Source organism: Pelobates fuscus, chromosome 1, assembly GCF_036172605.1.
Source record: "Pelobates fuscus isolate aPelFus1 chromosome 1, aPelFus1.pri, whole genome shotgun sequence".
Taxonomy (NCBI): domain Eukaryota; kingdom Metazoa; phylum Chordata; class Amphibia; order Anura; family Pelobatidae; genus Pelobates; species Pelobates fuscus.
In genome coordinates, this window is record NC_086317.1 from 462923511 (window position 1) to 463910433 (window position 986923).

The 986923-nt window shown below is 41.8% G+C and overlaps 11 protein-coding genes across 26 annotated transcripts in view; 4 read left to right on the forward strand and 7 right to left on the reverse strand.

The window, feature by feature from the left end:
• Positions 1-202666: 202666 nt before the first annotated feature.
• PRSS23 (serine protease 23) lies at positions 202667-230813 on the reverse strand. Its single transcript, XM_063444954.1, has 2 exons — positions 230561-230813; positions 202667-204523 (listed from the first exon to the last, which is right to left on the reverse strand). Exon 2 carries the CDS (start codon positions 204511-204513, stop codon positions 203380-203382), a length of 1134 nt encoding a protein of 377 aa, XP_063301024.1. The 5' UTR covers positions 204514-204523; positions 230561-230813; the 3' UTR covers positions 202667-203379.
• A 186723-nt stretch (positions 230814-417536) lies between these two features.
• ME3 (malic enzyme 3) lies at positions 417537-552828 on the forward strand. Of its 4 annotated transcripts, XM_063431108.1 has the most exons (16): positions 417537-417632; positions 422301-422344; positions 438287-438503; positions 468418-468551; positions 470266-470415; positions 494796-494871; positions 501890-502051; positions 502532-502635; positions 516054-516163; positions 530759-530856; positions 532263-532376; positions 538314-538419; positions 550309-550451; positions 550698-550871; positions 551044-551142; positions 551414-552828. In XM_063431108.1, the coding sequence occupies exons 3-16, from the start codon at positions 438294-438296 to the stop codon at positions 551573-551575; spliced, it is 1842 nt and encodes a 613-aa protein (XP_063287178.1). In that variant the 5' UTR covers positions 417537-417632; positions 422301-422344; positions 438287-438293; the 3' UTR covers positions 551576-552828. The 4 variants fall into 4 exon arrangements, with proteins under 4 accessions (XP_063287178.1, XP_063287159.1, XP_063287185.1 ...); XM_063431089.1 differs by lacking the exon at positions 422301-422344 and having other exon boundaries at positions 417540-417632; XM_063431115.1 differs by lacking the exons at positions 417537-417632; positions 422301-422344 and adding an exon at positions 417672-417689.
• Positions 552829-553843: 1015 nt separating this feature from the next.
• Positions 553844-921154, reverse strand: CCDC81 (coiled-coil domain containing 81). 4 transcript variants are annotated; one of them, XM_063431077.1, is made up of 16 exons: positions 921143-921154; positions 617130-617220; positions 605802-605863; positions 603980-604139; positions 602736-602992; positions 595454-595539; positions 589494-589639; positions 585302-585419; positions 578133-578256; positions 574124-574270; positions 571947-572054; positions 567513-567682; positions 559077-559155; positions 558166-558392; positions 554815-554940; positions 553844-554198 (listed from the first exon to the last, which is right to left on the reverse strand). In XM_063431077.1, the coding sequence occupies exons 2-16, from the start codon at positions 617194-617196 to the stop codon at positions 554060-554062; spliced, it is 2016 nt and encodes a 671-aa protein (XP_063287147.1). In that variant the 5' UTR covers positions 617197-617220; positions 921143-921154; the 3' UTR covers positions 553844-554059. The 4 variants fall into 4 exon arrangements, with proteins under 4 accessions (XP_063287147.1, XP_063287130.1, XP_063287138.1 ...); XM_063431060.1 differs by lacking the exon at positions 921143-921154 and adding an exon at positions 626360-626505; XM_063431068.1 differs by lacking the exon at positions 921143-921154 and adding an exon at positions 620374-620393.
• On the reverse strand, positions 626665-641282 carry HIKESHI (heat shock protein nuclear import factor hikeshi). Its single transcript, XM_063444955.1, has 5 exons — positions 641176-641282; positions 638543-638780; positions 636758-636909; positions 634960-635078; positions 626665-627045 (listed from the first exon to the last, which is right to left on the reverse strand). Exons 1-5 carry the CDS (start codon positions 641203-641205, stop codon positions 626991-626993), a joined length of 594 nt encoding a protein of 197 aa, XP_063301025.1. The 5' UTR covers positions 641206-641282; the 3' UTR covers positions 626665-626990.
• On the forward strand, positions 645147-646686 carry MOCS3 (molybdenum cofactor synthesis 3). Its single transcript, XM_063444956.1, has one exon. It carries the CDS (start codon positions 645156-645158, stop codon positions 646590-646592), a length of 1437 nt encoding a protein of 478 aa, XP_063301026.1. The 5' UTR covers positions 645147-645155; the 3' UTR covers positions 646593-646686.
• On the reverse strand, positions 650714-678894 carry EED (embryonic ectoderm development). The gene is made up of 12 exons (XM_063444957.1): positions 678733-678894; positions 670043-670195; positions 667798-667890; positions 667146-667211; positions 665657-665782; positions 664592-664673; positions 663476-663567; positions 662199-662332; positions 660734-660839; positions 660305-660463; positions 659356-659429; positions 650714-651310 (listed from the first exon to the last, which is right to left on the reverse strand). The coding sequence occupies exons 1-12, from the start codon at positions 678835-678837 to the stop codon at positions 651184-651186; spliced, it is 1317 nt and encodes a 438-aa protein (XP_063301027.1). The 5' UTR covers positions 678838-678894; the 3' UTR covers positions 650714-651183.
• On the forward strand, positions 797214-904427 carry PICALM (phosphatidylinositol binding clathrin assembly protein). Of its 9 annotated transcripts, none has more exons than XM_063430989.1 (23): positions 797214-797490; positions 838757-838899; positions 857697-857772; positions 861269-861371; positions 862791-862884; positions 863398-863509; positions 863764-863870; positions 865049-865090; positions 868447-868532; positions 872545-872668; positions 873113-873249; positions 873961-874058; positions 875236-875382; positions 877934-878014; positions 883806-883916; positions 884374-884505; positions 884847-884877; positions 886370-886469; positions 888459-888482; positions 893029-893088; positions 893690-893794; positions 902435-902537; positions 903980-904427. In XM_063430989.1, exons 1-22 carry the CDS (start codon positions 797361-797363, stop codon positions 902525-902527), a joined length of 2136 nt encoding a protein of 711 aa, XP_063287059.1. In that variant the 5' UTR covers positions 797214-797360; the 3' UTR covers positions 902528-902537; positions 903980-904427. The 9 variants fall into 9 exon arrangements, with proteins under 9 accessions (XP_063287059.1, XP_063287051.1, XP_063287064.1 ...); XM_063430981.1 differs by having other exon boundaries at positions 873958-874058; positions 903980-904426; XM_063430994.1 differs by lacking the exon at positions 888459-888482 and having other exon boundaries at positions 797215-797490; positions 873958-874058; positions 903980-904426.
• On the reverse strand, positions 809554-812856 carry LOC134600993 (uncharacterized; the record flags this gene model as incomplete). The annotated part of the gene is made up of 2 exons (XM_063445406.1): positions 809554-811581; positions 812392-812856. Coding segments are annotated over 2 exons (2493 nt in total), but the record flags the coding sequence as incomplete, so codon positions are not given.
• CCDC83 (coiled-coil domain containing 83) lies at positions 911561-940353 on the reverse strand. The gene is made up of 11 exons (XM_063431130.1): positions 940285-940353; positions 935810-935939; positions 930558-930642; positions 927332-927500; positions 924695-924862; positions 922842-922933; positions 921424-921492; positions 920539-920660; positions 915878-915960; positions 915130-915254; positions 911561-911745 (listed from the first exon to the last, which is right to left on the reverse strand). The coding sequence occupies exons 2-11, from the start codon at positions 935917-935919 to the stop codon at positions 911578-911580; spliced, it is 1191 nt and encodes a 396-aa protein (XP_063287200.1). The 5' UTR covers positions 935920-935939; positions 940285-940353; the 3' UTR covers positions 911561-911577.
• A 20509-nt stretch (positions 940354-960862) lies between these two features.
• On the forward strand, positions 960863-966610 carry AQP11 (aquaporin 11). Its single transcript, XM_063431142.1, has 4 exons — positions 960863-960992; positions 961092-962005; positions 963757-963873; positions 965391-966610. Exons 2-4 carry the CDS (start codon positions 961423-961425, stop codon positions 965477-965479), a joined length of 789 nt encoding a protein of 262 aa, XP_063287212.1. The 5' UTR covers positions 960863-960992; positions 961092-961422; the 3' UTR covers positions 965480-966610.
• A 13190-nt stretch (positions 966611-979800) lies between these two features.
• The window catches only part of CLNS1A (chloride nucleotide-sensitive channel 1A), a 15355-nt gene continuing 8232 nt past the window's right edge, over positions 979801-986923 (reverse strand). For both annotated transcript variants that reach the window (XM_063430960.1, XM_063430961.1), the window contains exons 3-7: positions 985170-985280; positions 984761-984871; positions 983861-984034; positions 982377-982461; positions 979801-981083 (exon numbers count right to left, since the gene is read on the reverse strand). In XM_063430960.1, coding sequence (XP_063287030.1) covers positions 982394-982461; positions 983861-984034; positions 984761-984871; positions 985170-985280 — 464 coding nt within the window. In that variant the 3' untranslated portion in view covers positions 979801-981083; positions 982377-982393. The remainder of the gene's footprint in view (positions 981084-982376; positions 982462-983860; positions 984035-984760; positions 984872-985169; positions 985281-986923) is intronic.

Consider the following 986923-nt stretch of genomic DNA (forward strand, 5'->3'; position numbering starts at 1 on the left):
AATAAATAAATGCATAGACAACAAAACATGTGCAATGTATATTTGTATACTAAGTGAGGCTAGCTAAGTTAAGGGCATCAGAAAAACAGCTATAGGATTCAACAAAATAAGGTTCTCTGTACTCAGATAGTGAAATGTTGTGCGCCTCTTCTTTTTTTAATGATAGATTTTTATTAACAAGGGAGATAAGCAAGGAGTATACAGTACGACATACAGGTCCTCATAGGTGTTATCATTGGTATCGGTTACAAGTACAATGATTGTATGAACAATAACTTATAACTGGCTGACAGTAGGGATGCACCGAAATTTCGGCCAAAAATGGTTCAAACTGGCCGAAATTAAAAAAAAAAAAATCTTTCATAATTTTTTTTTCTAGTGCATAGTTAGTAATGATCACATGAAAGTCAAGAATACTGCACTTGGGACGGGGGGGGGGGGGGGAGAACACTATGGGACAGGGGGGGGAGGGTGGGAAGAACACTATGGGACAGGGAATGGTTCTTATCTGCCGTCACATTCTATGTTTCTATGAGTACAGATTCATATGTATCAGCAAACAATCTAGGCACAATTCTATACCATTACAAACAGGGAGAGCTTTCCTTATAACGCATTACTTTAAACAACTTAGGTGTTACATTGGATTATACCGAACAACCCAGACATCATTTTGTACAAGTGCAAATAAGGAGACCTTACAGCACGAATACAGATTTAAATGCTTATGAGGATAATTGTGATACTATCACTACCTAGGAAACATTATTAATAGTATACCGATACATTTGTATATAGACTCGTATATAAATTCCGTTTTTTAACTTCACCTTTCTCTTTATTTATTTTATTTGCATTACTAATACAAGTTAAGTTTTATATTTATTGGGACACTCAACTCTTGCTTATTCATTAAAAGAGCGTAATAAAACGCGTTTACCTTTTGATAACCCGCTCTCTAGATTAATTTAAATTAGCGTTATAACTAAATAGTTTCTTTTAAATGAAAGCAGCACTGTCATGACAACATATTTTTAAACCCCTCTTGCAACTTTTATACACTTTATTGTTTCCCCAGTCACCCCCAAATGCCCCCTCTATTTCAGCTTGTTTTTATTGCCCATTTTATGTGCTGGCATGTTTGTGTTCACGGATGACATTTACCGCATCGCCTTCCTCTGCCCACACTAGCTTGTGCTGTGAAGCTCCTGCACATGCCCACTTGTAGACTTTGGTATTTGCGTTTCTCCAAATTACGGTTATTTGTCCATTAATCCAGAAAGACCAATGAACAAATAGAAATTACATAGAATAAAACAAAAAACGAATTGCATATATACTAAAAAGTCTACTAAACAGTGAGCTGCCAATGAACAAAAAGACTGGCTAATCCAAAAAGGGGGACCTGGCACATGGCCCCATGGTAGGGTGATTATTTTAATAGGTGCCCTACCATGGGGCCATGTGCCAGGTCCCCCTTTTTGGATTAGCCAGTCTTTTTGTACATTGGCAGCTCACTATTTAGTAGACTTTTTAGTATATATGCAATTTGTTTTTTGTTTCATTCTATGTAATTTCTATTTGTTCATTGGTGTACCCCTCCAGCCCCCCCATGCCCCGCTACTGAATTCCATTAAACTTAAGGGGGAATTTAGTGTCACCCACCCACTAGTGACAGGTGGGGGCCCAAAATTATAATGTGGGGGACCTATTGTTGTTCCCAGCTCCCCCCAGCCCTCACCCATTACAATTAGCCCTCAGCCCCTACCCACTGTCAGATGTGAGTTAGTTGTAAAAATAATTCCCTTACCTTCCACAGTAAACCAAAAAAAAAAAACACAATTGCAAAATACTAAACAGTGAAAATAAAAATCCAGACAGGAAAAAAACATGGTCTCTCCGCAGACCAATCTTGCAGCCACTGGCTGCTAATTGTTTAGTAGACATGCACCTACTCGTGACACAGCAGTTGGGGCAGGAGGGATAATTTAATCTCACTTATTTACTAATAAGTATTTTTTACTTAGTAATATGGCAATCCCCCAAGGATGCCATTTTAGGAAGTTATCTACTAAATGTCTGCAAGATGCAGCCGCGACTTGGGTCAGCATTCCAATCTTCCAAAACAATAATTTCTGTGGCGCCCTAGTCTATATGACACGACATGCAGCAGGTGCGAAACGAGGCAATGCGAGACTACGGAGGAAAGGTGAGAATTATGGGAAAACCTTCCGAGACACAGGAAGTGCAGCTCCTAAGAAAGTCAGGTATAGGAAAAATACATAAGACAAAGTATTGACTACTTTTGTTTTTAGCTAGAAATAGCTTGAAAAATAAAAAAATAAAGACAGAGTAGGAAAAAGGAAGAGAAGAGAAAGGAATTGAGAAAAGGTAAGTACGGCATAACAGTCCTGCCTTAATTGCCTTTGAGTATATCTGAAACATTTCAGGGAATTTTCAGAATGTTCTAAGATAGATAACAGTTCATAAAGCAGTATGTATATATGTTCACAATATTTATTTCATTCACAAGCTATTAATCACATTACCTCCAGCACGACAGAGTGATCTGAGTTTGTCCTGTTGAGGCTCAGCACCATGTGAGTGGGTCCATATACTTCTACTATAGTATCACTCACTTAAAACATATTACCCCATTCTCTTCTATTTTATTTCATCCCTACCTCCAGGTTATTCACAAGCCTGGGGGGGTGGGGAGAGTGAGTTATTCAATTCTGAGCGCTCCACCTTACCGACTGGTGTTGGTCTCTTTACCACACAGTCACCCATTATACAAAAGTCTTTGGATGTTTGCGTCCATTCACCTTGTGCATAAAGCATGGCATTAAACATATAAAATATCTTCAGACACATGGAAAGACTGGTGGTAGTCTGTCACTTGGTGTTCAGTGTGACTGAAAAGACGGCAGCATTTAGGTGAATTCTGTAGGTTTATTATACCATTATTTTAAATTTTATAGTATATAATTAACTGTGTCTAATCTCCATCATTAAAATAAAGTGTGAGACCTAGAGACTAATTATCACGTCTCTCGGGAGAATGGAAATACGGCGATGTTTCAGTAGAATGATTGCTCCATTTAGCGTTGATTGCTAATTATACCTCTATCTCTTTTTCTAGTTAATTTGAAAAACATCCGCACTCTGGGATTTACACTACAAAGTTAGAGAGAGATTACTCTAATGCCATAGAAATATATGGGGGGAGGGGAGGGGAGGAGTGATATTCATTCTACAGTGTATTGTATCTTCATAAACAGTCACATGATTCTGTGGTTACATGACAACTAAAACATTGCATTATCGTTATTTTATTAAAGGTAAAAGCACAATAGACAAATTCCTATACATACCAATTTTGAATGGTGCAGTTGGGTACAAGTGTGCTAGGTTAAAGAAGTCTCTTTTTTTAAATGTACACTATTGAATAAAATATTGAAAATTACCCCTAAATTCTGTTATTCTTGTTTTCTAGGTGAGGTTCTGTTGTCATTTACATTTATATTAAAGATTTAACAAATTACATCATTATCAAGTTTTATGCAGGCACAGCAAATACAGATATTGCATTGGCAAACGAACAACAGAAACAGTTTCAATGTATTTCTTATCCATTTCCTTTCTCTATGCTGGCTGTCAGATAAAAAGTTATAACAATGACTGACAGGGAGTTAGGCTGGAGGCCAACGGCAGCAGGATAACGATCTTTGGATGTCAACGTTTAATTTTATTTTCACAACTAACAAATGTATATTTGTTAAATACAGGGATAAGTAATGATTGGCGGCTGCTGACGTTTTAAAAATTGTGAATTCTACTCCTCCCTTTACAGTACAGAGATACTCATAGAATACAAAGAGCTGAGCATACAGTAATACAGAGATGCACATACAGATGGGCACTGTAGCGGAGCTCCCTGTACCCTGACTTGGTACCTCCACCAAGGATCACTTCCTACCCGGAACCGGCGAAAAGCTCAGTGCTTCTGTCCCAGTCGCCGTGGCTTGACTGGGGTCCTCCTAGAGCCTCTCAGTCCTGGAAAAGAGTGGGGAACTAGCTCTATTCCTTTCCAGGGACTGAACGACACACAGTCTTGGGAGCTATAGTCTTTACAAGGATTTTCCCTGCTGAATCCTCCACGAGCTGGAACAAGATGCTGAGCCATAACCCTTTCCCCTCCCAGTAACTAGACGACACATAGTTCTGGAAGTACAACTGATTTTAATGAGCCAAACTTAGCCTTTTTTGCACAGACCCAAGCAGGGGGTCTCCATACAATACAATAGTCCCTCCTAGGCATCTCTGTGCCTGGGAGATAATTGAGTGAAAAACCGGTAAGTTAATTATCTCCAAGGAACAGAGAGACAATTATAAAAACACCAAAGTACCCAAAAACATTATAAAAACATACAATAACCCCACATGTCCAACAGCCCTGATCTGAGTGCCCAAGTTGTCCAAATAGCGCTCAGAGCCATGCAGTGTAGGGGAAGTTCTGACTGGTTGCACACATGGTCCTATGCCCAAAATAGTTCCAGAGCAACTTGGGTTTTGCTGGTCAACTTTCGGGAGCTCCTGCCTCTGAAATACTGGCTCTTAGTTCCTCTTAGTCTCAGGCACCTTCCCTCCAAAAAGCGATTGGAGGGAAGTGGTTCAAAACACTGGACCAAGTTGTCCAGGAACCGCAAGGTTACATAGCCAAAAATGGTTCCATACCAATTGTAGCTAAGTACCGCTGAGGACCGTTTGTCGGTTTATTAATGCAAACAGGAGGGAGCTAGTGTTCATTCAATTTGTTAAAGGGAAAGTGCGGAACCAGGGGCACCAGGGAAAGCTGCTAAGGGCGGATGGACAGGGTAACTCCTGAACAAGGTCTAAGACATGGACCATAGTCAATTGGCAGGAGGCCAGCTACCCCACTCATCCAGGCGTTCATGGCAAACGATCGGGGAAAGGAGCATTTGTCACAGGCACAACATAACGATATCTATAAAATACGGAGAGCTGAATACAGTACAGAGATAACCATACCACAAACAGAGCTGAGAAGCATTAGAGATATAATACACAGAGCTGGGCACAATACAAAAATACCCATACATCACACAGAACTGGGTAGACTACATGGATACCTATATACAAAGTGCTGGTAGATGACAGAGAAACCCATAGAACAGGCAAAACTGAGTAAAATACATATAAATAACACACAGAACTGGGCACAATGATGAGATAAAATAACTATCCCACACAACCAGGATCACTGTGACTGATTACACAGAGCTGCAATACAGAGATACCCACACAGTACATGTTTCTGTATAATGCTCCAGCTAGCTCTCTATCTTTCTAGCCCTCTCTCAGCTCGCCCTCTCATGATCTCATCTTCATTAACTCGGGTGAACCTGCTCCCTTTCCGAACTGGTTTGACACTTTGGGGGCAGGACCGACAGAGTTATTCAAAGGTAGTGGTTTTCAGAGCCAACTCATAACAAACTCTAAAACATGAAAAAAGTGAGACATACAGGTGTAAATATATATCGTTATGTATAGTTTTTTATGCACCTTTAAATCCATGCTAGCTGAGACTATGCAGAACTCCAAAATGCTTTATAGAGACAGTAACACTAAAAAATATATTGGTAATTTGGTAAGGGAACATTGCTTTTAGCCCAGAAGCCTTTTTTTTTGCATATTTTCATTTTTATATAGTATTTTCAAAAAAAAAATAATTACATTTCAGATTTCTAAATCTTAACTCCGTTTCCTCTGTAAAACATCCCCATGCTCAATTACGTCCTTCTTGTTTGTTACCTGTGACTGATACTTGAAGTGAAAGCTCCCCTTGCAGCCAGTGGTGACTCAAAGAACAATACAAGGGGGAGGGGCAAAAAACACAAACAATTTTACTGTCAAAATCCATAATTTCCACCACTAAATCCTATTAGTAGTGGTTGTGGGGGTGAGGGGATGATTGGGGCTGTACTGGGTGCAGCGGGTAATTTAGGCTGTAGAGTTTAAGGGAGGTATCAGGGGCTTTAGTGTAGTGGGGAATTTATGTGAGGTAGGGATAAAGGCTGTCGTGGATGCAGGGTAGGGATAGGGTCTGTAGTGATTGCATGGAGTATAGGGCTGTAGTGTATAAATGGGGCTTTAGTGGGTACAGGGGTTAGAGGCTGTAGTTGGTATAGGGAATAATAGGGGCTGTAGTGGGTGTAGGGGAAAAAGGTGCTGTAGTGGTGACAGGGGCAATAGGGACTGTAGTAGGTGCATAGGGTAATCTCTATTATCACCTCCTCAGTGGGTGGTAATAGAGATTTTACATTGTAAAGGGGGTTGGGGAAAGGGGCTGTGGTAGGGGATTGAGACAGACATTGGGGTAGGAGTGCAGACTGCTCCTTCTGGCCGGCGCTGAGGAATGTATTAGGGCTTAAAATTGCAGGTCCTAAATGAGATGGTAATTAAAATTGTTTCCAATCCTTCCATTGGGTGGCAATATGTCAAATAATCTGTTAAATGTTTTTTTTTTTTGTGGGAAATGTTAAGTTGATGTACATTGTCAAAGTATCTTGGGATCACTACCCCTAAATTTAATGTGGTTATTAGACCACTAAATGGAACTTGTGAATGCTGCTTAGGTTGTGAACTAGGGCCTGAAGCTGAGGATTAAGATCAGTTTATGTGGTAGCCTAGGATGGAGCCAAAAAGTGTAATTCTGTGCATTAAAATAGGAAGGTATTTGTTAGAGTCAAATATAGATGTCTAATGGAAGAAAGAAAAGAATAGGGGGCAAAAGACATCTGTGTCGAACCCGTTGTTCCACAAGGACTGCGAGTGAGTTTAGGTCAGTAGTCATACAGGGTGGTTGAGGGTGAGTTATACAGGACTTGGGGAAATTTGAAAAATTTGAAAAATTAGATATCGAATGATTCACAACATATGGAACCAGGAAACCTGGTCAAATACCATAAGGTCATCTAGACTCAGAGGAAGAGTGCCATAAGATACAGGTAGATTTATTGTTACTATCATTGCTGATATGACTGCCTGAACACCTTTGATGGAATGTTTAATCCTAATAAAGCCTAATTACTGCAGTTATAATATACCTGAAAGACAGGTTTGTAATCTTTGGGCAATCATTTTGGAAAGACGTTTCAGAGCTTGATGAAGTAATATGACAAAACGATAAGAGTTGACCTACTCTCTGTTTTAAACCGGCCATTGGGAGCAGTATAGTACTGGCTTGAGACAATTCATCCATTAGAGTCTGGTATATGTAGATTGGATTTAAGAGTGATTAATGTGACGGAAGCATGTGATGGTTTAACATTTTAAAGTATTGAGTGCGGAGGCCATCCATGCCAGGGGTCTTCCCAGATCCAGTCAAAGAAATAGTCCAATTGATTGGCAAGAAATCTATGATAGTCTGAAGATAAGCTTGCTAAAAGGTGGCACTTACATTCTAATGATTTTTTACATGTCCAGGAGTCATGTAAAGGCTGTGTTGTGAGCAGAAAGTATGTAAGCGGCATTAAAGGACCACTCTAGTGCCAGGAAAGCATACTCGTTTTCCTGGCACTAGAGTGCCCTGAGGGTGCCCCCACCCTCAGGGACCCCCTCCCGCCCGGCTCTGGAAAGGGGAAAGGGGTAAAAACTTACCTTTTTCCAGCGCTGGGCGGAGAGATCTCCTCCTGCTCTCCTCCTCTGATCCTCCTCTTCTCCTCCCCGTCGGCTGAATGCGCACGCGCGGCAAGAGCTGCGCGCGCATTCAGCCGGTCACATAGGAAAGCATTCACAATGCTTTCCTATGGACGCTGGCGTGCTCTCACTGTGAAAATCACAGTGAGAAGCACGCAAGCGCCTCTAGCGGCTGTCAATGAGACAGCCACTAGAGGACATAGGGGGAAGGCTTAACCCATTCATAAACATAGCAGTTTCTCTGAAACTGCTATGTTTCTGAAAAAATGGGTTAACCCTAGAAGGACCTGGCACCCAGACCACTTCATTAAGCTGAAGTGGTCTGGGTGCCTAGAGTGGTCCTTTAATAATTCTGGTGCTTTGATTTTAATTACTGGTTACTTACTCTCTGGTCAATCAGTAATGTTTACCTTCAGAGCTATGCCCCTGCAGATAATTAGACCTTTATGTTAGTGACCTGCCATCAAATGAGTCACCTTTTTGAGAAATATATTTATATATGATATATAAAGGTATCATTGCATTCTGCAATACTCTGGTATTTTGACACCTTATTTATATATATCTATATATATATATAAATAATTTTAATTATTTATATTTATTTATATATATATATATATATATATATATATATATATATATATATATATATATATATATATATATACAATAACTTGTAGGGTGCGGAGTGGTCATTTAACAGGTTAAAAGATTTCAAGATCACAGGACAATTGTCACCTCAAAACTATTTTTTATAAAGTCACGATTAAGTGTTGAAAAATAAATAGATTTTTATTTTAGATGAGTTATATGTAAAAAAAATAAAAAAAAAATGGGGAAAAACTCTTTCAGCACTCTATATGAACTTGGGTCAGACAGTATTTGATGGCAGTTAGTCTCTATGGTCTTCACTGCTTTTGTGTGGGGAGTGACGCAGGAAAGTTAATAGAGATGAATTGTTTTTCAAATCATGTCTGACCAAAAGTGCATGGTATATGATAAAAGTAGGGATGAGGTTTTTTTTTGTTTTTGTTTTGTTTTGTTCTTACATATACTTCAATAAGAAAATCTATTTCATTTCAAAACCGGATGAAAGCATTATTATATTACATTTTGTTTTGAGCTGACTGTTGTTCTTTAACACAAGATAATGACAGTGTTAACAAGCTCTATGATTTGTGCAGAGGTGCTGTCTGATGACAGAACCAAGGAAATTGTAGTATACATATATAGTATTATGCAGCTCAAATATATATTTATGAAAATAATCTAATCGTATTTCAAATGTATTCTAATTATTCTGAATATATTTAGAATCAAAAAGTCTATAAAATGATGAATTGATGTCAATTTCAGAGTTCACATCTGTTAATGATTCTGATCTTTTACTTCATAAATCATCATGTTACATGTCTAAAAACTTGTTTTTATGAATTTTCAAAGCTTTAGTAAATATGTTTAATTCATCAAATGATTGTGAGTGCAATTTATAATAATTTAGTAATTGTGAAGAGTATTGTGTGTAATGCATTACAACGTTTGAGCATCCCATCTCGTATTCGAGGCCACAAAGTCGCCACCTAATGTTCTAACTGAGATTGCAAATAATTGCACCTTGTTTTAAGAGATATTGAGGCTGAAAGACAAAGTGTTCCTGTTAGAAAGAACATTTGCAATTATCACAAACATTTATAGTAGACGAAGATTCCTAAACTGTTAGAAATTTAGAGATAAAAAGTATTTTTTTTCCCTTTTTTATTTTCAGTTGAAGAATACAGAGGGGGGAATCACAGGAAATGTTTTTTAATATTAGAATTGCATCCTTTGGATTTAAGAAATATGTGTTTCTGAAGTCTGGAACATAAAATTAAATTTAGAATTCCACCTCTATCCGGAAAGTGAGTGCGTCTATTTTTGCTCCCAGTCAATCATTGTTGTAAACTCTGCTGATTGCAACTGTCAGCCAACTTAGAGTGGCGTGGCAAACCCTTAACGATCTGGCCCTCTCTCCAGTTTGGAAACTTACCCGGCACTGCGATCGCAATCAGGGGACATGCCTGACAATCCAGGAAGTCCTCCTGCAGCCAATTCATCCAATCCGAGTCATGTGATTGTGGTGACATTGTGTTTTTTTTTTGGGGTGACAAGTGTATTTTATTCCAAAATATATCGTTTGTTCCAAATACAATATAATATAATTTTTGTTTTCGTTCAGAACTTTTGCCTCCGTCATTAAGGGGTTAATGTACATTTAACCCCTTAAGGACCAAACTTCTGGAATGAAAGGGAATCATGACATGTCACACATGTCATGTGTCCTTAAGGGGTTAAAAGAAAACAGAGAATCACATGAACAAAACGTTAACGCTTTATTATGTGAATTTTAATGGTTTATTAAATGTCGCAATTTGCAGAAGTGTCTGTACTTTTTTAAACTTTGTAAATCCTCTACCCCGACCAAAAAAAAAATTCTGACAAATTAGGACATGTATGTCTCAGTGCTGCCCTAAAATTATCGAACCTATCACTAACCCAAACCCTACTATTATCCATAACCCCAACTCTAAACCAACTAAATATATAGGTAATATAAAAGATTCATAACATGAAAACATGCATTGGAGAACATAAATGCCATCAAGTGGCTTTAGAGTTCATGATAACACGATTGGAAGGTGGCGTGGATTATAAAAAATCCATTCCTGATTGATAGGCAGAAGAATGATAAAACAGAAGTATTTTAAGCTACTTATTACGTTCTCCGAATCTATCCTCGTTCTTTGTAACTCCATGTTACAATGACACACTGCTCTCAAACATTAACGGGTCACTGCAGGCTCTACAACAAATTAAGATCATAGCCAAGGTTATAATGCAGAGAGGTCCCTGTTCTATTTCTCCCCATCAAAAGTGGCTGATAACTGCAGATATATTTAAAAAAAAATGCTACAGCTATAAAACTTGCCCCATAATTAGGTGACATCAAAAAAATAAATGTACTTTTTCCTTTGCAGTCCAACGTCATATGTTTTTATACCTTCTACAATTTAAAATCAGCTACAGTCTACATCTGGAATGTCCTGCCCCTAGAATCAAGCTAAATTCACATTCATTACAAAGACAAACAAAAACAATATATATTTGAGGATTTGATATATCAAACATTTTAATGGATTTATCAACTATCGATATACCTTTATACATCTTTGTCCGTCAGTCTCCTGTTTCTCTATCTAAACACTGATTAATAGAGATGTCGCGAACATAAAATTTTCCTTACGCAAATGTTCGCGAACGGGCGAACCGCCATAGACTTCAATAGGCAGGCGAATTTTAAAACCCACAGGGACTTTTTCTGGCCACAATAGTGATGGAAAAGTTGCTTGAAGGGGACTAACACCTGGACTGTGGCATGCCGGAGGGGGATCCATGGCAAAACTCCTATGGAAAATTACATAGTTGATGCAGAGTCTGGTTTTAATCCATAAAGGGCATAAATCACCTAACATTCCTAAATTGTTTGGAATAACGTGCTTTAAAACATCAGGTATGATGTTGTATCGATCAGGTAGTGTAAGGGTTACGCCCGCTTCACAGTGACAGACCAAACTCAACGTTTAACGCACCGCAAACAACCGCAAACAGTCCATTTGCACAACCGCAAACTCCCCTTACACACAAGGTTGGATACCAAGCTAGCCATGTCCCATTCCTGGTCCTCACTGATGTCATTGAAGGTCTCTTCCTCCACCCAGCCACGTACAACACCAAGGGTCCCCGAAAGGTGACAGCAAGCCCCCTGGGACGCCTGCTGTGTTTGGTCTTCCACCTCCTCAAAGCCACCTTCCTCCTCTAAATCTTCTTCTTCAGACTCCTCTCTCTGCGTTGCCTCTTTCTGCGTTATTATAAGGTGTGTTAAGTAGTACTATTCCTATCAGTTTAATCCCTGTTACGTCCCCTATCAGGGGACGTGTATATGGCATCGATTTTAGGAACTGGGAGATGGAAAAAGATGCTTGGTCGGCCCTCCTACTTAAAATTTTGGGCACTGCGCGTGCAATCTAATGTGCCACCAGATAGGAGTGGTGTGTTAAGTAGTACTATTCTTATCAGTTTAATCCCTGTTACGTCCCCCTCATCAGGCCTTTTTTAGTCGAATGTATCGCCCACTGTCAGTTCCTTCGGGATCCATCCCTCATTCATCTTAATAAAGGGGAGGTAATCTAGACTTTTTTGATCTAGGTGACTTATCTTCTCAGTGACAATACCTCCTGCTGCACTGAAGGTCCTTTCTGACAGGACACTTTAAGCGGGGCAGGCCAGAAGATCTATCGCAAATTGGGATAGCTCAGGCCACAGGTCAAGCCTGCACACCCAGTAGTCAAGGGGTTCATCGCTCCTCAGAGTGTCGATATCTGCAGTTAAGGTGAGGTAGTCTGCTACCTGTTGGTCGAGTCGTTCTCTGAGGGTGGACGCATGAGCCTACAGGCATTGCGCATGAGCGTCCAGTAACGTGGCAAAAAAATTCCCAGCTCCACAGAGGCTGTCCTAGCACCCCGGTCATACAAATAGTCGTTAACGGCTTTTTCTTGTTGGAGCAGGCGGTTGAACATTAGGAGTGTTGAATTCCAACGTGTCGGGCTGTCGCAAATCAAGCGCCTCACTGGCAAGTTGTTTCGCCACTGGATATCTGAAAAGTGAGCCATGGCCGTGTAGGAACGCCTGAAATGGCCACACACCTTCCTGGCATGCTTCAGGACGTCCTGTAAGCCTGGGTACTTATGCACAAAGCGTTGTACAATCAGATTACACACATGTGCCATGCACGGCGCATGTGTCAACTTGCCCAAATTCAATGCCGCCAACAAATTTCTTCCATTGTCACAAACCACTTGGCCGATCTCCAGTTGGTGCGGAGTCAGCCACTGATCCACCTGTGTGTTCAGGGTGGACAGGAGTGCTGGTCCGGTGTGACTCTCTGCTTTCAGGCAAGTCAACCCCAAGACGGCGTGACACTGCCGTATCCGGGATGTGGAATAGTACCTGGGGAGCTGGGGGGGTGCCGTTGATGTGGAGCAAGATGCAGCAGCAGAAGAGGACTCAGCCGAGGAGGTTATGGAAGAGGATGGAGTAGGAGTAGTAGAGGAGGTGGCAGCAGGCCTGCCTGCAAGTCGTGGCGGTGTCACCAACTCCTCTGCAGAGCCACGCATTCCATGCTTGGCAGCCGTCAGCAGGTTTACCCAATGCGCAGTGTAGGTGATATACCTGCCCTGACCATGCTTTGCAGACCAGGTATCAGTGGTCAGATGGACCCTTGCCCCAACACTGTGTGCCAGACATGCCATTTCTTCCTTTTGCACAATCGAGTACAGGTTGGGGATTGCCTTTTGTGCAAAGAAATTTCGGCCAGGTACCTTCCACTGCGGTGTCCCAATAGCTAAAAATTTTTGGAATGCCTCAGACTCCACCAGCTTGTATGGTAAAAGCTGGCAGGCTAAGAGTTCAGACAAGCCAGCTGTCAGATGCCGGGCAAGGGGGTGACTTTGTGACATTGGTTTCTTACGCTCAAACATGTCCTTGACAGACACCTGACTGTGGGCAGAAAAGCAGCTAAGCTGGAGGAGGATGGTGCGTCAAGGTTCCGAGCAGAAGCTGTAGAAGATTGGGTGTCCTGTGTTAGCCAGTCAACTATGTCCTCAGAACTTTTCGAGTTCAGGGTACGTGGCCTCTGAACACTGGGCATTATTCTAGGACCAAAGGGAATCACAGCACCACGACCACGACGGCCAGTGGCCTGCCTCTGCCTGTAATTTTTTTTCCGATTAGTGGTACTATGCGTGCTAGCTACTGTGACAACAGATATGAGTTTCATTGTGCACTGGCAGAAGTTGGCAGAGTAGACACTGTAGGCCTGACACACACGCTTGCAGACAACTAACTGCTATTTAATCTATTGCAGTCAATTTTTTTTTTTTTTTAAATGTACACTACTGTTACACCAGATATGAGTTGCACTGGTGTGACACTGTGCCCTGGCAGGCCCTGAAACGCACACGTGTGAAGGAAACTGCTATTATTTCATAGTCAAATTTCTATATTTTTTTTTGAATGTACACTACTGTTACACCAGATATGAGTTGCACTGGTGTGACACTGTGCCCTGGCAGGCCCTGAAACGCACACGTGTGAAGGAAACTGAGTGCTATTATTTCACAGTCAAATTTCTAGTTTTTTTTTTTTTTTGAATGTACACTACTGTTACACCAGATATGAGTTGCACTGGTTTGACACTGTGCCCTGGCAGGCCCTGAAATGCACACGCGTGAAGGAAACTGACCCCTATTATTTCACAGTCAAAAAAGTTGTTTTTCTTTAAATGTCACTACTGTTACACCATATATGAGTTGCACTGGTGTGACACTGTGCCCTGGCAGGCCCTGAAACGCACACGTGTGAAGGAAACTGACCCCTATTATTTCACAGTCAAAAAAGTTTTTTTTTTTTTAAATGTACACTACTGTTACACTATATATGAGTTGCACTGGTGTGACACTGTGCCCTGGCAGGCCCTGAAATGCACACGCGTGAAGGAAACTGCCTGCTATTATTTCACAGTCCAAAAAGTTTTTTGTTTTTTTTTAAATGTACACTACTGTTACACCATATATGAGTTGCACTGGTGTGACACTGTGCCCTGGCAGGCCCTGAAATGCACACGCGTGAAGGAAACTGCCTGCTATTATTTCACAGTCAAAAAAGTTTTTTTGTTTTTTTTTAAATGTACACTACTGTTACACCATATATGAGTTGCACTGGTGTGACACTGTGCCCTGGCAGGCCCTGAAACGCACACGTGTGAAGGAAACTGACTGCTATTATTTCACAGTCAAATTTCCAGTTTTTTTTTTTTTTTTTTTTGAATGTACACTACTGTTACACCAGATATGAGTTGCACTGGTTTGACACTGTGCCCTGGCAGGCCCTGAAATGCACACGCGTGAAGGAAACTGCCTGCTATTATTTCACAGTCAAAAAAGTTGTTTTTCTTTAAATGTCACTACTGTTACACCATATATGAGTTGCACTGGTGTGACACTGTGCCCTGGCAGGCCCTGAAATGCACACGCGTGAAGGAAACTGCCTGCTATTATTTCACAGTCAAAAAAGTGTTTTTTTTTTTTTTTAAATGTACACTACTGTTACACCATATATGAGTTGCACTGGTGTGACACTGTGCCCTGGCAGGCCCTGAAACGCACACGTGTGAAGGAAACTGACTATTATATTACAGTCAAAAAAGTTGTTTTTTTTTTTTAATGCAAGCTATTGTGACACCAGATATGAGTGGTGGCACTGGGCAAGTGGGCACAGCATACACTGTGAGCCTGACACACACGCTGGCAGGCAGGCAACTGCAATTAGATTACACAAGAAAAAAAAAAAGCAGACTGATGTTCTAGCCCTAAAAAGGGCTTTTTGGGGTGCTGTCCTTACAGCAGAGATCAGATGAGTCCTTCAGGACTGTAGTGGACACTGAATACACTAGCCTAGCTATCAATTTCCCTATTAAATCAGCAGCAGCTACACTGCCCCTCCTCTAACTAAGAATGCAGCTTCCGGGGGGGGGAGGGGGCGGGGCCTTGCCAGCATGGCGGACGGACGTGCATGAAGTGAGCTCCCTGCATACAGCCTGCAAAGTGAGACCCACAGAGGGAATAATACCTTTGGAGGTTGCTCACAGAACACTTACCTGTTCCTGAACACCAGGGAGCTTACCCGATCAAGTTTGTAGCAGTCTATGACTACGCACTGTCCTGCAGCCTATCTGCTCTGGGGGTTCTGTGGCAGGGAGAAGCGGCCAATCTCCCGGTCTGGAGCTCTCATTGTGTCTGCACCTCATAACTACAGCCCTGTTCCCTCCCCCCCCCACCTCTGGACCGGTGGGGGTTATCCCGGTCCCCACCAGGGAAAGGCTAAAGTAACCCACAAGGCTAAATGGCCACTACTCACCCTGACAAAATGAGCCATCGTGTCACAGCTAAGATGGCCGCCACTCTGACAGAGCAATCAAGCCCACACTGGGAAGTTAAGTTCCATTCAGTCTTTGATGCTCTCTGTGTAGCCTTCTGGAATCGGATTGAATCACGGCAGAGGGCTTTGCTACTCACCTCACCTAGGATGGAAGAGATCTCCAGAGGTGCCCCAGCATTGTGCTCTCCTTCGGAACAGAGAGCCAGGGGGATGGCACGCCAACCAGCCGCCCACGACTGAACAGGACCGATCCCAGAACCTCACAGGTTACTTATACTGAAGCTGGAGGGCTGGGGGGCGACCAGGCATCTTCTTCCACAGTGGACTGGGCTCGGGGAGCAAGGGTACTGATGCGCCGACCTGCTGACCCTCGTGGTCTAAGCGATCCTCTGGTGCACCCGGCAGGCGGTGGAAGCACTACTAAGCGGCACATGGATGCGAGTAGAGACGACCACTCTCTGAAGCATGTCAGAGGAATTGGCTAAAACATCTCTGCTGCTGAGAATCTAAAATGCCCTTGTTATGAGGTGTAGTCAGTTGTCTAGCATTTAACAGCATTCACTAAGAGGTTATTTAGCCTACTTATTTCTAGTTTTGATATTCTGATTCACACATGTTGATCTATAACTGGTGGTGTTAATCCCCTTACCCCTCTTCAGTTCAAGCATGTGTATTCAAACTTACGAACACTCTCAACATGTCTGACGATTTCCCTATGCCATGCTTCTCACTTATATCAAGACAAGTTTACCTAGCATGATTGTTTTATATTTTAAAAATGTGTAGTTCCTCTTGACATTTTGTTTCATAACTCTAAGTCTGTATTCCAATATTTTGCATTGCACCATATGTCATTGTCACTACGTGTATGTTCACTGCACATCAAAAATAAAGAATTAAAAAAAAAAAAGAATGCAGCTTCCAAATGAATCTAAAATGGATGCTGTCCAGGAGGTGGGAGGGTCTGGGAGGGAGGGTCTGCTGCTGATTGGCTGGAATGTGTCTGCTGACTGTGAGGTACAGGGTCAAAGTTTACTCAATGATGATGAATAGGGGGCGGACCGAACATCGCATATGTTCGCCCGCCGTGGCGAACGCGAACAAGCTATGTTCGCCAGGAACTATTCGCCAGCGAACTATTCGGGACATCTCTACTGATTAATCTTCTATATGCCTGTTTCTCTCTCTAAACACTGATATAACTTTTACAACCTAGAAATGTCAAAGGAAACTTGTTCTATTTGAAAAGCCTTTGTAACTCAAGACATGTTCCATACTAGGCATGTTTTTAAATGGTTCTAGTTAATGCTAAATGTATATTAGGAATAAGAGAATGATATTATGCATGCAAATGTCAAGCGTTTTACACCTTCAAAGCCCACATTGTCACAGTGTATATTTCCGAGAAAAGTGACATTATTACAAATTAACCTCTCACGAATACAGGATTCAATGTTTCAAGATATATTTGAAACTATATTTGGCTATATAATGTTGAACAATAGCATTAATAATAATAATAATAGAGGTTTTTTTTTCCCTTGTTCGAAGTGTCATTCAGTTTAAATTTCTACATTTAGAGAGTTATTGTGTTTATTTCCAAAATATATGTCTTGGCAATGGAGCTCCTACGCAACACATGAAAAGCTGGGACCACACTGAGCTCATATATTAATTATAATTGCACAGTTTAATATACCAGTAACTGTATATTTTGACTTGGTTAAAATGCATCCAGACTCTTATACTTCATCTCTTGAGTTTAACAGCATGTCTCCAGATAGTAAATTTCCTAACTTTTAAATATTGTTTATATGTTTTTCTCATTTTTCCTTTATAACTTTTTCTACTGCTGTAGGTGAAATCTCCTTAAGCTCAGTCAATGTTCTTTTGTTTTTTGTAACTTATTATAATTGCAGATAATAGCATTTTTTATTAATGCAACTATTCTGAACCCCTTGATAATTTTGTAACTTAACTCATAATGTCCATTTTGAGAACCTCTACTTTAAATAACACTATATATTCAAGGTGCAATCTTACAATTGATTTATGAAGAGGGGATATGTTATTATTATATCATATTAATACTTTTTTACACATAACAAATAATGCCTAAATAGGGATATTTCTTTATTTACATTATGCACATTATCTAAATTATTTAGTTGACGCTATTTCCTTGATATCACAATTATGTCACACTATTCCATCTTTCTACGTGAAATCTCTTTTATTTTCATAATAATATTTATTATGAAATTGATATCTGTGCTGACATCAATATTGTTTTCCTGATATTAATATTATTTATTTGATATTAATACTATTTTCTTCATATTAATAAAGATTTCATATAGGAACTCCTTCCCTGATAGTAATACTATTTCCTTGATACCTGTATTATTGAAACCCTATTTCCATTAAATCAATATTGATGCTGTTTCCCTCATATCAATATTATTTCCATGATATTTGGGCTATTTCCCTGATATTGTTCTTATTTCCTCAATATTTGATCTCCTTTTGATAAAGCTTTGTTGCTGAAACGCGTTGTGGATATTTTATACTGTTGTAGATATTTTATACTGTTTATTAATAAAGGTATTTTGGCTACTTCTAGCTGTGAGTGTGCCATTGTACTTTTTTATCTGTTACTATTTTATTTTTTTATTTTCTACCTGACATCCGTTCTTACTGTTCCAGTGAGGGCTACTCCAAAAAAAATCCAAGGTGGGGATTATACCACTTACGCCTTACACAGTGAGCAGTCTGTCTGCTCTACTAAATGTGAGTAACCAATCATTATTTTATACAGTGAACACTATTGTCGTTTCTTGTAACATTTTATGGTCTTCATATGTGACGAAACACCTGCCCAACAACAATTTAACACATATCTAATAAGAGGGGATTATACCACTGTGTGCTATTCATACAAGAGCTGGTTATAAGCTCTAAAAAATGTGAGTAGGACTATATAAGACTTTTTTACTGTTACTATTACTCGCTGGGATATATTGCAGTATTAGTCTTTGCTCTCTGTTTATATATGGATTTAAAGAATACCTTGAATACGGATTTGAAGAATACCCTAATCTGACACTTTTTTAGAAGACTTTTCCTAACAAAACTGAGGCTATATCTTCTGCAAGTTTCACTTTATATTAGACACTTTATTATTATTAATTTTATTGCAGTATTCCTTTACTGGTTTTTAAACTTTTATGTTATTTCTACCCACATATTGTCTAAATTCTCTTGGCACAATCTCCCCCCCCCCCCCTTTGTTTTGTTTCACTAGTGCAATTTATCTGATATTGATATTATTTCCTTGAAATTGTTTTATTTGTGTTTATTTTATTTGTTTGATATAAACACTATTATCTTGATATTGATGACAGTAGTTCTCAATATTTAGACACTGGGATATCTGTTCTCTTCCTCCTTATCAAATATTTATTTTACTTAAATGTAATTTCCTCCATGTGACCCTATTAACCCAATTATGGTATGGTAGTTATGGTATGGTAGTTTTTAACATGATATAAAACGGAGTATTAGGTGCATAGATTTCATTTCAGTGAAACGGATTGTCTTGCGGATTGTCTTGCTTCATACAAAAAGTGATATATTTTTTTTTTAACATGATCTTTCTTTGAAATGATTGAACATTTCCAGGTAAACTGCTATTATTTCATACAGATACATTGTATCCTATGATTGATATGAGTGTTCTTTACTTCTGCAATTTGCTGGGTTGCCCAGACAATCTCTTTCTCTCACAGGTGCACTTTATTGCATATACCATATCAATCCTCCTTTAATATGGGTAAATTGGGCTTCTATTACAGCTTACGATTGCAAAACTCAATACAGTCCCTGTTTCTCTATATCATTTATTTCTACAGACACACTTATTACTCTAATAATATACATTCTTTGTTGCCTTTTGACACTTTTAACCCCACGTGTCAGAGGATGTAAGAGACGCCATAACCTTTCAGTGGACCTCATCGACCATTTTTGGAGTTATATAGTAATATAGGATGAATGTAGACTCCAGTACTTCAGATTCAGGCTTTGAAACATTTTTGTATCTGCCGTTCCTGGCACATTTTTTTTAGAATGTGAACTCTGAAGAACAGAGTATCTTTGCATGCTCCTAAATATTAATTGCAGGTTTATTGCATGCTTCCAAAGCCACGTGGAATTTGCTTTCAATCAGAAACAGTATAAACTTTCTAATGCAAAACGTGCGTATGCAGTTTGTATAACTCTATATTTCAAAATCCACTATCCAGGTGAATATATGCTGGGAGTTAATTATTGACTGTTAATTTATTGTATTTTGTCACGTTATTACAGATGCCACCATGTGGCCACTTCTAAAACTGCACTACTAACATCTTCCAGAATCTGGTCAGAATCCAGATTGTTTGCCAGAAGTACTCAATTTGCTCATGAATTTAAAGAAACACTTCAAGCATTATAACAAGCTATACTCCTTGCATAGGAGGTCCCTCCTGTTTCTCACTAACAGTAGACTGCAACTCTGCAGCAATAAACTCACACCCTTCTTGTCTGTCCAAAGATGACTGTGGAATGTGCAGGACATACAAATCCCCACCACTCCTGACCGACTCCTTAACAGCTTGCTGTGACAGAACTAAAGCCAAATACATGTAAATAGAACTCTCAGCGAGGTGATAGTCACATTGTAACTAATATCATATTAGATAGCAGTCACATTCATGTAATCTGCTGAATATAACTGCAGCCATCTATTTAAATAACTACTGGACTAAAGGACCACTATAGACACCCAGACCACTTCAGCTCAATGAAGTGGTCTGGGTGCCAGGTCTATCTAGGGTTAACCCTGCAGCTGTAGAAACTGCTATGTTCACATATGGGTTAATCCAGCCTCTAGTGGCTGTCTCATTGACAGCTGCTAGTGGTGCTTCCGCGCTTCTCACTGTGATTTTCACAGTGAGAAGACGCTTGCGTCCATAGGAAAGCATTGAGAATGCTTTCCTATGGGCTGGCTGAATGCGCACATGGCTCTTGCCATGCATGCATTCGGCGGAAGAGGGAGGAGAGTCCCCAGTGCAGAGGGAGCCCGGCGCTGGAGAAAGGTAAGCCTTTAACCCCTTCCTCCCCCTAGAGCCTGGCAGGAGGGGTGCCATGAGGATGGGGGGGACATATTAACACTATAGTGCCAGGAAAACAAGTTTGTTTTCCTGGCACTATAGTGTCCTTTAAATAAAATATGTCCCAGGATCCTACTTGTAATATGTAGATGATGCACAAAAGTTTTTTTTTTTTTATTTGGATAAATCTGTGGAGAGTTTCATCATGTTGGATCTCACCATAACTTATATAAAATTTAAATATATGCTGGCTGAAAGCCTTCACAATATATGCCACTAGGGATTTTGAAAAAGCCCTAGTGGTGAAACGCATAAATGGGATTTTGAAAAAGCCCTAGTGGCGAAACGCGTAAATGGTTTTATTAACCCCTTAAGACCGGAGGGCGTACAATTACGTCCTTTTTTAAGCGGCTCTAAATGCCGCCGGGCGTAATTGTATGCCCTCCGTTTTTTTTTTACTTACCTGGTCGCGGTTGGGGGGACTCTCAGGGAGCCCCCCGCGGCACGTCCGCCCTCCAGCAGCCCCCCCCCCCGGCCATGTGAGAGTGAGGTCCTTGCGAGGACCTCACAATCACATGGCCGGTATAGCTGGCTCAGGCATTGCCAGCAGGGGGACTAACTGTAATGACAGTTAGTCCCCCTGCTGGCTGAAATCAAATTAAAAAAAAGTTAAATAAGTGTAAAAAAAAAAATATATATATATATATATATATATATATACTTAGATCATATATATATATATATATATATATATATGATCTAAGTATATATATATATATATATATATATATATATATATATATATATATACACATATACATACACACACACATAAACTGTCTAGGTGTATTTTACTATTATTATATATATAATTATATATATATATATATATATTAATATCAAATTACACGTAGACTGATACTGATTAAATATATATATAATTATTGTTATATATATATATATAATATAAAAAAATATGTAAATACGTAAAAAAATAAAATTAAATAATTTAAAAAAATAATTAAAAAATATATAGATGTGTTTTATTTTGTTCTAACTGTATTGTGATATTAATATATATATATTTATATCAAAATACACGTAGAACGAAATAATATATATATATATATATATATATATATATATATATCTATATACATAAATATATATGTATACATCACTATATATATACCTATATATAAATAAAAATATTTAAAAAAATTATATATATATATATATATACATACACGTATATATATACACATATGTATATATATATATACATATATTCATTCTACACATATATTTATGTAATATTTTTACATAATTAGGTATCCTAATTAATTACAATTAGCGGGACCTGCCTGACAACCCATGCCGAAAGTATAGGGAATTTAATTTGCTAGCACTATATTTAACCCTATAACTTTCCAAGACACCATAAAACCTGTACATGGGGGGTACTGTTTTACTCAGGAGACTTTGCTGAACACAAATATTAGTGTTTCAAAACAGTAAAATGTATTACAACGATGATATCGCCAGTAAAAGTGAAGTTTTTTGCATTTTTCACGCACAAACAGCACTTACACGGACAATATTATTGCTGCAATACTTTTTACTGTTTTGAAACACAAATATTTGTGTTCAGCGAAGTCTCCTGAGTACAACAGTACCCCTCATGTACAGGTTTTATGGTGTTTTCAAAAGTTACAGCGTCAAATATAAGGCTTGTGTTTCATTTTTTTCACATTAAAATTCGCCAGATTGCTTACGTTGCCTTTGTGACCCTATGGTAGCCCAAGAATGAAAATTACCCCTATGATGGCATACCATTTGCAATAGTAGACAACCCAAGGTATTGCAAATGGGGTATGTCCAGTCTTTTTTTAGTAGCCACTTAGTCACTAACACTGGCCAAAATTGGTGTTTTTTGCATTTTTCACACACAAACAAATACTAATGCTAACTTTGGCCAGTGTTTGTGACCAAATGGCTACTTAAAAAGACTGGACATACCCCATTTGCAATACCTTGGGTTGTCTACTATTGCAAATGGTATGCCATTATGGGTGTAAATTTAATTCCTGGGCTACTATACAGTCTCAAAGGCAACGTAACCAATCTGGCGAATTTCAATTTCAAATGTAACACGCTATACAGGGAGTGCAGAATTATTAAGCAAGTTGTATTTTTGAGGATTAATTTTATTATTGAACAACAACCATGTTCTCAATGAACCCCAAAAACTCATTAATATCAAAGCTGAATATTTTTGGAAGTAGTTTTTAGTTTGTTTTTAGTTTTAGCTATTTTAGGGGGATATCTGTGTGTGCAAGTGACTATTACTGTGCATAATTATTAGGCAACTTAACAAAAAACAAATATATACCCATTTCAATTATTTATTTTTACCAGTGAAACCAATATAACATCTCAACATTCACAAATATACATTTCTGACATTCAAAAACAAAACAAAAACAAATCAGTGACCAATATAGCCACCTTTCTTTGCAAGGACACTCAAAATCCTGCCATCCATAGATTCTGTCAGTGTTTTGATCTGTTCACCATCAACATTGCGTGCAGAAGCAACCACAGCCTCCCAAACACTGTTCAGAGAGGTGTACGGTTTTCCCTCCTTGTAAATCTCACATTTGATGATGGACCACAAGTTCTCAATGGGGTTCAGATCAGGTGAACAAGGAGGCGATGTCATTAGATTTTCTTCTTTTATACCCTTTCTTGCCAGCCACGCTGTGGAGTACTTGGATGCGTGTGATGGAGCATTGTCCTGCATGAAAATCATGTTTTTCTTGAAGGATGCAGACTTCTTCCTGTACCACTGCTTGAAGAAGGTGTCTTACAGAAACTGGCAGTAGGACTGGGAGTTGAGCTTGACTCCATCCTCAACCCGAAAAGGCCCCACAAGCTCATCTTTGATGATACCAGCCCAAACCAGTACTCCACCTCCACCTTGCTGGCGTCTGAGTCGGACTGGAGCTCTCTGCCCTTTACCAATCCAGCCACGGGCCCATCCATCTGGCCCATCAAGACTCACTCTCATTTCATCAGTCCATAAAACCTTAGAAAAATCAGTCTTGAGATATTTCTTGGCCCAGTCTTGACGTTTCAGCTTGTGTGTCTTGTTCAGTGGTGGTCGACTTTCAGCCTTTCTTACCTTGGCCATGTCTCTGAGTATTGCACACCTTGTGCTTTTGGGCACTCCAGTGATGTTGCAGGTCTGAAATATGGCCAAACTGGTGGCAAGTGGCATCTTGGCAGCTGCACGCTTGACTTTTCTCAGTTCATGGGCAGTTATTTTGCGCCTTGGTTTTTCCACACGCTTCTTGCGACCCTGTTGACTATTTTGAATGAAACGCTTGATTGTTCGATGATCACGCTTCAGAAGCTTTGCAATTTTAAGAGCGCTGCATCCCTCTGCAAGATAGCTCACTATTTTTGACTTTTCTGAGCCTGTCAAGTCCTTCTTTTGACCCATTTTGCCAAAGGAACGGAAGTTGCCTAATAATTATGCACACCTGATATAGGGTGTTGATGTCATTAGACCACACCCCTTCTCATTACAGAGATGCACATCACCTAATATGCTTAATTGGTAGTAGGCTTTCGAGCCTATACAGCTTGGAGTAAGACAACATGCATAAAGAGGATGATGTGGTCAAAATACTAATTTGCCTAATAATTCTGCACTCCCTGTATTTGACCCTGTAACTTCCCAAAACACCATAAAACCTGTACATAGGGGGTACTGTTTTACACGTGAGACTTTGCTAAATACAAATATGTGTATTTTATTGCAGTAAAAGCAAACAGTATTATGACATTGACAGTTAAAATGTCACGTAGAACTAAAAAAATAACAACATTTCTTATTTTCTCCCATTTTTTTTCATATTAAATTATGTTTCATAGCTAAATATTTGATATTAAACGAAAGCCCTGTTTCCCCTGAATAAAATGATATATATAATAAGGGGGATTGCATTTAATATAAAAGAGGTGAATTACGGTTGGACAGACATATAGCGCAAATGTTTTGTTTACGTTTTGTTCTGTTCACAACTTGTACATTTGGCTCAGTCCTTAAGGAGTTACTTGTGTATTTTATAGAATTAAAGATTTATTGGTTGCTATCTGTGCTAACTATGTTTCTATAATTTTTTTTACTTCTACCTGGCATCTTATCAATTTTATCACATACTTACAAGCTTGTCCTAGGTGGGGATGATACCACCAACGCTGTTACCATAGTGCAGTCGGCCTGCACTATACTTGTAAGTACATTTTTATTCCTTTAACAAACGTTTATACCTTGTTAAACAGTGAGCACTATTAGCTGTTTTTATATATCCCTTTCCTGAGAGTTGGACATCATTCCCTCCAGAGGACAATCATCCATATATCCCACAAGCGGGGATCATACCGCTGGACGCCCGTTATACCTGAACTGGCTAAAGCTCATTCAAATATGAGTGGAATATATATATATATATATATATATATATATATATATATCTTTTTCTCACATATATTGACCCCTACACTCTATACGATTGGTCTCTTATCTTATGTCTTTCATATAACGAGAGAAATCAGACTACTTTACTACTTTAAACAGAGAAAAGACCCCTTTATCAAAAGCACCTTAAAATACATTTATTGCCATAGTGCAACCTCTAAACCTCTTTGGACTATTTTATATATTTTATACATAACACCAACTATCTTGTTTGCACTTTTTGTATCTGCCTCATTTATATGATTTTTACTGTTTGTAGTCCACAGTGATTTATTTTGGCGCAGCCTTGCATTACTGTTGTTGTTGTTCTCTGCGATGTCTGTTTGTGCTCATTTGCATGACAAGCTAGAATTGTGGGGGAGAATTGTGGGGACTTGATTTCTCAGAATAGTTATGCACAAGGAAAACATTTCCCTAGGTCCTATTTGAGACACAAAGAAGATGCACGACAGTGATTTTGTTTTAATATCTGTCTGTAAAGCAGTTCCTCTAAACTGGAATGTTTTACCACTGCATGCACATACCTTGATATGCTCTGCAACACCTACCACAGTCTATGTGTAAGGTTGTAATGGACGATGAGGAAGTGAGGTTGCAATGCATCTAGTCTACCACACCAACTATAGCTTTTTGTGAATTCTCCTCTTGTGCCAGTGATTAGGGAAGTAGTTAATTCCTAGGGCAGGACCCACAATAGGGTCCCCATGCTATTTTAGTTGGATTATTAAAGAAGGAATATCATAGTCATCAAGGTCCTAACAACGTACAATAGGCAGTCCCCCAATAAGTAGATCCCTTTAACAATGGAAAAAGTCAATACAGGTGTTTTTTAGAATTCATTTTTTATGGTATTGACGTGTAAGAATGATTACCCAAGCTAATTTTGCGATTGAAGAAATGTTTTAATCTGTAGGTCTCCAATCAACTGGGATGTATATGATATGGGTCTATTTTTTTAGAAAATTGCTGAAAACCTATCATGTTGACTCTGTAAAGTTCAAAGAGAAACAATACGGACACAGTGAATTCTTTAATTATTCTGTTTTTAAAATGGACCAATCCACTCATTTAAGTGTATGATTAGATAGAGTTTAGGATACCAAATAAGGCCTTTAGGGATAAATATTAAGGGATAAAAAAACAAAAAAACATTACTAGGCCTTTTCAAGTTTTGATAAAATACACAAAATCTAAAGTGCTCCCTAAGAACTTTTTTTTATTTCCTACAGAATTGACCAATTACAATCTCCAAAATATATAAACATTTCCAGAAGTTGATATAATGGAACACAAAAAAAAAGGAGAGCCTAATGTATTACGGTAGTATTCAGGCAAACCTATTGGCATTTATCAGAGGTACCAGAGTGCCTATTGGCTAGCAGGGGCCAGTTTCCCAGGATGCTTGGCTGTATTTTGGTGAGCAGAGGTCATTTTCTCTGGGTTGCCTGGATACCTATTGACTAGCAGGGCCATTTTACAGGGGTGCCAGGGAGCCAATTGATGAATAGGGATCATTTTCCATTGGTGCCTCGGAGCAGATTGGTGAGGATGGGCCATTTCCACGTGGAGCATAGGCATCTATTGGCAAGCAGGAGCTACTTTCATGGAGCACCTTGGGCATTTATTGTCAAGCAAGGGCCACCTTGCGAGTAGGGGACATTTTCCTTGGGCTGATTCCCAGGTAGTTATCCGCAAGTAAGGGGCCACTTTCCGAAGATGCCTGGGTGTTTATTGCTGAGCACGGGCCATTTTCAGGAGTTGCTATTGGTGAGAATGGGCTACTTTCCAAGTTTGCCTAAGTACCTGTATCTTCAAAATCTGTCAAAGAAAAAAACAAGAACTAAGAAATGTGCATAACTATTTGTCTGAATACTAGTTAAGCAAAATGCTTTTGCATAGGTACATTGTGTTTTCAAGCTAAAATAACAGTTTGAATAGGCAAATGTTTTTTGCTTGAAATTACTATTTGCCTCCCTCTTATAAACAACATGTAAGGATATGTTAAAGTAGATCTCAATTGAGACTCGCAGGCCTCGTTATGGAAAGTATACAGTATTAACTTGGTAAGGTTCACAATAAGTTAAAGGACCACTATAGGCACCCAGGCCACTTCAGCTTAATGAAGGGGTCTGGGTGCCTGGTCCAGCTAGGATTAACCCTTTTTTCTATAAACATAGCAGTTTCAGAGAAACTGCTAAGTTTATATTAGGGTTAATCCAGCCTCTAGTGGCTGTCTCATTGACAGTCGCTAGAGGCGCTTGCGTGCTTCTCACTGTGATTTTCACAGTGAGAAAACGCCAGCGTCCATAGGAAAGTATTATGAATGCTTTCCTATGACACTGGCTGAATGCGCGCGCGGCTCTTGCCCGTTACTCAGTACCCTCCACTAGCAGTACATTTCTACTCCTGTGGGCTACCTGTGTCCTCCACTCTCTCCCCACCCCAGTCTCCATCCATTCACTGTCTACCTTGAGACCTGCAAGGCTCTCTCCATGGCTATGCTTGTCATGAGTAGCTGGAACAAAACATTTCTCTATGTTGGGACCTGCTCATCTCTCTTTTTCCATATGAAAGAAATCGGGACCTGCGGGTCCCAGGGCGTTTTATTTATTTTTTGACATTCTTTATTTAGTTTTATGTTTAGGTAACAGTGCAAACATTTTTTTTGACATAACAATGGTTTGCTAAAGACCCCATCTAGTATACCCTTCCCCCATATCATTCCCTCCGTTGAGTTACTGGCCTATTGTTGGGGCTCCGCAGGTGATTGAGTCCGTGTGGGTTGGTGGAGTCGGCCCCTGGAGGTCAACTAAGGATGTCACTATTCCCAATGCCCACCCCACGGCCCCCACACCCACCCCGTGGTCTTGGGGGGGTGGCAGACCGGGGGGTGCATTTCGATGTGCGGTTGGGTTGTGGTTCCTCGGTTCGAGGTGTGGGTCGTGCCCGTTCCCCTAGGGGGAGGGTGGTAGGTGGAATTGCCCTGTGGAGCGTCAGTTTCCCTAGGGTCGCGGCCTCGTCGGCCTGATGTACGGGCAGTGTCTCCCACCATCTGTGTCTTGGGGATGGGTGTCGTAGCGTCCCTGAGCCGTCCTGGGTGGAGAGAGCCACCTTTGGGCTGCCTGCGTCGCTTATGTCTTGGCCGGGGGTAAGGGGTCCCTGTACGGGTCACCCCCCTGAGTGATCCTATCAGTACTATGGTGGGGCCCACTGGTCTCGTCCGATGTCCGTCTAGTTTTAGAGCCCGGCTATGTCCTATCGCTTGTCTAGTTGTGTGCAGCGAGTGTGTCTCTCCCCGCTCTGTCTCCCACCCGCTTATGTCCGCCTATGGAGTCTGGTGTCGCTATGCTACTCGCGCGGGCCTATCGGTCCCTCTCGTGGCTGCGCTCAGGCCTCGGGAGGCTAGTCTTGTGTGGGTGGGGGCCCTTAACGTACATTCCGAGTCCTATTGGTTGGGGGGGGTGTCAGTCGAGTCCTGTTGGTCGGGGGGGGTCAGTCGAGTCTTGGGCACGAGGCAAGGGTAGGGGGTGGAGGGGAAGGGGGGGGAGAAGGGAGAAGAAGAAGAAGAAGGAAGGGAAAAAAAAAAGGGAAGGGGGGGGTCTGCGTCCCTGTGTCTCACGTTCCCCCCTATGCATCCCCAGCTCCTCCCCCAGGTCCCTGGCGGGCCCGCCCCGGCGCGTCCCGCCCCCGGTCCGCCATGTAGATGATCCAAGGGGTCCACAGTTGGGTGCAGCGCTCCTGAGTCCCCCGTAGCTCAGCCGTGAGGGTCTCCATCGTGTATGTTTCGTCCACCTTATCTATCCATTGTGATATCGTGGGGACATCCGCCGACTTCCATCTGGCTGGGACCAGGCTCTTGGCCGCATTGAGGAAGTGCCTAATTAGAGATTTTTTGTAGCGTGGTATCGGCATCTGCGTGTGGTTGAGCAACATAGGCATGGGTTCCATGGGTATGTCTTCGTCTAGGATTTCCACGAGTTTGTCATGGATCTGTTGCCAGTAGCCTGTGATCCGGGGGCATGCCCACCACACGTGTAGGTCTGTTCCCTCGGCGGCGTTGCATCGCCAGCATGTGCCATCTGATGTCAGCCCCATGGATCTCAGTTTGGATGGGGTCCTGTACCAGCAGGTCAGGACTTTATAGTTAAGTTCCTGCATTTTGGTGCTCAGTATCCCTTGGTGCGCTAGGATATGTATCTTCCCCCATTGCTGGGTCAGGGCGACCCCCGTAGCCTGTTCCCACTTAGAGTGGAAATGTGCCGGCGTCCCTTGGTCAGCTGACCCGAGCATTGCATAGAGTGTCGATATTCCACGAGTCAGATGTTCTCCATTGGAGCAGAATGCCTCGAATTGTGTGGGGTCTCTGTGTAGTAACTGTTTCCCTTGGAGAGTGGCGTAGTAATGTTTAACCTGGTGGTATCGGAATTGGTGTAGGCCCGTGGGCCTGGTATGTGTTGTCATGGCGGCACATGTTTTCATTTCTGTCCTGGTACACCACGCCCGGAGGTGTTGGGCCCCCCTCCCTCCAAAACCTTCTATGTCCCGCATTCGCAGGCCGTCAGCCAGTTCCGGGTTGTGTATTACCGGTGTCATGGGCGCGGGGTAGGTCGTGAACTGCAGCTTGTAGCGGATGGTCGACCATATCCTCAGTGTCGCCCCAATAAAGGGGTGGTTCCTGAGTTCCTGATCTCGCATCGGGGTTCGTGTCCACACCACCAGTGGGATCCGTCCCCCCGCCCACGTCCGCTCCAGGTGGACCCATTGTTTGTCCGTGTCCGTCACATGCCAGTCGATGATGCGGGAGAGATGGGAGGCTTGGTAGTATCCCGGTATAGATGGCAGTCCCGTGCCTCCACGATGTTTCGGGAGGGTAAGTTGAGCCCTCCTCACTCTCGGTGGGCCCGACGACCACACAAATTTCAGTATCGCAGAGCCCAGGGACTTGAAGAAGGCTTGTGGGAGAGCTATTGGAATGGTCTGGAACAGATACAGCAGGCGTGGTAGCAAGTTCATCTTCACTGCATTTATCCGTCCAAACCATGATACACATAGCTTCCCCCAACGCATCAGGTCCGTTTGGAGTGTGCGGAGGATGGGGAGAAAGTTCTCCTGGTAGAGCCGGTCCAGGTCCCTCGTCAGCCAGATTCCGAGGTATTTTAGTCGTTGCGGGCACCACCGAAAGGGAAAGCGTGCCTCCAGTTGTTCCACCTGCCCGTGAGTCAGGGATATGGGGAGAGCTTCCGACTTTGTCGCGTTAAGTTTCAAGTTTGAGAGTGCTCCATACGCGTCGAAAGCCGAGAGTAGGTTAGGTAACGAGACCAGTGGTGTTCTTATAAAGAAGAGGAGGTCATCCGCGTAGGCTGCCACTTTGTGTTCTCGGTCGCCCTGGGTGATCCCCGTAATACCCCCATCCCGTCTGACCGCCTCCAGAAATGGTTCCAGAGAGAGGGCAAACAGGAGGGGGGACAGGGGACACCCCTGCCGGGTCCCGTTTGTTATCTCAAATGTCGGGGAGAGAACCCCGTTGATCCGGAGCTGGGCCCTCGGGGTCTCGTAAAGCGCCGCGATCCATCGCAGTATGTTGGGACCGAAACCCATCCTCCGTAGCGTGGTTTGTAGGAACTGCCAGTCCACCCTATCAAAAGCCTTCTCGGCGTCGGTGGAAAGGAGAAGGCTACCCCGGTCGGAGTGCTGTTGTGAGTGCATGATGTTAAGTGCCCGGACCGTGTTGTCCTTGGCCTCTCTCCCCGGGATGAAGCCCGTTTGATCCGGGTGGATTAGAGTGGAGACCAGTCGGCCTATGCGGGTCGCTAGGATCTTTGTGAATAGCTTAAGGTCCGAGTTTAGCAGCGATATCGGCCTGTAACTGGAGCATGCGGCCGGGTCCTTGCCCTCCTTGGGTATGACCGTTATGGTTGCCAGAAGGGTGTCCCCCTGAAACCGTCCATCCTCCAGAAGCGAGTTCAGGCCCGGCAGCAGCTCTGGCAGCAGTATCTCTCCGAAGGCCTTAAGGTAGCGTGGGGGTAGCCCGTCTGGTCCCGGGGCCTTGTTGAGCGGAGTGTTTTTTAGGGCCCCCTGTAGCTCCTCGATCGTAATGGGGGATTCAAGTTCCTCGCTTTGTTCTTGTGTGAGAGTCCGAGTAACGTGCTGATCTAGGTATGCTTGTATCTGCGTTTGTCTCCTGTGTGTCTCAATGTCTGTTCTGTCAGGTGTAATGTTGTAGAGTTTGGTGTAATATTCCCGGAATTCTCCTATTATTTTGTCGGGGACTTGCGTGAGGGGACCACTGCGCGTCTTGATTTTGGTAATGTGGCTCTGGCGGCGTTTCTGTTGAAGCATTCTGGCGAGCAGGCGGCCACACTTATTGGAGAACTCATAGAAGTGGCGGTTGGACCTCCTCAACGAGTGTGCCAGTTGCTTTGACAGTTGGCGTTGTAGGGCCCGTCGGGCTTCCAATAGCGCTTGGTATGCTTCTTCTGAGTTTGTGGTTTTGTGCTCTTGGTCTAGCTGGGCGACCCGCGTATGGAGATCCGTTAGGAGCCTGTGTAGTTCCTTCTTTCGCGCTGTGCCGACCTTGATAAAGTGTCCCCTGATTACGCACTTATGTGCTTCCCAGCGGGTCAGGTGCGATGTCTCCATGGGGTCGTTTTCATCGAAGTATTGGCGAAGCACTGTTTTAGCGTCCGCAAGGGCTATCGTGTCGGTCAGCAGTTGGTCGTTCAGTTTCCAGTGCCGGCGCGTGGGCTTATGGAGGGGGGACGCCATGACGGCCAGGACTGGTGAGTGATCGGACCAGTTAGCAGGGAGGATCTCACACGAGTGTAGCAAGTGAAGGTACTCCTGTGAGATAAAGATGTAATCAAGCCTACTGTGTCCACAGTGTACTGGGGAGTAGTAGGAATAATCCCTCACCTCCGGGTGAAGGACCCGCCATCCATCCGCCAGCCCTGCTGTTCGAAGTGCCGTCTGAGTGGCCCGGAGGCAGGTTCCCGACAATGAGCTAGTGCCCCTCGAGGTGTCCATTCGGGGGTCCATTGGGACGTTAATGTCGCCTGCGAGGATCAGGAGCCCCTCCCGAAAGCTTTCCAATAACCGTAAGGTATTAGCGAGGAAGCGGTGTTGTCTGGCATTGGGGGCGTATACAGAGGCGAAGGTGAAGCGCCGGTCCGCTATTGTGCCTTTAAGGAACAAGTAGCGCCCATTCGGGTCCGCCTTTTCTTCTATGCAGTGAAATGGCACAGTGCTAGCGAAGAGGATGGCCACTCCTGCTTTCTTGGAGTCTCCGTGGTTGGCGAAGTATCCCAAGGGGTACCTCCAATCCCGAAGTGCCGGGGCGCTACCCCCCTGGAAGTGGGTTTCCTGGAGGAATGCCACCGACGCCCTGTCTGCCCACATTGTTCTCAGCAGGTGCGACCTCCGTTCCGGTGTATTCAGACCCCTAACATTGTTGGACCAGAGGCGCAGGGGCGCCGGGGCGAACCCCCCAGCCCCCGGGGAGGGCATGAGGGCAGGGACGGTGACGCAGGGAGGGGGAGGAGAAGGGGTCGGGAGGGGGGGAGTCCGGGTGTGTCTGTCTGGTGTGGTAGGCTCGCGTATAGTCGGTATCCTCAAGTCGCGGTGTCGCGGTGGGGTGGTTGCGTCTGTGATCGCGGGGTGAGTGGGTCAAAAGAGGTAAACAAACACAACAATGAAACTATGTACAAAGGTTGACTTGACTGTCTAGGTGGCGGATCCGGTCTGGGCGTTCCGTGTCTTAAGTTAACAACCCTTCCGTTCCCCAGTCCTAGTGTGATTTACAGTCCGTCTGTGGGTGTGCGTGCGGCCTGCAATGTGGGCAGGTGTGGAGGATGGGTGTGTCCCCAGATAAGAACTACCTGTCCTGTATATATGTGGTTCCATCGTGACCTCCCCCCTGGCCCTCGGCGTCTGTCTGGGCCAGCCATTACTAAGTTGCGGTCTGGTTTGAGAATATACTGGTCAGGTTCCCGTTCTGATGCTATCATGGTGTGGGGCAGTGTCGGGCGGGCTGCTCCGGCGGGTCTCTCTCGGTCCAGTCTCCCACAACCCAGGGGACTTAAAGGTCTGGGGCGAGGGCAGGCGGTCGCCGCTAGTCGGTCTCCGCTGGTGGCCCCGGGACAGATCCCCCCCCCCACCAGCCCCCCAAGCTTGATCCCCCCCGCAGCCCCTCCCCCCCCCGCAGCCCCAGACCAAATTGACCCCCATCCCGAGTCTCCCCGGGTGCTGTCCAGGCACAGAGCGTACAGTTCACTTCCCCGAGTCCCACTCCCCGTCCCCACTCCAAGTGCCCTCACAGCCCACCCAAAACCCCGGGCAGGGGCTACCGCTTCCGGTCCCTATTCTAACTCGGGGGGTCGCTGGTGTGTGTAGAGTGCCACTCAGTGATTTGTGGTTGGCTCCCGTTCGTGGCCTTACTTGCTTATATGCGACTGCTGTCTAAGTATAACAAAGTGCCATGTGGGATGTGTGTTATGTGTCCACAATGAGCGTTACCAGCTTTCTTGGGGGTTGTGTGCTCAGGCCAGTGGTTGCATGAGCTGCCCATCCATTATCTGCTCAAACGCGCTGTGTGCTATCCTCACAATATGGACCTTGAGAGGCCTCTTGTTCGTGTGAAATGCTCCTCTGAATGGGCGGCCGCGGCATCACGCACAGCCCAATATTGGCAATAGGCCTATGCTTCTGGGATAGGGCCAGTGAGCTTCGCAGTTAGCACTGTTGCAGTTCAGTTATCGCAATCTAGGGGACTAGGATCAATGGGTTCAGGAGGGACTGACGTCTAGGGTTATCCTCCGCTGGGGGGGGGGGGGGGGGGAGGGGGGCACAACGAGTACTACAGTCACGGTTACATGGGGCACCGCGGGGCAGGGAGCCAGGGACGTCCTGCCCGGCAGAGGAGGCGGCTCCGTTGATGTTCATGGGGTTGCTTCGTCCTCCCACCCCACCTATGCTAAACTATCCCGCTAGGGGTCTGCTGCTCCCCAGCTCCCAGGACCACCCCAGTACCTCGCGGTCCGGTCGGTACCGGACCGCTCATGCTCCCTGTTCCAGGGTCACTCCTCCGCTCCGCCCGGTCCACCCCACATCCTGGGTGTCTGGGCATCTTCTCTCCTTGTCGCGGGCGGGTGGTCCTCCATGCCCGGGTCCTGTCTGGGTGCCAGTGGGGTGTCTAGGAGCCAATTGCGGACCCGGATGCTCGGCAGTCTGAGGGTCCTCAGTGCCCTGGGGATATCGTCGGGCCAGCGCACCTGGATCCACGTGTTGCCGTGCTTGATTTGAAGGCTGAAGGGGAAGCCCCATCGGTAAGGGATCCCCCTATCTCGCAGGGTGGTCGTGAGGGGTCGGAGGGCACGTCTGGCATCCAATGTGAGGCTGGAGAGGTCCTGATAGAGGGTTACTTCTGAGCCTCGGAACTGGATGCTCTCTGTGTCCCTGGCAGCTGCCATTAGTTTGTCCTTAAGACTGTACGCGTGGAGGCAGCAAAGGACATCGCGAGGCCTGCTGTCTGGGCGCTGGGGCCCCAGTGCCCTGTGCACGCGGTCAAACTGGATCTCCCTGGGGCACTCCTGGCCCAGGATCTGTTGGAAGAGGGCCCGCAGGGTGTCAGGCAGAGGAGCTGTATCGGGCTCTGGGAGTCCCCGGATCCGAATATTCTGCCGCCGACTCCTGTTTTCCAGGTCTTCAACCTGGCGTCGGAGGGATAGCAGCATGTTCCCTTGTCTCGTGGTCGCCAGTTCCGCGGCCCGGTGTTGCGTGCGGCTGGCCTGCGCCTCAGTCTCCAGGGCCTCCACTCTCACCTCAACCGCCGTCAAATCAGTCCGCAAGGCCGTGATCTCCTCCCTGATAGCCGTCCGGAGTTCCTTCAGGAGGCCGCCCGAGTCAGCTTTGGTAAGCATTTGGGTTGAGATCCTGGCCAGCTCCTGCCTGATCTGGGTCAGCGTGTCGTCTGGGAGGGAATCCCCCATGCTATCTTGGCTCGGGGATCCGGGCGCCATTTTGTCCGGCGGTCCGGAGCTGCCCTGTGTGCTCGGTGTGCAGATGAAGCTGTCCATCGTGCCCGTGTGGCGGCGTGGGGAGCCACCCTGGGCCTGGGATTTTTTGTTTCGGACCATTTTGGATTATTTTGGATCGTTTGGGCCGCTATTTATTTGCTATTTGTTAGCCAGGGGGTGAGGAGCTCGGTCCCTACACGTCCTGCTGCATGCTCAGCTCGGCCACGCCCCCCCCAGGGCGTTTTATTGACAAATAAAAAAAAAAAAAGTATATTATCAATAAAAAAAAAAATGACAAAAAAAAAAAAAAGAGCAGATCAGACATGATTTTGTTTCCTAGTCTGTTTTTGTAATGTATTCCTTTTTAATGCTTTTGGCATGTATTCCATTGAATGCATTATAAAGCATTGATAAGTACTTGTCACTTCATGTATACTATGTGTCTTTAGGTTATATGTTCTTTGTGCCATTTGTATTTCTAAGGAAGACTATATTTTTTCATCATTATAATTAACTGATACTTCGCTTGATAAAAAAATCATCTTCTAGTTCATTCATATTTACTACAGCAAGAGAAAGCAATTTTTTCATTTTTTTCTGTTTTTTGCTTAATATGTTCTTGAGATTATTAAACACAGCACTCTGACTTTGAATGATATTGAAAAATTATATATGACCGGTTCTTTGGTTGTGAGCTTCATTACATGAAAATAATTATTTTTCTCCTGTCTCTATATGGGAGACTCCATAAGAAATCAGTAGAAGTGAGATTAATCTACCACATATCTTCTCCACTGCTGGTGGTCCCGATTCCAATATCCAGAGCAACATAGGACCTACTTCCTGGCCCTGCTGTTTTAATCAGGGAGAATAATACAGAGTAATTTTAGGGCACTTCAGTGGAAAGTAGAATTGTATCCTTTAATAACATTAATTTGATTGGTCTTTACAAATGAATAGTTAGATAATTCAAGGTGAATGCATTCATCCCCTTTGTTACTAATAAATTGAAAGAACCTGGGTCTGATGACATTGCAAACTATGTGTTCAACTTATTTAAAATGTGGCAATGCATTTTTTGCTCAACAAATGGGGGCAAACTGTACATAGAGAAAAAAAAATACATTAAAATTAGCTAGAGTTCCAAAAAAATAGTTTTTTCCCCTCAATGTGCAGAAATATTGGGGATGTAAAGTATAAGTGATTAAAATGTGTATTTTGACTTGCAATCTTGCATAAACAATCTGGACTGATTGATAGAATCAAACATATTATTTTTTAGGACAGGCAGTAAGTTTTACAGTAAAGAAAAGTATAGATACCTTTAGACTCCTACCATTCCAGTACACACAGGGTTGGCTGAGCAGGGGTAAAAGGATTATTGTATAAATACCTTTCAGGATCACAGGGCAAAATCGCTGTCGTATAAAACAGGTTTCTATGGAAGATTCTGCAATACTACAGCATTCTTGGGGTCATATTGCAAATCAATAATAAGATGCTAAAGGATTCTACTGTGCATCACATTAGACAAGGCCCTCAAGTGACAGCTGATGACAAACAAAGAGATTGGCTTGGGAAGAAGTCAATTCAGGCTCTGCATATTGCAACATTATGCCAAAATTAGCTACAAAAAGGATGTTTTTTATTTGCCTTACTTCATTGAAAATACAACTCGGTCTATGTGTCTTTTTCATAAAGAATCTATCTATGTTTAAATATCTATATTTGAAAAACTAAAAAAGTAACAGCAAAACACAGCTTAACACGACATGGCCATATGGTGGACCTGAATCCCCACATTAGTTTGCTAAGATCTTTTTTTTTTTTTTTATGTTTTTTTGTTTGTGTGCTGTCCCTTAATCTGTATTTTGTATAAATTTTGGCCATTATGGCAGCACTACTTATGAGAAATGGATGTTATGGGTATACTCACAATTCCATTTTTTCTGTGTATATCTTGAATCCAGACCAAATTCATTTTGGGTCAACAACCCCACCCCTCCCCTCCACCTTTGAAATGATGACCATAGGAAAGCATGCATTTGTCTCCCATGCTAAAATTAGTGAAGGAACCAGCAATATTGGTGTACTGTAATGTAGTGGTGGGCTTTGCACAAAATGACCATGTGGTGGAACTGAATCCCCATATTTGTTTGCTAAGGTAGGTAAAATGTGAACCCCTTCCCGACCTCGGACATATTAATTACGTATGCCAAAAAATGGTCGTTACCAACCTTGGATGCACCTGGAACGTCCGATAGCAAATTTCCACTTGATCGCTGGTGATCCCCTGCCGGCGATCGTGATGTGGGGACTTGCCTGGCATCCCATTCAGTCCCCCTGCATCTGATCCGGGCCATGTGATCGCAGGGTCATCGCGATCACATGGCCGGAATAGCTGGCTTGTGCAGTGCTTGCAGGGGGCGTAATTTTTACGTAATTTTTAATCAACTTTAATAAAAATTGGAATTTTTAAGTCCGGAGAGCAGCCTATTTCATTTGGATTATTTATCATTTTGGAGCTTTAGTCTGGCGCCCGGCATTGGCTTATGGTACACGTGAGTGCTGGGGATTTCAAATAATTTTTATATATATATATATATATATATATATATATATATATATATATATATATATATATATATATAAAACATGGGGGATGGTTGCACTCACCTGAACATGCTTAAATGGGGTGCCGCTGGGGGCCATATTATACAATAAACAATACACAAGATCCAGCGCACTCTCCCATCTACTAAACAGCAACTTCAATGTTGACAGATTTTATTAGTTTTTAAAAGTTTTTTTAAAAACACCTAATCTAGGCAAAAATAATAATAATGGGGATTTAGTTACATTATATGATCATACATTGCATAAGCCTGCCACAATGTCAATGTACCCCATCTTTGGCAGGTCCTACTCTCACAGTCTAATGTCTGCTCTTATGAGATTAACCCACTTACTTGGGAAAAAATTCCATCTGAGGCTCTCTGCAGTACAAGGCTAAATAGGGACCTGAGATGAGTCACCAGTAACAGGGAGGGGTGTAAAACCAAGGAGTTGGCTAGACTCCCAAATATATATATATGAAACATGGGGGATGGTTGCACTCACCTGAACATGCTTAAATGGGGTGCCGCTGGGGGCCATATTATACAATAAACAATACACAAGATCCAGCGCACTCTCCCATCTACTAAACAGCAACTTCAATGTTGACAGATTTTATTAGTTTTTAAAAGTTTATATATATATATATATATATATATATATATATATATATATATATATATACACAATCTCGTACTTTTATATACACATACATACATCATTATTAAAAGTGTATTTTAATATTACTCTATATAATTATATATATATATATATATATATATATATATTAATTAATATACTTAGAATAATGGTTATTTTATATATATATATATATATATATATATATAATAAAAAAAATTAATTTAAAAAATACAATAAAAGAAAAAAATTCAATAATTTTTCTTTTAATTATATACCGGTTTAAATTTGTTCTAACTGTATTTTGATATTAATATACATATATATTTAAATCAAAATACATTTAGAGTGACGTTATAAATACATTTAAACAATGTATTTTTTTGGGTGTACGCTGGTTCTTAATATGTATTTTGTATACATTTTTATCTTTATGTCAGCACCACTACTCAAAAATGCATGTTCTGAGTGTGCCCTTAATTATTTTTCAGTGAAAAAGTTAAAAACCAGACCAGTTTGTACGTCAATAGGCAATATTATCCTATAATGCAGCGAAGTAGAGTGTTCAATCCAAGTTGGCTAATATTGACTAGTTGGAAAGTCTTTTTTAGTAGCCATTTGGTCACAAACACTGGCCAAAATTGGCGTTTTTTGAATTTTTCACACACAAACAAATACTAACGCTAACTTTGGCCAGTGTTTGTGACCAAATGGCTACTAAAAAAGGACTGGACATACCCCATTTGCAATACCTTGGGTTGTCTACTATTGCGAATGGTATGCCATTATGGGTGTAAATTTAATTCCTGGGCTACTATACAGTCTCAAAGGCAACGTAACCAATCTGGCGAATTTCAATTTCAAATGTAACGTGCTATATTTGAACCTGTAACTTCCCAAAACACCATAAAACCTGTAAATATGGGGTACTGTTTTACACGTGAGACTTTGCTGAATACAAATATGTGTATTTTATTGCAGTAAAAGCAAACAGTATTATGACATTGACAGTTAAAATTAAATGATGTTTCATAGCTAAATATTTGATATTAAATGAAAGCCCTGTTTCCCCTGAATAAAATGATATATAATAAGGGGGGTGCATTTAATTTGAAAGAGGTGAATTACGGTTGGACAGACATATAGCGCAAATTCCAGGTTTTGTTTACATTTTGTTTTGTTCACAGCGTGTACATTTGGCTCAGTCCTTAAGGGGTTAAGACTGAAGACATTTTACATTTGTTCAACACAGCTGATAACCTTGGGAATGTTATACCAGTTAATTAGCATTTTCATTTTCATTTTTATTGTTTTTCTTGTTTCTTAAAGTGTGCATGAGTTAATGTCCATTTCGAAAAACAACCTGTTTTATCTTTCATCCACTTCTGCTTTTAATGTGGATTTAGATCTCAGTTGACTTCATCTTCCATTGATATCATTTTCTAAGACTAAATAACAGTAATAAATTGTCCTTGGTTGATTATCTGTGGTGCTTATCACAACAACAGCTGAAGAATCACTGTCTTGCCAGCCTACCAAGGAGATAATGAACAGAGAAAGTAATAGACATTGCTGTACATTATTATTCATAGGATATTTTCTGCAATTTTACTTTCAGGTTCTTTGGAACTTCAACAAGACTCTAGGCTGACCTATCAGGACTTAGCGTCTAATGAAATTCCTATGCCAGTATCAGTAATTTAATGGAGTATTTGGTTTGAAATCCATTACAAAGTTCAAGTTGTACAGTGGATTTATTATCTTAATTGGATTATGCTACTTCTCATCATAAAAAATAAAGATATATATGGGTCACTTGTAATAGAATACATGAAGAGATTATAATTAAATGGATACTCATAGTAATGGAATATTAGCTTAATGATGCTCAGTAAAGAAAACTCTACGGAACTCTTCAGATTACCTCAAGTAGCAGTTCTGAAAGGTTAAGGTCAAAGTGAATGATGTACTTATTTGTTATTACAATAATAAAATAAATAAATATCTAAAACAAATGTTAAATTTATACATTTCAATTTCTGCTTTTCTGAATCAAGCATGATACATTGTCAGTTCACATATAATTCAAATAATAAGCAAAATACCTGTATCATTGGTGTAATCATGTAAGTTGAAATCAGATACATAGAAACATAGAATGTGACGGCAGATAAGAACCATTCGGCCCATCTAGTCTGCCCAGTTTTCTAAATACTTTCATTAGTTCCTGGCATTATCTTATAGCTAGGATAGCCTTATGCCTATCCCACGTATGCTTAAACTCCCTCATTGTGTTACCTCTACCACTTCAGCTGGAAGGCTATTCCATGCATCCACTACCCTCTTAGTAAAGTAATACTTCCTGATACTATTTTAAACCTTTGCACCTCTAATTTAAGACTATGTCCTCTTGTTGTGGTAGTTTTTCTTCTTTTAAATATAGTCTCCTCCTTTACTGTGATCATTACCTTTATGCATTTAAATGTCATATCCCTCCTATAACAACCAGTATTTAAAAAATTGTCACAATGTATAAAACTAGAAAAGCTACAATTTCTGGGGAAATTGTGTGAAGTGTTCTTGCCTCCACCAGTAGTCTACAACTGGAGTGGGCGGAGTAAATGTTATTATTTATTTATATAGCACATTTAATTGCAACGTTGTTGCCCAAAGTGCTTCACAGTTACATTAAAACATACAGTTATAAAAACATTAGCAGGTGCAAAAGGCCCTGTCTATGACATCACTTTCTGCTGCAGCCTGGCACAGGTCAGAGTATTTTTGTGGTTGCCATCTTCAAACGGTTTTATTTTAAAAACTATAAATCCTACCGTGAAGAGCTTTATATTGTGAGAATCACAAGACCCAGACCTACATTTTGATGTATAGTATGTCTCTGATTAATGTATGTCTTCATTAACAATGAAGGCACAGTCGCAGTTTAGAAATTGTCCTTCAAATGTGAGCTTTGCAGAGTGGAGTTTCAATGAATGTCAATGGACTGCGTGAGTTGCAAACAAATGGTCATATTGTGAAACCAATCAGGACTATGGCTTAGCCGTGGACATTTCTAGTGGCAGCAGGGATAGCTGAACGTTTTGATATAAGATTTGTGTAGGTGGGCCTGAAAATGAGGGAGTGGTGGCAGTTTAGAAATCATGTCCTGATTTTTCAGCTTTTGCCAGCTCCCACTCTAGCTTTGCCATTCATTCCTATGGGACAAATTTCGCCACAAGAACGACGATATTCCGAGAACCATTCGGCGAAACGTTCCACAAAGTAATAGCAATCCGATCGGGAACAATCTGCACGTTTTGATATATTTTTGTCTATGTAGTGTAAAAACTGTAGGAGGAGTTAGGGTGGTAAATTTGGCTATAATAAGAATAATAATAACTAGAAAAGCTACAATTTCTGGGGAAATTGTGAAGTGTTCTTGCCTCCACCAGTAGTCTACAACTGGAGTGGGCGGAGTAACTGTTATTATTTATTTATATAGCACATTTAATTGCAATGTTGTTGCCCAAAGTGCTTCACAGTTACATTAAAACATACAGTTATAAAAAATTAGCAGGTGTAAAACGCTTTGTCTATGACATCACTTGCTGCTGCAGCCTTGCACAGGTCAGAGTATTTTGGCGGTTGCCATCTTCAAACGGCCGTATTTTAAAAACTATAAATCCTACAGTGAAGAGCTTTATATTGTGAGAATCACAAGACCCAGACCTACAATTTGATGCATAGTATGTCTCTGAGATATAAACAATGAAGGCACAGTCGCAGTTTAGAAATTGCCCTTCAAATGTGAGCTTTGCAGAGTGGAGTTTCAATGAATGTCAATGGAAGGCGTGAGTTGCAAACAAATGGTCATATTGTGAAAACTATCAGGACTATGGCTTAGTCGTGGACATTTCTAGTGGCAGCAGGGATAGCTGAACGTTTTGATATAAGATTTGTGTAGGTGGGCCTGAAAATGAGGGAGTGGTGGCAGTTTAGAAATCATGTCCTGATTTTTCAGCTTTTGCCAGCTCCCACTCTAGCTTTGCCATTCATTCCTATGGGACAAATTTCGCCACAAGAACGATGATATTCCGTGAACCATTCGGCGAAACGTTCCACAAAGTAATAGCAATCCGATCGGGAACAATCTGCACGTTTTGGTATATTTTTGTCTATGTAGTGTAAAAACTGTGGGAGGAGTTAGGGTGGCAAATTTGGCTATAATAAGAATAATAATAATAACTAGAAAAGCTACAATTTCTGGGGAAATTGTGTGAAGTGTTCTTGCCTCCATCAGTAGTCTACAACTAGAGTGGGCGGAGTAACTGTTAGTATTTATTTATATAGCACATTTAATTGCAATGTTGTTGCCCAAAGTGCTTCACAGTTACATTAAAACATACAGTTATAAAAAATTAGCAGGTGTAAAAGGCTTTGTCTATGACATCACTTGCTGCTGCAGCCTTGCACAGGTCAAAGTATTTTGGCGGTTGCCATCTTCAAACGGTCGTATTTTAAAAACTATAAATCCTACAGTGAAGAGCTTTATATTGTGAGAATCACAAGACCCAGACCTACATTTTGATGTATAGTATGTCTCTGAGATATTAACAATGAAGGCACAGTCGCAGTTTAGAAATTGCCCTTCAAATGTGAGCTTTGCAGAGTGGAGTTTCAATGAATGTCAATGGAAGGCGTGAGTTGCAAACAAATGGTCATATTGTGAAAACTATCAGGACTATGGCTTAGCCGTGGACATTTCTAGTGGCAGCAGGGATAGCTGAACGTTTTGATATTAGATTTGTGTAGGTGGGCCTGAAAATGAGGGAGTGGTGGCAGTTTAGAAATCATGTCCTGATTTTTCAGCTTTTGCCAGCTCCCACTCTAGCTTTGCCATTCATTCCTATGGGACAAATTTCGCCACAAGAACGACGATATTCCGTGAACCATTCGGCGAAACGTTCCACAAAGTAATAGCAATCCGATCGGGAACAATCTGCACGTTTTGGTATATTTTTGTCTATGTAGTGTAAAAACTGTGGGAGGAGTTAGGGTGGCAAATTTGGCTATAATAAGAATAATAAGAATAACTAGAAAAGCTACAATTTCTGGGGAAATTGTGAAGTGTTCTTGCCTCCACCAGTAGTATACAACTGGAGTGGGCGGAGTAACTGTTATTTATTTATATAGCACATTTAATTGCAACGTTGTTGCACAGTTACATTAAAACATACAGTTATAAAAACATTAGCAGGTGCAAATGGCCCTGTCTATGACATCACTTGCTGCTGCAGCCTTGCACAGGTCAGAGTATTTTTGCGGTTGCCATCTTCAAACGGTCGTATTTTAAAAACTATAAATCCTACAGTGAAGAGCTTTATATTGTGAGAATCACAAGACCCAGACCTACATTTTGATGTATAGTATGTCTCTGAGATATTAACAAGGAAGGGACAGTCGCAGTTTAGAAATTGCCCTTCAAATGTGAGCTTTGCAGAGTGGCGTTTCAATGAATGTCAATGGACTGCGTGAGTTGCAAACAAATGGTCATATTGCGAAAACAATCAGGACTATGGCTTAGCCGTGGACATTTTTAGTGGCAGCAGGGATAGCTGAACGTTTTGATATAAGATTTGTGTAGGTGGGCTTGAAAATGAGGGAGTAGTGGCAGTTTAGAAATCATGTCCTGATTTTTCAGCTTTTGCCAGCTCCCACTCTAGCTTTGCCATTCATTCCTATGGGACAAATTTCGCCACAAGAACGACGATATTCCGAGAACCATTCAGCAAAATGTTCCACAAAGTAATAGCAACGCGATCGGGAACAATCTGCACGTTTTGGTAAATTTTTGTCTATGTAGTGTAAAAACTGTGGGAGGAGTTAGGGTGGCAAATTTGGCTATAATAAGAATAATAAGAATAACTAGAAAAGCTACAATTTCTGGGGAAATTGTGAAGTGTTCTTGCCTCCACCAGTAGTCTACAACTGGAGTGGGCGGAGTAACTGTTATTATTTATTTATATAGCACATTTAATTGCAATGTTGTTGCCCAAAGTGCTTCACAGTTACATTAAAACATACAGTTATAAAAAAATGAGCAGGTGTAAAATGCTTTGTCTATGACATCACTTGCTGCTGCAGCCTGGCACAGGTCAGAGTATTTTTGCGGTTGCCATCTTCAAACGGTCATATTTCTAAAACTATAAATCCTACAGTGAAGAGCTTTATATTGTGAGAATCACAAGACCCAGACCTACATTTTGATGTATAGTATGTCTCTGAGATATTAACAATGAAGGCACAGTCGCAGTTTAGAAATTGCCCTTCAAATGTGAGCTTTGCAGAGTGGAGTTTCAATGAATGTCAATGGAAGGCGTGAGTTGCAAACAAATGGTCATATTGTGAAAACTATCAGGACTATGGCTTAGCCGTGGACATTTCTAGTGGCAGCAGGGATAGCTGAACGTTTTGATATTAGATTTGTGTAGGTGGGCCTGAAAATGAGGGAGTGGTGGCAGTTTAGAAATCATGTCCTGATTTTTCAGCTTTTGCCAGCTCCCACTCTAGCTTTGCCATTCATTCCTATGGGACAAATTTCGCCACAAGAACGACGATATTCCGTGAACCATTCGGCGAAACGTTCCACAAAGTAATAGCAATCCGATCGGGAACAATCTGCACGTTTTGGTATATTTTTGTCTATGTAGTGTAAAAACTGTGGGAGGAGTTAGGGTGGCAAATTTGGCTATAATAAGAATAATAAGAATAACTAGAAAAGCTACAATTTCTGGGGAAATTGTGAAGTGTTCTTGCCTCCACCAGTAGTATACAACTGGAGTGGGCGGAGTAACTGTTATTTATTTATATAGCACATTTAATTGCAACGTTGTTGCACAGTTACATTAAAACATACAGTTATAAAAACATTAGCAGGTGCAAATGGCCCTGTCTATGACATCACTTGCTGCTGCAGCCTTGCACAGGTCAGAGTATTTTTGCGGTTGCCATCTTCAAACGGTCGTATTTTAAAAACTATAAATCCTACAGTGAAGAGCTTTATATTGTGAGAATCACAAGACCCAGACCTACATTTTGATGTATAGTATGTCTCTGAGATATTAACAAGGAAGGGACAGTCGCAGTTTAGAAATTGCCCTTCAAATGTGAGCTTTGCAGAGTGGCGTTTCAATGAATGTCAATGGACTGCGTGAGTTGCAAACAAATGGTCATATTGCGAAAACAATCAGGACTATGGCTTAGCCGTGGACATTTTTAGTGGCAGCAGGGATAGCTGAACGTTTTGATATAAGATTTGTGTAGGTGGGCGTGAAAATGAGGGAGTAGTGGCAGTTTAGAAATCATGTCCTGATTTTTCAGCTTTTGCCAGCTCCCACTCTAGCTTTGCCATTCATTCCTATGGGACAAATTTCGCCACAAGAACGACGATATTCCGAGAACCATTCAGCAAAATGTTCCACAAAGTAATAGCAACGCGATCGGGAACAATCTGCACGTTTTAATAAATTTTTGTCTATGTAGTGATAAAACTGTGGGAGGAGTTAGGGTGGCAAATTTGGCTATAATAAGAATAATAATAATAACTAGAAAAGCTACAATTTCTGGGGAAATTGTGTGAAGTGTTCTTGCCTCCACCAGTAGTCTACAACTGGAGTGGGCGGAACAACTGTTATCATTTATATAGCACATTTAATTGCAACGTTGTTGCCCAAAGTCCTTCACAGTTACATTAAAACATACAGTTATACAAACCATTAGCAGGTGCAAAAGGCCCTGTCTATGACATCACTTGCTGCTGCAGCCTTGCACAGATCAGAGTATTTTTGCGGTTGCCATCTTGAAACGGTCGTATTTTAAAAACTATAAATCCTACAGCGAAGAGCTTTATATTGTGAGAATCACAAGACCCACACCTACATTTTGTTGTATAGTATGTCTCTGAGATATTAACAATGAAGGCACAGTCGCAGTTTAGAAATTGCCCTTCAAATGTGAGCTTTGCAGAGTGGAGTTTCAATGAATGTCAATGGACTGCGTGAGTTGCAAACAAATGGTCATATTGTGAAAACTATAAGGACTATGGCTTAGCTGTGGACATTTTTAGTGGCAGCTGGGATAGCTGAACGTTTTGATATAATATTTGTGTAGGTGGTCCTGAAAATGAGGGAGTGGTGGCAGTTTAGAAATTATTTCCTGATTTTTCAGCTTTTGCCAGCTCCCACTCTAGCTTTGCCATTCATTCCTATGGGACAAATTTCGCCACAAGAATGACGATATTCCATGAACCATTCGGCGAAACGTTCCACAAAGTAATAGCAATCCGATCGGGAACAATCTGCACGTTTTGGTAAATTTTTGTCTATGTAGTGTAAAAACTGTGGGAGGAGTTAGGGTGGCAAATTTGGCTATAATAATAATAATAATAATATATATGTGAGATAACAGTAAGTGGTCTTGCTATGCAAGAACACTTAATAATAATAATAATATATATGTGAGATAACATTAAGTGGTCTTGCTTTGCAAGAACACTTAATAATATATATGTGAGATAACATTAAGTGGTCTTGCTTTGCAAGAACACTTAATAACTAGAAAAGCTACAATTTCTGGTGAAATTGTGTGAAGTGTTCTTGCCTCCACCAGTAGTGTACAACTGGAGTGGGCGGAGTAACTGTTATTTTTTATTTATACAGCACATTTAATTGCAACATTGTTGCCCAAAGTGCTTCACAGTTACATTAAAAATACATTCATAAAAACATTAGCAGGTGCAAAAGGCCCTGTCTATGACATCACTTGCTGCTGCAGCCTGGCACAGTTCAGAGTATTTTTGTGGTTGCCATCTTCAAACGGTCGTATTTTAAAAACTATAAATCCTACAGCGAAGAGCTTTATATTGTGAGAATCACAAGACCCAGACCTACATTTTGATGTATAGTATGTCTCTGAGATATTAACAATGAAGGCACAGTCTCAGTTTAGAAATTGCCCTTCAAATGTGAGCTTTGCAGAGTGGAGTTTCAATGAATGTCAATGGACTGCGTGAGTTGCAAACAAATGGTCAGATTGTGAAAACTATAAGGACTATGGCTTAGCTGTGGCTATTTTTAGTGGCAGCAGGCATAGCTGAACGTTTTGATATAATATTTGTGTAGGTGGGCCTGAAAATGAGGGAGTGGTGGCAGTTTAGAAATTATTTCCTGATTTTTCAGCTTTTGCCAGCTCCCACTCTAGCTTTGCCATTCATTCCTATGGGACAAATTTCGCCACAAGAACGACGATATTCCATGAACCATTCGGCGAAACGTTCCACAAAGTAATAGCAATCCGATCGGGAACAATCTGCACGTTTTGGTAAATTTTTGTCTATGTAGTGTAAAAACTGTGGGAGGAGTTAGGGTGGCAAATTTGGCTATAATAATAATAATAATATATATGTGAGATAACAGTAAGTGGTCTTGCTATGCAAGAACACTTAATAACTACAAAAGCTACAATTTCTGGGGAAATTGTGTGAAGTGTTCTTGCATCCACCAGTAGTCTACAACTGGAGTGGGCGGAGTAACTGTTATCATTTATATAGCACATTTAATTGCAACGTTGTTGCCCAAAGTGCTTCACAGTTACATTAAAACATACAGTTATAAAAACATTAGCAGGTGCAAAAGTCCCTGTCTATGACATCACGTGCTGCTGCAGCCTTGCACAGGTCAGAGTATTTTTGCGGTTGCCATCTTCAAACGGTCGTATTTTAAAAACTATAAATCCTACAGTGAAGAGCTTTATATTGTGAGAATCACAAGACCTTGTCCTACATTTTGATGTATAGTATGTCTCTGCAATGTTAAAAATGAAGGCACAGTCGCAGTTTAGAAATTGCCCTTCAAATGTGAGCTTTGCAGAGTGGAGTTTCAATGAATGTCAATGGGTGGCGCAAGTTGCAAACAAATGGTCATATTGTAAAAACTATCAGGACTATGGCTTAGCCGTGGATATTTTTAGTGGCAGCAGGGATAGCTGAACGTTTTGATATAAGATTTGTGTAGGTGGGCTTGAAAATGAGGGAGTGGTGGCAGTTTAGAAATCATGTCCTGATTTTTCAGCTTTTGCCAGCTCCCACTCTAGCTTTGCCATTCATTCCTATGGGACAAATTTCGCCACAAGAACGACGATATTCCGAGAACCATTCGGCGAAACGTTCCACAAAGTAATAGCAATCCGATCGGGAACAATCTGCACGTTTTGGTAAATTTTTGTCTATGTAGTGTAAAAACTGTGGGAGGAGTTAGGGTGGCAAATTTGGCTATAATAATAATAATAATATATATGTGAGATAACAGTAAGTGGTCTTGCTATGCAAGAACACTTAATAACTAGAAAAGGTACAATTTCTGGGGAAATTGTGTGAAGTGTTCTTGCCTCCACCAGTAGTCTACAACTGGAGTGGGCGGAGTAACTGTTATCATTTATATAGCACATTTAATTGCAACGTTGTTGAACAGTTACATTAAACCATACATTTATAAAAACTCTAGCAGGTGTACAAAAGGCTTTGTCTGGGGAAATTGTGTGAAGTGTTCTTGCCTCCACCAGTAGTCTACAACTGGAGTGGGCGCAGTAACTGTTATCATTTATATAGCACATTTAATTGCATCTTTGTTGCACAGTTACATTAAACCATACATTTATAAAAACTCTAGCAGGTGTACAAAAGGCTTTGTCTATGACATCACTTGCTGCTGCAGCCATGCACAGGTCAGAGTATTTTGGCGGTTGCCATCTTCAAACGGTCGTATTTTAAAAACTATAAATCCTACAGTGAAGAGCTTTATATTGTGAGAATCACAAGACCCAGACCTACATTTTGATGCATAGTATGTCTCTGAGATATTAACAATGAAGGCACAGTCGCAGTTTAGAAATTGCCCTTCAAATGTGAGCTTTGCAGAGTGGAGTTTCAATGAATGTCAATGGAAGGCGTGAGTTGCAAACAAATGGTCATATTGTGAAAACTATCAGGACTATGGCTTAGCCGTGGACATTTCTAGTGGCAGCAGGGATAGCTGAACGTTTTGATATAAGATTTGTGTAGGTGGGCCTGAAAATGAGGGAGTGGTGGCAGTTTAGAAATCATGTCCTGATTTTTCAGCTTTTGCCAGCTCCCACTATAGCTTTGCCATTCATTCCTATGGGAAAAATTTTGCCACAAGAACGACGATATTCCGAGAACCATTCGGCGAAACGTTCCACAAAGTAATAGCAATCCGATCGGGAACAATCTGCACGTTTTGGTATATTTTTGTCTATGTAGTGTAAAAACTGTGGGAGGAGTTAGGGTGGCAAATTTGGCTATAATAATAATAATAATAATAATATATATGTGAGATAACATTAAGTGGTCTTGCTATGCAAGAACACTTAATAATAATATATATGTGAGATAACATTAAGTGGTCTTGCTATGCAAGAACACTTAATAATAATAATATATATGTGAGATAACATTAAGTGGTCTTGCTATGCAAGAACACTTAATAATAATATATATGTGAGATAACATTAAGTGGTCTTGCTATGCAAGAACACTTAACTAGAAAAGCTACAATTTCTGGGGAAATTGTGTGAAGTGTTCTTGCCTCCACCAGTAGTCTACAACTGGAGTGGGCAGAGTAACTGTTATTATTTATTTATATAGCACATTTAATTGCAACGTTGTTGCCCAAAGTGCTTCACAGTTACATAAAAACATACAGTTATAAAAACATTAGCAGGTGCAAAAGGCCCTGTCTATGACATCACTTGCTGCTGCAGCCTGGCACAGGTCAGAGTATTTTTGCGGTTGCCATCTTCAAACGGTCGTATTTTAAAAACTATAAATCCTACAGTGAAGAGCTTTATATTCTGAGAATCACAAGACCCAGACCTACATATTGATGTATAGTATGTCTCTGAGATATTAACAATGAAGGCACAGTCGCAGTTTAGAAATACCCTTCAAATGTGAGCTTTGCAGAGTGGAGTTTCAATGAATGTCAATGGACGGCGTGAGTTGCAAACAAATGGTCATATTCTTATTATAGCAAATCTATCAGGACTATGGCTTAGCTGTGGACATTTTTAGTGGCAGCAGGGATAGCTGAACGTTTTGATATAAGATTTGTGTAGGTGGGCCTGAAAATGAGGGAGTGGTGGCAGTTTAGAAATCATGTCCTGATTTTTCAGCTTTTGCCAGCTCCCACTCTAGCTTTGCCATTCATTCCTATGGGACAAATTTCGCCACAAGAACGACGATATTCCGAGAACCATTCGGCGAAACGTTCCACAAAGTAATAGCAATCCGATCGGGAACAATCTGCACGTTTTGGTATATTTTTGTTAATGTAGTGATAAAACTGTGGGAGGAGTTAGGGTGGCAAATTTGGCTATAATAAGAATAATAATAATAACTAGAAAAGCTACAATTTCTGGGGAAATTGTGTGAAGTGTTCTTGCCTCCACCAGTAGTCTACAACTGGGGTGGGCGGAACAACTGTTATCATTTATATAGCACATTTAACTGCAACGTTGTTGCCCAAAGTCCTTCACAGTTACATTAAAACATACAGTTATACAAACCATTAGCAGGTGCAAAAGGCCCTGTCTATGACATCACTTGCTGCTGCAGCCTTGCACAGATCAGAGTATTTTTGCGGTTGCCATCTTGAAACGGTCGTATTTTAAAAACTATAAATCCTACAGCGAAGAGCTTTATATTGTGAGAATCACAAGACCCACACCTACATTTTGTTGTATAGTATGTCTCTGAGATATTAACAATGAAGGCACAGTCGCAGTTTAGAAATTGCCCTTCAAATGTGAGCTTTGCAGAGTGGAGTTTCAATGAATGTCAATGGACTGCGTGAGTTGCAAACAAATGGTCATATTGTGAAAACTATAAGGACTATGGCTTAGCTGTGGACATTTTTAGTGGCAGCTGGGATAGCTGAACGTTTTGATATAATATTTGTGTAGGTGGTCCTGAAAATGAGGGAGTGGTGGCAGTTTAGAAATTATTTCCTGATTTTTCAGCTTTTGCCAGCTCCCACTCTAGCTTTGCCATTCATTCCTATGGGACAAATTTCGCCACAAGAATGACGATATTCCATGAACCATTCGGCGAAACGTTCCACAAAGTAATAGCAATCCGATCGGGAACAATCTGCACGTTTTGGTAAATTTTTGTCTATGTAGTGTAAAAACTGTGGGAGGAGTTAGGGTGGCAAATTTGGCTATAATAATAATAATAATAATATATATGTGAGATAACAGTAAGTGGTCTTGCTATGCAAAAACACTTAATAATAATAATAATATATATGTGAGATAACATTAAGTGGTCTTGCTTTGCAAGAACACTTAATAATATATATGTGAGATAACATTAAGTGGTCTTGCTTTGCAAGAACACTTAATAACTAGAAAAGCTACAATTTCTGGTGAAATTGTGTGAAGTGTTCTTGCCTCCACCAGTAGTGTACAACTGGAGTGGGCGGAGTAACTGTTATTTTTTATTTATACAGCACATTTAATTGCAACATTGTTGCCCAAAGTGCTTCACAGTTACATTAAAAATACATTTATAAAAACATTAGCAGGTGCAAAAGGCCCTGTCTATGACATCACTTGCTGCTGCAGCCTGGCACAGTTCAGAGTATTTTTGTGGTTGCCATCTTCAAACGGTCGTATTTTAAAAACTATAAATCCTACAGCGAAGAGCTTTATATTGTGAGAATCACAAGACCCAGACCTACATTTTGATGTATAGTATGTCTCTGAGATATTAACAATGAAGGCACAGTCTCAGTTTAGAAATTGCCCTTCAAATGTGAGCTTTGCAGAGTGGAGTTTCAATGAATGTCAATGGACTGCGTGAGTTGCAAACAAATGGTCAGATTGTGAAAACTATAAGGACTATGGCTTAGCTGTGGCTATTTTTAGTGGCAGCAGGCATAGCTGAACGTTTTGATATAATATTTGTGTAGGTGGGCCTGAAAATGAGGGAGTGGTGGCAGTTTAGAAATTATTTCCTGATTTTTCAGCTTTTGCCAGCTCCCACTCTAGCTTTGCCATTCATTCCTATGGGACAAATTTCGCCACAAGAACGACGATATTCCATGAACCATTCGGCGAAACGTTCCACAAAGTAATAGCAATCCGATCGGGAACAATCTGCACGTTTTGGTAAATTTTTGTCTATGTAGTGTAAAAACTGTGGGAGGAGTTAGGGTGGCAAATTTGGCTATAATAATAATAATAATATATATGTGAGATAACAGTAAGTGGTCTTGCTATGCAAGAACACTTAATAACTACAAAAGCTACAATTTCTGGGGAAATTGTGTGAAGTGTTCTTGCATCCACCAGTAGTCTACAACTGGAGTGGGCGGAGTAACTGTTATCATTTATATAGCACATTTAATTGCAACGTTGTTGCCCAAAGTGCTTCACAGTTACATTAAAACATACAGTTATAAAAACATTAGCAGGTGCAAAAGTCCCTGTCTATGACATCACGTGCTGCTGCAGCCTTGCACAGGTCAGAGTATTTTTGCGGTTGCCATCTTCAAACGGTCGTATTTTAAAAACTATAAATCCTACAGTGAAGAGCTTTATATTGTGAGAATCACAAGACCTTGTCCTACATTTTGATGTATAGTATGTCTCTGCAATGTTAAAAATGAAGGCACAGTCGCAGTTTAGAAATTGCCCTTCAAATGTGAGCTTTGCAGAGTGGAGTTTCAATGAATGTCAATGGGTGGCGCAAGTTGCAAACAAATGGTCATATTGTAAAAACTATCAGGACTATGGCTTAGCCGTGGATATTTTTAGTGGCAGCAGGGATAGCTGAACGTTTTGATATAAGATTTGTGTAGGTGGGCTTGAAAATGAGGGAGTGGTGGCAGTTTAGAAATCATGTCCTGATTTTTCAGCTTTTGCCAGCTCCCACTCTAGCTTTGCCATTCATTCCTATGGGACAAATTTCGCCACAAGAACGACGATATTCCGAGAACCATTCGGCGAAACGTTCCACAAAGTAATAGCAATCCGATCGGGAACAATCTGCACGTTTTGGTAAATTTTTGTCTATGTAGTGTAAAAACTGTGGGAGGAGTTAGGGTGGCAAATTTGGCTATAATAATAATAATAATATATATGTGAGATAACAGTAAGTGGTCTTGCTATGCAAGAACACTTAATAACTAGAAAAGGTACAATTTCTGGGGAAATTGTGTGAAGTGTTCTTGCCTCCACCAGTAGTCTACAACTGGAGTGGGCGGAGTAACTGTTATCATTTATATAGCACATTTAATTGCAACGTTGTTGAACAGTTACATTAAACCATACATTTATAAAAACTCTAGCAGGTGTACAAAAGGCTTTGTCTGGGGAAATTGTGTGAAGTGTTCTTGCCTCCACCAGTAGTCTACAACTGGAGTGGGCGCAGTAACTGTTATCATTTATATAGCACATTTAATTGCATCTTTGTTGCACAGTTACATTAAACCATACATTTATAAAAACTCTAGCAGGTGTACAAAAGGCTTTGTCTATGACATCACTTGCTGCTGCAGCCATGCACAGGTCAGAGTATTTTGGCGGTTGCCATCTTCAAACGGTCGTATTTTAAAAACTATAAATCCTACAGTGAAGAGCTTTATATTGTGAGAATCACAAGACCCAGACCTACATTTTGATGCATAGTATGTCTCTGAGATATTAACAATGAAGGCACAGTCGCAGTTTAGAAATTGCCCTTCAAATGTGAGCTTTGCAGAGTGGAGTTTCAATGAATGTCAATGGAAGGCGTGAGTTGCAAACAAATGGTCATATTGTGAAAACTATCAGGACTATGGCTTAGCCGTGGACATTTCTAGTGGCAGCAGGGATAGCTGAACGTTTTGATATAAGATTTGTGTAGGTGGGCCTGAAAATGAGGGAGTGGTGGCAGTTTAGAAATCATGTCCTGATTTTTCAGCTTTTGCCAGCTCCCACTATAGCTTTGCCATTCATTCCTATGGGAAAAATTTTGCCACAAGAACGACGATATTCCGAGAACCATTCGGCGAAACGTTCCACAAAGTAATAGCAATCCGATCGGGAACAATCTGCACGTTTTGGTATATTTTTGTCTATGTAGTGTAAAAACTGTGGGAGGAGTTAGGGTGGCAAATTTGGCTATAATAATAATAATAATAATAATATATATGTGAGATAACATTAAGTGGTCTTGCTATGCAAGAACACTTAATAATAATAATAATATATATGTGAGATAACATTAAGTGGTCTTGCTATGCAAGAACACTTAATAATAATATATATGTGAGATAACATTAAGTGGTCTTGCTATGCAAGAACACTTAATAATAATAATATATATGTGAGATAACATTAAGTGGTCTTGCTATGCAAGAACACTTAATAATAATATATATGTGAGATAACATTAAGTGGTCTTGCTATGCAAGAACACTTAACTAGAAAAGCTACAATTTCTGGGGAAATTGTGTGAAGTGTTCTTGCCTCCACCAGTAGTCTACAACTGGAGTGGGCAGAGTAACTGTTATTATTTATTTATATAGCACATTTAATTGCAACGTTGTTGCCCAAAGTGCTTCACAGTTACATAAAAACATACAGTTATAAAAACATTAGCAGGTGCAAAAGGCCCTGTCTATGACATCACTTGCTGCTGCAGCCTGGCACAGGTCAGAGTATTTTTGCGGTTGCCATCTTCAAACGGTCGTATTTTAAAAACTATAAATCCTACAGTGAAGAGCTTTATATTCTGAGAATCACAAGACCCAGACCTACATATTGATGTATAGTATGTCTCTGAGATATTAACAATGAAGGCACAGTCGCAGTTTAGAAATACCCTTCAAATGTGAGCTTTGCAGAGTGGAGTTTCAATGAATGTCAATGGACGGCGTGAGTTGCAAACAAATGGTCATATTCTTATTATAGCAAATCTATCAGGACTATGGCTTAGCTGTGGACATTTTTAGTGGCAGCAGGGATAGCTGAACGTTTTGATATAAGATTTGTGTAGGTGGGCCTGAAAATGAGGGAGTGGTGGCAGTTTAGAAATCATGTCCTGATTTTTCAGCTTTTGCCAGCTCCCACTCTAGCTTTGCCATTCATTCCTATGGGACAAATTTCGCCACAAGAACGACGATATTCCGAGAACCATTCGGCGAAACGTTCCACAAAGTAATAGCAATCCGATCGGGAACAATCTGCACGTTTTGGTATATTTTTGTTAATGTAGTGATAAAACTGTGGGAGGAGTTAGGGTGGCAAATTTGGCTATAATAAGAATAATAATAATAACTAGAAAAGCTACAATTTCTGGGGAAATTGTGTGAAGTGTTCTTGCCTCCACCAGTAGTCTACAACTGGGGTGGGCGGAACAACTGTTATCATTTATATAGCACATTTAACTGCAACGTTGTTGCCCAAAGTCCTTCACAGTTACATTAAAACATACAGTTATACAAACCATTAGCAGGTGCAAAAGGCCCTGTCTATGACATCACTTGCTGCTGCAGCCTTGCACAGATCAGAGTATTTTTGCGGTTGCCATCTTGAAACGGTCGTATTTTAAAAACTATAAATCCTACAGCGAAGAGCTTTATATTGTGAGAATCACAAGACCCACACCTACATTTTGTTGTATAGTATGTCTCTGAGATATTAACAATGAAGGCACAGTCGCAGTTTAGAAATTGCCCTTCAAATGTGAGCTTTGCAGAGTGGAGTTTCAATGAATGTCAATGGACTGCGTGAGTTGCAAACAAATGGTCATATTGTGAAAACTATAAGGACTATGGCTTAGCTGTGGACATTTTTAGTGGCAGCTGGGATAGCTGAACGTTTTGATATAATATTTGTGTAGGTGGTCCTGAAAATGAGGGAGTGGTGGCAGTTTAGAAATTATTTCCTGATTTTTCAGCTTTTGCCAGCTCCCACTCTAGCTTTGCCATTCATTCCTATGGGACAAATTTCGCCACAAGAATGACGATATTCCATGAACCATTCGGCGAAACGTTCCACAAAGTAATAGCAATCCGATCGGGAACAATCTGCACGTTTTGGTAAATTTTTGTCTATGTAGTGTAAAAACTGTGGGAGGAGTTAGGGTGGCAAATTTGGCTATAATAATAATAATAATAATATATATGTGAGATAACAGTAAGTGGTCTTGCTATGCAAGAACACTTAATAATAATAATAATATATATGTGAGATAACATTAAGTGGTCTTGCTTTGCAAGAACACTTAATAATATATATGTGAGATAACATTAAGTGGTCTTGCTTTGCAAGAACACTTAATAACTAGAAAAGCTACAATTTCTGGTGAAATTGTGTGAAGTGTTCTTGCCTCCACCAGTAGTGTACAACTGGAGTGGGCGGAGTAACTGTTATTTTTTATTTATACAGCACATTTAATTGCAACATTGTTGACCAAAGTGCTTCACAGTTACATTAAAAATACATTTATAAAAACATTAGCAGGTGCAAAAGGCCCTGTCTATGACATCACTTGCTGCTGCAGCCTGGCACAGTTCAGAGTATTTTTGTGGTTGCCATCTTCAAACGGTCGTATTTTAAAAACTATAAATCCTACAGCGAAGAGCTTTATATTGTGAGAATCACAAGACCCAGACCTACATTTTGATGTATAGTATGTCTCTGAGATATTAACAATGAAGGCACAGTCTCAGTTTAGAAATTGCCCTTCAAATGTGAGCTTTGCAGAGTGGAGTTTCAATGAATGTCAATGGACTGCGTGAGTTGCAAACAAATGGTCAGATTGTGAAAACTATAAGGACTATGGCTTAGCTGTGGCTATTTTTAGTGGCAGCAGGCATAGCTGAACGTTTTGATATAATATTTGTGTAGGTGGGCCTGAAAATGAGGGAGTGGTGGCAGTTTAGAAATTATTTCCTGATTTTTCAGCTTTTGCCAGCTCCCACTCTAGCTTTGCCATTCATTCCTATGGGACAAATTTCGCCACAAGAACGACGATATTCCATGAACCATTCGGCGAAACGTTCCACAAAGTAATAGCAATCCGATCGGGAACAATCTGCACGTTTTGGTAAATTTTTGTCTATGTAGTGTAAAAACTGTGGGAGGAGTTAGGGTGGCAAATTTGGCTATAATAATAATAATAATATATATGTGAGATAACAGTAAGTGGTCTTGCTATGCAAGAACACTTAATAACTACAAAAGCTACAATTTCTGGGGAAATTGTGTGAAGTGTTCTTGCATCCACCAGTAGTCTACAACTGGAGTGGGCGGAGTAACTGTTATCATTTATATAGCACATTTAATTGCAACGTTGTTGCCCAAAGTGCTTCACAGTTACATTAAAACATACAGTTATAAAAACATTAGCAGGTGCAAAAGTCCCTGTCTATGACATCACGTGCTGCTGCAGCCTTGCACAGGTCAGAGTATTTTTGCAGTTGCCATCTTCAAACGGTCGTATTTTAAAAACTATAAATCCTACAGTGAAGAGCTTTATATTGTGAGAATCACAAGACCTTGTCCTACATTTTGATGTATAGTATGTCTCTGCAATGTTAAAAATGAAGGCACAGTCGCAGTTTAGAAATTGCCCTTCAAATGTGAGCTTTGCAGAGTGGAGTTTCAATGAATGTCAATGGGTGGCGCAAGTTGCAAACAAATGGTCATATTGTAAAAACTATCAGGACTATGGCTTAGCCGTGGATATTTTTAGTGGCAGCAGGGATAGCTGAACGTTTTGATATAAGATTTGTGTAGGTGGGCTTGAAAATGAGGGAGTGGTGGCAGTTTAGAAATCATGTCCTGATTTTTCAGCTTTTGCCAGCTCCCACTCTAGCTTTGCCATTCATTCCTATGGGACAAATTTCGCCACAAGAACGACGATATTCCGAGAACCATTCGGCGAAACGTTCCACAAAGTAATAGCAATCCGATCGGGAACAATCTGCACGTTTTGGTAAATTTTTGTCTATGTAGTGTAAAAACTGTGGGAGGAGTTAGGGTGGCAAATTTGGCTATAATAATAATAATAATATATATGTGAGATAACAGTAAGTGGTCTTGCTATGCAAGAACACTTAATAACTAGAAAAGGTACAATTTCTGGGGAAATTGTGTGAAGTGTTCTTGCCTCCACCAGTAGTCTACAACTGGAGTGGGCGGAGTAACTGTTATCATTTATATAGCACATTTAATTGCAACGTTGTTGCAAAGTTACATTAAACCATACATTTATAAAAACTCTAGCAGGTGTACAAAAGGCTTTGTCTGGGGAAATTGTGTGAAGTGTTCTTGCCTCCACCAGTAGTCTACAACTGGAGTGGGCGCAGTAACTGTTATCATTTATATAGCACATTTAATTGCATCTTTGTTGCACAGTTACATTAAACCATACATTTATAAAAACTCTAGCAGGTGTACAAAAGGCTTTGTCTATGACATCACTTGCTGCTGCAGCCTTGCACAGGTCAGAGTATTTTGGCGGTTGCCATCTTCAAACGGTCGTATTTTAAAAACTATAAATCCTACAGTGAAGAGCTTTATATTGTGAGAATCACAAGACCCAGACCTACATTTTGATGCATAGTATGTCTCTGAGATATTAACAATGAAGGCACAGTCGCAGTTTAGAAATTGCCCTTCAAATGTGAGCTTTGCAGAGTGGAGTTTCAATGAATGTCAATGGAAGGCGTGAGTTGCAAACAAATGGTCATATTGTGAAAACTATCAGGACTATGGCTTAGCCGTGGACATTTCTAGTGGCAGCAGGGATAGCTGAACGTTTTGATATAAGATTTGTGTAGGTGGGCCTGAAAATGAGGGAGTGGTGGCAGTTTAGAAATCATGTCCTGATTTTTCAGCTTTTGACAGCTCCCACTCTAGCTTTGCCATTCATTCCTATGGGACAAATTTCGCCAGAAGAACGACGATATTCCGTGAACCATTCGGCGAAACGTTCCACAAAGTAATAGCAATCCGATCGGGAACAATCTGCACGTTTTGGTATATTTTTGTCTATGTAGTGTAAAAACTGTGGGAGGAGTTAGGGTGGCAAATTTGGCTATAATAAGAATAATAATAATAATAATAATAATAATATATATGTGAGATAACATTAAGTGGTCTTGCTATGCAAGAACACTTAATAATAATAACTAGAAAAGCTACAATTTCTGGGGAAATTGTGTGAAGTGTTCTTGCCTCCACCATTAGTCTACAACTGGAGTGGGCGGAGTAACTGTTATTATTTATTTATATAGCACATTTAATTGCAACATTGTTGCCCAAAGTGCTTCACAGTAACATTAAAACATACAGTTATAAAAACATTAGCAGGTGTAAAAGGCTTTGTCTATGACATCACTTGCTGCTGCAGCCATGCACAGGTCAGAGTATTTTGGCGGTTGTCATCTTCAAACGGTCGTATTTTAAAAACTATAAATCCTACAGTGAAGAGCTTTATATTGTGAGAATCACAAGACCCAGACCTACATTTTGATGTATAGTATGTCTCTGAGATATTAACAATGAAGGCACAGTCGCAGTTTAGAAATTGCCCTTCAAATGTGAGCTTTGCAGAGTGGCGTTTCAATGAATGTCAATGGAAGGCGTGAGTTGCAAACAAATGGTCATATTGTGAAAACTATCAGGACTATGGCTTAGCCGTGGACATTTCTAGTGGCAGCAGGGATAGCTGAACGTTTTGATATTAGATTTGTGTAGGTGGGCCTGAAAATGAAGGAGTGGTGGCAGTTTAGAAATCATGTCCTGATTTTTCAGCTTTTGCCAGCTCCCACTCTAGCTTTGCCATTCATTCCTATGGGACAAATTTCGCCACAAGAACGACGATATTCCGTGAACCATTCGGCGAAACGTTCCACAAAGTAATAGCAATCCGATCGGGAACAATCTGCACGTTTTGGTATATTTTTGTCTATGTAGTGTAAAAACTGTGGGAGGAGTTAGGGTGGCAAATTTGGCTATAATAAGAATAATAATAATATATATGTGAGATAACATTAAGTGGTCTTGCTATGCAAGAACACTTAATAATAATAATATATAACTAGAAAAGCTACAATTTCTGGGGAAATTGTGTGAAGTGTTCTTGCCTCCATCAGTAGTCTACAACTAGAGTGGGCGGAGTAACTGTTAGTATTTATTTATATAGCACATTTAATTGCAATGTTGTTGCCCAAAGTGCTTCACAGTTACATTAAAACATACAGTTATAAAAAATTAGCAGGTGTAAAAGGCTTTGTCTATGACATCACTTGCTGCTGCAGCCTTGCACAGGTCAAAGTATTTTGGCGGTTGCCATCTTCAAACGGTCGTATTTTAAAAACTATAAATCCTACAGTGAAGAGCTTTATATTGTGAGAATCACAAGACCCAGACCTACATTTTGATGTATAGTATGTCTCTGAGATATTAACAATGAAGGCACAGTCGCAGTTTAGAAATTGCCCTTCAAATGTGAGCTTTGCAGAGTGGAGTTTCAATGAATGTCAATGGAAGGCGTGAGTTGCAAACAAATGGTCATATTGTGAAAACTATCAGGACTATGGCTTAGCCGTGGACATTTCTAGTGGCAGCAGGGATAGCTGAACGTTTTGATATTAGATTTGTGTAGGTGGGCCTGAAAATGAGGGAGTGGTGGCAGTTTAGAAATCATGTCCTGATTTTTCAGCTTTTGCCAGCTCCCACTCTAGCTTTGCCATTCATTCCTATGGGACAAATTTCGCCACAAGAACGACGATATTCCGTGAACCATTCGGCGAAACGTTCCACAAAGTAATAGCAATCCGATCGGGAACAATCTGCACGTTTTGGTATATTTTTGTCTATGTAGTGTAAAAACTGTGGGAGGAGTTAGGGTGGCAAATTTGGCTATAATAAGAATAATAAGAACTAGAAAAGCTACAATTTCTGGGGAAATTGTGTGGTGTTCTTGCCTCCATCAGTAGTCTACAACTGGAGTGGGCGGAGTAACTGTTATTATTTATTTATATAGCACATTTAATTGCAACGTTGTTGCACAGTTACATTAAAACATACAGTTAAAAAACATTAGCAGGTGCAAATGGCCCTGTCTATGACATCACTTGCTGCTGCAGCCTTGCACAGGTCAGAGTATTTTTGCGGTTGCCATCTTCAAACGGTCGTATTTTAAAAACTATAAATCCTACAGTGAAGAGCTTTATATTGTGAGAATCACAAGACCCAGACCTACATTTTGATGTATAGTATGTCTCTGAGATATTAACAAGGAAGGCACAGTCGCAGTTTAGAAATTGCCCTTCAAATGTGAGCTTTGCAGAGTGGCGTTTCAATGAATGTCAATGGACTGCGTGAGTTGCAAACAAATGGTCATATTGCGAAAACAATCAGGACTATGGCTTAGCCGTGGACATTTTTAGTGGCAGCAGGGATAGCTGAACGTTTTGATATAAGATTTGTGTAGGTGGGCTTGAAAATGAGGGAGTAGTAGCAGTTTAGAAATCATGTCCTGATTTTTCAGCTTTTGCCAGCTCCCACTCTAGCTTTCGCCAGCTCCCACTCTAGCTTTCCCATTCATTCCTATGGGACAAATTTCGCCACAAGAACGACGATATTCCGAGAACCATTCAGCGAAACGTTCCACAAAGTAATAGCAACGCGATCGGGAACAATCTGCACATTTGGTAAATTTTTGTCTATGTAGTGTAAAAACTGTGGGAGGAGTTAGGGTGGCAAATTTGGCTATAATAAGAATAATAATAATAACTAGAAAACCTACAATTTCTGGAGAAATTGTGTGAAGTGTTCTTGCCTCCACCAGTAGTCTACAATTGGAGTGGGCGGAGTAACTGTTAATTATTTATATAGCACATTTAATTGCAACGTTGTTGCCCAAAGTGCTTCACAGTTTCATTAAAACATACAGTTATAAAAACATTAGCAGGTGCAAAAGGCCCTGTCTATGACATCACTTGCTGCTTCAGCCTGGCACATTTCAGAGTATTTCGGCGGTTGCCATCTTCAAACGGTCGTATTTTAAAAACTATACATCCTACAGCGAAGAGCTTTATATTGTGAGAATCACAAGACCCAGACCTACATTTTGATGTATAGTATGTCTCTGAGATATTAACAAGGAAGGCACAGTCGCAGTTTAGAAATTGCCCTTCAAATGTGAGCTTTGCAGAGTGGCGTTTCAATGAATGTCAATGGACTGCGTGAGTTGCAAACAAATGGTCATATTGCGAAAACAATCAGGACTATGGCTTAGCCGTGGACATTTTTAGTGGCAGCAGGGATAGCTGAACGTTTTGATATAAGATTTGTGTAGGTGGGCTTGAAAATGAGGGAGTAGTGGCAGTTTAGAAATCATGTCCTGATTTTTCAGCTTTTGCCAGCTCCCACTCTAGCTTTGCCATTCATTCCTATGGGACAAATTTCGCCACAAGAACGACGATATTCCGAGAACCATCCAGCGAAACGTTCCACAAAGTAATAGCAACGCGATCGGGAACAATCTGCACGTTTTGGTAAATTTTTGTCTATGTAGTGTAAAAACTGTGGGAGGAGTTAGGGTGGCAAATTTGGCTATAATAATAATAATAAGAACTAGAAAAGCTACAATTTCTGGGGAAATTGTGTGGTGTTCTTGCCTCCATCAGTAGTCTACAACTAGAGTGGGCGGAGTAACTGTTATCATTTATATAGCACATTTAATTGCAACGTTGTTGCACAGTTACATTAAACCATACATTTATAAAAACTCTAGCAGGTGTACAAAAGGCTTTGTCTGGGGAAATTGTGTGAAGTGTTCTTGCCTCCACCAGTAGTCTACAACTGGAGTGGGCGCAGTAACTGTTATCATTTATATAGCACATTTAATTGCATCTTTGTTGCACAGTTACATTAAACCATACATTTATAAAAACTCTAGCAGGTGTACAAAAGGCTTTGTCTATGACATCACTTGCTGCTGCAGCCTTGCACAGGTCAGAGTATTTTGGCGGTTGCCATCTTCAAACGGTCGTATTTTAAAAACTATAAATCCTACAGTGAAGAGCTTTATATTGTGAGAATCACAAGACCCAGACCTACATTTTGATGTATAGTATGTCTCTGAGATATTAACAATGAAGGCACAGTCGCAGTTTAGAAATTGCCCTTCAAATGTGAGCTTTGCAGAGTGGAGTTTCAATGAATGTCAATGGAAGGCGTGAGTTGCAAACAAATGGTCATATTGTGAAAACTATCAGGACTATGGCTTAGCCGTGGACATTTCTAGTGGCAGCAGGGATAGCTGAACGTTTTGATATTAGATTTGTGTAGGTGGGCCTGAAAATGAGGGAGTGGTGGCAGTTTAGAAATCATGTCCTGATTTTTCAGCTTTTGCCAGCTCCCACTCTAGCTTTGCCATTCATTCCTATGGGACAAATTTCGCCACAAGAACGACGATATTCCGTGAACCATTCGGCGAAACGTTCCACAAAGTAATAGCAATCCGATCGGGAACAATCTGCACGTTTTGGTATATTTTTGTCTATGTAGTGTAAAAACTGTGGGAGGAGTTAGGGTGGCAAATTTGGCTATAATAAGAATAATAAGAACTAGAAAAGCTACAATTTCTGGGGAAATTGTGTGGTGTTCTTGCCTCCATCAGTAGTCTACAACTAGAGTGGGCGGAGTAACTGTTATTATTTATTTATATAGCACATTTAATTGCAATGTTGTTGCCCAAAGTGCTTCACAGTTACATTAAAACATACAGTTATAAAAAATGAGCAGGTGCAAAAGGCCCTGTCTATGACATCACTTGCTGCTGCAGCCTTGCACAGGTCAGAGTATTTTGGCGGTTGCCATCTTCAAACGGTCGTATTTTAAAAACTATAAATCCTACAGTGAAGAGCTTTATATTGTGAGAATCACAAGACCCAGACCTACAATTTGATGTATAGTATGTCTCTGAGATATTAACAATGAAGGCACAGTCGCAGTTTAGAAATTGCCCTTCAAATGTGAGCTTTGCAGAGTGGAGTTTCAATGAATGTCAATGGAAGGCGTGAGTTGCAAACAAATGGTCATATTGTGAAAACTATCAGGACTATGGCTTAGCAGTGGACATTTCTAGTGGCAGCAGGGATAGCTGAACGTTTTGATATAAGATTTGTGTAGGTGGGCCTGAAAATGAGGGAGTGGTGGCAGTTTAGAAATCATGTCCTGATTTTTCAGCTTTTGCCAGCTCCCACTCTAGCTTTGCCATTCATTCCTATGGGACAAATTTCGCCAGAAGAACGACGATATTCCGTGAACCATTCGGCGAAACGTTCCACAAAGTAATAGCAATCCGATCGGGAACAATCTGCACGTTTTGGTATATTTTTGTCTATGTAGTGTAAAAACTGTGGGAGGAGTTAGGGTGGCAAATTTGGCTATAATAAGAATAATAATAACTAGAAAAGCTACAATTTCTGGGGAAATTGTGTGAAGTGTTCTTGCCTCCATCAGTAGTCTACAACTAGAGTGGGCGGAGTAACTGTTAGTATTTATTTATATAGCACATTTAATTGCAATGTTGTTGCCCAAAGTGCTTCACAGTTACATTAAAACATACAGTTATAAAAAATTAGCAGGTGTAAAAGGCTTTGTCTATGACATCACTTGCTGCTGCAGCCTTGCACAGGTCAGAGTATTTTGGCGGTTGCCATCTTCAAACGGTCGTATTTTAAAAACTATAATTCCTACAGTGAAGAGCTTTATATTGTGAGAATCACAAGACCCAGACCTACATTTTGATGTATAGTATGTCTCTGAGATATTAACAATGAAGGCACAGTCGCAGTTTAGAAATTGCCCTTCAAATGTGAGCTTTGCAGAGTGGAGTTTCAATGAATGTCAATGGACTGCGTGAGTTGCAAACAAATGGTCATATTGCGAAAACAATCAGGACTATGGCTTAGCCGTGGACATTTTTAGTGGCAGCAGGGATAGCTGAACGTTTTGATATAAGATTTGTGTAGGTGGGCTTGAAAATGAGGGAGTAGTAGCAGTTTAGAAATCATGTCCTGATTTTTCAGCTTTTGCCAGCTCCCACTCTAGCTTTCGCCAGCTCCCACTCTAGCTTTCCCATTCATTCCTATGGGACAAATTTCGCCACAAGAACGACGATATTCCGAGAACCATTCAGCGAAACGTTCCACAAAGTAATAGCAACGCGATCGGGAACAATCTGCACGTTTTGGTAAATTTTTGTCTATGTAGTGTAAAAACTGTGGGAGGAGTTAGGGTGGCAAATTTGGCTATAATAAGAATAATAATAATAATAATATATATGTGAGATAACATTAAGTGGTCTTGCTATGCAAGAACACTTAATAATAATATATATGTGAGATAACATTAAGTGGTCTTGCTATGCAAGAACACTTAATAATAAGAATAATAATATATATGTGAGATAACATTAAGTGGTCTTGCTATGCAAGAACACTTAATAATATATATGTGAGATAACATTAAGTGGTCTTGCTATGCAAGAACACTTAACTACAAAAGCTACAATTTCTGGGGAAATTGTGTGAAGTGTTCTTGCATCCACCAGTAGTCTACAACTGGAGTGGGCGGAGTAACTGTTATCATTTATATAGCACATTTAATTGCAACGTTGTTGCCCAAAGTGCTTCACAGTTACATTAAAACATACAGTTATAAAAACATTAGCAGGTGCAAAAGTCCCTGTCTATGACATCACGTGCTGCTGCAGCCTTGCACAGGTCAGAGTATTTTTGCGGTTGCCATCTTCAAACGGTCGTATTTTAAAAACTATAAATCCTACAGTGAAGAGCTTTATATTGTGAGAATCACAAGACCTTGTCCTACATTTTGATGTATAGTATGTCTCTGCAATATTAAAAATGAAGGCACAGTCGCAGTTTAGAAATTGCCCTTCAAATGTGAGCTTTGCAGAGTGGAGTTTCAATGAATGTCAATGGGTGGCGCAAGTTGCAAACAAATGGTCATATTGTAAAACTATCAGGACTATGGCTTAGCCGTGGATATTTTTAGTGGCAGCAGGGATAGCTGAACGTTTTGATATAAGATTTGTGTAGGTGGGCTTGAAAATGAGGGAGTGGTGGCAGTTTAGAAATCATGTCCTGATTTTTCAGCTTTTGCCAGCTCCCACTCTAGCTTTGCCATTCATTCCTATGGGACAAATTTCGCCACAAGAACGACGATATTCCGAGAACCATTTGCCGAAACGTTCCACAAAGTAATAGCAATCCGATCGGGAACAATCTGCACGTTTTGGTATATTTTTGTCTATGTAGTGTAAAAACTGTGGGAGGAGTTAGGGTGGCAAATTTGGCTATAATAATAACTAGAAAAGCTACAATTTCTGGGGAAATTGTGTGAAGTGTTCTTGCCTCCACCAGTAGTCTACAACTGGAGTGGGCGGAGTAACTGTTATTATTTATTTATATAGCACATTTAATTGCAACGTTGTTGCCCAAAGTGCTTCACAGTTACATTAAAACATACAGTTATAAAAACATTAGCAGGTGCAAAAGGCCCTGTCTATGACATCACTTGCTGCTGCAGCCTGGCACAGGTCAGAGTATTTTTGCCATTGCCATCTTCAAACGGTCGTATTTTAAAAACTATAAATCATACAGTGAAGAGCTTTATATTGTGAGAATCACAAGACCCAGACCTACATTTTGATGTATAGTATGTCTCTGAGATATTAACAATGAAGGCACAGTCGCAGTTTAGAAATTACCCTTCAAATGTGAGCTTTGCAGAGTGGAGTTTCAATGAATGTCAATGGACTGCGTGAGTTGCAAACAAATGGTCATATTGTGAAAACTATAAGGACTATGGCTTAGCTGTGGACATTTTTAGTGGCAGCAGGGATAGCTGAACGTTTTTATATAAGATTTGTGTAGGTGGGCCTGAAAATGAGGGAGTGATGGCAGTTTAGAAATCATGTCCTGATTTTTCAGCTCTTGCCAGTTCCCACTCTAGGTTTGCCATTCATTCCTATGGGACAAATTTCGCCACAAGAACGACGATATTCCGTGAACCATTCGGCGAAACGTTCCACAAAGTAATAGCAATCCGATCGGGAACAATCTGCACGTTTTGGTAAATTTTTGTCTATGTAGTGTAAAAACTGTGGGAGGAGTTAGGGTGGCAAATTTGGCTATAATAAGAATAAGAATAAGAATAATATATATGTGAGATAACATTAAGTGGTCTTGCTATGCAAGAACACTTAATAACTAGAAAAGCTACAATTTCTGGGGAAATTGTGTGAAGTGTTCTTGCCTCCACCAGTAGTCTACAACTGGAGTGGGCGGAGTAACTGTTATCATTTATATAGCACATTTAATTGCAACGTTGTTGCACAGTTACATTAAAACATACATTTATAAAAACATTAGCAGGTGTGAAAAAGGCTTTGTCTATGACATCACTTGCTGCTGCAGCCTGGGACAGGTCAGAGTGTTTTGGCAGTTGCCATCTTCAAACGGTCGTATTTTAAAAACTATGAATCCTACAGTGAAGAGCTTTATATTGTGAGAATCACAAGACCCAGACCTACATTTTGATGTATAGTATGTCTCGGAGATATTAACAATGAAGGCACAGTCGCAGTTTAGAAATTGCCCTTCAAATGTGAGCTTTGCAGAGTGTAGTTTCAATGAATGTCAATGGAAGGCATGAGTTGCAAACAAATGGTCATATTGTGAAAACTATAAGGACTATGGCTTAGCTGTGGACATTTCTAGTGGCAGCAGGGATAGCTGAACGTTTTGATATAAGATTTGTGTAGGTGGGCCTGAAAATGAGGGAGTGGTGGCAGTTTAGAAATCATGTCCTGATTTTTCAGCTTTTGACAGCTCCTACTCTAGCTTTGCCATTCAATCCTATGGGACAAATTTCGCCACAAGAACGACGATATTCCGAGAACCTTTCGCCGAAACGTTCCACAAAGTAATAGCAATCCGATCGGGAACAATCTGCACGTTTTGGTATATTTTTGTCTATGTAGTGTAAAAACTGTGGGAGGAGTTAGGGTGGCAAATTTGGCTATAATAAGAATAATAAGAATAATAATAATAATAATATATATGTGAGATAACATTAAGTGGTCTTGCCAGGGCCGGATTAACATAGGGGCTGATGGAGCTGCAGCTCCAGGCCCAGGCCCATGGAATAGGCCCATTGGTTTAAAAAAAAAAAAAAATTTTTTTTTTTTTTTTTTTACACACTACTCTTAGGGTTGCCAGGTATTTCTCATGTATTTCTTAGGGTTTCCAGGTATTTCTCAGAAGTATTTCTCAGGTATTTGAGGCTGCCTAGCCGGTGCCGGTATTGCAGTAATACCGGCAATACAAATGTCTGTCTCAGTATAAACATAGATTATTCTGCAATACCAGCGCCGGCCAGTAGGGGTTGCTGTTTGTGTGGAGAGAGGCAGTGATAATTAGTTACGGCATCTCCCTCACTGCCTCTCTCTACTCACTGATCCGCGGGGGAGCAGCTCTGCACAGAGAGTCCAGACAGCAGCTCCGAGACATGGGGACGCTGAGACATTGGGACACTGGGGAACATGGGGACCCTGAGCATGGACGTCCGCAGGACGGGGGGGGGGGGGGGGCATAATTGTAATGACATCCATGCTTGGCCCCTTTTTGACAGTGTCATGAAAGGAAAGGAGCATAGTCATTTTCACATAAAGCAAGAATGAATAGCGTTTTCACAACTATGGTGTCAGGAATATATGTTTGTATTCCTGACACTATGGTGTTCCTTTCATCAAATTACAGGAACATTCTGGTCACCATAACAACTTTATCTAAATGAAAATGCTGTGATGCAAGGAGGCCCCTGGGTGCTCTTTCTTTGAAGGGGTGAAACCGCTCTCAAATGGTTTACCCCCAAAGGCTTCCTTCAGCTCCAGATCTCCAGGTCACTCAGTGGTATTCGACTTCTGAAACAGAGTGTCAGGAAGTGCAGATTGACGTTGGGCATGGGTGCCGCTGATTGGCTAGAGTGGTCAGCTGACACTCTAAGCCAATCGCTAGTTCCCGATTCATAAAAATGTTTTACGTTTTTATGAATGGGGAGCTACTGATTGGCTTAGAGTGCTAGCTGACCCATCTAGCCAATCAGCGGCACCCCTACCCAGCGGCACTCTGTGTTTCCTGACACTCAGTAAATAAAAGTGAACACATTAACACTGATATTGTTTGTTTTTACCTGGGGAGATGAGAAGGTCCAAAGTTTCCCTTCTGATTCTTCCTGCCCCTTCCTGCTCCTTGCTGCCCCTTCCTGCTCCTTGCAGACCCTTCCTGCTCCTTGCAGACCCTTCCTGCTTTTTACAGACCCTTCCTACTCCTTTCTGCCCCTTCTTTCTCCTTGCTGCCCCTTCCTACTCCTAGCAGACCCTTACTACTCCTTGCTGACCCCTCCTGCCCCTTGCAGACCCTTTCTACTCCTTGCTGACCCCTCCTGCTCCTTGCTGCCTCTTCCTACTCCATGCTGCACCTTCCTACTCCTTGCTGACCCCTCTTGCTCCTTGCAGACCCCTCCTGCTCCTTGCAGAACCTTCCTGTTCCCTCTTCCTACTCCTTGCTGCCTCTTCCTACTCCTTGCTGCCCCTTCCTGCTCCTTGCTGCCTCTTCCTACTCCTTGCTGTCTCTTCCTACTCCTTGCTGACCCCTCTTGCTCCTTGCAGACCCTTCCTACTCCTTGGTGACCCCTCCTGCTCCTTGCAGACCATCCCTACCCCTTCCTGCTGCCCCTTCCTATTCATTGCTGACCCCTCCTGCCTCTTGCAGACCCTTTCTACTCCTTGCTGACCCCTCCTGCTTCTTGCTGACCCCTCCTGCTCCTTGCTGCTCCTTCTACTTTACCCCCCATCCCTCACTTACCTGCTCTGTAGGCTGCCTCTGTGCTGCTCCCCTGCGGTTTCAGTCATGAGAGAGAGGCAGGGATAAGCTGTAGCTTCCTGCCTTTCTCCATTCACAGTGCCACCTACTGGCCAGCGCTGGTACTGCACTGTATTCTCACACTAAAACGAAAAATAGCAGCACAAGCTCAAAAATCGGGGGGGGGGGGGGGAGGGCGGACACTGGGAGACACTGGGAGACATGGGGATACAAACACTAGGGGACACTGGGCGACATGGGGACACTGAGAGGCATGGAGACACAGGGAGACATGGGGACACTGGGCGACTTTGAGACATAGGAGACATGGCAGTGTCCCCATGTCTCCCAGCCAGTGTCCCTAGTATCTCAGTATCCCCATGTGTCCCTGGTGTCTCTCAGTGTCTGTAGTGTGCCGGTGTCCCTAGTGTCTCAGTGTTCCCTAGACTCCCAAAGTCCCCTAGTCTCCCAATGTCTCTGTGTCCCCATGTCTCCTTGTGTCTCAGTGTCCCCTAGTATAAAAGAAAAAAATCTCAGGCACTCACTGTGATAGATTTAGGCAGCTTTATTGGACACTGCAACGTTTCGACCTTTACCCAGGTCTTTATCAAGTCTCCAATGTCCCCTATGTATCATTGTCCCCTATGTATCAGTGTCTCAGTGCCCCATGTCTCTCAGTGCCCATAGTGTCTCTGTGCCTGTAGTGTCTCTGTGCCCGTAGTGTCTCTGTGTCCCCTAGTATACAATAAAAAAACTCAGGAACTCACTGTGATAGCTTTAAGCAGGTTTATTGGACACCGCAACATTTTGACCTGTACCCAGGTTTTTATCAAGTCTCCAGTGTCCCCTATATATCACAGTGTCTCAGTGCCCCATGTCTCCCCGTGTCCCCTCGTGTCTGTCACCCAGTGTCCCCAAGAGTCTCAGATTTCCTAGGTCTCCCAGTGTTCCCTAGTATCTGTGTCCCCATGTCTCCCAGTGTCCCCATGTCTCTCAATGTCCCAATGTCTCCCAATGTCCCCTAGTGACATGGGGACACTGGGAGACATGAGGACACAAACACTAAGGGACTAGGAGACATAGGGACACAGACATTCCCCCTTTTTGTGTATGTTCGCCCTTTCGGACGTTCTGGTTATGAGATTTGTGTCAGAAGCCCACCCTTTTACCGCATCCATAGACTTCCTGCTTTACTGGACACTGCTGTTAGGGGGTATGGGTTTACTTGAAAGATGAAAGCATGAGATTAGCAAAGGGTATGTGTTTTCTCATAGTTGCATCCTATGAATTTCCCTACAGCATCATCTCCATCAGATACATGACGCTTAGGAGGTAGGACTGTTTTAGTGTTTTTGGTCAATAAGATTTTGTAATTAGGCCCATCATAATTATCAGCACCAGGCCCACTGGGCTCTTAATCCGGCCCTGGGTCTTGCTATGCAAGAACACTTAATAATAATATATATGTGAGATAACATTAAGTGGTCTTGCTATGCAAGAACACTTAATAACTAGAAAAGCTACAATTTCTGGGGAAATTGTGTGAAGTGTTCTTGCCTCCATCAGTAGTCTACAACTAGAGTGGGCGGAGTAACTGTTAGTATTTATTTATATAGCACATTTAATTGCAATGTTGTTGCCCAAAGTGCTTCACAGTTACATTAAAACATACAGTTATAAAAAATTAGCAGGTGTAAATGGCTTTGTCTATGACATCACTTGCTGCTGCAGCCTTGCACAGGTCAGAGTATTTTGGCGGTTGCCATCTTCAAACGGTCGTATTTTAAAAACTATAATTCCTACAGTGAAGAGCTTTATATTGTGAGAATCACAAGACCCAGACCTACATTTTGATGTACAGTATGTCTCTGAGATATTAACAATGAAGGCACAGTCGCAGTTTAGAGATTGCCCTTCAAATGTGAGCTTTGCAGAGTGGAGTTTCAATGAATGTCAATGGAAGGCATGAGTTGCAAACAAATGGTCATATTGTGAAAACTATCAGGACTATGGCTTAGCCGTGGACATTTCTAGTGGCAGCAGGGATAGCTGAACGTTTTGATATAAGATTTGTGTAGGTGGGCCTGAAAATGAGGGAGTGGTGGCAGTTTAGAAATCATGTCCTGATTTTTCAGCTTTTGCCAGCTCCCACTCTAGCTTTGCCATTCATTCCTATGGGACAAATTTCGCCACAAGAACGACGATATTCTGAGAACCATTCGTTGAAACGTTCCACAAAGTAATAGCAATCCGATCGGGAACAATCTGCACGTTTTGGTATATATTTTTGTCTATGTAGTGTAAAAACTGTGGGAGGAGTTAGGGTGGCAAATTTGGCTATAATAAGAATAATAAGAATAATAATAATAATATATATGTGAGATAACATTAAGTGGTCTTGCTATGCAAGAACACTTAATAATAATATATATGTGAGATAACAGTAAGTGGTCTTGCTTTGCAAGAACACTTAATAATATATATGTGAGATAACATTAAGTGGTCTTGCTATGCAAGAACACTTAATAACTAGAAAAGCTACAATTTCTGGGGAAATTGTGTGAAGTGTTCTTGCCTCCATCAGTAGTCTACAACTAGAGTGGGCGGAGTAACTGTTAGTATTTATTTATATAGCACATTTAATTGCAATGTTGTTGCCCAAAGTGCTTCACAATTACATTAAAACATACAGTTATAAAAACTTAGCAGGTGTAAAAGGCTTTGTCTATGACATCACTTGCTGCTGCAGCCTTGCACAGGTCAGAGTATTTTGGCGGTTGCCATCTTCAAACGGTCGTATTTTAAAAACTATAAATCCTACAGTGAAGAGCTTTATATTGTGAGAATCACAAGACCCAGACCTACAATTTGATGTATAGTATGTCTCTGAGATATTAACAATGAAGGCACAGTCGCAGTTTAGAAATTGCCCTTCAAATGTGAGCTTTGCAGAGTGGAGTTTCAATGAATGTCAATGGAAGGCGTGAGTTGCAAACAAATGGTCATATTGTGAAAACTATCAGGACTATGGCTTAGCCGTGGACATTTCTAGTGGCAGCAGGGATAGCTGAACGTTTTGATATTAGATTTGTGTAGGTGGGCCTGAAAATGAGGGAGTGGTGGCAGTTTAGAAATCATGTCCTGATTTGTCAGCTTTTGCCAGCTCCCACTCTAGCTTTGCCATTCATTCCTATGGGACAAATTTCGCCACAAGAACGACGATATTCCGAGAACCATTCGTTGAAACGTTCCACAAAGTAATAGCAATCCGATCGGGAACAATCTGCACGTTTTGGTATATATTTTTGTCTATGTAGTGTAAAAACTGTGGGAGGAGTTAGGGTGGCAAATTTGGCTATAATAAGAATAATAAGAATAATAATAATAATATATATGTGAGATAACATTAAGTGGTCTTGCTATGCAAGAACACTTAATAATAATATATATGTGAGATAACAGTAAGTGGTCTTGCTTTGCAAGAACACTTAATAATATATATGTGAGATAACATTAAGTGGTCTTGCTATGCAAGAACACTTAATAACTAGAAAAGCTACAATTTCTGGGGAAATTGTGTGAAGTGTTCTTGCCTCCATCAGTAGTCTACAACTAGAGTGGGCGGAGTAACTGTTAGTATTTATTTATATAGCACATTTAATTGCAATGTTGTTGCCCAAAGTGCTTCACAATTACATTAAAACATACAGTTATAAAAACTTAGCAGGTGTAAAAGGCTTTGTCTATGACATCACTTGCTGCTGCAGCCTTGCACAGGTCAGAGTATTTTGGCGGTTGCCATCTTCAAACGGTCGTATTTTAAAAACTATAAATCCTACAGTGAAGAGCTTTATATTGTGAGAATCACAAGACCCAGACCTACAATTTGATGTATAGTATGTCTCTGAGATATTAACAATGAAGGCACAGTCGCAGTTTAGAAATTGCCCTTCAAATGTGAGCTTTGCAGAGTGGAGTTTCAATGAATGTCAATGGAAGGCGTGAGTTGCAAACAAATGGTCATATTGTGAAAACTATCAGGACTATGGCTTAGCCGTGGACATTTCTAGTGGCAGCAGGGATAGCTGAACGTTTTGATATTAGATTTGTGTAGGTGGGCCTGAAAATGAGGGAGTGGTGGCAGTTTAGAAATCATGTCCTGATTTGTCAGCTTTTGCCAGCTCCCACTCTAGCTTTGCCATTCATTCCTATGGGACAAATTTCGCCACAAGAACGACGATATTCCGTGAACCATTCGGCGAAACGTTCCACAAAGTAATAGCAATCCGATCGGGAACAATCTGCACGTTTTGGTATATTTTTGTCTATGTAGTGTAAAAACTGTGGGAGGAGTTAGGGTGGCAAATTTGGCTATAATAAGAAAAATAAGAACTAGAAAAGCTACAATTTCTGGGGAAATTGTGTGGTGTTCTTGCCTCCATCAGTAGTCTACAACTAGAGTGGGCGGAGTAACTGTTATTATTTATTTATATAGCACATTTAATTGCAATGTTGTTGCCCAAAGTGCTTCACAGTTACATTAAAACATACAGTTATAAAAAATTAGCAGGTGCAAAAGGCCCTGTCTATGACATCACTTGCTGCTGCAGCCTTGCACAGGTCAGAGTATTTTGGCGGTTGCCATCTTCAAACGGTCGTATTTTAAAAACTATAAATCCTACAGTGAAGAGCTTTATATTGTGAGAATCACAAGACCCAGACCTACAATTTGATGTATAGTATGTCTCTGAGATATTAACAATGAAGGCACAGTCGCAGTTTAGAAATTGCCCTTCAAATGTGAGCTTTGCAGAGTGGAGTTTCAATGAATGTCAATGGAAGGCGTGAGTTGCAAACAAATGGTCATATTGTGAAAACTATCAGGACTATGGCTTAGCCATGGACATTTCTAGTGGCAGCAGGGATAGCTGAATGTTTTGATATAAGATTTGTGTAGGTGGGCCTGAAAATGAGGGAGTGGTGGCAGTTTAGAAATCATGTCCTGATTTTTCAGCTTTTGCCAGCTCCCACTCTAGCTTTGCCATTCATTCCTATGGGACAAATTTCGCCAGAAGAACGACGATATTCCGTGAACCATTCGGCGAAACGTTCCACAAAGTAATAGCAATCCGATCGGGAACAATCTGCACGTTTTGGTATATTTTTGTCTATGTAGTGTAAAAACTGTGGGAGGAGTTAGGGTGGCAAATTTGGCTATAATAAGAATAATAATAACTAGAAAAGCTACAATTTCTGGGGAAATTGTGAAGTGTTCTTGCCTCCACCAGTAGTATACAACTGGAGTGGGCGGAGTAACTGTTATTATTTATTTATATAGCACATTTAATTGCAACGTTGTTGCACAGTTACATTAAAACATACAGTTATAAAAACATTAGCAGGTGCAAATGGCCCTGTCTATGACATCACTTGCTGCTGCAGCCTTGCACAGGTCAGAGTATTTTTGCGGTTGCCATCTTCAAACGGTCGTATTTTAAAAACTATAAATCCTACAGTGAAGAGCTTTATATTGTGAGAATCACAAGACCCAGACCTACATTTTGATGTATAGTATGTCTCTGAGATATTAACAAGGAAGGCACAGTCGCAGTTTAGAAATTGCCCTTCAAATGTGAGCTTTGCAGAGTGGCGTTTCAATGAATGTCAATGGACTGCGTGAGTTGCAAACAAATGGTCATATTGCGAAAACAATCAGGACTATGGCTTAGCCGTGGACATTTTTAGTGGCAGCAGGGATAGCTGAACGTTTTGATATAAGATTTGTGTAGGTGGGCTTGAAAATGAGGGAGTAGTGGCAGTTTAGAAATCATGTCCTGATTTTTCAGCTTTTGCCAGCTCCCACTCTAGCTTTGCCATTCATTCCTATGGGACAAATTTCGCCACAAGAACGACGATATTCCGAGAACCATCCAGCGAAACGTTCCACAAAGTAATAGCAACGCGATCGGGAACAATCTGCACGTTTTGGTAAATTTTTGTCTATGTAGTGTAAAAACTGTGGGAGGAGTTAGGGTGGCAAATTTGGCTATAATAAGAATAATAATAACTAGAAAAGCTACAATTTCTGGGGAAATTGTGAAGTGTTCTTGCCTCCACCAGTAGTATACAACTGGAGTGGGCGGAGTAACTGTTATTTATTTATATAGCACATTTAATTGCAACGTTGTTGCACAGTTACATTAAAACATACAGTTATAAAAACATTAGCAGGTGCAAATGGCCCTGTCTATGACATCACTTGCTGCTGCAGCCTTGCACAGGTCAGAGTATTTTGGCGGTTGCCATCTTCAAACGGTCGTATTTTAAAAACTATAAATCCTACAGTGAAGAGCTTTATATTGTGAGAATCACAAGACCCAGACCTACATTTTGATGTATAGTATGTCTCTGAGATATTAACAAGGAAGGCACAGTCGCAGTTTAGAAATTGCCCTTCAAATGTGAGCTTTGCAGAGTGGCGTTTCAATGAATGTCAATGGACTGCGTGAGTTGCAAACAAATGGTCATATTGCGAAAACAATCAGGACTATGGCTTAGCCGTGGAAATTTTTAGTGGCAGCAGGGATAGCTGAACGTTTTGATATAAGATTTGTGTAGGTGGGCTTGAAAATGAGGGAGTAGTGGCAGTTTAGAAATCATGTCCTGATTTTTCAGCTTTTGCCAGCTCCCACTCTAGCTTTGCCATTCATTCCTATGGGACAAATTTCGCCACAAGAACGACGATATTCCGAGAACCATTCAGCAAAATGTTCCACAAAGTAATAGCAACGCGATCGGGAACAATCTGCACGTTTTGGTAAATTTTTGTCTATGTAGTGTAAAAACTGTGGGAGGAGTTAGGGTGGCAAATTTGGCTCTAATAAGAATAATAATAATAATAATAATATATATGTGAGATAACATTAAGTGGTCTTGCTATGCAAGAACACTTAATAATATATATGTGAGATAACATTAAGTGGTCTTGCTATGCAAGAACACTTAATAACTAGAAAAGCTACAATTTCTGGGGAAATTGTGAAGTGTTCTTGCCTCCACCAGTAGTATACAACTGGAGTGGGCGGAGTAACAGTTATTTATTTATATAGCACATTTAATTGCAACGTTGTTGCACAGTTACATTAAAACATACAGTTATAAAAACATTAGCAGGTGCAAATGGCCCTATCTATGACATCACTTGCTGCTGCAGCCTTGCACAGGTCAGAGTATTTTTGCGGTTGCCATCTTCAAACGGTCGTATTTTAAAAACTATAAATCCTACAGTGAAGAGCTTTATATTGTGAGAATCACAAGACCCAGACCTACATTTTGATGTATAGTATGTCTCTGAGATATTAACAAGGAAGGCACAGTCGCAGTTTAGAAATTGCCCTTCAAATGTGAGCTTTGCAGAGTGGCGTTTCAATGAATGTCAATGGACTGCGTGAGTTGCAAACAAATGGTCATATTGCGAAAACAATCAGGACTATGGCTTAGCCGTGGACATTTTTAGTGGCAGCAGGGATAGCTGAACGTTTTGATATAAGATTTGTGTAGGTGGGCTTGAAAATGAGGGAGTAGTGGCAGTTTAGAAATCATGTCCTGATTTTTCAGCTTTTGCCAGCTCCCACTCTAGCTTTGCCATTCATTCCTATGGGACAAATTTCGCCACAAGAACGACGATATTCCGAGAACCATTCAGCAAAATGTTCCACAAAGTAATAGCAACGCGATCGGGAACAATCTGCACGTTTTGGTACATTTTTGTCTATGTAGTGTAAAAACTGTGGGAGGAGTTAGGGTGGCAAATTTGGCTATAATAAGAATAATAATAATAACTAGAAAAGCTACAATTTCTGGGGAAATTGTGAAGTGTTCTTGCCTCCACCAGTAGTCTACAACTGGAGTGGGCGGAGTAACTGTTATTATTTATTTATATAGCACATTTAATTGCAATGTTGTTGCCCAAAGTGCTTCACAGTTACATTAAAACATACAGTTATAAAAAAATGAGCAGGTGTAAAATGCTTTGTCTATGACATCACTTGCTGCTGCAGCCTGGCACAGGTCAGAGTATTTTTGCGGTTGCCATCTTCAAACGGTCATATTTCTAAAACTATAAATCCTACAGTGAAGAGCTTTATATTGTGAGAATCACAAGACCCAGACCTACATTTTGATGTATAGTAGGGTGGCAAATTTGGCTATAATAAGAATAATAATAATAATATATATGTGAGATAACATTAAGTGGTCTTGCTATGCAAGAACACTTAATAATATATATGTGAGATAACATTAAGTGGTCTTGCTATGCAAGAACACTTAATAATATATATGTGAGATAACATTAAGTGGTCTTGCTATGCAAGAACACTTAATAATATATATGTGAGATAACAGTAAGTGGTCTTGCTATGCAAGATCACTTAATAATAATAATATATATGTGAGATAACATTAAGTGGTCTTGCTATGCAAGAACACTTAATAATAATAATATATATGTGAGATAACATTAAGTGGTCTTGCTATGCAAGAACACTTAATAATAATAATATATATGTGAGATAACATTAAGTGGTCTTGCTATGCAAGAACACTTAATAATAATATATATGTGAGATAACATTAAGTGGTCTTGCTATGCAAGAACACTTAATAATAATAATAATAATAATATATATGTGAGATAACATTAAGTGGTCTTGCTATGCAAGAACACTTAAATATGGATACCTGCAAACCTATGCAGACTAATAGATAAAGGAACATGTTTCAGATGGAAAAGTCACCAATGAAAAAAAAAAATACATCAGTAAATAATTGAAATTAAAAACTAGTTGGTGTTTATTTGTATCTTATTCCCATAAGATACATGCTCTATTCACCACTCCTTCTTAATATATAGGGACCTAGTATAGTTATTGTCACGGCAAGGGTGCATGATTTATTATTACACTGTGGAATATTGCTATTCAATATAACTGGTGTAGTGCATCAATAATTTGACCTCTGGACAGAGGACAAGTGGCAGAGAGAAATTGCTCTTTTGATCGAAAGGGGCTTCTGCAGGTATGAAAATAATTGCCCTTGTGATCTATCAAAGGCCCTGCAGAGGTGAGACATTTTACAGTTGAGCCGCCTGTATGTCTAGTTTCAATTTAAACTAACTGACTTTGACCATATGGCCGGAAACTCTCAAATGATAGTTCAATCCTTGATTATGGTAATGGTATTAGTTTCATGAAGACCCTGGTGTTCCAGTATCATATCCAAGAGAAACATTAATACTTACCCACAGCTTAATAGTTAAGCCTCATTTTGATTATATTTGGAATAGGACAAGCCCAATCTTTCAATTAAGCCTAGACATGAGTTGCACAACTTAAACCATGTGGCAGGAATTGTGATGTCACTCCTAATGGATCGCGGGTAGGGCATGCAACGTGTCTATGGGATGGGAAAATAATAACAAATTCTTAGATGCAATTATTATTTATGTGGCAGGTACATAAGAGTAGATAGAGCCAAATGTTTCCATTTGGATTGACGTTGGTCTGGAACAAAGGAGGTGGTCACTTATTATTTTTATAGCTTCGCCTTAACTCCAACCCTGGGAAAGACTTGATAATCCCCAGGGTATATATCCAATGATTTGGAGGGGTGTGGGTGTACTTGCTTGGAGTCAGAATCTAATTTCTAAATGAGTCACCATCTTTCCTACCAGAGACCCCCTGGGGTAGAAGTGTTACTTTGAAGAGCTGAGTAAGTGATTAGGATTTCTGTCATTTTATCATTTTTTGTTTTTGATCTGTTGTAAATCAAGCATGTCAAACATGCGGCCCACAGTGAGCATATTTGCTGCCTGCTGGCCCTGGGGCCGCTTTCAGCTATGGTTGCGACCAGCAAGACAGGAAAAATATGTTAATACACAAAACAGTATATTAAATTAGGGAGTGGGGGCAGTGTATTAATGGGAGGGAGGGTGCAGTGTATAAATTTCGGGAAGTCAGGGGGCCAATGTATTAAATTGGGGAAGGGGAGGCAGTGTATTTTTTTGAGGGAGGGAGGAGGCCAGTGTAATAGAGTAGTGGGGGGCAGGAGGGCAATGTTTAAAAGTAGAGTGGTGGGAGTGGGGGCAGTTTATTAAATTAGAGTAGAGGGAGGAGGGGCAGTGTATAGATTAAAGGGCATTGTATTAGATTGTGTGAAGGAGAGGGTGTATGGTGGAGTGGATGAGTGGAGTGAGGAGGGGCAGTGTGTTGGATTTGGGGGCAGTGTCTTAGAGTGAGAGGAGGGGCAGTGTGTTAGACTGGGTCTGCATGGAGGAGCTGAATGCTCCCCATGGAGATTCTGTTGGTCGTGCAGCTTTATGCCACGCATGCACAATAGCTTCCATTGCTTTCCTTTGGGAAAGCATTGGATTGGATGAGATCATCAAGTTTGACGATATCAGCCAACGTGAAGAACACATTCACTATTTCAGTCCCATTAACAAACATTTCTTAATATGTCAAGGTAGTTGGACTGAAACGCTGTTTATAAGCAAATGCATTTCTTAAAATAAATTTGCTTTTGTTTATTTTGACGCCCTACGAACGCGAGGACATCCAGTGTCAGTTAGGCAACTTTTTTATACTGTTCTTTTCTAAATAAACCTACGTTTCTATGGAAACTGAAGTTGTTGTTTTTTGCAGCCCACATAAACGTAAACCTTGTTTATTTGGCCCGTCTTACCCATTGAGTTTGACATGCTTGGTTTAAATAATTTGTTTTTCATCTATATGTTTGTATGCACTGTGACTATTTTTTGCTCATAATAAACATTAATTTATTAACTTCTGCCTTTGTCTGGTTAAGAATCACGTTATCTGAAGAGACTAATTAGTATTTTGCAAGTACATAGATATTGTGGTAAGTAATATTTGGTAGGTTTTTATTATTCATTTACCTGGGGGACCAAGGCACCCCATTATAAATTGTCTTGGTAGTAGCAGCGGTAAAATAGTAATAGTTATACTGTTAAGGGGGATTTTGTCATTATTTCCGGTCTAGTGGAGACAAATAGCGAACTTTAACCCTTTCACCACCACAACTACATCACGCACACTCTTGAAGTGAGGTGCGTTCGTGACAGTCATATCAATTATTGTATTTTCTAATGACTCATTCCTTGATGTCCACATGTAAAACACGGCCTCTGTCAGCCCAGAATTGTTTATACATAGAACTGGCTCTAAGTTCTATGGAATTGTATTCTTCTATCTAAGGATATTTAGGGTATACACCATCATACTTGATAGTGGATTTCTGGTTTTCCAACGACAGGCTCAATGTAATATTTTTTTCATACTCGTCCTCTCACTATTGCTCTCAATTAAGAGTTTGAGATTCTTGATTCATCCATCTTCTCATATAGTGAGTTTTTTTATTATGAGTGCAATCCTTGACAGATCTTATTTACTTGCTGTTGTATACCTTCCATGTTAAGATCCTTAAACCTTTCCTGGTAAGTTTTACCCAGCAATCCATGAACTAGTTTGGTAGCCTTTCTCTGAAATCTCTCCAAAGTATTAATATCCTTCTGGAGATACGGTCTGCAGTACTGGGGATGGACCATAAGAAAGTTTTGTCCCAGCCGCATTACAGATCTCATTTCTCTGATGTCTGGCTATATGGGCTTTATTGGAAACAAATAGTTGGGATCAAAGAATGTTACTACAGTATGTAAAAAATCCACACTTCTGTAGCTCTGAATTCCTGCTCATGGTGGTTGAGAGGGAGACAGTAAAGAGATCTGTTCTTTTTCTGGTGCATCTTTCATTGTTTTCCTTCTCAGTTCATGCAAACAATTATTGGGTAGCATTAGGGTACTCTGTCCTGGTGTCCTAATTATTATTGCAGATTACAGAGCAGAGAGAACCATGAGGGATACTTTTATCTTGAATCACATATATCAATGATTATTAATACCTCAGTAACATCAGGTATAAGGTTTGTAAGACTGAAAAAATAAAATATCAAAGGCTTTAAATTGTACCTCCAGTAGGCTCTACGGCTAATAACTACTGGCATAGTTAAACTATATCATCTTCCCTAAAGTGTATTTTAGGGGGCAGAACCTGATAGCCAAGCTGGTCAGATTTGCTTACTCAGAGCTCTGGCAAAACTAAACTTAATTGAGTCTTTTAATGGCCTAATCTTGAATTCTGACGCTCTACACAACTGTGGCTCATTGAGGAATTGAGTGTGGGCCCGTGGACACCGGTTCAGGGTTTCCCCATAGAGATATACAACATTCCACATTCCATATGAGGCCTAGCATGGAAGGCGGCCTTGTGGTCCAGGAAAGGCGGACAGTTTCCCAACACGGGGACCGCTCTGAGCAGCAACACTTGTGAGACCCCACAACCTCCCCCTCTGGATCGTTGGGGGTCATACTGGTCCCCACTGGGGAAACTTACTTACCTGCAACAGATGAATCTTATTCGGGAACGAAGAGCACACAACGAGCTTAAAATGACCGCCAAGCCACAGCTTCCACACTTTCAGGAGGACCTGGCAATCCAATCATGGAGACAGCGCTATGAGTCTCGGTTTGACGTGGATCTGCGAGGCATTCTGGCGGTGCATAGAACACGGACCTCCCCTCCATGCTTTTCCTGCTACACAGGAGAATGCGACTGAATCAGCGGTTCACCGACCCGGTTCTCGGCCGGTTGTCCGTATAGAGGCACATCCATCTTGCCGTCCGGGATGCCTAAAGAATATCAAGCCACCAGAGCATCTTGGGACCCATGTCCATCCCAAACAGAGAGCGAAGACTCTTCAGGGTGGGAGACTGGCTCCCCTCTGGTCCTGCGAGCTGGAGGATGCCACTAATTGGCAGGTCTGTAGCTCTGGTAGCTCTTGGGCGCAATAAACAGCCAAGATCATCCCTGAGCTCACATGGGCCATGAGGAGAATCTTGGAGGGGCAGCAACAAGTTGTTCATGGACACAGCAAGTATTTACCATTGATGCCTGAATCAGGCATAGGCTGACTGTCCTCCCTACATGTAATCCATAGCCCTCATTTTGGGTCCTAAACTATGGCTCACATACTCTCCTTCCCAGTGACCACATGATTAATGCTTATGTTTGTTTTCATTATTTACTTAAATTTTATTCATTCTGATTTTACTATTACTAAAAAGTGTTACAATTCCTGTTATTACTAAGCCTTTACCTGCTTAAGTGTTATAATTTGCACAACAAAAATAAAGAATTATAAAAATAAAATAAAAAATTAAGTGTATTTTGTATTATATTTAGTTTGGTGCCTAGCACAGACCTAATTGTGACACTAGCCAATGAATTATTGGTTTATGTATTGTGAAACATCTAGTGGACAAGTAAAATAAATAAAAATAAAGCCTATGGCATCAATTGGAGAAACAAGAGGCAACATTTAAAAAGTTATGAGTAGACCGAGATGGAGTGAGATAGAAATGAGTTGCAGCAAGGTGGAGCCAATAAGATATACATTTAAATAAATTACACTAAATACATAACATTAGGAGGAGAAAGTACTACATTTTTATATATAGGACACTTTTTTTTACCCAAAACTACCTGCATCTTATATTCTGAAGGTCAACTGGTGCAATATTCGGATGTCCAGTGACTGGTGGGAGTTGGGTTGACAGAGCACCTCCTCCCCCCATTCCTAGTAGTGTGCACTGTCATGGACCACCATAGGTCATTGTCTTTATCCTCCACCTAGTCTAGCAGCAAGCTGCTTGCTGGGAAACAAGTAAGGTGGGGTACAAGTGCCACAAGAGATATAGTTATATAGTTACATAGTTACATAGTTAGATATGAGAATGCAAAAGACATGAGGGGTGCAAGAAACACAAAAGGGTGATGGAAATGAGGGTGCAAGAGACACAAAGTAAGTAATTTACACAAGGGGGTACAAGAGGTACAAATGGGGCCAGAGACATAAGAGGTGGTGCAAAATACACTAAAGGGAGGTAAGACATTCATCGGTTTGCATTATTTTTATTTTTTTAATTTCTAGTTAAAATATATTGTCTTAAAATGTGGTAATTTTTTCCACTCTGAGATAGATTCTAAAATATTCTCTGAACAGAGTATTTGACCATGATCCGGTTTGGCCATGAATGGCTGTCATCAATCATAGCACTAATGCTTTTCAGCCATATAAGCAATAGCTTATTAGCAATAATAAATCACAACTTTCCTGAATAATTGCCTGTTGATTGATAAATGTCTCTACAAACTGAGGCAACTATCACAATAAAACTAGATTTTAGTCATGAAGAATTCTAATGGTTGATGTATATTTTTATGTCTTAATAGGAGATCATCTTGTCAAACTACCCCAATGTCAGACCATTGTTTCCGAGGTCAAATTACTGAATCAAACTGAGAATGGCAAAACCAATTACATTCTTTTTGGGAAATAATCAGAGGGTAAAGATAGGGAGGTCACAATAAATTGAGACATGGAAACAACCAAAGACAAGTAGCACTTTGTTGAGCGTTGACATCCCATCCGATTCTTACAGACTCCACCTGCAAGGGCAAGGGAGGAGGGCTGGGAATTTGTTATATTTTCCTAGGTTAGGGTTAGGCCACAGGTCAAGAGGTGCAAAACAGAAAGAATTCGCTTTTCTGTCTGGAGATGCGATAAAGCATTACTTTCCCTTGGAAGAAGAACAAAAGTGAATTAGTCACAGTCCCTTGTCTTGACAGCGAAGATTCATTGTGACCTTTGTTAATGATAGTCTAAGTTACAAATGGCAGTGAGAAAAATAGTATTGGCATTGAAAATACATACGTATTATAAGCGTATGACCTTTTTTGTCTATTGCTATTAAGTTGGAAAATATTCCATAATTAATTATAAGCTAATCTAATTAGAAGCATTGCAGTATGAAACACTTCCTACAAAAGAATTATAAAGAAACATCTTCTTATCTCAGCTTACCACCTGTTTCTAAGTGAAGCCAGACTTAAAGAGATGTATATGTTTTATGCAGAAATAGTAAAATATTAAACTGTAGTTATTCTTTTGCTTCAACGCCCGTAAACCTTTCTCAGGTTTTCTTTTCACTCACAGAGCTACGTCAGAGTTGCATCTCACATAAAAATATTGGGCTGTGCCCTATCTATTGTAGAAACATAGAAACATAGAATGTGACGGCAGATAAGAACCATTCGGCCCATCTAGTCTGCCCAGTTTTCTAAATACTTTCATTAGTCCCTGGCCTTATCTTATAGTTAGGATAGCCTTATGCCTATCCCACGCATGCTTAAACTCCTTTACTGTGTTAACCTCTACCACTTCAGCTGGAAGGCTATTCCATGCATCCACTACCCTCTCAGTAAAGTAATACTTCCTGATATTATTTTTAAACCTTTGTCCCTCTAATTTAAGACTATGTCCTCTTGTTGTGGTAGTTTTTCTTCTTTTAAATATAGTCTCCTCCTTTACTGTGTTGATTCCCTTTATGTATTTAAATGTTTCTATCATATCCCCCCTGTCTCGTCTTTCCACCAAGCTATACATGTTAAGATCCTTTAACCTTTCCTGGTAAGTTTTATCCTGCAATCCATGAACCAGTTTAGTAGCCCTTCTTTGAACTCTCTCTAAGGTATCAATATCCTTCTGAAGATAGGGTCTCCAGTACTGTGTACAGTACTCCAAGTGAGGTCTCACCAGTGTTCTGTACAATGGCATGAGCACTTCCCTCTTTCTACTGCTAATACCTCTCCCTATACAACCAAGCATTCTGCTAGCATTTCCTGCTGCTCTATTACATTGTCTGCCTACCTTTAAGTCATCTGAAATAATCACCCCTAAATCCCTTTCCTCAGATGTTGAGGTTAGGACTCTATCAAATATTCTGTACTCTGCCCTTCGGTTTTTACGTCCAAGATGCATTATCTTGCACTTATCCACATTAAATGTCAGTTGCCACAACTCTGACCATTTTTCTAGTTTACCTAAATCATTTTCCATTTAGCTTATCCCTCCTGGAACATCAACCCTGTTACATATCTTAGTATCATCCGCAAAAAAAAAAAAAAATTGTAAAATGTGAACATGTTCCGGCAGACATAGCATATGTTAGCAACATGTCATGCTCCACTTTAATTATTTTTCATTTTGCTGTTTTGTAGATGATAACAACACAGAGATGCCACCGCTAACCACACATGGAGGACTTCATTCTATTTTAGAGGACACGGTCTCTCCAGCGTTTGGTGCCACAGTGATTATCATTGTGACAGTTGTCATATCTGGCAGTGCTTATTTATGTTTTCTTAAATACATATGTTCCGGATGTTGTAAAGCCACACAGGTTGTCCCAGTAAGAAGACTCGACCCTTCTAGATCAGAAGAGCAAGTGTAATTCCAGAACTGTGAGAACATTGGCACCAAATATGCTACCTTCTCACAAAATTTGCTAGATTTCTGCATGGAGCAGAACAATGCACATCTACAGGAAGTCTAAGACATTCGTGACCCACTAAATATATGCACTTTGAAAGCTATATTATATTGTTATATAATATTTTACACTGTTTATGGGAACAATCAACTGCTAAGAATTGTCTCATAGACTAAGACTTCATATGCCAAGGTGAAAATGTAAGAAGGGATTTTCACAGAAGTGCAACATCAAGCACAAATAGGCACTAGGATTACGGGGAATATTTTATTTAAGAGAGAGACATTTAATAAATAAGCCAAATCTTAACACGTTATGTAGAACTGTGTTGTAATAATGGTATGGTGCTGTGTGACCATCGGCAGACTTTCTTTATTGCTAGAAAATAAAAGAAGATAAATTGTAAAAAAATGCAGAAAGATAAATGCTATTTTTGGAGATAAAATAAAAAAGTTTATACTATGCACTCTTTCATTTAAAAAGAAAAGGTTTATAGTATGTATTAATTCATTAAAAAGTGTTCAGACTGGAAAGATGTTTGGTAATTAGTTGGTAATCTGTTCAAATGCCACGAACATAAAACAATCAATGTTTTTCATTAAAAAACTAAATGCTTTGGACTGCCAAATCAAAATATGTTTTAACATGACCTGTTTACTCGATCCACGTTAATTTATCATGTGCTGAAATAAAAACATTTTTGTACAGTGCAAATAGAAATGAATAGTTTGATAGTTTGTTGAATTTACGCAATATATTTGTTTTTACTCACAGCCCATAAATGGATGTTTAGGAGACATCTCAAGGTGACAGTTAATAAAAAGGAATATAATGCACATTTATTATACATAATGCATTCATTGAATGTAAAGACATTTATGTCAAGAAAAGAGAAAAATTAAAGCACAGTAAACAACTATGGATTCCTGTTTCAAAGAAGGTTTTCTCAAAGTTAGAGTCCGACAATGACGCTTCCCAGAGAAATGTAGGCACATCCTAGGAGCTCCGGCAAGTACGTTTGATGTAAAATAACAAGAAATGAGGCAATTGTGTCAACAAAAAAACTCACCTGACATGATCAGAGAAGTGCTGCACCAATTTCTCTCTTTTTTATGTTCTGTTTGGCTGAATTGGTGGATTCCTAGCACTGTCTAATTACCGTCAGTAATCAGACTTTTGGAATATTGAGCACTGCGTCTGTGAATAAAAGCATTGCATATACGAAGATACATTGTGTCGCATCCTTGTATGTACATTGATTCCCTATTTAACAAAAAAGAAAATGTTTGCATTCCAATTGGACAGAATGAAAGCCATTGCATATTGGTGCCATATAAGACACATCAGTAAATAATACATATATAGCAGAAGTACATTGATATTTAGTACAGGTATGTAGACAAGCGAATAACTAACAATTTGTACGTGTGTGGTATACCCTGAATGTGGAAACGCTGCCTATAATACCAACTGAATTCTGACCAAGAAGACATAGTTAGGAAATGACTGACGAAAACCAGGGATGTGGAGTAAAGAAGAATAAAAAAAACATTTGTGACTGGCTTGCTCATTAAATGGTATTATTTATATGATTTTGTTTGCTTTCTATAATTTGTTAGATTTCTAATGATTCTTGAAATAGCCAGGAAAATTGCTAAATTTTCAGTCATATAATTTAGTCAATGGTAGTTAGTAGTATTATTTAAATAGCGCCAGGATATTCTGCAACGCTCGTAACAACTGCAGAAATGGGATATTTGACAAGTGAAGAAGGCCCTGCTTATGCAAGCTTCCAATCTATGAGGATTTGAGGTAGGCGAGTATATATATCGTTAGGTGTCTTGTATTGGTATTTTTTTGCTTCATTTAAAAAAACAAAAAAAAGATTAAAGATTAATGTGATCATAATCCAATTCAAACGTGGCAAACATTGTTAATAAGGAGCAAACCTTGGGCAAAATAAAGAGTTTATAACAGTAACTGTCAGGAAGCTGAGATGGAGGCACCCACTTGCAGGGTACAGAGAAGGGGATTTCTATATTTAACTTAATTTTTCACAAATCACAAATACACTTCTGTTAAATATAGGGATATTTAAACCACATATTATAAATCCTGTGAAGTGAGACTTCTTCTATAAATACAAAGGGTTATTTAATAGTCTTATTGGCTATATATTCCGGAATACGATTACGATGTGATTGTTAGTTTACAGAAACTCACTGAATCAAACTCTTGAAGCTTAGTAACTAAACTCTTGTCCAACATTAACATTTATTCATCTCAGAGCTTAAGAGATAAACCCGTGGGAACACGTATTAACTTCCATAAGGTTACTCACCACCACCAACTAGTTGACCACCATGCTTGGGTAATAGAAGGCACAGAAGGATAACTTTTTTTTCAAGGTGGATGCTTCCAAACATCTGTTTAAAAGTCATCAATACAGTTGAAGAGTTGTTAGTGAAACCACTCAAGTGTCTATGTTTCTAAGTGTATATGTCAGAAGTAAGTGTATATGCCAGAATGTTTTTAGAGGCTTCTGACTTTAGTACATAGGCTACAATTATAACACTCATTATTATATTTTTATATAGCCTTTTTTTTTTCTACAACTCAACATACTAATCACACACTGTTGAGTTTAACCGAGTAAGCTGAGTAAGCTGCTTGTCAGGGTTAGGGTAAGAATAAAAAAAGAACAAATCTCAGAACACAACAAGTGAGAAACTATTTGTGTACCCATCCTTATATTGGTCGTCCTGACGGAGACTAAGCGGAGGTCAAAGACAGGAGAAGACAGGAGATATTGAATACAAGCCAAGTCAAGGAGTACAGAGTTCGGGATACACGATAAATAAGCCGAGTGAAATACCAATTGAGCAGAAAAATACAATAAAGCGATATTGTGCTAACAAAAACTACAACAGACAATTATGACTGGGATAGATGAGTGTACATAGGAAGGGCTTGTTTCCTATTGGAGAAAGTCATTTGAGAGTTCCAAATTACTTATGGGCAGTAAACAACCATGTCAGCCCGATCCATAACGTCATCAGAGTCGGTTCGGTGAATGCTACATTCGGAAGCGAATTCGGACGCAAATGCAGGAGTGAATAAAAGGATATATTTAGAGAGTGTGAAGCATCAGGTAGAATTCTGGAAGGAGCAGGTAAGACTCCGACAACTCTGACACTTATAAAATATGTTACCAATAACTATTTTAATGGTGTTCATGTTAATGACCTCAGAATGATGAAAGACTGTCAGAAATCAAACCAGCACCTCTCAGGTTTCATCAAGTGCTATGATTAGTGTATAAACCACCCGACATTTTTCACCAACAGATTTCTTTGTAGATCATTGTACGAATGGGCAAAATATTATTTCATTTGAGAAAATATTATCCTGCGTATTATTTCTTGGTATGATTCTTGCATTACATTTTACTTTACTCCATGGGATAACTATATTCTTCTTTCTTATACTTATATTATTTGTTTTTTATTTTGGAATGTTTATAGGTGTTTTAGCACAAGGGACATGAACTTGCCAGTGAAAACTCCACATGATGCGCTCAAAATAATGTATGTCCAGAATGAATTGTATTACCTGACTAGAATGCAACATGTTTCGGGATATTCATGGTTTTTAAGCAATCAGAAGGGTAGTGATAGCTGGAACCGTATTGTATGATGACTTCCAAATGATGTGCCTTGAGGAAAACTGGTAAAAAAAAAAACAAATAAAAAAAAGATGAGAAATAAAAAGTTTAATATTTCACAAAACTGCCAATTTTTTTTTCTGCCAATCCAAGTAAACGCTAAGTAAATTATGTATTTAGTGGGTAACTAGTGCTGTGGAACTGAGTAAAACACACTACCATCTTAGGGAGACATCACTCCATATTTCTACCTAGTAATGCCATACGAGCATTTGCACTCACCTTTATGGTAATGTGATGGTTAGTCTAATTTACATAGCATGCCTTGTCTGTGCCACTTAGCTAGGTATCCCATGTGAATTAATAAACTTTTAGAAAAATAAAAGCAGAAAATGCGGCTAGCTTTTATAGTACATATTAGTTAGCTAGTGCATTACAGTCCAAAGTCAAAACCTATTTAGAAAAAAAAATAAATCATGGAATATAGGTTTTTGTGATAAATATAGATTAATTTTAAATTGGTATATAAATATGGAGCAAATTTGAAGCCGTATGTAGCGGACATCAAGCAGTATTTATTTTGTCATTCAATTCAGAAGTAGGACATGTCATTTTTTTAAATAAATATGGATTCAGTTTGAAGCAGCAGATGACATTACTTCATATATATGGGACACATTTTAAAGAGTACATTGTATTTTGCGTAAATATAAATAATTGTATAATATAGATTATTCTATTCAATATTATGAGATAAAAAGTGCTGTTGTCTATGAATAGGTTCAGATTCTGACAGGGTTTTTTTAACAGAATCACAAGTGTGTGTACCATTTTTGAGCAGTTTCATACTGAATTAGGGGCCCTGGCTTCCTATAGCCCAGCCCTCAATAGAGGTGTGGCTAAAGCAGAGATTACAGACTTCCTTCGAGCCATACCGATTCATACCTGAATGGGCACTGCAGTAGGCTGAAAGCTGACACTCCCAGGCAATCACAGTTACCTATTGCTGCTCAGGCTAACACTTTCTCATTAGCCTAAAAAAACACAGAGGGGATGAGCTGCTTTGAACTCTTGTATAGCATTAAAACATAAAAAATGGTTTAACACTGAATGGGAGGCCTCCAGACTCTGCAGCTATTTCAATTGCCTACAGTGTCCCTTTAAGAGACACACAAGCAGATAAGAGAATTAGGAAAGACAAACAAGGAAGGTCCAAAAATGCATATGGGTGATATGTACTGCAGAACAACATGCAAAACAATGACAGTTGGGGGGGGGGGGGGGGAGGGGGGGTGCCATTTCATAGTTCGGCCCTAAGTGCCCAGCAACTTTGGTTATAAACACAGTAATTGAGCATTATTGCTGTTACTCAGCTCCGTAAAGCAATCACCAAGTCATTAAAGTATTGACATTTTTATAGAAAATACAAACATTTTCTTTTTACCTATTCTATCAGTGCTATATGGGCTCTTCGTTTTCTTTCCATGTGAAATATATTTAGAGTAAAATTAGCGGACTGCTTTTAAAGTGCCAATTAAAGTCTTGAAATCCTAATTACTATATTATTAATTTAAAAAAGAACCTCTGAAATAAGTCAGTGTTGGTCATTAACCTGCAACTTTGACAAAAAAAAAAATGTAATTTTTCCAAAGGCAATCATTTAGAGTTATTATGGACACCCACTCATGCTCGCAGTCGATCATTATAAAAATCAGACCAAACCTGTTAAAATTGTTCTCTTTGTCCATTTTAAAAATTTAAATCTGACCCAAGCTGTTTCTTTTTGCTCTGTAACATACATGGTAAATTGTCAGCCGAAGAACTTAATTGTTTCCTCCCACCTACTAAATTGGGATAACCTCTGTACCAGCTTACATTATCCATAATGTTTAACACTAACAGACTGTGTATCACAGGACCCAAATTCACTAAACCTCCCTGGAACCCCATAATCAGAGCTGTTTAGGCACTAAAATTAATTTATCATTGTCTAAAAGACTTTCTTTAAAATCCTTCGAGCCAGGTTGCAAAACTGTATGCCTATATAAATATATAAATGTGCAATTATGGTCATAAGGATAAATGTAAAAGAAGCTTGGCATCAACAAATGGTGTCAAGCCATTGGTTGAAGGGGCAATAATAGGGCATAACCCAACAATTATAGAAGTGAACTCCATATAATCCCGATAATTGGGATTATACCAGAATAAAGAAATTACACCGGAATAAAGAAATTGCCTACTTATTAAAATAATTGTATTTAATCATAATGCAATCATAATTATAAGCACAGAAATGAACATAATAAATAAAGACTGGTGCTGGTGATAACATTTTGAAAACAGAACTAATCCTTGTGGAATTGCCATAAGGAAACCAAATAAAGGCGTTATCAACGAGGCAACTCCATAATTTGGTCCCTATATAATGCAATCAAACAAGGGTACCAATTTAATGAGTTATCTGCTAAATGGCTAAACAGTTGCAAGATGCAGCCCGAGCACAGATTGGAATTTCATTTGTCCAAATTAAATTCTGACACGAAAATAATGGCCGAATTTTATCAAAAAATAAATGATCAAATGAACGAAATTAAGTTCAGATGAAGCAAAACATTTTTGCAGCGCCCAAGTCATTAGTCTCCCAAAACAGTGTAGTATATTTATACATTTTGACACAATGAATATTAATGTAACCACCAGCCATAGAAATCAGAAACCATTTTCTCCTAGACTGGAATATTTCACAATGATGATTAGTTCATCCTAAAGTTATGGAGTTAGCAGATCATTTAATAAATGTAACTTTGGTGCTGTCAGGGCAATCTTAGAGGATCACTATAGTGTCAGGAAAACAAACTAGTTTTCCTGACACTATATAACCCTTAGGTCCCCCACACCCTCAGGGTCCCCCTCCCGCTGGGCTGAAGGGGCTAAAACCCCTTCAGCCACTTACCCTTCTCCCTCTTCGCTGGTGATCTCTCCCCCCCGCCGATGTCAGCTCCGGAGTGGAGCGGAATGCGCGCGCATTCAAACAGTCCATAGGCAAGCATTTCTCAATGTTTTCCTATGGACGTTCTGCACGCTGAATGCGATTTTCGCATCCTGCCTCGCAGAAGCGCCTCTAGTGACTGTCAGGAAGACAATGGCTAGAGGTTGGATTAACCCTGCAATGTAAACATAGCAGTTTCTCGGAACTGGGGGACCTGGCACCCAGACCACTTCATTGAGCTGAAGTGGTCTGGGTGACTATAATGTCCCTTTAACATTGATCATTGTTAAGGAGTAAATGTAACGTTTCCTTGAATCTGTGTTTTCGCCAACAGATGTAGATAGGCAAAGGCCACATCACGGGACATAAAGGCACATATACCTTGTACGAAAGGTGGAAAGGTGACCTCCGTTTAAAGTTCCAGTTCCAGTACACATAATTTAAATGTCCATATGACCTCAACACTTGCAAACCACCATACATTTCCTGCACAATGCAAGCAAAACTTTGTAAGGATTCATATTTAATGGAAAAATCTATCAAAATGAAATGTTGCTGAAAATATTAGTAAGTCTCCAAAAAATTCAAAGCCATAAATATAAAACCAGACCATAATTTACTGTAGAGAATGCTTTTAACAACCACTGCCACTCTGCTAGACAGCTAGACAGCTAGACATTGATTTTGGAAATGTAAATGATAGTCCTTATAGTTCCTACACCTCCTGAACTGTCAATAAATCATCATAGTTACATCAGAGATGTATAGGATGGTTTCCACAGATACTGCCTTCCTCACTTAATTTTTCCACATGTCCTCATTAAACAGATTGGTGCTCTGCCTGATCCATCATGGAGACCAACAGATCTCTGCCAGGCCTGCACCCCCTCACTACATTAAGGGAGTGTGTGACCTGCACCTGTGTTGGATGCAGATCACATCCATGTAGTCCCAAGATATCTCCAATGACTCTGTGCACCAGGATTGCAACACAGCTCTTAAATGAATCTGCACCCAACAGACGTGCAGACCACTCTATCACTAGGCATCCATCCCAGAGTGCCCTCCACTTAGTGGCGTAGCAAGGGGAGCTGGGCAAGGTTACTGTTCCCACCTTCTGGGGGAGACCTGGCAGCGATCCTGCTCTGCTGGACAGGTCTCCATGCGGTGCAGAGAGAGAGGGGAAGAGGCGGGGTAACGAGGAAGAACAGTTGTTCCCTACACAGCTCCCCTCCTCACTGCACAGATTCCCTCTCCCCTGCCTCCCTTACATTCTCCCCTCTTTCACTTGCACAGATCCTCTCTCCCCTCCACAGATACCCTCTTCTCTCTCCCTCCCCTGCAAAGATTTCCTTGCCTCCCTGACAGCCCCCTCCCTGCACAGATCCCCTCTCCCGCTTCCTCCCCTGCACAGATCCCCTCTACCTCTGCCTCCACTGCACAGATTCCCCCTCCCTCCCCGACAGCCCCCCTCCCTGTACAGATCCCCTCTCCCCCCTCCCTCCCTTGCACAGATCCCCCGCCTCCCTGACAGCCCCTCTCCCTGCACAGATCCCCTCTCCCCCTCCATCCCCTGCACAGATCCCCTCTCCCCCTCCCTCCCCTGCACAGATCCCACTCTGTCCCTGCACCCTCCACACACACCCTTCCTCCCAAAAAATAAAAGTATATATTTTTTAAATGTGTAAACATTTTAATTCAATAAGCTACGTTTCACTCCTAAGTGTTTCTTTTTACACCAATAAAAAGTTAAATATACTGAAGCTCTTCAGTAACAATAATTATTTAAAGAAACACTCTGCCCAAATGGACAAACCCACCCCCCATATATTTTTCATGCATTTATTTATTGGGTGTATATCTTAAAAAACTTGAAAAGGTTGTAAACTGTGTTGGGCTAGAGGCATTGAGTACTTAAAAGAGGTATGCCTGGTTAAGCCATGGACGTCCGCGACTGCACCGGACATGAAATGGGTCGAGATGGGGGCGGCAAACTCAGGGGCAGCCCCCATCGTCAAAAGCTCTAGCTACACCACTGCCTCCACTGGACCACCAGGAATCATACCTAATCCCATGCCAAAATGGAATTGGGCCTTTTTTGTTTTTTAAAGAATAAGTAAAGATGTGAAAAGAGGCCTCCCACTAAACACACACAAGCAAACACAAGAAAAGCCTCATTACACATCTGCTAGCAATATTGGTTAATTGGTCACTGGGTTGGATAGCAAGCTAATCCCAAGAGATGATACAGGTAATTATATGATCTAAACATGTTTAACATGTATCATACTGCATTATGAGAAGCATACTCTGACCTAAGTATTTAATGCACATTTCCTTGAAACTGAGAACATGCTCTGCCTTATTTTGCAGTATTCACACAACCAATGAGAAATTCTGCTGAACCGCCAAAACTCACTTTAATATGCCATCTCATGCCCTTTGGCATCGGTTCCCAACATTTAATTGGACCAAGGCACACTTCAATGAGAGATACGGAGATACAGCGCACACCTACACTTCTCATTTTAACAGCAGCCTGTAACTATCGCGTTTACTTGAAGCCTTACTGGAGGGATATATTCAGCCATATTGACATTACTTTTTATTTATTTATTAAATGGGAACCCAATATTGATAATGACACTTATTAAAAACATTTTAAGGACTGAATTCAACCTATCACAGCCTTAACGTCAATGTGTTTGACAAACCACTGTCCTATAGGATCAGAGAGCTTTACTCCAACCTTTTTTTTATGCTTCTTGTTTTTAATTAATAATGCACTATTGGGTATTTTGCGTTAGCTCCCCCCTCCCCCCCCCCCCCCCCCCCCTACCAACCCTAAAATGTAAAAAACTAAGCTGCAACTTACGGCAGCCTCGCAAGCTCCGTTCAAAGACTTCTCATACATTCCTCTACCTCTAATTAAGTTCTACCTCTCATACAAAGAAACCTTTGATAGGACCATTTAACCGGCTCAAATCACATGAGCATACTCTGTCCCACTAAGAGGAGAGATGGAGATTTCCAGAGTCCCAGGCAGCCAAGGTCAGCTAGGGGTACAATTGGCTCCCAGGACAAAAGTGAATATATCTCTAAGTGTGATTCCAGCATAATCGCTGTACATACGGATTCCTGCCGCCATGACCGCTTCTAAAAGCGGAAGTAGTCATATTGGTTAGAGTAACCCTATAAGGCTTAGATAGTGTTACCCAAGGTGGTTACAAAGTACTGATGTTTACAGTTAGAATCCATGAAACCTACTCTCCTGGTGTACCTTACAGAAACTAGGCAACAGTCTCTCCTTTGCTGTTACTGATGCTGTAAACTCAATAAAGAACTTTAACTCAAGTTCTAAAAGTTTCAATGAAAGAGAGAAGGCACACAAATCCCTGCCTAGCTCCCACTGTGCAGCACATCAGAGCTACCTAATGTCTACCATCAGCCGCTCCCAACAAGAGATGTTTCATGTCTTCACACATGGCAGCAGGTAGATAAATCGATGTCTCTCATTCTTCCATCAAACTGCATCTATTCACAGATAAACATACATTTTTAAAGCTAAGTAACTGAGCACTGTTAATAATGGCCAGAGAACATAATACATACAAGCGTGTTTGTCCTTTTCATTTCTAGACATTACAGTGCCGTTTGAATGTTTTTTCTCTTTGAAGACCAATATCTATTGAGAGGTTGACAAAACACTATTCTCATAATAAATATTTCCAATCTCTGAAATCAGTGCTGAGTTGACTTTTAAGTCTTCAGGACGTGTCTTCAGGACATGCCATCGTCTTTGTGGTTTCTGAAATCGAAATGAAAAGGACTTCCCTAGTGTTCGATTTAATAGAATTATTTTTGAAAACATTGAGCAACAAAGAGGAACATAATCCGATACACTTGTAAAGAGTTGCAGAACCTTTTTCTGCTGGGCACAGAGTGGGAGCTATGATGCATTTGGTCAAATTGTGATAATAACGTAGACTCCAGTATTCCATGCTCCATTGTCTGCAATTTGAAAGTTTGTATTTTGTCCTTCCCAAATACAAATGCCCAATTACCATTACACTGCCATTACACAGAGTTACATCAAGTTGCCTGATGCCATACTTGTTAACTATCATTTTGTACAGTTTATCAGAAATCGTTGATCTTTTTTCAGCAGTGAAGTTCATTTTGTGCTACTTATGGTGACAAAAGAGTTCTATACAAACAAAGATGGAAATATCCAAACCTCTTCATTGTCAAACTATGTATTTACTGGTTGTGATTAAATTTACAAAATGCATGTGGTGTCTTTTTTTTGTAACTCTTTCTGCTCCACTGCTTAAAGGGACATGTTGTGGTTCGTGGTTTTGGATGAATTCGTTTGCACAATTCAAAGGGTTTCACAATAACTACAGTGCTAAACTTTCAGCAGCGCCAAGATGGCTGCCGACTATGTGCCTCAAAGTGCATCAAGATGTCTACCAGTCATGTGTCCTGGTGTAACCTAGTTACACTAACAATAGAGTTAATGGAAGCCCACATATATGTGCAAGCATTCAAAACTAAACCTTTAATTTTGTACAGCTATTTAGATATTAGCTGCATGAGGTATTTCGGCAGAGATATTTCCCAACATGTAACGACCGAATGACAATCACTCAGAGTGCAGCAAATGATAATGTTTAATAAAAATATGTTAAAGGATATATAACAAATATTAATAAACATGTTCTAGCTAAACACTTGTAATGCTAACTAGACAATTATCCTTTGCATCACTAATCAAATATTTCGCACGATTACAGTTAAAATATTTTGAAAGGCTATACAAGCAATTGAAAATAAACACAAGTATAAAAGCTATAACAAAATTATACTGTGTTATACTTAACGTCCCAGGATCTTAGATAGAATGGAGATAAAGATTTCTGCTGCTCTGGATAGATCAAACGCTATGTCCCAGAATAAAATATATAGAAACATAGAAACATAGAATGTGACGGCAGATAAGAACCATTCGGCCCATCTAGTCTGCCCAGTTTTCTAAATACTTTCATTAGTCCCTGGCCTTATCTTATAGTTAGGATAGCCTTATGCCTATCCCACGCATGCTTAAACTCCTTTACTGTGTTAACCTCTACCACTTCAGCTGGAAGGCTATTCCATGCATCCACTACCCTCTCAGTAAAGTAATACTTCCTGATATTATTTTTAAACCTTTGTCCTTCTAATTTAAGACTATGTCCTCTTGTTGTGGTAGTTTTTCTTCTTTTAAATATAGTCTCCTCCTTTACTGTGTTGATTCCCTTTATGTATTTAAATGTTTCTATCATATCCCCCCTGTCTCGTCTTTCCTCCATGCTATACATGTTAAGATCCTTTAACCTTTCCTGGTAAGTTTTATCCTGCAATCCATGAACCAGTTTAGTAGCCCTTCTTTGAACTCTCTCTAAGGTATCAATATCCTTCTGAAGATAGGGTCTCCAGTACTGTGTACAGTACTCCAAGTGAGGTCTCACCAGTGTTCTGTACAATGGCATGAGCACTTCCCTCTTTCTACTGCTAATACCTCTCCCTATACAACCAAGCATTCTGCTAGCATTTCCTGCTGCTCTATTACATTGTCTGCCTACCTTTAAGTCCTCAGAAATAATCACCCCTAAATCCCTTTCCTCAGATGTTGAGGTTAGGACTCTATCAAATATTCTGTACTCTGCCCTTGGGTTTTTACGTCCAAGATGCATTATCTTGCACTTATCCACATTAAATGTCAGTTGCCACAACTCTGACCATTTTTCTAGTCTACCTAAATCATTTTCCATTTGGCTTATCCCTCCTGGAACATCAACCCTGTTACATATCTTAGTATCATCCGCAAAAAGACACACCTTACCATCAAGACCTTCTGCAATATCACTAATAAAAATATTAAAGAGAATGGGTCCAAGTACAGATCCCTGAGGTACCCCACTGGTGACAAGCCCAAGCTTTGAATATACTCCATTGACTACAACCCTCTGTTGCCTGTCACTCAGCCACTGCCTTACCCATTCAACAATATTGGAATCCAAACTCAAAGATTGTAGTTTGTTGATAAGCCTTCTATGTGCAACAGTGTCAAAAGTCTTACTGAAATCGAGGTAAGCAATGTCTACTGCACCACCCTGATCTATAATTTTAGTTACCCAATCAAAAAAATCAATAAGATTAGTTTGGCATGATCTCCCTGAAGTAAACCCATGTTGTCTCTGATCTTGAAATCCATGTGTTTTTAGATGTTCAACAATCCTATCCTTTAACATGGTTTCCATCACTTTCCCCACTACTGAAGTTAGGCTTACTGGCCTATAGTTGCCCGACTCCTCCCTATTACCTTTCTTGTGAATGGGCACAACATTCGCTAACTTCCAATCTTCTGGGACTACTCCTGTTATCAATGATTGGTTAAATAAATCTGTTAATGGTTTTGCTAGTACACCACTAAGCTCTTTTAATAGCTTTGGGTGTATTCCATCAGGTCCCATTGACTTATTTGTCTTTACTTTTGACAGTTGAAATAGAACCTCTTCCTCTGTAAACTCACGTGTAATAAATGACTCATTTATCCTTTTTCTTAACTGAGGTCCCTTTCCTTCATTTTCATCTGTAAATACCGAACAAAAATATTCATTGAGGCAGTCAGCTAGACCTTTATCCTCATCTACATACCTTATATGGGCCTAAAGTGCATACTTGCAGCCTTAGAAAATTAGTAAGGCTGTTGTAACGGATCCTCTATACTCCGGCTAAGTATATCCGCTGAAGAGTCTCCCTAGTCAGCAGAGTCAAAGTGTGATATAGCTCTTATATCCCCAATGTAAGCCCACCCAGGTGTCTCTGTTTCTGGGAGATAATTGAGTTGATAACTTAATTGATAAACTTATTATATCCCTGATACAGAAGATGCCACACAAAATACCCTGAAAACAACCAGAAAACGACAGTGTACCCCCAGAAGTCATATATCCCCTGTATATATATATATATATATATATATATATATATATATATATATATATATATATATATATATATATATATATATATATTATATATATATATATATATATATATATATATAAAATCCACATGAAATAGGCTGCTCTCCGGGCTTAAAAGATTCAAATTTTATTTAAAGTTGATTAAAATTGCGACCAACGTTTCGGTCCCCGCTCGGGACCTTCTTCAGGGTCAATTTTCAACAGGACAATTGTCCTGTTGAAAATTGACCCTGAAGAAGGTCCCGAGCGGGGACCGAAACGTTGGTCGCAATTTTAATCAACTTTAAATAAAATTTGAATCTTTTAAGCCCGGAGAGCAGCCTATTTCATGTGGATTTTATCTGTTTTGGAGCTTTGGTCTGGCGCCCGGCATTGGCTTAAGATAAACGTGAGTGCTGGGGATTTCAAGTATTTTTTATATATATATATATATATATATATATATATATATATATATATATATATATATATATATATATATATATGTGAAAATAGTGCTCTGACCCATGTGGAATTGTCCAAACGTCACTCAGTTAAACGTTAGACCGGCCGGGGCCATTTCGCGGTCTGTTACCAGGGTTGGGCTGAAAAAGGGGAGCGTCTGTCTTCTCACAGGGAGCAATTGTTCAGGCTGAGGGGAATAACAGAACCTCAAAAGAGTGCCTTCCTAGCTCTTTGGGAAAGGGGTTGAATCAATGTCTCAAACTGACCGGTCCGTAGCTGAGCTGGAGTTCAAGAGAGATTGTCCGTATCTCCCGCTGGCCGAGTAAGACACTCCGGCTGGCTCAAAAGGCTATGAAGGGCCGAAACAAAGGGTTGGCTGGTAGGACAATTCATGGAAGAGTGTGTACCAGGATTGGAATGAGAGGGATGATAGTATTTTAGCAATAGTTTATTACAAGTTTGTTACAGCTTCCTGTGCCCCTGTACCGCTACATCGCTGCTATCCCCAATGAACTCTAAAAATTAACTGTTAAAACTTCCACAAACAGTTTCACAATAACCATAGTAACATGTCCCTCCTTCCAGCCTATTTTTGACCCATCAACCTGCCTCCTAACTCTGAACTGGTTTTAATTAGCCTTTTCGGTGCTTAAAACTGGCATTAATGCAGGCAATATCTGTTAAATGGTTAACTAATAACTTTAGGAGTTATGGGCGTAAAAGCACAAATATTGTGTTAAAATATTAGTAATTTTTCATGTCCATAAAACTATAGGCACCCAGATCAATTCAGCTCATTGAAGTGGTCTGGGTGCAGTGTCCAAGTCCCCTTAACTTTACTTCTAGTGGTGGTCTACCAGCCCCCCAGCACATGTGACTTTAGGTCGCTGATGCTGGATGTCTGCACTCACTGCATGAGAACTTCCAGAGTCATCTAAAACTTGCCGCACATGTGCATTAAGTTCCTCCCACCTGAATGAAATTCGCCTGTGTGAACGCAACTCACTGGAAAATTTTAAATTGTGCCCCTTAAGTCAGGCACTATTGAATCTAATGCACACTGAATTTCAGTAAACATGGTATATTCACAATGTATGTAAGAAGTGGTTTTCAGTGAGCATGAAGGACAAACAGCCTGCAATGTAAGCGTGGACTTCTAAGCGCCATGTGGAAAGTGGATCATCCCAGTGTCCACACTACAGCCTGAGTAAATTCAATATCTGGAATTAAACTGTACAAACTATTGACATTCACATGATAACTGAATCAGGTGGTATGCTCAGTTTATTAATGATTCCCAAGAAATGTATGCTGTTTGCCAAAAAAAAAAAAAAACAGGTGTGTGGTAGGTTGCAAAATACACCTATGGTCATAAATGTTCTTAACAAAACCCAACAGATTTTGACTAAATCAGTAGAAGCTGGGAACTGAACAGAATTAGTCTCTGTTGCAACTGGTCTATAGAGAGCAAAGGGTTACTCGGCTTTCTAAAAGTTGAAAACAAAAGGCTAAAATGGGACAAGGAATAACAAAAATGTGCTGTTTATTTTGTTTGTTTGTGAATGGAAAACATATTTTAATAAAATTCAGAGTGTCATGCTATTTTTTTACAGTTTTTGAAATTGTGCAGCATTGATAAGACAATAAAACACAGAAAAATTGCAGTCTTCACTACACCACATAGCGCTGTGTATAGACAGTATTCCTGATTTTATGAGCCAAAACAAGGGACAGTGAAAAATGAAATAACTTTTATTGAAAAGCATAAATGTGGTCCTGGTTATAAATAAAGGCAATATAATTGCACATTTCAATGTGATGAGGCAATCGTCCAGAATCAGGGTGCCGATAATTCAGGCTATCTCCATAAAAACATCGAACTGTACTAAGTACAAAGTGGAGTCAGTAAGTACTTATCAGTCAAGCGACAGACAGTGTTATAAATACCTGTAAGATTCTATTGTATGGATATACCTCTAAATATTTATGGAATTATGTCTAATACTTGTTTAATGAATGTTGTAATTGCTTTGAACAGATGCTCATTTGACATCATGGTTCAAATAATCGATTACTTACAAAGAGAAATTATTAAGATTGAAAATGACCATGGAGGAATTGAATAAAATGAATGAGGACTTAAACCAACAAATGGAAAAACTGAAACCAGTCCCCACGAGATGCAAAACCAGAAATGAAAGAAAGCCACCACAACCACAACAAGAGACAACCTCGGATAGTACAGACATGGAGAGATCTGACGACCAACATTTTACACAGATACCATTCAGTGTGTCTTTTTTTTATGTCAGGCCAAAGTCAGGACAGGAGAGAAGGATCAGGAAAAGCAAATAGAAACCTAGGGCCTAGGGGCCAGACCCAAGCAGAGATCACTGCCAATGAGGACAAAACAACTCAAAGTATGCGAACATACAACCTCCTCAAGGAGAAGAAGGGAAATGTTTTGAACCTTGATAGAGGGGAGACCCCCAGGTTCAAGACCCTAGCCAACAGGACAAACACTAGGATTAACTTTTTCACTACCTTCAGCCCTTGGTAAGGGTGTTGCCCATATTATTCAGAAACGCAGGGCTATATTGTCTAACCTACTCCCCAGTACCCCAATGCTGGCCTACAAGAGAAAAAGGGTTGTCAGGGACACACTGGTGAAGGCAAATATTGGGACATTCAGTTTTTGACCAAAAAGTTGGTACATTCCCCTGCCTTAACTTTGCCTTCTGCAATAATATAATTGAGGGGGATACATTCTTTAACTGTAGGGCTCGCCACAGATTCAAGATCAAGGGTTACTAAACATGTAATTCTAGGTATGTAGTATACCTATTTAAATGTCCCTGTGGTCTCATATACTTTGGGTTGAAGGACCACCTTGCAAGTCACAAATCTGCGATCCACACCAAGAAAGTTGACCAACCCTTACCTAATCATGCTGTACGTCGTGGCCATGCGATTTTCCAACTGAGGTACCAAATGATTGATTCTGAACCCATTAGGGGTGGTGGCAATCAAGAAAAATTACTACTACAGAAGGAGAATTTATTAACTGGATTGTTTAGAATCTACAGATTTGAACAGAGAATTGTATTTGCATCCTGTGTTTTCATTTGTTTTCCAGTGGCATGAGTTTCTTAGGGCCTTTTGTCTGCACTTGGCATTTTAGGCATGGGCATTTTCTACTCACAGCCCTGCTACTAGAGTCCTTAGGTTTTCCCCACATATTTTTTTCCCCATTGCAATTTTTCAGTTTATGTTACTTGCTACTTTGACCATCATATATCTTTTTGTATATGCATATTGTCTTATGCACCATACATGGCAATTTATATATAGCACTTATTTCCCTTTTTTTTACCATTACACAAACTATGAAGAGACGCCCAAGAGTAGTGGGAGTTTGAACGCAGAACTTGTTTTTGTGTATTTGTATTCACTTTTGCATCACACAGCTATGTTACAATGATGCCACCTGCCCCGTGTGTTCCCTATTAAGGGTTAATAAGCATGTAGGGGTTTATAAAAACCTACTAGCCTTACACGACAATTCAGACTTTATTTTAGCATTTTACTGCATGGTCAGATAAGGTCTTAATTCAGCTAATTAAGCAGGTAACTCCTTCCACATCAGTGCTGACAACCATACCTCCAGGAACATTCTATGAAGACTATGGAGGCCTCAGCTTACTCCAGATATATTCATCAATCTGTTCTTAAATACGCCAAGTCTTCCATAACATGTATATGCAATATATTGTAATATGCTTGATTTGAAGGCTGTATAATTCTGTATGGTATAATATTTTTGCCCTCTTTTATTACAGGCCCACCGCATCGTCGGTTCCGGCAAACCACAACCAACTTTTTCATATTACTATAGGTCTCATATAGGGACCTTACATATCTATTTCTAATATGCTCTCATTACGGCTTTTCCCCTGACCACAAATATATATATATATATATATATATATATATATATATAGTAAACAAACCGATGAAGGGAGCACACTAGGTCTTCAATTCAGTGAAGCAAAAGTATTTAATGTATTATAAAAAATACATGGGCTGTGAGTAACAAAAATCGACGTTTCGACCCTCCTGGGGTCTTTATCAAGATCACAGTGACATATTCAAAACAATAAAAAAAAGAGAGGGAATAGGAAGTGGAAAAATCCACCACCAATGCCCAAAAAGGGTTACAGGAGGTATAAGGGGCTTAACCCCAGGGTCCACTAGCATATAGCAGGTGGGAACTCAAATCCACTAGGCAACACCTCCTAATTAAAGCGTCACATAGATAGGGTAAAAAAAACCTTTATTGGAAAATAATAAATAACACCGGAGTGTTGTGTAGAACAAGTGAGAACTAACACCTAGTAAAAAGCTTGGGAAGAGCCTAATAGATTACCTTAAATTTAATATATATAGTTAGTGGGAGCACGTGAAATAATGGAGTATATAATATACAACTAGAGATAGTCACTGAATGGCATCCCAGAAAAGTAATATATAGTATAAGTATAGAGGTAACCTAAAATGACTCAAAAGAAAAATAGAATGGAAATAAAAATGGAAGTATGGCAGTAGTGATGGTACCATAAATAAATAAGACAGTAGGTAACAAGGTTAGGGGTAGATAGAAACACTAGGTCCTAATAAGCCTAAACAGGCGAGATAAAGGCTATCCTATAATATAACAGACACCCCAATATGAAATAGTAAATAATGGAACTGTATCCCTTAAAATTAGCAAAGTAGAACCAAAATTGGAGTGAAAAAGGATAGCAATGCGTCAATGAAAGCCAGGACCTAGTTAACCCTAAGCTTACTGTCTAGAAAAAAGCCACTACTAACTGCTGCTTCAAGGCAATATCAATATCAATATTGATATATACATAAGTGTATAGTATGCTTACCAATAGAGTGATCGGACAGCCAGCGGACTGAAGAACCCGGAAGTGAAAAAAACCTTGTGGGACCGTGCGTGAGACGTGAGTAACGGAGTTGCTAAGCAACCCAAGGAAAGTATATACACATACCCGGTTGCGAAGGAACCAGGGTATCACTCAATACGCATGCCGGGAACAGCATATGGAGGAGAGAATATGACCCATCTAGCCCGATCTATAAAAGATCTATCTGTTGCAAATCTGTGATAAGTGTACAAATATGTGTGGTGAAGGAAATCGTGCACAACAATCTATAAATAAAGTGTGCCAGTGTGACAAAAAATAAAAGAAAATCTAAATACAGAAAACGGGCTAAAGAGGTGGAAACTTACAGAAACAATGTATACTGTGCAATAATTATTATTCTACTATATATATAACAATGGTATTTAAGCAAAATGGTTGCAAAATATTCTATTAGATAATTGTACTATATAATTTTTTTAACAATGGAGTAGGAGCATATAATACTATTAATAAATGATAGAAGTACATAGGAGTCAGTCCTATCATTACAGCATTTATGACACTGTACGGTCTGGACCTAGGTCCTTAGAGGTAATAATAACCAAAAATACAATAAAGCTCTCTGAGCATATAATACTATGAGTAAACGATGGAAGTACATAGGAGTCAGTCCTACCATTACAGCATTTATGACACTATAAGGTCTGGACCTAAGTCCTTAGAGGTAATAATTATAACCAAAAAAAGCAATAGAGCTCTATCAAAGAGAGTGGAAGAGTGGGCCGGACCAACATAGTCTAGATAAGAATCAGTACTATAAACAAGCCAAAAGATGAAAGTCCAAACATAAGTACCAGGAAGTGTCAAACCTATGGATTTAAAGGAACATCGACAGAACTAAATTCTCATTGAGTCCTTTAGGAGTCACTGTATTTAGATAATGAATCCAATAAGCTTCACGTTGTAGAAGTAATTTGGATCTATCACCTCCCCTCGGTAAAGCAGGGACATGGTCGATAGCTATAAATCGAAGCGTGGGTAAATGATGTTGTGTTGCAAGAAAATGCTTAGCGACCGGCAGGGGCGTACCTAGAGCATTTGGCACCCGGGGTGGATCCTCCTTATGGCACCCCCCCCCCCCCCCCCCCTTAAAATGTAAAAAAACACCCAATTTTTTTTTACAATGAATGTAGCACTGAGCAGTGTTTGTGCATCTAAATGTAAATGTAAATGTAAGCATGGGTTTTTGTATGGAAAATGTGTGAGTGAATGTAGGGGTGTGTAGTGTTGGCGTTTGAATGCAGGCATGCATTTGTGTGTAATGTTGGCAGTATAGGGCAGTGGTGTGGTTATATCAAAAACATGGTGATATTTTAAAGGTGTGTTTGTAGTGTTGTTTGAATGCAGTGGTGTGCTTTTGTGTAGTGTTGGCAAAATGCTAAGATGTATGCACATATACACATACACAAATATATACACACAATCAGACAACACATTTGCATATAATTCATACTAGCCACCCAGATTTCCTGTTCTGCGCTGGCTGACACCTCTAAACTTCGATCTTTGTTTAGCAGATAACTCCTCTATTTGATATCCCTATGTGAGATTGCCATATTTAGATCTAAAGAGCACCCTAATTTAGCATATTTAAATATGGAAATCTCACATAAGAGCATACATTTAGGAAAATATCTACTAAACTGCAAAAAGATCAAAATGTAAAAGCCTTTTACTTAATTTTAATCTTTCAGTTATTTAGTAGATAACTCCCGTATTTGTTATCCTTATGTGGGATTGACATATTTAAGGACACCAAATAAGGGAGCTATCTACTAAACACATACACATTTATATACACACAGACTTGTACATCTGTGGTTGTGTGTGTGTATATAAATACACACACAATCCCAGACATACACCTAATCACAGACACACAATCACAATAAACACACACTTAACGACAGAGATACACACAATCACAGACACACACAAAAATCACATTCTTACACACATTTAGTAATTAAGATATCCACCCAGCTTCCCTACCTTGCTCTTGGATCTTCCCCATGGTGATTAACGGTTGCTGCTGGGCGCTCTTCCTGCACATCTCACTTGTGCTCCCAGTAGTGATGACGATGCCATCTTATCCCAGCTGCCGGTTCACTGCAGGGCGCGCACTAACCTCACTGCCTCCCAGAATATATCTGTCCTTGTCCCTTGTGTAAAAAAATGTGTTTGTGACAGCGTATGTATGTGCATTGTGTGTGACTGCATATGTAATTTGTGAATGTGAGCCTGTGTGTAATGTGTCTATGTGACAGTAGGGGAACAGTTGTATGTGCCTGGGTGGGTCGGAGTAGATTGGGGTCTGGGACTTCGTGTGTGATATTGCATGGGGGAATAGGGCAGGGAGGGTGAGGGTATAATGACACGGAGGGTGGGGGATATAGGGCAGGGGGGTGGGGTTATAATGGCAGGGGGATTATAGGACAGGGGGGTATAGTAGTACCTTACCATTTAGCAGGGTGCAGGATCAGCAGGGTCTGTTTCACCATTTGGTGGCTGCTCTGGGGTTATAATGGCAGTGAGGTGGGGTATAGGGCAGGAGGGGTTGGAGTATAATGGCAGGGGGGTTATAATGGCAGTGAGGTGGGAGTATAGAGCAGGCGGTGTGGGGGTAAAGGGGTGGGAGTATAATGGCGGGGGCTATAGGGAGGTGGGTGTTATAATGGCAGGGAGGTGGGGGTATAGGGCAGGGGGATTATTATGGCAGGGGGGATTATAATGGCAGGGAGGGTGGGGGTATAATGGCCGTGTGGGGTATAGGGCAGGGAGGGTGGTGGTATAATGGCAGGGGGTATAGGGCAGGGGGGGTGGTGATATAATGTCAGGGGGGTATAGGGCGGGGGTGATATAATGGCAGGGGGGTATAGGGCAGGGAGGGTGGTGGTATAATGGCAGGGGGTATAGGGTAGGGGGGTGATATAATGGCAGGGGGGTATAGGGCAGGGAGGGTGGTGGTATAATGGCAGGGGGGTACAGGGCAGGGAGGGGGGTTATAATGGCAGGGGGTGGTGATATAATGGCAGGGGGTATAGGGCAAGGGGGGTGGTGATATAATGGCAGGGGGTGATTTAATGGCAGGGGGGGTATAGGGCAGGTGGGGTGATATAATGGCAGGGGGTATAGGGCAGTGGGGGTGATATAATGGCAGGGGGTACAGGGCAGGGAGGGGGGTTATAATGGCAGGGGGGTGATTTAATGGCAGGGGGTATAGGGCAAGGGGGGTGGTGATATAATGGCAGGGGGTGATTTAATGGCGGGGGGTATAGGGCGGGGTGGTGGTGATATAATGGCGGGGGGGGTGATATAATGGCAGGGGGGTGATATAATGGCAGGGGGGTGGTGATATAATGGCAGGGGGTGGTGATATAATGGCAGGGGGTGGTGATATAATGGCAGGGGGTAATATAATGGCAGGGGGTGATATAATGGCAGGGGGGTGGTGGTATAATGGCAGGGGGGTACAGGGCAGGGAGGGTGGCGGTATAATGGCAGGGGGTATAGGGCAGGGGGGGTGGTGATATAATGGCAGGGGGGTATAGGGCAGGTGGGGTGATATAATGGCAGGGGGTATAGGGCAGTGGGGGTGATATAATGGCAGGGGGTGGTGATATAATGGCAGGGGGGTACAGGGCAGGGAGGGGGGTTATAATGGCAGGGGGTGGTGATATAATGGCAGGGGTACAGGGCAGGGAGGGGGGTTATAATGGCAGGGGGTGATTTAATGGCAGGGGGGGTATAGGGCGGGGTGGTGGTGATATAATGGCAGGGGGGTGATTTAATGGCAGGGGGGTATAGGGCAGGGGGGGTGACATAATGGCAGGGGGGGTGATATAATGGCATGGGGGTGATATAATGGCAGGGGGGTGATTTAATGGCAGGGGGGTGATTTAATGGCAGGGGGGGTATAGGGCAGGGGTGGGGGTGATTTAATGGCAGGGGGGGTATAGGGCAGGGGTGGGGGTGATTTAATGGCAGGGGGGTTATAATGGCAATGGGGTATAGGGCAGGGGGGGTATAATAGTTACTTACCATTTAGAAGGGTGCATGGGCAGCAGCTCCTTCCCAGGCAGGCAGCAGGTGCAGGGGATCTGTACAGAGTGACCGCGGGGGAGCAACCTGGTTCTGCTCCCCCTGCTGGTACACTCCGAAATAGCCTCCCTGCAGCTCAGTGTGAGTCAGAACACAGGCTGGGAATCCCCTCCTTGTGCTCTGACTCACTGACTGAGCGCCGGTCTGCCGGAGCTGCGGGAGAGCAGGAGGTACAGAACCTGGCACCCCCCTGCTGAGTGGCACCCGGGGCGGACTGCCCCCCCGCCCCCCCCTTAGTACGCCACTGGCGACCGGTTTATCAGTTCGTTGGTCTCTAAAGGTAGTTGTAATCCCAGACTGATGTCCCCTAATCCGGTCCCTCAATGTCATGTTGGTCTTCCCGATGTATGAAAGTCCACATGGACAAGTAATCATATATATAACGTGTGTTGTCATACACGTGATATGGTGTTTAATGGCAATTATTTTCCCACTGTGTGGATCCTGTCAGCATATGACTGCATGTTACGCAGCCACTGCATTTATAGCAACCTTTTCTCTTAATGTTAGGCAACTTAGCGTAGCAATGTCGTGGGTCATTCTTTTTTTTTTTTTTTTTTTTAATTCTTTATTTTTATCGTGCAAGTGTGTACAAACAAGCTTCATATGCCACAACAGCATTATCAAGCATAGTGTGATAAACATAGAATATCAGTAACATGGCATTAGTTGGGATTGCACATTTTCTTTTTTTTGCATGAGAACAAACACATAACAATAGTAGTTATAATTGAACGAGGATTAGACGATGGAGAAAAAATAACATTATGAAAAGCAAGCGTTGTCTTAACGATTATAAATGAACAGGTTTAGAGAGCCCCACGCCTATAGTGCATTCCAGGCAATCAAAATTTGCAACTGCAGCGTATGTACAGGCTAACTTGTAACCTGTTGCCTGTTGGCATGCCCTTCCATTAAGATGAAACTGCACCATTATAAAACATGGGTTAATGAGGCTAGCGTTATGGCGTACATATTGCATTGTAAGAGACATAGTGATGGGCCAGGTCATATGTACATGTCTAGTGGTCTGTAGGAGAAAGAGATACAGTCGGGGTTTATACTCTTGTGAGCCTGCCAGGCTTATATATCGCAGCGTCCGGAGGGAGCATATTGAGCACATTGGGCTCGTGGACTTGTAACATAGTGTGATACCGTATGTGTGGGTCTCAGGTTAGCTCTTAGTGACTGCATAGGTGGTCGTGTGGTAACACGTCTGGTTGACATTCAAGCTAAGGTGCCAGGATGGGCCACAGGAAGGCGACAGACCATGGATGTTTGCGCAAGTGAGTGTGTGATTAGCAAAATAGGGTTTGGTAATGGTGTCGTTTAGTGCTGGCACTACAGAGACATGGCTAACAGGTTGCTGAGCTTTGGAATCAGTATATTAAATACTAATTGGCAATGCACATAATGCTAAGCAGCATAGCTGAGGCAGTGATAGGATAGTGCATAGTTTAGTTGACAAGCTCGCAATGACATTTGTAAACAAAATTATACAGTGAGGTTAAGGGCAAGATTGCCGTAAAATGTCAACAGTTCAGCACTTTTTTTTTTTTTTTAAGATAACATGAAGAAACAATGATGAAAACGGTACAGTACCTATAAAAGATATATTAGAACACGGTTTGTGATAGCGATTACATGTCATAGGCACTTATATTATATGCTATTGTTAATAACAAGCTTAGTCAGATATAGGCTAGTAGACACCAGTATTATGCATTGAAACATGCTAACCTAGATATTCGTATATAGCCAAGTTAGTTGCGCTTAAGGTTATAAATGTAAAGCTGCGCAGTAGTAAAAGCTAGGAGCGTGTATACTTTAGGTATCAAAAGTTTTAGGACAAATAGGCCAGAAACATTAAGCAGTCGGCCGCTATCTGGGAGTGACCCTGACAATTTTCTCCCTGGGAGGCAATTACACTGTGATTACACCGCAATGAAAAGGATATGATGAAACCTCATCTATGCCTGGGGTTGTGGCCATATATGATTGGGAAGCATAGTGCCAGTAGGCCAGGCAAGGGTTGGTACATGTCAGTCAGTGGGATTGAGGCAAGACAGTAACTGAAATGTACACCCCAGGTAGTACATTGTTGGGAGTTCACCCTATTCCCCGACTTGGCTTCCGACCTCCTTGGTTAGGGAAAGTCTTGAGCGGGTCACCCAGTGTAGCTTTGGCCCTATTCCGTGAGGGGGCTTTCCCTGGTACCTCCGGCACTGTGGGAGTCCCAGCGGTAGGCAGCTGCGGCATCCTCTTGTGTGTCGTCCCGTGTAGCTTGGTCTGGAAGCCTTTGGGCTGTGAGTGAGCTCTTTTGATCTGTCCGCTTGTTTTGGGGCTCTGTTTGCGGATGCCGGGTCTGGGATAGTCCCCAGGGTAAGCATCATGGTGCCGCAGGGTAGTCTCGCTGTTGCGGTTGCTCCGCCGGGTGGGTGGTCGCGCTCTACTTCTCTGAGTCGGGTGTGTGGGGTGTCCCCGCTTTCTCTTTCTCCGCTGGATCAGCCGGGGCCTGGTCTGGCCTGTTTTCGGAGCCATGGTGGTGATGCTGTCGTGGGGAGAGGCAGACCGCTTTGGCGACGCTTCTATTTCAGCTCCGGTTTCTAGCCTCTCCTGCAATCTCCTCCAAAATTCTGCGAACAGGTGATCAATTCGGGCCGGCAGGCTGTCGCATAGCAGTTGTGGTTCTTTGCAGCTCCCCTGCGCAATTTCCGCGCGGGCAGCCGCCATCTTAGGTGCTGTGGCCCTTTGCCTGCTGCTTGTGTTCCCCTGGGTCTGGAGCTTAAGTGAAGATTCCACCGTGGTGGACCGGGATAACCCCCACCGGTCCGGGGGGGGGGGGGAGGACAACAGTGTGTAGCAAACTCTCAGCAGCTCCGAGAGCTGGGAGAGCGGCCGTCTCTCCTCAGCTCAGCGTGGTGTAGGCCGCAAGCCTCGATCCAGAGAGTCCAGTGTCCGATTAGTTTGTGTGGGGTGTCCCCTGGTGCATCGAAGCCTAATTAGTAGGGTTCTGACTGTTTCGGTCCATATTTTTCGGTTGGCCCCCTGATTATATCACGATTTGTGTGATCTGGTCCAGGAGCTCTTACAGAGTATGTTCGCTCGGCTCCACAGCTAGGCTCCGCCCCCGTCGTGGGTCATTCTTAACCAACAGATCCCTCAGATTGCGATTACGTCTGTAGCTGATAATTGGATTTAGTTTAAATCTATCAGGAAGATTCTGATCCATCTGGAAAATATTCCAATTTTTGCATATGTACTTTTTGACCAATGGAGTAGCTGTATTATACGTAAGTGGGAGGAAGATATTTTTCTTTGAGTTAGAGTTCGCCTTGTTTATTTGGTTAAATTTATTCCAGGCTTTCATTTTTGCATTATCAAGAATCCTAGGGTGGAATCGTCTCGCTAGGAAACAGTCCCAGACTTCTTGCAATTGATGCTCTCGTTTGGCCGGGTTGTTGTTAAATCTTAAGACTCTTAAGAACTGTGAACTGTGATTTACTTTTTGGATATATATATATATATATAGATACATATATGTATTTATAATGTCATTATAAATGTATTTGGAATAAATATATATGTATATTAATATCAAAATACAGTTAGAACAAATTAAAACTTATTTTTATTTTTTTATTTTATTTTTAATTTTTTTTCAATGTATTTATTATTTTTATTTTATATATATATATATATATATATATATATATATGTCTATATATATAATGTACTTCTAAGTGTATTTTATTATATATATATATATATATTATATATATATTAATATTACAATACACTCTTATTAGTAGTTTATGTATGTGTTTGTGCATATAAAATTACTTAGATCATATATATTTTTCTAAATATATAAATATATATATATGATCCAAGTATTTTTATTTACTTTATTAAACTTTTTATTAACTTTTGTTAACTTTTAAAACTTTTTTTGCAGGCTTTAGGGGGACTGCCTGAGAGCTCAGGCAGTCTCCCTGCAGGCACTGCATAAGCTGGCTATTCCGGCCATGTGATCACAAGGACCCTGTGGTCACGTGGCTGGGGGAGGCCGGATCGGGCAGAGGGGGTGTGCCTGAGCTCCCGGGCAGACCCCAGGAACGCAACTGCCGTCGGGGACCCAGTAAGTACAAAGTACTTTCTATACTGCCTGCTGGCGTTTAGGACCGTCCCAAAAAGGACGCCCGCCGTCTTTAAGGGGTTAAAGCACAATATACACCACATGAGATACTCTAGAGTGTCTATTTTCACAAACCATAAGTCTTTGTGCTAATTTAAACAGTTAAACTGCTATACTGTCCCAAAATGAGACAAAATTCTGTAACAACTGAAATGGTCATGTCTCTTATAGGGCACTGTAGCTTCACAGCATTCATTGGTGGTATAGCTGTACTCAGAACATGTAGCTGAACAATATATTGGGTTTTGTTCAGGAGTAGCACACATAAGATTTACAAAAAGCACATTAAATAAACCTTGTTGTATGTGTGTATGTTACAAATTAAAAAGAAAATAGAATTGTACTACAATATTTAGCAGAGATGGGCAGCTAAATGGCTACATAAAAAGTCTCAAAATATTCTTAGGTAAATAGACTGTGATGTCTGCTTTATATAAATATATACTTTTGTCTGGCAATTTTGTTTTCTGTGATTGCTTTTAAGCTTACAAGACAAACATACCAAATTCTAAAATCGCTCCACATAATAATTATTATTATTTTATTATTATTTATATAGTGCCAGCAAATTCCGTAGCGCTGTACAATGGGTGGACTAACATACACATAATTTGTGGACCTGGACGGTAGGGTTATTTCTTACTCATTAAACACCCTGCATTTTTATGGCTGCATGTTGCACGTATTAATACACATCTGTAGAGCGCTATCTATACTTTGGATGTATAGAATGAAAAGCTTTAGACAGTATCAGGAACAAAGCTATATTGATAGCACTATAGTGTTCCTCTGCCCCACTGCCTTTATTGTATTCAAAGGGTTAAATAACCCCTTAAACACTCACCTTATTCCAGTGCCGAGGTCCTTCAGCGCTGGCTTTGTCTCCGCCTCCTCTGACATAATTGCGGCAAAATGCGCATGCGAGCAAAACACCACATGCGCATTAGACCTTACCTATAGGAAAGCATTGAATCAGTGCTTCCTTACAGGGATTTGGAAGAAGCTGAACGTCTTCATGCAAAGCCGAAGGATGTCCAGTGCCGTTTCACAGAGTTAAACTCCGTGATACAGCCGTAAGCACCTCTAGTGGCTTTCTGGTGCCTATAACAGTTAAATATTAGTAAAAAAGCAAAAATACTATTTAAAGTAGGTAAAATACAAATAGGAAAATGGTCAAATAATACCCAAAGAATTATATTATTTTCCTTTGTGACATTCTGAAATTATTGTCTAATGGACCTAATAAGGTACAAGAACAAAAGTTGTATTTTTATAGGTTCATAGGTTTTTCTGCTGCACATAAGAAAGTTTAAAGGGATTTATTTTGTGCTAATAGAACATAAATGGTGGCTATACCTAAAACCTCAATGGCTGAAGAAATTACCATAGAAAATTCTATTCTATCATAAAGATTTGTGTTACATAAAGGAACATTTTCATGAGTTATTTTTTTTTTCTTCTTCAAAACATGTTCTTTTTTGGAGGAAACAAAACAAAGTAAATCTGCTATTAGTATGTCAGCAAGCTTTATATAATAGTGGTCCTGTCAAAGAAATGTATTGTGTTTATACATATATTTAGGAAAGTTATTTTTGCGAATTACAAATATTATACATTAGTTAAAAGATCATGTTTTGTTTTTACAGATGGAAAATTACAATGCATTTATTATAATTTATTTAGTATTCATACATGTTACTCTAACATCCTTAAATAAATAAATAAATATATATATATATATATATATATATATATGTATATATATGTATATATGTATATATATATGTATATATATGTATATATGTATATATATATGTATATATATATATATATATATATATATATATATATATGTGTGTGTGTGGAGACCACGCTTCGATGCATCAGAGCTGTTTTGGAGGCACAAGGGGGATCTACACAATATTAGGTAGGTGGCTTTAACGTTGTAGATGATCTATATATAAAGGAAAATGTATTCCTACTTACCGTTATTTTTTTCCCTGATCATAGGCCATGGCAGCACAACAAAGGGTAGCTCCTTCCTATCCCTAACCAGACAGGTACCTATTAAAAACAGATGGTATAATTAACCCCTCCGACCCCTCCCACCCTCAGTCTTGTTTCCAGCAATATCCCAGGGTGGGATCTTTGTGCTGCCATGGCCTATGACCAGGAAAAGTGGTAAGTGGGAATACGTTTTCCTTTTTCCTGTCCATATTCATGGCAGCACAACAATGGGTAATACCCAAGCAATAACCAAGGGAAGGAAGAAATACACAAGTCTTCCAAAATATGAATGCAAATTGACAACACACACCTCATAAGTACATTGGAAATGAAAAACTGATTGCCCAATATGGACACATTATCAAATTGACCAACTCAAATGTACCAAAAAAAAGTCTGTAAATTTTTGGTTAAGGACCAAGCAGCCATTTACCTATTTGTTCAAGTGAAACTTGGCCACTGACACTCAAGAGGGAGGAATGGCTCTAGTGTAGGGCAAACAGACGTTCAGGTACTGTAACCCCTAGGGCTTAGTAGACTGAAAATAGCCAAGACTATCTGTGACAAACTCACTGTTTCACGTGAGTTTGCAACAAGCTCCTGAGGAGCCTGCTTGCCAGCCTCCTGCCCACAGACTATGGGCCCTATAATATGCCATGTAAAAGTCTCAGTTTGTGTATTTGGGCTATATGGTTCGGGAACTGAACAGCCACATGAATCGGAGACCACCCAGGAGCTTGTTAAGCCTAATTGCTACTTTGTAGCAATTTCCACCTCAGTGTTCTAAGTGTTCATCTGGGTGGCCGCATTTCCTATGAATGACCACGAGGTGACCATCTTGTTCGCACGATCGCAGGCAGCAGTGTTTGGTCATCAAGTTCATGGAACTGAAAATGGACACAAAAACTCCTGAATACCGCTGGACTTCCAGCATCACCTGCGTTCGGTTCTACAACACAAACAAGGGAAGCAAGTTAAAATATGTTGGTCACCCAGATCGAATCTATCAGGGAATGTAACTTTTAGGGGGTTGTTATCTAATTTTTAAGGTACGTTTGGGGTGTTTATGAAATGTGTGTTTTTTGTGCCTGGAGATAATTGAGTTTTGTACAGTTCCTGACTCAATTATCTCCCAGGCATAGGGGAGGGATTATCCTGTTTTCTGTGGGAGTGTCATAGGCATGCTTGTCTGTGTTCCGAAATGTATAAAAGCAGGCCATCTGGCCAGATTAAAGGTATCCCAGCTAGTACTCCCGAACTATGTGTCGTCTGGTTACTGGGAGGGGAAAGGGCTAATCACAAATCACTATTCGAGTGTGCAGGATTCAACTGGTAAAGTCCTTGTAAGGATTAGAGCTCCCAGGACTGAGTGTCGTCCAGTGACTGGAGGTGGACAGAGCGAGTTCCCCATTCGGCTCCAGGAGTGAGCGGTTCCAGGACCCTAGTCAAGCCACGGCGACTATGGACAGAAGCAGGGCCGGATTTTCCCATGGATCTCGCGTGCACTGCCCAATCAGAGCGTTGCCGCGGGTTACCACGGCAATGCTCTGATTGGGTCTCGCAAGATCCATGGTCTGCAGCTCTGCAGAGCTGCAGACCGGAAATGAGGGTCACTGGACCACCAGGGACCCCACCGGACCACCAGGCAGCCCCCAATGGACCACCAGGAATTTAAGGTCATTTTTTTAGTCACCCCCCCTCTCCTCATCACCCCCCTCCCTCTCACAATCACCCCCCTCTCCTCATCACCCCCTCCCTCTCACAATAACCCCCCCTCTCCTCATCACCCCCTCCCTCTCACAATCACCCCCCCTCTCCTCATCTCGACTTTTTTTTAATTTATTATCCGTGCCACATTTTTTTTTATAAAGGTTAGTACCAATCACAACATGTTTCATTTAACATATTGATATATATCACAGTAATGATGTATTTTATTGTCATGTAATTTACAAACTTAAAAATGGGAGGTGAAAGGGCCTCATAAGTGGAATAGCCTAGGGCCTCTTTTCATCTAAATCCGGCCCTGGACAGAAGTACTGTGGTTTGTCCCCTGTTACAGCTTGGAAGCGGTCCTTGGCGGAGGTACCCAGCCAGGGTACAGGGAGCTCCATTACACTATCCATCTGCTGATGGCTTATATAGAGGCGTGAAGACCTTTTCTAGTCCATTAGTAAAGATAAACAGACTGTCAGAAGAAAGCCAGATTAAGGATCTATAGAAATAGATCTTAAGACATGTGCCCATTTGTTTGCAATTGTTCAGCTTATGCTTTTGATACATATTCAGGACAGGAGGAGAAATATTCATTACTGACTCTACTTTATAATCAATAGGCTTTAGATTTATTGTGGAAGGCAGAAAAGGGTTCTATGCAAAATAGTGCTTGAAGATCTGATATCCTTCAGCCCGATGCTAATGTCACCGATTGAGCTAACTTAATATTAACCAGTTGTGGACAGATTGAGTCTCATGGTTAAAATAGGTGACAATTTCAAAGCCCTTAAAAAACAAAACAGGGAAGAATTCCACAGGGAGCAACAGTTAACCATGGGATCATATAAATACAGCCGACAGATATTTAGATACCTCCATATCAAAGCCCTTTCACGAAAACAGAGATCCGAGAGTGCTGAGACATGTACCTCTGAGGTGATGTGGCTAATTCCTAGATGAGTCCTGGATTAAAGAATTTAGGGCCTCCTTGGTAGATTGTAATTGAATGATCACCTAATTAGAAATAGACCAGTTAAAAAGGCATCCTAACTCTGTAAAGGTAGCTGAGGATATACGTTTCCCATGACCTTCAGAAGGGTATTAATTACTGCAGTTGAAAAGCCCTTATATCTAAGCCCTTCTTTACAATATCCAAAACCTTCAGAATGAGGATAATAGCACTGGACCTGATGGAAGAGGGAAGAACTCTTTTGGCTCAACCTTAGAAGATTATTTCAGGCATAAGGACCAGCAGACTCTGGAAATTAAATAATCCACGTGAGCGGATCCTGGAACTATTGAAATAGGCTGAATATCCTCATCTGAATCTGTTGGCGCTATATAAATGGCAATAATAATAATAATAATAATCTGAAGATTCCATATCTCTGAATGTATACATCACCAAGGATTGCTCAGATTATTCATTCTGGGAATTGTTTAGAGGATCCGAGCTTTAACAGCTTCTATGACGTCTTGAGATACCTCCTGTTTAATATTGCATAATATACAGCACAGGGGTAGATTGGCCTGTAGCCACTTTTAGATAGTCTGTGCAGAGACTTTACTTTTACAAGGCTCTCTTATCATACACCTCACAAACGATCCTTTAGGGCGACTTCCCTTGTGTGATCCGGAGGATTTTCTTCCCATAGAGCTATTCCCATGAGGCTTGTCTCACTCCAGGCATTCTCTCATACTTGTGTATGTTAAACAATAGATAATGATCTATAGAGCCCCAAGTCCTGACACATTCCCAAGGTCAAAGCTATCAATCAACTAATTCCATTTTTTTGTTCATAAAAATACAATGACACAATTTATTTGTGCATCCTTCCATTTCTACTACTGAATATACAAAGGTGTGCCAAAAAAGTTAAACCTCAGAAGTCAAAGCTTCTTTCACAGGAAATCACAAAAGCAAGAAATAGGCGAGCCCAGCTTTGTAGAACAGTTGAAAGATTATGCAGAGTTTGCAGCCTTTAAATCAAAGCATCATCCATCTGCTCTAAAATTCCAACATCCATAGCAGGTACCCGCACAGGATCCATTTATTATAAAAACAAAATCCATTCATATTGTAAAAGCTTTAGTTTTATTGGTGATGAAGACATCACAAAAACAATGAAGCAAGCAGTTATCTATTCTCTTCTAAAAAAGCAATTTGTAGATCTAGATTATACTAAAAACTACAAACCAATCTCAAAAGTTCCTTTTCTAGGGACTCACCTGCACCTGTTTGACATAGAATAGCCCCACGTGTTGTATCCATCTCGCCGCCATCAAGTCGCAAAATCAAATCCATCACATTCAGCTTTTTAAATGATTCAATATTTTTGGAAAAACTTTTAAAAATAAATTTTCAAAAATATCAAAATATAAATGTGATATCAATATATAGAAACATACAGAATTATTACAAAATTAAAATATTTTTCATAAACTTAAACTATTTTAAAAGTATTACATTGTGCTGAGCAATATGATAGAGTATACAATTCTTCTCTACGAGAGGATTTTGACATTTTATTAAAAAGATTTCTTTACACGACACATGCACATATAGAGTATCCACATCAATTTAGGACATTTATAAAATGTGTTATATTTCTGAAAGTTAATAATTTTTTTCAAGAAATAGTACTTTTAACAAAAACCCTTGTAAATATTTGTGTAGAACAATAAGGAGCATCAAGAAAATAATTAATATAATTCCAAGTCACATTTGGAATGGGGATGATTATATTTTATCACATTTGCAAAATTGGGTTGGATAAAATGTCTACCTTTTGTTCCAGACACTGTTTCTGTCTAAGTACTGGGTAAAGTGCTGGATTTGTGCATTATGGCATTTTTGTAAGTCAACAATATTTTATTCCTTAATGTTGACATTTTCCTTCCGCCCTCGAACATACTCTCTGACTAAAACTTTTGTGAAATCTTACAAAACAAAATGCTTGGCTTTTCGCAAGGTCGTCAGTAATGGACGAGTTCCCAGTTTCTGCAAATCGGAGCATTGTATCAAGTTATTCTTGAGATTTTTACAATTGGAATTTGTAATGTAGAAACTATGTTGTTACGCTGGTATATGATGAGCATTGTGTTTCTATGATGCATGTTCCCTTAGTGTAACTACCAGAGCATAGGAAAGTAATCTGTCTAGTACAAAAAGTCATAACCTTTTGAGGCTAGGCAAACCCTCAGTTACTGTCTTAATGTCAATTATAAACAAGGAGGTTCAGCTATTATTAATGCTATTTCATTTATAGCAAAATTTAGTGCCATGTTTGCCTTAAATTAATTTAATAAATTAATATAAAATACAGATTAAGGAACTGTGGCCAAATGTGCTGGGCTTAACACGATATGGCCATATCGTGAACTGAACCCCCATACAATGAGGGAAAAAAGTATTTGATCCCCTGCTGATTTTGAACGTTTGCCCACCCACTTACAAAGAAATGATCAGTCTATAATTTTAATGGTAGGTGTATTTTAACAGTGAGAGAAAGAATAACGAAAAAAAATACAGAAAAACGTGTCAAAAAAGTTATAAATTGATTTGCATGTCAATGAGTGAAATAAGCATTTCACCTCTTCGACTTAGTACTTGGTGGCAAAACCCTTGTTGGCAATCACAGAAGTCAGATGTTTCTTGTAGTTGGCCACCAGGTTTGCACACACCTCAGGTGGGATTTCGTCCCACTCCTCTTTGCAGATCCTCTCCAAGTCATTAAGGTTTTGAGGCTCACGTTTAGCAACTCAAACCTTTAGCACCCTCCAGATATTTTCTATGGGATTAAGATCTGGAGACTGGCTGGGCCACTCCTGGACCTTAATGTGCTTCTTCTTGAGCCACTCCTTTGTTGCCTTGGCTGTGTTTTTGGGGTCTTTGTCATGCTGGAATACCCATCCATGACCCATTTTCAATGCCCTGGCTGAGGGAAGGAGGTTTTCACCCAAGATTTGATGGTACATAGCCTCGTCCATCATCCCTTTGATGCGGTGCAGTTGTCCTGTGCCCTTAGCAGAAAAACACCCCCAAAGCATAATGTTTCCACCTCCATGTTTGACGGTGGGGATGGTGTTCTTGGGGTGTTCTTGGGGTCTCATTCAGCATTCCTCCTCCAAACACTGCGAGTTGAGTTGATGCCAAAGAGCTTGATTTTGGTCTCATCTGACCACAACACTTTCACCCAGTTCTCCTCTGAATCATTCAGATGTTCATTGGCAAACTTCAGATGGGCCTGTAAATGTGCTTTCTTGAGCAGGGGGACCTTGCAGGCGCTGAAGGATTTCAGTCCTTCACGGCATAGTGTGTTACCAATTGTTTTCTTGGTGACTATGGTCCCAGCTGCCTTCAGATCATTAACAAGATCCTCCTGTGTAGTTCTGGGCTGATTCCTCATCGTTCTCATGATCATTGAAACTCCAAGAGGTGAGATCTTGCATGGAGCACCAGACCGAGGGAGACTGTTATTTTGTGTTTCTTCCATTTGCGAATAATCGCACCAACTGTTGTCACCTTCTCACCAAGCTGCTTAGCGATGGTCTTGTAGCCCATTCCAGTCTTGTGTAGCTTTACAATCGTGTCCCTGACATCCTTGGACAGCTCTTTGGTCTTGGCCATGGTGGAGAGTTTGGAATCTGATTGATTGCTTCTGTGGACAGGTGTCTATTTTATACAGGTAACAAGCTGAGATTAGGAGCACTCCCTTTAAGAAAGTGCTCTCAGCTTGTTACCTGTATAAAAGACACAGGGGAGCCAGAAATCTTGCTGATTGATAGGGGATCAAATACTTATTTAACTCATTGACATGCAAATCAATGTATAACTTTTTTTTTTATATTCTTTATTTTTGTTGTGCAGGTAGTTACAGTACGTTGTCAAACGCCACAAAGCGTACTTAAATGTCAGACCGGTTTAACATTGGCGAGAAAGCGTGCACACATTCTTTTTAGATATAAACACATTCAATTATAACAAGCGGAACATAACTAATGGGATATTGCTATGAAGATTAAACAAGACGATATCACCATCCCTATCGGTAATTAAGCTCAAGGTTTGTGTAGTTGGCATATATTCCTCATGTGTGTTTAACATGCCTACATTGTACCCTGTGTAAGCCAAGCAGAATAATAGCTTTAACGGTATGATTAAGTTGTGCATGCAAATGGAACGTTGTTAAGGCAATCAGGCTGGGGACATACGTCTAGAGCGAGTAGGTGCAGCTAAATTATTATAACAATGTTACAGGATTTTCTAGGCATATAGGTTGGTAGCATAATGCTACCATAACATTTTATGGTTTCTGAAGTCACTCGAGTGATGTGGGGAGTAGGTGCAGGAGATGCATTAATGATATACGTGCGCTGCCTTATGCGAGATCGACTCTAGCGAAATTACAGGTGGTGTCGCTGGGCATCAATATCATCTGAAGGACAGTGTAGGAAAACGTGGAAAGGTATTGCTGGTGAGTAGGTGGGGCGCAGCGGCCACCGAGGCAACAAAACAAAGCTTAACAGTCAGCCAATTCCTCTCATATGGTGGGCACTGCCCCTGTAGTAGCAAAGGCACAAGTCCCGCACAGCGGAGTCCTGCCGTCCCCAGGTTGTAACACAGTCCATGGCGTCATTCCAAAGGGCTTTCCAGGTACCAGGGTGTCTTCCCTTGTGGGCAGTGGTGATCTTCTGAGGGTGTGGGTTGCGCTTGGTGAGGCGTCCCCTCTTGATCCTCGGTCCAGGAAGGTGGTAGTCCTTAGCAGGGTTAAGCTTCTGTTCCCGCTGCGTCTGTCGGGGCACCAGCCTCTTTGCTGCCATTTTCAGCATTGTGTTTACACTGTGCCCAGCGAGCATATGCTTGGTGTCGGTGTAGGCGAGATCTTGTTGAACTGCTAGCGTGTCTTCCGATCTCCCTGCACGTCGCTTGATCTTGTGCTGTTGCTCCCACAGCCTCTCAAAGGCCTGGGATATTCGTTCCTCCATTGCGTCCCATAGAGTGGCTACAGGAGTGGTAGATGGCTCTCCATCAGCGGGCATCTTGCCGTTCAGATTGCAGGTGGTCAGCTCCACAGTTTCTTCTGGCTCCAGGGCATTTGAGTATGTCGATGCTTCTGTGGGGATCGGGAGAACCCCCACCGATCCAAGGGGGGTGGGGGGGTAGGGGCTCGGCAGGTTCGGTCCATTGCTCATGCAGCGAGGAGAGCGGCCGCCTCTCCCCAGCTCCCATGCCTTTAGGCCGCATGGTGTAGTGCCTGCTCCCTGCATCGAGTAGGGTACCCCCAGAATCGTCAGTTTACTCCCCTGCTGCATGGAGTGCATGTTGGGGTGAGTTCAGACTTGGAGTCTGGGGTTAACTCCGTTTTTGTGGCTGTCACCATGGGAGCTCCCTCGACATGCATCCGTTTAGCTCGGCTGCTAAGCTCCGCCACCAATTTATAACTTTTTTGACTTGCATTTTTCTGGATTTTTGTGGTTTTTTTCTGTTTCTCACTGTTGAAATACACCTACCATTAAAATGATAGACTGATCATTTGTTTGTCAGTGGGCAAACATTCAAAATCAGCAGGGGATCAAATACTTTTTTCCCTCACTGCATTTGTTTGCTAAGATAGGTGATTTTAAGTAAAATGTAAAACTTTTCTGTGTTTGCTGTTACTTAAAGGGATACTCCAGTCACCCAGGCCACTTCTGCCCATTGGAGTGGTCTGAGTGCCAACTCCCACTACCATTAACCCGGCAAGTGTAATTATTGCAGTTTTCATAAACTGCAATATTTACATTGCAGGGTTAAGTCCTCATCTAGTGGCTGTCTACAATACAGCCACTAGAGGGACTTCCGTGTTCATAGAACACAAAAAGTGTTTTAAACGACACTGGACGTCATCAGGCTATGTGAGGACCTCCAGCGTCGCCGAAATCCCCATAGGAAAGCACTATATAATGCTTTCCTATGGGAAGTCATTGCCGCGCATGCGCATTAGGTCTCCCCCGCCGGCTGACGTCGGTGGGGTAGGAAAGTAGGCAGAGCCTGACCCAGCGCCGAGGGACATCGACGCTGGACTCCGGTAAGTCACTGAAGGGGTTTTAACAGCAACAAGCAAATCTAGATAGCCTGGACTGGGCACAGGGCTTCAAAGCCAGATTTGAAAAGTTATGCCGAGATTTTTGGACCCGCATAGCCAGCAGATCCAACACTCCTATCCCACCTGCCCAACTCCAGCGCAGTAAACAGAGATTAGCTACGGCAGCACCGCTCCACCCGTACCTGCAGCATGGCAAAGCTATGACAAAACCCGAGAATCCTGACATTGTGCCAAAGGTGGGTAAGCGGAAGCAAGTGCCTCAAACACTGCCGAGTCACCGAAAGCCCGGAGACAAAGGTGCCATCCTTCCTCCCCAGCGGCCGAGTAAGTTACAGGGAGACAAAGGTGCCGTCCTTCCTCCCCCAGCGGCAGAGTGAGTTACAGGGAGCTGAAGGTGCCGTCCTTCCTCCCCAGCGGCAGTGTGAGTTGCAAGGAGCCGAAGGTGCTGTCCTTCCTCCCCAGCGGCAGTGTGTATTACAGGGAGCTGAAGGATCCGCCCTTCCTCCCCAGCGGCAGTGTGTGTTACAGGGAGCTGAAGGTGTCGTCCTTCCTCCCCAGCGGCAGTGTGAGTCCCAGGGAGCTGAAGGTGCCGTCCTTCCTCCCCAGCGGCAGTGTGAGTTGCAGGGAGCCGAAGGTGCCGTCCTTCCTCCCCAGCGGCAGTGTGTGTTACAGGGAGCTGAAGGTGCCGTCCTTCCTCCCCCAGCGGCAGTGTGTGTCCCAGGGAGCTGAAGGTGCCGTCCTTCCTCCCCAGCGGCAGTGTGAGTTGCAGGGAGCCGAAGGTGCCGTCCTTCCTCCCCAGCGGCAGTGTGTGTTACAGGGAGCTGAAGGTGTCGTCCTTCCTCCCCAGCGGCAGTGTGAGTCCCAGGGAGCTGAAGGTGCCATCCTTCTTCCCCAGTGGCAGTGTATGTTACAGGGAGCTGAAGGTACCGTCCTTCCTCCCCAGCGGCAGTGTGAGTCCCAGGGAGCTGAAGGTGCTGTCCTTCCTCCCCAGCGGCAGTGTGAGGTACAGGGAGCTGAAGGTGTCATCCTTCCTCCCCAGCGGCAGTGCGTGTTACAGGGAGCTGAAGGTGCCGTCCTTCCTCCCCAGCGGCAGAGTGTCCTGCAGGGAGCGAAGACCGTTGGTCTCGCACCCCAGCAGCAGAACAAAAAATTGAAAGGGGAGACAGTCGGTTCCCCCCTTCACCAGCAGAGAGAGTGTCAGGGAGAGGAGCCTGCTACCCCCTCTCCCCAGAGGCTGAAAGTGTTCCAGGGAGAGGAGTCGGTGACCACCTCTCCCCAGCGGCAGCTTATTTCACAAAGGGGAGACCCTATTCTTCCAGATGGGGCAGATGAGGCAGTCGGTCTCACCCCCCAGCAGCAGGACAATATATTGAAAGGGGAGACAGTCGGTCCCTCCCTCAACCAGCAGAGTGGGAGTCAGGGAGAGGAGCTTGTCATCCCCTCTTCCCAGCGACAGAAAGTGTGTAAGGGAGAGGAACTTGTTACCCCTTCTCCCCAGCGGCAGCCTAGCCCACCAAGGGGAGATGGTAAGCCCCACACCAGTGCAGATGGGACCGTGGTCTCTGCACATGCCTCGCAGGGGCTAGGGATGGTCGGTCCTGTCCCCCGGCAGCAGGGATGTTCATCCAAAGGGTAGACAGCCTGTCTTGCCCCCCAGCAGCAGTACTGGGTCCAGAGTGAGGAGCCTACTACGCCATTCCCTCAACTAGGCTCCAACCAGGCTACTCCCGTGGTAGCGCTGGCAGCAGGGCAGAGTACCGCTGGTCTCTGCCCACTCAGCAACCCACCGATCCGGAGCGCTAGTACCCCCCAGAGCTGAGGTGGAGCCCCTGGACCTGGACAAACGACCCACTACCCCAGGTGTAGTAACTCTTTATTGTGGGTGGGCTGTACTGCTGATTGTGTTCTGTGGGTGGGTTGCTGGACTAACCAGGGCACTGACCGACAGGAGGTCCGATACCCTGTTAGTCTGATTGGTAAAGGGGAGAAATGTGGCGGAACCAATCTCGCCACTGGGCACTGGAGGAGCCTGGTTGCTCGCCTGCTCCCTTTAGACTATGGCCAGGCAGTTAAAACCTTTTATATTCCCTGCAGAAAGGCTTTTTTGTGCCTTTCTGCCGGGGTGTTCGGCAAAGTACCGATTGATGGACCACCTGGGAAGTGGAATGTGCCGTCAATTGACCGCTGGGTGGCCTTTGTTAGTTTGCCGAACACGTGGCAGCGGCCATTTTAACTCCCGCACGGCCAGCGGTGTTCAGCGCCCAAACTATGGAACTGAAAACGGACACTTAATTGCGCGAACACCGCTGAGCCGCCAGCCTCCTTACCTTTGCATTCGGTAGTGGAACCGACTGACTGTTCATTCGGTAGTTTAACCGTATGAACAGCATCACCCCAGATAGCCATGCCATGGAGCCTATTCATGTAACAAAAGACTATAGGAAAGACTTTGGCTCCATGGCGATTGAACTGTATGTATGTGATCTGAGCGCCGTTCGGTCATAATGAGCGCTCAGATCTAAGCTCTCTGGGGATATGTAGAATGTGTATGTTTTATGTAATAAATGTAACCATATGTAACTTTATGCCTTTTTACTGAAAATGTGTGTAATGAAGTTTTGCCTCTGTCCTTGGAGATAATTGGATTACTTCCCAATTATCTCCAGGACAGAGAGGAGGGATTGTGATGCATTGTGGGATTGTTGAAATGTGTAAGTCTGTGATTGGTCCTTTTACCCTTTGTGTCCCAGTCTTCCATCTGGTCCCCTAGGGGAGTATCCACTAGGTGGGAGACCTGCATAAAAGCCGTGCAGTTAGCCCCAGTAAACCAGTTCTGCTTGACCTCAAAACGAAGTGTCGTCTCGTTAGTGGGGAATTGGATTGTATGCTGATTGCCAGGAGTGTAAGCTGATTGTATGCTTTTCCTGTTCAGCTGTTTCCAGTGTTCGTGTGTTTCCTGTTCAGGAGTTGGAGGATTCGTGTAGTTTGCAGTTCGGGAGACTGGTGCTTGCAGTAGCTGCCTGTGCATTGGAAAGGGGAATATCGCCTAAACGTTTTTTAACCTCTTGTGTGCAAAACGGTCCGTTACAAATGTCATATTAATCCCTGCAATCCATGTGCTCTGTATGTTAATGTCCGGCCTGATACCCCTTGGTCACTGCAGGAGACAGGATGATGGCATAATCTTGCTACCCCTAGGGTCACTGCAAGTAAATCCATATGCTCTGTATGTGCATGCCCAGCCTGCTACCTCTTGGTCACTGCAGGAATCATTGTGATGGCATGATCTTGCTACCCCTAGGGTCACAGCAAGTTAGAACCCCCGGTCAATAAAGGGGTCTCTCCAGGGGGTCACCTTTGCACAGGGCCGTGTACTGGAGACTGCCCAAGGGAGAGAGGCTGAACTCCCTTGAGAGAGAAGGTAACAACCCTCAGGTAAGCCAAAAAGAAAAAATTCTCTAGTCTTAGAATGACTAAGTCTGTCCTAGGGATAGGACAGGAACAAAAAGACTAAGGGTGGGAGGGGTAGGAGGGGTTACTTATACCTTCTGTTTTAATTAGGTTCCTGTCTGGTTAGGGATAGGGAGGAGCTACCCATTGTTGTGCTGCCATGGATATGGCCAGGAAATTGTGATACTCTACTTTTATTGTATAAGATAGTGGATCTTTAGTATAATATAGATCCTTTTTCCCCCAAATTCTGTTTTTTTTTACTATGTTTTGTTATGAAGTACTGTAAGTCTCTGTGGCTCTGGAGAGACTTGGTGCTATGAGGACTGATGCGAGGTGAAAAATTAGTGCTGATGGCCGGATCTACATTCTGAACGCTGCATTCCAGCGTGTGTTCCACCGTGCCGAACGCGGAAGTGACGTCATCGACAAAGACCGGAAATGACGCGTCGGCATCGCGAAACCGATAACAGATGATTAAGGAAGGGAAACTATATTTAAGGAGACTGTTGGGACTTGGAAACCAGCACTTGAAGAAGGCTGATCGCCGAAACGAGTTTGCTGCTAAAGGTTTTTATTTATATTTGAACTCTGGGTGACTTTTTTATAGGGGTGAGTGGAACTCTGGCTTATATATATATACTTTTATATCTGTTTTCTAATGCTGGGTTCCGCCCCCATGGCACTTTGAGAGTTACTTTATTTTTATTTTTATTTAATAAATTATATTTTTTAACCTATTCCAAGTCCTTTTCTATCTTCATATACTGCTGGAACTGGGACCGCAAGCCTGTATTGGCACCCCTGAGCCTGCTATACAGAGCCTGGTATGGCTCTGGGAAATGTGAGTGGTAGTCCAAAGCAACGGCATTATTTTTGTTTTTAAACGGTTCACACCATGTTGTGTTTTATTTTATAGGTATTATCCTAATATATCTCTACTCATGGTAGTATTATTTTTTGTATTATTTCACATATTTGGAGTTTGCATGTAGACTGGTATATTTTGTTTATCTTTGATTTCTTATGTTTGGTGCCCCTGGGAAGCACTTGTATATCAGTCACATCATCCACCTACACTATTTTTGAAATTCTGATTGTGAAGTGCCACGCACTATTTGCTTGTATTTGTAAATTATTTTTGTAAAGTATTTGTAAAGTGTTTTGTGTCAATTGTATGAATTTTAAATGATCCTTTCAATAAATGAAATCAAACCTTCTGGATGGGTCTCCCATATGATAAGAACATCATCTATGTGGTGTCTTTATAGGACGAGACTGCCACCAAGTGCTTTCCACTCGCCCATCTGTGAAGCTTCCCAGTGGGACACATAGAGATTGACAAAACTCGGGGCAAATCTGGTACCTATGGTGACACCACATAGCTGCAAAAAAACCTTAGAATCAAACCAAAAATAATTTTTGTTAGAACAAAATCAATGCAATTTAACAGAAAATTAATCAGTGTAATATTTAATTGTTTCTTAGAAATCAGAATCTCTCTAATAGACTCCACTCCCTTAGAATGGGGGATACTGGAATATAAAGAGGATACAGCCACTGTGGCCATAATATAAGTTTGTTTCCACTGAATACTTGCTAAATCGTTGATATGTCTAGTGTCTTAAATGTATGACGGGATGGCTTGACCATATGGTTGTTAAAAAAAATCTACATATTCGGAGAGTTTTGATGACAGTTTAAATGCCACTATTTACGCGTTGGATTTACACCCTTCAAGGACTTTGTGTATACCTGTTCTTATTTAGCTTTTATTTAAGTTATATACCTCTTTTGATTGGTCCCATCATCTCTAAGATTAGCACCCACTCTGAAGCTCCACCCATCGATTGAGTGGTATCCAGAGATCTATATATTATGGAGAGATGCTGTGTTTTATACATACAGTGGGTGGAATGTTGCGGTTCAGGATTAAATACAATGGTATTGGGGTCGATGAAGTAACTGTGGAGATATGAATGTACAGAAACCTAGTGCAATATTGTACTGTATAATAAAACTTCAACATACAGTGTATAGTTCAGTACTCACAAGGAGGGAGCCAATTGGAAATGGCTCAGTCCTGACGCCTGTGGGATAGTTAGAAGGGATCCCACTCCCTTCCAAAGTGCAGGTGATGTTCTGTGTCTTTCAAAAAGGAATGTCCACGCCAATATGGAATTGGGGACTAAGTCCTTTTATTAGTAAAGTAAAATTGGATGTACAGCACAGTAAAATGCAATGAAATAAAGATAAAATCGAAACAAACTTGATAAAATCACTAAAATGGTGCTGCAGTAAATAAGTCCACTGTGGGGTAAAAAGAATTACTTGCAAAACGCGTTTCGCCCAAGTCCTGGGCTTCCTCAGTTGCTAAGAGTGTCTTTCAGATGCTTTGTTTATATACCCACTTCGAAGGGTGTTCGTTTCCGGGTTCGCGCCGGTATTTCCACTTCCGGTCGCATATCAATGACGTACTTCCGGTCCGCGGTCCTGTTGTTGGAACGCATGTGCGTTCCAAATCGTCAATAACTTTATTGTTCTTTAGCAAAGTCCCATACACATATTAAATCCGATATCCACTTAGTAAAGTGCATCAAAGAGAAAAAGGGGTTAAACATCTTCATGTACAAACCATCCAAATGACTAGAAGTATATAAATGAAGTTAGTATTGGGAAAATATGATAATAGGGGAAACAGTAAACCTGTTGAAAAGGTGATCTATAAGTGTCATCTTTCATAAGTGAAACGTGCAGCATTTAAAAGTGCATAAAATTAGATACTATGGTAAGTAACTTGTGGTTAGAGCATCAATGGGAGTGTATAATTTTTAAACGAAATTTAAGGCATAATTAATTATAAAACAAATAAAAAATCGATATTAAAAGGTAATAAGCAGGATTAAAATCATTGTCTAAAGTAAAACTTTTAACCATGCATGATTATAAAAAATGGCATATTTCAAAGTCTGCATTGAGGCCGTTAGGTATAAGGGTGTTGAAATTAAAAATGAATTGCATCTCTTCTTTGCCTAGTTTGTTAATATAATTGCCTCCCCTCCAATCCTTTTTAACTAATTTTATTGCGCAAAAGAATAGTCCTGTGGGGTCCTGGTTATGTCGAGTTTTAAAGTGTTGAGAGACAGAGTGCGTTTCCAGACCTTTTTTTATGTTGCGGACATGTTCTGCAATCCGTACATTTAGGGGTCGTATGGTTCTTCCTATATACAGGAGATTGCATGGGCATTTGAGTACGTAAACAATTCCCTTCGAATGGCATGTGAGGTGGTCTTTAATTTTATACGGTCGACCTATTATTGCACTTATATCTATGAGGTGTCTTTTTCTGTTTTTAGTGGCTCTACATGGTAGGCACTCTCCACACCCATAAAATCCTATCAGGTCATTAATAAAGTGCTTAGGTGTTGTGGTTTCTAAATTGCTTCTAACCAGTACATTTCTTAAGTTGCTCGTGCCTCTAAAAATCATTTTTGGTTTGGGAGGTAAAATATCCTTAAGTATGGGGTCGTCCTTCAGGATGTGCCAAACATTGGCACATCCTGAAGGACGACCCCATACTTAAGGATATTTTACCTCCCAAACCAAAAATGATTTTTAGAGGCACGAGCAACTTAAGAAATGTACTGGTTAGAAGCAATTTAGAAACCACAACACCTAAGCACTTTATTAATGACCTGATAGGATTTTATGGGTGTGGAGAGTGCCTACCATGTAGAGCCACTAAAAACAGAAAAAGACACCTCATAGATATAAGTGCAATAATAGGTCGACCGTATAAAATTAAAGACCACCTCACATGCCATTCGAAGGGAATTGTTTACGTACTCAAATGCCCATGCAATCTCCTGTATATAGGAAGAACCATACGACCCCTAAATGTACGGATTGCAGAACATGTCCGCAACATAAAAAAAGGTCTGGAAACGCACTCTGTCTCTTAACACTTTAAAACTCGACATAACCAGGACCCCACAGGACTATTCTTTTGCGCAATAAAATTAGTTAAAAAGGATTGGAGGGGAGGCAATTATATTAACAAACTAGGCAAAGAAGAGATGTGATTCATTTTTAATTTCAACACCCTTATACCTAACGGCCTCAATGCAGACTTTGAAATATGCCATTTTTTATAATCATGCATGGTTAAAAGTTTTACTTTAGACAATGATTTTAATCCTGCTTATTACCTTTTAATATCGATTTTTTATTTGTTTTATAATTAATTATGCCTTAAATTTCGTTTAAAAATTATACACTCCCATTGATGCTCTAACCACAAGTTACTTACCATAGTATCTAATTTTATGCACTTTTAAATGCTGCACGTTTCACTTATGAAAGATGACACTTATAGATCACCTTTTCAACAGGTTTACTGTTTCCCCTATTATCATATTTTCCCAATACTAACTTCATTTATATACTTCTAGTCATTTGGATGGTTTGTACATGAAGATGTTTAACCCTTTTTGTCTTTGATGCACTTTACTAAGTGGATATCGGATTTAATATGTGTATGGGACTTTGCTAAAGAACAATAAAGTTATTGACGATTTGGAACGCACATGCGTTCCAACAACAGGACCGCGGACCGGAAGTACGTCATTGATATGCGACCGGAAGTGGAAATACCGGCGCGAACCCGGAAACGAACACCCTTCGAAGTGGGTATATAAACAAAGCATCTGAAAGACACTCTTAGCAACTGAGGAAGCCCAGGACTTGGGCGAAACGCGTTTTGCAAGTAATTCTTTTTACCCCACAGTGGACTTATTTACTGCAGCACCATTTTAGTGATTTTATCAAGTTTGTTTCGATTTTATCTTTATTTCATTGCATTTTACTGTGCTGTACATCCAATTTTACTTTACTAATAAAAGGACTTAGTCCCCAATTCCATATTGGCGTGGACATTCCTTTTTGAAAGACACAGAACATCACCTGCACTTTGGAAGGGAGTGGGATCCCTTCTAACTATCCCACAGGCGTCAGGACTGAGCCATTTCCAATTGGCTCCCTCCTTGTGAGTACTGAACTATACACTGTATGTTGAAGTTTTATTATACAGTACAATATTGCACTAGGTTTCTGTACATTCATATCTCCACAGTTACTTCATCGACCCCAATACCATTGTATTTAATCCTGAACCGCAACATTCCACCCACTGTATGTATATGATTTGCTGTGATTTTTAGTGTGGATAGAGAGGTTACCACACGGGTGTTTTGAGTGTTTTTGGTATACATTTGGGTAACACGCTGTGACTCTGTATTTTTATTTGTAGATGCTGTGTTTTATCTTCTATCTTGTAAGTGCATTTTTTATAAATCTATTGTGAATATTACCATCTGCACTATCTGCATGTTTTCCTAGCTAATTGGAATATTTATGTCTATCACCTCAATATGGAAGGATGATGAGCCTGAATATTTCTAAACCCTTGTGAGTTTTTAGCATTATCGTTGCGTGTCTACATATTTGTTACGTGATTAAACTATTACCAGTTTGTTCTTCCCTATAGATTCATCTGTCCATTGTCCTAGCGTTGATACCTAGGTGGTATTGCTTTTTTTTATATATTTTCAACACCTACTCTTCTTTATTTGCTTCACTTCTTCTCGATGTACTAGGGACACACCTTTTAGTAGGTTTTGTGGTTTTGCTTATCTAGTGGGGATATTTTGTGTTGTGTTTATTTTACAACTGGAATCCAGACTAGGTTCCTATTGGCCTGAGCACCCACCCATCCACTATAGGTGCCCATTTGAGAAGTGTCTCTGGAAGCAGTTTAAGCAGTGAGTATTGCAGTTAGAATGTTAATCTCCCATGTTAAAATTAGTGTAGGACCCACCGATATTGAGGTACTGTGACATAGACGTAGCCTTAACGCAATATGGCCATGTGGTGTAACTGAATCCACATATTTGTTTTCCAAGATAGGTCATTATAATTAGTCTTGTGAAGTTTAAAACCTAATTTCCTTTGTGTGCGCTGTTCCTTAATGTTTACTTGATATACCTATTTTGTATATATTTTGGGATACGTTGGGTGACATTGGGCAAGCACACGGCTGATCAATCATCACAAGCAGCACACTGTTTGGATTTGAGTTCAGTGTAAAGGTAGGAACCAGTCACACATCTAAATAGAAAGAAAAGAAAATAATAAAAGCTGCTGGCTCCTCTACAATCAGTCTGCATTAAAGAGAAACTGTTGTGCAAGGAATATAAAGCTGAATTCCTGGCACTACCGCTACCCTTGCCTCCCCACACCCTCACACCCTCCCTCCCTGGTAAAGAAAGGGTTAAAACCCTTTATTTACTTACCTTTTCCCAGCCCTGATGTCCCTCAGCACTAGGTCAATGCTCCGCCCTCTCCACCGTCCCGCGACGAGCGGGGTCTAATGCTTTCCTAAGGGGAAAAATCTGACTTTGGAGGCCCTTTTGCAAAGGTTCTTTTCCATTTAGTAAGCCCTCTAGTGGCTTTCTGGTAGACAGCAACTGAGGGAAGACTTAGAGCTGCAATGTAAAAAATGGACATTTCTATGGAACTGCAATGTTTTCCATTGCAGCATGAGTGCAAAAGAGACAGTGAACACAGATCACTTTAAAGATAAGTAGCCACACTTGGGTATGTTGAAATTTAGAAATTTCAGCTGAATCTGGTGAGAGCTGTGAGCTCTGTGGAATGAGGATGTTGCCAGTAACATGAAGACTCATTCACGCTGAACACTTGTAAGTGGGCATGACCGCAATTGTTGTGCATTCAACCGAACCCCCAGCCAAATCTGAGCACATTCCGAGTAAGTAAGACGCTCTGTAGCAGGAGGTATAATAGGTTCTGAACGCTATGATTTCACCATTTCAGAAGCGCTACTCTGGGGTGATGTGACTCCACTGCATCCACTTTCCACCAGAGTGTTAAAAACTTAGGCCTAAATGGTTGATGCTCCAGTCTACCACAGGCACCAGCTATGGAGAAAGGTCTCTGCTTCACTACTTGTTTGAATTGTTGTTTTCCAAATTGTCAACTGTTGTTGTTCCTCCTGCATTGTATCCCTCTTTCTCTGCATCTCATGCACTTTATTATTTAGGTCATCTTTCCACATAGGCAGGGTATTCATTAAAATATACCCCCATAGTGGTTGTTGGGAGTAGGACTGCATGGCTTCACCCTGTAAAGTACAGCAGTTTTTCATTAACTTTGTTGCAGGGACCTGATATAACAGTGACTGTCATTGCTAGTGCCACCTCTCGACTGGGCTCACATTCAAAGGCTGTTGCTGCTGTTCTGAGTGAAAATATCCCCCTTTAAGAGTCGTTGGAAGTTGGGTAGGGTTGCAGTGCTTGACCCTGTAAAGCACTGTTGTGTTATGTTAACTTTGCTGCATTGGTACCTGATTTAACAAACTGACTGGCAGTTTTTCAGTTTGTTCATGTCCAAAGGCAGCTTAAAATATGAATCATCAGACCAGACAAACTTCTTCCATTGCTTCATTGTCCAGTTCTGACACTCACGTCCCAATTGAAGGTACTTTTGCTGGTGGCCAGAGCAGTGGCGTACACACAACCCATGGGGCCCCGGTGCGAAAACGGATCCAGGCCCCCCCCTCCCCCCTCCCACGCGCTTACTCTGCGCAGGCTGGGGCCGCAACACATGGCGGCGGGCACCTGGTCGCAGGGCTGCGACCCGTGCGACCGCGGTATGTATGCCAGTGCATGCATAAACACATACACTTAAAGGACCACTACAGACACCCAGATCACATCAGCTCAATGAAGTGGTCTGGGTGCCAGGTCTCTCTAGTTTTAACCCTGCAGCTGAAAACATAGCAGTTTCAGAGAAACTGCTATGTTTCACTGAGGGTTAATCCAGCCTCTAGTGGCTGTCTCATTGATAGCCGCTAGAGGATTTTCTGCAATTCTCACTGTGAAAATCACAGTGAGAAGACGCTGAACGTCCATAGGAAAGCATTGAGTAATGCTTTCCTATGGGCGGTTTGAATGCGCGCGTGGCTCTTGCCACGCATGTGCATTCAGAGCTGAGAGGAGTATGGGGACGGAGAGATCCCCAGCGTTAAGGGAGTCCGGCGCTGGAGAAAGGTAAGTGCTTAAGACACACACACACACACACACACTCTCATGAACAGACGCGCACATTTACTGACAGACACACACTCAGTGACAGACGCACACAAACATACTCAGTAACAGACACACACACTAACACACACTCACTAACACTAACACACACACTCACTAACACACACACACATGCACTAACACACACTCACTAACACTAACACACTCACTAACACACTCACTAACACACACTCACTAACACACACACTCACTAACACACACACTCTAACACTAACACACTCACTAACACACTCACTAACACACACTCACTAACACACACACTCACTAACACACACACTCACTAACACACACACTCACTAACACACACACACACACACTCACTAACACACACACTCACTAACACACACACTCACTAACACTCTAACACTAACACACACACTCACTAACACACACACTCACTAACACACACACACTCACTAACACACACACTCACTAACACACACACTCACTAACACACACACTCACTAACACTAACACTCTAACACTAACACACACACTCTAACACTAACACACTCTCACTAACACTAACACACTCTCACTAACACTAACACACTCACTAACACACACACTCACTAACACACACACTCACTAACACACACACTCTAACACACACTCACTAACACTAACACACACACTCACTAACACTAACACACACTCACTAACACTAACACACACACTCACTAACACTAACACACTCACTAACACTAACACACACTCACTAACACACACACACTCACTAACACTAACACACACACTCTAACACTAACACACTCACTAACACACACACTCACTAACACACACACTCACTAACACACACACTCACTAACACACACACTCTAACACACACTCACTAACACTAACACACACACTCACTAACACTAACACACACTCACTAACACTAACACACACACTCACTAACACTAACACACTCACTAACACACACACTCACTAACACTAACACACACACTCTAACACTAACACACACACTCACTAACACTAACACACTCACTAACACACACACTCACTAACACACAAACACTCACTAACACACACACTCACTAACACACACACTCACTAACACACAAACACTCACTAACACACACACTCACTAACACACACACTCACTAACACTAACACACACACTCACTAACACTAACACACACACTCTAACACACACACTCACTAACACTAACACACACTCACTAACACTAACACACTCACTAACACACACACACACACTAACACACACACTCACTAACACACACACTCACTAACACACACACTCACTAACACACACACTCACTAACACTAACACACACACTCTAACACTAACACACTCTCACTAACACCAACACACTCTCACTAACACTAACACACTCTCACTAACACTAACACACACACTCACTAACACACACACACACTCACTAACACACACACTCACTAACACACACACTCTAACACACACTCACTAACACTAACACACACACTCTAACACTAACACACACACTCACTAACACGAACACACACACTCACTAACACTAACACACTCACTAACACACACACTCACTAACACTAACACACACACTCACTAACACTAACACACACACTCACTAACACTAACACACTCACTAACACACACTCACTAACACTAACACACACTCACTAACACACACACTCTAACACACACACTCACTAACACTAACACACACTCACTAACACTAACACACACACTCACTAACACTAACACACACACTCACTAACACTAACACACTCACTAACACTAACACACACACTCACTAACACTAACACACTCACTAACACTAACACACACACATTCTCTAACACTAACAAACACACTCTAACACTAACACACACACTCACTAACACACACACACTCTAACACTAACACACACACTCACTAACACTAACACACTCACTAACACACACACTCACTAACACACACACACACTCTAACACTAACACACACACTCACTAACACTAACACACTCCCTAACACACACTCACTAACACACACACACACTCACTAACACTAACACACACTCACTAACACTAACACACTCACTAACACACACACTCACTAACACTAACACACACTCTAACACTAACACACACACTCACTAACACTAACACACTCACTAACACTAACACACACACTCACTAACACTAACACACACACTCACTAACACACACACTCTAACACTAACACACACACTCACTAACACTAACACACTCACTAACACTAGCACACTCACTAACACACACACTCACTAACACACACACTCACTAACACACACTCACTAACACTAACACACACTCACTAACACTAACACACACACTCACTAACACTAACACTAACACACACTCACTAACACTAACACACACACTCACTAACACTAACACACACACACACACACTCTCTAACACTAACACACACACTCACTAACACACACACTCTAACACTAACACACACACTTACTAACACTAACACACTCACTAACACACACACTCACTAACACACACACACTCTAACACTAACACACACACTCACTAACACACACACTCCCTAACACACACACTCACTAACACACACACTCACTAACACACACACACACTAACACTAACACACACTCACTAACACTAACACACTCACGCCAACACACTCACTAACACACACACTAACACACACTCTAACACTAACACACACACTCACTAACACTAACACACTCACTAACACACTCACTAACACACACACTCACCAACACTAACACACTCAAACGTTTTTTTTATTTAATCCCCCCAACCTCCTTACCTGTGGGAGAGCTGGGGGGATTCCCTGGGGTCCAGTGGTGTTGCTGGCCCTGCTGTCACCCGGCTGGCTGTCGGGCGCGCGAGGGAGCACTGTCCCCTGGGTTCTCCCTCTTCAGCTCCCTCGCGCACCGCGTACTGATGCCGGAGCCGTACTGATCTTCCGGCTCCGGTTTCAGTGCGGTGCGCGAGGGAGCTGAAGAGGGAGAACCCAGGGGACAGTGCTCCCTCGCGCGCCCGACAGCCAGCCGGGTGACAGCAGGGCCAGCCTCGGGGGGCCCGGAGGTGGCCGGCTCCTGGGCCCCCAGCAGAAGAGGCTGGCCCTGTGGTTACATACCTGGGTATGTACGCCACTGGGCCAGAGATCATCATGGGCACTCTGGCCAGTGTGCGGAAATTAATCCCCATATGTAGCAAATTGAGATGCACTTTGTGTTCTTATGCCATTCTATGACGGCCGGTGTGGTGTGGTAACTTGTCTTCCTTTCTGGAGCTCCCTAAACAAAGAAACAGGCCGAGGTAGGAGGGCTAAGAGTGTTCCCTTCCCTCCCACAATTTGCCTAAAGGAAGTGATGCATGAATACATTGAAAACCAGGATGTGATGTAAAACACGTCAACTCAATTAAAGGACCACTCTAGGCACCCAGACCACTTCAGCTTAATGAAGTGGTCTGGGTGCCAGGTCCAGCTAGGGTTAACTAATTGTTTTATAAACATAGCAGTTTCAGAGAAACTGCTATGTTTATCAATTAGTTAAGCCTTCCCCCTAATGCTCTAGTGGCTGTCTCAATGACAGCCGCTAGAGGCGCTTGCGTGATTCTCACTGTGAAAATCACAGTGAGAGCACGCAAGCGTCCATAGGAAAGCATTATGAATGCTTTCCTATGTGACCGGCTGAATGCGCGCGCAGCTCTTGCCGCGCGTGCGCATTCAGCCGACGGGGAGGAACGGAGGCGGAGAGGAGGAGGAGAGCTCCCCGCCCAGCGCTGGAAAAAGGTACGTTTTTACCCCTTTTCCCCATTCCAGAGCCGGGCGGGAGGGGGTCACTGACAGTGGGGGCACCCTCAGGGCACTCTAGTGCCAGGAAAACGAGTATGCTTTCCTGGCACTAGAGTGGTCCTTTAAGGGTATTTAAGATATTGCCAGGCAGGAGATCAGTCGGTTGCTTCCTTTTTTTTCCTTGGTGGGTGTCATGTTGAACTTGCAGCAGTGAGCCATTACTAGATGTGAAGGGAGCGAAAAAGAGAGAGATTAAAGGGGTTGTTGCTCTGTGGATCTGGGATGTGTGCTTGTGATACATTTATATTATTGTGTTGTTCCTTTATAATAAATACCTTTTAATGCAGGCAAACCTTGTGATACATATATATATAGTAATACAACACACACCACAGCCAGAATTAAGCTTTCCAGCAATTTAAGCTACAGCAGCTCTTCTGCATGAAGTAAGCCATGGGCGCCTGTCAGGGCTATTTTTATTTCCCTAGAAAACCTAATGGCTGCAGTCTGCAAAGAAAAATAAGGGTATCTATGCCGGAGCATAGCAGAATCAATGGTCAGGTGCATTTGAGGGAGGAGGGACTTAAGTATCAGGTCCAGTGTCTTTGCTCCTTGTTGCCATCTTCTCTCTGTTGGCATTGATCCACACTGGACTATCAGAGGTCAAGACATCCGTTCTGGTCACTGCAACCATTGATGTAGGTGTTCCAAAAGGAGAGTCCAGACACTTTTACTTGAACAGTTGCTTCACTAGGACCACATCTCCTGGCTTGAAAGCACGAGTTCGCTCACCTGTGGGAAAAGGCAGAGAGAGAAACACATCATCGTAGATGCCATTTAATGTGTCTAAAAGCTGGCACACATACTCTTAGGAGCAATTTTTACTTTTTCTTTGTCTGATCAAAGGCCGTCCAGCCATGGGTCTGACCATGCTGTAACCAGAACTCTTCCGGAGGTGCAAAAATTCAGATGGAGGAATATAGATTTGTGTGTCAGGCGTGGTATAAGAATAGAATTGTGAGGGAGGTAGGTAAAGTGGCATGCTTGGCAACAGCAAGACAAAACAATGTATTTTATGTACCAAGGTAGAATCAGTGATGTAACCTGCACAGGCAGCTATAAAACACCACTTGAGAGGCATTACACGAGTCAGTGTAAATAGTGACATCCTTGTCAGCAAACAGCCACCAATTCTGCAGCCTGTGAATTTGCTTATTAGAAATACAGGGCCATGGTAACATTTTTGTGTCAAGCTTGATTTTGTAACCCCAGTGTCTACTAGAAAATCATAGGGGATTCCATTAACATGGGTTGTTCTCTGGTTGTTCTTCCTTGCACCACTTTTAGTAGGTACTAACCACAGCATATCGGGAACACACCACAAGACTTTTGGACATGCCGTAACCCAGTTGTCTAGCCATCACTATCTGGCCGTTGTCAAAGTATGTTTTCGCTTGCTCATTTTTCTTGCTTTCAACAAGTGAAATTCAAAAACTGACTGTTCACGTGCTGCCTATTAATAACCAATCTCTGCACTCTATTTTGTCTACATCATAAGATGCTTTCTATCTGGCTATCTGGCTATATAATACTCCCTTTTGTATTACAGTTGTTGTAAGCAGCCACAATTGCAGATTATGTTAACGTAGTGTACGTATAATCTTAATTTTAATAATGACAGGAGGCGAGTATTTTGCATAACTTTCTTTACTTATGCCTCCTGCAGCACAAGTCAATCAATCAAAAAACTTTAACCAATCCTAGGCCAACATAGCCTGCATATAAGTCTTTGGTGGGCGTGTCTATTCCTCTTTCTTTGATGTGAGAAGTCCTGTAACGTCAGGTTGTGAGGTATCTTTTAAACTGGAACTCTGTAACTTGAACGAACGTAGCTTGGATTGGAGCTTGATGGGTATTGTTGTCCGGCTCCCAAGTCATCTTATGCTGGAAAAAAACAGAAATAGGTGAAAGATGTGGAAGTGAACTATTGTCCGCATGCAACCTAGACCTGATTCAGTTACTAAACATGTCTAAGTAGTAGGTTATAGTATTGACAGTACTATTGAGTAGTTAACTAGTAAATTCTATACTGTTTACGTGAGGTCTATGCTAGGAATGTAACAGTCTGTCATGATGTCACAACTGTCTGTAAAATGCTATAAACAGCGAGTATCAAGGGGGGGAACAATCTCAAGATCTATGGGGGGGAAAATACTCGCCTCCTGTCATTATTAAAATTAAGATTATACGTACACTACGTTAACATAATCTGCAATTTTATTACATGACAGGAGGCTTCCTATTTTGCATTTTTAACGCTGCGGTAACAACGAAAAAGATGCGTGAGATGTCTGTCGAAAGTAGAAAACTCGGAAGGTGTTTTCTCTAGTCCAATCTGCCGAGCGCAGGATGTCCGTGAGTGAAGCTCCCGCCGAGTATGCACGCGAAGCCGCCGTACCGAGTGGGCCCCGAAATTCGGTTCTACCCCTGCAAGGGATAAGAGCCATCGTACCCATCTGGCCAACGTAGTGGTAGTTACTGGTTTGTATGGTTTGGTGTAAGATACCAGAAGTTGTCCTGATCGGTAAAAACGGAGTGGTTCGGTAACTTCTACGTACCGAAGCAAAGTGGTCACGACGCATAGCCGCGGAACCGTCGGAAAAAATGGGTAAGACACGGATGTGGAGTCCGTTTTAGTCCTGCGAGATACCGAGAAGGTAACCCCTACTGGTGTAATAGTGAAACCATCTATGTCAAAAGCCCTAACGTCTGCGACCCTACGAAACGAAACTAAACATAGGAGGAGAGTTAGTTTGGCTGATAGTTGTCTCAGTGACAAGGTCTCGTTGTCAGGCCAGTTCCTAAGGAATCGGATAACTATATCAACGTCCCAAAGAGTGTTATACTTCGGTACCGGAGGTCTGGCTAGTCTGATGCCCCGCAGTAGACGGCATACCAGAGTGTTCTGACCCACTGGTGTACCGTCTATCGGGGTGTGGGCCGCCGAGATGGCGGATCTGGTGATATTAATTGAGCGGAATGCTCTGCCTTCTGCGAACAGGTTTGACAGGAAATTTAGAATGCAGGGAATAGGTGCTGTAAAGGGATCAAGGTCCCTTTCCATGCACCAGCGGTTCCATGTGTTCCATGCGGATAGGTAGCTACGTCTAGTGCCCGGTGCCCAGGAGTCCCATAACAGGTCTCTAGTCGTCTGCGATAGGCCTGAGACGTTCCAGGATCCCCGGAAAGACTCCAGGCTACCAGTTCCAGCCGGTCTTGTGTAATCAACGGATGAGGTTCCCCGTCTGGGTTCACCAGGAGGAATGGGAACATTGGTAAGAGTAGCGGATGGTCCTGTGATAGAGCTAGTAGGTCCGGGAACCATGCTTGGCTCTTCCATAACGGTGTGATCAGAATCAGAGAGGTCCCCGCTCTGCGTAGGTGGTGGAGGACTCTCGCCAGCATCGAGAAAGGTGGGAATGCGTAAGCTCCTGACTGTGGCCATCGTTGCAGGAACGCATCCACTGCTTCGCTTTGAGGGTCCGGGAGCCAACTGTAATATCTCGGTAGTTGAGTGTTCGTCCGTGATGCGAAGAGGTCTATGTGTAGCGGACCTCGTATCTGCCTTATCCTGCGGAAGATGGCGGTGTCCAGGCGCCAGTCGCTGCTGTCTCTCCAGTGTCGAGAGAACCAGTCTGCAGTGAGGTTGTTGACACCCGGTAGATATTCTGCCTTGATCGTGATGTTGCGGGGTAGGCAGAATCGATAGATGTCCCTCGTCGCTTCCGTCAGGGCCCGTGATCTGGCTCCGCCCAGGTGGTTTATGTACTGGACTGCCGAAATGTTGTCCATGCGCAGGAGTATGCAGCAATTGGACATGTTCTTGGCCAAACTCCGGATCGCGAAGGAGCCCGCTATCAACTCCAGGCAGTTGATGTGTAGGAGTTTTTCTTCCTCCGACCATGGCCCTCCGGTGGACGCCTGTGTGCAGTGGGCTCCCCAGCCCCATAGGCTGGCGTCTGACTCCAAGACAAAGTCCGGGTTCGGACCGAATATGGCTCTGCCGTTCCAGGCTTCCATGTGCAGGAGCCACCATCTGAGTTCCGTCCGTATTTCTGCTGACACTGGAATCCAGTGGTCGTATGTCTGACCTTGTCTCAAGTGATATGCCTTCGCCCGTTGCATCGCCCGGTAGTGTAGCGGTCCCGGAAAGATCGCTTGTATGGAGGACAATAACAGGCCTACCATTCGGGCTAGGAGGCGAAGCGGTATTGAGTCTTTTCGAAGTACCCGGCGTATCTCTTTCCGTATTGCCGCAATCTTCGCAGTTTGAGAGTGAAGCCTGGGCGCTGATTCGCAGAAAATCAAAATATCGTCCAGGTATATTAGGCAGCGGATGCCTTTCTCCCTTAGGTAAGCCATTACCGGCTTCATGAGTTTCGTAAAGCACCATGGTGCTGAGCTGAGGCCGAATGGGAGACAGGTGAATTGGTAGGAGAGGTGGTTCCATGTGAAGCGAAAGGACGGCTGACGCAGGCTATCGGTACCGATAGGTAGGCGTCCTTTAAGTCTAGTCGAGTGAACCAGTCGTGTTGCAATAGTAGATCTCTTATAAGGTGGATTCCTTCCATTTTGAAATGCCTGTATGTGACGAAAACGTTCAGTTGTCGTAGGTTGATGACTGGTCTGTAGTCTCCTGTTTTCTTTTGGACTACGAAGATGTTGCTGAAGAAACCCGTATCGTCCGGGGCGACCTCCACCGCCCCTTTGTCGAAGAGGGTTTGAATCTCCTTGTCTATGATTCCAGTGAGTGTTGCCGACGCTCTTATTGGAGGTGGGCGTCGGTCTTGTACCGGGGTGTCTGAGAACTCGATCTCGTAGCCGGTTACCGTATTGAGAATCCAGCTGTCCGAAGATATCTTCTCCCATTCCTGTGAAAAGAGAGACAGTCTGCCTGCAGTCATGTGGGAAAAAAGACAGGGTGTGTTGGGAATGCTCACCTGTATTGAAACGTCCGCGTCCGCGGGTGCGGGTGCCTCTGGAACGGAAAGATCCTCGCTGGAAGTTGGTTCTTGAGGTTGGGAAGAAGGCTTGAGATGACTGGTATCTGGGGCCTGTAGGCCAGAAGCGGCTGGTGGCTCGGCCCCTTTGGCGACCAGCCCTGCCAAAAACTCCACGGCGTGGTGTGGTGGTGCGAAAAACTTGCCTGATGGATGTCTGAGCCTTATTCAGAGTGGTGAAGATGCTTACATGTTTCTTGAGTTCAGTTATGAAAGAGTCACCGAAAAGTTGACCGTTCGCCAGCGGTCCCATTTCTTTTTTACCCAGCTCCATCAGTTTTGGGTCCATCTTGAGTAATGCAGTTCTGCGGCGTTCTGCGCACATTGCCGCGTTGGTGTTACCCAGCATACAGATGGCCCGTTGCGCCCATTCACGTATAGTGTGGGCATCCAGTGTGGTGCCCTGGGATAGGGCTAAGTCGGCCAAATATAGCATTTTTGCTAGAGGGCCCAGGATGTCTAAGAGTTTGTCTTGGGATTCCCTAAGGCCCTTCTCTATCCCTTTTCGCGGGTCCCGACCTGCGCGGGACATGAACAGGGATACGGTAGTATCAAATTCCGGGGTCAGTGCGATTTTATCTGGTAGTGTGGGTCTTGGGCATTCTGCCCGTAGTCTCGCCCTTACTTCTTTGTCCATTGGCTTTCTCAGCCAGAAATGGACGAACTGAGTTAGGTGTTCTGGCAATCCCCATTCCGTTGATCTTGGATGTCGGATCGTGCGGGGGTCGAACATGGTTGCTCCTTGGGGGTCTATGAAGGTGCCCTCTTCCTGAGGGAATTCCTGTTCAAGGTATGTGTCCTGATCATAGTCTCTGTCGTTTCCCTGGAGGTCTAGCCATTCCTCGTCTTCCGAGTGTGAATCTCCCGCCTTCCATTCATCCATGATGTCAAGTGATGGTGGGGGGTTGTGATCATCGTCCTCCGAGGACGGAGAATATGGAGGGGAAGTTCCTCTCTTCATTGCCTGGCGGCTCTTCTTCAGCGGTGTTTTTCCTCTCTTTCCCTGGGTGTTTGATATGGTGCCCTTCCGTTGCCGTTTTGTAGCGTGGTAATCTCCGAGAAGGGCATCGTCAGTAAAAACCGTGGGTTGTTCAATAGCCGTGTCCGGTTTTGGGTTCTGCATAAGCAGTTTGTCGATAGCTTTCTCCACGGAGGCGGCTACCGCCGAGTTAATGAGCGCCTGCCAATCTGATGGTGGTAACTGTGATGAATCACTCATCTTGTGTTGTGTGTTGGGTCTGTCTGTGGAAGACAGGAAAGTGTTAGGAACTGAAATGTGTGGAGTGCCGTATGATACAGTTCATGTATAGAGTCACATATATATATGATAGTATGGCAGGGAACGAGCCTGCAGTTATTGAGTCACTAGATTTAATAGCAGGGGTAAGTCTGCTTGTATCGGTTCAGTTAATATATATATATAGCAGGGGATGAGCCTGCTGTCACTTGTCTGAGGCTGTTTGCAGCTAGGCACTTATATATATATATGTAGCAGGGGATGAGCCTGCTGGCACTATGTCACTTGATTATAGCAGAGGATGAGCCTGCTGGCACTGGCACTTATTTAAAACAGATGATGGTTCTGTTTATATAGTGACTCTTCTGTGTATAACAGGGTATGAGCCTGTTGCACTAGTGACTCTAGATGTAATGCAGGGGATGAGCCTGCTTGAGCTGTGACTTTGAGAAATACAGCAGGGGATGAGCCTGTCTGTACTGTGCCTTTAAAAGTATAGCAGGGGATGAGCCTGCTAAAACTGTGCCTTTAAGATGTACAGCAGGGGATGAGCCTGTCTGTACTGTGCCTTTAAAGTAAAGCAGGGGATGAGCCTGTTTAAACTGTGCCTATCAGATGTACAGCAGGGGATGAGTTTGTCTGTACTGTGCCTTTAAAAGTATAGCAGGGGATGAGCCTGCTTAAACTGTGTCTGTAAGATATGCAGCAGGGGATGAGCCTGCATGCACTGAGCCTTTAATATGTCTTAGCAAGGGGAAGTCTTAGGGTACTGATACCACAAAATATACACAGTGTAGGTAAACCAAATTGACATATTGACATAAACATGTGAGGAGAAAAAAGGACGGGTCGTTTGAATCACGACCGTTAGGAGCGCTAATGGCCGTCGTGGGTCTCGCGGAAGCGAGATCCAAGATGGCCGCCGTTCGCGCCAAAATGACAGTGCGGTCCGCGATCGTGATCGCGGTCCGCTGTCAAGCTTCTAAATGCCGCACAAATAAACGGAAAGCCCCTCCAACCCCACACCCACCTCCCAAAGGGTCCCTAAGCGAGCTCCATACCCCAGAAAAAGCGCGGTCGCGGAAAAAACGCCGCGGGTAGGAGACAGTAAAGGGTGAGAGGAGAGGTAGGGCAGAGGGGAGAGAAAAATAAAGGACTAGTAAAATAAACATATACAAATAAACATTTAGATAATGGAAAACAATGAATATTATCCTAGCAATATGAAATGAATATAAAATAAATAAGCTCTGAAGGTAGTACTCTGACCTGTGCCTTCTGGAAGCAGCAAAGAAAGAGGGATAGACACGCCCACCAAAGACTTATATGCAGGCTATGTTGGCCTAGGATTGGTTAAAGTTTTTTGATTGATTGACTTGTGCTGCTGGAGGCATAAGTAAAGAAAGTTATGCAAAATAGGAAGCCTCCTGTCATGTAATAAAATTAGAGACAAGAATTTGTAATAGTTTGTGCATATCTCACTTTTCCAATCCATATTTAATTGCAATAACTTTCCACTTTGCCCTTTAATTGATTTGTATTCAGTTAAGTATTTGTTTGTATTACATATTAGTTTGCTTAGCTGTTTATTTTAAAAGGGATTAATTGTATCATTTAATCGTGCAGATGGCACATCCTTTTGTAATAGAACAGAAGTGGGTAGAGAGCCTGCTGTAATTACTTTTGCCCTAGTTAGTTGTTGTTGACCTTTATATATAATGCATAATAGCCCACGTTGTTAATAACAGTATCGTTTGTACATGAATTATCAAGAAAGAGAAAAGAGAGAAACAGTGAGGATTTATAAAGCACTAAACATTATTATAAAATGTACTGTCTGAAACAAAAACAAAAATGCAAAACACATTGTGATGATCACAGTATACGAACTCTGTTCATTAAATCAGAGCTGAGCCTGAATAGCAATGATATTGTAAAAATGTTGCTCAAGGACACACAAAAATGAAATCAAGTACATATCCATAAAAATTGCTTATTATTTTACAATCGAGCTAAATGTAATTGAGGGATATTGTATAAGACTCATAAGTCTTTCCTATGAGAGTTTGAAGTTTGGTGAAATGTTGGACTAAGGAGCAATTAAAGTGTTGTAATTAACTAGTACGAAGCAAGTCCTGAGTTAAGTAAGATTTGCATGTCAGTGCACTGTGACAGTACAATCCGTTACTCTGTCAAGTATTCCCTTCTTCCCATAAAAGAAAATCACCCAATATTCCACGAGTAGGAATATCCCTGGAATCGCCGAATAATCCACACATGAGCCAAAGCTTAATGCTGGAACAAGACGGATTTACTGGCACACAGAACTCACAATTTATGCAACATAAAACTCCTCCTCTGGGCCAGGCTAGATAATTGAGTTTTTACAATACACACAGCTCAATTATCTGCTGCTTACAGTTTTTTAACAATTTCAGAAAAGTACTTTTTATACAACATACAAACATAATTTCAACATCCCTGGATAGCTGAGGATACTGGTGGTCATATATCCAAATTTCCATTCGGTAGTTTCCGTGTCGCATCGTGTTGAAGTTTGACCGGCTTGCCATGTGGAGGTATCCGATCTAGAGTTCCATAGAATCAGTAGCAAGAGCCGGTCTCCGTTCGCATCTAACTACACGAAAACCACCGTTCGTATGGTGCAGCTGGTTACATGTGAACGTTCCCCTCATTCGGTAGATTCTATCTACCGAACGCCAGTTTGATTCGTGGAGGGGAACGTATTCATCCAGGACTTCCATGGGGACCGGGCGTTCGCACGGTTGCCGTGCCGAAATTAGTTCTAGGCAATCCCTGCATAAGTCCCGCTGACCGCGTTCGTGAGTTCTAAGATGGCCGCCATCCTTTGTTCTCCCCACGTGTTCGTATGCCGAATGGCGGCCACCTAGTAGCAGTTAAGTTGCGGTTTTCTCTGTGTTCTAATGCTGATTGCTGCCCCAGGGTGTGTGGTCCCCATTCGGTAAACGGATACATTCTTTCATACATATTGAACCGAATGGATACAGGCATTAAAATAGCAGGGAGAAGGTTTAAGGAGAAGGTGGACTGAGGGTCCACAGGCAAATACATGAAAAATCCTTCACATGCACTATGATTGGTTGGCTTACAAGAGAACCAATCAGAACGTTCTAGCTGAAATTGCCTAGCGTGGGAAAGCCTTTATAAGGGTAGTCCCTGCCATGCAAACGCAGTCTATGACGAGCCATTGCAGGGCTCACATGGATTGTTTTTATTGTGTCACTTTTCTTTTTCATCTACCGTATATACTCGAGAATAAGTCGAGGTTTTTGGCACATTTTTTGTGCTGAAAAACCCCAACTCGACTTATACTCGAGTCAATTGTCTGTATTATGGCAATTTACATTGCCATAATACAGACAGGGGGCTGTGAGGGCTGCAGAGAGTTTACTTACCTCTCCTGCAGCTCCTGTCAGCTCCCTCCTCCTCCGCGCCGGTCTGGTCAGCACCTCTGTCAGCTCCCAGTGTAAGTCTCGCGAGAGCCGCGGGGTCATAGTGCGGCCGCGAGACTTACACTGTGAGCTGACAGAGGTGCTGACCAGACCGGCGCGGAGGAGGAGGGAGCTGACAGGAGCTGCAGGAGAGGTCCGTAAGAGCTCTGCCAGCCCCCTCCAACACAGTGCCCATCCACTGGACCACCAGGGAGTGAGAGCCCCCCTCCCTGCCATGTATCAAGCAGGGAAGGGGGACGAAAAAATTACTAAAAATATAAATAATAATAAAAAAAATAAAAAATAAAAATAAGAATAAAAAATAATTTAACAAAAAAAATTTATTATAATAATAATAAAAAAAATATAAAAATGCCCACCCCCCACCAAGGCTCTGCAACACACACACACACACACACACACACACACACACTGCATTCATACACACACACTGCACTCATACACACACACACTGCACTCATACACACACACTGCATTCATACACACTGCATTCATATACACACTGCATTCATACACACACACACTGCACTCATACACACACACTGCACTCATATACACACACTGCATTCATACACACACTGCACTCATATACACACACTGCATTCATTATACACACACACTGTAAATAAATATTCAATTAATATAATTAGGGGCCTCGGCTTATATTCGGGTCGGCTTATACTCGAGTATATACGGTAATTATTTTTATGCAATACAGTTTTCCTTTTTTATTTAATAACAGTGACAGGACTTAAGGTATTTTTATCTGGCCTTTTTGGGACCAAAGAAAACAAGTTGAAAAAGAAAAAAGACATCTAATAATACACACACACACACACACACACACCCCACCCCTCCCTTATATATGTAATTGTAGCCCTCATCTGATGTCCTTGAAGTAAGGAGGGGAAATTAGGTCCCCCACTTAATATTAGAATTCCCACCGAATCCTCAAGGGTAGAAGCTTGAGTAGATATTAGGTCACCATAAATCACTTTGCAAGTGGCTAATCTAGAAATGCTGTGAAGGAGCAGCATACAGTGTTACTCAGGGTTTGAGTATTACTTAAAATTCAGGGAGGAGGGAGAGATATATTAACAGCCGTACCCTGGAAGATGAACCCCAAATATAAATTTTTTGCCGCATTCAAATACTGTAATCTATTGCTCAGTCTCGTTCCTTTTTTCCAACCCACCCTTGATTCTCTTTAAGTTATAAACCACAATTCTTCACCAGTATAAAGTCTAGGATAAAGCATTTGGCCTGGAGCTGCTGTTTGTGCATAAGATTCCTGTATACCAAGCATGTCAAACTCAAAGGCTAACACAGGCCAAATAAACAAGGTTTAAGTTTATGAGGGATGCAAAAAAACAAAAACTTTTCCCACAAAGTCGAACCCTCGTAGGGCTTTTAATGTAAACAGAAGTGCTAATTTATTTTAAGGAGATATGTATTTGCATATAACCAATGTTTCAGTCCAACTACCTTGATATATTGAGAACGGTTTGGTAATGGGACTGAAGTGGTGAATGTATGCTGTTGCACAGCTATAAAAAACAAATACGTTATCTTGTTGCTTTTAAAGTCCTATGAGTGTGTTCTTCACTTTGGCTGAGATTATCAGACTTGATAAGCTAAGTGTCAGGATCGGGACAGGGATCCAACACGCAGAGTACAAAGAGTAGCAGATACGTATACCGGACCTTAGAATGGCCGGACTAACGTAATACTACGTATAGAATGGTCAGGGACAGGCCGAGGTCGAGGGAACGAGAAGACAGGTAAGCGAGAGACAAGCCGGGTCAAGGATAACAGAGAAGACAGGTAAGTAATAACAAAGCCGGGTCAGAACCAAAAGACAAGAGAATACAAGAGCACTGTGTGACTAGGCTGGCTAGAACCACGACAGGGCAATGAGCAATTGCTGAGAGCTCCCTTAAATACCCTGGTTCTAGAGACTAATCACGCCTCCGCCGAGACCTGATTCGTGTCCGGGATTGACTGACAGGTCGGGCTAGAATAGCGTCATGACGTCGACTATAGAGCGTCACGTTACAAAAAGGCTCTCTCTCGCGGCCGGCGTTTACATGCGCGAGGGGACCGCGAGGAACGGGAGAATCATGCCGTCTGGATGGAAAAACGTCTAAGTCTCTACCCGTCTCAGGGGTAGAGACTACAGGTACCCTGACAGTACCCCCCCTCTCAGAAACGCCCACCGGGCGGAAGGAACCGGGACGAGATGGAAAGCGGGAATGAAAAGCCCTGCGAAGACGAGGAGCATGGACATCCTCCTGTGGTACCCAGGTCCTCTCTTCTGGACCATATCCCTTCCAGTCAACCAGGTATTGGATTTTCCCCCGGGAGATTTGAGAATCGATGATGGAGTTGATTTCGCACTCCTCCTGACCCTCAACCTGAACAGAGTGAGGAGAGGAGACCTTGGAGGAGAATCTGTTACAGATCAGGGGTTTTAGCAAGGAAACATGAAAGGAATTAGGAATACGTAAGGCAGAGGGGAGCGCTAGGCGATACGCAACAGGATTAATTCGATTCAGAATCCTATAGGGTCCAATGTAGCGAGGAGCGAATTTCATAGAAGGTACTTTCAAACGAATGTTTCTAGTACTCAACCATACCCTATCACCAGGTACAAAACTAGGAGCCGGCCTTCTGCGTTTGTCAGCGTGTTTTTTATACAGTATAGAATTATGTAGGAGAATTTGTCGAGTCTGATCCCACAACTTCTTCAGATTGGCAACATGAGTATCAACCGACGGTACCCCCTGGGAAGAAGGAACCGAGGGAAGAATGGAAGGATGAAAACCATAATTCATGAAAAAGGGGCTAGAGCGAGTTGAATCGCAAACAAGATTATTGTGTGCGAACTCTGCCCAAGGAATCAGACCGACCCAATCGTCCTGGTGTTCAGAAACAAAACAACGCAGATATTGTTCAATCTTTTGATTGGTACGTTCAGCGGCTCCGTTAGACTGAGGGTGATAAGCAGAAGAAAAATTCAATTTAATGCCTAGTTGAGAACAGAATGATCTCCAGAAACGTGAAACAAACTGGGAACCTCTATCAGAAGTAATCTCGGAAGGTATCCCATGTAAGCGAAAGATCTCTTTAGCAAAAATCTCCGCTAATTCAGGTGAAGTCGGAAGTTTAGGTAAAGGCACGAAATGAGCCATCTTGGTAAACCTATCCACCACTGTGAGGATAACAGTGTGCTTTTTCGAAACAGGCAAATCCACAATAAAATCCATCGCCAAACAGGACCAAGGTTTTTCTGGAACTTCCAGGGGATGTAAGAGACCACAAGGAAGCGAATGAGGCAGTTTAGTCTTAGTACAGACCTCACAGGCTCCGATAAAATCCTTAATATCCCTCCGCAAGGAAGGCCACCAGAAATCCTTAGAGATCAAGGAATATGTTTTGCGAACGCCCAGATGACCAGCCACCTTGCTCTCGTGAAGACACTGTAAGAGCTCCAGTTGGAGTTCAGGAGGAACGAAGTGTCTAGACGCAGGAGTCAGTCTAGGTGCCAGATGCTGCAAGCTCTTGATCTGATCAAGAAGCGGAGAATGGATTTTGAGAGTTGTGTTAGCGATAATATTACACTTAGGTACTATAGAGGATAAAACCGGCTCAGATATGGCAGAAGGTTCATATTGGCGAGACAAGGCATCAGCTTTAGAATTCTTAGAACCAGGCCTATATGTGAGTATGTAATTGAAGTGAGTGAGGAATATAGACCAACGGGCCTGTCTCGATGATAATCGTTTAGCCTCCCCAATATAGGATAAGTTTTTATGATCCGTCAAAATGGTAACAGGATGCAAAGTCCCCTCCAATAGATGTCTCCACTCCTTTAAAGCCATGATAACCGCTAGGAGTTCCCTGTCACCAATGTCATATCTGCTCTCAGTACCCGATAATTTTTTGGAAAAATACCCACATGGATGTAATGGTTTATCCACACCCAACCTTTGGGACAGAATGGCACCTATACCCGTCTCAGAAGCGTCAACTTCGAGTAGGAAAGGCAGAGTAGTATCAGGGTGAACTAAAATTGGTGCGGAAGCAAACAGCTCCTTGAGAGTCTTAAAAGCCAGAAGTGCTTCAGTAGACCAATTCTTAGTGTCAGCCCCTTGTCTGGTCATATTGGTGATAGGAGCAATAATAGAGGAGTAACCCTTAATGAAACGTCTGTAATAATTAGAGAAACCAATAAATCTCTGAATGGCCTTGAGACCCTTAGGTAAAGGCCAATCTAAAATGGATTGGAGTTTCTCCGGATCCATTTCAAACCCCTCTCCAGAAATCACGTAACCAAGAAAGACAGTCTGGGATTGGTCAAAGCTACATTTCTCTAATTTGCAGTACAAGCCATGTTGAAGAAGTTTGTGCAAAACCCTTCTGACCTGTCCGTGGTGAGTCTCAATATCCCTGGAATGTATAAGTATATCATCGAGGTATACAATAACACAGTCATGTTGAAACTCCCTAAGAACTTCATTAATTAGATCCTGAAATACCGCCGGGGCATTACAGAGACCAAAAGGCATTACTGTATACTCATAGTGCCCATAACGAGTATTGAACGCAGTCTTCCACTCGTGTCCCTGCTGAATTCTCACCAAGTTATAAGCACCTCTGAGGTCTAACTTAGTGAAAATCTTGGAACCCTTTAATCGATCAAAAAGCTCGGTGATCAAGGGAATCGGATAGGCATTTCTAATGGTTATCTTGTTCAAACCTCGGTAGTCAATGCAAGGTCTTAAAGAACCATCCTTCTTTTTAACAAAAAAAAATCCAGCCCCAGCAGGGGAGGAGGATCTCCTAATGAACCCTTTGTCTAGGTTTTCACGAATATACTCCTCTAAGACTAAGTTCTCATTCGTAGACAAAGGGTATACATGGCCCCTGGGAGGCATAGTACCAGGAAGTAAATTAATTTTGCAATCAAAAGGCCTGTGTGGTGGTAAGGTATCAGCCTTTCCTTTGTCAAATACCGCCTTTAAATCTAGATACAAGGACGGTATCTGTACTTTAGTAGAGTCGGTAGAGTTATTAAGTGTGTTAACAATACAAAGGGGTGACACTCTCTTTAAACATCTCTCTTGACAACCCTGACCCCACAAGACTATTTCCCCTGATTTCCAATCTACAATGGGGTTATGTCTCTTCAGCCAGGAGTATCCCAGGACTATGGGAACAGAAGGAGATGAAATGAGTAGTAGAGATATCTCCTCCTTGTGTAGAATACCAGTAGTTAAGTTAAGAGGTGTGGTTTCCCGGAAAATCACAGGCTCAACTAAAGGTCTACCATCTATGGCCTCAACAGCCAAGGGTGTCTTCCTTAACTGGGATGGGATAGCGTGTTTGGTGAGAAAAACTTGGTCGATAAAGCTCTCAGCAGCTCCGGAGTCTATCAATGCCATAGTCTCTAAAGTTCCCTTCTCCCAAGTTAAAGAGACGGGTAAAAGAAGTCTGTGTTCTTTGTAGTTATGAGTAGAGGACAAAATAGAAACACCCAAGGCCTGTCCTCTAGAGAAACTTAGGTGCGAGCGTTTCCCGGGCGATTGGGACAATTCAAACGTAAGTGACCTCTGACTCCACAATACATACACAGTCCCTCCCTTCTCCTGTACTGTCTCTCCTGTTCTGAGAGGCGAGTAAGGCCTATCTGCATAGGTTCTGGAAACTGTGGAGTTTTGGTTTCAGGGCTTTGAAATGATGGAGCTAGTCTAAAGGAAGGTCTACCGGTTCTATCTCGAGTGTTCTGCCTCTCTCTTAGACGTTCGTCAATGCAAGAGATAAAGGAAATTAAGTCCTCCAAATTCTCGGGAAGCTCTCTCGTCGCTACCTCGTCAAGTATTACATCGGATAATCCGTTTAAAAATACGTCTATATAAGCCTGTTCATTCCACTTAACCTCTGCCGCCAAAGACCTGAACTCTAGTGCGTAATCCACAATTGTCCGGTTCTCTTGTCTAAGGCGCAACAGTGATCTAGCTGCATTGACCTTTCTGCCAGGGGGGTCAAAAGTTCTTTTAAAAGCAGCTACAAAGGCATTATAGTTATAGACTAATGGATTATCATTCTCCCACAACGGATTAGCCCATCTCAGAGCCTTCTCAATGAGTAAGGTGATAATAAATCCCACCTTTGCCCTATCAGTAGGGTAGGAACGGGGTTGTAGCTCGAAATGGATACTGATCTGGTTCAAAAAGCCACGACACCTTTCAGGAGAACCAGCATAACGTACAGGTGGGGTAACTCGGGAAGAAGCACCTACAGTGGCTACCTCTAGCCCTGAACTCACAGGAGGAATAGAAGTATTACGCATCTCCTCAGGTGGATTATTAGGACGTGATAGTAACGCCTGTAGTGCTAGTGCCATCTGATCCATTCTATGGTCCATGGCGTCAAACCTAGGATCAGGAGAACCAAGCTGACAGTTTGTACCTGCAGGATCCATTGGCCCTGTCGTAATGTCAGGATCGGGACAGGGATCCAACACGCAGAGTACAAAGAGTAGCAGATACGTATACCGGACCTTAGAATGGCCGGACTAACGTAATACTACGTATAGAATGGTCAGGGACAGGCCGAGGTCGAGGGAACGAGAAGACAGGTAAGCGAGAGACAAGCCGGGTCAAGGATAACAGAGAAGACAGGTAAGTAATAACAAAGCCGGGTCAGAACCAAAAGACAAGAGAATACAAGAGCACTGTGTGACTAGGCTGGCTAGAACCACGACAGGGCAATGAGCAATTGCTGAGAGCTCCCTTAAATACCCTGGTTCTAGAGACTAATCATGCCTCCGCCGAGACCTGATTCGTGTCCGGGATTGACTGACAGGTCGGGCTAGAATAGCGTCATGATGTCGACTATAGAGCGTCACGTTACAAAAAGGCATAGCTCTCTCGCGGCCGGCGTTTACATGCGCGAGGGGACCGCGAGGAACGGGAGAATCATGCCGTCTGGATGGAAAAACGTCTCAGGGGTAGAGACTACAGGTACCCTGACACTAAGCCAATCCAATGCTTTCCGATAGGTAAGCATTGGGAGGCTATTGTGCATGTGTGGCAAAAAAGCTGCACGGCCAATCAGCTCCGTGGGGAGCGTTCAGCGCCTCCATGCAGACCCAATCTTATACACTGAACCCTCCCCGCATTCTAATACACTACCCAAAAATCCAATACATCGCCCCTAAATCCAATAAACTTTCCCCATCCCTCCACTCTAATACACTGTCCCCACTACCCAATCTAATCTATCTAATACACTGTGCTTTAATCTAATACACTGCCCCTCCTCCCTCCACTCTAATTAAATACACTGCCCCTCCTCCCAGCACTCAAATTTAATACACTGCCCCCTTCCTCCCCCAAATTAATACACTGCCCTCCTCCCAATTTAACATACTACCCCCACCATTTTAATACCATTCTAATACACTGCCCTCTCCCTCCCCCAAATTAATACACTGCCCTCCCCCTAATTTAACACACCACTCCCACCACTCTAATACACTGCCCTCCATCCCGCCTCCAAATTACTACACTGTCCCCTCCCTCAAATTAATACAATGCCCACCAGGGCCGGACTGGGAAAAAAATTAGGCCCGGGCATTTTTTAATCAGAGCGGCCCCCTAAGAAGGGGGCGTGGCCAGAGAGGGTGTGTTTTGTCATCACTAATGACAAGCACGCCCCCTCTCAAAGTGAGCATGTTAGTTCAACGAGCAGAGTCACGCTGAAGAGCTCTGGCATTAGAAAAAGGCCCTGCATTTGTTCTGCGCAGCGCAAGCAAATTTATTAACATGCTTGCGCTGTGTTTGCTTTTAAATTGTCTCTGGTGTCTCCACAAGTGGGTTACCAGAGGACAAAAGGGCCAGGAAAGTGCATGGTGCATATGTTTGGAGCCTGCTTGTGGGATTGCGTGTGTGTGTGGTACTGTGTAAATAGGTCAATTTAATTTGTGTTTGTGGTGTAATATGTGTGGCTCGGGGCTGTAGAGAGTGTGTGTATAGGGGGTATAGTGTTATAGGGGATGTAGTGAGTGTGTGCATACGGGCGGTAGTGTGTGTGTATAGGTGACTTAGTGTGTGTAGGGGTTGTAGAGAGGGTGTGTTTAGAGAATGTTGTATGTGTTTGCTGACAAGGAATGTAGTGTGTGTGTAGGCGGTGCAGTGTGTGTGAGGAGATCTACTGTGTAAAGGACCCAGAGTGTGTATAGGAGATTGTGTGTGTGTGTGTGTGAAGAGGATTAAGAGTGCATATAGGGTAAGGGATCTAGCGTGTATCTGGAGCGTAATGTGTGTAGTGGTGCAGTGTGAGGGGTGCTGTAGGGGTGCTGTAGGGGTGCTGTAGTGTGTCCCCCAGTTCCAGCTCTGCTCTTCTCTGCTCAAATAGGCCAGACGCTCCTCTGGCACTGCAAGTAAGAGGGAAGGGGGAGTGGCTGGCCTGCAGGAGCACACAATTGGCCGTGGGAGGAAAGGCAAGACTCAAACGGGAAATATCTTTCCTGTCTTGCGGCTGGTCGCAGCCACAGCACAAAGCGGCCCCAGGGCCGACGGGCTATAAATATATCCACTGTGGGCCGCAAGTTTGAAATGCTTGCTGTATATGGACTCATGGTGGGAGTCTGGATATAATGTTGCATGTCAAGTGATACAATATATGAGTATTGTTACATTGCTAAGTGAATTGCATTCAACACAGACAGAGAGCTGCCATTGTGCGTTAACAAGCTGGATTCTGATTTGTAAAAAACAAGCAGCCAATCAGAATTAAGCCTTCAAAATGAGCAGTTCATGTTTTTTTCTCCCATTTGTCCATGTGTCTCCTATGACTTCCTTTGTCTAACACACAGGGCTTCTTGCAAGAATAAAATACAGAGCAAACTAGACCCATATCTTTCTACATACTGCGAGTAAATCACTGCGTATTTAAACCATGTTGGTCTCAAGCAGCTTTTCTTTTTGTTTGTTTGTTTACTGTTTGTTTTTCTTTCTTATTCTAGATGTCTAGATACAGTTACAGAACGCAGATGATGAAACTTGATATTGCAAATGTTTGTGAACTACTTTTCCCACAAAGTCGAGCCAACCATCGGGAACACAAGGTAATAACATTGTCATATTAACCCTTGTGAGTTTGGATGTAATTGGAGACACCTAGGACACAGCAAAAGACAACTACATCCACAGTCAACCACATACTGCCCTGGAACTCCATATCCTGGGCGTTATAATACACATGATACCTGGCCTGATTGAAAATTTTATAGAAACATAGAATGTGACGGCAGATAAGAACCATTCGGCCCATCTAGTCTGCCCAATTTTCCAAATACTTTTATTAGTCCCTGGCCTTATCTTATAGTTAGGATAGCCTTATGCCCATCCCACACATGCTTAAACTCCTTTACTGTGTTAACCTTTACCACTTCAGCTGGAAGGAAACTTACAATCTTAGTCACCAAAGTAGGAATTGACAGGAATTCAAAGTAAATTATTAGTAAATTCCAAATTTTACACGGAATGTTACTGCACGGGTTAAAAGAAACACACAAAAAACACTTGTGCGCGGGGCCTGACAGACAAACAAGCTTGTCGCATGTGGCTGGAGCTCCTTCAAAAATCCAATTATTAAGCCAAATACCTACGGTACTTACTCAGCACAATTTGGATTCAATATGAGCTGACTATTGGGTTCCTGTGGGCATAGACTGTGTTGTACACCTCTGCTAACATACTTGAAGCAGAGGAGGCACTTCTCTGTGAACTTGATTGATTGTGTGTGCGAGTCTAGGAGGTCTTGCGTAACCGCATGCTTAATTGCTTTACTCAGGACCATGCCAAGAACTCTGTATTTCTTCATTTTTGGCTCAAAAAATAGGGGGCGTCAGGGGGCATGGCTGGCTAAGTTCCTGGACAGACGTGCAAACGTGCAGCGCTGGCTCCATAAACTAGAAAAAATACTTTTTACCACAAAATAACCAGAGAAAATTACATATATAGACAACTTGGCAGCCCCAAAGAAAGATGGGGCGAAAACACAAAAAGCTGGTCCGCTCAGAGAGTGCAAATCTCCCCGACATCCGGCAGTCCTTTAACAGACTACTGTCTCAGGTCCACCTCAAAGTGGTGCCTCAGAGACCACAGGATTCAAGCGACTCCGATTACTCTATGGGAGAAGAGAGACCTCACCTACCACATGCCACCGGCGGAGTGTATCTGAGGGCTGACTTTGATGCAGACCCTTCACCTTCCACTAAGGGAGATATCAAAAAACTCCTGGTGGACCTACGAGAGGTCTGGAAGGCATGAGTGCAGGCGGAGATTGGTAGGCAGCAACACTGCCTGGGGGACATTGAGACCAGAGAAGGTGAGTGCGATAGACGACTGACGCATACCCACTCCCAAGTGGACTCCCTGGTGCAGCAGGTCCAGCGTCTCTCCCACACAGTGGCATCGCTCGGGGAAAGACACCGCAGGAAAAATATTAAGATCCGTGGAGCTCCAGAAACAGTGGGCCCAGAAGCCTTGCTGGGCTTCACCCAAAAAGTGACATGGGCACTGGAAGTGAAGGGGGACGGGGAGGCCTCCCCCCATAGTTTTGGCATTCAGGAATAGGAAGGCACCGTCTGCCCCAGCAGATGCACCCAGAGATATAATTGCTGTCACTCACCACAAAATCAGCAATAAAGATTACAGTCTTTGAAGACCTACCTTTCTTTGTCCTGCTAGACCGACACAGGTTCATGCCCATCACTAAGCTCCCAAGAGAGCACAACATCAGGTACAAATGGGGAATCTCTTGGACCCTGGTGGTCACACACGGGTGCATGGTCTCTGTTCTCTCAGTCACATGAGACCCAACATAATTTCTGACAGGCTTTCAGCTGCCACCTTTGCCAGGACCTCCCAGAGAGCAGCAGGGAGCTTTGTTTCGAGATGCTCAAACCTCTGAAGCGACATGAGCAACTAAGCCCCGGACAATAGAAGACACTCAACCCTTGCGACTACAGGAACCTCCGTAGGACTACTGACAGGTACTTTGTTGATGTTATCTGGTCGGGACTAGTATACCTCAACACAGCACATAAAGGGCTCACCCGCTGCACAGCAGCATACTCCACAACTCCCTAAGTCTGAATTATTGTTGTTGATGTAAGTTAAGAATACCTCGTTTGGCTATCCTAGAGTGCCTTCATAGGAAAGTTGTAGAGGGCATAGCACCAACACAGATATTACAATGCTTACAGTTTAAAAGCCCATATCTGTTTTATGTTTTCTGATTATTGTGAAATCTCTTTATATATTTCTTTTTATGTTTCATCTATGCCATGTACAATGCAACTAAAAATTTGTGGTTTCATCCACACCAAAATAAAGTATAAGTAAAAATAAAAAAATTTTAAGAAGGGGGGTGTCTTATACACGGGAAAAATACGTCATTTTTCCTGACAACCAAAGTCATGTTCCATTTTTCCTGTTTTTATTTCTACAATTCCAGTTTTCAACCACTAGTGGCCTCCCAAACCACTAGTCTAATTCACTGTTCCTCTCACCTGCCTAGAAGGATTTTTGAATCTGCTATAAGAGGCCACACTCTGCTAAACAAATCGCCTTTACATTGATTGAAGTTGCTGTTCTGACCCTGGGTCCTACTGAGAAAACCTGCTCTACTCTGACTAGCATTGAACTCATCCTGATTTATCCTACCAACCTGCTACATTTCCAATCTGCTTACTATCAAGAAGCTTGGGGACAAACCTGATCTGCAATAATAACCTGCTTAATTCCATAATGGACTTTAATACCGTATTACTTTATTTCAAATCTACCGAAATCTACGAAACCAGCCTGGATAATACAAACTTTCCTGGTATTTGCAACTATCCTGAATGATCCTGTTACAACTATCTGAAAACTGCAGTACTGCCTCCACACCAAAGAGGCTGATGCCCTAAATGTCTGAATACCTGTATTTCTTTAACCTTTATATTCTGTTTAGTTCTGTTTTATTAGATTTTGTTTACCTGTAACCTATAATCTCACTTATAGGTTTTCCTTCACTGTACTTACCTATAATTTCATTTTATATGTTTTTCTGTCACCTAATAACCTGCCTGGGGCATATTGCCTAACCTTTTTTTATTTCTGTTATCTCTCTTTATATGTTCCTATAATCTCACTTATAGGTTCTCATTCTGCCTATAATCTCGCCTATAGGTTTTCCTGATACTTAATAACCTGTCTGGGGCTTATTTCCTAAGCCCTCTTATATCCCTCAATATACTTGCTTATAATCTCACTTATATGTTCTGCTTTCTCCCTTTTGTCTATATTTCCACTTCCCTTTAAGTCCTGCTACACTTATTATTTTTCTTGACAAACCATGTGAAAGATTTCAAATAAAGAACCTAAAGTTAACCGCGGTATAAGTCTCTTATGTGACCTGATCAGAAACATTACTTTTTGTGTGTGTGTGTGTCTGATCATGTTTGCCTCCCAATCATAGAGAGGTACAAAAACGAATTAAGGGGTGCTTATCCTCCGAGAAGGTTGTCTGCAATCAGAATTGATCCTCTGACTTCCTGCTTCCAGGAATGTTAGAATTCACTGTTGGAAGTGTGTATAATGTGACTAGCTCCACGAGTGACCAGTTCATTTTGAGAATGGAAAGCGATGTGTAGATTATTGTTACTCAAACATCGATCGGCTTTAAAATTCAAAATATACACCACTATAGATGTAAAATATTTATATTTGAGGAGGATTTGTGTTCATCACACTATGCTTCCAGAGCCACAATGAGTGACCCAGTGACAGTGTATCCATTCACAGCATCTCTGTGACCGCAATTAATGTGGAGATATTTAGTTTCTGACTGCTCCTTCCACGTCTGAATGCATGATTTAATTATCCCTGTCTTTGATTTTGCTTGATGCTGTTGTTCTGCGTTTCCACTTTATTATGAATAGTCTTCCTGAAATGCTAACAGCATGTGACACCAGCATGGAAGATGACACACATAGTGGATCACACCACAGGTGGATCGCTGACATTAGCATGGAGGCACAACCAGATGGATCCAACTCAGAATCAGTCTTTATAAAAGCTTAACATTTGCTGGGCTATATGCTGATAACTTAATAATAATAATAATCAGAGCTCAAAATTTCTATTTGCCATTAGAGTGTACAAGTTCAGCCTTGCGGAGTCAAAATTAAATCTTCTGGTAAATTCGCCTTTGGACCCTCCATGCTTGTAGTGTCCAGTAACATTTAGTCGTGTCTTGTAAGGTAGGATTTGACATTTTGAGACCTTATAATAATATTAATACTAATGTGTAATACTTTTTGAACTGTGGGCCTTCTATTGTTACAAACAACTAAAATATCTGCCAAAGAAAAAAATTACATTTATATGGAATACAGTAATGGAACACACCGGATTCACAGGAAGTTAGCAGCAGGCTATTCCCTGGTCATAAAACATCCAACAAGTAGACCGAAGGTAGAAAGGACCGACTTCCACCAGTAGAGAAGATAAACATTTTTATCCTTTAATAATAATGAAATATGGTTAACATAGCAACATCAAGCTGGGACACAGCCACAATTTATTTTATGCTCCCTACCAGTGAAATTTTATTTAGCTTTTTTTTTTTTTTTTTTATTGTGCTTGTAAATCTGGGCTCAAAATTTCCACTCGCCCTCAAGTCATTAGCGAGTGAAATAATACTTACCATTAGCCCATTATTTTATTTTTCTTTAAGTGTTTTGCTTTTTGCAATTAAACATCACCGATATACACATATCTCAATAAATACGCAGTTTTGGCCATGCTGAGATTGTCCTTTCTATTTTGGTGATCTAGTCACAGAAAAACAGCATATTGGCAATGGTGGCTACAATGTGTGTCAAGTAGGACTTCATCTCCAAAGGGTACACTGCCGCATTTAAATGTCACTCTTTTAATTCCCGTCACTGATTCAGCAATTTGGCAAACTACTGGTCTCTTCAAATAAACACGGTTTTGTTTTTGTTTTGATTTTTTGTAGAAATTTGGGTCTCCCGCATGTAGTTAGCTTATGAACAGAAAACATTTTTATTTTTAATTAGACACATTTCCTTCCGGAATCTTGACGTAATTTTTTTTTATCTGTGCAACAAATAAAATCCGGTCTGCAATTACACAAAAAGACCTGCCTGTGTTTCCATTGATGACCTTGTTAAATTGTCCTTATTCTTGTATAGTACTCCATGTGCTTAACATCCTGCTGCTATCAGTGGGTTCATCAGTAACAGCAAAACCCCAAATTCAGATGTTTATTTAGAAAGTACAAAGATTTTCCTGTTATTCCTTTGATAATTAATGTAACCAAATAAAGTTGAATTGTATATGCAAGTCCTGGCTCGACTTGGTGGCAAAGCATTCATTTCCTTTCCTGTTAATAATACATATTTTTTTGTCCTTTTCTTTGTTTGCCTAAGGTCACTGGGTGCGGCAGAACCTCTTAAACATACCGTACAAAGTGTTATTAAAACTGTGTTGAGATCAAAAAGTGTGAAATGCTCCCCAGTGATTTAAGGAAGAACTGCTACTTCAAAGGAAAAATTAATTCTGCTAGCTATTAGCTGTAATTTTATTTAAAAGAAAATTCTCCTTTTTTTGATTAAGATAAGTGTTGAATGCAAGGCTTCTACTGGCACAGCCTGGCACATGATGCAAATTGAAAATGTCTCAATGTTCCGAAAAAACGGGTGGATTAATTATATAATATTTAGTAAGACAACTGAACACTCACACTTTTATGAGCTAAAACACTTAACTCTAGTGGGTACAGCTTGGGGGTCCGTAAAGGTGACCCTTCCCTTCTATATGCTGTAATTCCTCTTGCAGGGTCCTGGATAATAGCTCAAAAGAGATACAGACATAGGGTAGTAGAGTAATATACAGGAATTACAGCATAAAGAAGGGTAGGGTCGCCTTTACGGACCTCCAAGCTGTTCCCACTAGAGCTAAGTGTTTTAGCTCATAAAAGTGTGTTTAAGTGTCTTAAAAAATATATATTATTATTATGTTATTACTTATATAGAGCCAACAAATTCCACAGCGCTTTACAGTGGGTGGACGAACAAACATGTAGTTGTAATGATGTAGGATTATTAAAAATCTTTACCGAACTTGTATTGAATTATTGCACTAACTCCATTTTAAATGCATACTGTGTGACAAATCCTCCATTTTGTCCTCATAACCTGACTTCTTCATTTTAAAACTACATTACATGACAGAATTTCCCAGCACATCTAACACAATGGACAAAGACTGTATTTTCTATAAAGACATGACTAACTCAGGAACTGCTGAATCTCCCCTAACTCGCAACATAGTATAAATTGAAGGCCATGAGAACACGGTAGTAATGAAATGTTCTATTCATAAGAGACCTTGCACCTGACCTGACATCACTGACCGTGTAAAATGACGCTCAAGCCCCCCTTTCCACCGAGTAAGCCTTATGCTAGGGAAGATGGCGCTTGAGCGTCATTTTACACGGTCAGTGATGTCAGGTCCCCCTCAGACAAGTTGGACACACAGGAACAGAGGGGTTGAGGGCCCTGCTCAATGAGCTTACATGCTAGAGGGAGTGGGGTAAAGTGACACGAAAGGTAAGGATAGTATTAGACTAATGACAGTTGCAGAAGAGGAATCAGTTAGGAGCTATTAACAATTTAATTGATACGCTTTTATGTAGAAGTGGGTTTTTTATGATTTTTTGGAAACTGGGCGAGCATCTAAAGGAGGAGGGAAGTGAGTACCAGAATGTGCAAAGCAACGTTTCGGACAGTGTGGTATTTATCATGTTGCTTTGCACATTCTGGTGACAATAAATTGCCTGAAATTGAACCTTTGGAGTGCTCTTTCTTTTGAAGCATTGCTTTATCTGGGGACAAGTATTTTTAATTAACCTAATTATATGTACATACTATCCACTAGTTTAATACATTGAAACCTATGTCAGCAAGATAACAGTGTAAAGGTCATCACCACGCAAATATCGTTGCTTATCTTGTTATTTGCATGATATTATTGGGGTCTGGATAATTCCTTGCAGATTTATTTACATAGGTTCCCCCCCCCTCCTAAAAACCATGTTGGCCGCCTCTGCTGGAAGTCATTTTCATGAATTCGCCATTATTTCTGCAAAAGCTATTTACTATCTTTCTACTATTGCTTACGAGTAAAAAAAGTACATTTGAAATCAAATAAGAGTTAAGCACTTGTGAGTATTGTGAATTGCAATAGCGTATTTTGTTCACTTTGAAAATTTAATTTGCGAAATGTAAAACAAAATTATCTAGAAGAGAAAAAAAAAATCTAACAGAGGTGTAGAATTTTTCGAAATCAGCAATTTTCTCCTACAGGCAAAACAAAGTGTCATATGTTCCAGTGTGTGATTTTGTAATAACAGACGCACACTTACAAAACCTATAAAAGCCCCCAAAAAATAAAAGTTGAACCAAAATATCCCAGTCGCCAATACAACACACACGCACATACACACACGCACATACACAAACGCACATGCACATACATACACGCACATGCACATACATACATACCTTAGTAGTTCCACCTCTTACCATGAATGATTTCAGAGAAGTCGACTTTTTAAAATGTATTTTTCTGTTCTTACGTAGCGCTTTCATCCAGAGTGCTTCACAAATTACGTAAACAAATATAAAGGGACGGGGAGTTGGAATTAGATAATTAGACAAAGGAATAGCAGAATTCGCAAAACAGTGCTATGGAAGACAGGTATAAGCTTATCTCAGATGCAAGGATAATGACAGAGGTTAGTGGGAGTTGAAGTATGGGTATACCAGAATATTTCTGTAATGAAAATTAAAAGCAACACATTTCGCACAGGACTACAAAATAGTAAAAAAAAAAGAAAAGAAAAAAAAGATCTAAATGCATTGTACCTAATTATCATTCATCTATAAATATAGAAAACCGCTGGATGCCAACATGATTCTCCTTTTTCTATGAAATGATTATTTGCATGATTTGGTTCCACTTTATGTAATGCATTATAATCATCCTCTCTGGTAACACAATATCCCCATGTAACAAGAGTGAGCTGAATGTCTGAAATCTCCCTGCCCATCTTGCACTTCTCATTCCAACTGTCTCCTTCACAAAGACGCCCCACAGGTTTGATAGGAATTCCACCAAGCAGGATAAGAAAAGGCAGATTAGACCAAGAATCGAGAAAGAATTCCAAGCATGCTTCACACTTCATGGGGCCATGACAAAGGAGAATGAGCTCACAACCCATCTACACCAAAGACCATTATATTATTGAAGAGCAACTCCAAGGGTCCTGAGTAAAGATATGAAGTTTATATTTACACAAGTCTCTAGTGATAAATAAGTTTCCTTCCACAGATTCCTTTCCATTGCAGAGCCCATGTACGTTTCAAGATAGGGGATGGTAATGGTGAAAAAGTGGGTCTCGGAGATACCTCCTTACTAGAAAGTAAGGTTCTCATTATTTACAAAAGACAAAGTAACAGTATAACAAAACAACAGTGCAGAGAGTACAAAATGCTGTGTGGTTCTACTGTATCTCTTGTGAAGAATCTTTAGAACCCTCATAAAGGAAAATATTCTAAATGGGCTCAAGGTATGACTATAGTAGAGTTGCAGGTCTACATCTTCAGGAGATATTATCCAAATGATTTCAGTTCTGCTCTTTTCACTTCTTTCCTCTAACTTCAAAAACACAGGTCTACTTTTTCTGTAACGTTTCACCAGATTTGGTTAAACTGAGGCCCAAACTGGCCACGGTACATGGACGATACAATTTAACGATATCCCAAAACTTGTCAGAGAGCTGAACGTGGGTTAGACAGAAGACCTATATAGTTGAAAGCATTGTCAGACTAAGCCACATTTTTTTTAAAAGCTCCTGATCTCTCATTAATAAGAAGAATGTTTGAGCAAAATGGAAATCTTTTTGGAGCCACAGGATATCTGATATCACTAAAATGCTATTATTCTGGTCCATTGTCTAACAGGGAACTGCAGAACAATCCGGGGAGAATTCTTTAAACTCCATCAACTGGTGTCAATCTACAGTTAGTAATCCTCATTTCTAAATGTAAATTACACATAATTACTATTATCAAACTAACTGTGCCCACGGCATGAATCCACAGGTTACTTCGGCAACCAAAAAGCTTTAAATTCCTATCTAGACATTTAAATCTATTAATTACTGTAGTTGCAATCATTAAGGTAAAATAGTGTGATATAGGGATTGCACTGACTGTCCACAGTATAAAGAGTTTTATTTAGTGGTGGTTTCCCCACTGAACATAGAGCTTCATAAAGGGAAGAAATCTAATTCTAAATCTTATTGTTACAGTCTCAATGCTAAGATTCTCGTGGTGTCTTTTTATAGTTGCATACATCAAACCACATGACGATACAGAATGGAACATGCAGTAATCAAGCAAAACAATTGTGATCAACATATAACCCCTCTTTAATAAAAAGCATCATCTTCATGCACATTTTTTACCTTTCAGTGATTTGGAGCTTCTACATTTTTTTCAAAGTGACATAAGTCTTTCTCCTCTCCCATGACAATACTCAACAGAAACTGCATAAAGAATCTATCGTAAAGCCTGGATGATATTTACATGAAATCCGATTGCATTCTTACTGAATATGTTATCAGAGGCGGAACCACTGCTCGCTGCACATCGGGTGGACCATGCACCTAGTGATACCCGATGGGCATGTGTCATCAGGAGCCCAGTCATGCCCTGCAGCTTTATAACAGAGTGACCAAGCCCCTTTCATATCAGCAGTGCTGGGAGGTGAGACATTAAGCCGCATGGGAGGGGAAAGTCGAGAGGGGGCACAAACTGTAAGAGCCAGTATCTGACTCTCAACAGCCTTAGCCAGTAGATCCAACAGGAACCCAGGGAAGCCATCTTCCTGCACTCAAAAAATAGGGAGCAGGAGAGTGGCTAAAATGTGTCAATTTTGACCAGTATATGTAACTGCGTGTGTGTCTGTGGGTGTATCTGTGTGTCTGGTCTCTGCATGTATATGTATCAGTGTGTGTGTGTGTGTGTCAGCGTATGTGTATATGTGTGTACATATATAAATATATATAGTTAATACATTGCTAAACACAAATACACACATCAGTCAAGCCATAAGACTTGCTTTACCCCCAGAAATCTCACTTTAACAGTGCTCTCACTGCTGCAAGGGATTCTGGGTAGGCACATGTAAATGAGCTCAACAACAAACCACATTTTTGCCTCATAATTCCACTTTATATATGAATTCCTTGGAGTATGTGTCTGCTGTATACAACAGCTTTGAAACACAACTCAGGAAGAGGAGCAAAGCCGGTGAGTCACTCATGGACAGCTTCTGCGTGGTTAATGCAACTCATCAGCATGAGGTTTGTTACTGGCTTGCTGTGGAGGCTTGGCGTTACTTGTAAAGTACATACCAACAGAGTTAAAAAAAAAAGTGTGGATGAAAACACACCAGTCAAGCCTCTATATACATATATATATACAGTGTTGTAGCTTTCACTCCAAGCAGACGTTTGTAATGCCCGGTGCTGGTTGTGGCAACGTTAGATATGGATGTAGAAACAATCGCACTACTGGGACTTTTAGTAAATAATACAATTTTGCTTTTATTCAATCCATGTAAAATATCGACGTTTTAGCTCCCCTGGGAGCATAGCTGGGAGCTGAAACGTTGATATTTTACATGGATTAAATAAAAGCTAAATTGTATTATTTACTAAAAGTCCCAGGACTGCAATTGTTTCTACATCCATATATATATATATATATATGTAAACGCACACACAAACACACCCCTGGATTCAAAAAACAACACTACACAGAACACTACACATGCATTTGAACACCAAAACAATATACAAACACACCCCTGCATTAAAAAAAACAACACTATATATAGAAACAAACCCTTACATTTAAAGGCAAACACTACACGCAAGTACGCCACTGCATTCAAATGGCAACAGTACATAAAATCACACAACTGCATTGAGTTGCCAACACGACACACAATTACACCCCTACCTTAACACACACATTCACTATACAAAAACACATGCATTCAAACACACAAATGCTGCTCAGCGCTAAATACAACCCTTCCAAGATGGACAAATGGTAGATTCGCCTTCTGACAAAGCATTGTGGGAATTGTATAACAGATGGGGCTCTACCATTTGCCAACCCTTGCAGAGGGGTGGCTGGCAAAATAATGATATCACCAATGCCAGGCCCTCTCTACGTTAGTCTTGCCACTGCATGTTAATTATGCTACACATATGCCCGGCAAAAGTGCCCAACTTGGGGTTGTCAGTGCTCTCAGAAATGTATTGTATTACTCAATGCAGGTCTCCCAATTATGTATTAATGTTTTGCAAATGCAGTACCTACCCACTGACTTAGTAGTAAGTAGTTCGTTACTAAAGCAATACATTATTCATATCTTTGGCACTCAAAGGGTTAAATAATTCACGGACCTCGTATAATATGTCTTAGCTTCATTTCTACTGGTGTGTATCTTAGTAACCTTTGTCCCTGGATCCACCCCTTGTCAATTATTCCCGACTAAGGGTGGACCTGAGGTAGACAAATGGTAAGATAGTCCTTTAAACAGATTCCAGAAAGGTAAGTACCATCACTTGCAGTAACCATTCCTCAAAGATTAGGAAAAATAAATGCCTTCCTGGAGGTGAATCGGGTAGAATGTTATTTTTTAAGGCAAATAGCCCATCAGGAAGAGGAAGAAGACGTGAAGGATTTGTTTGGTCTGTTTGGTCAACAGGTAAGGGGAGCCTAATGTGCATCTGGAATCACTTTTACTGTGACTTTATGCAAACCTTCTTGGTGTACAGCTCTCACTGACTCACACATGGTAGGTTAGTGCACCTGACCACAGACACGACAATCATCAGAAGTTCTTGAGCCTCTTATAATAACACTGACACTGCTCCCCACACATTCTCACACATACACACACTCACGTATATACACACTCACACATACATACTCAAAAGAACACACAAATACACATTGCTAGACACACACACTTGAATAGACACTGTAAAACATAACCAGATACATGGTCACAGGGCTGCCATCAGGAATTTTGGGGCCCCTGACAAAGCACAAATTCTGCCCCCCCCCCCCCCCCCGCCCGCTCCCTCCCGGGCCCACGCACGCCCTACCTAGTCCGCTGGCATTGATGCAGGACTGAATGTGGTGTGTATAGTGGAAGTGAATTAGAATGTGTGTAATGGATGTAGTGTTTGTGTGTATTAGATACTGTTTGTGCAGTGAATGCAGAGTGTGTGTTTGTGTAGCGGATGCAGTGTGCATAGTGAACGCAGAGTGTGTTTGAGTAGTGGATATCGTGTGTGTACAGTGATGTAGTGTGTGTTTGTGTAGTGGATGTAGTGTTTGTATGTACTAGATGAAATGTGTTTAGTGGATGCAGTGTCTGTAGTGGATGTAGTGTGTGTATTAGACGCAGTGTCTGTGTATAGTGAATGCAGAGTGTTTCAATTTGTGGTGGATGTAGTGTGTGTACTGTGAATACAGGATGTTTGTATAGTGGATGCTGTGTGTACAGTTAATGCAGAGTGTGTGTCAGTATAGTGAATCCAGAGTGTGTGCATAGTTTAGTGAATGCAGAGTATGTGCATAGTTTAGTGAATGCAGAGTGTGTGTTAGTGTGTAATGAATGCAGAGTGTGTGTTAGTGTGTAGTGAATGCAGAGTGTGTCAGTGTAGTGAATGCAGAGTGTGTCAGTGTAATTAATGAAGTGTGTGTGTTAGTGCAGTGAATGCAGACTGTGTGTAAATGTGTAGTGAATGCAGAGTGTGTGTTAATGTGTAGTGAATGCAGAGAGTGTGTTAGTGTGTAGTGAATGCAGAGTGTTAATGTGTAGTGAATGCAGAGAGTGTTTGAGTAGTGGATGTAGTGTGTGTACAGTGATGTAGTGTGTGTTTGTGTAGTGGATGTAGTGTTTGTATGTACTAGATGAAATGTGTTTAGCGGATGCAGTGTCTGTAGTGGATGTAGTGTGTGTATTAGACGCAGTGTCTGTGTATAGTGAATGCAGAGTGTTTCAATTTGTGGTGGATGTATTGTGTGTACTGTGAATGCAGGATGTTTGTGTAGTGGATGCTGTGTGTACAGTTAATGCAGAGTGTGTGTGTCAGTATAGTGAATCCAGAGTGTGTGCATAGTTTAGTGAATGCAGAGTGCGTGTTAGTGTGTATTAAATGCAGAGTGTGTGTTAGTATAGTGAATCCAGAGAGTTTGTTAATGTGTAGTGAATGCAGAGTGTGTTAGTGTGTAGCGGATGCAGAGTGTGTGTTAGTGTAGTGAATGCAGAGTGTTAATGTGTAGTGAATGCAGGGTGTGTTAATGTGTAGCGAATGCAGAGTGTGTGTCAGTATAGTGGATGCAGTGAGTGTGTTAGTGTGTAGTGTATGCAGAGTGCATGTTGTATTAGTGAATGCAGTGTGCGTAGTGTATTGTATTAGTGTATTAGTGTATGCAGTGTGTGTTGTATTAGTGCATGCAGTGTGCGTAGTGTATTGTATTAGTGTATTAGTGTATGCAGTGTGTGTTGTATTAGTGCATGCAGTATGTGTGTTGTGTTAGTGTATGCAGTGTGTGTGTTGTGTTAGTGTATGCAGTGTGTGTTGTGTCAGTGTATGCAGTGTGTGTTGTGTCAGTGTATGCAGAGTGTGTTGTGTCAGTGTATGCAGAGTGGGTGTTGTGTCAGTGTATGCAGAGTGTGTGTTGTGTCAGTGTATGCAGTGTGTGTGCTGTGTCAGTGTATGCAGTGTGTGCTGTGTCAGTGTATGCAGAGTGTGTTGTGTCAGTGTATGCAGAGTGTGTGTTGTGTCAGTGTATGGAGTGTGTGTTGTGTCAGTGTATGCAGAGTGTGTTGTGTCAGTGTATGCAGAGTGGGTGTTGTGTCAGTGTATGCATAGTGTGTGTTGTGTCAGTGTATGCAGAGTGTGTGTTGTGTCAGTGTATGCATAGTGTGTGTTGTGTCAGTGTATGCAGAGTGTGTGTTGTGTCAGTGTATGCAGTGTGTGTGCTGTGTCAGTGTATGCAGTGTGTGTGCTGTGTCAGTGTATGCAGTGTGTGCTGTGTCAGTGTATGCAGAGTGTGTTGTGTCAGTGTATGCAGAGTGTGTGTTGTGTCAGTGTATGCAGAGTGTGTGTTGTGTCAGTGTATGCAGAGTGTGTGTTGTGTCAGTGTATGCAGAGTGTGTGTTGTGTCAGTGTATGCAGTGTGTGTTGTGTCAGTGTATGCAGTGTGTGTGCTGTGTCAGTGTATGCAGTGTGTGCTGTGTCAGTGTATGCAGAGTGTGTGTTGTGTCAGTGTATGCAGAGTGTGTGTTGTGTCAGTGTATGCAGAGTGTGTGTTGTGTCAGTGTATGCAGAGTGTGTGTTGTGTCAGTGTATGCAGTGTGTGTTGTGTCAGTGTATGCAGTGTGTGTGCTGTGTCAGTGTATGCAGTGTGTGCTGTGTCAGTGTATGCAGAGTGTGCTGTGTCAGTGTATGCAGAGTGTGTGTTGTGTCAGTGTATGCAGTGTGTGTGGTGTGTTAGTGTATGCAGTGTGTGCTGTGTCAGTGTATGCAGAGTGTGTGTTGTGTCAGTGTATGTGTTGTCAGTGTATGCAGTGTGTGTGTTGTGTCAGTGTATGTAGTGTGTGTGTGTTGTGTCAGTGTATGCAGAGTGTGTTGTGTCAGTGTATGCAGAGTGTGTGTTGTGTCAGTGTATGCAGTGTGTGTTGTGTCAGTGTATGCAGTGTGTGTGTTGTGTCAGTGTATGCAGTGTGTGCTGTGTCAGTGTATGTAGTGTGTGTGTGTTGTGTCAGTGTATGCAGTGTGTGTGTTGTGTCAGTGTATGTAGTGTGTGTGTTTTGTCAGTGTATGCAGTGTGTGTTGTGTCAGTGTATGTAGTGTGTGTGTGTGTTGTGTCAGTGTATGCAGTGTGTGTTGTGTCAGTGTATGTAGTGTGTGTGTGTGTGTGTTGTGTCAGTGTATGCAGTGTGTGTGTAAATGTGCAATCTGGGGGGGAGGGGAGGGGAAGGGGGAGGAAGGGGCATTTTCACATACATTAAAAAAAAAAATTATTTAATTTAATTAAATGGTTTCTCCCCCCTCCCTGCTTACCTTTGTCCAGGGTGGGGGGGGCAGATTCCATGATCCCTGGTGGTCCGGTGGGGGCCCCCCCGGCTCCCTGTTACCGCAGAGGGGGCCCAGGCAGCACACAGCTTCTTCTCTTCTCTCCTCCAATAACTCTTGCGAGACCCGCGGAGCGTTGCCATGGCAACCGGGTCTCGCGAGAGTTATTAGCAGAGAGGAGAAGAGAAGAGGCTGTGTGCTGCCTGGGCCCCCTCTGCGGTAACAGGGAGCCGGGGGCCCGCGGCTGCACACATAGATAGCGATATTCGCTATCTATGTGTGCAGAGAGGGAAAGTGGGGCCCAGGACTGCCAGAGCAGTCCGGGCCCCCCAGGGCCGCCGGGCCCGTGACAACAGTCATGGTTGTCACCCCCTGATGGCGGCCCTGCATGGTCACAGACAGACAAGTATACACACTGTAACGGACCGTTTCAGCATAAAAGGGGAAAAATCAGTTTAGGCGATAATCCCCTTTTCTAGAGACAGGCACAGCTACTGCAGAACATCAGAACTCACGAGTTGGATACGAAATAACACTCCGAACTGGAACAGCTGAACAAGAAAAGCATACAATCGGCTTACACTCTTGGCAGTCAGCTTACAATCCAATCCCCCCCAAGAACGAGACGACACTTCATTTTGAGGGTTAAGCAGGAACTCTAGACTGGGACACCCAGTCTGGCTTTTATTTCCAACTCACACATACAGGCCACACCCAGGGGGAGGCATAAAAGAACCAATGACATAGATGTTACCTCCCACACATCCCCTCCCCTTAGTGTGACACATAATCCCATTATGCATACAGAGTAAAATATACTTTTACACAACTTTCATAACTTTAAAACCATACATCACATTCACATAAAAATACATATCCACAATCAATCCATTCAGGGGAACAACATATTAAAAAATGGCATGAATCCGACCAGGGGTTTAAAAGTTACTAAAAGTATCTTTTGGGCCCTTGCTTGCAGCATGGCACAATCTGGCCCAAACAGAAGTAAAACATCCCCCACAATGCATCCCGGCTTCCTCCCTTCTGCCCTGGAGATAATTGGAGAAGTAATCCAATTATCTAGGACTAGAGTCAGACTCCATTAACCACATGGTTGCAAAAAGACAGTAAAAGACATAAAATTACATACTGATACATTTAACACATAAAACACACATTTCTACATATCCCCAGTTTAACTGAACACAAATACCTACATAATATTTAAGACAGTATTACTGTGATATGTTACAAAGTCTTAAAGGGACATTAGTCCCAAAATGTCCACCGCTGATTTTAAAGGGCCAGTAGCAGCAATATAAATTATACATGCCCAAATATAGTCTTTAAAGTGCAATATGTCCAGGGGCCATAGTCGCAGGGCAGGAGGCTAGCAGCCAGGCTTCTCCAGCCCACAGTGGCGAAGTTGGTTTCGCCACAATTCTCCCCTTTACCAATTAGACTAACAGGGTATCTGACCTCCTGCCGGTCAGTGCCCTGGTTAGTCCAGCAACCCACCCACAGAACAGAAGTAGTAGAGCAGCCCACCCATAATAAACAGTTACTACACCTGGGTGAGGGAGAATTTTGTCCAAGTTCAGGTGTCTCCCCACGGCTGTGGGAGAGACTGATATGCTGTCTTGGTGGGTTGCTGAGGGGGCAGAGACCAGCGGTACTCTGTCCTGTTGCCAGCACTACCACGGGAGTAGTCTGGTGAGAGCCTGGCTGCTGGAGACCGACTGTCTCCCCTTTAGGTATATCGCTCTGTGGCTGGGGGACAGGACCGACCGTCCCTACCCCTGGGGCTGTAAGTGCAGAGACTACGGTCCCATCTGCCCAGATGTGGGGCTTAACATCTCCCCTTGGTGGGTTAGGCTGCCGCTGGAGAGAGGGTGTAACAAGCTCCTCTCTCTGGACGGTAAACTGCCGCTGGGGAGGGGGGTTAGCAGGCTCCTCTCCCTGCCACTCTCTCTGCTGGTGGAAAGGGGGACCAGCTGTCTCCCCTTTCATTCTCTTGTCCGGCTGCTGGGGTGCGAGACTGACTGTCTCTGCTCCCTGCAGGACACACTGCCGCTGGGGAGGATGGACGACACCATCAGCTCCCTGGACACACACGGCTGCTGGGGAGGATGGACGACACCATCAGTTCCCTGGGCCACACATTGCCGCTGGGGAGGGAGGTCTGCAAACCCCCTGGCCCACTCTGATTCCCGCGGCAAGTACTCTCGCACTGCTTTCTTCACACACTGTATTAGCTCCTCTGAGAGGTTGGGTCCGCATATAGCCAGCACCGCGGTGACCTCTCTGTCATACGCCTCTTGAGTGTAGCTGGGTGCCATGCTTGCTCTGCTGCAGTTGGTTCCTTGTAGATAGGGGCGCTGTACGGGTACTGGCGTTGCCCTCACTTTGTAATCCAGGAATGGTGTTGTCTGTAGCTGTCCCTCTGGTTGTAGGAACGATCCCGCCGCTTGCCACCAATTGTAACGGACCGTTTCAGCATAAAAGGGGAAAAATCAGTTTAGGCGATAATCCCCTTTTCTAGAGACAGGCACAGCTACTGCAGAACATCAGAACTCACGAGTTGGATACGAAATAACACTCCGAACTGGAACAGCTGAACAAGAAAAGCATACAATCGGCTTACACTCTTGGCAGTCAGCTTACAATCCAATCCCCCCCAAGAACGAGACGACACTTCATTTTGAGGGTTAAGCAGGAACTCTAGACTGGGACACCCAGTCTGGCTTTTATTTCCAACTCACACATACAGGCCACACCCAGGGGGAGGCATAAAAGAACCAATGACATAGATGTTACCTCCCACACATCCCCTCCCCTTAGTGTGACACATAATCCCATTATGCATACAGAGTAAAATATACTTTTACACAACTTTCATAACTTTAAAACCATACATCACATTCACATAAAAATACATATCCACAATCAATCCATTCAGGGGAACAACATATTAAAAAATGGCATGAATCCGACCAGGGGTTTAAAAGTTACTAAAAGTATCTTTTGGGCCCTTGCTTGCAGCATGGCACAATCTGGCCCAAACAGAAGTAAAACATCCCCCACAATGCATCCCGGCTTCCTCCCTTCTGCCCTGGAGATAATTGGAGAAGTAATCCAATTATCTAGGACTAGAGTCAGACTCCATTAACCACATGGTTGCAAAAAGACAGTAAAAGACATACAATTACATACTGATACATTTAACACATAAAACACACATTTCTACATATCCCCAGTTTAACTGAACACAAATACCTACATAATATTTAAGACAGTATTACTGTGATATGTTACAAAGTCTTAAAGGGACATTAGTCCCAAAATGTCCACCGCTGATTTTAAAGGGCCAGTAGCAGCAATATAAATTATACATGCCCAAATATAGTCTTTAAAGTGCAATATGTCCAGGGGCCATAGTCGCAGGGCAGGAGGCTAGCAGCCAGGCTTCTCCAGCCCACAGTGGCGAAGTTGGTTTCGCCACACACACCATGCTGAAATATTTATATTTTAATAACTAGATCACAAATTGGTGCCCAAACATCTCCCTCCCCCCTCCAATGTGGATGGGCCATTTATCATATTATTGTCTAAAGTAACCTGTATTATGTGCTAATCGCCTGTATTGGTTACTGATCTCATATATACCCATACTGCTCTACAACAGTCTACATTTAGAATCCAGTTCAAAATACTGACACTTACCTAAAAAGCTCTTAACAATTCTACTACTTATTTGGTTCCTTCAACAATTCAAAAACACTCCACTGAGCCCCTCATACAAACAACTTTACCAGTTCCCTGATGTTCTTGGATGTGGGACACCAGGAAAGGAAACCAACCTGGAACGGCATGACAGGCGCACAGTCGGATTTGCCGGCATATGCGCTAACCTTACCCAAACCCCCATTAAAACACAGACACAGGTTATACTGTTGGAAATAATTAGTCCACAGCTTTATTAAATTATTAATAAAATAATTAAGGAATAACAAATGGGGTCATTGCCAACAAATCTTATTAAAGTTAACATCACCCCATATACATAACATACCCCTAGCAATAACCCCACAATAATAACAGTAGATAACAATCTAAATAACATGTTAATACAGAAACTGGCCGCCCAATATGACCACATTTCCACCAGATTAAATTGTAGGGGTGTACCGAGACACCGCTACCCACCATATCGATTGTAGGGGTGTACCAAGACACTGCTACCCACCATATCCATTGTAGGGGTGTACCAAGACACCGCTATCCACCAGTTCCAGTGTAGGATGTACCAAGACACCACCACACCCCCAGGTTCGGAGCCACCGACGGGCTCGAACCTACCAACCACGTGCAACACTGCCCAATCCACACTAAACCTCAGGATGCCCACTTTCTCCTCCATCTACCCTCCGATTTAACCAGGCCATTCCCCGCCGCTGTGAAAAAAATGGGAAATCAACTAACCTACCAAATACAGGGAGGGTGGGAGGGACAACTGACAGGTAAGCTTAGGTTCAGTTAAAATGTCCACTTCATATAATGGCTGGTGTAAATACTCCCCTTATGGCTCCGCCCTACCTAGCATGCTAGCTGCCACTAACTTCCTGTGGCTGCTATGCCTACCTCCTGGCTCTGTCAAGGCCTATTCCTCTTAGCTGCGCTGATCCATGGGCTACATGACAGGCGCACAGTCGGATTTGCCAGCATTTGCGCTAACCTTACCCAAACCCCCATTAAAACACGGACACAGGTTATACTGTTGGAAATAATTAGTCCACAGCTTTATTAAATTATTAATAAAATAATTAAGGAATAACAAATGGGGTCATTGCCAACAAATCTTATTAAAGTTAACACCCCCCCATATGCATAACATACCCCTAGCAATGACCCCACAATAATAACAATAGAGAACAATCTAAATAACATGTTAATACAGAAACTGGCCGCCCAATATGACCACATTTCCACCAGGTTAAATTGTAGGGGTGTACCGAGACACCGCTACCCACCATATCGATTGTAGGGGTGTACCAAGACACCGCAACCCACCATATCCATTGTAGGGGTGTACCAAGACACCGCTACCCACCAGTTCCAGTGTAGGGTGTACCAAGACACCACCACACCCCCAGGTTCGGAGCCACTGACGGGCTCGAACCTACCAACCACGTGCAACACTGCCCAATCCACACTAAACCTCAGGATGCCCACTTTCTCCTCCATCTACCCTCCGATTTAACCAGGCCATTCCCCGCCACAGCTCAGGACTTGACACCTAAAGCTCCTGAGCGACCCCCACCACACCGGAATAAGGCCTGTTGAATGCCTTCCTGAAGGCCCAATTTAAACAGATCACACCTTACATCCGAAAACGTACCCCATCCCCCCTGGAGTACCCAGGGAGCTTGCCTCCCAGTTCATTGTGTCTCACTGTTACACCGCCCCCACATCTGATAAATACCGGCATCAATTTTGTATTAATTCGTCCTCGACACAGAGCCACCGTGACCGGGTACCTAGTATATCTCCAATGTAACCGAGGAACCATCTCGGACCGCACCACCACCACACCTGTGGCCAGCTCCCATAGCAGGTCCACCTCCCTCTGCCTGCACCTGTTCAATTCCTTTTCCGGGACCATGCCGATATCCTTCCCGCCCTTGCGGATTACCAGAATGTCCTGGACAGTACCCCTTGTTACCTTACGGAAAATTTTCTCCACTAATGCCTTGCCACCAAAACCCCCGAAAACCAAAACCACTCCAGCTCCACCAATTCCAAAGGAAAGCCCAGTTGCGCTTGACCCGAACCGCGGCTCCCTTCTGCACCCCTTAGATGTAAGAGTGGCACACCAACCATGTCACCAAACCTGAAACGAAAGTAATTAGTGACAAGGCATAGCCCCAAACACAAACCCATACGTCCATAGCCATTAAACCAAATAGACCGTAAACAGGACTTAAACCGTACTGACTCCCACCTGCCTAAACGTTTCCCCAGGTCCTCACTTAAAACCAGGCGGGACGCCTCTGTCGCTGCCATTATCCGGGGCATGGGTACAAACGTGCCTGAGATCCAAACCCAACATTGTCAAATCCCTCCAAACAAACCCCTGCGGGAATTTAATCGTGACAGCGCCGATCCGTCCCCTTTTACCAGTAAGCTCCAAGTAGCATGATGCGCTTGACGCCGGGAGTACCCCTGACCCCGGCAAGGAATATAGCTTTACCAAACCTCCTTTACCAGACACATCCGTTCTTGTACAACCCTACCGAATCGTTACCTTAACCAACTGGGTTCGACAACCGAGTGTAGAACCCCCTAACACCCGCCTGAAAGGCACTCACCAGCTCCCCAATCCGAATTGCTCCAAGCCCCCGAGAAGGCCACGGCAAACAAACTCACCGCAAAAGTAGAGTAACACACCACCAGTCGTTGCATTACCCAAGGAAACAAGCCGCCCGGTACCGACATTTCATACCTCTCCGTAAGACCCGCGATGCCTGACGGACGTGACAACATTCCGTCACTTCCTCCCAATCGGTCAGTTTGAACCCTAACGCCAATGCCACCATGCTCCTGTTCATTGCCGATGGAGCTAACGCTGAAAGAACAAGCGGCTTAGGAACCAAAGCAAGGTATCCCTTCGCCCCTCCTTTGACTGGGACCCCCCAGTGAAACCAACCGCCTCGTCCCACATATCCCAAACCTTCACATAGGCAGTACCCGTGCCCGGTAACATAGGATTCGTATCAATTCTACAAGCATGGCGTCTCGAGCTGCCACATTTCCTCCAGACCGGCCTGTCCCTCCTCCCGCGCCCCCTGGGGCCGCCATTCGCAGCTTCCGCCAACCAGGCACGTGTCGTGCCTGCACCCGATATTAAACGACCTGCACAGTAATACGAATCGCCGCCATCGGCGTACCTCCTGAACCGAGGACCCGGCTGGATTGTAAACCGCATGAACCCCGCCGTATTGTCCATGAATTACGACTTTTTGTCCCTTAATCCTTCACCTTTTAGAGACACGGCCACTCCCAATGGAAATAACTCAAAAGATGCCAACTTCGAATAAGAGGACTTACCTTTCATGCCTCCCGCCACGGCTCCACACACCACCTGCCTTCCAGGTATGCCCCGGAATCTATGTTCCAGAGGCATCCGTGAACAACTCGATACAACCCGCAATGGCTCCACAAGTAGCCTTCGCCATGAAACGGCTACAGACCCATTCCTCGCGACTAACCTGACATGCAAACTTGAAACTGCCTTATGAACAACTGCGATTTCTCAGCGTGACCTTCTTGGACCTGCGAACCTTCACCCTGAACTCCTGAAGTGCAGTCAACTGATCGCCAGGCAATTGACACTCTCCTACCACCGAAACAATTTCCAGCCTAAGCTAAGACGTGCGGTAGGATTCCCGCGACCATAAGGTATGTCCACAACGGCCCGGCCCAGCCGAGCCCACACAGCAAGCTATCGTACAGATAATGTACTAAGGAACCCCTTCCTGATTCCTCTTTCACCACCCACTCCCAGACGGAACCAACTTCCCAATTACGGTTGTGCACATACAGGACACACCCAGGGGGAGGCATACAATAACCAATCAAGTAACAGTACAACCCACACATCCCCTCCCCTCAGATAAGCAGTTAACATAATTATTACATACAGTAAAAATACAGTTTAACTTTAAAACCATACATCACATTCACATAAAAATACATATCCACAATGAATCCATTCAGGGGAACAACATATTAAAAATTGGCATGAATCAGACCAGGGGTTAAAAAGTTAGTAAAAGTATCTTTTGGGCCCTGGCTGGCAGCATGGCAAAATCTGTCTCACACAGGTTTTACAGAGGCCTCTATCCTGGAGACAATGGGGGGAAGTAATCCAATTATCCAGGGATAGAGGCAGACTCCATTGAGCATGGTTACACAAAGACAGTAAAACGCTTTAAAATACATAGTTACTTTTTATACATTAAACACAGACATGTAACATATCCCCAGATAGCTCAGGTCTGAGTGCACATTATTAGGTGAATGGCACGCAGACCACACAAATACAGTTTAATTGCCATGGAGCCAAAGTCTTTCCCATAGTCTTTCATTATATGAATAGGCTCCATGGCATAGCTATCTGGGTTAACACATTCACATAAAGTCGGGTCCATAGTCCAAAGGCAAGAGGCGGGCAAGCAGCCCCCTCCAAGGACACGTGGCAAGGTCGGTTTCGCCACAGTCGTCAATAATCGAACGCGTCCCGCTCCCCCGAACCAACTCGACGGCAAGGCCGAATGATGCCAAAGATACAGAACAGGTCCGCGTCAATGTCCTCATTTACCGATGCCCCTTTCGGGTGCGATAAGTTTTATATCAGACGGAATTTGCCTGCCCCTTTCTAGGGGACCACCCCCCACGGAGACACCCACAGATCCGCTAACGGCGGGATGTAACAGACCCGCCATCCAACCAATTGGGCTTACTTGCGTGACCACTCGACTTTGAATGGAATAGCGAAACCCCCCCAAAATCCCAGCCATAAAACTAGCGCCTTCATGGGAGGCTTACTGCCTTAGTCACGGCAGCAACGCACTGATCGTCACCGGTGCCGCTCCGCGCTGAATCCCCAGCGAGTACCCTTCCTGCCTTAGGTTTTCCTTTCTTGACGCGTCAGTTGACACCGTGACTCCCACCACCTCCGGAACACCCGTATCCAGGCCTACCTGACGGTCCCCAGTTGCAGTGACCTTTCTTCTGTCCGGCCAGCACCGCACCTCCTGGGGGCGCGCCGGTAGCCCCCGGAAAGAGCGCATTTCCTGCACCATCATTAGGAACCGGGCACCTTACGCCGATTACGCCTACTAGGATACAAAAGCCCTAGGCCAATTCCCAAAGTCTTCAGTATCTTGCGATACTTACGCCTTTCCCCTTCTCTTCTTTTCCGGTCTTCTTCCTATTATCCCCTTTTAAATCAAGGAACTCCTCGAGCGGAAGACAGGAATTTTTTTTTTTTTTTTTAATGTATTTATTTTTTATTTTTTTACAAATCCCCTTAATCAAATCTTATCCTCCGCCTTCAAGTGACCCCCCAATGTCCCGGCGATGGACACATGCCCATTTCGTCACGCCGCGCCTGGAATATTGCCACACATCTAACTGTTCTCCGGCCCCGTCGGATGTCGCCGGTACCGGTACACCGTATTCCCCTTCCCTTCCCAGCACGCCATCACCACCGCCCTAACTTCTGCCTCTCGACCACTGTCCGGTGACCCCACCCTTCCGCACCGCAGGGACGCCCCTTTATTCCTTGATCATGACTCTAAAATGATTTTTGCAATTTAAAAAGTGTGGTTTGTTTATTGACTCACCGCCCAAACCCCTGTTTGCGCTGTCCTTCCATCCACCTTGCCAGGTTCTGGAGTATCCAGTGGACGCCGACTCCTGTCCGCACTGGTCCCGCCTCAAGCCCATAGGAGTAACACTCCTCGACCTGCTGCTCCTCCATCCCTCATCCGACCTCCTGCTGCTGCTGTGCCTGTCATTGTCCCTGCGCTGCTCCCTCCCGTACTCACACCTGCTGCCGCTCCTCCTATGTTCCTGCTCCTGAGAACTCCCCGCAGGGGGCTCCCGCTTGCCTCTGTCCCTTACGTCCATTTCCACCCGTCCTTGTCCTCTCTTCTGCCCTCTGCTTGCAGTACCTGGCCTCTCCCCGGCCGCCTCATCCACTTGTGGCCCCTTTAATTAATCCTGGTTGCTGGCCTCCCCTCCATTGCTGCTCTGCTGCGCCTGTGAAGACTCCGCCTGCTGCTTTCACTATCCCCTTCCTTCACCCCTGACCTGACCCTGGCCCCATCCAGGGCCTCCTCCATCTGTGTGCCACCGACCTGGACCCCCCCCCCCCGCCTGCCCATTGGGGGGGCCGCTTTTACACTGCTGGCCCCTTGCATCATTCCCCCCGTCCCTCAGGTATGCCACCAGGGGCAGACTCACCAGGATGCCTCTTGCCGCTCTTCCTGCCCGGCGGCCATCATGTCATGCTGGATTCCGCTGTCCTTCGTGCTTTCCCCCCGCCTTACGGCAGTGGGCGCTCTTCCTGTGCGGCCTCATCATGACCTGCCCCCTTGCCTGACCGGCGCCGCGTCGAACAGACGGCGCCAGCCGCCCTCCAACTCCCGCCTGCTTTCCGACCTCATTTTCAGCTGTCCTCTTGCCGCCTCCTGACAGGCTCTTGCGCCGCCGAACTGCCGATGTCACTCCCGGGCTGCCGCTGGGACAGGCTCGCTCTCCTTGCCGGCCTCCGTTCCGTCGCCGCGTGGGGGGGGGTAGCAGACGTGCTCGGGGCCCCCCCAGCCACGATTTCTGCCACAACCTTTGTGCCCAGGATGGTGGCTTGCTTGAAGTTCTGTCTGAGGCTGATGGGAGTGAGCATGCAGCAGCAGCTCACTCCAGCCTCTCCTGTTCCTCCATGCTGCCTCCTGCCTCAATACTGCTCTGTTCTTCTATGCTGCCTCCATGCTTCTGCCTTCTCCCTCCAGGGCAGGCAGCTTTCACAACTGACAGGTAAGCTTAGGTTCAGTTAAAATGGCCACTTCATATAATGGCTGGTGTAAATACTCCCCTTATGGCTCCGCCCTACCCAGCATGCTCGCTGTCACTAACTTCCTGCTGCGCTGATCCATGGGCTACATTCAAAGATACACGCACAATATAGATATACACAAATACACTCACAGTCACATATTCACACAGACATACAGATTCATACATCAAAAAGCCACACTCAGAAATTCACCATTACGTATAGTGACAAACTGACACATTCGCAGTTATAGAGATAAACATTCACACACAACTTTTGATCTATGAATGGCACTGCTCAGAGGTTGCTGTCTCACTGCTGCTTATGGCTCCATCGGCACTTCTTCTCAAAACTTCTGTCACAATTACCACGTTCTCTCTTTCCTTTAGCTTAATGATTCTGAATATGGGCAATCTGGTAGAGGACCCGAGAATGAGGAATGAGGGGTGAGAAAATACATTTTTCTATATATTATAAGAAATTGCCCACTTAATTAACTCTGTCAAAATGTTAATTATTTATTTAAATAATATTTTAACAGGAAAGATACATTGAGATTTCTCTCGTTTTCAAGTATGTCCTGGGTCCACAAAACGTTGCATTGATACATTAGGGTGCAATAAAATACAAAAGCAATATTAATACACCATATATACAAAATCTAACACAGAACAGGTAGGAAATATATAATCAACCATGATGGGTGCGTTCTGTTTTGAGGTATGTAGTGAGGGATCTCTTAAAGGACTTTAGGCTTGAGGAAGATATTAAAGTGTGCTGGAGGTCGTTCCACAATTGCGGCGCTCTGTAGGAGGTGGCGGATGGGGCCGCTTTCTTTTTGTATTGAGGTAGACTAAATAAAGTGCTGTTACTGGATCGGAGGTTATAGGAGATGGGAATAGCCGAGGAGAGCATTTTGCTCAGGTAGGGCGGGAGCTTCCCAGAAATGCTCTTAAACACAAGGCTGGAAAGATGAAAGGTGCGTCTGGATTCCAGCGACAGCCAGTTTAGTTATTTTAGCATGTCACAATGGTGGGTCCTGTAACTACATTGTAGCACAAATCGGCAGAACGAGTTATACAATGTATTGAGTTTATTAATGTGGGATTGCGGTGCAGGTGCATATACTACATCCCCATAATCAATGATTGGCATCAGCATTAGCTGTAAAATCTTTGCCTTTACTGTAGAGATTAGGCAGGATTTGTTTCTGTACAGGGCACCTAGTTTTGGATAAAGTTTAGATGCAAGCTTTTCTACGTGGAGGCCAAAAGATAGATTGGGGTCTAACATCATACCCAAGTATTTGAAAGAGTGGACTGCGGTCAGTGTGCTATTTGAAATGGTTTTGATGGATAGGTGGGAATTGTGTAATTTGTGTAATTTAGGTACTGTTCCTAAGATCATTGTGACAGTTTTGTCAGTGTTTAGGAAGAGTTTGTTTTTTTGCAATCCACTTTTCTACCTCTATAAACTGGTCTTGGAGCACAGCCTCAAGCTGCGGTAGATCGGATTTGCTCGAATAGATTACTGTGTCATCTGTGTACATGTGTACATTTGAGGATTTGCAGACATTAGGCAGATCATTTATAAATAATGTAAATAGTAGAGGGCCGAGAATGGAACCTTTGGGAGCACCACACGTGACTGGGAGAGGAAGGGAGTCGCTGTCAGAAATGGACACATATTGCGAGCGATCCGATACATACGATCGATACCAGGTTAGCGAACGATCACCAATACCTGAGTTTGTGCAGTAGAATGTCGTGGTCTACTGTGTCAAAGGCCTTTGCAAAATCAAGGAAAATAGCTCCCGTTATGTCCATGCCAGTTTGGATATTATTGCAAACTTTTAAATGATCGCCACACAATTCATTTTGATTATATTGCAGAAAGGAAACATTCGGAATAAAGAATATTGCATTTTTAGTTTTTTGTCATCAAAAGAAATGTCATGTCACATAAAAAAAGAAAGACAGACATTTATTTGGATTTCATAAGGTTTTCTTTCTGTGTTGTACATTCAAAACAAGTGCTTGGGCAAAAATACGTTTACAACAATTATATTAAGTATTACAAAATGTCAAAGCAGTCGGTAAAATTATCAGTATGACTATTTACACACAACAATTGCACATTCATCTATTGAACAATTATGGATAAACCATTAATTAAGGACATAATAACGTTTTTGTTACTCAGTGAACAACTAGACTAATCATCACTATCACAAAAATACAGAAATATATCATGTCATTTTCAAAAGAAATTATTAATAAGCATCCTTACTGTGATCGGTTTGAAGCATTTCTGTTGAAGTGTGGGATTGAATGAAAAAGATTTGTTGGTTTTTGTTTTGTGTAAACGTTATAGATAAATATTTATTGCTGAAGAAATTGCCCATTACAGATTGGGGAGCAAGGTTTTGGTTTGGTTTCATGTTTGGTATATGCTTTCTTTTTCTACTTATAAAACTAGACGGCTTGGCATTTTGGTGTGTTTTGGCAAATACTGGTTTATTGATTAGAAATCAGCAATATCTGAAGACTATGTGAAGCAAATCATATTGCTGGGTACTTGGACAGCCTTTAGCTTTTTTCGACCACCAAGGCAGGACAATGTCTTAATAAAAATGTAAAATCCAATGAAATAATGATGCCACCTCTGAAAAGTATATAATTTTCCTTAAAAAATCTTCGACTCTCATCAATATAAATGACCTACTTAAGACACTGTGAAAAAATGTCACATATCCAGTCTACCAATAATTCTCTACTGTTAGAACCTTGTTGATACATCCAACCTAATGCCATACATCACAAATAGTGATGTCCCGAACGGTTCGCTGGCGAATAGTTCGTGGCAAACATATGCGATGTTCGGTCCGCCCCCTATTCGTCATCATTGAGTAAACTTTGACCCTGTACCTCACAGTCAGCAGACACATTCCAGCCAATCAGCAGCAGACCCTCCCTCCCAGACCCTCCCACCTCCTAGACAACATACAATTTAGATTAATTCTGAAGCTGCATTCTTTATTTTTTGTTTTATTCTTTTTTTTTGTGTTTGTGTTTATTATACATTATTCTCCATAGCCAGTAACCTGGGTTTATTATACATTATCCCCCCCATAGCCAGTAACCTGTGTTTATTATACATTATCCTCCCCATAGCCAGTAACCTGTGTTTATTATACATTATCCCCATAGCCAGTAACCTCTGTTTATTATACATTATCCCCCATAGCCAGTAACCTGTGTTTATTATACATTATCCTCCCATAGCCAGTAACCTGAGTGTAATATAGAGATACTGTGTGTAATACAGAGATACTGAGTGTAATACAGGGATACGGTGTGTAATATAGAGATACTGAGTGTAATACAGGGATACTGAGTGTAATACAGGGATACAGTGTGTAATACAGAGATACTGAGTGTAATACATGGATAATGTGTGTAATATAGAGATACTGAGTGTAATACATGGATACTGTGTGTAATATAGAGATACTGAGTGTAATACAGGGATACTGTGTATAATATAGAGATACTGAGTGTAATACAGGGATACTGTGTGTAATACAGGGATACTGAGTGTAATATAGAGATACTGTGTGTAATACAGAGATACTGAGTGTAATACAGGGATACAGTGTGTAATACAGGGATACAGTGTGTAATACAGAGATACTGAATGTAATACAGGGATACTGTGTGTAATATAGAGACACTGAGTGTAATACAGGGATACTGTGTGTAATACAGGGATACTGAGCGTAATATAAAGATAGTGTGTGTAATACATAGATACTGAGTGTAATACAGGGATATTGTGTGTAATATAGAGATACAGTGTGTAATATAGAGATACTGAGTGTAATACAGGGATGCAGTGTGTAATACAGGGATACAGTGTGTAATACAGAGAAACTAAGTGTAATACAGGGATACTGTGTGTAATTTAGAGATGCTGTGTGTAATACAGAGATACTGAGTGTAATACAGGGATATTGTGTGTAATATAGAGATACTGAGTGTAATACAGGGATACAGTGTGTAATACAGAGATACTTAGTGTAATACTGTGTGTAATATAGAGATACTGAGTGTAATACAGGGATACTGTGTGTAATACAGGGATACTGAGTGTAATATAGAGATACTGTGTGTAATACAGATATAATGAGTGTAATACAGGGATACTGAGTGTAATATAGAGATACTGTGTGTAATACAGAGATACTTAGTGTAATACATGGATACTGTGTGTAATACAGGGATACTGTGTGTAATATAGAGATACCGAGTGTAATACAGGGATACAGTGTGTAATACAGGGATACAGTGTGTAATACAGAGATACTGAGTGTAATACAGGGATACTGTGTGTAATATAGAGATACTGTGTGTAATACAGAGATACTGAGTGTAATACAGGGATACTGTGTGTAATACAGGGATACAGTGTGTAATACAGGGAAACAGTGTGTAATACAGGGTAATACAGGGATACTGTGTGTAATATAGAGATACTGAGTGTAATACAGGGATACTGTGTGTAATACAGGGATACTGAGTGTAATATAGAGATACTGTGTGTAATACAGAGATACTGAGTGTAATACAGGGATACAGTGTGTAATACAGGGATACAGTGTGTAATACAGAGATACTGAATGTAATACAGGGATACTGTGTGTAATATAGAGACACTGAGTGTAATACAGGGATACTGTGTGTAATACAGGGATACTGAGCGTAATATAAAGATAGTGTGTGTAATACATAGATACTGAGTGTAATACAGGGATACTGTGTGTAATATAGAGATACAGTGTGTAATATAGAGATACTGAGTGTAATACAGGGATACAGTGTGTAATACAGGGATACAGTGTGTAATACAGAGAAACTAAGTGTAATACAGGGATACTGTGTGTAATTTAGAGATGCTGTGTGTAATACAGAGATACTGAGTGTAATACAGGGATATTGTGTGTAATATAGAGATACTGAGTGTAATACAGGGATACAGTGTGTAATACAGAGATACTTAGTGTAATACTGTGTGTAATATAGAGATACTGAGTGTAATACAGGGATACTGTGTGTAATACAGGGATACTGAGTGTAATATAGAGATACTGTGTGTAATACAGATATAATGAGTGTAATACAGGGATACTGTGTGTAATATAGAGATACTGTGTGTAATACAGAGATACTGAGTGTAATACAGGGATACTGTGTGTAATACAGGGATACTGTGTGTAATATAGAGATACCGAGTGTAATACAGGGATACAGTGTGTAATACAGGGATACAGTGTGTAATACAGAGATACTGAGTGTAATACAGGGATACTGTGTGTAATATAGAGATACTGTGTGTAATACAGAGATACTGAGTGTAATACAGGGATACTGTGTGTAATACAGGGATACAGTGTGTAATACAGGGAAACAGTTTGTAATACAGGGATACTGTGTGTAATACAGAGATACAGTGTGTAATACAGAGATAATGTGTGTAATAGAAGGACTATTGGAGAGGGGCAGTAAATGTAATATAATAGAATTATGGGAGGAAGACATGGAGAGGGGGGCAGTAAATGTAGTATAATAGAATTAAGGGAGGAAGACATGGAGAGGGGGCAGTAAATATAATATAATAGAATTAAGGGAGGAAGACATGGAGAGGGGGGCAGTAAATGTAATATAATAGAATTAATGGAGGAAGACATGGAGAGGGGCATGGCACTAAAAGACTGTGTCCATTCCGGGCAGCAGCCAGCTGACCCGTGTGAGTCAGGCTGGGGCTGCCGGGAGTGGACAAGGGGGAGATATGTGGCGGGACATCGCCACTAAGTGCCATGTCCCCTGAGTATTCCGAGGTTTGTTTTTTTATTTTGTGTCTCCAATATCTACTGTGATGGTTTTCCCCTTGTGTATGTCTTGTTATTACTGCATTGCAGAACATTTAAAAGTTGACAGTTGACAGTTGACAGTTAACTCCTGGAGCCGTGAATAAAAATTGTCAGTTGACTCCCAGGCTATGTGTCGTGTGGTCCTTGGGAATGGGAATTATGCTGTGTGTCCTGCCTTCTGTATGATGAATCCTGAGTACCAGCGGAGAGCCCTTGGATTAACCCCAGCCGCTCCGCTACAAGGCTCCCATTGGCCCACGTAATTCCAGCACCCCTACACACGAACGTTTTGGGGGCATAGGCATGACGTGGGCCAATCACTGGTGTAACAGTAGTGTACATTAAAAAAAAAAAAACTAGAAATTTGACTGTGAAATAATAGCAGTCAGTTTCCTTCACACGTGTGCGTTTCGGGGCCTGCCAGGGCACAGTGTCACACCAGTGCAACTCATATCTGGTGTAACAGTAGTGTACATTTAAAAAAAAAAAATACAGGGGGCTTGTTGTCACCTTTTGGGGACCCTTGGTGTTGTACGTGGCTGGGTGGAGGAAGAGACCTTCAATGACATCAGTGAGGACAAGGAACGGGACATGGCTAGCTTGGTATCCAACCTTGTGCAAATGCGGAGTTTGCGGTTGTGAAAATGGACTGTTTGCGGTTGTTTGCGATGCGTTAAACGGGGAGTTTGGTCTGTCACTGTGAAGCGGGCGTAACCCTTACACTACCTGATCGATACAACATTTTTTTTTTTTAAATTCTTTATTTTTGGTGCATAGGATAAACAGTACAAATAATCTGGCAATGCCCCAACAGCTGTTGCCGAGAGATCGTTTAACATAGATCAGTGTTAGTGAGGCATGTGTAACAATGCACATTTTGGTTTTTTTTTAAGTAGTGTGAACATTAGATTGTTAGTACAGGCTATAAAAGTAAACATCAAGAGTGTATTTCTGTATGCTTAAATAAATTTAACCACCAGGGGGCAGCAGAGCGCTAGGTTTTCCACATGGTCTCGCTTCATATTTGCTCTCTATGGGGAATTACAGAAGGAGATTCAGCTGCAGTTTACACTCGGGATTTTTGTAAAGGTAAGGTGCTGAAACACAGGGTTTGCCATAGTCCACAACCTTATACATACATATACACATGGCACATATAATATATAATTAGCCTCCGCTTGATCCTCCCTGCCTCTGTGCTGGATCGGTCAGTGTCCTTGATGTAGTCAGGTCTCTTGCCAGGGAGGGGTTAATCTCTTGTTGTGCTAGCTGCAGCTTCTGGTGTTTGAGAGAGGGAGCTTGTGACACAGCAGGGTTAGAGTCCCGATTGAGTTCCCTCTGATCCTCCGGTGACCATGGTGAGAGATTGCCTCATGTTATGCAGGTGTGAGCCTTCCTTACTTTCTGAGCGTTTCCTCCTTAGAGTTATTTGGTGTGCAGCAAGAGTGTGTCTGTGCCTGTGGGTCTCCTGTTCTGCCGCTGGTGATTGATGCGGCGGCCATTTTGTTTTTCGCCATGCGGTCCCTATTTGCGCCGTTTGTCACTGAGGCTACATAGGAGATTGCTGCTTCCCCGGTGGGGTCCGGGATAACCCCCCCGGCCCACAGGGGGGGGTGAACGGGGCCCTCGTTAAGTGCATGGGAGGTCCCGCCGGACTAAGCACGGGAGACCGGCCGCATCTCCCGCCAGAGCCTCACGACAGGCCACAATCCCAGCCATCCAGCGATCATCCTTGCCGGCAGGACGGGGGTCAGTATTCACCCCTTAAGTTGTGCTCGGGTCCCCCCTCGCCTTCTTGTAGCAGCTGTTCGGGTATTCAGGAGAGATTAGGGTGTTTTGCGCTGGATATTGGGGATTCTTTGAGGAGCAGAGGTGCCCCACGTCCAGCCAGCTCGGCGGTCAGGCCCCGCCCCCCTCGATACAACATTATACCTGATGTTTTAAAGCACATATTTATCGGGTATATCATAAAGTTATCAGAATGTATCCTCAAGTTGAAAGTTGAAGTTACATCAAAATCTTCTGTTATCATCTTGATTCCATACATCATCTGTGCTTCCTGATAGTGTGTTATCTTTAGATGTGCGTACAGGTATATCTCAAAAAGCAAACCGCGTAAACATAAACTCAAAACATTTGCTATGAAAGATTATCATTTTGTCGTAGCTCCGAGGAACATTGAAAGCTAATGAAATTTAATTGCAGAGTTAAAAACAACAACAAAAATAAGCAATTATAAAAATACAATCTCAGAAGAACTGCAGAGATATTAAAAGAAGACTTAACTCCTTAAGGACACATGACGGAAATATTCTGTCAATATTCCGTCATGATTCCCTCACTTGGAGTATTGTAGGCAGTACTGGAGACCGTATCTCCAGAAGGATATTGATACATATTGAGTTCAGAGAAGGGCTACTAAACTGGTTCATGGATTGCAGGATAAAACTTACCAGGAAAGGTTAAAGGATCTTAACATGTATAGCTTGGAGGAAAGACGAGAGAGGGGGGATATGATAGAAACATTTAAATACATAAAGGGAATCAACACAGTAAAGGAGGAGACTATATTTAAAAGAAGAAAAACTACCACAACAAGAGGACATAGTCTTAAATTAGAGGGACAAAGGTTTAAAAATAATATCAGGAAGTATTACTTTACTGAGAGGGTAGTGGATGCATGGAATAGCCTTCCAGCTGAAGTGGTAGAGGTTAACACAGTAAAGGAGTTTAAGCATGCGTGGGATAGGCATAAGGCTATCCTATACTTAAGATAAAGCCAGGGACTAATGAAAGTATTTAGACAATTGGGCAGACTACACTGTGTGCAGAATTATTAGGCAAATGAGTATTTTGACCACATCATCCTCTTTATGCAAGTTGTCTTACTCCAAGCTGTATAGGCTCGAAAGCCTACTACCAATTAAGCATATTAGGTGATGTGCATCTCTGTAATGAGAAGGGGTGTGGTCTAATGACATCAGCACCCTATATCAGGTGTGCATAATTATTAGGCAACTTCCTTTCCTTTGGCAAAATGGGTCAAAAGAAGGACTTGACAGGCTCAGAAAAGTCAAAAATAGTGTGATATCTTGCAGAGGGATGCAGCACTCTTAAAATTGCAAAGCTTCTGAAGCGTGATCATCGAACAATCAAGCGTTTCATTCAAAATAGTCAACAGGGTCGCAAGAAGCGTGTGGAGAAACCAAGGCGCAAAATAACTGCCCATGAACAGAGAAAAGTCAAGCGTGCAGCTGCCAAGATGCCACTTGCCACCAGTTTGGCCATATTTCAGAGCTGTAACATCACTGGAGTGCCCGAAAGCACAAGGTGTGCAATACTCAGAGACATGGCCAAGGTAAGAAAGGCTGAAAGACGACCACCACTGAACAAGACACACAAGCTGAAACGTCAAGACTGGGCCAAGAAATATCTCAAGACTGATTTTTCTAAGGTTTTATGGACTGATGAAATGAGAGTGAGTCTTGATGGGCCAGATGGATGGATTGGTAAAAGGCAGAGAGCTCCAGTCCGACTCAGACGCCAGCAAGGTGGAGGTGGAGTACTGGTTTGGGCTGGTATCATCAAAGATGAGCTTGTGGGACCTTTTCGGGTTGAGGATGGAGTCAAGCTCAACTCCCAGTTTCTGGAAGACACCTTCTTCAAGCAGTGGTACAGGAAGAAGTCTGCATCCTTCAAGAAAAACATGATTTTCATGCAGGACAATGCTCCATCACACGCGTCCAAGTACTCCACAGCGTGGCTGGCAAGAAAGGGTATAAAAGAAGAAAATCTAATGACATGGCCTCCTTGTTCACCTGATCTGAACCCCATTGAGAACCTGTGGTCCATCATCAAATGTGAGATTTACAAGGAGGGAAAACAGTACACCTCTCTGAACAGTGTCTGGGAGGCTGTGGTTGCTGCTGCACGCAATGTTGATGGTGAACAGATCAAAACACTGACAGAATCCATGGATGGCAGGCTTTTGAGTGTCCTTGCAAAGAAAGGTGGCTATATTGGTCACTGATTTGTTTTTGTTTTGTTTTTGAATGTCAGAAATGTATATTTGTGAATGTTGAGATGTTATATTGGTTTCACTGGTAAAAATAAATAATTGAAATGGGTATATATTTGTTTTTTGTTAAGTTGCCTAATAATTATGCACAGTCATAGTCACCTGCACACACAGATATCCCCCTAAAATAGCTATAACTAAAAACAAACTAAAAACGACTTCCAAAAATATTCAGCTTTGATATTAATGAGTTTTTTGGGTTCATTGAGAACATGGTTGTTGTTCAATAATAAAATTAATCCTCAAAAATACAACTTGCCTAATAATTCTGCACTCCCTGTAGATGGGCCGAATGGTTCCTATCTGCCGTCACATTCTAAGTTTCTATGTTTCTATTTTATCCTATTTTTAAAACATAAAAAAGGAGCTGATGTTATTTTGAGTTACTTTAGGGACTCTGAAGAAGGTCCTGTGTTCTGTAAGTGTGCAAGACAACAAATAAGATAAGCCAACTTCCGAACTGCAGTGTCCATTCAGCTGGTCAACTCTATGATCCATCTTTGGAAGTAGAAAGAAGGTACTCAAGAAAAGAAAGTAAGAAGCGGGGGAAGGTGTAGAGAGGGAGGATCATCTCTATAGAGTGAAGTACGTGTATTTCTTAGTTGGAGACAAGTAATGGTAGATGCCATTATCCCAAAACCAGTGTAAAGGTATTTTCATCTCAGGTCTTGCTAATTACCCTCCGAACTTTGAAACCCAGCAAGTTCCCGAGTACATTGTTTACACATAACACATTATTGCTGGAAGAGTACAGTTTTGCTGCTAATTGTGGTGTCTAAATAAAATGTAAAGCCTCTGTAATGGTAATTCTGGTTTTAGAAAGGAAATAATGCTGGTGACTCATGTCAGCAATTTCCATTCCTAGGTAGGTGATGGTGACATTTCTCAAATTCTCAAAATACCTTTTTATTTAAATTAATTTTGATAAAAGACAAAATATTAGCTTTTTGTGGAATTTTATTAAGTAGACTATATAAATTAACTAATACAAAGTTCCTTCTTTCTAATCCACAGTCAGATTTTAGCGCAGTTCCTCTGAAACATAAAATATATTCTATTAATAACCCAGATCTATCAGCTCAATTTAGCAGTCAAAGTTATAACCATCGATTTTGCTTCATTCTTTTTTAACTTAATTTATTCTGTCCGTGCAGTAATTACACAGTGACAAAATCTTTATGACAGTTCACTCCAAAATAGGTGACTCCGAACCTTACAAATTAATTTCATGTGACTGTGACAAGAGAGTAAATTTACAAATGGAGTGACATGACATTTTTGGAACATTTCACCAATAACATCTTGTCATACTGCTACATTAGAGAGAGAGACACGAGGGGTGCTGAGAGGGGGGCATTGTTAGGTTCCAAAATACCCCAGGGCTTGAGCCCTAAACTGAACTACCTTACGGCACATATATGAATGCATATAAATATAAGTGTAAGTATATATAAATATTGAAATATTTTTATGCATCCACATACTTTTTTAGCTCTAAGCATATCACACTCATTTACTGCACACACATACAGATACACATGCACTCACATACACTCAGAGAGATGCACATAGGCAGCCTGCCAATCATCCCAATTTCAGCGGAACAGTCACAATTTTAGGGTCTTGGACAGTCATCCCGAGTTTGTTCCCTGGTGTCCCGCTTTTGGGGATACCAAAAAACTGTCCCCAAAAAGTGTATCACTAAGGGCACTAGGACCTGCATTGTCTGCCCTCAGTGGACTGGCATATGTGATTGGCAGACAGCCTGGTGTGTATTTTTATAAATGCAAACACAAATATAGTCATAAACACAAATACACAGTGATGTGAAGAAAAAAACAAAACATACAAACACACCCATGAACAGATCCACACAGACACATACATACGAGTTCATTCAAACACACAGACACATTAATGCAAGGACACAAAGACAAATTCACAAAGGTACATGCAGAGACTCTAATGCACATAGGCATTCATAGGTAATAAATGGGTAAACATCTGGAATGCGGCACATTAAGCAGAGCATAGCTAGATAAATGCGCACTTTAAAAAAAAATCTGGAGTGGGATAGATAGGCCGAGGCGGCTCTTAAGCTGCTCACGGTAGGAGTAGTCCTTTGAAAGGGTGTGCTGCTGGAATCAAACTAGTTATTACCTTACTCCCGTGGGAGAGCTGCAGCCAGGAGGAAACAACCTCAAAGGCAGTTAAAGAGTTACCTACAGCCATGAGGAGCAGTGGTATATCCTGGTTTTGTGCTGCCCTAGGCACGACAAAACTCAGGCGCCCCCGTCCCGCCTGCGCTACCCCCACCCATTCCTTCCCCCGCCTTCTAAATACACACACACACATTCACTGACAGATACACATACACTATCTAACAGAAACACACACACTAACAGACACACTCACACTAACAGACATACATACACACACACACACTAACAGACATACATACACACACACTAACAGACACACACACACTAACAGACACACACACTAACAGACATACATACACACTAACAGACATACATACACACACACTAACAGACACACACACACTAACAGACACACACTAACAAACAGACACACACACACTAACAGACACACACACACTAACAGACATACACACATACACTAACAGACATACATACACACACACTAACATACATACATACACACACACTAACAGACACACACACACTAACAGACACACACACACTAACAGACACACACTAACAAACAGACATACACACACTAATAGACACACACACACACTGACAGACATACACACACACACTAACAGGCATACATACACACACAGTAACAGACATACATACACACACACTAACAGACACACACACTAACAGACACACAGACACACACTAACAAACAGACACACACACACTAACAGACATACACACACACTAACAGACATACACACACACTCACTCACATATTTAACACATATTTGTTTTTTAAATGTAACCCCCCACCCCCCCAGCCTCTTTACCTTTGGAAATGCTGGGGGGGAGGTCTCTTCCTACCTGGTGGTCCAGTGGCTGCTGGGCGGGCGGCTGGCGAGGGAGCACTTCCCCTGAGCTGTCTGCTCAGCTCCCTCGCGCGTCACAGAGTGAGTCTGGGAGCCGGAATAGGACATCATATTCCGGCTCCGCCTCCCAACCTCACTCTGCGGCGCGCAAAGGAGCTGAGCAGACAGCTCAGGGGAAGTGCTCCCTCGCCAGCCGCCCACCCGCCAATGCCGCCAGCCCGCCCAGCATGTCAGTTAGCCGCAAGGCTAACAAGGCATTTGCCCTGGGCATTTGAGGGCGGCTTTTTTTTGCCGCCCCCTGGAAAATGCCGCCCAAGGCAAATGCCTTGTTTGCCTCACGGCTAAAACGTCCCTGATGAGGAAGCCGTGGTTTATTAATCTGAATGAAAGGTGCAATGTTCCCTAGAAATGCCCATAACTGGCAGAAGTAAGTTAATTTGGAGAAAAGGAGGGATTCTGGAGGAAAGACATTTTCTATGCATGTTTTCCAGGCCTGGACTCCTTTTCGTCCTTTGGCTCTGCAAATTACTCCTTCTCTTCAATGTTAGCGTATTACTTCCACTGTATGTCATGAGTATGGTTCTGTACTGTACTGTAGAATACTGGAGTATGCAGGACTCCCATCCTATGACTGGAGTATGCAGGACTCCCATCCTATGACTGGAGTATGCAGGACTCCCATCCTATGACTGGAGTATGCAGGACTCCCATCCTATGACTGGAGTATGCAGGACTCCCATCCTATGCCCAGACAGATTCTACACACCTCCCTAGCCCTAGTCCCTTTTGTGGTGTTGTAAAATTGTGTGTTTTTATGTACCTGGAGATAATTGAGTTTGGACAGTTCCTAAATCAATTATCTCTCACAGGTGAGGAGTTTACTGTATGTATGAATTCTGAAGCTTTGCCTGCACTAAACAAATCTACTCCCAGCATTAAGTATCGGCTAATGTGTGGGGGGAATGCTATACTGGCTATAGCTACTACTATACAGCTACACTCTCTGTAGGAGAGCTTTGACTACTTGAGTTGGATCCAGGACCCTGGTCGAGGGTTGAAAGAGACGGTTAGACCCCAGCCAAGCTGCGACGGCTAGGGGCTGAAAGTGCTTATAGTTTCCTGGCGATAGCTAGGAAGCGTGTTTGGCAGAGGTACCCAGTCAGGGTACCAGGCGGACCGTCATTGTACACAGTTACATATGCAGCTCATTCTTAAATGTACTTAACATGCTCATGTCTATTCAATAATTGTTTTATCTTTTTATCCTACATCAGGCATAGGCAACTTTTGGCACCCCAGATGTTTTGGACTACACCTCCCATGATGCTTTGCCAGCATCATGAGTGTAAGAGCATTATGGGGGATGTAGCCACAACATCTTGAGTGCCGAAGGTTGCCTGTCCCTGTCCTACATCCTATGTTGCTAAATCTAGATAAAGCTTTTATATGTTTTATGTTCTCTACAATTAACAATAACATGCAACATACACAACAATGTTCTCTACAAGCTATTAAATGGTGAAAAAAATTGGGAGCCCACTTACTTAAATATTGTGAATGTCAAAAAACTATCAAGCTTTTGCATTCTCAATAAAATCTTGCGGAAATTAATGAAATAACAAACAATAGAAATGTATATTAGGGTGCAATAATTCACCCACATAAGCCATACATCCTGAGACTGAAAAGCTTTTTTATTTTGGAAAATGTGATCAGCAGGAAAACTGATCCAATGCTTTAGCAGTAAACACTCAACAGGCAAGCTTTGTATCATTTGTTTTTGTTTTGTTTTTGCTTTTTTACAGAGTAAGAACATGTGGACACTAAATTAGCTAGGAGTCTGTCTTTAACTATACTACATGCCTGCTGCGTGCTGCACAGATTCATAATGGAAATGGGTGTTAAAAGCAGGAGAGGCTATTCTTTTACACACTAAAAGTCAGAACATAATCATTCGTTGGGTGTAACGATGTTAGCTGTGACTTGTAAGGTCAACGTACCAGTAACAGGCTTAATGGTTCAATTTCAAAATACTTATCGCTTTCGCTTGCACTAGCTAGAGCATTGATCATAGAAAAACAAACTGCCTTAATACCAATAAGGCACACAAAAACATTCCCATCAAAGGTACAATCATCATGAAATATGTTAAATAGTTACATTAAGGGTAAATGGTAGAGTTATGGTAATGGTAAATGGTAAAGTTATGGTAATGGTAAATAGTAGAGTTATGGTAATGGTAAATGGTAGAGGTAAATGGTAGAGTTATGGCAATGGTAAATGGTAGAGGTAAATGGTAGAGTTATGGTAATGGTAAATGGTAGAGTTATGGCAATGGTAAATGGTAGAGGTAAATGGTAGAGTTATGGCAATGGTAAATGGTAGAGTTATGGTAATGGTAAATGGTAGAGGTAAATGGTAGAGTTATGGTAATGGTAAATGGTAGAGTTATGGTAATGGTAAATGGTAGAGGTAAATGGTAGAGTTATGGTAATGGGAAATGGTAGAGGTAAATGGTAGAGTTATGGCAATGGTAAATTGTAGAGTTATAGTAATGGTAAATGGTAGAGTTATGGTAATGGTAAATGGTAGAGGTAAATGGTAGAGTTATGGCAATGGTAAATGGTAGAGTTATGGTAATGGTAAATGGTAGAGGTAAATGGTAGAGTTATGGTAATGGTAAATGGTAGAGTTGTGGTAATGGTAAACAGTAGAGGTAAATGGTAGAGTTATGGTAATGGTAAATGGTAGAGTTATGGGTAATGGTAAAGTTATGGTAGTGGAGAATTGTATTTTTTTTTTAATTGTGTTTACTTATCCCATATATTAAACATATGTTAATACAATAAAATGGGTGCACAATGTGGGGGTGATTAGGGACTGATGCTCAAACACCTAAAAAGTGGTATCCCCTACACCACTTAAAAATACATAGCATACATACATAAAAAGGTGGAGCTCAATGCAGCAAATATTCTGAAAAACAAGATAATGCAGCAAAATAGTGTAACACAGTACATGTAAAATTTTGGTTTAAAAATATATAATGGTGTCACTCACAAGCCTGGAGTCATACCGTCATATGACTCCGGTGGTATATGCCTCTGGACCATTCAAGGTTGTCCAAACCCCTTCTGTGTGAAGTGTTTTCCTCTAAAGTGCTGTAGTTCTTCTTTCCAGTGCTTTGGATTCTTTCTCTCACTTTGTTTGCCGGTTTGAAATAATAGATACACCGGGTCCAGGATAGTGAATCCAATAAAGTGCTTTATTACTTTAAAATCAAAGAGTAAAAAAAAAATAAATGAATCTGTGCCAGGTAAATACCTGGATAGACTAAGTAGTCCAATATCCAATCAAACGCGTTTTGGACATTGGATATTGGACTACTTAGTCTATCCAGGTATTTACCTGGCACAGATTCATTTATTTTTTTTTACTCTTTGATTTTAAAGTAATAAAGCACTTTATTGGATTCACTATCCTGGACCCGGTGTATCTATTATTTCAAACCGGCAAACAAAGTGAGAGAAAGAATCCAAAGCACTGGAAAGAAGAACTACAGCACTTTAGAGGAAAACACTTCACACAGAAGGGGTTTGGACAACCTTGAATGGTCCAGAGGCATATACCACCGGAGTCATATGACGGTATGACTCCAGGCTTGTGAGTGACACCATTATATATTTTTAAACCAAAATTTTACATGTACTGTGTTACACTATTTTGCTGCATTATCTTGTTTTTCAGAATATTTGCTGCATTAAACATATGTGTCTGTGAGGTCTGGAAAATAAAATAAAAAATGGAAATCGGCACTGATTTATTTTATATGTAATGTGTTCTCTGGCGTGCTTGGACTGAACTAGATTGTGATATAATTTTCTAAATCTTTATTATAAATTATAAACAAAAGGAGCTTCACATGAAAAAAGGGTTAGCACAAGCCATAATTGTTTTTAATGTTTTATTCAATAGGTGGTTGACAGTTCCACTTTAAAGTAAAGGTCATGATCAGAAATAGAAGCGAAAAGATCAAAATTTGTATCTTGTATCCTAGACTTGGACAAAATCAAAACAAAGTGCATGAAACGTATTGGAAAGTTAACTCTTCTTTTTCTACAATCAATACTTTGCATAGTAAAACATGACCTTTTGGTAACTGAAACCATTGGTAATATCCATTGGAGGTTCCATTTAAAATAATGGTGTAGAGTCTCACAGAGTAAATTATCACTTAGTTGAAAAAACTTCATGCCCCATTTTTGGGCTGTTTTTTTTTTTTTTAAATCATCAACAAGTTGCTGCCCAGCTGTATCTTTCAACATCCATCTGGCTGAATTGGATGGGATTTGTCCATGACATTTGTAGAGTGAAGGTCACAGAAACCAATAACATGTTAGCATTTTTCAACAGTAGCCATCTCAGTTCATTCATATTTCCCGTTATCATTACTGTTAATGAGAGATAAAGGTGTGATTTAACATTCAGTGTTTCAGTTTATATTATCCTTGCATTGTTGTAGCTCTTGTAAGTAAATATATTGGCTTGGTGGTTAAGGTGTGGGATTTAAATAACAAATAGTTCTTCTCCAATGTTTGTTTCTCTTTGACGCACGATATTCCCATGTTTTAAAGTTCGTTCTTTAAGAGAGACAGAAGGAAAGCATTTATCCATCCCTGCAATCTATATAGTTACCTTTAATCCAGAAACATATCTGTGCGTACTTGAGAGGTGTGATACGCACAGCTACATTGTAATCTTGCTTGTCACCGTCCTTGTCTACCCACTGGTGCCCAGAAAATATTCCAATGATTTTTCTCTCCCATTTTTGTTTCTGTCTCTTCCACATCCTTACATACACACCAGATCCACTAGCCCCAGGTTGAGCATCACATTGTTGGTACAGTAGGTCATAGGTCTCTTCCTTGACATCACAGAACCGATACACGAGATTGCCTGGTCGATCATTATCATAACCAGAGAAATGAATCCTACCACTTGGAAATTGCCGGCTGGTGGGACTGACACCTATCATCATGAACTTTCTTTTGTGAGGTTTCTTAAGTTCCAACAGGGCATAGTCATAATCCATACCTATGTCATTGGCATTACCCTTGATCCAACCTTTTGGCACATGTGTCCTTTTCACTCGAATCCACTGGAATTTCATCTTATCAGGAATTTTAGAATTTGTCTGGTTTAGTGCCTTATCACCATCTTTATGCTTGGGTTTTAAGAAACCCACCCTTAGCTTCTGTGCTCCTTTGACATAACTCTTACCATCGTGGATGCAGTGAGCTGCTGTTAGGACATGTTTTTCTGCTACCAATGTGCCAGTGCAGCCGGTGGATAATTTCACTGATGTGGAAAAAGGATAATTTAACAAAAAGTCCTTCCCATATATGCTAAATCTACTATCATGTCCATAGATCTGTCTTTTGGTGCGTGATTTACCACCACTTTGTGCTGACGAAACACTGCTCCCAAGAACATAAATTCCTACTTCGGTCTCAGTGTGGCTTCCATTAGAGTACAAAGTCTCATAAGACATATATTCTTTGAGCTCTTCCAAAGTAGGCAATGAGTAATGTTTGTGACATTCCGGTCCACAAGGTGAGGCCACATCTAGCCTGGGTTCTGCATTAAACTGAGCTTTGCCCAAACTTAATGTGGATTGTGGAAGAACAACTGGAACTTTGTAACTTGGCCACATTGGTTTCCAGTTGGGACTATGTGGCTCCACCTCGGAGGTTACAAACACAAGAAGACACAATGCAGATAGTCTTGTAGGCAACATCATGGTTTTTAAACTGTAAAGAAAACATAAAAATAAAATAGTTAGTGTATATCTATATTAAAATAAATATATATCAGGGCTTCAAAACTTCAGCTCTGACTTATATTACAAAAAACAAACTGCATTAACAATGAATTCATGAGGTAGATCAATACTTCTTGCTACGCATTATGATGTATGGAAGATGTCTCTCCATGATTTCTCTCCCTTTTTTTACAGATTATGTAAGGGCAAAGTTGAAACGTGATGCTTTGTGAAATCCTTTGTAGTCCTGGTAGTTAAGAGATATGTCACCTTAAGAACTAAGAAGGTTCATGTTTAATGTACGTGCCCTTAGGAAATGTCAACATGTTACAGCACAAGCCATCACCAAATACTTTGGGCTAGTGATTAGGGGATTTAGCCATTCCAGTCCTCGATCCGATACAGAAAGAATGTGGAAATGGACATGTTAGGTATAGAGCATGTTGCACATTTGTACGGTTGTCACAATACATCAAATTAACCAGGGGCGGAAAAATCTTCTCTAGAACTATTCACACTCTCGACACCTAGCAATGGATGTGACAATGTTATAAAGGGACAGATAAGGTAGCTTATAGAACCAGATAGATCGAATGGCTACAGTTTTCTGCAAAAATATTTACAATCCACAAATTACCAGTCACTCCTTGAGACTGGCTAGCTAATCATTTCTGATAGCCAGCTATGTAAAACTGCATCCAATATAATTAAAGAAGAGGCACATTTCTCTTGCACATCCTCCTGATTCTTAATGAGTTAGTAACAGAGAAAGTATGTCCCATATATCCTATGTTCTACAGCTCACATAGTAGCAGATTAGCATCAATTTAGATTTTGTGTTTTATGATACTATAGCAAAAGTTATAAAACCATAGCTGAAGAAATTCAACAATTCCAAAATATCCTACTAGTCTTCCGTAAGTCGCTTGCAACCTTGTATGAAATGTAAAATGTGCAGGTATTGAATTCAGACAGCGGAGGGCAGTATTATATGGCATACATTATGAATACTAACATTAACCATTAGCATTTTATTAGTGCAAGCTAAAGGGAAAATGTTAATCAGAAAAATGTGACCCCTTACGATCTGAGTTCTGCTCTACTTGGAAAATCTCTTGCAGTGAAACATTTTTTCCTACTTTGATTGCTTCTGTGGTCATAGAGCAAATGGAAGGTCACGCAGCAGACACTGCATCTGTTTATTGTGTTCGAGCTTCATAAAATTAATTACGCAGGACCTAAACAGTATAAATAAGTTACGTGATACAGTACGATCTGACTACAGTTTGCGAAAAACAAGAAATGCAATATCATTTTACCATACTTTGTTGCATTGGAACATATTCTAAATTATTCTTTACGGAAATACAAATATATATATATTTGTTAAAAAAAAAGTATTGAAAAAAGTCCTATGTCGGACTGAAACGTTGACAGATTCTATTGCACAATAAAGGAATTATATTCATCTACAGAGACCTGTCAGTGCACTTTTCTTATTATATATTTTGGAAAAAGTTAGCACCCAGGTAAGTACAAGACTGGGAGAGTGAGTGCTGTAACCAATGGAGAGATATATAGTTTTTAATTAAAGCCCATATGCAGATGCAGCTACCTATGTTAAACTAAATATTTAGTATTAGCTATAATCACAAAATGATAATGCATTTAACAGCCAAAATTAAACTTGCTTAAGAGATGCAGATAAAGATGCTGAGATTAGAGATGTCGCGAACATAAAATTTTCCGTTCGCGAATGGTGAACGCGAACTTCCGCAAATGTTCGCGAACGGGCGAACCGGGCGAACCGCCATAGACTTCAATAGGCAGGCGAATTTTAAAACCCACAGGGACTTTTTCTGGCCACAATAGTGATGGAAAGGTTGTTTCAAGGGGACTAACACCTGGACTGTGGCATGCCGGAGGGGGATCCATGGCAAAACTCCCATGGAAAATGACATAGTTGATGCAGAGTCTGGTTTTAATCCATAAAGGGCATAAATCACCTAACATTCCTAAATTGTTTGGAATAACGTGCTTTAAAACATCAGGCATGATGTTGTATCGATCAGGTAGTGTAAGGGCTATGCCCGCTTCACAGTGACAGACCAAACTCCCCGTTTAACGCACCGCAAACGCAAACAGTCCATTTGCACAACCGCAAACTCCCCATTTGCACAAGGTTGGATACCAAGCTAGCCATGTCCCGTTCCTTGTCCTCACTGATGTCATTGAAGGTCTCTTCCTCCACCCAGCCACGTACAACACCAAGGGTCCCCGAAAGGTGACAACAAGCCCCCTGGGACGCCTGCTGTGTTTGGTCTTCCACCTCCTCAAAGCCGCCTTCCTCATCTGACTCCTCTTCTTCAGACTCCTCTCTCTGCGTTGCCTCTCTCTGCATTATTATAAGGTGTGTTAAGTAGTACTATTCCTATCAGTTTAATCCCTGTTACGTCCCCTATCGATTTTAGGAACCGGGAGATGGAAAAAGATGCTTGGTCGGTCCTCCTACTTCAAATTTGGGGCACTTCAAATTTTGGAAGCAAATAACAAGCAGGAAGCCCCAACAAGCTCCACCACAGCCCCAACAAGCTCCACCACAGCTAAGCAAAGCAGTCCCCATTAAAATCCACCAACACAAGAGGCGTCAAAGACGGGACCGGAGGCACAAACAGAAATGCAGAGCCTGCCCCACGTCAAGCACTCGCCTCCACCTTAAGCCACCACAATCCCGCACCGGATGTGAAGCACCACCGGGACAGATCCGACCACCCGACAAAACAAGCTTCCACCACCTCAAGCCGCGAACCTGGCACTCAGCCAGAGATTTGCCTTTGTTGTTCCAGGTATCAGGGACTCCCAGGGTCTTCACCTGGCGCCCAGAAGGGATCGGATGAGCACAAGCAGTAAACAGCAGCCTGCCAAGCATGTCCCACTATAGCCGATCCTCACCATGCCTTTGGTCACATGAACTGCTCTCTGCAGATTAACTAATCATAAAGTAGCAAGCGTTTAAACATGTCATTATTTCACTTCCTAAAGAGTTTTTTGTCGTAGTTCCTTACATGCCTTTACCTTAACCATTCATGTATTATGTTATTTACTAGTCTCATCTCATGGGGCGACTCACACTTGATTTATAACTAGTGGTGGAGCTGCTGATATAAATACACAGTTGATAACATGCAAGCTACACCCTAAACATGACAGCCATCTTTCACAACAATGTACTGCTATATACTCATACCCTCAGTGCAACTAGCCATGATATACGCACGTTCAGCCTAGCATGCTCAAATATAACACACTTCTGTCTAAAAAAAAAAAAAAAAAAAAAAGAATGCAGCTTCCAAATGAATCTAAAATGGATGCTGTCCAGGAGGTGGGAGGGAGGGTCTGCTGCTGATGGGTCTGTTGCTGATTGGCTGGAATGTGTCTGCTGACTGTGAGGTACAGGGTCAAAGTTTACTCAATGATGACGAATAGGGGGCGGACCGAACATCGCATATGTTCGCCATCCGTGGTGAACGCGAACAAGCTATGTTCGCCAGGAACTATTTGCCAGCGAACTGTTCGGGACATCTCTAGTTCTACTGTCTAACCTGGAGGCTCGGGATAAAACCTTGCAAGCTCTAGCAGGGGTTGGTAACCTTTGGCACTCCAGATGTTGTGGACTACATCTCCCATTATGCTTTGCTAGCATTATGGCTGTGTGAGGATTATAGGAGGTGTAGTTCACAACATCTCAAGTGCAAATGGTTGCCTACCACTACCAATGCCTAAGGTTGCGAGTGAGTGGGATCACCTGGCCAGTATTTTTACAACAAGCCACTAAAATAAATATCATGAAACAAATAAAAAAATATATATATATATGGCTAACATTTGTTTGTTTTTTTTCATTTAGAAGAGGTTGCAACACCAAATAGAGCTCATCTTACAGAATCTGTTGTTCCCAGAATTCACAATATGGAGAACTAATCTAAAGCTATTTTGTGTTTTCTTAGGAAAGAATTCCATTTTTTGTCTGTTCAGTAAAATAGTTTCCCCTGGAAATTAACATTACCTAAAATATAAGCTAAACTCCTCATGCCTGTAAAAGGATATAAAATTGTTCCTACAGAGGATTTAAAAGCGAACAAAAAAAAAAAAACAGAACTATGAAACAAAATAAAAGTCTTTGTCCCGGGAGGCATTTAATGGACATGACCTTAAAATGAAATATCTGGGAGAACCTTTTCCCCTCTTCAGTATGACTCATTCTCGGAAGCATTCCTGGGACAATATGAGTACATACACAAAACTGAATGGAAATTCCCATGTCATAGATACAAAATATAAAACAATGAATATTTCAGAGGAAAAGAAAATGTAGAATGCAAAACACATACATCTCGTAACATTTTCCATTCTAAATAACCTCTTTAGCTTTACAAGGTTTTTGTTTTTTTATTGCAATAACTTGTAAATTTGTACTTTTTTAGTCCATTAGCATATTCTAATTAATTTGAATTGACTGTATTATACAGATGATTTCTGATATTTAAGTATGATTTATTTTATTTAACCCATTACACTATTACAATTAATATCAAAAGTCCAGACCGGACACTGACTTACCTTGTCATGATTCCCTGGTTTTGCTCATTCTCACATGACTTACATTATTCACATTTGAACCAATTGACTCAATGCACTTTGAGGGCAAAGATGGATCAACACTGGCAACTTTGTAACACGCATGTTGGCAATTTCAATGTAACATCAGATCATAGGAAATTTAAAGGATCACGAGAGGGTCAGGAACTCAAACATGTACTCCTGACCCTATAGTGCTAAACCCACCATTTAGGTGGCTATCCCCCCCCCCCCCCCCCCCCCCCTTAGCCCCGTCAGAATGGGTTAAAACTCACCTTATTTTCAGCTCTCTGCAGGAAAGCATTGGATTGGCTAAAATCGGCAAGGGAGCGGGGCCAAGCACAGTTTTGACCAATCAACACCATCTCATAGAGATGCATTGAATCAATGCATCTCTATGAGGAAAATTTAGCATCTCCATGCAGAGCGTGGGGACGCTGAACGGCAGGGCTGCCTACTGTGCAGCCCTGAGCCAGGAAGCACCTCCAGTGGCCATCTGAGGAGTGGCCACTTGAAGGTGTCCCTAGGGTCAATGTAAACATTGCTTTTTCTCTGAAAAGACAGAGTTTACATGAAAATCTATGAAAGGAGCTATTATACTCACCAGAACAACTACATTAAGCTGTAGTTGTTCTGGTGACTATAGTGTCCCTTTAAGTTGATTTTGCATAAAATGCCTGGCCTGTGCCTTTTTCACAAGCAAGCAGAGATGTCATAGCATATGTTTTAAGTACCTTGATGTTTATTCTGTATTAATGATGACATAACATATTTAGGAATGATATTTTTTAATGCTGTATTAAAATACCAGTTACCTTACCTATAAATATGGCAAGTCTAACCTTCAATTACAGGGACACTATAGACATCAAAACAACGTTAGCTCAATAATCTGCCATTTAAGCATAAAATATCCCTGCCTTTGACTGACACAGCCTGCATGAAAAAGTTTTCATTTTCAAACATATGTTAACTTGCTTTAGATGTTTTCTTCCCTGCTCTGTAATTTGAATTTCACTCACACACAGGAGGCTCATCCAGGGTCTAGCAGGTTATTAACAGAGCAGGAGATAATCAATTCCAAACAGACTGTGCTATACATGAAGTTATATTAGATATATAAACATTAGATCTCTTTTTACAGGAAGTGTTTAGGAAAACTGTACTGTTCTATGCAGGGAGGTGTGACTAAGGCTATATACACAAAGTGATTTAAGTCTTAAATGGCAGAGATTTGAGCAGTAAGACTACAAGGGCATTATCTGTACACTATAACTGCTTCATTAAGCTAAAGTTATCTTGATGCCTATAGTGTCCCATTACGTTTAACTAGCAGTGGCTGTGCTATTTGATTCTGATGTTAGGCATTCATAGTATATTATTACTAGATATTTCAATGGTTCACACATCCACCGGATATTACCTTTGCTTCTTCCCATCTATCCATTACAACAAGTGCCTTTTACACCAGGGGATTAACCAAAATCGAGACAAGAGCTCCTGCTTATGGCCTCTGGCCATAGGTGTACCAAACCAATCCAGAGTCAATTGCAATCAATGTAAATGCTTAGCTATACTGCCCTCACATGCTCCGAATTAGATATAAAGTGGACCACATGAAAACTTAAGAACCAACAGAATGCAGATCCCGTTTGGTTGTTGTAAAAATTTTCTACCCACCAAGTGTTATAATCCAGTTTGATTAAAATAGATTATGAATTAATGATTAGGTCTCTTTAGACAGATACATATATGAGACTAGTGTTTTGTACCCTGAGACTTTGGTTTTAATACATTTTACAATATGAGATTAATATGATGTAGGAGCGGTTCAGCCTATAGTTCCAGTAAAATGTGCAGCCTTGTTCCCTCAATTTGCATTGGTTCCTGACATTTACCCACCATTGGGTTTAGCACAGAGCATGAATGGTTTACTTTCAACAGTTTATGGATTTCTGAATAATATTTATTACATGTTTGAAAGTGTTCACCTAAAACCCGGCCCCAGTTTGCGTGCGTTGTGTAGGTGCTCCTTTACGGAAAATGACAGAAAGGGTATTGGGTTGGGTTGACCTACGCTTATCTTTACCTTTTCTGGTGATAATTGTCGTCTGACGGCTCATGTCCAGGAAAGTCAGATCAAGGTGAAAAGAGGGAGCATTAGATAAGGACTTACACTCTGACAATAAGAGAAATAAAGTGCAGCTACAAGAAGAGAAGGGTTGGTGTGTGCTGTTACTGTAGCACATGATCAGCAACTAGTGATATCAATGAGGCCTTATGTTACTCTATATGTAGTAGTAATGTAGATACCTTGTGATTGGAGTGTTATATAACAAGGGTGTTTAAAGCAAAACTGACATTAAGGAAGAATCACCCAAAAAACAAAGTAGTATAAAAACCAAAACACATACATGGAGCGTTCACTGTTTAAATATATACAAATCATACATTCACTCACCCCTCTATTTATGGGGTATACAGGTTCGACAATAAGATAAAACAGAAGAAAAACAAATACATTGTGCAATAGAGTAAACACTTGAGGAGAAAACACTGAGTTAATGGGCCCTTGCAACATAAGACGGGGCATACAATAATAATCAGAAACTCAGATTGCAATGACTTTGCGAGATTATTCAATATAAAAATACAGTTCTTATATTTTGTCTGTTGCACACACCCTATATCACCCAAAATTCCTTTTTTTGGATATACTTCATATGCCGTTATTTTGTAGGTGTTTATGTTGCATAAAGCAGTGGTGAACAAATTATAGACTCCAGGCTTTGTTTAGTATTTAATCAATGTGACTACTAAATGTGGAGTCTTTTACAATGTCCACAGAACACACAGACTGCTCCTTCATTTCAGAACTCTCAGCTGTGATTATTCCAAGTCATCTCATCATTGGAGACTTAACAAAAAGGCTCACTATTCTCCAAAGCATTCTAGTTCTTTCACATCTGTCTGGCGGGGATTTACAGCTTGGTTTGCCCTATATTCTTCTTCCCCTTTATGATGTTTTCAATATCTCCGAGTTGGATGTACTTTGAGCTCCACCGTGAGAAAACCACTTGAAAATTAACTTTTACTATTAGTAAATCTTGGTCTAAGAAGTTGCGGGCAGTGGCGGAACTACTGCAGTCGCAGGGGTCGCAGCTGCGATCGGGCCCACCACTCAAGGGGGCCGGCCACCCTGCAGACCCCTGCGACCGCTGTGCCCGCCAGCTAAGTAACGCAGCCCCGCTGCCAGGGCCAAGGAAATTCTCCAGGCAGTGAAATCCCTCCCGAAACATAGAGCTCCCTTAAGTCTCCTAACCACATGATCAAGGCATCTAAATGCTTAACCATTAGAAATCGAACTGCAAATTAACCATGCATTGGTACATAACGCAGAAATGCCTACCAGGTGCATCAGCAACTTGCTGGTGGTGTCACAAAAAAAAACTTGCTGGTGGTGTCCTGCATTGTTTTTGGTCCTGTACAATGAACGTATTCAGTCTTTGATAAAAACGTGTTCAGCACTCACATTTCCTCTTCAACCAGAGATTTTCTCCCGCATCTATTCCACAAGAGGTGGAAGGGGATAGATTAAACCTAATGGCCCCTATTTTAGGGGTGGCAAAATCTTGAGTAGCATAGGGCTGGAAGTCACCTGTAGCGCCTACAGTGTCCAAGGTAAAACTTAAATTACAACGAACAAACCTGTACAAACAGAGGTCGTACAGAATGATGGAAAAATTGTACAGGTTTGAATCCATAGAGAGAGATTGGTGACAATAAAACGGTCAGATTACCTTGGGGAAAGGAGAAGGAGGAGACTGAGAAGCCAGTCTGCATAAAGCACTTAGCAGAGTACATCGCTATTGGATGATCCGTGATGGGGTGCTCCAGGGCAAGGAAGATTAAAAAAATAGAAATTTGGTGTACACATAAATGTTTTGCCTACAGGTGGTCCTCGTTTTGCGACCCTACCTGTTTTACGACGGCTTGCACTTACGATCAGCTCTCTCACGTGGTGGTAGGTGCAAGCCATCATGGGAATTAGAGGGTTTCCTCGGTCTGCTGCATTTGTCTATGTTCAGGGACATTTCCCCAAATGCAACAGAGCAGGGAATCTCTCTAATCTATGTTCAGGGAAATTTGCCCGAACATAGACAAGCGCACCAGAGCAGGGAATCCCTTAACTCCTCAACTCCTCGTAGGAACGGAACCCAGTCGATAAGTGAAGAGTGCCTTTACTCATTTACTTTATTGTATTCACCTTTTTAAATTGCATTTTCCTTGTTGTATTTTAATATGGAATTTTGTATTACTGTATAATTGGCAACTGGTGGCATGATGTGAATGCTTACTGTTGACTAAAAACTAAACAAAAATTTAATTTTTTTTTTTTTCAAAAGTTAGTGTAAAAACAGCTAAAAACATCATCGGTGTTGAGTCCATAAACCAAACCACTGCTTATTATGATGTCTCATTGGTCCATTGTTGGATCTATATTCCCTATAGTCCTTGTCTATGGGCCGGGCTTGGTTGAGAAAAAATTAGAAATTAATATGAGGTAATGCGAAAGAGAGATGGGTGTGGAAATCTACAGAGAGATAATACTGGGAAAAACAATATATATTGAAGGCTTTATTGGTCTCAGCATGTATCATTTATTGCATGATAGACAGCAATGATGATCTCTGGGTCAGAACTTAAAATATGTTCAACGGGTTTCTCCCAACTCATGAACATAAAATTTAAAAAGAAACAAGCAAAAATAGCTCATAAAGCACTCATGCATTCAATAATATACAAACAAATGCGGAATAATTGAATTATATCCCATAGACACGGAAAGGTTGTTCCTTCGAGACCACATAAATTAAATGGATGTTTTTGCAGGTGTTTAGAATGGTTCTGAACAGCCAATAATTTGTATATTTCCGCTGTTTGACTCATAGCTTCCACTGATGTACACATTAAGAGTGAAGTGTTTCAGAATGTGGTATGTTACAGAAGCCTCCCGGGGGAAATGATTCTAAGTCTTTAAATGGGAAGCATCATTTTCTTTACAGATATTTGAAGTGTTCTTTAAAGAAGCGAAAAAATAAAAAATGTTATTTTATCATACGTATCTCAGATTAAAGCAGAGTCATTAGTTTGTAGGTGAAATGTAATAATGGCTATAATAACACTGAGTCTTCTATACTTTTGTTTTATTTTTAAGGTTTAGATTTCTTTTTAAATCTATTTCACCACACAAGAAAAAAAAACAACCATATGCTCCTATTTCTATGGACTCTCTTTGCACTCCTGAAAGCCATCCTGAATAGCGCCACCAAGGGGAAGTGATATGACATCACATCATCCTGAGACGAGCCTGAGTACAGCAGTTGGCAATGCAAGGGGGTGGAGAAAGCTGTCTCTGCTACCACAGTGCTGAGAGACAGCTTGCTTCTCCACCAAGATCTATGGACAAATATGATGATTTCCCATCTCTTCTCCTTCTCTACCAATATATATATACATATATACACACAGTATACACATGCACATATACGTACACACACTCACAATGTATGCCTGCATGTGTGTTTTCCTCTGTACTTACAATTCTAAATGCTAGTGATGTTTGTTAAGCCTGATATTGGACACCTGTAACATGGCCTGTAGGACAAGTTAGCTGCAAAACTAATTGTAATTGATTTAGAAGTTTAATATTTTACTTTTCTGGATTTTATGTATTATCGGTCTAAGCCACCCGGATTGGAAAATCCATACAAACAGAAGAGAACTAGATACAGGGCTCTGATTGTACATGCTATTTAAACAGGCATTCTAAGGCACAAAATATCCATTCTTTAAGCACTCAATAGATAATAAATATTATGTGAAAACCACCAACCAAAACAATTAAAGCAAACAACAATACTCCTTTGTTTTAGTGCAAATTCACACACTATGTTAAAAACATAGTTTGTTTTAATTTAATTCTGGTGCGCATGTTTAACTCAACACTAATCAACATCTAATTCTAAGATGTTTAACTTTAACCCTGTAAGGGTTAAAGTGTAAGGCAAGGACGTGACTTTCAGCTCCACTCAAATCGGAAAAAGCAGGCTTTCTCGGACTTCATATATCAGCTTTCCTGTATGAAGGCTGCTAGGTGGATTGCCACTCCCAGAGGCCTTTGCTCTGCCAGTTGATGACATTCACAACTGAATTATTGGACATAAAGGGAGCTAAAGACAAATACAGATTGGGGGTTGCAGAGGACACAGCGTTGAGATGCATAATGCTGTATTACCGGCCCATTTATAAAACAAATGTGGGCATGCAAGAAATATATGTTTTTATTTAAATACTGTACTAATTCCAGGAATGCACCTTTAAAATGAAATGACAGTGGATAATTTATTTATTTTGCATCTATTTTAATTTAATATTTTATAACTCAGATTTAAACTGCATTTTTTTTTCTAGGCTTCAAAGGAACATCTTCTGTTTTTTTTGTTTTTTTTTTGCAATTTGTATTTTACTTTATTTTTCAAAAAGTTTTTAGGGAAGAAAAAAACAAAAAAACAAGGGGGTACAGAAAAAAAAAGGATTGGGGTACAATCAGTAGCGTTAAATCATTTTAGTCATACACTTGTTATACAATATTATTCATTAATCATATTGCCTTTAAATAATATATATAATATATAAATCCTGTCCGCATTCATTATAGTTGCCCTAGTGGATACCGGTATGTCCACTCTGAAATTCCTCTCAGGATATATTAACAACTACTGTTTTTTTAAAATACCTAATTGTGGAAGCAAAGGAAATGAACGAGGTGATGCTTTGCTTGGGCGATTCAAGATCAAAAGCCATGCACACCCCAATCATGGAGAGCAAAGCAGAGCCGCTGGGGGAAATTAGAACGTTTTTAAACACAAGCATATTAGCTCTGGGTCCTGGAGATTTCTAAAGTAAACTGAGAACCAACCCACTGCATATGATTCTGGGAGAGCTCTCCCCGACGATTAAAAGGACACTCCGGACCTCTAAAGCACTTTTCTTGCTGAAATGCTTTATGTAGGTATAGTGCGTGCTCTTTTTTTTTTTCATTTTACAAAAAAGTGCATATTTCAAAAGAAATTTGAAAATTTTATAAAGAAACCTTGTTACACCCCTCTGGCTGTCAATCATGCAACCAGTCCTGTTACTTCCTGGTTGTTTATCTTAGTTCTGATAAATTCATGAAGCTGGCACTGGTCCAGATCACCTGCCGTGCAAAGACTTCTCACTGAGCTGCATTGGTAAGTCTGTAATTGGACAGCCACAAAAAGTCTGGGCTGGGGAAAAGAGGAGGACTGGCCAAGGCAGCAGACAACAAATGCATGCATGTCACCTAAACCCTTTCCCAGACTGATCTTGCAAACTAAATGCAATATGCAAAATGCAATATGCGATAAAATGCAATATGGAATTAGCTCCATGTGAGTCACACACAGACATTCAAATAATAGATCAAATCACTGTCTTCAGTGGAATGTGCTAAACACCAGATGCAACCAAGTAAGCCAGAAAGAAGTTTAGACCTATAATTTCTAGTTATTTGGCGATTCAGTAGTTTGTCTCAAAATATTAGACTCAACTAATGCTGATTAAAAAGATCACCCCAATACCTAAAGGGGAGAGAAATATCATTTTTCCCCGATTATACTAGAGCCGGAAAAATATTAACGCATTTTCTTCTTTAGGACACCCTTGCTAAAAATAAAAAATAAAAACTCAGAACAGAAGACCAATTTCTTGCACGAAGTATGATTTATAAAAGATGCTTGCGAAACCACCCTTGTTTTCTCATTGAGTAACCATGTCTGCTACTATGATCTGGAGGGGTATGTGAACGGAATTCTTCTTCCTATCATCATGCCTAGTCCTGTTACAAAAGAAGTCCTACCAAACAGTGATTACAAAATAAGGAACTCGATTCCAAAAGGGAGTCCATTTCAAGTGCCATCCAAGTGGAGCCGTAGTTGAGATAGTACTTAGTAAGACGGATGGAAACGTTTTTAACCAGGAGGTGGAGAAGGTTATTCAGGTTACGTTCACACATTCTGTGCGAGTGGACCTCTAAAACTAGTAATAAATCTTTATAACAACCACACCCGGCAAACTGCAATGGGGAAATAGTCACATAACCTTAACTGCTGGGTGTGGTTGTTATGAAAATACCTTTATTAGCAGTTTTCATGACAAATAAAACCACGGCAAGAAGGATTCCAAGAGGAGGATATGAGAATTATGGCTTCAACATGATGGGGGTAATACTCAGGCATGAGCAAGATATTCCAAGGTTTAAGGATACTTTTAAAGACACATGGAGTTATTACTAAAGATATTGTGGCGTATGAAACTTACTTTGATTGCATGAAGCTCCCACTAGCAAATAACCACAACAGAGGAAGTGCTTATATACAGCTTCATTCTAAAAGTGTAAATTGTCTTGAATATTAAGTGAATTGAAAGTGGATTTATAATTTGAGCCAAAAAGCCAAGTTGTAAAAATTCCCCAGTAAGTTATGTTTTTATTTTGACTGTATTGGCCTTAAAGGAACACTATAGGGTCAGGAACACAAACATGTACCCCTGACCTTACAGTATTAAAACCACCATCTGCCCCCCCCGGCTCATCTAAGTATAGTAAAATCTTACTTTTGATACAGTCTGCTGCTGATGGCTCTGCCCCTGATCTGCCTGTTTGGTTGACATTATCAGAAGTGTTGTTGTGAGCCAATACAATGCTTTCGCATTGGATTGGCTAAGATTGCCAATGAGGCAGATCGGGGCAGAGCCAGCACAGGTCTAACACTTTATTAATCTTAAAAGCCTGCTACTGTTAAAAAATGCTACCCGATGCCTAAATATACCTAGCAAGGTGATTTCTACTTGTCCCAACACAAGGGAAATACTAATGTAATGCTCCCACAAAAAATTGAACTAGTGATAGTGTTAAATTAAATAGGTAAATGTAATCTTTGTTTTAATAATGATATCCTACAGTTTCCATAGGAATCAAAAACACCTAGTGTAATTTGAAGGGTGTGGTTACTATGACGTTTCCTTTACTATCTGTTTTAATGCTGAGATACTATAAAATACCTGCAGAGCAAGCATTGTTTATCTCAGTTACGTATACAAAGGTTTTCCGGGATATCATTTCATCATGTTGATTGACAGCACATGAAAATACTGCCCTATATTATGGAGAATGTATACGCAGAATTCCGGATTGATTTATCACCTGAAGTCCACATTTTTGGCAAAAGCTGTTGCAATTTTCTTTTTATACTTCAGTCATTTTGCCCTAAAATGCTAACTTTACTTTGACTTCACAGTAATTGACACTTTATTGAATAACCTTGCCAGGCACAACACTGGTAACATTTCTCCTTTGGGAAAGAACACGATATGAGGCTGTGAATTCCACCCAAATTTTTATGTGTTTGGAATGAATAGTCCAAAACCGACATGATAATGATATAATGGAAACGGAGTCACACAAATAGAACTAAGATTGATTGACACAGTATAGACCGAACGCAACCAACTGAATAAATAAAAGAAAAGAACAAAAGACTTCTTCGCCACAAAGGCCAAAACGCCTGAACCTTTTTTTTTCCTTTCTTGGTATCGAAACTGCTGAAGCGCAGCAGAATGAACCTCAGAATAACAGAACAATTGCAACTCTCAAATACAGTCCAAATAAAGTCTTAATGCATGAGTTGCTGAATGAAACTGAAGACGGCCTTGCCAATGGAAATAAAGCGGGCCACATTTAGTAGGACTCATTCAGAGAACCAGATTTAAAAATGGTAGTTTAAACAACATATAGGTAAGGTAGGAAACTGCATTGAACTCTATACACCCCGATATGTACCCCGATTTATAGTTTTTATGTCCCAGTGACAACCATTTAGTTAACTAGCAAGCAAACCTATCTTGTTCGCACAAACGAATTCATAAAATGTGAGATTGATCGGGAGCTCAGTTATATACAGCAAATACTCCTTGAAAGGAAGGGTGTTCTAGATAACAGGACAGAAGGATTTGGGGAAAAAATCTTAAAGAGAACCTCTCAAAAATAGCAATAGCAATGATTTTGGGACTATAGATTCCTTTCTCTCCATTCCCCTTTGCATTTAAAAATTAAGTAAAATAAAGATTACTCACAAAGTTACCAGCAGCGGCCTGCTCTGCCTTTGAAAACGATAACATGCCTGCTGACATCTTTCTTATTTCCTCCAATCATAGAGAAGCAATGGATTGTAGGTAAGCATACTTGGCTAAATGCGAATCAAATTTTGCTATCAACAGAATCTGATTTCCAGACTGAGTTTTCCTCAATATGGGGGAGGAAGAGCCTCTTCGTCATTGAGATGAAGTGGTCTGGATGACTATAGTGCAAGCAGGAACTCTGTACATCAACAACAGAACAGCTTGTGAAACAACAGGCAGGAAAAGGATAAATTCAATTTATCCATAAACGCCATCTCTTTTTGTGCTCTCTGTCATTTCAGCTTGAGAGGCAAAGCTTTGCAACCATAATGAACTGTATTCAGAGACTGCTAGGCACATCGACCAGTAGTCACAGTGAAAGGTGAATTTTTCACTTAAAAGTGTTCCCAAAAAAAACATGAGATCGACATGGTCAGGTATGATATAAATGATAAATATAAAGATATGATCTATAGTGTCTTTTCTGGTGGTGGCAACATCATGGAAGGTCACAAATCATTTATGGGCAGATACGCATGCACGTAATCAGATCTATTCAGATGATGTCATATACACTATGCACGTAATCAGATCCATTCAGATAATGTCACATACACGATGCACGTAATCAGATCCATTCAGATTATGGACACACACACGATGCACATAATCAGATCCATTCGGATTATGTCACACACACACGATGCACATAATTAGATCCATTCTGATGATGTCATACACACAATGCACTTAATTAGGTCTATTCAGATGATGTCATTGAGATGATGTCAAACACACAAGGCACGTAATCAGATCCTTTAAGATGATGTCATACACATTATGCACATAATCAGATCCATTGAGATGATGTCATACACACTATTCATGTAATCCGATCCATTCAGATGATGTCACACACCCGATGCACGGAATCAGATCCATTCAGATGATGTCATACACACGATGCACGTACTCAGATTCATTCAGATGATGTCATACACATGATACAGGTAATCAGATCTATTCAGATGATGTCATACACACGATGCACGTAATCAAATCCATTGAGATCAGTCATACACAATATGCACGTAGTAAGATCCAAACAGATGATGTCATACACACGATGCATGTAATCAAATCAATTTAGATGATGTCATTCAGATGATGGCATACACATGACGCACGTAATCAGATCCATTCAGATGATGTCATACACACAATGCACGAAATCAGATCTGCTCAGATGATGTCAAACACACACAATGCATGTAATCATATCCATTCAGATGAGGTCACACACACGATGCACGTAATCAGATCCATTCAGATGATGTCACACACACGATGCACATAATCAGATCCATTTAAATGATGTCAAACACACACAATGCATGTAATCAGATCCATTCAGATGATGTCACACACACGATGCACGTAATCAGATCCATTCAGATGTCACATACACAATGCACGTAATCAGATCCATTCAGATGATGTAATACACATGATGCAGGTAATCAGATCCATTCAGATGATGTCATACACACGATGCACGTAATCAGATCCATTCAGATGATGCCACACACGATGCACGCTGTAACGGACCGTTTCAGCATATGAGGGGTTAAATCCGTTTAGGCGATAATCCCCTTTTCTAGAGACAGGCACAGCTACTGCAGAACACCAAACTCCCGATCTGGATATGAAATAACACTCCGAACTGGAACAGCTGAACAAGAAAAGCATACAATCCGCTTACACTCTTAGCAGTCAGCTTACAATCCAATTCCCCCCAAGAACTAGACAACACTTCATTTTGAGGGTTAAGCAGGAACTCTGGACTGGCTCATCCAGCCTGGCTTTTATTTCCAACTCACACATACAGGCCACACCCAGGGGGAGGCATAAAAGAACCAATGACATAGATGTTACCTCCCACACATCCCCTCCCCTTAGTGTGACACATAATCCCATTATGCATACAGAGTAAAATATACTTTTACACAACTTTCATAACTTTAAAACCATACATCACATTCACATAAAAATACATATCCACAATCAATCCATTCAGGGGAACAACATATTAAAAAATGGCATGAATCCGACCAGGGGTTTAAAAGTTACTAAAAGTATCTTTTGGGCCCTGGCTTGCAGCATGGCACAATCTGGCTCAAACAGAAGTAAAACATCCCCCACAATGCATCCCGGCTTCCTCCCTTCTGCCCTGGAGATAATTGGAGAAGTAATCCAATTATCTAGGACTAGAGTCAGACTCCATTAACCACATGGTTGCAAAAAGACAGTAAAAGACATAAAATTACATACTGATACATTTAACACATAAAACACACATTTCTACATATCCCCAGTTTAACTGAACACATAAATACCTACATAATATTTAAGACAGTATTACTGTGATATGTTACAAAGTCTTAAAGGGACATTAGTCCCAAAATGTCCATCGCTGATTTTAAAGGGCCAGTAGCAGCAACATAAATTATTACATGCCCAATTATAGTTTTTAAAGTGCAATATGTCCAGGGGCCATAGTCAGCGGGCAGGAGGCTAGCAACCAGGCCTCTCCAGTTCACAGTGGCGAAGTTGGTTTCGCCACAATTCTCCCCTTTTCCAATTAGATTAACAGGGTATCTGACCTCCTGCCGGTCAGTGCCCTGGTTAGTCCAGCAACCCACCCACAAAACAGAAATAGTAGAGCAGCCCACCCACAATAAGTAGTTACTACACCTGGGTGAGGGAGGATCTTGTCCGGGTTCAGGTGCCTCACCACGGCTGTGTGGGGGGCTGGTAGGCTGCCTTGGTGGGTTGCTGAGGGGGCAGAGACCAGCGGTACTCTGTCCTGTTGCCAGCACTACCACGGGAGTAGTCTGGTTGGCGCCTGGTTGCTGGAGACCGACTGTCTCCCCTTTAGATATATCGCTCTGTGGCTGGGGGACAGGACCGACCGTCCCTACCCCTGGTGCTGTAAGTGCAGAGACTACGGTCCCATCTGCACAGATGTGGGGCTTAACATCTCCCCTTGGTGGGTTAGGCTGCCGCTGGAGAGAGGGTGTAACAAGCTCCTCTCTCTGGACGGTAAACTGACGCTGGGGAGGGGGGTTAGCAGGCTCCTCTCCCTGCCACTCTCTCTGCTGGTGGAAAGGGGGACCAGCTGTCTCCCCTTTCATTCTCTTGTCCGGCTGCTGGGGTGCGAGACTGACTGTCTCTGCTCCCTGCAGGACACACTGCATCTGGGGAGGATGGACGACACCATCAGCTCCCTGGGGTACACACTGCCGCTGGGGAGGGAGGACGCTGCTCTCCTCTCCCTTCGCTTCACACTGCCTTCTTGGCATATCACTTTGCTGCTGGGGGGCAGGAACAACAACCTCTGCCCCCTGTAACTCAGCCTGCCGCTGGGGAGGAAGGACTGCACCTTCGGCTCCCTGGGACACACACGGCTGCTGGGGAGGATGGACGACACCATCAGCTCCCTGGGGCACACACTGCCGCTGGGGAGGGAGGACTGCAAACCCCCTGGCCCTCTCTGATTCCCACGGCAAGTACTCTCGCACTGCTTTCTTCACACGCTGTACTAGATCCTCTGAGAGGTTGGGTCCGCATAAAGCCAGCACCGCGGTGACCTCTCTGTCATACGCCTCTTGAGTGTAGCTGGGTGCCATGCTTGCTCTGCTGCAGTTGGTTCCTTGTAGATAGGGGCGCTGTACGGGTACTGGCGTTGCCCTCACTTTGTAATCCAGGAATGGTGTTGTCTGTAGCTGTCCCTCTGGTTGTAGGAACGATCCCGCCGCTTGCCACCAATTGTAACGGACCGTTTCAGCATATGAGGGGTTAAATCCGTTTAGGCGATAATCCCCTTTTCTAGAGACAGGCACAGCTACTGCAGAACACCAAACTCCCGATCTGGATACGAAATAACACTCCGAACTGGAACAGCTGAACAAGAAAAGCATACAATCCGCTTACACTCTTGGCAGTCAGCTTACAATCCAATTCCCCCCAAGAACTAGACAACACTTCATTTTGAGGGTTAAGCAGGAACTCTGGACTGGCTCATCCAGCCTGGCTTTTATTTCCAACTCACACATACAGGCCACACCCAGGGGGAGGCATAAAAGAACCAATGACATAGATGTTACCTCCCACACATCCCCTCCCCTTAGTGTGACACATAATCCCATTATGCATACAGAGTAAAATATACTTTTACACAACTTTCATAACTTTAAAACCATACATCACATTCACATAAAAATACATATCCACAATCAATCCATTCAGGGGAACAACATATTAAAAAATGGCATGAATCCGACCAGGGGTTTAAAAGTTACTAAAAGTATCTTTTGGGCCCTGGCTTGCAGCATGGCACAATCTGGCTCAAACAGAAGTAAAACATCCCCCACAATGCATCCCGGCTTCCTCCCTTCTGCCCTGGAGATAATTGGAGAAGTAATCCAATTATCTAGGACTAGAGTCAGACTCCATTAACCACATGGTTGCAAAAAGACAGTAAAAGACATAAAATTACATACTGATACATTTAACACATAAAACACACATTTCTACATATCCCCAGTTTAACTGAACACATAAATACCTACATAATATTTAAGACAGTATTACTGTGATATGTTACAAAGTCTTAAAGGGACATTAGTCCCAAAATGTCCATCGCTGATTTTAAAGGGCCAGTAGCAGCAACATAAATTATTACATGCCCAATTATAGTTTTTAAAGTGCAATATGTCCAGGGGCCATAGTCAGCGGGCAGGAGGCTAGCAACCAGGCCTCTCCAGTTCACAGTGGCGAAGTTGGTTTCGCCACACACTCTCTCAGATCCATTCACCCATCTCCTGTTGGTATTATTAATACAGACCTGTCACCCTGCCAGTTTTATTAATACAGATGTGCCACCAAACCAGTATTATTGATACGACCTGTCACCCTGACAGTATTATTAATACAGACCTGTCACCCTGCCGGTATTATTAATACAGACCTGTCACCCAGCCTGTATTAGTAATACAGACCTGTCACCCTGCTGGTATAACTGATACAGACCTGTCACCCTGCTGGTATTATTGATACAGACCTGTCACACTGCCAGTATTATTAATACAGACCTGTTACCCTGCTGGTATTATTAATACAGACCTGTCACCCTGCTGGTATTATTAATACAGACCTGTCACCCTGCCGGTATTATTAATACAGACCTGTCACCCTACTGGTATTATTAATACAGACCTGTTACCCTGCTGGTATCATTACTACAGACCTGTCACCCTGCCGGTATTATTAATACAGACCTGTCACCCTGCCTGTATTATTAATACAGACCTGTCACCCTGCAGGTATTATAAATACAGACCTGTCACCCTGCCGGTATTATTAATACAGACCTGTCACCCTGCCGGTATTATAAATACAGACCTGTCACCCTGCCGGTATTATTAATACAGTCCTGTCACCCTGATGGTATTATTAATACAGACCTGTCACCCTGCTGGTATTATTGATACAGACCTGTCACCCTGCCGGTATTATTAATACAGACCTGTCACCCTGCGGGTATTATAAATACAGACCTGTCACCCTGCCGGTATTATTAATACAGTCCTGTCACCCTGATGGTATTATTAATACAGACCTGTCACCCTGCCGGTATTATTAATACAGACCTGTCACCCTGTCTGTATTATTAATACAGACCTGTCACCCTGCCGGTATTATTGATACAGACCTGTCACCCTGCTGGTATTATTGATACAGACCTGTCACCCTGATGGTATTATTAATACAGACCTGTCACCCTGCTGGTATTATTAATACAGACCTGTCACCCTGCTGGTATTATTAATACAGACCTGTCACCCTGTCTGTATTATTAATACAGTCCTGTCACCCTGCCGGTATTATTAATACAGTCCTGTCACCCTGCCGGTATTATTAATACAGACCTGTCACCCTGCTGGTATTATTGATACAGATCTATCACCCTGACGGTATTATTAATACAGACCTGTCACCCTGCCGGTATTATTTATACAGACTGGTCACCCTGCCGGTATTATTAATACAGACCGGTCACCCTGCCGGTATTATTAATACAGACCTGTCACCCTGCTGGTATTATTGATACAGACCTGTCACACTGCCAGTATTATTAATACAGACCTGTCACCCTGCCGGTATTATTAATACAGACCGGTCACCCTGCCGGTATTATTAATACAGACCTGTCACCCTGCTGGTATTATTGATACAGATCTATCACCCTGACGGTATTATTAATACAGACCTGTCACCCTGCCGGTATTATTTATACAGATCTATCACCCTGCCGGTATTATTAATACAGACCGGTCACCCTGCCGGTATTATTAATACAGACCTGTCACCCTGCCGGTATTATTAATACAGACCTGTTACCCTGCTGGTATTATAAATACAGACCGGTCACCCTGCCGGTATTATTAATACAGACCTGTCACCCTGCCGGTATTATTAATACAGACCTGTTACCCTGCTGGTATTATAAATACAGACCTGTCACCCTGCTGGTATTATTAATACAGACCGGTCACCCTGCCGGTATTATTAATACAGACCTGTCACCCTGCTGGTATTATTGATACAGACCTGTCACACTGCCAGTATTATTAATACAGACCTGTCACCCTGCCGGTATTATTAATACAGACCGGTCACCCTGCCGGTATTATTAATACAGACCTGTCACCCTGCCGGTATTATTAATACAGACCTGTCACCCTGCCGGTATTATTAATACAGACCGGTCACCCTGCCGGTATTATTAATACAGACCTGTCACCCTGCTGGTATTATTGATACAGATCTATCACCCTGCCGGTATTATTAATACAGACCGGTCACCCTGCCGGTATTATTAATACAGACCTGTCACCCTGCCGGTATTATTAATACAGACCTGTTACCCTGCTGGTATTATAAATACAGACCTGTCACCCTGCCGGTATTATTAATACAGACCTGTCACCCTGCCGGTATTATTAATACAGACCTGTCACCCTGCCGGTATTATTAATACAGACCGGTCACCCTGCCGGTATTATTAATACAGACCTGTTACCCTGCTGGTATTATTAATACAGACCTGTCACCCTGCCGGTATTATTAATACAGTCCTGTCACCCTCATGGTATTATTAATACAGACCTGTTACCCTGCTGGTATTATTGATACAGACCTGTAACCCTGCCGGTATTATTAATACAGACCTGTCACCCTGCCGGTATTATTAATACAGACCTGTCACCCTGCCGGTATTATTGATACAGACCTGATACCCTGCTGGTATTATTGATACAGATCTATCACCCTGTCTGTATTATTAATACAGACCGGTCACCCTGCCGGTATTATTAATACAGACCTGTCACCCTGCCGGTATTATTGATACAGATCTATCGCCCTGCCGGTATTATTAATACAGACCGGTCACCCTGCCGGTATTATTGATACAGACCGGTCACCCTGCCGGTATTATTAATACAGACCTGTCACCCTGCCGGTATTATTGATACAGATCTATCACCCTGACGGTATTATTAATACAGACCTGTCACCCTGCCGGTATTATTTATACAGATCTATCACCCTGCCGGTATTATTAATACAGACCTGTCACCCTGCCGGTATTATTGATACAGATCTATCACCCTGCCGGTATTATTAATACAGACCGGTCACCCTGCCGGTATTATTAATACAGACTTGTCACCCAGCCTGTATTATTAATACAGACCTGTTACTCTGCCGGTATTATTAATACAGACCTGTCACCCTGCCGGTATTATTAATACAGACCTGTTACCCTGCTGGTATTATTAATACAGACCTGTCACCCTGCCGGTATTATTAATACAGACCTGTCACCCTGCTGGTATTATTAATACAGACCTGTCACCCTGCTGGTATTATTAATACAGACCTGTCACCCTGCCGGTATTATTAATACAGACCTGTCACCCTGCCGGTATTATTAATACAGACCTGTCACCCTGCCGGTATTATTAATACAGACCTGTCACCCTGCCGGTATTATTAATACAGACCTGTTACCCTGCTGGTATTATTGATACAGACCTGTCACCCTGCCAGTATTATTAATACAGACCTGTCACCCTGCCGGTATTATTAATACAGACCTGTCACCCTGCCGGTATTATTAATACAGACCTGTCACCCTGCCGGTATTATTAATACAGACCTGTCACCCTGCCGGTATTATTAATACAGTCCTGTCACCCTGCCGGTATTATTGATACAGACCTGTCACCCTGCCGGTATTATTAATACAGACCTGTCACCCTGCCGGTATTATTAATACAGACCTGTCACCCTGCCGGTATTATTAATACAGGCCTGTCACCCTGCCAGTATTATTAATACAGACCTGTCACCCTGCCGGTATTATTAATACAGACCGGTCACCCTGATGGTATTATTAATACAGACCTGTTACCCTGCTGGTATTATTGATACAGACCTGTCACCCTGCTGCTATTATTGATACAGATCTATCACCCTGCCGGTATTATTAATACAGACCTGTCACCCTGCCGGTATTATTAATACAGACCTGTCACCCTGCCGGTATTATTAATACAGACCTGTCACCCTGCCGGTATTATTAATACAGACCTGTCACCCTGCCGGTATTATTAATACAGACCTGTTACCCTGCTGGTATTATTGATACAGACCTGTCACCCTGCCAGTATTATTAATACAGACCTGTCACCCTGCCGGTATTATTAATACAGATCTATCACCCTGCCGGTATTATTAATACAGACCTGTCACCCTGCTGGTATTATTGATACAGACCTGTCACCCTGCCGGTATTATTGATACAGACCTGTCACCCTGCCGGTATTATTAATACAGACTTGTCACCCTGCCGGTATTATTAATACAGACCTGTCACCCTGCCGGTATTATTAATACAGACCTGTCACCCTGCCGGTATTATTAATACAGACCTGTCACCCTGCCGGTATTATTAATACAGACCGGTCACCCTGCTGGTATTATTAATACAGACCTGTCACCCTGCCGGTATTATTAATACAGACCTGTCACCCTGCCGGTATTATTAATACAGACCTGTCACCCTGCCGGTATTATTGATACAGATCTATCACCCTGCCGGTATTATTAATACAGACCTGTCACCCTGCCGGTATTATTAATACAGACCTGTCACCCTGCCGGTATTATTAATACAGACCTGTCACCCTGCCGGTATTATTAATACAGACCTGTCACCCTGCCGGTATTATTAATACAGACCGGTCACCCCGCCGGTATTATTAATACAGACCTGTCACCCTGCCGGTATTATTAATACAGACCTGTCACCCTGCCGGTATTATTGATACAGATCTATCACCCTGCCGGTATTATTAATACAGACCTGTCACCCTGCCGGTATTATTGATACAGATCTATCAGCCTGCCGGTATTATTAATACAGACCGGTCACCCTGCCGGTATTATTAATACAGACCTGTCACCCTGCCGGTATTATTGATACACACTGCTCTGGTCTCTGCTCCCATAATACATGCAGACAATCTCCCACCACTGACAGTCACATATCTCCTTTTAGTCTTATTGATATGATAGGCTAGGCACCCCCATGTCAGTTTTATTAATAATACACTTCTCTTACCTCTAGACAGTACTGATAAGGTCCCCTGACCCCTGATGAATTAAGGTCTATCTATGGTATAGCAACACCAGCCAGTCTCCTGACAGCATTTCAGAATATCAGTGAATTAACCCATTGATTAACAGACAGAATCCCAATACCAGATTTTACTATGCTGCACAATTAGAACAAAGCATTTCAAATTGGGGAACTCCTTCAAAAACCATCATTGTGCTGAGTGCAGATGTTACAAACTATCACTTACTATATGTAGCAATTCCTGTTACACTTACAGTGAATCACAAACCATATTTTAACAATTCTTGCTGCATTAAGTTTACTTGTTACAGTGTATCACTAATAATAGGTATCAATTCTTATTGCAATGAGTATATTGGTTACAATGTATCACTTGCCATATATAACAATTCTTATTGCAATGAGTGTATTGGTTACAATGTATCACTTGCCATATATAACAATTATTATTATAATGTATCACTTACCATATTTATCAATTCTTATTTCAATGAGTGTATTGGTTACAATGTATCACTAACCATATATATCAATTCTTATTGCAATGAGTGTATTGGTTACAATGTATCACTTGCCATATATAACAATTATTATTATAATGTATCACTTACCATATTTATCAATTCTTATTGCAATGAGTGTATTGGTTACAATGTATCACTAACCATATATATCAATTCTTATTGCAATGAGTGTATTGGTTACAATGTATCACTTGCCATATATATCAATTCTTATTGCAATGAGTGTATTGGTTACAATGTATCACTTGCCATATATAACAATTCTTATTGCAATGAGTATATGGGTTACAATGAATCACCAACCATAAATAACATTCTTATTGCCATGTATCACTTGCCATATATAACAATTATTATTATAATGTATCAATTTTCATATATAACAATTCCTATTGCAATGAGTGTATTGGTTAAAATATATCACTAACCATATATATCAGTTCTTATTACAATGAGTGTATTGGTTACAATGTATCACTTGCCATATATATCACTTCTTATTGCAATGTATCACTTGCCATATATATCAATTCGGATTACAATGAGTGTGTTGGTTACAATGTATCACTAACCTTCTATATCAATTCTTATTGCAATTAGTGTATTAGTTACAATGTATCACTTACCATATATAACCATTATTTGTATAATGTATCATTTACCATATGTAACAATTATTATTGCCATGTATCACTTGTCATATATATAAATTCTTACTGCAATGAGTGTATTGGTTACAATGTATCACTTGCCATATATATCAATTCTTATTGCAATGAATCACTTGCAATATATAACAATTCTTATTGAGTAGTTGTTACAGTGTATCACTTACCAGAGGTAGCAGACAGTAACTGTGTAAGCAGCTCCTCATTAAAGTGCGTTGATGTGGATTTACAGAACAGACTGGATCACAACTCCATAGGTAACCTTTGCCAAGAGAGAGATTTCACAGGTCCCCATGAAACAGCTCAGCCTGTCATCACCCATTGAGTTCTGTGTTCCCAGCTAAGTAGCAGGGAGCCTCCTGTGGCCCCCACACAGTGCAGGTGTCTCTCAGTCTCTGACCCTCTCTGCTGGGCTGTGAAAACTTTCCTAACTGTGCAAGGAAGCAGCCAGCAGCACTCCTGCATCACGTGACCCCTCCCACCCACAGGCTACTGGCCCAGTACAAACAGCTCCAGTGGGAGTTTAGGCTGTGTCCCTGCAAGGGACTGAACTCACATCTGACACTTGTTCTCACATCGAAGTAGGAGAGTGCTTGGATTTAACCCTGGAATGAACTTCTCTTCCCACACTACCCAGAGTCTGCAGAAGGAATTATCCTCAAAGAGGCTTCTCATTCCTAACTAAACTTCCAAGAGTTAATGCAATGCTAACAGAATGTAAAAAAAAAATAATATGCAGCTTCAAATCTGGAATATCTGGAGAACCTCAGGATTTAGTCACATCATATGGTCATTCTGTGTAAAAGTACTCAGCATTGGTGGCTCCTTACCTAAATTAGCACTGGAGATAAGCATGATAGATTGAATCACTTACTGCTTACTGTCAGAATGTTTCATTAACTGAATTGTTGCAACAATCAGAGACTCTTGGAATGTTGTTTGTAACAAATACATGCATGTAAATAAAATGAGTTTGCGTGCAATCACTAATCCTGACATCATACACAAAGCACCGGAGGCGCACCATGGTTACTGTATATGTTCTATCCCCCCCATACCTGGTGTCCCCGCCGCTCTCCCTTTACACCTGTGTGTATTTTAACCCAAGTCGTTACTTTGTGTGGACCACTCACCTCCTTACCTCTTGTGTGTCTTAACCTCCTGTAACCATTTGTACCTCCTAACCCTCTCACCTCTTTTTTCCTGGATATACATACACAGTCACATGCATACATACAGACATGCAGTCACATACAAATATGGACACATGTACAGTCACATACATAGGCGCACAAACACATGCACAGACACACAATCATAGACCGTCACAACATAATCACATAATTATGCACACAGTCACATGCATACCAAGACACACAATCACACGCATGTGCAGTTACTAAGGTTACACACATGCACATACAGTCATACACAGTCGCACCTAGTCACACACACATTCACTCACATACACAAAGCTGCCACATTAAATAATAAATAAATAAATGAAAACCATGTGGGGGTCAATAAGACCTTCATATTATTATGAGAGGTCAAAAGACACTGAATATTAATATTGGGCTCCACCTTCTGTAAATGGGTAGATAACAAATACGTCAGATTGGCTGCCCAGTCACTCGTGTTAAATATTTGGTAGACAGTAGATTTTAAACCTCCATTATAATAGTATGGGCATCTTATTGGCCCCCCTGGGCTTTTTTCAAAATATTTTTTATGTATGTATTTTGTACCTTTTTAATGTGACAGCTGGCTATCAAGGCCTCGCCAGGCACCACATAGGTAACCCTTGCATTACTGAGGGTTATTTAACAATTTGCCTACTGACTGCTTGGTAGAGTAAATGGTGGGAACCGCACTCATTCCCAGCGGCCAAGGGTGCTCCAGAGCAAGACCAGCAATCCCAGAGTAATAGGTAGAGAAGAAAGACTCACAGGCACTCCGAATTCAAGCCGCAGGCAGTTTTATTGTAACAGAATGTAACGCAATGTTTCGACCTTTACGGTACCTTCTCTACTGACTGCTTGGTCTGACAATAGGCAAATACTACTTCAAGGGACACTGTAGGCTGCCAGACCACTTCAGCTCATTGAAGTGGTCTGGGTGACAAACTCCCATAACTCTTTTTATAAACTGTAATAATTACCTACTAGGGTTAACTCCTGCTCTAGTGGCTGTCTACCAGACAGCCACTAGAGGGACGTCATTATCCTTAGACAACTTTTGGTCACCTAAACAAAGCTGGATGTCCTCACGCTATGCATGAGGACTTCTAACGTCACTTCTATTATGGGGAAATGCTAATGCGAGCACATACGCAATAGGTCTCCCCCACCTGTGGACGTCGGCTGTGGGAGGAGCGTGGGCGGAGCTGAGCCAGCTCCGTGGGACATCAGCGTTGTACCCAGGTAAGTGACAGAAGGGGTTATTAACCCCTCTCCACCATGGGGGGGAACGCTTGATGAAGAGGGAAGCTACACTGCCAGGAAAACAAGTTTGTTTTCCTGGCACTATAGTTTCCCTTAAATATTATCATTCAGTTGTTTAAAGGCAAGTGAATGAGAATGTACGAATGTGCTTCCTGCTGGATACATTCAGTCCGGAATGTGATTAAAACCGGTGCTTTGCGAATCTTCTGAATGCTATACTTTCTTACTTTGTATAGCATATAGGGATGTGAAAACACTTCAATCCACAAATTAAATGCATGTAGGCGCTTGCTGGAGATTGGCTTGGGCCGACAGAATTCCAACCGTATTTGATTTTACAAAATGTGAGAATTGTCATTGCAGTCAGAATTTAGTCATTTTCCCTGGATTACGTCCGGATGTATAGTGAATAACCCAGTTTATGTCATAATGTTATATAACCCCGTTTGTCAAAACGTTATGTGTATGTATATACTTTAAACCAAAATTGGCTACAAATATTGCCATTAATTTGATAAATTTAGCTACTTTGCAACTTTTCCTGTTTAGGGAACAAAGCCCTTTACTAACTGGGGAAGCATTATGTCTGGGTGTTTAGAAAGTCCCCAGCGGTAGACTCATTGTGCAGTACCCCTCTGACCTGACAATTTGTCCCAGACTGCGTGTGTTTGTTAGAATGTAAGATTAATTCAATACGCTCTGCCAATTAGTCATTTAATAGGCATTAATTATCACATTTTTCAAAGTCGTTTTAATTATGTTTGTCTTTCTGCTAACAAGTGCAGATCTAGATTTGTTCTGGAGGATTAACTGCAACACAGAGAGGATATTCTGCAAGGTCACATCAGTTCAACGACCCTGGCAGGTTGAAATAAAACCAGGATTTAAACATTATCACTTGCATTTATTCTCTATATCAGAGTATTGAAATGAGGGTCCTAGGACATTCTGAGCACTCACACATTCGCTACCATTTGAAATGAGCAGGTCAGCTTACAGGTAATTATGCTGGGTAAGATTATTAATCATATTTAGTTTAGTTGCTTTGATTTTTAATAATCAGTTTTGATCTGTAAGCCCACCCTTTCTGTCCCTCTCTCCCAACCTCGTATGTTTATTCTTTTACAATAATATCGCTGTATGGAATGTTATCACCCAGTTTCTGGGAGTTGTGGGTTGGTTGTAAAGTTTTATAAAGTAGAAGGCTTTCAATTGAACTACAACTCCCAGAATCCCGTCCCTGGCCAATAGAAGTAAGAAAAATAATACAGTTTATGGGAAATGCTTAATAGTGCTAAAAAATGTATGTGAGCAAAGCCTGGATATTTCCTGCATATGCTTGAATTCCAGTTTTATGTATATCTATTGTTTATTATTATTGATCCTTATTGAATATGTTAAGGGTTTTTGTTTTTTTGTTTTTTTTATCCATAATTCGTTAAAAAAAAAATTAGGAGAGTACAGTACAGTTTGAATGTAATTCGAGCACTTGATGAACATCCTAGATCCGGAGGTTTTGTTTTTGACCTAACTGCATTTCAGTCAAATTTGGGCCAATTAGGTGTTTGACAGAATTCTCAAATTCTGAGTGGAACTATACCTGAATTCCAGACGAGCCGAAATGCAATGCCAAACATATTTGGGGGGATGATTAATGGCTATCTAAAATATTCATTTTATTCACAGATCGAGTGAGAAGTGAGAAAACAGGGGGAGCAATAAAAAATAAATAAATCTATCAATACTGTTCCTGTTCCCACGCTATTGGTTACTTTTTCTCACTGGCAGGCTTATTCACTAAAGAGAGAAAAGATGCAATGGAAAAATTCTTTAATTTTCGGCTATGTTTCCAGATTGGCTATTTTGACGTTACGTTTGAAATTCACTTGGAATTCTTGCTTTAGTAAATAATGCTGTTGATCTGTGTATATATATCGCAGCACACTGAGTGACCCAGCAGGAGTGAAACAGTAGGAATTTGAGTCCAAAACATGTATGCTTAGGAGGTGGTGATTCTTCTGTGTACACATGCAGTCAAAATGACAAAAATCTGGATTCCGAGGTCAAAATCGCATTTAGTTCCAATGGACAATAGGTGAGTGGATGATCAAGTTGGATACATTTTTGATGAGTATAATTTCACCACTACCCAATGATAAGCTGATAAACTCCTTAGTTATAGATGTTACTAACATAATTGTATCACTCTATGAGAATTGTGCTAGAATTTACCGTAGTATAATCAGTTATGTACGATATTGACATTCGTTCTCATGATTCCATAAAGGTAAACACTCACTACATAGCTATACAGGACTTTGGAATTCCAAGGTGACCTAAAAGATTCTTTTAGTGTGAGTTAAAAAAATGTCTAATGAGTAAAGGCACTTAGTAAGGTTAATGCTACCTGAACTCTGATCAGCAACACACATTCCCCACTGAGTTTATTTTCCACTGTTGTATTTTTTTTAACCTTTTGAGTGAAAGAGTGTTAAAATCATTGGATTGTCAGGCTGTCATTAAATTGGCTACAAAAAATAGTTCTACAAGTTGTTTTAACAGACGCTATATCCTCCATAATAACTCAATCTACGTCATGGTTATTCACTGAGACAGAATTTCACCGTGGTATTGCAAATGTCTGTCTGAAATAGCCATATTGAAAAAACACCATTTTTTTCCTGCTGTACTATGTTGGCCTTCGTACTTCCCCCGGGCAATTTCGGAAAATTCCCTGGCAGTCGCTTCTGAGTTAATTCACTAAACTTGCCTTAGTGGAGAACTGAAATGGAATTTCATATGTTACGCTAAAACAGCCAAATTAGAAAAATAATCTTGAAATTGTCGATTTTTGTTTCTGGCAGAATTTTGCCTTGAATTCCCTTGTCCATATTTCTCAGTTTAGCGAATGAACCTTATTGCTTTATTATTTAGGAAAGTAGCATGTTTAAACACATTCAAGCCCATACACTTCCACAGCGCCCAGCATATGGGCAGCACTCATTGGCACACATGACGGGCACGTCATTCCAAGCGCTGGTCCCAACCCCTCCTTTCTCTCCAAGTTTTGGTGCAGCCAGACTTGGAAATTAAGCTGCATTTAGGGCCTTATATGTATATATGTGCATATATTTTAGCAGTTTCTTTTATAAGCATGTGTTGCAGTAGTTTGTTGTTTTAAAAAAAATAGTGATTTTAGACTTTTTGCCAAGATTCAATTGTTTGCACTAAAATATTACCAGTGGAAGCAGAACTAAGTTTGATAAAAATATGTTTTTTTAAGGCTGTATTTGTGTGCTAGCTAGCTCAGTTGTATTGACATATTTTGCAGAGCTGATGTGTAAAAATAAAATAAAATCATACATTATGTATTGTAAAAAATTTTTTTTTTTACCTTAGACAAATTTTTTTTAACTTAACGTGTTATTATGTCCTCAAAGGACATAACCATTTCCCTGTTATAAAATTAATATATAGTTGTGGAAAATGAATGCATTAATAAAGAGCAAAAAACTAAATTCAAAAAGTTCCATATCTGCTTGATGAGTCTGCCATCCCTAGGTTGGTCATGGACCTGATCTCATCCTATGAATTTATGAGATAAGTAGTTTATAGAAACATAGAAACATAGAAACATAGAATGTGACGGCAGATAAGAACCATTCGGCCCATCTAGTCTGCCCAATTTTCTAAATACTTTCATTAGTCCCTGGCCTTATCTTATAGTTAGGATAGCCTTATGCCTATCCCACGCATACTTAAACTCCTTTACTGTGTTAACCTCTACCACTTCAGCTGGAAGGCTATTCCATGCATCCACTACCCTCTCAGTAAAGTGATACTTCCTGATATTATTTTTAAACCTTTGTCCCTCTAATTTAAGACTATGTCCTCTTGTTGTGGTAGTTTTTCTTCTTTTAAATATAGTCTCCTCCTTTACTGTGTTGATTCCCTTTATGTATTTAAATGTTTCTATCATATCCCCCCCTGTCTCGTCTTTCCTCCAAGCTATACATGTTAAGATCCTTTAACCTTTCCTGGTAAGTTTTATCCTGCAATCCATGAACCAGTTTAGTAGCCCTTCTTTGAACTCTCTCTAAGGTATCAATATCCTTCTGAAGATACGGTCTCCAGTACTGCGTACAATACTCCAAGTGAGGTCTCACCAGTGTTCTGTACAATGGCATGAGCACTTCCCTCTTTCTACTGCTAATACCTCTCCCTATACAACCAAGCATTCTGCTAGCATTTCCTGCTGCTCTATTACATTGTCTGCCTACCTTTAAGTCATCAGAAATAATCACCCCTAAATCCCTTTCCTCAGATGTTGCGGTTAGGACTCTATCAAATATTCTGTACTCTGCCCTTGGGTTTTTACGTCCAAGATGCATTATCTTGCACTTATCCACATTCAAAAAATATCCCTTGCGCAATTCAAATGATTAGAATTTAACTCAGAATTTGATAATTTAATAATCAGTTCCCTGTCGCCTTACGTCAGTCTGAAACCAAAAGGGTTAAACAGTTTATCATTTATATGAAACAAATCAATTCCACCAGAGGCAATGACTTATCTTACAGCTGGCAAAGTATCCTGGGAGTGGGATTTGTAGCATTTGGGGAGGCAGCTATCTTTCATCTGTCCAGCCTTGGGCAAAGGGAATAACAAAAAGGTTTTACTTGGTAATACTGTAATTATTGTTTACAGGAGTGCCCTTCCTAGCACTGCTGGGCCTGGCTGTTATGTACTGTCTTTGCCATCATATTCTGCTCTACTCGTTGGCTGGAGGGCCAAGTATGAACAGCTATAGGTCAGCTGGAAGAATTGATTATAAGAAATCTAGAGAGATAACGTGTACAGTGTGTCTGTATTACTCTCCAGTTTTCCAATAAAGTAAACGAAGGTTAACCCATTACGACAGTTCATTGTTAATTGTTGGTTTCGGCCCAGATTGGCCTTTCACCCAGATTTAAATGTGCGCTGTGTTTACCAGTCAAGGAGTTCTATCCAGCCTTGAAGTGCTTTGTGGCTGTGAATGAATCATAATCCCTGGGCCTCTTGTTTGCAGTAAATCAGTGTTTAATCACGAAGGTGAAATGTTGTCTACATTTGGCAGGAAACACCTTCTTGCAAAGCATTGATTGCCTCTGTATGAATGGAAGGCATTTAACAAACATTAGCAGACAATTACACACATTTAAAACACTTCTATGAATAAACGCTCATATCCTTTTTGTCTGATAGTGCACACCTACTTCTCACCAGACAAAATATCAACATTGGAATAAATCGAGAGGTCTACTATAGAATGTTAGACAAGCATGGATACACAATCTACTGGAAAATGTATACGTGACACTCCCGGCTGGAAAAGCTGAATAAATAACTTAAATATAAAAAAAAGAGATACTTACATTTCAAGTCCCTGCAAAAAAAAAAAAAAAACAGGGCTGTTCCACTGAAAGCTGGACAGTTGGGAGCCCTGCTGAAGGCATTACGTGATACATTTTACTACAGCTTACCAAAAATGGCAACAGGACGTGACAAAAATGTCTGTGCTTGGACATAATTCCAACATACATTAAAGAGACACTCCAGGCACCCAGACCACTTCTGCCCATTGGAGTGGTCTGGGTGCCAATTCCCACTACCCTTAACCCTGCAACTGTAATTATTGCAGTTTTCATAAGCACTTCCTGCTTCATAGCACAGGAAATCAGGGATCAGTGTACCTCGCCGGCTGACGTAATGAAGGGGAGGAGCGGAGGTGACCCGAAACCACCGCCGAGGGACATCGGCGGGGGTCTCAGGTAAGTCACTGAAGGGGTTTTCACCACTTCAGCAACCGGGGATGGGTGGTGGGAGGGAGAGGGAACCTGCAGTGCCAGGAAAAACGGATTGTTTTCCTGGCACTGGAGAGTCCCTTTAAATAGAGTGATTTTATAAACATCTAAATTAAAGGAATTTAAAAAGTACTATTGCAATTGTTGATACTCTCTGGAATGCTATTGTTATGCTAACAGTAAAATTGCAGCACTCATTCAGTCCGCCCTTACCTTATTCTTGGAATGGTATCACTCATTGAAACTTCTTTTACTGTTTTAAAGCAGGGATGATCAGACATTTTCAGCACACTTGCAGGCATTAAATACGTGACTAGTGGCTTCTGGCAGATACATTCATTCCTCTACAGGCTGTTAATCATTCCCAAAGAATAAGTGAATGTGAGTGTGGCTTTATGGATTAAAATTTCTTCTGCAATGCAATGTATATAAAAATTAGAACGCTTATACTAGACTCAGTAAGACAAGGGAATAATTAAATGGGGAGGGGAGGGGGTGTATGTGTATGTGTATGTGTACGTGTATTGCTCACATACTTAGAACATTAACCCACCCCTTGCCTTTGACCAAGGCAGCAGGACAAGGTCCATTCGCTATGGATGTTCTCATATTGTGTGCACCACTTTAAAGAATTTTCAAAGGTTGAAACTAAATGCTTTGTTTTAAAATCTCCATTCTGCAAATGAGTGACCGTTACTGCTTGCAGAATATTGTTATTAATTTTTAGCTAAGGCCAAGTCTGGTGTTACTCACTCATCAATGAAGAGACATTGTTAACAAATATTTGTTGGCATATTGTTTATTCACTAAATATTTATTGAGATGAATGGGTGGTGAGCATTTAATCAAATAACCAAATAGATTTATAATTAGTTTGCTGACTGTTCCAGGAACTGGGTAGAATAATTCACATGGGGCTTACAAATTCGAGGCTAAAATATTTACATTTCAATAAATTCACCTACTTTTTGACACACATTTGCATCTTGTTTGTTCACAAATCTTGTTTAAGTTCTCCCTAGGTGTATTATAAACTAGAGAGATCTGTTATCACCTAAATGCAGCCATTTTTTTTAAATTCTTTATTTTAGACGTGCAGTGTTGAATACAAGCTTTGTCAAGATGTGCTGCACTTTTTTTTTTTTTTAAAACAGAAAACCAGCTTTTCGCAGAAAGCTAAAACATAGTGAGGTAATAGTAAACATGCAAGTTGTCGGTGCATTAGACTAGAAGCTTATACAAGTTAACAGTTTAGTCAACACATGAAAGCATTAATATGGCATAATTAAACAGTGCCCGGCTTATATTGTTATTTGTTATAGTGACCTCCAGAGGCACCGTTAGCCTAAATTGAGTCAATTGTACCAGTACCCGAGAGGGTGCATACCGATCCAGTAAAGTGAGTTAAATGTGGGTGTTTATTTCACGACTAGGCATTAAGTGTGTGCTATGTCTTATCGAGAAACAAAAACACAAGTAAAATACACAAATAGTTAAACATGCTGATTCAACTTAGTTGTCTGTAAGGCTTTGCTGACACTGGGTCCTATGTAAAAGGCTATTAGGTAACAGGTTTTCTGATAACCGTCTTAGTGAAAGAGGCTGTCATAGCGTTATAAACTTATAAAGGTACAATACATCCTTCCCCAAATGGGGCACTATTGAGCTTAGGTTGGCGCCTGTGTGTGCTAATCTTGAGTATGCCCTAGCTGACTCTCGCCTTGTGTGAGTAGGTTGGGTTGGTACTATAACTGGTGTTAGTGGGTAGGCCAGTACCGATACTGTTAAGGACAACATTTAAAGTGTACAATCATATATGTTCTGCTGGAAACAAAAACTTGTAAACATGTGTCTATAGCTACGACTATGCGTGTATCAATTAATGGGACTTTGTACAATGCCGCACTCAGCATAGGTATGGGTCGGCTGCAGTTCTGTCAGGCCGTCCTTTTCACCAAAGTCCCTTTAACCCCCTCCAGTCCTCAGGAGCCTGATAGGTGTTTGGCAGCCCTCTGGGCTTTGAATGTTTTGGGAGCTGAGGCTCCGGGGTTGGCCGGTTGAAACGGTTTAACTGTGGTCATATCCCAGACGTGGGGGGTCGTAGGTCTCCGTGCTGGGGTGGTTATTTCTGGTCGCGGTGGCAAGTCTAGAGCCGCTAGCACTGGGATGGGTCAGTTAGGCGGGTCGAGGCTCCCCCGTGAGTGATGACTAAGCTTCTGGGGAGTGTTGGCGGAGTGTTGCTGTTAGGGGTTTGAATAGTCCCCTCCAAGTTAAAGTAGGCTTAGATAGGTCCTGGTAAAAGGATAAGTTGGCCGTGTCAAAGAGGGGAGTAGTTTTCCCCCTCACTGCTGCCATGATGTTACGTTGGGCTGTTTGCGTGTGGAGTTGGAGTATGACATCCCTCGGGGTGCCCGCTGGGGCTTTGGCTGCTCTTGGAATGCGGTACACCGCGTCAATCGTGGCTGCCCCCACTTGTTGTGGTGTAAGTAAGGGGGCGAGGAGTCTCTCAATATAATGTGGGAGGTCAGTCTGTGATACAGTTTCTGGGACGCCTCGCACCTTTATGTTCCGGCTCCTGTGTCAGTCCTCCACCGCGTCTAGGCGGTCTGTAAGAAGGGTCTGGCCGCGCCGGAGTTCTGTGTTGTGAGCTTCCAGTTGTATACATCTGGCGGTAAGGCCTTGCGTGTCCTCCTCCCTGCGCTTAACGCGCCCCTCCAGTGTGTGTAATTCTTCCCGCAGTGTCACTATATCTGCCGCAAACAGCGTGCGAATGTGTCGGAGTAGGGCTTTGATATCGCCCTTAGTGGAGGGTAGGTCGTTTTCTTCGTCTGAGGAGTCGCCGTGTAATCCCCCTATGCTGGGGAACTCGTCCAGGTCATCTAGTACCCGCTCCTCCGAGGAGGCCGAGGTCGTGTCGCCATTGTATTTTGGCGCGAAGGTTTCTGCGGCCTTCGCAGGATGGAGGAGCAGGTCTCCGATGTCACGGGCTCCCGTTGGCTTTGCTGCCTTCTGGTGCATTGATTTCTACCCCATCATGTGGTATCTCAGTGCTGGTGAAGATTAGTAGGCTTTTGGGTGATAAATTTGTTTTTTGCAGGCTTATTGCAGTGGAGCTCTCGTGGTGCACGTCTGCTTCAGTTGGCTGCTAGCTCTGCCAAATGCAGCCATTTTTAGTTTAAAAAAAGATAACATCCCACTGTCATTCTTTGGAATCCTGAGAGAATCAATACAAAAGTTGGCAAATGTTACGACCTGATGAGCCTGCCCCTTATATAACTTGTGTTGTAGATTACACAGATAAGCTGTGTCAGTAAAATAGTTAATGATAAACTATATATGACAGAACAACATCTTGGAAATTTGTAACTGGCACAGTGTTTAGAATGTGTCTTTAACTAGTTTCTTCATAGAAAGTTTTATTTAATGAACTTTCAACCCAAGCATGAAAAATCGTCATAGTTTAAAAAAAAAAAAAAAAAACACACACAAATAAGTTTCCACTGGAAAAATACTAAATACAAATCAAAAACATGTGAATTGACAGCCTGCTAACCCAAGAAGAAATTTGAATGCCACTTTTGGGTCAAAAATTATTTTCGTTTCATATTTTTACACTGTTTTGTAAACCTTCCAATCTATATTAGAGTGTCACAGTTTAAAAGCACAAACGGTGGCACTATGTAATAAAAATATGAATGCAAGTGTCATGTATAACATGTATTGAAGCAATGCATGCCATCTGTGTTTCATTTCATAGCTGTCTGATATATTGTGTAATCTGAACGGATGTTGCAAATTGGAGTCTTTCATTTCATTCATCTGTCCATCTTACACTGGGCTTATTACCTATCTTTACAACCTCTAAATCCCCCAGATTTGATATTTCCTCTATTAAAAACAAATTACGTGATACATTTTACTTCCGTACAGCTAAGTGATGATATTCTCTCTATTAACGAATTGCTTAAAGGCACCTCAGTTAGGATGACATGTGTTAACCTTCTGTGATGAAGATTGTTTTCTCTGAAAACCATTATTAGAATAACTTACAAAATGTTTTGTGTGAGTACCATCCTTTACTCCAGGTTGAATTGTTTTTCTGTTTAAAGTAACTCTCTAAGCACCATAACTACTGCTATTACTACCAACCCATTATAGTCAAACCATGTTGAAACAATTTGACTTCTTACCTGAGGTCCACCGGGCAACACCACTACTTCTGTCAGAGAGCCAGAAACTCCTGTTTAGGAGCTCAAACTAGCTCTCATGAGCAAAGCTGTACTGCCAAGTTTAGCTCAGACAGCTTCCATCCCTTTGTCATAAGTAGTGGAGGAAGGGAGAGGTGCCCAGCAGACCCCAGGTAAGAAGTAAAACTTCTCTAAAATGGTTTGACTTCTAACAGTGTAGTGGAGCTCCAGTGCACTCTTAACACCATAACCACTACAGTGATTCGGCGTTTGTGGTGCTTGGAATGTTCATGGACAGATCCTGAAGCTAAAATCAGTGATCACATGAAAATATTGGAGTCCGTTATTCATACATCCGTTTGATAAATAAAACAGGGACTCCAAGTCAACATTTTAAGGGGTTGCTGATACATTCTGTATTATGTTGGGCAGGGTTTGAAAGTGCTGCAGTATAGAAAATCATGTTCTTGTTATGACAGTAATTAACTATTATAATGACTCATTTAGGATCCTGATCAGGATAAATAGATTTTAAAGCAGGTGTACATGAAATCCTCTAATTGAACACTGTAGCAATAGGAATACAAACCTGGATTGCTAACTCTATAGTGTCCCTAGTGGTACTAAGTTTGTATCCCACCCCACCTTCCAGTTTGCTATTTAAATAAGTAAATCAAATGTCTTACTTACCTTTTTCCAACACCAACGCTCCCTGGGCGCTGCTCACCTATCTGCATCAAGTAATGTGAAGGAGGAGGCATGGCCGATAATGTGATGATCCAATCTGATGGTCCTTCCTTATAGAAAAACAATGGGAACTTAATGCGCATTCTTTGAATCAATGCTTTCCTCAGGGGGTTTCTGCATCACGTGACCAAGTTTTCCTTGGTCAGGGCAATGGAAGCTCTTCTACTGGCTGTCCTACTGACAGCAGGTGGACTTAACTCTGCAATGAAACTTTGCAGTGTCTAAAATTCTGTAATGCTTTATATTGCATAGTTCATAGGACAGGGCCACTGCACCCAGATCACTTAATTGAGATTATGATTTTGTGTGTCCCCTGCTCAATTTAGATAATGGTACTCTTTTTTTAAAGTAAAAAAATAATTAAAAACCTAAACTATAAAACATACCTGTGTTGTTGTACCTCAGCGACCGTGTTGTTGCAACCAATGCTCCATCTTCTGTGAGGCCACCATGACTGATGTTCTCAGTTAAATTCAAGGCTCCTCACAGAGAAGGTTTTCGCTCCTAATGTGCATGTGCACCAAACATTGCAATCCTCTAATCCAATTTGTTTCATAGATAAGAACTGAATCTAATGCCTATGAAGATCAAGACCATCACAAATCTAGAGTCTTAAATGGGAAGAGGTTCTAGATCAGTGGTCCCAATCCAAGTCCTTATGGACCACCACCAACAGTCCAGGATTTATGTATTTCCCTTTTTTATTCAAATGGAGATACTGACAAAACCTGGACTGTTGGTGGTCCATGAGGACTGGGTTGGGGACCACTGCTCTAGTAGATATCTGTCTGATGGTCACTAGAGTTGAAGTTTCAGACAAGTGTAAACATTGCTATTGCTATGGTTATGTTTTACATTGATAGAAGAAAAGAGATAGCATTTGTGCGCACAACAAAACACTATATTAGAGTGTGTCTTTAAAGAGAGACTCCAGGATGAATTCACCATGTTATGAAGGAATTGTGTCAATCCAAAAAATTACATTTAAAGGGACAATAAGCTTAAGTGGTCTGGGTGCAGTGACCCTGTCCCCTTAACCCTGCAATGTTAATTATTGCAGTTTCTGAAAAACTGTAATAATTATATAGTAGGGTTAAAACTGCCTCTAGTGGCTGTCAATCAGACAACCACTAGAGGCACTTCCTGCTTACTGGGCCTCTTTTGATCACCTAACTGAAGCTGGAGATCCTCAGCAATGTTTTCCTATGGAGAGGGCTTAATGAGTTTGCAACATTTGCAACGACCCAGTGCCAACGGACCTCACTATGGTGGGTGGGGGGAGAGGGGGGGGGTTATAGTGCTAGGAATCAAACTGTGTATTCCTAGCACTATAGTGTTCCTTTAAGTTCAGATATTAGGCTTGTAAGGTCTCTCATTTTTTTTATGGGAGAATATTGTATTGCATGATAATATTCAGAGATCTAAACAGTGATAGCTATACTACAAGCAACATAAAGCAACCTAGCGAGGGGAGGAAAATTTTTGTATGATTTTGATAATAGTTGAATTCCTTTTTTATTTGTTTTACATGTGCATATGTTGCCAATTGTTTTCTGAGAATTGAGAATTACCTTGTATAAGTATTGATCACACAGCAGTATTATGTAACATCTACAAAACAAAACCCAGATGTACTAACCATTCTGTTGCTTGAAAACGGCTGTAAAGATAATAAATCAAAGTAAATACAATAATATTAATTAATTTTTTTTATTATAGAATACAAATGTAATGAATATTGATGTATTTTTTGCTTTCTAAATCTCCAGCGTATGTGGTCCTATACAAAGATGTCTGTAGCGTATATATGGGGCCTCCAGGTGTCAACTTATCCTGTTCTCCTTGAGAATGCCTCCTTGGATCAGTAATATTTTACAGCCAAGTGCATAAAACAAAAATGTATATCACGAACAATGTACGAATGATAAATGAATGCGCGTGATGCATATTTGGAATCCCACACATTTTCCAAAGGCAAATGTACACTGTTCTAGACATAAAGGTAATTATAGCTTCGTGCAAAGTCGTTCCCTTTCTACAAAGTTATTTATTTTGCTCTTCTAATAAGGGTGCAAGTAAACACAAAAGGATATGTACAATAAATTAATAAGTACAATAAAATAAATAATAGATTTCAATTACTATTAAAATGCTAAATAGCAATAAGGAACAATTTAGAATTCAACATTTTTCATACCATTTTATTTTTATTTTTTATTCTATTTTTCTTGTTTTTTGCTTTTTTTACTGCATAGGATTTACTAAGGTTACTCCTGGCTCCGAGGGAGGCTTTTGTTTGGCTGTCCAATCACAGACTATTCAGTGATGCTCAATGAGAAGTCTTTGCAAGGCAGGTACTCTGAGCAATTGCTGCCTCTTGAGTTGAGCTCCACTGAACTAATCAAACCAGGAAGTAACAGAACAGGTTGTCTGCTTGAAAGCCAGGGGGTATAACCAAGTTAATAAGTTAATTTATAAAAGTGCCAATTTCTATTGAATTCTGGACTTTTTGTAAAATGAAAAAAAGAGGGCACACTGTTCACACATAAAGTTTTCAGCAAGCTATAATGCTTATGGGGTCGGTGTTCCCATTAAGTAAAAAAAATAAAATCTATATATATATATATGTATATATATCCATATTTCGGTCTGCGTTTTCCAGCGCAAATCTATAATTTTCATATCCCGCTTTAGATCTCATTTTGCAATCCGAGTCTATGACACACCTGGGAAATACCTCTCCTTCTTGTGAAAACCTCACCTTTGCTGAACTCAAAACAAATTTAACAGATGAGGAAAATGTTTAAAGCACATGAAATAAGCAACCAACCAAAAAGAAAACAGGCCATGATATGTTAAACATCCTAACTCCACAATCCTCAACATGTTTAACAGAAAGAAACCGCTGATCTTTTTCAAATAAGTTAAAAAATAAACTAGGGAAGGAAAATAAGTTATTAATAGAACAGAAAATTAATATTTATTTATTATATTTAGATTGGTTGGAATTTGTCTGCCTGGAAGAACTTGTGACATTCGAGTGAGTTTAGGGATTTAATTTTTTTTGGTCTAAATTAAAGCATCATATATATAAAGATGTGTTTTAGGTATATTAAAGGAACACTAGTCACCTAAACAACTTTAGCTTAATGAAGCCGTTTTAGTGTATAGATCATGCCTCTCAGGTTTTACTGATAAATTCACTACCATTTAGGAGTTAAATCACTTTGTTTCTGTTTATGCAGCCCTTGCCACACCTCCCCTGACTCTGATTGACACAGCCTGCATGACAAATCTGGTTTCACTTTCAATCAGATGTAATTTACCTTAAACAATTGTATCTCTTTCTCTGTATATTAAACTGTAATTACATACAGGAGACCCTTGCAGGGTCTAGCAAGCTATTACCATAGCAGGGGATAAGAAAATCTAAATTAAACAGAACTTGCAATAAAAGAAGGATAAACTTTAGATGACCCTTTACAGGAAGTGTTTAGGAAGGCTGTGCAAGTCACATTCAGGGAGGTGAGAAGAGGGTTCATAAATAAAGTGATTTAACTCCTAAATGGCAGAGAATTGAGCAGTGAGACTGCAGGGACATGATCTATACACCAAAATTGCTTCATTAAGCTAAAGTTATTTTGGTGACTATAGTGTCCCTTTAAGATAAAAGTATATCATATTTTCAGCTCTCTGATTACAAATAAACAACAAATAATCAACATAGATTCTGGTGCCAGGTACCAACACATACATGCAGGTACAGGCTATAGACAACAGAACCACTACATTAAGCTATAATGATTCTGGTGAGTATAGTGTCCCTTTACATTTCAAATAAATTATATAGCTGGCTGCAAAGTTATCATTTTTAGTATCATTGAAAATAATTGTATTTTGTAAAGTATATGTAACGCAGCTTCCTTTACCCCGGTCGGGTACATCCGCAGACGGAGGCTCATAGTGCTCACCAAGTACCATCAGCACAGCACCAGACACCGGAAGTACTGCAGACTCCACGAACTGCCGCAGCTTGGTTGGGATCTCGCCGTCTCCAACCCACCCTGGAACCACCTCTGACATCCAGGACCGTGTGGGGAAGACCTCTCCTCCAGGAAAGCGTAAAAGGAACATCTCTTAGAAGAGCTAAGTAATTAGAGCCCAGGGGAATATACAGAGTATAGCAAGCCCCAATGTGATTATAGCAGTTTCCCCCAATAAGAGACAGAACTCAGTATTGAGGGTGAAGTATGTCTGAAGGTTTAATGGGACAGGTTGGCTTTATATACAATTCTTCAGGCCAAAGGCACACACCCCTGGACCTGATGGAGCACCGTATTACAAACTGTACAGATCAATAAGAACAATATAACAATGTCCGACACTCCCACATACAGCACACAATCCCTCCCCTCTGCCTGTCATATAATTAAGGTAGTTAATGCATTAACTTAATTATCCCCAGGCAGAAAAAACACACATTTTTATAAAGTCCAATAATTACCCCAAAACACAACATATCCCCATAACATCGTACATCCCCTGATAGCCCTGATCTGGGTGACCAACATATCCAAAAATCACCCAGCTCAAATCAGGGGTTCAGAAATTCTATGAAAGTCATAGTTTTGCCCATGCGAAAACAGGATTTCATGCCCAAAACAGTTCCAGAGAATTAGGCTGTGCGGCCAGTCTATTTAAAACAGTCTATTTAAAACAGTCGAATTACCGTTCGAATTACCGAACGGAATGGTGAATGGCCATAGTTAAAGTGTGTCTCTTGTTCATGGGCTTCGATTCACCGAACGTCGTTAAACTAGGAGGGGGGGGCAAAAGGGTGATAAAACATCAATCCAATTGTCCCCCAAAACAAGTACAGAAGGTGCCTGTAGCAAGTGTGTTAAAAAATGATAAGCTTAGAGTCATGTCTACAAATGCTCGCAGTTTAGGGAATAAGATCCATGAACTTGTGGCAATAATGGCAACTGATAGTGTAGATTTAGTCGCTGTTACTGAGACATGGTATAATGAGAAAAATGACTGGGACATAGCAATACCAGGGTACTCTTTATATAGAAAAGACAGGGAAGGCAAGAAAGGGGGAGGGGTGGCCCTGTATGTAAAGGATAGCATAAAATCTAGACTAATAAAGGTTAGTGAGGCGAACATAGAGTCCGTTTGGGTTACGTTAGAATTTGGTAATCACACAGTAACTCGTGTAGGTGTGATTTATAGGCCCCCAGGACAAATTGAAGAGTTAGATAATCTACTAGTTGAAGAAATAGCTAAAATGACAATGAAGGGGGAAGTTATCATCATGGGTGACTTTAATCTTCCTGATGTGAATTGGAAAACAAAAATAGCTACTTGTGCCAGGAGCACACATATTCTAAACTCCTACTGGGATTGTCTCTAAAACAAGTCGTTGAGGAGCCAACTCGTAAAGAGGCCATACTAGATTTAGTGTTAACAAATGGAGATTTGGTATCAGATATTACTGTAGGTGAAAGTTTAGGATCCAGTGATCATCAGTCAGTGTGGTTTAATATAAGAACAGTGACTGAGTCACACCACACAAAAACAAAAGTTTTAGACTTTAGAAAAACAGACTTTTCTAAAATTAGAATATGTGTAAAGGAGTCATTATCAGACTGGAGCAATTTAAATGGAGTCCAAAAGAAATGGGATTATTTAAAAGTTGCACTACTGAAGGCAACAGAAAATTGCATTAGGCTTGTCAGTAAAAGCAAAAAATTCAAGAAACCACTGTGGTACTCCGCAGATGTGGCCAAAATAGTAAAAAACAAAAAGTTAGCATTTAGTAATTATAAAAAAACCCAGAGTGAGGAAGACAGAATGACCTATAAGATTAGGCAGAAAGAGGCTAAGCAAGTTATAAGAGCTTCCAAATCACACACAGAAGAGAAAATAGCACAGTCAGTAAAAAAGGGAGACAAACCTTTTTTTAGATACATAAATGAGAAAAGAAAAGTAAAACAAGGATTAGTTAGATTAAAAACAAAATAATGAAGGTATGTAGAGGAGGATAAAGGTCTAGCTGACTGCCTCAATGAATATTTTTGTTCGGTATTTACAGATGAAAATGAAGGAAAGGGACCTCAGTTAAGAAAAAGGATAAATGAGTCATTTATTACACGTGAGTTTACAGAGGAAGAGGTTCTATTTCAACTGTCAAAAGTAAAGACAAATAAGTCAATGGGACCTGATGGAATACACCCAAAGCTATTAAAAGAGCTTAGTGGTGTACTAGCAAAGCCATTAACAGATTTATTTAACCAATCATTGATAACAGGAGTAGTCCCAGAAGATTGGAAGTTAGCGAATGTTGTGCCCATTCACAAGAAAGGTAATAGGGAGGAGTCGGGCAACTATAGGCCAGTAAGCCTTACTTCAGTAGTGGGGAAAGTGATGGAAACCATGTTAAAGGATAGGATTGTTGAACATCTAAAAACACATGGATTTCAAGATCAGAGACAACATGGGTTTACTTCAGGGAGATCATGCCAAACTAATCTTATTGATTTTTTTGATTGGGTAACTAAAATTATAGATCAGGGTGGTGCAGTAGACATTGCTTACCTAGATTTCAGTAAGGCTTTTGACACTGTTGCACATAGAAGGCTTATCAATAAACTACAATCTTTGAGTTTGGATTCCAATATTGTTGAATGGGTAAGGCAGTGGCTGAGTGACAGGCAACAGAGGGTTGTAGTCAATGGAGTATATTCAAAGCTTGGGCTTGTCACCAGTGGGGTACCTCAGGGATCTGTACTTGGACCCATTCTCTTTAATATTTTTATTAGTGATATTGCAGAAGGTCTTGATGGTAAGGTGTGTCTTTTTGCGGATGATACTAAGATATGTAACAGGGTTGATGTTCAAGGAGGGATAAGCCAAATGGAAAATGATTTAGGTAAACTAGAAAAATGGTCAGAGTTGTGGCAACTGACATTTAATGTGGATAAGTGCAAGATAATGCATCTTGGACATAAAAACCCAAGGGCAGAGTACAGAATATTTGATAGAGTCCTAACCTCAACATCCGAGGAAAGGGATTTAGGGGTGATTATTTCTGATGACTTAAAGGTAGGCAGACAATGTAATAGAGCAGCAGGAAATGCTAGCAGAATGCTGGGTTGTATAGGGAGAGGTATTAGCAGTAGAAAGAGGGAAGTGCTCATGCCATTGTACAGAACACTGGTGAGACCTCACTTGGAGTACTGTACACAGTACTGGAGACCCTATCTTCAGAAGGATATTGATACCTTAGAGAGAGTTCAAAGAAGGGCTACTAAACTGGTTCATGGATTGCAGGATAAAACTTACCAGGAAAGGTTAAAGGATCTTAACATGTATAGCTTGGAGGAAAGACGAGACAGGGGGATATGATAGAAACATTTAAATACATAAAGGGAATCAACACAGTAAAGGAGGAGACTATATTTAAGCGAAGAAAAACTACCACAACAAGAGGACATAGTCTTAAATTAGAGGGACAAAGGTTTAAAAATAATATCAGGAAGTATTACTTTACTGAGAGGGTAGTGGATGCATGGAATAGCCTTCCAGCTGAAGTGGTAGAGGTTAACACAGTAAAGGAGTTTAAGCATGCGTGGGATAGGCATAAGGCTATCCTAACTATAAGATAAGGCCAGGGACTAATGAAAGTATTTAGAAAACTGGGCAGACTAGATGGGCCGAATGGATCTTATCTGCCGTCACATTCTATGTTTCTATGTTTCTATGACTATACGAATGAATAGTCGAATTTCTCTGGAAGGCAACTGTTCAGCGGTGTTCGTGCAGTCACGTATCTGATTTGAGTTCCATGAACTCAACGATAAAACACAGCTGAACGTGTTCGACTAAATAAGATGGCCGCCGCCATGTGTTCGACTACTTCGACTATATCCAAAGTGCCATTTTCCAGCAAGTGAATGTAAGAGGTTTTAGGTGAACAAATAGACGAACCAGCAAGGTAATGGCAGAGGTTTTAGGTGAACAAATAGACGAACCAGAGGATAGATTTATAACCCAGAGACAGAGGATCTGTAACAATGCATCCTTTTTGTGGAACACCCGGCAGATCCGGATTACACTTTTCGGGGTAAGGGGGCTGAGTTCTGTTTGTCTGGATAGGGGGTGAGTTCTGTTTGTCTGGATAATCCATCTGCGTTGCCATTTTGTTTCCCGGGTCGATACTGTATTGTAAAACTGTAAGACTGCAAGGCCATAATCACAAGGTAAATGCTGGCAAGTTGCCTTCTCCAAAACCCAGTGGCGACGTGGCTTTCGCCACAGTATACATATCAGGTAATATTTATCTTCAGTGCATATCCCATTTTTTTTCTGTTTCATGGGAGTGGCATCTTTATGTCCTCGTGGGTCGCTAGCACATCTTACCTAACCACATTTTTTAAATTCAGTTTTATTTAAGGCCTGAGATATAATATCAAATGTAAAAATCCGCACTGCTCTATCCTGGAACTCAGCGCTTCAATTTGGCTTTCTGCCATTACGATGACAGTGCCCTAGGCAATGTCATCATAATGCATTCTCACATCCACACTTTCTATCACACTGACACACACACAAGTATAACCAGTTTATATATGGGATCTGTGTGTCTTGCATTGTTATTGTTATTACTGCAAATCTCCTTTCTGTCCTGCGAAACAAATCTTTTCCTGCATTGGGCCTGGACCTGAGTGCCCATTTGTACACATGATGTGGTATGCCTATTCGTATCTGAGTGATAATGAAATAATATGTTCACAAGAAGAGCCAATGATAAACAACAAGTCACATTCACTAGACTAGCGCATACGTAAAATTAGCCACTCAAACATTTATTTTGCCATATACATACTTACAACCACAAACAGCCAAACACCTACACAGATATACATGTGACCAAGCACACATACAGACAGCTAGGAACACACGGGCTACTGCTGCCTTTCCACATCTCTCAAACACACACTATCACAATGGCTCAGTAAATAACTGGGTATTAGCAGTATTTTTCAAACTGATCATACGCTTCTATTTAGGGCTTCACTGAGTACTGAGTCATTCTTGGCTGACACTGTGCGAGGAATAGTAATGAAGACAGTTGAGGTGGGGTAACACTAAAATCACAGTTCATTTAGTGGACCATGACCCCATGGGGACACCCTGCAGACAGTTCTTGTATAAATTGTCTGAGAAGTTCAATACCACTTCAAAGTGGCGTGATGTTTTCGAGAGATCAGAAAAAAGGCCCCAGTAGAATATTTGATGGGGAAGTTTCCAAATTTCAACAGTAATAGCAAATCCCAAGGCCAGGGAATTATACAGTCATTTTGCAGATTGCATGCAATGCCATCAATGAGCTGAGAATGAATCAGCTTAAGCCAGTTTGCAATATACTTGACAACACAATCAATTCAAAATCATATACAAAACCATATAACTGTACTAAGAATTCTTTCTGAAATATGTCCTCGGCTATTGATGCACTGTTATAAAGCACAAGCCAAAGCTTGTTCCTTTCTTCTAAAAATGCCTTAATATTTGTGTGATGCCAAACCTCAGTAACAATGGGCGTACAGTACAGGCAGTCAGCTGTGGTATTGTTCTAACCTGTTTGATTTATTTATAAAAACTGCATAATGGAAGCACTGGATGCAAATACTGTGGCAGACACTAGGTATTATGTAAATCGTATGAAACAAAGTGCAATTTTCCTGCTAAATTAAATTCTCATGGTATACTTTGATACTTTGTGACAGGGAAAATGGTATCATGTATTGACATAGAAAATGGGTTGACGACTGTGGAGGGAAAAAAAACGTAAACAAAAAAATGTCAACCCAATAAAACAACCTAGAAAAAACATAAAGGCAGTGATACAACTAAATCAAAATAATGGTCACAAACAAAAAATATTTTCTATACTGAGGGCGGGCACTCCCATAAGACAAATAAGTTATTCGCCTGGCTGCGCCTGCCTCTGAGGGGGGGCACCCACCGGGAAGTTCCCTGGTGGACTGCTCTGCTGCTGTCTTGGGCTGGTGTGCTGGGCCAGCAGCTCCTTAGCCATCCCCCAGCGCCCATTCATCTTCTGGACTCCTCTCCGCCACTTGCCTGCTCAGTGTTTCCTGTAACCCCAGCACCTGAGCAGAGCACTCTGCTTGCTGCAGGCAGGGAAAGCCAAGACATGTTCTGATATCCCAGCTGCCCACTGCCTGTGAACACCGGAAACTCTCTGATGGTAACAGGAAGAAGGCTGTGCTCACAGTGCACGGCTCTCCTGCTCCCCCAGGAGAAAGAACAACTTCCTGCAGCCTGCATCTCTTCTCTTCACAGCACCCATGTATGGCATAACTGGAAGCTAGGAGGGATTCTTTATTGTATGAATGATTATGAATGTGTGTGTGTGTGTGTGTGTGTGTGTGTGTGTGTGTGTGTGTGGGTGTGTGTTTGTGTGTAAATAAAGTGTGTAAGTGACACTGTATATGTCAGTGAGAGTTATTGAGAGTGTGCAAGTGAATCTGGGTGTGTGTGTGTGTTAGTGAGAGTGTGCAAGTGACACTGTGTTAGTGAGAATGTGTAAGTGACTCTGGGTGTGTGTTGGTGAGAATGTGCAAGTGACAATGTGTGTGTTAATGAGAGAGTGTAAGTGCCATTGTGTGTGTGTCAGTGAGTGTGTGTGTTAGTGAGAGTGTGTCTCTTTCTTTCCCTTAAAGTGTGTTTACTATGTCTCTCTCCTAAAATGTTTCCCATTCTCTGTTTCCTAAATATCTAAACAGTCTCTTTATTTACATTTTTCAGTTTTTTCACATTTAAATTTGCCAGATTGGTTACGTTGTCTTTGAGACCGTATGGTAGCCCAGGAATGAGAATTACCCCCATGATGGCATACCATTTGCAATAGTAGACAACCCACGGTATTGCAAATGGGGTATGTCCAGTCTTTTTTAGTAGCCACTTGGTCACAAACACTGGCCAAAGTTAGTGTTAATATTTGTTTGTGTGTGAAAATTGCAAAAAACGAATTTGAACGCCAATTTTGGCCAGTGTTTATGACCAATTGGCTACTAAAAAAGACTGAACATACCCCATTTGCAATACCTTGGGTTGTCTACTATTGCAAATGGTATGCCATCATGGGGATAATTTTCATTCCTGGGCTACCATACGGTCTCAAAGGCAACGTAACCAATTTGGCGAATTTCAATGTGAAAAATGTGAAATGCAAGCCTTATATTTGACTCAGTAACTTTTGAAACCACCATAAAACCTGTACATGAGGGGTACTATTATACTCGGGAGACTTCGCTGAACACAAACATTCGTGTTTTGTTTCAAAACAGTAAAACGTAAGTTGAAGGCTGAACTTGATGGGCGCAAGTCTCTTTTCAGCTATGTAACTATGTAACTATGTATCAAAACAATTATATTGTCCGTGTAAGTGCCATTTGTGTGTGAAAAATATCACTTTTACTGACAATATCGTTGTAATACATTTTACTGTTTTAAAACACTAATATTTGTGTTAAGCGAAGTCTTCCCAGTAAAACAGTAGCCCCCATGTAGAGGTTTTATGGTGTCTTGGAAAGTTACAGGGTTAAATATAGTGCTAGAAAATTCAATTCCCTGGACTTTTGGCCTGGGTTGTCAGGCAGGTCCCGCAAATTGTAATTAATAAAATGGCCTAATTATGTAAAATTATTACATAAATATATACATATAATTTTTACATATATATATATATATATATATATATATACACACGTGTGTGTGTGTATATATATATATATATATATATATATACGTGTGTGTGTATATATATATATATATATATATATATATATATATATATATATATATTTGTGTAAGGGGCAAATAGCCGTATATGGAGTAAGGATCCAGCATAAGCGTAGGATAGTATAAAGGGAGCAAGTCGGTTGTGGTGTGCCGAGACCGACGATACGGTAGGCCTGTAAATAAAGAGGGCCCACCAAGGAGTAAGAAAGTAAAGTAAATGGAAAGAAAAGAGAAAGTGTTGAAATGAGGAGTGGGTGGGAGGGTCATTCTGATGCTGACCTCAAGCGATATGAGTCAGGTAAGGGGTGTCCCTTATATAGGGGAGTGAATTAATTTAAGCCCCTCCCACAAATACAGGCCAAACGGCCTTAATACTTGTGTAAGGGGCAAATAGCCGTATATGGAGTAAGGATCCAGCATAAGCGTAGGATAGTATAAAGGGAGCAAGTCGGTTGTGGTGTGCCGAGACCGACGATACGGTAGGCCTGTAAATAAAGAGGGCAAAAATGAATAATCAAAGATTTAATACAGTCAACAAATATTTACAAATTAACCAGACATTTCCTTAAATGCATTACAGTATTTAATTCCTGGAAGAATTTTGAAGGTAGGAATCTAGGACCGAAAGTGGACACCATTTGTTGTGGGTAGGATAGTATGTTATCTCTACTGTTGGTCCGTGTTGACTCGTTTCAGAATGTGGTAGAGCCAATAGGTAATGAAATATGTGTTTACGTACGTGGGATCGTTGAAGACAATGATCTGTCTGAGTGGTGGTGATGGTAGTGGATTCTCTGGCCTGAGAAAGACATAAAAGGCAATGTGCATGGCTGGTAATGGCCGACTTGGTAGTATAATTTAATGGTTGTAGATCTAATAGGTCCGATAAGGATGAAAAGTTGGATGGCTATTGGTAATCTCTGAGAGGAACGTGGGGGAATGGATTCCTGAAAACCTCTGAGTATATTCGTGTCTGGTATGATAGCATGAAGTTATGGTAGTTTTGGTCATAGGTTATCCTGTGTTGTTGAATGCCTGTAAAATATATAATTAATGGTGTGTGAGATAGTTTAAGTTTAAGGTGGCAAAAAGAAGCAAAACCTAGGAGAAATGTTATGACACAGGTTGAGCTATGTCGTGTTCCAATGAGATTCTTTAAGCCAGGTGAAAAGCTGTGTTATGTGTTCTACAAGTATGGGACGAAAGTGCTAGGTGGGATAGTGCATGCTTTGCTGCATGAGTATGTCTAATCCATGATTTTGTCTCTGGAACGAAAGCGTGGCCGTGACTGTATGGGCGGCTGTAGGAAGCATATGATGAACATGCCTGGAATATAAATGAGACAATTGTCGGCAGGGATGTATACCCCCGTCTGGTACATGAAAGTGAAATCTGATAAGTGGCCAACCAAGTGAGTTCCACAGAAATATCATGACCTTATGGATGAGTAGTGGCGTTTGTTGATGATATGACATGTGCCTAGTTGTCTGAGTAACAACAGATTGATGACCCTGACCATGATTTACCCCATGCCACAGCAGCTGCTACAATGGGGTAGATCTCCCAAAGGGGCTGAGGTGGTGGAAAAATTTCCAAACCTGGATGCCATGGCCAACAGCTCCAAAGCAATCGTTCCCGGTAGAGGTGTCTAGGGACATCCTCTGATCATCATGTTGGAAGTGTGGAAAAAAGGGGAAAGTACTCTGGATGTGAAAGCGTGGTCTTGTGGTATGATTGGCATGGCAAAATTAAGGAACCTGGTAGGGATTGTAGTTCCTTGCAGTTGTAAGTACTAAGCAGGAGGTAGTGATTGATGTAGTTGAGAATGTTCCCTATTTGTCTTGTGGTAACTTGCGTGTATGGATGCCGACTCAAGGCGTATGCCCAGTAATGTGATGATAGTGTCTGGGCCTTCTGTTTCTAATGGGGTACTGGGACGCCCAAGTGGTCAACCAGACTAAGCTGCCGTGAGGCTTCTAGTGAAAAATATGTTATCTTTGATCAACAAGAAGTCTTCTAGATAGTGTATGACTGTAAGACCTCTGGATATGTTATCATAACCAGCACAGAGTATCTGCGAATATCGATAGTAGGCTAATCTGTAGCTCGAAAGTTGAGCGGGGAAAGGATTGCCCAATTTATGCCATGTAAGTGCCAGTGTGTAGGGTAGATGGTAGCCGTTTACTGCGTTGATGATATTGGTCTTACTTAACCAAGCTTCAACCCATGCTTGAGTGATAGCTGTAAAGGTAGATCAATGGTGTTGTATAGTAAGAAAACTCCTCGGAGGGTATGAGGGAGTTGAGACTTGGGGTAGCGGAGGTGTGTGGTGCCAATAAGTCTATGGTTAGTCTTTGTTTAAGGGAAGATTCCTTGTGACAATACCAATGTGTTTGTGTTTGGTGCCATGCTGTAAATGGTGGAGATTGGAAGACCCCTCTGCAATTCTTGGCTATGAGTGTGTTTACAGCCAATGGTTTTGTTGTGCTGACTGTAAGTGAGGGCCTGCTATATTCCTTGAAGGTGTGTTTATGATACCTGTATGGGAGCCCTTTGAAGCTCCAGAGCTTTAGTAAATCTACTACAAGTCTGGAAGGGTGATGAGTCAGTAGTGTTGAAAATGCATTGGTGTGTACAGATGGTGAGTACGTTATTTGTAAGTTGTATTGGGACACATGGTTTGTCATGTGCCCTGAACCATTTGAACATATATGCAACAGTCTATATGCAATGCAACTACTCATATCAATGGTCTCTGGTAGTTCAGAGGTGCTGGTACCTGGAGCCTGAGAATGCTCGTCCATTTGTTTGGGACAAAATCCCTTCTGTATGGGTACCTGCACAAATAAACATCTCTACATATTCCAAATGCCAACCCAACCAAGGGATGGTCAGTTCCCGATTTACCTGGAATCCCTGGATCTGACCATCACAGATACATCATCATACATATATATGCCTTGCTTCCCCAATGTGCTGACATCATACGTGTCAGGTTAACGTCTTGTGTGTCATAAGAATTGATTGTACCAGGTAACCGAGTTTCGGTTGGTGCTGGTTGTACAGTAGCGTGAGCCCCAGCCCTGTGAGGGCTGTGGTGACCAACTCGAGATTGCCAGTCTGTCAAATGTTTTGGCTCATGAGTTTATGAGTGAGGCTAGCATAGCCTGGGTGTCACCTGAGTTGAAGTAGCTGGGCCTTCCCCTGCCTCCGTGTTGTCCGTTGATGTATGGAGGAGTTTGAATAACTCTGCTTTCCTTGCTGTAGCAGGGTAGGGGATTTGTCACCTCCTTAGGTCGGTGGTAATGGGTGGGATCGTCCAGGATCTGATTGCTGCTGGACTAGCAACATCTCCTCTGCTTGAAGGTGTATCATTTATAGCCGGGGTGCTAGGAAGAGGTGATTCTTCACTATCTTTTTGAGAAATACTTAAATAACAATAAAGATTGCAAATATTATTTGTACCCAGGGTTCTTGTACTGGCTTGCTAGCTAAGCCGTAAGGCGAAACGATTAGGCTTGGTGGTTTTTTTTTTATTTTTTTTTTTATTTTTTTTTTTTTTTGGTGACTGGTGAGGCCCTGCTAGTTGCCAAGTGGCTTGAGAGGCTCTATCTATGCTTGGCGCGAGGGGATTTTGAGTGGCCACCGAACGTTGTGGCAGGAAGTTGGCCTCTCGGTGACAGTAACCAGAAAATAGGAAGGGGAGTGACAGGTGAGGCCCTCTCTATGATACAATGCGAGGCGGCTAGCTCACGAGTGGCCCGAGGGGTGTATGCCTCCGAGTGTGAGGCGGGGTGTTGGCCTCGCGGGACCACTAACTGAAGCATAATGCAGAGAAAAAAGGGGGTAATACCTATTGGGCCCTAGAACCCTAATTGCCAGTATACTATTACTATTCCAGGGAAGGTAAGAGATGAATAACTATGTGAGCAGGTGTATGTACCTGGGAGTATGGTATTGAATCTGACAATCCGTATAGGTTTTTTAGTAGTAACTGTAACCTGAATGGATAAAACGGTATGGCATAAGGAAATATGGCATAGACCAAGCTTATCTTAATAAGTACAGTATATGTGAAAAGTAAAGGGCCGTGATGTGTAAATAATAAACATCGTAGCCATACCGGTTAATTATGTATCAATCTTAACCCATTAAGTGCCGTATGTACAAGTGAAAATGTGTCCCCACCTTGTATGTTGTATGTCCCCTTGCTAGGGGAAAGTCTGTTGCGTGAGCAGCGTGCTGTGAAAAATGTATGAACTATATTACCAGTTACGTATATACAGATGCGTCTGCTATTGTGTAATAATATATGTATTTATACCAGATGTTGATATAGTGCTTGCTATGTGAATTGTTGGATGTCTTATTGAATGGTAGGGGTCAGTGAACATGGTGTTGCAAAATGCAAGTGCACTGGAGATCTGCCGAGTGCCCTATAGGTGGCAGTGTAGTAGGATACTGATTGGTATGTGAGATGTTGTTTGTCTGTTGACCTATAGGTGTCAGTGTTTTGGTGTTTGTAAAACCCCATGAAAATTGTCAATGTACTTGACAGACCTGTAGGTGGCAATGTTGATAGAACCACTGTTGGTCTTGATGTGAAATGTAAATTATTGTGAATTAAACCTGAAGTTGAGCCTGTGCTGGAGTTTAATGTATGGTTTATGGTTATGTTTAAAACAATCTTATGTGTAATTTATATTGGCTGGTAAATTGTATATGACATGTGAAGACAGTTTTGCTGTTGACCAGTAGGGGTCAGAAATGCTGATTGTATGTTAAAATACCCTTTAACCCCTTAAGGACCAAACTTCTGGAATAAAAGGGGATCATTACATGTCACATGTCATGTGTCCTTAAGGGGTTAATCCTACCGTTTGACAGATAGGAGTCAGTATAAAAGCGAAAATGCTGTAGTTAGTTTGTTTGCTTATGAAGTGAAATAAAGTCTGAGAAGCCTATAGTATACCGATTGACCGGTAGGGGTCAGCATGTAGGCGAAAATGCCATGGTTAGTTGGTTTGTACATGAAATGCAATAATGTCTGAGAAGCCTGTAGTACACTGAATGACTGGTAGGGGTCAGTGTGTAGGCGCAAATGCAGTGGTTCGTTGGTTTGTACATGAAATGCAATAATGTCTGAGAAGCCTGTAGTACACTGAATGACTGGTAGGGGTCAGTGTGTAGGTGAAAATGCAGTGGTTTATTGTTTTGTACATGAAAAGCAAAAACGTCTAAGAAGCCTGTAGTACACCGAATGACTGATAGGGTTCAGTGTGTAGGTGAAAAATGCAGTGGTTTGTTGGTTTGTACATGAAATGCAATAATGTCTGAGAAGCCTGTAGTACACCAAAAGACCAGTAGGGGTCAGTGTGTAGGCGAAAATAGAGTTGTTCGTTGATTTGTACATGAAATGTGATAATATCTAAGAAGCCTGTAGTACACCAAAAAAAAAAACTGTAGGGGTCAGTGTGTAGGTGAAAATGCAGTGGTTTATTGGTTTGTACATGAAAATGCAAAAAACGTCTAAGACGCCTGTAGTACATCGAATGACCGATAGGGGTCAGTGTGTAGGTGAAAAATGCGGTGGTTGGTTGTTTTTTACATGAAATGCAATAATGTCTGAGAAGCCTGTAGTATACCGAATGGCCGGTAGGGGTCAGTGTGTAGGCAAAAATGCAGTGGTTCGTTGGTTTGTACATGAAATGCGATAATGTCTAAGAAGCCTGTAGTACACTGAATGACCGGTAGGGGTCAGTGTGTAGGCGAAAATGCGGTGGTTCGTTGGTTTGTACATGAAATGCGATAATGTCTAAGAAGCCTGTAGTACACCCAAAGACCGGTAGGGGGTTTAAACGAATGATATGCATGAACATGCAATGGTTTTAGAACAGACTTAGACAAAATGCAGCCGTAAAGTGAGGACCTGACCCGTGCATGGTGCCGTGGGACTGATGCCTGGTGTAACGGGTAGGTCGACTTACGGTTTGTGAGTCACTTGGGCACCATCCACGGCGATGGATTGAAGAAAGAAGGTGGTAGGCCGGAAAAGCCTGTGGCTGGATTCCTGACACAGCTCTGCTTAGAAAACCTCATGGAGTAATCAGGTAAAATGGCGTCTGGATGACCCGGAAGTGGAAATCATTCTGATGCTGACCTCAAGCGATATGAGTCAGGTAAGGTGTGTCCCTTATATAGGGGAGTGAATTAATTTAAGCCCCTCCCACAAATACAGGCCAAACGGCCTTAATACATACGTGTGTATATATATATATATATATGTATATAATTTTTTTTAATGATTTTTATTTATATATAGGTATGTATATAGTGATATATATGTATATACCGGTACTTATGTATATAGATATATATTATTTCGTTCTACATGTATTTTGATATCTATATATATATATTAATTTTAAAATATAGTTAGAACGAATTTACACATATATATTTTTTTTTAAGATAGATAGGATATTGTAAGTGTGTTCACAGCTAACACAAAAATGTGAGAGTGTAGGATGGTGGTTCCAGATCCACCAGTAAAGGGCTTGTACCCGAAATTAAATGTTAAGAAGTAGAGAATAATAGAGACTCACAAAAGTGAGACTCAGAACTGGTTTTAATACAATATATAGGGAATATTGATACATATTATGACAAAACTATCAGTACTGTGCACTTATTAAGGAAGGAATTATCCATTGATATATAGTATTATTATATTATTATTATATATCTTCCAAGAGGTGCCATGAAAAATAAAAACATATTTATTACAATTCAAAAACAAGGGGCACTCAAATGGAATGTCAAAGGAGGAAAAAAACTGTTACTAATATCAAAAGGATCCCTATGAAGGGAGAGACACAAGTCTTGAGTTTTGTGAGTCTCTATTATTCTCTACTTCTATATATTTTTTTTATTTTTATTTTATTTTATTTTTGAACGTATTTACATATTTATTTGTTTTATATTATATATAAATATATAATAATTATATAAATATATATTAATCAATATCATTCTACGTGTATTTTGATATTAATATACATATATTATATATATATATATATATATATTAATATTAAAATACACTTAGACAGTGTATGTGTATGTATGTATATGTGTGTATATATATATATATATATTTATATATATACACTTAGATCATATATATAATATATATATGATCTAAGTATATATTGTATTTTAAACTGTAACTTTAACATTTATTTTACTATTTACAGGCAGTGGGGGTAGTACCTGTCATTACAGGCACTCCCCCTGCTGGCACTGACATGGACAGCTATGCGATCACATGGCCCAGAGGGGCTGGAAAGGAAGGAGGGGGAATCCCTGGGCTGCCAGGTGAGTCCCCACACCGCGATCGCCGGCATGGGATTGCCGGCAACTGGGTAAGTACATACGACGGCTTGGGCGTTCTATGCCACCCACTGGTGTTTAGAGCCGGGTCTCCAAGGACACCCACCGTCCTTAAGGGGTTAATGTCTACTCAGTGTGTCTCTTTCCCTAAATGTCGCTTCACTGCAATTCAGAATTTAGTGAATAAACCTCTGAGGGAATGTAGTTGAATTTGTGAGGGGGCAGCAAAATGGATTGTTGCGTAGGGCGGCAAGAATTCTTGCACTGGCCCTGTCTATACCCTTCAGACCAATAGCTGAATCCTTTCAAATAAACATCTCTTTGTCAGACAAATACTTATACTGATCAGCTACAACATTAAAACAACGTGTCTAATATTGTGTAGAACCGCTCTGATATGTCACGGCATGGACTCCACAAGAGCTCTGAACATGTCCTGTGATAAATGGCACAAAAACATTAGCAGCAGATCCTTTAAGTTGCAAGGTGGGACCTCCATGGATCGGATTTGCAGTTTGATTGAGATTTGGGGATTTAACCCCTTAAGGACCAAACTTCTGGAATAAAAGGTAATCATGACATGTCACACATGTCATGTGTCCTTAAGGGGTTAAAGGCTAAATCAACACCTTTAACTTTTTGTTATGTTCCTCAAACCATTTCTGAACATTTTTGCAGTGTGGCAGGGTGAATTTCCAGGGAACACCATTGCCATGAAGAGGTGTGATCTGCAGCAATCTCTAGGTAGATAGTACATGTGAAAGTAACGTCCACATAAATGCCAGGACTCAAGGTTTCCCCGCAGAACATTGCCCAGAGCATAATGCTGCCTCCGCCAGCCTGCCTTCTTCACATAGTGTATCATGCTTCCACCTCTCTTCAGGTCAATGACCCACACACACCCAGCCATCCACCTGATCTAAAGATAAGAAAACATGATTCAGAAAACATTCTTCCATTGCTCTATGGTCTAGTTCTGACACTCATGTTCCCACTGAAGGCACTTTTGGCATTGGACAGGGGTCACAATAGACCCTCTTATGTGTCAGCAGCTAGGTGTTCTGACATCTTTTTCTCATGGCCAGAATTATGTTTTTCAGTAATTTTAGCTCCAGGAGCTCTTCTGTGTTATCAGACCAGACAGACTAGCCATCACTATCCCCATGCATCAATGAGACTTTGGCATCTATGATCCTGATGACTGTTCACTGGTTGTCTTTTTTCACCACTTTTGGAAGGTACTAACCATTGCATACCAGGAACACCCCACAAGACTTGCTGTTTTGGAGATGCTTTGACCCAGTCTTCTTGCCATCACCATTTGGCCCTTGTCAAAGTCACTCAGAGCTTTTTGCTTCCAACACATTAAATTAAGAACTGACTGCTCACTCGTTGCCTAATATATCCCATCCCTTGACAGGAGTTATTGTAACGATATAATCAATGTTATTCACTTTACCTGTCAGTGGTTTTAATGATGTGGCTAATCCGTTTATATGGCCCAATAAGAATGAATTTTCAGGCAAGTCTCACTCTGTCTCTAAGTTCCTCTTTAAACATTGTGCACCAATTTGTCCTTATCTAATGCAAGGTGCAATTAAGGCCAGGACTGTCTTTAACACAGGGCAAATGGGGCAGCTGCCCCCGGCTCTGTCATTGCTGGGGGACCCAAGGCAGCTGCCCCAGTTTGCACTCAACAATGTCTTTTGGGGTCGCAGATCCCCCCAAAAAATTGTTGTGGGCAGCAGTCCCGCACACTAAGGGGGCCCATTGGGTGGCCCATGCACTTAGAGCCACCTGGTGGGCCTGTGTCAGCAGGGGCCCAGTCAGGCGCTGTGGCGCTTTAACAGCGCGACCGGGCCCCTTGCTTTTCGGCAGCTGGCTGGGAGGAAGTGACAGCCGCGCGTCACTTCCTCCAACAGAAACAGGAGGAGGAAAGACCAGCTAGTCCTGAGGGGGGCAGGCCGGGAGAGAGTGAGAGCTTAACTCTCAGCCACTCCAGCCAGCCCACTGGACCCCAGTGAAGCCACTCTCCAGGAAAAGGTGAGAAACTGGAGGGTGGTTATCAAATTTTGCATCAGTGTGTGTGTGTCAGTATGTCTGGCTGTCTGTGTGTGTCAATATGTCTATATGTGTGTATGCCTGTCAGTGTCTGTGTGTATGTGTGTTTCAGTATGTCTGTCTGTACGTGTGCCAGTATCTCTGTCTGTGTGTATGTGTGCCAGTATGTCTGTCAGTGTGTCATGTGTGTGTGTGTGTGTCTGTCAGTGTCTGTGTGGTTCAGTATATCTGTGTGTATGTGTGTTTCAGTATGGCTGTCTGTGTGTGTCTCTGTGTCAGTACGTCTGTCAGTATGTGTCTGTGTATTTGCATGTTGTCCGTGTGTGTTTATGTGTCAGTGTGTATATATGTGTGTATCTGTATATAGTCAGTGTGTGTATCTGTATGTGTATGGCAGTATAGTGAGGAGGATGCAGATAGGATACGATGGGCAGCATCCACATCTGAATTGCCTAATACTACGTCCCTGAGGGATATATACTTTGAACTACTAAGACTGAGGAAACGGGAGACTGACCTGGACCTACATGGGCTTTTCTTGTCTGAATACCATCGCAAGCTGCAAATTCCACGAGGCTTTCGTGCCAAAAATATTCCTACTATAGGTAGATTAAAACCGCAGGTCTGCAAGCGTTGGATCTCAGTTTTAAACAAATGTTCATTGGATCTGATGCTTATTATTATTGAGGACGTCAGAGAGGATCTAATTCAGGTGAGGAGAAGGATTTCTGAATTAGAAACAAGACAGGCAGTATTACTATCAGCACCGGAATCTGCAACTACCCTACTAAAACTGGAGGACAATATTAAGAATTACAAGACAGATTTGGTGAGAGTTAAAAGAGAAAAACAGGAGAAGGTGACAGCTGACTATAAGGAGCATCGTGTATATAGATGGCTCAGTGGCAAGACTGATACACCGTATTTCATCAAGAAACGTAGACCTATTCGCAAACCCAGACAGTTCACAATAGATAGAACTTCAGGAGAATCTACCTCTGAGTCTGAACTACCGCACGATTAATTTCCAACACGGAAAACCGGCAGCACATCAAGTACTGCACAACCTTTTTTAGACACAGCATCAACAGAGGAACCTCCTATACGGACACGATATCAGAGCAGACACGGAACATCAGGCGGAGACACATTACTAGACGTGGCCAGAAGGGGCGTATCTTCTGGGGCAAGAGGGAGGCCACCCCGTCAACAGAGATAGCCCCAATTTTCAATCTATCATCTAGAGCCCTGACACCGGAGGAAATTCAAATACTCAGTAAAGGCTTATCTTTTGTCCCTACCTCTGGAGTAAAGCCCCTGGATTGGGAAGTGGAATTATACAAGTTTGGTCGGTCATTAAGACTAAAGGACTTTTTAAGACCAAAACTATGGATACAGCCAACCCCATAAACAAGTTCAAAATGAAGAGTACATTCGATCCCATGCCCAACCAGACATCCATTAAATCCTTTTTACGCTCAGTGCATAAAGAGTCTACTGACCATTTGAAACAGAACTATCCTCATCATTCTAACTGTACGAAGAACGAACGAGCTATCATCAAATCTCTGGCTGCCGATAAAGAAATTATAATTAGACCAGCCGATAAAGGGGGAGGTATTGTCATCCAGAATTATTCTGACTACCGCTCTGAAATCTTATCACAATTGTCGGACCACAATACCTACGGAAAATTATCAAAGGACCCTACAGATCAAGTGATCAACCAGATTGAAGAATGCCTATCAAGAGGGTTACGTTCTAACTACATCTCTATGGAACTATACCAATTTCTTCAAGCTTCTACACCTAGAACCCCCGTGATTTATTCACTACCTAAGGTTCATAAAAACATGGATAAACCTCCAGGTCGCCCCATTGTTTCAGCAATTGGGGGCGTCCTGGAACCCTTAGCCAAATGGCTGGATTTTTTATTCACAGAACCCATTGAACACCTCCCAACCTGTATAAAGGACACTCCGAGCTTTGTGAAAATAATTTCTGAGACGACATTGCCCTCTGGACCGGTAATCCTACTGACGTGTGATGTGTCAAGTTTGTATACCGTGATACCCCACCAAGACGGAATAGATGCAATGAGATTGATACTATCGCAATCTAAGCATTACACAGGACCTCCTATAGAATTCGCATTGGAGCTCTTGGAGATAGTTCTTTCCCAGAATTATTTCAGGTTTGAGACGGAATGGTATAGACAAATTGCTGGGACATCCATGGGGGCAGCCATGGCACCCATGTATGCCAATGGTTATATGTTTGGTTTTGAAACCAGATACATTCTGGAACCCTACCAAGACCGCATTCTGAAGTATGTAAGATATATCGATGACATCTTTATGTTAGTTACTGGGTCCATATCTGAAGCAAAAGAGATGGTCCGATCCATCAATTCAAGTACCGACAATATCAAATTGACGGCGGTGATGGATGAAACATCTGTGTATTTTCTAGATATCAGAGTTTTACGTGAGGGGATGAGCTTGGCTTATACTTTGTATTCAAAACCGACGGACCGCAATACAATACTTCAGGCAAGCAGCTTTCACCCTGGTTCATTGAAAAACTCACTGCCCTACTCGCAATTCTTGCGTGTCCTGAGGAATAACTCTGATCCTAAAAGAGCCCAAGAACAGCTAGGTATGATGTGGGATAAATTTCGACAACGAGGATATACGTGCCAGGTTTTACAGAAAGCACTTGATCGAGGACTGGCTACAATTGACACTCCTGCTCCAAAGACACAGAGCAACAGATTGATTTTTCCTACCACGTTCACTACATCATCTCTTAAATTTAAACAAATTATTGAGGAAAATTGGAGAATACTCAAGAACGATGTGACATTACCTCCAATATTTCAGAACCCTCCCATGTTCTGCTACAAGAGGAATAAAAATCTGAGAGACCTGCTAGTCAACACCGATCCATCTCACTGCTATACTAAGGGAAGCACTCCACAGAATCTGGGATGCTATCGCTGTCTAGGATGTGTGACGTGTGGACACATGATTCCTGGAAAGACGTTCACACATCCTCATACAGGAACAAGTTTCCGCATTCAACACCGATTAACGTGCACCAGTGACTTCGTGATTTATAAGCTGACGTGCCCTTGTGGCTTAACGTATATTGGGAAAACGGATCTACCATTGAAGGAACGTATCCGGAACCATAGGTCCAGCATTAGAACAGCATATAGGGACCACAAGTCGGAGTTACCGGTAGCGAAGCACTTTCTTGAACTAGGTCATACTCTGCCATCTATGAAGCTAATGGCTATCGACCATGTCCCTGTGCCTAGGAGGGGTGGTGACCGCAAAAATATGCTCCTACAACGAGAATTGTTCTGGATAAGGACACTACAAACAGTTCATCCCCATGGACTAAATGAAAAATATTCATTATCTGTTTTTTTGTGATTTGAATTATACATAACCTGACGGATACTGACATAGGAGATGGGGGCTCACCCTTGGGGTTAAGCTACCTCCCTGTATATTCAGTTTTGAGGATGGTTATTCTTTTGCTTTTCTCTTTTTTTGTTTCGGTGGCTACCAGTACAGATAGAACAATGACATGGGTGCCCACTTTTTTGGTGGAATCACCACATGTGTTATCCTCTGTTGTATCCATTACTGTCTCTTAATATGTTGGACTTTAACTAGTGATATGATAAATATACCTCAAGGCCGATGATCAGGTATACTTTGGTGACCGGATGAGATGAATATGGGTTAATGTTGCCCACCCGGAGGGATAGGCACATTCCCTTGACACCTCATAGATGATGGTAAAAAAGTTTTGATCATCCTCGCTAGGTCTGGTATACCTTCCTACTTGCTTACATGTTTGAGTTGTTGTGTTGGGTTGTTACATGATTTAGGGATACCATCGGTGGCTGTATATTTGCTCCTACTTGTGTATTATTCCCAAGGATATATTTACTAATTTCTTTATTGTATTTAACGTTCAACGAATAGTTGATTCCTCATATATTTTGGCACTTATGTGTGCTGCCCCTCAGGAGATATTTCCAATATAGCGTTCTTCACAGTAATGCATTAATAATGTCTAAACTCCTAAATCTCCCTAGTTTATAGGGATAGATGCTACATTGTGGGTTTCCCATATGCAATGTTATTTAATTCTATATTTCTACTGCCTCTTCAGTCATTGGTGTTTTTGTTTTTAGTTGTTACCATGGAGCTTTTCTCCATGGCAACAGCCTCCCCATGATGCTGCCGGACGGGTGGTCACGTGTTGCGGTAATGACGCCGGCGCTACGTAATGACGTAATTTTGACGCACGCACTGACGTCGGCGGAACCCGTGGGAAACCCGGACTGAGCTGACAGGGAGATGCAATTATCTCGGTGGTGGGTAAGTTGATTGCTAATATGTATATTTGTATATATATGTGTTTTTACAGTGTGTGTATTAGTCCTGATGAAAGTCTGTGGTTAACAGACTGAAACGTCGATCTTTTTCAAGCTAATTAAAAGTTAAGTTTTACCTTTTGATTTACAAGTCCTGGGAGTGCTATCTTATTTTTATTTTTTGTATTTTGCTGGACAAGCACTGGGCTAATATACTTTGTGAGTGGAGTGCAGGATTAATTTTCTTGTTGTATGTGTATCAGTGTTTGTATCTGTATCTGTGTGTCTGTATGTGTGTCAGTATGCGTGTCGGTGTATCTATATGTAGTCAGTGTGTGTATCTTTGTATCTGCATGTATGTCAGTGTTTGTATCTGTGTATCTGCATGTGTGATTGTGTATCAGGTTGTGTATCTGTGTGTGTGTCTATGTGTGTCAGCGTGTGTCAGTGTATCTATATGTAGTCTGTGTGTGTCTGTATGTGCTCGTTATGTGTATGTGTGTATCTCTATGCGGTCCATGTGTATCTGCATGTGTGTCAGGTTGTGTATTTGTGTGCCTGTTTGTGTGTATCTATATGTATTCAGTGTATGTATCTTTTTATCTGTGTGTGTATCTGTATGCATTGTATGTATGTGTGTATCTATATGCGGTCAGTGTGTATCTGTGTATCTGCATGTGTCAGTGTGTTTATCTGTGTGTCATTGTTTGTATCTGTTTGTCTGTGTATCTGCATGTGTGTCAGTGATGGTATCTGTGTGTCTGTGTATGTGCATGTGTGTCAGGCTGTGTATCTGTGTATCTGTATGTGTGTCAGTGTGTGTATATCTGTATGTTCTCATTGTGTCTATCACTGTATCTATATGTAGTCAGTGTGTGTATCTTGGTATCGGCATGTGTGTCAGTGTGTGTATCTGTATGTTCTCATTGTGTGTATCTATATGTGATCAGTGTGCATGTGTCAGTGTGCGTGTTTCTGTGTATCATTGTTTGTATCTGTATGTGTGTCAGTGTGTTTCTGTATGTTTTCATTGTGTGTATATGTGTATCTATATGTAGTCAGTGTGTGTATCTGTGTGTCTATGTATCTGCATTTGTGTCACTGTTTGTATCTGTGTGCCTGTGTATCTGCATGTGTCAGTTTGTGTATCTGTCTGTATGTGTGTCAGTGTGTATAAATGTGCATCTATATGTAGTCAGTATGTGTGTATTCTTGTATCTGCATGTGTGTTATTGTGTGTCTGTGTATCTGCATGTGTGTTTCAGGTTGTGTATCTGTGTCAGTGTGTATCTGTATATCTGCATGTGTATCACAGTGTGTGTGACAGTGTATGTGTATATGTGCATACATCTCAGTATTCAAACACATTCCTGCATTGAAACACTAACACTACATACAATCACACATCTGTGTTAAATACACCAAAATTATATATACACCACTGCATACACATAAATGCATGATTGCATTCAAATGCCAGCACCATATACAAACACACCCCTACATTCACACAAACATACTCCATACAAAACATGCTTACATTCAAACACACAAACACTGCTCATTACTAAATACAATCCTGCAAGCATGGGACAATGATTCTGTTGCAGCCGTCGGATGAGCCGCGCTCAGCTCGTGCAGCAGCAGGACCGCGTGCGTCTTGAACAGAGGATCCTGGCCGGCCCCTGGAAAGGGTAAGTAACGCTACAGTACCCCCCCTGAGGACACGCCCTCCGGGCGGAGAGGGCCAGGCTTGGCAGGAAAACGAGAATGGAAAGAACGCACAAGGCGAGGAGCGTGAACAGCGTCAGCGGAAATCCGACTGTGCTCCTCAGGCCCATAGCCCTTCCAATGCACCAGGTACTGAAGTCGACCTCTAAGGAAACGAGAGTCAAGAACGGCAGAAACTTCAAACTCCTCATGACCCTCCACAGAGACAGGAGGGGAGAGGAGGAGTATGCCGGGTATAGCGGTTGCGTACGTAAGGCTTCAACAACGAAGTGTGAAAGACATTAGGAATACGCAGATTCTTAGGAAGACCCAAGGCATACAAAACAGGATTAACTTTATGCAAAACACGATAAGGACCAATAAAGTGGGGTGCCAATTTCATAGAAGGCACCCAGAGGCGAATATTTCGCGTGGAAAGCAAAACCCTGTCCCCCACGACATAAGAAGGAGCCGCCCTGCGATGCTTGTCAGACTGCACCTTCTGGCGAGCAGCGGAATCCACCAAAGAACGCTGAACCTGCTCCCAAGTATTACGCAAACCAGCCAAATGCTCATCCAGAACTGGCATGCCCTGTGAGGAGAAAGCAGCCGGAAGAACAACGGGGTGCTGGCCATAGACAAAGTAAAAAGGACTTTTGCCGGAAGAATCATGAGTAGCGTTATTCCGAGCAAACTCAGCCCAAGGAAGAAGGTCAGCCCAATTGTTCTGATGGAGGGATACGAAACAAAGAAGGTACTGCTCCAGAGATTGATTGGCACGTTCAGCAGCTCCATTAGACTGGGGATGGTAAGTGGAAGAAAATGAGAGGGTAATACCCATTTCCGAACAAAAGGCTTTCCAGAACCTGGAAATAAATTGGCTACCCCTATCGGACACAATAGATACGGGAATGCCATGCAACCGAAACACCTCTCTAGTGAAGATAAGTGCCAGTTCCCTAGACGTGGGCAGCTTGCGAAGAGACACAAAGTGAGCCATCTTAGAAAACCGATCTACTATCATTAGGATAACTGTGTTACCATTCGAAGGGGGTAATTCAACAATAAAATCCATGGACAGGTTAGACCAAGGTCTCTCGGGAATGGGTAACGGATGCAACAGCCCACAAGGAACTCTACGAGAAGATTTAATACAGGCACAAGTAGTACAAGCACCTATATAGTCGGTGACATCTTTGCATAAGGAATCCCACCAAAAATACCGAGAAACAGCTGACACCGTTTTGGAAATACCAGGATGTCCAGCAGTTTTAGTGTCATGATACAACGACAGAATATCCCGTTTCTCGGGAACATCAACGAATAGTTTATCAGTAGGCCTCTCGCTAGGTGCCATGCTTTGTTTCGCTTGTATGGCCTGCAAGAGGGACGAGGAAATAGATAAAATAGTAGTAGCTATTATCCTGTCTGGGGGAATGACAGGAGTAACATCAATCTCCTGTTTGTCAGCAGTTTCGAACTGTCTGGACAGAGCGTCTGCATTAGTGTTGCGATCACCTGGCCTATAGGTGATAATATAATTGAAATGAGACAAAAACAGTGACCACCTAGCCTGCCTGGAAGACAATATTTTAGCCTCACTAAGGTAGGATAGGTTCTTGTGATCTGTAAATATGAGGATGGGATCCTTAGTTCCTTCTAAAAAATGTCTCCATTCTTTAATTTGTTTGGAAAAGAAGCCACAAGGATGCAATGGCTTTTCAGGCGACTCTCTTTGGGATAAGACAGCACCGCGGCGCGCTCTTAGAGTCAGGCGGGACACGTGACCGCTTCTCGCGGTCACTGCCCGCCTTTCTGTTGCAGCCGTCGGATGAGCCGCGCGCGGCTCGTGCAGCAGCAGGACCGCGCACGGCTTGAACAGAGGACCCCGGCCGGCCCCTGGAGGGTAAGTAACGCTACAGATAGATCTCCAGGTGTCAATGCATTGTTGGAGTTGTATGACAGATGGGGATCTACCGTATGGCCACCCTTGCGATAGCGGGGCCCAAAATAAGCATTGCACCAGTACCCTTTCTAGTTTAGTTCCGCCACTACATTGCGGTGGTGGGCGTGACTGCATGCCAGGGAGTGGGGTGGGGTCAGGGGGCCCAAGCAAATGCTTACCCAGGTTCCAATCAGTCCCACTGTCCCACTAATAGGAATATTATTGCTAGACATTACACTCTCATTTATTACAATTATTGACCTTTTTGGAAATAACTCTTCACATCGCTAAAAACACATCCGAAAAAAAAACTCTGATACTTATTATCCATGTAAGTCTATATCACAGGGTTATTTAATAAAGTGAGAATTCAAAGTGTATTTTAATTTTAAGATCATATTTCTGCGTGTTAGTATTAAACTCTCCCAAGTCATCCACTATTTAGAGAGTAAACTTATTGTATGATTTTGTGTATTTGGTACCGGGCAACCATGATTCATTGCCCAAACATTATACACATGCAGCGGCATTCAATTAGACTCTCTTCAGCGTCTTGTTGTCTGAACACCTAATAGGAAGCATGTTAATAGGAACCTTTTGACATCATATATAAAGTAGAAACAAGAGCAAGGAAATCCTTCCGTAACATTAGTCATCACTTATTAAAATCAGTCTGAATGATTCAGACAGTAAGAAAAAAAATATATAACAATATCCGAAGATTAAAAAGATAATGTGTCGAAAACATGACGAAAAAAAGAGTCTTTGACAATGTATCATCACCATTTCTGCACGTCTTTTTTTTCTAAAGCATTTCTAAAATAACACTACGATTTCCTTTGGCTTAGGATTAGTTGAATCTGACAAGTGTAACATGAACCCTAATTGATAAATGGAACATCTAACCAAGGGGTTCTTAAACTGTGAGGTGTGCCTCCCCTAGGTAGGTGCAAAGGTGTTAGGTGCGTTGATTCAGAGCGTGAGGACATCCAGTGTGAGTTAGTGGCCCAAAAGTCCAGGGAGCGCCTCTAGTGGCTGTCTGGTAGACAGTCACTGGAGGCAGAGTTAGTACTGCAATTGTTTCTGGGTGCCTATAGTGTCCCTTTAAAGTTGGCAGGTACAAAAGACATGTGGATAGACACCTGTCAGGATCCAGGTAAATTGTTAACATATACTAAAATGGTTTGAAATCTTACAGTGGGGCAGTGCCAGTGTGCTAAAAGCTCCATACCTTTTACAGCAGACTGTACTGGTTATGGTGCTTAGAATTTTCCTTTAATAATATAGCCGGATGAAATCTTGTAAAATCCGTCAGACTGCTGGAACCAGTGGAGCAATAAATGTTTTATTTACTATTTCTAAAAGATTCTCAGTTCTTAACCCCAGTCGCTGTAAACCAGAAAGTGGCTGTGATATTAAAGCATATGTCAGCCTTCCCATTCTAGTGAATGGAAGAATCACTGTACATTCACAGGCTAACAGTTACAAGCATATGCTCAGTATGGCTGTGAAGGCTCCTATTCATTAATTAAAGCATTGTATTGATCAAATATTTCCAGGCGGTCACTACAGGGACTTTAATGCTTTAGAATTTACCTTCTTTATAGTCTTACTTTTTAATAATCTGGCCATTTTCAAATTGATACAAAGCTTTGTTATATTTTTTATATCTTTAAAACGAATGAACGTTGCCCAGATGCTGTGTTATCCCGTGTTTTGCTCGGGGGACTTTAGATTGGCCACATCATTAAACAAATGGAAATATTTATGAAACTATGTTAATTTCTAAGACAACAACACTAGATTTGATCTAACAATTACATCACCGCGTTATTGTCCTGTCAATGTGATTCTCTGATTGCCGAAGAAATTATTTGCAGATGCCGAAATTACTTTTAATTTCTGGACTATCCATCTGTTAAAGTGAGTGTAAACCTTTATCCTAGCTAATGACCGCAGTACATGTCACTGGACAGCTCCTCCCACTTACAGCTGAGAGAAATTAATTTTAAAAAAAAATTGTAAAACATGAAACGAACACTGCATAATTGTAGATAAAAACAACTTTATTTGTAACTCAGTAATGTTTAAGATTCCTTTTGGAATATTGGGCCTCCAACTCTGCATTGAAAATAGTTACCTTCAATCCAGTGGAAACAGGGTCTCCTCGGCACAGATTTGTTCCACCTACAGCAAGTCATCACCACTGATGATACCAAAGCCAATCAAATGCATCTTCTAGAGAAGCATTGTGACACAGGAAGAACACATGGGACCAATGTTGCTTTATGTGAAGCCCTCACACCGGCTTTCTGTGTCATTTTACCCAAAATTATCAAGCTGGAAAACATGCCTACTGAATTCGAACTCACCTGTCAAGCTTGACAAAGACTCCATTGGGAGTCAAAACATTGCAGTGTTCCACATTTTCCAATAAAGGTGCCTGAACACATCGGAGTGCCTGGACCCTTTTTTATAATACTGGTATCTGTTACTGTGGGGACACATTTTTCAGTTGACAAATGTAATATAATCAGGGCTCAAAATTTGTACTCTGCACCATCCATTGGCGAGTAAACATTAGCCCCGGTGACTGGAAATTTGCACCTGGTGAGTGTGCCAAACACTCAAACTTGCAGTGGCAAGTAACTTCTAATACCTGGCTATAGGTGTAGGACTTAAAGTTTTATGCCCTGATATAATATATACAAAAAACGTAATTAGACTATTTTACTAGTGTTGGAGGGGACTCCACTTCACAGGAGAAGGCAGTGCTCTAAATAATTTATTGTGGCCAGTTGCCTAGGGACCGATGAATAGAATGTGTCTTACCATGCATTGAAGTCTCACTTAATAGTATGACCCATTTTGAAGTGCTGACCCAAAAATCGAGAACCACTGATCTAAACGTATTGTGCATCAAAATGGCTGACTTATTATAATCACATAAGTACCTTGGGTCCAATTAGTGTTTAAAATATATATACCATATGTATCATTCAACTGGATTGAAAAAAAAAATTAGACCTGTACATGGTGTGTAATGCCTTCGTAGAGATGCATGAGTTATTATTATTATTATTATTATTATTTTATTATTTATATAGCGCCAACAAATTCCGTAGCGCTGTACAATGGGTGGACTAACAGACACATAATTGAGATCAAACCACTGGACGTACAGGAACAGAGGAGGTTGAGGGCCCTGCTCAATGAGCTTACATGCTAGAGGGAGTGGGGTATAGTAACACAAAAGGTTAGAGTAGGGGAATTAAATAGTTTGTTAGAGAAGGGTTTATTGAGTGCTTGGTAGGTCATTTTTGACAGTTGCAGGAAAGGAGTCATGGGGTGGGGGATGAGAAGCCTGCTGACAGTTTAATTGATACGCTTTAATGAAGAAGTGAGTTTTCAAAGATTTTTTGAAGGAGTGGAGGCTGGGTGAAAGTCTGATTGAGGAGGGAAGGGAGTTCCACAGAATAGGTGCAGCCCTAGAGGAGTCTTGAAGGCGAGCGTCAGAGGTGGGGATCCGGGCAGAGGATAGGCGTAGGTCTTGGGATGAGCGCAGGGGTCTCGACGGAAATACTTGTGTATGAGGGAGGATAGGTATGTTGGAGCAGCATTATGTAGGGATTTGTAAGCAAGCGCCAGAATTTTGAATTGGGCCCTATATCTAACTGGGCCCAATTCAAAATTCTGGCGCTTGCTTACAAATCCCTACATAATCTAAAAGCCAATGCAGGGACTGACAGAGCGTGGAGGCGTGGGAGGTGCGACCGCACAGGAAAATAAGCCTCGCAGCGCATTCATTATAGATTGCAGTGGTGCAAGCTGGGAACATGTAAGATCGGTGAGAAGGGGATTGCAGTAGTCGAGGTAAGAGAGAACAACAGCATGAACCAGTATCTTAGGCGCGTCTGGCGTTAGATATGGGCGGATGCGCGCTATGTTCTTGAGTTGGAAGCGACAGGATTTGACTATCGATTGGACATGGGGAATTAAAGAGAGGTCAGAATCGAAAAGAACCCCTAGGCAGCGAGCCTGTGAGGTAGAGGTGATAGTAGCGCCGTTGACTTGGATGGAGACAAACACAGGAGTAGCAGCACTTGAGGGAGGAAAAACTGTTCTGTTTTGGACAGGTTGAGTTTAAGGAAGTGAGCAGCCATCCAGTTGGAAATAGCAGAGAGGCAGTCAGAAACACGAGTTAAGGTGGGCAGAGAGAGATCAGGGGAGGACAGGTAGATTTGTGTGTCATCTGCATATAAATGATATTGGAAGCCAAAGTGACCAGCGCGGAATCCAGACTGAAGGGGGTCAAGCAGAGAGTTGGATTCGAGAAAGTCCGCAAATCTGGCGTACACAACTCTCATCTTTAATCCAACTGTCCTACAAACAGTTGGTATGCAATGTACAAAATAGCTAATTTGCTAGATGTTCCTCTTTATCTGAGCTGTCATGAGCAAGCCAACACAAATCTGCTTTCCGTCTTATAGTCACTGATAACAATACTTCAAACTGCCTAATCCTTGTCATTCTCAAATCGAGTTCTTTTGCAGACCTCTCCCTTTCCACATCCATTAATTGAAGCAAGATGCTCGGTTTAGGGAGAAGTTTCTTTTCCATCTGATAGGGGCTATCACAGAGAGAGCCAGAGTTAAATGCCATGTAATTATATGCATCTATATTTGACGTGAGATTATGGTGATGGAAGTGAATTTTTGTATTAATGAAAGGTTATAAATTTAAGGTTGGAGAGTTGCTCTAACATTGGATAGAATTCAAGGAATAAATCCCTTATCCGGTGCATTCCTGTTTTATTTGAAAGGTCATTACTGGAAGGGCAGATTTTATTTTATAATGTTTAAATAATGAACACAGTATTTAGAGTCATATGTACTTTTAAGTTAATAAACTGTATTATATTGGAACATTTTTTGATCATATAAAACGTGCAGTATATTAAATTGGTAATAAGATTCATTTATTCCCATTGTAGGGTATCTGGAGTCTGAGTAATTACTAAGACTATTTAGATGTCTTTATGAGCCAATGTATTTTATTTTTATATAATTGTTTAAGCCATTTAGAACTAGAAACAACTAATTTATTTATTTCTACATTAGTGTGAGCATTATTGCTGTAAAGTGATACAGTGTGCGGTGGTACTTTCATATCCACTTGATATTACTATAAGTTGGATTGATGTGCAGATCGTTGTTGTGCATGTACAAACTGCGCATGAATGTAAGTGTTATTGTAGTGCAGATTTATTATGCCCTCGTACACACTACCCATTAAAGAGACAATATAGGTGCCATAAACACTTTATCTCACTTAAATAGTTATTATAACATCTGGTTAGAGAAGTGGTAACGTCAAACCCAGGTTCGAATACCGGCCAGGCCACCTTAACAGTAAGTGTCCATGGACTCTCATTCAATGCAAAGCCAAAGAAAAACGGGTTCAACACTGAGCCATGTATAGCACCAGTAAATGGTGTCTAGAGTGTTCCTTTAATGAAAATGTTATTGATGTGGACCTTCATAACACTCTCACACATACTGAACAATACATTGAGTTTTATTGCTATGGAACTCTATAAAACACTCCTACACACTGCATATTAATGTGAGCTTTATAGCTGTGGACCTCTATGACACACTCATACACATTATTGTGAGTTTGCAAATCATTGTGAGTCTACTATTGAACTCAGAGATGCACTTCTGTACATATTGCTTTACTGTGAATTTAATTGCTGTGGAACTCTGTGATGCAATCATAAACACCTAACATTACAAGCAGTCATAAAAGAGGGCCTCCCTTCTTGGGAAGAGATAGAGAAAGATTTACATCTTAAAGTGGGACATCTGGGAGGCGTGAAATATACTTCTTATCATTTAGTGCCTGGTAATAACCATTAGACTAATCCATTCAGATAAACACAAGGCTGTCAGATTGACAGTGACTCGGATAACACGTAGAGGGTGGATATAAGTTAATGGCAGAAGAAACACTGATAGCTAAAGGCTTATCTAGTTACATGATCACTGCAGAGGTGACCGCAGATAATACTCAAAACAAATGAATAGGTGCATAAACCACAAATGGGGGTTCTTAGAGGGTCACAAATTCAGAGAGTATTTGAGTGAGAAACTAAAATGTACTGAAATTCCAAAGTAGGTAAAGTATATCATAAAACAAAGTAGGGACTTATAGACAATACCAAGGTGAACAAAAGTAAGCAAAAGGCAGAGCATTAACTCTCAACATTTAACTTTTAACTATTCCTGTCAGTCCGGCCGGGTACAGGAAACATAAGTTCCTGTACCACGGGAGACACGACAAGGGGAGGAACACTTTGGGACAAGGGAAGGGGGGGGGGGGGGAAACACTATGAGACAGGGGAAGGAAAGAACACTAACGGACGGGGGGGAGAAGGAAAAAACACTATCGGACAGGGGAGGGGGAAAAGGAAACAACACTATGGCACGACAGGGGAGAGGGGGAAAGAACACTATGGGACAGGGGAGGGGGGAGAAGGAAAGAACACTATGGCACAGGGGAGGGGGGGAAGAACACTGTGGCAGGGGGTGGAGGGTGAAAGAACACTATGGGACAGTGGGGGGGGTAGAGAACACTATGGGACGGGGTGAGGAACATTAAGGGAGGGCACTAAGGTACAGGGGAGGGAAGGGAAAAGGAACACTGGGGTAGAGGGGGGTCACTAAAAGAGAAGGTAGAGAAACATTAAGGTGAATGGGGGGGGCACTAAGAGACAGGTGGGGGGGGACTTTCTGCCGCACATATTTATACACACACACACACACACTGCATCCACTACCCTCACTGCATCCACTACAACAAACACACACACACTGCATCCACTACACAAACAAACACACTGCATTCACTACCCACACACACTGCATCAACTACACAAACACATTGCATCCCCTACACAAACACACATGTTGCATCCACTATGCAAACACACACACACCAACACTGCATTTATTAATCAAATACTCACTGCATCCACTACACACAAACACAAATATTATTGAGAACATAAAACAAATCTGACTGGCATGTATATTTTGTGCATTTACCACTTAATAAAAAAAATGATTTGCAATAAAAAAAATCAAATAATAATCATGTTCAGTTAACAGTAGATTTGTGTAGAAATTTTCTTTTTTTCAAAACGGTAAATGTTCAGAATATCGGTAAGCTATCGGCTATCGGCCTGAAAGTTCCCAGATTATCGGTATTGGCTCTAAAAAATCAATATCAGTCAATCCCTAAAATTGATTATGATGACTGGGTGGAAGTAATAGATGGGTTAATTTAGAAAGCAGCTCACAAGTTAATACAATACATAAATCTTAGTAAAAGACTGAATAGAATTAAAGAACAACTTCATGATACACTGTATAGTGCTAAAATTGGAAGAAATGCCCCACTATCTGAGACGACTAACGGCCTCACTACTGCCACCGACACAAGCCAAAAAGCTTGCTTTTGATGGCATGTTCCACCTACCAAAATCACCAAGGGCCCCAACAAATGCAGCTAATGACATCATAGTTCGCTGCGCCCAAGCCCAAGACAAACAGGCACTCCTCTCAGCTCTACGAAACCAAACATCTTACACATTTGAGGGTGCCGAACTGTCCTTCTACAAAGACCTATCGAGGTCCACCTTGCAATGGTGCAAAACACTCCTCCCGATTACGAGCTAACTGAGAAACGCAGGAGTAACGTACCAATGGACCACTCCAAGAGCCCTCACGGAGACAAACAATGGGTCTGGCCACAAGTTCACCTCAACTGAAGAGGTGCCTGCACTGCTGCCGGCACTGGGACTATCCGCCCTTGGTGAGGAGTCTAGAGACCGGAGGGGAACACTCACTTGGGACTCAACCACAGCAGTCCCCTTTACTCCATGGGATCGCATGACTACGGGCACTGGGACATGACTGAGTTCAGATCCCAACGAGCAACAGGCAGCAATAGGCTGTACTCATTCTACACTGTTTCACCTTTGTTTCAATAGGTTTCTTTACTTTATGTTGTACATCTGGCTAGCCATGGTTACCGCAACCAAAATATCCTCCTTGTGTAGGAGCTGGAAAATAATGGTCCTTGATATGATGCCTTGCAAGGTTGGGCAATATTCCATAAGATAGGAGTGCAGGGGTAGGTCATGACACCTACCGAGACTCCCCCCTTCCCCCCTGCTGCCCCTTGGTTAGGGGCACTCACAGCTAGAGTCGGCCCAAACTTATTTTGCTGAAAAGCCACTAACATTTATAACCCAAACCCGAAAACGAGGCTGATCAAAAGAATGAGACACTCGCTGACACTCACACTCATATACTTCAGCCCACATCAAGCTACATGACCACCTTTAAAAGCCACCAAAATGCTCACAATCAAGTGATAGTAGCTATTTTTGTATGCTCTAGTTCAGATATGTTAACCTCAGTTCACGTTCATTCCTACCCAGCTAAATGACAGGCTTTAGATAAATATAAGCACAGGTCGTAAGGTGTGTTCCCTAACCTGGACAGAGATACTGTTGTAGCACTCACTAGATTGACACGTAACTCCCTAAAGATGACCTCAGTTCAAGCGGCACTTATGCCTGCTTTCACATACTTTAGCATACTACATCATCACAATGGGTACCCTGCCTGACAAGCAAATCAAACTTTTAATATTGTTATTTTTGTGCAATGTCTGGTTCAAGTCAGGATTTCTGGCCTATTGCTTATAACACAAAAAATGGTGCATCTCTCTCAACATGCTCTGCACATGCAAACTAATTTTCGCCTTATCAATCAATGTCATGTCATTACTTGCATATGCTCTTTTCCATGCATTGCTAAAATAAAGAATTTTAAAAATTAAGAAAAAAGAAACACAGCGCATGCCCTTCGGATAGTCCCCGCTCAGGCCTTAAAAATCTAGAGAAGAATCAGATTACCTATTTTAAAGAGTTAAAAAAAATGAAAATTCCTTGATGAACAGAACTATTTTTTGTTTTGTTTTGTTTGTTTTTATTATTTGCTATGGACAGCTCATGTAGATTTTATTGTTTAGTTTCATTAGGAAAATAAATGCTATTTCACTTTGAAACTTTTGACAGAGTGAATTACAGTAGGCAGTAATAACCGTAAATGCCCTTCCACAACAAGTATAATTGCTGTTTGTCCAACCAATTGTATGTTTAAGGAGTATTAATTCTAGAAGAGAGTAAATATATTCTCCTTAGCCCGAGGGTGTTTTATGAATCCATATAGTGTAATACGTATGGTAAATGATGTCCTGGTTTTAAAACAATAATGTAGCAGAGAATAAACTCCATTTGCTGGGTCCTCAGAACAAATTTCCATCCAAAAACATTCTGCTGAAGCCATATGTACGCCAGGCATGTTCAGATATACAAATGAAATGTAATTCTATTGACATCTACTACAGGAACTCTCCAGGGCTCTTCATAGCTATCAGAGCCCATTGTATGGTGAGTTATGGTGTAAGGAAAACCCTGGTGCGGTTTTCAAAGGGTTTGACATTGACTGCGCACCTGGGTGCTGTCAGAGGCCTTCAGCTGCGTACAGTTTTCTACTGAAAGAGAATCCAGAGTGTTCTATAGCGCTAAGCAGGGCCAGGCAGCTCTCATTGGCTGAGAGTGCAGGGTGCCAATAAGCACGGTCCTACAACGGCCATTCTTTATTTTTACAGTCATCAACTTCACCCTCCAAGAGAAGATCGGAAGCAGCTCAGGCACCAAGTGTGACCCAAGTTGTCAATCCATACTAAAATGGTTTAACTACTTACCTTGGATCGGTGCCAGGGTACTCCGGGCACCATATCCACAAGCCACTCATTTGTTTTAATGGGACCACTGGAAGAACACCGATTATCTAATACATTTTTCCACCTCATCATTGGCATCATCTTCATAGGAATCAACGCTATTTAAAAAAAAATATATGCCGTAGCCTAGATCAGCAGCACGGGTTTAATGCCTCCACCTTATCTAGCTTCTGAGGTCAAACAATTTCACAACAAATCCTGAACTAATCAATGTCTAGAATGGAACGGTAAGATGGTAAGAATGCCAGGTTTTATGGAATTCTTCCAGAGATCCCTTGAGTATAAGTGTCTCTCTAGCCAAATCATACCAAACTTTTGAGTGAATCAGATCAAAATAAAGGGGATGTTCTTCTAATACATATTCATGCAATATCTGCAATAAACAGTTGAAAACGTAGTGGTACCTTTACAGACTATCCCCAATTGGTGGTAGTTTCTAGTAATAAGATGTCTGATCCGATTGTCCTAAGGAATCCTTTGACATATCAAAGAGTTCTGTGTTACAATTTATTTAAATAAAGAAGAACCGAAAACTTCGTTTTTATATATGTTCCAGTGATATAGAGACCCTGACAATTTCAATCGGTTTCGATATACATAGAATGTTCTCTGCTAAACAAAAAAAAAAATGTTTCTTCACTATATGAATAGAAATTGACATTCTTTACTGACAGTAACAGCAAATGTACTGTATCATTCTCCTTGTTGGAAATAATACATATCTGTCCGTTAAATACACTTCAAAAGAGCCTTATAGATGCAGCTCGGGTTTGTTCCTGTTTTGAGAGATCGGTTTCATGTTTCCTATTGTATGATATTCTGTAGACCTACATTCATAGCTTCTGTTCCACAATAAAACATAAAGAACGTTCCACTGCACCTGTGCAGTTATCGTGGCAGTTAATAATTAACGCATGTGATGGGAAATATATCCCAGCCAGGTGTTAATAATGTAAATGCGTATCTTATGTAAAAAAAAATACATTTTAGGATTTAAATCCCTCTGTCCTTTTCAATATCCAGGTGCGCTTTCAATATTTTGATAATTTTGAACTTTAGATATTTTTATAAGACCTATATTATGAGTCCCTGCCAAAGACCAGATGCACAGGGTTATTCACCAAAGTGAGAAATGTTGGGGATTCAATGGGAATTTCATATTTAAGACCAAAGTAGTCAAACTAAACGCACAGCTGATTTGCTGAGTTTGACTATTTTGGCCTTATAACACTGATAGGGCTCTGTTTAATACATGGGAAATAAAGTGTAAATTAACTAAAACATACCTGTTGGTTGTGCATGAATTCTCAGTTTACTTTTTTCTTATAATTACTTATATACTTTGCCAGCTAAGGCAGGGCAGACTATGTTAATGAGTTAACTTTCACAGTGCTGTGAGCGTATGACATTGCTGGAGAAAATTCAGAACAAACATGCTATTGGTTGTATAAATGATATCATTCAAGCAGTGCTGGATGCATGTTAGACATGCAATTCGTGTCGGTCCGAATGCAAATTCAGACGAATTTCGGGCAATTCGGACATTCGGGTACTTCCGAATGTCCTAATAGCTTAATTGCCTAATTGCTGAAGTCCCGAATTGCCAAAGTCCTGAAGTTCCGAATTTCCGAAGTGTCGAATTGGCGTAGTGCCGAAGTTCCGAAGTTGCCTGAAGTTCTGAAGTGTCAAAGTGCCGAAGTTCCGAAGCACAGTATTGCCTAAGTACTAATATACTTACCCAGTGGAAGAATTAAGAATGTTACACTGTATACAAGTTTAAATAAAAAGTTTACAAACATAGCCAGGATTCAGCTGGAAGCATTTGCAACACTTACAACAATTAAGTAACACACATTCATATAAAATGTAAGTTACTTAGCCTGTCAATGACAGGAATGAATAAGTAGATAACTCTCTAATTCACACGGTATTAGGGAGCTATCTACTAAAAGGCTGAAAGACCTAAATTGGTCTTTCAGCCAAATTTACTAATACTAAGTAAAGATTACTTAGTATTAGTAAATTATGCCCCTACTCGCTATACCGCGAGTAGGAGCATGTCTATTAAACAGTGAGCAGCCAGTAAAAAAAAAAAGAAAGTCCCCCCTCCTGAGCCCCCACCCATGCCGCGCGAGTGGGGGCTTCTAACCTGAAGGGGGGACCTCTTGCCCCCACCCCCATGAGTTTGACTCATAACTCTCTGATTGGTTACTTTTAATCCACCAATCAGAGTGCTGTGACAGGTAAATGTAGAGACTTACCTGTCAGTCTCTTCATTTACCTGTCAGAGCACTCTGATTGGATGGCTTAAACCAACCAACCAACCAGAGTGCTCTGAGCCTAATTGCAGGGCTTTATAAGCCCTCCCCCGCCCTGCGGAGCTCAGTGTGCGCGGAGCCCTCCATGGGTGAAGATGGATTTTTTTTGTTTTTTTTTGCTTTCTGTTTTTTTTTGTTTGTTTGTTTTTATTGCGACGGTCATTATGGATTTTCTAATTTAGGGCCCCCACCCACCACTCAGAAGTGGGGCCAGGGGGGAGGACATTAGGTCCCCCCCTTATTAGTATTTAGGGCAGTGGGCCAGGGGAGGACATTAGGTCCCCCCCTTATTGGTATTTAGGGCCCCCACCTACCGCTCAGGGGTGCGGGTCAGGGGGGAGGACAATAGATCCCCCCATTATTTTATTTTAGGGCCCCCACTCGCTGCTCGTGGGTGGGTGCTGGGGGGGAGGACAATAGGTCCCCCTCTTTTTTTTACTTTGGGGCCCCCACCCGCTGCTCAGAGACGGGGGCCGGGGGGGGCAATAGGTCCCTCCTTTAGTTTAAAAGCCCACACTCGCACGGCATGGGTGGGGGCTCTGGAGGGGGGACACTATAGCGAGTAGGGGCAAAATTTACTAATACTAAGTCACTTTGTTTTCTTTTTTCAAAATTGTCAAATTGTCATAGTAACCCCTACTTATAATTTGCAATAATATGCTGCTATAGAATAATGATAATACTATATAATGCTTTTATTTTGTTGAACTCTGTGTGATAACTCTGCAGTCTGGACCCACAGTAGTCCAATTGTTAGCAGCATGTGTCATCATATAATGTTTTATCAGCTGTGACAGCGTCGATATTATTGCTCTGCACATTTTACTGTATTCTGTAAAATAGATTCTTAGGTGACTCAGAGGAAACTATGTCTGTTCTTTTTCCCACTGTGTTTTCCTCATTTTTCCTATTTTCATTTTGGAAGCTGAAGTGGGCGAGACTGAGAGGTTATTATATTTGTGTTCTTAAATGTGGGAACTGCAGAATTCAGCTGTCTGGCTGCGTGCATTGCCATGTAAGGATGTTTATCAAGATCACACCTCGTCATGCCGCTCGGTTACATGCATTTCCACTTTTGGCAATTGGTGACTGCCCTGACTCATGGATAAAGTTTGTTAGTTTCCCATTAAACAAAAAAACACACACATTTGTTACCCATTATCAGGGTTTGTGGTGAAAAGCGATGACTGTGTCTTCTCAGGTAACATATGAAAGCAAGCTATACAGAGGTGTAATTCGGCAAAAGAAATAATAGCTAACAGGAGCAAAAAGCACTACATTGTCTCTGAAAAGCAACACTTTGAATCCTAAAATGTATTGTCCAGCAGACACTATCGAGTAAGCTTTGGATATCCATTTCACAGAGGCTCAAAGTGTAGTTAATATGATATAGAACAATGTCATACTAGCCAAAGATCGTTAACTGCATAAAGAATGAATATATAAATATATATATTGGCTGGTTAGACCGGTGATTATGTTGCTGACTTTGTAATTGTTCGTGAGGAAGACACACATCAAAATATATCTGATATACAATGAGACATCTGTGGTCCCACCAGCACTAGCTCCAAATTAGTTGTAAAAGGGAGATAGTTCATTAATTCAGACACATAATTTATTCATCATGTCCCAGGAAACTGCTCACAATAAATCGTTTACTTTGCATTATCTGCCTTACCAAGTGCAAAATAACCTCCATTAACCAATAGGAATAGTATAAAAAGATGTTTTAAGAGTTTATTCTGTTATATATAATATTACAGATGTAATTCAGTTGTGGCTGAATGAGTAATGCAATGCATGTAATTTGTGTCCATTAAAAAAAGACTTAAAAAGAGATAAATGTTAAACTGTTAAACGATAAAATTAAAGTAAAAGTAATCAAGATAACAAACTTGGAATAAGCAATATAATGTGCACGGTGTAACTAACCTTCATTTACCCATAATCGGTACTCTCAGTTGCTGAGATAGAGTTCGGTTTCATAATAGTGACTTGAAGTGTCACCTGTCTCCTTTCTGTCTCTAACTGATCAGGAGATCAATAGAATACATATAGCCTCAAAACCCAATATTCACTGCCTTGGTGATATTTTCCGTCTTGTTTCACCTTTTCTTCCCACAACCAGACGGCTTACTTTTATTCCCTCCTACATAACTCAGGATGGTACCATGGCACTTGTTACACACATATCATTTGCCTCCTGGAGTACTCTAACTCACTCTTCTTCCTGAATTGCTGTATCACAATCAATAATGAATGCTACTGCCAGGGTCATCTTCCTCCCCTTCTGCTCATTTCACACCTCACTTGCTAAGTCCTTACAAAGTCCTTACATCAAACTACTGACCCTAACATACAAAGTCCTCAATCATTCCTATACATGCCCTCTTAAATTCAAAAATATGCCCCTTCTAAATTTCTTTGCTCTTCTAGTGGCCATCTCTTGTTCTATAACATTTCTAATTCTTATCTGTAGGATATCTCAAGGAATGTACCATTCCTACAAGATGCCCCACCTTATCCTATACGACTTTTCTCCTTTCTGGTCCTTTAAAAATTCAGGTCTCTCAACAGTCCCAATTTACGAGGACAAATGTTCGGTACCAAACCCGCCTTCCTGACTTTTGCCCCCAATGTCTTGCATTTCTTGGACACTAGGGAACCATCAAAAAACTTAGTTAGAGTTAATATACCTCTAGTGACTGTCATCCAGAAAACTTTTAGAGGTGCTTCCACAGCAATAACCAAGTTAAATTTGTTTATGAATCAAATTACTCTCTTAGAGAGCATTTTATTGGCTCAGCGTGGCATATTGCATATAACATGACATATAACATGGGATTGGCTAAGATGATCTCAGCCAAGGAGGCAGATCAGCAGGACTGAAACTGGCATAGGAAGGGCTGAAGGGTAAGTAGAACCCACCATTCAAACCCTGAAATGTGTAGGGGAGAGCATTAGAAATACATGTTTATAATGTTCCTTTAACGTTTAATACATTTTATATTCATTATTGCATACATCATTCTATATCCTCATCTGTCTGGTTTTCAAACGCATACACAAACAGAACCTTGTGTTCTCTCTATAAATATTTATATTACGAATTTCAGTTAGAATAAACTAAATTCAACTAGAGGACAATCTGGTCAGATTTTTATTTTCTAATTGCTGAAATAACAGAAAGAATATGGTTAAAGATAGCCAGTTGGCATAATCCCAGAATGTCAGATTTTGACGGTAGTTTACAGGCATCCCTATTTATTTTTCATGACTCATTGTTTCCTTCCCAACAGAAAAAGCACAGTTATGTAAACAACGCATTGACAATATGAAGCTTAAAAGGAAACTCTTACTTCAGAAATACAAATATGTATTCAAACACTAGAGCTTATTCCAAGTGATTTAGAATTACCCTTTAAGACTAAAAAGGAGTTTTGATCATCTTTCATCCCTCCCTTCTCTGGTCTTGCATTGCCATGACTCTCCCCTGACTGAAAGCATAATCTTATCCAATCCAATGCTTTTATATAAAGAATTCTTAAAAAATATATGCTGTTCTTTCGCCTACCTATCCCTACAACTAAAAAAATAAAGGGACACTGCAGAGAAGTGAGCAGTGACACTACAGGAACATGATCTATACTCCCAAAGTGCTTAAGATAAAAAATGTTGATCCTTATAGTGTCCCTTTAATTTTTTATTTCTCTATCTCCTGTCCTTTTAGCTTTTTCTCTGGGTCTCTCCTCAACAAGTACCATGATTGCTTGTTCTATACATCCTTTCAAAACTATAAAAAAAAGTCAATGACAAAAAAGGTTAACTGTTATAGCCATATATCCCATAATTTGAACAGGCATTTAATGAAATGTGTAAAATAAAGTACTATAAAAGTAGAAATATTTGTATTGTTTTTGACAAGGAATTACTGCTTTAGGTGAAATCTCTTTCTAAAGTCTCGATACCTCTGATGCTTTGTACAGCCCTGTAAATGAACAGGTCACTGTTTTACCTGGACCTGTGCATGTTTGTATAGCGATTTAAAGGGATGCTATAAGCATCAACAGTGCTTGATTTTATTGAGAAACAGCATTTTAAAACTCGCTATCACTAGACTCAATAAAGTTTAATAACCAATGGGTAAATAAAGTATTTCAAATAAAAGTATTCCTGACGGATGTTGCATTGTCAATTAACTGTTCGTAACATAATATGTAATTTCTCATTCCATACTTTAATATTGTAATAATAAAATATTTAACATTAAATGGTTTTACATTAATATTCATAGAATCTTGGGAATTAAGGTAGACATCCAATGAGTGGTTTAATAATTAAAAAGTACAAGTATTACAATTCAGATTTTTATTTCTAATTGAGATATTTCATTGTGAAACAGTAGCTTTGAAATTCCCATCTGATTTAATTATGTAGAAAAGGCATGCAAATAACTGAGTGTATGGATCACAAGGCAAAGTTATTCAGTTTAAACAAGCCAATTATATAAAATGTAAGTGAGATGTATTGTCAGGGCCGCCATCAGGGGGTGACAACCATGACGGTTGTCACGGGCCCGGCGGTCCTGGGGGGCCCGGACTGCACTGGTAATCCTCTGCATGCCCGGGCCCCCAGCCCTTCAATCTGCATATATACATAGCGAGTACCGCTATGTATATATGCCTCTGCGGGCCCTGCTGGCTTCCAAGCAGGGCCCAGGATATACTTACCTCCCCTCCAGCACTCTCGCGAGCCACAGCAGTAAAGCGTTGCCGCGGGTTGTCATGACAACGCTCCGCGGCACGCAATGCATTCTGGGCTCGCATAGAGCAGTGGCTGGCAGGAGGGAGAACGTGGAGGGAGTCTGCTGGGCTCCTCCTTGCTGCCCCAACAAGTGGAGCCACCGGACCACCAGGGAATCCAGTGCCCCCCCTCCCTGGCTACAGGTAAGAGGCAGGGAAGGGGGAATACATTTTTTTATTTTTATTTTTAAAGCTTTAATTACCTTTTTAATGTTAGCAGAAAACTGGATATGTTCATGATTGATAAAGAAGAATTGCATAACATTTTTTCTGTTTTTACCAAACCCAATAATTAAATGTAAATATATAAGTCCATAGGTGATTGCAAGTTTTAACCGGATTGGAGGTGTCAAGCAAGGGGCAAACTGGATATACTGTTTAAAATCGTAGTTTAAATAACTAAATATAGATCTATAGAACTTATTATTAGTGAATGAACAGGAGTTTATATTTGTAATGGGTTTCTGGGTAGTACTACACCTACATCTATGAAATCTAAATGTACATCATTTTGTACTGGAGATAAGCAAAAATAAAAAAATAAACATATGAATAAAATTAAAACAATTAAAGTGAACATGCCTGGCAAGTTCAAAGAAAGTAGAAAGTTAGTGCATGTATGTGAATTAAAAAGGTAAAAGTCAGTGCTTTGCATGGATAAAATAGCCCTTGACTAACAAATATTTTTAAAGGAGCACTCCAAGCACCTTAACCACCAAAGCTTGCTGTAGTGGTTTTGATGCCAGGAGTGCCCTGACATCTGCCCTATTGAATGTTTTGACTTCTTATTTGGGGGGTACTGAATGCTGCTCCCTGATTCCACTACTAATGCCATGGAAGAGGAAGTTCCTAAGCAGAAACTTACATTAGCTCTCCTGACAATGCAGAGCTTAGCTCATGGGCTCAGAGCGATAAGCTAATCATGGTAAGACTTATCTGGTGCATTATAAATGGAGGTGGGGAGAGATAATTGGTCAACCCCAGGTAAATAATCAAATGGTCAAAAATGATTTGACTACTTAGCATTGAAATGTATTTGTAATCACTAAAACAGAAATGTGCAGCAATTGAAAAGGGAATTGCACATTTTTTTATTTTATTTGTATTTTATTGAATTTTCATGAGTAAGACAGAATTTTGCAGTGTTGTATATGGGTAACATAAACATGAGTAAAACACAACTGTGCCATTATTTATAAGGCATTAGTGGTTGATTTGAAAGTCTCTGAACACCGCTGTCGTGGGGGTCTTCAAGTAGGTAATACCGTAACGTTGCTGTAGCTGTAACTGCTGCAGCTGCTGTAACTCAGCGCCAGGATGCAGCCCCCTCTGATGGTTTGGCCAGTTTCTGAGCCTGTCTCTCTACTGCCTGCTTTCTACTGTGTGGCGGGCGTCTACAAATTCTACATTAAAAAAAAAAAAATCCCAGCAGCATTTGTCACACATCCACCACACACACACACACAACAAACAGACAAACTGCATCCACTACACAACCATACACATCATCCACCACATAAACACACAAACTGCATCCACTACACAACCATACACATCATCCACTACATAAACACACAAACTGCATCCACTACACAACCATACACATCATCCACTACATAAACACACAAACTGCATCCACTACACAACCATACACATCATCCACTACATAAACAGACAAACTGCATCCACTACACAACCATACACATCATCCACTACACAACCATACACATCATCCACTACATAAACAGACAAACTGCATCCACTACACAACCATACACATCATCCACTACACAACCATACACATCATCCACTACACAACCATACACATCATCCACTGCACAAATACACACACTGCATCCACTACACAACCACACACATCATCCACCACATAAACACACAAACTGCATCCACTACACAACCATACACATCATCCACCACATAAACACACACACTGCATCCACTACACAACCACACACATCATCCACTACACAACCACACTAACTGCATCCACTACACATCCACTACACAACCATACACATCATCCACTACACAACCACACACATCATCCACTACATAAACTCACAAACTGCATCCACTACACACATCATCCACTACACACACACACACAGCATCCACTACACAAACACACACTGCATTCACTACACACATAATCCACTACACACACACAGCATCTACTACACAAACACACACTGCATTCACTATACACACACTACTTCCACTACACAAACACACACTCTGCATTAACTATACACACACACTACATCCACTACACAAACACACACTCTGCATTCACTATACACACACACACTCTGTCCACTACACAAACATACAATCTGAATCCACTATAAACAGCATATCCACTTTACTCACGCACTTTGTATCCACTACACACATTCTATAGCCACTATACACACACAAACAAAGTCAGTACACACACACTTCACCCTTGTGGGTGGACTTAAGATGGGCCCTGTGGGTGGATTTGGGGGCGGGTCATGTGGGCGGACTTGGGGCGGGTCATGTGGACTGACTTGGGGGTGGGCCCCGGGGGGCCCAGACAGTGGGCTGTGTCAGGGGCCCCAAAATTTCTGGTGGAAGCCCTGTGTATTGTATAAATAGAAGGACTGTCTAAAGCATTAATAAATCCATATATCTAGTGCCTTCAGTCTTTTTTTTTTACCCGATATCTATTCATTTTTAAATGTTGTTGGGCAGTGTGTGTAAAGTGCTGTCCAGCAGAATGAATAGTTCATCTGCTTACAGAGATTAAATAAATGAATCCATAAGGCAGGCTTCCCCAAACTCCGACCCTCCAGATGTTGCTGAACTACAACTCTCATGATTCTATGAATGAAATAGGCTGAAAATCATGGGAATTGTAGTTCAGCAACGTCTGGAGGGTGGGAGTTTGGGGAAGCCTGCCCTAAGGGATTATCATAGGACTCGCCATGATAAACAAGTCAGTTGTCTTCAGAAAGCAAAGGAATTCTATAAAATATACTGAAAATATTACATATATAAGTTAATGACATGCCAAATATGTCCATGGTTGGTGGATGCAATAAATAGTGGGGTATATGATAATATGGTAACTTTTTGGGATCAATTCAAGATTAAGTCTTTGGCCTCACAGCTGTGAAATCTTTACCTCTATCCTTATATTCCCTAACTAAAAATACCAAGTTTCTCTAGAACTGCAATATTTAACATTTCAGCACTAAGTGCAAAAGGGACCCAGCACCTAGATCACTTCAATGAGCTGAAGTGGTCTGGGTGCCTACAGTGTCCCTTTAACCCCTTAAGGACCAAACTTCTGGAATAAAAAGGAATCATGTCATGTCACACGTCATGTGTCCGTAAGGGGTTAATTCACGGTGCATGACTTTTTGCTGTTTATTGAGTCCATGGGCAGGTGCTGTGAATGCTTTATCTATGAACCAATACTGATATTTGTTGTCTACCTTGTTCAGTGCCATACACTATATCAGTGAGGTTTTTAAGCAGTTCCATTTTCTGAATGCTTCCACACAATGTGTTCTGCAAGACTAGACAGTGACCATTGAACTTGGCAGGTAGTTTTTATGTCCCAAATATGTTTCTCAGCTTCTGTATTGTAACATTCGGCTGTGTTTGCTCAGCAGGCGAAAGATGCCAGTGTATCCCCCCCCCCCCCCCCCCCCCCCCCCATTTGGCATTCATGCATTAGTTCTCCACAATGCTATATTACAACAGTTTCAATTACAGGAATGCAAAAGTTACTTAGAAGCGTATAGGAGATTAGCCTCAAGAGTCGTAGGAACTATGTGTCTTGCCAAAAGTAAATGACAAAGGATTAGAGTTACTGGGAATGGCAGAGTTTTCAATTGATGGGAGATAAAGGAGTCAAGTGATGCTGAAATGTGATAAATAGATTAATTCAAACAGTGAGAGTAGGTCACAGTATAAATACAACGTATTCCCAGCTGGATTCATGCGAGAAACAATCTAGCATTAGGAAGAAAGGGATCCAGAGATATTCTAAGCTATCTCTAACAATTTGAGAATCCATTGTACAGCGCTACAGAATTTGTTGGCGCTATATAAATGATAAAATAAAATAATAATAATAATAATAATAAATGCTCAGTTCTTAGAATTGGGCTTGTTTTGCACAATATAATGGTGTATTCACTAAGGTCTAAATTGAATCTTGATTTATACCTTTTCCAAATTATTTAATATTTTGGGATAATCTTTTAAAATTATTTAAAGGGACACTCCACTAACCAAATACAAAACAAAACTAAACAAAAACACTAATTAGTAGATATGTCCCAAATTAAACATGCATGCACTTCATTATGCATTTTTTTCTTTGGGGTATATCTAAAAACAGCTCGTAAAAGCTGCAGTTTCCTGTCTGCAGCCTCTGTAAGCTCCCTCTCTTTTAACCCCGCCCAGACTCTATGACTGTCCAATCACAGACTTACCAATGCAGCTTAATGAGAAGACCTTGCAAGGCAGGTGCTCTGGGTAATTGTTGCCTTTTCAGTTTAGCTCAACTGAGCTAACCAAACCAGGAAGTGACAGGTCCAGGTGTCCACTTGAAAGGCAAGGGATTTCTATTGACAAAATGAAAAAGAGGGTACAATCTGTACATATAAAGCCTTTCAGGAAGCTAAAGTGTCTCAGGGGTCTGGAATGTCCCTTTAATATTATGAAAAATATTTCAATTTAGTTTTGTGTTTAATTTTTTTTATATATTGTTACATTTTATTATATGTGGTATATATTTTGATGCTTTAAAACATTAAAAAAAATAATTTGGAAAGTTTATCCAACAATATTAAATTGAGGCCTAAATCTGACGTTTTTTTTTCCAAGAGGGATTTTTGACTCTGCTCATTTTTATGCATTTCCTGATTTTAATAAGCCAAACCATGTTCATTTTAAATTAAACATTTGTAGATGCTAGAAAACAGTAATTTTTAAAGGTTCTGTGCTTCTTCTTTGTAATAGTGGATGGCGTGTGTTTTTATCATGTAATGTATTGAAGCATGTCTCCAAATCAAAATACAAAAGTTCATCTGGTGTAAAATTCCGTCTGTTGTGAAGAACCTGTACCATATGTAATTTTGTACATGTAGTGCAACATATAGCCACTAGAGGCATCTATACTACAACACTCATTAACTGGCTATTGGGTTTGATCTCTATATAATGGGAATGGTGGGAGATTGCACCATTTCATCGCATAATAGCCACACTGAGAAATATATATTTTTTTCCTGTTTTTTGTATCCTGGTCTAAAAATGTGTTTGTCAATTCTGCATTATTGCTGGCATAGAGAATAAATAATAACATGTTCCTATAATTTGCTATGTACTTGGACTTCAACTCCTCTAAGTGAATATTATTTATTGATTTAGATAGACCATCGTGTGAATTTCTTTGAGCGCCAGAACTATTTTTAGGATGACATGCTTCTAGCCTGTCGGTGCCTCCCTTCTATATCCACACACACCTTAAATACATTTATTCAAGAATGTGTGTTCATCTTTGCACATCACAATACTTTGATTTCAACGATAATTTATTGGTCTATAGGGTAAAGATAATAAAACTAAAGAGGGTATAAAAAATTCTTCAGATATACAATAATCTGTGAGTCAACAATAATCTGTGAGCATCATGTTTGTAATAGGCAACCTTAATACCCAAATAGTGGGATGCTAGCACACTCCATAAGTCTAGATTTTCAAATATAGGTACTTATTGTAGCCCAGAGGCCAATATGTGATAGGTAAGCTAATAGGAAAGATTGTATATGAGGAAAAAACGGTGCTATATTGGGACAAAGTGATTTAATAGAAATCATTATGGGAACCAGTAGACTCAGGGTTATTTGCTAATTTGAGAATTGCAATTTCAAAATTTAGTTTAAAATAGCCAAATTTAAAAACAAACAATTATGTTTTTAGTTTGGCTAATTTGGCATTAAATTTTAAATTAAGTTAGAATTCCCAGCAATTTTCACTATAGTGAATAACTCTGAATGTCTCACATCATTTAGCAATTTGCCCCAGATAGCACCAGTTTTGTCTTGATCAATCTCCCAAAATAAATCTCCTTTAGTGAAGCCATACAATTACCTCTTGTTTTTCAAATCTGGTGCCAAAAAATTAAATTTCTTATTGAAAAAATATGTATTTAACAGGATGTTCATGCAGGCAGATAGGTCATAGAGTATGTCTACGTTGGATAACTGCCCTACATTTCCAGATAGAGTCAACGGGAAATGTCTTCTGAAGCCAACATTGGACGGGATAAAAGGTCTCTTCCTATAATCAAATAAAAAAAAAATATATCTACATTCATTTAAATGTATTAAATACTGTTTTTCACTTGTGTTTCATTATCTCTAATAAAATATTAATAAAGGATGTATTTGTAGACATATTCATTTAATACCTTTATAAATTATTGTTTCCTACGAATTCTCTCTATTGCCGTTTATTAGACTTTCTTTTATTATATCTAAGTCTGGTATTTGCTTTTTTCAGTTTGTTTACTTGATTTCCTATTTTTTGTGAACATGTTACATGCTTGAAGAGGACCGGTCGTTATTCAAAATGCTTACTTTTGGGAACATTTGCACGATTAGCCTTTAATTACCTGTTTGATTTGGGGTATGATAGGGGTAAGGTAGTCTAGTTTAGTGCAGAGGTGTTAAACTCAGGTTTCCCAGCTGTTTTTAGACTACAACTCCCTTGCATACACGAGGCTTGCAGGACATATCAATACACTAACCAACCCCAAATAAAAAAAGTGGAATGTTTAATGAGAAAAGCTTATGATGCAAGTCAATCCAAGAAAGTTCAATTTTAAAGTGATTTCTTTACCATTGGTTACAAAGTTTCAAAATTATATTTTCTTCAACAACAAAAAATACAATACCCCTTAAAGTCATTGACTTCTATTGTGGTTTATTGCCAAGTCATTTTCAAATTATTTTAGCTTTCCTAAAAGTAATACTAATTAAATCATATTTTTTTCTTAAAGCGAATTCTTTTAAGCTAGTTTGACATGATATGACTTTGAACAGCATATAAACTCCTACTAATGAAATTAGAATGTATTGCTTTAAAATTCTTTTTTTAAATCCTATCTCATGACAGCCTAATTTCCTGATCACGGATGCAATTATTAGGCCTGTAGTTTCTGTTTATAGGGTAACCATAATTCTCTACAAATCCCACCATTGAATAAAACGTTATAACTTGTGCTAATCGTTTTTCATGCTCTATTTTTTAAATGTATATTAAAGGTTTATATATATAATTAAGAGGTACAACATCATACTTATCTCCCCTCATGCAATTTATCCTTTTGCATTAATTATGGCATAGCTCTATCTATTTTCCATGATCTTTAGTTTTATAAGCTGTTAGATTCCCTATGTGATAGGTGATCTCACTTTATAACCCCATTCCGCATCCAAGTGGCAAAACATAACTTTCCAATATGTATACACCTTTAAATCAGAGAATACAGATTCGTAATTGTATCTAGTAAAATATTTCTCTTTCTCATATTAGCATTTTTATGATTATTATTTTATTGTTGAGCATTTTTTGTATTCTGTGGAACTATATTGTTGTGAATTAATATTAGCAATTGGAAGAGAGTTATACCTACTTGTATAGTATTCACTGCAAAACATCGGATTGTGAATACCATTTTCAATACATTTATTTTTAAATACATTTACTTTTATACATTTAATTTTTAGTGCACTGGCATTACTCCCTTGGTTAGAAAGCACTAACAATAAAAAGTGTACCGATACATGACTGTATATTGTAGAAATGCCCTGTGAATTATGTCTATATATTGAAAGTTGAAAGAAAGACAGTTACGTTTGAATTTGTATCCAGCGGGAGTAACCATGGCGACACATAGTAACAAAAATGTAACATTGTGAGCACGATCGCAAATAAGAATTTGAAAATATGTGTTAGACTATTCACATTGTATTATTAATGACTGTTATGGAATTCCAGAAGTTTTAAACACCGTTTTTGATTAAGTGTTAAATGAAAATCAGAGTCCGCTATAAAAGCGGCAATTACCTGAAAAGTCCGCATCCATTGATAAAGCCGTTGGAACGGAGAAACGCGTTTGGAGGGACACAACTCACATCACAGAAAGCCAGCGCCTGGGGAGCATTCACCTTCACTGTTACCAGCAAACCAACATCTGAACTGCTGATCTCGGGACGCCGAGAACAGCATAAGGTCTGCACCCAGCACTTTCTGTACTAACTAGTAGGCATACCGTAACGAAGCCTTACTATTATTCATTTAAGATATCTGGAGTTTGTTTTAATTCCAATTTTAATTTATGTGAAGTTTTTTTACATTGATACTTAGCTTCCAGCTAAGATTCAAATAAAGTCAATTTATTAATATCTTTATTTGTACAAAGGATTCCCTTTTTGTAGTGAAATAGTGTATCACTAATTTACCCCTTTTTTTCTCTGCATTTTCATATTTATTTGATCATGGAGTAACACCAGAAAACATCGGGAACAAAGGGACCTGCACAGACTATTATTGGACTTTATTATTTAGTCTGTTGCATTTATTACATGAGTAATTTTATTGACGTTTTATTTGTGTATGTTTCTAGAGGCAAAGGGTATACTTTTCACTTATTTTACATATTAAAGGTTTAGCAGTTGATATAGTTGCATAGTAATCTAGGTTGTAAAAAGACTCAAGTCCATTGAGATCAACCTTTAAAACACATCTTGATACTGTTGACATATAAGAAGGCAAAAAAACAAGGATTTCTCCTTGGATCACCAACCAGTTCCCATATATTTTAATGATATCATTGACTATTCTGTTTTTCAAAAACAAAACACACACAAATGAATCTGAAAAGACAACCTACTTAGATAGAGAACTCCACATCTTTCTTAATGTAAAGAACCCTTTGCCCAGACATATAGTTCTACTAAGATCTTCGTAGAACACAATTAAGTTTGTTGATTCCTGCTAAAAGTATTGTTGTTGAAAATGAACAAATTTTAAAGTGCATCTATTGAATAAAAAATATTTTACTGGAACAGTCCCCCTCTAAGATTTTGCCCTGATTTATGCCGATATGTTGGCACCATGCTAGAAAATAACCTGGGACAAATTATAGTCTAGAATTTATTACACTAAAGGACCACTAATGGCACCCTGTCCACTTTATCTCAATGAAGTGGTCGGAGTGTAGCGGCACTATAGTTTTAACCCTGTAGTGTAAAACATGGCTGGGTTTGCAGAGTTAAATACACTTCTAGTGGCTGTCTTCTTTAAAGCCACTAGAGGCGGTTCCTCTTTAAGAACTGAGTGAAACTCAATCCTAGAATAAAATGCAGCTGATAGAAGCATTTGGTTGGCGGAGCATGGCGATTCTCCAAAAGTGTTTAGTTCCAGTGCACTGCTTCACTACGAGGAGATCATAGGTGACATCAGCTTAGATGCTGACATCACCGGTGGCAGCGCTTGAAACAAGGTAAGTAATGATTATTATTTAAACTTGTTTCATGTGAAAGGTAGGTAGACATAATGACAGCTACAGTCCTGAAATGATTTTGTATATTTATATATATATATATATATATATATATATATATATACACATTTTTCTATATAGTTTTATTTTTTATTTCTCATTTTCTATTTTTATTTTTACTTTCATTTCCATTTTTTATTTTCATTCCTATTTCTATTTTTATTTATTTGTATTTTTTATCTATGTATTTATTTTGTATTTTTTTTTTCATTTTGATTTTATATCTTTTTATTTTATGTTTTATTTTTATTTTTACGATTTATTTATTTTTATTTATTTTTATCATTCTTATTTTTTTATTGTATTTCCACGTTTGATTTTCAGTTTTTGTTTTTTTATCATTTTGGGATTTCTCAAGCGATTTGTTCAGATCCCACTTATAGGATTAGGGGTTATCTTACTATAAGTATATGTATATTCATACCAGTATTAATAGTTTAGTGGTAACACGTTCTACATGTAGATAAACTTGTTCAAATGCTCTTTCACAACTCCAGAGAGCGGAATTAACAACATATGCCCAATCAGACGATCGACACTTCTCCCAGTGACTTGTTTTCTCCTAATATGAATATCCTCATTGGTTCTGATATCCTTACAGACAGTGCATTACCGATCTGATGGTATCTTTTCCCCAAAGTTAGTGATTAACCCCATGGCAGACAGAGTACAGCATTCACTGTATAAACATTTCTCTGTGCGATCTGTCTCCTTTTGATAACAAAGTAAATGATGTTGTATCCATCCCATCTGTATCCTTTCATAATAACTTTCGGCACAATGCATCTTCCTTGTATAATAAGTTTCCAGTGCCTCAAGATACCTTATCTATCTAATTTTTTTAGTCATTCAGATAAGTCATCGGGCGCTTGAAAAATTCAAGCAATGAACATTTTTAAAGTAGTGTACCACGACGGCATTTTATAAGAGTACAATGTATCACACAAATATGTAAAAATGTCACCAGCGATATACTTCAATGATCTGCAGTGATGTATTTCAACAATTATAAGGATCCTAATGGCTTTAATGATTTTTACTGTTTTAAGTATTATATGTACTTTCCTGTCCGTTCTTATGGTGTTATTTTTATATCAACACAACTTTGAAGTAATATACTAATATAAATACATGTTTTTTTATCATACTGTGATGTTTTAATGCAATGGTGTTATATTTAACCCCTTAAGGACACATGACATGTGTGACATGTCATGATTCCATTTTATTCCAGAAGTTTAGTCCTTAAGGGGTTAAATTGTTGTATACAGATTCATGTCGGTTTTATTTTTATGAAGTACGATATTGATATTAGACTGCCAGGTGATATATAGTAAATTGAAAGTATTGACAGTAATGTAAGGGTTAAAAGCCTAATACAAGAAATGACCGGCAGCTATATAATCATACAAAAACCCCTTGATGCTTAGTTCTGATGAAGTGAACAGCATCTCACAAGGCAGGAACAGCGAAGTAGAATGCAAACCGAGTCTGCATCTAACAGCGGCTGCCTACACATTCCAAGGAACACGACCTTCTCCCTAGCCGGCAGTTGGGAGTAATGAGGGGAATCTAATGCGGACTTAGACCACCTTCCTTGCAGGGAACCACTTCTGCAAATATTCCTGTAAGGGCATTTTAATAATAAAATTATTTGCAGAGAGCACTATGTCTGTGTCCTCTAAATTTTAGATCCACAGGATCATCCATCATCACATCACAAGTTATATAACAACATCTACCTATTTTGCATCTGTATATATTATTATTATTATTATTATTATGTTATTATTTATATAGCGCCAACAAATTCCGCAGCGCTTTACAGTGGGTGGACAAACAGACATGTAGTTGTAACAAGACAAGTTGGACACACAGGAACAGAGGGGTTGAGGGCCCTGCTCAATGAGCTTACATGTTAGAGGGAGTGGGGTAAAGTGACACAAAGGGTAAGGATAGTATTAGACTAGTGACAGTTGCAAGAGAGGAATCAGTCGGGAGCTATTAACAGTTTAATTGATACGCTTTTATGAAGAAGTGGATTTTTTATGATTTTTTGAAGGCGTGGAGATTGTGTGAGCCTCTAACGGACGAGGGAAGTGAGTTCCACAGGTACGGTGACGCCTCTTTATTCATCAAAGATACAGTATCATACTATATTATTCTTCAGCTACTTGGAATCTCCTGACTTTTTCTCCATAGCTGGAGTATTCCAAACTGCATTATTGGAAGCTGAGACACTTTGGACTATATAAGGGCAGTACCTTTTATTTCAAATATATGAACTAAAGTTTAGAGACATATATTTGAAGTATATTTATTTAAGCATCTATCACTGCTCCAGATATTCACATTTTTTGTTTTGATTTATTATCTATTTTCCACTGTTTAGTGAATCTACCTGCTATATTCACTTCAACTCCAACCGACTCCTGGTGGAAAGTTTGTGTATTTATGCGCGGCTTTCACTATTTCTATTAGTCCTGAAATAGGGATTGCTTGTTTGGGATTATTGGTTCCACTAAGTTTCTTAAATACCCTCAGGTGTATATCATTTAGCCTTGGGGATTTTTTTGGATTGATTTAACATTTGCCTTGTGTAAACCAAAACATGATTGCTGTGGGGCGTGGCCTGACAGCCAAGATGGCTGGACGTGTTCTCCTGTAGCTCCTGGTTATTGGAGCCTAAAACAAGTTTTTTTACGTGGACTCTTGCAACCTCTGTGCTTATACACTACTCACAGACGACACAGAATCCCAGTACACACATCCAATCTGGAGGCGATAGGCTACTTGTGTGTCACATCCGAGCCAGAGGCCTATTACAGCAGACGCGCCGGTGGTTGGGGAAAACGGATGATTCCCTGACTCTGGGTGCTGACCAGCTGCAACCCCATTATCCCACCCTCTGGACCACTGGTTTACTTGGACTACCTACCTGATGACTCAGGGCTTCCTGCATTAAGTGCCTCGTGGCACGACCAAGATGGCCACCGCAATGGAGCCACAGCAGGGCTACATTGAATTGGAGGACCAAGACTGGAAGACACAATTTGAAGCCAGATTTGTCACACTCCGCCAGGCATTCTGGAACCGCATTGAAAGCAGATTCAATTCGACTCACCTCACTGCACCTGATATCTGTATGCCCGGTGACGCACGCTCGCTCAGCTGCTGGTCCAGACCTTGGAGACCCCGCGTGCCGACGATCCTGCCACCGGGAGTAAGGGGATCCGTGGATACAAGGTACTGGCTCCCAACACGACCCGAAGTCGAGACTGCAAGAGCTTGCAGTACTGCCGACTACCATGTCCTGGGCAGCTACACAGTCAGCACCATCCTGTGTCCCCGGGTGGAAGCAACATCATGCCCTGTCTGGAGATAGACAGTGAAGAGTGTCAAACGCGTGGCATCTCTCATAGCCTTACTAAATGAGAGCATTTGGACATGGAACAATGTCATATCACTGATTTGTACCACAAACCAGAGAAGAGACCGCACTCCATATCCAGGGACGAATGGTGCTGACCGAGCAGAACCAGCAAATCCTTAATGCATAGTAGAAAGTAGAAATGCTTCAGGCACTTCAATTTAGACAGATTTATTTAAAGGAAAAAAAATGCTACCGGGCAACAATTCAACCTTCACCAAGGTCTTTGTCAAATGTATGCAGATTTATTGGAACCTTTGTAAAGTTTGAAACGTTTCACTGTAGCATTTTTTTGTTCCACTAAATCTGCCTAATTTAAACCTTGTGAGTGCCTGAACTTACTACTTTACAATATCACTGTTTTGTCCTCCACACAACCCGGGGCTGGCATGCATAGTGTGATGGAAGCTGCCTATCTCTTTTTACATATGCTCCTATAACTTTGGGTGCCAGTATACTATCAACTGATACCTCAAAATTGGAATTTAACTACTCTACCTGGGCAATTAACCTCATGCACTCCACCCCGACTCAAGCTTTTTAAAAATCTTAAAAATATATTTATTTTAAAAATGCCGATTCAACCTGAGATGATGAGAATCAGAAGACCTATTTTGTCATGATTACCATGTTATCATCATCATTCATATATATCACTTATATGTTCCTCTGTACTTTTACAGCTTATTTTACATCTTCAGCCTGGCAACACATTTAAGTTGGGTTCAAAGACAGATAAATACCTTGCAAAATCTACATCTGTCAAAATGTTAAAAACATGGCAGCCAGAGGGAGGTGAGTCAGTGGCCATTGTGGCCATGGGAGGTCCAAGTTTGCTGACTGTTGCTATTTGACCTAACATCGGCCCTGACTCTACATGGTACTAATTACTCTGCTACGTGATCAAACATCTTACTTTCCACAAATAACTCAACAGAAAAACCACAAAAATTTGCATTATCTAAACAGCATAAACTTGTAAACACAATCTGTAAAATATTATTTTATAATATGAAACAGTCTGGCATTTTAATCCGTTTTTTTTTTTTTTGTTTATGTATTTATTTATATTTTCCCAAATATATTGGACTGAATTCAGGACACTATGAAAAATGCAAGATTTTAAACGAGTATATCCCAGGAGTTTAAATATTAATACATTTACTTATAAATATATATATATTTTTTTAAAAGATGTATGTTTGATGTGTAAAAATTGAATTAAATATATAAATCTGCATCACTTTACAAAGCTGCCAACATTTCAAATGAAGAAAGGGGTGGCACTTTCATTTTAGGGTTAATAGTTGGGGTGTGACCAGGAGCGGACCTGGTCTGAGAAATTTTAGATGACTTATTTATAAGTTGCTGCTTCTAAGTGCTGCTACAAAGTGTACTTGGAGATATTCTGGAGAGTTGTACTGATTTTTCAGCTGTCTAAGAATGTTCTAAGATTTTTCTTTTTACTGTTTCAGTCATCTCTAGGAAAAAGGTTTTTGATAGCAGAAGGTTTGATTTCCTGTTGATAATTGGTAAGGCATTTGGTTTGATTAGTTAGGTGTTTGCTATTGTTTGCAAATAAGCACAGCCCACTCAGGTGTTACATTCCTATGGGTTGGTGCCTCTCGGAGTGTATACAAGGGTTGTAGAAATTAGTTACAGAGTAGACTGCCGTCACATTCTTTGTTTCTACAGTCATTTAGAACAGGAACAATGTGTCTAATGTAAACAGATATTGTAATTATCTAAACACATATTTTGTAGTTTAAAGACACATTACTGGGAGCATTATTGCCGTGGAGCTCTGTTATACACTCAGACACATTACTGGGAGTATTATTACTGTGGAGCTCTGTTATACACTCAGACACATTACTGGGAGCATTATTGCCGCGGAGCTCTGTTATACACTCAGACACATTACTGGGAGTATTATTGCTGTGGAGCTCTGTTATACACTCAGACACATTACTGGGAGTAGTATTGCTGTGGAGCTCTGTTATACACTCAGACACATTACTGGGAGTATTATTGCTGTGGGGCTCTGCTATACACTCAGACACATTACTGGGAGTATTATTGCTGTGGGGCTCTGCTATACACTCAGACACATTACTGGGAGTATTATTGCTGTGGAGCTCTGTTATACACTCAGACACATTACTGGGAGTATTATTGCTGTGGAGCTCTGTTATACATTCAGACACATTACTGGGAGTAGTATTGCTGTGGAGCTCTGTTATACACTCAGACACATTACTGGGAGTATTATTGCTGTGGGGCTCTGCTATACACTCAGACACATTACTGGGAGTATTATTGCTGTGGGGCTCTGCTATACACTCAGACACATTACTGGGAGTATTATTGCTGTGGAGCTCTGTTATACACTCAGACACATTACTGGGAGTATTATTGCTGTGGAGCTCTGTTATACACTCAGACACATTACTGGGAGCATTATTGCCGCGGAGCTCTGTTATACACTCAGACACACCAACAATATGGAACTCCTAGAAAAGAGGAACATTAGGATAGAAAAAAACACAAAGGGGTCTGGGCCCAAAATAGGGACTGTCCGTACTATATAAGGACAATAGGAAAGAATGTCTTATCCTGCAATGGGCACATCAATATTCCTACCTTGCTAATCATTGTTATAAATGGTGTCCTTGCTTGTTCAAGTTCGAGGTAAATGTCATAGCTAGAATTCAATATTTCATTGACTTAACCATTTGAAAGAAATCCATAAGTGTGATTTGAGGACAAGCAAATTGAAGATTAAAATGATGTCAAGATTATAGCAAAAAGCAAAACAAAAAAAAGGCTTTGGGTAGCTATGTAGAGTCTGTAAGGATGCATTAGGCTCTACATATTCTCAAACTGAGCAGAAAATCCGAGGGACACTAATGATTGATGCAGGGACTATATAGAAGCCTTCTGCGTTTAGAGCTTAATTTTTTGTATTTGACATCGTGTAATTTTGGTATCCCGGCTTGTTTCTGACCATGAGTATTTCTGGTATCCTGACCCGGCGTTTTTTCAGTTTTTCCCTATTTTTATATCTCTGACCCTGGCTATTCCTGACTCTGTCTTTATCTGTATTTCCATTAAGCCCGGCCACTTTAAGGCCCCATATTACGTCTGTGGCGAAACCGACCTCGCCATGTGTCCTTGGAGGGGGCTGCTTGCCCGCCTCTTGCCTTTGGACTATGGACCAGACTTTATGTGAATGTGTTAACCCAGATAGCTATACCATGGAGCCTATTCATATAATGAAAGACTATGGGAAAGACTTTAGCTCCATGGCAATTGTACTGTGTGAATAGGATCTGCACGCTATTCAGTAGTTTTGTGCGCTCAGATCCCAGCTATCTGGGGATATGTGAAATGTCTGTGTGTTATAGATAAAAAGTAACTTTCTGTATTTTAAAGTGTTTTATGTCTTTCTGTAACCATGTGGTTAATGGAGTCTGCTTCTAGCCCTGGATAATTGGATTACTTCCCTCTTTGTCTCCAGGATAGAGGCCTATGTAAAACCTGTCTAAACCGGTTTGCCATGCGGCTAGTAAGGGACAAAAGATACTTTTAGTAACTTTTGAACCCCTGGTCGGATTCATGCCATTTTTTTTAATATGTTGTTCCCCTGAATGGATTGATTTTGGATATGTATTTTTATGTGAATGTGATGTATGGTTTTAGAGTTATGAAAGTTGTGTAAAAAGTATATTTTAAACTGTATGCATAATGGGATTATGTGTCACACTAAGGGGAGGGGATGTGTGGGTTGCACCCGTGATACTATTGGTCATTTTATGCCTCCCCCTGGGTGTGGCCTGTATGTGTGAGATGGAAATAAAAGCCAGGCTGGATGAGCCAGTCCAGAGTTCCTGTTTTACCCTCAAAGTGAAGTGTTGTCTCATTATTGGGGGAAGGATTTATTGCATGCTGTTCCAGTTTGACTGCTAGGAGTGCAAACCTATTCGTATGGTTCCTATTCAACTGTCTACAGCATTCAGAGGCTTGAGAGGATTCATATGCTTCTCTGATTTGGTGATTGTGGTGTCGGCTAGAGTGCTTGGAGGCCTCAGGAAGCGCTAGGAGCATCCATTAACGGAGGTACCCAGTCAGGGTGCCAGGCGATCCGTTACAACCAGTGGTGTATCTTGGTTTTGTGCTGCCCTAGGCAGGACAAAACTCAGACACCCCCCCCCCCCCCGCGCGTGCGCGCCACCCACACCTAACCCTTCCCCCCTGCCCCGCCTTCTAAATACACACACATTCACTGACAGATACGCATACACTAGCTAACAGACAAACACAGTCAGACACAGGCATTTGCCTTGGGCATTTGGGGGCGGCGTTTTTTGCCGCCCCCTGGAAAATTCCGCCCAAGGCAAATGCCTTGTTTGCCTCGCGGCTAATACGCCCCTGGTTACAACGTCTATCTAGAACTTCTGTTTGTGGGATTCGCGATTCCTGTCGCAATACGATCCCAGTGACACAGCCAGGGGGTGTAACAAGGTTAAGTTTTAAAAATGCCAAGTTCTATTAAAAAGAAGACAAAACAGAAGACACCATCTTCACCAATAAAGCATTTTAGCAAGCTATAGTGCGTTAGCGGTCCACGGATTCCCTTTAATAATCTTTCTATAAAGGAAAAACATGTATTTTTAAAAAAAATAAGATCTATTATCACACTTGTATGCAAGGAAATATGAAAAAAAAAATATCTATTAAAGGAAAATACATCTGGTATTTAATTGTACAAATCCTAATTTCTGGTATGATATCATTTGCATGACTGATGAAAAGAAACCGGAAAAAGAAAATCTATTTATTGTAGCTTTGTTTCTAATTCCAATTAAAAGTCATGTTATACCCAGCAGGAAATATATAGCTGTAACTATCTTTTTTTTATTAAACTAATTCAGTGATCTAAGTAACATTTTCTCATGCGAGTGATTTAATTGAGTGAAATCCCTGACCTTTACATGTAGCATACATCATTCATTTTCTTTTAACGTGAATGAGATGCTGTTCACTGTGTAAACATATGTGAATGTCACTTCATTCATAATTATAGGAAAATCTCGAACATGATTTTCAAAGAAGAATAGAAACATTTTTCTGGAGCACTTCATTGGGTCTTCTTTAGCACATATCCAGAAAACAGTCTCGAAAGGTATAACAAGATTTCTAGTCAAATATGTTTTACTGAAAGTGTTTAAACATTTTAAATAACAAGCAAACAATACATTTAATTATAAAGAAAATTTAAAAATACGTAAAAATACCAGTTAACAACAACAATGTAGTTATGTTAAACAATAAACAAACACATATAAAGTCTAACAATGTATCAAGACAAATATATAAGTGCTAATAGTGCACAATGTATATTTTATGACATATCAAAATAAGAAAATAACATGGTAGGGAAAGGCAGATTTCTAATAAACATATCGGGAAAAAACTTAAGCTTTTTAATCATAAGTTCTAAACATAAAAATGTATAGTATCTTATACCTTAAATTAATAAATACCTTAAATTAATAAATTAAATGACTTTGAAAGGAGCCCAGACTACTTCATCACAATGAAATGGTCTGGGTGAAGTTACGCTGTAGTTTTAACGTTGCAATTACCATTTTGCACAAACTGCAATATTTATCTTGCTGGGTTAAACACAGCTTTAGTGATGGTCTTCCTGATAGCCCCCAGAGGAATTTCAGACTTTCACTCAATCATGTGACATTCTACGCCTATAAGGACATCAAACGACATCACATTTTTCATTTATGGATTTGATTACTGATATTAAATTATTTACAGTTATTACAGTTAATTACAGTCTTTATATCTCAGAGTCAGCGTTCCTCTTACTCATTTTTTGTGTAAAGTAAATCTGCTAAACTAATACAAATTATAGTTTGCTACGGAATGACATTAACTTGTACAGCGCTACGGAATTTGTTGGCGCTATATAAATAATAAAATAATAATAATAATAATAACTTCTGTTTTTTTGTTTTTTTTCACAAACAAGTGCTGAGTAGGAGCACACCCTGGGGGCTGATCCGTCTGTTCATTTAGAAGAATTCAATGAGCAAAAGGTCATCAGCTGCAGCAGGAATGAGCCAGAATATGTTAGAAAATATGTAAAGGTCTGAGTTTGGCCGCAGCTCAATCTGATGCGGTTTGCTGATCCCACATTTTGTATTGCCAACCAGTAATTGTACTTTTTTAGAATGTTACACATTGTAACACATCACATCTTATACAGTTTTCTTGCAGTCTGATACAGGAATTCATTGGCAATCAAACATGCTGGCATGAATATTCCCTTGTAAATAATATAAAATGTTGAATCACCCTATTATATTCTCATGAAATCTGAATTTAGGAAGCAATTTATGTCCCGAGTGATATAGCTTATTATTAAAATACACTAAACAACTGTATTTAGAGTATAAATGGATTAGATTCCTGTCCTTTTAGAGGTTGTTTGCTGGACAAACTATTGATCAGGGTATTATTGTTTTTAATACAGATATATCCTAAAGCCTTAGATGGACCCCACTTCCTATAACCTCCGATTCAGTACCAACACTTTACTTAGTCTACCTCAATACAAAAAGAAAGCATCCCGATCCTCCTTCTCCTACAGAGCACCGCAATTGTGGAACGGCCTCCCGCACAGTTTATAATCTTCCCCAAGCCTAAAGTCCTTTAAGAGATCCCTCTCTACATACCTCAAAACAGAATGCAACCGTCACGGTTGATTATATATTTCCTACCTGTTCTATGTTCAAATTTGTATATATTGTGTATTAATATTGTTTTTGGTATTTTATTGCACCCTAATGTAACAATGCAATGATTTGTGGACCCAGGACATACTTGAAAAAGAGAGAAATCTCAATGTATCTTTCCTGGTAAAATATTTTATAAATAAATCATCTTTGCCAGTTCTGCCATTGGTTTGTATCAAGGACTGTAAGGAGAGAGAGTCTGCCAGGATGATAAGAGACATGGAGGAACTATAGTGATTGTCCTGGAAGTGGTGTTTTGCTCTTTATACATTTAGAATTGATCTCCCAGCATACTTCTAATTCGCCTTTGTGACCACAATGAACTAACAGAGATCTATACAAGAGGAGCAACGGTGTTCTGGCCATCAGCTACACTACTAAGGTGTGACGTTCTCCTTTCCCTTTTTATCCATGAATCAAGAAATATAGTAAACGGCTAAATGTTCTATATTAATGCAGATATGTTACATACAACCATACCTCAAAACAAAGGAAATGTGGGGGCAATGACCCTGACCCTCCTCCCTTTACTATGACAAGCTTCATCTCAAGTGAAATAGACCAGGTCTAATCCCTAAATTCCGTTGGAAGACCGTTCTCCTACCTGAAGAAAACAGGACAGATCAGAGACAATTAGGTGTTAATCCTTCCTCCTCCAGGGCAAACCTGACAGGTAATCAGGTGTAACGAAAAGGAGGGCATGGCAATGAACTCTGTCAAACATTTGGAGAAAACTGTCTCACAATCAAGGATATAGGATGAACTTCATAGAGAAACATCAGAGGATAGTAACACATCTTTACTGCCTCCAAATTACTTGTCTCTAGAAAAGCCTCTGGCAAAGCTTCAAATGGACCTGCTCGCTCCTCTGCAGGTCTCACTCTTTCAACTAGAAAAACATTCACAGAGGCTGCAGATGTGTCTTATTTATCAACATTTTAGAATGTCTTCTTAGCAATTGTTTGATGAGTCTTTATTTTTCCACAATAATTAAACATATGTAAAAGAAGATCGAACAGAAGACAGACCAACAGAAATGCCTGAAATATTACACAATAAACAGTCATTATTAATAAGGCCTCCATATCCAACAATAGAAGAAGTCGAGTGGTATGAAAGTAAAAAATAAGAATAAAAATGAGTCAGATCAGAAAGGGAAAATGTAACAAAGGAGAATAAACGTGCACGGGACATTATTTCAAGATGCGCATCACATTTGAGACAATATTCTTGCACTTGTAAACCATTGTATGATGTACCGTTGTGTTCACACTGTACAGATTGTTTTGAACTTAAGGAATAAAGCCCATGTCCAGTAAATGTGTCATCTAATGTGTCAGTACTCCATGTTATTTTCTTAGAAGGTTTATATTTCTCTCACCAGAATAGTGCCGTTTAGAACATGAATCGTTTTATTCCTATTCATCGTTGTCTATGTTTGCTATTGTGAAGGAAAACTCGATTGTGGTAGAATTACAGTTTCCCAAAAGATTTGGCTTTAAACCTACAAAAAATATATGAGTGTAGTCATGATTTGGGACTGGTGTCTGGCAGATGCTGTGTGCGAGATATAGCTTCAGGTTAGATGTGTAATAGTTCCATTTTTGACATTCATGTAAATGATAATGGCATCACCTTTACCTGTGTTAACAAAGGATTAAATACTTTTAGAAAAACGTTCTAAATCATTGATCTACAAAAATCCTACAGACGTTAATAGTCAAATCGGTAGAAAAATAATTTGGAAGGTATTCTAACAGTACTGAATTATATGGGAAGCCTATTAAATCAAGGCCTATGGTACCATCCCAAAATAAGGAGTAGAATTTTGAGGGCAATACCATTGTCGTAGGTGGTTTTTGTGGAGGAGTATTAAATATGTGGCTTACTCTACTGGGATCTATGAATTAGTCTTTTGTTTCTCGGGGTAGATGCATAGTTTAAAGAGACACTAGACTGCCTAAATACAAAAAAAGTTAATTTTAAAAAACAGATTTTATGTCTGTAGCCTTTGCAAGCCCTCCCTTTCAGTGGTTGTCCAGTCACATAAATCCCAATGCAGCTCAGTGAGAAGTCTTTGCAAAGCAGGTTCTCTGGGCAGTTTGAGTTTAGCACACAAAGTTTAATTTATAAATGTGCCTACTTCTATTGAAATCTGCACTTTTTGTAAAATGACAAACGAGGACACACTCTTGAAATATAAAGCTGATGTTCTCACGGAGTCTGGATTGTTCCTGTATAGTTCCTGGAAATCAGCATATCTTTCTATACCAAGGTCAACAGAACGCCGAGAACATTAAGTGGATTAGAACACTATATTCATGCGTTTTGGGAAGTTAATTCACTTATAACATGCCCTGCTAGGTGAGCTGGAAATAATTCCCTTTTCTCACATATATAAGTATGTTCAAGTACCAGGGTTAAATAAACACTTCAAGCACATCTACATCTCTGGACATCCCTGGACATAACTAAAAACTAGATTTACTACCTGGTTAAATCATTTGGAGTTATTATTGCCTTGCCTGCCAGGTTTAACATTTTGATCTTTTCATGGTCACTAAAACACTGCTTACTTTTTTTGTTTTTCGCTATTCTTTACCATTGACAGTTCTTAGCAGACTTGGAGATGGATTTTGTGACGAAACCAACCTCGCCACTGAGAACTGGAGAAGCCTGGTTGCTAGCCTCCTGCCCTGCGACTATGGCCCCTGGACATATTGCACTGTAAAAACTATATTTGGGCATGTAATAGTTTATATTACTGCTACTGGGCCTTTAAGGGCCATCCGTGGACCTATTGGGACTTGTGGGATACTGTACCTTTAAGACTGTAGAGCATATTACAGTAATCCTGCCTTTAGTCCTTTAATATCATGTATGCATTCATGTGTTCAGTTAACCTGGGTTATAGGTATGCAGCATTCATCTGATTGTTCGGTAGAATCACTCCATTCAGTATATTGAGTGAAACTACCGAACAACTAGACCACCCAGGAATAAGTGTGCCTCCAATTACCGTTTGCAACAATGTTGCAAACGGGTAATTGGCAATCAGTGTAATGTATTCTTTGTCCTCTGGGTGGCCGCCATTCGGGAAACGAACACGTGGCGGCGGCCATCTTAAACTACCGAACAGCGGTGTTTTGCCGTCGAGTGTCTGGAACTAAAATCGGACACTTGACTAGGCAAACACCGCTGAGACCTCCATACTTTCATATAGAAACTACCGAATGACCCGCCGTTCGGTAGAAAGAACCCCACAAACAAGGGAATTCATTCAAACCCTCTCCAGGCTCTATAACACAGGCAATTCGTCTGTTTTCATTCCCTTGTTTGTGACCGACCGCAGGGCCAAAATGCATGGAACTGTTTTCGGATACTTTACCCATGCGGTCGGTCAAATCTTTGGAACCCCATATCTCCCGAACCGTTCATCCGAATGACTTGAATTTTGAATATGTTGTCCCCCTGAATAAGGGTACATCCATAACTTGGCTGAAAAGGTGTACCGGATAATTGGGTTTAATGTTATCTGAGGGGAGTGGATGTGTGGGCTGAACCATGTATGTGATTGGTTATTTTATGCCTCCCCCTGGGTGTGGCCTGTATGTGTACTCATGTAATAAAAACCAGGCTGGGTGCCCCAGCACCTCAGACCACTGCTTGACCTTCAACACGGAGCCTTGTCTCGTTCTTGGGGGGATTCACTGTATGCTGTTGGAGATTGACTGCTAGGAGTGTAAGCTGATGTCTGCTTTTCCTATTCATCTGCTAGCAGCTATTCGTGAGGTTCCAGCTTGGAGTGCTATCTTATTCCCTGGTATGCAGTTCGGGAGTTTGATGCATTCACCTATATCCAATTCGTGAGTTTTGATGTTCTGCAGTAGCTGTGCCTTTCTGAGAAAAGGGGATTATCGCCTAAACGGATTTTAACCCCTCATATGCTGAAACGGTCCGTTACAGATTTCATTATGAACGGCAATCATCTGAATTTGGGCCAATCGGGTGATTCAAATTCCTGATTTCTGAGCCGTCATGAAACAAGGGACTCACACAACGGACTTGCATGTTCTTTCGATTTGTGATTCAGAGTCTTGAATATGGCGGCAAAAAAAAGATGCTTCATGGCAAAAAAGTGGATTGATGGATAAGGCACAGCCACAAAATGTTGATTTCATTCACCGATCAAGCATCATTTCAGAAGAATAACTCTGAGACTCGGGAAGTCGTTACAAGTTGCACTTTCAGTTGAATCTGGGGAAACCACTTAAAGCATTCATTGTGTTGATATATTTCAACTGCCTTTGTTTGATTTGCTCATTGCACACAGCTGAAAGTTTGTAAATTTTGACAATAAACCTGATTTTCAATAGGGGGTTGAATAATTTTGATTACAACTGTACCTGCACTCTTGACGCATCAGGTGACATATTTCTGGGTAAGCTGCATCAGCAAGACACCAGTCCCAAATCATGACTATCCTGGAGAAGAGTATTGGGAGATATGATTTGGAATTTTAATGCAATTAAATACATTGTTGCATTTAACTACCTACCTTTGCTGAGGTGGTGATGTTGATATCTGCATGTGATTACTATTTAGTTCTTAAGTTTAAATAATAGCATAACATAAGTTACAATACTCTGGTATTAGCTCATATACCATTTTTCTGTTCAATGTATAATTATGTCTTCTAACGAGTCCCACACCCACAGTCAAATAACGGTTCTGGGAAGAATCACATATCCTGTTTTGGTGGATAACAAGAAGACGTTTCCAGAATATTTTTCAAAGTAATAAGCCAAAAATATTTTATTCTAGCTGATGCTATCCAGACAACAGATAAGCACTTAAAGGTTATAAAATTTTATTTTTCAACTCAAGGGAGACCATTATTGTAATATAATACTCTGGAAACAAGCAAGAGGAAATAAAATACAGATGAAGGAAGAAATGCATTATGGGAGTAATTACCAACTGTTTAAGTACGTTTAACGTAATCTTAAACTCTGTGGTGCAATCATAACAAAGATACACTTTTCACAAATGCGTTTCATTTAGTTTATGATTTAAATTTTTACGAAAAAAAAAGATATGTGTTCTAGAGCATGGTTAGGCAACCTTTGGCACTCCAGATGTTGTGGACTACATCTCCCATAATGCACTTACAGCTATAATGCTGGCAAAGCATCATGGGATATGTAGTCAAACACATCAGGAGTGCCAAAGGTTGACTACCCCTGTTCTAGAGTATGATTAGCAATCCTTAGCCTGAGAACGTTACCCTTTTTGCTTGTTTTAAAGGAGAAACTGTCACTTCCCATGAATTTTAATATTGTGGTAACATATCCCTACATGTAACATATAACTATAATAAATATTCATGAAGTGTGAAAAATAAACTTTAAATATAGAAAATGTATGCCTCTTTTGCTGCGAAAAAGTGCCTCCATCTTGACTACAAATGAATTACTGTTATAAACTCTGTCCTTTGCACCTGGCAGTTAGCACAGAGAAAGCATACAGAGGAGATGAGAAATGAAACTATGTTGCTACTACTTCTGCTCATTTGCATAACAGAATGGCACAATCATAAAACAAAACAACAAAGGAAAAAATAAAAAATACCTATTTTTAAAAGTCTGCATTCCCTTAGTTCGTAATACTGGGTATTGCCCCCTTTAGCATCAATGACAGTGTGCAGTCATTTGTAATAGTTGTCAACGAGGCCACTAATTCTTGCAGTTGGTATAGATGTCCATTCGTCTTGGCAAAATGCATCAGGTCATGCAAAGTCTTTGGTTGTCTTGCATGAACCGCACGTTTGAGATCTCCCCAGAGTGGCTCATTGATATTAAGGTCAGGAAACTGTGATGGCCACTCCAGTGCCTTCAGTGGCGTCTCTAGGATTCATTTTTAGGGGGGGCACATGGCGGGCCAGGGACAAAAGTAGGGGGGCACATTTAACCCGCCCTCGCCACAGTTTGACCCCGCCTCTGCCGCATGTTAAGCCCCACCCCCGACACGATGTGTTTTTTTTTTTTTTATATTCCCTGGTGGAGGATTCATTATTTCCCACCAGGGATTATTAAAAAAACAAACATTTCCCTTGATATAGTGCCATAGTTGCCAACATTTGAGACATTGGGACATTCAGCGCTTCCTGTACAGTGCTGCTCTCTGTATAATACATGGCTGTGTGTATAATATCCTGGGACAGTCAGTGCTCCCTGTATAGTGTTGCTCTCTGTATAACAGACAGACACACACACACTCACCCACCCACATTAACACATTTTTTAAAATGTATTTAAACACCCCCCCCAGCCTCCTTACCTTTGGGAATGCTGGGCGGTCGGGCGGCACTGCCTGGCGGACGGGCGGCTGGCGAGGGAGCACTTCCTCTGAGCTGTCTGCTCAGCTCCCTCGCGCGCCTCAGAGTGAGGCTGGGAGCCGGAATATGACATCATATTCCGGCTCCCAGCCTCACTCTGCGGCGTGCGAGGGAGCTGAGCAGACAGCTCAGAGGAAGTACTCCCTCGCCGGCCACCCACCAGCGCCGCCCGACCGGCCAGCAGCCCGCTGCCAGCCCAGCATGTCTGTTAGCCGCGAGGCTAACAAGACATTTGCCTTGGGCATTTGGGGGCGGCTTTTTTTGCCGCCCCCTGGAAAATGCCGCCCAAGGCAAATGCCTTGTTTGCCTCGCGGCTAATACGCCCCTGCTTGTTTCTAGTACTGGATACAATCTTGCTGCAGAGCCTCCCTATTCAGCTCCTGGGAGGTCTGCTTAATTTCCAAGCTCCTAGTTCCTGGTATTAGCTTAAGCTGATTCAGGGTCTTGGTATGTGGCTGCACAAACGCTGGTGCTCAACACCAGGGGGCGTGCGGTTAACCTGCACCAGACCCTGCTAATCCACCTCCACGCTGTGACTCCTACTCTGAACATCAGGCATACTGGGTCCCGGTCCTGCACCACCGCCCGGACAGTGTCTGGGTCCCGGGCACCGGACCGCCACCCTGACACATACAGACACATACAGACACTAGACATACACAGACAGACATACACAGACAGACATACATACATTAGACATACATACACAGACAGACATACATGCATACAGACACACACAGACAGCTCATTTTCCAGCCACCCTCCTGTCTCTTACCTTTTCTTTGCAGGAGGGTGGCTGGGGATGATGGGAGTCGGCGTGGCTCCCTCTTCATTGCGCGCGCACGGAGTGAGCTAGGAGGAAGTAACCACTTCCTCCCAGCAGCACTTGCGACTGCTTTTTTTTTTTTTTAAAGGGGCCCGGTCGCGCTATACCACGGCCACAGCGCTGACCGGGCCCCTGAAGGAGGGGGCCCATCGGGTGGCCCTAAGTGTGTGGGCCACCCGATGGGCCCCACACGTGGGGCCCGGGCGGCCGGGCCCCCCAGGGCCGCCGGGCCCGTGACAACCGTTATGGTTGTCACCCCTGCCTCTCCTATTGATATCTGCTTTCTTTTATTAACGCTTGCCTTCCCTTATTAACTCTTCATTAGCCTAAGGGGCTGCTCTGCTCATCACATACCTGGGGGAGTCTCCGGGGCAAAATAATGATTTTATGTAACTACTATTTGTTTATCTTAGCTAACCTAAAGCTTAGTGATAATCTATGAGCCTTCCTGAGGTTTTCTCTTTCTCTGACTCTTGAAACACATAACCTGTCCAACGTAGGCATGTAAGCATTTTACCATAAAAAGTGCAGATTCTGTGACATAAGTTAAACCTCCTTGAAACTTATTGTGCTGTATCCATATGACATGTCACTTATATAACAAGCATATTGTTTAACATTTAGTGACTTAATCTTGTTTATATAAAAAAGTGCAATGTTTCTGTTACCACACTGCTGTTACCGCATCCGCATCCGCAGCACCAGCTGTTGTGGCAGTGCAAAACTGCTTGCTAACTCTGTGCACAAATAAAATAAAGAATTTGAAAAAATATATATATTTTCAAAGACAATGCCAAAATTTCACAATTTCTGCCAGGGTATGCAACTTTTGTGCACAACTGCAAATTTAAAAGAACATGTAGCATCATATGAAAAAGGGTTAACATAAGGTGATTTTTAACCCCTTAAGGACCAAACTTCTGAAATAAAAGGGAATCATGACATGTCACACATGTCATGTGTCCTTAAGGGGTTAAAGGAACACTATAGTCACCTAAATGACTTTAGCCAAATAAAGCAGTTTTAGTGTATAGATAATTCCCCTGCAATTTCACTGCTCGATTCACTGTCATTTAGGAGTTAAATCACTTTGTTTCTGTTCATGCAGCCCTAGCCACACCTCCCCTGGCTATGACTGACAGAACCTGCATGAAAAAAAAACTGGTTTCACTTTCAAACAGATGTAATTTACCTTAAATAATTGTATCTCAATCTCTAAATTGAACTTGAATCACATACAGGAGGCTCTTGTAGGGCCTAGCAAGCTATTAACATAGCAGGGGATAAGAAAATCTTAATTAAACAGAACTTGCAATAAAGAAAGCCTAAATAGGGCTCTCTTTACAGGAAGTGTTTATGGAAGGCTGTGCAAGACACATCCAGGGAGGTGTGACTAGGGTTCATAAACAAAGGGATTTAACTCCTAAATGGCAGGCGATTGAGCAGTGAGGCTGCAGGGGCATGTTCTATACACCAAAACTGGTTCATTCAGCTAAAGTTGTTCAGGTGACTATAGTGTCCCTTTTAATGTTTTGTTATGTGATCTGATTTCCAGAGAAGTGAAAGTTTGAGAAGTGAAAGTTTTCCTACAAAGCCCTGTATCGCTGGAAAAACTGCATTTAGTTGTGGACAACAACATTACACAACACATACCCTCTGCCAAGGATGGATGGGGGATGTGGAATACCAAACACTGGAGCTATAAAGCCTGCTAGCTACCTTCTGGATGTCTTATTTCATTACTTATATAATGGTGACCTCTGCGTCGTTGATGAGAAAGGAAATTTCTATTGTATAACTTTTTTGGGTCTCCATGGGCATTTTATTAATACGTTGATAAACCTGTTTAGTTCCGTATGAGAAACCAATTCAGCAAATAACGCTATGATCTTCATATTTTGCATCAATAATTATACTTTATATCTTAATAGTATTCCCATTCCCGCCCATCTCCAATGCAGATTTTTTCATGTAATATTCATCAGAGTTAGGGTTCCAAGCATGACAATACTTCCCTGGAAGCCATTTTTAGTTCCTGAAGATAAAGATGTCAGGATTACTGGGGTCTTACCTTGCAGCTCCGGCATTCTTCCAGACCTGCACGCTTGCGGTGCATGTCATTTTATTCGAGACCACATTCGCGTCCTTGTTCACGTCCGAATGACTGATTTGATGGGGCGAATTGGGCACGCTCTGATGACATTACAGATTCAGGTTTTGTATTGACCACACGTCATCTGGAACTGGGAATATGAGGATTTCCAAAAGGAATCATGCCCTACCTATATAAACTCACCTGCCCCCCTCCTTGCTGCCCTGTTATGGTGCCCTTGCTAGCCTAGTAGTGTGTTCCTGATTTCCTTTGTTATTCTGGTATTTGGTATTTGGATCAGTTGATCCTTGGCTTTGTTTATCATTTATCCTGACCTCTGAATACATTGACATGGCTAGTATTTGGATATCCCTGATTGTTCCCTTTTATATATATATATTGTGCTGAAAAAAATAATTTTAAAAGTTTATACAAAATAATCAGACAAAATATTCAAGAATACTTGATTGAGACCTATATGTGATTGGATGCATCATTCAGCTTAATGGTTACATTAGCTTTAAATATATAATAGCAGTTTGATAGAAGAACGGAAGCAGCTCTTCTTTCTTCTCTTCCCACATTCGAATATAAATTTCCTTAAGGCTCTGTTCCAGTAATAAAAGAAAAGACAGGTGATTTGCATGAAAAGTTTACATTCTGTTCCTCATTGTTTCTGTACCAGAACTCATATTTCTGCTCTCTCATATGAGAGTTTAGATGACCTTTCATGCTTTGTTAAACTGTAATCTTAACCATAAACAACTTTACTTTAATGTATTATTTTGGCTGAAATTCTTCCAGTAGAAGAAGGGATCGGCAATATTTTCGGCTTGGAACTATTCTTAGATTTGCCCTGGAGGTATTCAGGTAATAAGAAGAGCAAAAATATTGAAACACGATAGCTTGGAATCTTCCCTGGAAAAATAACATCGATTCCAGGTGTCTTTGCTTCTTGAAACGTGGGCATTAAGGACAAGTCAGTGGACCGTGAATTCAGCATTTTTTGTTGTAATTATTTTTATGCTTATAAAACCTCTATTGCTGGTCTGTGACTAACATGTTTATACACAATAGCTTCTGGTCTCCTTCACATTTATATAAAAGCGATGACTAATTTACAGGAATACGATATTATGCCAGAGATGTACTCAAGTGTAAAAAACTGAGTTTACATTAATCTTACTCTGTTACAGCAAAGGAATCACGATGCTTGCTCAAATACAGTGTGATTGATCTCAGAAGACTAAATTGTGACGATTATAACCAATTTCCCTTTCAATTGTGCCCACATATAAAAACCTCTTTTATTTTTAGTATAAGTAGTTCTGCATACCCCAAGTTAATTAAAATCTGATGTATTTAGAGGTGTTATTCTCAAGGTTTGGAGTTTGCTGCTGAAATGTGAACATTTACATTAGGGATAATTTCCCAAAAGTTCCATAATTTGTCATTTAAGTATTTATGAGACCTGGATATACGTTTTGGGCCGAACTGCAATTTAGCCACATTTTTGCTGATCGGGTGTTCTCCAGTATTTATAAATTCCAAGCTAAAATATAATTAAATTATGGACTAACCAACTGCACAGTGGGGGGGGGGGGGGGGGGGGGGGACAAATTAAAACTAGAAAAGCTAAAATTTCTGGGGAAATTGTGTGAAGTGTTCTTGTCTCCACCAGTAGTCTACAACTGGAGTGGGCGGGGTAACTGTTATTATTTATTTATATAGCACATTTAATTGCAACGTTGTTGCCCAAAGTGCTTCACAGTTACATTAAAACATACATTTATAAAAAACATTAGCCGGTGTACAAAAGGCCTTGTCAATGACATCACTTGCTGCTCCAGCCTGGCACAGGTCAGAGTATTGTGGCGGTTGCCATCTTCAAACGGTCATATTTTAAAAACTATAAATCCTACAGCGAAGAGCTTTATATTGTGAGAATCACAAGACCCAGACCTACATCAGAGAGCCGCCCCCCCCCACACACCTCTCATGATGGCAGTGCACGGGCGCATCACACGATGGCTCCCGCCCCTTGCCCTGTACTCGGGGTCAAGTGGGCAGGAGGATAGTGGATGCAGAGCTAAAAGAGCATCAAGACAGCCAGGTTTGTACTGGGACCCATTGAGAGACTATTTGAAATGAAGGCATGGTGTGTGTTTGTGTCAGCCTGTTTCAGTCAGTATGTTTGTGTGTGCTTGGGTCTGTCTGTGTGTGTGTTAGGGAAGGGAAAGGACCCTCAAAAAACCCTTTGAAATCAAAAAACAAATATCTACTAATGTTGAAGCTCTCAGAAGAACAATAGAAGAGCGTAAGAGAAGTAAATTCCATAGAGATCTAATTGACTACGAAATGGGTAATGTGTACAGATGGCAATCAAAAACACAGAGGAATATACACTCTATGAAAAGAACCCCTAAATATAAGTCATCAAGGGCAAACAAGAAAAGAGTGAGATATACTGATGGTACATCATCAAACACAGATTTGGAAGCAACACAAGAGAGTTCCTCATCTTTTTTAGGGGGAACCCCCCCATCCAGGGGGGACTCAAGCGAAAGAGGCTTAGGAGAAGTAAACACAAGAAGCAAAACCTTACCGTCACTATGGAGACAGAAACAAGTGGTATCCAAACGGAAGAAAATATAGTGATTAATCTCTCCTCTGTTGAACTATCCACTGAAGAAGTGTCTTTACTTTCTAAAGGTTTGACTTTCTGTTCTACCTATACCCCCAATCGATTAGATGTTGATTTAGATCTAACTCGTTTTTTTCGTAATATTAGGTTGAAGGCTTTCTTTTCTAAAAGTGTCCTCCCTGTTTTGATTGAGGAACCTATAAGAAGTACAGATATTAAGCTAAGTGACACTGGGCTCAAGAAAAAGAACTCGTTTAGTCCTCCATGCAATGACCATGCGGTTGAAACATTTGTGAATCTAGTCCAAAGAGATGTTGACTCTCTTTTCCACTCGAGATCTGGCCACAAACACCACCCTTGTCCTTTAAATCTCACTAAAATTGAATTGAGATCTCTCAATTCATTGAGAAACAATAGGGATCTGGTTATTAAACCAGCGGACAAGGGTGGTGCTATTGTGGTCCAGAACAGGTGTGATTATGTACAGGAAGTACTGCGACAATTGTGTGATGTTGAGACATATAAAAAATTGGACTGTGATCCTACTAATATGTTACAAGCTAAAATTGACAAATTACTTAAGTCTGCTTTAGACAAATTAATTATTGATCGAGATACCTATGGGTTTCTGTATGAAAAAACACCGATAGTGCCAGTAATCTATATGTTACCCAAAGTGCACAAGAGCCTAATATGCCCTCCAGGGAGGCCCATTGTAGCAGGGATTGGTTCGGTGCTGTCACCCCTTGCACAATTTTTGGACTGCCTACTAAGACCCTTCCTGTTAAACATTAAGTCATACGTTAAGGATACGACAGAAGTACTGAAAATACTAGAGTCGGTGAGAAATGTTGAGAATTATACCCTGGTTTCCTTTGATGTAACTAGTCTTTACACCTCTATAGAACATGACTTGGGCCTTTCGGCAGCAAAAAATGCATTTGTGACATTAGGATTCGAGGGAGATACTTTACTCTTTCTGGTTCAATTGTTGGAAATGGTGATGAGAGACAATTATTTTCTTTTTCAGGAGGATATTTTTCTTCAGCTTAGAGGAACTTCTATGGGCTCCAATGTGGCACCCACATACGCCGGTATATACATGTCCGAGATTGAAGAAAAATGTATCTATGATAATGTACTATTTAAGAGACATGTGGATAAATGGATCAGATATATCGATGATGTACTGGTGTTGTGGACTGGCACATTGGAGTCCTTAGATGAGTTCTTCTCCTTTCTAAACTCATGCTCTCGGACGATTAAATTTACCATGACACATAGTGACAGTGAACTCCCCTTCTTGGATATACTAATTACCAAGGGGTCTGAGGGTTTTGAGACTAATGTCTTTAGAAAACCGCTTGACAGAAACAGCCTCTTACATTTTAAGAGTTACCATCCCTCTTCTGTATTTAAGGCCTTACCTAAAAGCCAGTTCATGAGAGTTAAAAGGCTGGTCTCAGACACCAATAAAATTGAGACTCAACTAAACAATATGGTTGATAGATTTCTCAAACGGGGTTATCCTAGGGCTCTCTTAAAAGGACAATTAGACGAAGTTCAAAATAAAAGCAGAGAGGAATGTTTACTTCCAAGACGGAAAGATAATAAGAATGCAAGACTGAAGTTTATCTCAAAGTTTGGGAGACGTTCATCCTCTCTCAACAAAATTATCTTTAAACATTGGCATGTGTTGTCGGAGTGTCACCCGGATATTCCTGAATTTAATTTAAAACCCATGATAGCTTACAAGAAGTGTCCTTCATTTAAGGATAGACTGGTGAGAGCAGAACTACCAATGATTAAACCTGAAATGACCAGGAAGGGTAATTTTCCATGCTATAATTGTGTGGCATGCCACTCTATGATACAAGGCCAATGGCTTTATCATCCACACTCTGGAAAAAAGTATGTATTACAACACTTTTTGACATGTAATTCATCATATGTAGTGTATATTCTCAAATGTCCTTGTGGCTTTTTATATGTGGGCCAGACCTCACAAAAGATGAAAGAGAGGTTCTCCAAACATAAATCCACAATTCGTACAAAAATGATTTAACTGCCTATACCACTCCATTTTTCTGAAGCGCATCATAATGTCTCTCAGCTCCATTTTCAAATCATTGATCATGTCCCTGAAACTCTTAGGAGGGGCGATAGAACCAAAAGATTGCTAATGAGGGAAGCGTTCTGGATCAGGGAACTGGATACAATATCCCCTAGAGGGCTGAACCTAGAATATGATCTGTCACTTTTAATTTGAAGATCTCCTCCTTGATTGGTTTGTTTTTATCATTCTTTATACTAAACTATTAATTTTTTGTCTCTACAGGCTTTTCTATGGCCTTGCTCGGTTAGGTTCTTTTCTTTCTTCTCACCCTTTTTGAGAGACCTCCTTCTGATCATCTGTTGGTCGTGAAGAAGTTACACATCTGCTGATCAACCAATTATGTTACTAGGATTCCATTTATATTAAATATCACTTCACGGATAGGTTACTTTATATGTGTTATATTTATCACATTCTTCATAGAAATCAACATAAATGAACTGACCACTTAAAGTATTTTTATTATATATGTTTAGTCACTTTAGGTATGTGATATGTACCACTATTGAATTATGGCATTCTTGCCACTATATATACTTTACTATTTGCCTATGAATTTTTCATTTAATGTATTATATTGACTATTGATACACTTTTGTATGCATTTTTCATTAACTCGTTGCATGTTTTGTGGCACTTTGTTTTGCACTTAGTGGATTGTACTTATGTATACACCTTTAATATATGTATACATCTGTATAACCTTCCTTTTACAGTAATCCGTTGAATATACTTTTTTTGGAATATCTATATGTGATAATGAATCATCTTATTAAGGTTTTGTATATGGACCCTATACAGTCTGATCAGTTTGGATTGTTGTATCTTAGGTCTCCTATTATTTTATATTTTGTATCTTTTATGTCTTGTGATACATATTATGTCCTAGGTTACATGCTAAAAAACCTATGTGTACTTTTCTGAGGACATATACACATATATGTTTTTGCGTGTATACGTATTTATAACTGAGTGTCAGGATATTTATCCCTTTTTTTAGTGGTATATGCTATAATATCTGGCTGATCTGTACTCTTTATTCTATTACTTTTCACTATTGCTTTTTTTGATTCATATTTTTTCTTTTTTGGCTGATTTCTATTATTCTTTATTATTACTGCTTTTTGATTCAATCTTTTCTTCTCTTCTTAATTCTTAATTTTATGTTTTTATTTAACAATTTTTCTTACTCATATTCATTTTCACTATTTTTTATTATTTTTTATTATTATTATTATTATTTCTATTATTATTTTTGTTTTATTTATTTTTATTTTTATTTTTTCTGTATTTCTATTTTTTATTTTTATTTTTATTCATTACTTTATCTTATTTTTATTTTTATCATTATTATTATTTTTATTTATTTTTTATTTATTTTTTTATTTTTATGTTTCCTTATATCCATTTTTTTCTTTCACTTATACTATTAATCTTATCTTTTTACTCCCCTTCTATTATTCTTTTTTTCTTCCCTCCTTCGTTGGTGCTAGTTATCTATGATACCTTATTGCTCGTTTAACCTGGGGATCTGTACCAGTTGCGCACAGGATTCTATGTTATATTGTTTGCTGTTCTATAACATATGATGGTGGTTACGCGCATGCGCGACTGATTCTCGTTTTGCGCACATGCGTCGTGAGCACCTGATGTCGAACATCCTCTGCAGCCACCATACCCTGCTAGTTACGGAGCGAGTGACGCTGCCACGTTGTTACGTGGATTAGGCGTTCCACTCTCTTCCGGTTTGGGCGATTCATTGATTGTCTCCCAGGTATGACTGCATTAATTCTATTATCAATTACATATACTTGATATGCATCAACCTAGCGTTATTTGAGGGACTTGTGTACTAATTACTATGTGTGTGACTATCTCCAAAACCCGGATTTATTTTTGTGATTACTACTACCCTCAACAGCCATTTATTTATCCATTCCAGAACATATTTTTATCTTTCTGTGTATATTAAATTGATTAACTCATTGAATAATTTTTAACATATGTGTGTCCTAAAATTGTCCATAATATTTGTAATTTATCATTTAATCAATTGATTGTTTGTTCAATAATTTGTGTGTGTATATAAACACGATTTTGTCACAGTGGTGTTAGCTTGAAAAAGACCTCATTGAGGTCGAAACGTTGCAATAAACCTGCTTGAAGAACAATCACAGTGAGTGCCTGAAATTCTTTTTATTTTATATATGTCTGTGTGTGTGTGTCTGGATCAGTATTTTGTGTGTGTCTGCTTGGGTCAGTTTTTGTGTCTGCTTGGATCTATGTGTGTCTGGATCAGTGTGTTTGTCTGCTTGGGTCTGTCTGTTTGTGTGCCTTGATCGGTGTGTGTGTGTGTGTGTCTGCTTTTGTTTATGTGTGTATGCGTGTGTGTCTGCTTGGGTTAGTGTGTGTGTGTGTCTGGATCAGTATTTTGTGTGTGTCTGCTTCGGTCAGTGTGTGTGTGTGTCTGCTTCGGTCAGTGTTTGTGTCTGCTTGGGTCTGTCTGTGTGCGTGTTTGGATCAGTGAGTGTGTGTTTGCTTGGATCTGTGTGTGTGTGTGTGTGTGTGTGTCTGGATCAGTATGCGTGTAGGTGTGCTTGGGTCAGTGTGTGTGTTTGGATCTGTGTATGTCTGGAACAGTATGTGTCTGTGTCTGCTTGGGTCAGTGTGTGTGTGTGTGTGTGTCAGTCTGCATGAGTCAGTGTATGCCTGCTTGAGTCAGTGTGTGAATTTGTGTGTGCATTGGTCGCAGATTGTGATTGTGTGGACCATTGAGTGTGAGTGAGTGAGTGTGTGTTTATATGTATGTAATATCAGTGATTGTATTTGGGGAAAAATAACCATATTAATCAAATTTTAAAATCAATAAATCAATACTTTTAAAGGAACACTATAGTGTTAGGAACCCCCCCCAACCAAAAATTATTACTTACATTTATCAAGCACCGACTCCCTCTGCACTGCTTGCCTCCTTACTTCGCTCAATATCACTGATGTGGCAACGCTGGTCCAATCCAATGTTCCTCATACAGGAGCATTGGGGACTTGCTATGCACTGTCAAACTGAACCAACATCCGATACAGTTTTGGGTGTCCCAAAAAATGTTCTATCTTTGGAAAAAGTGATTGGGCAGAACCAAAATTTCTTTCTGTGCACTAGTTTAGTATTCACTAACTGTAAATTTGATTCATTGCATTTCAGTGTCTGCTACAACGTAGCCCAGAAAATTTAGGAAATCCAACTTTCAATTTTCGATCCAAACATGAAATATTAGGGCACTCTAAGCTCCCAAACCACTAAAGCTCATTGTAATGGTTAAGATTCAAATAGTTTGTGAGTGCCCTTCCCTGAATTTCTGTCAAAGTGCTTGCTTTGACAAAAAGCAGATCTTTAATTCCTTTGCAACTGCTCAGGTACAGCAGACGTTCAACCCAGTCGGACAGTTCCAGCAGATTTTCAGAGTTCCAGGTAGAGTGTGCATTTGATTTCAAATGAACTACAATTCGTCTGCATGTTGTGTGATTGGCAGGTCATCTAAACTGCATAACTCCAAATCCTCATATTACCCAATTACGAAACAACCGAATGGATGAACAGTTTTGTTTGATTTGTTGTTCGTAGTTCCACCCATGGCGCCAAAAAAAAAGACATGATTGATTGGAAAAAAGATTGATGACTAAGTGAGAAGTAGCCAAAAGAGAGAAAAAAGGTGGCAAAGTTAATAAAAACTATACTTATCGATTTATATATATATTTAATTAAAATATATACTATATAAATATAGATTATTATTTTTTTATTCCTAATTCTTATTTCTCTCTATTGGTTGCTTCTAATCACTTGATCTGTGAACCAAATCGTGGGAAAATTTACTTAGCAGAGTAATATAAAACATATTCAGAATATTTTGAGTACACTGATGGACAATTATCTCACCATTTGGTTTCTCCAAATCATTTTCCCCAAATCTCTTACATGGATGAAATTTGTCTGTACCGAAATGTCATATGGAGAAATCTCCGACCACCCAAACAATTGTTTTTTTCCAGATGAATTTATTCAGTCAAACTAATTTTTTTTCCCACTGTATACAAGTCTGGTCCCAGCTATCAAGCTCACCTCAAACACTGTAAGTATAGATGGCACCAGATTATGTCATTGTTAATATCTGATGGTATAAAACCTTTCTCAAATATTGTCACATTGACTCATAATTAGGAAGTTTTGAAAACAATGCAGGATGTCTGTCACCAATCCGCAACCCACAATTCACATACAGAGTTTTTAAAAAATTAGGTGAAAGATGTGAGTGGAAGCTCATCAGTTCACTTGCTGAAGTGTCCCTCTTGAAATTCCTCCAAGTAAATGAAATGTTGCTGTTGGCTGCACTCCACGTGCATATACAGCCATTTCTTTGCATCTTTGAAAAATGACTGCACATGTCACATCATTCATACACCATGGTAATTCTTTTTTCATTTGAACATTTTTTATTGAGATTTTATATACATAGAAAAGGGGGGTGTGCAGAAGGAAAAAAATAGGGGAGGGGAGATATGGTAACATTTATATGTTCAGATCTGCACACATTGATACTCAGTATATAATATATATGGAACGAGAAATAATCACTTGTGTCCTAGTCACCAGGCATGACTTTGCATGACCCGAGGGTCTTATATTAGGTCGTAGCTAGGGACTTCCCTCCCCCAGCTAGATTACAGCAAACCCTAGCATTAATCTCTCTCTCATGGGTACCCATTAGGGATAAAGCTATTGTTTGTTAAGCCTAGAAGTATATAAGTCTGCATGGCTTTTGTAATTGTCAGTCCCTTATATTTAAGGGAGTCTTAAATGGGAAAGTAAGACACAGGGCATTTAAGAGGTTGGATGAGAGTCCCACACTTAGTGGCCTGCATTTTGGTAGTATTAAGTGAAAAGTAGGACACAAGTCCATAATCACCAGTTAAGTAGATCGATGTTAGTAAGGAGACCCAAGGTTGGATAATGTACAGTAGGATCTTTTCCTCAAACGCACTGATTTTTATTTCCTTCCCACTCACTTGTACTGTCACGATTCTGGGAACCCAACACGCTAACACACACACAGAAGAGATACCGTACCGGACCTTAGAGTGGCCGGGCTAAGCACACACAGAATAGTCAGGAGACAAGACAGGATAACGAGAAACAAGCCGAGGTCAAAGGGTAGGAGAAAGTCACAAAGTCAGATTAACAAGCCAGAGAGTACGTAACCAGAAAGCACAAGTTCAGTATCAATACTATAAAGCAAAGGAACAGGAAAGGTAAGTATAAATACCCTAGGTTTAATTCTGATTGGATAACTTCCAATCAGAATTAACAATCACACGTGGGAGATATCTACGCCTCCCACTGTGATTGTGGTACTGTTGCTTTAACGCTGGGTCACTCATGTGACCCCGGCGTTTGCATAAATTAACGACCTTCCAGCGTGCAGCGTTATACATGCTGCCGCTGGGAGGCGTGAAGGATGCGAGCGGCGAGGGGCGGAGAGGAGACGCCGCTCGCCGACAGGTAGGAGGAGGAGAGACCGCGGGCGGCGATGGACTAAGGGTGAGTGCTGCAAGTTGCGTGCAGCCTCCCCTCATAGCCGCCCGTGGACCCCTGACATAACCCCCCCATCGAGGACCGCCCAACAGGCGGGAAGCCGAAGGCTTCAAAGGAAACCGCGCATGAAAGGAGCGGATCAAAGAGGACTGCTCCTCAGGGCCGTAACCATTCCAGTCAACCAGATACTGCAAGCAACCCTGAGAAAAACGAGAATCAAGCAGGGCAGCCACTTCGTACACATCACTAGAGACAGCGCGGAGGGAATCCGGACGCCTGAGAGGACCAGAGAATCAATTACAGAGCAGGGGCTTCAAAAGGGAGGTGTGTAAAATGTTAGGTATACGCATGGAAGGAGGCAAGGCCAGGGAGTATGACACAGGATTGACCCTACGCAATACCTTGTAGGGGCCAAGGAACCTGGGCGCGAATTTCATCGAGGGGACCCTGAGACGGAGATTCTTAGAGGACAACCAAACCCTATCACCCGGAAAATAAGAAGGAGCAGCACCTCTGCGACGATCAGCAAATCTCTTCTGAGTAACAGCCACATGAGAGAGTAGCATGGACCTGATCTCACATCTTCCGTAAGGAGGTGAGGTGCTCGTCCAAAGCGGGTATTCCCTTGTCGGAGAATACGCCGGGAAGGACAAAGGGTTGGAACCCATAAGCAACCAGAAAAGGACTTAAGCCAGTGGACGAATGAGTCACAGTGTTCCTGGCGAATTCAGCCCAGGGAAGGAGGTGAGACCAGTTGTCCTGGTGTGCATTTGTGAAGCAGCTTAAATATAACTCCACAGATTGATTCGCCCGTTCGGCAGCTCCATTAGATTGTGGATGATAGGAGGAAGTAAATGACAAGGAAATCCCCGTCTCAGCACAAAAGCCCCTCCAAAACCGAGAGACAAATTGAGGACCCCTGTCGAATATGATATCCTGTGGTATACCATGCAAGCGGAAAACCTCTTTGGTAAATACCCGAGCCAACTGAACCGCAGAAGGTAGTTTTTTTAAGTGGAATAAAGTGTGCCATCTTAGAGAACCTATCAGTCACAGTTAAAATTACTGTCATTCCATCGGATGAAGGAAGATCCACAATAAAGTCCATGGATAAGTGGGTCCATGGCTTCTTGGGTACGGATAGAGGCATTAGGAGGCCCGGGGGTTTAACAGTAGGGGACTTACACTGTGCACAAACACGACAAGCCTGCACATAATCCACTACGTCTTGCTTAAGTGAAGGCCACCAAAACTGTTGAAGGAGACCCTACGCAATACCTTGTAGGGGCCAAGGAACCTGGGCGCGAATTTCATCGAGGGGACCCTGAGACGGAGATTCTTAGAGGACAACCAAACCCTATCACCCGGAACATAAGAAGGAGCAGCACCTCTGCGACGATCAGCAAATCTCTTCTGAGTAACAGCCACATGAGAGAGTAGCATGGACCTGATCTCACATCTTCCGTAAGGAGGTGAGGTGCTCGTCCAAAGCGGGTATTCCCTTGTCGGAGAATACGCCGGGAAGGACAAAGGGTTGGAACCCATAAGCAACCAGAAAAGGACTTAAGCCAGTGGACGAATGAGTCACAGTGTTCCTGGCGAATTCAGCCCAGGGAAGGAGGTGAGACCAGTTGTCCTGGTGTGCATTTGTGAAGCAGCTTAAATATAACTCCACAGATTGATTCGCCCGTTCGGCAGCTCCATTAGATTGTGGATGATAGGAGGAAGTAAATGACAAGGAAATCCCCGTCCCAGCACAAAAGCCCCTCCAAAACCGAGAGACAAATTGAGGACCCCTGTCGAATATGATATCCTGTGGTATACCATGCAAGTGGAAAACCTCTTTGGTAAATACCCGAGCCAACTGAACCGCAGAAGGTAGTTTTTTTAAGTGGAATAAAGTGTGCCATCTTAGAGAACCTATCAGTCACAGTCAAAATTACTGTCATTCCATCGGATGAAGGAAGATCCACAATAAAGTCCATGGATAAGTGGGTCCATGGTTTCTTGGGTACGGATAGAGGCATTAGGAGGCCCGGGGGTTTAACAGTAGGGGACTTACACTGTGCACAAACACGACAAGCCTGCACATAATCCACTACGTCTTGCTTAAGTGAAGGCCACCAAAACTGTTGAAGGAGACCCTTGTATGTTTTGGTAACCCCTGGGTGACCAGCCGTTTTGGCGGTGTGAAATAAAACTAACAATTTCTTTCTATCTTTTTCTTTCACGTATAATCTATCAACAGGTGTCTCAGAGGGTGCTTGGGTTTGGTATGCCTTGATACCATCAAGGAAAAGGGACGAAATAACCAAACGGGTAGCGGCTATTATCTTAGACGTGGGTACAATGGGTTCAGGAGCAGGGGCAATAGACTCCAAAGGTTCGTATTGTCGGGAGATAGCATCAGCCTTGACATTACGGTACCCAGGCCTATATGTGATAATGAACCGAAAGCGTGAAAGAAATAAGGACCATCTGGCTTGACGAGAGGACAACCTTTTAGCATCAGCTATATAGGAGAGATTCTTATGATCAGTTATAACCAGGATTTCGTGTCTGGCTCCTTCTAATAAGTACCTCCACTCTTTAAAAGCCATCACAATAGCTAATAGTTCCCTGTTCCCGACATCGTAATTCTTTTCCGAATGAGAGAGTTTTTTTAGAAAAGTAACAACAGGGATGGAGGGGTTCGTTATAGGATAGTCTTTGTGATAATAGAGCTCCCACACCTGATTCTGAAGCGTCTACTTCCATTACAAAGGGAAGAGAAGGATTGGGATGGTGTAGCACAGGGGCAGTGGCAAATGCCTTTTTGAGAGTCTCAAAGGCTTTAATGGCTTCAGGAGTCCAAACCCTGGGGTGCAAACCCTTTTTAGTCAGTTTAGTGATAGGAGAAATGACTAATGAAAAGTTTTTAATAAACCTACGATAATAATTGGCAAAGCCTATAAATCGCTGTATTGCCTTAAGGCCTTGAGGAAGAGGCCAAGACAACATGGCTTCTAATTTTGAAGGATCCATGCTGAACCCCTGTTCAGAAATGATGTACCCTAGGATTTGTACTGATTTTGGTCAAATAAACATTTCTCCAATTTACAATAAAGACCGTTTTGTAGCAATCTCTTAAGTACCTCCCTCACATGGGCATGATGAGACTCCAGATCAGGAGAAAATACAAGTATATCATCGAGATAGACCACGGCACAGACGTGTAATAAATTTCTAAGGACATCATTTATGAGGTCCTGAAAGACAGCAGGAGCATTACACAGTCCAAAAGGCATAACTAGATACTCGTAATGCCCACTGCGTGTATTGAACGCTGTCTTCCATTCATCGTTTTCTTTTATACGAACCAAGTTATAAGCCCCCCTGAGGTCTAGTTTGGTAAAATATCTAGAACCTTTGACACGGTCAAACAACTCAGTAATGAGAGGGATAGGATAAGCATTTTTAACTGTTATATTATTCAGGCCCCTATAGTCTATACATGGCCTTAAATCACCCTCTTTCTTGGCAACAAAAAAGAAACCAGCACGTGCCAGAGAGGAGGACCTTCTGATAAAACCTTTACGTAAGGATTCCTGTATGTACTCCTCCATGACCTGGTTTTCTTTCTCAGAAAGCGGGTAGACCTTGCCCCTAGGAGGCATCGTTCCAGGTAACAAGTTTATGGCACAATCATAATCCCGGTGTGGGGGTAGTCTATCAGCTTCCCTTTTTGTAAAGACCAATGCGAGGTCTGCATACACAGGAGGGACAGAAACAGAAAGTGGTTTAGCTGTAGGCACATTAAGTAAACAAACGGGACGTAAACGGGCCATACAGTCTTGTTGACAGGATTCCCCCCAGGAGAGTATATCCAAACAACCCCAATCAAGTACCGGGTTATGCTTAACTAACCAGGGGAAGCCCAGTATGATGGAAGCTGTAGGGGAGTCAATTATTTGGAAGGTTATCCTTTCTTTGTGTAAGGCACCCACGGCCATAACCATTTCTTGGATCTCATGGGTCACCAGAGGTTTCTCAAGTGGTCTACCATCTATGGCCTCAACGGCCAAGGGTGTGTCCTTTTGGATCAGATTCAAGGCTGCGGTTTTAGCAAAGTTCTCATCGATAAAGTTATCTGCAGCACCTGAATCGATCAAGGCTTTAGTTGTTACAGTGGTTTGATTGACCAAAAGAGTAACCGTAATGAATGGTCTGGAGATGGACACATGAGGGGAAAAGACCATAACACCCGAGGCCGACCCCTCTCTAGGCCTTAGGTGCTGTAGTTTCCCTGCAAACTAGGACAGTTTCTTCGGAGATGCCCCCTCTTTTCACAATAAAGGCACAAGCCCTCCCTTCTGCGGTACGTTCTTTCAGTTTCAGATAAGCCTACAGTACCTAATTGCATGGGTTCGGGAGGTGGTTGATTAGGGGGAGGTAATGCTAGTAGTGCAGTACTGGGTAAAGCAGGTAACCCCTGTGTATTCATCCTTCTTTGACTATGCCTCTCTCTTATACGGTTGTCAATTAGAATGATATAATCTATTACATCATCCAGAAGAACAGGCAATTCCCTGGATGCTATTTTGTCTAATATGTAAGCGGCCAAACACTCCTGAAAAGCTGTTACGAGAGAGTCGTTATTCCAAACCACTTCAGCTGCCAGAGTGCGGAATTCAATGGTATAATCCGCTACTGATCTATTGTCCTGCCGGATCCTAAGCAGAGCTTTGCCAGCAGAAGCAACCCGGCCGGGCTGATCAAACGTACGTTTAAAAGCTGTTAGAAAGTCTGCAAAGGACATTGGGGACGTATTCTCCCACATGGGGTTGGCCCATGCTAGAGCTTTCCCGGACAAATGGTTGATCAGAAAAGAAATTTCGGTTCTGTCAGTGGGGTAGGAACGCGGATTCATCACCAAATGAATGTCAATTTGGTTGAGGAAACCACGGCACGATGCTGGATCACCGCTATAGCGCTGAGGTGGCATCATGTGAACCATGTGAGCAGGAGCGGGTACTGGATCAGGACTGGGTTCTGGCCCAGCAGCAACAACTTCTTGAACGGCAGGTTGCAAGTGGGCAGTACGAGCCAGTATGGTTTGTAAAGCCTGGGCAAACTGATCCATACGATGGTCTAAACCATCCATTCTAGCCTCTTGATTAACTAGGAGCTGTGGAATGTCAGCAGGTTCCATCATGGCCCTGTTGTAATGTCACGATTCTGGGAACCCAACACGCTAACACACGCACACACAGAAAAGGTACCGTACCGTACATTAGAGTGGCCGGGCTAAGCACACACAGAATAGTCAGGAGACAAGCCGAGTAAGGGGAACCAGAAGACAGGATAACGAGAAACAAGCCGAGGTCAAAGGGTAGGAGAAAGTCACAAAGTCAGATTAACAAGCCAGAGAGTACGTAACCAGAAAGCACAAGTTCAGTATCAATACTATAAAGCAAAGACCACAACAGGGCAGGGAGGAACAGGAAAGGTAAGTATAAATACCCTAGGTTTAATTCTGATTGGATAACTTCCAATCAGAATTAACAATCACACGTGGGAGATATCTACGCCTCCCACTGTGATTGTGGTACTGTTGCTTTAACGCTGGGTCACTCACGTGACCCCGGCGTTTGCATGAAATTAACGACCTTCCAGCGTGCAGCGTTATACATGCTGCCGCTGGGAGGCGTGAAGGATGCGAGCGGCGAGCGGCGGAGAGGAGACGCCGCTCGCCGACAGGTAGGAGGAGGAGAGACCGCGGGCGGCAATGGACTGAGGGTGAGTGCTGCAAGTTGCGTGCAGCCTCCCCTCATAGCCGCCCGCGGACCCCTGACATGTACTCCCCTGATAGTAGGATTATCTCAGTTTGCAGTAGGGGTTATAGTGCAAGTACATAAAGGAGCGGAGACAGGGGGCATCCTTGTCACGTACCGTTAGTGACCGGGAAGGGCAAAGACAGAAAACCAGATTGTTGGACCTGTGCTACTGGGTTTGAGTACAGGGCAAAAATTTGGCAAACCACTATAGGATGAAATCTGTATTTGCCCAATACCCATTTCAGGAACAACCAGCCGAGACTGTCATATGCCTTTTCAACTTCTAGTGCTAGCAGCAGGCCCTCCGACTGGCACCCCAGAGTCTAATAAAATCTAATAAAAGTCTTGCCAGAAGATATGGCTTCAAATATGCCTGGAATAATTCTTGTGAAACAGTGTCAGATCAGGGTATTCATCCATATGTAAAAACAAAAGGAAAAACTAATAGTGATTGTCTAAACCTTGCCTCCCCAGAACAAATCCTGTTTGGTCATCATAGATCAAGGAAGGGAGTAAGGGACCGATCCTTTGGGCCAAGATTTTAGCGTCTGTTTAGTGAAGTTTTTGCAAATATTAGGAGTCTTATTAGGTTTAGTTATAGTGACAATGGTAGCTAAGAGCATGTCTGTCGGTAGAGTTCCTTGCTCTGTCGCCACTCAGAAAACTTTAAGGAGGTGAGGGGCTAGTTCATCACTAAACGTTTTATTATACAGGTTTGTAAGGCCATCTGCACTGAGCAATTTACCGGAAGGCAGTTGTTTAATGGTATCAATCACCTATTGGAGGCTGCAGTAGGGCATGTGGTTAGGAAGGGTTCAGTCGGGGGAAAATGAGTAGAACTAAGGTATTGTCAGGAACGTACAGTGGCCCAACACACAGAATTAAGTCAAACATGGAAAAATAATAAACTAAGGTAAAACGTATATGGAATAACCAGTAACTATCTGTAGTCAGGGATACAGACAGAAGGATAAACGGTAACCAAAAGCCAAAGGGTCAGGAAGCCAAACATACGGATAGTCAGAACAAGCCAAGATAAAAAACAGAATAACAAATACAGAAACGCACTCTTGGATAATCAAACATAATGGAAACCATGATAGGGCAAAGAGACAGGGCTACAAAGGGCTGCGGTATTGCATCTGCCAGAGTCCATAGGAACCCCGTGCTCGCTGGGGAAAGATGTTCCGGCATATCGGGCTGTGATCCGCTGCGTCTCAGGTAAGTTAATGGGCTCATCTGAGTAACCGCACCAATAAGGTGCGGTCATGTGCGGCCACTTGTCAGGAGCCGTGACAGGTATGTATCGATTTCATTTCCTGAGTAGTGGGAGTATGAGTCTGCTGGTCTGACCTTAGTAGAGTTTAAAGTAATTAATTTTGCTGTTTCCGTTTAATTTGGGAGGACTGTTTTATGAACAATCCTCTGACAACAGCTTTATGAGCTGACCATGCAGTAGGATCTGACGTGTATCCACCAGAGTTGCATTGGAAACAATCAGCTAAGGAATTTGGTCATTTTAATAACACCCCATGTGAATTAGGAGATTGGGGATCAGCTATATCTCATGCAGAGCATGGTTTAAGAAAATGTAACAAGTAGAGTTCAAGAGTTTGGGTTTGGTTAAAAGATGAATTTTCAAAGCATAGTATATTTTGTATTTATTTTTTTACCGCATGTTTTAAAAAAAATTGTCTGTGTAAAACTTAAAATAAAAGAAGGTTCCTTCCGTTTTTCTGTATTTTAGAAAAATAAAGCTAATAAAGATTTTTATTGAAACCAGCTTGATGACGTTCGAGATGAACGAGTAAAGGTTATTTACCATGACCTGTATATTGTCCCATCAAATATAATTTAGCCTGCTCTCCAAATGCATTTCAATATTCACTGTGAATCACAGATAATTATGACAGTAATACGGTTTCAGAATGACAATTATATTGTCCCAACAAATCTATCACAATAAAATATATATTATGAATCATAGATAATAGCACAAATACAACTGCTATAATATTCTACACCACTTACATAAATGGATGAAAAATTGTTTCCTCTAAGCCAGAATGCTAAATACTGTTTTCAAAGAGAAATTCACATAGTGCATTACAAAACCAATTATTTTTAAAGCAAAGATATCTTCATGCACTAGAAATTCATGAAGGCAAAATATGTCAAATAAATAATTGTGTTCATTTTTTTATGATTTTGTACCAAGCCATTAAGTTTGTTCTGAAACAAAATAATCAAATGTTCAATTTAAAGCAACTGTCACATTTATATTTGTGGTGGCTTGAATTTTAATTATCCCAATAAATCATATTGTTTTTACTCCAGTTAACACTATCAAACATGGTGTATACGAGTTTCTCAAATAATAAGCAGAACTGTATATAACTGAACCAAGCTAAGCATTACAGGGGAATTGTTTTGCAAGATGTTGCAGAAACATCGGCTGTGCCAAGATCAACCAGTTTTTTGAGACAAGATGATGTGAACTCTATTTCCCATAATGTATATTTTATAAATATATTCATGTAAAATATCTTGAAGGTCAATTCAATGTGAAAAAGGACACAAAAATAAACATAAACCAGAAAAAATAAAAAACAGAAGAGGTTCAAAATCTGTATGCCTAATAATTGAGAAACATGGTTTGAGGATATCAGGATTCCAGTAGATTGTCATATGAAAGCTTTAAGTTGTTATCTCGGTTAATGAACTGGAATTGCATGTTTAATCAGAGTGAAATACAGGGTTATTAACTTAAACAAGTGAATTTAAAATTTAAGGCCAAAGTAGCTGAACTTGAGGCATAACTTGAGGCTTGGAGGTTTTTCCAGTTTAGCTATTTTCACTTTGAATTCCCACTTTACTGAATAACCCTGACAATACCTGGTTAAAATCTGTATTGGGGAGATTTAAAGAAACCTCTGCTAGCAATAGATATCATGATGATGATTTGATTATATCCCCTGGTCTCAGGCTGGGACGATCTTAGGTGGGTGTACGGGGTGCACTGCGCCTAAGCGTCCAAAGGTGGGGGGCGCCGAGATGAGTCTTGTCACGGGGGCCCAGGAGATGGCCATCTGGCCACCTTTGGCACATGGGTGGTAGGTGCCTTCTCTACCAATGTATGCCGGAGGAGAGGAGGCAGACAGCCAGGTGTTCCAGCGGAGAGGGAGTGCAGATCTTGCAGTTCCTCACTTCTCCCTCGCGCGCCGTGATGCCAGGAGTCGGAATATGACATTAGAGCACAGTCCCACACTGGACCCCTGGGAGAGGTAAAGAGGCTGGATGGACCTAAAACAATTAAAATTAATTTTTGAGAGTGTGCAAGAATGTGTGTGTGTTTCTGTCTGTCAGTGTATCTCTCTGTCAGTGTGTGTGTGTGTCTGTCAGTGAGTATGTGTGTCTGTCAGTGAGTTTGTGTGTCTGTCAGTGTGTGAGTGTGTCAGTGAGTGTGTGTCTGTCAGTGTACTAGTATGTCAGTGTGTGTGTCTGTCAGTGAGTGTACGAGTCTTTCAGTGTGTGTGTATGTCAGTTAGTGTGTGTCTGTCAGTGAGTGTTCATGTCTCAGTATGTGTCTGTCGGTTAGTGTATGTGTCTGACACAGAGGGGCTGGGGAAGAGTAAAAGAGACTGATAGAGGCTTTAACTAAACCCATTAGATTTTAGTCGTGTCTACTAAAATCTACTGGAGATTTAGTTGACTAAAACTAAAAAAATTCAGATGACTAAAATATGGCTAAAACTTAAAATGTATTTTTAGTCAAAAGACAGTGACTAAAACTAAATTGAAATTTTCCATCAAAATTAACAGTGCTGTCAGTGAGTATGTTTCCAATTAGTGAAATTTTATGACTTTCAGTGTGTGTGTGTGTGTGTGTGTGTGTGTGTGTGTCAGTGAGTGTGCTTCAAATCAGTGAGATTTTGTGTGTGTCATTGAGAGTGCATGTCTGTCATTGAGGGTCTGTGTCAGTCAGTATGTCTGTCAGTGAGTGTGTGTCTGTCTGTCAGTGAGTGTGTGTGTGTGTGTCTGTGTGTGTCAGTGTGTGTGTGAATGTGTGTTTCAGTGAGTGTGTGTCTGCCAGTGAGTGTGTTTCTGTCAGTGAGTGTGTTTGTCAGTGACTGTTTGCGTGTCTTTCAGTGACAGTGTTTGTCTGTCATTGGGTGTGCATCAAATCAGTGATATTGTGCGTCATTCATTGAGTGTGTGTGTCTGTCATTGCAAGGAAATTTGATTGCAAATGCATTACAGTCAATTAAATATCTTCACGCTTATTAAGCAACATCTGAACAGCTATGCATTTTGCATAACATAAATAAGAAATATATATTTTTTTATCTTTTTAACATAGATTTCATTTTTTTCATAGTTCATCATTTAACTTATTGCTTTATTTTGTAAATGTTGCCTACATCATTCTTTATTCATGTAAAATATATACTAACGTGAAAAAAAACAAGAATATTAACCTTCAAAAATTGTAAACTGTAAGGTTTTATTTCTTGACAAGTTCCTTCCCAGTTTATTAAGGTGACATTATGTTTCAGGAAACAAGCAAACATGTACATAATGGTCTGTTTCTAAAAAAATAATATTTCAGTCTGTCAGTGAGTGTGCCTGTCAGTCTTTCAAATCAGTGAGATTGTGTGTCTTTCAGTGTGTGTGTGTGTGTCTGTGTCTGTCAGTGAGTGACATATATTGTGTATTATATATACCTAATGAAATTTTACACTTGTTATGCATGATTAAGGCTCCATAGAGCTGAAACGTTGCATTGCACCTTTTAATAAATTCACCGTCCATAACCTTGTGTCGTCTGTGCTTTATACTTATTAGTGAGTGTGCTTCGAATCAGTGACATTGTGTGTCTGTCATTCAGAGTGTGTGTCTGTCAGTGAGTGTTTGTGTCTGTCAGTGAGTGTGCTTCAAATCAGTGAGATTTGTGCCTGTCATTGAGAGTGTGTGACTACTAGTGATGTACCGAACTGTTCGCTGGCGAATAGTTCCTGGCGAACAAAGCGTGTTAGCGTTCGCCATGGCGGGCGAACACATGTGCGGTTCGATCCACCCCCTATTCGTCATCATTGAGTAAACTTTGACCCTGTGCCTCATGGTCAGCAGACACATTCAAGCAAATTAGCAGCAGACCCTCCCTTCCAGACCCTCCCACCTCCTGTACAGCATCCATTTTAGATTCATTCTGAAGCTGCATTCTTAGATAGAGGAGGGAAAGTGTAGCTGCTGCTCATTTGATAGGGAAATGGATAGCTAGGCTAGGGTATTCAGTGTCCACTACAGTCCTGAAGTACTCATCTGATCTCTGCTGTAAGGACAGCACCCCAAAAAGCCCTTTTTAGGGCTAGAACATCAGTCTGCTTTTTTTTTTTCACTACAGTCCTGAAGGACTCATCTGATCTCTGCTGTAAGGACAGCACCCCAAAAAGCCCTTTTTAGGGCTAGAACATCAGTCTGCTTTTTTTTTTTTTCTGTGTAATGTAATTGCAGTTGCCTGCCAGCGTCTGTGTAAGGCTCACAGTGGATACTGTGCCCACTTGCCCAGTGCCACCACTCATATCTGGTGTCACAATAGCTTGCATTTAAAAACTATTTTTTTTTCACTGTAATAGATTGAATAGCAGTTAGTTGTCTTCAAGCGGGTGTGTCAGGCCTTCAGCTTGTACTCTGCCAACCTCTGCCAGTGTACTTTGCCACTCATATCTGGTGTCACAATAGCGTGCCTTTAAAAAAAAAGTTTTTCACTGTAAGCTAATAGCAGTCAGTGTCCTTCAAGCGGGTGTCAGGCCTTCAGCGTGTACTTTGCCAACTTCTGCCAGTCCACTTTGCCACTCATATCTGGTGTCACAATAGCGTGCCTTTTAAAACGAAAAAAAGTTTTTCACTGTAAGCTAATAGCAGTCAGTGTCCTTCAAGTTGGTGTCAGGCCTTCAGCGTGTACTCTGCCAACTTCTGCCAGTCCACTTTGCCACTCATATCTGGTGTCACAATAGCGTGCCTTTTAAAACGAAAAAAAGTTTTTCACTGTAAGCTAATAGCAGTCAGTGTCCTTCAAGCAGGTGTCAGGCCTTCAGCGTGTACTCTGCCAACCTCTGCCAGTCCACTTTGCCACTCATATCTGGTGTCACAATAGCGTGCCTTTAAAAATAAAAAACGTTTTTCACTGTAAGCTAATAGCAGTCAGTGTCCTTCAAGCAGGTGTGTCAGGCCTTCAGCGTGTACTCTGCCAACCTCTGCAAGTGCACATTGCCACTCATATCTGGTGTCACAATAGCGTGCATTTAAAACCGAAAAACTTTTTTTCACTGTTATAGATTGAATAGCAGTTAGTTGTCTTCAAGCGGGTGTGTCAGGCCTACAGCGTGTACTCTGACAACCTCTGCAAGTGCACATTGCCACTCATATCTGGTGTCACTATAGCGTGCATTTAAAACCGAAAAACTTTTTTCACTGTTATAGATTGAATAGCAGTTACTTGTCTTCAAGAGTGTGTGTCAGGCCTACAGCGTGTACTCTGCCAACCTCTGCCAGTGAACATTGCCACTCATATCTGGTCTCACAGTAGCTTGCACGCATAGTACCACTAATCCCCCAAAAAATGACAGGCAGAGGCAGGCCACCCCGCAGGCACCATCGTGGTCGTGGTGCTGTGATTCCCTTTGGCCCTAGAATAATGCCCAGTTTTCAGAGGCCACGTACCCTGAACTTGAAAAGTTCTGAGGACATAGTTGACAGGCTAACAAGGACACCCAATCTTCTACAGCTTCAGCTCAGAACCTTGACGCACCATCCTCCTCCAGCTTAGCTTCGGGCACCTCTCAAGATACCACTCACCCGCCTGCCGCCACCACCAACACTAGCACCACAGCCGCTTCACTTGGTATGTCAGAGGAGTTATTTACACATCCGTTTGAAGAAATGAGTGATGCGCAACCATTATTGCCAGAGGATGTAGATAACAGGGATATGTCTCAGGCAGGCAGCATTACACACATGGACGTACGGTGTGATGATGATGATGTTGTACCCGCTGTTGCTTCCTTTGCTGACTTGTCAGATACAAGTGAAGCGGTTGATGATGACGATGCGTCCATGGATGTCGCGTGGGTGCCCGCTCGGCAAGAAGAAGAACAGGGCGAAAATTCAGATGGGGAGACAGAGAGGAGGAGGAGAAGAGTTGGAAGCAGGGGGAGGTCGTCGCAAGGAGCTAGTGGCACAGTCAGACAGCATGCATCGGCACCCAGGGTCAGCCCGACAGCACGCTTATCAACGCATGCTGTGTCTACCACCAGGATGCCGTCATTGCTGAGCTCAGTAGTGGCATTTGTTTTGTGTGTCTGCCTCTGACAACAGCGATGCCATTTGCAACCTGTGCCAAAAGAAACTGAGTCGTGGGAAGTCCAACACCCACCTAGGTTCAACTGCTTTGCGTAGGCACATGATCGCACATCACAAACGCCTATGGGATCAACACATGAGTACAAGCAGCACACAAACTCAAAGCCGCCATCCTCCTCCTGGTCCAGCATCTTCAGCCACGTCAACCACTGATGTCCTCCTTGCCCCCTCTCAACTATCCGCCACTCCGTTTCTCGCCTTGAGGCAATCCCCAACCTGTACTCGATTGTGCAAAAGGAAGTAATGGCATGTCTGGCACACAGTGTTGGGGCATGGGTCCATCTGACCACTGATACCTGGTCTGCAAAGCATGGTCAGGGCAGGTATATCACCCACATTGCGCATTGGGTAAACCTGCTGACGGCTGCCAAGCATGGAATGCGTGGCTCTGCAGAGGAGTTGGTGACACTGCCACGACTTGCAGGCAGGCCTGCTGCCACCTCCTCTACTCCTCCTACTCCATCCTCTTCCATAACCTCCTCGGCTGAGTCCTCTTCTGCTGCTGCGTCTTGCTCCACATCAACAGCACCCCCCCAGCTCCTCTGGTACTATTCCACATCCCGGATACGGCAGTGTCACGCCGTCTTGGGTTTGACTTGCTTGAAAGCAGAGAGTCACACCGGACAAGCACTCCTATCCACCCTGAACGCACAGGTGGAAAAGTGGCTGACTCCGCAGCAACTGGATATCGGCAAAGTGGTTTGTGACAACGGAACAAATTTGTTGGCGGCATTGAAGTTGGGCAAGTTGACACATGTGCCGTGCATGACACATGTGTGTAATCTGATCGTAGAACGCTTTGTGCATAAGTACACAGGCTTACAGGATGTCCTGAAGCAGGCCAGCAAGGTGTGTGGCCATTTCAGGCGTTCCTACACGGCCATGGCGCACTTTGCAGATATCCAGCGGCGAAACAACATGCCAGTGAGGCGCTTGATCAATGCCGCCAACAAATTTGTTCTGTTGTCACAAACCACTTTGCCGATATCCAGTTGCTGCGGAGTCAGCCACTTTTCCACCTGTGCATTCAGGGCGAGTGGTATTTGGAATAGTACCTGGGGAGCTGGGGGGGTGCCGTTGATGTGGAGCAAGACGCAGCAGCAGAAGAGGACTCAGCCGAGGAGGTTATGGAAGTGGATGGAGTAGGAGGAGTAGAGGAGGTGGCAGCAGGCCTGCCAGCAAGTCGTGGCGGTGTCACCAACTCCTCTGCAGAGCCACGCATTCCATGCTTGGCAGCCGTCAGCAGGTTTACCCAATGCGCAATGTAGGTGATATACCTGCCCTGACCATGCTTTTCAGACCAGGTATCAGTGGTCAGATGGACCCATGCCCCAACACTGTGTGCCAGACATGCCATTACTTCCTTTTGCACAATCGAGTACAGGTTGGGGATTGTCTTTTGTGCAAAGAAATTTCGGCCAGGTACCTTCCACTGCGGTATCCCAATAGCCACAATTTTTTTGAATGCCTCAGACTCCACCAGCTTGTATGGTAAAAGCTGGCGGGCTAATAGTTCAGACAAGCCAGCTGTCAGACGCTGGGCAAGGGGGTGACTTTCTGACATTGGCTTCTTACGCTCAAACATGTCCTTGACAGACACCGGACTGTGGGCAGATGAGCGGGAACTGCTCAAGGCGAGAAATGGAGTGGCGGATGGTTGAGAGGGGGCAAGTAGGACATCAGTGGTTGACGTGGCTGAAGATGCTGGACCAGGAGGAGGATGGCGGCTTTGAGTTTGTGTGCTGCTTGTACTCATGTGTTGATCCCATAGGCGTTTGTGATGTGCGATCATGTGCCTACGCAAAGCAGTTGAACCTAGGTGGGTGTTGGACTTCCCACGACTCAGTTTCTTTTGGCACAGGTTGCAAATGGCATCGCTGTTGTCAGAGGCAGACACACAAAACAAATGCCACTACTGAGCTCTGCAATGACGGCATCCTGGTGGTAGACACAGCATGCGTTGATAAGCGTGCTGTCGGGCTGACCTTGGGTGCCGATGCATGCTGTCTGACTGTGCCACTAGCTCCTTGCGACGACCTCCCCCTGCTTCCAACTCTTCTCCTCCTCCTCTCTGTCTCCCCATCTGAATTTTCGCCCTGTTCTTCTTCTTGCCGAGCGGGCACCCACGCGACATCCATGGACGCATCGTCATCATCAACCGCTTCACTTGTATCTGACAAGTCAGCAAAGGAAGCAACAGCGGGTACAACATCATCATCATCACACCGTACGTCCATGTGTGTAATGCTGCCTGCCTGAGACATATCCCTGTTATCTACATCCTCTGGCAATAATGGTTGCGCATCACTCATTTCTTCAAACGGATGTGTAAATAACTCCTCTGACATACCAAGTGAAGCGGCTGTGGTGCTAGTGTTGGTGGTGGCGGCAGGCGGGTGAGTGGTATCTTGAGAGGTGCCCGAAGCTAAGCTGGAGGAGGATGGTGCGTCAAGGTTCCGAGCGACGGCCCCTGCGGGGTGGCCTGCCTCTGCCTGTCATTTTTTTTTGGATTAGTGGTACTATGCGTGCAAGCTACTGTGAGACCAGATATGAGTGGCAATGTTCACTGGCAGAGGTTGGCAGATTACACGCTGTAGGCCTGACACCCGCTTGAAGACAACTAACTGCTATTCAATCTATAACAGTGGAAAAAGTTTTTTGGTTTTAAATTCACGCTATAATGACACCAGATATGAGTGGCAATGTACACTTGCAGAGGTTGGCAGAGCGCACGCTGAATGCCTGACACCCGCTTTAAGGACACTAACTGCTATTAGCTTACAGTGAAAAACTTTTTTTCTTTTTAAATGCACGCTATTATGACACCAGATATGAGTGGCAATGTGCACTTGCAGAGGTTGGCAGAGTACACGCTGAAGGCCTGACACCCGCTTTAAGGACACTGACTGCTATTAGCTTACAGTGAAAAACTTTTTTTCTTTTTAAATGCACGCTATTATGACACCAGATATGAGTGGCAAAGTGCACTTGCAGAGGTTGGCAGAGTACACGCTGAAGGCCTGACACCCGCTTGAAGGACACTGACTGCTATTAGCTTACAGTGAAAAACTTTTTTTCTTTTTAAAGGCACGCTATTGTGACACCAGATATGAGTGGCAAAGTGCACTTGCAGAGGTTGGCAGAGTACACGCTGAAGGCCTGACACCCAGACGCTTGCAGACAACTAACTGCTATTCAATCTATTACAGTGAGAAAAAAAATTTTGTTTTTAAATGCAAGCTTCAGCTATTGTGACACCAGATATGAGTGGTGGCACTGGGCAAGTGGGCACAGTATCCACTGTGAGCCTGACACAGAAGCTGGCAGGCAGGCAACTGCAATTACATTACACAGAAAAAAAAATAAGCAGACTGATGTTCTAGCCCTAAAAAGGGCTTTTTGGGGTGCTGTCCTTACAGCAGAGATCAGATGAGTCCTTCAGGACTGTAGTGGACACTGAATACCCTAGCCTAGCTATCAATTTCCCTATCAAATGAGCAGCAGCTACGCTTTCCCTCCTCTATCTAAGAATGCAGCTTCAGAATGAATCTAAAATGGATGCTGTACAGGAGGTGGGAGGGTCTGGAAGGGAGGGTCTGCTGCAAATTTGCTGGAATGTGTCTGCTGACCGTGAGGCACAGGGTCAAAGTTTACTCAATGATGACGAATAGGGGGCGGATCGAACTGCGCATGTGTTCGCCCACCGTGGCGAACGTGAACACACTATGTTCGCCAGGAACATCATTACTTGTGAGTAGTTATTTTTTCATGCTTTTTTAGATCTTTAATCATGTATTTTCAGGAGACAAAACTGATATTCTGAGAGTGTTATGGATTGTAAGTTCTGCAAGTCTGGTGCCTATGATTTTTCCTGTGGGGCTAAATCTTACTTTCCAAAGTGTTTTGATCTTGGAAAACTAATGTTTAATAAGAGACTATATCATTGTTGATTTTTAGCACCAGACAATAAACAGTGGCATATCTGTTATACTGAGAATGGACCACCAGGCTTAATAGTTTATAGAGAAATAAATCATGGACTAACATGCTATCGAGAAATTCAGTAGACTCATGCAAGGAAGATTTCCCAGTTTATTTCAGGGACCTAGTAAGGTGTTCCAAATTACTATATTTGAGTAAAACCAGTGTGTGTATATATATATATATATTTATATATTAAAAAGGAATACACAATCAACATGGATATGACATATAACAAGAAGCACTTCCCCAATTATTAAGGAGCAGACAGGAAAACATGTCCAGAACGAGAATAGCATTGTGACTTGTCTTAATTAAGAGTGAGTGATTGTCAGAATAACAGGTAAACGCCACTAATTCAGTAACTCATAGTAATAATAATATTTCAGGAGACGAGCTGGGCTAGACAGACTCGTATTGCGCATTCCTCCAACTTCTCTCTCAACGTGACATGTTGGCATGAGGATGTCAGGATTACTCATGAATCAATATGCAGAGCTTAGGAACAAGGCTAGACAAGGATATCTACACAGACTAGACCAGGGTCGATGAATATGCCGGACTGTAGAATGGCCAGGCTACAGTCAACACAACTTAAGAGCATTTGAGTTTGGTCATCATATTTGTAATGCATGTTTCTCCACATTCAAGGCTCTTTAATTTTGATTTTAAAAAAAAGTTTTCTTTTCTGCAGTTAGCATGTTCCCTCTTTTCACAAAGCAACTTCCTTATTAAACGTATTCTGAGTAAATATTTAGCTGAGTAAATATTTAGCTCATATATAGTATTCTGAATAAATATTTAGAGACCATGAGTTTGGAGCAACCTAAAGGGACACAGGAGCATCAACATCTCGCCACAAATTGATGGTCCAACAGCTGGGCAGGAGCTGGAGATGCACGTAGTTAGCAGATTGCTGTGCACTACACGCAAAATGAATCCACTGTTCTCCAACATTATGGGTGCTCTAAAATAACATTAAGAGCTGAATATCTGCCCTTTGTGATTCTGGTTTGTCCAATGCTGTGAGAGAGCAGTGGAGCTGTGTGACCTGCTAAAATAATGTACCCTTTCTTCCTGCCCAGTTGTTCTCCATCTATAAACAGGTGCAAGATATTGCACGCTAAACGACATTGGAATGTGTTTGCAATCTGTTTGAATTCTGCAACACATTGTCTACTGAATAGCTTATCTACATAAAAAAATATTCCATGTCTATACTTTGGGGAATAAGAGTGAGAAGGCCAAGGAGTATTTTGATGCCAGTTTAATTTCAAGAGTGTTTTATAAAAGATGTTAATATTAGTGGTACTTGTCCAATAAAAGGAGATATTAAGGGAACTAGACCGGATAAAGCTGATAATCATGTACTTAGTTAGAAAAGGTAGACAAACATCCCTCTGTGCCAAGACAGATTCTGTAGGGATAATTTCACAAACAGACATTGAGTCACCTGGTTGCTGGCTCGCCAATCCATTTTTTCTCTGTGTAAATCACAAACGCACCGGCAGCTGGGATATGCAATTATTATGTACTTATCTTCCACTTCACTTCTTTCTGTCCTCATATAATTTAATGGGTAAGTACTTATGAGTCAAGATAGAAATAAAAACGTTGATTTCATCAAAGTGCAAAATTTGGACTTGGAAAAACACACAAAACAAGTAAAAAAACATTTTTTTCCTGTATGTGCAGCAGTAGGAATTGGAACTGATTGCCACCTTATTTTTTTAGCATATTTATTTTGGGCTTTTTGCTGTTGTGATTTTATGTTAAGCATCAGAAAATTCTGTCTCAAAAACTGGTCACAGTATATGTGATTTAAGATTTTATTAAAGATAACAGACAGGAGGTGATCAGCGCTTAAGATTATATATACATACGATACAGATGATATTCTTAGTACATGAATCTATAAGTACAAAGCAGGAAACAGATTAGGGTGCAGTACAGTAGATGTTTGTGAAGGGAGTACAAATGGGCTGTCTCAGTGATCCACCTTTGAGAAAACATACTGGAAAAAAATAAAGCGTACTTTAGATATATAATTGTAGATCTGCCTATGGCTGCCCTAATTCTTTGCATTTTTCATTAAATATACTTTTACATTTTTTTAAAGAAATGTGTCTAAAACCTACATTGTGTTTGTTAACGTGTTGTAATTAAAAGAAAAAGAGAAAAAAAAAACTTTAACCACTTTAGCTTTCTGTAGAGACACCTCATATAGTCTCCATATATTCTCATGCATATCTTTAGGATTTACTTGTATACTAGTGAAATAACCATTTTATTGGCCCAATGCATTTAGCCTATAACTTAGTCGGATCAAGTGCCTTAACCACTTCGTGTTCCTGTAAGTCAAACTTGTCTTTTTTTACAATTAATTGTATGTCTAGTCCTCCCATTGTATAGTCAGGTTGCATATAGTTGTGCTTTATAATAATTACATTCAGTATACTCTCAGTGAGGAAATTCTCAGCAGCGAACTATGTTTATCTCTACTGTATTCAGCATTTTAATTCAAGCTATACTTCATGCTCTACACAGAACCCTAATTTTAATTTTACCACATGACAGGAGGCTTCATATTTGCATATCTTTCTTTACTGAAAACTACAGCAGCATAGAAACAGTAACAACCAATCAGAGAAAAGATATGGTGCCCATAAAAGGCCCTGTCTATGACATCACTTCCTCTTTCTTTGCCGCTCCAGCCAACATCAGGTCAGAGTATTTTGCCTCTCTGGCAGTTTTCTTAATGTACTCTGTTCTTTGACTGTCAACCACTGTATATTGCTTTATTTTTTTGTTGATTATTCCTACCTTGGCCCCCTTATCCCTGTCCCTTCTCTGCAGCCCTCTGTTTTTACCCCTTTTTAGTTTACACTTTTCTGCCTGGTACCCGCGAGCGCAACGGCTATCCGTGCCGCGCGCGCCTCGTGGGCCGGCCCCTTCTAATTTCACGGGGGACTGTATGGGGACGGGTGGAGGGAGGCTGGGGCTATCGGGTTTTTTGTGTGTTAATCCCCCTTGTTCGCGCCGCGCGATCTTGGAACGCGGCGCACCTTCACACGCGGGCGGCGGCCATCTGGGATCACGCGGCTCGCGAGATACCGGACGGCCACCTTCCCCGCTCTCTCGGCGGATCGGAAACTCACCCGACCGCCGGGCTCCACATATGTGTGCATGGGTATGCAATGTCTGGCTTAATTAACCATTCACCTACCTCTGATTAAAGCTAATAAAACGAAATCTGTTTAAAATCAGAGATTACAACTTCCCACTTTACGTGTCATACATTTGCCTCTCTTTGTATATCATGCTAGTGACATGCAGTATTTTGACATTTATATGATTAAGTTTGATAATTTACTATGAAATGTTACCCACATGACCCACATGACAGGTGTGCAATGGGAGAGGACATGCAGGACATGACATATTGTATGGTAGCTCAGTGGTTACAGGCTTGCACTGGGAATTTTCCTCCATGAGTTCAACTCCCCTGTACAGCAAGAGTTCAATCTGCTGTGTAATTACACACTGGCTAGAGCAGGGGTAGGCAACCTTTTAGCAGCACTGTGCCGATATAGGAATGTGATGTCCCGTAGCGTGCCGGTCTTATTTTTTTTTTTAATTGTGGTGTGTATGCTGCAGTATTCTGCTTTTGTTATTTTTACTGTAATTGCTTTGTATCGTTGTATTTGTGCGTATATGCAGGGCCGTCTTTAATAGTAACTGGACCCTGGGCAAAGCATTTGCTTGGGGCCCCCTGGACCCTGTACCCCCTCCCCAGGCATGCAATCACGTCCTCCACCTCAACGCAGTGGCGGACCTAAAGTAGAGAGGTGCAAGAATTTTGGGGGGTCTCCCTGTTGCCTGGGTGATTAAAAAGGTAGATCCCATCTGTCGTGCAACTCCAGAAAGGCATTGACAGCTGGGGCTCTATCATTTACCCATGTTTGCAGGTCTGTATTTAGCACTAAGCAGTTTGTGTGTGTTTTAATGTAAACAGGTTTTTGTATGGAATATGTTTGTATGTGCTGTTGGCGTGATTGCAAGCATGTATTTGCGTAGTGTTGGTTTTTGAATGCAGGGGTGTATTTACATATAATTTTGGTGTGTAACACAGACATGTGTTTGTACGTAGTGTTATTATTTGAATGCAGGGGTGTATTTGTGTGTAGTGTTAGTGTGTGAATGCTGAGATGTATGCACATATACACACACACAGAGATATATACACACTGAAATTTGCACATACACAGATACACACACAGACATACTGACACACACACACAGATATACTGACACACACACAGACATGCTGACATACACAAAGATATACTGACACACATACTGATACACACAAATACATACTGACACACAGACATGTGGACACACACACACAGATATACTGACACACAAAGACATACTGACACATACTGACACACAAACATACTGACACACACAGATGACACACACACACTGACAGACATACTGACACAGGCATAAACTTTAAAACCCACCCTCCAGTTTCCTACCTTTCCTGCTGGTGGCTGAAGGTGTTGGGAGTTGGGGTCTAGCGCTCTTGGCCAGCCCCCCTCCAATCTGCCTACTCTTCTTTCCCGCGCGCTCCTCTCTTTGTGGGAGGAAGTGATGCGTGGCCGTCACTTCCTCCCAGCCTGCTGCCGAAAAGCAAAGGGCCTGCTTGCGCTGTTAAAGTGCTTCAGCGTGCAAACGAGCCCCTGCTGACAGAAGCCCACCGGGTGGTCCTTTGTGCATGAGCCACCCGGTGGGCCTCCTTAGTGTGCGGATTACCGGCCAGAGGGTTAGAAATAGTTGAGGCCAGCAGAGCTCACGGAGCAGCTGGACAGTTTGCCCCGCGTTAAAGACGGCCCTGCGTATATGAGCTATTATATTGTATATGTTCATGAGTAGTTTATGGTATTGTGCATGATACATATGAATGTGGGCTGTGTATGGGGGCTGCTTGTGGAATTGTGTGAGTGGGGATGGATATGTCACAGTGTGTGTTTGGTAGTGTGTGGGGGCTGTTTGGGGTATTGCATGTGGGGTTGTGTGCATGTATGTGGATTGTTAGTGGTGTTTCGTTTGTGCGGATTGTGTGTATGTTTGTGTGTGGGCTGTACGTATTATTTGTATGAGGGGAGGGTTATTCTGCATTTCTGTGTATATCTAGCAGTGTGGGTGGCTTCCAGTGGAGACTAGGCCGGCCAGGTACATGTCAAGGACAGGAGCTGCAACAGCAACTGCGAGCTGCTCTACTACAGTGTGGATTCCCATTCACAAGTGCTGGGAGGAGGTGATCTGAGGTCACTTCCTCTATGTGCTGCAATGCATAAACTGAGGATTGTCCTTCACCACCTTTTCGGATTAGCAGATATCTGAAGTTTTACTGGGACTCCTGATAGGCCAGAGCCTGTTTAGCTCTAGCAGCCTTGAGTGCCGTGCAAAGACACCTCGAGTGCCGTGCACGGCACTAGTGCCGTAGGTTGCCTACCCCTGGGCTAGAGGATCATGTGTGCTGATACTTCTTTAGCGTTTCCCTGTTGCGATTTTTTGCCACAGTGCCTGCCAACAGTGTCTGCCAAACAAATACATGCAGGCATTAAAGGAGACACAATGTCTTTTCCTATACCCCACACAGGATCTTTATGTCTTTGTACCTTACTCAGGGTCATTCTATATTACTATACCCTATCCAGGGTCATACTATATTACTATTCCCTACAGGAATCACCCGATCACCGCGCCCTCCATTTGGATTAACCCCTCCAGGGGTTCCCCTCTCTAGGCACATTCATTTATTGATACAATTATAATTTTTTATTCTCATGGATATATCTCTCATGGTGCCTTACACTGGATAATAATATGTTGAGCACGCACACAATCTGTATTATTGTGAAGCCATGCAATATCACAGTTGTTATACAAAACATATACTGTACCTATAACAAGATCAACTATATCACTGTACCCCACAAAGGGCATTTTGTATTACTGTACCCTACAAAGGGCATATTATATTATATTATTGTACCCTACAAAGGGTCATATTATATTACTATACCTGACGGTGCAAATTTATGTGGGTGTCCTCTGGGTATTTTTTCATGGCACTCCACCTGGGGTGACCCCCCAGATATGCATGCAAGGTCATTCATAGACCATTACATTGATGTGGGTGCCCTCTGGGTATTTTTCATGGCACACCACCTGGGGTGATCCCGCAGATATGCATGCAAGGTCATTCATAGACCATTACGTTGATGTGGGTGTCCTCTGGATTACCACGGCACGCCACCCGGGGTGAACCCCGATGGAATGCACGAAGTCCTATGCCTCAACTTTATCACTGATTATTGCATACATATATGGATGTGTTAACACTGCCTGGCAGTTCTACATTAAAGCAACAGTACCACCTTGCTGGATACAATTTGCAGGCAGGATCATGAGTGAACTGAGTGTATTGCGGAGTACCCTTCACAGGGATACATATCTGTACATTTACTGTACCGGGCGTACATATTGAACGTGGGTGTCCTCTGAGTAAATCTTCATGGCACACCACCTGGGGTGACCCCCAGACATGCATGCAATGCTTGTAAGGTGCCAACAATTATAATGTGGGTGTCCTCTGGGTTACCATGGCACACCACCTGGGATGACCCCAGTCGAATACACGTGGGCCCTGCGGCTGCAGACCTTATGGAAACAGGCCCCACGCGCTTCTATAATAAGCCTGTATAGTTACATCCGTGCATACAGCTCTGGCGTGCATTTATGGTGAACCCGGCTAACCGGACCAGCACTACCGGTCAATCGCGCCTACGCCACAGCTCCCAATAGCCAGATTCATTTAATGGAGGTGACCCCTCTACACTTGACACGAGTATTTCATACACTCAGACAATCTGATGCAGGCAATTCAAGCCGCTTTACCTGGGTGATCCCCAGTGCTAACAGGAGTCTAGCACCCCTACGTGCGGACCCTGAAACACTACTCCCACTGACTACCACTATCTCCCAACAGGACGAGAACGGGTCATGGAGAACACTCTCAACCCCCTAGAACTTCTAGGCATTGATAAACGACGCAGTAGCGGCCTCGGTGGAGAAGGTTTTCTTGTTATGAGCTCTGCCCCAAACTGCTTTAGGAGACCTCAGCAGCAAGGTAGCGTGGCCGAGCGGTCTAAGGCGCTGGATTTAGGCTCCAGTCTCTCTGGAGGCGTGGGTTTGAATCCCAGCCCCACGAGCCTTCATGTAAAAACGGCAAGGGAAGGGCTCCAACCCCCCCACCCCCCTTGCCACTTAGGTCTAAGGCAAGTCGCCTATCGAACAGACCAAGTAGACGGAACACCGGGAATCCGCGACCCTGTCCACCACAATCTTCTGACAAAGAAGACTACTATCCACCATGCATGTTGGACATAATAGATCACTCACACGAAGACAACTCGCCAGCTGAGGAAGTGGAACGTAAGAACGACTAGTATTCGGCCCAGAAGCACAAGACCTACTATTTGACGGTGGGTACTTACCCACCACACTAACTTTAGCCCAAACCGCGCTGAAGCAAATCCTCCACACCCTTCGGGGAAAGGTGTTTTGGGAAGACTGGTTGGTACCGAACCACCAACCGCTTCATCTACTAGTGAGTCAACCTATCATCAAGGGAACTCCTACGTGGTATGCAAACGCTTCAGGATAGAGAAAATCAACCTTCTACTAGACCTCCTGAACGATAGCGACTGGTTTACACATCTGGACCCCGAGGACACATACTTGTCAATATCCGCTACCCTAAACTACCTATTTTTCCTCCGATCCCAGTGATGAGGACTAACACGGTAGTTTACCCACAAAGCTACTGAAGCCGGTGAGGGCTCACATCCGCGAATTTGGACGTGCGATGTCTCGTGTACCTGGAAGACTTGCTGACCCTTTGCGAATCCAGGCTACGTTTGCAGTCAAAATTGATGTTCACGTTCTGGACTCCATGGGTTTTTTGGTAGTACGCAGACAAATCGCTCCCCCATCTGTGTCGGGTCAGTTCCTCAGTTTCGACATCGGCTTGGAGAACTACGTTCCGCGTCGGTCCCCGACAAGATCACCCCTATACGGATGGATGTCGGACACGCTCTAAGGTTGGATACGATTCCTCTCAGAATACTCATCGGATGGTGGGATTCCTCTCCTCCTCTCCTCCTCCATACAATCGATATTCCCTGGCCCACTACACTACGGGGCCATGCAACGACTGCTGGCTAGATACATACACGCCGGTCACTCATGCGACCACTGGATCCCACTGTCGGCAGAAGTGAGGACGGAATTTCGATGGTGACTACTTCACTTGCAAACTTGGATCGGCAATCGATCTTTGACTCTTCCTCCGGATGCGTAGTGGTGGATGAACCCATACAAACGGACCCAACCGCTCTCCACAATGGCAAGGGTGCTTCGATACACACGTACACACTGGATATCGCTCCCGCTCATGACACCCCTCGGACAATGCCAACCGTGGTTCCCGGATCGCCTGGGGACGTCTCGCGAAGACCCTCTATCACTTCCTACCTTCCCTCTACTTTTGACGGGACCTCAAGGGGAAGCCCACTCCTTTGTCATGGAAGGACGACTGGCACTAGTGGACTGGACGATTTCAGGGCCTCCTGAAATGTCCACGACCTATTGCATCAACTAAGACCTCTGATGGGACTCAGGCCCCCGGCACCAGGAAATGCTATATTTCTGCCTGACCGGCCTGGAGTGTTTGTTGGGTGGAAAGGGATTCCGATCCCTTTACTGCACCTGCCCCACCGATCCTTAACTATCTGTCACTTCTGGTCTCGTTGGGGCGGTCATATCGATCCCTCAACGTGATCGGATCCGCCATATCGGTGGCGCACGTTCCGGTACAGGGCGGACCAGTAGGTCAAGATCCACTGGTTTGTCGACTAATACGGGGTGCCGAATTATCGAGACCCGGCACCCAAGTATCCACACCTCTGGCAGGTGGATGGGTGCTGTGATTCCTTGGGGGAATAGCAGGACAATCCTTGTTTGTCACGGAAACAACTTTCAGCCAAACTAGCCCTCTTGTTATGCCTCGTCTTATTTAGACGGGTAACGGACGTTAGGGCTGTCGATATGGATGGTTTTCTCTATCACACCAGACGGGATTACCTTTACCATATCGAGACGAACTAAGTCCACTTCATCTTCGGTGTCATACCCATACTTTGTGTCAGACACCAAACTAGGTGTGGTTGGAACGCTAATGGAGTATACCGAAATCATTCCCCCTTCGTATTCATGCAACGGGTCTACTCCTGACTTCTTACGTGGAACCTCATGGAGAGGTGCCTACCGCTACACTGGCCAGATGAAGCCGCTGGCGGCTGGCGGGCGTCGAACCTTGTTTCGGAGCCCACTCGGTCAAGGGAGCGGTGGCCCCACAAGTCCCTTTTCGGCCGACGCTTCCCTAACCGACATTATACGATGCGCGGTTTGAGCGCGAGAGGGTACGTTTAGAACGCTCTATTTCGGCAAACATCTCATACTTCCTTCACACTGGTCAATTCTAAGCTTTAAAAATGCAAACATGAAGCCTCCTGTCATGTGGTAAAATTGAAGATTATACTAGCTTTAGTGTACTAATAATCTTATTTTTTCCCACCCTATAGGATCCCTCCCATGTTTTCACGTGTTGAACAGAATATGCCCTTTATGTTCAGGAAGGTAAGTACGTTATGGTTGTATGTTTGCTACTTAGATATGTGACTTGAGAGACTTATATAGGTTGAATAAGTAGACATGTACCTTGAATCATGTTGTGTTTATAGATTTCTTAAATATCATTGCTTTATAATTAATATATATTGATATGTTACTCATTCTAGTATCCATTGGTATATCAGATTCTTAATGTTTATTGTATGCGGACAAGTTACCACGCCAGAGTCCTTTTACCTTTTTCTTTTTCTTACAGCGTGAAGTCTTCTCATCAAGACAAAGACTCACCTTCCATAACTCTACATCACGGAACTCCTGGAGTTGATTATTCTAATATGTGATGGAACTGTTGACGTAATATGATTATGTTTATTGTTGCTATTTATTGTTTTGCTTCAAAGAAAGAGGAAGTAATGTCATAGACAGGGCCTTTTATGGGCACCATATCTTTTCTCTGATTGGTTGTTACTGTTTCTATGCTGCTGGAGTTTTCAGTAAAGAAAGATATGCAAATATTCGCCTCCTGTCATTACTAAAATTAAGATTATTAGTACACTAAAGCTAGTATAATCGTAAATTATGCACATATACTGATCTTGCAGTTCACGCAGGGTGGGCGCGTCCATTAGGGTGCCCCAGCCCGGGGGCACTAAATGAGAGTAATTAGCAGGAGGTGGGCGCACAGCTCTCCTCCTGCCAGGCACTCTGTGTAGCATGGCCGAGAGGAGCAGTGCGCACCGGGGTACAGGAACTTCTGTTTCCTGTACCCGGCTGGACTGAAAGGTAGTGCTCACTGTGCGGTCTGCTCCGCTCAGCCACGCTACAAAAAAAGGTAGGAGACTTACCGGGGACAAAGGATGGGGGGGGTAGAGAAAGGGTGGAAGGAACACTATTGGACAAGGGAGGGGTTGGTAAGGAACACTATGGGACAGGGGAGGGGGGGGAAAGAACACTATGGGACAGGGGAGGGGGGAAAGAACACTATGGGACAGGGGAGGGTAGAAGAACACTGTGAGGGGGGGAAGTACACTATGAGGTGGGGGGCATTAAGGTACAGGGGAGGGAAGGGAAAAGAAACACAGGTAGAGGGGGGACCTGTAAACGAGAAGGGAAAGGAACATTAAGGGGAATGGGGGAGCACTAAGAGACAGGTAAGGGCGGAGAGGAACAAAAATGGATATGTAGGGGAGGGGAGAGGAACATGGGGGGCTGAGTAGGGAGAAAGATACACAGATGTGCCTGGGGGTGAGAAAGTTCACAGGGGGGCTGGGGGTGAAAGCACCACACAGAAGGGCCTGCCTGGGTGTGGGAATACAAAGGGGCTGGGTTTGAGGAAAAAGAGACACAGAGCGGCTGGTGGTAAAAGAGAAACACAAAAAGGAGCTTGTAAGAGTAAAAGACACAAAGGGGCTGGGAGAGAAGGAGACACACAAAGGGGATGGGGAAGTAAGACACACAAAGGGGGGTTGTAAGAGATACACAAGGAAGGTGTAAGCCACACAATGGGGAATAATAGGGAATAAGATACACTACAGGGGATAAGACTTTTAAAAAAAAAAAAGGGATAAGAAACAAAAGGTGGGTTAAGGGGCACACAGGTGAAGATGCTTGTGGGGGTGGGGGGGCGCCAAAATCATCTTCGTCTGTGTACCCCAAAATCCTTGCACCGGCCCTGAGTTCACGTCACAGTTCTAGGGTAACAAAACCTGCACAAAGTACAAAAAAAGTTTGTTGATATTTTTTGCTGCCAGAGTTCTTTTTTGTTTGAACAGATCCCTATCACCTCTTGTTGCTGTAAATCAGACTTGTTTTTGCCCGTTGTACTGTAGAGTATTTTGGCCCTTGATAACAGTGGTTCTTAACCTTTCTTGACAGTATCCCAAATCATATACATGGAATTATCATGGTGATCCTTGGTAATGCAACACACAGCCATCCACTGGGAACCCTTTAAAACAGCCTGGACCCAGTTTTAGATCCCTAAAAAAGTTTAGGAAACACATGCTCTCTCTGTAGATAATAGTGGAGACTACTATCCCAGAATGGCAGTACCCATTAGAAACCACAAGCAGATATTTGCAGAACGTTAAGGTTACAGGGCCAACACCAGCTCATCACCAGGAGAGATAGAAAAGGAGTTACACTTCAACACATTTGAACTTTTGTAATTATCAATTTGATACTCAAGTTTCAATTGTTATTTAGTTTATCTCACGCCAATATTGCAAAGAAAAAGTGAATCCAGTTTTCAAGTGTTCCATTTCATAATGTCACATGAGTAATTATAATCCATTGTAATCTAACAGCTTGGAATACTAATCATCTAGAAGCAGTTAAATACTCTGAAATTTTCAAACAGTAAATTATCTTGTTTGGCAGGTGAAAGTGTTTTGAGGCTATGCCTGCCACCTTTTGTTATCTGTAGTGCCTCCATGTTTATCTTTTCTGCCTGTCAGACATCTTTGCATCCTTATCAAACGCCATGATCCTATTTATCCAGAACTGAGAACTCAATGATATTTCACAAACGGCTCGAATTTACTGGTAAACACCAGGTCACTAGGCTACCTCTAAGGACAAGAGAAAAAAAGTCAAGTTGTTTAGTCACAATAGACTGCATTTGTGTTGTTCTGTTACTTCTGTGAACTTGTTATTAAATGAAAAAATGAATTACATTTTTTTCAGTATATTCCTCCTTTATTGTGATAGTCAACAGCAGCCGATAGAGTGTCAAATATGAGTCAACGGTTCTTAGAAATGCTATAGAAGGTAAAAACAATTATTTACATTTATAGAGTTATTTGCTCATGGAGATTCAAAGTGCATACTTCACGGTCTCAAACTTAATCAAAGTGCAAGCTCAAAAAATATATGTTAAAGTTACCCAACTCAGTGGTGATCAGATCATTGACCTTGAAGTATGAAATCTTGAATTCACCTTGCCAGGAGTATAACCTATGAAACTGAGATTTGGTCAAGTCCTACAATCGGTGCATTAACCAATTGAGCTACCTCACTGTGACTTTTTTTTATTTTTGTAGCATCAACCCCCATATTAATAAATAAATTATAACAACAATTTCCCTACAGAGAAGAAACGGATAGTTTCACCCCTTTGTTGTAGATGAAAAACATCTAAGAAGCTATAAAAGTTATGTTATGTGTGACACATTCATGTTTTGTTTAAACTTCAAAGCCTTCATCTTCAAATACTTTAAGTCAAAGTGACAGCGCATGGTATGTGACCCTTGGTGTTTCCTTTCACAGTTAATTACTGTACATCACAATAGCTTCAGACACCAGTCTTGCCCAGATATGGACACTAATACATCTGAAGGAAATAGCTATTTTGCCTTGCAGACAAAAAAAAAAGTGATAATATACAGTATCTAAATAAAAAAAAATATTAAATCATAGTTTGTCAAATACAAAATAGGCTAAAACAAATTCTTCAAACTCCTAATATGATGAAAAAAAGTTCCTTGATAGTATTCTTCAAATAAAGTTCTTGAAGTCCTCCATGTCACAGTAAATTCTGAGGTGATATAGCACTAAATTCTTTCTATCACATGTATAATTGTGGTTGGAAACATATTAGTAAGAAGCGTGAATCGTGTTAATGCAAAGTTGGTTGGGGTGTGCCATAACATAGTATGGGTAGGCCTGTAATAAAAAGGAGGGCGCACCAAGAGTAATGGTTTCAATAAATAAAGTATAATGGGTGTGGTGGGTGGAATGACCTGAACGATAGCCCGAGTAAGAGGGTTATTGGGATTTTTATAGGTTAAGGATAAAACATATAAAACCATCATAAGAAACAGTGTAACATGACACAAACACAGAGAAATGTTCCCACACACAGACACACACATACTGAATGTACTCAAAAATATTCTGTATCTCTCTGACCTCAGCTAGGGAGACACTGCCAGGAGCTGCCTTCCTAATTTAGAGAAAGGAAAAAATGGTCATTGTACCCAAACACTGGTAGTAAGGTATAAAACAGAAATATAACTTGAGAAAAGAGAGTAACATAGTTACATAGACTTGTGTTCATCAAGTCACTGACCCTACAGTGTTCCTTTAATGCTGATGATCCTAAAGAAAGCAAAAAAAAACATCTGGAAGAGCTTTTCAATATTTTCAAAAACTAGGATAAAAATCGTTCTCAACCCCAGAATGGCAGTCAGTTCTCTACTCTGGTCAATAAACTGTTACCCCACATATTAAATATTATATGACTGAATATTTTGTTTTTGCAAGAAGTCACCCTGTTGCTGTTTAAAAAAACTGTACAGGGGTGCGGAGCTAAGCCCTATATCGTTACTTACCGCACATTTTTGCGAACTCAAACTACCCTGACGACGGCTCTGGTCAGCGATGGGTCATAAATAAAAAAAAACGAGCCCCGACAAGCCCAGACCGGGCATGAACATAGGATATTGGATATGCTCCGCCAAGCACATAGTGCGTTTGGGCCCAAGATGGCCGATGACCTGGGTGAGGGGTGAGGTTTGAGAGGAAAATCAGTCTGGCGGCAGCATTCATTACAGACTGTAGCGGGGCAATACGGCTTTTGAGAAGACCAATTAGGAGAGGGTTACAATAATCCATTCGGGAAATTGGTAGCATCTTGTGTAAGAAAGGGGCAGATGCGGGCTATGTTTTTAAGATGGAATCTACAGGATTTGGCAACATACTGGATGAGAGGCTCAAAGGTGAGGCCAGAATCAAGTATGATTCGAAGACAGCACGCTTGCAAGGATGGACTTATGTGGAAATCACTAATTTTAAGGGAGAGCGAAACAGGAGGATCAGGATTAGGAGGAGGAAAGACAAGGAGCTCAGTTTTAGAGAGATTGAGTTTCAGAAAGTGGGAGGACATCCAGTCAGAGACGGAAGAAAGGCAAGCAGTGACACGTTGCAGGACGGCAAGGGAGAGGTCCAGGGAGGAGAGGTATATCTGGGTGTCATCAGCGTACAGGTGCTAGTGGAATCCAAAACAGATAAGTTTGCCAAGAGAGGCAGAATAAAGAGAAAATAGAAGGGGACCAAGGACAGAGCTTTGGGGGACTCCAACTGAGACAGGACGAGGGGAGGAGGTATCATTAGAAAAGGAGACGCTGAATGAGCTTTGCGAGAGATAAGAGGAAAACCATGAGAGGACAGAGTTACAGGGACCGAGTGATTGAAGAGTTTGAAGAAAGAGAGCATGATCAACGGTGTCAAAGGCAGCAGAGAGGTTTAAGAAGAATTAGTATGGAGTGGTGGCCTTTGGATTTAGCTGTGATTAGGTCGTTAGTAACTTTAATAAGAGCAGTCTCAGCAGAGTGGAGAGGGTGGGAGCCAGATTGAAGAGGGTCAAGAAGAGAGTTGGAATTGAGGAAGTGAGACATATGGGTAAAACAAGTCTTTCCAGAAGCTTTGAGGAGAAAGGGAGCAGGGATATGGGATGATAGTTAGAGAGGCAGGACGGGTCAAGATATGTTTTTTTCAGGATAGGTACTACAGTGGATTGTTTAAGGTCAACAGGGACAATGCCAGAAGAGAGAGAGCAGTTGAAGATGTGTATTAAGGAAGGCGCAAGACAAGGGGAGAGAGATCTGATAAGTTGAGATGGGATAGGATAGAGTAAGCAAGTGGTGGGGTGAGAGTAAAGTAGAAGTGCAGCCACCTCTTGTTCAGTAGCAGGGGAGAAAGTCTGAAGGGTAGGAAAGGCGTGATCTACGTGTGGTTGAGAAAGAGAAAAGCAGTGTGGGGAGAATTCTTTCCTTAGCTGTTCAATCTTGTCAGTAAAGTAACATGCAAAGTTATCGGCTGTAAGGTTAGTTTGGGGGGTGGCCACAGCAGGGCGAAGAAGAGAATTAAAGGTGTCAAAGAGACGCCTGGAATTGCGGGAGCATGAACTAATGAGAGAAGAAAAGTATGACTGTTTGGTGAGGGCAAAGGCTGCACTGTACGAACACAATATCAATCTAGAATGGAGAAAGTCTGACTGGGTGCGAAACTTCCTCCAGGAGAGTTCAGCACAACGGGAGCATCTTTGCAGGTAGCGTGTTGATTTAGTATGCCACGGTTGTGGACGTGTCCTCCTCGAGGTGCATGTTTGGAGCGGGGTTGCATCATTCAAGGCAGAGGTGATGGTAGTGTTATATGTGAAGATGGCCAGTGTGGGACAGGAGAGGAAAGGGGTGGATAGCAGTTGTGAATCAATATCAGCTGACAGCTGCTGGAGGTCAATAGAATTAAGGTTCCTCCTGAATTGAGGGGGGTTAGGCTGAGGTTGTTGGGTGAGTGGGTACTCGAGAGCAAACGATAAGAGGTTGTAGATATTAGATATTAGATATTAGATACTGTACATGCATAAGAGAAGATGAGGTACATGGGTGGGAGAATTAGTCCACTGCAATATATAGCCTGGATCCTTGTATAAGACTATTAAATACATTGATGGTAAAATATTAGCGAAGTGCTAACTCTAAAATATGTCATTCACCACTATTGCTCTTATACATAAAGGCAAATCATATTTATTAGAAATTCCTGACACATACTGTACCTGGCAATGAATCTAATAAGGAAGATTTGACTAATAGTTCCTCCAAAGCGACTAGCCATTGTTTATATTGTGCTATGATATATGTCATGTTGATATAGCAACCAGACTACAGTTTCTACAACATTGGGAACATAACTTATTCTAAGGAAGAGGCTAATAAATTTAAACAATTGTCCATTTTCCAGGTATTTTAAAAAAAAATTTGTGTAAGTTTATTGTAGAACAAAAGGGATTTATGTGTTGATTGATCTGCTGAGTGACAGCCCATTTAGTAACAAAATATTTCAGGAGATCATTTCAGTATTCGTGAGAAGTTGGTCACGTTTGAATGTCTATACCAAAACTGTTGGAAAAAAAGTATGATTTAAATGGTTCGATAGATTTATTTTTCCATTTGGCAGCACTGTTTCATATTGTGGGATATGAATGTTACCTTGCAACAGTGCTTATGTGCAACTTTTTTTTTGTGGATGGGCTTACATAGCAGAGATGTATAATTTACAGGCCACTGCCCATTACTTGACCTTGCATTTCTCAGGTTTTCACAGACGACTTATGAAAGGTAGGAATCTCTACGGCCGTCAAAATACACAGTATAGTTTTGCAGAGAAGAAAAGAATCCTTGATTGTTATGTTCTAGGTTTAACCACTGCTTTTACACTATATTAAACATCATCTGGAGAAGGATGCAATGGATGCACACTCCCATGAACAGACGCATACATTTACTGACAGACACACACTCAGTGACAGACGCACACAAACATACTCAGTAACCAGGGGCGGACTGAGAACCCTCAGGGCCCCCGGGCAAAATAAATCAAGGGCCCCCTTACAGGCCCCACCCATACTCCGCAGCAAGCACCACCCATGTCCTGCCTCCATGCACCGCCTCCAGCCACACCCTACACAATCTTTAGACACAAGGAACAAAAGTGCAATAATCCCTTTGAGGCCCCAGTAGAGACTACAATTGAGGGCTAATGGGCCATGGAGGGGGGTCTTTCTAGCAGAGGCTATCTCAGTGTCCTTTAGAGGGTGTGTTAGAAAGAATTTCCTCCAGGTCCCATTAGAGACTACAATGGAGTCTAATGGGGCCTGGAGGGGGGTCTCTCCAACACTCTGGTTCCTATTCACAATATAGCAACACAACATAGCTCGCTGATACCTAGGCCAAGTTGGCTCCTCTTACCTTAATTACTGTTGCTGGCTGGCAGTCTGTGGGCTTGCTGGAAGGCTGTGGGCTTACTGGCTGCGGCTGGCAGGCTGTGGGCTTGCTGACAGGCTGTGGGCTTGCTGGCTACTGCCGGCAGGCTGTGGGCTTGCTGGCTGCAGCTGGCAGGCTGTTGGCTACTGCCAGCAGGCTGTGGGCTTGCTGGCTGTGGCTGGCAGGCTGTTGGCTTGCTGGCTGCGGCTGGCAGGCTGTGGCTTGCTTGTTGGCAGGCTGTGGCTTGCTGGCTGCGGTTGGCAGGCTGTGGGCTTGCTGGCTGTAAGCCTAACTGGTGGCCTGTGGGCTGGCTGGCCGGCCTATGGGCTGGCTGGATGGCTGGCCGGCCTGTGGGCTGGCTGGCTTGCTGGCTACTGGGGCACTTGTAGATTATTTAAAGAAATAATCCATGCACAATAACCACTACTGCTCTGTGTAGTCGTTATGGTGCCAGGAGGGCAGAGTAAGTAGTCAAACCATTTAAGAACAGTTTGACAACTTACCTGGGGTCTGCTGGGATATGAGGCTGTAGTAGGGTATAGGAGCAGTGGTGCAATGTGTAAGGGGTGCAGTGTGTGTGAAAGGTTCAGTGTGTGTGAGGGGGTGTAGTGTGTGAATGTGTAGGGTGTGTGGGGCAATGTGTGTATGAGGGGGCTGTGTATGTGTGTGGCAATGTTGGTATGGGGGGCTGTGTGTGTATGGGTGGGCAGTGTATGTGTGTGTGTGTGAGGCAATGTGTGTAAATATGTATGGTGTGTGTATGGGGGGCAGTGTGTGAATGTGTATGGTGTGTGGGGGCAGTGTGTTTATGGGGCTAGAGTTCACTCTCACCACTGCGACCACCAGGAATCCCTGGTGGTCACAGTGTTGAGAGTGAACTCTAGCCCGTAGCTCCAGGGCTAGAGTTTACTCTCGTAAGAGCCGTAACATTGCCGTGGTAACCGCGGCAACGATCTGTGCTCGCGCAAGAAGGACCCAGAGGAGCTGAAGACTGAGCTCCCGGGTCCTCTCTTCCTCCCTCCCCTGCAGGCTGCCCGCACGGTGCCTGCGGACAGAGGAGGGGGCAATTGCCCTCCTCTTACTCCCCCCTCACTCTCTTCTTACCCCCTTTCTTACTCCCCCCTCACTCTCTTCTTACCCCCCTTCTTACTCTCCCCCTCTTCTTACTCCCCCCTCTTCTTACTCCCCCCTCTCCCTCTTCTTACTCCCCCCTTCCTCTTTTTACTCCCCCCTCCCTCTCTTCTCACAGGCTCACGGTGGATACTGTGCCCACTTGCCCAGTGCCACCACTCATGTCTGGTGTAACAATAGCTTAAGGTTGCATTTAAAAACAAAAAAATGTTTTTCACTGTAATAGATTGAATAGCAGTTAGTTGTCTGCAAGCATCTGGGTGTCAGGCCTTCAGCGTGTACTCTGCCAACCTCTGCCAGTGTACTTTGCCACTCATATCTGGTGTCACTATAGCGTGCCTTTAAAAAGAAAAAAAAGGTTTTCACTGAAAGCTAATAGCAGTCAGTGTCCTGAAAGCGGGTGTCAGGCCTTCAGCGTGTACTCTGCCAACTCTGCAAGTGCACTTTGCCACTCATATCTGGTGTCACTATAGCGTGCCTTTAAAAAGAAAAAAAGTGTTTCGCTGTAAGCTAATAGCAGTCAGTGTTCTTAAAGCGGGTGTCAGGCCTTCAGCGTGTACTCTGCCAACCTCTGCAAGTGCACTTTGCCACTCATATCTGGTGTCACTATAGCGTGCCTTTAAAAAGAAAAAAAGTTTTTCACTGTAAGCTAATAGCAGTAAGTGTCCTTAAAGCAGGTGTCAGGCCTTCAGTGTGTGCTCTGCCAACCTCTGCAAGTGCACTTTGCCACTCATATCTGGTGTCACTATAGCGTGCCTTTAAAAAGAAAAAAAGTTTTTCACTGTAAGCTAATAGCAGTAAGTGTCCTTAAAGCAGGTGTCAGGCCTTCAGTGTGTGCTCTGCCAACCTCTGCAAGTGCACTTTGCCACTCATATCTGGTGTCACTATAGCGTGCCTTTAAAAAGAAAAAAAGTATTTCACTGTAAGCTAATAGCAGTCAGTGTCCTTAAAGCGGGTGTCAGGCCTTCAGCGTGTACTCTGCCAACCTCTGCAAGTGCACTTTGCCACTCATATCTGGTGTCACTATAGCGTGCCTTTAAAAAGCAAAGAAGTTTTTCACTGTAAGCTAATAGCAGTCAGTGTCCTTAAAGCCGGTGTCAGGCCTTCAGCGTGTACTCTGCCAACCTCTGCGAGTGCACTTTGCCACTCATATCTGGTGTCACAATAGCATGCCTTTAAAAAGAAAATAAGTTTTTCACTGTAACTGAATTACTCTACTGAATTTCTCGATAGCATGTTAGTCCGTGATTTATTTCTCTATAAACTATTAAGCCTGGGGGTCCATTCTCAGTATAACAGATTTGACACAGTTTTTTGTCTTGTGCTAAAAATCAACAATGATATAGTCTCTTATTAAACATTAGTTTTCTAAGATCAAAACACTTTGGAAAGTAAGATTTAGCCCCAAAGGAAAAATCATAGGCACCAGACTTGCAGAACTTACAATCAATAACACTCTCAGAATATCAGTTTAGTCTCCTGAAAATACATGATTAAAGATCTAAAAAAGCATGAAAAAATAACTACTCACAAGTAGTGATGTCCTGAACGGTTCGGTAGCGAATAGTTCCCGGCGAACATAGCGTGTTCGCGTTCGCCACGGCGTCATCATTGAGTAAACTTTGACCCTGTGCCTCACGGTCAGCAGACACATTACAGCAAATTAGCAGCAGACCCTCCCTTCCAGACCCTCCCACCTCCTGTACAGCATCTATTTTAGATTAATTCTGAAGCTGCATTCTTAGATAGAGGAGGGAAAGTGTAGCTGCTGCTCATTTGATAGGGAAATTGATAGCTAGGCTAGGGTATTCAGTGTCCACTACAGTCCTGAAGGACTCATCTGATCTCTGCTGTAAGGACAGCACCCCAAAAAGCCCTTTTTAGGGCTAGAACATCAGTCTGCTTTTTTTTCTGTGTAATGTAATTGCAGTTGCCTGCCTGCCAGCTTCTGTGTCAGGCTCACAGTGGATACTGTGCCCACTTGCCCAGTGCCACCACTCATGTCTGGTGTCACAATAGCTTAAGGTTGCATTTAAAAACAAAAAAATGTTTTTCACTGTAATAAATTGAATAGCAGTTAGTTGTCTGCAAGCATCTGGGTGTCAGGCCTTCAGCGTGTACTCTGCCAACCTCTGCCAGTGTACTTTGCCACTCATATCTGGTGTCACTATAGGGTGCCTTTAAAAAGAAAAAAAAGTTTTTCACTGTAAGCTAATAGCAGTCAGTGTCCTGAAAGCGGGTGTCAGGCCTTCAGCGTGTACTCTGCCAACTCTGCAAGTGCACTTTGCCACTCATATCTGGTGTCACTATAGCGTGCCTTTAAAAAGAAAAAATGTGTTTCACTGTAAGCTAATAGCAGTCAGTGTTCTTAAAGCGGGTGTCAGGCCTTCAGCGTGTACTCTGCCAACCTCTGCAAGTGCACTTTGCCACTCATATCTGGTGTCACTATAGCGTGCCTTTAAAAAGAAAATAAGTTTTTCACTGTAAGCTAATAGCAGTAAGTGTCCTTAAAGCAGGTGTCAGGCCTTCAGTGTGTGCTCTGCCAACCTCTGCAAGTGCACTTTGCCACTCATATCTGGTGTCACTATAGCGTGCCATTAAAAAGCAAAAAGTTTTTCACTGTAAACTAATAGCAGTCATTGTCCTTAAAGCGGGTGTCAGGCCTTCAGCGTGTACTCTGCCAACCTCTGCAAGTGCACTTTGCCACTCATATCTGGTGTCACTATAGCGTGCCTTTAAAAAGAAAAAATGTGTTTCACTGTAAGCTAATAGCAGTCAGTGTTCTTAAAGCGGGTGTCAGGCCTTCAGCGTGTACTCTGCCAACCTCTGCAAGTGCACTTTGCCACTCATATCTGGTGTCACTATAGCGTGCCTTTAAAAAGCAAAAAGTTTTTCACTGTAAGCTAATAGCAGTCAGTGTACTTCAAGTGGGTGTCAGGCCTTCAGCGTGTACTCTGCCAACCTCTGCAAGTGCACTTTGCCACTCATATCTGGTGTCACTATAGCGTGCCTTTAAAAAGAAAAAATGTGTTTCACTGTAAGCTAATAGCAGTCAGTGTCCTTCAAGCGGGTGTCAGGCCTTCAGCGTGCACTTTGCCACTCATATCTGGTGTCACAATAGCGTGCCTTTAAAAAGCAAAAAAGTTTTTCACTGTAAGCTAATAGCAGTCAGTGTCCTTCAAGTGGGTGTCAGGCCTTCAGCGTGTACTCTGCCAACCTCTGCAAGTGCACTTTGCCACTCATATCTGGTGTCACTATAGCATGCATTTAAAAAGAAAAAAGGTTTTTCACTGTTATAGATTGAATAGCAGTTAGTTGTCTTCAAGCGGGTGTCAGGCCTACAGCGTGTACTCTGCCAACCTCTGCCAGTGCACATTGACACTCACATTTGATCTCACAATAGCTTGCACGCATAGTACTACTAATCAAAAAAAAATGACAGGCAGAGGCAGGCCACCCCACAGGCACCATCGTGGTCGTGGTGCTGTGATTCCCTTTGGCCCTAGAATAATGCCCAGTTTTCAGAGGCCACGTACCCTGAACTTGAAAAGTTCTGAGGACATAGTTGACAGTCTAACAAGGACACCCAATCTTCTACAGCTTCAGCTCAGAACCTTGACGCACCATCCTCCTCCAGCTTAGCTTCGGGCACCTCTCAAGATACCACTCACCCGCCTGCCGCCACCACCAACACCAAATATAAGTAATAAATAATATGTTTCCATATCAATCATAATTAAGAATTGTAGTTAACTGTGAGAACATAAAAACAAAACGATCTTTCGTTGTAAAAAATTATCAATAGAGACAGAAAATAGTACAATATTGTTTGATACAAGTGGACTTATTTGTATTTGGCCAGTGAGTAGAAATAAATTTACATTTTTAAGAGCCTTTTCTATGGATTTAGGCCATTACAAATGTGAGTTTATTTCCACTCACTGACCAAATACAAATAGGTCCACTTGTATTAAACGATATTGTACTATTGTCTGTCTCTTTTTATTTTTCATGTATACCCCCTAAAAGATTCTTAAAGGGGTAAGTGTTCATGTACCTATTCCTGTATAATACACCTTTAAAGGAACACTATAGTCACCTAAATTACTTTAGCTAAATAAAGCAGTTTTAGTGTATAGATCATTCCCCTGCAATGTCACTGCTCAATTCACTGTCATTTAGGAGTTTGTTTCTGTTTATGCAGCCCTAGCCACACCTCCCCTGGCTATGATTGACAGAGCCTGCATGAAAAAAAACTGGTTTCACTTTCAAACAGATGTAATTTACCTTAAATAATTGTATCTCAATCTCTAAATTGAACTTTAATCACATACAGGAGGCTCTTGTAGGTCCTAGCAAGCTATTAACATAGCAGGGGATAAGAAAATCTTAATTAAACAGAACTTGCAATAAAGAAAGCCTAAATAGGGCTCTCTTTACAGGAAGTGTTTATGGAAGGCTGTGCAAGTCACATGCAGGGAGGTGTGACTAGGATTCATAAAAAAAAGGGATTTAACTCCTAAATGGCAGAGGATTGAGCAGTAAGGCTGCAGGGGCATGTTCTATACACCAAAACTGCTTCATTAAGCTAAAGTTGTTCAGGTGACTATAGTGTCCCTTTAAATACACTTGTATAGTGCTGCACTCAAGCTGGGAGCTTGGAAGGTGGCAACACCAACCAGACTCTAAGTTTTGTGTTTTTTTGGTGATTGATATTGTGGTGGGATTCTGGGAGTACCCACAGAGTGTACCCACAGAGCAGCTAAACTAAAATATAAACTAAAGATTTTAAAGCGCCCTTTTTTAGCCACACTGTTTTGTGCTCTACATATAATTACAATATTGGCAATAATCCAAGCCCTTTAAGAGTGGAGACATCTATTAGAAGGGTCCCAATGTCCTGTCCAAGAGACTGTCTTCTAGACAAGCTAGATGGTCCCTGTTTTTATCACGGTTTAACTACATTATTACGTATAGACCAGGTACAGGTATATCAAGACTGATGCCTTATCTAAGCAGTTTGATAAAGAGGAGAAACAAAAACAAGAGATCTATCTTTTGGTACCTTCAGATTGTATCATTGCTTTTATGAACCTTTCTTTGTCTTCTCCTCTCCTTGATGACATACTAGCAGCTCAGGCATCTAATGACAAACTCCAAGAAGCCGTGTTTGTCCCTATTTCTGACAGAAAGGAGATACTGAACATGTTCTATGACAATGTAACTTCTGGTCATCCTGGTAAACATAAAACCGTTTCTGCCATTACCAGACAGTTTTGGTGGCCTTCTCTTAGAGATTATTGAATACATCAGGACATGTAAGACATGTGCTTTTATCAAGGTTCCTCACCAACTACAATGTGGGTTATTACAACCACTTCCAGTCCCGAATTTGCCATGGTCCCATTCATCAATGAACTTCATAGTGAATCTACAGTGAGGGAAAAAGGTATTTGATCCCCTGCTGATTTTGAACGTTTGTCCACGAACAAATAAATTATCAGTCTATAATTTTAATGTTAGGTGTATTTTAACAGCGAGAGACAGAATAACCAAAATAAATACAGAAAAACACACATCAAAAAAGTTATCAATTGATTTGCATGTCAATGAGTGAAATAAGTATTTGATCCCCTATCAATCAGCAAGATTTCTGGCTCCCAGGTGTCTTTTATACAGGTAAAGAGCTGAGATTAGGAGCACTCTCTTATAGGGAGTGCTCCTAATCTCAGCTTGTTGCCTGTATAAAAGACACCTGTCCACAGAAGCAATCAGTCAGATTCCAAACTCTACATGGCCAAGACCAAAGAGCTGTCCAATGATGTCAGGGACAAGATTGTAGACCTACACAAGGCTGGTTTGGGCTACAAGACCAAACCAGCCAAGCAGCTTGGTGAGAAGGTGACAACAGTTGGTGCGATTATTCGCAAATGGAAGAAACACAAAATAACTGTCAGTCTCGTTCGGTCTGGTACTCCGTGCAAGATCTCACCTCGTGGAGTTTCAATGATCATGAGAACGGTGAGGAATCAGCCCAGAACTGCACGGGAGGATCTTGTTTATAACCTCTCGGGGTAGCTGGGACGATAGTCAACAAGAAAACAATTGGTAACATTCTACGCCGTTAAGGACTGAAATCCTGCATCATCCACAAAGTCCCCTTGCTCAAGAAAGCACATGTACAGGCCCGTCTGAAGTTTGCCAATATATATCTGAATGATTCAGAGGAGAACTGGGTGAATGTGTTGTGGTTAGATGAGACCAATATCGAGTTCTTTGGCATCAACTCAACTCGCCATGTGTGGAGGAGGAGGAATGCTACCTCTACCCCCAAGAACACCATCCACACAGTCAAACATGGAGGTGGAAACATTATGCTTTGGGGGTGTTTTTCTGCTAAGGGGACAGGACAACTGCACCGCATCAAAGGGACGATGGATGGGGCCATGTACCGTCAAATCTTGGGTGAGAATCTCCTTCCCTCAGCCAGGGCATTGAAAATGGGTCGTGGATGGGTATTCCAGCATGACAATGACCCAAAACACACAGCCAAGTCAACAAAGAGTGGCTCAAGAAGAAGCACATTAAGGTCCTGGAGTGGCCTAGCCAGTCTCCAGGGGGCATGTGGGAGACCAAAATAGGAGGCTATGGAACATCCTGGTGTGGAGAGGTTTGTCTGTAAGGGCATTTTTTTCCTCCTGGGTTACAGGCACTGGGCATGGCACTTTGACTGTTTAGCACTCTTTGTTTAGCATGTCGTTATAATTTTTGTCTATTTATTTCCTGCTCCTATGTCTATATAGTTAGTTTACCAGGGAGAGAGGCTATTCGATTTTTTACTGCCGGCTCTTTTTTGCTGGTTATTGATTTGTCATCCTCTACCCTCTGTCTACTAGCACCTTGATAGTATCTATCCTCTGAGTATTCATTAGGATACAAGTATATACACTGTGACAACTTGACTTAATATCTGCTATATCCTATTAGTTGATTGATATCCCTAGAGCACACTATAAACTCCTACATTGAGTACTTTCTGAAGGGAGAAAGGATACTAGTCTGTGTATGAAGGTCAATATTAAGACTTATATTCTACAGACAGACCTATAGAACATATCTTATGAGGAGATATTTTAGTATATAACACTAGATATATCATCAGGGAACGTTCTCTTATATTAAGAGTCATATCTAATAAAGCTCACCTATCTATATATTTGCACTATACCTGTATTTAATGACTCTGAACTGTTATATTTTTGTTACATAGGAGCATACCTTATTAGGTGATTATTAAGATTATTTTTATTTCCCATTTATAATTTGTTCACCAGATCTTGTTCATACATTCATCTGGCTGTAGGTATTTTTAACTATGTACAGCTATTATTTCTATAACTACCTGTATCTCCAGGTGATACAGTGATTCCACAACACTTTATGTGCAAGAGGAGTCCCAGGATCATTGCTGTATTATTACCCGGTTTGAAGAAGCCACGTTTGTAGTGGCGAAACGCGTCCCGGTATTTTAAGCACATTGAGGCTTTTTTTATTTATGTATAAAAGTGTATTAATAAAATCTTTTACTGTTTCAACCGATCCTGGTTCCTGACATCGTTACATTGAACGGGGAGTGCAGTCCCCAATCTGCACAACGCTACTAAATTCAGTCAGTTTATTTTGACTCCACACTTACCTCGGAATTATATCGAAAAGAGGGGTGGGTCACCTGTATGGACCCGGAGGCTATCCAAACCAGAGCTTGGTCTATAGCTCTCCGTTTGTGAGTTTGCACATCATATCATAATATTAACTATTTCATACAAGTGTGATCTATACTATATGTGATTATTTTTTGTCGATATTTTCCTGCTGGCTTGTCAGTGAAACTTTGCTCCTTAAAATTCCAAAAGGTGATTAATTTTTTGTACATAAGCGCTGCATTCTTAATTTGTTTTGTATGTTATGTTGAATAGGAATATTTGAATGTTTAGCAGCTATACTAATTGTAACAAGATATATTTATATTTATTTCTTCCGATTACTCATTTAGAGAATGCAGGATTGCACAGAGCGAGAAATGCTAAATAAGTAGGAAATGCTGATCTAGCACAGATTTTGTAGGGACCGGAATGTGATCCTAAAGGTTGGTAAAGGTATTAAACTTTTTTTCAATTTTTTTTAGTTATGTTTTACTTCACGTTATTCATAAAATGCATAAACTATAAGATCATTGTTTACATAGACAAACCCTTCAAAGTTTAATAGTTTTCGACTACACACAAAAGTATTCCATTGTCATTCTTATTAAAGGACCACTCTAGTGCCAGGAAAACATACTCGTTTTCCTGGCACTAGAGTGCCCTGAGGGTGCCCCCACCCTCAGGGACCCCCTCCCGCCCGGCTCTGGAAAGGGGAAAGTGTTTAAAACTTACCTTTTTCCAGCGCTGGGCGGGGAGCTCTCCTCCTCCGATCCTCCTCTTCTCCTCCCCGTCGGCTGAATGCGCACGCGCGGCAAGAGCTGCGCGCGCATTCAGCCGGTCATATAGGAAAGCATTCATAATGCTTTCCTATGGACACTTGCGTGCTCTCACTGTGATTTTCACAGTGAGAATCACGCAAGCGCCTCTAGCGGCTGTCAATGAGACAGCCACTAGAGGAAATAGGGGAAGGCTTAACCCATTCACAAACATAGCAGTTTCTCTGAAACTGCTATGTTTATGAAAAAATGGGTTAACCCTAGAAGGACCTGGCACCCAGACCACTTCATTAAGCTGAAGTGGTCTGGGTGCCTAGAGTGATCCTTTAAAAAGAGAATTTCTGCATATCTTATCTAATAATAAATATGCACATTTCACCAGAGCAGATTATTCAAATTCTTCTGATTTGGTTTTCCTTTTTATCTAACCAGATGTATGAAACACAAAATATTTATTTCAAACTGTACTTTCTTTATTCTGACAGCGTTGTATTCCTCCAAATATTTCCAATGTAGTCCGACCTGAAGCAATATTTCAAACTTCCCCACCCAAGCCTATGGGACAATATTTAACAAGAAACTATTGAATTATTCTGAATTATTCTGGAGAATTTGAGTAGCTGTAACAAATTATGAGTGAGTGTGTGAGTCAGTCAGCATGGGTGTTCCCCATTCCATAAAATTATAACACTCTACTTTTAAAGAATGAATACTTGTAGCAAAGAAGGCTTGTAGCATTAAAGTGTACACTGGGTCGGCCTGTCCATAGGAGCAGGTGGGGCCATGGCCCCAGGTGGCACTTTAACAGGGGCGGCATTTTGCAGGGCCAACCTTAGGGTTTGCAAGCTGTACGGGTGCCCGGTGACCATAATAGCTCGCAACACAGTGGCCACCTGAGTGCTGCTTGGCAGGGGGCCGCAGTGTCCTAGGATATGTATGTCTGTGTGTATGTGTGGCAGTGAGCATGTGTGCATGTATGTCTGTCTGTATGCGTGTCAGGGAGCTTGTGTGTATGTATGTCTGTGTGCATGTGTAACAGTGAGCCTGCATGCATGCATGTCTGTGTGTATGCATGTCTGTGTGTATGTGTGTCAGTGAGCAGGTGTGCATGTATGACTGTGTGTATGTGTGTGTGAGCGTGTGTGCCAGTAAGCTTGTGTGTATGTGTGTCAGTAAACCTGTGTGTGTGTATGTATGTATGTGTGTATGTATGTGTGTCTGTGATCTTGTGTGTAGTAACCTTGTGTGTCAGTGAGCTTGTGTGTAGTAACCATGTGTATGTGTGTCAATGAACTTTTATTTAGTGACCTTGTCTCTGTGTGCTTGAGCTTGTGTCTGTGTGTATGTTTTTCAGTGATCTTGTGTGTAGTGATCTTGTGCATGTGTGTGTGTGTGTTTGTCACTGAGCTTGTGTGTAGTAACCTTGTGTGCCAGTGAGCTTGTGTATAGTAACCTTGAATATGTGTGACAGTTAGCTTGTGTGTAGCAGTGTGTGTGTGTGTGTGTTTGTCACTGAGCTTGTGTGTAGTAACCTTGTGTGCCAGTGAGCTTGTGTATAGTATGTGTGTATGTGTGTCAGTGAGCTTGTGCTTGTGTGTGAGGGCTGGCACCCCCACTGCCTGCCCCCACACACACCCTGTCACCTTCACACCCTGCCCTCACAGCCTTCCTACACACTGTCACCTTCCAACACACTGCACCGCTATACTGTCACCTTCCTACACACTGTCCCCTTCTTCCAGCCCAAAGGTAGGAGGCAGGAGGGGGAGATAAGCCCAATTTAATTTATACTCCTCACCCCCAGCACTTATCCAACACAACACACACTACATGCACAATACAGACACTACTACATATACAGACACTACATTGACTACACAGACACTGCATCCACTACACAAACACTGCATTCACTACACAAACACAGACACTGCCTCCACTATACACACACGGACAATGTATTCAACACACACTGCATACAATGCACATTACATTCACGACACAAAAACAGACACAGCATCCACAACACACAGACATTGCATCAATGACACACAGACACTGCCTCCAGTACACCCACTACACACACACACACACACACACACACAATGCATTTATTACACACATTGCATCCACTATACACACAATGCATTCACTACACACACGCATTCCAATACACATGCTGCATAACATAATGAATGTCGGCGTGCTTTTGGTGGGGGAGTGGGCAGCATTTAATTCTTGGACCCAGGCAGCACAATGTCTTGGGCCGGTACTAAGTATACAGCACCTTTTATGGTACACATTATTATTATTATGGTATTTATATAGCGCCATCAAATTCCGCAGTGCTTTACAATGGGTGAACGAACAGACATGTAGTTGTAACCAGACAAGTTGGACAGAGGGGTTGAGGGCCCTGCTCAATGAGCTTACATGCTAGAGGGAGTGAGGTAAAATTACACAAAAAGGTAAGAATAGTATTAGACTAGTGACAGTTGCAGAAGAGGAATCGGTCAGGAGCTATTAACAGTTTAATTGATACGCTTTTATGAAGAAGTGGGTTTTTAACAATTTTTTTAAGGAGTGGAGACTGGGTGAGCATCTAACGGAGGAGGGAAGCGAGTTCCACAGGAACGATGCAGCCCTCGAGAAATCTTGAAGGTGAGCATCAGAGGTGGGAGTACGAACAGAAGATAGACGTAAGTCTTCAGCAGATCGTAAGGGCCTAGACGGGACATACTTGTGTATAAGGGAGGTAGATAGGTGGGAGCAGCATTATGTAGTGATTTGAAAGCAAGAACCAGAATTTTAAATTGAGCTCTATATTTTATAGGAAGCCAATGTAGGGACTGACAGAAGGGTGAGGCATGAAAGGTGCGGGTGGACAGGAAGATGAGCCTTGCCGCCACATTCATTATGGACTGTAACAGCGCAAGTTGGGAGCACGTAAGACCACTGAGAAGTGGATTACAGTAGTCAAGGCGAGAAAGGACAGTGGAATGGACCAACACCTTAGTCGCATCTGGTGTTAAGTAGGGGTGGATGCGAGCAATGTTTTTTAGATGGAAATGATAGGATTTGGCGATCGATTGAACATGAGGCGTGAAGCAGCGGTCGGAATTAAAGAGAACACCTAGGCAGCGAGCCTGCGTGGTGGAGCTGATGGTAGCACCGTTGACTTGGAGGGAGAGAGACACAGCAGTAACAACACTTGAGGGAGGAAAGACCAGAATTTGGGTTTTGGTCAAGTTTAGTTTAAGGAAGTGGGCAGCCATCCAGTTATAAATAGCAGAGAGCCATAACTTAATAGTAAATAAAAAATTGGTTTAAAATGTATATATTCATTGTGCTAACTAGGGCCTTGATTACATATTTTTGGATAAGCTTTTGCAAACGATTTAAAGGAACACTATACATTTATAGACATACCTGTATTCCTAACGCTATAGTATTCATGTCCCTACTTAGTATGAAAAAAAACTATGAAAAGAAAAACAAATGCTGCCGCAGCCTCCAGGATGAGGTCCAAAGCAATTCTGAGGACTGTAGGTGCATGTGCGGTGCTCGTTGAATTGTGCCTACAATTCTGCCATGGAGAATCATTACATGCTATGATTCTCTATGGAAGACCATGACGGTACTGCACATACATGTGTGATGCCACTGTGTGTTAGGGTATTAGAGCCTGGTGGGTCACCCCTACACCCCTGAGGCGCCCAGCACTGAAACCTCAGTCTTCCTGTTGCAACAAAGTTTAAGTGGAAGTTTAATTTCAACTTCACATTTAATATGTTGTTTTTTTTCAATTATTAAAAAAAATAATAATAATTCAACCTTTTAAGTTCTACGTTTATAAAGCAAAAACCTATTTGTAGGTTTGTAAGAATGGCCTGATTTTAATTTTAAAAAAAATCTAATTATATTCGGAAAGGAAAAAAAAAAAAAGACATTTTACTTGAAAGTCTGACACATTACTGCTGCCTTGGAGTACAATTTTCCTTGCTGACATTATAAATAATTAAATGAGGGGAAAATCTGTTTCTCATAAAGATTTATACTAGGTTGTTTTTTTATCATCTCTAGAGGCCTATATTTAAAGGCTTTGTTGTTTATGTTTTGTCATAAAGCTTTTAATACTTCATCAAATGTTGCTATCGTGATTTAAGTTTAAGAGCAAATTTAAGTTCAGGACTTGTTTATTCTAGTAAAAATGCATTGAATTGCATGATTTACCATTTCATCTCATATCTGATCATCGTAAAAAAAACTTTTTGTAATAGCCCTGAGCCTGATTATCTACCAGCCAATCCCTAATCTTTATATCATTTATATGATGACTATAAGGCAACTCATAAAGAGTCATTTACAGATATGTATGTACTGAATGCAGACCATACCACTATGCTTTGATTGGCCGGCTCAGTCACGAGTAGAATAATTTTTTGTTTGCCAAGTTTATGTTTTTTTACATTCAATACCTCATCTTTACTATGAGAGCAGCCATCTTGGTTTTACAGCAGACTACAGCTAAGGCCATACAGTCACAGAGAGTATGCTGTTGCCTGAACACTGCACATGGTCGTTACGCTGATTGGCATACCATATGAATTTGTACATACTAACAGCGAGAACCTAAACATATACTTTCAAGGTGAACTGCAGCCTGTATTTATTTCCTATTTTTCAGATATTATGGTGTGAATAGAGTCTTTTCTTTATAACACTGCTGCATGTCAGTCTTTAGTTTGATCTGCAGTGACGCCCTCTTGAACCAAGTGATGGCTGAGATTTATCAGCCAATCGTGGTCCATTATGGCTATTTATGGTAGAATTGTACAGCATGGGTAAAGCAGTACATACATGCGCAAACAAATCCACTCTAGGGTGTTATACCCACTGACGGCGTACCCAACCTGTTTTTCTTTTTTTCTTATTTTTATTTTAAAATATAAATGTAAGTTATTTCTCTCTCTTTCTATAAAGGTATCTACTCGCCTGTCTGTCTCTGTAACTTACTATTTATTGATTTTGTAGGACGTGAGCAGACAAAGTCTGGCTACTTAGTCCCTGACCGAGTCATTAATAAGTCCTATCTGTTCTGAAGAACATTTTGAGACTATAGCTGAGATGGAAAAATGTTTTAAAACGGAGCCTGCATTTTACAATTTCGGTTTCAAGTTACTGTTTAATGAATAAAACTCATGTTTGTTTTTGAGAAACACAAATGTCCCACTCTGACATAATGCCTTCATTAATATTTGGCCATCATGAAATAAATACTGTAACAGGGAGTGTAGTCACTGGATGTTGGTTGGCCTGTAAATACCTCATGCACTCTAAACAGTCCTGCCAATACATGACACAGATGGAAGTGGTACCCAGCTGGACTGTCACATTAGCTGGTGATACAGTAACGAGTATTGGAACACAGCTTATTGGAGATTGACTTAGAATGGGTAATGGAAACTCTCCCTGGTGCTTCCATTCTCCTGTTCCGCCTATGATGGTAATGAAATAACAAAACCCTTCAATGTACAATAAACACAGGCAACGAGGAAATGGCATGTTTCACTCTGCAGCTTTGTCGTAATAGTGATCTAACATGATTGATGAGCATCAAGCTGTACTAAAGCCCCACGTCATACCGACTGCTGTGACCCACAAACTAAAATATGTAAATCTGATAAAATGAGAGCTGGGTTATAAAATGCTGAGATTTTCCTGATAACTGGTTGCTTGGGGTCTACCTACCCCATGGCACAGCATAGATAATTCAGACTGCAACCAATACATAGCACACAGTGGAAGTAAATACCTGGTTAAAAAACCACTACAAGAGTTTAATTGAAATCATACTTATTTAATTGTGAAAAAAGCATCCCAAAGCAGAGATATAAAGCATTTCATAGTGTATGTAAATTATTTTCTTTCAATCTCTCTTTGGAACACTAACATGTAACATTCACCAAGTTTCAGCCCTCCATAACATCAAATGCAAACGTATTACATATTTTTTAATTATGTGAAGTACCTATGCCATCTCCACCAGACATAGCCGATGTGTCAGCTTCCAGGGCCCACAGCTGCGACAATCGCTGCCACAAAGCAGGATATTTATATTCTGGCAGACCTGGGGATAATAAAGGCAGACGTGCAGGTGGTGATAGACAGGCTGAAGGCCATGGAGGAAGACATGCTTGACCTTCACCACTTCATCCTTGATCTCCCACACTACATGAAGCAACTCATAGCAGCTGTCCTCTCACCTTATCTTGCCAAGAGATTTGATCTAGATGCACCTACTACAGCCACTCGAGATTCCTATTCCAATGTCAAACATTCAAAAACAAATGATGCATTATGACGCCAGTACAAGGGAAGACACCATATGGCTTTGAAGACAGCGACCTCACCTTCTAACTTGACCTGCCAAGATTGACCCTTCAGTGGAGAAGATCCTTGAATGCCATCACAAAGCAATGACAGGAAGAGGGTATAGACTATCGCTGAGCAGCTCCACAGTCTCTGTCAGTGTCAAGGAATGGAACTAAGGAAGGTTTCTCATGGCTTTGGGTCTGTCCGTGTCATATGCTGGCCCTAGAGGCCTGACCACTAACAATTCGTGGGACTTGAGTAGAGTCGTAGCATTTGGTCTACGCTTGGGAGAAGACTCCTATTCCACGACCTGAATATTCCCCTCCTGCCCCCCCTTCCTCCCCCCCCACCTCCTCCATCTGTTATGTTCAAGCTTTATAACTTTGTTAGTCTTTCAGTAACCATTCTGGAATTGTTCTCCGTATGAAAAAATAGTCCTATGTCTCTCTTTTAAGGCCACTGGTGTCTCAAATTGGTGCTAGTTACATGTATTGTATACAATCCTTATGTTATAAAGTGTAAAACAAATATTGCAGACCTCATGCCATGCCCCTTTTATAGCCGTTTTTGGATAGAAACATGTAATGCTTTTTACGCACTCACCATCAAGGCCATCTTACTGTGTTGATTGTAATTTAGGGGTTCTAGAACTTGTGTTGATTTCACTTTGATTTCACAGACAAATCTGTCTTATCTTAATAGAAAATTGGGTACAGGAAACTGCACATTTGTCCATTTTATGCTGATGTAATGTATGCAAATGCCTTTAGGCTATTTTATTTTACACTTCGAAATAAAGAATTAAAAAAAAAGACGTATAATTGCGAAGACTAACTTTCGTTCATGGATATCATTACCATTTTATTCGCATTGCTTTTATATATTTAGCACAATCTTTGTGGGTTTTTTAAAGATGTCTTTAATTTAAAGAACATCTTCTGCTCAGACAATCTAATTATAGTTTTCATTATTGGCTCCACTTCTTTTTGGAGGAAAAAGGATAATTTTACTAAAGTGAGCACGAAGTTTTAATCTATTAGTAAAAAAGAAAAGCTAAGCCTTGAGACATTTCCTGATAAAATAATAATAGTATTTAGTATAATACATATATAACAAGGATTAGTGGAAATTTTCAGAGCATTCAGTTAATAATGGAAGAAAATGAAGATATGAATAGAACAAAGAAACTGGCAAAAAAAAAATACTTTTAGAACTTAAAGGGAAACTCTAAGAACTTTAAACACTATAACAACACACAGAAATAAGCCCTGTGCTTAATCTAACACTACTCTTGGCGGCAGCAATGGATAAGTCATTCATCAGCTCAAATGCATAAAACCAAACCAAAAATAACATATCTGAAAAGACCGATGGAGAGTTCTGGGTAACAAGAAGGGGCCAAATAGAAAGGTATTTATTAATCAATACTGAGATTTATTATGACATCATGTACAAATGCAGTTAGTAAATAGAGCCATTCCATCAAGAGTTGTTGAAACCAGGTAATAGTTTAACAAAAACATTTAAACTGAGCCCTTGACCCCCGTTCCTTGGCTCGGAGGACAGGAGTAACACTGTAGAGTGTCAGAGTCATAAGGCAAAGAATTGGTGATATATGTACCGTTAAGTTGGGTAAGAATATCCGGACACCTATATACACGTGAAAGTTAATGAAAGCTAAATGTAGCTTTCTTGGCTATATACTATGATGATATAATAATATGGAGAGATTGTGACTAATGTACAAAACTGGCTTCTGTTTGTGCTGGCATTAGAAGCCAGTTTTGCACATTAGTCACCATCTCTCCATATAACTATATCATGGAAACACAACCCCTTCTCCATGCCACCCCTGTTGTCCCCTTATCCCTCCCTTGCATACCTCCCTCCGCCAAGGTAGATTAATATCAGTGGAGGAAGTTTTGGGAGAGTGGAGCAGTATACAAAGGTTTATTTTAACCGAAAACAATTTTTTTTAAAGTTTTAGTTTCTTAATGGATACAAATACATTTCCAGCAAATTTAGCAATTAGACACAATTTTTGCAAATAGACACAATCTTGGTAAAAAAAAAAAAAAAACCAAAGAAAAACAAACAAAACTAATCCCAAAGTGTGTTCCCTTATAAAATGAACTGTGCAGGTCAAAGGCAGACACTTTTTGTAACATGATATATGCATAGTCGCCTTTCCGATGACCAGGAAGCACTCCCTCAGTCGCTGGGGACCCAGATGCAGAAGGCCCACGTGGGACCAGGGCCTCTCCCAGACGCTCCCGGAGCCAGGAAACACCTCTCTGCTGAACAGCAGCAGCAAAGACACCAGCCAGCCAATCCTACATTCTTCCAACAGCAGCACCTACAAGACACACGACAGAGACACCACACAGCCTGCACAAAACAGGTAAGTACGGATTAATTAAGATGACCCCTAACCAAAAATGGCCACTATATATACTCCTCTAATACAGACCCCTCCTCCAGTTATCTAGCCAGTTCCCATATATTAAACCCCTCCTTGGCCTGTCTCCTATCCCTGTCAAGGCCCATTCCCCTTAGCTACACTGCTCGATGAGCTACATTACTGATATCCTATCCATTTATCTGTGTTTTTCTGAAGCTGCATATTTATACCATTTTCTTTTTGAACTTTTCACGTCAATTGTGCTAATGCTTTTATCTAATCCAATGTAAATTGCTGTGTTTATGCTTTTATTCCGCATGTGAATACAAAGTATTTAGCAGTTCGCCGTCAATAAAAAAGACATTAGACAGAGATATCATGTTTTTTATGCACGGCTAATGGCTCCATATTGTTAATAAAACAGCTTTGAGGCAAGTGGGCTTACAGTAAGCAGACATAAGCTGAGCATCGAACGTGAAAATAATTTTAAATACCCCATCCATCTAATTCTCTAAATCACTCAACGGATTTATTTGTCTATTTGGATTCAGTTCTCTATAATAGATGGTGTGGAATGTTGATTGATACAGTGCTGGAAAGTGGGGTTGTGTTCCTCAAAACAGAAGATTCAATTATTTAATGGTTAAAGCATGAAAACAGCTCTCTGATCCAAGGCGATATCTGACGGGCATTTTAGAGTCAAGAAGGACTAATTCCCCAGTTTGTGGTAAAACAGGAAATCACTTCGAATTGAGTTTTTCACCTTCTTTTGGATCGAGAGCCGAATGACAGTTGTATGAAGGGCTGAAATTGGTGGACTTCTTTCTTCTTTATTATATTAATTTCAATTAGTCTGTATTTATGTTGGCAAATAACTATATAACAGTGAGCTGCTGGGAGTGGACAACAAACTTAAAGTGAGATAAAGTTAGAATTCAAAGTCTAAGGCAAAGGAAAGGTTTTTTTTTTACTGTAAGAACAATCAGGATGTGGAATTCTCTGCATGAAGAGGTGGTTTTATCAGAGTCCATACAGATGTTCAAACAGCTACTGGATGCATACTTGCAAAAACAGAATATTCAAGGATATAATCTTTCAATGTAGGGTAATAACTGCTTGATCAAAGGATAAATCTGACTGCCATTCTGGGGTCAAGAAGGAATTTTTTTCCTAGCTTGTTGCAAAATTGTGCTTCAAACTGTTTTTTTTTTGCCTTCTTTTGGATCAACAGCAAAAAACAAATGTGAGGAAGGCTGAACTTGATGGACACAAGTCTCTTTTCAGCTATGTAACTATGTAACTATGTAATATACGAATTTCAAATTCAAGGTAAAAATAGCCTGGCTACATTCTCAAAGCCAATTATGCTTCCAGATTGCCTTAATTGTAAAATTCACTTTAAAGTCATGTTGAATTCACATGAGTGAACTACAAAACAGAAAAAAACAATATAAGTATTTATTTTCTAAACTTATTTAACCCCTTAAGGACCAAACTTCTGGAATAAAAGGGAATCATGACATGTCACACATGTCATGTGTCCTTAAGGGGTTAAAGGGACTCTTGGCATCCAGACATTAGCAGCAATAGTTAGGTTAGATTGCAGTTATTTATGCTCGGTGGTTATTTTATATCAATCATATTTAATTTTCTTTAAAAATAAGTTTTATTGATACTGGAACATAATTATTTGGGAACATTTTTAACCCTAGTTTAATTACTGATTTTTTTACAGGGGCCATGTCTGTTCTTTTACAGATATTTCATTGATGACTTGCTTTTGATCTGGAGTGGTACCTGAAAAAAAAATGTGATGGTTTAAATGAGAACAATTTTAGAATATTCCATTGCATTTTCTTGACATCACTTTAACCCCTTAAGGACCAAACGTCTGGAATAAAAGGGAATCATGACATGTCACACATGTCATGTGTCCTTAAGGGGTTAAGGAGCTTGGAATGGGGGATTAGCACGGAAACATTGTTCCATGCGGTATCTTTGAACTTGTGTCTTCATATAAAAGTGGAACATTTTCAGTCATTGTGCCTTCTCCTTTTTGATGCTACATTCCCACATTAAAATTGTAAAGCACTCTAGTTTATGTTGGTGCCATACCAATGCCAACAGTGATAATAACCTATGTACTCATCAGACTTTAATATGACCTTAAATGGTTTAAAACACGTGATATACAGTATAAAAATAAAACATTTACGATTTAAAGGTGAATCATCTGAACATTACAGCGTTGAATACATAATTGAAAATTACCTATAGCATTTTAAGTGATGTTGATTTTATTTTTAAAGAAATGTATGTTAAAGATGAGTACAGGCAACGGCACTTACAGCACACATTGCACTGGAGAGAAACGGAAATATTTGCCAAAATACAGATTTAATGATTCCTAGTAATTCATGCAAGCTGGCCAGTCTTATATATTGTACCAGAAGGTACTAAAAAGATCAACAATGAAACTCTACACATTGATGAAAGAAAGATCAATACACCCCAAGGAGCTGTAATTGGAACTGTAGTTTAAAGACCAAATTCTTCAGATTAAGTCATAATTCTTCAGATTAAGTCATAGCTGTCCTTCTGGGGAAACTATAGTGCTAGGAATACAAAGTTGTACCCTCTTCCCCCCTCTCCTTCATCCCTCCACCTCACACTGAAAGGGTAAAAACCCTTTTGTCACTTAACTTATCTCAGCACCAATAACCCTCGCGCTGGGTCACTCCTCCTCTGCCAACATCAGCCGGCAGAGGGGACCTAATGCGCATGCGCAGTGATGTCTACAGACAGCCACTAGAGGTGGAGATAACCCTGCAAGGTAATAACTGCAATAATTACAATGGCAGTGTTAAGGGGAAAGGGGCACTGCACACAGACTACTTCAATGAAATGAAGTGGTCTGGGTGCATATAGTGTCCCTTTATAGTGCCCCTTTAAGGCAGAATATGAATTGTATCTTTCCTAAGATTTTCTCCAAATACACTTGACCTCTGTATCAACACACACAATACAGCTGGGCTTAATGATCAAGTTTTATCACATTTTTACAATTAAATTTCATCTAAAAACATGTAACGTTTTAACTCCACTATAAAACTTATCTTTCTTTCTTCCAAATGACCAAATGTTTTGAGTTTATTTCCTGTACATATTAAATCACAGTCAAACTATGCTGGCCTCGGGTTTTTTTCACAGCTCAACAATTTTTGACTTCAAACTAACTTAAACTAACATAACAATTATTCCAGCATACTTTAAACTTGGCGCATGTTCATCAAAATTCTTTCATACTAGATTTTCATTAACCATTCTGTTTGTTTTGAAGCCAAGACAAGATTGTACATTTAAACAAAATTGCAATATGATGACTCATTCTCAGATATTGTTGATCTGTTATGAGAACAGTGTGGGTTTATTTATGGCCATTGCACAAAGATGACTATGAAAGATGCCTCAACTTGGGGGTTATAAATCAAGGGGTGTCCAAACAATACCCTCCAGCTATTGATTACGTAGATATATAATCCCCTGCCAAATTATGTTTAGCTTGAGAATTATGTGATTTTTAGTCCATAAACATTTGAAAGATGAAGGAAACCTACCCAGTGTGGCCTGTGGCTGACAAACATAGCCTTTGGTAATCTTATCAGAATCGATGGGCTAACTTCCTTAAAGGAGCACTATAGGGTCAGGAACACAAACATGTATTCCTGACCCTATAGTGTTAAAACCACCATCTAGCCAGCCTGGGCCCCTCATGCCTCCCTAAAAATAGTAAAATCTTACTTGTATTCAAGCCTGAAGCTGTAGCTTTACATGCGGTTTGTCTCAGACTAGCAAGCTGTCTGCTGACATCATCAGAAGTTGTTGCCTGAGCCAATCACAATGCTTCTACATAGGATTGGCTGAGACTGTCAAGGAGGCAGATCAGGGGCAGAGCCAACATGATTCAAACACAGCCCTGGCCAATCAGCATCTCCTCATAGAGATTAATTGAATCAATGACTCTCTATGAGGAAAGTTCAGTGTCTGCATGCAGAGGGAGGAGACATTGAATGTTTTGATGCATTTTAGGCAGGCATGACCCAGGAAGGATCTCTAACAGCTATCTAAGGAGTGGCCAGTGAAGTTATCACTAGGCTGTAATGTAAACACTGCATTTTCAATGAAAAGATAGGGTTTACAGCAAAAAGCCTGAAGGGAATAATTCTACTCACCAGAACAAATCCAATAAGCTGTTCTGGTGACTATAGTGTCCCTTTAAGCCTCTTTATGATATTTATATATTGTACAACAGGAATTCTCATAAGGGCATGCTGCCAGGCTACCTCCAGATAGGTAATGGGTGTTGTTCTTTCCAGTTACTGCCAGTGCACAGATAGTTGAGTTTGGCAATCTGCATTCCTATTCAAGGCGTGTACGTGCTTGAGATGGCTGGATCTTGGGGATTTTGTAAACGCCAAACATTTGACACACTCACTCTCGCCCACTCTGTCTAGACAAAGGTGCCAACTCAAACAATCCCATAATCTATGACTAAATTATCTGCAGGAAAAATAACTGCAGAAATATTCAGAATTTCCAAATCAAATCCCTGGGTGTAATAGCAATGCCTGATATAAAAATGTCATTTACTTTTAGATTTAAGGCTATAACATTGTATTTTTACTGTTTTTGATTAAAGAGGAAGAAAAACCCATTTAATTTCTAGGAAAACAGAGAATCAAATCACAATATGAATCCATGGCGAATTGTTTTATATTTCTTTGCACTGTTTCCATCGAAATTCTGGCAGAGACGTATGGTACTAAGCCCTTCCTAAAGGTGCGGTTTAACTATTCAAGGATTGGCAAAAGGTAGACACTAGCTGCTGTGGAACATCATCTATCCCAATGGTATTCCAGATTTAAAGGTACACAGTCATTTAATGTGCTGATATAACTTTGTTGATAATAAATTTTAGCCCGTTCTCATTTTATTAGATAAATTATGACACCAACTATACTAATGTTAATGAATGAAAATACTAGTACAAGTCAATTACAACTTGAATATTCAAGAATGAAAGTACTCTCAGCCTTGCATGGGACTTGTTGCTCGGCTAGATTTTTATGACATTACATAGTGTCAACTAAAATGCAGCCATTACCGAACACTCATAGAGCACTAGCTGATGCAGTATTGTTCTCTAATTACATAATGCACAGCTGTACAAATGTGTGTAAAATAGACGGATGAGCAGAGGGAAAGGTTTAACAAAGACTTAACCTGCAAAATAGACCAGAGAGGTACCATGACAAACTATCAGGATTAATTGTGTCATGATGCTATATCATATGCATGGCTGCATCTTGGGTATTGGAAATGTCCATCTTAGGTGGCAGGCCCTGACTGCCATGCTGGACGGACGCATCCTGAGTGATCTCCGGCACTTTACCTACTTTAATGATATTTTGTTGAGGATTGTACCCCCATTGTTGAATCTAGCTTCCTCTGTGGTTCTGATGCCTTTGGTTGTCCATGCTGACAAAAAATTGAGAACTGGCTTTGCGGCCTAGTGCATCCATAGGAATTAGGAAATGGCCACTCTCCGCTCCCAAACTGAGCTGCTGTTTTGTGCCCCATTTCATCCCCCCTTTGGACCAGTGGCAGTGATCCCAGTCTATTCCCTGTAGGCTCTCTTGTTAAGCTGAGGGTGAGTGGCATTACTGCTGTAAATGAAATGCTACTATAAAACACACAAGATGGCGGACATTACATGTTTCTCTGACTCCAGCAGAGAAACTTGTGATGACCTGCACCAAGTGAATATAATTTGCGATGTCTTCTGGGCAAAACTGAATGCTTGTCTGAGACCTGCAACACTGGGTAACCCGACAAGCAACATACCTGTGGCCAGGGACGTTTTAGTTGCGAAGCAAACAAGGCATTTGCCTTGGGCGGCATTTTGAGAGTAATGGATTGCAGGTAGATAACTAGCACAAATCGTGCAGGTCTCTACCATGTAATGTATGTCATTGGACATGCTGGGCCAGAACAGGATCATCCGAGCCCGCATTTTGGTTTTCGGTATACCTTGATGGCCCTCATGCAGACTCTCCAGAATTGTTTTGCGAACTTTCTGAGGAACTACAATCTTTTCACCCAGCAAGAGGAGACCACCCTCCTTGTGCATCAAGTGCTTAAATTGCCAAAATGGCTGCAGACTTGGATGAAGTTGCTTTTTTCTTTGTGGCCTACCATGATATAGAAGGTGTTTAATTTCCGATAAGCATTTATCTTCTGCTGTGGCCTTCTGTAGATAAAATAGCATCTCAGTCCCAATAGTTTCTGATGCTGACGGCGTATAAATGACCTTTTCTTCAGATAACATATCCTTTTCTGGTTCTGGGGGATCCTCAGTGGCCCTGGAAAGGGTGTCCATAATAAGCATGTCACGCCCAGCAGTGTAAGAAATCACGAGGTCATATCATTGCAGTTGTAAGAGCATTCTTTGGAGTCTTGCTGGCACATTTCTTAATGGTTTATTAGGTATTGCTTCAAGGGGCTTGTGGTCAGACTGCACGGTAACGGTTTTGCCAAAATAAACTAGTGGAACTTTTTAGTAGCGTAAAGAATTGCCAATAGTTCTTTTTCTATCTGAGCATAATTCTGGTGGCGAACAGAACCTCACCACAGGCTTTTGGAGGAGCCTGCTTGCCAGCCTCCTGCCCCAGGACTATGGCCCCTATGATAAACCTTGGTTAAAGACACTGTTTGTGCCTTTTGTACTTATATGGTTTGGTATATGGGGCTTACCGAACAGATTAGACTAATGCTGTTCGTATACCAAATCAACTGCCGAAGGAACAGACCACCCAGATCAGTTGTGGACTGCTTATTGACCTCGTTAACTGCCACAATTCTGCTCTGTGGCAGTCATGACTTTAGATGCATATGCTATGGGACAGTTGTCTTGAAGTAAGCAAGCCCCAAGGTCTGATTTAGATGCATCTGCCTGAATCACCACTGCTTTTGTTGGGTCAAAAAATTTCAATATTGGCACCTCAATCAATGGCTGTTTTAAAGACTGTACTTCTTTAGCATGCTGTGAGCCCCACTGCCAAATGACGTCTTTACTCAGTAATTTCCTCATTGGTACAGTAATCTCTGCCTCCCTGGGTATATATTGTGTATATACCGGACCATGCCCAAAAATCTTTGCAGACCTTTTCTTGTCCTTAGGGTCAGGCATTTTGCTAATTGCTGCTTGGACTTTCTCAACATGAGGCTGAACTCCTGCAGGGGTGAAGACATGTCCCATATATCTGACTTCTGATACTTTGAATTTGATTTTGTCAGGATTAAACATGATGTTCTCATTTATTGCTCGGTTCATCACTTGGCTCAGGATCCGATCATGTTCCTCATGTGATGATGCAGCAATGATCATGTCATCAGCTATGATATGCACACCTCGGATGTCCCCAAAAATCTCCATATTCTTCTGCTGAAATACTTCACTGGCTGACTTAATCCTAGATGGCATCCTGCAAAATCCGAAGCGCCCCCACGGGGAGTTGAAAACACACAGTTCTGATGACTCTGTGTCTAATTTGACTTGCCAGTAACCATCCTTTTAATCAAGGATGGTGAATATGGTTTTGCCAGCAAGCTGGCTCTGTACATCCTCAACAATAGGGATATTGAAGTGGTGGTGCTTTATAGCTTTGTTAAGGTCACGGGGGTCCAAGCATACCTTCAGAGGGCCATTCTTCTTTTCTGTGACAACAAGGTTGTTCATCCAGTCGGTGGGCGTGTGTACCCTAGCAATGATCTGATCCTTTTCTAACTGCATGAGAGGCTCTTTAAGTCTTCCCAGTATTGCAAATGGGATTTTCCTGCAGCCATGTATGACTGGAGCAACATGTGGGTCCAAGTAAATGTGGTTAGGTCTTTTAAATCGCCTAATTCCCTGAAATGCATCAGGGTAACATTTTACCAGCTCATCTTTTGTGTGGATGGTTTGTGTGTAGAGACTGTGTGGACCTTACAAAGCAAATCCCGTTCCTGACACGCTGCTTTCCTTGACAATGGAAGTGTGGAGCATTGTGTGATAAAGAATTCTAGCTCTGCTGTGTGTGTGGGAGTGGCTGCGGTTAGGTACACAATGCCTTCTGGGTGGATCCTGGATCCCCCATAGGCCACTAAAGTAGTGTTTGTCTTTCTCATTGACAGCTGTCCAGGAATCCTTTTGAAGAGAGTGAGAGGTAACTTCAAGTTAATAGGTGCACCATTGATTTGCACCTCAGAGAACCATGCAGAATGGTTTAGTTTGTGTTCTTTTCCATGGTTAGAGGTCAAATATCTCAGTATTGCTCCAATAAATAAAGTCTCCACATTTTTACTTTCTCACCCTCCTGGCCCCTGGATTAAAGTAAATGTGATTATTTTTGTTGCACGTGTAACAAACACACCCAAATGCTGGGCATCTTTGAGGTGGGTGAACCCTGCCACAATTAGGGCACACCTTCCCTTGTAGCATAGTGAGGTTTGTTCTTGCTGCCTCTAGTAGCCTCTGCTGGTTTAGAGAGAGTAGAGTTGTACTCCAATGCATGAATAGGCTGGTAAGCGCTTGCTGACATGTTTGCTGCCATAACTTGAACCTGGTCTTTTTTGGCTTCAGCAGCCTAACACATATCTACCGCCTTTTGTAGTGTGAGGTCAGTCTCTCTGAGTAGACACTCTTTAAGTCTGGCATCAGTAAGACAAAAAAACAATTTGTCTCTTAGCATGTCATCAAGTATATTCCCAAACTCTTACGTTCACTCTTAGTTCTGTCATACATCGTTCAATACGTTGCCCCTCCAGATGTGGATTTTTCCAAAATTGGTGTCGTTCAACAAGAACGTTTGTCTTTGGATTACAGTGGTCCCTGAACAATGTCAGCACTAAATTCAATGTTCTTTCAACAGGCAGGGCTGATTCCCCAGGATGTACTTGAAAACCAGAGTAATCTGAATGTGCCTTTCCTGGTTATACTTTGTTATTATTATTATTATTATTATTATTATTATTATTCCAGTGTGTTGTAAGCCTCTTGTCCTTCCCCACCCACAACATGCAAGGCTATGGCAATCTGAGTCTTTTGCTCCTTATTGTAAAGTTCAGCTGCTTCAGCATAATCTAGAATTCTTTGCTCCCATCTCCTCCAGTTTTCACTTACATTTCCTGTGAACTGCAGAGGGTCTGGTGGTTTGAAAAAGTCCATGCTGATGCTGGATAAGCTGTAAACAAAGTCCTTGTAACAATATCCTTACTCGGGCAGGTGACTGTTCAGCACTTTTGACACCATGTAGTGTGTTCTGTGTGTAGTATTTTACATGGAGAGAAGCAGCAAGCACTACTTGATAGTGGTCACACAGAGCACTTCTTTATTCGGCTCAGATGCATACACTAGACAAAAACTGGAGACTGAAATACTAAACTTAAAATAACCACTGACCATAGAATTCCCCAGATTCCAGTCCAGAGTATCCTTTCTTAAAGCAACAGTATACCACAATGTGGAAATAGGAAAAGTGGTAAACCGCGCCAAAAAATAGTGTTACAAAAAAATCAAATAATCGTATCATACATACTTATAGATCTCGGTTAGTACAGCATGGAAAAACCTCAATAGAGATAAGAACAATAAAATAATAGTGCAATATGTATTAAATTATAAATGGTATAATCTGTAAAAAAGAATATTTTTATAGATGAAAGGCAAACTCACACTTTGCAGAGCTGCTAAGAGCGCCTGGACGGTACAATCCCCGTCTTAGGATCTGTAGATGTTAGTGTAAGTTTGCCTTTCATCTATAAAAATATTCTTTTTACAAATTATACTTTTAATAGTGTGAGATCTCAATATTTTCCTATTTCCTATTTCATTTAAAATATTGGTGAATAGCAGTGTTGTGATTTACACATGTGCGTTACTATTTCTGCATGTGTACTGCCATTTATGCTTGTGAAACTTGTGAAAAAGTCAAAAATAAAAAAAATGTCCCTTCTAATCCTTCCTGACAAGGGGTTTGGCAAATCTGAAGGGGCTAATCCTTGTAGACAGCTTATTTTAACATTGCGACTAAAAATCAAATTCATTAAAAAAAAAAAATATTAAAAAAAAAAATCGAGAATCCAGATGCCAGATAGTATTATTTATTTTTATTTTTTTTAAATAAACATACCAAAGAAAAGCAGGGAGAGATTTAGCTTGGGGTGCTATTTAATTAGTGGTCTTAAGAATGACCAGTAGAGGGCAGTAGCAAACAGTGAGTAGTTTTTGGCACGCCACACTATGTTTACCTGTTATTTAAAGGTGACCTTTCCAAACCTTCAGGTTCCTTAAGAGGCCTGTTAATTCTAAAATTAATAAACATGGTAACGTGATGCCCTTGGCTGTCTAGCAATGATTTTCCTGTGAAGATTAGTTAGACCTAAGAATGTCATCAATGAAAAGCATGCCAGTAAGATTTGCTTTGGGTTATAAAAAATGTATACAAGAAGGTTTACATAGGAATCATCTGGTGAATCATTGCTGAAGGGTGGGATTTTATAGGCATTCCCTCTTAATGGAAAAGTCAGGTCATGGTAATTTCAAAGGGAATCCTCTGAAAATGTGAATTCCAAGAGAAATGAATGAATCATTTATTGCAAGATCTTTATCCTATTAAATTGGACCTCGTCAGCCAATGGCTGTATTCACTAAGGCAGTCTAAAATATCCAAACATGTTTCCAATTAAGTTACTTTGATGTATGGTTTGCATATCTCTGTCAATTATGAACAATTCTTGGTTTTAGTGAATAAACCCGTAAAAGTTTATATTATTTATTAGAAATAAAAAAAAAGTACAACAAAGTATGGTATTGTGTTCTTACAATACAGCCAGAACATTAAAAAAAACAGTGAAGGTACAAGTCCATTTTCACTGTACACAATACTAGCTATCATTAATTTAAATTGTTTTATATACCGCCTGCATTCAGGGTACCGTATAAAGATCAGTGATTACACAGACTGGACTCGATAATGAAAATAATAAACATTTGCTGAGATCACAAACCAGGAAGTGCCTCAGGTTTCAAGCTAGAGGCTGTCATGAAGATGCCAGTATTAGACAGAGACACATGTAATATGGCAACCTGATGTGGTAAACAATGCAGTAATAGGTAAATGATGCTCCTCCCTCTGCCACATGATACCTTCTGCTGTGAATATGGTTGTAATTGCAGTGGTGTCGTTATGGGGTCTTTGCCTTGATAGCAGGACCAAGGAATAAATACCTAAAACCATTCCTCCTTTGCACCTCCATCTTCCAGAAACCAGGCCTTCACCAGCTCCTGGCTAATGATGCCACCAGGAGATGCATCTGCGACATAGAACATCCTGCAAGAACATCTACCGCCTGGCAGGGAGATGTCATATGTATCTTCTGTGCATTGCACAAATAGATGCCTGTTGCTAATGGCTTTTGGTGGGGAATGGTAAGACTTGCTGGTAGAAGCTGCTCTAAGCCCTGCCCTTTGCTCCATTTTGCCAAAAGTCAAAGTTGCTCCTGGTTTGCCTTACGATATATCTGTGTGATATTCCCTTATCACAGAGATTTAACGAGACAGCAGAATAGTGCTTGTAATGGGAGTTGTGCTGTTCTGCAGCTGGAGACACAGATGTTGCCTATCCATGACATTAACCAGAGCCCTAAATGTTACATTTGTATAACGTAATAAACAACTCATTGTGTTCAAAGCAGCAATCGGTCAGAAGAAAGAAGGTCCTTGTAAGCAACATGTATTGAATGGCGCAGGAAAAGCTGTATGCTTGCGACAGATTGATGTCATAATTCTTTTTTTCTGACATTGATGTGGATTAATTTAGAAATAAACAAATATGTTTAAATGTCTATCTGTTCCTGTCCAAATCTGAGATGATTAAATTGCGTATACGCAGAAGTAAGCTCACACTGACACATGGAGTTCAGGTTAAAAGCACTTCAGAAAATTTAATGCAATCCGGTTGGAAAAAAGTTATGCAGGCCTTTTTAAATGCAAAATGACATCATCATTGGTTATCAGATAATAACAAATAAACATCATTAATTGGATTAAATGTTATGTGACTATATCAGTGTCCACCCATCAATATTATTAATTGGCTCAGGGGTTTGAGTGACTAGCTGGGTGTCCTCCCACCGGGAGGTGGTATTGTTCTGGACAAGGGTGTGGACAGAAGGCTCAGGCGCCATTTTTCCCAGCATGAGTTTTACTCGGTGGAAAGGGGGGCTTGAGCGTCATTTTACACAGTCAGTGATGTCAATCTTGTGGTCAGGTGCAAAGTTCTTTTATGAATAGAACATTTCATTAGTACAGTGTTCTCATGGCCTTGGCTCTGGCCTTGGTTATACTTTGTTGCATGTTACAGGAGATTCAATAATTCCGGAGTCAGCTATGTCTTTATAGAAAATACAGTCTCTGTTCATTGTATTGAATGTTGCTGGGAAATTCTGTCATGTAATGTAGTTTAAGATGGAGAATCTGTCAGGTAATGAGGACAAAATGGAGGGTTTGTTACAGTGTGAGGTTAAAATGGAGTTAGTACAATAATTCAGTACAAGTTCAATAAAGATTTTTAATAATTCTACATCAGTCCCCCCTATGAAATGTTAATATTCTAAAAGATAAACTTTATTGGTTAGTTCCAGAAGACAGGTTAGCCCAAAGGCACAAAACCCTATGAAGTAACGATTCTTAAAGTCTTCTTAGTTCTTCAGAGGGACATCATGAATAGACAAGCTTACATTACCATATGGACCTGTGTTATCTGGAATATAGGCACAACAAGTCATGGTGACAGGTAAACGTTGTTGGTTGCAATAGATATAATAAATGCAAATCAAAATATTATTATTATTATTAGGTGCCCCCTTGGCACACCTATGGCATCAATATATATATATATATGTGTCAAACTTTCCCTTTAGAGGGGTGCTCCTCTTTATGTTCTGAAGCATGAATGTGGTGTGTCAAGAATACCTTGTCATGTATTATGTGTATGGACATAATAACCTTGGCTAGGGCGCATTTGCTTATGCATTGTAGTATTAAACCTGTCCCACGCTACATCAGCGTAGGTGGACTCGGATCATTTAGTCAATATTAATATCACCACAAACTCAGGATGGGCAAATAATCCTGAGGGAGCTTGGCGTTTGGATCTCTTTAGCTTCACGAGGTCTCCTTTTGGGGTCCTCGGCTTTCCATCGATGGCAGGTGGTCAGGCATTATTATGGCCATCAAACACCTACTTGCTGGTATCTTTTTATTTAACAAGTCATTTTTTCTTTAGAGTCAAAATCAACAAATGTCACTTCTCATGTTGCAGAGAGAGAGAGTCTTGAATCTGGAACAATGAATCCACTGAGTGATCTCTGCAACTTTCACAATGCACTACTGGGTATATGGTCTTGGTTGTCACATTGATGACCGGCTAGGCTTCTGGCCATTCTGACAAAATGTCTATTATAACTAGTGCATATTTGACCCAGTAGCTCTTTGTCACCTGGATTCTTGAAAGGGATATTGAGAGTTAGCTAGGTGCTTAGGAGTATTTAGAGATCAAAGAGTTCATGAGGGTCTTGGATAGGTATAAAGTTCCATGGGCTCACTGCCCAGTACATGTTTTTGGGTAAACAGAGCTTGAGAGTGTTGGAGTACAGCCCGTCTTCAAGGGTTGCCCCTTTCTGTTTTTCCAGCTTTGTATTTCTTCAGGGTCAGCAGCTGTTTGTCATTCTTTCAGAAGTTTAAAATCTGTGGGTAGGATCTACATGGTGAGTATAGAAGTTTCTTTAGCGGACACCCTTCTGTCCACTTCCCTTGGTGCACTTGTGGCTTGGTTGGCAGCTTTTTGGTCAGCTGAGTGGTGCTTCTTATCTTCCAGATTGATCCAAAATAATGTGCTGCACCCAGGGCATATCTTGAGTCAGTGTAGGTATTGGCATGTCTTCCTTCAGGCATTTTGTATGCCACTGAGAAGGCTGTCAATTCAGCGTCTTGAGCAGATGTGAATGAGGAAAGTGAAGATGCTTGACATACCTGATCTTCTGTAGCAACAGCAAATCCAGTATGGTACCTTTCCTCTTTATCCGCAAACAGAGTGGAGTCAGGATCTGGTAAAGCTACTGCATGCTCTGTTGAAAGGTGTCTTGTTTCTTCTTTCATCTGTTCAAAGCAACCATGAGGAGCAGTAGAAGAGGTTTCCTCACCTATTTCTGTGTGAGATTGGGGGGTATTTGTCTTTCTATTCACAGTTCTCTTGCTGACCCCCCTCTGTAGAGATTTGTAAATTGAATGTTCATGTTTTGTTCTAATGAGTCAGGTTCCTTTCATGAGATTTCTGGGGACTTAGTGAAGAAAAAAAAAAAACATGAGGGACAGCCACCTCCCTTACTTCCATGGGAATCTGGGTCAGGGTCGCACTATTTCCTTGAGAGTGCCCAAAACAGTTCTTTCAGTGTGGTATTCCCCCCTGGGAAGTGGCGGAAGAGTGGCCAGAGCAACTTTTCTTCAAAATATAATGTTGTCAGGTAGAGGCAGAGTTGTCTATGAGTGGAGGAAATTGGTAAGGAATAAGAAGGGAGGAAGCATATAAAGGATATAGATATGGTGGTGGGGAGATGGAAGAATGAGTAGTGGATAGAGTGAGAGGGAAGAAGGTGGAGTAGGAGGAGGAGAAGGCGGAGTAGAGGGAGGAGTAGGAGGAGGAGAAGGAGGAATAGAGGAGAAGTAGGAGGAGAGAGGAGAAGGTGGAGTAGAAGGAGAAAGTGGAGTAGAGGGAGGAGTAGGAGGAGGAGAAGGAGAAATAGAGGGAGGAGTAGGAAGAGGAGGGAGGAGTAAGAGCAGGAGGAAGGGGTAGGGGGGGGTAGAGGAGAAGGAGGAGGAAAGAGGAGAAGGTGGAGTAGAGGAAGGAGTAGGAGGAGAAAGTGGAGTAGAGGGAGGAGTAGGAAGAGGAGGGAGGAGTAAGAGCAGGAAGAAGGAGTAGGAGGAGGAGAAGGTGGAGTAGAGGGAGGAGTAGGAGGAGAAAGTGGAGTAGAGGGAGGAGTAGGAGGAGAAAGTGGAGTAGAGGGAGGAGTAGGAAGAGGAGGGAGGAGTAAGAGCAGGAAGAAGGAGTAGGAGGAGGAGAAGGTGGAGTAGAGGAAGGAGTAGGAGGAGAAAGTGGAGTAGAGGGAGGAGTAGGAAGAGGAGGGAGGAGTAAGAGCAGGAAGAAGGAGTAGGAGGAGGAGAAGGTGGAGTAGAGGGAGGGGCAGTAGGGGAAAGTGGGGGACTGTAGATGAAGGGGAGGGATCGGTGGGAGGAATGGATGGATTGGTTAGAGGAATAAGCGGGGGTGGGCAGGTAAGGGAGCAAACAGGTGATGTAGCAATGGAGGATACATCAGAAATCAAGACTAGGTAGAAATGCAATGGAGGCTGCAAATAGCCCATGTACAACAACTATTAACTGGCCCTATGCTTTCCCTAGAGAAAAATAATAAAAGGCTAACATGCTCATCTTGTCTCCACAAGCCTCGAACGTTTCACTCCCATGGGTGGCCCATGATGGCTTGCCCACCACTTCTCCACACGGGGTCTTGTGCCCGCGGAGACAGACGCTATCCCTGACTCTCGTTCTTAATTTAATAATTTATATCTAACATCTCAAAATGTAATTTCTACTTATATCACAAATATACATTATCACAATTTTATGTCTCGTAAATGGGATAAAATTTATTCTACTCTTCACTGATAATGTATTTTTAAAACATACAAAATAGACAAATAACATTGCCTTCTGCAAAATAAATGGAAAAGATAATGGAGATTTTGTTAAGCTTATAAATGGCTATACATTAATTCACATTTCTTGTTCTCCAGTTTCTGGCTGTTGATGACAATGTACAATGTAATAGAGCAGCGGAAAATGCTAGTAGAATGCTTGGTTGCATAGGGAGAGGTATTAGCAGTAGGAAGAGGGAAATGCTCATGCCATTGTACAGAACACTGGTGGGACCTCACTTAGAGTACTGGATACAGTACTGGAGACCATATCTTCAGAAGGATATGGATACCTTAGAGAGAGTTCAAAGAAGGGCTATTAAACTGGTTCATGGATTGCAGGATAAAATTCACCAGGAAAGGTTAAAGGATCTTAACAGGTATAGCTAGGTGAAAGGACGAGACAGGGAAAATATGATAAAAGCATTTTAAATACATAAAGGGGAAACAACACATTAAAAGTGGAGACTATATTTAAAAGAAGGAAAACTACCATAATAAGAGGACATAGTCTCAAAAATAGAGGGACCAAGGTTTAAAAATAATATCAGGAAGTATTACATTACTGAGAGGGTAGTGGATGCATGGAATAGCCTTCCAACTGGAGTGGTAGAGGTTAACTCAGTAGAAGTGTTTTAAGCATGCGTGGGATAGGCACTTGCTGCTAGTAACAGATCTAGAATTAATATACTATAATGCCCAAAGTCTCAATTCCTATGCATATGCAATAATAAAATATCTGGGCTTACAACAAAAATTATGTTAGTCAGTCTTTAAACTTGGCTTATTCATTTGTTCAAGAAATCTTGGTTTATTAGAACTTTCTTTTAGTAAATGTTCTTTAAGATAACCCTTCTTTCAGCATGTTATCAATCTTTGTACACAAAGCTAAAACACACTTGTTACTTATACGTGAAACGATAGACATATATATTCTATCTACAAATTAACCATTACTTGTCACAGACACTTTCCTGATATAGGGAAACTAATAGTAGGATAATTTTAGTAATTGTAACTTTTTTGTTCATAATATATGGGAATTAAGGAAGACAGCATGTCTTTAAGATAGGATGAGCATGACACAATACACGGGCGGATATGACCTCACTGATATGGTAAGGGCAGAGTGAGGGCAGGAGGAGGCGTGGGTACTAAGGACAACCTTCTTTTGTTCTAGGGGCCATTTTCTTTTAGGGCATTTCAGCTGGCAAATGAAAGCATTATACATTTAACAGCCCGTGAAGCTTTGAAATAACATGGTGCAAAAAATAAACTCACGGGATGCAACCAACCTCCCCCATCATTCACCAGCTATTAATCACTCAACACGTCCAAATACATATACAACGCCACGGAACCTGCTGGCGTCGCACAAATGGCAGCAGCAACAACACACAAACCCTAGAAACCTCACTCCTATGTAAGTAGCAAAATACACAATTAGAATATTTTCTAGAGTCTTAACAGTAGCTTCTGAACAACTCTACGTAACACTGAAGAGACAGACCTGAATCGCAAGCATGCCACCCCCCTCCCTCCTCCCCCCCGAACCTCCGCACACAGAGACCAGAAGCAAGAGAGGGAGGGAGGAGGAGGGGGGGGGGAGAGAGGGAGGGGGAGACTACAGGCACAAGAATTTAACCATGTCAGCACTGGAAGGACAGTTATGTTACAGTTATTGCAAAAGCAAATAGACACAAAAAAACAACAAAAAAAAAACAACACAACATTTAATAATACTCTTCAGTGAAACTCAATACAAAACCCCCACCCTCTACCAGGGTAATGGCTAACACAAAATACAAAAACAATTATTATAATATACATACATTCTTAACCCTTTGTGATCTAGTTCTTCCTCAGCCCTACCTTCCTGCTGAATAGCATTGCTACTCTGTACCAGTAAGCTTGCTTTCTTCTCTGTCAGTAATCTACCACATGAAGGCACAGCAATTTTACACACTTTAGCAATCTCTATCTTCAACTAGATCACACGCGCTAGCCAGCCCTTATTGGGCTTTTCTAACCCTGTTCCATTCCCCTCCTATACAGGCGTCCCAGATATAGGGGGAAAAGATTTTAAACAGTGTCTACAATGGTGGACTGACACTCGAGAGGGGTGGGTCCCCCCCCAGTGCGTCTTCCCAAAACGTAGACTAGTCACTAATTGGAGGTGAGAAGTGTGTGACCAATCACTTCTCTCACAATAGAAATAGGAGAGGATAGAATAATAATATAGGAAGTATAGAAAAGGTAAAGAGTAAGGAAAAATCCTTAGGGACAGACACAGGAGTTTAAATGACTCCACATTAAACAAACAAGACAACAGTACAGTTGAAATACAGTGCATGCATCACAGTTCAAATGAAACCAACAGTATTCCTTTCCTTTACTCGTGTGCTTACTCCAAAGTCACCTCCCTCAATCCCGTAGTGTCTCCACTACCTGCAGCCGCGGAAAACAACTGACACCGGTCCGAGTTCCGCCAGCCTCCCTCGACACAGCAGCCCACTAATAGTGTCTGCGCTACCCTCACCCTTGTAGTGCCCCTATAAAAACCCACTTTATAAGTCTCACTACTCCGTGGCGATGAAAACAGCAATGCCTGCCCGAATTCATCCACCACAAATAAAAAATTGGAATGGCTCCAGCTCAGCGCTCAAAGCTGGAGGGTACCACCACTCTGCAAGCAGAGTAACGTGCACAGAGAAGCTAGCTAGGCTATCAAAGTGACACAAGAAGGATCCCCAGGAAACTATGAGTCTACACAATCTCCACAGATCCAACACACCTCTTTTTCCCTACAGCCCCAGCCACGAGGCTCCTAAAAGAGTTAAACAGGAAAAGATGACCCCCAGGAACACATCCACAGGTCAACCCCCCTTTTTCCCTACAACCACAGCACCGTGGTTCCTAAAAGGGGTAAAACAGGCAACAGGAGACCCAGGCAAATCCCCTCAGGTCCACCCCCCTTTATCCCAAAAGGGGTAAAATACAAACAGATAGACAGATATACTGAAGACCCAGGCAAGTCCCCTCAGGTCCACCCCCCTTTATCCCAAAAAGGGGAAAACAAGCAAGACAGAACCCCAGGCAAATCCCCTGCAGGTCCACCCCCCCTTTATCTCAAAATGGGGAAACAGGCAAACAATTCAAACACACCCAGGCAACAGATAGACTAAAATGCAGGTAAACAAGTGAGTAACGAGACACCGGGCAAGATATTACCTGTCTTTGATGTCCTCCCGGGAAGCAGTCACAGACACGTGGACGGGTCAATCAAAGGGGCCGGAACATACCGGTGGCTCTGCAGAAGTCTCTACCGTGTACCTGGAGGTGATCAATCTCCTTTCCTACCCCAAGGATTCCCCCGTCCACCAGCGTCTTCCTTAGGACGGCTCACCGGCCAGAGGCCATAGCCCGATGCCCCACGTTGGAAAGCGCCAAATTGATGTGGATTAATTTAGAAATAAACAAATATGTTTAAATGTCTATCTGTTCCTGTCCAAATCTGAGATGATTAAATTGCGTATACGCAGAAGTAAGCTCACACTGACACATGGAGTTCAGGTTAAAAGCACTTCAGAAAATTTAATGCAATCCGGTTGGAAAAAAGTTATGCAGGCCTTTTTAAATGCAAAATGACATCATCATTGGTTATCAGATAATAACAAATAAACATCATTAATTGGATTAAATGTTATGTGACTATATCAGTGTCCACCCATCAATATTATTAATTGGCTCAGGGGTTTGAGTGACTAGCTGGGTGTCCTCCCACCGGGAGGTGGTATTGTTCTGGACAAGGGTGTGGACAGAAGGCTCAGGCGCCATTTTTCCCAGCATGAGTTTTACTCAGTGGAAAGGGGGGCTTGAGCGTCATTTTACACAGTCAGTGATGTCAATCTTGTGGTCAGGTGCAAAGTTCTTTTATGAATAGAACATTTCATTAGTACAGTGTTCTCATGGCCTTGGCTCTGGCCTTGGTTATACTTTGTTGCATGTTACAGGAGATTCAATAATTCCGGAGTCAGCTATGTCTTTATAGAAAATACAGTCTCTGTTCATTGTATTGAATGTTGCTGGGAAATTCTGTCATGTAATGTAGTTTAAGATGGAGAATCTGTCAGGTAATGAGGACAAAATGGAGGGTTTGTTACAGTGTGAGGTTAAAATGGAGTTAGTACAATAATTCAGTACAAGTTCAATAAAGATTTTTAATAATTCTACATCAACATTCATTCATGGTGTATTACATGTTGTATCATCACTGGCATTGAACGTCTGTAACTATAATGAAACATACTATAATAAAAAATCTACTTAATGTTCTGTCTGTGTCATGTTTCTTTACAAAAAGGTCTGCTTTATGAAAATCAGTGCCCCTCTAGGCTCTTGCGTTGGCTTCTACTACTTCCTGTATGTGTATAACAGCCACATGAATTCATTTTAAAAAATCTTGGGGGGGGGGGGAGAAGGTGGGTTCAGTCCTTTTCATTGTGATTTACCAAAACAACTTTAACTTAAAGGATCACTATAGTGTCAGGAATCATCCTTATGACCCCCCCACCCTCAGGGTCCCCCTCCCTTGGCGCTGAAGGGGTTAAAACCTCTTCAGTTACTTACCTTAATCCAGCGCTGGGCTCCTTCGGCGCTGCTGACCTCTCCTCTCCCGCCGTCGTCAGTTCTCGAGTGGAGCGGAATGCACATGCGCGCATTCGAACAGTCCATAGGAAAGCATTTCTCAATGCTTTCCTATGGACGTTCTGCACGCTGGATGCGATTTTCGCATCCAGAATCGCAGAAGCGCCTCTAGCAGCTGTCAGGAAGACAGTCACTAGAGGCTGGATTAACCCTGCTATGTTTACATCTGAAAGATAAAAACCTGGGTGACCTGGTACCGAGACCACTTCATTGAGCTGAAGTGGTCTGGGTGACTATAGTGTCCCTTTAAAAGGTACGCTATAGTGTCAGAAACACAAACATGTAATCCTGACACTATAGTGTTATGCGAACTACTTTTTAGATTCATAGACTTCTGTGCAGGTCCTTTATGGAACCGGCACATGGGGTTTGCTTGTTTTTTTGTTTTGCTTTTTGCACAGTAAAGCAGCTTGCTGTGGAATACTGGTGATTTGCAGAGGAAATCAACCCACTCAGCAACACCAAGGATAACACAGGATACAGAAACAAGACCTACAAGAATATTAAAGCAGTACTGTCATCATCTGTGGACTTTGCAGAATTTGTAAAGATGGTGATATTGTGCTGGGGATCCGGTGGGGGAGGCAAAGGTGAGTTTGGCTTACCTAAACCTGTTCCTTGCGGGCGCCGCCATCTTCGCCAGGAGCTGATGTAGCTGTCGTACTCTCATGCATGCGCGATACTGCCGCACTGAGGTCTGTGGAGGAACCAGCAAGACCACGGAATCCTCCATAGATAAAGCCAATTCCCTGCAGCCGTGATTGGGGGATTGACACTTCTAGATCGCGGTAGCTCCAGCCCAGTGTCTAGAAGTGTCAGGCGTAGGAAATATACTGAGACAAAGTAGTCACAGACTGCGTTGGAATTTCTATGACAGTCTATATAAGTATTTCATAAAGATTCTATCTTAATGAAACACTCATTTTTAGAGGGGCCTTGGAGGGAGGCGGATCGTAAATGCCGCTTTAATGAACTAGCCAACAAGAAGAGGTGAGTCTAAACTAAATATGGAGGAGATAATTACAAGATAGGGCCAGCTGGCCACAAAGTCAGCTTTCTTCAAAGTCAGCTTTTTGATTCAGGCTACAACAGCGCCCCTGAAAGGTAGTGGCACTGTGAGGTACTGCACAAGACTGAAGAGAGAAACCATAGAATCGCGACCCTAGTTCACCCATTTTCCAATTGTAAACTTGGACCCCAGGATTCACTCCAGTTCTCCAGAAGGTAGGGAGACTGGGTTGAATGTATGTTTTCTCTAAGCCTTTTTTTCCTGTAAGCCCCACTCCCCTCAATACTGTCCCTTCCCCCCCCCCCCCCACAATATTGCCCCTGTCCCATAATACTGTCCCAATCCCCCCACAATACTACCCTTGACCTCCAATACTGTCCTAAACCCCCACCATTTTGCGCCTGCCCCACAACACTGTCCCTATCCTTCCACACAATGCTGCCCTAACCACCCACAATACTGCCCCCCAATAATGTCCCTATCACCCTCACAATGTTGCCCTAACCTACATCAATGCTGCACTAACCACCACACAGTACTGTCCCTGCCCCCCCCAATACTGTTCCTATTCCCCTACCATAGCCCCCGTCCCCCACAATACTGTTACTATTCCCCTACCATAGCCCCAGTCCCCCACAATACTGTTCCTATTCACCCCTCACCACATCCCCAGTCTCCCATAACACTGCCTCTACCTGCCACTAAGCCGCAATCCCCCGAAATACTTCCCCTATCCCCCCATACTAAAGAATCAATCCATCACAATATTGTCCCTGTCCCCATCAAAATAAATCCCCAGCCCCCCCACAATACTGCTGCTTGTCCCCCACTCTACTGCCCCTGCCCCCCAGTAAAACAATGTTGTACAGCACTACAGAATTTGTTGGCGCGATATAAATAATAGTAATAAAGTCCAGACTCCACACAATTCTTCCCCTGTTCCCCCACTCTAAAGCCGCTATCCCCCACAATCCTGTCTCTATTCTCCAATACTATCTCCCAACCCCCGCTAAAGCCCCTGTCCCACACAATATTGCCCTTATTCCCCCCCCCCCCCACACTAAAGCCCTATTGTACAGCGCTACAGAATTTGTTGGCTATATATATAATAATAATAAAGTCTGTATCCCACACAATTCTGCTCTATGCCCCACAGTAAAGCAAAGTGACACAGAAAAGGGCTGGTGGGGAAGTAAGAGACACAAGGGCATGTAAGACACACTAAAGAGGGTGATATAATACACTAAAGGAGCAATAGGGGTAAGATGGGATATGAAACACTAAAGGGGGTAAGGAGTTCAAAAGAGGGGTTACAAGGCACACAGGTGAAGATACTTTTTTGTTGGGGAGGGGGAGTTGGCCTGCAAAATGCATCTTCACCTGTGTAGCCAAAAATCCTTGCACTGGCCCTGACCAACTATGTTGCCACCAAAGACATCCAGCCCGTATTATGTATATTATGAACACTGTCTCGTCTCACCCTTTAATGAGCACTGCCTCATTACATCCTTATCATAGTCTGATCTGGTAGGCCCATATACAGCAGCCCATCAGGAAATACTGCAATGGCCCAGTCTAGGCCCAATGATCAGAGACATTGTGGACCTCCAGTTGCAGAATTTGCTGAAATCGCTTAATTTTTCTGAACTAGCAAATACTGCACAATTCCTGCCTGACGACAGGATAGATCCTGAATCTAGGACTGTCCCACTGAACTCAGGACAGTTGGGACGTATGTATCTACTTCTTTATTCAATATTATTCTATACTCTAACATGTCTAAAAAAAGAAGGAGAGTTATAATCCTAAGTGAATATCACATTTATGGTCAGAGTAGCCAAACTCAAAGCATAGCCGACTTGGATAATTTTTCCCGTTCGGTTATTTTGTCTTTAAATTAGAAGTTTACTTTAGATTCTTATTTTAGTAAATAACCCTTATAATGTCTAAGAACAAATATTGCAGATCAGATAAATACATGTGCAGCAATAGCTGAGATTACAGCATTTTAATGTTTTCTGTACTTTTACAGCATTCATGCTTTTGGTTTCCCCCCTTCAATCTAAACTTTTAATTAAATAAAACAAACAATTTCAGACGTTATGAGTGTTCGTGCGTGTAAAATTTGTGGCTAGTTTTTTTTTCCCTCTCTCATTTTGTCTATGCAGAATCCAAAACAAAACAAATTATAATAATTCAGTTTGTGAGGACATCTGGCCAGCAAGCATCCCTCAGTCATCAAAATGCAACTCCCATGACGCTTTGCCAGCCAGCCAGCCAGCCTACCCTAAAAGATCAAAACTTTCAAGTTGTGAAAAAATATTTCAGAAGGAATATTAAGAAATGCAAATACTACACAATAATCTAAAAAAAAAAAAAAAATGGTCTATCCCAACACCATGCTGGTCAGGATTATAGAGAAATATGTGTATATTGCCATACATACATGATATATTTTATATGGTGGGAAGATACAGCGTATTTATCAAAATCTGCTGCGTAATAGTATTATTAATATAACACCAACATGTTATGTGGCGTTGTACAGTTAGAAAGAGAAAACAGATACATGATGAACAAGCCCCAGTAACCAGTTTCTTACAATTTAAAAGCCTTATTCCCATGGCAAATAAAAGTTATTCTATGAAATTATAAATATTCAGGCTTTACTGGCTAGTGGAATGAGATCAGTCAATATGTGGGAGTAGATAACTTTAATCCATAGTCAGTCAATGATCCAGTAACTTATCAATAGATTATACTTGCAGGTTTATTATACATTATGGGCTTTATCCCTGGTTTTACAGCCTTATCCCAAACGGATATTTCATTTACTATGAAAGCTTGGTTTATTAAATATGATTAAACCTTTTTGATGGCTAGACTTTAGATTATCCTTGAGATTACATATATGATCCAATTTAATGACTGTTAAACTGCTTTTTTCGTTCACAGGAGCTGCTAATACAGACACGTTTTATTACTGAAACAGACGTTGTAATATAATTCACATGGGAATTAGAGATCTCAAGTGCTATTGTGACCTGCAAATGTTTTTCCATAGATAGGTTTAAGACATTAATGGAAATAGAGCAATATACATCTCCACTAACCAAGCTTTAGTTGGAATGGTCGTATGAGGATATCAGTGTTACAGAGTAAAGGCTACCATCTTGGAATTACATCACAAGTTTTCAAACCCGTACTTATAGTGACTGATAAAGAAAAATCAAGGCTGCCAGTTGTTTCACAGGTTTATTACAGTATCAATGCCTGTTTGGTATTACACTATACCTACTTGCCTGCCACATATGCCATTGCCTGGGTACACCCCTCCTGTACACATTCTACCCTGGCTATACACATCTGCTCCCATGCAGTCTGATGTTGACCCCCAGAACTTCTTTCATTGTTCAGTCCAGTTCTGGGAACACAATGTTCTCTGGTACAGAGGAACCCTCTATTAATCCAATCAATTTAGAGGAATCCCACACACTTCTGAATGCCACCATGGCTAATTTTGTGACACACGCATGCCACTCAACTATGGACAGTATTTCCTCCAATATTTCTAATTCAATTTCATCAGCTTTAATGGCTGTTTAACACCACCCATCTGTCAGAACTCCGCTAACCTAAGGTCAATGAGGTCAGTGTCCCCTGCTTCCAAAAAACGCAAAATGGACATGGCAGATCCTATCACTAATGTACAGACCTTGGAAAAGAGCCCTCCACCAGGCAGGGGCGGGTCCAGAACCGAATCTCGGGAGGGGCACCTGGAGATTATTACAGGGACAATCCAGGCACAATAACCACTACAGCTCCAGTGGTTATGGTTTCATGTGTGCCATTTGAGAACAGTTTGACAACTTACCTGGGTTCTGCTGGGATAGGACCTGTAGTAGGGGTATGGGCAATAATGTGTGTGTGTGAGGGGTGCAGTGTGTTTGAAAGGTGAAGTGTGTGTTAGAGGTGCAATGTGTGTAAGCAGTGAAGAGTGTGTATGGGGGCAGTGTGTTTGTGAGGGGTGCAGTGTGTCTGGATCACATAGGTGGTGTGGCAAATCTGCTCTACCACCTGGTATGGGCCCAGTCAGGCGGCCTGTAGCTTGTCATTAAGGACAGGTTTTAAAATTAAAACTTTCTGTCCTACCTTAAAGCTATGGTCCCTGGCTTCCCAAACGTACCACGTGCGCTGGCAGCTCTGTGCCACCTGGTGGTTCATTTGTACGGTTCTAGTCAATTCCTCCAGGCGGTCACGGAACTCCAGCACATATGGTACTATGGGGGTCCCATCCTGGCTGGTATCCCCTTCCCAGTGTTCTCTGAAAAGGACTAGGGGCCCTCTCACCTGCCTCCCGAAGAGTAGCTCGAATGGGGAGAACCCTGTGTATTCCTGGGGCACCTCTTGGTACGCAGACAGGAGGTGGGGCAGTAATCTGACCCAGTCTCAGCTGGTGCCCGCAAATGTTCAAAGCATTTGTTTCAATGTCCCATTGAACTGTTCACAGAGGCCATTAGTTTGGGGGTGGTAAGGCAAGCTCATAATCGGCTTAATGCCGCAGAGCCTCCAGAGTTGATGTGTGAGCTCTGCCGTAAATTGGGAGCCCTGATCCGACACTATCTCCCGGGGAAATTCCATGTGGGAGAAGATTTGCTTCAGGGCCTCCGCGATCATCTCTGCATGAATGCTGGTCAGCGCCATCGCCTCTGGGTATCTGGTCGCGTAGTCCACCACCGCCAAGATATATTTCTTGCCAGATGGGCTAAGCTTAGCTAAGGGGCACACTAGGTCTACCGCTATCCTGTTATACAGTTCCTCAATAATGGGGAGACGGTGGAGTTTGGCCTTGCAGTGATCTCCAAGTATTGCACGTTTAGCAATACCACCTAATGTCCTCTGAGATACCTGGCCAAAAGAAATTTTGGTTGAGCCAATACCTTGTTCGGCTAACCCCTAGATGCCTGGAAAGCGGGATGTCATGAGCTATCCGGAGCAGTTCCTGCCTGTACCTCTGAGGTGGTACTGGTGGAGATTGGTTGTGACCAACCACTACCCTCTCGGACTCACGGTAGAGAAGTCCCTTATCCCACACATTCCTCTCTCCCTCTAACCCAGCCTATCTAGAGGTGACCCGGTTCCTATATACTTGTAAAGTGGGGTGAGTGGTCACCCCTTTCCCAAACTAAGCATCCAAGGGGAAACATTCATGGGGTGGTCTCTTACCTGAGCCTCCAGGTGTGAGCTATAGTCCATGGTGCGGGCCTGTTGCCTGGTGACCACCGGGCATAGTTCCTCCGGCTGCATTGGGGGCTCAAAAGTGGAAGTAAGCTTTCTCAGATCGTTCCCCAACAACACTTATGCAGATAGCTCCTGCATCAGCCCAACCTCTACCATTCCAGACCCCGCTCCCCAATGCAGATGTACCTGGGCAGTGGGCAACCGACACACAGCTCCCCCTGCTATGCAAACTGCCACAAAATTCCCTGTGCCGCTTGACTAGGGTGAGGGTGGTTCCCGTGTCTCGGAGACCATGGACCATCTTGCCCCGTAAGTGCACTGTCTGTCGGTGGTGCTGTCGGTTGTCAGCCGCTGCTTGCAACAGGTCTGCTTCATGCAGGACTTCCCAGTTCTCCTCGGGCGATCCTGGAGTGGCATAACGCGTGATAATAGTGGGCAGCTTCTCTAGTTGCTGCAGGGGATTCTGGACGAATCCATTGTGCCTGGTCTCTGTTCTGGTGTTCTGGGGGCAGTCCCTTCACATGTGCCCATTCTTTTTACACAGATGGCACTGTAACTGGCTCTGCTGTTGGAAGGTACCATACCTGGTTTTCAGTGTTGTGCCACTTATCCCAGAGGGGGTAATGCTGGTCGAGTAAAGACCCTTGGCGGAACAGGTCTTTGCTGTCGGCGGGCATCTAGATATTTGTCTGCCTGCCTCGCTGCTTCTGTGATGGTAGTGAGGTTGCGATCCCTTACCCACTCCTGGATCTCTGAAGCCAGCCCATTAAAAAACTTCTCCAATAATACTAGCTGTAGGAGTTCCTCCATTGTGCTTACTTGGTGGGCTTGTACCCATTCCAAGGCAGGCTCTGTGTAGACGGCATGCCCACTCTGCCTGAGAGTCTTTCTCTGCTTTCCTAAGTTCTCTGAACTGCCTGCGGTATGCCTCTGGAGTAATGGCATACCTGGCCAATATAATGGCTTTGACCTGAAATTAGTCCCGAATTTCCTTGCTTAGGACTGTTCGGTAGGCTTCGGCTAGCCAAAAGTGGGATCCAGTCTTCCAGACTGATCTTATGCAATGTACATTGTCTTTCAAAGTCTTGGAGGAAGGCATCAATATCCTCCTCCGATTCCACAAAGTTTTTAAATGCTCCATGTAGCTTACCCTCTAGCACTATAGTTACTGTCGGTGTCCTTTCAGGAATTTGTCGTTGGCTCATTTTCAGCACGAACTACTGGACTTCCATCATGGTTCATGCAAGAATCTCTGTCGACGGGTTTTCGCCATAGAAATACAAACAAAATTGTAATTCCCTTTGAAATTAGTTTCTTTCTTGTTTGCGTTGATCCGAAGTACCTTCCGTTAGGTATTCTGCCATCAGTTCAGCAATAAGGGTGGCCTTCTTCTTGTTACTTGCCGCTATCCCTCTTGCCTCCAGGTGGTCCTTTAGCGTGGACCGTTTCAGGACAGTGTAGTCAATCTCCATCCACGGTCCATCTGGTACTGCTATTCATCCAATGTGGCTTTTGTTCCACCATAAGCTCTGGATCCCGACGCTGCCAACCAATGTAGCGGAGCCCTAGTCCTGGCAGGGACTTTGCTCCACTGGATCACCAAGAATAGAATCAGGGACAAGAAAATACCAAGTAAATAGCCCACCTCCTCCCCAGCAACTAGACGACACATAGTTCTGGGAGTACAACTGATTGTATTCCTGTGGAATAGAGAAGATGGTAGGAACTAGCACTTTAAAAAAAAAAATATTAAATTAAGTAAATAGAATTTTCCCGGAAAGGTATAAAAAATAACCGTACAACTTTTTCAAAATAACACCAACAAGTAAGTAGATAAAATAAATAGTGTAGCGCTTATTGGACAATAGTATTTACCTTAAATAAAAATTCAGGTACTTTAGATTTTACAATACTCCGAGTGCCTAGAAGTATTAATAATACAACATAGTGCAGATAACGCAAAGCAAAGTAAAAGTGAAGGTATATATATGTAAAAACCACTCACAAACAAGGAGCTATAAAACATGGCTCCGGTATGGATAGCCTCCGGGTCCGTTTGGGTGACCGACCCCTATAGGTTGTAGTTGTCTGTTCCTATAGGGCGCACTTAAAGAGAAGAAATAGAGTAGCACAGTATAACACCACAAGACCATTGCATGTTAGGATTGGAGAGCACATCCGTAATACACAGAAAGGATTTGAAAACCACAGTTACCCAGCCATTTTAAATACAAGCATAATCAAGATCCTAAAGGCTTATTTTTTATGGGTGTGAAAAAAGTAGAAAGAAATTGGAGGGGAGGAGCTATAACCACAGCAGAGAGCTATAACTACAGCAGCCTGGTCCAGGGTGGCAGCACATGTGACTTTGGAAATCTGAAACTCTGTTCCGGAATGCCAAATGTCAATTCTGTGCAAGAATTTTTTTTGTAAACGGTATGTAACTCCTTAAATGCTTGTACCCAAGAAAAAGAAGTTAACAAATGGTCCTCTCTATGATTAGGTAGATAAATGTAATTAACGGCAGACATATAATCTGTAGTTTGCAGATAATAAATGAACTTTAACATTTTCTTTTCAATTATGTATTTCCTTATTCCATTTGAGACACAAATTTATCTTGACTGTTCCAAGAGGTCAGAGTATTTTGCGTTTCCCGATAATGATGCAGGTTTATGAAGTGTTAACCCCATCATGAAAAAGATTGATAAAGACCCTTTACAGAGTGAAAGCCCTGATTTATCAATCATGAGCAGCTACATGTCACATATTACAAGAAGCATATTACTGCTTTTAAAAGAGGACTGTCAATACTCTGGAAGTATAAATAGTGTTAACATTTGTACTGACCCAATAACATCTGCTTGCAAAGTATCCAACCACTCACATATTAGCCACTCACTGTTAAAGCACAGAAACACATGCTGTGTTACTATAGCACAACTCCTTGCCAGTAAAATAATAACCCCTCCCTGAGCATGCATACTTCACAAATGTGATTATCCTTAGCAGACGATAGGAACTATGTATCCAATATAATATGTGTAATACGCGAGATGTGTAATACGTCATAAATGTGAATTAGTTAATTTCTGCTACGTGAATTGTTCACATAATGACACATGCATTTTACATTTTCTTTATTTGGGATTGTCTGTGATAATTTGTGCCTATTCAACCAAAAGACTATGTGTGAGGTTAGGCCAGTGGTGGAACTACAGGACCGGGGCCCACAAGGTAAGGGGGGCCATCGGGTGGCCCATACAGTTAGGGCCACCTGATGAGTATTATTGCTGAACAGGGACCAACTGGGGGGCCGTGGCCCTTACAATGACCCAAGAGAAATATTGGCAGAGCTAGGAGGAAGTTAGAGCAGATCACTTCTTCCCAGGGGGGAGCCCACGTGGGACTGAGAGGAGGCAAAGGAATTGGGAGAAGGAAAGAGAGAGCCAGCAGCAGGATCCCAAGCAAGCTACTCTCCTGCACACAAAAGGTGGCGTATGTGTGTGTGTCTATGTGTCTATCAGTTTGTGTGCATGTGCAAGTTTGTGTATGTGTATTTGTGTATTAAGGTGTGTGCATTTATGTATGTGTCAGGGTGTGTGTATGTGTGTCATGGTGTGTGTTTGTTTGTGTGTGTGCGTGTCATGGTGTGTGTATGTCATGGTGTGTGTATATGGTGTGTCAGGGCGTGTGTGTGTGTGTGTGTGTGTCATGGTTTGTGTGTATGTGTGTCAGGGTGTGTGTGTATGTGTGTCAGGGTGTGTGTGTATGTGTGTCAGGGTGTGTGTATGTGTGTCAGGGTGTGTGTGTATGTGTGTATGTGTGTATGTGTCGGGGTGTGTGTGTATGTGTCAGGGTGTGTTTATATGTGTTGATATGTGTGTATATTAAAGGAGCAATGAAGTTTAACATCCTGTAGGACAAGATGCATTGATAAAGGGTTGTATCCGAAACATTTGTCTATTAAACTGTCCCTTCAATAAATTGCTTTACTGCATTGAACTGTCTATCAATAGAACAAGCCTATATACACCAGTATGCACTAAAGCAAATACTATGGACCCCATCCAACCTCAACCCCCTGTTGAGCTCTGCACTATCTACAACACGATTGGCACTGCAAATATTTTCCTCTTCTTCCATCTCTACAACTCCATACACCTGATGTGGACCTATGAACTGAACTGTGAAGGCAGGTATCAGCTATATAAGAAACATTGTCCAGGGTAATTTAGTAATAGCTTTCATGGAACTAACATATCAATATGAACCCCCCACCCCCTTTCTATGAGATTTTTACCTATATCCGAATAATGCACCTGCTCCTATCACACAGGATTGAACAACCAGATAAGCACCACCTCACTTCCTTCTATAAAATATGTTATGGTCCTCCACATAAGATGAAACTGCTTTCCTCTGTTACAGAGCTCTCGTGCAAGTTTCATCTCACCAAAAACTACCTTTTATAAAACAGTTGGAAGCCAACTTCCGAAGAGTGATCCCTTTAGAATAATAGAAAAGAATGTTAGCGGCTATCAAAGGGGTATCCAAACGCGTGAACCATCGGGAAACAAATTGCAAACTAACTATGGTTCTGTTGCTACCTGACACTGGTGCGTCTAGCCCATATATATTGTAACTCTTCAGACCTATGCTGGATAACTGGCTCAGGTAATATAGCTTTGTGGTGTGATGTTGAAATTTAAAATTTCACTGGAATGTTGGAGGTAAATCAGTCTTGGGGGAAAAATTCCATATAGAGTTCTCTGCAGTACAAGATTAAATAGGGCACTGGTATGAGGCACCTGTGACAGGGAGGGGGGGCACTGTGATATATTGGGAACGTATTCTATATTGTTTTATGCGCTGTACACTGTTTTATACTCCTCATTACCAAGCATGCCTAGGTCTGAATGGAGAGACGTTTTTGTGTTTTACAGTGCCCAAGTAGAGGCAAAGCATACATGCACCAAAACCAATACACTAAGTTGTTGTGGTTTTGGCACTTAGAATATCCCTTTAAGGAGCATTGATACCATTTGAAAAAGCTTGGTCAAATGTTGCTAAAAATGCTAATACTAATAATAATTATATTCGGTTGAACAATTCTTGTCACAATCTGAATTATAAAGTAGACAAATTATTATTTTTGGCTCAAGTTAAGAACAATTCAATTTTCAGTAAAATAAAACAATTATAACTCTCAATTCCCTGTACCTCGTTCTTTTTATTCGGATCTTATAAAAAAAATTTTTTTTAAATTCCAATGAGCCAACGGTATAACAGCTGGGTGCAGTGGTTTCACAATGGAAGTCAATGCTAATGTAAGTATTCTTCATTTCTCCTCAGTGGGAACTAATCAGTAGGAATCATTCCGCTCATGGTTGGAGCTGCAACAGACACACTAAAAATAAAATCCTGGTCCCTCTACTTCTGAACAGAGCAGCAGTCTGGCGATTAGGTAGGGTGCACTGCTATGCAGGTGAGAAATAGGGATAATGAACTTTGTTTTAAAGTTAATTCAAATATTATCCTCGTCTGAGAGACTTGTTACAGAAAGAATTGTGGATTTCGCTTATCAACCTTCTATGTGAAGAATGTAACAACTATAAGGCCAAGCCAGGTAGTGTAGTTTGCATCACCAACTAGAAGGTATTTTTAGCACTATGTGTGAACTGTACGTCTTGTGATGTTTATCAGATAATTCCCATGATACTCAGGAAGTCGCTAGAGAATATCTTTTATTCTGCTTGGCTAAGTCAGTCTTCCTACTATTGTGACTGCAACAGAATCTCTTATCTAGGATGGATTACCAGATCCTATGGGGGTTATGTATACACATTGTCACATTTGATTTCACATTTGTGATTGATTTGTGTTCGGTCTGCTTGGATATAAAACAATGACTCCACCTTTAAACATTGGTGACTTCAATTAACCTTTTCTGAAATACCTTAACATAATTTGTCCTTCTGACACTTTTCATTACATTTCGATTTTTTTTGCCTCTTTTATTTTAATCCTGATAATATTACCACTGATTGCATTCGCAATTTTATTCCTGAAACAAAACAAAAAAAATAAAACGGTGAAAGCTCGTTACACGTTTTAGGAAATCTACCATTCCACCATATTCACCGTGGCGGAACATTGTGTACGGAAAAAAAATAGTAGACTCTTGCACCTCATTTGAGTGTGACACCTTAAACACTGAATAAAGTGGTGGAAGAAAGAGTTTATATTCGCTCAAATAAAGTCATAAAATAGGAAAAGCATCAGAAAAAAATGCCTAAAACTGAGCACGACACTTTTTACCACAAAAGCCCCATAATTTCTTCATACTGATTAGCAGCAAATGAAAAGTGATGCCCTAACTGTGTATACACTACATTAAAATAGCATCATTAAAGGAACACTCCAAACACCGTAACCATTACAGTTGGCTGCAGCGGTTTGTGGTGCCAGGAGTGCACTAGTATCCCCTATTGTAGTAAACCATCCGCCAGGCACTGTTCCCAGCCTCCACTACTCCTTAGGGAGGCAGACGCTCTTGCTGATCAGGAGCAACTGTTGGCTTTAATGAGCTAAGCCCTGACTCCAGACATTCTGATTAGTGTTTGTAGAGTTAAATTATCCTGTAGGGACCCTTGCAAGGGCCTTCTTCTCGAGCCTTATTCCTGGATGCATAAGGGATAGAACTGCCTCCCAATTGTCCCTATTTATTAGCGACAGTCCTTATTTTGAGCCCAATTTAATCTGTCCCTCTTTTTTTTTCTAGGAGCCCCATATTGTTGGTGTGTCTGAGTGTATAACAGAACTTCACAGCAATAATACTCCCAGTAATGTGTCTTTAAACTACAATAAATATGTTGAATAATCAGTCTGTGTATATAAGAAACATTGTTCTTGCTCTAATTCACATTTTAGCTGCAAAAATCATCAACAAGTCACAAAACGTTTTTTGGAATAGCCCCGCTCCTGGCCAGATACCCCACCTCCCTCCACCCCTAAAGTGTCCCTCTTTGTCCATTTGAAATATTGGGATGTATGGAATAATCAACCTTATGAGCACACCCATGCACCTAGAATATCAGGTATGCTGTACTAATATGCTGGAGGAAAGGAAGGAAATCACTTCAATGATCACGGATTCATTTTCGGGAATTAATATTCAAACAAGTCAAGCAATACTCCATTTATTTCCTAGTGACTTGCTGACACTCATGGGTAATAGCCAAGCAAAGTGAATGCAACAATTTAAATACGTGACCTAAATTGAGTTTTTGTTTGTTTGTTTTTGCTTTTTTGTTTGTTTGTTATTTTATTTTTTACAAAATTGTGAATCCTATTTAATTCAAATCTTAATGGAACAGCGAGAAAATAGGCAAACTGAGACAATAGTGTAAATGAAGAATTTTTAAAGATTAGATATTTTAGCCTTAAACATGAAAAATGGATTTTGATTCATTAGAATTCGGAGTTCAGTAAATAGACCCCCATCCGTACAGGAACACATAACAAAGTCATCGTTAGAAAAGAGATTATTGTTTATTAAGATTGGAGTCAATAAGTATGATATTAAATTGGGCTCGTTTTAAAATCAGTCTTTGGATTTATAGTTTATGGGTTGTTTACATTCTCTGTTATAATGTTCTCTGCACACATTTCAATGGATGCTTCATAATCTCCTATTTCTTTGTATATTTATTGTAGTGGGTGAGGAAATGTTACCCCCTTTTTATTCTCTCTCTCTCTTTTTCTTAGTTATTGTCTCTGTTTAAAAAATTGTATTTAAAAATGTTTAATAAAAATAATTTGAAAAGAAACCGTTACAATAAATCTATTAAAGTAACTGTCGCTACAGTGTGTTTTGCAACTTATGTTACCGTGAGGCCTGCATAGTGGAAAACATGTTAACGATGAGTTAAATTAGAAACACTTGTTGGACATTTTTTGTGTGCGGTGCAGCCCTCTGTCTCCTTGCTAGGATTGGACTGGCAGGTGGGAGTGTGGCCTACGGAATGGAAGTGTGGATTCCAGCTGCCTACGTCAGAGACCCGGCTGGCATCAGGGGTGACCATGCAATCTGTCACTCAGAGCCAGACTACTGTTGCATGGGACTCCTCACAGGAGAGACTGCAGAACCCGCTGAATGAAGGATATTTGGCTGACACAGCAGAGGTAACAGATCTGCAACTTAGGAACTCAGAGATACTGCCAGCAGCCCTGGAAATTGCCGTAAATCCCACCTGACTTTCAATATAGAGATATCTTGTGTTGATAGATTCACCTTGTTTTTCTGGACACATGTCCCACGGTTATTCACTAAATCATGAATTGTCAGGAATTCAAAGTGAATTTGATATTTTAGACCGAAATGGAAAATAGGGCAGACCTAGAGAATTTTTCCAATTTATGCACGTGATTTGGTCAAAAATGTTTAAATTAATTTAATTCATTTTGAATTACCACCAATTCAGTCAATAACCCTGAACATATCTACAAGCTTCAGAGCAGTTCTCGAAAAGAGCTACTCAGACACACGTAGGATGCTTATTGAGTAATCAAGTGATCCTACAGAATATATATTTTATATACTGCTGGGCAGCACTTATCATGTTCTTCCCTGAAACATGGTACGGTAATATATATCTAGCAAAGCATGGTGAATCTGAAAGCTATAGAAATTATGCAATATTCTAGAGCATGGAAGCCCAAAAAGGTTAATCCTTTAAACTTAGTCATTCTAAAAGCATTCTAAAAGCATGCAAAGCATCATGGGAATTGTAGTTCTATCTCATTTTGCTAAATTGGAGGGGGAATACTCTCTGGAAGGAATGTACTAGTCAACTGAAAAAATGATTGCAATTTGTATTGTGAATTAACTTGCGCAAAGATGAGATCACGCAAAAAAAAAAAAACATAAATACTTAACATATTTTAAATGTTTAAATGTGACATCAGCCAACATGTTTTGTAGACATATTTGCGCAATTGGAAAAATTACCTAATAATACATTATATAAGGAATAACTACATAACACAAAATGCATTATTAAAGGAAAACTCCAGTGCCAGGAAAACAATCCGTTTTCCTGGCACTGGAGGTACCCTCTCCCTCCCACCCCCCAATCCTCGTCGCTGCTTCCTCCTCCGCACCGCTCCTCCTACTGTCTCCGTCGGCCGGTGGGTGAGACTGATCCCGCCCACCGGCCGAGGAGACCTAATGCGCATGCGCGGCAATGCTGTGCATGCGCATTAGCACTCCCCATAGGAAAGCATTGAAAAAGATTTTCAATGCTTTCCTTTGAGGAAATGAGTGACGCTGGAGGTCCTCACACAGCGTGAGGATGTCCAGCGACGCTCTAGCAAAGATAATCTGTGCGATGAGTCAGGAAGTGACCTCTAGTGGCTGTCTAGTAGACAGCCACTAGAGGTGGAGTTAACCCTGCAAGGTAATTATTGCAGTTAATAAAAAACTGCAATAATTACACTTGCAGGGTTAAGAGTAGTGGGAGTTGGCACCAAGCCCACTCCAATGAGCAGAAGTGGTCTGGGTGCCTGGAGTATCCCTTTAATAATAATAATAATTAATAATTGTATGCAAGTATTAAGGTCTATTTGTCTTGCAAATCATTAGTACACTTGTGAGAGATGAATGGAAGAATGCAATTAACACTCAGTACTTGTTGATTTGGGAATACTTTTAACCCCTTAAGGTCACAGCTTCAGAAATAAAAGGCAATCATGATGAACAATTTTTGGCTTGTGTCCTTAAGGTCTGGGTCCTCAAACTCCGCCCCCCCAGATGTTGCGGAACTACAACTCCCATGATTCTCTGGCTATCTATGTAATTCAAAGAATCATGGGAGTTGTAGTTCAGCAACATCTGGGGGGGGCGGAGTTTGAGGACCCATGCCTTAAGGGGTTAAACACTTTTTTTTTCTATCAGTGATATGTAAACGTCATGACGTGTTTTTTTAAATGAGTCGCTGAGTATTAACCCTTTAATAAGTGTTGCTGAGAGAAAGGAGTTATAAAACTGTGTCAATCATACTCTCTGTGTATATATCGGAAATAAATTCCAGAGAGAAAATGTACTACTACACTATTTTAATAGATTTAAAAAATGTTAGAACACTTATTTGCCCTATGTTTCATATCCATTCTACGTAAGTGGATAAACTTGCAGTGGAATGAATATATATATAATAATTTCTAAGAAAAATTAAGAGACCACTCCATTTTTATTCTTAAAGTAGCATCTCTATATGTATGTCAGCTATTCCGTTCCTTTTGAAGTCCACCACAAGCACACCTCTTTCTACTTATTGAGGTACTGATTAGGTAATCACCTGAACCAAATCTTATTTAATGGGGAAATGTATAAAATTCACTGCAGTATGCAGAATTATCCTGTTGCAATAGGACCAGTTGGATGGCAAAATCTGCCTCCTTGACAGTCTCAGCCAATCCTACGGGGAAGCCTTGTGATTGGCTCATACACCACTTCTGATTATGTCAGCAGACACATGCATTTTCAGAGGCAGACAGGGGCAGAGCCAGCAGCTGCAGACTTGAAAACAAGTAATATTTTACTATATTTAGTTAGGCAAGGGGGGAATGAGGGGGCTAGATGGTCGTTTCAACACTATAGGGTCAGGAATACATGTTTGTGTTCCCTACCCTATAGTGTTTCTTTAATTTCATGTTATTTTGCTCAATCATATACCTATAAATAGTAAAATCAGAGAAACTGATCATTTTTGCAAAGTTCTCTTTTTTCCCCCCAGAGTTGTATATATTATAAACAGATACCTACTTTTTCTAGACAATTAACATATCTCAATGATGTTGGGCAGTACATGAAAAGTGTATAATACATATATGAAATTATAAGCTATGTGCCAAATTATTTGTATTTTAACTTCGCCCTTTTTCTAGACAATAAAAAATAGTTAAATAGAAATAAAAATAGAAAAACAAATCGAACGAATAACATATGGTTCAATCGTGATAAATAAATCTCCACAGTAATTGTGATAGCATGACGTAAATTACTGCAACCTGTTTAAATTCACAGTGAAAGCTGCGGAACGATTAAAAAAACATTATTGCCTCAGGCATTATTGCTAATAAATATTTAAGAACTCCCTGAGTCACAGAAACTGAAAAACAAAAATGTGCAGGTGTTAGTGCTTTGCTAATTTAATCTAAGAAACGATAATGCATTAATATGGTGTAGGTGGTTTGAATGAATTAAAAGTTCTAACACCTGTCAGGTTTGCTGGTTTATGCGAAAGTTCTAAGCAAAGACAAAATGAAAAACTAAGATAAAAACATGACAACCGGAAGATTTACTTCTCCCCTCTTTCTGAAGGAAGACATGAGAAAAGATTTCAGAGTTATTCTGCAAAATTTGCACTTTGTCAGGATTGTATCCTGTAGGAATTTTAACCTAGTATTAGCAATTCCATCTCGTGTTCTTGGCAATTGCCAGTTTGGCCAATACCCCATTAATAGGACCGATGATTTAGATTTAATGGGTAACCATTACAGGACAGAAGACATCGTGAAGCTTTGTCTTTGGTCTTAAACAAAGTGGGATTCTCTACACTCTACAAACTGTACCAGTATGGAACTTCTCTTAACCCCTTAAGGACCAAACTTCTGGAATAAAAGGGAATCATGACATGTCACACATTAAGGGGTTAAGCTTGAAGGGTTACTATCCAAAAAGCAGTATAAAGAGTTATCTATCCTGGCATGATCATTATAATGGAACCTTACCGCATTCCAGTGCTGAGGAAGTTCTTACTGCACCCCAATTCTCCTGTGGTGAGCTCACTGCAGGGAAACAGGTTAAGAGATGACTTGGGCTGAATTGGGTGGGGAGCATGACACCATAGGTACTGACGACAGATGCCAAATATGCACAGAATTTATATTATCCAACCTGGAACTCTCGTTGTGGGCTAGGTAAAGATGCTGTCAGTGGCAAAGTACCACCAAGGACAGCCAAGTGCTTTACTCTGTTACGTACAGTGTTTCTGCACATAGAGACTTCAAGAACCGTGGTCACTTCAAAGCACTGAAGTGGTCATGGTGCTTGGGGTAACCCTTTAAAGTATAACATAATAGTTTTCACCAAAACTCTGTTTACAGGTGGGTCTGTAAAAATAAAATATAATTCTATTTATTATATTCATATTTATCCACTACTGGGACATTTACATTAATTAAGCTGCAGGGGCATTTTGTTATATTTGTTTTTGTGTGTGTGTTTTTATACCATACCCCTTGTGGTTATTTGTTGAATTATGTTAGTAAACTGGTCATATTCTTAAACTATAAACTGAACAGGACCTAGATAGATAAGGACTCCAATTTCCCTCACCCCATTATATGCAAATTAATGGGGTGGCGGTTGATCCTTTTATTGGCCAACTATTTATAATAAATTTGTAAAATAATATACTTTGTGGGCCAAACTCCGCCCCATTATTTGTAAATCTGAAGACTTGTTTAAAAAGCAAAATCTTTATGAAAAAGAAAATCATAAATAATGTGTTGTAATTTCACTGAAACAGTGTTAATTTTGGCAGCAAAATTAAATTTAGGTTTAGTCATAATCTTTTGACTAAAATGCCAATTTAGTTTTAGTTGTATTTTAGTCAACTGAATTTTTTAGTTTTAGTCTAGTTTTTGTCGACTAAATCTCAAAAATTGTAGTCGACTAAGATTTGACTAAAATTGTTAGTCGACAAAATTATCACTGCACTGAAAGATCATTTTCATTTATAAGAAATTTTACTTACAACGTCTGAACTATTTTTGTCTTATGGGCAGGAAGAAAGACAGAGATTCAATCAGTTTCCTGTGCTACATCTCCAGTAAGCCATCTTGAGTAACCTTTTGGACTTCTGTTAAAGAGTCAGGTTAAACCAGTGACAAAGCTCTTGGCATTCAAAGCCACAAGCGGTAAAAAATAGTCTAAACAAGAATCAAGGAAATAGAGATTTGGTTAAGTGCAGCAACCTTCCCCCAGTTACCATCATGTCAACCTACATTTCTCCTTGGTGGGGATTCTCCCAAAAATTCCAAAGCTTCCTCAAGTTCTAGGCCACAATAGTTAAAAAGAAAAAATATATTCAATTCAGCTATTGTTTCATATCGACTAATAAGTCCCAGACCTCCCAAAGGTGGCAAGGATAAGGCAGAAGTTTAATTTTCATGGTAGATGGGCTTTTGGTTAGGAGCTGGAAGACCCCCCATTTTTGTCAAACCATTTAGATAGATGTCCATCTATTTTAAATGGTAGTGAATGTAAAAATAGTGTTGCAGAATGTAAGGTGAAAAAGCCAAAAAGAAATGCTACAATAGTCAAAGCTTAGCCTGGATTTTGCAATCCCCTTCTGAATTCACGGAATATTGAACAATCTCTATGGTTTTTCACTCAATATGGGGAAATGAATTGTCTGTCAACGAATAATCTTTAGTACGAAATATCAAAGCTACAATTTATTGAGTGGGAGGTGTTTTTCCTGTTTGACCATTACTATGTACCCACTAAATGTACCCATTTTAGTGAGAAACTCTGATTAGCTTATATGAGGAACCTTCAGAGACAGGCATGAGGCTGTCAGATGGAATAGGGATGGAACAAGCATGTAATAAATGGAAATGGAACTCGAATGTTACAACATTGGGTGGGATAGAATCTTATTGGGAGCTCTAGAAAGATCAAAAGAAAAGAAGACACATTACAGAGAAACAAGATATTGTAAAACCAATTGACATCAATTCCTTAGGACTGAGAGTTCCTGGATCTTCACCTTTTAGAGACTTGATAGACATCCTGGAATATTCCACTAACAATATCCTGTCCTGAATTGTATTGCCAAACTAATGACATTGTGTCTTGTATGAGATGTTCAACCATATAAAAACCAGAACCCCTACATCTTAATGGTGTATAAATGCTATACATTTATTTCTGAGAAATAGCAATGTTTACATTTATCTGATGCAGCGGGACAGGAGGTGTGGGGTGTAAATAAATGGCCTATTTTATTTATGTATTTATTTATTTTTGCACCAATAACTCATAGAGCTCAATGTGGATAGTCACAGTCATGTGAAACATTTAATATACAATATATGAATATGAAATATAGAAAAATATGAGAAATAGAAGCTTCTAGAGTAGCGAGGTATGACATCACATGTCCTTGCGATCTCCATAACTGACTCATTGGGAGTGACTGAGAATTTAGAGATCTCTGCAAGCATAAATGACACAGGCTTGATTTCGTGTGAATTTATTGTCTCCAATAAAAGTAAAATTGTTGCCATTTGTATACACCTCATTCTAGCAGCATAGTCCACTCCAGACATGTAGCCATTTTAGCTAACTGAATTGGAGTCCCAGGCACTGTCCCTCTATTTAGGGCCGGATTAAAAGCCCATTGGGCCTGGCGCTGACAATTATGATGGGCCTAATTACAGAATCTTATCGACAGAAAACACTAAAACAGTTATACCTCCCAAGTGTCAGGTATCTGGTGGAGGTGGTGCTGGAAGGAAACTCACAGGATATAGCTATAAGAAAACATACCCTGTGCTAATCTCTCGCTTTCATCTTCCAAGTAAATCCATACTCCCTAACAGCAGTGTACGGTGAAGCAGGACGTCAGAGAGCTGGGTAAAAGGGTGAGTCACTGATGTGAATCACATAGCCAGAACCACCCAAAGGGTGCCCAAAAAGGGGGCGTGTCTGCACAAATAATTAGATTGTCAGCCTGGCGGGAATGCACAATCATGCAGGATGAACAACCAAGGGCATGCTTACTACCAGACAGAAGCTCCTGTTATAAAGTCTAAGACAGAGAGAAAGTTTGTAGTGAGTGTAGAAGAAAGGGAATTTGTCACAGTGTTAGAGAGACTGAAGCAGCAAGCGCATTTGCACAGTGCGCAAAGTCAGCTTTACCTTAACTCATTTTATTATCAGCTAGTCCACACCAGTCATGTTCCCCTACATCTCTTTTAAGTTTCCATACTTAAGCAAGAGCAAGAAGAGTAGTAAAAAAATAAATGTTTTTTTTTTGTTTTTTGTTTTTTTAATCAATGGGCCTATTGCATAGGCATGGGCCTGGAGCTGAAGCTCCATTAGCCCCTATGTTAATCCTGCCTTGCCTCCATTCAGTGGAACAATTTAACACTGAAACAGGTTACTTTGCTGCCCACCGTCCAGCCCCCACTGGCTGTGGCTAAGGCAGAGTTTACACACTACCTTCCAGCTATACCAATTCATACCAGTAATGGGCATTGTGATAGGGTGAATGCGGTCAGTTGATAATCTCAGCCAATCACAGCCAACCGTTGTTTTTCAGGCTAGCACTTCCTTCATTAACCCCACCAGCACAGATAAGATGGGCTACTGGGCACTGTCTTTTTTAATTATTTTTTTTAATTATTATTATGATCATCATCATCATCATCATCATCATCGTTATCATTAAAATGGTTTAACACTGAATGAAGGATGGTGCTGTGGGACTCCAGACACTATACCCACTTCAATGAGATGCAACTTCAGCCCCCAGATGTTGCTGAACTACCACGATTCTCTGATCGTCTATTGCACTCAACAAAATGTAGAGTTGTAGGATATTAGCATATGGTGGGCCGGAGCTTGAGATCATTATCCTTCTATCACTTTATTTATTTATTTCATGTTAAATGGATCCTCTACGCTGCAGGTGACTAACTCGTATTTGAATTCCTTATGTAAATAATGCATTCAAATATACCATGTATGCAAAAAACAAACATTCTTGAAAATACTAAAAAAAAGCGAAGCAGTTTCAAACATTTTGAATTCCTGCATAAATCTTCAGGCTTTGCAGCTTCTGCAATGAGCCCTTACATTGCCAGCAAATCAGGTTCCTCTAATCGATTTCTATGAACATGCTAAGCTGATTATAGAAGCACAGCCTTGGTTTATATCAGGGATATTTACTAACCTGGGAATTGAGAGCAATTCACCAGTGACATTTTACATTTTCTGCTACTTAGGTATAATTGGGGGGAAAAAGCTTCATCTAACTATGCTAAATTTCTAGCTCAGTTTTCTTTTTCTTTTGTATTTTGTTTTAGGATTCCCTTGAGAATTCCAAACTCTTTGTTCACTGATGGAACCCTCTATTAGCTGCAGTTGATGGCTTTCTGCTGATGTTGAATAACAAATGAAATACAACTCCCAGAAATCCCTGCTGTGCATCTACCCCCATGTAGTATAAGTACTTGCACAATTGGACAAAGGAAGTCAAACTCCCCCCAGTCATATTTAAATGTGTGTGTGTGTGTGTGTGTGTGTGTGTGTGTGTGTGTGTGTGTAAAGGGACTGGTAGCCTTATAATGGCAATGAAAGTCAAAATCACATTATGAATGTGATGGGTAGGGTTGCCTAATTCAAGTTAGGAAAGCAAGCCACAAATGATTATTAATATTTATATAGTGCCGGCAAATTCCGTAGCGCTGTACAATGTGATCCACGTGGAGTTCTGCAGCAGCTTTATTTTACATGTACTGTACTCTTCATGTACTGGTCATCAGCAAGAAACAATCACTTTTTCTAAAATTCTACTGGGGATCAAGTACCAGGATCTTGTAGCATACAGGGAGCATACATGGCTATGGTGCTTACTACTACTTATAGTGCAGCCTGAAATGTCTGATATTGTCTGCCATGCAATATCCACATAAGGTGCCTCTAGGCAACCTTGGGCACTCCAGATGTTGTAGACTACAGTTCCCCTCGTGCTTTGCTAGCATTATGGCAGTAAGAGCATTATGGGAGATGCAGTCCACAACATCTGGAGTGCCCCTTTTTTATTATTATTTTTATAATTATTGGTATTTATATAGCGCCAACTTATTCTGCAGCGCTTTACAATAAAAGGGGTATTTACCAAATGAGACAATAACAAAATGTAACAGGAACAATAGGTAGTTGAGGACCCTGCTCAAACAAGCTTACAGTCTAGAGGAGGTGGGGTATAAAACACAATAGGAAGGGTATTGAGAGAGACAGCAAATAGACATGGTGAGAAAGTGGCAGAATTGGAGGTGGGAGTGGAGTGTGGCCCTTTAGGAGAGAGCAAGAGGAAAGTTTGAGAGATAGAAGTTACTCAGCGAGGCCATAAGCAATCCTGAAAAGATGGGTTTTGAGGGACTTCTTAAAAGATTGAAGACTAGGGGAGAGTCTGACAGGGGTAGGCAGGCTGTTCCAAAGAAAAGGAGCCGCCCGTGAGAAGTCTTGCAGGCGAGAATGTGCAGTAACAGTGCGAGCAGCAGACAGGAGAAGTGTCATCAGTGTACAGGTGGTAGTGGAATCCAAATGAATTTATGAGTTTGCCAAGAGAGGCAGTATAGAGCGAGAACTGAACCTTGAGGGACTTCGACTGAGACAGGACGAGGAGAGGAGATGCTGTTGGAAATAGAGACACTAAAGGAGCATTGGGAGAGATAGTAGGAGAAACATTAGAGGGCGTGTCACAGAGACCAAGAGTTTGAAGGGTTAGGAGAAGGAAACCATGATCAATAAATGATAAGACCTTGATGTACTTACCTTCTACCAGCGCCGATGTCCCTCAGTTCTGGGTCAACGCTCCGCCCCCTCTTCTGTCCCGCGACGAGCAGGGTCTAATGCACATGTGCGGCAAATGCCGCACGCGCATTAGACCTCCCCATAGAAAAGCATTTTCCTATTGGGAAAAATCTGACACTGGAGGTCCTCAAGCAGAGTGTGAGGACGTCCAGTGTCAGATAACAGACCAAAAGTCAGTTACGATTCCGGAAGAACCCCCAGTGGCTGTTCACTGAGGACAGACTTAGAGCTGCAATGCAAACATTGGAACTGCAATGTTTAACATTGCAGCACTAGGTGCAAAAGGGACACAGCACCCAGACCACTTTAATGAGCTGAAGTGGTCTGGGTGCCTACAGTGTCCTTTTAAAGCAAGTAAGTGTTGCCTATCTACAGTAATTTGTGCAGAGACCAGGAGACCTCTGTCCCAGTCAAACTCCACATAATGATTTCTGTGGGAACTTGCTAATATTTATAGTGGATACATATCTGCAGGTATGGGGAGAGCATGGGACAACATTTGGTCAACATCAGCATGCAATGTGCAACTTGCTGATTCTGTTTTGCACAAAATTCTAAACAAATTAACTGCTTGTAAAAAAAATCACTATTTAAAATATTTTACAAACACTGGGTAATTTATACAGCAGTTTTCATCTTACAAAAATAATGCTTATTTTGTAGTTTTTTTTTTTACCAAAAAAGTGCCTATTTTAGGTAGATCACCATTATTATTATTATTTTTTTTAAAGGCAAACTACTTTTTAGCACTAATCAGATTCACTTCGTGGGGGAGGGGGCACCATTGAGGAATTGTGTGCCCCCCACTGTTCTTTATACCACAATGACAACAGGATGTATACATTAACAAAAGGTTGTGAAACTTGCATATACATGGTCAGGGTTTTATCTCAACTTAGAAACAGGCAATAACCAACATAATTTGTTTCCCACCATTTTGTAATTAAAACTTTAATTCCCCAAACCAAGTCTTGATTTAAAAATAAACCTGTTAGAATAGTAGAGAGGTTGCAACCTAGTAACCATCACAAAATGGTTCTGCCAACTTAGAGGCTATTCCAAATTACAGCAAAAAAAAAAAAGTGCAATATTGTTATCTATTATCCACAAATTCCTGTTAATGCATTACCAAAAACTAACGGGAAAAAATATATATATATATATGTGTAATATATAAAATATCAAATAAAATATGTGTGTGTGTGTGTGTGTGTGTGTGTGTGTGTGTGTGTGTGTGTGTGTGTGTGTGTGTGTGTGTGTGTGTGTGTGTGTGTGTGTGTGTGTGTGTGTGTGTGTGTGTGTATTTTATAGATGTAATGCTACATTGTACATGTTTTGATAGAAAGATGTACACATTTAGCCAAAAACAAAATAAAATACAAGCTCAAACTCTTTCAAATCATTTTATATCTCCTTTACATAATTAACTGTAAGAGAGAGAGAGAAGATTGCCTATAATTACAATACACCAAATAAATACATCCTTCATAAGACAGAGTATTCTATCTACAGACATTCTATCTAGATCACTGATGTGCCTGTGAGAATGTATTATGTGTCTATATGTATTTAAGCTCCAGTGACATTTGTACTGCTTAATAAAGTTGTTGAAGGAAAAAAAAAAAAAAGGAAAGAAAGAAAGAAAGCAAAGCAGTGTCTGGCTGTGTCCTAATAAGAGTGTCTTAGTTCACTTAACTCCTGCCGTGCTGGGTGTGAGCAGCTGCTGGTTCTTGCTGGAAGCCTGGAGGAGGTAATGGAAACAAAGAAGGCAGTAAGCAGCCTCTGCAAAGCCACATTGTGGACGCAGAGTGCTGTGTATCAGTCTTGACACAATGTTGCCTTTTTCTGTGCATTCTGGTTGCTTAGCATTCTGTAGTGTCTGGGATAGCTGTGCATTGTGTATATAGCTGGTCCATGCCACTGATAGCTGGGGATGGATCCAGATCTATACTGAGTTATGATTGATGTCATTTTATGATTCTGCAAATCTCAGCCTTTGTCAGAAGCCAGGAGACTGTGAAAGTGAGTAATTATTATCACTTCTGATGCCATTTAACCCTTACAATCCACATATTCTTGCTATCAGCGCTGTGCCGGTGTAGGGTTTCCTAAAGGAGGGAAATGGATGACTCGGGGTTTGGTAGGAACTTTGATAACCTGTTCTGGTAATATATATTTACCACATCCACCATGTTTTCCTACACCAGGAGTAGTCAGCCTTCGGCGGCGCTCCAGATCTTTCAGACTACATCTCCCCTGATGCTTTGCCATCATTATGGGCCCTCAACACTCTCTGTTCCTGTGTGTCGTGCTTGACTTTTTGTAAATACATGTCTGTTAGTCCACCTATTGTACAGCGCTTCGTAATTTGTTGGCGCTTTATAAATAATAATAATAATAATTATGGCGGAAAGAGCATTATGGGAAATGCAGTGCACAACATCCGGAATGCAGAAAGTTGCCTAGCTCTGTTCTAGACATATAGCGCGCCTTCATGGTGATGGGCAGCACATGCTACATTGTATCATCACTTTCCATGTGTTGCCCATTAGCACGTTGTCACGTTGATAGACTGGACATGAAAAGTTCTGCGCTGTAGTATGTGGTTCAGCACTGGATTTTCCACTAGGCACTGAAGGCCTGTGAAAATTGGGCACCTACCCTAAATTCAAATATATTTTTCTTTTTAGATATATTTACATATAAATTTTAAAATTTGCTAACTGATCATTGTACAAGATGTAAATCCGTTCCTGGTTGCATTTATATATATATATATACAGGGCCGTCTTTAATTTTGATTGGACCCTGGGCAAGCATTTACTTGGGTCCCCCTGACTACATATAGATACACACAAATACACTACCTGACACACATGCAGATACACACAGACACTGACATACACTTAGACACACACACACAGATACAAACACTGACATACATGCAGATACAAAAGGTACACACACTGACTACATATAGATACACCGACACATGCAGACACACAGATATACAACCTGACACACATGCAGATATACAGATACAAACAATGACACATACAGATACACAAATGGACAACATACAGATACAGAGACACATTCTGACAGACGTACTGACACAGACAGCCATACTGAAATACACAAAAACATACAGAACCACACGGACACTGACAGACTCGCACATAGACATTCTGTCACACATATACACAGACAGACATACTGAAACACACATACACACAAACACTGACAGACATACACACATACAGACATTTTGACACTCACAGACAGCCATACTAAAACACACATACACACATACATACTGAACCACACAGACACTGACAGACACACACACACACAGACATACTGGCACACTAACAGAAAAACACACATACATATATACTGACACACACACACACACACACACACTCAGACACTCATTCAAAATGTGATAACCACCCTTCAGTTTCTTACCTTTTCCTGGAGGGTGGCTTCCCTGGGGTCCAGTGGACTGGTTGGGAGTTAAGCTCTCCCGTCCTGGCCCCCTCTTGAACAGCTCCTTCCTCCTGCGCGGCTCCTGTTTCTGTGGGAGGAAGTGACATGCGGCTGTCACTTCCTCCCAGTGCTGCCGAAAAGCAAGGGCCCGGTCGCGCTGTTAAAGAGCCACAGCGCCCGACCGGGCCCCTGCTGACACAGGCCCACCAGGTGCCCCTAAGTGCATGGGCCCCCATAGTTTGCGGGCAGAGGGCAAACGGAGCAGCTGTCTTGGGCCCCCCAGCAGGGACTGGACCCGGGGCAGCTGCCCTGTTTGCCCCGCCTTAAAGACGGCCCTGTGTATATATATATATATATATATATATATATATATATATATATATATATATATATATATATATATATATATATCGTACCTTTAACTAATAATGGCAGTTTCTTTCTCAACCCTCCTTGTTTAATAAATATACATTTCCTATGTCTTTCAGCACCTAGCACTTTTCATGCACTACCCACTGACATGCACAGATTATGTGGGTCTAGAAATTCTAAGGAGATTTAGTAGAGGCACATGCCCTCTTTTCATACAAGAAAGTTTTACTTAGGCCCAATAACTCTGTTGCAAGAAATGTCGAGAGAAATCTGTCTTATTTTCTTTTTGATCTTGAAATGTAAAATGTAACTGTAAAAAATTGCATTAACATCAAAAGACAATCTTATTTGATAAGATTGTACTAAGACATCTGACGCTTAGCCATACATCTTGGCAAATAAGTTGTGTTTCTTCGTATCAAGTTATATTGCAGTTTTAGGGATATGTTGCTAAATTTAAAAAAAAAATCGAATTTAATTTAATTCATATTGCTCTATTGTCACATGGATGTCTGCAGTATAAATTAAATCAAATTACTTTAACAGTCTGTGTTCCAGAGGGAGATGATACATGAATAGAAAAGCCATGGTTTTGCATAAAAATATGGTACAGTGCAGTACAGTTTTACAACTTTACTCCACGGGCTATGTAACGGACCGTTTTGCACACCAGAGGTTAAAAAACGTTTAGGCGATATTCCCTTTTACAGATGCACCGACAGCTACTGTAAGCACCAATCTCCCGAACTGCAAACTACGCGAATTCACCAACTCCCGAACAGGAAATACACAAATACTGGAAACAGCCGAACAGGAAAAGCTTACACTCCTGGCAATCAGCATACAATCCAATTCCCCCAATAACGAGACGACACTTCGTTTTGAGGGTCAAGCAGGAACTCATTTACTGGGGCTACCTGCCCGGCTTTTATGCAGGTCTCCCACCTGGTGGACACTCCCCTAGGGGACCAGATGGGAAACTGGGAAACATATTGGACGTTGACCAATCTCAAGCTTACAATCCCACAATGCATCACAATCCCTCCTCTCTGTCCTGGAGATAATTGGGAAGTAATCCAATTATCTCCAAGGACAGATGCAAAACTCCATTAGCCACATGGCAGACAAAGGACAATAAAAGACATAAAATTACATACTGTTACATTTATCACATAGAACATACACATTCTACCTACCCCCAGATAGCTTAGATCTGAGCGCACATTATTACCGGATGGCGCTCAGATCACATACATACAGTTCAATTGCCATGGAGTCAAAGTCTTTCATACAGTCTTTCAGTATATGGCTGGGCTCCATGGCATAGCTATCTGGGGTAGCATGGCTTTAACGGTCCGCAGAAAGGCACGAACCAGCCTTTCTGCAGGGAAAAAGCACAGGGGCCATAGTCCAGCGGCATGAGGCGGGCGACCAGGCTCCTCCAGTGGACAGTGGCGAGGCTGGTTTCGCCACATTTCTCCCCTTTACCATCCAGACTAACAGGGTATCTGACCTCCTGTCGGTCAGTGCCCTGGTTAGTCCAGCAACCCACCCACAAAACAGAATCCACAGTATAACCCACCCACCAGAATTGGTTACTACACTTGGGGTAGTGGGTAACTTGTCCGTGTCCAGGAGCTCCACCTCGCTTTGGGGGGTACTAGCGTTCCGGATCGTTGGGTTGATGAGTGGGCAGAGACCAGCGGTACTCTGGCCTGCTGCCAGTGCTACCACGGGAGTAGCCTGGTTGGAGCCCAGTTGAGGGAATGGCATAGTAGGCTCCTCACTCTGGGCCTAGTACTGCTGCTGGAGGGCAAGACAGGCTGTCTCCCCTTTGGATGAACATCCCTGCTGCCGGGGGACAGGACCGACTGTCCCTAGCCCATGTGAGGCATGTGCAGAGACCATGGTCCCATCTGCACTGGTGTGGGGCTTATCATCTCCCCTTGGTGGGCTAGGCTGCCGTTGGGGAGAGGGGGTAAAAAGTTCCTCTCCCTTACACACTTTCTGTCGCTGGGGAGAGGGGATGGCAAGCTCCTCTCCCTGACTCTCTCTCTGCTGGTGGAGGGGGGGACCGACTGTCTCCCCTTTCAATATACTGTCCTGCTGCTGGGGGGGCGAGACCGACTGCCTCATCTGCCCCCTCTGGGAGAATAGGGTCTCCCCCTTGTGAAATAAGCTGCCGCTGGGGAGAGGTGGTCACCGACTCCTCTCCCTGGAACACTTTCAGCCGCTGGGGAGAGGGGGCAGCAGGCTCCTCTCCCTGACACTGTTTCTGCTGGTGGAGGGGGGACCGACTGTCTCCCCTTTCAATATTTTGTCCTGCTGCTGGGGTGCGAGACCAACGGTCTCTGCTCCCTGCAGGACACTCTGCCGCTGTGGAGGAAGGACGGCACCTTCAGCTCCCTGTAGCTCACTCTGCCGCTGGGGAGGAAGGACGGCACCTTCAGCTCCCTGTAGCTCACTCTGCCGCTGGGGAGGAAGGACGGCACCTTCAGCTCCCTGTAGCTCACTCTGCCGCTGGGGAGGAAGGACGGCACCTTCAGCTCCCTGTAGCTCACTCTGCCGTTGGGGAGGAAGGACGGCACCTTCAGCTCCCTGTAACACACACTGCCGCTGGGGAGGAAGGACGGCACCTTCAGCTCCCTGTAACACACACTGCCGCTGGGGAGGAAGGACGACACGCTTCTCTCCCTGGAACTTGCTCGGCCACTGGGGGCTCTCCCAACCTGCCAACTCACGTGCCGCTCTGCTCCGACCTGCAGGTACTCTTCTACATGTCTCGTCATGAGCTGCACGCATCTCTCCGGGGGGTTGGGTCCAAAGAAAGCCAGCCGCGAGGTAAACTCTCTGTCAAACTGCTCCTGAGTGTAGCTGGGTGCCATGCTTGCTCTGCTGAAGTTGGTTCTTTTGTAGATAGGGTCGCTGTACGGGCACTAGTGTTGCCCTCAATTTGTAAATCCAGGGAATGGTGTTGTCTTGTAGCTGTCCTTCTGGGCTGTGGGAATGATCCCGTCGCTTGCCACCAATTGTAATGGACCGTTTTGCACACAAGAGGTTAAAAACCGTTTAGGCGATATTCCCCTTTCCAGATGCACTGACAGCTACTGCGATCACCAATCTCCCGAACTGCAAACACATGAATTCACCAATCTCCCGAACTGGAAACACACAAATACTGGAAATCTCCCGAACAGGAAAAGCATATCAGCTTACACTCCTGGCAATCAGCATACAATCCAATTCCCCCAATAACGAGACGACACTTCGTTTTGAGGGTCAAGCAGGAACTCATTTATTGGGGCTACCTGCCCGGCTTTTATGCAGGTCTCCCACCTGGTGGACACTCCCCTAGGGGACCAGATGGGAAACTGGTAAACATATTGGACATTGACCAATCACAAGCTTACAATCCCACAATGCATCACAACCCCTCCTCTCTGTCCTGGAGATAATTGGGAAGTAATCCAATTATCTCCAAGGACAGAGGCAAAACTCCATTAGCCACATGGCAGACAAAGGACAATAAAAGACATAAAATTACATACTGTTACATTTATCACATAGAACATACACATTCTACCTACCCCCAGATAGCTTAGATCTGAGCGCACATTATTACCGGATGGCGCTCAGATCACATACATACAGTTCAATTGCCATGGAGCCAAAGTCTTTCATACAGTCTTTCAGTATACGGCTGGGCTCCATGGCATAGCTATCTGGGGTAGCATGGCTTTAACGGTCCGCAGAAAGGCACGAACCAGCCTTTCTGCAGGGAAAAAGAACAGGGGCCATAGTCCAGCGGCAGGAGGCGGGCGACCAGGCTCCTCCAGTGGACAGTGGCTAGGCTGGTTTCGCCACAGGCTACTTCTAATGAGGCCAGCGAACTAGTGCTAGTTAGAAATAAGGAATTAAGATTATTTGATTGTAAGTGTTAGGGGTACTTGTAAATAAAATGTTTAATATTTTTAGTACTTGGTTGGTATGTACGCCACTAGTGTTACACAGATAAAAAAAAGGGCTTGAGAAAATATAGAATTAAAAAATGTTGACTTGAAAAGTGGGGAGTGACATTACTGCAACATTATAATGGTGCTGTAGTGAGAGGGCAACTCATTATATAAGAGTTTTTTTAATGGCGTACATCATTACAGCACCCTTTGTGCATTATCTCCACATTCTTGGAAGTTGGGAGAGTACAAAGGTTTTATACAGCACCCATTCCAGGTTAGCCCAAACAATGTTCAGAATTTTAAATCCTCTGCTTTAGTGGAGATGTATTCAGTGGATACAATTGGGAAACATGTTAGTACAGCAGTGACGATGGGATAAAAACAAATGTTCGATGAACGTCTGTAATGAGTTGCATTATCCATCAGCATACAGTTACATTGTGTCCATGGTTACACTACAATAAAAATAAATAATTAGTTATATATTTATATAAAGGACTCAAAATATCAAGTCCCACACTACTAGCCAGGCCATGTTACTCGCAGCTGTAAGCCCAGAGGGACTCACTAAGGGTGAATTTTCTACTTGTCTTTGATACATTGCGCTCCCCAATAGCTAGTGCCAACCATAGTATTGCCTCCAGGGATGAATCTCTATTGCCAGGGCTAAATTTTCACTTGCCAATGGAGGTTAGAGAGAGAAAAAAACACACCCTTACCTCTTCAGCACTATGTCCATGATACTATGGGCAGACTCATTGGCATCTGCAGAGATTCTGTTTGAGAATTCCTTAAATATTGCTGTACGCGTGCGAATGGGAGCTTACTTTTATGTTCAGTGGTTGCTCTGGTTGTGCCAGGAAAGCCAGACATTTGGTGTAAATTGAAATTCGAAAACACTTGAGAGTAAAAAAAAAAAAAAAAAAAAACCTAGACCATTTATACAAACATTTATGGTAAGTCTTGTATCGGGAACGTGTACTGACCCACCAGGTAAGTTCTCATGAGCGTAACATCAAGCAAAGTTGTGCCTAATTCAGAACATTTTCTCCCATACACTCTGCACATCTCAAACTCCGGTCCCCAAGGTGTTGCGCAGTTACAACTCCCATGATTGTCTGGCCATCTATTGCATTCAGAGAATTCTGGGAATGAACATTTAGGAGGTCAAAGTCTGAGATATACAAGAATCAGTAGTAATGCGGGTGGTATCATTGGCATGTCTGCATGCCAGCCTCACAACCCTCTTGTTCTAATTTTATACTTCCTAGTGTTGGGACTGCGTGATACCTTTTTATTTCTGTATGACCGGTGTACTCTAAATTACTGTGTTCACATCCACAGTTGTTACTGGAAAGTTATAATGATTAGCATTAATATATGGCCAATTTAATGCAAAGTATTTTACAATTTTAATATGGGGATGGAACATCAACTAAGAGACACGTGATTACAAATATTATCATGTTTACAATCCAGAGATTATTCTTTGTATCAGCCCACCACCTGTTCAGCAAGGAGAGTGTCTGTGGAAGTTGGGTAGATGCATCAGGCCGTGATCAAGGTTGTCATTATTTGGTTTGCAGAGTTATAACGTATCTGATTGTAATTCAGCATTACATTATCCTGCCAGAATGACCAAAGTCAATACTAACTTTATCAGTAATCAAAGTTTAACAAGCTTGTACGGGGTCAAGGTCAACATTTACTGTTTGAGGGTTTTGTTTTTTGCTTGCTTGTTAAATAAATTTGTACTTTAACTACTGTGCTTTCTTTTTCTTTTTTTTTTAGTATTTTTTCTCTTGTTACTTTGTAGAATGACTCTAGCTATATCATGAATTGTATTGTCACATGAGAGCTATGTACCTGATATGTTTTTTTTCCCCTCTCCTCTCAGTTTAGGTTGTTTAGGTTGGCACAGTGCTGTGTTTACCGTATAAACAAATGATATTGTAATGTGCTCTTAAAGGTCCCTCCAAGTGCCATTTCAAAAGATTTCCCAGCTGCTATAAAACTGCTTTTCTTAAAGATTGCAGAAGACATTTATCTTGCTCCTTTGCCATCCAAAGTGATTCTACATACGTAAGTGCACATTTTTGGTAGGTGAATGTTGTGCGAGTCCCTGCCACAACCACCCGACCAGGTGCAGCTTTATACGTTGTGTGGGCTTATAGCTGCAGTGTTTCATTTATTTATTATATGTACAGGGGAAATACATTTAGAACAGGGGTGGGAAATCTTTTATCTGCCAAGGGTCATTTGAATATTTAAAATGTCATTCGCGGGCCATACAAAATTATCAACTTAAAAATGAGCCTGCTGTATTTGGTCAAACATTTAATTAACTCACTCCTAATGTGAAAGCTGGAACTGCTTCTCTTTGGTGTAATGTTAGCTGATTTTTATGATCTTGCTACTTGCAGTGTGTGTGTGTGTGTGTGTGAAGGGTGCAGAGTGTGCGTGTGTTTGAGGGGTGCAGTGTGTCAAACATGTAATTAACTCACTCCTAAGGTAATGGCTGAAATGGCTTCTCTTTGGTGTGATCTTAGCTGGTGTTGATATTGCAACTTTAAGTGTGTGTGTGTGTGTGTGAGAGAGAGAGAGAGAGAGAGGGGTGTAGTGTGTGTGAGGGGTGCAGAGTATGTGGCGTGAAACTGCTTCTCTTTGGTGTGATCTTAGCTGCTGTCGATGTTGCAACTTGAAGTGTGTGTGTGAGAGAAAAGGGTGTAGTGTGTGTGTGTGTGTGTGTGTGTGTGTGTGTGAGAGAGAGAGGGGTGCAGTGTGTTAGTGTGAGTGGTTCTGTGTGTTTGTGTGAGGGATGCTATGTGAGTGTGAGGCATGCTGTGTTTGTGTGAGGGGTCCAAAGTGTGTGTGGTGCAGTATGTGCTTCCCGAAAGCACTGCATTGTCTGAGCTTTGCCATGGTAACGCGAGGCAACGCTCCGACTTGCCTGTTCGCGGGAGGATGGCAGCCTCCTGGGTCCTCATCCTGTCCGCTTAACAAACTGCCTGGAGACTGGTGAGGGAGATCTTTGATCTCCCCACCTGCCCGAAAAAGGCAGACAGCAGGGCCGGCTCTCCACGGACTGGTCCAAATGATTTTGTGGGCCGGACGTTCCACAACCCTGATTTAGAGCTTAGGCTGTTAATGGCACTTGAAGGATCCCTTTAAAGGGACACACAAACTTAAGATATAGGGATAGGTTGATAGATTGATCAGTCTGATTGTGGGCAAATGGTTGTTACTTTGTAGTGTAGTACAAAAAATGTTAAGCAATATGATATTATAAATCACATCAGATTTGTACCTTTTTTTTATAATTTTTTTTTTTATATATATATATTTAGATAGAAAATGAATAACCTACTTGGGAAGCCCCTGATGTCTGTCCGATGCTGTGCTGGGAGATTTGGATCACTGGTTCCCCTTCTCCGAAATCCACATCGAGCGGCATTGGAGTTGACAAGAGTTTGCCATTTGAATACAGGAAACACACTTCCAGAAAAAACCCAATTTATAAAAAAGAGGGGCTATGACATCACCAGGAACCCACATCTCAACAAAGTAAGTATTCACAGCTGGATGCAAATCCAAATTCATAATCTAAATATTAACATATACCTGCATTGTATGTTAGAGTAGGGGAAGGCAGCCATGTGTTCTCTCCGTCGCCATCATTGGACTACAATTCCCATGATCCTCTGTCAGCATACAGGGAGTGCAGAATTATTAGGCAAGTTGTATTTTTGAGGATTCATTTTATTATTGAACAACAACCATGTTCTCAATTAACCCAAAAACTCATTAATATCAAAGCTGAATATTTTTGGAAGTAGTTTTTAGTTTGTTTTTAGTTTTAGCTATTTTAGGGGGATATCTGTGTGTGCAGGTGACTATTACTGTGCATAATTATTAGGCAACTTAACAAAAAACAAATATATACGCATTTCAATTATTTATTTTTACCAGTGAAACCAATATAACATCTCAACATTCACAAATATACATTTCTGACATTCAAAAACAAAACAAAAACAAATCAGTGACCAATATAGCCACCTTTCTTTGCAAGGACACTCAAAAGCCTGCCATCCATGGATTCTGTCAATGTTTTGATCTGTTCACCATCAACATTGCGTGCAGCAGCAACCACAGCCTCCCAGACACTGTTCAGAGAGGTGTACTGTTTTCCCTCCTTGTAAATCTCACATTTGATGATGGACCACAGGTTCTCAATGGGGTTCAGATCAGGTGAACAAGGAGGCCATGTCATTAGATTTTCTTCTTTTATACCCTTTCTTGCCAGCCACGCTGTGGAGTACTTGGACGCGTGTGATGGAGCATTGTCCTGCATGAAAATCATGTTTTTCTTGAAGGATGCAGACTTCTTCCTGTACCACTGCTTGAAGAAGGTGTCTTCCAGAAACTGGCAGTAGGACTGGGAGTTGAGCTTGACTCCATCCTCAACCCGAAAAGGCCCCACTAGCTCATCTTTGATGATACCAGCCCAAACCAGTACTCCACCTCCACCTTGCTGGCGTCTGAGTCGGACTGGAGCTCTCTGCCCTTTACCAATCCATCCATCTGGCCCATCAAGACTCACTCTCATTTCATCAGTCCATAAAACCTTAGAAAAATCAGTCTTGAGATATTTCTTGGCCCAGTCTTGACGTTTCAGCTTGTGTGTCTTGTTCAGTGGTGGTCGTCTTTCAGCCTTTCTTACCTTGGCCATGTCTCTGAGTATTGCACACCTTGTGCTTTTGGGCACTCCAGTGATGTTGCAGCTCTGAAATATGGCCAAACTGGTGGCAAGTGGCATCTTGGCAGCTGCACGATTGACTTTTCTCAGTTCATGGGCAGTTATTTTGCGCCTTGGTTTCTCCACACGCTTCTTGCGACCCTGTTGACTATTTTGAATGAAACGCTTGATTGTTCGATGATCACGCTTCAGAAGCTTTGCAATTTTAAGAGTGCTGCATCCCTCTGCAAAATATCTCACTATTTTTGACTTTTCTGAGCCTGTCAAGTCCTTCTTTTGACCCATTTTGCCAAAGGAAAGGAAGTTGCCTAATAATTATGCACACCTGATATAGGGTGTTGATGTCATTAGACCACACCCCTTCTCATTACAGAGATGCACATCACCTAATATGCTTAATTGGTAGTAGGCTTTCGAGCCTATACCGCTTGGAGTAAGACAACATGCATAAAGAGGATGATGTGGTCAAAATACTAATTTGCCTAATAATTCTGCACTGCCTGTATGTGGTCCCTATAATTCCACAGAAGCATCCCCATATTTACATCAGTGTGAATCATTTTTTATGTAACCTCGATAGAATTTTACCTATTAGAAGGTGGATGTCCTCTGATCCAGTTGGTCATTGGAACTCCTCTTCAAATAACAAATGTATTTTCAGGTTAATATGCTGCTTTTTTTTGTATTGAAAATATACTTATGTTATTTAAATACAATGGTTTATTAACCATTGCAGTGCCAGTTAGTGAAGTAAGAGTAGTACTTTGGGGGAGCAAAAAGTCCCCCAATAACAGTAAGCCTGTATTAATGTCTAACCATCTCTAAAATAACTGAAGGAAAAGAAGTGTGTGTGTATATATACTGAGTACCACTGTTACAAAGTATGTATACTTTGTAACAGTGGTACTCAGTCAGTTGGTCATGGACTACCTGTGATCCTAAGGACAGTTCAAGGTGAATCTCAAGATTGTAGACAATTTAATGATGGTGGTTTTTAGTTAAAATATGTGTTTATAGACAGAGCGTATATAAACTGAGAGAGGCTTGTAATTTACTTTTATAGCCCTATTTAGTGCATTTAACTCTTATAACACAGGTTATATCGTTTTGACTGTCTCTTTAATTGGTCAATTTAGTTGGTAGACAATTTAGTTAGTTGTATTAGGGAGAGTGAAAATAAGCTGTTTCCTGGAGAGTAAATTCCATGCTTTTATCGCCAGTTGTCTGTTACCCTTTCCCTAATCTAAAACCAAGCCTTGCATTCTGTCCTTGAGATTGCATTCCTATAAAAGTGATTTGTTTTGTCCTTGTCTGCTGTAAATGTTTTTTGTTTTTTTTTATTAGTTTTTTTAGTCTACAGTACAACAGTTTTTATTCCAGCCTAAATTGTTAGCATGTTTTATTATTATTATTATTATTATTTTTATTTTAATAAACACTATTTTTGTTTGAGGAATGTATTGGAATACATTATATTTGTCTGGGCTTTAAAATGACACTATAGCCACCAGAACAACTACAGCTTAATGTAGTTGTTCTGGTGAGTATAGTCTGTCCCTGCAGGCATTTTGCTGCAAACACTGTCTTTTACATTACAGCCTAGGAACACCTAGTGGCCACTCCTCAGACGGCCACTAGAGGTGCTTCCTGTTGTGCAGCACTGCCGTTCAGCGACTGCATAGAGCCGCTAAACATTCACCATAGAGATGTATTAAATCAATGCATCTCTATGAGGTGATGCTGATTGGCGTTTTGGTGCACATGCACACTAGCCATTTACAAAACGCCAATCAGCATCACCTCCTTGTCAGGGTACCTGTGGTCTCTACCTCCAAAAGAGGTAGAGACTTAGCTGTTCCACCTTCCAGACGGTCTGATGACTCCCTTCCCCGCGGTCTATCCGGTCATACAAGGCCGGCCGCGAGGGAGTGACTGCCTTTTACACCATCTAGGCAGGAAGTCATCATCAGGACACTCCCCCGGATCGACCTGTTAGTCAATTGCTGCAGGACCAATCAGGACGTCTCGGAGGTGTGGTTACTGCTCTGAACAGGGTATTTAACAGAGCTTCCTTCATTAGCTCATTGCCCTGTCGTGGTTCTAGCTTGCTCTAGTCACTCAGTGCTTGTGTATTCTATTATCCCTTTTGGTTTTGACCCGGCTTGTTTACCTTACTCTGCTTATCTCTGTTACCCTTGATTCGGCTTGTCTCTCGCTTACCTGTCTTCTGTTACCCTTGACCTCGGCTTGTCTTTGACCATTCTATACGGTACTACTTACGTTAGTCCGGCCATTCTAAGGTCCGGTATACGTATCTGGCTACTGTTTGTACTGTGCGTGTTGGATCCCTGTCCCGATCCTGACATTACGACAGGGCCAATGGATCCTGCAAGTACAAACAGTCAGCTGGCTTCTCCTGATCCTAGGTTTGAAGCCATGGATCACAGAATGGATCAGATGGCGCTTGCGCTACAGGCTCTATTATCTCATGCCAATAACCCACCAGAGGAGATACGTAATACCCCTGTTTCTCCTGTCAGTTTAGGTCTAGAGGTAGCCACAGTGGGTGCTTCTTCTCGCATTACCCCCCCAGTACGCTATGGTGGGGCTCCTGAGAAGTGTCGTGGTTTTTTAAACCAAATTAGTATCCACTTTGAATTGCAACCCCGCTCTTATCCTACAGATAGGGCAAAGGTAGGATTTATTATCACCCTACTTATTGAGAAAGCTCTGAGATGGGCCAACCCACTATGGGAGAACGATAACCCATTAGTGTATAACTATAACGCATTTGTAGCTGCTTTTAGAAGAACATTTGATCCTCCAGGTAGAAAGGTTAATGCAGCCAGATTACTGTTGCACCTGAGACAGGAGAACCGAACACTGGTGGATTATGCACTAGAGTTCAGGTCTCTGGCGTCAGAAGTCAAGTGGAATGAGCAGGCGTATATGGATGTATTTTTGAATGGCCTATCTGAAGTAATCCTTGATGAGGTTGCTACCAGAGAACTCCCTGAGAATTTAGAAGATTTAATTTCGTTCATCTCTTGTATAGATGAACGTTTAAGAGAGAGACAGAACACTCGAGAGAGGAACCGGAGACCTTCTTTTAGGTTAGCCCCCGCTTTTCCAAGTCCTGACTCCACGGTATCTTTGCTTCCTGAACCTATGCAGATAGGTTATACCCGCCTCTCTGAGGAGGAAAGACAGTACAGGAGAAGAGAGGGTTTGTGTATGTATTGTGGAGCCAAGGGTCATTTATTCTCGAACTGTCCTAACCGTCCGGGAAACGCTCGCACCTAAGTCTCTCTAGAGGACAAGCCTTGGGTGTTTCTATTTTGTCCTCTACTCCTAATTATAAAGATCACAGGCTTCTGCTACCAGTTTCCTTAACTTGGGAGAAGGAAGTAGTAAGGGCTATGGCATTGATAGATTCCGGTGCTGCTGAGAATTTTATCGACCAAGCCTTTGCTATTAAGAACAATTTCCCATCCCAGCTAAGGGAGACACCCTTGGCCGTTGAGGCCATAGATGGTAGACCACTACTAGACCCTGTTATCTTTCGTGAAACCATACTCATTAGTTTAAATGTTGGTATCCTACACGTGGAGAATTTATCTCTTTTGCTCATTTCATCCCCTTCCGTTCCCATAGTTCTGGGGTACCCATGGTTGAAGAAACATAACCCTATTATCGATTGGGAGTTAGGGGAGATACTCTCGTGGGGCCAGGGTTGCCAGGATAGGTGTTTATGCAAGGTTTCTCCATTAGCTAATGTTAACATACCTGAGACTCCTATTCAGTCCACAGAAAGACAGATACCAGACCTTTACCTAGACTTAAAGGCAGTATTTGACAAGAAGAATGCAGATTCTTTGCCGCCACACAGGCCATTTGATTGTAAAATTAAGCTTCTACCTGGGACTATGCCTCCGAGGGGCCATGTATATCCTTTGTCTGTTCAGGAAAACTTGGTTCTAGAGGAGTATATTCGGGAGAATTTAGAAAAGGGATTCATTAGGAGGTCTTCTTCCCCGGCCGGGGCTGGGTTCTTTTTCGTTAAGAAAAAGGATGGCACGCTGAGACCTTGTATCGATTACAGAGGCTTGAATAAAATAACTGTCAGAAATGCCTATCCTATTCCACTTATTACCGAGTTATTTGATCGTCTTAAGGGCTCCAAAATCTTCACCAAGTTAGATCTCAGAGGGGCATATAATTTGGTGAGAGTCCAGCAGGGACACGAGTGGATGACGGCGTTCAATACTCGGTACGGTCACTATGAATACACAGTTATGCCGTTTGGACTTTGCAATGCTCCTGCAGTATTTCAGGATCTGATTAATGAGGTACTTAGGGAGTTTCAACATGATTGTGTCATTGTCTACCTAGACGACATACTGATACACTCTAGGGAGATTGAAACTCACCATAGACAGGTCAGAGCGGTATTACAGAAACTTCTGCAACATGGTCTATACTGTAAATTGGAAAAATGCAGCTTTGATCAGTCTCAGATAGATTTTCTTGGTTACGTGATTTCTGGGGAAAGTTTTAAGATGGACCCTGACAAACTCCAGTCTATTTTAGATTGGCCATTACCTAAGGGACTCAAGGCTATTCAGAGGTTTATTGGTTTCTCCAATTATTATAGGCGCTTCATTAAGGGTTACTCGTCTATTATTGCGCCCATTACCAATATGACCAAACAGGGGGCAGAAACTAAGACGTGGTCTCCTGAAGCTCTCGCTGCTTTCAAGAGGCTCAAAGAACTTTTTGCTTCTGCTCCAATATTAGTCCATCCTGATACGACTTTGCCGTTTCTACTCGAGGTCGATGCCTCTGAGACAGGAGTAGGTGCGGTTCTGTCACAAAGATTAGCGGTAGATAAACCATTACACCCGTGTGGTTTTTTTTCCAGGAAACTTTCTGGGGCTGAGAGCAGATATGACATCGGAGACAGGGAACTGTTAGCAGTCATTAAAGCCTTAAAGGAGTGGAGACATTTGTTGGAGGGGACCCTACACCCTATTACGATTTTGACAGACCACAAAAACTTGTCATATATTGGGGAGGCTAAGCGCTTATCCTCTAGACAAGCTCGTTGGTCCTTATTCCTGACTCACTTCAATTATGTACTGACTTACAGACCTGGTTCTAAAAACTCTAAAGCCGATGCATTATCTCGCCAATATGAACCTTCTACTGTACCTGAACCAGTTCTTTCTTCTATAGTTCCGAAGTGCAATATCATTGCTAATACGAATCTCAGGATTCATTCTCCATTACTGGCCGAGATCATTAAGTTGCAACATCTCGCACCTAAACAGACCCCTGCGGGTCGTCATTTCGTTCCTCCTGCTTTTCAACTGGAACTTTTACAGTGTTTACATAATAGCAAGATGGCGGGACATCCTGGTATTCGCAAAACTTACGCCTTGATCTCTAAGGACTTCTGGTGGTCTACTTTACGGAGGGATGTTGAGGAGTTCATCGCTGCATGTGAAGTTTGTACTAAAACCAAACAACCCCATACGCTTCCATGTGGACTCCTGCAACCCTTGGAGGTTCCAGAGAAACCATGGTCCTGTTTGGCCATGGACTTTATTGTCGATCTACCTATCTCTAAAAGACAGACTGTTATCCTCACCGTGGTTGACAGGTTTACTAAGATGGCACACTTCATTCCCCTGCCTAAACTTCCGTCTTCTCCCGAATTGGCAGAGATATTCGCCAAGGAGATTTTTCGCCTACATGGGATACCCTCTCAGATTGTATCGGACAGAGGCTCCCAATTTGTTTCCCGCTTTTGGAGGTCCTTCTGCTCTCAACTTGGTATTAAATTAAACTTTTCTTCTGCCTATCATCCTCAGTCTAACGGAGCTGCTGAACGTACCAACCAGAAAATTGAACAATATTTACGATGCTTTGTTTCTGAACACCAGGATGATTGGGTCGGTTTGATTCCTTGGGCGGAGTTTGCACACAACAATCTCGTTTGCGATTCTACTCATTCAAGCCCCTTCTTCATGAATTATGGTTTTCATCCGTCTATTCTTCCTTCGGATTCTCCTTCCCAGGGGGTGCCGTCGGTTGATGTTCATGTTGCCAATTTGAGGAAGTTGTGGGATCAAACTCGACAAATCCTTGTGCACAACTCTATGTTGGTCAAGAAACACGCTGATAAACGTAGAAGGGCGGCTCCGGTCTTTGTTCCAGGTGATAGGGTATGGCTGAGCACGAGGAACATCCGTTTAAAAGTGCCCTCCATGAAGTTCGCTCCTCGTTATATTGGACCCTACAGGGTGCTGACCCGTATCAATCCGGTTGCGTATCGTTTAGCTCTTCCTAATACCTTACGCATTCCGAACTCGTTTCACGTTTCATTGCTGAAACCACTCATATGTAACAGATTTTCCTCCACAATAGCCCCTCCTCGCTCCGTTCAGGTGGAGGGTCAGGAGGAGTATGAGGTCAACTCTATTATTGATTCTCGAATCTCCCGGGGGAGAGTACAATATCTGGTTGATTGGAAGGGATATGGTCCTGAGGAGAGGAGTTGGGTACCTCAGGAGGATGTTCATGCTCCCCGTCTCCGCAGGGCGTATCACTCTCGCTTCCCATCTCGTCCCGGTTCATTCCGCCCGGTGGGCGTATCTGAGAGGGGGGGTACTGTCAGGGTACCTGTGGTCTCTACCTCCAAAAGAGGTAGAGACTTAGCTGTTCCACCTTCCAGACGGTCTGATGACTCCCTTCCCCGCGGTCTATCCGGTCATACAAGGCTGGCCGCGAGGGAGTGACTGCCTTTTACACCATCTAGGCAGGAAGTCATCATCAGGACACTCCCCCGGATCGACCTGTCAGTCAATTGCTGCAGGACCAATCAGGACGTCTCGGAGGTGTGGTTACTGCTCTGAACAGGGTATTTAACAGAGCTTCCTTCATTAGCTCATTGCCCTGTCGTGGTTCTAGCTTGCTCTAGTCACTCAGTGCTTGTGTATTCTATTATCCCTTTTGGTTTTGACCCGGCTTGTTTACCTTACTCTGTTTATCTCTGTTACCCTTGATTCGGCTTGTCTCTCGCTTACCTGTCTTCTGTTACCCTTGACCTCGGCTTGTCTTTGACCATTCTATACGGTACTACTTACGTTAGTCCGGCCATTCTAAGGTCCGGTATACGTATCTGGCTACTGTTTGTACTCTGCGTGTTGGATCCCTGTCCCGATCCTGACACTCCTACGGGAAAGCATTGGATTAGCTGAAATTATCGAATCTGCTACTGTCAGGCAAGGAGGGGGATCGTGAGCCAGGGGTTAGGAGCTCCGCATCATGATGGTAAAAGGTGAGTAAATCACCTTGCTAACCTGAGGTAAGGGGAGCCGACCACCTCCGTTTTAGAACAATAGTGTCAGGAATACACTATCCTGGAACATTTGCATGTCCCTTTAATTGTGGATATGCGTTGGAGCTGACAACAAGCCATCAGACACTTCACTACTTCAGAGTATTAGTCTACTAGTAAATGAGTTATCCACTTTAGTTAAGTGTCATTAGGGGATGGTCAGTTTGGGATTTGGTGGAAATGTAGTTTGCAAGATATATTAGTTGCCAAATGACCTTGCTCTTGGTTACATACAATAAGCCCTACAATTGGTATTCTCCAATCACACGTATGTGTAGCTCTTGCATGTTATAACAGCAATTCTTTGAGCTCGGTAATCTAACTACAATCCTGCTGCGATTTGAATGTGTAGGTAGCTAAGTTTAGCACAGTGAGATTTATTTGTTTTTAGGTAAGCCTGTAATGGACTTTGCTTAACTGATAAGATAGAATGCAGATAATTGATATGACTTTAAAAAAATCATCCTTTACTCAATTCACTCTCTTATCTATTATTTGCAAATTTAACTGTATTGCTCTATTACACATGACCTCTGTTTGCTTTTTATAGGATAGTGCAATACTAACAGATCCCGGTGTTAAACGGGCACTAAACTTTACATAGAACTTTTTTTGGTTTTGTTTTGTAAAAAGCAAAAAGAAGTATTTCAAAAAAAAAGTCCAAAAAGTTGAAATATAAGAAACCCTAAATGACTCTCGATGACTGAATTTTGTGCTTTTTAAAGTGGTACCAAGTCCTATCGGGCATGCTAAATATATGTTGATGCAGAGGAAAAGAAGCAAAACAAATATAAGTACAGGAAATAAACTTGCATGGAGATCAGCAACGAGCAAGGCTTACAGAGTCTAAAAATGCTTATCAGCAATCACGTGTTTGGCACTGGAGACAATCGTTTCATAAACTTTATAGAATGTGCACTTTCTTTGTTCCTCTTTATCAATAAATATGCTTACTTCAGCATCTTCTGCATCGAATATCTAATCCTTGAAAACCACAGTACATGCAGTTCTTGGCGTATGCTTAAAATGGTGAAAATTAATGCCAGGTGTTTTAGGTATCCTTTTCCTGTGAACTTTGTGGTTATGGAGCATCATAAGATTTCACTTTTACAAACATCTGCAGTAGCCAGATTAGAGGTTACTGGTCTAAAAGAACCACAAGGAGCCTTAGCTCATCATGTTATGTGCCCTACTCACACTCATATACTCTATGCTTACTTCATCCCTTTAAGGTAGTATTCCTAGCGTTGAGATAGCTCAGTGGGCTAATGCATCATCAGTAGAATCTGTTCAACCCATGGGGGTTGCAGGTTCAAATCCCTGCAGTGTTTGCTTAGCCCTTCATCCTTCAGAGATAGATAATATTAGTGCTATTAAAGTGGGTAAGAGTAACATCCTCTAGATATTAGGCAAAGGTAACATCCCAAGGATATACTTAGACACCAGAGTAATCTGTAGGTACATTTCCTGGGTAATTACCAGTGGCCCAATGCATTGTATTATTCTTATCCGGGTTTAGTGCCATCCCAATATTGGAAATTATGGAGGTTGAGGGTACATATATTGTGTCATTGCTCTCCCAGAATGATGGCAGTGTGCATGGTGCCAGCAGGGCTCTGGGTCCAAATTTCTGTTGGCAGATTTAATGGATCACAATCCCATTTTAAATCACCATGTATTTATTTTATTAATCTCATAAAGTGAATCTAGTCAGACTATTTAAAAAATGTGTATATATATAAATATCTGAAAAGGCAGTGTTTCCATGAAAATGCCTGAAGAGAGCTATTATACTCACCAGAACAACCACATTAAGCTGTAGTTGTTCTGGTGACTATAGTGTCCCTTTAAGGAGACTGGAAAATATTTATTTTTTTATAATATGAGGAAAGACCTAAACATAGTGTTAAGGTGATGAGAGAGCCTAGGTGAGGTTCATGTGTCAATAGACACAGGAGGTTTAATGTGAGATAGGTAGTTATTGATCCAGAGTTAAGGGTGAGGGATGCTTGAGTAAAAGTGTAGAGTTGGGGCTGGATTTTGCAGCCTTGATGGAGCAATGGTTGCATTTGCCTCTGGGATAAAGCAGGAATAGGTTTTAGTAACACTACCAATGTACACAAAATTGTATATGTGCTCCACTGGATTAGGAATCTAAACCTTTGTTGTACAGGCTGCAGCCAGAGCCCCTTTTAAAGCAACACTGTAGGCACTTTAACAACGTTTCTTGCACAGAGGGGATTTAGCGTTTGGATGGCGGTGATAACAAGAGTGACTTCAAATTTGTACTTTAACCCCTTAAGGACCAAACTTCTGGAATCAAATGGAATCATGACGTGTCACACATGTCATGTGTCCTTAAGGGGTTAAACTATGTACATTTTGTTTTAAAAATCAAAATGTATTATTCGTGCTTTAGCTCTGCAGAACGTAATTTCATAAAATGTAATGACGAACAATAATCCAGTATTGGCTTATGTTTAATGTCAAAAATATTAGCATTTACCACAAAAAAAGGTTATAATTGCACGTGGAATAAAATCTTGCAGAACTAGAATGTGATTAGGAATATTTACCTATTATTTGCAAACACTATAGGAAGTGTTTAACAACGAAGTGATGCTTTTTTGTTAATTAAGTAGACTGTGAGCCTTCTAAGTGAATGAACTACTACTTTCACTATTTAGTTTATTTTCCCAGGTCTCACGGAACCCTCTCCTTACTAAGCACTCTAGACTAGAGCAAGCAGTGAATATGCTAGTCTCTTTTCCTGTTTACTCTAAATAATTGTCGCCTCTTTATTATTCCTTCCACGTTGTATTTAACAGCTAATCTTTTGCCTTTAGTGACTCTTATTATTGTACAGTACAAGTGCTGGGATCCTATTGTGGTGTTTATACAGTGGATATTGATACAGTGGGACCTCGGTTTACGAATTTGAAGCGTTCTCCGGGACGTTCCTTATTCAAAAAATGTGTAAACCGAAACGCGTTTTTTTCCATAGGAATGCATTAAAAACCAATTAACCCGTTCTGGAGGTCAGAAAAAAGTCAAAATTAGCAATGCAGAACACACAACACACAATAAAAGGCATGCAAACGACAAAGCTCAGCTCCCTACCTTTCCACCGCTTGAGAAATGCACCAAAAAGTCCCAAAACAACTGCACACAATTTCCAGAATGGCTCCAAAACTCGATGCAAAAGCCGCTCCAACACCTCCACACTCAACGCCACGTGTGTAGCGGTACTTACCCTTTCCAGGGGCCCGCCGGGGCCCTCTGTTCAAGCCGCGCGCGGTCCTGCTGCTGCACGAGCCGCGCGCGGCTCATCCGACGGCTGCAACAGGAAGGCGGGCAGTGACCGCGAGAAGCGGTCACGTGTCCGCCAGACTCTAAGAGCACGTTGCGGGTCTCGGGCGCGCTCTTAAAGGGACAGTGGGAGCCTAAATTGGCAAAGGCCTCTCATTAGTCCCTGTCATGCCACACTCCCCATACACTTACCTTTTGGGGGCGTGGATGTGACAGGGGCCAATCAAAATAGATGTTAAGGCATATATACTCACCTTTTCCTTAGTTCCTTGCCCTATCGTGGTTTCTGTTACAGTTCCCTTTAGCGCGTGTTGTGTTCCTTCGTACTTGACCTTGGCTTTGTTTCTGACTACGTTATCTCTTTATCCTTATCTGTTCTGTTTGCCGGCTTGTTGTTTACTGTGTACCAGACCCCGGCTAGTCCTGGTTTACGCTGTCTCTTTGTGCCCTTGACCTCAGATCGCTCCTGACTCTGTATTCCTCTCATATACATCGAGTCCAGCCATTCTAAGGTCCCGTAGACGTATCTCCCCTCTGTGTTGTCTTCTGTTGAGTTGAATCCTGCGTGTTGGGGTATATTTTCGTTACAACGTGCTACCCACAGGCTCCAGCATGCAGGGGGCGGTGCTATAAACCTCCCAGGTGCAATGCATCCTGGGGAAACTTGCTTTGTATTGCGAAAAAAAATTGTAAACCGAGGCATTATTTTCAATGGATTTTCATTTGTAAACCGAAAATTATGTTAACCGAGGCGTTTGTAAACCGAGGTCCCACTGTATATCTATTATAATATACTAAGCAGTACCTTGACTTAACGAAAACCTGTACATCATCCATATAATGAGTAATATTAATTGCACGAAACGCCAATCACTTTTAACATTATCATTCTGATTAATAGATAATCTGACTTAAACTCAGACGTGAATTTAACTGTATCATACACTGGGGCTCCCGGAATCTTGGACCTTGGACATGATAGTCAGAGGGCTAAGGACTTAGTCTTTTAACCCCTTAAATCGTGACATGTCATGATTCCCTTTTATTCCAGAAGTTTGGTCCTTAAGGGGTTAAAGATGTTTTTTTAATGAATGGGTTATTCTATTAAAGATATTTGGGTTTTTTTTTTTTTTTTTATAAGGTCCCATAATTTGAGTCCAAATGTGAAAAACATGGATAAAAGCTGCATAACGTTCTCATTAAATTCCTCCTTGCTTATTTTTTATTTTATTTTTTTCCTCGCCTTGATTGTTCCTAAGCCTATTTGTTTGGTTTTTTTTATTTCATTCTCCTTGACAAAACATCTGGAGGGATCTGGAGATGACGCACACTTCAATCCAAGTATGGGAAAAAGGAAAAAAAAACTTGAATCAAATGAATACAATGAACAAATGAAGAAAGGTTAATCTCTGTTGATATAAAAACTAGGAGAAAAAAAATACCTGATAAATGCAAGTGTAATTCAATATTATAGAGCTGCCACCCCTCAAAAAAAAATCTAATTTCTCAAATTTTTTTGTAGTTTAGAGACATTAGTATACATATTTACAAGATTTTCTTTGTTATATAACTGTATCCGCAATATTATTTCAAGTCATAAAGTAAAACTCCCTTCGTCATACCTCCATGTACACGTCTTGAAATTAAATTGTCCCTCTTAAACTATATGAAATGCAACCCCTCTAGGAAAAAGTCTGCAAACAAAATACTTGGTAGCAACTTAAAAAAAATAAAATTAAAATAAAAACCATTGTAGCAAAAATAAGGAAAAAAATTAAATCTATAGAAAAGCACTCTATAAAAAAATTGCAGTGACAATATATCATAAATATGACTACTGCCTTTGGCAAAGGGCTGTGACACGCATCTCTGTAAAGTTTCTAAATGTCTATTGATTATGTTTGTTTTAAAAATATAAAAGGATATTTAGGGTCATTAACTGAAATATCTGTCAGAGTTCCAAGAGTGGTGTCCTCGTCATAAAATATGGAGGATATCTTTCTTTTAGTTTCCATGGTTACTGCTCCACTGCTATATTAGTGACACCTTTTTTGTGACACATTTGCACAATGACTTTGGATTTAATGGTCACTATTACAAGTGCAGGAAACTTTTAAAACCTTTAGTCCTGTAGCATGTCTTAAAGGACAACTATCATGAATGTTCTCTTCCTGTGTTTTGAAAGTCTATTACATGCAATGAAACATTATTTCCTGGCTAATCATGGCAGCATTTAACATATGGGTTTAGCTCCTTCCTCTAACCCTCAGGACAGGAAACACAATCAATTAAACAATTAAGCCTTCCCCTAGTATAATAGGTACCCCAGCAGCATCCACACCTCAGTCTTTTCCTGTCCTCCTAGCCCTAGGACAGTTATAAATATTTTTTTCAGTTTGTCTGAATTAATTTTTATTTTTTGCTCACCTGACCATGTCTGATATGGTCTTGTCCCTGTGGAGGTCAGCCTCCCTCCTCAGGAAGCCCAGGCACATGTAGCCCAATCTCTAAGGAGTTGGGAACCCCTGGGAGCCTTGGTGGTTAGTTCCACAGGCTGTTGGAATCCTCTGGTATCCAGTGACTGCTGCAGACCTCGATCAGACGATCAGCATAACGGTAAGACGCATGCGCAATGCGCACGACCGGAATCAGAGTGATTTTTGCCCTTTTCCAAAATGGCGGTTTCGCGATCTCGTGGCCAATGTGCGCATGTGCGTTCCTTTAAAGGTACAGAGCGGGAAATTTGAAATGGCGGTATTCTGCTTAAAAAACGTTCATTTCTTTTCCCTTTAAAGATACAGTGCTCTATTAGACTGTTCTTAAAGCTCTGCAGGTAAGATAATTTACTTATCTTTTATCATTATCAAAATGTTTGGGCTGGGAATACATTACCTTTTTTTTTAATGTTCTTAGCCCTACAGTCAATATGGATCCATCATCCCCTTCTGCTAAATCAACGAGATCGTGCAATAGGTCATAGATGAGCAACATTTTTTCTTGGTATTTTCACGTTACTAAAAATAGTGCATGGAGGGTACAGTCTTATGACTTCTGTATCTTACAGCCCTCGTGACCGGTCCTGTCCCAGATCCCCATCGAGGAGAAGGGAAAAACCGGCAGCCTGCCCTGGATGTGGAGCAAGGCCTATGGATAACTGCAGGCTCTGTAGAAGATGCTTAGCCATGGTTGCAGGAGAGTCTGATCGACAGAAGTCACCGCAAGCCTCTACCTCTTCAGCCAAGGATATTGCTTACTGGATTAAGCAAGCAGTGGTGGAGGGAATTGCAGATCCAACAAGAGTAAGGGATCAAGAGGTGAGACCTTCGGCATGGACTCAGATCAGTCTGACGATGAATAGAGACAGACTTCAGCTTACCTGGATTTAGAGCCAATGTCATCCAGCGAAGAGGAGTGTATGGCACAACCTTGCTCCTTGGACTCCAAAGCTATGGAGCATTTGATTATGGCTGTTAGAAGAACATTGGATTTGCCCGAAGAGGCCAAGGAATGTTCAGCTTCTGACAGACATTTTGGTGATTTGCACAAGAGAAGACCTTCCTTTCCAGTTCACAGCTCTATTAAAGACCTGATGCGGAGCGAGTGGCAAAATATAAGTTAAAAGGAATACTAGTCAAGGAAGGCTTTCAAAATTATACCCGATTAAAGAGGAGGATTACAGATTGTGGACAAAGGTCCCAAAAGTTTATGCTCCTATCATTAAGGTTGCAAAAAGATCCACGCTTCCAATTAATAGCAATGCTTCCCTTAAGGAACCAATGGATAAAAGGATTGATGCTGATATATCTAAAGTATTCATGACAGTGGGATTAGGATGTCATCCGGCTGTATCCATTTCAACTTTGTCAAGAGCCTTGCGTTCCTGGTTACTTGATTTGGAGGATGACATAGATAAAGGTGTAAGCAGACGTCAGATGGCGGAAGCCTTGAGTGATATAAAACTCGCCTGTGACTGGCTTTTGGAATCCTCCACTGACCTCATTAGAATTCTTTCTAAGGTTATGGCTCATTCAGTCACCGCCAGAAGGGTGCTTTGGCTGAGATCCTGGGGTGCAGACCTTTCCTTTAAGAATAATTTGTGCTCCCTTCCCTTTATGGGAGTAGTGCTCTTTGGGAAGCCGCTGGATAAAGCTATTCAAAAAGCGGCCGAGGTTAAACAGGTCATGCTGCCACAAGATAGACGTCCCAAGAGACCTCATCTGGGCCGCAGGCCTTTTAGGGATCAAGGCTTCTTTAGGGAAAGTAAGACCTACAGACCGGGCAGGGAATTCGCTAGGCATTCCAATTGGAAGAGCGGCCAGAATGTCAAATCTTCTAGGGGCAAGACACAAAACTCTTCCTTTCATCCCAACAAGCAATTCTGAAGGTGGCTCACTCCAGGTTCCTCGAGTGGGAGCACGTCTTTCATTCTTTCAGAGGGCCTGGGAAATCATTCCAGATGCTTGGGTAAGGTCCATTATCACCGGAGGTTATCATCTGGAATTCAAAGAATTTCCTCCTCCACCAAGGTTTATTCGAAGAAGGCTTCCTGCCAACATCCAAAAACGAGAGATTTTGACTGTTTATGTCAACAATCTTCTAATAAAAGAAGCCATCGTACCTGTACCCATAAGAGAAAGATTCCAGGGATATTATTCTCCCCTGTTTTTGGTCAAGAAACCAGAAGGAAAATGGAGACCTATTTTAGACCTCCACCAGCTCAACCTTTACCTGAGAGTCAGAAGATTTTGCATGGAATCCATTCGCTCCATTATTCCTGTTGTTCATCACAAAGATTGGATGATCTCGGTAGACCTCAGGGATGCATATTTTCATGTCCTTATCACGATCACGCACCAGAAATTTCTCAGGTTTTGTGTCCGGAAGGAACACTTTCAATTTCAGGCCCTTCCCTTTGGGATAAGTACGCCCCGAGGACCTTCTCGAAGGTTTTGGTCAACATCATTGCTCTGCTCAGAAAAGAAGGTGTAGCGTTGTTTCACTACCTGGACGACATCCTGGTAGTGGCCCCGGACTTGAGATCCATGTTCCAACACAGGCAACTAGTCCTCGACACTCTCTCTCATTTCGGTTGACTCATCAATCACGAAAAGAGTCACTTGCATCCTTCAAGAGAACTGATATTCCTGGGAGCAAATTTCAATACCGACATGGCGATTGTATCCCTCGCACACGACAGAAAGCTCACACTTCGAGATCGGATAAGGAACTTCAGACTGAAAGCTTCAGCCTCGGCGAGAGAGTTTATGAGACTTCTGGGGACTCTTTCCTCCACAATAGAGCTTGTCAGATGGGCACGGTGGAACCTTCGCCCTCTTCAACAATTTTTTCTGGAAAATTTCAGGACCAGCTCGAGGGATTGGGAGAGATTGATACGCATTCCTTTTGTTCTGAAACAGAAGCTCTTTTGGTGGATGTCATGGAAAATATCTCCTGAGGGTTCCCCTTGTTGGAGATAGATTGGGTGGTCATTACGACAGATGCCAGTCAGACCGGATGGGGGGCACATTTAGGGAATCTATTCTTTCAAGCAAAATGGCCTCCAAGAACCCAATGCTTGCCTTCCAACATCAGGGAACTGAGAGCTACCTTTCTGGCACTTCTTCATTTTCAACACGTCATCCGGCATTCCTGGGTCATGTTGTGAGTGGACAACAAAGCGGCTGCTGCCTACATAAATCATTAAGGCAGGACAAGGAGTGTAGCCCTGATGAGGGAAATCGTTCCCATTATGACCTGGGCTCAGAATCATGTGGAGGGCCTGTGTGCCGCCTATCTCCCAGGAAAGGAGAATGTATTAGCGGATTTCCTCAGCAGACACCTGATAGAAGCTTCAGAATGGCAACTTTCCAGGAGGATCTTCGCTCAGTTGGTACGGAAGTGGGGTCTTCCCCAAGTGGACCTCATGGCGACTATTCAGAACACACAGGTTCCGTGCTTTGTGTCAAGGAGATACCATCCAAAGCCGGTTGCTCAGGATGCTCTATCCATCAAATGGGAATTCGATCTAGCCTACGTCTTTCCTCCAATTCCCCTCATCCACGCTGTTCTGAGAAAGATCTCCAAGGAACATTGCAAGGTGATAGCTGTTCTTCCCTTCTGGCCTTGTCGCCCTTGGTTTCCCCTGTTACAGAGGTTGTCAAGGGACCTGCCTTGGGAGCTTCCAGTCTCGGAAGACCTGCTGATTCAGGGCCTTGTGTTTCATCCGGAGCCTCACAAGTTCAGGCTCCATGCATGGCTATTGAGTTGACCATGGCCTTTCGGACCAGGTTATCTCAACCCTGTTACATTCTAGGAATCCTTCTACTTCTTCTACCTACCATAAAATATGGGAAGCCTTTGCACGATGGAGTAATTCCACAGTTCAAGATTTAGGTTCTCCTTCCGTGTCTCAGGTTTTGGGTTTCCTACAAGCAGGCCTGGAGAGGGGCCTTCAACTTAACACGCTTAAAGTGCACTGCTCGGCTCTTTCGGCTCTTTCTGGTATTCGTTGGGCATTAAATCCTATTGTGATTCGCTTCTTCAAAGCGGTCATTAGGATTAGACCTCCTATCAAGAAATTCTCAGCTCCTTGGAATTTGCCTCTGGTTCTGCAGGCCTTGACGGAACATCCCTTTGAACCTATTGATGAGGTCCCGATGCAGGTTTTTTCTCTGAAGACCGCTGGCCTTGGTCTCCGCTAGGAGAATGTCAGATATTCGAGCACTGTCGTCTAAGGAACCGTTCACTACCTTCTTCGATGATAGAGTTGTGCTACGGCCTAGACCTGAGTTCCTTCCAAAGGTTCTTACATCCTTCCATCTGAATCAAGAGATTGTCCTGCCGGGGTATTTTCAGGAGCCTTCGTCTCCTGAAGAAGAAAGATGTCATACGCTAGACCTAAGGAGGTGTCTTTCGACATATATTGCACGCTCAGCTAATTGGAGAAAGTCTCCCCAATTGTTTGTGATACCTTGGGGTTCTCGTAAAGGTGAAGCTGCTTCTGTCGCAACCCTTCGTTCCTGGACTGTTCAGGCTATTTCTAGAGCATACAGAACAAAACAGGTACCAGTTCCCAAGGACATCAAGGCACATTCCATGAGGTCCATTGCTACTTCATGGGCTGCAGAGTCAGGAGTTCCTGCAGAGAGCATCTGTAAAGCTGCCAATTGGTCATCTTTGAAAACCTTTGTGCATCACTACAGAGTGTATGTCTCATCTCGTTCTATTTCAGAGTTTGGCCTATCGGTCTTGAACTCTTATAAGCCTTAAGTTGATATTAAACAATTTTTGTAGCATGAATTACCCTCCCTGAGTGGTTATTGCTTTGGGAATCCCATATGTTAAATGCTGCCATGATTAGCCAGGAATAGAGAAAATGTATTGATACTTACCGTAATTTTATTTTCCTGGCTATTACTCATGGCAGCATTTGGTCTCCCACCCTCTCTTGGTTTATTCGTCTTGTTACTGGACTGAGGTGTGGATGCTACTGGGGTACCTATTATACTAGGGGAAGGTAGGCTTAATTGTTTAATTGATTGTTTCCTGTCCTGAGGGTTAGAGGGAGGAGCTAAACCCATATGTTAAATGCTGCCAGGAAAAGAAAACGGTAAGTATCAATAAATGTTCTCTAATATACATTTTGAAATAATATAGATTTTTTTTGAGAGATTCTCACTATTTATGTGGCTGAGCAGCTATGCAGAGTCGGACTCTACTGGTAATTGACCAACTGTTGCTCAATCTACCTCGCTTGCAGCTGTTGCGGTTGCTCTATGTGAAACTGTAGTAGCAGATAGGTTGAGCAGTTTGGTTTTGCAGCATTTGGTCCGATAACCGTAGAATCCGACCCAACATGGCGGCTCAACCAGATAAAAAATATTATTAAAAGAACACTATAGGGTCAGGAACACAAACATGTATTCCTAACCCTATAGTGTTAAAACCACCATATAGCCCCCCTGGGCCCCTCTTGCCTACCTAAATATAGTAAAATCCTCCTTGTATTCAAGCCTGCAGTTGCTTACTTTGTCCCTGTTTCCTTTTGACCTGCCTGATGACATCATCAGAAGTGGTGGCCTGATGCAATCACAATGCTTCCCCATAGGATTGGCTGAGACTGACAAGGAGGCAGATCAGGGGCAGAGCCAGCACAATTCAAACACAGCCCTGGCCAATCAGCATCTCCTCATAGAGATTAATTGAATCAATGCATCTCTATGAGGAAAGTTCAGTGTCTGCATGCAGAGACTGGAGACTTTGAATGTTTTGATGCATTTTAGGCAGCCATGACCCAGGAAGGATCTCTAACAGCCATCTGAGGAGTGGCCAGTGAAGTTATCACTAGGCTGTAATGTAAACACTGCATTTTCTCTGAAGTGTTTACAGCAAAAAAAAACTGAATGGAATCATTCTACTCACAAGAACAAATTCAATAAGATGTAGTTGTTCTGGTGACTATAGTGTCCCTTTAAGTTTCATTAAATGTAACAAACTTTTAAAAAATGAAAAGTTACATTTTGTTGGCAGTTGTCCTTTTATGTAATATATCTGCCAAAAAATAGTTTGCTTTGGCAGCATATCCATAATATCAAACAGGGTAAAGAAGAGCCATTGTTGTTTGGTATGGTCCGATGTTCCAAACATCTATATAGATCCATAAAATGTTTGTTAGGAAAGTGACCATATTAACATTCTTATTCTTTTTCCCAGCCACATCCCTTAATCAAAAGGAAATAGAATGCATCATCCTGAAAATGAGTTTAATTCAATATATAATTTAAGAATATAAAGAAAAGTCATAGATCAATATAGAGTCATATGGTATTCTGGAGATCTAATCAGAAAGCAATAATGCATAAATAGAGGGAAATCATTATTCTTTGTACTTTTCCTTCCTGTGTAATTGATGGAGACAAAGGATATTATGACAGAAAAGGTCAATAGAGGTGTCAGATAATAGAAACATAGAATGTGACAGTAGATAAGAACAATTCGGCCCATCTAGTCTGCCCAATATATCTAGGTGTGGTGTTGTACAAACAGGAAATGTACAATTGTTTTTATAATATGGTATAGATAAGTTCTTGTCAGCAGAGCACATAAAAAAAAATGCAAAAGTGCATTTTGGTGGTTCAAAAATCGATCCTTTACAAATAGCTTAATATAATAATCAATGTTTGTGGACAATAATGTTTCATTTATTACATTCAAAATGTATGTACCAGAATGTTGAAAGACCCATGGATGCATCTACATTTCTGTAAATGCAAATTTACATATATAAATGCCTATTCTCCATGTTGTCATGAATTCTATTTTGGATGATTTGTGTATGACTAGGATCTTGCTAAGTCTAAAGAGTAACCTGGCTTGGACCCCTTGCCTACTATGCTTAGATGGGTAAGTGCTGGAAATCACTGATGAGACCCAAAGAAGGCTGAAATGATAATCTGGGGTTGCTGTATCTCTCATGCAGAGGGAACGTGCAAGTTCAGGAAGTTTGATACTGGACTGTCCTTTTGGGTGGAATCAGTCTGAATTGCAAATGGCTTAAAGGGAGACTGTAGGCGCCCAGACCATTTCAGCTCATTGAAGTGGTCTGGTTGCTGTGTTCCTTTTGTACTTAGTGCTGCAATGTAAAACATTGTAGTTCCAGAGAACTGCAATGTTTACATTGCAGCTCTAAGTCTGCCCACAGGGGCTGTCTACCACACAGCCACTAGAGGGCTTCCAGAATCGAAACGGACCTTTGGTCCATCATCTGACACTGGAAGTCTTCACGATCTGCATGAGGGCCTCCAGAGACAGATTTTTCCCCATAAGAAAGAATTGATGAATCAGCACTGGCTGACGACAGCGGGGGAGGAGAGTGGGCGGAGCCTGACCCAGCGGCAAGTGACATCGGTGCTGGAGTCAGGTAAGTTTTAACCCCTTCAGTGCCAAGGGAGGGGGAGCTTGAGGGATGGGGGTTGTTACGGAACCACTGGCACCCCAACCGGGTACCCTCCGCTGGCGGATGCTCCTAGTGCTTTCCGAGGTCTCCAAGCACTCTGCCTGACACCATAACCACTGCAGACCCCACGAACCGCCGCAGCTTGGTTGGGGTCTTGCCTACTCCACCCACTCTGGACCCAAGAACAGGGTCCAGCTTCCAGTAGGTGGACCTCTCTCCGAATTCCAGAGAGCAGGAACAAGCTCTTAGCAGAGCTCAGCGATTATACCCTGGGGAGTATAGTGATTATAGCAATCCCCAGAGTGTAGTTCTCCAATCCCCCAAACATGAGCCGAAACTTCATGAAGGTACAAGATGATCTGAGGTGCTAGCACACCCAGTCTGGCTTTTATTACAGTTGTTGCAAATACAGGACCGCCCACAGGGAGGGATAAAACAACCAATCATATCACAGTTACATCCCACATATCCCCTCCCCTTATCCTGAGAGGAAACTCAATTATACATACAGTTAAAACATACTTTTTACCCAACTTTCATAACTCTACAACCATACATCCAATCTCTATAAAATTTACATATTCACAATCAATCCATTCAGGGGAACAACATATTAAAAAATGGCACGATCAGACCAGTGGTTCAAAAGTTAAGGGAAAGTCCTTTGTTACCAAATGAAGCATGGCTTTTCTTCCCAAAACAAGTTCCACAGAGTCTCTATCCTGGAGATAATTGGGAAGTAATCCAATTATCTCCAAGGACAGAGGTAAAACTCCATTAGCCACATGGCAGACAAAGGACAATAAAAGACGTAAAAATACATACTGTTACATTTATGACATAGAACCTACACATTTACAATTTACCTAACACATAATAGCATGCATAATATTGAAGACAGCCTGATTGCAATCTGCTACACAGTCTTAAAGTGACATTGTTCCTAAAAGTCATAATATGTCCACGGATGGTTTTTAAAGGGCCAGCAGCAGCACCATACAAATCCAATATGCCCAAATGTTGCACCTGAAGGGCCAAATCTCCCAGGGACCATAGTCAACAGGTAAGAGGCTGGCAATCAGGCTCCTCCAACAGCCAATAAACCCAGTAACAAAAGGCATTTCGTCACAGGGGTAACTTAGAAATCTAAAGTGCCAGGAAATTAGCTTGTTTTCCTGGCACTGTAGGTTCCCTTTACGTTATCTCCATAATTACAGAAATAAGCTTAAAGTTATTTTGACACCTGAGCAGGCACTATTAGATGGGCCCACTACAGAGTTTTTGCCTATTGTTAGCAGTCACATAAATGTTGTCTTTGCTTATTGAAACACTGCACATACTGATCATTCAAATCACTGAAGAGGTCAAGGTGCTTGGAGTAACTCTTTGAGGTTGGCTTACCAGTAGATATCTAGGTATGGAAGACGGTCTTCCCAGCTCTGTTATTTTGACCACATATTTGCAACTCCCTTATCCTTTTTCAATACTTCCCAGGGCAGTGAATGAACATCTTGTTACAACAACATAGAAACTCCTGAAATTTAAAAAAAAAACTATCTGCTTTGTATTTAAAGAGTGTTAAACTACAGGTCAAGTCTCTTGAGAGAAAGCGTTGTCCTTTCCACCCAACACTTGTTTTTATGGAATTTTCTGTATAATGAAGAGATTTTCCTGGATGCCCAATGCTCTGATCTCTGGCTGCTGCAATGGAGAGAAAATGCTGTATTTGCACATTTCCAAGTAACTTTAATTTTCCTTCCACTTGATATTAGTCACGTTTGCTCAATTGTTATGATTGCTTAAGGCAACATTTTGAAATAGAAAAAGTGGAGCGTTCTAGCCATTTACCGCCATTTAAATGAATAGTTTTCGTTGCAGAATGCAGACATGATTTTTTTTTTCTTTCTATGGATTTATATTGCTTTTTCATTCATCTGACTCAGGAGAAAGGAATGTTATGCTGCATCCAGCTGACTTAAACGTTGCAAACGAAAAACACTAACAACTGTTATTACGGAACATTATTACTGGATCGTTGCTGTATCCGGTTATAAGATGCACGCAGAAACCCTTTTTTAACCAGAACAGGACCAAAGCTTGTCATAGCCTGTTTTTTGGTCTTTATATCTGGCTAAGTTTTATATCTCGTCCAGCTCATTTTTTTTATTTTTTTCAGTTCCATGTAATACATGGAGATGTCTTCCTTTTTAATTACTGTGATACCTGTTACATTTATAGCTAATTCTGGCTTATTGTCTGTGTCAGAGTGAGCGTTATATATTTTGAGACAAAACGGATTGACATTTATTGATACGTTGATACATCAGCATTATTTTTTTGGATTGATCTTCATGAGGTTTATACCACAATAACACAATGAAGATCGATCTCCTGGGAAGAGGAAAAAGCCACTCAAATTAATTACTTTGATCCATGAACTAATAATATTAGGAGGTGGGGTGGATTTTATTTCAGCCATGTCAGTCTAATGTAAACGAGAATAAGGAATGGTGGGGGGATCAGAACAACAAAATACTGACTCTGTAGCATCTGTCCCGGTTAGCATCCATTTACAATGATTGTAAGGTCTTCATCACTTTTCTTTTTTCTGAGAACACATTTTGAAATCCCTTTCCTGCAGACTCAACATATTGGACTATTTTTTTTTGCTGTGCATTGACAGATGTTGATAGCTGGATGATGGCTTTGCTAAAAACTTATCTGCAAAAGTCATCACTTAATTCTACAGGAATGTTTGTAGACAAGTAATGTGGAAAGTTTTCTCTAACAGTATTGAATCACTTGCAGGGCTTATAAAACTGAGGTCTATTCTGAACATATTAGCAATGGAATGGAGATAATGTGCCTATTTGGGCAGCACCCACTGTTGGGTAGACATTACAAACCAGAAATTATATTATGAGTTTTTTCTCTCATTAGATGCTGTTGCATTTATCAGTAATTCTTACGAAAGTAAAGGCTAATCTTGTATAAATTATAACTTTTTCACTGGTCGAGGAAGGGTCAGCCACCCTTAACGTCTTGTTTTCATGAGTTTTAGATCAATTGCTGATGCGTGACTTCGTCATTTTCTCGTACAGCTAAACTTACTAAATGTAATGGGAACATGCTGGAAAATTCTATCCAGGGCACTAGAGCAGGGTAATAGAATATGTCCCATGAAATCTTCTTCCACCAGACTTTAGTATTTTCAAAAAAGCTTAAATAATCAAGACTGATGTTGCCGTAGCACAAGACCTAGAAAGCAGTGTGTCTGTTAGTTGTAGGGAGTAGATCAGAAGCTTGTTTGGGCAGGGCCATCTTCACCTTCTGTTCCTGTATGACAAACCTGTTTTGTTAGTATTAAATGTTTGTCTTGTTTACTTATTGTACACCATTGCGGAATGTGGGAGAGTAATGTTAACATTCAACTGCTCTTCATACAAAGTTGGTTACGTTTCTCACCATTCTCCACTCCTGAAGGCCAGGCCGCGTCTACTTCAATGTGGATTCATCATGTGTGTTTGTGTAGGAAGTGATAGATGTTTTAGAAAAAGTTTTTAATACTTTGGTTTGTACTTGGATATCCCATGGCCTCTTAAGGGATTTAGTGACTGTTAAGGGATTTAGTGACTGTTAAGGGCCAGACAAGAGCTTTTCTGTAATTCTTCAGTACCATGGACAAGGGTCTTCTTCAAGCTGAGTCCACCGATTGACTAGTTTTGTAGAAACCCACAGCCAGAGAATGTATATGTTGTAGCTGGACTTAAAACATCAGCCCTTTAATAATTCAGCAAATACGACTGTGTTTTATTACAGAACTCACCCAGAATAAACAAATTGTCATTAAGGTCAGAAAAATCTGTTTTTTTGTTCCCTGTTAAGTTTTTTACGCCTGCTAATATGTGTTTAATGGGAGATGTCACAAGATAATGTGCCTGATGGATGTTGTTCTGAAGATTGTATACAGAGAACTATGGTTTCCATTAGTGATGTGTATCATTTGACTCCACGTTTTCTCTCCGTGGAATAAAGTGGTGCATAATGCAATCTCCCAAATCTTTCTAAATCCCAAATCCTAGTCTGTGTGCTATAACTTGGGTTCAGATGAATTCATTAGAATGTAGTTATTTATTAAAATGTTTTGTGTTTTTAAAGATCTTCTGTTGATCCCTAACTCATTGTAATGAATATGAAGAATGTTAAACCCAGTTGCGCCTGCTTATTAATAACTACTTCATTGATAACCATTGTTCCCTCAAAGTATATTTTTTTTTTTAGCTGTGATTAGCTGTGATCAAACACTGAAACTATAAAACAAAAAAGCAGCCACCCCTTAGGGTAGTTGTTCCAAATCCAGTGCTCATGGGACATCCATCGGCATATGTTAGTCAGCGTACACAGTGTAACAGAAATGGAAAATGTTGAATTCCTGGAAGGTGCATTGGGACCCACTGCCTTAGGATTTGCTAAGTTTTCAGTCAAATATGTGCACAGTTGATTGATTGCTAGTAAAAAAAAAAAAAGTGCTCAAAGGGAAGACAGATTTCATGATTCTGTTATACAGAAACCAGTGTAGATGTTCTATCATGGACAACTTCTAAGGAGACATTTACCCTATAAATTGTATTCGTTGAACACATTAGCTTTAAGCATATTTGGCCAATAAACTAATATTTGCATACTATTCCTGACAAGTTGTTTAATGTTATTTTTGGGCCAGATTATATGGATTTCTGCCAATTTACTGATTGCAAACAGCCTGTTGGAATATGTACTGAAATGTAAGGAAAATAAAACCCTTGATTTTTCTATTCTTACTCTCTTTATATATATATATATATGTACACATATACATACAAAAAAACCAAGGAAAAACCACACTCCAGAGACTTAATATTACAAAATGTAATACTTCGCTTTTATTTACAAGATCCAATAAAATGTTGAGGTTTTAGCTCCCAACTGAGAGCTTTCATCAGGACAATATATATAAATATATTCACCATGGACCCGGCACTCACTCTCTCGTCTTGTTTCTTGCCTCGGTTCAAATTCCAACCAAAATATAAATCTCCAAAGAACTGCACTCCAGAGGCTTTCGTAATAAGTTTCCGAATTTTTTTATTGTGTCCAATTACATATGTCAATGTTTCAGTCCTCACACCAGGATCTTAATTTAAAAAAAAAAATTATATATATATATATATATATATATATATATATATATATATATATATAGTTTTTTTTTTTCCTCCTTCAAGATGAATTACTGTATAATGTTAAAGGAATATAAACTATAAAAAATGCAGTTTACATTATTGAAGTTGAATCCGATAGATGATGATTGATTATCTACCCCTATTTATTTTTGCCTTAGCAATAGATGACGGAGAGAGGGTGTCAGGTGCCTCAGGGTACCCTGGTTATAATTGAGTAGAGGTGATGTCACCATAATTACAATGGCATGATGTGATGATGTGGCTGTGGTGGTTAGGCAGCCCCATTAAATACTTGCTTGCATACACCTAAATTGACCATAGATTGTAATTTAAAGGATCCTGATTTATTTTGTTCTAAAAGTAAAATTTACATTTTACTAAAAGTAAAAAAGATAACCATTATCCTGTCGAGTGCGTACATGACGAATTGGAATTAATGTAAGCGGTAATGTTAAAATTGCATACAGTTTCTTTTAAAAACCTAATTTTCACGTTATTGTCTTCTCCCCGCATTTTTCCTTTGTAAATCAGCAGACTTCTGCTGATTTACAAAGGGTAATTATATTCCTTGTTGCTCCGGTGCTGAAATGTACATGAGCTCCATGGCTCTAGAGCATGGGGTTCCAAACCCACTCCTCAAGTACCCCCTACAAGTCCAGGAATATTGTCTAACATGCTTTTTTCTTTCTTTCTAGAAACACCTTAAACACAACTGGGTAATCCCTAAATCTTGGACGGTTAGGGGGTACTTGAGGACTGGGTTGTGAAACAGTGCTCTATAGTAAAAAGCAGAAAATGGCAACCAACTTCTGATTTACAAAGAGAAAGACAATGGCTTTGTTAGGCATCTTCATGAAAGAAGTAATGTAGACATCGTCTTCGTGTCATCAAAAGTTGTTTCGATAAATGGGAAACATCACTTCCTAATACTTTTTAATATTATGTTTACCTATCCTCAATATTTTAAAGGTTACTCCAAGTACCATGACCACTTCAGTGATGTAAAGTTGTCATAGTGACTGGAGTCTGAAACGCTGCACACATGGAGTTTAATTTCTTGGCTGACACGTCATGGGGTGTCCTCAGCCATGTGTTGGGAGATGTAAAAATTTAAAATTGAAATCTACACCTCTTTATCCTGTAGTTGGGTCCCGCCATCTTAGCTCCTAGTTTCTCCTCCATATTTGTAGTGTTTGCACTAACTGTGCCTGGACTGAACTGGGTTGTGATGTTATTTAACACATTTGTTATATAAATTTAATAGAAAATGGAGCCTCACAAGAAACAAATAATTGAACACAAATTCTAGGCGATTTTTCGATGCTTTATTAAATGGTGTAATTTTTAGAGAAGTTCCAGTTTCCCCTTTAGGAACAGTTTAGCACGGAATGTAGAATATTAATTGATATTGAAAACCCAGTTCTGTCCTGGAATATCCAGCATTTTACACATCCTTTAACTCATGTTCACAGCAAGCCAGCGCCAAGGTTCAACGGCAATAGCCAAGTATTTCCTCAGGAAAATATGAAGCCTAGAATCATTGAGGAAATGCGTGATATCCTGTGTTTTTAGAAGGTGCAGCCATTATGTTTTTGTACTTCAAATGGTATGTTAGCCATACACGAATTCCACCCACCGAAACCACCAGGAAACACTCACCCTACACACACAATGCATGGAGAAAGGTTACCAAAAGGTGGGATTGTTTATCTATGTCTTCCACATTCACTGCACACTGTGAGTGGTAATGGAGTCAGTAGTCACTTGGCTTTTGCCTGATTGGCTGTGATCTCTCTCCTCCTCTACCCGCCTGCATATTAATTAGAGGATGAAATAGGTAAAGGTCTAGGAGGTCTCCTGGATTTCATGGGGTCATGGTCGTGCCTGCACTGTAGTTTAATGTAACTACAACCTCATCAGTGCCATGGGTTAGAGTGAATAATTGCTACATGTAAAAAGAAATCAACTAAAAAATAAAACTAACACATAAATATTTACTCAAGTAAGAATCAACTCTATAAATTATCCATCACCATGATTTTATATAGCCACTGATAATGAACAAGGTTTGACTCAAGATTGCTTGTAAGGATATACATTGTGGCCAGGGATCACAATTCTAGGCTGCCTTAGAACGCATGTAGGTACACAAGCACACACTTTGCACTGTTACAAAGACTTTCAGAGGACGGACTGCCTTTTATTCTCTACCGGTTTCCTTTGCTGCTTACTGCCATGTATTGATGTTGATGTCCAATGCCGTTCTCTTGTGATGTCCGGAGGTAGATTTTATTAATCTCTAATATTTACTCTAAATAGAAACTTGGACAGCTTCTTAGTACCAAAACCACCACAATAAGCTGCAAAGTCTAGTAAGCTGTGAAATAGATTCTGGAGCAATACGGCTGTCCGAACTAAAAAAAAATAATAATAATTCTTCAGCAATTTGTATTTTTAATTCATTTATTCTTTTGTGGGCACTTCAAAGTAAAGATATGCCCATACACAGTCTCCTCTTTTGTGTGTGTGTTTGTCCTGTTTTAGATGCCAGGTAACACAAACTGAGTGTGGGCAAACGGAGATTGCTGACTTCAGCTGCTACGTATTAATTGCTGCATGATTCATTTTTTTATGTAAATAAATATCTTCATATGAAACCTGACCGTCTGCTCGTTGTTTCATTTTTTTTATCTTGTGTGCAAAACAATAAAACTTCTCTCTGTGATCAAATACATATGGGCTTCACTGTACAATATGTGTGTAATGTATGTAGTATACATTGCTGTTATAAGAATTTCATGTAATACTAATAATTTGTTGCTGGTTTTCAGGGAATGGCCTTTACACTCGAAGAGAGGCTTCAGCTTGGAATCCATGGCCTCCTTCCTCCTTGTTACCTGAGTCAAGACGTGCAAGCCCTTCGTGTTTTGAAGAGCTATGAGACGAAATCCAGTGATCTGGACAAGTAAGTAAAGTGATCATAATTCACATGTACTGCTTTCATCTTCTACCGAGAGATTACCCTCCTCCAGATGATATTTAAGGAGTATCTCCAAGTAACATCCTCGTAGTTATGAATAAATCACAAAATGTTTACAATAAACGTAAAATATCAAACAGCTTTCCCAAAACCTCTCAAAAAACTCCCCACCAAAACAAACAGTCCTCCTATCCTAATTTCCCATGTTTTCCTCATCCCTTCAATCACAATTTATAATCAGATTTAATAAGTAATAATAAAACATCACCACAAATCTTTAGAGAAAAAAAAATCTCTTATTTTCCTACTACATATACCCATCCCCACATCCCCAAAGGTTCCTTAATGTAAAGATACTATACCCTAATACGCAGAGCTTAGATAACAGCTACTAACTAAAAAAAACAGACATATTGACGGACCTTAGTGTGTCTGGCCTTAAAGGGACTCTCCGGTGCCAGGAAAACATATTCGATTTCCTGGCACTGCAGGACCCTGCATTGCCCGTCTCCCTCCCACCCCCATCCCATGTTAAAACCCCTTCAGTGACTTACCTGAGTCCAGCGCTGATGTCCCTCGGCGCTGGGTCAGGCTCCGCCTACGTCAGCCGGCGGGGGAGACCTAAATCGCATGAGCGACAATGGGCGTGCACGCGCATTAGACCTCCCCATAGGAAAGCATTATTCAATGCTTTCCTATGGGGTTTCGGCGACGCTGAAGGTCCTCACATAGAAGAACACGGAAGTCCCTCTAGTGGATGTCTAATAGACATCCACTAGAGGAGGACTTAACCCTGAAAGGTAATTATTGTAGTTTATAAAAAACTGCAATAATTACACTTGCAGGGTTAAGGGTGGTGGGAGTTGGCACCCAGACCACTCCAATGGGCAGAAGTGGTCTGGGTGCCTGGAGTGTCCCTTTAACGAACAAAAGAGAGAAATTGTAGTCAAATGCAATCCAAGGTCAGCATAACGGAGAGACAGAATAATCAAATAACAAGCCAGGTTCAGGAAAATAGAATAAAAGTAAGACATATAAACTAGCCAGGTAACGGTTACAGAAATAAAAGGGGGCACTGGGTTGTTCTACATGTTCCACACAGCTCACACGCGAATATTGGATCAACACACTTACATTCTTGAAAATTTGAGGTGACTTTTTTTATTTATTAACTCAATACATACAGTCCCCAGCTCCCCAATAAAATCAAGGCACGCTTAACCAGAAATGTAGCTCCCTATGTACTGTGATCATACCCAACAGAACAGTGTGCAGTATTGCAGTGGTGAGATTTAAAAAGGTGACACAGACGTCCGACTCCTTCAAGAAAATCTTTCTATAAACTGCTGTATGACCGTTCCATAACATAAAGCACGTTTCAGAAACATAGCTCTGATCTAGCAGACCAGAAAGATTGGTTTTGCATAACTCTCCCAGAATGCCCTATAAAATATGCAAATTACAACACATGGCATTCACTTTTTCAGATTTACAATCCTACATTCCTGCTCCTTTTTTATTATGTCAGTAGGATGGCTAGGATCTTAATGAATCAATGCCCAGCCATGAATGGCAATTTTTCCATTAAGTGACCCTTCAGCGCTTTATCAGTCACATGTTTTTACTCCACGCTCAGCCTAAAAAACTGAACATCTTGTGTAGATATTTTTGATCTTCTATAATATATTTATCCTTGCAGGTATATTATCCTGATGACATTACAAGACAGGAATGAGAAACTCTTCTATCGAGTCCTTACTTCTGACATCGAGAGATTTATGCCCATTGTATATACGCCTACAGTGGGCCTAGCTTGTCAACAGTACGGTTTAGCATTCCGGAGACCGCGGTGAGTTCTTTTTTGCTAATTCCGGTTGAAATCTAGCACAAACACACTGTAAACAGAAAATGATCCGATATTGAATGCAGTAGTAAAGAAAGCTCTGGGTAAAATCAGGTGTGCCAGCATAGTATACATTCTTCATGCTATACTGCAGATCTGCTGCCTTTCATATTACCTTTGGAAGATGTGGGAGCAAGACACACATGAGGGGTTGCAGAATGTTTAAAATCTGGTCATGCGTCTAGAAATGAAAAGAATCTCAAACTTTGTTTTGAAGCCAAATATTAGTAATGCTGTACAGAAACACATCACTTTGTCTCCTGCTTTGATTTGTCAGCAAATCAAATGTTTTAAAACGCATCGCTCTGCAATCATAGAATCTTTCTGCTCTCTTGCTTATTTCAGCAATAGAAATGATCAGTGCTACAATATTATTAAACCAGACTCTGTCACACAAAAAAACCAGCACTCACTGTCCTTTAGTTAAATAGTTTTATTGATCTAGAGTCGACACAAGTGTTTACCTAGAATTCGATTTATTTCTTTAGCAATACTTTGAAAATTTACCCACTGGCACAGAAATCCGAGTTTTAAAATAGAAGCCAAAAAAAACCACATTGGAAACTTGGTCGATTTTTCCATTCGCCATTACTGAAATGTCGTCTACACTGTGCTTAATTTTCAGTTCTGCGCATCTCCCGGTATAGGGAATAAATGTATGTGGTTACATTGCTGCATGATGTTTTGAATAAGTATTGTTGAACACTAGGCCTCAGCCAACAAACAGGTCAATGTGTCTGGACAGCCTTGTTTGTATGCAGGTGTACAAGTCAGATTTACGGTACTTGTTTTGGTCAACTTGTGGTTAAAGATGGGAATATGCAGAAGACTACATTTCTTTTTTTTTTGTAATTCTTTATTTTTGTTGTGCAAGTTGTACAATTTGCTTGAATAGCCACAACCGCTAGATCAAGCGCATCCGTAACAAGTATAACATTAGTATGACATTTGCTATAACTGCACATTTTTAAGGTATGAAAATTAGACATTAAGGAAAACTTGAGCTTGTAAAGTGAAGATGTGACGACAGCTGTGACAGGTGTGTTTGCTATATTTATGTAGCGTCTACATGGCATTGATAAGTACTGTTGTTTAGTCGAGAGTGGGACAGCAACTAAGAGGCTTATATAAAACCTCTAGTTCCACCTGGTTGATGGCGTTATCGAGGGTGGTGGTGCCACTGCGGGCGCTGTAGGAGCGTACTTTATCAATTACCGCTTCTAGAGAGTGTACTATCTTGGGGTAGGGGAATTGTACCCATGCTAGTTCGGGTGCGTGAAAATTACTGTAATTGGCCGTCATAGGGGTCGGTAGGTTAGGTTTGAGATGGGCCGTGACCTGGCCCAGACCAACATGGGTATTTAATCAGGAGCGTAGTGCCCAGGACGGCGTATAATACAACTCCTCGTCAGTGAGTTAAAGCCAGCTGTGTGCTGTTTGGAGTTGGGGGGGCGGTTGATATATTGGAGCCAGCTTTCCGGGCAATCCCGGTAGTTGTAATGTAAGATACAAGAATGTAAAACCAAGGGTAAACATAAACATATTAAGCAAAACATATAAATCTTGTGAGTCTTGTTAGACTGGCGGTGGTGGTTCACGGATTTTCCTTCCTCTGTGCGCCCCCTGATCCGGAATAAACGGTACAATGTTGGCTGGGTCCCATGTTGTTGTGGCTGGAGGGGGGTTATGTAGGCCCAGTTTTGCCATTACAGTGTCCATCTCTGTTATAGCGTTGACTCTGTATTCAGTGTCCTGGTGTTGTACTATCAGTACATGAGCTGGTCCCCAGCGGTACGTCGTCCCTCTGGCCGCCAGTGCAGTCGTCAGTGGTCTAAGGGATTTCCGCCATTGCAGAGTGGTGCGGGATAGGTCAGCGTAAAATGTTATGTCCATGCCCTCGAAGCTATAGGGATTTTTTCCCTTTAATGGCGCCCATTAGCGCAGTTTTGTCTTGCCCATTCAGTCGTTTGACGAGGAGGTCCCCAGTAGCGGTGCCAGTGAGTTGTGGAGGCTTGGGTAAACGAAACATGCCCTCTAGCTGTATCCCTTTTGCTTGCTTGGCGGGCAGCAGGGTTGCAAACAGCCTGCGGAGAAAGTGAGGTAGCTCTGCCGGGGTCAGCGAGTCAGCTATACCTCGGATTTTAATGTGTTTCCATCTGCGTTTGTCCTCCATGGCAGCTAATTGGTGGGACAGTGCAGTGTGGGCTGTGGTGAGTTCCCTCACCTGTGTCTGGAGGTCTGCCACCTGGGTTGTGTGAGCTTGGGTGAGTTGTTCAATGGTGGTTAAACGGGCGGTAAACTCTCTGACATCCTCTCTCACTTGGGATATCTCTGTCGATAAAGACTGGCGCAAACCTGAGAGGAGCGAGGTGAGTATCTCCATGGTCACCGGGTGGCCCCCAGTCGGCTGGCTTGTCTTTGCCGGCTCTCGGTATTCTAGAGCCTCCGGACAGTGTAGCAGGAAATCATCCGTGCTGTCGGAGTATTCGGCCATGTCGGCCGCCATCTTAGGCCCTGCGGAATAGTTCACCGATATCGGCGGATTGCCGCGGCCGATCCGGTCGCAGTTTTTTTGTTTTCTTCCCCATTGGTGATGGGGTGCTGTAATGCTTCTTGCAAAGCAGTAGGCAGCCGGTTTGGTCGGTTTTGGGGGTTTTAGGGCGTCCGATCGTCGGAGAGCTGCAGGCATGCGACTGATCGGGTTGAGTGCTGGCTCCGCCCCTGAAGACTACATTTCTATAATCTCAATTTAGAGCACAACTGTCATAGATTCAAGATAGGGCAAGAACAATTATTAATTGGAGAGACACATATTGGCTGAATTTTAATTTCTTTGAAATTCCAGCACAACCAAAAAATAAACTTGAGACAAAGTCATTAACTCCCACTAATCTCAGGCAGACCAGGTTGTGTGTGTTTTAGTGCTGTCCCTAAGATTAATGAAAAACACACAACTACTATCCCCAAATCATATAGTATGAAAGGTTCATAACAGTGGAGCATTTATTGATAAAAAAATAATAATAATAAAATAATGCCAACTCTAGGCTCTAAAGATATTCATAAACCACTCAACCTTTTTATATGTGTTGGGACTTCTTTATTATTGGGTCTGCACCAGGGCATAAATGTCCGATTCTGCCCGAGATTATTAGTAGTAATTGCACTATTATTATTATTAATAGCATTAATACTGCGTCAATGTATTCTGCAGCACTTTACAATTGTAAAATGGAGATATTTGAAAACAAGTAATTGACATACAAAATATTAACAGGGCCCTGCCCTCATAAGCTTGCAATCTAATCATTACTTCAGCTGGGTAGACGACTACATTGAAATGTCAGCAACAGCCTATATGAATTAAAGAAGAACGCCTAAAAATCCCAGCTCACATTTTTGCTCCTTAAATGTTTTGAGAATGTGTCTGTGTATATAATATATAACTATATATATTTATATATATATTATAGAGCCCCCACCCAGTACTACCCATTGTTAAACTGACAATAGACAAACTGGTTCAATTAGACCAAAAGGTGCTTACAGAACTACAGTGTCAACATCTTTACTTTATTCAAATACATCTCATTTTGGGAATGGGGTAAAATAGTTACTGAATACTGAAACATTTTATGCCTTGGGGGGAAAAAAATAAAATAAATTGAAGGCCTGAATGTGCCCTTTTTCATTAGACGTTTGTGTGCTACGTTGAAGTAAGGAAATGATCAAACCTAAAATATAATGATTTGAACATGTATATACATTTTGTCCATTTACTGCATAAAGGTTTGAAGGCTGTGCACTATCGCTAAAATCTTTAAAGAGCCATGTTTTATATATCCCCACTGCTCTCAGTGTAGAAAGGTTCCCCTTTCAGGATTGGATATATTGTGTGATATAGAGTTATGTTTGAGCTAGATTGTAACCATTGAAACAAAGTGTTTTTTCTTGCCTCTCCTGACATCTAAACCAGCGTGGAGTTTTTAATTATGTCTGTGTTATGATATGACACCCAAGTGCCATATTACTGCAGATCATGTTTGCAGATCTATTTTACGAATAAGGAAGGATTGGTTCCCCACCCATAGGTCTTCCTGAGAGACCGATCTTCCATTATCTGGGGTCCCTATTCTACCATGACCCCCTGTTTTAAAGCACTTTCACCTCCCTTTTCACACGCCCTGTGTGTTTTCTTTAATTAGCGACCAGTCATTCATTGTCTGTCCAAATCCATTTTGAAGTGTGCTAAGTAAAAAGTGTAAGGAATGTTTATAAAGCAAGACTGTGAGAGTTTGCATGAGGAACCAAGAGCATTCGTCATCTCATTTGTCAGAAAACATAAGTTTATTTGAAGTTAGATTTCTTTAGGTATTAGCATTTTATATTATATATTTTAAAGGAATAGTCATCTTATATTTTCTTCATCTGGAATCATATTTTCTGTGGTCATGGAAGCAGCTGTTGTGTTGTGATCTTGCCTTTTTGTTCAATGGTTTAATGCAAAGGAGGACAAAAGGGTAGAGGCTTCTCCAAACTCCAGCCCTCCAGATGTTGCTGAACTACAACTCCCATGATTCTCAGCCTATCTATTTCATTCATAGAATCATGGTAGTTGTAGTTCAGCAACATCTGGAGGGCCGGAGTTTAGGGAAGATTGGGGTAGACCCCCAAAACTTAGTATAATGTGTCTATCATTTCTGCTCACACAAGCGTTTGGAGGCCAACTTAAACCAACAAACATGGAACATAGAATGGAACAGTTTCTGTATCTAAATGGTCTTATCCCTATACAAAAAGGGGAAAAATATGATATTTTTTGTGCATGACACATGCACGTACATTTATGCGTATTTATTGACTAATAATTCTATTTCCAAACCTATAAAAAAAAAAAAAAAATGTGAGCAATATATTAACTAGAGTGCATGTTAAGTCTTGAGAGATGACCTACTTTGGTGGAGGCCTATCAGGACACTTGGAAGAGTGTAGATGTTATCCTCACTTGACTGGGGCAAGTGTCCCCCTCCCTATCTATGTTCCACTATTTTTTATTTAATTTTTTTGTATTTTTTATTTTTTTTGTCACTTAGCTGCACTTCTAGTCAGCTTTTTTCAAGTTCTCAATATTGATCTTTGGGACATTAGTGGTGACATTTATAATGTTTCTATATTCCGTTTGGGGGAAAAAAACGCATAAAAAAAATAACAGTAATGAAATTATTTTTGTTTAAAAAAAAAAAAAAAGAAAGGAATAATGTAATAACACCGCAATGTCAGCAAGAGTATCTGTAGCAAAGTATAAAGAAAACATTTCTATAACAGTGTAATTACATAGCAAACACTGGAAAATGCCAAGGCTGAGCATTGTATTGGATTCAGATGTGAACCTTCTAAGTGTAAGTGCAAATCATTCTGTACAACAAAGCATTATATCTTTATTTTACTTATTACACAAGCAATTCACAGAAGATGTTCTCCGATCTGACTGTGATTCTCCCAATAAAATGCACCATATAGCAATACAATAGAAAATGGAAAAACACAGCAATACAGGAAGAAATTACATGACAGCGAGACCCCTTAATGCTGGAAAGTGAGTCCTTGACCCACTTTTACTACGGAATATCATGCTGCCATTGAGAATACTATGGATCCTCACAACAAATATATCAGTAAAACAATTTTACAACTGAAAAATGGGCCGGAAATATAATAAAATATAATATAATATGGATCTCTAGGAAAAAATGAGCTACTTCTCCAGAGTCATCTTGGCAATATGTCAAAACTTCAAATATTTGGTCAGAATAGCCAAATTGATAACATAGCTGGTGAATGGAGAATTTATAAATGTTTGCACTTTGGACCTAAAATTGGAAATTTACTTTGAATTGGGTCTGGAATTCACTATTAAATTGCACATTTAGTGGAATACCCAAGACACCATAACCACTACATGGTTTTGTCCTTTTGCCGAGGGCTCCGTTTCAATTGTAAGTAGCAAAAAATGTTTTAGAACTGTTTGACCTACTAATTGGGCTCTTCTGGGGATGTTCCCCACCTCTATGTAGCCTTCAGGAGAGCTGGAAACTGCTAGGAGCCACCTTTAGCCACCTTATGTAAAAATTCCAACTGTTCTAAAACAGACTAACTACTTTCACTCCAGACACCATAACTACTACAGTGTTTTGTAGTGGTTATGGTGCCTAGAGCCCCATTCCAATTGTAAGTAGCAATGTTTTAGAACTGTTTTCCCTACTAATTGGGTTCCTCTGGGGATGTTACCAACCTCTACGTAGCCTTCAGGAGAGCTTGAAACTGCTAGCAGGATCCTTTAGCTACCTGAGAGTCAGCTGATTGCTCTCAGCCAATTAGCTAAGCCCTGCACTGCCAGCTGCTGTGGAGACAGGTAAAACTGTTATAAAACAAATTTACTACTTGCACTCCCGGCACCATAACCACTACAGTGGTTACATGTCAGTGGAGAAGCTGAGGTCTTTAACAAATTAACAGAGTGTCTCAATACTTTCTTACTTGTACATGGAGAGCTGACATTCAGATTTGTCTGTGTTTTAAATTAATATTATCCATCTAGTGTCCATAAGACTGCAGAACTTATTCCACACCGTAAACAGATTTTTTTTTTAGCAAATTGCAACGTGACCATTCTGAGGTTTGTGTTAAACCTTCTGAGGCTTTGTTACCTCTTAACTAAATATATTTTATACTTTTATGCCTATATCACAGAGTGTGCTATTGCTCTGTTCAGTATTTGAAAGGTTTTTGTTTGTTTGTTTGTTTGTTTTCTACACAATTGCAAGTGTTCTTTGGTCCTACACTTCAGTGATCTGCTAACGTATCTGCTATTACTGAACTCATCCGTGTATTATTGCTGTTTAACAATGTACCACACTGTTGATTTTGATATAATTAATGCTTTGCCAATTTCTTAGATCAATCTTTTGTTTATTTTTTTTGCAATTTTACTTTCTACGTTTTATTGGCACCACTGACTTTTCTTTGTCTCTCATGTTTAAAGACAAAAAAAAAAACCTCTCCTTCTAAAATCTCACAGCTATAATCATCTGTGGATTTAATTTTGGCTTTCTTTTGTATGAGCTAACAATGTAAAAACATAGGCATGACCAAAAATCAGCTAAGCAGCCAACTGTCCAAATACTTTTTAACCCCCTAGCACGTTGTTTTATAAAGGGCATTTACATGGTTCATGGATTATTACTGTAACTACTACAAAACTAAAGCTGACAGATATATATATTTTTTATTTTATGAGCTTAAAGCGTTACTTTGACCCTTTATTAGAAATATTTTATTTCAATGTATAATGCTCTATAACGCATTGCTCATGAGGTTTCACCCCCTGCCGCCCCCGCCCCTTAAAAATCATCAAAGAAAGCGTTAAACTTATTCACAATCCAGCAGCGGGCGAAGCCTCCTCCATGCCTCTGTACGATGTGACAGGCTCTCTTGAACGCTCTAATCAAAAGCTTCTCTAAGAGAAACATTTGATTGGTCCAATCTCACTGGCTCTGAGCAAATGTGCCCATTTGGAGTCAGTGATGACAGGTAGATATTGGAAAGGTGGACAGGCAGGATGGGCTGCCATTATGCGACAAAGAAATAAAAAAACGGAGGGAGGTATGCATGAATGGAGGAAGGGAAGTATCTGAACAACCCCTATCATCAGCGTCAAGTGCGCATGATGACAGACATATTTTTTTGCATAGAATTGATATTAAAGCAAAAACCGTATAATGGAATTGTTCAGATTGCCACGAGTTGTTCCATGTTTGACTGGGGCTGTATGACTGGGTAGATTACAGCTAAAATGTGTAATAAAAAAATAGTAGTTTAATTAATTTTTCATATTTATAGTTGGATTTTGTTTTTGTAATATATAACAATTCACCAAGTTCTACGTCCATTTCGATAGCAATTACTGTAGCTGTAAGAACTTTCAAACTTTAAATGGCTGATTCCATTTGATTCGCAGTAATTTGTTATTTTATTTGTTTTTAAGCTCGTATTAAACATTTGGGCAGCATCTGGAGACGTTGTAGTTGTTGCCTGCTGTCAGTGACTCCAATGGATGTTTCTCCAAAGGAATGGAGTACTGAGATTGATGGCTGTGCACACAATAAGTCTTGGCAGATTTTCCAATATATTGTACATTTCCCGTAGCATCACATTTCTTATCCTAATTAAGCCTTTGTGTGACGCACAATCAAAGCATCTTTTGATGTTTAATAGCTGTCGTGTGCCTGTGTTCTCTCCTCTCCTAGTAAGCATGGTATCAGTGATTCGCTTTTGTTTATTTAATTCTAATATTAAACATTCTGCTTTAATGATTCCACGTTCGCATGTGGTTTCTTTTGTTAGAAATCCAACTGCTGCCGTCCTTTTCTTTGCTCAGTCTTATTTTTGTAAGTCACTTTGATAGAGCACTGCCCTTGATTCAAGCATGTTACAGTCTCATTACTTGATATGCTGGTTACAGCTGGGCCACCAAAGATGAGATGAGTCTCTGAGATTGGTAAATTCAGCCAATGATTAAGCACTAGGTAGCTTACACCAGATAGTTTACATTGTCCTTACACCCTCCCATGTTTTGCTGTGTTTGCTCTTTTGTACACCTCAAAACACAGGTTATAGTTTTGTATATATAGTCTTTTTAATAAAGTGTTTAACCCCTTAAGGACCAAACTTCTGGAATAAAAGGGAATCATGACATGTCACACATGTCATGTGTCCTTAAGGGGTTAAAGGAGAGAAATATATCTCGCTCACTCTTTCTAGAGCTGTGAGCTGGCTCTATAATGTGCACTATATATGAGATTATCCGATTTTAATCTTGCAGTTACTTTCACATATTTTTCCAAGGGAAGTAAAACAAAAAAGATATGAAGAAATGTTTTGTTAACTATAAAAAAATGTATTTCAACAATTGAACTCCATGCATACATTTTAGACCTTAACTCTAACCCTGGCTACTAGCTAACACTAACCCTAACAGCACACCGTGTAACAGGTTGGCCCCAGACTGAGTGTTAATTCTGGGAGTCCGTCACAGTACTGACATTCCTTGATGATTGGCATGTATCAGGAGCTCCTTCTACTGCCATTTTTTTTATTATGGTAGTTTTCATCTGGTCCTGTGGCATGGGGTACAGGAAACTGGATGCCTGAAGTATCACTTGATACTTTACACAATCAGTAAAACCCATGATTTGGTTGGTTTTTGGACTCCATGTTCTATTCAATGGCTTCCATTAAGGGTATGGCACATATCAGAAAGGGATTAAAACGTGTGTAGGAAATACTACAAATCCACTGTAAGCCAAGTCTTCCATTTGTCTTACCATGGTACAATGGTTTGAATTTGCCATCCCTGAAAATAACTGAGTATTTGCCTTGGCTTGATACTGTATCTGATACTTCTTAATATTTCCCTTGACCTCCTTCCCATGTGTATTTTAGGTTAGGTTTCTACAGGTATACATGTCGTTTCTCGTGAAGTCATGACAATAGTTTTGTTTCTTATATGTTAAATTAGTAAATCTCTCATCGATACTGGAAAGCACTGAGTAGTTTGGGCATTCTTTTGTTTTGAAACTTGTTTAGCAAAATCCGAAGCGTTCTATCTTCATCATTCATGTAAACCTCTTAAAAAAACCTTTGTTTGATATAGCTTAATTTGAGTTGCATAAACAAAGAGATTTCACTCCTAAATGGCAGTGAATTCCGCAATGACCCTGCAGGGGCATGACCTTCATTAACTTAAAGTTGTGATGGTGCTTCGAGTGTCCCTTTAATTTAAGTTGCATGCTCAGCCTATGCCAATAGTCTATCATAAGTTATAAATAATAAAAATGTTTAAAAAAAATTCTAAAACACAACGTTGGCTATTAAGCCATGAAAGAAAAAAAAAAAAATAACTGATGCAACATTTGCACTTTAAATTTAAAAGTATTGGTCAGAATTTTCTTTACCCCCTTCAGATATTCACACTTATACTTAAAAGACTGCCTTTACCCATGTTTTACTAAATGCACATTAAGAGCAGCAATTTGATCCTGAAAATCACATTTAAAAGCTTTTATATACCTTACACCCTGTTGCTCGATAAAGTGAGGGATAATTTAAGGATTTTCTGGACAGTAACGTAACATTGAGATTCCATAAAACTGCAGAAAGGGGGCGGAGCTAGCGGCACAGCGGGAAGGGCGCCATTTCCAGCAGGTCTGACATCTAGGAGCGGAAAAACGGCTAAAAGGCGTAAAAATAAACCTCACCGGGAAAAGAGAGCGGTGGGCACATACTCCCGACAACCGGCTGATTCCACAGATGCCGTTTGTGCAGAAATCGGGCACGAAACGCCGCGCCAAAGGTACTGGGGCCTACTATACACGTGAGCAGACCCTTAACAGGAAATTAACATCGTGGCTCGGGGCGAGCTTATACTCTGCCGACGCAGACTTTTACTCCCAGGAAGAAAAAAACCAGCCCAGAACAACTCCTTACCGCACAGGGACATAAGCAGCATGCTGCAGACTCCCACGCACCAGCGGACTCGAACCGCCACAGCAGTCTCACCCGAGCGGTCAGAGAATGGAGACTCTACACACAGTGCAGCCCAGGCCGCCAGTGACAGCAAGAACATGCAACCCGCCGAAGAGTTAACTCCGGCCACAAAACAGGACATTCAGATTATGCTGACTGGCCTCCAGCGAAATCTCCAGCTTATGTGGCAGGCTGACTTAAAAGGACTAGCAACTGAAGTACAAGCGGTATCGGCCCGCACCCACGCTGCAGAACAAGAGGTACGAGATTTGCGCCAAGACCTCACATCCCTAAAAGACACAGTCACTCAGCTGCAAAAGGCACAAGCTAATGTCAATAGACAAATAAATGTACTGGAGGACAGGGGCAGGAGAAAGAACATCAAAATACGAGGTGTACCAGAAGAGGTACCACTGGACGAATTGCCCCACTACATAAGGTGCTTGGTGGCCTCCCTCCTCCCAAATAAGCAAACAAAACACTTCACATTTAATGGCGTATATCGCATCGCCAAACCTCGACTAGCACCACAAGCAGCCTCACGAGACGTCATCCTGAGATGCCAGTCCCTCACGGACAAAATTGCTCTGATGACAGCAGTCAAAGTGAAATCACCGCATGACCTCGAGTCACACCAGCTTACATTTTTCCAGGACTTAAGCAGAGATACCTTATTGTGGCGAAAGAGCCTGCAGCCAGTCACGTCCATCCTACAAACAGCTGGCATTGCATACCGATGGGCGACTCAAAGAACGCTATGGGTGACCAAAGGCGACAACCACTATAAGATTTCCTCCTTGGGGAATGCTCCAGCCCTAATGGCCACACTGTGGCTACCCAATGTCGCCACGGACATTCCTGCTGAACACCCGGAGTAGGTACCTTGAAACCGGTAGCGACTATACGCCCAGATTTAAGTTAACGTGTTTTTAGTTGAGATAGCACTCCTGTTGTTATACCAGTTATTTTATATTATTTTACAATATTTACAGCCTAGACCTCACCTTACCGGTCGGCCAAGGCCAACACGCCCCGAACAGACGAGGCGAATGCCCCGTACATAGATTATAGACCTCTCCCCCCCCCCCCCTAATGCCCTGGGGTTAATGGGCATAGTAACTAACGGAGCACGTACTCTACTTACAAGGCGTAGTAACAACCCCAATCAGCAGACAATATAAGCTAAGACCTGGGGACACACAGACAACCAAGCTCCGATATAAGACTCGATCACACAACGACGAACCACGGACACCCAGCCCATACACCGACGCCAAATCTAACATACCTAATACCACGTAAAGGGCCGGGAGCCCATAAGCTAATCTTCTATGCCTGTATTAACCTACTACCCACCACCGTCACTAGTGGCACAGACAATACATGCGCTATGACCAACCAGCCCAATACATCCCTAAAAAGTGCAGATTATACCTCAGCCCGACTTACAGGTTGACTGTTACGCAGAGATAGCTTAGGCATATGTTAAGGTGGCATACTTATATATACGCTTAGATTGCATCATACAATTGAACATGTTATATGGTTCGAATATCACAATCTGTAAAACTGGCGTTAAAACCACCAATGTCACGAAATTGTACAAAAGTGTTATTATTGTGCCTGCATAAGCTGTTGGGGCTATGAAGGCTATATTGTCGGATATTGCACAATGAAAATAAAGAATTAAAAAAAAAAAATGCAGAAAACTTGTTCCTAGAACTCCGACAGAGTAATTTATTAAAGTGAGAATTTAAGGTGAATTTAAAATAAATTTAAAATAAGAGGTCAAAATAGCTCAACTGGAGAAATTCTAATTTCAGCTGCTCTGGCCTTAAAGTTTGAATTCTTACCGTAGTAAATAATCAGGTTAGTAAGCAGTCAGTGTTCGCCATACCGCATGTAAATTGACTACTTAGAGTGTTTATCCCTTTTCCCACAAAATATAAGTTTTAATTTGGATCTTTCATGCAGAGTATTCGATCTCGCAATACATTCTCCTTTAGTTAAACTATAAGTGTGTATATGTGCCTGATCTCAAAGTAAAAGAAAATTTAAGCACCTTCAAAATGAACCAGTTTAGCACATTAAAGCTACCATATGTGTTCCCCAAAACACACCAAAACCAGAACAAGGATCAGACTTGAAAAGGGGAGAAAAAATATAAGACTTTGTTTTTTCCAAGTATCTTTTTCGAAATACTTTTTTTTTTTATAGCTGTAGGTATAACATTGTTATGCTCATTGAAATGTGTATACATATTAAAATATTGACAAATATACACCAATCTCGCCAAAGAAGAAATACAGGAAATTAGGGCATTAGAAATGCAAACGATATACATTAAGCTGTAGCGGTTCTGATTACTATATTTTCACAGCAGGCTGAAATTGCTGCATCTCCCCCTACCTTTTACTGCACAATGGAAAACATTACTAGTTAGTGGGAGGAAGGTCCCCACGGTGGGTTATGGTACCCTGCTTTGCAGCAGTGCCTGTGGTTCAAGCCTTTACAAATCAGTTTTATTCCTTTACGTGCACAGTTGGAGTTTTCAGATGTTAGCGGTTACTAAGTAACCCACAACTACATTTTATTTATTTATTTTTATACCAATTTCGAAATGATTGTTATTGGAACTTCAAACGTATTTGCAGTGCAGCAATGCTATTGAACGGTCTCTGCTATAGTAGATGGTTAGCTTCTTGTCCATGCCTTTGTTGGTAACTAATATATATATCATTATGTCTGACTTTCCATCTGTTTACTAAAGACTACCATAAATCAGTGGTAAAACAAAATAATGGAAACCCTGTCCAATCCATTTTGGGTGCCTCTGCAACAGTCCTGACAATGCATGTGTGATGATGCTGTGGTAACCGTAGTGGTGGAAGTTATACACATGCCAAGAATAAACACGGTCCTAAGAATTTTTTAATATTTGATACACTGTCACTGCTTGCCTTTCTTCCATGTCATACTGGATGTCCTCCTGCTTTCTGAAACTCAATCTCTCTAAAACTGAGCTCCTTGTCTTTCCTCCTCCTAATATTGATCCTCCTCTTTCGCTCTCCATTCAAGTGAGTGGTATCCACATCAGTCCATCCTTGCAAGCATGATGACTTGGAGTTATACTTGATTCTGGCTTCACCCTTGAGCCTCACATCCAGTCTGTTACCAAATCCTGTAGATTCCACCTTAAAAACATTGCCCGCATCCGCCCCTTTCTTACGCAAGAGGCTACCAAGGAGCTTGTCCATGCTCTAGTAATTTCCTGCATGGATTATTGTAACCATCTCCTAATTGGTCTTCCCAAACGCTGTATTGCCCCACTACAGTCTGTAATGAATGCCACCAGACTGATTTTCCTCTCTAGTCGGTCCTCTCACACCTCACCCCTCTGTCAGTACTTATATTGGCTCCCTGTATCCTATAGGAGTCAAATCAAAGTGCTAAGCCACACCTATAAAGCACTGAACAATTCTAGCCCCTCTTATCTCTTCACAGATCCATATGTATGGCCCTTCTCTATTCTCTGCCCATGACCTTCTTTACGGAATCTGTTGACGCTATATAAATGCTTCTAATAATAATAAATAATAACCCAGCAGCTACCCATTAGCAGCAACAATACAAGGGATGGCTCTGGGTCCACAAATCCCTGGCCACCCCCTTTCCAATAAATGTTCCTTACCTGATGATAGGGAAGAGGCCCAATTAAATAAATACCATTTTAGATGTCTTTCTTCTTAAGCACGTAAAGTCCACCTTCAAACTTTAAACATAAAAAAGAGCAGATCCCAAAAAGAACCACAACGCAAAAAATCCAACTTTGCCCATCAAGAGCTCTGTGCAAACTGAGATTGCAGACACTAGTCAGAGTGCTCTGATTGGTTGGATTGACTCTTGCCTGAGTCTAGAGCTCTCTGTTAGGTGTGTGAAGGCATGGGGGAGGTTTAAAACTAAACGAATATGGGATCGCATTGACGCCCCGATGTCTAACATGGTTAGTCATTTAATAAGGCAGATGAATGTGCTTCCGTTTTTTTATTTTTTTTATTTATTTATTTATTTTTCACTTGACAGAGCTTAGGTGAACACAGTTGCATTACGGCTTTCACCGACATGAATAAACACAGTTGCATCACGGCTTTCGCCGAGATGAATAAACACAGTTGCATTATGGCTTACGCAGAAGCCCATGTAATCACGGTTCTGGCTAACATGTGCTTTCCTGAATATAAACATTAAGCTGTGTAGCCGTAGGTCCTCTTGTCTCTGTGTCAAGAGTTTTTTTTTTTTTTATATATATATATAAACAGTAACTGAATAATATCATACATAGCTTGTAAGTGCTTTACCATTAATATGTATAATAAACAGTAAAAAAAATCAATAATGGTGTCACATTTGTCGACCTCGAAAGTGGGCTTTATATAGTGTACAGTGTCTAGGTAGGTTTATATCCTACTTCTGCTTAGCATATTATAATTTATGTTGTCACCAAGAGTATATAGAAATAGAATTAAGAAGAGTGGGAAGTAAAGTATATGAGTAAAGGGCAGAAGAAAAAGTTGAGTAGAGGAAGAGTACAGGGAAGTGGGGAGGGTGCAGAGAGAGGGGGTAGGGGGATGGAGTCCTGCGGCGGTGCAATGTATCCAGATACGTTATCTGGGTCCGCGGTGGTATTTCCAGACCCTGTCAGGGGTGCTACTTGTGTTCTGTCTTGGGTCGTTCCCCCCCTTTACGCATGTGTGTCAGGGTGGGTGGGTTTTCATACCACGTCACTATTGTGCCATGGGTCCCATAATTTGTCGAAACTAGGTAATGTTCCTTTCAGTCGAGTGGTTAAGTTGTCCATGAGGTGTATTTCTTTTAGGTTGGATATAACCCTTTGTATGGGCAGTAGTGTAGTTTGTAGCCAAACCTGTGCCATTGCCTTCCTAGCTGCCAGAGTGATCTTATGGATCAGTTTTTGTTCCCGCCGTGTCCACCCGTCTAAAGGTCTGTTCAGTAAGTACGTCCATGGGTTCAGGGCCGGCGCTCTGTATCCTTTCTATCAGGTGGCGTATTTTTAACCAGGTCCACAGCCCTCATGTGTGTGAGGGACACATAAAGTTCCACGATATAGCATGTCCCCGTTACCTCATTCCCCGACGGTTTGCCATTCTACAGGTAGAGGCTGGAGTTCAGCAACACTGCCCAGCATGGGAGGCAGCCTTGGTGGCGTCTGGATTCCCAGGTCTGCAAACAGCGCCGAGGCCTCATCACCTGGCTGTAGGAAATGGGTTTTTCCTTTCTGGAAAGCTAGCAGCTTAAATGGGTATCCGCATGCATATCTTATATTCGCCGCTCTCAGTGCTTCCGTGATCGGCTTCCATTCCCTGCGGCGTTGCAGAGTAGCTGGGGCGAGGTCTTGGAAGAGGGTCAGGCTGGTGCCCTGGTATGTGATTGGGCCTTCCCTCCCTCGCTGAAGCAGCGCCTCCTTGGTTTGGAAGTGCAGGAATCTTATGATGATGTCCCGTGGGACATTAGCGTCTGGTCGCCTGGTACGTAGCGCCCTATGCGCCCTCTCTATGTGCCACATGTGATCGGGCAGGCCAGGTAGCAGGGGTTTCAGTATGGTAGTGACCAACTCAGCCACTGGGCCTTACCCTGTGTTTTCAGGTAGGCCTCTGAGGCGCAGATTATTGCGGCAGGTTCTATTCGCCATATCCTCAATGGCTAATTCAGCCGTTGTCAGTCTGGCCGTGAGTAGATTCACGTGCTGGATCGTCACGTTGTGTGCCTGGGTTGCTGTTTCTTGCCTTGCCTCCAGCTGCGCGGTACGGTCTCCTATGGCGTGTATTTCTTCCCTCAGGACCCTCATTGAGCGCTCTATTTTCCCTGCAAGGTAAGTTATCTCCTGGGGACCTCCGGTTCAGGATGTCCGCCGGGTCTGGGTGGGTTGCTCCGCCATCTTGGGATCCCATCTGTCCGCCACGTGGAGTAGTGAAGAACTCTGCTACTGAAGCTGAAGCTCCTGCCTCCGCGCCTTTCTTCTGTGTTTTTTTCGCCGCCCGTTTCTCCACCTCTCTCGGGTTGTTTAGATGGTAGGTTAGGGGGTATTTCTGTTTTTCTTGCTGGCTATTATATGCTGTCTTCGGTGTAGACGGAGCGGAGCTCTAAGGAAACGCGTCCAGCTCGCTCCGTGTCAGGCCACGCCCCCCTCTTCCGCTTTTATTTGCTACCATTTTGGTTGGCATTAAATCCAATCAAAATGTAAAAAAATACACCGAAAGCCAGTTGACATTTATGGACTGTTTCCGGACGATAGAATGGAATTGAGGTCTAAATTATGCATTTCAGAGATTATCATTAAATACAATATACCCATTCTGATCTACACATGACTTGGGATCCCTCTTACAAGCATTGTTGTAACCTTCCCAGAGCTATTCACTGAACTTTGAATTGTAGTACATAAAAATTCCAATGACGAAATTTAGACAATCAGCTGACTTGGAGACATTTTCCAACTTGGCCGTAGCTGCCCAGCTTGAATATTTTAACCTAAATTTTGCCATTTGGATTTCAATTTGCTACACTTCAAAATGTAATGAATACCCTGCTTGTGTGCCAGACATTAAGCTGCACATCCTATTGCTCAGCTCAGTTTTACAAGAATTATTTCCCCCCATTAAACTCTTGTTTAAACGATCTCTGGCCACTTGAAGTACACATGATGTTTGTTTGAACGTGTGTTTTCTGCTAATCACTTGATATCACCAGCCATAGGAACATGTGTGAAAAGTCCAGCTTGATAGATTTGAGTTACTGTTGCTGTGTTGCAAAGTTGCCCCTTGCTAGCTTGTAATCGCAATACAATTTATATTAATAGATTTATAGATCAGCATGTCAGTCCCAAAAATCTAACGGTTTCTCCAAAGAGTATCAATTCATACAGGCAATAGCGCCACGCATTTACCATCCAGCTCTGTGCAAGATTTTCTGATTGATGGAACCGTTCGGCCACTGCCTATAGTGTTATCATTCGGTATTCATTACAGGCATGCCTGTTGTGCGGGTGCTATGGTAACATCTGTTTTCACATAGATGTAGATCTTTAGATTATGGATTACATACATTTTTCGTGCTCTTGTTACATACTATAATTTTTCCGTGACATACCATTCTCCTGCTATAATATGTTTTTGCTTCTTGTTCTGTTGAGATAAAGTAGTGATGAGACAATATCTGGCCTGACCTTGAATGTAATGTAGCTGTATTCCTAAGTATCTGGGGTCATTTACTGTATTAAATACACTTTGAGTCCTACGGAACATTGTGTGCATCAGATGGACATGTGGAAGCATTCAGCAGCTTACGTTGCTGTTAATATAATCAAAGACTGATTGGGTGAGAGGTGAATGTCAGACCTTGGTAAGATTTAGCTCTCCATAATTCCCATGTGCAGTACTAATCATCATATATCAGTTAATACAGTTAGTTCGACTTATGTTTCAACTAGTAGTTTGCGTGTTTTCTGACACACCACCTGCCGTTTTTCAACCATTCCTCAATTTATTAATGTTGGGTACGCTTTTTAAATGACTTAATCATTTTGGATAAACTTTTTAGGATTATTTAATATTATGAAAAACATTTGAATTTTGTAATATTTTGAAAAGATTGTATTTATTTTTTTGAATATGTATCTTTTTTTTATATTTTGAAAAAATCATTTGAAAAGTTTATCCAACGATATTAAATCGAGGCCCATGTTACAAAGATAGCATCATCTGCTTTCAGGGTTCTTTTTTTTGCCCAATTAATTTCAGTCGTCATAAACAATTTTTACTGACATTGTAGTTTATACATTTGTGCACTTATAAGTCCCCATTTTTGGTCCGTGCTCAGTTGGCTTTGAAAACACATTCACTATTTTTGAAGGCAGTGGTCGAACAGAGCATACCTGCAATCTATACCTATTTATAAGAAATATTCCCTTAATTTACACTAAAGCCTACATATTGCATGACCCTTGAGAAGATATATAAAGATTTTAGCTAGCCCATGTGTCTCTTTAACTACTATATCAAAAGGGTTAGGCTTATTGACATTCGCATTACCCGCAAGATTTTTTTTTTGTGTATATAGTGCGATTTTCCTTTACAAATATGTAGAGGACATGCATATGTGTCTGTCAGTCAGGGCCGTCTTTAATATAGATTGGACCCTGCTCCCTTCGCCCATTAATAACTATCACAGTCATTGTGTCTGATTGTGAGTCTGACAGTGAGTATCCCTGTATTCAAATGTACGTCTCTGTGACCATGTGTATGTTTGTGTCTGGGGCCAAATATGTGTGGAATAACTGATTTATTTCTGAGCACATGTATTGCGCTTGAAAGAAACATTCCCTAGAGTATTATTGATGTGGATCTCTGTTACACACTCACCACAATATGAAGCTCCTTAAAATAAGAGGGACTTCAAGGTAGAAAAGATGGACAGAGAGATTTCAGCCCAAAATAGGGACTGTCCCTCCTAAATAGGGATATATAGGGTAGACCTCCCATTTTTGTAGTTTAATTATAAAACAGTTAATGATTAGTGGATTAAGTTTCCCCGTGCTATATTGGCCCTCTTCTGTATTCGTTAAGATCAAACATACACACTTAGTCTTTCAGTGCTTTATAGAAAAGAATGTGTGGAATGGTAGATTAATGTTCAACAGAGAGTCTTTGTTATTCCACAGAAAGGGCACATAAACTGGATGTAGTGTAACATGAAATGTGTTTGTGACATTGGAATGTTATGGAGCGTTGGTAGAACCATTATTGTTACAGTTTCTTGGTGGTAAGTAGAAATGCAATTTAGGACAATTCTGAAGCCATTGAATTGTGACATGACTACATTGGGCTTTATTTTGCTCCGTTTTATATTCTAAAAATTGGCAAGTCAGTGATATGTATGCAATTATTCAATCCTGACTTTTCGCCCACAGACAAAAAAAATGTAAAATAAAATATATCAAGTTGAATAGTGCATTTAGAAAAGGCAAAGTAGTTTTTAAAGTCTGAACTTGTCTCTTGTGCTTGTAACAGTATATTTCCTTTTTACCCTGTTTCTTTATTTATACGTATATTGTATCATGGGTTATATGTTTATTTTTATTGTGCTGTTACGCACCTACTGTTGCTAACAGGAAGATGTGAGATCATGTTTAATTCAAAGAGTAAGAATGATACTTTGTATTGGTCTCTAATGTGCCTGAAATGGCTAAATGTCTTTATGTAAATAATTTTAAACGGCCCAAAACATTTCTTCACCTAATCAAATTAAAATGAATTTTAATTGCAGTTTGAAGATATGCTAACATGCTCATGCCGTGCCTAACATGAGTTGGTCTGACTTTAAGGCTATACGTCTTCAGCAAATGTATTATCTGTGTTATGGTTTTTTTTTTTTTTTTTGGTTTTTTACTTTTCTATGATTTTTTGACTGCATCTAGGAAGACTTAACAGCACATGCATAAGTCACTACTCTCAGCGATGTTATGTGCAGACTACATCCAGTCCAATCCAGTGTAGCATGCTGTGTTTTGAGAAAGTCTGTAGCGCCTTGTTTTATAACTGCATTGCATTTTTGGACCCCCTTTATAACTCACGCTGTAAATTATGGCTTGCTGAGTTTAGCATCATGAGGGATAGTTGATATTCAACCATCCTTTTTTCATCCAAACTGGGCATTACAGGTATAAGATAAAGAACAGGTTCTATAATTAACTGTACACTATAGTCTAAGGAATACACAATCGGTGTGAAACATCATTTAGATGGCTTGCTCCCCTTTACTCTCCCCCTTACTGTGAAAAGGGTATTTTACTCCACTTTTTAGTGCGGCACAAGTCTCCTCGCAGTTGGCCAAGCTCAAGCTCCACCTTTTGGCCGAGATCAGCCAATCCAATGCTTTCCGATGGGAAAGCATTGGGAGGCTAATGCACACAGGCTGCAAAACTCCACACTGCACCGATCAGCATCTCCGTGCAGCACTGATCCAGGAAGCACCTCTAGTGGTCATCTGAGTGACTGCCACCAGAGGTGTTACTAGGCAGCAATGTAAGCACTGCCTTTTCTCTGAAAAGGCAGAGTTCAAATTAAAATGCTTGCAGGGAAAGGCTATAGACACCAGAACAACTACATTATGCTATATTTGTTTTACTGACTATATTGTCCCTTTTAAATGTAGTATATATATATTGTGCATACATTTGCTTGCAATTTAACTAGTACAGTGTGTAGATACAATGGTATTACCCAGAAAGTCTATGTCTGCACAATGAATACATTTCAGTGGGGCACTACAAAGCGGAGCTGACCACCCACATAGTACACAAACATAAAGAGATAACTCTGAATTACCATATTTTCCGCAATCTTCATCTTCGGTAGAAACGTCCAATTCAGAAGAGATTTTTTTGTTTTGTTTTAATATTATTATTATAATTGTAATACGTTATATAAATAGTGCGTTAAAACATGAGCAAATTAAATTTTTTGACAATCATTTTAAGATTTAGCAAATTAGTACAGAGAAATCATGTCAAGATAAACATAAGGAATTAATTGTTCAAACAAAATGTATGTGGGATGCAAAGAACACCTATCAGCAGTGTAACATTAAGAGAACAATCACTCTTTTTAAAAACAGAGAGGAAAAATATAACAATGGGAGGTAATTTTTAGATCAGTTTTAAGGTATATGTTCCCATAGTAATAAAATGAATAATATTTAATAATGTTGAATCAACAATGTAAGAAAGAGAAAGAAACGAAGAGTGAAAGAGGGAGAATAAGAATTAAATAGCAAATACATTAATTTAAAAATACATTTTGTACAGCTTTGGTAAGGGCACTACAAGTTGTTTTTCCGACACTACGGTAATGGATTTCCTAAGTGGGAGAAAACATGGAATCCCTAGATTCTTCTTGTTAGACTTGATGTCAAAGTATGACATGGGTCAAGGCATGGCCATAGGGTTTAAGTCATCTCATCACCCCTTCCCCCCCCCAACCAGTCTGGTCCATTTCTTCATCTGTGGGACCCCAGTCACACAATCCACCTTTTCTTCCCAACTCCTCTTTCCCATTCTGTAGCCTGTATTTCCATCTCTCTACTGTTAACTTTCCCCGTTTCAGATAGGGTGATTAGCTAAAGGCTAAATGCTCCCAGCCCAGATTATAAAAATACAGCCTAAGAGTTAGATTGGATGTAGACAGGATTTCAGCCTGGCCGTATGCAATGAATGGAATCCAGAACCAAATAATGTTAATACATAATTCTAGGACAAACTATCATTACAAAAAGCTGTCACTAGCACCATAGAGGTGCCCAAAATTGCCAAGAATTAAAACATGTATTTGGCTTATTAAATGTATACTTTATTATTAATTTATTTATTCATTTTAAATGATTTAATTATTACTTTAATCATTACCCTGCTGCTCTCACTACCAATGGGCTAATACGGGTTTATGTTGGCTACAAAAAAAAAACCCTGTTCAGCAGAGTTTTTTTGTTCTATGTAGCGTATCACCCAGTTGTAATATTTCTCATCAGATTCAATTAATTGAACTTATTGATACACTGAAAACATCTACCTGTTGTCCATGTGGCATAGAACGAAGTTCTGTGCACCATAGTAAACCCATTGAGAATAGGTTGTTATGGTACTGAGAATGGCCCTTTAATCTTACATCTTTGACCACTGCCACGGTATTAAAGTGTTAACCACGGCCCCCATTGCTTTGTTCTATGTGGTTCATCCCCATTCCTTAAGATGAATTAATCACTTACTTACATTAAACAGTGTCTTGCTCTGTTAGTGATCTATTCTTAGAAGGTCTCAGCCCCAGGTTTTAAAAACGACATCATATCTTTCTTATCAACAGAATCTTTAAACAAAACTGCATTCCTTTTTATTAAAAGCCAATAAAATCTTTGTACTGGTGCCACGGGAAACCCTTAAAATGTTTAAAGGGAACATCCTTTTATGGGTGTTTTCTATTTAATTTCATTTTTGAAAGAGAAGCACGCACATTTCAGAACTATTAACGATAGTTTAATGTAACTTCAAACATTTTATATCCCCTCAAACAGTTTATATCCCCAGCTAGTAAACGTGTTATAGGGCCCCATGTTTTAGCATTATTGTTAAAACAGATTTCATGTGTACACAGTGGAGTTTGCTAAAATGACTGATAATTGTCAAGGGAGCTCCAAATTACAAGAAACATATCTGAGCTGAACAAAATGTAAAATATCGCATACTCCTGTCATTTCTTCAGAATTCCTGGTTTTGGTTGATTCATTCATTTATTGAATTTAATGTTCTGTGATGGTATTTAATTGTTATCTTAAAAAAAGTCCAAGTGAATTACTACTATACTGTAGCATTTTATTTTTTATGTTTGGTTGTTTTTTTAGAATAAATGATTATTAGAGATATCAATAATTAAGAGCTCATAGAAAAGCAGAACAGAACATTTCGGGCTCAAGATTGGAACTGTCTGTCTTAAATAGGGTCACGAAGGGTGATGTGTTGAATTTGGAGATATCCATGCCGTATTGAAAGTTGAGAGAGTTGATTTGTAAAACAGGTCTCTCTGGGAAAATATATCGGTGACAAGCAGAAGTGTTTTATAGAAGAGTTTGACTGTAACATTAGTTCAATTTTCAACAATTAGTCACTTTTGTCTCTGTTGAAGAAACTTTGGTGTTTTTTTTGTGGAGCGACATCTCACGCAGCCCACCATGTGCTATGCTAATCTGTTCTCCAAACTTAATCATAATGTTGAACATGCTTTCACACAGTTTCACACAGTTTCTCTAAGCAGCAGTCTGCAATACTGCATCATAAAATTGCTTGTTATTCCCTGCTGCTATGTCCTGATGCTCTTTCCATACCCTGCAATTCTAGAAGATCCTGACCTGCCATTATATCAAAGTATTCTAGATAGAGATGGAGTATCAGTTTTATGTATTTATCTCTGTCTCGTTGTATTGATCCTCACATGAACATGCGTACATCATAATGTTGCTGGTGGAATTAATTGATAATATACACAAGATACCAGTGCACTCCTTTCTACACCAGCTGAATTGCTTACAAGTAAAATAATATAGATTTTGTTATAAAATATGAAATTCTGTGTCCAGGTCCATGTCATAGACCACGGGTAGGCAACATTCGGCAGTCCGGATGTTATGAACTACATCTCCCATAGATCTCTTACAGCCATGATGCTGGCAAAGCATCAAGGGAGATGTAGTCCACAGCATCTGTAGTGCCAAAGGTGGCCTACCCATGTCTTAGACCCATGAATCTTCAATTGCTCTCGTGGACATTCCGACACATAAAATCCTTCCACGTACGCATAACGTGGGAGTTAAATCAGTGTGTGTGCTATCTACCAAGACGTTGGGCATACAATATAATTTAAAAGCAATTCAGAATTGTTATTAAAAAAATATTGCACATTCCGTAGTGAACTTTGAGGTGTACAAATCCACTGGAAACACGCAATGTCACATGGCAGTATGGGCCGTATACTAACTGCCAGCTAAAAGTTAGCACGTTTTTATTTTTTTTGCTCTGTATTTTAAGCAATGTTACTTTTTCATTTCATTTCAAAATGTTTATTTATATATGAAAATTCTTATGAAATATCCTAATAATATTTTCGTTTGTTTTCTTCCAGCGGTCTTTTTATCACCATTCACGACAAAGGTCATATCGCGACAATGCTGAACTCCTGGCCTGAAGAAGATATCAAGGTAGGATTCATGCCTTTTTTTTTCATTCCATACTTCAGAGCTAAGATTTATTGGGGGTGGTAGATTCTGAAGACCTGTTTTTGTCTGTCTTTGAATTTCCAGTGATTGGAGAACCACATTAGAGTTTGCCAAGTCATTAATGTGTATTGTTTATCAAGACTAATTCTATAATGTTACAGGAGAACCAGCCATGGGCGTCCGGGCGGGGGGGGGGGGGGGGGGGGTCACAATTGTAATGACATCCATGCTTGGTCCCTTTTTGACAGTGTCCTGAAAGGGAAGGGGCATAGTCATTATCACATAAAGCCAGGGTTAATAGCGTTTTCACAACTATGGTGTCAGGAATACATGTTTATATTCCTGACACTATAGTGTTCCTTTAAGCAAATTAAAGGAACATTCTGGTTACCATAACAACTTCATCTAAATGAAAATGTTATGATGCCAGGATGCCCCTGGGTGCTCTCTTTCCTTTAAGGGGTTAAACTGCTCTCAAATGGTTTAACCCCAAAGTATTCCTCCAGCTCCAGATTTCCAGGTCGCTCGGTGTTATTCGGCTTCTGAAACGGAGTGTCAGGAAGTGCAGATTGGCATCAGGCATGGGTGCTGCAGATTGACTAGAGTGGTCCGCTGACGCTCTAAGCCAATCGCTAGTTCCCGGTTCATAAATGTTTTTTACTTTTTTATGAATGGCTAAGAGTGCCAGCTGACTGTTCTAGCCAATCAGCGACACCCCTACCCAGCGGCACTCTGTGTTTCCTGACACTCTGTAAATAAAAGTGAACACATTAACAGTGATATTTTTTTTACCTGTGGAGATGAGAAGGTCCAAAGTTTCCCTGCCAGGCCCAGGTACCAAAACTTTATGATGTGGTGTCCAGAATAAAGTGGAGGGTTCACTTCACTTGTCCTTCCTGCTCCAATCTACTTTTCTTCTCCTTCATTTGACACAGTCTTCTTTTTCTTCTGACACGGTCTTCTCTCCTCCTTGGCTCCTTTACCTTTCTGTTACTTTCTGCTTATTTTGCGCCCTTCTGCTCCTTTCTCTTTCTGATACCTTTCCGCTCCTTGCAAAACCTTTATGCTCCTTCTCCTGCTTTACCTTTGTGCTCCTTCTGATTCTTTCTGCTCCTTCTGTCCCTTTCTGCTCTTTGCAGACCCGTCCTACTTCTTGCTGCCCCTTGCAGACCCTTCCTGCTCCTTGCTGAACTTTCTCCTACTTTACATTTGTGCTCCTTCTGTTCCTTCCTGCTCCTTGCTGCCCTTTCCAGCTCCTTGCTGACCCTTTCTGCTCCTTCCATTTTACCTTTGTGCTGCTTTAACTTCCAGCTCCTTGCTGCTTCTTGCTGACCCTTCCTGCTCCCTGCTGACCCTTCCTTCTCCTTGCTGACCCTTCCTGCTCCTTGCAGCTCATTCCTGCTCATTTTTGTTCCTTTGTGATCCTTCTCCTACTTTACCTTTTGTGCTCATTGATGTCCCTTCCAGCTCCTTGCTGTTCCTTTCTGCTCCTTACTGACCCTTCCTGTAGGCTGTCACCCTCATCCCTCACTTCCCTGATCTACAGTCTCTCCCCCATCCTACTTCCTCACTTACCTGATCTATAGGCTCTCTCTCCCTCTCCCTCACTTCCCTGACCTATAGGCTCTCTCTCCCCCTCCCTCACTTACCTGATCTGTAAGCTGCCCCCCATGCCTCACTTCCCTAATCTATAGGCTGCCCCCTCCCCCATCCCTCACTTACCTGATCTGTAGGCTGTCTCTGGCTGCATGTGCTGCTCCTCTGCGGATTCAGTCAGGAGTGAGAAGCAGGGATAAGATGTAGCTTCCTACCCTGTTTCTCTACCTACACAGCGCCACCTATTGCACTATATTTTCAATCTCACACGAAAAATAGCAGAACGAGCTAAAAAATCCAGGGGGGGGGGGGGGGGGGGGAGGCAAGTGCCCCCCCCCTGCGGACACCCATGGAACCAGCATTGAATAAAACATTTTAAAACCTATAACTTGCATTAACCTTATTTTCAAGTGATACCCCATTTTCTTTAGAAAGTATATTAAAACATTCAGCCACTAACCTCACAATACAGTCAATCCTGGCACAGCAAATGAGGAGGAGAAACCCCCTCCCCTGCCCCAGGAATCGGGCCTGCTTGCATGGTTAAATAGGAGACAGGCAGTTATATTTCAGTGATTTGAAGAGAACTTTTTATTGCAGTTCACCTAGCTGGTACATCAGTAGACACACATCTCTACCAGAAACATCTCCATCATTTCCTAGATTCAATTGGGGAACCGAATGTTATTCTGTCAATGCCGAACGAAATTCCTTTTAAGCCGAATTCTTTTTTACCTGTACAATTACTGTGGACAGATAATGAGGAAGGTGCAACTTCCTCGAATTCTGTATCAAGCTGGGAGGATGGGCTTTGGATGTTGGGAATATCCAAGAGAGTCAATCTGCAAACGAAGGTTTACTTTTAACAATGACTGTGTTCTGTCACAATTGCCTAATTACTGTGCAGTCATTTTCCCAAGATCTCTGAGGGTGGCATTCAGACCGGGCTGCTTTGTGCTCCGTGGTAGAACAAGCTAAGGAGCATTGTAATTATCTACATCTGTGTTTCCCTGGATCATTTCACATTACATTAGTGATTCCCGCCGGTTTGAGGATGTTAATCTTCCTTTTTCTTTCCTTTTAAAACAAACAATGCTGCAAGTGAAGCAGTTTGTCAGTGCTGTTTTTCTGTGATAGCAGCGTGGGACTCGTAAGACCGAGATGAGCTCAGCAGATCCACTTTTTTTGAAAGACGTTCACGTTATTAGCCGCGCAGATGGGACAGTAATTAATTCTGCCGGCAGCACTGACTATGGAAGCATTATTACAAAACTCTTACTTTTAAACAATCTCTGGCAAAATGCGTACTGTTTATTATTTCAGCTTCTATGATTTTCAGCAGAAACTTCTGGACATAATATGCATGTGTCCCTGTTTCTGACTGTCCAGTCTAGGCCAAGGGGCCAACTTTCCTGGGTTGTTAAACACTGAAGAAAATCATTCAAAGCTAATTTACACCTGCATGAGAGCAGAATAGAATGTCTGTGCCAAGCACAGACTGGCCAGCTACATGTTGGCACACCACGTTTATAAGCCACACACCCAACATCCCAGGTGGGGCTTTTCAGTGGGAGGTGTGAACATTGTATATAGTTTAATTAAAAGCCAGTGCTCACACAGCAGCCATCTTGCATTTAGAATTAATGGATTTGCTATGTTTATATACCATATACATTTAACAGTAAATATATCATACCTTTTTCTGAGCTTTAAATAAAATAAATATTGAGATCCCTTTTAATGGATAACCTAAAGGGACACACTAAGCCAAGTTTCTCAAATTCCCTCCCTTCCCCAAATGATGTTGGCCTGCACCCACCCATTAATCCTCATTTATTGACTTTAAATATTTGAAAGTAGTAGTCAGCGTATGGGGAGGCTATATCTAAGCACCCTAACTACTACAGCGTATTGCAGTGGTTATGGTGCAAATGGCTATGGGTGCAGTCCCTCAGGATTTTGGCAAGCCATATTGAATGATTCTGACAAAAACTGGAGTTATCGAAAATATTTGTATGGGAAGCAGGATTTCACCACACCAATTTGCCATTCTAGTTTTTAATCGTGACAAATTTCTAATTTGTTGTATAAGCAATATATAGCGAAGATATTGTGTCTAATTGCCAAATTTACACTTCAACAACAACATCTAGAACTGTGGTATTTTTGTTAACATTTTCTGTGGTATTTTGGTAACAAATGATCAGTGTAAAAATTCCTGAACCCTTAATATCCACTGACTTTTTCTTAATTCTCAAAAGACGATTTTTAATTAGCATCGGCGTCTTTGAACAACAGATTGAATGAATGATTTTTTTTAATTTAGTAATGCCAGTTAAATTAAGTTTACGATATCAAAAAGGCTACTTGGCATAATTACTATAATGCATCCTGTCTCATTGTAGTTTTCCTGTGTAGGGAGACAGTCAGGGCCGGTGCAAGGATTTTTGCCGCCCTAGGCAAAAGTAAAGTTTGCCGCCCCCCCCCCCCCCCCCCATGTGACATCACAATGCCCCTCCCATATGATCTGCCATGTTAACTAATGTCAGTGCTGCAGTGCCGCCGTGTTTACATTAAAAGGCCATAGACGCCAGAACCACTACATTAAGCTGCAGTGGTTCTGGGGACTATAGTGTTTCTTAAATGTGAGGTAAATTAGAAATTAGTGCCACAAATAATATGCTAGATTGCCTACTTACAACCAGATGAGGATGATGATGGCCTCTAGCTGCAGTTTGGCTCCACTGGTCTGGTGTAGAACAGGCTCTCTGGAGGCTGTTTGTAACTGTGGTCACAAAAATCAATGTTCTGGGAGAACGGGAAGCAGCTCCATTTTTTGGGGGCCCTTTACACAGCTCAAGGTCTGGGTCCCAGGGTCCACCTTCATGTTCCACCAATGAGTTTGTTCACAGGGGGTGGAGTGTGTAGGGAATGTCCTGATATGTGTGTAAGGAATGCATTGTGTGAGTCTGTGTTTGTATGTGTAAGGGCTGCAAGGTGTGTTTCTGTGTATGTACGGGATGCAGTCTTTAAGGGGTGCATTGAGTGTGTGTAAGGAATGCATTGTGTTTCTGTGTGTGTAAGGGATGCATTGCTTGTGTGTGTGTGTCTGTGTGTGTAATGCATTGTGTATTTTTCTGTGTGCAAGGGGTGCATTGTCTTTGTGTGTAAGGGGTGCATTGTGTGTGATTGATGGATGGATGTCAATCTCTCTCCCCCCCTTGTCAGTCTCTTCTCCCCCCTCCCCCTCCTTGTCCCTCTCTTCTCCCCCCTCCCTTGTCCCTCTCTTCTCCCCCCTCCCTTGTCACTCTCTTCTCCCCCCTCCCTTGTCACTCTCTTCTCCCCCCTCCCTTGTCACTCTCTTCTCCCCCCTCCCTTGTCACTCTCTTCTCCCCTCTCTACCCTGTCACTCTCACCCCCTGTCAATTTCTTTCTCTCCCCCATCAATTCCCCTCCCTGTCAATTTATTTCTCTCCCCCGTCAATTCCCCTCCCTGTCAATTTCTTTCTCTCCCCCTCCCTTGTCAATTTCTTTCTCTCCCCCTCCCTTGTCAATTTCTTTCTCTCCCCCTCTCAATTTCTTTCTCTCCCCCCTCTCAAATTATTTCTCTCCCCCCTCTCAATTTCTTTCTTTCTCTCCCCCTCTCAATTTCTTTCTTTCTCTCCCCCTCTCCATTTCTTACTCTCCCCCCTCTCAATTTCTTTCTTTCTCTCCCCCCTTCTCCATTTCTTTCTCTCCCCCCTTCTCAATTTCTTTCTCTCCCCCTCTCAATTTCTTTCTCTCCCCCTCTCAATTTCTTTCTCTCCCCCTCTCAATTTTTTTCTCTCCCCCTCTCAATTTCTTTCTCTCCCCCTCTCAATTTCTTTCTCTCCCCCTCTCAATTTCTTTCTCTCCCCCTCTCAATTTCTTTCTCTCTCTCCCCCTCTCAATTTCTTTCTCTCTCTCCCCCCTCTCAATTTCTTTCTCTCTCTTCCCCCCTGTCAATTTCTTTCTCTCTCTCCCCCCCTGTCAATTTCTTTCTCTCTCTCCCCCCCTGTCAATTTCTTTCTCTCTCTCCCCCCCTGTCAATTTCTTTCTCTCTCTCCCCCCCTGTCAATTTCTTTCTCTCTCTCCCCCCCTGTCAATTTCTTTCTCTCCCCCCCTCACTTTCAATTCCCCCCCCTCACTGTCAATTCCTCCGCCCCCCTCACTGTCAATTCCTGCCCCCCTCACTGTCAATTCCTCCCCTCCCCCACCCCATCTCTGTTGTAGCGTGGTCGAGCTCTGTATGGTCCGCGAGTACAGGGAGCTTTTGTTTCCTGTACCCGGCCGGACTTAAAGGAAGTGCACACTCAGTGTGCACTTCCTGTCAGTCCGGCCGGGTACAGGAGACAGATGCTCCCTGTACCCGCGGACCATACAGGGCTCGGCCATGCTACAGTGGGGAGTGACAGGAGGGAGCGCTGAGCGCTCATGCTGCAGCCCCCCTCCTCATGCTGCGCCCGGGCGGTGCGCCCTCATGGACGCACCAGCCCGGGCAAAGCTGAGGCCGCCTGAGGCTCTCTACAGAGCGCTCGGTGGCTGCAACATGAGGGGGGGCCGGCGCTCCTGGCGGCGCCCCATCCCAAGGGGCGCCCTACGCGGCTGCCTAGTCCGCCTAACAGGTAGCACCGGCCCTGGAGACAGTATATATTTAATAAAAGTATTGTCATGTGTTTGATGTCCACTTGTACACTAGTGATAACTTGTATTAAGGGCGTATCGCTGCAAATAATAATCTAGAAACGCTGAACTGATCCTTTTGACATTTTGTATAAGCTTTCTTTGCTTGTGGCTCTGTCTAGGCCCCTATGCTCTGCCAAAGACCTGCTTTTATCCTCTGTTCGTACTCCCACCTCTGATGCTCACATTCAAGACTTCTCTAGGGCTGCACCGTTCCTGTGGAACTCCCTTCCCTTCTCCGTTAGACGCTCACCCAGTCTCCACTCCTTCAAAAAAATCATTAAAAAACTCACTTTTTCACAAAAGCGTATCAATTAAACTGTTAATGGCTCCAAAACACCCCACACTAAGTCCTCATTGAATACTATTCTACCAATCTACTTCCCTAATACTTCCCTTACCTTTTGTGTCATTTTACCCCACTCCCTCTAGCATGTAAGCTCAGTGAACAGGGCCCTCAACCCACTCTGTTCCTGTGCGTCAAACTTGTCTGGTTTCAGTTACATGTTTGTTAGTCCATTCATTGTAAAGCACTATGGAATTTGTTGGCGCCATATAAATATAATAATAATAATATTGTTCCTACAAGTGCCGATGACTTTGTATTGTACATTTCAATAAAAATGAATATCACAAAAACTGTTGCCTAAAACGCGCTCTTAGTAGATCCTGATAGAACGTTTTTACTTTTGGTTATTTACAGGCGATTGTGGTGACGGATGGAGAACGCATATTGGGACTTGGTGACCTGGGAAGTTACGGCATGGGGATCCCTGTTGGAAAACTCGCACTCTATACAGCTTGTGGAGGGGTTCACCCCCAGCAGTGTCTGCCTGTACTCCTCGATGTGGGTACCGACAACGAGGTACTGTATCCGATCATCATGGGAGTTTGTTTTGTTTTAACACACTTAGTTTGTGGTAAAAAGTTAGAAATGTATAAGCTGCCCTTGGCACCCAAGATTCTCTTTTCTTCAGCTTGCGACCCTGTGGGTATCAGCGCATGTTAAATAATCATATGCGTATTGTCAAATGTAACTGATTAAGCAAAGCAAACTTATTGAAATATTACTTCGGTTATGTTTACAGAATCCAAGAAAAAATAAAAATCTCTTTCATAAAACCATCTTCTGCTCTTACTCTTAGAGAAGCAGCTTAAATCAATCTTAAGTTTCTGCTGCCTAATGTTTGCCAACTATGAAACAAAGGCCCTCGTGGAACCTTGTAAATAATAAAATGTTGAAGTTGTTTTTTTTCAGAGAATGCTACTGTTTGTTTTGGGTTCCTAATGTGTTTTTAATATTACATTATTTTATTTATTTATTTGTGTGTGGATTTTTTTGCAGACTCTTCTAAATGATCCATTGTATATTGGTTTGAAACACAAGCGAGTTCGTGGGAAGCAATATGATGAATTGATTGATGAATTTATGCAAGCAGTGACCAACAAGTGAGTAGCTGGTTTACAGTAAGGATAGGCAAAAAATGCAACCAGTATTATTTATAGTTCATAATGTATTTATTTTAAATTAAAAGGTTCCTTCAACTCTTTAGATTACTGGGCTGGGGGTGTCCCTTTTCCTTTCTAGAGTAAATTTCATTGAAATTCCAATGGAATCCAAAGATACCATAAGACAAAGTAGGGACTTTTGTCCATTCCTAGCAGCTATCACAACGGAAGGCTGTGGGGTTCAAGCACTGGTATATGGAGGGTCTTGCGGGATCCTCCATAGACCTCACTGTTGCACGCTCATGCATGAGTGAAAGTACAGCACTGGCGGGTCTCATGGCAAATGTAGAGCCAGAAACTGAAGAAGACCACCAGGAAGATGATGGTGAGGATCATCTTCAGGTAAAAAAAAAAAAAAATACAACCCTCGTCTGCACCCCGTTGCCACCAGTCCCACACCAGATCTGCCACTCTCGGAGCTCTTTGAAAAATATTCAAAGTGACAGATCTGCTTTAATGCCCATGGTTTTGGAATGGGGTGTCCAACCAGCTCATATAGATGTGATAGTCAGATGTACACATACTTTTATGTCCCAGCAGAGGCAAGAGATAAAACACAGAGAGTGTTTTCTCTTTGCAACGATAGAAAATAATACAGAGAGATCACTTAATTGTGACTACTTACATAGTGGTATTGCATCTGGAAAAAGGGAATTCTACAATGCAGAGGCCTCTCTGTTTTATTGTGTATATTTCATTTCCTCTGCTTTGTGGTATCTGGCATTGTGTGCATTTCATGGTGCTATATTTGTGAAATAAACTCATTGCTGGACGCTGTGATAGATTTGGAGCCACTGAAACGCCCTGTGATTATAAGCATTGCAAAGTTTAACCCCTTAAGGACCAAACTTCTGGAATAAAAGGGAATCATGACATGTCACACATGTCATGTGTCCTTAAGGGGTTAAACATTATGAAGATACAGAGTATCAGACACCAGATTAACCCTCCATGCAACAATCCACGTCCTTTGTTATCACTTTATTCTGCTCCTTTCTGCACTAAATTAAAAACGGCACTTTAGGGAACATGATAAAGAGGAACTGTTATACTTCAGCTGGTTTTTGTTTAGTTTTTTTTTTGTCTTTATATATTTATTCTTTATATATTTTATTCTCCTCTGCAAATGGATTTGTAATTAAAATCATGTATATGAGGCCTGCACCAAAATGCCTTTTGGCTGGCTGGCATCAGTATTTATAGTATTCACCCCTAATGTATAAACAAAATAATACCGAATAAATAGTAGAGTTTTTGAACCACTGCAATGGCAATTAAAGTGTAAGCTCACTTGCCAATGTCAAGGCAAATCTCTTTGACTCCAAGCTGAACAAGTCACCTTCCTGCTTTTGACCTAAATCTCTAATGAGACAAAAGTAGGCGTTTGCATAAAACCCGAATAAACTAATTAACCCTAAGCAAGGAAAAACATGAAGGTAGCAGCACTGTTACAAGACTGCAAAATACAAAAGCAGATAAAAACACTGGTATTAACCCTGAAGCCAAACTCCCCAAACTCCCGGGTGACAGAGCAAACACAACGGTTCAAACAAAACCAAGGAAGTTAACTGCGCATTTGTGTGCTTTTTCATGAATTTACCTGTTTCACAAAATGAATAGTTCAAAGAAACTGTTATTTAATTTTAAAAAACTGGTAGTGTGTGATCCTTAGGAGAGGCTAGAAACGGAGGAATGTATTTTTGTTAGCCATAGTTACATTATTTCAGGATTTAATTTGTGTGTGGAATGTCACTGTAAGTAACTCCTCCATGCGCAGTAAGTTGCAGTGAATCTGGGAATCGCTCACAGGCAGCTATCATCATCTCTCATTGTGGGATTTCCCAATTCTATGAGTTATATCCAAGTCCTTTTTTTTTTTGTCGGTTCCCAGTTAAGAGGATGCACGGTTGAAATTAAAAACATCTGATGTGTGTTTGCATGGAAAATGCTGTGTCACCACATTGGTTAGGGATTTAAAGAAAGCCTTGAAAAGGATTCATTTGACTTCATCATAAACAGCTGCATCCCTGAATTACAGCGCAAACCCCCATGGGAGAGAAATTATACCATTTGTCCGCTTTGAGTTCCAGAAAATTATCCCTAAACAGCAGAGCGAAGGAACGTGTGTTCATTAATTATATTAACTCATGCGTGTTATTGACTGATGAGGGAAACATGGCAACAGTATGACCTGGCTTTAAATACCCAGCTTAACACACTTTCTAAGCACCACAGGCATCCAGGCAAAGTACGATGCGCTGTTATGGCAACGTTCATCAATATTTGCCTGAGATACAAAGTAGAATGCTGCTATAGATACAGTGTCTCATCCAAGCTTTGATTGTGTCTGTTGTTGGGCTAAGTGTAAGTATTGCAGCACAGGTTGAAAAAAATATTCTGAAACTACATGGGATTGCCCTGCAGACCACGTGTGGAACATACTTTGGGGTTATTATAATGGTTACCCAGATCCATCCAAAACCACATACAATACCACTGGTATAATCCGTATAATGCAACATTCATTAATCTCTCGCCGCCTCTCCCATAATAATGTCACTAGAGGTCTTGTCTATTCAAAAGTATATACACATTAGATACATAGTATAATGTGAGTGTTATTTTATGCTGGGGGGGATATCTGTACACTGGGCATACAAGCATGATTATATTGCACAGCATATGAATGTTTTACACCGTGTATGTCTGTATGTGTGTATATTTCCCAAGTTAGATATGTATTTTCGGATGAAAATTATATTGTTTTACTACCAGATTATTCACTCCGGTTATTCAGTTACATTCCACCTCGCTTCTTGCGGCGTTACAGAACACTTGCCGTATTCAGTCACATAGTGTCCTAAGACAATGCACAGACTCATTTCTATGGAAATCCAGTTTTCATAGTCAATAATAAACGTAGTCAGTCGTGTACTGTCAAACTTTATTACGCAACAAAATTTAAGAAAACTCACAGTTTTCAAACCTGACTTGCTGGTCAGATTTCAGAGTAGACATGTGCATTCGTTTTCGAACGAAAGCGTTTTCGGACGAAATTCCTGTGGTTTTCATATTCGTCGGCAGAAACGTAAACGAAAGAGCAACATATGATAATGGAAACGAAAGGAAAGTGGAAATGCCGAATGATTACCTTTTCGTTTCCGATTTTGTTTCCATTAGGACGAAAACAGCATTGGCGTGCGCAAAAAAAAAAAAAAGAAGCAAGGAGGGAGCTGGCATCTCTACCAGCTCCCTCCTTGTAAAAAAATGATTACTACCCCCCCTGCATTAAAATCCATGGGGGTCACTATGACCCCCATATTAATAAATGGGAGGTTAATTCCTCCTGAATGCCCCTACTCGCGGCATTGCCGCGTTTAGGGGCATGTCAACTAAACAGCGAGCAGCCAGTGGCTGCTCACTGTCATTACACACTAATTATAAATCCTCCCTATTAAGTGACCCCCATATTGATTTATAATTAGTGTGTAATGACAGAGAGATGCCGGCTCCCTCCTTGCTTTTTTTTTTTTTTTTTGCGCACGCGCAGTGCAGTTTTCGTCCTGATTGATGAAAACGAACACATTTTTAACGATTTTCGTCCGCAAACAAATGGTTTGAAGACGAAATTCGGGATTGACGAATTAAATTTTTATTTAAAACGAAATCTTTCGTAGAAAAGGTCAGGTCCTGGGATCAGTTGTTACTTGAACAGAAATCCAAAACACAGAACTGTTTCAGAAAAGCAGGACAGTTGGAAACTACACATGTCTTTTGTTGCTCAGATAGCATTAAGCCACAAAGATTTGGGTTGTGAATGCTAAAGGGTTGACATTATAGGCACCCAGACCACGTTAGCTCATTGAAGTGGTCTGGGTGCACGTCCCAGGTCCCTTAACCCTGCAAAGGTAATTATTGCATTTTTTTAATAAACTGCATTAATTACTTGCCAGGGTTAACTCCACCTCTAGTGGCTGTCTACCAGGCAAATTTGTTTACCTGGCACTATAGTTTCCCTTTAGCTTCTTTTCTTGTGCTTCACTCCACCCATTAGTCCAAGGCTACCCCGCTAACTATCCGGCAATCTGTACATTTATTAACAGTTTTACTATTATAGTAGGTGGTTCATATGTTGCGCTCTATACAAATCATCTTCAGTTTAGTATCTATATTTTGGTTTTATCCCATCCCTTATTTATATCCATCCCAATAAAAATGATAGTTAAATTATATTATTCCTGCGCCTTTTGTTTGTTTACTGAGGAGCTGCTGGGGAGGCTGGCAAACTTTTTGAAGCCATGCTCCGCTCTGTTTATCTTTGTCATCAATCAAAGCTCCACATAAAGAGAGTGCTCCATATCTCAGAATAGTCATTTATTATTGTGTGGTGACTTTCATTGCTGCAATTAATTAAAACAGAATTGTTTGCTGCAACAGCTGCATTTGTAACTAATAATATGGATGCTATTAATTTCAATTCTTGTGTGTGTTATGTTATGTGAAATATGATTTACTAAAGAGTGAATTGTGACAAACATTCCAATTTTGTCTAAAATATCAAAACTAATGTTTTCGCAGAATATTTGTTGCCTACTCAAAATGATATTTTAGATTTAAAGCCACACTGGCACAGCTCCAAAAAAGTTACTATATGTCAATTTATATTGGGATTATACACTAGACGCTCAATTGTAGTGAATTAAAAATTGAATTGCGACACTTTAGTAAAAAATATTTTGCTTAGACAAATTCTCCCACTTAGCTAAGTGTTTAAATTTAGTTTAAACTTCAGTATAATTTGTTGTGTTTAGTGAATAAGTGGCTGATTGACAGCCACTGGAGGCAGGCTTAGTCCTGCAAGGTAATTATTGCAGTTTCTCGAAGCAGGACTTAGTGGGACAGGGACATTGCACCCAGACCTGTCTGTGAGGTGATGTGTGTGTGATGTAGTGTATGTGAAGGGTGCTGTGTGTGTGCGGGTTGCTGTGCGTGTGTGAAGGGGGCAGTGCGTGTGTGAGGGTTAGACTGTGTATGAGGGTTGTACTGTGTGTGAGTGCTTACAGCAAGGCTGGCTCTCCATGGGCCAGCAGGGGAGAGGAAAGGGTCTCCCCTGCCAGCCTTGGTCCACGGCCACTGGGCGTTTTCTGCAGAACCCACCACCGCCCACCTGAAATCCCAAACAGCCCAATACCCATGGTCTATACTTGCCAGAACAACTACAATAAGTTGTAGTTGTTCTGGTACCTATAGTGTCTCTTTAAATTACTCTTCAAAAAAATTGTATTTTTCAATTTATATTGGAGAGAAAAGTGGGAAAAGTGATTGATTGATAAAAAAAAATGTTACGTCAATGCAAAAAATTACATACATACAAAGATGATGGGGAAGTTGTAAAAGAAGCAACAGACAAAAGTACCTAAAAACGTAAACCACTTATGACACATGGTGCAATATTCTCTCTGTGACACATTGATAAATCTCCCCCAGTATGTAAAGTAATTTTGTGATGATGTTTTTAATATAAAACAAGAGCTACTTAGGGGCACGTACACTCACATGTGGTGGGAATGTCCCAAAGCTCACGCATTGTGGACAAAAATACACCAATTGGTATATAGAATTTTTCACAGGGCACCCGACTTGAACCCTTGGACGTACCTCCTGAACAGACCTATAGACAACTGGACAAGGGGGGAACAAAAACTAATCCATAAAATTACATTGGCAGCAAGGAGAACAATGGCGCAAACTTGGCTACAAGCCGACGTACCCCCCTTGCAACAGGTGATAGGTAACATAAAAGAAGTACACCTAATGGATAGCCTGACGGCCAGATTGCGAGGAACCACACATAAATTTGATAAACTATGGGAACCCGGGCACGACTACACGCTAAATAGCCCCCCCTGGGAATAAGGAGCACACAGAACTACAGGAAGCCTCACTGAACTGTCGCATAATACCCCCTCCCCCCCTCCCCCCCCCCATCCCTGTCCCACCCTTTCTTCCTTTCTCTAACTATCTCTTTCTCTCCCTTCGCTGGCCCTCCATCCCTAGGCTACAGGGACCGGGGGACGCGAAGATACTATCCATACACTCCTACACTCTAGACGGGCCCTGGCAGACCCAGAGTCGGGACATAGGGGGACCGGGAAAGGGGCCCTGACCCGACCAAAACACACCGAGTTCCACAGGCCAACACTGGCACACACGGATAGAAAGACATTAGTATCCGACAGGGCGGCCTCGGAGACGGTCTAGACTATGCCTCGGCGTTGCGTCTAAATAGAAACAGGGCCCAAGCCAACAGACACAACATAAACAAGCATGGCACACTAAGTTTACGTGTATGGGGAGGACACAAGGACTCTACAGCGTACATTCAATACGCAAACCAAGTTATGAGACAGGCACTCTAACATGAAGATATGGCTAACACACTGTACGGAATGTAATGTCTACCTGTCGACTATGTTATGTATTATCTTGTTGAAGAAAAAATGGAAAAACTCCTTGGCGGACATGGTCAAAGATGGCATAAATGTACTCCAGACTTAATCACAGTATAACTAGGCTTCTTGTAACGATGTACATATAACTGTATACCCTCTGGCTTCTGCGTAAGCCAGCAAACCTTTGTTGAGACACTGTGACCGCCAAGATGAAAAAATAAAGAATTAAAAAATAAAAAAAAATAAAAACAAGAGCTACTTTGGACCTATACTTTAATGGATACCTAGTACTTAGATAAATATTAGCTCACTGAGTGCTGCTACAGTTAGCCTGTTCACCGTTCTGTTCCTGGCCTTAGTTCCTAATCATTAGTCACTCATCCCAGAATATAAAGTTATGCTTTGCGAACCACGATTCCTCTGCATTTTATTCGGTTCAAAAAGTCACAGCTTAGGAATTCTTAGGAACTCCACCAGAACGCAAAATGGAATGTCCGCTGATACAACATATAAATTAACAAGAGAAATATACATTCTTATAGCTTATGGGGTTATGGGGAATAGGCTTCCGTGGCGTCCAGACTCCAAATCCGACCCCGGGAGTCCTATAGTTTTTCTTATGTAAAAAAAAAAAAAAAAGAGCAAACATTTATTAGTAAAAAAAAAAAAAAAAAAAAACTGCTTTTTATAGTTTTTCATTCCAACTATAAAGCTGTTTCCTGTGTATTAGTGATTTTTAACTTATCACAAATGGCGGTTACTTGGCTTAGAGATTTAAACAGAATTTACTGTTTCCAAAAGGATTTAGGGAGTATAAGACCAAAATGAATGTTTATTATTTTCGGGTTTGGCTTTTTGTTAAACAGACACACTGTGATTTGTCAAGGGGAAAAGTAGCTCAAGATGTAGGAGTCCGCAGAAGTCTGAACTAGTATATTTATAACATTTTACAGTCAGAAGATGGCCAACAAGCAAAAACACAACCAAATAGTGCCCACTGGGTGCATCAGAACACCCATGCAACTAGTCTTCCACTAGCCCCTATTGCCACTCTCAAGCCACCTTTGTACCACTGGCAAACACCTGGGTCCACTCTGAAGTCAGCAACAACCACAACCAGTATTATGAGCCAGCGTATGCAGGGTCACTCTGTGAGGATGGTGTACACATGATCCCAGCCTCCATCAGAATAGATTAAAGAACACGCATGTGACTCGCGGCCACACGTGCAAACGGCTTGCATCAGCCGACATAATCAGAACTCCCTTTCTCATTTTATCCTGTTTATTACTGCAGTAGTGTTTTGCAGTTTTATGCTCACGCACTATATAGTGCTTCACCTTGGCCATACAAGTTCTTGTATGGCATTCACATAGCTTAGTATCTTCTATGGACTTTCTTACAGCTTTCTGCAAGAGACCCTGAACAACAGCCCATTAACTCGTGAAAACCATGCAGCTTCCATTCACACTGTATCTTCTCATAGCAATTACTTTCAGGTACACTATTTTCATGAACTACTTTTGATTGCAAACAATTACATGCCAGCATTTATCCCATAAACCCATGCAGCATCAATAGCTCAACAGTGGTTGTGAGGGACATACACTGAAGCACATTTATTTTGATTTGCCTCAGGCAGACTTGGGCATGTATCATGCTCTCTCATTTGGAAAGTGTCCCTCGGTTCACCCAAAAGCATTATTCACATACTTTTGGGAATTAACTAGTGAATTATGGAAAAATGCCAGTTTTACTTAAAATTAGCAATTCCCTAATACATTTACAGGATTATTAACTAAAGTGAGAATTCAAACTGAATTTCAAATGTAAGCACAGAGTAATCGAACTGAAACTATAGCTTAACCAATTCCGTGTACTTTGGCATTATTTGTGTTCGGAATACAAACCTGTATTCCTGACCCTATAATGCTCATGTGGGCTGGTTTGGCTGTTTAGGTGATCATCCCCCCCACCCTCCCTCCGCCACCGATCACACCGAAAAGGTGATTTAACTTTTTTTTTCCACCCCACACCAGTCTCGTCTGGCCACCCCTCAATGGCTACGATCATCAATATTGATGATCTCAGTCAATCCAATGGTTTTCTATAGGAATCCGCATCTCCAATCAGCATCTCCTTGTAGAAATGCATTTAATCAATGCATCTCTATAGGGAACATTTATCGCCTCCATGCAGAACGTAGATATGCTAAATATAGGTACTGCACAGAGTACAGCACTGACACAGGAAACACCTTTAGTTGCCACTAGAGGTATAACTAGGCATCAATGTATTACTGCATTTTTTCTGAAAAGACATCAGAACCTCTGCCTTAAACTGTAGTTGTTCTGGTATCTACAGTATCCCTTTAAATCTGATATTCTCTTTAAAGTCTCATTTCAGTGCATAACCCTGCTAGTGAGTAATGGAAGTAATGGCTACATTTCTCTTATCTTAAATATCACAAAAATTGGCACGATGATAAAAGCAATATATACTTCTTTTCATATTAGATTGCTTTAGATGTAAAGAAGGCTGTGAAAAAAAATCTTGTTTAACCTTTTGATTTTTTATTTTTTATTTTAAATACACAAAAATACTCTGCTCTCATGAATATCAAACAATTGCAAACACAACACAGGATTATCCCCCCAATTTTTTTTTTTTTAAATCTTTGTTATGTATGTGTGTGGCAGAAAAACTGGTATCCTTTAAGTCAATACTTTTTGCTACCACCCTTTGCCAAGATAATAGCTCTGAGCCTTCTCCTATGATGTATGATGAGGCATGGCAAGGATCTGGGACCATTCCTCCATACAACATGTCTCCAGATCCTTCAGTTCACCTCAAAGAGTTTTCTCTGGGGTTCAAGTCAGGAGACTCGGATGGCCATGGCTGGGCCTTGCTTTTGTGGTCAGTAAACCATTTTTGTGTTGATTTTGATGTATGTTTTGGATCATTCTACTGCTGGAAGATCCAACCACAGTCCATTTTAAGCTTTCTGGCACAGGTTCTCAGGAGTTTATTTAATATATGTTGATATAATAATAATATTGGAGTCCATGATGCCATGCATGTAAAAAAAATATCCAGGTCCTCTGGCAGAAAAAACGCTTCGAAACATTGGAGCCACCACCATATTTAACCATGGGCATGAGTTACTTTTACTTTTCCATATGGCTACCTCTTTGTGTGCACCAAACCTGGTGTTTGTTGCCAAAAAACTTCATTTTGGCTTTATCTAATCATAGAGCCTGATCTTTTTTTGAAGTTCCAGTTGTGTCTGACTAAACTGAAGATGCTTGAGTTTGTTTTTGAATAAGAGTAGAGGCTTTTTTCTTGAAACCCTTCCAAACAATGTGTGGTGATGTAGGTGACTTCAAATTGTAGCTTTGGAGACTTTCTGACCCCAAGGCGCAACTAACTTCAACTTCTGCAGTTCTCCATCTGTGATCCTTCGAGATGTTTTGGCCACTCAAACCATCCTCTTCACAGTGTATTGAGACAATCTAGACATATGTTATTTCCTGGGTTGAGTCATATTATTTCCAGTTGACTATAACTTCTTAATTATTGCCCTGAGGGTGGAAATGTGTATTTTCAATGCTTTTGTGTATTTTCTTATAGCCAGTTCCTCTTTTTTTAAAGGTCAACATACACCTTTTGCCACACATCAAAGCTATATCAATAGTCTTACACATTGTGATACATAACTAAGGGAATTTGACCTATGTGTTACCTCATATTTATACCCCAGTGAAACAGGAAGTCATGATTGAACAATTTCCTCTTCCTAGTCACCCAGGTGTACTAAAAAAAAAAATTAAAATATCAATGGGGATATACTTCAAATATATATATATACATATATCCCTCCATCATGTGATACGGAAGAGTGAATTGCTTTGACACATGCGCTGTTGTGCCGGGCACACGCCGTGCAGGATGAGCGATGAACTTCAGCTGATTTGGTGAGTGATTATTGGATGAGATGTCTTATTTAAGTTTGTTTTGTGCAATGTCTTATGCCTTGTGTGTCCTGATGAAAGCTCCGATCGGGAGCTGAAACGTTGACTGGTTCTACTAACAAATAAATTGAATGAATTTACTCCAAGAGTGCCGGTAATATTTCTTTTGATTTTTATATATACATATATATATATATTTTATATGAATTTATACGGGTGCCAATAATTGTCACACATATATTTATTGTCTGATATCAATGAGAGCAGAACATTTTTGTGTTTTGAACAAAAGATCAAAAGATTAAAAGGTTAAACAAAAAAGACAATTTTTACAGCTTTCTTTACTCATATTTACCAAGGGTACCAATATTAGTAGAGGTCACTGTATCTCTCTCTCTCTCTCTCTCATATATACGGTATATATATATATATATATATATATATATATATATATATATATATATATATATATATATATAAAATCACTAAAAGCTGAATATCTGAGAAAAAATACATTTTAACTGTGATGATCTCATCATGAAGCATTCTGTAAAGCCTGACAGAATAAATGATTTGGACAAAAGACATGTTGAAAGCCTTGTCACCTGCTAGTGACATTGCCACTTTGGCTGAAGTGATGCAGTATATCTCTCATGTTCAAAAGTGTCTCTAAATAGGAGGTAAAGAATTGTCCGAGACATATCCCCACTACCCAAACAGAGGATCTTTGAGAGCCGTGAATAGGTCTTTTGATGGCACAAATGCCTATTTTAAATGAGCTCTCTCAGTTTGGTATCATTTTCCGCTTTCAAACCTTGGTGAGTTCACTTTAGCTTTTCAGAAAACAGTAGGAAGGTAGATATAGGAATCAATCTCGTCTTGCATCACCCACGGGCCAAATAGAGTTTTTGTTAATTTTTTTTTTTTCGTAAAAGCAGTAATTTAAATTTATCTGACATGGGAGGGGGGGGGGGGGACCTGTCACATTATGCAGTTTGTAATCCTTCTTATTTTTCTTTTTTTCATAGTGTATGCCAAAGATTCTTTCTCTTTTCAGAATCTGAATCCATTAACAGCTGACAATGCTAGTTCATATCCGTATGATAATATTTCTAGATTCTATGATAGCTTTGGGGATTTATGTAAAAATCGAGAAAATAACATCATCTTATTTCACTGGACTTCTAAGTTGCATATTTTATTTCTTTTTAATCTTTCTTTATTTCCCTAGCGTTTATATTTTGTTTTGGATTTTCTTTTTCTTTTTTTTCCCCCTAAATAAAGCCCGATCTGTCTTCATTGGCCGTGATTCAATTTGCAGGGTTTGTGATGAGAGTCTGGGGTGTAATGAGATATCGATGGCTGTAGTTCTCATATTTTCTGCTGATCTACACAGAAAAGGACAATTTTAATGACCTGATTGCAGTCAAATCGTGCAATTTAAAGGAAACCTATCACTGAAGCTAAATTCAAATATTTCTTTATAATGAGTTGGAGGAGTTTTTAAGATACGGCTAATTGTGAATTTTAAACTATCTCACAATTCTTTCAGAGATTCATTTGCAGATGATGCACTAATGCAAATGTAAATAATGGATAAGGTATGTCCGTGCTAAAACTTGCACCAGTTTAAAAAGCACAACAAACTTTTTTTAAGACACACTAAATGTGGGGCTGCCAGAACCCCCACATGTTCCTATACACATATAAACGCATCATGCTAAATGATAGCATGTGGAAGTTGCTTCCCTGGAGTATATAGAATGTATATGCTACGAGAAGGCAATTCGTTAAGAATCCATATGAATTATGTTTTTATTATGGGTTTTCCTCCTGCTCCATATGAATACTATATCCTATATGGGTGTAATTTTTATGTAGTGCCTATCTGCATGAAAATATAATATAGGTTAAGAAAAATCGGGGAGGAGGGAGGTGGTGGTCTGGCATCTCTAAGTGGATCTCGAAGGCTAGTTTCAAATTAAGAAATATCATGGGATTATGGACATTCATATACAGGTATGGCAAGTAAAACAGTTTACTAATAAAATGTGTGTTTACGATTACCAACAATTTTCAGTTTAAAAAATAATAAAATACATAAGGAAGTTTTATGGGTGCTCCAGTCGGGTACTCTAGGCATTTGCAGAGAGTCAAACTTTTTAAGACCAGTAGAGGAGGCTAAAGTGAGGTTTTGTGATAGCTCTACCTCCTGTTGCCCAAAACCTTCCACAATGTTTTCCCGCATATTCTACTTATCATTGTATTCCATGTACTTGCTACCTTACATGGCCATATTGTTTACTATTTTTAAGGGTATGAATTGGAGAGGTCTGTGGTCACTCTTTCTAGTCAAATTAATAAAAGGAATGGAACATATCAGCTATGAAGAAAGGTTAACAAATTTAAACCTATTTAGTTTAGAAAAACGTCGCCTGAGTGGGGATATGATAACACAAACCGGACTTTACATAGGACACGAGGCCATGCGTTTAGACTGGAAGAAAGAAGATTTCGTCTAAGGCAAAGGAAAGGTTTTTTTACTGTAAGAACAATAAGGATGTGGAATTCTATGCCTGAAGAAGTGGTTTTATCAGAGTCTATACAGATGTTCAAATAGCTACTAGATGCATACTTACATACATAATCTTTCAATGTAGGGTAATAACTGCTTGATCCAAGGATAAATCTGACTGCCATTCTGGGGTCAAGAAGGAATTTTCTTCCTAGCTTGTTGCAAAATTGTGCTTCAAACTGGGTTTTTTGCCTTCTTTTGGATCAACAGCAAAAAACAAATGTGAGGAAGGCTGAACTTGGTGGATGCAAGTCTCTTTTCAGCTATGTAACTATGTAACTAAAAAATCTGAGATGCAATAACATTTATTGCCTTAACCAAAAACGCTAAGACATCTCATTTGTTTAAATCTATTTCTAGATATGGGATGAATTGCTTGATCCAGTTTGAAGACTTTGCCAACTCCAATGCTTTCCGGCTGCTGAACAAATATCGCAATAAGTATTGTACATTCAATGATGATATCCAAGGTAAAAAAAAAAAAAGTTATTATTATTTTTATCATTTGGCATAAGATCATAGTTAGCATAAACCCACATTGTTGTCCTCCGAATCCCAGCGAAATCTATGTTGGCATGCCCCTCACTGAATTTTACATTTTTGTGTGTCACTTTTGCACCCACTGTGAGTATCTCCTGACCCTTCTTGTGTGCTTCTCCTAATCCCACCTGCCCCTATTACATCCTTGTATATCTCCTAACCCCACCTTCTTGTGGGCCTCTTAACCCCCCTTACCTCTTGTCTTCTTCTTAAACTTTTTACCCTTTTTTGTCCTGAACATGTATACACAGTGAAATGCATACGTAGATATGCAATCATACATGCACTCACATGCAAACATGGACATGCACAGTCACATACACAGACACACAATCACGTCTTGTATAATTACATAACACAGAAGGTGGGTGCAGCGCCTAGAATGTCCTTATGAAGATATATGTAATGATAAGAGAGGAAGAAACATAAAGAACCAATAGTGTAGTATGTTAAAACTTCTTTATGGAATAACTGTAAAAAAAAAACAGTGTACACACACTCTAATTAGGATCCAACTTGTATGCCTGGGTGAAATAATCCCTGCCTAAGGATATAGTGTAGTACTGATTCTTCGAGTAGTCTTTGTTGTAGGAGGTATCCTCATAGTTGGATATATATATAAAAAAGAAATAAAACCACAATAGTGCTTTAGAGCAAACTATCCAATCCAGTATGCTTAGGTGGTAGGTATTACTAGCCTTCAGCTGTAAAACCTGTAGAACGTCAGCAAGTTAGTTAATATATTTAGGGGCATCCAATAGCATACAGCATGTGTTAATCTTTAGGTAGGATTCAGCATGTCCCGAGGTATATTGACTAAAAGGGCAAGAGATGACATGTCTCTTGGCATGCCCTGGTCCTGCCAATCTGATAACACAAAGCTAATTCTTCTTCTATTCCTCCTAATGACCACATACCATCCTGGGCATTGAGTGAGAGATTATTTTTACATAAATAAGCTAAGGCAGAATTTATGAGAACAAGGAGAAAGAGCAGAAATTTAGTATCTTGCCTTTCAATAGTTAGTCCCTACTCAGGTCATAAACAAGTTTTAGCTCACCTGTGCCATTCACATATCAGACTGATCCCACCAAAAAGGGCAGATATTTGAAATGTCCCCTGAAAGCAGAGACACTGTAACCCTATAGATTTGTTTTGGACTTTAGAGGGCCCCATCAGTAAGCAAGAAATCCATGTCTAAATTACATGTATGCTAAAAAAAAAAGGGAACCTGTAGTCCCCCCCAAAAAAATGTTGGTGACTTTAGGGCCTTTCTATCACTGTGGGCACTGCCCACCCCGTTTGTTACTAAAACAATTAAGTTAAACTATGATTACTTACCTTGCTTGCACCTCTGAATCTCCTTGGCTGCCCTGTCTTCAAAGCCGTCATAGACGTCAAATTGCCTGCTGATGTCTTCCCCAATCTCCTCCATGCTAATGCTTCTCTGTGAGAAGCATTGGGGTGGAGATACTCATGCAAGGCCAAATACTGCGCCCCAGCAATCAAATGCTGCCATGTGATCACTGGCTTCTGGATGAGGAAGCGCCTCCAGTGGCCATCATATACACAGCCACTAGAGGTGGGTTTAACGCTACAATGTAACCATCGCCAATTCTACAAAACTGCTATATTTTACATTGCAGGGTTAAAATGACAGGACCCTTGTCCCCAGCCCACTTCATCTAGAGGAGATGGTCTGGGTGACTACAGTGGTCCTTTAACTAACATCTTGTGAAAATAAGCCAAAAGAGAATATATGAGAGACAAAAACACTTTTTGTTTGACTTTTTTTTTTTGCTTTGTTTTTTAATGTATGCTCTGTAGCAGTGCAGATGTAGTGATGTCCGTATCCTATGAAAGGCTGAAAACCAGTAAGGATTAAATAAAATAAGGGACTATGGGAACATCTTGACACAGATTTCATGTGCAGAGTGCCTGAGAGACAAATCAACCTCCACAATTAACTATTATAATTTCTAGATATTACTTCCCGTCACATCTGTTCATACAGCCGCCTCTCGGAGTGCTCGAGCGTTGAAAGCATTACATTTACAGAGAGCGTGGATGTGTGTATCAAGAGCATTGCGCGCGAATTAAAGCATTTAACATGCTCTCCGCAGCAGGAAGTTATCTCCACATATATATGTCTTTTTGCAGACACAATCATTTGGTAAAATACTTAGTGCCGTTTACAGGGACCTTTCAAGTCACTCTAGATCTTTTTTTAGAAAGAAAAGGGAAAAAAACACTTTAGACAGAACAGAGTAATCCCTAAATCCTGGACTGGTAGTGGGTACTTGAGGACTGGGTTTGGAACCACTGCTCTAGATCCTTATCAGTGTACGTTGGATTTTCAGGAGACTTTATTTCCAGTTATTTTATTTTAGATTAATTTTCTGAATATCTGTTATCAACTTACAAAAACTCACTGTTTTGTGAATAAACGCTAAATGTAGAAAAGAGGAAAATGGCAATGGGGATTGAAAAGTATGGAATCAGAACCTGTACAGTATGTTAGCAGGGTACTAACACCATTTAATGAAACATTGCAAGTCACTTAGAATGTGTGCTAAAGGGACACTATAGGCACCCAGACCACTTCAGCTCATTGCAGCACTAAGTCTGCCTCCAGTCAGGGCCGGTGCAAGGATTTTTGCCGCCCTAGACAAAAATAAAGTTTGCCGCCCTCCCCCATATGACATCACAATGCCCCACGCATATGATCTGCCATGTTAACTAATGCAAGTGCTGCAGTGCCGCCGTGTTTACATTAAAAGGCCTGCAGGGACAGGCTATAGACACCAGAACCACTACATTAAGCTGAAGTGGTTCTGGGGACTATAGTGCTTCTTTAATGTGAGGTAAATTCGTATGTACAGGATGCAGTGTGTGCGTCTGTAAGGGGTGCATTGAGTGTGTGTAAGGAATGCATTGTGTGTAAGGGTTGCATTGCTTGTGTGTGTGTGTAATGCATTGTGTGTTTTTCTGTGTGCAAGGGGTGCATTGTCTTTGTGTGTAAAGGGTGCATTGTGTGTGTGTGATGGATGTCAATCTCTCCCCCCTCCCTTGTCACTCTCTTCTCCCCCTCTCCCTCCCTTGTCACTCTCTTCACCCCCCCGTGTCCCTCTCTTCTCTCTCCCTCCCTTGTCACTCTCTTCTCCCCTGCTTGTCCCTCTCTTCTCCCCCTCCGTTGTCACTCTCGTCTCCCCCGTTGTCACTCTCGTCTCCCCCGTTGTCACTCTCGTCTCCCCCGTTGTCACTCTCGTCTCCCCCGTTGTCACTCTCGTCTCCCCTGTTGTCACTCTCGTCTCCCCCGTTGTCACTCTCTTCTCCCCCGTTGTCACTCTCTTCTCCCCCGTTGTTACTCTCTTCTCCCCTCCCCACTCTCATTCCCCCTCCCAACCCCGTCAATTCCCCTCCCTGTCATTTTCTTCCCCTCCACCCTGTCAGTTTCTTTCCCCCCTTTCAATTTATTCCCCCTCCCTGTCAATTTATTCCCCCCTTTCAATTTATTCCCCCCCTTTCAATTTATTCCCCCCACCTTCCCTGTCAATTTATTTCCCCCCACCCTCCCTTTCAATTTATTCCCCCCACCCTCCCTTTCAATTTATTCCCCCCACCCTGCCTGTCAATTTATCCCCCCCTGTCCATTTATCCCCCCCCTTTCAATTTATTCCCCTCCACTCCCTGTCAATTTATCCCCCCTGTCAATTTATTACCCCCCTGTCAATTTATTACCCCCCCTCCCTTTCCATTTACCCCCCCCCTTTCCATTTATCCCCCCACCCTCCCATACCTCTGTTGTAGCGTGGCCGAGCCCTGTATGGTCCGCGGGTACAGGGAGCTTTTGTTTCCTGTACCCGACCGGACTCAGTGTGCACTTCCTGTCAGTCCGGCCGGGTACAGGAGACAGGTGCTCCCTGTACGCGCGGACCATACAGGGCTCGGCCACGCTACAGTGAGGGAGTGACGCTGAGCGCTTCCCTCCTGTCAGCCCCTCTCCTCATGCTGCGCCCGGGCGGTGCGCCCTCATGGACGCACCAGCCCGGGCAAAGCTGCAGCCGTCTGAGGCTCTCTACACAGCGCTCGGGCAGCTGCAGCATGAGGGGAGCCGGCGCTCCTGGTGGCGCCCCTTCCCAAGGTAGCGCCGGCCCTGCCTCCAGTTACATCGAACATTTGGTGCTGGGATCAGGTAAGTAAATAAATGGTTTTTAACCCCTTATTCATGTTGGAGGGGGGAGTGAGAGGGAGCTTTAGTGCCAGCAATACAACTTTATATTCCTGGCACTTATAGTATCCCTTTGAGCTTTTTTTTTTTTTTCCATGTGATGATCTGTTTACTGTTTGAATGTATATCAAAGGGTTACTCCAAACACAAAGTGGTTATGGTGCTTGGAATTTGCACGTGCACGTTTCTCAATGTAAGGATATATTGCTCTTAGCTGCCGGTGGTATAACTCCACCTATGACACCGTCATTAGAGCGTCATTATCCTCTGTCGTCCACACGCACAGCATACTGGTGACAGGCGATAACGTTATGGCCTCCCTCTTTCTGTGCCACCCAAGTTCTTCTTAAAGGATCAGTTTTGGGCACTATAACAACTTAATTGAAATTACATTGTTATGGTACCAGGAGGTCCCTTGTGCTTTTTTACCTCAAGAAGTTAAACCATTCATGAATGGTTTAACCCCAAAGAGTTCAATCAAGGGCCGTTCCTGGCTGTTTTCAACAACATCCAGTATCTCAAATATGGATAAAAGAAGCAGGGACTGCCGATGGGCAGGGTCGATGCTGATTGGCTGCAGACGGCTTGTGTGTTTGTATGCTGGCTGACAAACAAAAAATTGTGTTGGACACAAAAGGAAATAAAACATTTTAATTGTTTTTTTTCCCATAATAAACCAGTGATATATTTGATGCATTTTGTTCTGCCAAATATGAGTAATATGGAGCTTAATTCCCATAATATTCATAATGTAATTCAACCATTAGTGAGGCAGTAAAGTGAACAAACAATATGCATGTAGTTGCCAATCTTTATTTTTCATGCGTTACTTGTTTACTTCATGCCCACTAGAGAAGATACCTTTTTTAAAGTGACACTCTAAGTACCATAACAACATGTTCTCCTTGCCTGTGTTATTGTACCCCAGCACATGGTGTGATATAATATGTCACAGGGTGTCATCCATCCCAGTCATCCTGATTTTGGTGGGACAGTCATGATGTCTGGATCCTGTCCCGACTTTCTTCCATGGTGTCCTGCTTTTGGGGTTACCAGGAAACTGTCCCCAAGAAGTGTAGCACATAATTGGATATGCTCACACTGCACTCAGTAGTGCATGTCCTGCTCTCGGTGGGATGGCGTGAATTTACACCAGGCTGACGTTTCAGTAATTCGGGTGGCCTGTGAACATACCCACTTTCCACACGGACCTGCTCCCTTTACCCCCTCTGACTGGAATGCCAATGATTGGGTGGGGGATATGGGTTGCAGCAATCCTTCTCCCAAGCACTACACATAGTTGTTAACCCAAACTATGCAAATTCTCATTCTCTTTGAACAGCTTCTTCATATAACTACCAGGCGTTTATAGAATAAACTCAGCAACCGCTTTGAACATAATGGGAGAGCCAGGTTTGGCTGAAATATTGTCAGCTGCTGCTACGGGCAGCATGCACTAGAGCAGCTGCAATTTCTTGGATTTTTAGTTAATGCATGAATTGCAAAGGCATTTTTGCAAAATACCGTACATATTACCAATATCTACAGGCAAGTGCATTCATTCATCCATCCCATATTTCATCAATGTCAGTAATCAGCAGTCTCAGAATAAATGCAAAATGTTTCTGAAAAATGCATTTGATTCTAACAGGCACCATTAAAGTCTGGATAAAACCTCCCATAAAAGATTAATTTTATCCAAGTGCTAAGAAATGTTGCAGTGTATACTTTCAAACTCAGCATGGAAATGTAGGGCATGCTTTAGATTAATATACATTTTATGTATAATAAAACAGAACTTTAGTTTTCACCCTATGTTCGCTCTTATTAGATGGCCTTTGGTGCAAAAATATGTTTAAAAACTTTTTTTAACACTTTATTTTTTCCTTTCTTATAAAGAGAATTTTGTATTTTTTTTTTTAAACTATGGCGATAGAATTTATCAGAATTTTTCTTTTGTTTTCCCCTTTTGCTTATGTGTCCAATAAGAAAACATTTTTTTTTTTTTTTTTTTTAAATAAGCTGCTTCTGTCAGTTAATCTAAGCCCTCTCAAGGTTGGTCCCCCGATTCCATTTTATTCCAGGTCAACCATGTCATGTTTGCAGCCCACAATGGATATATTTGTGGCCCACCTGACCTGTGGCCACTTTGTGTTGTGGCCGCGACCAACCGCAAGACAGGAAAAATATTTCCTGTCTGATTCTGGTCTTCCCTCCCACGGCTGATTGCGTGCTCCTGCAGGCCAGCCACTCCCCCTACCCTGCTGCTCACAGTGCCAGAGGAGCACCTGGCCTGCTTGAGTATAGAAGAGCAGGGCTGGAAATGGACGACGGGCGGCTCATCTTAAGGTAGGAGAAGAGGGGCTTTGGCGACCTTCTTGTGTAGTATGTTACATTTGGGAGTGGGGCAGTGTATTAATTTGAGGGAGGGGGCAGTGTATTAAATTGGGTGAGGGAGTGGGAGGTGTATTAATTTGGGGGAGGGAGGCAGTGTATTAATTTGTGGGAGGGAAGGGGGCAGTGTATTAATTTGGGGGAGGGAAGGGGGCAGTGTATTAATTTGGGGAAATGGAATGGGGCAGTGTATTAGAGTGGTGCGAAAGGGGCAATGTATTAATTTGGGGGAGGGATAAGGGAGTAGTGTATTAATTTGGAGGGGGAGGGGCAATATTTTAAATTGGGGGAGGGCAGTGTATTAAATTGGGGAGGGCAGTGTATTAAATTAGAGTGCTGGAAGGAGGGGCAGTTTATTAGATTAAGGGGCAGTGTAATAGATTGGGTGGAGGGGGCAGTGTAGTAGAGTGGAGGGAGGGGGGACAGTGTATTGGATTTGGGGGCATTGTATTAGAATGGGGGAGGGGCAGTGTATTGGATTTGGGGGTAATGTATTAGAATGGGGGGAGAGGGCAGTGTATTAGATTGGGTCTGCATTGAGGCACTGAACGCTCCCCATGGAGATGCTGATTGGTTGCAAAGCTTTTTTACCACACATGCACAATTGCCTCCCAATGCTTTCCTATGAGAAAGCATTGGATTGGCTGAGATTATCAAGTTTGGTGATCTCAGCCAAAATGAAGAACACACTCCCCCCAATCCATACATATTGTTGAGTCTGTCTGCATTTGATGAAAGCTGTATTTTAGCTTTATCACCGTCTGACATATCTGCATAGGACTAATTGGCTTTCTCTTTCATTCTTTACTTTAGTGGATGTGGAGCTCTATGACCGTAAACATTGCCATATTCAGTAGCTTTTAACATGCCTTTTCTATCTAATGTGCTAACCCCCATTTGAGAAAAAAATAGCCCTAAAAAAAATATTAAAAATTTCTTTATGATGGAGCTCAAAGAATTTACTGGCCAAATCCAGCATTGTAGAATCATCCAGCTCTGTGTTTGATCTGCATCAATGTGAACTGGGCAAATGTTTTGCATGTCCGTGGCTGAGCTGTGTAAGCCCAGGTCCCTTACTAGTTCATAATTATTTCTAGACATTCTAGAATGTTGCACAGTGATCTTAAATTTGTGGTCCATGTTTATTTCACTTTTATGTGTGCACCTGTGGCCAACTTCCCATCCTATCTACAGTATCTTGTGAACAACCTGGGTTTGGCTCCTGCTACTGTGTCCTCTGATTTCCTCAATCTTTGACTTCCTTCCCATGCATATTATGTCTAATATTTACTGCCAGATATCTCCTACAGAGTATTAACTTAACCGTTGGCTTTTTTACCATCTTCTTCAAATCTACCCTTGCGTACCGACTTTTTATCTCTGGATAACCTGCATGTGGTTCCCTTGATATTGGGATTCATTCCAAAGACCTAAAAGCAATAGTCGTCCCCCACCAGTTGGGTTAGAGATGACCTCTTATCATCCAGTTGTAAGTATATTTGTAGCATAACCTGCAGAGCAGCCAGATGTAAAATTGAACAATGGACCTTGGTGTATAATCCATTAAACTCATTCAAAGAATTGTTCATTATTTTTGGCGCAAGGTACCTGCGCCTGTACATGGGAATTTTATTTTTTTAATGTCTGCTTGTCTGCGCTTGGGACTTTGTTGTGAATTGTTTTGAAAAGCAATACTTTAACTCGTGAATATTTTATTATATCTTGTTTCAAAGCACTTTTTTTTTTCTTTTTTTTTTTTAAAACAAACCACAATTTGGAGAATAACTTATTAATGTTGGCCAACATCATTTGGAGCAAGACCTAGACTAATCTTAAATATTTACCTTTTGTTAATGTTCAACAGGGTATTTGTAGATAATACACATTGATGCAGGATCTGAAATGGGGTGGGATCCATAACTAACAAACCACAATATTTTCATCTAGTTAAAAATATCAAAGCTTCATGTTCATGAAAGAGCAGTGGATCAGCATAAATAGGGATAAAGAATTGAAATAACGATAGAGGATGGAGGATGGAGGCGCAGTAAATAGCGATAGACAGAGCTGGATTAACATAGGGGCTAATGGAGCTGCAGCTCCATGCCCATGCCTATGGAATAGGCCCATTGAATTAAAAAAAAAAAACTTACGAGTGATGTAGGGTAACAAACCTGGTGTGGACTGGCTGACAATGAAATTAGTTAAGGTAAAGCTGACTTTGCGCACTGTGTAAATGCTCTTGATGCTTTAGTCTCCCTAACACTGTGACATGTTCCCTTTCTTCTACACTCACTACATAAACTTTTTCTCTGTCCCAGACTGTATAACTTCTACCTGCTAGTAGGAACATAAGGAGAGGAGTGGACCAGCGAGTGCTAGGGGACAGTCCTTAGACAGCATGGAGCGAGCGCATCATTAGACACATTTTTGCCAAGCTCAGGGTGCTGTCTGCACAGTATGCCCTTGGTTGGTCATCCTGCATGCACGCCAGGCTGACCATCTAATTCTAAGTGGAGCCACGTCTACTTTTTGGGCAAAATTGTCCCTTTGGGTGATTCTGGTTACGTGAGTTACATAAGTGGCCCACCCTTTTGCCTCGCTAACTGAAATAGAGGTAGAGGAAGTAAGGTAAACAGCGATAGAGGAAGGAGGCAGAGTAGGGTAGGTGACAACAGAAAATAGGGCAGGGTAAAGAGCGTCAGAGAACAAGGCAGTGTAAATAGCAACAGTGAAGGGGAATTGGTGACCAAGAATGGAACAAGTAAATAATAGTGGGAGTAATTATATTTCAGGGTGATCTAATGTTACGTCCTCTGTAAATGGTAACTCACTTATAAGAATTGTGACAGATTTAATTATTTTATTACCAAGGAAACCAATAATGATTTTGGTGTCTGGTCGAAAAGTCTGGGGTTTATGTATCTACCGTGCATAGTGAATATCCGTTCCGGCCCAGGCCCGCTTTGTGGACAGGTTCAGCCTGATATCTGAATCGATGTTATCCCCCTGTAATGGCCTGGCCTGCAGGAGATGTAGGAGTTGCTGCTAGCTGGGTTTTCCCATAAACGAGGCTCTTTGTGAGCACTTTCTGTGTTCAGCTATTCAAACATTTCTCTGACCGTAATAACACTGGCCGGGGGTGTCATGTAAATATATTATAAACTGAATATCTCTGTGTTTGACGACTGTCTGACAATGTATAAATAAGAATGCAGATTTAACATTTCTGATATGCAATATTACGGTCTATTTAATCGAGGGTTTATTGCGCACTTTAAACTACATACCTTTTTTTAAACATACGTATATTTAACCGGGTTATTTACATAAAGAGAAAAGTCAAAGTGAATTCAAAGTGAATTTTAAATTTAAGGCCAGAGTAGCTGTATTAGAAAATGTCTCTAAGTCAGCTTCCAGTGTGGCTACTTTGGGCCTGAAATTTTAAATTCTTTTTGGAACTTCAAACTCTAGCTTTGGTGAATAACCCTGTGAGGTTTTATTTTCTGTAAAAATGTCACATGATAGCACGTCCACTTTTCCTCCATTACAGAAAGTCTTTTTTAGCACCATGAATAAGTGTATGATTTAATAAAACATGGCCATTAGAAGCAGAACATGAAAAGGTATATTCGCACGGCAGAGCCTCACTAATGAGTTTAAGCAGCGTGTTAGATGATTGTGCTGGTGTACAAGCAGGATGGGACCTTGGCAGCGTTTTCACTTTGTGATGACCGTGACCACGCTCCATGCAGAGGATAATCACAGAACACGTGCAATTAGAGCGGAGGTGTATGACTCACGGAACTCCCTCTCCCAAGGGCAGATTTTACATTGAAGACAAAGCTTAGAGAATACTGAGTCATAGATTGTACATTTGGCTTAAAATGAGAGATTTTAGAATTATCCCCCCCCCCAAAAAAACACAAAGTCTTCTCAAGTTTTTAAGTTTTTTTTTTTTTTGTTTTTTAAACTTCCTTCTAATTCCTGCTTGATATGCGACATGGTTTCCAGCTATTTTAATTTTTTTGGCAAGTTTTGCAAGCGAACATGATTAGCTCTGTCACTCACTAAACACCTGCTTCAAAACTCACTTTGTGCTGCTTGCCTCTCTAATCGTTTCTTACAAAAAAAAAAAATTAAATCATTGTTTTTTTGTATTGGGGGTGGGGAGGATAAAGCCATTGCTTGAAATAAACAATTTCAATCATTCTATATGTATAAAATTTGGTTTATTCAGTAAGAGGTGCAAATATCTAGAAATAAAGTGAACTGAAAGTGTTAGAATAGGTCCTATGCGTTTCATCCACCATTGTGGATTTCCTCGGGGACCTTAATTAAAATAAACTGTGCACAAAAAAAAAATCCTTCTGCTGAAGTCCTCCTTTAAATACCTCAAAGATTGTCCCTATTTGCTCATTCGGAGTTGTTGGTTCCCCCCCTGCCTCCCGAAATGCCTTCTCCTCTCTCCTTTCAGGCAGTAGAGCAGCCCCCAAACTAGGGTTATTTAGTAATATAGGCCAGTATTTGTTACAAACATTTTAAATGTATAATGCTGAGAGTTATAATTGGTTGTAAACGCAAAGTGAAAGTGTTTATAAACTGATTTGTTTTTTTTGAGGACATAGTCCTCCTTTTTTCCGGGGTATTTTTGTTATAACCTCTTTCTACAATTTTATCTTTTACGTTGAGTTATGCCTGATTCTTAAAATCCCTGTTTCTTGGAGCAATTCCGTTTAACCCTTGTAAATTGACTTTTGTACATATCTGTTGCCATCTGTTTTGGCTTTTTAAAACACTTTGATTTCCTTAATGGTAGAGGATAATGGAATGATATCTATCTATTTATCATGACACTGGGGTGGGAGAACTAACCCATGATGGTTTATATTAATATATGTTAGAAAATTCGCAAAATCGAAATGGGGACCCTTTGATGAAAAGGATAGTGTCTATAAAACATCGCCAGAGGACCAAGTTAGCCCCCTAGGCTCTATAAAATATTGTTATCATGAAAAAAATATATACAATTATGTTTCAAAATAAAATGAATATAATCCAAAATGAAGTCACCCTGATCTTTTGGCACAACAGTATCCTTCATCAAAGATTTCTGCACTGCTTTGATTCCAAGATCATGTCTTATAACTGTATAGAGAGACATCTCGTCCAATGTCGCTCATCTGTTGTCATCCTGCCATTCAATACTTCCCAGTTTCCTCAAAATATCAGCAGTGTCTTTTATATAGGACCATGATTGTTGTACATAAGGTTGTAGGAAGGAGTCCACAAAGGCTGATAAATTGGAAGTGATGGATCCAATGCCACTAATGATGAGCCTACCTGCAGGAAATTTGAAAATTTACACAAGAACACACTGACATCTAGTGGTCATTTGGAGTAATGGTTTTCTGTGGCTTTGGTGGAGCTGAATTCTTCTGGTTCTGATTATTTAGAATCAAAGGCCGTTTGTGTAGACCGAAACATAACTGCTCCATGTGCTGGAGCTTAATCTACTCTCCAAAGACAGCTTGGCAGCAGAGGTTCTAAAACCATCATCTAATTTCTTTATCATGAAAAAAAACCAAACGGATCTATTTCTTCACTGAAAACTGCAGTTTACTTAAAGGGCATGCTTGAAAGAAATGGGGGTAACATAAATATGTGGCACCCTTTATCGCTAAAAATACTGAGGGTTTTTCAATAAACTGGGAAAATAGTCTGGAAACTACAAGGGAGTTTCTAATGTTAGGCCAAAATTGTTAATTTGAAAAAATCCTGAAACTCTGTTCATATGTTTCCAGCTCTGATATTTTGACCATATATTTGAAATTCTGTGCTCAATTATAATTATTAACTTTGGAAGTGTTGCCCCTTAAAGAACAGCATTCACAATCAGAGGGTGTACATATAATATACTGCACGAACGTATCAAAGATGTAGGTACTCACGGAACTTAGTGCAAAATTAAGTAGAAGCTCATTAGCTGCAGAGTTGTCAACATTTCGGACTCCTGGTGGTACTTTCTCAAGACAATTTCTGCAAAAACAAATTATAGGCGATATGTAACCCATTCAATTATCAAAACAATTGGAAAAATATTGTTTACCTTACATCTCCACGCGCCCGACACCATGAAACCGGATTCGGAACTCGCTTAGAAACACCAGCGAAAGAGCAAACCCTTGTGGGGTGTAAATGGAAAAAGTGCACCCCAAGGAACAGCTACAAGAATAACAATCTTAATAAACGAGTAAGACAAAAAGTCTGCATTAATCCTATTTGAGACCATTGCAGGATTTTACAATTAACTTAATTTAATTCATTCCATAGCCACAGGTTTGCATTTCAATGTATTTGTTGGGCTACAGAAATATTGCCAAGCTCCTTGGATTAATAAATTATTCTTGGCACTAGCCATTTATCCCATAATAACATACTCCAGCTTGTCTCTCCTGCCCTTTCCTCTATTAATTTGCATTTAATAAATCGAATTTCACAGAACACAACAGATGTTCACACAGATCATTCTACGTCTCCTCTCTTCCTGCTGCTTAGAGGAAAAGGCGCAATGTTACCAGAAGTGCTCAGTTTTGTTTGTTCACACACAGTAATAAAAATAAAAAAAATTAAAAGTGAGATTTATTCTCCATATTCTACCCAGAGAAAGCTAAGTTTGCCTGCAGGTTTTAGCCTAACTTAATGTAGTGTGCCTCGTATCTGTAGCATGTCCCTGCAGCCTAACACTGTGTTTACATTGCTGCTAGTAACACCTCTAGATACAGTCACTCAGACAGCCACTAGAGGTGCTTCCTGTGTCACTGTTGCGCAGTGTGGAGCATTGGCGTTCAGCGTCTCCTGATGCTGCATCCCATGTTTTTGTCAGTTACCGGAGTACCTCTTCCTCATTATATATGTCAGGACATAAAGGGACACTGTAAGTACTGTAATCTCATTGAAGTGGTTACAGTGTCTGGAGTCCCCTGACGTTGTCCTTACATTCAGCATTAGACTGTTTTTAAAGTTTTAATTCCAAAAGAGAGTAATTCCCTCCCCCGGGGCTCTCCTTGCGTCTCATTTGCTCCCCCAGCCCCTCCATGTGTCTCATCCCCCAGCCCCTCCATGTGTCTCATTCCCCAGCCCCTCCATGTGTCTCATTCCCCTGCCCCAACCTCTCAATGTGTCTCATCCCCCCAGCCCCTCCATGTGTCTCATTCCCCTGCCCAAACCTCTCCATGTGTCTCTCTCCATTCACCTTCTGTACCTGCTCATCTCCAAGCAGTCCGTGGTCCTTTGTCTGACAGGAAGTGCTTGTTGCTCTCAGTGAGCACTTCCTGTCAGACCATGTGTGCTTGGCAACACTACATGCAGTGACTGGCAGGAGGGGAGCACTGTAAGGGGTCTGGTTAGCGATCTAAGGAGGGCCGTGGACCTAAACAACGACATAGGCAACTATAGTATCGGGAATACGTTTGTATTCCTGACGCTATAGTGTCCATTAAAGTAGTTTTGGTGCCTGTAGTGTTCCTTTAAATTTCGATTTTCTTTGGATTCCCAGCAATTCTCACTTTTGTAAGTAACTCTGTATATTTGAAATAATATTTTATTGGTTGCCTTTTTAATCATTCTATTTCTTAGCACATGTTGAGTTTGCTTGTAGAGAAATCTGACCTTACTTGAAATGTCAAAATGTTACACAATTATTAACAAAATAATATATTTTGTAGTGTGTTCTTATGTCATTTGAAAATGGTGTTCTTTTTACAGGGAATATTCAGTTTAATACTATTATTATCTAAAAGCGTCTTGCTAAATGACAGTCCAGTAATGACAAAACAACAATGACCGTGTCGTTCGATAAGTTATATAACCATATGTGTTTCATTTATCTTCTCTCTAGGGACCGCATCGGTAGCAGTTGCTGGGATTTTGGCTGCTTTGCGTATCACAAATAACAAGCTTTCTGATCATAAATTTGTATTCCAAGGAGCTGGAGAGGTAAAAGGCACTTTTACATGTAAAATTAAAAATGTATTCATTTATTCCAGTAACATCTCAGTGTTACAGGGATCTAATATCACAACGTTACAATATGTAGGGCAAGGTTTGACAAACTTGCTGCTGGGTTATTCATTAAACTGTGAATTGTCAGGAATTCAAAGTGAGTTTGAAGTTCTGGGTCAAAATAGCCAAATTGATATCGTAATTGGAGAATGGTAGCTGAAAGATTGCTTAAACTTACTTCGAGAAACCAACATTCTACAGTTTAGTAAGAAGCCCTGTTAGTCTGATTACACACGTTTTCACAAAGATTCTGCTGTTAAAGGGACACTCTACGCACAGAAGCAACTTTAGCATAAAGGAACAGCCTAGCGTTCAAACATTGCAAACATTCCTAACGCTGTAGATTTAATATACACATTTATATACACCTTCTCCCCCCACCCCCCACCCCCCCCCCCCATCCCCCCACACACACACACCTATGAGAGTGTGAAAGATGAGTTTTACTTACTATTCAGCCTTTGCTGCACCAATCTATGTCCTGTCACTCCGCGTCTTTGGATAAGATCAGTAAGTCTGATGATCTCAAACCAAAACACTGAGCTGCACCAATTAAATGCCCTATCTGAGTGTCATTTAATCACATGACTGAGTTTCATTCAGTTGTTGTTGGCGGAGTGCCTCTAGTGGCTGTCAAATAGACAGCCACTAAAGGGGAGGTAATCCTGCAGTTATAACATTGCTGTATCTGCTAAATGGCTGTGTTTTAAATAAAAATAAAAAAGAGTCACTACACCCATAATCACTTTAATTAGATAAAGTGGCCTGGGTGCCTTTAGTGGTCCTTTAATGGAGCAATGTTGGTGTATAGATCATGCCCCTGCAGTCTCACTGCTCAATTCTTTGAGTAGTTTAATCAATTAGCTTTTACAGCCCCAGACACACCTCCCCTGACTGTGATTCATAGAACTTCTAAAGTGAACACACTGTGCTGTAAAATCTGATTGAAAATGAACCTTTATTTTTTTCATGGAGGTTGTGTGAATCAAACACTTAAGGCTGTTGCAAGCTCTAGCAGGTGATTAACAGAGCAGGAGATAAGAATTGATAAATTAAACGCACTGTGCAATAAGGGAGGCCCAAAAAGTCTGACTTTTTCATGACGTGTGTATGGAGGATTTGCAGGGGCACAAAATACACAAAAACTGCTTCACTCAGCTAAAGTTGTTTTGGTGCTTCGAGTGTCAGGTAGGAGGCAAAGGATTAACAGATTCCTAATGGTAACATTGTGAACTTGCCTCAGTCGATCCAAGCTGTTGTAAAACACTTCTAGCCATTGTAAAAAAAAAAATCTAGTTTGTAATGAAAGTCCGTGTGTTACTATTATTCCTGTTCACTAGGCTGCCATGGGAATAGCGCAACTTATCATCATGGCAATGGAGAAAGAAGGCATTTCTAGAGAGGAGGCATTGAAGAAAATCTGGATGGTGGATTCAAAGGGGCTTATTGTAAAGGTAATCTAAATTAATGCAGTGTAAGTGTGAATGTGTAACAAAGTATCCAATCTGATCCATAACACGGAGGAAAAAATAGACATAATAGAATAATAGAATATTCTGTTGGACATTTATTTAAAACACAATTACATGTGTGATGCTAAAAATGGCTTTAAGAACATTTTGCGACATTTAAAAATTCCATTCTGGCTGTATTTTAGCAAGCCTTGTCTATTATGTGCCAAACATTCTTAAAGGGACACTATAGTCACCCAAACCACTTCAGCTCAATGAAGTAGTCTGGGTGCCAGGTCCCTCAGGTTTTAACCCTGCAGCTGTAAACATAGCAGTCTCAGAGAAACTGCTATGTTTACATTTGGGGTTAATCCAGCCTCTAGTGGCTGTCTTCCGGACAGCCGCTAGAGGCGCATCTGCAACGCTGGATGCGAATTTCGCATCTATCGCGCAGAGCGTCCATAGGAAAGCATTGCGCATTCCGCTCCAGTCGGGAGCTGACGTCGGCGGGGGAGGAGAGGTCACCAGCGCCGAGGGAGCCCGGCACTGGATTAAGGTAAGCTTCTGAAGGGGTTTTAACCTCTTCAGTGCCACGGGAGGGGGACCCTGAGGGTGGGGGCACCCTCAGGGCACTATAGTGTCAGGAAAACTGCTTTGTTTTCCTGACACTATAGTGATCCTTTAATTCTGCTGTGGGCTCCAGCCTTACAAAAGGTTTTCATAAAAGTTCAGGTCTAACATCATGGAAAATCTTCAGAGAGACCCCATGTAATGATGAGCAAATTTGGATGCTTTCATACAATCACTCACATATGTTAAACTTAGAGCTGGCTTGTTTTAACCGCTTGAGAAACCATTGTATTTTAGAGAAATCAGAACTGCAGGCAGAGAATTGAAGAAGAAATTGGAATCAAGTATGTATCCTGATGGTCTGATTAGTGTTATCACCCAATCAAAATCCAGTTAGGATTAAACTTCTGGATTTTAACTTGAAAATACATAGAGGAGATAGGACTAATGAGAGCCTCTCTCGCTGCAAATTGCATACTTTGCAAAGTGAGAAGAAAGTAACGTTACATTACATTTTACTTTCCAATTCATAGCAAACATTAAAATATTAACACTGTACCCGGTATTGTAATGGCATAAGACATGGTACCGTACTCTATGCAGTGGGTTTAATGGGGGTTGCGATTAGAGGGTGTTAGAGTGCTGTGGAATTAAACTCTCGTCACTCTCAGCCTGGTTTTGCGTCTTATTTTAAAGGACTGACATGTTGCTGTTCTCTTCTAAACAGCATTTTAAAAACCCTGCTTGATGGTGATATTTTGAATGCATCCGGCCTGTAAAATGGCCTTTTAATTGCACACCCTACTTATGATGTCGTTATGATTACCTATTCCTTCTCGTTACTTGCAAGGAGTATGATTAACATGTATCTCTTGCTCTAATGTCCTTTAGTTCTTCACTCTAAATGTATTTAAAGCTCTGTATGCATTTTCTGTTTAGTGAAATCTGTGGTACCTTAACCCCTTAAGGACCAAACTTCTGGAATAAAAGGGAATCATGACATGTCACACATGTCATGTGTCCTTAAGGGGTTAAGTAGACAGGACTGTAATGAAGACCATATACCTGCTTATGTCATACCCGGAGTTGTACCGGTATTTCATAATTTTTACTGCTTTGACTGACAGCAGCACAAACACAGACAGAAAATAATATGTCACCACTTGTAGCAATGTTAGCACAGAACAGAAAAATCCAACTGCAGATATTGGCGTCTTAACACCTGATATTTACTATGGGGGTTACTGAACTGGAAAAATATAGTATGTTTAGCATTGTATTATTTTTTGCGTAATTGAGAAAAATTTGGAATTAGCAGTAGTGTCTTAAATGTGTTGCTGCTCTACTGTGAATGTGCGAGCTCTCCCCTTCACTTCAGTGGAAAAATAATTCACCTGGCTTGGCAATGGTTCATAGAATTAATACAGCTTTACATTTCCTATTACAAATATATATATATTTATTTTTTTTCAGCTAAAAAGACTTTGAGATTAATAATTGTACTTATCATGATTGCATGTTTGGTGCATAGAGTGTCTTATTTAAAGGACAACTGTAGTCAGATTTTCACTTTTCATGTTTTTTGTAAAGTTTATAGCATTTAATGAAACAATGATAATTATGGTGATTTTTTTTTTTTTTAAAGCCATGGTGGCTCAGTCTTTTGCACTAGATGTAGTGGTTTTGGTGTTTCGAATGCCCTTTGAAGTTTCTTTAAATGTAATAAAGTGAAAATGTGATGACCGTTTCCCTTTTTGGGTTATTACCAAAGGGCCTTGTCCTCTGTCCTTCCATCTTACTGTCCCCCCATCTACATGTCTTCTGCCTACCATTCTATCTGTCTGTCTACCAACCATTGCTCTTGAAATATACTTTTTCCAGTTTCTGCCAATTACATTCAAAAGTTGTGTGTTCTGGAACACTGACCTGTATTGGTTTAACATAATAACAAGTTAGACTGAAAGCACACGGCCAGGGCTCTCACTGCTTCTGTACCAGCACGTGGCTATGTGTATGGTACACCAACGTCTCACCGGCTAGATGTCATAGATGTTCCTGGACTATTGAGCTGAGATGAGCAGCCAGAGATAGTTATTGTCATTGTTGGGACAACTTTCCAGAGAAGATCCTGCTACAGCAACAAATGTATTGGAATAAGCTCATAGCCACCGCATACATTACTTGCATTAACTACAGAAACAAATCACACCTTATATGAAGGAAGATGCGATACTTAGCAATATATCTTCAGTAGTTGAACTCCACTTTTTAGGTTGGAAAACACTATTTTTTTTAAAAGGTCCCCCTGTATGTGTAAAAAAAGGAGATTTGCTAATAGTATCTATTTCTTTCTCAAGGAGAATGGCATATTAATCTGTACCGCCTGCAGTTCTATTAAAGGTAACGTGTTATGTGTAGATTAAAACCTATTACACTAGATCATCTCATTAACGTGTATCCCCATAGTGCATAATGCTAATTCAACTAATACACTGAGCTAACCTACCTAGAGATCTGCATTACAGCTTCTAGCTTCCAATGAAGTGACATTGGCTGGTTATTAATTAAGTGACAATTGCTGGGAAAACAATGTGGATTTCAAACTTAAAGTCAAATCGTTCAGGCCGCTCTTGGACGCAAACTTCAGATTTGCGGGCTGTCACTGGTACCAGCTCCTGCTATTCTTTAACTTGTTCTTGAAATGCAAACTGGATGATACTTTCTTTTAATAAACACTTATTAAAAACAAATCCAAACCCCCCAAAAAACCAAAAAACTGAAAACTGTATTCACGTGGAGAATTCTTGAAGAAACTTGGAGGTGGTATTAACTAGTGGTCTCAGCTGGGAGTTGCTAGTCAGGGCTTTTTAAGATCTTTGAATGGATCCTAAACAGGAGTTAGCCTTGCTGGTCTCAGCGTGGACGATGGTGTGGGCAATATTGAATAGTCTGGGATTTTGTACCAGTATGTACGTACATATACGCTAGACCAGGGATAAGCAAACCTTCGGCACTCCAGGTGTTGTGGACTACCTCCCCCATAATGCTCTTACACCCAAAGCAAAGCATCATGGGAGGTGTAGTGCAAAACATCTGGAGTGTCCCAAAGGTTGCCTATGCCTGTGCTAGACCTCTCCAACTTTTCACTGGGTAGATGTCTTTTCAAGGACGGTTAAGATGATTAGACAAAATAACCGAACTGGAAAAATTGCTGAATTGGAGAATTTTACAATTTCGTGTATTTATCTTTGAAATTTTAAATCGTTGTTAATTCTCTGCAATCCTTGCTTTAGCTGATAAATCTCTGTTAGCTTTCCATTCAGTCCTTGGGAAAAAAACAAGTTTTCAAGCTCAGTAACATCATTTGAATTGTATCCACATACTGCTGCTGCTGTTCTAAATGTAAGGCTTAACAAATTCAATCAATCATGTAAAAAATCAGATTGACATCTATAAAGGGTTAATATGTTATCATTAGCAGCTGATCAACTTATATACGAGTTGCAGACAGCAGAAACTTTCTTTGAGGAGGGATTTTGTAAGGATGTTCTCTAAAGCTTGATTTTCTTTATTTTTTTATTCTGTACAACTTACTATTGATGAATAATTTATCTTTATTTATCAAGTAAATGTCATGCTGCGCAAAAAAAGTGACAATTTCGTCAGAGAAGTTCACATTTTAAATCTAGCCCTCACTTAAATGTGTGCATTTGAGAGATTTCACCTGAGATTTCAATTGTTTTCTATTTCACATATTACTCTTCCGGTCAAACCAAGGTGTGTATAATCTCATTAATATGTGCCCTTTAAGACCTTCAATAACAAATTAAAACAACGGTTCTTAACCTTATATATTATTCTAACCCTAAGACAACGTGAAGCTTAGTTCTGGCCCTTGTTCTATATAAACTATGGATGGATTGTTTTGGCTTCTAAAAACAATGTTCTGACACTTTCTAATTACCATTTTCTCACTTTACAGATAATTGTGTTGATAATATGCAGCCGCGCTTTTGTTCCTAAATGTTACCGTACCTCTCATTCCCTCTTACCCTCCATTCTAAACTCCTCTTCATCTCTCCACGTCCTTCACGTGCCCTTCACAATGCATCGTGTGACCTGATGGGTTACGGACAGAACACTTTTATTTACTTACATCTTACATCCCATAACCATGTTTCTCTGTACCCCTTTACCGAAAATAAAATAAATTCAACGCTAAAGTTTCTTACATTTTTTTTAATTTTCAATCTTCTATCACTGCCTGATCGTGTATGAAAGATTCCTTTTACTATATTGCATACATCCGTATCGTGCTTAAGGAGTATAAATACCTTTCATCGACTGTCACGTTTTGGTGTAATTCCTGGAATAGTCATTATATCTGGCCATTGAGCTTGTTGATAAACGAGTAAATAATCTTCTATTTTTATTTTTTATTTTCTTTACGTTGCTCACTTGATCGCTAATCAGCTCAGTTTGTATTCTTAAGTGTATTTTGCAAAATCCACTGCTGGCTGTGCATCGCATGAAAGGCTGGCCGTCTCAACGCTGATCTCATTAATATAATAGAACCCTTCAAAAATGAGTCCTAAAGTGAAGCTTTTCATTGGGTCGTGATCAGATAAGTGTTGCAAAATGTTAAACGGTGAATTATCACCAACTGAATTACTTGCCTGCTGGCTTCACTGGCAAATACCCCACGATTCTGATCATAACACTTTCATAAATCTCCCCAGTAATATTAGGGTGTTGGAGTAAGGCTCATTAACCATTTATTTCTGGGAAAGTACAATCAAATCAGAGGAATCAGAGCAGATTTGCCACCTAAAAAAATGAAATTATAGAATCTATAAATAAGATTAAAAAAAACAAAAAAACTCAGAACTTCTCCGGCATTGTTGTATCTCTTTGCTGTCTCTCTAAAATTCAAGCATCTAGCAACCCATCTCATTACTAGCATTTATTGCTCTGCGAGTTATTGATGAAACCAACTATTGTTTTATTTTTATTTTCATTTTAATTGTTATTTTAACTTGTTTCTGTTTTACTGGAATCATATACGATAACTGATTTAATGACGTTATTGAACTATATGTGCCATTGACTGAGAACACTGGCCTATTTGTGTTTTATTTGTTAAAAGGACACTATAGTCACCTGGTGCCGGCAATCAATGTTCCTCTAATAATGAAATTTCTCACAAAATATTGGTACCGCACTCTAAAGAAATTTATGGAAAAAAATGATCTGGAGAGCGAGTATTCCTGTATTAGCGATTTATTACAATATTGCGAGCAAGGCATGCCCACCAAAATAACCAGCAGTGATTAGAATTGTAACCAGCATATCTCCGTCTTTCTGTTACAGGGACGTGGAAATTTGAACCACGAGAAGGAAATGTTTACTCAGGATCACCCTCCGGTGAAAACCCTGGAGGAAGCAGTAAAAATCCTGAAACCTACGGCGATAATAGGTAACTCACTGTGGGACTGTTCAAGGGTGTGATTTGCGTTTATAGAATTAGAGGGTCAGAAATAATTTAATACAAGTCATATAACTCAACATTCCATACTAAAAAATACACATAATGACACATACCCGAATCCTTGTCGCTTGCCAATCGTCACCCCCCATTGCTGCTCAGGCTAAGGCTTCCTAATTAGAAAGGCTCATTAGACAAAGCAGCGCAGAGGGCACATACTGCTAGTGACTGTCGTTAAACTTTTTAACACTAAAGGAAAGGTCAGTGCCAGTGTACTATAACCACTTCAGTGAGATGAAGTGGTGACCACACCTGGGTGTATCCCTTTAAATCTGCTTGCTTGTATGTTTTTTTTTTTTTTTTTTTATTCTTTATTTTTTCTGTGCTCAAGATAACAAAAGATCTTACAATGCCACGACGGCAGAAGTAAGCGATAATATCAATGCAGTACAAATACATGGCAGGAAAAAGTGGCACATTTTTGTAAGTATTATGGTAAGCTGGCTAGTCATATTTGTCCAGTTAGGCACTCGAGTAGAAGTAGAGACAAGTATAAAACAAGTTAAACAATATTAACGTCGCTAGATGGGCAATATTAAAAAACAATATGAACGTCGCTGGATGGGCAATATTAAAAAACAATATTAACGTCGCTTGGTAGTGCTATAAATGATTGATATGTCAATGGGCGCTTTCTCTGAGTCTGACACAGTGTTAGATGCCCTTATGTATACGATAAAATAAAGTAAACATGCTTAACTGATGTAAAACAGAGAGCAGGCTTCAGCAGGACAGTTATATGCTATAGTAAGAGAACGATTAAGTCAAGTGACCATAGAAATATTAAACTCAGAACTATGTCCTTGGATTATATGGCAGCCACATGGGTCTGGCAGGTTGGTTAATTCTGGCGTGACTTGTGCAGCAGGAGGTAAGACCGTGGCACGTGTGTCTGCTGGCTGGCGCCACTGTGGTTTGCTTCCACCTCTCCTTAGATACACAAGGGCCGGCAGAGTGTCTCGTGTGTGGATGCTGTGAATGGCCCGGGCTGGATCTCTGGTAGTATTTGATGGCATCTGGTGACTCCATGCGGTTCTCGCTACCCGAGGCCGAGAGCTGTGTTTGGGTGGACACATCCGCTTGAACTGGCCTCCAGGTAAGTGAGCCTTAGTAGTGGGATGGTGTTTCTCGAGTCGGGGTATCCTCCGTGCCTTCCTTCGTCTCTTGAGCGGGCACTTGGTGCAGGCAGCAGGCGCTTGGCATTTCGCTTCGCCCGGGGTGGGGCCATGTTGCTTTCTCCGTCCACTGCTCCCCACTGTGTCAACTCGTGAGGAGGGTGCCTGAGAGGTCCTCTGCTCCAGCTTGTCCCAGAAGCTCTGGAATATAGCATCCAGACACTCGGATAGTGGCTGTGAGGGTACCTGTCTGCAAGCGCCATCTTCAGTCGCCATCTTGCCATCGAGATGTGGGTGGTCCGGGAGCCCAGACAGGCATGGTAGCTTGAGTGCCGGCTTGGTGCGGACCGGGATAACCCCCGCCGGTCCATGGGGGGGGGGAACATAGGCATGTGAGGAGTTCAGTCGAGTATATAGGCGGCGGGAGAGCGGCTGTCTCTCCCGCGCCACGCATGAGTGTAGGCCTCAAAGTACAGCTGGGCGAGTTTGAGCGGGGTATCTTCATGTGTGGTATCGTCGCGCAGGTCGTGAGTTGCTTTGTCGTTTTCCAGCCCTTGGGTGACCTTTTTCAGTGTCTATGTGGGAAAATTGTAGCTTAGAACACCGTTTATCGCAGGAGCTCTTGCTGCCTGCGTCCACTCCGCTTGGCGGTCAGGCCCCGCCCCCCTGCTTGTATGTTTTACTCTAAGCTAGAAAGTGAAAAGGGTAGAAGATTAGGGATTATTCTAGCTTTAGTGACTGAATAATCTAAATGTTATTAACGACAGGAGGCGAATATTTGCTTTATCTTTCTTTACTGAACCTCCCAGCAGCAAAGGAACAGTTAACAGTAATGTAAAAAGTTCAACCAATCAGATAGTATAACAGTATTATATGATGTCATCAAACTCCTCCCATATCCTCTTTCTTGCTGTGGTCGATGATATGTCTGTGTCAACCGTGTAAACTGTAACGATGAACTGCGGACTAAGTTGGAGTCCTGAAGTAGTCAACATGTGGAATCTTCAGCGTGCTTGAAGGAGCCGTATATACAAAGGTAGGTATTTTTCACACTAAGGGAATAGAGAAAAGACGTGAGAGTATAGGTTCTCATACTAGGTGAATGCAATTTATGGCATGTATGTTAAGAACAAATTGTAGTTACTCTTTGAATATAATATTGAATATTTCAAACACTAGATCAGAAGTGTTATGGCGTGAACCTATGGCAGATGGTGTATAAAGTGTGTGTAACCAGTAGACTGGAATGCATAGTAACTTACCTGGGCGGGTGTTAGAAAGTGAAAATAAAGAAGGGGTGGAAAATATTCGCCTCCTGTCGTTAATAAAATTTAGATTATTCAGTCACTAAAGCTAGAATAATCCCTAATTTTATGGCAAGACAGGAGGCTTCATATTTGCTGTTTTAACGCTCCTATATGATAGAAGATGCAGCATGTGTCATAGGTTTGAAATAAAATGTACGGAATGTGGACTCTCTGGACCAATCTGCAGATGACAAAATGTCTGAGAGGGAGCTCCCCGCGCGAAAGGCTGAGGATGCGGCTGCTCCTCTGACTGAATATGCACCAAAATTTGAGTCAATGCCTGCTTGCGCTAGTATCCATCTGAGCCACTGTGCGACGGTGGGTGCGGATACCGGTTTGTGTGGTTTTACATAAGATACAAGGAGGGGTCCCATAGGGGGGCGTAGAGTGGTGGTGGCATCTAAATAATGCCTTACGCAGAGTGACTATCTATTAGGAAAGTAAGGTAGAATACGGAGGAAGAATTCGTTTTGTTCGTCTGGTGATGTGAAACTTAACGCCTTCAGGCGAGAAGACTACTGCGTGGGGATCAAATGCTCGGATATCCGAGACCCTACGGAAGGATACCAGGCATAGGAGTAAGGCCCGTTTGGCCGAAAGTTGACGTAGCGACAAATTTTCATTAGCGGTCCAGGATTCTAAAAGGGAAAAGACTTGAGTGATATCCCAGAAACAGGAGTATTTAGGAAGAGGGGGTCTGGCTAACCTGATCCCTCATAAAAGTCTACAGACTGAAGGATGTTTCCCTATTGACGCATTGTCAATGGGATTATGGGCCGCAGAGATAGTGGATCTATAGACATTAATTGATCGATAGGATTTACCTTGATCAAATAGGGTAGACAGAAAATTTAGGATGATCGTCAGAGGTGCTGAAAAGGGATCGGTGTCCCTTTCCAAACACGAGCTGACCCATGTCTTCCATGCAGCGATGTAAGCTCGACTAGTGCCTGGGGCCCAGGAGTCCCATAGGAGAGCCTGAGTTGTCTCCGAAAGTCCTGAGACATTCCAAGATCCCCTGAAACGGTCCAAGCTACAAGCTGGAGCCGGTCCTGAAGGGCGAGTGGGTGAAAGTGCCCTGTTGGGTTCCTGAGGATGTTGGGTGATCGAGGTAGAAGAATTGGATAGTTAACTGATAATTCTAACAGGGTTGGAAACCAAGTCTGGGTTCTCCTTAGTGGAGTGACAATGACTATCGTCACTATTAGGGCTTTGACGCGGTAGAGGGTGCGTTGGATCATGAGAAAGGTGGGAACGCATAGGCTCCTGTCTCCGGCCAAGGATGTAGAAAGGCGTCGACTGCCCATGACTTGGGTCTGGGAGCCAGCTGATAAAGGCTTCCGTCTGGCGGTTCAGACGGGATGCAAACAGGTCCAGTGTAAGGGGCCCGCGAAGGCAATGAATTTGGTGGAACACGCGGGGGTCTAATTGCCAGTCGCTTACATCCCTCCAATGGCGAGAGAACCAATCCGCGACTAGGTTGTCCGTGCCCGGAAGATATTCCGCTCTGATAAGTTCCGTTCTAGAAACAATTGGTAAAGATCTTTGGTCAGATCGGATAGTAGCTTGGATCGGGAGCCTCCTAACCGATTCACAAAGCGCACTGCAGAGACGTTGTCCATGCGCAGTACTAGTGAACAGTTGAAACAGTCTTTTGCGAAACTGCAAATTGCGAAAGATCCTGTAATCAATTCCAAACAATTGATGTGCAGTGCTTGTTCGGATGGGGACCAAAGTCCCCCTGTGGACCCTTGGTCGCATGTGGCGCCCCATCCCAGGAGACTGGCATCGCATTCCAGAATGAAATCTGGTTGTGATCGAAGATGGCTTTGCCATTCCAGGCTTCCATATTGTGAAGCCACCAGTGAAGTTCTATACGAACTTCGTCTGTCAGTTGGATGTACTGATCGTAGGAGGTGGAACGGTGTAGGTAGTATGTCTTGAGCCGTTGCATGGCTCGGTAGTGTAAAGGTCCTGGGTAAATGGCTTGGATAGAGGCGGACAGTAGGCCTATAGTATGGGCCAGATCGCGTCAGCGAATCTGATGGGTTGATGACAATTTGCGAATGTCCTGTGCCATTATCAGGATGTCATCCAAATATATGATGGATCGAATCCCCTGTGATCGGAGTAGCGCCATCACTGGTTTCATCAGTTTCGTGAAACATCATGGTGCAGAGCATAGTCCGAACGGGAGGCATGTGAATTGCCAGATTTCCTCTTGCCAGAGGAATTGAAGGAAAGCTCGATGGTTGCGAGCAATAGGAACTGTGAGGTATGCGTCTTTGAGATCGAAGCTGGAGAACCAATCTCCCACACAAAGGAGGTCCCTGAGTAGATGGATGCCCTCCATCTTGAAGTGGCGATACCGGACAACGTGATTCAGGTTTTTTTAAGTTGATAATTGGGCGTAGGTGGCCAAAAAAATGTTGCTTAGAAAAGTATGCGGGAAAGGGGATTTCTCTATTGGCCCTTTTTTTTACTAGCTTGCGCAGTTCGGTTTGTAGTGTCAGGTTGTCTGCTGCAGACATCTGTAGTGGTGTAGGTGGGGTGTCCTGGAAGGGGTGGAAAGGAAATCTATTTGAACCCTTGGACTGTGTGTAGGATCCATAGATCCTGAGAAAGTAATTCCCACTGTTGGAAAAACTGGTTAATCGACCTGCTATAGGTACATTGAAAGAAGGGAGATTTATTACCTGGAGCAGCTCTTCAGCGTAGGGAGGCAGATCCACGTCCCCGGATAGACCCTCTATTAGTGAATAGTTGCCTGTGGTAGGGTCGGGGTTGTCCCGATTGCCAATAGTTTTCAGAGGGGCGACGCCTGTAGCCTGTGAAGGCGATTCTGCTGTTCGTTCGGCCTCTATAACGTCCAGCTCTCCCAGAAAAACGGCCTGACTGAGAAAGAAAAACCCTGCGCAAGGAGGATTGGGCCTTATTTAGGGTGGTGAACACCGCTACATGTTTGGAAAGGTCTTTCATGAACGAGTCCCCAAACAGTAATCCATTGCCTCTGGTCCCAGTTCTCGGGAGCTCAGATCGGCAAATTTTGCATCCAGTTTGTACAGTGCCACCTAGCGTCTCTCGGTGGACATGGCCACATTAGCGTTGCCTAGTAAGCATAAGGCTCTCTGGGCCCACTCTCTAACTGTGTTTGGGTCAAATCTGGCGTGAGAGCTACCTTGTTTGGAATGGTCGGTCGAGGGCACTCGGCTCTGAGTTTTGCCCTAATTTCTTTGTCCAGTGGTTTGCATAACCACATTTTACAAAAGTTGGAAATGTGCTCTGGTGGAGCCCATTCTGCCGACCATGGGTGTCTGATGACCCTGGGGTCAAATAAAGGGACACCCGAAGCATCCAGAAGGATGTCTGAATCGGGTCCTTTTGATTGGGTAGTATAGCATCTAGATCTTTATGTGTGAGAGGTTTCCTTGACAAATTCCGATGGGGTATCCCCTAGCGCATTCGCCGAGGGGTCCTCATCAGAATATCCAAGGAAATAATCGTCAACCCCGTCTAACGTGTGGGATGTAGACCCTCTAAGGGGTTAAAGTTAGCTTGAACGGGGCGAGTGGCAATCAGTTTTTGGGACTTGGCAGGAACCTTGCCCTTGCCCGCAGACCTACTCTCCCCTTTCCAGGGGCGTTTGCGTGTAACCTCCTGATCCGAGGGTTGAGAGTCCTCGGAATCAGAGAGTTGACGTGCAGTAGGGGTGACTTCGGCCGAAGTCTTCTCATGAAAGGCAGCTAATGCCTTGGGGATGGAATCTGCAATGGTTGAAACCAACCAGGCTCTGAGTACCTGGGACATAGCGGGCTCATTATTGTCAGACATGGTATGTCTTAGAGCGGTTGCCAAACAGTTAAGTATATTAAAGAAAAGAAAATGTTACTTGCGCTTTTTCCTTAATCCCTATGTATATTTAGACAAATGGAGGTCATTTAGTTGCTCCAATGGCCATTGGAGGGATGCCCGCCTGCCAACGTCAAGGCAGACCCCCCCTAAGCGGGTCCTAACACTGACCCTTCAGCCTGCTTCCTTGAGCTTCTGGCAAAGATATCTCTAATGAGACAGAAAGGGGTATTTTTTATATACACCCCTTTACTTATTAACCCTTAATAGGGAACACATGGGATGGGTAGCAGCATTGTAACCAGGCTGTGTGATACAAAGTAAATACAAATACAAAAAGAGAAGTCCTGCGCTAAAGCAGCAAGGACTACAACACACATCAGCCCCAATATATAGTAAAAACCAAAGAAAAGAAAATGTTACTTGCGCTTTTTCCTTAATCCCTATGTATATTTAGACAAATGGAGGTCATTTAGTTGCTCCAATGGCCATTGGAGGGATGCCCGCCTGCCAACGTCAAGGCAGACCCCCCCTAAGTGGGTCCTAACACTGACCCTTCAGCTCAAGGAAGCAGGCTGAAGGGTCAGTGTTAGGACCCGCTTAGGGGGGGTCTGCCTTGACGTTGGCAGGCGGGCATCCCTCCAATGGCCATTGGAGCAACTAAATGACCTCCATTTGTCTAAATATACATAGGGATTAAGGAAAAAGCGCAAGTAACATTTTCTTTTCTTTGGTTTTTACTATATATTGGGGCTGATGTGTGTTGTAGTCCTTGCTGCTTTAGCGCAGGACTTCTCTTTTTGTATTTGTATTTACTTTGTATCACACAGCCTGGTTACAATGCTGATACCCATCCCATGTGTTCCCTATTAAGGGTTAATAAGTAAAGGGGTGTATATAAAAAATACCCCTTTCTGTCTCATTAGAGATATCTTTGCCAGAAGCTCAAGGAAGCAGGCTGAAGGGTCAGTGTTAGGACCCGCTTAGGGGGGGTCTGCCTTGACGTTGGCAGGCGGGCATCCCTCCAATGGCCATTGGAGCAACTAAATGACCTCCATTTGTCTAAATATACATAGGGATTAAGGAAAAAGCGCAAGTAACATTTTCTTTTCTTTGGTTTTTACTATATATTGGGGCTGATGTGTGTTGTAGTCCTTGCTGCTTTAGCGCAGGACTTCTCTTTTAGTTAAGTATATTAATTTGAAAGAATGGAGTTGAATGGGGTTCACCCAAAATTATTTCAGAATATAGATGGGAGTCACCCAAAATATTTGTGTAGTTTAATACGTAGGCGGCACTCAATATTTAGTGGGGTTGTCCACTAAAATATACACAAGTGGGTTGTACCACTATGATTGTAAACAGTGGGGTTAACCACTTAATTATAACCATAGACAGTGGGGTTCACCACTGAGTAGTAATAAAGTGTTGTATCACTTAATTATAGTGCATTTGTATAAGGGGATCACCCTTAACAGTAATATTGGTGTTTAAAACACCTTCAGAATTGATATTAAAGTGTTGTATCACTTTAATTATAGTGCATTTGTATAAGGGGGTCACCCTTAACAGTAATATTGGTGTTAAAAACACCTTAGGAATTGATATTAAAGACACTCAATATAATGAAGTGGCAGATAATAAAATGGTGGGGGTCACCCACAAAGCCTTCCTTTATTTAGTAACAACAATGATAATACAGCAGGTGTTGGAAAAAATCCTGAGAAGGAAATAAAAGGGGGGAAAAAAATCACTAAAAGAAATTAAGGTATTAGCACTTTAAGGTGCTATAACAGAAGAGGAAAATAGTACTTACCAGATCCGAAGTCAGGCGAGTTGATAGCTGCTCTGGTGACTGGAATGCGAATAAAATGGCCACCGCCAGCAAAAGGGCGGGAAACAATGCACTTGCTAAGTGCTGATGCGAACGGGCGGGGTAACGCGAGGGCGCGAAACTGAAAATAGTAAAAGCAGTAATGAGTCGCAGGAGGAAAAACCTCCTGCGATTTAAAGGGGAAACCTAAATAAAGTTTAATAGGAAATTGACAAAGTAGTCCAAGATTGAATAGAATGAAATTAATATAAATAGAGCATAAATGTTTCCACAGAAAGTGTTGTTAAAGTGATAAGTGAATAAAGTGTTAAAGGTATATGACCATTGTAATACATTTTTTTTATTGAAATAGTGTATTAAAGGTTAAATGATACAGCAATATAATTGGAGTAGATTTACCTGGGAGGCAAGCAGCAAAGAAAGAGGATATGGGAGGAGTTTGATGACATCATATAATACTGTTATACTATCTGATTGGTTGAACTTTTTACATTACTGTTAACTGTTCCTTTGCTGCTGGGAGGTTCAGTAAAGAAAGATAAAGCAAATATGCCATAAAATTCAAGATATCTGATACAGAGAAGGGGAAGAGTAGGGGGAGGTTAATGCCATAATTATTCATTATTTTCATGAAGGAATGAAAGGTCTGCTGAAATGTTAATCCCAAGATATTCTTGATTTGAAAGAAGTATTTGCATTGTAAGCAGGGCTGTCTTTAACGCAGGGCAAACGGGGCAGCTGCCCTGGGCACAGTTACCGTATATACTCGTGTATAAGTCGATCTCATGTATAAGTCGAGGGCAGTTTTGTGACCAACAATTGTGAAATATGCTATGCCTCGTGGATAAGTCGAGGGTAAAACTTGGGGCTATGAAATTCTGTGATTTTTAGAATTATATACACACTCATACAAACACACTCTGCATTATACACACACACACTCATACAAACAATCTGCATTCTACACACACACTTATACAAACACACACACTCTGCATTATATACGCACACACTGTGTGTATATAATGCAGTGTGTGTGTGTGTTTGTATGAGTGTGTGTAGAATGCAGATTGTTTGTATGAGTGTGTGTGTGTGTATAATGCAGAGTGTGTGTGTATATAATGCAGAGTGTGTGTTTGTATGAGTGTGTGTAGAATGCAGATTGTTTGTATGAGTGTGTGTGTATATAATGCAGAGTGTGTGTGTTTGTACGAGTGTGTGTGTATATAATGCAGAGTGTGTGTTTGTATGAGTGTGTGTAGAATGCAGATTGTTTGTATGAGTGTGTGTGTATATAATGCAGAGTGTGTGTTTGTATGAGTGTGTGTAGAATGCAGATTGTGTGTGTGTGTGTGTGTGTGAGAGAGAGAGAACTGGGTGGGAGGAGGGCATTTTTATTATACATTTTTTATTTTAATATTTTAAGTTTTTTATTTTATTTTAATATATATATATATATATTTTTTAAATGTTTGATTTAATTTTCGTCCCCCCTCCCTGCTTGTTAGCTTGCCAGGGAGGGGGGCTCTCACTCCCTGGTGGTCCAGTGTATGGGCTGTGTAGGAGGGGGGGCTGGCAGAGAGCATTAACTTACCTTCCTGCAGCTCCTGTCAGCTCCCTTCTCCTCCGTGCAGCTCCTCTGTCAGCTCCCACTGTAAGTCTCGCGAGAGCCGCGGCTCTCGCGAGACTTACAGTGGGAGCTGACAGAGGAGCTGCACGGAGGAGAAGGGAGCTGACAGGAGCTGCAGGAAGGTAAGTTAATGCTCTCTGCCAGCCCCCCAACAGGACCACCGGGCTTGTAATGAGCCTGGCGGTCCTTGTCTGTATTATGGCAATGTAAGTTGCCATAATACAGACATTAACTCGAGTATAAGTCGAGTGAGGGTTTTTCAGCACAAAAAATGTGCTGAAAAACTCGACTTATACTCGAGTATATACGGTACTTCTGGGGGCCCCGCTGCCCTCAACTACTTACTCCTCACCCCATGGTCCCCCATGGGCCCGCGGTGCAGCCTGGGGCAAGCACACTAAGGAGGAACCTGGTAGGCGTTTGTAAGCAGGGGCCTGGTCAGTGTATGTGTCTGTGTGTGTCAGTATGTCTGTCAGTGTATTTGTCAGTATGTCTGTCAATGCACATCTGTGTGTATGTCAGTACTTCTGTCTGTGTGTGTCAGTATGTCTGTCGATGTGTATGTCTGTCAGTATGTCTGTCAGCTTATGTGTGTCAGTGTGTCTGTCTATGTGTCTGTGTGTCAGTATGCCTGTAAGGGTATGGTGTCTGTGTGTGTGTCAGTATGCCTGTCAGTGTGTTTGTATATGTCTGTGTCAGCATGTCTGTCAGTGTGGAGGACCACTGCGTCCGGGTGCCCGCCGCCATGTGTTGTGACCCTGGGCCGCAAGGTATAACTGCCGGGGCCGCAAGTTAATGATCCATCGTGTGGCCCATGCTGTTCGGGCCACCCTATGGTAATGAATATCCAGGGAATTTGGTCAGCGCCGCGGCGCTTTAACAGCACGACTGAGCCCCCTGTGATGACATAAGAGCTGGAAGTAAGTGACTGTCCTGGTCACTCCTCCCAGCAACCACCAGGAGCCGTGCGGGAGGAGGGAGTCAGAGAAGGAACTCTGACTCCCATCAGGCTGAGCCACCACTGGATCCCAAGAAAAGTCACCCTTCTGCATCTTAAAGGTAGGAAACAGGAGGGTGACTTAAACATTTTGCATGTGTGTGTGTTAGTGTATGCCTGTATGTGTCTCTGTGTGTATGTATGTATCTCTGTATGTGTTTTTTACGTATGTGTCTCTGTCTGTCTGTATGTGTGTGTGTGCTTGTATGTGGGTGTGTCTACATGTCTGTATGTATGGGTCTCTGTGTGTATGTGTGTGTGTGTGTGTGTGTGTGTGCATATGTATGTACGTGTGTGTTTGTGTGTCTGTATGTGTGTGTGCTTGTATGTGGGTGTGTCTACATGTCTGTATGTATGGGTCTCTGTGTGTGTATGTGTTTGTATGTGCATCTGTATGTACGTGTGTGTGTGTTTGTGTGTCTGTGTGTCTGTATGTGTGTGTGTGTGTGGGTGTTTGCCACCCCCCTCCTGCCCCCTTGGCGATTTTTGCCATTCCAATGCTTTCCTCATGGGATTAGATAAAAAGCGGCAATTCTGATGATGTCATCAATGGGGCGGAGCCAGTGCTGGCAGACCCGCACGGCGCTGGAAATAAGGTTAATTTTTTATTGCTTTTAAGGGGCTAAGTGGGGGGCAAGCCACCTAAATGGTGGGTTTAGCACTATAGGGTCAGGAATACGTGTTTGTGTTTCTGACCCCATAGTGATCCTTTAAATTAAGATGTGTTACCAAAGCACTAACTTTAATATAATGTTCACTTGCAATGTAACACGATCTGGAGATTTAGCTGGGAATTTAAATTTGTGATTTGTTCAACCATGGATACATTTGTTAGTATTTTAAGAAGAGTTTGAAGATTCATCTCTCAACCTCTGATAAACTGGCTTCCAAATGTAAATGGTCCTGCAAATGTAAATGGTCCACAAATGGGCCAGAAACTTGGATCATCAAATTACACCGTGACAAAAGATACTGAAAAATACATTTTTAACAATTCACACAGAATGCCCCTATTGCACCCCACAGAGATGCAATCCAAGGATAATACATTTTACTAAAAGGACTATAATCTTTTTTCTTTCTGCTAGGTGTTGCAGCCATCGGCGGAGCTTTCACAGAAACAATATTGAAGGACATGGCAGCTTTCAATGAGCGTCCAATTGTATTTGCACTTAGCAATCCAACCAGCAAGGCTGAATGTACCGCCGAACAGTGCTATAAGCTGACTGAGGTACATTTCCTGCTCTGTCCACTGTGCTAAAGGAGCTTTGTAGATAATCAGTATCAGTGACCAATAAGATGTTGAGTTCTAGATGTATCGCTTAACCTTGCAGTTCTCAATGTTCCAACAGAACTGAAGAGTTTAAAGCAGGTCTCCTTTATTGTCAGTGTTATGCTCTATTTATATCTTTATCATAAACCTTATTAAATTGGACATACAACTTATTTTTAATTACGATTGTATTGTTCTTCCCAGGGGCGCGGCATATTTGCCAGTGGAAGCCCGTTCTCCAAAGTGACTCTTCCAAATGGTCAGACATTCTATCCAGGTCAAGGAAATAACGCCTATGTCTTTCCGGGAGTGGCATTGGGAGTCATCGCTTGTGGAGTCCGACACATATCTGAAGATATCTTCCTTGCAACAGCCGAGGTGAGCGTTCTCCTGCCAGAATCCTGTGTTCATGTTTCTGTCATATCAACCATGTAAAACTCAACTCTAAAAATTTCTTGATTGTAAGTTGCAGTGAAATGTGTGGTTGATTAAATGTTTTGGGAATGGATCAGAAAGAAAATTAAAGCAGAATGTGATATTTCCTTCTTAGGCCATTGCTGAGGATGTCACAGCTGAAAATCTAGCTGAAGGAAGGCTTTATCCTCCCCTGAGCTCCATCAGAGAAGTGTCCTTCAAAATAGCCGTCAAAGTGAGTATGTTTTCCCATCCCACTGAACAATTGATGAGATATTAACAGTAGAGCAGCTCATTGTTTAGTAGATATGCTTCCACTTGACATGCACTTGGTGGGGGCATAGAGGAGGATAGTCGTATCTTGATTATTTCTCAGTTTTCAGATTTATTTTGGTAAATTTCTGAGTAAAGAGAAAAACTGCAGTTCTTTATTCTTCATCATGAACATGTTTGCACGTTTGAAGTTCATAAACACATTTTTTCAAGTTATTTTCTTTCCTTTTTAGATTGTTAACTATGCCTACAGAAACAACTTGGCATCTTGGTACCCTGAGCCTGAAGACAAGGAGTCCTTTGTCCAGTCTCTCATTTACAGTCCTGACTACGACTCGTTTACGATTGACAACTACCAGTGGCCCAAGCAAGCGATGGAAATTCAAGATGTCTAGTTACAAACTGTTGATTTTACGATTGCACTGTTCTTGAAACACTCCAAGAGTCTGGGGGCTTCATATGGAAATGTACATATCAACCTCCCCAAGAAAGCATTCTGGCAGTAAAAAAAAACAAAAAAAAAACCTACAAACCAAGCTAATGAAATGTAATACACCCAGCTCCCACAAACCAAACCACTACTATATACCCCAAGGGAAGGAGAACAGGTTCTATCCCATTTTATCCAAACGGTATTTATTAAGATGTACTTTTTTTTTTTTTTTTTTTTAAATAAGACATGAGCTGTTATTGGTTCAATTTGTTGTTTTATTTGGATTTTTTTTTTTTTTTTTTTTTTACCAGCAGCAGTGGGATCTGTATATACATCCATCCTGTAGCTTTGTAAGACCCCATTAGGCAGCCAATAACTTTCCAACTATGGTGGTTGGTGTAGTAATTTTTAGGCTATAGGCTGCTTAGCTGTATGCTGAAGTCTGGACACCAACCATTAGACACAATGTTAATTATTATCTATGTGATAAGTTTTGATTCTCGGCACATGGACTTCATCTCACTATAGGTGGCTTATCAATCTTCTAAGGTTCGAACTCCACATTTAGCTCTTTTAGGCGAACGGATACCTTTTTGATTGCTAATGTTCCCACCACAAAACCATGTTTGTTTAGCTTTAAATATAGAAATGAAACTCCTAGAAAATGCAACTTAGCTTAATATTAAAAATGTACGTATATGAGTGCAAATTTACAAAATGTACTTACATTAACATACAATTAACCATACCAGAAATAACTTTTTTTTTTAATATGTTAGAATGACCAGCATACATCAGGAACCACACAGATGATTTTATTTTTTTCTAAACCATAATGAGTCTTCAAGAACACAAGCCATGTAGACACATGAAAGCAATGAAACTGTACGTTTTGTCAATTTTCTTAAAACAGCAGATTAGTACAATCTTGTGATTTTACGGTTTCTTCTAATGATATATTTAGAGTTCGTGTCTGATGGGCTTACAGAAATGTGTGTGTATCTTTCTCTGTGGATTTCTACACTGTTCGTATTACAGGGTTCATTTCTGCTGGTTATTCTGTGATGCACTGACTCATCTTATTTGAATGTTTTTCGGGGTGAGCAACCACTGCCCTCTCTTAAACCTGATATATTTTAATCATACTTTGTACAATCATTGGAGAATGTAAAATTCTGCTCGTCATACATTAAACAAAAAAAGTGGCTTTGTTTACTTTGTGTCCTTGTGTGTTTTTGTTAAAGATCCGTGGACAATTCTATCCTTTACAGAACACCACCTCTAAGTCAGTGGTGGCACTGCAGCTGTTGTGGACTATGTTCCCAAATACTTCTACAGTTCGTCCATTAATAGTTTGCAGCTTGAGTGTCAAATGTTAACCATCACTCAAGCAGTGTCTTGTCAGTGCAGAGAACAGTGACCCATGGCCAGCTGTACTACACATCAAGTGACAAATACCATGGAGGTCCGTTCATCATACCCATAACTAGTAAATACTGACATAGCTTTATTCAATATGAATTATAATGACATGCTAATTACACAGCATTGTTGAGTTCACATGGCAGCAATCTTGCCTGTTCTATGTCAGTGAGTGCCTAATGAAATGCTAAAAAGAAAATGGGGGGTTTTCATTAAATAACAAAAGGTGGTGGAATCGAAGGCTAAATAGCCAAGCTGGGAATGTAGCAGAGCTGGAGAACATTGTCCAAATTGTCTTTTTTGGACTAAATGATGTAATTCGGTGTACAGTATGTTATAGGCCCTCACCAAGAATTGGCAAGTGTCTTGTGCTCGTTGTATACCCTTTGAAAGTATCTACTGAATAGTACCTGGTAGATTCGATAAGATTTTAGAGGTAGACACAATGTGAATAGCTTGCTCTACGGGTTGATGTCTAGTGTGTTGGGGCTTACTCTATAGTGATCCTATCAGGGTTGCTATAGTATTGTAACTAACATAATGTCAGTTTGCTAAAGAATGAGCAGTTTCTGTTTCAGAAAAGGAGGATACTTGGCACATCAAGGTCTTATTCACATGCGGCGTATCTGCCAAATCTAGAGGAAAAGGCTAGCCACCCTTTAGCACGCAATATTACTTGTGTAACTGTGAAATCAAACACACGGACACATGTTTAATGCACTTCTAACAAAGATTTATTTTTAGAATGTCTGAAAATGTTCAGAACTGATAAAGTTTCACAGTGTGTATGTATTATTTAATGGGAATGTTTCTTTTTAACTATCCATCACGAACATTAACTCATTAAGTTCAGTTACTATGATTTGTGTCTAATCTAGGGATCGGTTAGAGGTAAATTCTGTATTTTCAAGTTTTCAGTAGAACATAATGACCACTTTTTGTACATAGCAAGACATGACAAGCAGAATATTTTTTATATTTACTGTTGGTACGTGAATGCACATAACAAGCAAATTTTATATTTTCAAACCATTAAACGCGATCCAGGTATATATCGTGATTCGCACCATATATTGGTCTCTCCGCAGTTTGTTGTTCGTCTTTTACATTGAAAGCATCGTCGGTAGTTTTCAAATTGATCGAGGAGGAGCTGACTTCCTGCTCTACAGTAAATATGCAAAATACTAAGTTATACCGTGAGATGTGATTGGCATAAATAACCGTATCGTCAATTAATACCAACTTTGGCAAAACAAAATGACATGCATTTTTACCATGGGCATGAATTTGGGTATTCAATGGCACATTGAGAGGTTTTTGCAATGTGTTTTTTAGATATAAAAATGTAATAGTTCCAACTATACATGGGTTGATGGGAAACTCCCAGAATCTGGCCGGCTGACATCTTTATTAAAATGTGAGGCAAATTACCTCACTCCATAAATTGGCAGTTGTCCAAAAAATTGTGCAAAACAAATTGTACAAGATTTGGTTGTACCTTCAGTCTCACAAGGACAAGAACGGTGGGAGCAGTTGCATTGATTATGCATAGACACGTTTGTTATGTAATGTATGTTGCATGTATGTGATGTTATGCACGCACATGCTTGATGGCTACTTCCATACGTACAGCCACGTGAGTGATCTGCTAAAAGGAAGCAAGTCTGCCAAGCAGAAACTTATAGGGAAGACATTTTTTCCTTTTTTAGAACATGGTTTCTTAATACCATATCCGTAAAATGGGGTCACAGGTCAGTCTTCAATGTCTGTCAAACTTACTGTATGAACTGCTGCTCGTTGTGGTCTCTCTGCCGCTTTATTTCAGAGCTCTTGGCCCAGTCATCCTGCAAAGCCTTTTGTAATCTGCTAATCTTCTCATACTCAGCTGCCCTGTAATCCTGAGCTCTGGAACACAGACAAGTGAATAAAATGGTCACTTTATATATATTGTTTGCTTTTGCACTGATATTGTATGCAGTCTTTATCAGTCTCCGTGAGGGCTAATTGGGAATGAAAAATGTATTACGCTTTCCGATAGACATGACGTATGTGCCTGTGACATCATCCAGAGCTGATTGATATGTGAGTTTTATCTTGGTTGGAGGTCAGACTTTAAATAAAAAATATAGCTCTCAATCCAAAGCTATACGATTCATATCCCATCTGTTAAAGGCAATGGAATGATGTTCAAATGCAACAAGTAGCCTAATTATACACCAAAACAAGGTCAAGGTAAGCAGTGTCATTATGAATACATAACACTGAAAAAGCAATGGAATTTTTCCTAATCAGGAATGCAAGTGGCAATGCAGAGCGAGCTAAACACAGGTAGGTGGACATGCAGGTGGAGAAGCAAAGCAAGCTAAACACAGGTAGGTAGACATGCAGGTGGAGAAGCAGAGCAAGCTAAACACAGGAAGGTAGACATGCATGTGGCAATGCAGAGCAAACTAGACACAGGTAGGTAGACATGTAGGTGGCAATGCAGAGCAAACTAGACACAGGTAGGTAGACATGCAGGTGGCAATGCAGAGCAAACTAAACACAGGTAGGTGGACATGCAGGTGGAGAAGCAGGAGAAGCAGAGCAAGCTAAACACAGGTAGGTAGACATGCATGTGGCAATGCAGAGCAAACTAGACACAGGTAGGTAGACATGCAGAGCAAACTAAACACAGTAGGTAGACATGCAAGTGGCAATGCAGAGCGAGCTAAACACAGGTAGGTAGACATGCAGGTGGCAATGCAGAGCAAACTAAACACAGGTAGGTGGACAAGCAGGTGGAGAAGCAGAGCAAGCTAAACACAGGTAGGTAGACATGCATGTGGCAATGCAGAGCAAACTAGACACAGGTAGGTAGACATGCAGGTGGCAATGCAGAGCAAGCCAGACACAGGTAAGTATATGAGACTGATCCACAAGTAGGACAGGAAAGGGACACACAGCTTGGTTTAGGGCTAGACAGTTACTAACAGATATAACACTATGTGCTGTGTTGCCAGAAAGCTCTGGCTTTCCTTATCCTCAACTTATTTTAACTAGTAATTCTGGCTTACAATTCTGTCCTTCCTTCGGGGGCAGTGCTCCCCAAGCATACACACTATAAGTATGGTACTTTTTCAGTCTCGTTTCCTGTTCTCCTAATGATTAGAGGATTCTGGGTTGTCAAATAGATATGGATAAGCTTCTTCTTATTCTGAAGATAAAAGTGTGGCTTTGCGGGGAGGGCTGGCTATTTTTATCTAAACTAGTTTATTAAGTTAGACGGGGGCTGTACTTTTATTACATACGTTCTGTATATGTGTATTATAACTGATTCGTGTAATATGTTACATTTCCAAATAACTATTGGTATAATTGTAACGGATCGCCTGGCACCCCGCCTGGGTACCTCCGTTGAAGGATGCTCCTAGCGCTTCCTGAGGACTCCAAGCACTGCAGCAGACACCACAACCACCGAACCGGAGAAACATATAAATTCTCTCAAGCATATGAATGCTGTATACAGACGGATTGGACAAACCATGCAAATAGGTTTACTCTCCTAGCAGTCAAACTGGAACAGCATGCAATAAATCCTCCCCCAATAATGAGACGACACTTCACTTTGAGGGTTAAGCAGGAACTGGCTGTACTGGCACATACAGTCTCTTTTATTCCCAATCCACAAACATAGTACAGCCCACAGGGTTTTACAGAACAACCAATCAATCTGTACAATACACACACACAGACACTCCCACACAAAATCCTCCCCTCTGCCTGTGATATGATTACTGAGCACAATGGGTAATATAATTATCACAGGCAGAGGAATACAGTTTTTTACACAATATTCATAACTTTGAAAGTATGCATCACATTCACATAACAACTTACATTTTCCGAATCAGCATACTCCAAATACAAACATATGTCAAAATCATCCAAATTGGTCCATTGGTTCAAAAGATAGATCGAAGTCCTTTGTGACCAAATGAAGCATGACTTTTCTGCCCAAAACCAGTTCCACAGAGTCTTCTATCCTGGAGATAATTGAGAAGTAATGCAATTATCTCCAAGGACAGAGGCAAAACTCCATTAAGCACATGGCAGTAAAAAGACAGTAAAATACAATAAAATACACAAGGTTACATTTATTACATAAAATACAGACATTCTACCTATCGCACATTATTACCAGATGGCGCTCAGATCACATACATACAGTTAAATCGCCATGGAGCCAAAGTCTTTCATACAGTCTTTCAGTATATGACTGGGCTCCATGGCATAGTTATCTGGGGTAGCATGGCTTTAACAGTCCACAGAAAGGCACAAACCAGCCTTTCTGCAGGGAAAAAGAACAGGGGCCATAGTCTAAAGGCAAGAGGCGGGCAAGCAGCCCCCTCCAAGGACACGTGGCGAGGTTTCGCCACAATAATTATACACACAATGGACATTATTGGTTAAAGGATCACTAGAGGGTCAGGAACACAAACATGTATTCCTGACAAAGTGTTAAAACCACCATCTAGCCCCCCTGGTCCCCCCTCATGCCTCCATAAATATAGCAAAATCTTACTGTATTAAAGCCTGAAGCTGTAGATCTGCATGATGTTTGTCTCAGAAAAAACAAGCAGTCTGCTGACATCATTAGAAGTGGTGGCCTGATCCAATCACAGTGCTTCCCCATAGGATTGGCTGAGACTGACAAGGAGGCACATCACGGGCAGAGCCAGCATGATTTAAACACAGCCCTGGCCAATCAGGATCTCCTCATAGAGATGAATTGAATCAATGAATCTCTATGAGGAAAGTTCAGTGTCTGCATGCAGAGGGAGGAGATACTGAATGTTTGGATGCATTTTAGGCAGCCATGACCCAGGAAGGATCTCTAACAGCTATCTGAGGAGTGGCCAGTGAAGTTATCACTAGGCTGTAATGTAAACCCTGCATTTTCTCTGAAAAGACTGTGTTTACAGCAAAAAGCCTGAAGGGAATGATTCTACTCACCAGAACAAATTGAATAAGCTGTAGTTGTTCTGGTGACTATAGTGTCCATTTAAGTAAATCATTCCCATGCCTTGTGTTAAATATTGTATAAAAGATATTTAAAGAGAATATGAATAGAGAAAGACTTGTACGTACTGTTGTTTTGACCTTCGTAGCATGTCCACCTCATTCCGTTGCCGCACCAGGTGATTGAGTATAGCCAGACGTTTCTTCTCAGCGGCAACCTGTAACTGATGTCTGTACACCTCCTCCTCGCGTTTCCTCTTCTCCACTAACTTCTCGTTGGTCATATCATTTCTGCCAAACACTGGTTCCTTTGGATCCGGTTGAGGCGACAGTGTGAAATTAGGCTTTATTTTCACCTGTGTTAACAATTAAGAAAAATTAAGTTGCCTTAGAAATTTGTCAACAGGAACGGACATGTGCACTGTACTGGGAATTGTGGGGAACTGAAAATTAGGTTTTTTAATTTTACAGATTTAATGTTTTCATTTCAGAGCACAAAAGTGAAAATTGTATGGAATTCTAATTGGTTTTCATATTTAAGGCCAAAGTAGCAGAACTGAAAGCAGAACTGACTGAAAGACTTTCTACAAGTCGCCTATTATGGCCTAAAAGTTGAAATAAAGTGGAAAGGCTTTCTGCAGCTTCACAAACAAGAAAAAAGATCCACGATGCTAGCTGGGAAATGAGATTCTCTATGCCAGACGTGCCCAAAAGGTAGATCCCCAGATGTTGTAAAACTACAACTCCCAGGATGCTTTGCACGCCTTTAGAATGCTTTAGTATGACAAAGCATCATGGAAGCTGTAGTTCTACAACATCTGGGGATCTACCTTTTGGGCACCCCTGCTCTATGCAAAAGAGGCAAGTTAGAAAAATGCAAGTTATAAAAATATTAGTATTGTTATTATTAATGGAAAGTGAGAATCTCATTATTTTATTGCTCTGTGACAATTTCAATAAGAAAGTAGCAAAAATAAAAAAATAAAGGTAAACATAAATGGTTTTCCACCTTGTTGTATTTATTCGAAGTAGCGAGTTACCTGCTTGTCCAGTGCATTTTTATAACACTGCGTTTGTTCGTGTTTTTCTTTTATATATTTGGCTCTCTGAGTTGCTAACCTTAAAGAAAAAATGGGAAAGAGACGTCACATTTAAGATAAAGAGATCATGCAATCTTACAGATCTCACAATTGTTTTCAGAGGGCAAAAAAAAAAAAAAAAAAGATCTCAATTGAGATCCAAACATTGCGTGTTTATCCTGTGTTTCCAATAAAACTGCTGCATAAGTGATCCCGAGTGCCTGGATTACATGTATTGTTTTACCATTGGAGCAGGGTTAGCCAGCCCCAGGCCTGGATGCACCAGGACCAAATAAGAGGATTCCTCCTTTTGTTTGTGTACTATCTAGGCGGCGCAGATAAACTGGGTCTACTGGTGTTTTTAGTGTTTATAGACTTGGCTGTGGCACAGATGCCTCTGCCAAGTGTTCCTGGAGGAGCCTGCTGGCTAGCCTCCTGCCCAAGGACTATGTACCATCTATAAAGACATATAAAAAGACAGTGTTCGTGTGGTTCCCCTGTACTTTTAGTGAACCGATGCTTGTTAAACCCTATTGACACCTTGCAACTTTTTTCACCGCAGTGTTCTAATTGTTCATCTGGGTGGCCACCATTCGTATGCACAAACTCGTGGTGGCGGCCATCTTGTTCACACGAACGTAGGCAGCAGTGTTTGGTCGTCGAGTGAATGGAACTAAAATCGGACACTCGACCTCACGAACACCACTGAACTTCCATCCCCGCATGCATTTGGTTCTTCCCATCCTAGAAGAGCACTGTTCGGTGGAATCGTTCTTATGGACGAGGGGCACATGCGCTACACGTTTCAACTATAAACTACATTCGGTAGTTTATTAGTTTTTATACTACTGAAATTGACCGACCGCTATCACTTTTCTCATGGAACTATTTTGGGCAGAAGCCACGTGTGCGGTCGGTCAAAAAGTGACATCCATGCAAAACCCAAACCCCTAAACCGATCTGAGTGATTTTTGGATATGTTGGTCACTCAGATTGGGGCTATCCAAGGATGTGACTCTTGTGGGGTTTCCATGGATTTTGGTGGTACTTTTGGGGTGTTTGTAAATTGGATGTTTTTCTGTACCTGAAGATAATTAGGTTTGTACAGTTCCTGACTCAATTATTTCTCAGGCACAGGGGAGAAGTTTGTGACTTGTAAAAATTCTGTAACTGTGCTGCCATTAAACAGATGACTACTCCCGGCATTAAGCATCGGCTCATGTGTGGGGGAACAGCTATACCTGCTATACCTACTATCCTCTCTGGAGGAGAGGTCTACCCACTGGGAGCTGGATCCACGGTTTGACCACTTCAATACACAGTAGTGGTTATGGTGCTTAAAGTGTCCCTCTATATGTAAAGCAAACCTTTAAAATGTAAAGGGAGTCCTCAATATGATTTAGGTAGGCACCTGGGAGTGCCTATCACTGTTGGTCTGTGTTCATGCTACCCTGGAGCATTTTATGTGCTCTGGAGTCGCTTCAACACATACCCCATATTGACCTGGCTATAGGTAAGTCCAGGCGAAAGTTCTCACAATTGTTATTCTTCTTCTTCTTCTTCTTCTCTATACCAATTTCCTTTCCTTCCTCTACTCTCTCCCCTCCCTGCTCCCCCTTTCCCATTTTCCCTCTCCCACCTCCCTGGAAGGGAGACGTTGGAGTACTTCGATATATTGCCAAGTACGGAATTGGTTGGCATAGACCGAGCTACTGCTCGCGGCACTTACTCTGTACACTACAAAATGCACGTCGGCTCCGGGTGGGTCAGACACGTGAGACAAGCATGACTCTTTATCTGACGCGATGCCGTTAAAATTACTGTCCCTGAATGTCAAGGGCCTTGACGCACCGAGCAAACGTCGCCTTATGTTTAGGGATCTTAAACGCTCAAACCCCGATATTGTATTCTTGCAGGAGACACACATACCGGCACCGGCGAAATTCGCTCTACAAGATCATGTATTTCGAACCGTGCACGAGGCTAGGGCCTTGAACAAACGAAATGGTGTTGCTGTGCTTATACACCACAGATGCCCATTTAGACTTGGAAGGGTGACAGCGGACCTGTCAGGGCGCTTTATCCTTGTGTCAGGAAGTTTATACTCCCATGCGATTCACTTTCTTAACATCTATGCCCCCAATGACCCCTCTGCTGAATTCTGGGATGCTATGGCCCACTTGGTCAATGATTTACCGCATGGCATGGTAGTAGTGGGAGGGGATCTTAACGCTGCTCCATGTCCGGCTGTAGATAGAAGCCGAAGCGATGGCCTACCGAGGTCTCATAGGAGAGGGGGACAGGACAAACTGCTCCGTTCCTTTATTCTCAAAACAGGCCTATTAGATATCTGGAGGGCGCATCACCCGACTGACCACGATTATACCTACTATTCTGCCCCCCACGATACTTACTCCAGAATCGATATGTTCCTAGTAAATTCACAATCAGCATCAAAAGTCTCGGGATCTACGATAGGCTCTATCACTTGGTCGGATCATGCTGAGGTCACTCTGACCTTAGATAACTTATGTGTAGCGTCCCCATGGTCCTGGAAGTTAAATACTTCCTTGCTGCAAGATCCGACCGTAGTGGAGACAGTTCGGACGGAATTGATAGACTATTTCAATAGGGAAACAGGGTCGGATCTCCGCCCGGCTACGATATGGGCCGCCCATAAAGCGGTTATTCGGGGCGTTTTGATCCGCGAAGCCTCGCTGAGGAAGAAACGCAAATCGCAATTGCTATCATCTCTCCTAACGGCTTTGGGAAAAGCTGAGGAGAAACATAAGACTGCCTCGTCACCAACCACATTAGCGAGCGTACGGGACGCACGGAACTCGGTTCGCGAGGCACTCCTTGATGATACAGCTAGAGCCATAGTGTGGTCCAAGAGGACTTACTATGAAAAATCCAACAAAATGGATACGCTATTAGCCAGATCTCTCCGTCCAAGGCAGGGCCAATCGCATATATTGAGGGTAAAGGATAACGCGGGTAAGTATTGTACAGATCCCACCGACAAAGCCAAAGTCTTCACGGATTACTTCTCCAATCTATACAATCATTCCGAGGATGACGACGCGACACGTCAGCGTGAAATTGATGACACCAAGAACTTCCTGTCGCATCTACACTTACCGACATTGAAGGGGGAGGAGTCCGCTGCCCTTGGATCACGAATTACAGCAGAGGAGATTGACGCGGCGATTTCCTCCCTGAAGGGCAATAAAGCTCCGGGCCCGGATGGCTTTGAAGGTAGTTATTATAAGGTTTTTCGCGAGGAACTCACACCCCACTTGGAAACCCTGTTCAACAACCTCATGGAGGGGGGTATGCCGGACAGAGACATGTCACTGGCTGACGTGGTCCTTTTGCCAAAACCCGGCAGGGACGATTCAATACCGGAAAACTTTCGCCCGATTTCATTAATAAACCACGATTCAAAGATATTGGCGAAGATCCTGGCGACTCGCCTAAACCCTTTCTTAACACATCTAATTCACCCAGACCAGGTGGGGTTTATCCCTAGTAGACAACTGTTTGAGAACACTAGGCGCAACATCGATCTCATATGGCGGCAGACCGACGAGGGGATCCCGACGCTGCTTTTATCACTCGATGCGGAGAAGGCCTTTGACAGAGTTAAGTGGCCTTATCTCTTCGAGGTTCTCCGACATTTTGGCCTCCCAGACACTTTTATAACAGCAATTCAGGCAATGTATACTGATATTCAGGCGCGGGTCCGGATCACGGGATCGAAAGTTATGCCCTTCAGGTTGGGCAACGGAACGAGGCAGGGCTGTCCTTTGTCACCTTTATTGTTTGCTTTATCACTGGAACCCCTGTTGCAAACAGTGCGTAATAATCAGGAGATTCGGGGGATTCAGATCGGGGGACAACGATACGTTGTGTCCGGTTTTGCCGATGACGTGCTGTTGACCTTGACGGACCCAAGACCATCGATGGCAGTTTTAATGGCCGTGTTGGACGCTTATAGCGATCTGGCCGGATATAGGGTGAACCTGTCCAAATCGAGCGCTCTCCCTCTCAATATACCTGACCCGGATGTGATTCATATAAAGGAGACTTATAAGATCAAAATCGATAGAGACCATATCAAATACCTTGGGGTTCGACTGACGGCGGACCCGGCCCGGCTCTACCAGCAAAACTATATGCCTTTAATCCGCACTCTAATCTCGGATATGGAAAAATGGCAGGATAAACCGATCTCTTGGATCGGCAGGATCCATACAGTAAAGATGAACGTGCTCCCTAGACTCCTGTTTCTATTTCAAGCTCTTCCGGTTAGACTAACTAAGTCTGATCTGGGCACAATTCAACAGGCGATTGGCAAATTTATCTGGCAGAACAGGAAACATAGAGTCTCACGGAATATCTTATATCGGGCCAAACCGAGAGGTGGTTTAGGTTTACCGAATCGATATTTTTACTATCTAGCGGCCCAATTAGCGCAAATAGCGTTATGGCACTCTCCCCCGGACGAGAGGAGGTGGGTAGATTTGGAGTCCTCCCTCATGGGGCCTGACATTCCCCAGTTCTTCATGTGGACTCCTAAGGCCAACAGGCCGTCCCGGCATATTAAATGCCCGGCAATAGCGAACTCCTTGAAACTATGGGATGCCACATCACTAAAATATGGACTATCCTCACAGAACTCCCCATTGACTCCATACCTAAGAAACACAGCCTTTAGCCCGGGTTTGCATGCCAGGGATTTCAAGGGCATAGAGAGCGCTGGTGTCCAACGTCTCTGCCATTTATACGTAGGCGGTTCGCTTCTTCAGTTCGAGGACTTGAAGGCTAGGGCTACTATGCGCCCTTCTGATTTCTTTAGGTATCTGCAACTAAGAGATTATGCCCAGACACCAGTAGTTAGAACCGCTGCTTTGACGGTGCCTACCTTTTTCGAAAACATGTGCCTTAAAAAACACCTCCCGAAAGGTCTTATTGCTGCTCTGTATTCACATTTAGGTATTACCACGCCGGAATGGGGGACGCTCACATACACATCCCAATGGGAGGCTGACCTTGGTGAGGAGTTGGAAGGGGTGGAGTGGCAGGAGATATGGGAAGCTGCGGCAGCTTCGTCTATATGTGTCTCCATACAGGAACAAGCGTATAAGACCATGTTCCGGTGGTATTCCACCCCAGTAAAGCTTTGTAGAATGAACAGAGTCTCTAATGATTTGTGCTGGAGAGGTTGTGGCCACAAGGGTACCTATTTGCACATGTGGTGGGACTGCGCGGAGGTCCAAAAGTTCTGGAAGCAGGTTGCGGAGCTACTAAGAGATATTTTTAATAGAGACATCAAATTGGACCCTTGGGTGTTTCTTCTGGCCAGACCTATGGAGGACTGGTCCAGAACAGAACAGAAATTGATAAATAAAGTGAATTCAGCTGCTAGGAGAGCCCTAGCACAAGGGTGGCTACAGAGTGTTACTCCTCCACTGAATGTTGTTCTGCAAAAAATTAAAGATTCCTTTCTTATGGATAAACTGACGGCGAAGGTCAGAGGCACGACCGCGAACTTCGACAAGATCTGGGCTCCATGGATAGACAGTGGAGTGGGCGATTAGGAGGCGGAAGGTGTGGGCTCATTCCCCCATACCCCTATATTTGTGGGACCTTGTATTTCCTGTTCCCCCGCTCCATGTCATACTATACCCCTGCGTGGGACATTCATGATCCCACTGGGGGGCATATGGTACGCTGTCGACCCTTTCGTGTCGGACATCTCCAGGCCGACACTACCTTATATACCATTTCACTTATGCATGCCGGTTATAAATTATAAACTACATAAATAGGTCCCAACGTCTCCCCCCTTACCATCCCTTCCCTACCCACTTGATTTCTCTTTCCTATCTTCTCTTGCTCCTATCTCTAGTTTTATCTACCTTTAACCCCTTTTCTTTCTTTCTTTCCCTCCTTTCAATCTGACTGGCCCGCCTATTCCTTTTCACGTGCAGATACCTTTTCGGCCATGCCTCCAGGGAACTGTGCACACCTAAGGTCTGCCGTGGATTTGATGTAACATTTAAAAAGGCAAGCACACACTCAAGGCTGGAAGAGGGGAATATGCATACATATGCCTCGAATCCAATGAAACTGTGTCAGTACTCCTCTGCTTAACATGACCCACGTGATATTGCCAGTCGAAAGTTCTTTTCTCTCTTTACTTTTTGTTTTATATATATATATATATTTTAAAATTAGGTGGAACACCATCTCTACATATGAACTTTCATGGCCGATGTTCGCTCATCATACTCATCATTACTGACTGCTTATTTTTTGTTGTTTTTTTGCCATATTCCTATCTTCGCTGATGCCTGAAACTGTTCAGTTCTTTGTATGTACTCTATTACCACTGTTATGTATGGTGTTGAAACCTTGTAATAAATAAAGAATTTAAAAATAAAATAAAATGTAAAGGGATACACTAAGCACCAAAACAACTTTAGCATAAAGAAGCAGTTTTAGTGTATAGAACGGATCGTGAACTTGCAGTCCCACTGCTCAATTCTTTGTAATTTAGGAGTTAAATCACTTTTGTTTCTCTTTTTGCAGCCATAATAGCTCCCTGGCTGTAACTCACACAGCCAGAATAAAGCCAGGTTTCATTTTCAGATCTTACAGCAAAATGTGTTTACTTTTAAAGTTTTTATATCCTGTTCTGTTATTTGAACTTTAATTGCGCAAAGGAGGCTCTTGCAAGCTTTAGCATTCAGAATTGAGCAGTGAGACTGCAGGGGCATGATCTATACACTAAACCACTCCGTTAAGTTAAAGTTGTTTTGGTACTTAGAGTATCCCTTTGAGAATATTAAAGATAGTTAGATACAGCAGAAATGGACTTAAAGTCAGTGAAGATGGAATGAATTTGAATAAGATTTGCTCTGCTATTTTTGTACTTTGCTTTTTCATTTTATAAATTAAAAGTTTGACATTTTAGAACCTTGTAGTCAAGTTACTTATCTAATAATAACGCTGAATAGGAGGATTACCTTTTGTCCCTTTCAGAAACACAACATACCCCAAGCAATTTATTGAATCATGTGTGTATATGAATACACGAGACATGTATGTAGACAAGCAATGTTCCGGATTGAGAAACACATGGAGTAAAATGATCAGCAATGTCCAGAGCTCACCGCTATCATTGTCATCCAAGATGGAACAACTTTGGGGGATATATGACTCTCGAAGGCTAATCAATTACTTGGCCAAAGTGTGCATGTGTAGGCAGAGGGCTTTTTAAATACCTCCGACATCACTAGGTCACCTTAGAGGCAACCTTCTTGTGTATCTTATTTCTAGCTCAGCCATTTTACAACTGAGACTGGCTTGCAGCTACAAATGACCATGTTAACATTCATGTCTTTTAAGCAACTACTACAAATAATCATAATGTTTAGGGCAGATATCAGCCGACCTTCCTAGTGTTTGAAGGCCATTCAAAAATATAACCAGAGTGCTGAATGTTGACAACACTCTATGCCTCACTACTGAAGAAGACATTTCCCATCCATCTATAGCATATCGACTAATAAAAAAAATGAATATGTCCCTTTAATATGGTAATTAGAATAGTTTTTTTTTTGTTTGTTTTGTTTTTAAATAAAGCAGTACACAAAAATGGCATTAGTGAAGCAGATCTTGATTTAGTTTACTGACATAAGAATTCAGAGTAGAATTTCCCATAGAAACACAGTTCATTTCCTCACTACTCTGGTGTCCTCCATCATTGGTTCCTGGAAGTGACCAACAGTCAGTGGAAAATCTCATTGCACCTATGTTTGTCACTCCCTGCCTTCTGATCGGTGAGTATATAAGTGAATTCATATAGGACATGTGTTAGCAGTGTGGAAGCCTGACAGACAGGTTTCAGCCATTTTGAGAAAGGTGAAGACAATATGTGGAAACTCCATGTACACAGATATCAATGGGTTTGTTTCATGCTTTCATGAATAAAAAGTAGGCTTTGACTTTAACTGGATGAACATATCCTTTAGTGTTCCAAAATTATATCTTTAAATGACATGCAGAGAAAATAAGAAACGCACACAAAAGAACTACTGACCCTACGGGTTGCTGGAGCCTCAGGGTTACCTGTTCACTAAAAATAAAGTACAAAGCTTCTGGAAGTAAAAAGGGTCACGGCTGAAAAGGGGTCTTTTAAATATGAGAAAAATACCAGATTGTGTGAAGTGTATACGCACTTTGCAGGACAGGCCCTCTGCGGCCAGGAATGCTCAAACTGGCCAAACAAAAGGTGCAGCGTTGTGAAAAGAGCCCTATCATTAATACACAGTGGTGCATGACTGTGATGGAGCAACAGTACGAATTAAGGGTCACAAGATGACTTACTCTTCTGCAAGTTGGACTTGTTCCAGTCTGCCCAACAATTCCTTGTCCTGTTTGCCTCTGACCTCTTTTTGTCTCTTCTCTGCCATCTGTTTTGTTAAGGAATGGTGGCATTGTTCTCTTTTAAGACAAGCTGGAGGGGTCAATGGCCTCTTCTCAAAAATGTAGGATGCCTGAAAGTGGAAAGATCTTTAATTGTACTATAGAAGAAAAGGAGCTTAAATAAAAGATGATGGGGTTCGTTCTCTAAACAGCAAGATGACACAAGACTTGCATAATGTAGGCTTACGCAGCAGAGATGGGAATAGATTCCGATACAGTGCATTTTGTTATATATTTGGCAGATAAAGTATTAACTCTCTTTAATTTACTGTTTAATAGGTATATCCTTCAAATAACAAAATAATAAATGCATGTTCTCCTTGTTTGTTTATTTTCAATACTTTGTCTGCCCAGTGAATTCGTTTGTGTAAAATTACTAGTTTGTAATTTGGGGGATAACAGAAATGTTTTTGTTTTTTTTACCTGCACCCCCTTGTAAAATAGCATTTTCTCTGATCTACCTCAATTTTGGATCTGGGTCCCTAAACTGGATAGACTCTTACGCACCCAATGCCCGGCAATTTTAAACTTCATTAGCATTTGGGACACATCAGCCACAATGTATTCCTTGCCCACAACCCCTTTCTCCCTATTTAAGGAACAGAACCTTCCAGATTGTGAGCAAGGAATTGAAAAAACAGGAATGCAAATGGGAATAAAAGTATTCAGATCGTTTTAAAGAGAAAACCCTATTGACCAACCGGAAACAATTTTTTTTTTTTTTTTTACTATTTGTTATTTTTTTTATTCAATTATGATTTTATTTTCACATTTTTAAATAATTCACATATACAAAAAGACAAACAAAGATTATTATAAGATCAATATTACACGTGGTTAAACTGTCAATCTAAAAGAAGATAAAATTATAACCTTAGAATAACAACATATATATATATATATATATATATATCATACATCCTAGACGTAGAAAAATTCAGAATCGGGTGCTCCGAAGGAGGGCGGGGGAAGGTGGGAGAAAGTAGGGACATTAAGATGTACTTCTATCTCCACTGCCTCCATTACAAGGTATACAAATAAATATATAGCTAAATACAAAGTTAGTGGGGAAGTAGTGTCAAATCTTACATATTTCTGAGAGGTGAATAGATCGAGTTATATATAAGATTATTATAAGGTAATTATTATACGTGATTAAACGGTCAATCTAAATGAAGATTATCATTTATATGCAGATGACACCCAAATCTACCTGTCCTCTCCTGATCTCTCTCTGCCCATCTTGACTCGTGTCTCTGATTTCCTCTCTGCGATTTCCAATTGGATGGCTGCTCACTTCCTTAAACTCAACCTGTCCAAAACATAACTTCTGGTCTTTCCTCTCTCAAGTGTTACTACTCCCGTGTCTGTCTCCCTCCAAGTCAATGGCACCACCATCACCTCTACCTCGCAGACTCGCTGCCAAGGTGTTTTCTTTGACTCCGACCTCTCCTTAGCCCCTCATGTCCAGTCAATCGCCAAATCCTGCCACTTGCATTTCAAAAACATAGCTTGCATCTGCCCCTATTTAACACCAGACGTGGCTAAGGTGCTGGTCCATGCCATTGTTCTTTCACGTCTTGACTACTGCAATCCGCTTCTCAGTGGTCTTACGTGCAAGCTATTATGAATGCGGCCGCAGGGCTCATTTTCCTGTCTGCCCGCACCCCCATGCCTCTCCCCTCTGTCAGTCCCTACATTGGCTTCCAGTTAGATATATGGCTAAATTTAAGATTCTGGTGTTGGCTTACAAGTCCCTACATAATGCTGCTCCAACCTACCTATCCTCCCTAATACACAAGTATGTCCCGTCGAGGCCCCTGCGCTCTGCCAAAGACCTACGTCTATCCTCTGTCCGTACTCCCACATCTGATGCTTGCCTCCAAGATTTCTCCAGGGCTGCACCTTTTCTGTGGAACTCCCTTACCTTCTCTGTTACACTTTCACCCAGTCTCCACTACTTCAAAAAATCTTTGAAAACACTTCTTCAGGAAAGTATATTATTTCAACTCTTAGCAGATTTTCGTTCCCCCACCCCCATTACTCCTCTCCTGCAACCGTCAAAAATAACCTTCTAAGTTCCCAGTGAATACTTTTCTAGCAACCTATTTCATGTCTCCTACTTATACCCTTTGTGTCACTATACCCCACTCCCTCTAGCATGTACGCTCATTGAGCAGGGCCCTCAACACCTCTGTTCCCGTGTCACTATATCCCACTCCCTCTCTAGCATGTAAGCCAATTGAGCAGGGCCCTCAACCCCTCTGTTCATGTGCGTCCATTTGTCTGGTTACAATTACGTGTCTGTTAGTCCACCCGTTGTACAGCGCAATGGAATTATGCTGGAGCTATAAAATAATACAAATAATAATTATAGAGATCGTGTTCATCAAATTTCGTATTATCTCCTCCTGATCTTTTATTGATAAAACCTATTTGGTTATGATGTATCAAAATGGAAATGACTGATTTTAATCCTTCAGATAATATATTTGAGTAAATCTTTATGTCTTTATTTATTAAGGAGATGGGCCGATAATTTGAAAGATTTTGAGAGATTATATAAGGATTTATAGTACGCTGCAAAAACGTTTCCAATATCTTTTGGTGAAAGACATGGACGATTACCATCTATAATTTTACTAATTCTTTTATTATTCTTAATATGTTTAAGTCTATTAGTTAATGTTTTGCAGTTTTATTGTCTGTTTTAATCTACTTAAAGCTATCTGTGATTTTATTTCTAATTTCTTTTTGATTTCCACTTGAATACCGGCAGCTATTTTAGATACTTGCAGCAACGAGACAAAGAAAATACAGAAAATCTGGCGTGACCCATCCCCTCACCTTTCTTGAAAGCTTACATGTCACTGACACTCCACAGAAATGGTCTAATAACTGCTATATGTGCTCATCTATGTGAGTCATATCAGGATTGCGGCAAGCTCGGGCATTTTGCACAATGGGAAACATATCTACAGCAGACATTGGAAGGAAGTGATTAGGAAGAAATTTGTGAGGCAGCTTTGAAGTCCTCCACATGCAGCAATCCTTTAAAACATTATCTCTGTGGTATACCCCCCTATAAAACAGTTCCGTGTGGGGAAAACCACCTAAAACATTAACGGGAACCTATGTCTACAAGTAGTGGACCTCTCCCAAGGTGATTAAATATTGGGAGATGGTTAAAGATCTACTGGTAGAGATCTTCCATAAGACCCTTCTTATTCGAGAAACAAGTTGAGGGTTTTATATCGCGCATGCAAACATTATATGATAAAATTACCCTAGCTGCAAGGAGGGCACTGGCACCGGTGTGGCTGGTTATAGATATTCTCAAGAAAGACAAAGTTGTACTTAGAATTTCATGATGGAGAGGCTCACAGTTCAGGTTCGCAACACAATGGTAGCTTTCAATCAAGTGTGGCAACCATAAGACGAATATAGTGAATGAGAGGCTGTTGGTGGTATGAGTGAATGACTAATAGGGTCGCTAGTATTATTATTGTTGGTATTTATATAGCGCCAGCTTATTCCGCAGCGCTTTACAATAGTATGACGCAACACTCATGGAGAAGACCCCTCCCCTGTTTACTTTCTTTGTTGTTATAAATACAATGCATGGAGAGGGTATGTTTGTTTGTTTATCTTTGGAAAAACTCAGAGGAAGGAAGACTAAGTTGCACAAAAGACTTTATTACAATTCCATTGTATTGTTTTGGTTTTGACATGACTGGCTTTCTGTAATATGATTACTGACACTATACTGTGCGTATGCTGTTTATGGAATCTTACATAAAGAATAATCATTTTGTGTATTGACTGCTGCTATAAATATTCCACGTTCAGTGGTGCAGTATCAGTCAACATATTCAATTCCTCAGAAAGCAAAACAAAAAACCAGAACATAAAATGAGTCATTCAGACCCCGGTGTCGGCTTCCTTCCTGCTAAATATTAGAGATAAAACTACCTAATTTGAAGTCAGAGCTTCTTCAGAAATCCTCCTGTGATCAATGGGTAGGAAACATGCTATACACAAGGTATCTTGTAGATAGATTGCAGCCTACACTCAGACCTTTTATTGCCAACACCAACAAACTGGAATGATTTTCTTTTAAATATAAAATTAGAACTTTGAAAAGTAAAGATAAAATGTGTTCGTCATACATTTCAATATTTGTCGGTAGATCACTTTTAGCAAACAAAGAGATTTGCAAACAAGATAGTTTTTATCCTTCCTGGATATCCCCAAAACCCGATTAGTCAACAATTAAAGGTGCAACGCATTAAACAGATCGGATTCAATTGTAAACTAAAAACAGTAGCTTCTTACGTAAAATTCAGTATTCTTTTGATTCTTTTCATCCCTTATTGCATCAGCTACTCCCAGGTTATACGCAGCATCTTTCTGGCTCTGTTCCTTGTTCATCAGTGAAGCTAGCTGAAACAGAGTCAGATACATTAACAAACAAGGGGTATGAAGGGGTGCCATAAAGCCAAGTGTTAGCCAAACACAAATTTTTGAGCGGAATTAGGTTAGTGTTTATAAGGGCAGAGTTGAACTATGACAACATCCAAGCCGTATTGGTCTAATCTAGGTCATTCATGGTGAACCTATGGCATGCATACCACATGAGGCACACAGATGCCTCTCTGCTGGCACACAAGCCAGAGGTTTGCCACATCATGGGTATTCTGGTTGACGGCACTACCATAAGGCGGCACAGGTGGGGTGATACAGTGTCTGGATGCTGTTGTCCCCATCGCATTTGGCAATATATTAAATTAGAAAAGGATTTCCTGATGGTCAGGCGGTGGAGAGCATTGACTGCACTTGTGCCTGGTGCAGACCATATCAATCGCTTCCTTTCAGTTCTCCATCCTGTGCTCTGACTTCCTCACTGAACGCAAGACCAGAAGAAGTGATTAACATAGTGTGCACTAGGCGGGGGTATATACCACGTACTCCACCACCGGACCACCAGGGAATTGGTATTAACCCCAACTGGACTACCAGGGAAGAAAGCCTCCTCCCTGCAAAGAAAAGTTAAGTAGGATTGGGCAAACCATTTTTCTATTTTATTTTATTAATGCAGTTAAATAAATGTAAACACCCAGCACATGTAGCACACACAATCTTACGTCTGTTTCATGTTTAATTGCATTGTAGGCACTTTGAGATAAATTAGTTGATTTCCATTCCATTTGCACTCAGGCTAAAAGAAGTTTGCCATCACTGGTGTAAGGTATGTGTATGTATCTGATCTCCTACAAATGATCCCATATATTTATCCTAAAGTTGTTCCTGCTACACCACAAATCCCTCTCATTGTCACACTTCAAGCTCCCCCCACCCCTTCCATTCACTAAATAAATCCCACCAAGTACCTCATACCCCTAAGCCTTTTACACAAGAACTGGTTTACTTAACGAGAGAAAATCAGGATCATAAAATAAAATTATTCACACATTCAACAGCAGCCGTGTACAAGACATGGATCTACTGCATTCCATGCTACAGCTGCTCAGAGGTCAGCCTGTAGCCTTCGGAGAGCAAGTCTCAGAAATGGAATTTGCATCCCCTGATAGCAGAGTGCAGTTCTATCCCGTAGACCAGACTAGAGTGGTACAGGTTTAGTAAATTATGATCACATTAAGGAAAAGTAGATTTAAAGAAAGAAACCAACAAACAGTAGGTGTTGAAAAACCTTCACCAAACCTTGTAATCTAAACGGAGAATGGTAGGGTCAACCAACAGGTGCAGTTAAGGGTGTGTTAAAGGCAAATCAGGAACACAAACATTCCCCTTAATATAGTAAAATATTAATTTTATTCCAATCTGCTGCTGCTGGCTCTGCTCCTGATCTGCCTGCTTGGCTGGTCTTGGTAAACAAATAATGTTACAGTTGCATGAGAAGAAAAGTAGGTGCAGAGATGTAGAAGACCAGACTGATCTTAGCAGGACGACAGGGAGAGTGGCAAGGAACATGATGCAATACCATCGAAGGAGACATAGAAGAAAGGCATGGGTGTCAGGATCAAACAACGCATAATTTGACATGATAGGTAGCTTGTTTAACAGTGTCATGTACATACATGCTTATTGTACGTATCTTGAAATTTCAGCAAAGCATAAGATTATGTACCATGCGCCAAGAAATGCATTTTGTACGCGGTATGTGCAATGATCCTAAAGATTTCCATGTTTCATTTGGCAGATTCCATCTTAACCACGGCATCCAACTGGCAACTGTAAGCCTATATTAAATCCTCATTAATTAATGGTAATTAGCATGCATTGGCTTCCCAGATATATTTTAGTTATATGTGCCTTAAATGTCAATTGAACAGAAATGCCATTTGTGCCAAAAACAGGCTTTTGTGTGTTGGGACAGTTTATGCAGACGACATTTAACATACAGTTGTAAAGCCAGATCACAGTGAGGACAAAATGCTAATACCAGGACTAGTCTTAACATATGGATATTTCTCTGGAGAGACATAAAATACCTGAGCCCTGTTGTGTGCTTCCAGGTCCCTCATATGCTGGTACTGCAGCAGTATCCGCTCTTCCTCCTGCTCTCTTAGTTTTCTCTCCTCCGTAAGGTACACAGGGATGTTATTCTGGGCACGTTGCATGCATAGGTAACAGAGCTCCTGGCAGGAAACACATGGTTACAGGGTCAGCAATCTAGTACAGTATAGGGCAAGTATACATCTAGGAGAAGGATCCGGAGCCAGACAGCCAGAGAAAGCATCCAGCTAAGTAACATATGGCACCAGATACCCTTCTCTTATAATATTCTATTTAGAAATCCCCATACATACACATTTATGCATGCCGTAGCCTCATATATTTACTTCTTAGCCCCCTTTTATACCTATGTGGAAGGGAGGGCAGCCTGATGTAAGAGCACAGTGATTTATTATGGTCTAAAGCATAAGGAGCATTTATTTTTAGAAATAAGTTTTTTGTTTTTAAATATGTACGTAAATTAATCTATTTTTTTAAATTCTATTCAACTTTTTTTTCTATGTGTGTCTGTAAGGTGCTGTGTGTGTGAAGGGGGCAGTGTATGTGAAGGGTGCAGTGTGTGGGTGAGGGGTCAGTGTGTGTGAAAAGGGTGCTGTTTGTGAGGGGTGCTATATCTGTGTGAAGGGTGCTGTGCATGTGTGAGAGTTGCTGTGCATGTGTAAAGGGTGCTCTGCGTGTGTGAAGGGGCAGTGTTTGTGTGAAGGGGCAGTGTTTGTGTGAAGGGGCAGTGTTTGTGTGAAGGGGCAGTGTTTGTGTGAAGGGGCAGTGTTTGTGTGAAGGGGCAGTGTTTGTGTGAAGGGGCAGTGTTTGTGTGAAGGGGCAGTGTTTGTGTGAAGGGGCAGTGTTTGTGTGAAGGGGCAGTGTTTGTGTGAAGGGGCAGTGTTTGTGTGAAGGGGCAGTGTTTGTGTGAAGGGGCAGTGGGCGTGTGAAGGGGCAGTGGGCGTGTGAAGGGGCAGTGGGCGTGTGAAGGGGCAGTGGGCGTGTGAAGGGGCAGTGGGCGTGTGAAGGGGCAGTGGGCGTGTGAAGGGGCAGTGGGCGTGTGAAGGGGCAGTGGGCGTGTGAGGGGGCAGTGGGTGTGTGAGGGGGCAGTGGGTGTGTGAGGGGTGGAGTGTGTTTGAGGCAGGCAGTCTGTATGTGTGTGTGAGGGGGGACAGTCTGTGTGTGTGTGTGTGGTGTAGTGTGTGTTTGTGTGTGAAGGGTGCATAGGGTCTATGCTGTGTGCAGGTGAATGAGATGTGAAAATCTATTTTAATATCTCCCCCCTCTTCTTCTTACCTTTTACCAGAGAGGGGGGGGGGCATAATGTTGCAATCCCTAGTGGTCTAGTGGTGACATGTTCACTTTAGCCTGCAGCTACTCTGGTTGCAGGCTGACTCTCCTGTCCTCCTGCGAGCACTGTATCGGAGAGGTGCCATGCTAACGCATGGCAACGCTCCAATCAGCCTGTTCGCGGGAGGAACACAGAGCCTCCCAGGTCCTTCCCTTCCTCTGCTGGAACTAAGTGCCAGCGATCATGCCTGCAATCATTACTGCAGCTGTTGAATAAGTAGTAGAGGAGAGGTATCGGCCCATAGCACTAGCCATGAGAATGAATGTTAGTACTGAAGGTGGATCATTTTTGTGGATATTTTCTATGATTGTCAGCCAGCCTTCAGTCTATAAACATCTGCAATGCATTAGAGAATTCACTTTTAAAATGGCAACATGAATCTTGGCTGATTGTAGTGCCATTTAGAGTACTGAAATCTATTACAGAGCAGGGGACACTGCTGTCCCTGATGCTGTAATGATGGGGATACATTAGTGCATTACACTGAAGGTTTAGGTGGATTCCTAAATTTAGAGTTAGGAGGTATCTGCCTTTAAGATACTATGGACTATAACTCATATCACAGTCAATCAGGCCTTGACCAATGCTAACAAGTTCCCCATAAACTTCCATAATTCCAACCCCAACTTTAGATCTACCTTAGTGGGGTCATTTTCTATGGTGATTTGATGATACTATACTCTAGTCCAGGCATGGGCAACCTTCGGCACTCCAGATGTTTTGGACTACACCTCCCATGATGCTTTACCAGCATTATGGGTGCAAGAGCATTATGGGGGATGTAGTCCACAACATCTGGAGTGCCGAAGGTTGCCTATCCCTGCTCTAGTCTATACATTGACACTGGGCTTCTGAGAGGCTTCAGTTTAATCAATAGAAACCAACCAGTCTGCTAAATCGGATTCCGTCTGATATTACTATTATCACTAATAATATTATCTTCATTTAGCTCCACATATGTGCCAATATTACAACAGTTCTATGAATGGCTGAGATCTAGACACGGGGAGAAAGTCATCAAAAAGTTCATCTGAGACTTTAAAGAGTCAACTGAACCTTCATCAGCTGTTAATTCTATTAACAAATAACTGAATATTATGGCAGAGACGCGTCATGTGGTTTTCAACAATTTTGTAACTTAAATGACACAGTGCCATCTCATGGTTATGTGTTACAACTGCTGTCTGACAACTAGAACGGCAATGTACAAATCGAATTCTAATGAGAGATTTAATTAAATCAAATTTAAAATGACAGATTTAATTAGAAGGTCAGCAGCATTTGCTTCTTTTACTCAATCAGCAAACATTAAAGAGGTTTTTCTTATGCTGAGGCAATCACTGGAGGTAAGAAGAACCATCCCTCCCAGTCGGTGTCTTGCACTGAAAGTATGTGCACCCAGTAAATATTGTTAAAAAAACACATTATCGGACAGAGGATGATTTTCATTCAGTAGCAAAATTTAGATTAATTAAATTGATTTAATAATGCAATAAGGGTTGTCTTAATTGGTTTTTAATTTCAGACAAACCAAATGTTTTCCTCTGGCACAAGTCTTGAAATATATTAACTCTCTGCTCCGGTTGCTTCGAACCTCACTATCCTAAAGCTATTATCAAAATGAACTGTGTTCAACTTCAGGTATGGATCACTTTGTGAAAAAAAAGTAACATACAAAAAAGGCTTACAAATAGCATTGGTGCTTTGTGATATAACAAAGAAAGACAGGTCCACCCTCCAGTCAGCTTTTTTGTGTAAGGAGTTTCTTCAATAGAAGTGGCTGTTCCAATATCAACTGTGAGTCATATGCAAGCATTAAAATCGGATTTGTGGATTTTCGGATTTGTGTTCTCCAATAAAATAGGTGGGCTGGGTGTTTAAATTTACTTTAAAGGAACAGTCTAAACACCATAGCAACCTCATCAAAATAAAGTTGTTATGCGACCAGGATGACCCTGGCTTATCTTTAGAAACCCAAAGTCTGTGCTCCAGCACTGTTCTGCTCTGCCCCCTGTCCTTCCACTTACAGGCAGCATCAGGCAAGTGTGCCACTGATTACGTACATTTCACAAGCTGTATTTATAAATGGGAAGCTATTGATTGGCTTACAATGTCAGCTGGCTTGTCTTAATCAGTCAGCGGCACCCCTGTCCGATGCGGTCTGAGCCTTCTGTTTTAGAATGTAGAAGGACAAGGGGCAGAAAGGAATGGTAGACACTGTGGATAAATTGATTGTGTCTAACCCCTAAAGATAAGCCAGTGCCAGGCAACTTCTGGCACCATCATAACAATTTCAATAAAGTTGTTTGGTGCCCAGAGTATGAAATGGTCTCTTTTTAACCCTGCAATGTAAAATAGTGCATATTTTTAGAAACTGCTAATGTTTATATTGCAAGGTGAAATCCACCTTTAGTGGCTGTCTTAAATTTACTCTAAAGGAACAGTTTGGTCCCATAGAAAGTTAATTTGAAAAAGGTAAGAAAAACATATAGAACTAGGGACAGATGCTCTATAAGATCCCAGTTGGTATGGCTACTATGAGAAGTGCATTTGATGGATAGAAGATACAAGATATTTAAGAAAAAGTAAGTGCTTGTACAGAAAGGTACACAGAACAAAGAAGCTGAATTGCAATAACTGGATTTTCTTTGTACTTGGCCTGCTCGACAGTGGTCTATGCATCCAGATGTCATTGGTCTTATCTGATGTTTATCAGTTTGGGTGTCGCATACTTCCACTTCAGTTTTTGAAAGCTTGGCAGATAATGATGATCCCAGCCTAGGGGAAGGAGAGGCAGGATAAAAGGTTAAACTATAGAGAACATGCAACAAATAAATGGACTATGAAATACCAAATGTTTCAGAACAAGTTTCCTCCACCTCCAAAGCAGCACTTTCTTTATATTTTTATGGAGAAGGAGGCCAATAGTAGCAATGTATATTCTTGAAACTTTCTGAGAAACTGAGAATCATGTACCAAATCTAGATTGATTTAATAAGGGGCCTTCTGACATCCACCCTCTCTGTAGGATAAATTTGAGAGTCCCTGTTTGGCAGTTTTTGAAGGAACCTCCTCCCCCTCAAAAAAATAGAAAACAAAAAAGTAAACATTAAATGTGTTATGATGCTTCTGAGCTGGACATCACATGAAAGGTGAGAAACGTGATACAATCTGTTCGCCCAAGTCAGCTGTTTCATATAATGCAGCACAAAAACAATTATTGTCCTGATCCACTAACGAGACAAGCCGGACACCCATACAAGGTTCGTTGCAGCAAAGATTGCTGGGAGTTGTAGTTCAGTTAAAAGCTGTCATAAGTAAAAATGCTGATAATTTAACTACAACTTCCATAAATTTCTGCTCTTTTCCTAAAATGTATGAGATAAAGTCATAACTTTGAAGAGTCCCATAGAAAAGTATAAGGTCAACCTGACTGGCTGGTCACTTCTGTCAGGGAAAAGACCTGAATAATACTTCAAGGTTTCCAGATTAGAGAATATCGAGCGCTCGGGATATCAGACATGCAGACACAGGTTGTCAGTGTAAGTTGATTTCTACAGTTTAATGGGAGAGCAAAGGTTTTTATGCAAAAAAAGAGCAGTGTCTACGTAATTAATAACTGGTGATCGAGAGCATAATGTAACAGCTAGCGTATTCTTCTTATCTATGAGCATTACGGTCAGAGTTTTCTTAAACACAAGACACTTGGTACATAACAATTCCACAAAAAGTATGTTAAAAGCATATTCCACGAATAATGAATTGCAGTTTAGCTAAAAGTTCTAAAACTATAAACAGTGATCATCAAAAAATATATGTTTCAGTAAGTAGTCCTTTACAACTCCCCTCTTTTTGTTCAGGGTATTTCCAGCCACACTACTCAAGGCTGTGGGACTTTAGTTAGATCTTCACCACGGTTCCCCTGGATTGCCTCAGTCCAAGAACAATAACAAAACCTTTTTGAAGGCAGTAAACAGGGAAAAGATATATGGGATGATTTTATGTGACAGAGGTAGCCACTTCACTGGGGAAATTATGCAATAAATAATGCAAGCCTTAGGAGTAAGCCCAGCTTTTCACATGCCCTACCATTACTAGAGTAGTGGTAAGGTAGAACGGGCTGATGGAACTTTGAAAAATAAAACAGCTAAAAGCTTTGAAAAATAAAACAGCTAAAAGCTATGCAAGAGTTAGGGAAACCTGAGTGTCTGCCCTTAGCTTTATTCTATATAAGATTCACACATCACCGAAGAACAGGGTTATCCCCTTTTGAGGTTCTGTTTAGATGTGCACCCAAGACAGGTCTATACTTCCCTAAAACACTTCAGATGCAACATAGCAACATGACTGCCTATGTCCAAGCCCTTTACCGTAGGTTAGGTAGGATACATAAACAAGTGTTTGACTCTATTCCAGATCCAGAAAACAGTACCTACACCCACAATCTGCAGCCTGGAGACTGAGTGGTGATCAGGAGGTATGTCAGGAAAAACCCGAAACCTAGATTTGATGGTCCTTTCCAGGTTCTGCTGACTATCTCCACGCAAGCCACTGCAAACCCATCTCTAAATCATGATGCTGCCACCCAAATCCTTTCAGGATGGCCTATTATCATAACCATCTAACATTTGGATTTATATGGCTAATGCGTTTAACATTTCCTCCTTTTGCTTAAGCACAATGCTTAGTACCGCTGTTTTATATCCTCTTGTTTCATTGCTGTACCTACCTCTATAAGTATTTTAAAACACATATTCAGCATTATGGATAACGATTCGGAAGTAGAAAATAGCCATGTTACTCAGACCATACCAGTATATGCCTTTTTTGCAAATAAGCCCCAGACGAAAGGTGAGGTTTGTTATAACATGACATGTGACCCAACTAATATCCCCAAATGCAGACAAATCACATTAAATGCAAATACTACAGATGAAAAGTACACTAACCAAACCACCCTCCGACGTAAAAATAGGAATAACTCAAATTGTCAATCAGTTGACAATATGATGATATTTAACAACACGATCTTACAGCCCAGCCACACTAACTTGTCTGACCATGCGAGACCCATACATCAACACATTGCTGACCTAAGAAAGATAGCATCTGACCTAACCCAAGACACCAGATTCTTTGAGGAATGGGATTGGACCTTTAGGTTGGGTACCTGGTTGGGTCTGTTGGGTAGGAAAATATTGAGCGGAGCTATTGTGATTATTTTTTATTGGAATTACTATATATATATATATATATATATATATATATATATATATATATATATATATATATATATATATATATATATATTGTAGTTTCTTGTTTAAGCTGCTGCTTTGTTTCTGAAATCACTAAGAATACTAGAAAACCTGTTCGACATTGCTGGTACTTTCGTGATGTCTTCCTTCGCACTTCCTTTCTCGGCAGTGCTAACTGACAGTATATGTAAAGCGTGGACATCTATTGCAGAAACGGGAACTTTAAATAGGAGTATCTTTATTTTCATTCATTTTTTTATTTTCTATACGATTTTCTAGCCTGCAGTGATTCCACGAAATCTTAATGCGAAATTAAGCCAATGTACATACTAGCTAGTGAAGGAGGTGCTGAACTGGCCAACCAAGTCAGTCTCTGTGGGGGTATTTCCAGCCAAACATTTTAGTGTGGGATTAAACACTGCATCACCCTAGTACTCAATGCCAAATTATGTTGTGCTAATGTGCCAAGTTTCTATTTGGATTGTGAATGTATTTATTAATTAAATGGATTGGAGGAGATTCCATGTTTGCAATCAAAGTGTAGGAGCACAAACACTTTATGCAAGGATTTAAACCGGTCATAAAGGCAATATTAGAGTCAACAAGTAGTCAAATGTTTAATTTCCACAAGAGGTACGGTGATTGGTTGATATGAGTTTGTCCAAATTTATTGTAGGAAGGCAATTCAGGTATGCAGGCAGCCAAGACTGCACATTACCTCTGTTTTGTCCCACCTTTGTCCTATCTCTTGTTTTGAGCAAACACAACCTAATGCTTCCAGTAAAATCACAAAGGGGATGTTTATTATTTCATCATTTTGGAATCAATGCTCCACCAAAATGACTCATGTTGTAGTTCAGTTCTAACTGTAAATTTATCAAATAAACATATGTAGATGTTACATTTTTTAAGTTGTATTCTTTCATGTTTTAGTGACTCCTGTCACATACCATGAATACAGGACCAATGACATGTACACAATTTCAAAAGGTATAAGGAATATAATGTTATGAACAATAAGAGGTCAGTATACACGTGTCAAATTATATATTGCAGGAACATAAAGTAAGGTGTTTCAATGAGTGTTCCATCACGTGATAATATCAGGATCAACCGTCAAGTTTTATATAAAAAGAAAAAATAGAAGTATCGGAACAAAAAGGAGATATAAGCAAAAACATTGGTATGAGAATGTGTTACAAGAAGCTAAATATCTGCTTGAAATCTCGTAGACATTGTGTTTATGACTTCGGCTATCAATTTGTCCATTAGACAGGTATCTTATCTTTTGTACCACTGCTTCCATGGGAGGTGGGATAGGTTTCAGCCAGGCTTGGGTTAATGCTCGCCTAGTGGCAAGGGTCGATTTATGGAGGCGTTTTTATTCTATTTTTGTCCAGTTGTCTAGTGACCCAGATAATAGAATACCCATGGGTCCACTTCAACCTGCCTCTGAAAGACATTGGACAATAGGTATATGACTTTGTTCCAGAACATTTGAACTTCTGAGCACCATGAGACTGTTCCTGCAAAGAAACACAAATAGACGAAGCGTTGCTTGCCTCCCAGATTTCCTGCCATTCAATGCCTTCCAGGGTCTTCCCTACGGGACATTCCCAGTGATCGGTGTAATGTAGTCTACCCCATTCCTGGGTGTTGGAGCTCAAGTGCGCATTCAAGGTAATCAGGCGCTTTGGAAAGGACTCACAAAGACACAACCTCTCAAAAAATGTCACCTGTGTCAGTGCAGCATCCCTAACAAATCTTTCTTGAGCAAAGTCTTTAATCTGAAGGTAGCAAAAAAAAAATCTGCGGGCTTTAGTGGTGCTCTATGCTGTAAATCCCAAAAAGATATGAAGTTTTCACCCTTGTATAAGTGAGTGGCCCATTGTAGTCCTGTGCGTTCTATCCCCTGGAAATAGTGTGCTCTCATTCCAAAGTCAGCACTTTTTAAGAGGCCTTCTGTTATAATCCAAGTAGACATAAAGCCAGCCAATCATAATGTAGCATTGAGTGAATCACCAAGAGAAGCGAACTACTCGAACTTTTCATTCGTTCCCTTGGTGACTGCTCCACTTTTAGAATGTTACCATAAAATGTCTTGCATAGTCCATTGACATTTTAGTTAGAAACTTACAAAATGTTTATGGCCAAAGGACCTTACAGATCTTGTAATGTTATTATGCATCGATATGATGAGGATACCAGAGACCTTCACTATATAAAAGTTACATTTCTTTGGGGGTAGTTGCTTTATCTCATCCTCCCAGATGAGAGCGAGAGCGCACTGGGCTACCAGAGGTAACTAGATTACTGAGTAAATTATAGATGTTAATAATGATTTTGTTCGGAATGAAAACAAGTAAAATGAGCATGAGATAGAGCATTCATTTGTTCCGCAATGTAAATACACAACAGTAAAGTCTGTCCATAATGTAGACTTGGCTTACATTTCACTGAGTAATAAAGGTTTATCGCTGCCTTGACACAAAACCCTATTGCATGCTTAATCTTTCTTAATTGAATTCTCTTTATACACCTTTCAGCATCTCACTGACAGACGATACTTTTGAGTAAAGCTCATATAGCCGCTGAAATATTTAAAACCATTAGGAGAACATTTTGTCAGCTAGAATTAATTGTTTATGAGTCATGCAAGAATGAAGACTCAAGGCGTCTCTTAATAAGTAAGGGCATCGCTTGATCTCAACGGTTAAATGAGGTGGAACACAAAGATATGAAGAATACTGACAAATGCCCTGCATTCAGATAGAAGTCACTTTATGTATAATGTTACTGAAGGAAAAAAAGAACGTTCCCTTACAAGCGACACACTGGGGTTTATTCACCGAGCTCTGCATTGTAGTGAACGGAAAACCAAATAGCTGATTTGAGAAAATTCTCCAAGTACCCAGTAAGCACGCTTGGTTGTTTGGGAGTTTTGCCTATTCGGTTTCCAGTGTTAAGTGTAAAAACAATAAACAAAAATAAATATCAATATAGTGAAAGGTTTGTGGACACCTGTTTAATATACAATTTAAAAGAAAACAGAATGTCACATATAGAAAAGGTTAACAAAAGTTATAGGTGATTTTTTTATGTTTTATCCAATAGTGTGATTTCCAGAGAAGCTGCATTTCTGCTTTAATTTGGAATTGTTGGAGTCAAATTTGCAGTATTTAAAGTGAACCTCTCATGACCGGTTAATTTGAAGCCCCTTAGGCAAAGAACATACACCGTATGGACAAATGTATTTAGAGCTTGTCTTTATGGACCATGTTTTGTGCACTGGGACACAGGCATGCTGGAAAGAAAAGGGTCTTCCCCAAACTGTTCCCACAAACAGAGCAATGCTGAAGTATTTAGATTTACCTTCACTGGAAGTAATACGCCTAGCCCAACCCCTAAAATACAACCCCATACCATTATCCCTCCTTCATCAAACTTTAATCTTGGCACAATGCAGTCAGGCAAATAATGTTCTCCTGGCATCCGCCAAACCCAGACTCGCACATTCGGCTATTTAACAGAGAAGCATGATATGTCACTCCATGTTTCCACTGTTACAGAGTCAGCATACTTTACACCACTCGATCCGATGCTTGGCATTGTACTTGGTGATGTGAGGCTTGCATGCAGCTGCTTGGCCATGGAAACCCACTTAATGAATCTCCCGCAGCACAGTTATAGTGATATTAATACCAATGAAACTCTTCAGTTATGGTATCAACAGAGCATTGTTGACTTTTACAAACCATGCCACACTCAGTGACCATGATCTGTGACTTTATGTGGTCTTCTGTTTCGTGGCCGAGTGGCTCCTGTTCCTAAATGCTTCAACTTTCCATTGATACCACTTACAGTTGACAATGGAATATCTAGCAGGGACGAACTGTCTTATTGCAATGGTGGCATCCTATCACAGTACCATGCTTGAATTCACTGAGCTCTTCAGAACAACCTATTTTTTTCACGAATGTTTGTAAATGCACATTGCATGGCTAGTTGATTAATTTATATTTGCACTTTTATCTTTGCGGTTAATTTTATACACCTGCGGCAATGAGTCTGATTGAAACACCTGAATTCCATAATTAAGAGGTGTATCCCAATACTTTTGTCCATATAGTGTATCATTGATCATAATGATCGCTAATATATATTGGTGTTTAATGTGATATTACCTCCTCTCCAGCACTGAGAATGCCACCATCACACTACCTTTGCCGGTATTACATCTCTGTGGCATTGTGTGTTTGGGAGTGGCTACTAAATTACCTTCACTGAAAAAAGCTGCAGAGTTTGTAAGAGCATCTATGTTTCAAGTTTTGCTGTCGGCCTCAATTTTACTGAGGGCTCTGTGGCTGTCCTTGCTCCCTGGGCTGAAAGGTACATTTAAATATAGAGGCGATATCAAATTTTGCTCTTAGTTTACAAGATGTGTGGCCCACAGACTATGAATTCCTACAGCCAATGTGACTCCCCAAATGCATGCCTCCAGGTGCTACTGCATTAGACGCCCACCATGCTTGAAGAAACTATTGCTCATAGAATCACTCGCTTACCTTTCTGGAGCTGTCTTTGGCTTAATTATTCTCTCCAATTCCTCACTAAAGCTTATTCCAGATAATTTGGCTGGCACAATGTGCGGTCGATTGAGCAAGCGTTTTGGAGTTGAAATTTCTGTGGATCAAAAAGTTGAGAAAGGATGGATGAAATTGCTATTCCTTTGCCATAGTATGCTTTGCTCTTAATATAGCTCTCTTCAAAGTCTTCATTTAGGAGAGGCATTTAAATATAAATACAGTGTACAAGTACATAAGACACATAATATGCTTGTTGAATAAAACATTGAATACCTTCTTCTTACTGTGTCTATTATTGAGACATTATGTTTCTGTTGTATTAAGATCATTATTCTGCGCTAATAATTTTTATAAGCAAAGAATTAAAAAAGAAATAGAAGAAAGAGGAAAAGAAGAGAAAAAATAAATATAAAAGAATGCCTTTCACAATTAGCTGAAGAAAACCTGTTGGAGGTAAATTCTCTTGAGGGATCCCAAACTTTAGAAAATGCAGTTTGTGAATTCTTTACTTTCGAAGTCAGTTCATCCATGACCGCAATGGCTGCAATGACCCTCCGAGCTGCTAGTGTGATTAAATTCAAACGGTTTTGATAATGGCTTGGAATTCCTTCAACAGGTCCAAGGAGAGAGATCAATCAATCTTTTTAAGCCCTTTGTGACTAGGTCCCTTATGTGCATCCAAAAATTATATTTTTGGGGGGAATCCCACCACATGTATAAACATGTGCCTCCAAAGTCTAATGTCCACAAAGTTGCCAGCAGTGGTCTTTTGGATTTTTACCTATTCTATTTAACCAAACTGGGGTTATATGTCATCTGAATAAAATTTTAAACATTTGTTCTTGAATAAGACACAGCTGAGAATTTTGTCTGCTTCCCAAATTACTTTGCATTCTCCACCTTCTATGGTCTCACCGAAGTCTGTTTCCCATTCGTTAATGTATCTTAGTGGTCATCATATGGAGGTGTCTTAACTTAGATGCATATATAAAAGGGATATTAGGCCTTTCTTGTATATTCCTTCTTTACACGTTTTCTTTTAGATCAGGTGAATGGCCAGCTGCGTGTGCGTTATGCACCTGGGAAAGAGATGGTAGCATTATGTAGTATGGGAAGAAGTCAAGCCAGCAGAGACACTGTTATGCTCTGGGCATTGTTCTGCTCGGAGACCATGGGTTCTGGCATTCACGTGGTTGTTACTTTGACATGTACCACAGAGATTGTTACAGACCATGTACACTCCTTCATGGCAATAGTGTTTCCTGGTGGCAGTGGCCTTCTTCACCAGGATAAAGCACCCTGCCACACTGCAAAAATTGGAATGGTTTGAGGAACATGAAAAAAAGTTCAAGGTGTTGCCTTGGCATCCAAATTCCTCAGATCTCAATCATATTGAACATTTGTGGGGTGTGCTGGAATAACAAATCCGATCCGTGGAGGCCCCCGCACCTCGCAACTTGGAGAACTTAAAGAATCTAACGTCAATGTCTTGGTGCCAGACACGTTCTGAGGTTTTGTGGAGTCCATGTCCCGATGCATCAGCTTTGTTTCCCTGAGGTTAAGGAGTTCATGATGGAATTCAGATTAACTCCCCATTCTATTCCTGAAGAGTTTGTAATTATTCTGACCCAGTACTGCTGCTTGAAGGTTAGACCTTCTAGAAGGTACTATGATTTTATCCAACAATTTAAATATTTTAAAGTTTTTCTGATACTCTAGTGTCCAGGTCCAAGACTTCTGGATCTCTGTTGCATTCCAGGATGTTATAAATTCTCACTGTAATGCACTTACATGAGCTTTTGCCCACTTGACTGCAGAAATAGTGGATTTGAGAAGGCTTAGCAAACTGATAACTTGTCTAATGGAGCAGAATGTTTTAGTTTTTTTATGTTCTGATTGCTTTGTATATCCTTAATCTTTTTCTGTGGCGGAAGAACCAAACAGACTTGCAAACCTAACCTCAGACCTAGAAATTTTATTTTTGTAGATGGATTTAGGTTTTACTTGTCATAGGAACAGAGTTCTGAATGGTAAGGCCCAACCCTAGTGCTCCACAAACCTTTGCAATCTTCCTCCTACTATTGATTTGGTGTCAGAATTTACAATGCTTTTCATGTCTGGAAGATGCACTTTTGTCTTTAGGCATGTATTCTTAAGGCTTACGAAAGGACCATCTTCTATCATCTTTGTAAGGATAGCTTATTTGGAAACGCGAATATAAAACATTGTTCCATCTTGAACCCTCGTGTTGTAGTAGAGCTTTTTTTAGTCTGTCATTTCACAGAAAAATTAGTTACACTTGGGTAGCAACTTGAGCCATTCCCACCGCAGCACAGGACAACCTTTATGGAGGATAACTGACAGCCCCACAAGCGGGACAAGCAAGAACTGTTAAGTCCCTGGTTGTCCATCACTAGAATGAACATCTCACCTCTACTGCCACTGTACGCAAGGAAAAATACAGTTTTAAACCTTACAAAGCTACTTAAAACCACCTATCTTAGTAAAAAAAATATGGGGATTTAGTTATGACTGCAAATATAGTAGCCATGTTTCAACAAACCTTTCTTGCTTTAATTATAAACAATCGATTCATACCACATTGCTAAATTAAATTTCTCACCTAGGTATATCTACAGCCCTCTCCATATCTGAAACGCAGTGCATTCAGACCACCTTTTTAATGTTGCAGCCTTATGCTACAATCACATCAAGCTACACTCATTACTCCAGAACGACTAAGCAAACATCAGATATTTGAAAACTGAAATATGACATTGACATAGGTATTCCGGGCCTTTGCTTTGACACTTGAAAGTTAGCCAATATGCATCCCATTTCTCTGAATCATCTTTGAGATGTTTCTTCGTATTGATGGGAGTCAATCTGTGGCAAATTTAATTGATTGGACATGATTTGGAAATGCACACACCTGTCTATATGAGTTCTCACAGCTCTAAATGCATATTAGAATAAAAAGCATGAGGTCATGAATGCATTGAAGGCTCCCAAGAACACAGTGGCCTCCACAAATCTTAGAAGGAAGAAGTTTGGAATAAGTAGGATTATTCCACTGGCTGGCCACCCAGCCAAATTGAGCAATTAGATGAGAATGGTCTTGTCAACATTGATGTCCAAGTACATGATGGTTTCTCTGGTTGAGCTCCAGAGATCATGTGGTAAAGGTGGGGGAAATTTGTGGAAGGACAACCATCACTGCAACTCTCCACCAGACTGTGAAAAACAAGATTCTCTGGACTTATGAAACAAAGATCGAACTGTTTCGTTTTATTTCTGAGAGTCATGTCTGGAGGAAACAGTCAGCGCTCATCACTTGAGCAATACCATCCCAATTGTGGTAGCATAATGCTTTGTATGTGGGGGGGAGGGTGGGGGTTGCTACAGCAGTGACTCTGAGACTGGTTAGGGTTGAGGTAAAACTGAACACAGCAAAATATAAATATAGAAACATCTTTAATGAAAACCTGGGCCAGAGTGCTCAGGACCAATGACAGAGCCAAAGGCTCATCTTCCAAAAGGAAAATGACCCTAAGCTCATAGCCAAGAGAAGGCGATGTGGCTTAGGGACAACTCTGTGAATGTCCTTGGTTGGCCCAGCTAGAGCCTGGACTTAAGCCTAATCAAACATTTTTGGAGAGACCTAAAAATGTCTATCCACAAATGGTCCCCATCCAACCCGACAGAGCTTGAGAGGATCTGCAGAGATGAATAACAAAAACTACCCAAATCCAGATCTGCAAAGCTTGTTTCATTATACCTAAAAAGACTTGACGCTGTAATTACTGCAAAGGTTCTTCAACTAATAAGGGTCTGAATACTTATATCAATTAGATATTGCGAGGGAGAAGGGGGGATTGTTTAATATATTTGCAATGTTATAAAAAAAATTACTTTTTGGATTGTCACTATGGGGTATTGAATGTAGATTAATATGAAATATTTTAACAATTGGAGATGGGAGCATAAGGCAGCAACATAAAAAAAAAATCAAAATTAAGGCATCTGAATATTTTCTGAAAGCATTGTAAATCTAGTTTATAGTTGATTGAATAGGTGCAACACCTCATAGTTTATATTTGAATAAGGGTGAAATACATTTATTCCAGACAGAGTCAATGTATGATGACACTGCTGTCCAGATTTGACAAACCTCTTTTCCTTGTGAGATCTTCTTCTGCCTCACACTCTTTATCCATATATTCATTTGACGTTTGCCCTTCTGTGCAGTCTGCTTCGACATTTTCTTCTTCAATTGTTTCCATGATTGGAGCATTGTCCACCTCTTTCACCACAATCCTAAAATAGGACAACAATGTGCATGCTTATGAATTCACATGGAAGAGTTGAGGAAAGATGGAACACCTGTAAACGGTTTAAAAGTTTAGATTCCATGCAAGACACACACAAAAATTAAGCCAGGGGTATGGATTAAAAAACCAAAAAAATCTACTTATCCAAGGGGCTAAAGTAGTAGCTACTTGTCCATCATGACAATCTACCATTACACTAATACATTTCTATATTGTATAAGGTTACTAAAAAAGCCCATATCAGCAAACAAACATTCAGCTCCACCACACGACCACACTGTGTCAAGCCCACCACTACTTCCCAGCACCCCAATATCGGTGGGTTATATGCTAATTCCAAAGTGGGAGACCAATCAAATCGTAGTAGTGCTAAATAAGCTGAAGTGTATTTAAAAAAAAAAAAAAAAAATCTGTTGGTAAGGGCTTTGTGAATATATATAATGCTAAATTAATGTGATGAATACAATTATAAAAACCAAAATAATAGGAGTTTCAAAGGTTGCGGGCCCTGGACATTGGAAGGGCTATTTGCTAAACTTATTTTCAAAAATTTAATCTGAATGGAACAATGGAGGCAAAAATAACTGATCTAGAAATATTCTCTAACTGCTATAGTGAGAACATGGGTATTTTGCTTCAATTTGGCCATTTTGGTTAATTTTGCAAAAATTCCAAGTTTAGTGAATTGTGCTGGGTGTAATCTCTCCTTTTGTCATAGTGTGTGTGTGTTTGGCTGTGTGTGTGTTGTGTTCTGCCTGTATGTAATGTGTGTATGTAATGTGTGTGTTGTGTGCTGTCTGATGGAAGGAAGTAATGTGTGTGTTGTGTGCCGCCTGTAATGTGCTGCCTGTATGTATGTATGCAATGTGTGTGTTGTGTGCTGCTCTATGTATATAATGTGTGTGTTGTGTGCTGCTCTATGTATATAATGTGTGTGTTGTGTGCTGTTCTATGTATATAATGTGTGTGTTGTGTGCTGCCTTTATGTAATGTGTGTGTTGTGTGCTGCTCTATGTATGTAATGTGTGTGTTGTGTGCTGCCTGTATGTAATGTGTGTGTTGTGTGCTGCTCTACGTATGTATGTAATGTGTGTGTTGTGTGCTGCCTGTATGTAATGTGTGTGTTGTGTGCTGCTCTAAGAATATTTGCGTGTGTGTTGTATGCTGCTCTATGTATGTATGCAATGTGTGTTGTGTGCTGCCTGTAAGTAATGTGTGTGCTGTGTGCTGCTCTATGTATGTATGCAATATGTGTGCTGCCTGTATGTAATGTAATCTGACATGCTATGGGAACCACTTCTGCTTCTAATTCTTTTAAAATGGATTCAACAAAGTGCTGGAAACTTTGCCCAGTCTCTGTTTCTATGTAATTTGTCCAGGTGACATAGCCACTTTCCTTTATCCCTGTGTCACGTACCCACTCTCCTCAATCTTCATGTCAACTGCTCACAACCCAAGTCCCATTTTATTAGTCACTTCTCTTCCCATTACATCTGCCGCCAGGGCCGCCATCAGGGGGTGACAACCATAACGGTTGTCACGGGCCCGGTCGGCCCTGGGGGTGCACTTGCACCGGGGCCCGCACGCTGATGGGGCCCATCGGGTGGCCCATGCACTTATGGCCACCCGATGAGCCCTATATCTTCAGGGGCCCGGTCAGCGCTGTGGCCGTGTAATAGCGCGACCGGGCCCCTTTAAAAAAAAAAAAAAGCAGCCGCAGCAAGTGCTGCTGGGAGGAAGTAGTCACTTCCTCACAGCTCACTCCATGCGGAGGAGCGTGCACCCAGCAGTGAGGGAGAGCCATGCTGACTCCCAGTCCCATCAGCCCCAGCCACCCTCCTGCAAAGACAAGGTAAGAAACAGGAGGGTGGCTGGAAAATAAGCTGTGTGTGTGTATGTCTGTCTGTATGTATGTACATATGTATGTCATTATGAATGTATGTCTGTATGTCGGTCAGTATGTAAGTTATTATGTATGTCGTTATGAATGTATGTCTGTATGTATGCATGTATATATGTCTGTCAGTATGTATGTCTGTCAGTATGTATGTCTGTCAGTATGTATGTCTGTCAGTATGTATGTCTGTCAGTATGTATGTCTGTCAGTATGTATGTCTGTCAGTATGTATGTCTGTCAGTATGTATGTCTGTCAGTATGTATGTCTGTCAGTATGTATGTCTGTCAGTATGTATGTCTGTCAGTATGTATGTCTGTCAGTATGTATGTCTGTCAGTATGTATGTCTGTCAGTATGTATGTCTGTCAGTATGTATGTCTGTCAGTATGTATGTATATATGTCTGTCAGTATGTATGTATATATGTCTGTCAGTATGTATGTCTGTCAGTATGTATGTATGTATGTCTGTCAGTATGTATGTCTGTCAGTATGTATGTATATATGTCTGTCAGTATGTATGTCTGTCAGTATGTATGTATATATGTCTGTCAGTATGTATGTCTGTCAGTATGTATGTATGTATGTATGTATGTATATGTATGTATGTATGTATGTATGTATGTATGTATGTATGTATGCCAGTATCAATGTATGTCTGTATGTCATTATGTATGTATATATGTTTGACAACCGACCTGGGTCCACTGGGTGCCTGCTGCCACCTGCTTTCCAGCCAGATGCTCCTGCCAATGAGCAAAGCCCAGCAGTGCAGAGAGGCACCCATTGGCGGAAAGTGCTCAGATAACTCACTGCAGGGCTTAGTTCAAGCTTCAGCTTTACGAGAGGAGGTTACTGGTGCCCAGCAGACCCCAGGTAAGTTATCAAACTGTTCTCAAGTGGTTTGACTATTTAGCCTGGAAGAGCACCAGGGCAACCCTGGTACCATTGATGTAGAATTATTAAAAAATCTTATTGAACTTGTATTGAATTATTGCACTAACTCCATTTTAACTTCATACTGTGACAAATCCTCCATTTTGTCCTCATAACCTGACTTCTTCATCTTAAAACTACATTACATGACAGAATTTCCCAGCACATCTAAAACAATGGACAAAGACTGTATTTTCTATAAAGACATGACTAACTCAGGAACTGCTGAATTTCCCCTAACTCGCAACAAAGTATAACCAAGGCCATGAGAACGCTGTACTAATGAAATGTTCTATTCATAAGAGACCTTGCACCTGACCACAGACCTGACATCACTGACCGTGTAAAATGACGCTCAAGCCCCCTTTTCCACCGAGTAAGCCTTATGCTAGGAAAGATGGCGCTTGAGCCCTCTGTCCCCACCCGTGTCCAGAACAATACCACCTATCGGTGGGTGGACACCTAGCTAACCACTTAGTTTTTGAGCCAATTAATTATATTGATAGGTGGACACTAATCCAGACACTTAACAATTAATCCAATTAATGATGTTTATTCACTGATATCTTGATAATCAATGATGACGCAAAATGCCTCTTAAAAGGGCCTGCGCGCCCGCTTTTCTGCACTTGCCAATAAATTTCCTCGAAGTTATTTTAACCTGAACTCCGTGTGTCAGACTGAATTACTTCAGCGTATATACGCAATTCAATTTTCTTAATTTGGACAGGAACAGATAGACATTTAAACATTTTGGTTTACTGCTAAAAAGTACCATAACACCATAAGCACTACAGCAGACTCCAGAGGTTATTAAAAATTAGTTTGTTTACCGCTCACAAGATTCTCTGCCACCGGATTACCGGAATCGAAGCTACACGAGATATGGCATGAGCTGACACAGCCAGAGAAGGCCCAACATGGCACAGCTGAACAAATGATGAAGCGAATGGGAGTGATATTCAAATGCTTTTGAGCAAAACTACAAGCTCGTAAAATGACTTTACCGACTCGGCATCAGGAGAGAGCGAAAAAGCGAGAGGCGCTTACTCACATGCACCTGTGTCTGGGCTACGCATACTCACATGCACCTGTGTCTTCCAACATTAGCCTGCCAACGCTGAGGGCCGGTCGGGGCATCACCCTGTTGCAACAACCACATAGGCGGAAGACCTACCACCGCCCACGGCAGCAGACCACCAGGTGCTTCTCCAATATCTCGACAGGCTATAAGAGCACCCCAGTCTGTAGCTCAAAGATGTGGTTCTTCGTTCAGGCCTACGGCTTGAGTGACACCCTTCCTCACTCCTGTCTTGACACATCTCTCAGCGACCATTCTACATTCCCAAACCGAGGCAAAACTACACGCTGACACTGGACTTACTACCATGGATAAATAGCCTGTTCAACTTTCCTTTCCTTTAATGATAGTTGACACTACCTCGCATTTCTTTGCCCTCCAATGCCCTTACTTAAAGGAACACTATAGTCACCTAAATTACTTTAGCCAAATAAAGCACTTTTAGTGTATAGATCATTCCCCTGCAATTTCACTGCTCAATTCACTGTCATTTAGGAGTTAAATCACTTTGTTTCCGTTTATGCAGCCCTAGCCACACCTCCCCTGGCTATGATTGACAGAGCCTGCATGAAAAAAAAACTGGTTTCACTTTCAAACAGATGTAATTTACTTACACAATTGTATCTCAATCTCTAAATTGAACTTGAATCACATACAGGAGGCTCTTGCAGGGTCTAGCAAGCTATTAACATAGCAGGGGATAAGAAAATCTTAATTAAACAGAACTTGCAATAAGGAAAGCCTAAATAGGGCTCTCTTTACAGGAAGTGTTTATGGAAGGCTGTGCAAGTCACATGCAGGGAGGTGTGACTAGGGTTCATAAACAAAGGGATTTAACTCCTAAATGGCAGGAGTGAGCAGTGAGGCTGCAGGGGCATGTTCTATACACCAAAACTGCTTAATTAAGCTAAAGTTGTTCAGGTGACTATAGTGTCCCTTTAATGATGCTCGCAATGATGCTTTACTTTTATTTTTACTATAAGCAGTGATGTACCATGAGAGTCAAGTTCCAATTGGTTTTTTTTATTCATGAAACTCTAGCCTGCAGTATTTCTTATATGCAAGTTGATCTTATACAACTTAATCTAGCACGTTATTCAATGCATATAGTAGTCTAATACTCACCTTGTCTAATATTTCTCTTATGATAGATTGTGTTGCTTGTCATTTGTGCCTAGACACGATTACTTCACATTTAGAAAAAAAGATGTCTTTCTCATTCAGAATTTTTTTTTCTAATTCTTTATTTTTGCGGTCAGCGTTGAAATCTTAGCACATCACAAGTGTAAAGTGAAAATATATGTCGTCGTCCATTGATGGGGTAGAGTAGGCCCCAGCCGGTGCCATCTTGGAAGATGCAGGCCGCACGGTCAGATGCAGAAAGGCTCCAATATCTCTGGAGCCTGAGCATGGATACGCTCAGTATTTTTTACTTTTCTTCCCCATGAGAAGGAGTACAAGGAGCCCCACCGGATCCTTGTAGGGAAGTTAGTGGCTGGAGGGAGCTGTGTTAAATCGGGACAAGCTCTCGGAGCTGCACAGATACACGGCCAGCTTGTGCGGGCGCTGGCTCCGCCCCTCTCATTCAGAATTTTATATGACTAGTACTGTATTTTAATCTTGTCTACCAACTTGACATATTCTGATTCAACGTTATTTTTTACATGTCTCTTTTCACATCTCAATAAAAGAAAGATTCTCAAAACTTTTTTTAAAATAGTTTGTGGCTGAAAATTTCCACTTGCCAATAGCGACTTAAAATGTAGCCCTGGTGAGTAGAAATTTGCCTCAAATGAGTGTGCCATGGACCCTCCAGTGCACTAGTGAATAACTTTGATTAGTTTACCTATTAGTATACAGGCATTTTCATTTAGCTTTGATAACTTACCTGGGAAATAAGAGGGCACTACTAGAACGTGGACACAGCAAGTCACTGTCTCGTCCTGACATCACTGAATCACACGTGCCTGGTCTCTGTAAAACACATTAATATCCAAATAAACTCTTCACCATAGCACCTTAATCAGCGCTAGAGCAATAATTGCATCCATTAAATTCACAGCAAGTGTCTAAACATTGAATAAGTATATTGCAGAATAAAGGCAGTGTTGGAAATCTGTCCACACTGAATGGCTGGAGAAGACCAGGCTATGGATACCAGAGGAGCCCCAGTTTTTGTCATACTGCTCCAAAGTGGTTTGACTAAAACAGGGTGGCTGACACCCTGCATTGTATGCACTACAGTAAACTGTATATGGTGCTAAGAGCGCCCCTTTCATGTCACAAGCACACAATTTGCAAGTGAGATTTTATAGAAGAAAATGAACTAGTCTGGCTCTCAGAGATACTAAAATATGAATATCAATAGATTGAATTTTTTGTAGCTACAAATTAGATTCAAGAGTGATCTGCACACACCGGGAGAATTAATTTACTGAAGTGACAATTCTAATAGAATTTACAATTTAAAATAACTGAACTGGGAAAATTCTCAGTCAATTCTAAGTCAGCTATGCTTCTAGTTAGGCTATTGTGGCCTTATTTGAAATTCACTTTTGTAAATTACCCTGTGAGTGTTTTCAAATGTACCAGCCATACACAGCACTGATTGGCTAGCTGACAATGTATGTACAGTTTTAATCAAAATTATTCAACCCTCATTGAAAATCAAGTTTATTATTAAAATTTACTGACTTTCAGCTGTTCGCAATGAACAAATCGAGCAAAAACAATTGAAATATTTTAACACAACGAATGCTTCCAGTGGTTTCCTCAAATTCAACTTTTAATAACTTCTCCAGTCTCAAAATTATTCAACCCCTTCATGGCAACCATCTAGCACTTGGAAGAGCACACTTTTGCTGTCATGACCTGCTGGAAACAAGATGCATCGCCAGAGACCAGCTTTTCCAAGACTTCTTCTTCAACCAAATATTGGTGGAATTAGAGGTATGCTTGGGATCATTGTCTTGTTGGAAAGTCCAATGGTGACCAAGCTTCAGCTTCTTTTTTTCTTTTTTTTTTGGTGCTTGATATTTTAGTTTCACAGACAGGTGTGCACGTAAGTGCTCCAAAAATATTTAGATACAATTTCGTTTAAGTTTTGCACCAATTTTGGGTCAAGCAATAACAGATTCAGAAATACCATCAACATATTAAACCTTATATGATGCGCTGTCTAGATGTGTCAGTATGTTTTGTATACCCTTGTGTTTAGGGTGAAGCCCTGCGGGTTGTGGGTCTGCTGATATTAGCGCTCCGTGTGTGCGGTGGTGTGTTGGCGTGGTTATGGTGTGTCTGTGTTGCGGTAAAACCGTGTTTGTTAGTCTAGTTTTTTATGTTGTGCTGAGTGGGGAAGTCTGTCGCAGGTGGTGCTTTTGCATTGATTGATTACCCCTAACTAAGGGGGCGGGGGGGGGGGGGGGTGTTGGGTTTGTTGACGCCAAGTGTTTGGGCACAGGTTGTGCTGGTTCTTGTGGTGTTGACTGGTTTGTGATCCCTTTGGTATAAGGGTGGTGAAGCTTAGATATAACGTAAAGCATTAGTAGGGAATGTAAAAAATAAAAAATTAACAAAAATAATAATAATAAAAAAGAATAACCAACTAAAACGTAAAGTAAACTTTAAAGTCATAGCATGAAAGGTATGCCACTGTTGTGTTGGTAAGGCTGGTGGTGTCAATTCACACCATTCACGGCACAGAGTGTTGTGATTCGCTGTGTCCCGGTTCAAACGGGATGGTGTTCTCAGGGTCCCAGGCCCTCGTCTGAGGTCTGTTCCGTGTCGCGTTCGTGGAGCTAGACAGTCCCAGGGTGTCTAGGAGGGGTGTTGCTTCCTCCACTGAAGTTAGAACATGTGTGGTTCCTTTATGGGTTATCTCCAAAGTTCCGTTAGCGCCCCACCTGTAAGCTATATTTGCAGAACGTAGTTGTGTGGTGAGCGGTCCATAGGTTTTGCGCCACAAGAGGGTAGCTTTTGATAGGTCCTGGAAGAATGTTAATGAGGAATTCTCAAATAGCAGTGGTGTCTTGCCTTTCAGCCCCGCCATTATGTGTAGTTTGTCTTGTACAGTGACACATCTGAGGATAACATCTCTGGCTGGTGGGGTTTTTAGGTGTGGGGCGCTAGGTAATCGGTACACTCCGTCAATTATGATTTTCTTTATGAGTGAGTGTGGCAGTACAGTAGTCAGCAGGCGCCTGACATAGTGCGGCAGCTTGTCGTCAGAGATCGTCATGGGTATGCCCCGGATTTTGATATGGGAGCGGCGCTGTCAGTCTTCAATGGTTGACATTTTAATTGCCAGGTAGGTGTGTTCCTGGATTTGTTTGATGGTGTCTTCCATTTAATTCATATGAGTGTGGACTTTCACTACTTCTTCCTCCGTGGCTCTCACCCTTTCTGCGACTGTGTGTAGTTCAGTCTTGAGGATGGCTGAGTCAGCTGCCAGGAGTTTGTGGATCTCTGCTAAAAGGATTTTGAGGTCTCGTTTGGTGGTTGGTGCTGAGTCATCTGTGGACTCCAGTGGTGGTGTCTGTGGCTCTTGTGAATGCCCTGGGGAGCCAGGTCTGTGCAGTGTTGTAGTGTGTGCACTCATCTGCTGCAGTGCTTGGGTGTGCTCCTGAGAATCAGAGCCCTGGTTTGCCTGGATTTGCGGCCTTGCAGGTGGTGGTGTCTGGGGGAGCTCAGAGGGGACAGGATCTGTTTGTTTCATGTTGGGTGCCTTGTCCGGCTGTCATATCTGAGACAAGCCAGATAGATTGGGGCTCTGTTGAGCTGTATTGGGTGCCTGGGCGAGGTCCGGCCTTTCTGCCATGGCAGCTGGCTTAGAGTTAGTAGGCCGTTGTAACATGGCCCCTATATCCCTGTCCCCAGGTGTACCTTGTGGATTTTGAGAACGGCGCCCCATAGCTGGTGTGTGAGCAGGGGCGATGTGTTGTTCCCACAGATAGTTGGTGTTCCCGAGCTCCGTCAGGTGTCTGCACAGGATTGCAGCGAGGCCGGGGATCGATGGCGTTTGGTAGGCCCCGTTCTTGCGTCTCCTTTTCTGCAGCCGTTGCGGCTAGAAGAAAGGCATCGGGTGGTGCGGTTAACTGTGCTGGTGCCCGTTTGGTAAGTGGCAAGGCTGGATGGGTGCTGAAAAGTTTGATATTGCTTGGATTAATTTGTGAGAGTTGGGAGCTAAGCGATATGGCGTCCGCACGGGTCTGGTAGCAGGCTCCGCCCCCAGCTTCAGCTTCTTTAACGATGGCATAATGTTTTCTCTTAGGATTTCCTGATACTTCAATGAATCCATCTTGCCTTCCACACAGTGCAGGTTTTGAGTGCCAGAGTATGTAAAGCAGCCCCAGAGAATCACCAAGCCACCACCATACTTATCTGTACACAGAGTGTTCTTCTTAGCATATTCTTCATTCTTCTTCCTCCAGACATACCACTGATCCATTGGGCCGAAAAGTTCCAGTTTTGTTTTATCGCTGCACAGAAGAGAATCCCCAAACTCCTGTGGCTTATTTATATGATTTTGAGCATATTGCAGCCAACTTTTTTTGTGCTTTTGGGTTATTAGTGGTGTATGTCTTGAGGTTCTGGCACTGAAACCTTCTGCATTTAGTACGTGCCTTACTGTGCTCACTGAAACCTTAGTGCTTGTTGCCACCAAGTCTTGCAGCAGGTCTTTTGCAGACACTCTATGGTTTTCCACAACCTGTCTTCTCAGAAATCCGGTTGCAGCCATTGATAGCTTCCTCTTTCTGCCCCATCCAGGTAGTGTATCCACTGTTCTTTCAACTTTGAACTGCAAACTATGCTTCCAACGGTGTCTCTAGGAACATTCAGTGGCTTTGCTATCTTTTTGTATCCTGTTCTTTGTTTATGAAGGGCGATTATCTATTCTCTTAACTTTGTGGACCATTTTTTTGACATATTTCTAACATGTAGTCAAACGTGACACTCAACAAATCCCTAGTCAGTTCAGGTATTTCAGGTGTTCCAGCTCAAGTACACTAATAAAACCCTTGATTAGTTGCATCAAATGTGTTTGACACAATACCTGATTTGAATATATATGCCTTTGTAAGGGATTCTATTCAGGGGGTTGAATAATTTTAAGACTAGAGAAGTCATTAAAAATTGCATTTTTAGTTGAATTTAAGGAAACCTCTTGTGTGGAGCTATTTCAATTGCTTTTGTTTGATTTGTTCATTGCAAACAGCTGAAAGTATGTAAATTTTGACAATAAACCTGATTTTCAATGGGTGTTTAAAATGTTTGATTACAACAATATCTGTTCTGGCACTTTTCTCAACTCAAGACCTGAATTTTATTATGTGGTGTATCTCCAATCCAAAAACTTAGTTTACATGTTAATCCCTTAGTGAACAGACCACTTTAAAATTTTCTTACCTTTTGGGACCAGGGCTGTTTTTTCATTTCTGCGGTGTTTGTGTTTAGCTGTAACTTTCCTCTTACTCATTTACTTAACCCCACCATATTACATACCATTTTTCTTGCCATTAAATGTTTTTTCTAAAGATAACATTATTTTCATCATATTATATCATATAATTTACTTTAAAATAAAATTAATAATATGATGAAATTTTTTTAGAAAACACACTTTTTCGAACTTTGACTCCCAAAATCTGTTACGCATCTACAACCACCAAAACCCCCCGTGCTAAATAGTTTCTAAACTTTGTCCTGAGTTTAGAAATAACCAATGTTAACATATTCTTAGCTTTTTTGGGAAAATTATAGGGCTATAAGTACAAGTAGCACTTTGCTATCTCCAAACCATTTTTTTTTTCAAAATAAACGCGTTACATTGTAACACTTATATCTGTCAGCAATCCCTGAATAACCCTTCACATGTATATATTTTTTAAAAGAAGACAACCTAAGGTATTAAACTTAGGGTTTTTTGACTCTCTTCACACAACCATTTTACCAACAATCTATGCCAAATTTAAAACAAAAATAATATTTGGTGATTTTTTTGGTGATTTTTTTGACACACATAGCAATTTAAGAATACATGTCCTGATAACTTTAAGGGTTACTGCCAAAGAACACCCCAATATATGTTCAGCAACATCTCCTGAGTACAGTGATACCACCCATGAATAGGTGTGTCGGGTTGTCTGGGGGCTAAAGACCTTATTTGGAGGGTGTGCATTCCAGTTTTCCAAAATTTTCATAGCTGGTCATCATGCACCCATATCCTATTTGGGACATTTTTAAAGCCGGCCAATGTAATTTACCCCCATCAAACCATATATCTTTGAAAAGTAGACAACCCAGGGTATTCAGTATGGGGTATGTCCAGACTTTAGTAGCCACTTAGTCACAACACTGGCCAAAGTTAGAATTTATACTTGTTTGTGTGTTAAAAATGCAAAAAACTATTCTGAACGCTAAATTTGGCCAGTTTTTGTGACTAAGTGGCTACTAAAAAGACTGAACATACCCCATTTGCAATACCTTGGGTTGTCTTCTTTTGCAAATGGTAAGCATCATGGGGGCAATTCTCATTCCTAGGCTACCATACGCTCTCAAAGGCAAATTTCAATGTGAAAAAAACAGCCTTATATGTGACCCTGTAACTTTCAAAACCACTATAAAACCTGTACATGGGGGGTACTGTTATATTCTGGAGACTTCGCTGAACACATATATCAGTGTTTTTAGAACAGTAAAACGTATAACAACAATGATATCATCAGTGAAAGTGTTGTTTGTGTGTTAAAAATGCAAAATACGCCACTTTCACTGACAATATCATCGCTGTGATTTGTTTTACTGTTTTCAAACACTAATATTTGTGTTCAACAATGTCTACCGAGTAAAACAGTACCCCCCATGTACAGGTTTTAGGGTGTCTTGGAAAGTTACAGGGTTAAATACAGTGCTAGCAAATTAAATTCTCTGGACTTTCTGCCTGGGTTATCAGGCAGGTCCCCCAAATTGCGATCAATAAAATCACTTCATTAAGTAAAAATATTACATAAATATGCACGTAGAATTTAAATATTTATACATATTTATATATTTGAAGTCCAAGTGTTTATTTATGAAATTATTTATGTAATTATGTATACGGACATATGTTTATTTCGTATTATATTTATTTATACATAGATATATATATATATATAATTTCATTCTAAGTGTATTTTGATATAAATATACATATAATAATATCAAAATACAGTTAGAATAAAATGACATATATATTAAAAAAATTATTTATTATTTTTACAGTTTAATTTTTTTATAATAATATATACACAATGTATATAGTTTGATATATATATATATATATATATATACACACACACACACACACACACACACGTGTAATTTTACTCTAAGTGTATTTTTATATTAATAATATATGTATATATTAATAAAAAATACACTTAGTATGACATATACAAGATATATATATATATATATATACACATACACATACACACATTATATATAGTCCCCTTGCTGGCAGCACTATGGGCACCTATGGCGGCCATGTGACCGCTCTTTTAGAGTGGTCACATGGCCCCTGGGGATCCTAATTTGCAGAGGGGGGTCTGACAGTTCCTCCAGTGAAGAACTCTGTGGGAGATGGAGGGAGGGAAGGAAAGGGGTTAATTTTTTATTTGTGCCCCTTGAGGCACTCAGCACAGCAGAGCATCGGAAGCCTGCCTGATGGCTTCCGATGTTCTGACCTACATTGCCGGTCGTCATGTGGAGCAACCCGGAAGTGATTGCTCCCGGGGAGCGATCACCAGGTGTTCTCCGGCGGCCCGGCAGTGAGAGGGGGTATTGCACGATTCCTAGATATCGAGGCATTGATCATGATCGCTTCCAGCGCTCTAATTAGCCGCGGACGTATCAGGTACGTCCACGGTCCTTAAAGACCATTTTTTGTTGGACATACCTGATACGTCAGAGGTCGCGATGGGGTTAAACAATGCGAAATAAACTCCATAAATACCAATAATAATAATAATATAATTGCCAAAGCCTGGATGTCAGTAGGGGCCATATGATAGCAAAGAATTAGAGCCCAACAGATTAAGCAGTAGATTACCAACAACAAATTATATATTGCATATTGTAGAGAAATTAAAAAAAAACGAATTCAGTCATTTGACGCAACAGAAACTTACATTTGAGAGTGACTTGACCAGGTTCCCACTTCCATCCAAAGAATTAATAAAGTCTTTAAAAAATTTCATTTTGACTTTTGAGTCTCTGATGTGGAGTACCCCTATGCCTTTGAAATTAAATTCCACATGTTGTTTTATGGCAATAGAACGTGAGAAAATGATGATTGTTTCTTTGACGCATCCCTCAATCGTGTCTCTACTAAATGGGCTTTCCAAAGACAGTGCTATGTAATTTAGAGGGACAACTGGAATATCTCCTAAATATAAAAAAAAGAGAGAGAGAGAGGGAAATATATAATCAGGCTAATGTACATTTATCAAAAAAGCACAGTTATATACTAATACTGGGTGAGAGTCTTGAATATGGAGGATCTCAGTTCTGTTTAAAGAATCACTCCATGCCCCATAATCCCTTATACCAGCTGAAGTGGTTATGGTGTACCCTGGCACCCTCCCAGAGTAATTTGTCAAACAAATTGAGCATGGTTTGACAACTGATCTGGCTCCCACAGGATAACTTAACTTGTTCCCTGCTGCAGGAGGAACCGGTGTCTCCCCAGAGCTCAGCACAGACCAATACAGAGCCATGCCCATGCTGCAATTCACCATTACTTCTTCCTTATCTGTGTGATTTTTGTTCACACGGAGTACAAATTGTAGCTGTAATCAGACGCAGCAATTCCCAACACCGCGTATATTTGGTATTGAATCTATTGGATTATATTCACTTTCTACTTATTATTAAAGTGCGTTGATATACCCAACAAGAAATTTGTGAAATCTGTGCTATAAGCACCGGATTTTCTCATCTGATGTCTCTAAAATAACTTGTTTATTTGTGCATTACAATGTGCAACACGCAAATCTCATAACTTGTTATGATGAAGTGATCTTTTCTCAGTGTGCAACTTCAAATACAAGCCATTTATATTCATATTACGCTAAGCCTTTAAGCCACTCCAAATAATGATTCTATAGTTCTCCGCTCCCTTTTTCTTCCAATTGTTGCCTTCTATTTTAATTGTTGGTCTCACCCATCCATGCTCTGGACTGTCCCTTTTCTCTCTCTCTGATAGATGAGGTTCTTGTAACATACACACTCAAAACTCTGTTTCTATTTAGACAATTAACCCCTTAAGGACAGACGACGGATATATTCCGTCATGATTCCCTTTTATTCCAGAAGTTGTGTCATTAAGGGGTTAAAAGCTTTACTTAAATACTGTGAGATTTATCTTGCTTACCTGTTACAAATAGTTTATTATACTTAAGGTTGTGCGTCTGAGCTAGCTTTTCAGACAACAGAAACACTGGCCTCTGCACAACGATGAATTTGTTGTTGCCGCCAACTTCTAGTTTATATCTTGATTGAGTCAACGTTCCAAGCCCCGATATTTGTACACCCTAAAATGAACAACATTAAGATATGTCTTTTCCTGTTCTCAATTTTAGTATACACATACTGTACACATTTGTATTTAGGGTGTATCAAAATAACTGCAGAAACATAGGCATTAGCAGAAAGTCAGACAAAATGCATCACAATAATTAAAATACAACTCTCTATAAGTTGTTGAATTCTAAGTTATCTAAAGACGTTTCCAAAGAGACAAGGAAATAACAGCAGATCCTTGGAAATTCCATCTGAGCACTTTATATTTATTCCTACGTTGCAACAGGATTATACTCTCACTTTTGGAAGACAAGAAACAAGACTACAGGGGGGGAGAGAGAAAAACATGCTCTTTATTCACATACACGCCACTCTTAGGGAATACTGCTATTAAAACAATAAGATGCTATAAACACCATTTGGCAGGAAACAGAAAACCAAACTGCTAAATTCTTTCAAAAATGGGTAATTGATCGTTTGAGAATAGTTTGATTTTTTTTTTCAAATCAGCACTTTTTGGCCTACATTGTGCAGTTTGGTTTTAAATTCACTACAATTCACTGTTTAGGGAATTCGGTTTACCCCCTTTCTAATTATGACATTTTGGCTTAATAAACAAAATAACGGAATATTGGTGATATCTAATCAATATCTCTAATAGGATGTGCAATTCTCTGCCTATTTTTTGGGACTATGTCATTATACCACGACCTCAGAACTACTTTAAGTTTCCCAAGAACATTAAACTTGAGAATATCAAGTAATTTAGACCAAAAACCTTGTTCCATCCATGTATAATGATGCACAAAATAAAAACCTACATGTTTCCAAGAACCAGACTCTTGTGCTGGAGCTTTTAGGGACAAGGAGCGAGCAGTTGTGAAGCCCTTTGACTACATGAAACATATGTACCATTGTCCAAAACTCCTAATTTTACGGTTTCACAATAGCAGCGAGCAAGTGTGTGTCTTTAGGGCAAAATTTATATAGGGCATGCCATGACAATAAAGGTCTAACGAGGTTCCTCCGGTGGCAGTGGTGCATCACAAAAACATTGATGATCTCCAGGCAATTTGTTGAGTTGCAGATTCCTGTATAATATTTCATGCATGCCACGGTAAGCATAGCAACAGGTCCAGCTACTCAGCAAAGTGAATCGAAAAGCTTTTCAATGAAGCATTACACAGGGCAATGTTTCGGTCACAGAACTACTGGAATCTTGTTACTAGGGGGTTGGAGCTAATCCCAGGGCTTGATCACCAAGGCTGTAACTTGGATTATTTGCTTTGAGCAGTTTTATTCCGTTGGTAGTGACGTCCTCTTCACTGGAATTGTGTCATAGTAGCAGGTTTCAACTCCTATTGGGTAGACATGTTCTCTTACTGCTATTGCATGTCATTCTAGCATGAAATCAGTACAGAAAACCTAGTTGGGGCTCCATCTATCAATAACATACATAAACAAAACCAATGGATGGCTACAGCAGCCTCTTTGAGCAGTAATTAATACCTATCCCATATACTGGCTATGTAGCTTAGTGTCACTTTAAAAGGAACGTACATTTTATTCTCAGACTAGGTGCATTGTACTTCGACCATTCAGCTATTTGTACTTATAATTATAAATACTTTATCATTTCATAAATAGTCGTACTTATAATTTCTATACATTACCTTTTGAAGAGCCATTTGATTTTCAATGAACTCAGACACACTTGCCCATATGGAACTGACGTCTGAAATATAAAAACACGTTTTACTCGTGTCAGTGTATAATTTACAATATATAAAAAAAATAAACATTTAACTGCTCTCATTCGTTTCAAGAACTGGATCACAGCAAGTATAAAGCACAGCTGGGATATGTGTTTGGGTAGCAAGACTTACAAATCTAATTTTTTTCGCTAACTAAACAAAATTCATGCGCCATATTTTTTTTTAGAAATATTACTTCAACTCAGGTGGTCATCCATACTTAGACTCAACTGTTTTTTTAATAAGCCGAAGCCCCCTGCTGAATATAAGCACTTTAAAGGGACTCTATAGTCTCCAGAACACTTACAGCTTAATGTAGTTGTTCTCGTGGGTATAGTTGATCCCTGCAGGCTTTTTAATGTAAACACTGCCTTTTGAGAGAAAAGACAGTGTTTACAGAACACCTCTAGTGGCAGTCACTCAGACAGTGCAGTGAACGTTCCTCATTGATTTGAATTAATTCAATGCATCTCTTTGAGGAGATAAGCGGATTGGCTCACCGGGGAGCTTAGCCGCACATGCGCATTAGCCTCCCAATGCTTTCTCTATGGAAAAGCATTGGATTGGCTGAGACTCAATTTTGATTATCTCAGCCAAGGAGGCGGAGCAGCGTATTCCTGGCACTATAGCGTTCCTTTAAGGATTTTAAATGCAGTTATTGGAAATAAATGCTCAAATCCATGTATTATTTATATTCATTGCTTTCTAATGGACCTCTAAACCGTGGAGAAGCTCTGATCCAGGTAACATGGAAGCTTTCTACAGCAGTCTTCCATGGCAACATAAACATTTCCAGACATCCATCAATGCTGCCATCTTCCTTCCTGTGCTCCTGGTAGAAAAGTGTGCCAGGAGCTGTCACTAATGTGCCTTGTGCCTGTACAGAAGTATAATACAGGGATCAATGCTAGATTTCCTAAAACCTAAATAGAGACTTTATTTTGCTCCTCCTCTCCCCAGCAAGTATAAAAAGACAGTTTGTGGCACCCTTACTTACAGGTAGCGACAGTGCCTGTTATGGGCCTAAAAGCCTCAATATCTTTTTTTTTTACCCTTTTCTCGGATATTGTTGGTGTGTCTGAGTGTATAACAGAGCTCCACAGCAATAGTACTCCCTGTAATGTGTCTGAGTGTATAACAGAGCTCCACAGCAATAATACTCCCAGTAATGTGTCTTTAAACTACAATAAATGTGTTTTAAAAGCAGTCATATTTTAGTTGCATAAATTATTATTAGTAATTAAATTGGCTCAGAATAGCTCTGTGCATGACCACGCCCCCACTCACACCCCTAAAATGTAAATGTCCCTCTTAGTCCATGTGAAATGTTGGAAAAGCTGTATTCCTAGCACTATCGCTTCCCCTGCCTTCCCCCTCCCTCGTGCCCCCTTGCCTAGGTAAATAAAAGGGTTAAATACCCTTTGTTTACTTATCTTATCCCAACGCCGATGTTCCTCAGTGCTTGGTCGACTCTCTGCCCCATCCGACGGCCCGATAGAGCATATATAATGCAAGTTTATTGATTTGTTTATGTGGGTTGGAGTAACCCTTTAAGCTGAAGTTGTTTTGGTCATTAGACTATTCCAAAGATTTACTAATACAATCTTTGGTTTTCATCCTTTATCCAGATTATACTCCACACAATGCAAGGGAAAAGGTATTAAATGTAATCTCAGATGAGTTGAATTTCATATTATGTATATGAAAAGAACGTTTTAGCATAACCACGATAGAAAGCAGCTTGGCATAACTCACTTTTCTCAGCAATCTGTACGCTAGCTTAGTTGAAGAGCATGATTAGCTAACGATGAGTTGATTAAAGGGTGTCACATTTCTTCTGAATCATTTAATAATATATGGTTGCTTTATCACCAGGTAACTTAATACAGGAATCCACAAAACTAAAGCAGAACTTTTACAAGTAAAGTAAATTAACTGTAACTTTTTAAAGGGACACTATAGTTACCAGAACAGCTACAGCTTAAAGGACCACTCTAGTGCCAGGAAAACATACTCGTTTTCCTGGCACTAGAGTGCCCTGAGGGTGCCCCCACCCTCAGGGACCCCCTCCCGCCCGGCTCTGGAAAGGGGAAAGTGTTTAAAACTTACCTTTTTCCAGCGGTGGGCGGAGAGCTCTCCTCCTCCGATCCTCCTCTTCTCCTCCCAGTCTGCTGAATGCGCATGCGCGGCAAGAGCTGCGCGCGCATTCAGCCAGTCACATAGGAAAGCATTCATAATGCTTTCCTATGGACGCTTGCATGCTCTCACTGTGATTTTCACAGTGAGAATCACGCAAGCGCCTCTAGCGGCTGTCAGTAAGACAGCCACTAGAGGAAATAGGGGAAGGCTTAACCCATTCACAAACATAGCAGTTTCTCTGAAACTGCTATGTTTATGAAAAAATGGGTTAACCCTAGAAGGACCTGGCACCCAGACCACTTCATTAAGCTGAAGTGGTCCTTTTAATGTAGTTGTTCTGGTGTCTACCACCTGTTCCCTCAGGCATTTTGCTGTAAACACTGTCTTTTCAGAGATTACTGTCTGGGAACACCTCTAGAAGCAATCACTCAGACAGCCACTAGAGGTGCTAATCCTTCTGGAAATTAGAGGGCTATCTACAAAGTGGCAGCCGCGGCACTGATTGGATCAGAATTTCTAAATGATAAACTGTACACATTGTGTTAGAACGAAATCCGTTAATTTCTCTGGCGCCCTAGTCTATATGACTGGACGTTCAAACGGCGAATGAAGCAACGTGAGAACACAGAGGAGGGTGAATATTTTGGGCACACTTTCTTTGACCACAGCAAATGGAGCGGAATTAAGCTTCTCCTTTGGTCAAAGAAGGTCAAGCGTCCCTACTTTGTCTTTTGTTTGAAAGCAAACTAGATCAGATATGAAAAAAAGAAGAACATTTTCTGAGAGAGGAAGAGAAGAGGAAACAATAGGAGAAAGGTGATGGTGGATGTGAAATTATTCTCTACGATCAAATCGGGTTTGTCACAAATTGTTCTTCCTGTTCTAATTTAATGAGAATAGTGGATATCTTGGATTCCGCCAATAGATCCGGTTTGCCCCTCCTCACTCTGTCCATAGACACAGAGAAAGCGTTTGACAGAGTCAGCTGTGAATTTATGAGTCAAGCTCGGTCAAGCTTCGTTATAAATGGCAAAATTCACTAGGCTATTATGTCCCTATATATGCTATTATGTCCTGATACAATTATCCACCCAGATCAAATCGGGTGCATCCCAAATAGATCTTCCTGTTTTAATACAATGAGAATAGTGGATATCTTAGACTCAGCCAACAGATCCAGTTTGCCCCTCCTGACTGTCGATTGATACAGAGAAAGTGTTCGGCAGAATTAGCTTTAAATGTATTAGTCAGTCTCTGTAAAATTTTGGTGTAAATGGCTGGATTCACCAGGCTATATTGTTCATATATAGTTATCAGACTGCTAGGATAAAAGGGCAAAATATCAGCAACAGAACTAGACAAGGGCGCCCACGTTCCACTATTTTGTACATATCAATTGAACCTCTAGCTATCATTATTAGGAATACATTTAAACATCAAAAGGTTTTTCAACAAACCATTAGGAATTAAAAATAAATCTTAATGCACACAATGTTCTAAGAATGATAGTAGATACGGTAAATTCTTAACCTCCTCTGATGATTGAGTTTGCCAACTTTGTAAAGAATCAAATTATAAGATCAATATTCATAAAACCTCTGTTTTTAGACTCCAATTTGATTCCAGAGATAAGAGAACTCATAGAACAGAGTTACAACTTTAATTGGGTGAAGAATGATTTTCCGTATTTGAGATAAGTCTTACAATTCATCAGTTTATGGCAACTAATTTTATGAATCTGCTGAAGCAGACAAACCAGTTATAAAAAGAATGAAGACACTGAGATATAATGGTGGAGTTGAATCCATGTAATCGATTCACATATTATCCCTAAATGGCCTTATTTGTTCTATATGCTCCCTCTTTTTGTTTCGGATGAATGGTTAGATTTGGTACAGACTAGTTTCTTAAACTTTATTTGGAAGGGGGAGAGACCTAGAGTATAACAAAAGTTATTCTTTAGCAATAAATTAGAAGGTAGTCTCTCCTAATATTGATGTGTTTATCAGGCTAACGCAATGATCCATGTGTACAGACTCCAAGCAAACCTAACTGGTAATGAGTGTTGGTAGGAGATAGATAAAGTGAATGTAAATGCAAAAGATCTCTTTCACGTTGCTTGGAGCTTTGAAGATATACTCTTGGGTAAACAACTCAAAAGTCTGAATATGATTTTGCACCAAATTCTGAAAACCTGGTTCAGGATTAAGAAATCTCTAGATCTACAATATAAAGTGTCTGCCTCTCTCTCTTTAGATTAGATTATAACGGACATAAATTTGAAGAAGTGGAGATAATATGGTATTACACATTTGTCAGCTAGTAGACAAATCTGTAATTAGACAGTTTTTTAGAATTAGTAAAGGTATATCGGCTACTGACATAAGAACATAAAAAAGTGATTTGCTTTGGCTTTCCATTTGATTAGATTCTCATTAAATTGGAGTCTCTTCCAGCACTTTTAGCTTTGGAAAAGGATCTTGGTCTAAATGTTAGTAGATTTGACTGGTGTTCTGATCTTCTAGACATTTACAGGCTGATAAAGTGCTTGATCTTACTGGAAGCTCATTAAAAAGTTGTTAAAAAATTGTATATCGCACCTACCAGATTGACAAAAATGTATGATGCAAGCACGTCAATGTAGCGGAGCTGCAATCCTGAGACCGAAATATCTCTGCTGAAGTCCTCTCGAGCTGGAACAAACCGCTGTTTAGTGAATATAGCCCATTCCCCCAGTAACTGGACGACACACAGTTCTGGGAGCCAACTGAACTTTATTATGCCACACTCTGCTTTTTATGCACAGACCCCCAGCGTGGGGTCTCCATTCAACACAACACAAACCCCTCCCAGGCGTATCCAAAACTCGTAACTCAATTATTTCTCAGTTACAGGGAACCACATATGAAATATACAAAACACCCCGAAAATACAATCATATTACACAGGAACCCCGAATAGCCCGGATCTAAGCGCCCAATTTGCCCAAATAGCGCTCAGATCCCTTCAGTAGAACAGAATCGCCATTCGGGTAAAGTTCTGACCAGCAGGCCACGAGGTGGTAGCCCAAAATAGTTCCAGAGGTAAAAAGGCAACAGACGATCCACTTTCGGGAGTTCCTGTGCGAACACCGACTAATGCTCCCCCTGGCTTTTAGGGAGCGGATGCTTGCCCTGTTTGGTAGGTTCTTTTTCCTGGCGCTATCCTAACTGGTCATGGGGAGGAACTAGCCACGTTACAATTTTTCCCCGGAGTTCCAGGTATTCGACGACCATGTACAGCTTCCTGTGTTCGGGAGACAAGATGTCCACCATTTACTAGAGCGCGTGTGTTATACGAACAGTGACCAACCAGGGAATGCACTTGAACTAATTGCTCCTTTAAAGTTAACGAGCCAGAGGTTGTCGGTGTTCGAAGGGTATAAAAGAGGAGAACCCCACATCTTCCAATCGGGAAACAAACAGGGGGTACGGACAGTCGAACAGAACAAAATAAGTTGTATACAGCGGACCTAGTCTGCTACACAAGGGTACGTTCGGGAAACTCCAGAATAGGTATGGGCAATTGAATGAGATAGAATAGGATGCGCCACACATGTCTATGTTGGAGATGCAGTTTAAAGGAAGGAAATAGCATTCATATATGAAGGGAGTACAATAAGGTAAGAGATCTTTGGAGTAATCAATTTGAATGGTTAGATATTATGCGAAGTATTAAACTAAATAGATAACAGCTGGTTGCTTTGCTCCATATGAACTGGCCAATTTTTAGAATCGGCCTACTAATTCACTGTGTAACATCTGTGAAAATAATAATGTTTTAAATGTAGTCTCAGATGAGTTGAATTTCATATTGTGTATTTCAAAAGAACGTTTTTAGTATAACCACAATAGAAAGCAGCTTGGCATAACTCTCTGTTCTCAGCAGGCTATGCGCTAGCTTAGTTGATGAGCATGATTAGCGAACAATGAGTTGATTAAAGGGTGTCACATTTCTTCTGAATCATTTAATAATATATGGTTGCTTTATCACCAGGTAACTTAATACAGGAATCCACAAAACTAAAGCAGAGCTTTTACAAGTAAAGTAAATGAATTGTAACTTATTAAGTAGCAATACAAGCTGCATTCTAAGCGTAGATGACATGACGGGATATCAAACAATGCCATCTGAGCACTAGGTATATCAATTAAATCATATTAAATCAATCAAATCAGGCAATTTACCCTACCAGGTGTGCTTTGTATATTGGTTTCTATTTAAACACACAGGAATTGTGGTAAATTGACAAGGGATTTGCAAACTATATAACAAAATAATAGTTTTTGAAAATTGTCAAAACACTGTATGCCCAGCAAAGAAGGATGCCACCTATTCCCCAGAGTAGTTGGCATGAACAGCTATGCATGTGCCCAAGCAACGAAAGAAGATGCTGCTTACCCAGAACCCACAAATTATGCAAATTCTAACTTAGTGTTACATCATAAACAAATTCGGACTGTTTACTCACTGCTTTGTGTCCCCTATCACACCTCACAAACAATATGTGACAAATCATGTAGATCGGCCTGGAAAGTACAACGAAAACCAACCCTGCACATACACACAGCACACTGAATCTCCTTTCAGATAATGGTAGACTGAAATAACCATAATTCTTTGCCACGCTATTATTGACCGAGAACTATGTGCCGCTGTGAGTCAGTAGCCCTAAACGAGACGTTATCTGAAAACCACAATCTCATTCTATGCTATGTTCACCAATGTAAATTTCAGTCGTTTTAAAATGGACCGTGCAGTTACCATGATAGTAACAAAAATATAACACAGAGACGTGGTTGCTATCTTCATTCTTCCCGCAATCCTTCTCTTTGTGTTTATATTATATTGTTTGTTAAAGTAGCTGACGTACGAAAAGTAAAGACTTATTGTTTCATTATACTTGCTTAGTTACAGGTAATATTCAATATTGTTCTTTATATGCATAAACTCATGCATGGACAAAATATACCAAAACACACTCAAAAATGATAGCCACGCACACATTTTCCCAACAATATTATAGATGACATATACAAGATCCAGTCTCTGCCCACTTTCCAACTTTCAAAAATATGCACAGCTTTCTCCATAGACTTTCCACCTCCCATGGTTATCACACTACATAGATTGATGTTCCAGTGAGTAACATGCTGAATCTTCTCCCTGGTCTGTCCAATTCCCATCACTGTCACATGAACAGAATTAAGACTGGCACTCCAGTCTTTACCATGACAATATTCCTTCCTAGAGCGCCCACTAATCAAGCTTTCTATAGTATAGATAAGTGATGGAGTCTCCAATACATAATGTTCCACCTTGTCTGCCGGCTTCCCATGCTTGCCAAGTGACAAAGATGGGAACTGAAGTCTGAAAAACAAGGAGCTTCTCCAAAAACTGTTTTCCATGATTGAGAGCCTTTTCTTGCATAAAATCATTTTAAAATAACTTGACAAATGCAGGGGGACTGCAACCAATGACTCTTTTCACAATAACCTCTAAAATGGCTGTAGTGGTTACTATGCTCAGAGCATACCTTCACGTGACCTGAATCCATTCACTGCATGGTGAGTGCGCTTTCTAAATTTGCAGAACCTGGGAATTTGTAGCAAGTGGAGAACATAATTATCTGTCTTGTTATTTGAACTTTAGTGTTTCTGCATACTTGTAATGTATTGCCTATGTAATGCATCAAAAAGAAAGATTAACCTAAGTCCAGAGTCACTATTTAATAATGCTGCACCTTGCACAGTAAAGCTTTTGCTAAGAAACTATTAAGGCCCTCATATACAAACTAGCTCTTGACATTTAAATTCCCAAGACAGAATCCAAGGATGAAATGTTCAACAAAATAGTCAGAATCATTCTTTATATTAAAAATTCTCGATCCGCATGTCGCCAAACGTGCTCTTGGGATAGAGCACCAAGAACCAAAGATGCCACAGGCCTCACAGCCTCCACCTTCTGAGCCCTCTGATGACCAGGCCCTAACTACCAAACATGACCTGAAGTTTCTACTAGCGGACATTCACAAGTTGTTGGCAGCAGACTCTGCTCTTCTCAAAACAGAGATGCAGGCTGTCACGGATCGAGTGAGGGCCACTGAGGAGGACATAGTAGATGTACAAACCCACATGACCACACTACAAGACTCAGTGTTACAGACCCAGACTCAACAGAAGATCAGGTCACTCAAAATGACGGCCATGGAGGATTGCCAGCGACGGACCCACATTAAAATTAAAGGCATCCCCACTGCGATCTCGGCAGAAGAGTTACCGCATGATGTTAGACGCCTTCTGACCAGTATCCTACCCCATGCTGTGGCTAAGAAGATACCCATAGACGGAGTTTACCGCCTTCCAAGTTATACTACCCTGAAACCCAATACAGTCTGAGATGTGATCCTGTGCTGCATCACTGTACAGGACAAGATTCAGATTATGTTTGCATTAAAGGACCACTCTAGGCACCCAGACCACTTCAGCTTAATGAAGTGGTCTGGGTGCCAGGTCCTTCTAGGGTTAACCCATTTTTTCAGAAACATAGCAGTTTCAGAGAAACTACTATGTTTGTGAATGGGTTAAGCCTTCCCCCTATGTCCTCTAGTGGCTGTCTCATTGACAGCCGCTAGAGGCGCTTGCGTGCTTCTCACTGTGATTTTCACAGTGAGAGCACGCCAGCGTCCATAGGAAAGCATTGTGAATGCTTTCCTATGTGACCGGCTGAATGCGTGCGCAGCTCTTGCCGCGCGTGCGCATTCAGCCGACGGGGAGGAGAATGGAGGATCGGAGGAGGAGAGCAGGAGGAGATCTCTCCGCCCAGCGCTGGAAAAAGGTAAGTTTTTACCCCTTTCCCCTTTCCAGAGCCGGGCGGGAGGGGGTCCCTGAGGGTGGGGGCACCCTCAGGGCACTCTAGTGCCAGGAAAACGAGTATGCTTTCCTGGCACTAGAGTGGTCCTTTAAAGAGCAAGACACCTCTGACATTTTAGAACTGTATATTAACCTTCTTTCAGGACCTCACTCTACTCTGGCGTAAGTCCTACGGCCTTGCTACTGATCGGCCGCGCTGTGCAGGCCTGGTCTATAGATGGGGGGCAAATGGTTCTCTGATAGTATCACACGCTGGTACTACACGTCTTTACCTCGCTGCCTGAGGCCTCAGCCTTCCTGGACAACTTGGGACTGACCCAACTCGAATGCTACCCCTATCGTGGGGACTCTGGTGGTATCTTGAGACCCCGTTGATGTCGTACCCTTTATTCGAAGGGCTGGTAACTTGCAAACTCTAGTACCGTGACTGCCGTGAATACTGCATACTCCGCATACATTCTGAATGGACAAATATTTTCAGTCTTTTTAGTTAGGTTTCTCTCGGTTTTTCCTATATGTTTTGCACCTTGCCATATCCATGTTCATAACTCTAGATGAGTTGTATATCGTTAAGTATAAGGGCACACCAGCCCAGAAAGTATGTGGAACTTAGGGTCTGTGGGAAGTCAGTTCCCTACCACTTGGCGCAACTTCTCTACCATCCCACTCACCCTACCCCCTCATTCCCGCTGCCTCCTTGGTTAGGGGGCCCCCAATCCAGCTTTCTCACACTCAAGTTCCCTATAGAGACATCTTTATACGACTCAAGCGCCTTTTATAGGCTTTCTATACGTCCTACCAAAGCTGATCACACAATATATGCATCTTATAACCAGAAACAAGACACTGTTGCACAAAGAAGTCTTATCAATAAACTGCAATCTTTAAGTTTGGATTCCAATATTGTTGAATGGGTGAGGCAGTGGCTGAGTGACAGGCAACAGAGGGTTGTAGTCAATGGAGTATATTCGAAGCTTGGGCTTGTCACCAGTGGGGTACCTCAGGGATCTGTACTTGGACCCATTCTCTTTAATATTTTTATTAGTGATATTGCAGAAGGTCTTGATGGTAAGGTATGTCTTTTGCTGATGATACTAAGATATGTAACAGGGTTGATGTTCCAGGAGGGATAAGCCAAATCACAAATGATTTAGGTAAACTAGAAAAATGGTCAGAGTTGTGGCAACTGACATTTAATGTGGATAAGTGCAAGATAATGCATCTTGGACGTAAAAACCCAAGGGCAGAGTACAGAATATTTGATAGAGTCCTAACCTCAACATCTGAGGAAAGGGATTTAGGGGTGATTATTTCTGATGACTTAAAAGTAGGCAGACAATGTAATAGAGCAGCAGGAAATGCTAGCAGAATGTTTCGTTGTACAGTGAGAGGTATTAGCAGTAGAAAGAGGGAAGTGCTCATGCCATTGTACAGAACACTGGTGAGACCTCACTTGGAGTATTGTACGCAGTACTGGAGACCGTATCTCTAGAAGGATATTGATACTTTTGAGAGAGTTCAGAGAAGGGCTACTAAACTGGTTCATGGATTGCAGGATAAAACTTACAAGGAAAGGTGAAAGGATCTTAACATGTATAGCTTGGAGGAGACAGGGGGGATATGATAGAAACATTTAAATACATAAAGGGAATCAACACAGTAAAGGAGGAGACTATATTTAAAAGAAGGAAAACTACCACAACAATAGGACATAGTCTTAAATTAGAGGGGAAAAGGTTTAAAAATAATATCCGGAAGTATTACTTTACTGAGAGGGTGGTGGATGCATGGAATAGTCTTCCAGCTGAAGTGGTAGAGGTTAACACAAAAAATTGGGCAGACTAGATGGGCCGAATGGTTATTATCTGCCATCACATTCTATGTTTCCAGAATCTATTCAAACATGTTTAATATCTATAAGTACTGCTCGGTAACTTTCTAAATTTTTCGAGATGTAGGATTTCACATGTCAATTTTACATTCTGTTGTTCCTTATACCAATGTGTCTTATTTAAAAAAAAATGTGCATTAATCTTGCAATATATGACCCGCACTACATGTTCCTGTATACTTTACTTTTTATAAATGTTGAATATATGAACGCACAGCACCGCAAAAATAAAGAATTACTTTTTTTTTTTTTTTTTAATGCTCGTCATTATATTCAATAGCTCTAAGCAGGCAATTTTGTTCTTACCATCCTCAGTCAGTTTGGAGAGAGTTGGAAACCCACTTTTAGCGGTGTCCACCAAAAAATCCAGCATTTTCCAAAATTATTTGGTGAAAGTCTAAACAAAAGAAAATCATAACTATAAAACATGCTTAAGATATATATTCAACAGTACGGACAATTGATCCTTGTGATCCTTGTGATGGTATTATCTAATTACAGTGGAGCACTACATTAAGAACAATTGTGGGGCATAGTTATTTATTTTCATGTGCATTTGTATCTAAGTGCTCTAAGTTTTCAAAGTGGAGCAAACCATGGAAACTAATGGCATGTTACTGTTGACTCCACAACTCTGATCTCCAGGTAGGTAGTCAGTACCTTGCTTTTTGTTTTAACATGTACTTTCCTCTTAGCACTAAGTGTGGAAAAGTGGTAACTCTCCACCATTTCACATCTAGATCAAGAACAGGTATACCTGAGGACCTGTAGTTTGTGGTCTGTATTAAGAACTACACTGGTTACCCAAATATTGATCAAGAGTAGACCATGGAGCTAAACTCAAAGGCAGGTGTTTGCACAGAGCACCTACCTCGGAAAGACTTCTCAATGAGCTTTAATGCAGCCTACTAAGAAGCATGGACAGGTGGTCCTCATGACACCTCAAGGAGAAGCCTCTGATTGGACATTTCCCAGCATAGAAATATGTGCTGGGGAAGAAGGATACAAGATCTGCAGCAGCTGCACACTAATATTTCATGTACCACCACCGAAAACGTGCAAAAGGAATGACATGTTTTCTTTGAAGGTAAGGCTACTGAATTGTTGTTATTTTTTTTTTTTTTTTTTTTTTTAAATGGCATGATCCTTTATTAATTGGCCAGACTAGATGTGCCGAATGGTTCTTATCTGCCGTCACATTCTATGTTTTTATTGGCATCCATTCCCCATCCCTCCTCAAACCTAACTTCTCAGAGGTGAATATAAAGTAGAACAAAAAAGGGATATAAGTAATGTATATTAGAGATACGAGTGCCATTTAACTTTCTACGGTTATTGTGATCATAGTCTCAAAACAAAAATAGACATTATTAAAAAGAATTCTTACAAAGAACTCAATTAACATTTCAATATACAGAATTTCTTAAATATTTCTAATGCACCTCCAACAACAGTCACAGACCTCTGTGATATTACTCACATATGCGATCTTATTTCTTGCATAAGCTCAAAATTAATTTTCTGCTCAGGACAATAATCAGTTTTGGACTGACAATAAATATTTGGGTCATATATTCACCACAACTGTAAACATCACTCCTAAAACATGACAATATGGAGAGAACCCTTCTGATAGCACACACTATCTTGGTTATATGTTAAACATTATAAGGAATCCAAAGTGGATTTCAAATTCTAGACAAGAATAATGAAATTGGAAACATTCTTCAAGTCCAATAGATTTTCAGTTGGAATTCAAATTTATTTTGGGGCGTTCTCGCTCTCAATTCTAATTCGGAATTGTGGTGATTTGAAAACCTAATTGCAAAACACTGGCTATAAACTGCGTGGCTATAGCGGAGTTGGAGAAATGTTGCAATGTGGCACGTTTTTCCTAAAATTGGGAAGAAACCTTTCTGTTTTCTACAATTCATTGTGAAACAATTTAAAGGGAAACTATAGTGCTAGGAATACAAAGTTCTATTCCTAGCACTATAGTACCCTCTGCATGTCCCCCAACCACTGCCTCTCACCCCAGCAACATGCCTCCCACCAACCCCTGGTTGTCACCCCCAGCTGCATGTCCCCCCCATCCCCTGTCACCCCTAGCAGCATGCCCCCACAACTCCTGCATGTCACCCACCAACCCCTGTGTGTCACCACCAGCAGCATGCCCCCCCAACCCCTGTCTGTCACTCCAAGCCCTCGCAACCCCTGTCTGTCACCCCCAGCAGCATGCCCCCCCAATCCATGTCTTTCACCCCCGGCTGCATGGCCCCCCAACCTGCCTGTCACCCCCAGCAGCATGCCCCCCAACCCCTGTCTGTCACTCCAAGCCCTCTCAATCCCTGTCTGTCACCCCCAGCAGCATGCTCCCCCCCCCCAACTCCTGTCTGTCACTCCAAGCCCTCTCAATCCCTGTCTGTCACCCCCAGCAGCATGCTCCCCCCCCCCAACTCCTGTCTGTCACTCCAAGCCCTCTCAACCCCTGTCTGTCACCCCCAGCAGCATGCCCCCCCCCCAACCCCTGTCTGTCACTCCAAGCCCTCCGAACCCCTGTCTGTCACCCTCAACTGCATGTCCCCCAATCCCTCTGTCACCCCCTGATGCATGTCCCCCCAATCCCTGTCTGTCCCCCCGGCTGCATGCTCCCCCATCCCCTGTCAACTTTCAGCTGCGTCTCCCCAATCCCCAGCCCCCCCAGCTGCATGTCCCCCCATTCCCTGTCACCCCCAGCTGCAGCCCCCCATTCCCTGTCACCCCCAGCTGCATGTCCCCCCATCCCGTCACCCCCCCAGCTGCAGGCCCCCCCCGCATTCCATGTCACCCCCAGCTGCAGGCCCCCCCGCATTCCATGTCACCCCCAGCTGCAGGCCCCCCCCCCATTCCCTGTCAACCCCCCCCAGCTGCATGTCCCCCCATCTGCATGTCCCCCCCATTCCCTGTCACCCCCAGCTGCATGTCCACCCATCCCCTGTCACCCCCAGCTACAGCCCCCCCCCCATTCCCTGTCACCGCCAGCTGCATGTTCCCCCCAGCTACAGCCCCCCCCATTCCCTGTCACCCCCAGCTGCATGTCCCCCCCATCCCCTGTCACCCCCAGCTGCATGTCCCCCCATCCCCTGTCACCCCCAGCTGCATGTCCCCCCATCCCCTGTCACTACCAGCTACAGCCCCGCCCCATTCCCTGTCACCCCCAGCTGCATGTCCCCCATCCCCTGTCACTCACAGCTACAGCCCCCCCCCCATTCCATGTCACCCCCAGCTGCATGTCCCCCCATCCCCTGTCACTCCCAGCTACAGCCCCCCCCCATTCCCTGTCACCCCCAGCTGCATGTCCCCCCCCCCCCCATTCCATGTCACCCCCAGCTGCATGTCCCCCCCATCCCCTGTCTGCCACCCTGCTCTCCTAGTAAGTCTCACCTCAGCCTCTCCTCTATCTGCACACCTGCAGCTCTCTCTCCACGCACTCCCTCCCTCTCCCTGCCGGCATCCCGCTCTAGTCTCCAGTGGGGGCGAGCCCGGTTGCTAAGACGCACAAAGTGCTCACCGTGTTACTAGACGTGACGTCACCTGCGCGTCGACGCCCACTATTAAAATTAGCGCGTGACGCTAGGGCCGGGGGTGTGGCTATCTATCGGGGCGTGTCGCACGCTGCGTCATTTGGCTGAGCATCACGGGAGATGTAGTCCGCTGTCAGAAGGCTCCCTGTGTGAAAAATTGCTGTTTGCTACCTATAATTCCTATATTATTATTATTATTAATTATTATTATTATACAAAAAACACCAGGAACGCCAGCTATAAGAGTGATTTACTGATTGTGGAGCAGATATAAAATAATGAAACCCTATACCCATGATGACAATATTTATTTTAGAATAGTATCCATGACAAAGGTTCCATCTGGAATTATGGCCTCGAGTTAACTGAATATTTCTAGTGATTTCAATCCTAATCTCAGTGTTCTAGTGACTTCTAGTAGCCATTTTTTTTCAATTAACCTTTGAGGTATGGAGTATAGACAGTCAGTCTAAAGGTTTTTGCAAATTACTATTCTCTATAACAAACTGAAATGTAAAAATTGTACAAAAAAAATTGTTTAATTATTAAAAATAAAAGGTTTAATTTATTTGCCTCCCACTTGTTGACGTGGGTTACATTTTTCCCCGAAAAGGAAGGTATGTAGTCTTCAGTTCCACAATAATCATGAACTGGCCAACCCGCATGAAAAGCCAAGACGGATTGTGTACGGTCTTTATTTTGAAAATAGGAAACCTGGGATTGAGTGTCTTGAGGTCCATGATGGGCCAGATTCTACCCTACTTCTTTAGAACATAAAAAGGTCGAGCAAAACTCCAGACCATGTTCAAGAACTGAAACAGGAGAATCTACTCCGGTCCTTTCCAAGTCAGCCAACACAGTCCAGAAAAGCCTGTACCTTGAAAAAGATTGTGGGAACATCGACATAGAAGGAAGATGTGTGCTGAAAGTCCACCAGAGACATGGGTCAATTTTTAGATAGATGGGTCTATGTGTCCACAAAGAAATGCAGACATTCTCCCAATCGCAAACTGGACAATCAGGGGCTGCACCACAGGACTTTGAGAAATCAGTAGTATGAGAATGTCAGGGTGAGATTCCAAAAATCACATACAAGTCAAAAGTGCCTCTAGAAAGAGGCCTTGTTCTTGTGTGAAAGAAATTCACTCTTATGGAGACGATAGGACAGTGCTAAGAGGTACGACAGAGGTATGCCAACCACGACTTGACAATGCAGGGATCCAAGATGGAGGTCCTCAGCTCCAGTATTGGTGATTTTTACTTAAAAATTTTTTTTTTCATATTTCATATAAATAAAATAAGTAAATGTAATATTAAAAAGCTTGGGAAGTGACAGTTACCCTACAGACCGTATTAAAAATAAATGCTGGTCATCACCGCACACAGCGGATTCGACCACTTAACTTTCTCTCCCTCCCCCCCCCAACCCCCTTTGGTTAGGGGTCATAGAACTCATTTGAACCACCAAGGCAACCATCTGGCACATAGGGCACGAAAACAAATTAACAAATACGAGCACATCCAAACACGATACACTTAGGCCCAGCACTCGACACTAGTGTCACGCCTGCAGGCTAAGGGGTACGATTCAGATCACCCACTAGGACCCACCTACGCACAGAAAGTAGTTAAATGTCAGCATCTACTGTGTAAATCCTAGACGAATAAGAAACACGACATACAATTTCTCTCTCGTAACTAGTCCCAGCGGGCATGCTACGCTTCAATAACAAATCGTAAATGTGCAGACCTAATTTAAGCTATATTGACTCACTTGTTGCTCCATGAGCCTGGTGCCAGTGCTCTGAAAAGGCCTTAACAGGCTTGCTCATTACTCTTGTTATTAATCTTGTCTATAATCCTGTTTATAAGCTAATGCATATCATACGTAGTCTTACTCGCTGTCTGTCTCATGTTGACATTATTTGCTACTCCTGAGAAAGACTGACATATATTAACAAAAATGTGCCGCACACTCAAATGCCACACAACTGTTATGCACTGTTTAATTGCTTGTCTGTCATAGCTATTGGGCATTGACGGAATGTTTGTAAAATCGTATGCACGCAAAAAATAAAGAATATAAAAAAAATATAAATTAAAAAAAAAAAAGCTTATTTTTCAAAATGGCAAAAGCCAGTTGTCACACCAACAAAATGAAAGACAACCCACCATTAAATCACTAAAGGTACACTATAGTCACCAGAGCTACTACAGTGTAGTGGAGTGGTTCCGGAGTCTACAGCCTGTCCCTGCATGCTGAGCACTGTAAATGCTGCCTTTTCAGAGCAAAAAGGCTGTGTTTACATTACTAAAAACTTAGTAAAAAGGCGCCAACAAAGTGCAATCTAGTGCAGCTTTAAACCCACACAAGTGTATTATCACCTGCTACACTTTTAAAAATACCACACAAAATAGAAAGACTGTGGTAGCGCACTAAAAGATTACCTTTTCCAATGTATCTTTAGACAGGATAAATCTTTATAGGTAAATCCTGAATAAAATAAGCAAATAAAACAGTGTAATCTGTATGTATGAATGAATGTACAAAAATGTGATATAAATTGGAGAACTCACTTGCCAGAGCCCTTTAGAAGTTGGCTCTGGACTGTATAGACTTTTCATCCATACAAGGGGATAACTGGATAGCCGGATGTTGTGCAACTCCCCTGGGTTACCGCAATCTTGTTTCACCAGCCACAGAAGTCAGGAATAAACCAGTAAAAAGGTATATACAGCTTTATTGGTATTTATCAAATAAAATAATAAAAAATGAGCACAACGGGTTTTAACCTATATAAGGTGCACCTGAGTAAGACCCTATATAGGTTGAAACGCGTTGTGCTTATTTTTATTTTATTTGATAAATACCAATAAAGCTGCATATACCTTTACTGGTTGATTCCTGACTTCTGTGGCTGGTGAAACAAGATTGTGGTAACCAGGGGAGCTACTACAACATCAGGCTATCCCAGTTATCCCCTTGTGTGGATGAAAAGCCTATACAGTCCAGAGCCAACTTCTAAAGGGCTCTGGAAAGTGTGAGTTCTCCAATTTATATTACTTTTTTGTTCATGCACAGGCAGAAGTGTTATGCACAGGCAGAACTTCAGAGAATGACAGTGTGGAAGCAACCTGCCGTATATCATTGGCAAAAACACTAAAAACTTCCTTAACCTCTGAAACCTCATTGCAAGCCAAGTCATTTGTCCCTAGATGGACAAGTACATCCAATTCCCCTTCCTGCTTTGATCGCTTGACAATATTACACATACGTCTCCTGTCTCTGTGAGCAGTAGCTCTGGGAAGACACCTCACAAGACCACCATTGTCCATCCCCACACCTCTTATGATGGAATCCCCCAACAACTGCTTTCTATTAGGCCTCACCATAGTCTCCAAGCCTCTCTCCACAACACCACTGGCCTCGGTGCGCCTCTCTCCACAACACCACTGGCCTCGGTGCGCCTCTCTCCACAACACCACTGGCCTCGGTGCGCCTCTCTCCACAACACCACTGGCCTCGGTGCGCCTCTCTCCACAACACCACTGGCCTCGGTGCGCCTCTCTCCACAACACCACTGGCCTCGGTGCGCCTCTCTCCACAACACCACTGGCCTCGGTGCGCCTCTCTCCACAACACCACTGGCCTCGGTGCGCCTCTCTCCACAACACCACTGGCCTCGGTGCGCCTCTCTCCACAACACCACTGGCCTCGGTGCGCCTCTCTCCACAACACCACTGGCCTCGGTGCGCCTCTCTCCACAACACCACTGGCCTCGGTGCGCCTCTCTCCACAACACCACTGGCCTCGGTGCGCCTCTCTCCACAACACCACTGGCCTCGGTGCGCCTCTCTCCACAACACCACTGGCCTCAGTGCCTCTCTCCACAACACCACTGGCCTCAGTGCCTCTCTCCACAACACCACTGGCCTCAGTGCCTCTCTCCACAACACCACTGGCCTCAGTGCCTCTCTCCACAACACCACTGGCCTCAGTGCCTCTCTCCACAACACCACTGGCCTCAGTGCCTCTCTCCACAACACCACTGGCCTCAGTGCAGAAAATGAATTATGTAGAGCAACAGACTGTGCAATATGCCTTTTATCCACAACTCTAAGTCTACCAGATCCTACAGTGATCCATCTGCCATTCCTAGTATGTCTCTGTGGCAGTGGCTTTGCAGCAGTTCCAGCCTGAGTTTGTTTACCAGATAATTTACAAATCTCAGACTTCAAAAATACAATCTCCTGCTGCAAGATAGAGAACTGTCTACAGATTAGACAACAACCAAACCTCCAAAAAGTGGAACGCGAAACAAATGCATAGCAACTATTACACTGAACTAAGTCTGCCATTCCAATGAGATCAATGATTTAAATCAAACGAATCTTAACTTTTTATTTATTATTATTATTATTATATTATTTATATAGCGCCAACAAATTCCGTAGCGCTGTACAATGGGTGGACTAACAGACACATAATTGAGATCAGACCACTGGACGTACAGGAACAGAGGGGGTTGAGGGCCCTGCTCAATGAGCTTACATGCTAGAGGGAGTGGGGTATAGTGACACAAACGGGTTAAAGTAGGGGAATTAAATAGTTTGTTAGAGAAGGGTTTATTGAGTGCTTGGTAGGTCATTTTTGACAGTTGCAGGGAAGGAGTCAAGGGGTGGGGAATGAGAAGCCTGCTGACAGTTTAATTGATACGCTTTAACGAAGAAGTGAGTTTTCAAAGATTTTTTGAAGGAGTGGAGGCTGGGTGAAAGTCTGATTGAGGAGGGAAGTGAGTTCCACAGAATAGGTGCAGCCCTAGAGAATACCTCAGATTACCTCCAGTTTATCTCCAGAATATCTCCAACCACACACTTAGAAGCAACACTCTCCAGAATATCTCCAACCACACACACTTAGAAGCAACACTCTCCAGAATATCTCCAACCACACACACTTAGAAGCAACACTCTCCAGAATATCTCCAACCACACACACTTAGAAGCAACACTCTCCAGAATATCTCCAACCACACACACTTAGAAGCAACACGCTCCAGAATATCTCCAACCACACACTTAGAAGCAACACTCTCCAGAATATCTCCAACCACACACACTTAGAAGCAACACTCTCCAGAATATCTCCAACCACAGACACTTAGAAGAAACACTTAGATGAAGCAACCAAGCTATATTAGCCAAGCTAATGACAACAACTCTTATATACTCCTAAAATCACCACCCACTAGGAATGTTTAACACCTGGGCAGGCCTCTGCTTATTAGCAAACAATAGCTAATTTACACAGCAATCAATAGCAAGTAGCTAACTAATCAAATCAAATGCCTTATAATTACCAACAGGAAATCAAACCTTGTGCAATCAGTAACCTTTTCCTACAGATGAATCTTACCTGTAACAGTAGAAAAGAAAAACTCTTAGCACAACTATAAATTTATCCTGTTTAAAAGATTTATTGTAAAATGTAATCTTTTAGTGCGCTACCACCTTCTTTCTATTTTGAATAGTGTTTACATTTCACCTCTATTGAGACGGTGCAGCACTGGCGTTCAGCGTCTCCACGCTCTGCATAGAGATGCTGAACATTGCCCATAGAGATCCATTGATTCAATGCATCTCTATGAAAAGATGCTGAATGATGCAGCGTGGCATTTTGTCATATACGCAAAAGCCCCACAATGCTTTTCTATGGAAAAGCATTGGATTGACTGTGGTCATCAAGATTGAGGATCTCAGCCACGAAGGAGATGGCAGCAGCGGCGAGACTGCCATGGCATGGGAAAAAAGGTGAGTAAAACCACCTTCCCCGTGTGATAGGAGGGGGGGGCTGGTCACCTACACAGTTAAACACTATAGTGTCAGGAATACACTACAGTGTTCTTGTAAGTAACTAAACAAAAACACGTTTAAGGCATCACTAAATATTACAATTAAAATGACAAAACCCACCAATTCCAATTTCTTCGTTATTTTATTCACTTTTTATGGTAAATGTGTTGTAGTTCATAGTCCTAGTTTCCATTTCTGCCTACATCCAATAACTCGATATGAAAGAAGGTGCTGTACGGAAGCAAATATATCAATTCAATTAGTGCACAAAACACACTTTCCCAAAAAATAAAAAAAATGTACAAAATTAGTTCCGTCAAAAAACTTGGTAGTAAAATGAACACTCACATTTTTTTTTTCTTTAACCAAAAAAAAAAAAAATGTAAAACATTTTAAATTAAAAAACCCAAAACTTAAAGAAAAGCATAGTAATGTCAAAGCAAAGAGCGTCATATTATAAACAAGAGATTAACCTTAAAACAGGTTAAGTAAAAAGCTTGTAATGCAATCCGGTGTTTAAGTTGCTGCCAATGTAATTATTTTAGCAGATTTCTAAAAGCAGCCAAGATATCGTACTTAATCTTACACTTTCAGACTAACAACAAATGTGCCAATATGTAAAATGCCTATTGCTGGAGAGGGCAGAAGAGATTTTAGGATTCCAGCAATGACAGAAGTTAGATGGAGGCACAAAATGTAGTTTGATTTTTTCCCCCCCTCTCGAAGATTGGCCAAGGACTCTCTTCTCAGCCTACGTCTTCCAGAAGAATGGATTCTGTGCCAAACGTCTTTGGAAATTCTCATACCTGAGGAGGAATGATATAAAGGGAAAATTAAGTACATAAAAACCGTACAGGCTCTTGAATCCAATTGGTATGAGTTAACAATTCAATCCTTATTAAAGTCCCATAGAAAAAAAGGGAGTTAACACGAAATCAAAATATGGTCAGGTTTCTCAAGAAGCCAGAAGGTGTCTATCAAAAAGAAAATGCATATACGTGACAATATAGAACAACATTTACTTTTGTGTACACACTGTGCTAGTTGTTTGGCAAGCCCAAGGTATAGATAAAGGAGGTAGGGTGTAAATTCTCACACAGATATACAACAGTATCAAGACTATTAGTGGACATCAGCCATCCACAGAATTGCAGAAGGTGAGTGCCACATGATAGTACAACTATTGAATTATTCTCTGTAATTTAGCTGTATGTACGGTTATTCCGTGAATCGAGATTCTACCCACGAGAGTACAAATACTATATTAATTAACAACACCTTCTGGTGGGGGGAGGAGGGAGAGTAAACGGGTACTTTGGAACCTTAAATTCTTATCCAACATCTAACAAATGATTTCCAGAAATGTGATGAATATCCAAAGGAGAGTCTATACAAACACTAATCATGTCTACATTCTACTGCATTTGCTCTTATATTCTTGTATAAATTAAGGACTACTGTATTTTTTTTATATTTTAGTGGCTCCTGCTTGTCCTTGGTACACTGGCAAAATGCTCACTGGCTATCCCTGCTTGGTATATAGTTAACAGTCAAGGACACAGTGAGTTTAGTCACTAAATATAAAATTGTAGTCAACTGAACACCAACATGGTAATTCAGTAAACTGAGAATTAGTAGGAATTCAAGGAGAATTTCAAACTTAAAGGAACACTAAAAAGTCAGGAACAAACCATATATTCCTGACCCTATAGTGTTAAAACTACCATCAAGCTCCCCTGGCCCCCCTTCTTGCCTCCCTAAATATAGTAAAATCTTACTTTTATTCAAGTCTGAAGCTGCTGCCTCTGCTCCTGATCTGCCTTCTTGGCTGACATTGCCAGAAGTGATTCTGTGAGCAAATCACAGCGCTTTCCATTAGATTGGCTGAGACTGTCAACGAGGCAGATCAGGGGCAGAGCCAACACAAGCCAAACACAGCCCTGGCCAATCAGCATCGCATCATAGAGATGAATTGAATCAATGAATCCCTATGAGGAAAGTTCAGTGTCTGCATGGAGAGGGTGGAGACACTGAATGTCCGGAAGCACCTCTAGTAGCCATCTGAGGAGTGGCCAGTGAAGTTATCACTAGGCTGGAATGTAAACACTGCATTTTCTCTGAAAATACTGTGTTTATTGCAAAAAGCCTTACTTTACTGTAAAAGTGAATGATTCTACTCACCAGAACTAATACACCAAGCTGTAGTTGTTCTGGTGACTATAGTGTCCCTTTGAGGTCAAAATAGCCAAACTGGAAAAATTATCCCGGTCAGTTATACTTCCAGTTCTGTTACTTTTGACTAAAATTTGAAATTCACTACGAATTCCCAACAATTCTCACTTTAGTAAAACATCCTGGAGGTAGCAAATTGAAGCAGTTTTGAAATATTCTCAAGTTTAGCTATCACCATAATCTATTTCAGGTAAAAATACTGCAACCGTAGCCATTCCTAAAATAAGAATTACATTTCGAGATGGTTCAGAGATACAAAACAGCTTTTCGAAAAATGTGGACAGAAACATGTACAAAATACTTAAAGGGACACTATAGTCACCAGAACAACTACAGCTTATTGAATTTATTCTGTTGAGTAGAATCATTCCATTCATGTTTTTTGCTGTAAACACTGTCTTTCCCAAGAAAATGAAATGTTTACATTACAGCCTAGTGGTAACTTCACTGGTCACTCCTCATATGGCTGTTAGAGATCCTTCCTGGGTCATGGCTGCCTAAAATGCATCCAGACATTCAGTATCTCCTCCCTCTGCATGCAGACACTGAACTTTCCTCATAGAGATTCATTGATTCAATTCATCTCTATGAGGAGATGCTGATTGGCCAGGGCTGTGTTTGAATCATGCTGGCTCTGCCCCTGATCTGCCTCCTTGACAGTCTCAGCCAATCCTATGGGGAAGCACAGTGATTGGATCAGGCCAACACTTCTAATGATGTCAGCAGACTGCTTGTTTTTCTGAGACAAAAAGCATGCAGAGTTACAGCTTCTGGGTTAAATACAGTAAGATTTTGCTATATTTATGGAGGCATGAGGGGCCAAAGGGGATTAGATGGTGGTTTTAACACTATAGGGTCAGGAATACATGTTTGTGTTCCTGATCCTATAGTGATCCTTTAGGTAAATTTTGTAATTGGGGACGCGTCTTTTGCTTGTATGCGTTTCTTTTTCGAATGTATCTGCATTTTCTCAGTCTAGTGTGGATTTACTAGTAATACATTAATTGCCCACTAAAAGATTTTTGAATATAGGTCTAGTTAAAAAAATTTGAATAAGCTATAATATATAAATATATATATATAATATTTTAGTATAAAAACTTTTCAAATTATTTAATAGTTTGAAAAATATGTTAATATTTTGAGGAAAAAACAAAACAAAAATGTTGATCCAAAAATATTACATTTTAACCCCAGGACTGTTTTAACACTTTTGTGGTGTTTGTGTTTAGCTGTAATTTTCCTCTCTCTCATATACTGTTCCCTTACAAATTATGTATTGGGTTTTTTTTTTTTCAGGAAAAGAAGGGCTTTCTTTACAGACCATTATTTGTATCATGTTATATAATAAAAATAAAAATAATAAAATATGGTGAAAAAAATTGGAAATAAGGTGAGTTTTAAACTTTTATAGGGGGGCAAGCCACCTAAATGGTGAGTTTAGAACTATAGGGTCAGGAATATATGTTTGTGTTCCTGACCCTATAGTGATCCTTTAATACACATTCCAATACACTGTCCAGGTTTTGAAGGGCAACAGGGACAGTAAAAAGGGGTGTCTGCCTTTTTCCCTTTTTTATAACAGACTCGGCAACATTTCTGGGGATTGGCTGTTTTTCAGTTGGCAGTATCTTAAAAATAAAATGTGTAGCACCAATTCTCCTCTAACACGGTTGTTGGAACATGACCATCTTCATAAATGATTGTATAAATCAGTTTGAGCTGAAATTGGAGAAAGGTGTTTTTTCCTGGATTCATTTTTTTTTAAATGAACAGGTTTGGTCTGTACTCTGCCTCGGACAGTGACGTCTGACATGGTTTCGTCGTGGATGGTGGTTAGCATGTTAACATCCTTCCTGTCCTTAAATTTTATTGCAAGCACTTCAGCTTTGCGCAGAGCTTTGCATTCACCTTTTTTAAATTGGGCCTCTATGAGTGTCTGCAAACCATAAAGAGTTTGAAACAAATGGACACTGCAATAAAAATTGTCCACATAAAGGTATTTATTCCTTTATTGAACAAGGAGATCAGTAGGTCCCAAACTATTTTCCCACTTGTCCCCCAGAGAGTCAGGATAGCCAGGAGGGTCCAGTTGACAATCTTTCCCCTCATATATGCGAAAAGGCAAATGTATAGCCACTTTCGCTCTTGCACAGTTTGTACACTTTTACGCCATACCTAGAGCGCTTTGAGGGGATGTACCTTTGATTCCTAATCTCCCTTTAAATTAGAGGGGCAAAGGTTTAAAAATAATATCAGGAAGTATTACTTTACTGAGAGGGTAGTGGATGCATGAAATAGCCTTCCAGCTGAAGTGGTAGAGGTTTACACAGTGAAGAAGTTTAAGCGTGGGATAGGCATAAGGCTATCCTAGCTATAAGATCAGGCCAGGGGCTAAACGGACTCTCCAGTGCCAGGAAAACAGATCAGTTTTCCTGGCACTGCAGGACTCTGCCTCCCACCCCATGTTGCTGAAGGGGTTAAAACCCCTTCAGTGACTTACCTGAATCCAGCACCGATGTCCCTCGTTGCTGGGTCAGGCTCTGCCCAAGCTCCTCCCCCGCCGACGGCAGTCAGCTGGGGAGACTTAATGCGCACGCGCTTTATTCAATGCTTTCCTATGGGGATTCCGGGGACGCTGGAGGTCCTCATGCATAGTGGGAGGAAGTCCAGCGTCGTTTAAAACACTTTTCGTGTTCTAAGAACACGGAAGTCCCTCTAGTGGCTGTCTAATAGACAGCCACTAGAGGAGAACTTAACCCTGAAAAGTAATTATTGCAGTTTATAAAAACTGTAATAATTACACTTGCAGAGTTAAGGGTAGTGGGAGTTGGCACCCAGACCACCCCAATAGGAAGAAGGGGCCTGGGTGCCTGGAGTGTCCCTTAACGAAATTATTTAGAAAATTGGGCAGACTAGATGGGCCGAATTGTTCTGATCTGCTGTCACATTCTTTGTTTCTATATTTCATTAAGGAATCATCAATTGATACATTTTGTTGTGGGGTATAAACTTGGGTGTATTTTTGAAACCTATCATATTGGGGGTGATCTCTGGGATGACAGAGGGTATTGTCATTAAAGGACCACTCTAGTGCCAGGAAAACATACTCGTTTTCCTGGTACTAGAGTGCCCTGAGGGTGCCCCCACCCTCAGGGACCCACTCCTGCCCACTCTGGAAAGGGGAAAGGGGAAAAAAAAAACTTACCTTTTTCCAGCGGTGGGCGGAGAGCTCTCCTCCTCCGATCCTCCTCTTCTCCTCCCCGTCGGCTGAATGCGCACGCGCGGCACGAGCTGCGCGCGCATTCAGCCGGTCACATAGGAAAGCATTCATAATGCTTTCCTATGGACGCTTGCGTGCTCTCACTGTGATTTTCACAGTGAGAATCACGCAAGCGCCTCTAGCGGCTGTCAGTGAGACAGCCACTAGAGGAAATAGGGGAAGGCTTAACCCATTCACAAACATAGCAGTTTCTCTGAAACTGCTATGTTTATGAAAAAATGGGTTAACCCTAGAAGGACCTGGCACCCAGACCACTTCATTAAGCTGAAGTGGTCTGGGTGCCTAGAGTGGTCCTTTAACATGTAGATATCGGAGCAGCAACTCATATCTTGCTCTAGACATGGTTTGGGAGTACACTGGACCAGAACAGATCAGGTTGGTGCTCCAGTAAGAGCGAATTGATGGCTTTTTTATAATCCCCATGAGTATAGTAAGAGCCCAGAATTTTTCAGTTTAGGAAAATCTTTGGGCCAGGCATGTTCCCTGATTGCATAGCTACAAAGATTGGTATTAATAAATTGTGTAGCACATAGATTAGTCTGGGGAGTAGTCTCCTCCCAGATGGTATCCCCTAAAAATAGCTCCATATTTTGCATAGGGGAGAAGAAATGCACATTGACATTAATGCCTGCGTTGGCACTAAAAGGAGGGATGTTAGGCTCAGCTAACTGTGGAGGTACCCACTCCTCCACATTCGGCGTAGCAAGGGAAGCACAGCTTCTTTTTGCAACCGGCTCACACACAGATGACGTGTCAGAAAACTGACCTGGGTCAAAATCAAACGCAGTGTCAGTGGCGTCAGAGTCCAACGCCAAGAAGGCATATGCCTCCTCCAAACTGCGCTGCATATTTCACCAACACACTACCTGACTAAACTAACAAATTTCTAACAATGTTTTTTTTTACAATCTACCTAACTCTATGCTAAAATGACTAAAACACACTAAAACTTCCTTGAGCAGAAATCTCTAAACTAACTCCTGCAAAAAGAATCTAATGGAGATTTAGAGGGAAGGCAAGTGACAAAAATTTGCCGCTTTCAAACACCAGACTAACCCATTCCAACACACAATTTAAAAAAAAAATAGCCCTTAAGGGCAAAAAAAAAAAAAAAAGAATACAGACAGTATAAATGCACTGCTGTAACATGATTTGGCAGGGAAGGGGTTAAAAAGGAATTGTATTTATTTTCGAAACTTTTTCACAGGTTCTCCAACACTTCTGGCAACAAACTTTCAAGATCTCGGTCTCTCTCTCCCTCTCAAAACGCTTCAGAGGAAAGAGGGCCCAAACGACATAATTGGCTGTTACTATCTGCCTCGCATGCCTGGCAGATAGTAACAGCGGGCTTTCGGTGAAAGCCATCTCTGATCTACACGTTTTCCGTAATGACTGTTCAGGACTGCCATCGGTCCTCAAGGGCAGTGCTCCCCAACCTTTTTATCGCCGCGGACCGGTAAACATTTGATAATTTTTCTGTGGCCCGCTTGTTTTGATTTAATAAGACAAAAAAAAAAAACAGTCACATATATTAAAAAAACACGCAGACACATAGTCAGAAAATCACAAACACAGTCACATAAAGACAGAGACTCAAAATTGTGTGTATATGTGTGCGATCGGTGCATTGTGTATGTGAGGGTGGCAGTGTGTGTGAGAGTTGCAGTGTGTGTGTGTTTGGGGCGGTGTGTGTATGGGGGGCAGTGTTTGCGGGGCAGTGTGTGTAGTGTGTGTATGGGGCAGTGTGTGTAGTGTGTATGGGGCAGTGTTTGGGGGCAGTGTGTGTAGTGTGTGTATGGGGGCAGTGTGTGTAGTGTGTGTATGGGGCAGTGTTTGTGGGGCTGTGTGTGTAGTGTGTGTGTGGGGCAGTGTGTGTAGGGCTGTGTGTGTAGTGTGTGTATGGGGCAGTGTGTGTATGGGGCAGTGTGTGTAGTGTGTGTATGGGGGCAGTGTGTGTATGGGGGCAGTGTGTGTATGGGGGCAGTGTGTGTATGGGGGCAGTGTGTGTATGGGGGCAGTGTGTGTATGGGGGCAGTGTGTGTATGGGGGCAGTGTGTGTATGGGGGCAGTGTGTGTATGGGGGCAGTGTGTGTATGGGGGCAGTGTGTGTATGGGGGCAGTGTGTGTATGGGGGCAGTGTGTGTATGGGGGCAGTGTGTGTATGGGGGCAGTGTGTGTATGGGGGCAGTGTGTGTATGGGGGCAGTGTGTGTATGGGGGCAGTGTGTGTATGGGGGCATTGTGTGTATGGGGGCAGTGTGTGTATGGGGGCAGTGTGTGTATGGGGGCAGTGTGTGTATGGGGGCAGTGTGTGTATGGGGGCAGTGTGTGTATGGGGAGTAAGGAGGGTAGGGAGGCTTTTTTTTATTTATTTAATTAAAAATAATATATTGATGTCCCCCCTCCCTTCTTACCTTTATTGAAGAGGAGGGGGGACATTTCTTAGTCCCTGGTGGTCCAGTGGGATTCCCTGGTGGTCCGGTGGTGGTGAGGTGAACTCTAGAGTTCACTCTCGCGAGATTTGGAGCGTTGCCGTGGTTACCGCAGCAACGCTCCAAATCTCGCGAGAGTAGGACCCAGAGGAGCTGCAGGTAAGAGCTCCTGGGTCCTCTCTCCCTCCCCTGCCGGCTGCCAGCACCGTGCCTGCGGACCGGGGAGGGAGATCTCTGATCTCCCCTCCGGTCCGCAGGCACATTGCAGGGCTGGCACTTGGGCAATGCCAGCCCTGCATTAGCCGGCAGGCTCGCACACCCCTGGGCGGCCCGGTACCGTTTGATCCACGGACCGGTACCGGTCCGCGGCCCGGGGGTTGGGGAACACTGCTCAAGGGGATGTGAACCACTGGCTTTGCATCTTTTCCCAAGTTGTGTTTTAAAGCTTTTGTATACAGCAAACACAGACTCAAAGGAATCAGTGTTTAAAATGGAATGAGGCAAAAATGTGATTCTTTGTTAAACTAATTTACATATGCCCACCCAGAATCCTTCGCGGTATTAACATCACTGTAATTTTGTGATTCCTGTGGGAAAAGCAAGTCTTATGGCTTGACTGGTGTGCAGAATTTTGTTTAACAGGTGGAAGGGGTGTTCAATCACAAATGTATCCCCACCATAAACTTTTTGTTTTTTGAGAGATTATGAAATATATATATTTATATATTATTATTTTATACTACTTGAAAATGACAGACTGCAAAACGTTCTTACCATTTGAGGACAACATTTGCTGGAATAAAGGCTTCTGAAGGGCTTGGTGTCATCTGAGCCTGTGACACTGCGAACGATGTGGCAAAGTTGTAAAAGTTATCCAACATCTTCTGTGTAAACTAAAATGAATGAATAAAAAAAAAAAAAATAATTAGATGCATTACACAATCAATTCTGGTTAAAGTGAAAACTAAAAGGGAGGAGCAGCCACAATTAAGGGAAAAGATGGGGGGGGGGGGTTCAGGTGTAGAAAGGAAAAAGGATGGAAGGTTAAAAAAAAGAAAAAGAAAAATATATCATAGGAAAAATAGGGGATTAGAACAAAGACCTTGTGTGGGCCTCAGGTGAGACCCAATGAAAGACCACCAGCAGCAGTGAGAACTATAAATACACACATGTGGCTAGCAAGTGTAAGTCACCTTGCGAAAACAGAAGTAAAACCGAAAGAAGAAACAAATTGATCATCATTCGTGGACGTGATAATGTCGAAGGATTACTATATTAAAACGTGTTTTTGAGGTGACAGCTGTATATTGGGTGGCTAATAAATACAGTATTTGCAGAAAAGGAGTGCTGGACATTCTTTCTTTTTAGGTTGACTTGGAAAACAGGAGTGCCTTTGAAACATGTTAATGACAGTCAAAGGCACACAGGCTGTAACTACTAAAAGCTAGACATGGGTAGGGGGCAGGAGAAGCAGATGACACCTTTTCCTGACATTTGCATTTGAAATACAAAGCACACACACACACACCAGCAAGAGAGGAAGCCAGGAATAATGTAACCCTTTAGTGACAAGTGCCATACACTATGTGAAATAATGCAGGTTTTATAAAAAGATATATTTGGATTACTCATTCCTCCCTGACACGAGCTAGCAATACACAAACGGACCATTTAAATATGGCGAATACAGGTGACGGCATGCATAATACATCAGTAGTCAAATTATGAGAATAGAGGCAAGATAGATAGTGTGTACGGTTGTGGGAATATGGCTGCTGCCAAATTTTAAAATCGGGGATTATGGTAAAATTAGACCACTTCAATAAAATAGTGCAATGGGTTAATATTGCAGCAATCACTAACTGAATATTCTTGCAGAGTCCACTGGCTTCCTTGTGTTCATGTAAGCAACCGCTCTGTCATCATAGTACAATACTAGTTGTTAAGAACCCCATTTATATAAAAAGTTCCCATACTTCAATTGTGATGAAGTTGTGAATACCATTATGTGTATCAGTGTCCCCCTAGAGGCGTGTTATCAGCAGAAGATCATTAAAGATAGGACTAGTCTATAGGTCAGTGGCTGCACACAAAATGGTTTGATAACAGTAAGGTGCAGCCAGGGAGACTTTAAGAGAAATAGATCATATATTGATCCTGTATACACCTCAAAACAAAAAAACACCTGAGAAATTCACATACAAGAAAGACAAACACAATGTGAAACCCAGATTTCCAGAAAGAAAAACATCAAAACTGCAATGCTTCATTTTAAAAGATTCTTAGCTGGAACATTACAGAAGGGAAGGCATCAGGTAGTGGAACTTCATCACAGAAATGCCCAAACAACACATGATATATAACTCATGCATTCAGTTCCACAAAGCAGATTGCGAATGCAAACAAACAGAGGAGCTCTCTGTTCCTTCACACTATATATCTAGAGAAAGGACAGAACAGAATGCCCCCACCTCGCTCACCCCAATGGTACAAGACAAGGCCTTGAGAGAACAGGCTATAGTATACCGACCTATATATATGGCTTATAGCCCTTTCCCTACAGAAAACGTACCTGTGTGAAGGAGTCTAGCGTGGAGACAGCCGCATTAGCTACGGGCGTTTGTTGTGCCATCTGCTCCAAAAGTTCCACAGAGATCCCTATCTGCGCTACGGAGGGAGTCTGCGGTATATTCATTGCTCCAAATGGATGTTGGCCTCCTTCCCCTGCAAATAAACAAACAACGGTCTGTTAGTGGTTTACAACTTTCACTCCTAATCACAACGCAACAAACTACTCTCACTAAGCCAGACGCTTGTCAACTACATTTCGCACAACCTGTCAGAGAAGTTAAGCCTAATAAGACATCCTATAATGAGAACTTTACCAGCAAAGGGGTTGAGCAAACAGGTGGTGGGCGATAAAGAGAATAAATGTGACAAATGGGATCCCATAACCTACACCTACTTTTTCAATGATTAAAAGCATAACCACCACAGTCCACTGTACTGGTAATGATGGCCTGGATTGGCTTAGCGCCGTAGGAAATATGTCTTATAGGCAAAGAAGAGGTTGAAGAAAGTAGGGAGTTTCTGCCATCAATGTTTGTCAATTCTGCGTCGCTAACATTGGCTGTGAGAAAAGGCTCACACATTTCACGAGACGTTCTATGGAGGATTCCACAGTTTTGCAGGATGTTATAAACACCTGAGTTTTGTACTCTCGCACATAAAGAAGACAAAAAAGTGATCCACGGAGTGAAAATTAATTTCTTGGTTTGATCTGCTTTTCAACTTTTTGGCATGACCTTAAATGTTTTTTTAGATCATTTGGGGTCGTGTGCAATTCTGAATAGATGTACTTTTTTTTTTTTTTTTTTTACAGTCTGTACTCACACTTTGAGTTTACAGGAGGTTAAAATAAATATATCTCAGATGTGAACGACTCTGACTTACCGTATATAGCAAATTATCAAGATCAAACCATTCTGTAATGGCAAATGCAGAGACCAGGGTGGCTAATATCCCACAGCCAATTCATCAATTTGATGTATCCAAACAACAATCAAGTTCTCAACTCCCTACAATACAATGATTAGTGAATAAATTCCCTGTTTATCTTCGAGAAAGCAGTAGTTTTGAAGCTTACTAGTTATCACTATAAAACGGTCTTCTGTAATCTAAGCCAAGGCTGTTTTACACTAAAGACACCACATGTAGAATTCGATATCTACAGAAGGATTCATACTGAATTAGGAACCATTAGTAACTTAGCAGAAATGTACAGTTTGTGTCACACTATTCTCTAGTAGACAAACAATCTAGATCAGTGGTTCCCAACCCAGTCCAGGATTTAGGGATTACCCTGTTGTGTCTAGAGTGATTTTTTTCTAAAACACCTTAGACACAACTGTGTTATCTCTAAATCCTGGATTGTTAGGGGGTACTTGAGGATTGGGTTGGGAACCCCTGATCTAGATGACTGGCCTTTAGAGCCACTAGCATAGTAGCAATATCTAATGACTGCATACTATATTAAAAGTATCTCACGTGAAAGAATACATTTAAACTTTAACCAGCTTCTGGGGTTATAAATATTATCCAACTCATGGCCTCATGTGACCTGAGCTGACATTTCCAGGAATGAAACCTGGGAACTTGAGATGTTAACATTTGAGATCCTTCAATTGATGCATTAATCACTGAGCAATCACCAATAAAAGAGTCCTCCGATCTAGTCATCCTGATTTAGATCCCTCTGTTTCGTACAAATAACTTCAGGCTTCACCGCCCTATTCTGACCCCTTTACATGGGCGATCATACATAGAATAGTGATTGCAGATTATCTCCCTTTCTTACCCGATTTCAATCCAGAGATTTTGAATATGGCACTTGGCTTTTCATTGGTGATGAACCCAAGGAGCTGCCAGACCGGCATCCCACTCTGATCCGGGTATGATATGTAAACAGACCCTCCCATTCGCTCAGGAAAGGGCACTGTTCCCAACATGAACACCACCACATGATTGATGCTATCGTAGTCAGGTAGGTTGAAAACAAATTTATCTTCAGCTACCTGCTGGGCATCTGTCTGCACCTGTCAAAGAAAACACACAGAAGATTATTATTACGATTTATATAGCGCCAACAGATTCCGTAGCGCTTTACAATATTATTAGAGGTGGGATTGGACTATAAATAGGACAATTACAAGAAAACTTACAGAAACGAAGGGTAACTTAAATATAAGAAAAACATAAGAAAGAGCCCACAGGCTGAAATACATAAATCTACTCTCTAACATACCAAGCCACTCCCAGTCAGTTGCCCTCATTTACATAGCCCTTGGTTTCCCAACCAAGTGTGAAAAGTACTTTCAAAAATACATTGTTTCTTACAAGACTTCCAACATTCTATAGGTTAGCAACCAAACAACACAAATCTCTGGAATACTCATAGTGAAGAAAAAAAACTGGCAAACTGTAACTTTTTTTTGGTAGTTGGAACAGAATATTACATATCATTATACATAACATACCATCCCAAATAATATATCATGTTATACAGATCATACATCATGGTATACATATCATACCAGCCCAAATAATATTAATTTATAAAATATTTTACCAGGAAGAATACATTGAGATTTCTCTTGTTTTCAAGTATGTCCTGGGTCCACAAAACATTGCATTGATATATCATGTTATACAGATCCTACCATCCCAAATAATGTATCATGTTATACAGATCCTACCATCCCAAATAATGTATCATGTTATACATATCATACCATCCCAAATAATGTATCATGTTATACAGATCCTACCATCCCAAATAATGTATCATGTTATACAGATCCTACCATCCCAAATAATGTATCATGTTATACAGATCCTACCATCCCAAATAATGTATCATGTTATACATATCATACCATCCCAAATAATGTATCATGTTATACAGATCCTACCATCCCAAATAATGTATCATGTTATACAGATCCTACCATCCCAAATAATATATCATGTTATACAGATCATACATCATGGTATACATATCATACCAGCCCAAATAATATTAATTTATAAAATATTTTACCAGGAAGAATACATTGAGATTTCTCTTGTTTTCAAGTATGTCCTGGGTCCACAAAACATTGCATTGATATATCATGTTATACAGATCCTACCATCCCAAATAATGTATCATGTTATACATATCATACCATCCCAAATAATGTATCATGTTATACAGATCCTACCATCCCAAATAATGTATCATGTTATACAGATCCTACCATCCCAAATAATGTATCATGTTATACAGATCCTACCATCCCAAATAATGTATCATGTTATACATATCATACCATCCCAAATAATGTATCATGTTATACAGATCCTACCATCCCAAATAATGTATCATGTTATACAGATCCTACCATCCCAAATAATGTATCATGTTATACAGATCCTACCATCCCAAATAATGTATCATGTTATACAGATCCTACCATCCCAAATAATGTATCATGTTATACAGATCCTACCATCCCAAATAATGTATCATGTTATACAGATCCTACCATCCCAAATAATGTATCATGTTATACAGATCCTACCATCCCAAATAATGTATCATGTTATACAGATCCTACCATCCCAAATAATGTATCATGTTATACAGATCCTACCATCCCAAATAATGTATCATGTTATACAGATCCTACCATCCCAAATAATGTATCATGTTATACAGATCCTACCATCCCAAATAATGTATCATGTTATACAGATCCTACCATCCCAAATAATGTATCATGTTATACAGATCCTACCATCCCAAATAATGTATCATGTTATACAGATCCTACCATCCCAAATAATGTATCATGTTATACAGATCCTACCATCCCAAATAATGTATCATGTTATACATATCCTACCATCCCAAATAATGTATCATGTTATACATATCATACCATCCCAAATAATGTATCATGTTATACAGACCCTACCATCCCAAATAATGTATCATGTTATACAGATCCTACCATCCCAAATAATGTATCATGTTATACAGATCCTACCATCCCAAATAATGTATCATGTTATACATATCATACCATCCCAAATAATGTATCATGTTATACATATCATACCATCCCAAATAATGTATCATGTTATACATATCATACCATCCCAAATAATGTATCATGTTATACATATCATACCATCCCAAATAATGTATCATGTTATACAGATCATACCATCCCAAATAATGTATCATGTTATACATACCATGCATTTTGCAGTATAGTAAACATGCATTATTATTATTATATAATAAAGCACAATATATACACTATGCAGATTGCGCTGTATAAATAAATCAAACAGCTTGATATCATGACATATAATATAATATAACATATAATATGACAGACCCATCCCCCCCCCCCCCCATGCCAGCTGTCTGCCATCACTCACCAGCCTGCCAGCCACCAGACAGCCGAACATGTCTGCCCTTCTGCCTCCCGAACCAGACTCGGCTCTCCGCGGATATCAGCCCTGGCTCCCAGTCCGGAAACTTCCAGAAACCCATAGAACTAGGCGGCGAGAGGCTTCCTAAAAACTATACGCTCTCCCCGCAACGCCCCCGAGTCTGCCGGCGCCATGATTAACCCTGGCAAAAGATTCGGCCCGTCAATGGAGGCCGCCATCTTTAATCCTGGCAGAGTTGGTATTTTGGGTTTGACGCATCACGTGATAAGATGTATTATTCCTGGGTCACCTAAGAATAGGGCAAAACAGCAAATAATCCCTAATATTACCTCATCAATTTACTAAACCACTGCTCATTTACTGTCAAATACTATTTACATTATTACTACTGATATGTGCATCAAACAAAGTGAAATAAGAGCTGGGTTCATGGTTTTGTCTCCTTTTTATTGTATGAGTAGATGTGTTCCTTTGTGTTTTTTGATGATGTCAGCAGCCTTTCTGTTAAAGGGACCCTCCAGACCCCTAAAACACTTTATCTTGCTGAAAAGAGTGAAGAGTGTGTATTTTTTGTTTTCCTTCATTTTGCAAAAAGTGCAAATTTCAAAATAAATTGACCTTTTTATAAATTAACCTGGTAACACCCCCTTGCCTTTCAAACCGACGACAGGACCAGTTACTTCCTGGTTTGATTAGCTCAGTGGAGATAAACTCAAGAAGCAGCAATTGCCCAGAGCACCTGCCTTGCAAAGACTTCTCATTGAGCTGCATTGAGAAGTCTGTGATTGGACAGACACAGAAAGTCTGGGAGGGGTTAGAAAGGGAGGGCTTGCAAAGGCAGCAGACAAGAAAAATGCAGGTTTTGCCAACGGCTTTTAGATTTATCCCCAAATGAAAAAATGCATAACTAAATGCAGTTCTACTAAACAGTGATTTTTTATTTTTTTTGTATTTGGGCAATGGAATGTCCCTTTAAGTATTAGACGTCTCTGAAGTGCCACCAAATTGCCATTAACTTTGCAAGCCACCTAAATGGTGGTTTTAATACTATAGGGTCAAGAATACATGTTTGTGTTCCTGACCCTGTAGTGTTCCTTTAAGCATGTGATGCATGCATACGTATGTAAATGCTAGAGAAAATGTCGAGATCCTGATGATTTTTGTCCAATCAGATGCTTCTCGTAAAAAAAAAAACATTGAGAAAACATGGAACATACGCAGCCATATCAGTGCATCTCTATGAGAAACATTGAATCTGGTGCTTCTCACAGTAAGGCTTTGGGTGCAAATATCATCCGCTGACAGTATACCTGCATACTGATGCCAGACATCAAATAGATTTAACAACTGAATATAATATAGGCCTTGATTTAATTTTGTTGGATAAGCTTTGGATAAACTTTCCAAATGATTTCATATTTTTGGATAAACCTTTAAAATAAATTTTTTCAACATATCAAAAGTAAAAAAAAAAAATATAGAATACATAAGTAAAATATATATCAATATATTAATAAAAATATTAAAATATTAAAAAAAAATGTAATATATATATTTTTTTCAATTCTTTATTTTTCATTGTGCAAGTAATAACAATGCATCTTACACTGCCACGACAGCACATGCAAGCATATTTTGACACGGTTGTACATTTGTATGACAGTTTGGTCTCGGCACAATTTTTTTAAAATTATAAAGATAGACAAGTTGTTATACCACGTTTGCTGCAGGTCTCGTTAATTTATAGCATTTAACGTTTTACAAAGAAGAGAGGTAATAGACGTGACCTGCATAAAATAATGATTAGCACTCTATATGACACGTTGAAGTTACACCGGATTAAGTCCCAGGCCATAGGTCTCTATGCATTCTGCCGGTGCGTTAATATATGAGCTAGAGCATAATAGGCACAAGTAGAACATATATGTTGGTAAGGCTGTATTTTTAAGCATGTTAAGCAGTATTAGTAGTACTAGGAGATAGGTAGTGTGCAATTGTGGGTACTTTGGTTGTCATTTGAGAGATGATGTGCTCATATACCCTAATAAATAACAAGTAATGAACGACAGGATAGCATTAGTTTTTGTGTGAGTGTATGCCATAGTCCATAGTTATCGTGGGTGGCCATAGAGTTTGTACAGTTTAGACACTTTACCCGATGCCTGCCTGTGGGTGTACAGTATCCTGCAGCCATGTTGCTTGCCGCAGGCTTACCCGGCTCACAGTGGATCGGCAGGTGGGAGCTGTCGGTGGAGGGGTTCCACCTGGTGCCTTCTTGGTGATGTGCCTTCTGTTGTATCCCCACCGATGTCGCGGCGGTCTCTCAGAAGGGTTCCCGCCTTTTGCTCTGTGAGTGCGAGCAGGGTTGCGAGCAGGCTGGGAGCGTCGTCGTCTCCGGCGCCATTTTCCAACACTTTTCCGCTTGGGGATAGCTTGTCGATGGCGGGAGCTGGGTGATGGTACGTCGGGCAAGGCGACTTTCAGCTTGCAGGGCTGTTTCCGTTCCAGTTTGTCAGCTAGTTTTTTCCCAAAAGGCTGCAAAGGTGTGCTCTAGCCGCTTCAAGATATCAGGCTCCTCTGTGCCGTGGCTTGTTTTCCACGTGGCGTCCGCCATTGTAGATTGCCCAGTTGTTGCGGGCTGCCTGCAGCAGTATGGCCGGGCTTTCTCCCATGGTTGGACAGGGATAACCCCCACCGGTCCGGGGGGGGGGTGTCGTGTCTCCCGGGCCGCCAGCGAGAGGACGGGGAAAGCGTCCGTCTCTCCCCAGATCCAGTGCCTGCAGGGCGCGGTTGAACATCTCGGGTATCTGTGCACCGATTCTCAATCGAGAGGTATCAGGAGATTCAGTGAGGCTCTCTAATCTCAGGTATGGCAAGCTCATGTAGATGTGAGCCTTTAACATCGCCTTTGGGCGATTTTTTTGGCTGCAGGAGCTCAGCAATCGTGCGTCTACTCAGGAAGCCAGTCAGGCTCCGCCCCCCCACCCCCAATTTTAATATTTTTAATGATATTAAAACATTTTTAACGTTTATCTAAAATATTAAATAATAATTATAATGACTGTTACTTGCCAAATTCAGCTGCTCAGATAATATGAAAACAACACTTTAGTAACAATTAAAATTTTACTCCAGGCATTACAACCTCTAAAGTCTGCCAGGAGTACCCACACTCTGTGTCCCGGTATAGGGGCAAACTGTTTTGCAATAGGTTGCCCTCTCGCCTGGTTACCCGTCAGGCACCGAGGGTCCCCGAGACCTGCAGCAGCAAGATATCAATCCTGCTGGCCATTCATTGGCTAAGAGCTTCAGCTGACCTCCCTCAGCCAATAAATGCCAATCTCTGATGCAAATTAACATTAGCCATCACAAAACTCTTATTTCAGGCTGGTCAAAGATGGGTCAAGGTGGTGGAGTTGCACCTCTGGCAGCAAATAAGTTAAATTCAGTATGCGCAGTGTTTCATTGTAAAAAATGTTGCACATACAGACTCCGGGCACCATAACAACTTCAAATCAGTGAACTGGGCACAGTGCTTGGAGTAACCCTTTAATAATTAATCCGTCCAACCTGAATGGCAATGGACTAACCAGTCCCCAGCTAACCTGCGCATATGACTGCACTTGATAATGCCAATGTGTAATGATAATGCCACTCCAAAGGTTTGATGAAAAAATGTGTAACGGCTCACATTGATTTATTGCAGCTGCAGTGGTTATGCTGCATATTTACAATATTATTATTATTAGTTGACCATATGTTGGATATATATATATATATATATATATTTTTCTTTTTTTTTTTTATTCAGTCATCTAATGTTCATATTGAGAAAATAAAAATGCAATATATCTACCCTGAAGGTATTGTGAAGTAAAATGGATAAGCAGTACCAGCTTCAGGAGGCAGATGGCGCTGTTGGTTAATCCAGTTCCAGTTCGTAGAGTCTCTCCCACGTGGTTGCCATGAGCAATGCGGAAGTGCAGGAAGCGTGTGTCCCTGAGCAGTCATTCCTAGGGATCATGGAGTCTGCGGACCCACAGAGCTTGCAGGACGAGATCAAGAGGAAGGATGAAGAGATTGTATCCCTCAGAGAGAAACTTGGGGCACTTCAAAGGGCCAGGTGTCCACATCCAGCATCACCCAGTGCCATAGAGAGGCTACCTGGGCTGTCAAAGGCTGAGCTCTCCAATGCAGACATCCTGAGATTCAGCAGACAGCTGGTCCTGCCGGAGTTTGGAGTTAAAGGCCAGCTCAGTCTTGGAAACACCTCTGTCCTGGTGGTAGGTTGTGGGGGTTTAGGGTGCCCTCTGGCCCAATATTTAGCAGCTGCTGGAGTAGGGCGCCTGGGGCTCCTAGATTATGATGTGGTGGAAATGAGCAACCTTCACAGGCAGGTATTGCATGCTGAGAACAGGCAAGGCATGTCCAAATCTCTATCCGTGGTGAAATCCCTGCAGAAGCTGAACTCCACTGTGGAGTATGTCCCTTATCACATGATGCTTAACCCTGAAACCGCTTTGGAACTTATTCAACTGTATGACATAGTTGCAGATTGCTCTGATAATGTCCCTACTAGATACTTGGTCAATGATGCTTGTGTTGCTGCTGGGAAACCCCTTGTATCAGCCAGTGCCCTAAGGTGGGATGGTCAACTTACTGTCTATAACTATCAAGGTGGGCCATGTTATAGATGTCTTTTTCCTAACCCACCTCCACCAGAGACCATCACAAACTGTGCTGATGGTGGAGTACTTGGTATTGTTCCTGGAATAATAGGAAGCCTGCAAGCCCTGGAGGTTCTCAAGATAGCATCTGGAATACCGTCATCGTATAGCGGAGTGTTGCTGATGTACAATGCTTTGGATGGTCGATTCCGCAACATCAAAATTCGCTCTAAGAAACCGGATTGTGTGGTGTGCAGTGATAATTCAGAATATGTTATTCTTAAAGACTATGAGACGTTCTGCGGCTCATCCGCTTCAGATAGATGCAGAATGTTAAATCTGCTCTCCAGAGAAGAACGATTATCTGTCCAGGACTACAAGAACATTCTTGATAATGGACATCCACATATTCTAGTTGATGTTCGGCCCCAGGTAGAAGTGGACATCTGCCGCTTGCCACATTCTGTCCATATACCTCTGAGTCGAATGGAAGAGTGTAACGATCAGTGGATAAACATTGTGAAGGACAACATGGCTAAACTGAAGCATAAAGAAAACGAGAATGAAAAAAGTATGGTGGTCATGATTTGCAAAAATGGAAATGACTCTCAAAAAGCTGTAAAAATACTTCAGAAATTATCTCAAAAGGAAGTCGATCTGCTTATTGCAAAAGATGTGCAAGGTGGCTTAATAGCTTGGTCTAAAATAATTGATCCCACTTTCCCAGAGTACTAAACATTGCAAGTGTTTAAGGTAAACTCCAAATCGTAGCAGATTAAAATCAGAATGTCCAAAATAGAAGATTCTGAGAAATTCGATTGTATTTACAGGAAAAACTTGTTTACTATATATATTTTTTTCATTTGTTTAGTAAACCTTATTCATATAATCAAGTGAAATTTGTTTTTACATTTCATGTAAATGAAATTTTATATATTTTCTTACTCTCTTTTATATAGGTCTTATGTGAGTTGAAAGAACAGATACCTTAAAACTATTTCATATTATAATCCTTTCATAAAGTTTTGAAACAAAATAGATTTTTGTTAAATGAAGTATACCTTTAGTATATTACATGATCTTTCAGGCTATACCCCTTGGGTCAGACCATGTTTTTATTTTTCTGTGGATCTCATAATGTCATTGCTCTGTGCAGGGAATGAAGCAGGAAAGACCATAGAGCAGTGATGGCGAACCTTTTTGAGCCCGAGTGCCCAAACCGCAATACATGCCAACTTTTTTTTCCTTAAAGTGCCAACACGGCAATTGCGTGTGTGTGGGGGGGGGGGGGGGGGGCGTGTGTGGGGGGGGGGGCGTGTGTGGGGGGGGGGGGGGGGGGGGGGGGGGCGTGTGTGGGGGGGGGGGCGTGTGTGGGGGGGGGGGCGTGTGTGGGGGGGGGGCGTGTGGGGGGGGGGGGGGGGGGCGTGGGGGGGGGGGGGCGTGTGCGGTGGTGGGGGGGCGTGCGTGTGTGCGGTGGTGGGGGGCGTGCGTGTGTGCGGTGGGGGGGCGTGCGTGTGTGCGGTGGGGGGGCGTGTGTGGGGGGGGGGCGTGCGTGTGGGGGGGGGGCGTGCGTGTGTGGGGCGTGCGTGTGGGGGGGGGGCGTGCGTGTGGGGGGGGGCGTGTGGGGGGGGGGCGTGCGTGTGGGGGGGGGGCGTGCGTGTGGGGGGGAGCGCGTGTGGGGGGGGAGCGCGTGTGTGGGGGGGAGCGCGCGTGTGGGGGGGGAGCGCGCGTGTGGGGGGGGAGCGCGCGTGTGGGGGGGAGCGCGTGTGTGTGGGGGGGGAGCGCGTGCGTGTGTGGGGGGAGAGCGTGCGTGTGTGGGGGGAGAGCGTGCGTGTGTGGGGGAGCGCGTGCGTGTGTGGGGGGAGCGCGTGTGTGGGGGGAGAGCGTGCGTGTGTGGGGGGAGCGCGTGCGTGTGTGGGGGGAGCGCGTGTGTGGGGGGAGCGCGTGTGTGTGGGGAGCGCGTGTGTGGGGGGAGCGCGTGTGTGTGGGGGGAGCGCGTGTGTGTGGGGGGAGCGTGTGTATAAGGGGTGCTGTGTGTGTATGAGGGGTGCTGTGTGTGGGGGGGTGCTGTGTGTGTGGGGGGGTGCTGTGTGTGTGTGGGGGGGGTGCTGTGTGTGTGTGTGGGGGGGGTGCTGTGTGTGTGAGACGGGTGCTGTGGGGGGGTAGGAGTACTGCTGGTGGTGGTAGGGGTACTGCATGGGGTGGTAGGGGTACTGCATGGGGTGGTAGGGGTACTGCTGGGGCTGGGGGTGGTAGGGGTACTGCTGGGGGTGGTAGGGGTACTGCTGAGGGGGGTAGGGGAACTGCTGAGGGGGGTAGGGGTACTGCTGCTGGGGGGTAGGGGTACTGCTGCTGGGGGGTAGGGGTACTGCTGCTGGGGGGTAGGGGTACTGCTGGGGGTGGTAGGGGTGCTGCTGGGGGGGTAGGGTGCTGCTGGGGGGTAGGGTGCTGCTGGGGGGGTAGGGTGCTGCTGGGGGGGGTGGGTGCTGCTGGGGGGGGTGGGGTGCTGCTGGGGGGGGTGGGGTGCTGCTGGGGGGGGTGGGGTGCTGCTGGGGGGGGTGGGGTGCTGCTGGGGGGTAGGGTGCTGTTGGGGGGGTAGGGTGCTGTTGGGGGGGTAGGGTGCTGCTGGGGGGGGTGGGGGGGTAGGGGTGGTGCTGGGGGGGTAAGGGTACTTCTGGGGGGGTAGGGGTGCTGGGGGGGGTAGGGTGCTGCTGGGGAGATAGGGGTGGTGCTGGGGGGGTAAGGGTACTTCTGGGGGGGTAGGGTGCTGCTGGGGGGTAGGGGTGGTGCTGGGGGGGGGGTAGGGGTGGTGCTGGGGGGGTAGGGGTGCTGTGTGTCAGTATCCCCCCCTCCCTCCTTCTTACCTTTAATGAAGTGGGGGGGGGGGGGACACAGCCATCCCTGGTGGTCCGGTGGTGGTACCGTCATCCCTGGTGGTCCGGTGGTGGCAGGCAGTGCTTCCGTGTCGTGAGGCAGGGGGAGGGATCTGTGATGCTGATCCCCTGTCCTCCCGCGCGATGCTGTGTGGAGCGTTGCCATGGTAACGCTCGGCAACGCTCCACACAGCATCGCGCGGGAGGACAGGGGATCAGCATCACAGATCCCTCCCCTGCCTCCCGACACGGAAGCAGAGTAGGCGCCTGCCGTTTCGGGCAGGCAGGTGCCTACTCTGCAGTGATGGCGGACCTGTGGCCGCGTGCCCACAGAGAGGGCACGGTGTGGCACGCGTGCCATAGGTTCGCCATCACTGCCATAGAGCCTATCGGCTTTCAAACATGGTCTGACCCAAGATGCATGTATATATGGCTGAAGGATCCTGTCATATTAAAGGCAGGGGTGTTTGGGGGAATTTTTTTGGCACATACTTCAATATAAAGTCTATTCCCTTTCCAAACTTGATAAAATAATTAGATTTAACATTTCTGAGGTGACCGCTGCCCTTTAAATATCTGCTTTATTGTGCAGTAGCGGTATATAACAGGTCACTATTTCAGTACTTTTATCAAGGTTAAAAAAAGTCCAGTAAAAGACTGAAACATTGACATGTTATCACTTCTCCACAATAAAGCAAATATTTAAAGGGATACTCCAAACCACAACCACTTTGCTGATTTGAAGTCCGTATTTTCAGTGCTTTGCTATGAAATGCTGCACATACAAAGTTTAACCCTTCTGCTACTGCAGGTTAACAGTCATTGGTGCATTATTAGATGGCCTGGAATAAGCGTTCCGAGCTAGCTAATATTAACTCGGTGCAAATTTATTTATACAAATGACTACAGTTTTAATTTACTCTGTGCTTAGAGTAGGTTGAGGGCACTATGTGCCATCACCTTTACAATTATGCAAAGCTGTGACCCTTTAAATGCAAATACTTACAAGCAGACACAGGGACAGGGAGTTACTAATGCTGGAAGCTGCACGACAGGAGTGTTCAAATGGAATATGGGTTAACATTTACCTAACTTTCAAAGTAGAACGAAACTTTCAAAAAAGTAGGTCTTAAAGGGACACTCCAAGCACCAATATAGCTCTAATGTATTTGATAGATTTTAGCCTTATTAATATGCTTTAGGTTTTTGCAACGAGCAGCACCTATGTTCAACATCTCCATGCTCTGCATGAAGGCGCTGAATGTTCTCCATAGAGATGCATTGATTCAAATCATCTCTATAAGGAGAGGCTCATTGGCACAGTGCAGAGTTTTGCCGCTTATACGCAATAGCTTCCCAATGCTTTCCTGTGGGAAAGCAGTGGATTGGCAGAGATAAAACAAATCATCTGCTATGGAGACAGGGCCAGCTAAGGAGAGGTAAAAGATATGGGTAAAAATACCTTACCATGCAATCGAAGAGGGGGGCGTTCATCTAAACACACACTCACAATTTTGTTTTTTAATTAACGTTCACCCAACCTGCCCAACTTTGGGTGATCTGGAGTGGATCCTTTCCCTAGGCCAGCTCTACTTGCTCCGCTCCCTTGCCCTTCTGTGAAGTCAGGATATAATGTCATTACTAAACAGCGTTGTAAGGGAGGGAGCAAAGTAAGAGGACCAGGAAGATTGCAGCTCCCTCGCTGCCAGCCAGCATTCTCCCTCAGCCAGCCGCTGAAGAACTGACCAACACCAAGGAAATAGGACCAAGTTCCTGTTCACCATGGCGACCTGATACCTCAGATTTCTCAAGTCCTGGGGTAGGTAATGTACCACTATAGTAACACAAGCAAAATTAAAAAGGCTTGTTCAAGAAATGCAAATGCATTTTATTTTTATATACATACATTTAATCTTAACAGACCACACTCAGCTCACTCTTTAATTTAAAAGACAGTATCATAAAAGAGTCAAAGCACAACAGTTTGTTTTCACAAGTATTTTAATGGTTCTCATAATTCTGCTGGTATAATTTCATGTCAGCCTGTTATGGGTAGTCTGTGATTGTTCTGGAATGTTACCGTACAAATTCTATACAGTACAGTTTCAATTTAAATTAATAGCTACTTGAAAAGGCTACAAATAAGATATTTACAGTTTCAGATCACACTCCCGGCGTTCAACATGCCGGTTTTAAGCAATCATACAAACCACATACATTAGACACCAAATACATTAAAATTCATAAAAACAGACATTACAGAAAACTGTACAAAAATAAATTTTTATTAAAAGCAGCTGAATTGTAGATAGAACACAATACAGGGGAAAAAAAATACAAGCTCACTATACTCAGCTACAGGCTGGTACGCCTACTACAAACGCAAGTCAGAAATTTGAAGGGTATGTCATACAGAAATGGTTCTCTGGGAGATTTCATGACGGAAAGATTGTTTACCGGAGTCTATCCCAACGCCAAATGGTAGCATCATCACATACGGCTATGAGAATACTGCTGTCTCTGCTAAAGCTGGTTTGACGGATTGCAGATACACATTTCTGGTATGTGAGAGTTGTACATCTGGAAATACACACAATGACACATTAAGGGAGGTCAACAAAAAGAAATGTGCACCTAATAAAGACACTTAATAATAGACATGGAACAATGCATCTGAAAACAACCTCCGACCTAGACAGCTATTTCCACTTTGTCTACATGTCAGACATGAATAGAAACATGGATGCTACAAGCTGCTATAGGACTTCATGAAACGTAGATAGCACATGGATTCTGAATTCATTTAATGTATTTAGATCAGATTTGTGTGTGGCCCCTTTTGTTCATGACAGGGTGAGAGATCTTGGTGCTTCCAATGTTATTAGCAGGGGGTGAGTGTAGGTATGGGTGTTTCCAATGTTATTAGCAGGGGGTGAGTGTAGGTCTGGGTGTTTCCAATGTTATTAGCAGGGGGTGAGTGTAGGTCTGGGTGCTTCCAATGTTATTAGCAGGGGGTGAGTGTAGGTCTGGGTGCTTCCAATGTTATTAGCAGGGGGTGAGTGTAGGTCTGGGTGTTTCCAATGTTATTAGCAGGGGGTGAGTATAGGTCTGGGTGTTTCCAATGTTAATAGCAGGGGGTGAGTGTAGGTCTAGGTGTTTCCAATGTTATTAGCAGAGGGTGAGTGTAGGTCTAGGTGTTTCCAATGTTAATAGCAGGGGGTGAGTAAGTCTGGGTGTTTCCAATGTTATTAGCAGGGGGTGAGTGTAGGTCTAGGTGTTTGCAGTGTTATTAGCAGAGGGTGAGTGTAGGTATGGGTGTTTCCAATGTTATTAGCAGGGGGTGAGTGTAGGTCTGGGTGTTTCCAATGTTATTAGCAGGGGGTGAGTGTAGGTCTGGGTGTTTCCAATGTTATTAGCAGGGGGTGAGTGTAGGTCTGGGTGCTTCCAATGTTATTAGCAGGGGGTGAGTGTAGGTCTGGGTGCTTCCAATGTTATTAGCAGGGGGTGAGTGAGGGTCTGGGTGTTTCCAATGTTAATAGCAGGGGGTGAGTGTAGGTCTGGGTGTTTCCAATGTTAATAGCAGAGGGTGAGTGTAGGTCTGGGTGTTTCCAATGTTATTAGCAGGGAGTGAGTGTAGGTCTGGGTGTTTCCAATGTTATTAGCAGAGGGTGAGTGTAGGTCTGGGTGCTTCCAATGTTATTAGCAGGGGGTGAGTGTAGGTCTAGGTGTTTCCAATGTTAATAGCAGAGGGTGAGTGTAGGTCTGGGTGTTTCCAATGTTAATAGCAGGGGGTGAGTGTAGGTCTGGGTGCTTCCAATGTTATTAGCAGGGGGTGAGTGTAGGTCTGGGTGTTTCCAATGTTATTAGCAGAGGGTGAGTGTAGGTCTGGGTGTTTCCAATGTTATTAGCAGGGGGTGAGTGTAGGTCTGGGTGCTTCCAATGTTATTAGCAGGGGGTGAGTGTAGGTCTGCGTGTTTCCAATGTTATTAGCAGGGGGTGAGTGTAGGTCTGCGTGTTTCCAATGTTATTAGCAGGGGGTGAGTGTAGGTCTGGGTGCTTCCAATGTTATTAGCAGGCGGTGAGTGTAGGTCTGGGTGTTTCCAATGTTAATAGCAGAGGGTGAGTGTAGGTCTGGTGTTTCCAATGTTATTAGCAGGGGGTGAGTGTAGGTCTGGGTGCTTCCAATGTTATTAGCAGGGGGTGAGTGTAGGTCTGGGTGTTTCCAATGTTATTAGCAGGGGGTGAGTGTAGGTCTGGGTGCTTCCAATGTTATTAGCAGGGGGTGAGTGTAGGTCTGGTGTTTCCAATGTTATTAGCAGGGGGTGAGTGTAGGTCTGGGTGTTTCCAATGTTATTAGCAGGGGGTGAGTGTAGGTCTGGGTGTTTCCAATGTTATTAGCAGGGGGTGAGTGTAGGTCTGGGTGTTTCCAATGTTATTAGCAGGGGGTGAGTGTAGGTCTGGGTGTTTCCAATGTTATTAGCAGGGGGTGAGTGTAGGTCTGGGTGTTTCCAATGTTAATAGCAGGGGTGAGTGTAGGTCTGCGTGTTTCCAATGTTATTAGCAGGGGGTGAGTGTAGGTCTGGGTGCTTCCAATGTTATTAGCAGGGGGTGAGTGTAGGTCTAGGTGTTTCCAATGTTATTAGAAGGGGGTGAGTGTAGGTCTGGGTGTTTCCAATGTTATTAGCAGGGGGTGAGTGTAGGTCTGGGTGTTTCCAATGTTATTAGCAGGGGGTGAGTGTAGGTCTGGGTGCTTCCAATGTTATTAGCAGGGGGTGAGTGTAAGTCTGGGTGTTTCCAATGTTATTAGCAGGGGGTGAGTGTAGGTCTAGGTGTTTCCAATGTTATTAGCAGAGGGTGAGTGTAGGTCTGGGTGCTTCCAATGTTATTAGCAGGGGGTGAGTGTAGGTCTGGGTGTTTCCAATGTTATTAGCAGGGGGTGAGTGTAGGTCTGGGTGCTTCCAATGTTATTAGCAGGGGGTGAGTGTAGGTCTGGGTGTTTCCAATGTTATTAGCAGGGGGTGAGTGTAGGTCTGGGTGTTTCCAATGTTATTAGCAGGGGGTGAGTGTAGGTCTGGGTGTTTCCAATGTTATTAGCAGGGGGTGAGTGTAGGTCTGGGTGTTTCCAATGTTATTAGCAGGGGGTGAGTGTAGGTCTGGGTGCTTCCAATGTTATTAGCAGGGGGTGAGTGTAGGTCTGGGTGCTTCCAATGTTATTAGCAGGGGGTGAGTGTAGGTCTGGGTGCTTCCAATGTTATTAGCAGAGGGTGAGTGTAGGTCTGGGTGCTTCCAATGTTATTAGCAGGGGGTGAGTGTAGGTCTGGGTGCTTCCAATGTTATTAGCAGAGGGTGAGTGTAGGTCTGGGTGCTTCCAATGTTATTAGCAGGGGGTGAGTGTAGGTCTGGGTGTTTCCAATGTTATTAGTAGGGGGTGAGTGTAGGTCTGGGTGCTTCCAATGTTATTAGCAGGGGGTGAGTGTAGGTCTGGGTGTTTCCAATGTTATTAGCAGGGGGTGAGTGTAGGTCTGGGTGCTTCCAATGTTATTAGCAGGGGGTGAGTGTAGGTCTGGGTGCTTCCAATGTTATTAGCAGGGGGTGAGTGTAGGTCTGGGTGTTTCCAATGTTAATAGCAGAGGGTGAGTGTAGGTCTGGGTGTTTCCAATGTTATTAGCAGAGGGTGAGTGTAGGTCTGGGTGCTTCCAATGTTATTAGCAGGGGGTGAGTGTAGGTCTAGGTGTTTCCAATGTTATTAGCAGGGGGTGAGTGTAGGTCTGGGTGCTTCCAATGTTATTAGCAGAGGGTGAGTGTAGGTCTGGGTGCTTCCAATGTTATTAGCAGGGGGTGAGTGTAGGTCTAGGTGTTTCCAATGTTATTAGCAGAGGGTGAGTGTAGGTCTGGGTGTTTCCAATGTTAATAGCAGGGGGTGAGTAAGTCTGGGTGTTTCCAATGTTATTAGCAGGGGGTGAGTGTAGGTCTGGGTGTTTCCAATGTTATTAGCAGATGGTGAGTGTAGGTCTGGGTGTTTCCAATGTTATTAGCAGGGGGTGAGTGTAGGTCTGGGTGTTTCCAATGTTATTAGCAGGGGGTGAGTGTAGGTCTGGGTGTTTCCAATGTTATTAGCAGGGGGTGAGTGTAGGTCTGGGTGCTTCCAATGTTATTAGCAGGGGGTGAGTGTAGGTCTGGGTGTTTCCAATGTTATTAGCAGGGGGTGAGTGTAGGTCTGGGTGTTTCCAATGTTATTAGCAGGGGGTGAGTGTAGGTCTGGGTGTTTCCAATGTTATTAGCAGGGGGTGAGTGTAGGTCTGGGTGTTTCCAATGTTATTAGCAGGGGGTGAGTGTAGGTCTGGGTGCTTCCAATGTTATTAGCAGGGGGTGAGTGTAGGTCTGGGTGTTTCCAATGTTATTAGCAGGGGGTGAGTGTAGGTCTGGTGTTTCCAATGTTATTAGCAGGGGGTGAGTGTAGGTCTGGGTGTTTCCAATGTTATTAGCAGGGGGTGAGTGTAGGTCTGGGTGTTTCCAATGTTATTAGCAGGGGGTGAGTGTAGGTCTGGGTGTTTCCAATGTTATTAGCAGGGGGTGAGTAAGTCTGGGTGTTTCCAATGTTATTAGCAGAGGGTGAGTGTAGGTCTGGGTGCTTCCAATGTTATTAGCAGGGGGTGAGTGTAGGTCTGGGTGCTTCCAATGTTATTAGCAGAGGGTGAGTGTAGGTCTGGGTGCTTCCAATGTTATTAGCAGGGGGTGAGTGTAGGTCTAGGTGTTTCCAATGTTATTAGCAGGGGGTGAGTGTAGGTCTGGTGCTTCCAATGTTATTAGCAGGGGGTGAGTGTAGGTCTGGGTGCTTCCAATGTTATTAGCAGGGGGTGAGTGTAGGTCTGGGTGTTTCCAATGTTATTAGCAGGGGGTGAGTGTAGGTCTGGGTGCTTCCAATGTTATTAGCAGGGGGTGAGTGTAGGTCTGGGTGTTTCCAATGTTATTAGCAGAGGGTGAGTGTAGGTCTGGGTGCTTCCAATGTTATTAGCAGGGGGTGAGTGTAGGTCTGGGTGTTTCCAATGTTATTAGCAGGGGGTGAGTGTAGGTCTGGGTGTTTCCAATGTTATTAGCAGGGGGTGAGTGTAGGTCTGGGTGCTTCCAATGTTATTAGCAGGGGGTGAGTGTAGGTCTGGGTGTTTCCAATGTTATTAGCAGAGGGTGAGTGTAGGTCTGGGTGTTTCCAATGTTATTAGCAGGGGGTGAGTGTAGGTCTGGGTGCTTCCAATGTTATTAGCAGAGGGTGAGTGTAGGTCTGGGTGCTTCCAATGTTATTAGCAGAGGGTGAGTGTAGGTCTGGGTGTTTCCAATGTTATTAGCAGGGGGTGAGTGTAGGTCTGGTGCTTCCAATGTTATTAGCAGGGGGTGAGTGTAGGTCTGGGTGTTTCCAATGTTATTAGCAGGGGGTGAGTGTAGGTCTGGGTGTTTCCAATGTTATTAGCAGGGGGTGAGTGTAGGTCTGGTGCTTCCAATGTTAATAGCAGGGGGTGAGTGTAGGTCTGGGTGCTTCCAATGTTATTAGCAGAGGGTGAGTGTAGGTCTGGGTGCTTCCAATGTTATTAGCAGGGGGTGAGTGTAGGTCTGGTGCTTCCAATGTTAATAGCAGGGGGTGAGTGTAGGTCTGGGTGTTTCCAATGTTAATAGCAGGGGGTGAGTGTAGGTCTGGGTGCTTCCAATGTTATTAGCAGAGGGTGAGTGTAGGTCTGGGTGTTTCCAATGTTAATAGCAGGGGGTGAGTGTAGGTCTGGGTGCTTCCAATGTTATTAGCAGGGGGTGAGTGTAGGTCTGGTGCTTCCCATGTTAATAGCAGGGGGTGAGTGTAGGTCTAGGTGTTTCCAATGTTAATAGCAGGTTGTGAGTGTAGGTCTGGGTGTTTCCAATGTTATTAGCAGGGGGTGAGTGTAGGTCTGGGTGTTTCCAATGTTATTAGCAGAGGGTGAGTGTAGGTCTGGGTGCTTCCAATGTTATTAGCAGGGGGTGAGTGTAGGTCTGGGTGCTTCCAATGTTATTAGCAGGGGGTGAGTGTAGGTCTGGGTGTTTCCAATGTTATTAGCAGGGGGTGAGTGTAGGTCTGGGTGTTTACAATGTTAATAGCAGAGGGTGAGTGTAGGTCTGGGTGTTTCCAATGTTAATAGCAGGGGGTGAGTGTAGGTCTGGGTGCTTCCAATGTTAATAGCAGGGGGTGAGTGTAGGTCTGGTGCTTCCAATGTTAATAGCAGGGGGTGAGTGTAGGTCTGGTGCTTCCAATGTTAATAGCAGAGGGTGAGTGTAGGTCTGGGTGTTTCCAATGTTAATAGCAGAGGGTGAGTGAGGGTCTGGGTGTTTCCAATGTTAATAACAGAGGGTGAGTGTAGGTCTGGGTGTTTCCAATGTTAATAGCAGAGGGTGAGTGTAGGTCTGGGTGTTTCCAATGTTATTAGCAGGGAGTGAGTGTAGGTCTGGGTGTTTCCAATGTTAATAGCAGGGGGTGAGTGTAGGTCTGGGTGTTTCCAATGTTATTAGCAGGGGGTGAGTGTAGGTCTGGGTGTTTCCAATGTTATTAGCAGAGGGTGAGTGTAGGTCTGGGTGTTTCCAATGTTATTAGCAGGGAGTGAGTGTAGGTCTGGGTGTTTCCAATGTTAATAGCAGGGGGTGAGTGTAGGTCTAGGTGTTTCCAATGTTATTAGCAGAGGGTGAGTGTAGGTCTAGGTGTTTCCAATGTTAATAGCAGGGGGTGAGTAAGTCTGGGTGTTTCCAATGTTATTAGCAGGGGGTGAGTGTAGGTCTAGGTGTTTGCAGTGTTATTAGCAGAGGGTGAGTGTAGGTCTGGGTGTTTCCAATGTTATTAGCAGGGAGTGAGTGTAGGTCTGGGTGTTTCCAATGTTAATAGCAGGGGGTGAGTGTAGGTCTAGGTGTTTCCAATGTTATTAGCAGAGGGTGAGTGTAGGTCTAGGTGTTTCCAATGTTAATAGCAGGGGGTGAGTAAGTCTGGGTGTTTCCAATGTTATTAGCAGGGGGTGAGTGTAGGTCTGGGTGTTTCCAATGTTATTAGCAGAGGGTGAGTGTAGGTCTGGGTGTTTCCAATGTTATTAGCAGGGGGTGAGTGTAGGTCTGGGTGCTTCCAATGTTATTAGCAGGGGGTGAGTGTAGGTCTAGGTGTTTCCAATGTTATTAGCAGGGGGTAAGTGTAGGTCTGGGTGCTTCCAATGTTATTAGCAGGGGGTGAGTGTAGGTCTAGGTGTTTCCAATGTTATTAGCAGGGGGTGAGTGTAGGTCTAGGTGTTTCCAATGTTATTAGCAGGGGGTGAGTGTAGGTCTAGGTGTTTCCAATGTTATTAGCAGAGGGTGAGTGTAGGTCTGGGTGTTTCCAATGTTATTAGCAGGGGGTGAGTGTAGGTCTGGGTGTTTCCAATGTTATTAGCAGGGGGTGAGTGTAGGTCTAGGTGTTTCCAATGTTATTAGCAGGGGGTGAGTGTAGGTCTAGGTGTTTCCAATGTTATTAGCAGGGAGTGAGTGTAGGTCTGGGTGTTTCCAATGTTAATAGCAGGGGGTGAGTGTAGGTCTAGGTGTTTCCAATGTTATTAGCAGAGGGTGAGTGTAGGTCTAGGTGTTTCCAATGTTAATAGCAGGGGGTGAGTAAGTCTGGGTGTTTCCAATGTTATTAGCAGGGGGTGAGTGTAGGTCTAGGTGTTTCCAGTGTTATTAGCAGAGGGTGAGTGTAGGTCTGGGTGTTTCCAATGTTATTAGCAGGGAGTGAGTGTAGGTCTGGGTGTTTCCAATGTTATTAGCAGGGAGTGAGTGTAGGTCTGGGTGCTTCCAATGTTATTAGCAGGGGGTGAGTGTAGGTCTAGGTGTTTCCAATGTTATTAGCAGGGGGTGAGTGTAGGTCTAGGTGTTTCCAATGTTATTAGCAGGGGGTGAGTGTAGGTCTAGGTGTTTCCAGTGTTATTAGCAGGGGGTGAGTGTAGGTCTGGGTGCTTCCAATGTTATTAGCAGAGGGTGAGTGTAGGTCTGGGTGCTTCCAATGTTATTAGCAGGGGGTGAGTGTAGGTCTGGGTGTTTCCAATGTTATTAGCAGGGGGTGAGTGTAGGTCTGGGTGTTTCCAATGTTATTAGCAGGGGGTGAGTGTAGGTCTGGGTGCTTCCAATGTTATTAGCAGGGGGTGAGTGTAGGTCTAGGTGTTTCCAATGTTATTAGCAGGGGGTGAGTGTAGGTCTAGGTGTTTCCAATGTTATTAGCAGGGGGTGAGTGTAGGTCTGGGTGTTTCCAATGTTAAAAGCAAGGGGTGAATATGTATGGGTGCTATTGATATGTATAGCAGGTGAGATGTGGGTGCTCCTGATTAGGGTATATTCGGTAGAGACATTGGAGCTTCAAATTTGGATATAGCCAGGGGGGAGGTGTGGGTGCTCCTGATATGGATAGCAATGCATGTGCAGTACAAACAAATACAAACCAAATTTATTCATGTTTTGACCTTTCCTATCCAATTCATAAACTTATCAACATTGGCTAAAATACGAAGACAGGACTTGGCATTTCAGAAATCAGTTCCCAACAACTAATAGATGGGAATTCTAAAACAAACAAACAAAAAAAAAAAAACAGAGGTGAAGCTTACTTTGCTTTGTGTGGGTCTTCTACATCCAGGTCCCAAACATACAGCTTCCCAACTTGATTTCCTAAGGCAAGCATCTGGTAAGAACAAAATGGAGAGAGAAAGTTGTGAATATATTAAATGCAAAATACTATTTCTTGGTTATAGTACTATTGAGACAACATAACATGTTCACACAAATCAACAAATAAGACTAAACATATTTATTGTGCACCTATATGGTCGATTATTACAATTATTTTCAATCCAATGAACAAATCTTCCTCTGTGTCAAGATAATGTAAATGCCGAGTGTAGCGGGCTACCGCTCATTTAGTAATCTATAATTTTTTTGCTGGAATTATGAAAAATGTCACCATACTATTATGGACTAGTAAAAAAAAAGTGGTTTATTTTAAACAAATAAAAGACATTCATGGTTAAAGGGACACTCCATTGCCCAAATAAAAATAATGTAGAAAAATCACTGTTTAGTAGATATACCCCCAATGAAACCATGCTTGCATTTATTTATGCATTTTTTTCATTTCAGGTATATCTAAAAACAGCACTTTCCACTCCTTCCCCAATCACAGACTTCCCAATGCAACTCAATGAGATGTTTGCAAGACAAGAACAGCCTCAAGACTATCTCCACTGAGCTAAACCATCAGGAACTAACTGGCTGTCTGCTTGAAAGCCAGGGAAATGTAACAAGGTTAACTTATAACAGTGCCAATTTCTATTGAAATCTGCTCTTTTTGTATAATGAGAACAAAAAAAAAAAAAAAAGGAGGACAAACTTCACACAAAGCATTTCAGCAGGCAACGGTGCTTTAGGGGTCCGGAGTGTCCCTTTAACATACTCTCCATATCCCACTGCATTCCTTTGATAAAAGATCTGAGAGATCTCAAAGTCTTCAGATATAGCACTAAAACCAAGGTCATCTTCTTGTATGGTTTGTTTTCTTACCTTTTGCCAAAAGTCCATTGAAAACCGCATGTACCAAATGTCACACTGGCTGTAATCAAACCTCCCCAGAATGGTTACGTTGGACTCACTGGATTTGATTTTATCGATGTCATCTTCCATTTTGCCTGGTTTCCAACACACTATAGCATTTTCACAAGACTGAAAAATAAATAAAGAAGTTAGATCATCGAAAATGTCACTGAAAGGAACTAGGATACACATTAAACACCTTGTAGGGGATTTTTCTACAACCTCAACGAAACATTTTTTAGCACAAAATGTTAAAAATGTAACCCCCATCTGTGAATTTAGTTTTGGGTATAATTTCCAAACAAACTTACAAAGAATTTTATACTTTCATTAATAAACAAAAAGTCACAAAGAAAAGCCTAAATAATTCTATATGTACATTAATGAACAAATACTCACCTTTGACAATATTAAGTCCCCTAACCATCTCACACAGTCAACATAATTCCTATGTATATCTCGTGTAGAAAAGTCAGGAAAGTGAATCTTCTGTGAAATGAAGGGCCTGTAGAAGAAAAAGGGTGTGAAGGGTGGTAAGATGGCACTGACTGCAGCAGGGTAACTCTGGGAAGCACAGAAGAGCAAGGTGCCTTCCATGTTCAATTTAAAGTGTCCAGAGACCTGCTGAGGGCAATTAAGCAGTCCTGTCCTTCCTGAATATTGCTAAAAGTTTACAATGAGAAAGCACAAAAAGTATTCCAAGGACCATTAAGTGTGACAACTCTGTATTATACACTATACCCGGATCTCTAGAGAAATTACATGTAAATGGCAAACCTGAGGCCAAACACCAAACAAACAAAACACCCCTCCATCCAACTACACTCTTTTACCAGTTAGGTTATTTTGACCTAATATTAGTTATTCCTATTTTAGTCAATATCAAACTGTAAAAAATATTTCATTTTCATTATAAAAATGTTGAGCACTCATTTTTTTTGTATTTCTAAATGTTTACAGCATTAATCCACAGACTGCTAGAAGGGCTGAAGATATGTAAAAGTGTAGCCAATACGGTTCTGGAACTCAAACGTATCACTTCGACTAATTATTTTCAAGGATGAGCCTAGGCTCCATAATCACTACATGATGGTGCAGTAATTGTGAGATGTTCCACTTCAGTGTTGGCAATATTTTCATTCACACTATATAAAGCTTTCATTGGCCAAGCGGATCCAATCCAAGCGGATGTGGAACTATCCACTGGCTAACAGGGAACTAGGTCACAGAAACCACAGGGATTTTGCCAAACCTTTTAAAAACTGCCTAACTGAAAACAAAGGATGGAGCCTCTATCTTAAATGCACCATAACCACAATAGCAGCAAGTACAGATTATGGTGAAACGGCTTTATCCTTTTCCTCCTTAAAAGACCACTATAGGCACCCAGACAACTTCAGCTCAATGAAGGGTATGGGTGCCAGGTCCCCCTAGTTTTAACCCTCCAGCTGAAAACATTTCATAGTTTCAGAGAAACTGCTATATTTACACTGCAGGGTTAATCCAGCCTCTAGTGGCTGTCTCCCTCACGGAGTACAGCGTCAAAAAAGATCCCCATAGGAAAGAATTGTGTAATGCTTTCCTTTGGGCGGGTTTGAATGCGCATGCGCCTCTGGCCGCGCATGCGCATTCAGCTCCACTTGGGAGCTGACGTCGATGGAGGAGGAGAGGTCACCAGTGCCGTGGGAGCCCGGCGCTGGATTAAGGCAAGTAAAAAAAATGGTTAACTAGCCAATTATTCACCGCAGAATGGGGCCCTCGTCACCTAAACAGTGACTAGGGCTCTATAGCGTTAGAAATACATATCTGTATTCCTAACGCTATAGTGTTCCTGTCAATAACATCATGTAAGATAGTGGTTTACCTGTTTGTTTTATTCGGATTGTATTCATATGAATCTTTGATGGCCATCTTCATTCTTTTGGAATTAATTCGCCATAGTTTAAGCGAATGATCCATGCCACACGACATTATTTTCTCACCCAGCAAATCATAGTCCTAAAATGCATTTCCATAAATTAAAACATTAGCAGCAGGTCAAAACAGAATAAGCTCTAACAGGTTGTGCAGTTCACACCACGTTTCGATAAAATCTGTAGGGCACAATGGAGAAACTGGTAGCAAATACATTTCAAATAAAAAGTTGTACAGAAAGCTTTGATACTTACTGCTGAATATAGTCTAAATGAGGCTTACTTACAGACACTGAACTTAAAAGGGACATTCCGGGCAGAAAGCGGCCCTATAGTAAACGTATTAAACATCTAGAAACAATAAAATTACTAACAGAACAAAAACAAGAATTTTCACAGGGAACCAGGCTATATGAAGAATAGATAAGAAAGAAACAAAAACACTGTCTCGTGTTTGATGAATAATCCTGTAAGCATCTTCTCCAGCAAAAATGTACAGAATAAATGTTAAAACTTAAAGGGAAACTCCAGTGCCAGGAAAACAATCAGTTTTCCTGGCACTGGAAGTACCCTCTCCCTCTCCCTCCCTACACTTGCAGGGTTAGGAGTAGTGGGAGTTGGCACCCAGACCACTCTAATGGGCAGAAGTGATCTGGGTGCCTGGAGTGCCCCTTTAACCCCTTAAGGACCAAACTTCTGGAATAAAAGGGAATCATGATATGTCACATGTCATGTGTCCTTAAGGGGTTAAAGGACTAACGGAATTGCTATGTACCAATGCTGTCTTCCCCCAATTCCCCCCATCCCCCCCCCCTCTGTACCCTTTTCCCTGTTTTTATTGGAAAAGCAAATAAAATTGCAAATGGAAAAAAAAAACTTAAATGACAAATGTCACCAAATTTTCTCTTCTCGTTTTTAAGTTTGCTACATTGAAAATCAACATACACATTTAACAAAAAAATATCCTTAAGTTTCATTAAATAGAACACACTTTTAAAATGAGAAGTCAAAACTTGATAGTGGTCTTTTCACTAAAGTGAACATTGCCATGCACACATCTATAGGCAACTAATCCAATGTGCAATAAGAGCAGCAATGTTTTCATTTCTTTTCAAACCCTGAAACCCAGAGAAAAAACAGTAAGCTCCCATTTTGCTTAGCAAATAGAGAAAAAATTTTTTTAAATATAATTTATATTTCCATCTTACATTTAATTTAGTTTACTTACCGCACTTAAAACTTCATCTCTGTGACCTTCCACACCACCGAATATAGCAACGAGTGTGTCTGTCTGGATGTTCCAGAGTCGCAGTGCATGATCTGGAATTAGACACAAAAAGTAACTTTACAATGAACACTTGATATGCCCGAAGAGAGTGTGGTAAAGACTTAATAGAGTAAGGAAACTAATATAAGACAAGAGTGGTCATGGGTTAAAAGCAGTGTTTGTTCCATGGTGAGAGCAAGCTCATCTTGGTAAGATAACTCCTCTGTCAAACAGTCATACATCTATGGAAGATCTTTAGTTTAAACCAGATGTGAGATAGGATATTTATTTAACAGTAACTTAACATAAAAATGCATTTTTTGTTCCAAAATCATTCTTAGACTTTCAAATATAGGCATCAAGTACCTATACATTGATCTTTAACAACAACAAAAATATCCTATCTTGACTCTACATACTGAAGTGTATTATAGCAACTATTGTCCAAAATTAACCAGGCAGCCTATAGATTTGAGGTTTTAATTCATCAGCTATGGAAGAACAAAACTCAAAAATGCCCAGCAATAATCCTTAACAAAACTAGCGCCTGTGGGTGACTGAGCAAAATGTGCTATAAAGGTCTATATTGGTCCTAAGGGCAAAGATGCATGTCTAATAAGGAAAACATTAAAGAAAACACATCAAGACCACTACCTGCAAATTTCATCTGATGTAACAAACTAAAGTAAGAGTCAAACTGTTCAGTTACTTACAGTCCCATAAAACAGGGGGGGGGGAGGAATGAAAAGCACTGGAATTCATACACAATTCACAAATAACTAATCCAAAAAGACTTAAACAAAGCTTTCAGTATGCACTTTAGTGCAAATTGTGATAATGTTAAGAGTCAATAGAATTCACACAGTAAATTCTAATCAGACACTATGTAACAGCATTTCAGTATACAGAGATCTGTATACTCCAGATCATTAGAAAGAAATTGAGTGTCTAATAAAGCTAAAGGAAAACAGTCTATAGATATACAGATTTTTAAACCATTCAATTTAAAGGTCCCGTACTAAAATAACACAATGATATACACAAATTAAATCTAGCAATCTTTAAAAATAGACTCACCTTTGCTTACAGACAAGAGAAGGTTTGGGTCCCTTGGGTGAAACTTTAGCTCATTAATTGCATTCCCATGACCCACATAGTGCTGGAAAATATTTGTGTACAAAAAGCAAACATTAATTCATTACAAGACTGAATCACAAAAGGAATCACTCACTAAGCAGACTAAATTATATTAAACTGATGCTCAACAGTGGGAGAACTATTCCCATCTAGGTTTTATTTTAGCCTCCTTTTTTTAAGTTAAGTAGAAATTCCCCACAACTCAGTGGTTAGCAAGAAAACTCTTAGTTTATCCAGATGGAAATATTCCTCAATAAAAGCAAGTTTGTAAAAGGTGTATTCTGTATACCCATAAAGTGTGCAAAGCGTTCTGCACAGCTCACAATGCATTCCATTATAGATTCCCCTGTCGTATTTCCATACTGTGTATTATAGGGAACTATGTATGTATCAGCCTCTGGAATGGGATTTACTCTACATGGTTTTCTATGGGCAAAGATATTCAATGCAGAAATCATAAACAAACGTCATGGGTCTATAAATCAGTTGTTTGTTTTTTTGTTTTTGTTTTTTACTTATTTCCATTAATACTGCCATGTACAAAACAAACAAAAAAATAACACACAGTTAAAAACACTCCCAAAGTAAGTGCAAGTTTGACATCTTACCAGTGTCGCGCATCGTGCCTACTGCCAACTTCACCGTTGCAGGAAGCTCTGCCACTGAGCTAAGACCAATCGTGCAGGGCTACGTTCATTGGCTGAGAGAGCTCAGCTGAAGAACAGCAGGGTTTAGCTCACTGGAGCTAAAGGAAGCTTTTTGCAGGAGCTTTCATCAACAGTGAAGATGGCAACAGACACCAGGTAAGTGTCAAACCGTTTTGTTAACTTCCTCTAGAAGGGCACCATCAATTTGTAGTGTTTATTGTGTTTCAGTGTTCCTTTGAGGCATTTATAAGTCCTAACCACATACAAATATCAATAATGTAACTTTGAACAGTGCAGCCATATTAAAAAGTGAGTCATGCTAATTTTAGAAAGTAGAGAATAAGTTGAAAGTACTTACTTTAATACATTGCATTGTGATAGGATTAATAATCCTAATAATTCCTCTAGAGCCAGCAACAGCAAGAAGTGGGTGACTTGTGTTACTGTCATAAGTCCACGCACAGGTGTAGAAGTTTTCATCTGCCTAAGTCTCACAATTAAGGTAAATATTTTCACAAAGGCATTTTTTTCTGAAATACCACACTTTTATTCCATTAGGTTCACAATAACCGTATGAAAAACACCAACCTTCTGTTCAGAACTTATTTAAAACAAAATGCATAACTAAAATTCAAGAACCATTACACGAGTGGATAATGTATGTTAAGTATAGGTAGCGCTAGTTCTAAGCAATTGAGAAAACTGAGGCAATTTATGGGTTTTCTCAAGGCAATCCACAGCATTTCTGTCTGACAGAACAATAAATACAGCTACGTGCCTTAAAGGAACATTCTAGGAATACAAATATGTATTCCTGATGCTATAGGTCTAAATAGCTGTTTAGTCACCCGGACCCACATTACCTATGGTTAAAAAGGTAGTTTACAGCACTGTGCTGGTCTGTTTGCAGCTGGCACTGCCCTCCAATGCTTTCAGATTTCTGCAGCAACTTCCATCAGTGGAGGTGGCAACAGACACCAGGTAAGTGTCAAACTGTTTTGACAACTTACTCTAGAAGGGCACCAGCAATCTGTAGTGTTCATGGTGCTCTGAGTGTTCCTTTGAGGTCTTTATAAGCCCTAACCACATACAAATATAAATAATGTAAATTTGAACAGTGCAGCCATTGGAAAGCATCAAGAAACTGTCATATGCATGCGTGGTGAAACACAGCTCTGGGCCAATCAGCATCTCTCAAGAGAAAACTAAGCAGAAACTTTGTAATAGAGTTTCCAATCCAGACTTATAAAAGGCTTTGGGTTTAAATATCTTACAAGGTTATTCACTAAAGTGGGAATTCAAAAATCGATTTAAACTTTTAGAACGGGAAGCACGGCTGAAAAGGAGAATTTTCCCAGTTCACCTATTTTGCCTTAAATCTGGAATTTTCACCTTAGTGAATAACCCTAGTGAGTTTCCCATTAGAGTTGAAAAGATGAACCTTTAATAATTCAGAAATACTGGCAGGTGAAGGTTCGTGACAATTTACAACAGTCTTAACTGCACTAACAAAGATGGAAGTTGACAGGGTGGAGATTTCATGTTCAATAATAAAAACTATGTGATTTCTATAACACTGAAGGGGACTTCTACCTGAATCTTCTTGCAAGTTACCTGTAAAAACCATACGGTCTGAAAGAGGTAGTACTACGGAACTAACATTTTTGTAGTTCTGACAACTACAGAAATGTTACTTCAACAGTTGAAATACACAGACCACAACACATTTTATTAATATAGAAATTGTAAAGCGCGCAGTATTTAAAATGGTTTGGGGGAAAAGACTATTTAAAATAGGACTCGGTAATAAAGTTACGCTTTTGTTGCACTTTAAATTTAAAGGATACGTCTGCATCCACATACGATTGCAGCAACCTGATTTCCCCCTGCGAGTGGCATTCGTATAATGTGACCTACAATAAAAAAAAAATAACAAAGAGAGGCTTTAAAACAATTCCAGAATACCCTAAACATATCTGGGTAACATTTGAAGTTTTCTACAATGGAATTATTTACTATATGAGGCATTATGCCCATGTTCCAACAATGTTTCCTGGCCGCTGGAAAAGATGGGAATCAACATTCTAAAACATAGTGCATGGAATCTGCTGCTATCTGTGACTTTTAACAGTGTAGCAAAAGGACAAGATTCTTAAAGTTTGTTGCAAATTTAGAATCTATACATTATGCAAGTGAAGTTTCCATCAAAACTACCCACAAGGTGGAAGCTACATGTACATTGCCTACTAGGCTTTGTGACACCAGACAGAGGCACTTGCTCCAAACAGAATTGTAGTTTTAACTACAGGCAGTAAAGGTGTGAACTAAATCCTGAATTAAAATCAAGCAACTCTGCTAGAATAGTGTAAAGAGTTAATGTGATGCTAAAGTGACAAGTCTGTAGCATGACTGGTAAATTTAAGAAAATAGTACATGCGACATAATCAACAAGTGCCAATTCCACACTTGCTGCAGGCTGTATAGGTAATTAGAACATACTCTGTTACTGCCGACTGTTGCAAACACTAGCGGATCTCCTTCCTTACTGTGCCAATTGAACTGGACTCCAAACAGTGGCTGATTGTGATCTTCCTGCAGAGAAGGAGAAAGGAAATTTAAAAAAATGAAAATACATGAAATGGAAGTCAGCAAAGGAATGCTTTACTGATCACTAAAGTGTATATTCATGGATTTTTCCAGGGAAAGAGGAGTATTCTTTTTTCATTCTCCTTAAAAAAAGATTTTTTTTACAATGAGTAAGCAATCTAATAAAGATTGATTCCATTTTTATTAGTACCGATAAATTACGCTTTGCCTGTGTTGGCACTAACCAGGAAACGCTTCAGTGCAGTAATGAAATATGGGGTCGCTAATATATCTAACAAAATGAAATTGTTCCTGATACACATGAGCTCTTTCAATAGGCTGACTGAACATATTAAAACAGTCTGTAATGTGATTATCCCAGATACCTCCCATATGTTGTAGAAATCAAAGTCCCCCAGATACTTGGAAACCATCGACAAGAAAAGCAAGTCTGTCTGCCACTGATTAAACATGGAGATGAAATTCAACAGCAAAGAAACTACATGTTGACTGTTCCCTGACCAACAGAATAATCCATGTATTAGAAGTATATGTCAAACTTGCAGCACTACTGCCTTCCGAGCACGGTGATAATCATAATTCACTTTAGAAATGGTTCATTTCCTTTGTCTATTAGATCCTTTGCCACTGTAATAGGACACTTTAGAGCTTTGGTGGGTAAAGGGTTATGCCAAGCACCAAAGGCACTGCAGCCTGCTGTAGTGGTTACAATGCTAGGGATAATTGGGCACCGTTCTTCTGTAATAGAGCAAACTGTTTTGTAACAGTTTGCCCCCTTACCTGGGTCCTGCCTGGTTCAAAGCCTTCTCTAATTCCAGCTGACACACATATAGTTTTTGAAGAGCTGCAGAAGCCAAATGCCTATCCCTCCCTTCATTCACTGACTGCGAGCTTCAGCTGCGAACTCTCAGCCAAGAGAATAACCCTCTGTGCAAAGAATAAGCACATATTTGAAATTAGCCAAAACCTTGTAATGATGCCGTCGGAGGTGGAGTTACACGCTCTGACAAACATAAAATATCTCCGTAGACTCCAAGCATCATAACCACTTCAAATCACTAAAGATTTCATGGTGTGTTTGGAGAAACCCGTTAAGACCCTTGGATGTGATCCCACATTTTAAAGGACAACCTACACCTAAAGTTACCTAAAATATATTTCATATGAAGCATGAGTTAATGTTCTAGTGTAATGTTTTTGTCTAATGATCTATATGATTTTACAATCATTGTATGAAGCAACAGATGCAAGAAAAGTGTTCTATTCCACTCTTTTTCACCACATTCAATTTGGAAGCATTTTCTAAAATAGAAATTTCTGAAAACAATTTGCAGAATTCAGGTAGGGAAAAAAAAAAAAAAAAAGCAGACAAGAGTACCCAAATAGAACAATATGAATCACACTTTTTGGCCAACCAACAGTAACACCAATAAAATACACTAAAAGGTTAGGATATGAAATAATCAAAAACGATTAGCCTTTTCTCTTTAAAATGTAGATATATCAAAGACTCCTCCAAGTTTACATAAGACATAGAACACATCAATATCTACAATAAAGCAACAAACATAAATTAATAGTAGGCCTTAAGCTCACCAAATTCAGGACCCTTTATTTTTCCTTGTTCTCACATCCAAACATATGTATACAGAGAGAGAAAAAAGGACAAAGTAGATCTTCACTGGTTAAAAGAAATACATTTATTGGTGTCACTTACAAGATATAAAAACTGCTTCAACCCCCTGAGAATCCTTTTGTGTGGAGATCCAGTGGATATGGTGATATGCACATTCTGCTTTTAGATTTTGTAAGTGAGACCAATAAATGTACCGGTAGTTCTTTTAACCAGTGAAGATCTACTCTGTGTGTCCTTTTCTCTCTCCCTATATACATATGTTTCGGATGTGAGAACAAGGAATAAGAAAAAGTCCTGAATATGAGGAGCTTAAGGCCTACTATTATTTTATGTTTTGTTCTTTATTGTACATATTGGTGTGTGTTCTATAGAAAAAAGAAGACACTTGTTAGAACAATTTACTAAATACGAATAGATCAGAAACTAAAATAAAATATACTCTTCAGAATAGTTTGGTACATCTGCAACTTTGTAAATCTCCAACATTCATTGTTCACAAACCTTCAGACTGTTTACACATTTGAATGAGTATTTGCATTTCTTAGATTTCCATTTCCCCTTGCCCCAGCCTTTTCTGCCAGGGGCATTTGTGGTATTGGTGGGGGTGTCTGGGCGTTCAGTGTTGGTTCCACTCTCTATGCTCACAGCATCATCCTGCAAACGGAAGAAAAAGCTTAACTTTAGATCAAAAATTATCTATTGAAATTACTCCAATTGTTTCTTTCACAGTAGTGTGGCTATGTTTCAGAGTAAAATACAAACATAACAAATATACGGTGTGCTCCCACAAATGAAAGTAACTAGAAAAGTAATGCATACAAATATCTCTGTGGATAGAGAAATGTAAGAATAGGCTGCCAGAAAAAAATTAAAAGAATGCCAACTCTCATTTGAAATATTGCTAATCTAAAACAAAGGGGAGGGATTTTATTTTCCATGATGCCACCATTTAAACCGTTCTCTCGCATGAGGGGGGGGGAGGAATTATGTGTAAACAATAAAAACAAATCCCACAAGTGATAGTGCTTTTAACCCCTTAAGGACACATGACATGTGTGATGTCACGATTCCCTTTTATTCCAGAAGTTTGGTCCTTAAGGGGTTAAAGCAGCAGGCCAGCTCACAGTAAAGAATGGCTTGATTTTCGCTTTTAAATTCTTTATTCATGGCCTTTAACCCCTTAAGGACACATGACATGTCATGATTCCCTTTTATTCCAGAAGTGTGGTCCTTAAGGGGTTAATGATATACAATAATATTACACTGTGTTAGTGGACTTGCTAAGAAACTGGATGATTACATGTGTGTTCACCAATGTATGCACCAAGCTAATCATCTGGGGATATCAGAGATATAAACTGAAAAGATGCAATACAGTAGGAATACCACCGGGAATCGCCAAACGCAACCAAAGGGAGATAAATGGGAGAAGGAGAGGTATATGGGAGTAATATACACAAGGTGATCGCCCACGTTGAAAGCACAGAGAAAAGAGGAAATATAGTATCAGAAAGAGAGTAATCTTGTTTTTCTATAAGTAGAAGCGCAATATTATACCAAGTTCCAAAACTAATTTAAAAACGAAATGTTTTGTATCTGGTGCAGATTACATATTTGATTTGTTACAGGGCATATGTAAAATGTGCACCATTCAGCCTACATATAAATAAATCTATCAGAGAAGAGTTTTTGAAAGATAAGTAATCGTTCACTGAATCCACCTCATGGCTTGCACACACATTCCACCCCCTCCTACCTGCTCAGTAATAGCAAGAAAGTGTTACATGATTTTCAACTTGCTCCCAGAAAACAAATCTCTCACGCCACGTTACAGAGCAAGGCAGATGGTTACTGACACCCAAAGGAGTTTTCATTTATAGCAATTACTCCCGTGCTCTGTATTATAAGTCTATATCATGGCATCTCCGAATACCAACAACCATGCAACGTGAGGCTCACGATATGACATTGTAAATTCTTAAATGGGAGAATTACTTCCATGAAAACAAGAACATAGTTCAAAGCATAAAGCTGTGATGCGCAGCAATACGAGTAACATGAGTACCCCCTTGCAAATGCTCCTTTGGTTGAATGGGCACAAATTCCCACAAACACATTCCAAAATCTTGTGGAAAGCTTTTCCAGGAGAGCAGCATCTGTTATAGCAGGAGGACACCTGTCCTGTTATGTTTTATGCCCCACCTCCTATAGACTGTAAGCTCGTTTGGGCGCTCTTCAAAATATCGTTCCTGTACGTTTTTGTAATTGTCTCCTTTATTGGTAAATCTCCCCCTTTGTTAATATTGTAAAGCGCTACGGAATATGCTGGCGCTATATAAATACCAGTAATAATAATAACAGCAGGGCCAATGGTTCTAGAATGGGGGGGATGTCCAACAAGTTCATATAGGCGCGATTGTCACGTGTACTGTTGGCTATATATAGTGTCTCAAACATATGAAGTAACCTAAATATATCAAACAAAACGTGTACAAAACCATCTTAATATATCAATCCCCCAATCTATTTACCTAAATGATAGCAAAATTTACAGGAACCTGTTTATATGAAAAAACTGTGCTCAGACTCTCTCCTACTTGACCAGGAGAGCTGAGGGATGAATAACATAATTTAGATCAATTGAAGTCATGTTAAGGCAGATGCAACATTTGTCTTGAGAAAACAGTGATAGCAATACTCTAGCATTCTCAGTTAATGCAACTATCTACAGAGAACTACTATGACACCCACACACGCTCTTCTCTCACCAAGTTTCATTTCCTCCCTCAAACATAAGGAGAAGGTCACCTTGACGCAGACTTTAAAATTACCAAACTACCCAATGTCTCATTTTAATATTTTGATAAAAAAGACTTAAAAAATCCTTTGTTATATCTGAGGCATTTCTTCCTGCAGTTTCAGCTGGCCTTATCAATGCGGTAGCACAGTGACCAAAAACACAAAACAAATGGGCCCTTCATCAATCTGCACCTGTCAATGACAACTAAATGTTTAGAAGGAAAAAAGATAGGTATCCATTTTACACCCAAGGCCACTGATAAAATAATTTATCAGTCAACTCCTGCCTTGGCTGATGGATAGCTTTTCAGTGGATTGCAGACGAGACAATATAATTGGTTTTAAAATCAATTTAGTTTAATTTATGACTCTCCCAGGCTGCCACTCATTCTTTCCTGACCATCAGCAGCTGCTCTCTCCTGTTCCACAGGCAGCATCCCTCTCTTCCCTCACCATATTCACCAGACCGCCTCAATCCCTCTCAACATCCCATCCCACAGACAGCCCCTCTATTCCTCTCCCCATCCGGTCCACCAGACAGCCCCTCTATTCCTCTCCCCATCCGGTCCACCAGACAGCCCCTCTATTCCTCTCCCCATCCCGTCCACCAGACAGCCCCTCTATTCCCATCCGGTCCACCAGACAGCCCCTCTATTCCCATCCGGTCCACCAGACAGCCCCTCTATTCCCATCCGGTCCACCAGACAGCCCCTCTATTCCCATCCGGTCCACCAGACAGCCCCTCTATTCCCATCCGGTCCACCAGACAGCCCCTCTATTCCCATCCGGTCCACCAGACAGCCCCTCTATTCCCATCCGGTCCACCAGACAGCCCCTCTATTCCCATCCGGTCCACCAGACAGCCCCTCTATTCCCATCCGGTCCACCAGACAGCCCCTCTATTCCCATCCGGTCCACCAGACAGCCCCTCTATTCCCATCCGGTCCACCAGACAGCCCCTCTATTCCCATCCCGTCCACCAGACAGCCCCTCTATTCCCATCCCGTCCACCAGACAGCCCCTCTATTCCCATCCCGTCCACCAGACAGCCCCTCTATTCCTCTCCCCATCCCGTCCACCAGACAGCCCCTCTATTCCTCTCCCCATCCCGTCCACCAGACAGCCCCTCTATTCCTCTCCCCATCCCGTCCACCAGACAGCCCCTCTATTCCTCTCCCCATCCCGTCCACCAGACAGCCCCTCTATTCCTCTCCCCATCCCGTCCACCAGACAGCCCCTCTATTCCTCTCCCCATGCCGTCCACCAGACAGCCCCTCTATTCCTCTCCCCATCCCGTCCACCAGACAGCCACTCGATTCCTCTCCCATCCCGTCCACCAGACAGCCCATCTATTCCTCTCCCCATCCCGTCCACCAGACAGCCCATCTATTCCTCTCCCCATCCCGTCCACCAGACAGCCCCTCTATTCCTCTCCCCATCCCGTCCACCAGACAGCCCCTCTATTTCTCTCCCCATCCCGTCCACCAGACAGCCCCTCTATTCCTCTCCCCATCCCGTCCACCAGACAGCCCCTCTATTCCTCTCCCCATCCCGTCCACCAGACAGCCCCTCTATTCCTCTCCCCATCCCGTCCACCAGACAGCCCCTCTATTCCTCTCCCCATCCCGTCCACCAGACAGCCCCTCTATTCCTCTCCCCATCCCGTCCACCAGACAGCCCCTCTATTCCTCTCCCCATCCCGTCCACCAGACAGCCCCTCTATTCCTCTCCCCATCCCGTCCACCAGACAGCCCCTCTATTCCTCTCCCCATCCCGTCCACCAGACAGCCCCTCTATTCCTCTCCCCATCCCATCCACCAGACAGCCCCTCTATTCCTCTCCCCATCCCATCCACCAGACAGCCCCTCTATTCCTCTCCCCATCCCGTCACCAGACAGCCACTCTATTCCTCTCCCCATCCCGTCCACCAGACAGCCCCTCTATTCCTCTCCCCATCCTGTCCACCAGACAGCCCCTCTATTCCTCTCCCCATCCCGTCCACCAGACAGCCACTCGATTCCTCTCCCCATCCCGTCCACCAGACAGCCACTCGATTCCTCTCCCCATCCCGTCCACCAGACAGCCACTCGATTCCTCTCCCCATTCCGTCCACCAGACAGCCCCTCTATTCCTCTCCCCATCCCGTCCACCAGACAGCCCCTCTATTCCTCTCCCCATCCCGTCCACCAGACAGCCCCTCTATTCCTCTCCCCATCCCGTCCACCAGACAGCCCCTCTATTCCTCTCCCCATCCCGTCCACCAGACAGCCCCTCTATTCCCATCCGGTCCACCAGACAGCCCCTCTATTCCTCTCCCCATCCCATCCACCAGACAGCCCCTCTATTCCTCTCCCCATCCCATCCACCAGACAGCCCCTCTATTCCTCTCCCCATCCCATCCACCAGACAGCCCCTCTATTCCTCTCCCCATCCCGTCACCAGACAGCCACTCTATTCCTCTCCCCATCCTGTCCACCAGACAGCCCCTCTATTCCTCTCCCCATCCTGTCCACCAGACAGCCCCTCTATTCCTCTCCCCATCCTGTCCACCAGACAGCCCCTCTATTCCTCTCCCCATCCTGTCCACCAGACAGCCCCTCTATTCCTCTCCCCATCCTGTCCACCAGACAGCCCCTCTATTCCTCTCCCCATCCTGTCCACCAGACAGCCCCTCTATTCCTCTCCCCATCCTGTCCACCAGACAGCCCCTCTATTCCTCTCCCCATCCTGTCCACCAGATAGTCTCTCTATTCCTTCCACCTGTACACAAGGCAGCTTTCTTTCTCTTCCCTTTTAGTTCCCCAGGCATCCCCCCTCTCTTCCCCACCCTTTTCTCTCCCGGGCAGCCCCTCACTCTCTATCCCCCCTTTTCGTCTCCCGGGCAGCCCCTCACTCTCTATCCCCCCTTTCCGTCTCCCGGGCAGCCCCTCACTCTCTATCCCCCCTTTCCGTCTCCCGGGCAGCCCCTCACTCTCTATCCCCCCTTTCCGTCTCCCGGGCAGCCCCTCACTCTCTATCCCCCCTTTCCGTCTCCCGGGCAGCCCCTCACTCTCTATCCCCCCTTTCCGTCTCCCGGGCAGCCCCTCACTCTCTATCCCCCCTTTCCGTCTCCCGGGCAGCCCCTCACTCTCTATCCCCCCTTTCCGTCTCCCGGGCAGCCCCTCACTCTCTATCCCCCCTTTCCGTCTCCCAGGCAGCCCCTCACTCTCTATCCCCCCTTTCCGTCTCCCAGGCAGCCCCTCACTCTCTATCCCCCCTTTCCGTCTCCCGGGCAGCCCCTCACTCTATATCTCCCCCTTTCCGTCTCCCGGGCAGCCCCTCACTCTATATCTCCCCCCCCCTTTCCGTCTCCCTGGCAGCCCCTCACTCTGTATCCCTCCTTCTCCTGGGCAGCAGCTCACACTTTACCTCCCCTTCCCCCTCACCAGACAGCCCCTCACATTCTACCCCTCACTTCCCCCTCGCCGAGGCAGCCTCTCACATTCTATCCCCCACTTGCCCTTCGCCGAGGCAGTTTTCTGTTTTCCTCCATTTCTCTGTTACATTAGCGGACTCCCCTTATGTCTCTAGGATCCCCCATTGGCAGGTAAGTTTCTCCTTTCCCTCCTGTTCCAAGACTGCCTCTCTCATCATCCTTTTTTCCCCATCCACGTAATCTGACTCTCATCCCAAGTATCAAATCTATCTCTCCCCCTCCAATACCCAGCATTCTCCTGTGCCCCCCTCCATTATCCAGCATTCTCATGTGCCCCCCTCCATTATCCAGCATTCTAATGTGCCCCCCTCCATTATCCAGCATTCTAATGTGCCCCCCTCCATTATCCAGCATTCTAATGTGCCCCCCTCCATTATCCAGCATTCTAATGTGCCCCCCTCCATTATCCAGCATTCTAATGTGCCCCCCTCCATTATCCAGCATTCTAATGTGCCCCCCTCCATTATCCAGCACTCTAATGTGCCCCCCTCCATTATCCAGCATTCTCATGTGCCCCCCTCCATTATCCAGCATTCTCATGTGCCCCCCTCCATTATCCAGCATTCTCATGTGCCCCCCTCCATTATCCAGCATTCTCATGTGCCCCCCTCCATTATCCAGCATTCTCATGTGCCCCCCTCCATTATCCAGCATTCTCATGTGCCCCCCTCCATTATCCAGCATTCTCATGTGCCCCCCTCCATTATCCAGCATTCTCATGTGCCCCCCTCCATTATCCAGCATTCTCATGTGCCCCCCTCCATTATCCAGCATTCTCCTGTGCCCCCCTCCATTATCCAGCATTCTCCTGTGCCCCCCTCCATTATCCAGCATTCTCCTGTGCCCCCCTCCATTATCCAGCATTCTCCTGTGCCCCCCTCCATTATCCAGCATTCTCCTGTGCCCCCCTCCATTATCCAGCATTCTCCTGTGCCCCCCTCCATTATCCAGCATTCTCCTGTGCCCCCCTCCATTATCCAGCATTCTCCTGTGCCCCCCTCCATTATCCAGCATTCTCCTGTGCCCCCCTCCATTATCCAGCATTCTCCTGTGCCCCCCTCCATTATCCAGCATTCTCCTGTGCCCCCCTCCATTATCCAGCATTCTCCTGTGCCCCCCTCCATTATCCAGCATTCTCCTGTGCCCCCCTCCATTACCCAGCATTCTCCTGTGCCCCCTCCATTACCCAGCATTCTCCTGTGCCCCCCTCCAATATCCATGTTGTCTCTCTCTCTCCCCCACGCCAGTGTACCCATGCTATGCTCCTCTGCACGCACCCCCCCTCCATTACCCAGGATGGCTCTCTCCCCCAGTGTACCTATACTATGCCCAACTGCACCCCCCCATCCCTCCATTACCCAGGATGGCTCTCTCCCCCAGTGTACCTATGCTATGCCCCTCTGCACCCCCCCACCTCCCTCCATTACCCAGGATGGCTCTCTCCCCCAGTGTACCCATACTATGCCCCTCTGCACCCCCCCCTCCATTACCCAGGATGGCTCTCTCCCCCAGTGTACCCATGCTATGCCCCTCTGCACGCACCCCCTCCTTTACCCAGGATGGCTCTCTCACCCAGTGTACCCATGCTATGCCCCTCTGCACGCACCCCCCCCTCCCTCCATTACCCAGAATGGCTCTCTTCCCCAGTGCACCCATGCTATGCCCCTCTGCACGCACCCCCCCCCCGCATTACCCAGGATGGCTCTCTCCCCCAGTGTACCCATGCTATGCCCCTCTGCACGCCCCCCCCCCCCCCTCCATTACCCAGGATGGCTCTCTCCCCCAGTGTACCCATGCTATGCCCCTCTGCACGCACCCCCCCCATTACGGCTCTCTCCCCCAGTGTACCCATGCTATGCCCCTCTGCACGCACCCCCCCCCCATTAACCAGGATGGCTCTCTCCCCCAGTGTACCCATGCTATGCCCCTCTGCACGCACCCCCCCCCGCATTACCCAGGATGGCTCTCTCCCCCAGTGCACCCATGCTATGCCCCTCTGCACCCCCCCCCCTCCATTACCCAGGATGGCTCTCTCCCCCAGTGTACCCATGCTATGCCCCTCTGCACGCCCCCCCCCCCCTCCATTACCCAGGATGGCTCTCTCCCCCAGTGTACCCATGCTATGCCCCTCTGCACGCACCCCCCCCCCGCATTACCCAGGATGGCTCTCTCCCCCAGTGTACCCATGCTATGCCCCTCTGCGCACCCCCCCCCCCTCCATTACCCAGGATGGCTCTCTCCCCCAGTGTACCCATGCTATGCCCCTCTGCACGCACCCCCCCCATTACGGCTCTCTCCCCCAGTGTACCCATGCTATGCCCCTCTGCACGCACCCCCCCCCCCCCCATTACCCAGGATGGCTCTCTCCCCCAGTGTACCCATGCTATGCCCCTCTGCACGCACCCCCCCCCCGCATTACCCAGGATGGCTCTCTCCCCCAGTGCACCCATGCTATGCCCCTCTGCACCCCCCCCCCTCCATTACCCAGGATGGCTCTCTCCCCCAGTGTACCCATGCTATGCCCCTCTGCACGCCCCCCCCCCTCCATTACCCAGGATGGCTCTCTCCCCCAGTGTACCCATGCTATGCCCCTCTGCACGCACCCCCCCCCCGCATTACCCAGGATGGCTCTCTCCCCCAGTGTACCCATGCTATGCCCCTCTGCACCCCCCCCCCCCCTCCATTACCCAGGATGGCTCTCTCCCCCAGTGTACCCATGCTATGCCCCTCTGTACCCATGCTATGCCCCTCTGCACGCACCCCCCCCCATTACCCAGGATGGCTCTCTCCCCCAGTGCACCCATGCTATGCCCCTCTGCACGCACCCCCCTCCATTACCCAGGATGGCTCTCTCCCCCAGTGTACCCATGCTATGCCCCTCCCCTTCCCCCCAGTCTCCGCGGACTCCCCCACTTACATTCTCGTCCCCAGATAGCTCCGGGTTGCTGTTCTCGTCGCTGCTCAGCTTCTGTTTCTTGGCCGGCATTTCGTTTCCCGCCGCGCGACCGGAACCCTCAGACATCTTCCAACGCCTAGATGTGACGTCAACGGAGCGCGACGCCTCCTGGCTGCTGGGCAGCACGTGACACGCGGCGCGTTACCTGCTGTGCGCATGCGCACTGCGCCTCCTGCTGCTCCAAAGGGACATCATGTGTACTACCTGGGAATGTGTTATGTTTGTTTAAAAACTCTGGTCTAGAAATACTCCATTATATATTTTTTTTTTTTTTAATTTTCTTCTTATAACCATATATATTCTAAACAGATTTTACTTTATTTTTAAATGCTCATTTCACATTTCATTTTAAAATGTGGTTATGAGAGTACATTTACATTGCATGCTATACTGTGATTGGACAGAATTCCATTTGGACTTGCAGAACGTATTGCAGAATGCAATGCTAACGATTCTGTTGTCTATTCCATACTATACTGTAATTTAAGATTTGCATATTTTTGTTGCAATGCATTAACTTTTCTCTCCCCAAGTTAAAAGGATAATCCAGACATGGACCCCGTGCTCAATGTGCTTAGAGGGGTATCAGCTAAACCTCACTGACGAGCCCCTAAAAAGGCTAAATGACTGTCTGTATTGTCTGAGGTTGCTGTATATCTTGTATAGAGAGAACTTGCTGGCATTTTGGTTCTGGACTGCCTTTTTGGGTGGGGTCAGTCTGATATGCTTCAGAATATGATTTCTCTGTAATGGCACAAGTGAGCAAAAACTAATTTGAGACCTGAGCGGGGATTTATCGAAGGGCAAGCTACTGAGGTTCTCTAAGCTTTTGTCTGTTCTCAGAGTTCTTATATTCTCTGTTTTTTGTTGCAATGCAATAAATTGGTTCTCCTCAAGTATAAGGGCAATCCAGACGTGGACCCCTGTGAGAGAAAAGTCAATCCAGATGTGGATCCGGTCATAGAAAATGCAGTGTTTAAATTACAGTTTAGGGATACCTCCAGTGTGCTCCCTCCGATGTCTACGAAGGATCTAGGGCAGGGGTCGTCAACCTGGTCCCTACCGCCCACTAGTGGGCGTTTCAGGATTCCAGGTGGGCGGTATGGGGTTCTGCGCCACAATAAGCTGAATCCTCCTTTCATCGAGAGAGTGGGCGGGTGCAAGTGCACAAACGCACATGAAAGCACCAATGCACGCGAACAAGAGAACGCGTGCATGCGCGTGAGAACGTGCCAACACGAGCGAATGTAACACGTGGCAAGAGGAAGGGGAGGAGTGGGAGCTGATGCACGATAGCAGGGACAGGCAGAAGCGGAGCAGAGCACTTGTAAAATAGGAGAAAAAAGTTATAGGCAGAAGAAGGAGAGAATTGTTGTTGGCTAATAATAATAATTAGTGGGCTAACTAGCTCAGCCTTACATTTGGACATTGTCATAAGGAAGATAAAAGAAAATAAAAATTTTTTAAAAGATAAAAAGGAAAAGATAGAAAAAAGGGGATAAAATAAAGGAGGAGAGAAAGCAGTGTTTAGAGCGGCTCATGTTTTGGCAAGTTAAGTTTTGTTCTCTTATAAAAGAAAGAAGGAAAAGAAGTAAAGGAATGAGAAGGAGAGAATAAAGGGAAAAAGAGACCCCTGATATATTGATATAATAGAAGGAAGGTTGAAGAAGAAGGCAGGGAATTTCTTTTTATGGTGACACGTAATAAGAATTGGCACATAATACAGCGTTGTTTTTGGTGTTTGTAATAAAAGGGGGGGGGGGATTGCAGATCAAAACGTGGTAAGAGTAAAAGTAGTGTGGTGGAATCTCGGTAAAAATAAATTTAGTAGGCCGAGATTACCACGTGGCATGTGTACGTGCATATGCTGACGTATCGATCAGTTGGTTGCACGAGGCAAGATACGATCAGTAGTGTACGGAGCATGTGCGAGAATACAGGATGTAGTATTCCCCTCCTCCATTGTGCTGGACAAGCCATGCGGTCAAGCAGGAAGTTAATTCTTATTTGTATTGATTGGTCAAGAGAATGTGCGGGTGGAGCTTAATATGGGAGGAGTTATGTGCCTATATAAGGAGCCTGCACTATTGTCCGGGGCTCAGAACTTGTGGTATTTTGGTGACATTAGTCCCTCTGAGTCCCGATCGGTGATCCAATAAAGAATCTCTTCCTTCCTGAAGAAACCTGTGTCCATCTCTCTGTGCTTCGCTTCCGTCAGTTTCTCCGGTATCATTTGGTGCATTGGCCGGGAAGCTCATCGTTCAACGGTAGCTGAGAGGCAGAGGCGTGAGACGGTCTATCTTTGCCCACGTTCTCTACGGCTGCACCCCTGAACTTCTGCGTGGACCTCCCTTCGTCTCGGCGCCACTGGTCTGTTGTCCAGGAGATCATCGGCCTCTACGTGAGAAGTGCTGGGGTGTCCCCGTCGATGAGTGTGAACTCAGGTTCAGGAACGAGGAGGTAAGACAACTGCTGTTTTAGACGGCAGACCCACTAGGGGTATACCGATTGTGCGGTAGGCCCATAAGGGGTTATTTATGTATGGAATCTGCCCCCTCTGTCGGAGGGAAGGAGCGAAGGCGCACCGCTCAATCGAACGCTCTTTAGTCAGACCGTTTGATTTGGTTAGTCAGGCGGGGTCCTGTGTAAATAGCCCTAGCCGGACACCGGTGTCTTGTCTAGACTAGCGTTCTAGGGTGTATATTACGTTCGCTAGGTCGGAGGGACCGGGAGACTAAGCGGCGCCTGTGTAAATTCGGTTCGCTAGCTCTCAACCTATCTTGGCTAAGTGGGAAGGCGTGTAAATTTGGAACCCACTAGATTTTTGATAGTAATCGACTAAGAGGCGCCTGTGTAAATTCGGTCCTCTAGCTCGCTATATGTGGTGCTTGGGCAGTGTGGCTAACCAAAACGGGTGTATATAGTTTTAGGTAGTCCATCAAGGTACTGGCCAATAGTTTAGTTGGGAATTGTAAATGTGATAAAGATTGTTTAGTAAAGTGTATATCTTGTTAGATAGCGCGAGCTCAGCCGTCTAGCGGGAGTGTTAATAGTGTGTTGCTGTATTATAGTGCACGGTACCATAACCCTGTATATTTACTGACACTGTATATAAGTACTAATCATTGTCGTCCATTGCATGTTTAACACCATAACCACTAATAATTGTATTGTGACCTTAACTTGTGCTTTGACCTATGCTAACCGTACTGTAACCGCTATTTGTAAAAGACGATGTTACTGGGGTGTGTTATAGACGGGTAATTCGTATATAGAGAATTATAGCGTGGGTGACTGTATAGTTTCGCCAAAGGGCATAATATTGATTATCTAGTGACTGGTGTAACAGCTGTGTGTGTACGGGAATTCCCTGAGTGTTTATTGTGTTATTGTATACGTTTCACTTGGTAACTGTACCACGTGGTGCTGTTGCCAGAGGAAACGGGTGTGACTGTTGAATAGTACGCGTGCATAGTATTCGTTGTCAGTGACGTTCCATTGATAAGTATGGGCGCGTCGCAGTCAACGATTCCGGATCCCTTAGGTTGTATGGTGAAGAACTTTAAAAGGGATTCAAAACTTGTGATTTTGGGGTTAAAATGTCTCCTGTACGTTTGGTCACTTTGTGTACTAGGGAGTGGCCTACTTTGGTTGCGGCATGGCCGCCACGTGGCAGTTTGGATCCAACTCTGGTACAGCGCTTACACGTGGCTGTATCGGGTAGGCCTGAACTTTACGGCCAGTTTCCTTATATTGATTGTTGGAGACAGGCCGTAAATGACTCACCAAAATGGCTCCAGACATGCCACGAGGAGCAATGTCGCCTCATGGTAGCTAGGACTTGTTTGTCCACTAGGACTGGTGTTAGGCCCATTTTGGACACGCCCCCTGAGTCCGAGATCCCTTTGCCGCCCCCTTACTTTCCGTTAAGAGGAAGTGACGCAAATGCAGGAAGTCCTGCAACCCTCCCCTCATTACCCTCATCCACTTCCGCTTCCTCCTCCAGTACAGAATCCACCCCCCCTCGTACTAAATCTCCCCTTCCGGAATCAGAACCAACCCCCATTAAATCCGAATATCCTGATTTGGCGCCACTTCAGACTTCCGGTCAAGCTTCTTCTAGCTCGGCTCGAAGTGTTTTATTTACAACCTTTTCCCAAAACCAAGCTCCCACATCCCCATACCCTATTTCTCCCCGACTGGAACCTATGACTGACGCCCCTCCACGTAGCCCCATACAGACCCGACAACTGACCGGTGCCCAACAATTAAAACACTATCAGATGCCTCTTCGTCTGAATCCTGGGTCAGCCTATATCGATGCCGCAGGCCAAATGGCACATGCTGACCCAGTCTTTGTATATGTCCCGTTCACGACAACCGATCTCTTAAATTGGAAGACCCACAATTCCTCGTATACTGAGAAACCACAAGCTATGACTGATCTGTTCACCTCAATAGTACAGACACATAACCCGACATGGGCTGATTGCCAGCAATTATTAATGACTTTATTCAACAATGAGGAAAGGACAAGAATTAATCAAGCGGCCATTAAAGCACTAGAGGATAAAGCCCGTACTTTAAACCAAGCAAATCCATCAGCATGGGCCGCAACACATTATCCCAACACCGATCCCGATTGGAATGTAAATGGTGCTGATATGGTTCAACTCAGAGCCTATAGAGACGCTATAATTGCTGGCATGAAAGCCGGAGGAAAGAAAGCCATTAATATGTCGAAGACAGTTGAGGTGATTCAGAAAAGTGATGAAGCGCCCAGTGTCTTTTATGACCGATTATTGGAGGCATACCGCTTGTATACCCCCTTTAATCCGGAAGACGCAGATAATTCCCGAATGGTGAACTCCGCCTTTGTCAGCCAAGCTTACGGAGATATTAAGCGCAAGCTACAGAAGTTAGAAGGGTTTGCAGGTATGTCCATCACCCAACTAATGGAGGTAGCGAATAAGGTATACATGAATAGGGAAACAGAAAGTAAGAAAGAGGAAGAGCGCAAGATGCGTAGAAAGGCAGACATGCTAGCGGTAGCGATCGCAGGCGTAGATAGACGGGGCCCAGATAGAGGCGATAGTAGATGGAATAGGGAGCCTTTGAGTAGGAATCAGTGCGCGTATTGCAAGGAAGAAGGGCATTGGAGGAACGAATGTCCACAAAGAGAGCAGTACGAGAGAGACCAACCCAGGGCAGGTTACGGAAACTTTAGAGGCAGAGCGAGAGGTAGAGGAGGCCCCGGAGGGAGTAATGGTAATAGAGGGAGCAATGGGGACAGAGGAAGTGTTAGGGAAGATAGGTATATCCCAGCAGCGCAAAGGTCCCGCGATAGAGAAGGCAGGGACTTTGTAGGATTGGCTGACACGGTCATGGAGGACTATTGATACCGACCGGGCTCCATCCCCCTTGGTCAGGCGGAGCCTATGGTCGATGTATCAATAGGGGGAAAAAGGAGTGCGTTCATGATCGACACTGGTGCTGAACATTCAGTGGTGACTAATCTAGTTGCTCCTCCATCTGGAAGGACTATTACTGTAATAGGAGCAACTGGAAGAAGTGCTGAAAAACCGGTTCTTAAAAGTCGACTCTGTACATTGGGAGGCCACTGTCAGGATCGGGACAGGGATCCAACACGCAGAGTACAAAGAGTGGAAAGGTACGTATACCGGGCCTTAGAATGGCCGGACTAACGTACCGAGAGTAAAGAATAGTCAGAGGCAAGCCGAGGTCGAGGGAACGAGAAGACAGATAAGCGAGAGACAAGCCGGGTCAAGGGATAACAGAGAAACAGGGTAGTACAACGAGCCGAGTCAAAACCAAAAGAGCAAACTAGAATACCAGAGCACTGAGTGACTAGACAAGCTAGAACCACGACAGGGCAATGAGCTGAAGTAAGGAGTAAGCTTAAATACCCTGGTTCTGGATGGAAATCACGCCTCTGAAAAGTACCGATTGGATATCGGACACTTGAGTGACAGATTGCTCGTGCTAGCGTCATGACGTCACGTATTGAGCGTCCTGCTAGAAAAGGACGTGGATTCCTCGCGGCCGGTGTTTAAGTGACTGGATGAACCGCGAGGAACGGAGGAGACAGCTCGCCTGGACGGATACACCACCAAGTCTCTACCTCCCTTAGAGGTAGAGGCCTCAGGTACCCTGACAGTACCCCCCCTCTCAGATACGCCCACCGGGCGGAATGAACCGGGGCGAGATGGGAAGCGAAGGTGAAATGCTCTGCGAAGGCGAGAAGCATGGACGTCCTCCTGAGGTACCCAACTCCTCTCCTCAGGACCATATCCCCTCCAGTTGACCAGATATTGCAATTTTCCTCTTGAAATTCTGGAGTCAATGATGGAGCTGACCTCGTACTCCTCCCGACCCTCCACCTGAACAGGACGAGGCGAGGAGACCTTAGATGAGAATTTGTTGCAAATGAGGGGTTTCAACAAGGAGACATGAAAAGAGTTAGGAATGCGTAAGGCAGGTGGCAGAGCAAGGCGATACGCAACCGGATTGATACGAGTGAGAACCCTGTAAGGACCTATGTAACGAGGAGCAAATTTCATGGACGGAACTTTTAGGCGAATATTCTTAGTACTCAACCATACCCTATCCCCAGGAACAAAAACAGGAGCCGCTCTTCTATGTTTGTCAGCGTGTTTCTTGAACAGCGAGGAACTATGTAATAGAATTTGTCGAGTTTGATCCCATAATTTCTTCAGGTTGGCGACATGATCATCAACCGACGGTATCCCCTGAGAAGAGGAAACCGAAGGAAAAATCGAAGGATGAAAGCCATAGTTCATGAAGAAAGGGCTAGAGCGAGTTGAATCGCAAACAAGGTTATTGTGTGCGAACTCCGCCCAAGGAATCAGACCGACCCAATCGTCCTGGTGTTCGGAAACAAAGCAACGCAGATACTGTTCGATCTTTTGATTAGTACGTTCAGCAGCTCCGTTAGACTGAGGGTGATAGGCAGAGGAAAAGTTCAATTTGATGCCCATTTGAGAACAAAAGGATCTCCAGAAACGTGAGACAAATTGAGAACCTCTATCAGAAACAATCTCTGAAGGGATCCCATGTAGGCGAAAAACTTCTCTCGCAAAAATCTCCGCCAATTCAGGGGAAGTCGGAAGTTTAGGTAATGGCACGAAATGGGCCATCTTGGTAAATCTATCCACCACCGTGAGAATAACAGTCTGTCTTTTGGAAGCAGGCAAATCAACGATAAAGTCAATGGACAAACAGGACCAAGGTTTCTCAGGAATGTCCAAGGGGTGTAACAGGCCACATGGGGATGCATGAGATAGTTTAGTCTTGGCACAAGTCTCACAAGCTGCGACGAACTCCTCAATATCCTTACGAAGTGAAGGCCACCAGAAATCTTTGGATATCAGAGAGTACGTCTTGCGAATACCAGGATGACCAGCTATTTTACTTTCATGAAAACATTGTAAGAGCTCCAGTTGAAGTTCAGGAGGAACAAAGTTTCTTCCCTCAGGAGTGTTTCCGGGAGCTAGATGTTGTGACTTCAAGATCTGGTCAAGTAGCGGGGAATGAATTTTGAGACTGGTATTAGCAATAATATTGCATTTGGGTACAATGGAAGACAAAAGTGGTTCAACTGAAGCAGAGGGTTCATATTGGCGAGATAGCGCATCGGCTTTAGAGTTCTTTGAGCCAGGTCTGTAAGTCAGAACGTAATTGAAATGGGTAAGAAACAACGACCAACGAGCCTGCCTGGAGGACAGACGCTTGGCCTCTCCGATATAAGACAAGTTTTTGTGGTCTGTCAGGATGGTAACAGGATGTAATGTACCCTCCAATAAATGTCTCCATTCTTTCAAAGCCTTGATAACCGCTAGTAATTCTCTGTCACCAATGTCATACCTGCTTTCAGTACCGGTCAATTTTTTAGAGAAAAATCCACATGGATGTAATGGTTTATCAACACCCAACCTTTGAGATAGAACAGCACCTAAACCAGTCTCTGATGCGTCTACCTCGAGCAAAAATGGCAGAGAAGTGTCAGGGTGAACTAAAATTGGAGCGGAAGCGAAAAGCTCCTTGAGAGTCTTGAACGCAAGGAGAGCTTCAGTAGTCCAATTCTTAGTGTCAGCCCCCTGTTTGGTCATGTTAGTGATAGGTGCAATAATGGAAGAATAGCCCTTAATAAAGCGCCTATAATAATTGGAAAAACCAATAAATCTCTGTATGGCTTTAAGACCTGTGGGTAAAGGCCACTCTAGAATGGATTGGAGCTTATCCGGATCCATCTTAAATCCCTCCCCAGAGATCACATAGCCGAGAAAGGTTACCTGGGTTTGATCAAAGCTACATTTCTCCAACTTGCAGTACAAGCCATGCTGGAGAAGCTTGTGCAAAACCCTCCTGACTTGTTTGTGATGAATCTCAATGTCACTAGAATGAATGAGTATATCATCTAGGTATACAATGACGCACTCTTGCTGAAATTCCCTAAGAACCTCATTAATCAGATCTTGGAATACTGCTGGTGCATTGCATAACCCAAAAGGCATGACGGTATATTCATAGTGGCCATATCGAGTATTGAATGCCGTCATCCACTCATGTCCCTGCTGGATTCTCACCAAGTTATATGCCCCTCTGAGGTCTAACTTGGTGAAAATTGTAGAGCCCTTCAAACGATCGAAGAGTTCGGTGATCAAGGGAATCGGGTAGGCATTTTTAATGGTTATCTTATTCAGGCCTCGATAATCAATACAAGGTCTCAAAGAACCATCTTTCTTTTTAACAAAAAAAAATCCAGCCCCGGCAGGGGAGGAGGACCTCCTGATGAATCCCTTGTCTAAATTCTCGTGAATATATTCCTCTAGGACTGAGTTCTCCTTTATAGATAATGGGTATACATGACCTCTGGGAGGCATGGTACCAGGGAGTAGGTTAATTTTGCAATCGAAGGACCTGTGTGGGGGTAAGGTATCGGCTTTCTTTTTGTCAAATACTGCCTTTAAATCTAGATACTGAGACGGAATTTGTGTCTCTGTAGGATTGTCAGAGGTATTCGATGTATTAGTCAATCCAAGAGGTAAGACCTTCCGCAAGCATTTTTCTTGACAATTCTCTCCCCACGAAACTATCTCCCCTGATTCCCAATTAATAATAGGGTTGTGTCTCCTCAGCCAGGAGTACCCCAGAACTATGGGAATAGACGGAGAAGAAATGAGCATCAAGGATATATCCTCTTTATGCAGGATGCCAACAGTCAAGTTAATCGGTATGGTCTCATGAAAAATAACAGGCTCAAGTAACGGTCTACCATCGATGGCCTCAACAGCCAGAGGTGTCTCTTTTAACTGGGATGGAATAGCATGCTTGGCAGCAAAACCCTGATCTATAAAGCTCTCAGCAGCTCCAGAATCGATTAGTGCCATAGTCTTAACTACTCCCTTCTCCCACTTTAAAGAAACGGGTAACACAAGCCTGAGCTCCTTGTAGTTGTGAATAGAGGACAAAGTAGAAACACCCAAGGCCTGTCCTCTAGAGGAACTTAGGTGCGAGCGTTTCCCGAACGATTGGGACAATTTAGGCGTAAATGACCCCTGACTCCACAATACATACATAAACCCTCCCTTCTCCTGTACTGTCTCTCCCTTTCAGTGAGATGAGTACTGCCTATCTGCATAGGTTCAGGAATACGTAAGTCCTCGAACTCAGAGATTTGAAAGGTAGGCGCTAGTTTAAAGGAGGGTCTACGGGTCCTATCTCGAGTGTTCTGCCTCTCTCTTAAGCGTTCATCAATACGAGATATAAAAGAAATTAAATCCTCCAAATTTTCAGGGAGTTCTCTAGTAGCGACCTCGTCAAGAATTACATCTGATAACCCATTCAGAAACACATCTATATAAGCCTGTTCGTTCCACTTAACTTCTGCCGCCAAGGATCTGAACTCTAGTGCATAATCCACAAGTGTTCGATTTTCCTGTTTAAGGCGCAACATTAATCTAGCTGCATTGACCTTTCTGCCAGGAGGGTCAAAAGTTCTTCTAAACGCAGCTACAAAGGCATTATAATTATAGACGAGTGGATTATCATTCTCCCATAAAGGATTGGCCCATCTCAAAGCTTTTTCAATGAGCAGAGTAATAATAAATCCCACCTTTGCTCTATCTGTAGGATAAGAGCGGGGTTGTAGTTCGAAATGGATGCTAATCTGGTTTAGAAAGCCACGACACTTCTCCGGTGACCCGCCATAACGTACTGGTGGGGTAATACGGGAAGAAGCACCTACAGTGGCAACCTCTAGACCTGAGACTGCAGGAGAGATAGAAGGAGTACGTGTCTCCTCAGGTGGATTACTAGCACGAGACAAAAGTGCCTGTAGTGCCAAAGCCATCTGATCCATCCTATGTTCCATGGCGTCAAACCTGGGATCCGAAGAACCAAGCTGACTGTTTGTACCTGCAGGATCCATTGGCCCTGTCGTAATGTCAGGATCGGGACAGGGATCCAACACGCAGAGTACAAAGAGTGGAAAGGTACGTATACCGGGCCTTAGAATGGCCGGACTAACGTACCGAGAGTAAAGAATAGTCAGAGGCAAGCCGAGGTCGAGGGAACGAGAAGACAGATAAGCGAGAGACAAGCCGGGTCAAGGGATAACAGAGAAACAGGGTAGTACAACGAGCCGAGTCAAAACCAAAAGAGCAAACTAGAATACCAGAGCACTGAGTGACTAGACAAGCTAGAACCACGACAGGGCAATGAGCTGAAGTAAGGAGTAAGCTTAAATACCCTGGTTCTGGATGGAAATCACGCCTCTGAAAAGTACCGATTGGATATCGGACACTTGAGTGACAGATTGCTCGTGCTAGCGTCATGACGTCACGTATTGAGCGTCCTGCTAGAAAAGGACGTGGATTCCTCGCGGCCGGTGTTTAAGTGACTGGATGAACCGCGAGGAACGGAGGAGACAGCTCGCCTGGACGGATACACCACCAAGTCTCTACCTCCCTTAGAGGTAGAGGCCTCAGGTACCCTGACAGCCACGTAGTAAAACATCAATTCCTTTATATGCCTGAATGTCCAGTCCAATTGCTGGGACGTGATATGCTATCAAAATTACAAGCGCAGATTACGTTCCTACCAAATGGAACAACATCCTTAAAGTTTAATGGACCTTCAGGTATCATGACATTATCCGTACCAAAGGAAGAAGAGTGGCGACTTTATACAGCGTTGACTAGCCAAAACCCTAGGAGTGATGAGTCATTATTCAACATACCAGGAGTTTGGGCAGAGAACAACCCACCAGGACTGGCCCGCAATATTCCACCTATAAAAATTGAACTAAAACTTGGGGTTTATCCAGTAAGCCTAAGACAATACCACATCCCGCAGAAGGCTAAGAAGAACATCCAATCTTATCTGGATAAGTTCATACGGTATGGTATCCTAAAATTCTGTACTTCCCCCTGGAACACCCCATTGCTGCCTGTTCAAAAGCCCGGTACAGATGAGTATCGACCTGTGCAGGACTTGAGAGCAGTCAATGATGCGGTTGTTAGTATACATCCAGTTGTACCCAATCCATATAACCTGCTTGCTTTAATTCCGGGCGGGGCTACTTACTTTACAGTCTTAGACCTCAAAGATGCCTTCTTTTGCCTCCGAATTGCCGCAGAAAGTCAATGTATTTTCGCTTTCCAATGGGAGAACGCTGTAACGGGCTCAAAACGCCAAATGACTTGGACAAGACTGCCCCAAGGGTTTAAAAATTCACCTACCCTATTTGGTTCAGCTCTAAGTCAAGATTTACTGGATTTCGAGTCCATCCCAGGAGAGTGTGTATTGTTACAATATGTAGATGACTTGTTGATAGCAGCAGTTACAAAAGAAATCTGTCAGCAAGCAACGCACGATCTACTACACATTCTCTGGAAGGCAGGATACAAGGTGTCTAGAAAGAAGGCTCAGTTGTGTTTGCCAACTGTCAAATATCTGGGATTCCATATCTCTGAAGGTCAAAGAATTATGGGGCCAGAGAGAAAAGAAGCTGTGTGCCAAATACCGATACCCAAGAATAGAAGACAAGTGCGAGAATTCTTGGGGGCAGCAGGCTTCTGTAGGATATGGATTCCCAGCTACGCGATACTGGCAAAACCTCTGTACGCAGCTATCAAAGGTACAGAGCACGACCCCTTCTTATGGACCCAAGAACAGCAAACGGCATTTGAAGATGTGAAGAAGGCTTTGATGAGTGCCCCAGCATTAGGTCTACCTGATCACACACGACCATTCTACCTGTATGTACATGAGCAAAGAAGAATGGCTGTGGGAGTATTGACACAGTACTTGGGATCATGGCAAAGACCTGTTGCCTACATGTCTAAGCAATTGGATGCAGTGGCCAGCGGACTTCCACCTTGTCTAAGAGCCGTAGCTGCAGCCGCCCTGCTAGTAGCTGAAGCCGATAAACTCACTCTGGGTCAAGAACTTTATGTACGAGTCCCACATGCAGTACAGACGTTGTTGGATTACAAAGGAAATCATTGGTTTAGTAACAGCCGTATGACCAAGTATCAAGCAATGTTGTGTGAAAACCCAAGAGTGCATTTAGAGACTGTAAACACCTTAAATCCAGCTACCCTTTTGCCACAACCTACTGAAAGTCAACATGATTGTTTGGAAGTAATGGATGAAGTATTCTCAAGTAGACCAGATCTTCGTGATTTTCCCATCCAGAACCCCGATGTTCAATATTATACCGACGGCAGTAGTTATGTGAAAGAAGGGATCCGCTATGCAGGATATGCAGTGACAACAATAGACAAGGTGATAGAAGCTCGGCCACTGGCGAAAGGAACATCAGCACAAAAGGCAGAATTGATAGCACTGACACGAGCGTTACAATTGGCTGAAGGTTTAAGAGTGAACATCTACACGGACTCCAAATATGCGTTTTTAACCACTCATGCCCACGGAGCTTTGTATAAAGAAAGAGGACTACTGAATTCAGAAGGCAAAGAAATCAAGTACGCAGCTGAAATCCTACAACTATTGGAAGCAGTGTGGGAGCCGAAAGAAGTCGGTATCATACATTGTCGAGCGCATCTGAGAGGAGATGGTGATGTAACCAAAGGAAATCGGATGGCAGATAGTGCAGCTAAGCGTGCTGCTGAATCAGGAAGACAGGAATATGTGGGGCATATAGCTGCTCTTATACCAACTCCATTGTCCCAATGGACTCCAGTTTATACAGCTCAAGAAGAGGAGTGGTTAAAGACTGAACCAGGAAAGTATTTGGAGAACAAGTGGTATCAGCTAGAAGATGGAAGAATAGTCATACCAGCATCTCTAGCGGTAGAAATTGTCCAAAATTATCACAACGGGACACATTCTGGGAGAGACAGTACAGAAGAATCTCTCAGAAAACATTTCTACATACCAAGATTGTCCAACTTGACTCAGGCCATTGTACGAAGATGTGTAACGTGTGCTAAAAATAATGCAAGACAAGGACCAGTAAAGCCACCAGGAGTCCAGTTTATGGGGGGACTCCCCATGTCCGATTTACAAATTGACTTTACAGTGATGCCTAAATCGGGTGTACATCGTTACCTGCTGGTAATTGTGTGCACCTATTCAGGCTGGGTAGAAGCATGTCCTACTCGTACAGAGAAAGCAGGAGAAGTTGTGAGATTCCTGCTACGAGAAATAATACCCCGATATGGACTACCCTGTTCTATAGGATCGGACAATGGTCCAGCTTTTGTTCATCAGTGCCTTCAACAACTGACTCATATGCTTGGTATAAAGTGGAGGCTTCATACAGCATATAGACCCCAGAGTTCTGGTAAGGTAGAGAGAATGAATAGAACTATTAAGAATCAGTTGGCTAAAATGTGTCAGGAAACCCAACTTAAGTGGAACGTTCTCTTACCCATAGCTTTATTGCGAATCCGCAGTACCCCTACCAGAAGGATGGGCCTCTCTCCTTTTGAAATCATGTATGGGCGACCACCTCCCGTACTTGGTAACTTAAGGGGGAACTTGAGTCAGTTGGGAGAAGGAATTACCCGGCAGCAGGTTGTAGAGTTGGGTAAGACTATGGAGGAGGTACAGAAATGGGTACAAGATAGATTACCTGTGAATATTTATCCCCCTGTTCATAGTTATCATCCAGGAGACCAAGTGTGGATTAAAGAGTGGAATAATGTACCGTTAGGGCCCAAGTGGAGAGGTCCTTATGTTGTTCTTTTTTTTTTTTTTTTTACATCAGAACGGCTTCTGTCCCATGAGTTGGTATCGCTTAGGAATAGGGTAGGTGCCAATTCATCATATGTTATTGTATATACAAAAAGTTCTATTTAAGATTTCATCAAAATTCGTTTTATTATATTATTTTAATTTAACGTAAGACCGGCCATGGAGCATCAGCATCATGTCAATTGCCCTCTCGTAATCTATTTAGCTAGTAAATGATGCCTAGCTCCCCTGGTTATATCTTATCAGACTAAACAAACAAAACATACGTGGAAAATTGTTCATTCACACAGTGCACCAGGGGCATTAGGGAGCATATCGCGGAAATTTATAAGTTTAAGGACCAGTTTCTTTTAGTATATTCTATGTTATTGGTTAGTGGATATCTCAGTTGTCCAGGGTTCCCATATCTTAATGTGTTTGTTTGTCATATTAAGGTTTCTATATACCTGTTTCTCCATTAAACGTTGATATCCTATTTGGGATTCCACCTCTCTCCATGAGGGAATATTTACAGTTTTCCAATATCTGGCGATACAAATTTTAACCGCCATTAGAATATGAATTATTAGATATTTTATAGTTTTAATTTTAGTAGGAATATTCATATGTAGCAAGAATAGTTGTGGAGAAAGGTCCATTGTTATTTTGAGAATGGTATTGATTTTTGTGGATGTCACTTGCTTTAAAGAATCCAATGCATTGCAATCCCACCATATGTGTCTAAACGTTCCGTCACATCTTAAGCATCTCCAACAGAGAGGTTCTGTGGGAGAGTGGAATCTTGCAACTCTCGCTGGAACCATATACCACCTATGGACCAATTTAATCTGTAATTCATACAAACTTATACTATGAATCGCTTTTCCAAGCAAATCGAATGACTCCCTCCATTGATCCAATGAAAACTCAGTTCCAATATCATTTTCCCATTTCAACATAGATTTCATTTTTCCCTTATTGTATCTACTATATAGAACCTTGTTTATTTTTGAGACCATATTATTCTTATGTTCTATACCAAGAACATTATCTATAAGTGAAATATTATGTACTGGTTTAGATTGTATAAAGTGTTTGATTCTAATATATGTAAAATGTTCGTTATCAAGTCCTTTTGTGTCAGTAAGAATTTGTTGAAACGATTTTATTTTAAGATCTGGTTTTAGAATATCAGCTAATTTTACAAGACCGTTGTCTTTCCATTTTTTAATGTTAATGTCCTCTATATATATTTGTATTATTTCAATTGGTGAATTTATAGTTAGATGTTCTGTAATCTGTAATTTCTTCTTCAAAGTTTGTAAATTAGAAAAAATATCCAGTATTATCTTATTTTGTATTTTTAATTTAGCGAATGTTGAAGAATCAATCCAATATAACATTTTAATATCAAATATATTACTCGAGATTTGCTCTTGGTCTATCCACAAGTTGTCCATATTATCGTTATTCCATTCTAGGATATGGGAGAACATAATTGCGTCATGTATTTGATACACATCTGGGAATGATATTCCACCGTCCTTAAATTTTGTAGTTATGTATTTGAGGGCTATTCTTGATTTTTTTTTCCCCCATAGGTATTGTGAAAATATTTTTTGATATTCTTTTAATATGTCTTTTGGGACTTTCATAGGAATGGTTCTCATTATATATTCAAGTTTGGGTAGTAAATAATGTCTAACCGCATTAGATTTCCCTATCCATGATACGTATAGATTATTCCATTTAAGTAACGTATCTTTCATATCTTTGAGCAATGGGTAGTAATTAATTTTAATTATTTGGTTCCAGTCAAAGCTTATTTTAACTCCCAAATATTTTATGCTCTCACTCGACCAAATAAATGAAAATTTAGATTTTAGAGTTAGAAGTTGTTGTTCTGGTAAGTTGGTGTATATCACCTGTGTTTTATTTACATTGATTTTATAATTAGAGATAGATCTATATTTCTCAATTAATTCCATAAAATGATATAATGAATCCTCGCATTCAGTTAATGTTAGAATTATATCATCTGCATATAATAGAACCTTGACTTGTTTGCCGGCAAGATGAATCCCTTGAATTTTTTGGTCTAATCTAATAGCTGAGGCGAGTGGTTCTATAGTCAAAGCATATAGCAATGGGGCAAGTGGACATCCCTGGCGTGTACCATTATTTACATCAAACCATTCAGATGCAATACCCCTTCCCATAACCCTCGCCGTTGGGTTAGTATAAAGAGACCAGATCAAATCATATATGAAATCTTGAAACCCAAATGCTTTGAGGACCCTCGACAGGAACAACCAGTTTACCCTGTCGAAGGCCTTCTCTGCATCCACGGCCACAAACAACGATGGGATCCTATTATCATCTATTACCTGTATTAAATTTAAGAGTCTGCGTACATTATGAGCTCCTTTCCTACCCATGATAAATCCGGCTTGATCTGGATGGATTAAAGTCGGGACAATTTTTTTTATTCTATCAGCTATTATCCTTGAAAAGATCTTTATATCAATGTTTAATAACGAAATAGGTCTATAATTCGATACAAAATGTGGGTCTTTCTCTGGTTTTAGAATGGGAGTAATCATTGTTTGTAACATTTCGTTGGGGAATTTTTTCTGGTCTCTTACTTCATTATAAACTTTAAAGAGAAGAGAAGCAATAGGGGTAGAAAATGTTTTATAAAAGGAATCCGTTAGACCATCTGGTCCCGGAGCTTTCCCTTTACGGAGTGTTTTTATAGCATGGGTAATCTCTGTCATAGATATCGGAGATTCCAAATCTTTAATCTGTTCTATATTAATTTTTGGTAATTTACAGGTAGATAGGAAGGTATCTATCTCTTCAGGCGTTGAGGTAATCTTTGGGAGGTTATATAGTGACTTATAATATTGACCAAATACTTCCCCTATGTCAATTGGGGATAAATGATCTTTGTTGTTATATTTGATCTTTGTAATCCTTTGTTGTCTTTTTTTGAATTTTAGTTTATCAGAAAAAACTTTACTCGTTCTATTTTCTCCATGATACCACAGCTGTTTTAACCTTATAATTGCATTGTTCACTTTATTTGATAAACTAATTTTAATTTGGGTTTGTATTTGTTTAATTTTGTTTAATTTTAATATATTGAAATCTTTTTTATTAGTATTTTCTAATATGGCTAGTTCTATATAGAGATCCGTTAAATTTTTCCCCTGTTCTTTTTTCAATTTTGCTCCAATTTTTATAAAATTTCCCCTCATGAAACATTTATATGTACACCAAAGAGTAGTATTAGATACTTCTTTATTATCATTAAATCTTATAAATTCTTCTGCTTGGTCTTTCAAGTATTTTAGGCCAGATAGTGAGTCTAGAATTTCATCTTTCATCCTCCAAGGTGTAGTTACCTTGGTGTCATTTTTTTGTTTAATATTAGTTATTATCGGTGCATGATCTGACCAGGATATATTATCAATGTTAGAATTCTCAAACTTATGTAATCTGTACGAATTTGTTAGAAAAATGTCTATTCTAGAATAGGTTTTATGTACATGAGAAAAATACGAATAATCCCTGGTGTTAGGGTGATGAACCCTCCAGATATCATATAGATCGTGTTCTATCATGGCATTAGTAAATGATCTGGCATTATTAATTATTTTTCTTGTATAATGATTACTCTTATTAGTTAGTGTTCTATCCATTTTTACGTCTGGTGTAACATTCATATCCCCAGCTATTAATAAAGTTCCTTTTTTGATTTTTTCGATTTCCTTAAAAAGTGATTTAAAAAATTTACTAGAGTAGATATTTGGTGCGTATAGATTTACTAGTGTATATATTTCTTCATTTAACTTACAGATTAGGATCAGACTTCTACCTTGGTTATCTTTTTTTTCCATGATAAGTTCGAATTTAATATGTGCTGAAATTATTATTGCGACTCCTCTCTTCTTTTTAATATAGTCTGATGTAAAAATTATTGGGAATTTAGAAAATTTCCAGTAATTATTTTTCTGCTTCTGCCAATGTGTCTCCTGAACGAAACATAGGTCTATTTTATTTTTCCTAATTGTATCATATAAATATCCTCTCTTTTGGGGGGTGTTCAAACCCTGGGCATTAATAGATAACACCCTAACCATATTCGCAGATCTTTACTGATCCTTTGTAATCTATAGTAATAATTTTGGGAACTTCACTCCACTTCACTCTCCATATGCCCCTGGTGCACACATTCATACATACAAGTAATCCTATATCCCTTAAAGGAAAACAGGGTCTCCAGTTTGGAATAATCCCTGGATAATATTCCACTGGATTATACATTGTCTAGCTACTCCAAATTGAGCTCCTAGCTAGAGCACAGTTGCTGACTTGGTGTGTGGAAGGGGAGAGGAAAAAAAAAAAAAAAAAGGGAGGGGGAAGCATGAGAGAGGAAAAGAAAAAAAAAAAAAAAAAAAAAAAAGGATAATTCATACAAACACACACATACACATACATGTATACAGATTCACACACTCACCCATATCTACATGGACTACCCTGTTCTATAGGATCGGACAATGGTCCAGCTTTTGTTCATCAGTGCCTACAACAACTGACTCATATGCTTGGTATAAAGTGGAGGCTTCATACAGCATATAGACCCCAGAGTTCTGGTAAGGTAGAGAGAATGAATAGAACTATTAAGAATCAGTTGGCTAAAATGTGTCAGGAAACCCAACTTAAGTGGAACGTTCTCTTACCCATAGCCTTATTGCGAATCCGCAGTACCCCTACCAGAAGGATGGGCCTCTCTCCTTTTGAAATCATGTATGGGCGACCACCTCCCGTACTTGGTAACTTAAGGGGGAACTTGAGTCAGTTGGGAGAAGGAATTACCCGGCAGCAGGTTGTAGAGTTGGGTAAGACTATGGAGGAGGTACAGAAATGGGTACAAGATAGATTACCTGTGAATATTTATCCCCCTGTTCATAGTTATCATCCAGGAGACCAAGTGTGGATTAAAGAGTGGAATAATGTACCGTTAGGGCCCAAGTGGAGAGGTCCTTATGTTGTTCTTTTGTCTACCCCTACAGCAATAAAAGTAGCCGAAGTGACTCCGTGGATACATCACTCCAGGGTTAAACCAGCAGCAGTCGATTCTTGGCAAGTTACAGCAGATCCAGAGAATCCCTGCAAGATCCGGTTAAAACGCACGACTCAGTCGGAGTAACGAGGAACTATTGTGGATTACAAATTTTATTATTTTTGGGATTTGGTGCGTGAGTGAGAAGGCCATAATAAAGCCTGTCCGCCCACCGACGTATAGTTTATAAGCCAGGGAAAGTCTCGAAGGGACTCCTGTGAAGACGAGCAGAACTCCATTCCCTGCAGCCCTTACATCCTGGAAGCTGAGGTGCCTTCGCACGGACGAAGACTGAGGATGACGGCGAAAGATGTGTTGATGATAGTGTTTATTTATGTGTATTTTTATATTCAGGAAGGTAGAGGTACCGACACTCCTAGCTGTGAGGTATGCATTAAGACTACAAGAACAGGTAACCATATTTCCCAAACCCTAATTTGGCATTCACAATACGAGTGTAAAGGAGATGTATCGAGATGTAGATACCTAAATATAGACTATAGTGTGTGCCATTTAGGAGTAGGAGAACCTAAGTGCTTCAGTCCAGAGTATCAACCCCGTACAATTTGGTTGACTCTCAGGAATGGAGATCCTCAGGGGACCCTAATTAATAAGACAGTATTAGAATCCGTACATTCTTCGGGTGTTCTGCTATTTGATGCGTGTAAAGCAATATCAAGTGGTAGAAAGCCGTGGAATGTATGTGGGGATCTTAGATGGGAAAGGACGTATGGGTCTAATGATAAATATATTTGTCCCAGTAGTAAAAATAAATATGTGAGTCCTAGATGCCCAAATAAAGATTATAACTTTTGCCCATATTGGTCTTGTGTGGGGTGGGCAACTTGGGGACAGACAGTAGACAAAGACATGATAGTGACTAAGTTGCCTACCAGCCCATATTGTAAGTCTATGGAATGTAATCCCATCCATATACTTATAAATAACCCCGATAAGTTCTTAGACAAATATGGCAATTTATTTGGGTTTCAAATATACGGGACGGGTTTAGATCCTGGGACAGTATTGTTTATATGGATAGAGACTGATACGGTATCCTCCCAAACTCATCAAGTATACCATTCCTTTTATGAAGAGATGAGTATAGATAATAAGATCCCCCATAATGCTAAAAACCTGTTCATTGACTTAGCTGAAAGTATTGCCGGTAGTCTTAATGTTACCAACTGCTATGTGTGTGGAGGTACTAACATGGGAGACCAATGGCCTTGGGAAGCAAAGGAGGTAATGTCCGGTTCTGAGGCAGTTGACCAACTAATATCTACACAAGCCGATTATCATATGAGTGTTAGAGGTAAATCTGAGTGGAGATTAAAGACCTCCATCATAGGTTATGTTTGCATAGCAAGGAAAGGAATAATGTATAATACTTCTGTAGGAGAATTAACTTGTCTAGGGCAAAAAGCTTATGATGATGATACAAAGAATACAACTTGGTGGTCGGCTTCAAATGTCTCAGAACCATCTAACCCGTTTGCTAGATACGCCAATTTAAAGGATGTGTGGTTTGATTTATCCATCACATCTACCTGGAGAGCCCCAGCAAATTTGTACTGGATCTGTGGTAAGAAAGCCTATTCGGAGTTGCCACAGGACTGGGAAGGGGCATGTGTGTTGGGTATGCTCAAACCATCCTTCTTCTTGTTACCGATTGAAACAGGTGAGACTTTAGGTGTTAAAGTGTATGATGTGAATCATAGGAAGAAAAGGGGACCCATAGAGATAGGCGCCTGGGAAGATGATGAATGGCCTCCCCAGCGTTTCATAGATTATTATGGGCCAGCCACGTGGGCAGAAGATGGTACCTTTGGTTATAGAACCCCTATTTATATGCTCAACCGTATTATAAGATTACAGGCGGTGGTTGAGATTATTACTAACGAAAAATCACAAGCGCTCAATCTTCTAGCGAAGCATAATACCAGGATGAGGACAGCAGTCTACCAAAATAGATTAGCCTTGGATTACCTTTTGGCAGTAGAGGGAGGTGTATGTGGGAAGTTTAACCTGAGCAATTGCTGTCTTCAAATAGATGACGAAGGGCAAGCAATAGCTGAGCTTACTAGCCATATGGTTAAACTAGCGCATGTGCCTACTCAGGTATGGAAAGGGTATAATCCAAGTAGTTGGTTTGGTAGCTGGTATGAGTGGTTTGGAGGGCTTAAGGCAGTGGTAGGTGGAGTCCTACTGATTTTAATGTTGTGTCTACTCCTGCCGTGTCTTATACCCTTAGTAGTTAGGTCTGTGCAAAGCCTGATAGAAAATATAGCAGAGAGGAAGGCTGCTGCACAGATAATGGCAATTTATAAATATAAGGCTCTAGATCAGGGAGAACCAATGCAGGAAGATGAGTGTTGAAGATTCACATCATAAGTTAAGTCTGGTCTGGTCCAAGGTAACTTGCGGTGTATGCAAACTAAGGTTAAGTGATGCCTCAAGTAATTGTGAAATATCAAGAGGCATCAAAGGGGGGAATGTGGTGGAATCTCGGTAAAAATAAATTTAGTAGGCCGAGATTACCACGTGGCATGTGTACGTGCATATGCTGACGTATCGATCAGTTGGTTGCACGAGGCAAGATACGATCAGTAGTGTACGGAGCATGTGCGAGAATACAGGATGTAGTATTCCCCTCCTCCATTGTGCTGGACAAGCCATGCGGTCAAGCAGGAAGTTAATTCTTATTTGTATTGATTGGTCAAGAGAATGTGCGGGTGGAGCTTAATATGGGAGGAGTTATGTGCCTATATAAGGAGCCTGCACTATTGTCCGGGGCTCAGAACTTGTGGTATTTTGGTGACATTAGTCCCTCTGAGTCCCGATCGGTGATCCAATAAAGAATCTCTTCCTTCCTGAAGAAACCTGTGTCCATCTCTCTGTGCTTCGCTTCCGTCAGTTTCTCCGATATCAGTAGTTGCTAAATTGTGCAACAAATTTACAACTCATGTCTGAAAAAAATAAATATGCTCGTGGCTATTTACCAGAGCATCTGAAGATGGGTTTCATTGAATCTGTTACAAATAAACAGCTTCCAATTTGTTTTCTGTGCCACATTCTCTTGTGATGCAATGAAGCCAAGTCGATTGCAAGATCATCTTGCTACAAACAATTCACAAGATAAAGATAAGCCCATTGAATATTTTCTAGAAATCTATAAAATATTTCAAAATCGTTCTACAATAGCTGCATGATTTCAAAAACAACATGCAAAGAATGAGGATGGATTAACTGCAGCTTATCGTATATCACACTTAATTGCAAAAAGTGGTAAAAGCCATAATATTGGAGAAACTTTGATAATACCCTCTATCAAAGAATTTATCTCAACAGTAATGCATTAGGATATACCTGAAGTTTTGAGAACATTGCCCCTTAGTGATAACACTGCAAATAGAAGCATTGACAAAATGGTGCCTAATGTTGAAAATAAACTTGTAGGTATTCTCCAAAATTCTTAATTCTCCATACAATTGGACGAGTCTGTCATTGCAGATAATAATGCTCTACTGATGACATATGTACGGTACCTTGATGAAAACAATACATTGCAAGAAGAAATGATATTCACTGTCAAGCTGATTACAGATACAAAAGGATTATCAATATTTAATGCTGTGAAATCATACTTTGCAAAAAATTATTTACCCTTGAGCAATATTGTTGCATGTGCTACTGATGGAGCACCATCAATGGTAGGCCATCGTGGATTTGTTGCTTATTTGAAGGAAGAAGTGCCAAACGTTTTGTGTATTCATTGTGTTGTGCACAGACAACATTTTGTAGGAAAACACTTAAGTCTCCATTCATCATTAACCCCTTAACGACGAGTGACGGACGAGGTCCGTCACTCAGGGGATTGCCTTAACGACGAGTGATGAACCTCGTCCGTCACCCGTTAAAATTAACCCCAGATCGCCGCGATTGCCCTCAGGGGTTAAATTTATTTTATTAATTAATTTAAATATTTTAAAATGATAAATTTAGCTAGCTGGGGAGGGTGGAAGTTAGTGGGAATTGGGGGATTTAGTGTTAGGCTAACTAGGGGTTAACGTTTTAAAATAAGCTTTAAAAAGTTAAAAAAATAAGTTAAAAAAAGTTTTAATAATGTTTAAGTAAAAAATTAAAAAGAAATAAACCCTTTACCCAGTCCAAATAAAAATTAACCCCTTCCCTGCCAGTCGATCACTGCCTACAGTGATCAAAATACAGATCACAGTATTATACTGTGATCTAATTTTTTTTTAACCCCTGACGATTAACTTTTATTTATTTTTTAACCCTCAGGGGTTAAATTTCTTTAATTAACTAATTTAAATATTGTATAATTAAATATTTTGCTAGCTGGGGTGGGTGGGAGTTATGGGAAAATGGGGAATTTACTGTTAGTGCTGCTTACTGCTAGTTAGGGGTTAACGGAAAAAAAAAAAAGCTTAGAAAAATGTTAAATCTGTAAAAAAAAGTTTTACGAAAGTTTAGGAAACTTTAAAAAAAATTAATAAGCAAAACAAAAGTTTAAAAAATAGTTTTAAAAAGTAAAAAAAGTTTTAAAAAGTAAAAAAATACATTTAATAACGCTCATTACCACTACACCTGGTACAAGCTAGCGGAAAAATGATCCCACGCTAAGGTTCAAAATATGCCTTTTGAAATACCCTGGGATGTCTTCTTTAAGAAATGGTATGGCTTTATGGGGTATTTGGATTATATAGCCTGGTAGAAAACTCTAAAATGGGACATGGGCACAGCGTAAAAACTTAAAGTTTGAAAAAAAAATGGAATGGCTGTGTCCCAAATGTGCCCCTCCGATGTCCACATATACCTGGCAAAGGTACATACGGGGGTATTTTTGTACTCAGCAGACATAGCTGAGCAACAAATGAAGTATTATACAGTGATAGTACACATAAGGTTTGCAAAATATACTGTGCAAACTCACTTTGTGTGTCAAAAAGGCAGAAAAAAAACGCTTATTACCACTACACTTGGTACACGCTAGCGGAAAAATAATCCCATGCTAAGGTTCAAAATATGCCTTTTGAAATACCCTGGGGTGTTTACTTTAAGAAATGGTAGGCCTCGGGGGCGGAGCCTGGCAGCCATCCTGTACAGACGCCATCTAAACTTGCTCTCCCATAGCCAGAACCAATCCGTCGACTATCCCTTACACCAAGCACCATCAAGCAGCGAAAAATGCCTGGTGTTGATCAGCGTTCCTTGCTGCATCGATTGATGCCTTTTTTCCAACCACCCAAGCAGCACAGGCAACGGCGCAAATTCGCGGCCTACCGCGTATCGCCTATCCAAAGCCTGGAGGCCTACCTTGACGGAAGCCTACTCGGGTACCACGCACCCAACCTGAACCCGGACACCACGGGTATGGGCAGCCGATCAAACAAACCCACGGCAAGCGCGACCACACAAGCCAGGGATATTGGCGAGATGTGGCTCCGACCGGTGCAAACCGAAACGGCGCGCACCACACACCGCCCTCCTCCCGGGCAAACGTCCGAGCCTGACCGCGAGGAGCCGAATACAAACATGACTCCCCTGGCGGATCACACACTGCCGCACGAGGCCCAGGATGACTCGGCCCCCACGACTAAAGGACCAACATACAACAGCTGCTGGCGGCTGATGTCGCTATAGTCAAAAAAGACATACAGTCGGTCACAGAGAGAGTGTGAACAGTGGAAGCTGACATTACCACCGTACATGACACAGTGTCCACCCTCCAGGAATCGATTCAACGCCTACAGGCAGAGCAGCATGTACTCGCCGGCCAAATTATGTCATTGGAAGACAAACAACGCCGGAATCATATCAAAATCCGGGGCATCCCAAACGCAGTCACGACTGAGTAACTGCCGCATTATGTAAGGCGGCTACTTACAACATTGCTAGCCACTAAAAAGATAACCCCGGACGGGATTTACAGAGTGACCAGCTCTACCCGCATACCACCCAACATGCCAAGGGATGTTATCCTGCGCCTGGCGACAACATCAGACAAGATCCAAATAATGATCGCTATAAAAGGCAAAACACCTCTGGCCTTTGAGGGCTCTCAGCTCTCTTTTTTCCAGGATGTCACAAAAGCCACATTATTGAGGCGAAAGTCATTCGAACCTGTGACAACGTCCCTGCGCAAGGCCGGCATCGCTTACAGATGGGGAAACACGGGCGCACTACTTGTCCACCACAACGGGACAGCACACCATCTCACAACCCCAACCGGAGCGCCCACCTTCCTGCGGACACTGGGACTACAACCCCCACAACTCACCTCCATGACCGCGAGCCAACCAGAAAGCTGGGAACAGGACGACGGCTCCACACACGACCAATCAACCACCAAGTCACCGACACCTACCACCTGACCCCGAACAGGGACTGAAACCAGGGGCAATATTCATTACAGAGCAGGGACTGCCAATGTGAGGACCTGATACCCGTGAGAGAGAAGGGGTAACCCCCACTAACCACTCACACCCGTGACTTTGTCCCCATATAAATGGCACCGCTGCATCTCCCTGGGTTTCTTCATCTTATTTTTCCAAGTTCTCATTTTTTTCATGTTTTTCATGTTTTGCTGTACTGTATACGAGCCTCGGTGCTCCCATGCAATTATTCTTTCTTTACCTTAAAATTCTAATCCATATGTATTGGTTCAGCACGTACTCATCCTCTACACATATGTCACTGAGGCACACCTAGCCTACAGCGACACACAATAGAGAGCTTATAGGCGCTTATTGTGGAACCTCGCCACTCCGCCCACCCCCCGTCATCCCCAGGGTCACAGGGGACACACAAGATGCCGCACAGGGTGCATCGCATTCCGGAACCACTTCCACACTAGACAGATCACGAAAATCTACCATGTTCCACTAGCGAGTACACACAGGCATCCAAACCCACATACCTGCACTAACCTGAATTACAGTCATACCACCCACACACCTGGAGTATCCCAAAGGGAGTATAAATACACCCTACCAGACCAACCACAACACTACTCACCCTGGGCATGTCACTATACCTATTTGCTAAGAGAAAATGTGCTTACAAACTGAAATATGAACGCTAACGCTAAAGCTTGTACCTGCTTGCTCCCATTTTACAACTATGCTCCGAACTGTATTTTGTAACCATGTACTACCAAGCACAAAAAAATAAAGAATTAAAAAAAAAAAAGAAATGGTAGGCCTTTGTGGGGTAGTTTGAATTTAAAACCTGCGAAGATGCTTGGAAATTGCACATAGGCACAGCGTCAAAATTCAAAGTTCGGTAAAAACTGATATGGCTTGGTCTCCTATATGGCACTGTAGCTTCACGAAATAGTGCCAAAGACATTCATTGGGGGTGTCTTATTACTCAGAAGACTTAGCTGAGCATAATTTGGGGGGTTTGAACTTAGTGGCACATATGAAATATACAAAATGGGCAGCAAAAATGCAACCCGTATGTAAAAAGTGCACAAAATTATTTTTTACCACATACTTTGGCATATATTGGGGGGAAAATGGGGGCATGCTAAGGCACAATAGGCACCTTATGAGATACCCTGGAGTGTCTACTTTTACAAATGGTAGGCCTTTGTGGGGTTTTTTTGAACAGTCAAACTACTATAATACCCCAAATGGAAGCATAGGCTCATTAAATCCGTCTCTCAAAATTCGACTGTGAATACTGAAAAGGACAGGTCTCCTATACGGCACTGTAGCTTCACGAAATAGTGCCAAAGACATACAATGGGGGTACCGTTGTACTCAGCAGAAGTAACCAAACACATAATAAAACTTTGTACAGGAATAGCACACACCAACTTTACAAAATACACATGAGAAGTTCTTTGTTATAAGTTTGTGTGCGAAAACCCCCAAAAATACAATTTGACTCCAATATTTAGCAGAGGTTGGCGGTAAAATGGCTACGTAGAAAGTGTCAAAACAACCTTAGGTAAATAGCCTGCGGTGTCTACTTTATATAAATATATACTTTTGTGTGGCAATTTTGTTTTCTTTTATGGCTATTAAGCTTACAAGACAAACATACCAAATTCTAAAATCGCTCCACATTAAAAGTTTATTTTACTCCTTGTGCTTTGTGACCTGTAACTACCAAAAAAAACTTAAAATCCCAGACACATTATATATTCTGTAAATCAGAACAACTAAATTCATTTATTTTAAATTACTTTCCTTAACCTGCACTAATTGTGCACACTTTATTATTGCAAAAACTGTAAAAAAAACCCCAAAATTTTTCATTTTTTTGCATTTTTCTGTATTTCTTTTTATAATAAATAAGCATTTATGTATATATATGTTACATCAAATTAAAGCCCTTTCTGTCCTTTAAAAAACGGTATATAATATGCGTCAGTGCAATAAATTAGTAAAATGCAAATTGCAGTTGAACACAAACAGCAAAAAAATAAAAAAAATGCAAAAAATGCCGTTGTCATTAAGTGAAAGACAAGCTTCTGAAGCTCTGTCCTTAAGGGGTTAAGTATAATAATTAAAGCTGTAAATAAGATCAAATCTAATGCCAAATGTGATAGAATGTTTCGACAGCTGTGCCAGGACAATAGCGAGCAGTTTATTAGGTTACTTTTACACACAGAAGTTTGATGGCTCACAAAGGGTATGTGCTTGTCTCATTTTGTTGCATTATATGATAGCGTCATACAGTTTTTTGAAAGTAATAATGAGGCTGGTCTCTATGAACAGTTAAAAACAGTAAAGAAGGATGCCTTTTATTTGGCAGACATTTTTTTTTTAATTCTTTATTTTTGTGTGCAAGATTTCACAGATGAGCCGTGGTGCCACAATAGCAGTCACGTACGCAATTTCAACATACATTTCACATATGGCACATTTAATGTCTGCACAATTTTTATAATGATAATGGTAGATTAATAAGCTTAAGCATGTGATGTTCCCGCTATATTCGTCGCTAGCACTGTCATTTTTAACAAATGGAGCATAAACACAGGTGTACTTAAGATTACGATTTGTTTCACTGAGGTTTGCCTGGCATATAGTTGAACGTATGCTGGTTCTAATAACAGTTTATCATTAAATGCTAAGGCTAGCAAGGGAGAGTACATTTCTTTGAGTTAGTTGTGCTGTAAATGCCTAGCTGCATAATAACAATCATTATAAGATAGAAATGGATCCAGAGACAAGGTGCAAATAGATATAATCTATAGGTGAAAAGCTGCCACTCAAAATAGGCTCACCCCAGTAAAGCCTAAGAAACAAAGGATAAGAACAAAAGGGGAGGGTGCAAGTCCCCCCTAGTGAGGGCGCTAATCAATACTGACAAGTACGTGAATATATAGAAGTATCAAAATTTATTACCATAAAAAGAATACAATGAAATAAAATACTGGGCAATATAAAACAGAGAGCCAACACCAACCACTGAGCTAGCAAATACAAAGATGAAACAAACAACCCTGGGTCGCGACTCCTAGGGCTGAATATACTTGCGGCTCCTATTACAATAGTGGTGATGAAGTCTCTGGACTGCAATGTGAAGGCTCAACGCGTTTCGTCCTGTGTTTTTCGGGACTTCCTCAGGAGCTGTGGATGCTGTAATATCTTCTCCGGATCTCTCTCTTCTTATACCTTCTGAATCTTCAATCTTCGCGCTAAAAACTGCCGTAGCGCATGCGCATACTGACATAGAGTTCCATGTAGCTACGGGTGCCTCTAAGGACCAGTAGCTATCAGGAAGTCGCCAGTGCGCATGCGTGGCCAGTTCAAAGCGCACAAAACTTTATCGGCACTGAGTGTAGACACTACACAGCACGATCTAAGCTGGAAGTGACCAAAGCTCATTACATACATGCCCATAACGGTTTAAAAAAACCTTGAATTATACCACAAATGTAACAAATGTATATAGACTTTAAAAATTGGTAAATCTACAAAAAATATTAAATCATTCTAAAGAACTTTTAAGTAATAGTGTTGTATGTATTGTATATTTGTGGTAATCCTTACAATCTAGGCATATATTACATACCCCTTCCTAGCACTGCTGATAAGGATGATTCAGTACAAAATATAACTATCTGGATATATTCCATCTTTCTAATAACCAAAAATAATAATAAATAAAAAGATAATAATGATAATCTTACAATCTAGATATTGGGATTGTTAACCCCTCTTGTTATTACTAATACAATTAATTCCGTACAGCGTATATTTTCCAAGATACATTCCATCTTTTTGTATGATCAATAAAATAATATAATAAAAATTGTAACAATAACAACAATAGAATACTCGCAAGCTCCATATTCATATTGTTCGTATGTGTACTATATAAAAAAAGGGGATGAGACAGAGTGGATTAGATAACATGAAAGAATGAAAAAATGGGAAAAAATAAATAAAAATAAAAATAAAAATGAAAATAAATATAAAAATAAAATAAAAATAAAAATAAATAAAAAATAAAAAATAAAAATAGAAATAAAAATAAAAATGAAGATAAAAAAATGGAAATTATATACTATTCTTTACATAAAAGCCAGAATATCTAGGTCGGTGTTCAGACCTAAAGGGGTAGAGGACTTCATTTTATAGATCCATTCAGTCTCTTTTCTGGCCAAGGTCTTTGTGGTATCCCCGCCTCTCCAATCTGGAACAACTAAATCAATACCGATACAAACAAAACTATTAAGAGAAAAGACAGAACAACTATTGCAGTGACGAGGTACACTGTGTTTTTCACTTTTCTTCTTTATACCGTTAAGATGCTCTAACAGTCTCTCGTGCAGTTTTTTTTATTTATTTTTTATTTATTTTTATTTTTATTTTTATTTTTATATTTATTTTCATTTTTATTTTTATTTTTATTAATTTTTTTCCCATTTTTTCATTCTTTCATGTTATCTAATCCACTCTGTCTCATCCCCTTTTTTTATATAGTACACATACAAACAATATGAATATGGAGCTTGCGAGTATTCTATTGTTGTTATTGTTACAATTTTTATTATATTATTTTATTGATCATACAAAAAGATGGAATGTATCTTGGAAAATATACGCTGTACGGAATTAATTGTATTAGTAATAACAAGAGGGGGTAAACAATCCCTATATCTAGATTGTAAGATTATCATTATTGTCTTTTTATTTATTATTATTTTTGGTTATATAGAAAGATGGAATATATCCAGATAGTTATATTTTGTACTGAATCATCCTTATCAGCAGTGCTAGGAAGGGGTATGTAATATATGCCTAGATTGTAAGGATTACCACAAATATACAATACATATGTTATGGTACTTTTTCAGTAAACCAAAATGTTTAAGTGTCTATCTGTTCCTGTCCAAATTAAAGAGAATTGAATTGCGTATATACGCTGAAGTAATTCAGTCTGACACACGGAGTTCAGGTTAAAATAACTTCGAGGAAATTTATTGGCAAGTGCAGAATCAGCGGGCGCGCAGGCCCTTTTAAGAGACATTTTCGTCATCATTGATTATCAAGATATCAGTGAATAAACATCATTAATTGGATTAATTGTTAAGTGTCTGGGTTAGTGTCCACCTATCAATATAATTAATTGGATCAAAGGCTAAGTGGTTAGTTCCGTGTCCACCCACCAAGAGGTGGTACTTTTCCGGACACGGGTGGGGGACAAGGGGTCTTGAGCGTCATTTTACTCGGTCGGTGATGTCAAATCTCGTGGTTAGGTGCAAGGTCTCTTATGAATAGAACATTTCATTACTACTGTGTTCTCATGGCCTTTAAATTATATTATGTTGCGAGTTAGGGGAAATTCAACAGTTCCTGGGTTAGTCATATCCTTATGGAGAATACTGTCCTTGTCTATTGTATTAGATGTGCTGAGAAATACTGTCATGTAATGTAGTTTTAAAATGAACAAGTCAGGTTAGGAGGACAAAATGGAGGATTGTCACAGTATAAGGTTAAAATGGAGTTAGTGCAATAATTGAATACAAGTACAATAAGGTTTTTTAATAATTCTACATCAGTCCCCCCTATGAAATGTTAGATTCTAAGAGATAAAACTTTATTAAGTTAGTACCAGGAAGACGTGTTAACCCAAAGGCACAGAAACCCTGTGGCCGCTAGCTAGGTGTTAATGCAAAGTGCAAGGCTGTCCCTAGTTCTGACCCTGATAGGCTAACTCATCCGTCAGTATGGCTCTCGAACACTTCACACCCATGGGTATCCCATGGCAGCTAATCCACCACTTCTCCAACACGGGGTCTTTACCATTCACTGACAGATGCTGTCCCTAAGTTAGTCCCTTCCTAGAATTCCTGCACTTTATCATCAAAAGGGATGGATTGCAGCGGCAAACAGGGTGAGTTGAGATCCTGGAAATCTTGGTCATAAACATCAAGTAGTGTGAAAGTGGGTGCCGCTTGGTCAACAGTCTTCGTGAGAGCTTTCCTTAGGCAGGGGAAGACACAACAAAAGAGAAGAGCAAAGATAAAAAAAGAAATTAGTATTGCCATACCAATATACATTAAAGCCTTTTTCCAACCCGTCATCCAACTAAACCATCTGTCCCAGGGATCTTTTATCCCAGAATTCCTTTTTAATTCTTCTGAGAGGTCATTTAATTTTGCTATGGCTAATGTAACTTTACCATTAGGACCTGTGTTTTCTGGGATGTAGGTACAACATGTCATGGTGTCGGGCAAAATTTTACATACCCCTCCTTTTTCGGCTAGGATCATATCCAGGGCTATTCTATTTTGGAAGGCCATTTGGGATGTTGCCTGCAATTGTTCGGCTAATCCCTGGAGGGCATCTCTGGTGTAATTAACAAAACGCTGTTGATTGTAATAAATGTAGTTTATCCAATTTAAGTTCTTGTTTGCAGTAACTATGGTAAAAATTGATTCAAATCCTGCAGCAACTTCATCTCTTGCTTTAAATTCATTGGGTACCCCCCCTAGGCACCCCAATGGCATCAATGTAAATGTGAGGGTCAAAACTTCCTTTTACTGGGGCTTCACGCTTGGCCTTAGTGTGGCTGGACTCATGGGTGTTGGTGTGTGTGTCAGAAATAATGTGTATAGGCATAATGACCTTGGCCAATGTACACTCCCCCCACCACTCTGTGTCCATTCTGGATCTTAACTGTAAATCCCCACACAACCAGTAAATATCTCCCAGTGACCTAGTGTGCTGCTGCAGCAAACGTACAGGAACAGTTCTATATGTACTACAATAACCTGCGCGAAAGTTACCCACAAATTTACCAATCCCATCATGTTTGGCATAGCAAGTGTAATTACCTTTATATACAGTAACACCATGAGGAGGTCTTACATTTTTGGCTATAAGAGGATACTCCGTTGTCCATGCTTGACATTGAGACCTGTTGAAATTATATTGGTAGGCAAAAAGACTTAAAATGCATTTTTCATCATCTACTGGCAGGGTTAAGGGTACAGTGCCCAGATGAGGCCGGGCACCACCACACACATAGCATGCGGTTCGGTTATGTTTGTTGGCATTATATTTCATCCATTCTAACCATAGGTTAACATCATTAAAACCTGTTTCAGCGGCCATAGTATCTTCAAAGGTGGGGTTAGCAATGGCCATCATGTCCTTAAAGGACTGGATGTGTGGTTTTAATGGGTTTGTGACCATATGAGTAGCTCCTCGCCACTCAGGGGAATTGCACATATCTTTAAGGTAGAAATGCCCTAATTTAGTATAGGAACCCTTTTTCCAGTACATTCCCAATACATACTGGTCTGCATCTGTTGGGCTTGGATGCTCAACATTAAGAATTAATTTCATTGGTGTGCCTCCTCCAGGCTTTCTCAGAGTCATTCTTTGAAGGAGGGACCTACCATGATCATCTACTTTAGATAAGGCACTTTTTGGCTTGTAGCCCCAGGAAGGCCCGGCATTCCATCCCGCCGCCCCCCAATGGCCACAATCATGTCCCCATTGTTTGTCAACTACACAAACATATGGATCTTTTGCATGAGGGATATCTCTATAGATATTCTGGATCTGTGTTGTAGTGAATGGGCATTCTACGATGTCACAATAATCAAAGGTATAGGTAGCCACACGGGTACATGATGAATTATACCAGAAGGTGTACCCACTAGCATCTTTAGTGATGGCTACTTGCTGGGCCTTAATTAAACTAATTAAGGAGACTATGTACCAGAGGTACATGGTTGTGCGGTATCTGCTTCCTCTGGGGCAGGAGACTTCTTGCAGTGGGAAGCGTGGATCCAATGTGGCCTGCCGGCCAATTTGACGGAAGTTGCGGTGATCAGGAGAACTTGGAATGGCCCGTCAAATCTTGGTTCCAGGGTGCTTTTCCGCACGAACTTCTTAACCAGAACCCAATCTCCGGGAAGCAGGTTATGGGTACCTGTGTTCAGATCAGGATCTGGAATTGAAGAGAAAACTTGGGCATGTATTTTGTTCAAGGCACTTGCAAGTTCAGTTACATAGTCTACTAAAATATCTGATTGAAGCTGTAACTGCTGTGGATAATAACAACCTAGCCTGGGTGCTGTCCCAAATAGAATTTCATATGGGGATAACGAGTGTTTCCCTCTAGGTGTGTGCCTAACGCTGAACAAAGCTATTGACAGACTTTCTGGCCAGGGCATTTTTGTTTCTTGTGACATTTTTAACATTCTGGCTTTTAGAGTGCCATTCATGCGCTCTACTTTACCACTACTTTGTGGGTGGTAAGGGGTGTGGAAGGCTAGGGTCACTCCCAGAGCAGTCCAAATTTCTTTAGTCACTGTTGCTGTAAAAGCTGGGCCTTGATCACTTTCAATGACTTCTGGAAGTCCAAATCTACATACAATGTCTGTAAGTAGGCGTCTTGCGGTTGTTTTTGCAGTGATATTGGCTACAGGGTAGGCTTCTGGCCAGCCTGAGAACATATCCACCATTACTAGTGCATATTCATGAGACCCACTCTTGGGCATTTGGATATGATCAATTTGAATTCTCTGGAATGGGTACATGGGTTTTGCTAGGTGCTTTGCAGGCACCTTGATTGGTCTTCCTGGATTACATTTTGCACAAATGACACAGGCCCTGCAGAAGCTGTTGATCAGGGTTGTGATTCCAGGTGCTTCATAATATTTTTGAATGAGGGCGGCCATTAGGTCTTTTGACAGATGTGCAGGCCCATGGGCCCATTGGACAACTGCTGGGTACAAGCTTCTTGAAAGGCAAAATTTAGAATTGTTGTAGTAAATTCCGTCCTTTAGGACAGCTCCTTTCTTCTTCCATTTCTGGATTTCTTCAGGGGTAATTGTAGCTTGTTGTTCTCGTAGAATTCTTAGGTCAGTAGGAAGAGTTTGTAAGGTAAAGATAGGAACTTCTTCTTCTTGACCGGACACTTCTTCATCCACTTCCTGCAAATCTCTGGCCGCTTGCTTAGCAGCCTGGTCAGCTAAATGGTTGCCCTTTGCTTCATCTGAATCCAATTTCCCATGTGCCTTTACTTTCAAAACGGCCACTTCTTCAGGGAGTAGGAGGGCATCCATTAGTTCCTTGATTGCAGAGCTGTGTTTGACTGGTGTTCCGGCAGTGGTAAGAAATCCTCTTGTCTTCCAAATGAGGCCGAAGTCATGTGCCACACCCAGAGCATATCTTGAATCTGTATAGATGTTGGCACGCTTTCCCTTGGAAATCTTGCATGCTGAAGTCAGGGCTTGCAATTCAGCTTCTTGCGCAGACATTGCTGGCGGTAGAGGTGATGACTTGAGAACTTCCTCTGTTGTGGTTACGGCATATCCTGTATGGTATTTTCCTTCTTCATCAGCATACCTTGAACCGTCCACAAACAGAGTAAAATCCGGATCCGGTAATGGATTCTCATGCACAGTTGGTAAGTGTACTGTTTCCATTTTCATCTGTTCGAAACAGTCATGAGGAGTTTCTGGGTCATAGTCATTTGTTATAACTAGGTCTTTAAATTCTTTTTCTAGGAAGTGGCGTGGCCATGCTTCCAGAAGGTCAGTTGTTGGGTATTTGACAATACCATTTTCCTGTAGCTGTTCTTCATCCATGGTGGCCCATAACTTTGCCATGGGCCCAAGATCATTCCATGACTTTGTCTTCAATTTGGTAACAGGAATATGTGGGATAGCAGTATCCCAATGGCGGTAAAGGTAGTTGAGTTGTTGAGGTAATTGGACCAAGACCATGCTATTGCCTTCAGAGTCACAATAGAAATCTTGAGCAGTGAGCTTAACATCAGTCCAATGGTAGAGCTCATCTTCATAGCAAGGCTCGGGAGTAATGTCTGGTTTGTACCACATGGTACAGAAGGCGTAATCTGGGCCTTCACAGAGAGGCTTTTCATCTTCATAAAATGTCAAATGTGGATGCATGGCTTTCTTGATACATCCACAAAGCAGGTAAATGTAGGTTTCATCTGTGATAAATCCATAATAGATACCCCCCTCAGGGAGTGGAAGAAGAGTGGATGGGTTAAGAACTTGACATCTTTGGATGGAAATGTTGTCAGGTAGAAGAAGATGGCACTGCAGGCGTAGGTGTCTGGCTGGAGACACGTGCTTGAGCTGGACTTGGTTGATGATGGCAGAAATGTCATGAGGGGCCAAAACAACCAGGGGGTGGCCAAGGACCAGGTCTGAGGTTCTTTCTATGAGCTCTCTTGCAGCAAAAACAGCCCTGAGACAGGAAGGGGTCCCTCTGGCCACAATGTCCAGTTGACATGAGAAATATCCAATAGGCCTCTGGCGGCCTCTTAAGTCATTAGTTTGGGTGAGAACTCCTGTTGCGTGGCCTTGTCTTTCAGAGACAAATAATTTGAAAGGTTTGGAGTAATTAGGTAGGCCCAAGGCAGGAGCAGAAGCAATGGCACGCTTAAGAGATTTGAAATTTTCCAGAGCTTCGTTGGTCAGGCCGAATGGATCTGACTTGAGTGCATCGTAGAGAGGTTGCATAAGCAGAGAGGCCTCTGGGATCCATGCTCTGCAGTAGGAAATGAGGCCTAAGAAGGCATGAAGAGATTTTGAAGTCCTTGGGGGTTGAATGTCCAGAATTGTTCTGACTCGGTCCCGAGTGAGATGTCTGGTACCTTGAGATAGGCAATGTCCAAGGAAAATCACAGAAGGTTGACAGAATTGCAGCTTGAGAAGTGAAGCTTTGCATCCTTGTTCTGCCAAATAGCAAAGCAGACTGATTGAACATTTTTCAGTAGTGGGTATATCATCTCCACAGAGCAACAAATCATCCACATACTGGAGTAAAACAACTTCTGGATGTTCAGCTTGCCATGGGTCAAGAATAGTACACATGGCTTTGGCAAATTGACTTGGAGAATTTTGTGCCCCTTGGGGCATGACAGTCCATGTATATTGTTGCATTTCATGGGTGAAAGCGAACAGGTATTGACAGGATGGATCTAGAGGAACACTGAAAAAGGCATTAGCTAGATCAATGACTGTGAAGTATTTTGCAGAAGGTGGGACGCCAGAGAGCAGGGTATGGGGGTTTGGTACAAGAGGAGTGTCCAGGACAGTGGCTTCATTGACTGCACGGAGATCCTGAACCATCCTGTACTTTACTGGCTCACCTTTTAGAGTCTTTTTCTTCACAGGAAATAATGGAGTATTACATTCTGATTTACATTTCACTAAAGCACCCTTTTCCAGGAGCGCTTTGATGTGAATAGAAATGGCTGCAGCCTGTGCTGGTTTTAGAGGATATTGTGGTTTCCTTGGTAACTTAGCTCCTGGGATGAGCTTAACCACCACAGGTGGGACATTTAGGTGACCTATATCCTCTGGGCCTGAGGACCATAACTTAGCAGGCACCTGAGTTTTTAACTCATCTGGGAAATTGGACCTAGGTTCTGCTGCTTGCTCATTGGATATATCTAATTGCAGCATCAAAGGTATGGAGCACAGGGCTGAAGTGTCAGAAACAGATAGAGGTGTAGACATTTCTACCTGTCCATCTGGAGTGAAGGTTATAGACGCCTGTAGGCGTGAAAGGACATCAGCGCCTAACAGGTTAATTGGGCATGTGGAGGAAACTACAAAACGAGCAAGTAAGCTTGTGCCAACCCGCAGAGGGGTTGTTAGAGGACTGTGTCTCGGTTGGCCATCCACTCCAACACAGGAGACATCAATACTTGACAAGAAAGATGGGTCTGGCAGGTCTTGTTCTCTGAGAACACTTCGGGCTGCGCCTGTGTCAATAAGAAATGTGGTAGGTTGGCCTTCAATGGGTAAAGTTACTGTGGCAAGTGGCCCCCCTCCCTTATCCCCTGTAAACACTGCCATGACAGGGGTTAATGACACAGGTTTGCCAATTTCCTAATCATCATCTGGTTCCTCAACAATTGGAACCGTTTTCATGGTCTTAGGGGCCGGGGCAGGCTTGGGAAACTTTTTGGGCTCCCCTGTAGGAAACTTTTTGGGCTCCCCCGGTTCCCTTTTGGGTTCTGGACAGTCACTTCTGTAGTGTCCCTTAGCCCCACAATTAAAACATGATACGTCCTCTAACTTGACTCCCTTGGTGCCAGGGGTGATGGGGGTGGCACGGGCCACCATGAGAGGAGCTGAATTGGGTCTTCTGGGGGTTTGGGCAGATTCCAAACCTCTAGCAACTAGGAGTAACGTATCTAGGGGAACAACCTTGTATTCAGGGCGTGCAGCAATGATTCCCTTGCGTATGGAATCTTTAACACCTTGGACAAACGCACCTGATAGCATTTGTGAATGAATTTTGTCAGTGAGATCAAATCCCAAATCTGTAAACATTTGATATAATCCCTCATCCACTTCCGCTTCCTCCTCCAGTACAGAATCCACCCCCCCTCGTACTAAATCTCCCCTTCCGGAATCAGAACCAACCCCCATTAAATCCGAATATCCTGATTTGGCGCCACTTCAGACTTCCGGTCAAGCTTCTTCTAGCTCGGCTCGAAGTGTTTTATTTACAACCTTTTCCCAAAACCAAGCTCCCACATCCCCATACCCTATTTCTCCCCGACTGGAACCTATGACTGACGCCCCTCCACGTAGCCCCATACAGACCCGACAACTGACCGGTGCCCAACAATTAAAACACTATCAGATGCCTCTTCGTCTGAATCCTGGGTCAGCCTATATCGATGCCGCAGGCCAAATGGCACATGCTGACCCAGTCTTTGTATATGTCCCGTTCACGACAACCGATCTCTTAAATTGGAAGACCCACAATTCCTCGTATACTGAGAAACCACAAGCTATGACTGATCTGTTCACCTCAATAGTACAGACACATAACCCGACATGGGCTGATTGCCAGCAATTATTAATGACTTTATTCAACAATGAGGAAAGGACAAGAATTAATCAAGCGGCCATTAAAGCACTAGAGGATAAAGCCCGTACTTTAAACCAAGCAAATCCATCAGCATGGGCCGCAACACATTATCCCAACACCGATCCCGATTGGAATGTAAATGGTGCTGATATGGTTCAACTCAGAGCCTATAGAGACGCTATAATTGCTGGCATGAAAGCCGGAGGAAAGAAAGCCATTAATATGTCGAAGACAGTTGAGGTGATTCAGAAAAGTGATGAAGCGCCCAGTGTCTTTTATGACCGATTATTGGAGGCATACCGCTTGTATACCCCCTTTAATCCGGAAGACGCAGATAATTCCCGAATGGTGAACTCCGCCTTTGTCAGCCAAGCTTACGGAGATATTAAGCGCAAGCTACAGAAGTTAGAAGGGTTTGCAGGTATGTCCATCACCCAACTAATGGAGGTAGCGAATAAGGTATACATGAATAGGGAAACAGAAAGTAAGAAAGAGGAAGAGCGCAAGATGCGTAGAAAGGCAGACATGCTAGCGGTAGCGATCGCAGGCGTAGATAGACGGGGCCCAGATAGAGGCGATAGTAGATGGAATAGGGAGCCTTTGAGTAGGAATCAGTGCGCGTATTGCAAGGAAGAAGGGCATTGGAGGAACGAATGTCCACAAAGAGAGCAGTACGAGAGAGACCAACCCAGGGCAGGTTACGGAAACTTTAGAGGCAGAGCGAGAGGTAGAGGAGGCCCCGGAGGGAGTAATGGTAATAGAGGGAGCAATGGGGACAGAGGAAGTGTTAGGGAAGATAGGTATATCCCAGCAGCGCAAAGGTCCCGCGATAGAGAAGGCAGGGACTTTGTAGGATTGGCTGACACGGTCATGGAGGACTATTGATACCGACCGGGCTCCATCCCCCTTGGTCAGGCGGAGCCTATGGTCGATGTATCAATAGGGGGAAAAAGGAGTGCGTTCATGATCGACACTGGTGCTGAACATTCAGTGGTGACTAATCTAGTTGCTCCTCCATCTGGAAGGACTATTACTGTAATAGGAGCAACTGGAAGAAGTGCTGAAAAACCGGTTCTTAAAAGTCGACTCTGTACATTGGGAGGCCACTGTCAGGATCGGGACAGGGATCCAACACGCAGAGTACAAAGAGTGGAAAGGTACGTATACCGGGCCTTAGAATGGCCGGACTAACGTACCGAGAGTAAAGAATAGTCAGAGGCAAGCCGAGGTCGAGGGAACGAGAAGACAGATAAGCGAGAGACAAGCCGGGTCAAGGGATAACAGAGAAACAGGGTAGTACAACGAGCCGAGTCAAAACCAAAAGAGCAAACTAGAATACCAGAGCACTGAGTGACTAGACAAGCTAGAACCACGACAGGGCAATGAGCTGAAGTAAGGAGTAAGCTTAAATACCCTGGTTCTGGATGGAAATCACGCCTCTGAAAAGTACCGATTGGATATCGGACACTTGAGTGACAGATTGCTCGTGCTAGCGTCATGACGTCACGTATTGAGCGTCCTGCTAGAAAAGGACGTGGATTCCTCGCGGCCGGTGTTTAAGTGACTGGATGAACCGCGAGGAACGGAGGAGACAGCTCGCCTGGACGGATACACCACCAAGTCTCTACCTCCCTTAGAGGTAGAGGCCTCAGGTACCCTGACAGTACCCCCCCTCTCAGATACGCCCACCGGGCGGAATGAACCGGGGCGAGATGGGAAGCGAAGGTGAAATGCTCTGCGAAGGCGAGAAGCATGGACGTCCTCCTGAGGTACCCAACTCCTCTCCTCAGGACCATATCCCCTCCAGTTGACCAGATATTGCAATTTTCCTCTTGAAATTCTGGAGTCAATGATGGAGCTGACCTCGTACTCCTCCCGACCCTCCACCTGAACAGGACGAGGCGAGGAGACCTTAGATGAGAATTTGTTGCAAATGAGGGGTTTCAACAAGGAGACATGAAAAGAGTTAGGAATGCGTAAGGCAGGTGGCAGAGCAAGGCGATACGCAACCGGATTGATACGAGTGAGAACCCTGTAAGGACCTATGTAACGAGGAGCAAATTTCATGGACGGAACTTTTAGGCGAATATTCTTAGTACTCAACCATACCCTATCCCCAGGAACAAAAACAGGAGCCGCTCTTCTATGTTTGTCAGCGTGTTTCTTGAACAGCGAGGAACTATGTAATAGAATTTGTCGAGTTTGATCCCATAATTTCTTCAGGTTGGCGACATGATCATCAACCGACGGTATCCCCTGAGAAGAGGAAACCGAAGGAAAAATCGAAGGATGAAAGCCATAGTTCATGAAGAAAGGGCTAGAGCGAGTTGAATCGCAAACAAGGTTATTGTGTGCGAACTCCGCCCAAGGAATCAGACCGACCCAATCGTCCTGGTGTTCGGAAACAAAGCAACGCAGATACTGTTCGATCTTTTGATTAGTACGTTCAGCAGCTCCGTTAGACTGAGGGTGATAGGCAGAGGAAAAGTTCAATTTGATGCCCATTTGAGAACAAAAGGATCTCCAGAAACGTGAGACAAATTGAGAACCTCTATCAGAAACAATCTCTGAAGGGATCCCATGTAGGCGAAAAACTTCTCTCGCAAAAATCTCCGCCAATTCAGGGGAAGTCGGAAGTTTAGGTAATGGCACGAAATGGGCCATCTTGGTAAATCTATCCACCACCGTGAGAATAACAGTCTGTCTTTTGGAAGCAGGCAAATCAACGATAAAGTCAATGGACAAACAGGACCAAGGTTTCTCAGGAATGTCCAAGGGGTGTAACAGGCCACATGGGGATGCATGAGATAGTTTAGTCTTGGCACAAGTCTCACAAGCTGCGACGAACTCCTCAATATCCTTACGAAGTGAAGGCCACCAGAAATCTTTGGATATCAGAGAGTACGTCTTGCGAATACCAGGATGACCAGCTATTTTACTTTCATGAAAACATTGTAAGAGCTCCAGTTGAAGTTCAGGAGGAACAAAGTTTCTTCCCTCAGGAGTGTTTCCGGGAGCTAGATGTTGTGACTTCAAGATCTGGTCAAGTAGCGGGGAATGAATTTTGAGACTGGTATTAGCAATAATATTGCATTTGGGTACAATGGAAGACAAAAGTGGTTCAACTGAAGCAGAGGGTTCATATTGGCGAGATAGCGCATCGGCTTTAGAGTTCTTTGAGCCAGGTCTGTAAGTCAGAACGTAATTGAAATGGGTAAGAAACAACGACCAACGAGCCTGCCTGGAGGACAGACGCTTGGCCTCTCCGATATAAGACAAGTTTTTGTGGTCTGTCAGGATGGTAACAGGATGTAATGTACCCTCCAATAAATGTCTCCATTCTTTCAAAGCCTTGATAACCGCTAGTAATTCTCTGTCACCAATGTCATACCTGCTTTCAGTACCGGTCAATTTTTTAGAGAAAAATCCACATGGATGTAATGGTTTATCAACACCCAACCTTTGAGATAGAACAGCACCTAAACCAGTCTCTGATGCGTCTACCTCGAGCAAAAATGGCAGAGAAGTGTCAGGGTGAACTAAAATTGGAGCGGAAGCGAAAAGCTCCTTGAGAGTCTTGAACGCAAGGAGAGCTTCAGTAGTCCAATTCTTAGTGTCAGCCCCCTGTTTGGTCATGTTAGTGATAGGTGCAATAATGGAAGAATAGCCCTTAATAAAGCGCCTATAATAATTGGAAAAACCAATAAATCTCTGTATGGCTTTAAGACCTGTGGGTAAAGGCCACTCTAGAATGGATTGGAGCTTATCCGGATCCATCTTAAATCCCTCCCCAGAGATCACATAGCCGAGAAAGGTTACCTGGGTTTGATCAAAGCTACATTTCTCCAACTTGCAGTACAAGCCATGCTGGAGAAGCTTGTGCAAAACCCTCCTGACTTGTTTGTGATGAATCTCAATGTCACTAGAATGAATGAGTATATCATCTAGGTATACAATGACGCACTCTTGCTGAAATTCCCTAAGAACCTCATTAATCAGATCTTGGAATACTGCTGGTGCATTGCATAACCCAAAAGGCATGACGGTATATTCATAGTGGCCATATCGAGTATTGAATGCCGTCATCCACTCATGTCCCTGCTGGATTCTCACCAAGTTATATGCCCCTCTGAGGTCTAACTTGGTGAAAATTGTAGAGCCCTTCAAACGATCGAAGAGTTCGGTGATCAAGGGAATCGGGTAGGCATTTTTAATGGTTATCTTATTCAGGCCTCGATAATCAATACAAGGTCTCAAAGAACCATCTTTCTTTTTAACAAAAAAAAATCCAGCCCCGGCAGGGGAGGAGGACCTCCTGATGAATCCCTTGTCTAAATTCTCGTGAATATATTCCTCTAGGACTGAGTTCTCCTTTATAGATAATGGGTATACATGACCTCTGGGAGGCATGGTACCAGGGAGTAGGTTAATTTTGCAATCGAAGGACCTGTGTGGGGGTAAGGTATCGGCTTTCTTTTTGTCAAATACTGCCTTTAAATCTAGATACTGAGACGGAATTTGTGTCTCTGTAGGATTGTCAGAGGTATTCGATGTATTAGTCAATCCAAGAGGTAAGACCTTCCGCAAGCATTTTTCTTGACAATTCTCTCCCCACGAAACTATCTCCCCTGATTCCCAATTAATAATAGGGTTGTGTCTCCTCAGCCAGGAGTACCCCAGAACTATGGGAATAGACGGAGAAGAAATGAGCATCAAGGATATATCCTCTTTATGCAGGATGCCAACAGTCAAGTTAATCGGTATGGTCTCATGAAAAATAACAGGCTCAAGTAACGGTCTACCATCGATGGCCTCAACAGCCAGAGGTGTCTCTTTTAACTGGGATGGAATAGCATGCTTGGCAGCAAAACCCTGATCTATAAAGCTCTCAGCAGCTCCAGAATCGATTAGTGCCATAGTCTTAACTACTCCCTTCTCCCACTTTAAAGAAACGGGTAACACAAGCCTGAGCTCCTTGTAGTTGTGAATAGAGGACAAAGTAGAAACACCCAAGGCCTGTCCTCTAGAGGAACTTAGGTGCGAGCGTTTCCCGAACGATTGGGACAATTTAGGCGTAAATGACCCCTGACTCCACAATACATACATAAACCCTCCCTTCTCCTGTACTGTCTCTCCCTTTCAGTGAGATGAGTACTGCCTATCTGCATAGGTTCAGGAATACGTAAGTCCTCGAACTCAGAGATTTGAAAGGTAGGCGCTAGTTTAAAGGAGGGTCTACGGGTCCTATCTCGAGTGTTCTGCCTCTCTCTTAAGCGTTCATCAATACGAGATATAAAAGAAATTAAATCCTCCAAATTTTCAGGGAGTTCTCTAGTAGCGACCTCGTCAAGAATTACATCTGATAACCCATTCAGAAACACATCTATATAAGCCTGTTCGTTCCACTTAACTTCTGCCGCCAAGGATCTGAACTCTAGTGCATAATCCACAAGTGTTCGATTTTCCTGTTTAAGGCGCAACATTAATCTAGCTGCATTGACCTTTCTGCCAGGAGGGTCAAAAGTTCTTCTAAACGCAGCTACAAAGGCATTATAATTATAGACGAGTGGATTATCATTCTCCCATAAAGGATTGGCCCATCTCAAAGCTTTTTCAATGAGCAGAGTAATAATAAATCCCACCTTTGCTCTATCTGTAGGATAAGAGCGGGGTTGTAGTTCGAAATGGATGCTAATCTGGTTTAGAAAGCCACGACACTTCTCCGGTGACCCGCCATAACGTACTGGTGGGGTAATACGGGAAGAAGCACCTACAGTGGCAACCTCTAGACCTGAGACTGCAGGAGAGATAGAAGGAGTACGTGTCTCCTCAGGTGGATTACTAGCACGAGACAAAAGTGCCTGTAGTGCCAAAGCCATCTGATCCATCCTATGTTCCATGGCGTCAAACCTGGGATCCGAAGAACCAAGCTGACTGTTTGTACCTGCAGGATCCATTGGCCCTGTCGTAATGTCAGGATCGGGACAGGGATCCAACACGCAGAGTACAAAGAGTGGAAAGGTACGTATACCGGGCCTTAGAATGGCCGGACTAACGTACCGAGAGTAAAGAATAGTCAGAGGCAAGCCGAGGTCGAGGGAACGAGAAGACAGATAAGCGAGAGACAAGCCGGGTCAAGGGATAACAGAGAAACAGGGTAGTACAACGAGCCGAGTCAAAACCAAAAGAGCAAACTAGAATACCAGAGCACTGAGTGACTAGACAAGCTAGAACCACGACAGGGCAATGAGCTGAAGTAAGGAGTAAGCTTAAATACCCTGGTTCTGGATGGAAATCACGCCTCTGAAAAGTACCGATTGGATATCGGACACTTGAGTGACAGATTGCTCGTGCTAGCGTCATGACGTCACGTATTGAGCGTCCTGCTAGAAAAGGACGTGGATTCCTCGCGGCCGGTGTTTAAGTGACTGGATGAACCGCGAGGAACGGAGGAGACAGCTCGCCTGGACGGATACACCACCAAGTCTCTACCTCCCTTAGAGGTAGAGGCCTCAGGTACCCTGACAGCCACGTAGTAAAACATCAATTCCTTTATATGCCTGAATGTCCAGTCCAATTGCTGGGACGTGATATGCTATCAAAATTACAAGCGCAGATTACGTTCCTACCAAATGGAACAACATCCTTAAAGTTTAATGGACCTTCAGGTATCATGACATTATCCGTACCAAAGGAAGAAGAGTGGCGACTTTATACAGCGTTGACTAGCCAAAACCCTAGGAGTGATGAGTCATTATTCAACATACCAGGAGTTTGGGCAGAGAACAACCCACCAGGACTGGCCCGCAATATTCCACCTATAAAAATTGAACTAAAACTTGGGGTTTATCCAGTAAGCCTAAGACAATACCACATCCCGCAGAAGGCTAAGAAGAACATCCAATCTTATCTGGATAAGTTCATACGGTATGGTATCCTAAAATTCTGTACTTCCCCCTGGAACACCCCATTGCTGCCTGTTCAAAAGCCCGGTACAGATGAGTATCGACCTGTGCAGGACTTGAGAGCAGTCAATGATGCGGTTGTTAGTATACATCCAGTTGTACCCAATCCATATAACCTGCTTGCTTTAATTCCGGGCGGGGCTACTTACTTTACAGTCTTAGACCTCAAAGATGCCTTCTTTTGCCTCCGAATTGCCGCAGAAAGTCAATGTATTTTCGCTTTCCAATGGGAGAACGCTGTAACGGGCTCAAAACGCCAAATGACTTGGACAAGACTGCCCCAAGGGTTTAAAAATTCACCTACCCTATTTGGTTCAGCTCTAAGTCAAGATTTACTGGATTTCGAGTCCATCCCAGGAGAGTGTGTATTGTTACAATATGTAGATGACTTGTTGATAGCAGCAGTTACAAAAGAAATCTGTCAGCAAGCAACGCACGATCTACTACACATTCTCTGGAAGGCAGGATACAAGGTGTCTAGAAAGAAGGCTCAGTTGTGTTTGCCAACTGTCAAATATCTGGGATTCCATATCTCTGAAGGTCAAAGAATTATGGGGCCAGAGAGAAAAGAAGCTGTGTGCCAAATACCGATACCCAAGAATAGAAGACAAGTGCGAGAATTCTTGGGGGCAGCAGGCTTCTGTAGGATATGGATTCCCAGCTACGCGATACTGGCAAAACCTCTGTACGCAGCTATCAAAGGTACAGAGCACGACCCCTTCTTATGGACCCAAGAACAGCAAACGGCATTTGAAGATGTGAAGAAGGCTTTGATGAGTGCCCCAGCATTAGGTCTACCTGATCACACACGACCATTCTACCTGTATGTACATGAGCAAAGAAGAATGGCTGTGGGAGTATTGACACAGTACTTGGGATCATGGCAAAGACCTGTTGCCTACATGTCTAAGCAATTGGATGCAGTGGCCAGCGGACTTCCACCTTGTCTAAGAGCCGTAGCTGCAGCCGCCCTGCTAGTAGCTGAAGCCGATAAACTCACTCTGGGTCAAGAACTTTATGTACGAGTCCCACATGCAGTACAGACGTTGTTGGATTACAAAGGAAATCATTGGTTTAGTAACAGCCGTATGACCAAGTATCAAGCAATGTTGTGTGAAAACCCAAGAGTGCATTTAGAGACTGTAAACACCTTAAATCCAGCTACCCTTTTGCCACAACCTACTGAAAGTCAACATGATTGTTTGGAAGTAATGGATGAAGTATTCTCAAGTAGACCAGATCTTCGTGATTTTCCCATCCAGAACCCCGATGTTCAATATTATACCGACGGCAGTAGTTATGTGAAAGAAGGGATCCGCTATGCAGGATATGCAGTGACAACAATAGACAAGGTGATAGAAGCTCGGCCACTGGCGAAAGGAACATCAGCACAAAAGGCAGAATTGATAGCACTGACACGAGCGTTACAATTGGCTGAAGGTTTAAGAGTGAACATCTACACGGACTCCAAATATGCGTTTTTAACCACTCATGCCCACGGAGCTTTGTATAAAGAAAGAGGACTACTGAATTCAGAAGGCAAAGAAATCAAGTACGCAGCTGAAATCCTACAACTATTGGAAGCAGTGTGGGAGCCGAAAGAAGTCGGTATCATACATTGTCGAGCGCATCTGAGAGGAGATGGTGATGTAACCAAAGGAAATCGGATGGCAGATAGTGCAGCTAAGCGTGCTGCTGAATCAGGAAGACAGGAATATGTGGGGCATATAGCTGCTCTTATACCAACTCCATTGTCCCAATGGACTCCAGTTTATACAGCTCAAGAAGAGGAGTGGTTAAAGACTGAACCAGGAAAGTATTTGGAGAACAAGTGGTATCAGCTAGAAGATGGAAGAATAGTCATACCAGCATCTCTAGCGGTAGAAATTGTCCAAAATTATCACAACGGGACACATTCTGGGAGAGACAGTACAGAAGAATCTCTCAGAAAACATTTCTACATACCAAGATTGTCCAACTTGACTCAGGCCATTGTACGAAGATGTGTAACGTGTGCTAAAAATAATGCAAGACAAGGACCAGTAAAGCCACCAGGAGTCCAGTTTATGGGGGGACTCCCCATGTCCGATTTACAAATTGACTTTACAGTGATGCCTAAATCGGGTGTACATCGTTACCTGCTGGTAATTGTGTGCACCTATTCAGGCTGGGTAGAAGCATGTCCTACTCGTACAGAGAAAGCAGGAGAAGTTGTGAGATTCCTGCTACGAGAAATAATACCCCGATATGGACTACCCTGTTCTATAGGATCGGACAATGGTCCAGCTTTTGTTCATCAGTGCCTTCAACAACTGACTCATATGCTTGGTATAAAGTGGAGGCTTCATACAGCATATAGACCCCAGAGTTCTGGTAAGGTAGAGAGAATGAATAGAACTATTAAGAATCAGTTGGCTAAAATGTGTCAGGAAACCCAACTTAAGTGGAACGTTCTCTTACCCATAGCTTTATTGCGAATCCGCAGTACCCCTACCAGAAGGATGGGCCTCTCTCCTTTTGAAATCATGTATGGGCGACCACCTCCCGTACTTGGTAACTTAAGGGGGAACTTGAGTCAGTTGGGAGAAGGAATTACCCGGCAGCAGGTTGTAGAGTTGGGTAAGACTATGGAGGAGGTACAGAAATGGGTACAAGATAGATTACCTGTGAATATTTATCCCCCTGTTCATAGTTATCATCCAGGAGACCAAGTGTGGATTAAAGAGTGGAATAATGTACCGTTAGGGCCCAAGTGGAGAGGTCCTTATGTTGTTCTTTTTTTTTTTTTTTTTACATCAGAACGGCTTCTGTCCCATGAGTTGGTATCGCTTAGGAATAGGGTAGGTGCCAATTCATCATATGTTATTGTATATACAAAAAGTTCTATTTAAGATTTCATCAAAATTCGTTTTATTATATTATTTTAATTTAACGTAAGACCGGCCATGGAGCATCAGCATCATGTCAATTGCCCTCTCGTAATCTATGTTAGCTAGTAAATGATGCCTAGCTCCCCTGGTTATATCTTATCAGACTAAACAAACAAAACATACGTGGAAAATTGTTCATTCACACAGTGCACCAGGGGCATTAGGGAGCATATCGCGGAAATTTATAAGTTTAAGGACCAGTTTCTTTTAGTATATTCTATGTTATTGGTTAGTGGATATCTCAGTTGTCCAGGGTTCCCATATCTTAATGTGTTTGTTTGTCATATTAAGGTTTCTATATACCTGTTTCTCCATTAAACGTTGATATCCTATTTGGGATTCCACCTCTCTCCATGAGGGAATATTTACAGTTTTCCAATATCTGGCGATACAAATTTTAACCGCCATTAGAATATGAATTATTAGATATTTTATAGTTTTAATTTTAGTAGGAATATTCATATGTAGCAAGAATAGTTGTGGAGAAAGGTCCATTGTTATTTTGAGAATGGTATTGATTTTTGTGGATGTCACTTGCTTTAAAGAATCCAATGCATTGCAATCCCACCATATGTGTCTAAACGTTCCGTCACATCTTAAGCATCTCCAACAGAGAGGTTCTGTGGGAGAGTGGAATCTTGCAACTCTCGCTGGAACCATATACCACCTATGGACCAATTTAATCTGTAATTCATACAAACTTATACTATGAATCGCTTTTCCAAGCAAATCGAATGACTCCCTCCATTGATCCAATGAAAACTCAGTTCCAATATCATTTTCCCATTTCAACATAGATTTCATTTTTCCCTTATTGTATCTACTATATAGAACCTTGTTTATTTTTGAGACCATATTATTCTTATGTTCTATACCAAGAACATTATCTATAAGTGAAATATTATGTACTGGTTTAGATTGTATAAAGTGTTTGATTCTAATATATGTAAAATGTTCGTTATCAAGTCCTTTTGTGTCAGTAAGAATTTGTTGAAACGATTTTATTTTAAGATCTGGTTTTAGAATATCAGCTAATTTTACAAGACCGTTGTCTTTCCATTTTTTAATGTTAATGTCCTCTATATATATTTGTATTATTTCAATTGGTGAATTTATAGTTAGATGTTCTGTAATCTGTAATTTCTTCTTCAAAGTTTGTAAATTAGAAAAAATATCCAGTATTATCTTATTTTGTATTTTTAATTTAGCGAATGTTGAAGAATCAATCCAATATAACATTTTAATATCAAATATATTACTCGAGATTTGCTCTTGGTCTATCCACAAGTTGTCCATATTATCGTTATTCCATTCTAGGATATGGGAGAACATAATTGCGTCATGTATTTGATACACATCTGGGAATGATATTCCACCGTCCTTAAATTTTGTAGTTATGTATTTGAGGGCTATTCTTGATTTTTTTTTCCCCCATAGGTATTGTGAAAATATTTTTTGATATTCTTTTAATATGTCTTTTGGGACTTTCATAGGAATGGTTCTCATTATATATTCAAGTTTGGGTAGTAAATAATGTCTAACCGCATTAGATTTCCCTATCCATGATACGTATAGATTATTCCATTTAAGTAACGTATCTTTCATATCTTTGAGCAATGGGTAGTAATTAATTTTAATTATTTGGTTCCAGTCAAAGCTTATTTTAACTCCCAAATATTTTATGCTCTCACTCGACCAAATAAATGAAAATTTAGATTTTAGAGTTAGAAGTTGTTGTTCTGGTAAGTTGGTGTATATCACCTGTGTTTTATTTACATTGATTTTATAATTAGAGATAGATCTATATTTCTCAATTAATTCCATAAAATGATATAATGAATCCTCGCATTCAGTTAATGTTAGAATTATATCATCTGCATATAATAGAACCTTGACTTGTTTGCCGGCAAGATGAATCCCTTGAATTTTTTGGTCTAATCTAATAGCTGAGGCGAGTGGTTCTATAGTCAAAGCATATAGCAATGGGGCAAGTGGACATCCCTGGCGTGTACCATTATTTACATCAAACCATTCAGATGCAATACCCCTTCCCATAACCCTCGCCGTTGGGTTAGTATAAAGAGACCAGATCAAATCATATATGAAATCTTGAAACCCAAATGCTTTGAGGACCCTCGACAGGAACAACCAGTTTACCCTGTCGAAGGCCTTCTCTGCATCCACGGCCACAAACAACGATGGGATCCTATTATCATCTATTACCTGTATTAAATTTAAGAGTCTGCGTACATTATGAGCTCCTTTCCTACCCATGATAAATCCGGCTTGATCTGGATGGATTAAAGTCGGGACAATTTTTTTTATTCTATCAGCTATTATCCTTGAAAAGATCTTTATATCAATGTTTAATAACGAAATAGGTCTATAATTCGATACAAAATGTGGGTCTTTCTCTGGTTTTAGAATGGGAGTAATCATTGTTTGTAACATTTCGTTGGGGAATTTTTTCTGGTCTCTTACTTCATTATAAACTTTAAAGAGAAGAGAAGCAATAGGGGTAGAAAATGTTTTATAAAAGGAATCCGTTAGACCATCTGGTCCCGGAGCTTTCCCTTTACGGAGTGTTTTTATAGCATGGGTAATCTCTGTCATAGATATCGGAGATTCCAAATCTTTAATCTGTTCTATATTAATTTTTGGTAATTTACAGGTAGATAGGAAGGTATCTATCTCTTCAGGCGTTGAGGTAATCTTTGGGAGGTTATATAGTGACTTATAATATTGACCAAATACTTCCCCTATGTCAATTGGGGATAAATGATCTTTGTTGTTATATTTGATCTTTGTAATCCTTTGTTGTCTTTTTTTGAATTTTAGTTTATCAGAAAAAACTTTACTCGTTCTATTTTCTCCATGATACCACAGCTGTTTTAACCTTATAATTGCATTGTTCACTTTATTTGATAAACTAATTTTAATTTGGGTTTGTATTTGTTTAATTTTGTTTAATTTTAATATATTGAAATCTTTTTTATTAGTATTTTCTAATATGGCTAGTTCTATATAGAGATCCGTTAAATTTTTCCCCTGTTCTTTTTTCAATTTTGCTCCAATTTTTATAAAATTTCCCCTCATGAAACATTTATATGTACACCAAAGAGTAGTATTAGATACTTCTTTATTATCATTAAATCTTATAAATTCTTCTGCTTGGTCTTTCAAGTATTTTAGGCCAGATAGTGAGTCTAGAATTTCATCTTTCATCCTCCAAGGTGTAGTTACCTTGGTGTCATTTTTTTGTTTAATATTAGTTATTATCGGTGCATGATCTGACCAGGATATATTATCAATGTTAGAATTCTCAAACTTATGTAATCTGTACGAATTTGTTAGAAAAATGTCTATTCTAGAATAGGTTTTATGTACATGAGAAAAATACGAATAATCCCTGGTGTTAGGGTGATGAACCCTCCAGATATCATATAGATCGTGTTCTATCATGGCATTAGTAAATGATCTGGCATTATTAATTATTTTTCTTGTATAATGATTACTCTTATTAGTTAGTGTTCTATCCATTTTTACGTCTGGTGTAACATTCATATCCCCAGCTATTAATAAAGTTCCTTTTTTGATTTTTTCGATTTCCTTAAAAAGTGATTTAAAAAATTTACTAGAGTAGATATTTGGTGCGTATAGATTTACTAGTGTATATATTTCTTCATTTAACTTACAGATTAGGATCAGACTTCTACCTTGGTTATCTTTTTTTTCCATGATAAGTTCGAATTTAATATGTGCTGAAATTATTATTGCGACTCCTCTCTTCTTTTTAATATAGTCTGATGTAAAAATTATTGGGAATTTAGAAAATTTCCAGTAATTATTTTTCTGCTTCTGCCAATGTGTCTCCTGAACGAAACATAGGTCTATTTTATTTTTCCTAATTGTATCATATAAATATCCTCTCTTTTGGGGGGTGTTCAAACCCTGGGCATTAATAGATAACACCCTAACCATATTCGCAGATCTTTACTGATCCTTTGTAATCTATAGTAATAATTTTGGGAACTTCACTCCACTTCACTCTCCATATGCCCCTGGTGCACACATTCATACATACAAGTAATCCTATATCCCTTAAAGGAAAACAGGGTCTCCAGTTTGGAATAATCCCTGGATAATATTCCACTGGATTATACATTGTCTAGCTACTCCAAATTGAGCTCCTAGCTAGAGCACAGTTGCTGACTTGGTGTGTGGAAGGGGAGAGGAAAAAAAAAAAAAAAAAGGGAGGGGGAAGCATGAGAGAGGAAAAGAAAAAAAAAAAAAAAAAAAAAAAAGGATAATTCATACAAACACACACATACACATACATGTATACAGATTCACACACTCACCCATATCTACATGGACTACCCTGTTCTATAGGATCGGACAATGGTCCAGCTTTTGTTCATCAGTGCCTACAACAACTGACTCATATGCTTGGTATAAAGTGGAGGCTTCATACAGCATATAGACCCCAGAGTTCTGGTAAGGTAGAGAGAATGAATAGAACTATTAAGAATCAGTTGGCTAAAATGTGTCAGGAAACCCAACTTAAGTGGAACGTTCTCTTACCCATAGCCTTATTGCGAATCCGCAGTACCCCTACCAGAAGGATGGGCCTCTCTCCTTTTGAAATCATGTATGGGCGACCACCTCCCGTACTTGGTAACTTAAGGGGGAACTTGAGTCAGTTGGGAGAAGGAATTACCCGGCAGCAGGTTGTAGAGTTGGGTAAGACTATGGAGGAGGTACAGAAATGGGTACAAGATAGATTACCTGTGAATATTTATCCCCCTGTTCATAGTTATCATCCAGGAGACCAAGTGTGGATTAAAGAGTGGAATAATGTACCGTTAGGGCCCAAGTGGAGAGGTCCTTATGTTGTTCTTTTGTCTACCCCTACAGCAATAAAAGTAGCCGAAGTGACTCCGTGGATACATCACTCCAGGGTTAAACCAGCAGCAGTCGATTCTTGGCAAGTTACAGCAGATCCAGAGAATCCCTGCAAGATCCGGTTAAAACGCACGACTCAGTCGGAGTAACGAGGAACTATTGTGGATTACAAATTTTATTATTTTTGGGATTTGGTGCGTGAGTGAGAAGGCCATAATAAAGCCTGTCCGCCCACCGACGTATAGTTTATAAGCCAGGGAAAGTCTCGAAGGGACTCCTGTGAAGACGAGCAGAACTCCATTCCCTGCAGCCCTTACATCCTGGAAGCTGAGGTGCCTTCGCACGGACGAAGACTGAGGATGACGGCGAAAGATGTGTTGATGATAGTGTTTATTTATGTGTATTTTTATATTCAGGAAGGTAGAGGTACCGACACTCCTAGCTGTGAGGTATGCATTAAGACTACAAGAACAGGTAACCATATTTCCCAAACCCTAATTTGGCATTCACAATACGAGTGTAAAGGAGATGTATCGAGATGTAGATACCTAAATATAGACTATAGTGTGTGCCATTTAGGAGTAGGAGAACCTAAGTGCTTCAGTCCAGAGTATCAACCCCGTACAATTTGGTTGACTCTCAGGAATGGAGATCCTCAGGGGACCCTAATTAATAAGACAGTATTAGAATCCGTACATTCTTCGGGTGTTCTGCTATTTGATGCGTGTAAAGCAATATCAAGTGGTAGAAAGCCGTGGAATGTATGTGGGGATCTTAGATGGGAAAGGACGTATGGGTCTAATGATAAATATATTTGTCCCAGTAGTAAAAATAAATATGTGAGTCCTAGATGCCCAAATAAAGATTATAACTTTTGCCCATATTGGTCTTGTGTGGGGTGGGCAACTTGGGGACAGACAGTAGACAAAGACATGATAGTGACTAAGTTGCCTACCAGCCCATATTGTAAGTCTATGGAATGTAATCCCATCCATATACTTATAAATAACCCCGATAAGTTCTTAGACAAATATGGCAATTTATTTGGGTTTCAAATATACGGGACGGGTTTAGATCCTGGGACAGTATTGTTTATATGGATAGAGACTGATACGGTATCCTCCCAAACTCATCAAGTATACCATTCCTTTTATGAAGAGATGAGTATAGATAATAAGATCCCCCATAATGCTAAAAACCTGTTCATTGACTTAGCTGAAAGTATTGCCGGTAGTCTTAATGTTACCAACTGCTATGTGTGTGGAGGTACTAACATGGGAGACCAATGGCCTTGGGAAGCAAAGGAGGTAATGTCCGGTTCTGAGGCAGTTGACCAACTAATATCTACACAAGCCGATTATCATATGAGTGTTAGAGGTAAATCTGAGTGGAGATTAAAGACCTCCATCATAGGTTATGTTTGCATAGCAAGGAAAGGAATAATGTATAATACTTCTGTAGGAGAATTAACTTGTCTAGGGCAAAAAGCTTATGATGATGATACAAAGAATACAACTTGGTGGTCGGCTTCAAATGTCTCAGAACCATCTAACCCGTTTGCTAGATACGCCAATTTAAAGGATGTGTGGTTTGATTTATCCATCACATCTACCTGGAGAGCCCCAGCAAATTTGTACTGGATCTGTGGTAAGAAAGCCTATTCGGAGTTGCCACAGGACTGGGAAGGGGCATGTGTGTTGGGTATGCTCAAACCATCCTTCTTCTTGTTACCGATTGAAACAGGTGAGACTTTAGGTGTTAAAGTGTATGATGTGAATCATAGGAAGAAAAGGGGACCCATAGAGATAGGCGCCTGGGAAGATGATGAATGGCCTCCCCAGCGTTTCATAGATTATTATGGGCCAGCCACGTGGGCAGAAGATGGTACCTTTGGTTATAGAACCCCTATTTATATGCTCAACCGTATTATAAGATTACAGGCGGTGGTTGAGATTATTACTAACGAAAAATCACAAGCGCTCAATCTTCTAGCGAAGCATAATACCAGGATGAGGACAGCAGTCTACCAAAATAGATTAGCCTTGGATTACCTTTTGGCAGTAGAGGGAGGTGTATGTGGGAAGTTTAACCTGAGCAATTGCTGTCTTCAAATAGATGACGAAGGGCAAGCAATAGCTGAGCTTACTAGCCATATGGTTAAACTAGCGCATGTGCCTACTCAGGTATGGAAAGGGTATAATCCAAGTAGTTGGTTTGGTAGCTGGTATGAGTGGTTTGGAGGGCTTAAGGCAGTGGTAGGTGGAGTCCTACTGATTTTAATGTTGTGTCTACTCCTGCCGTGTCTTATACCCTTAGTAGTTAGGTCTGTGCAAAGCCTGATAGAAAATATAGCAGAGAGGAAGGCTGCTGCACAGATAATGGCAATTTATAAATATAAGGCTCTAGATCAGGGAGAACCAATGCAGGAAGATGAGTGTTGAAGATTCACATCATAAGTTAAGTCTGGTCTGGTCCAAGGTAACTTGCGGTGTATGCAAACTAAGGTTAAGTGATGCCTCAAGTAATTGTGAAATATCAAGAGGCATCAAAGGGGGGAATGTGGTGGAATCTCGGTAAAAATAAATTTAGTAGGCCGAGATTACCACGTGGCATGTGTACGTGCATATGCTGACGTATCGATCAGTTGGTTGCACGAGGCAAGATACGATCAGTAGTGTACGGAGCATGTGCGAGAATACAGGATGTAGTATTCCCCTCCTCCATTGTGCTGGACAAGCCATGCGGTCAAGCAGGAAGTTAATTCTTATTTGTATTGATTGGTCAAGAGAATGTGCGGGTGGAGCTTAATATGGGAGGAGTTATGTGCCTATATAAGGAGCCTGCACTATTGTCCGGGGCTCAGAACTTGTGGTATTTTGGTGACATTAGTCCCTCTGAGTCCCGATCGGTGATCCAATAAAGAATCTCTTCCTTCCTGAAGAAACCTGTGTCCATCTCTCTGTGCTTCGCTTCCGTCAGTTTCTCCGATATCAGTAGTTGCTAAATTGTGCAACAAATTTACAACTCATGTCTGAAAAAAATAAATATGCTCGTGGCTATTTACCAGAGCATCTGAAGATGGGTTTCATTGAATCTGTTACAAATAAACAGCTTCCAATTTGTTTTCTGTGCCACATTCTCTTGTGATGCAATGAAGCCAAGTCGATTGCAAGATCATCTTGCTACAAACAATTCACAAGATAAAGATAAGCCCATTGAATATTTTCTAGAAATCTATAAAATATTTCAAAATCGTTCTACAATAGCTGCATGATTTCAAAAACAACATGCAAAGAATGAGGATGGATTAACTGCAGCTTATCGTATATCACACTTAATTGCAAAAAGTGGTAAAAGCCATAATATTGGAGAAACTTTGATAATACCCTCTATCAAAGAATTTATCTCAACAGTAATGCATTAGGATATACCTGAAGTTTTGAGAACATTGCCCCTTAGTGATAACACTGCAAATAGAAGCATTGACAAAATGGTGCCTAATGTTGAAAATAAACTTGTAGGTATTCTCCAAAATTCTTAATTCTCCATACAATTGGACGAGTCTGTCATTGCAGATAATAATGCTCTACTGATGACATATGTACGGTACCTTGATGAAAACAATACATTGCAAGAAGAAATGATATTCACTGTCAAGCTGATTACAGATACAAAAGGATTATCAATATTTAATGCTGTGAAATCATACTTTGCAAAAAATTATTTACCCTTGAGCAATATTGTTGCATGTGCTACTGATGGAGCACCATCAATGGTAGGCCATCGTGGATTTGTTGCTTATTTGAAGGAAGAAGTGCCAAACGTTTTGTGTATTCATTGTGTTGTGCACAGACAACATTTTGTAGGAAAACACTTAAGTCTCCATTCATCATTAACCCCTTAACGACGAGTGACGGACGAGGTCCGTCACTCAGGGGATTGCCTTAACGACGAGTGATGAACCTCGTCCGTCACCCGTTAAAATTAACCCCAGATCGCCGCGATTGCCCTCAGGGGTTAAATTTATTTTATTAATTAATTTAAATATTTTAAAATGATAAATTTAGCTAGCTGGGGAGGGTGGAAGTTAGTGGGAATTGGGGGATTTAGTGTTAGGCTAACTAGGGGTTAACGTTTTAAAATAAGCTTTAAAAAGTTAAAAAAATAAGTTAAAAAAAGTTTTAATAATGTTTAAGTAAAAAATTAAAAAGAAATAAACCCTTTACCCAGTCCAAATAAAAATTAACCCCTTCCCTGCCAGTCGATCACTGCCTACAGTGATCAAAATACAGATCACAGTATTATACTGTGATCTAATTTTTTTTTAACCCCTGACGATTAACTTTTATTTATTTTTTAACCCTCAGGGGTTAAATTTCTTTAATTAACTAATTTAAATATTGTATAATTAAATATTTTGCTAGCTGGGGTGGGTGGGAGTTATGGGAAAATGGGGAATTTACTGTTAGTGCTGCTTACTGCTAGTTAGGGGTTAACGGAAAAAAAAAAAAGCTTAGAAAAATGTTAAATCTGTAAAAAAAAGTTTTACGAAAGTTTAGGAAACTTTAAAAAAAATTAATAAGCAAAACAAAAGTTTAAAAAATAGTTTTAAAAAGTAAAAAAAGTTTTAAAAAGTAAAAAAATACATTTAATAACGCTCATTACCACTACACCTGGTACAAGCTAGCGGAAAAATGATCCCACGCTAAGGTTCAAAATATGCCTTTTGAAATACCCTGGGATGTCTTCTTTAAGAAATGGTATGGCTTTATGGGGTATTTGGATTATATAGCCTGGTAGAAAACTCTAAAATGGGACATGGGCACAGCGTAAAAACTTAAAGTTTGAAAAAAAAATGGAATGGCTGTGTCCCAAATGTGCCCCTCCGATGTCCACATATACCTGGCAAAGGTACATACGGGGGTATTTTTGTACTCAGCAGACATAGCTGAGCAACAAATGAAGTATTATACAGTGATAGTACACATAAGGTTTGCAAAATATACTGTGCAAACTCACTTTGTGTGTCAAAAAGGCAGAAAAAAAACGCTTATTACCACTACACTTGGTACACGCTAGCGGAAAAATAATCCCATGCTAAGGTTCAAAATATGCCTTTTGAAATACCCTGGGGTGTCTACTTTAAGAAATGGTAGGCCTCGGGGGCGGAGCCTGGCAGCCATCCTGTACAGACGCCATCTAAACTTGCTCTCCCATAGCCAGAACCAATCCGTCGACTATCCCTTACACCAAGCACCATCAAGCAGCGAAAAATGCCTGGTGTTGATCAGCGTTCCTTGCTGCATCGATTGATGCCTTTTTTCCAACCACCCAAGCAGCACAGGCAACGGCGCAAATTCGCGGCCTACCGCGTATCGCCTATCCAAAGCCTGGAGGCCTACCTTGACGGAAGCCTACTCGGGTACCACGCACCCAACCTGAACCCGGACACCACGGGTATGGGCAGCCGATCAAACAAACCCACGGCAAGCGCGACCACACAAGCCAGGGATATTGGCGAGATGTGGCTCCGACCGGTGCAAACCGAAACGGCGCGCACCACACACCGCCCTCCTCCCGGGCAAACGTCCGAGCCTGACCGCGAGGAGCCGAATACAAACATGACTCCCCTGGCGGATCACACACTGCCGCACGAGGCCCAGGATGACTCGGCCCCCACGACTAAAGGACCAACATACAACAGCTGCTGGCGGCTGATGTCGCTATAGTCAAAAAAGACATACAGTCGGTCACAGAGAGAGTGTGAACAGTGGAAGCTGACATTACCACCGTACATGACACAGTGTCCACCCTCCAGGAATCGATTCAACGCCTACAGGCAGAGCAGCATGTACTCGCCGGCCAAATTATGTCATTGGAAGACAAACAACGCCGGAATCATATCAAAATCCGGGGCATCCCAAACGCAGTCACGACTGAGTAACTGCCGCATTATGTAAGGCGGCTACTTACAACATTGCTAGCCACTAAAAAGATAACCCCGGACGGGATTTACAGAGTGACCAGCTCTACCCGCATACCACCCAACATGCCAAGGGATGTTATCCTGCGCCTGGCGACAACATCAGACAAGATCCAAATAATGATCGCTATAAAAGGCAAAACACCTCTGGCCTTTGAGGGCTCTCAGCTCTCTTTTTTCCAGGATGTCACAAAAGCCACATTATTGAGGCGAAAGTCATTCGAACCTGTGACAACGTCCCTGCGCAAGGCCGGCATCGCTTACAGATGGGGAAACACGGGCGCACTACTTGTCCACCACAACGGGACAGCACACCATCTCACAACCCCAACCGGAGCGCCCACCTTCCTGCGGACACTGGGACTACAACCCCCACAACTCACCTCCATGACCGCGAGCCAACCAGAAAGCTGGGAACAGGACGACGGCTCCACACACGACCAATCAACCACCAAGTCACCGACACCTACCACCTGACCCCGAACAGGGACTGAAACCAGGGGCAATATTCATTACAGAGCAGGGACTGCCAATGTGAGGACCTGATACCCGTGAGAGAGAAGGGGTAACCCCCACTAACCACTCACACCCGTGACTTTGTCCCCATATAAATGGCACCGCTGCATCTCCCTGGGTTTCTTCATCTTATTTTTCCAAGTTCTCATTTTTTTCATGTTTTTCATGTTTTGCTGTACTGTATACGAGCCTCGGTGCTCCCATGCAATTATTCTTTCTTTACCTTAAAATTCTAATCCATATGTATTGGTTCAGCACGTACTCATCCTCTACACATATGTCACTGAGGCACACCTAGCCTACAGCGACACACAATAGAGAGCTTATAGGCGCTTATTGTGGAACCTCGCCACTCCGCCCACCCCCCGTCATCCCCAGGGTCACAGGGGACACACAAGATGCCGCACAGGGTGCATCGCATTCCGGAACCACTTCCACACTAGACAGATCACGAAAATCTACCATGTTCCACTAGCGAGTACACACAGGCATCCAAACCCACATACCTGCACTAACCTGAATTACAGTCATACCACCCACACACCTGGAGTATCCCAAAGGGAGTATAAATACACCCTACCAGACCAACCACAACACTACTCACCCTGGGCATGTCACTATACCTATTTGCTAAGAGAAAATGTGCTTACAAACTGAAATATGAACGCTAACGCTAAAGCTTGTACCTGCTTGCTCCCATTTTACAACTATGCTCCGAACTGTATTTTGTAACCATGTACTACCAAGCACAAAAAAATAAAGAATTAAAAAAAAAAAAGAAATGGTAGGCCTTTGTGGGGTAGTTTGAATTTAAAACCTGCGAAGATGCTTGGAAATTGCACATAGGCACAGCGTCAAAATTCAAAGTTCGGTAAAAACTGATATGGCTTGGTCTCCTATATGGCACTGTAGCTTCACGAAATAGTGCCAAAGACATTCATTGGGGGTGTCTTATTACTCAGAAGACTTAGCTGAGCATAATTTGGGGGGTTTGAACTTAGTGGCACATATGAAATATACAAAATGGGCAGCAAAAATGCAACCCGTATGTAAAAAGTGCACAAAATTATTTTTTACCACATACTTTGGCATATATTGGGGGGAAAATGGGGGCATGCTAAGGCACAATAGGCACCTTATGAGATACCCTGGAGTGTCTACTTTTACAAATGGTAGGCCTTTGTGGGGTTTTTTTGAACAGTCAAACTACTATAATACCCCAAATGGAAGCATAGGCTCATTAAATCCGTCTCTCAAAATTCGACTGTGAATACTGAAAAGGACAGGTCTCCTATACGGCACTGTAGCTTCACGAAATAGTGCCAAAGACATACAATGGGGGTACCGTTGTACTCAGCAGAAGTAACCAAACACATAATAAAACTTTGTACAGGAATAGCACACACCAACTTTACAAAATACACATGAGAAGTTCTTTGTTATAAGTTTGTGTGCGAAAACCCCCAAAAATACAATTTGACTCCAATATTTAGCAGAGGTTGGCGGTAAAATGGCTACGTAGAAAGTGTCAAAACAACCTTAGGTAAATAGCCTGCGGTGTCTACTTTATATAAATATATACTTTTGTGTGGCAATTTTGTTTTCTTTTATGGCTATTAAGCTTACAAGACAAACATACCAAATTCTAAAATCGCTCCACATTAAAAGTTTATTTTACTCCTTGTGCTTTGTGACCTGTAACTACCAAAAAAAACTTAAAATCCCAGACACATTATATATTCTGTAAATCAGAACAACTAAATTCATTTATTTTAAATTACTTTCCTTAACCTGCACTAATTGTGCACACTTTATTATTGCAAAAACTGTAAAAAAAAACCCAAAATTTTTCATTTTTTTGCATTTTTCTGTATTTCTTTTTATAATAAATAAGCATTTATGTATATATATGTTACATCAAATTAAAGCCCTTTCTGTCCTTTAAAAAACGGTATATAATATGCGTCAGTGCAATAAATTAGTAAAATGCAAATTGCAGTTGAACACAAACAGCAAAAAAATAAAAAAAATGCAAAAAATGCCGTTGTCATTAAGTGAAAGACAAGCTTCTGAAGCTCTGTCCTTAAGGGGTTAAGTATAATAATTAAAGCTGTAAATAAGATCAAATCTAATGCCAAATGTGATAGAATGTTTCGACAGCTGTGCCAGGACAATAGCGAGCAGTTTATTAGGTTACTTTTACACACAGAAGTTTGATGGCTCACAAAGGGTATGTGCTTGTCTCATTTTGTTGCATTATATGATAGCGTCATACAGTTTTTTGAAAGTAATAATGAGGCTGGTCTCTATGAACAGTTAAAAACAGTAAAGAAGGATGCCTTTTATTTGGCAGACATTTTTTTTTTAATTCTTTATTTTTGTGTGCAAGATTTCACAGATGAGCCGTGGTGCCACAATAGCAGTCACGTACGCAATTTCAACATACATTTCACATATGGCACATTTAATGTCTGCACAATTTTTATAATGATAATGGTAGATTAATAAGCTTAAGCATGTGATGTTCCCGCTATATTCGTCGCTAGCACTGTCATTTTTAACAAATGGAGCATAAACACAGGTGTACTTAAGATTACGATTTGTTTCACTGAGGTTTGCCTGGCATATAGTTGAACGTATGCTGGTTCTAATAACAGTTTATCATTAAATGCTAAGGCTAGCAAGGGAGAGTACATTTCTTTGAGTTAGTTGTGCTGTAAATGCCTAGCTGCATAATAACAATCATTATAAGATAGAAATGGATCCAGAGACAAGGTGCAAATAGATATAATCTATAGGTGAAAAGCTGCCACTCAAAATAGGCTCACCCCAGTAAAGCCTAAGAAACAAAGGATAAGAACAAAAGGGGAGGGTGCAAGTCCCCCCTAGTGAGGGCGCTAATCAATACTGACAAGTACGTGAATATATAGAAGTATCAAAATTTATTACCATAAAAAGAATACAATGAAATAAAATACTGGGCAATATAAAACAGAGAGCCAACACCAACCACTGAGCTAGCAAATACAAAGATGAAACAAACAACCCTGGGTCGCGACTCCTAGGGCTGAATATACTTGCGGCTCCTATTACAATAGTGGTGATGAAGTCTCTGGACTGCAATGTGAAGGCTCAACGCGTTTCGTCCTGTGTTTTTCGGGACTTCCTCAGGAGCTGTGGATGCTGTAATATCTTCTCCGGATCTCTCTCTTCTTATACCTTCTGAATCTTCAATCTTCGCGCTAAAAACTGCCGTAGCGCATGCGCATACTGACATAGAGTTCCATGTAGCTACGGGTGCCTCTAAGGACCAGTAGCTATCAGGAAGTCGCCAGTGCGCATGCGTGGCCAGTTCAAAGCGCACAAAACTTTATCGGCACTGAGTGTAGACACTACACAGCACGATCTAAGCTGGAAGTGACCAAAGCTCATTACATACATGCCCATAACGGTTTAAAAAAACCTTGAATTATACCACAAATGTAACAAATGTATATAGACTTTAAAAATTGGTAAATCTACAAAAAATATTAAATCATTCTAAAGAACTTTTAAGTAATAGTGTTGTATGTATTGTATATTTGTGGTAATCCTTACAATCTAGGCATATATTACATACCCCTTCCTAGCACTGCTGATAAGGATGATTCAGTACAAAATATAACTATCTGGATATATTCCATCTTTCTAATAACCAAAAATAATAATAAATAAAAAGATAATAATGATAATCTTACAATCTAGATATTGGGATTGTTAACCCCTCTTGTTATTACTAATACAATTAATTCCGTACAGCGTATATTTTCCAAGATACATTCCATCTTTTTGTATGATCAATAAAATAATATAATAAAAATTGTAACAATAACAACAATAGAATACTCGCAAGCTCCATATTCATATTGTTCGTATGTGTACTATATAAAAAAAGGGGATGAGACAGAGTGGATTAGATAACATGAAAGAATGAAAAAATGGGAAAAAATAAATAAAAATAAAAATAAAAATGAAAATAAATATAAAAATAAAATAAAAATAAAAATAAATAAAAAATAAAAAATAAAAATAGAAATAAAAATAAAAATGAAGATAAAAAAATGGAAATTATATACTATTCTTTACATAAAAGCCAGAATATCTAGGTCGGTGTTCAGACCTAAAGGGGTAGAGGACTTCATTTTATAGATCCATTCAGTCTCTTTTCTGGCCAAGGTCTTTGTGGTATCCCCGCCTCTCCAATCTGGAACAACTAAATCAATACCGATACAAACAAAACTATTAAGAGAAAAGACAGAACAACTATTGCAGTGACGAGGTACACTGTGTTTTTCACTTTTCTTCTTTATACCGTTAAGATGCTCTAACAGTCTCTCGTGCAGTTTTTTTTATTTATTTTTTATTTATTTTTATTTTTATTTTTATTTTTATATTTATTTTCATTTTTATTTTTATTTTTATTAATTTTTTTCCCATTTTTTCATTCTTTCATGTTATCTAATCCACTCTGTCTCATCCCCTTTTTTTATATAGTACACATACAAACAATATGAATATGGAGCTTGCGAGTATTCTATTGTTGTTATTGTTACAATTTTTATTATATTATTTTATTGATCATACAAAAAGATGGAATGTATCTTGGAAAATATACGCTGTACGGAATTAATTGTATTAGTAATAACAAGAGGGGGTAAACAATCCCTATATCTAGATTGTAAGATTATCATTATTGTCTTTTTATTTATTATTATTTTTGGTTATATAGAAAGATGGAATATATCCAGATAGTTATATTTTGTACTGAATCATCCTTATCAGCAGTGCTAGGAAGGGGTATGTAATATATGCCTAGATTGTAAGGATTACCACAAATATACAATACATATGTTATGGTACTTTTTCAGTAAACCAAAATGTTTAAGTGTCTATCTGTTCCTGTCCAAATTAAAGAGAATTGAATTGCGTATATACGCTGAAGTAATTCAGTCTGACACACGGAGTTCAGGTTAAAATAACTTCGAGGAAATTTATTGGCAAGTGCAGAATCAGCGGGCGCGCAGGCCCTTTTAAGAGACATTTTCGTCATCATTGATTATCAAGATATCAGTGAATAAACATCATTAATTGGATTAATTGTTAAGTGTCTGGGTTAGTGTCCACCTATCAATATAATTAATTGGATCAAAGGCTAAGTGGTTAGTTCCGTGTCCACCCACCAAGAGGTGGTACTTTTCCGGACACGGGTGGGGGACAAGGGGTCTTGAGCGTCATTTTACTCGGTCGGTGATGTCAAATCTCGTGGTTAGGTGCAAGGTCTCTTATGAATAGAACATTTCATTACTACTGTGTTCTCATGGCCTTTAAATTATATTATGTTGCGAGTTAGGGGAAATTCAACAGTTCCTGGGTTAGTCATATCCTTATGGAGAATACTGTCCTTGTCTATTGTATTAGATGTGCTGAGAAATACTGTCATGTAATGTAGTTTTAAAATGAACAAGTCAGGTTAGGAGGACAAAATGGAGGATTGTCACAGTATAAGGTTAAAATGGAGTTAGTGCAATAATTGAATACAAGTACAATAAGGTTTTTTAATAATTCTACATCAGTCCCCCCTATGAAATGTTAGATTCTAAGAGATAAAACTTTATTAAGTTAGTACCAGGAAGACGTGTTAACCCAAAGGCACAGAAACCCTGTGGCCGCTAGCTAGGTGTTAATGCAAAGTGCAAGGCTGTCCCTAGTTCTGACCCTGATAGGCTAACTCATCCGTCAGTATGGCTCTCGAACACTTCACACCCATGGGTATCCCATGGCAGCTAATCCACCACTTCTCCAACACGGGGTCTTTACCATTCACTGACAGATGCTGTCCCTAAGTTAGTCCCTTCCTAGAATTCCTGCACTTTATCATCAAAAGGGATGGATTGCAGCGGCAAACAGGGTGAGTTGAGATCCTGGAAATCTTGGTCATAAACATCAAGTAGTGTGAAAGTGGGTGCCGCTTGGTCAACAGTCTTCGTGAGAGCTTTCCTTAGGCAGGGGAAGACACAACAAAAGAGAAGAGCAAAGATAAAAAAAGAAATTAGTATTGCCATACCAATATACATTAAAGCCTTTTTCCAACCCGTCATCCAACTAAACCATCTGTCCCAGGGATCTTTTATCCCAGAATTCCTTTTTAATTCTTCTGAGAGGTCATTTAATTTTGCTATGGCTAATGTAACTTTACCATTAGGACCTGTGTTTTCTGGGATGTAGGTACAACATGTCATGGTGTCGGGCAAAATTTTACATACCCCTCCTTTTTCGGCTAGGATCATATCCAGGGCTATTCTATTTTGGAAGGCCATTTGGGATGTTGCCTGCAATTGTTCGGCTAATCCCTGGAGGGCATCTCTGGTGTAATTAACAAAACGCTGTTGATTGTAATAAATGTAGTTTATCCAATTTAAGTTCTTGTTTGCAGTAACTATGGTAAAAATTGATTCAAATCCTGCAGCAACTTCATCTCTTGCTTTAAATTCATTGGGTACCCCCCCTAGGCACCCCAATGGCATCAATGTAAATGTGAGGGTCAAAACTTCCTTTTACTGGGGCTTCACGCTTGGCCTTAGTGTGGCTGGACTCATGGGTGTTGGTGTGTGTGTCAGAAATAATGTGTATAGGCATAATGACCTTGGCCAATGTACACTCCCCCCACCACTCTGTGTCCATTCTGGATCTTAACTGTAAATCCCCACACAACCAGTAAATATCTCCCAGTGACCTAGTGTGCTGCTGCAGCAAACGTACAGGAACAGTTCTATATGTACTACAATAACCTGCGCGAAAGTTACCCACAAATTTACCAATCCCATCATGTTTGGCATAGCAAGTGTAATTACCTTTATATACAGTAACACCATGAGGAGGTCTTACATTTTTGGCTATAAGAGGATACTCCGTTGTCCATGCTTGACATTGAGACCTGTTGAAATTATATTGGTAGGCAAAAAGACTTAAAATGCATTTTTCATCATCTACTGGCAGGGTTAAGGGTACAGTGCCCAGATGAGGCCGGGCACCACCACACACATAGCATGCGGTTCGGTTATGTTTGTTGGCATTATATTTCATCCATTCTAACCATAGGTTAACATCATTAAAACCTGTTTCAGCGGCCATAGTATCTTCAAAGGTGGGGTTAGCAATGGCCATCATGTCCTTAAAGGACTGGATGTGTGGTTTTAATGGGTTTGTGACCATATGAGTAGCTCCTCGCCACTCAGGGGAATTGCACATATCTTTAAGGTAGAAATGCCCTAATTTAGTATAGGAACCCTTTTTCCAGTACATTCCCAATACATACTGGTCTGCATCTGTTGGGCTTGGATGCTCAACATTAAGAATTAATTTCATTGGTGTGCCTCCTCCAGGCTTTCTCAGAGTCATTCTTTGAAGGAGGGACCTACCATGATCATCTACTTTAGATAAGGCACTTTTTGGCTTGTAGCCCCAGGAAGGCCCGGCATTCCATCCCGCCGCCCCCCAATGGCCACAATCATGTCCCCATTGTTTGTCAACTACACAAACATATGGATCTTTTGCATGAGGGATATCTCTATAGATATTCTGGATCTGTGTTGTAGTGAATGGGCATTCTACGATGTCACAATAATCAAAGGTATAGGTAGCCACACGGGTACATGATGAATTATACCAGAAGGTGTACCCACTAGCATCTTTAGTGATGGCTACTTGCTGGGCCTTAATTAAACTAATTAAGGAGACTATGTACCAGAGGTACATGGTTGTGCGGTATCTGCTTCCTCTGGGGCAGGAGACTTCTTGCAGTGGGAAGCGTGGATCCAATGTGGCCTGCCGGCCAATTTGACGGAAGTTGCGGTGATCAGGAGAACTTGGAATGGCCCGTCAAATCTTGGTTCCAGGGTGCTTTTCCGCACGAACTTCTTAACCAGAACCCAATCTCCGGGAAGCAGGTTATGGGTACCTGTGTTCAGATCAGGATCTGGAATTGAAGAGAAAACTTGGGCATGTATTTTGTTCAAGGCACTTGCAAGTTCAGTTACATAGTCTACTAAAATATCTGATTGAAGCTGTAACTGCTGTGGATAATAACAACCTAGCCTGGGTGCTGTCCCAAATAGAATTTCATATGGGGATAACGAGTGTTTCCCTCTAGGTGTGTGCCTAACGCTGAACAAAGCTATTGACAGACTTTCTGGCCAGGGCATTTTTGTTTCTTGTGACATTTTTAACATTCTGGCTTTTAGAGTGCCATTCATGCGCTCTACTTTACCACTACTTTGTGGGTGGTAAGGGGTGTGGAAGGCTAGGGTCACTCCCAGAGCAGTCCAAATTTCTTTAGTCACTGTTGCTGTAAAAGCTGGGCCTTGATCACTTTCAATGACTTCTGGAAGTCCAAATCTACATACAATGTCTGTAAGTAGGCGTCTTGCGGTTGTTTTTGCAGTGATATTGGCTACAGGGTAGGCTTCTGGCCAGCCTGAGAACATATCCACCATTACTAGTGCATATTCATGAGACCCACTCTTGGGCATTTGGATATGATCAATTTGAATTCTCTGGAATGGGTACATGGGTTTTGCTAGGTGCTTTGCAGGCACCTTGATTGGTCTTCCTGGATTACATTTTGCACAAATGACACAGGCCCTGCAGAAGCTGTTGATCAGGGTTGTGATTCCAGGTGCTTCATAATATTTTTGAATGAGGGCGGCCATTAGGTCTTTTGACAGATGTGCAGGCCCATGGGCCCATTGGACAACTGCTGGGTACAAGCTTCTTGAAAGGCAAAATTTAGAATTGTTGTAGTAAATTCCGTCCTTTAGGACAGCTCCTTTCTTCTTCCATTTCTGGATTTCTTCAGGGGTAATTGTAGCTTGTTGTTCTCGTAGAATTCTTAGGTCAGTAGGAAGAGTTTGTAAGGTAAAGATAGGAACTTCTTCTTCTTGACCGGACACTTCTTCATCCACTTCCTGCAAATCTCTGGCCGCTTGCTTAGCAGCCTGGTCAGCTAAATGGTTGCCCTTTGCTTCATCTGAATCCAATTTCCCATGTGCCTTTACTTTCAAAACGGCCACTTCTTCAGGGAGTAGGAGGGCATCCATTAGTTCCTTGATTGCAGAGCTGTGTTTGACTGGTGTTCCGGCAGTGGTAAGAAATCCTCTTGTCTTCCAAATGAGGCCGAAGTCATGTGCCACACCCAGAGCATATCTTGAATCTGTATAGATGTTGGCACGCTTTCCCTTGGAAATCTTGCATGCTGAAGTCAGGGCTTGCAATTCAGCTTCTTGCGCAGACATTGCTGGCGGTAGAGGTGATGACTTGAGAACTTCCTCTGTTGTGGTTACGGCATATCCTGTATGGTATTTTCCTTCTTCATCAGCATACCTTGAACCGTCCACAAACAGAGTAAAATCCGGATCCGGTAATGGATTCTCATGCACAGTTGGTAAGTGTACTGTTTCCATTTTCATCTGTTCGAAACAGTCATGAGGAGTTTCTGGGTCATAGTCATTTGTTATAACTAGGTCTTTAAATTCTTTTTCTAGGAAGTGGCGTGGCCATGCTTCCAGAAGGTCAGTTGTTGGGTATTTGACAATACCATTTTCCTGTAGCTGTTCTTCATCCATGGTGGCCCATAACTTTGCCATGGGCCCAAGATCATTCCATGACTTTGTCTTCAATTTGGTAACAGGAATATGTGGGATAGCAGTATCCCAATGGCGGTAAAGGTAGTTGAGTTGTTGAGGTAATTGGACCAAGACCATGCTATTGCCTTCAGAGTCACAATAGAAATCTTGAGCAGTGAGCTTAACATCAGTCCAATGGTAGAGCTCATCTTCATAGCAAGGCTCGGGAGTAATGTCTGGTTTGTACCACATGGTACAGAAGGCGTAATCTGGGCCTTCACAGAGAGGCTTTTCATCTTCATAAAATGTCAAATGTGGATGCATGGCTTTCTTGATACATCCACAAAGCAGGTAAATGTAGGTTTCATCTGTGATAAATCCATAATAGATACCCCCCTCAGGGAGTGGAAGAAGAGTGGATGGGTTAAGAACTTGACATCTTTGGATGGAAATGTTGTCAGGTAGAAGAAGATGGCACTGCAGGCGTAGGTGTCTGGCTGGAGACACGTGCTTGAGCTGGACTTGGTTGATGATGGCAGAAATGTCATGAGGGGCCAAAACAACCAGGGGGTGGCCAAGGACCAGGTCTGAGGTTCTTTCTATGAGCTCTCTTGCAGCAAAAACAGCCCTGAGACAGGAAGGGGTCCCTCTGGCCACAATGTCCAGTTGACATGAGAAATATCCAATAGGCCTCTGGCGGCCTCTTAAGTCATTAGTTTGGGTGAGAACTCCTGTTGCGTGGCCTTGTCTTTCAGAGACAAATAATTTGAAAGGTTTGGAGTAATTAGGTAGGCCCAAGGCAGGAGCAGAAGCAATGGCACGCTTAAGAGATTTGAAATTTTCCAGAGCTTCGTTGGTCAGGCCGAATGGATCTGACTTGAGTGCATCGTAGAGAGGTTGCATAAGCAGAGAGGCCTCTGGGATCCATGCTCTGCAGTAGGAAATGAGGCCTAAGAAGGCATGAAGAGATTTTGAAGTCCTTGGGGGTTGAATGTCCAGAATTGTTCTGACTCGGTCCCGAGTGAGATGTCTGGTACCTTGAGATAGGCAATGTCCAAGGAAAATCACAGAAGGTTGACAGAATTGCAGCTTGAGAAGTGAAGCTTTGCATCCTTGTTCTGCCAAATAGCAAAGCAGACTGATTGAACATTTTTCAGTAGTGGGTATATCATCTCCACAGAGCAACAAATCATCCACATACTGGAGTAAAACAACTTCTGGATGTTCAGCTTGCCATGGGTCAAGAATAGTACACATGGCTTTGGCAAATTGACTTGGAGAATTTTGTGCCCCTTGGGGCATGACAGTCCATGTATATTGTTGCATTTCATGGGTGAAAGCGAACAGGTATTGACAGGATGGATCTAGAGGAACACTGAAAAAGGCATTAGCTAGATCAATGACTGTGAAGTATTTTGCAGAAGGTGGGACGCCAGAGAGCAGGGTATGGGGGTTTGGTACAAGAGGAGTGTCCAGGACAGTGGCTTCATTGACTGCACGGAGATCCTGAACCATCCTGTACTTTACTGGCTCACCTTTTAGAGTCTTTTTCTTCACAGGAAATAATGGAGTATTACATTCTGATTTACATTTCACTAAAGCACCCTTTTCCAGGAGCGCTTTGATGTGAATAGAAATGGCTGCAGCCTGTGCTGGTTTTAGAGGATATTGTGGTTTCCTTGGTAACTTAGCTCCTGGGATGAGCTTAACCACCACAGGTGGGACATTTAGGTGACCTATATCCTCTGGGCCTGAGGACCATAACTTAGCAGGCACCTGAGTTTTTAACTCATCTGGGAAATTGGACCTAGGTTCTGCTGCTTGCTCATTGGATATATCTAATTGCAGCATCAAAGGTATGGAGCACAGGGCTGAAGTGTCAGAAACAGATAGAGGTGTAGACATTTCTACCTGTCCATCTGGAGTGAAGGTTATAGACGCCTGTAGGCGTGAAAGGACATCAGCGCCTAACAGGTTAATTGGGCATGTGGAGGAAACTACAAAACGAGCAAGTAAGCTTGTGCCAACCCGCAGAGGGGTTGTTAGAGGACTGTGTCTCGGTTGGCCATCCACTCCAACACAGGAGACATCAATACTTGACAAGAAAGATGGGTCTGGCAGGTCTTGTTCTCTGAGAACACTTCGGGCTGCGCCTGTGTCAATAAGAAATGTGGTAGGTTGGCCTTCAATGGGTAAAGTTACTGTGGCAAGTGGCCCCCCTCCCTTATCCCCTGTAAACACTGCCATGACAGGGGTTAATGACACAGGTTTGCCAATTTCCTAATCATCATCTGGTTCCTCAACAATTGGAACCGTTTTCATGGTCTTAGGGGCCGGGGCAGGCTTGGGAAACTTTTTGGGCTCCCCTGTAGGAAACTTTTTGGGCTCCCCCGGTTCCCTTTTGGGTTCTGGACAGTCACTTCTGTAGTGTCCCTTAGCCCCACAATTAAAACATGATACGTCCTCTAACTTGACTCCCTTGGTGCCAGGGGTGATGGGGGTGGCACGGGCCACCATGAGAGGAGCTGAATTGGGTCTTCTGGGGGTTTGGGCAGATTCCAAACCTCTAGCAACTAGGAGTAACGTATCTAGGGGAACAACCTTGTATTCAGGGCGTGCAGCAATGATTCCCTTGCGTATGGAATCTTTAACACCTTGGACAAACGCACCTGATAGCATTTGTGAATGAATTTTGTCAGTGAGATCAAATCCCAAATCTGTAAACATTTGATATAATCTTGCATGAAACCTTTCCACTGATTCTCCTTTGTCTTGCACAACATCAGTAAGGCCAGCAGCTTGATCTGCAAGTTTATCCTTAGCCCAATCTCTCAATTGATTGCAAAAGGTTACTCCGGAGGGATAATCAACATCACTTGTAAGCAGATCTGTACTGAGGTGGCGGGCCATGCTGGGCCAATATGCATCCCCTGCTTTAATAGCACAAATGCTCAGTAGGTCACGCCAGGCGGCGGAATAAGTCTTTTGTATCTGAACTATCCCTCGGTAAAAAGGCATAGGCTGTTTCTCTGGGTCAGGGAGAGATTTCATTAAAGCACTAGCTTGTGTGGGGTTAAAAGCGACATATTTAGGAGGGGCCTGTTCTCCCCGACCCTGATGGCCGAAGGGATCTTCAATAGAACGGTGGGCTCTCGCAGCCTCCATTGAAACCTGGGACGGCCTGTCATCCTCTCCCTCATCTAGCTCTATTATCTGGGACCTTCTGCGTGAGGGGATCACCTGAGGAGACAGGGCCGGGGGATAGGAGGGAGCTCCGGAGGCGGGAGTTGCCATTGGGTCATAATCTTGGGACCGGTAATCACCGGGAAGCACCGGCATCAGGGGTGCTGAATGGCTGGGGGCCGCCATATTGGAGGCGGGGAAGGAAGTTGCATTGGGGTTAAGGGAAGACGTGGCGGCCATGTTGGATGTGGGCACATCCGGGACAGACTGAACCGGACTGGGCATGACCGGAACCTGGGGAGTGGCTTGGGGAAAGGGGTATGGCCAGTGAGGATAGGGGTATGGGAAGGGGTATGGCCAGGCCATTTGGGTGGGAGTTGGGGCGGAACCTGGAGTGGGCAGTGAGGTTGGGGAGGGATTAGCAGAGGGGGTGGGAACCTGGGCTGTGGTCGGGGCGGGCGAGGGAGAGGATGGAGAAGAGTCAGTAGAGGCGGGTGAAGAAGGAGGAGCCGGAGTGGGATCAGCAAGATTGACAGTGGCAGGAGAGGAGGGGTTAGTGAACTGGGCAGATGCAGATGGGAGGGTAGGATTATCTACGGAGACAAAGTGTGAGGAAGGAATGGCAGATGAGATGTTAGCATTAGACTCAGAAGGTGGCTTGGGGATGGATGAGGATGATGGGAATGTTAGGGAGGGAGAAGGGGAAAAGTAGGATCCATCAGAATTTAGGACCGGGCAAACGGGAGAGGTGACGGGATGGGGATTGGGAGGATTGGGAGTGGGATACATAGTCAGCTGGCAATCTCCCATTGCTGACTGGACCTTTGGGATAGACATCCCCCGGGCGCCATTTTGGGGCGCTGGCTGAGGAAGAGCCCCAGCAACACAATTATTATGGTACACAAACAATTTCACACCCTTGTGAATTATTTCTTCCTCAACCCAACCTTCTTGCTGAATAGCCTTTGCTACTCTGTACCATGCTTCAGCTGTTTTTAATAAATTATAATTTGCAAGCTTGCCTTTCTTTTCCATCAACAATCTACGCCAACTTTCTGGTTGTAATCTACCACATGTCGGCACAGCAATTTTACAAACTTTTGCAATCTTTTCAACACCTTTAACCATCTCCTCACCCTCTCTGTCATCAACTAAATCACATGCTAACCAGCCCTTACTGGGCTTACCTAAATCCTGCCCCATAATCCCTTCTCCCCTACACCAGCGTCCCAGATATAGGGAAAGATAAGGAAAATTGAACCAGAACGTCTACAATGCTCGACTGCCACCTGAGAATCGTGGGTCTTTCTCAAGTGCGTCTTCCCAAAACGTAGACTAGTCACTGAATCCGCCTACCCGGGGTGGTAGACACGGATTGGAGCGAGGTGAGAAGTGTGTGACCAATCACTTCTCTATTAAGAGGAATGGGAGTGGATAGTACAATAGTACAGGAAGTGTAGAAAAGGTAAAGAGTAAGGGAAGGAAAATCCTTAGAGACAGATACAGGAGTTTAAATGACTCCACATTAAACAAACAAGACAACAATACAATTGAAATACAGTGCATGCATCACAGTTCAAATGAAATCAACAGTAATCCCTTTCCTTCTACATGTGCTTACTCCAAAGTCACCTTTCTCAACCCCGTAGTGTCCCCGCTCGGAGAATGACTTCCTCAAGTCTCACTACCAGCGGCCAAGGATAACAGCTAACACCGGTCCGAAATCCTTTCTAGCCTCCCTCGTTACAGCAGTCCACTTAAAGTGGCCACGCCACCCTCACTCCCGTAGTGCCCTTATAAAACCCACTCTATAAGTCTCACTACCACGTGATGCGGAAAACAAGCAATGCCTGCCTGAATCCCCCCAGGAAACTGAGTCCCCTGCCACAAGGCTAAGTCTCCTATCACAGTTAAAATAATCAGTGGACCTTCAACTCAACTAGAGCCGAAGGGTCCGGGTCAGGACGCCCCCAACTCAACTAGAGCTGGATGGTCCGGGTCAGGACGTCCCCAACTCAACTAGAGCTGGATGGTCCGAAAGCGCACAGTGAAGCTAGCTAGGCTATCAAAGTGACACAAAATTGGATCACAGGAAACTATGATTCTACACAGATCCCACAATTCCACAAACTCCTTTTTCCTTACAGCCACAGCCACGAGGCTCCTAAAAGAAGTAAACAGGCAAAGAAGACCCCCAGGAACACATCCACAGGTCAACCCCCCTTTTTCCCTACAGCCACAAACACGTGGCTCCTAAAAGGAGTAAAACAGGCAACAGGACTTCAGGCAAATCCCTCGGGTCCACCCCCCCCTTATCCCAAAAAGGGGAAAACAGACAAACACAGGACCCTCAAGCAAACTACCACGGGTCCACCCCCCCCTTTATCCCAAAAAGGGGAAACAAATAAACATTCAGCCCGGGCAACCAAACTAGACACACCCAGGCAACAGATAGACTAAATGCAGGTAACAAATGGGTAATAAGACTCCGGGCAAGATATTACCTGTCTTTGATGTCCTCCCGGGAAGCAGTCACAGACACGTGGACGGGTCAATCAAAGGGGCCGGAACGTACCGGTGGCTCTGCAGAAGTCTCTACCGTGTAACTGGAGGTGATCAGTCTCCCTTTCCTTCCCCCTGGATTCCTCCGTCCACCCTTGTCTTCCTTAGGACGGCTCACCGGCCAGACATAGCCCGGAGTCCCTGTTCGGGCGCCAAAGTTGTTATGGTACTTTTTCAGTAAACCAAAATGTTTAAGTGTCTATCTGTTCCTGTCCAAATTAAAGAGAATTGAATTGCGTATATACGCTGAAGTAATTCAGTCTGACACACGGAGTTCAGGTTAAAATAACTTCGAGGAAATTTATTGGCAAGTGCAGAATCAGCGGGCGCGCAGGCCCTTTTAAGAGACATTTTCGTCATCATTGATTATCAAGATATCAGTGAATAAACATCATTAATTGGATTAATTGTTAAGTGTCTGGGTTAGTGTCCACCTATCAATATAATTAATTGGATCAAAGGCTAAGTGGTTAGTTCCGTGTCCACCCACCAAGAGGTGGTACTTTTCCGGACACGGGTGGGGGACAAGGGGTCTTGAGCGTCATTTTACTCGGTCGGTGATGTCAAATCTCGTGGTTAGGTGCAAGGTCTCTTATGAATAGAACATTTCATTACTACTGTGTTCTCATGGCCTTTAAATTATATTATGTTGCGAGTTAGGGGAAATTCAACAGTTCCTGGGTTAGTCATATCCTTATGGAGAATACTGTCCTTGTCTATTGTATTAGATGTGCTGAGAAATACTGTCATGTAATGTAGTTTTAAAATGAACAAGTCAGGTTAGGAGGACAAAATGGAGGATTGTCACAGTATAAGGTTAAAATGGAGTTAGTGCAATAATTGAATACAAGTACAATAAGGTTTTTTAATAATTCTACATCACATACAACACTATTACTTAAAAGTTCTTTAGAATGATTTAATATTTTTTGTAGATTTACCAATTTTTAAAGTCTATATACATTTGTTACATTTGTGGTATAATTCAAGGTTTTTTTAAACCGTTATGGGCATGTATGTAATGAGCTTTGGTCACTTCCAGCTTAGATCGTGCTGTGTAGTGTCTACACTCAGTGCCGATAAAGTTTTGTGCGCTTTGAACTGGCCACGCATGCGCACTGGCGACTTCCTGATAGCTACTGGTCCTTAGAGGCACCCGTAGCTACATGGAACTCTATGTCAGTATGCGCATGCGCTACGGCAGTTTTTAGCGCGAAGATTGAAGATTCAGAAGGTATAAGAAGAGAGAGATCCGGAGAAGATATTACAGCATCCACAGCTCCTGAGGAAGTCCCGAAAAACACAGGACGAAACGCGTTGAGCCTTCACATTGCAGTCCAGAGACTTCATCACCACTATTGTAATAGGAGCCGCAAGTATATTCAGCCCTAGGAGTCGCGACCCAGGGTTGTTTGTTTCATCTTTGTATTTGCTAGCTCAGTGGTTGGTGTTGGCTCTCTGTTTTATATTGCCCAGTATTTTATTTCATTGTATTCTTTTTATGGTAATAAATTTTGATACTTCTATATATTCACGTACTTGTCAGTATTGATTAGCGCCCTCACTAGGGGGGACTTGCACCCTCCCCTTTTGTTCTTAATAACAATCATTGGCATGAAATAACAGTGCTGCGGGTGAGCTTAGGTAGATGTGAGAGTGTACTGAAAAGATAAGAACATACTGGCATGGTAGATTGCTTTCAGCTCGCTTATGGTACTGCTTAGTATGCCGATCTGACCTCCTGTGCTGCAAAAAGCTTATATTAGACATGCATGGTACGAAGCATAGGTTGCAGACAGCAAAATCCTAAATAGATTTAAACTTTCTTGAATCTGAGCTAGTCTGGGCATAATTACTCTCATCTTACATCTGAGAAACTACCAGTAATATCTCCCCCCCGCAAACCCCTCGTGTGAACAGTCCAGGAAACCGAGAGGGAAAAAGCAATGTCGGCAAACAGTCATGGGAGTCCAGGTAAAGTAGAAAAAAACGGAGTGGTAGCGAGCACTTAGCCCAAAACATCCTAGTCTCCATGGTGTCAGCCGATGCCTTTTAGGGGATGAGTGGGTGTCCCCTGTGCCGGTCTGTGCTGCAGTGATGTGAGTCATAGTCTCCTCGGTCCGGCAGTGTGTGACTTGGGTGTCTCAGCGTGGGCCGGCATCTGTGTATACTGTGGCTCTGGCAGTGGGTCCCACTCGACTGTGTGGTCTCAGGCTGTAGCCGTGAAGGTGCATCCAGTAGGAATCACTCGTTAAAGTGTCGCCTATTACCGGGTCGGCCCACAGGTACGTTCTATTTTGGGGGAGCGTTGTGGGTTGCTTCTGGGCCTCGCTGCTGGTTTTGGCGCCTTCACATATGGCCTCCGCCATCTTGACTGCTGTGCCTTGGTGTCGAGTCAGGGCTGCCCCGCTGCTGCGCCCTGGGTGGTCGGGGCATGCGGGGGTGAGGACTGGGATCACCCCCCCGGTCCAGAGGGGGGGGAACGGGGCCATTTCCCAAGGGTCTGGCCCTTGGCTGAGCACCGATGGGCAGGATAGTGGAGCAGCGGCCGTCTGCTCCTCTCCCCGCCGGAGTAGGCCTCGTTGGCGCCAGTGAGGATTCTTCCTCCAGGGGACTGAAACCAGTCGGGCCAGCCTCACCCTGGGTCCAGTACTCTCCACCTGATGAGATCCACCGCCGTTGGTCAGTTTTTTATGACAAAAGTCTGATTTTCTTGCTCGTTTTGCTTGAAGTTTCAGGAGCTGGTCTGACATGCGACCATCTTGCTTGGCGGCCTGGCCCCGCCCCCGGCAGACATTTTTTATATATTTAATTAAATTAATTTGCGGATTCAAGGAGCCAATATAACTCTTATAAATTGCAAAAATATTGTGTCATTATTTATCAAAAAGCTTGATCTTCTCCGTCATAATATTTTCAAGAGAGAATTTCATCAGTTTCCTGAATTGTCATCTATAAAAGATGATGTAACTTCGGGAGATATTGAAAGGTTCAGTAGCCACCTCAACAAACTCAAATTGGATATGGAAAAACGATTTCAATATATTTTGAACTTAACCCCTTAAGGACGGAGGACGGTTCAGGACCGTCATCGGCATTTTTCGTAACGTTCTACGACACCCTAAAACCTGTACATGGGGGGTACTGTTTTACTCGGGAGACTTTGCTGAACACAAATATTAGTGATTTAAAACAGTAAAACATATCACAGCGATGATATTGTCAGTGAAAGTGACTTTTTTTTGCATTTTTCACACACAAACAGCACTTTTACTGATGATATAATTGTTGTGATACATTTTCCAGTTTTGAAACACTAATATTTGTGTTCAGCAAAGTCTCCTGAGTATAACAGTACCCCCCATGTACAGGTTTCATAGCGTTTTTGAAAGTTACAGGGTCAAATATATGTGTCAAATATTTTTACATTGAAAATGGCCAGGTTGGTTACGTTGCCTTTGAGAGCGTATGGTAGCCCAGGAATGAGAATTACCCCCATGATGGCATACCATTTGCAAAAGAAGACAACCCAAGGTATTGCAAATGGGGTATGTCCAGTCTTTTTTAGTAACCACTTAAAAAAAAGGGTATTCAATATGGGGTATGTCCAGACTTTCTTAGTAGCCACTTAGTCACAAACACTGGCCAAAATTAGCGTTCAATTTAGTTTTTTACTTTTTTCACACACAAACAAATATGAACGCTAACTTTGGCCAGTGTTTGCGACTAAGTGGCTACTAAGAAAGTCTGGACATACCCCATATTGAATACCCTGGGTTGTCTACTTTAAAAAAAAATATGTACATGTGGGGTGTTATTCAGAGATTTATGACAGATAATAGTGTTACAATGTCACTATTGATACATTTTAAAAATGTATGTTTTGAAACCGCAATATCCTACTTGTACTTATAGCCCTATAACATGCAAAAAAAAATAGTAAAAAGCATATAAACACAGGGTATTTTTAAACTCAAGACAAAATTTCGAATCTATTTAGCAGTTTTTTTCATTCGCTTTTGTAGATGAGTAAAAGATTTTTCACATAAAAGTAAAAAAACATGTATTTTTTTCAATTTTTCATCATATTTTTTTCATTTTTTTTTTAAATTAAATTACATGAGATTATATAAATAATGGTATGTAAAGAAAGACCCCTTTGTCCTGAAAAAAACAATATATAATTTGTATGGGAACAGTAAATGAGAGAGCGGAAAATTACAACTAAACACAAACACCACAAAAGTGTAAAAAGATGCCTGGTCGCAAATGTACAACATCGCAAAAACAGTCCGGTCCTTAACCCCTTAAGGACACGACATGTGTGACATGTCATGATTCCCTTTTATTCCAGAAGTTTGGTCCTTAAGGGGTTAAGGGGTTAAAGGTGCGTGACTGGATGATAAATCCTTTCACAGCAAATGTTGCTGAAGTTGATATAACTTGCCAAGCAGAACTATTAGAACTTAAAAATGACAAAGAGAGTAAATGTAAAACTCTGACAAAATAAAAAAAATGCCTGCGTTAAATCCAAATATGTGGGAAATGATGTTCAATTTATTGATACCTTTCCCTACCACATATCGTGTACAATCAGGCTTTAGTGCTGTTAACCCCTTAAGGAAATTTGACATGTGTGACATGTCATGATTCCCTTTTATTCCAGAAGTTTGGTCCTTAAGGCCCTCCCCCCCACCCTCAAGGCCCCCCTTCAGCCACTTACCTTTTTCCAGCGCAGGGTTCCCTCAGCTCTGGTGACGTCTCCTCCTCCTGCTGACGCCAGTGCCGAATGTGCGGCAAGAGCCAAGCGCGCATTCAAACCGCCCATAGGAAAGCATTACTTAATAATGCTTTCCTATGGACGTCCAGCGTACAGTGAGGATCACAGAAGCGCCTCTAGCGGCTGTCATTGAGACATCCACTAGAGGCTGGATTAACCCTCAGTGAAACATAGCAGTTCTCTGAAACTGCTATGTTTTCAGCTGCAGGGTTAAAACTAGAGGGACCTGGCACCCAGACCAGTTCATTGAGCTGAAATGGTCTGGGTGCCTATAGTGGTCCTTTAATCATATTATGAGCAAACAGAGAAGCCGTCTGAGTATCACCGAATGAGGAGACCTTAGTTTGTTCCTTACGAAAATCAAACCGGATGTCAAATATTTAGTCTCTCAGCATCAGCCTCAAGTATCTCATTAATCACCAGTTAAAAGTAATTTCATTTTACTATATTGTTTTCAATTTTAACTTAACATGCATAAAGTAGAAATAAAAAGCTAAATGGAAGTATATATATTTTTTAAAAACCCTCCTTTCTAAAAAATATTTCGCACTTGCGCTAAAAAATTTGAGTTACTGCAGCACTGGAGGGCAGTAAGGAAATTTTACCATCAAGAAAGATGCATTAGTGGGCGGTAGGTATAAAAAGGTTCACTACCCCTGATCTAGGGGATTCACAGAGGGTCACAAAGGTAGTTTTGTCAAGCGTAGGAAAAATGCAAAAGACGGAGTAGTCCCTATTTTTTCTCAGTATATCTTTTGACTGGGTTGGAATTTCAGAGCTGCTTTATACATAGTGGTCAGCTATCCTAAATCTGTCTATATCCTTACATAAAACTACATTGTTTAACATATGCTATCTAACAGTAACACACATATTTTGTATGAAAAGCTTTCTGAGTTAAAGCAATGTTTACATTGAAAACACGACTGATGGCGCTAAACCTCTCCAGTGCATCTCTCTGATCATATGATGTTCCTAATATATCTCTACGAGAAGCATTAGACTGGATGTGATTCATCAATCAAGATAATCTTATGGAACACAGAGATATTCTTCATGACTGGATTACAGGTAAGTTTAATTGCTTTTTTTTCTTTATTATTTTAATTTTAAAAGGGGATTAATCTAAATAGAGGAAGGAACATTCTGTTAGCAATAAATAAATGTTAATATTAATGTTAACCTGTGCCTTTAATTGTATCACATTAACTTGCCCAAGTTATATTTTACAGCGCAGTAAGATGTCTAACCATTTTAGTACAGTTTGACAACGTATCTGTGTCCCGCTGTGTGCCCACATACACAGGGTTAATTACAAAAGTGAGAATTCAAAGAGAGTTTCAATTTAAGGCTAGAGTATCTGCACAGAAAGCATAGCTGACTTAGAGAATTTTTCCAGTTCGATTATTTTCACCTTAAATTTGAATTCTCCCTTTGGTGAATAACCCTGGCATCAGGAGAATCCAGGTTGTAAAATAAAGCAGGTCTGTGCTCATTGGCTGAAAGAATCAGCTAAGTGCTCTCAGCCAATGAACACGGACCACGCTTTATTTTAAAGAGACCACCCAGATGCACTGGATCTGGCGTTGGTAAAATAAATAACTAAAGTAGTTAGTCACCCTTTGTCACCCCAAGAAAAGGGGTGCCATGACATTTGGGGGAAAGTGTTGGAAAACATAATCACTAACTCCCATCCTGTCCGTAAATATAGGAAAATAAACAGTCACGCTTCCACTTCCTCTAAAATGATATAATTTCTAAAATACTAACTAGCAGTGTCATTATACATTTGTCACTATAGCCAGTAGATGGCAGCAAATGTTCTAGGTATAAATACATAGTAGCCATAAACAAAGAATTTATTAAAAATAAAATGTAATAAATGATCGACTTGTTTTCTCTATGTATCTGTATGACGTTTTGTTCTTTCATTAGCAGTTTCATTAAAATAATGCTTCCTCTGACCCAGTCAAATAAACTTAATGAAGTTAGTCTGTTGCCTTCCTGGAATCGTGACCCTTCTTAAAACCTTCAGTTATATTCACTTATACCAATCCCAATTTTAAATGACTTTAATAGCAATGTTCACTTCCTAAAAAACATGGACCTGTTGTCTCCTAGGTCGATATTGTAAAATCAGAGTGTGATTTTGGAGCACTGATATATGAAATGTACAACGGCCACTCTAGGCACTATAACCACTTCATCACATTGAAGAGTTTCTAGTGCATGAAGTCAACTGGCACCTTCCATGCTTTCAGTGTTAAAGGGTTACTCTAACCACTATGACAACTTCTGCATTTTAAAATGGTCATAGTGGTAGGAGTTTGGATGTGCAATGCTTCAGCTTGAAACACTGCACATCCAGAGTTATTGGCAATTGTGTCAGCCGGGAGCAATTGCTCTGTACAATAAAGCAGAAGGTGCCACTGGCTGGACACCAATGGCCAACGTGATATTGGCAGCCCAGGACTAAGTTCCAGGCTTTCTAATGTCAATTCAGGAATAGAGAGGCTGTCTGGTGGACAGGGTGGGGAGAGGTAGAGGCTGTCTGGTGGACAGGGTGGGGAGAGATAGAGGCTGTCTGGTGGACAGGGTGGGGAGAGATAGAGGCTGTCTGGTGGACAGGGTGGGGAGAGGTAGAGGCTGTCTGGTGGACAGGGTGGGGAGAGATAGAGGCTGTCTGGTGGACAGGGTGGGGAGAGATAGAGGCTGTCTGGTGGACAGGGTGGGGAGAGATAGCTGTTGCCTGGTGGACAGGGTGGGGAGAGAAATAAATAGAGAGGCTGTCTGGTGGCCAGGGTGGGGAGAGGAATAGAGAGGCTGTCTGGTGGACAGGATGGGGAGAGGAATAGAGAGGCTGTCTGGTGGACAGGATGGGGAGAGGAATAGAGAGGCTGTCTGTGGACAGGATGGGGAGAGGAATAGAGAGGCTGTCTGGTGGACAGGATGGAGAGAGGAATATAGAGGCTGTCTGGTGGACAAGTTGGGGAGAGATAGAGGCTGTCTGGTGGACAGGGTGGGGAGAGATAGCTGTTGCCTGGTGGACAGGGTGGGGAGAGAAATAAATAGAGAGGCTGTCTGGTGGCCAGGGTGGGGAGAGGAATAGAGAGGCTGTCTGGTGGACAGGATGGGGAGAGGAATAGAGAGGCTGTCTGGTGGACAGGATGGGGAGAGGAATAGAGAGGCTGTCTGGTGGACAGGATGGAGAGAGGAATATAGAGGCTGTCTGGTGGACAAGTTGGGGAGAGATAGAGGCTGTCTGGTGGACAGGGTGGGGAGAGATAGAGGCTGTCTGGTGGACAGGGTGGGGAGAGAAATAAATAGAGAGGCTATCTGGTGGCCAGGGTGGGGAGAGGAATAGAGAGGCTGTCTGGTGGACAGGGTGGGGAGAGAAATAGAGAGGCTGTCTGGTGGACAGGATGGGGAGAGGAATAGAGAGGCTGTCTGTGGACAGGATGGGGAGAGGAATAGAGAGGCTGTCTGGTGGACAGGATGGAGAGAGGAATATAGAGGCTGTCTGGTGGACAAGTTGGGGAGAGATAGAGGCTGTCTGGTGGACAGGGTGGGGAGAGATAGAGGCTGTCTGGTGGACAGGGTGGGGAGAGATAGAGGCTGTCTGGTGGACAGGGTGGGGAGAGATAGAGGCTGTCTGGTGGACAGGGTGGGGAGAGATAGAGGCTGTCTGGTGGACAGGGTGGGGAGAGATAGCTGCTGTTTTGTGGATAGGGTGGGGAGAGATAGCTGATGTCTGGTGGAAAGGATGGGGAGAGAAATAGAGAGGCTGTCTGATGGCCAGGGTGGGGAGAGGAATAGAGAGGCTGTCTGGAGGACAGGATGGGGAGAGGAATAGAGAGGCTGTCTGGTGGACAGGACGGGGAGAGGAATAGAGAGGCTGTCTGGTGTACAGGATGGGGAGAGGAATAGAGAGGCTGTCTGGTGGACAGGATGGGGAGAGGAATAGAGAGGCTGTCTGGTGGACAGGGTGGGGAGAGGAATAGAGAGGCTGCCTGGTGGACAGGATGGGGAGAGGAATAGAGAGGCTGTCTGGTGGACAGGGTGGGGAGAGGAATAGAGAGGCTGTCTGGTGGACAGGATGGGGAGAGGAATAGAGAGGCTGTCTGGTGGACAGGGTGGGGAGAGGAATAGAGGGGCTGTCTGGTGGACAGGATGGGAAGAGATAGAGGCTGTCTGGTGGACAGGATGGGGAGATAGAGGCTGTCTGGTGGACAGGGTGGGGAGAGATAGAGGCTGTCTGGTGGACAGATTAGGGAGAGGAATAGAGAGGCTGTCTGGTGGACAGGATGGGGAGAGGAATAGAGAGGCTGTCTGGTAGACAGGATGGGGAGAGATAGAGGCTGTCTGGTGGACAGGGTGGGGAGAGATAGAGGCTGTCTGGTGGACAGATTGGGGAGAGGAATATAGAGGCTGTCTGGTGGCCAGATGTAATTGATTCTCACTTTGCAGGCAGAGCTCTTGTCTCCTCCATCCTTGACTGCACCCCTTCTCCTTTTCCTCTCTGCAATTTTTTCTTATCCCAAGAACATATTTCTAATCATAAAATAAACAAAAGGATATTTACATTAGGTTCTTGTAATTGCTGTAAATCTGTAAGGTTATAGCCATATACAATATACACAAGTGCAAACTCACATTAATTGGAGCCTTCTGTTGGCTCCTGGTGAATAGCAGGGAGTTCAATGATCGCCACTCTTGAGTGTATCTAGCAGTAACCCTCACTGTGGTGTATATATATAAAACCAGAATTAGAACATTGTGCTCACGGTATACTAAAATCAATTAAAATAGAAGAATAGAATGTGACGGCAGATAAGAACCATTCGGCCCATCTAGTCTGCCCAATTTTCTAAATACTTTCATTAGTCCCTGGCTTTATCTTATAGTTAGGATAGCCTTATGCCTATCCCACGCATGCTTAATCTCATTTACTGTGTTAACCTCTACCACTTCAGCTGGAAGGCTATTCCTTGCATCCACTACCCTCTCAGTAAAGTAATACTTCCTGATATTATTTTTAAACCTTTGCTCCTCTAATCTAAGACCTCTTGTTGTGGTAGTTTTTCTTTTTTTAAATATAGTTTCCTCTGCCTACCTTTAAGTCATCAGAAATAATCACCCTAGTCCTCAGATGTCGATGTTAGGACTCTATCAAATATTCTGTACTCTGCCCTTGGGTTTTTACGTCCAAGATGCATTATCTTGCACTTTTCCACATTAAATGTCAGTTGCCACAACTCTGACTATTTTTCTAGTTTACCTAAATCATTTGCCATTTGGCTTATCCCTCCTGGAACATCAACCCTGTTACATATCTTAGTATCATCAGCAAAAAGACATACCTTACCATTAAGACCTTCTGCAATATCACTAATAAAAATATTAAAGAGAATGGGTCCAAGTACAGATCCCTGAGGTACCCCACTGGTGACAAGCCCAAGCTTCGAATATACTCCATTGACTACAACCCTCTGTTGCTTGTCACTCAGCCACTGCCTTACCCATTCAACAATATTGGAATCCAAACTTAAAGATTGCAGTTTATTGATAAGCCTTCTATGTGCAACAGTGTCAAAAGCCTTACTGAAATCTAGGCAAGCAATGTCTACTGCACCACCCTGATCTATAATTTTAGTTACCCAATCAAAAAAATCAATAAGATTAGTTTGGCATAATCTCCCTAAAGTAAACCCATGCTGTCTCTGATCTTGAAATTCATGAAATTCACCTTCGGCCCTTCCTGGTGTGAGGATAACAACAGAGGTAGTAAAAATACACTGATTTTATTGAAAGAGAACTTATAAAAACAATAAAAATGCAAGAGTAACGTGTTCATTCAAATACACATAGAGATTTATTGAATAAAATTCTGCTTACACATTAGACGTAGAAATAGCACATATCAAAACATACATGTGATATGATAGGAGTCCCACACCGAATGCCTTGTGCATAAGGCTTAATCGGTCTTCCCTTCAGCAAATGCCTGAATCAGAACCGATTACAAGGCTTATATTTTACAATACGTGGTGGTCTTGTGGTATTCTTTGGACACAGTGCTTTCGGAACTATGTAGAGTACAGTATATTAGCTTCCTGATTGGGTTCATTCATTTCTTTTCATGATGGAAACTACTCAGTGACTGCTTACTGTCCTATTTACTGGATATGGACCAGGAGTGGCTGATAAATATCTCGATGATACACTAAAAAGGGTACTAACTCCAGTCTGGAGTATCCTTTTAATATCTGTGCAGAGAAATTTACCATATTTGGTTAATATTCATCTGCATCGAGCAGTGAATATTTGTCACTGTGTGACATATAAGCTAAATTTAGATCAATTTTCTGACTTTTTCTTGTTACAGTCTGCTTCAAAGCAAGAATCTCTAGATAATTAACAGGAAATGTATTATATTACTATATCAGATTTCTAAAACTAAATATTGAAAACCATAAAAAAAAAAATAAACTGTTCAAATGAACACTTAATACACAAAAAATCCCCTAATTTTCCTATAATAAATACATTAGATGAGGTCGGTAAATATACACAAATATAGATAAAATTGCATTAGTAATTATATATCTTATCAAAGGATTTCAACAATACTTTAAGGAAAGTCCGGATTTCATCCATTATCCATTATAATTGAAAGATGATACTCCGGATAAGAAAGGAAAAGGAGCGCTTATTTGGGGGATCTGGGAAATACAGGGGGTTGGGGGGCAATCTGTGGAATGGTACTTAGAGTGCATTTTAAGTCTCTGATCCACCTGTAGAGAAGAAATGTTGTTTCATTATTCATAGATCCATCTTGCTTACGTGGTATATAACTAAACACATGCATCCAACACAATTTGGTTCTTTGGTTTGTAGATACAAATGAAAGTGTTTATTGCACGTTTTCAATTGCACTTTGAATTCTCGAGATAATGGTTTAAAAATAGAATGAGGAAAGGGTCATCAGGAATGTTTGGGTCTCTAATAAGACGTGTCTGACTTTGATCAGCCATGTTAAAGTGGAGGAAATACTTTGTTGATAAATCTGGGACTACTGCCAATATAAAATATAGTCAAAGGTTCTAGATTCTAGAATACCAGGGCTTCATTCTCATCCCAAAAGCTAATCCGTGAATCAGGCCACTAAACAACCAAATAATTGTTTTCTGTAACTGGGAGAATAGAGAGTAAAATATGAACCCCCCACAAAGTCACCAAAATACTATAAACTCTTCATAGGTTTGCTATGTGTGAAACACCTTTCACCACCCACAAAACATGTTTCTGCTACTGTTATTGAAATTGTGCCAGGGGTGTTGGGTGAGTGGGTGGGGGGATTGATAAAACTGGATGGAAATCACATAAAGCCAAATGCACGCATCTCCAATAAATTCACAGAAAAATAGATCTATTGGCAAGCTATTAGTTTGGCTTATTTAGGGATAATTGTTCTTTGTAGATGTAATTTTTTAAATATACGATGTTGTCATAGAGTGTAGAGTAACCCTCAAATATCATATGTGGAGCACTAATATATACATTGTTACTCTGAATTGAACATCATGCACTTGGAAATCTTTGCAAACTGTATTGTCCAATAAGCTATGGAAGGGCTGCGCCAAATAAGGGTAGATAGTCCAGTAAAGTATTGCTAGGGTACTTGATAGAGTTCCTCTGTGGATGCGTCTAGTGTAGACCGTTCCGTATATGTAAATACAAGAGAGGTAGAGGCGACTAATGGTATAGTATGAAAGTTCAGGGTGTGATAGGTAACAATATGTAGAGAACTCACATTAAAGAGAGCTATGGCCAGCTCTGGTGTGGATTGCGTACAGCGGTATAATCCCCGCTTATAGGATTTGTAGCGGCGATACGTCCGTCAGCACCGTCTGGCGACCCAAGGCTCCAATATAGAAGAATAAAAAACAGCAATAGTGCTCTCAATTGTGATAGGTTAAGAGAGTAGTAGAGGAAATAAAATAATACTCACAAAGATAGAGCAGAGGTACTGCTCTATGGATAGGCGCTGGTGGTATGATCCCCACCTACGATTTCTTGGAGTACTGGAACTTTAAAATTGCCAGTGGAAGTAAAAGTAACCAGGAAAGGTTAAAATGCCAGGAATAGGTAAAAAAAAGTTTAAAGTGCATAGAGAGTGCAATAAAAAGAGGATTGGTACAATAAAGTAGCCAAAAAACCTTTATTGATCTAAAATACACAATAAAATACAGAATTAATCCTGTAAAACCAGGAAAAGAAGATTTGTTTCCACGTCATGCTGTATTGTAACTCAGATAAATTGTGTTAAGGGCAAAGCTGATGAAGGATCATGGTAGCATCAATAGTTCAGTAGAACAAGTCATATATGCATGACAAATGTTTACGTATGTAGTCTCCAATAAATATAAAGGTTTTTTTTTCCCAAGTGTTCTATAAGCATACAGAAAGAGCATAAGAAGTAACATCTATAGTAAGTTCTGATAAATTAAAATAATATCGCCAAACGAGTACATTATGAGGAAGAAGTGGGAAGGGAAGAAAGGGGGAAGAAGAGAGAATAAACCATTTAAAAAGGGAGGGGGATAAAGGATGTGTATGGAGAGTATTTTTATTTTTTTAACCTATCTTATTGGTACAGGTGAATCTGCTTGGATTCTTTGAAAAGAGGGGGAGGGTGCCCAATTGGTGGAAATTCAGATGTCCTCCATCATGCATGTGGCAGTCAGGGAACCGGTAGGCCCAGTTGATTATGGCAGGATTCTTAATGTCCTTCTGAACCGCTCGAGTCCCCAATGTACTGTTGTTGGAAATCAGCTGAAAAAGCTAAAGTCAGCCATTGCGCCCAGATTGTGGTATAAATCTGTACCTTATCATATGAGGAACACCACCAATAATTGTACAGGTAATGTAAACAATGTACACGTATTCCAAATCTTTATGTATGCAGTGTCCAATAATTCCAAATCTTTATGTATACAGGGTTTAATAATTCCAAATCTTTATGTATGCAGTGTCCAATAATTCCAAAGTTAATGGATGTAATGTTGAATACTTGCAGTGTTAATTAATGTATTGTGTAGAATAATTATAAATTATGTATGTAGTGAAGAAGAATTTGAAAACTGTATGTGTGCAATGATGCAAGTTGTTCTGGTGGACACAAACTCCGTATGTGCCAATTCAATAGCTCCCAGCTCCCTATAAAAACCTTAACCTGTCCTCTTTTTTCTGGTTCTCCTAGTGTCCATGACTATTCCTAAAACCAGCATTGGTGCATATCCTGGTAACATGACAAGGTAAAATTTTTACCACCTATTATTGGTTATTATTATTATGTATAAAGCACCATCAATAGGTGGACTAAAGAGTATGTGTAACAAGACACATGGAGCGCACAGGAAAAGAGAGTGTTGATGGCCCTGCTCAAACGCGCTTACATTCTAAGGGGAGTAGGGTTAAGTGATACAATAGGTAAGGGTAGGATGTATTTCATTTATTCGAAAAGTAGGTTGCTAGAGGATGTTATAACATTGTTTTAAAAATATTGTAGCAGAAGAGAAAGCAAGGTGACTTAGCAAAGTGTGGGGATGGAAAGCTGACTTATTTAAAAATGCTTTCCTGAAGAAGCAAGTATTCAATTTTTTTTTGAAGTTAAAGATACTGGGTGAGAAGGGACTGGTTCTAATGGAGCAGAGAGGGGAGTTCCATAGGAACAGTGCAGCCCTATAGAAGGTTTGAAGGTGGGTGTCAGAGGTGCTAGTATGAACAGAGGCTAGACGTAGGTCTTCGGCAGTGCTTTGGGGCCCAGACAGGACATACTTGTGTATTAGGGTGGTTAGATTTGTGTAGAGGTTTAATAACAAGTACGTACCATAATTTAAAATGTAGTCTAGATCTTATGAAAAGCTATAGTAAGGACTGATAAAGGGGGGAGGCGTGGGGCGCTGCAGTTGGACAGGTAGATGAGCCTCACCATAGCATTCATTATATATTATAACGGGGCAAGCTGAGAGTCTGTAAGACCAATGAGAAGAAGGTTGCATTAGTCATGGCGGGAGAAGACAGTGGTATTAGAAGTCAAAGGAGTTGATGAGTTGATAAGGGAAACAGTATAGATTGAGAACAATAGGGGAACAAGAACAGAACCTCAGGGAACACCAACAGAGAGGGGTTGCAGAGAAAAGTTAGAGCCAGAAAAGAAAACACTTAAAAAGCGCTGGTACGGGAGGGCGGAGCTTGACTCTCGAGCTGGACAGACGCGTTCTGTACCGGCTTTGCTATTTCCTTTACAATTCAGTATATTTCGGGTATTTGTTTATTTATTTTTATTATTTTTGTGGCCACAATAAGATATCGGGGACAGGAATTAAATAACTGGTTAATTTATACAGCAGTCAGTCTAGACACATTGAAAACAAATGTTTAGCATATGCCTACATGTTTCCAAGTACAATGGTTTGCACTATGAAATATATTAAATAAAACTGCTTCTAATGCAATCGGTGAACTTAGAATCCCCCAGCATTCTACAAGAGATCTGCCATATTATAAAGTTTTAAACAATATCTACATATCTGGAAAATATATACTGCAAAGCTACATAACAGAGGACCTGTTAGATTTGTTATCAGTGATGCTTCCTCTTTCACTCATCCAGATAATCTACTGAGAATTTTTTGGTGTGAGGTATGCAGCAGAAGTAAGTAAAGATACACTTACCTTGGCTTCAATACCAGGTTATCTAATATGACATGTTTTTGATACTTATCAGGAGCAAATTTTCCCTTTAATTCCCTAACTGCGATAGTGTTTATGTGTAAGGATTACAGGATGTTTGTATCAGATAAAATACAGGTAGTAGTAAACAATCAACGTTACCATATTCAGCCAAATTGATCCCTAGAGAGAGATTTGTTGAGAATTCAAAGTTAATTTAAAATTTTAGGTCAAACTGACTGAATTGAAAACATAGCTGACTCAGCCAGTTTTATACTTTGAATTTTGGCAATTTAGAATTTTGACTATTACTGATAATGCACACATCACTGAATAAACTTGTGCTATTTGGCTGCACCAGAAGACCTGCAGCAATTTGTCATGACCAAACCCTGCTTATCGTGTATTTATAATCTGGATGGATAACCCTGAATTTCAATTTCCTGATTATGTCATCCCAAAAAGCAGTGCTAATCTTTTTGTGTCAGTGAATCCTCAGAGTGTTTTGTTTTGTTTTTCAAACTGGTAAAAAAGGGTTTATAAAAAAAAAAAAAAGGCATTGCACCTAAATTCTCTTTGCACCATAATCACTAGAATCACTAAAATACAATGTAAAGGCTAACGTGCTTGGTGAGAGACTTTACATAAATATTGAATACTAATTATGTTAATAATCAGTATTCTTTATTAACGAAGAACATAAATACAAATTTTAAGACAATTCAATAAGTAAAGGATAAAGAAGTCTGAACATGTTTGGGAAACACTAGACTAGATGCTATATTAAAAGAAAGCAATTGAAGAACATAACACAAACAGTTTCATTTGTGGGACAAAATCTGTACAATGAATCACATTACCCTGATTTTCAATAATAATCTGGAAAAGTATTATTTTCCCATTTACATACAGTAGAAGCTCATTATCCAAAAGACTGACAGAGAGTTAAAGAGGAGTAAGCAGTGACCTTCAATGAATACGTCCGACTATTAGGCAATATCATTGTAAGTTCATAGAAACTGGGGAATGATTGTGCATACTAAACAAATTAATTGGATTTGAATTGGCGTTGAGCCCAAAGTAAAAAGAACCGAGCTTAGCCACATGCTACTCAGAACAAACTTTAAACTGGTTTGTATTTTACTCTGGGATCATGACATTTAAGAAACATTTGGACAACTTATCACATTATGTACGTGGAATTTTTCTGATACTAAAAAAAATTGAAAATCTACAAAGTGAATAAGGGAAAAATGCAAGGGAATATATTTGGGTTTTGAATCAAAATAGTAAAAAGTATTCTCCTTTTTCCAATAAAAAATGCATTGATGAGGTGACATGGACCAGTGAACTTACTTGGATTAAAAACAGATTCAATTAATTACGTTAGTATTTTGTTTGAAGTAAGTAAACAGCATATTTTATTTGGGACTGGAACAAATATAAGAAACAGATGTTAAAAATCAGTAACTGGGGCGGAGCCAAGCTACTAGCCTGAATGGCCGCATGCACCCAAAGCTCCGGGACAAACAACCAAATAAGACCTTCTAACGCAACCCAAACCCCCCCCAAAAAGGGACCAAACAGCACCACTAACAAAAGAGAAAGAGATGGGTCCGAAAACTAAGAAACCCAAGCCGGACAAACCCAAACAGAACAGAAACATCGGAGACCTCTGGAGGCTAGCCCGCAGTAGCGTGGGCGCCAATATGGCCGACTACGCTGAAGACTGCTCAGACATCTCCGATGACTTCACTAGCGGGGCAGAAATACACCATCTGCCCACCACGCTGGCCCCTCTCCCAACTCACCCACACGCTGACTCGTCCCCAGTGACCACAGGGGTAATGAAAGAGCTGCTGGCGGGGCTTCAGCTTACAATACAGGCTGACATGGCCCGGATTTGCACTGACCTGCAGGGCCTGACAGGCCGTCTAAGCACAGTGGAAGAAAACTCCCGCCGAAGCAAGCAGGACACAACCCAGCTGCAACAGGCGGTACACGAGCTGCAACAGTAAAATTGCAGAATGGAACAGCGTTTTGCAGAAATAGAAGACCACCGACAAAGTCTGAACCTCAAGATCAGAGGAATCGTAGAGGAGATACATGAGTCAGAGGTACCGCACTTTGTCAGGCGACTGATGTCGGCCCTCCTGCCCCCTAAACAGGCCAAACAAGCAGTCCTGGGGGGGATGTTCCACCTCCCCAGACCCGCCAAAGCACCGACCACAGCGCCCAGAGACCTCTTGATATGCTTCCAGAACCCTGGAAATAGGGCAGCGGTGCTCCACGCGATGAGAAAGCAAACTCCACTTATGTCTGAGAGCATGCAGCTCTCGATCTATGCGGATCACCATGAAACCCTTTACAGCCCTCCTGCGGCTGCACAACATCACCTACCAATGGAGGTGTCCTCAGGCCCACATGGGAACACCGCATACAAGATCCACAACATGCAAGGTGCCTCGGACCTCCTACCATCCCTGGGACTGCGAAAGGACGACATGTCCCAAGCGGTAGCAAACAAGCCAGAAGGATGGCCCACGACACGGGAACCCCTGTCCACACCACGACGGGCCAGAGAAGAAGCCCTCACAGCAGGCACTACCGGAGGAGGAACAGAACTCACCTCACACCAGCCCTCTAACCGTACAGACCAGCTAAAAGGAACGAGCTGAACACCTGTTCTCAGAGACAGTATGACGGACAATGTACAACCCACCAAAAATTAGCCCAAGCAAACACCTGTCTATTACACACATGTAGCCCTACTCCCTCTCCCCCCCCCCCCCCTCTCCCCCGGGATTGTGGCGAAACCTCACTAAATCAAGAGCGCAACATCAGAATGCCTATACAGCACAGTACGTGCTCTCCACCTGCCCACGACCGACGGCCAACTCATTTCTGAAGGTGAATCTTACCCTAATGCCTTCAGCACCAGCTACCCGACTAGAGATATGGCCACACACTGAGGCATACAGGGCTCACTAAACGCTAGCACCCACTACCCAAAATAAATTCCCTCAGCTCATGGCCCTAGACCCAAATATGATGGACACCCTGCCAGTTGCTACCTGCCATGCATGTTTGAAGTTATGCAAATGTCTGTCACATGTAATGCTATATATCGCCATGACCTGAGCCAAAAATAAGGAATAAAAAAAATAAAAATAAAAAAATCAGTAACTAAGCATCAGTTAATTAGAGTCCAGTGTCCAGTTGCAAACTCTGGAAAGAGAAAGTTCTGCACCTGAAGTCCTGTGCTCACAAAAACTGGTCCAGCAGGACCTGCCCAAATTCTAAAATCTGCTCAGCAGTGTAGATTTCAGAATGCAGAAGGGGACAGGGGACTGGGACTATGAACTGACTATTTCAGCAGCGCCCCGCGCATGGTCTGCCTTGATCAGCCACCTAGCACATTTTCTTTGTAGACCTGTCTCTTTTTGCTACCTTGCCTCATGGATAGGAGTCAGGCTATAATAGCAGGTATGCAGCAGTTCAGTTTCGAGGACACAGTTTCGAGGGCTTTTATCCTTGAGTCATGTAACTCCTACAACCTTAAAGGTACTTCTGCATTTCTTGCCTGATAGAGAGGACTCTAATGGTGAATACTGTTGGAATGCAGGTTAAATCCTCCTTGGGCTCAATAATGGGTAACAGGTCATAGACCATGCTAGTTGGCATGTGCCAATGTTAGTTATAAAGGGACAGGCATCACTTTAACCTTTTTTTTTTTTTAAATCTTTAACCAGCAAGCAAACTCTTTTAAACAAATATACAAACCAAAATAAAGCAAGGAACACTTTAGAAAGTATTTCAAAGCTAGAGCTTTTGAATGAGAAAGTTGTCTCAAAGTGATGCATGTCCCTTTAACACTGCTTGTTTATATTTCTTCATCTACTTATTGGAATCCAGCCTAACTCACACTTTCTTGTTGCAAGTACTAATGGTGACATATTCCCCATTGCTCACGTTAATGACAATATATTCCCTGCTGTGTTGCAGTAATGATGACATATTCCCAGTAATATACGACTCAGATTTTCTTGGTCTTTTCTTAATAGGAGACACCACACACCTGGGTAACTGCCTATATATAGAGCACCCTACACAGTGCACTTGCAAGGTCTCTGACTGTGCACAGGTTTTATACAATTCAAGTGCTCTAGGTTGAATTGTAATATATATGTCCAATATATATATTAAAGGGACAATCTAAGCACCAAAAAATACTTTAATTTAATGAAGTGGTTTTGGTGTATATGTCATGCCTCTGCTATCTCACTGCGTGCTCAATTTTCAGCCGTTTCTATACTCCAATTCAGATTTAGTCACAGATTGACTTTTTAGCCTTAGTTTTGCAATTCAGAATTAAATTAGTGACATAATTTAGTGAATGTTTTGTAACACTGTGAGTGTGTGTTCTATTTTTATTTTACTTTTTCATTCAAAGAGTTAAAGGGATACTATAGTGTTAGGAATACAAACCTGTATTCCAAAAAGTATAGTTCCCTCTGCCTCCCCCCTCCCGGCCAATAAAGGGTTAAAACCCCTTTATTCACTTGCTTGATAGCAGCTCTATAGGGTTTTCACTGACGCTGGATGTTCTCATGCAGGGAGTGAGGATGTCCAGTGTCATTTATGCGACCTACAATTCAGTAAAATTACGGAAGCACCTCTAGTGGCTCTCTGGTAGACAACCACTAGAGGATGCCTTAGGGCTGTAATGTAAACATTGCAGTTTCCCTCAAACTGTAATGTTTTACATTACAGGACTAAGGGCCATAAGGACAATGGACCCAGACCACTCCAATGAGCTGAAGTGGTCTGGGTGCCTATACTGTCCCTTTAAGTAGAAATTAAAGGGACACTCCAGGCACTTCTGCCCATTGGAGTGGTCTGGGTGCCAACTCCCACTACCCTTAACCATGAGAGTGTAATTATTGCATTTTTCATAAACTTCAATAATTACCTTGCAGGGTTAAGTCCTCCTCTAGTAACTGTCTATCAGACTTCCTTGGTCTTAGAACACGAATAGTGTGTTATACGATGCTGGACGTCCTCACACTATATGAGGACCTCCAGCGTCGCCGAAATCCCCATAGGATAGCATTGAATAATGCTTTCCTATGGGGAGGTCTAATGCGTGTGCGCGGCCATTGACGTCAGCCGGCGGGGGAGGGGAGTAGGTGGAGCCTAGACATGTGCAATTTGTTTCGGTCCGAATATGAATTTGGACGAATTTCGGACAATTCGGACATTCGGGTACTTCCGAATGTCCGAATTGCCGAGGTGCCAAAGGTCTTGAAGTTCTGAAACTACCGAATAGCCGAAGTGTCGAAGTGACAAAGTTCCGAAGTGCCGAAGTTCCTGTCATGTTACCTATGGTGTCTACCTCAGAGGAGGCTAGACACCTAGATGTCTGTCCTCAAAAGGGGGCTGGCACACCCGATCTCGTCAGTCTCCCCGGCCATTTACACGCCGGCTGTGATATCTCCACCTCCTTTTATGACGCGGCGCTCATTAGCCGACGTCATGATGTCAATCACGTCCCGACCCGCCAGAAACCGTGAATCAGGACTTGTTGGGGGCGGGGCCAACAATTAAAGAGCCAAGGTATAAAAGAGTGTTATTTGTAATGATTCATTGCCCTGTCGTGGTTCTAGCTAGTCTGGTCACTCAGTGCTCTTATTTTTATTGTCTTTTAGTTTTTGATTCGGCTTTGTATTTTCGACCCTGCTTACCTCTCTTATCCTTTTGACTAGGCTTGTCTCTCGCTTACCTGCTCTCTCGTTTCCTCGACCTCGGCTTGTCTCTGACCATTCTTTGCCTACTCCTTACGTTAGTCCGGCCATTCTAAGGTCTAAGGTACCTATCTCCTGTTTGCATTCTGTGTGTTGGATCCCTGTCACGATCCTGACAGTTCCGAAGTTGCTGAAGTTCCGAAGTGTCAAAGTGCCGAAGTTCCGAAGCACAGTATTGCCTAAGTACTAATATACTTACCCAGTGAAAGAAGAGGAATGTTACACTGTATACAATGTTAAATAAAAAGTATACAAACATAGCCAGGATTCAGCTGTAAGCATTTGCAAAACTTACAACAATCAAGTAACACACATTCATATAAAATGTAAGTTACTTGGCCAGTCAATGTAATGATAGGATCGAATAAGTAGATAACTCCCTAATTCCCACGGTATTAGGGAGCTATCTACTAAAAGGCTGAAAGACCTGAATTGGTCTTTCAGCCAAATTTACTAATACTAAGTAAAGATTACTTAGTATTAGTAAATTATGCCCCTACTCGCTATACCGCGAGTAGGGGCATGTCTATTAAACAGTGAGCAGCCTGTGGCAGTGGGTGGGGGCCCTAAATTATAATAAGGGGGGACCTAATGTCCTCCCCCCTGGCCCCCACCCCTGAGCGGTGGGTGGGGGCCCTAAATTATAATAAGGGGGGACCTAATGTTCTCCCCCCTTGCCCCCACCCCTGAACGGCAGGTGGGGGCCCTAAAAACAATGTCCCCCCAGGTGACTAGGGGCCCCCAAACCCCTAGTCACCTCTCCCCCCCTAATAAAAATTATCCCCCTACCAACCCCCCTCACCCTAAAAATTATGAGGGGGGGACCTTTAACTATTAAAAATAAAACTTACCATTCGATGTTTTCTTTCTTCTAAAATCTTTTTTCAGCCCCAAAAAAGGTCAAATAAAAAAAACATAATAACCGACGCAATTATAAAAAAAAAAAAACGAGCGCAAAAAAAAAAAATCCTTCTTCACCCATGGAGGGCTCTGCGCAGACTGAGCTCTGCAGGGCGGGGGAAGGCTTATAAAGCCTTGCCCCGCCCTGCAATTAGGCTCAGAGCACTCTGATTGGTAAGGTAAGTCTCTACATTTACCTGTCACAGCACTCTGATTGGTTGGTTTGAAATCCACCAATCAGAGTGCTCTGTGTCGTTTTACACAGCGTGGGAAAGTTCTTTGGCATTTTCCCACGCTGTGTAATTTGACGCATAACTCTCTGATTGGTTACTTAATCCACCAGTGGGGTGGGGGCCGGGGGGGGCACTTTTTTTTTTTTAAACAGTGAGCAGTCACAGGCTGCTCACTGTTTACTAGACATGCCCCTACTCGCGGTATAGCGAGTGGGGGCAACATTTACTAATACTAAGTAATCTTTACTTAGTATTAGTAAATTTGGCTGAAAGACCAATTCAGGTCTTTTGGTAGATAACTCCCTAATACCGTGGGAATTGGTGAGTTATCTACCAAGCGGCTGCAAGAGAAGTCCCGAGGTGCCGAAGTGTCGAAGTGCCGAAGTGCTGAAATGCCGAAGTTCCAAATTTGCCGAATTTCCAAAGTGTCGAAGTGCCGAAGTTCCGTAGTGCTGAAGTGCCGAAGTTCCGAAGTCTTGAAATGCCGAATTGCCGAAGTCCCGAATTGCGAAAATCCCGAATTTCAGAATGCCGAACCGAACCGAAAATGTTCCCCATGCACATGCCTAGTGGAGCCTGACCCAGCGCCGAGGGACATCGGTGCTGGACTCCGGTAAGTCACTGAAGGGGTTTTAACCCCTTCAGCAACTTGGGATGGGGGGTGGGAGGGAGTGGGGCACTACAGGGTCCTGCAGTGCCAGGAAAACTAATATATGTTCCTGGCACTGGAGAATCCCTTTAAAAATTGTTAGGGTACTGTGCTATATCGATGTTAAAATAAATGATCTTAAACCAAGAGGAAATTAAAGGTACACTCTCAGCACTCTTTAGCTTAATTAAGTGGTTGTGTGTAATCAAGCTGAGTGCAGACCTCTCTCGATGCTCCATTCTGGATTCTGAGAATCGGCAAAATATCTGTGTGCACTTTGAACACTGCATATACTTCATTTCTCAACATAGGTCCACCAAATATGGTCCTCGCTGACAGAGGGGATCCCCATGTATCGCCAAGTATCTGGGCCCCCCTAGTACCAGCAGGGAAATAGTAGATATAGATCCCTTATCCAGAGATCTCATAAAGGTTTTGTTGAAAAGGATGAGAACTGTGCTAATTATCCATTAACATGTCAATAATCATCAAACATTAATTATATATAACTCAGTGTGTTTAATGTATTTTATTTTAATGAGATTCATATCTGGAAATCCTTTTTTTTTTCTGTATAGATTTCCTCATGATGGACTTATGTAAGAATGCCTGCAAGCAGAAGCATGGTTTCAGAAGACTGACACAGCTACATTCAGTACTTAAGAAGGTAGTGACGACATGCAGTAAATGCTGTGGTTTTTCTAGGCCTCGAGCAGTACGAGCGTGTCTGAGCAGTCCTTTACAGTACACAGCAAGCCTATAAAGGGAAATGAGACACCTGGATGTGAACATTAGTTGTGTGGATTTAGAAACACACACAGGAACAAACATTCTTCTATCTAGCAACTCTACCAAGATATGCATTGCAAAGCAAGGAACCCTCTATTCCATCACAAAATGGATGGACCTTTCAGGATCAAGAGTACACTCCTGGCCGCTTCATTTTGATTGTATATGGTATGTATGGGTAGTTCAACTACGGAAAAAAGAAATACAACATAGTGTAGTTTGTACACCATCGCCACTCAGTACGCAAGTTCCAACTGGCAACTCACTATTATCCAGTTAAAATGGAGCCTACATAAAATCCTTGTTCAGGAACCTCAGCTCCCAGGTCTTCACTTTTACTTCCATTCCAATTCCAGGGTGGTGGGACAGAAAGGAATAAAGTGTAAACCATGTAAAGCGCAGAAATGAATTATTTATTATATACATATACATTTAAAACAGCAAATAAGGCAGTCCTACGCTTTTCGTCACCTCCGCGGACTTCCTCAGGGACAAATGCTGCAGAATATACAATCAAATGAAGAATAAAACATTCCCTCCATAACCCAGCCCTACAATCATTTTCATTGTACTAAGGGCTTCCCTTCTTTTACCAGACCTAGGACCTCTTGATAATGTTTTCACAGAAATTATGTTGGATCCACAGATAAACATGCTTAAGATGAGACAAAATGCTAATTTTGTGTAAATGAATTACTCAGATGGATTGTCATGATTCAATGATGCAAATAAGTCTATAATAGATATTATCACATTTTCTTTTATAAGGGATAGATAAAAAAAGGGAACGAATACATAATTATAAAGCATATGTGGTGATAAGGGCATGTGGAACAGGATAGCAAAGGAGATGGAAATGGCAATGTAAAGGTGAAAATATCCCAGAAATAGTCAACGCTAACAAATAAACATGTTTCCATGGCAATGTCTCTACTTCCTTAAAGTTCCAACAACCAATGGTGACAACTTGGTTGAATAGTGAGTGGATGTATATAAGGAGTGTGTTGATTCCCATATTTTAAGGAAAGTGTCCAAAGTATAGGGTAGAGGATTTGTCAATTGGTCTATGGGCACGACTCAACAAAACTTGGTTTCTTAAATGGGTAGCAGAGTAGGCTGAGTTGTTTTGAGCATTAATTCATCTTTGTTATTCAAGCAATAAATAATTTGTGTCACGACTAGTAATGTGGTCCAGCACGCAGAAACTATGTAAACATATACATAAGTAAGAAAAGGAAAAATAACAGGATAGAGCGTAAACCGGACCTTAGAATGGCCGGACTAATACCCTAGAGACAGAGAATGGTCAAAGGGAAAGCCGAGGTCAAGGAAGCCAGAAAATACTCAATACCGATAAAACAAGCCAAGTCAGGGAAACCAGAGATCAGAATAACCAGGGAAACGCCAAGGATCAGGATACCAGGAAATCAGAAACACGAGAATAGCACTTTCAGGAAACCAGGAAACTGAAACCACGACATGGCAAAGTACTGGGGTGAATTAGGGGTTTAAATACCCCTCTCTAAGCTATGATTGGTCAGAGGGCGACCTCTGACCCCAGAACGTGCGTGTGCGTTGACGTCGTGACGTCACGCACACGTTAGTATAATTCTCGGGGGCGGGGCTATCCATAGACGTGACCACGTGGTCGGCGCCATATTGGATTCGGGCGTGATGCCCGGAAGAACTAGGTGCGCGGTTCCCGGCTCGCCGACGAGCAGGTAAGCTCGTGTAGTCAGTGCGGTCGTGCCGGTCGGGCACGGCCGTGAGGCTCGGCGGGCCGGTGACCGCAACAGTACCCCCCACTCGAAGACCGCGCACCGGGCGGGAAGGACCAGGCTTAAGAGGAAAGCGGTTGTGAAATGACCGGATAAGACGGGGCGCATGGACCCAGTCAGCAGGAACCCAACAACGTTCCTCGGGACCATAACCCTTCCAGTCAACGAGATAGGACAAGACACCTCTGGATAATTTGGAGTCCATGATAGAACGGACTTCATATTCTTCTTGATCACCCACTACCAAGGGCGGAGGAGGAGTGGATAACCTGGTGTAACGATTGCAAGTAAGGGGCTTGAGCAGAGACACATGGAAAGTATTCGCAATTCTCATATGAGCCGGTAGTGCCAAAGAATAGGTCACTGGATTGATACGTTGGGTAACTCGAAAAGGACCTATGTACCGAGGGGCAAATTTCATGGACGGGACCTTAAGTTTGATATGTTTTGTGGAGAGCCACACCCTGTCACCTGGAAGATATACAGGATTAGCGCCCCGTTTTTTGTCAGCTTGGGTCTTTGCTCGTAATTAAGCTTTTTGCAGAGCTGAATGGACGGAATCCCAGGTATCATGAATTGATTCTAAACGGGTGTTCAAGGCAGGAATTTCCGTGTCTGAGAATTCAGAAGGAAAAACAGTGGGGTGATAACCCTGATTTACAAAGAATGGACTATGATTAGAAGATTCGTGAGTGGCGTTGTTCCTGGCAAACTCAGCCATGGGTAAGAGCTCACACCAGTTAGACTGATTGGCATTTATAAAGCAACGTAAATAGGCTTCTAAAGACTGATTCGCCCTCTCTGCTGCTCCATTTGTTTGAGGGTGATACGCCGACGAAAAGGAGAGTTCGATGCCCAATTGCTTACAAAAGGAACGCCAAAACCTAGAAACAAACTGGGTACCTCTGTCAGATACTATGTTTTTGGGTACACCGTGCAACCGAAAGATCTCTTTCAAGAATATTTGAACTAGATCTTGAGCAGATGGTAATTTTTTAAGGGGGACAAAATGTGCCATCTTTGTGAATCTATCGATAACCATAAGGACTGTATTAAACCCGTTTGAACTGGGTAGATCCACAATGAAATCCATGGCTAGGTGGGTCCAAGGAGCACTAGGTATGGGCAGTGGTTGTAACAGTCCAGGAGGCGATCTAGGAGGAACTTTAGAAACGGCACATATTTGACATGCCCCAACATATTCTTTGATATCGTTTCTAAGAGCAGGCCACCAAAACCTCCGGGAGATGGCAGAGAGAGTTTTATGGACTCCAGGATGGCCTGCTGTGAGGTTGTCATGGAACAAATCTAGTACCTTCTTTCGAAACTGAGGTGACACATACAGTTTGTCCGGAGGTTTTCCCACAGGTGCCTGAGTTTGATCTGCTATTATGGCACAGAAGAGTGGAGAAGACACTTCGGAAACTGTAGTGGCAATGAGGCATTCAGGAGGTATAATAGGATATATCACCTGTTCCGGAACTTCATCTGTCTCAAACTGCCTAGAAAGTGCATCTGTGTTTTTAGTACCAGGCCTGTACGTAATTATGAAATTGAATCGGGAGAGGAACAATGACCATCTAGCCTGACGAGAGGACAGTCTCTTAGCGTCCCCAATATAAGCCAAATTCTTATGATCAGTAAAGATCAAAAGTGGCTCTTTGGAACCTTCCAAGAGATGCCTCCATTCCTTAAGGGCAAGTACAATGGCCAAAAGTTCCCTATTCCCTATGTCATAATTCTTCTCTGCAGGTGTGAGTTTGCGAGAGTAAAATCCACAGGGATGTAAAGGTGTATCAGGACTTTCTCTTTGAGACAGAATGGCTCCAACTCCTGTCTCTGATGCATCCACCTCTAGGATAAATGGTTTGGTTGGATCAGGATGGGTCAGGACAGGTGCTGAGGAAAATAAAGATTTTAACAATTCAAATGCCTCTCTTGCTTCTTTGGGCCAAGATATACAATTAGCTCCTTTTTTGGTTAAATTGGTTATAGGGGAAATCACGGAGAAAAATCCCTTTATGAATTTGCGGTAGTAATTCGCAAAACCTATAAAGCGTTGAGTGGCTTTAAGGCCCTTGGGTAATGGCCACTGTAAGACTGCCTCCAGTTTGCGGGGATCCATCTGGAAACCAGACGGAGATATAACGTATCCAAGGAATTGTATCTCCGTTTGGTCAAACTGGCATTTCTCCAGTTTACAGTAAAGGCCGTTCTGTAACAGGGTTTTCAGTACAATTCTCACATGTTCGTGATGTGTCTCTAGGTCTGGGGAATAGATGAGAATGTCGTCCAAGTACACTAGAACAAACATGTGAAGGTACTCTCTTAGGACATCGTTAATAAAATCCTGGAATACCGCTGGAGCGTTACATAATCCAAACGGCATAACCAGGTATTCGTAATGTCCCATTCTGGTGTTAAATGCGGTCATCCATTCGTGACCGTCCTTAATCCTGACTAGATTGTATGCACTTCGGAGATCGAGCTTGGTAAAGACTCGAGCTCCCTTCAATCTGTCAAACAGCTCTGATATAAGGGGAATAGGGTAGGCATTTTTTTATGGTAATCCTATTCAAACCCCTATAATCAATACAGGGGCGTAGGTCTCCTTCTTTTTTAGAGACAAAGAAGAATCCAGCCCCGGCTGGTGAGGAGGACCTACGGATATGACCCTTTCTGAGAGCATCCTTAATATATTCCTCCAAACAAAGATTTTCCTGGGGGGACAAGGCATAGACTCCTCCCTTGGGAGGCATAGTCCCTGGTAATAAGTTTATGGTACAGTCATAAGGTCTATGAGGAGGTAACCCTTCTGACTGGACCTTGTTAAATACCTCTTTCAAATCCATATACTGCGGTGGAATTTGTGTGGTCAAGGGAGGTGCAACAGGAACATTAATGGTACCAATAGGTTGTGGGATTTGCTTAAAGCAAACACCTTTGCATCTCTCACCCCAACTCGCAATCTCTCCTTCAATCCAATCCAAACGTGGATTGTGTTTCAGGAGCCAAGGGAAACCGAGTATTATCGGAACTGTAGGTGAAGATATGATTTGAAAGGTCATTTCTTCAGAGTGGAGAATACCCACTGAAACAGTGATTGGCAGAGTTTCGTGTGTGATGAAAGGCTGGGTAAGAGGCCTTCCATCAATGGCCTCGACTGCTATAGGTTTCTCTTTATGTCTTAAGGGCAGGAGATGTTTTGCAGAGAATTCTTTGTCTAGGAAATTCTCCGCTGCCCCAGAGTCAATCATAGCCTCACACTGAACAGTAGTGTTCTTGAAAGATAAGGTTACTTTGACAAGGAAACGGTTCTTAGTCAATTTAGGGGACATATACATCACACCTAAGGTCGGTCCCCGTACGTGCCTTAGGTGTGCAAGTTTTCCGGCCGAACCGGGCATGACGATCTTAGATGTCCCTTCTTGCCACAATACATACATAACCCCTCGTTATGTCTGTGTTGTCTCTCTGCCTCAGTGAGTTTAGCGCTACCCAATTGCATGGGTTCAGGTTCTGGAAGAGGCGTTTGGCTACTCACCACTGGGTTAGAGAAACGAGGAGCTATGGACAAATTAGAACGTCTGTTACGTTGTTTGTTTTTCTCTCTCTCTCTGAGCCGGTTATCAATGTCTATCATGTAGGCAATAAACTCATTAAGATTAACCGGAAGGTCTCTAGCTGCAGTCTCATCTTGTATACTCTCAGCTACACCTTCGGAGAAAGCAGCTACCAGACCACTATTGGTCCAATCAACCTCAGACGCTAATGTCCTGAACTCTATTGCATAATCGGCTACAGAACGACTGCCTTGCTTGATTCTCATAAGGGCTTTGGCAGCGTTCTTCTCCCTGCCTTTAGGTTCATACATAGCCTTAAAGGCCGTAAGAAAGGTACTGTAATCACGGGCTACTGCGTCACCACTCTCCCATAAGGGGTTAGCCCAGGTCAAGGCTTTTCCAGTTAATTGGTTCATCAGATAGCCTATTTTAGATCTATCTGTTGGGAATGAACCTGGGGAGGCCTCAAAGTGGTATTCAATTTGGTTTAAAAAACCTCTGAATTCCTTAGAATCACCTCCATAGCGAGGGGGCGGTGACAAGGTTATGGACGGTGGTTTATGTGGTACGGGAACCACTACAGGTGGCGGAACCACAGGTGGTACAGGAGGGACCTCTAAATAGGCAGTCCTCTGGAGCAAGGTCTGAAATGCCTGGGCAAATTGGTCTAACCTGTGGTCCATATCCTCCACCCTATTTTCACAGGCGATCATATGTTTGCATAGTTCTGCAGGATCCATGGCCATGTCGTAATGTCACGACTAGTAATGTGGTCCAGCACGCAGAAACTATGTAAACATATACATAAGTAAGAAAAGGAAAAATAACAGGATAGAGCGTAAACCGGACCTTAGAATGGCCGGACTAATACGCTAGAGACAGAGAATGGTCAAAGGGAAAGCCGAGGTCAAGGAAGCCAGAAAATACTCAATACCGATAAAACAAGCCAAGTCAGGGAAACCAGAGATCAGAATAACCAGGGAAACGCCAAGGATCAGGATACCAGGAAATCAGAAACACGAGAATAGCACTTTCAGGAAACCAGGAAACTGAAACCACGACATGGCGAAGTACTGGGGTGAATTAGGGGTTTAAATACCCCTCTCTAAGCTATGATTGGTCAGAGGGCGACCTCTGACCCCAGAACGTGCGTGTGCGTTGACGTCGTGACATCACGCACACGTTAGTATAATTCTCGGGGGCGGGGCTATCCATAGAAGCGACCACGTGGTCGGCGCCATATTGGATTCGGGCGTGATGCCCGGAAGAACTACGTGCGCGGTTCCCGGCTCGCCGACGAGCAGGTAAGCTCGTGTAGTCAGTGCGGTCGTGCCGGTCGGGCACGGCCGTGAGGCTCGGCGGGCCGGTGACCGCAACAATTTGGGACTGTTAACTCTGGAAGGTTCAGTTCCCTGCACACAACTATGTCCATGCTTCTGTTGGACACATCTGTTCTGAAGGTCTCGGACCTTTACTTACCTCTTCAGGTTTCATATTTCTGCTGTGAGAGTTCCTAACAAAATGCCAAATAGATATCGTATTCCCTATGTAGAGTGAGGGGAAAATATTTTATCATAGGTCATCCCATTAAAGTCACAATAATATCTCGGAAATTAACTTTAAAATTAACTTCAGTACAAGACCGAGGAGTATTTCTGAATATGTCCTCCTCATGCCCTTGCTGTATTTGTGATCTTCTGGCATTTCCTGTTTATTACATATTTGCAGGGTTAATGACCAACTAGAGCTCTTACAAATTAGCTTGTAGCTGGGAGGAAATTCCAACCTCATCAAATGCTGGAAATCTACTGTCAAATCTATCAATGTGCTTTATTCTTTTGCAAAACCGCAAACATTCTGCTGTATTGTACAGAACAATTCAGCCCAAAACCATCGCTACCACCAGACAAGATGGCAGACCACTTACTTATAGTATGTACCTCTGTGTATTGGCACATTGTAGCAAGGCACCAATATAAAAGGTGGGCAATAAACATATTAAATCCTGCTCCATATACCCTTATCTAGATAAAAAAATACTTAATTATTCAACTTTTTCATGGATAAGTCATTGGTAGAGGTCTGCTGGTAACCAGTGATATAGCAACATTACAGGAACACTCGAAGCACGATTCTTTGGGTGCATTCCCCCAGCTTTTTTTGCCAAAATGTTTTCAAGAGATTTGACAAAAAAAAAAAAGAACTCTGTCAACACCAGAAGAAGAGCCTCTATTTTTACATCCAAAGTCAACTAACCATGTATGGCAATTATAGACTTTTAAAATGAAAGCCAAGCTCCAAGAGGCACACTGTATAACAAGTTCTCACAGAAAAAGTCAAAAAACCCTTTAGAAAAGTGTACTAGAAACAAAGCGTTACCTGAAGAAACAGCCATAAAAAAGACTCTTGAGACCTAAGGTGCTTATTCATAAGCAGCTAACGATAGGCTGGGATGTGGAACTTCAACATCATCTTAGACAGTAAGAAAAAGGATGTCTTTGGATTCCATGAGAGAGCTATATATATATATTTGTTTTCAAATCGCTGAAATCAGGTAAAATAGCGGTGGGTAGAAGCAGTAACAGTGTCCCTTTAAAATGCACAGTCCTACGAAAACACACATCACCTATGCTTGACGTCCATTTGGACATTTTGAAGTTCTCTCTAGATTGTCTAAAATAACGCTATTCATTTGGTCACCTTGGTAATCTAGAATTGTCTGAAGGGAGGCTAATCTCCAGAATCCAACTGGCCCAGTTGTGCCGAACTCTCTTAAAAAAAACCATACATAACTGGTTTAGTGATTTAGTTCATCCTTATTATTCCGTCAGTAGCAAATCAAGGACATAGCTTGTTATAAGAGGCAAGCCAGTGTCTATTCTCTTGGTGTAAGTATGTGATTAAAATAGCCCTTGGATCCACGGTCATATGAATGAGTCAATATGGCTTCATCACACAGTAAACTGGCGTTCATCTATGCCCTTACCAATATGTGTTACAGGCAATCTGCAGGGGCAGCTCACAAATAGTCACGCAATGCTGTTATTGCAATAATTCTGACAATACTTTGGGATAGAGCCAAAGGCACCTGTTATGTACAATGAACAAATAAATAGAATTGTTGGGGGGAAAAAAGACTTACCAATTGCCTTTTGTAATGGAATATGTAGAGTTGTTTGTGTTGTCTGTCTATAACCCCGGGGATTGTAGTGCAGCTGGTACCTTAAATTTTTTATGTATATTTTATTTATTTAGAAACAAACTATGTATTTAGCACTTAACAGGTTACATTACTGTAGAGGGAAGGTACAGGAAGTGCATTAGGTGTACAGTGAATGTATATTTTATGTATATCCACTTTGCAGGCTATATTATAGTAAAAAGGAACTACAGTAATTGCAGTAGTTATTTTATATTTTCTCCACTCCCAAAGCAACAGTCTTTACTTGGGGGGCTATTTATTCAGCACTCTCTTCTCTTCTGTAGTGTAGGGTCTGGTCTATATTGTAGATATCAGGAAATCTCATGCTAAACTAACACATTTCCATAGTCATTCGCCACATTAACCCCACATTCTCACCCATGATCACCGAAATCCTACGCCCTCTTCCAACATGCAGTCATCTCCAATTGCTTTCTCCCCATTTTATTTCCACTTAGTTCTTCTCTCATCTTTGGGAACTTAAACATCTCTTGGCTCACCTATCAGCTCTGAAGTCATTCCTTTTAATTACTATCTCCAGGTCTTTTTATTTGTCTAATTCTGCTACTCGTGTAGTGGGTGCTGATTTCTAATCTGTGTTACGTCTTTAACTCTCTACGAATGTTATTCCTAATCTGATGACCATCTCAAAACTTTTTTTCTTAATGGGTGCTTGATGAGATGATCTATCGTGGCCTAGCAGAAGTTATATTAAAATAATGAGCTACACCAAGCATGTCAAACTCGCGGCCTGCATGTGGCCTACAATGAATATCTTTGCGGCCCAGAGAGCCGCGAGTTTGACATGTTTACTGTTAAGGGAGAGTAGGCACCTGTTTTCCCACATTGCAGGTGCCTACTGGCTAAGATTTACCCGGCCAGGGGTAGAGGACGCTGGCGGCAGCGAGGGAGTTAAGTCTGCTCTTCCTGTTCCTCACTGCTCCCTCGCGCGCCCTCTGTAGTGATGCCGGGTGCCGTAATATAACGTCTTTCCAGTCCAGTATCACGAAATTGCGAACGTGAGGGAGCAGTGAGGAGCAGGAAGGGAGATCTCTAGACAGAAGATCCCTACTGGATCCCAGGGAGAGGCCCCACACCAGCTCCCAAAGGTAGGGAGCAATAAATAAAATTATTTGTGAGTGTGTGCAAGAATGTGTAAATGTGTGTGTCTGTCGGTGTGTGTGACTGTCAGTATGTGTTTATGTCAATGTGTGTGTGTCTGTCAGTGTGGGTTGTCTGTCAGCGAGTGTGTGTCTGTCTGTCAGTGAGTGAGTGGGTGTGTCTGTTAGTGAGTGTGTGTGTCTTTCAGTGTGTGTGTGTGTGTCTGTCAGTGCATGTGTCTGTCAGTAAGTGTATGTCGGTTAGTGTTGGAATGGCCGCAACTGGACAGTGGAGACCTGGAGGTGCACGGAGGCACGCAACGCCACGTCACATTCAAACATGACGTCAACATTCTCCACCTTCACAAGGTTTCAAGGAGTAGCGGGAGGATCCGCTTTGGTACAGGGTGCGGACGGCGCCATTGGGGATATACCAGAGGCTGGACTCCGGAATCGCATACTGGCAGCGACAATGTGAGTGGAGTCTGCTTGTTGGCTAATATTGCTTTGTTTTTTTTAAACAGGAGCCGGGGTTTAGTAGAGGGGGGTGCTGGGATTTAGTAGAGGCGGGACTGGAATTTAGTATGGGGGGGGGGGACTGGGATTGAATATAGAGGTGAATCTGGGGTTTAGTAGAGGGGGGGTCTGGGGTTTAGAAGAGGGGGATGCTGTTTTTTTTTTATACTATACTTTTCAAAATAAACATACGTTTCTATGAAAATTTAAGTTTTGAGTTTTTTTGCCGCCCACATGAACTTAAACCTTGTTTATTTTGCCTGTGCTAGCCTTTGAGTTTGACATGCTTGGGCTAAACACTGCAGGTAATCTGAAAAATTAGGTATATGATAGTCCTGTCATAGTAGGAAATGTACAAATGGTAGATCAACTGCAAAAGCAAACATACAAATATTATTACAGCTGTAACATAATTAAAATATATAATTTCATACCCCCACAACATTTAAAGTAGAGAAAGAATAACACTTTAATTTTAGAGCCAAAACAATTACATTTTAGAACCAGAACAATGTATCTTATTTACACAGAGTGATTTCTAAACACATTTTTTGTAGTTTGAAGACACACTTGGGGGCTGAATGGGAAAGAGGGTGAGTGTGACATGGCTGAATGAGGGAGTGTGACAGGGCGAGGGAAATTAAGTGTGACAGAATTAGGGGGGTTAATGTGACAGGATGAGTGTGGCATGGTTTGGGGCAGGGCTGGTGCAAGGAGTTTTGGGTATACAGGCGAAGATGATTTTGGCACCCCCCAAAAAAGCATCTTCACCTGTGTGCCTCTTAACCTGCCTTTTGTTTCTTATCCCCTTTTTTAAAAGTCTTACCCCCTTTAGTGTATCTTATCCCCTATGATTCCCCATTGTGTGTCTTACACCTCCCTTGTGTATCTCTTACAACCCCCCTTTGTGTGTCTAACTCCCCCCCAGCCCCCTGTGTCTCTTTTTCCTCTTCTCCAGCCCCTCTGTGTCTCTTTCACCCCTATCCCCTTTGTATTTCCATCCCCAGGCCCTTCTGTGTGTCTCCTTCATCCCCAGCCCCTCTGTGCATCTTTCTCACCACCAGGACCATCTGTGTGTCTTTCTCCCCCCTCATGTCTCTCTGTGTGTCTTTCTCCCCACGAGCCTTAACCTGTGTGCCACTCTCCACTCCATGTCCCTTAGTGTTCCTCTCCCCTCCCCTCTATGTTCCTTAGTGGTCCTCTCCCCTTCCTGTACCTTAGTGGTCCCATACCTGTCTCTTAGTGTTCCTCTCCCCTGCCTGTCTCTTAGTGGTCCTCTCCCCTCCCCTTCCTGTCCATTAGTGGTCATCTTCCCTGTCCCTTAGTGTTCCTCTCCCCTCCATGTCCCTTAGTGTTCCTCTCCCCCCTCCCCTGTCCCTTAGTGGTCCTCTCCCCTGTCGCTTAGTGTTCCTCTCCCCCCCTTACCTGTCTCTTAGTGCCTCCCCATCCCCCTCCTGTCCATTAGTGTTCCTCTCCCCCCCCTTAGCATTCTCCTCCTCTCCCTTTCCTCTTTTTTAGTGGTCCTCCCCCCCCCAGTGTTCATTTTCCCTTACCTCCCCTGTCCCTTTGTGTTTCTCCACCCCCTTACCGGTCTCTTAGTGCTCCCCATCCCTCTTAGTGTTCTTCTCCCCTTCATTCCCTCTCTTTTAGTGCCCCCTCTCCCCCTGTCCCTTAGTATTTATTTTCCCTTCCCTCCCCCTGTCCCTTAGTATTTCTTTTCCCTTCCCTCCCCCGTCCCTTAGTATTTCTTTTCCTTTCCCTCCCCTGTCCCTTAGTGTCCCCCCCCCAGTCCCTTAGTTTTCCTCTCTCTCCCCCCCTTAGTAGTCCGCTCCCCTCCCTCCCTGGTGTGGTGCCTCCTACCTATTCTGTAGCGTGGCCGAGCGGAGCGGAGCTCCTGTACCGCGGTCTGCTCTGCTCGACCATTCTCCACTGAGTGACAGGTAGGAGGGAGCACTTTCCTCCTGCTGGGTCACTCGAATCTAGCACTCCCCCTGGGCCAGTGCGCCCTAAGGTGGCCGCTTGTGTCGCCTGATGGATGTGCCGGCCCTGGATGGCGGTGAGGGTTGGGGTGAATGTGACAGGGCGAGGAGAGCTGAGTGTAACATGATTAAGGGGGGGAATGTGACATGGGGAATGTGGCAGGGTGGGGGGGTAAGTGTGACAAAGTTGAGAAGGTAGTGTAATTAGGTGAGGGTAGTAGGACAGGAATAAGGGGTTACTGTGAGGTGTGACAGGATTGGGGGGTTTATGTGACAGGGTGAGTGTGGCATGGTTGAAGGAGGGTGAGTGATAGTGCGACAGAAGGTGAGTGTGACAGGATTAGGTTGGGTTAAGTGATAGGGTGAGTGTGGCAGAGCGAGGGAAGGTGAGTGTGGAAAAGCAGGTGGCTCACGAGCTCTGGCACTTGAAGTGTTGGAGCGATACCATGGTAACCCATGGCAATCCTCTGATAGGCTGGACCTCACGTGACACCTACTTCATGATCTGCAACTCTACACCCGGTTAAGCTGAAGACCAAGGGTGCTTGGCTCTCTCTCCATATCTGGAGCACACAGTGGGGCCGGGCCCCTCCTAGTGTCCTGATAGAGATTCCGACTGTTATGTATTGAGGTTTATGCAGTCCACCTTCCAGTAGATGGCAGCATAGTGAAGTTATGCACTTGTTCTATTGTGTTTAGTCTCTTTGGTGTTATGTCATTATGTGTGTGTACTGAAGTAAAGAGAAGTTTATTTTACTACAATGTCTGAGAGCCATTTGTGAATATATAACATGCTAATACACTAAACTGGCGACGAAGATGGGATTCCAATAAATGGACTCTGCAGAATATATATAAAGGAAATGAAATCAGCCTGAGTGAGGAAGTAAAACTTTTTTTGGAATTCTTTTATCTACAAATATTTCCAGCATGGCTTCTCTGGGACACATGGAGGAATTTGATCTGGCTAATCCAGCCTCATGGGACTCATATGCTGACAGGTTAGTGTTTTTCCTGGAAGCTAATAAGGTGGTGGATGCTATTCATAAGAGAGCTGTGTTACTGAGTGTTATTGGATCCAAAACATTTGATACTGTCCGCTCACTGATATCTCCTGCTAAACCACAAGACTACTCATTTGAAGAAATACTGGCACTGTTAAAACATCATTTAGCACCCACCCCATCTGAAACAGTGAGGCGTTTCCATTTCAATAGAAGAAATCAGAAACCAGGTGAAAGCATTGTAGCATACATTGCAGAACTGCACAGGCTGTCTGAAAATTGCAATTTTGGTACCAGCTTAGAATCCTTGTTAAGGGACAGGCTTGTGTGTGGGGTGCAAGATGAAGCACTGCAGAGGAGACTGCTTGCAAGACAGAATTTAACTTTTATTATTGCACAAGAGGAAGCGCTCGCAAATGAGGCTGCATATGTCCGTTCAAAAGAGATACAATTCTCCAGCAAAGATAACTCACCTGAAGTAAATCTAGTGAAGAAGACTGATGTCACAGCTCCATTTAAAGGAACTTGTTATAGTTGCGGTGGAAAACACAGGCGTAATACATGTCGTTTTCGAAATGCAGTTTGCCACACATGTAAACGTACAGGTCACATACAGACAGTTTGCCAAAGTCAAGCCAGTGGAATTCAGACCAAATATAAGAATGTGAATAAAATACAAACCACAGCGCACTCTTTTAATACTCCACAAACCGTTTCAGATAGTGAAATGACTGCAGGTGTTTACTCAAATGACTATGTGAATAAAGTGGAAAATTCACCATCAGGACTGAAGATTTACACTGAAATTGTGCTTCAAGATGTTCCGTGCAAAATGGAAGTAGATTCTGGGTGTGCATATTCTTTGATTTCAGAAGAGACATTTACATTGTTATGGCCTCATAATTCTCCTTCAATAGTACCTTGTGATATTCATCTCGTGGACTACAACAAACAGGCTGTGGATGTTAAAGGGGTTTGTTTTATACCAGTAAAATATGGTAAATTCAGAGGACATTTACGTTTAATAATTACTAAGGGACAAAGAGCAAGTTTGCTAGGTAGAGAGTGGTTTGAACCCTTAGGAATTTCATTAACTGGAGTTAATAATGTATCCACAGATATTCTACAGAATGTGATTGATAAATTTAGTGCAGTCTTTGAAGAAGGTCTTGGCATGTTTAAAGGCCCTCCTGTTTATTTTGTATTAGATTCAAAAGTACCCCCAATTCGTATGAAGCCTCGCAAAATTGCATTAGCTCTCAGACCAAAAATAGATGCTGAGATTACACGTCTTGTGGAACAAGGCATACTTGAACCCATAACACACCCAAAGTGGTGTACACCCATAGTTCCGGTCATGAAACCAAATGGGGATGTCAGAATCTGTGCTGACTACAAATGTACAATAAATAAAGCGTTGCAAGAGCATCCCTATCAAATTCCAGCTGTTAATCAAATTCTTACTACTTTGGCAAAAGGAAAAGTATTTGCCAAGTTGGATATGGCTCAAGCCTACCAGCAGTTACCTGTGGATGATGAGGCTGCTGATGCACAAACGATAATAACACACAAAGGAGCTTTCCGAGCAAGACGTTTGCAGTTTGGAGTTTCCATTGCTCCTGGCATATTCCAGAATTTAATGGAGGACCTCTTATCTGGACTTCCAGGTGTAGTGCCTTATTTTGATGACGTTCTTATTGGAGCAGATTCTATACAGTCATTGGCTGCACAGTTACAACTTGTTTTACAACGTTTTCTTGATGCTGGTCTAAAACTTAAAAAAGAAAAGTGTGTTTTTGGTGTAAGCAGCGTGGATTTCCTTGGTTACCGAGTTGACGCACAGGGCATTCATCCAACTGATTCTAAGGTTGAAGCTATCCATAGAGCTCCGGTTCCAACAAACAAACAAGAACTGCAAGCTTTCCTAGGGTTGCTTAATTTTTACCATTCTTTTCTGCCTGATAAAGCCACTGTTGCTGAACCTCTGCATCGTCTACTAGATAAAGATGCTCCATGGAAGTGGACTGACGTTCATACTACCGCTTTCAGCGCTGCTAAAAAACTGTTGTCTTCTGACAGTTTGCTTGTACACTATGATTTGGAGAAACCGCTCAACCTCACCTGCGATGCTTCTCCGTATGGCATAGGGGCTGTATTGAGCCACACTTTGAGAAATGGGGTTGAGGCTCCTATTGCATTTTATTCACGGACTTTATCTACTACAGAGAGGAATTACGCCCAAATTGACAAGGAGGCTTTAGCTATTGTGTCCGGTGTAAAAAAGTTTCATGACTATTTGTATGGGCGGAGGTTTACTATTATAACAGATCATAAACCTTTACTGGGTCTGTTCACCAGCAATACTCCCACTCCTCAAATAATTTCACCACGCATGCTCAGGTGGTCCCTTTTGCTGAATGCCTATGATTGTGAGTTCAAGTATTGTCCTGGCAAGGATATCACACATGCTGATGGATTAAGCCGATTACCTTTGCCTTCTCCTGACTTCCTTGTTCCTCCTATGTCTGAGGTCCTCATGTTGGAATCCATTCCAAACCCTCCGTTACATGCAAGTGACATTGCTTGTATGTCTGCCAAGGATCCTTTGCTGTCCCGTGTGCTCAACTGGGTTTGGAGGGGGTGGCCAAAATCAAAAGTGGAAGACAAGTTCAAACCATTTGTAGTGCGCCAACATGAACTATCTGCCTATAAAGGGTGCCTATTATGGGGAAACAGAGTGGTAATTCCAAATGCAGGACAAGCTCGAGTATTGCATGCTCTTCATGAAGGACATCCTGGAATAGTTCGCATGAAAGCTTTAGCCAGAAGTTATGTTTGGTGGCCTAAAATGGATGAAGTTATTGAAAAGTGGGTGAAGAACTGTGTACCATGCCAATCTACTCGTCATGCTCCACCTAAAGCCTCAGTACATCCTTGGGAAGTGACTAGGTCACCTTGGTCCCGTTTACATATAGATTTTGCTGGCCCTTTTCACGGACAGATGTTTTTTTTAGTTGTTGACTCCTTTTCAAAATGGTTAGAAGTTGTTCCAGTTACATCTGCTACCTCAGTCACAGTCATAAAGATTCTAAGGAGGTTGTTTGCTACACATGGGTTGCCAGATACAATTGTGTCTGATAATGGAACACAATTTACCTCATCAGAATTCAAAATGTTCATGGCAAGTAATCTTATTCGACATGTTACTATTGCACCATTTCACCCATCATCAAATGGTCAAGCTGAGCGTATGGTTCAGACTACCAAAGACTCATTAAAGAGAATTATTGAAGGAGATTGGAATCGTAGACTTGCAAATTTCCTTCTGCAACAACATGTGACACCTTGCTCAAGCACCGGTAGTAGTCCAGCAGAGCTCCTTATGAACCGGCGTCTTAAAACTTGTTTGGATCGTTTACATCCTGATTTGACAACTGAGTTACAAGAGAAGCAAGAATTGCAATTCAATAAGAACTATAATGCTTCTACTGTCAGAGTATTTGCACCTGACAGTGATGTCTATGTCAGGAACTATGTGTCTGGGCCTAAATGGATACCTGCAAAAGTACTTATGGCCACAGGACCTTTGTCATACAAAGTACGAATTCCTGATGGTAGAATATTACGAAGGCATGTCGATCAGATTCGGGAACGGAGTGATGAGATTGTGCCTGCTGCCGGTCCCAGTCATACTGGGTTTTCTGTGATACCAAATGATGTGGAACCACTGGATGATACAGGTCTCAGTTCTCCAGGAGTTGTTATTGAAGAACCAGTTCTGTGCGGTCCATCTGACAGAGCACAGGAAGAAGGGATGGGCACAACTGAAGGTCCAGGTGAAGCAGTTCCAAACACGGTTTTGGGGCGCCCAAGACGAAATATTAAACCTCCCAGTTATCTCAAAGACTTTGCGGTCTAGGGGGGAGGAGTGTTATGTATTGAGGTTTATGCAGTCCACCTTCCAGTAGATGGCAGCATAGTGAAGTTATGCACTTGTTCTATTGTGTTTAGTCTCTTTGGTGTTATGTCATTATGTGTGTGTACTGAAGTAAAGAGAAGTTTATTTTACTACAATGTCTGAGAACCATTTGTGAATATATAACATGCTAATACACTAAACCGACAGATCAGTCTGCACTAAGGCGAGTTAGGTCGCTGTGAGGCCTCAGTGAATATGAGGCAGCCGCCTAACTTAAATAATTAGAGAGCCACCTCTGCTCTGGAAACTTAAGACAAGAAAGGACAGTACCATTCTGGTAACCTATTCACTGCTCCAGTGTTCCACCAAGGTAGGATACCACAATCCACAGTTCACATACAGGGCTGGCCTTATGCCATTAGACGCCCTGTGTGAAAATCTTCACAGCCTTTCCCCCCCTCCACTCCCCCAAGGTCATACACCTTGTAGTGTAGTGTATATATAGGGGATTTATTAAATTAAAAATGATTAGAAACAAATATTCATCCCCCCTTCCCTGTTACCTTGCAGTGAGAGGGGATGCTGATATCTCTGGTGATCCAGGGTGCTGGGAATCTGGGCTGCCCCATCACCGGGTGCAGACTATGAGTAACTGTCTCGCGAGCTCAGGCATTTACAGTGTCAGAGCTTTCTTCTGGTAATCTGCATCAATGCACTGATTGGCATGAGCGCAGAAGACAGCTACTGATGGTCTGCAGCCAACAGAAGTGCAAGCCAGAGATGTCAAGCTGCTTTCTCTGCATTACAGGCAGACAGTCACACACACACTCCGTTACAGGCAGACAGTCACACACACACTCAGTTGCAGGCATACAATCACACACACAGTAGACAGTCACACACACAGATACAGGCAGACAGTCACACACAGTTAAAAGCAGTCACACACACAGTTACAGTCAGTCACACATATAGTTACAAGCAGACAGTCACACACGCTGAGTTACAGGTAGACAGTCACATAGTTACAGGCATACAGTCACACACACACAGAAACTCAGTTACAGGCATACAGTCACTCACACACACACAGTTACAGTCAGTCACACATATAGTTACAAACAGACAGTCACACACGCTGAGTTACAGGTAGACAGTCACATAGTTACAGGCATACAGTCACTCACACACACACAGTTACAGGCAGAGAGTCACATGCAGTGACAGGCAGACAGTCACACAAGCAGACAGTAACACACACAGGCAAACAGTGACACACAGGCAGACAATGACACACAGACAATATGTGACACACAGGTAGACACTCACACGCACATGCACACACACACATGCAGACAGTGAAACACAGACACACGCAGTCAGTCACACACACAGAATGAATGTTTGGATTCAGTCTGTCTGTGTTTTTGCTTGGTCAGTCAGACTGTGTGAGTCAGGGGGCGGGATCTCAGTCAGTATGTCTGGCTGGTGGGTTCAGTCAGACTGAGTCAGGGGGCGGGGTGTGGGCGGGGATTCAGTCAGTATGTCTGGCTGGTGGGTTCAGTCAGACAGTCCGGGGGCGGGGTGTGGGCGGGGACTCAGTCAGTATGTCTGGCTGGTGGGTTCAGTCAGACAGTCAGGGGACGGGGTGTGGGCAGGGACTCAGTCAGTATGTCTGGCTGGTGGGTTCAGTCAGACTCTGTGAGTCAGGGGGCGGGGTGTGGGCGGGGGTTCAGTCAGACAGTCAGGGGGCGGGGACTCAGTCAGTATGTCTGGCTGGTGGGTTCAGTCAGACTGTGTGAGTCAGGGGGCGGGGTGTGGGCGGAGCCTCGGTCAGTCGCTGTGTGCCCTCTTGTCTGACAGCTAGTTACAGGGCGGGGTGTGGGCGTGGTCTCAGTCAGTATGTCTGGCGGGTTAAGTCAGATTTTGTTAGCTATAGGGCGGGGTGTGAAAGGTAGAGGGCGTGGTGTGGGCGGAGCGTTCTGCCAGTCAGGCGAGTCTCCCAGCGAGTGGGCGTGTCTGCGCACGGCCGCCGCCCCGCCCCTGGTCACGTGGTGCCGCCGGTCTCCCAGTGAGGTGGAGCAGGTCCGCCATTTCCCTGCAGTTGCCCCCGTGACTGACACTCCGCTCCGGGAACCCGCGGGGCCCGATCCGGCCGTGTGAGAGCCAGGCCCAGCCCGGAGCCGCCATGTCCGGCCAGAGCATCACGGACCGCATCACGGCGGCACAGCACAGCGTCACCGGCTCCGCCGTGTCCAAGACCGTGTGCAAGGCCACCACCCACGAGATCATGGGCCCCAAGAAGAAACACCTGGACTGTGAGTACCGCCGGCCTCCCAGCGGGGGCTACAAGGGGCTCACACTGGACTACACTTCCCATGGTGCATCACTCCGCACAGGGCTGCCAGAGCATCATGGGATCGCTGGCAGTGCATCATGGGAAGGGTAGTTCCCTGCAGCTGGAGTGCCACAGGAGTATGGTGTCCTGGGGGAGAGGCTGAGCATTGTGGGTGCTGTGCTCCATCTCTGCATGTATGGGGACAGTGTGAGAGAAGGGCTGCTCCTTGCTGATCAATCAATCTCTGCTAATCAATAATCAGCATTATTCACATGTATTGGGACAGTGTGACAGAAGGGCTGCTCTTGGCTGGCCAATCAATTAATCCCTGCTAATCAATAATCAGCATTATTCGCATGTATTGGGACAGTGTGACAGAAGGGCTGCTCCTGGCTGGCCAATCAATCAATCACTGCTAATCAATAATCAGCATTATTCACATGTATTGGGATAGTGTGAGAGAAGGGCTGCTCCTGGGTGGCCAATCAATCAATCACTGCTAATCAATAATCGGCATTATTCACATGTATTGGGATAGTGTGAGAGAAGGGCTGCTCCTGGCTGGCCAATCAATCACTGCTAATCAATAATCGGCATTATTCACATGTATTGGGATAGTGAGAGAGAAGGGCTGCTCCTGGCTGGCCAATCACTGCTAATCAATAATCAGCATTATTCACATGTATTATGGGGGTTGGATTGCTGTATTCCCATAGTTTGTATGGAGACAGGTCCAGATACATTGTTGTTGTTTCTAGTGGTGCTAGTTACCTTCAGAAATGTAAATTGATATGTCTGGGTTTAATTTGTCTGAGGGTACTCTTGGGTACAGGCCTAACTTACTGCTCTGCAGGGCTGATGGGGTCCTATGGGTCTTTATTACCCTGAAGAGCTTGTTAGGGCTCTGTCTCTCTTTGAAGATTGGGTAGGCTATGTCTTAATGCAAGGGCTCCTGCATGGTTTCTGATGCTCTCATGGGGCAGTTGAGTACTTGGCATAGTGGGGCTCTGCTGATGGTAAATGATTACTTATTATTTTACATAGTATCAGCATGTTTCACAGTGCTGTGCAATATATCCGGGTTATAGGCTAGGTGCATTGGAGGGCCACTTCAATTGGAACTCCTGTTTGGAATGAGGTCCTGTCTTGATGTTGAGTGAGAAGTCTAGTAGATGCCACATTGTTGTTGTTTTTGTGGTGATTGTCTGCCTGTAGTGAGAAACCACGTGTTTGTTCAAAGATCGATACATTTGCTTTATGGTCGGTAAAGAAAGAATGTATACTTTATTACTTTTGTTTTTCTTGGAATGTTGGCAATGTCAAAAACTTCATTCCACTCTCCTGTATGTTGCTCCATTTTTACGTGGCTGCAGGCTATAATCCCAAATAACATCTGCTCCTGATAGTTTGTAACATCTGACGACATGCATCCGTGTAATCCATGGATTTTAGCTTCAGCCAATAACACATGCTATTCCATCAGCTTCATTTATGCCAGGGTTCTGGTGGTCTCCCGTCACCACACTTTGGGCCTTATACTGCCAAGCCACCTTCGACATCTTGAGAGTACAGTATATAGAGCTCCCCTGAGTGGGTTATGATCAATTAGTTTAATATCCATTCCAGAATAATGTCTGTAATACACCAAAAGCACTTGTTATATTATCTTTTGACATTTCTTTTTAAAGAGTCTTTTTTTGTTTGTTTTGTCAAAACCACAATATTAAAAGATGAAAGTTACGGTAATACGTGTGCGCATCATGTTGATTCAGAGAAATATGATTAATATTCTGAAGTCCAGAAGCATATATCGTTAATTTTTTTTTTCTTTCTCTGACTTGTGGCTTATTTGCACACGGTTTTAAAATGGGATACCTTCTTATGGATTACCAGCATTAAAGGGACACTATAGGCACTCAGATCATTTCATTGAATTGAATTGGGTACATTGTGCTCTTTAACTCTGTTTAACTCTGCAAAACAACACTGAATGTCCTCACACTGTGCATGGGGACATCCAGGGGCTTAAAATTCCCCCCAGGAAAGCATTGGTTCAATGCTTTCCTGTGGGGAAGGCCTAATACGAGCTTGCTGCGCATGCACATTATTTTGCCCCTCGGCACTGATAGATGAGGAGGAGATGATGGTAATAATAATAAAGTATTTAACCAGGAAAGGTACATTCAGATCACTCTGGTTTTCATGTACGTCCTGGGGATGTTACCTTAGTCCAACATCCAGGGGTTGTTACTAGAGCCAACGCTGGTGGAACTTGGCACTGGAATAAGTTGAGTATTAAAAAAAAATATATATATATTTTTTTTTTGCCATTTCCTTGCTGGTGGGGAAGGGCAGAGTAACACTTTAGCATTAGGAATACAGTTTTGTATTCCTAACATAAAGTGTTTCTTTTAAGTAGGAGCAAACATTATGGATTTAAAGGGTTACTCTAAGTACTATAGCCACATCAATTTGCTGAAATGGTTATAGTGCAAGGTTTCTGCCTGAGCAGCACTTCTGCTAGAAATGTTGCCATTAACACAATATATTTATTTTCTTACTGAAAGGAACACTTCAATCATCATAAGTACTACAGCGCACTCTCAGCCAGTGAAGTAAGGCCCGTATTGCAGGGCTTAACACATGTGAGCTAAGGAAAGATCCTGCTTAGAAACGTCTGACTCTTAGTAGTGGAGGCCCAGCTGACTCCAGGTAATTACACTTAAAGTGCCAGAGAACTCCAGCACACTACCCACTATAGAGAGCTGTATTGCTTATGGTACTTGGAGTGTTTTAAATGGAGCTCCTGTCAATCAGCAACTTTTATTTCTGAGCTGGCTGTCATTTTTATTCAAGTTTTTTTCATGTGACGTCAGCATGCTGCATGCACAACGTGTGCTGCACCCTCTCTTCGACTTCGGAACGGCAGATCTTCCACAAGGTTACCATGACCAAGTCCCCTATGTGTAAGTTGACAGCAGGCATAGCACTACTGCAATCAGTTTACCTTTGTAAAAATACCCATCATAAATGATGCCCCAGCGTCAGTTTTGCCATGCACCAGAAATGATGCCCCAGCGTCAGTTTTGCCATGTACCAGAAATGCTGCCCCTGCGTCAGCTTTGCCATGCACCAGAAATGCTGCCCTTGCGTCAGCTTTGCCATGCACCAGAAATGCTGCCCCTGCGTCAGCTTTGCCATGCACCAGAAATGCTGCCCCTGCGTCAGCTTTGCCATGCACCAGAAATGCTGCCCCTGCGTCAGCTTTGCCATGCACCAGAAATGCTGCCCCTGCGTCAGCTTTGCCATGCACCAGAAATGCTGCCCCTGCGTCAGCTTTGCCATGCACCAGAAATGCTGCCCCTGCGTCAGCTTTGCCATGCACCAGAAATGCTGCCCCTGCGTCAGCTTTGCCATGCACCAGAAATGCTGCCCCTGCGTCAGTTTTGACCAGCTCGCTTCATTCTGCACACATCTCTCTGACCTAGCATCTTTCACCTGTGTCATTCTAGTACCGGTTTCAAATAAAAGTATGTTGGTTGTGACTGGGGTTTTATATATTTTTTTTACTTTTGATTTTTGACACCACGTCTGTTTTGACAGACATACATCTGGGCAATTAATTATGTCAGGGGGTAATCCAATTTAAACTTGGGATCAGCTCTTTTTGTTGTTCTTTCAATCCTATAAGTGAATTATTCTCACTGTGTGTGTTTATTTTTCTGGTTTTTGATACACTTTAGTCCGTGACATTGTTTTTTGTCTTTCTGTAATCCCTGACCTGGCTAGTGCTGACCCTGATTATGTTTGTTTTTCCTGATTTTGTATTCTAGTTAGTATATTTGACCTTGGTGTTAGTCACTGTAGTTCTTTAGTTTGAGAGAGACACTATCTGAAAACAATAGCTTATTCACAATGTCCAAATTATGCAAGCAGATGGTTATGGCCAGATGAGGGAAATGAAAAAGGAACCAACTTATAATGGTTTTCAATCGGGAGTCCACTTCAGCCACTGCAGTCGGTGCTACAGTCCCAACAGAAAAACTGTCCAACCAAATTCCTTGACACTGGTATTGGACTACCCATCAGCATATTTGGATATGCAGTGAATTATCACAGACTTTAAGTAGTTAGGATGACTCGTTGATTGAGTGCACTAAGAATGCAGACAGAAAACTGCCCAAACGCATAACCGTTGCTATGCCAAAGGCCTAGCAGTTGCAGGAACTCACACTTTAGGTTGGTGATGGTGAGGGCTTGTTGCCTTTGTCAAGTTTTTTGGCACAAACATCGTTGGTAGATCTGTGGGGGCCAGTGTTTGGCAAAATGCATTCACTCACAATGGTTAGTTAGGCCTCGCCACCATACTAATGTAACTATTTTGGCCGAAAACGTAGTAAATAAACTATTATTAAGTATGATTGATATTCAATAATAATAATAATAAAAACTTCCAGGAAGCCTGCCATTTAATTTGAGTGCTGGTAACATTTTATTATTTTTTAATTTTTGCTTGGTTGTGCTTGGTTACAACAAGGCTGGTGTCATTAACAGAGGTTTACGATTCTTTAATATTTTTTATACTTAATTTCAAATGTTGTGATGTTTAGATGTTGTAAGAAGGAATACTTTAAAAAATCTATGTATTTTCTTTGATCCATTTTTAAAAAAACACATTTTTTTAGTTTGTTACATTTAATGAAACAATTTACATTTTTTTTTTACATTTTTTTTTAAAAATTATAGATTTTTTTGGCGAAAGTTGCACTTTATCTGTGTGAGTATAGCCATGTTGGGTCAAACTCTGCTGTTATCTGACTAACTGCTGCTCAACCTACCTTGCCTGCAAGACATGTTAGACTGAGCTAAAGTTGGTCCAATTGCAGCTGTCAGACCCAATATGACTGCTCGGGTAGATGGTTCCATTTTCTCATATAAACGCCATTTTAAAAAAAGTCAAATAATTGCTTCAGATACATAGAGCCAGGCCCAGCTTGGCATATTTTTGACTATTTATAGCAGTGCTAATTTCAATAGAAATAATTCCTTCTGTAATTACTTGAGTTTCTTTCCCCCTTCATCCATTATTTGCACTGGGCTAGTGTACATCTGCTCCCCCCTCTCTCTGTGAGGTGTACTACAACTCATTGAGAACCAAAGGGACACGCGTGTCTGCAGCTCCATGAGAAGCCACTGATTTGGGTATTCAACTGAAAGAGGGCAGGGTTTGCAATGGCTGCAGACAGCAGGTGTGCAGGTTTTGCAAGCTATTTTAACATATCACCTCCCCGAAGTAAATATGCAGGAAAAAATGCATGCTTGTTTTTTTTTTTTTTTTTTTTTTTTTTTAATATATAAATAAAAATGAAATTATTTTTACTCCTAGCACCATTACCGCTACTCCCACCCTCTCCCCACTTCATTTAAGTACCAAAAGACTGTCATAACTGAGAACGTTTGAAGGTCTGTTATCCCTGAGTAGGGTTTCTAACAGTGCCCTAGAAAATGAGAGATCATGTTTGCTATGAGGTCTGTTTTTAAGCTTTTCAGGGAGAAAACCCATGCACCCAGAGTAAAGTTTGTGAGCAGTCTTAATTAATCAAAGCAACATATCAGCTCTGCTTTCGAGCCTCAAGCATAACCCATAACGATGCCACACAATTAAAACACTTATTGTTTGAGGGGGAGGAAACCGTACAAGGCGTAATGACATTGTATCATTGTAACTAATATCAACACTATACATCTCATTGGACAAACATTTAATTTTGTGTTTAGATCCACTGAGCTAAACAACCAGGAACTAACACAACCTGCTGTAACAAGGTTCCTTTACAAAAGTGTCAATTTCTATAAAAACCAGCACTTTTTGTAAAATGCAAAAGAGGACACAGTCTTCAAACCTAAGCAGCCCAGCAAGCTAACGTGCTTTAGGTGTGAGAACTGCCCCCATTTATCCTATTTATGTTCTGCTAATCTATGTACATGCAATAAACAACTTTAAGTTGTTCTCCACATTTGAGTGATTTAAACAAAAAGATAATTAATTCACCTTGCAATAATAATGTTTTATCTAGTTATGTATTGTAATGGTATATAGCAGAATCAGTTCTGATATAACTGTTTAACCCCTTAAGGACCAAACTTCTGGAATAAACGGGAATCATGACATGTCACACATGTCATGTGTCCTTAAGGGGTTAAATAATCTGGAAAGTTATTCTATATATTAAATGTTCATCTGTTTACAAATACTAAAGATTATAACACTCACCAAGAATGAGTCTGTAAATTAAAAAAAAAAAAATTCTGACTAGTGATTTAAATTGTATTTTCCATCTACCGTACTTCATATAAATCAAATCCTTCCTTATCTTACAATATCTCAGTATGATGTGAAACACACAAGGCGGGACTGTCATAATGACTTGATGTACTTTTTTCTTTAAGTGCTATTTGTTCAGCGGCTATGTGACCGGTAGTTCTGAGCTCTCAAGTGGACTGTTATACAGAATAGGATTTAATGGACGGTCAGTCTGCTGTGTTTGACAGATGTTAAATCTGCAGTCTGTTCCAGTTAATTTTTTTTTTTTTCACATGTCTTTCTAGAAATCGTCTTTGTTATGGAACAATTTTAATATCTTAATCCTGCTGCCGGTTCCTAGGTCTATGCAGTGTCTCTAATGCTTATCTTAAGCAGTTCTTCAAAGCTTCCCTTCCTTAACCTATCCAATGCCAATCTCCCAAGTTATTCTATTTACATGGCACTCACAACGTTGATGTCCCTGCTTCCTATGTTTAAAACTCTTTTGTTTATGCACACGTTTCTTACTTAAATGCATATCATAAACTTTCACTTTCAGATTAATACGTACACATTCCGGTTGCCAATTATGTTAAATAATGTTTACACTTTGCAATACTCTGTGCTATGGGTGGAATTTGGAGACACCTGAGCATGTGGATTTTACATAGCTAAGGGCTGGCAAAGCGTCATAGCAATTATCTAAATACTCCATGCTGTAAAGGTGATCATTGTGTGCAATCTGATAATTTAACAAGAACTTTGAGGTTGCAATGTATCTTCATTTGTTTATATTTAGTTTCTTCAGTTTTGGACTTTATAATTTCTACAGCATTGAAAGCATTTCTTGAGACCATCCATGTTGATAATCCGTGAGTGGCTGCCTACTGATTTATTATTGGTGTGTGGCTAAAGCTAAAATAAAATAGCTATAGATCTCAAAGGAATTCTTGAAGTACCCTAGCCACTACATCCTGCTGTAATGGTGTCGAGTGCCCTGGACAAGTCACCATTTTAGAACAGATTGACGACGTACTTTGATCCTGTCTGGCAAAAACAGCTGCATTTGCCACAACAGAACAGCGCTCATTGGCTGAGAGCCATGCTTTATTCCACAGAGACACGTGGCTTCCATTGCTGAAGACCTGATGTGGTGCAGGCACCCAGATGTCTTCTTTAGTCTGTAAAAGCAAATATCAAGGTATTGTCAGCCATTGAATGGCACATAAATGTTTGTGTAATATAACTTTCCCTCTGTATTGTAGGGAAAAAATATAACCAGCTGCTGGGCTAATCACCAGCTTGGCATTCCGACCTGTCCAGTATGATGTTCTTCTGGTCCCTGGGATCTATTATTTTCATCTTCTGTTGGTCCAAATTGGCGGGATCGGTTGTTGGGCAAAGACTAGTTTGATGTCCAATAATTCGATAAGATGTATGGATGGTGTTAACCCTTTAAGGACCAGTGACAGAATAACAACAAGCACACTTTTAATGATCCTTTACCAAAATGGAATGTCCCATTCGTTTAACAATTGCAGTGTGCTGTAGATATAAGCAGGACATTCTATACTAGTGATACCGGAGAAACTGACGGAAGCCAAGCACAGAGAGATGGACACAGGTTTCTTCAGGAAGGAAGAGATTCTTTATTGGATCACCGATCGGGACTCAGAGGGACTAGCGTCACCAAAATACAGCAAAGTCTGAGTACTGAATACATAGAGTACATTCCTTATATAGCACTGTAGCTCCTCCCACAATTAACTACACCCACACATACCCTTAACCTATTTAATGAATAGAGTCTAAACTCATCCATCCGGTCTAACCACGTGGCTCATCTGATACAAAGGAGAGGGACGCGTAATTCCAGTTCTTACATTCCTGCACCTGGTCAGTACAGTGATGACAGTATCTTAGCTACGTGTTATTAACTAACTGATACTACAAACACATATACATACATATGCCTTGTGGCAATCTTAGCCTGCTTAAACTTGTATTTTACTGGAATTACATCACATTCCCCCCTTTGATGCCTCTGATATTTCACAATTACTTGAGGCATCACTTAACCTTGGTTTGCATATACCTCAGGTTACCATGAACCAGACCAGACTTATCTTATGATGTGAATCTTCAACACTCATCTTCCTGCATTGGTTCTCCCTGATCTAGAGCCTTATACTTATATATCGCCATTATCTGTGCAGCAGCCTTCCTCTCTGCTATACTTCCTATCAGGCTTTGCACAGACCTAACTACTAAGGGTATAAGACACGGTAGGAGTAGACACAACAGTAAAATCAGTAGGACTCCACCTACCACTGCCTTAAGCCCTCCAAACCACTCATACCAGCTACCAAACCAACTACTTGGATTGTACCCTTTCCATACCTGAGTAGGCACATGCGCTAGTTTAACCATATGGCTAGTAAGCTCAGCTATTGCTTGCCCTTCGTCATCTATTTGAAGACAGCAATTACTTAGGTTAAACTTCCCACATACACCTCCCTCTACTGCCAAAAGGTAATCCAAGGCTAATCTATTTTGGTAGACTGCTGTCCTCATCCTGGTGTTATGCTTCGCTAGAAGATTGAGCGCTTGTGATGTCTCATTTGTGATAATCTCAACCACCGCCTGTAATCTTATAATACGGTTGAGCATATAAATAGGGGTTCTATAACCAAAGGTACCATCCTCAGCCCACGTGGCTGGCCCATAGTAATCTATAATACGCTGGGGAGGCCATTCATCATCTTCCCAGGCGCCTATCTCTATGGGTCCCCTTTTCTTCCTATGATTCACATCATACACTTTAACACCTAAAGTCTCACCTGTTTCAATCGGTAACAAGAAGAAGGATGGTTTGAGCATACCCAACACACATGCCCCTTCCCAGTCCTGTGGCAGCTCCGAATAGGCTTTCTTACCACAGATCCAGTACAAATTTGCTGGGGCTCTCCAAGTAGATGTGATGGATAGATCAAACCACACATCCTTTAAATTGGCATATCTAGCAAACGGGTTAGATGGTTCTGAGACATTTGAAGCCGACCACCAAGTTGTATTCTTTGTATCATCATCATAAGCTTTTTGCCCTAGACAAGTTAATTCTCCTACAGAAGTATTATACATTATTCCTTTCCTTGCTATGCAAACATAACCTATGATGGAGGTCTTTAATCTCCACTCAGATTTACCTCTAACACTCATATGATAATCGGCTTGTGTAGATATTAGTTGGTCAACTGCCTCAGAACCGGACATTACCTCCTTTGCTTCCCAAGGCCATTGGTCTCCCATGTTAGTACCTCCACACACATAGCAGTTGGTAACATTAAGACTACCGGCAATACTTTCAGCTAAATCGATGAACAGGTTTTTAGCATTATGGGGGATCTTATTATCTATACTCATCTCTTCGTAAAAGGAATGGTATACTTGATGAGTCTGGGAGGATACCGTATCAGTCTCTATTCCTATAAACAATAATGTCCCAGGATCTAAACCCGTCCCGTATATTTGAAACCCAAATAAATTTCCATACTTATCTAAGAACTTGTCGGGGTTATTAATGAGTATATGGACTGGGTTGCATTCCATAGACTTACAATAAGGGCTAGTCGGCAACTTAGTCACTATCATGTCTTTGTCTACTGTCTGTCCCCAAGTTGCCCACCCCACACAAGACCAATATGGACAAAAGTTATAATCTCTATTTGGGCATCTAGGACTTACATATTTATTTTTGCTACTGGGACAAATATATTTATCGTTAGACCCATACGTCCTCTCCCATCTAAGATCCCCACATACATTCCACGGTTTTCTACCACTTGATATCGCCTTACATGCATCAAATAGCAGAACACCCGAAGAATGTACGGATTCTAACACCGTCTTATTAATTAGGGTCCCCTGAGGATCTCCATTCCTGAGAGTCAACCAAATTGTACGAGGCTGATACTCCGGACTGAAGCACTTAGGTTCTCCTACTCCTAAATGGCACACACTATAATCTATATTTAAGTATCTACATCTCGATACATCTCCTTTACATTCGTATTGTGAATGCCAAATTAGGGTTTGGGAAATATGGTTACCTGTTCTCGTAGTCTTAATGCATACCTCACAGCTAGGAGTGTCGGTACCTCTACCTTCCTGAATATAAAAACACATATAAATAAACACTATCAAAAGCACATCTTTCGCCGTCATCCTCAGTCTTCGTCCGTGCGATGGCGCCTCAGCTTCCAGGATGTGAGGGGCTGCAGGGAATGGAGTTCTGCTCATCTTCACAGGTGTCCCTTCGAGACTTGCCTGGCTTATACACTATGTGATGGTAAGCGGACAGGCTTTATTATGGCCTTCTCACTCACACCTGTAACAATAAAATTTGTAATCCACAATAATTCCTCGTTACTCCGACTGAGTAGTGCGTTTTAACCGGATCTTGCAGGGATTCTCTGGATCTGCTGTAACTTGCCAAGAATCGACTGCTGCTGGTTTAACCCTGGAGTGATGTATCCACGGAGTCACTTCTGCTACTTTTATTGCTGTAGGGGTAGACAAAAGAACAACATAAGGACCTCTCCACTTGGGCCCTAACGGTACATTATTCCACTCTTTAATCCACACTTGATCTCCTGGATGATAACTATGAACAGGGGGATAAATATTCACAGGTAATCTATCTTGTACCCATTTCTGTACCTCCTCCATAGTCTTACCCAACTCTACAACCTGCTGCCGGGTAATTCCTTCTCCCAACTGACTCAAGTCCCCCCTTAAGTTACCAAGTACGGGAGGTGGTCGCCCATACATGATTTCAAAAGGAGAGAGGCCCATCCTTCTGGTAGGGGTACTGCGGATTCGCAATAAGGCTATAGGTAAGAGAACGTTCCACTTAAGTTGGGTTTCCTGACACATTTTAGCCAACTGGTTCTTTATAGTTCTATTCATTCTCTCTACCTTACCAGAACTCTGGGGTCTATATGCAGTATGAAGCCTCCACTTTATACCAAGCATATGAGTCAGTTGTTGTAGGCACTGATGAACAAAAGCTGGACCATTGTCCGATCCTATAGAACAGGGTAGTCCATATCGGGGTATTATTTCTCGTAGCAGGAATCTCACAACTTCTCCTGCTTTCTCTGTACGAGTAGGACATGCTTCTACCCAGCCTGAATAGGTGCACACAATTACCAGCAGGTAACGATGTCCACCCGACTTAGGCATCACTGTAAAGTCTATTTGTAGATCGGACATGGGGAGTCCCCCCATAAACTGAACTCCTGGTGGCTTTACTGGTCCTTGTCTTGCATTATTCTTAGCACACGTTACACATCTGCGTACAATGGCCTGAGTCAAGTTGGACAATCTTGGTATGTAGAAATGTTTTCTAAGAGATTCTTCAGTACTGTCTCTCCCAGAATGTGTCCCGTTGTGATAATTTTGGACAATTTCTACCGCTAGCGATGCTGGTATAACTATTCTTCCATCTTCTAGCTGATACCACTTGTTCTCCAGATACTTTCCCGGTTCAGTCTTTAACCACTCCTCTTCTTGAGCTGTATAAACTGGAGTCCATTGGGACAGTGGAGTTGGTATAAGAGCAGCTATATGCCCTACATACTCCTGTCTTCCTGATTCAGCAGCACGCTTAGCTGCACTATCTGCCATCCGATTTCCCTTGGTTACATCACCATCTCCTCTCAGATGCGCTCGACAATGTATGATACCGACTTCTTTCGGCTCCCACACTGCTTCCAATAGTTGTAGGATTTCGGCTGCGTACTTGATTTCTTTGCCTTCTGAATTCAGTAGTCCTCTTTCTTTATACAAAGCTCCGTGGGCATGAGTGGTTAAAAACGCATACTTAGAGTCCGTATAGATATTCACTCTTAAACCTTCAGCCAATTGTAACGCTCGTGTTAGTGCTATTAATTCTGCCTTTTGTGCTGATGTTCCTTTCGCCAGTGGCCGAGCTTCTATCACCTTGTCTATTGTTGTCACTGCATATCCTGCATAGCGGATCCCTTCTTTCACATAACTACTGCCGTCGGTGTAATATTGAACATCGGGGTTCTGGATGGGAAAATCACGAAGATCTGGTCTACTTGAGAATACTTCATCCATTACTTCCAAACAATCATGTTGACTTTCAGTAGGTTGTGGCAAAAGGGTAGCTGGATTTAAGGTGTTTACAGTCTCTAAATGCACTCTTGGGTTTTCACACAACATTGCTTGATACTTGGTCATACGGCTATTACTAAACCAATGATTTCCTTTGTAATCCAACAACGTCTGTACTGCATGTGGGACTCGTACATAAAGTTCTTGACCCAGAGTGAGTTTATCGGCTTCAGCTACTAGCAGGGCGGCTGCAGCTACGGCTCTTAGACAAGGTGGAAGTCCGCTGGCCACTGCATCCAATTGTTTAGACATGTAGGCAACAGGTCTTTGCCATGATCCCAAGTACTGTGTCAATACTCCCACAGCCATTCTTCTTTGCTCGTGTACATATAAGTAGAATGGTCGTGTGTGATCAGGTAGACCTAATGCTGGGGCACTCATCAAAGCCTTCTTCACATCTTCAAATGCCGTTTGCTGTTCTTGGGTCCATAAGAAGGGGTCGTGCTCTGTACCTTTGATAGCTGCGTACAGAGGTTTTGCTAGTATCGCATAACTGGGAATCCATATCCTACAGAAGCCTGCTGCCCCCAAGAATTCTCGCACTTGTCTTCTATTCTTGGGTATTGGTATTTGGCAGACAGCTTCTTTTCTCTCTGGCCCCATAATTCTTTGACCTTCAGAGATATGGAATCCTAGATACTTGACAGTTGGCAAACACAACTGAGCCTTCTTTCTAGACACCTTGTATCCTGCCTTCCAGAGAATATGTAGTAGATCGTGCGTTGCTTGCTGACAGATTTCTTTTGTAACTGCTGCTATCAACAAGTCATCTACATATTGTAACAATACACACTCTCCTGGGATGGACTCGAAATCCAATAGATCTTGACTTAGGGCTGAACCAAATAGGGTAGGTGAATTTTTAAACCCTTGGGGCAGTCTTGTCCAAGTCATTTGGCGTTTTGAGCCCGTTACAGCGTTCTCCCACTGGAAAGCGAAAATACATTGACTTTCTGCGGCAATTCGGAGGCAAAAGAAGGCATCTTTGAGATCTAAGACTGTGAAGTAAGTAGCCCCGCCCGGAATTAAAGCAAGCAGGTTATATGGATTGGGTACAACTGGATGTATACTAACAACCGCATCATTGACTGCTCTTAAGTCCTGCACAGGTCGATACTCATCTGTGCCGGGCTTTTGAACAGGCAGCAATGGGGTGTTCCAGGGGGAAGTACAGAATTTTAGGATACCATACCGTATGAACTTATCCAGATAGGATTGGATGTTCTTCTTAGCCTTCTGCGGGATGTGGTATTGTCTCAGGCTCACTGGATAAACCCCATGTTTCAGTTCAATTTTTATAGGTGGAATATTGCGGGCCAGTCCTGGTAGGTTGTTCTCTGCCCAAACTCCTGGTATGTTAAATAATGTCTCATCACTCCTAGGGTTTTGGCTAGTCAACACTGTATAAAGTCGCCACTCTTCTTCCTTTGGTACGGATAAAGTCATAATACCTGAAGGTCCATTAAACTTTAAAGATGTTGTTCCATCTGGTAGGAACGTAATCTGCGCTTGTAATTTGGATAGCATATCACGTCCCAGCAATTGGACTGGACATTCAGGCATATAAAGAAATTGGTGTTTTACTACGTGGCCTCCCAATGTACAGAGTCGACTTTTAAGAACCGGTCTTTCAGCACTTCTTCCAGTTGCTCCTATCACAGTAATAGTCCTTCCAGATGGAGGAGCAACTAGATTAGTCACCACTGAATGTTCAGCACCAGTGTCGATCATGAACGCACTCCTTTTCCCCCCTATTGATACATCGACCATAGGCTCCGCTCGACCAAGGGGGATGGAGCCCGGTCGGTATCAATAGTCCTCCATGACCGTGTCAGCCAATCCTACAAAGTCCCTACCTTCTCTATCGCGAGACCTTTGCGCTGCTGGAATATACCTGTCTTCCCTAACACTTCCTCTGTTCCCATTACTCCCTCTATAACCATTACTCCCTCCGGGACCTCCTCTACCTCTCACTCTGCCTCTAAAGTTTCCGTAGCCTGCCCTGGGTTGGTCTCTCTCGTACTGCTCTCTTTGCGGACATTCGTTCCTCCAATGCCCTTCTTCCTTGCAATACGCACACTGATCCCTACTCAAAGGCTCCCTACTCCATCTATTATTGCCTCTATCTGGGCCCCGTTTATCTACGCCTGCGATCGCTACCGCTAGCATATCAGCCTTTTTACGCATCTTGCGCTCCTCCTCTTTCTTGCTTTCTGTTTCCCTATTCATATAGACCTTATTAGCTACCTCCATTAGTTGGGAGATTGACATACCTGCAAACCCTTCTAACTTTTGTAGCTTGCGCTTAATATCTCCGTAAGCTTGGCTGACAAAGGCGGAGTTAACCATTCGGGAATTGTCTGCGTCTTCCGGATTAAAGGGGGTGTACAAGCGGTACGCCTCCAATAATCGGTCATAAAAGACACTGGGCGCTTCATCGCTTTTCTGGATCACCTCAACTGTCTTCGACATGTTAATGGCTTTCTTTCCTCCGGCTTTCATGCCAGCAATTATAGCGTCTCTATAGGCTCTGAGTTGAACCATATCAGCACCATTTACGTTCCAATCGGGATCGGTGTTGGGATAGTGTGTCGCGGCCCATGCTGCTGGATTAGCTTGGTTCAAAGCACGGGCTCTATCCTCTAATGCTTTAATGGCTGCTTGATTTATTCTTGTCCTTTCCTCATTGTTAAATAAAGTCATTAATAACTGCTGGCAATCAGCCCATGTCGGATTATGTGTCTGTACTATTGAGGTGAACAGATCAGTCATGGCTTGTGGTTTCTCAGTATACGAGGAATTATGGGTCTTCCAGTTTAAAAGGTCGGTAGTGGTGAAAGGGACATATACGAAGACAGGGTCAGCGTGTGCCATTTGACCTGCGGCATCGATATAAGCTGACCCGGGATTTAAGCGAAGAGGCATCTGATAGTGCTTTAATTGTTGGGCACCAGTCAACTGTCGGGTTTGGATGGGGCTACGTAGGGAAACGTCAGTCATGGGTTCCGGTCGGGGAGAAATAGGGTATGGGGATGTGGGAGTTTGGTTTTGGGAAAAGGAGGTAAATAAAACACTTCGGGCCGAGCTAGATGAAGCTTGACCGGAAGTCTGAAGTGGCGCCAAATCAGGATATTCGTTTCTAATGGGGGTGGGTTCTGGTTCCGGAAGGGGAGATTTAGTACGAGGGGGGGTGGATCCTGTACTGGAGGAGGAAGCGGAAGTGGATGAGGGTAATGAGGGAAGGGTTACAGGACTTCCTGTATTTGCGTCACTTCCTCTTACCGGAAAGTAAGGGGGCGGCAAAGGGATCTCGGACTCAGGGGGCGTGTCCAAAATGGGCCTAACACCAGCCCTAGTGGACGAACAAGTCCTAGCTACCATGAGGCGACACTGTTCCTCGTGGCATGTCCGGAGCCATTTTGGCGAGTCATTTACGGCCTGTCTCCAACAATCAATATAAGGAAACTGGCCGTAAAGTTCAGGCCTACCTGATACAGCCACGTGTAAGCGCTGTACCAGAGTTGGATCCAAACTGCCACGTGGCGGCCATGCCGCAACCAAAGTAGGCCACTCCCTAGTGCACAAAGTGACCAAACGTACAGGGGACATCTTAACCCCAAAATCACAAACTTTGAATCCCTTTTTAAAATTCTTAACCATACATCCTAAGGGATCCGGAATCGTTGACTGCGACGCACCCATATTTAACAGTGGAACGTCGTCGACAACGATTACTATACACGCGTACTATTCAACAGTCACACCCGTTTCCTCTGGCAACAGCACCACGTGGTACGGTTACCAAGTGAAACGTACACAATAACAATAAACACTCAGGGAATTCCCATACACACACAGCTGCTACACCAGTCACTATATAATCAATATTATGCCCTTTGGCGTAACTACACAGTCACCCACGCTATAATTCTCTATATACGAATTACCCGTCTATAACACACCCCAGTAACATCGTCTTTTACAAATAGCGGTTACAGTACGGTTAGCATAGGTCAAAGCACAAGTTAAGGTCACAATACAATTATTAGTGGTTATGGTGTTAAACATGCAATGGACGACAATGATTAGTACTTATTATATAATGTCAGTAAATATACAGGGTTATGGTACCGTGCACTATAATACAGCAACACACTATTAACACTCGCGCTATCTAACAAGATATACACTTTACTAAAACAATCGTTAACACATTTACAATTCCCAACTAAACTATTGGCCAGTACCTTGAATGGACTACCTAAAACTATATACACCCGTTTTGGTTAGCCACACTGCCCAATCACCACATATATAGCGAGCTAGAGAACCGAATTTACACAGACGCCTCTTAGTCGCACTATACAACGAGCTAGAGAACCGAATTTACACAGGCGCCTCTTAGTCGTACTATCAAAAGTCTAGTGGGTTCCAAATTTACACGCCTTCCCACTTAGCCCAGATAGGATGAGAACTAGCGAACCGAATTTACACAGGCGCCGCTTAGTCTCCCGGTCCCTCCGACCTAGCGAACGTAATATACACCCTAGAACGCTAGTCTAGACAAGACACCGGTGTCCGGCTAGGGCTATTTACACCAGGACCCCGCCTGACTAACCAAATCAAACGGTCTGACTAAAGAGCGTTCGATCGAGCGGTGCGCCTTCGCTCCTTCCCTCCGACAGAGGGGGCAGATACAGATTCAAAAACCCCTTTGGGCCTACCGCACAATCGGTATACCCCTAGCGGGTCCTGCCGTCTAAAACAGCAGTTATCTTACCTCCTCGTTCCTGAACCTGAGTTCACACTCATCGACGGGGACACCCCAGCACTTCTCACGTAGAGGCCGATGATCTCCTGGACAACAGACCAGTGGCGCCGAGACGAAGGGAGGTCCACGCAGAAGTTCAGGGGTGCAGCCGTAGAGAACGTGGGCAAAGATAGACCGTCTCACGCCTCTGCCTCTCAGCTACCGTTGAACGATGAGCTTCCCGGCCAATGCACCAAATGATACCGGAGAAACTGACGGAAGCCAAGCACAGAGAGATGGACACAGGTTTCTTCAGGAAGGAAGAGATTCTTTATTGGATCACCGATCGGGACTCAGAGGGACTAGCGTCACCAAAATACAGCAAAGTCTGAGTACTGAATACATAGAGTACATTCCTTATATAGCACTGTAGCTCCTCCCACAATTAACTACACCCACACATACCCTTAACCTATTTAATGAATAGAGTCTAAACTCATCCATCCGGTCTAACCACGTGGCTCATCTGATACAAAGGAGAGGGACGCGTAATTCCAGTTCTTACATTCCTGCACCTGGTCAGTACAGTGATGACAGTATCTTAGCTACGTGTTATTAACTAACTGATACTACAAACACATATACATACATATGCCTTGTGGCAATCTTAGCCTGCTTAAACTTGTATTTTACTGGAATTACATCACACTAGCACAGGTACTTTAGAGATATTATTCTTATGGGTTATGTTAATCCTCCAATAAAGAAATGTATGTTCTTTTTTTTATATTAATATTTTAGATCACTGCCCCCCCTTTATTAAAAAAGAAACAAAACCTTCTATTTCCAACTCTTAAAGCAACCTGATCGTCCTCTTGCGAAATCCTAAATGCCGAAACCTGCACGCTTATAATTATTTGAAATAGATTTTCATTTGCAAAATTCAGAAACTTTTACCTACCAAAGTGTAACTTCAAATCACCCATATAATGACAGGTGGCTATATTTATCTGTGGTATATAGTGTCATTTTTTTTAAAACAGCCAGACACACTTTACATCTGTTCAGTCCTTAGGCAAGTGGTAAGGCTTTGTGGATAAAATTGTTCAGTTCACAATCTGGCAAGAAAAAATGTCTGGACTGAAGATGAGCCCAACAGCCAAGACTTCTCTGTATTAGAAAAATGTTACTACTATAAGATATGCAATTAAAACGATCGCCAGCATTTTTATAAGAACTAACTAAAGGGTTCAAATGAATGTGGATACATAGTTTTTCAATATTGGATTCCTACATTAAGGAATGCATTTTGGAAAAGTGGTGGGTGGCAGGCGCTTGCAGTGGAGCAGCCTAGGCCTGATCGCCACCAGTGGTGTTGAATGTAAGAGTATGTATGGATCCTGCTTCTGTTGTGCTGTGTAGAATTAACTAGCATTAGCTTCAGCATCTCCACCATTTTATACAGTCAACATTAAATAGACCATGTGAGATGGGTGTTGATTAGGGTACTAGTACATTTTAGGTAAATAAAATTGGGGACAATTCCTGAGAGGCATGATTTTTTTTTCAGGCAGGCCTTTTATCAAGTGACAGGAAAATATGGCCGAACCAAGGTGTGACACTCAGAAGGAGAACACGCTATTGACAATATATACTTTGCTGTGGTTTAGCCAAGAGTCATGTTTCTTGCTTGAGGCTGTTTCTAGGACATGCTGTTACAAATCTATTTTGTTCTTCTGTTCAATACAAATAAATATTCATTATTTTGCATACAAAATGTTGTGGTTTTCCTTTTTGCTGGATGCATGCTTGTTATCGTTTTGTAGCAATCCTTTTAAATCTGTCTGCTACAGACAACGCAATCCAGTAGTCCCTAGTGGTGTCCTATTTCTCCGAGCTTTCTTTTTTCGTGGCATTCGTTGAGTTCATGGGTGAACCATTATCAACATTCGTCACCCACACCAAAATCAGCAGAACTGTAATCACAGATTGTGTCACATGTTCAGAAGGTCAAGCTTTACTCTAATCTAATGTATGATTAATAAAATGGCAGCAATCTGAAACTGGGTTACCTAGGAAAATCAATGAGCGGCGCTAGTCCTGTATTCGGTCCTGCGCAAGCTCTGACTGCAAATATCCATTTTCCTTTTCCATAATCAAGTTGGGATCTTTATACGGCTGTCTAGTAATAAAATCTGACTTGTAACATTTTCATTTGGTTATTAATATTTTTCCATGCCTGCCTCATACCTCCCAACATTTTAAATCGACAAAGGACCCTTTGACAGCTAAAATGGAATTTAGGACAAGTACAATGTATCCTATTTACGCAGACTGCTTTCTAAACACATTTTATTGTAGTTTAAAGACACATTATTGGGAGTATTATTGTTGTGGAGCTCAGTTATACACTCAGACACACCAACAATATGAAGTGCCTAGAAAAGCAGTAAATAAGGATGGAAAAGAGGGATTTGGGCCCCAAAAAGGGACTGTCCCTCCTAAATAGGGACACTTGGGAGGTATGCTGCTGATTGTGATGGGTAACATGCACTGCTAACACCGAGCTGCGTTTTCATTAGGGCTGCACATGGCGTGTCGTTCAGATTTGAAACTAAAATATTCTGGTTGGCTTAATAAAACATGAGATATTCCAATAAGTGGATGAGAATGTTCTCTCTATCTTACGATACAATCCAGCCTGTTTTACTCGGTCGATCACAAACCTGTACGAATGGCATTATTACAACTTTTTGTTTCCCTGTCCCTTCACTGCCTTGTGTGAGTGCAATTTTCATATCCCTATCTCAGCAAGGCAGTGTTTAAAACATGGCTTCTTAATGGGTTCACACAGTCAAAAGTTGTGTTTGTAGTTCTTTGTATACCAATGGCATTTACCATTGTAACAACACTACTCTTTCCTACCATATACCTTTTTAGGGCACAGATATAAACCGTATGTAAAGCAATGCAATCTATTTGGATAGATTAGGTTTATTTTCACTCATTTTTTTTTTCCTGTTCTACTTGGACTCCTGGACCTAGAACTAGATGGTTAAAGGGACACTCCAGCACCATAGCTTCATCGTCATTAAGTTGTTATGGTGCAAGGGGGTCCCAGGCGCTGGCTTACCTAAAGAGGTTAATCCATTAACTGTTTAACCCCAAAGCATTCGTGCCAGTCGCTGTACAGCTGTAATTCCACTCTGTGTTTGAGCGTTCAGCCAGGAATCCTCTGACCAGGCGCTGCGGAGTGTCCGTGTGGTAGTACAGAGTACTACAGCGGTTGGCATTAATTGTTTAGCCCCTTCAGGTTAGCCATCACCCCCCATCTGCATTAATTGTAGATTTAATAATTGGATATTAAAATCTTCTACAATCCTTTAAAAACAAAACAAAAAAAAACATATTTACTTTTCTGGGAATTCCAGATGGCCTACGCTGCTAGAATATCTCCTTAGTTCTATAAGTATAACAATGAAGCACAAAAGTATAAGAGAGAATACATTTTCAAGTTAATCTTTAGGTCACTTAAATATTGGAGAATTACTTCAAAGTTCTCACCATGCTCCCAGGCCCATTACGGCATTGCATATTGAAGACGGACAGGACAAAGTAGCCTTTGTGTGTGTTACCAAAGGAAAAGATGCCGCTCTGTGATTTAAAAGTCAAGACCTACTTGCTGTTTACATCGATCTCAAAGCACATTGGCTTGGAAGAGATTCCTTACCCAACTATTGACCATGTAAAATAATATTGGGCCACTGCACATTGCCTTCTTCCACTTCCTGATTATACATCGAAAAATACATGTGGACATAACTGTTTGACAGAAGATGAGAGGACAGCGCCCAATGACTCATTTCATTATAATGACTTAAGTAATCTTTAGTGGATATGATCAAATATAAAAGTTTTGGTGCTATCATATTACAGAACAGAGTAGCTAACCTACTTTTCTCGTCATTACTCACAGGAATAGAATGAGAATTTTAGCCTTTCTACTCGTTTTCAGTCAGGTGTTACCTTTCATCAATCACACATAGTAAAGGTGCGACAGCAAATGAGAAAAACCAAGACCACAGGGTTTAGACATTTAAAAATATCCGGTACAGTCATAGAAGCTGGAGGCACATCACACTAGGTCAACATTCGGAGTGCCAAAGGTTGCCTACCCCTGCACTAAGTTGTTTTTCATTAACACTTATCACTGATCTGAACTGGTGTTGAGAGTTTAAAACTTATTCAAAATTCATGTAATATCAGACCTTAAAGGGATACTGTAAGCACCAAAACAAGTTTCCCTTAATGAAGTAGTTTTAGTGTAAAGATCATGCACCTGTAGTCTTTTAAGTGCTAAATCATTTCCTTGTATGCAATCCTAGCCAAACCTTACCTTGCTGTAACTCTCAATAAACCTCCATGGAAAAAAAAAATGATTTCCTTTTTAGTCAGATGTGACTGCACAGTGTGTCCTTTAGAAGTTATCTCCTTTTGTGTTAATTGAACTTTCATCAGTATATGGGAGAGTTGGCCAGAGAAAAGTAGGTCTTATAGGACAGAACAGGGGTTAACCCTAAATGATGAAGAGAAAAGAAGAGAACAGAGTCTGTCCACACGTGTATGCATACATACACAAATATCAAAGCAACAGTAGAAAAGAATAATAAACTTTATTAATGTAACACAAAAACTGAACTATGTACAAAGGGGGAAGGGGAGGGAGAGAGAGGGAGATGTCCGATGCAAAAGCACCTGGGTAGTTAAAAATAGTTTCCTCAAATAAGGAAACCGCTAGCTAGGGTACTGCAGTTAAAGCAAGAACCACTGTTGAGAGAGGTAACAAACCGCTCAAAAAAAGGTCTTAGGTACAATAAATACTAGCCGAGCACAAGAGAGAATGATAAACTGTATCTAAGCAAGGTTTATACTCATGGTGCCCGGCTAGAAGTAACCACTTAAAAACTCCTCGGTGTAGTGTAAATCTTGCTGAGTGATACAGACGTGATAGTATGTGACTGAGCGGGGTGAGCACCTATAGCAAGGACCGCTGCAACAAGTGGTATATACCCACTTAAAAATTTGCTCATCGGTACAATGAATTCTTGCCGAGAGAGAGAGAGAGAGTATATAGGCTGTGTCAAAGGTGTATGCCCACTCCAAAATAACTTCTCGGTGCAATAGATTCTTGCCGAGAGAGAGAGAGAGAGAGAGTAAGTAACCTCTATCAAAGTAAAGCATACACTAATGGAGCCTGGCTGTAGGTGCGCCTGAATCTCCTCGGTACACTGTAACTCTTACTGAGTGAGATAAATAGTAGTGGTACAGGATCACTGAGAGAATATAGTAATAGTAAATGATAAGTGTCAAAACGCAATAGCTACAGATATCACCAAGGTCCTCCTCGGAGCAATATGATCCTTGCCGGGAGAGAGAGGGGAGAATGATGTAAATCTGGGCTGGGCGGATAACACAATGATTAACATGTAACTACAAGGGATACAGTAACATAGTAGTATCAAATGTCACACTCAGTTAGATGGAAATAATTTGTTAATATATATACCTTAGGGCTATTGCCCAAAAACTACCAAAGTGACGAGGATCGCTCTGCAGCGAAGAGTATGTCCATTTACACACAAAAAATAGTCACCATGCTGATTAAGCCGTATAATGAGCCTATAACCTTCTAGCGAATAGAGTGGGGTTAGGGCTGAGGTGTCATATATGGCTGTACGGTGGCAGATAATGTGATAGAGGACCAAGATCACTCCTCGTCGTGTGGTGTACAGTAAGGTGTACCCTCCGGTAGTAGAAGAAAAGAATGGTACCTTCTTGGGTACCAGGTATAGTAAAGAGGAGTAGAGGGAGGATAAGGGTGAGGTGTATCCTAAGTATCTTAGTGGAGTACCACGTAGGTAAATTCAATAATGGAGTGCCTAGAATTTTCAGCAGTACCCATAAAGTACTCTACAGTCACTTGTGATGTGCCTCGGTCGGCGACGAGGTACTGTGAGTAAATGCTAGTGTGTAGAGGATCGGGTATTAGTTTGTCCGATCACAGTATCTAGAGGTAAGTGTTAAATAGCACAAGCCCCAACTGTTGTAGTAGTGGGGCGGATAGTCCAGACACCCAAAGTAGGTGTCAGTCGGTAAGGTTAGGTAGGATCTCTCCAATGTCTTGCCCTACTTTATGGGTACTGCTGAAAATTCTAGGCACTCCATTATTGAATTTACCTACGTGGTACTCCACTAAGATACTAAGGATACACCTCACCCTTATCCTCCCTCTACTCCTCTTTACTATACCTGGTACCCAAGAAGGTACCATTCTTTTCTTCTACTACCGGAGGGTACACCACACGACGAGGAGTGATCTTGGTCCTCTATCACATTATCTGCCACCGTACAGCCATATATGACACCTCAGCCCTAACCCCACTCTATTCGCTAGAAGGTTATAGGCTCATTATACGGCTTAATCAGCATGGTGACTATTTTTTGTGTGTAAATGGACATACTCTTCGCTGCAGAGCGATCCTCGTCACTTTGGTAGTTTTTGGGCAATAGCCCTAAGGTATATATATTAACAAATTATTTCCATCTAACGGAGTGTGACATTTGATACTACTATGTTACTGTATCCCTTGTAGTTACATGTTAATCATTGTGTTATCCGCCCAGCCCAGATTTACATCATTCTCCCCTCTCTCTCCCGGCAAGGATCATATTGCTCCGAGGAGGACCTTGGTGATATCTGTAGCTATTGCGTTTTGACACATATCATTTACTATTACTATATTCTCTCAGTGATCCTGTACCACTACTATTTATCTCACTCCGTAAGAGTTACAGTGTACCGAGGAGATTCAGGCGCACCTACAGCCAGGCTCCATTAGTGTATGCTTTACTTTGATAGAGGTTACTTACTCTCTCTCTCTCTCTCTCGGCAAGAATCTATTGCACCGAGAAGTTATTTTGGAGTGGGCATACACCTTTGACACAGCCTATATACTCTCTCTCTCTCTCTCTCTCTCTCTCTCTCGGCAAGAATTCATTGTACCGATGAGCAAATTTTTAAGTGGGTATATACCACTTGTTGCAGCGGTCCTTGCTATAGGTGCTCACCCCGCTCAGTCACATACTATCACGTCTGTATCACTCAGTAAGATTTACACTACACCGAGGAGTTTTTAAGTGGTTACTTCTAGCCGGGCACCATGAGTATAAACCTTGCTTAGATACAGTTTATCATTCTCTCTTGTGCTCGGCTAGTATTTATTGTACCTAAGACCTTTATTTTGAGCGGTTTGTTACCTCTCTCAACAGTGGTTCTTGCTTTAACTGCAGTACCCTAGCTAGCGGTTTCCTTATTTGAGGAAACTATTTTTAACTACCCAGGTGCTTTTGCATCGGACATCTCCCTCTCTCTCCCTCCCCTTCCCCCTTTGTACATAGTTCAGTTTTTGTGTTACATTAATAAAGTTTATTATTCTTTTCTACTGTTGCTTTGATATTTGTGTATGTATGCATACACGTGTGGACAGACTCTGTTCTCTTCTTTTCTCTTGAACTTTCATCACACACAGGAGACTCATGCAATAATCTAAATTAATCAGACTGTGCAACAAATTAAGTTTAAACATTAGATCTCTCTTTACAGGAAATATGTAGGGAGATAAGGAAGGCCACACACATGGGAGGTATGGCTAAGGATGAATAAATAAGAGATTTACCTCCTAAATGGTAGAGAATTAAGCAGTAGTTGGACTACCAGGGCATGATCTATACACCAAAACCACTCCATTAAGCTAACGTTGTCTTGGTGCTTGTAGAGGGAATACCTAGTGCAGTACCTACATTCAGCATTGCCACAGTCTGCATGGATGCTCGTAATGTTCCCCAATAGAGATGATTGATTTAATGCATCTCTATGAGGTGATGTTGATTGGCGGTTTGTTGTGCATCCACAATAGCCTCCCAGTGCTTTCCGAGGGGGAAGTATTGGCTTGGCTGAGATCATCAAGATTGATTGATATCCACCATGGAGGTGGGGCCAGCCACGACGAGGAAAAAAAAGGTTAGTAAAAGCACGTTTCCCATGCGATCAGAGGGGGACACTGGGGTGGGGGGAGAGGTGGCTCCAAGGCACTGCAGAGAACATTAGTGGTTATGATGCTTGGAGAATTCCTTCAGAGCTGCCTTGTGTAGTTGCTGCTTTAAAATGACATTGTTGAATTTAGTTTTCACAGAACTCACACATGTACAAGTAATATTTTTCTATTTTCAACAGATGGTTTTTAACATCTAATATAGGAATGCTGGCAGCTGTTTCTTCCGTTGAAGATGGTTTGAACTAAGCTTTGGCAAACCGTGCCTGTGTTTACTGAAAGTGGGAAAATGGGAGGAAAAAACCCCTACAACTGGAATTAATATAGAACATGAATGGATTCTGAATTTAGTCTCCAACATACTCTCTCTATATACTTGAGAGTATATAAAATTAATTGCATGGTTCTATATTTAACTTCTTACCAGGAGTACTAATTTATTTATTCCTACTTACGCTGAAAGGGTTTAATACTTTATATCAAAGATGTATATATTACTTAATATGGTATTCTGAGACCCTTACTGATTTCATATTAAACCATTAGATATTTCTTTCCTCAGCCCCTTCCCCGAACAAAACCTTTAAAGGGACACTATAGTCACCTGAACAACTTCAGCTTAAGTAGGTTGTTCAGGTGAGAACTATAGCTCCCTGCAGCCTTTCTCATGTAAACACTGTATTTTCTGAGAGTGATTATTTTCTGAGAAAATACAGTGTTTACATTGAAAGCTAGGAACACCTCCAGTTGCAGTCACTCAGAATGCCATCAGAGGGACTTCTGAGTTGATTGAGGCATAAAACTCCACAATCTACTCAGATCTGCTGTCAGCAGAGCACAGGGCAGCATGCAGACTGGCCAGGGCTGTGTTTGAATTGTGCTGGCTCTGCCCCTGATCTGCCGCTTTGTCAGTCTCAGCCAATCCTATGGGGAAGCATTGTGATAGGCTCAGGCCACCACTTCTGATGATAAAAAAAAGAGAGGGTCGCACTCAGTCACAACAGTTAAACACAGGGTGCTACTGAGCATGGGTCAGCAAAGAACCCCAAGAGATATATACAAAATAGAAAAAATCTCAGGCACTCACTGTGATTGTTCTTCAAGCAGGTTTATTGCAACGTTTCGACCTCAATGAGGTCTTTTTCAAGCTTCTGATGATGTCAGCAGACAGCTTGTTTTTTCTGAGACAAACAGCATGCAGAGTTACAGCTTCAGGCTTTAATACAGTAAGATTTTGCTAGATTTATGGAGGCATGAGCGGCCCAGGGGGGCTAGATGGTGGTGTTAACATTATAGGGTCAGGAATACATGTTTGTGTTCCTGACCCTATAGTGATCCTTTAACAAGTAAGCATCAGCCTCTTTCACAGGAACAGTTGCAAAATTTGGCTTTGTCAGAAATGAAACATACCTTTTTTTTTTTCTTTTTTCTTTTCTTATACATACTGTTCATTCTGATTATTTTTTTTATAAGAGGACCTACAGTTTACATACAGCACAATGTATTCTCCATCCAAGCAGGACAAGGAAGGTGCCTCTATCCTTCTAGTACTTATTGTACTTTCTATTGTGTTTTTCTTTTCTACTTTTGGTTCACTAGTTCATATTTTATTGTCTCCCAGCTTTTATAAAGTGCCCAATTTAGAAATGGTGCATAACACACACTGCATGAAGAACAAAATTGCGTATTTTGGATAATTCACTCTGTCTCAATAAATGACTGGTTAGCCTGGGCATGCTATGACAATATGCCGTTCTCCCAGATCGTCTTAAAGTTGCTCTTTCGCTGTCTGAAATCTTAGCATATTTTGCAAAGACCTTGATAGTTACTACGGTACTCTGCTTGCAGTGTGGGTGCCGCAGGAAAAGATGCATTTTACTTAACTGAAGCTGTCCATTGTGACCATCTTCATCCAGCTGGTCCTCTTGAGGCTCCTAGCGCTTCACCTGCCTGGAGCCCACATCAGTGTTTTACTTTTTGTGCATGCACGAGATCTATGGAGGATCCTGTGAGAATGTGGTAGCCTTTATAGAGAATGCTTTTATCACGACAATAGTGACAGCTGGGGGGGATGATATTACAAAACTTTACATAGAAACATAGAATGTGACGGCAGATAAGAACCATTCGGCCCAATTTTCTAACTACTCTCATTAGTCCCAGGCATTATCTTATAGCTAGGATAGAAAGATTAGGTATAAAAATTAAATTCATTCTGTTTGTCACATTGTCACATGTATTCCTGTTCAATGTTTAGGTGCCCAGGACGCCTCAGAGTACATGAAAAGGGTGAGTTTCTGGCCTTTTCTCCTTTTGGTGTGCTGCTGTCTCTGTGAACCACAGGAAGGCATTAGAAGGCTAATGCGCATGCATTGTAAAACATGCTCCACCAATCGGCATTTCCTCTTAGAGATGCATTGAATCGGGGCGTGAAGACGCTGAACTCAGGAGGTCCCTCTAGTGGTAGTCAGGTTGGCAGCCACAATGAAAAGGCAGCGATTCCAGTGCTAAGACTGCAGGGACATGCTGTACACCAGAACCACTCTATTCAACTGTAGTTGTTCTGGAAGTCTTTTTATACATCACGTGTGTCAATGTAATCTGTGAAGGTGCCTGAACACTAACATTTTAAAGGGCTGCTAGGCTCTCGTGCATTCAAATTTGTAGTGCTTACCTGTTGCTTTCGACAAGGAAACATAAAAGCGAAGTAAGAAGGTAAATAAAGAAGGAAAAACCCAAAAAGGATATCTTACACAAAGACAGCCAAAAGGGTAAAAACCCAGTCTAATCTCAGCAGTAGTATAGTAGCCAAAATAACAAAACTTAATTGAAATCTATTTACAAAATCCTGGGAAAAGCAGTGATAGACAGAATCATATAAGGAGGAACATGTATGGTAGAAAAACGGCTCGTCATAAGCCCAATAGCAAAAAAGCCCTCACAGGAAAAAGAGGGGGGAGGGGAGACAGTATGTACCACCATACATTGCTCAGGGTACAGAGGCAGTACCGTGTTTCCCCGAAATTACCCCCTAACCCGAAAATAAGCCCTAGCTGAATTTTCGGGGTGGGCTGCAATATAAGCCCTACCCCGAAAATAAGACCTAGGCAGGGCCGGCAGCCGCCGGCCCTTTAAATGCCTCAGCCGCCTGAGCGCTCTATAGAGAGCGCTCAGACGGCTGCCGCACTGCCTCACCTCCCCTTCCCTGTAGCGTGGTCGAGCTCCTCTCCGGTCCGCGACCCGCCCGGACTGACAGGAAGTGCACACTGAGTGTGCACTTCCTGTCAGTCCGGCCGGGTCACAGACCGGAGAGGAGCTCGGCCACGCTACAGGGGAGGTGAGGAGAAGATTGGAGGGGGGGGGGGAGTATTACAGGGAGGGGGGGATATTACAGTATTACAGGGAGGGGGGGGAATATTACAGTATTATAGGGGGGGGGGGGAGTATTACAGGGAGGGGGGGAATATTACAGTATTACAGGGAGGGAGGGGGGAGTATTACAGGGAGGGGGGATATTACAGTATTGGAGGGAGGGAGGGGGGAGAGTATTGGAGGGAGGGAGGGGGGAGAGTATTGGAGGGAGGGAGGGGGGAGAGTATTGGAGGGAGGGAGGGGGGAGAGTATTGGAGGGAGGGAGGGGGGAGAGTATTGGAGGGAGGGAGGGGGGAGAGTATTGGAGGGAGGGAGGGGGGAGAGTATTGGAGGGAGGGAGGGGGGAGAGTATTGGAGGGAGGGAGGGGGGAGAGTATTGGAGGGAGGGAGGGAGGGGGGAGAGTATTGGAGGGAGGGAGGGAGGGGGGAGAGTATTGGAGGGAGGGAGGGAGGGGGGAGAGTATTGGAGGGAGGGAGGGAGGGGGGAGAGTATTGGAGGGAGGGAGGGAGGGGGGAGAGTATTGGAGGGAGGGAGGGGGGAGAGTATTGGAGGGAGGGAGGGGGGAGAGTATTGGAGGGAGGGAGGGAGGGAGGGGGGAGAGTATTGGAGGGAGGGAGGGGGGAGAGTATTGGAGGGAGGGAGGGAGGGAGGGAGGGAGGGGGGAGAGTATTGGAGGGAGGGAGGGGGGAGAGTATTGGAGGGAGGGAGGGGGGAGAGTATTGGAGGGAGGGAGGGAGGGAGGGAGGGAGGGGGGAGAGTATTGGAGGGAGGGAGGGGGGAGAGTATTGGAGGGAGGGAGGGGGGAGAGTATTGGAGGGAGGGAGGGGGGAGAGTATTGGAGGGAGGGAGGGGGGAGAGTATTGGAGGGAGGGAGGGGGGAGAGTATTGGAGGGAGGGAGGGGGGAGAGTATTGGAGGGAGGGAGGGGGGAGAGTATTGGAGGGAGGGAGGGGGGAGAGTATTGGAGGGAGGGAGGGGGGAGAGTATTGGAGGGAGGGAGGGGGGAGAGTATTGGAGGGAGGGAGGGGGGAGAGTATTGGAGGGAGGGAGGGGGGAGAGTATTGGAGGGAGGGAGGGAGGGGGGAGAGTATTGGAGGGAGGGAGGGAGGGAGGGGGGAGAGTATTGGAGGGAGGGAGGGAGGGGGGAGAGTATTGGAGGGAGGGAGGGAGGGAGGGGGGAGAGTATTGGAGGGAGGGAGGGAGGGAGGGGGGAGAGTATTGGAGGGAGGGAGGGAGGGAGGGGGGAGAGTATTGGAGGGAGGGAGGGAGGGAGGGAGGGAGGGGGGAGAGTATTGGAGGGAGGGAGGGAGGGGGGAGAGTATTGGAGGGAGGGAGGGAGGGAGGGAGGGGGGAGAGTATTGGAGGGAGGGAGGGAGGGAGGGAGGGAGGGAGGGGGGAGAGTATTGGAGGGAGGGAGGGAGGGAGGGAGGGAGGGAGGGAGGGAGGGAGGGAGGGAGGGAGGGAGGGAGGGAGGGAGGGGGGAGAGTATTGGAGGGAGGGAGGGAGGGAGGGAGGGAGGGAGGGGGGAGAGTATTGGAGGGAGGGAGGGAGGGAGGGGGGGAGGGGGGAGAGTATTGGAGGGAGGGAGGGAGGGAGGGGGGGAGGGGGGAGAGTATTGGAGGGAGGGAGGGAGGGAGGGGGGGAGGGGGGAGAGTATTGGAGGGAGGGGGGGAGGGGGGAGAGTATTGGAGGGAGGGAGGGGGGAGAGTATTGGAGGGAGGGAGGGAGGGAGGGAGGGGGGAGAGTATTGGAGGGAGGGAGGGAGGGAGGGAGGGAGGGGGGAGAGTATTGGAGGGAGGGAGGGAGGGAGGGAGGGGGGAGAGTATTGGAGGGAGGGAGGGGGGAGAGTATTGGAGGGAGGGAGGGAGGGAGGGGGGAGAGTATTGGAGGGAGGGAGGGAGGGAGGGAGGGGGGAGAGTATTGGAGGGAGGGAGGGAGGGAGGGGGGAGAGTATTGGAGGGGGGAGAGTATTGGAGGGAGGGAGGGAGGGAGGGAGGGGGGAGAGTATTGGAGGGAGGGAGGGAGGGAGGGAGGGAGAGTATTGGAGGGAGGGGGGAGAGTATTGGAGGGAGGGAGGGAGGGAGGGGGGAGAGTATTGGAGGGAGGGGGGAGAGTGTGGGAGGGAGGGGGGGAGGGAGGGAGGGGGGAGAGTGTGGGAGGGAGGGAGGGAGGGGGGAGAGTATGGGAGGGAGGGGGGAGAGTATGGGAGGGAGGGAGGGAAGGGGGGAGAGTATTGGAGGGAGGGGGGAGAGTATGGGAGGGAGGGGGGAGGGAGGGAGGGAGGGGGGAGAGTGTGGGAGGGAGGGAGGGAGGGAGGGGGGAGAGTATGGGAGGGGGGGAGGGGGGGAGGGAGGGAGGGGGGAGAGTATGGGAGGGAGGGAGGGAGGGAGGGGGGAGAGTATGGGAGGGAGGGAGGGGGGAGAGTATGGGAGGGGGGGAGGGGGGAGAGTATTACAGGGAGGGAGGGGGGGGAGAGTATTACAGGGAGGGAGGTGAGGGTCTCTGGGGGGGTTACACAGCGCGGACACCGGCTGACAGACTGGCTCTAAGCCCTACCCTGAAAATAAGCCCTAGTGTGTTTTTTGTGACTAAAATTAATATAAGACCCGGTCTTATTTTCGGAGAAACACGGTAGGAGAAATCAAGGAGAGGGAGAAAAGCATACTCCCAACAGATACCTTCTCACTGTGCTAACCCCCTATCTCCTATGTAACACCTTCGTGGGTGTTCTAATCTGAAAACTGTCTAAACATCTGAAGCCCCAGTTACAAAAATACGCTAAAGAAACATAAGTGCAGAAGTGCTCAAAGCAAAGTGCTTTAAAACAAGGCTAAACCCGACGCGCGTTTCGGCGTGACCGCATGCCGTCCTCAGGGGTATCAACAGAGAGGAGAAGCTGTCCCGGCGGTAAATTTATATCCAGAACTTATTCAAAACTTATTGCAATCACCTGTGTGCCTGCCAATCCTTGTGCTCAAACCATCCCGGTCATCCCGCGAATGGGGCTGTGGGGGCGTGGTGTAACTCACCACAATACCAACCCACATTACCGCGTCATAGGTGGCCGGAAAAAAACGAACACAATCAAGCGCAGGGGGATTAACCCTTAGAATGCCCAAACGATGTATCGCACAGATCAAGTGTGGGTGGATTAACTCTTACGATGCCCAAATGACTGTATCCATTGCCTAACAATACACTGTAGTACGATTAAAGGAACAACTCATATAAGTTGTAACTAATAAGTAATGAGTGAAATGGCTATATGGGCAAATATTTGTAAGAACAAGCAAATAGAACATTCTGTTACCACTATAAATGTATCCGTATATAGGGTGACCTATTTGCCTGTTAACAATGTATACATACAGACATAAAATCAACAACCTAAACTCTTGGATCTAAACAGGGATATATAATAAGCACACAAGTAAAGTGGGTATACCACCATCGCTGCATGATGGACATATTGACACCGGGAAACTAATAGAAATTAATAAAGAAATATATACATATATACAGGCTTAACTCGAGATACCATTTCTTATCAGAATTATAGCAGTACATTAAATAAATGGGCAGTATGAAAACCCTTCATTCAGCCCCAGTGGAGACAGCGTTTTGAGATGATAAATCCAGGTCCCAATTCCCTTTCCTAGGTGGTTGTGGTACGTGTTCCAGACCCATGAACCGAATACCTGCCGAGGAATGGTTGTGATGTAGATGTAAATGCCTTGAAACAGGCGTTTCCATATGTCTTTTGACAGAGTTAACATGTTCTCGTATCCTTAGCCTAAAATGGCGAAAAGTCTTGCCTACATATTTTAGGCCAAAGGAGCAAGACAATAAATAGACTACTCCTGTTGTATTGCAGTTGAAAACGGAACGAGGTTTGAAATGCTTCAAATCATTACTGTCAGAGGCCCTCTTAGATTGTCTACTGATAAACGGGCGCGCACTACAATGACCACATTGGAACGTACCCATTGGTAAGTATTTTTGGAAATAACCTGAAGGAGAGGTAGTCGAGAGATGACTGGGTGCTAAAATATCTCTCAGGTTTTTACCCCAACTGTAGTTGTTCTGGTGACTAGTGTTACTTTAAATTTCGAATTTACTTTGAATGCTTGAAAATGCTCACTTTAGTGGCTGACTGCAAGTCTTTTTATACATCACGTGTCTCTATGTAATCTGTGGAGGTGCCTGAACACTAAAATTTTATAGGGCTGCTAGGCTCTCGTGCCTTCAAATTTGTAGTGCTTACCTGTTGCTTTCAACAAGGAAACATAAAAGCGAAAAGAAGGTACATTACACGATCACTACACCTGAAATACTGCCCAATTGGTGACTAGTATGCCAATATGTTTTACACATGTCAACATACTGCTGCTGCATTCCTTTGTATCGTGTAATGTGGCAGATTCTGCAGGTCAAAGTATCCAAAATCACTTTGCGTGGCAATGGCTTACCTTTAAACATGATAAGAAAGAGGAGCTTATCGAGTATCGATAAGACAAACCCGGTGCATGGTACAGATCTGGATTTGAACTGTGCATCCACTGGTTTGAGCATGATTAGAGGTAACACAACCCATCAGATGCACAGTTCGTCTTTTATCGCATTGCCACACTCACCGGTAAAATTATTGGGAATTCCAGGAAATTGGTTATGCATAAATACCAGTAAACCGGACACTCTGCTGAAAATAAAAGATCCACACATATGTATATTTTTTGTTCAGCTGTACCTCGAGCACATAACTCTATATTACTTGGATGTATTTGCTCTATTTTTGACACTGGAGGACTGCCTTGGCAGCTGGGTTGTAAAAGTATAGTTGCATAAAAACTATACTTTTGCCTCAACCACCATAACCACTTCAGTGATTTGAAGTGGTCATTGTGGTAAGATCGTGTTTGTGCTTGAAACACTGCGCATACAGAGATATTAGTATTTCTTAAAGATTTTAGAGCGATCGGAGCGGGGGGGGCATCCTCCATAGTGCCCAATAGTAAATTTTGCACCAAAAAGGTCCCCTTGCTCCAAAGGGTTAAAGTAACCACTTAAATACGAGCCATGTGTATGTACGGCAGAGGAATATTTGAGAAGCAATACTGGTAGATGTGTTTTATAATGAATTATTGTGGTTAAATGATTATTTGGGAGCTGCTGAATGATATCCATTCTGTACACCTGCCCACAGCTCCTCCAACTGAACGAGAGGAATCCATAAATTGCCCTCTAGTGCCTTTTAATTTAGGATGTGAATCAGCCAATTCTGGTGCTCTCTAAAACTGAGCACACACTATAAAGCAGTGTGTTATGGGCACAACAATGGATTCTGAAGGTTGTAGCTAGATTACAGCAAAACGGCAAGATGTGTCAGAATGCCCTAGAACTGTTAGAGCTCACTATAGTTAGGACATACTGAAACATCCTAACGTTGTCAAAGTGGAAGAAGAACAATTATTGTGTATCACAGTTGGCACTATAGATGTGTTACATTGCCAAATAAGAAGTAAATGTGTGTTGATGGCTATCTAACCACTGCCAACAGTGTAAGATTCCATTTGTAAGTTTCCCTGTTGTAGCATAATTTTTTTTTTTTTTTAATAAGTACTAATTTCTCATGACCTCGCCTGTTTTTCAATCTTATATGAACATTGACTTCATATGAATTTACCTCTATTCAGTTTGTTGACCTAAGTTGTTCGACACTAACTTAATTATGGAGAATTTGAGAGGAAGCGGATACTGAGTTTGATCTTTATCTTGTTGTATTATGTCTAGCAGTCACAAGCATTTATATTTGCAGAATTTGAAAATGCATTGTGAAATTTATATTTATACGACACTACACCACAGCATGCTTGAGTGGTTATGCCATATGGAGCTGCTGCTGGCTGTCCTGAACAATGGAGTACAGGGCCAGCTTGGCTCGTTCCTTTTAACGTGTTGCTAATTTCAGCGTAATGGAACCAGTTGTTTTATAAAACTTTATCTTCTGGTAACAAAGGAAATAACATGCATACTATCTGCTAAGGTTTTTCTTTCTTTCTTTTTTGCCATGCCTCACACCTAGCTTTTCATTCTGAATTTAAAGGAACCCTGTATGGTTGGGAACACAAACATGTATTAATGACCCTATAATGTTAAAATCACCATCCAGCCCCCCTGCACTTTCCTTACCCTCTCTAAATATGGTAAAATCTTACTTTTGTTCAAATCTGCAGCTGCTGCCTCTGTCCCTGCTTGGTTGACCTCATCAGAAGTGGTTCTCTGAGCCAATCACAATGCTTTCCCATAGGATTGGCTTGAATCAATGCATCTCTATGAGGAAAGTTCATTGTCTCCATGCAGAGGGTGGAGACACTATAAATGGCAGTGCTGCCCCAGGAAGCGCCTTTAGTAGCCATCTGAGGAGTGGCCAGTGGAGGTATCCCTAGGCTGTAATATAAACACTGCCTTTTCTCAGAGAAAAAGTGTTTACGGCAAAAATCCATTTGTTTCATTCACAAAGGTGGGTCCATATGGAGGTATCACACCTAAGCTTAGGGCAATGTTGGGAAGGTAATGTACACTCCTAAACCTAGGGCAGAGTCATTACATCTGACAAACCCATTGATTTGTGTATCTTACATGAACAGGTGATACATTCTTGACCCATTACTGCTCTCTACCCTGGGTGAGACTAGTAGGGAATACACTCTTCCACACTTGATGTTCTATTGTTGAAACTGGCTCTGTTGTGTTGTTTTGTTTTTTTTATTTTAATTTTTTTTTTCTTGTTGGTTTCATTTCCCTATACCCTTTGCATCTTAATGGTTGTACTTGTCCTTTTTTGCCACTTGCCAATCTTTATATTTAAAACTTTATCTTCTGGTAACAAAGGAAATAACATGCATACTATCTAAGGTTTTTCTTTCTTTCTTTTCCCCCAAATACTTAGTGATTTTTGCCATGCCTCACACCTAGCTTTTAATTCTGAATTTAAAGGAACCCTGTATGGTTGGGAAACACTTGCCAATCTTTATTTTTATTATTTTCCATCCTTGTGCTGAATCTCAATACCTTGGTGCTGCCATTTTGTTCTCCTCTGTCCGTTATGTCTGCAGTTTGCCTTTTGTGGAATTTTTTTTTTTTAATATTGGTTATAAGTATTAACATACTACATATAATACATAAAATGTAAGATTCAATGACAATAATTCAACCAGATTAAGAGAAGAATAGTACAAAACAATTGTCAAAGTAAGGAAACGAACGCATTCAAATATAAACAGATCAAACAGTTCAATTGTAAAACATATTCACAAAAATACAAACATTCCTTTCGGAGCAATTGATCAGCTCTTGGCTTCTCTGTGATTAAAAATATGTCAGACAGGCCAAGTAGTGTGACCAGGGATCCAAAATCGTATGATATGTTAACATTTCCATTTGAAATTGATATGAAATTTGATTACGGTATTTCCGACTCACATGGTATCTCACTGCTCTTCCAATGTCTTGCGATACAAGTTTTAACAGCTGCTAGTATATTAAGAAGTAAAGGAACTTGACTTTTCCCTGTAACTGCTAGATCAAAGTGAAGAATAAAGGTTTAGGGCAGAAGTGTGAACTCTACTTTAAAGATGGTATTTATACATTTTGAGTTCATCTGCTTAAAATCGTTCAGCACTGCCATATGTGAGACATACTGCATATTGATCTGGGGCATCTCCAGAATAAATTAGCAGAGACGTGAGCGAACTTGCTCAGCCAAGAGGGGACCATACGCCATCGATGTCATTCTTTACATAAAGGTTTAAACAGTGGAAAGCCTTTCTAATCCTAACACATGAATCCAACCACATCTTTCAAGTATACTGCTAACATTCTCTTGACGTTTACAAAAAGGAATAGTAGTTTGGTCAATATAGAAATTGTCCAGAGTGTGGATCAGGGGTACTAATATCTTGTGTATATAAAAATGAATGACTTTGAGAGGGGTGGGGGTAATATAATTTTAATGAGGATTTTTCTGAACTTTTTAATAGTTTTTTTTAGGACCTTATTTATTTATAAAATATTTTACCAGGGCAGATACATTGATGTTTCTCTCATTTTCAAGTATGTCCTGGGTTTATGACTGGAGTAGAATTTTTTTGATTAATCTAAAAGTAATAACTTTTCATGGTTTGATATAAATCTAATTATATTTTGTTGCCTGAATAGTCAATTTTATTTGACCGGTCTAAATGACGAGACTGTAACAAATATACGATAAATTTGCGGATAAGCGACAAGACTGTTGGAATTGAGCTAACTTGAGAAGTTAATGTGAGCAGAATATCAGCCACATGTAAAGTGTGGATCCTGTTTCTTTACAAGTATACCTTTAACTTCCTACTTATCAAAAAGCTGCCAAAGTTTCAATTGTCATTGCATGTAGCAACGGAGCAAGAGGACAACCCTGTCTTGTGTGGTTATTTATAGTAAACAAAATAAAGAATTTAGATAGAGACTCTTTACTTTAGCTTGAGGTGTAGCATACACTGCCATTGAGAGGTCTTTTAAAAAAAAAAAAAATCCCTGCCGTCCGAAGTCCTCTAATGTTTCACGTAGATATTCCTAGCTGAGCCTATCAAAGGCCTTCTCTGCATCCAAGACAATACAAACCAGGGGATTTACTGATTGTTGAGTGTCAGAAATAAGATTAAGGATCTTGCAAACCTTATTCTCCCCGGATCTGCCGCTAATTAAACCAAGATTGATCTGGATGTATCAAATCCGGTATTACAATTTTGTGCATCTATTTTTGAAAATATTTTAATGTTTAGGTTAAAGGACCACTATAGTGCCAGGAAACCACTTGTTTTCCTGGCACTAGTGCCCTGTGGGTGCACCCTCCCGCCGGTTTGGTTTGAGAGGAAGGGGTTAAACTTACCTCTTTCTCCAGCGCCGGGCGGGGAGCTCTCCTCCTCCTCTTCGGCTGAATGCGCATGCGCGGCAAGAGCCGCGCACGCATTCAGCCAGTCTCATAGGAAAGCATTTACAATGCTTTCCTATGGACGCTGGCGTCTTCTCACTGTGATTTTTCACAGTGAGAAGCACGCAAGCGCCTCTAGCGGCTGTCAGTGAGACAGCTATGTTTATAGAAAAAAGGGTTAACCCTCGATGGACCTGGCACCCAGACCACTTCATTAAGCTGAAGTGGTCTGGGTGCCTATAGTGGTCCTTTAATAAATTAAATGGGTCTATAGTTTTAAATGTAGTTGGAATCCTTCCCTATCTCAAGGTAAGAGTACCTTCTTGAAAGGTTTGATGCAAAAGTTACCTCAAGGTAATAGTACCTTCTCGAAAGGTTTGATGCAAAAGTTACCTCAAGGTAATAGTACCTTCTCGAAAGGTTTGATGCAAAAGTTACCTCAAGGTAATAGTACCTTCTCGAAAGGTTTGATGCAAAAGTTACCTCAAGGTAATAGTACCTTCTCGAAAGGTTTGATGCAAAAGTTACCTCAAGGTAATAGTACCTTCTCGAAAGGTTTGATGCAAAAGTTACCTCAAGGTAATAGTACCTTCTCGAAAGGTTTGATGCAAAAGTTACCTCAAGGTAATAGTACCTTCTCGAAAGGTTTGATGCAAAAGTTACCTCAAGGTAATAGTACCTTCTCGAAAGGTTTGATGCAAAAGTTACCTCAAGCACCGCTCCCCCAGGTGGAAAAGGTAAGTTTCTTTCCAAGCAAGTTTTGTGAATGGGCAGTCACTGATAAGCTGAGAGCTTGGCACTGCATGGTTCCTGAGAGTAAAATTTCAAAACCAGGATGCTGCCTGCCAGGGAGCTGAGATTGGCGCTATAGGTCACTTTGGAATTAAACTGTTCGAGCTTTGTAATCCTAGCACTATAGTAATCCTTTTCAGAGAAAAGACAGTGTTTACATTACCCCCTGCGGGCACTTCCATGGCAGTCACTCAGGCAGCCACTAGAAGTGCTTCCTGGGTCAGTATGGAGGTGCTGAACTTTCCACATAGCTATACATTGAGTCAATGCATCTCCATGAGGAGATACTGATTGGCTAGCGCAGCGTTTTGCTGTGCATGTGCAATAGCCTTCCAATGCTTTCCTATTTGAAAGTATTGAATTGGCTGAAATCATCCATTCTGATGATCTCTGCCAAGGAGACGGTTTGAAGGTGGAGCCTGCGCTACGCGGACCAGTGCAGCACTGGAATAAAAGTCAGTTGTCTACTTCTTTAAGTGGGGCAAGTGGAGCTGGATATATAAATAGTGTTTTTAACTGACCCTATAGTGTACCTTTAAGTTTTGTAATAGGTTTCTTGTTCATAAGCTATTTATTTTGTACAATTATGAGATTTTAATCTTATGTTTGTGGGATGACTGCAAAGTTTGTGAATGGCCAGATCTGCTTCAAGGACATTAAAACTTTTTCTGCACATAAAGCCTGCCTGTGGCATACACACAGCTATGTTGTTTGACAATGCCACACGCTCACAGCAGAACCCATACTCCTAAGCTGGTGTTTTAGCATTAGAAGTTTAAAATTTGCTTATGCTTTAATTAAAGTGGAACTGTCATTTTCGAGGGTCTTTGACCAGAGAGGTCACATTTGCAAACCTGCAAAGTCTTTTTTTTATTATTATTTTTTTTTATTTTTAGACCTTCATCGGCTCCTGGAACTTGATTTTCCAGGAGCCGAGTCCATACTGTATTCCTGCATGCGCAAGGCACATCACGGAGGAACGTCCATAAATCACATCTTGCGATGTGTGAGATGATGCCTGAATCCCAATGCAGTTACTTGTGATGGCTTCAGCGTTGGAACAAAAGTTGACTGGGAGTTTCGCATTTTGTCAACCTCAGGCTTGCGAGTAAGACAAATTAGTCCCTCCTTTGTCTTACAATATCTGTAGATTGGCTGCAAATTTCAATAAGATTCCAATACAGGCAAAATTAGTATTTCATAAAGATGATTTAAACTGAGATATTGCAGCACATATAGATGGTTTTATTTTTGTGTTTGTTAGAAGCAAGAAAGGGAAAAAAAAAAAAAAAAAGGAAAAAACCAAACGAACTAAATAAAACAAAAATGTTCTGCTGTCCAAAACTGTGTATATCCTCCTTCCTTCACTTCAAAAATGGCAGGCAGGGTCCTATTGTATGGGTTTATTTGTATAGTTGTAAATCCTGTGCAGACGTGTCCGACTTTGCATACTCACTTTTGTAATTGGTTCTATTACCGCTTGTTTGTGTCTGAGTGCAGTTTGCTTTCTATTGCCTGTTCCATTTTCTCTACTACTATTTCTCCAGATGATTACATTTGTAGACGCACGCAGGAAAAAGCTTGGTTAGTACACTGAACACCGAAATACTTGGCACACCTATTGGTTCATTTTCTCTGTTCATTCAAACACCAGTTACATGGTGCGAACAGGAATATCTCCATTGATGTGTTATAATATACTTATGTTTTGTAAACATACAACCCTTGCAACACCTTTGATTTGAGCAGCGCCTCCACCATGTTTGCTCGTCTGTCTGAACTGATGTCTGTTCTCTCCACCAGCAGACAGGAAGTAAAGTGACCTGTTGGTATAAGATTGGGGGCGCTTTCTGCTCTAGATAACTTACATTGCAGGACAAGGGCACTTTTTAAACACTCAGTGGGACACTGGTTTAATGTGCATCGATCTTCAAAATTTGACCTCACACACTTACAGTATAACATTTCTAAACAGATATCTAACATAAAGACTTCAGTCTGTACCTTTACTCTCACAATGCTGAATGCTACTCGCTAGACATTCTGGGGTGATCATGCAAGCTGTGTCTGAGGGCACGGACACTGACCGCAGTGACTTCAGGTTAGTATTTATTATTCAAATGGTTTCAGGCCATTTCTCTAGAACTATATAGTTGGATTTTCTTTCTTTAAATTGTAATATCACTTGTGGAGTTTTTGCTTGCTTGTGTGTGGCGTAGATGGCGATTTGTTCTCCTTTGGTGCTGCAACCCACCCGTTCAGCTCCACATGTAATTTCTCGCTGAAAATTGTTTCAAAGACTCTTATCGCTGAATAGGATGTTCAGACCTACACATCTATTGGAGATTCCTGTACAGACTGCTGGTGACGTCTCCAATAGATAAATGGCAAATGTGAACTTGACATCTACATGCTTTGTTGATCACATAAGCAAGGGGACGTGATCCAGTTTGTGTGTTTGTTGTTTTTCCCTTTTTTTTTTTTTTCAAACCTATAAAATAAAAAGCATTTGGCTTGTGTTAATTTGTGGCAAGATTTCATTGTACATCTTTGTTTTACGGACAAGACAGTCCAGTTTCTGGCACAGTTTGATCTCTAGTAATTCCAAAATAAACAGTGAAAATAAACTGAAGTGAAGGTTTTTCTCTAGTGTACATTGTTCTTTTTTTATTTGCTGTAAAATTTTGCAAGATGAAGACACTTACTAATGTGTGTTTTTTTTATTTGCGTGGTAATGTCTTTCAGACTTAATCCAGTGCACAAATGAGATGAATGTAAACATCCCCCAACTGGCCGACACATTGTTTGAGAGAACGACCAACAGCAGCTGGGTGGTGGTCTTCAAATCCCTCATCACGACCCACCATTTGATGGTGTATGGCAACGAGGTAATGCTGGTTTACAAGTTTAATTATGAGACGTGTTTGCACTGAATTGCTAAAGACAGTAGGAGGTTGAAAGACGTTCTGTGCTATTTGCTTTACATTAGTACAACCCAGGGCTTCTGCAGGATCACTGACCTTCTTTTGTTGCTGGGTTTGATCCATAATTAGAATTTATAAGCTGTTCTGACTTCCTTTAATTTTCAAAACAAAAAAATGATTAGCATCAAAAATAGGCAACCTATTGACGTTCTAGGCCTTTCAAACTGAGATTTCATAGCCAGCCTTCATAATATGTGATCAGTGTACCGGTATTCATTAGTGGCAGCCGGTGACTATTCATTTGGACAAACCCGACTCCTTATTTGCATTTTCCAGAGAAATTAGAAGCTTTTTATAGATCACCACTTCGGCTAAGATATAAAATGTTAAATCTGACCGTTCTTTCCTACATACCATATGAGCTGGGAATTAAATAAGCCATGTGTGCGCATATAAATAATATATGTTCGTTCCTTTCAAGTGTGAAACGCGTTCAGGTACAAACTGTACGGCTTGCAGTGTTTTCCATTTCTTTTCGAGATGCCATGTGCAAAAAAAAAAACCCCAAAATATCTTTTGGTTTTATTAGAGTTCACCACTGAATTAGCAAAAGCTGCTTTGATGTAACGACTTGTATGCCATGAGAAGAAAACAAAAAAGAAACGACATGCCATTTATTTTGTGATCTAAGCAAAGAAAGTGAGATTTACGTGTGCGTCTTTGTTTCACAGGGGAGACGGTCTGTTTCTTGGCACCGTTTGGGCTCTAGTAATTGTGGAAACCAAAAAGAAAAAGGCTTTGATTGAGATCAGAATGTAAACAGAACTAATCAGTCAAATGTGTACTTCTATTGGACAGAGTGAAATAATTACAGCAGACAGTCCTGAATGTACTCACACTATGAACAAAATACAGATTGACGTATAATGCAGGAAACACTTGAAATTAGTTTTGGTTACACAGCCATCTATTCTAGTTACTGCTGGTCAACGGCTCTTATGTGGTATGCTTGCAGAACATGCACACATTCTGGTGCCGGCACATGTAAGCTCTGCTTTTAGGAGTTTGGGGAAATAGTATAATTCCATGGGATTTGGAAACTACAAATCCCAGAATGCACAATGTCTGAGCATATAGACTTTCACAGGCGGTAAAAATACATTATCTTTATTTTATTAATACAAATATTTTGGGAACGGTGGAAGGAATGTAAAGAAACTTTTTTTTTTTTTAATACCTTCTCTATATTAATTTAAGCTGTGTACCAAAATGTAACCAGTCCGTGTGCTCTCACGTAGCCAAGTGGCTCTGTAAAGCATGAATAATGGAAGTTGTAAGTCAGCTATTCACATTATATTAATAAGCTGTGCAGTTAACACTTGGCTTCACTTTGCATAGCCTAGGTTTAAAAAACAAACAAAAAAAACAAAAAACACTGGGGAACAGATTTCCATTCGTGGGTTTTTTAGTAGAAGCTTATAGCTGTCGGCTTTGCCTCTGCAGCAGTGCAAGAAATGCTAGTGACCCAATTTCTGTGACCTTAAATGGTCATTTCAGGCTTTAGGAAGTGCTGCCCAGACAAAAGTGACCAGCCAATCCAATTGTTCACATAGTTTCCTTTGACGGGTTATTATTAGTATTGAATAGTAAAATGGTGTGGCACTCTAGGGAAAGAGAATGAACCAAAGCACAGCCTGGCACATTGTGGTGTGAAGGACCGCTAGCTCCAAATAAGCTGTCAAACACAGTGGATCCACAGGTTCAACAGGGCAGGAACTTCAAATGGGACTTATTAAAAACGGGAACAGGACAATGTTTTGTATTTTTGTGTGTTCCTGTTTCTAATAACTCATGTTTGAAGTTTCTACACTGTTGATGCTCTACTTTTGATTATTATTATTAGTATTGGCATTTATATAGTGCCAACATATGCTGTAGCGCTTTACAATTATAGAATGGCGATTTTTAACAAAATGTAATTTTACACACCGAAATAGAACAGAGACAAGAGGTGTGAAGAAGGCCCTGCTCAAACAAGCTTACACTTTGTGTTCTATAAATCCTTCTCTATGGAAGCGTAGTGGTTTCTGGGTGTTGTAGTTCAGTTATGAGATTTCTACTTATGAAATCTGTTGGCTGAACTACAATTTACAGAAATGTTTGTTGTGCTTCTTGATGACCTAACTGTCACAGCAGGGTGGTGGGTACAGTAAGGATTGCCTTATAAAGCAGATACGTACCAGATGCATTAATCAGATATAAATATTTTGGATTGGGATTTAGGAGGCAGGTATGTTAAGTTATAGAATGTTGCAACATATTTCGTTATATAGTTTCCAAACAAATCCAACTCTGTCAGGGCTGGACTGGGGATACAAAGCAGCCCTGGGAAAAAAAAAATCTACGCCAGCCCTATAAGTCATTGTGCCATATATTGTCACATGTAATACGTACGGCTATGTCTTGCCAGCCCAGATGATTGTGTAATATATAAATACACATATATATATTTCTTCTCTAATATAAAATATTGGTCCTTTCAGAGTAAAACATTTAATTATACAGTAAGCATACTCACATGCGGACACAGACAATCTCACTGACACACACAAGTTAATTGATACACAGCCTCAGACAAGCAATCTCACTAATATACACAAGCTCACAGATGCACACACATAGGCTCACTGACACACACACAAACAAGCTTATTGGTATACACACAAACGTAGTACAAACAAATTCTGATACGCACAAGCTTTCTACAGACAAGTTCAGTCTCACACACACGCTCACTACTTAAAAGCTCACTGATACACACATGCTTCCTACAGACAAGCTCACTGACACACAAGATCACTACAGACAAGCTCACTGTCACACAAATGCGCACTACAGACAAGTTCTCTAACACACACATGCTCCATACATAAATGCTCACAGAAAGAAAAGAAAGGTTTGTAATAAACATGGTCTAGATATTCTGTGGCCACCCTTTACTTTTTCCTGCGAACGAGTCATTGGCACAATGCCACACCTGCAATGGAAAAGATATAATATGCTTCTAAAACCTCGATTTAGAGGGATCTGGTTATATATGCAGTGGAGAACCTCAGGCTTTATCAAACTGTTCCAAAACAATGTGGCGGAATTCATGAGCGGTATGCACCAATTTGTAGAGTTATAACTAATAACACACGTGCACACACACACACAAGCTCACTCACTAGCAGGCACACACAGCTTAATGTAGTTGTTCTGGTGTCTATAGCCTGTTCCTGCAGGCTTTTCAATGTAAACACTGACTTGTCAGAGAAAGGGCAGTGTTTACATTGCTTCCTAGTGACAGTCACTCAGACCTACATTCAGTGCCTCCACGCTCTGCATGGAGGCGCTGAACGTCCCCACATATTCCATGGCAGACACACACACACTCACACTGACAGACAGACTCACACATTATTGCTACCTGTGGGGTCCAGTGGGCGACCGGCCATGTGGTCGCTTAGGGCGGGCAGCTGGCTGCGCGAATAGGGAGCTGTGCTGACTCTGCTCCCCAGCGCGCAGCTTAATGAGGCCAGGGCCTTTAATATGACGTCCTGTTCGGACCCCCGTCTTAAGTTGCGCTCGAGGGCAGGGGAGCAGAGCAGAGATAGCACAGGTCTCCCTACGGCCGCCAGCAGCCTAATTGTGGCCACACCAGCGGTCTGTCAGGCCTCAAGTATCCCGGTGGGCCAGTCCGTCCCTGAACTCTGTATAATAAATGCTGGGGTAGTGTAATGTAAGGGCCCAGTACTGTACTTAATACAGTATCTTTAATTGTTCTGGAGTTATTGCAGTGGGTTAATTTAAAACTGCTCTGTCACCTTTGGTCACTTGATGAGTATAGAAGATAAAATTGTTGATGGCAAGACAAAGTTCGAAACACTTGATTGCTTACAATAACGCTTTATGAGGGACAATTTAACCAGCACTGGTTTCCCTGATATCCTAATGGCAAATATGGCCTTATGTTCAAGATCTTTGCGCTGCCCATTTTTCCTGCTTCAACACCTGCAATTCAGAAACAGACTTGCTGCATAATATATCTCACCCTGGCAGGTGCCCTTTTAACAATGTGAGCAATATTATTCCGTTCTCCTGCCAGTGGTTTTAATGTGGCTGATCAGTGAATGTTAAGGGTTAAATAACAAACCCACATCTATCTAATAGTGTACATCTTTATATAAATATGAACCTCTTAGTGTTAAAAATTAACATACTGGTCAAAATAAATATAACTAAACCTTTCTCTTTATAAATGGAAACAAATTGAACATATGTGGATGGCCAGGTGTGTTGCCATAAAACTGCTAATTTTACAGAAACTACTATAGCTTTCCAGACCTATTCCCATGCGTATTATTCATGCGACCTATAGGACTAATTTAACATACCATTAATAAATATACCCAGGCATTCAAACTCTCTAGGGTGACCATTGGGATTCAAACTCTCTGGTATCCCAATGGTCACCCTTTACAGATGTTCATCTGAGCCAATCCTGGGTGTAGCAGATATATTACAAGATTACCTTTACTGACATTGGTTAAGTCATGTTTTAAACTAAATAGCAGAAGATCCCTTGTCTGTGCTCCATATCTATGGTAACCACATTGCTAACCCTACCAACGCTAGTTCTGAATATACAATTGGCCAACTTGTAACATATGAACCCTGATGTTAAACTTGCATTTGGCCAGTTTGTATGCTGCCAGCATTACCACGGTTGGCTTTATACGAGACGTGTGGCTGACTGTCCTTTCAACTACATGTGACAAATTTCAGATATGAAATGTATCTGCTGATAATTGACTTGCATGAGGACCTCTGTGTTCTCCTCCACAATGCATCAAATCTCTTCGCTGTTATATTTCTTACAAGCCGGCATCCCCAGAGGCTGTCAGTGTCACACAGTCACCTTCATAATGCTCTGTCTCTAAGCTAAAAAGCCACGTGGGACTCCTGTGTGTATTGTTACAGTAACAAACCGCTTAGTCCTTCAAAAGACTAGCTTGTAATGTGGAGGGGAAAAAATGTAAAACCAGTCTTTATAAAAAGGGGAAAAAATATAATACTGTGGTAGTGTAATCCCAGCATATGTATGAGTAAATTTACTTAAATGTAATTAAATTTACCAGCATGACTGCTGTGATTGGTATGTGTACATATATATGTGTGGGCATGTATATATATGGCATGTCAAGTCTTGGAAGGTTACACTATCTCTTGATGTGCTGATCAATCTCGAGCATTAATACAGTGCATGGGTCATATCATTGCCTGCACCAATCCAGCTTCTTTGACTCTTGCTCAATAGTTCCTAGAGGTCTTCTCTATAACAAACACACCTCTGTGATCCGTTGTGGATGGTCATCCCAATCCTACGCTTTGATAACTGGCCTGCTTCCCACCCTTGGATCAATTTTAGCAGTGTAACAGAGGTGATGATTTCTGAGACCAATCCATAGTCTTTCTGCTCTACAATAGAGGGATGATAAGGAAGTTTACGTTCCATCATTTGTCAAACATTTGTTGTAAGTGCTCATGGTGTGCATTGAGTGGCTGTGAGCACTAGGGTATGGAAGGATTTAGCCCTGTTGTCAACCCTTTGACACTGCAGATTTTTACTCTGAGCATCTATCCAGCAAAATAAAACCATTTAATGCCAATGTCCTAATGTGTTTTACACCCCACCTCCTATAGAATGTAAGCTCGATCGAGCAGGGTCCTCTTCAACCTATTGTTCCTGTAAGTTTATTTGTAATTGTCCTATTTATAGTTAAATCCCCTTCTTAATATTGTAAAGCGCTACGGAATCTGTTGGCGCTATATAAATTGCAATAATAATAATAAATAATAATGTAGTTGTTATAATGCATGGCGTGTCTCTTTTAAAATGGCAATTAAAGGGACTCTGAATATTGGGACAGCTCCAGGGAACTCCAGACACTATAACCAATTTTAATGAGATGGTTATAGTGCCTACAGTTTTCCTTTAAGTGTATTGCTTCCTAGAAACAAAAAATATGTTAGTCCCCACTATTAACCTATAGTCAATTGGGCAATATTAAGTTTGGGGATGCAGAGGTTTGGTTAATCTAATAAATTAACCCATTCGTGTGTAGGCTTAAAGGAGCATTCAACGAGAACACTCATTCCTAAACTGTAAACTATTGGTTGGTCAGCAAAAAATTACATTTTGGGCCAAAAGAGCCAAATTGGAAATCATCTCAAAAAGTCAGCTATGTTTTCAGTTTGGCTACTTTGGTCTAAAATGTGAAATTCACACGGAATACACTGAATTCCTGACAAATTCACACTTCAGAGAATAATGCTTAGAAATGTCATCACCCTATTTGTGGATGGCATGCTTTTCCTGGGTGATTCTAAGAGAAATTGCTCCAAACACTTCAGTAAAATGTCTGTCTGGTTACCCCCGGTCCTATTCTTGTTATGCTTTCGGATTCTCTCTACTATATTTAAATAGTCCTTTGTGTCTCTTTAAAATGTGTAGTATATTTTTATTTAATCAGGACAATTCAGATAGGAGCTCCTGTTTCAAATGCGCCGGCTGACTTCAGCTAAAAAGCAGCCAAGCAATAACTCATTGCTATATTTAAATTGTCGATTTACTGGTAGCATTTTCCATCAGACTTCCCAATAAGACATTAGAAAGGATATTGTGGTAGGCCGCAGAATTGACAGATGGATGTTTACTTTGGACTTGGCGTTGTTGAAGATTTACTAAGAAACACAAAGAATCGGATCTGTTCCTCTTTTTTGGTAGCGTAACCAATTTCTTTTAAAGTAAATGTTCTTTTCTTTATTAAAACTTAATTTTCTTTTTTTTTTTTTTAGACAATCTTTATTTTTCAAATAGTTTTCTACAAATATGGTAAGTAGCAAGGTACAGAACAGTGAAGTCAGTAAACATATGAACAATTGTACTTCTCAACTCACAGTCAATAATCAGTTACATACTAAATGCTTGTCAGTGCAGTTGGCAGAATTAACATAGCAATTCAATCGGTTTCAACAATTTGTATAGACTGAGAGGCGTGTAGTGCAACGGTGGAGGTGGTCTGAATGAATCTCTCCACCTGAGTGGTATCTCCGGGCCTCAATCAGTGACTTCTACCATTTGTTTTCTACATTAAGACGGCTCTGGGTCACATTAGTGTGGGTTTACACTGCTAAGTGTATTCTTAGTTTGTCGTGTTTTATCTCCCCATGTACCCCTGACGCCAGGTAGATTTTCCACATCTTCCGTGCGCCCTTGGAACAGAATATGACCGGGCTCATCGCTGAGCCGCCCTATCCGGGGACATTTCTGGGGTAAGAGGTACTTATGTTTGCCCAAATTTCCGTCCCATGTTAACCTCAAGATTGTGTAGGCGAGGGCCCGATAAGCTAACATTTTCAAGTTCAATTATTGAAGTGGGTGAGGATTAGACTGGGGGTATGTTTGCTTTTTGTACCCTAGTGTCAGCAGGAGGCTCGAGCCCGTCTGGAGTCTGGCTAGGTAGTCAGGAGATTTGCGTTGTACATGCGACCTCCGGTCTTACGTCCATCGTGCCCTACATGGCCCCTCAAGTCCATAGTCTCGTGTTTGCTTGCCAGTGAGTCCCTCTCAAGGGTCTGTCCGAGTCGGTCAATGGGGATATGTCTGTCGTCCAGTCCGGGAAAGGGGCGAGGGATGGGGGGGGGAAAACTTAATTTTCATCCATGAAAGCCCATTCGAGGTCGTAGACTTTTATTTCACATTGATGTGCAATTTTAAAAGTTCCTCCTACTCCTCATTGAGGCTTTGTTGGAAGTCTGCCAGTCAGTGGATGAAGACTGGAGGATCGCAAACTGTTGCAGAATGTGACATATCTCGTACAGTACACAAATATCTTAACGCGGGGAAATCCAGGATGGGACGGACTATAATAACCGTTACCTGTGATGTTCCGACATTTGCTGTAAATGCTTGGACTTTGACCAGCTTTCACTACAGACTTTGCAAACACAGGAAATCACTCCGCCAATACGAACACTTCTTTAACTTCCGATGGCAGTAGAGAACTTGTCCCATAAATTTCCTCTTGCACTACTGGAGGAAAAGGGAATCACTTGTAGGCTTGGAGTGAGCGGCTTAGAAAAGAGCAATACCATTTTAGAATGATCACTTGAATCTCAAATGACTAATTTCATGACCTGCTTTCTAGAAATGGGCAGATACTGGAAGATTTGGGGTTTTGGTCCAGATGTTGGATTATGTTGGCTATTGCTATCTCTAATCCTCCGTTGTTTCTCCAATATTAATCCAACCACACGGACATTTTATAATTTATGCTTCACATGTGCATACATCCCTGATAGATAATTGTTTACAAGTTTGAGTGTGAGATGCAGAATTACATTTATTTGAGTGCAAGCGGGGAAACCTATTTTTGGTTAACCATCTATTTTATTAGGTATTTTCTCTGCTTCCAAAGTCAACCTGAATAGGGAGATTCTACAAATTCTAAACTCTTATATACAGCACAAGAAAAGATTAGAAATATTCCGCTACCCCATTCAAGATGCCCAGTTCTACCACTTACAGTGGAGGGCACTATTGGCACAATAACCACTACAACATACTGTAAGTGGCTTGGAGAGTTCCTTTATAAATTTAACAGAAAACAGAGCATCACATGGTTAACACAAATTTTAGCCGGTTTTCAATGTTTTAAGTTGTGTAAGCAAATATAAAACACTTTGGGGACCATGACCTAGCGGTCAGTGTCAGGAGTGCTCTGGCCCATTATGAAACCGTTTGATTACTCGCAGTGGAAGTCACCAGGGCAATCCTCGCTGCATACTCAAGTGGTTATGGTGCCAGGAGTGTTCCTTTAAGTAGTTTGCTTTTATGTGCAATGGTTTTCCTATGAATGGTTTTTATTTTTCATTCTTCATCCATTGGTTCTGTATATCCCACCGGATGGAGCTGTCCTCCTCTGTGCTCTCAATTCTGGTTTCCTTTTGAAATAAATCCTTTTTTGTGTTCTTGGCTCTTTATCCCATTGCAACTAAATGACCTTGCCACCGATCCAATAATGATTAACTTTCCCTTGGTGATTGTTGGCACAGTCCAGAGTTCATCTGAGATTAGCGGATTATCCTATTAATTTGCTAGTCCTTGTTTTCTCTATTTGTTAGTCAGGATCATCTCTGCATCCATGTGGTCAGGAAGAAGCCATAATTTGTTTTGATCCTCATATATTATTTATTTTAAAATATAACCAGTGTTCTCTATTGTCGTTGGTTCTGCCCCACTTTAGAGACTGTTTATCTATAATACAACACTTGGCACATTTTTCTGATTATCACTTGTATTTTGAGAAGTCACCTGGCAAGTGTTTTCGTGGATATTGCTGCATCTGTGCTATTTGTATATCATGACATTTTCATCCTCTCCAGTCTCCTGGCCTGTCTCATAAATGCATTTGGCAGTCTATTATTTTATTTTACCACCTAAGCATTGTTCTTTTTACCCACGCACTTTATCCCTTGAGTGCCTTTTGTGATGAGCACCAAACTGGGAACCTAATCATTTAACATTATACGGCTTTTATAGAATCAGAGACAAGGTATCCTTAATTTAAAATTTGTATCGTGGCTTAAAAGACATATATATATATATACATAATTTCAATTGTTTTATTGTTGGGATCAATGCAAGTCATGACATTTCTGGAACAGGCTTGTTTTGTGCCAATCCTGTGGGTACATGGCACACGGCATACAATGTGTACTTGTACAACTTGGGAGGAGGGGAGCATTACTGCCCGATGCAACTTATTTAATGGAGCAGTCCAGGCTTCTGTCAAGGTTTTGTGAAAATACAGAGCTTAAGTTATAACTTGCCCATTGCAGAGTTTGAGTTACTAATTTGTTTTATTTTATTTTTAAATAAACGTATTTTATCTGCCTGTTTTTTTTTTTAATTTCATGTCCCTCTGTAATAAAATTCTCAACTGTTCTCAGCAATATTTCCAGAATACAATAATACCCCATATGTATACCATTGCAGTCGTAATCTTAATCCTGATTTAAATCCTTAATCCTAAACCAAACACCAATTCTAAAAAAAAATCCTAATCCTGAATCTAACTATAAATCAAATCATCATTATTATTATTATTGGTATTTATATAGCGCCAGCTTATTCAGCAGCGCTTTACAATAAGAGGGGAATTTACCAAATGAGACAATAACAAAATGTAACAGGAACAATAGGTAGTTGAGGACCTTGCTCAGATGAGCCTACAGTCTAGAGGAGGTAGGGTATAAAAGCACAATAGGAAGGGTATTGAGGGAGACAGCAAATAGACAGGGTAGGAAAGTAGCAGAACTGGAGGTGAGAGTGGAATGTGGCCCCATAGGAGAGAGCAACAGGAAGGTTAGTTACTCTTGGAGGCCATAAGCATTCCTGAAAAGTTGGCTTTTGAGGGACTTCTTAAAAGATTGAAGACTAGGGGAGAGTCTGATGGGGGTAGGCAGGCAGTAGGGCTTCTGGGGAGACCAATTAGGAGAGAATTATAGTAATCGATGCGAGAGATTACTAGAGCGTGAACACGATCCTTGGCAGCACCTTGTGTAAGAAAGGGGCGTATGTGGGTAATGTTTTTAAGTTGGAATCGACCGGTTTTAGCAACAGACTGGACATGAGGCGCAAAGGTGCGGCCAGGTTTAAAAGTGACACCAATACAGCGAGCTTGAAAGGATGGGGTGAGGCAGGTACCATCAACCTGCAGGGAGAGTGAAGGAGGAGGATCAGTGTAATGAGGAGGAAAAATAAGAAACTCAGTTTTAGAGAGATTGAGCTTCAGAAAGCTGGAGGACATCCAATCAGAGAGAGAAGAAAGGCAATTGGTTATACGTTGTAGGACAGCAGGGGAGGAGAGATATATCTTGGTGTCGTCAGCGTACAGGTGGCAGTGGAATCCAAATGAATTAATGAGTTTGCCAAGAGAGGCCGTATAGAGAGAGGGGAAAAAAAGGGGACCAAGAACTGAACCTTGAGGGACTCCAACTGAGACAGGACGAGGAGAGAAGGTGCTGTCGGAAAAAGAGACACTAAAGGAGCTTTGGGAGAGATAAGAGGGCTGTGTCACAGAGACTGAGTGATTGAAGGGTTAGGAGATGGAGGCCATGATCAACAGTGTCAAAGGCAGCAGAGAGGTCAAGAAGAATTCGTATGGAGTAGTGGCCTTTGGATTTAGCTGTGATTACCGTATAAGCCGAGTTTTTCAGCCCATTTTTTGGGCTGAAAAAACCCCAACTCGGCTTATACTCGAGTCAAGGTCTGTATTATGGCAATTTACATTGCCATAATACAGACTGGGGGAGAGGGGGGCTGGCAGAGCTGTAACTTACCTGTTCTGCAGCTCCTGTCAGCTCTCTCCTCCTCCGCGCCGTCCGTTCAGCGACCTCGGTCAGCTCCCAGTGTAAATCTCGCGAGAGCCGCGGCTCTCGCGAGACTTACAATGTGAGCTGATAGAAGGAGCTGCACGGACGGCGCAGAGGAGGAGAGAGCTGACAGGAGCTGCATAACAGGTAAGTTACAGCTCTGCCAGCCCCCCTCTCCCCCCACTGAACTGCCACTGGACCACCAGGGAAGGAGAGCCCCCCTCCCTGCCATGTATCAAGCAGGGAGGGGGGACGAAAAATAAATAAAAATATAAATAAAATAAGAAATAATAATAAAAAATAATAATAATAAAAAAAAAGGGGGTATAAGGACCACTGTGGGAGGGAGGGGGTGGGATAAGGACCACTATGGGAGGGAGGGGGGGTATAAGGACCGCTATGGGAGGGAGGGGGGGATAAGGACCACTATGGGAGGGAGGGGGGGATAAGGACCACTATGGGAGGGAGGGGGGGGATAAGGACCACTATGGGAGGGATGGGGGGATAAGGACCACTATGGGAGGGAGGGGGGGATAAGGACCACTATGGGAGGGAGGGGGGGATAAGGACCACTATGGGAGGGAGGGGGGGATAAGGACCACTATGGGAGGGAGGGGGGGATAAGGACCACTATGGGAGGGAGGGGGGGATAAGGACCACTATGGGAGGGAGGGGGGGGGATAAGGACCACTATGGGAGGGAGGGGGGGGGGATAAGGACCACTATGGGAGGGAGGGGGGGGGATAAGGACCACTATGGGAGGGAGGGGGGGGATAAGGACCACTATGGGAGGGATGGGGGGGATAAGGACCGCTATGGGAGGGAGGGGGGGATAAGGACCACTATGGGAGGGAGGGGGGATAAGGACCACTATGGGAGGGAGGGGGGGGATAAGGACCACTATGGGAGGGAGGGGGGGGATAAGGACCACTATGGAAGGGAGGGGGGGATAAGGACCACTATCGGAGGGAGGGGGGTGGGATAAGGACCACTATGGGAGGGAGGGGGGAGAAAAGGAACACTATGGGAGGGAGGGGGGGATAAGGACCACTATGGGAGGGAGGGGGGGATAAGGACCACTATGGGAGGGAGGGGGGGATAAGGACCACTATGGGAGGGAGGGGGGGATAAGGACCACTATGGGAGGGAGGGAGGGGGGGGATAAGGACCACTATGGGAGGGAGGGAGGGGGGGGATAAGGACCACTATGGGAGGGAGGGAGGGGGGGGATAAGGACCACTATGGGAGGGAGGGAGGGAGGGGGATAAGGACCACTATGGGAGGGAGGGAGGGAGGGGGATAAGGACCACTATGGGAGGGAGGGGGGGATAAGGACCACTATGGGAGGGAGGGGGGATAAGGACCACTAGGGGAGGGGAGGGGGAAGTAAGGACCACTAGGGGAGGGGGAAGTAAGGACCACTAGGGGAGGGGAGGGGGAAGTAAGGACCACTAGGGGAGGGGAGGGGGAAGTAAGGACCACTAGGGGAGGGGAGGGGAGGGGGAAGTAAGGACCACTAGGGGAGGGGAGGGGGAAGTAAGGACCACTAGGGGAGGGGAGGGGGAAGTAAGGACCACTAGGGGAGGGGAGGGGGAAGTAAGGACCACTAGGGGAGGGGTGAGTCAGGACCACTGGGGGAGGGGGGTGAAGGAACACGGGGGTGGGGAGGTAAGGACCACTGAGGGAGGAGGAGGGGAGGTCAGGACATATGGGGGGGGGGGGGGGCAAATATCCTTGCACCGGCCCTGCACACACTGCATTCATACACACACTGCACTCATACACACACACACTGCACTCACACACACTGCATTCATACACACACGCTGCACTCATACACACACACGCTGCACTCATACACACACACGCTGCACTCATACACACACACGCTGCACTCATACGCACACACTGCATTCATTATACACACACTGTAAATAAATATTAAATTAATATATTTTTTTTAGGATCTAATTTTATTTAGAAATTTACCAGTAGCTGCTGCATTTCCCACCCTAGTCTTATACTCGAGTCAATACGTTTTCCCAGTTTTTGGGGGAAAAATTAGGGGCCTCGGCTTATATTCGGGTCGGCTTATACTCGAGTATCTACGGTAGGTCATTTGTAACTTTAATAAGACCAGTCTCAGTAGAGTGGAGGGGGCCAAAGCCGGATTGAAGAGGATCGAGGAGGGAGTTGAGATTTTGGAAGTGAGTCATACGAGGAAAGACAAGAATTGAACTATAAATCTAATCATAAACCTCACTTCAGTCCTAACCTGTAACTTTATCCCAAACCTAATTCTAATTAGAACTTTAATCCTAATCTCAATCCTTAACCTATAAATAGTATTTTGATTCCTTTTGCTGATGTTAACAGAAGAATTTCCTTTCTGATTTCAGCAGAGGGACGCACTTGAGATGCCCTATTCCTAATTATAGTCTGAAATCTAATTCCAAACCGAATACTTATTCTAAACTTTATCTTAAAGCGGCACTGTCATGCCGAACTTACCTTTCCTCAATCTCTTCCTCTTCTCCCCCTCTCTCAGGATCTGTTATTCTTTTCTTCCATTCTTCTTTAGTTTTCTTTAAAATCATAAGACAAAGTAGGGACTCTGTCTTATGGAGGATTCCTCCGCTTGACCAGCTCTGACCAGCGGAGGAGCAAAGTGTGCTTCATTTCCGCTGGTCAGAGCAATTTTCCCATGATCCCTAGCTTTCCTCCCAGTTCCCACAATGCTTCCTGTCAGTATTGCCGAAAGTCCTGTCACTTAGACAGAACGCCGGCAAAACTGCCGAATTGCATCCTAACAGAATGAGAAGAGTTTCTCCATTGGTGTTAGGATGCAATTCGGTACTTTGTTCGTATCGGAATTTCATTCTAATGAATGAAACTCCGATCCTATTCATTGCTGTGGCTGCATCTTGCAGCCGCTTAGTAGATAACTCCCTAATTCCCACGGTATCAGGGAGTTATCTACTAAAAGGCTGAAAGACCTGAATTGGTCTTGAAGCCAAATGTACTAATACTAAGTAAAGATTACTTAGTATTAGTAAATAATATGCCCCTACTCGCTATACCGCGAGTAGGGGCATGTCTAGTAAGCAGTGAGCAGCCTGTGGCTGCTCACTGTAAAAAAAAAACAAAAAAACACCTAATAACCCCCCCCCTGCGCGGGGGTTAAAGATGGGGGGGGGGCCTACTGTCCTCCCCCCTGGCCCCCACCCCTGCGCGGTGGGTGGGGGCCCTAATAAAATAATAAGGGGGGGGGGGACCTACTGTCCTCCCCCCGGCCCCCACCCCTGCGCTGTGGGTGGGGGCCCTAATAAAATAATAAGGGGGGGGACCTACTGTCCTCCCCCCTTGGCCCCCACCCCTGCGCTGTGGGTGGGGGCCCTAATAAAATAATAAGGGGGGGGGACCTACTGTCCTCCCCCCCTGGCCCCCAACCCTGCGCGGTGGGTGGGGGCCCTAATAAAATAATAAGGGGGGGGACCTACTGTCCTCCCCCCCCTGGCCCTCACCCCTGCGCGGTGGGTGGGGGCCCTAGTAAAATAATAAGGGGGGGGGACCTACTGTCCTCCCCCCCTGGCCCCACCCCTGCGCTGTGGGTGGGGGCCCTAATAAAATAATAGGGGGGGGGACCTACTGTCCTCCCCCCCTGGCCCCCACCCCTGCGCGGTGGGTGGGGGCCCTAATAAAATAATAAGGGGGGGGGACCTACTGTCCTCCCCCCTGGCCCCCACCCCTGCGCTGTGGGTGGGGGCCCTAATAAAATAATAAGGGGGGGACCTACTGTCCTCCCCCCCCCTGGCCCCCACCCCTGAGCGGTGGGTGGGGGCCCTAAATGAACCCCCCCCCCCCCCCATCAAGGTGACTAGGGGTCCCAAGCCCCTAGTCACCCCCCCCCCCACCCAAAACATTCTATCCCCTACCTACCCCCCTCACCCTAAAAATAGTGAGGGGGGAATAAAATAACTAACCTGTAAAAAAAAAAAAAAATGAAACTTACCATTTGACGTCTTCTTTTTTCTAAATTCTTCTTTCTTCAGCCCCCAAAAAAGCCAAATAAAAATCCATCATACCCGTCGCACTTTAAAAAAAAAAAAAAAAAAAACGAGCGCAAAAAAAAATTAATCCATGTTCACCCATGGAGGGCACGCCGCGTACTGAGCTCCGCAGGGCGGATCAAGGCTTATATAGCCTTGCCCCGCCCTGCAATTAGGCTTAGAACACACTGATTGGTTGGTTTAAGCCAATCAGAGTGCTCTGTGTCATTTTACACAGCGTGGGAAAATTCAAAAGAACTTTCCCACGCTGTGTAAAATGACATCACTGTGATTGGATGGTTTTCAAGCCATCCAATCACAGTGCTCTGTGTCATTTTACAAGCATGGGAAAATTCCAAAGAACTTTCCCACGCTTGTAAAATGACACAGAGCACTGTGATAGGATGGATTTCAAGCCATCCAATCACAGTGCTCTGTGTCATTTTACAAGCGTGGGAAAATTCCAAAGAACTTTCCCAAGCTTGTAAAATTACACAGAGCACTGTGATTGGATGGCTTGAAAACCATCCTATCACAGTGCTCTGTGTCATTTTACAAGCGTGGGAAAGTTCTTTGGAATTTTCCCACGCTTGTAAAATGACACAGAGCACTCTGATTGGCTTAAACCAACCAATCAGTGTGTTCTAAGCCTAATTGCAGGGCGGGGCAAGGCTATATAAGCCTTGACCCGCCCTGCGGAGCTCAGTACGCGGCGTGCCCTCCATGGGTGAACATGGATTAATTTTTTTTTTTTTTTTTTTTTAAAGTGCGACGGGTATGATGGATTTTTATTTGGCCTTTTTGGGGGCTGAAGAAAGAAGAATTTAGAAAAAAGAAGACGTCAAATGGTAAGTTTAATTATTTTTTTTACAGGTTAGTTATTTTATTCCCCCCTCACTATTTTTAGGGTGAGGGGGGTAGGTAGGGGATAGAATGTTTTGGGTGGGGGGGGGTGACTAGGGGCTTGGGACCCCTAGTCACCTTGATGGGGGGGGGGGGGGGGGTTCATTTAGGGCCCCCACCCACCGCTCAGGGGTGGGGGCCAGGGGGGGAGGACAGTAGGTCCCCCCCCTTATTATTTTATTAGGGCCCCCACCCACAGCGCAGGGGTGGGGGCCAGGGGGGGAGGACAGTAGGTCCCCCCCTTATTATTTTATTAGGGCCCCCACCCACCGCGCAGGGGTGGGGGCCAGGGGGGGAGGACAGTAGGTCCCCCCCCCTATTATTTTATTAGGGCCCCCACCCACCGCGCAGGGGTGGGGGCCAGGGGGGAGGACAGTAGGTCCCCCCCCCTATCTTTATTTAGGGCCCCCACCCAGCGCTCAGGGGTGGGGGCCAGGGGGGAGGACAGCAGGTCCCCCCCCCCTTATTATTTTATTAGGGCCCCCACCCACCGCGCAGGGGTGGGGGCCAGGGGGGGGAGGACAGTAGGTCCCCCCCCCTTATTTTATTAGGGCCCCCACCCACCGCGCAGGGGTGGGGGCCGGGGGGAGGACAGTAGGTCCCCCCCCCTTATTATTTTATTAGGGCCCCCACCCACCCACCGCGCAGGGGTGGGGGCCGGGGGGGAGGACAGTAGGTCCCTCCCCTTATTGTTTTATTAGGGCCCCCACCCACCGCGCAGGGGTGGGGGCCGGGGGGGGGAGGACAGTAGGTCCCCCCCCCCTTATTGTTTTATTAGGGCCCCCACCCACCACGCAGGAGTGGGGGCCGGGGGGAGGACAGTAGGTCCCCCCCCTTATTGTTTTATTAGGGCCCCCACCCACCGCGCAGGGGTGGGGGCCGGGGGGGAGGACAGTAGGTCCCCCCCCTTATTATTTTATTAGTGCCCCCACCCACCGCGCAGGGGTGGGGGCCAGTAGGTCCCCCCCCCCCCCTTATTACCATTTATGTTTTTACAGTGAGCAGCCACAGGCTGCTCACTGTTTAGTGGACATGCCCCTACTCGCGGTATAGCGAGTAGGGGCATTGGGGAGATTTTAATCTCCCTTGTGCTATTATGGGGGTCATATTGACCCCCATAGAGTGAGGGGGGGACCTGGGGGGCTTATGAAGTGGTGGGGAGCACAGCTCCCCACCGCTTCTGTCTTTGCATATTACAAGGAGGGAGCTGCACGTCGGTAGCTCCCTCCTTGTAATAAACTGATCGAACAAACGAACACTGATACTCAGTGATACTCAGTGTTAGTTTGTTCGTCTGATTTTTTCTATTCATTCATTCGTCTGTCTGATGAATGAATGAATAGATGAAATTCCCGTTCGCATGTCCATGTGTTTCACTGGGCATGTGCGGGAATCTCACAGTCTGTGTAGTGTGGGTAGATGACGTGTCCCACAGGGACTTCACCTACCCACACAAAGATGGCGGCGCCCTGAATAAAGATCGGGGCAGAAGATACAGATTTAAAAATAGGTAATCTGGGGGGCTTAGGGGCATTTGGGGGTGACTAGGGGGTCAATTGGATGTAGTGGAGGCGGGAGGGGGGTTAAAAAAAAACGGGATTCGGCATGACAGTGCCGCTTTAATGTTCAATTTAATTGTAATCCCAATGATTTCCCTCCTGATAATATCAGTACTGATATTAGCAAAGGGAATTCCAAACTAAAACCGAGAATATGTTGCTGCCACCTACTGGCTAATTTTAACACAACAGGCATCCGGTGCTTAAAAAAGTTGTTAAAAATAGTATGCCCAATGTATTGCAGTCTGTGCTGGGCAACTGTCAAAGCCCAACACCGATCAAAATAGCATTTGGGCATGGAGTGAGACCTTCCAGGGTCGGCTCAGATTCTGGGGGTCTCCCAAGCACCAGATCCAGTGAGCGCATCACTGTGACTGAGCTTGATCACTCAGCTACAGTATTCTCTGTGGATTTACAGGGATGTATGCAGTGTTAACTTTCAATACTGCATGCAGCCATCAAAAAGACGGAAGACATTAAAAATGGCCAGAGCTGAAAGAGGGGAACCCAATATTCATTGATACCTGGGACTCCCTGGTGTGGGCAGCATTAAATCCCCATTTAAATGCCTGTTTGTAGCTCTCACCACGTGTACCATTGTTAATGCAGTGTTTGTTGTAGGTCTTTTTGTGTGGCTGCTCCAAAAACGCTATGACATCCCAGAGAGGGTTCAGATAACGTTTTCTCACTTTGCTTTGTGAACCATTTGATTTTAGATTACCTTGCAACTGATCTAATCCCAATATTTTCTTGTCTCCGCTTCCTGTAGCGCTTTATTCAGTATTTGGCATCACGGAATACGTTGTTCAATCTGAGCAATTTCTTGGACAAAAGCGGGCTTCAAGGTGAGCTAAATATGTTCATAATTATTAATGCCTGATTTGAGGTATGTGAACTAAAACCTAGCGGTAAAATACATTGATATCTACAGCTCTAAAAGCACATTGCTCTTTACAGTTATACCATGTAATGACAGGTACACTTTAAGGGTTGAGGATAACCATGCAATAAACCCAATCTGTCGGTAAATATTTAATGTTATTTATTTTAAGCATTACTCTTGTACTAATTATTATCCTCAACCCTGAAAGTGCACCTGTACATGGCACAACTTTAAAGAGCATTGTGCTTCTATTGATGAAGATAAAAATGTATTCTTAGTACTAGGTTTGATTTCATACCTTAAATCAGTAATTCATGTCAGTCTGAACTGTTAGCAGAACGCAATTTCTGTACATCTTTAAAATACCTTGCTTTGTTTTGACTGGTGACGGTTTATGGTAGTTTAAATGAAATAAGCATTGCTCCCACTGAAAGCCATGATTTCCTCACAACATTGTAATTTGTTAAAGAGGGAATTTTGGGGGTCTGACCAGAGGCAGGGCTCCGTAGAGAAATTTTAGGTGACTTATGAACAACCGTTTATGCTACTAAAATGTAATTGAGAAGAACAATGTAACACAGACTGATTTGTTTACACATTTATTGTAGTTTAAATACACATTACTGATTTGTTATTGCTGTTGCTACACCCAGATACACTAACAAAATGGAGCTCCTAGAAAACGACAGAGATTTGGGCCGCAAATAGGGACTGTCCCTCCTAGATAGGGACACTTGGGAGGTATGGCCATAGGAATATCAAGATGGGCAGGACAGTAGCAGCAACTCTTGTAGACCAGCAGATTGGCAGCGAGCAAGGAGAATCTGGAGGTGAGTATCCTTTTCTAGATATAACAGCCAGTAGGACAGAATGGGTTACGTTTGCTTGTTCCATTTCTGCATAATGTCATGAAAAAAATCCTCCCTTGTCTTCTAAGACTTCCTGCTGCTTTAAAGCAAACCCTCTGTCCCCCTCCCCAGCATTTCGATCCCACAATGTATTGTGATGTTTTGATTTCTTCCATCTTAAATCTATTGATGTTCAGTGCCTTCTGGAAATATTGCATTTTTGACGGTTTAGCAATAAATGCTTTTTTTCCCTCCTGGCTGCTACCAGTAGTAGAGACAGACCCTTTTTGTACAACGCATATACTTAAAGGAACACTATCGGATCAGGAAAACAAACCTGTATTCTTGACCCTATAGTGCTTAATCGATCATTTAGATGGATTGTTGTTGGTCTGTCTCTCCTCCTCCCCTCCCCCCCCACCTTAGAAAATGTTAAAACTCACCTTTTTTCCTGTGCTGTGCTGGTCTACCGACACTGGCCACGCCCCAATCTGCTATCATCAGAATTTCCGATTTTTAGCCAATCAAGCATTGGTTTGGCTAAAAAACAGCAACGAGGCGGGATGGGGAAATGGGGGAAACCATTTTGGCTACTCGGCACCTCCTCATAGAGATGCATTGAATTAATGCATCTCTATAAGGAAATTTCAGCGTCCCCATGCATTGCCCCAGGAAGCCCCTCCAGTGACCATCTAAGGAGTGGCCACTTGGAGGTGTCCCTAGGGGGCAATGTAAACACTGCATTTTCTCTGAAAAGGCAGTGTTTGCATGAAAATGCCTGAAGACAATGATTATACTCACCAGAACAAATACAATCACCTGTAGTTGTTCTGGTGACTATAATGTCCCTTTAAAGTAAGTCAGCAAATATGCTATTAAAACAATAAATGTGTATCTCCCCTTCCTCCGCAATCCTACCCCACAGCTGAAACAGTTAACACTCGCCAAAGCCCCAATATCAAGGAGTGAAAAACTTTCACCCACTGTTATGTTATACTCAACAGTACACTCAACAGTGTGTACTCGCACAAACTGTATGTAAACAACAAGGGTACAAGCTGTATGCTGTACTCACCTTTTCCCCATGTCTTTTCCTTTCTGTACCCCCTTCCCCACCTTAAAAACACCCAAATCTTTAAAATAAAGAATTAATTTAAAAAAAAAAAAAAAAAAATGTATATGTTCAATTTCTGAAGCCAGCCATTGCTGTAGTAGAAATCAATTAAGCCGTATGTGTATTTTTTACAATTTGTTAGTGGTATGTTTTTTTTTTTGTTTGTTTTTAGCAGAAACCAATTTAGAACAACATTTTTAGTGTGTTTTGAAGGAAAACTATAGTATTCGGAATACAGCTCTGTATTCCTAACACTGTAGTGTCTCTCTGAACCCCCTCTCCTTCCAGTGGAAATGCACGGGTTAAATAACCCTTTAAACAATTACCTGATTCCAGCACCAAAGTCCATCTGCGCTTGCACCGTCTCCACCTCCTCCGAAATCATAGCGTGGGGAAGCCCAATGCGCATGTGCCGCAATAGCTGCATTAGACCTTCACCACGGGAAAGCATTGAATCAGTGCTTTCCTATGAGGAATTTTTAAGACGATGTTAAGTGTGAGGATGTGAGGATGTGAGGATGTCCAGTGTCATTTCATAGAGTTAAAGGACCACTATAGTGCCAGGAAAACATACTCGTTTTCCTGGCACTATAGGGTCTCTAGATCTAGAAGCGAACGCTTAATCTCACTTCAATGAGATTGTGGTATGGGTGTCTGTAGTATCATTTTAATCGGCAATTTAAAGGGAAAATATAGGGTGAAATGACTTCCTCTACCTTTTTAACGAATTTTGTATAGAAAAGGAATAAACAAAATTAAAAGAATGACCTTTTCAGTTTCTCTGCACATGCCCTGTTTAGTGGGCCTTCCTTCAGCTGCACTCGCACTATTACCTCTTGCTCCAACCACGAGCTTCTCATTCTGCTCTGTGGAATCTGCTCTTATCCCATTAACCTCACCCAGCATGAATTTGAGAAGTAGTTTATCCCCCCATGAACAGGTCCACCCATCATGTCATAATAAACCATGGATTTTAAACATAGTCCAGTATGACTGTTTGGCAAAATGCAGTTGGTGCTCTCCCCGGAGAACATGTAACAGGTTACATCTTGTAAAGTATTTTTTAATTTTTCTTTTTATCCATTTGACAATATAGTTGCTTTAATGTTTCAACTAATAAAAAAAATTGTCATTGAAAACAAGTGGCTAAATATGCTTAATGTTTATTTATTTTAAATTCAAATAATGCATTTTTGTATTGTTTATTAAGAATCTCCCTTCTTTTTTACTATACAGCAAATAAAAAAAACTATTTGAAGAATCTTCAGCTTGTTTTTAAATGATTCCTTTCACTTCAGTAATTCACAATCTATGATCACTATTGATGATTTGAATGTTTTTAAAATTTGGCAGATTAACTGTACATAATTACAGCATGGCTCTTCAGACCTATAACATTCTGTGCCGAACATAAATGTGAAAAGATATTTGATTACACTTGTCATTGTCTACTCCGATTGTAGAATTGCTGCTTATACAAATGTCTTTCTCTTTAGGTTACGATATGTCCACATTTATAAGGCGGTACAGCCGGTACCTGAATGAAAAGGCTGTGTCCTATAGACAGGTTGCTTTTGATTTCACCAAAGTGAAAAGAGGGTAAGCAGTGTCTTTCTTTTTTTCGTTCCCCTCTTCCTGTGAGCGGACTCCAGTCTATTCTAGTTTGCAGTGCTTTGAGTTTGTTGTCCCCAGAGTTCTTCGGTTTTCACTTGTAGTATGGTAGCTTCTCTTAAGGAAGCATTTCAGTTGAGTTTACAAAATACAAAGTGACAGGCTTATGAGATAAAATATGCGTTCTTGGACGAGTTTGAGAACGCAAGTAGCAAAATGTAGATCTAGCTGCCATTACAATACTAGGAATAATAAGGCAAATCTCTCCGATCCGTTATTATATTCTTCTTCTCCTTCACCTCCCACGCGAATGACAGAACCTCATTAAATTGTCTTGTCATATAACAATGTGCTGATGTACTTTTCATGCGTGCTTGCTGCAAGCCCATGTAATACAATGTATTGAAATCGAGAGATGTACCTGCAATAGTGCATTGTAAGTGTCTTCAGTGGCATCATCCTGTCTTATCCTTGGGCTTAAAGCGACACCGTCATCATTACCTTGTTAGACTCTGGGTGGAGTCGAAGTGTTAATCCCTGGTGACGGCTGCAGGGAGTTGCAGGGTTCCTTCATAGACCTCAATTCTGTGCTAGTCTATCCCCAGGCAGCAATCTATATTGAAATGTAAAATTTGCCAGATCATGGCTCACCGTGACCACTTTGAATATTTTATAAGGTTGTAATATAGCATATCATTATTCATTATTCATTTTTTTTTTTATTTTTTTTTATACCTGGACATTTTTTGGAAGACACTTTTGCCTTCCTTTCCCGTTCCTTTTTATTTGCCTTTAGACAAATCAATGTTTACTAGTTTCTTGTAAACATCTGTTGCTTTTTACAATGGCGTGCTCGTTCTGCTTGCTGCATTTTAACAAAAAAAGTTTGTCAGACAATTTTGAGAAAAGCTAAAGTTGGCTGCCAGTAATGGACCGCGTGAATGAGAGGCAAGCGACTTCAAATCTGTCGGAATACATGAATTAAAAAGATAAATAAAATGACATGGTATAGTAGGCAACATAAAGGTTATATTAAAATACAAAAATAATGGATGACTGTGTTCCTTTAATATCGGCAGACTTTATTTGGCAAATCTTTAATAAAATAAAAGTGAGACTATAATATGGGGGCCATGCAAGCTCTCTCTAAATCCCAATGTGTTTTGTATGTCTTGGTGTACTTGCTCATAGGTAACCTGTTAGAACTGTAGTGCTAAATGCTGAGCTGTCGATCCCTCTGCAACATTCATGCTCTCGGTGTGTTTGTAGACTCGAAGACGCCTGTATGCCTGCTGGTTTTAGAAGTGTTTGTTTTGAATTCTAATTGTTATTAATCGGAAGGTTTCCCACAGTGTGTTTTTGTTCAGTGACTGGTATATAAATGATATATGAAATGTCTGTTTTTAGAGCTGATGGAGTTATGAGGACAATGAGTACAGAAAAACTACTCAAAACAATGCCCATTATACAAAACCAAATGGACGCCCTCCTTGATTTCAATGTAAGTTAATCAGCTGCATGTAACAGTATGTTGTGAAGATATCTGTTTTAAATTGCCTCTAGATATTTATAATTGTAAATCATAGTCTGCATGTTGTATTGTACCAATGGTATAGCCACTACATCTTCCATAGTGTATGGCATAAAAGTGTCGGCTAAAATCCTAAAGTAAAAAAAACAAACTATTTTGTAGTCTGTATATTTGCTAGCGATCTGCAATGTATATATGAAATGTTGTTCTGTGTTTAGTAACATCATATCATACTTTGAGTATACTCTGGGCTGAGAAGATGATGTGTTTACTTTGATATGGTATCCTGCTGCTGTTGTAGACCTGGAACTTTTCGGGATTCTTTGTCAGCCGACCGGTTCTACAGCAACTGGAGGGATCCCGGCCGTGAAATGTTGGATTTGACTTGCCCTTGAATCTGTTGGTTTTGTTATCCTGTCCTGCGCAGCAAATTGCTGACAACTGCTCTTTGTTTCCTCCATTTGTGTTTCTCCCGTAACCCAGGTTAATGCTAACGAGCTAACAAATGGTGTAATTAATGCTGCCTTCATGCTCCTTTTCAAAGATGCCATAAGACTGTTTGCTGCATACAACGAAGGAATAATCAACCTATTGGGTAAATATCTGCTCTCATTCCGCGTTTCCTATTCTATTGCTATGCAGATGTTTTGGCGACAGACCCTCTTTAACCCCTTAAGGACCAAACTTCTGGAATAAAAGGGAATCATGACATGTCACAAATGTCATGTGTCCTTAAGGGGTTAAATAGAATGAAAACTACAACATTGGGCTTTTTGTCTGGGGCTTTTTTTTTTTTTGTTAAGTGATTTGTTTTGACAATTATTAACCTCGACGAAATTCTGTCTCTAGAAAAATATTTTGACATGAAGAAGAATCAGTGCAAGGAAGGCCTTGATATTTATAAGAAATTTCTCACCAGAATGACTCGTATCTCGGAGTTTCTGAAAGTAGCAGAGGTGAGTTCAGTTATTTCGATGGATGTTGAATCGTTCCGGACCATGTTTGCTAACTGGCAAGCTCGAGCTTTTTTTCAGTTTTAGGATAGACATCTGTGTAACTAGTAAAGTAAACTTCCTTCCAGAATGGGGCTGGTTTGCAGCTTTGCACAGTCCTCTTTAAACCCTGGAGGACTAAGGTTATGGAACACGAAATCTCACCCCATGGGAAATATTGGCAGCATGGAATGTTCTACGCCCTGATGGAGGTTCCATGCAGCGCTGCAGTCTTTCATGGAATGGGTTATTCCAGTTTGGAAGAGGATCCTTAAATGACCCTACAGCGATCAGAATACGAGTGTGTGGATATCCATCTCTTTGTGGAAAGTGGGAAAAGTTTGAGCCGTGTATACACATACATGTGTGTTTTAAAGGAATCTTCCAGCCATGACTATATATATATATTATTTCAGTTTGGCTGTTTTTGGTTTTTTTTTTACCTTTTTCCTCGTTAGACCTACCGATTTTCTAAACTGTTCTGTCTTGCTAGCGTAGGAATACTATGTGCTGTCTCCTGTTAGTTTATGGAAATGTATGTTATATTTATATTGATTTTCTGGCGTTTTTATTTGTTTTGTTTTAATTTAGATTAATCCACGAGCTTCTTTTGACATTTCTTTTAATATTATATGCATTCTGTAAAGTTCTTTCAAGTTCTTTGAAGGAATTTCATGTACCTGAAGTGCAGAAAGAGAAAATGCAATGGTTCTGTTCTGGTTTGTCCCGTTGCTTCCAGTACCAGCAGCAGTAGTTGTAGTAATCTTGGTTAAGTGCTCTCACAGGTTAATTGGTTAATGGCTCTGGCCACCTTTTCAGTGTATTTTAAATCCTAGTTTTCAAGTGACTGTGAAATCGTTACATAGACTTAAAAAACGTGGAGAGAATATCAGCTAAATGGGTTACTTTGCTGAAACAGAGCACATACTGGTTGATGGGTGTATTTGCTGAATGTTATAGCTATATGCACCATGTTTGTGTACATTATTGCTCACTAGCAGAGATCCGCTGTGTAAAACTGTTCTACTGCTATAATGTGCAGAAATCCATCTGGCAAGAGGAGCGATCCATTAATAGGCATGCTTTTAACTTACTGCTATGACTCATTATTCATTTGTCAATTGTTTATTTTTCTAATGCAGCAAGTTGGTATTGACAGAGGAGACATCCCCGATTTATCTCAGGTAAGGAATGTCTTGCCAGTAATAATATAATTTGAATGTGTTCTCTGCTGAGTCAACAAGAGTATCCTACTCACCTGCAGAGTGTTTTAATGCGTGCCATGTCTGCTCAGGGGAAAACAAGACTGAATGCAGGGTCACAATGTAGTTGTTCAACAATGAATGCTGTTCTCTTTAAACACCAAAACAACATTAGCTTAAAGGGACACTATAGGCACCAAAGCAACGTTAGCTTAGTGTAGCAGTTTTGGTGTGTAGATCCGCACATCTTTTGTGTGTACATGCACCCTTCCCTGGCTGTGACTTACAAGGCCTGCATGAATAGAACGTTTTATTTTCAATCATACATCTTACACACAACACACTCATAATTAAATGCAGATTTATGGCTTAATCACATTATTCTTAAAACTTTAAAATACTGGATGCAGCAAAAAATGCATTGTACATAACGATCTCACTTCCCGACACTAACTTTAAATTCTTACATCTCTGCATACCCCTGTAATTGACATGGTCTGTGTATATGGCTGGTGCATCCTGCACCCACATGCAACAAAGAATACTCAATTTAAAATGCAAATCTATTCTCCCTGCTTCTAAGAGAACTGTATTCTTACCAACCTGCAAAAAATCTTATGTAATGTGTCTGCAGGGTTGGTGTCAAGCCAGAAAACCGGCTGATGCTGTCTAACTCTTCACCCACCAGAAGGGGTGAAATGGTCTTCTTAAAAAAGCACCAATCATCACATAGAAAGGGCTCTGTCTTTGGACTTGCAAGCACTTGCTCCTGCGGTGTGGCAACTGCCAGTCCCTTAACATAGGCTCTGACCTGACATATCGGTCTGAGAAAATACAGAAACTGTATTTTCAGGCTCTTTGATTGACAGGGGTTTAACCCCTTAAGGACACATGACATGTGTGACATGTCATGATTCCCTTTTATTCCAGATGTTTGGTCCTTAAGGGGTTAAAGCAGAGTTACAGGCTCTGCTTTCAAGCCTTATTTGTGTCCGTTTGGCGGAGGAGTGTAGGGATGCTACCTAGGCACCATAACCACTTTAACCCCTTAAGGACCAAACTTCTGGAATAAAAGGGAATCATGACATGTCACACATGTCATGTGTCCTTAAGGGGTTAAGCTTTAGTGTTTAAAGCACCTCTGAAATTAAGCATTACTTGTTTCTGAATTTAAAAGCACTGTTTTAACATTATTATTATTATTATTATTATTATTATTATTATTATTTATAAAGCTCCAACAAGTTCCGTAGCGCTGTATAATAGTGGACTAACAGACAAGTATTTGTAACCAGGCGAGTTGGACACACAGTAACAGAGGGATTGAGGGCCTGCTCAATGAGCTTACATGCTAGAGGGAGTGGGGTAATGTGACACAAAAGGTTAGGGAAGTAGATTGCTAGGGCTTAGTGTTTTTGTTTTGATTATTATTATTATGTTAGGAAAGTTTCAGGAGAGGAAAACCTATTATACATCATACATTATTATTATTATTATTATTATTATTATTATTATTGACATTTATATGGCGCCAACAGATTCCGTAGTACTTACATATACTTGCCATATTTATTAAACATGCACTAGTTGTAATAAGGTTGATTGTCAGGACTGCTTGTTCAGCGATTTTAAGTAGTACCATCAACCCCTAAAGATTTTAGACATGTTTAAACTGTGAATTCCTTTTTCTAGTTAAGCCAGAAAAATATTGCTTGGAGGGAAGAAAGCCAATGCAACGGTCCAACTGCATGGCAAAATAGTTTGTCTGTAATTCCAGACTTGAAACAAATGTTAATAGCAAACAGTGAATCTGGATGTTGCAGGCTACAGTGACTCATAATCCTCAGATTATAGCCAACCCAAAGAATGCATCTGGCAGTTCTTCACTTCCAGCGTTGGTGCCCATTCCCCCAAAACCTTAATCTGACAATAGTTTTTTTTTTTTTTTTTTTTTTGTTTAACACATTCACTCCAGTTTATTTTAATTGTTGCAGTGATTTGTTGTGGTGTAGAGTCGCTGGTGGTAAAATCACAATGTTGCATCAGATGGGCTTCTATTCTTATTTGGCAAGCTAAAAGTCTACACTAAGTGATCTCACGTTGACCCACCAATGCTTATGGGACATACCTGGATAGGTTGTCATAGAACAGAAAAAAGTAAAACAAAAAGCATGACACCTTATTTTTTTCCTTTTATACAAAGTAGAATTCTGAATATTTATTTTATCGCTGACATAAAACTCCAGAAGAGTTCTGTTGGGCTCCCTGATATTAACTAGCCCCTTTATTTTCAAAATTGGATATTTACCCATCTACAAGTGCAGTTATGGAAATCTATGGTTATGATCTACAATTTTGAAAATTTAGGCAACAAAAGAACCAATAAGGATAAAAAAAAGTGCTTGGAAAATTGTCACTCTCGGGTCTTTATAATCCAATGAAAATACTGTTTAATTCGACTCTGACAAAGGTCCGAATTGTGATGGCTAGATCAGGACTCTGTAAAATCCTGTAATTGATTACAGGACACAGAGGCCCGAGTCATGTTTAAAACTTGTTGATTATAAGAAGGGCTTTTCCCTTCTGATCTGATCATGAGTTGCCGTCTTCCCTTTCTCTGAATGACAACTGGCAGTAAACACATTGGATGTCCTAGCTCTTCTGGAAGAACGTGCTCCGGATAAAGAGACCTCTACCAACGACATGGCCCACTTCACCGATCTAGCCAAGATGTATGGAGAAACGTGTTCTAAAGGATATAAACAATCTTAGCCTGTCAGGAGCTCCCCATGAAAAAGATAAATTATTTTATTCCATTGTTTGAAGACTTAACGTTAGGGTTTCTGCTGTTCACATGGTTAAATGTAGCCATTCAGGTCCCCTCCGAACAGAGAAATTTTCTATTGATTACACCTCCTAAAGCAGATAGGAATATATAATATAGAATTGGATTATTTGCTTATCCAGGGATGTATCATTAAAAAGGAAAATCTCCCAGCCTTCCTTCAAACTTTCTTTTAATCAGACCTCAGGAGGTTTGAAGTCGTGAGTGAGAATTTAATTGAAAGTAAGGTGGTTTTCATTAGTCCTTCTGTGCAGATTTCCTGTCTTTCTAATTAAATGCCTGAGCCTGTCAGTTTTAGGGCATCGTTACAGGAAATCTATCTGAAAAGTGCCCGCTAGCAGATTATTTTTAATTTTTATCAATTGGAAGAAATCTTTTTCAGTATCTCTTGGAGAGAGATAAGTTCCATCAATTTAATGAGACAATAGCTGATCCCTCAGTGTCGTAGTGCCTGATATCTTGGAATTAATATTTCATTATTTATTGTTTGCAGGCTCCCAGTAGTCTACTCGATGCTTTGGAACAGCATTTAGCTTCGTTGGAGGGAAAGAAAATCAAAGATTCAACCGCGGCAAGCAGGTAATAAAAATACGCTCACATGTATTGTAAACAGCTGTGAAATACAGGAACTCTGCAGGGTGGATTTAGGTAAAAGTACAAAACAACGCGTGGACACCCATTTTTTTTTTTTTTTTTGGCATCAAGTCATAAGGACCTGGAGACATCTGCAGAGACCATTCCTGGTTCTGCCATTGCTTTGATTGTGAACACTGTAAATATCCCATAAATCTCTGCTTCGAGCAGGGAGTTATGGGATGTATATAGTTGTAAGAGCAGGTTCTGTTTTACATCCATAATCAATGCTTAAGAAAAAGAAATTCAAGCAGATGGAAGACAGCTCGGGTTTTGTTTAGGAAACTAGGTTCTGTGTTCCATTTCTCTTTTAGTGTAGGTGAATAATGTACCTGTCATAGCCAGCAACTTATTTGAAGTATCTGCATGTTTCCAGCTGGTGATACATAAACTAGGGTTGTCCTATTCAGTCCCATACGTTGTTGGACCTAAACGCCCATTATTCTTTGGCAGTCTGTCTCACGTAGAAATTATGACTCGTAGTCCGTCACTTTAAGGCCACTCTAAGCTAGCTTCCAGCTGCAGTTTCTTTGTTTACACCAATAAAAATAACCTCCAAAGTGTCGGGGCCTGAACGCTGGGTTGAGCAGGCGCAGGATAGAGCAGCTCCTGCTCTTCCAGACACATTGCTGACTACAAGCCACAAACAGCCTTCAAATGACCCTAATGGGCCACCAACAGCGAGGTGATATCATGGGGCAAACACTGGCACCAAATAAGTAGCCTACCCTGCAAGAATCACCAGAGCGACATTTACGGCCTGCAAGCGTGGAGGGTGCGGTGAGATGGACACTCCCCTGTTGCCCCCAACCATTGAATCCTTATCGTGGGCCCTCCCCACATGGACCAGTGGTGGTTATCCTGGTCCCAGCAAAGTCCCACCAGGCCCAGCAGCAGCATCCATGGGTGAAGCTTGCTGATCCTAATATGGTGGAGATGGTCACTAAGCCTAATGACACAGCACAGGGGCTTGACATCCAGGCACGGCTGGATGCCGTATTCGCAGCCTTCTGGCAGAAACCAGAACTAAGAGAACGGCAGGCTCATACACAGACTCTTGAAGAGTACTCGCAATCGGCACTGCTCTCACCTAAGAGGCACACCTTACCGGGACGCTCTATACTGCCCCCGCGGGGCATTGGCTGAACCTCACAACAAGCAGCAGACTCTACTCTCCTTGGCTTGGAACTCTCAACAGGACCTCCGTTACCACTGCAAGTCGCGGCAGAGGGGATTTTTTTTTTTGTCTTCCACTATCTCTTTGTTTTCTGTTTATTTTATCTATTGTGTCACATATGCCTGTTTAATGTGGACCTCTTATAGCGCAGAATCTTTTGCTCTCTTAGTTAAGTCACCCATGGTTAAACCGAGGAACGACTGCAATTAGTCCAGTTGGCTTTTACTTTCTCCTCCATAACAGCCTACATACCCCTGATGCCTTCAACATGTCCACTCATGCATGATTGGGCTAACCTGATAGTACTAGTATTGCTATCTCGGTAAACTAAGCTTGAGCAAGAATCTCATACCTTACTTATGCATATCTAGCCTGCTTTACGTGGCATAAAATGGTGCTGTTCCTTTACAAATGCCATGTCAATTTTTGTTTTAATCATGCTTGCTATTGCTGTTGTAGCACAGTGAGTTCATTTGTTATCTGCAATCTTATGCACACAAAAATAAAGAATAAAAATAATAATAATCTCCCAAAACGATTTGTTTGCAAACTAGCATTAATCCTGAGATTCATGTTATGTAAGGTCAGGAAAGGGGCCAGGTATCTCCAAATTGCCCATGGAAAGCTATTTGTTATTAATGCATTCAGACTGCAGACTGATTTTTACTTTAAGCTTTTTTTATTTATTTAAGTTCCATGTAAAGCATTGAAGGCATTCTCTGCTCTCTCAATGTATTATTCCCTACTCTGGACTTCCACGGACGGGTCCCATGTTTCAGTTGCTAGCGAGCGGTAATTTATTCATTGATTTTTTACATTCTCTGCCTGAAAACGTTTGATCGGGGCAGCCTACATCCACTCATACCAGTGCGAGTGTTTTGGGGCGCTGTTCACAAAGGCCTTGTATCTATATGCAGATATTTAAATTCTAATGTAGCTCGGTCTCAAATTGCTTTTGGTTGATTACCCAACATACTTCCCTTTTTTTATTTTATTTTTTTCTAGACTTGGAAAGGTGCATGCAGCTGTTTCTCAAGCACTTTCTTGGACCTAGGCAGGGCTTCCATTTTTGTAGTCATATGCTACTAGCCTGGCTTTAAAAGTTACTTGCTGCCAGCCATAGCGTACCAGGGGTGCATTTCTACTAGTCAAGGCTAACTTTTCACTCCCCAGCAGCTAGTGACGAGGGGAATGTTGTGCTCTGATCTCCGTATTCTAATTTTATGGTACTCCTTTTAGTGACCTTGGCAAAAATCAAGTCTGCGTTCTTCTTAAAGAGATACTCTGATTCAAGGGGTTAATGTGTACACTGCATAATCCACACATCAGCGGTCTCTGTAGTGGCAAGCTTTTCTGTAATGAGAGGTTAACTTGTGTTTTGATATTCCTCCCTCACCCCTTCTGGGTCTTCAAGCCTGTAATTTTCGGTAATATGTAGCTTTCTCGCAATGGTTGCATCAATTACAAACAGACACACATCTCAGAACTCTGTCTGCCATTTGGGCCACTTTTGATTTATAACGGCTAATCTCTGAATAGCACTCTGTTTTTGGCATTAATTAATGTCCTCTCAAGTTTGAGAGGCTGCCAGATGGCCAGTTTGTCTCATTACAACCAAGTTTAGTTCATAGACTGTTAGAATAAATATATATATAATTAATTGATTAATATTTTTAGGTCTGTTTTGCACGAGTTATTTATCAAAATACTATGAAATATGAAAGAAATGTAAAGTATATCCAGAACCGAAACATAATAAAAGCCCTGTTCGTGTACCAGCTGTAAGATGAGCTGCATTGCACAGTAGTACAGTACTTGGGAAGCTTTGGCCGTGTGGAGTAAGTGCACAGTGACTCAGTCTTGAGGGATTTAAAGGCTTGTTGTAAAGAGGTATAGTAGAACGAGCGTGCTTATAATATAAAAATTGGATGGAGCCTGGGAACGCTAGCCTGAAAATCCAAGGAAGTTGAAGATGCCAAAGATAAGGTGAAGCAATGGGTTTATTAAAAGGTAAAAAGCAGACAAGTGAAAAATGCATTTTCTTTTTCTGTAAGAGAATTTCAGAATAATGTTTTCCAAGTTTGATAGACTTAACAGTGGAAGGCAGTTTCATATGTACTATAATTGCATACATGTAGTTTGTGCATACAGGAGAGTAAGCTAGTTTTATCACAATTATGCGCTTTAGATGGAGAATGGGCAGAGTTAGAGAATCTATTTGGGGATGCCATTTCAGGATCTATTCTTTAATCTGTACCTCGTAGGTTTTTAGGAGAGGTTAATAGCTTGGGATTCACAAATGCAACTTTGATGTCCCTTAAGATAACTGTTATATAAGACCAGCAGGTCACAAATGGTTTTGACTGTCCATCTGGGATTAAGTGCCTTGCGCTCTCTGAGCCAAGAGGAATCCGCTATTAACAAAACAACTGTTAGTATTTCTCTTTTATATGAGACTTTGCAGGTACAACTACTGTTGTGGGTAAGATTAGTCTGATCGAGGGAAATGGTTTTCTGTAATGTGACCGAATGCTTTTTTAAGGTACCCTAGACATGGCACTACCCATAGATCTATGAAATCTTCCCTTCGTTATGTTGACAGAAGGTCCATGTTGTTATGTGTCCAAAGGATGGTGCAGTAGCATCATCTGTTACACCCAAATCTTATTTAGTGATTTAAGATGTGTCAAATCACACTGTAGATAACCTGAAGATTAAAAAAAAAATTTGTATCTCAATTATACGATGTTAAAGATAAAAATAATGGTTTCTTCTTTGTAGGGCTACGACACTCTCAAACGCAGTCTCATCCCTCGCAAGCACCGGCCTCTCACTCACCAGAGTGGATGAAAGGGAAAAGCAGGCAGCTTTAGAAGAGGAGCAAGCTCGATTAAAAGCTTTAAAGGCAGGTTTCCACCTAGCTACAGGATTGTATACATCTAAAATATCGTTTTATTTCGCACTGGTGTCTGTGTGTTCAAACTTCCAAGTACAAGTATGAGCGCTACACACATGCAGTAGGAAAAGCCTGAACCGCGAGACTATTCTATACATGTTACTGATGTATTTTAACATGGGCTGCTTTACATACGTTTACAAGCCGACCATTAATTTATATTTTCCAATACCTTATAGAGGTGAAATAATTATATTTGTCCTCCAGCACATGTTCTTAGAAAATGTAAAAATAAAACTTTCTCATGAGAAATAGCATCTAATCACTCGTAATGTGTACCATTCAAGACTGTGATTGAAGTCTGTGAGCCTTGCTATCAGTAATATAATGCATTGTCGTTCCCAGGATAGGTTAAGTAACTTTTTGTGTGTCGTGTATTTGTCTTCTCATCAGGAGCAACGACTTAAAGAGCTTGGCAAAAAAACTCACCACATCTCCACCACTGCCTCCTCTCCAGTGTCCTCCTTAGCAGGCAGTATAAACACCACAGCTGCTATCGATATGTTCTCTACCCCAGGGTCTTTAAACAGGTACAATTTGTCCAACGTCCGTGTGAACACTTGTCTGTCTTTTTTATTTTCTAGTTGTTTAAGAAAATGTCAGATCAGAACTTTAAACAATCCATTTTAATACACTCTAAAGCATACGTTATAGATGTTTTACCCTCCCATTTTGCTGCTTTAGATAATACTTTAAAAAAGCCAAAACCAGGAGCCTTTTGTAACCTACTAGATCTCTGGGCTGCCAAACCCTTCAGGGGGAGAATGTGTTATTTGTATGATTCTCCCAGGGTTCTCTGTAATGCCACTCTCAATGCAGCTCCAAGTGCCATCTCGTTCATGTATAGGGAACAGTGAGCATACATACTGCAATGGAATGCAATATCTGCCACTCTTACACTGGCACTTTAAATATGGATTTAGGTCAGATGACCTCCAAAATACATCAGTTTTGTATAGGATCCAGGAGAATTCCCATGTCTAACAAAGATAATGTGTTAATAGTAAGCAAAATAAACCATTTCAACAATAAACAAGAGCATTCCACTCCAGCAGGTTGATTAATAATTCAAAGTCCTTAATGGCTTTGCTTGTTCACTATGATCCTCTGCCCACTTAATGTGCGCCCACACCGTTTTTCTTGGCTCGTCATTACAGCCCTGCAGCACAGTGTGGAAGCGTTCATGTGGGGTGATTGCAATTGGTCTTAATAGTCGTGTTTGTACTTTTCTCCTTCAGCAGTTCCAAAATGTCTAATGATCTGCTGGACATGCAGCCAACATTCCAGCCTGCTGTACACCCGCTCACTTCTGTACCACCTGTGGCAGGTACATGGGGAGGTAAGAAATGTTACCATGTTGTTACTGCGCACAATATTGTCGCAAGTTCGGCATCTGTGAAGTGTAATCATAAATGTTTTACTCGTAGTATTTCCCCCCCAATACATTCTTTAAAAGTCTACGCTCTGCATGCATAGCATTAAACGTCTTTATTATATTTTAACGCTTATGAATGTACAGCCCTTTAACACACCTGTGAACTTTTACTACATCTTCAAACATGTCAGAGTGTCAATGCAATGTCAGATGGTCAACCTCTAGCCTACAGGGCTGTACTAAGTATATGGGGAAAACACTGGTTTTCCCATCCAGATAACCAACCTGTCGTTGGAAGTCCATGACGAAAAGGCTGGTGTGGTTAGCTGTGACAAAGCGCTACGAGAGGTAGGACTACTGATGGTAAGAGCAGGGACTCTGGATATGAGGATGAGGGGTTCAGATTTATCAGATCTAATTCTGCTTCCCAATATTTTGAGCACTCATCGTCTCATGTTAGTGTTCCACTTGGATACATGGCAGGCAGTCTCCCTCCCAAAATCGTAACCCTTTGAGGATTACCAACCTCACTGTTTCTGCAGTGCTAATAGTAGAATAGTAATCAATTTATCTATATGGTAGAGTATAAAATGTGTGAATTGCTTGTCACACTACCTGTGACTCCTCTCTCAGCCATGTTTATGTCCGATACTATACTGTTAGACATTACAGTGTCCTCTAATTCCCAGTGTCATTTGTCACCATATGCCTTGCCTGTATCTGCGCTGATAAGCTGTGTTGTGTTATGAGCGTCCACTCGCACATGAACACTTAAGCTGCTGTCCAAAGAAATCTTGGTACAGTAATAATAACTTTTTTTTGTCTAAGTTCTGTCATGTTTCCTGTATTATCCGACAATGTGTTTTGTTTGTCTCTTGTGTATTTCTGGTGTGCATGAAAGCACTACAGATCGACTTGCTCTTCTTAACTCTCAAAGAAGCACGGCTCCTGTGAAATAAATCAGGCTAGAGATACACGCTTCATGTATCCGTTAAGTCCCAACAGGTCTAGGACCCTTGCAAGGTGTGCTGGGGTAGCCGTGAAATATTTTTGTGGTGGGCTGTAACCTTTACTAACATGCTTTTCCTTCTTCTCTTTGCTTCAATTAACCTTTAACCTTTCCTGTTCTCTGGGTGCACAGATCCTTTCTCTTCTGAATCTGCCGATGAATCTGTTTCAAGCTTAAATCCTTTTCTCAATAAACTTAACGATGGTGCCCACCTACCTGCTGTAACTTCTGATACAACCAGTTTTACTGCTAAGACCCCCAACAGTGACATATTTAATGGTAATGTACCATTTACGCACTTTTGGTCAGTTAGATATAGTTAAAAGACAGGCAGGTTTTTATTTTTTTATAGTTTTAATTTTAAGCATTACTTTTACAGTAGCTTGCAGTTTATCAAAATATATTAGTTTTGTAATAGCAGTTAATGAAAGTCAATCCATAATTTATTTTTAATTCTTTACATCATGCCAATCCTTTTTCTGAACCTGCCAGCTCTTTGTCAAAGTTTGTGTCTAGCCGAGGAGTAGAGCATTATAAATCCGGTATATTGTAGACAATGCTTTGGGCTTGTCGCCTCTTATCTTTTAAGGGCACTAAACCTGGCATTCGTTGGTAGTTTGAATCCATGCTTAACCCTCATTTCGCCTCAGTTTTAAAACACCAGGTATATTTACATTTGCACAAAAGTGTGAATACATTTAAGGTATCCAGTTTTTTGTTATGGAGAACCTTCGGTATAAAAATAACAAAATCCAGATTGCAGATAAAAAAAAAAAAAAAAAAATTAGCTCATTTACCATCTGATTTGGAGATTTGTGGATGTTTTTGTAAAGTGAGTGGATGTTGCCATCGGCTCTGGCTTTGACAGAGATGACCTGTATCTTCTTCCCAATAGGCCCCCTTCCGTCTGATCTGTTGTTCCAAATACTTGTGCTCACACCCTAACTGCCTGATACCCCTCCTTCCACGTAACTTCTCTAGCATACCTTTTATCATCTACATAAATACACACGATTATTTACAAAGGCGTTATGTTAATTCAAAGAGGATCTCAGTCCAGAAAAGCCAAATTGAGGGGGGACAACAGATATCTGATTCCGCTGTTTTCAGGGTGACTTAAACTTGAAATTCTTACTATTTTACACGTATTTGGTCCTTATAGCGTGTAGTGGTCCTTGTTCTTATATCTATCTATTCGTTTTGCCAGAATTTGTTGCATTTGTACTTTATATTGTATCAGTTTTGTTATTACATATCTACATTTTCATGTACCAGAATTTGTTTGTGCCTAAGAAATGTATGCATATACCTCAGCAAGTCGGGGGAAAACCTGTTCTGTTTTCTTATGATTGTGCTTCAGCGAATGAGTCTGGTGCTTTAAGGGGTTAACATTCACACCGACATGTTTTAGATTACTATGCCATGTGACCATGTTTGATTGATTTTGATGCCATGAATTCCTGGTGAACACTAGAGTATGTCTATCTTGGCTCCTGGAAACATGTATTGTATATGATTAAGTGATTATAAACGTTGATTGATGTTAGGCTCTCACATGACCCCCTCCTTTTTTCCAGGGCTATTTTTATTCTCTCGACCACTCTTCCTCTGATTTTTTTTTTTTTCCTTCCTCTCTTTACCGTTTGCACAACCCCAAAGCTTAGTTTTCTCAGAATATTAACAGTTTTAGAATTGCACTTACACCTTATCCTGGCAGAGACATTTTATATAATAAAATTAGGCCGTTTTTTTAATTTCAGTAGGAAAACGTATGGTATTACAGTTATAGCGTAATGCTATTTTTATGCTGTAAGCTACGAGCCTTTTCTTGATGATGTGGTTGTGGTTGCATATATCCTTAGCTGGCAGAACATTATAAAATATTCTAGTCCAGCATCATCAGGTCTAGGTTGGACCTAACTGACTTGGAAGATAATAGACCACCTGCATTAACTTCCATCATGCAGTTTTTGTGAGGGTTTTCTTTTTTTTCTCTATACACTTTACCGAGAAATAATAACAAAAAAAAAAAAAGTTAAATAAAGATATTTATATATTTAACTTCAAAGTTTAGATGCCATAAAACCCTCACACCAGGAAGAGACCTTTCAGGTTCGTTTCATTCTCTTTCATGGGGACTCTTCCTATCCGTAAACTTGTCCAGCTATAGTAGATATATATATGTGTATATATATATGTGTGTGTATGTATGGTTGGACCTCTTGCACTCCTACTTACAGTATTCAATACCCGGTGCCAAGTCACAATAGTATAAAGATATCAAAAGATTACCGGCACTCTTCGGTTTTGTTCATTCAATTTATTGTTTGTATATCCAAAAATAGTCAACATTTCAGCTCCCGATCGGAGCTTTCATCAGGACACATCATATATATATATATATACAAATAAGTACACAAACCATTTTAGGAGTTGGCTTCTTACCTAGGTTCCACTGGGTGCCACTTCCTGCCTTCACCACTGGCAGTGGTTATGGTGTTTTGAGTTATACTTAAACTAAAGTAACCAATGTGATGTTTTGTTAGATTACCGTTTTTTAAAAATCCAATATATTCCTCTGCCAAGTATAACGTGTTTAAGACTAATTCAAATGGAACATGCTGACATGGAAAATATTAAGACTGCAGGTGCATTCTCAATCTCTCCAGGGAACGATGTATGATACATTTCAGTGTTCTTAGAATGTATTGTTGAAGTTTGCACCAGGGTCAATAAGTAATGATCCTTTGCTTGCATTTCGAAGTCTCACTTGATTTCTGTGTCCTTTCTCTAATATCTGTCTTTCCTCTCTTCTGACCTGACTCATCAGATTCTTTCTGTGGTCCTCGAGTCTATCCTAACGCTTCCCATTTTCGTTCTGAGTCCTCTTCAGTAGCTGGCCTATATGGAGGTAGGTGAATACATAGTGGATGGTTTATATTGTTTCTAAATCTATCCATCCTACCATATATTGATAGCTATTTACCATCATGGATGTTCTTATCATGTAGTGTCTAAATGGCTATTCTTTTATCCTGCTTTTTTTTTTTATTTTCTATTAGAAAATGTGCCCTCTGTATTTTGGTCAGCGCTCCATTTCCTCTTATATGTGCTATAGCGGGATTACAGCTGGTTAAGCTTTCATTAGTGAATTTGAATTTAATACATTTATATTTACGGTTATTTAACGATGTATAGCTAGTATGAGCATCTCTAGCTAACCGATCATTTTCAATATATCTTTTGTTTAACTAAAAGTTCTTACTGCCTTGGGCACCAGAGCGGCGGTGAGTTGTGGTTTTGACATTTAAAATGTGTTTTGTTTCAATATTCTTGGTGTCCTTACTAGTACTCTTACTCCTGTGTACACATCGGCAATAGGAAATCAATTTGTGCCCCAGTAAACACCACGAGAGCTGAGATGTGGTTCTCTGGTGCGTTAAAGGGGCACTGTAACTCCTTTCACTCATGGAAGTGGTTATAGTGTCTGCAGTCACCTGACACCATTTTTCCATTCAGCGTTGAACAATTCTGAATTATTTTTAATCCTAAACAAGAGTCCCCAGCAGCTCATCCTCTCTGCTTAAGATTAAAGCATTAGCCTGGGCAGCAATTGGTGGTTGTGACTGGCTGAGAGTGTCAGCTGACCTCTTTCAGCCGATCACAGTGTCTATTGCTGGTATTAATTGGTATGGCTAGAAGAAGTGTGTAATCTCCAGCAGGGAACAGGCAGTGTGCGGCAAGGGACCCTCATTCAATGCTAAACTTCTCAAATTGGGTTAACACTGAATGCAGGCCCAGGGGATTCCATGCACTACATCCAGTTCAAGGAGGTGAAATGGTTTCACTTGGAGTACCCCGGTAGACCATGTCACAGCCATGAAGTATTGTTTTCAAGCTTCTCCATCTATTTGCATAGCTTTTTCTCTCTTTTCAGTACCTTTGGCAATGCTAGACCTCCTCTGTTTAAATCTTACATTTTGGTCTAAAATCTAGATGGCACTTTTTTCAGTGACACTCTCCATCTAAGATGGAAACACAATAGCATTGGGAACTCAAACCTGTATTCCTAGTATCTTAATAGAATTTGCATGAGAACTAATATCCAAAATGAATAGAAAGATTGCAGCCGTCAGACTGCATTTCCTTTAATTCTCCGAAAGACAGGAACTGGCAAAGTTCTGAGCAATGCGGTCCAGTTGCAGCTTTGAGGGAGGAGTGTGTCATGGTTGGACAATGCATGAGAATCTCTAGCTCTGTGTATTCCTCTGAGACATCCTGTGACACTAAAATGTCAGTCCAAATGGAAAATATTTTGTCTTGTGGGTTCATTTGATTCTAAGAAAACAATGTTTCGAAATCTGTATACTTACCCTGTAAATAAATGACTGAACGTGTACCGGGTATCCACAAATATGTGGACAGATACATCCTCTCTAGGGGAAGAATAGAATGTAATCACCAGTAAATGCATGTATTAAGTAAATATTGCTTCCCAATTGGTTCTCGGTTTGCTGGGCATTCTGGGATTTGATAATTGGCATAAACGTTATTTTATCTATGTATTTGTTACCACATGGTTATCGCTGACATGTCTGTCAAGTGCCAGCATGTCAGTAGAGTCTGGTAAAGTTCCAGTTGCCATAAAAGCGTTGGTTGCATTCTCCTGCCGTTATCATTCACAGCGGTCTGGAATCATTTGGGTTTGGTCCAGACGCAGACGTGAGCAGAGGATTCCGTAGAGATTTTTCTGTCTCTTGTTAATGTTCCCCACTTGGCAGCAGTCTGTGTTCTCGTGCTTTTTTTTTCCTTTTTATAGTGCGATGAGCCAAAGAAACTCTTTCTATACTGAATAGATTTGGCAGTACGACAGCACAACTGTTACAGTGGTTAATGGCTGTGACATATTTACAGATTTAGGTTTCTGAAATTGGTGAATTTTACTATGGAAATGAAAGCCAATATATATCTTTATTTTTACAAGGCTCATGTTTACAGTTTCACTGCGTAGATTTTTTTTTTTGGTGTCTGTTTAAACACACTTTACTTCCACACCCATGGGGCAATGTTTTTGACAAAAGTGGATTTCAAAATATTAAGCATAATTGATTTGATTAAATCTGTATATCTCTTCCTGGTATCAGATTTTGGTAAATAAACTTGCAGCCTATACTTCTGTGTGAATATCCCTGGTATGATATAAGTGGAATCTACATAATAAATGTACCAGCTGGCATTTTAAATATGACGTGAGTGGTGTCCGCAAGAAATAGTCTGTTTAAAGACACATAATTCATGTTCTCTCCCCATTCAATGCTTTCAGTACCTTTGGCAATGCTAGACCTCCTCTGTTTAATATCTTCCCCTAAAATCTAGATGGCACTTCTATCAGTGACACTCTCCATCTAAGGTGAGATGTTGTCTGTTAAAGAAACAGAATAGCGTTAGGAAATCAAACCTGGAGGTCCCGTTAGTAGCTGTCCATGTGGCAGCCAGGACTTGGGCAGCAAAGTGAACCCTACCTTTACTATGAAGCCTCCAGGGCCAGGCTATATACCCTGGAAAAACTACATTAAGCTGCGGTGGTTCTGGTGGCTATAGTGTCCCTATAATTTCTCTTCAGGTTTGTGAGTCCGTTATAGTCTATAAAATATATTTGTTATAAATGTGACCAAAAACAATTCTCCTGTTGCATTTCCAAGCAAGTAGTATAAGTTAGTGACTATTTGGGATTCAAATTAAAATAGCTAGAGAAAAAAAACAAAAGGCAGTTGCACCAACGCACAAAACATTCGATAAACAACTCTTGTCATAGACCGTCACAATCAACCAAAACTGAAGTTACCCAGATAAATTTCTCCTTGGCATGCGTATGTCTTTACAGTGTAACGATAAACATATATATATACAACAAAATAATCTTCTAGTGTAGTATATTGCAAACACAGACTAAATGTATAGGGTGAAAATGGCCACTTACATCTACAAGAGCTAGCACAATACCTCGCGTAAAATGGCATACAGTGATACAATACCCACTGGTGGATATGGGACCAGTCGCAATGGTGAGCAGAATCTTATAGTGTGGTACCCAGAGTTAACAGTGGACCAAGAATAAACATATTGGCTACTCGCATGGATAGAGCTTTTAATGAGCTCTAATAATTCATCTTTGCGCTGTATAATCCCTGCTCCAGGATATGAGAGTGGTGCATATTCTCCGGGGTAGTGGTTGTGCATAAACAAAAAAAAATGTAAAAATTCATAGTCCTCTCTGGTATTATCTCCACCAAGGATATGTAAGAGACCAAGCAAATCTTCGTATAAAATCCAGTAGTCAGCCAGAAGTTCATATAATCCACAAATTTTTATTAGAAAAATAAAAACTCTAAAAACCGTAAAAAGTAGAAATAAAAAAAAAACCGTGGAGGGTGCTTAAAGGGAGGGCGACTCCCAAACACTGCACTGAACCTTATCTGGTAATTTTACTTCCACATTCAGATCTGCCCCATTTGGGTGATTGTTTATGATAAGAGTTTTGTGTATTCGCGCAACTACCTTTTGCTTTTTCTCTTGCGTTCACCCTCTTTGTTGGTTAGGTGCCTTGTTCCATTTTACAGGGAGTGCAGAATTATTAGGCAAGTTGTATTTTTGAGGATTAATTTTATTATTGAACAACAACCATGTTCTCAATGAACCCAAAAAACTCATTAATATCAAAGCTGAATATTTTTGGAAGTAGTTTTTAGTTTGTTTTTAGTTATAGCTATTTTAGGGGGATATATGTGTGTGCAGGTGACTATTACTGTGCATAATTATTAGGCAACTTAACAAAAAACAAATATATACCCATTTCAATTATTTATTTTTACCAGTGAAACCAATATAACATCTCAACATTCACAAATATACATTTCTGACATTCAAAAACATAACAAAAACAAATCAGTGACCAATATAGCCACCTTTCTTTGCAAGGACACTCAAAAGCCTGCCATCCATGGATTCTGTCAGTGTTTTGATCTGTTCACCATCAACATTGCGTGCAGCAGCAACCACAGCCTCCCAGACACTGTTCAGAGAGGTGTACTGTTTTCCCTCCTTGTAAATCTCACATTTGATGATGGACAACAGGTTCTCAATGGGGTTCAGATCAGGTGAACAAGGAGGCCATGTCATTAGATTTTCTTCTTTTATACCCTTTCTTGCCAGCCACGCTGTGGAGTATTTGGACGCGTGTGATGGAGCATTGTCCTGCATGAAAATCATGTTTTTCTTGAAGGATGCAGACTTCTTCCTGTACCACTGCTTGAAGAAGGTGTCTTCCAGAAACTGGGAGTTGAGCTTGACTCCATCCTCAACCCGAAAAGGCCCCACAAGCTCATCTTTGATGATACCAGCCCAAACCAGTACTCCACCTCCACCTTGCTGGCGTCTGAGTCGGACTGGAGCTCTCTGCCCTTTACCAATCCATCCATCTGGCCCATCAAGACTCACTCTCATTTCATCAGTCCATAAAACCTTAGAAAAATCAGTCTTGAGATATTTCTTGGCCCAGTCTTGATGTTTCAGCTTGTGTGTCTTGTTCAGTGGTGGTCGTCTTTCAGCCTTTATTACATTGGCCATGTCTCTGAGTATTGCACACCTTGTGCTTTCGGGCACTCCAGTGATGTTGCAGCTCTGAAATATGGCCAAACTGGTGGCAAGTGGCATCTTGGCAGCTGCACGCTTGACTTTTCTCAGTTTATGGGCAGTTATTTTGCGCCTTGGTTTCTCCACACGCTTCTTGCGACCCTGTTGACTATTTTGAATGAAACGCTTGATTGTTCGATGATCACGCTTCAGAAGCTTTGCAATTTTAAGAGTGCTGCATCCCTCTGCAAGATATCTCACTATTTTTGACTTTTCTGAGCCTGTCAAGTCTTTCTTTTGACCCATTTTGCCAAAGGAAAGGAAGTTGCCTAATAATTATGCACACCTGATATAGGGTGTTGATGTCATTAGACCACACCCCTTCTCATTACAGAGATGCACATCACCTAATATGCTAAATTGGTAGTAGGCTTTCAAACCTATACAGCTTGGAGTAAGACAACATGCATAAAGAGGATGATGTGGTCAAAATACTCATTTGCCTAATAATTCTGCACACAGTGTATATCCTCTTTGTTTGTTTTTAGCCACTATTGGTGCGGTTTACAAGCATTTTGCTAATCCCATTATGAGCTTGCATTATGGAAGGCACCCGGTTCTTTGGATTCAGCCATTCTGTTAGTTTTTTTTAGATCTACTTTTTTTAGGACTGGACACTTCCAGGGCTTATTGTTTACGTTTATGGGTGTATGTCTTGCATGAGCATGAATTCAACCATGCAGCTTGTTCCTGCACGTCCTTCTAATACTTTTTCACTCATCCATTTAGTCCTCTTCTGGGAGCATAGATCGAAAAATTTTAATGTTCCCTCCAGATCACTTTTCTAATAACTTTGTAGAAAGGTAAAAAAAAAAAAAGGATTGATTTCATCTGAATTAAGCATTCTCTCAAGAAACTTCACGATTTCTTATCCCCAGCCTTGCTCCTCAGTGGATTCCGCAAGTTTATTCTGTATGATGTCAGACCCTCTAAATCTAAAAATATCAAGTGGACTTTATATATTTTTATTAACATTCTCTTCTCTTTTTTTTTTTTTTTTTTTTTTTTAGGATTCACACCATCTGTAGCTGTTCAACCACAGACCTCCGGCGGCCTTAATGTTGACTTTGATTCTGTTTTTGGCAACAAATCTCCTACTAATGTCAATTTAGACTCTACGGGTAGGAATGTTTTCTGTCATTCTGCTTCTTCCCAATACCAGCTGCTAATCTTAGGTTATGCTTGCTGACACATTTCAAAGTTATCTCTCATTTAGCCGTTTGTAATTTCATTTGGCGATTTGTTGTTCTGACATAGGACTGCATAGATTCTTCGCAAAAATGTAGCTACTTTGAAGTGAGTCTGTCTCCACTTTAGGTTTTAATACACAGACTGTTTTGAAACGGATAACGTACTATGCAGCCAGCGATTAGCTCACTTACTGAGTTACTGTAGCCTTTATCGCTGCCATTTAAATATTTTGTGGCTTCATAACTTTTTACAATTCACTGGCGTTACGCTCTTGCCTGTTTGAGCATCAAAGATATATACTCCAATTATTACAATTCTCAAATGCTGATATGTTTCTAAGCTCTAGGATTTTCTGTTGACTCCTAAATCTATGTAATGATTCTTCAGGTTTTGAAGATTTGGGCGGGCTCCTGAAACCAACGGTAACGTCTCAGAATCAGAGTCTTCCCTCTGCCAAGCACCTGCCAAACAAACTGGTCTCAGACGATCTGGATTCATCCTTAGCCAACCTTGTGGGCAGTGAGTAGGCTTGCAATGCGACTAAATGTTTCCAATGTCCCTGTATTCATTATTGTGTTTAGAGATCTCTCTCTCTTATTGACTCGCATGCTGTAGTGCATTTTAAGAGTACTATCAGTTAGCTTGTTTGAGTGATTTAAACTAAACCGAAAGACCATGACCCTGACTTTAGAATTTACACAATTTTTCTCAATGGAAAATAGTTAATCGCCATTTATTTTCTTTCTTATACAGAAAAGACCTAATACGCCATATTTATTTTAGAAAATTGGTCTTGTTCTTCTAACTTGTTATATGAAAGTGTGTTTCTTAAAGTATATTCTATTTTTTTTGTTTTGTAGATTTGGGAATTGGGAATGGAACAACAAAAAAGTGAGTGCTTCTACTATTAATTTCTCGTACTTTCACCGTGTGTCAGACTTTGTTTTGATCCTCTAAAAACATCAATGATCACTTGCCCGTCTACAGTGCCACAATAGCTGCTGGGTGAGGAAGGGTTAAATGATTCAGGAGATAGAGGGTTGGATACCTAAAATGTAAATATACTACTTTTTAAATTATTATTTTTCATCCTAGAAAAGTGTATACTACCTACTTTGAATAAAAAACAAATTAGGAAAAGATCTGTGTTTGTATATATAATGTTATTATGCATAAGTGTGAAAATTAAATATTTGGCTAATTAAAGGACCACTATAGTGCCCTGAGGGTGCCCCCACCCTCAGGGACCCCCTCCCGCCGGGCTCTGGAGAGAGGAAGGGGTTAACCACTTACCTTTCTCCAGCGCCAGGCGGGGAGCTTTCCTCCTCCTTCCTCGCGACGTCATCGGCTGAATGCACATGCGCGGCAGGAGCCGCGCGCGCATTCAGCCGGTCGCATAGGAAAGCATTTACAACGCTGGGTCTTCTCACTGTGATTTTCACAGGGAGAAGCACGCAAGCGCCTCTAGCGGCTGTCAATGAGACAGGCTCTGGAGGCTGGATTAACCCTCAGTATAAACATAGCAGTTTCGCTGAAACTGCTATGTTTATTAAAAAAAAGGGTTAATCCTAGAGGGACCAGGCACCCAGACCACTTCATTAAGCTGAAGTGGTCTGGGTGCCTAGAGTGGTCCTTTAACCCCTTAAGGACCAAACTTCTGGAATAAAAGGGAATCATGACATGTCACACAGGTCATGTGTCCTTAAGGGGTTAAAGCTTCTCTCAGTAAGAGCCCCTTGCGTTATTAAATCAAATTCACCGTGCATTTTATCTTCTCTATCTGAAGGACCAGGGAAAAGTCATGCTCTTCCAGGGACTCCTATTGGTAGAGTTTTGATGTGTGTGATATCTTTATACACAAAGATGTCACTTTTTCCACTGCACAATTACAATGGTCCATTTAAGTGCATGGATATTTGTCGTAGACACATGAAATAATCCAAAACTTCACTGACGTTTGTATTGGATAGCTAACCCTTAAACCATTAGGAACAAATTAGTAGGGTCTTGTGTGGCTCTTGGTGTTAACTTGACCTTGGTCTAAGCCTTGCCCTACAGCTCCTGTTTGATTTCCTTAGTTTTCTAAAGTTCTACAAATGCTCGAAGTGTACAAGGTGTGTTTGAATTACCTCATTTTTAATGTAAATCTCTTTAATGTTCTCCAGCCAGAGCTATAAAGGTGGTTTCTGTGCTCATTCTTCTGCGCCCCCTACAAGTTTGTAATACAATCATATATTTGTGAAGGCCTTGTTCCATTTTATATCGTAAGAAAATACGACATTATTTGTAGATTCATACAACCATCTGAGAAAATGTTAGTTGTGGGAAGCTGTATGTCGTCTTCTGTCAGTCTGTTATTTAACAATTACCTCTTCTGTTCTAGTGACGTGCATTGGAGTCAACCAGGAGAGAAGAAATTAACAGGGGGCAGCAACTGGCAACCAAAAGTGGCTCCCACCACAACCTGGAACCCAGCCACTCTGGTAAGTTGGATCAGAATCAATTTGTTTCGCGCATTTTTCCTTGTTTTTACATTTTTTTTAAAAAAAATTTTTAAACTTTTTGAGGGGGGTTAGGAAGGGGGGAAAAAAAGATCCCGTCCCATGCTGACAGTGGAGTTACCCTTCCCCAGCGATGGAGGTCACAGTATTCACCGGATGAAATGCATATGCAACATTTATTTAAATTATTCAACTCTTTTCACTTCTTAAAATACACGCTGTTGAGGAAATAACGATTGCACCAGTTCTAAATGACATAATTAGATAGATTTTTGTTTTTACACCTGCCAACAAAGCAGCCGTCCTGGTCTAATATTAGGATTTCATGTGAACGTATTGTACAAGCTTTTAGACTCCACCACCGAATGGATTTAAGAAATAAACGGAAAATAGGTCATGATTTAATTCCATTCTGTTTTGTGCTACAAACTCCTGAAACCCTCAGTAAAACAGCTAGGCCTGAACGCACAGTCAGCACCCAGCTATTGATTTATGGGATTGGTAGCGTATTGTGTAAACAGAGCTACTTGTCCCCATTGGCAGAATCTGCTCATTTATAAAAGAGGTTTGCCATTATATTTTACTGAACGAGAGACCCTTTTGGTTTATATGTGTAGAAAACTGAGAGGGCTTCCAGACACATTATCTCATTTCCTTTTTGATTTGGAGAGGGGATACAGATTTGTGCTATCTAAAATCTATGTAGATTTTACAATGAAATCCGTTTAATTTTCTCCTGAATCTCAGGAGGTGCCTACTAGTCATTTCAAATGGGATTTCGGCTGATTTTAGGTTAAAGAAATGCTCGGTATTTGCAGCAGATAAGCTATTGAGATGGATCTGTCATTGTCCCAATGTCCTTCATTAAAATTTTTAGTGAAAAAATTATACCGCAAATAAAACAAAAACCTTCAGAGGTTAGTGGACACACAGATCTTTCGCATCTAATTAATAAAAAACTCCAACTGATTTCTATTACTCCTGTGCTGTGTTTCAACACATAAGGGGGTGTGACATGTCTGTCAAAATGTAAATTTATAAATCTGAACCAATTTATCAGGGAACTCTGGCGATGATTGCACACATTTAATTACACCTCTTTTTGGGCGGGGGCCGGTGGCATTTGAGTTGATACATGAATACTAATATAGATATCTGTTAATTTAACCATTGATTGTTTAAATTGGGCACTAAAAATAATAGACTACCAGTTTGAAGATTAAGCATGTGTGTAATTTAGACCCCTTGAACCGTGCTTAGAAAACTGCTCCAAAACATAACCATCACTTAAGTTTTGATAGGTTACTTTAAGTTAAACGCAAGGAGGAGTCTCTACCAAATAGCAGGAATTTGCAACCCGGATCAATAAAATTTGTGTTAATAGGTGACCCAAAACTCCAAATTGGGATTTGACCAAAACTCGAAAGCATTTGCTTGGCAGAAGTTCAATTGAAATGCTAAAATAACTGCTCTCAATTTGTTACTGCAAAAATAAGGAATTATCACGTATCTTCCCTTGACGGAGCACATTCACAGGACTTTTTAATGCATCACTCAAGTGCTGCCTTTATTTGTGCAGTACAGACGAAATTATAGTCAACGTTTCTGTCCTAACCAGACTTTGTAATGCAAAATGTCCAGTTAGGATTGAAACATGGACTAAACTTTTGTTTGTACTGTCCAATGAGTGCGCTTGTCAAGGGAAATTGTTTATGTGGCTGGAGTTTCTTGCCCTGAGGCATTCACAAGACTGGGAGCAGTGAATGCTGGGTACAGAGTTTATAGTTTTATCTATATATCTATATGCCGAAAAACCAAAGAGTTCAACCTTGTGATTAGCAACTTGGGTTCTTGTTGTTCATAAACCGTAACGTTGACTAAAATGCTGTTTTGTATACTGTTTTAAGTTTGTGTTCTAATCCTGTGTTATTGCATTATATAACTGTTCGTCTTGATGAAAACTTTAAACAGAATGGCATGCAATTTCCACAATACGTAAGTTGAACCCCAAACCAGCCCCCTTGCTGCAAATTGGCATGCTGTCCTTAACCACTGCTCTAGCCAAAACACGAGATGCAGCCTCACACTAATCACAGGTGGATTGTGTGCCGACAATCTCTCTTCACTGCATCCTTTATCTGAACTAATGGCATGGAGTGTCAAGTGCTTACACAACTGCTGATCTTTCACTGAGCTTTGGTGTGGGTGTTTGTGGTGCTTTATTTTTGTTAGCTTGCTAACAACTAATTGTGGTGTCAGCTTTGGGAGAGTCACTGGTTTGTAACTAGGTGGTTCTGCTACTCACCGATCACTAAGTCACGGTTCCTTTATTGGCTGCTAAGCAAATTTGTTACCTGCATGAAATCTTTATGCATTTAGTTACACATTTGTAATACTTAAAGTTGGTCATTAACAAAACACAATGTGATCATTGTGTTATAATTTGTGGATTGTTTTTGCTTTGGGGGGTGGGGGAGGGGGAGGTGCAGGAAACGACACATCTGAACGATTAGATTGTCATACTTGTAACAAAAGTGTCTTGAGTTAAAAGGCAAATCTTACAAACTGAATTTTATGAGTTATGAGGTGGGGAGAATGTGTGTGTGTATATACAATGATCAGTCACATCAAAACCACTGACAGGTGAAGTGAATAACATTGATTATATTGTTACAATGACACCTGTCAAGGTGTGGGATATGTTAGGCAGCAAGTAAACACTCCATTCTAGAATTTCAGGTGTTCGAACAAGGTAAAATTGGCAAACAAAAAGATCTGAGTGACTTTAACAAGGCCCAAATAGTAATGGCTAGATGACTGGGGCAGTTCAACTCCAAAACAATAAAGTCTTGTGGGGTATTCCTAGTGTGCAGTGATTGGTACCTATCAAAAGTGGTGCAAGGAAGGACAGCCGGTAAACCGGCATCAGGTCATGGGCGCCCAAGGCTCATTGATGCACATGAGGAACGAAAGCTAGCCCATCTGTTCCGGTCACACGCGAGATAAAATTGCTAAAAAAATAAACAAAACGGGGGGCGGGGCCTGACAGCCAAAATGGCCGGACGTGCTTTCTGAGGGCTCCTGCACCAGCAGGCATTAAAACAACCCTCATGACTACCCAAACTAAGCCAAAAACACGAGAAGCCCAAAAAGAGAACCAGTACCACACGGGGAACAAAATGATACCCGTCCTGCACCGAAACACAACGCTGGCGCCTGGACCGGCCACGCGGCCTACACTAGAATGGAGCCTGAGGCCTGGGGGAAGCGGCCGATCCCCCGGCACAGAACCTCCTCACAAGCGGCAATCAAACAATGCCCTGCCACTCCCCCCTCTGGACCGGCGGGGGATATCCCGGTCCTCGCTGGGGGCGACTACCCCCACAATAACGGCTGCTCAAGCGACAAAGCCCAGAGTAACAAGGGGAGAGCAAGGCCCAATCAAGATGGCGGCTGGGAAACAGCCCACAACGAAACAAGTACTTACCGAACCCCCCAAGCATACACTGGAGTTCTACACACGACTCAGAGCCAGCATCTGGATACAGCTACACACCCGGAGACTGCTCTTCAAGCAAGTGATGCAAGCAGTAGCAGAATGGATCCGCCCGGCAACCCGACGCCACATTGGAGTAAATCTCCCTCGAGTCTCCAGAACCAGCCGCAGATCAGCACGGCGGGAAACAACGCAAAACACCAAGCACCGAAACGAGACCCACCGGTTCACCCACTTCACCCTCCCTCAAATGACCCCAGCATCATATACCCAGGGTGCTGTGCTCCAGCACAGGAGAACCCACGCTACAGGCCGCGACGCTGACCGGAAAGCGGGGAAGTCAGCTGCGGGAGGGGACCACAGGCGGAGAGCCCCCCCACGACCTACAGAAGGGGGAACCCTCCGTTATCCATGGCCTGCCAGCCAGACCTCCAGGGCAGGCGTTGGCTGATCGGAACGGACTGACCCAGAGGTGGACTATGCTCATGCAAGCCCAAACGCAGTGATAAAGCATGAGACCGCTGCATAACTCACATCCATTGTAATGTTGTTTTTTCTTTTTTCGCTTTGCTCCAGCGCCATTGCCTGCCTATATACTGCGCGGCTAGGTAAACGTTAAATATCCTCATAAGATCAGCAGACATGCACCTGCATAACAGGCCAGCACTCCACAGTGTAATGATACCTTCATTAGTTCCCTTCCAAGTTAATCTACCCACTGTGCCCCTATATACGTTATCCTGCCTATTACCTAAAAATGTGCAGCATGTTTTCTTCCAAGCATGCCCCAACTGTGCAGACATGTGTACCTAACATATTTTATTGCCATACTGCAGTTTAAAGACGTGCTGGGCTATAGATAAAAACTTGCCTCACCAAGCAATCTCTCTCCTGATGCTCATAGCAATGTGTAACAAGCCTACTACGTCTAGCCGCATAGTCTAAGCTATCATATTTTACCTATTATTTAAACGAGCTCAACGTTAACATTTTAAGTTACCCACCATTATTTCATGCCTAGCGGAACTTTTCAGTTGCAACTAAATGGTTAAAACCTGTTTAAGCATAAATATAAAAATGTGCATGTTCCTCAAATGTCACTTCAAGTTTTAAACATACTGTACTGAAACTCGTCCATGATGTTGTGACCTATAGAAAGCTTGTTTGTAATTTTCTTAAATGCACGACCAAAATAAAGAATTAAAAAAAAATTAAAAAAAATAAACAAAACAAAAAACGGAATGCTGGCAGTGATAGAAGGTTGTCAGAACACACATGGCATCACAGTTTGCAGCGTATGGGACTGAGTAAGCGCAGACCGGTCAGAGTGCCCCTAATATCCCTGTCCACCGCTGAAAGCACATTCAGTGGAATGTGAGCACCCAAACTGAACCATGAAACAATGGCAGAAGGTTGTCTGGTCTGATAAATCATGTTTTCGTTTAGATCAGGTGGGTGGCCGTGTGCGTCGTTTGCTTCCGATAGCGATAGCCGCAGGATGCATTATGGAAAGCCAGACCGGCAGAGGCAGTGTTATGTTATGTGGATGTTACTTTGACACATACCACATACCTAGAGGGTTCCACTGAAAAAATGAATTGGGAACCCCTGCACTAGAGGGATTTACGGATGGTTAAGCAACTTACTGATGCTGGATGTAATCACGCTCTGCATGAGGACATCCAGCGTCAGCCAAAACCCCATAGCAAAGCATTATTGTATTTGAAAAAAGGGTATATTTATATAGGAGAGTGTTCCAGACTTTTTCTTTATTTTGCTGTAAAAATGCCTTATGAAGACCTTGTAAAATAAATCATTGTCCTGATTACACTGGTCACAGAACAATATCATCCATAGAGTACATGTGCAGAAGTCGTCTGACCTTTTCCAACACAGCAACTCTTTGCTGAGCATTCCTTCTACTTACAAGAGATTCTTTCAGAGTTTCGCTACACAAGTAAACCCCCACAAATTCTCCAGAAAATGTTTTTGCAATATAGAACTGCGTGTTTCACATTAAAGCAAATATTTCTTCCCTCCAATAATGTACGCTGAAGGTAATTGGGAGCAAAATACAGGTGCTCCTCTGTGCTGTTCCGTTCAAAGGTTTTGCTTGTTTGGTTTTTTCATTTTTTATTTTTTTTTTAACAAACAGTTGCTTTGGAATTATTGTTTTTAAGTAAAACTGGTGTAATTTTTATTTTGAACTTTTACGGTTTTGTATTTTTTCTTCTTGTTTGTCTTTTTTTTTTTTTTTTTTTTCTTATGTTGTCAGTCACAATGTTATGATGATATACTGGTATGTTCTCTGTTACTGGAGACTGACACAAATTTGTTGTTCCTCTTACTTGCTTCTCCCCTTAAAATCTGTTCGTTATACCTCTTGTAGACACTTCCCACCAAATTCTAAATCTTACAGCAAACGGACCAAGATTTCACAAACTGTTTAAAGCAATTTCCATCCCATTTAAATAGCTACTTTTGTGTTTAGCAAGCTTGGCTATTCATAAACCCTGATGGTGTAAACCTTGGCCATGTCTTCCTTTGTGTGGCTGTGACTCTCATAACCTGGAGAAGCTCTGTAGGCTGTTATCCTGCAATTTGCCACCTTTGGTATGTAAACTGTTGGTACATAGCAGCGGTCGGCAACCATTGCACTCCGGATGTTGTGGACTTAATCTCCCATGATGCTCTTGTAGCTGGCAAAGCATCAATTGTAATGTGGTCCACAGTATCGGGAGTGCCGAAGGTTTCCTACTCCTGGTATATAGTTAGCCATGGGAAATAACTCTTCCTAACAGGACTGTTTCTCCTGGAAGTATGTAAAGGGGATACCAATTTGCAATCCGGCTTGGGCATTGACTCACTCATACAGAAGTATTTGGAATGTACCATAGCTCAGTCCATGAGTGCCTGGCCTAAATCCACCTATTCTATATGCATGGCCACAACAAATTATCAGTGATGATCTGTAAGCTTTATTGAGCTGTGTACGGTAGTTACTCATCCGTACGAGTTTCATACCCTTTGTCTTTGTTATATTAGGCACCTCCAATAATGGCCTATCCAGCAACAACACCCACAGGAATCGTAGGCTACGGCATGGTAAGACGTTCTCTGGTTATAGTTAATGTAGTGAAGAGTATTAATAACTTGATGTAAATTTACTGGATTCAAGGAGACCTGACCCCCCCCCAAAAAAACAAAAAAAATATATAATGGGAAAGGGGAAAAAAAAATATTGTTTCTAAAAAAAAAAAACTAAAAAAAAACTTTTTTTTTTTTTTTAGTTTGCTCATACATAGACAAAAAGTGTTAATGTACAAGTCAAAGGTAGTCTGTTGAACCATAAATCAAAAATGTTACTCAAATTGGGGAATTAAATCACAGCAGTTTCTACAGGATTTGCTGCGTTATGTTTAATTTAATTTTCTCGATTCAAGGTTTATCACATACAACAGGGTAGCCATTTTCCTATACCTCCCAGCATCATGTGTAATTATATAAATGTTCAGTTAATGGCAGTTTTCATATTTCATATATTGCCAAGGGGGGATATTTATTGGATTCTCTTGTTACGATCTTGTAAAAACAAGTCCTGAATCATTTAGTGTAATTCTCACACGAGTACAGCATTTATTTATTAGTTTCATGTGGTAATAGATATCTAAAATGTTATTTTTCATACTCTTGTCATGCTGTATAGCCACCTCAAATGGGACCTGTACCGGTTATACAACAGCCAACGTTATTATACAACCAGTCCTCCATGAGATCACCTAATCCATTTAGCCCTGTATCAGGAGCACAGGTGAGCAATGAGCAGACATTGTGTATTTATGTAAACAGGTACCCCAAAGCTTCCTCACTACCAATTAAATGAATGTATAGGGACGCAGTAGACTTTGTATTTATCTGAGTGAATTTAGAGTGTTTAATTTTTTAATGTGAAAAAAGTTTGGAATAATTGATTTATGTGATTTTTCAAAATGCTGTATATTTACTTTGTAAGTTGAGCGGACATTCTGTTTTTAAAGGCACACTCAGACAAACCATTCAAACTGAGTGGATAATCTAACTTTATCTTTACATTGAAAATGTGTTGCTGTTATCAGATCTGGAGTTTGTTAAATATTCCTTGCTTGCTCATGGTACTTTATAGTGAAAAACAAATTCTGCTACGTAGTGCTAGCAAATTTATTAATTTAAGGGTCACTCTAAGCACCATAACTTTTAGTCATTGAAAATGTGAGGTAAGAGTTTCCTTCTCCATATTCTGCATTTTCATGCATGAGTGATGAGTGGAACAGAAGCTGTTATATAACATTACCTTTATGGGATAGGAACAAAATACCATAGACCAGAATGATCTGATTGGTAGAGCCTCTTCCTGATCTAAGAGCGGTCTGTCTGCTGCTCCTTTCACTTTCTTAGCACCTTCCTCCCATATTGTTAACGCATATGTTGCAATACAGTGCTCTGTAACATATTGGTAGGGCCTTCTCATCCATTACACCAGACATCTTTGGGAGGAGGAAGAAGTACATTTTATAGATGAAATGTAGAACTACCTGAAGGTGACATTTCTTTAATGACATTCGTCGTACAATCGATTAGATGAGTCATTGAATGTACAAACTAATAATCTTCTCTCCTATGAAAAAGCCCAAGAATTGATAAATATTAAAGGGACACTTAGTGTAAACACAAATCCACATGTCTTAGGTGCTTACTATAACCCTTTTGGCGAGAATGTTTGTGTTTGTTTTTTGTCATATTGGGAACTACTGATCTTGTCCGCCTCGTTATTTTCCTTAAAACTTTCTTAAATTAAGTATAAACTTACCTTGATTCCATTGCTAGACATGGTCCTCCTAGCTTTGTTTCCATGTCCGTCTGTTGTCCAATCAAATGCTTGCCGTGTAGATTAGGCAATCCGAGCTGCCCAAGTCATGTGTGCTGGAGGTGCAACAATACCCCGACACAAAAGTGAAAGGATCTGTGTGTGTGTGTGTGTGTGTGCATGGTTTCAAGCAGAAATGCTTTATAGTGTCTCTGGTGTTCCATTGATTTTAGTTTTGATTAATCATTCAAGAGATTGTTGGGCTTAGAGAGGCATTTTGATACTTTTCAACATAATCCTTGTTCACTTGCTAGACATAGAAAAATTATTTTCTTTCTGCACCCATTGGCAGGTAATTAAACCACTAATGCTGAGTCTGTATGAGTTCATGTAAATGTAATACCTTTCTATTTGTAGTGGCCACACTTCCAATCAGACATTTGTGAGACAACACAAGGCCTTTCTGTCTCCAGTCTTACTTAACAGAACCCCTATTGCCTGGGCTGAGTCAGACTGTAAAGGTCTCTCATGAAACCGTTGTATAGTTTGGTCTTTCCCTACTCTCTCTGTCCAGACAGTTATTGTAACTCTGCATTGTTGTTGGCGCTTTGCCAGTTCGCCATTTGAGCTTTGAATCTGGATGGCAAGTGAGACGCAAGGTAGTTCGAGGTAAGGTGCCAGTTCTCTTTATAGACCGTACTCTGTGATATTATTATTATTTTTTTTTTTTTTTTTCTATTTGGGATATTTTAGATCAGAAAAGAAAAGGTTTGCACGTAAACTATACATCGCTAAAATAATGTATGTACTTAGCAAAACTATCCGAATAAACTAAACCTTTAGACTCCACCCATTGACAAAGATCACAAGCTAAATTAGAAGAGTAGTCCCTAGTTTTAGTGCCGTTTTAAACTTTACAGGTGGAAATAGATATTAATAGATGCTATTTACATGTTTGTCCTGATGGAAGTTCTGCACGAGAACTGAAATGTCGACAATTTGATTTATTAAGATGTAATAAAGTAAGAGTTTTGTGAAAATCCGAGTGCTGGTATGTTAACTATTTTTTATCTATTTCCTTATGCCAGTAATTCTGACTGCTAGCCTATAGCCAGCCAGCATACACTGCACTGTAGAATTGGGGACCGTTTACGCTTGGAAAATTTTTGTGACATATTAAAGCATTGTATTTTATCTCTTATTTCTATAGTATACCACACTTTCACGTTAGTGACAGTCCACTTTAGGAACGTCTTTCTGATACCAATATTAAAGTATTGTGTTTCATTTTAAGGACAGTTTTCTCTCCTTTTGTACTTTCTACTTTTGAGGGTTACCCCCTCCCTGTCCAGTTACACTAGACAATCTTATGGGCCAACCCATCCCTTTATAACTATTTTTATATATGCAAAATTTATTAAACTATATGTTTAATACATTTTGGAGTTAAAGTGCAAGCCATTATATATATATAAATTGATTGTGATTCAGTGGGGGTTGTATGGGGACAGGAGGTATGACTTGTTGACATTATGTAATAGATTGAAGGTATGGGACAGGAGGTATGATTTTGAGGACTATGTTAGATTGAGGGTATGTGACAGGAGGTATGACTCTGTTACAGTATATTATAGATTGAGGGTATGTGACAGGAGGTATGACTGTTACAGTATATTATAGATTGAGGGTATGTGACAGGAGGTATGACTTGTTGACATTATGTAATAGATTGAAGGTATGGGACAGGAGGTATGATTTTGGTGACTATGTTATAGATTGAGGGCATGTGACAGGAGGTATGACTCTGTTACAGTATATTATAGATTGAGGGTATGTGACAGGAGGTATGACTCTGTTACAGTATATTATAGATTGAGGGTATGTGACAGGAGGTATGACTCGGTAACAGTAGGTAATTGAGGGTATGTGGCAGGAGCTATGACTCTGTGACTGTATGTAATAGATTGGGGGTATGTGACAGGGTAATATAACTAAATGGGGCTGTGAGAGAGACAGGGTGGATACACGGCACAGCTACACATGCTGTTAACAAACTAGGTGAATGTCAGACACAGTTAATCCGCCTTCAAAGGTAAGTGTCATGTACTCCATCCGCACATATAAATGTGGTTAAAGGGACACTCCAGGCACCCAGACCACTTCTGCCCATTTGAGTGGTCTGGGTGCCAATTCCCACTACCCTTAACCCTGCAAGTGTAATTATTGCAGTTTTCATAACCTGCAATATTTACCTTGAAGGGTTAAGTCCTCCTCTAGTGGCTGTCTACTACACGAAAAGTGTGCTATAACATCGCTGGACGTCCTCACGCTATGTGAGGACCTCCAGCGTCGCTGAAATCCCCAAAGGAAAGCATTATTCTCGTCCGCGCATGCTCAATAGGTTTCCCCCGCCGGATGACAACGGGGGAGGAGCGTGGGCGGACCCTGACCCAGCTCCGAGGGACATCAGCGATGGATACAGGTAAGTCACTGAAGGGGTTTTAACTCCTTCAGCAACATGGGATGGGAGGTGGGAGGGAAAATGGTTTGTTTTCCTGGCACTGGAGAGTCCCTTTAACGTCTCCGAGAATAGTCCAAATACTTGCCTAGGTCAGGGACACAGAATCAGACACCTAGATGAGGGAAAGCCAAAAGTCAAGGATACCAGATAACAAGTCATCCAGCTTGAGCCCTGTTGCCAGTGGAATCTGAAGCAGTAGTAAACCTCCTTTTATGGCTGTTATAGATGCTATACTTTAAACTGTATGGATGCTATTGATGCCATAGATTATGCCGTATGGCTGTTATTGATACTATAGAATATTCCGTATGGCTGTTATTGATGCCATAGAATATTCCGTATGGCTGTTATTGATGCCATAGCTTATGCCGTATGGCTGTTATTGATGCCATAGATTATTCCGTATGGCTGTTATTGATGCCATAGATTATTCCGTATGGCTGTTATTGATGCCATAGATTATGCCGTATGACTGTTATTGATGCCATAGATTATGCCGTATGACTGTTATTGATGCCATAGATTATGCCGTATGGCTGTTATTGATGCCATAGATTATGCCGTATGGCTGTTATTGAGGCCATAGATTATGCCGTATGGCTGTTATTGGTGCCATAGATTATGCCGTTATTGATGCCATAGATTATGCTGTACTGCCGTTATTGATGCCATAGATTATGCCGTATGGCTGTTATTGAGGCCATAGATTATGCCGTATGGCTGTTATTGAGGCCATAGATTATGCCGTATGGCTGTTATTGGTGCCATAGATTATGCCGTATGGCTGTTATTGGTGCCATAGATTATGCCGTATGGCTGTTATTGGTGCCATAGATTATGCCGTATGGCTGTTATTGAGGCCATAGATTATGCCGTATGGCTGTTATTGGTGCCATAGATTATGCCGTATGGCTGTTATTGGTGCCATAGATTATGCCGTATGGCTGTTATTGATGCCATAGATTATGCCGTATGGCTGTTATTGATGCCATAGATTATGCCGTATGGCTGTTATTGATGCCATAGATTATGCCGTATGGCTGTTATTGATGCCATAGATTATGCCGTATGGCTGTTATTGGTGCCATAGATTATGCCGTATGGCTGTTATTGGTGCCATAGATTATGCCGTATGGCTGTTATTGGTGCCATAGATTATGCCGTACTGCCGTTATTGGTGCCATAGATTATGCCGTATGGCTGTTATTGATGCCATAGATTATGCCGTATGGCTGTTATTGATGCCATAGATTATGCCGTATGGCTGTTATTGATGCCATAGATTATGCCGTATGGCTGTTATTGATGCCATAGATTATGCCGTATGGCTGTTATTGGTGCCATAGATTATGCCGTATGGCTGTTATTGGTGCCATAGATTATGCCGTATGGCTGTTATTGGTGCCATAGATTATGCCGTACTGCCGTTATTGGTGCCATAGATTATGCCGTATGGCTGTTATTGATGCCATAGATTATGCCGTATGGCTGTTATTGATGCCATAGATTATGCCGTATGGCTGTTATTGATGCCATAGATTATGCCGTATGGCTGTTATTGGTGCCATAGATTATGCCGTATGGCTGTTATTGATGCCATAGATTATGCCGTATGGCTGTTATTGGTGCCATAGATTATGCCGTATGGCTGTTATTGGTGCCATAGATTATGCCGTATGGCTGTTATTGGTGCCATAGATTATGCCGTACTGCCGTTATTGGTGCCATAGATTATGCCGTATGGCTGTTATTGATGCCATAGATTATGCCGTATGGCTGTTATTGATGCCATAGATTATGCCGTATGGCTGTTATTGATGCCATAGATTATGCCGTATGGCTGTTATTGATGCCATAGATTATGCCGTATGGCTGTTATTGATGCCATAGATTATGCCGTATGGCTGTTATTGGTGCCATAGATTATGCCGTATGGCTGTTATTGGTGCCATAGATTATGCCGTATGGCTGTTATTGGTGCCATAGATTATGCCGTACTGCCGTTATTGGTGCCATAGATTATGCCGTATGGCTGTTATTGATGCCATAGATTATGCCGTATGGCTGTTATTGATGCCATAGATTATGCCGTATGGCTGTTATTGATGCCATAGATTATGCCGTATGGCTGTTATTGGTGCCATAGATTATGCCGTATGGCTGTTATTGGTGCCATAGATTATGCCGTATGGCTGTTATTGATGCCATAGATTATGCCGTATGGCTGTTATTGATGCCATAGATTATGCCGTATGGCTGTTATTGATGCCATAGATTATGCCGTATGGCTGTTATTGGTGCCATAGATTATGCCGTATGGCTGTTATTGGTGCCATAGATTATGCCGTATGGCTGTTATTGGTGCCATAGATTATGCCGTATGGCTGTTATTGGTGCCATAGATTATGCCGTACTGCCGTTATTGGTGCCATAGATTATGCCGTATGGCTGTTATTGATGCCATAGATTATGCCGTATGGCTGTTATTGATGCCATAGATTATGCCGTATGGCTGTTATTGATGCCATAGATTATGCCGTATGGCTGTTATTGGTGCCATAGATTATGCCGTATGGCTGTTATTGGTGCCATAGATTATGCCGTATGGCTGTTATTGGTGCCATAGATTATGCCGTACTGCCGTTATTGGTGCCATAGATTATGCCGTATGGCTGTTATTGATGCCATAGATTATGCCGTATGGCTGTTATTGGTGCCATAGATTATGCCGTACTGCCGTTATTGGTGCCATAGATTATGCCGTATGGCTGTTATTGATGCCATAGATTATGCCGTACTGCCGTTATTGATGCCATAGATTATGCCGTATGGCTGTTATTGGTGCCATAGATTATGCCGTATGGCTGTTATTGGTGCCATAGATTATGCCGTATGGCTGTTATTGATGCCATAGATTATGCCGTATGGCTGTTATTGGTGCCATAGATTATGCCGTATGGCTGTTATTGATGCCATAGATTATGCCGTACTGCCGTTATTGGTGCCATAGATTATGCCGTATGGCTGTTATTGGTGCCATAGATTATGCCGTATGGCTGTTATTGGTGCCATAGATTATGCCGTATGGCTGTTATTGGTGCCATAGATTATGCCGTATGGCCGTTATTGGTGCCATAGATTATGCCGTATGGCCGTTATTGGTGCCATAGATTATGCCGTATGGCTGTTATTGGTGCCATAGATTATGCCGTATGGCCGTTATTGGTGCCATAGATTATGCCGTATGGCCGTTATTGGTGCCATAGATTATGCCGTATGGCTGTTATTGGTGCCATAGATTATGCCGTATGGCTGTTATTGGTGCCATAGATTATGCCGTATGGCTGTTATTGATGCCATAGATTATGCCGTACTGCCGTTATTGGTGCCATAGATTATGCCGTACGGCTGTTATTGGTGCCATAGATTATGCCGTATGGCTGTTATTGGTGCCATAGATTATGCCGTATGGCTGTTATTGGTGCCATAGATTATGCCGTGTGAATGTTAAAAGATTTGTATTTGCCGGTATTTTGGCTGCAGTCCGCACACTCTATTCTGAAAGGTGATTGCTTTTCTCTAAACTGGATGAGAGTGCGTGGCATGTTTCCCCATGTGGCTTGCAGACGCCACGTGTTTGCTTTCTGACAGTGAGCGAGCATATCGCACTCATCTGCCAGTTTTTGGGGTTTTTTTTTTTGTAGAACATGTTGGTTTTTATGTCATTGAAGTCTTTATATACCAATGCCTAGTTCTTGTGCTAGTTCAAAAACCTTTAGAAATACTTGGATAAATATAACCTGAGCATCCATTTTCCATGTAGGAGTGTAAAGGCATCTAAATGGATTCTTCTTCAAATTCTTTATGAATTATATATGGCGTTATTGGGCAGGTGGCTGATTTCTCCAATTCTTCAAAACAATAACAGAATACCTCTAAAACAATTTATTTAATTTAAGATCTGTAAAGAGAAACCTGGGGGGAAACTAAAAGAGAGGTGATCAGAAAAAGGGGAGAAAAAGATGGGAAAAGGTTTCTAAATTATCTAGAGGTGACCTTGTGAGGGGTGCAGTAGAAGACCAATCTAAACTGTGTTTGTAAGGAATGCCTTTATAACAATCAGAAGTCCCTTCAGTGTGCCAGCCATTATATGGTCTTTGAGTTGTTGAATATCTGGGGTGTCAATATTTTCCAGAAAGAGTCTGAAGACTTGTGAATAAATGCGGTCATGTTCTTTCTGCTGAGAATTAATTTGAGCCTTAGTTTTTGGAGACCCTTCCCATTGTTGAATGACACACGTCACTGCACAGATGTGCGCCATTCATTGAGTCTTCCAAACTCTTAATGTTACATCCGAACGTAGACTCTGACCGATCAATTAGGTCAGGCGCTGATTGAAATGCATTGTTTCGTTCATGCCAGCTAAACACATTTGTGCAAAACTCTTGTCTATACTAATAACCCATAATTAATTTGATCCATGCTGTCAGGATTTTAACTCCTCTAATTATCAAAGATTTGAAAAAAAAATCAGATCTCGGAACTTTGGGTTTTTAATATCATTTTATTCTAGTAGAAAATAAATTCACTAGAATAGCGTCGCAGACAGAAAATGTGGGGCAAATTGAAGCATTTACTGTGAAAACCAATAGCATGTACCTTCTGATTCCGTTGGTTTCCATGGTGATTTTTCCAATGTTTCCCCAGTGTTCTATTGGCAACACTTTCTTCTGTCTCTAAAATTCTAGAGGAGCCTGCAAGCTGGCAAGGGATTTAACCTGCTCTCTGCCATCATGTGACTTTTTTGTAGGCCGGCTGCATTGTTTCAAACTGGAGATTATAAAACAGCTTTTACTGTTCTCTTCCCTGCCGTATGCTTTGAATCTTGCTAACATTTCTGAACTGCTAAAATAAAACCATCATCTTCATATTAGCTTTTCATGTCTTGCCATTCTCAGACTTGTGTGTCTTTCTCTCTCTCTCTTACCCCGAACCTCCACAATTCCTCTTTTCTCCGTTCCCTATCCTCCCTCTCTTCCTTCCTTTTCTCTCTTTCCCGTGCTTCCTTTTCTCTTTCTTTTCACCAGTTGTCTGCAGCATCCAGTCCTTCCAGTCAGAGTCCTCCCAGAGCACCCAGCAAGGAGCCTTACCGACAGCTCTCTGTACAAGATTTCTTGTAGGACAATTTAGGTATAGTCGGTGGGAAACAGCTGCCTGTTCGCAGTGTTATTCCCATTACTTGTGTCACTATTGAAGTGTTTTGGAGATTTCTTTTTGTTGTGTTTTTTTATTTTTTTTTTATTTTTTCGTATCCCACATTTTAATCCAACTTTTCAGACTGGCCATTTCAGTCCTGGGGACCAAGATAACTCAATGATCCAGCAACTTGACCATCTAAAATGGCCGTAGCAATCCCGGTAGCTGAGATCTGTGACATGGAAGAAACAGAACAATTATCCTGCCAATTAAATTGGTGTATAGCATGTGGAGATATGTAATACTATAGACACAATAAAATGATCCTACCAATCCACATTATGTTTATGAATGCAGTGGGTGTGCATGCAAGAAATGCCCGCACTTCTCAATTTCTAAAGTGTTTCCTGATAGCGTGAAACATTGTGCTGGCTGCCAGACTGAAAAGCCAAATCTGTTTAAGATAACTTTGGATTTGTCATCATCCATTGATTTAAACTAGCAATCTAATCAGGAGAGGGAAAGGGTTCACAATACATTCCTGATTGGGATGTATTAGAATTAATTTGACAACATTTCTAGTATTGTTTTTCAAACCATGGCTGACAGGAGTATGCCCATATCACCAACTAATTAAGGAGTCTTCCGGACAACTGCTGGAGTTTACTAGTTCGTCATCCTGCGGTTTGTGTATGAGCCAAACTAATGCTATTTAAACTTCAGTGTAGCAGCATATATCTTCAGTTCCATAGTGTTTAGTGCTAGACTGATCTAACCCCCCCCCCCCCCCCCCCACCGCTCTCCCACCAAAATTGGAAGGGAACATTTATTATTAGAATGATTTTTATAGACTCAATGTTTTCTTGTTACATTACAAACAAAATGTACAGCTTAAAGATCCTCTTTCACCGTTAAAATATGCAAAGACCCCTGATGGTGACTGTTTCTCTTGCAGTAAGTAGGCTGCGGAGTCCAGGGAAAGGTAGGTTTTACTTACCTGAACCTGTCCCTCGTGACCACTCTCATCCAGTTGCCAGGAAACCACGTCAGTGTTCATACATCCGAGAGAGTACAACACTGACGTCTGTGGAGGATCTTGCGAGACCTCAGGACCCTACGTAGATAAAACCTTTTCCCCCAGCTGAGGGCTTAACAAAGCGTGAAAGAGGTAGCACCGCTTTTTTGTTAAGCATCGGAAAAGTACATTAAAAAATTTAGTCCTTACTTGGGCTTACATCTTTGGACCGCTTTGAGGTGTCAGTGAAAATCCAATAGTCTTTTTATGTGCAAAAACATATTTTTTTATTTTGTTTTGTGTTTTTTGTGGGGAGTGACAGAGCTTCTTTAATCCGGGGGCATGTAATGTGTTTTAATGTGTCTGTATATTGGGCAAAATGATTGAGAATTTAAAACCTGCTTTGCCATTTGTTTTGTAGATGCAGTTCATGTAATACAGTTGGATGGGAGCGCCCTTAGAAAAGGCCATGCTGAATACCAGTACCTATTTCTAGTCCAATCAAGCTGCTGTTAAAGCGCTCCTCTTCAACACGAATGGTACAACACCAACCGATGGGGACCCGAAGGGATGCTCCCGCTACTAGCACAAAGGGACATACGTACTTCAGTCTCTTCCGTCATTTAGCGTGGTGTTAACAGTCATGTTGTGGGCAACTCTAGGTTCCAGAACACTATATACCAGGTGAGGTGAAGAGGGCTTCGATGTTCATAGCCCAACTTTGGTAACTCGGAGGCTCCCATAGGAAATACTAGGGAAAAAACCTGAAATATCCATTTCAATAAACGTGCAGCCATTTCTATTAATTTCTTACACATATAAACTGTAATTGAGGTTAAAACTTTTTATTTTTCTTCCTTTTAAATATATATATATATATATATATATATATATATATATATATATATATATATTCAGTTTTGCAGTAGACATTCCTTACGTATTTGTATTTATTTATAATTATCAGTTTAACAATTAATGTATCAAACACTTATGAACTATGTATGGATGTATACAGTTTTTTTTTTATTTTTTGTTTTTTTATTAATTATGAGTGATTCTATACAGAGCACTAAATATTCTTCTAAAAGAAGCCTTTTATGCTTTTGATTGGGAAGGGAATAATGTAGCCCCCCCCACCAACCCCCAAATTTTAGCAATCTGTTTTTAATGGACGTTCAGTAGGTTATACGCTGTATTAATTCTACAAGGGAAATGGGTAACCGATTAGGAAGAAGCACTACATTTTCAGTCTGATTATTAGTACATTGGGAGAGGAGTTTTATTTTGCTTTGTGCTTGGCAGGCCATTATTTTACATTTGACATGTTAATGCCTTTTCAGAAATGAATGTGAGGAATTGCTTTCAATGTATATTTTCCTTTAAACCCGTGTGCTGGGAAAACAAGGTGTCATGATTGTAAAAGGGTCTTTAATATCTCAACGTGCCATAACGCTTAATCCATGTTTAGTTTACAAAATGGGGAAGGACAGCATTGGCTAAAAAAAATAAAATAAAAAGATGAGCTTTGTCCTCCTCTAAAATCTCATTGTATCTCGTTGCGGATAATTGATGAACATTTGAAATAGCTACGTCTTCTTTGATTTTGGCCCCCAAATTGGGTATGGGTAAGCGTTGGTGGGCAGAGCATGCTGGGACATGTGATCTACAGCAGGTGGAATGACAGAGATATCCTATGCCCTATTCCCAAGGCAAGACCATACATGTTTTGCAGTGCCATACAGGCCAATGCATCAGAACCATAAAACTCTGTTTCCCCCGTGGATGGTTTGGCTCTCTGTTTAATGAGGATCAACAAAGCAGTAGCACTGTTGAGCAGTGCTTTCAGTGTAAATATACCCGATCTGTTGGAGGAGTACATAAGGAAAGTGACAGTATGAAAGCAATTCTGTACATGAATGCATTCTTGCTGCGTTGTCTCTGCAGATTCTATTTTTGTTTAAAATATGAAAAATGTATGTGATCAAGAATTGGTGGATTTTGAAATAAATTCAGCTTCAACAGAATTTCTGCTTCGTGAATATATTAAACGGAATTTTAATTATTTATTTTTTTCTTGACTCGTATAAGGTGAAATTTTGCTAAATGGAAAATCAATATTAACAATACAAATGCCTTTACAAATACAAATACAAATATAATAGCTGGTTCTAGTGTGTGCAAATCAAATTTTACTCTGTGCTAGCCGGATTTCCAAAAGATATGTTGATTAAAATTCTTTGGTCTCTTTTTATTTTAAGTGCAGTCCTAGCACAAGCGTCCAGGAACAAGAGGTAAGCCGTCTATTCTTGGAATTCCCAAAAATTCCACAAATACATTTCTGAATTTACACAGTAAATGTGGTACACATATAGATTACACAAACTGAAGCCCCACGGAATGTGCACCTGCATTCACATTTCTACACAAATTTATACCTGTATTCGCTTACATTATCTGCCACATTAATTCAGACTTGTGATCACACAATTACATTTTTTAAAGGGACACTGTAGTCAACAGAACTACAGTTTAATGTAGTAGTTATGGTGATTATAATTATTCCCTGCAGGCATTTTCATGTTAAAAAAAATAAAAATAAAAGCAGTGCTTACATTGCTCCCTAGGGATAACTCCACTGGCCACTCTTCAGATGGACACTGGAGGTGCTTCCTGAGGCATTGCTGCACAGTGTGCAGCACTGCCGTTAAGCGTCTTCACGCTCTGCATGAAGACGCTGAATTTTCCTCATAGAGATGCATTGAGTCAATGCATCTCTATGATGACGTGCTGATGGGCCATACAGGCCCTGTGGGAAAGCATTGAATTGGCTAAAAATGTTAATTTTGATGTCAGCAGAGATGTGGATTGGGGGTGGGGTCAGGGCCGGCGGACCCGTGCGAGACTGGAAATAAGTTACGCTTTATTATTTTTAGGGGGGCTAAGGATGGGCAGGCCACCTAAATGGTGTTTTTAACACTATACGGTCAGGAACACATTTTTGTGTTTCGGACCCTGTAGTGTTCCTTTAAACACACAGTTTATAAACTATTATGTTTACAGAGCTTTTAGTTTAAAAACCATAAGAGTTACTCCAAACATAATAACCACTACAGCTCCCTGCAGTGGTTATGGTACTAGCCGTACCCTGGTGCTGTTCTTCGGTAATGGGGCAAATAGTTTAGCAAGGGTTTGCCCTCTTATCTGGGTTTTTCAGGGTTAACAACATCTCACTTCTGCAGAGCTTCAGAAAGTGGGTGCCGCTCTCAGCCAGTTAATAAATATTCTGCACAGAATTCAAATTAGACAGCACAGAACACTTGCTGCAAATATCTCTGTATGTTCAGGGTTTCATAGCAAAATGCTGCACATACAGATTCCAAGCACCATAGCCACTTTACAACATTGAATTGGTAATGGTTCTTAGAGTAACCTTGTAATATGGAGTTCTCCCCTTCCCAACTACTTGAACAGCCCCCACTTTTCTGGGAAAGGCAAAGAAGCTTAATGCAATTTACAACAATCGATCTATGAAACATATACACACTTTTATTTCCATTTCATGTTTCTGGAAAATAATGAATACTTTTAATCTTTCATGTCTAGAGCAGCAATATAGTTGTTTGGATAAATGCAGGACTGGTACGATTTGTCCACCTAGCATGTCTGGATATTTGCTCATCAGATATCCTGTTTAAATATCTTCTCCGTTGTGATTCTCTGATCTATTAAAGGAACACTCCAAACCCATTGAGCTCTTCAGCCCCAAATCTTAGTAGATAATGCAATAAATAAATGTACTTATTTTCCATTTCTTTTGTGCTGATTCTTGTATGAAGTTGTGTAAAGCTCTCCATCAATGGACACTGCCCACCAATGGACACTGCCCACCAATGGACACTGCCCACCAATGGACACTGAAACAGTTGAAATGCATTTTCTGGAGATGAAGCACAGAATAATTTTATGCTGCACATTATCTGCCCTGCCATGGATAAACGTGGTGGGAAAACGTGCCACTTGTATGTTTTCAGTGTAGAATGAACATCCATTATGGACTGTTTTCATGGCTTACTAGACCCATTAGTGTCCGTGAAAAAAAATACATAACATTTTGATGTTTTAGGCTCATTAAGCTTAGAATCAGGGGAATAAAAAAAGGTGTAAATAGTTTAATGGTGGCCAACCAGGGCTTAGTTTCCACTGGCCACCAGCCATTGGTCAGTGAAAAAGTAGCCGTGGCAAGTAGACGTTTCTCTGCCATGGACCCTCCAGGCTTGTAGCCTATTAGTTTAAATTTTCAGATCTGTGACCATCAACTAAATTTACAGTCTCAAGATACAACATACCTTATTAAAAAGTTCCACTCCTCTGGCTGAGACTGGCAGGTCATAGCACTTATTATTATTACGGGCAGGAACTGTAATATTGTAAAATAATTCTGTAAAGATGGCTAATTCTCATAAAGCAAGCAAGCTCAAAACAGTGTTCTGAACGCTTCATATATCAGACCAGGACGATTCACAGGACTTTAGCTGCAACTCTGCACCTCCAAGGATTTGTTTAATTATGTGTAGCAGGTTACACACCAGAAACTTGGCAGGAGCTCATAACAAACCAAATAATGGAACACGTCCAAGATGTCCTTTCTCAAAATTCTATACATAATCCAGATTCTGCAAGGTGTAACAGCAATAAAATAAGCACTCGCTATGTGTTTCGTGGTATGTGGTCACTAAACTGGTTTGGATGACAATGCTTCTTTGCACAAAGCAGAGGTAACATACACAAATGATTTGTAGAAGTCGTGTAAAAAAGGACTACTGATCTCAGTACTCAACAACATCACCTAAAAATGTCAGCAGTGACTTGGTATCGGTGCCCAAACTCCCTGATCCTGGGCCCTCCATGAGCTGAATGGAAGGAGCCAACATGTCCATTTTCCAATGTCTCTCAGAGAGCCTACCTGAAAGGATGGGGAAAGCGATAAAGACTGGGAGGACAACTTCTATGTTCAGAAACAGTCATTTTCAAAGGTTTATAGGTTACCATGGCGCCATCATTTGAAAAGTATATAGTTTGGTACAGAACATATGGACACCTTGATATTGAAAAGCCATTTGTGTGTCAAGGAGAGTTGATAACCTATTTGTGCATCCTGTTAGTGCATTCCTGTTAGTTTACTTATCCATTAATTTTAAAAAAAATCTTGTGAATATGATTTTGGTTTTATTAAAGCTATGAGAGCAGGTTAGAGATGGGGACTATACTGGGCACAGGGCAGATAGTGCTTGCAGAGGGGATAGGGTCAGTAGTGGGTGTAGGGGTAATAGAGCCTGTAGTGTATGAAGGTGGCATAGGGGCACTAATAAAAAATAAATATAGCATAAACAAAAGTTAATTTTCCCCTCCCTCTTCCTGGGCCGTGGAGGGGGGATGCTTATCCCTGGTGGTCCGGTGATTCAATCATTTGGTTTGCACCTTCATGTAGGTGCAAACCGTGCTTTCAGGTCCCTCCAGATGGCACCACGTAAAGTTTCTGAATGTTGCCGCCACTAGATTGCTCTGGTACACTTGTAGAAGACCTGGACTGGCCAGTAATGGAGATATTTGATCTTCCCACTAGTTGAGTGTACAGCTTCCTCTTTGGGCCGCCAGGAAAGATCCTTTGATGTCCTGTTAGCCTCAGCCAGTTGCCTACCTATGGACCTCATTTTGGACATGAGCCTGGAGCAGGAGCTCCGTCAGTCCTTCTGTTACTCTGGCCCTGCATCAAGGGGGTGTAACAAGGTTAATTTATAAACGTGTCAATTTCTATTGAAATCTTTGATAATGTTTGATTGCTTTTCAATTTCGGTGAATTTCCACAGCAGTCTACGTGAGTATTTCATGAAGCTTTACATTTATTTTTTATTCTTTTCTCCAAACGTATAAATTTATTTATTTATTTATTTTATATTTTTAATACCTGAAAAACAAAATGGTTACAATTGGGTTTTACTAAACCCCCAAAAAGGCTAAATTCTCTTCAGTAGCAGACTGAGACGAAGCTCAGAAAGCTAGAGGTCCAGCAGTGTGGAGGTTAATTTTCATACGCTTTGAGATGTTCCATGAGCAGCTGTGCACATACTTTACATCATACAGTATATCCGTGATTCACTTGGGAGTAGTGTATTGAACTGCTAATGTATACATCCACGTGCCACATCACTAGTCTCAGCATTAAAGTTGGAAAGTATTTAGAATTTTCCATAAACCTGTACTGAGATGAAGAGATGTACATGTTCCAGTAAAATATAATTTTTTTTAAAAACTGCCTTAAAGGAACACTCTAAGCACTGGAACCACTACATTGTGCTGTAGTTCTTACAATGCCAGGAATGCCTTTGCGCCCCACTTTGTAAGTGTAACATGGAGTAGATTGGGGACGCCGATCTTTCCTTCTCTCAAGCCGCAGGGGAGCCGGGTCTATGCACCTACTTAGGACCTTCTTTTATCTGTCCTGAGCTAAGCTCTGCACTGCAGGGCTACTGATTGGCTGAGAGCATCCGCTGGTCGTTCTTGGCGCCATTGTGCTTGGCTCAGGCAGAGACCTGGCTGGTCTGCAAACTGCAATGGAGGTAGAGAGCTGATCAGTGGACAAAGTTAAACCATTACACGGGTGTCTAGTACTAATCTGTGACAGATGCAATGTATCACATCTTGTCGTGTCCGAAATGATTGGAAATTTCCTTGGGCATCTAACATTGTCCAAAGTGTCAGAGTAGACCTGACAACAAAATATAAATAAATACATTAATCAGAAACGGTCTAGAATGCTTTAACATTTTGTGAGACGTTCTGCATTTTTTTTCTTTTATTTAGGAACATTTATGACATTACTTTAATCTCCTGTTTAGTCTTATTAGATCACAATGGGCATTATTCATCAATGAGTTCATTGTAAACTGAATTGCAACATTTAGGCCAAAACTGCCGTTACGGAAAGAAAAAAAATAATAATCTCAAATTTGGCTAATTAAAATTTTTCAATTGACTACAATTCATTGCTTCGTGATTAAATGCTTATAAAGTCTGCATCCTGCTGAGCAGGGCTCATAGTGCTCCTCTGCAGTTTGGGCAATAATCCGTTAACTAATCCTGGTGCTTGTTTTGGAACTTCAATTAAAGAAACAAACAAACATTCACAGCCTATTTTTTTTTTCTTTCCTTTATGAATGCAGAGACAAATCTACAATACAACAACAAATTTACAGTATCTACAAAAATACAAAAAGAGCAACTAAAGAAATAACCGGAGAGGTTTAGCTAGGTGAAACAGCTATTCAGGAAATGCTCCGTTTCTTTCAAATTTATATTAAAGATTTAGCGAACAACATCATAATCCAATTCAGACAAAGCAAAGCCAGGGCAAACATTGCAAATGAAGAGGAGAAATTAAAACCTAGTTTAATTTCAGCTTTTATCGATGCTGACTGCCAGGTGAAAGGACAGAGCTAATGGCTACTTGACAGGGGACTGCTGCCAGATAAACAGGTGAGGATTTCTCTATTTAATGTTCACATCTCACAAATACATATTTGTAGAGCAGGATTAACCATAACGTGACCTTAGACAGCCTTCCAGGTGTTCGAGAAGAACCCCTGAACAATGAATTTGCTTGGCCCCATTCATCATCTTTATGTGAAAAGTGAAAGGGGAGGCAAACCTGTCTAGGGCTTCGTGGGATCTTAATCCTTCACTGGGAGAAGGAAACAGAATATTAAAAATCCTTTAAATGTAACGGTCTATCAGTGGCAACCCTCTCTATACACAGTGAAACAAGCTTTAATCAAATGAATGTAGTAAGAAGGATTGAACAAACGGAAATGTATTAATTGAGAAAATTAAAAACACTATGTTTTTAAGTTACGGGGCCACTATTCTGTGTATGTGTGTGTGTAATATATATGTATTTTATTTTACACATTTGTGTTCTAAAAAAAAAAAAAGCATGCTACAGTTCTTGCTTGTTTATTTTTACTGTGGAATGGCTGATCTTATCATCTTGGGAGTTACAGGCCATTTTGATCTGCTTTGAACACCAGGGATTTTTTGTCCTAGATCCATCCTCTGTATGTCCTCATGATGAATTGGAATAGTCTGACCTTCTATTCGTAACAGTTTCTTCTCCAAGTGCCTCGGCGCCTTAAACCGAGAAAGAAAGAGAGATAAATAATTAATATTATCTTAATTCACCAGTAAGGACGAACTAGTCTTCTAAACGTGTATTGCTCAAAGTCACAAAGCAAGATTGGTACATTATAATCAACCACAATTTAAATTAGGAAAAAAAATAAAAACAACAAAAAGAGAAACACCAGGGATTCTATGAACTGTGTTTGGGTCCATCGAGCCTGTTCATAATTAGAATTTTATTTTTTTTTATAAATTCTTTATTTTGAAAGATTTTGTTGTTTGGGGTTGGGGTACAGAAAGGAAAACTTGGGGATGCATAGTTAGTACATGTTTCACAGAGCTGACATGTTTTAACATGACATTTTATCAAGCTTAACAGTTTTACATGTCTGTCATCATTGTCTAGGGATTGGGGTGGGGGGGGGTAGGGTACACTATCACATACATTTCCCTTTGTGCCTTTCTTTTTCATTCCGGATCTTTTTATATTGGTGCATCCGTTTGGATCAGAGGGTGTGTTGGCCTACGTGAGTTTTTGTGTATGGTGGTGTCCTAGTTGATGAGTGCTTTGTGCTACTTGTCGGGTGGTGCCCAGGCGTAGTGGCCCGTGGGTGGTGTTGCCCTATCCGTTTTGGTTCCCATGTGTGCGCGTGTGTATGTTCTGGGTGCTCCGTGTTGTCCTGGGTTATGGGTTTGTTCGTTTTGTCCTGTGACGTAGCGGTTCTGTTGTGTTAGTGGAGGACGTGCCGTTCCAGCGGCCTCACGGTCCCTCGTTAGGGGTCAGTCTCTTTGGGTGTGTTGTGGTGTGTCCTCGTTTGGGGGTTTTGATCGGTCTCCAGGGAGATATTGCGTGTTGTTTATCTATGTTGTGGCGGTCGTGAGTCATTTCGAATCCTTGGGATTGTGTCGCTGCGGTTGTGGGCGGGAGAGTTGGGGCTGAAGGGGATGGTTTGTGGTACCATGTGGTATTTGTAGGTGGGGTGTCTGTAGAGTGACTTTGTGTGGGGTGTGTCTGTATGTGTTTTAGGTGGGGAGTGGGAATTTGTAGAACCATGGGTCCCATATTCTATGGAAGTGTGTGGTCGTGTCGTGGACCAGTGCGGACATTTCGTCCATTTTAATTGCATCTTTTATCTTGCGGTGGACTGTGTCTATTGATGGGGTGTCGGGGCTGCCCCATTTTTCTGCTATGGCTCTCCTGGTGGCCAGTTCTATTTTGGCTATTAATTTGTTTTGGGCCCTGCGTGTGTTTGTTAGTGGTTTGGATAAGAGCCATGTCCAGGGGTCTAGTGGTATATCTGTGTGGAGGATTTTCGATACCATGGAGGCTACTTGTTGCCAGAGTTGTGCTGTGGGGGTGCAGTCCCACCACATGTGGAGGTAGAGGTACCCTTTTGTCCGCATCCCTTCCAGCATGAGTCTGTGTCTGACCTGCCCATCTGTATGAGCTTTAGGGGGGTGAGATACCATCTCATCAGCGTCTTGTATGCCTGTTCCTTGTGATTGACGCATATTGAGATGGAGGCTGTGGCCTCCCAGATTTCGGCCCAGTCGGTTGGGTCTACTGCCGGGCCTATTTGATAGAGTCCTAACGTCAACATCTGAGGAAAGGGATTTAGGGGTGATTATTTCTGATGACTTAAAGGTAGGCAGACAATGTAATAGAGCAGCAGGAAATGCTAGCAGAATGCTTGGTTGTATAGGGAGAGGTATTAGCAGTAGAAAGAGGGAAGTGCTCATGCCATTGTACAGAACACTGGTGAGACCTCACTTGGAGTACTGTACACAGTACTGGAGACCCTATCTTCAGAAGGATATTGATACCTTAGAGAGAGTTCAAAGAAGGGCTACTAAACTGGTTCATGGATTGCAGGAGAAAACTTACAGGAAAGGTTAAAGGATCTTAACATGTATAGCATGGAGGAAAGACGAGACAGGGGGGATATGATAGAAACATTTAAATACATAAAGGGAATCAACACAGTAAAGGAGGAGACTATATTTAAAAGAAGAAAAACTACCACAACAAGAGGACATAGTCTTAAATTAGAGGGACAAAGGTTTAAAAATAATATCAGGAAGTATTACTTTACTGAGAGGGTAGTGGATGCATGGAATAGCCTTCCAGCTGAAGTGGTAGAGGTTAACACAGTAAAGGAGTTTAAGCATGCGTGGGATAGGCATAAGGCTATCCTAACTTTAAGATAAGGCCAGGGACTAATGAAAGTATTTAGAAAACTGGGCAGACTAGATGGGCCGAATGGTTCTTATCTGCCGTCACATTCTATGTTTCTATGTTTCTATATCCCTCTCCCAAGCCGACACATATGTAAGGGCTCCGTCTTTAACGTCTTGCATAATGTGCGTATAGAGTGCGGATATTTGGCCTTTTTGTGTTGGTGATTGTAGGCATTGTTTTTCGAAGGGTGTGAGTGCTTTGGTACCTGCTTGTTTGATTGCTGGTGTTTCTAGGAAGCTTTTGATTTGGATGTGGCGGAACATGTCGAAAGTGCGGTATGGTGTGGTCTGTGGGAGGTCTGCGAAAGGTATTGGTTGTTGGTTTCTGTAGAAGTGGTGTAGTCGGGTGAGGTTGTTTTTTTCAAAGCGGGCGAAGTCTTTGGGTGTCATGCCCGGTGGGAATTGTGTGTTGCGGAGTAGCGGGGTTAGCGGTGAGGGTTGTGTTGTGAGACCACTTTTTTGCGTTGTTTTGTCCCAGATGTTTATAGTGTTTAGTATAGCTGGGGAAGTACGGGGCAGGGGGGGGTCTCGCGGGTTTTGGTAGCCATATATATAGGGAGGGGAAGTCTCTCCCGAAGATGTCATGTTCCAGGTCTACCCATTGTTTGACCCCATATGGGGCGGGCCAGTTTTGGCCCTGTGTTAATTGGGCTGCCTGGTAGTAATGGGTAAGGTGTGGTAAGCCTAGGCCCCCGGCTCTGTTTGGCACGTATAGGGTTTGCCGTTTAATTCTGGTGCGTCGATTGGACCAGATGAATTTGTCGATTGTGGTTTGTAGCAGTTTGAAGTCGGCTCTCCGAATTGGAATTGGTAGGGCTTGGAACAATTATAGGAGCCTAGGGAGTCCATTCATTTTTACTGATGCTAATCTACCCAGCCAGGATATCGGCATGTTTTGCCAGGTGGATATGTCGTGGGTTATTTTTTGTATTGTGGGTGTATAGTTCAGTGCATAACTTTGGGAGAGGTCTGCTGGAACATCATTAGAATTTTTAAGGATTTTATGAAATGATGTAATAAAAATGGTTACTTGCCCATCATTGATAAGTGCTAATTTCGCATATAGACAGGTTTTCCCGGTGTTGTTAAACACTTACTTTGAAAGGAAGATGTTACATTTCTGCTACTCTGAAGAGCCTTAAATGGCCAATTTACCTGGAAATCTTGTTCTTGTTTGTGCATTAGTTGCTGGAATTCAGGGGGAATCAATGAATCTTCTTCTGATGGAATATCCGCAGGGGACACACTATTATCTACACCTGCTGGGATATCACTTCTTTCTGCACTCAGAGAGAAAAACAACAATAAAACCAAACGGGTCAAATAATTCTGATAATCACTGTCATCTTATCACTTTTCCTTTCGACAAACCGTTTTCCCCCATCAACAAGTCCTGTTTCTTCTACTGCTTTGTATATAGATTGTCTGATATCTTAAGCACTTCCTTTATTTCCAACCAGATTGATAATTTAATTTTCCGTATACCATGCTACATTTGTAATGACATTTGAGTGAATACACTGTGAGCAGGGCAACTCTCGTTACCATAAAATGTGCAGAGCAATATCGCAATATCTAGATGTGAAAACAAGAATGGAATTATTCTGTTTATTTGGGACGTAGAAAATTTCTACAACTGTTAAGTTACACTCAAATATTAATACTGGACTGGACTAGCTGAATTCACAACACATTAGATTATATAAACACCTCTTGGTTTTTGTCTCGCCTTGTGGAGAGCATCTCCTCTTTCCCCATCATATTTTTAGGGGAATTTAACTTTATCTGTTAAATTGGAAATCATGTTGCCCAATAATGCCCCAGTTCGTAAAGTAGACTAATTCTGAACTTAAAAAAAGAATTATAAAAAAAAAAGTATAGAACGATAAGATTTTATCTTCACCTGGTTCTAGGTTTGCCTTATCTTCTCTTTCCGCACTTTCTTCTTGACTTTCCAAACTGCCTGGTTGAGTCATAAATGCGTTCCTGAACAAAATGAAGGAATCATTACAAGGTTTCGTTTTGTTATAGATCATAAAAGCATGGACCTAAGAAGCACGATTGTGTCTCTCACTGACCCCATTCTGGCACTTTCCTACCAATAGTGTGTGGGTGCAATGATGGGGATGTCTCTGCTCCCAACCCTGGAAACTCTACATTCAAGTGCAAATGTAAATCTAGTCTAGAAAGAGGGGGAGCTTATGGTGACATTAAAGCAAAAATAATTCATGTTCCCTGAGATCCGATGCTGGACTGTTACTCCGGACACAGTAGCATAACCTAGAGCAATCCGCGACGCACTGAGGGAAATTAGATTAGTGGACTGTTGGAGGGCTTCCCATCCCGCAGACAAAGATTGCACGCATTATTCAGCTGTCCACAACCGATACGCTCGGATAGACGACTTACTCATGCAGCAGGAAGCCCTCACACACTTGATCTCCGCGACGATAGCTGCATCCACCTGGTCGGACCACAGCACAGTCTTAATTAAAGTGGAATCTCCTTTAACTAAACCGGTGGAATGGACTTGGTGGCTTAAGAAGTCCTTACTGCTGAACCTAGCTATTGAAGAACAAGTGACACGCTATCCAACTCTATACTATGAGGAGAATGTCACCACTCACACTGTGGGAGGCGCACAAAAGTGTCATTAGGGGCTGCCTGATAGGCCTTGCAACCAAAAAGAAAAAAAGAAGCAACACAGCAGATTGCGGCTCTATCAACTCAAGTAGCAAACCTAGAGTGACAGCATAAAAGATCACACCTAGAATCGGTATACGCGGAACTGCTGGATGCACGACGCTCGCTTACCAAACTTTTGACGTTCAGAGATCTAAAGGATTTTTCTACGCACATGCTAATAAAGGGGGGGGGGGGAAGTACCTAGTCTGAATGCACCAAGGACCAAGACAATTTACGCAGATCCACAGGCGCTTAAGTTAACGTCTGGGGGCGTCTCTCCATTCCCACAAGACATCACAAAATAATTTCAGGCATTTTACTCCACACTATACAAGACCACGGGGGACCCAGCCCGATTCTCAGATCTGGAACACTCTTCTGCTATTCAGAGATATCTCCATAAACACAAACCTGGTAGGATCTCCGAAGAGTCAGCAGACCTACTGGACGCACTACTGGAGGAGGAAGAGCTCAACGGTGCCTTAACAGCAAATTTCCTGATCCTTAATGGCACAAGGCAATGCTGCTACCTCTCACCCTTACTATTCGCAATATCTCTTGAACCATTCCTCATTGTGGTCAGGCAAAACTGAGACATCATAGGGTACCAATGGGAGACCACTGAACACAAGGTGGCTGCATACGCGAACGATCACCTCTTTTTCGTAACCAACCCATGCATCATGCTGGTATGCCTGATGAGGGAATTCAACAACTATGTAGCCATATCGGGCCTCAAGCTGAACCTCGCGAAGTGTGAAGTGCTCAACGTCCTGCAGGAGGAATTTACCAATCTAAGACCCTTTCCTTTCCGCTGGTGCAACCAAAAAAGGAAATACCTAGGAACATGGGTGACGGAAAAACCAACAGACCTATATTATTCTAATTTTGAGCCCTTACTATGTAACATACTAGGAGATCTCAGACGCTGGTCATACCCACACATATCCTGGCTGGGCCGCGTTGCGGTTCTTAAAATGAACATTCTCCCGAGGTTACTCTACCTATACCTAGCAGTGCCGCTATTACCACCTAAATCATTTTTCTCAACTTTAAAGACTGCAGTGATCTGCTACGTCTGGAGAGGTGAGATCCCGCCTCTGACACAATTTATGTCTACCAAGACAGTGGGGGTGGGAGGGGAGGACTGGCCCTCCCGGACTTTAAAAAATATCAACAAGCTGCAACACTGCAACGTATCATTGACTGGCACTCAGCACATCCACACCAACAATGGCTTACCTTGGACTGGGGAGGGACTGATGTGTCAATGCATGCGGCTGTGTGGTCGTATGGTTGGGGAAGCCAGAGACTCCGAGAAGACTACAGCAACTTCACCTACCACGCATACTCTCAGGACTTGAAGATCCCTGCATGGAGCGGAACACATTTCTCCCATTCGGAGTCCCCTGATACCCCTGTTGCAACACAAGTCCCTGGGAGGAGGTTTTCCGCCTAGTGCCTGGGCCTTCACCCCAATTATACCCCAATTCGGAATGTCTTAGGTAGTACAGACGTAATGAGCATACAAGACATTATAGGAGAAACAAACCGACGCCCCTTAATTAATTTCGCCATGCTCAACTACGGCACTGTTGCAGACAGATGCACAGAACACAGTTACACCAAGACCTCACTTGGTGCGAGGGTATCTGTGAAAGGGTAGACGTCGATAGAGAAGACTATCTCAGTCCAATATCAACACCTACTGACAGGGGATAAACACACAAAAAAAAGCCAACAAGAGATGATGGGAGGGAATGTTAGGCAAAACGTTAACGGATACACAGTGGGACAAAGTCCTAATCTTGAATCCATCAGCCAAGAAACCAACTACAAGCTTTGTCGTATTGGTACCGCACTCCCACCCTCCTCCATAGAATATTTCCCTGATGTCTCCCCTCTGGAGATGTGGCCTAGGCAAAGGGATGATTGAACAGGTCTGGTGGAGCTGCACCAAAATCACCATGGTTTCTATATATGGCGGACAGGATGGGGTCCGGTGGGGATAACGCTGTTGCTGGACTACAGGACAGTGGGGTGACCGGGGCAGAGCCCTTTCTATATAAAATTGCCACTTCTACACCACTATACATCTTCTTATCCCCATCTTTCTTTTTCCTGTGTCCACCCCTACATCTCTTCACCTTAACTTATCTTTAACTTTTTCATCTTTATCCCTCTCTGTTAAGGATAACACCATACCATAGAACTGGAAGAAGACATAGGCACCCCTGGATCACATGCACGTGGGCTCAAAATATCACAGCTCACAGCTGATGCTTAAGCAACCAGAGGCAAATTTGATTGTAATATGATCTACATGGTTATGCGGACGATTCATACTTTAAATGAAACAACTGATCATTAAAAATAAATGTAAATTGTTGAAATGCTGATACACCATGATGCAAACAGAATCAAGACCCCGATTTATATTGCTTTTATCTAGTATTTTTATATTTGTTTTTAGTTTGTTGTTACTTAAATTAAAGCCCATATACTACGATCTAATTGAGGACTCCCAAGTATTACGAACAACAAGGCTAGCGTCGCACTATAGAGACGTTTGTGGCTTTGCACATACAGTGGAGCCTGGAAGGAAAGGCTCCAGTACGCATGAGTGGGATCCTTTGTTTACTAAATATTTATTTTCCCTGGATGTACTACACCATATGATTTTATCTTCTCTTCCCGCATTCTGACTGTTACTATATAAGGAAAAAGAGCTCCATAGGAGGGAAGGAGTTCCCTATATAAGACTACAAAGCTGCAAAATTAGAGCCAATATCCAGGCTCCACTCTATGTGAGTTAGTTTTGCTGATGGTGATGTGAGATATTTTTATTACTAAACTTCTAAGCTACAAACTGTAGCAAATAAAAATCCAAATGGCAATATTTGTGCAAAAATAGTTTACCTGGGATAATTCTCTAACTAATTCTGATAAATATTTGCCATTCCAGAGTTAGCTTTAGAAGAGGAGGACATACAGGAGTAGTGGGTGGAAGATAAGGCTTTGCATTTTTTTTATTTTTTATTTAGTTTAATAAACTATTCACCTTCCCCTAATCATCTTTTATAGAAATCGGATTATGAGAAATGAGGGTTACTTTCCAACTGTTTGTGAATTCACAATTGTAGTATTGTAGTTCAGTAGTAGCTGGAGAGCCCGATGTGGCCTGACTGCGAACTAATCTTACTTTTAACATGTATTGGATGAAGGAATTCCAGCGGAATCTTCAGTCTAAACACAGACAGATGTTTCCTTTAAACACTGACAATCTCTGACTTCCCATTGCCATAAACGTCCTCGGCACAAATCTCAACATAAGCCCTTGCACCTTTATACTGCTGCTGTTTGTTAGGAAAAAAAAACTTAGTCTTTTTTCTTTTTTATATCTAGCTTCCCCTCTGTTAAATAAAAATGAGTGGAACACTGACTACTTGTTTTATGTTGCAGCTTTCCTAGATAATTAGATGGTTCCTGTATTAGCCATGTAATTGAGGAGAAGTATGGTACGAGAATTGAGAAGGCAAAACATTTGAAACAATTTCTAATTGCTAGAAACAGGTAAAGCATTCCACCTATTACAACCGTGCTACCAAACCTTGGTTCTTATACAGATATAACCATAGAGAGAGAGCGAGTGAGAGACACACACTCACTCTCACTCTCATCCTTCAGCACATGCAGACTGGTGGAAAGACCGTTTGAAATGCTAGACCGGATGGAAATGACAAAGGAGAAAGAGAGACTGCCAATCTCATCGCTGGACTATAAAAGGCCAATGTCTGCAATTACAATGCAATTTAAAACACACAGAGACACTGGATACTATGAAAGACAGCAAGCATACAGTTTGATTCCAATGTGTACCTTGATAAGCTCACACTACGCAGTCTGCATTGGAAAAGACGGCTTATTATTTCCAAATTTTCCTGCTCGATTTTACAAACCAAATTCTCCAATTCCTCAACGCCTTTTGCGTAAATTACAACCTGCGGAAGAATTAAAGCGACGTTTATTCATGCTCAAATAATACTTAAAATCCAACATTGATCAGTTTTTCACATTAACGGTTTCTATAGATGACTTGCCTCACTAGAACCTTGGATGGCACAGGCTAGGCCAGTGTGGGAATTTCCTGTGGAATTAAACAATTCACTCACTCTAAAAAGTTCTGGGACATGTATGTGAGACACCTTCTGACCTTGCACAGTATATTACATTATAGTGCGCACTTCCTTAAAAATACACAACAGTGGCCACATCCCTTTGAAGATATCCCTCACAATAAGGATTTTGGATGCCGCTATAAGTATTGTCCCTTTATTCTGAAAGCAACCAGTGTCCAGAAGTGTCCGGTGGAGGAAAAATACTTAGTAGTCCCAAAGTAGCAATGCAATAATATGGTGAAAGGTAAAACAACACTGCAATTGGGGCTGGTTTTCTCCGAGCTTATATGACCATTCAGATCAACAACAGCCTCTGCCCAGGCAGTGAATTGATAATATTCATTACCATGTTTAATCGCTTTCTAAAAGAGTGTGCCTTCCCCTCTATGCGAGCCAGAGAAATCCCAGAACATAAGCTTATATCGTGATTGCACGTGATCCGAATAAAGGACCTATCTGTGTACCTACTGTCTAGTAATGCTTGTTCCTACTCTCCACCTTAAATCGGCACACAGAAAATACTACAATATATCCGCCACTTACTCTGCAGGCGATACTTGGAAAGTACAGATAATGTATAACATACCTCTTTCTTAAACCAGTCATTTTCTTTGATCTCTCTCCGGCTTTCCATGTCAATTTGTTTCACTGCATTCTGAAAAAACAATGACATTCTCAATAAAAATAAAAACTAACAAAAATATTTAAAATTAATACATCTACTTCGTATCAAAGGTTTCTTATTTTATTCACAATTATTCTCAGCTAGTGTTTTGATGGACAAAAGTTAGCTTAGGATCATGGGAGTTTTAGTTTAAAGGGACACTATAGTCACTAGATCCACCAGGTTCTGTAGAGTATAGCTTGCATGCACAGCAGCGTTAACTCTGCCATTTCAGAGAAAAAACTGTGTTTGACTACTAGCTGTCACTCAGACGAGGTCCTGCAATCTTTGCAGGACCTACGTTCAGTTCAGCATGGAGATGCCAAATTATCCTCACAGAGATGTATTGACTTAATGCATATCTATGGGCAGATGTTGACTGGCGCAGCATGGCGCTTTGCTGTGCATGCGCGTGAGCCTCCCAATGCTTCCCTTACAGCAGCGAAGGCTACCAAGTGAGTAAATCTGCATTTTTTTAACCCGCATGGTCACCTACATAGTTGCTGACTATTGAGTGGCGGAAACGTAACTATTTAGGTTTGTATTCGTAACGCTGTAGTGTTCTTTTAGCTAATGAAGAGCTACGAGTTTGTGACTTTTTTTATTTGATTCTATATACCATTTACAGAAAGCTTGCTGACTCAGAAATCAACATTTCACAGAAAAATCAATAGTGTTCCTTCTAGGCACAACTTACTGGAGATCACTTTGCTCTGCTCAGATTTTGAAATATGAATGATGCGTGTTAAAGATAGAACTAGCTCTTGAATTAGATTTTTGAATAATCTTTCTGAAATAAAATCATTCCTATGGAAACACACAGATATCTTCAATTAAACTGTGACTGGGGGAGTTTCAGATTATCTATTCGTACTTGAAAGCACATGTTCCTCTGAGCTAAATACCGAACAGCCGCGTGGGAGATTATTAATATCTGTATTTCTTATATAGCACCAACAAGGTCTGCAGCGCTGTAGAGTGGTGTGTGGTGAAAAGGAAGATGTAAAGAGTTCATGGAATACAAACAGAGTCTTAGTATGTCATTATATGATGATCTATCATACTAACTCAGTGTGTTCATCTAAAAAAATATATATATATTTTATTTTTTGCATTAGATTTAGCAGATTTGGAATGAGAATAACTGAATTTAATTTAAATTAAGGGTGGGTGTAAAAGTAAAACAAAAACAAAAAATGAGTAAGGAATTACCAGCACCGAAACTATTGATTTGACATGAAGCTTTACCAATAGGTCATGAAGTTGCCTAAAATCTCCCACTTTGTCCATTTAAAATATCAAGAGCTATGTATTAATCAGAAATTAAGTGCCGTTATTACCTCTGCAGCCAGTTCCTTCTCCACATTAATAGACTTCTTTGTTCGTATAGCAATGGCGGCCTTTGTACTTTCAAGATTTTTTCTGAAGTATTCTTTAAGGTAGAGAAAGAACAAAATGAAAATCAGTTATATATTTTGTCCTTGACTACAATTATTTTAGGAATCAAGGCCGATTAACACAATAGGAGAAGTGGGCATGCACCGCTGAGTTGGATAAACTTTTATTTTGGGATTTTTTTCTCAAGTCACCAAAAATCCCAGCTTAGTGAAAACATGTCCAGATCAAGAGCTGCCCAGGGGTACCAAGCAAAGGAGGTGCAAATAACTGTCCAGGGAACTTAAATACCTTGGTGTTATTATTTTAATACTTTTTAAAAAATAATTAAGATGTTTCTAAAATCCCTGTTAATGCCGACTGCCTTCACACTGCTTCCAATGATGAGGTGTGTGACATGTGCTAAGATATTTATTGGCAAATGGGGGTAAAGAGGGAACTGGTAAATCACTTAGTAGAGGACATGCCAGGCAGTAACTTGAAGTGTCATAACATCTATGTTAGCCAGTCTATTTTAATAAAACATTAGATGCTCTAACTCCTGTACCTCATGCCGTTAGGTTTTCCATTTTATCGTTTTAATGATGGACAAACAGATCAATTATACTTTGAGCCCGTTCTATTCTCCCCTGAATATGTTCAAACTTCTATAAGCATTTCTCATTAAATTGACAAACTGAGAGTTTTTTCATCATTGCAGACCACAAAGATTAAAGCGGCATTGTCACCCCTACCCCAGAAAAAAATTGTATTTTATAAAGATAAAATATTTATGAAATTTTCATACTGACTGTTGGAATTTCACTGAAAATCCAACCCAGTCAAAAGATATATCTTTGTATATATCTCTGTATATCGCTGTCTAGAAGTATCAATCTCCCAGCCGTCACCAGTGATGGTTGCAAAAATATTAGCTCTGTCTATGGAGGATCCCACGGTCTCACTGCAACCTCCATAGACCTCAATGCTGTGCTCTTGCGCACGTGTGAGAGTACAGCAGTGACGCCGACTCCTGTCGATTCTGGCCAGAAAAAGATGGCAGCTAGGGACAGGTTCAGGTAAGTAAATCTCACCTTTACCTGCCGTGGACCGCCAGCGGCAATCTCACTATCAGGGGTCTTTGCAAATTATGGTAAAACTTAGTCATAAATTAGAAAAATTATATCAGAAAATACGGGATATTCACTAATGTGAGAATTTAAGGTGGATTCAACGTCATTTTAAAATTTAAGTTTAAAATAGCCAAACTGTAAACATTCTCTAGGTAAACTTAACTTTAAGTTTGGCTACTCTGGCCTCAAATTTGAAAATCTCTTTGAAGTCACTTTGAACTCTCATTAGTGAATAACCCTGATACTCTTTATGTTATAATAAACCCTCTCATTTTGGTTCTCTTTTGTTTGCTCTATGATGTAGAGGATGAAAAATAGAGTCAAGAAGTGCATTGCTTCCTCGATAAATAAAAATAAACAAAATGCAATTTCCACATAGCAAAATAAAACGGCAGACCTGTGCATTTGTAGTCAGGATAAGTGCCCCCACTAGACAGACCTGTAAGCAGCTGCCCTCACTGCCTACTAGAAAATCTAACTCTGTCCCAGGGGTTCACAGGAACAGAAGCGACATTCTCAAGACCTACTTTCCATATTTCATTTGTTATTATTTTGAATTGCTTTCACAGAGCATAACCAAACTCTTTGGTTTAAAGGAGGAGAAGACGCATGCACTAATGTGATCACGGCTTCGGGACAGATTCTGCGTGGTGTCTGATTGTTAAACGAGGTCTGGTGGGACTTACCATTTATTTCCCATAAGTTCTGCGTCATGGCGTTCATCTTATTTTCCAGAAGATGGATCTGTTTGGCATGCTCAATGCTCACAACATTCTTATACTCCAAATAGTAATCCCGCTCAAGCTCTCTTTCCATAGCCTCTTCCTCCAGGCGATTTATTTCTGTGCGAAGCTCTAAAAAGCAAATATTTAAAAGAAAGGGGAAAAAAATTAAAACTATGAGGTTATGTTTTATTGCCATTTAGACATGTGCTAGAAATGTACACCAAGTATAGTAATTTCCATCACACTTAGAGCAATGTCAAAATGTTTGCTATGGTTTCTGATGTACAAATAGTTCCAGAATCGCTTCCAGAGAGTGGGAGGAATTACATGTAACTGTTCTCAAACTTTTTTTTAGTTACCATTAGAAAGGGCTTAAAATCTGAGAACCATGTCATGTGCGGTTTACAATAATTAAAAATTAAAGGTAAATCACAGTAAAACTAGAACGTTACACTGAATTAAATTTATTACATTCATTTGGTGAAACATACGTCGTTCTGGCAAAGATCAACAAGCTGATAGCATAATTCTAGCAGCTAGTATTTTTTCTGCCCTCAATCACCTGGGTTCTCCAGGGCTGCTATGCATGGCAATAAGACCTGTGTGGAATGGTTGACCAGATAGCAGAAACTGATGAAATATGGCTTATGTGGTCTGATATAAAAACACAGGTGTGTACAACAGAAGTGAGGCCATACCTGCCTGACAGACAGGTGGGGGAGGAGGCTATATTGTGCAGTGGGACATTTCAAAAGTGGTTGAAGGTAAAGAGGAGTCAGGACTCTAGAATGTCTGAATATGAAATTAAAGATCTTTGTAAGAACACACGCACTAGTCAGCTGAAGCCGCTGTACCTAAAATTGGAGAATAAACATATAAACGGTTTGCTTCTAAGGAACAGTGTGAGGAGAGAGAGAGAGGAAAGACGTGAGAATAAGATCTCACTTGAGTGTATGACAAAGTTGAAGGTAATGGAGTGAAGGGGATATTGCTGAGGAATACAAATGTAATGATGGGCAAAGCTCTCCTGGATATCTCATGTTCAAGGTCTACCCATCATTGTACATGTGGGATGAGGTGCCAGTGTTGCATCCAGGCAAGCTGGGGTAGTATCTGATAAGATTGTGTAGGCCAAGACCACCCGACTTAGTAGGTTTATACAGAGTGGACTTTTGTTTGTGTCTAGAAAAGAGAAAAGTCTTTGTAATGCAGGGGGATAGGACAAGCTCGAAATAAAGAATGTTGGGTAGTAGATTAAATTTGATGAAAGACCCTATATATATATATATATATTGCAAGCCCAAAGTAGGCAATGTAGGAGAGCTACATTTTGGCTAAACAGAAAGGTGGATTTAATGCATTGGTGTTGGGAAAGGTCTACAGGAATCAGTTCTGTCATAGCCCAGTATTTCCGTGTAGGAATTTATTAAAGTCAGTAATGGACATCACAATCTAGTTCAGTCTATGAACAGCCGAGGCACACGTCGCATTGGAGAAGGAGAAACAGAATCATAGTTCCTTTTTCTCCTTCCCCACTTTTCCTCTTCCTTCGTGGCCAATCATTAGGTCTGCTCCATGAAAATATTTGATGGGTAAGTTGAGGGGAGATTTTTAAGCCGACTGACCGCTTGTGCAAAGGGAAGAACCTGTATCAACTTTGTGGCAATCTAAATATAGTATAATTTTTCAGGGTTCATAAATACAAATGAATTAAATATAGGGAAAATAGTAAAAATTCTTGAAAGTGGCAGTTAATTATTAACTGAAATGTTTCTGATTTTTGTACCACTTGATACTGCTGCCTGTGTGCTCATATTTACTACACAGAAAGGACAATGGTGACTTGTGAGTTATAAAGAAATGTTGCTGTAGCTGCTACAAATAATGTAGGCTATAATTTTGTCTGATATATTACCACGATGGCACTAAATATTGCTATTTTTACGTAGATCCTTGAATAGAGTAGTTCTATCTTGTCTCTCTATCAATCATTGTTATAAGCTCTGCCCTTTACCCAGAAATAGCAAATGGAGAGGAACAGTTTCTCCTCCTCCTCCAATCTACTCTGTGCCCTCGTTGTGCTTGGACTGAACTTGGTTGGGATGTCAATTCCTAAATCTTTAATACACATTTTAAAAACTTAAACTTAACAGGGATACTATATGTATAGTTTACTGTGTAGTGGATATACCCCAATCAAAACATGCATGCATTTAATGATGTTCTTAAAAATATCTAAAAAACGACTTGCAAATGCTGCAGATCTCTTGTCTGTAGCTTTTGCAAGCCCTCCCCTTCTAACCCCGCCCAGACTTTCTGTGGCTGTCCAATCACAGACTGCCCAATGCAGCTCAATGAGAAATCTTTGCAAGGCAGGTGCTCTGGACAATTAGTGCAACTAAGCTAAATGACCAGGAAGTAAAAGGACCTGTTATTTGATTGACAGACAAGGGGGTGTAAACAAGGTTTATTTATAAAACTGACAATTTCTATTGAAATCTGCACTTTTTGTGAAATAACAGGGGGGGGGGGTGAGGGGGGAGAGACACTCTTCACACATAAACACTTTTGCAAAATCCTTGCAGTAGTGACAATCACCTTCCAACATCCTCTCCTGCTCTCGAATGTATTCCCATTTATTTTTAATTTCCAATTCAACCTGTTCCCTGTTCACCACTTCTTTCTTAGCAAGTTCTTGCTCTTGTGCTTTAGCTTCCTTCATAAGGTTCTTGATGTGACCCAACTGCTCGGCTTTCAAACGCTCATTCTTTTTAGGACACAATAATTGGAAAAACAAACAGAGGCATTAGGGGGTTTCAGGAACACCTTAGCGAAGCATGAATCTCAGATGTTGCTAAAGATTATGGCCTGTGTGTCTTTGGTCACAATCTCAGGGGATGATTTTTCCAAATCAGGGCAAAATGTACACAGTTAAACAATAAACATGCATTCACTAACTAAGAATTTTGGAAAATTTACAAATATTAGGCCAAAATAAATAAATTGGGTTAATATTTTATCTCTGCTATTTTGTCTAAAATGTGCAATTTTGTACTCAATTCTCCACAATTCCCAGATTAAAGAATAAACCACAATGACTGGGATATAGGCGTACACCTGTTTTACATTGTGTATTTTTTACATATTACATTTGTGACGGACCACCTGGCACCCCGACTGGGTGCCATCACCAATCGCTGCTTCCTATCTGTCGCCAAGTACCATAAGCACGGGACACCATAAGCACCGTAGCCCCTTAGCTGCCAGAGCTTGGCTGGGGTCTCGACGTTCCTTCTCACCCTGGACCAAACTCCTGGAACCAGCTCCCAGTGAGAAGGGCAAAGCAGTGTAGCTCTTACAATAGCTAGTGATTATAGCTGTTCCCTACAAACATGAGATGAGACTCTATGTTGAGGGTAAGCAGGAACTGTTTAATGGCAGCCACAATTGGCCTTGTAAGCAGGTCCCCATGAAAGGGGCACTCCCCCCTGGACCTGGAGAGTAGACTACAGTAAAAACATACACACAATTACATTGGCTCTCAGGTCCAGGACACTCCCACATAAAACAAGATAATCCCTCTTCTGTGCCTGGGAGATAATTGAGTCAAGCACTGTATTAAAATCAAGTATCTCCAGGCACAGAAAACCCATTTTTATAACATATTAAAAAAATACCCCCAAAACACATGGAAACCCCAATATAGTCATATCTCCTGATAGCCCCGATCTGGGGGACCAACATATCTAAAAATCACCCAGATCGGTTCAGGGGTTCAGGATTTCCATGGAAGTCATGTTTTGACCGACCGCACACGAGGCTCCTGCCCAAAAGAGTTCCATTAATTCAGGCTGTGCGGTCAGTCTCTTTCGGGAATACGAAATACAGTCAAAATACCAAACGTAGCGGTTCGTGGGTAGGATCAGTCTATATCCCTCGTTCAGGAGCTTGCTCCCACGAACACCGCTCTTCCCATACGAATCCAGCTGAACATATGTAGAGATGGAAGTTCCAGCGGTGTTCGCTGAGCGTCGTCGAGTGTCCGATTATAGTTCCATGCACTCGGCGACCAAACACCGCTGTATGTGTTTGCGGCTAAAGATGGGCGCAGCTAAAGATGGCCGCCGCCACGTGTTCGCACATACGAATGACGGCCACCCAACTAACCACTTAGAACGTTGCGGTTAGCGAGGTCAATAAGGGCAATAGGCAGCACACGACTGTTCTGGGTGGTTGGTCCGTTCGACAGTTCATTCGGTATACGAACAGCATTAGTCTAATCTGTCCGGTAAGCCCTATATGCCTAACCATAGAGGGGAAAAGGCACGAACAAAGCCTTTTCATAGTCCTGAACCAAAGTTTAACACAGGGGCCATAGTCCTGAGGCACGAGACTGGCAAGCAGGCCCCTCCAAGAACCAGTGGTTATTTTCACCACAACATTCCAATTCGCAGTTGGTAATCGATTATGCTTTCTGACATTTAACCAGTATCTCGCGACAGTTATCAAAAGCAATAGCAATCCAAATTTCACAAACTGCTTGTTTCGGTCAGTAATGCCCTTCAAGTCAGAAAACGTGATCATCTTCAAACTGTTCCTAAACTGCCTTGTTATGTTAGCTTCAATGTCATTTTCATGTCCTTTTAGTTGGTAAATTAGCCAAGATTAAGATTTTTCTATTAATGTGTGAATTACTTCTTTGGGTCAGTTTTGTGATTTTTCAGATGTGTTTAATACACCATATGGGGCCCATTTTTCTAGATCCACAAATGGTAGAGGGGGTATCGGAATGTATTAGAACAGTAGTATTGTGATTGTGTCAATATTGTTAATGGCTCTATGGCAGCAATTAATGTGTTAGTATACACCGAGCATGAGACTGTAGACTAGGAATAGACTAGGAATAACTGCAGTACTGTACAGAGGCCGCATTCTGCCAAGCTCACTGTGTTCGGCATGACACAGCTACCAGACAGCCTGAATCACAATGTAACAAGTAAGCATTATTCATCCCTTTCCGGCTAAGTGCCCTGAACAAGAGCGAGCATTGAATTGATCCAAGTGATTAATGCAGTCTCTTAAAGTCTCTTACAAAATAAAAAAAAGATTCCTTGACTTGGACTTGATGCTATAGCATTTAGATTTCATAAGGCATGGAATGATTTCCTTTAATGTATTCATTCCTGTTCAATTATTCCAGTTTAGTTATTTTGGTTTTTTTAAATTAGTGCGTTTAAACTAGTTGCCCTCCGTAATCCTCTGAGAATGGCGTATCTGGAAGTTGGCCTGCTGATGAAGGCCAGCTGAACCTGTTGGGGCACGAATGTTTAAAGGAACACTCCAAGCACCATAACCACTGCAGTATGCTTCCACTACGCCTGACAGAGAGCAGAAATCTCTCTGTCTGAGCTAAGCCCGACCCTCTGCAGGAAATAGCGGAATCGCCCGGCAAAAGCCCAGGTAAGAAGTTAAACCATTCTAAAACAGTTTGACAACTTTCAATGGGGGGGCAGCCAGGGCACTCCCGGTAGCATAATGATCATAGCACGCTGTTGTGATTATGGCACTTTGCATGTTCCTTTAAATTCAATCCTGAATATTGTGACATAGGCACACTTCATGATGACTCCTCGCCAGGGCTGCAGTAATTCTGTGCCTTGTTGTATATGGCGATACTCTCCTTGGTTTTGTTTTTTTTAAAAAAAATTACATTTTGGTTCAGTTTTCATGCTACCCTTTTTTCAGAAGTCATTGTCAATGTGACTATTTTAACAGCCTCAGCAAAATGATCTAAACAAATGAGAAGCCAGTTGACTTCACTTACTCTTTCTTTATATCTTATATTCTTTTCTTCAACTTCTTTAAATTCAGCCCTGAGCTCTTGAAGCTCTTTTTCCTTAATCTGAATCCTAAAGAAAGATGCAATTCTGTTACAAGAGACATTTCCTTAGAACTCGTGATTTGTGCGTTAATGCAATGTATAATTTTATATGTACTCGCAGCAACCACAGTAGACACACATTACTTAGTTCTGATACAAAGTTTTCTGAGTTTTGTTATTTTGAAAATAAGATTATATCATTATCATGTAATTTATAACACAAGCATTATCACTGCGTGGGTTAGGCACAAAACTGCAGTGATATAAATGAATACAATAACAATTGTAGTGCTAGAAAACCTATAGATTCAATCTATAACCCAGCACTGAAATGAGAGGGGTGCGCGTATGCAGTGAGTTTTTATGGACTTGGAGCAATTCCCCAATAACCTAAAAATAAAAAACCCTATGGATGCAATAAAATCTCCTTCCTGAGAATCTGGGAAGCAGACGAGATAGTTTTCATCCTGATCTTTTTCTTGATGAGAAATCTATTTAAACTTTTTAAAGATAAAACTCCAAGCACCAAAATCCCTACTTCTTAATGTAGTGGTTGTGACAGAAGCTCCCATGCCATGGCCTTTTAGAGAGGCTTGAAGGCCAGCCTCTTACCCACAGACTGTGGACCTGGTCCCAGGACTCCCTGAAAGAGGTGTGTGACATCAGCAATCAATGGACAAACTATTCATTGTTACTGGATATCTCTGCTGTGCCCTCTGCTGACTGTCTAGAAGTGTGTTCATTTGCATAAGACTAGTATGCAAATGAGGGCAACCAAATAAGCAGTAAAATGTTTATATAATTGCTTTTTATTGTGTTTAAAAATGTTTTTGGTATTATATAGTCCATTTATTAAATATTAATAATAATGAATTGCTTGTTTACTAGTGTTATTTATATTTGTATTTTATTGAAGTGCCACAGCAATCTAAATGTTGTGAGCATATGGGCTGGTCCAGAGTAATAATAAAGAATGGTATGTTAGTTCCTTTTGGAAATGTGTGTACTGTGTAGATTTTTAGGAATCCCAGTAGCAGAGTCTTTGAACCTGTTGGCTGGCTGCAGGATCCCTCTAGCCCTGGGATAAGTCAAGAGAGCTAAGTCTGAGAGCCACAAGTGCCTTTGTAAAGGCAATAGCAATTATTGTAAGCAGAGCTGCAGAGGAATTGGCAGAGGGGACGATACCTGCCTGAAAGGAAAGCTGCAGAGGAATAGGCAGAGGGGACCATACCTGTCTTTAAGAAGGGCTGCAGAGGAATAGGCAGACGGGACGATACCTGCCTGAAAGGAAAGCTGCAGAGGAATAGGCAGAGGGGACGATACCTGCCTGGAAGGAAACCTGCAGAGGAATAGGCAGAGGGGGCGATACCTGCCTGGAAGGAAACCTGCAGAGGAATAGGCAGAGGGGACGATACCTGCCTGGAAGGAAAGCTGCAGAGGAATAGACAGAGGGGACCATACCTGCCTGCAAGAAGAGTCTGGCCAGGTGGAAGAGTTCTGGAGAGTCGCAAGTCAAGCTTCGGCGACTGGTGTTGAAGCGTTCTAGGCTCCCTCCCCAACGGCTATGAAGCAGATTGGGCAGAGGTACTCGGTCAGAGTACAGGAACTCCGTCACAGTGGTTTTGTTTGGTAAATGATGCCTTTTCTCGAACAATATAAAACAGCAATGTTTACATTTGACAAAAAAACGTGCCTTCATTGGCTGTTTAAAAGAATGATTTATTTAAAATCACTCTGCATTATCATGCACAGAATGCGGATAAAAACTGCATTGGTGAAGCACTGGAGTGGTGGAACAAGGCAATTGATGCTCATGCACTGCAGGTCCACAATGCTGCTCTATAAAAGCATTTTATTGGACCAGAGATAATCAGGATTGATGATCTGACTGTGGGTGGATTGGGTTGCAGAGATGACGTTGCCTCAGTACTGGATTACCAGTTAGTTTAACTGCTTTCTTCTTTTCTTTTTTCTTTTGCTAAACTCACGATTGTGAGACTAAAAGATCTTGAAATACAAGTATAGGTACACGAGATTAAAAAACATGAGACATATACAAACAGTCACACACCGTTCCTGTGGAACTCGCTTCCCTCCTCCGTTAGATGCTCACCCAGTCTCCAGTCCTTCAAAAAAATCGTTAAAAACCCACTTCTTCATAAAAGTGTATCAATTAAACTGTTAATAGCTCCTGACTGATTCCTCTTCTGCAACTGTCACTAGTCTAATACTATCCTTACCTTTTTGTGTCATTTTACCCCACTCCCTCTAGCATGTAAGCTCATTGAGCAGGGCCCTCAACCCCTCTGTTCCTGTGTGTCCAACTTGTCTGGTTACAATTTCATGTCTGTTCCTCCACCCATTGTAAAGTGCTGCGGAATTTGATGGCGCTATATAAATATCAAAATAATAATAATAATAATGTACCACTGGAGCCATGACCAGTGAGGTGAGGGTTTTTTAGAGATAAACAAAAGGCTGTAAATGTAATAAGTAGGCAAAATGAGAGTTGGCCTGAGTAGTGGTTGGTGGTATGCCATTCTCTTCATACTCTGTCTCTTGTGATGTACCCTCCAAGTAATCCTAACTTAGTAAGCCAATGTGTGTAGGCCAGAAGTGAAGGAGAAATGAAAACAAAATAACTAGGAAAAAGACAAAAACACAGTATGCAGATGTTTATACAATTGGCTATAATCCTGGATAGTGCTTAGATCGGCTATGCCCTTGTCTGTTGGAGCTGGGGATAATAGGTAGTGATCTACATTGAGTTTAACGCCTCTGAACCTCGCCAACCAATACAGTTATCTAACTCTGGTATTGAGGCGGGGAGGAAGATGTAATGTTATGGGTCTGTTCCTACCCTCAATGAGGAGTGATTTGTGTGAGTAATTTACAATATAAAACCCTTATAGGCTTCTAAGTAAAAAGAAGAAAACTAAGTATACAGATATCAAAAGTATAGGATATGCTAGACATTGTATTATTAAGCTGGGGCCAGGAGATTTCTGTGGGGTCTCATGTCGTGGCCGTGGCATAAGTGTCCAAGAAGGCCCTCTGAGGGACAATAGAGGTAATTGTTGCTGGGTCCCAGTTGTGTGGCACTGTGGGGAATGTAACAGCACTCCTAAAGAGGTCCACAAGTGCCAGTTCCCCTCCACTAGCATGGTTTTATCAAAACAGTGACTGAACTAATGTATGTACAGAGGGGCCCTGTATTTTCAGACCCCTCTAATGCAAGGGTGGCCAAAAGATAAATTTTTCAAATGTCATAAAACTCCCATGATGCTTTGCCAGCTGAGGATCTACTTTTTGCCTATCCTTGCAGGGTTGTATTTGAATGTAATTTTTGTAAAGAGTATGTTTGTGTGAATGTAGGAAGAGTATTTGTATGTACCTTCGCCATAATGCAGTGGTGTGTTTGTATGAAGTGTTGGCATTTGCATACACTGACAAACAATGACATTCACACACACTCACTGATTTGACACACTGATAGACAGACATACACTATTACTCAGACACACACTGACAGACTCACACTCACTGACAGACTCACTGACAGACGCACACTCTCACTGACAGACGCACGCACTCACTGACTGATGCATGCACTCACTGACCGACACATACACACTCACTCAAATTCACTGACACACACACACTCACTGAAACACATACACTCGCTGACAGACACGCACACTCACTCAAATTTACTGACACACACACACTCACTCACATTCACTGACACACACTCACATTCACTGACACACACACACACATTTCCCCCACTCACATTTATTATTATTATTTGAAAAAATTTAAATCCACCCAGCCTCCCTACTTTTGGGATAGCTGGGTGCATTTGTCACCTGGGGTCCAGTGGGGCTCCTGGGCAGGGAGGCGGCCAGATGTGCAGGCGGGCGGGCAGCAGGCGGGCGGGTGGCGAGGGAGCACTTTCCCCTGAGCTCTCTGCTCAGCTCCCTTGCGCGACGCAGAGTGATGCCGGGAGCCAGAATATAACGTCATATTCCGGCTCCCGGCATTACTGCGGGTTGTGCAAGGGATCTGAGCAGAAAGCTCAGGGGAAAGTGCTCCCTCGCCAACCGCCCGGTAAACAACTGGCCGTCTGTCCCGGGGGAGCCCAAAGGTGGCCAGCCGGCCAGCTCTTGGGCTCCCATAAAACAAGGCAAACAAGGTATTTGCATGGGCATTTGGGTGCAGCGTTTTTTGCCACCCCCTGGAAATTGCCGCCCAAGGCAAATGCCTTGTTTGCCTCGCGGTAAACACATCCCTGGTTTGACTGCAGTGGTGCATTTGTGGATAGTGTTGGCACTTGAATGCTGGAATGAATGGACATATAGACATACAGTGCCACATACCCATACTGACGCAGATACACCGACACACCCAAAGATGTACACACTGACATAGATACACATACTCACAGAGATACACATAAACATTAACACACCGATACACATACCCACTGCTAGCCTCAAAGCACAGCCAATCTGACAGGCTCGGTCATGCTTTTAAAGGTCGTGATTAGAAATGCCCATCTGATGCCCATATCCCCAAGCTTGGAATACCCCCCCAAATAACACTACAGGTAGTTCTGCCTGTAGTCAGCCATATGGACATGCAAAGACTGTGGCTTCTCTAATGTAGCTACTTCTTGTAGAAGATCATGGTAGGAGGGCTTGGAGTAAAGCTAAATATTTACTTGTTCACCCATGTTGGTCTTAGTAGGTAGCTGTCAAGCTAAGAGAATGAAGGTCGTTTTAAGTATGCTTACTGAGTTATTGTGAGTGAGTATTGATATTTTATGACTGCAAAAAGTGATTTTTTTCCCTTTACCTATAAAAAACATTAAAACAATTAAGTCTGTGTTGTCCATTCAAAGGGGAACTGTGTCTTCCCAGAATATTTAATATTATGTTTCTAATAACAAATATAAGTTGTGAAGACTCGGCAATAAAATCAGTGCAATGCTAAATCTTTACTATACTAAAGGGTTAACAAGGATTAGAAGTGATTTTCAAAATGTTATTTAAAAGTGAAACTTCCTGAGAATTGATGGTTTCCCTTTAAAAATAGGCCTCTCAGATCTCAATGATGTCAAAATTGTCAATTTTAAAACTACTAACTAAAGTGGCATGTAGCTATTAGAAGCAGATTTCACAATCTTTACTTACTGGAAGGCCAGGATCTCCTCTGCAGTGCTAATCTTTTCTGTATCTTTAGTTTTACTCTGCTTCTTTTTCTTCTTTCCCTTTTTTCCTTCTTTTTTGTCTTTTTTCCCCATTTCGTATATGGATTAATGAACTAAAACAACAAGAATTAAAAAAAAAAAAGAAAATATATAAATACTTCTGCGTAGTGGGCCGGCATGGAGGTGGTCACAGAGTCAGGATATGTGGTGTCATTCTTGTGCTCTGCATTTCACTTGTACGTTTTATGAAAGAGGTGTATGCAGACAGGTGTATCCCAAAATGTGATATGGTGGAGAGGAGAAACTCCTCAAATTTTATTTATTTTTCACCAGGCATTCCTGCACGTGTTTTTTGTTACTCACGTCCCAATGTTTAGTGTTTCATTCTGCAGCCGATAGCATGTGACCATAAAATTGTAGAATGATGCACTTAGTATTGCAGAAGACAACATGCGTACATGCGTTTTGGCAGCCATATTTCTATCTTTCACCTCAATACTGAGATCAGGGAGAAAATAGGCGATAATAAAAAATATAGTGATAACATCTGGTTAGAAATATAGTTAAGAGTACACCAAACACCATAACCACTACTAGTCACTATACGACAGCTCTGCAAGAAGGGGACATAAATACGCTTGTAGCATGACAACCACATTCTGCAGGCAAGACATTAACAACTCCCTACATGCAATACATCACAAAAAATATTTTAAAACAAAACTATATTTGGACATAATGTGGGGCAAGGGGGTGGGCACAGAGAAGGGAGGCACTAACGCGTTTTGTATTTCAGACCTTCTTTGTACACATTATGCACATCATGTCCAAATGTAATTTAGTTTTTTAAATAAGGAACAACTTTAATCTGTTTGATGGAGCACGGAATTTCAGTCTTTAATACAAGACCCGGCGCAGGTAATGTACCCACGCACCTGTCTGCACTCTCACGCGGTAGGACTTATAACTCTCTGCCACGGCACTATTCCATTTTGGAAAAACTCCCCTCACTCACGTTTATGGGCACTGAACAAATTAGGAAATCTTCATGGGAATGTAAACTTGAACAGTTACACCAGGAGGCACACACTGGGTTTTGGATATTTAACTTTGCATATATTGTCCAAATTTAGGAGTTTAAATATTTTTTTTTTAAATCTTTTGCGTTGCTGCATACCTGTGAAATATGGTACTGAGTATGATCTCCTACTAAATAAACTAGGTTTACTACTGAATCTGAAAGTAAGGGATACAGGACTACAATGGTTAAATAATAATTTTGGGAAGTTGCCTTGAACCACAGAGAGATCATCGGTTCACAAGTAAGTCTGTTTGCTACGAGACATCAAGACATGATAGCCAGATACACGTTCCATCCTACCAAATAAACAGCTGGCCATTTTCCCGTCTTTGAAGGATGGCTCTATAAACGCTTTCAATGAACATTAACTCAAAAGGAAAATGTGTCGCAATTCGAGAGAGCGAGGTGAAGAATCAACTCCTTTATGAACTTAAATAGAAATCTGTACTGTTTGGCATCTCAGCCCATGTACAGAGAACAGCTGAGCAGACAGGAAGGGAAGTTACCATTACCCTGGATGTGGAGCCAACAAAAATTCATTATACGCTCACTGTATTATACTGGTCTGAAAGCTCTGCCTTTCATTGAACTGCTCATTGATGGTGTTTTAATAGGTCATAGGGGAAATCACACTTAAAAGAGGCTTTTCATTGGCACATTGCGGGGATTCTAACTAAGGTTAGCAATAGTCCAACTTCTAGAATTTAGTTCAATGCAGAAATCAGTTTAATCTCTTAACTAAAGTCAGTGTTAGGACCCGCTTTAGGGGGGTCTGCTTTGATGTTGGCAGGCGGGCATTCCCTACAATGGCCATTGGAGCAACTAAATGACCTCCATTTGTCTAAATATACATAGGGATTAAGGAGAGAGCGCAGGTAACTTGTTTTTCTTCGGTTTTTACTATATATTGGGGCTGATGTGTACTGTAGTCATTGCTGCCGGCCCAGTGGTGATGGGAGTGAGCGCAGGACTTATCTTTTTGAATTTGTAATCTCTTAACTGCCTGCGACATATATGTTTTATATTTTTATTTCTATGGTACCAACATATTCCTTTGCATTGTACAATGGGAGCATAAACAAATTGACAAGGCAGGTGATGTGAACAGAGATGAATAGACCTTTCTCAAAGGCAGTCACAATTTAAATGATAGGGTTCAGTCAGTTTGAATATTGATTCAATGCACAGGAATTATTTTATGAGAATTACCCAAAAATGAACCCCGTACTCACTGCATACAGAAGTATCAGCTACGTATCATGGATGAGGCCCAAAGACGTCAATGCAGAGAGAACTTGCCGTCTTTTTGGGTCTGTACCGCACTATTTGGTTTGGATAAGTCTGATATTCAAATGGTACAGGTTCTCTCGGTAATGGCATGTGTTTAGGACCCGAGCAGGGACAATCTACAGCTAAATAAGCAAGCTATTAAGTTGTTGCCTATGCTCAGTGTTCTATCTACACTTTTTTCTTTCCTCAAAATATTTTAGGCAGACCATATAAGCATTCTAAAGTTATGGAAAGCTACTGTTGGGATATCTGTCTATGTTGGGAAACTGCTTATTTCCCATTATCAGAACAGCAATTCACACAGATTATTCAAACGTTTTACTATTATATGCGAACCGACTATTGTACAAAGAATGTACAGGAGACATAGTGTAGTCCTGCAGCTGGGGCAAACAGAGGGAAATAAATAAAAAGAAAACAGGTTTTTGGTAGATGGTAAAAACGGACAGACTGCATGAGTTTATACTGTCCCAGATGCAGGGAGACATTTATCATTTGAGGCCCCATTTCATTGTCCCACATCTTTAACCTTGGTGTTATCTCTTTGGGGGAACAAGAGGAGAAACTACCACTTTGAGTAAGGCCACATTTCTGCTCTTAAAATAGTGCCTCTAAATGGTGCCCCTAGCTAGCTGACTGACAAGCTGAAAAAGGGTTCCTCCAACCACCACATCCACTTCAGCTTTTTGAAGTGTTCATGGTGGTAGAAGCCTGGATGTGCAAGTTGCACCCCTGACACAAGTGACTTGGCCAACGCTGCTCTGGACAGCCTTACGTCACTTCTGTGCCTAATTAGAGTCTGCAAAGCAATCTCGTCTCCCTTCCCACACTGATTGCAGCCCTCCCCGCCTCCCTATCCCCTCTGCTATATTTTTTCCCATTCCTCCCTCTCTCCTCCAGTCTTCCCTTCCTGACTCTCTTTTCCCTGTCACAATGCAGGCTCAGAGCTTGCACATGCGCTGTGACCCCAATAAACCCTTCAATCAATGACTTCTCTATCAGAATCCTTTGATTGAGGCTCCTGTGAAATCAGAGGGGGAGTGGGGGGGTGGGGGGGGGGGGGGTACGCAGTGCAACGCTGGGAACTTTCGCCAGTGCTGGAGTAAAACTTTTTTTTCAAATGCTCTTTCAGGGGGGACATATAAAATAATGCCAATAGGGCATTACAGTATTAAAAGCGAAAAAAGGTTTGAGATAAACCCTTTAATAAAGCTTGACTTGAGGATAGTTACTATACAGGGTTAGAAATTGGTTGCTATTTCTGTGTGTGTCTGTACTTTGAATTTATTGTTTCAGTTACAACCGACATTTGTATCCCAGCATTGCACTAAGTTAGAAATCACTCTTGCTTGTATAGATTTTTGATTTTGTATTTGCTTTAGTTTGTCTGTCTATCTGGGGTTAAGCCCCTCACAGTCCTAGCGCTGTGTTACTAACATAATTACAGGACTTCTATAGTCTGGGCTTCCTATTTAGTAATTATATATATATTTTTTAAGATTTTGTTTTTATTCATATTTTTTAAATAAAACAAGGATTACACAGCCAAAAAAAGGATCAAATGATATACTATACACATTGACACATATTATTGTTAAGTAATTTTTCCAATCCAACTCAAACTGTGAAATTCACTTTAAGGGTTATTAAAAAACACACACCCCATTGTAGTGAAACTGAGAACCACATTGCAACAGTTAGCCTATAGTTGTAGTTTTTTTCCAAATCAGATTTTGTTGCATACATTTTTACAATTTGTTTTTTAATTCACTAAATTTCACGTTTTACTGAATAAACTACTAATTTAAAACCCCAGCAATTCACAAGTTAGGGATAAGGCCCGTAGAAGTCTTTAAAGGCTTGTTTCTATATGTATAGAGCATCAATATCTACACATGTGGGCTCACAACATTGTAAAGCGCTACGGAATCTGTTGGCGCTATATAAATGGCAATAATAATAATAATAATAATAATAATAATAGCACTATAGCAGATTGTAGTGAAGGTAAATGACTTAAAATGTTCCCCAAAAACTGATTTATATTATAAAATCAGTCCATCAGTATCAGAGAGTGACATACCCACCTGAGTTCTGCTGCAGAGAAGATGCTGTGTTACTGTGTTCTTTTATAGTACCGTTTGTTGATACAGTAACTAAACATACTAAAGTTACTGCGGCAACAGGAAACTCTCCGCTGATTGGCTATTCATTGAACACTGTTGGGTATTACTGTAGACTAGAACAGTATATGGTTGTATACTGCCACCTAGTGGACAGATATAATATGACTCCCCTGTGTGAATGTCGAGGGTTATTCTCTAGTCTAGAACAGTGGTTCTCAAACCAGCAGGGCCGGCGCATCCTATAGACGACTTAGACAGTCACCTAAGGGCACAGGCCTGGGGGCAGGGGGCGCAAGTTTCGAGTGACCCGGCAGGTAGTGCGTAGTGCTTCCTCCTACTGGGTCACTCTGTGTAGTGTGGCCAGGCGGCGCGAACCGCGGTACTGAAAGGAAGTGCCCTCTCAGTGAGCACTTCCTGTCAGTCTGGCCGGGTACAGGAAACAGAAGCTCCTGTACCGAGTTCCGCGCCTCCCGGCCACACTACACTGAGGTAGGAGGCACAACAGGGAAGGGGTGGGAGTGTCCCACTGGGGGCGAGGGAGAGGATGACAGACACTGGGGGGGGGGGGGAGAGGTGGAGAGTCCACTATAGGACCCTGGGGGGAGAAGAGGAGAGACCACTAAGGGACACGGGGGGAGGGAGAGGAGGAGAAACAACTAAGGGACACTGGAGGGGGGGGAGGAGGAGAGACGACCAAGGAACACGGGGGGGGGAGAGACCACTAAGGGACACTAGGGGGGAGGAGAGACCACCAAGGGACACTGAGGGGGAGGGAGAGGAGGAGAGACCACTAAGGGACACTGGGGGGGGAGAGGTGAGACCACTAAGGGACACAGGGGGGGGGGGGGGGAGACCACTAAGGGAAAGATGGAGGAGAGCACTATGGGACAGGGGGCAGGGGAGAGAACTAGGGGACAGGAGGGGAGATCACTATTGGACATGAGGGCAGGGGAGAGCACTGAGGGACAGGTGGGGATGGGAGATCACTAAGGGATGGGAGAGCACTAATGGACATGAGGGGATGATAGAGCACTAAGAGACAGGAGGGGAGGGGAGAGCACTAAGGGACAGGACAATAACACATAACACATCCCCTACACACATACACTCCACTCCCTGTAAGCAAACTCATGGCTTGCAGGCATAAGGCTTATGGGCAAGCCTTGTAGTTGTAGACATACTCACAGTCAGGCCCTGGGGGCCCAGACTGTGATCTGTGTAAGGAGCCCAAAAAATGGAGCTGCTTCCTGTTAGTTGATTTTGTGAGCACTGCCTCCAGAGAGCCTGTTTTAACACCAGACCATTGGAGCCAGACTGCAGGCTGAGCCCATCATCATCCTCTTGTCCTCATCTGGTGGTAAGTAGACAATCCAGTATATTATTAGTGGCACTAATCCCTAATTTACCTCACATTAAAGTGCCACTATAGTCACCAGAAACATCCTCAGCTTGAGATCACAAAATAAAGCTGAATACCCACAATTCTACCCATCCCCTCCTTCCCTAAACCCCTCTTCACACACCATGACACCAATATATTCCCCTGTCCGGGGCACGAAACTGGAAAGTGGGTACGCTTTGGGTCATCTATGGCAACCAGACTACTGTGGCATAGTTCTCTGCCCTCGCAATACCTTACTGCCAGCTGACCTACACCAGCCCCCGACACAACCCCACGATATAATATAGTGGTGCCCAGAGACCCATAAGTGGGGCTACTGACTTCTGAGGCTACTGGGTAGCGGTTGACGTCACTAACAAGGGGATTAGACCTCAGTGCCATCATATATGCAGAATGTTTTCAATTGTCTAGTTAACAAGCAGTCCACATATATCATTATCTCAGCTATTATGGTTATGCACATCCAGATAGCACAAGCACCTTTAGCATGTCACATGTGTAGTTCCTAGCGTCAGGGTGCGCCACCCTCCAGCAATTGACCAGCCCCGCCTTGTTCAGGGCTTGTCTGGCCCTCCGTATGCAATGTAGTGGGATGGTGCTGGTACCCCTAGGAGTCCATACGGGGGTCTAATGGCAGGTTGAGGTCTCCGGATAGTACCAGGAGGCCGTCCAAGAACTTCTCCTGTAGGGAGAGGGTTTTTGTTAAGAACAGGGACTGTCCGGGCAAATATGATCACCACACCTGCGCGCTTGGCGTCTGGGTGGTTTGTGTAGTATCCTAGGGGGAATCATCTATCGCTAATCGTAGGGGCATCACACCCTCTGAAGTGAGTCTTCTGTATGAATGAGACAGAGGTCTTGTGGGATCACATCGTCCGAAGCAGTTGTCTCCTTTTTTGGGGAATATTGAGTCCCCTAACATTATGGGACCAGAGCTGAAGTGGGGCAGGGCGAAAACCCAATGCCATGGTGGTGCTGGCCGCCAGGCGGACGTGGTGGGTGCCGTAGGAAGCCTTTTTTCTTGCGTCTGGGCCGTTCATATCCGCACATGCGTGGATATCTGGGGGGTAGACCCCAGGACAGGGACTCATAGCATAGGTGATGCCAAGGTTGGAGGCTGTCCCTGGGTCGTCATCGTCAATCCAACCTGGTGACTGGAGGGATGGGGGTTTTTATCACTGCCTATCATAACGGCTGTATGGGCTGTTCGTGGTGTGCTCACTGGATGTAAGGGGTCCAGGTAGCGTCTGAGCTAGGGGTTCTGTTCGTCTGTTGACCTGGGAGTGTCCCTTCCGGGCAGGGGGGTGGGCCGTCGGGGGGCATTATCATGGATATATACAGGGAGAGGTGGGCTGGCTAGTCATCAATGTGGCAGTGGCGAGCAGGTTATGCAGTAGTAACAACAAAAACATTTAAAACATTCAAACCCTCTCCATACCCAACTCTTCCGTGAGTCCTTGCCCACCCCGACCCCGTCAACCAAACATCTCCCCCGGCAAGTGCCGAGGTGGCATAGTCCCTGTTAGGCTCAACGTGTACCGGGTGAGGTCATGACCCCAAGGTGACATCCTTTGTGCTTATCAGGCCAAGTAGGCCGGGGGCATACCCTATGGGGGTTCTTTGGTAGGCAGGGGTCCATGGGTGCAAGAGGTGGCGAGAGGGGGGCTGCATGTGTCAGGCCTCCATCTGGGAGGATATAACAATGCTATTAGGGGTGGGGTTGGGCAAACAGGGGCAGGGACAATCCCATCTATGGCTCAATGAGGACTTGGTTGCGGTCTGGGGGCTCCCCAATCTCCCTCACCTGTCCCCCCCAAAGAAATAGGGCCAGAGACTGCTAAGCTATAGACCCAAAAAGACATGTTGGTAGTACTTAGCTGTGGCAGTACGTAGGCCTCCTCGGGGCTGCATCTACTAGGAGGAGGGGAGGTGCGGATCGTCGGGGAGTATCAGTGCTCGGGTCTGCAGGTTTGTGCCGGGCATACGGCTGGGAGGTTTAGTGCCCCGGCGGGCCCTTGAGAGTGAGGGTCGATAGGTCTTGGTAAAGGGACACTGTGGCATCCTGGAATGTGATGGCCTGTGGTCTAGCTGCCCGCATGATGGCTTCTTTAAGCTGAAAGGATAGCAGGCAAAAGATGATGTTGCGTGGCAGGCTGTCCCGTCGTGGGGGGCGAAGGGTTCTGTGGGCTCTTTCGTTGTGATATTCCTCATGGGCCTCCTCTCCGAGTATCTGTGTAAACAAGTGTGTCAGACTATCGGTGAGGTCTTCATTGTTGGCCTCTGGTAGGCCCCTGATGTGCATGTTGTTGCGCCTCCCCCGATTGTCCAGGTCCTCCACTTGTCTGCATATATCTAAGATTACTGCGCCTTGTCTGGCTGTGGCATGGTCCATGGCCTGTGAGTGCTGGATGGCCTGTATGTTTTCTGATTCAAGTTCGGAGACCCGCTGTTCAAGGGCCGTTAGATCTCTACGCACCTCCATTATCTCTTCCCATATCACCGACCTGAGCTCGGTCACCATAGTGGTTTTATCCGCTTTAATGAACATATTTGCAGATATGGCCGCTAGTTCTGTAGAGATCTGCGTTAGAGTTTCGCCTTTCGATGAGCCTAGTAGTGTGTCAGGTTCCGACCTGCCGGCATCTCCGCTACCCTGTGACTTCCGGGTAGACGGAGCTCGACCACGCCCCCTCCTCTGACGCGGTCTGCCCACGCTACATAGGGAGACCGCGCCAGATTCAAAGGGCTGAATTATTGAAAGCTTACCGGCAACCCGAACTCAGCAAAAGTGATTCTTCTGCCTCCACTGTGTACCGGAACCGGACTGGGAAACCTAGACCTACCTTCTCCACTCCTCGACCACGGATTAACCTAGACCTACCTTCTCCACTCCTCAACCAAGGATTAATTCAAATACCAACTCTTACCTGCAAGGTCCTTCAATTCCTCTCAGGGGAAGCTGAGCAAGCCTGGACTTCCTCCACTACAAAAGATAAGTAGTACTTTCGTCCAGAATCGGATACTGCCTGCTTGCAAATCTGCTTATCCTCTAATTTCATTACTAACTGATATCTCCTGCAACCTACTAAACTAATACTACTCTGGAATGTCACTCTTTGCCATGGACTAACTACTGCCTTTTTCTTATACTAATACGCAATTCTGCTACTGCTTGTTCCAATTAGCAATTTCCATTTATTTAAAGGTACAGTACCTGTACTAAAATAATTATTTGTCTCCCCTCCTATTCAATAAAATAAAACCAACAGTTATCTGCAGTTGTGTTCCATATTGTTTCCAAGTTAAGCATTACATAGTGACTCCGCTAGACTTTCCGCACCAGGGGGGCCGGCACCATCTTTTCGACGGACCGCATGCGCCTGAGGCCATCGGGTGTAGACAGGAATTCATCCATCGGCCCGGCGTTTCTCCGTGGCGGGCTTGTGCCTGAGCAGTAGGAAGGCGATTATACAAGGCTATGTGGGCTGAAATCGTGGAGCCTCTGTAGTGTGCGACCTAATCCATTAACGGAGATACTAATCCATTAACGGAGATACAATGGAGATACTGACAAAACCTGGACTGTTGGTGGGTCGTGAGGACTGGTTTGGGACCCACTGCTCTAGAGTGAGAAAGTGAATTTCAAATGAAAGGGCAAAGTAGCAAAGTTACAACAGTAATTTGGAGACTCTCCAGTTCAGCTAGTTGGACCTTCAATTTGAAATTCACTTTGACTTTTCAAAAATTCTGGCTTTAGTAAATAACTCTGTCCGGGTTATTCAGAAAAGTGAGAATTTAAAGTGATTTTTAAATTTAAAAATCTCATCAAACTTAAAAATCTTATTACACGTTTGTATTCCTAACGCCATAGTGTTCTTTTGAGTCAACATTTTTCCATTTGTGAACACTGCTTTTATTACTTGGCAGCAAAATGCAATTACACAGCCTATTATTATTTCTGTCATATAGTGCGGTTTGTCCACCATTTTTATTTTCCACTTGGAATAATTCTGACTAGAGCGATTCTTGGTGTTCTAGAGCGATAATTATGCTCTCCCCACCCAGCCTTCTGTTTCTTGGAGCTGTGACTCCTTGATCTTGTGTCTAAGTGTTTTGATAACCAAAATGTATCCTGATAGACTTGTCAGGTAACCTATCATGTCGGAGGGAATTAAGAATCAGCCGTCTCATTGGCTATTAGGGTTCCCACGTTTACGTTTACATAGTTATTCTCTCGAACCTGGAATTGTGGAGAACTCTAGGCTCAAAGGGATTGAGCATTTTAAGGACACATTAGTGGTTCTGGAAATATGCCTGACATGGAGATTTTATTAGAGTATTATTTGCATACAATTTGTAATTCACCTGTAAATTCTCAGTTTAGCTTCATCCAATTACATTTAATTAGTGACTTGTAAAAGACTAACACAGGGTTATTCAGTATAGTGAGAATTTAAAGTGAATTTAAAATGTAAAATTAAAATAGCCAAACTGGGAAAATTCTCTTAAAGTTTGGATACTCTGGCCTTACATTCATAATTTAATTTGAATTCTCGCTTTAGTGAATAAGCCTGTAGATTTCTGCTTTTCAGCTGGTACAAACAAATCAAATTAATTTATTTATAAAATATATTTTACCAGGATGGATACATTGAGATTTCTCTTGTTTTTAAGTATGCCCTGGGTCTACAAAAATTATTTTAATTGATCCGTCCAGGATTTACCTGTGAAGTGTATTCATGGAATAGGGCTCGACAGGTAAACCCCGGACAGATTGCTTAATTCTGGCATAGATTAAAAGGAATTTGATTGGTTTGTACCAGCTGGGAAAAAATGAGTGCTCAAGTCTATAAAAGACTGTTGCTCGAGCAGACACCTAGATCTGTTTTCTATCTGGGATCTGAAGGTTAGACATTTACAGGCTGTCTGAGCATCATGGGAAATGTGGTCTCCAAGAAGCTTTATACTCAGTCTGTCTTCGTAAAATTTTAAGCATTGAATAGCAGTGGATTCAATTCCAAATGGCAAAATGGGGACCAAAATTTATGATCTGGAAAAATTCTATTCCGAATTGGAGCAAATGCAAATCTGACTGGCAGAATTCGGGCTCGAAATTTCTTTTAGAATTAATTATCCCTTAAGGTTGTATCCACTAAACAATTAAATCAAAATCTGTCTTCTGTCAAAACATATCTAACGTGAATTTCAAATTTAAGGCCAAAGTAGCAGATCTAGGGCATAACTGTATAAAGAGAATTTTTCCAGTTTGTCTATTGTGGCTTTAAACATGTGAAATTCACATTGAATCCTTGACAATTCTCACTTTAGAAAATAACCCTGTATCATTTCCAGGTGAGAAATGCCTGAATTCACATTGTCTTTCTTTACATGTATCTCCTGTGTAATGTCTTACGGGGTTATAAAATGGACCTGGCTATTCACTGGGCTTGGACATGACAGAACGTATTAGTTCATCAATGGATTCTGGTGAAAATACATTTCTGTTTGTCCAAACCAATTGTCGTCCATTAGACTGTTTGATTTGGATGACATTTACCCGTTACTATATTATTGAAACTTCTTTTGGACAAATGTAATTCCGTGATCTACGGCTGCATCTTGCAGCTTTAGTTAGGGAGCTCCAAGCTATATATTTATAGTGTGTGTGTGTGTATAAAAGGTTCGGAGCTTACTATACTAAGCAGAAAGACCACAATTAAGGAAAGCCCTTGTCTTAATGTGTTCCTTCGGCTGTCTATTGTCTATTAAACAACAAGGAGCCAGTTGCTGTGTGCTGTCATAATGTGGTGGAATCTCGGTAAAAATAAATTTAGTAGGCCGAGATTACCACGTGGCATGTGTACGTGCATATGCTGACGTATCGATCAGTTGGTTGCACGAGGCAAGATACGATCAGTAGTGTACGGAGCATGTGCAAGAATACAGGATATAGTATTCCCCTCCTCCATTGTGCTGGACAAGCCATGCGGTCAAACAGGAAGTTAATTCTTATTTGTGTTGATTGGTTAAGAGAATGTGCGGGTGGAGCTTAATATGGGAGGAGTTATATGCCTATATAAGGAGCCTGCACTATTGTCCGGGGCTCAGAACTTGTGGTATTTTGGTGACGCTAGTCCCTCTGAGTCCCGATCGGTGATCCAATAAAGAATCTCTTCCTTCCTGAAGAAACCTGTGTCCATCTCTCTGTGCTTGGCTTCCGTCAGTTTCTCCGGTATCATTTGGTGCATTGGCCGGGAAGCTCATCGTTCAACGGTAGCTGAGAGGCAGAGGCGTGAGACGGTCTATCTTTGCCCACGTTCTCTACGGCTGCACCCCTGAACTTCTGCGTGGACCTCCCTTCGTCTCGGCGCCACTGGGCCGTTGTCCAGGAGATCATCGGCCTCTACGTGAGAAGTGCTGGGGTGTCCCCGTCGATGAGTGTGAACTCAGGTTCAGGAACGAGGAGGTAAGACAACTGCTGTTTTAGACGGCAGGACCCACTAGGGGTATACCGATTGTGCGGTAGGCCCAAAGGGGTTTTTGAATCTGTGTATCTGCCCCCTCTGTCGGAGGGAAGGAGCGAAGGCGCACCGCTCGATCGAACGCTCTTTAGTCAGACCGTTTGATTTGGTTAGTCAGGCGGGGTCCTGGTGTAAATAGCCCTAGCCGGACACCGGTGTCTTGTCTAGACTAGCGTTCTAGGGTGTATATTACGTTCGCTAGGTCGGAGGGACCGGGAGACTAAGCGGCGCCTGTGTAAATTCGGTTCGCTAGTTCTCATCCTATCTGGGCTAAGTGGGAAGGCGTGTAAATTTGGAACCCACTAGACTTTTGATAGTGCGACTAAGAGGCGCCTGTGTAAATTTGGTTCTCTAGCTCGCTATATATGTGGTGATTGGGCAGTGTGGCTAACCAAAACGGGTGTATATAGTTTTAGGTAGTCCATCAAGGTACTGGCCAATAGTTTAGTTGGGAATTGTAAATGTGTTAACGATTGGTTTAGTAAAGTGTATATCTTGTTAGATAGCGCGAGCTCAGCCGTCTAGCGAGAGTGTTAATAGTGTGTTGCTGTATTATAGTGCACGGTACCATAACCCTGTATATTTACTGACACTGTATATAAGTACTAATCATTGTTGTCCATTGCATGTTTAACACCATAACCACTAATAATTGTATTGTGACCTTAACTTGTGCTTTGACCTATGCTAACCGTACTGTAACCGCTATTTGTAAAAGACGATGTTACTGGGGTGTGTTATAGACGGGTAATTCGTATATAGAGAATTATAGCGTGGGTGACTGTATAGTTACGCCAAAGGGCATAATATTGATTATCTAGTGACTGGTGTAACAGCTGTGTGTGTACGGGAATTCCCTGAGTGTTTATTGTTATTGTGTACGTTTCACTTGGTAACCATACCACGTGGTGCTGTTGCCAGAGGAAACGGGTGTGACTGTTGAATAGTACGCGTGTATAGTATTCGTTGTCGACGACGTTCCATTGTTAAGTATGGGTGCGTCGCAGTCAACGATTCCGGATCCCTTAGGTTGTATGGTGAAGAATTTTAAAAAGGGATTCAAAACTTGTGATTTTGGGGTTAAGATGTCTCCTGTGCGTTTAGTTACTTTGTGCACTAGGGAGTGGCCTACTTTGGTTGCGGCATGGCCGCCACGTGGCAGTTTGGATCTAACTCTGGTACAGCGCTTACACGTGGCTGTATCAGGTAGGCCTGAACTTTACGGCCAGTTTCCTTATATTGACTGTTGGAGACAGGCCGTAAATGACTCGCCAAAATGGCTCCAGACATGCCACGAGGAGCAGTGTCGCCTCATGGTAGCTAGGACTTGTTCGTCCACTAGGACTGGTGTTAGGCCCATTTTGGACACGCCCCCTGAGTCCGAGATCCCTTTGCCGCCCCCTTACTTTCCGTTAAGAGGAAGTGACGCAAACGCAGGAAGCCCTGCACCCCTCCCCTCATTACCCCCATCCACTTCCGCTTCCTCCTCCAGTACAGGATCCACCCCCCCTCGTACTAAATCTCCCCTTCCGGAACCAGAACCCACCCCCATTAGAAACGAATATCCTGATTTGGCGCCACTTCAGACTTCCGGTCAAGCTTCATCTAGCTCGGCTCGAAGTGTTTTATTTACGACCTTTTCCCAAAACCAACCTCCCACATCCCCATACCCTATCTCTCCCCGACCGGAACCCATGACTGACGCCTCTCTACGTAGCCCCATCCAAACCCGACAGTTGACTGGTGCCCAACAATTAAAGCACTATCAGATGCCTCTTCGTCTGAATCCCGGGTCAGCTTATATCGATGCCGCAGGTCAAATGGCACACGCTGACCCAGTCTTCGTATATGTCCCATTTACCACAACCGATCTTTTAAACTGGAAGACCCATAATTCCTCGTATACTGAGAAACCACAAGCTATGACTGATCTGTTCACCTCAATAGTACAGACGCATAATCCGACATGGGCTGATTGCCAGCAGTTACTAATGACTTTATTTAACAATGAGGAAAGGACAAGAATAAATCAAGCAGCCATAAAAGCACTAGAGGATAGAGCCCGTGCTTTGAACCAAGCTAATCCAGCAGCATGGGCCGCAACACATTATCCCAACACTGATCCCGATTGGAACGTAAATGGTGCTGATATGGTTCAACTCAGAGCCTATAGAGACGCTATAATTGCTGGCATGAAAGCAGGAGGAAAGAAAGCCATTAACATGTCGAAGACAGTTGAGGTGATCCAGAAAAGCGATGAAGCGCCCAGTGTCTTTTATGACCGATTATTGGAGGCATACCGCTTGTATACCCCCTTTAATCCGGAAGACGCAGACAATTCCCGAATGGTTAACTCCGCCTTTGTCAGCCAAGCATACGGAGATATTAAGCGCAAGCTACAAAAGTTAGAAGGGTTTGCAGGTATGTCCATCACCCAACTAATGGAGGTAGCAAATAAGGTCTATATGAACAGGGATACAGAAAGTAAGAAAGAGGAAGAGCGCAAGATGCGTAAAAAGGCTGATATGCTAGCGGTAGCGATCGCAGGCGTAGATAAACGGGGCCCAGATAGAGGCAATAATAGATGGAGTAGGGAGCCTTTGAGTAGGGATCAATGCGCGTATTGCAAGGAAGAAGGGCATTGGAGGAACGAATGTCCGCAAAGAGAGCAGTACGAGAGAGACCAACCCAGGGCAGGCTGCGGAAACTTTAGAGGCAGAGCGAGAGGTAGAGGAGGCCCCGGAGGGAGTAATGGTTATAGAGGGAGTAATGGGAACAGAGGAAGTGTTAGGGAAGACAGGTATATTCCAGCAGCGCAAAGGTCCCGCGATAGAGAAGGTAGGGACTTTGTAGGATTGGCTGACACGGTCATGGAGGACTATTGATACCGACCGGGCTCCATCCCCCTTGGTCGAGCGGAGCCTATGGTCGATGTATCAATAGGGGGAAAAAGGAGTGCGTTCATGATCGACACTGGTGCTGAACATTCAGTGGTGACTAATCTAGTTGCTCCTCCATCTGGAAGGACTATTACTGTGATAGGAGCAACTGGAAGAAGTGCTGAAAAACCGGTTCTTAAAAGTCGACTCTGTACATTGGGAGGCCACGTAGTAAAACACCAATTCCTTTATATGCCTGAATGTCCAGTCCAATTGCTGGGACGTGATATGCTATCAAAATTACAAGCGCAGATTACGTTCCTACCAAATGGAACAACATCCTTAAAGTTTAATGGACCTTCAGGTATTATGACTTTATCCGTACCAAAGGAAGAAGAGTGGCGACTTTATACAGTGTTGACTAGCCAAAACCCTAGGAGTGATGAGACATTGTTCAACATACCAGGAGTTTGGGCAGAGAACAACCCACCAGGACTGGCCCGCAATATTCCACCTATAAAAATTGAACTAAAACTTGGGGTTTATCCAGTAAGCCTAAGACAATACCACATCCCGCAGAAGGCTAAGAAGAACATTCAATCCTATCTGGATAAGTTCATACGGTATGGTATCCTAAAATTCTGTACTTCCCCCTGGAACACCCCATTGCTGCCTGTTCAAAAGCCCGGTACAGATGAGTATCGACCTGTGCAGGACTTGAGAGCAGTCAATGATGCGGTTGTTAGTATACATCCAGTTGTACCCAATCCATATAACCTGCTTGCTTTAATTCCGGGCGGGGCTACTTACTTCACAGTCTTAGATCTCAAAGATGCCTTCTTTTGCCTCCGAATTGCCACAGAAAGTCAATGTATTTTCGCTTTCCAATGGGAGAACGCTGTAACGGGCTCAAAACGCCAAATGACTTGGACAAGACTGCCCCAAGGGTTTAAAAATTCACCTACCCTATTTGGTTCAGCTCTAAGTCAAGATCTACTGGATTTCGAGTCTATCCCAGGAGAATGTGTATTGTTACAATATGTAGATGACTTGTTGATAGCAGCAGTTACAAAAGAAAAATGTCAGCAAGCAACGCACGATCTACTACATATTCTCTGGAAGGCAGGATACAAGGTGTCTAGAAAGAAGGCTCAGTTGTGTTTGCCAACTGTCAAGTATCTGGGATTCCATATCTCTGAAGGTCAAAGGATTATGGGGCCAGAGAGAAAAGAAGCTGTCTGCCAAATACCAATACCCAAGAATAGAAGACAAGTGCGAGAATTCTTGGGGGCAGCAGGCTTCTGTAGGATATGGATTCCCAGCTATGCGATACTGGCAAAACCTCTGTACGCAGCCATCAAAGGTACAGAGCACGACCCCTTCTTATGGACCCAAGAACAGCAAACGGCATTTGAAGATGTGAAGAAGGCTTTGATGAGTGCCCCAGCATTAGGTCTACCTGATCACACACGACCATTCTACTTATATGTACACGAGCAAAGAAGAATGGCTGTGGGAGTATTGACACAGTACTTGGGATCATGGCAAAGACCTGTTGCCTACATGTCTAAGCAATTGGATGCAGTGGCCAGCGGACTTCCACCTTGTCTAAGAGCCGTAGCTGCAGCCGCCCTGCTAGTAGCTGAAGCTGATAAACTCACTCTGGGTCAAGAACTTTATGTACGAGTCCCACATGCAGTACAGACGTTGTTGGATTACAAAGGAAATCATTGGTTTAGTAACAGCCGTATGACCAAGTATCAAGCAATGTTGTGTGAAAACCCAAGAGTGCATTTAGAGACTGTAAACACCTTAAATCCAGCTACCCTTTTGCCGCAACCTACTGAAAGTCAACATGATTGTTTGGAAGTAATGGATGAAGTATTTTCAAGTAGACCAGATCTTCGTGATTTTCCCATCCAGAACCCCGATGTTCAATATTACACCGACGGCAGTAGTTATGTGAAAGAAGGGATCCGCTATGCAGGATATGCAGTAACAACAATAGACAAGGTGATAGAAGCTCGGCCACTGGCAAAAGGAACATCAGCACAAAAGGCAGAATTAATAGCACTAACACGAGCGTTACAATTGGCTGAAGGTTTAAGAGTAAATATCTATACGGACTCTAAGTATGCATTTTTAACCACTCATGCCCACGGAGCTTTGTATAAAGAAAGAGGACTACTGAATTCAGAAGGCAAAGAAATCAAGTACGCAGCCGAAATCCTACAACTATTGGAAGCAGTGTGGGAGCCGAAAGAAGTCGGTATTATACATTGTCGAGCGCATCTGAGAGGGGATGGTGATGTAACCAAAGGAAATCGGATGGCAGATAGTGCAGCTAAGCGTGCTGCTGAATCAGGAAGACAGGAGTATGTGGGGCATATAGCTGCTCTAATACCAACCCCACTGTCTCAATGGACTCCAGTTTATACAACTCAAGAAGAGGAGTGGTTAAAGACTGAACCGGGAAAGTATTTGGAGAACAAGTGGTATCAGCTAGAAGATGGAAGAATAGTTATACCAGCATCACTAGCAGTAGAAATTGTCCAGAACTATCATAACGGGACACATTCTGGGAGAGACAGTACAGAAGAATCTCTCAGGAAACATTTCTACATACCAAGATTGTCCAACTTGACTCAGGCCATTGTACGTAGATGTGTAACGTGTGCTAAGAATAATGCAAGACAAGGACCAGTAAAGCCACCAGGAGTCCAGTTTATGGGGGGACTCCCCATGTCCGATCTACAAATAGACTTTACAGTGATGCCTAAATCGGGTGGACATCGTTACCTGCTGGTAATTGTGTGCACCTATTCAGGCTGGGTAGAAGCATGTCCTACTCGTACAGAGAAAGCAGGAGAAGTTGTGAGATTCCTGCTACGAGAAATAATACCCCGATATGGACTACCCTGTTCTATAGGATCGGACAATGGTCCAGCTTTTGTTCACCAGTGCCTACAACAACTGACTCATATGCTTGGTATAAAGTGGAGGCTTCATACCGCATATAGACCCCAGAGTTCTGGTAAGGTAGAGAGAATGAATAGAACTATTAAGAACCAGTTGGCTAAAATGTGTCAGGAAACCCAACTTAAGTGGAACGTTCTCTTACCTATAGCTCTATTGCGAATCCGCAGTACCCCTACCAGAAGGATGGGCCTCTCTCCTTTTGAAATTATGTATGGGCGACCACCTCCCGTACTTGGTAACTTAAGGGGGGATTTGAGTCAGTTGGGAGAAGGAATTACCCGGCAGCAGGTTGTAGAGTTGGGTAAGACTATGGAGGAGGTACAGAAATGGGTACAAGATAGATTACCTGTGAATATTTATCCCCCTGTTCATAGTTATCATCCAGGAGACCAAGTGTGGATTAAAGAGTGGAATAATGTACCGTTAGGGCCCAAGTGGAGAGGTCCTTATGTTGTTCTTTTGTCTACCCCTACAGCGATAAAAGTAGCCGAAGTGACTCCGTGGATACATCACTCCAGGGTTAAACCAGCAGCAGTCGATTCTTGGCAAGTTACAGCAGATCCAGAGAATCCCTGCAAGATCCGGTTGAAACGCACTACTCAGTCGGAGTAACGAGGAATTATTGTGGATTACAAATTTTATTGTTACAGGTGTGAGTGAGAAGGCCATAATAAAGCCTGTCCGCTTACCAACACATAGTGTATAAGCCAGGAAAGTCTCGAAGGGACACCTGTGAAGACGAGCAGAACTCCATTCCCTGCAGCCCTCACATCCTGGAAGCTGAGGTTCCATCGCACGGACGAAGACTGAGGATGACGGCGAAAGATGTGCTTTTGATTGTGTTTATTTACATGTGTTTTTATATTCAGGAAGGTAGAGGTACCGACACTCCTAGCTGTGAGGTATGCATTAAGATTAGGAGAACAGGTAACCATATTTCCCAAACCCTAATTTGGCATTCACAATACGAATGTAAAGGAGAGGTATCAAGATGTAGATACCTAAATATAGACTATAGTGTGTGCCATTTAGGAGTAGGAGAACCTAAGTGCTTCAGTCCAGAGTATCAACCTCGTACAATTTGGTTGACTCTCAGGAATGGAGATCCTCAGGGGACCCTAATTAAAAAGACGGTGTTAGAATCCGTATATTCTTCGGGTGTTCTGCTATTTGATGCATGTAAGGCGATATCAAGTGGTAGAAAACCGTGGAATGTATGTGGGGATCTTAGATGGGAGAGGACGTATGGGTCTAATGATAAATATATTTGTCCCAGTAGTAAAAATAAATATGTGAGTCCTAGATGCCCAAATAAAGACTATAACTTTTGCCCATATTGGTCTTGTGTGGGGTGGGCGACTTGGGGACAGACAGTAGATAAAGACATGATAGTGACTAAGTTGCCGACTAGCCCTTATTGTAAGTCTATGGAATGTAACCCAGTCCATATACTTATTAATAACCCCGACAAGTTCTTAGATAAGTATGGCAATTTATTTGGGTTTCAGATATACGGGACGGGTTTAGATCCTGGGACATTATTGTTTATAGGAATAGAGACTGATACGGTATCCTCCCAGACTCATCAAGTATACCATTCCTTTTATGAAGAGATGAGTATAGATAATAAGATCCCCCATAACGCTAAAAACCTGTTCATAGATTTAGCCGAAAGTATTGCCGGTAGTCTTAATGTTACCAACTGCTATGTGTGTGGAGGTACTAACATGGGAGACCAATGGCCTTGGGAAGCAAAGGAGGTAATGTCCGGTTCTGAGGCAGTTGACCAACTAATATCTACACAAGCCGATTATCATTTGAGTGTTAGAGGTAAATCTGAGTGGAGATTAAAGACCTCCATCATAGGTTATGTTTGCATAGCAAGGAAAGGAATAATGTATAATACTTCTGTAGGAGAATTAACTTGTCTAGGGCAAAAAGCTTATGATGATGATACTAAAAATACAACTTGGTGGTCGGCTTCAAATGTCTCAGAACCATCTAACCCGTTTGCTAGATATGCCAGTTTAAAGGATGTGTGGTTTGATTTATCCATCACATCTACCTGGAGAGCCCCAGCAAATTTGTACTGGATCTGTGGTAAGAAAGCCTATTCGGAGTTGCCACAGGACTGGGAAGGGGCATGTGTGTTGGGTATGCTCAAACCATCCTTCTTCTTGTTACCAATTGAAACAGGTGAGACTTTAGGTGTTAAAGTGTATGATGTGAATCATAGGAAGAAAAGGGGACCCTTAGAGATAGGCACCTGGGAAGATAATGAATGGCCTCCCCAGCGTATCATAGATTATTATGGGCCAGCCACGTGGGCAGAAGATGGTACCTTTGGTTATAGAACCCCTATTTATATGCTCAACCGCATTATAAGATTACAGGCGGTGGTTGAGATTATCACTAATGAAACATCACAAGCGCTCAATCTCCTAGTGAAACATAATACCAGGATGAGGACAGCAGTATACCAGAATAGATTAGCCTTGGATTACCTTTTGGCAGTAGAGGGAGGTGTATGTGGGAAGTTTAACCTAAGCAATTGCTGTCTTCAAATAGATGACGAAGGGCAAGCAATAGCTGAGCTTACTAGCCATATGGTTAAACTAGCGCATGTGCCTACTCAGGTATGGAAAGGGTATAATCCAAGTAGTTGGTTTGGTAGCTGGTATGAGTGGTTTGGAGGGCTTAAGGCAGTGGTAGGTGGAGTCCTACTGATTTTACTGTTGTGTCTACTCCTACCGTGTCTTATACCCTTAGTAGTTAGGTCTGTGCAAAGCCTGATAGGAAGTATAGCAGAGAGGAAGGCTGCTGCACAGATAATGGCGATCTATAAGTATAAGGCTCTAGATCAAGGAGAACCAATGCAGGAAGATGAGTGTTAAAAGATTCACATCATAAGATAAGTCTGGTCTGGTTCAAGGTAACTTGCGGTGTAAGCAAAACTAAGGTTATGTGATGCCTCAAGTAATTGTAAAATATCAAGAGGCATCAAAGGGGGGAATGTGGTGGAATCTCGGTAAAAATAAATTTAGTAGGCCGAGATTACCACGTGGCATGTGTACGTGCATATGCTGACGTATCGATCAGTTGGTTGCACGAGGCAAGATACGATCAGTAGTGTACGGAGCATGTGCAAGAATACAGGATATAGTATTCCCCTCCTCCATTGTGCTGGACAAGCCATGCGGTCAAACAGGAAGTTAATTCTTATTTGTGTTGATTGGTTAAGAGAATGTGCGGGTGGAGCTTAATATGGGAGGAGTTATATGCCTATATAAGGAGCCTGCACTATTGTCCGGGGCTCAGAACTTGTGGTATTTTGGTGACGCTAGTCCCTCTGAGTCCCGATCGGTGATCCAATAAAGAATCTCTTCCTTCCTGAAGAAACCTGTGTCCATCTCTCTGTGCTTGGCTTCCGTCAGTTTCTCCGGTATCAATAAGACTGAAGACTGGGCAATTATTGCAAAGTGTCCCACCCCCAGCGCCCACACTGGTATAAAAATAGAGGGGGGAGTTAGTGTACCCCCTGCCCCTTCCCATGAGCAGCAGATAAGAACTCTAAAATAGTAACTGGGGAATAGAACAATTTTTGCCCTCCAGCTTCCACACATGGCGGTGCCCCCCCCCCCTTCACGAGATAGATGTAATTAAGTGAACAGATGAACGACCAAATTGAGAAATGAGAGACATTTCGCCCAACAAGCAGTTCGCTTGTTGTTTCTTTCATTGCGTTCTGCATTGGGCAGTTCGTCAATCAGAAGAATGGCAGGATTTTAGATGAACACATGTTTGTCTGAGAAAGAATACCCACGTTGATTATTTATTAAAGTGAGAAATGTTGGGAGCTCAAAATTTATTTCAAAATTAAGCACAAAATAGCTTACAGAAACACTATAGTGTTAGGAATACAAAACTGTATCAATAATATTATAGGGTCTATCTGCCCCGGCACTTCTCCCTTCTGCCCCCCCTTTCCCCTCTCCACAAACACTGGGGACAGTGAAGGGTTAAATAACCATTTTAACACTCAACTGATTCCAGCGTGGAGGGGAGTCTAATGCAATGCTCAGCGAGCACGGCATGCACATTAGGCCTTCCCCATAGGAAAGCACTGAATCAATGCTTTCCTATTGGGATTTGCAAGATGCTGGACTCTATTAACCCCTGAAGAACGAAAGCAATTGTACAAGTTCTGACCAAAACAAAACTTAGAATGTGAGCAATATGTCTGTTCAACCATAATTTACCTCTTTCATATTAAGTGTGTCTGGCAGCGACACACCCCTGCCACCCCTGATTAGGATTGCTGCGAAAGGTAAGTGTCTGGGCCAGGGGTACTGACGATCATTGGGGCGTACTATGCCGCCCTAACAGCGTTATCGCAATGCTTTTGTAGGGTGGCATAGTATGCACTAACTGCATTGTGGTGTTAAGATTAACCCCTTAAGGACACATGACATGTGTGACATGTCATGATTCCCTTTTATACCAGAAGTTTGGTCCTTAAGGGGTTAAGACTGTCTCAACAGATGCTTCCTGGCCTTTCACTGAGTTTAACTCCGTGAAACGACACTGAACATAGTTATGCTTTGCATGAGTACCAGGAAGCACCTCTAGTGGCTCTTTGGTAGACAGCCTCTAGAGGCCGTCTTAATCCTGCAACGTAAACATTGCAGTTTCTCTAAAACTGCACTGTTTTACATAGCTGGGTTAAGGGGACACTGCTCTCAGTCTGGGTGCCAATAGATGAGCTTTTACCGGTAAAATTCTCCAAGTCAACTATGCTTCCATGTTGAATATTTTAATCTAAAATTTTAAATTCACTTTGATTTCACAACAATTTTCACTTCTGTTAAGAATTCACCAGGTCATTGCACGTTTAAGGCCACAATAGCTGAATTGAATAAAATCTCTAAATTGACTTTTTCCAGCTTGGCTATTTTGGCCTTAAATGTGCAATTATTCTGTGTAATTGTGACTGCCATGCTGTACAGACGCATGGATCTGAGACCCCTCTAACTGTAGTGTATTATTTTCTTATAGTGGTATATTTGGGCATTGCCGTGTATGGGGAACATGTGATCACTTTCCCACTATGTGTGCACTGCAGCTGATTTTCTACGTTTACATTTTTTGCAGCCTCTCTGGAAAATACAGATAATAATGATGCCTGATCGCGATGGCTTGCAGTAGTGTTTGTGGGGACAGACATGCCCTAATGCTGCACCATTATAGGGATCAATACCATTGTAAAAAGGTTTACCAGTGATTTAGAGGAGTTAGCTCTCCTCATCTATTCCCTGTAATACAGCACTAGCTCATCGGTTAACCGCGTCAGCTGTGTGTCTTCCCAAATATCTCTGGTGATGGGCTCTATTAACACTTTCTACATACATACGGTCATTCCTGTGATTATTTTCGGCCAGTATTGTACATTGCTTCAATAAAAATTGTCATGATAAATAAAAATAAATGGCCCTTGAGGGAGTGCCTGAGAGAATTTGCACCTAGTGTTCTATCATATTTATGTTGTCCCTCCATGCGTCGTCATCGTTAAAATAAAAATAAAAAATGCCGCATTGATACTGTACAGCTGACGGCTTTTCTAGACCTTTCATTTTCCCCATTCCTCTTAATATAAAAATGAACAGTGTAAAGGCAGTTTAATGGCTACAATACGAGAATTTATAAACGTTCATAATATATGGTCATGTTTTGTCAGCTATACTAAAGTATTGTTTATTTTAAATGTTGAATATAATCTAAATAAACAGCTTGTGATAGATATACACTTGAGTTTTCTTCAGACATGCAAATGACAAAATGAATAGATAAGGCCAAGTGCAACTATTTTACTTTATAATAGTCCCTTGTTTTCCATTTCTTTTTTTTCCCTCCGCCTTTTGATTACTTTTCTTAAATTCGTTATCGCTTTATGTTAATCATTGTATATATTATATGTATTGTTTAATTTTGTTCAAATATCTTTAAAATGTAAAATAAAATTATTTGAAAAGCCTGCATATTGTGCTTCTCTTTATATCTGGTGTTACATGCTGTAGGAGAGAGGACATAGCTCTGTGTGTATTTTACTCCGTCTTGGATTGACACCATGTGTTGCTGGTGGGCAGGGCATGAAAAGTGATACCATGCTCAATGTGCACATTATATGCTGCAGGAGGTAAATCCACCCACCAAGGAGGAGCACAATACACCTGCCTTGGTTATAATGGATGTCCTGCTTGCAGGATATATTCTGCTGTCCATTATTATATAAACAAACACTGTAGGTAAGAACACAGAACTCAAAGTCCTGTTTACATTGACCAGAGTGGATAGAGCGCGCATGCGCAGAGCAGCCAGAATCTGACGCACATGCGCAATAAAGACAGGAGATACAGCGCTCGTCACGTGATGTAGGGGCGCGGCTATGGTTGAAGGGGGCGGAGCGATGACGTGGTGGCGTTGCCCCTGGATACACGTGAGCAAAAGTTGTCTCAATGACCCTAATTTTAACCCTCGCCCTATCTCCACATGGGACAGGGCTGTAACCTTGGTAACCCCGCGGGGAGAGGGAGGAGCCTGGCTGACTCCATGTGTGACACTGAGCGGGCACTGCACCCACTGCACGGAGTGAGCGGAGGGTGACTGACAGAGGGAGTAGTGCAGGCAGTGACCGGGGTTTAGTCATAGGTGGCAGGCTGAGTTAATAATCACCTGCTGGGAGCCAGGCTGCGGTAGTAGTGGAGACAGTATCCAGTGACTAGGGGGAGGTGGCTGGCTGGGGTAGTAGTGCAGACAGTATCCAGTCTCTAGGGGGAGGTGGCTGGCTGGGGTAGTAGTGCAGACAGTATCCAGTCTGGGGGGAGGTGGCATGTTGAGTTAATAATAACCTGCTCTGTGCTGAGGTGGCAGGTCTTACCTAGCAGTACATGCAGCATTGGGACAGTGAGATAATCACCTGCTGGGGGCCAGGCTGAGGTAGTAGTGCATGTAGTATCCAGTCTCTGGAGGCAGGTGACAGGCTGAGGTAGTAGTGCATGCAGTATCCAGTCTCTGGGGGCAGGTGACAGGCTGAGGTAGTAGTGCATGCAGTATCCAGTCTCTGGGGACAGGTGACAGGCTGAGGTAGTAGTGCATGCAGTATCCAGTCTCAGGGGGCAGGTGACAGGCTGAGGTAGTAGTGCATGCAGTATCCAGTCTCTGGGGGCAGGTGACAGGCTGAGGTAGTAGTGCATGCAGTAGCTGGACTCCAGGGGTGACAGGCTAGGTGGATAGAGAGTAGTTGCCTGGTGAATGTGGAAGTATGGAGGTGTTGTGGGGCTCTGCACTGCTGGTGGCTGTTATAGTGCTCCTGTGTGAGGGGCTTCGCTTCCTGTTGCCCAGAAAGCTCCATGGTCTGCACCTAGAGCTGGCTTTTGAAGTGGTGTCAACCATCCAGCTTTGCTGCTGTACCTGGGAGCTGGTCCTGCTGGGGGTCCGAGGCGGCCTGGATCCCCTGTTAAGTCTGGGGCTCACCTATCTGATGACTGTGATTCACTGCCTGAGTTTACGAGCTGCCTGTAACCCCTGTGGCAGCCTCCAGCACTGGCTCCGCAAGGAGGCCTCGGGGGTGGACACCACACTGCGATTGGTGGCTCAGTTCGCAGGGGCCGCACTCTCCCGCCTGGTCATGCCATTCTTCTGGAAACTGAGGCTATCCCATCTTCATGAGGACTGGAAGACGGAGGACTTTAGGAGCCCACTGAGCATAGGGCCCCTGTCTGGGGCAGGTGTGGAGATGCTCTCTGCTCTGTGTCTGTTAATCCTACTGAGGAACCTGGGCAAGGTGGAGGAGCAGTTAAGACCACATGTGGTGGCAATGCTCATCACAGGGCTGGTGTATGCAGGTAAGAGACAGTACACACAGGGTTAGGCGAAAAGTCGTGGGTTATTAACTGATGTGTGAATTGTTAAGAATTTGAAGCGAATTTCAAACTTTATGCCAAAATCGATAAATTGGTAAGATTCTCCAAGTTGGCTATAGTTGGCGCTCTGCTATTTTGGTATTACATTTGAAATTCACTCTGAATTCCTGACTAATCACTCTTCAGTGAATATCCTTATTAAAATTGGGATGGTTAAGCAATATTTAAACTATATTCCATGGGGGCAGCAGCATGCTAAGCTTACCCATTGCAATGATTGGTGTACTTTATCACTGTTTTCATTCTGTTAATAATTACAATATTGTACCTTCTTCCATTGTGAATAGAAAACAGTGGCATGCATGTAAAAGAACTTGTAATGCACCATAACAATCTTAACTGCTGCCTAGGATTGCTGCTGATTGACTTAGAGCGGTTAGCTGACACTTTGAGCCAATCAGTGGCTCCCTATTCATAAAAAAATAATTTTTTAAGCTGTTTTGTGTATGGGGATCTACTTATTGGCTGAGAACGTCTGCTAACTGCTCCATGTCAATCAGCGGCGCCTGTCAGCAGCACTTGTGCCTGCGGCTTCCTAGTTTCCAGTAAGCATTTGTTGGAGGGGCAGAGTGATCCGGCACTGGATAGAAGACTTTGAGGTTAAACCCCTAAAGTTAAGCTAGTGCCAGGGACCTCCTGGCACAATAACCACCTAATTTAGAAGACGTTCTGAAACCCGCAATGTTGCTTTTAGTACACGGTTAGAATCCTAGGTTATTCTATGGAGTTTCAGTTCCTTAACACTAGAGGTCTGGATGTGGTGTAATAACACTATGCTTCCTTGCTAAAGGGGTCTGAGAGGTCTTCTTTACCTGGCAATCTAGCAGCTGAAGCTCTGTGTCCCCGACTGCATTCGTATCCTTAATGCTTTATTTTCTGGCACTTTTTAGTATAGATAGGGGGAGTAGAGATGTAATGTTGTTATTGAGAGGGAGCAGTTAAAAATAAATAAATTTAAAAAATCATTGTTTCTGTGGCCTACAGAGGTAGTCATCCTTCAGCACTCCAGATGATGTGGATCGCATATCTCCTGATGCTTTGCCAGCATAATGGCTGTAAGAGCATTAAGGAAATGTAATCCACAACATCTGCAGTTCTGAAGGTTGTCTACCCATGGACCACTTCATCAGATGAATTACAGGGAATTCCTGGCATATTACGGTATTGCAGCTGCACTGTCACCGTCTGGGGACTTGGCATAATTTGCAAAGACACCTGACAGTGAAATCGGAGGGAGGGGCAGGCAAAGGTGAGTTTAACTTATCTGAACCTGTCCTTGCAAGCGCCACTATCTTCTTCCGGTTGGTCCTGGTGCTTCAGCATGCGCGAGAGTACTGTATTGATTGAGATCTATCTGTCCATAGACAGTGCCAATTCCCTGCAGCCGTCACTGCTGATAGCTGGGGGATTGACACTTCTAGGTGGCAGTAGCTCTGACCAGTGTCTTGTAGATAGAGATAATGGAGTTCATACTTTGTCTCAGTATGTCTTTTAATTGGTTGACATTTTAGGGAAATTCCAACACAGTCAATATGAGTATTTCATAAAGATTATAATACATAAATACACATGGTGCTGAAACGTGGAACAAGGAACTGGCAAAATTGTAACCTATTTAGGTGACTTTTGTTATAGTATAAAATACAACCATATTTTATTTTTCCCCCTTGCAGGAGGACATCTCACAGGAGCTGTGTTCAATCCAGCTCTTGCCTTCTCAGTTCTTCTCAGCTGTGAAGGAAACACGTTTCTAGAGTATGCTTTTGTTTACTGGCTGGGGCCCATCATTGGTAAGTGGATTTTTAAATGCTAAATCTGTTGACAAAAGACCCCACATATAAGAACCATTCCATTAAACGATCCCCTGTGCTGCTAGGAGAATGGATATTGCCAAAGAGTATCCTTAAAGGACCACTATAGGCACCCAGACCACTTCAGCTTAATGAAGTGGTCTGGGTGCCTGGTCCAGCTAGGTTTAACCCTTTTTTCTATAAACATAACAGTTTCAGAGAAACTGCTATGTTTATAAATGGGTTCATCCAGCCTCTAATGGCTGTCTCATTGACAGCAGCTAGAGGCGCTTGCGTACTTCTTACTGTGAAAATCACAGTGAGAAGACGCCAGCGTCTATAGGAAAGCATTGAGAATGCTTTCCTATGAGACTGGCTGAATGAGCGCGCGGCTCTTGCCGCGCATGCTCATTCAGCCAAGGGGGAGGAGAGCTCCCCGCCCGGCGCTGGAGAAAGAGGTAAGTTTAACCCCTTCCTCACCCCCAGAGCCTGGCAGGAGGGGGTCCCTGAGGGTGGGGGCACCCTCAGGGCACTATAGTGCCAGGAAAACGAGTATTGGTCTTTTAACTCATTAAAGTCCAGTTCACTTTTACTTCGGAACAGCTCTCTGACCCCTTTATAAGTTTTCCCCTCTCTTTCATAAAAAATAACTTTGCATCCAATATCTGTCTACATTCATGTTAATACCTGGATGTTCAACTTCTAACGCAGGGGTGGTCAAAAGGTATACCTGCGTTTATGGACCTGCAGCTACCATGATGCTCTCTTGGCCTTCTTAAAGGGACACTATAGTCACCAGAACAACTGCAGTTTTATGAAGTTGTTTTGGGGCCTATAGCCTGTCCCTGCAGGCTTTTTAAAGTAAAATACTGCCTTTTCAGAATAAAGGCAATGTTTACATTACAGCCTAGGGACACCTCCATTGGCCACTTCTCAGACAGCCACTAGAGTTACTGTCTTTACACTCTGCATGGAGACGCTGAACCTTCCACATAGAGCTGCATTGATTCAGGGGCTGAGCCAGAGCTGGCGGATCTGCGTGGCCCTGGAAATAAGGTGAGTTTTACCAGATTTAAGGGGGGATAAATAGTTAGTTTAACACTATAGGGTCAGGAATACAAGTTTGTGTTCCTGTAAGGCTGGCAGGTGATATACATTCATTACCTTAGAACACCAGTTAAATATTATTTCTTAGTGGAGGGATTTATTTGTACAGATCTACTAAATGAATGGGATCTTATAGTACCAGGAATGCAAAGCTGGCATTAACATTGCAGCACTAAGGGCAATAGGGACACTGTACCCTTTGTATTTTTTTTTTTTAATTGCTCATCCAATGGCATATTGTACAGGATGGAATGAGTGAATCACTTCAGTAATCCATGTGTTTTTGCTTTTGGATTTTTTTTCAGTCATAATTTAATTACTTGATTTGTATTGATTATTACATTCTTCCACACATGCAGGTCACTGATGTGCTTGGAAGTTTTATTCAAACACATGTCTGTTTCTTCTAGGTTTAATACTCTCAATTCTACTCCTTGATGGATGTATTCCGAAACTCAGCTCGGACGAGAAGATTGCAAGCAAAAAAAAATTTAAATGAAATACAACGGAATCGGAATCCAGTACGAAGCAAATAAAACACTGCTTCTTTACTATACAACATGTTGCTGTGATACATGGCTTCTCCAACATGGTTTGAAATCATCAGAGTTCCATGACTGTTTTCCTGACACAATTGGATCCCTTTAAGAAACACTGGCACTATAGGTCCCTACAGTGCCCCCCTACCATGCGCCCCCCCCCCCCCCCCCCCCGTAAGGCTTAAGAGGTTAAAACCTACAGGGAACTTAGAGCTGCAATGTAAACATTTCAGTTCTCTGGAACTGCAATGTTTTACATTGCAGCACTAGGTGCAAAAAGGTCACAGCACCCAGACTACTTTAAATGAGCTGAAGTGGTCTGGGTGCCTACAGTGTCCCTTTAATTCATTCATTGATTTACCATTTATTGCCTACAACAATTTTTACTATGGAAGTTTGTTGTAAAAAAAAAAGCTTTCAAGACATTGGTGTGTACGTATAACAACTGGAATGCTATGGAAACTAAATCTGCCAACCAATGCATATAGAGAGAGAGGTGTGTGTCTGCTAACTTTTTCAGGGATTTGATTTGACATCCACAGAATGTGGGATGTGTGAATGCATCTCACCAACCGATCTTAAGTGTAAAACAGAATATCTAGAAATCGTATGAGAAGAATGTGTAGATGACCATATGCCACATGTCTGCACTTTTGCACTTTACCATAGAACACGCACTGTGGGATGTATTTTACCTAAGGTTGTGACTTTAGACACTAGTTTACTGAACAGTCATTGTTCTAGATCTTCTATATAACTGGACAATAGATGAAGCTCTTTTAATAATTCATTGCCACATGTTTGTTTTGTTTTAACAAACTTTATGCAGAACCGAAATAAGAGCATGAACAAAATGTAGGGGGTACGTTTTACTTTTAGTATTGTATTCAATTTATATTTTAATTCATGACACATTAGTATGTTAAAAATTTTATGTTAAGCGTAGATATTACGATTTGACATTGACAAATAAGAGTAATAGACAAGCTAATCTTACAAACTGTGAAACCTAAAACTATGTTTCATACAATTGTGAAACAGCTTGATATTCTATAGAATCCTGCATTGAATAAAATGTTGGCATAATGCTTGGACATGTGTATTAGTGGATTATGCATAGGACCAAATATTTAAAACACACTGGAATTGGGACAGATTGTTCTGATGTAATATGTGTGTGATATTAGGTGCAGGTTTTATTTGTTTATCTGCCAGAGAAGCGCTTAATGTCATTGGTTTTATTACACAGATCTACATGGAGCTCGTAGCAATAATTTCTTTAGCACCAAATAAGAAAATATTTGCTTTGCATTTCACATTCCCATAAACCACACTACCTCATATCAGGATTGTACTGCAGAAAAAACTGATGCAACTGGTTTCATTGTCTTAATTGTGCAAAAACATCTGAAGTTTTATCTTTGCATTTTTTTGCTTTTGGCATTTTACTGTAATTAAACATTTTATAATCATGTGTAGTGAGATTTTTGCATCACATGTATATTTAAGCCACACTTTAATTTCTGATTGTCAACAGGTATAACTGAGCAAGCGTAAAAAAAGAGTGTTTGGAGCACACTTGGTATTAGTTGGTTTTCCAAAATTTTTGTTTAACCCACTGAGGACCACTGGGATGTCATGTCATCAGCCTGGTGCCTGAGGACCCTGTTCCAGTATGGAATGTCCTGATTATCACCATTAACTGCATGTAACTTTCAAGTTTGCTATGGGCTAATTCAATTTATGCTATTTATAATTTGAGACTCTCCTAGGAAATCCTTGCAGGAGCGGTGAGCTGCACGGACACAGGAATAGGCTCTGCCAATCAGTAGCCCTGAAGATTATGTTAATGAAATTGTTCAATGCACAGATAATAGCTACGGATGGCTGATATCTGTTTATTGACTGTCCTGTACAGTTTGGGGAATTTTGCCAACAACAGATATACACAGGCTCTCTCAGAGAAGGTGGAGATTTGAACTGTGTGTGTGATAGTATAACTTTTTACTCTGTGTGGCATAAAAGCAGTATGCTTATAGCTGCAAGGAGCATACGTTGGAAGGTCCTTTTAAAAGCTGGTTTGTTATGACAGCCATCTCGTCGTACCTGAGGGGTTAAACACATTGCCCCTTGTTATATTTCCTAATCTAGCTTGAGACACCTGGGATTTGATTGTCAAGAATGCCTTAATTTGGCAGTCTGCACCAGAAAAGCCTGTTTGCACTGCTAAACAGGAATAGTCTAAGCATGTAAGCAAAACCAGTACATGTTAATGTTGTTGTTGTTGGGTCACATATCCAGTCCTTGGGGTCTGACTATAAAAACAGTGCCGTATTTGAGACACTGCACTGTTTACGTTCTTCCCAAACCACATCTCTAGTGGCTGTCTATTAGACGCACACCACCAGATTCCAAAGGAGCTTATATTACTGAATGTTCAGCAGGATGAGCAGCATGATGTAGCCTTCAATGTACATTACAGTGGCCTCTCAATGATTCTCTATGAAAAGGGTTTATTTGGACAATAGTCATCATGCTTGAGGACTTCAGGTTACACAAATCAGGCTGCTGTGAAGAGTATGTCTCTGCATTGCAACTAAAGTTGAATTGTGTTTGTCTTCCTTTTCTTAGGGAGGGTGCATGTGTGTGTTTGCTTGTGCGTGTATATGTATGTATATATTTAATGGGGTACATTGGTGTTCTGATAGGCTTATGCAATGTATGATCATAAACTGAAACTAAACCACCCCATTTTTTTGCCTAGATTATGTGTTTTAAAAAAAACTATTACATTTTTTTAAGCTTTGAAACTGATGTTTAGTGGATGAGTGAGTTCATTGGATCTTGTATGGTACGGTATGTTGTATATAACAATTATTGATTTTTTTTTTTGTATGGAGTGCTTGCATCCAGTGGAAAACTTTTTGAGTATTCCCCCGAATGACCACCCAAAGGGCTCTCAATGTGTGATTTTGGTTGATCTGAACCATTAAAATGCAGCAATAGCTTTAATGTGTGTATTTCTATATGAGTGACAAGATATTCTTCAGGCACCATTATGACGACTTAATCTCTTGTCAAATATTTTTTATTGAAAGGTTTTCATTTTTAACAATAATAATCATTGTAAAACAATGGAATAAAGAATAGGAATACATATAAATCAAATAAACAAAAAGAAACAGGGGGGAAATATCCATCCATTATAAAATGGATATCATATGCTTTATGAAAACTACTATATAGTGTCAAATAGGGTGTAAAGGTACTTCACATGTACCAGGGATAAATAGTGTACAGACAGACACTTAATCTCTACCCAGGACATACCTGAAAACTAGAGAAATCTCAATGTATCTTTCCTGGTAAAATATTTTATAAATAAATAATATATGAATTTACTAGCACAATGTATAAAACTAATATTCTTGTTTTTGTGTAGAACATTGACTTAACCCCTTAAGGACACATGACATGTGTGACATGTCATGATTCCCTTTTATTCCTGAAGTTTGGTCCTTAAGGGGTTAAAGGACCACTATAGGGCCAGGAAAACAAACTCATTTTCCTGGCACTATAGGGTCATTAGGTCCGCCCCCACCCTCATGGCCCCACTCCCGTGGGGCTGAAGGGGTTAAAACCCCTTCAGCCACTTACCTTTCTCCAGCGCCTCTCCTCCTCCTGCCGACTTCCGCGCCAAATGCGCATGCGCGGCAAGAGCTGTACGCGCATTCAAACTGCCCATAGGAAAGCATTGCTCACGGATCAGTTTTGCACCGGGGCCCCATGGATTGTGTGTGTACGCCACTGGTCACATGTCCTCTCTTATGGCTGTTATACTTTATATGTCATAATATTGTGCAGGTCGGATAGGAGACTTATGCCAGGGTTATTATTTGAGACTTTATTGGAGCTTTTAGACATTTTATGCAACTTGAGGGAAAACAGACTTAATGCAATATGCCACAAAACAGGATACTTGCAAATAAAGAATGTCTCTGATCTCCAGGGCCTCTTCATTAGGCCAGGCAGGTGAGGATGATAAGGTGACTAGTGGCTAGGGAGAGCTGTAACGTCTTTTAAAGGAACAGAAACAAATGAAGATAAAACATAACTGTCAGGATACGATCCTGACATTATATTTATACCTAACCGTTTTCAGTTCTGGTATGAGCATATAAGCTTGATACTATAGTGGTACTCCTGGTTGCAATTGGCTTTTTGCATACCAAAATTTGCAAAACAGCCTATGCAAATTAGGGTGAAAAAAAGAGTAACATTTGACGTTGTTGCATGTGCCAATCATGATGCTTGAGGCAGAGCAGATGTAATTCCATTATCGGCCTTTTAGTGTGGAAGTTGTCGGCTGAATTATAACTACCTAGAAACCATTGATGTTCTTCCGATGAAATAAAGTGTGAGAAACATTGCGTGTACAAAGTACAGAAAGGAGTTGGGGAAGCACGTCCACAGGTACAGTAACCAAAAAGGGGAATTATTTTAAGAACCATCCTGACTCTCTCTCTCTCTCCTCTGCCCTAACTACCTCAAAATGTTGCATAACTTTTTACATTTTAAAAAATAATACATAACTGAGTATACAAAATAGTAAACCTAACTATTTCGACCGAAAGCTATACAATGCAATGTGTTGGTGCCTGAAGTGTCTCTTGTATGGCCAATATAAACGTTTTGTCATTTGTACATCATCCAATGTCATCCTTGACTCCCAGGAGAACCTTTAAAAGCTGCTTATATATCTTTAAAGATTAACAGAGTGCACTTTATTTCAAGGCCTATGATAATGTGTCCTGCTCAAACCTGTAACTCTCCCCCTTCTAATAGAATACTGTTGACATTTGCTCCTTCTGCTCCCCTTCGCCTCTCTCTGTGGGCTTCTTCAATTTAAATTTATATGTATGCTCCGTGCACACAGTTTTGGGTAGTGTTTTAAAGTGATTTTATCCTATATTTTAATTTCCTCCTTATTTGAGACTGTCGTACAGCTCTTGCTCTAGAGTTGCAAATCTAAAATTTTTTCGTGTATGTACAAAGAAACTTGCTGCACTCTTGTATTGAATGTAAATTGGTAACATGACAGGGTGTTTCTACTTGCTTCTAAATAGCTTGTCTTCAAGCAGTATGTGGTTGGCCTCTTCAACCCATTGCTTATTGTTAACTTCTAAGGTGCTTTGCCAGCAGCAGACTGGCTGAACAAAGCCATATTTTTGCAGCTCCTGCAGTGATGGTAAGTTATATGAAGTTCATTTCAACTTAATGTTTTCCTGTTCCAAGCTGAGAAAAATGGCAACATCTCATCAAATGAATTGCCGCCATGCCCATATTATGGTACCTCTTGGTGCAGAAGGAATATCTGCACCAACGTATCAGCAACGTATCAAGGAAGCCCAAGATGAGGTCAGGATGAGGAAAGATGAACTGAGAGGACAGGCATGCAAGCCCAGAGCCACATTAACATAGGCAACAAACCTCTATTACACGGTTGCCTTTTGTGGGTAAAAGTAATAATTGCTTCTTTACTGAACCAGAAGCTAAGTATCACCTGGCACGCTACTTAGTGAGAACCAGGTCTCCCATAAGGCTGGCTATGCATCATGGGTAATGTAGCCTACAGTTAGAACGCCCTTGTATATTGGTACAGTGTGAGAAAGGGCTGTAATCCATCCAAAAAAAAGATTGCTGCTAATAGGGCACGGGTGGTTGTAATGTACATAAAAATACTGAGCAGGGGTCTGTCAGCAGGGCTTCCCTCGGGCCCAGCGAAAATAAGGATTTAATCCACGATATACGCAGCATTACAGACAGAGACACAGATAACTCCCAAGTAGAGACAATGGGTGAAAAAATAAGAAGACTCATGCCCCGACAGCACCTTGCCATCCAGATATAAGGCTTTCTTTTGAGAGGCCTGCGCTACCACAGAGACCAAAGATGGTGCATGAGGCCCACTGTGCACAAGAGGCATCTGAAGCCTCAATAGAGGAGGAAGAATCCTTCCCTCTCCCCGATCGGATGTCGCATCCCTCTCATCAGGGACCGAGGAAGATAAGTCACCCTCAACAAAGGGAGAGATAAAGTGGCTCCTGGTAGACTTATGGAAGGAGGACCTCCAGAAAGTCCAGACTGAAGTGGAAGTGGTCCACCAGAAGGTCCAAGACCTAGAGGTACGAGAGACCTCCAGAGACAAAAAAACGACAAGCTACAGACAATAGCCTGGACGGGCTTACCTCTCAGGTACAACAACTGAGCAGTGACCACATTGGAGGTACGACACAGGCGTAGAAACCTGCGCCTCAGAGGTATTCCCGAAACGGTTGGCAGAGCTCCTACCATTTATCCACAACCTCATGAACACTATGGGCCTTAAAAGCACCTCTGACTTACCAGAGATTACCTTGGCATTACGAGGCACCCTTGGACATCATTGCAGTAACCCGTCATGTCTCAGTGAGGTCTGCCATTATGACTCTATCCAGGGACATGGGGATCATACCTAATGAGGGTCACGTGGTGGCTTTATACCCAGATATACTAGTCTCTGTTTTCACAGAAAAACAGAGACTGGCACCTATAGCCAGGAAAGTGCGGGACTCTTCCATACGATACCGCTGGGGAATGAGGGATCCCTACTAGCTGAAGTCGGGAGAGAGAGTTTCACACTGACATCGGAGGATCACCCGGAGCATTTCCTATAACATGTGGGCCTGTCAGTCCTGCCACGACCCGGACCCTCATCGCCTATTAGGAGACCCCACAAATTAACCCCACAAACATTTCTTCTACATCTAAATATTCCAACACTTAATAGACATCAGACCTTTCTGCTTATCAATGTCTTGCTCGCATTTAGGAAGCAGAAATACCTCGTTGCTAGAGATTAAAGCCCACATTGATTTCCAGTCCAATTCCAAAAAATACTTTTATAATGACGATGAGCCGAGAATTAACTTATACATCAAAATCTGGCATCCATGGTTGACTCTTACTGCTAAGATCTGCTCCACCCCCCCTTTAGCCCCTTTCTCTTGTGTGTCTCCTGTTCCACCCTGACGAGTTGTGAGTATCTACCTACTAAGATTTTTTTGCCAACGATGAGAATTCTATTCACTCACCCTGTGTCACAACATAGTTCTAAGCAACTGTCCGTACCCCCTGTCACCAATCCCTCCCCGCTTGTTTGTGTGTGTGTGTGTATGATGAATGCACTTGCGGCTGTTTTTTTTTTTTATTGTTTTATGATACAGTTAATGAATGACACGACTACCATTTTTTCTTGACTGTGTATGACTAATCTATAATCTATAATTACATTGAGACTTGTATTATCTATATCTTGTCTACTGATATGTTACTTTTTACCTTTCTTTTACAAAATGTAATAAAGATTTATAAACTTTAAAAAAAGCAAAACCTTAAATTGTTGGGTTAGAAGTGGATACTCAACTTATTAATTCCGCATCGCTCCGACAATGTGGGAAAGCAGGTTACGTCTGTCAGACTCTTCCATCCGGCTGCTGGGCATCGAGCAGGTTTCCATTGTATGTTTGTCCGCACCTTTTACAGGTGCCTGGGTATGGTTAATGTTCGGTTTATTTCTTTATTTCTAGTTATTCTTTTATTTATTGGGCAGCTAGTCAGGCAGACCAGAGGTCGTGTGACCAGAATCTTGGGATTCATCATCACCAGGTCAAGGTTAGGTTGTGTGGGATCAGGGGGTCGTGATGGCAGCAATTTTATCTTGAGTGATCACTTCGGCAGTATGTGACGGAACCAGTTATACTGCTGATTCTGCTGATCCATGCTGGTGGTAATTGCCTAGGTCAAGAGCGCACAACGCCAAAGGGGTTTAGAGAGGTAGATGTCGTTTCAACATGACAATATCATGATTTATACAATGCTTGGGTGGATTGGTGATTCATCATGTTGAACTAGAAGGAGATAACCCGAATGTTATGCATACTGATTTGGTACACCTTACTCATATCGGTTTGGGTTTATTTACTGTGGGGTACAATCAATAATTGAACAGGCGCTGGCTTTGGGGGGATGCCTCCTCCCTCTCCCTGTAATAGGATGGGGGTCTGCAGTTGCGGATTTCCTGCGCCAGCGAGTTTGGTAAATGAATAATGCCTGGACGGGCTTAGGGAGTCGCAGCCTGAATTTGGTTGATGATGAAGGACGGGCTGAAGAGGCTCTGGAAGACGTTTAAAGTGTACCTGTTTGCTGGGTAAAACCAGCAGCTGACAATATTTGGTTGTGCTGGTCTAAATAAAGCGGTGGCCGTTGCCCTTACCCACTTAACATGGTGTTGCTTTACTTATTGGTAATGGGAGGGTAGCAGGATTTGGTGATCGGAGGAGTCATCAGTCATGAGTTTTACAGAATATAGTTAATTGTTCTAGAATTGAAGGAAACCTCTTGATAAAGGTCATCAGTTTTAGAAAGTAATTAAAATGGTAACTTTACAACAAGTACTACAGAGAGCTTTAGTTGTTATGTTCCCTAGGGCATCCTGGCTCCACCACTTGGTTTAATATCAAACTGGTTAAAAATAGTTTAACATAAACTAGGGGGTTTTCCAGCTTCTCACCAGCTTTGATAAGTAAAAATCAATACTTCTGTATTATCAACGCCAATTTTTTAATGGGCTGACATTAGGCTAACCCAGCCAACAACTACCATCGATGTTGAATGAAATGAATGTTGTATGTCTTTGTATGCAGTGTGTTTGCATTTGTTGAGTATTCTATCACTCATACGCTGTTCCATACTCCTTCAGGATTTACCACTGCTGCTACCTTCTTTCTAATGCTCACGGTTTATATATTACCAATTGTTACTGGTTTGTCTTTAATAATTAAGATTCTTCTTTTTATTATTACATTGCAATGTTGTATGCTTACTCTGCTACTGTCAAAAACCAACCTGTGGAGACCCATGCTTCTTTTATTAAAAATTTTGGAAGCAACTTTCTGTGAGAGCTAAATTGTACGGCGAAAAGCAAATTAGCTGATATAGCTTAAAAAAGCAACATGAGCTAAAAAGGTGTCATAGCACATACAATACAAATGAATAGAGAATACAACCTGTATAACAGGACGTGATCTTGAACAAATCTAAAGGATAATAAATGATATATAGTGAAGTATGTTAAAAAAAATAATAACATCCAGGAGGTAGAGAAATTGTACGGCCTTTGACCCTTTAACGAGTAATCATTCTAACTGAGTATCAGGTTCTTTAGGAATGTTAAATCAGTCATTAGAAATTAGTCTAGGTATGCCTTAAGCAGTAAAGCAGTAAAATACCAATTAAAATCCTGAATGTTGACTAATAACAATTTGCAAACATTGTAGCCTTGAGACCAAACAGCAGTTTTGGATAATATCACAGTGGGAACATAATGGGTTTAGAATTAGATCAAATTGATCCAACAGTTTGTTTTGTCAATAGATGTCAGAAGGCATTTCCTATTTATATTCTTCTTTTTAGAATGCAACCTCATGCCAAAGGGAACCATAAAACATTATAAGGTATAAGCAGTGGCTTGGCAACGTCAAATATAAAACAGTATTAGCATCTAGATTTGTGTTCCAGCTTATGATGTTTATTAAGAATGTCATAGATCTTTAACAAACCCTAATAAATATAGCCATCATAGAACATTGCGTAGATGATTATCAATTTGAGACATTGTGTACAATAGAACATGACATTAGATATTCCAATTTCATTTTACTTTTGTGTAACCATTAACAATTAAAAATAACCAATAACTCACTATGTGACCATTCGTCAGAGTCTGAGCAATAGAGTGTACAGATTGGCTAGCTATTTGTAAGTATCAAATTAAATGAACCACTCTAAAACTAAAATATAAAATCTATAATTCCTAAAAATGTTGCCCCTTCTCAGGACCTTCCTACTCCCCTACACCCTAGAGAGATGACAGATAAGTAACTTTTACTTAAAGATTAAGAGTTTCTTTAGAAAGGGGTCATGTCCCGTTATAACTTCTGTCGAGAACCATGTTGTGTACTCCAGAGTAGCCCTGATCCTTGATTGGAAGGATGAGGCCAAAGCAGTTATATAAGATTTCCAATAATTCCAGGAATTATTTTATTAGGAGTTCTTTATTTGGTAATGTGTATAACCAATCAATTTAAAAATAAATGTATATAGTTTTTTTTTTTTTTAATTCTTTATTTTTGAGGTGCGCAAAAGTTTCACGTTGGTTACATGTGACAGGGTTACAATACATGTAGAACAAAATATACGTATATGCAAGATAAATTTGTCAAATAAAACGCACCAATTTTTTTAATATTTAACTTGTTAAAACATTGGACAGGTTAGAGGTTTTCACATGACTTTTAAATCGTCCTTTGTACAATTGTTAGACCAGGTCTGTCCTTGGTGTGTCAGCGTGTATATGCCTCTATGTTGGCAGGGTATGTGTGTGGGGTGGCGAGGTGTCAGTCGGCATTTAATGTGAGTTGAGCGTGGGTCGATTGAGCTTGTGAGCGAGATGTGCAGGTGCCTTGTGTCATGTAGCTGGATGTGTGTCGTGAGAGACTGAGTTGTGTCTCGTCTTGGTCAGATGGTGCTGTGAGGGTAGGCCCCTGCCACCTGGGGTGGGTGCCCCTAACCAATGGGGCCGTGGGGGTGAGAGGGTATGGCTGGAGAACGCCAGCTGGTTGTAGTGTAGGTTTGATTAGCTGCGCTTTGTCATCGTGGTGTTGTTGCTGTTTCCAACACTGAATGCATTGGATAAGCGTGTAACATGACTGGTAAAACATTTGTTAAGAAAATAAAAATAAAAAGCCAAAGTATATAAAAGGTACAACGTAATCGGAGAACACAAATATCTGTTGCCCGTTTAGCCTAAAAAAGGGTAGATTACAGGAGGAAGAAGCCCCTGAAAAAGTAGGCTCTTATTGAGTTCATAAGTCCTTGCGAACCCTCTAATTGTTCCGTTGCTCGAGCCGCGGTGGCTCCCTCTTGAGTCAGGGGGCTGCCCTCTGCTGTCTGGGTTCCCGTGAGATGAAGGGGACCACCATAGCTGGGTCCCAAAGTCCTGTTGGCACAGTTCCAGGTGTCTCAGGGTTTGGAGTGGATATCCCCAGGTTGCGTAGAAATGTTGGTGCCTCACTCATTGTTGCTAGGGTATGGGTGGTTCCATCTCTGGTGACTATGACTGTGCAGTTTGCTCCCCATTTGTAGACCAGATTTGCTGCCCGGAGTTGGGCAGTGACACTGCCAAAAGCTTTGCGTTGAAGGAGTGTGGCCTTTGTGAGATCTTGGTAGAATGTGAGAGAGGTGTTTTCAAACAGTAGTGGCGTTTTGCCTCTTAGGGCCGACATGATTTGAATCTTGTCTTGGATTGTGATGCATCTGAGGATCACATCGCGAGGCTGTGTGGGTTTGAGCGGGGTGGTGTTGGTGAGACGGTAGAATCCGTCAATGGTGATTCTTTTTGCCGCTGTGTGGGGCAGAATTGTGGCTAGAAGTTGCCGGATATAGTGTGGTAATTCCTCCGCTGTGATTCCCCGTATTTTGACATAGGTGCGTCTTTGGCGGTCTTCTACCGCTGCTAGTTTGTGTGTGAGGGTATGCTGAGTAGCCTGGATCTGGGTCATTGATTCATCTAGTTTGGCCAGATGGTTCTGTACTGCCATCACTTCTTCCTCTGTGACTCTCACCCGTTCTGTGACCGCGTGCACCTCCTTTTTTAGGAGAGCAGAATCGGCGGCCAGCAGTTTGTGTATGTCTGCTAGCAATATCTTTAAGTCTCTTTTGGTTGTTGGGGCAGAGTCATCTGAGGAGTCCTGCACTGAGGGCTGTGGGATCTCCTCATCCTGTTGTTCCCGGGTCGGGTGGTGTTTGGCTGTCGCTGCTTGCGGTACTTCCCGGGTGCGGGTTTGTGTGGAGTAGGCCGTAGGAGCATCTCCCCAATGTCCCTGGTCTCCGCTGCGGCTTGGGGCTTTTGTGAGCGTCGGCCCATTACCTGTTCGTGCGCTGGTCCATTACCTGTTCGTGCGCTGCCGGCTGGGCCGGAGTGGAGGTATGTGCCTGTTTAGCCTCTCTTGCCGCTATACTCTCCAGCAGATCCCCCAGGTCCGGGATCGATGGCGTGTAGTAGGCCCGAGACCTCCGTCTCCTTTGGGGTAGTCTCTGGTCCGCAAAGAAAGGCATCAATCGGTGCCGGATGGCTTGCTGGAGCAGGTGGTGAGGGTTTCGGGTGTGGATCGGGCTCAGGTTGGCTGATATTTGTGGGATTGATCAGTTTTGTTTCGGAGCAAGCTGAAATGGCGTCCTGTTGGGTTTGCTTGCAACCTCCGCCCCAAATGTATATAGTTTTATCAGTCCAACGTTGTATATTTAGCCAATGGTATTGTTTCTATCATGTTACAAAAATACTGTGTGGATTTCTATGGCCTCGGACAGCTTTTATTGTGTCATTCCACAGCAAAAATTAGGTTTACAATAAATTTAAAAAAAAAAATAATGTATAGGTGGGGTACCCTGATGCTCCCAGACTGAAGGACAGTCTTACTACTCAGTGCGGCAACTAAGGTTTTTTTTTTTTTTGTGGGGGATATGATTATTTGGGAGAGGTCCCAGTGTAAGGAAGTTGTGATTGAGTGATGACATTTTAGTTTTCAAGCACATCCCAAGTTCCCTCCAGAATGATGGAATCAGGGAGTACTCCAACAAACAGTGATATAAGTTTGCGTTAGGTTGTGGAGATTTGAAGCAGTTGGGTATCTTTTCTTGCCATCTTGTGGAGTCTGTGAGGTGTATAGTAAGCATTGAGTGTTTTCAAGAACATATCTGTGGTGGACCTGGCATCAGTGGGGTTGCCCGAACCCATCTGGAATTCTTACGAACAACACTGTATCCGCCTGTTCAGGTACCGAACAGAACCTGTGTGGTTTGGCCTGGTTATTGATTTAGAACCCCGATCACCCCTGGCTGTTAACCGAAATTAAGTAGTACTTGAGTGCTCCATCTTGTCTCCCGAACTCAGGCAGCAGTAGTCATCAAGTGCGTGGAACTAATTTCAGCTACACGTTCTCGCGAATCCCGGTCAAGATGGTACTGCTGCCTGTATACTTTCCCAAACTATGTTCGGGGAGATATCATCTACCAACTGGGGGGGGGGGGGGGGGGAGCATTCGCTAGCGAGCCAGGGGGAGCATTGGTCGGTGTTCATGCAGGAACTCCCAAACCAAGACTGCGACTGGCTACGCCCTGGATTCTCTGGAACTCTTTTGGGGCATCACCTCGTGGCCGGCCAGTGAAATCTTCTCCCGAATAGCGATCTCGTTCCACTGAACCAATCTGAGCGCTTTTCGGATATGTTGTGCTCTCAGATTCAGTTTATTCGGGGATATAAGAATTGTGGGGTTCCTGTACTTTTTTATTATTTACATATATTTTATGTAGCAGAGATAATTGTGTTATCTAAAACTCCCAGCTCAGACCCAGTGCATCTTGGGAAAATTTCCTATCAACTTGTCCTGGAGATCCCATACTGTGGGACTGTGCATAAAAAGCCATGTGTGGGCTAATAAAAGTCAGTTGACTCCCAGAACTGAGTGTCGTCCACTTACTGGGGGAATGGGCTATATCTATTAACCAGCGCCTCCCTTCCAGCTCCAGAGGATTGCTGCGGAGATTTTCAGTCTTAGCATTGCAGCTCTGCTACAAAATCTTTATGGGAGACCATGGGTAGTAGATTGGATAGCACAACAGAAATGGTATTGCAAAGCAGTTGGGTATCAACCCCCCCCCTGCCTAAGGCCACTGACAATCGCTATGGTTGGTAAGTAAAAGCATTTAGATAAATAATATAGATACATTTAGTTAGGTAAAATAATAATAGACAACAAAAATAAGATACGTTTAGCAGAGGCTTATTTCTTTAAGTAGAAGTAGTAGATAAGCACTATAATGATGCTGAGAGAAGGACGAGTGCAGTGTTATTGTAGTAGCAAATGGATCACTATGGCCCTCCATCTGTACAATTATCTCTGGGTGAGACACTTTCTGTTTGTGGGAATGAAGAAAGCTAGGTCCGGGCACTCAGGATATTGCACAAAGAAAATTTATTGGAACAAAGAGCAATATTTTGACCTGCACAGAGGCACATTCAGCTTGTGCTGGTATTGAGGGCAGCAAAAACAAAGAAAAGTTGATATTTCACGTTTTTTTTCTTTTTCTTTACAGCATATAATAAAAACAAATACAATACACATTTCAATACAAAAACCTAGGTTTTATTTGTCAATTGTAGTATAACAAACACGGTCACGTTATCTTCAAGTGCTTTTGTTATTTTATACAGGCTTATGTAGTTAAAGTGAACCCGTCACATTGTATTACGTATTAATTTCCAAAACTAAAGAACTCTGGCCTCGATTTAACATGCTTTCCAAATGATTCAATACGCTTGGGAAAACTTACCAAAAAAATCTATCCACAAAATACACCATTTACGTTTACAGTAATTTATGGGAACAGTATTAAATCATTTGTAAAGCTTATTAAATCGAGGGCTGTTTGTGATACAGATCAGCTAACAAAATACTCTGATCAAGAAAAGAAATATCTAGAAATTCAATAAACCGCCTCGGCACACAGAAGCATTGGAGAGAGTTTCCTTGACAAGGCAGGGCTGCAATGTTATACTCCTAATCCAATCCCAGTGACTGCTTGCCTATGGCATTCTAGAACTAGTTCCCTACATTGGTTAGATGAACCGTACTCCATAATAGCTGTGGGAGAAAGGTTATCCATCATTGTCCATTGTCAAAATCTAGATATTCTGTTTCTACAAATCAGCACTTATTCATTAAACTGTGATATCATAATGAAGTTTATATATTTTTTGCCAAATGAAAACATAGCCCACTTGGAGATTATGAAAAAAAAAAAAAAAAAAAAACGTATGGAATTCTGCTATTTTGGCTTTTAAAATCGTGAGATTCACTTGGAATTAATTTTGAATTCCGAACACACACTTTATTGAATAATCCTTTATGTAATTTTAGTTTTGGTGACACAATTCCTTTAAATACAGAACAAAAAACCTGTCTAAGAGCTCAATGCAAGCGAATGTGGACATTTTATTATTATTTCACTTAAATCAAATTTTTAACAGCTAAACATTAGCAAGGTTACTACATAACTACATATTCTAGAACAATCTAGAATGGCTATTGAGATGCTTTTCTCCAATAGAGAAGGATGTTAGCAAGTTTGTAGAAAAAGAAAGGAAAGAAGGGGTCAGCTCCAGCACTTCTAAATTGCGAGTTAATGGCAAATTCTTCCCAAGAAGTTTGAGCTGTAACAGTTATCAGTCTACAAGAGATGCTGTAGAGATTGTCACAAACTACGTATTCATGGAATGACTAGACTGAATTTTTTTTTTAAAGCAGGTTTAAGGAAAATAAGGACTTGTGCCAGATAGTACACAATTATTTATTAACTAAAATGGTCACAGCATGGCCCACTCCAACGGTGTATAAACTGCAGAGCCTGGAAGAAGAAAATAAATGCACAGAATTAATGTCTCTTAAGGAATGATTACACAAAAATTCATAGAATTCTCACTACGCATAAAGTTTGCAACTTTGCAATTTAGATATTAAAACACTACAGTGTTTGGAATAAAAACCTGTTTTTTTTACAGAACTGCTAACATCTCCATTTCCCCTAACATTATGGAGGGGGTGTGGCCTCCTCGCCAATGGTCCAATCCAAACCTCCTCAGAGGAGCACTGGGGACCTGATACACTGTATTCAATGTGTTCCTATGAGCTTCCACTTCAATTGACCGAATTTTAGTAGGTTAGTGGTGCAGTAAGCACCTCCAATGGCTGTCAAAAGGAAAGCCATTAGAGGTGGATTTAACCCTCTAAAAACTAATGTTTTACCTTGAAGATATATAATGACAGGAACACTGCACTGAGATGGAGAATAAACTCTATAAAAATAAAGGTAAAGTAAAGCTCCACGACCGAGTACGAAACATTGTTTAATAGAAGCAGCCGATTAGAAGTCAAGTAAAAATGAAAGTTTCACTAAAATGAGAATTATGGAAATATGTGAAGACAGTCAGGTTGGAAACATCCATCATCATATCTATGTTTCCGGCTCGGCTACTTTGGCCTAAATTTTCCAGAATAGTGAATGAGTCACCAAGTGCAGCCATAGCTTTCAGTTCTAGGTGCAGTTGCACAAACGTTGTAATCAGAGGAACACATGTGAAGGTATAGACACATTTTCAGCAGCCAATGTCTGTCACACCTTAAATTTAGCATTCATGTCACACTATTCTCTAGATTTTGTTACATACTAAACATTCTGTCAGGGAGAAGATTTAAGGACCAACCCCCGCCCCCAACGAGAGCTTGCTGCTTAGCCCCCCATAGAATGTCTCCCTAAATAGGAGAGATTAAGTATCAGGCATGTACACCAACTACGCCTACAGACGAGAGATCATGGTGTCATGAACATATGCTACACATTCCCACTCATTGAAGATCAAGATTTCAGGTGTACACATGGTGGAGCTTTTTCAATTCCTCTTAAGTACCGAAAAGCCAAATATGATCCTGCAATAAATTAGAGGGAATGCTTTGCAATCAGTATTTAGTAAAGGTTTAATAAAAAACAATCTCAGTTCTCCACATTGTATAGCGCCACTTCCCCTCTACTAAACATAACCCGTCAATGATTTTACACAGACACACAAACTGCACAGATTTTGCAATTACTCTAATCCACTGTACGCAAAGAGACATTCAACAGGTTAAAATAAAAACTCACAGGTTTCCAGCCTTCAATCAGTGGTCAACATCTGCGTCCTCAAACTGTCCTGCCACTGCTGGTACAGCTTCCACATCCATTCCATCTGCAGAGAAACATTTTTTTATTAAACCCAGGCTGGTCAAACTGAGTGCAATAGCAGCAGAAAACTACAAATATCTTCTATTTATGTAACCAGATCTTATACTTTTCTATGCAAATCCAAAAAATGTATATAGTCCACAGGGAAAATCATTGCTGCCCCGCAGCATGCATCATTTATAAGCATGTTTTTTATTCTCACAGTACTGCCAAAGTAAGGATTCATGAAGTCATTCATCAAGGAGGTTCCAAGCGCATTAAAGGAATACATATTTGTATTTTCAACGCTACATTATTCATGTTCCTACTTAAAAAGATCCCCAAATTATTTAAAACTAAAATAATTTGCTCACCTTCCTTCCAGGGACGAGTCTCCCTCAGTGTTGCCGCCTCCTAGCCTGATGTCATCTCGGAGGTGTGCCTCCAGGATGAGGTTCCAATACAATGCTCCTCACAGAGGAGCATTGGGGACCATAGGTGCATGGAATTAGCCTGCGGCAACGGTCTAGATGAAGTTGTTATAGCGAGTATAGTGTTCCTTTAAGGGATTTAACTATTAAACGCTAAACTTTGGAAGAAAGTGGCAATCACTCTGCCCATCAGCTTCTTTCTTGGTCCAAGGCTTCAATCAGGAAGCCTTGGACTTGGCACTGCTGATAGGCAGGCTGGTGATCACAGGTTATCAATATCTTATCCATTAAGAAAACTGAATGAAAAAAGTACATATCATTTTTACTCTGTTTTCTGAAGGGAGAGCTAGAGATGGGCTGAGAGCGTTGGGGACTCCCTGAGCCTATCAGCAACGCCCAGTCTAAGGCTTAAGCATTCCCGACTAAATATATTATTTTGCCAACAAGTGTGTGTGATTCCAAGTGTTCACTCCAAAAACAGTTCATTTGCAAGTCTCAAAGTGTGAGACATTGGTCATGAGATAAATAGTGTGTGGCTAAAATTAGATTGTGGTAGGATTACTGGAGAGATAAGAGGAATTAATAAATTGTACTATACTATGATGCCTTTGTCTTTGTCTTTTTTATTCCCTTGTTTGACATTTTAGAACTTGGAATTCAACTTAAACTGTTTATATGCAATTGGTAATTATTCCCAATTGGTATGTTTTATAATTAATCCACTGGTGTCTGTCGCCCTCTGGTGTATGTAGGTGATTTCTGTATGCATTTTTTTTTTTACATGTTGTAAAGGGAATTAAAGTGTTAGCGAAAAAAAACCCACAAATCAAAGACATCAGAAGATTGTATCTAAAAGAGTATTTTTTCCTCTAATTGATTATGATTTGCAACAAATTTCTGCCCCGCTTCTACATTTTATGTAAAACAACACTTATCGAACCTGAAAATTACATCTCTATAACTTTACAAATTAAAACTCTGCCAGTACCTCACCTTCAAACTCTGCTGCAGTCCCTTCAGTCCGGACTCCGGCCATCATGTGCTGACCGCCAATGGAATTAGCCAGCATATTTTCTAACCGCTCGAGAGTAGCTTGACCTTCTGTAGTGAGGTGTGACAAGCCTTCTTCATAAGTATAAAATGTGGGGATATCAACCTGTCCTTGCTCTGCAAAAAAATAATATGCATATGTAAATACAAATGCATGCCTTAAAACCTGTAATGTACATTAAAAATATAACAGCTTTGGATTACACCATAAACTGTATTGAAGAGAACACAAAAAAATAAATAAATAAAAAATAGCCTCCTTAGATGTTCGTGTCTCAATGATAGGCTTTAAAATACCTGCACCTACTAGAAACCCATGTGCCTGGACTTTTCTTTATACTTCTTCTTAGCCTCTCCATATTCTCAGTGTTGACCCCCAGCAGGGTTAATTTTCAGTCTCTGAGTACTGCGAGTGTGCCACGGTTGGAAGCATGTGTAAGAGTACAACAATGTCAATGGAGGATGCCTTTTTATTCACAGCAGTTACTAGTGACAACTGGGGGAATTGACCAAATGTGATGGTGGTTGCTCCACCTTTTGCCAAGAATAAGAAAAATGCATAAGACAAATTAGTCCTTTTTTTGTCTTATGATTTTTTCTGACCTTATTGGAATCTTAATAAAATTCAACAATGTTCGAAAAACTTTAGAAAGGCGTCGTCGGCAAACATTCCCATAGACTTTAATGGTGATATTTGTAGATCAATCATTTGGAAAGTTAATTATATTGCAGCAATAATTCACAGACATGCCTTAGAGAATTCAACCCATACACCCATCATTTGATATAGCTCTAAAGAATTTACTTACTGCTAGACAAGGAGAGAAAAGATTTGTGACTCACCATGAGCTTCAACATCATATTCTTCTCCTTCAAAATCATCATCAGAATCTTCATCTTCGGGGTCAGGATGGAGAGCTTGACAGTCGCACATAGCAGAAAACATCTCTCCTACTGAAGAAGAAAGGGCAGGGAAAGAAAAGACATGTTAACTAATGGTACAACCCACTGAGCTATAAAATGTGGGTCCACTACATTCAGTCACCTGTACCAGCATCTTCCAATACATATAGCAATGTTTACATACGCAAACACTGCCTGTTACAATGAGTTATTCCAGTCTTCTATCAAAAATATAATACCGGCACCGCAGCAGAGATGGATTGCATCAAAGCAAAAAATAATATACTGTGTTTAAAAAGGCAAACTGATGAAAATGAATACTTTTATAATTGTGAAAAAATAAACGTACAATCAGATTTTTCACCAGGAATAAAACGTATTTCTGTGATGGGCTCCTCATCGTCATCACTCTCTTCCTCCTCCTCCTCTTCATCCATAGTTGACTCTTTCAATTCATTATCTAAAGCAATAACAAACATTCAATTAGAGGCTATGAATGCAGGCAAATGTGACTAGAAGAAGGGATCAAAGCACAAAACTGTGGCAACATAAATGAACAAATTGTTTAAAAGGACACTATAGCCACTTCAGCTCATTGAAGTGGTCTGGGTGCAATGTCCTTGTTCCCCTTAGTCCTACAATGTAAATCATTGCATGTGCATTAGTCCTCCCGTTACATGAATTCGAAGGAGTCTGTGAGGATATTTATGGAGTGATAAATATTAAAAATATTTCCATAAAAATCAAACATTTTATAATTTTTATTAGATCAAAAATTGATATATTGGCACTGCTTCCCTGATTATATTAAATTAAAGCTGAGAATTACCCACTATTTTTTAATTCTCATAGATCCTGGAATACGTTTCATTAGAGGATTTTATTTCACACAGTAATCACAAATTAATTATAAAAATATAATTTGTGACAATAATAATAATAATATGTAACATGCGTGACAATCAGTGAATATTTAGGTATAACATAAGTATACAATATGGCAGTGCTTTAACACAGTTTACAGACAGCTAAATAGCAATAGTTATATCTACACGTATGCAGCTTTCAACAAGATTTACGACAGGACACTTCACTTTGAAATCAGACTGCTACAAATTCCTTAAAACAGAACACAGCGGGGGCGGGGCCTGACAACAGACATGGCCGGACGCACTTTTCGGGAGCTCCTGCAATAACGGACCCACAAGCGACGATACCGACAGGCAGGACAGCATAAGCGACAAACGGTGACTGGGAGCAGAAGCAGAACAGCACCCAGCACACGAAGATACAAACCCGGCACCGATCTGCCGCGGAAAAGCTGCAACAGGCCATGCGGCCTAACCTAATGCAGAGCATGAGGCCCGGGGAGGACAGCCGACCTCCCTGCACAGTACGAGCTCCTAAGCAACAGCCCAAAACAGCCCTGCTGCCCCCCCCTTTGGACCGGTGGGGGACATCCCGGTCCTCGCTGGGGACGATTACCCCCACAAGCATACCTGAACAAGCAGTGTACTCGCCCAGCAAAAGAAACCCGCAGGGCCCAGCCAAGATGGCGGCGCGGCCGCGGGTCAAGCAACCGTGCATCACACCGCCCGAGCACACAAAGGACTTTGTGGACTTGGTAAGATCTCACCACTGGGCAAGGCTGAAAGCGCGGATCAAACCCTACCAGAGGGTGATGAGAGCGGTGGCTGCGTGGATTCGCCCGACCATCCGGCGTACCCTACAATGGGGCCCCCCCTGCGGCTCCAGAGCGGCCTCCACGCGGGGCTGGAGCCCAGGCTCAAACTGGCGGGAAACAACGCAGGGCCTTCTGGACGCCAATTCTCACGACCCCACACAGCAGAAGCAGATCCGACATACCTCTCGCTCAGCAACCACAGACAACAACAACGGGCAGCAGAGCATAAACCTGCACACAGCGGCCCATAAAGCATGGCGCGCCGACGACCGGACAGCAACGAAGCTGGACCCCAGGAGACGCAACAGGCAGCAAACCTGCTCACGACATACCGGGGTGGAAATCCAGAAGGGACTCTTACCCAACGGCACAAGCGAGGCTGCTAAAACGGGCATCGGGTGACACAGTAGACTATCAAG

Coding starts and splice junctions, on each gene's coding strand:
- PRSS23 (XM_063444954.1), bottom strand. CDS start 204,513: ATGATGTTGCCTACAAGACTATCTGCATTGTGTCTTCTTGTGTTTGTA.
- ME3 (XM_063431108.1), top strand. CDS start 438,294: ATGAATAACCTACTTGGGAAGCCCCTGATGTCTGTCCGATGCTGTGCT. Junction 502,636..516,053: donor ATGCAAGCAGTGACCAACAA/GTGAGTAGCTGG, acceptor ATCTATTTCTAG/ATATGGGATGAATTGCTTGA. Junction 550,452..550,697: donor AGTGCTATAAGCTGACTGAG/GTACATTTCCTG, acceptor TGTTCTTCCCAG/GGGCGCGGCATATTTGCCAG.
- CCDC81 (XM_063431077.1), bottom strand. CDS start 617,196: ATGCTGGATTTTTTGGTGGACACCGCTAAAAGTGGGTTTCCAACTCTC. Junction 602,993..603,979: donor TAATAAACTATTTGTAACAG/GTAAGCAAGATA, acceptor TTTTATATTTAG/GAGATATTCCAGTTGTCCCT. Junction 567,683..571,946: donor AAAAGAATACTGAATTTTAC/GTAAGAAGCTAC, acceptor TTCCACTTTCAG/GCATCCTACATTTTTGAGAA.
- HIKESHI (XM_063444955.1), bottom strand. CDS start 641,205: ATGTTCGGCTGTCTGGTGGCTGGCAGGCTG. Junction 635,079..636,757: donor CGCTAGACTCCTTCACACAG/GTACGTTTTCTG, acceptor CATTCATTTTAG/TTTACACAGAAGATGTTGGA. Junction 627,046..634,959: donor GCAAATGTTGTCCTCAAATG/GTAAGAACGTTT, acceptor ATTCCTCCTCAG/GTATGAGAATTTCCAAAGAC.
- MOCS3 (XM_063444956.1), top strand. CDS start 645,156: ATGAGCAATGCGGAAGTGCAGGAAGCGTGTGTCCCTGAGCAGTCATTC.
- EED (XM_063444957.1), bottom strand. CDS start 678,837: ATGTCTGAGGGTTCCGGTCGCGCGGCGGGAAACGAAATGCCGGCCAAG. Junction 670,196..678,732: donor AGCTATCTGGGGACGAGAAT/GTAAGTGGGGGA, acceptor TTCCGTTTGCAG/GATGATGCTGTGAGCATAGA. Junction 664,674..665,656: donor TCACAATGCAATGTATTAAA/GTAAGTACTTTC, acceptor AATATTTTCCAG/CACTATGTGGGTCATGGGAA.
- PICALM (XM_063430981.1), top strand. CDS start 797,361: ATGTCCGGCCAGAGCATCACGGACCGCATCACGGCGGCACAGCACAGC. Junction 863,510..863,763: donor AGGAATAATCAACCTATTGG/GTAAATATCTGC, acceptor TTCTGTCTCTAG/AAAAATATTTTGACATGAAG. Junction 884,878..886,369: donor GGGAATGGAACAACAAAAAA/GTGAGTGCTTCT, acceptor CTTCTGTTCTAG/TGACGTGCATTGGAGTCAAC.
- CCDC83 (XM_063431130.1), bottom strand. CDS start 935,919: ATGGGGAAAAAAGACAAAAAAGAAGGAAAAAAGGGAAAGAAGAAAAAG. Junction 915,961..920,538: donor CGTAGTGTGAGCTTATCAAG/GTACACATTGGA, acceptor CATTTTGTTCAG/GAACGCATTTATGACTCAAC. Junction 915,255..915,877: donor TAAGGCAAACCTAGAACCAG/GTGAAGATAAAA, acceptor CTCTGAGTGCAG/AAAGAAGTGATATCCCAGCA.
- AQP11 (XM_063431142.1), top strand. CDS start 961,423: ATGGAGGTGTTGTGGGGCTCTGCACTGCTGGTGGCTGTTATAGTGCTC. Junction 962,006..963,756: donor CACAGGGCTGGTGTATGCAG/GTAAGAGACAGT, acceptor TCCCCCTTGCAG/GAGGACATCTCACAGGAGCT. Junction 963,874..965,390: donor CTGGCTGGGGCCCATCATTG/GTAAGTGGATTT, acceptor TGTTTCTTCTAG/GTTTAATACTCTCAATTCTA.